This window comes from Pan troglodytes, chromosome 19, assembly GCF_028858775.2.
Source record: "Pan troglodytes isolate AG18354 chromosome 19, NHGRI_mPanTro3-v2.0_pri, whole genome shotgun sequence".
In the NCBI taxonomy this organism is placed as follows: Eukaryota; Metazoa; Chordata; class Mammalia; order Primates; family Hominidae; genus Pan; species Pan troglodytes.
The window spans coordinates 64474351-65627783 of NC_072417.2; the positions used below are offsets into that span (position 1 = coordinate 64474351).

At 39.9% G+C, this 1153433-nt stretch overlaps 2 protein-coding genes and 1 long non-coding RNA gene across 3 annotated transcripts; 1 reads left to right on the forward strand and 2 right to left on the reverse strand.

Moving 5' to 3' along the window:
- The first annotated feature begins 55582 nt into the window (after positions 1-55582).
- Positions 55583-109272, forward strand: LOC134808974 (uncharacterized). The gene is made up of 3 exons (XR_010153341.1): positions 55583-55781; positions 103721-103916; positions 107214-109272. It is a non-coding gene; the product is annotated as an uncharacterized LOC134808974 (long non-coding RNA).
- Positions 109273-162366: 53094 nt separating this feature from the next.
- Positions 162367-163031, reverse strand: LOC468407 (large ribosomal subunit protein uL30-like). The gene has a single exon (XM_054671208.2). It carries the CDS (start codon positions 163015-163017, stop codon positions 162367-162369), a length of 651 nt encoding a protein of 216 aa, XP_054527183.1. The 5' UTR covers positions 163018-163031.
- A 128241-nt stretch (positions 163032-291272) lies between these two features.
- CA10 (carbonic anhydrase 10) lies at positions 291273-828914 on the reverse strand. The gene is made up of 9 exons (XM_001171455.7): positions 827872-828914; positions 742956-743030; positions 598953-599095; positions 408601-408786; positions 314603-314698; positions 310140-310212; positions 296819-296973; positions 294437-294611; positions 291273-292555 (listed from the first exon to the last, which is right to left on the reverse strand). The coding sequence occupies exons 1-9, from the start codon at positions 827930-827932 to the stop codon at positions 292533-292535; spliced, it is 987 nt and encodes a 328-aa protein (XP_001171455.1). The 5' UTR covers positions 827933-828914; the 3' UTR covers positions 291273-292532.
- Positions 828915-1153433: the final 324519 nt, after the last annotated feature.

The window sequence follows — 1153433 nt, forward strand, 5'->3', positions numbered from 1 at the left end:
TGAACAATGGCCATTTGATTTCTTCTCTCAGTAGATTCCAGGCATGCTGTCATTGCTTTGCAGATGCTTACTGAGCACTTGCTGGGTCCTGCACCCAGCTGGCTGCTAGGGATAGTGAGGGGCACGAGGCACTCTCTGCCCTTGCAGAGCTCACTGGAGGAATAAACCTTTGTAGAGGAAGGTTTGACGGGCTTTCCTGGAAGAAGTACTCATAGGAAAACCCAAAAGCTCAACAGATGCTGTCTCCTTGGTTCACATTAGGAGCTATGATCTCCATCTTCCCATGGCATTAGAGGTTTAGATACTGAGGATCAGAGAGGCAAGTTCAGCATCAAAAGGCAGGAAGAGGCAGAAATCTGGACACTGATTCCTAACTCTAAAGCTGCGTCATCTCTAGTGCATCTCATCAGCTCTTCCCAATGGCACCAATCAACTTTAGCATACTGGCCAGCCGGAATAGATGTCCTTGGGCATTCTTAAGATCTGAGACTGTGATGGTTAATTTTAGGGTATCAGCTTGACTGGGTTGAGGAATGCCTCAGTGGCTGGTGGCGTCCATCATTCCTGGGTGTGTCTGTGAGAGTGTTTCCAGAGGAGACTCACATGTGAGCCAGCGGGCTGAGAGGGAGACCCGTTCTCAGTGTGAGTGTGCACTGTCCAATCAGCTCAAGGCCAGGCTGGGACAAACAGGCAGAAGAAGGAGGATTCTCTCTCCCGCCTTTCTGGAGCAGGATGCCTTTTCTCCTTGGACATCAGACTACAGGGTCTTTGGCTTTTGGATTCTAGGACTTGTACCAACGGCCTCCCAGGGCCCTCAGGCCTTCAGCCTCCAACGAAGGTCTGTGCTGTTGGCCTCCCTGATTCTGAGGCTTCCGGACTTGGACTGAGGCATGCTACGGGCTTCTCTGATTCTCCAGCTTGTGGATGGCTTATCATGGGACTTCTCCGCCTCTGTAATCACAAGGGCAAATGCCCCCTAATACCTTTCTTTTCATATATCCTACTGGTTCTGTCTGCCTGGGGAACCTTGACTAATACAGATATGGAGCATTTGAAATGAGAGGATTTCTGATCCTGTTCTTCAAGAAGCAGTAGGTCAGAGCATACCTCTTTAAAATAACTTCTGGATAGTTTCACAGTTAGAAAGAATCAGCTTCAGGTGATCTTGAAGATCCCACTTGGATTCCACTCTCCAGCTCTCAGGAAGCTCTGGCTTCCTTACTTCTTCTGGGATTTTCCTTTCATGCTGGGGAGAGATGCTCCCTCACCACTACCCAGCCCATGGGACACACCGAGTCTGGTGGAGGATGCTGTGACCTGTGGTGCTTGTGATTGGTAAGCCTTGGGGCACTTGAGGGAGGGAGAGGAGAAGGTGGCTGCTTGATAAGAAAGATGAGACGCGTATAATTGCCACTGATATTTGCAGCCGCTGTAAATCCCCTCAAAGAGACCCTGAATCTCTAATGGGGCACTTTCACAGGGAGATGGGATCCAGCTTGATTAATCAATTGTGGCTTCATTAGTTTCTCCCTGATATTTAATAGTAGTTAAAACCCAGCCCTCCAGGACCGGGCTTAGGCCACCCACACCAAGAGGAAAAGTGTCAGCCTGGGAGGGCTCAAGTCAACAAGGGATGGGGCTGGTTTTCCTCCTGTTAGGAGCAAATCTGTTCTCATGCTTCATTACTTAATCAGTTGCTACAAGGGAAGATTAGATACAAAGATAGAGGATTAAACAAAAAAACACTGGTAGTAAGACACTTAGAAAGTAGGGGAGAGAGAGAGCTGGCATTTACAGAGCACTCAGATCCCTCCTGAGCTTGAACCTTCTGGATTCTTCCTGAACATCTCTCTGCTATACATATATCACCTCATTTAGTCTTCATCAAGAGCCTCCGATTATTTTATTTATTTATTTGAGACAGGGTCTTGCTGTCACCTAGGCTGGAGTACAGTGGTGTGATCTTGGCTCACTGCAACCTCTGCCTCTCAGATTCAAGTGATTTTCCTGCCTCAGCCTCCCGAGTAGCTGGGACTACAGGCATGTGCCACCATGCCAGCTAAAATATATATATATATATATATATATATATATATATATATATATATATATATATATTTTTTTTTTTTTTAGCAGAGACAGGGTTTCACCATGTTGGCCAAGCTGGTCTTAAACTCCCGACCTCAGGTGATCTGCCCGTCTTGGCCTCCCAAAGTGCTGGGATTACAGGCATGAGCCACTGCACACAGCCCATTTTATTATTTTTATTTTAATTTTTTTGAGACAGGGTCTGGTTGTGTCATCTAGGCTGGAGTGCAGTGGCACAATCTTGGCTCACTGCAGCCTCTCCCTCCTGGGCTCAGGCGATCCTCCCATCTCAGCCTCCAGAGTAGCTGGGACCATAGGCACATGCCACCACGCTTGGCGAATTTTTTGTATTTTTAGTAGAGATGGGGTTTTGCCATGTTGCCCAGGCTGGTCTCCAACTCCTGAGCTCGAGAGATCCATCTGCCTCAGCTTTCCAAAGTGCTGGGATTATAGGCATGAGCTACCACGTCTGGCCTGATTGTTCATTTTAGAGAGAAGAAATGGAGACCCAGGGAGCTTAAGGATTTTGCTTGGCTGCCCAGGTGTAAGGATTGTGGAAGTCTAAGTTTATGTTCTTCATACTCTTCCAGTGCAGCCCAAACATTCAAAATCAGGGGTCGGCATACTACAGACTGCAGGCTAAATCCACCACACTGCCTGTTTCTGTGTGATCTGTGATCTAGGAATGGTTTTTACATTTTTTTTTTCCTCTTTTTGAGACGGTCTTGCTCTGTCACTCAGGCTGGAGTGCAGTGGCACAACCTCTGCTCACTGCAGCCTTCGCTTCCTGGACTCAAGTGATCCTCCAACCTCAGGCCCCGAAGTAGCTGGGACTACAAGTACACACCACCATGCTCAGCTACGTTTTTTTTTTTTTTTTTTTTTGTAGAGACAAGGTTATTTTTAAATTGAATGGCAAACTATCCATTGAGTATAACTTTTTTTTTTTTTTTTAAATACAGGGTCTTACTGTGTCACCCAGACTGAAGTGCAGTGGCACAGTCTCAGCTCACTGCAACCTCGGCTTCCCAGGCTCAAGCAATCCTCCTTCCTCAGTATCCCAAGTAGCTGGGACAACAGGTGAGCACCACCATGCCCAGCTGATTTTTGTATTTTTTGGAGGGACAGGGTTTCACCATGTTGCCCAGGCTGGTCTTGAACTCCTGGGTTCAAGTTATCTGCCTGCCTCAGCCTCCCAAAGTGCTGGGATTACAGGCGTGACCCACCACACCCAGCCTACATTTCTTTATTTTAAATATGTAATTTATTCCACATTCTAGATATTATTTCCTTACTCTGGCTTTTGTTTATAAGCTGAATCCCTGAAACAAATGGAGAAACTATTCCGTGGATAACAGCACTTCTTTAATTTGAAAGATATAATTTTGCCTATATTCTCAATATTATTTCCTTTCTTTGGTATTAAATATAAGTTGAATACTCGGTACGGAGTAAGGGGCCTACCACGTAATAGGTGGTCAATATATGTCTTGAATAAATATTGAATAAATATAAAAGCAACATTTAACCTACTAAATCATAGTTTAGAAATTTCCTTTATTCCGATCTATAACAATCATTCAATGCAATCCTACTGCATTAAACTTTTTAAAATGTTTACTTCTACAGTTGATATACAGTGTTATAATAAATTCTGACAGCATAAATTAAATCAATAGAAAAACTATTGTCCAGGCTGGTCTTGAACTGCTAGGCTCAAGTGGTCCTCCAGCCTTGGCCTTCTTGGCTGCAGTGAGCCGAGATTGCACCACTGCACTCTAGCCTGGGCAGCAAAGCCAGACCCTCTCTCAAAAAAATAAAAATAAAATAAAATAAAATGAATAATCAGAAGCCCTTGGTGAAGATTAAATGAGGGCACAGGCATGAGCCACCACACCTGATCTTTTAACATTTTTTAATGGTTAAAAAAATCAAAAGAATAATAATATTTCATGACACATGAAAACTGATATTCAAATTTTGGTGTCCATTAATAAGTTTTATTGGAACACAGATCTGCTTATTTACTTATGGATTACCTCTGGCTGCTTTTGCCCCACCATGACAGAGTTGAATAGTTTTCACAGAGACATTGTGGACAGCAATGCTTAAAAATATGTAGTAACTGGACTTTTACAGAAAAAGCTCACTAACCCCATTCAAACTGATTCCCGGTCATCCTAAATGACAGGAAAAGATGGATTGAGTTCAGACATGGATGCACACTTTATTGATAACCAACTTTGTTAGACATAATTAAACACTCAAAATTTCAGAAACATCAAACACTGTTCCATCACCAGTCAGGAATGGTCCCATGAGGGTTTTAGGATTTATAAGCATCATTAAATGTTGCAGTAGAGACTTCTCAGCCACTTCAATGATTTGCCTTGAAGGTACTTAATATTTTCAAGTAAATGCCAGGGTTGGAGTTTTGAGTGTAACTGGAAGAGTTTGCTAATTTCTTTGTCCCTGGATTATCATGTGCATGTGATTACTGCAAAAAAAAAAAGTTTATACTTTCCCCAAAGTTGCTCAGCTCAGGGTTTGTGGCTGCCTAATTTATGAATGGTGGTGGTATACATCATGTTTGTCCCTTTCAGGTAAAAGGGAAGCAAAGGAAGAAAGAAGAAAAGAAGACAACCCATGTAGGATGTTAACCAGGTCACTGGTTTTATTGTCACATGCTTTTAAAAGAACATGCATGAGTGAGCTGTCTCACTTTCCAATCCAAGAATGTTTGATTCCACTGTGATGAAAAATTCTGTGACCTGGCAGGAAAACACTACAAGAAGGGCAGAAGGGGAAAATTCTTTCTATTTTCCAATATGGCTTTCTTTGATTCAAGAAAGGCCTCTCCTCCACATCTCTGTCCTGCTCATGACCCCAGAAGATCTCAGGTTGACTGCATTTGTTCTATGCCTTCCTCAAGCTTCACCTCTTCTGTGAGCCTCCTGGGTGGGCTCCTTCTGGCTAAATCTTCCTCCTCACTGTTGCCTTTTTATCTTATGCAAGCACCTGCCTTATCTAAAGGTACATACCTTTTCATAGAACACTTGCCTGTTTACCTAGCTATTTTCCCATGACTATGGGCTTTTTGAGAGGTGCTGTGTTATTTATTTATTTATTTATTTATTTATTTATTTATCATTTTGTTTTGAGACGGAATCTTGCTCTTGTTGCTCAGGTTGGAGTGCAATGGCGCGATCTTGGCTCACTGCAACCTCCGCCTCCCGGGTTCAAGCGATTCTCCTGCCTCAGCCTCCTGAGTAGCTGGGATTACAGGCACCCACCACCATGCCCAGCTACTTTTTTTGTATTTTTAGTAGAGAAAGGGTTTCACTATGTTGGCCAGGCTGGTCTCGAACTCCTGACCTCAGGTGATCCACCCACCTTGGCCTCCCAAAGTGTTGGGATCACAGGCGTGAGCCACCTTGCCTGGCCGCTGTGTTATTTTTTTTACTTCTATACCTTCAGCACCCCAAACAGTGCCCAATACAAAGTTCCACACTAAATATTTATTGATGGAATAATGAATAGGGTTGGGGGCACTGGCAGGGAGGGTGCCCACTGGGCTGAAATTCTGGGGCGTGAATGCATCACTCCCTTCGCCTCTGGATGAGAAAGAAGAGGGACAGTACCCATCAGGCCCCTAGGGAAGCCTTCTGCAGACCAAAAGACCTCTTTGAACAGAGGGCAGAGGAAACAGGTCTAGAGAAAGTGAATGTGAAGATTCAGGCTTTAGAATGAGCCTTGCAGACCTGCTGGCAGTGACAAGAATTACTTGTGTACAGCACCTTGTGGTTCCCATGACCCCATTTAGATCTCATCATGACCCTGTTGGGTGGATGTTATTTTCTGCTTTACAGGGGAGAGAGGCCAAACTCGTGATCTGATCTGTCTGATATCACTTACTTAAACAGTTAAGTGGTGACTCAAGCTTGGTCTTTTTTCTACAACCCGGTGAGCTTTCCTTCAGGAGGAAATCTACCTCTCTTTGTGATGGTGACTTCACAGAAAAATTCTAACCCCTTTTATTCCTGCTTTCTGGTAATCTTCTAGCATCTAGGTAATTATCACGTTCTTATGCATTAACTGTTCTCCCTCAAAACGAACGAAAACCCTAAACCGAGGCATTGGTGCCCTCTGTCCTAGGGCTTTTAATTGCTGTCTTCCTAGTGTTTTAGTGCTAAAAGCCTGCCCTTCAGGGTGGTGGAAGGAACCTGATGGGGGACAGGGTTTTGACCTTAGAGCATGCAGGATATAAAGCAGGAGGGCCAAATTCAGTCATCAGGTGCAGGCACCAGGTGCACGACTGAGATGGGGGCTGTGGGAAATGTATGTGAAGCTGCTGAAAATTAGGACAGAATGGACACCAACAGCCAGGTTACAGCCCAGCCGAAGAGTCTGTGAAAATGGCTGCAAGAGGGACTGTGGGTCAGGGTGGACACCTGGGTTTTTGGGAGGGAAGGTTCAAGTTCACTTCTACACCAGTGCAGGAGCCATGCCTGTTTTTTTTTGTTTTTTGTTTTTTTTGCCACTGAGTTTGGAATGAGGCCTGGCATCTTCTGGGATGGAGAGGATGCAGAATTGACTGTGACCAGGGTTTAAAGCACCGCCAGGGGAACCATGACAGCCTTCACATGGAATCATTTCATGGCTTGGATGGGTTTGTATGAGAGATTATGAAACCCGGGCCTTTGTAAGGCATGGACACAGGGGAAGGGTCCAAGACCAGTGCTCCCTTTGTGTGGCTCATGGCGTTGGGCACTGTGCTGGGCACACCGTGGGTGATAAATTCAATGAATGGCACCCGCAGCCATCCCATTAGGCAGCCTCAAAACCAGGAGTCAATCTTGATGCCTCCTCCTTTCACCCTCCAGTCACTGAATCTGTCAGTGATACTGCTGTGATAGCTCTGAACTCTGCCCATTATTCTTCAACTTGTAGCTACCACCCTAGTCCAAGCCAGCATCACTTTTCTCCTGGAGTTCTGTAACATTGTCCCATCTGTTCTCCTCACATGCCCTGGAGCCTGCACTGTCTCCACTGCCAACCTGCATCCAGGGATCTTTTATTATTGATTGATTTATTTTAGATTCAGGGAGGTACCTATGCTTGTTTATTACACGTGCAAATTGCATACTGGTGGGGATTGGGCTTCTAGTGTACCTATTGCCCAAATAGTGAACACTGTACCCTGTAGGAAAATTACCCCCCTGACTCTCCCCGCTATAAAAATGCAAATCTGATCATATCTGGAACTCCCCTTCTACCCCAATCCTTTTTTTTTTTTTTTTTTTTTTTTTTTTTTTGGGATGGGGTCTCACTCTATCTCCCAGGCTGGAGTGAAGTGGTGTGATCATAGCTTACTGCAGCTTTGACCTACTGGGCTCAATCCATCCTTCTGCCTCAGTCTCCCGAGTAGCTGGGATTACAGGCATGCACCACCATGCCTAGCTCTATTGTGCCTTAGGCCATACCTCAAGTTTTCTTCTCTTTTCTTTCTTTCTTTTTTTTTTTTTTTTGACAGAGTCTGATTCTGTCACCCAGTCTGGAGTGCAGTGGCGTGATCTTGGCTCACTGCAACATCTGCCTCCAGGGTTCAAGAGATTCTCCTGTTTCAGCCTCTTGAGTAGCTGGGATTACAGGTGCCCACCACCACACCGGCTAATTTTTGTATTTTTAGTAAAGATGGAGGTTTCACCATGTTGGCCAGGCTGGTCTTGAACTCCTGGCCTCAGTTGATCTGCTCACCTTGGCCACTCAAAGTGCTGGGATTACAGGCATGAGCCACTGCACCCAGTCACAAGCATTATTTTCTTCAACCAGGTCAGGTCTTTCTGTTGTTTGCTCTCAACGTATCATGTACTGTTCCTTCCAGGCCCTTATCATGTTTTTTAGGGATACTGTTTTTTTTTTTTGCATGTGACATATTAATTCATTTCCCCTCCACTAGACACTAAATTCTATGAGAAGGACAGTGCTTATTTTTGCTCATCCATGACCGTGTTTCCCAAGCAACCGATACTTGGTAGGCGTTGAATGAATAAATAAATAAGTACATTTCAGTGAATGAAGGAAGGAATGCATAAATGGATGGATGATGAGAGTAACGATGCATGGCAGCCTGCTGTGCAGGGATCAAAGGGAACACAGGACGAGACAGGGCACTAGGCTGCGACCTCTTGCTTCCTGGAAGAGCATGGAGACTCATTTTTGAAACATTTCCTTAAAACATGTTTTATTGGCCAGGCACATTGGCTCACGCTTGTAATCCCAGTACTTTGGGAGGCCGAGGCGGGAGGATCACTTGAGGTCAGGAGTTCGAGACCAGCATGGCCAACAGGGCGAAACCCCATCTCTACTAAAAATACAAAAATTAGCTGGGTGTGGTGGTGCATGCCTGTAACCCCAGCTACTCGGGAGGTTGAACCCCAGCTACTCGGGAGGTTGAACCCCAGCTACTCGGGAGGTTGAGGCAGGAGAATAGCTTGAACCTGGGAGACGGAGGTTGCAGTAAGCCCAGATCGCGCCATTGCACTCCAGCCTGGGCAACAGGGTGAGACTCTGTCTCAAAACAAACAAACAAACAAACAAACAAGCAAACCCATGTTTTATTATTCTAAGAGGCTTCCCTAAATGGATGTAGCTATAGCAAACTAAAACTGGAATTACATAATGTAATCTGACCCCCCAAAAAGCAAATTTGTTCTTATCTAGGCAAAAATAAACAAACTAGAGGTTATAATGTAACATGAGTGAATCTTTTAGAACGAAGAGGAAGGGAGAGTGGAATAGGAAAGGTGAATACATAGGATGGGCCTGTAGAGTCTCATGTGACTTCTTTTGGCTACTTGGTGCTTGAATGATTTTAGCTCTGGGCCAAAGGCATTTGCCTCAGCGTGCTGCTCTCTCCGGAAACCAACTCTCCTCCACTTGTGCACCTGCAGGGTGAGGTGCGTCAGGACTGTTGGGTTGACCCCACTTTACAGATGGGACCACTGTAACTGCATGAACACAATAACTGGGCCAGAGGCAACAAATATGCTTTCTCCTTCGCCCAAGCCCCTCCTTCATCCAGTGCACACACACTGCTCCATAAGTGAAAATGATTCCTACTGTCACCAGAATCCACCCTTACTCACCGTAGCAGGCTGAGACAAACACTGATCCCCCAAACCCACTCTATGCTGGTGCCCAAACAGCCAGTCTAGCTCCCAGTCTGTCTCTTTTACCTCCCTGGGTCAGTGCTCCTGGAGTGGGTTGGGGAGGGGTGGGGCAGTGGAGGTGGAGGCCTGGGGAAGAGGGCAGAGTTGTGTCAATGAGTACTGATGGTGTGATGGAAAGCTCCCAGGCTTTGGAGTCAGGTATTTCTAGGTTCAGATCATGGCTGATCTTGTAGCAATTTATTAAATCTTTCTGAGCCTTTGCATTCTCATCTGTGAAATGAGCATGGTAGGATCTACCTTGCAGGATCACTGTAAGGATTGAATGTGGAAGGCAGCCAGCACAGACACTATGCATGCGGTTGGGACCCCTTAGGGTTTGCTCATTTTTCTCTTTATGTCTCTCCCTTTGGAAGTAACATGGTGCAGAAGATGGATGTGCATTTTGCAGCCAGGCTGACCTGGGTGAGATCCTGGCTTGACCATGGACTAGCTGTGTGGTGTTATACAAGTGGCTTAACCTCTCAGAGCCTTTCTTTCTTCATCTATAAACTGGGGATAGCAGATGGGGGAGGGTCTGCTTTGCAAGTTGAGCATTACACAAGAAAATGTGTGCTTAGTGCCTGGTGCAGAGTCTGGGAGTGAATTCATTGCATGTAAATTTCCTTTTTGTGTTCTTTTGTGGATCGATGGAGTGATTCATAGTTATTTGCCCATCTAGGGGTGATTGAATCTTACAAAACACACACACAAACACAAACAAACACACACGCGGAAGGAGATGTGAGCCCAGGAGTAGCCCTGCAGAATATTAACCAAGACATCTGCTTTCACAGCCTGTCTACACAAAGGGCTGTTGTGGATCCTGCTCGCGCTGGTATGCCGGTGGTGCACCAGAACCACAGCTTCGTACAAGGCAGAGCCTCTGTCTCTGATGGACTCTGCTCTGTCTGGCCCATGCAGCTTCCAAGACATCCTGGATGATAAAACTCCCCCTCTGTTATTCCGGGAAGTGTAGTTCCTTCCATTTCACTTATAAAAATGGCCATTAAAAGAAAACCAAAACCTCACATCCTAAGCTAACCCCTGAGGCTGTTTTTCTACATTTGTCCACAGATGGGGCAGAAACATTCCTTCTAGAGTTGTTCTTAGCACTAAGGTTTTTTTGAAACCTAGCAAGAGCTGAGTGTTCGTGAAGAGATGGGTGCTTTGCTCTGACATTGCTAGTTCTCTGAAAGCTCCCAATGCATCTATGTTTCATCAGCTTTATGTGAAATGTGGAGAGGGGGAAAAGGGTTTCTACGAAACTTCTGCCTGCCTCAAACTGTATTTAAATGAATTTTGGGCTTTGGAGTGAGACCCACCTGGGTTTACTTACCATTTACTTACCTTGAGCAGATGCCTTAATCTTTTTGAACCTCGGTTTTCTCACTTGTAAAATGGGAGAGGCAGGAGAGTCACCAGTTCAGAAGCTTGTTAGGATTCAATGCTATAGTGTTTGTTCAGCATCTAGCATGGAAAAATATAACCACTTGGCAGTGTTCCTCTCTCCTTCTCATCATTTTTTCAGAGGTCAGTTCAAAGGATGAGCTAATTAGGGGTGATAATGCCAAGCTCCCTCAAACAGGGCATGAGTGTAGGTGTCCACCTGGCCGAAGAGGACAGCAGGCCTCTAGGTTGCTTGTAGGCAGCACTTTCAGGGCCTCAGGACCTGACTGTCCAGGCAAAGCAAGGCATAAAGGAAAGTTGGGGTTGCACATGCTGTAGACACAGGTCCTGGTGGCTCTCTCCCCTGCTTACTGGACTGCACCTTCCCACCTGTCCTTTCTCACCACAGTCATTTTGCAGTTGTGGCCCCAGCAGATGAGACTTCCTTTCCCAGTGTTCAGGTGATACCACCTGGGCACCGAGGGCTTCCAGGTGTGAGGCTGGTGACTTTTTGATTGGCTGTGGTTTAAGCAGTGGCCGCTGATCAGTCAAATGATGCTTGCTTCAGGCGATTTCTTCTCCACTCCCCAACTCCTCTCCACCCTACTCACGACATCATTTTGTCTCCCCTTCCCTTTTCAGGGTAGATTGGTGGGAGAAGCATGGGTCTTTGAGTCAGACCACAAATTCGGGCTCACCATTGTCATATGTGACGTCTGACAATATTGAACCTCTCCAAGTCTTAGTTTTTTTATCTGTAAAATAAGGAGATTACGCCCATCTCAACATTTCTAAAATCACTTCTATGGAATTCTGGTTTGGTGGGATGCCACAGGTGTCACATAAACAAAGATATATGTGATTTGAAAAGTATGAGCAATGCTGGGTCAGGTGAAGATAAAGACACTTCTTCACTACAGGATTTCTTGCAATGTGAATCTTCAAGAAGGCCGTATAATATTCAACATTTCCAAACTTATGTTACTACCATTTTTTTTTAAACAGACAGAATATCCCCTTAGACATGAAAGGTGATATAATGTAGTGGTGAAGCACACAGGCTTGGGAGCCAGATGGCTTGAGCACAAGCCCCACCTTTGTTCCTTACTAGTGGTATCAGCTGTTTACTACCGTATGACAATTGACCACAAGCATAGTAGCTGAAAACAATGCACTTTCGTTATATTACAGTTTCCATGGGTCTGGAATCCAGTAGAGCTGAGCTGAGTCATTGCTTCAGTGTCTCTCATGAGGCTTCAGTCAAGGTGCAGGCCAGGATTGGGCTCTCATCTGAAGTCTCTGCTGGGGAAGGATCTGCTTCCAAACCCATGGGACTGTTGGCAGGACTCAGTTCCCTATGGGCTATTGGCTGGAGATGTGGGCCTTTCCAGCATAACATTCTGCTTCATTAAGGCCAGTGAAGAAGAGAGTGTGCTAGCAGGATGGAAGGCACAATCTCCTGTAGTCTAATCATGGAAGTAACAGCCTGTCTCCTTTGCTATATTCTGTTGGTTAGAAGCAGTCACTAGGCCAGCCTACACTCAAGGAGAGAGATTATGCGGTGGTGTGGATACCCGAAGGTGGGGTCTTCAGAGACCATCTGAGAGCCTGCCTGTCCCACTAGTTGCGTGACTTTGGGCAATTACTGAATACTTCTCATTTGTAACATTGGTATGATAATATCTTTATAAAGTCATTGTGATTAAATGAGCATATATAAAACAGTGTTTGGCAAATAATAGGCCCTATATAAATATAAATATTTGCTTTTATAGTTACCTAGACCGGTGTCTGGCACATAGAGAAAGCACAGTAAAGATTGGTTGAATCAATGCAATTGTAGTTCCATTGCAGTTACATGGAACATGCTTTGGGAAGGCTGCCCTACTTAAGAATGCTGCAAGGATTAGATGTGATCAGCTATGTGAAGCATCTAGCACAGTCCCAGGCACATGCTAGGTCCCCAGTCAATGTTAGTTTCCCCTCCTACTTCCAGGTTTGGATGTAGAGCTGAGATTCAAAGCTTAAGAGAGGTCAGGTTCCAGCTTCTCCTTCTGTTCACCTCCTCCTTCTTTCCCTCCCTCTCTCTTTCCCTCTCTTCCTCCTTCCCTCCTACACCAATAGTAATTTTCTTGGTACAGTGCCTGGTTGGTGCCATCAGCAGTTAAATGCTTCATAGTGGCTCTGGATGAGGCTGGCAATGACAATTAAGTGTACTTCAGGGGCCTGGGTGGAGATGGAAATGAGGTGAATGGGGGAAAAGAGAATAAATGGCTAAGAAAGTGGAAAAAAAGACACAGAAAGGACCACTTTGAAGAGCAATGTTATTTTTTCTCTATGTACCTAAGAGTTCTGAGATGCTTTAATAATCACTGTTAGAATCTTAAAAACACTTTTCCACGTTTTTCTTCCATCTTAGCTTCCCTTAATCACTATATTCAAAGCAGATATTTCTTCCCAGTATTCTCCTCTGCAAATTGTTGCCTCATGTCTACTTTTAAGTGAATCAAAACTGACCCGATGAGTTAATAAAAACAACTGACATCAGCCTGGTGCTCTGCATTTCCAACTCGCTTTCACATACATTGCATTTGAAACTTGCAACAACCCAGGGAGGTGGATATTGGAATATTGCTGTTTTCTTCATTTTATGGTGGACAGAAAGCTTGGGGATGCTGAAGTGAAGTGATCTTGAACAGATGTCAGCATCAGGACCTGTACCTCAGCATCTAACACCAAGCCAAGGCATTCTTCCCACTCTATCATTCATAGGCAGTTCATATTAATGGCAGCTTATTAATAAATTGTGAGAAACAAACCCAGGCCATTATATAGCAACATTATCTGTTGGCTGTCAGTTGGGGAACAATGAACATCTTTAGTTTTGAGAAACAGTTATCAAACTCTTCCTACTTAGCCTCCCTGAGTCTTACAAGACACTCTCATATTTTAACTTGTCTTCTTTCAACCAGCAAAGGAATGATTGGAAGCAAGGCTAGGTAAGGGGAGTGGCTGCTTAGAATGACTTGGCTTATCAGGAAGGCTCTTTGGTGTCTTTTGGCTCTATCCCTTATGCTGGCTGTCCTCTATGGAGCAGGCTGGGCACTTGGCTGTGATGCCAGTGACTGGGCACTCAGACCCCTCTTGTTCCGTCAGTGCCCAGAAAGGGGCCAACAGCAACAACTTCTGGATGCATTCTTCTTTGCTCTCTTGGAGAGGCCAGTCTTGAGCACAGTTTTCTCTTGGTGATGGGCTGGATCCAAAGACTTGGTTGGCTCCTTCTCCCATGTCCATATTGCTTTTGTCCTGTGGTTCCCAATTAGGTATGATTTTGCTCATACTTCCTACCTCCTGGGGACATTTGGCAATGTCTGGAGACAGTTTGGATGGTCACAATTGGGTGGGGAGGAGGGAGTTATTGGTATTTGGGGTGGAGGCCAGGGCTGCAGCTAAACTTCCCAAAATGCACAGGACTGCCCCCCACAACAAAGAATTGCCCAAGCAAAATGTCAGCAGTGCTGAGGTTGAGAAATCCTACTTAGCCCTATTCTCTTAGGAGGTCCAGTAGGTCTGGAGGTTGAGGCAGAAGAAGAAGGAAACTGGGTGTTTGTCTTTTTACATCTCAGAGTACTCTGTAGGGATGGGCTCAGGCTGCTAAGGAGGTACTTGTCTTCAGGGCACCCCATCACTGCCCCCCACAACCCCTACTTATCTAGCCCTCCTTTATCTGTGTTAATTCTGTTTTAAACCAGTACTGTTTGACAGGCAGAAGCATCTTCCCCCGAGTTCCTATGCCCGGCCTGCTTTTGGCCGTGGCCTTGATGGCTCCGGTTGGGAATCCATGTGTTACTGTTTGGAGAGAGTCATATTTTTTACAGCAACATAACCCATTTTACCTTTACGGTAATTGTTTTGGAATAAGAAGTAATCATCCAGGACTGACCAACTTGCTTTTCTAAGCGCTCCTTTCTCACTCCTGGCAAATTGCTTTGAGAATTGAACAAAGCCCGGCTCAATCATGCAGGATATCCATTCCAAAGGATGCCGGTGAGTAAATCTCTGTTAAGCCAGCTCAAGTCATGCCTCCTCCTCCCTTTTCCCAGAGATCAAATAGTGAGCATGTGCTTCATTCCACATGCCCCTTGTCTTGGGGATGGGTGCTTTAAGCCTGGGGCTTGACCAGGGCACTTGCGATGCTCATGGGACTGCATAGGAAACTTGGTGCAATAGACTGTGGTATTAAAGAGCTTTTGGTCCTTGGGGCTGAGGTCGGAGTTAGCACTTTCCACGTGGCTGTTGAAGTTAATTTATGGAAGGCTTTCCTTGATGTATATCCTATGGAATGTTAAATAGGTATTGATTGAAGAAGTAGTCAAATGGGTTGGAGAAACTCATGTTCTTTGCTGCAGGACTTCTCAAGGTCTTTAAATGGTTAATGAGCTGTATGACTTGTCAAGAGGAGGATATAGCTATGTGGTTATTTCCCACATTTATTTGGTCTTAGAACTCTGTTTTTAATGGAGCATCTCCCAAGGTGAGTGATCTGCTGGAAAGGATGTTATCATATTGGAAAGGGGAAGAATTCGATCTCCTCCACTCTCCCCTCCTCCCCTTCCCTGCCCCTTCCTTCCTTTCCCGTGATATGATACAAGATTTTTGTTTGGGGGATGTCCTCTTTGCATTCATAAAATGAGATTTTGTGAGGCAGCGTGGTCTGATGGAAAAATCATAGGCGCTCCCACCTCAAGGATGTTGAAAGTGCTCCTCCCTCTCCCTGTAGGAGCTTCCATCTCATCCCCTTCCCCAAGCTAACTCCTGCTTATTCATTTTCCTGGGCTCAGCTTAAACATCACATTCTTGAAAAAGCTTTTCCTCGGCCTTGGCTCAGGGAATATCTGGGACCACAGCCCAGATCAGCTGCTTACTAGCTGCCTGAACTCACTGGTTCAGTTGTCAACATAAGATTGCAAGAGAACTCATGCATATATTTTTGTGTATTCCTGGTGCTTGTATTTGAAGTCCAAGAAGAGGATTTTGATTATTTGTTACTTGTGGGATGATGGCAAGGTTAGGAGTGTTGAAAAAATCAGTTTGTAAGAAGAGCTCTTGCCTGGGTGTGGTGGCTCAAGCCTGTAATCCCAGCACTTTGGGAGGCCAAGGTGGGAGTATTGCTTGAGCCCAGGAGTTTGAGACCAGCCTGGGCAACATAGCTAGACCTCATCTCTACTAAAAATAAAAAAAATTAGCCAGGCATATTGGTGCACACCTGTAGTCCCAGCTACTTGGGAGGCTGAGGTGGGAGGATTGCTTGAGCCTAGGGATTTGAGGCTACGGTGAGCCAGGATTGCACCACTGCACTCCAGCCTGGGTGATAGAGTGAGATGCTGCCTCAAAAAAAAAAAAAAAAAAAAAAAGAGTTCTTGGCCTGAGTGTAGATGGGGTCTTCACTGAGTCCGGTGCTGTATGTAGCTCTGCCTGTATGGCAGCCTCCGCTGCGCTCTGTGGTGGAGGAAAGGAGCACCAAAATGCGAGTTGGGAGCCCAGGGTTCCAGGCTAAATTTCGATTCTACTCCCAAGGCCTGAGGTATGCAGTTATACAAGTGATTGTGCTGTAACATGCTGATCTCTAGAAGTAATTTATTTCTATTTGTGTCATCTCCCCACAAATGCTATTGTGAGAACTGCTGCCATCTTGGTTGTTAATATGTGACTGGGAGTCAAAATGAACAGGTACACCACCAGTGACCATCCCTGCAGCACCAGAAGGCTTATGAATCATGTCTCAGAGCAGCTCTGTGGGTTCGTTGTCTCAGGAGATGCCAAACCACAGCCCTTCTATTCATTCTCTCATTAGTTCAACAGACACTGATTGAGCCTGACCCTGAGCCAGCCTCCATCAGTGCAGGGTGTGGGGGATATAGAATGAATAAGACAGTGTCCTTAACTCAAAGGGATCATCCTCAGTTTCTCCAAACCAGAGGTGCCAACCTTCCCACTGCTGCGTCTCTAGTCTGCAGTCAGGTACAATCCAACTTCTTGAATCCATTCACTTTGCATAGTGGCAGCCATTCCTCTCATTCATCTGTGTTGCCTCTTGCTTCAGGGGTCCAGCCTTTTAGTTTACAGGTCAAGAATTTTAGGGGGATCTTTCTCCTCCTCTCTGCCGACCCCCACCTTGGCCCATGGGGGTGAGAACTTCTGCTTTTACGTCTCCCCGCTCAGGGAAGGACTGCCGTGTAAGCTCTGTTCCTCTCTCCGCCCTCCTGTTTCTCTTCATTAGAGGACTGGTTGAGTCACGTTTTGCTGCTGGGCAGGGTTTCTGGTGCCTCAGCAGTGGGAAAGAGGCTCCACTTTATCTTTCTGAGCTGTTTGCCCCAGAACTCAAAGACCTCTGTTCTCACTCCAAGCCTGGCCAGGTGGGGCATCCTCATGGTCTGGTGGGTTCCAAGGTCTAGACCTGGGGCAGGAGTCAGAGGCGTCCACTTTGGCCTGAGTCTAATCTGTGTTTGCCATTCCAGCTTTGTCAGAGGGCTCTACTTTGGGTGGTTTGGGGGTATAAAACTGGCCATTAATAAATCTGAAACTCTAATTCCCCCTGTTGTCTTTGTTAGCTGGTCAGCGAGAGGGGAAGAAGGGTTGGTGCCCGCGTTCTGGCTCCAGCCCTATCCCAGACCTCTAAACTTCAAAGCAGAGATGGTGAGGGACATGCTCAAGGTCCTGAGGACTCTTGGAAGATGTGGGACTTGAATTCATGTCTCCTGACTCTTGGCGCAGTGCTCTTCTCCCGTATCTGTCTCCCCTCAAATGGACAGAACTCACCAGTTGGCTCTCTGCTTGTTGAAAAGAGGGTATGGCTGTGTAGACGCCATGATAAAAATATGGAATCTGGACCCAGAGAAAATTGGGTTTCAACATTTTACATTTTCCCCTACATCTTAATTCCCTCATCTGGAAACAGGGTTAATAAGGGTATTTTCCTCAGTGTTATGACAAGCATGAAATGAAAGAATCCACATGCCATGCACAACACAGTGTCTGAAACCGAGCAATTGCTCCATAAACGTTAACTATTTTCATGTCATATCAAATGAAACTTCCAGCTAGAAAAATTTTTCCCAAGAAGAGGAAAACAGTATCCAGCCAATGTAAAGTAGCAGGGCGTTTTCTTAATGAACAGTGTATCAGCTAAGTTTTTGAGGAGCAGTAATTCCTGTCTGGAATTTACCTGGGTATTGTAACTCTTCCCTACTGGCCATGTAGCCCAGGCTGAATGCTCTCAGTATATACATCTAGAACACCACAGGCGCCAATGTCTATAAATAGGGAGGAAGCCATAAATGAGAGCTCATTAAGTTCTTACTGACTGCTGAAAAGTAAATTAGAAAAAATAAACAGAGCTGAACATTTGTGTAAACCTCAATCTTTTTGATGTTTTTCAATTAGCAGAGCCATTTTTTATGTGAAAAATTAATGGCTGTCATGTGCCACCTGGCTTATAGAATCAAGTGGCAATTTGTTTTAATGACCATTTTCTACCTCTGGATTCAGGTGGACATGACCAGTTACAGGCCATTGGCGATGGGAGGAGGCAAAGGGGAGTGGGCCTTTAGGGAGCACTGCCCCCATGCCAGGCACAGTGCCAGGCTTGCAATGCACGTCCTTCCCTGAATTTCCTCCATGGCCCAATGAGGCTGTTGTTATCCTCATTTTATATATGGGGTTCTGAGAGGTGAAGAAATTGCCCAAGGTCACGCATAGATGTTCAGGGCAGTCTGATTCTATAATTTGTGTCTATTCCACCAAACCACATTCTGCAGAGGGAGAAAGATTTGGCAGGAAGGAGGGAGGTGCCTGCTGATCTCTGGCAGGCAGCCTGCAACAAGGGTGGGACTGAACCAAGTGGTGGGGGTTGACATGGGCAGAGTCCAGCAACAGGGATCCTGGTGTGGGAGATGCTTAGGGTTCTGTCAGCGCAGAGGTCTCTCTTTGAATAGCAAAGCATTTGTCATCAGACTAGGGCTCAGAGTAGAAGTCCAGTCTCTGGGAGAGAGACTGAGAGTAAGGCAGGAGCCAGGCAGGATGTCTGTTTCAGAAGGGACCCGAGTTAGCAGTTGCTCAGTAAGACCACTGCATAGTTGATGAGGCCAAGAAACTAGAGGCAGACACCACGTCAAAGGCCACCTGTAATGCTGGAGCCACCTCATTAGAGTTGGCACAGTAGCAAGGAAGACTGAGGCAGAGCTGACACATTCCGTCTGGAGCTGCCTTTTGGAGGGAAGTGAGGGGAAGAAACTGCATGTGAAGTCAGAAGCCTCAGCTGTGGGCAGGGCTGGAGCAGCAGAGCAGGCCTGAGAGCCAGGCAGGGGCTGATGACCGTGATGACAGCTTTCACGGATTGTGGGATGGGCCCTTTTATGCATAATCTTTAATCCTGAAATAACTTCAGGGGATAGGCACTACTATCTCTTTTTGTATATGGGGAAGTGGAAGTTCAGAGAGACAGAGAGGTGAGGTCCTTTGCTTACAGGCACACAGTGGCCATCTGGCAGAGCAGAAATGAAAACCCAAAGATCTGTGCATGTTCCTCCCGCTCCCATACTGCCTCCCTGCCATCCCTATTCAAAACAGATAATTACTTTCTCCATCCACTGCTTCTTCCCTGCCCTGCCTGTAACTGACCAGCGCCAGTCTGCAGAAACAGCAGCAGCCTTGGATCTAATTTTCTGGGCATTATAACCGACACTGCGGAGAACATCTCGGCTCTAGGGACAAATCTGTCTGATGACAGTGCACACGTGAGCTCCTTCCTAGACTGAGGGTGGAGCCGCTGGACCTGACAGTTGCAGCTTATTCTCCCTTTTGGTAATGCACGACTAGGCAAGAGAGGAAAAAACCTGCCGAGTAATTCTTTAATTTTAAAGAGTATTTCTCCAAGGCGCAGGAATCAATCAGCCCTTGGGATCCGAGCTTCTGTTCCAGGGGAGGGCGACTTAGGAACAGCTCTGCCTCCCTCAGGCAGGGTAGGGACTCAGTGACCTCAGAAAGATTTCTCGCAGCCGCAGGCTCCTCTTAGGAGTTTTGCTGATTGGTTTGGACTTTACTTTGAACCTGGCAGTAGATAGAAGTGTTAAGATTTTTCATAAGTCTGTCTTTCCATTTTCTTTCCTCTTCTAATTCCTGAGGTTCATAATTATTCTGTTCACCCTTTTGTAGTTGGATAACTGATTTTTGTTGTTGTTGTTGTTGCTATTTCTTTGGGCAGTTTGAATATTCTTCGATGTACATTCCTAGAAGCCTTCCAGAAGCCACGTTCTTCTTCTGGGCAATTCTAGGGAGATGGTGTTTGTTCCAGCCCTGGCCTTGCTGATTGACTGTTTAAAATTTACTCTCCCTGTCTCTGTTCCTCTCTCTTTACGGCATTATTTATCTACCAGTTCATCTACCCACCAATAGTCAATTTATCTATGTAACTATCCATTTGTTCCTCCATGCATGTCATGGTCCTGAATTAGCAAAGATTATGATGCTCGGCTAAGGGACAGCCCTTATAGACTACTCACACTTTCCTGTAGCCATAGAAAGCAAAGAGAGTTAAATAAAAAATGAAAAATGCAATTAATCTCAAACCTTGTTGGAATTTATCATTTTTCTAAATGCCCTAAAAGGTTCTCTTCTTGTCTGTGTTGCAGACAGAACAGAAAGAAAATCAGACTTATGTCGATGGGGGTTTTAGACCTTATATCCACAGGTGAGATTTGTAAGGTTGAAGAAAGGAGGTGGGCACCCAAGGGTGAGGACAGCTGCTCACTGATCTCTCCTGATTGCCCACAGGGCAGGTCTCTAGGTCTTGCACTCTAGATCCCAGGTGAGGGTTTGGGAATCATTGCTTGTCCTTGATCACTTTGTTCTACAGCATCACCCCGAGACATCCATTCACAACTCTGTGATAAGTAACCTTGGAATGGGGAAGTTCTGGTACCTCTTCCAGATGCCTATCTGCTTTCCTTTTATTTTTTCAGAATTAATCCACTTTAATTTTTAAACTTTTTTTTTTTTTTTTTTTTTTTTTTAGGTAGAGTCTCACTCTGTCTCCCAGGTTGGAGTGCAGTGGTGTGATCTCGGCTCACTGCAACCTCTGCCTCCCAGGTTCAAGCCATTCTCCTGCCTCAGCCTCCCGAGTAGCTTAGACTACAGGTGCGCACCACCGTGCCCAGCTAATTTTTGTATTTTTAGTAGAGACAGGGTTTCACTATGTTGGCCAGGCTGGTCTTGAATTCCTGACCTTAAGTGATCCTCCCACCTTAGCCTCCCAAAGAGCTGGGATTACAGGCGTGAGCCACCATGCCTGGCTAATTTGTAAACTTTTAATTGATGAATAATAATCATATATATTTATGGGGTACAATGTGATGTTTCCATACATGTAGGCATTGTAGAATTGATCAAATCAGGCTAATGAACATATCCATCACCTCAATACTTATCTTTTTTTTGTGATGAGGACTTCTAAAATCTACTCTATGAGTTCAGCTTTTGAAGATTCCATACATGACTGGGCACGGTGGGTCATGCCTGTAATCCCAGCACTTTGGGAGGCCGAGGCGGGTGGATCACTTGAGGTCAGGAGTTCGAGACCAGCCTGACCAATATGGTGAAACCCCATCTCTACTAAAAATACAAAAATTAGCTGGGTGTGGTGGCAGGTGCCTGTAGTCTCAGCTACCTGGGAGGCTGAGACAGAAGAACTGCTTGAACTCGGGAGTTGGAGGTTGCAATGAGCCGAGATCACGCCACTGCACTCCAGCCTGGGTGACAGAGTGAGACTCCATCTCAAAGAAAAAAAAAAAAAAGATTCCATATATATGTGAGATCATGTGTAGTATTTGTCTTTCTGAGCCTGGCTTATATCACTGAGCATAGTGTCCTCTAGATTCATCCATGTTGTTGCAAGTGACAGAATTTTCTTCTTTTTCAAGGCTGAATATATTCTGTTGTATATATAGACACCACATTTAAAAAATCAATTTATTCATCAACGGGCACTTAGGTTGTTTCCAGATCTTGGCTATTGTGAATGATGTGGCAATGAACATGGGATGCAGACATCTCCTCGACATACTGATCTCAATTCCTTTGAATAGAAACCCGGAAGTGGGATTGGTGGATCATATGGTAGTTCTGTTTTCAATTTTGTGAGGAACTGCCATATTGTTTTCCACAATGGCTGTGCTCATTTCCATTCCCACCAATGATGTATAGGAATTCCCCTCTCTTCAAATCTTTGGCAGCATTTGTTATTTTTTGATAATAGCCATTCTAACTGGGGTGAAGTGATATCTTATTGTGGCCTTGATTTGCATGTCCCTAATGACTGGCGATGTTGGGCATTTTTTCATCTATCTGTTGGCCATTTATACAGCCTCTGGAGAAATGGCTATTCAGGTCTTTTGCCAATTTTAAAATAGAGTGGGCCAGGTGTGGTGGCTCATGCCTGTTATCCCTGCACTTTGGGAGGCCAAGGTGGCTGGATTGCTTGAGCCCAGGAGTTTGAGACCAGCCTGGGCAAACTGATGAAGTCCTATCTTTACCAAAAACAAAAACAAAAAATTAGCTGAGTATGGTGGCATGCACCTGTCCCTGCTTAAGATTAAGTAGTCCCAGCTACTCAGGAGGCTGAGGTGGGAGGATCGCTTGAGCCCGGGAGGTGGATGTTGCAGTGAGCCAAGATCATGCCACTGCACTCCAGCCTGGGCAACAGAGTGAGAGCTTGTCTCAAAAATGAAACAAACAAAAAAAGAATTATTCGTTTTCCTGTTACTGAGTAGTTTGAGTTCCTTATGTATTTTGGGTATTAGCGCCTTATCTGATGCATGATTTGCAAATATTTTCTCCCAATCTGTAGGTTGTCTTTTCACCTGTTGTTTCCTTTGCTGTGCAGAAGCGTTTTAGTTTGATGCAATCCCGTTAGTCTATTTTTGCTTTTGTTGCCAGTGTTTGTGAGGTGAATGATATCCATGAAATACTTTCCCAGACCAATGGGGTAGAGCTTTTCCTGTTTTCTTCTAGTAGTTTTATAGTTCCTTATTCACCTTTCTTCACGGCCATTCACAAAAAAGCCAGGACAAGCTGCTGGTGCTCCAAGGCTATAGTTTCTCTGCTTCTCTTTGTTCTCCTAGGATATTCTGAGTTGAATAACATAGTGTTACTTCATCCTTCTATTTCCATCAACATGTGAGACTAGCTTTTATACAATGGCTATTTTAAAAACTTCTTAGATATTTGAACTCTATTTCAAGCAGTTCTGCTGAATTTAGAGTCCCATATTGACAATTTTTTGATAGTGTAATATCAAAAAATGAAGCTTTATCTTGTCATTTTCTGCAGCAAAAAGAAAAAGTATATATCTTTTGTAAATATACTGTCTAAAGTTGTAAACTGTCCTCTCTTGAAAGGGATCATTTTAAGAGTGAGGATCCTGTCGTCAGATCCCTTGGGTTCAAATCCTGGCTCCACCACTGATTTTCTGTGTTACCTTAGGCAAATTACTGAACCTTTCCATGCCTCATTTTCCTTATCTGTAAGACATAGAAATGACACTAATAATTACTACAGATTGGCTAGCAATGCTGTGGATTGGCTTGCTCAATCTCCATTCCACTCTCCTTTTAGGCTGCCTTCCTGTACTATGGAGCCTGGAAAGCAACAATCTCCATTTTCCAGATGCTTTGCAGCTAGGGCTTAGAATAGAATGTAGGGTCTAATTGTAATTAGAACACTTGCCCCGTATTTGGAAGGCCAAGTGAGGCCACGCACAGGCCTTCTTCCTAACCCTTCTGCTGGCAAGCAAGGGAGTGAGAGTAAAAGGTTTTATTGCAGTGTTCTAGTAGTGGTTACAGAGACAGTATTTGGGGGCAGAGAATTCCTCATTCTGGTTTCTGACCTCTGGCTCATAGCACTGGGGCCATGTCATGGACATAGTAGCCTAGTGTCAGCCTTAGAGATAGCATCTCCCCAAATTGACCAGTGCTTATTGTTCTGGAAATCAGTCCTGGCACCTAGGCCAGAGCCTACTCCTCCAGCTCTTCCAGTGATTTTGTAGTGCCTAATTTCTTTTATTAAATCTCTTTCGGCTTAAAATACCCAGAGTTGTCCCAGTTTCTTTCTTTCTTTCTCTCTCTCTCTCTTTTTTTTTTAGGTGGAGTCTTGCTCTGTCACCCAGGCTGGAGTGAAATAATGCAATCTCAACTCACTGCAACCTCCACCTCCCAGGTTCAAGTGATTCTCCCGCTTCAGCCTCCTCAGTAGCTGGGATTACAGGTGCATGCCACCATGCCTGACTAATTTTTGTAGTTTTAGTAGTGATGGGGTTTCACTGTGTTGGCCAGGCTGGTCTCTAACTCCTGACCTTGTGATCCCCCCACCTTGACCTCCCAAAGTGCTGGGATTACAGGCATGAGCCACCGCCCCTAGTTTCTTGTACTAAACCCCAATTGATACAAGTACCTCCCAAGGTTGTCATGAGTATTCAAGGAGGTCATGAAAGTACTAAGCAGCAGTACCTGACACATGGCTAGCACGATCACTGTTTAACAAGCATCTGTTTTTGTCACCATCCATTGCTATTCTCATTATTCCATTCCAAATGTGTCCTTCCTTTCTGGGCCTGGCTTTTGGTGTGAAATGAGGTGGTTTGACCAGAATGCTCCTAAGGCCCCCTCTGGCTGAGTGATTCTAGGATTTTAAGGATGGCTTATTCTGTTCAAGCTGCTATAACAAAATACTGTTACCAGTGGAAGCTATCCCAGTTACCGGCAGTGAATCCATACGGGTCTAGAGCAACCTCAATTCTTGCCTCCTCAGAAGAAAGAATTTGACTGAGGGGCATAAGGCAGAAAAAGAGACGGAGGTGAGTTTCAGAGCAGGAGTGGAAGTTCATTTAAATTGGCTTTAGAACAAGAAAGAAAGAAAAGTATGCTTGGAAGAAACCCAAGTGGGCACCTGAAGGTCAAGTGCGGAGTTTAACTGTGATCCTAGGGCTTTATAGGCTGACCCTTTCCCATGATTCTTCCCTTAGGATGGGCTGCCCGTGTGTGCAGTGCCCTTCTTATGCTTGGGAAGTGAGAACATGCAGTGTGCTTAGGAAGCTGTATGCATGCCCATCTGAGGCTCTTCTTCCCTTTTCCAGTGGAGTGCCCCCGGAAAGTCATACTCCGCCATTTTGTCTCTTAATGCAGATGCCTAGGAAGTGGCTTCTTCCCAGGCATCTGCATTCAATTAACACTTTATTTTTTATTTTTTGAGACGGAATTTTGCTCTTTTTGCCCAGGCTGGAGTGCAATGACATGATCTCGGCTCACAGCAACCTCCGCCTCCCGGGTTCAAATCATTCTCCTGCCTCAGCCTCCCGAGTAGCTGAGATTACAGGCATGCACCACCATGCCCAGCTAATTTTGTATTTTTAGTAGAGACAGGGTTTCTCCATGTCAGTCAGGCTGGTCTCGAACTCCCGACCTCAGGTGATCCACCCACTTCCACCTCCCAAAGTTCTGGGATTACAGGCGTGAGCCACTTGCCCTGCTGCAATTAACACTTTAGTGCAACAGGTGTGGCCCTTCAGGAAATGGCCTCTCCCTGGCACCAGCTGCCAATTTATCACTTTTATTTTATTTTATATTTTTTTGAGACAGGGTCTCCCTTTGTCACCCAGGCTGGAGTGCAGTGGTGCGATCTCGGCTCACTGCAACCTCAGCTTCCCAGGTTCAAGGGATTCTCCTGCCTTAGCCTCCTGAGTAGCCATGATTACAGGCATGCGCCACCATAGCCCCAGCTAAATTTTGTATTTTTAGTAGAGATGGAGTTTTACCATTTTGGTCAGGATGGTCTCAAACTCCCTACCTCAGGTGAACCGCCTACCTTGGCCTCCCAAAGTGCTGGGATTATAGGCGTGAGCCACGGTGCCCAGCCTTAATTTATCACTTTTAGAGAGGCAATGTCATAATTGCCGAACCATCACCCAGCATTCTTAGTGGGTATCTAAGTACCGCTCATGCCTGTCCAGCTCCCTGTAACATTACCATAGACGGGTGGCTTAAACAGCAGACATTTATTTCTCAGAGCTCTGGAGGCTGGAATTCCAAGATCAAGGTGCCAACATGGTTGAGTTCTGGTGAGGACCCTCCTCCTGGCTTTTGGATGGCCTCCGTCTCACAGTAGCCTCCTTCTGACTGTATCCTCACGTGGCAGAGAGAGGGCTCTGGTCTCCTCTTGTTAGGACATGAATCCCATTGTAGGGACTCCACCCGCATGACCTTAACTAAACCTAATTACCTCCCAAAGGCCCCACCTCCTAATACCATCACATTAGGTGTTAGGGATTTAACGTATGAATTTTGGTGGGGACACCAACATTCAGTCCATGACAAAGGGTCAGGATACAATGTAAGGTGAGGGGAGCCCAGCAGGTTCTCTGTCTGTGCAGCAAAGACACCAGGGCAAAGTCTACAGGTGTGTTTAGGGGAGCACTGTCCAGAGTGGCTGCCTGGCAGGGTTTCTGGGTCTGATTTTTTATGACAAAACGAAACTTTTCTCTTTGTATTGACTTCAATGGAAGGATCCCTGCTGCCACACTCTCGGGTTTCTTTCACATGCTCATAGCTCTATGGCTTGAGAGAACCTCTCACAATCAACCAGCTTGGACTCAATAACCCTGTACAGACAAACGAATGAGGCATCCTCCCAGGAATTCTAGTGTTGGAAAGAGCACCAGGCTGGGAGTCAGAAGTCTCAGGTCCTAGCTCTGTTTTACCTGTGTAACCTTGGACAACCCTTCCTGTCTTTGGGCCTCAGTTCCCTATCTGTAAAATGATTCAGGGTGAGCTCATCGCCCTCTCAGCAGGGGGGATGGGAGATGCTTTCTAAGGCCCCTTTTGCAGGAATGTCTTATAATTCTTCATTCATTCTAAGAGCCATTCTTTGCTTTTCATATTCAAATAGGCTTGTCCTTGCATCTCTTTTCTTTTACCCCATCCAGTTGGCATCACTCAAAGTTCCTTTTAAGATTTTATGACTTTTCTGAAATAATTTTCCAAGTCTGAGTAGTTATTTGATCCATCCTTTGAATTTTTTCTTTGGGGTGTGGGTAGAGGAAGCAGTGGGTCACTTAGGGAGAAGGCTTCCTTCTGGGCTGCTGACAGCTGCTGGGGCCACGCGGGGGGGGTCACTGCTTCTGTGGACTTGGCACAGGCAGAGTTAGGTTTTGATCCCACTGCTCTGCTCTGAGAGCTGCTGTCTGGCTGCTTATGGTGCAAGGACTGAGTATCTTCGTGTGTCACCCTGCAAAGAATTTTCCCTGCCGCTTTACTCTGGACCCAAAGCTCCTTGAAGGAGTGGTCAGCTGTAGTGCTGTCGTGTTGAATGCCGACAAAGGACTGGAAAATCAGAAAATGGGGTACAGGAGATGGGAACCATCTTTGTTGATACCTTGTATTTGTAGGATCTCCCAAATATTAACTCCCTAATCCATGACCCTCACTGGTATTTGCTTCCCAGCATTGCCATAGCAAAGCACCACAAACTGGGTGGCTTAAAACAACAGAAACTGACTGTCAGTTCTGGAGGTTAGATGTCTGAAATCAAGGTGTCGGCAGGGTCACACTCCCTCTGAAACCTGGAGCAGGGAGAGTGCTTCCTTGCTTCTTCTTTGCTTCTGGTGGTGGTGGCAATTCTTGGTGTTCCTTGGCTTGCACCTATGGCATTTCAGTCCCTGCCTCTGTTGTCCCAAAACATTCTCCCCTTGTGTGTATGTGTGTTTTTTAATGAGACCAGTTATTTTGGATCAAGGGCCCACCCTATTCCAGGATGACCTTATTTTAACTAATTACATCTGCAATGATCTTATTTCCCAATAAGGTAACATTTTCTGGTACTGGGGTTTAGGAGTTTCTCATTTCTTTTTGGGGGACACAATACAAGCCATAACATCACTGTAAGTGAGATGTCGTTATCCTGATTTTTGCAGGTGATAAAACAGGCTCAGAGATGTCTGTGACTCCTGAACTTCACATAGATAGCAAGTGGCAGAGTCAGAATTTAGGGTGTAATTCACCTGATTCCAATACCTCTTGTGCTTTCGCGATAACAGCTTTTCCATTCACAGCTTCTGGAGCACCTGGGGCAGAAGCACCTGGGGTGGGGAGTGTGTGTTAAACACACCTGAGCCTGGGTATCTGTATTTTAAATAAGCTGCCCAGATGCTTCTGAGGCATGCTAAAACTTGGGAACCCTTGCATTACATCTTGATTCCTGTCTCAGGCTAAGGGAGGTGGGGAGTGGAACAGCTGCTGATTGTTCAGATGGAAAGTGGTGGTGGGTGGGTAGTAAGAGTCTAAACTGGCATCTCTCAAACTTTACTGTGCACATGAATCATCTGGGGATCTTGTTAAAATGCAGATTCCGAGTCTAGAGGACTGAGGAGGGAGCTGTGATTCTGCATTTCTAACGAGTTCCCAGGCGATGTTGAGGCTGAGGCTGTGTGGACCACACTTAGAGTGCAGGTGTCCTCGATAGGACATGATGGGTGACAAATCGAGGATGGATCCTCAATTCTGCCTGCACATGAAGACCAGCTGGTGGCTTTTTGACACTTGAATCTCCAAGTCCCATCCCTAGAGACGATTGGTATTTTTAAAAAGCTCCTCGAGTAATTCCACTGTATGGCCAAGATTAGGAACAACTATTTTTAAGCAAGGTGAGGGGTGTCGGGATGCATATGCAGACAGGGTGTCAGCTTTTTTGTAGTCCTGCACTTCTTCCTTTGGAAAGTCTCCGTCCTGCCCCCACTGACTTGTTGCTGCTTATCTGGAGGCTGAATTCAGAGCCAAAGAATGAGGTCTGGTTCACTTGGCTGGAGGGGATGGGGCAAGGGCTGTTCCTGTGCCCCACTGTCGTTTATGCCAGAGCCCTGAGTGCTGAGTTTTCCCAGGGGCTCTGAAAATCAGAGTGGGTTGTTGTTTTCTAACTGGGGTTCAGGCCTCCAATTTCCTCCTTTAAAGCGCCGCCTGCCTCGCCCAACAACTTCCTGACTCAAGTCTGCCAGCTCACTTCCTCTACTTATCTACTCCAGCCTTGGGATGGCTTCTCTGATGAGTCCTGCCGCACCCATTGTCAAGTTCATGACTACGCCAAAGGTCATGGTGAGGTCCAGAGGGAGCGGGTGAATGAGCAGAAAGAATACTTGGGGGGTCGTAGGCAGGTGAATTATTTTATTCAGCAGCAGCTCTTATCAACAGCTTTCTCACACTGTCCACCCTGTCTCAGCTGCTTGGTCCGGCGGCCCCCACACACAACTGCGTGGCCTGCTCTCTCTTGCCTTCAGGGTCAGCAAATTAACCCTTTCTCTCTCTGGGCACCAGCATGAGCCGTGCCGCGGCTCCCCTCTGTCCATCTTGCAGATGGACAGCTTTGGCTCTTTCTCTCTTTCTCTGGGTGCCAGTGCACCTGCGCAGTGTCAACAGGGCAATTATACCTTTTATAGACAATAGTGGTGTAGAGCCAAGCGATGGCCTTCCCATCTAGTGATGGCTACATGGCTATGATAACAAGTGCAGTTTTACACCTGTGCTCTGAACTCGCTGAGACACACAGGGATGTAAACATCTTACCTCGGCCTATCCTTGACCAAAGCACAGCCATGTTCCTTACACCCATGCAGTTCACATTGGGTAGAAACAGCTTCAATGTGCAGTATGTGGACTGTGCTTATTTAACCCTCCTCCCTAACAGCCCCTCTCCCCACCCGCACATGTTTTACTGGATTTGGCCCCAAAGTTTCTGATTTTAACCATCGTACTGATACAGAGGGCTGGGCTCCCAGCTAAGCCCCACTCTTAAGCCTGGAACTGCCCCTTAAGTGAAAACAGCTGACCCCATTTTTCCGTCCAACTATTGCCTTTTTGGCCTGCCTCACCCATATCCTGTGCCCATCAAAACTTTAGCTGACAGAACAACACAGGCGGCTGAGCATCGAGGATACAAGTGGCTGAGGAGTGAGCAGAGAAGCAACTGAGCATCAGAGACTATGGATAGGTGTGGCTGACTTCAGACAGTGTGGCTTCAGAGAGGGGCCCGGCCGGAGATGGCTGAACTTCAGGGAAAGATCCCCTTCCCATCCCCTTTCCAGCCTTCCTTTCCACTGAGAGCCACCCGCTACTCAATAAAGTCTTCCGCACTCATCACCTTTCAAACAGTCCATGTGACCTGATTCTTCTTGGACGCTGGACAAGAACCTGGGTGCTGAGAGGGCAGAGGCTGCCACCCTGACCCCTGAGCTGGTTGGCACTTGGCTGATCCTGATGGCAGAGCTGAAAGAGCGCTGGTTGTAACACGCTTGGACGCTGCTGTGGGGCCCACACAGAGCCTGCTCCCACCAGAGAGGAGTGACCAGCCAGTTCCAGTTCCAGTGTTCGTTCGCTCGGGTTCCTGCATTCGCTCACTCACGCTCTCCCTCCTGTGAGGAGTGGCCAGTGGTGGGCTGAGTGAAACGAGACACTCCAGTTCCTGCCCGCAAAGGGGGTCAAATGAACTATCCCCTCCCAGCATTTTACCAAAACTGTTTATGAGACCCTGTGGTGGTAGTAGTTTAGAGCAGCAGTGGTTGTGGGGGACATTTTATACCTGTGTTTTAGTTTTCTTACCTGTAAAATGGAGCTAGTGGTAGCATCTGTCTCATAGCACTGTGAGTGTGTGGGATGAATTGAATGGGATGATTTTTGCAAAGCATTTTTGGGCAGTGCCTGCACATGAAATGTGTCTTCAAGGCACCGGCCAGCCACAACCTGGGTGAGATGGAGCTTCAGGGCCATCTGCTGCCCAGAACTCAGGACACTGCTTTTCTACATCTGTCCCTAGAAAGGGACAAAATAGACAGGTTGGTAAAGGGGCCTTCGGGTCAACTCATTCCTCAGCAAGATCTATCTTTTTCTTTCCATTCTTCTTCCTTCTCTGAGTTTAATTTTTTTAAAGCCAAACTTCTGGAGTAAATTAAATTGTTTAATGAGATAATATGATGTAGTGGTTAGAAGCATGGACTCTGGGATCCACTGACTGGCTGTGCCATTTAGAAGGTGTGCCATCTTGGGCAAATACTTAACCTCTCTGTCTCAGCTTCCTTATCTATAAAACAGGGATCACAATAGTACCTGTCTCCTAGTGGTGTTGAGATAGTGCAGATACAGTGCATAGGGCAGAGCCTGGTGCTTAGAAAGCACTCAGTTTCTATCACCTATTACTGACTGCAAGCCTGGCAGCATCCCTATATTATAGGATTTCACATCTCCTTTAATCCCACAACTGGAGGAGGTATCACCTCTGCTTCACAGATGAGGAAATGGGGGCTCAGAGGCTTGGAAAATGGGTTAAGATTATATAACTAGTAAGTAGTGGAGCTGAGATTTGAACCTTAGAATTTTAGCTAAGAAGCCTGAGGTCTTTCTTTCTTTCCTTTTTTTTTTTTTTTTTTTTTCAAATTATACTTTAAGTTCTGGGATACATGTGCAGAATGTGCAGGTTTGTTGCATAGGTATACACGTGCCATGGTGGTTTGCTGCACCCATCAACCTGTCATCTACATTAGGTATTTCTCCTAATGCTATCCCTCCCCTTGCCCCCAACCCCCTGACAAGCCCCAGTGTGTGATGTTCCCCTCCCTGTGTCCATGTGTTCTTATTGTTCAACTCCCACTTATGAGTGAGAACATGCAGTGTTTGGTTTTCTGTTCTTGTGTTAGTTTGCTCAGAATGATGGTTTCCAGCTTCATCCATGTCCCTGCAAAGGAGATGAACTCATCCTTTTTTATGGCTGCATAGTATTCCATGGTGTATATGTGCCACATTTTCTTTATCCAGTCTATCATTGATGGACACTTGGGTTGGTTCCAAGTCTTTGCTATTGTGAACAGTGCTGCAATAAACATATGTGTGCATGTGTCTTTAAAGTAGAATGATTTATGATCTTTTGGGTATATACCCAGTAATGGGATTGCTGGGTCAAATGGTATTTCTGGTTCTAGATCCTTGAGGAATTGCCACACTGTCTTCCACAATGGTTGAACTAATTTACACTCCCACCAACAGTGTAAAAGCATTCCTATTACTCTATGTCCTCTCCAGCATCTGTTCTTTACTGACTTCTTAATGATTGCCATTCTAACTGGCGTGAGATAGTATCTTGTTGTGGTTTTGATTTGCATTTCTCTAATGACCAGTGATGATGAGCTTTTTTTCATATGTTTGTTGGCCGCATAAATGTCTTCTTTTGAGAAGTGTCTGTTCATATCCTTTGCCCACTTTTCGACGGGGTTGTTTGTTTTTTACTTGTAAATTTGTTTAAGTTCTTTGTAGATTCTGGATATTAGCCCTTTGTCAGATGGATAGATTGCAAAAATTTTCTCCCATTCTGCAGGTTGCCTGTTCACTCTGATGATAGTTTCTTTTGCTGTGTAGAAGCTCTTTAGTTTAATTAGATCCCATGTGTCAATTTTTAAAAGCCTGAGGTCTTTCTTTTCCAGGGACTCTTAATCTGGGGTCTCTTAACACCTAGTAGATTATTTGTGAGTTTCATTGGGTTTGGGGATCCTTTGAAATTGTTTCAAAATCAGGTGTTTATGTTTTTGGGAAGTCAGGGTCAAGATCACAGTCCATTGTTTTCTTTAGATCCACAGAGTAAGCCACTGCATTATTCCAACTTTCTTATAAGATAGAACAATTATTTAATGAACTCCAAATGTATGAAACTTCCATTGTTTAGATTATGTAAATAATTGGGCTGTAATGCAGCTGGATTCCTAGAATTAATAATTTCCATGTTCATACTCTGTGCTCACCACTCTAGTGCCCCTAATGCCATTTCAGCCCCTGTGTTTCTGGGCAGTCTCAATCAGAAGGATAGCATGCTTCAGAAAGCTTGCAATCACTCTGCAGAGGTAGACTGAGTCCTGGGTTTCACTGCTAGCAATGCTTCTAACTCTTGGAGCTTTATCTTCTTTGCGTATAAAATGTGAGGATTGCCCAGCTGCACTCTGAGTCTCTCTGATGTCTTTCTGATGTGAAATCAAGGTGGAGATCAGGAGTTGCCTTCCTTAAACAAGGGCAGGCATGTTTTGGGTAGACAGAAAAGTGGAAACATAACCAGTCAGTCATTCATCTGCTGCATCTGGGGATGGACCTAAGCTGAGCAGGAGCCTCCCCTATCATTCCTCTTCTCCTTTCTCCATGCTACGGCCACTACTGAGGACTGTAGAGTCAGAGTTGGAGGAGGCCAAGGAGGCATCTCTTAATTTACCCTGTCATGCTACTGAGCAAACTGAGGCCCAGAGATGGGGAATGCCTTACATAAGGTCACATGGCTAGTGCCTGGATTGGGACTTGAGCCCAAGTTTCCAGAATCCAAATCTGATGTCTACTTACAAACCCAGCTAGTACACGAAGAGATCTAGAGGCCTTCTCAGGACTACTCAAATGTGACAAATATGTGGTCTGGCAGAATCCTGGGACACATTTCTGGGAATGCTGTTCTCTCTTTCCCAGTGCCTCGTCATGGACATGCCTTTCTGTGGGACGTTCTTACCTGTCCAGGCCTCCATTCACTGCAGGAGGGGAGGGGAGGACAAAAGGAGAATAGCGGCCCCAGGGTGTGTGCCTCTGTCCTGGGCAAGAGGGAGTGTCCATGCCCTTGCTACTTGGCATTCTCCCAAAGGCTGGCTGTTTCTGTGAGCACATTCCCAGCCTGCCAGCCTCTTTTTTTCCCTACAGGTGTATGGGATTCCTAAGGGGAATTGGACATAGCCTTTTATGCCCCATTCTTATGTGGCAGGAACTTTCCTTCCGTCCCTGTGACTCTTCTCAGGGCTCCTTTGACTGCTTTGGGAAACTCTGGGTTTACTCTTCAAATCCTGGATGGGGAAGCCAGAGGGCTGGAAAGCAGGCTGGCCCTGGTGATGGCCAGCTCTGCATCACTTGGCCATCTCACCCACAGTTTGGAGTGGAAAGAGGTCCAGTCACCTGACTGTGGGTTCTGGGGAGTCAGAGCCAGGGCAGGTCCGTGTTCTGCTAGGGGCTGGGAGAAGGCCTGCATCATACACAGTTAGTGGGCAGTACATGAAGGCAGTGAGGAGGTGTGGTATGCCCGCTGCCTTTCACAACTGCAGAAATGGTCACTGATTTCTTTCATCCTCCTCAGTGGCCTTGAAGCCCCTGGACAGAGCAATGCATCGGTGCTGGCTCTCAGAGATTTGTGCCAGCAGCAGGATGGGTTTTCTTTCCTGATTCCGTTTCTCCCTGGTTGGTTATTAGCACACCTTTTTCCTCCTGATTGAGAACGGCTTAAGTGGGAACTGCTACAGCTAGGGGCAGCATCTCTGGTGGCATGCTGGTGGCAGGGGGAAACCAGATGGGGAGGAAGAGCCAGTCAGGAGACATGTGGCTAATCACCTGTGGACCCAGGAGGATTCAGCTACTCAGTTCCTAGCCTCTCCAATTATGGATTCCCTATCCTGTTCTTTTCACAGTTCATACTTTTTTCTTTAAAGTAAAAAGTAACATGCATCACCATCTGTGAAAAGAAGGGGAAAAATAAAACTGAAAAAAAAGGTAACATGCAACATTAAACATCCTTCTCCTAAAAGTATATCTTACTATCTGCCCGTTCATCCATCCATCATTAACAGTGGCTGACATGTGAATGTTTACCAAGTGCCAGGCACTGTGCTCTGAGGTTTGCAGAGGAAGTCCCTATAGCCATTCTGTAAGAGATGCCACTGTCGTCCCTGTTTTTAAGGTGAGAACATAAGATACATGGAGGTTGAGGAATTTGCCTAAGGTCACAAATTAGGAAGTGGCAAAGCCAACCAGGAACCCCGGCAGCCGGGCACCAGAGCCCAAGCTCTGAACCGCTACTGGGCCATCTGCTTCTCTGCTTGTCAGTGGCATGGAGAGATGTCTGCAGAGACTTGCCCCGTATACTAATGCTGGTAGTTCAGAGTGGCTGCATTTGGGGTGACTTTTGACTTTAGTCTTTAAATTCTTCAGTCATGTTTCAATTTTTTTTTTTTTTTTTTTTTTTGAGACAGAGTCTGGGTCTGTCGCCCAGGCTGGAGTGCAGTGGCTCAATCTCAGCTCACTGCAACCTCTGCCTCCTGGGTTCAAGCGATTCTCCTGCCTCAGCCTCCTGAGTAGCTGGGACTACATGTGCGCGCCACAACGCCTGGCTAATTTTTTGTATTTTAGTAGAGACGGGGTTTCACCATTTTGGCCAGGATGGTCTCGATCTCCTGACCTTGTGATCCACCCACCTTGGCCTCCCAAAGTGCTGGGATTACAGGCATGAGCCACTGCACCCGGCCTAAATTTGTAAATGATGGGCATGTATCATTTTTATAATAGCTAAATAAAAAAACCAGTTGCAGAGAATCCCCAAAGCATATGATTTGGGGAATGGTAAACAGAGAGCAGGACGTTTTTTTTTTTTGGTGGTGGGTGGCGGGGGCAGACAAAGGAAAGGTCTTTGGAAGGAACTCTGATTTTGACCATCATCTCGTGGTGCTCTTGGGAGGCTCATCATTGGTTGGGTCCTCCCCCATTGCCTTGTTGTCTCTCTGCCACAAGATGGCAATCACAGCACAAGGATGGATGGGCTTGCAGCCTCCAGGAAGGAACACTAAGCGTCTGTCTTCCAGCTACAGAGAAGTCTCCCTAATGCATAGTTGGGGGAAGGGGCTTTTAGAGAGGGATTGAAAAGCTGACATCCCCTGCTGACCCAAACTCCAGGCAGTCCGGCAGTCATAGTCAGACGCTTCCATTTGCAGTAACCCATAGCTCTTCCCAGAACAGAGCTACATTGTGCATTTTGCTTTCTGATGAAAGAGATATAGAGACAAAATGACACAGAGGTTTCCGGGCATAGAATGAGGCCAGTGAGCCTGGAGAATGGGTTATTTGTAATCTGTGGGGTTATTTATTCTGTGATGTGTATAGATTCTTTTTGTTCCTTGAGTAGAAATTGGTGCTGGTCTTCTAGATGCAGAGGTTACAAAGCAAATCCCAGGGTAGGCAGCCAGTGGCTTTCTCTGGGGTCTTCCCAGGTGGATATCTGGGTAGGGCAGCTTCCACTGAGGCTCAGCTTTTGGGATGATTCCTAGGGAGGAAGACTATCAGGAAAAAGACTGGGGCTTGGTTCCTGTGGATAGGTGCATACGCGAATGGAGAGGAAACTTTGAGTGAGGACCATGGCATTTCTACCACCTGAGATGCCCAGCTGGGCATACCTGGATTGGACTCAGGCAGGGGAAGTGAAGGCAGGACTCCTGTATTAGTTAACACTAGTGGCTATAACAGATAAAACTTAAAATCTCAGTGGCTTACCACAATAGAAGTTCATTTCCTGCTTGTGTAATGTTCAAAATGGCTGATCCCTGATCAGCTAGTGGGTAATTCTTCCTCAAATGGTGATAGAAGCACCCAACCTCCTTCCAAATTGGGACTCTTCCATTTTCAACACGTGGCTTCTACAGATTCTTACAAGAAGTAGAAAGAACATGGAGGAGCACACACGGGAGGCATTCCAGCCAGGCCCAGTGGGGATGGAAACATCACTTCCGCCTTCATTCCATTGGCCAGAAATGAGTCATGTGGCCATCCCTAACTACAAAAGAGGCTGGGAAATGTAGTCTAGCCTGTGCCCGGGAGAATGAGGAAGTAGGTTTTGTGTATAACCAGCCAATTTCTGTCCCAGACTCATTCTTTATGTGGATGATAGAGTTTATCCCAAATAAATAATCAGGTTTGCACACACAGATATTCATGCACAAAGATGTTCATTGCTCTGTTATTATAAAAGTAAATGTTTAGAATCAATGTAAATGTTTATCTATAACGTGTTAAAGAACTTATAGTCTATTCACACAAAAGTGTCACACAGAAGTGTTGGAGGCAGACCCCAAAATCATGTGGTAGAAGAACATGTTGGCCCTTCAGACATCACAGTGCTTTGTTAAGTAGCAATCCCAGGAAGCCTTGGGGTTCACGTGAGGCACAAATAAATTCAAATAGGCAATACCTATTTTCACTTAAATGTTCTACGACTTAGAGTCATACACAAAATATTTACTTTAAATATAACCCTTTAAAATATTCTCTCTGTATTTCTAAGAACATATTTCCTCGAAAGCAAAATGTACAATTGAATTATATTGCAGACTTTGTAGGAGACTATTTAATTCACTTTTTATCTCCCTGGTTCAGTCTCTGACTCCCACCCTGAACCACAGCATCACAGGGCAGAGACTGTGTCAGGCTTGTTTACTGCTCCGCACACAGTGAGGCGCCTATAGCAGACATTTGGTAAATATTTATTGACTAAAGTTGAGTTGAATGAGATGATGTCAAATGAAAAAACAGCTGGAGTAAAAACAAGGGAAAACCATGAATGTATGGTATGATGCCAGCTATGTAAATAGAAGTTCATATATGCATATGAAAAGACTGCAAGAGAGCATTTCAGCACAATAGGATTGCCTCTTGTTCTTTCACTTAGGGTTTCCTTTATTTTCCATTTCTTTTACAGTGAACCATTTGCATAATCATTTACAGCTATCATTTACATAGTCAAGATTAAAATTTAAAAATGTTGCTGTAGGGACCACAGATGTACTTCGGGGAAGGTGTCACAGGGTGAGGGCTACAATACTTCCTGGAGGTGATGGACAGGTAGGTGTAGGAGCTACTTACATCATGTATGCTTAGACCCTTGGTCTGGGAACTGGGCCAGAGCCCAGGCTGGATGCAGGGAGCTGGGAGCACTTCTTTGTCGCATCTTCATCCTGAACCCCCTTGACTCTCCGTTTGAAATGTGAGCCTGTCCTTCATCTGTGCTGATGGTAGTGTAGGTTTCACCTTGCGGGAGAGGTGTGGGTAGGCTGTCATCACAGGTTGGGTAGGTGGTTTTGTATCCCTTCTGGAAGGCTCCCCACCCTCCTAGGTTTGCCAGTAAAATACAGGACAAAGGTTGAATTTGAATTTCAGATAAACAATGAACAATATTTTAGTATAAATATGTCCTAAATATTGCACTCTTTGTATAACATCACCAAACTAAAGAGCCTTGTTTTGGTGAAATGCCTGCTTTGTAAACAATGGAGAAGTTGCACAAGCCTTGTCGGTGGGTACCCCATGTCCAGTAACGTCAGCTTCTTGACTTACTCTGCACACTTCCCTTCCCTCTTCTCAGTCTCTACCTCCTTCCCACAGGACTGCCAGCAGCAGCATCTGAACCAAAGGCTGCATTGCCTGTCTCAGGGTATGTGACTTCAGGATGTTTTTCCTGGAGAAGCCCACCTGGGGTGAATCAGACCCTGAAAACTCCTATGGGTAGCTTTTGAGGGTTCATCCCTTCCTGGACAGCTCCTTTTTTCTGGCCAACTGTGCCCCTTATTGGGTTGCCATCTCCTAGGCCTCTCTTTCCCCAGGTCCTCCTCAATAAGGTTGCAAGTTTCCCAGCTTCTCCTGGAGTCTCTTTTCTCTGAAAGCAGCATCCTGCCTTATTGAAGTTTTCTCAAGACAGCCCACATTTTTAGGGGAATAGACCTGGATAAAAATGACAAACATTTCCATTGTAATACATTTCTGAGACATTTAAAAACATTCACGAAAGCCATCCTGTGGTGTGCTGGCATTGAATGGGGAGTAGGGGGGAAAGAGGGTTTGGGAGGGGGTGTACGGTAAGGAAAAGACACCTTGCAGTAGGAGAAGCCAGGAGTGGAATTGCAGGCTGAGCTCGGAGTCCTGGAAGACTTCACGCTTGCTGGGAAGCAGAGGAAGTGCTAGAGTCCACGAAGGGGAAACAGAAGCAGGGAACGAGATCATCTTGCCAGCAAATGAAGCACATAGGGGTTCCGAGCAGAATATGCAGGGTCTGACTTTGTTTCAGCAGATGAAGCCTTTGATAGGCGGCTGTGATCCCTCCTGCTGGAGCTGCCGGGGACTGGGCATGATTGAGAGCACGGCCCACTCTCCCTCGGGCCCTTACTTCTCTTACTCATCAACTGAAAGCCAAATCAGTCCTTTGTGTTGCTTGTTGGTTTTGAAAAGTAAACTTTCGGAGGAGGGTTGTGAATACATCATCCATGAATATGGAATTTTCCATTTTTCAAAACATTAGTTTGAACCAAACAACATTTCCAAGACCTAGCTGCTTTGGTCTTAGAAAAACAGCAATTTTAGGCCAGGCATGGTGGCTCACACCTGTAATCCCAGCACTTTGGGTGGCCGAGGTGGGAGGATCACTTGAGGTTAGGAGTTCAAGACCAGCCTGGCCAACATGGCGAAACCGCATTTCTACTAAAAATCCAAAAATTAGCCAAGCATGGTTGTGAGTTCCTGTAATCCCAGTTACTCAGGAGGCTGAGGCTCGAGAATCACTTGAAGCCTAGGGGACAGAAGTTGCAGTGAGCCTAGACTGTGCCACTGTACTTCAGCCTGGGCGATAGAGTGAGACTCCATCTCAAAAAAAAAAAAAAAAAAAACCCAGAAACAAAGCAAAACAGCAATTTTATATACCACAATCATAAAACTACACACACACACAGACACACACATGCATATAAACACATATCGTCGTGTAAGATAAACTCTTGCTACCAGAGCTTGGTAACCGGGCTCTGAATGGCCAGTCTTGTCACAGACAACTGCTGTGGCTGACATTGTGACACAAGGTCTCCTGGAGTTTTTTCTCATAATTTTAAATGGAATCGAACAGTTTGCACAACCTCCTCTGCTTAATCAGCACCTTCTTCTGGAGAAACTGCTTTGCTTCTGGTTTCTCTGGAAGCTCTCCCTGCCTTGGTGAACTGAGCTCGCTGGCCCACCCCAGGGAGCCAGGGCAGAGTCCTGTTAGGGTTAAGTTCTTTTTGCCATACATGTCAAATTAGTTTTGGAAACATCAGCCATATCCTGAATTACCTTGTGTATCCCTATTGTTTACCTGTGTATTAGCTATAACTGACAGGCACCTAAACCTTCAGGTTGTCAAAAGACCTCCTGGATTTGGTGTTTTCCAACCATTGTCCTATGCCTGTGACCCTGTGACTTCCTGAGATGTCTGTGATGGGTGAAAAGCAAAACACCCAGCTAGTAAGAGACTAGATGTCCCCAGGAATGTGGGCAGGATGTGGAAACTGCATCCTGGAAGGTAAAGCAGGATCAGGTCCCTTGCCAGTTAAGATAGCAAGAGTCACAGAGTTTCAATGAGACTGATGACAGAATCAACTGGCAAAGCCCAGAAACCAGGGTGGGAGAGCGTTCAGCCTACGAGTAATCATGTGGACAGCAGTCTGTTGAGATGGGTGATTTCTTCTTTAATTGTCCCATCCTGGTTCCTTTATTGAGCCTCAGTTTCCTCATCAGTACATTGAAGGGAGTAATTCCTACCTCGTAGGGTGGCGGTGAGTATCTGAGGAAGCAAGGTGAGTGGAAGCATGTTATAAATGGTGAAGCTGTATGTAAATGTCATGTGTGATGAATAGTGAGAACTTCCTTCCTGGGGGGGCAGTTAAGGGAGGAGGGAGGTAGGAGACTTTGAGAATCTGACCATCAGGGAGTAATTCTAGTAACCTAGTGAAGAAGAATGGACTGCAATTCTGGGTGGGTGGACAGGAATGGAGCAGGGTTGCTAGGAAACCAGCCTCAGTCCTGCTGGAATGAAGGATGTGATGAAGGATGCTAAATGTTCATGATCAATTCAGGCTCTTCTGAGCTTCCAGAGACTGAGGGTTACCCCTGCACTGCTACTGCCATTGTGTGGCTTTGGCCAGCTATTTCCTCAGGGATTTGGAAACACAGAGGCCCCAGGAATGGCTCCCTTACCGACTGTTCTCCAAGGGCTCAGAGATGGTATGTTGTGGTGTCATGTTTCCCAAGCAGTAGTGGCCATAAAACATTTAATTAATTAATAATTAATTTTTTGAAATAGGGTCTCGTTCTGTCACCCAGGCTGGGGTGCAGTGGCATGATCATAGCTCACTGCAGATTCAAATTCCTAGGCTCAAGGGATCCTCCCACCTTAGCCTCCTGAGTAGTTAGGACTACAGGCATGCATCACCATGCCTGGCTAATTTTTAAAATTTTTTTTGTAGAGATGGGGTCTCACTATGTTGCCCAGGTTGGTCTTGAACTCCTGACCTCAAGCGATCCCCCTGCCTTAGCCTCCTAAAGTGTTGGGATTATGGGCATCAGCCACTGTGCTTGGTCTCATAAAACATTTTGGAAATCATAGTGTAGTGATGTATAGCAACAGCAGTTTGAGTATAAATGTTCACTAATCAATCAATGTTGAAATCCTATATATATATATATGTAAATTATAGGAAAAAGCACTTCATATAACCTGTGCTCTAATAGATGTGCCTGTTGTGAGCTTCCACGATATCAAGTAAGTCCCCTGTCCTCCTTGCAGTGAAAAAAATCTTAAATACAAGTGATTAAACACAACTCAAACTAGCTTAACACAAAAGCAAGATAATTTCTTGGCTTCATCACTGGAAATGTGAAATATCACTGGACAGCTAATTGTAGGGCTCTGGGTCCCTCTCTCTTTCTCTCTACTTCTTGGACCAGTTGTCTCCACATGATGGGCAAGACGGCCCCAGCATCTCATGCTTAGCAACATCGGTGGAAAGAAGAGTCTTTCTGAATACCAATGGTAGAAAAGTTCCAGGGATATTCTCATTGGTTCACCTTTGGTCAAGTGTCCATTTCCAAACCAATCATTGTGGCCAGGAGGATGGGTCCATTTCCGGACCAATCATTGTGGCTGACTGACCTCTTGGAAGGGGTGGGTAGAACCAGCCTCCTTTATGTATCACAGAGAGAGAATACATTATTTGTTGAAAAGGGGAGTTCTGTTGCTGGAAGAAAGGGAAGAATGTGTGCTGGAGGACAAAAACAAGTACGTTAATGTTATAGCTTGCTAATTGTCCACTCTTGCTCTCCAAGGCAAGGATTCATGTCTGTCTTGGCCACCACAGTAAACTCAGCACAGTGCTTGGCAAGTGGCCAATACTATGTATATATGTTCTCATTAATGAATAAATGGACAAATGAATTAGATACTTCAGCAAGTTAGTTGGCAAAATGTGCATCTTTATTGGGCCTTCCTGATAGTCATATGTATAACAAGCTGTTTTTTTTTTTTAAGGAAAATCGAGGTGAAATTTACCGAATGTAAAAGTAACCATCTAAAAGTATACAACTCAGTGGTGTTTAGTGCATTCACAATTTTGTACCACCAGCAGTTATATCAAGTTCTAAAAAATTTTCATCACCCCGAAAGAAAACCCCATGCCTATTAAACAGTCACTCCCTACTTCCCCCTGGCAACCGACAATCTGTTTCTATCTCTATGGACTTACCTATTCTGGATATTTTCTATAACATACTGTTTCTTTCTTTTGTTCTTTTTCTTTTTTTTTTTGAGACGGAGTCTCATTCTGTCACCTCTGGGACCACAGGCGCATGCCACCACACCCGGCTAATTTTTTGGATTTTTAGTAAAGACGGGGTTTCACCGTGTTAGCCAGGATGGTCTCGATCTCCTGACCTCATGATTTGCCCACCTAGGACTCCCAGAGTGCTGGGATTACAGGCGTGAGCCACCGCACCTGGCCCTGTTTCTTAATGAAAACAACTGAGGCCGGGCACAGTGGCTCATTCCCGTAATCCCAGCACTTTGGGAGGCTGAGGTGGGTGGATCACCTGAGGTCAGGAGTTCAAGATCAGCCTGGCTAACGTGGTGAAACACCTATAGTTCCAGCTACTCAGGAGGCTGAGGCAGGAGAACCACTTGAACCTGGGAGGTGGAGGTTGCAGTGAGCCGAGATGGTGTCATTGCACTCCAGCCTGGGCAACAGAGCGAGACTCCATCTCAAAAAAAGAAAAAAAAGAAAACATCTGAACGCATTTATGGGGTATTATTCTTACATTTACCAAACTGAAGAAAAATAATATTTCTAATATTTGGTTGCAAACAGCACACACCAGCTTGGGCCGGCTTAACTGAGAGAGTTCCTTCTGGAAGCCATGCCTAGTCAGGGGGTCTGGGGCCAGGGTCTGAAGACTTGCCAGAGTTCTGCACTGTCTTTTGTTTCTGTTTCTTTTTATCTATCAGTTTCTTCTTTTTCTGTTCAGACAGGTTTCCCTTGCTTTTTAGAACACGTGGTAGAAGATGCCCTTTCCCCAGCTACCATTTTAATGTCCCTTCTGTTCCAGCCACATTCAGAGGCTATCTGGCTCAGGATCCCACTTCTCAATTTCTAGGAGAGGGAATCAATTGGTCCAGTGTGGACCAGTGTCCCCCCTTGTCCCAAACTGTGGGTCTTGGGGCAGGGCTATCCAGTCAGGTGACAAAGGAGCTTTATAGAGAGCAGAGGGTGACATGAGTCCAAGCCAGCAGAGAGAAGACCAGCAGCCACTCAAAGGCTAGGTTTCTCATCTGGAGACCTGCCTCTTGCTCAAAGCCAAAGGGCTGCTCTGGCCTCCCTCAGCATGGTTGTCATTGATTTTGCTTTAGTAGATTCCAGGACCCTTCTTGAGATAATAAAAAGGACTAACATAAAATTCTCCCAAACAAAATCAATTGCTTTCCTTTTTGCACCAGCATACAGAGGCGGTCTGCCGTTCCTGTCACTGAGCAGACTCCTGAAGCACGGACCCCGGAGCCCAGGGCCCAGGGGAGGCGGGCTGCCTGGTGTGGAGGGCATTTGTGCCAGTGCGAGGCAGGTTTCAGGTGGCAGTCTGAGTCACATGGGTCTGAGTCTCATGTCCGTCTTAGACCTTCGCCCCATTTCTTGGTGCAGGAGCTTTTCTACTCTCCTGACAGAAGTCTTTGCAGTTGACTGGCTTCCCAGTGCCAGAGGAAAGGGGCTAAGTAATGGTCGTGGCAGGTTAGAGGTAGAGATTCCCAGCTACTCTGTTCACAAAAGGCACCTTCTGGGCATTCAGGAGAATGGCTTCCACATCTTCAGGTGGTCTGTAAGCATCTAGCTGCTGCAGGCTCTCCTGACAGCTAAGCAGAAAGGGTTCTTTTCTGGGAGAGCAAGGACCAGGTGCTCAGCAGCATACCTGGAACTGTACTTCCAAATTCCAGGTGAGTGCCCGCCTCCAGAACAACCCAGCTGAGGTCTCTGTATACTCCACAGGTTGAGGAAGGAGAATGAGCATATTTGGGAGCTAAGCCAAACTATATTTGGATTCCGGTTCTGTTGCTTCTTTGTTGTGTGGCCTTGGACAACTCCATCTCAGCGTCCTCATCTATAAAATGAGACTAATCATGTGTGTCTTTTGTTCTATTGATGCAAGGATCATATCAGGCCCAGAGCTTAGCTTGGTGGCACAAAAGAGTTATGCTTACCCTAAAGAAAGAAAAGCGATTGAATATATTATTGCATGGGGAATTAGGAGAAACACGTGCTGCTTTGGTTCATTTAGTGTGTCTCTTTAACAACATCTAAGCTCATATCTTAAATTGCTGATTGTCTCTGGGCAAGGGCCTTCAACTCTTTTGGCCTCAGTTTTCTCATCTGTAAAACGAGGCTATAAGATAAAACCATCCCTGAGGTCCCTCCTGGCAGAAAAGATCAGGTACATGGAGTCCTCCAGGACAGGAGCAAGAGCCTCCCAAAGCCTAGCCAAGGCTGACCACTTATAAGACTATTAGACACTGAGGGTGCCTGGCTCTGACTCTAGCAGTCTGGAAAGACATAAATAAGCAGGGAGGGAGTGGTCCTGAAGAGCTGTTTTTTCAATGTATGTGAAGAGAAGAGGCTGCCCTGCCATTAGACTTTCCAGATTTTGTGCTTGGCTAATGTAGCTCGATGTTGCCAGTCCAAGACTTGTAAATTACAAAGTTTTTTTCCATACCAAATGCCACTTGAATATGATATCAAAGGTGACTTGTTCATCTTGGCAACTTACAATGAGCGTAGAGAATTATCATTTCTATAATGACTTTTCCATGCGGTTTCAGAACAGAAAATCCAATATTGTGGAAGATAGTTGACCAGAGGAGCCCAGAGCAGCAGTATCACCATGATATGGCCATTTCTATGGATATCCATGAACTCTCATTTGTAATATTCAAGAAAAGGTTTGAGTGTGATACAAGAGCCAATTTATTTGCTCCAAGGACAGCCCTGGCTTCATTTTATTATAGACGACATCCTTAATAAAGCCCAGCCCAGGGCAGTCATTTCCCCTGGGACCCCAGGCTTCCTACAGGCCTCCTGGAGTAGACTGTGACATGGTTATAAACTCCTGTGTATGCCAGGTGACTGGTGGGTACTGCTAGGTGCTGAGTGAGGAGGTGGCACAGTGTAGAAAGAGAACATTGGAGCTCCCAGTATTAGTCCTGGCACATCTCTTTGCTGTGTGGTTTTGGGTTTCATCTCTCTGAGCTCTTCTTGGCCTATAACATAGGGAAGTAGCCCTGTGCTCCCTCCATCAAGAGACTGTCAGGAGAAAGATGTGAGATAATGTATGCTGAAAATGCTTTGTAGACTGTATATATATGAGTGGTATTCTGCTTATTGCAACCACGGTTGCTAGCTGATTATTATAGTTACTTGACAGTGGGGATACCAGCAGGCTTTGGGACAAAGAAGGGGATTCTGGGAGGAGTTGTGGGGCACTAGGGAAAGGCTGTTTACTTAGCTACACATTTTATCCGTGGTCACCCAGCTAGGAAGTGGTAGGGTCAGGTCTTAACCTTGCCTACACCCACGCAATCTCAAATTCCCTAGTTGTTTTTTAACTCTGTTCTGTGCAACCCTAGATTGTTCATGGGGACTTCAGGGAGATTCTGCAACTATCTGATTATCACTGTTTTAGGTGCTGGGGGACATAGCAGTGGTATTGTTACTTAATGGCCCCATGACAGGTCATGTACTAACAGGTAGAATTGGAACCCACATCCACCTCTGGCCCAGTAATATCCTTGGTTACTTTAATTATTCCCAAATACGAACATGTAAAACTGTCCATAAATCTCATGCTCAGGGAAAGCCTCCAGACATTTCTGATGATGTAAGGTTCTTCCTTCTCCCTTTTCTGGGGTTTGGTGATCTCCTGAAGAGCACATGTTCAAACATACTGGCTATGACTTCCTTTGGCAATGTGGGAGACCGCTGATTGAGAGCAGAATGCTTGTCCTTGCAAAGTTCAGGAGTAATTAACATGGTGAGAAGGGGAGGTGAGCAATTTGGATTTCATTGCTTGGCAGCTTTGCCCCTTGAGAATACTTTGTGGCTGGAGAAATGACCCTTTAGGCTCACTGTAGCATTTTTCTGTGAATAAATGACAAACATCCATCATGTAATACATCCCTTGCAACATTTCAGCCTGTCACTAATGACTTTATTGGAAAGAACATTTGATTTAAGATTTAAACCTTTCACGACACCCTCTCTTAGCTTGGATGCACACATTTGAAATAAAATTAATATGGTTTTAGCCTGCGGTCAAGTAGTAAATTCATGACTTTTCTTGGCTTAAGAATCAGCAGTCTCCTCCCTACCTGCTTCTCCAATTCTTTAAAACAAATGTGCTTAAATCAACCCTTGCTGAGTTCTGGAAATATATTTAGATGGCTTCATCCATTTTTGACCAACTGATGGAATATTCTCTGAGGTGTCAAAAGAATTATTATCTTATTTTAGGAGTCAAGTTTGGAGCAGCAAGTGTCTGTTATTCTCTCTGATAGCTGTACATCAGATTCTAAACTGATGGTCCTGTGGCTGAGGAAAAATGATTTAACTCAGGAGAAAAGACAATGAATATTGTTGTGGTATCTGACAGTGTCTGTAAAGCTGAAGAAATGTTGTTTCTTCTATTAGAACCTTTACTTTTTTTTTGAGATGGAGTCTTGCTCTGTCACCCAGGCTGGAGTGCAGTCGCATGATATCAGCTCACTGCAACCTCCACCTCCTGGGTTCAAGCGATTCTCATGCCTCAGCCTCCCTAGTAGCTGTGATTATAGGCACCCACCACCATGCCCAGCTAATTTTTGTATTTTTAGTAGAGACGGGGTTTCGCCATATTGGTCAGGCTGGTCTCGAACTCCTGACCTCAGGCGATCCACTTGCCTCGGCCTCCCAAAGTGATTGCAGGCATGAGCCACCACGCCGGGCCTAGAAGCTTTACTTTTCTATACATCCATCTGCAACAACTTAGTCCCTGCATTTTTAACCTATGATGGGAGAGATGTGGCTCTGACCTTGGTATCCTTTGCTTAGGATGTTCTAGTGTGTGTTGTAGTTGCTTCCTAACTAGGCCAGTTTCAGGGTTGCAGGCACATGCATGCAGCTTTCCTTTGCTTTTATTCCTGCCTGCAGAACTGTAGTCACTGAAACTTCTCCTGAGTTCCTGCCAGCTCCTTGAGGAGGTCTTCGGCACTGGATGTCAGTGGGTAGTGCAGGTGTCTTCCCTAGGAAGGAACTTTGTTCCTCACTGAAATGGGGAAAGTGTCTACACTTGCATCATGACTTTCCAAGTCCTGTGCCAGGCACTGTTGCAGGTGCTGGGCATACAACAGCAAACAAGACGGATGTGGCCTGTGGGCTCATAATGGTTCCGTCCAGCAGAGAGGTGGGTAAGCCGACAGGCAAGTGCTAGAGAAAGTTGATAAATGCTGAGAGGGAAGCACAGGATCCTGTGGGAACATATGGCAAGGAGAATTTACCTAGTGTGGGTTACTGGGAGGTCCTCTAGAGGAGGTGGCATTTATGCTGTGTGTGTCACACTGGAGCATGGAACATAGGCTGCAAAGCAAGGGTCTGGCTTCTGCTCACACCACCTTGCAGAGATTGACATGGGGCTCTTATTCCAGCCAACTCCTCTTTCTGGGACTGTGGTCAGAATCACCCTACCTTCATCAACCTTTCCAAAAAAATTCTCTTTCCAAAAGTTTATATATCACATTTTCTCTTAAGTTGAGGTCCCTACATCCCAGGAGGCCCCTCTTTCCTTTTTGCACACAGATCACTGATTCCTTAGATTTCCCAGATATGCCTAAACTGGCATCCTCTTAGTTGAGCCACTCAGATGGGAACCCCCTACCCTAGATGGAGAAAAGGGTACACACCTGGGAGCTCAGACCGGTTCAACGGTCAGGTTATGGGAAGGAGAAAAGACCAACACAAGCTCATCCGGGTCTAGGGAGGCGCCGAGTGAAGCCTCGGGCAGTGTTAGGGGTCACGGCCGTACCCATGGACTGGCTGGATCTGAGAGACATGGCCATGACCATGCTGCCCCAGAGCACCAGCTCCTTCAGAGTGTGGACGCTGACCACATGGTCCCAGGTAGGGAGGCTTTTGCGGAGTTTGGGGTGCAGCGCCTTTTCTGTGTAAAGGAAAACAGCCCAGCCTTTTAGAGTTTACATTTCACCAGAGTTAAATGTTTTCCTTGAGGTGGTTTTAGGGGCTCTGTTTCAGTCCAGAGCTCCTTCATAGACAGGCCATAAAAGGCCCCTGCCTGTGTGCCACTGGCCCGGGGAGTCTTCCCGAGGAGCCTCTTGAAGGGGCTCTCTGCCCGTGGCCTCCTCAGCCTTCCATCCTGCCTGGGATCTGTTCTTGCTCCCCTCCCTCCGTTGCGGACTCCGGGATGTTGTCTCTTCCCTGGACTTCCAGCTACATTTTCATCCTGGAAACGCAGCCCTCGCTCTGAATCCAGCCCACTACCATGCCCAGCCCCTTAACCCTGAGCCCCCAGCCCTGTCCTAAGCGTGGGGGTCTTTGCTCTGGAAAACACAGGACAGGCTTCTGGGGGGTGGGGTGTCGAGGAGATGGGGCCTGGAGAGACATTCATTGGTGACAAGAACTCCAGGTGAAAGTAAGGACCTGCGGTGAAAACCCGGATTGGAGTGAGATGGGTATGTGGGGTGGGGAAAGGGGGCTGGGCCACCAGAGAGTGCTGCTGCTGTGTAGTAAGCTGGACAGGGGCTCAGGCTCTGGAGCATCCAACGGGAGCTGAAGGGACGACCCCTGCATCCCTCGTGCCTTCCAAGATTGGGTGGAGAACAGATCCCCAGATCCGAGAAGCTGCAGCGCTGACCCAGATCACTGGCGGGATCCATCCGCCATCCTTCCCCTCACAAGGGCTCCTCTAGGCCCGCTCCCGCATCCCTTTCTGTCCCCTCCCACAACCACAGCGACTCTTCCCATAAACAGCCGTGACCTGGTCATGCCGCCTCAGCCGCCTCCAGCGTGGCCCGAGTCACCGTCACTCGCCCCTAGAGCTGGGGCAGTCCCCTGCAAATCTTCACCCGTTCACTCTGCCTTCTTCACGTCATTCTCCACACAACTGGAGTTTAATTCACGTTTCTTTTTTTTTTTTTTTTTGAGACTGAGTTTCACTCTTGTCACCCAGGCTGGAGTGCAGTGGTGCGATCTTGGCTTACCACAACCTCCACCTCCCGGGTTCAAGCGATTCTCCTGCCTCAGCCTCCCGAGTAGCTGGGATTACAGGCTCCTGCCACCACGCCTGGCTAATTTTTGTATTTTTAGTGGAGACGGCGTTTCCCCATGTTGGTCAGGCTGGTCTCGAACTCCTGACCTCAGGTGATCTGCCCGCCTTGGCCTCCCAAAGTGCTGGGATTACAGGTGTGAGCTCCTGCACCCAGCCTAATTCCCATTTTAAAATGGAAATCTGCTTGTGCCACTGACAGTAGAATATAAACTCCCAGGCTGGCCAAGAGGCCCTGACAATGTGGTTTTGCCCACCTGCGCAGCCTCATCTCCTGGTCCTTGTCTTTCCTCAAGCCTGGGCCTGCAGATACCCTGGCCTCGGGTCCCACCGTTGTTTCCTGGCTTTGTTCCTGCCCCCTTTTCCTGAGAGGACTTCTCCATCTGAATGAGGAGCCACAGTGATGCTCTCCCTTACCAGCCTGTCTGTCCTTCATGGTACCATGCATGGGAACCATAAGTGTCTGTGTCACCCACTTAGCCCCATACTCTGTGAGGAAAGGGACTAGGCATGACTTACTCAATCTCCTTGAACAGGGCCTCACCCCAGTAGGCCCCCACATTTGTTGAACGACAGACTGATGTAATGGGAGACACTCTATTGCGCTGTCCATTATGGCAGCCGCTAGCCTCACGTGGTTATTGACATTTAAATTCACTGAAATTAAATGAAGTTAAAAATTCAGGACCTCAGTCACACTATCCACATTTTAAGGGCTCAATAGCCACATGTGTCTAGTGGCTACTACACTGGATAGTGCAGAACATTTCCACCATTCCAGAAAGTTCTACCGGGCTGTGTTGCTAACAGGTGCGAATATCAGTCCGTTTACTTTGGTGGTTAAGAACTGTAACTTCAAGTTCTATGACTGAATTTAATATTTATTGCAAGCCCTTATCGGGCTGGGTGAAGGACACTTAATGAATGGTCTTTTTGGGGTCCTTCTCCCATTTCCTGTGGGGGATGGATTCTGGGATCTTACGTAATGCCAAGGTCTTGGTGGTGTCTCTGCTGTCGTTCCCAAGGTGTCCTCCCCTCATCCCAGCATCAGTCCATGAAGGACAAATTGTGCTAAAATTCTTTTAATAAAAACGAGAAACCCTGACCTGCCTATCTCCCACTTCCACTCCTTCTCATTCCCCAGAGGCAACCCTTTCCATTTAAAAAAAAAAGCTATTTCTCCAGCTTTGTAAATAATATGTGTATAGGGCTTTCTCTTGATTTGCCCACTTTAGACATTCTCTACTTAATTCCTATTATGGTAGAAAAGAATATTTTACCTTTGTTCACCCTCTTCAATGCTCTCATCCCTCTAATCTAGTTGTATTGCAGGTTTTTGTGCATACAAAGTGTTTCATTATTATAACTACACTACTGTTGCTCACTATGGAACAGGCTTTGATCCTATGTCCTTTCTTGAACAACTCTTTTAAAACATTAATAATTGTGACATTTTATTTGCTTTCTTGTTTTCTTTGCATTTCTGGCTAAGCCTCCTCCCATCTTCCAATAATTCTATGAAGTAGTCTTTGATACAAATGTCCACGTGGTCAAAACTTTCCCCCCTACCTTGGAGTCATCTCTCTTGGAGTCCTCTGTCCTGCTGCCCCAGGCTGTCCTGGGTGCCTCAACCTGCTGCATACACATCACCCTGGGGTGCCCCTTACTTCTCTCCTGTGTTGGACATTCTGCTTCCTCAATCCCATAGCTCTGTTTATTATGATTTAGTCCTTCATGTGGGTGGAGCAGAGCTGCTGGCAGTTTCCTGAGACAAGGGTGCACTGAGGTATTCTTTTTGAGTCCATGAGCATCTGAAAGTATCTTTTCTTGCATCACACTTGACTGAGAATTTGGTGAGGGCAAGAATTTTAGGCTGAAAATAATTTTCAGTCAGAATTTTAAGGTGTTGCTTCATTATCTTCTAGCTTTCAGTGTTGCAGTTGAGAAGTCCTGTACCAGTCCATAGAGCTAGTGACGAGATAGGGAGAGAGAGGCAGAGAGAGAAAGAGAGAAGGAGTAAGGTGGAGTGGAGTGTATGAGTCAGGGTTCTCTAGAGGGACAGAACTAGTAGGATAAATGTATACATGACAGGGAGTTTATTAAGGAGAATTGACTCACACGATCACAAGGTAAAGTCCCATGATAGACCGTCTGCAAGTTGAGGAGCAAGGAAGCCAGTAGTGGGTCAGTCCAAGTCCCAAAACCTCAAAAGCAGGGAAGCCGACAGTGCAGCCTTCAGTCTGTGGCCAAAGGCCTGATAGCCCCTGGCAAGCCACTGGTCTAAGTTCAGGACTCCAAAGATGAAGACCTTGGAGTCTGCTGTTTGAGGGCAGGAAGCAATGAGCTCAAGAGAAAGATGAAGACTCAGCAAATCTGCTCCTTCCACCTTCTTCTGCCTGCTTTATTCTAGCAGTGCTGGCAGCTGATTTGATTGTGGCCACCCAGATGGAGGGTGGCTCTGCCTCTCCCAGTCCACTGACTCAAATGTTAATCTCCTTTGGCAACACCCTCACAGACACACCCAGGAACCATACTTTACATCCTTCAATCCAATCAAGATGACACTAGTAACCATAAGAGGAGAGAGAGAGAGAGAGAGAGAGAGAGAGAGAGAGACAGAGAGACCGAGACCCAGGTGGAAACTGCAGTGTCTTTTATAACCTAATCTTGGAAATGACTTACTGTTGTTTCTGCTGTGGTCACACAAACTGACCCTGGTACAATGTACAGGAAATAATGCAAATGTGTGAATACCAGAAGATGGGGATTGTTGTGGGTCATCCTAAAGACTGGCCATCACAGGATCTATTGTTTCTTTACGGAGACTCTCAAGAAGCCCCCTGTTTTTAGTGCCCCACCTTTCAAGCTGTCTGTTGCCTCCAGTCCTTTCTGCCTCTCTGAGGTTCTGAGGGGTGAACTGGTTTTCTTCTCGCTGATGATCTCTTCCCCTGGATGCTCAGTTTTGACTTTTCTCTGCCATGCCCTTTTCCATTCCTCCATCCTTCTCTGTTTCTATATGTCATGGTTTGATTTTACGGATATCTTGTAGCCTCATTAATTTGGATTTCTGGTATCTTTTTCCCCTTGTTATTTTGAGATAATTTTTTAGAAGGAAAGGGGGTGGAAGGAGTTTTATGTTACCATTTTGTAACCAGAAGTCTTTCCAGGAAATCTCCAGCTAGTCCAGCTTTGCTCTTCTTCATGTTTCTTCTATGCCCCAAACCCACTCAGATTTTAGGATTTTCAGTCAAAAAGCCAAGAATGACTCACTTTTTCTCTCTGTATTTTGCTATGTGATTTCTTCCTTGAAATGGTAACTATAGAATGAATGCTCATATTCATGGATAAAGAAGAGCAAAGTATAAAGGAAATGCGTGGAGGTGGGAAATCCTGGTAATTTATCAAAATGTTATTTTATGACGACAGTTAAATATTGAAAAAATTAAAGCTGGGTGCTGATTGCTCATGCCTGTAATCCCAGCACTTTGGCAGGCTGAGGCGGTTGGATTGCTTGGGCCTGGGAGTTTGAGACCAGCCTGGGCAACACAGGGAGATCCCATCTCTACAAAAAATAAAAAAAATTAACTGGTCATGGTGGTACATGTCTGTAGACCCAGCTACTTGGAGGCGGAGGTAGGAGGATTGTCTGAGCCTGGGAGGTTGAGGCTGTAGTGAGCCGTGATCGCACCACTGCACTCCAGCCTGGGTGACAGAGTGAGAAAAAAAATTAAAGATCAGGAAAACTGAAAACATCAGAGAGGAGTTGGGAACCAAGTTATGAGGTATGCTTTCAAATTTAAAATAGCAACAATAAGAAACTTCAACCTGAATGTTGGAAACAAGAAAGAGACCTTGGTAGGTTAACTAGGGAATCTCTAAGAAATCTTGGCATTCCAACAAATTTCTGACTCAGGGAAAACCTAGTTAAAGAGATCACCAGGCAGACCACTCACTTTACAAATGGGGAAACTGAGGCCAGAGAGGAGAAGGGACTTGACCAAAGTCACCCAGCCCGTTAATAGCAGAGATGGAATCTGAACTTTGGTTTTAACTTTGGTGTTTTTATCTTTACACCATGAAGCTGTCTACATTTTTATAACATCCCTCCTTTTTCATAATTTGGTAAATGTTTTGACAATTATTTCTTCATCTCTTTATTTCTGAAGAGCAAGAACATAATTTTTACTGATATCCAGATGGCCTTCTGTCTGCCATCATTCTTGATCATGGCAGCTCTGTGCAGAGAATAGATAAAGAACTTCAGGAAACACAGTTTGAAGGCAAGAAGTGATCTTCACTGCAGGACTTCACAGAGCCTTTACCTGGTTAGTACACACTGTGTCTCTTCATGGAGACGTTATGGTCAGTGTCCTGGTCAGATCAGCTGCATAAGGTGGTACCACACACTGAGTGGCTTGAGAAATGGGAATTTATTTTCTCACAGTTCTGGAGGCTGAAAGTCTGAGATCAAGGTGTTGGCAGGTTTGGTTATTCCCAAGGTAATTGCTCCTTAGCTTGCAGATGGCCCCCTTCTCGCTGTGTCCTCACATGAGCTTGCAGATGGCCCCCTTCTCGCTGTGTCCTCACATGATCTTTTCTCTGCATGTACACCTCCTGAATCTCCCAGTCAGATTCCTAAAGGACTCATTTTAACTTAATCACCTCTTTAAGGCCTTATTTACAAATACAGTCACACTCTGAGATACTGGGAATTAGGACATCAATGAATGAATTTAGGAGGGGCACAATTGAGCCCATAACGGGGTTTCCCCATCTTAGTGGATGGTGGAATCCTTTGTCGTGTTGAGGAATTTGTATTTTAGGAAACAGTCTTTGTGGAAAGGTGTTCCAGGGAAGCAAAATAAACAGGCCACAGCTGTGAAGGGCCATGGAGCTGCAGTGATGTCCGTGGACTGGTATGAGTGATGTCATGACAGAAATCAGGAGCGTGTGATAGAACAGAGTCTCTGTCTGTCAGTTTCTCTCTCATCTCTATTTCTTTCTGCTGGATTTCATTAAGTTTCATTCCCTTTTCCTTCAGGGGAGCATTCTCCATGACCCCCAAAGCAAGAGAGTATTCCCTGTCAGCTCCAGTGTAAAAAGACTGTAATGGCCTCAGCTTGGGTCACGTTTGTTGAGGGATATTTGGTTCTTTTATTGGCCCCAGGTTGGGTATAATCCAGGAATGGGAATGAAAGAGCATGGGATGAATAAAGATAACATCCACCGCAGAGAAGATAGAAAATGCCTTTTCATTGCAGTGAGACCAAAGGAGGGACACAGCAGTCCAATCCCAGGGGATGCAGAGCAGATGGAGAAGAGAAGGGTCTTCTAGCATTTATGTTGTATCAGCCAAGATTTGTCCTGTGTTTTTAATGTAATGGTCAGTTAGGTGTGGCCACGAGAGGAGACACAGGAGAGCCTCAGGAAAACAAAGCTGATTGTACTCTCAGGTCCTAGAAAGGGGAGGCACAGCCTATGGGCTAGTTTAAATAATTTTAGTGGACTACAAGCTTAAGGGTGGAGTTGCTAAGAATGAACTTTGTGTGTGTGCACCAATGGCCCTCAGTTGCCTGGTACCAGTTCTGGGATGATGAAGGCAGAGGAATATTGTCTCCTGGTGATCACAAGCGAGATAGAAGAGGTGTGGCTCTATATTGATTGGTTTGCGTATCTAAGGCACATCCTGGCTGATCCCTTTGCTCTCTGTAAGAACTGGCTAGCTCAGGGAGGGGCAGTCTCTTCCCACTTAGAAACGTTATTAAGATATCTAAACATGGCCGGACATGGTGGCTCATGCCTGTAATCCCAGCGCTTTGGATGGCCAAGGCAGACAGATCATTTGAAGTCAGGAGTCGAGACCAGTCTGGCCAACATGGTGAAACCCCATCTCTACTAAAAATATAAAAATTAGCTGGTCATGGTGGCAGGCACCTGTAATCCCAGCTACTTGGAAGGCTGAGGCTAGAGAATCTCTTGAACCCGGGAGGTGGAGGTTGCAGTGAGCTGAGATTGCACCACTGTGCTCCAACCTGGGTGACAGAGCAAGACTCTGACACACACACACACACACACACACACACACACACACACCCCAAAACATCATAACATACAGAAAAAAAAAAAAGACAATACAAGGTTCAATCAGAGAAACGGAACCCTGGGAGATATACACATAGTTACAAATTTACTCTGTTCTCAATTGTGCAAGTTGGTTAAACAGTCTCTATTAGGCTTTTGTCTTATGCTGAAGCTTGAAGTTCTCGGGGCAGGCAGTCAGGAAGGGAGGATGGATTTCAAGTGGGGGAGAGTAAAGGCAAGCTGGAACCCATGAGCATGAGTGAGAACCCACGAGGACAGACTAGAACCTGCAGCATTCTCACTGTCTCCAGCCTGGATGATGTGATCATACTGTGGTGGAGGTAGGAGTCCTTCATCACAGAGCTAAATGCACGCCTGGCCCACGAGTCAGAGAGGGCTAAGGAGGCTCCAGGGAAAAGTGGGACAGTTGCAGACCTGACGCTGCCCCCGTGCCAATGAGGTGAGTCATCAGATAAGTGACAACCTGTGAGCTACAAAAACAGCGATGATTCTGCCCTAACCTGTGGTCAAACCTAATGGGAAGCCACGGGGAAGGAAATTTTGGGAAATCATGTTCAGCCTAGATAAACTGACAGATCACAGAGCCACCTCATTTGTTCAGCTGGAGCATTGGATGGTAGGAGGTGCTAAGAATGAACCGTGTGTGTGTGTGTGTTTGTGTGTGTGTATTGTGAGTGTGTGTATATCTGGAGCAGGGCAGTCGCTGTGGAGAGAATGGGTAGACAGTGCAGGCAGAAGAGCTGGCAACCACCATCACAAGGTGGAGGGAGCTTGTCCTGAGGCTGACCTGTGGGAGACTCTTGTTCCCTCTGTTCACCCTCCCTGCTGGCCACTGTGAGCTGCCCTTGCCATTGGTTCTGTGGAGTGAAGAGACAGTGGAAAGCAGCATTCTTTACTATTTATTTATTTATTTTTTTACTTTAGACGTTCAAATTCTCCCAAGGGGCTGTGGGCTGGAGGTCCAGAACACTGGGCCGAGGCTGGAGACACTCAAAGACGTTGAGGTACACCGTTTGGGGAAAGGAAGATGACACGTGGACACTCACCAGTGTACAGCCATTTTTCAGGATAAGGCCAGTCAAGAATCAGCATTTTCAAACACATTTTATCAGCAGCAATGGTTGTTTTGTGGTTGGTGTATTTGGCCGTAGTCAGTTTGGGCACACAGTCTTGAGTTTAAGGGTAAGAGCAAGCCAGTAAGAGGGAAAATAAAGAAGACTACAGATTTCTGGGTATCAGGTCAAAAACATTTTAGGTGCCAAAGCGTGGCTCGTGATGGAGTATTTGTGGCTGAGCTGGGGAGTGCAACAGTATTTTCATCTTTAGGAATTCTGAAGGAATTCCTGCCTTTAGAATTTTCCTGGACACTGTTATACTCAATAGTTCCTGATTTAGAGAACATCGATGGCTGTCTTTCTTTGTGTCTGAGAGTAGAGGGCCTCCACCATTCATCATAGCATACAGAAAAAAAAAAAAAAAGACAATACTAGGTTCAATCAGAGAAACGGAGCCCTGGGGGATATACACACAGTTACAAGTTTACTCTGTTCTCAATTGTGCAAGTTGGTTAAACAGTCTCTATTAGGCTTTTGTCTTATGCTGAAGCTTGAAGTTCTCCAGGTAGGCAGTCAGGAAGGGAGGATGGATTTCAAGTGGGGGAGAGTAAAGATAAGCTGGAACTCATGAGCATGAGTGAGAATCCACAAGGACAGACCAGAGAGATGATTTTCTGAGAGATGATTATGTCTCAGGTTCTATTCTGTGTGAGATCCTGGGATATAGTCCTGAACCTTGGGGGGCTCATGGGCACAGGTTTTGAGTGTGGGGAGGAGGTAGAATCAGCTGGGAAGACAACATAGTAAGTTACAGCATGATAAAAGGTGCATAGGGTCGGGTGTGACAAAGCCTAGTGGTTTTGGTCAATGGGGTGTAGATTATTAGCTTCCCTCCTGCTTCCGTGGTCCTTTCCAGACCATTACTCATCCGTCCTCACAAAAAACCCTTTCTCTTCTGAGGTTATCCTCATTCGGCCAATAAAACCAATAGGCTTTAGAGAGAAGGTGTCAATTTGTCTGAGCTCAGAGGATGGGAAGTTTTTCCAGCTGAAAAAGATGACGGGAGAGGCTAAAGAAGGGTATTAGAAGCAGAGCAAAGAGTAGATCCAATATATCTTTCTCATTTTTTTTTTTTTTTTTTTGAGATGGAGTCTTGCTTTGTTGCCCAGGCTGGAGTGCAGTGGTGCAGTCTCGGCTCACCACAACCTCCGCCTCCTAGGTTCAAGTAATTATCCTGCCTCAGCCTCCTGAGCAGCTGGGACTACAGGCATGTGCCACTATGCCTGGCTGATTTTTGTATTTTTAGTAGAGACGGGGTTTCACTATGTTGGCCAGGCTGGTTTCGAACTCCTGAACTTGCGATCCGCCCTCTCATTTTAGGCTTCTGGGCACGGCTTTCAGTCTCCCTCAGTTTCCAGTGAGATTACCCTCCTGGCTCCAGAACAGTGCCTTGTTGCCTATCATGTGGGAGAATCTACTATTCTCAGTGTTTTCAATCTACCTTCTAGAGTTAATTCTCCTGGTAACTCTGTTTCTAGGAAATCTCGTCCTTGAAGGCAACAGAGAAAGAAATCAATGAACTGCAAGGCGCCCATTTAGCATTGAGACTGATTTAAAGTAGGAAAGGTACAAAAATAAATGTCTGTGTGCAAATTGGGGTTCTTTTCTACAATTATGTTTGCATAAGTGGCTCATGGCCAAAGATTTCCCCTCGTAGAAGGTTGAGTTTTTTTTTCTTTACCAAGCCCAGAAGAAGTTTAATTGACATGTAGTTTGTAGGCTCACTAAATAATTCAATCCATTTGCCAAACTAGACCTTAAATTAAAAACAAAACAAAACATGGTTTCATGCTTTTCCAGCTTTATGGTGGTTGATCATCCATAATTTCAGAAACACTGATATGGTATGCAAAGGAAGAAGCCTTTGATTAGATTTAAACAGACATCTTGAATAGAGCCTGAAATGGGGAAAGAAAGCTGCACTGCCCTTTGATTCTGCAAAAATAAAACCAATTTGCCTTAAAAAAAACTTGTCTCAATTTTTTTCTTTCTTCATATTTGCAAGTTAAATAAGATTAAATCCCAATCAGCCATTCATTATACACTTGCTAAATATGTAGACTTAGACTTGGTTAAGAGTCCAAGTTGAATGTCAGGTGCTTTGATTTACAGGAAACTTCCAGAGTTGCTTGTGGTATCATCTTTTCCTACTCAAAAAATGTATCTTGGCCAGGCACAGTGGCTCACACCTGTAATCCTACCACTTTGGGAGGCTGAGGCAGGTGGAATGCTTGAGCTCAGGAATTCAAAACCAGCCTGGGCAACATGGTGCAAACTTGTCTCTACAAAAAATACAAAAATTAGCTAAGCATCATGGTGCACACCTGCAGGGCTGAGGTGGGAGGGTCTGTTGAGCCTGGGAGGTGGAGGTTGCAGTTTGCCGAGATCATGCCACTGCACTCCAGCCTGGGCGACAGAGCCAGACCCTGTCTCAAAAAAAAAAAAAAAAAAAAAAAAAAGTATCTCTTTGTTTTTTTCATAATTTAGAACTCAACCTTCACATCTATAGACAACATATAACTTTTGAAAATCCTGAGCGTGGCCAAAGATATTGGAATGCATAACATTAAGTCCGCATAAAAGAAATCCATACATTCAAAATATCTAAAAATCAATGGCTACTCATAAAGTTCTAATGTTTTATTTTTTGATATTCATTTTAACTTCAATTTCAATTTTGAGGCCCCATAGAATGAGTATTTGGTTTCTTTTTGCCACCATGGAGAAGATATTTTGAAAATGAAGAATCTGTTTTCGTGGAGGCCAAACATCAGTGATAAACGAAGTTCTTTCCGAGCATGGTCACCTGGGGACTGAGATGTCAAACCAGATCACTGTTCAAGAGAGGAAATGAAGTTTCATCAGCTACCTGGCTGCCTCCAGAGCATGGTCAGATGGTGTTTACTGGATGGAAATAAAAATGCCTCTTTTTTTTTTGGCACAAGAATTTCGGCTAAAATAAGACCAGCAGGACCTCTATGCTGAGGCCTTGGTAAAGGGACACACAGGATAAATATATGTACATAGCTGGCTCACCATGCCGGGAACTCTGTATTCATAACCTGTGACTGCCCTAAAGGGACAGATTAAAATTCAAAGCATGCAGATCCTTGGCTGTTTGATTTCAGACACAAAATTGGAAACGGGCTGATAAACATACACAGCATGAATCTCACTCCCATTCCCTGTGTTCCGTTATGCTGGGCTCGGCAGTGAGGCAGAACCCCGCCAACTCTGGCCTAGAAGGATTCCCATCTCCCCCCATGGGCAGGAGTACCACCGTTTCAATGAAGAGTCGTCTAAACTACCTCCATTTCTCCAGTGTGTTTGAAACAGACGAGGTCTAAGGGGTCCAGATGGGTGCAAGCTCATGTTGATTTGGCTACGTTTCCGTGGACTAGGGGGATGAGAGGAGGCTCACCTACACAGGGATGTCCTCACATCCTTTTTGGGAGAACAGCCAATGAGGCCCACAAGATCTTAGTTACAAACGACACCAATGATACTTCCAGGGCATGGTGACTCCATCTCCCATTATTGTGGGGTGTGGGCAAGTTGTGGTCTGATCAATGGATCAGATTCTATCTCTTTCTCTGTCTGCCTTCTAATTTTTGGCTTTTTGGAATCCAGACTCAACTCTGTATTTCCTTAAATGGGCAATTTTTGCATTAATCATTGAAAGCTCAGACAGCAGGGCTGGCTTTTCTTGCTGAACAATTGTCTTAGGTCTAACAATAGAGAAAGACATTTCTAAAGTTCCCAAATTAGGTACTGTCATGTATGTTTTGGGCTTTCTGTAGCCTTGGAGGAAATGGACATCTTTGCTTCTAGGGGCAGAGCAGCTGGCAGCATTAGACCCTGGGCCCATTTGTTGCCTTTTACTACACTAGGCTGCCACTTCCAGGGCAAGGAAGTGGGAATTTGTGATTAGCTATTCATGGAGTTCTCATTCTTAATCATTAGGCAGTTTGTTATTAATGATTCTTGGGTATTCCAAGCACTAATAAAACTAATGGTTACTTTTGAATATGAGCAGAGTTCTGGATCCCTTTTAGAGATTGGGTGGTTTGTCGGCCATGCATGGTGTCTCACGCCTATAATCCCAGAACTTTGGGAGGCCAAGTCGGGTGGATCACCTGAGGTCAGCAGTTCAAGACTAGCCTGGCCAACATGGCGAAACCCCGTCTCTACTAAAAATACAAATAAATAAATAAATAAATAAATAAATAAATAAATAAATAAAATTAGCCGGGCATGGTGGTACGCTCCTGTAGTCCCAGCTACTCAGGAGGCTGAGGCAGGAGAATCACTTGAACCCAGGAGGCAGAGGTTGCAGTGAGCTGAGATCATGCCACTGCACTCCAGCCTGGGTGACAGAGTGAGACTCTGTCTCAAAAAAAAAAAAAAAAAAAAAAAAAAGATGGTTGTCAAATATCTGTGCTTTGGAGTGAGTGTCGGCCCAGATTGCCTTTTTTGGAGATTGCTCTCTCTCTCCCAGGTGTGGAGAGAGATATGAGTCTAGGTCTGTCCTCTGCCATCTCAGCCCCTTAACCATAGAGCTGATTGAGCTGGGGCAGACACCTAACTCAGGGGTATCACCAATGCATTAAGCCAACCAATCTCTATTGATCAACAGAATGAAAGGGTATAGAGACTGACTGGATGGGATGGTGTTGGGCAAGGGACGTTCATGCAATGTTGGGGCCAGAGTTGGAGCCAGGGCCAGCGAGACCCATTGGCAAACTGAAGGTATTAGGGGAGACTCTAGAGCCTTGCCCCAAAGCTGGTCTTTTGAGAGGATTAAGTGGAGAGAAGCAGAGATGTGCCAAGGTCCAGACGGAGAGTTGCGGGAGTTTCCCAGTCCTTTGCGACCCAGTTTCCTGTCTCTGGATGCTTGATTGCTTCTTGTAGCCCTACAATGACTCAATCTAGCCCAAGAGAGTTTCTTTTCCTTGAAAGCAAACAACCCCTGACCAGAAGAATGTCACAGATGACGAGAGGTGCCTCATCACAGAATCAGGAACAGTCAGAGTCTCAGTGGGAAGCTATGCAGCTTCCAAGTGCAGCTCGATGAGTCAGCTGTGAAGACAGGGTATGGTAAGTATGGCATGAAAGGCAAGGCGCACCTTTGCAATGATCCCTCCAGGCACAAGTGTCCCCTGGGGCTCCAGGGGGAGTAGGAAAGGAGGGAAGGTTACCAAGGGCCTGTCGGGTCCCAGGCATAGTGTTAGGTGCTTTACATATCTTGTTTTGTTCTTTGGTAATATTGTTGGGTTGAATAATGACCCCTACAAATATGTCCACATCCTAATCCCAGAATCTGTGAATGATACCTTACACGGCAAAAGGGACTTTGCAGACAGAAGTTAATGATCTTAAGACTGGGCTTATCCTGGATTATCCACATGAGCCTGGTATAATCACAAGGGCCCTTCCTTGTAAGAAGGAGCCGAAAGGGTCAGAGTCAGAGAAGGCAACGTGATAAAGCAGCAGTTGGAGTGATGTACTTTAAAGACGGAGGAAAGGGCCACGAACCAAGAAGTACAAGTGGCTGTTAGAAGCTGAAAAAGCAGGGAAATGAATTCTCCTCTCAGATGCTCTGGAAAGAACCAGCCCTGCTGATATCTTGACTTTAGCCCAGTGAATCTGAATTCAGACTTATGAGCTCTAGAACTGTAAGAGAATAAATCTGTGTTGTGTTAAGCTACTAAGTTTGCAGTGTTTATTATGGCAGCAATAGGAAACTAATATGGTTGTATTTTTATAATCCTCATTTTTACAAATGAGGAAGCTCAGTCAGGTTGAGCAACTTGCCCAAAGACACACAGCTAGCAAGAGATGGAACAAAGGTTTGGTCCTGAACTAGGCTGTCAGACTCAGAGCCTCTGCTTTTCCCACTATCTGCTTTTGCTGCCTGAGCAATCTGCTTTCCTGAGCACGTCTGCACACATCAAAGGCTCTGTCTATGTCTGCTGGATGAGTGCACAGTGTTCTGGAGTCAGAAGGATAGGTGGCATGACCTGTCAATAGTCTTCCTTTCAACAACTGTGCAGAAATGCATGCAACCTTCTATGGCCCCAGCAGCTGGGCCCTCCCAGCTAGATCTGGCATCCGGGTCTCTTAGGTGTCTGCTTCTTTCAGGATACAGGAGTGGGTCTGATTTATTATGGTGCATTCCCCAATTTCATGCCAAATGATTCAATTACAGTCACCCTCAGCACTCAGGAGAGGCTTCCTGCTGGCTCACAAAGATGAGACCAGAGGTGGCCCGGAGCATGTAGAAAAATTTCACCTTATTATTTATTGGAGGGGGAAGTGGCATTTCTCCCACTTTGGAGTAGGTTTGTTAATCACAATGTATAAGAGAAGAGGGAGGAAAAATCTTCTCATTTCCAAAGCGAAGTCAGGTTTTAATGAGGTATTATGGTAATGTTTTTACTTTATTTTCCCTGGCTGCCTGTGTCTGTCAGCTCAGGGTTACTCCTGGTCTGTTGAAAGGAACAATTGTTTATTGACTTCTCACTATCATGCAAACAATGGCTCCCACTTATTAAGTATGTACTGTGTGCCAGGTACTGTGCTGGGCAATTTACAAGTAATCCTTAAACTGAGCCCGGAAAGTGAATGTTAGTATGCTTATCTTCCAAATCAGGAAACAGAGGCTCACATAAATGAAGGAATTTGCCCAGTAACACCCAACTGGTAAGCTATGATTTACACCTAGGCTTTTCTGAATCAGAAGCTTTTATTCTCTCCAGAAGTGATAGCAGGATTCTTTTTTTTTTCTTTTTTTTTTTTGAGATGGAGTCTCGCCTTGCCGTCCAGGCTGGAGTGCAGTGGCATGATCTCGGCTCACTGCAACCTCTGCCTCCCAGTTCAAGTGATTCTTTTGCTTCAGCCTCCCAAGTAGCTGGGAATACAGGCGTATGCCACTACGCCCAGCTAATTTTTGTATTTTTAGTGGAGACGGAGTTTCACCATGTTGGCCAGGCTGGATTTGAACTCCTGACCTCAAGTGATCCGCCTGCCTTGGCCTCCCAAAATGTTGGGATTAAAGGCGTGAGCCACCATGCCCAGCTGATAGCAGGATTCTTATTTGGGTATTTTATTGGCCACTCTATACATCCTGCAGGTCTTAGCTAGGATGTGAATTCCTAGCTTCATGTGGCCTCTTATTCCACAAATCTAGGCCTCCCTTAGTGCTGGGTACTCACCCCACTCAGTGCCTCGTGGCCATATTGTAATTGTCTGCTCTTTCTGTGTGTCCCTGCTATGCCGTAGATCCTTGAAGGCAAACACAGCATGCTGTGTCCAGCACAGAGCAGGCACTGAATAATCGCTTGTGGAATATATAAAAGAATGAATGGCATCCATATTTACACAAATACTGTCACTGAAAATTATCATGAACTTTAGATACCATTTAGGGAAGACACCATAATTTGCAAAGTGCATTCAAATATCCCTTTAAAAAAATACGGAATTCATGAAGAGTGATCCGAATGACTGATTATTATGAGATTTTTGGAACAATTTATTGGTGTTTAGCTAAACCTTAAAGGACTTATTGTACCATGTGCAAGAGAATTCCCTAAAGTGATCAAATTGGTTTTCTTAATGCTGACATTCCCTGCAGATTGACACAGAAGGGCTGTGAAAACATTGCTTTGCTTCCAGATTGTATTTGGAATTTTATTTTCAAAGCATCCCTTTGGATGGGTCCAACCTATCTCTCCTTTTCTTGCTCAAAATTTATTCCTCTGGGCGCATTTGAATGCAAGCACGTTAAGGGCAGGACTGTGTCTTGTTCACTCCCCTATGCCCCTGGCACCTAGGACAGTTCCTAGCCCATGGGAGCTTCTCAATTAATATGTGTTGATTCATTAGTGGGCTCTTCCTATTTGATATAGTGAAAGGATCAGAGAGGGCAAAAAGGTCTCATGCAGGAGTAGTCGATGGAGATGCAGAACCTGTCAGTATCTCACTCTCTAATGTGCTGCTTATCTGGTACATCTACCACTCCTGGCCCATCAAGCTGGGTGAGACCATCCACACGCATTGCCCCATACCTCTTTGCACCCCCAAACAAGTCCTGAATGCTAGAGGATGTTCTAGGCACTCATGAGGTCTTCCCTTATGACTCATGTTTGTCCCTGACATCCTCTCCCATTTATCTTGTTTATCTCCTTGTTCCAAACTCCTTGACATGGCCTCAAGCTCTATTCCTCAGCGCTGATCCTGGCCCACGGCCTTTCCTTGAAACCAGACTGCCTGGATTTGAATCCCAGCTTCATCCACTGCCTAGCTGTGTGGCCTTGTGCAATTCCTTAACCTCTCTGCTCCTCAGTTTCCTCATCTATAAAATGGGGATATGAGCTATGCTTGTAAGAGGGCTGTGGAGAAAACTAGATAAATTAATATGCATACAGTGCTTGGACCAGCACCTGAAAGGCAGTAAACTCCAAATCCTTATTTGCTGTTACTCTTATTATGTGGTCCTTCTTGGGCTCTCAGTGTGCCACCAGAAAAAGACAAACAGAGTCTTGGTGTAGGACAAAGCCCTTGGTAATGTCCATGACATCTGGTGGGGTGTGGTTATGTGGACTATTGCCAGAATGAAAGTCTTACCCTCACTCGACCAAGAAAAACACACAAAGTCCAGAGGGTATAAGCCATTTCCTTCCTGCTTCGTTTGACCAACTTTCTGTCCATATCGAACTCCCATTACTAGATGCCTGGGAGGCTGTTTTCTCTCTGACCCCCTTCCTTCTTGTCCGCTTCCCACTCTGGGATCGTCTTGGTCTTTTCAGGCTCTTGCTTCTCCCCACAGAGTCGCAGCTCCACCTTGAAGGGCTTCCGTAGGCCCAACCCTGGGCACTGCAGGTCTTGCCAAGTCTTCTGAGTGAAACCTCCATATGACCAAAAACCCTTGCTTTGTCATTATCTACAGCCTCTTAAAGGAGAACCCGGGGGTGTCATTATCCTAACAAAGTGCCTCTTTTTCAGCCTTACCAAAGACCTTGACTCAGGAAGAAGTGAGTGTGGGAAGAAGAGAATGAGGGAGCAGGGAAGGAACCCCATTCTGTTTCATAGAGCTCAGGAAGATCACCTTCTCCCATGGTGGGTGGGGTGGGGTGGGGTGGGTGGTGGTGATGTTGTCAGCCTAGAAGGAGTGAATTGCTTGGGATCTAGCTGCACGCCGGGGTGTAATTTCAAACCATGCAGCCGGAGCCTGATTCTGCTACTAAAAACCACCTGCTCTCATCAGCATGCAGACCCTGATGGAAAGAGACACTAATTTACAAGAAGGGTGCCAAGTAGCAGACATGTGTCAATACAGGACTTTCAACTCAGGCGAGGAAATAAATCTCCTTTTGGAATTAATGTCATGATTGACTTCAGAGCATATGAACTTGTTATGCAATTGATCTCTGAGTAAAGTGAGCATATGACCAACAGGTACAGCATGTGTCTCCCTCCTATTTTGTTCACTGCCTCCTCTTCCCCATTTCACCGTCCTCTTCTTCCTCTCTGCCGGGGAAGTCTGGCTGAACCAGGGAGATCCAATCTGTCTTTCTTTTTAATGATACCCTGGAGGAAAGATACGCTAAAACAACTTTGACTTCTCAGCCACTGTTTTAACTGTTGTTGTAGTCATAAGGTTATGTCGTAGGTCTGACTTGCATCCCTCATGCTGTACTCTGGGCCTGTTTCTATTAGCTCAGATCACTGTGGAGAGGAACGGCAACAGGCTCTGAAAAGTAAAGACTATATGGTCTGTGCATCCTCAGATAGCTCCACTGCCAATTACATCATCCCCACACACCTCCTACTTGTGCCTTTCTTTGCTTCCACCATGATACTTTCCACTTCCCTTCTTTTTCTTTTTTTCCCTTTTTTTTTTTAAAGAGATGGGGTCTTGCTCTGCTGCCCAGGCTGGAGTACAATGGTGCAATCATAGCTCACAGCAGCCTGGAACTCCTGGGCTCAACTGATCCTCCTGCCTCAGCCTCCTGAGTAGCTAGGGTTAGAAGTGCCTACTCCCATACCCAGCCTCCCTTCCTAATTAGACCTGCGAGTGGTGACAGGTTGTGGAAACCTAGGCCCTGGGACCCTGCTGATGGAAAAAGGGTGGAAGCTGAAATGACAAGCGCACTGCTAAGTTTTAGGAGGCTGCATGCTCTGGCTTTGAAGCTTGGTCTGATTTATTTATGGGCCGGCCTCTGTCATCCAGAGTAGAGCATTATATCAGCCAGTGTGCTGAAGGTGCCCCCAGTGGTTTATGGCTGTGATAATGGAGTTGTTATGGGACTTAGTGAGCTGGAATTTATCAAGGCTCAGGTTCTTCTCTGTGTAGCTGGCTCTGAGATGTCACTTAACCTTTGTTAACAACAGCAGCAATAACAATAATAATAATAATAATAATAATAGCTCATGCCTGCTAAGCCTTTACCAGGTGCTGGGCACATATGTTAACACTTAATATATGTTATTTCATGCTTCTCAAATAGTCTTGTAAGGTAGACATTATTTTGTCACCAATCTACAAAGGCGCAGTGTACAACAGTGTTGAAATTAAGCAGTGTTCCCAAGGCCATGTAGTTGGTAGGATTTGAGCTGGGAATTCAAACCCAGAGAGTCTGAATCCAGAGCCCAGATGCTCATTGCTCTCTTAGCAGCCACAGGAAGAAGGGGACTCTCTCACTCTGACATTGACATTGAGGAGCTTCATATTCTTGGCAGACTCTGACGTGTGTGTGTGTGTGTGTGTGTGTGTGTGTGTGTGTGTGTTTGCATGGGTGATTGTAGTCAGTACAGGAGCACCGTGAGCTGTCCCAGTTGATGGCGCTGGGCACTGATGCACCTTGGCCTTTGCCTGCCCAGTCCCACTCCCTTGTTCTCTGGTGTGCATTTCTGGAGTTCCTTGGAGGGAGAGGCCAGGGATAGAAAACCCAAGGTCATTCCCCAACCCCACTCCATGGTACCTTCTTCCCTGGTGCTAATCCCAGCCTCCTGTCGGTTTCTCATATGCAGGCTCAATCAGCGCTTCCCTGGGGACCATGCTTTACCGCACACAGAGGGCGTTAATGTGCACACCTTATTTAGACCCCAGAGCATGCTGTGAGGAAGAATGGCTCAGATAGGAGAGGCAGAGAGCATGACTAATAAAAATAAAGCAAGGGATTAAGAGACTTGAAGGTTCCCAGGACAAGCTATTGTCAAATTGGTGAATATTAATGCAGCTAAAGGAAGAAGGAGTCCAACAGAAGGGGAACTGGGAAAATGAATTATGGCACATACTTGTAATGGGCTATCATGCAACCATTAAATGAATGATCAAGAAGGCAAGATGGCAGCATTAGAAGTTGTTTACCAGCTGGGTGTGGTGCTTCATGCCTGTAATCCCAGCACTTTGGGAGGCTGAGGTGGGTGGATCACTTGAGGTCAGGAGTTCGAGGCCAGCCCGGCCAACACGGTGAAACCCCGTCTTTACTATAAATACAAAAATTAGCTGGGTGTGGTTGTGCAGGTCTATAATCCCAGCTACTCAGGAGGCTGAGGCAGGAGAATTGCTTGAACCTGGAAAGCGGAGGCTGCAGTGAGCCGAGATCGTGCCACTGCAATCTAGCCTGGGCAACAGAGTAAGACTCTGTCTCAAAAAAAGAAAGAAAGAAAGAAAGAAAGAAATTGTTTGCCACATATTATTTAGTGAAGAAAAAAGTGACCAGGAAGCATATACAACACAGTGCCAGTCTTATGAAAGCATATATGTGTATGTGTGTGTGTGTATATATATATATATGCATATATGTACATACTTATGTGTATATATACTACCATGTATAGAAAAAAGGTTGAATGTCTGTATTCCAAAATATTGACCAAGTCTTCAGTCAATTATGTTGAGGTGGTGGATTATGGCTGATTTATAATAATTTTCTTTAGTGTAGTTTTGAAGTTTCCTAAAATGAACTTGTATTTGGAATAAGATAAACACTTATTAAAGAAAGGAAGAATGAGCCATTAAAAGGGAGGTGTTTAGCCATCAAGTTATGCCCTGGGTCTGACCTGCATCTCTCATGCTGCACTCTGGGCCTGTCTCTATTAGTCCAGATCTCTGTGGAGAGGAACAGCAACAGGTCTGAAAAGCAGAGACTGTATGTCTGTCCATCTTCAGATACCTCCACCACCAATGACCAACTTTCCTTCCTGGGAAAATGAGGAGCCAGAGAGAGAACAGAAAGGTGCAGTAGACAGCAATGTCCTGGTCATTCAGACCTGAATTTGGGGCCATGAGGATTCCAGGCCCTGTTATGTCCAGAGATGGATCATGAGCTGGGCCTCACCTTGGCTTCGCATTTCCCCTGGCTGATTCCACACCCACTGGGATTTTAATTTGACCTTTGTGTGTCCTGATATTGGGAAGGGGTGTGCACTGATTTAGGGACTGGAACATTCTAGTTACAAAAAAAGAAGAATGGGATCCACCATGAGAAACAGACACTTTGGCATTCTGATTTATAAAAAGTCTTTTATGAGCTTGGTTAATGGGAGTTTGTCCAAGAGAGACAGGTCAATTAACTCTTCACCTTGCAAGCTGAGGACCAGACCTGGGGAAGTGATGATGATGTTGAGGGCCTCTCTGGCCAGAGCTGGTCAGCTAGCTTTTCCCTGGCAGTAGCTCTCTTTGGGGAACAGTATGATATACTGGAAGGGGGTTGAACTTGGAACTAGGTGGATCCACAGTAAAATCCTAGCTCTATCTTTTATTATTATTATTATTTTATTTATTTTTTTTAGCAATGTGACATTGATATGGTTTGGCTCTGTGTCCCCACCCAAATCTCACCTTGAATTGTAACAATCCTCATGTATCGTGGGAGGGACCTGGTGGGAGGTAATTGAATCATGGGGGCAGGTTTCTCTCCTGCTGTTCTGGTGATAGTGGATAGGTCTCATGAGATCTGATGGTTTTATAAAGGGAGGTTCCCCTGGACACGCTCTTGCCTGCTGCCATCTAAGACATGCCTCTGCTCTTCCTTTGTCTTCCGTAGTGATTGTGACACCTCCCCAGCCATGTGGAGGGTTAAACCTCTTTTCTTTATAAATTACCCAGTCTTGGATATGTCTTTATTAGCAGTGTGAGAAAAGACTAATACAGACATTGTTTACTTAACCTCTCTGAAACCTGCCTTTCTCATCTGAAAAGTGGATGTGATAATACATCATGGGGTTCCTCTGGGGATTAGATGAAATATGGAGTAGAAAGTCCCTGGCACATGGTTGGCATGTAACAGTAGTCAGTTGTTTTGTCTGCAATATCAGGGACGGCAGGAATAACTGATAACAATATCCCTATTATCCCTGAACTTGGGTCCAGGGAGATTCTATAGTCTTTGCTCATGGTGACACAGTAAAAGCAGACCAGGGATCGGGTCTTCTCCTTGCTGGCTGTGGTTTCCACTCCAATATGGCTTTGGGTCTGTCTAGGGCAGGGTTGGCCAACTGTGGCCCACAGGCTGAATCTGGCCCACTGCCTGTTTTTATAAGTAAAATTTTATTGGGAAACAGCCATGCTCATTCATTTACATGTTATCTATGGCTTAACAACAGAGTTGAGGAGTTGTGGCAGTCTGCATGGCCCACAAAGCCTAAAATATTTAATCTCTTGACCTTTACAGAAAAAGTTTATTGATTCCTGACATAGAACATCATTGACTTCTAAGGTGGGAGGAATTTCAAAATGAGGAATCATAGAATCAGAAAAGTGAGGAACCCCCAAAAGATTAAGGCAGAGAATTTGTGAGAAAACACTACTTCCCAAGGAAAGGAGCAAGGGGGAATGAAGGGAGAATACAGACCTTCCACAGACCTGGCAATAGCAGCCAGGAAATATTAGGAAATGGATACATCTGCTTCTTTTAATTCCTCTGTCTCTGTGGGGGATGCAAAGCCTTTTGCAGAGATTGTAGGAAAATATGTCTTGAAAGTCTGGCAAAAGGCCAGCTCTCGAGATGGTCCTTCTGAAAATCTGGCTCATGACAGGGCTCTCCTCTACTATTTATCTTCCCTGGCTCTAGGCTCGGACTTCAAGACCCAGAACTTGATGTTTCTTGGAAATTCATCATCTCTACAGCCAATGGGTCCCCAAGCCTTGTCTACTCAGACTCCTTAAGTACATCTCCAGTCTGTCCCTTATTCTCTATCCCCACTGCCACCATTCTAGTTCATGCCTCATCATCTCTCACTAGGATTTCTGTAATAACATCTGCCCGTCCACCCATCCATCTCCAACCACCCAGCTGCACTGAGAACCTGCACTGGGCTAAGTCCTGGGACAATGCTGGGCATGATACACTCTTTGCCTTCAAGGCCTCACTAACTAATGGTCTTTAATAACTGAATTTCCACTTTCAGCCCCACTTCCACCCAGGTTTTCCTTCCTCCCTGTTGCAGGGTGATCTTTCAAAAGCACACCTTTGATTTTGCTATTGCCTTAGTCAAAACCTTTAATAACTTCCCATTGATTGTAGGATAAGGCCCAAAGTCCTTAGTGAGGCATTTATGCTCCTTTGCAAATTGATTCCCAAATACCTTTCCAGCCTTTTCTCATACGAATCTAAATTTTAGTGAACAACTCCTAGTTATTGTTTAAGCTCAAGATAAGGTTTTATATTGTATTAAGGTAAGTAATGCTAGGCTCTGCTGAGGTAACAGATACACTCTGAAATCTCAGTGCCTTAACACAATAAAACTTTATATACTGCTTTTCCTCAGTCTAACGTGACATTCCTGGTTTGGCAGCTTTCCTGGGCAGCTCTCCTCCAAGCAATAACTCAGGGATCCAGGCTTCTTTCATCTCTACAAGTGATTTTAAGTTCACCCTGGAGCCATCCAGCCAGGAGATGAGAGGATAAAGTGTATGGATGAGGCCAGGCGCAGTGACTCATGCTTGTAATCCCAGCACTTTGGGAGGCTGAGGTAGGCAGATCATTTGAGGCCAGGAGTTTGAGATCAGCCTGGGCAACATGGCAAAACTCCGTCTTTACTAAAAATATAAGAATTAGCCGGGCATGGTGGCACACACCTGAAATCCCAGGTACTCAGGTGGGTGAAGCACAAGAATCGCTTGAACCTGGGAGGCAGAAGTTGCAGTGAGCTGAGCTTGCACCACTGGACTCCATCCTGGGTGGCCGAGGGAGACTGTCAAAAACAAAACAAAACAAAACAAAACAAAACAAACAAACAAAAAAACATGTATAGGTGGATTCTTAGGAAGTTTTAGGAACCAGATCTTATATCACTCTGTTCCAATTTTATTGGCTAGAACTCAATTGTGTGGCCCTGATAACTGCATAGGAGGCTGGGAAATGTAGTTGAGTTGTGTGCCCAGGAGGACAAAGAAATGGGTTTGATGGACAAATAGCATTATTTCTGTAGCTCAAATCTTTTTTTTTTTTTTTTTGAGATGGAGTCTCATTCTGTAGCCCAAGCTGAAGTGCAGTGGTGTGATCTCGGTTCACTGCAACCTCCACCTCTGGGGCTCAAGCGATTCTCATGCCTCAGCCTTCTGAGTAGCTGGGACTACAGGCATGTGCCACCACGCCCGGCTAATTTTGTGTTTTTTAGTACAGATGGGGTTTCATCATTTTGGTCAGGCTGGTCTCGAACTCCCGACCTCAGGTGATCCGCCCTCCTCAGCTTCCCAAAGTGCTGGGATTATAGGCGCGAGCCACAGCGCCTGGCATAGCTCAAATCTTAATGCGTTTGTCTTTGCTATTTCCTCTAAACTCTTCTTCCCTAAGCAAAACTCTGAAAGTTTAAGCCTAAATTCTTCTTATCCTGTTTCTCTGGGTGGGTGAACATTTCCTTATCCTTCCAGGCCCAGGCTAAACATCACCAATCCCAGGAAGCATTTCCTAGCTCTGCATGAGCACCTGTCCCCATGTTTGCTTCCACAGAACTTTGTGCATTGTCAACATGAATCAGACTTTTCTAGGTGCCAGACCCTGTTCTGGGCTGTTTATTTTAATTTTTTTAATTGTCCATTTCTTTATTATCCTTCAAAGTCTAAAACTTCCTCAATGATAAAACGAATAGCCACTGATTTCTGCCGCTTCGTTTATTGGAACTTCTAGTCTGATGGCAAACATTTTTTTTACATTTGTTTTATTATTAAAGATTCAGAGTCACAATAAATACAATCAGTAACCTCCTCCATCCCCCAAAGCCCCCACAAATACCCTGCACAAGTGTTAACCATCTATTACACTTTCTTTGTTAAGGATTATGAAATTACTGGCTGTAAACAGCTCAGTCCAAGTTCTTCAGGCTAACATCATCTGTGGCATAACTTGGCGTCAAAGAGAAACCCTAGGGCAGAGCAGCAAGGACCATCCTTTCCCTTATAGGCACCCCTGCGATGAGACTATTTCTACAGAAAACTCCCCCTGTGGACCAGACGCGGTGGCTCACGCCTGTAATCCTAGCACTTTGGGAAGCGAGGCGGGCGGATCACGAGGTCAGGAGATACAGACCATCCTGGCTAACATGGTGAAACCCCGTCTCTACTAAAAATACAAAAAATTAGCCGGGTGTGGTGGTGGGCACCTGTAATCCCAGCTACTCGGGAGGCTGAGGCAGGAGAATTGCTTGAATCCAGGAGGCAGAGGTTGCAGTGAGCCAAGATCATGCCATTGCACTCCAGCCTGGGCAACAGAGCAAGACTCCATCTCAAACAAACAAGCAAACAAAAAAACAACCAAACCAAACCAAACCAAACCAAAACAAAACTCCCCCTATGTCTTCCTGTCCATCTGAGCTCCCTAAATGCGTAACTCTTATGATCCTCACACAAACCCTATAGAGGTAGATACTATTATTATCCCCAGTGCAAATGTGAGGAACCTGAGGCTTATGCAATAAATAAGCTCAAATCTTTTTTTTTTGTCCAGGGGTTTTATTATTCCATCACAGTCCAATTGTACAGATTTGTTTTCTGGTCTGTTATTCCTATGGAACTATGACATCCTCACAGGCAGGAGCCTGGTTTTATTCATTGTCTGTGCCCCCACTGTGGCATGTCTTCAGGAACTATTATTATATGAAGAAATGTTGCCATTCAATATGCCAATGTGCTTATTAATCAGTGAATTTATTCTATACTACTATGTAACCGGGTACACTCAACAAATATTTATTCCATGGTTGATTTAAGGGCTGAATCATCAGCCAGTGATGGATGGCTGTTTTTTTATTTTATTTTATTTTACTTTATTTTTTTTTGAGGTAGGGTCTTGCTCTGTTACCCAGGCTGGATTGCAGTGGCGCGATCTCAACTCACTGCAACCTCTGCCTTCTGGGTCCAAGCAGTCCTCCCACCTCAGCCCCCCAAGTAGCTGGGACCCACAGCCATGCACCATCATGCATGGCTAATTTTTGTATTTGTTTGTAGAGACGGGTTTTTGTTATGTTGCCCAGGATGGTCTCAAGCTCCTGAGCTCAAGTGATTCGCCCGCCTTGACCTCCCGAAGTGCTGGGATTACAGGTGTAAGCCACTGCGCCTGGCCTGGATGGCTCATTCTTTTAGAAGGGGTGCATGACCAACTGGACGCCACAGTGGTGTCTGCAGGTGCTACAGCAGAAATCTGCTTTTGATGCAGCACTTGCCTTACGAGCTGTTCTTTCTTGCTCATTGAGGGCTTTGTGTGCTGCTCTTCACACAGCTGGGCTGCATTGTGATCTGTCATGTACCAAGTTCAGACATATTTGCTCCTGATCCCAAGACTCAAGACAGATCAGATGTCATAGGCCTTTAGTGTGACCTACAGGAAAGCTTTCATTCCAGCATTTAGTAGGGTGGCCAGTAATACTTTTTTGGCTCAGGGAACTAGCAGTGCAGTTCAACAGATCCAAATGAACTGAGCTTGAGTGAGGTGTTGATGGTGTGGAACAGAAGGAGGCATGGAGGGCTCACACATTGTAAATGCTCATCATCTAGGGCTGGAGGAGGAGAATGAAGGGTCAATAATGCCTACCTGATAAGGTTGCTATGAGGAGAAAATGAGATAATGTGGGTGAAGCACATAGCACAGTGATGGGCACATTAGTAAGTGCTCAATTAGTATTAGCTGTTATATTATTATGAATGCAATACAGTATGATGAGTGTTATCTTGGTGACATGAACAAAATAATATAGGAGCCCAGAGTGTCCCATTGTACTTGGAGGATTCAGGGAGATATTCATAGAGGAAGTGAGATTTGAACAAGACTTCAATGGATAAGTAGGAATGCTCTGGATAGGTAAGACAGTGGTGAGGCTGGGAATGAGTATTAGAGATAGAGGAAAGTAGAGGTATGAACAATTTTCTCTCTGAGAATAACAGGTGGCTTCGGTGAAAAGTGTAGAGGGTATTATGGAAGAAAGGTAGGGAAATGTAAAAGGTGGTGTGGTAGGCAGAATATGCTTCCTGCCCTCCAAATGTCCACATCCTAATCCCTGGTACCTGTGAAGATGTTACCTTACACGCAAAAAGGAATTAACTTTGTAGATGGGATTAAGGTTGCCAATAAGGTGATCTTAAAATAGGGAGATTATCCTGGATTATCCAGGGGGCCTCAATGTAGTCACAAATGTCCCTGAAAGTAGAAGGATGCAGAGGAAGGAGTCAGAGTAATGCAAGGTGAGAAAGACGCAACTCACTCTGAACTCAACTGGCTTTGAAGATGGAGAAAGAAGTCATAAGCCAAGAAGAGTGAGTGACCTCCAGAAACACTAGAGGCAAGGCAAGGCAAGGCAAGGGATTCTCCCACAGAGCCTTCAGAAAGGAGCACGATCCTGCTGACACCTTGATTTTAGTTCAGTGAGACTTGTGCTGGACTTCCAACCTCTAGAACTGTAAGAGAATACATTTGTGTTGTTGAAGCCACCAAGGTTGTGGTCATTTGTTGAAGCAGCAATAGAAACCTAATACAGACTGGGGAGAGAGGATGTGGGGAAGGAGTCTGAAAAGCAGGCAGAGCCAGGCTATGAAAAGATTTGTAGGTTACATTCTTTTTTCCTACAGGGCAGAGATTCTAAAAAAGTGTTCTGTCCTTTGATATATTCTGCAGAAATAGGGTTTAAAGATAAAATCACTTTGGGTATCACTGAATACTCTTGCCCCCATTTGAAGATTCATAAGGAACATTAATAATTCAAAAACCCCAAGAAATCATGCAGCAAAGAGACCTGTTTAACTTTGTCTGTCAAGTATTTCCTCAATTTATTTGATCATCAGTTTCCTTTTTGTTTTTCTTCACTCAAGACCGGTTAACATCTCAAAGCACTTTAGAAAATTCTGCTATAGGTGATGGGAATGCATCAGAGTTTTAATTTTAAAAAATAAGTTTATTTTTTCAGTTGAAAAGGTAGTATAACCTCATTATGAAAAATAGACAAAAGAGAAAAATCCATGGTGAATTTTATCACCTCAATCCAACTACTAGTTGGTGTATTTTTATGTCTATCTTTTACACATATCTATTCTTTTGCATATTTTTAGCGTATCTATATATCTTCTATGCCTTTTACTTTTTATATCATAGAATTTTGGAAACTGTAAGTAGTATTTATAGTCATCATAAATGTAATTCTTTAGTCAAGGAAGGAAGATAATGTGATCAGATTGTGGTAATATCACCACGAAGATGGAGTGAGGAGGATGGGGAAGATGAGTTAGGGAGCTGTTGATAGAATCCAGACAAGATAAAAAGAAGATCTGAATCAAGGGAATAGCAGTTGTGATAGATAGGAAGAATTGACAAAGACACCTCATGGGTGGAGGGAATGTCGAAGTCAAGGGTAGTGTGACTTCTAGCTTGAGCGACTTTGGTAATTGACACGCTATCACCACAGACAGAGGACAAAGGACAAAGAGCAAGTTTTTAACAATTGTGGGTAGATGGAATAAGTTTCATTTTAGATGTAGTCAGCTTGGGGTGCTAGTGGGACTCAGGCGGGTCTGTGAATGGCATTTGTGTGAGAGCCTGGGCTGCTGATATGGGTTAGGCATCATGAATATTTGGATGGATAAGTTTGAATGGGCATTAATTGATACCAAGAAGTGATTTTGGGAGGCCAGGAAAAGAGCATGACAGAAAGTGAAGAACTGGATCCTGGGGAATGCGTTTATTTAAGGCTTGGATAGAGGAATTGGAGTCAGTGAAAAGATGGAGGAGAAATAACCAGAGAAATAGAATAACCAGAGGTGGAGGAGGTAGAGAGAGCTGTCGCAAAAACCAAGGGAGCACAGAATTTTAACAAGGCATTAGTGGCTAATATTAACAAATGCTACAACGATGTCAATTTGGATGAATGCTGGAATGAGGAAGCCACTAGATATGATATGTGGTTGCCAGTGACTTTTGTGAGCATAGTTATAATGGAGTGAGGAGGTCAGACCCAGGCTACATTGGGCTGAAGCATCAATGGGCTGATGGTACAGCAAACAAAATACTATGAAAGGCCTTCATGCTAAATACAATCAACTATAATTTTTAATAATTTTTTTTGAGATAGGGTCTTACTCTGTCACCCAGGCTGGATGACAGAGTGGCAGGATCACGGCTCATTGCAACCTCAGCTTCCTAGGCTCAAGCAATCCTCCCACCTTAGCTTCCTGAGTAGCTGGGACCACAGAGGCATGCCATCATGCCTGGCTAATTTTTTGTGCTTTTGGTAGGGGTTGGGTTTGCCATGTTGCCCAGGCTGGTCTCAAACTCCTGAGCTCAGGTGATCCACCCACCTCAGCCTCCCAAAGTGCTGGGATTACAGAATCGAGCCACCATGCCTAGCCTTAATTTTTAATAATTAATTAACATCTTACTTTTGAAAATAAGAGAAATCACCAAGAGGAAGAACAAAACCAAATAAAAATTGTGCATAAATCAGGGAGTTAAACACAGATCAGGAAGGAGGGAGCTGTGAGCAATAAGCAAACTAAACAGGTGGACTTCTTGGCAGGCAAATATAATATCAGCTCTGCAAATGAGAGATTAGATCTTGGAACCCTGGCAAACGAGAGGAGCTGAAAGGGTCAAGACCCAGTCAGTAGGGTCCCTTGAATCTGACAGGAGTAAACATGTCCTGCCTAGAGGAAAATATTTCCAGTTTAGGCCCTCAGAATTCCCAAGATTAAGTTCTATAAAATATAAGCCTACAGTAAAAACGTTACAAAACATACAAGGAAACAAACCACTATGCATGGGAATTAGTAGAATAGAAACAAGAGATTTAGATCTCCAAGGACTTCAAATATTGTAAATATTGGATATAGAATATAGGGCAACTAAGTGTGAAATGCCTACAGATACAAAAGATGAAATGAACTATGAGCAAGAAATAAGAAGTCATAAAAATGTCAGGCAGATTTTAAAAGGTAGAAAATAGACATTTTAGAAATAAAATATAATAGTTGAAATTAAAACCTCAGTGGATGTGTTAAACAATAGACAAGAGGAAGATGAAGACAGAATTAGTGAATTGGAAGATAGGTCTAAAAAATTATAAAGAATGAAGCCTGAAGAGATAAAGATTGAGAAATAGTAAAGAGAGACAAGAGACATTGAGAATCACATGATAATGTGTGACATATGTCTTATCAGGTTCACAAAAGGAGATAACAAAGAAAATGGGAGAGAGGAAATATTTGAAGAAATAATTTCTGTAATTGATAAAAGTTATTCTTAATCAGGAAGCAAAACAAATCTCATTTGGGATAAATAAAAATAAATCTATTCCTAGATATATTATAATGAAATTGCAGAGCCCTCAAATGAAGATAAAAACTTGAAAGCAGCTAGAGAAAAAGGACAGATCATGAACAAAGAAGCAGCTATTAGATTGATGGTGGACTTTCTAACAACAGCAAAAGATAGAAGACAATGGAATAATATCTTCAAAATGCCAAAGGAAAATTACCACCAGTTTAGAATTATCTATACAGTAGTGAGACTACAAAATAAAATTTCAGTTTAACAAAAGCCAAGAATTTATCACCAGCAGACTTTCACTAAGGAAACTTCTAAAGGATTGGACTTCAAAAGGAAAATGATCCAGGAAAAATATCTGAGATGTAAGAAGGAATGGTGAGTGAATAAATCAGAAAACATGTCGGTAAATGTAAATAAGCATTGTCTGTTTATAATGATGAATGGTGATGAAGTTGATGGTGACAATGTCAAATTCGTGAGATAACAGAAAGGACAGAACTAAAATGCTGGATGATAAGAACACATATATTGAGAGGCAGTGATTGAAAATGAAGTATTCTAAGACCCTTGTCTTATTGAAGGGTGGATAGATTTAAGATACTGAATAATTTAGACTTTGTTATGCTAAATATTTCTGGTAAAATTTTAAGTGTAGCCACTAAAATAGTAAAAACATATTGTGTGTGTATATATATATATATATATATTTTTTTTTTGAGATGGAGTCTCCTCTGTCACCCAGGCTGGAGTGCAGTGGTGCGATCTTGGCTCACTGCAACCTCTAACTCTTGGTTCAAGTGATCCTCCCACCTCAGCCTCCCAAGTTGCTTGGATTACAGGTGTGCACCACAATGCCTGGCAAATTTTTTGTATTTTTAGTAGAGACAGAGTTTCACCATTTGGCCATGCTGGTCTTGAACTCTTGACCTCAAGTGATCTGCCTGTCTTGGCCTCCCAAAGTGCTGGGGTTATAGATGTGAACCACTGCACCTGGCCTAAATTTTAAACGAATTGAGGAGAAATGAAACATATTGTGAAATGTTAGAAAATGAGAGGTCTGCCAGCTTTGCTATAATGAATAGAAAAGAAAGATTTGCAATTAATGTAATGTTCATAATTGGTGCTCCTGAAAAAGTTGGTTTTACATTATTTGAACAGCATGGGGTAAAATTCTCACTTTTCCTACTCAGTATTCATTCTCTCTTTTTCTAATAACAAAAACACAATCTCCCTCAGCTCCTGACAGTGTAGTATACAAGAAAAGGAGGAAGCAAGGAAAAAGTAAATTAAAATAAATAGAAAACACGAAGTAAGATGGCAGAAACCCAGTCCACATGTATCAACAACAATAAATGTGAACGAATTAAACTCACCAGCTATTGATAGTTTGCCAGATTGAATGAAAAAGAGTGAACAGCATGTGAGGAAGTGACAGATAGTACATCATTTTTTAGGAAATTTGGCTGTGGATGGGACAATCAACGCAGAATAGTTCCATGGGTCAGAAACAGCTTTGAGGGAGACATTATTAGAATTAGCAATATTTGAATATCAAGTACTTCCAAAGTCACGTGATGCATAAAGAGTGAGGGGAAGGCTTTATTTGACTGCCCCAAAGGGTGAGCACTGCCTTCCAGTGCTTAGTGTATAATTTCTAGAATTTAAAAATCACTTGATAGTGAGATTGAGATGGAAAAATGGGATGGTTATAAAAGGGTCTTTGCTTTTTTTTTTTCTGAGGCAAGAGTCTCACTCTGTCACCCAGGCTGGAGTGCAGTGGCATGATCTCAGCTCACTGCAACCTCTGCCTCCTGGGCTCAAGCGATTCTTGTGCCTCAGCCTCTCGAGTAGCTGGGATTACAGGTGCACATCACCACACTCAGCTAATTTTTGTATTTTTAGTAGAGAGGGGGTTTCACCATGTTGGCCAGGCTGGTCTCAAACTTCTAACTTCAAGTGATCCGCCCACCTCAGCCTCCCAAAGTGCTGGGATTACAGGTGTGAGCCACTGTGCCTGTCAGTGAAAGGATCTCTGAAACAGAGAGGACAGATCTAGGGAGATTTTGCAGAAGTACATTACCTACTTAGGATGCATTAACCACCCAGTGGCATTACTACATATTGTTATTCTGTTGTGGAGGTGAAAGTATTATGTATCTTACAGATATAATAAATGATTTGAAGGCAGCATGGTGTAGTGGAAAGACTTCTGAATTTGAATTAGAACCTCGTTCTGGATCCTAGCTCCATGACTGTGTGGCTGTGAAGTTAGACACTTTTTTTTTCCCAGCTATTTGGCACTTACAATTCTTTGCTGAGAAACAAGAGCATTAGATATAATCTCTACAGTACTTCCTACTTTTCACCTTTTCTGAGGGACTGGGTTCCCTCAGAAGTCTCACGGAAATGAGGTCATCCTGATTAAATGGGGTCTATTCTTCCCTCTACCCTAACTCCATAGCTTGCCCTGGAAATAGAATGAAGCATTGGATCCTAAGACAATGTGTTGGAATATCTGGCACATTAGTTGTGCAAATGTCAAGATTGAATAGTTTCTTAAGCAGCATTTACTAAAATATATTTCAGAGGACACTAGTCCTTTGAGACAGTCTGTCAAGTAAGTTTGGGAATGCATTCCCTATTTCCTTTTAGTGATGTCCAGTGTACAGCAGCAAGTCAGAAACTGGTGACCTGGATCAAACAGGGTTATAATTGATTAGCACAAATCCTCAGGAATGAGGTGAACATTCATGGAGTCACTCATGAGGGACCTCCAAACCCACGTTGTGGGCAAGGGGAGAGGGAAAGTTCATTCTTTACTTTTGCCCCTAAGTGTAGCCATTGCTCTCTAGAGGTAAGGTCCTTGTGAGTATTTTCCAGAAATTAAAAATCATTTGGTAGTGAGGATAGGGTCAGGAGATAGAATGATGGCAAACTGTGAGATGAATAAGAACCTCACCCAGCATAAGACTATCTGGTTTACTAAGGGGGTTGGGCAAAATCCTCTTTCTCAGTTGCAGTGGTTATTGAATTTTTTGGAGCCAAACTTCTGCTAGATGCATTTTGTGTGTGTGTGTGTGTGGCTGGAAAAATACCAAAGTTTAGGTTGAGTAGAAACATTGTCTGATTGAGGAGGGGCTGGGGGCAAGTGTATCATCTCTTGGCCAACTTGCTCTTGTGGATTCAAGGAAGTGTTATCTGAAAAGTCTTCCCCTGCTGTGGCCTCATCCAACCATCAGCACACTGCCGACAGTGTACCACTGTAACTGCATGCCCCGATAACTGCCCACAGTGTGCCAAGCTCTGTGCTAGCTCTTGTGGAAGTCAAGTGATGAGTAAGACACAGACTTGCTACAAGGACCTCAGAATCCAGGAATTCTAAAAAATCCAGGAAACAGCATAAGAGCTGTGCCTAACATGTACCTTACCTATTAGAAGGATGAGGTGGGGGCATGTAACATAAGCTGGGAGTGTTGGGGAAGGTTTCTTGGGGGAGGTGATGCCTGAGCTGAGTTTTAAAGGTTGTGTAGGCATCAGCCAGATGAAGAGTGTTGGTGGATGAGCAAGGAGAGCCTTATGGGACAGCTGAGGACAACAACATTGGGGGCAAAACAGCAAGTGGGGGACAAGAAGCTGTTCTGTGTTGCTGGGAGGAAATGTGTGAGGTGCGGAGAGGTGCAAGGTAAGCCTGGAGAAGTAGGTAAGCACCAGGTTATAAAGAATCTGATGGCCATGCTAAGGAACTAGGGCTTCTTTAGCCTAAGATTAGTGTTTTGCAAAGTTTGATCCCCATAGTCTTTACATTAGCACATCCAAAATGCTTGTTAAAAACAAATCAGGGTTTGCACAATCAGAGTCTTTGAAGGAGGGACCCAGAAATCTGCATTTTAAAGAAGCTCCCAGGTGATTCTGGTGTACCCTGAAGTTGAGAACTATTGTGGAAATAGACAAGAGTCATTGAAGAGTTTTAAGTGGTAATGCTGCTGAATCTGTGGTTTAGATAACTCTCTCTGGAGTTAAGTGTAGGGTAGAGCAGAGCAAGGCAGGGAGACCACTTAGGAGTCTCTTGAAATAATCCTGGTGAGAGTTTAGTACGATCTGACCACAGTAAGGGTAGCCAGGATGCAGAGACGCTGATGTGGCCACAGAAGCAAGAGTACCCGAGTAAGAACTGTGATGGCAGTGTCTGAGAATCACTAGCTAGAGGAAGCATGTGCACACGATACCTACTATACGCACAGGTGCACAAAGGGAGCAAAGACCATTATCTTCAGGTATAAAAGCAAAGATGTTCAATGTTTGTGCAAAAGGCCAGAGACTTCTCTGGGCCTCTGGGTAATTTTTTAAGATCTCAAATTTCCCACGTGCAGAATGGGGGAAAATCAGAATGAACTTAACACAAAAATTGAAAGTGGTGGGATCTGAGTTTTCTTCCCCTGACCCCAAACCCAGTCTTCAGGACTCTGCCATTAATAGTTAGGTGTTTAACATTCCCGATCTTTTTCTACACATGTACACACACACACACACACACACACACTATATATATATATATATATATATATATATATATATAGCAATAGAAATACATAGTTTTATTTTGCATGCTCTTGTGTGTTCTTTTACATGCATGGAATACTGTAGATAAGTAGCAACTGGCTTTTTTTCTTTTAACAATCTGTTTTGGAGATTCTTCCATGTTAGTTTTTGCAAACTGGAATCATTCTTTCAAGCTACTTTATTGTTTTCCTGGTAGACAGGTGGCACTTTTCTGTTTCATTCTCGAGCTTTCTAAATCCAAATGCAGAACTGCTTCCCTTGCAGCAGGTGTGGACTCTGGGCACCCTCATCCTTCACTCCCCACATCTTTCACTGACGCCAAAGTCAGGGTTTCTCTTCTTGTTCCTCAGCAACTTCATCTCACTGCAGTGAAATCTCTTCCTCTGGCAGCCAGCCAAGTCACATCTTGGAGAGGCTACCTGGCTGTATCTGGTGGGAACAAGAAAGCAGGCTACCTGTGGCCCTGAAGAAAGCCTTCATAGGGAAAGATATAGGAACCCTACCTGGTACACATTGACTTGTGGAGTGCCCCCCCCCCACCCCAGGCATAGGACTTTCCTTATATAGATTATATTTTGTACATTCTCAACCAAGCTGAGGATTCCTGTTTCCATTTATTTATTGCTCACCCCTTTTTATAAGTTCAAGAGTCTGCCAATAGAAGACACTGGAGAAACACTGGAAGAAAAAAAATTACTTGATAAAGAATTTCATGATTCGAAAAACATTTGTAATTTCAACACTTGTAAGAGATGTGAAGGTTATAGCAGATTTGTCCCAACCACATCTCTTCATGCAGACATTGGCACAGGTTACTCATAACAAGACCAGCCAAGGAGACGTTATTGGCTGAAAATAATTGCATGGTCTAAGTGAACCATGGAGCGAGGGTCGCTGAGACATTGCCGGCTTCTCCACCCACATGCTAATGGAAGAGTTGTGTGGAGTTTATTTAATTGAAGCAGTCAGAGTGAAAACTACTGAAAACCTGCTGCTTCTATTTATTCTCTGGGTTTCTATGGAGAGATGAGTTCCAAGTAATGATACTTTTAAAGAGAAATATATGAGGTAAACAGTGCCCTAGTGGTCAGGGAGGGGCATGAGCTTGGTTGAAGTAGGTGACTGTATTGGAGGGGTGATTTGGGGGGTGCTGTATGGTTATTGGAAGGGGAAAAATGGGACTTATGTCCCCTCAAGTTTTATTAATAGTAATTCATATGGTTTGGCTGTGTCCCCACCCAAATCTCATCCTGAATTGTAGCTCCTATAATTCCCATGTGTTGTGGGAGGGGCCCAGTGGGAGGTAATTGAATCATCGGTCTTTCCTGTACTGTTCTCATGATAGTGAATAAGTCTCACGAGATCCAATGATTTTATAAAGGGGAGTTCCCCCGGCCACGCTCTTGCCTGCCGTGATATAAGATGTGACTTTGCTCCTCATTTGCCTTCCACCATGATTGTGAGGCCTCCCAGCCATGTGGAACTGTGAGTCAATTAAATCTCTTTCCTTTATAAATTACCCAGTCTTAGTATGTCTTTATTAGCAATGTGAGACCAGACCGATACAGTAATGATAATGGTAAAATAGTAATAGTTCACACACATCTTTTTCGAGCACCTACTGTGTTCTACTCACTGTCTCATTTAATCTGCAGGCATCTATGAGCTGGGTAGAGCAGAATGGTTATCCTTATTTTACCATTGAGGTTCAGAGAGGTTAAATGAATTGCCTGAGGTCACGCAGCTGATAAGGGACAGTGCCTACATTTGAAAATAGGTCATGTGATCCTACAATTTTTTCTTTTCACATCTAAATTGTATGGCCACAGATATCGATATCCAAATTGAGGGAGGAGAAAGTGCAGAAGGGCAACAAATTGGCAAGAGAGGAATCAGATTTAATTGATTACAAGATTATCAGCCATTGTTTTAGACTCTAAGACACTGATGGATACGTGTGCCAGAGTCTCACGATCAAAGAGTTCTTTCTAGGGGCTTGCTGTATCCCATTCTCTCCCCGCATTTGATATCGTGACCACCCTGGAAGATAATTGATGTGTTGTTCTCAGGGGCCGTGGCTCAGGATTCTTCAGAGTTGTGCACTCTTTCTGAAAGGTCAGGAGGACACCAGAACCAACAGCATCTTGAAAGGGAGTATTTGCCCTTCCTGGATCAGAGGGAGGCCCTCTGTCATGTGGTCTGAGACAGTGCAGCCAGGGCAAGACTTAACTGTGCAGGAGTGGAGACAAGGTCCTACCTGGAAGGCTCAAGTCTGAAGACGGAAGACACCCAGAGTAATGAGGTCACAAGGCTTTGTGATTTGCAGCAGGCTGGGATGTGGGGTAGTGGAACGGGCAGTTTGGAAGTTAGATAGTGGATGTGAAGCATCTGCCTTTGGTAGTACTGGCTGCCAGGCATGGAGGCTGGGATTGCAATCTTACAGGGCTGAGCAGGTGGGACAGGGCCCAGCACATTCCTTAAACATGGCTTTAATTATGGCTGCTATTTGCATGGTGCTTTTCAATTTACAAAATTCTTCCACTTTAGCATGCAATATATTTGCTGCATTAAATGGAATAAAAGGGGATGTCTGTTACAACTTATTTCTTGGAAGTTCACACATATCCATGCATATTATGATAATTTTGAAAGAAGTCACCAAGTCTGATGAGGTTTGGCATATGCCTCAACTTCAGCTTTTGGGTTAGTTTATTACTTTGAAATGAAGTGGCAGCAGGCATATTCCTGTGAGTATTCTGGGAGAAGTCTATGGTCCAGAGAATCATAGAGGAATATACAAAGGTGTCTCACCCTCTTGGTGAGAGATAGTGAGCATGTTAGGCTGAGAATAACCTTTGAAGTAAAAGGGGGCAATGAACGTTCTGGCATAATCAACAGAGGGACAATCTCTGTTACTGGTGGCTCCCCTCATCCCTCTATCTCCACCTGGTTCTTTCTTTTGTGATGCACTGAAGTTAAGTTCCTTGTTTTGGGGCAACCCAGGCCCATTCCTCCTTCTTTTGGTGACAGCACCTAGAATTTCCTTTGGGCTACTCCTTCCTCATGCTTAAGGCCACAGGTGTTAGATCAAGATGGCTCCATTGCTGGCTTTGGGGGTGGATCCTATGGCCACACCTGGCATGTCGGACCACTGAATTTCTCGAGCCACAGTGATTGGTTCAGGGGTGGGCAGGTGACCAGAATTCAGTGGATGCTACAGGAAAGAGAGATAGTCCCTTTCCACTGCCTGGGATCTTGACAGCTCGAGGCTGGGAGGCTCTATTCAGCAGTAGCCACCCTGTTGCCATGAGGGGAGACCTTGCCTGAGCATTGAGCCAATGGGTGTAGCAGAACCTAGAGAAGAAACCAGTTCTTGATGTCATCAGTTGGGGCTCTGCATCAAACTTATGTCAGATTCTCAGCAGGAAACAGATGGAATACTTAAAAGGGCATAACTGAAGAAAGGCTAATGCCAGGGGTATTTGCAGAGGTGTGGAGGAGGATTAGGGGAATGAGAAAGCACAGTGAATCACTCAGGGACTAGCAACAGTGGGAAGCTGTTAGTACCCGTAGTCCTGAAGGGGTGAGGGGAGGGAACAGTGTTACCAGAGCCTGATAGGAGCTGAGCCATGGAAGGGGGGATGGTGGTGGCAGAGGAATGCAGCCATTGGCAGACTGTGATGAGGCAGGGAGGAAGTGGGAATGGGCTGGGGGAGACAAATGCTCTGACCATACCCTCCTGGAGCCTTCTCATCTTCTGCTGGCCCTGCATCGATTGGACACAATCAAAGCCAGAGATTAAGGTCAGCCTTCCAGACACAGAACACAGCAGAGAAGGGCAGAGAATGGATCTGGGTTCGGGGAGGTAAGTGGAAAAAACCAGCACAAAGCTAATGTCTGTTAGATTTGTCAGTTAGGAAAACCAATAATCCTTCTTTTTGCATAAGCCAGTTTTGGGTGCCTGTTCTATCATTTGTACTGTAAGAGTCCTAGGTGATTTATAAACCTTATCAACTAGCTCTTATTGTAGTTATTGGTTATGTCTCATCTTCCCTCCTATATGTGAGCTCTTTGAGGATCAGGACTGACTTTTATGTTTCTGTATTTTCAGTACAGTGTCCAGCGCATAGTAGGTGCTCAATAAATGCTTGCTAAAGTGTGTTGAGCTGACTTGGGAATGGCTCACACAAAGACAAAAGGCATGTTCTACCATGGCACTTAGCTGCAAGGTGGGGAGCTGCATATGTACATCCTGAGCTGCTTCGCCACTGCTGTGAAAGCAGAGAAGGGTTGAGTCCCTGGAAAAGGAATTTGGGTAAGTGCATGGGAGGATTGGAGGAAGCAGAGAGATGCCCGTGAGTGTTCCAGGCTGTGGACTTTGATGGGCAGCCAAGATGAGACTTTTCAGTGGCAATGAGACATTTGTTCAGCAAACAAACCTGGGGCAGAACCTCAATGTTAAAAGCTCTGTTAGAAATCATCTGATAGAATTCCCAACATGTGACATCATAGTGTGGGGTTGAGGTGGGAGGGCAGGACGGATGACTGTAAAGCACCAACATAAAGCTGGTGATCCAGTATAACATGCTAATACCTCAGGGGAAAGATAAATTGCGAGACAGGGTGAAAAAATTCAGGGAAGGGCTCTGATTGGCCTGGCTGAGTCCAGTGCCTATCCCTTCTACCAATCACAGGCCAGAGGGTCTCTTGCTTCTTCCTGTACCAGTTACTGGAAGAGGTGGGGGAAAGGTTGCTGGGAAGACAGAAGCTATGTGTTTTGATATTTCTAACCATTCCTGTTAGTCTGGAGCCAGTATCTGAATCTTGTTTTTCACAGATGGCATTGCAAAGACAGCACACCTGAGGGATAGTTGAGGGTTCTCAGGGGTCATAAAATGCTACAGGCAAGAAAGATGTGGGCTTTCTTAAACGATTGTCTGAAAAAACAGAGGGAACACAGGGAATGCACAGAATGCATTCTGGGCTTTCTAGCTATTATGCCTTAAGGCAGTGGTTCTCAAAGCATGTTCTGGGGAGCCCTGGGAGATTCTGAGATTTCTTTCAGAGGGTCCTCAAGGTCAAAACTATTTTCATAATAATATTTGCTTATGTTACTGTCATTGACTCACCGGTGTACGGTGGAGGAGAATGAAATGTTCCAGGGGATGCCTGGCATGTGACGATGCTACAGACTGAATGCAGAAGCAGGCACGAGAACCCAAGTCTTCTGTGAAGCTAGCCATCAAAGTAGTCTGCAATAATGGAAAACAGTGCCACTCTTCTCACTATTTTTTTTGGAAAATAGTTATTTTATGTAAAAATAGATATTTATGTTAACATGCAATGAGTTTATTAGTTACTTTAAAGATGAATTAGTGTGTACACTTGTAGAGATTTCTCAGTTTTAATTTCTGATATGGCAAGTATTGATAGATGTTACCTACATAAACAAGAGCTCTTTGGGGTCCTCACTCATTTTTAAGACTGGGAAGTCATCCCGGGATTAAACGTTTGAGAATCACTCACTGCCTTAGGGTAATGTTAAGTCCCTGGCAATGAACGGGGGAAGGGAATTTACCCTTTTTCTGCTTGCATCTTCGTTTGCAGTAGTGTTTTAATACTGAAGTTATATTGAATGAATGATAGTACTTCTCATCCTGTGGAGATAGCCCCATGGAGACAGGAGAATGTGCAGCGAATAGTGGAAAGATCATGCATGAAATTTAGTCAGACAGTCCTGTCTTTAACTTAAAGTTCCTCTGGGCAAGTGATTGTGATCAAATTACTTGCTATTTCTGAACTGCAATTTCTCATTGGTAAAATGTAGATGGTAACAGCTACCCAACTCACTGAAATTTTGTGGAGATTAAATGATGTGTTTGCGAAACCATCAAACCTGTTGCCAGGTACATAACAGGTGCTCCATAAATATTAGCCTCCCTTCCTCCCTCTCAGGGTGCTCCAAGCGCAGTCCTTTTAGAGTCACCAATAGGAATTCTTGTCTGAAGTGGTTCACAAACATAGTTCAACCTGGTCTCTGGCCTATTTATTTATTTATTTATTATTTATTTTGAGATGGAGTCTCTCTCTGTCGCCCAGGCTGGAGTGCAGTGGCTGCGATCTCGGCTCACTGCAGGCTCCACCTCCCAGGTTCACGCCATTCTCCTGCCTCAGACTCCCGAGTAGCTGGGACTACAGGCACCTGCCACCACGCCCGGCTAATTTTTGTATTTTTAGTAGAGACAGGATTTCACCGTGTTTGCCAGGATGGTCTCGATCTCCTGACCTCGTGATCCGCCCGCCTCAGCCTCCCAAAGTGCTGGGATTACAGGCATGAGCCACCATGCCCGGCCCAAGTCTCTGGCCTTTTCTTGTCCCATATGTCTTTTGTTCCTAAAGAATCAGTTCTCTGGCTCATGGATCCCCTTTTTTGCAACATCAGAGCCACTGAATTCCATTTCCTGGGTTTACTTACTCTTGGTGGATATAATGAAAGCACAGGGGAATTTTGTAGATAGATATACCATCAGTGGATTTTTTTTTTTTTTTTTTTTTTTTTTTACAAACACACTCTTCTTTTCTTTTGGGATCAGAAATGGTTTGAAGGGGAGAGGAAAAGGCCCCAGTCAGAGAGTTACCTAGCAACTGTTGGAACTCAGGTGAAATCTGCTAATTAGATTGATGTGGAGTGTGGTCCAAGAGGAGTTGCCTAGCAACCAGCAGTCTCCTGGACCTCACTGCAGATTTTGGTGGACAGCATCCATACTCCCTTGAGAAGGGCTTCCCCAAAGTTGCTTTCCACATGGAAATTTCCACCCAAATTTATCCAACCTGCTCTCTCTTTCTCTCTCTCTCTTTCTCCTCTGCCCCTCTTTGCCCTTTTTCTCTGGATCAATCAATAAACCAGGCAGCTAAAAGAAAGTTGAACTTTTTGGGGACACCACTAGGTCTAGTGGAAAGACCATGAGTTCTGGAGTCAAATAAATCTGGGTTTCAAACCCGTTCTGTCACTTATTGGCTCTATCAGATAAGTTACCTCATCTAAGAGTCAGTTTGTTCATCTATGAAATGGGAGATAATAGAGCCAAGGTCAGAAAGCTATTGTGAGGTTTAAATTAGATAAGACCCAGAGTGCCTGACATATAGCAATACTCATTAAACATTACTTCCTTCTATCCACTCTCTTTGCATATTAGGTATTACAGACTGTAAGGAATCAATCAGAAGGATTAGTATATTAGAAATGGATGCCTAAAACATAAATGTTACAGAGGAATATACTGTAGTTATTAGTATATAATATATTTTATATAAATATATATAAACCACTTTTACTAGTTCTTCAAAACTAGACATTTAGACAATGGAAAAAGACAATGAAATATGTTTGAATATTGGTGAAGTTTTGTTTTCATCTTGCCCATGGAAGATGCTGTCAGATCGTGAGTGTTTTTACATCAGAAACATAAGGATGCTGTGGTAGACCAAACAGTGGCTCCTCAAAGATGTTCACGTCCCAATCTCCAGAACCTGTGAACATGTTGCTTTACATGGCAGAGGGATTTTGCAGCCTTGATTAAATTAAGGGTCATGAGATGAGATTATTCTGGGTCCTTATTATAGGGTCCTTCTAAGGAAAAGAAGGGGACAGGAGAGGCAGGAGGAGATGTCAGAAGCATGAGATCCAAGAAGAGGGAGATTTGACGATGTTACACTGTGGGTTCTGAAGAAGAAAGGGGTCACAAGTTAAGGAACACAGGTGGCCTCTGGAAGCTGGGATGGCAAGGGAGCCAATAATTCTTAGAGCCTCCAGAGTGAACACAGCCCGGCCAACGCCTTGATGTGTTAGCTCAGTGAGATCCATTTTGGACTTCTGATCTCTAGAACTATAAGATAATAAATGCATGTTGTTTTTAAGTTACTAAATTTGTGACAATCCAGGAGTTTGAGACCAGCTTGCCCAACATGATGAAACCCCATTTCTACTAAAAATACAAAAATCAGCCAGGTGAGGTGGCACGTGCCTGTAATCTCAGCTGCTCGGGAGGCTGAGGCAGGAGAATCACTTGAACCTGGAAGGCAGAGATTGCAGTGAGGTGAGATTGCGTCACTGCACTCCAGCCTGGGCAACAGAGCAAGACTCAAACAAAAACAAAAACAAAACAAAACAAAACAAAACAAAACAAAAAACCCTCCAAAAATAGTGACAATCTCTCACAGCAGCAACAGGAAACAAATATAGATGACTTTGAGTGTTTTGGTGGGGGCTCAGACGTCTGGAAACTTGACCCCACTGTGCTCCTATTATGCCCTTGACTAGTTGAGGCAATGTTTTTCCACCTGTTCACTGAAGGGATTGGATTAAACTGGCATCTCTGTTGGGCCCCTTCCAGTATAGCCCTGGTGTGTTCTATGCTCCAGGACCGCCCAGTGGAGACAGTTGGAGTGAGTAATGAAACAGTGTTGCTAGGTTCTTTGGAGGGCTTGTGTTCATTCAACAAACTGGTACTTAATAGGAACCAGGTGCTGTGCTAATTGCTGGGAATATAAAGACAAATAAGCTGCTTTTGCCCTTGCAGAAATCAGAGTCCAGTGGGAGAGGGAGTGAGAGGGGGTAACACACTAGTGCCAGGCCAGGGTTTCCAGGGTGGTGGGGGCAGGACTAAGGCTCCTGACTGGTGTGAAGGTGAAACTCCCCAGAAGTAAAGAATAGACAATGTTTAGCAGGAAGGGAGATGAGTGAAGGTGATTTCCCAGGCAGAGCCCGCGCAAAGGCAGGGAGGCACAGGATGTGGGGTGTCTGGGTTACAGCAAAGAGGAAATCAGGCTGATTGAGTGGGGGCGGGAGTAGTGAGTGCAGGCTGGGAGCCAGAACCTGGGGGGGCCTCATCAGCCACTCTGAGGGCAGTGGGGAGCCCCTGAAAGGTTCTCCTTGGGGCATGGCAAGATGCCTTCATGTGCTGTGATTATTTTTCACTTTGATATTTAAAAGCTAGAGAGGCTTTGGGATATAGAGCCTTGCCAGCAAATTACTTACTATTATACTGGCGATATTAAATAATGCAAAGACCTAGAGAAAAATTTGTCAGAGTATTAACTCTGGAGTTAAACTACCTGGCCTTAAATCTTGGTTCTATCACTGGCTAGCTGTACGACCTTGGGCAAACTGCTCAGCCCCTTTAGGTGCCTCAGTTTCCTCATCTATAAAATGAGGATGATTGTAGAATTACCTCAGAGAATTAAATGAATATAATAAAGTGCTTAGAGCACTGCCTAGAACACAGTAAATGTTCTGTAAGTCTTTGCTGTTATAATTTCTGATAAGACCACAAACATTAGGATTTTTTTCTGACATGAGCCTCAGTAGCACACTGTTTGGTGTGACGGAGGTGGTTCTCTTAGACTATGTCCAAGGGGGCTTGTTACTGCATGTGGCCAGGTCACCAAGGTGAACCTTGTTAAAACTCCAATTCTCGTTCAACTCTGGCAGCAAAGACTCCAAGGAGACCATTAAGGTGACACTCTGGGGTATTTCAGGAATGTTCTGTGTATCTTGATGTCCCCAGCTGAATAGGCCTGGCAGGTTGCCCATAGCAAAACTTGCACGGAGGCCGAACTTCATCTTTGATTTCCTCTGCTCTCCCTTGACAGGTTCTGCCAGGCTGTTTGACCTTAGGCAAGTCACTCTGCCTTTTGGAGGCTTAGCTTTCTTGCCCATGAACAGGGGCCAATGATAATACCAGTCTTTATCTAACTCAGGGAAGTGTTCACTCACTATATTAGTGGCCTATGGTTGCGTTATTACACCAAAATGTAGTGGCTTAAAACAACAAACATTTTATTATCTCTCAGTTCTGTTGGTCAGGAATCTGGGCACAGCTTAGCTGGGTACTTCTGGCTTTGGGTCTCTCATGAGATTGTAATCAAGCCGTGGGCCAAGACTGCAGTCATCTTAAGGCTCAACTTCAAGTTCACTCGCATACCCTTGGTTCCTGTCTGCTGGGGCTGTAACAAAATACCACAGACTGGGTGGCTTACACCACAGGACTTGATTTTCTCACAGTTCTGGAGCCTGGAAGTCCAAGATTAAGGGGCTGGCTGGGTTGGTCTCTCCTGAGGCCTCTATCCTTGGCTTGCAGATGGCCGCCTTCTTGCTGTGTCCTCACGTGGCCTTTTCTCTGTGCCTGTGCATCCCTGGGATCTCTTCCCATTCTTATAAGGACACTAGTTCTACTGGATTAGACCCCACCCTCATGTTCTCAGTTAACCTTAATTACCTCTTTGAAGGCCCTATCTCCAAATGTAGTCACACTGGGGCCTAGGGCTTCAATGTACGAATTTTGGGGGAACACAACTCAGGCCATAGTAGTTTTTCACCACACAGGCCTCTCTATGAACTGCCTGAGTGTTCTCATGACAGAGGAGCTGGTGATCCATGGGAGAATCTGAAAGCACTCCCAAAAGTCCTTGTATAACCGAATCTTGGAAATGACCTTTATCACGTTGGCTTCCATCACTTCTGCTGTATTCTATTTGTAAGAACAGAGTCACTCAGTTCAGCTTGTACTCAAGGAGGGGAAATACCATAAGGGGATGGGTTCCATAAGGAGAGATCATTGGGGGCCATCCTAGAGGTTGCCTATCACAGCCATTCATTCACACAATGCAAATTTACTGAGTGCCTACTATGTACCCCTGGTGATACAACAGCAAGTAAGGCAGACACAATTCTGTATCTCCCAGAGCTTGCATTCTGATAGGGGAGATAGGCTACATACATACTGACAGAGCAGGAGCACCGTCATCTCAGATAAACACTGCCACTTTAAGTTCCAGCTCCCTTTCTAGCCTCATGCATTTCAAGGAAATCACTTCTCTTCTAACAACAAGCAACCAGAAAGAGCAGACAGTAAAACACAGATAAGACAGCTCGGGCACAGAGGGAGGTGGGGAGAAAGTCTCTTGGGTAACTGCCAAACTTCACCCTCATACAATGGACCCGAGTAAAACAGTGGGCCTTAATAAGCACATTCCTTTCCCTTCAGGATGCCCTAAGATAGAGAAGCTAAAAGCAGACTCAGGGGTATGCTGCAGCTGCAGAAAGATGTATGAGAACAGACACAACTCTCCTTCCCAGAGAAGCCCAACAAAGAGACACAGAAGCAGTCCAAGCCTCTGACAAACTCTCCCACCCTGAATCCTTAGAATCTCTTAGTCTGTAAGAGAGTGTGCTCTGACCTAACTCAGCCAGAAGCCACTCTCAGGTTTGCTTTCTCTAAAATATACCTCTCCTTGACTGTTGAGCCACCTTTCATGTTTCTTTCCTCTTTATTTAATTCTTAACACGTACTGGGTGCTAGATTTATCTAGATAAATAAAAAAAGATATAAATATAGATCTGTGTGTATTTAGGTTCAGGTAGTGATCAGTGCTCTGGACGGATACAGAGCAGGATGGAGGATGGCATAATGGAGAGAAAGTTGTGTCTATTGAAACAGCCACTGACAGCTTCTCTGATGGGGCCACAGAACCCTGCAGTAAGGCAGGGGAGGGCAGATACCTGGAGGGAAGAAGAGCTTGTGCTGCTTTGTTGTTAGAACAAATCAAAATCACATGCTTGAAAATGCCTTGTATATGGACAAGTGTTATGCAACTGTAAGGTGGTGTTGTTATTGTTGACAGTTTTCGTTGCCCGCCCATCCCATACACCTTTATCCAGCCTGCCTCATCAAGGGATTAGCTGATCAATGCTTAGAAGGTTATTTGTCCAGAGTAATTGTGTTTTTTTCCCCCAAGTAGAGGGAATATCTTTGTTGTTTCTTCTGATTATATAGTGATACATGCTCATTGTAAGCAAAATTCAAACAGTACAGGCAATTAAAATTTCAAAGGAGATGCTTGCAACTGAGAAAGATCTGACTAAACAAGAGAATTAAAATGTATCACAAGCCATGTCCTGGAGGCTGCTTTGGGTGAAATATCTCAGGTGCCTGTCATCCTCTTGGTTATCCCAGTGGGGAAGGTGGTGCAGGGACTGGCCCAGGCCACAGTGCTGGAATTCAGACCCGGTGGACTCCACCCAAGTACCTGCTGCTTTCTCTACATTGTGCTGCCCTCCATGGATGGATATTCACAGATAAGGGCATGGGCGAAATGTTTTCAGCTTGCAGATAAGCAAGGGACTTGTCAGTGCCCCTCAGCATTGATCTTCTGCCTTCAGCTGGTCCCTGCATTTTGGGAAAGGAGATTGGAGGAAATGGCAATAGGACATTTAGGTTTTACACCTGTTTTCTGGCTCAGATGGCCTAGTGGGTATCATCCCTGTTAAGATGTTTTCTGTTACTGTTCATAGAAAAAGACAGAAGTAAAGTCTCCTAGTGAGGTTGGGGTGCTCACACTACTTGATAAGTGATCTCATCATTAAAGTACAAGACCTTCTAATAGGGAACGAGAGCTTAACTTTACCAAATCACCTGGAGTATAAGCCACAGACTCCTTTCTTTTGAAATAATAATGACTATTAGTTATTGACCCTATACTGTGTACCAGGCCCCATTCTAAACACTTTAAAATAATTAATTAAATCACAAAAACTTAGAAGTAAAATTTCAACCTTATAGGGTAGATGTACATTTAACTTATTAAGAAACTGCCAAACAGTTCTCCAAAGTTGGTTACAACCATTTTACATTCTTACCAATAAGTACGAGAGTTCTGGTTACTCAACATCCTCTTCAATGGTGTCTATCTTTTCCATTACATGATGTCTTTTTCATTTTATCAATTTAAGCAGGTATGTAGTGGTATTTTATCATGGTTTAAATTTCTCTGAAGATTAATGATGTTGAATATTTTCTCATGTGCTCATTACTTACGTAATTTGTTTTAAAATCTTTCTGATAGTTATTAATAAATAATTTAAGACTGAATTTTCCTCTAAGTATGGGTTTAGCCATATCCCAAAGAGTTTGAAAAGAAGTGATCTAATTTTTTTTAGCCCTAAATAATTTTATCTTTCTTGTTTTTTTTCTTTTTAGAGACCAAGGTCTTGCTCTTTCACTTAGGCTGGAGTGCAGTAGTGTGATTATAGCTCACTGCAGCCTTGAACTTCTAGGCTTAAGCTATCCTTACACCTCAATCTACCGAGCACTTGGGACTACAGGCATGCACCACCACATCTGGCTAATTTTTTTATTTTTATTTTTTTAGAGATGGGATCTTACTTTGTTGCCCAGGCTGATCTAAAACTCCTGAGTCCAAGTGATCCTCCCACCTTATCCTCCTAAGTAGCTGGGATTACAGGCTTGAGCCACTGTACTCGGCAATTTTGTCATTTTATTTCTAATAATTAAAAAAATTCCCGAGTTATTTAAAGGATAATTTTCAGGTTTCCCCAATGATTAAAATTTTTTGTTTGCTTATCTGTTAATTATTAGCTTCTGAATTTGTATAATTATAGTCAATTAGCATGACCTGTAAAATACTAACTTTTTAGAAAATAGCATATGTGGTTAAGTACATGGTCCCTATTTTTAAGTCTTCTATGGGAATAAAGAATATATTTTCTGGGGCCTGGCGCGGTGGCTCATGTCTGTAATCTGAGCACTTTGGGAGGCCGAGGCAGGTGGATCACAAGGTCAGGAGATCGAGACCATCCTGGCTAACATGGTGAAACCCCGTCTCTACTAAAAATACAAAAAAATTAGCTGGGCGTGGTGTGGTGGCAGGCGCCTGTAGTCCCAGTTACTCGGGAGGCTGAGGCAGAAGAATGGCATGAACCTGGGAGGCGGAGCTTGCAGTGAGCCAAGATCACGCCACTGCACTCCAGCCTGGGCAACAGAGCAAGACTATCTCAAAAAAAAGAAAAAAAAGAATATATTTTCCTTTTTAGTGTACACGGTTCTCTTTCTACATATCTATTAAATCAGGATTGATAATTATGTTGCCAAAATGATGTCTATACTTCTTTTGTCTGTTTAATTTACAGAATTTGAAGAGTGATGTTTTGGATTCCCACTGTGCTTTTTTTTTTTTTTTAAATTGAATTTGCCTTGCATTTCTAAGAGCCTTTGCCTTGTAGATTGTTCACTGCATACATTTTCATGACTATAGCTACTTCTTCATGGAGTGCCCTTTTATCATTAAGAATATCCTTTCTTTAAACTGTTTAAATTTTTGGCCTAACATTCTATTCTTAGCCCTTAATATCTCTATCCATGTTTCCTTTTGTTTGCTTTTGTCTGATACATGTTTGCTTATCCAATTGTTTTCACCTTCCCTGTATCATTTTGTTTTAGGTCCATCTCTTATAAATTGCATATAATTGGATTTTTGTTTTTCCAACCCATCCCCAAGGACCTTTATCATTTCATAGTGGAATTTAACCCTCTCACATGAATTTGGCATCCAGGAGGTTTGGTCTCACTCCTGCCATTTAATTTTATGCTTTCTGTTTATTACACTTTCTATTGGTTCCCTCATTTCTGCTTTACTTATTTTTGTTAGGTTGATAAAGTTTATTCCTTTTTCTTCCTCTCCAGTGAATTAGAAGTTCTAATATGAATTCATATTCTATTGTGTTTACATTTATACATAGTTAAATATATCTCTCCAACAATTACACAAGTGAAATAGTGATCATGTCCCTTCAGTTTTGCCAAAATAATTTGGAATTTTAATTGCATGTTAACTTTTTTCTTAGAGCATGCCTCTTATAGTTTAAGAATCCATTTAAACTTCCATTGCAATTTCATGTCCCACTTCTATCATTTAGATTTAATTATTAATAAATGTTTATTCGATTGAATTATATGTGGGCATTTTTGGTCTCTTCGTTTATCTGTTTGAGGACAGGGACCATTAAAAAAAAGTTGTCTATATTCTCCCATAGCCTTACACATGGTAAGCAATTCACTACTATGATGTTGAGGACACAATTTTGGCCCTCAAGTTTGACCTATTTTTGCCCCAACTTTGCCCCTTGTTAGTCACCTGAGCTTAACTAACATTACTGACCATCGGCTTCCTTAACTCTGAGATGGGTATTATAACGTTTTGGTGCCACAAAAGAAATAGCACTTGAATGTAAAATTTTCTTTTTAATTCTCAGCAAGGCAATGTACTTCTATAGAAAGGTGAGTCCTTACAGATGGAGCAATGGTGAGCACACACCTGGACAAGGGAGGGAAAGGGCTGTGGCCCCTGCTGCTGTGTTGTTCCCCTATTGGCTAGGATTAGACTGCACAGGCTAAATTAATTCTGATTGGCTAATTTAAAGAGCGTGACGGGGCGAGTGGTTTGGTGGGAAAACGTGGTTATGCAGTGAGGAGGATGAGTCAGGGCAGAGCAGGTGGCAGATAATTGGAATGTCAGGGTGGAGCAGGTAATACAAAAAGGTTGCTTTATGATGAAGTTTAAAAGTAGAAGGCAAAGAATTGAATATACTGACATATTGATTCTTTGAAAAGAAATTTAGAACTCATATCTAATGGCATAACTTGGCAGGCTAGTTAATGAAGTTAAGATCAAATCTGCAAGAATTCTGAGAATCAGCTTGTGCCACTGAAACTGCCGTTGCAAAATAATGACTGAGACAGTGAAAGAGATCTAACTTAACTGACTCCATCTTGCTTCTAACCTTTAAGCTGCGGTGTTCCTTCTTGGGTGTAGGCTGAACTAACCTAGGGAGGAACTTAGTTTCTAGTTTAAAACAAAGACGATGGCAGCCCTTTCCCAAAACAAACCTCCTTCTTGCCTGGGCACTAGACTGCCTTTGTAAGACTAATAAATTACACAAGATTATAAATTATGGTTTAGGAATCATGTGGCTGGAGGCTACAAGATTCTGAGCCTCCCTAAACTGTTACTAAGATCACTGCTTGAGATATTTTGCAGACCCTGCACTTGATGGATCAGCTGACAACACCCAGATTGATAAACTGGTTCATCTGATCTTGTGGCCGCCACCCAGGAACTGACTCAGCACCAGAGGACAGCTTCAGCTTCCTAAAATTTCATCTCCAACCTAACCAATCAGCACTCCTGGCTCACTGGCTTACCCCCACCCACCAAGTTGTCCTTAAAAACTCTGATCCTTTGAGTAATAATAAAACTCCGGTCTCCCACACAGCAGGCTCTGCAGTGAATTACTCTTTCTCTATTGTAATTCCCCTGTCTTGATATATCAGCTGTGTCTAGGCAGCGGTATCAGCTGTGTCTAGGCAGCGGGCAAGGTGAACCCATTGGGCAGTTACGCAGCTGCTGGATGAACAAATAAATGTGTGGAAAAAGAAGAAAAACCGAGAGTCAAAGCTTACAGACTCTGCGATGTGTCCTGGATGCAAAGACCACCTCCTGGAGTTTTTGCTACCTTTGCTTTTCAGCTGAAAGTATTTTGGGTGAGCTCAGCCAAGAGGTGGCTGCAGATTGTAGGTGGAGATGCTGGGGAGTGTTTGGGGTTTTGCGATTTTCCAAGCTCTAGATGTACAGCCAGGGGAGCCCCTATGCAAGACTCAGCCTGCTCACCACGTGGGGCGCTGTGCAGTCATGATATTTACCAGCAGTCAATCCGGTAGGGAGCCTCAGAATGGTGAGTTGGACTTGGCAAGGGCATGCTTGGCTTTCAGGGAGTTTGTTTGCACAGTCAGATTGATTTCTGCTCTCCTGTGACCAGAGGACACCGGTGCTTATCTTTGTCCCCTCTCCACCCTTTGTTTGCCTGACCCCTTGGCTCCCTTTTTAATACTTTAAAATTTTAAGGTTTTCCTTTACTAAATATCACAGATTTTTTTTTAATTTTTTCTTCTTTTTTTAAATCTGGGAGCTTACCACCCAAGCTGGCCCAGCCTGATGTTTTTTTTTGCTTTGTATTTTCACAAGGATGAGATAAGTCCCCATGATCTCTCCTGGGTTTTTTGCTGGTGCTGCTTGTTAACTCGAGTAACTCTCGGCATTTTCTTTGCTTCCTTTCTCTGGCATTTCTGCCAAAGTGTTTCTGAACGTTCAAGGCCTGAGTGAGGTTAAGCTAGATTTTCTCTTAAATGTGCCTCATCCAAGGCTTCCCTTCACACCCATGCTGGGCTTAGTACCAAGGGGTGGTCCATCCTTTGCCCTATCTGAGATCTCTTCCCCAATTTAATTAACTTTTTAGTTTGAATTTTCAAGAAAGTTGTAAAGATAGTGCAGAATTCCCAAATGCCCTTCATCCAGCTTGCTTTGCTGTTCACCTTTTTTGGTACAATACTATTAATTACAGACTTCAGAATTCACCAGCTTTTCCACGAATGTCTTTTTTTCTGTTCCAGGAGCCAAGCTGGGATCCCATGTTGTGTGTAGTTGTCAGAGGTCCTTAGCTTCCTCCCATCTGTGACAGTGTCTCAGTGTTTTATTGCTTGTGATGATCTTGAAAATTTTGAAGAGTGCCCCATTTTAATATATGGGAACACAAGCTTTATTGCATTTGGAAATGAGGAAGAGCAATGTATTAATTACTTTCTGCCTTCTCAGAGAAAGTCTGCTCTTGTCTAAGCCATTGTTCTGGTAGCAGCATCAACACTCTCAGAAGCGTTTTTGTTTTTCTTTTTTTGAGAGAGTCTCGCTCTGTTGCCCAGGCTGGAGTGCAGTGGCACGATCTTAGCTCACTGCAAGCTCCGCCTCCTGGGTTCACACCATTCTCCTGCCTCAGCCTCCCGAGTAGCTAGGACTACAGGCGTGCACCACCACTCCTGGCTAATTTTTTTCTTTTTGGCAGAGGTCGGGTTTTGCCATGTTGGCCTGGCTGGTCTTGAACTCCTGACCTCAGTTGATCCACCTGCCTTGGCCTCCCACAGTACTGGGATTACAGGTATGAGCCACCGTGCCTGGCCTCAGAAGCTTTTTATAAAGCGTTTGGGGCAATGAATTTTCTTCCCCATCCAGAAGTTTGACTAGGTGATATGTAACTTTTTTTTTTTTTTTAAAATGTTTTATTTCCATAGGTTATTGGGGAACAGGTGGTGTTTGGTTACATGAGTAAGTTCTTTAGGGGTGATTCGTGAGATTTTGATGCACCCATCACCTGGACAGTATACACTGAACCCTGTTTTGTAGACTTTTATCTGCATGACCTTGACTTAGTATATAAACAAGGAATGCATGGAGTTGACAGGTTAATGATGCCCCTGGGTAATGTCATATATGGTTGTGCCCACATTCCTTATAGGCACATAGCTGAGCTAGAATTTGCAAAAACTAGCATTTATTAATTTTTTTTGGCAGGGGCCACCCCTTTAGCACCTGGGAGCACATATTCCGCCCCACCCCCCACTCCCCTGCTCGCCCCTTGTTTCTTATTTCTGCCTCTGCGGGGATGCAAATTCTAAATTAGAGCACTAGCAATGGCAGTCCAGATGTCACAACTCAAAACACCAAGAACAGACAGAGCCATCTTTATCTAAGTGTGACACCTGGGTGTGTCTCAGCCGAAAGAACCCCCAGACTTCCCCACATCAGAATACTGGGAAGTCTGGTTACAGTGAATGATGAGGACCCCTTCAGGGATGGGAGGATACAGCAAAGGATCACAGGAGCCTGGGAGGGGGATGGAGAAGGGGAAAGGCATGAGCAACAACTCTTCTCCCCATTCAGAGCCAATGTGTGTGGACAGGTGTCTCGAGGTTGGCTGAACTACCCCTTTCTCTATGGTTCTCTGCTTCCCCTAAAGGCATCTCTGGCTGGCTGCTCAGGAAAGGGAGGCTCTAGAATAGATGACTGACCTGATTTTCCAGACCCCAGAAAGATCTCTGGGACTGCACGGTGGCCTGACTTGGTGTTTGGAATAGGTGGCAACGCTTCTGGATAGTGGGAGATCATTAGTATTTTAGTGGAAGAGGCGCTGATGGGCTGCAGAATCCTTTGTTTGTCCTGGCTCTACCACCAACATGTGGTGCGGCTCTGGTAACCCACTATTTTTTCTTTCCTTGTCTGTAAAAAAAAAAAGGGAAGGGGGGAGGCTAGATGAGATAATTCCAAGATTCCTTCAAACTCTAGCACATTAGGATTCTTATTTAGCTCTGTCACACCCAAGGTAACTTGACTCACCCCCCATTAGAGGACTCACTCTTTTCCTCGTGTGCTGTGATGTGAAAACTCTTGGAAGCCTCGTGGTGCCGGCAAGCATGCCTTGGGGCCCTCTGGCATCCATGTCTCATTCCTAATAGCGCCTTGGTATCCTTTGGGATAATTACCTTTTGTCCAGTGTCTTTAGTCTGGCAGATCTCTGACTTCCAATAAACATGAAGGGGACATGTGACCCAAACCCTGCCAAACAGATGCTTTTTTCCCTAGAATTTGAACCTTGAGCAAATGCGAGAAGGTTGCAAACGTCATCCATTGGTGATGCCTGGACCTGCCACTCCTGCGGTAGGACCATTTCTGTTCTTCCTGTCTCCAGGAACTGTCTGTGCCCCCTAGCAGCATCCAGGCCTGGGTCCCAGCCTTCCAGTGGATTCCCAGAGCCTCTCCTTCCCTGGTATCCCTTTTTGCTTAAGTTAGGCAAAATCACTTTCTGTTGTTTGCAACCCCATTGTGGCAAGAAATGTGCTCTGTGTTTCAGAAATTTCTGGAAGTGCTGGGAAATGCAGGCCATGCCACCCAGTGACATTCAGGCTCTGGAGTGAAGAGACCTAAGCCAAATTGGATGTGACATCTAGTGGCTCCTTTGCTTATTGGTGTCCTTGGATAGGTCTCCCAAACTCCCTAAGCCTGTTTTCTTTTCTATAAAATGGAGATAATATTGAGCCACACAGAATGGCCATAGAGAATGAAGAAACATACACACAGTCAGTTCTCAATCATCATTGGCTTTGATTGTGATTACAATAATGAAAGCTTGGATAATAGTGCTGTGTTGGATCTCATCTCTCTCTGGGGTCCCCAAATAAGGAACAGAGACTGAGGATAATAATAATGATGATGACAACAAAAACATGGCACTCTTATATAGTAGTAAGTATATCCCGGGTACTGTCCTAAGTGCTTTATGTATTAACTCACTCAATCCTCACAACCTCCTTATGTGGTAATGTACTCTTACTACCTCTGCTTAACAAATAAGGCATTGAGGCATAGAGTAGCTAACTTGTTCAAGGCCTCCAGAAGTTATTGGTCTGCTCTGATGTTTTCTATCTGACAGAGAGAAGGCTGAGCAGACAGGCCAACATCACACACACACTGCAGAATTCATGTGCTTATGTGCTTTCTCTGCATGCCTTTCCTGGTCTTGGGGAGGGCCTCATTGCTGCAGTGGGGAAGGGAGATGCTTCATCAGTAGGCATGACTCATAGCCGAGCCTGTGCTCCTGGATTTGTTCTGAAGTGAGATTCTATTGTGTTTATTGCAAACAGACAGGCAGCTCCGTTTCCTGTTGGTTCTGTTTCCTTCCTATTAAATTACTGAACTGTGAGGACTGGGGAGGGCGGGTAGGAAGGGAGATGAAGCAGGGTTAAGAGGATTCTGTTTTCAGCAAGTAATGAATTCCCCAGCAGCTTTTCCCACTTAGTCCGGATGCATCCATACGATGTGAAGTTGGGCTTAATTGCTTCGTGTTGGTGGCAGAGCTCTGAAGATGAGGACTGGCTTTCCTACTGGAGAGCTGGCCCGTGGACCAGGCATCTATTGCTGAGGCCAGATGAAAATGGGCCAGGGCCTCTGGCCACATGCTGCCACAGCCAAGAGAGATGGAGCAAAGCCATGCAGTGTCAACTTAGGTTTGAGAAAGGGGTCAGGTCAAAGTGCTGGAAGGACTCCCCATCACTGAGTTCGTTGCCATCAACACAACTGCAGAGCAGAGCAGAAGTGACCACACATCCAGAGGCCACTGTGGAGGAAACACAGCATCAGGCCCTTTCAACACTTAGTTAATCCTCATGTTGGCCCCATGGAATTATTTTATTTTCCTACTTTATACACAGGAAGTCGAAGCTTGGAGAGATTCTGTGAATTGGTGAAGGACACAGAGCAAAGCCAGGATTCAGATTCAGACCTGCTTGACTCCAAGGTCATTCCAGAAATCTCCCTTTTCCTTTGGACCCTGTGACGTGACAGCTGGGTCCTTTCTGCTCTGATTTCCATGCCTGACAACCATTTAAATGGAATACAAGAATGCAGGTAACTGAAGAAACCCATGGAGAGAGGTGAATGCCTTTGTTTTGGGTGTGGTTGTTAAAGAGGAGGTGGTGGTTGATATGAGGGGGCATTTGTCTCAAGCAAAGGAAGCCTGTACTGAAGGCAGAGTGCCTGGGCTGGAGAAGTCCAAGCAGGTTGGAAGCCCTAAGGAATCAGCTAGGTTAGTTGTTCTCAACTGCGGGGGATTTGGTAATGTCTGGAAATATTTTTGGTTGTCATGGTGGGCGTGGGTATGTGCTACTAGCCTCTGGTGGGTCGAGGCCAGACTCTAAATATGCATAGAATAGCTTCCCACAATATGGAATCATCTAACCTGAAATGTCAATGGTGCTGAGATTGAGAAAGTCTGATCTTGGAAATCCCTTATTTGCAGATATGGAAACAGGGTTCCTAAGAGTTGGATGCCCACCCCTAAGTCACACAGCTCAAGTGAGGCAGAGGTGACACCAGAGTGGAGGTTTGCAGCACCCCAGGTGTCTTAGTCTGTTTTCTGTTGCTTACAACAGAATACCTGAAGCTGAGTAACTTGTAAAGAAAAGGAATTTATTTATTACAGTTATGGAGGCTGATAAGTGTAAGGTCAAGGGCTACATCTGGTGAGGGCCTTCTTGCTGGTGGTGACTTTCTGTGGAGTCCTGAGGTAACACAAGGCATTATATGGTGAGGGGGATGAGTGTGCTAACTCAGCTCTCTCTTCCTCTTCTTATAAAGCCACCAGTCCCACTCCCATGTTAACTATGACTCCAGGAATTCACTCATCCATTCATGAGAGCAGAGCCCTCAGGACCCAAGCACCTCTTAAAAGCCCCATCTCTCAATACTGCCACCCTGGGGATTAAGTTTCAACTTATGTTTTAGAGGGGACAAAGATTCAAATCGTCGCACCAGCTGAGTGATATTTACACCATGCAGAGTGGCCTTAGTCAAGTAATGCAGGAATGGGTTTTCTGATAGACGGGCGTTGGTCCAGGGCAGCTCAGCTCAAGTTGCCCAGGCTGGGGAAGGGCCAGACCTCTCTCCTTGACGAAGAGGTGGTTCTGGTCTGCTGATGTGTGCATGGGGCCCAGGGCCCAGAGGAGGAAGGGGCACTGTGGGGACTCCTTGGAGCCAGCATGAGCTGTGAGCTGAGAGACACAGGCAGGTCTCGTCCACTCTTCTCTCCTAACCCTGAGCTTCTACTTCTGCTGCTGGGCCTGCCATGGCCTTCCTGCCCATCCAGTGGGAAGCATAGGAACAATAGCTCCTGACTCCTGAATAACACTTGATAGCACTGTTTTATATTCTGTCTCTTCATTGACTGTGTGAGCTTCTCTACAACTTGATGAGGTTAGTTAGGTGGGCAGTGGGGATGTGGCTATTCCCATTTTAAAGACCATGGAATGAGGCTGAGGAGGTTAACCACCTGACCACACGTTGCACCAGAGGCCCAGGTGAACCAGCAGCCCTGCCCTCTGATCCACGTCTGGCATTCTTTCATCTACTCTTCCAAATGAGAGTGAGAGCTCTTTTGGTTTGAGTACTGTGCTAGGTGTTGCCTCTTTCGAATCACTTCTCTGTATTCCTGCCATGTGCCCTGTTTCTTAAGGGTGTGAATATCTCAGTTTTTACTTTCCAACTAACATATGTGTTCTGTGTTTAATTTTCGCTTAGATAACTGAACCTGCCACTGTGAGGCATGATGCCATAGCAGGGATATGGTGTGGACGGGGGCATAGTACTTCGTCTCTCCGTGCTCAGTATAGTAGGAGTGGGAGATAGAAAAGACAGTGATTGAAGAGTAAACATAGGGTGCCATTGACATACCCCATTCAGGTCTCAGAGAGCTTCTGAACCTGTGTAAACCACTGACCTCACTTTACTGCTTTATAATTTGCATTGTGTAACTCTGTCTCCAGGAGACCTCAGGCTTCTTTAGAGTAGAGGGCATTTCTTTTCGCTTTTGTCTCTCCCGCCCTTAGAAGGTGCTTGGCACATTCTTGGCTCTTTCCTGGATCTGTCACATTCTCTTTGCTAAGCACCAAGAGGCAATTTGTGCTGATAGAGGCAATCTCTATCAGTACGATAGCTGACCCCATCTTCATCAGTAGGATAGCTGCCTCCAAGTAGGTCTCTACTGGAAACCCTCTGACAGAGGTGGGGGCTGTCCCACTCCCCTGAACCTTGAGTGTCAGAGGCAGAATCCCAAAGGCCTGGTCATGCCACCTTGGGACAGTCTGGGGTGGGCCTCTCTCTGGGAGCCGGCTCACAGTTCCCATGCTGTCTCCAGCAACTGTTCTTTGACACACATATGAGGACAACATTTCTCCTACCTGTTGGAACACAGTCAACATTTAGTGTCTGAGTCCCCGTTTCCCTCTGCATTTCTAGCTACCTGTTTGAATGTTGTTAGGCAGCCAGCTGCAGGGACCGAGGCATTTGAAGCTCCAAGGCAGTTGCTGACTTCTGAAGCAGAGAGTGGGAGACTGACTATCAGTTCCCGCTCCTCTGCTTCAGCGCCCTGCCAGTATTGTAATAACATCTCCAGAACGTGTCTAACCATACATTACAATTATCCTCTCCAGGCCCTGCATTGCATTTCCTTAGAATCTCCCCTGAGCCTGATAGCATGCAGCTTCTACCAGGGAGTCCATTGTACCCCTAATTTCTTTCTTTGCTGCGTCAGCCAGTCTCCTTGGGCTTCTGCCTCAGCAGGTGGGCTGGGTGAGGATTTTCCATCAGTCCAAGCATATCTTTCAACAAAGACTTCAACTTTAAAGAAATCCTGTGTCTCTAGGTGCTGATTCTTCTGAGCAATTCAGAGGCCTCCTTTGCCTGCTTTCACCCAAGGGAAATTTCTGGCCCTCAGACCACGCGTACTTGGCTCTCTGACAGTGTACCTGCACCCACCACCCTCATGGTGAGGTTCATCTCAAATGAGTTTTAGAACTTCCTTCTGACTCTTGGGAGATCTTCCTAAGGGGATTTTCCAAACTGTAAGGAGAAAAGGGAGGTGGGTAAACAGTGAGTCTGAGCATGGGAGAGGGACACATGATACCGTTGAAGATAGGGACATGCCATAGGGACATCCCTCCCAATCCCCCCACGATATAAGCTAAATATGGGGCTCCTGGAATTGGTTGACTAAGCTGAGGCTTCTGGGCGCTGAAATAACATTATTTAATGACAGTGTTAGGAAGAAACTCTTCTGAAGGCAGTGAAACAGGATGGATGTCTCGACAGGAAGAGTTAGAAATTCACCCTTTATTTATTATTTTCTTCTTTTTATTTTTTAAAAATCAGTTTTCTTAGGTTGAAAGAAATTCACCCTTTATCAAGAATTATTTATAGTTCCTCTGGAGTGAGAGAGGAAGACGTTACCCACGCAGTGCTCTGTGGAATCATCTGAGCCACCACTTCTGCCTTGGGGACACCATCTGGGGAAGTATCTGGATCCTTTGGCTGAACAATGTGTTTTGAGGTCTTTAATATGTCACCTTAAGGATGAGGCCTAGAGAACATGGCCTTTTGTTGAACAGTTTGTAAGCTCTCAAATGTGAGTAAATGTGAGGAGGGTCTTGAGAGATATAGAAAGCTCAAGAAACCTAGCTAGAGTCTCTAGACTGTTGAGAAAAGTGGTGAGAAGAAATTCCCATTGCGGGGGATGGGAGTGGTGGTTCAGGAGGATTTTTGAGAATGGGGATAGAGAGCCTAGAAATAAGGCCACACACCCATGGCCATCTGATCTTTGACAAAGCAAGCAATGAATAATGGACTCCTTGTTCAATAAATGGTGCTGGGTTGACTGATTAGCCATATGCAGAAGATTGAAACTGGACTCCTTCCTCACATCATATACAGAAATCAACTCAAGATGGATTAAAGACTTAAATGTAAAACCCAGAACTATAAAAACTCTGGAAGACAACCTAGGCAATACCACCCTGGATATAGGAACGGGCAAAGATTTCATGATGAAGACACTAAAAGCAATTGCAGCAAAAGCAAAAATTGACAAATGTGATCTGATTAAACCTAAGAGCTTCTGCACAGCAAAAGAAATTATCAACAGAGTAAACAACCTACAGAATAGGAGAAAATATTTGCAGACTAAGTATCCAACAAAGGTCTCATATCCAGCATCTATAAGGAACTTAAACAAATTTATAAGAAATAACTAACAATTCCAACAAAAAGTGGGCAAAGTATATGAACAGACACTTTGCTAAAGAAGACATACATGTGGCCAACAAGCAAATGAAGAAAAGCTCAATATCATGATTATTAGAGAAATGCAAATCAAAACCACAATGAGATATATCATCTCACACCAGTCAGAATGGCTATTATTAAAAAGTCAAAAAATAACCGATGGCTGGTAAAGTTGCAGAGAAAAGGAAATACTTATACACTGTTAGTAGGAGTTTAAATTAGTTCAACCATTATGGAAAGCAGTGTGGTGATTCCTCAAAGAGCTAAAAACAGGACTACCATTTGACCCAGCAAACCCATTACTGGGTATATGTCCAGAGGAATGGAATTCATTCTACCATAAAAACATGTGCAACAAATGTTCATTGTAGCACTATTCACAATAGCAAAGACATGGAATCAACATAAATGTCCATCAATGACAGATTGGATAAAAAATGTAGTACATAAATCCCATGGAATACTGTGCAACCATAAGAAAGAACAAGATCATGTCTTTTGCAGGAACATGATGGAGCTGGAGGCCATTATCCTTAGCAAACTAATGCAGAAACAGAAAACTAAATAGTGCATGCTCTTACTCATAAGAGGGAGCTAAATGAGGAGACATCATGGATACAAAGAGGGGAACAACAGACACTGGGACCTCTTTGAGGGTGGAGGGTAGGAGGAGGGAGAGGAGCAGAAAAACATTAATCTTGTTGTACAGATTATTTTGTCACCCAGGTACTAAATATGGTACTATTGGGTACCCTACCACTGTTTTATCAAACAAGTTTCTGTAATAGTTTAAATCCTTTGTTGTCATTACAACAATGTTCATGGCATCTTCACCAGGAGTAAATCTCATCTCAAGAAACCACTTTTTTTGCTTATCCATAAGAAGCAACTCCTCATCTATTCAAATTTGAACATGAGATTGCAGCAATCTGGTCACATCTTCAGGTTCATTCTAATTCAAGTTCTCTTGCTGTTTCTACCACATCCACAGTTACTTCCTTCACTGAAATTTTGAACCTGTCAAAATTTGGTACCTTACTGTTGTGTACCAGGTTTAGTACCTGGGTGACAAAATAATCTGTACAACAGACCCCCATGATACCAGTTAACCTAGGTAACAAACCTGCACATGTACTCCTGAACCTGAAATAAAAATAAAAATAAAAATGGGAATTTTTAGGTTACAAGTTCTTTTTCTGTGAAATAAGTCCCCAGCCATTGCATCAAATACTCAGTAAATCCTTCTAGCAATATGGGAGTGATTTGGGCAAAATCAGAAGAAACCCACAAAAACTCTGTTGCACATCATTGTGCTGAACCTCTATTAATCTCAGTAGGGAAGACACCAGGCTCAAGAGGCCAGAGAAGACACTCAGAGCCAGTAAATGAGACATGGGGTCTTATTAGGGGCTTCCACACAAGGGAGACAGTGCAGCGACAGCGGGCTGGACAAGATAACCACAGGGCCCAGTAGCTGCGGGCTGGAGAGGAAAACCACAACTGCCTGCAAATGTCATGCAGTTTATGTAGCATTTCCACTTACTCCCCTCCCTCCAAGAACCTTCACCTGGCAACCTTCATTTAACCCAAAACTCAGGGCCTCAATCCCCTGTACAGCCCGTGTTTCACCAGATGGGCCAGGGACTCAGATGTTTATTGTAGATAAGGAATGAATCTCCAGGTTGGCCACTCCCGGATTCTCTAGCTCAGAACACACATTCAGGTGCATCTGCCATACAGGGTTGTTCTAAGGTGTGCTTCAATGATGCTATCAGGTGTGTTTACTGTACACACATTAGGATCAGTGAATGCAGAGGAAAGAAGAGGTGGGGAAGGGAATTCAGAAACAAGACCGAATTTGGTAAGACTAGGGATTCAAAGCCCGTGGAGGTCACAAAAATGTATGTCTTTGGGGATTCATAGAAATCTTAGGAAGAGCCTTTGTCTTCTAGGAGGTTGTGGAAGCAACGTTGCCAATTTTATTTGAATCGGAAAGCTTAGAAAAACCTTATACAGGGGGATTCCCAGGCCAGATGGCCGAATAGGAACAGCTTCAGTCTGCAGCTCCCAGTGAGACCAACGCAGAAGGTGGGTGATTTCTGCATTTCCAACTGAGGTACCCAGTTCATCTCATTGGGACTGATTAGACAGTGGGTGCAGCCCATGGAGGGTGAGCCAAAGCAGGGTGGAGTGTTGCCTCACCTGGGAAGTGCAAGGGGTCGGGGAACTCCCTCTCCTAGCCAAGGGAAGCCATGAGGGATTGTGCCATGAGGGTTGGTGCATTCTAGCACAGACACTATGCTTTTCCCATGGTCTTCCCAACCTGCAGACCAGGAGATTACCTCCGGTGCCTATGCCACCAGGGCCCTGGGTTTCAAGCACAAAGCTGGGCGGCTGGTTGGGCAGACACCAAGCTAGCCACAGGAGTTTTTTTTAGTACCCCAGTGGCGCCTGGAATGCCAGCGAGACAGAACCATTCACTCCCCTGGAAAGGGGGCTGAAGCCAGGAAGCCAAGTGCTCATGCTCAGCAGATCCCACCCTGACGGAGCCCAACAAGCTAAGATCCACTGGCTTGAAACTCTCACTGCCAGCACAGCAGTCTGGAGTTGACCTGGGATGCTCAAGCTTGGTGGGGGGAGGGGTGTCCACCATTTCTGAGGCTTGAGTAGGCAGTTTTCCCCTCACAGTGTAAACAAAGCTGCTAGAAAGTTTGAACTGGGTGGAACCCACCACAGCACCGCAAAGCCGCCATAGCCAGACTGCCTTTCTAGATGCCTACTCTCTGGATGCCTCCTCTCTGGGCAGGGTATCTCTGAAAGAAATGCAGCAGCCCCAGTCAGGGGCTTATAGATAAAACTCCCATCTCCCTGGGGCAGAGCACCTGGGGGAAGGGGTGGCTGTGGGCACAGCTTCAGCAGACTTAAATGTTCCTGCCTGCCAGCTCTGAAGAGAGCAGTGGACCTCCCAGCACAGCACTGAAGCTCTGCTAAGGGACAGAATGCCTCCTCAAGTAGGTCCCTGACCCCCGTGTCTCCTGATGGGGCGACACCTCCCAGCAGGGGTTGACAGACACCTCATAGAGGAGAGCTCCAGCTGGCATCTAGCAGGTGCCCCTTTGGGATGAAGCTTCCAGAGGAAGAAGCAGGCAACAATCTTTGCTGTTCTGCAGCCTCCGCTGGTGATAACTCAGGCAAACAGGGTCTGGAGTGGAACTCCAGCAAATTCCAGCAGACCTGCAGCAGGGGAACCTGACAGTTAGAAGGAAAACTAACAAACAGGAAGCAGTAGCATCAACATCAACAAAAAGAATGACCACTCAAAAACCCCATCCAAAGGTCACCAACATCAAAGACCAAAGGTAGACAAATCCACGAAGATGAGGAAAAACCAGTGCAAAAATGCTGAGACTTCCAAAAACCAGAAAGCCTCTTCTCCTCCATAGGATCACAACTCCTCGCCAGCAAGGGAACAAAACTGGATGGAGAATGAGTTTGATGAATTGACAGAAGTAGGCTTCAGAAGGTGGGTAATAACAAACTCCTCCAAGCTAAAGAAGCATGTTGTAACCCAATGCAAGGAAGCTAAGAACTTTGATAAAAGGTTACAGGAACTGCTAACTAGAATAACTAGTTTAGAGAAGAACATAAATGACCTGATGGAGCTGAAAAACACAGCATGAGAACTTTGTGAAGCATAGACAAATATCAATAGCTGAATCGATCAAGCGGAGGAAAGGATAGCAGAGACTGAAGATCAACTTAATGAAATAAAGTGTGAAGACAAGATAAGAGAAAAAAGAATGAAAAGGAACAAACAAAGCCTCCAAGAAATATGGGACTATGTGAAGAGACCAAACCAACATTTGATTGGTGTACCTGAAAGTGATGGGGATAATGGAAACAAACTGGAAAACACACTTCAGGATATTATCCAGGATCACTTCCCCAACCTAGCAAGACAGGCCAACATTCAAATTCAGGAAATACAGAGAATACCGCAAAGATACTCCTTGAGAAGAGCAAACCCAAGACACATAATCATCCAATTCACCAAGGTAGAAATGAAAGAAAAAAGGTTAAGGACAGCCAGCCAGAGAGAAAGGTCGGGTTACCCACATAGGAAGCCCATCAGACTAACAGCATATCTCTCTGCAGAAACCCCACAAGCCAGAAGAGAGTGGGGGCCAATATTTAACATTCTTAAAGAAAAGAATTTTCAACCCACAGTTTCACATCCAGCCAAACTAAGCTTCATAAGTGAAGGAGAAATAAAACCCTTTGCAGACGAGCAAATGCTAAGGGAATTTGTCACCACCAGGCCTGCCTTACAAGAGCTCCTGAAGGAAGCACTAAATATGGAAAGGTAAAACCAGTACCAGCCACTGCAAAAACATACCAAAATGTAAAGACCATCAACACTATGAAGAAACTGCATCAACGAATGGGCAAAATAACCAGCTAGCATCATAATGACAGGATCAAATTCAAACATAACAATATTAACCTTAAATATAAATAGGCAAAATGCCCCAATTAAAAGATATGGACTGGCAAATTGGATAAAGAGTCAAGATCCATTGGTGTGCTGTATTCAGGAGACCCATCTCGTGGAAAGACACACATAAGCTCAAAATAAAGGGATGGAGGAATATTTACCAAGCAAGTGGAAAGCAAAAACAACAACAGCAACAACAAAAAAACAAAAACCAGGGGTTGCAAACTTAGTCTCTGATAAAACAGACTTTAAACCAACAAAGATAAAAAATACAAAGAAGGGCATTACATAATGATAAAGGGATCAATGCAACAAGAAGAGCTAACTACCCTAAATATATATGCACCCAATACAGGAGCACCCAGATTCATAAAGCAAGTTCTTACAGAACTACAAAGAGACAGACTCCCACACAATAATAGTGGGAGACTTTAACATTCCACTGTCAATATTAGATCAACGAGACAGAAAATTAACAAGGATATTCAGGACTTGAACTCACTAATAGACATCTACAGAACTCTCCATCCCAAATCAACAGAATATACATTCTTCTCTGCACCACATAGCACTTATTCTAAAATTGACCACATAATTGGAAGTAAAACACTCCTCAGCAAATGCAAAAGAACGGAAATCATAACAGTCTCTCAGACCACAGTGCAATCAAATTAGAACTCAGGATTAAGAAACTCACTCAAGACTGCACAATTACATGGAAACTGAACAACCTGCTACTGAATGACTGCTGGGTGAATAATGAAGGCAGAAATAAATAAGTTCTTTGAAACCAGTGAGAACAAAGACACAATGTACCAGAATCTCTGGGATACAGCTAAAGCAGTGTTTAGAGGGAAATTTACAGCACTAAATGCCCACAGGAGAAAGTGGGAAAGATCTAAAATCAACACCCTAACATCACAATTAAAAGAACCAGAGAAGCAAGAGCAAACAAATTCAAATGCTAGCAGAAGACAAGAAGTAACTAAGATTAGAGCAGAACTGAAGGAGATAGAGACATGAAATCCTTTCCAAAAATCAATGAATCCAGGTTCTGGTTTTTGAAAGTTTAACAAAATAGACCACTAGCCAGACTAATAAAGAAGAAAAGAGAAGAATCAAATAGACACAATAAAAGATGATAAAGGGGATATCACCACTGATCCCACAGAAATACAAACTAACATCAGAGAATACTATAAACACCTCTATGCAAATAAACTAGAAAATCTAGAAGAAATGGATAAATTCCTGGACACATACACCCTCCCAAGACTAAACCAGGAAGAAGTTGAATCCCTTAATAGACCAATAACAAATTCTGAAATTGAGGCAGTAATTAATAGCTTATCAACCAAGAAAAGCCCAGGAACAGAAGGATTCACAGACGAATTCTACCAGAGGTACAAAGAGAAGGTGGTACCATTCCTTCTGAAACTATTCCAATCAATAGAAAAAAGGTACTCCTCCCTAACTAATTTTATGAGGCCAGCATCATCCTGATACCAAAATCTGGCAGAGACACAACAACAACAACAACAACAACAACAACAACAAAGAAAATTTCAGGCCAATATCCCTGATGAACACTGATGCAAAAATCCTCAATAAAATACTGGCAAACTGAATCCAGCAGCACATCAAAAAGCTTATGCACTATGATCAAGTTGGCTTCATCTCTGAGATGCAAGGCTGGTTCAACACATGCAAATCAATAAACGTAATCCATTACATAAACAGAACTAATGACAAAAACCACATGATTATCTCAATAGATGCAGAAAAGGCCTTCGACAAAATTCAACACTGCTTCATGCTAAAAACTCTCAATAAACTAGGTATTGATGGAATGTTTCTTAAAATAATAAGAGCTATTTATTGACAAACCCACAGCCAATATCATACTGAATGGGCAAAAGCTGGAAGCATTCCCTTTGAAAACTGGCACAAGACAGGGATGCCTTCTCTTACCACTCCTATTCAACATAGTATTGGAAGTTCTGGCCAGGGCAATCAGGCAAGAGAAAGAAATAAAGAGTATTCAAATAGGAAGAGAGGAAGTCAAATCATCTCTGTTTGCAGATGACATGATTGTATATTTAGAAAACCCCATCGTCTCAGCCCAAAATCTCCTTAAGCTGATCAGCAACTTCAGCAAAGTCTCAGGAAAGAAAATCAATGTGCAAAATCACAAGCATCCTATAAACCAAGAACAGACAGAGTCAAATCATGAGTGAACTCCCATTCACAATTGCTACAAAGAGAATAAAATACCTAGGAATACAACTTACAAAGGATGTGAATGACCTCTTCAATGAGAACTACAAACCACTGCTCAAGGAAATAAGAGCAGGCACAAACACATTGAAAAACATTCCATGCTCATGGATAGGAAGAATCAATATTGTGAAAATGGCCATACTGCCCAAAGTAATTTATAGATTCAATGCTATTCCCATCAAGCTACCACTGAATTTCTTCACAGAATTAGAAAAAACTACTTTAAATTTCATATGGAACCAAAAAAGAGCCTGTATAGCCAAGACAATCCTAAACAAAAAGAATAAAGCTGGAGGCATCAAGCTACCTGACTTCAAACTATACTACAAGGCTACAGTAACCAAAACAGCCTGGTACTGGTACCAAAACAGATATAGACCAATGGAACAGAACAGAGGCCTCAAAAATAACACCACACATCTACACCCATCTGATCTTTGACAAACCTGACAAAAACAAGCAATGAGGAAAGGAGTCCCTATCTAATAAATGGTGTTGGGAAAACTGGCTAGCCATATGCAGAAAACTGAAACTGTACCCCCTTCCTTATATCTTATACAAAAATTAAGATGGATTAAAGATTTAAAGATAAGACTTAAAACTATAAAAACCCTAGAAGAAAACCTAGGCAGTACCATTCAGGACATAGGCATGGGCAAAGACTTCATGACTAAAACACCAAAAGCAACTGCAACAAATGCCAAAATTGACAAATGGGATCTAATTAAACAAAAGAGCTTCTGCACCGCAAAAGAAACTATCATCAGAGTGAACAGGCAACCTACAGAATTGGAGAAAATGTTTGGAATCTACCCATCTAACAAAGGGCTAATATTCAGAATCTACAAGGAAGTTTAACAAATTTACAAGAAAAGACAACCCCATCAAAAAGTGGGTGAAGGATATGAACAGACACTTTTCAAAAGAAGACATTTATGTGACCAAAAAAAATATGAAGAAAAGCTCATCATCACTGGTCATTAGAGAAATACATATCAAAACCACAATGAGATACCATCTCACACCAGTTAGAATGGCAATCATTCAAAAGTCAGGAAACAACAGATACGGGAGAGGATGTGGAGAAACAGCAATGCTTTTACACTGTTGGTGGGAGTGTCAATTAGTTCAACCATTGTGGAAGGCAGTGTGGCAATTCCTCAAGGATCTAGAACCAGAAATACCATTTGACCCAGTGATCCCATTACTAGGTATATACCCAAAAGATTATAAATCATTCTACTATAAAGATACATGCACATGTATGTTTATTGCAGCACTATTCACAACAGCCAAGACTTGGAACCAACCCAAATGCCCATCAATGATAGACTGGATAAAGAAAATGTGGCACATATACACCATGGAATACAAAGCAGCCATAAAAAAGAATGAGTTCATGTCCTTTGCAGGGATATAGATGAAGCTGGAAACCATCATTCTCAGCAAACTAACACAACAACTATCCCAGATACAGAAAACCAAACACTGCATGTTCTCTCTCATAAGTGGGAGTTGAACAATGAGAACATATGGACACAGGGAGGGGAACATCACACACTGGAGCCTGTCAGGGGGTGTGGGTGAAGGGGAGGGATAGCATTAGGAGAAATACCTAATGTAGATGACGGGTAGACGAGTGCAGCAAACCACCATGGCACATGTATACCTATGCAACAAATCTGCACATTCTGCACATGTATCCCAGAACTTAAGTATAATTAAAAAAAAAAAAAACCTCAAGCTGCAGGGCACCAGTTCCCCAAGACCAAAGAAAACCTCAAAAGTTGTATTAGCAATTACCAACAAATATGTATTGATCACCTACTGCATCTGCATACCAGACCAGACACTGCCAACTGTCAGGGCCTGGCATACAGTAGGAGTTCAACCTCTGCAAAGCTAGACTCATGAAGAGGGCAAACCTAAAGTGTAAATTTTCACTGAAATTACCATAAGCAGCGAATGGCCGGGCAGAGTCTATACCTTTGAGGCCTTTTTTTTTTTTTTTAAAGTCAGTCTCTCTTTCTCCTCTCTCTCTTTCTTGTACTTGCTTTTGGGCATTTCAAAAAGAAAAACAACAAACCTTATACAATATCAAAGTATGTTTGAATGCACACAGACACACACACACAAAAAGAAAAGTTTAGGAAGTTCACACCTCAAACTGTTTAGCTGCATGTGGGGAATACTACTTGGTGTGAGTTATCAGGAGGTTGAGGGGACTGTTTTCTTTTTTCAGTACATATACTTCAGTATTATTTGAATCAAAAGCACATTAATAAATATATCATTTTATAATTTAAAGAGAAAAAGAGATGCAAATGCCCATAATCTCACTGCCCAGATGTAATAACTTTTAACATTTAATATGCATTCTTTCTGATTTTTTCTCTAATTTTAAATTTATTTTTAAATTGACATCTTTCTGACGTTTTTATCCATATGTAAATACATATACATGTATGTGCAAAAAATATCAAAGTATACTGTGGTGTAGCCTGCTTTTAAAGCTTAATGATATATCTTAGACGTCTTTTCATTTTCTCAAAATACGGATATGTAGCATTTTTTTTTGAGACAAGTCTTGCTCTGTCACCCAGGCTGGAGGGCGACTGCAAGCCTTGAACTCTTGGACTCAAACGATCCTCCCACCTCAGCCTCCTGAGTAACTGTGACTACAGGTGCACGCCACCATGCCTGGCTAATTTTTAAAACTTTTTTTTTTAGAGATGGTGGGGGGGATCTCACTATATTGCCCAGGCTGGTTTTGAACTCCTGGCCTCAAGCAATCCTCCCACCTTGGCCTCCCAAAGTGCTGGGATTACAGATGTGAGCCACCATACCTGGCCCTATCATCTTTTAATAGCTGCATGATATTCCATTGTATATGTGTCTCATGGTTTATGTAACCGATTCTCTATTAACGGACATTAAGGCTGTTTCTGTTTTCTTTGCTACTATAAGCAGCATTGCAATTAGTATCCTTATAGATGCATCTTTTCACATTTTTTAGTTACGTCCATAGAAAACATTCTAAGAGTTGGAATTACTGGATCAAAGAAGAGTTGTGTTAAAAATTTTGATACATAATGTCCTCCAGAAACAACCAATTTCCCCTTCTACCACCAGCTATCAGCGCTCACATATTTTTTGAATGCTTACTGTGTTCTAGACAAATAAGACATTATTTTTGCCCTGAGGGGGTTTACATGCTGTTAGTTGGTTTGTTAACACACACTCAGACTCCCTATTTATTTAACAAGCTCTTACACAATGCTTAGTACCATGTGCCAGATACTATTCTAAGGAGCTTAAAATATTAAGTCATTTAATCCTCATGACAATCTTATAAGATGGTACTATTATTATTTCCACTTTACAAATGCAGGAGCTAAGCAAAGGAGTTAAGCAACTTGCTCAAGTTCACACAGGGGACGAGTGGTAGAGCTAGGAGTAAAATCTAAGAAATATCCTGGCTCCAGAATTTGTTCTTAATCCTGTGCTGTGGCTCCTCTTGGCACAACAGGTAATGACGCTCTCAGCACTGAGATAATAGATTCAGTGACTTGGAAAACCTCCTTTCTATGATCAAAGTGAATAGGGAGATGGGCTTTCAATTGGCCAAGCCCATCCTTTCAGGGCTAGGAGGGAAAGACATGATTTTGTGATTTTCAGCTTGAGCACTTAGGAATCTGCCCTTTCCCTTAACTGAAATGGGTAACCCACAAGGGAGATAGGTTGAGGGTGGGGATGAAAGACAGAGACTTCTGTTTTGGATTTGTTGATTCAAAATGTTGTGAGCTATCCAGATGAAAGGGCCAGACAGCAGAGGGAAATCCATATTTGGTGCTTGGGAGAGGAGACAGGTCCAGAGGAGAGTCCTGAGAGTCACCAGCCTAGGGGAAGACAGTGAGGCCCTGAGAGGGATGTGATCCCACAGGGAGGCCACACAGATGAGGAAGAGCAGAGGTCCAAAGGCTGGGCCTTGAGAAATGCCTCCATTTAAGGGAGTGGTGCTCAACCTTGGCTGCATGTTGGGATCACTTAGAGGCTATAAAAGCTCCTGATGCCTGGGTCTCACCTCCAGATATTCTGATTTCATTGGCCTGAAAGGCAATCTGGCTATCAGAATGGTATGCGTGTGTGTGTGTGTGTGTGTGTGTGTGTATGCTTTAAAAATTATTATTTATTTTTGGTATCTGACTTTTTAAGGCTTCCCAGGTAATAATACTGTGTAGCTGAAGTGAACAGCAATCAGTTAAAGGGGATGACAGAAGAGAAATTCAAGAAGCCATCTCACAGGGCCAGAGAGAGGGTAGAAGTGTTTTCATTTGTTCCATAACATGCATTGAGTACCTAATAATAATAGCTACCACCTAGTGAAGGCTGTGGCCAGGCCCTGTGCTGAGTCATTTGCATACATTATCTCATCTAATGCTCGCACCACACAACGTTATGAGATATTCTTACCCCCTTTTGCAGATGGAGAAACTAAGAATCAGAGAAGTCAAATAACTTGGCTAAAGTCATACTTCTAAAACTTAGTGGGAGAGTCAGGATTCCAGTGTGGTGTAGGATATCTTCCAAACCCTTGGAGTTAATCACTGTGCTATGCTGCCCATCACCTGCCAGATTTTCTGCTTGGAACTGTCAAGGGGCTTGCGGTCTTGTGGGTATAGAAGAGTTACACATAATGAGGTAAGTGCTGCGGTGGAGGAAGGTAAAATATCCCGGTGGAGAAAGCTCATAATAGCCTGGAGGACTCAAGAAAAGCTTTGCCTATGAGCTAATGCCTCGGGAAATATTTTCTATTTATTCCTGCACCCAGAAACAGGCTCCACCTCTTGATAGGAGGGGAACACATGTCTGAAGGGAGAAAAGAGTTGATGGTGGCCATCTTGAAGGTAAACGACTACAGTCTTGATCCTGGGCACTTCTGAGAGAGGCCTGGTAGCTGTTAACTTTCCTTTCAGACCCTTTGGGTTTATGAAGATGACAAAATCTCTCAAGTGAATGACAGCCAGATTGGTTTCTATCTACTTTCATTTATTTATTTACCTTTATTTTAATTTGAGAGACAGGGTCTTGGTCTGTTGCCCAGGCTGGAGTGCAGTGGCACGATCATAGCTCACTGCTGCCTGAACCTCCTGGGCTCGGGTGATCCTCCACTTCAGCCTCCCAAGCAGCTGGGACTACAGTGCACACCACCACACCTGGCTAAGTTTTAAAATTTTTTGTAGAGACAGGGTTTTGCCATGTTGCCCAGGCCATTCTTCAACTCCTGGCCTCCAGTGATTCTTTCAGCCTCCTAAAGTGCTGGGATTACAGGTGTCAGCCACTGTGCCTGGCCATCTGTCTAGTTTTAAACTACCCTATAGTAAGATCCACAACTACTGGGAAGGGGCTCCTAGCCTTAGTCACACTCTGAAGAATTCTTCAGGAGCGGAGCAGCCAGCTGGGCCAGTGATAGTACCCACTGCCTTCAAGAGAAATGCCCTTATATAAAGTTTGATATCTTATTTGGAAAGGTGTCTTCTAAGTCAATGTGAATTTACTGCATTTGGAGGGAGAAAGGGCACATTTCAACTTTCAGAAATGGGAAGCTAAAAGTGGGCATCAGTCAGGGTTGTCATCACCTTATATATCATAACTGAATTTGTGCTGATGTCATCCTTGACTACATGAGTCAGAACATAATAAACTTTAAAATTGCCAGAAGAAAGGCTGCTGCTCATGCTTGTGATTTATGACACAAATCCAAAGCTGCTACATTTTCTGCACTTACCATTTATATTTGCATGAAATTCAAAGGGGGAACAAGAAGCTTAACTCTTTCTCTGACGTGGTCAACAAGACCGTGGTCTCAGAAGGAACCAGATTTGCTTTGTACCTTTTAACATAGGGTTCTTAGTGTCTGTTTTTGATTGAGAGAGACACCTTTGCATTAACCACACAACTTCACTCTCTGTTCCATCCCTGAGGCTGCTCAAGGGAACCAGCTTATTATAAACAGGTTTAATTGAGGTTCCTTAAAAGTCAGGGAGTTGAGAACTCTTTTATTTGAATGCAATAGCTGTATCAATTTAAGATGCAATTAGTGACCAAATATATAATTTTATACAAGTGGCCCTCACCAATTTGCAGACTTTTAAAAATTAAGTTTACTATTAATGAAATTATTCAGGGCTAAGACATTCAACATTAGGATGGTTAAAAATGGCAAGGAACATTAATATTTATATTGCTTCAGGCTGCTTTAACAAAATACTTTAGACTTTTGGTGGTTTATAAACAACACTTATTTCTCACAGTTCTGGAGGCTAGGAACTCCAAGATCAAGTTGCCAGCAGATTTGGTGTCTGGTGAGGGCCCATTCCTTATAGACAGTGCCTTCTCGAGGTATCCTCACAGGATGGAAGGTGCCAAAAAGTTCCCTTATAAAAAGACATGAAGGTTGGGTACAGTGGCTCATGCCTGTAGTCCCAGCACTTTGGGAGGCTGAGGCGGGCAGATCACCTGAGGTCAGAAGTTCAAGACCAGCCTGGCCAACATGGTGAAATCTTGTCTCTATAAAAATGCACAAATTAGCCAGGCATGGTGGCAGGCACCTGTAATCCCAGTTTCTCTGGAGGCTGAGGCAGGAGTATCACTTGAACCAGGGAGGCGGAGGTTGCAGTGAGCCAAGATCACGCCACTGCCACTGCACTCCAGCCTGGGCGACAGAGTGAGGCTCAGTCTCAAAACAAAACAAAACAAAACAACAACAACAACAAAAACAGACATGTGAGGGCATGCTTTCTTTTCCCCTCTGCTCTTTGCCATGTAAGAGTACAATGAGAAGATGGCCATCTGCAAACCAGGAATCAGCCATCAACAAGACACTGGATCTACTAGCACCTTGATCTTGGACTTCTCAGCTTCCAAAACTGCGAAATAAATTTCTGTTGTTTACACCACCCAGTCTATGGTATTTTGTTACAGCAGCTCAAACTGACTAAGACAGAGGGAAGGGTGAAAGAGACTTGAAGACTTGAATGTATTTAAATGTGTAGACGTGAAGGAGGCAAGGCGGGGGTGGGGGGCAGGAGAGAGAGAGAGAATGAGAATGAAAGAAAGATATTGATTGATTGATTTTAGGTCCAGAGGAGGATGAGAATCATCAGCAGGTGGAAGGGACGGCATCCAGTTGATAGGTGAAGAGGTTTGTTAGCAGGATGTTGTTGGTTGCAACCCACCCAGTTGCTTCAAGTAATGGAGTTTATTGACAGTTTGCTATATGCATGGAAACCCAGGAAAAGTTGAATGGCCAGACTTAGGAAGAGCATGGCCCTAGCAGTGCTGGGTTGCAGATTTTCACCCCAGAGCACCCATTTACAAGATTCAGTAACTCTTGGCTGGGCGTGGTGGCTCATGCCTGTAATCCCAGCACTTTGGGAGGCCGAGGCGGGTGGATCACAAGGTCAGGAGTTCAAGACCAGCCTGGCCAAGATGATGAAACCCCGTCTCTACTAAAAAAATACAAAAAAAAAATTAGCTGGGCATGGTGGCGGGCACCTGTAATCCCAGCTACTTGGGAGGCTGAGGCAGAGAATTGCTTGAACCCAGGAGATGGAGGTTGCAGTGAGCTGAGATCGCGCCACTGCACTCCAGCTTGGGTGACAGAGGGAGACTCCAACTCAAAAAAAAAAAAAGAAAAAAAAAGATTCAGTAACTCTTTTGCCAGCTCTGACCATAGCAGCTGGTATCTTTTTTTCAGTGCCTCCAGTTCCTGTCTTGGGGAAAAAAATCTGATTGCCCTAGCCCATTGTTTTCTTTCAGGCCACATCATAGACTACTGGCCAGTCCATGAACTGGTTGTGCTTAAGTCAAGAGGTTCACTTTTGATCCAACCAGTGGCTACCTTTCCTTTTCCTTCCAAAGAACAGATAGATGATTGCTTCCATGGAGAGGAGAAGGCTATATGGGTCAGGGAGGCTTAGTAGAAAGGGGAGTTAGGTCCAGCAAATCTTCCTCTCCCATTTTTCCTTCATTTTAAAAACTATAAAGTAAATAGACGCTTACAGATAAACTTGAGTCACCTTTGTTCCCAAACTCACTTTTATTTCCTTTTCTCTCTCTGTCCTTTCCATTCTTTTTCAGAGAGGCAGTCACTGTCATAAACTTACGATTGCTTTGGAAAAAACAATCTATGTGGAATTGAGTCTTCCTATTTGTGAACATGGCATATCTCTGTCTTTAGGTGTTCTTTAGAATTTCCAATAATGTTCTGTAATTTCATTATAAAGTTCTTACACATCTTATTTATTCAGAGGTATATGGAATGCTGCAACAAGGGGTACTTTTTTCCTATTATAATTTCTTACTAATTATTATTGGTATAAAGGAACTCCACTGATTTTAAAATTTTGTTTTTGCAATTGGCAATCCTGATGAATTCTCTTATTCTTATAATTTTTAGATATCTCGAATTTTCTATGTCAGCAATCTGCAAGTCTTTATTTCGAATTCTTATGCATTTTATTTATTTTTATTATGTAAATTCATTGATTAGGGCCTGCTTTACAATGTTGAATAAAAAAGGTGACAGTGAGCAACTAATTCTTGACTTCAATATGCGTACTTCTAAAGTTTTGGTAGCAGCTATAATGTTTGTTGCAGGTTTTTGGTTAAAAAAATCCTTTATCAGGTTAAGAAAGTTTTCTTCTGTTCCTAGATTGTAAAAAAGTTGTAATTTTGAATGTAATGAATTCCATGAGGACATGGGTTTTTATCTCTTTTGTCCCCAGTGGCTAGATTAGTGCCTGTAGGCCATGAGTAAATTATTTATTGAAAGAGCAAATGAATTGATTAATTGGAGCTTATAAAATATTTTACTTTTGACATACCTATTGATATAATTATATACTTTTCCTTTTTTAAATCATTAATGTGTCTTTTTGCTCATTGACCAATTGCAGCTCATCACATACACATGGGACTCACAATTGGATTTCTCCTTCCCTTGTAGATGTTAAAAAAACTACAAAATTACGGCCATGATTCTTTCATTCATTTATTCATTTGATGCATGTTTATTGAGCATCTACTATGGATCAAGTATTGTGGTAGCTGTTAGAAAGCCAAAGCTAAAGAAGAACCAATCAATTTCATAATTCAGTAATGAATTCATGACATCATATTGTTGGGAGAGATCTTGGATTAGATCTGATCCAACCTTCTTATTTTGCTGAGGAGGAAATGGAAGCTCCACAGGCAGATATGATTAGCTTATGATCTGTCCAATCTGTTTAATTCAGAGGATTCAAGTGACTCTGAGACACGATATGTCAGGAGGGTCTACTCCAGGACAACTATTGAGAAGAAAGAAAGAAGAATCATAAAAATATTAACATCAGTTGTTCATGTATTTTAGGGGAGTAGTATAATTTTCCTTAAGGGAAAAATATTGTTTTATTTAAGAAAGCCTGATAATGGATGTTTGCTTATGAAAAGAGAGACTCAAGGCTAATTCTGGATTTGAGAAGTTGAGACAATGGACTTGAATTTGCTGTAGATAACAAATCAGCAGGACTTTTCAGCTAGCCCTTGTGGATTTGGGGCCTGGAACTCAAAGAAGTGAGAGAATAGGAAAACAGAGCATAGGAATATGATGGCAGATCAAGCCTTAAGGACAGAGTCCATAAAGACAGACTATCTGATAAACTTTAGCAACACTAATATCTAATATTCAATTTTGAGCTGTATAGTGTTCTGCATGATAATTTTCCTTGGTAATTCCTAAACCTTCCATAAAGTTGTATTGGTGGTGCCATAAAGAATTGACATGAAGGTGTGGACAGACTTAAAGTGACATTAGGTCTTGCTTACACCACCCTCTTCTTGAGGTCAGTCTTGTAGTAGGGCAGCAGCATTGCACCTAAAGAGTTCCAGAGTTCTAGATGGTGACCAATAGCAAAGTAAGTTGAGGAACCCTTGGATCTCATGGTTCAAAACCATGTTATCAGGGAGGGACGGGGCACAGAAAGAAGAGAATCCCCTTTAATCCTAAAATACTAGAGGAAGATCGGTGGTTGTTCACTGTTGTTTGCATATACAGTCTGGTCCCTCATAGGGACTGACCATTTGTGCCAGGTATTGCTACTGCCAAGCTATTGTTTCTTGGATCCAAACCCCCACATCCATACTGTATACTTGGGATCTTGGGGCTGGGACTGTGAACAGTTTTCTTGTTTGCCGGCTGGCCCTGTTAGGCTCTGCCAGTAGGTGGTGCTAGAGAGAGAGAGAGACTGCCAGGCTGGAGCTGGGAGAAGGGATGGCTGCCTTCCCGCGGGCTTCCGGTCTGTCTCTGAGCATCACTATAGCGATTCACCCTGGCGGCAGCAGTGCCTCTCTGTAGCAGCCGCTGAATCTACTGTGCAGTTTTTCCAGCACCACAGAACCAGCTGTCTCCTGTATCCCTAGAGACACCGGCACCAACTGGCTGGCATCCCGCCCTCACGGATCTAAGTTTCACCTCCATGGAACACCTCCTGATTCGAGCTTCAACTGTTAATAATTACAATCTCTCTCCTTTATTCCCCCAGGCTTAAGGGATTAGGGGCTCTTCCCTCAGTCGCTACTTCCATGATACCCTAGAATTCTCTTTTGGCATTTCCAGTTACCTAGTGAGCAGTTCTTTACATTCTTTCTTGTTCAAATAACTGGCGTGGTTTCTGTCTCCTGACTGGACCCCACCGGATACACTAGCAATCTCTTTAGGGGAACTTCGGGTTTGATTCTGGCTGTAGCTGGGATCCTCTTGGGCTAGGGCAGGCTGGCCTTCAAGTCTTCCACTCCAGGGTCACTTTGCTGCTTGCCATAGAAATGCCTGGTCAAGCATGCCCACCAAGACTGTCGCCTTCCGTGTATCTCCCTCTCCACTGAGCACGGATACCTTCTGGGTCTTCTCTGTGTCAGGTGCAAGCTGCTAGGGGGGCTTCTGCCCTCTCTTGTCTGGAAATGCTTGCTGCCATCTCTTTATTGTCCTGCCCATGTCTTGTACTATGCATGGCATTGGTAGGACTCTCAATTTCTAATGTTAATCAAGAAAGAGCACAGTAGGGAGCTTGGTGCAGTGGCTCATGCATGTAGTCCCGGTTACTTGGGAAGCTGAGTGGGGAGGATTGCTTGAGTCCAGGAGTTCAAGGCTGCAGTGAGGTATCATCGCACCACTGCGTTCCAACCTGGGCTGGCCTGACTCTTAAGAAAAAGAAATAGCATGTTAGTCCACACATTTACAGTTACACCTAAACTTCCAGAGGATTCTCTCATATTTTTCTTTCACTTTCCCTGTTTTTTCCTTGTTAATTGGAGGACCTTGAGCTACTATGCCCTCCCTACATTGCTTTACCTTCCACCATCTCATCTCCTCTTTCCAGGCCTGTTTATTTTGCCTTAGGGCAGAGGGAAGAAAAACAAGTTCTCCCAATTCACACATGCCCTCCAGGGATTTTTCTCTCCTGGCCTGTTGTCCACTGTACCTGGCAGTTTGGAACTCGCCTTCTTCCACGCCCTCCCCTCCCCCCTCGCTTTTAAAAGCTTCATTGTAGGAATTTTTCAGAAACATGTAATTTGAGGTCTCATATTGCCATCTGGCTAAAAGTGAACATGCCATTGATCAATCTGCTTTTATTATATTATGTTCCTAATGGTGGCAAGCAAGACAAGAAGTAGAAAGAAAGATGGTGTAAGCTCAAGAACCCACTAAATCTATCATATGGCCTGGGTTCACCCAGCCTGCTTTGTGGATTTTGTCTCACTATAACAGAGCTCCCAAGGAGACTGCAGAGTCAGCTCCCTTAAGCACTGTAACTAAAGCCTAACTCTTCCGTTCCACCCAAAAATGTCCCCAGCTCATCCTCTTTCCCGAAGTCCCCTTTCTGCCCCAGATGCGAATTGCATTTAATTAATCCTCAAGTGAAATGTCCACACAGAATTCCATTTTAATTAGCATACCATAGTCTTTGTGCAAATTTGCTTTCAGAGGACTCCCATTGCAGCTGCTCAGAGACGCTAATGGCAGGGCCTCTTGATGCTTTCCCGATAGCTTTCAGCTGCAATAGCACTTAGGCAGAATGCCATGAGCATCCTGCCCAACTGTATTACTGGGGAACACCTGATTGGCTAGAAGTTGATCCTCCTGTAACTTTTCTGAGTTCTTTACATTTACTCGTGAAACCCAAATATGCCACTTCTTATCAGGATGCCATGAAACGTAACAGTGTCTAGGATGAAAAAAAGAATTAGGCTCGAGACTATTTTCTTCCTTCTGTACCGTGAAATTTAACTACTAAGATGGACTTTGAAATTGTTTTGTCCAGCTGGCTCATTTTATAACTGGGAAAAGTATGTTTCCCCCCTACTTTTTTTTTCTTTTGGCTTGAATTGGTGCTAGAATCTCCAGCTAGTAGTTCTTAATGCTGGATGCACATTAGAATCACTTGGGAACTTAAAAAAAAATACCAATGCCAGGCCCCAACCAGACCAATTCTGGGACTTCAGAATTGCTATTTTTTCAAAGCTGTGTATGGGCTGTATTGTGTCCCCCTCATCTATACGTTGAAGTTAGAATCCCCAGTACTTTAGAATGTGACCGTTTTTGGAGATAGCCCTTTTAAAGATGTAACTGGTCTGGCATGGTGGCTCATGCCTGTAATCCCAGCACTTCGGGAGGCTGAGGCGGGCGGATCACAAGGTCAGGAGATTGAGACCATCCTGGCTAACACGGTGAAACCCCGTCTCTATTAAAAATACAAAAAATTAGCCGGGCATGGTGGTGGGTGCCTGTAGTCCCAGCTACTCGGGAGGCTGAGGCAGGACAATGGTGTGAACCTGGGAGGCGGAGCTTGCAGTGAGCTGAGATTGCGCCACTGCACTCCAGCCTGGGAGACAGAGCAAGACTCTGTCTCAAAAAAAAAAAAAAAAAAAAAGATGTAACTAAGGTAAACTGAGGTTATTTGGGTGGTCCCTAATCCAAAATAACTGATGTCCTTATAAGAAGAGGTGATGGTGGCTGGGCGTGGTGGCTCATGCCTGTAATCCCAGCACTTTGGGAGGCTGAGGGGGGTGGATCACTTGAGGCCAGGAGTTTGAGACCAGACTGGCCAACATGGCAAAACCCCGACTCTACTAAAAATACAAAAATTAGCCAAGTGTGGTGGCACGTGACTGTAATCCTAGCTACTCAGGAGGCTGAGGCATGAGAATCGCTTGAACCTAGGAGGCGGAGGCTGCAGTGAGCTGAGATCACACCACTGCCCTCCATTCTGGACAACAGAGTGAGACCCTATCTCAAAAAAAAAAAAAAAAAAAGGTGACGAGGACACGGATGTATATGGGGGAAGACCATGTGAGCACACTGGAAGAAGATGGCCATCTACATGTCAAGGAGAACGGCCTCAGAAGACACTAACCCTGTCAACACCTTGATTTCAGACTTTTAGTCTCCAGAACTGTGAGAAAACACATTTCTGTTGTTTAAGCCACCTAGTTTGTGGTACTTTGCTATGTACCTGAGCTGAGCAATACACTGTCATGCCAGACTCCTATTAACTTCAACAGGGATGGCACCATGTTCAAGAGGCTGATGAAGAGACCCAGAGCCAGTGAATGAGACATAGGGTTTATGGAGGAGACTTACATACAGTGTGGTCCAGCAGTGGTGGGCTGGACAGGAGAACCACAACTGCTTACAAAAGCATGCAGTTTATATAGCATTTTCACTTAGCGCCCTCCCCTTAACAACCTCCACCTGGCAACTTTCATTTAAACCCAAATAAAGGGCCTCAATCCCCCGTATGACCTGTGTTCCATGGGCTGGGTCAGGGCTTCAGATGTTCCTCACAGATAAGGAATGAATCTCTAGGTTGACCACTGCTGGATGCCTTGCCGCGGAACTCTGAGCACATGTTCTTCTTCTGAAGTTTAGCTATTGCTATCACATGTGTCTGACATATATATACTTCCCATGTAATTCTAATGTGTAGCCAAGGCTGATTGCCAGTGGGCTAGAACAGAGGCTGGAACTTAGCAGGAGCTGCAGAATCAGATTTTTTGAATAAAGGACTGAGTTTTCTAATTCTTTCTAGTGTTCATGCCACAATACCAAGTCCACAAATATCCAAATCTACTGGAAGAATCTACAAATAGTAATAATATCCTAGTATGATACCTACTCTCTTCCTGAATTCTCTGCTGAAGCCAAACTGGTTTTCTCACCGTTCCTGAACACTGACCAAGTTTTCGTGCCTCTGGGCATCTTCTGTTTTTCTGATTGGTATGTTCTCTTGGTTTCTCACCTGCTTCTAATGCTAGCCATCCTTCAAGCTTCTCCTATGACCCTAGTCAGAAGCTATGCTTTTCCTCTTCTGGGCTCCTGTAGCCATCCTTGATTGTGAGAGCAACTTGGCATTTATATATGCACACCCCTGATATTTACTCTACTGTCCTCTAGGAAGACCACCAGCTTCCATGACATCTGGAGGCAGGTAGACCAAGCTTTTGCCTTGGCTTTGCCCCTAGCCAGGTAGCTAATTTTGGGTCAGTCACATTCTCTGTCGGGATCTCTTTTCCCTCGCCTGTTACAAAGCTGGGCTGGATGAGTTCCTGTCTAGTTCAAACATCCCCTGGCCTGTGGGTCAACAGTATCCACAGCTCCTCTCTCAGCTTTGTTGGCCACTGCCTGCCACAGAGCTTGGCATTCAGGGGATGCTTAATAAATATGTAATGAATAAATGATTGAATGAATTTGTACGTGTGTCAGATCTGAAAGAGACATAGCATCAGGGCTTGGCAAATAGTGAAAGCTAAAAAAAAATCTGAGCAGCTGAATGAATGAATGAATGAAGGAGGGGAAGTTACAGATCAGTTGGTCCAATCAATTCATTTTATAGATGAGAAAACTAAGATATAAAACATTCTCAGAGGGGAGTTTATGGCTCATCTTTTCATCTGAGTGAATAAACAGAGCCCATTAACACCCCAAACTGAATATGAAGTGCAAACGCTATAAGGCAAAACATCAATTAGCACGCATGTTGTCCTTTCATTGAAAAGCTTCTTGAATGCACACCTTTGAGGAAGAACTCCCTTAATAGCCCTCTTTGGAGAGTGGAAAGATTGCTGGACCCTGTGAAAGAAGATGTGGCCTCTGCTTATGGCTCTTGAGCCTTCTCTCACATTGATTTCTCTTCCTTCTTAAAAACAAAAACAAAACCTGGAAAGTACAGTGGATGATTTAACAAACACTCATAATCTAACAGTCCAGAATTAAAAATGGTTTTGTCCTATTTGCTTTTCATAGGAGATAGAAACTCTTATAAGTAAAGATAAGCCTCATTTTCAGCCCCGTGCACTGACACAGGCCTTCTCTCCCTACAGGCAGTTACTACCCTCAATTTTATATCCTTCTGCTCCTTTTTTCCTCCTCTTGTTTTTGAATACAGCTTTGTATTTTGTCTCTTTGAATTTTCATATTAATAATGTTTTATTAAGGTACAATTTATATACAGTAAAAGATAAAATCTTAAGTGTACTTAACATACATTTGACATCAAGACAGAACCTATCTCAGCTGGGTGTGGTGGCTCATGTCTGTAATCCCAGTACTTTGGGAGGCTGAGGTAGGCAAATCGTTGAGCTCAGGAGTTCGAGACCAGCCTGGGCAACATGAAGAAACCCTGTCTCTACAAAAAATTACAAAAATTAGTCTGGTTTAGTGGTGTGCACCTGTAGTCCCAGCTACTTGGGAGACTGAGGTGAGAGGATCGCTTGAACCTGGGAAGTCAAGGCTGCAGTGAGCTGTGATTGCTCCACTGTATTCCATCCTGGGCAACAGAGTGAGACCCTGTCTCAAAAAAATAAAAAAACGAAAACTATTTCTCTCACTCCAGAATTTTTCCTTGGGTCCCTTTATTGATAGTATGATCTCCCCTAAGAGTTAGCCTAATTTTTATTACAATAGATAGTTTTGCCTGTTCTTGAACATGGTGTAAATGCAGTCCCATAATATACACTCTTTTGTGTGGCTTCTTTTGTTCAACATCACGATTTTGCGAGTCATCCATATTGATACTTGTCTCAGTAATTTATACCCTTTTATTGATGGATACTATTTCATTGTATGAATATAGGACAATTTGTTTATCCCATAACTATGTATTTTTATATATTTAAAAATATCATTGTAGGACAGTTTTCTGGGCAGTCTAGGACCAACCCAGTTTCCAACCTTGTTTCAGTCTTTTGCTTGTAGTTCGCAAGAATAACTGCAGAAGGTGCTGGGAATTCAACATCCTGAGATAAGGAGAAACTGGCCAGAAGAGCCTGGGCTCCTCCAGTCCCTGCTAGAAACAGGATGTCCTTTAGCACTTCAGCGCAATGATCCTGTGACTTCTGGGGTATAGAACCCAGGGTGGGCTGCTTTCTAGGGTGCCCAGCTGTGGTGTAAGTGGGGCATGAGAAGATGAGATGAGACTCCATCTGCATGAGCAGCTTTCCTGAGCCTCGGGGGAACCAGCTTGTCATGAATCCTAGTCTTCTGTTGTCGCTTGCTGTCTGTCTGTAAATAATAAGCCTGCTTCATGTCAGTTGCATGTGTGAGTGTTCCGTCTTCTCACTGGACTCACACAAGTAGCAAAAGTGCAGCCCCAGATGCAGGGGGTTGAACCTGCCTCCTAAGCATGTCTGGCATGTCTGTTTTATAGTGGAAGTGGGGATTATGTATGTGAACTTTCCTGATTTTCTTTTTCCTTTTCTTTTTTTCTTTTTGAGATGGAGTCTCGCTCTCTCCCCAGGATGGGGTGCAGTGGCACGATCTCGGCTCACTGCAACCTCCACTTCCCGAGTTCAAGTGATTCTCCTGCCTCAGCCTCCCGAGTAGCTGGGACTACAGGCACGTGCCACCAAGCCCAGCTAATTTTGTATATTTAGTAGAGACGGGGTTTCACCATGTTGGCCAGGATGGTCTCCATTTCCTGATCTCGTGATCCACCCGCCTTAGCCTTCCAAAGTGCTGGGATTACAAGCGTAAGCCCAGCCCTTCCTGACTTTCTTAACTCTTAGAAGCATTTGTTTCTTTCTCTGTGAAATGATTTTGCTGAATAAATGTGCCCTGTGAGACATTTCTCGAAAGAAAACATACCAGCAGCCAACACACTTATGGAAACATGCTCAACATCACTAATCATTGGAGAGATGAAAATCAAGGGCCTGGCGCAGTGGCTCACGCCTGTAATCCCAGCACTTTGGGAGGCCAAGGCGGGCAGATCATGAGGTCAGGAGATCGAGACCATGCTGGCTAACACGGTGAAACCCCGTCTCTACTAAAAAAAATAGAAAAATTAGCCAGGCGTGGTGGCGGGTGCCTGTAGTCCCAGCTACTAGGGAGGCTGAGGTGGGAGAATGGCGTGAACCCGGGAGGCGGAGCTTGCAGTGAGCCGAGATGGCGCCACTGCACTCCCGCCTGGGCGACAGAACGAGACTCCTTCTCAAAAAAAAAAAAAGAAAAAAAAAAAAGAAAAGGAAAAACCACAATGAGATACCATCTCACACCAGTCGTAATGGCTACTATTAAAAAGTCAAAAGACAGTGGATGCTGGTGGGAATGTAAATTTGTTCTGCCACTGTGGAAAGCAGTTTGGAGATTTCTCAACAACTTAGAACAGAACTACCATTTGACTCAGCAATCCCATGACCAGTTATATACCCAAAATAAAATAAATTGTTCTACCAAAAACACATATGCGCTTATATGTTCATTGTAGCACTGTTCACAATAGTAAAGACATGGAATCAACCTAGGTGCCCATCAGTGGAGGACTGGATAAAGAAAATATGGTAAATATACACTATGGAATACTATGAAGCCATAAAAAAGAACAGAATAATGTCCTATGCAGCAACATGGATTCAGCTGGAACCTGTTATCCTAAGCAAATTAATGCAGGAAGAGAAAACCAAATACCCCATATTCTCACTAATAAATGGAAGCTAAACATTGGGTACATATGGACATAAAGTTGGGAACAATAAACACTGAGGACAGCTAAAGAGAGAGGGGGGTCAAGGGCTGAAAGACACCTATTGTGTGCCATGTGCACTATCTGGTTAATGGGACCAGTCATACCCAAACTTCAGCATCCTGCAATATGCCCCTTTAACAAACCTGCACATGTACCCCTGAATCTAAAATAAGAGTTGAAATTATGTATTAAAAAATTAAAGTTAGGCCTGTTCCTGTCCCCACTAAATAGATATTAAATAAATATTTAAAGAATATCTACTTGAGGTCAGGTGTGGTGGCTCATGCCTATCATTCTGGCACTTTGGGAGGCCAAGGTGGGTGCATCGCCTGAGTCCAGGAGTTCGAGACCAGCCTGGGCAACATGGTGAAATTTTCTACAAAAATTAAATGAAATTAGCCTGGTATGGTGGCACATACCTACTACTCGAGAGGCTGAGGTGGGAGAATCACCTGAGCCTGGGAAGTCGAGGCTGCAGTGAGCTGAGATCATGCCATTGTACTCCAGCCTGGATGTCGAAGTAAGACCTTGTCTCAAAAAACAAAACAAAACAAAACAACCACCTCCTTCCCCCCACCCCCCAAAAAACTACTTGAAATGGCAATAAACTATTAGTCTGTGCAATGTAGTCTCACGTTCCAGGCAGATTCTGTGTAATCCTTGACTAAGCATGTCCAAGCCTCTGAACTAGCATAGCAGCTATAGTTGGAAATGATATAGACATTTAAAATCAATAAAATACTAAGACCCTGAAAAAAATTATGCCCTGTGAAGGGACCATTCCCAGACTGATTCTGGAATAACCTGGAGCCATGTTTTCTGGCCTTCAGAAACGCCCGGGGGGCTTAAAAGTCATCCTTAAGATTCAGAGTCAGCGGGTTTGGGATGGAGTTCAGGCGTTTTTTTTTTTCAAGTTACACGTGGTTAAAAATTACTGTCTGAAAGTCTCCAATAATTTTAATAGCTCTTGTGAAATTTCAAAAGAAGTACTCAAAGAATTTCCTCTACTGGGGAGGGTGAGGTAGGAGGAGCTCTTGAGCCCAGGAGTTTGAGGGGGCAGTGAGCTATGATCGCCACTGCACTCCAGCTTGGGTGACAGAGTGAGACCATGTCTCTTAAAAAAAAAAAAGCCCCAACAATGCAAGACCTATGGCAAGCAAATACGTAATAAAGTGGCAGGTATTACCGATCACTAGGAGGAGGAGGGGATGTTTTAAAATCAAACCAAGCTCTTTAGGATGTGTTGGAAAAGTCCCTGGCCTGGCTCTGGGAGATCTGGGTTCTGGCTCCAGCTGTGTGACTTTGCACAAGTTGCTTAATATCTCTGGGCCTCAGATTCTCCCATTAGAATAAGAAGAGCTGGGGCTAGAAAGTTCCTGAGATTCTCTCCAGCCCCTTTTCTCAGTGCTTCTCAGATACAAGAGGAGGCCTGCATGAAGGAATTTGGCCCAGCACTCATCCTTATTGTGGATAATACCCATGGGAGGGGTGCCTCCTTCCTGCTAGATTAATTTTATTTGTGACAGGCCTATAAAGCAAGGTAAATCCTTTGATTCACATGGATCCTTTGCAAGAAAAAACATGTAGTTTGGAGCTGTGAGAAATATAAAAACACTGCTAAGTCTGTGAGAGGGATTTGCAGGCTACTGCAACATCGGTTCATGCCTCTGTACGTGCAAGGGAACAGCTAATGATTTGCCTGCAGGAATCAGAATTGCCCATCCACAGCAAGTAACTTCACAGACATGTGTGCCTCATCTAGAATTATAGTCTGCAGAAACTAGCATGGTGTCAGGCACATAGCTGGTGCTCAATAAATACCTGATAACTAAACAATCTATTTGGAGATACTTTGAGGACTCTCCTTCTTCAGTCTGGGGAGATACAGTCGTTGATCCCCCTGCTGTCACCACACAATTTATATTTGAGTAATGGACTTCACTGCTTGCTGCTGCTTTACACCCACAGAGGGAGGGTTTGAGGAAATAGGTATGTTTGGGGTGGGTGTAGAGAGTCGGGGGCAGAATTCATACACAAGTTTTCTTGGATCCAAATTACCCTCAATCTGAGAAAGGGGGTGGACATTATGAGAATCCTTTTTGAAAAGCAGCCTCTTCCCCAAAGATATCTAGAGCAAGCAGTTTCATTTAAAAAGGCTTTCTTGATTTTTCTGGTCCTCCCCCGCCTTTGCTTTTGTAGTTAACATTTACATACTAATAAAGTGTGAATATATTGGTACAACAAACACTTGGCATTTGAGAAAACAAAGGTCAGCAGATATTAATCTAAAACAAATACTAGCTAATGGCTTTTTAAACCATTTTTTAAACAGATAAGGAAATTTGGGCAAAAGAGAAAAGAAGTGTCTTCTCATCTAACTACCTGCCAATTGTATGGAGAAAAACCTCAGTCTCCTATAGGAAAAAAATCGTCTGAATCAATAATGACTGAGGAATAACCATAACTGATTAGAAAGCTTGTGGGTCTCCTTTCATCTTTAAAAAAATTGTGGTAAAAAATCATGTAACATAGGTAGGGTATGGTGGCTCATGCCTGTAATCCCAGTACTTTGTGGCTAAGAGGGGAGGATTACTTGAGCCTAGGAGTTTGAGATCAGCCTGGGCAACATAGGGGGACCCCATCTCTACAAAAAAATAAAAAAATTAGACTGCCATGGTGGCAACTGCCTGTAGTCCCAGCTACTCGGGAAGCTGAGGTGGGAGGATTACTTGAGCCCCGGAGGTCAAAGCTGCAGTGAGCCATCGTGGTGCCACTGCACTCCAGCCTGGGCGACAGAGTGAGACCCCATCTCTTAAAAAAAAATGGAACAAAAAGTTTTCCATTCCAACCACGATTAAGTGCACAGTTCAGTAGCATTCTGTATTCATGTTGTCATGCAATAGATCTCCAGAACTTTTTCATCTTGTAAAGCAAACTCTATTCTTCTCTTTAACTTTTGAATGCTGGAAAAAAGCAAGATAAACATGTTCTGAAAGGGATGAGTTATGTCTGCATGTTGTGAGAATCTGGCTTTACTCAAGGGATGGAAAGGAGAAAATTAACTAAATTAATATTTATTGAACAATTGCTAGCTAGGTGCCAGTCCCTGTCAGATAACATACTCTGCTCCTCTGCAGTTCTGAGATCCCACATGTCTTGTTTTTGTTGATCTTGTTCACATGAAGATGTTACAGGAGGGTGTAATTCTCCCGAAATTTTTTTTTTTTTTTTTTGCTAAACCCTGACTATGCATATGATACATAGAATCTGGGGCACTTGACAGGTTTTTCCAGGACTCTGAGCATCAGTTTTGCTCACCAGTCCTGCTCACCAGACCCACAGAGGAGCCTGGGGCTGGTGGAGGTGGGGCAGGACTCATTGCCTAGTAGCTGTGCTGACATAGGCAGAAGAATTGCTACCGTACTCAGGTCCTGGTTGTGTGGCTTTTTAACTTCTTTATTCCTTGCTCTATTTCAACAAAGCATGTGGATGTGGGTTGAGAAACAAATACTGCTCAACCATTTAAAGAACTGATAAGGACATTTGAGCGAAGGGGAAGAGAAAGTAGAACATTAGAGTGAAGCTGTGTTTGCCACACAGTCTCTACCCAGCTTTCTGATTCTGGAGATCTAAGTCTAGTTTCTTCTTAAGAGGAGCACCTACTATGTGAGATTTAAATACTCTGAGCTTCAGTTCTCCATTTATAACATGAGAGCTGTTAATTTTCATTTTATTTCTTTTTAGACACAGGGTCTTGCTCTGTCGCCCAGGCTAGAGTGCAGTGGTGTGATCAAGGCTTGCTGCATCCTCAACCTCCTGGGCTCAAGTAATTCTCCTTCCTCAGCCTCCCAAGTAGCTGGGACTACAGGCATGAGCCATCATATTGAGCTAGATGGGGACTGTTAAAAGATAAACTTTTACATTCCAATTTTTCTGTATGTAAAAAAATGATGATAAACTTCGGCACATGGAAATTTTAAACAGTTTTTTTAAGCAGACAGTGATTCATGAAACAGGCAAACTAGAAGTGGGTAAGGGCTCTCCCTAAGAGGCATGAGGAGAAGGCTTTTGTAGGGTAACTGCAGAAACACAGTGAAGAAATTATTTGCTTGGTTAAAGTTTGAGCAGTTTCTCTATTTGGACTATCCTGGTGGGAAGTTCAAGACAATATAACTAATCCCAGTTGGCTGTTTGTAAGTTTGCTAGCCTGTTTTGCTTTCTTTTAAATTCTGAGTTTGTTTTTGGTTTGCAAACTCAGGAAACCAAAAGCAACCTGTAGGAAGCCAGGGTGTCAGAGTACCCAGTCCAGTGGTTTCCCATTTAATTATTTTTAATAGAAACAAACTCTTTACCTCCAAGGGTCATGAGAATTACATTAGAAAGCACTATAGAAATAAATTATTGTTATCATAACAGAGATTCCTTTTTTCAACCCAGCTCAGTCAGCATCTGCTAAAAATGAATTACATAGATGAAATTTTTAAGCAAGTGGGCACATTTGCAGCAGTAGGCAATTTCCTTAGCCTTTTTGAATTGTGGATGTTTTTTTCCATCAAGTCATTAGAGAATGATCTGCAGAACAGAATTTACAATGTTTTGACAAACTACACACACAAAAAAACCCCCTGAGAGTTAGTTCTAAATATCCAGGTCTCCAGGTATCACTCTTTCAATATTTCCTGAAATTTTTAATGGAAGTTCTCTACATGGTTAGGTAGGGAAGTTTGTGCTTCAGTGGAAATTTATGCATTGTTTAGAGCATACTCTTTCAGGTTATTTTATTCTGATTATATGGGAGCTTTGCACCTGTTATAAATGGAATTCTGTCCCCCCGGAAGTAATATGTTGAAGTCTTAACTCCTAGTATCTCAGAGTATGACCTTGTTTGGAATTAGGGTCTTTGCAGATATAAGATGAGGTTATACTGGAATAGGGTGTTCCCCTAATTCAATATGACTGGTGTTGCTATAAAAAGGGGAATTTGGATGTGAACACACACAAGGAGAATGCTGTCATGTGAAGATGAAGGCACAGATCTGGGTGATGCCTCTATAGCCCAAGGAATATAGCAGATTGCCTGCAAACCAACAGAACTTAGATGGGAGGTATGGAATGGATTCTTTCTCACAGACCTATTGACACCTTGATAGTGGACGCTCAACCTTTAGAACTGTGAGGCAATACATTTCTGCTTTTCAAGCTTCCCCATTTGTGGTACTTTGTTAAGGCAGCCCTAGTAAAGGAATACATTGCCTTTGAGTTATTTTAACCTCAAAATTGTAGGTAACTATTAGCAATGCAAAATAATTATTGTCTATAGACATGCAAATTTTGTCCTGTCCACGTAGAGACTTAACTGGCTTCTTTCCCCTACTGTGAAAGAAGACAGTTTTGCTTTCATTTGCATGTTCATTTCGATATTCTTCATCTATAAACGTGTCTGCTCTTTGGTTTGTCCTTTGAGTTGGTTGTTAACATCTTAGTGGTTCCCTCATTTGGTCATGAATCAAATAAAATCTTGAACACAAGTTTAGTTTATATCTATATGAGTCTCATGATTTTACATTTTTTGGGGGGAAAATTATCTTTTAACAGTTCCTTATTATCGCAGAGTTCTTCCATGTGTTTATTTTATATACTTATTTATTAAAAGAATTTCTCTTTTTCTGTTTTTGAAAATAGTGTTCCAATGGGTCAGAGACAGATGCATCTATGCTATATTGATGAAGGGTCATCTGTGGGACACAATAGCTCTCATTATACTTGAAGCTGCTATTATCACTTGAAGGAGGAAGCAGTCATTCCAGGTTTCTTCTAGCAGCTGTCAGTTACAGCGAGACAGAATTTGGTTCAACAAGAAGATAAACTTGCTGATCGTCAGAGCTGGCTAAGACAAAATTAACTGTCTTGGAAGTGAAAAGTTTTTGTGATTGGGTGGTGCAGGGGGGTTGTCTGCCCTTTTGGTGGGCTGTTGTATCAACGTTTAAAGATCAAAGTGTCGGCTGGAAGTTTTAGGTCCCTCCTGGGCATGAGAATCAATAATCTGAAGATATAAAGACAGACGTTAACATCCTCTCCTCTGCCTCTTCTCTTACTTCCATATCTAGCACTCTCTTGCCTTTGCTAACAATTCCAAGTCCTTTCTCCCCGATTCTGCTATTATAGATTGCGTTGCAGATTCAAAAGGTGATGGTGAGACACAGATTTGACCAAGGGCAGGCAGCTGGTTCTGAGTCCTTACTAGGGGCAAGTATAGGGGCCCTGTTACCTAAACAATAATCTGTAAGCTTGAGTCAAGTAGCATAATGCTGTGATATGCTAGCATGACATCAAATCAACCAGAAAGACAGTAATTCAGCAAGTCCACAGGCAGCTGGCCATCTTTCTTCATTCACGGAGAAGCTCCTTTCCCTTTATTCCCATCTAATGTGAACCCTCACCTCATTAGCCAGAGGTCCACAGTCAGTGCCAGCCATGCAGAGCTCAGTGACCACTGGGGAGTCTGCAGTATTGAGCTCTCAGAGCCAGAGTTCCCTCCTTCCCTCTTTCTGCTGACTCTTTCCTGGGAAACTCATGTCTATCAGGTCCAAGTCCTTGGATATCCTCCCTCAATTTACTGGCTATTCCATCATGTCTCATTACACCTCCATTACAATGAGAAGAGTTGCTTAGGGGTTTCTTCTCCTTGGTGAAACGTATTACATCTCTTCATGGGATTTCTGGCTAATCCATTAACTCAAGAAAATTGCTGGCTCCAAGGGTATTCACACTGTAAAACTTCTCTTATTCTTTTCAAATAAGTGTTTAACTTCATAAATCATGTATCCCAAAGAGAATCATTTTCACACCGTACGAAGATCACCAAAGAGAAAATATTATGTCTCCTTTTATTTTTCTTTGCAATTTGAGAATGTATTTATCTCTTTAGGAGTCATGATTATGAAAAACTCAAGGTAAATGGAGTTCTTATAAACTATGTCTTATTTCACCACTAGTTTACATGATCATCTCTGAGCTTAATTTCAGGTTAATTTCTCTCTGATGGTCATTTAGTGAGAGCTCCCAATGATCTGCTTCCAGGTTTTACAGTCAAGTTGTTAATGATCCATAAATCAGCCCTTTAATTTACTGAAGACTTGGTATTTTTCATGTAGACATTTCAAGGCAAAAAGAGTTCTGGAATGCAACGGATCATACCTAGTTTCTATTTTATAAAATCAGATGCATGTCTATTAGTTGTTGTGTAATGGCATGTGGGAAAAACTGGGCGTCAGGAAACCTGGGTTTTAGACCTGACTTTGCTGCTAATATGGAATAGAATCAGTGTCTGACGATATTTGACATAATCCTGATACTCCCATCTTTGTCTATGTCAGACATTGCTAATCAATCAAGATAAGATTTCAAGTGGAGCCCAGAGACAGCCTCAGAATTCTTCTCAAAGTGGCTCTCTAGGCTGCTCCTGCTGATTGATTAGGATTACTAGAGATGAAAACTACTTGCCACTTTAGGGCAAAGCAATTCTCTTTTGTCCAAAATTCTATTGTTGTGTATACGTATAATCAATGTTCTTTCTGGGGGAAAAAGATAAATTAATAGAAGAATACTTATTTTTTTTCTACCTGAAGAACTTTGGATTTTCAAAGGTCAGAACTTTGATGGGGTCTTCATGAGATGTGCTGGAAGCTCAGGAACTTGGCTCCTTGGGAGGTGCAGGAAGTCAGGGCTCAGACAGAGGCTGAGGACACTCACCCAGCTGCACTGAATAGATTTGATAAGAGTGGCTTGGAGATCCAATAGCCAATGTGGAAATCAAATAGATTTGATAAGAATGGCTTAGAGATCCAATAGCCAATGTTGAAATCAAATAGAGTTGACAAGGGTGTCTTAGAGATCCAATATTCAATGTTGAAATCCCTATTTAAGCTTGTGTTAGCAGGTGTTGGAATTCAGGGAGCCCAGTTTTGGGCAGGAAAGTGGGCATGTAAGCAGAAGATGATAGAGCTTCAAGAGGGTGAGGTGTCCATTTTCACATCTACACATAGCAAGTTCATAACTTGTTTACAGGGGTACAAACAGCAGTGTTCAGCTTCCAGAGAGAGATGGGGGCTGGCAGATACAAGGCAGGTGTCCAAGTCCTAGCCAAGAGGGTATGCTTGAGTGAGGGCTAGAGTTGAGATGGGGAGCTTGCAAGGAAAAGCTGCTTTATTCAGGGTTTACCCCCAGCACACTCAATACCAGTTTCAGGGCAGAGATGTTATTTACACCTGCCATTAGACCTCAGAGGGAGAGTCTGAGGAAAGCTGGGGTCATTACCGATATTGGCAAGTGTTTAGATTTCACAGCACTCACGTGCTGGGACTTTGTGCACAAATAACCAAGGATCTGTCTGACTTGCAAACAGGTCCTACACTGATGCCAACTCTCTCAGAGTCAGACTTAATAAAAAAGTGTCTGGAGTTCAGGGCGCGGGTGTCTTCCATAGGCTATTTCAGAGCTGCTGGAGGCTGAGGACACATAACTCTTATAAAGCTTATGGGAAAATTTTTTGATTGAATTGGATCTGGAGACTGAGTCCAGTGAGAAGTTTTGATGGCGGGTTTCTTTTCCCAGTTGTCTCTTGATGTGCTGTGGGAACTGAGCTTAATTAAAGACCTCATGCTGGAGATGGAGCTGTCCAGAAAACCTAAGTAGCCTCACATGCTCTTTCATAGTCATTGCCACTTAACACAGAGGAAAATCTGCCCCCACCCCCCACCCCCACCCCTTGGCCTGGATTCGGAATAGGACTCTTTTTCCTTTTTTTTGCACCCAATTATATGCTGCCTGCTTTGGGTCTGTTTGTAGTCAGATCTGGATCAGATCAGGTTGCGGCTCCGCTGTGCTCATTTGCTCAGTGCAGGGAATCTCAGTCCTGGCTGCATGTTAGAATCACCAGAGGAGCTTCAGACGGCAATCCTATGCCTGGACCCACCACAAAGATTTTGATTTAATTGGTCTGTGGGCCTGGGTGTTTTTTGTTTGTTTGTTTGTTTTTTTTTTAAGTGTCCCAGATTAGTGTAATTCGTATGAGGGTTGAGAGCCTTAGTGAGAATCTCTGGGATAGTAACTAGGCTCTGAAAACAGTGGTTAGTTCAGAAAATGGCTGGAGTTAATTAAACGAGAAAAAGAAGGTTTTAAAAGGGGACATTTAAAAGGGGACAATGCCAGACACAGTGGCTGACACCTGTAATCCTAACACTTTGGGAGGCAGAGCAGGAGGATTGCTTGAGGCCAGGAGTACAAGACCAGCCTGGGCACTATAGCAAGACCCTGACTCTATCAAAAAAAATTTATAAAAAATAAATAAAATACATTATAAAAAGGGGGGCCTACAGTCTGACCATCCTACAGTCTGACCTTACAGTCTGACCACCCTAATGTGCTAAGGGAGTCATTTGAAACAGCCAAACTCATTAGAAAATACAGTTTTATTTGTTCTCCCACCAGTAGGCTGAGTGGTGGGAGAAGAGTTTATGTGTGGCAAAGCCATCTTAGGCCACTCTATAGAGGGGTCCACTTTGATATAGCTAATTTATTCCTATATAAATTCCTATATATTATTCCTGATATAGCTAATTTATACCCTCTCTTTCCTGTTCCAAACCAACATTTATTGCTGGTACTGTATTTTTACAGTACTTTATTGAGGAAAAATTTACATACCAAAATGCATACATCTTGAGTGTACAGCTAGGATGAATTTTTATCATGTGGCCACCACCCATATGAAGATTTAGTTATAGAAATAGTTGCCTTGTGCCCCTTTCTAGTTGATAACCTGGCCAGCGTTAACCTCTCCTCTGATAAGAAATTCACTGTCATTTGTCTTGGCTTTCATAGACAAGGTATTGTTTTCTCTGGTTGTTTCAAGGTTTTTTCTTTCTCTTTAGTTTTCACAAGTTTAATTATGATGCATCTTGGAGCAGATTTCTTTGGGTTTATCCTGTTTGAGATATGCTAAGGTTTCTGAATCTGTAGTTTATGTTTCTTGCAAAATCTGGAAAGTTTTCAGCCATTACATTTTCAAGTGCTTTTCCAGCCCCACCTTCTTTTTCTACTCTTTTCAGGACTCCCATGACATGAAAGTGGGGTCTTTTGTTACTGTCCGATGTCCCCGAGTTTCTGTTCATTTCTTTTTTCAGCCTAGTTTTTCTTTGTTGAGGTTATGTAATTTCTACCTTCTTGTTCACTGATTCTTTTCTCTGTTCTCTCCATTCTGCCATTGAGACCATCGACTGTGCTTTTTATTTCCGTTATTGTATTCTTCAGTTTTAAAATGTCCCTTTGGGTCTTTTTTATATCTTCTATTTTTTTGCTGAGACTTTCTATTTCTTTGTTAAGACTTTCAACTTTTTTCATTTGTTTCAAGAGTGGATGTAAATGCTTCATTGAAGCACTTTTAAAACCATTTTTTTTTAAAACAATGAAAAACAAAAGAGATGAGGTCTTGCTATGTTGCCCAGGCTGGTCTCAAACTCCTTCCACCTCCCAAATGTTGGGATTACAGTTATGAGCCATCATATCTGGCTTGTTGAAGTACTTTTTAAAAAATCACGGTTGCATTAAGATGTTTGTTAGATTATTTTAACATCTCTGTCATTTTGGCATTGGGATCTATTGTCTTTTTTTCACCTTCAGTTTGAGATGTTCTTGATTCTTAGCATGGAGAGTGATTTTCTATTGAGACCTGATTTTCATATTATATCTTAAAACTCTAGATCCTTTTTAAAACTTCTGTTTTAGTTGGCTTTCTCTGACATTGCTCTGGCTGGGGAAAGGGAAACACCAGCTCATCCTGACAGCTGAAGGTATAATTCTAGTTTCCCTGCTTAACCTCTGTGGACTGCCAGTGTGTGTGGGTGGTTTCTTGTTACCTCTGAGTAGGAGTGCAAGTGTAGGCTCCCTGTGTGGTCTCCACTGATCCTGTGGTCAGAGGAGGCTCATTGCGAGTTGTCAGGGATGAAAGTCCTGGTTTCTTGCTTGTCCTTCTCTGACCCTACCTACCCTGGCAGGGGCATTGGAGTGTTTTGTTGTAGTAAGAGTGGAAGCCCAGACTTTTCATTTGGACTTTACTGATGTGGGTGGAGGGTGCTCACAGGTTTTTTTTTTTATGGTGTTTGATCGAAGCAAAGTCATTTTTGTCTTTAAGTTTTCTGTCTGCTAGGATGCCCCTTTCCTGCTTTTTTGGCTGCAGCGGTCAGGCTCTTGCCAAGGCTTTTGTTTTTGGTGCCTGTTGGCATTTCTGGATTGCTAGCTTTTTTTGGCTCCAAGTCAGATATAGGAGGCAAAAAGAAAAGCCACAGAACTCACCACTAACTCACTCCTTGGATCCTGGGGTCCTTAGCAAGTCTGCCTTTTATTCATCTTTCTGAATCTTTTTATATTTTACTTATATATAATGTTCAGTGTTTTTAGTTGTACTTAGCAGAAAAAATAGAAAAATGCTGGAGGTGGGAGTTTTATTTTTCCTTTATTTTTGAAGCATACTTTTGCTGGGTATAGAATTTAATGTTGACAGTTTTTTTCCTTTCAAGCATTTAAAATATATAATTCTATTGTTCTGTGGCTTCCACTGTTTCTAAACAGAAGTCACTCATTGTTCTTATTATTCCCCTGAATGCAATATGTGTTTTTTTCTTCTGGCTGCTTTTAAGATTTTCTCTTTATCTTTGCTTTTCAACATTTAGCTGTGATATACTAGGTTTCTTTTCCCTTGTTCTGCATAGAGTTTGTAGAGCCTCCTGAATCTGGAGGTTGATAATTTAAATCACTTTTGGAAAATTCTTGGCTATCATTCAAACATTTCAAACATGTATTGGGACTCCAACTATACGTTGGATATTGTCCCAGAGGTCTCTGATGCTTTTTTCTTTGCTTCCCCTATATTACTTTTTTCTCTCTATGCTTCAGTTTGGATAACTTCTACTAACCTGTCTTCAAGTTTATTAATCATTTCTTCTTCTTCTTTTTCTTTTCTCTTTTTTGAGACAGAGTCTTGCTCTATTGTCCAGGCTGGAGTGCAGTGGTGCAATCTTGGCTCACTGCAACCTCCACCTCCCAGGTTCAAGCGATTCTCATGCCTCAGGCTTCTGAGTGGAGTAGCTAGGATTAGAGGCATGTGCCACCATGCCCAACTAATTTTTGTATTTTTAGTAGAGACAGGTTTCACCATGTTGGCCAGGCTGGTTTTGAACTCCTGACCTCAAGTGATCCTCCCACCTCGGCCTCCCAAAGTGCTGGCATTATACATGTGAGCCACCACACCTGGACAATCATTTCTTCTGATATGTCCAGTCTGTTGTTAAGGCTATCCAGTGATTTCTTCAATTCAGATATTTTATTTTTCAGTTTGTTTTTTCTTGGTTTCCATTTATCTATGGAAATTCCCCATCTTTTCACCCAATTTATTGATAGTATCCTCTAGTTTATTTATCATATGAATAATAATTACTTTAAAGATATTTTCTGTATATTCCAACATCTTGATCATCTGTGAGACTACTTACTTGTGTTAACTACTTTTTCTTCTGGTTACGAGTCACATTATACTTAATAGAATAATAGAGTCTGAAATAGATAATATTTTCCCCTAAAAGAGATTGTTCTTTCCACCATCAGGTAGCTAGGGCAAGGATTGGTTTCTTTTATCTACTTAGAAGTTGAGCTGGTTTGGGGCTTATTTGTTGCTTAATTTGCTAAAGCACCCCTAGTTTTAAACATCTTGATAGTAATCAAGTCCCTCCCTGTGGCAGAGCTTTGGAATATAAATACTGACATACCTCATAGATATTGCAAGTTTGGTTCCAGACTACTGCAATAAAGTGAATATCACCGAACTGTAATAAGTAGATATTCATCATAAGTGGTTTGAAACACTTTCTTCATTTTCTATTTACGGTAACATTAAGAATCGGAATTTAACAGCAGTGCCTTCTCAACACTGGGTGAGATCTCTCTCCTTGAACTGTTTCCAAGACCCACACAGACCTGGAGAGCAGCCTAGTTCCAGTTCCTTTTATGAGGTGCACACAGAAGAGGGCGAGTCCACCATCAGGCTCTGCCATTGCTGCTGCTTCTTCATGTAACCTGCCTGTTTTATATCTGGTTGATTGGCAATGATGTCATCCAATTACAGCCTTTCTGTTCTCCTTTTGGGTACCGAGAGTTGGTATGTCTAGATTCTCTAACAGAGACTTTACAAATAAACAAGTTCACAATGGAAAGATTATAGAACTCACAGGCATCCATTGACTTCCCTTTTGTAATTGGTGTGAATTAACAGGTTTTTTGGTCTTCTAGAGAATCTTTACCAAGTCCACAAAGGGTAGAAGTATTGTCATATGGCAGAGAGCCAAGGCTTCATCAAAAGCTCCTGTATTGTGATTAACTAAGTGTTGTCTCGATTCTAACTAGACTTAAATTCCTTGAAGGCAGGGACTGTGTTTAGTTCCCTCTTATATTCCCTGTGCTTGGCCCAGAACAGGGACTCAGTAAATATTTATTAAGTGAATTGGGAAGAGGCTAATTTTACTTTCTAGGAATAGCAATGCATATAAAATACAGGTACCAACAGTTTTGTAAAACACATAAAGTGAAAGGCCCAGACTGAGAGAGCAGCTAAAGGAATGGACCAAGAGGCTTATGCATCCCGCAAGAATTATTGTGCATGGAGATTATTGTGCATGGATTTTCTGACTTGAGGACCTAATTCTATGCACAGACATATTTCAAAAAAGATAAAACTGCCAAGATAATGACTGGTACATTATGGAGACATTTTCTAAGCCATTATATGTTTTCAGGAAATTATCTATAGTAACTAGAGAACCAGACATGAATCTGCACTAATTTGGCCAAAAAGCAGGCAATATCGAGGACACCGTGTTATCCTGGGAGAAATCTTGAGTGTCTGTTTACTAAAATAGTTTTGAATGTATTAGATGCTCTGGATGAAACCAAAAGGCTAAGTGGGATAAATATGTGAAGGCCTAAATTCCTCCTTAAAACGGAATCAAGAATGATACAGCCAGAGAGAGTGTGTTATGGTCTTAACAAGGCAGCTGCTGACTTCATTGCCCCTTTGCAGATGTTGTCAGCCCTGGGTGCACACTGACTGGGGAGGGGAGAATAGGTGATTACGAAGCTTTAAGCTATTCATTTTTTTCCTGTTTTGTGCTGTAATATTTATTTTATTCATTATTATTTTATTTTATTTTATTTTAGATTCAAGGGGTACATGGGCATGTTTGTTACATGGGTATATTGCATAATGTTGGGGATTGGTCATCTAAGTTACCCATATTATTTTTACTTTACTGACATTATTTTATACATAAAAGATTCAATAGAAGAAACTTATTACTCTCTGAATTTCCCAAGAAATTATTATTTATTTTATTTTATGATTATTACCAAAATAATTCTGTTATAGAGGAGGGGGATATTATAAAATAATTTGTCCCAGGTGTCAAATATGCTAAGCACACCCCCTATCAGAGGCCATGGAATTTCTGCCCAAGTTGTGAGAAAATGGTGAAAAGGAGGGCTATTTCTCTGAAGAGAGATGAGAACTTTTGCAGTTCGGTGCGTCTCTGGTAGTTAAGGTTAAGTCCATCACGTTAGAAGATTTTATCTTACCCAGGTAATAATGTGTGTGTGTGTGTACTCAAATGGTTGATGGCCAATATCACAAAAAGGTGTGGTCTTCAAGATGATGAAGAGTTGTGCTGTTTATTTTTTAAGGGTATAACACAAAAAGGAAACATGAGTAAGTGAATAAATAAAATGACTGAACAGTCACTGTGAATTCTGGGAGCTCTTCAGTATTGTAAGCCGGGTTGTGTCACCATATGACTCTCTCTGCCTCAAGAGGGAGCTATTTTCAGAGTTAAGTCCAGGCAGGAAGCGAGTCCACCCATGAAGGCACCACCCTGTCACCTGAGTACGTGGAAGGCAATCACGGGCAAGAGTCGTTGTCAGCACTGAGTCCTCATGTTAGAGAGACAGAGGGCGGCAACATCACAGACACGGCCGCCCTGTAGCACAGGGGGCTGCGGAAAGCAAAACCTTTTGCAACTGCCGGTGAATAAAAACCTAATACAATTGATGGTTGAGATGTGTCTTTGCTAGTTAACGTATGTCTCAAGAGCAACAGGAATCCCCACCATTCTAGCAATTACTTTTCCTTGTGAGTATAACTGAAAAATTTAAGTGACTCTTACAAAAATGACTTACTGCTCACCCGATGAGCAATTTTTATTTTACACTGGCTATAAAATGTCCTGAAGCCATTTTACAAATTGCCTTTATTGTTATTATATAGAATGCATAGTGGAGTCTATTAGATTATAGATGCCAAATGTGACATTCCACCCTGAAATGTTTAATTCTCTGATAAGAACCATTACTTTCTGAGACATCTTCACTTTTTCTTCATTTTTATCATCAGCACCAGCAGCTGATTTTCTTTTTGGGAGCCACTTTGCACACAGAAACGAAACTTCAGTTACTTCATAAAACTTATGGTGTACATGGCAACAAGGAAAGAATGACCGATTCATGTCAAAATGCAGATTTGGGAATCCAAGCAGGTTTACTCACTAGTTAAGTTGATAACTTGGCTCAGACCACTGATCTTGTAGAATATAGGATTGAAATTTGTGCCTCAAAACAAAACAAAACAAAACAAAAACAAAACAAAACAAACTGCAAAATAGTAGATGCCCTAGGCCTTCAGTGCCATTCAAGCGTGGTCAAAACTATAAGTGTTAAATCCAAAAGGGCTTGCAGTTTGACAAGTCTTCTGGAACTTAAAAATTGTATATTGAATGGCTGCAAAGGCAGAGGATAAGTCAAAAGTAGCATTTGCTAAGAGCAACCTAACTATAAACAAAAGGATTTAGGACAGATAAGAACACTCGTGAGTGTGCTGGTGGGGAGTCACCAGGTTTGTACTGTGTGGGAAATGGGTGACTCAGGACGAGAATCCCCCACATATTCTCTGTTGTTTGTTGTGTATTGACAAGCAGAGTAATCCAGATGGTGTCCTTACCATGGAGAAGGAAGGTTGTTGACATTCTTAAGGAATTATTTTGTTGCCTTCATAAAGTTTCAAGGTTACAGAATGTTGGTCAAAAGTACAAAGTTTCGGTTAGGAGGAATAAGTTCTATTGCACGGCATGGGGACTATAGTTAGCAATAATGTATTTTCAGAACTTAAAGTAAAATTTTAAAAAATTATATTTTAAAATTGCTTAAAAAGTGGATTTTAAATGTTTGCGCCAGACCAAAAAAATGTGAAGTGGTAGATATGTTAATTAGCTTGATTTAATCTTTCCACTCTCTCTCTCTATATATATATATCTCAAAACATTGCATTGTTCCCCATAGATATATACAATTATTATTTGTCAGTTAAAAATAACATTTAAATAAGAATGTCTTTAGGTATTCTATGCGGATAGCCAAACTGGATGAATCTGAAATAATTGTTATGGCCAATATTCTGATCCATATCAGGAGCAAGTAAGAGGGTCCTCCTCTTTTTGCAGAATTTGGCTTCAGGGAGGTTTTGTTTTTCCTTTCCTGTCTGGGAGGCCTACCTATTACATACACCCTCCCAGCGGCATGTAGGGTAGAAACACTGAGAATAAGTTCTATTTGCGTACTTGTTTGACTTGCTTCAAGAAATTAAAATATCTGGGGATCTAAAGTTACACTGCAGCTCAGAGATTATTTATATAACAACAGGTTCCTTTAAAAATCATCACTCAATGTACTTAAATAAGTTTGGGGCCAGGTGCGGTGGCTCACACCTGTATCCCCAGCGCTTTGGGAGGCAAAAATAGGAGGATTGCTTGAGCCAAGGAGTTTGAGACCAGCCTGGGAAACATGGTGAGACCTCTGTCTCTACAAAAATTAAAAAAAAAAAAATTAGCTGGGCATGGTGGCATATGCCTGTAGTCCCAGCTACTCGGGAGGTTGAGGTCAGAGGATCGCTTGAGCCCAGGAGGCATAGGTTAGAGTGAGCTATGATGGCATCACTGCACTTCAGCCTGGATGACAGAGTGAGACTCTGTCTCTAAAAAAAAAGTTTTGGCTTATGAAAAATCGATTTTTGAACATCTTTGCAGTGGCCAACGTTGCCTGTAGGGTCTAGCACATGTTTACTCAATGCCCTTCTCTTGCCTGGAATCCTAGGCTGCTGCTCTCTGTCCTCGTTGTGTTCCACATGGGATTAGGCCCTCCATCAACCCTGATGACAGTGATGCCAGCTGCCTCCTCAGTGACTCTTTCCCCCACAGTCTGGTATGGCTCAGGATCCTCAATTGCCCCCTCACTCTTCAAGAATGAAACCTCATGTGCTCTGTAAACATTTTCCTCCTCCGTGCCATGGTACCCAGGGAACCACTCTGGGCACTGCTTTCTGCACCTATCTGCTGCATCTGTCCTGCATTTGGGTAGAACCTCTAGACTCGATTTTGTTCTGTCTTCTCTGCCTGCTTTCTTAGACCTGATGATTCAGAAGGTTCCTTGCTTCTGAATGCTCTTTGTCTTTGCACATGCTAGGCTCTGAATGTTTGTGTCTCTCACCAAATTCATACGTTACTAGCCCCCCGTGTGATGGAATTAGGAGGTGAATTAGGACATGAGGATGGAATTAGGTCATGAGGGTGGAGTCCTCATGAATGGGGTTAGTGCCCTTATAAAAGAGGGCCCAGATGGCTGGGCGTGGTGGCTCACACCTGTAATCCCAGGACTTTGGGAGACCGAGGTGGGGTGTATCACCTGAAGTCAGGAGTTTGAGACCAGCCTGGCCAACAAGTGAAACTCCATCTCTACTAAAAATACAAAAAGTAGCCAGACGTGGAGGCACACACCTGTAATCCCAGCTACTTGGGAAGCTGAGGCGGGAGAATTGCTTGAATCAAGAGGAAGAGGTAGAGATTGCAGTAAGCCGAGATTGAACCACTGCACTCCAGCCTGGGCAACAGAGTGAGACTCTGTCTCAAAAAAAAAAAAAAAAGGCCCAAAGAAGTCCCTTGCCCTTCTTCCATGTGAGGACACAGCAGGAAAACAGCTGTCCATGAACTAGTAAGCAGGCCCTCACCAGACACTGAATTTGCTTGACCTTGGACCTCTCAGCCTCCACAACTGTGAGGAATACATTTCTGTGGTTTATAAGCCACCCGGTCTGTGGCGTTTTGTTATAGCAGCCCGAATGGACTAAGATGGCACAGTTTTCCATTTCCTTTTGCTCTCCATTTCACCATGTGGATCTGCCTTACCATCACACCCACTTGGCATGCTCCTGAAATCCAGCCTGGGTGGAGCCCCCACTCATCTGGGAGGGAGCTTAGAGACCCTAAGTGGCCCTCCAGATGTTTGTGGTTTCCAGTTACATTGACACTTCCCAGGGTGGGGCCAGGACCACGCAGGAACACACGGTTGAGGGAAGCAATGCAGCGGCTGCTCGCCTGAATTCTCAGGAGCACTGGCCAGACCCCCGGCAGCACATACCTCACTCTCATTTCCAAATGTGGACACCGCTGGAAACATTAGCGTGAGTGGAATTCTGCACCAGGGAGGGACGTCCATTCTCATTTCATTCACATACTTAGATATTAGTTGTAAGTAAGTCTTGGTACAATGTCAGCTTCTCAAATTGGGAGTAAGAGAATCTACTACCTATTGTATAGAGTGTGTGTTTGCTTGTGTGTGTATGTGTGTGTGTGCATGTGTGTATGTATTCTGGAGTTTTCATTTTCACATCAGTGATTTCAGATTTGAAGACCATAATGGAATCTGATCTTCTTGGCTGTTAGGGGGCTTTGGAAGGCTCCTGAGAGCAGAGATTGGTGTTTTCTGAGTTGATGGTTAACAGGCTGTGGAAGATCGTCAATTAGAGACTGAGTTGGCCTGCCACGCTGATTACCCCTTAGACTTCATTTCAGGTGAGGTGAAAGGTAAGCCATGCTGTCCTCAGGCCAGTAGAATTCGACCACTTTTAATTCAGCTATGTTTTGGAACATGGAGCTGCTAAAAATACTTTGCTTCCTTTGAATATCAGTTGATACAGAAACTAAAAAGGAAAAAATAGCTTCACTTGAGATCCAACACCCTCAATCTAGTCAAGGGAAACAGTTAATAACTGAATAAATTAGTAAATTGTATAGTGAGCTAGATGGCACTGAGTGTTATGACAGAAAAATAAGCAGAGGTTTGGGGAGTGCTTGGGAAGGGTGAGATATAAAATAGGGTGGTCAGAGCAAGCCACATTTAAGTCTTTGGAAAAAGAGAATGGTGATCCATGTGGCTATCTGGGGAAAGGTGTTCTGGAGAGAGGGCCCTGCCAGTGCAAAGGCCCTTAGGTGGGAGCATGTCTGGATTTGGGGAACAGCAAAAACAGTGGCTGGGGCATAAGGAGTGAAGGGGGTAGGACATAAGGTCAGAAACTTAATGTTGGGGAGGGACTCATTGAATAAGATGGGCAATCCATTGGAGGGTTTGAGCAGAGGAGTGCAACACCCAGGAGAAGCTGAATGTGACACATGGATTTCCGTTCAGGCCTTTGACTACTCTGGACTTTGCTTCCTAGACACATCAGTTTGGGGATAGAACCAAGCTCATCATTTAGCAATAATGAAACTATACTTCTCTGGTTCTGTCCTGATGTGCTTTGTCAGAATTCCAGCCCATCCTAAAAGGTATTGCAATGAGTTCAGGAAGACTACGGCATCTTCAAGTGTTCGCTTACCCAGCCCTCTGAGCTATCATGTTCTGCTGTTTTCCTTTCTGCCTGCTCTGGTTGCTACAAGGGAGTTTCCTCTGGATCTTGACATTTCAATGTTCTCTTGTCCTCTCATAAATCTCCATTCTAGGTTATGCTGGTCTGGCTCACTGTATCAGTCATGGTTCATAGTTAAAAGTAATGAAACCTACCCTAGTTAATTTAAGCAGAAAAGGAATTTGTTAAAGGATACCAGGTTGTTTAAAGAATCATAGAAGAGATCAGAGAATCAGGCTTTGAGCAACACAGCTAGAAACAAAACCCAACTACATGGGCTGACTGCTCACTTCTCCTGCTGTGTAGGGGCAGTGTGGCTCATGGTGCCAATGCTGGGCCTGGCACGCTGACTGCTAAGACCTTTGCCATTGCTGCCTTTGAGGGCCAGCTGTAACCCTGCCATGCTTTCCCATTCTGCCAGAAGGGCTCCCATATGGTGCCTCCTTCTTCACGTCCCTTCTCTTCATACTGAAGCCTGTGCTCCATGCCCTGGCTGCAAAGAAGACTGGGGAAGCAAGAATCTGACTTGAGGAGGCAGTAGTACTCTAGTGGAAACTTTCCTAAACTCAGGAAGGCTATTCACACAGTTCTGGACACCAGAAATTATGAAAAACCTCCTTGGTACTCACTGTTCAGGCTGTTGGGCCTGTTCTGTGCTTCAACAATGGCTTTGAAATGGAGATGGTGCCTTTCACCCCTCATTAACTTCTTAGGCTCCCATCTTCTTACATAGATTTATTATTGTAATTTTAAAAATTACTAGATGGAGGAAAAAGAGCCTACAAAGAAGTCCTACTCTTTAGAAGAGTATTTTTATTTTTGTTGAAGAAGTACATGCCCGTAATTTTAAAAAGTCAAGTAGTGCTAAAATACTTATTTAAAAAATACCCAGCTTTCCCCCACTTAACAGCCTTCCTCCATCTTTCCAGAAGTAGTCACTTTTAGCTTTTAATCATTTTTCTTGTGATATTTACCCTGATATTTCTAAGTAATACAGACATGCTGCTGTCTCTTCATTAATCACTTCTAGACAGTGTTTATTATGGGGAGATGAGACTTTTAAATCTCTGTTACCACTTGATATCTCCCACCCTCCCAATATAATTAGAAGACTACATAACCATAGTAAAGTCCATATTTACTGTTCTTAGCGTATTGTTTGATCTTACTTATTCTGGCTGAGCTAAGAGTATATTATTTTACTTCCTTCTTGAACAACTTATTTTTCCAAAAATTTATAAGTTTCTCATTTATTTTTACTTCTTTTATTTTCTGGAATCTTGGGCTAAATCTTTCCACATCTTGCCACAGTTCTATAAAATTCCACTCAATTCAATTTTCTACATGTGTTACAGGACCAACACCTTTATATGCGTGCTATACAGTAACAGACCAATACGCTGAGACAGCAGGGTTTGAAGCAGAGAGTTTAGTGATTTCAGGGTGTCAAGTGAGGAGATGGTAGGAGACCCTCAAATCCATTTGTCCAAGGAATTCTGGGCTGGGGTTTTTAAGGGGATTATGGAAGGTGAGGTGTTGGAAAATCAGTGTCATTCATTTGTTGGGGTAAAGGGAATGAAATCATCAGGATGTGGAAACTACACTCTTTTGGGTGAGTCAGCTTCTCATGGGGTCCTTCAGACCAGCTGATGTCAGTAATTTCACTGATACACAGGACATGAAAGAATATCTCAAGTGGAAAAGTTATCATTTTATAATGTTTAAGTTGTTATCTATAGAGTAGTTCATGGGAACTATAATCTTTTTTTAAATTATTATACTTTAAGTTCTGAGATACATGTGCAGAACATGCAGGTTTGTTACATAGGTATACACGTGCCATGGTGGTTTGCGGCACCCATCAACCCGTCATCTACGTTAGGTATTTCTCCTAATGGTATCCCTCCCCTAACCCCCCACTCCCTGACAGGCCCCGGTGTGTGATATTCCGCTTCCTGTGTCCATGTGTTCTCATTGTTCAACTCCCACTTATGAGTGAGAACATGCGGTGTTTGGTTTTCTGTCATTGGAACTATAATCTTGCAACAGGTTCTGAAGCTATAGCAGTGATTCTGAAGCAATAGGCACCAAAAAGACTATGAGAAAGCAGATCAAAGAGCAAGCTGACCTAATGATTAATGCTGAATGTGCTGCAAGCCTGGTTTTAGTGTCTCTTCCTATCCTTCCCTGATGAATTTTATAAAGTTTATAGGGATAATTTCTTATGTACCTGCCAGACAATGTTAAAATCATTTAACATTTTAACCTTTCTTAGAGGCTAACTTCTCCTAGAGCCTTTCTTCCCTTGCTTCAGTCACAAAGAGTTGTTCCCTGAATGGCTTCCCTGATGTCATCCTGGGTATTCCTTCTGCCTTTCTCCTATCTTGAATCTCCTATTTCCTGGATGCGATGTACTCTTTTTTTTTTTCTTGTTTAACTCCATCATTTTCGTGGAGCCCATTTCCTGTAGTTTTCTGAGAAATGGAAGTATGACAGATATATTTTATATTTTATAAGATTCTATCCTTTTTGTTCTACTTTAAACATTGATTGATTGTTTAAATGGGTATAGAATTTTATGTTGGAAACTATTTTTCTCAGAGTGTGTAAGGTGTTACTCTACCTTCTTCTAGCTTCCGATATTGCTTTTTAAAAATCTGATGCTATTCTCATTCTTCATTTTTTTTTTTTGTGACTTGTTTCTTTTCTGGAAACTTTTAAGATCTTTTGAAATCTTTTTATCGATAATGTTCTGAAATTTCACAAATGATGTGCTTTTATTCATTCAGTATGTTACATACTTGGTGTGCTCTTTCAATGTGAATAGTTGTTCAAATGGAAAATTTTCTTTATGGTATTTCTTTGATAACTTTCTTTTCTTTTCTTCTTTTAAGAGACAGGATCTCACTCTGTTGCCCAGGCTGGAGTGGGGTGGTGCAATTATAGCTCATGTAACCTTGCATTCTTGGGCTCAAACAAGCCTCCTGCCTCAGCTTCCTGAATAGCTAGGACTACAGGCATGTGCCACCACACTCAGCTAATTTAATTTTTTTTTTGGTAAAATGAGATCTTACTATGTTGCCCAAGCTGGTCTCAAACTTTTTTACTCAAGTTATCCTCCCACATGACCCTCCTAAAGTGCTGGGATTGCAGCCATGTGCCACCCACTCTGCTGAGCCCCATGTTTTTTCTGTTTTTGGAATTCCTATGAGGCAGATATTGTCCACTTGGATTGATCCTCCATTTCCCTCAGTTTTCCTCTCCTAATGTCCACCTGTACCTTTTGTTCAATAATTTAAAAAATGTGGATATAATATGCAAATTTCTAAGAGCTTATTCATATTCTCTGACTGTTTTCTTTAGGAAGATAGTAGCCTATCTTTCTTCATCCTCTAAAGTCGTTGGTTATCATTAATTATAATTTTCTTAACATTTTCTCTTGCTTCTTATCTTGTCTCTGTTTCTCCCGCTGTTCTTTTTATCCTGTTTGTTTTAGCCTCTGTCTTTCAAGTTGACAGCTGCCCCCAAAGCCTGGTGCCCATTCATATTTAAGAATGAGGCACTAAAAAACTGATTAGACTTGGGCTGGTCTTGTTTACTTACAGAGTTTCAAGTAGGAAAATTTGTTGGCTAGCCAGATTGCCTCAAATGTCATTATTTATAGGTTTTCCCTTCAATCCTCCACCCTCAGGGTGTTTTATTTTTTAAAATCTTCTTGGAGAATGGAAGGCTAAATGATAATGTTCTGAAGCTGCAACTGGGAAAATAATTGGAGTCTCACATTTCAGGATATGGTATTCAGTTAATTCTCCCTGGTTTGAGTGTGATTCACACGCCCTCCTCTGGGCCTGGTGTCCCTGAGGTGAGGCAAATCTGGTTCAACTCATGTAGAGAATCTGTATCACATCTCCTGATGGGACGTTGAGGGGATAATTTCTTTATAGCATACAGTGATGGTTCTACTCTTGCCTCCTAGGTACCTGGTGACTCCAGTTCCTTAGTTTTTCTTGGATTCTTTAGGGTACGTTAGCCCTCTTCTCTCTGTTAAGGCCCTCTAAAGACACTTCAGTGTTAGTTCAGTCTGCCCTGCTGAGCCATTTACTATTCTTCTATTTGCTTTCTGGATTCATCTCATGTGCTTCTGGGTTACAGATGTCACCTAGTCTTATATGAAAATGGAATTTGTGTTCCTTTTTCTTGTTCTCTTTGTTTTGTAGTAGGAGGCTCCTTTTATGAACACAAGGACATTATATGTTAGAAAAAGAGCGTGTGACTTACCTAGATTTATCCCCAAAATGCCCCTCAGAACCAAGGTGACCATACAACTTCTAGAACACTTCAGAAGTAAGCTGGAAGAGGGAACAGGGTTACCTGCTGAGACAACAGGTGCAAACTGGGAGTGTCCTGGGAGAACTGGGATATATGATCACTCTGCATAGATCTCAAACTTTCTTTCAATTTCTATAGTACCAACTGAATAATATATAATTTTTTTCAAAAAAATAAAGCTCTGTCTTTTGAAAATTATTTTTAATGCAGTGTCCTTTATCTTGGATTCTGGCACACATCCGCAGGGACTAGACTAGACAATGAACTGAAAGATGGGCATTATGCTATACTCAAAGTTGCCCCTCCCTTCCTGGCCCTCTATTCTGTTTGGTTCAAACTTTCCCCTTCAACTCTTTCTTCCCCTGGGATGGATTATTTCCTAGGGGTCTCCTTAGTGCCTCATGCAAACTGATCCTTGGAAGGCCTGCACCACCAGCCTTCCACTCATGCCCAGATGTGTTTGAATTATAATGAATACAGCTTAGGCTTTAAGTCTGGACCTCTGTGAGTGAATGCGGTCATGCCTGTACTCCTTCCTTGAGGTTTGCAGGAAAACAGGGAGTGCAGCAAGTTGAATTCAGAAGTCCTCTTGGGAAGTTTATACCAGGCAAGAGACACAAGCTGCAACTCCACCACTATTCCTGCTGCTCCCTGCTCCCTGCTTCCCCAGGTCTTTATCTTGAGACCTTGGAGCTTCTCTTCCACTTTGCTTGCAAGCCCTTTTCTCTGTCCCTTAATTTACTACAGTTCAATTTATTTCACCAAAAATACATTGGTGCCTACTGCATGTCAGACACTGGATGAGTCCTGAAGGCAAGGCATCCTTGCTATTAAGGATCTTATAGCCTAGGTGTGCCTAGGCATAAGAGGGTCAATATTTTTGAAAGGTCTTCCTTAGAGGTGATTTTCTTTCATATAGGAATAGGAGGAAGGAATCCCTTCTGGTATGAGGAGAAAGAACTGGGAGTAGAGAGGAGAATCAAAGGGTGGTGGAAGCACCCGGGGAGGTTGGTAGGGGAAAACCCAGTGGCAGGAAACTTCATATTTCTTAAGCCGTAGACTAAGAAAATTGCAAGGCCTTTGGAGATGCTCCAGTTTCACGATGGTGTCTGATATTACAGTGGTTGAGGCCGGATTTAGATTAGACATGGCTGAGGGAAGTTTCCATGAAGCTGGGCCCGAGAGAGTTCTCCAGTGCCTCAGGGTCCATGAACAATGTCCAGGGAGTGAGAGGCTCCCTAGAGCCTCAGTGAGGGCTGTGCACGTGCTAGAGAGGCAAGGAGCTGAGGAGGCCTCATGTTGGAACAGAAAGGCCATAGAGGGTAGGGAATCATAATGAGAGGCCTTGGCTGGGAATACACTCTTATCTGGGAGTCCTTTTTCTTTAATGCTTCCTTCAGTCTAATCTATTACTGTTTGCAGCCTTAAAATAGCAGGATTTTTACAATCCTTAGAGGCCCCCGACTCAATCTCTGTTTCTCTCTCTCCCTCCCTCTTCCTTCTTATTAAGAGCAGAAAAAAAATTTGAGCTTTTCTTCAACTTCTTTTCTAGAGCTACAGGCTCAATTGGCACATGCTGTGGCTTCCAAGTTATGCCAGGTGACAAGTGTAATGTTTTGCCATGAAATATCGTAGGTCTCCATCTTTCCACTCTGAGAACAGTTTCCTCTCTGCCTGCCACCTGAGTGCTAAGCCAATACTGTGTTTAGTTTTTATTATGTCAGTATTCCTCTTCAAGTTACCAACTTCTGTATTAAATAGAATGTCAGCTGTTATAACAATAATCCCCCAAGTCATAGTGGCTTCTCACAGTAGGAATTGTTTTCCCATGTGAAGTGCAAATGTGTTTTCCTGATCATCAGGCAGTTGTCCCACAGGCAAAGATTCAGGGACTCAGAGAGTCATTCCACTCAGATCCTCCTGCATTTAGCCAGAAAATGAAGAAAGACTATGGGTGGTCATGCCTAGGAGGTGTCTATGGACCAGCCCTGAAAGTGGCACTAATATTTCTGTTCATATGTTATTGGCTGGAAGAGAAAATGGGTTTGGTGAAGAGTGAGCCAGTCTTTGCCAAGCATCTTTATTTAACTGCCATGTGCATATGCTTTAATAGTGTGACATACCCTAGATCCTTTTGGAAACAGGCATGTAAAAAATTAATTTTAAAAGACACATAATTTGCCTCTCTTCTTCCAGAATTTTTCTTCTATAAAATGTAAGGCAGGGAATAATTATTTAATGGTCTGCTCTCAGTTTGAGAAGCCCAGGAATATGGAAGGACACTTGTGGTCCTTTCCTGCCTGTGAGTTGGGTCCCTGCCATTGGTAATGGTCAGACCACAAGAGCCTCCTGAGTACCTAATTCCAGTTTAGAGATTTTCTCCAGCATAAACTTTCTTCTTTGTTTTTAAATGGCCTCATTCTTCTGAGTTTCCCTCATCACTGACCAACCTTTCATCTAGCTTGGTTTGGACTCATGGGTGAGGCTTTGGTTTGTGTACTTTTATGATTCAGCACTGGTTTTAAATCTTGTGTTTTTTTTTTTTTTTGTAATTGTAATTTATTTTTCGACTCACAAGTCACAGCTGGTTAGCACTGTTCCTCTGCCCCAACTGGTCCAGGGTAGGAGATTTTAAAGGCCCTGGAGCTCCAAGATGACCTCTCTGGGGCATTGCCCTTGGCAGGTTGAGGACTCTGGGAGGATTGTGGACAGTGAGATCTTTGTTCTTGGCTTGTGTTCTCATTCCACCCCACACCCTGGGCCCCTCCTGGCCTGTCCTCTCCCTTGGCCTGGCTGCCCTTGCAGCAAGCAGGGAGTACCCAACTGCCTCCTGATGGGCCATCTGTAGGCACATTTGCTTTCTGGCAAATTTCTTTGCATAAGCAGCTTTTAAGTGTGATTTGTGTGACCCATCCAGGTTTCTGATTTTCAAATCACATCCTGAATATTTACTGTACCTCTTTGGCTCACTATTTTCTGCAAAATTGGAACCCTTTCCCTCTCTGCCAATATACTCTTTTGAGCCTTTTACATAATAAAAGGCTTGAGTTTCAGCATTAATCATTGTGATTAATGTGATTCCACTAATAACCTTTTTCTACTTGGGAAGGCTCCAATTATGGCTATATTTTGTGTCTGGCCTTGGGCCAGCTTCTAACCCAATGATCCAGGTTTTTATCGGCTTCATGATTCCTCAGCATGGACATTAACCTCTCCTGTATCCACTTTCTCCTACAGATTTCAGGCAGAGCTAATCCTCCAAACCTTCTGCTGACCCACCCTTGAATAAAATGAGGCTGGCTTCCTGGGGAGGGAAGGTCTGCCTCTCTCTCTCTGTATGCTCAGGCACAAGCCTATTCAGGGATTCTTGATGGTTTCCCCAAAGGTGATGTCAAGCCACATCCAGGCTTCATAATTCTTTGGCTTACCACTCACCCTTATAATTAATAATGGAAACTTGCCAGGAACTTTTTTTCTTAAGACCGTTTTTCAAGGAGAACATTCAAAGGACTCTTTGGCTTAAACTGTTCACAAGCTCTGGACTCCCTTCTTTCAGACACAGTAAAGGAAATAGGCTGGCTCTCCAAAGAGGTAATATGAGATAAGGAGAATTACGTGGTCTTTGAGATCAGACAGCATTAGTTGTGTGACCTTGATAAAATTATGTAACTTCTATGAGTCTTCATTTCCTCATTTGTGAAATGGGAGTATGATTATCTATCTTGCATGGTTGGGATGAGGATTAAATGGAGTGGTGCATCTAATGTAACTGCTGGTTCCATTTCCAGTAAGATAGGAGTCTAAGTAGTCTGAAAACCTTCCTACTAGAAAATACCTAGAAATGTTCAATAGAATGTAATGAACTTCCTTTTATTTTTTCACCAATAGATTTTATTCTTGCTTTTTACATCTATTCTCATTCATACTGATACGGAAAAAAGACTGTTCAATAGTCACACATTATAGGTAAATTCAAATGTACATTATAACACACTGAGCAACTATGACATAAGATGTTTAGTTGTTTTATACCAACAGAGGCTCACTAGTAGTTTTCAGAAAGGATTAGTTTCCCAATGTTTATTCATAAACATTAGAAATTGTCATAAGTGATAACAAAATTTAACCTGAACAAACATCTTTTCAACTGCCTAGAACCAGAAGGAGCTGAAGACTAGGGCTGATAGTCATGCAGTCTCAGAGGGGCCAGAGTTTATTGTTGCTGGTAAATAATGGACTTGGATTTTTTTTTTGGCTGAGTATTGTTTTATTTTATTTTAAAAATAGTTTTAGATTCAAGGGGTATGTGTGCAGGTTTGTTACATGGATATTTTGCGTAATAGTGAAGTTTGGGCTCTAGTGTACCCATTACCCAAATAGTGAACATTGTACCCAATAGGCCATTTTAAAATATTTTTCTGTATTTTTTTGAGACCGGGTCTCACTCTGTTGCCCAGGCTGGAGTACAGTGGTGTGATCATGGCTGACTGCAGCCTCGAACTCCTGTGCTCAAGTGATCCTCCTACCTCAGCCTCCTGTGTAGCTGGTACTACAGGCATGCACCACCAAGCCCAGCTAATTTTTGTATTTTTTGTAGAGATGTGGTTTCACCATGTTTCCCAGGATGGTCTCAAACTCTTGGGCTAAAGTAGGAGTTGAGCTCAAGAAGGCTCAATCTTCCTGCCTTGGCCTCCCAAAATGCTAGGATTACAGATGTGAGCCTCTGTGCCCAGCCCAATAGGTAATTTTAAACACCCTTACCCTCCTCCCATCCCTCCCCATTTTGGAGTCCTCAGTGTCTATTATTTCCATCTTTATGTCTGTGAGTTTAGCTCTTACTTGTAAGTCAAAACATGCAGTATTTGATTTTCTGTTTCTGAGTTATTTCATTTAGGATAATGGCCTCCAACTCTATCTATGATGCTGCAAAGAACATTATTTCATTCTTTTTTTATGGCTGCATATATTCCATGGTGTGTATATCCCATATTTTCTTTATCTGATCATCTGCTGATGGACACTTAGGTTGATTCCATGACGTTGCTATTGTGAATAGTGCTGTGATAAACATGAGTGCAGGTATCTTTTTTTTCCATTTGAGAGCAGGTACTGTTTGTTAACCAACCAGCTTAGAAAAATAATCATGGTAGACACCTTAGTTCAGTTTTCTAGTAAGCCTGTTGATCTGGTCCTCCCTGTTGCCAGCATCTCCACTTCTACAAAATGGGTGGTTTTTTTCTTCATTCTGCCTCATGGAGAAGATAATTTGAAGGGCCACAGGAAGTTATTTGCTTCTTTGAAGCATTTTCCAACAGTATAGATCTCATGAATAAGATCCTCCATGCAGTTGATGCTATATTTACCAGGAGATAGAGCAATCAAAGTGTTATCTGTCGAAGCAACTCCCTTCTTATTGATTTTGCCATAACCACGCTTGTAAATTAGTTCATTTACTGACTTCAGATTTGGGCACCCCCATGCAATGTATGGCTCTACAATCCTCAGCATGTTAATTGAAGCCTTGTTGAGCTTCACAAAGGTTTCATTGAAGATTTGACGAAGGCGAAGAAGCTGCAACACCTTTCGGATCTTTGGGCTTACACCATTGACACCTCTGATCCTGATGACAAACGCCAATTTGGGTTCTGCAGGTACATGGAAGTTGCCAGCTTTTCTTGCTATCCTTGGCATTTGAATTTCAGTTCTGTACAACTGCCTAGATTCCTTGTGATAGTGCTTTGCTTTTTCATAGATAAGCTTCCTCCTTGCCATTTGAAGCATCTTTTGGGCAAACTTCTTTCTCAGGTGCTTGATCTTCGGCTCTGAGAAATTCCTTCTCTTTTTCTTAAGGGTTTCTGGCACAGCAGGAACCTTCTTCTTCTTCTCTTCTACACCCTCCATGGTTCTAGCCTGAAAAAGAGTGGTATCTTTTTAATATAATAATTTCTTTTCCTTTGGGTGGATGCTCAGTATTGAGATTGCTGGGTCAAATGGTAATTCTATTTTTAGTTCTTCAAGAAATCTCCATACAGTTTTTCATAGAGGTTGTACTAATTTACTTTCCCACCAACAATGTATAAGGCTTCTGGATTTTAAAGCTCAAATGGATATGGGAGATGAGGTCTTGAGCCCTTGAGTGGCAGGAAATTGGAATGGAGATCACTGAAAAAATCTGGGGCGTTGAAAATCTACACCTTTGGAGAAATGGTTAGATAGAAAAAAGCCCACTCACTGGCAGATATACTATAGTGAGATTTATCTGTCTTCTCTTGAGTTCCGAGTGGGGAATAAATTTCCCCTTGAGAATGCATAACAATATTCATTCACAACATACTTTTTTGCACAAGTTTGAGATTCTAATTTATTCTACTTGCAAGATCTTGGGAGCCATTAAGCTGAAAAATGAATATGGCACTGGTTCTAGGCAAGTAATATCCTTGGAATGGCCACAGAAGCAAATACAAAACTACCCTGGAGAGCTGGATAGACCCTTAACTCAGGCTGCTTGGTATTTGCACAGATAGACCTCTACTAGAATTGAACTCAAAAACCAAAATTACAAAATGCACAAGGAAACCATCTGCCATATCTAAGTGCCACTAGACAAAAGAGACAGCAGGATTGGAGCCCCAAGAGCTTCCAGTAACAGAGCTATTAGTGGAGACCATGAAATGAGTATACTAAGAAAATCATCAAGGTTATAATAGAAGAAAGTGATAATATCGGGAAAAAATGAAGCAGAAGAGCCAAAGGGACCTTGAAATGAAAAATGCTGTCGTTGAAATTAAAGCTCAGTGGGCAGAGTAAAGAGTGAATTGGCCACAGTGGTGAGAACAGGACTGAACAGAAATGCTTGCAATCAGTAGATGCTCCTAAATTTCTAGCAATCTCTCTTTGGGAAATATTGAGTGTTAGTTTCTTGGGAGGTGAAGAGGGTTTAGAAGCATCTATGTTCATTTTTAGGTCAGCAAATACATTTTTAAAAAATAATTGACTTTATTTTTTAGAGCAGTTTTGAGTTCACAGGAAAATTGAGGGAAATATACAGAGGGTTTCCATATCCCTCCATCCCTACACATGCACAACCTCTCGCACTATGGACTTGTGGCACCAGAGTGGTACATTTGTTATGATTGATGAACCTACATGGACACATCATTATCACTTAAAATCTACAGTTTACATTAGGATTCACTTTTGATGTTGTACATTATGTGGGTTTTGACAAATACATAATGACGTGTATCCATTAGGGTATCCTACAGATTAGTCTTATTGCCCTAAAAATCCTCTGTGTTCTGTTTATTCATCCTTCTCTTCCCTTAACTCCTGGCAACCATTGATCTTTTTACTGTCTTCATAGTTTTGCCATTTTCAAATGTCATATTTTTGGAATCAAAAATTTTCTGATCGGCTTCTTTCACTTAGAAATATTTAAGCTTCCTCCATGTCTGCCATAGCTTGATAGCTCATTTCTTTCTGTTTTTAAATTTTACTTTAAGTTCCAGGATACACGTGCAGAACTTGCAGGTCTGTTACATAAGTGTATGTGTGCCATGGTGGTTTACTGCACGTGTCTACCCGTCGAAGTTCCCTCAGACTCTTTGGTAATCTTGTTCTAGACTGTGCAATTTACATGGGAAAGGGGCACTTTCTATTCTTCTATTTGCTGTAATCCTTTGTGGATTATTTCCAACAGAGGTCAGGGTTTTCTATTATTAAATATCTAAAGAGCTTAATGGGTGATATAAAGTCATAGAAGCATTCCAAAGCCCAATTTATCAGCTAACCAGAGGCAGCAAATGGAAATCTCCATCCACCAGTAAATTTGATGCAGTGAGAAGGTGGTAGGTGGAGCTGAAAGAGAGAGGAAGAGGGTAAAATTTATTTGGCTTGAACAGGGCTCACCTACAATGGTGTAACTAGTAAGACAGGTTCCCCGATGCAAAGTGTAATTGGTCCCTCTTTCATGTAACCAGTAGAGCACCCCTCCTTTTCTAGCTGGGACAGTGGGTTTAGCTAAGAAAGGATGAGGTTTCTGGGTGGAGGGAGTGGGAAGAAAGTGAATTTTTCTTTTTTGGTGGTGTAAATTTGCCAAAGAAAACACTATAGACCTCACAGTGTTATAGATCTGAGCAAGGTTACCTGTATTACCCTAAGATTTTCTTACCTCCCTCTCCTCCCTACTTCCTCCCCTTTTCCCATCCCACTTCCAGCTGTTTTCCTGGCAGTCTGTGTGCAGTGGTGGTGGCAAGTGTTGCTACTGTCTGGAGACATCTGCTGAATGTCTCACCTTTGATGGATCTTCTTATCTTTGACTTCCACAGATGACCTCTTGCCTTGGACACAGGTGTGCTGGTCACACACAGCCCAGGAGCCTTGCCGAAGTGGATCATGTACATTATCTTAGAACCACCATTGCCCTTCAACATTCTCTTTATAGGGGATAGAAGAAACTATTTTTATTTCTTCAAGGCAACATGGTTCCTGAAGCAATACTGCTCTTAGGTTCTGGATAGACTGCTATAGCAATGTTTCCTTGTCTACCAGGAAAAAAGGGTGGGGCACAGGGTCCAGGAGAGGAGCATAACAAAACTTTGATATCTACCAGGTAAGGCTCTACAATCAAAGCATAGGATTTCAGGATTTTTACAATGGCTGCTTTAAGTTCTCTCATTTTACAGATTAGAAATGAAAGTAAATGACTTAGTTGTTCAAGGTCATGGAGCTACTGGCAGAGCCAGAACCCAATCACAGGTCTTTTGATGGGAACTCCTTTATTTTAATGATAAAGCATGTATGACTTGCCTCTTGAAACCCTAGATTCAATGCTGCATGATGGCTGCCAGAAAAATGCCAGTCCTTCTGCGTGAGTTGAATAGAGAGGGGAGATGGTAACCACTCACCCAATATCTATTTTCTCTTCTTTATTATTAACAAAACTCCAGCTAAAAGATGATGATGCATCCACTAAGAAACTACATTTACCAGTTTTTTGTTTTGTTTTGTTTTTCAGATGGGATGACCATGTGACACAGTTCTGGGTAATGAGATGTAGGTGACGTTACTGGGTGGAATTGATGAGAAGGTTCCCTTACAGCAGGGAAGAACCAGCTAATATGCTATTTCTCTTTAACCCTCTTCTTTTTGCCTAGAATTTGGATGACATATTAGACATAGAATAATCTTCCAGTCACCATTAGGTTAAGAGAATTGCAAGGGTTTGGCTTGAGCTTGAGCCAAAGCTCACACAATTCTCTTAGTCTAATGGTGACTGGAAGACAAAATTGTACTCAGAGCTGCTGAACTAATATCAGCAACTGCCTACTTTCTGAGTTGATTACGCTACTATAAATTGAGCTCCCTATTGTTTGTCAAACATATTCCTCTCATAGAGCAAAAAAAGTGTGTACATATACTTTGTTCCCCCCATAGCCTTTTACATTATTAAGTAATGTTATTTGTGTTAGTAAACTGATTATTAGAGAATGAGCTTGTTTACATTACCAGAGGATTTTTCCTATTACCAAAAGATTACAGGGATCGCACAAAAGATCTTTCAGTTGCATCTTTTTAAGTGTTTGTTTATTGATCATTTCATATTAACAGAGAAAAAACTAAAAGCGGAGTTGTTTCATGCTATTGCTCATTAAGAATCAATCAGAAACAACAATAAAACAAATCTGAAAGTATAAAGATCAAAAGAAGACATTCATGTTACTAGTTAATTTTTTTTAGAAGCCAGGCAGAAAACTCAAATGTTATGTGCCCTGGTTCAATGCCAGACACCTGACTACCCTAGTACAGTAGACTTGAATACATTTATTTCTCAACATACGTCATTCTTTCTACGAAACCTACTCCAAGAATTTTCTCCCCATTTCTATTAAAAGCTCCTCTATCCTCCTGGACATCCAACTTGAAATTGTCATTGTCCTTTCTCCCCCCTTGGCAATATTCAATCAGTTTTCAAATCTTGGGTGGGTTGGGAACATGGAGAAAAGGATCCAAAAATGGATTTATCCAGTTATTCTCTGTAACCTCAATTTCATATGCTCTTTGGTGTGACCACTCATTAGCTGCTTGCATGGGAAATATCAATTCGTATGATGGTGACATTTGAGGCTTATGTGATTGCTTTGATCTATTAGTTTTGGAGACCAAACACCCCAATTACAGCCAACAGAACACTTTTAATTGGGACACAGAGGTAAAAGGACTTTCTGTTGCCATAGTTTCAGAGGCACATATGTGGTCAGCTGCCTAATGCTGGATTTATTTTCAGACATAAGACATGATTGACGGTGAGCTCTGGCGACTCAGGGACATCTGCTGTTCTGATAGGAGTAGACTGTGGCCCTGAAGCTCAGCTAAAACCAATCTTAGGCAGAGCACATTCTGTAATGGTGCTGCTTTCAATGCATTTAGTTTTCTATCCTTAGGTTCACTTCTGAAGAGGAAATATTAACCTACCCACGAATGAGGACTTTGCCAATAGACTATTGTTCTGAGTGGCAAGGAAAAAAAGAAAAGAAAAAAGGCCAGTGGGAGTTTCTAAGGCAGTTAGTGACTTCAGCACTGGGATCTAGTTCCTATCATTGGAGAATCTCATGGAAATGGCCAAGGGTATAAAGGAAGGAGAAATCTGCATAGGACGTGAGAAAAGTTTACAGACACATATGCCAGAAACCATAGCCTTTCTGCTAAATATGGATCTAAAGAAGGACTGATTGGATTCATGACTTCTTTTACACTTAAAACCAGTGTGTCTGGGAGGTGAGCAGGAGATATTTTGCCAGAATTCAGACATCTTTCCATTCTGAGGGATGCCAGCTGGAGGCAAGAGTGGGCAGCAGCCAGTCAGAGAGAAATGTCTGGATCTTGCAAGAAGCCCGTTAAGTGTTCTATGCCTGTGTGGTACCTACTTAGACTGTACTTGGCACAGATGTTTCTGCCAGACGACGCATGGGGGCACTCCCCGGCTGACTCTTGACTGCCACTCTAGCATGGCAAATAAATTTGTAAACGCAGAGATTAAACCTCTGCAATAGTGTCATATAGCTTCAGCTTCCTCCCTCGGGCTGCTGGATCTCTGCAATTCTGCAGTTAATTTAAACCGTTCTCTTTCCCCTTCATCAAAATTACACAGGTCACATTCTTTAACTATAATGCTATTAATAAATAAAAGTAGAAATAAAACTGCTACCACTTGAAAATGAAAAACAAAACAAATGCAGAACATTCACCTAAACAATTCTTAGGTCAAGGAGTAATTAAGAAGTACTCTTGGACTTTGGGAGGCTGAGGCAGGCGGATTGCTCAAGGCCAGGAGTTCGAGACCAGCCTGGCCAACATGGTGAAACCCTGTCTCTACTAAAAATACAAAAATTAGTGGGGCGTGGTGGTGCACACCTGTAATCCCAGCTACTTGGAAGGCTGAGGCATGAGAATTGCTTGAACCCGGGAGGTGGAGGTTGTAGTGAGCCGAGATCATGCCACTGCACTTCAGCCTGGATGACAGAGCAAGACTCTGTCTTAGAAAAAAAAAGGTACACTTGGAGTCTAGTTAGACAATAATGGCACTGAGGATGCTAGTTATCCAGCGTTATAGGATATGACCAAAATTGGACTCAGGGAAAATGCATGACCTTAAATACCTTTATTTTTAAACAACGCATAAACTGCATACAAAAATTTAATTCAGTAATTAGAAAAACAAATATGCTTAATGTAAAGCAAATAAAGATTATACAACAACTTAAAAAAATAAAAGAAAGTAATATAATAGACCAGGTGCTAGCAATTCAAATCAAGCAATTCAAATCAAATCAATTGAGAGAAAACATAAGCACACAACATGAGGAATTAGAAAGAGGATATAACAATAGATATTTAAGGGAAGGATAAAATTCTACTACATGATAACAAATTTGAAAATATCAAAGGAATGGATGATTTTCTGAGAGAATATAAATGATCATAATTGATTCAAGAAGAAGTGGAAAGTATGAATAGCCCAGTAACTGGGGAAGGAAATTTAAAAGTCTGTGGTATAGATACAAGGCTTAAGCCCAGCTATTTGAGAGATATCTGGGTTTCAAAGAAGCCTTTTAAAACGTTGTGTTACTAGAAATTCATGGGTAATCTATTGTATGCTTTCATTTGCTGGACATGTGCAGCCAAATGGAACAGTGTTTTCCTTTGTGTCAACTGTTCACTTATTCCCCTGTTTTCCATTTATTCCAAATTGCCAGTGGTGTGCTGGTTGCAAGATACCCCAAACACTCCAGAGTTAGAATTGTGGAGTAGGATCTCATGAGTAGGAGAAAATGGTGCCACTCTGAAAAGCTGAGTTCTTTTGATTGGCAAAAGATCAACTCATCAAGCCCCCTGCCTCTGCAAAGACTGTGAATAATCAGATCTCAGTTGTTTAGGATTTTCAGTCATGCTAATTGGAAGAGGGTACAGTGGGGGGCCAGGTCAGCATCTCATACCTGTAACCCCAGCACTTTGGGAGGCTGAGGCAGGAGGATCACCCGAGCCCAGGAGTTTGAGACCAGGGCATCACAATGAGATCCTGTCTCTACAAAAATAAAAATAATTAGTTAGGCATGGTGGACCCAGCTACTTGGGAAGCTGAGGTGGGAGGATTGGATGAACCCAGGAGTTTGAGGTTACAAGAAGTTATGATTGTGCCATTGCACTCCAGCCTGGGCAACATAGCAAGACCTTGTCCCAAGAAAGAAAGAAAGAAAGAAAGAAAGAAAGAAAGAAAGAAAGAAAGAAGAAAGAAAGAAAGAACAATGGGAGCAGTGGAGAGGGTGACTCAGGGTATGATGTGAAAGCTCTGATTGGACCTGGGCCCAACTTCTTGGTCCTATAGGGGAGGGTCCCTTAACACCTTGTCCTGCCTCCATCCCCTGCTGTGCACCATGAGTCCAGGTTTGCCTGTCAGGCATTGCCAATGAAAGTCTCTGAGTCCTGTGATGTTTATACACCAACCCACGTACCCCACCTCACAGTGGACGTGAAACTGGATAAACTCTTAGGTGCTTGGGTCCTGGAAGACTTAAAGTTGAAAGTAGAGTCCTCTAGATAACTAAAAAAGGAGGAAAGAGGGAAACTTACAAGTAGTGAGATTCTTCATCGTGAGAAGGAATAGGCCTGTGTGTAATAATTCTGAATGACAGGGGCTACATTTTAGCCCTTTCCTCACCTGTTTCTTCAAGATCTTGAGCAAGTTGTTGGGCCTGTCTAAGCCTTAGTTTTATTTGCAAAACAAGAATCTCCTGTACCCTGTGACATTTTCTGATTTTTCTGCAAGTTCTGAAGACAAGGACCCTTGCCTACTGTTGACAGGCAAGAGTTGGTGCTCTGTTGTTACATAAAGCCATCTATTTTCCTCTCTGGCTGGTTCTTAGTTCTGGTCTCCTTTCCCTGCTGATGGATTTCTTGTCTCTCTGCTGGAATCCCCTTCCATTTATTCCTTCTTCAATTCTTCCTTCTTTGTCTCCCAATTGACAAATGATGGAGAAACAGTCCTGTGGCAGGAATGAGAGCTGGCTGTGCCGGAAGGAGGCTCTGCTCAAATTACTGCAGAGTTCTTAAACTGCGTGCCCATGGAAGTATTGATTCTGATTTTATTTTCTCCTTTTGGTTAGGAATCTTGATGGAACTGCAGGTAGCCGCGATTACCACGGGCTGACTCCTATTAAGTTCCAAACATACTTTCCTGAAATTTCTACTCTGTCAATACTACCTAGTTTCAATGAAAAGAGAAAGGTTACAAATTTTATATATAAAAGTGGGTATTGAAAAATTCCTCTGGTCAACTCCAGGTCAGCATCCAATTCACAGCACTTTATGAGAGTGATTCTTTCAGAGAGAGACTTTTTTTTTCAGCCCATGAAGTGACTTTCACGAGCTATGGGGCCAGCTGGGATGACAGCATGAAAACTCTTCTTGGTATAAAAAGCTGATGGGGGTGAGAAGAGGCAGCCAGGTCTGCCTGCATCTGACTGGGTTTGGAGGGAGGAAGAGGCTGGTAGTGCTGTAGTCCCATGGACACTCAGGTAGGGACTGCCAGATGCCTGGAGGGAATCCACTTGCTATTCCCTCCTGCGTTCTCTTTAAATGCCAGAAGACAACAAGCCTTCATGAAATCCCTCCTAGCTAATGGTCATACAAACTTCTTTTCATTTCATTCATCCAATAACTGTTGAGTATATACTACAAGCCAGGTGAAGGGCACACAGTGGGGATTCGTCTGTGTCGGGAAGCTTAATTTTTTTTAAAATTTTATTTTTCCATAAGTTATTGGGGTACAGGTGGTATTTGGTTACATGAGTAAGTTCTTTAGTGGAGATTTGTGAGAACCTGGTACACCCGTCACCTGAGCAGTATAAACTGCACCATATTTGTTGTCTTTTATCCCTCGCCCCCTCCCACTCTTCCCCCCAAGTCTCCAAAGTCCATTGTATCATTCTTATGCCTTTAGGAAGCTTAATTTTTACAACAACCCTATGTTAAATATTATTATCTCTAAGACTTGGATTGTTTCCTTGTTGCAAAGCTTATGAGAACTTGACTTCTGGAGTAAGATGTGCTAGTCTGGGTCCTTCGAGAAGCAAACACCAAGATGAATTAGGCATGCAAGAATTCATCGGGAAAGATGAATTCCCTGATGAGGGAAAATGGGAAGGGAGACAGAGAAGGCTGGGAGAGGCATCAGACTACGCTGCAGGTTTGGCCCCTGAGAGAGAGAGAGATGGAAGGAGGCCATGTAGACAGTAAAGCAGGCAGGAAGGAAAGAAAGAAGAAATGAATGAGGGAAGAACTGCAGAATAGCTTTAAGGAGCCACGCTGATGGAGAATCTAGAGCCAAATTCATCCGTGAGAAGAGTCTCACATCTCCCCAGAACAGCAACCCTGCTGCGCTCTGTCATTGGCCCAGGGCAGCCCCTGGGACATGTGGCTTTATGTGAGAGCAGCAGTGGATTTCAGAGTGCATCAGGGCTGTGGGCCTGTTATCCTCCCAGCATGGAGGACCTGAGAGGCACTGCCACAGTGCCAATCTCTGTTTCACTGAGGCAGGAGAATAGGGTTTGGAGGCAGAAACATAAGACCGATTCATGCTGATTTCCTAGAACTAAACTGAAAGGAAAACCCCAACTTTCCACACTTCAGTAACCAAAGGATGAGGCTACTCCCTTTGCAAACCACCCCCTTTTCTGTGCGGCAGATGGAAAATTGAAAGTACCTCTGACTGGTTGCTTTCCACAGCCAGACTGGTTGGAGGCCAAGTCTTCCTTTGCATAGGAGTGCAACTTTGTAACTTCACTTTAGCCTCTATTTGTTTGCTTTCCATAACCAATTAGACATTTGCATAGGAGTGTAACCTTTGTAGCTTCACTTCAGCCTCTGATTGCAGGCCACCACTTCATTTGTAGGGGGTGTATACCAAGTTGCCAGTGGGAAACCTCTAGTGGGTATTTGGACCCCAGAAGATTCTTTAACTGGAGCCCTTGAGCTGCCAGTCGGCCCGCTTCCACCCTGTGGAATGCACTTTCATTTTCAATAAATCTCTGCTTTCTTTGTTTCAGTCTTTCCTTGCACTGTGGTGTGTTTTGTCCAATTCTTTGTTCAAAATGCCAGGAACCCGGACAACTTGCCGTCAAGACCCTCTACAGTAACATTGACATTCACTATCCAGGTGATTGTGGCAAGTTAAGTAATTTCTCTTAGTCTCATTTTCCTCATCTTTAAGATAATTCATCTCTTAATCACGAAATTCAATGAAGGAATGAATGAGATAATGCATCTGAGAAAGATTTGTCCAGTGCTTGGCAATAGTAAGCTCTTGATATATGCTAATTATTACTAGGTTTTGTTATATTGATGGTTCAAGCTTTAATTTGTTCAAATGAAATGTTTTTTAGATCTAAATATAGAAAACAGGTTAGAGTGGAGCTTTCTAGTTGAATGGCAGTGGAAAGCCCTGTCCACTGGGCCTCTCCTGCGCTGCTACCCTAGCCCTTGAGGCATCTCTGAGGAAACCTGGGAATTGGAGAAACATAAGGAGGAATCACATGATACACACATTTAGTGCAGGTGTATTTTTGAATTTTTAGGTTGATGGATTATTTAAAATGAATAGTTTTATTTTATAATAATGCTTTTTAAAAATTATACCTTAAGTTCTGGGATACATATGTAGAACGTGCAGGTTTGTTACATAGGTATACACGTGCCATGGTGGTTTGCTGCACCCATCAACCCATCATCTACATTAGGTATTTCTCCTAATGCTATCCCTCCCCAAGCCCCCCACCCCCCGATAGGCCCTGGTGTGTGATGTTCCCCTTCCTGTGTCCATGTGTTCTCATTGTTCAACTCCCACTTGTGAGTGAGAACATGTGGTGGTTGGTTTTCTGTTGCTGTGTTAGTTTGCTGAGAATGATGGTTTCCAGCTTCATCCATGTCCCTGCAAAGGACATAAACTCATCCTTTTTTATGACTGCATAGTATTCCATGGTGTAAATGTGCCACATTTTCTTTATCCATTCTATCATTGATGGGCATTTGGGTTGGTTCCAAGTCTTTGCTATTGTGAATAGTGCTGCAATAAACAAACATGTGCATGTGTTTTTATAGTAGAATGATTTATAATCATTTGGGTATATACCCAACAATGGGATTGCGGGGTCAAATGGGTATCTCTGGTTCTAGATCCTTGAGGAGTCACCACACTGTCTTCCACAATGGTTGAACTCATTTACACTCTCATCAACGGTGTAAAAGTGTTCATATTTCTCCACCTTCTCTCCATTATTGCTTTTTAACTTTTATTAAAATTATTAAAAAACAATATAGACTAAAATTGACTTTCTGAGAGTGCACAGTTCTATGAGTTTTAACATATGCATAGATTTGTTTAACCACCACAACCATGGAAATACAAAAGAGATTCCTCCGTTACCCCTTTATCATTACACCCTCCCCAACTCTTAACCTCTGGTAAGTACTTCTCTTTTCTCCATCACTATAATCTGTCTTTCTGAGAATGTCCACGAGAAGGAATCATTCAGCCTGTTGGGACTGGCCTCTTTCATTCAGCACAATGCCTTTGAGATCCATCTAAGTTGTGTGTATCAATAGTTGGTTCCCTTTATTGCTGAGTAATATTCCAATGTACGGGTGTACCACAGTGTGCTTATCCATTTTCCTGCTAAATAAACTTTGGGTTGTTTCCAGTTTAAACAATACCTGGCACATAGTTGGGGGCGATCAATAAATGGGAGCTGGTATTATGGAGGCTAAGAATGAAAGCCCACATTTCAGCACCCTCTATGGGGTTCTTCTATGTCTTCTTTCTTTTTAAACCCCACGGTTTGGTTTTCTACTGCAATTATTTTCCTGCTTATAAGTCACTGAATGGAATGAGTCAAAATTCATTTCCTTTGGGCCTCAGTGGCTAAGGCAGGGAGGCAGCTACCCGCTAATGTCTTTTCTTTGTCAGTTTCTCCCTCTCTGTCTCTCCCCAAGGTCGGATTTCACCCCTGCCCCACCCACCCCAGGTGATAAGCAATGGCTTCAGGACTAAGGTGTATCATTGATTGTGACTAAATGCACACTTAGGACTGTAGCTTGATTCACTTAACTTTCTCTTCCAGACACTTCTACTTTATATTCTTAAGCCACTCATGGACAGCATGCCCTTTTATCCATCCCAGCTGACATTTTTCAAGCATTTTAGCAACTCTGACCTCATTCTTTATTTAGCAACTTCATTATTTCAGTCCCAAGCTGTTAAACATTCATCTTCACTAATATCAACATTATTAGGATTTGTTTGAGTAATGAAGACACAATGCTATTTAAATTGCAACTGGAGTCTGAGGAAAGTAGAGCTGGTTAAATTGAAGGCCTTCCATTCTGTCGAGCCTTCCAGGGGTTTGGTCTGGCTATTCAAAGGCAGTCTGGAGCTGGAGAGAGCAGAAAGACTTTGCCTAACTGAGGGAGATGTATTTAGAATTTCCAGGGAGCAATTCAAGAGGGCAAGAGTCAGGAGGAATAAAGGAAGGCAAAGCATGAAAGAAGAGCCTACAGGATGGCACTAGGCTTGGAACCGCATGACTAGGTAGCCAGTGAAACATCCCCATAGGTGGATTTTCTCTACTTTCCTGTGATACAGTATTCACACATTATTATGAGGTTAATGATGTGAACTATCAATTAACCACCTTTCCTTCCCTTGGGCTCTAACTGGTTGAGACTAGATACTTGGATTCGAATGTGATAAGGTCGTTCTCCTAAGAACAAGGCTGTCTGATGTTCAATTTGAAACTGTCCATACAGTCCTTTTCTTTCCCTTCCATCCCTGGACTTCTTAATAATATCAAATACACACCCAAATGGTGCCTGAGAATGATTTCATCCTGGAAAACACAAGATCTCTTTCTCATTTCTATGTCTACAGGAAGTGGGGGAGAGAGAGAATCTATGTTGGTTGGAGAGAAGATGAATACAATGACTTAATTTTACGAAAGCTGGAGTTTGGAGCCAGAGAGGGGCACTTCTCTACTTGCTCCCGCCATTTCTCCACCAAGAACCCACCTCAAGTTGGGAGAGCTTTATGCTCTGTGGGAGGTGGGATAAAGGGTGTTATGGGATGAATTCTGTCCTTTCAAAATTTATATGTTGAAGTTCTAACTCCCACTACCTTAGACAAAGCCATTAGAGAGGTATTTAAGGTTAAACAGGGTCATAGTGGTGGGGCTATACTCCAGTAACCCTGGTGTCCTTATAAGAAGAAAAAGAGACGCCTGGATGCACGTACACGGAAAAAAGTCCACGTGAGGACATAGCGAGAAGACAGATGTCTGCAAGTCTAGGGGAGAGGCCTCAGGAGAAACCAACCCTGCTGGCACCTTGGTCTTGGACTTCCAGTCTCCAGAACTGTGAGAAATAAATTTCTGTTGGTTAAGCCAACAAGTCTGTGGTATTTTGTTTTGTTTCTAGGCAGCCCTAGAAAATTAGTACCAGGGATTAGGTGATCTAATCTATATCTCAAGAGGCAGGGAGATCTCAGCTGATGTGTGGGATATCTTTGGTAAGAAATGATGTCTGTGGAAGCAACCTAAATGCCTATCACTGATAGACTGGATAAAGAAAATGTGGTACATACACACCATGGAATACTATGCAGGCATAAAAAGAATGAGATCATGTCCTTTGGAGGGACATGGATGGAGCTGGAAGCTATTATCCTCAGCAAACTAACACAGGAACAGAAAACTGAACACCGCATGTTCTCACTTATAAGTAGGAACTGAATGATGAGAACACATGGACGCATGGGAGGGAACAACACACACTGGGGCCTGTTGGGGTTGGCAAGGGTGGAGGAGGGGAGAGCATCAGGAGGAATAGCTAATGAATGCTGGGCTTAGTACCTAGGTGATGGGATGATCTGTGCAACAAATCACCATGGCACACATTTACTGACGTAACAAACCTGCACATCCTGCACATGTATTCCTGAACTTAAAATAAAAGTTGAAAGAGAAAAAAAACCACAAAAGCCCCCAAAACAACACCCAACCATCTAAATAAAAAAAAGTGATGTCTGCATCCCATCTTATACAGAGCATGACACAGAGGCAGCTGAGGTATAGGGGCAAAGCATCGAGATATAGAGACAGAAGACCTGGCTACTTCTGGGACAGATAGGTGACAGCAAAAACAAACAAACAAGATAACAAACAAAAACAAACCAACCAAAAACAACAAAAACCCCACAAAAACCAAAAAAACCCCAAGACCAAAAACCAACCAACCAAACAAAAAAATGCTGTGTTTGGATTCTCGCCAGCCTGTGACCTTGGACAATGATCTCTGTGAGCCCCACTTTCTTCCAGCAGCAATAGGATACTTGTGAAACTTGTCACAACTGCTTTACTGGCTTTGTAGACACAAAGAGAGTACACAAAAGGTCTTTATTACTTGGAAAGCATGACTGGCTTTTCTTGCCTCATTTATCTTTTACCCAGGATCTAGTGGAACCATTTGGTTGTTGAACCAGGAATAGTGAAAAGCAAATGACGATTGTTATAAAGATGACGAACTTTAGAAGTACCTCTGTCATCTCTTAGAGAAGAAAAAATAAAAGACATCTCCTGACTGAAGAATGAAAAGCAGAAATCCCTTTTACTTCTAAAATGTGTCAGAAGATACACTGAGTTGTCACTAATAGAGAAAATTCGGTGTTTTTTCTGCTTTCATAAATAACAATGGCTTCTATTGGCAAAAACTTTTGCAAAAAGAAATTTGGAAAAATGTATCAAGATTCTTAAAAATATATTCATAATCTTTGACACAGTAGCTCCATTTTTAATAATTTATCTTAAGGAAATAATTTAAAATGTAGAAAGCCATATGGTTAAGAGATTTCCTATAACTTTATTTACTATGATATAAATTTGGAAATATCCTAAACATTTGAAGTTAGGAGAATGGCTAAATAAGTCATACATCCACACAATGGAAGATAATGTAATCATTAAAAAATACATAAACGTGTATATTTTTAAATGAGAAAGGAAGAAGACAAAATTGGAAGGAAATACAACAAAATGATAGCTGTGTGGTTGGTAGTAGAATTATTTATTTTTATTTAATGCTTTATACTTCTGTTGATACACTTCCATAGTGAAACTGCATTAGTTTTATAATCAGAAAAAAATAAAATATGAAGTGAAGTTCAAATAGAAAGATAAGAGCCAGGCACGGTGGCTCATGCCTGTAATCCCAGCACTTTGGGAGGCCGAGGCGGGTGGATCACTTGAGGTCAGGAGTTGAAGACCAGCCTGGTCAACACAATGAAACCCCATCTCTACTAAAAATACAAAAATTAGCTAGGTATGGTTGTGTGCACCTGTAGTCCCGGCTACTCGGGAGGCTGAAGCAGGAGAATTGCTTGAATCTGGAAGCAGAGGTTACAGTGAGCTGAGATGGCACCACTGCACTCCAGCCTGGGTGACAGAGCGAGACTCTGTCTCAAAAAAAGAAAGAAAAAAAAAAGAAAGAAAAGGGTGACAATGTAGAAATACTTTCCTCCCCTGTGACATAGAGATAATTCTGCCTACCTGAATATCACACATGAAGTGTGAAGTTCAAGTGAAGTATTATATGAAAACATTTGTTCTCATATTCCTCCTTAGCCCATAAGAGAACAAATGATGCTTTTGCCCAGCCAGCAGGGAAGAAGTGAAAAGAGACCCTCTAGTTCTCCTTCCACCCATTTCTTCCTCACCTCTTTCTAGTGGAGGGGCAGCGCTAGCCTGACTGGTGAAGCAGGGAAGCTACTGACATCATTAGCCTAGTTTATCTATTGGTGGGTTCGTGTTTCCTTCTGGCCGCTTAGACTCAATTGGAGATTCCTAGCCCTGGCTTCACATTAGAATCAGCTGGAGAATTTTTAAAAAAATTGATGCCTAGGCCCTACCTCCAGATTTCACTGGTCTCAGGTAAGCCCTGGGCAGCAGTGTTTTTTAAAGCTCCCAGGTGATTTTAGTGTGTAGTCATGGCTGATAATTCTTCCTGGATTGATGGAAGCAGATCCTTTGCATGGCTGGTCTTCAGAGAGTGCACATACCAGGTAGGACCTGCCTCCTGCTTAACCAGCTGGGTCTTGGCTTTTTCTATTTATTTATTTATTTGTATTTTTATTTTTTTGAGATGGAGTTTCACTCTTGTTGCCCAGGCTGGAGTGCAATGGCACAATCTCGGCTCACTGCAACCTCTGCCTCCTGGGTTCAAGCGATTTTCCTGCCTCAGCCTCCCGAGTAGCTGGGATTACAGGCATGTGCCATCACGCCTGGCTACTTTCGTATTTTTAGTAGAGATGGGGGTTTTTCCATGTTGGTCAGGCTGGTCTCGAACTCCTGACCTCGGGTGATCTGCCCACCTTGGCCTCCCAAAGTGCTGGGATTACAGGCGTGAGCCACCGCACCCGACACAGGTCTTGACTCTTTCTGTTCCTGCTTCTTAGCCTGTGAATGCAGGAGGGGGAGCAGGCCAGCTCTTTCTTAGGGGCTAATTCTCTGCATTTTGTAAGGCAGAGAGCAGAAAGCACATTTAGGACTTCATTCAAACCGTGTTCTCCAATCTAGTTTTATCATTAATGAGGCTGATTTTATTCTGAGCCTCATTTGATTCCATTCTCTACTTGGAATCAAGTAGAGAGCCCAGAGGACAGAAGCGGGAGTTAATTGACAGTTTCTATCTCCAACACCATAATAAAGTGTGACTACTGTATCACTGAGAAAATAGAAAAAGTAGTACAAAGCTCTGCATGGGGAAGCAAGTGAAGGATTAGCAAGCTTGGCTGCGGATGGAGCATATAAGTCTACTAGGTCCAGAAGGTAAAGGAGGGAGAATATTTCAGATAGAGATTAATAGACATAAGAAAAACCAAAGACCAAAGTGTTTATTTTTCTATTCCCTCTCACATACTACTCAACACAACATTTCTGACACCAGATTCATGGGGGAGGTTTCCTCACACACCAAGCAAGCAGTTTTTCAGTGGACACCAGCTGGGTATCCTCTATTTCAATTCAATTCTGACACTACCTGGAGAGAGTGTCAGATCCCACAGGTTGAGGGCTCAGTCCTGCAAGACTCCTGCCTCCCACCCCAACGTCAGATGCTAATTGCAAGCTCAGGGTGTGACCTGTGCTTCTGACCCACGTGCTATAAATTGTGGTTTCTATGACCCCCCTCCTTAGGCTTGATTAAGTTGCCAGGGCAGCTCACAGAACTCAGGGAACGCTTTACTTATACTAAGTCATTTGTTATAAGGGATATGACAAAGGTTACAGATGAGTAGCCAGATGGGACAAGTCATGTGGGAAGGGCTAAGGAACTTCCACGGCCTCTCCACCCTCTTAGAACCTCAATATGTTCAGCCATCCAGAAGCTTCCTTAACCTAGTCCGTTTACTTTTTTTTTTTTTTTTTTTTTTTAGTACTTTAAGTTCTAGGGTATATGTGCACAACGTGCAGGTTTGTCACACAGGTATACATGTGCCATGTTGGTTTGCTGCACCCATCAACTAGACATTTACATTAGGAATTTCTCCTAATGTTATCCCTCCCCCAGCACCCCACCACCTGACAGGCCCCGGTGTGTAATGTTCCCTGCCCTGTGTCCATGTGTTCTCATTGTCCAACCCTTTTAGGTTTTAATGGAGGATTCATTACATAGGCAAAACTGATCAGATCATTGGCCATTGGTGATCAACTCAACCTTCAACCCCTCTTTCCTCCTTGGAGGCTGGGTGTTGGCTGAACGTTACAAACCTCTAATCACATGGTTGGTTCCCAGCTCCCATCTTGGGCTACCCAGGAGCCCCCCAAGAGTCACCTCATTAGAACAAAAGAGGCTCCTATCACCTAGGAAATCCCAAGGGATTTAGGAGCTCTGTGTCATACACTCCTATCACTCAAGAAATTACAAGGGTTTTAGGATCTCTGTGTCAGGAACTGGGCTCAAAGGCCAAATATTAGAACAAAAGATTCTCCTAGCACCCCTATCTACAGGAGTTTTAGGAGCTCTGTGCCAGGAAGCAGGGATGAAGACCAAATATATACCTCTGATTTTAAGTTATAATGTCACAGAGAGAAAGTGTGGAGATATAAAAATCCTTAGTGTCCTGAGTTCAGCAGTAAGTCTTGTGATTGAAAGACACAGAGAACGTTTGGGGAATGTCACATGAGACTAGAAATGTATATTGGGGTCTGGAGCGCCATGCTAATGAGTCTGAATTCTGTCCTGAAGAAACTTTATAGCCATGAGAAAAAACCTATGCATAGTCATATCTATAGTTCAGTGGCCAATGTTCGATGTGGGTTTTAAACCTGTTTGCTGTGTGAACCCCAGGTGGGACTGGAACTAGTGTTTTTCATGCGGGATGTCTACTTGAAAATTCTCTTTCATTTCTTAGCCTCTTTCTTCCCTATGTTTTTTTCTGCAGCAATTTGAGAAGTAAATGAGCCATCACAAGCAGAGTTTCTTGCAAGGCTGGCTCCAGGCAAACCTGTTAAGTGGACGTTTCTGGTGGCACCTTCAGTTTTCTCCAGCCTCATCACACCTGGTGGGCTCCTTCCACTCCTTCATGCAGACACTGCTGTCCCCCTCCACCAACACCTTCCTTCAGGGAAGGAGCTGGATCTCATCTTCACTGGGACAATGGCTGGGTAACAGCTGATAACCTTGCTGCTTTCTGCTTAATATGTTTTTTTTTTCAAAAGACCAAAAAGAAAAAAAAAAAAAGGACTAAACCCCTTAAGGTGGGTAAGTGAAGGCCAGGCATTAGTCATTAGCCAGTAGTAAAGGAAGTGTTATTCAGGCAGGAAGACACTACCACTGTCCCTGAGGCTGCTGTCTATACTACTGATGGTTGCGTAGTCCCCTCTTAAGGATGTGGGGAGGCAGGTGTATATGTACCTGTAAGTGCACACCTGTCCATCAGCACTGCTTCGAGTCAGAGAACTCTTGTTGAATACAAGGTTTATCTGCCCACAGTGGGCTTGTGAGTTTGTGGTGGTGTTTCAGAACTGCTGAAGAATCATGAGTGAGGAGTCCAAGGGAATTCACTTCCTCCCCTTTTTTTTCTTGACTGGGCAAAGTTTCTTTAAACTGTCACATACGAAGCAAGCACTCTGTAGAAGAGAAGCTTCAACACAAAGTGCCTTTTGCAGTCTTGTTTTAGAAACACATTCTTATAGCTGCTCCTCATGCATAATTCCATTTTGCTGTCAACCCTTACGACTTCAACAAAAACCAGGATGTGTGGAGCACCTACTAAGTTCTGAGAAATGTGCCACGTGCTGAGGATACAAAGGTGAATAATCTTTACACAATTCCTGTCCTCAAGGTGATCTCAGTGTAGTGGAAGAGATAGACACATTAAAGGTTAAATGCATTATTGAGAGATCTAGCACAGGCCCAGGAACATAGAGAAAGGGCATCTTTCAAAAGTCCACTGCTTTTGGCAGTCTGGAGGTCATTGGTGACCCAGGAGGAGCAAATTCAATAGGGTGGTTGCAGGAGGCAAAAGCCAGATGTTAGTGGGTTGAAAAAAAAAATGGAAAGAGAAAAAGTGTGGAAAGCAACTGTAAATTACTATTTTGGGAAATTCGGATGAGCAAGTAAGGAGAAACTGGATATCAGCCGGAGGGTCACATGATAAATGAAGGATTTTTAGAGTTCATTTTTATTCATTAAAAATTTATTGACTCCCTGCTGTGTCCCAGACATCCTTGTGCTAAGTACTGATGCAATAATGAACATGGCAGACACAGTTCTTGCTTCCAGGGAACTTGTAATCTAATGAGTGACAAAAACAAGTAATGGTCAGGGAAAGAGAGCAGGGAAATGAGGAGGCAACTTCAAGGCAAAGAGGGCGATGGGAGAAAAGTGTGTAGAGAAAAAAGCATATAGCAGATGTGCACTTTTATAATTAACTAAAGTCCATACTTGATTCAGATTTTCTTAGTTTTTAATCAGTTCCCTTTTTCTCTTCCAGGTTCCCATCCAGGATCCCACACTACATTTAACTGTCACACCTCCTTAGGCTCCTCTTGGCTGTGACAGTTTCTCAGGCTTTCCTAAGTTTGGATGACCTTAACAGTTTTGAGGAGTCCTGGTCATGCATTTTGTAGAATGTCCCTCTTGGGATTTGTCTGACATTTTTCGCTTATTAAACTGGGGTTATGAGATGTTGAAAGGAAGCCCCAAAGGTCAAGTGCCATTCTCATCACATCATGTCAAGGGGACCTGCTGTCAACATGCCTTATTACTGTTGATGTTGACCTTGATCAACTGGCTTGAAGTAGTGTGTATCAGGTTTCCCTGCTGCAAAGTTATTCCCTTCCCCTCCCCATTTCCATGTTGTATTTTTTGGAAGGAAGTCCACTCTGTTCTACCCACACTCAAGGAGTGGAGAGTTATGCTTTATTTACTTTAAGGTGGGGTGTTTGGTACATAAGTTATTTGGAATTCTTCTATGTAGGAGATTTGCCTATTCTCCCTAATTAATTCATTTGTTCAATGTTTTATTTATATCCATTTGGACTCATAGATAATTATTTTGTACTTTGGGTTATAATCCAATACTACTTTATTTTGTTGTTCAAATTATTCCAGTTTTGGCCATCGGGAGCTCTTTCAGCTGGCTCCTGTGTCCCTTTGACATATCCTTATCATTGTGGTTTTTTTAAAAAAAATATTGTTCTCAAAACTTCTTTGCTTTCTTGTACCATAAGCTGTTCCAGGCTCATCTCATTTATTCTCTGCTCCATTCCTAGATGCATCCATTTCTCTAAGGAGCCCTGGTTTATTTTATTAGAGAATGGTATTGGAAGCCAAGATATGGGTGCTAAGTATGATCATTGATAATGGAAGGCTGTTGCTTGTAGACCCTTTTAGCCATCAGAGTAAGGAAATATATGTGTGTATACTAACCTGTGTATACATACATGTCTATATTATTGTATGTATTCATCTGTATGTATATTTAACCAAATATGAGCTTATACTGATTTCTCTCACATTCATGTAGTATCACATGGATCATTCTAGCTTCCTTTCCTATCTGTAACTTACTGCTAAATAGTGAGAACCTAGCTTCCATCATCTTCCATGTGTTCTATTAATGGTTCAATTCTGTTGTTCATGCATAGTGGTTTCTTTGCCTCTGTGGTACATGACTTTCATCAGAGTACAATGCTTATATGTAATTATTTTGCCTTTAGTCTTACAGATAATACTGATTTCTAAATGTCTTAGTCTGTTTTCTGCTGCATCACAGAATACCACAGATTGAGTAATTTATAAAGGCAAGAAGTTTATTGGCTTATGATTCTGGAGGCTGGGAAGTCTAAGATCAAGGGGCTGCCTCTTATGAGGGCCTTCTTGCTGTGTCATAACATAGTGGAAGGCAAGGAGGGCAAAAGAGGGTGAGAGCATAGAGCATATGAGACACAGAGAGAATAACGGAGCTGAACTCCCATAACTAACCCATTCCCATCATAACAGCATTAATCCACTCATGAGACTGAAGCCCTCATGACCTAATCAGTTATTAAAGTTTCTATCTCTTAATATCATCAAAATGGCAATTAAATTTCAACATGAGTTGTGGACAGGATGTCCAAACCATAGCAACAAAGTAATATAGGTCAGCATAGTTCTCTGCACCTCCTTCAGAAAGGTTATTTTATACATTTATAATATAGTCATATTATTTTGTCACAGTCTGCATTCCACTGTGAAATCTCCTGACCACCCAAATGAATTTTTAAAATGTGCAGATATTAAGGTTTACTTTGTGTTGTAAGGCTCTATAGATTTTGACAAATGCAAAATGCTGTGTATCCACCATTATATTATCATATAGAATAGTTTTACCACCCTAAAAAAACCCTCCTCTCTTCCAACCCCCGATCTGTTTACTGACTTTCTAGTTCTGCTTTTTCCAGAATGTCATATGAGTGAAATTTTTTCAGACTGGCTTCTTTCACTAAGCAATATTCATGAAAGATTCATTCATGACTTTGAATGGCTTGATAGGTCATTCCTTTTTATGACCGAATAGTATTCCACTGGATGGATATACCACAGTTTATTTATTTATTACCTGTTGCAGGACAACAATCTTGGTTGCTTCTAGTTATTGATGATTATAAACAAAGCTGCTATAAACATTCATGAATAAGTTTTGTCAAAGGAAATTGCACTGGGCAAGTTAAATAGGCAAGGGGGACCTTATTCCAGACTATTAAAGCAGGAGAGAGAGATTGAAATTAACTCGACTGAAAAAAAAAAAGAGTTTTTAAGTGTTGGGGTGAGCTAGTGAAAAAGTACTGGAGGATATTAAGGTGAAGCTTGGCTAATGTGATCAGGGCATTTTTGATTACTATTAGCACTTTTGAAGTTAGACTCCTTCCACAGAGTCTAGGAGATAGGGGCACTATATTTATTGATGTTTACATTTCAAAGGGACAGCTCCCAGGTGCTTGAGACATTCCTGGGTGGCAAAACTGGCAAGGGGCTGGAAGAAGATTTCCATCATAAAGGGGCAGAGAAATAATTCACAATTGCAATTTTTCTAAAGTAAATGATCTAAGAAAAGGGAGATTTAAGGACCTATGGTCAGGGAGAAACCTGTCTAAAGTGTAGACAAGGTGAGGAGAATGTTAGGGCCATTCTTGGTCCATTTTTGTATGGACTTAAGTTTTCAAATCATTTGAGCAAATACCAAAGAGCATGATGGCTGGATTGTATGGCAAGACTATGTTGAACTTCATAAGAAACTGCCAAACTATCTTCCAAAGTGACGCACTATTTTTCCTTCCCACCAGCAATGATGAGAGCTCCTCTTCCTCCACATTCAGCAACTGGCATCATCTATTTTTTAGGTTTTGGCTATTTAAATAGGTGTGCAGTAGGTATTCTTTTAAACAGACACACTCCCTCAGGTCACCAGCTTACCAAGACTTGTGGACATGCCTCTGTCAGCCTTCCTTCTCCACATACGCTACTTTCTTCCAGTTGTCTGATCTTCCCAGGCTCCACTTCATGGATTCTTTCTCCAACACTCTGCTGTTCTTGAGTCTTGTAACCCACTCCTTCTCTAAGCCCAAGACCAAGACTAGGTTATTGAATATGTCATTTATATGGAGACTGAAATCTCCTGCTGGGGTAAAGCAGAAAACCATGAGTAGGTTTCAACATCTTCAGGGAATGAGAGGAAGTGCTAAGAGGTTGCTGGATGGTCAGATGCATAGAGGTTAAGGGTGATAGAGCCCAGTGGTGTGAGCCCCAGCAGAAGATGAAAAAGATAAGGTCTAGAAAGTGGCAATGGGGATCCAGTTAAGGTCCAACTCAAATTTGGTATAAAGTGGGGTAAAAGTTATCCTCAGGTGAGGATCAGATTCCCATTAAGCCTGGGAGTGAGAAAAAGTTCGACAAAGAGGCCAAAGATACAGAATTTTTAACATTAACAATGGAATGAGTTTTTCAGTGGACAGAGCTACAAGATTTTTTTTTTTTTTTTGCTTCTTTGATTTTTTTTGTTTGTTTGTTTTAGTAGGCAGGCTCTATTCTGGACTCAAGACTGAAGAAGTGCAAAGCAGCAGTCAGCTAGAATACAAGAGTGATGAGATGGGGAAAAGTCCTTGCCTTTCTTTGGGTGATTGAGGATGAGAACTCCGGTAGCAAATGACTTGCCTCAAAGTACTTAATTTTGGCCAAAAGTAGCAGGATATTTGATCCCAGAAATGGCTGAGGGTTCACAAAATATATATTGCTTGGTCTTGAAAAAGTGGTGAGAGCTGCTGTGTGGCTTGTAGGCAGAGATGGAAAGAATCCAGCTCTGGGTGGACATCATCTCATGGTTTGAGGTGTGTTGGCAAATGCCCAGTTTGGGAAAAGGCTCCCATAAAGATAGAACTGCATGTCTACAGAATGGCCCTTGGAAGGTATGGAAGTAGCAGAACTATGCCACTCAGGCCTCTTTTGAGAGGACCTGCAGCAGGGAGAATAGCTGAGTGACAGTTCCCAGCTGTTGTTCCATGGATTCCAAGGCCACATTCTCCAGGTTGCTTCCAACCAATGCTGGGTGCAGCTGGCTTACTAGCACAGCCCTATTTCTGCCCAGTGCTGGATTTCCCTAATGGGCAACTTTTGCTTGGAGACTCTGTATTGGCCGGGTGAAAATTTTCTCAGAACTGTGTTGCAGTCTGAGTCTCTTCCTACACAATTCTTCCTTCCTTCTCTCCTTTTTCACGTGTAAGACTTGCACATACTCCTCTTGCCTATCCCACTCCTTCATCCTTCATCCTTCATGGCCATTTCCCTGATAAATCTTTTGCACATTTAATTCTGTCTTGAGGGCTGCTGCTCAGAGGACCTGAACTGATACAGTATGGGAGTGTCAGAGGACTTTATTCTATGCAGAGCCTATGTCAGTGAGTTCAAAGGGTCTTATTTTTGTTCATCCATTCGTTTTTGTCATCCCTTGACCTCTCATATTTGATACTTGTCATTGCTCCTTTAGCTATGATGGTGACCCCTCTGACTGCATACATTACTTTGGGCAAACCCCTCCTACTGCAACCTGGCGCTGGAATCCTCCTCCTAGTTCAGCATCTTATTTATTGGAGGAGCTCCTTCTAACACATTCCAGCTCGTAAGTAGGAATCAGGTGATTTTACTAAATGTGTGTAACTCTTGTAGGCTGAGGATTAAAGTATTCCTATACTAGCTGGAATGTAAACCGGTCCTACAACAGACTTCAGGTAGTCCTAGAGCCTGGACCTGTTAGAAGATAGCCACACCTTGGAAGGTAAGAGTAAGCTCTCAGGAATAGGCTGGGATTTTTTTTTTTTTTTTCTGGTTCTTGAATCTTGCGGTTAGGTAGACATACAGACAGTGTCTGCAGCATTCCCAGGAGGGCCCAGGAGGTATAAAACCCCATTGAGAATGGCAAAGAAAGTTTCCCAAAGAATCTCATGGAATGATTATTCCCCCATTCCTATTTCCCCTCCTCTCCTCTCCCCACAGCACACACAAAAGGCCTGTGGTCTGATACCCCTATAGCAAGAGCAGTTTCCACTGTGAGGTCTGAGGAATAAGATAGGGTCACTGACAAGAAATGAGTCACTAATTCAGAAACCAGGGGTGTTAGGAACAGTGGTGAATGGGGTGGTTCATGTGCAGTTGACCATGGGGGTCTTGAACCTTGTGAAAGTACCAACGTCTGGTTTTATTGGCTGCCGGCTGCACGGTGTGGTGATGGGCCTGCTGGACGAAAGACTCAGGAAAGGGCAGTTGCTGTGAGGATCAGTGGAGATGATGGACATTCAGGCACTTTGTAAATGAAAAGGTCATATAGTACTGAGGGCCATAGGTCCTGGCTTGGGTGCTCGTCGGAGTAGGACCTCTTATGAGTCGTGGCATCTCTCTGCTTTATTTTCCAATCTAAAATCCTGGCCACCCCCGCCCCCCACCTCTCCTTGCAGATTGGCTGAAGGGAGTCAGTGATGGAGCAGACAGGAACACATTTTTCCTCTGCTCTATCCTGCAAACACAAACTCTGTGCAGATGAGGCGTCTGTTACAGAAACTGTTAAGGCTCGTCAAACAAATCAAGCTATATACAAAGTGGCACCTTCCTCCCTGGGCGAGCAGGTGCAGTGTCCAGCATCTCTGGCCCCCGTGGCCTCCCAGAGGGAAGGGAGGGAGCCTTGGCAGTGTGAGCAGAAGAGCAGGCCATGCCATGCTTTGGGGAAGAGAAAAGGGAAAGACATGTGTGTCTGGTGTTTGTTCCCTGCCAACACTTCCTGCTCCTTTGTTCTTCTTTGTCCAGTCATTGTTATTTTTAAAAAAAAATTAAACAAAAATGACTTTATTATGTTTTCTAAAAATTATGGATTCTAAGCATTGCTACTGAAAAATTATCAGAATTTATATTGATTGAGCTCATAATCTGTGCCAGGTACTGGGCTAAGCACTTTACATGCACAAGCAACAAGAGAAGGAAGGAACTATTGCTATGCCCATTTTACAGATGAGCAAAGTGTGGCTGAGAAAAGTTAGGTAATTTGCTCAAGACATAAACTAGTATTGTAGGGGATGGAATGGAGGCTTTGCTTTAAAGTCCCTGTCCTCATCAAAATACCTTAATGCCTTTCCATAGGTAGAAATACAGGCTGCTATAAAGAAGAAAGCAATAAAAGCATTCATAATCCTGTCCACCAAAGAAAACTGTTGTTAATATTTTGGCATATAACCTTCTGGATATTTTCTAGGCTATTTTACATTTTTTTTGCAAATTTTTTCAATAATGTCCTATGGACATCTTTCCATATCAATAAATATCATTCCAAAGAATGAATTTTTAAATAAATTACTGCATACTGTTTAATTATATGAATGCACCATAATTTTTTAAACCAATCTCTATTTCTTGGGTATTGCCAGTATTTTGCTTTTATAAACAATGCTGTGGTGAACATCCTTGTTAATGCATCTTTGAACACTTGTCCAACATACTCCACAGCATACACTGCTAGAAGTGGAATTGAAGAGTTAAAGTAGCTGTAAACATTTTAAACATGACACATATTGACAGATTACCTTCCAGAGGGGATATACAGATTCACATTCCCACTGATAGGATTCTTTCTGAGATAAGTTTGAGAAGCACCATTTAGAATAATCTCTCTCTTTTTTTTTCCTGTCACTCACTAGTACTCACTTTGATGTCTGTCCCTCTTAATTTTTGGATTTACTTCCTGTTTTTGGCTCTTATGGTTTGGAGGCTCTCCAAATGTTCTCCTCATGTTGTTTTAGTTGTTTAAAAATTATTTTATTGATGTAAATTTGGCATATCATATAATTTACCCTTTTGAAATACACAATTCAATGATTTTTTATTAAATTTACCAAGTGGTGCATCCATCACCGTAAATCAGATTAGAGTATTCTTATCATCTCAGCTTCTGCACAGCAAAAAAATCAGCAGAGTAAACAGACAATCCATAGGGTGGGAAAAATATTCACAAGCTATGCATCCACCAAAGGACTAACATCCATAATCTACAAGGAAGTCAGACAAATCAGCAAGGAAAAAGCAAATAATCTCATCAAAAAGTGGGCTGAGAACATGAATAGACAATTCTGAAAAGAAGATATACAAATGGCCAACAAACATATGAAAACATGCTCAACATCACTAATGATCAGGGAAATGCAAATCAAAACCACAAAGAGATACCACCTTACTCTTGCAAGAATGGCCATAATCAAGAAATCAATAAATAATAGATGTTGGTGTGGATGTGGTGAAATCCACATCCTGCTGGTGGGAATGTAAACGAGTACAACCACTAACAGTATGGAGATTCCTTAAAGAACTAAAAGTAGAAATAGCACTCGATCCAGCAATCCCACTCCTGGGTATTTACCCAGAGGAAAAGGAGTAATTATATGAAAAAGACACTTGTATATGCATGTTTATAGCGGTGAAATTTGCAGTTGCAAAAATATGGAACCAGCCTAAATGCTCATTAACCAATGAGTGGATAAAGATAATGTGGCATATATACACCATGGAATACTACTCACCCATCAAAAGGAATGAAACAATAGCATTTGCAGCAACCTGATTGGAGCTGAAGACCATTATTCTAAGTGAAGTAACTCAGGAATGGAGAACCAAACATCGTATGTTCTCATTTATGAGCAGGAGTTAAGCTATGAAGACACAAAGGCATAAGAATGATATAATGGACTTTGGAGACTCAGGGGGAAGGATGAGAGGAGGGTGAGGGATAAAAGACCACACAATGGGTACAGTGTACACTGCTCGGGTGATGGGTGCACCAGAATCTCAGAAATCACCACTGAAGAACTTTTGCATGCAACTAAACACCACCTATTCCCCCAAAAATATTGAAATAAAAATAAAAAGGAATATTCTTATCATGTTAATATCTCTCAAGCAAGCATATTTACTGCTAATATACATCTTTCCCTCTTCTCTGTTCTTTCCCCAAGTAACCAGTAATCTACCTTCTGTCTCTATAGCTTTGTCATTTCTGAATACTTCATGTACATGGAATCATGCAATATGTGGTCTCTTGTCCCATCATGTTTTTGAGGTTTATCCATGTCATAGCATGTATTGGTCATGCCGACTAGTTTATGTTATATGTGTGTGTGCCGTATTTGGTCTAGTCATTCATTCACCAGTTGATGGACATTTGGGTTGTTTCCAAATTTTTGATATTACGAACAACACTGCCGAGAATGTCCACGTGCATGTCTGTGTGCAAATATGTTTTCATTTTTCTTGAGTAGGTACCTAAGACTGAAATTGCTGGATCATAAGGAAAACTCATGTTTCACTTTTTAAGAAATTGCCAAACTGTTTTCCAAAGTAGCTGTGCCTTTTTATATTGCTACCAGCAATAAATGAGGGTTTCTGGTTTTCCACATCCTCACCAACATCTATTATTGCCTGTCTTTTTTATTATAGCCATTAGTGGGTATGAAATAGTATCTCATTGTGGCTTTAATTTGCATTTCCCTAATGACTAATGATATTGGGCATTTTTATGTGCCTTAATTTTTTTAAATTAAAGATATCCACTGTACAAAATTAAAAATATGCAGAAAAGTCAAAGAAAAATATAAAAATCCCTTGTATTTCCACAATCTAGATATAACCATTGTTACTATTTGAAATGTTTTTTTTCAGTCATATATGTGTGTGTGTGTGTGTGTATGTCTTGTTTACAAATAGGGGTCCTACTATGAATACTGCTTGGAAAATTGTTCTTTCCTTTCATATTTCCTCATATCATTAGAGATTCTTCTACAACTTTGGTTATAACCAATTCTTCCTCAATATACTCACTCTAATCAGTCTTACAAGTGAAATCTTTTGTGGAATCCCAATAAACAAAATGGAAAGCAGAGCTTCTCTAAATAGAGATTGAATAGTGTGGGTCATGCTAGATCACTTGGCCGTTTTGTGGCTTCTGAGAGCCAGTTTTTAAGCCTCTCTTGTATGTTATTTTTAATGGCTGCAACTAATTCTCTATATTGAACATTGAGATTACATAATGGCTAAGCAGATAGGAACCAGCCTGCTGGGATTTGAATCTCAGCTCTGCTATTTACTAGCAATGTATTCAATGGTGCCCTTGGCCTTGGTTTCCTTGTTTATAAACTGGGAATAGTAATATCACTCACTGCCATAGGAGAGCTATGTGGGCATACATGCAATGATTACAACAATTTTGCCTACCTCAGTGTGAGTTACTTAATTTCACATTTGTATAACATAAAATTTAAAATTAACAGTTTTAAAAAATGTATGTGACAGGCTAACAATCATTGCCTTGGTAGGTCACATGAACTGGTCAATGGAGTATTTCAGAGAGAGGAAGTCAGTTTATACTCTAATTCTCAGTATACAGATATAATAAGAGGTCTTGAAAATTTACCTTTTGTATTGTCACAATTTCTACAAGGTCATTTTTTGGCGATTTTGTGAAATGAGAGATTGCAAGAAAAGGCATTACATTTAAATTTATAAAAGATGTAACTGTTAACTATTGTGTTCAAAATATAAGATTCTGAGGATAATCTGCCCCAGAGCACCCTGATGCTTCAGCATTGTTTGCTCAAAAAAGCTTTTCAAGAAAAGGGTTTTCTCCTAAAGAAGATTTCTAATGCCAACGTCTATGGCTTGTTTTGAAGGAGATAGCCTCTACAGTGTTTGCTCATCCTGTTTTACAATATGTATTAATATTTAAACCATATATACACTTTAAATTGCTTCCCTTTTATTTTCCCTAAGGCCTTGATCTTTCAACTAAGGGTCTGTTGACTAAATGAATGACTGATTGTCTCTTATTTAAATCTGCTTGTATGTCCCATAGTAACAATTTATTGCTTATATCATATAAAGCCTGCATGTTTGCTGTATTGCTAGACATTATGCAATTGTTGGTTATCATTACAAAGGAATATTTCCCTCCATTTTCCCATTACATTTCCAACTGGTTATTATTATTATTATTATTTTTTGAGACCAACTGGTTAGTATTGATATGGTTGATATGCAAGTAAAGCTGAACTGCCACATTTCAGCTGTGGTTTCACAACTGACACAGATTTCAGCAGTGTCACATTTAGCAGAACACAAGGCTGATATTTAAAAGAATTGAAAAACAGTTAAAATCTTTCCTGAAGACTCACTAAAGGGTGCAAGGGGAGCATTATATTGCATGGTGCACAGCAAAGCAGGCTAGATGCCTCATCATTGGTCACCCATCCTACCAGCTGTGTATCTCTCTCTCTCTCTCCATTCACCTCTTCCAGATCTCTTCTGCTCTTCCTTGGGTAGCACCAAGCTCCTTTAAATGTCACCCCAAACTAGTATTTCTAGGATTATTCCAACTCTGCCTGTCTATCCATTACTGTGATCAGCACCGCCCAAGCTGAGATCCTTGGTCACTTGAGCAACAAAACATTCTCTATTAGTTATTTGTTGCTACATGACAAATTACTGCAACCTTAGCATCTTAAAGCAACATTTATTATCCCACAGTTTCTCTGAGTCAGGAATCTGGGAGCAGCTTAGCTGCATGGTTCTGGTGCAAGCTCTCTCATGAGGCTGTGGTCATTTCAAGATTAAATTAGTGGGAGGAGCTGCTTCCAAGCTGCTGGTAAGCCTTAGTTTCTTGCGGCTATGGTTTGAACATTTTGTCCCCTCCACATTCATGTATTGAAGGCTTAATCCCCAATGCAACAGCATTGGGAGGTGGGGCCTAATGGGAGTTGTTTGGGTTACCAGGGCTCTGCCCTCAGGAATGCATTAATGCCACTGTAAAGAAGGCTTGCAAGGGGCTGGGTGAGTTGGCTCACACCTGTAATTCCAGCACTTTAGGAGGATCACCTGAGGTCAGGAGTTCGAGACCAGCCTGACCAACATGGAGAAACCCTGTCTCTACTAAAAATACAAAATTACAGAGGCGTGGCGGCGCATGCCTGTAATGCTAGCTACTTGGGAGGCTGAGGCAGGAGAATTGCTTGAACCCAGGAGGCAGAGGTTGCAGTGGGCCAAGATTGCACCATTGTACTCCAGCCTGGGCAACAAGAGCAAAACTCCATCTTGGGGGGTGGTGGGAGAGGAAAATAAGGCTTGCAGGAGTGGGTTTGCTCTCCTCTTCTTCTGTTACATAAGGATGCATGTTTCTCTCTTCCAGAGGATGTAGCATTCAAGGCACCATCTTGGAAGCAGAGAGACTGGGCCCTAATCTGCCAGCACCTTGATCTTGCACCTTCCAGCTGCCAGAACTATGAGAAATAAATGTGTGTTCTCTATGCATGACCTAATCTGTGGTATTCTGTTACAGCAGCACAAAATGAACTAAAACACCTGCCATGCGGGGATCTACATAGGCCGAGTGTCTTCATGATATGTTAGCTAGCTTTCCCCAGAAAACACACAGAGAGAAAGTGATGAGAGAGAGAGAGAGAGCGAGAGAGAGAGAGAGAACCCAAGTCAGAAGACTGGGGGAGTGAAATGAAGCCTCACTTCTTGAGAGACATATTAAAGAATTGTGAACATATCTTTAAAACCCTCATGGATTACTTATTATAGTGAGTTGGGAAACAGTGTAAATTATTAGGCTTTTTTTTTTTTAGTCTTGGCCTGCATAAAAATGCTATTGATTTCTGTGTTTGCATTTTTTAATTAGCCAGCTTACCAAACTGTTATTAGATCAAAAGTCTTCAGTTAATCCTTTTTGGGTTTCCAGGTAATCACATTTTTCCTTTCCTCCAATATTTATATATTTTTTTCTCTCTCCTTTTCCCAATCACTGGTTAGAATTACCTGAATAACAACAATAAATGATAAAGAGAAGTAATGGTGGTGATGGTGGGCATCCCTGTTTCATTTCTCAGAATGTCTTTAGTATTTCATTGATAAAAATGATGCTGCTGCTCTTGGTTTATTATGTTAAGGAAGCACCATTTTTTGTGCTAATTTACTAAAAATTTTCAACTCGTTCTGGTTTTTGGAAGTTGGTTTTGTTGTAAGGTTTTAAGAACTGCACATTCTTGGATTTCCTAAAGCTTCAAATGAAGAATTTTAGGCTTTCAGAATCCTAGCATGTGACCAGGCCAGAGCTCATGTCCAAAGGGTTGGACAGGAAGATTCTGACATTTAGTCTTGAACTTACTACTCCCAAGTTCTTTTCTGTCCCTCCTTTGCAGTCTCCCCCAAAGAACTCTTTGTTACATTCCATTTTCTGTCCCCAGAAAGCTTATTGCTAAGGAGGAAGAGAATTATCTGGGCAAGGCTGGGCACGGTGGCTCACACCTGTAATACCAGCACTTTGGGAGGCTGAGGTGGGTGGATCACTTGAGGTCAGGAATTCGAGATCAGCCTGGCCAACATGGTGAAACCTCGTCTCTACTAAAAAAAAAATACAAAAGTTAGCCAGGCGTGGTGGTGGGCGCCTGTAATTCCAGCTACTCAGAAGGCTGAGGCAGGAGAATCGCTTGAACCCAGGAGACGGAGGGTGCAGTGAGCCAAAATCGTGCCACTGCACTCCAGCCTGGGTGACAGAGCGAGACTCCATTTCAAACAAGCAAACAAGAATTATCTGGGCAAAGGACTGCTCTTACATCGACTGACACAGGAAGATCAGGGTCATCTATGGCTGGGCTCCACCCACCCCTGCCCTTCTCTCGCCTCTGGAGGGAGTCAGGTGATTCTTGTCATCCGTGGAGAGCCTCCAGACCAATGGCTGATTTGTGGTCCTCAGGGTTAATGGTGCAGTACGCAGGAGAACCTGTGCAGGTAGCTTTTTCTGCAAATCATTTCTCTAGGAGATTGAATGGTGGGCAACCTGTCAGTATCCTCCCCACTCCATGGACCTTGTTTATAAGTTCCACCCTTGCATTATGGTGATCTCGTATTTTTTGACTCAGGGGAAAACTAGTTTGCTATAACAGTTGGATAAAATAACCCTTGTAACTGGCCCCATTAAAGGATGATGTTTAGCTTTGCTTCTCAAAGTGCCAGTGAGCAACATCAGTGTTCCCTGGGGGCCTGTTAGGAATGCAGACTCTCAGGCCCTATGCAGACCTGCAGAATCAGAAACTGCATTTTCACAAAACCCACAGGTGATTTTCATGCACATTACAGTTTTAGAAGTGCTTAAAGCACTTCGGCTGCACATTGAGTCATCCGGAGGGCTTTAAAAAAACTACAGTGCTCAGGCCACACCCTAGACTAGTGGGTTTCAACCATGTGGATTTTGCCCTACACTTCCTAATATTTGCCAATGTTTGGAGGTAGTTTTGGTTGTTATAACTGGGTTGCAGGTACTACTGGCATCTATTGGGTAGAGATCAGGGATGCTAAGCTTCCTTCAGTGTAGAGGACAGCCCTTCAAAAAATAGTTCGGCTCAAAATGTCAATAATATCAAGGTTGAGAAACCCTGCCCAGAATTTCTGAGGGAGGGACCAGGCATCATCAATTTCCCAGTTTTAATTCTCAGACCCCTAGGGGCTGAGTGTGGTGGCTCACACCTGTAATCCCAGCACTTTGGGAGGCCAAGGCAGGAGGATGGTTTGAGACCAGCCTGGGTGACATAGTGAGAAGTTGTCTCTACAAAAACTAATTTTTAAAAATTGGCTGAGTGTGGTGGCATGTGCCTGTAGTCCCAGCTACTCAGGAGGCTGAGGCAGGAGAATCACTTGAGACCAGGAGTTCAAGACTGTAGCGAGCGATGATTGAGCCACTGCAATCCAGCCTGGACAATAGAGTAAGACTCTGATCTGTCAAAACAAACAAATAACAAACAAAATAACAAAAAACAAAACAAAAAAATTCCCCCCAACCAACCAACCGAACAAAACAGAATCCCCTGGGGCTGATTATACAGCTCCCCGGACCCTTCCACAGGTGATTCTCAATTAATGGGTCTGGAATGGGGCTGGAATTCACAATTATAACAAGTACCCAGGTGATGCTTATCATCAGGGAAGTTTGGAAACACTAACCCAGGGGCAGGGAAGGCATAGAAGCCAGGTGATACGATTTGCATTTGTGTCCCCACCTAAATCTCATGTCTAATTGTCATCCCCAGTGTTGGAGGAGGGGCCTGGTGGGAGGTGATTGGATCATGGGGATGGACAGCCCCCTTGCTATTCTCGCGATAGTGAGTGAGTTCTCATGAGATCTGGTTGTTTAAAGTGTGTAGCACCTACCCCTTTGCTGTCTTCCTCCTGCTCCAGTCATGTAGGACGTGTCTGATTCCCCTTTGCCTTCTGCCATGATTGTGAGTTTCCTGAGGACTTCCCAGCCAGGCTTCCCGTACAGCCTGCAGAACCGTGAGCCAATTAAACCTCTTCTTTATAAGTTACCTGGTCTCAGGTAGTTCTTTATAGCAATGTGAGAATGGACTAATATACCGGGTTATAAGTTAGCTTAGCATATCTATTCCTAAAGATGTGCTGAAGTTGAGTCAGGATGCAGGTATGAGTTGGCACCTAGCGGCACTTTCTCAAAAGCCAGGGTTTGGGAGCCCTGCACACAATGGGTCAGTCCTACTGAACAGCTGCCCTTATCCTGTATACCAGCTCCATCCCAATCTCCACTCTGTGTGTCCCTCAGGCCGAAAGGGAGATGCTGTTATTCTGTCCACTTGAACTAAGGTACCTGCCACAGATTCACCTTGAAATGGATTCAGAGGCAATGGGTGTGTGACAGAGGAACAAGTAATACAGTGTCTAAGTGCTCATAGCGTTGCCCTCTCCATTGTTTTCTGGAGGGATCCTCAAATCACCTGCGTAGCTCCTGGGCCTTGCTGTGTTGCTTAGGATAAAGAATGGGGAGGATCAAAGGGAAGCTAAAGAGTAGTTACTGATTTACCAAGAAAGGGTAGTAGTGAGACACATAGTGATCAGCAAAATAAAGACTTAAGTTATTTTTCAGTGTGTGCATCTTTTGAATCTCAGTTTGGAAGTTTCTGGGAATGTAACATTGTAATATGGTCATGAGGTGGTCTTGTTATACTCACAAGTTAGATGGTTTTGTGAACCAAAACCGGGTCCATTTGGCCTTTTTTTTTTTTTTTTTTTTTTTTTTTTTTTTTGAGACAGAGTCTCACTCTGTTGCCCAGGCTGGAGCACAGTGACGTGATCTTGGCTCACTGCAACCTCTGCCTCCCAGGTTCAAGTGATTCTCCTGTCTCAGCCTCCTGAGTAGCTGGGATTACAGGTGTGTGCCACCATGCTCGGCTAATTTTTGTATTTTTAGTAGAGACAGGGTTTCACCATGTTGGCCAGGCTGGTCTTGAACTCCTGACTTCGTGATCCACCCACCTCGGCCTCCCAAAGTGCTGGGATTACAGGAGTGAGCCACTGCGCCCAGCCTGACCTTCTTTCTTTTGGCTCTCTTTCTGCCCTTTGTAATTTTCCTGACCTACATCCTGTTCCCTCTTCCTTCGGCAAGGTATGTGTCATTTCAATTTGCAATTTCAACATGGGATGAGAAATTTTCAAGTAAATCTGGGTTTAGTGAAACAAATTAAAATCCAATTAAGGAAATAAAATAGTGAACGGTGAAGTGTCTATGAGAGTTGTTGAAGGCTGGGGTGGGGATTGGTTTGAGCTCACAAAACAGCTGAAAATTACCCGCAGGGGATGAACTCCACAGTGAAGGCTTAGGCGGCAAAGCTGAAAATAGGGGGTAATTACAGGCAAGAGTCTGTGACCTGCCGGATAGCGATGTGAGGAACAGGTTGCAAGAGAAATGTATTTGATTAAAAAGCAGCTTAACCTCTCCAAGAAGCCTGGATTGAAGAAAAGGAAGAAGAAAATTATAAAACTGGATAAAACTTCACATGAGGCAAATGAGAGGGTGTGGAAGTAAATATACTTGTTTATATTTCTTGCGGGGACTCTTAGAGGGATTAAAGTGAGTTTGGCAACACTGCTTGAGACCCTGCCCTATTGTAGGTGCTGTGCTAGGGTCCCAGGATACAGACACCAAGGAAGCAGCACAGAGCACTTTCTGTAAGTGCTTGCAGGCTGGTGGGAGAGATGGGCAGGAGTATAGGGAGAGAGACTGTTTTTGCCAGTTCAGGCTGCTGCAGCAAAGCACCATAGACTGAGTGGCTTATAAAAAACAGAAATTTACTTCTCACAGCTCTGGAGGCTGGAAGTCCAAGATCAGGGTGCCAGCATGGTGTAATTCTGATGAGCTTCCTCTTCTAGGTTGCACATGGCTGCCTTCTCATTGTATTTTCACATGGGGTGGGGTAGACATGAGGGAGAGGGAGAGAGGGTTGGGGAGAGGGGGGAGGGAGAAAGAAAGCTCTTATGAGGGCACTAATCCTGTTCATGAGGGCTCCACTCTCATGACCTAATCACCTCTTGGTACAGTTTAGCTGTGAACCCACCCAACTCTCATCTTGAATTGTAGCTCCCGTAATCCCCACGTGCCATGGGAGGGACCTGGTGGGAGATAATTGAAATATGGGGGTGGGTCTTTCCCATGCTGTTCTCGTGACAGTGAATAAGTCTCATGAGACCTGCTGGTTTTATAAAGGGGAGTTCCCCTGCACATGTTCTCTGGCCTGCTGCCATGATTGTGAGGCCTCCCCAGCCATGTGGAACTGTGAGTCCATTAAACCTCTTCCTTTATAAATTACCCAGTCTCAGATATGTCTTTATTAGCAGTGTGAGAACAGACTAATACACCTCCCAAGTCCCCACCTCCTAGTACTTTTACATGGAAAGTTAGAATGTCCACATATGAATTTGTTGTGGTTAGGTACACAAACGTTCAGTTCCTAACAGATGCCCCCACTCCCCTGGTCTCAAAGGTATGAGCCGGGGATGATTGATACTGCTCTCTCTTTGACGACCAGGTGGGTCCTTAATTATCTGTTGGGAGGCATTGCTGCAGGTCTAAGTCGCTGCAGGCTGCTGAGGGTTCTGGCTGCTGAGGGTAGAGGGAATGAAATGGAGAAGTAAAGCCTGGACTGAGGTGAGGTGCCCAAACTTAAAGGGGTGCCCAAGAACTCAGTAATTATATTGTAATGCAATGGAAAAACAGTTGAAATGCAAATATGAATACAACATATCACAACGAACAAAACATCAACATTTCAAATGAATAAAGGGTCAAGAACAGTGTCATGCCAAGCCATCTTTAAGCCTGAGGCAAAAGGACAATTCAGTAACACTGATCCTATTTTTATTTCAAGTTTTGATGTTTTGTTCATCTTGGGATTCTTTGCATTCATTTTGATTTTTAAAAAATGTTGCATTAAAATATTTATCTTGATTGTGAAGTTTTTTGGCACCCCTTTAAACTTGTGCCCAAGGCAAGTCCCAGCCCTGTGAGGAAGAGAGATGGTGTTGTCTCTAGGGTGGCCCTGTGGACCCACTCTGAGCCTTCTGGAATCAGAGAGCTGTCAGTTTGTGGGAAAGGGACTGTTTGCACTAGGATCTCATGGGATTTGGGAAGCAGAGTGGCATCAGGCCCGGTGACAACCTAAGACAGAGCCTTGGGCAAGGGGCATTCTCCTCGTCTCTGAAAGAACCTGGGGTGACTCCGTGCGGTAGGAATTGAAGGGAACACAACATTATGCGGGCCCCAGGGGGTTTGATGGCTGTGGGGTGCCGCCTCCTGGAAGCACGTCCCTTGCACAGTGTGTGCAGTTTGTCTTTGTAGTCCTAGTTCTTAAAACACAGTAGGCACTCTGTGTCCATTGATGAAAGCATGAATGCAATTGGTGACTTGTGCCGTCTTGTGGTTAGACTTCCTGGAACCCCAGAAGGAGATGAAAAGATCTAACTGCAAAAACGTTGTATTTCCTGGCCCCTAGAGAACCAAGAATACTTCCCTACTTGAAAAATTGTGATTAAAATACACATAACATTAACCATTTTAACCATTTTTTAAACATTCAGTGGCATTAAGGACATTCACATTGTTGTGCAACTATCACCACCATCCAACTCCAAAAATTTTTCATCTCCATGAACAGAAGCTCCTTAAACAATAACTTCTTATTTCCTCTCCTCCCAGCCCTTAGTAAAGCACTATTCTATTTCCTATCAATCTGATTACTCTAGATACCTCATATAAGTAAAATAATATAATTTCTTTTTTGTAACAAGCTCACATTACTTAGCCTAATATCTTAGGTCAATCCATGTTATAGCATACGACAGGATTTCCTTTTTTTTTTTTTTTTTTTTTTTGAGCTGTAGTCTTGCTCTGTCACCCAGGCTGGAGTGCAGTGGTGCCATCTCTGTGCACTGCAACTTCTACCTCCAGGGTTCAAGTTATTCTTTTGCCTCAGCCTCCTGAGTAGCTGGGATTACAGGCATATGCCACAACACCTGGCTAATTTTTGTATTTTTGGTAGAGATGGGGTTTCACCATGTTGGCCAGGCTGGTCTCAAACTCCTGACCTCAAGTGATCCTCTTGCCTCGGCCTCTCAAAGTGTTGGGAGTACAGGCGTGAGCCCCCATGCCTGGCCAGGGTTTCCTTCCTTTTGAATGTTGCATTGTACATATATAACTACATTTTGTTTATCCATTTGTCCATCAACAGAAACTGGGTTGTGTTCATCCTTTGGCTGTTGTGAGTAATGCTACAAAGAACACATTCTCCTGCCTCTTACTCTAGGAGAGATACAAAGGAGAGGGCCCTGAAGGGCAGTTCCCATTTTGATTCTATTTTACCCTCCATTGTGGGCTCGGCCTCCTGGACAGAGTCAGTGACGTCACTCTAGACCCTCTGAAGACTCATTGTTTTCTTGGCACTGGGTTTGATGTTGCAGATCCAAAATCAACTCAGATGTGCCCTTCCCCTCAAAGAGCTCAGTTTAGCATAGGAGGAGGGGGTTCAGGGAGACTGTTGGAGCCGATACATCAGCAAACGATTCTATTTGGGTGTAGGTTTGGTCAGAGAAGCAATTGCTTCTCTTTAATATTTAGATCTTAGTGTAAGCGGGGAACTCCTGCAAGAGGAGAAGATTTTGCGAAAGTGGGTATGATAAGAAATGTGGACTTGATGGAAATTTTGAAGTCTTGATCAATATCCCCTTTTGAATTTACAGACTATTCAAGTTAGGTGGTTACTTTCAATTCTGAGCCTAGATAATTCTTGTGTGACCACTGAGCACTTGCTGTTGGGGGGTTTCTGAGCCTGAGCCAGGGAGACAAAGGGGCTGCTGAGGAGGGAACTCCATGCATTACACCCCGTTCTCATTCATAAACACACACACCTGTGTCCTGAACAGTCAGGCTTCAGAAAGTCCTTGAAACCAAGAGTCCATTGGGCTGATTTCACAGGAATGCTTCATAGCTGAGAGAGAACCATCCAGCCTATTAAGAGTCATATACCCTCTTTAATGTGGATGATAAAACTTTAATTAAAGTGGTGATTAGAAACAGAATAATAATGACCACTAATAAAGTAGTTTATAGAAATCAATAGCTTTACAAAGAGCAGTTGCTGGTGGCTTGCTGTAGGCAGCCCCGGAGCATGGGCTCTGGGCAGGGCAAAAGGATTAGGGGAAGGGTTTACTGGAATAGAGAGATAACATAAAAGGCAATTTATAATGTGTGACTTGGAGCAATGAGCTAGGGAAAATGGAAAGCTGTGATGTGGATGGAATTCATTGTACCTTTGCATTATGAATGAACTTTACAAGATTGCAGGCTACAGCCAGTATTTGGTTACTTGTGTACAAATGAGCATTATCTACGTTGTTTTTCTTCTGTGTTGTGGTCTGTGTATCTTAGGATGAAGAGGCAGGACAAATGAAACCATGTCTGAGAAAGCCTTTAGCAACTGATGCCTCATTAACAGTAATAATAAAGGCCAAAGTAGTAGTAATAGCAATAATATAATAACACCTACTAAGTGCCTACCACTTTCATGTTTTATTACTTTCCAGGTAAATAGTATCTCTTTTTGTTAGATGATGCAGAAGATGTAAACTGAGAAACAGGATTGGAAAGGGAATTCAGGGAAGATTTCCCAGAGGATAAATTTTAAATGTAGGATTAGAAAGGGAGTGAGAGGCTTGCTCCAGCAGAGGGAAGAGGAAGGGGAATTTTATGGTGGGAAGAATTTCAGGAAGGTTCCATTCACCTTCTCCCATGTCTCCCCATACACTACCTCCCCTTAGAAATGCACCTACAACTACATAATAGATTTTTGTCATCAATATGATGGTCTTAGCATCTTTTTTTATATTATTATACTTTAAGTTCTGGGATACATGTGCAGAATGTGCAGGTTTGTTACATAGGTATACATGTGCCATGGTGGTTTGCTGAAAAAAATGGAATGTTTTATAATTTTTTTATTGAGAATGCCCAGTTATGTCAAGCATAATAAATAAAGGTCAGTAGCATTTATAAAAGAAATGCAATGTGGGATATTGGAAAATACCTGATAGCTGATATCTGGAATCAGGCAGATGTGAGGTTAGACACCAGCTCTGAGGCTCACTGGCTGCTTGACCCTGGAGGAAGCATTTAGGTGCTTTTTTTTTTTTTTTTTTTTTTGAGACAGTCCCACTCCATCGCCCAGGCTGAGTTTAGTGACACGATCTCAGCTCACTGCAAGCTCTGCCTCCTGGGTTCAAGCAATTCTTCTGCCTCAGCCTCCCAAGTAGCTGGGATTACAGGCACCTGCCACCATACCCAGCTAATTTTTTGTATTTTTGGTGGAAATGGGGTTTCACCATGTTGGCCAGGCTGGTCTTGAACTCCTGATCTCAGGTGATCCACCCGCCTTGGCTTCCCAAAGTGCTGGGATTACAGGTGTGAGCCATCGCACCTGGCCCACTTAGGCTTTTTAAGTCTCAGTATTGTCATCAGGAAAATAGGGCTAATATTTACTGCATGGGGTTCTTGTGAGGATTAAACTAGAATTTAATAAGAGAATACTTACAAAGCATCTAGCCGATACAACATGCTTGAGGAATATTGGTTTTGCAAACTATTTTCCACCTTGGCTCCAGCTTCTGTCACCAAGCACTGTGAACAAGGCCAGGGCCACTGGGCTGTGGTGACTGAGGCCTTTATGGCTGGAAGTAGCCTATTTCCTGTTCTGTCACTCCTTGTCATGTCACTGTTTTATTTCTTCATAACACTACTCCTAGAAATTTTCCTAGTTCTATATTTGCGTCTTTGTTTATTGTCTGTAACCCTTCTCCGCAAATTAAGCCTTAGGAATGACCTTGTCATTTGGGGCAGTGTTGACTTAGACTGATAAGTCTTCTTGGTTCCTGTATCCTATCCCTCTCTTGCTTCCTCCAGGACTCTGCTCCAGTGATTATCTCTTTTTCTCTAATAACTGATTTTTCTCTGTGGGCTTGCATCCACTGCACACAGACAGACCATTGTCATTCATCTTTAAAACAAAACAAGATCCACATCCTCTCTTGACCCCTGTATCTCCCTCCAGCTATTACCTAATTCCTCTGCTTCTCTTCGTAAGAAAACAAGATTGTCTACACTCACTCTCCCCAGTTCCTCACCTCCCATTTTCTTCTAATGGCTCTTCTGTTGGGTGGTCACTCCCACCTGTTCAAGGAAACTCCTCTTAATAAAGGTCATCTGTGACCACATTCGGCTAAAACCAGTGGTCAATCCCAGAAACTGCTTGATTGGCGATCTCAGCAGCATTTGACAGGGCTAACCTCTCTCTAGGCCTCTGGGAGACCCCTCTCCTGGTTTTCCTCTCCCTTCTCTTTTTCCCTCCCAGACCCCTCAGCTGGCTCCCCTGCCCCAACCAGGCTCTCCAGGCCTGGGACTCTGATCTCAGTGGCCTTCCTCTTCATTTACACTTGGTCTCTAGTGACCTGACCACGCCTCATCCTCCACATGCTGAGGCCTCATCACACACCTCTCCCCAGGCACCAGCCTTCGCTATCCAAGAGCCACTTCCTCCCATCTTCACTTGGATGTTCCATTGTTATGTCAAACAAAATGTGGCCAAATGCAGCATTTGATTTTCTTCCAGCTCCAGCCCTCACTCCACTCTCTCCATCTTTGCAAAGAGTACCCCCATCCACCTCATCCCTCAGGGCCAAAGCCTGAACTTTTTTATTTCCTCTTTCTACACACTCCTAAACGCAATCTGTTAATACAGCCTGTGGGCTTTGTTTCCAAATTTTTCTGTCACTGCTCCTATCCAGTACAAGGCATTATTTCTTGCTTGACGCTTGCGACAGCTTCCTAATTGATCTCTCTGGCTCTGTTTCTGCCTCCACTCCCCCATCTCCCAGTCCATCTTCCATAGAGCAGCCAGAATGATCTTCCTAAAGTAGAAATCAGATCAGGACACTTTACTGCTTAAGGAATGGTTTCCATTTCATTTAGGAAAACGCCCCCCAACCCTCACAAATCTTGTTCCATGACCTGCAAGGCCCTATAAGTCCCTGGTTACCTCTGTAGTCTTATCTGTCTCTGGCCTTCTTTCTGACCCTCAAACATGCCAAGTTCTTCCCTTCCTTTGTTTATTTATACTCGCTATGCCTCCTCTGGAATACTCTTTCCTCAGAGCTTCTCACAAACTGTTTCTCATTGTTCAGCTCTTAATTCAAATGTCATCTCCATAGAGATGGCTTTCCCATCAACCCTGGCTAACCACTTTGATACGGTTTGGGTTTGTGTCCTTGCTCAAATCTCAAGTCGAATTGTCATCTCCAGTGTTGGAGGAGGGGCCTGGGTGGGAGGTGATAGGGTCATGGGGTCTGACTTTCCCCTTGCTGTTCTTGTGATAGTGAGTTCTCACGAGATCTGGTCGTTTAAAAGTGTGTAGCACCTCCCTGCTTTGCTCTCTCCTCCTTTATCTCTGGCTGTGTAAGATGTGCCTGCTCCCCTTTGCCTTCTGCCATGATTGGTAAGTTTCCTGAGGCCTCTTTAACCATGCTTCCTGTACAACCTACAGAACTGTGAGTCAATTAAATGTCTTTCCGTTATAAATTACCCAGTCTCAGGTAGTTCTTTATAGCAATGCAGGAAGGGACTAATACTTAACCCCTCTTTCTCCATCTACTCTTAATCTGATTGCCCCATTTTGTTTTCTTGATTGAACTTTGCACCTGGAAGTATTTCATGTATTCATTTCCACCTGTTTGGCCTCCTTCACTAAAATATGTACTTTTGAGATACTGTATCTCCAGGTTCTGGAATAATTAATACTTTGCACATAGTAGGGGCTTGGTAAATGTTTGTGGAATGAATGAACAGAAGGCTGAAGAGCTTGTTTACCCAGTGAAGCAATATAAAATTCTGATTCACCTCTAGCTACTCCCCTTCACTCCCCAAGTCTTTCCTCCCTGCTTTTTATTCATTGAATACAAATTTCATAAGGATTTGGACCACAACACAGAAAGACCTGGGAGGAAACACTGCATAATCCAGTGATTTTAAGAGTCCCCAAGTTCTAATTAGTATGGTGCACAGCAATGATGCTAAATGAACTGTTATAGTCTTACCAGGTCAAAACCCAGCTTTGTAGGGCAGCCCAAAATAGAGGCTGTGCTCTTTTTGTCTTTAGCAGGGCAATCTGTGGAGTCTCCAAAGGTGTATTAAGGTTTAATAGACAAATGATGTACTTGGTGGAATTGTGCAAGAGGAGAGAAGCTAGCAAACTCCCTGGGGTGTGGCTTCCGGATATTGAAGTTTCCTGCAGGGGCACTTGGGGCCTGGATGGATGGTTTCAATTAGAATTCAATTAGCGTCAATCAAGGCAAACTCCAGGGGCAGCCAATTCATCCCAAGTGCCCCTACCCCAACTCCCTTCCAAGTTCTCCCTCTTTCAGGGCAGTTCTGAAACCTCCGCATAGGCAAAGGCAAGAGAAGGAATTGCTCTCGACTGAGTTCAGTGTGGAACTAGGAACCTTTAACCATCATGTTCAAACTCACTTGTGGACCAGCTGACCCTGGCCACCCTATCTGACCCCTGACTGGCCCTTTAGGTGGTTGGGTTTGTCCCAGGTTACACAGAGCATATGAAAGTGAACGTCTAGCACTTTCTCACCATTCACAGCATTAGTTCTGAACCACTTGTGACAACACATCATATAACTTGCCGTCAGTCCTCCTGGCTTCTGACTTGAACATTGTCACATTCCTAGCTTGGGCTCAGAAATTGCCTCTTGCTACTTTTGTGACTTAATGCTTCTAGGTTTTTCTTTACGTAATTATTAACTACAAATATATATATGTGTGTATACTGTATGAGTGCCATGTGGTTTTGAGAGACAAGCTGAATCCATTTGCTGGAGTGGGAAATTTGGCTCAGTGGTATGTGTTGCCAGGAATACTATTTACCTGGGAATTTCATGGACCTCCTGGGATATTAGAGGAGAGTATTTTGAAACTGATGGTTAAATTTTGGGAAACCAAAATTAAGTCTCTCGGCTGGGTGCAGTGGCTCACACCTCTAATCCCAGCACTTTGAGAGGCCAAGGCGGATGGATCACTTGAGGTCAGGAGTTTGAGACCAGCCTGGCCAACATGGTGAAACCCCGTCTCTACCAAAAATACAAAAATCAGCCAGGTGTGGTGGCGGGCACCTGTAATCCCAGCTACTCAGGAGGCTGAGGCAAAAGAATTGCTTGAACCCTGGAGGTAGAAGTTGCAGTGCACCGAGATGACACCACTGCATTCCAGCCTGGGCGACAGAGCGAGACTCTCTCTCAAAAAAAAAAAAAGTATCCCCAGCTAAGAAAGGAGGATAAACCCTATTACCCACCTCTGCGGGGAAGTTCTTGGCATAGGTTAGAATTTTCCCTTGACATTGAGTTTCCTTCTGTTTTGAGACACAAATTGATTATTACCAAGGAAAGAGGCTTTGGTTATGTCATAGTGACACTGAAATGTTCTCTAAACCAGTTTCAGAGGGGAACATGTCTTGAAATTGTTAGTGAAGAACAGGCACTCTTTCACTACAAAGGCCCCCTTCTTGGGAATATAGTAACGTAGCCCTAATCCTTAATCCTCCCTCCTCCATCTCCAAGGGAGCACAGGCATCCAGGGTCAACAACCTGGGGAGTCAAGGGATTTCCTGGTGTAAGTATCATCAACAGCAGTTGATTAAAATACCATTCAGCAGAACACAGAGGGGACACCCCTGGCACAAGGCAGAAAATGTCAGTTGCCAGGAGGGGATGCTATTTTCCTGAAACCTACTAGATGAAAGCATCCTAGAGACTGTACAAGGTGAGGACTTAAGGCCCCACTGAATGACTTTTTTTCCCCCTCTTAATCATAGCTTCTATAGATTTCTTATGTAGGTTTGCATCACTAACTTAAGTTAGTGATATGTTTCTGCCTTCCCCTTGGTTGGGAAACCATGGGTCTACCACAATGCCTGCAAAATTGCTTGTGCATAGAAAGCATCAAAAATGCTTGTTAAACACGATGGATTTAGGCATGAGCTTTCTCCCATTAAATATGGCTTGAGAAAACTCTTGGCATATTAGAATTCAGAGGACCCCCACACGACAGCTCTATGGCTTGAAAGGATGAGTCAGCTTCTCAAAGAGGTAAAAAGCAAGGATTGGCAATTAAAGAGGAAATGTCAAGCCGGGCAGGGCAGGCCCAAGGCATTCTGTGCTCTTAGCAGGTGTAACTGTCCAGATTGGAGCCCTTGCTGCCGGCCTGGCCCAAACATCAGGTGGTGAGGAACAGTGCTCTTGACCTTTCAGCTTTGCAGCAGAGCCCTTTCCCCAAGGAGCTGGCAGACATAATCTGTTCCATGAACTGAAGCAGCAGCAGGCACCTTTGGGGACTGGAATTTCTTTCTCCATGGTGTGAGTACAGCTCACCTTGTGGATGTGTGTTTTCCCTCCTGAAGCCACCTGTGCCTGCAGCCCCAGGGCAGGAGAGTACTGACCTCACTGGGGAGACTTTACACCCCAACCCAGTGCCAAGGGAGTATTTAGTGAGCTCCAGAAGTTTCACTTACTTTGTATCTTTTTTTGTTCTATTTTATTTTATTTTTTTCTTTTTTGAGACAGAGTCTTGCTCTGTCACCTAGGCTGGAGTGCAGTGGTGCAATCTCTGCTCACTGCAACCTCCGCCTCCCGGGTTCAAGCGATTCTCCTGCTTCAGCCTCTCAGTAGCTGGGATTACAGGCGTCCGCCACCAAGCCCAGCTGATTTTTGTATTTTTAGTAGAGATGGAGTTTCACCATATTGGTCAGGCTGGTCTCGAACTCCTGACCTAGTGATCCACCCGCCTGGGCCTCCCAAAGTGCTGGGATTACAGGCATGAGCCATCACGCCCAGCCAAAAAAACCTTTTAAGTTCAGGGGTACATGTGAAGGTTTGTTACATAGGTAAACATGTATCACAAGGGTTTGATTATTTCTTCACCCAGATATTAAGCCCAGTATTCAATAGTTATCTTCTCTGTTCCTCTCCCTCCTTCTACCATTAACCCTCAGCAGACCCCAGTGTCTGTTGTTTCCTTCTTTGTGTTCATAAGTTCTTATTTAGCTCCCACTTATAAGTGAGAGCATGCACTGTTTGGTTTTCTGTTCCTATGTTAGTTTGCTAAGGATAATACCCTCCAGCTCCATTCATGTTCCTGCAAAAGACTTGATTTCATTCTTTTTTATGGCTGCATAGTATTTCGTGGTGTAGCTGTACCACATTTTCTTTATCTGATCTGGCATTGATGGTCGTTTAGGTTGACTCCATGTCTTTGCTATTGTGACTAGTGCTGCAATGAACATTCGTGTTCGTGTGTCTTTATGGTAGAATTATTTACATTTCTCTGGGTATATACCCAGTAATGGGATTGCTGGGTTGACTCTTATTGGATGACAGCCCCGTGTGTGGTAAGAGCACCAGCTCAAGAGTCAGAGGCTTGGATATGAATTTTGACTTGTCATAGCTAGATGACTTAGGCACATAAGCATTCTGAGATTCCATTTCCTCCTTTGTAAAAGGGGACAACAGTGTCTGCTGTGAAGTTAGAAAGTGTATTCATCATAGTGGGCAGGGAGGAAGTGTTGTTCCTTTTTCCATCTTATGTGGTTTCCTTATCGTTAACAGAGTAGACTCTTGACCAAATGGCGAGGCTGCCCTCTTGGGAGGCCTCTGCCTCCTTGTTGATAGGTGTTCTCTACTCTGCTGTTTTCTGCCTATACAGATACCTTCTCTGGCCCTTGGCCTCTTGTCTGGAGTTTTTCTGTCCATTAAACCCTATCAAAGCTAACCCATCATACTGTGCATTCTCTCAGGCCCTTGCTCAAAACAGAAAATTGTCATCTTATATGTCTTATTACATTTTCCTGTAGGGGGCAAGGCCTTCAATCTTTAGGCTAATAGATAAGTGTCATCCATTTAAGACTATTGACTTATGTATGGCTCTGAGCCCACTGACCACTAGGATTTCCTGAGGGACTAGGGATTCATGGCACTGAAAGGGACAACTTTTCCCTAGTCTCAGTGTTACTGCTCATTCTTCATAGCTGTTTCTGCTTGGGATCCCTGTCCGTTTCTGTTGTCACACACTGGGGCTGGAGTCTGGTTGTGAATCCCTGTTCTTTAATGGAGACCCTGATCCCCTTCCGGGTCTTGCCAACCTTCCTTCTGGAAGTTGGATTTTCAATCATTCATAGCCATCAGATGAGACTCATTGCTTGGCTCTGCATATGGCTGCTGCCTTGTTCCTCCTGCAACCATGTCCCATACTCTAAGTTGGGGTCCTTTGCATTGCAGCTCCAGCCCAGTCAAACCTGAGACCACCACATCCTGCTGGATGATGGGTTTTGGACTGTTGGTTTCCCATTTAGGGACTAGTTCTGATGCTGAGTCATTTCTCTTAGTTTTCATCCCTTTGATCCTGGCCCCTTACTTCTGCTCCCAGGGGGCTAAGGGCCCAGAATTCCTTCTGCTTATGCCTCATGATTAAGCTCAGGAGCTTAATCTTACCAATAGCATTGGTTTAGGACTTATATCCACTCCCTTTCACACATACTTTCAAAAGTATTTCAGGCAGCTTTTAATAAACAATACTTAAAGTTGGCCTAGACAAACACTGAATCACTAAAGGGAGGAAAGGGGGTTAGAGGGACAATGAAAGCCCAGGTTAAGTATGTTCTTATCCTTGAACACTAGATTTTCAATTGAGTTTTCTAACAGCCAAAGCAAACAAAAACATCAGCTGCATGGCTCCCTTTTCTAGTGAATGGTGGCATACTGAAATCCTGCTGAATGTTACTTAATTTTATATCTTTAGGTTAACGTAGTACGTTGTTTCAATTAAAAAATTTTTTTTTTCTTTTGAGACGGAGTCTCACTGTCACCCAGGCAGGAGTGCAGTGGCATGATCTTGCCTCACTGCAACCTCTGCTTCCCAGATTCAAGTGATTCTCCTACCTCAGCCTCCTGAGTAGCTGGGACTGCAGACGCCCACCTCCACCAGGCCTGGCTAATTTTTGTATTTTTAGTGGAAACGGGATTTCACCATGTCGGTCAGGCTGGTCTTGAACTCCTGACTGCAAGTGATCTGCCCATCTTGGCCTCCCAAAGTGCTGAGACTACAGGCATGAGCCACCACATCCAGCCTAAAATTTCTTGAGTGTGCTTAAGGAAGAAATTGGATAAAAAACACTTTAGGCATCATTATCAATTCAACTCAACCAACATTGGTTTATCTTTTTAATTAAACAAGCATACCAAGTACGTGGTCCGTTAATGTGAAACACTGTTGCATATGTTATGGGAGATAGATACCAAACCTTTCCATGAGTAGCTCACATTGTAGAAAGGGAGAGACACACCATATATCTGAGAAATAAGGTAGGAAGTAGTAAGAGCTATACAAGTGGCACAGACACCGTGTTGGGAGAGTCCAGAAGAGGGATCAGGGATCCAAGGGTTCATGAAGCGATGTGATTGAGACAAGTAGGGTCTATGCAAGCAGAGTGGAGAGGACAAGAAGGAAAGATCTTTTAAAGTTCAAGGAACAATGTGACCCCCAGGCACAGATGTAAACATTGTAGACTGTGTTTGGGAAAAAGTTGGTGTCAGGGGGTCAATGGCTGGTTGACTAGATTCTAGCACACCTTCTTGAAATATAGAAGGAGAAGTCAAGGTGTATGAAGGCAGTGTGATAGGTTGAGGCACAGAGAGTCTGGAATGCCGTGCCTAGAAGTCAGAGAGCTAATGAGAGTAAGACAGGGAGCTTAGGATCTATGTTTCCTGAACTTGGCTTTGTATCCTGCAACCAAGAGAAGCCAGTAGAAGGTCTTGGGCCAGAAAGGGATATGTCCAGAATTGGGCTTGATGAAAATTATTTTGTCAGATGAATGGTGGAAAAATTGAAGCTGGAGATACTTGAGACCAGGGTTGATGCTGCTGCACTAGCTCAGGTAAGAGGTAAAGACAGAATGAGCTGGAGCCTGGGCAGTTAGGATGGAGAGGAGTGGATGGAGGCAAGAGACATTGCTCAGTGTCTTTCCCTGGATTCTGAGCTTTTATGCACCCTCATTGCCTTGGTTATGCATGAAGCAGTGTAATTAAGAAGCTGAGTGGGAGTTGGAGCCAGACAGACATGGGTTCAAATCCTACTCCACTTACCTACCACCTACGTGATTTTGAACAAATCATTTTCTTTAGCATCTTACTCCTAATGTGAGGGTAAGAATATTACAAGGCCATGTGAAGATTAAATGAGAGAATCAATGTGAAGTGTTTCCTGTGGTGCTTGGCCCAGGAGGTCTCTGCTGCCCAGATGTTCTTCTGAATCCTGGGCCATGGTCAGCTTTGGTGCTTGCCCAGGTGCCTGTAACTTACCTACCTCCTTGACCTTGGATTTTACCTTTTCTGTGTGATATTGTCTACCTCTTCCAGGATCTGCTCTATTTGCTTGACTCTGACCTTTGATAGGGGATTCATTTTTGCCCGAGACCTGTGCTCTAAATCTATGTGGTAGCTACTAGATACATGGGGCTACTGAGCACTTGAAATATGAGATATAAGTATAAAATATACAATGGATTTCAAAGATTCAGTATGAAAAATATAAAAAAGCTAATATATTGATGACATATTAACATAATATTCTATTTTGATGATATGGAATTAAATAAAATTTTACTTTAATGCTTCTCTTTTTGAGAGGGTAACAATGAAGCTAAGCTTATTGAGGACTTACTGTGTACTCAGCGCTGTTCTAGATACTTCAGGTGATTTGGGTCATTTAGTCATCACAACAATGCTATGAGTAACTTTTCTTAGCCTTCTTTTTAGAGTTACTATGAGCCTGATACTTAGAGAGTTTAGGATGATTCCTCAATCACCTGTTTCTTTATGCTTTTTAAAGTGGCTATTAGAAAATTTTAAGTTACATACGTGGCTCACATCATATTTCTATTGGACGGTGCTGTTATAGACCAGAAGTAGGCAAATATACTCCTATGCTAAATCTGGCCCTCTGCCTGTTTTTGCATGGCCCACCAGCTAAGAATGGGTTTTACATTTTTATTTTTCAATTTTCAGAGACAGGGTCTCATTCTGTTGCCCAGGCTTAGGAGTGCAGTGGTGTGATCATAGCTCACTGCAGCTTCAAACTCCTAGGCTTAACGGATTCTCCCGCCCTCAGCCTCCCAGATTAAGACTACAGGCATGCACCATTATGCCTGGCTAGTTTTGGTTTTGGTTTTGGTCTTTTTTTTTTTTTAATTTTTTTTTTGCAGGTATGGAGTCTTGCTATGTTGCCCGGGCTGGTCTCAAACTTCCTGGCCTCAAGTGATCCTCTTGCCTTGGCCTCCCAAAGTGCTGAAATGAGGGGAGTGAGGCACCATGCCTGACCTACGTTTTTAAATAGTTGAAGAAAACATCAAGACGAATCTTTCGCGAGAGTTACATGAAATTTGAATTCCAGTGTCTCTAAATAGAGCTTTACTGGGGCACGGCATGCTCATTCACTTATGACTTGCGTGTGGCTGCTTTCATGTCACAGCAGCAGAATTGTGCAGTCACAACAAAGATCGTATAGCCCGCAAAGCCTAAAATACTGACTATTTGGCCTTTTACAGAAAGTTTGTTGACTTCTGCTGTAAACATTCTCCTGATTTTGGACCCCTGGATCACTATCTCCTTTTCTGAATTAGTGTCACTTGTCTATTCTAGATTTCTAGACTTACCCAGGAGCCTATAACACGGCTTCTTGGTTCTGTACCCATAACCTGCCTCCTCATATAACTCCCTATGGAAAGGGTGCCATTTCCTCTCTCACTTGTAGCTGCCACACGAGGCTCCCATGGAGGTGACGTATATGTGATTATTGAGCGAGCCGTTCTGCTGGGGCTTGTGTCCTTGATGTTGCATCCTGGTGTTTTGCTTTGTGTGGGTTGGGATTTGCCATAAACCAAGCACAAATGCACTGAAAACACCAGCTTCTGAGGCTCACAAATTGCTACAGGAGACAGACAGACGGCAATGCTGCCACCACGATGGGAATGGCCATCTGCTGTTATCAGTGTGCAGGATGTCACTCAGGGAGTGGAACTCATGGAGTGGAATGAAAACATCTGTTTCCAAGCCTGGATATGATGTCTCCAAAGAACACAAGACAGTGACAGCCGACAAGAGAAGAGGCTCTGGGTCCCAAGACAAACTTTGCAAGAAGTCCCTCCGTCACTCTTATAGCCCACAACCACCATCACCACAAACCCCTCTTTTTTTTTTTTTTTTGGAGATGGAGTCTTGCTCTGTCACCAGGCTGGAGTGCAGGGATGCAATCTCGGCTCACTGCAACCTCCGCCTACCGGGTTCAAGTGATTCTCCTGCCTCAGCCTCCCAAGTAGCTGGGGCTACAGGCATGTGCCACCACGCCCAGCTAATCACTTTCTTTGAGAAAATCTTATGATTATTTTTACCATAAAAGAAAGACATATTCACCGTTAAAAAAAAAAAATGACATGATTTGGGCAGGGAGGGTCCTGGAACTTGAGTTGTATTTGCAAACAGATCATACTGACTCAAATTGTCTCTCTTTTGCAATAATTTAAGGATCCATTCCCAGTACTGACTTTTCTTCCTGGCTCTATTTCTGTAGGAAGAATTCTTTCTCAGGAGGTTTTTTTGGATTCTAATTTAAAAAGCCTTCAGGTGGGTCTTTCAGGCCAGTTCACTTAACTTGTCTGGGCTTATCCGAATCCCAGTGGTAGGCACAATTTAGGTTCAAGATTCTGACAGTCTCGGCTGTGTGCAACTTGAGGTCAGAAACTGTACAGTTTTCAACTTAGTACCCTGCTGCCTAATACAGTGCCTGTCTGTATGGAAGCACCCGTATAGATCTATGTGGTAGCCACTAGATACATAAAGCTATTGAGCACTTGAAATATGAGATATACATATAAAATATACAATGGACTTCAAAGATTCCGCATGAAAAATATGAAATAGCTACTTAATATATAGACTACATATTGAAATAATAGTATTCTATGTTGGTTATACTGAAGTAAATAAATAGGTCTTTCCCCCTCTAGACCTGTTAATCCCCAACCAATAGCCTAGAATTGCCCACATCAGCTTTGCTGTACCTTCCCTAGATTCCTTTCTCCCTTTCTACATTCTTTCCACTCTAATTGTTCATAGCCTTATGTTCTCCTTCCTTCAGGGCACTCCACTTAAGCACTCCACTGGTACTCAGACCAGTTCCTTTAACTCTTATGCAAATAAACTTACCTCTCCCTTGTCACATTTGTTCAGGGTCAAGGTCTTGGTGAAGGAAATTAAAAAAACTATCAAGAACTAAATTGCTGGTAGCCAAGAAAAGTTACAATGGACACATGTAGCTTCTGATAGGTATCTATCTTCTAGCTTCTGATAGGTAGAATATCTAGGAAAATATCTCCTAGCTTCTGATAGGTAGAAAATAGTCATGGTTCCTGTCTCAATGAATCCTTAGATTTCTATTTGACTGTTGTTCATATGTTTAGAACAAACTCCCCTTTACTGGAGCTATTTAAAATGGGTTTGTTCCTTGACACTCAACGTGCCTTGAGCAGAACAACCAACAATTCTTTCAAATAACACACAGTTAATTTCAAAGGTTCCTCTTGTTTTTAGGAGGTTTCATGGGAGTCTATTTGTTTTGGTATGAGGAGCAAATGGTCTTGTTGCTACTACTGTCCAGGTCAAAGAGAAGTCATCTAATGTTTGTGGTATCATCTTTTTAACTCATAGCAAGCACAGGAAACTCCTGTTTCTTCCTTGGAAAAGCATTTTTTTTTCTGTATGACTTTCTGATTATTTCAATTGTTCAGTCATTCATTCAATTAATATCCTCTGATATTATTATGTATAGGAAGATATGATGGGACTAATGATACCCTGTCAAAAAGGTGCCAATTCACTTGGACATTCTGGTGAATGATGACATGTAATAAACCACAAGAAAAATATAAGGTAGAAATAAGGCAATACAGAGAATCAAAACAGAGTGATGTAGTTAATAAATGGCTATTTTAGATTATGTCTTTCAGGGAAGGCTACTCTAAGAAGCTGGTGTTTAAGCCAATATCTGAATGTCAAGGAGGAGTCAGCTATTTGGAAGTCGGGGAGTACAAAGGCCCTAAGATGGGATCAAGCATAGTGCGCACAGAGGATGCTTATGCTGAATGGAGAAGTGGAAGATAATAAGAACAGAAATGTGAGTAAGGGGCATGTCACAATAGGGCTTTGTAAGTCAGGGGAAGAAGAGTATTCAAAGTATTATGGATACTCTTGGAGGCCCCCTGTTTAAAAAGTGAGGTATAATCCCAGCACTTTGGGAGGCCAAGGCAGGTGGATCATCTGAGGTCAGGAGTTTGAGACAAGCTGGCCAACATGGCAAAACCGAGTCTCTACTAAAAATACAAAAAAAAAAAAGAAAAAAAAAATTAGCCAGGTGTGGTGGTGAGCACCTGTAATCCCAGCTACTTGGGAGACTGAGGCAGGATAATTGCTTCAATCTGGGAAGCAGAGGTTGCAGTGAGCCAAGATTGCATCATTGTACTCCAGCCTGGGTGACAGAGCAAGACTCCATCTCAAAAAAAAAAAAAAAAAAAAAAAAAAAAATCATAAAATTCACCTATTCAAGTATACAATTAAATGATTTTTAGTAAATTTGCAGAGGTATGTAACAATCACTACAGTTCAGTTTTAGATCATTTTCATCCTCCTCCTCCAAATTCGTCCTGCTCCTTTGCAGTCATTCCTTATTCCCACCCTCAGCTCTTGGCAACTGTTCATCTACTCTGTCTTCGATTATTTCCTATAAAGGAATCATATAATATGTAGTGTTTTGCATTTGACTCCTTTCATGAGGTTTTGAGACTCGTCCATGTTGTGGCCCATACTTTGTTTCTTTCTTCTGTTTTTTAATGCTGAGTAGCAGTTCATGGCATGGATAGCCCATGTTTTGCGTATTCACCCACCCGTTGATGGCCACAAGGGTTTGTTTCCAGATTTTGGTTATTATAAATAATAGCAGCCCTGGAAGGTTTTAAGCAGCAAAATAACTGACATGATCTGACTGTCAGGAAGATTATGGTGGCTAATCTTGAGGGTGTGGAGGGTGGAATGAAGAGATGCAGCGGTGGAAGCAGGAAGAGCAGTTAAACTGTTGCGTTTCCCTAGACAAGTATGATAGTACTTGGAACAGAGGGATAAAGTAGTAGAGATGGAGGGGAGTGTGAGGACTTGGGGTATGTTTTGGAAGAGAGTAAGAAGTGTCCACTGATGGATTAGACATGGTACGAGAAAAGTTTGGTAGATGAGGAACAAACAATTTGAGTCTCTAATCATTTGGAATCATCATTTGATTAGAGCCCTGAGGTTTAGACTTCTCTACAGCCACATGTAATGCTAGAAGACAGTGGAGAAGTATCTATGGAGTCTCTGGAAAAGATGGTTGATCCAGGAATTTATACTCGGCCATGATGTTTTTCAGATATAAAGGCCATAGACACAAGGCAACATATATACATATTTCAAAGCCTGTGAAAACTCAGATGACATAGCACTCTCTATATACCTTTTTAAAAAAGTTTAATTATTTTAACTAAAGATAGTATATATAGCATAGCCTTGTTCTTATTTATCTATTTACCTATTATCTCCTTAGCTGTCTTTCTCTCTGCCTATCCATCCATACTTTTACCTGTATGGGAAATGGGAATTATCATAAATGATAGTCACCAAATAACATTAGTTATTTCTGGTTAATTGGGTTTGGAATAATTTTTAAGCCTTGTGTTTTAATTTCTTTGTATCATTTACATTTTAAAAATAACATTGTATTTTTTAATTAAAAAATATAAGCATTAAGTGCAGCTAAGTTGTGAGCATAAGGAAAGAAACACCAAGTGCAGTGGAGCCATAAGCTGGAATGGGCTTGCATCCTTACTGGCTTTCTTTAGAAGCTGTACCAACCCTAGTCAATTCCCTGTGGACTGCTTGTTACACGAAAGCAATACACTCTTGGACTGAAACATTAATGTCAGGTCCCTGTTAAATGCAGCTGATGGCAATACTAAAAATATGTAGTTTTATCGGGTATGTTAATTAAACTAATTTTGTGTTTTCCTCTTTTTCTTGCATTGGTTTGGGAGTCCAGTTGGATGACTGGTTTCATATTGGCTTTGGGGTGATCAGGTGATAAACTTTGAACTACCTGGAATTGGAGGGAGTGATTGCTGGCATTTTATTCAGGTCACAACTTTTAGTATGTTCAAATTTGTTTTTTCATTGTCTTTGTTACCATATTTCTGTTGTCAAATTGTCAGTGATAATCTATATCCTGTGCTAGCAGGATACCCAAGAGAGTTTGGAACTAGCCCCACTACAGCCTTGTACATTGATGAAGAGTCGTGAGTGTGCAATTAGTATGTTAGCAGGACTCTGGTAATTAGAGGTGGCCTGACAACTCTGCTACTAAGACTTGGTTATTCTTATATGTTTAATTAATGATAAAACTTAGAATCCAACCTCATTACATTACTATGAATCATGAGAACAGAATGAGAAAAAAATGACTTCGGAAGATTTAGGTGGAAAAAAATTTTTAAGGATGTTTAGAAGATCTTGTAAAATCTCCTCAGGCATATTTAAAAAGATGATGACCTGTTACTATTATTATTTATTTTTTTGCAGTGACTAATTGTTCTTTTGGATAGTGGGGGACATCAAGATGCCCTCTCCCTATCCCTCTGGCCCTGTGTGTGTGGTATATTGGCTCTGACGTGTTAAGAAACAAACTTTTTCAAAGTGGCAAATCAGATTATTTGCAGAATTCTTGCTCAGGAGTGGCCATTTCTCAGTGAGTTTCTTGGGATCTGAAGCTTTGAATGCAAGTGTGCCCATTTCTCATCTCCAGCTGTAGGCACAGGTCAATAGAAAATGCAGGGCTGAAAGCCAGGACAGGGGTCAGGGGCTAGCAGAGGGCCAAGAAAAGTGAATATAGAATCAAGTCAAGCTTAACATTAGGGGAAATGGGGTGATATGTGATCTCTGTGTACTATCTTTGCAACTCTTCCATGAATCTAAAATTATTTCAAAATAAAAAGTTTAAAAATGTCAAAGAGGAAGGTAGAAACTGGAAGGGCATGTGATGGGAGCTTCTGGGGAGCAGGTATTCTGTTTCTTGATCTGTGTGCTGATTACATAGTATGTTCACGTTGCAAGATTTCATCTGGCTGTACGCTTTTGATTAGTGCACTTTTCTGTGTATGTGTTGTACTTGAAAACCAAGTTTACTTAAAAAATGTTGTATCAGCCACAGCAGCCAGGATATGCTTTGAAGCCTTTAAAATTGAGGCGAAACCTGCTTCGAGTTATTTTTTAAATTTGTGAACTCAGTTCATCCTGGGGTCATGGACCAATCCTGGAGCCCAAGTTTACCCTCTCTCCTGTCAGTTAGGGCAAAGGCTAGGAATGTATTAATGACCACCGCACCATCACTTGGTAGTTCTTGGAATTTTACATTTTCTACGTTGAAGTTCAGAGATACATCTGGAATGCTTCTGAGTCACAGCATTGCCTGCTCTGTTAGCCCCAGACTAGACTCTGGCTTATTGACTGCCTGGCTCTCCAGGAACACACTTAAACTTGGCTGTTGTAGGCCTCTTCTGACCTTTAGGACAGTCTCACATGTCTACCAGTTAACGAAGGTGAGCCATGGTTTCTTCAGGGCTGTTTATTGCAATTGGCTTGCACTTTCCCTGCTTGTTCCTGCTTTGGTGCTGTCCCTGCCGAACTCTGAACCCTTGGCACTGCCCCCACAACGTTATTCCTCTGGGCCTTTGACTTCTATATTTGCATTGGTCTCTTTGGCATTGGATTCATGATTCTCTCTAATGGACTTTGGCTTGTAACCTGTCTCAATCTGAACTGCCCTCACTATGCATGACCCTTTGGAAACCAATCTCTGATGATTTCTTCTTGGCTGATGTCCTCCCTCATTGGGTTTCCCAGAGAGGTGGTCAGGAGTGGTATTCCAGTAGCTACGACCTTGATGGTGGATTGAATCATGCTCCTCATTCCCCCAGCCACTAGCTAGGGTCCTATAATGAATAAGTTGATCACTTGAATAATGCAAACCCTTCCCTTGGCTTCATGTAATCTCCACTCTTGAGTTTTGCTATTGTGCTCTTCTGTCAGATTGGACTTGTCAGCGTTGATACTCACCCAGACCAGGCTTGAGCTAACTATACCCTTTGGACATGATATCTTGAATTGATGGGGTCCTCTCTGAAGAAGAACCAGCTTCTATAGCCTGGTAAGCTCCTTACCTCACTGATGTCATCTCAACAACAGCTGGTATTGCTGGCTCCTAGCACATTTTGACCTTGATTCCAGCCACGTTCTTTCCAAGCAGGTTAAAGGCAAGAGTATGTGCTGAGTAGGTAAATTATGTGGTGACTTCTGGAATGCAGGTGTCTTCTCCTTTCTGTCCCATTTAATAAGCATGGTTCCCTTATCAATGCTTGAAAAACCTGCTCTGGCATTTGTAGATTCTATTTCCAAACCTCCTGTAGGCCCCCTCCCAATCTCCCATTCCACTGCTTCTTGCTCATGGCTTTCTCATGGCTCTGTCTTCCCTTATTTTGATTCTAATTCCCAGTTCTTTTTCCACACCTTGCTTGGCTCCTGGTTTCAGCCACTCTTTTGGCTTTGTCATTGATACCTTTCAAGGAAATGATCTTGATGTTGGTCATCCTGCCCCACGTACGGGGGCTGAGGGTAAGAGGCATCCTGAATGTGTGCCCTACCTTCTTACTAATGGGACTGACCTTACAGCAATGTTTTTCTTGACCTTTGCCTTCCTTGTTCCTTCCTTTCCTTGTTAGGGTAAGTAATTTTATTCATAGATACACTTTGGGGTCTGACTGTTGGAGATATTTTCCACTTTCCCTGAATTTTCTGGGAGAACTTCATAATCAGCACAGGCTTAGGAGATGAGTAGTTTTACCATTCTGCTAAGACGCTTCATTTTGGTAGCCTTTTCTCCTCTAGATAAGGGAGAAATAGGGTGATAATTTGGGAAATTTTAAATGTGGAGGCTGTGTAAGACTTTATTGTTTGGCTAATCCAGTACACACTCCTGTTTTGTTCACCTGCTCTGTAGGGGCTAGAAAAGCTAAATGCTCATTACTCAGCCTTCCTTTCTCCTGGGAATGGTTCCCCCAATAAAGAGATGAACACAGCTGACATCATCTCAACTTTTTTCCTCCTGAGAACATGTGGATCAAATACCTGGAGGTGAAGCATCCAATTTAGAACTGCATGGGAAAGGCTAAGAAGATTACCAAGAAATTGGCCATGCAATCATTGAGCTATCAGTTGTTTACTTTCAGGCTTCTTAGGGGAAAAAGTCTTATTTGTTTAAACTAAATAAAAATCCTTAGTTTGCTTAAATTAGTTTAAACAGAAGTGAGTTTTTTTAAAAATTATTTTTCAGCCAAAATCATTCCCATTTGATAGAGATCTGGCTAATAACAAAGGTAACACAGTGAACTGACCTAGAGTGGACACAGATCTGTGCTGCTGTCCTGACATATAAACTACGAGGGGGAAAATTAGGCTTCTTTGCCCAGAACTTTAGGGGAGAGTTCATGATCATAGTGAGAATGTGGGCTGCAGAGCTAAGCAGCTGCCTAACATGCTGCAGATTGATGTATCTTAGACTAATAGGGAAGACAATCTGAGGCAAGTATGATGAGGTCACATTAGCCTCTATTCTCTTAAACCATATAGACTCGTGGAGCTCTGTTAGCATGAGCTTGGGGCATATCACTCTTAATGGTGGTACAAGCTATCAGCTGTCAGCTTTTTGATCCAATTTAGCAATTTACTGTCTTCTTTCTCATTTACCTGGCCCAAAAAGTGTAACTGTCTCTCTGAAAAAGAGAGACTCTGTGCTTACATCTTGGGTCAGTAGTTCTCAGTGGGGGAAGGCGACATTTCCTCTCCCCACCCAGGGAATATTTGGCAATGTCTGGAGACATAATTGTTTGTCACAACTTGGAGAGGATGCTCTTGGTTTCTAGTAAGTAGAGGGCAGAGTTGGAACTAAACATCCTCCTGTCCACAGGACGGTCCCCTACAACAGCAGTCCCCAACCTTTTTGGTACCAGGGACCGGTTTTGTAAAAGACAGTTTTTCCATGGACCGGTTTGGAGGTGGGGGTGGGGGAGACGGTTTTGGGATGATTCAAGCACATTACATTTATTGTGTACTTTTATTACATTGTAATATATAATGAAAAGATCATACAATTCACCATAGGTAGAATCAGTGGGAGCCCTGAGCTTGTTTTCCTGAACTAGATGATCCCATCTGGGGGTGATGGGAGACAGTGACAGATCATCAGCCATTAGATTCTCATAGAGCATATGACCTAGATCACTTGCATGCATAGTTCACAGTAGGGTTTGTGCTCCTATGAGAGTCTAATGCTCCTGCTGATCTGACAGGTGGCGGAGCTCAGGCAATAATGTGAGTGATGGAAAGTGGCTATAAACACAGATGAAGCTTCCCTGGCTTGCCCGCTGCTCACCTCCTGCTGTGTGGCCAAGTTCCTAGCAGGCCATGGACTGGTACCTACCACAATTGGGCCCCTACCCTACAACAACAATTATGCAACCCAGGATATCACTAGTGCTGGATTTAGCTCTGTTTTAGACCCAGTTGCATGATTTGGGTTTAAATCCTTGGCTATCTCTTAGCTTCTGTTCAACCTCTCTTCATAGTAACTGTTGACTTTGAGGAATCCCATTGAATCTGTCCCCAGGACTCTGTTTGGTCATTGTCCCCACTAGGTCAGACCTCAAGCCCTGAAAAAGAGATGCAGATATGAGCGGAGTGTGCCAGAGCAGCACTGTCTTGTTTTCCTAGCAAGGTCTGGGAGAAAGAAGGTAAGACAGAAGCTGTTAGGATAAAGTGTAGGATAGTTTTTTCTGAGCAGTAGAGGTGAAATGGGATCTTGTCTGTGTCAGATAAAACTAAGAGGTCCATGACATGAAGGAATTGGAAGCAGGTGAATGGCTGCTAAAGCTGAACAAGAAAGGGCAATTGATGCAAAGTAGCATGCAAAGAAATCATGTAGGGTGGATTTACAGGAGGCTAAATTAAACTGACATTGCTCAAGATACAACACTGCACAGAATGTGGAAGGCAGGGCAGAAGGGAGAGCCAAGGAGACTGGGAGAGTCACAGTAGTGGATGGAGCTACCTGTACCCTAAAGCAAGAGGACTTTGAAATGGACACAATGTCTGCCCCAGACAGCCTCTCACACTCTACTAGGGTAAGAGAATAATCACCGGCAGTTCAGGGCCTAATTAGTCTCTGATTTAGCTGTAAAGGCTTCTGTCAGGTAGCACTTGGCTGCACCTGCAAGACCAGTAGTTCTTAATAGGATGAAAGGAATTTCTTCTCACTCACCCAGGTCTGCTCTATCATCATCTTAGGGAAATTTTCTGATACACTGCACGGCCCAGAAATCAATTTTTTGGTTAATTGGACACTTTAGTTAATGCAGAATTAACATGAGGCTGTGGAATGATGGCAAGAGTCCTGGGCTTAGATCAAAGGCATAGCTCTGTTGCTTTCTAGTGAATTACATCAATTATCCAAGCTTCAGGCTTTGAATCTTCTAACTGGGTATCATACGCCTGTCCTGTCTGTCAGTGATAATGCAGGAATCAAATGAGGTGATGTATGTAGGAGTGTTTTGAACATTCTATATTGAAATATACATATTGAAGATATTGTATTACATGCTAACCATGAATTGCTATCTTCAAAGAATGAGAATAAAAGTACACATAAAGTTCAAATTATGCAGAATAGATTTTATTCTCTTATATGATACAGAGTATTTTTCAGTATCAGAGGAGATGGCAGAGAAAAAAATGTAGAAATTTCAAAGTCGCTGTCCAGAGTTCTGGCCTCTAAAGTGAAAAACATGAAGTTGATCCTTTATTTAGTGAAATACATTAAGATGTTTCAGATTATCCAAAGGAAGACTAGGAGTACAGGTTCTAGAGGTAAACTTGAGAAGAGTTGAGTTTCAGAAGGAGCCAGAGAGTAAAGGGAGCCTAGAAACCAAGGGACAGAGGGGGCTGAGCGCTGTGGTGCTATAAAACTCCTCACTGCTCAGATCTTCAGACACCTGCTACTTCCTCAAATGACTTGAGAGAGTAGTGTCCACTTTAGGGCAGACGGCAAGTGTCACCACAGAAAAGGGGCTGAGTTCCAGATTGGTGAGGGGCAGAGAAAAAAAAGATGCTGTAGGTGTTGGGTGTGAAACCAGAGTAACCAGGACTCAGAACTATAACACAGGGTAACTCTTAAGGACTCCTAGTTTTGGCACTGAAACTTTATATCTCAGGAAACTCCTTAGTCCTAGGCAAATGGGAAGAGTTGGTCACCCTCTCAGTGTGATGCTGGGATGGGAAAAGTCAGAATTTCCAGATATCTTTGGAAAGCCAACGGACCCTCTCACCAGGCACGAATAGAGAAATGAGACAATTAAAAAAAATCCCTAAGAACAGGATGACATCTTGTTTGATATGTGTACTAGAATATTTAGGTTAATAAAGACATTTGGTTGACATAGAGGTAGAAGAGAGCACAAGTCTTGCTGTTTTCATTGGTTTACATTAGTTTTCCCTAATACTGGGCTATTGTTTCTTTAATTCACCTTAAAAGAAGAATGTATTCAAGGTTCTTGTATGTGAAATTCAGGGTAAATGAAGCAATATGACTCTAAAAGTACTCATGAATACAAGTAAAAAGCAAAAGCCAAAATAATCCTCATTTTATTAGAAAATAGACTTACAGAAAAGCTGCAAGAAATAGTATATAGTTCAAAGACCACCAATATACTCTTTTTTCCAGATGAGCAATTGTTAACATTTTTAGCCCATTTGCTTTGATTTTTCTTTCTCTACACCACACACACACACACACACACACACACACACACACACAGACACAGACACAGAAACATACAAATTTTCTGAACCTTTTGATATAAGTTTGTATGCATCATGCCCCTTTATCCCCAAATGCTTTAAATATGTATTTCCTAAGAATAGGAATATTCTTATACGTCAACTTCAGTAATTTAACACTAATATGATGCTTTAATCTACCATGCATATTCCAATTTTGTCAATTAACTCAATAATGTCCATTATAGCATTTCTTTTTATCCTTCCAGTACAGAAATAAATGTAGGCTCAAGTATTTAGTTGTCACGTCTCTTTAGTCTCCTTTAATTTGGAGCTTTTTGCGGCATTTATCGTTTGACATTGATATTTTTGAAGCTACAATCCTGTTTTTGTGTTTAACAGAAAGTTCCTTGTTTTGGGATTTATCTGATGTTTCCTTGTGGTTAGATTCAGGTTATGCATCTTTGCTTGAATGCTGTATAAGCAATTCTATGTCCTTCTCAAGGTATCACATCTGAAGGTGCCCATCTCCATCTGTCCCTCACTGATGTTAATTTTGACCATCCAGTCAAGGAGTTTGTCTGATTATGCACTGTTGAGTTACTGTTTTTCCTCATATTCATTCTTTTTTTCTGTGTTATGTTTTAAGTATATTTTTTCATACATCCTTAATAAATTCTAAATACAGATATTAGCATCTCACCTGATTTCAGACCTGTACTTTGCAACCATGGGCAGGTAAAAAGTGTGACATGTTTTTGTTTCTATTTGCATTACAAGAGAAAGTTGTATTTAAATTTTATATTTTATTTCTGGAACTGAACCAGCCTTGAAGATTGCTTTGTACTTGAGCAGAGAAGTGAAAAATAAAACGAAAAACCAAAAAAAAGAAAAGAAAAAAGGAAACAAATAGCCCAGAATAAAGCAAGCCTACCCTAGTTGTTCTGTCTCCTCCACTAGAGGAGATGATTGGGTTTCACGGAGCTAACCATTCTAAGAGCAGATTTCATTTGCTGCCTCTTGATGAGAATTTGACTGGAAGATCCCTGGAAAAATGAGCGGAAACTAGGCTAACACCTTAGTGGTAAAACAACAGAGGAAAAATTAAATTTATCCTAGTTATGAGTTTGTATCACTTGTATCATATTGACACTGATAAGCAGTGATTTCAAGCAAAAAGTGTTGGCCTAATGTTACTTCAAGGGCTAATATAGACCTAGAACATTCTTGCTGGTGTTCAGCATCATAGACTGAGATGTAGAACTGTTCCACTTTTCTACAACTTGTGGCCTTCCTGCTATCTGCATTTTCTATTGTCAAATTTCTCTTCTACCTAATACCTTCACCTACAGTGCCCCGTGGTCACCCTTGGCTTTGATTCCTGGTGTCTTTTTGCGATTGCTTCCTCGTGGTATGCAGTTTTCATGTGAACTGATTACTGGGAATAAGCCCCTTGTTTGGTATAGGCATAAGTTATTTGATACTTGTGTATTACCCTTATGGGCAGCTCAGCCTGGCCCCACAGGCACCAGATGAAGAAGGGCATGGACTGACAATGCCGGGAGAACTACATTAGATCCTAACTCCTGACACAGTTGACCATGTGCAGTTCTTCTCTCCCAATGTGGACGAAGGCAGGAAGGAGACCCCCTACTTAGCCCCCGCATGGGGATCAGGTAGTGGAGAAGCAAATTTGTGCCCCCAAAGTGTGGAGATCCAACAGATCTTAAGTGGGATAGTTAATGAGAGGACACCAATCTTAGGACCAAGATTTGGAATCAAATGGGGGTCAGAACATGAAGGAAGATAAAAACAGGTAGAAGCAGGGTAGAATTAGTGAGCAGGATTGTTGCTTGGGCTAATTCTGGAGGTGGGGATCTTAGGTTAAATTTCAGTTTTAGAAAGTCAGACATGTTGGGAAGATCGGGCTGGGTTCATTTAAAGGGACCAGCATGCAATAGACAAGCTATGTGGAGCTACACTGATGTTTTGGCAGTTGTCTAGCGAATTTGAGCAGAGAAGCTCTACATCCAAGGAACAATGTAAAATCAAACTCAGTGGTGAGCTTTACGAGCAAGGTGACTATTTTAAGTGTCTCGCTGATTTTAAGATTTCTCACTTAAGGCCAGGAATGGTGGCTCATGCCTGTAATCCCAGAACTTTGGGAGGCAGTGGTGGGAGGATCACTTCAGGCCAGGAGTTCAAGACCAGCCTGGGCAACATAGGGAGACCTTATCTCTACTAAAACTAAAAAAAATTAGATGGGTGTGGCGGTGCATGCCTATAGTCCCAGCTAATCAGGAGGCTGAGGGTGGGAGGATCACTTGAGCCAAGAAGTTCAAGGTTGTAGTGAGCTATGATTGTGTCACTGCACTCCAGCCTGGGTGACAGAGCAAGACTCTGTCTCAAAAAAAAAAAAAAAAAATTCTCACTTAGAATCTTCGAATGTTGGAAAATTGAGAAAGCAAATGCTAGGGAGGAACGTCGTCTAGGTTTTCTCCATACATAGTTGGGAAAGAGACATTTGGAGATATTGGGGCAACAACTTATGAATTAAAATCTACAGGATTTTCCTGGTCAGAGCTGGGAATTTTGATTGTTCTATATACTTTCAGCAGCTCAGGTTACGAGCAGCTATAGTTATATTATTTTGGCACCAGCTTGTGCTATTTTCCTGAGCTTAGTTCTCACAATCCTATGAAATAGGTACTTTTGTTTTCCTCTATTTAAAAATGAGAACATGGCTGGGCGCGGTGGCTCACGCCTGTAATCTCAGCACTTTGGGAGGCCGAGGCGGGCGGATCACAAGGTCAGGAGATCGAGACCATCTTGGCTAACACGGTGAAACCCCGTCTCTACTAAAAATACAAAAAAAATTAGCCGGGCGCGGTGGCGGGCGCCTGTAGTCCCAGCTACTCGGGAGGCTGAGGCAGGAGAATGGCGTGAACCTGGGAGGCGGAGCTTGCAGTGAGCCAAGATTGTGCCACTGCAATCCGGCCTGGGCTAAAGAGCGGGACTCCGTCTCAAAAAAAAAAAAAAAAAAAAAAAAAAAAAAAAATGAGAACATAAGAGACATGAAGTTAAGAAATTTGCTCAAGTGGCCAAGCTGAGGCTTAAATGTAGGGCTGTTAGTCCTGAGTTCTTCTGCAGTGCTTCTTAATCCATCTGAGGTCAGGAATCCTTACAGTATAATATGTAAGCTGTGGATGCTGTTTCCAGAAAATTGTACTGTGAGCATTTTATCTAAAGCTTCAGGGGGATCAAGACCATCTGGGATTCCTTTGATGGACCTAAAGTTAAGAACTTCTGAATATATATATATGTGTGTGTATATACATCTACAAATTTTTTAAAGAAAAAGATATGTGTATATATATACATATATAAATAACTTTTTAGTTTTTACAAAAAAGTATTCTGAGTTTAAAATTGTTCATATAATGTTCATATAAACGTTTAGAATATAACACATTTCTTTTTTTTTAAAATTATACTTTAAGTTTTAGGGTACATGTGTACAATGTGCAGGTTTGTTACATATGTATACATGTGCCATGTTGGTGTGCTGCACCCATTAACTTGTCATTTAACATTAAGTATATCTCCTAATGCTGTCCCTCCCCCCTCCCCCCACCCCACAACAGGCCCCGGTGTGTGATGTTCCCCTTCCTGTGTCCATGTGTTCTCATTGTTCAATTCCCACCTATGAGTGAGAACATGTGTTGTTTGGTTTTTTGTCCTTGCAATAGTTTGCTGAGAATGATGGTTTCCAGTTTCATCCATGTCCCTACAAAGGGCATGAACTCATCATTTTTATGGCTGTATAGTATTCAATAGTGTATATGTGCCACATTTTCTTAATCCAGTCTATCATTGTTGGACATTTGGGTTGGTTCCAAGTCTTTGCTATTGTGAATAGTGCAACAATAAACATATATGTGCATGTGTCTTTATAGCAGCATGATTTATAATCCTTTGGGCATATACCCAGTAATGGGATGGCTGGGTCAAATGGTATTTCTAGTTCTAGATCCCTGAGGAATCACTACACTGACTTCCACAATGGTTGAACTAGTTTACAGTCCCACCAACAGTGTAAAACTGTTCCTATTTCTCCACATCCTCCCCAGCACTTGTTGTTTCCTGACTTTTTAATGATTGCCATTCTAACTGGTGTAAGATGGTATCTCATTGTGGTTTTCATTTGCATTTCTCTGATGAGTGATGATGAGCATTTTTTCATGTGTCTTTTGGCTGCGTAAATGTCTTCTTTCAAGAAGTGTCTGTTCATATCCTTTGCCCACTTTTTGATGGGGTTGTTTTTTTCTTGTAAATTTGTTTGAGTTCATTGTAGATTCTAGATATTAGCCCTTTGTCAGATGAGTAGATTGCAAAAATTTTCTCCCATTCTGTAGGTTTCCTGTTCACTCTGATGGTAGTTTCTCTTGCTGTGCAGAAGCTCTTTAGTTTAATTAGATCCCATTTATCAATTTTGGCTTTTGTTGCCATTGCTTTTGGTGTTTTAGACATGAAGTCCTTGCCCATGCCTATGTCCTGAATGGTATTGCCTAGGTTTTCTTCTGGGTTTTTATGGTTTTAGGTCTAACGTTTAAGTCTTTAATCCATCTTGAATTAATTTTTGTATAAGGTGTAAGGAAGGGATCCAGTTTCAGCTTTCTACATAAGGCTAGCCAGTTTCCCCAGCACCATTTATGAAATAGGGAATCCTTTCCCTATTTCTTGTTTTTGTCAGGTTTGTCAAAGATCAGATAGTTGTAGATATGTGACATTATTTCTGAGGGCTCTGTTCTGTTCCATTGATCTACTGTTTTGGTCCCAGTACCATGCTGTTTTGGTTACTGTAGCCTTGTAGTATAGTTTGAAGTCAGGTAGCATGATGCCTCCAGCTTTGTTCTTTTGGCTTAGGACTGACTTGGCAATGTGGGCTATTTTTGGTACCATATGAACTTTAAAGTAGTTTTTTCCAGTTCTGTGAATAAAGTCATTGGTAGCTTGATGCGGATGGCATTGAATCTATAAATTACCTTGGGCAGTATGGCCATTTTCACGACATTGATTCTTCCTACCCATGAGCATGGAATGTTCTTCCATTTGTTTGTATCCTCTTTTATTTCATTGTGCAGTGGTTTGTAGTTCTCCTTGAAGGGCAAACTGAATCCAGCAGCACATCAAAAAGCTTATCCACCATGATCAAGTGGGCTTCATCCCTGGGATGCAAGGCTGGTTCAATGTTCGCAAATCAATAAATGTAATCCAGCATATAAACAGAACCAACGACAAAAATCACGTGATTGTCTCAATAGATGCAGAAAAGGCCTTTGACAAAATTCAACAACTCTTCATGCTAAAAACTCTCAATAAATTAGGTATTGATGGGACGTATCTCAAAATAATAAGAGCTATCTATGACAAACCCACAGCCAATATCATACTGAATAGACAAAAACTGGAAGCATTCCCTTTGAAAACCGGCACAAGACAGGGATGCCCTCTCTCACCACTCCTATTCAACATAGTGTTGGAAGTTCTGGCCAGGGCGATCAGGAAGGAGAAGGAAATAAAGGGTATTCAATTAGGAAAAGAGGAAGTCAAATTGTCCCTGTTTGCAGATGACATGATTGTATATCTAGAAAACCCCATCGTCTCAGCCCAAAGTCTCCTTAAGCTGATAAGCAACTTCAGCAACGTCTCAGGATACAAAATCAATGTGCAAAAATCACAAGCATTCTTATATACCAATAACAGATAAACAGCCAAATCATGAGTAGAATACAACACATTTCTGAGTTGAGGTTTGCTGGTGTAAAGTTTTGAAGCAAATACTATCCATGCCTCACCTGCATTTTTTTTTGGTACTTGTCGTTCTAGCATATTCTGATTGGCCCTACTGTAAGCTCTTAAAATCCTACACTTGAGGGTTTTCTAAATCTGCAGTTGGGGCGACCATAAGTGTTGGGGGTTTAATGATCCTGGGAATAGCAACTGGCCAATGAAATGTGGGAACTGGAGGGTAAATAACCTGGCTTCCTCACCCCTTGAGAGGGACAACTCTGTGGTGGGTTCTGCCTTGCCTCTCAATGTTTCCCAGGTGGATTGAGCTTTGGATTCCACAAGTGGAAACCTCGTTGATAACATACTCTTTATTGATGTTCTTCCCATCTCCATCTCACTTTTTCACTTCCCTAACCATGTTTCTTGGGACCACATTCCAAACAAATTACCTGTACTCAAATCCTTGTCTCAGAGTCTGTTTCTGGGGGAACGTGGCCTCAGGTAAGACTGCATATGGTGACAATTTTTAAATAACACCCTATGCAACACGATGTTAATTTAAGACACTCATAAAATGACAAAGTCTAGCTTTGAATGCTTTTGTCATTGTGCTAAAGCCTGGTCTAACCTATTGGAGGATGAGAAATCATATGGAAAAGAATGTTGCCCTCCCAGTCAGTACTTGCAATCAACTGCCAGATGTCAGACAGTGGCCATTGGAAACTATCTGGCCCAGCAAACTACCACTTGACCATAAAAACACAAATGAACTCAGCTGACACCACATGGGGTAAAGAGGAGCCATCCCAGCTGAGCCCTGCCCAAGTTACCAGCCCACAGAATGTCTTTGAATGAAGAGGAGCTGTACCCAAACAACCTTGACTGGAATAGAACATGCTACAGATCATGAAATCATGACTTTGAGCCTAATAGAGTGATTAAAAGAGAACTTGGAAATCTTGGGAGAAGGTGAGTGTATTTCATGTATTTCACATGAATCACTGGGGCCAGAGGGAGGACAGTGGTAGTTTGTTGGAATACTGGCCCCCAATAAATGATGCCTCCTTGTCTTCTCCCTTTGCAATGTGACTTTGTTTTTCCCTTCATCCACACATGGAGTCTATTTCCCTACTTCCTGAATCTGTGCTGCCCTTGTGACTTTCACTAATAGAATGCTACAGAAGTGACATCTGAGACTTCTGAAGCTCAGCCTTAAGAGGCCTGTAATCCCAGCACTTTGGGAGGCTGAGGCAGGCAGATCATGAGGTCAGGAGATCGAGACCATCCTGGCTAACATGGTGAAACCCCGTCTCTGCTAAAAAAAAATACAAAAAATTAGCCGGGTGTGGTGGCAGGCACCTGTAGTCCCAGGTACTTGGGAGGCTGAGGCAGTAGAATGGCGTGAACCCGGGAGGCAGAGCTTGTAGTGAGCCAAGATCACGCCACTGCACTCCAGCCTGGGTGACAGAGCAAGACTCCATCTCCAAAAACAAACAAACAAACAAAAAAAAACCTTGCAACTGCTACTGTCATCTTCATGGAATGCCCCTGTCATCATGGAAAAAGCCTGGTCTAATTACTGGGGAAGATGAGTCTTTCAAAGGAGAGGCATGACCTACTGGCTGAAAGCCCCAGGTAACTGACAAACATGTGACTAAGTCCATTTGGGTCAGCCAGCCACCAGCTGACCTGAAAACTGACCATAGATGCATGAGTCAGCCCAGCTGTTACCATGTGGAACAGAGATGAGCCATCCTAGCTGAGCCCTACCAAATTGACAACCCAAATAATTGCTAGAGGGTGAAAAGATAATGTCTACACATAGTTCTTAGTCTTGCTGAGTTTTTATCTTCATGGCCTCTTGACACCAAGCCAGAGAAACAAAGATGGCTCCAACATGAAGGCTGAAGACCCTGCCTTGGCCACTGCCAAGATTACTTTCTCAGGTCCGAACAGTCTCTTCTTGCTTCATATACCTATGACACAGGAGCTGAGGGTCCTTTGAATTAGTTACAATGAATGACCATTGGGCCTGTCCAATTTTCCCTGGGGTTGAACCAACCACTGAGCTAAAAGAGGTTATGTAAAGCAAACTGACACTGATAAAGGAAAACCCTGAGTAGGACTCAGGATTTTTCATGGATCTGTAAATCTTGGCATCTCCTTGTAAAACTCAGAGTATGTAAGTGAATCATGGCCCTGTTGTACTTTTTTCCTTTGCTTTTCATATTAAACGTCATGGAAAATACTTTATCTTAACTGAGAAGAAAATACAAATGAGAGAAACAGAAGCAAGTGTTCATCAGAAACAGGCAAAAAATGTACCAGTCTCCAAGTAGCAGTGATAATTTAACTTGAAATAGTTTTGTTTTAGGGACACTTAAAGAAAGGTGGTTTTGACATATTTTTCTCCATCCTCTTCTTCTATGTCCATCATGAGATGTTTATATTGGAGCTTCAGGTAGAAGAGCACGTTTTGGGACAGCTGTCCTTACTTTCTGAACATTTATCCTCCTTTTGTGGAGAGGGATTAAAATATTTTGTACATGTGTAATTTCAGATTTCCTGTTCTTCTCACTTTGTTTTCTTCACTTGCCCCCTTTGAGTAGAAGGGGTAGAAAATGCTAGAGAAAAATGTTGATTTCAGATGAAAATAATGCAATTATTGATTTTCTAAGCTGTCTCTGAAACTATTCAACTACTGATCAATTTATGCATATTGTATAGTTCCTCTAAAAATAGTTTTTCAGACTTCAAAAATACAAGTTCATGGAGGTTGTTAAGTCAAATCAGCCAGGCACAGAAAGACAAATGTTCCATGTTCTCTCTTAGGAGCCAAAAAGTTGATCTCATGGAGGTAGAGAATAGAATGATATGTACCAGAGGCTGGGGAGGGTGTTCAATGGGAGTGGGGGATGAAGACAGATTGGTTAATGGGTATAAATATACAGTTACATAAAAAGGATAAGTTCTAATGTTCAACAGCAGAGTAGAGCAATTATAGTTAACCACAGTGTATTATACGTTTCAAAATAGTCAGAAGAGAGTACTTGAAATATTCCCAACACATAGAAATGACAAATACTCAAGGTGATGGATACCCTAAATGCCCTGATTCGATGATCACACATTCTATGCATGTAGCAAAATATGCGTACTCCCAAAATATGTACAAATATTACGTATCAATAAAAATACAAGGTCATTATATCATATTACTACATTTAAATTAGAGGAAACTCTGCATTGCTAAAAGTTCTTCTGCAAAGTGTGTGTATACTTGAATACTCTTCTGTTTGGTACAGTCCTTCTAGCCTGTTGATCCCAGGCAGCCCTATGGTTAAAAGGGCAGGGACTATATCCAGGGACTATAATGTACACATAAGATCACAGGAAATATAGTGCAGATAGAAAGTCACACTTTAGCCTTCCCATACTTGATAATGAACCAATATAATGGTTAACTAGGAAGTTTTTACTTATTCATACACCCAAAATCTGTTTCTTTTTTCTGTAGTTATACTTGTGGCACGCAAGACAAATTATGATTCTGTTAGTATCTTTGTAGAATCTTTTCCACTCCAAACCTCTGCTAGGTAAACTTCTGGGTTTTCTGTTTGACTTTTTACCGTCCTTTCATCTGCATTCTTCCCCCTATCCAGCTAAGATTACTTGAGAGAAAAAATAACAATGGCAGATGGTGAGAAGGAGGAAGGGAAAGGGAGAGTGCAAGGGGTGTTGAGGCAGGCAAGGCTGTTTGTTAGAACCTCCTTGGGAGTGTTTTTAAAATGCCAATGCAAGGACTCCTGGGCAAGATGGCTGAATAGGAACAGCTCCAGTCTGCAGCTCCCAGCAAGATCAATGCGGAAGGCAGTGATTTCTGCATTTCCAACTGCGGGTACCCAGTTCATCTCATTGGGACTGGTTAGACAGTGAATGTAGCCCACGGAGGGCCAGCAGAAGCAGAGTGGGGCATTGCCTCACCCACAAAGTGCTAGGGATCTGGGAACTCCCTCATTTAGCCAAAGGAAGCTGTGAGGGACTGTGCCATGAAGGATGGTGCTATCTGGCCCAGATACTATGCTTTTCCCATGGTCTTTGCAACCCGTAGACCAGTAGATTCCCTCGGGTGCCTACATCACCAGGGCCCTGGGTTTCAAGTGCAAAACGGAGTAGCCACTTGGGCAGACACCAAGCTAGATGCAGGAGATTTTTTTTCATACCACAGTGGCACCTAGAACACCAGTGAGACAGAACTGTTCACTCCACTGGAAAGGGGGCTGAAGCTAGGGAGCCAAGTGGTCTAGCTCAGTGGATCCCACCCCAGTGGAGTCCAACAAGCTAAGATCCACTGGCTTGAAATTTTTGCTGCCAGCACAGCAGTCTGAACTCTACCTGGGATGCTCAAGCTTGGTGGCGGGAGGGGCTCCACCATCACTGAAGCTTGAGTAGGCAGTTTTCCCTTCACTGAGTAAGCAAAGCCACGGGGAAGCTCAGACTGGGTGGAGCCCACCACAGCACCGCAAACCTGCTGTAGCCAGATTGCCTCTCTAGATTCCTCCTCTCTGGGCAGGACATCTCTGAAAGAAAGGCAGCAGCCCTAGTCAAGGGCTTATAGATAAAACTCCCATCTCCCTGGGAGAGAGCACCTGAGGGAAGGGGCTGCTGTGAGCACAGCCTCATCAGACTTAAACTTTCCTGCCTGCTGGCTCAGAAGAGAGCAGTGAATCTCCCAGCACAGCACAGGAGCTCTGCTAAGGGACAGACTGCCTCCTCAAGTGGATCCCTGACCCCAGTGCCTCCTGATAAGGAGACACCTCCCAGCAGGAGTGGACAGACACCTCATATAGGAGAGTTCCAGCTGGCATCTGGCAGGTGCCCCTCTGGGACAAAGCTTCCAGAGGAAGGAGCAGGCAGCAATCTTTGCTGTTCTGCAGCCTCCGCTGGTGATACCTAGGCAAACAGGGTCTGGAGTGGACCTCCAGCAAACTCCAACAGACCTGCAGAAGAGGGGCCTGTTAGAAGGAAAACTAACAAACAGCAATAGCATCAACATCAAAAAGGACGATCGTGCAAAAACCCCATCCGAAGGTAACCAACATCAAAGACCAAAGGTAGATAAATCCATGAAAATGAGAAAAAAACAGTGCAAAAATGCTGAGACTTCCAAAAACTGGAATGCCTCTTCTCCTGCAAAGGATCACAACTCCTTGCCAGCAAGGGAAAAAAACTGGACAGAGAATGAGTTTGACAAATTGACAGAAGTAGGCTTCAGAAGGTGGGTAATAACAAACTCCTCTGAGCTAAAGGATCATGTTCTAACCCAAAGCAAGGAAGCTAAGAACCTTGATAAAAGGTTACAGGAACTGCTAACTAGAATAACCAGTTTAGAGAAGAACATAAATGACCTGACGGAGCTGAAAAACACAGCACGAGTACTTTGTGAAGCATATATAAGTATCAATAGCCAAATCAATCAAGTGGAAGAAAGGATATCAGAGATTGAAGATCAACATAAGGAAATAAAGCCGGAAGACAAGATTAGAGAAAAAAGAATGAAAAAGAATGAACAAACCTCCAAGAAATATGGGACTGTGTGAAAAGACCAAATCTATGTTTGATTGGTGTACCTGAAAGTAAAGGAGAGAATGGAACCAAGTTGGAAGACACACTTCAGGATATCGTCCAGGAGAACTTCCCAAACCTTGCAAGACAGGCCAACATTCAAATTCAGGAAATACACAGAACACCACAAAGATACTCCTCAAGAAGAGCAACCCCAAGACATGTAATTATCAGATTCACCAAGGTTGAAATGAGGGAAGAAATGTTAAAGGCAGCCAGAGAGAAAGGTCGGGTTACCCACAAAGGGAAGCCCATCAGACTAACAGTAGATCTCTCAACAGAAACCCTACCAGCCAGAATAGGGTGGGGGCCAATATTCAACATTCTTAAAGAAAATAATTTTCAACCCAGAGTTTCACATCCAGCCAAACTAAGCTTCATAAGTGAAGGAGAAATAAAATCTTTTACAGACAAGCAAATGCTGAGGGATTTTGTCACCACCAGGCCTGCCTTACAAGAGCTCCTGAAGAAAGCGCTAAATATGGAAAGGAAAAACTGGTACCAGCCCCTGGAAAAATATACCAAAATATAAAGACCATTGACACTATGAAGAAACTGCATCAACTAATGGGCAAAATAACCAGCTAGCATCATAATGACAGGATCAAATTCATGTATAACTATATTAACCTTAAATGTAAATGGGCTATATGCCCCAATTAAGACAGACTGGCAAATTGGGTAAAGAGTCAAGACCCATCAGTGTGCTGTATTCAGGAGACACATCTCATGTGGAAAGACACACATAGGCTCAAAATAAAGGGACAGAGGAAGATTTACCAAGTAAGTGGAAAGCAAAAAAAAGTTGCAATCCTAGTCTCTGATAAAGCAGACTTTAAGCCAACAAAGACCAAAAAAGACAAAGAAGGGCATTACATAATGGTAAAGGGATCAATGCAGCAAGAAGAGTGAACTATCCCAAATATATATGCACCCAATACAGGAGCACCCAGATTCATAAAGCAAGTTCTTAGAGACCTATGAAGAGACTTAGACTCCCACACAATAATAGTGGGAGACTTTCACACCCCACTGCCAATATTAGATCAATGAGACAGAAAATTAACAAGAATATTCAGGACTTGAACTCAGCTCTGCATCAAGTGGACCTAATAGACATCTACATACTCTCCACCCCAAATCAACAGAATATACATTCTTCTCAGCACCACATAGCACTTATTCTAAAACTGACCACATAATTGGAAGTAAAACACTCCTCAGCAAATGCAAAAGAATGGAAATCATAACAGTCTCTCAGACCACAGTGCAATCATATTAGAACTCAGGACTAAGAAACTCACTCAAAACTGCACAACTACATGGAAACTGAACAACCTGCTCCTGAATGACTGCTGGGTAAATAATGAAATTAAGGCAGAAATAAGTTCATTGAAACCGATGAGAACAAAGACACAACATACCAGAATCTCTAGGACACAGCTAAAGCAGTGTTTAGAGGGAAATTTATAGCACTAAATGCCCACAAGAGAAAGCAGGAAAGATCTAAAATTGACACCCTAACATCACAATGAAAATAACTAGAGAAGCAAGAGCAAAAGCTAGCAGAAGGCAAGAAATAACTAAGAGCAGAACTGAAGGAGATAGAGACACAAAAAACCCTTCAAAAAAACCAATGAATCGTGGAGCTGGTTTTTTGAAAAGATTAACAAAATAGACCGCTAGCCAGACTAATAAAGAAGAAAAGAGAGAAGAATCAAATGGACACAATAAAAATGATAAAGGGGATATCACCACTGATCCCACAGAAATACACACTACCATCAGATGATACTATAAACATGTCTATGCAAATAAACTAGAAAATGTAGAAGAAATGGATAAATGCCTGGACACATACACCCTCTCAAGTCTAAATCAGGAAGCTGAATCCCTGAATTGACCAATAACAGGTTCTGAAATTGAGGCAGTAATTAATAGTCTACCAACCAAAAAAAGTCCAGGACCAGACGGAATCACAGCCGAATTCTACCAGAGGAACAAAGAGGAGCTGGTACCATTTCTTCTGAAACTATTCCAAACAATAGAAAAAGGGGGACTCCTCCCTAGCTCATTTTATGAGGCCAGCATCATCCTGATACCAAAACCTGGCAGAGACACAACAACAACAAAAAGAAAATTTCAGGCCAATATCCCTGATGAACATCGATGTGAAAATTCTCAATAAAATACTGGCAAATTGAATCCAGCAGCACTTTAAAAAGCTTATTCATCACAATCAAGTCAGCTTCATCCCTGGGATGCAAGACTGGTTCAACATACGCAAATTAATAAACATAATCCATCACATAAACAGAACCAATGACAAAGACCACATGATTATCTCAATAGATGCAGAAAAGGCCTTCTATAAAATTCAACACCCCTTCATGTTAAAAACTCTCAATAAACTAGGTATTGATGGAATGTATCTCAAAATAATAGCTATTTATGACAAACCCACAGCCAGTATCATACTGAATGGGCAAAAGCTGAAAGCATTCCCTTTGAAAAATGGCACAAGACAAGAATGTCCTCTCTCTCCACTCCTATTCAACATAGTATTGGAAGTTCTGGCCAGGGCAATCAGGCAAGAGAAATGAAGCATATTCAAATAGGAAGAGAGGAAGTCAAATTATCTCTGTTTGCAGATGACATGATTGTATATTTAGAAAACCCCATTGTCTCAGCCCAAAAACTCTTTAAGCTGATAAGCAACTTCAGCAAAATCTCAGGATACAAAATCAATGTGCAAAAATCACAAGCATTCCTGTACACCAATAGTAGCCAAATTGTGAGTGAACTCCCATTCACAATTGCTACAAAGAATAAAATACCTAGGAATACAACTTACAAGGGATGTGAAGGACCTCTTCAGGGAGAATTGTAAACCACTGCTTAAGGAAATAAGAGGTTACCAACAAATGGAAAAAGATTCCATGCTCATGGATAGGAAGAATCAATATCATGAAAATGGCCATACTGCTCAAAGTAATTTGTAGATTCAATGCCATTCTCCTCAAACTACCATTGAATTTCTTCACAGAATTAGAAAAAACTACTTTAAATTTCATGTGGAACCAAAAAATAGCCTGTATAGCCAAGACAATCCTAAGCAAAAAGAACAAAGCTGGGGGCATCATGCTACTTGACTTCAAACTATACTACAAGGCTACAGTAACCAAAACAGCATGGTACTGGTACCAAAACAGAGAGATAGACCAACGGAACAGAACAGAGGCCTCAGAAATAACGCCACACATCTACAACCACCTGATCTTTGACAAACCTGACACACATAAGTAATGGGGAAAAAAGTCCCTATCTAATAAATGGTGTTGGGAAAACAGGCTAGCCATATGCAGAAAGCTGAGACTGGATCCCTTCCTTACCCCTTATACAAAAATTAACTCAAGATGGATTAAAGACTTAAACATAATACCTAAAACCATAAAAACCCTAGAAGAAAACCTAGGCAATACCATTCAAGACATAGGCATGGGCAAAGACTTGATGACTAAAACACCAAAAGCAACGGCAACAAAAGCCAAAATTGACAAATGAGATCTAATTTAAATTAAAGAGCTTCTGCAAGCAAAAGAAACTATCATCAGAGCGAGTAGGCAACCTACAGAATTGGAGAAAAGTTTTGCAATCTACCCATCTAACAAAGGGCTAATATCCAGAATCTACAAGGAACTTTAACAAATTTTCAAGAAAAAAAACCCATCAAAAAGTGGGTGAAGGATATGAACAGACACTTTTCAAAAGAAGACATTTATGCAGCCAACAAACATGAAAAAAAGCTCATCACTGGTCATTAGAGAAATGCAGATCAAAACCACAATGAGATATTATCTCATACCATTAGAATGGCGGTCATTCAAAAGTCAGGAAACAACAGATGCTGGAGAAGATGTAGAGAAATAGGAACACTTTTACACTGTTGGTGAGAGTGTAAATTAGTTCAACGATTGTGGAAGACAGTGTGGCCATTCCTCAAGGATCTAGAACTAGAAATATCATTTGACCCAGCAATCCCATTACTGGGTATATACCAAAAGAATTATAAATCATTCTCATATAAAGACACATGCACACGTATGTTTATTGCAGCACTATTCACAATAGCAAAGACTTAGAACCAACCCAAATGCCCATCAATGATAGACTGGAAAAAGAAAATGTGGCACATTTATACCATGGAATACTATGCAGCCGTAAAAAATGAGTTCATATCTTTTGCAGGGATATGGATGAAGCTGGAAACCATCATTCTCAGCAAAATAACACAGGAACAGAAAACCAAACACTGCATGTTCCCACTCATAAGTGGGAGTTGAACAATGAGAACATATGAGCACAGGGAGGGGAACATTACACACCAGGGCCTGTTGGTGGGATGGGAAGCAAGGGGAGGGAAAGCATTAGAAGAAATACATAATGATTTATGTATGTAGATGATGCGTTGATGGGTGCAGCAAACCACCATGGCACATTATACCTATGTAAGAAACCTACACATTCTGCACATGTATCCTAAAACTTAAAGTATAATAATAATAATAATAAATGCCAATGCATGGGCCTCTGATTTAACTCATCTAGGGATTGGCATTTTAATAAAACTGCCTTGGTGATTCAACTGAGCATCCAGGGTACAGGGCCATTGAGGTTGAAATTTGATTGGTGAGGGCTTAGAAAGGAGGCAGTTCCAGTGTAGCTTTGGCTTCTGAGAAGACTGGAAACCAAGATGATTAGGAAGAGGATTTGAGGAAGTGTTAAGTAGTAGTGCTGTGGGCGCACTTGGTTTTTCAAATTGCCTGCTTGGCCCTCTTCCAAGTTGTACTTTCCTTCTTTCCCTTCCTTCCTTTTTTTTTTTTTTTACTGTTCTAAAGCTTTTTAATAAACTTTCACTCCTGCTCTGAAAAAAAAAGTAGTGCTGTAGATTATAAATTGGATCTTTAATATTTTTTTCTGAGAGATGCATATAGAAATTAAAGTTGCTTTGGTTGCTAATCTGTAGTCTTTGATGACAACATCATGATACTATGGCAAGACTTTTCCTCTTCTGGATTCACCAGTCCTCTTTATAGGATTTAAAATGAGGGGATCTACAGAGCTCTCCATGAACCTGTTAAGACCCCATGGTTCTTACCCTTCAACACCCTATATACAAACTCCCTGCCTCCCCTGACTGAACTGTCCAAGAGACCAGTTCCAAGAAGGACATAACCAGATCTGATTATCCACCTCCTCGTAAGCCAGTGTTTTCCAAATTATAGAGTAGTGGAATCAATTCCATGTCTTGTGACCTGCATGTTGTCTTTCTAATGAAAACAAAATAAATAGATAAGGAAATAAACAGATTTTAAAAACAAGCTGTGTGACAGATAGTAAAGACAAGGTATCATTTGTTAAAATCTTTGTTTCATCATATGTACATTAATGCAGCATTTCTTATATTTTTATGTTTCTTAGTATTTTTAAAATTTAAATTGACAAAAATTGTATATATTTACATTATTTGCTACGGTTTGAATATTTGTGTCTCTCCAACATTCATATGTTGAAATCTAGTTCTCAATGTATTGGTATTAAGAGGTGGTGCTTTGGGGAGGTAATTAGTTCATGATGGCGGAGCCCACATGAATAGGATTAGTGCCCTTATAAAAGAGGTTTGAGGGAATTCTTTTGCCCATCTGCCATGTAATGACTCAGCAACAGGGCACCGTCTATGAAGCAGAGATCTTTCACCAGACATTGAATCTGCTGTTGCCCTGACCTTGAACTTCCCAGCCTCCAGAACTGTTGTTTATAAATTACATGGTCTAAGATATTTTGTTATGGCAGCCCAGATAGACTAAGACAGTATACAACATGGTGTACAATGATTGTATGCATGTGGTGTACAACAGGGTGTGTGTGTGTGTATATAGACAATATAACAATATATTGTATACTTGAAAATTGCTAGGAGAGTAGATTCTAAATGTTCTCACCACAAAAGAAATGTTAAGTATGTAAGGTAATGGATATATTAATTAGCTTGATATAGCTATTTCATAGCTAAATTATACATTGTAAATGTGTGTGTGTGTGTAAGTTCAAGATCAGGGCACTGGCAGATTCAGTGTCTGGTGAAAGCTCTCTGCTTCATAGATACTGCCGTGTTGCTGAGTCTTCACTTGGCAGACAGACAAAGGAACTCCCTCAAACCTCAAACCTATATATATGTGTGTGTGTGTGTGTGTGTGGGTGGGTGGGTGGGGGTATACATATCATGTATAATGTATAACTTAGCTATGAAATAGCTAAATTAAGCTAATTAATATATCTATTACCTTACATACTTAACATTTCCTTTGTGGTGAGAACATTTAGAATCTACTCCCCAAGCAATTTTCAAGTATACAATATATTGTTATTAACTATAGTCAGTAGGTTGTACAATAGATCTCTTGAACTTATTCCTTCTGTGTAACTGAAATTTGGTATATTTTGATCAACATTTCCCACAAACCCCTCACTCTCAGTCTCTGGTTACCACCATTCTACTTTCTGATTTCGAGTTGGACTTTTTCAGATTCCACATATAAGTGAGATCATGTAGTAATTGTCTTTCTGTGCTTGGCTTATTTTACTTAGCATAATGGCCTCCAAGTTTATCCATGTTTTTGAAAATAAGAGGATTTCCTTATTTTTTTTTTTAAGGCTGAACAGTATTCCATTGTGTATATATGCCACATTTAAAAAAAATCCATTGATGGGCACTCAGGTTGATTTCATGGTGGGTTAGTGAATAACACTACATTGAACATGGGAGTTCAGTTATTTCTTTGACATACAGATTTTATTTCTTTTGCATACATACCTAGAAGAGGGATTGCTGGATCATATGGTAGTTCTATTTTGATTTTTTTTTTTTTTTTGAGACAGAGTCTCACTCTGTTGCCCAGGCTGGAGTGCAGTGGCGCCATCTTGGCTCACTGCAACCTCCGCCTCCTGGGTTCAAGCAATTCTCCTGCCTCAGCCTCCCAAGAAGCTGGGACTACAGGCGCCTGCCACCATGTCCAGCTAATTTTTGTATTTTTAGTAGAGATGGAGTTTTGCCATATTGGCTAGGCTGGTCTCGAACTCCTGACCTTGTGATCTGCCCGCCTCAGCCTCCCAAAGTGATGGGATTACAGGTGTGAGCCACCGTGCCTGGCCTATTTTAATTTTTTTGAGGAATCTCCACGTTGTTTTACATGATGTCTGTACTTAGTGTTGCTATGAAGTATTTCTTTTGGCGAATTTCAGTCAGAAGTGATTGAAAGCCACTGCCCTAAGTGACCACAAGGACCAGTTGCATCATACCCTTATGTGTGTTACCCCACTTACCAAGACTTTCAAGCTTCTCATTTGACCCATTTTCACCTGGACTGTCATCTACTTAAGGGTCTGTACATCCCCCAGTTTGACCCAATATATCACCCCCTTAACTTCTCAGACCTTTCCACTCTGCCCTTTGGAACTCATTGGTCTGTTAATAGCAAAAATTCCCAGCATTCTCAAACTCTCTTTGTAACATTACTTCTTTTTCTTGCTCTATATGAAAATTGACTCTCCCCTGAAGCCACTGCCCCTATATCCTCTCATGTGGCTTTTCCTTCCCCCACTTCCTGCCAACTACTGGTCCTGAAGGTACTGTCTGTTCCTCATGCTGACTTCCAGACCATTGTTTCTTCTGCATCCTTAAAGAACCCAGCTCCTTCAGACCATACCATCCACTGCCCTTCATTGTTGCAGTCTTCTTCAGTTCTGATGGTTAAACTTATCCATTGAAAATTAGACCAACTGGCCGGGCGCGGTGGCTCACGCCTGTAATCCCAGCACTTTGGGAGGTCGAGGCGGGCAGATCACAAGGTCAGGAGATTGAGACCATCCTGGCTAACATGGTGAAACCCCGTCTCTACTAAAAATACAAAAATATTAGCCGGGCATGGTGGTGGGTGCCTGTAGTCCCAGCTACTCAGGGGGCTGAGGCAGGAGAATGGTGTGAACCTGAGAGGCAGAGGCTGCAGTGAGCTGAGATCGCGCCACTGAGCTCCAGCCTGGGTGAAAGAGCAAGACTCCATCTCAAAAAATAAAAATAAAAATAAAAAAGAGCAACTGTTTTTGCTTCTTTCTTTCCATACCTAGTCCTACCGTCATTCTTGGTATTTTCAAAATCCACGTGGATCACCCATCCAATGTCCTGGCTTCTCAGTTCCTTGGCTACCTCAACTCCAATGATTGTGTCCTTCACCACACTCAGTCAGACATTGTCATGGTCATACACTAGACCTGAGCTGCTCAATACAACAGTAACTACCCACATACAGCTGTCTAAATTTGAAATTAATAAAATACAATAAAGATTAGTACTTCAGTAGCACCAGCCACATTACGAGTGACCAATTGCCATGTGTGGTTAGTGGCTACCATATTGAACAGCATAGATATAGAATATTTCCATCACTGTAGAAAGCTCCGTAGAACAGTGCTGCACTGAGACCTTGTCATTACAGTTTCAAGTATTGTACTTAGACTACCATCTCACATCATTGCAGTTAACTCCCTCACATACCTCACCCTAATAACTCTTTGACTCCACTCAGACCTTCAATCCACTAACCTCAACACTTTCCATTGTCCATTGTCTTTCTCATGCCCCCACTTTCCCTGTTACCCAACTTAAATTTCGAGGCCCATATTTGTAGCCCTTTGCATAAAGCTTTTGTTATGGAGCAACTCTCTTGCTCCTATTTCCCCCTGTCTTACTCAGTAAGACAAACACTATCCCAGGTTAACTCTATCCTCCTACACTGTATCTGCACTCAAGAAGCTGAATGTAGCTGAAGAAAAATTGTAACTGTAATGACTGACCTGAAATTCATGACCACAAAACAAAAATACCAAACACCTAGAAATAAATCTAAAAGACTTTGACAAAACTTGTACCTAGAAGATGAAAAAAATTAAGAAAAAATGTAAAAACAAATAGATTTAATATGTTCATGCAAGGAAAAACTCAAGATTGTGAAAAGTCAACACTCCCCAAATTGATTATATAAGCAATGCAGTCTCAATACAGGTTAAAACTTTGTTCTTTTCAAATTGACAAGCTGGTTCCAGTGTTCATTTGGAACTGCAAAAGGCCAGGAATAGCCAAGGTGCTTTTGAATAAGAAGAAGGTGGAGGCTTTGTTCAAGACTTATTTTAAAGGATTTTAAAACTCATTCTAGAGCTAAATAATTTACAGGGTTATTATACTAGTTACCAATTTATGACTTTTAGCTCCAAATGCACCGTTCTTTGCTCTGCTTTGTGATAGTAGAGCTGGACCCTGGAAACATTTCAATGCCAGGTGGCGGAATGTTAGCCTTTGTCGGTAGAGGGCACTGGAGGGATACTGCAAGGCATAGCAGGAGGAGGAAGAGGGTGTTTCTTTAGGTTCTAGGATGCTTTTCTTCCTCTGATCGTGTGGCTCTCAGCAGCTTGCAGAAGACTCAGTAGTGCCCACCTTCCAGCTTGTTCTGCCAGCCTCCCACTGGGTACCTTCCAGCTTGCCAGCATTGGACTGTAGCACCATGGCCAGTCACTACTCCCTACTTTTACTATTTCTGTCTTCCTTAGAGTGTTCTTTAAATTCTGTTAGCACAAAACTACCTTTCACTAGTTAATAATTCTTTCTAAAAAACTTTTAATTTCAGGGGTACATAAGCAGGATGTGCAGGTTTGTTACACATGTAAATGTGTATCATGGGGGTTTGTTGTACAGACTTATTTCATCACCCAGGCATTAAGCCTAATATCCATTAGTTATTTTTCCTGATCCTCTCACCCCTTCACCCTCCACCGTCTGATAGGCCCCAGTGTGTGTCGTTCCCCTCGGTGTCCACGTGTTCTCATTTAGTTCCTACTTATAAGTAAGAACATGTGATATTTGGTTGTCTGTTCCTGTGTAAGTTTGCCAAAGATAATGGTCTCTAGTTTCATCCATGTCCCTGCAAAGGACATGATCTCATTCTTTTTTATGGATGCATAGTATTCCATGGTGTATATGTACCAGATTTTCTTTATCTAGTCTATCATTGATAGGCATTTAGGTTGATTCCATCACTTTGCTATTGTGAATAGTGCTGCAATGAACTATGAACTTATACATGCATGTGTCTTTATAATAGAATGACTTATATTCCTTTGGGTATATACCCAGTAGTAGGATTACTGGGTTAAATGATATTTCTGTCATTAGGTCTTTGAGGAATTGCCACACTGTTTTTCACAATGGTTGAACTAATTTACACTCCCACCAACAGTGTCTAAGTATTCCTTTTTCTCTACAACCTCATCAGCGTCTGTTGTTTTTTGACTTTTTAGTAATATCCATTCTAACTGGTGTGAGATGTTATCTCATTGTGGTTTTGATTTGCATTTCTCTAATAAGGAGTGATGTTGAGCAGGAGAATGGCGTGAACCCGGGAGGTGGAGCTTGCAGTGAGCTGAGATCGCGCCACTGCACTCCAGCCTGGGGGACAGAGTGAGACTCTGTCTCAGGAAAAAAAAAAAAAAAAAGAAAGAAAATTAGAGCAACTGTTTTTGCTTCTTTCTTTCCATCCCTAGTCCTGCCATCATTCTTGGTGTTTTCAAAATCCACATGGATGACCCATTCATATGCTTGTTGGCCACATGTATGTCTTCTTTTGAGAAGTGTCTGTTCATGTCATTTGCCCACTTTTTGATAGGGTGGTTAGTTTTTTCTTGTAAATTTGTTTAAGTTTCTTATAGATGCTAGATGTTAGACGTTTGTCAGATTCATAGTTTGTAAAATTTTTTTCCCTATTCTGTAGTTTGTTTACACTGTGTATAGTTTCTTCTGCTGTGCAGAAGCTCTTTAGTTTGATTAGATGCCATTTTTCATTTTTTGCTTTTGTTGCAATGGCAGAGCCTCCCTGGCCTCTGCTGTTTGTTGGACACAGCAAACATGCCTCTGCCTCAGAACTTCTGTGATTGCTTATTCCTTGCTTGGAATGTTCTGTCCCTGGATAGCCGCATGGCTTATTTAGTTCTATGCTCAAATCGCCATTCCTTAAAGGGACTTTCCCTCTAAAAAGAGGAAAATCAAAAATATTATTTCCAGGTGTTCTTTAGCACCTTACATTATTTTATATTTCTTCATAGTACTAATCTTTAAATATTTGTGTGTTTGTTATTGGTTATTTCCCTCTTAAAATGGAAAATCCATCAGGAGACACATTTTGTTTTATTTAATGCTCTATGTCCAGCACTTAGTTTTCAATAAATATTTGTTGAATGAATAAGTAAATGAATGCATGAATGATACTGACACTGAGTCACGTGGGCCCTAGGACTTATCTGGGTTACATGCACATATTCACATATTCTCTAAGCTACTGTTTTAGACTCACTGTAGAGGAAGCTCTGCTGCTTACTGGCATTGGGCTTTTCCTCTAAGGACACCTATTTTAGAGACTGACTTCCATTATATTGAAGATTTTAAAACTTGATAATGAAAATGTAAGTCAGATTATTTCACTTCCATGCTTAATGTCTCAAATAATTTCCAAGTATGGAATAAAATTCAAACTCCTTTCTCTGGCCTAATAGACTTGACCCTATCTGTCCTCTTCCAATCACTTTTCTGACCTCTTCTCCTTGTAGTCTTCCTCTCGCTCCTTCTCCTTTAACCACACTTGGTTTCCTCTTCTTTGAACACCAAACTGGCTCATTCCGTATTGCCTTTAAACTTATGTTTCCTTCCGTTTAGAACACTATTCCCAGATTTTCATTTGCTTAATCCTTTGTCATTCAGTGCAAACATCACCTTGCCAGAGAGATCTTTATTACCAAGGTAGCTCTCTCCCTTGGACCATCTTGCTTTATTTTTCCAAGGAGCACTTGTCACTCCATGAAAATTATCTGGCTTTTAAAATTGTTGATTCTGTCTCCCGTCTTGGGCAGAATGTTGTTTTGTTTTATTTGCTAGTATATTCCTAGTGCCTAGATAAACAGTGTGTGATACTTAATAGGTGTGCAATAAATATTAGCTGAATAAATACAGATACTCCTTGACTTACAATGGGATTACAACCTAATAAGCCTATTGCAAGTCAAAATATCTTAAGTAAAAAATGCAATTAATACACCTAACCTACTGATCATCATAGCTTAGCCTAGCCTACCTTAAATGTACCCAGAACACTTACATTAGCCTATAGTAGAACAAAATAATAAAATACAAGCTTATTTTATAATAAAGTGTTGAATATCTTATGTAATCTGTTGAATACTGAAAGGGAAAAGCAGAGTGGTTGTTTGGGTACTCTAAGTACGATTTCTACTGAATGCATATTGCATTCACATCACTGTAATGTCAAAGAATCAAAGTTGAACCATTGCAAGCTGGGGACCATCTGTAAATGCTTCATCAGTATCATGTAAGGGATGAAATGCTAGGCTTAGGTGAAACGTAGATGCCCTTAGAAATAATGTGAGCACTTTGGGGAACTTCCTGTTTGCAATAACTTAAAATAAATTGACTTCACACTCGCTCATACTTTCCTACAAAAGCCTTTCTTGGTTAAGAAAGAAGACATTAATTTCTAGTTGCTGATTATAAATAAGGTATGTTTTGTCACTCATATTCTTCCTTTGAAGACTGTTTTTACTATGATCTGCTGCTTATCTGAGTCTTCCCCTTTTGTGATTGCATGTAGGCTAGTATTTGCCTCTCGTCTACAGGGTCTTTGCATTTGGCTTCTGGTTTATCAGAGGCAGGCAGTCTCTGCTGCTGTTAGGAAGAAAACGATTAATCTTATTTATTTATTTTATGTATTATTTATGTCCCACCTGCTTCAAAAATGAATTTGAGGCAGCTAACTTCTTAATTACTTTTGCCCTTGTCCTTTGAAACTTCTAGGCCCCGTAAGGTTTCTTAGCAGTGCCACTGGGTCTTTGATTTCTTCTTGACAAGTACAATGCTGGGTGTGTGGATTTGGATAATCTCTGGGATCTTTTATAGTTGTGACATTTTGAACCTCCCTTCACAAAAGAAAGGGAGTTAATGACCAGTCACCTAGGGAGGCTGCATAACTCACCCACTTTTTCTCCTTTTTGGTTATGTCTTTACCACTTTCAGTTATACTTCTTAGGATACTAAGTTTGAAAGGTAATGTGTATATATATATTCTTTTTTTTTAGAAATTAAAATGTGAACTTTTAAGTTGTTATATGTGAAGCTTATAACACCATTTATTGAGCAACTGCTATTTGCCAGGCACTACTAGTTTTCTTATTTAAGTTATATCATTTAATTTGTACAAAATTCCTATTATGTAGATATTCGTAACCCCCATTCTGCAGAATAGAACAACTAAGGATCAGAAGAGTTAAGTAACTTATGTAAGATAAAATAATATGGGGCAGGACCATGATTTGAACTTGGCTCTATCCAGTCCATAAATCAGATACTCTGAGGCTGGCCTCTGCGGATGTATATACTCCTCTGGGTGTAAATCATAGAAGGAGAGAAATTCAATCTTAGCATTGGGTTTGGGATGACTAAGGGAAGCAAAACAGCTGTGGATAGAAACAATGCCTTTTTGTTGCCTTTTCTGCTTCTGGGTTATACATATTTGTGAAAATACATATATGATACAACTGTTATGGCAACAATAGGTGGATGGATGGTTAGATGGGATCACATTTGACTGGGGGTCTTAAAGGTTTCAAAAGGACTAGCTCAGTCAACAGAGTGGAGGTTGAGGTAAAGAATTTGCTTTCCAGACAGAACAAATAGCATGTGTGAATCCCTTAAGATGAAGTGCACTTGGAAACGATGACAAGTTTGGTAGAACCAGAGTGTAGACTCTGACTGGCTGCACATTTGAGAAAGGCTTGGAAATGAGCCTGGAAAGATCAGCAGAGGCCAGGTTATGAAGAGCCTTTTGTACTTCACTAAGTATCTTGGCATGGGTCCCATAAGTGGTGGAGGATCATTGAATAATTGAAGAGGAGTGATGTGATCTGGCTTCGCTTTAGAAAGCTGGCTTTCCTCGAGTGTTGTCTCTATCTCTTAGGACCTGACTAGCTATTGTTGGCCAGTTATGAGTATTCCCTTTGGAGAATACCTCATTTTCTTGTGGGCCAGGATTCTCACTGTGTTACCCAGGGCCTGTGTATGGAAGGTGATACATCAAGGACAAGCAATGTCAGAGCCTGAATGGGAATCTGTGGATGGAAGGCCCCAAAACTCAGTCTTGAAAGGCATTTTTCTATTGCTCTTACGATTATAAGGGCGGCTATCTTTGCCCCAAATGTTAAGGCATTCTGTGAGTAAATTTTCTGCTAGAGGTGAATCAATGCCAATTTGAATTCATACAATAAACTCTGGAAAACAGAATTCAATTATGGTTCTCTTTCACTGCATAGCTAAAAGGAGCTGAATACTTTGCCTCACGTTCAGACACTTGGAGGGAAGAGTGGACAGCTTCTGGAGTGAAAAAGAAGGGAACAGAAAAGGGACGGAGACCTTGACGCAGAGGTTTTGTCTGTGGTTCCTCAATATCCAGACAGGCTTCTAACACCAAGCTCAACACTCCCCAGGCAATGCTTTTAAAATGAAAGTGTAACCAACATTTGTTAACTGCTTGTCAATTGGGAAAACATTTTCTAAATACATAGCTTAAGGTGTCTTGCACAGTGCTTGTTGATTATCGGATACTAGAAAGTACGGTTAAAAAATTCTTAAAAAGTTACAAGTTGAGAATTAAAAAAATTAATCTTATTTTTCATTTTATGAACTCATTTTAGATTAAAACTGTGAAGTTACTGAATAATAAATTTTTTTTAAGACTGTTTCCCCAGTCTGACAAAACATGCCAATTCTGTTGTAAAAGCTATATGTGACGGGGAGGACGATAGCCCAGTGATTTATGGGCTTTGGAATCAGACAAACATAATTTAGAATTCACCTGAAACTTGAGTGTCAGCTGGGTGTGGTGGCTTATGCCTGTAATCTCAGTGACTTGGGAGGCTGAGGCAGGAGGATTGCTTGAGCCCAGGAGTTTGAGACCAGCCTGGGCAACATAGCAAGACCTCATCTCTACAAAAAATTAAAAAAGATTTAGCAGGTCATGGTGGCACCTGCCTGTAGTCTTAGCTACTTGGGAGGCTTAGGTGGGTGGATCGCTTGAGCCCAGGAGTTCGAGGCTGCAGTGAGCTATGACAGCATCACTTCACTCCAGCCTGGGCAACAAAGTGAGACCAAGTCAGGGAAAAAAAAAGAAACAACAACCGAAAACAAACCCAAACAGAGCCCAAACCCCCAAAACAAAAAAACTTGAGTGTCCTTGGGTCAATCATTTCATCTCTGTAAGTTTTAGTTTCCCATCTAGTCCGTCCCCACTTCTGATACATACTTCTAGTTCTGACACTGACTTGCTCGACCAGAGCTCTCAACATTTATCTTGGACTCCTGATACTTCCATTTTCAGTTTATCTTTCTACCTTGACATTAGTGCTTGTAGATGACTGGTAATAACCCTTTCTCCTTCCATCATCTCCCAACTACCTCCTGCTCTGGCAGGTCCTAAGACCTCCTTCCTTGGAAACTGCCTGTTGTTGACAGAATAATGTCCTCCCTTCCTCCCCACAAAGATGTTCATGCTGTCATTTTCAGAAGCTGAGTATCTCATGTTATACGATAGAGGGGAATTAAGGTTGCAAATGGAATTTAGGCTGCCAATCAGCCGACCTTGAATGGGGAGTTTATCCTGGATTATCTGGGTAAGTCCAGTATAATCACAAGTGTCTGTACTAGGGAAAAGGGGGATCAGGGGAGTCAGGGTCAGAGTAATGTATGTGAGAGACTTGAATGGCCAATGCTGGTATTGAAGATAAAAGGGGCTATGGCCCAGGAATGTGGGGAATCCACCTCTAGAAGCTGGGAAGGGCAAGAGGACAGAGTCTTCCTGAGCTTCCTGGAAAAAACTATTCTGCCGACACTTGGCTTTTTGCAGAGTGAGACCCTGTTTAGACCTCTGGCACTGTAAGATAATACATTTCTGTTGTTTCAAACCACTAAATTTGTGGTAATGTGTTAGAGTGGCAATAGGAAACCAACACTCTGCTCTTTTGGGTAGACCATGTGCCTTCTGGTAGATCAGCTCAGACTTAAGAAGACAAGGTAATATGGATTTCAGAACATTTCCAAAAAGACCTGATACACAGGCAATTTAGGACAAATAATACCAATCCAATGCTCACCCCAGCTCTCCAGTCCCATTTTGAAGTGGAGAGCAAAAAACCCTTTATGGCTTTTTATTATTCTCTGCTAAATACTTGGGTTAATCCTCCGTATTTTGCCTGCTGCTTTTCTCTTTCTCTCTCTTCTTTTTTCTTTCTTTCTCTCTTCCTCTTTTTCTGTTTTTCTCTCTCTCTCTTTTTCTCTTTCTTTCTCTCTCTGCTTTAGCATTTTACCATAAGCACTACATTTTTGTCTTACAAAAATATTTTTAAATGATTTAAAAAAGGATCATGTTATAGAAGCATAGAATGCTAAGGGAGGTTTTTAAACTTTTAATCTTCTTAAGTAATGGTCCACTTTATCAACTGAAATGTGATGTGACTACATAATATATATATAACAGATGATGGGAAATGGTTCAGGTAGAAATGGATTGATGATGGGGAGGGGAGAAGGTCCCCAGTGTTCAGCCTCATTCTCTGTGGTCCCTGAAGCATCTTGTTGGGGCTCCAGAGAAACTGTTGCTCTAGATCTGAGCTTTCATTTGACAGCTGGGAACACAGTCAGTGCAAGAGCCCATGGCCAGGTAATGCCAGGATGGAGTCTTGAACCTGGGCCTCTAGGCCTGGCTCTCAGACTATGTTCTTTCCACTAAAATACATTAGCCTAAAACCAAATTCTTGCTTTGTTTGATTTTTTTTTTCCTCACTGATATGGTGAGAGACACAGGTGTTTTCTGGTGGGTGGGTGGCAGGGTATTTTTCATCCAGGAAGTTCAGGCTTCATCATGTATCAGCTACTAAAATAATTTCTGAATTCTGCTACAACCATTCTATAGATGAGGAAACTGAGATTCAGAAAGCTGAAGTGACATACCTCCCATCCATTTCCAGCTCAAATCTCAATCAGAAAGTGTCTCTGCTCGTTAGAGGTGATGAAAACCCTCCTCTGTCACAGTGGAAGGCTGTGCCACCTTCCTGAGCACTCTGGTTAAAAAAGAAAAAGAGAGAGGAATATGAGTATTTCTTCCTGATAGGAATGCACACAGCCAATGTTTTGTGCTTGTTGGATTACATTAGAGGAAAATGTTGCCTTCTGTGGAAATCAATGAAAAATGACTAAATCCTTAAGGATTTCTCTTTGAGCATGTGGAATTAGTTATGAAGGCCTATAGCAAGAAGCCAACGTGGGAAACAGGTGATCCTCAACATCAAAAGGAAGAAGGATCCATCCTAGGCCAGCACTGAGAGTTATCATCACCTCTTCCTGAAGAGTAAGCATAGACTAGGGTCAGGACTCATGTCTTTTTCTAGTCCACTTAATACACATTCACATTGTAAGTAGTTTTATTCCAGACTAAGGCTCTAATCACTCTTTACAAATCCACCCTAGGCATTGCTGTGTCTCATATCAGGGCTCATGCTCGCTTAGTACACACCTCTATGCCTTACCAGTAGGCATCTACTCTGACTGGCCAGGGCTGATGCCATTACTGTCGTTAGAGATTCTGAATATTATCCATGATGTAAATACCGGGATCAGTCAAGATTCTGGTACCTATAGCGAGCCAAGCTAGGTAAGCAGGGTCACTTAGAGAATTCCTTCTCAGTAAAATTTATTTTGATGTGGGTGAACTATTAAGCGATGGATCCCGAATTCCAACCCCTTTCTAACCGGCTTCCACGGCCGTACACTTTTCAGCACATAGTACTGCTGCATTTCAGGTGATGAAAAGCATTTTTCAATTTGATGGTTTTCATCTGCATTTTATTAGTCTATTTCTGGAAAAAACACTATTTGTACATCACTTTGCTTGCAGACTTGTCTTTATTATTCCTTTCCCCACCTCACGTGGTGGGCCCAGGATCTGATTTTCTCTCAGCTCTTGGCATATTTCTCATTCTCTCTCGGAGCAATTTACCCTCTGTGACAGTCCATCTTTCTCTCCTGCCCCCGCTTATGAATACTCTGCCTTTTCCAATTTTCCTTATTTCCTCTTTAATATCATCTGTGTAGTCTTCTCTGACCTTTTCCAGCTCTTCGGATGGCCCATTTATTCCTTATCGATGCTGTTTGACTGGTGGAATCTTGCAGATTACGTTGACAGTGTTTCTCTCATATCTTGCCCCGTCGTCACTCTTTGTTAACTGTCTTATTGACCTTTTGTAGGGGTTTGTGTTTTTCTCTTATTAAAAATAAAAAAAGGAAAATGGCAAACATTAAATGTGCAGCCGTGATCTGAGTGTTACCATTTGAGAGCTCATCTGAGTGTCTGTGTTATCTGCTTCTGGGCTGTGTGCCTGCTGAAGTTAACAGAAGGGACTGTGTGGACTTACGCCCTTCAGTGGCCACCTCTGAAGATTGTGGGGGATTGTTTGATGGTCCTTGTTGATGAGTGTCACCAAAAAGGGAAGTAGATGGTTAAAAAAATCCTTAGCCAAATGAAATTTAATAGTTTAATTGAGCAAAGAACGATTCATGAATCAGGCAGCCTCCTAAGCCAGAGTAGTCTCAGAGAGACTGCAGCACAGCCTTGTGGTAGAAGATTTACAGAAGGAAAAGGAAAGTGATGTATAGAAAATGGAAGGAAGGTATGGAAACAGCTTTATGGGTTACAGCTCGACTTTTGCCTTATTTGGACACAGTTTGAACAGTTGGTCCCCTTTGAATGGAGAAAACCTGGCGATTGGCACCAGTGTGGGTTACAGTCTGTTTACACCTCCATTTAGGTTATTGTTCACTATGTACAAAGAAATCTTTAGGACGAACTTAAAATACGTAAGGAAGGCTGAGGCAGGTGGATTGCTTGGGCCCAGGAGTTTGAGACCAGCCTGGGAAACATGGCAAAACCCTCTCGCTACAAAAAATATAAAAATTAGCTTGGCGTGGTGGTGCATGCCTATAGTCCCAGCTACTTGGGAGGCTGAAGTGGGAGGATTGCTTGAGCCCAGGAGGTTGAGGCTGCAGTGATTTGTGATTGCACTGCTGTATTCCAGCCTTGGTGACAGAGTGAGATCCTGTCGTTTTTTTTTTTTTTGAGACAGAGTCTCACTCTGTCACCCAGGCTGGAGTGCAGTGGTGTGATCTCAGCTCACTGCAACCTCCACCTCCCGGGTTCAAGTGATTCTCCTGCCTCAGCCTCCTGAGTAGCTGGAATTACAGGCACACGCCACCATGCCTGGCTAATTTTTGTATTTTTTTTTTTTTTAGTAGAGGTGGGGTTTCACCATGTTGGTCAGGCTGGGACCCTGCCTTTAAAAAAAAAAAAAGGCAGCTTTAGGCTAAACTTCATTTAACAACGTTTACTTGTTTGCATTATGGATCAGCAAACCCTTTCTGTAAAGGGCCTGATGGGAAAGATTTTCAGCTTCTCAGGCTATACAGTTTGTGTTGCTATAGCACAAAAGCAGTCTAAGACAACGTGTAAAGGAATGGGCATGACTGTGTTTCAATACAACTATTCACACAAACAGGCAGTGGGCCAGATTTGGTTGAGGGACCTTTGTTTGGCCTCTGTTTTCATTTTTATTTTATAGCTTTTACTTTTTCTTGGCTATATGTGCTTTTGCCTTTGCTGTATTTAAAAGTGCTTTCTCAGCAATAAGTTAGCATTCCATCCTGGGATACTTTCAGAGGTCACCGTGAGAGGGAGAGAGCAGCAGGGAAAAGGGAGTTTAGTGCAAGGAGACACCACGTGCTGTTTTTGGCATTGACAGAAGGTCCCTCGTTCAGGCCCACTGGAAGAAGTCAGATGCGTTGTAAGTTGGAGATAACCTGAGTTGGGAGAGGAAATTTTTTGTTAATTATTATGTTTAAGTTCTGGGGTACATGTGCAGAACTTGCAGTTTTGTTTCATAGGTATACACATGCCATGGTGGTTTGCTGCACCCATCAATCCATCACCTACATTAGGTATTTCTCCTAATGCTATCCCTTCCCCTAGCCCCCCCACTCCCTGACAGGCCCCAGTGTGTGATGTTCCCTTCCCTGTGTCCATGTGTTCTCATTGTTCAGCTCCCATTTATGAGTGAGAACATGCAGTATTTTTATTTGGATGTGATCCTGAATGTCTTGCTCAGGAGCTTAGTAAACTTGAGTAAGTCACTTCATGTTTTTGGATTTTACTGATCTTATTTGTAAAATGGGGTCATTATTATTAATTGTTAAATGTAATATTCTATACTGTTTTATTTCACATCTCTGATTATCAGTTGCTAGCTGGCACAAGGACTTATATCTTGAGAGCATTGTTGTCTTCTAATATCTCAAGGATAATGTGTATGAACTTAATTAAAATATTAGACATTAAAAAATACAGACAAATTTGAAGATAAAAAATGCACAAGACCCATGATAATTGTAATATCACAGTGTATATTTTCTTCTATATTTTTCTGTAATTATATATCGTATATAATGGGGCATATTTTGAAAATGGCTGTTTTTCACTTATAAATTTCTTATCAATGAATATTCATCTTATCATTTCTAATAGCTAAGATATCCTATTTTTATACACAGAATATTTTATATACTGCATGTGTATTCATTCCTTTTGCTCCATAAAGACAATGACATTATCTTGCCTACCTGTGAACCAGACTTCAGTTGGAGGCTGTATAGAGTAATAATTTAGAGTAGTGGGCTTTGAATTCAGATAGATCTTGGCATTATTTCTGGATTTACCACTTATAAGTGTTAACCTCATCAAATGGAGAATGATGAAGTTCATTAATTTGGAAAGGAGAGCTTTACTTCTCATAAAGGGTTGTAGCTTGCAGGGTGGCCATTCTAACAGGCTGGGAAGCATAGCTTTGGGCTAGAAGCCAGTAACAGGCACTTTGAGGGAGGGGCAAAGGGAATGTGAATTTATGCTGAATGAAGTGGCCAAATATACATATTTAATAAGCTGCAGGGGGAATTATGAATGTTTATGAAATGCGAAACACGTGCACGCACACTGAGCTTCATGTCACTCTATGGGTCCCACGTGCAAAAATGGGCAGCGTTAGCATGACCTGAGGGTGGAGTTTTCATCCCTCTGACATCAAAGGGTAAAGCAGAGGACACAAGAACCCTTGCTGCATGTCCTCTGTAGACTGGCAAGAATCACTCCATGGTCAGTGGTCTCTTATTAGGAAGGAGTGCTGGTTGGTTTTGTGGAAACCCCAAAATGGTTGGGTAGCATTAGGTTGTTGGTTGATATCAGTGGTGGAGTCTTTCAAAAGAGTCGGTTTCTGTTTAACCCTTAGGGAAGAAAGCCTAATGGTGGTTAGCCAGGGAGGAGGTATAACCAGGCATGTCTGATCTCTCATCCTGTTGTGGCTGGGGATTCAGCTTCCAAGGTTTCTCTGGGATTGCCTTTATTTTTATTTATCAATTTATACAGTTTGGATATTTGTCCCCACCCAAATATCATGTTGAATTGTAGTCTCCAGTGCTAGAGGTGGGGCCTGGTGGGAGGTCTTTGGATCATGGGGGTGATCCTCATGGCTTGGTGCTGTCTTTGTGATAGTGAGTTCTTGTGAGATCTGGTCATTTAAAAGTCTGTGGCACCTCCACTCCAACTCTCTCTCTCACTTGCTCCTGCTTTTGCTACATGATGTGCCTGCTACTCTTACGTTCTTCCATAATAATAAACTTCCTAAGGCCTCCCCAGAAGCTGAGCAGATACCAGCACCATTCTTCCTGTAAAGCCCACAGAACCATGAGCCAATTAAACCTTTTTTCCTTATAAATTACCCAGTCTCAGCTATTTCTTTATAGCAATGCAAGAATTGCTGAACACAGAAAATTGGTATTGAAGAGTGAGGCATTCCTCTAAAGATGTCTGAAAATGTGGAAGCAACTTTGGAACTGGGTAACAGGCAGAGGTTGGAAGAGTTTAGAGGGCTCAGAAGAAGTCAGAAAGATGAGGAAAAGTTTGCAACTTCTTAGAGAATGGGGTAAATGGTTGTGAACAAAGTGCTGATAGTGATATAGACGGTGAAGTCCAGGCTGGTGAGATCTCAGTCAGCAGTGAGGAACTTATTGGAGACTGGAGCAAAGGTCACACATGTTATACCTTAGCAAATAACTTGGCTGCATTCTGTTCATGCCCTAGGGATCTGTAGAAGTTTGAACTAAAGAGTGATAATGTAGGGTATCTGCTGTAAGAAATTTCTAAGCAGCAAAGTGTTCAAGATATGACCTGGCTGCTTCCAACAACCTATGCTAAAATGTGGGAGCAAGGAAAAGACCTAAAGATGGAACTTACAGTTAAAAGGGGAGCAGAATGAGTTTGGCAAATTTGTAGCCTGACCACATGGCAGAGAAAGAAAACACCTTTTAGGGAGAGGAATTCGAGGAGGTTGAAAGCAACCACTTGCTGGAGAAATTTGCATAACTAAAAAGGAGCCAAGTGTTAATAGCCAAGACAATTGGAAAAAGACCTCAAAGACATTTCAGAGACTTTTGTGGCAGCTCTGCCATTACAGGGCTGGAGGCCTAGGAGGGAAGAATGGTTTTGTGGGCCAGGGCCAGAACCCCACTGCCATGTACAGCCTTGGGACATTGCTCCTCACAATCAGCTGCTCTGGCTCCAGTTGTGGCTCAAAAGGGCCCAGGTACAGCTCAGGTTTCTACTTTGGAGAACGCAAGCTGTAAGTCTTGGTGGCTTTCATGTGGGGTTAAGCTTACAGGTGCATAGAATGCAAGAGTGAAGAATTCTTGGCAGCCTCTGCCTAGATCTCACAGAATGTATGAGAAAACCTAAGTGCCCAGGTAGAAACCTGCTGCAAGGGTAGAGTCAAATGGAAATGTGGAGTTGGGGGCCCCACAAAGAGTCCCCAGTGGGGCATTGCCTAGTGGAGTTATGAGAAGGGGGCCACCATTCTCCAGACTCCAGAATGGTAGATCCACTGGCAGCTTGCTCCCTGTCCCTGGAAAAGCCACAGGCACTAAATAACCTGTGACAGCAGGCTTGGAGGCTGAACCCTCCAAAGCCACAAAAATGGAGCTGCTCAAAGCTATGGGAGTCACCCCCTTCCACCAGTGTGTCCTGGACGTAGGACACAGAGCCAAAGGAGATTATTTTGAAGCTTTAAGATTTAATGACTGTCCTGCTGGGTTTTGAACTTGCATGGGGCCTGTAGTCCCTTTCTTTTGGCCAACTTCTCCCTTTTGGAATGGAGAAGTTTACCCAATGCCTATACCTCCGTTGTTTCTTGGAAGAAGTAACCAACTTGTTTTGGATTTTACAAGTTGATAAGTGGAAGGGATTTGCCTTGTCTCAGATGAGACTTTGGACTTTTGAATTAATGCTGAAAGGTGTGAAGACTTTGAAGGACTATTGGGAAGGCATGATTGTATTTTGCAATGTGAGAAAGATATGAGATTTGGGAGGAGCTCCTGGCATAATTGTATTTTGCAACATGATATAAAATTCTAAGCACCCCCAACCATCCGAATAGATCCCTGCTGTTGGTCAAGGGCATCCAAAGTTAACTTGAAAAAACGATTTCAGGTCATGATGAGAAGGGGGAGCCAGACATGCATCATTGTACCCACTTTCCTTTTGGAATTACTGATTGAACAGACTCTTTAAGCCTGATAAGAAACATTTACAATCTATTCTCTCTGAAGCTTGCTACCTGGAGGCTTCATCTGAATGATAAAACCTTGGTCTCCATAACCCTTATTGTAACTGAGACATTACTTCCTATTGATAATAATTCTTTTAACCAATTGCCAATCAGAAAATCTTTGAACTTATCTATGACTTGGAAGTTCCCACTTTCTGTTGTCCCTTTCCAGACCAAACCAATGTATATCATACATGTATTGATTAGTGCTTTATGTCTCCCTAAAATATATAAAACCAAATTGTGACCCAACCACCTTGGGCACATGTTTTCAAGATCTCCTGAGGGCTGTGTCATGGGCCATTAGTCACTCATATTTTGCTCAGAATAAATCTCTTCTAATATTTTAGAGTTTGACTCTTCACCAACAGTGACAGGACATGAGATTTGGGAGGGACTAGGGGCAGATATCCAAAATAGTTTGGCTATTTGTCCCCGCCCAAATATCGTGTTGAATTGTAATCCCCCATGCTGGTGATGGGGCCTGGTGGGAGGTGTTTTGATCATGGGGACAGATACATCATGGTTTGGTGCTGTCCTCATGATAGCGAGTTCTTGGAGGTCTGGTCATTTAAAAGTGTGTGGCACCCACCCTGTCTCCTTCTTGCTTACTCCTGCTTTCATCCTTTGCCTTCTGCTGCAATCAAAAGCTTCCTGGGCCTCCCCAGAAGCTGAGCAGATGCCAGCACCCTGCTTCCTGGAAAGTTTGCAGAACCATGAGCCAATTAAACCTCCTTTCCTTATAAATTACCCAGTCACAGGAATCTCTTTATAGTGATGTTAAGAATGGCCTATACATCAACCTAAATAAAAAGAGAGAGGTTCTCTAAGTAAATGATATTTATTTGGGAGTAGGGTATTGCAATGTGAATATACATGCCCTAGTATTCAGGGAAGCAAAAGAAGACAAAGGGTTTTAAAGAAAACATGAGGAGAATTACATAACTGTTTTGAGATAATTATCCTTGGCTACAAGGATTAATAACAAGAGTGACACCAGTCTGAGATTGGACAGTCTGTTACTGGGCAGATGTCCTTGCAGAAGTATTTTTTTTGTATAAAGTTATGGCCTTTGTGCAAGGTTGTGTTTTTTTGCAGTCTTTGTGACAGTTTTTGTTATCAGCCATTTATGCATGAGAATTCTCTTTTCATGGCCTTCCACATTTCTATTTGTCAGGGCTATTTGACACAAATGAATGCATTTTTATTCTGACAACTTTCATATAAGCTATATGATTTTAGAGAATTTACTTACCCCCAGTTTCACCAGCTATATAATATATAATAACTCCAACTTCATAGTGTTGTGAGAATTAAATTATAAAGTATGTAATGTTCTTAGTATAGGGCTCAAACACAGAATAGTTCTGCCTTCACTGGTAAGTACAGTGACCGTTCATTTATTAGTGCAATAACATTTACTGAATAGCTATAGAGTTTCAGTCACTATGACAAATTCATACGCTGAAAAATTCGAATATGGCCTCATCCCTACCTTGAAGGAGCTCCAGATAAGTAAAAACACAGTTATAGAACAAGGAGATAAGAGCAGCAAAGTTGAGGGATGCACAGGGAGTGGGGAAGGAGATGGTGCATAGGCTTCCTAGGTGACGTGTCATATCAGGGACACAAGTATCATGCACTTTTAAGCTTGTCTTTACTTCCTCTTTTCCTCATGCAGCAGAAGTGTAGTATAACAAAAAACATATTTGGTCTTTGTTCCTGGTTCTGGGAACAGAGCTTCTAAATCTTTGGAATTTTCTGAGTGGTAAGAGTGTCTTTTGTTACTCATAACAAACACTTTTTGGTTATACTTCAGTTTATGCTAATGAGTGATTTCGGGTGGTGAATCCGAAACAGCCTCTGGATAGGTCTGGCTACCAGAAAGACCAGATGGTTAGAGAGTAGACACTTTCGGCTCTACCCACCAACTTTCAGGAAGGAGAATAGAGCTGGAAATAAAGCTTTATAAAAACTCTTGAATGACAAGCTCTGATGAGTTTCCAGGTTGGTGAACACATGGAGGTGACGGGAGGGTGGGTGATGTGCCCAAAGAAGGCATTGAAGGAAGCCCCATGCACCCCTCCACCTCCATACTTTGCCCCATGCATCTCCCATCTGGCTGTTCCTGAGCTGTATCCTTTATAACAAACCTGTAAAAATAAGTATAAAATGTTTCCTTGGGTTTTGTGAACCATTCTAACAAATAATTGAACCCAAGGAGGGGATGGTAGGAAGCCCCAGTTTATAGTCAGTTGGTCGGAAGTATAGGAGGTCAGGACTTACAACTGGCGTCTGAAGTTGGGGCAGTCTTGTGGAGTGAGCCTTCAGCTTGCAGGATCTGATGCTAACTTAAGGTAGTGTCAAAATTAATTAAATTATTGGACGCCCAGTTGGTGTCCAGAGAGTTGGAGAATTTCTTGGTATACATTTGGTGTCTGAAGTGTTGTGTGAATGGAGGAAAAACTTTTTACAGAAGAGGAAATCAATTTCTTCTAGCACCACTGGTAAGGATGCCTGTGTCAGCTTCACAAGCATGTCTCCTGTGTGGGTGCTCTGTGACTTGGAGTATACCTCCTCTATCCCTAATTTTTATCTGCTGGAGACACATTGTTCAAGGCCAAGAGATTCAGCCTTATGAAACCTGGGCCAGCCCAGGTTGGCCAATGGGCCATGAATGACCTGACACAACAGTGTTCATCAGATAGAAACTTCAGGTTGAGTATCCCTTATCCAAAAGGCATGAAACCAGAAGTGTTTCAGATTTCAGATTTTGGAATATTTGCATGTACATACTGAGATATCATGGGGATGGGACACAAGTCTAAAAATATAATTCAGTTATGTTTCATATATATTTATATATACAAAGGGTAATTTTATATAATATTTTAAATAATTTTGTGCATGAAACAAAGTCTGTATACATTGAAGCATAAGAAAGCAAAGGACTCTATCACATCACCCATGTGGATGATCTGTGGTTGTTTGACATCACTGTCATTCGTGACTGAATTTATATGCTACCATAAACAATAATTTTCTTACATTTACTCACCCGTAAGTACTTAACATTAGAAAACATGACATGCTATTAATAGGGTGAAAAAATAATGTGTTCAGGATAACTAAGCAGCACAGTAGCATTGCCATAATACCTGCATCTACTGTTAGACATCAGCAGCAGCTGACAAGAGCAGGCTTTCAGTCTCCACCTTCAATGTTGTGTTTTGACTTAAGTTATTGTGCATTGTATTTCATTTTTCTTTGCTGAGAAGAAACATCAGAAGCAGTTGAGGGACCAGGACGTGGGTCACTTGGGATGAGGAGGCATTCTGCTGGATGGGATTTAAAGCTGTTTCCTCCAGAATCACTTGCTTCATGAACAATGGTTTTTATCTTAGAAGACTCTCTGGCTTAAACTGACATGCCTCTGTTATGAACACATGCTGCTCTGGTCCTTCAATAAGCCCAGTATATATTTTCTCCATGTTGTCTGTGGGCACTTTTTCTGCAGTGTTAACAACGTCATCTTTGTCACTGTTATCTCAGTCACCTTGATTTACAATCACTTTTGCTATTTCACCATCGGTCAATGAATGAACAACTGTAACCTTATTATTAATGTTAAAAACTTCTTTGATATCCATTTCTTCCGGCTTACTGATGGACTCCGAAGGTATGTTTTTTGCATATGTAAGGAGGTTAGACATCATGTTTTCCTCACTTGACATACAGAATCCTTCAAAGTCACCACCTTGTTCATCATCATCACTGAATGTAGTTGCAGGCCAGAGCTTGTGCCAGGCGTGCTCAACTGTGTCTTTAGTCACTGTGTTCCAAGTATTCCAAGTATTGGCAACAGCATATATGGCATCCTTCATGCTAAACTCCTTTTGAAAACCTGTCACACCCATGCCTCTCTTCACTGCTGTTAGCGTGCTGTTCAAGAAAGTGTTTTAATATTTACTCTTCATTGATTTAAGTATAACCTGATCACATGGCTGAATTAATGAAGTCACATTTGGAGGAAAATACATAGCATAAACATATTTTTGATGGGACTTTCAGCTGGAGGATGAGCATAACAGTTGACAAGAAAGAACAAAATCTTGCAGTCATCATCCAGTCTGGCTTCCCAGTAGTGAGTGTAACAGTGAGAAATCAAACGTAACTGACTCCATCTTGTGTCTGACCTCACAGGCTAACTGCCTTTGCTCATTCCTGCATGTAAGCCAAGCCAGCTCTGGGAGGAACTTAGTTTACAGTTGAACTTTAAAAATAAGGATGATAACACACCCTTCCCAAAAATAACTCCCGAGGAGATAAGGAGGGTGCATACACAAGTAACAATGTTATTTTAAACATTTATAAGAGCATTGTGACCTGGCCAAGGACAGAGAAGTTTTGTAAGCCCCTGGAATATTAATCTGTAAATTAAGGACTGAGGGATGATGCTTCTTTGGACAGGACCATTCTTAAACATACACCATGTATGTTTTTATAGCTGATGTGGCAGAAAGGTTTACTCTACTGGGCCAATTTTGGTTTATTCATGTTAGCTACCTGGAGCACTGCATTGACACAGATTCAAGGGCTATGTTCAGGCTCAGTGGGATAGAATGTCACAATTGCTCAGTGAGTCTATCACAGGCACAGAAAGGGGCAATGCTTGCACCTATTAAAGGATGAGTACAATAAGTAGAGAAGTGTTTGTAGGGATTATATATTATAAAAAATCTTGTATCAGATTTTTCCTCATTCAAGCCCTCTGCTTAAAAAGCAAAGGGGGTGACCAATTAACATATTTAATAGACAAAGAATCATTCCTATTAGTATATAAATAACTCATACAAATCAGTAAGAAAGACAACCTAACCAACCTAACAGAAAAATGGTCAAAGAGTTACAGATGATTTACAGTAGAAGAGTGCCAATAAATATTTGAAAAATTGCATACTCCAGTAACCAAGAAAATAAAAATTTAAGTGACAATGAATGAGATATTTTTTAAACCTATCAGATCAGCAAAAAATTGAAAAGTGAGAAAGTCCAAGATTGGATGGGATTGTGAGAAAATAGGAACAGTCATACACTGTAGATAGATGTACCAATCAGTAGAGTCTTTATCGAGGGTGTTTTGGCTGTACCTATTGAAATTCTAAATGAACGTGCTTTCACCCAGGAATTCCAATTCCAGATTTGTGTTCTACAGAAATACTTATTCATGTGCACAAATATGTACAAGGATACTCATTACAGAATTGTTTGCAATTGTGAAAAACAGTTAACCTAAATGTCCATCAAGTGGAAGTTGATTAAATAATTATATATATATATATATATATATATATACATACATACACACACCCATACACTGTGGAAATTGACAACAGTTTAGAATAATGAGAGATACACATGCCCAGACATGGGAAGATCTCTGAGATATAAAGTAAAAAAATTATTTTCCATATTATATATATATAGCATATAATACATATAAATATATATGATCGTATTTATTTTAAAAATCCAAACAATACATTAATATGCACACTCTAAATGTGAAAATGCATTTTTAAAAAGTCTACATAGATAGAACCTAAAATGTTATGTGGTTACTCTGGGGAGGAGGATGATGTTGGGGGTGAGAGATGGAAGACAAAGAGGAACTTTTTTTTCACTCCATGTATTTTTTTATTGTTTAAAATTTTAATCCTGAGAATGTGTTCCCAATTATTTTATAAGAACAAGTCAAGATGTGGGAGCATGTGTCATTCCAGAAAAGTACAGTTGGGGACACATGCTGGGGCCAGATGATGTGAGCCCTGTGTCTCAGGGTCAAGGTTGAACCCACCCTGCAGACAGTGGGGAGCTAGTGAAGGGTCTAAGAAGAGAAGAAAAGGATCAAGCCTACATTTCTGTTGGCTGCCCCTGGAAGTAGCTAGAGAATGGTGGATGCAACAGGGCCACTATGTGTTTATCGAACAGAGAGATGGGTGAATGACTGATTGCATATGGGAAAGCCTAAGTGTAAAATCACAAGTGTCACCTCTGGGATGATTTTTCTCTCTTTCCAAATCAATTCAGAGAATGCATTAGCAGCTTTAAAGTCAGCTTGAAAAATGAGGGCATTGGATTGAGTACGAGTTGTGAGCCATCATCATCTGCTTAGTATGATTATTCTCAATAGCTGGGTCTTGACTCTTTGAAGTTTGTCATAACCAATTTGTTGGTAGTAATGAAGTAACAGTGTTTGCAAACGGTGTACTTAGGAAAAGTGGGAGCAGCCTCGAGATTATGTTTATAAAAGTATTATCCCCCACGTGTGGCATTCTGATATGTTTTCTTCAGTGGAGGGGAAGGGATGGGCACCAGGCAGGGTGCTGGAGGAAATCAGACTTGTGTGTTTTTCCTGTGACATGTATTTGACTAGGAGAAAATTTTAAGAGCCCCTGTTTTGAGGAAAGGATTGTGGACCCCCTTATATCTGAAGTACTATAGAATTGAGTATGTTGTTTAAAACAGCTTTCCATTCATTCTATTCCCAGGTGAATTTCTAATCACTGACCCGGATGCTCTGATCGCTACCAAGTTGTTCACTTTGCCATTGGTGTGCTGGTAGACCAGCTCTCCAGGAAGAAGAAAAAAAGCCTGGTTTGTAGTGTTTGCCAATTTCCATGGTGTAAATGCTCCCACCGTGGCTGATTTCAAACCACCAATGGTTTAACAACTAGCATGCAAAATTCTTGAATGTTTTACTGTCAGCTTTCTGTGAGCTGGCATGAGTTGCCACAGTATACCATTGCTCCTTGACCTGAAACGTCATTGCAGTTGAAAACAAAACAAAAAAACTCCTGTGTTCTGGTCTAACTTAGGGAATGGCTTGCCTTTGGTGAAGAGGTATTATTAATCTACATCTCTCCTATCTCTCTCCTCTACTTTGTCGGAAACTCTTTCTTGAGACCACAATAACCTAAGGGTTAATAACCCCATTTTATGGAGGAGAAAGCTGAAATTCAGAAAGAAATAACTTGCTCAAGACTCTATTTTTCAGTATACCTGCTTGTAAATTCCCTCGAGAAGAATGGGTCTCCCCCAAGGCCCAATGCGTCAACTCCTGGGCAGCAGACCCTTAGGATCAAATAAGGTAGCTCAGGCATAGTCCTCCGTAGTTACAAGGAAAAGAGCATGACCTAAGTGTTTCCCAAAGATTTTATTCTCACAACACTTTTACCATTTATGAAAACACTAAGTGGAAAGTGATTTATTAATTGTAAAGTGTGAGAGAAATACTAGTTAATAACTACTTGTTAATATTGACAATAATCTCATTAATGCTTACAATGGCCCTATGTCATAGGCAAGATTATCACCAGGCTGGAAGTGAAGATGCCAAGGGTCTGAGAGGTTAATTCAATTACTTGGCTACCTGATAGCCTGTGAGGGGTCAATCCAAAGGGCCAGATCTGCAACCCATATCTTCCAAAGCCCAGCATGTTCTATCACGTTGCTTCTTTGTACATGTCTTTTCTTCTCTACCGGGTTATGACACCGTGAGGGCCAAGATTCTCCTTTGTCTCTGATGTCTTTGTTGTTCACCAGCCAAAATGAGTTTTGATTTCCAGGAGGTAGTTTTTGGCCTAGTCTAGGTAACAGGGTTAGCTAATGCTGTCATTCAGCTGATTCTCATATAAATTCCTTAGCTCTCTAAGGGAGAAATCCAGATAGACCTTTTACATCAGGTAAGGCACTTGGGAATTTGCAATTAAGTAAGAAGATGTTGTTGACTGAGTTCTCGCTATCTGTGCAACTGAAAAAGCAGCCCAAGTTTCCTATAAAAAGTGGAGCTGAAGCATCAGCTTTATAAAGAGGGCTGCACATCTGTCTGTTTCTGTCTGGCACTTCTGAGTTCCCAGTCTACCCACAAAGGGTTCACAGCCTCCATTCCCAACCACTCAGCCGGACCTGCAAACACTTTGCTTTCTTGACTGAATCCAGTTGTTTTGATTTCCTGGCTTCTCCCTCCAAGACTTATTTTCTGCCTTGTGGTCAGTCTTTAATAACCTGCTGGGAAACAGAAGGAAGGCCAGAGTGTAATGAAGGATGGGTAGGGCTGCGGGAGGTGAGCCTGAAGCGAGATGTACGGCAATATGCAGTGTGTACTGACTTGCGTTCAGAAACTTTTTCTGGTATGTCAGTCTTTGCAACAGTAGGTTACATTCCTTGCGGACAGGAGCTAATTCCTGTTCCTCAGAGTAAATAGCACAGTGAAAAAGTAAATATTTATTGAGTGAAAACCAGTGAGGAGAGCTAGTGTGGCCTTGGGCAGGTCACTTTACTTATCTGTACATCACTTGGATAATCTTAAAGGTAGGAATAAAAACTCTCCAAAGTAGCAAGGTATAAAAAAAGCGATCAGCAAACTGTTCCTATAAAGTTTCAGAGAGCAAATATTTTAGGCTTTTCAGGCCGTATGGTCTCTGTGGGATACTCAACCCTACTATTGTACCACAAAAGCAGGCACAGAACGGTGAGCACAGCTGTGTTCCAATAAAACTTTATTTACACAAACAGGCAGTGGGCTGATGCTGCTGTAGCGGGAAGGGTTTGAGAAATGAGATTAGACCCAAGGGGGCTTGACTCCTACCTTGGACACTAACAATTTGACTTTAGGCAAGTTAATTAATCTTTCTGATCCTGAGATTGTTCGGCCATAAAAACCATGATGACTGCAGGGAGGGTTGTGAGAACTGGATGAACATATATCGAGTACATATCCTGGGGCCTGGCACATGTAGTCATTGCTGCTTTCATTATTATTTTCATTATTCCAGCTCTACTATTCAAGGAGTCTCTGAGTCTCAGAATCCTGCTGATATTTTTAGTTTAGGCTTCTCTGAGACGTAGGCTGACAGCTCCTAGGTGACATTTCCTTTGAGAAACAATAAACAATTTGAGCAGATTCCTTATCCAGGCTTGTGCCCTGGGGATAGGTAAAGACAAGCTTTAGGTATAGCATTCTGGGTGGGCTGGTGGAACTTTACTTTTTAAAATGCCAGCCTGGGTCAGGCACAGTGGCTCACACCTATAATCCTAGCACTTGGGGAGGTCAAAGCGGGAGGACCACTTGAGGCCAGAAGTTTAAGACCAGCCTGGGCAACATAGCAAGACCCTGTTTCTACCAGAAAAAAAAAAATGCCAGCCTGGGCCCCACCCTCTGGCATGTTTTTTCCAGGCAGCCTGTGCCCGTCTGCCCTGAGCTTCAGGGAGGCCCACTTAGGTCTCCTTCATGTGTTATCCTGGCCTTTGCTCCCATTCCTTCCCAAGGCCTTCATCAGAGGATCTTGAATCTGGCCTCCTGGGTCACAGGAAACACAGACCTGCAGGTCAAGTGCAGGGCATTGACTGTCAGGGTTCAGGTGGCATTGTGTAATTCAAGACAAGTAGAAGAAATGGAGCCAGGTCTTCGGAGACCTGGGGAGTGGTGAAGAACTGATGACAGTATCCCCAAGTTGGGAGGCTATTGCGTAGAGGTTGAGCAGGCGGCCCTGATGTCAAATTTCCCAGGTGTGAATCCTGGCTCACCACTTGTTACCTGTGGGACCGTGGGCAAGTGTTGGTTACCTAACGTGTAAAATGAAGACTATAATTGCACCTATGATATAACAGTGCAGAAAGGGTTAACTGTGGCTCTTTCTTCCATCTAAGTAGCAGCTTGCTGTCCAGCTGCTGAGGGGCTGCTCTGTTCCCTCTCTCCAGAGTGCATACTCATCGGCTTGCACAGGACCCCAAATGCTGACTTCAGCTCTGGAGTTTACATGACTGTGGCGTTATGTGAATGCATGGTTTGATTTCTCGGTAGCTCTTCTTAGCATTCATTTAGTTATTTCTTTCATTCATTCTTTAAGTTATTCATTTACATATCTATTCATTCCACATTAATTGGGCATCTACTATGTGCCAGGCATTATGCTTCCTGCTCAGATTACAAATAAGACATAATGCTTGCCTCCAGGGAGTTGCTCATCTAATGGGTAATAGATAAGCAAACAATTAGAGTACAGTACAAAAGTGTCTGCAATACAGACGTGTACATAGAGGAAGGGCAGATGGCGAAGTCAGAGGAGGTTCTGGCAGGAAGTGGTACTTAGAATGCTTTTACTATGCAGGTGAGAGGGGTTGGGGAAGGATGTTTCAAGCAGAGAGAAAAAGCATATACCAAGGCTTGAAGTACTGTGATTTGTTCAAGGCCGTGCCAGTAATTCGTGTGATGAGAACACAGGGTATAGGACAGAGAGTCTGGGGTCTGAGAGCAGTGGGGAAAGGTGGGGGTCAGATAATAAAAGGCCTTATGGACACTACTAAGTGGATTGAATTTCATTTTTATTCCAAGGGCAATGGGGGAACCTTGAGAGATATAAGCAGGAAGTGAGAGATCAGATGAGCCCCGGGGGCTGCAGGGGAGCCTTCTGGAGACTTTCTCAACAAATCGGCTCTGTTACCACCGCAGTCAGAGGTCCACAGTGTACAGCAATGCTGTTTTTTCCTTTTTGCATTTTATTTTGGACAAAACCACAAGAAAATGTCATTTACACTCTGAAGAGTGTTTTGCCCAGGGCAGAATTGGATGTCAGGCCCAACCTGCTGAACGGTGACAGGTTGCTGTAGGAAATGAGGTACTTAGTTTGAATAGGTAATGGTCCCAACTATTCTATAGAAAACTCACAACTTCAGACTTGAACTCCTTCAGGATGCGTTTCCCATCTCCCAGTCCCGGGTAATTGCTCCCTGCAGTGTGTGCCCTTTGTGTTTTGTTCAAGTTTTTGGCTGACCTCCACCTGTTTCAGATGCAGGGACTGATAATCCGTCTCCTTTGTCAGAGTCCTAACCTCTCTGGAAGAAGGCATGGGGCTTACATACTCTTGTGTCCTCCATAGCATGCTGTAGAGTTGCTTGCCCATGGTAGATGTTTAATTAAGATGTGTTATTTTAAATCTGATTTTAAAGTCCCCTCCTTTACTGCATGGGTGAGGAATTTAAGAGGGAGGGAGGAAGGGAACAAAGAAGGAAGGGAAGGATAGAAGGAAAGAATGAAGAAAGGAAGGAAGGAAAGAAAAAAGTTTCTTTTTTCTGATATTTTTTCTTCTTTTACTGAAGGCTCCCCTCTGGCTGGCACCGCACCTATATTGTTCATTGAGTCCTCAGGAAAGGGATAGTTTCACCCTATTTTCATAGATAAGAAAAATGAGGCTCAGAGAGATTAAATAACCTGCCCATATTTGTGAAACAAATTATTGCCCCGTCTGGGCCTAGACTCGTCTCTTTCTAGCGCATCCCACATCTTCCTGGGACTGAGGCGGCAGTGAGGGCCCATGCTGCACTCGATCTATCAGCCTTGGGATCTAGATCCTCCGAAACTTTGACACGGGATGTAGCTGCTCTCTTGGGAAGGCCACCAGGTACCCAGACACACACAGCATAAATGCCTTAACCAAGGGAACACAGTGGAGACTCGCATCATGGGTAAATGAAACCCGTGGGGCAGAGGGAGGAAGCAGCTGCTCTCTGAGGCCTGTAGCTACAGGAAGGGCTGGTCCCTGGAGCTGTGGCCTTTCACAGACAATCCAGACACTGTCAGCCTGCTGCCTGGGAGAGAGAGCTGTGGGAATAAATACCTCCCCCTCACTCTCTCCCCATCCTCTAGTCTCTTGCTTGTCACAGGACTATACTGGTCCCAAATGGGAATGAGAGCCAGGGAGCTTGCTAATGGGTGCCAAGGTCAGTCTCCTGGGGTGCAGAGCAGGATACAGACAAGTGGAAAATGGGTCTGGAAGGGGAAAGGAGATGCTATAGCACCCTGGGGAAATGAGGAAGCTCTGTCCTGGGACTTGTGGATGGAGAGGGCCCAGGACTCAGGTGTCTAAGTATTTGTGTTTCTGCAGCAACATTCACTTTCACAGGTGGCCCTCCCCTTGTGAGTCAAGTCTCCCTCTCCCAGAGTTGCACAGGTAGAAGGGCAGGTCAACCAGCTACTGAGTGAAATTGTTACCTCCTGCCTAGGAGGCCCTGCCTTCTCCCAGGACAGACCCCATTGGACCAAGAGCAGCAAACCTTCTCCAGAGCAAGGTGGGCCCTGGCTGGGCTGAGGTACCAGGAGATGGAGTGACTGTGTTTCTTAAGGCAGCAGCGGAGTGGGTAGCACTCCTCCCTGTACTGCCTGTACAGGCCTGTATTGAAAAAAAACAGTGTCTGTATTGCAGACACTTTTGTACTGTACTCTAATTGTTTGCTTATCTATTACCTGCTAGATGAGCAACTCCCTGGAGGCAAGCATTATGTCTTATTTGTAATCTGAGGAGGAAGCATAATGCCTGGCACATAGTAGATGCCCAATTAATGTGGAATGAATAGATGAGTAAATGAATAAATTAAAGAATGAATGAAACAAGTAAATGAATGGTAAGAAGAGCTGCTGGGAAATCAAATCATGCATTCATTCAGTGCCACAGTCATGTAAAATCCAGGGCTGAGGCCAGACCGTGTTGGGGGCAATGCCGCATTCTCATAAAACGATTTTGTCTCCATTCTAGTCACACAGGAAGACTACATTTCCAGTTTCTTTTGGATTTAGAGTGGGCCATGTGATAGGATCCTGGCCAATTAGATGTGGCCATAAATGACAGATGACACTTCCCAGTCTGGCCATTAGACCTCATGAGTCATTGTCCACAAACTCGCTGGTTTTTCCTTTTGTGTCACTAGAAGCAAAGGACTCTCTTCTTCAAAATTGATGGTGGTGTCTGTGATGGTTAATTTTAGGGTCCACTTGACTGAATTAAGATATACATAGAGAACTGGTAAAGCATTACTTTTGGGTGTGTCTGCATGGGTGTTTTCAGAGAAGAATGTTGTGTGAATTGATGGACTGAGTGAGGAAGATTAGCCCTCAATGTGGATAGGCCCACAGCCAATTGGATGGTGCTTGCTAACACTGAGGGCTAATCTTCCCTACTCAGTCCATCTCTCTCTGTCTCTCTTCCCCTATCTCCCTTTCTCTCCCTCTTTCTCTCCCCCCTCCTCCTCTCCCCCTCCCCCTCCCCTTCTCCCGTCCCCCTCCTCTTCTCCCCCCTCCCTCATGCCCCCTTTCCCCCCTCCCTCTCCCCACTCTCCCCCTCTCTTCCTCTCCCCCCTCCCCCTCCCCCTCCCTCTCCCCCCTCCCCCTCCCTCTCCCCTCCCCTCCCCCTCTCCCCCTCCCTCTCCCCTCTCCCCCTCCCTCTCCCCCCTCCCCCTCCCCCTCCCCTCTCCCCCTCCCCTCTCCCCCTCCCCTCTCCCCCTCCCTCTCCCCTCTCCCCCTCCCTCTCCCCCCCTCCCCCCTCCCCTTCTCCCCCCTCCGCCCTCCCCCTTCTCCCCCTCCCCCTTCTCCCCCTCCCCCTTTCCCCCTCCCCTGTCTCCTCCCTCCCCTCCCTCTCCCCATCTGCCCCCCACTCCCCCTCTCCCGCTCCCTCTCCCCATCTCCCCCTCCCTCCCCTGTCTCCTCCCTCCCCTCCCTCTCCCCATCTGCCCCCCACTCCCCCTCTCCCCCTCCCTCTCCCCATCTCCCCCTCCCTCTCCCCCTCCATCTCCCCTCCCTCTCCCCCATCCCCCTCCCTCTCCCCCTCTCCCCCTCCCTCTCCCCTCCCTGTCCCCTCTCCCTCCCCCTCCCTCCCCTCCCTCTCACCCACACCCTCTCCCCCTCCCCCTCTCCCTTCCCCCTCCCTCTCCCCACCTCTCCCTCTCTCCCTCTCCCCCTCCCTCTACCCCCCTCTCCCTCCTCCCTCCCTTGCCCCCTCTCCCTCCCCCTCTCCCTCCCTCACCCCCTCTGCCCCCTTCTCTCCCCTCTCTGCCCCCCCCTCCCCCTCTCTCTCCTTCTCTCTCCCCCACCCTTTCCCTCTCCCTCTCTCTCTTTCCCTCTCCCCCTCTCTTTCCTTCTCCCTCTCTCTCTTTCCCTCCCCACCACCCTCCTTATCCTATTGGTTCTGTCCCTCTGGAGAATCCTGACTTACACAGTGGCTGTGTTTAAAACAGCAGTATCCTAAGTGGGAAAAAGAACTTGGATCCCTGAGTCACCCCCTGCTTGGAGGACAGCTACCGAAGAGAGTTGACATTGACATTGGACTGTAATGTAAAAGAAATAGAAATCTTTATAATGTTAAACTTTTGGGGTTGTTATAGCAGCTAGCTTTAATTCACTTCACTCATTAATATACTCTTCTCTTCCTAGTCTTTAGCTGGACACTGCCTAATTGAGGCTACCTCAAATGTGTGCTTGATGTGCTAAGCCTTTAAATGGAAATATTCAGGGGAAACGTTTCTAGGATGTGGGAGAAAATACCACCTCTATTTTGGCATTTTACTCTTAGATAAAAGTGACACTTATCTGATCGTCACTCTGTGGCCAATGCTATGCTAGGCACTTAAAAAATATGCTAGGCATGTTCACACATGTTAACTCAGTGAATCCTCTCAAACAATCGTGAGAGAGTATTTATTATTCATTATCTCTGCTTTGCATAAGAAGAAACTGTGGCTCAAAAAAAATTAAATAACTTTCAATCATTGCACAGCTGGGGAGCCATCAAGTTACTAATAATCCGGAAGGAAGAAGGGACCTTCAGATGAAACAATACAAGAAAGACTTTCAAAAAGGCACGTGAAGAACAAGACATCTGTAATGCAGAAGGTACCAGAGTAAATGAGCTGTCAGAATTCAGAAAGCTTCACCAAGTATCATGTAAAACACGTACGTGTGTACTCAGTGAAAAAAGAAAAAGAGAATGGAAAGCAACACCCTATACATTTATGTGAGAAAACTGAGGGTCATAGAGGGAAAGTGCCTCATCCATGCTGCCTGGCTAGTAAGACAAAACCCTGGGACTGGAACCCATGTTTAAACCCCACTCTTTTTTTCTTCTATTGGTAATCAAACTTCCCCTAGAAAGTGGCCATTCTCTAATCACAGCTTCCAGAATTGTTCCTACTCAATTTAAAAGTAACCCACCGTGTAGCCACATTTCAACACCAGGGGAACCAAGCTTGGGTGATGGGCCAGTACCTCTGGTGGGTGGGAGCAGCTGGCACGTAAAAAGATTCCAGCTTTGGCAAATTTCTTCACCCAAATCAAAGTCTTACCTTTACTTTGCTTCTGCTAATATATATGTACTTTTTGTTATGAATCTAAAAACTATCAATATCAACCTTGACTTTAATTCTATTATTTTCAAAAGTCGTCAATTTTATAGAATGTGCTCAAGGAGAGCCCAACTACCTCTGTCTTTGATCTCAAATGTGGGCCGAAGCGTGGGGGTTTCTTGAGGTTGTAGAGTAGTTACTTCCTGAGGTTTCTGGTACCTAGGGTCACCAACTTTCTCATCTCTTTTTATTAAATTATGCTCTCCTACTAAGCTTTCCTTGGTGTCATCAATTCTTCCCAACTCTGGCTTTTCTGGGAAGCCTGGGTTGTATGCCACTTGAGTGAGGGTTAAGCAGTCTGAATTCCTGGAATTGGGCCACTTGTACCACTTCCTCTTGTCAGTGTCCAGTCTCCTCTTGAAAATATTTATTATCCATTTTTCATTCTCTGCTTCCCTTGGGTGTTTGACAGATCCGTAGTTATTTCGGAAGGAGTCTGGGTTCTCTCTGATGCTGGGTTTCTCTCTATAATTGGTTTGCATTTTTATCATGCAAACTTCCCTTCTGAATAATTCTGTAACAAGAGTCTAGAAGATGGCCTCAATGGTTTGACAGTTGTTTTAATTCACTGGAAACGAAACAATTGCTCTAAGCCGCAATGACTACTTGTCTACCTCTGAATCGGGGAAAAAAATTGGAAGCTGCATGGCCAAGCTGCATGCTATTAGTTAAACTCTGGCAGGCAGGTAACTCCATTGCATGCTGCTGGTGGAAGGGTGAGCTCACTTCTCTTTGCCCCAAGGATGGTAAATAGCTGAGGTGAAAGTGTTGCTGGATGTCTAAGTAGTGATCTCCCTAGTCCCAGAGTAACCCAGGTATGAGGAAGGATTCTGAAGTTTCAGGGACAGAGGAATAGTATAGTAAGGTGTAGTGTTGAACAATCTGAGACACAAGGGCTTGAATCCTGGTTCTGCCACTTTACTAAGATTAGGCTATTGAGCAAGTCCCTTCAACGCTCTGAACCTTTGTTAGGCTCACTGTGCTTAGGGACAACAAGTATTTTTTTTTTTAATTACAGAATACTATTAAAGGATCAGATAAAATAATGCTGGTAAAGTGCTTATAATGTCTGGCACATGGAAGGTATTCAGTGACTAGCAGGCATTGCTCTTCGCTGTATTTTCCCACCAACCAAGTGATGCAACAAAGTTCAGTTTAAGCAAGGCTGTGTGTGGGGCATGAGCCAGAGGCTGTTTGCAGATTCTGTGCCTCCCTGTAATTTCCTCACCTGTCGAGCAGGTGCTTTCCTCCCTAGCATTGCCTATCCTGGGCTTTGGTTACTTATTATTTTTTTAAAAACTGAGGCAAGGCCAGGCATGGTGGTTCATGCCTGTAATCCCAGCGCTTTGGGAGGCTGAGGCGGGTGGATCACCTGAGGTCAGGAGTTTGAGACCAGCCTGGCCAATGTGGTAAAACCCTGACTCTACTAAAAATACAAAAATTAGCCAGGCGTGGTGGCGCACACCTGTAGTTCCAGCTACTCAGGAGGTTGAGGTAGGAGACTTGCTTGAACCTGGGAGACAGAGGTTGCAGTGAGCCAAGATCGTGCCACTGTACTCTAGCCTGGGCAACAGAGCAAGATTCATCTAAAAAATAATAATAAAATTAAAATTGAGGTGACATTCACATAGCGTAAGGTTAACCATTTAGAAGTGAACAATTCAGTGGCATTTAGTACCTTAACAATGTTGTACTACTGCTATCTCTATCTACTTCCAAAACATTTTCATTACCCCAGTAGAAAACCACATACCAATCGAGCAGTTGCTCTCTCTTCCCCTCTCTTTCCAACCGCTTGTGACCACCAATCTATCTCTACGGATCTACCTGTTCTGGATATTTCACAGAAATGAAAGCATGCAGCATGTGGTCTTTCGGGTCTAGCTGCTTTCACGTAGCATAATGTGCTCAGGTTCATCCGTATTGTAGTGTGTATCAGTACTTCATTCTTTTTTATGGATGAATAATAGTCATTGTAGCATATTTTGCTTATTCATTCATCCATCCATGGGTGTTTGGGCTGTTTCCACCTCTTGGTTATTGTGAGTTGTGCTGCTGTAAACATGCTTGATGTGTACTTGTTTGCATACCTGTTTTCAGTTCCTTGGGGTGTATTCCGGCTACTTATTTTAATTAATCTCTGCTGTGTTTTTTGCCACCACATTTTCCGAGAGGCACCATGACAGCGTGATGAGGCATGAGGACTCTGATACCTGGCTCTCTTCTTTGCTACTTACTGGTTGAACCATATTGGTCAAGGGGCTTGGCCTCTCCATACCTCTGTGTTCCCCTCTGTAAAATGGCGTTCATAATGACAGCCCCTATAGGAGGATTGTAATGATCAGATGAATTGATACCTGTAAAGCACATAGTCTGTGTGTAATGAACGTTAGCAATCACTGCTATCCTCTCTTTTCAGTACTTACTTTCTGCAATCTCCTTTTGGACCCCCATTTGTATTAGGATCTTTCATCTTTCAAATATCCAGAGCAGCTCTTTCATCAGCTGGTGACTGAAATTTCTTCCTGGGCAAGGTGGTTGAGCCACTGTGTTGTCCCTTTAACATGGGGAGTCCTGGGAACCTGGGGAGTCAGCTCCTCGGGAACAGAAAGAAGACACCCACCAAGTTTAGAGCAGTGGGACTTTGAGCTTATTCCAACCTGACAAGTAGGGATCTAAAGCTGCCTTCTTCTTCCTCCCCTCCACGGGTTCTCTGGATCTATGTCTCAGATGTTTTCCCAGATCCCATATGGCTATGCCATATTCTTTCTCATGGCTTGCAATGGCTTCCTATTGTTTGTTATATTAACAAAACCTCTCTGAAACCCCATGAAGTAGGTAGCTCTCTCCCCATTTCATTTTTGTGTATTTTCTTGCAAAGGGGGTAAGGGAGATTCTTCTACTTTCTATGGATGAGGAATATTCGACTCAGAGGTATAACATAATTGTCAAACATCATCAGCGTGTGAATTGCAGAGCCCAGACTAGAAGACACGAGCAGACCCAGGAGCACCTGCTACTTCTGGTTTGCACGCTGCCTTCCTTCTCTGACCCCCTGTATCAAACCCAGCTGAGTTTTCCTTAGTCTACTTTCAACTGATCTGTACTAAGCCAGTGAATTCTCATCATGCCCAGAACACCTGCCAGGCTCATTCTAGCTTCAGATCTTAGCCCCAGCTGTTCTGTTTGTCTGGAATACCATCCTGCCTCCCACCAATTCCAATCCTGCCACCTGGCAGGCATAATTCAAATCCCTCTTTCTTCACTAAAGCTTCCTACTGAGCTTTTCAATCAAGACCTTGTTCTTCATTTCTGAATTTCCTATCATTTTTCAAGTTGGTGCTCTTTGGCCTTCAGCTAGCACAAGCAGCATCTTTGTGTGAATTAGAAGAAGGCATTCATTTACCCTAGGCTGATGAATTGTAAAAGGATGTCCTTAGTCGTCTTCTCAGCTGGGCACTTTTGGGCAGTGTGCTGACTGGACAACCATACTTAGCCAACTTGCCTATCTGACAGTTTCAAAATAATTGCTTTCTGAGTGTTAAATGTTACTAAGTCACATAGATTGCAAGAGTTCCACAATCATTTGTTGTGTCCTCCCAATTAGATTTTAAGCTTCTTGAGGGCAATGACCATTACTTGTCCTTCAGTTTTCCCCACTGTGCCTGGTCCAAAGCCAAGTGCTAAGTCTCTAGTGTCCAGCAAATGAAGTGACTTAGAGGAAGTGTGTCAGCCTTGGCTCTGAAGGGACTCAGCAAAACTCTTGCAGGAAAGAGCTGACTGACACCCACAGATGATCTTAGCCATACTGACTGCTTCACTATTTTGGGGGCACACCCACCAACTGCTGTTCCTTCATTTTGAGCTTTATCAGCTGAAATGGCATTCATTAGGGAAGGCTTCTTTCTCAGAAGCCTCTGTTAGAATCAATTTCTTCCTCCTATAATTTCCAAGGTGGCCTTTCTCTTCTAACCCACAATTCTCAGCTCCCAAAAGTATTTCTTAAGATGTAGCTCAAATTTTTACCTTTAAAATCTCTATCAGGGAGGTATATCCCAAAATCCACTGGGGCCACATCTCCCCTTCTACACTAAGTTCTTTTGTGGACAAGGCTTGTGCCTGGCACATAGTAGGCCTTCACTCAATGGCTGTTGAATCTCTGTCCACCAGGTTCCCTGGCTGTGTATATTTTCCAGCAATGCATCTGAATTCACTGCAGCAAAAGTATTTGCATCCCTTCTATTAGCACTATTTGACATTTGTTTAACACTTTCCCCAAGCTTTTTCTCATCTCTTTTCTGGTTTTGTTTTCACAACCTGTTAGGTTATGAGAAAAGAAATTATATCCATTTCTCCCATGAGGCACCTTAACTCCAGGAAGCAGAAGCATCTTATCTCATTGTCTGGTGACAGGGGTGAGGCTGCCACTCACTCAGGTGACCACTCTGGCACAGTGACAGTTTGGCTCTTGTTTCCTCCTCTTAACTCTTGTCTGAAGTTAACCATTCAATATCCTTAAAATTCCCAGAGTCTGACCCCAGAAGTAAAGAGGCCAACTTGGGTGGGAGGGGTGAGTATCCTCGTCAACTCTAGAAATCCTGCTACAGGTTGAGTATCCCAGATCCAAAAATCTGAAATCCAAGATGCTCTAAAATCCAAAACTTTTTTGAGTGTTGACATGGTGCTCAAAGGAAAGGCTCATTGGAACATTTTGAATTTTGGATTTTCAGATTTGGGATGCTCAAAAGTAGTATTTATTCTGCAACTATTTCAAAACCTGAAAAAATCAGAAACACTTCGGCATTTCAGATAAGGGATAATCAACCTGTAGTACATCTCACTGCATTCATGTGTCAGAACCTAGCATCCTGGGCCCGTAAAGGAATTGTTCTTTTCTTTCATCCACTCTCCGTCCTACCATTCTATCTGAGCATCTGTTCCAGGGCCAGGTAACCTATATGTATTTGGAACTGTTAGGCAAATATCTTTTTTTCCCTTGGAAACTATTTTCTAGAGGAAAGCAAATGTCTCGATATATTTGCAGATAGAAGAATAGAATCACCTGTGACTTAAAAAAAACATTAAAAAATCTATTGATGGCATGGACTCAAAAGTCAGAGACTGATTTAATTGGTCTGGGGTTGGGAGCCATTGGCAGAGTTCCTATGCCTTGGGTCCTGTCTTAGTCCATTTTGGCTGTTTAAACAAAATACCGTAAACTGGCTGCATTATAGAAACAGAAATTTACTTCTCACAGTTCTGAAGGCTGGGAAGTCCAAGATTAAGGCAGATTTAGTGTCTGGTGAGGGCCCACTTTCTGTCTTATAGATGGTGCCTTCCTGCTGTGTCCTCACATGGTAAAAGGGGTGAGGCATCTCTCTCAAGCCTCTTTTATAAAGACACTAATCCCATTCATGAGAGCTCCACCCTTATGACCTAATCACCTCCCAAAAGTCCTACCTCCTAATACATTCGCCTTGGGGGTTAAAATTTCAACATATGAATTTTAGGGAGACAGACATTCAGATTAGGCCAGGCATGGTGGCTCACACCTGTAATTTCAGCACTTTGGGATGCTGAGGCAGGAGGATCACTTGAGCCCAGGAGTTCAAGACCAGCCTGTGCAATATAATGAGACCTTGTTTCTACTAAAAATAATAAAACTTAGCCAGGCGTGGTGACGAACACCTGCAGTCCAGCTACTTGGGAGGCTGGGGTGGGAGGATGGCTTGAGCCCAGGAGATAGAGGCTGCAGTGAGCTATGATTTTGCTACTATACTCCAGCCTGGGAGACAGAGTGAGAATCCGTCTCAGAAACAAAAGCAAAAAAAATTCAGACCGTAACAGATCCAGTATAAAGAATAAGACTAGATGACTACAGTCCCAAAGAGAAGCACTGTTCCATTCCGGCATCAGCTAAGACATGTTCACCCAAGACTTCTCTAGCATCAGCTTTTGCTGTAACTTTCTGTTTCCAGTACACACCAGCTATATGATCCTGAGTGTGTATGGATCTCTTTGATAACTTCCTTATCTATAAAATAAGGTCAAGAACTACTTGGCAGAACTGCTAGGAGCACCAAATAAAATAAAGAATGTATGTAAAATAATATGTAAAATAAGCCAGCACTCTGCCTGATACATATATGATACATAGGTCAACAACTCTGAATTGAAAAGAATCAAATGCTATCCTCCATCCCATAGGAAAATTCTATGTAGCAATTTTTTTTTAATATCTCCTATTTTGCAAAGTATTATATGATTTCTTTCTATTCCTCTTTCTGTGCATAGAAGGGAGAGATACAAAGATGAATGAAGAGATCATCTCTGTCTTCAGGGAACTTCAAATTGGCACGTGCAGACAGGAAAATATAGAACCACATGAAGTTCTTTGTATATTACATACACATATTTCAAACATAGAACCAAGTGAAGTAAATGTTAATTAGAGATATAATCAATATGCTGTGTGAGCTCAGAGGATGGAAGAAATCATTTCCCCTGAGGAGATGAAGGAATCTTGGGAAGTGGCATTTGAGCTAGATCTCTTTAAAGGTATGTCATGTTTCCATAGGTGAGGAAGAATCAAAAACAGCATTTTAAGCTGAGTGATGACATGAACTATGGTTAGGAGGCTGGAAAGTGTGAGCGGGTGTCTGAATGTCAGCCAAGGGTCTAGGGTAGCTGGCCCCTCAACGTTCATCAGGAGGGCTGAGACATGAATTTTTGGACCTCTGCTGAGAATCCATTAAGAAAGGCTTTGCAAAAGAATTTGATCCTTTAACCTTGAAACAACTGGGAACCATTGAAAGCTTGAGTGTTGGGAGATATGCTCTGGTTGGAAGTTTTCGTTCGTTCGTCCTAGTGATGAGATGGGAGTGGGCTGGCAAAGTCCAGGTCAGAATATGACTCTCTAACCCTTCCTCCCTACCTGGGCCATGGCTAAGACCTCAGATACCCTGTGAAGAGCAGCTCAGGCAATTCTCCTGAGTCCTGATTCCTATGTCCATTCCAGGTCTGGCATCCAGGTGCTGCCCTCTTGTATTGTGCCTGAAATCTGTTTGTCTACCAAATCAATTTGGAATGCTGCCCTGCTGGATTTTCTGTGTAGCTTTGTGTTTTGGTCTCCTCCCTGGAAACTGTCTCAGATTGTTTTCTACCTACTCCTCAGCCCAGCCTAAATTTCCTTCAACATTTATTCAGGATGAACTCAGGTTCCCTTTATATGAGAACAGTGTTTGGGTATTTTTACACTCTTGACCCATGGTCTCTCACTTTTCTGGAGACTGGAGGCAGAAGGACCTTCTGGGTAGATATTGTTGTAGTCCAGGCCAAAGAGGATGAGGGCTGGGACTAGGCCTTGTCACAGGGCTGAAGGGTTGGGGGAGGGAATGTGGCATGGAAGAGACACTTTGGAGTTAGAACTCTTGGGGCCACAGCTGGCTTATAACTTTTCGTGATGGACCCAGCTTGTTTCTGAACTTCTGGTATCCTGACTCACAGTTTGTTTTCATTTGTTTGTAATAGTCTGAGGTCTTGGAAACTTTGCAATCTGAGTTATTAGAAGTGATGACTTGGAGTGGATTTTAGAAGGTTGGTCCCAAGCCAGTATTTCAGATAGCAATGTTTTGAGAGAGAGATTTGTTATTCAAACTCTGGACCTGTTAATTGAAGGAGAAAATTGGGATGGGAAACATTCTGAGACCATTGAAAATAGTTAACATGCATAGGAATCTGGACCTGATTCTGAAAAGGGAATGGCCATTAGATAACTCTGGCCTCTGGGCTCCGATGGATGCCTGTCAGAGGTGAACCCTCCACTGAGAAGGTCCTTTAGGTAGAGGTGTGATCCCCGAAGTTTGCTGCATGTTGGAATCATCTGCAGATCTTTATAATACACTGAAGCCTGGCTGCTGCTCCCAGACATCCTGATTTAAGTGATATGCAGTACAACTTGGGCACTGGGATTTTTCAAACTTTCTAGGAGATTCTTTTTTAAATTATTACTATATTTTTTATTGAGTTATATTTTTATGATTGACATACAAAATGAATGAATGACATCTATATAATTATGTTTTTATGATTGACATATAAAACTGTTGTATATATTTAATGTATATACATCTTGATGAGTTTGAAGATAAGTATACACCCTTGAAGCCATCACCATAAACAATGCATAAATGCAACCATTATCCTTAAAAGTTGCCTCGTCTTTTGTCATAGGAACACTTAGCATAAGATCTACCCTATTATTTTTATATATACATTTTTAAAATATAAAAGATAGCATTGTTAACTACAGGTATTATGCTCTACAGTAGATCTTTAGGACTTACTCATCCTGAATAACTTAAACGATTTGACTTTTTACCAACACCTCCCTGATTTCTCCTCCCCCAACCTCCTGATAACCACCACCGTACTCTCTGCTTCTACGAGTTTGACTATTTTAGATTCCTAATATAAATGGGGTCATGTAGTATTTGTTCCTCTGAGTCTGGCTTATTTCATTTAGTACTCCCACAACTCAATAGAAAAAAACCCAAATAATCTGATTAAAAAATGGGTAAAAGACCCGAATAGTCATTTCTCCAAAGAAGACATACAAGTGGCCAACAGGTATATGAAAAGGTGTTCAACATCACTAATCATCAGGGAAATGCAAATGAAAACTACAATGAGATACCACCTCATACATGTTATGGCTATTATCAAGCAAACCAAAGATAACAAATGTTGGCAAAGATGTGGGGAAAAGGGAACCTTTGTACACTGTTGATGGGAATGTAAATTGGTACATACTATGGAAAACAGTATGGAGATTCCACAAAAAATTAAATAGACCTACTGTATGATCCAACAATCCCACTTCTGCGTATACACCCAAAAGAATTGAAACCAGGATTGCAAAGAGATATCTGTACTCCCAAGTTCATTGCAACATTACTTACAATAACAGAGACATGGAAGATGTTCTTTGAAACCAATGAGAACAAAGACACAACATACCAGAATGTCTGGGACACATTCAAAGCAGTGTGTAGAGGGAAATTTATAGCACTAAATGACCACAAGAGAAAGCAGGAAAGATCCAAAATTGACACCCTAACATCACAATTAAAAGAACTAGAAAAGCAAGAGCAAACACATTCAAAAGCTAGCAGAAGGCAAGAAATAACTAAAATCAGAGCAGAACTGAAGGAAATAGAGACACAAAAAACCCTTCAAAAAATTAATGAATCCAGGAGCTGGTTTTTTGAAAGGATCAACAAAATTGATAGACCACTAGCAAGACTAATAAAGAAGAAAAGAGAGAAGAATCAAATAGATGCAATAAAAAATGATAAAGGGGATATCACCACCGATCCCACAGAAATGCAAACTACCATCAGAGAATACTACGAACACCTCTATGCAAATAAACTAGAAAATCTAGAAGAAATGGATAAATTCCAGGACACATACACCCTCCCAAGACTAAACAAGGAAGAAGTTGAATCTCTGAATAGACCAATAACAGAAGCTGAAATTGTGGCAATAATCAATAGCTTACCAACAAAAAAGAGTCCAGGATGAGATGGATTCACAGCCGAATTCTACCAGAGGTACAAGGAGGAACTGATACCATTCCTTCTGAAACTATTCCAATCAATAGAAAAAGAGGGAATCCTCCCTAACTCATGAGGCCAGCATCATCCTGATACCAAAGCCGGGCAGAGACACAACCAAAAAAGAGAATTTTAGACCAATATCCTTGATGAACATTGATGCAAAAATCCTCAATAAAATACAGGCAAACTGAATCCAGCAGCACATCAAAAAGCTTATCCACCATGATCAAGTGGGCTTCATCCCTGGGATGCAAGGCTGGTTCAATATATGCAAATCAATAAATGTAATCCAGCATATAAACAGAACCAAAGACAAAAACCACATGATTATCTCAATAGATACAGAAAAGGCCTTTGACAAAATTCAACAACGCTTCATGCTAAAAACTCTCAATAAATTAGGTATTGATGGGACATATCTCAAAATAATAAGAGCTATCTATGACAAACCCACAGCCAATATCATACTGAATCGGCAAAAACTGGAAGCATTCCCTTTGAAAACTGGCACAAGACAGGGATGCCCTCTCTCACCACTCCTATTCAACATAGTGTTGGAAGTTCTGGCCAGGGCAATTAGGCAGGAGAAGGAAATAAAAGATATTCAATTAGGAAAAGAGGAAGTCAAATTGTCCCTGTTTGCAGATGACATGATTGTATATCTAGAAAACCCCCATTGTCTCAGCCCAAAATCTCCTTCAGCTGATAAGCAACTTCAGCAAAGTCTCAGGATACAAAATCAATGTACAAAAATCACAAGCATTCTTATACACCAATAACAGACAAACAGAGAGCCAAATCATGAGTGAACTCCCATTCACAATTGCTTCAAAGAGAATAAAATACCTAGGAATCCAACTTACAAGGGACATGAAGGACCTCTTTAAGGAGAACTATAAACCACTGCTCAATGAAATAAAAGAGGATACAAAGAAATGGAAGAACATTCCATGCTCATGGGTAGGAAGAATCAATATCGTGAAAATGGCCATATTGCCCAAGGTAATTTATAGATTCAATGTCATCCCCATCAAGCTACCAATGTCTTTCTTCACAGAATTGGAAAAAACTACTTTAAAGTTCATATGGAACCAAAAAAGAGCCCACATCGCCAAGTCAATCCTAAGCCAAAAGAACAAAGCTGTAGGCATCACGCTACCTGACTTCAAACTATACTACAAGGCTACAGTAATCAAAACAGCATGGTACTGGTACCAAAACAGTAGATCAATGGAACAGAACAGAGCCCTCAGAAATAATGCCGCATATCTACAACTATCTGATCTTTGACAAACCTGAGAAAAACCAGCAATGGGGAAAGGATTCCCTATTTAATAAATGGTGCTGGGAAAACTGGTTAGCCATATGTAGGAAGCTGAAACTGGATCCCTTCCTTACACCTTATACAAAAATCAATTCACGATGGATTAAAGACTTAAACGTTAGACCTAAAACCATAAAAACCCTAGAAGAAAACCTAGGCATTACCATTCAGGACATAGGCATGGGCAAGGACTTCATGTCTAAAACACCAAAAGCAATGGCAACAAAAGCCAAAATTGACAAATGGGATCTAATTAAACTAAAGAGCTTCTGCACAGCAAAAGAAACTACCATCAGAGTGAACAGGCAACCCACAAAATGGGAGAAAATTTTCGCAACCTACTCATCTGACAAAGGGCTAATATCCAGAATCTACAATGAACTCAAACAAATTTACAAGAAAACAAACAACCCCATCAAAAAGTGGGAGAAGGACATGAACACACACCTCTCAAAAGAAGACATTTATGCAGCCAAAAAACACATGAAAAAATGCTCACCATCACTGGCCATCAGAGAAATGCAAATCAAAACCACAATGAGATACCATCTTACACCAGTTAGAATGGCAATCATTAAAAAGACAGGAAACAACAGGTGCTGGAGAGGATGTGGAGAAATAGGAACACTTTTACACTATTGGTGGGACTGTAAACTAGTTCAACCATTGTGGAAGTCAGTGTGGTGATTCCTCAGGGATCTAGAACTAGAAATACCATTTGACCCAGCCATCCCATTACTGGGTATATACCCAAAGGACTATAAATCATGCTGCTATAAAGACACATGCACACATATGTTTATTGTGGCACTATTCACAATAGCAAAGACTTGGAGCCAACCCAAATGTCCAACAATGATAGACTGGATTAGGAAAATGTGGCACATATACACCATGGAATACTATGCAGCCATAAAAAATGACGAGTTCATGTCCTTTGTAGGGACATGGATGAAATCAGAAATCATCATTCTCAGTAAACTATCACAAGAACAAAAAACCAAACACCGCATGTTCTCACTCATAGGTGGGAATTGAACAATGAGAACACATGGACACAGGAAGGGGAGCATCACACTCTGGGGACTGTTGTGGGGTGGGGGGAGGGGGGAGGGATAGCATTGGGAGATATACCTAATGCTAAATGACGAGTTAATGGGTGCAGCACACCAGCATGGCACATGTATACATATGTAACTAACCTGTACATTGTGCACACATACCCTAAAACTTAAAGTATAATAATAATAATAATAAAAAGACATGGATAAAAGCTAAATTGTTCACTGACAGATGAACAGGTAAAGAAAATGTGGCATAGACGTACAATGGAATATTAGCCTTAAAAAGAAGGAAATCTTGACATTTGCCACAACGTGGGTGAACTTGGAGGACATTATGCTAAAGAGGTTCTAATATGTAGTAAAGTTTGGGAACCTCTAGAGTAGGAAGTAGCAGGGATGAGTATTTGATTTACAGTGATTCTCACCTTGAGTGTGCATCAGAATCATCTAGGGGGCTTGTTAAAACAGATGGCTGGGCCTCACCCTCTGAGTGTCAATAGGTCTGTAGTGGGATCTAAAAATGTGCATATCTAACCAGCTCCTAAGTGATGCTATTGGCTGGGGCCATGCTTTGAGAACCACTGGCTTAGAAGAGTTGAGTCTGGCATTGCCACCTATGAGCTACGTGATCCTGAGGCTATCACCTGGTCTATAAGAAGTCAATTTCTGCATTTACAACCCAGGGACAGCAGTGGTGATTACTTTGTGGGTCACTGTGTGGGTAAAATGAGATGATATTTGTAAACTGCTTGGCACAGGGCCTGGACCACAGAAAATATGCAACCTATGGCAGACCTTATCAATAATAGTATGTTTTTTTCATCTGGAGTCTTGGCAGATCTTTCCTTATGTTCAGTTGTGCCAGTTGGTGAATAATATTACAGTAAGTTTCTGCTCCTAGAGTTCCTACTTTTAGGATTTCTGGAACAGGAAAATTGAGATACTCTTATGAACTGCAGGTGTTCTGGATTCCAGCAGGACGGGTCCACCCTGGGGGTATGGGCATATGCTAATTGACCATTGTCAATCATCTTCTTTGGCCTGATGTGTGTGTTATGGGCTGTGGTCAAGGACCGCTTTCCTGTCCAGATTCCATGTGATTCTCTCACTGTCGTGTTCCACATTCCAGACACATTTAGTGCAGTGAGTTGTGGTTGTCCTGATGTCACCATGGAAACTTAACTGCTACAGAGGGAGATTGGAACAAGGCCCTAAATGGTCTGGGAAACCATAAAATGTGTCCCCAAGAAGGGGCTAGGGCTGTGGATTTCCACATGATTTTTTTTTTTTTGAGACAGAGTCTTAGTCTGTCACTCAGGCTGGAGTGCAGTGGAGTGATGGATCTTGGCTCACGGCAACCTCCACCTTCTGGGTTCAAGTGATTCTCCTGCCACAGCCTCCCGAGTAATTGGGATTACAGGCATGTGCCACCATGCCCGGCTAATTTTTGTATTTTTAGTGGAGACATGGTTTCACCATACTGACCAGGCTGTTCTCAAACTTCTGACTTCAGGTGATCCACTCACCTCGATGTGTTCTTTTTTTCATTCAATTTGTCCAGATCTCTCTTGGGTGTATATTTACCTCCCTCCCCCATTTCGCGGAGGAGGGAACTGAGGCTTAGCATGTGTTTCCTTGCAGGTTGTAGACTACTTCTCCAAAAGGGAAGGGGTGCCCCTGTCAGCCTGGGCTCCAACAGGCAAAGCTGGCCGATCGGCACACACCGTGGAGCACAGAGACACCACTCCCCTGGGACTTCCTTAGCACCCATGGACTGCAAAATTGATTAATGTATTTTTGTTCCTTGATGTCTTCAACAGGTATGAGGAGGTATCTCATTGTAGTTTTGATTTGCATTTCCCTGATGATTAGTGATGTTGAAGAGATCAAGACCCAGATCAGACCAAAGTCCTAGATGAAGACACCAAAGAACAAGAATACATCAATAGATTTTACAGCCCATGGGTGCTCAGGAAGTCCAGGGGCTCTTTGGTACTTTAAAAACTACCACCTTTTTTTTTTTTTTTTTGAGAGGTACTAATCTAGCTAGTCTTTTTATTACTCCCACATATTGTGAGGGCAAAGTGACTATGTTTTCTTTTTCTAGTTTGGGAAACCTAGTGAGTATGGAGAAAGGGGCATTTAGGACTGGCCCAGAAAGTCAGAGACAGGAGCCAGTTTGCCCCATTTTGAGTCCTGTTTGGTCAAGGTGAAAGTCTGCCTATGCCTAGGGGCCCTAGGAGTGAGAGACTGGGTTTTTCTTTGTTCTCACTGGACTAAAGAACTGAATGAGAGGCACAGTTGGGGAATTAAGAGTGGAAAGGCCAGGGGAGGTCATCTTGTCCAAATCATTTGTCGATAAGGACTCAGCCCCAGGGAGGGGAGTTGACTTGCCCAGTGTCAGAGAGGATGCTGTGATGGGGTGGGGCCTAGAAACCCAGTTGCCTGCCTGCCTTCCTTGCTCGTGCTTCTCCTTCTCTTCCTCAACACATCGTAGGCATTTATCTATGTGCAGTCTGCTGGGTATCTATTGCTTTCGTTTGCTGTCACTCTGGTGTCCTTGTTGTGATTGATGCTACCACCGCCCTGTAAAGGAAGGCATGGTATGACTCAGATAAACTTTTAATAGGCAGGTCGTACAAATGCTCTGCTATTGGTACCATTTATAGAACGGTCATTGCAGGTATTGTGCAGGCTGCTTTAAGTAACTACATAGTGTTTAAGCCTCATAACTCATAGAGGCAATTATTAACCTCCCCAACGTACAGATAGAGAAGTAAAGCAACTTGCCTAGGGTCACACAGCAGGCAAGAGGCAGAGTAAAGTTGATTTACCATCCATATTCTTCAGCTGTTATACTATATCGCTGCCTGCCATTGCAGGATAAGGAAGATTCTACCTCAGAAGCAGCAGCAAGCCATGTAAAGATTGCCACCTGCTTACCCTAAACCTTTGTGAATATTTGGTTCTCTGGAAAAATAAGGTTGCTCAGAAATAGGTCTAGATGCCATCATAGCTAAGGCTGCCGTGTGTCTGACATTGATGCAAAAAGTAAAAGATAAAATCCAGTTAAGTATATTATTTTGAATATGAAATAACTGGGTGTTTTGAATTTTTCATTGTCAATCCATCTAGTCACTAGGCTGAAGTTTTTCATATGCTTGGGAATGTTCTCATTTGCACAGACTCTCCTTGCCTGCACTCTCCCCCTTCCAGGAGAGTGTGACAGAAAGGAGAGATGAAAGTTATTTTTAATTTGGCCACTGAACAAACATCCAAGTGTTCTCTTCCAGGAGCTAAGCCTATATGTTTTCTCAACAGGGTATTAATTACCTGGCTCTGGGAATGGCTAGACAGGTTGTTCTGGATGCCCTTCCAGCCCCGTATGCAATTGCTCCTGCACCCAGCAGGACTCAGAGACTTCAGCAGGGAGCATCCTCTTTCTCAGTAAAGTCAGACATGGGTACTGGGTAACTTGTTAAACACATTTATTGATTTCTTGACAGTAACCAAACACAGTGAGTGACCATTATAAACAAGAAAAGAAAGGCATTCGTTTTGTACTTTGTGAGATCTGGCTGCACCTGGAGAGAAAAGATACCCCTTTCCCAGGAACTTACAAGGCAAAGTGCATTCCTTCACGGGAGCATCACAGGGGGGCATGGCAGTTTTGAAACACAAGAAGTCTGTCGCCTGCTATCTCAGGCTGAAGCTCACCTCATGTGAATGATCGAGCCATGGAGTGGAATTAAAGTCATACTTGCTTAGCAAATGCATTCCTGATTGCCACAAACTCAGTAAAAACTGGCTGCAAATGAACAAAACATGTAGATGAAGGAACAAGTGAGATCAAAGAATGCGGTTGCATGGAGCCAGGGCTTAGCCTGTAAGGAAGGAGAACAGACTAAAGCCAGAAAAATGAAATTAACTCGTTAAACACATTTATTGAGCTGGTAACAATAACCAAACACAATGTATGACCTTTGGAAAACAAGAAACAGCAAATGGATCATTTCTGATCTTGGCAAATCCTACTACAGATATGTGACAAAGAGGGAAATAATTCCATTTCCTTATAGTCTGTGGTGATATATATACAATGTGTAGCTCTTCAATGTCTGTCCTTTTTTTCTTTTTAAATTGTTGAGTAAACAGAAGAATCATAATCTAGAAATAAGTGTCCTTGGTCAACTTTGTCCTGCTCACCTGCTACCAGCACCCTCAAAGGATCCTAGGACACTATCTGAAATTACTTGATGCAAAGTCCGTTTGATGCCATCAGAGCTGTATTTTCTCCTCTCTCTTTTGGAAGAATTTTGTATGTACAAAGGCTGAAAAGTCTCATTGGGTAGATTTATTAGTTCAGGAAAATGTTATCAAAATTGTAATCAGGTTAACTGGTTATTTTCTTCTAAGACCTCTTGTGAATGAGACTTTTGTTTCTGAAACTTGACTTCCCATGATGGAGGTTGTAAGAGAGTGTGTGTGTGTAGGTATGTTTGCATGTGTTTGTATGTATGTGCAAGTGCTTGTGTGTGTGTTTGTATGTGTGAGAGATGTATTCCTCTGCCATGGTTTTGCAGACACTTTTCATGAAGAAAGGGCCAATCCCAAGAATGAATGAGGCTTGGGGGAAAGAAGGAGAGAGAAGCAAGAAGGGGGACATTCTAGGTTATGTCAATTCACAGTTGTAGCATTTCACTGAGGTGGGATTCTTCTTGGCTTTGTTCCCTACTTGAGGAGCCATTCATTTACTGCAAAGAGAGAGAAAGAAAAAAAAAATCACACATACAACATAAAATGAGGCATACTCAATTAATTTGCACACAGTTTTAGAGAATTCCTCCAGAGGGGAAGGGACTGTTTTGTAAATGCCTGCTTACTTATATGCATTCCAACTACTCCCTTCCAATTCTCCATGACCTTCTAGGCCTATACTGACCAATATGGTGGCCACTAGCTGCCATATGTGGCTACTATAAATTTAAATTAATTAAAATAAAAAATTAGTTGCATCATTGTACTAGTCACCCATCCAATGTTCAATAGCCACATATGGCTAGTAGCTGCTATATTGGGCAGTGCAGGATAGTCATCAACCTATCATGAAAACATTCCCATTACCACAGAAAGTCCTAGTGGATGACACTGCTCTAGGCCAGGGATGGAAAAACAACAGTCCACAGATCTAATCCAGCACAATACCTGTTTTTATAAATAAAGTTTTATTGGAACACAGCCATATCCATTCATTTAGATATTATCAATGGCTGATTTCATACTACAATGTCAGAGTGCCATAGAGATTTTATGGCTTCAAAACTTAACATATTTACTCTCTGTCCTTTATAGAAAAAGTGTGTAGACTCCTGTTGTAGACCATATGCTCTGTTTGGATAGGTGTCTTATCTGTCACCCATCACCCAGCTAACTGACACATGGTAGGAACACAATACAGGGGTTTTGACTAAAGAGAAGAAGCAATGAATGAGTTAGGTATTTACTTTTCTGGTAGTTCCGGCTGGAAGGGTGTGGAAAATATGTAGTTTGGGCATGCAAGTGTATCTGAGAGAGAAAAAAGAAGGGAACATGGGGGAAGTAGGAGGAATGAAGTGGAGGATCAAGGAGTAGTGGTGGAGGCTGCTTCTAAAAGCTGTCTGGTAATAACCACAGCCCTCCTATTTGGGGAGCATGTTATTGCTACAAAGGGCTTCCCTATCCAGGCTCTTGTTTGCTTCCTTTAACAAGCTGTGAAGTAGATGGCATAGGAACTGTCACGAAGAAGCCAGGTCTAGGGGGTAAACAATGTGGCTGGGTTTGCACAGCTTGTTAGAACTAGGCCCAGAACTTGGGTGTCCTGATTTCCAGTCCAGGGCTCTCCAAGACCCCATCCTTCCTCCATCTTTCTTTCCACACTGAGTGTTTACCACAATGATTAGCAGATGTTTAGTAGTAAGCAGAAGGGAAGAGAGAGAGGGCTGGGTGTGGACCACAGAGTTACAGGAGGCAGATGTCGACTTAAATGTCCCCTTTAGTGGGAATAATAACCATTTCTAGGGACATAGCGCTGGGCAAAGATACACTCACAAATTACCCCATTGGATTCTAATGGCCTGCCCTTTAGAGTATTTGTTCATCTTCTAGGGGAAAGCGGGTCTTTCTTCCATATACTTAAAAGCTCTAATGCTTTTCACCATCCTGTTCTAACAGATAACCTTGGCAACATCAGCCTTTCTGGGCTCTTCTGAAAAATGGCAATAAAAAGAAGCTGTCTTGCCTGATCTACAGGGGTTTTAAAGGTTTGATATATGTGTTTAAAGGTTACATATATATATATATATCTCACATATATCAAACCTCTACACCTTGCCATCTACCTACCGTCCATCCATCCATCCATCCGTCCACTTACTTACCTACCTACCTAACCTACCTAGATGCATTCATACAGGTATCTATATCACATATATCAAAACTTTAGACCTTCATCACCATGCAAATGGAGTGTGATGGCTATTGTCATTTACAGTCATCATTCCTATAATGGAAGATAATGCCAGGCCTTTAAGAACAGGTCTAAGCAGAAAGACTGAGCTCTAGCCTAGATCCTCCACTCTCTGAGCCACCAAACCCACCTCTATACTGAAGCTTCTGGGCTCGATTGTTTGGACAGTCCTTCCCCTGTAAACTGAAGTTGATATTGGTGCGGATGCAGCGGTTGTTGAGTGGCTGGACAGGCCTGAAGTTGTCACTCATGCTCAGAAAGATCTGAGATGGCTGGTTCTGGCTGAGCAGGCGCAAGGAATGCATCTGAGGAGAGAGAAGTGGCTGTGAGATCCAACCATCCTCTTAAATGCACTAGGGAAGAAATAAGACCACAGAGACTCTGGCCAAGCTAGGTGGTATTGGCTGTATGAGGAAAGGGCTGTATAAGCCCCACAGAGTCCCTTTTTTCCATGGGTTCAGTTGAGCTGAAGGCCCATTATACCTCCACACATGAAGCCAGCTTTCTTCTAGCTTACTAGCTTGTGTATGCCTCTGAACAAGTCACTTGCGCTCTCTCACCCTCAAATGCAGCATCCAAAAAAGGAGCAAATCTGGTTAGGTTTCTCTAAGGTTCTTTCTTTCTTTGATACTCTTTGGTTCAATAATTCCATGACTCCCACATGGTATTACGTGGATCATAGTGATTGGTCCATGGGTCAGAGCTAAACTAAGCTGGACCAGTTTGGTTTCTTTTCTGTGAGACTATGAGGGCCAGGTAGCTGGACTGTTTACAGCCATGTTCTGCCACAGGACTGTGAGGCAAAAGAAGACGGTCTCTAATAGGAGAGAAGAATGAAGTGAATGTGTGGTGAGAAGAGGACAACAGAGAGAAAGCACTTCTGGGGTTCCCATTTCAGTGAATTTCTGATGTCAATTTCTGATTTTAAATTCTCTAAGATGCCCTCGTAGCTCTCAAATGAATGCTTTTTCTAAGCTTAAGTGGGGAGTTACTGTTGCCTGTCACCCAGTGGGTCCCAATCAATACAGATAGGTTAAGGAACTTCAAATTGTTCAAATGGTGGTCAGGTGGGAACACATATCCCGTCAAGGATATTGGCTTCTGCTTCCTTTGCTCGTCTCTCCTTTAATTTGTTATAGACTCCCACAGTCGTAGAATGTCAGAGCTGGAGCAAACTCATCTAATTTATCTCCCTCTCAATAAAGAAGAGGAGTGTTCATTTCATAGAGGTGGGTGACAGGCCTGAAGAGCACAATAAGCCGTGTAGCCAAGCTCACACAGGAGGACCCATCTGCCCCCCATCCAGTTCTGATGAGTACTAACTCTGTGAGATGATCCAAAAAAAAAAACCGCACATTCAAATATGTGTGCCAAATACTACATATCATACCACTTCCTCTTGAAGACGGACACATATATTAGCATTTAAGAAGGACCCCAGAAATCCTTCAACAATGGAATCTATTTAACTTTTTAAAACCCAACTTTTTCAAATGCATGATGACATCTTCCATTTTGCTTGCTTGCTTTCTGAACACTGTAGTTGTAGAATACACTCTGGGAATTAATGGCTATCTTTTCCCACTGAGACAGGTGAGATGCTTCTATAATTAGCTCAGGCTAAGCCTTTTGGATGCTGGCTCTTTAAACCCAGGCATATGGGTTGAATCGTGTACCCCTGAAATTCATAAGCTGAAGGTACTGGTAACCCCTAGTTGCTCAGAATGTGACCTTATTTGGAAATAGTCATTGCAGATGGAATGAGCTAAGACAAGCTTATTGGGGTTAGGCTTTAATGGAATACAGAAGGTGTCTTTATAAAAAGGGGAAATTTGGACACAGAGCCTCAGACACAGGGAGAACACCTTATAAAGATGGAGGTAGAGGCTGGGTGTGGTGGCTCACGCCTGTAATCCCAGCACTTTGGGAGGTCGAGGCAAATGGATTACCTGAGGTCAGGCGTTCAAGACCAGCCTGGCCAACATGATGAAACCCCATCTCTACTAAAAGTATAAAAATTAGCCGGGCATGGTGGCATGTGTCTGTAATCCCAGCTACTCTGGAGGCTGAGGCACAAGAATCGCTTGAACCCAGGAGGTGGAGGTTGCAGTGAGCCAAGATCACGCCACTGCACTCCAGCCTGGGTGACAAGAGCGAGACTCCATCTCAAAAAAGAAAAAAAAAAAAAAGATGGAGGTAGAGCTTGGGGTGGTGCTTTTAAATGCCAAAGCACGCCAAAGATTGTCAGCAAACCACTAGAAGCTAGGGGAGAGGCATGGAACAGATTCTTCCTCACATTCTGCTGAAGGAAGCAACGCTGCTGACACCTTGATCTTGGACTTCTAGTCTCCAGAACTCTGAGGCGATAAGTTTGTGTTAGTTTAAACTACCCAGTTTGTGGGACTTTGTTATAGTGGTCCTAGTAAACTATTATAATAGGCACTCCACATTTCAGTGATTTTTTTTAAACATCATTCTTCTCCATTAGCTAAATGACCAGAGAGAAACTCACCTGCATCCTGGTTATATAGACAGGTTTGTTCATTATGATCCAACTTGCTGTCTCATAGCAGGGTGGGATAGTCATCGACCCATCGTAAGTGATGAAACTAGAGGTCTCTGGATATAGTTCCTCTATATTAAGCCCCTGTAGTAAATATGCATCATCTAGAGAAGGAAAGAAGACTTAAAAATTAGGTTTCTTGAGAAAGGGATGGTATTGCTGACATACATACATACATATACATAATACATATACATATACATACATATATACACACACAGATATATATATATATATTTCTTTTGGAATTCCAGAAGACTCTATCTGTCAGAACAGGCTGCAGTAACAAGCAGTTGTCCCCCAAATCTCGGTTGTTTTAAGCAATAAGAATGTATTTCTTGCTCACACACATGATCATTCCAGGTTGGCTGAGGCTTCCCTCCATGTCATTGTCCATGCTTTGGGACCTAGACTCTTAGAGCAGTAAACACCTGAACCTGTGCGGATCACAGTGACAGAAGCGAAAGCATGGCGAATGTGTGTTGGTTCTTAAAACTTCCATCCCAGAAGTGGCACACATCACTTGTGCTCATGTTTTGGTAGCCAAAGAAGTCACATGGTTAAGGCTGATGTTGGGGATGCGAGGAAGCACATTCCTTCCACAGGATGGGGCCCTGAGCATTGGTGAGCTGTAAACAATGCGTTCTACCACAGGGATTGTTTGAGGAGTCCTTGATTCTAGTCCCTGAGATCTGGACTCCTAGGCATTACAGGTATCATGAGATGGACAATTAAAGCTTCTAGACCTGTTGAAATTCACCTGGTGACCATTCTCACTTAAAACGACAATAAGAAAATACTTTTGGATAGAAAAGTAAATCAGGCCAAATCCTACCATGAGATTCTATGGTTAAGCTCAACAACTGATTATTGTGTGTGTGTGTGTGTGTGTGTGTGTGTGTGTGTGTGTATTTTTCTCTCTCTCAGGTCTATGCAGATAGCCTTTTCTCTTACACCCATTTGAGGTATTCATACCCATATATCTTCTATTACTAAATATAGTAATTCAATGGTAAAAATGACATAAGTACATCACAGACTATATGGAAAAAAGAAAAAACAATTTCAGTCATCTAAAACTGTTACTATTAGCATTTTGGTGTGTTTCCTGTTAATTTTTTTAGTCAATGTATTGGTTGTATTTTTCATAAAATTGTGTGTATTGGAGTTTTAAAATATCAGTTAATTGCAATGTATCTCTCCTCTTCTCCCCTCTTCATGATCCTTCTTCCTTTCTTTTAGCACGTGATTGCTCTCTTCTGCTGGCTTCAAAAATACCATACTTAGTATTCCCATTTTTCTGGCCATTCTCTCTCAGGTTTTGTTGCTGTCTCCTGATCTTCTACCTGCTTCTCTCAATGATGCAATTCCCCAAAGATCAGTCCAAGGCTCCCTTCTTTTCTTACTCTATCCTCTCATCTGAGAGTAGCTCATCTACATCCATGGCTTCACTTGCCTTCTGCATCCCAGTGATTCCAGATCTATATCTCCAGAGGTATCACATCCCCAGGCATACCATGAGCACCCATCACTGTGGCCAGTCCAGGAGACCTGGAGAACACATGGCAGGGTCCCAAAGCCTGGCTGGCCGAGGGATGAGACTGACTCTCCAGCCCCATGGTGATGCACACATGTTCTCTCGTCCATGTGTCTAACTCCCAGTGGGAAAGGACTCATTCTTCAAGGGTTGAGGGAACCTCTTCAGTTTAGTATTGTGCACATATATGGTAAAGGAAGACTTTCACATATGGCTGGAACCTCACATTGACTCAATAAAATGAGTCAGGCAGATAGTAACATCCTCCACTGACAAGAAACTAAAGATCAGGGAGGCAAAGTGGGCTGCCCAAGGTCACAGGGCTAGCTGGTGACTGCAAAGTGGAAATTAGAACTCAGCTCTTCCGACCTCCAGACCAAGGTCATTTTTTCATTCAACGATTATTCACTAGAACCTCTTTGTGCTAGGCACAGTGTTAAGCTCTGGGGACAGAGCAATTAACAAGATAGATGCAGTCCTTGACCTTATTCTAGTTGGAGAGATAGATAACAAATGGCAAAATAAAAATAAGTAGGCTATAATGTCAAAGTAATAAGTGCACCTTGACCTGCCTGTACTTACCTACTGATTAATGCTGCTAATTTATTTTCCTTGGCAAAGATGCCCTCTCCTCCATTTCTTCCTCTAGAAATTACTCGTTCAGCCTTCTCCAATAAGAAAGAGTTATCTTTGCCAAGGGAACTTGAATTTCAGTGTTGCTTTGTCAATTAAATTGTGAACAAATCAATGGAGCCAATCGTTTGGAATGATATAAATACAATCACAATTTGCCTACTCCATTCAAAGCTGCCCTTCCTGGCCTCCTACTCCCTTGATGGGGTAAGGGAACCCCTCCAGGGTTCCATCCACCAAAGTCTCTGAGGAAGATAGCTTCATCAAGCTGGATTTGGAGACCAACCCTAGGAGGAAGGGCTTTCTTTCACTTTTCATTTAAACTTTTCTACCTTTCCGTCAAAACACCAAGGAACGAGGGCATGCTCAAGAGAGAGACAGTGATTGGAATATGGCCAGCCTGGGTCTGCACTATGGCCTGTTTGGGCAGATGCTTCCATAACAAGGCCACAGTGCCCAGGGCACACACGACGTGAGGGACCTTGGGGGTTACATCAGGGGCCAATCCAATAAGTTAACATTGGATATCAGCATTTGTCTCTGACTGCCTCTTAAGTCCCTAAGATGTGTCAGGCACTAAGCTAGGTATAGATGAGTAGGAAATAATTAAATGAATGCAGAAGGCATGACAGAGACAATGACATAAATCTGCATTGGGCCCAGAGAGAGGCTGTGAGTTCTGTCTGGGGCGAGGGTGCGGGGGACTCAGGAAGGAATGAATCGAGGAGTTGACTTGAACTGCATCTTTAACAGCAGGAGGTGATCAGTTTGTAGCTGGGAATGGGGTAGGGTGTCAAGGCCACTGTAGACAGAGCAATGCTAGAAAAAGAGTCAAGGAAGGAGTGGTGTGTACTTGGGGACAGATGGAGTGTGAGGTGCAGGGCGATGTGGAGATGCAAGGGGAGGGAGGGCTGCTGTGAGAAATGTGGCTGGTGGGGTCAGCACAGGCCACACCAGAAGGTCTTCCCAGTGCTACTGGGAGTTTGGACTTCATCCGGAGGCAATGCGGAACCACTGAAGGGTTTGAAGCCAGGGAGTAGCATGATCAGATTTGCACTTAATGAGGCTTGCTCTGATGGTGGTTTGGCCTGAAGATTAACATATTGAATAAGAGAAGGAAGCATTCGGCACATTTTTGTTAAAGGTCAATGTGATTTGTTTAACCAAGCTTGCACGAGGAACACATTGGGTACTCTAGCATGCTGTTGTTATTGCATTTTATTTTATTCAGGGCGGTGGGGAGGAGTGAAGGGGGAAGTAGAAAGAGAGGCATTCCAGGCATGACTGGAGTAAAGAAAAGGAACATGTTTTGTTTCTTTGAGACTGTAACCAGCCTTTGTGCTGCAGCTATATTTGTGGAAAAGATTGGGGGCCGAGGTGTAGCGTAGGCTAGGAGCAAGAGTCAAAGGTTATGCTCAGGGATTTATCACACACAGCAGGTTTCCAAAACACCGTAGTGCTGATACCCCAGACTCCATCCACTGAGGTCCTGCCAGGAGATCCCTCTTTGTCCACTCCCTCTCCAAGATGCAACAGTCATCAGAGGACATAGGCAGCTTCTGCTCTCCTGACATTTTCACTCCCCACTGTGTTCTTTCTGCAAATCTTGTTAATACTTATACTCTACCTTTTGCCCTTTTTATATCCTCACACAGCAGAACTTGGAAAGACCCAGAGTGGAGAGTGTGAGTTTTAGACTCACATCGCAGTTGGAGTGCTGACTTTGCTGCTCACTGTCTGTGTCCTTGGACCCACAGGTAACCCTCTGAGCCTCAGTTTCTACATTTGCAATAAGCAGATGGTTGGAGTACTTTGCTCACGGGGTTGTTTGAGGAATAAACAGGATCATGCTTTTCAAGCACCTAGCATAAGGTGTGGTCCAGGTTTGTCACATCCTCCTACCCTGCCCTGGAATAACTACTGCTCCTCTCCTCAAGGACTCCCTGGCTTCCCCAGCTGGGCCAGTGCCCTCCTTTTTCGCTGTATTTACTGAATTAGCTTGTCAATCATTATTTGCCTATTTGACTGTCCCTGCTAAGCTGTGAGCCTTCAGGGGAAGGGTTTGCATCTTGTATCTCTAAGCCCCCAAATGCCAGCATGAGTCCACCACATACTGGGTGTTTAGTAAACACTGCTCGAATGAATGAATGAAATGGTTTCTGCTCAGCAGCTCTACCTGCTGGCAGTGTTGGGCAAAAGCAAGGGAGGAAGAGACGACATCATTTATCAGATGAGGGGAAGCATCTCTGAGGCTCCAGTCAGCATCCTTAGCTTAAATACATGCTGCCTACCATCTCCCCCCTATGTCTCACACCCTAAGACATCAGGGTGAGATTGCCTGCCCTGTTTCCATCTCCCTATGCTATTACCATGTTTCCATACCAAAGACTCCTGTACCTTCATATTTACATTGCTGAGTCAGTGTGCATTTAATGTGTAATGTTCGTTTTCATGACTCATCATGCTGCCTCAGAGGCTGCCATTAAATCAGTGTCTATCTTTTAGGTATTGGGATTTGAAAGCCACTGGCTAACTTTCTGCATCTTCTTTTCTCTCTGTTGAAGCTTGCTTTGTATGTTTGATAGGACAGAAGCAGAGGGACCCAAGAAAAGAACATGAGTAAAACAGAAGTTTTCAGCCCTAATGTCAAGGCACACTGGGGTGTTTTCAGGGCTAACTAGGCCAGGAACTAGTTTTTAGTCACAAACTATCTTGTCCTTGCAGCATCCAGCAGAAAACCATTGTTTGGTTCTTGTCAGCGTTATCGTCTGGGCATTATAGACAGAAAGTAGACTGAGGACCAATATACCAGAAGGGCGATTCTCCTCTCTAAACTTCCATGGCTCTATTCGTGAGTAAGGATGGCAAAGATCTAGAGGAGGTCAGAGTTGTTTGTGAACAAAGATGCAAATTTGGGGTGAAGCTCAGAGGCCAGTGGGGGAGTGATCATGCATGTCTCTGCTTGCTTTAAGGATGTTTATTGGTGGAAGTGAGGACAGATGTTCAAATAAAGTTTCATGAATAGTTTTGCAGAGAGGTTTCTCTACCTATCCTCTCTTTCTCTCTCTCTCTCTCAGCTCTCTCTCTCTCTCCTCTCTCTCTCTCTCTCATATCTCTATCACCTACTTACCTGTCATATGAGAAAATAGCTTATAAAGGGCAAATCCTAGATGTCAAGTCAAGAGTCTTAATTCAAGTCTGAGTTCTAGTGGTAGCTTTGCCAGCAACTCATTCTTCCTTCATGGAAAAGAATGTAACCTCTTACTTGAGGATACCAAACAGTCCTGGAAAATTGCATCTTCAGGTATTAAACATTCTATGGATCCAAAACCATCTTTCAACATAAACAAGCTTGTTAGCCAAATTTATCTTAGGTGGGTCAAATTTTTATATGAGAGTGTTGTAATTTTGTATGTGTTGGCTATATCTTTATAGTAAAGGAGGACCCCTTGGATCTTGAATAATCAATAAGTGTAGAATATATGTGTGTAGTTTATCACCCAATTTTATTATTTCAAATGACTGCAGAAGTTGACAGCTGAACCTTTGGTTTTTTGACATGTTCTTGATGAACCTGTGATTTATCTTATACTGAGTTCTTAGTCATGGTTACAACTCCCAAGCTGACTTTTTCTTTTTGTAGGAGACGTACACTATGATAAAATGCCTAGGACCACTTGGGGGGAGTGGGGGGAAACTTTCCCTCAGCCTGAACTTTTTTTTTCAGTCTGCATTTAACAGGCAGCCTCTGTTAAATGCATTGTGCTTACTCATGTGGACCACTGATGAGATTTAATATTGCCCGGCTTCCTGCTTATGAAGTTCCCATTTGAAGAGAACTATTCCAATGAGAACAAGGCACGGCAGTTTCAGAGATCAATACTGGACTTGTTCCTGATCAATATGGAACTATTTGGCAATTTTCTCATATAGAATGACATTTCCTCTTGTAATCTGAGGCAAATTCAACTGAAATGAAAAAAGGCAATTACTAAAGAATGAAGTAATATGATATTTTGTTTTACACAAACAATAAATGAAAAAAGGGGCCTCTGAGAATTGGATTCATGGAGGTAAGCTGCTCCTGTTCTGTTCCTTGCTGACGTGAGTAACTACTTAGATTGCAACATGGAAAGTGGTGTGCTGCGTTTCGCATTCTGTGAAAACATTTCCAAAGCCGTTCCTTTGAAATGAAAGTACAAGTTCAATTAAGCATAGAGAAAGGCACCAGGAGCAATATGCTTAAACTCCTTGGTGATATTTCGTCACATTTAACACCACGTCCCTCTGAGGAGAGGCGCATAAAACACTTCCCAAAGAACTGAGAAGTATAAGGCAGTTCCAAGTTGATCTGTCCTTGCCTACACATTCATCTTCTAGCTGAATAGAAGATCTGGGGGTTGGGGGAAGTAAAGCAAAGTTATAAACAGGTAAGACTGAAAAAGATGCTTTTAAAGGGCTTGTGCCACGTGTCAAAACGCTGAATCTAAAAGCTCCCCTCCAGATGCCTTCAGTGGTGTGGTTTTATATCCTTAGAGGAAATACATTAAGACAATAGCCATATCTTTTTTTTTCCTTATTTTTTATTTGAGAAGGAGTCTTGCTCTGTCGCCCAGGCTGGAGTGCAGTGGCATGATTTTGGCTCACTGTAACCTCCGCCTCCCAAGTTTCAGTGATTGTCCTGCCTCAGCCTCCCAAGTAGCTGGGATTATAGGTGCCCACCACCATGCCCAGCTAATTTTTGTATTTTTGGTACAGACAGGGTTTCACCATGGTGGCCAGGCTGGTCTTGAACTCCTGACTTCAGGTGATCTGCCCATCTCAGCCTCCCAAAGTGCTGGGATTATAAGTGTGAGTCAACACGCCCAGCCACCATACCTTTTTAAATTTGAAATTTGTGATCCTTTGGATTCTTATTGGACTAAATGAATGGGGGCATGCGACACTGAAGGAGAATGAAGCTACCAAAATAATACTGTCCTAAGATGTTAGAGGAAAGTGTTTTATACACAGTGTTCTAATAACTGTTCCCTCTTACCCACTTAAGCCTCTTTGCACTTCATTGGTCACTAGTTTAGCCACTTGAAAACAGCATAAAATCTCTTTTTAAAAAATAATGCTGGCTTAATGAAATTGGGTAGATAATAAAATAAGAATACTACCTTTTATTTAATTGGGATTCTGTTAATTAATGCCAATTAATTAACACAAGAAAAATGGAGGGATATTAGCATTATTCCAATACACTATGTTAAAAAATTAAAATACTTCAAGTAAATTACCAATATCTCCTCCAGAAAATCCATTCAGAAAATCTATTTTTCAATGTCATGATTTCAGTCTTAACCCCCGGTCTGTTGAAGGGGAATTTGACTTTAATAAAATGGGTTTTCTTTAGAAGACTTTCTAAATTCAGCCCAAATTTAGTTCAGGCTAGTTTTTTTCATTGTCAGTCCCAGTTAGAGTGTTTTATAAGTTTCACTCAGACACATGAAATCTAAGCTTGCAAGGAAAGTAAAGTAGTAGAATCTCATTAAATCATCACCATCCACTGCATGAATTCAAGCACAGGAGCGGTGTTTCATTTAAAACAAGCAAATTCTGTTGACTCTGTGTCCTGTATTGCATTTACCTTCAACATAATTTTTATTTGGCATCATAGCAACCTGCCTCCTCCCCTGAGGGAAGCTGGATTTGATAGCCAGGTACCTTAAGACAACTTAGAAATACACGTTCATGTTACACCTAGTTTATACCACTCATTGTTCAGGCATTTGACTCATTACCTTGTTTGATTCTCATGCCAACCATCTCAACGTCAGCATTAATATCTTCCTCTTACAGATCGGGGACGTGTGTAGAAGCTTGCTTAAAGTCAGGCAACAAAAGGAAGTGGTAGAGCCAGGATAGGAGCCCAGATCTCTCTTCACTAGAACACACTGCCTCCCATGGGTGTGGTGCCTTTACCAGCATGGCATTTAGCTTCCAAAATTCCCAATCCTCTTGGCGAGATTCTCCCTCTTTCCTCCTTGTATGAATTTCCTGGCATTGATTTTTTTTTGTAACTGGCTCAAAAGAATGATTTTGCACAGTTCCCCCTTTTTTTTTCCTGGTCATTCATTCTGTGCCCAATCCTACAAACCGGGCAAATGGACTGTGTCTCTTCCAGCTGCCATGTTGTGATTTCACCCCGCTGCCTCCATGCGTGCAGCAGCTCCCTGCACCACCTCAGTGAGCTGATGAGGCAGCCACGCGGGAGCCTCTTCCAGGGTGGGATTTTAAAGATATCTTTAGAAGTGATTTTCAATCCTAAGTCATGGAGATTTGAGTTGCTCTTTCAAAAGTGAGGACATGTCCCGCCTCTCTTCTCTATTTATTCTTACTCTCAGGATTTCACCAACGTTTAAACACCATCTGGATGCCAACGTCTTCCACATTTATATCTTCAGTTCTCCCTCCTGAAATCCAGACTCATATATCCAACTGCCTACTCCACACCTCTTCTTGGGTACCTTATAAACATCTCAAGCTGAACATGTTCAAAATTTCTGATTTCCTTCTCACCCACGAATACGCTTCATCCACAGTCTCCCCATCTCAGTGGATGAAAATGTCTTCTTTCCAGTTGCTCAGGCTAAAAGTCTTACAGTCATCCCTCACTCCCCTCCTTCTCTCACATAAAACATCAGATATATTATCAGATATATCAGTACATTTCTTGGCTTTTTTTTTTTAAGACAGAATCTTGCTTTGTTGCCCAGGCTGGAGTGCAATGGTACGATCTCAGCTCACTGCCACCTCCGCCTCCCGGGTTCAAGTGATTCTCCTGCCTCAGCCTCCCAAGTAGCTGGAATTACAGGCGCGTGCCACAATCCCAGCTAATTTTTGTATTTTTAGTGGGGATGGGGTCTCACCATGTTGGTCAGGCTGGTCTTGAACTCCTGACCTCGTGATCCACCTGCCTCGGCCTCCCAAAGTGCTGGGATTACAGGTGTGAGCCACTGTGCCCGGCCTCTTGGCTTTTTCTTTAAAATATATCCAATTATTTCTCACCATCTCCCTGCCAATCCCCATCAGCCCGGTCATGGTCAGTGCCATCGTCTCATTATTTGGGTTGCTGCAATCCTCTTCTATTGTGGACTCTGCCCCTTGTAGTCTATTCTCAACCAAGCAATGAGGCGATCCTTTTGTCAACAGATTATGTCACTCTGCTTAAATTCCTAGATTGGCTTTTTGTTACAATGACCTTCAAGGGGCAGATTTTCAGAAGACTGACCCCCTCTAGAATTAATCTCTGTGCCTTCTCTGGTGACTATATATGTCAGTAATGGCAATGTCACTGTGTCCCTCTGAATGACTGATTTCCACTGGAGGTACCATGTTCAGGGCCAGGCAGGAGTTGGAGAGAGCTTAGGTCAGGATGTACTTGAACTGCCAAAGTTCCCATCAGTTCTGTGGTTAGTATATGTCCCTTTCAAGTGGAGGCACATGCAAATAGCAAAAAGATGCTTCTTCAAACTGAACCAAAGTTGGATTTAAGAGAAAAACATGCTGACAAGTTTCATGGAATGTGAAAACATCTTCATTGCAATTAGTTTTAAGACCCTGGAGCTAAGCTTTCCTTCCTCCTTAGGGAGAAAGCATGATAGGAAGGAAAAGCAGAGGAAACAGTACCCAGGAAGACCTGTATTTGGATACTTGCTCTTCCACTATGGAAGAATATTTTTCAGGAAATGTTCACTTCTTCCTCATCTTCATCTCCTTGGGAGGATTTTCATGTTGAGCTTGGCCATATGGCTTGCTTTGGCTCTTGGAAGTGGACAGAGTGAGTGTGTGAGTTTCATGACTAGGCCTTAAGTCACATCACTTATTTCTTCCCTCTACCATGAGAACTACTTGCCCTGGATATCATCTTGATCCTAGAAAAATGAGAGTCACGTGGAGCTGAGCTGCTTCAGCTCACTTGCAGACCTGTAGCTGGAAGCAGAGCCACCCCTACCAACCCAAGGAGGGAGCAATAAGAAATCAATGCTTATCATTGAATGCTTGTTTATTACGCAAAAGTTGCTGACTGATACAGCCATTAAATGGGTGTCATTGGTCAAATGACTTCACCTCTTGAAGCCTTGATTTTTCCCATCTGTAAACTGGGGATGGCAATCATACTGCTCTGAAGGACTTCATGAGCACTAGGTAAGGAGCCTGTATGTAAAGCATAGACCTTGGTGTGTGGAAAGTGCTCAGTAAGCATCATCTCCATATTCCTGGGGCTCAGCACGTTGCAGAGTGGATACTGCATCTAAATGAGCAGAGCAAATTGAAGCTATGCTGGGGTGCAGTTCTGGGTAGCAACAGTAGAATGGGCAGGGGTGGAGGTTAGGTGTCCCTCAGTAGCATGGTAGAAATGGTGGGGTGGGGGGTTGATTTCTGTCTCTCGAACACTTAGAAGGACAGAAGCAGGATACCCTGATAGGGCCCCCTGAGTTGTTTTCATCTTAACCTGAATTTATGGGCCAGTGCTGGCCTAACCTGCTGCCTGTTGGAAAGCCTCGGGAGGGACTTCCAGTCTTATGTTTCCCACCCACTGGCTGTGTTCTAGTGAATGACTCCTACTCCAGACTCCCCTGCCTGCCACTGGGCTAACCTTCTGGCTGCCCTAGGGACAAAAGAGAGCTGTGGTTTTCTGCTGCGCAAATCAATTCCTTTCTGCCACAGTGTCCTGGGCAAAGCAGTGTCAGGGTCATTCTCATGAATCGGCCATCATTATTCCTGCAGTGCTGCTCCCTTCAGGTATGTGACAAAGGTCACTACAGAGGACACCTCAATTACTCCCTGCTGGATTATAGGAGCACAAAATTCCTGTTATTAGGGGGCCTAAATCAGCTATCTTTCCCCATGCAGGCCAGGATCTCTTTATCTTGCTTTGGCTCCCCTTTCTTTTCCCTGGGCCCTGAGAGGTGTAGAGTATGGGGGTCAGAAGGAGAGGGTGCTCCTGCTGTCTTCTATTTGCATTTCTAGGAATGTGTCTTCAGAGGTGAAAAGGGTGTTTAAATGTCTGCCTGCCTTCTGCATAAACACCTTAACATGGCTCAAGATCCGGCTCCAGAACATCTTTCTTGCCACTCCCTCTGCCCCGTCACAGCTCCTGAAAGAGGCCATTCATCCTTCTATTCACCCAGGCCATCACCAATGCTTATTGGGCGTGCCTTGTCTTAGGCACTGAGACGAAGAGCTGATGAAGACACAGTTCCTCCCTCTGAACTCTTCGCCGGCCTTCAGTGCTCTCCAGGTTTTGTGCATGTGGCTCCCCACACTTGGAATGCTTTTCCTTCCCTCCCTCCCTTTCTTCCTTTCCTTCCTTCCATCTGTCTTTTCCTTCTTCCCTGCCTCCCCTTCCTCTCCCTCCCCTCTCTTGCTCCTCCCTTGGTGGCACAAGCCACATCACTTAATATTAATCAGACCAGTGCTGGGGGGTGGGTGGTGGGGTGGGGAGGAAAGTCCCTCTAATGATTGACTCTGCAACTGGTAATCTGTTAGACTGTGTGTTGGGGCTTAATGTGTGATTTCATGCATTTTCACAGTCTCTAAATTGCAAATCCAAGATTATTTGAAAACATTTTATTTAATTTTCATGCTTTTTTAATCAAAAAAGTTAAAAGAATAATAATCTTTTATGGGCAGTTATAAATGTGCTATTTACACACAAGACAGAAATATCTCCCTTAGCTGAGCAATCTAAGTGTGTGCTTAGAGAGGACTCCATAAGAATACTAATGAGAAAAGGCAGAATATGCTTGGAGACAACCTAATTCATTCTTCTGGGCAATGTCTCTCTAGGTGGAGCGGGATTCTCCAGGTTCATTCCTCAGCCCTACCGGTCTCCCAGCCTCTGCAGATGGGAGGGACTTGGCAGTGAGCACGTGGTAGTTGTAGGGCTGCTGTCTGGGCCATCTTTACATCCCTGGAGCTTCGCTTGGTGCCTGTCATGGGGCAGGCATGCAGGAAATGTTTGTCGAATAAGTGAGTAAATGGCTGAGTGAAGCATTCTCCATACTCTCCCTTGGCAGTCCAATGTGAGAGCTGTACACATTCATTTTTTTTTCTTCACATCACCATTGGAGATAGAAGCAGCAGACACAGCTGAGCTCCTGGCTTGGTGAAGGGCATGCCAAGGGGATGTGGGTGCTTGGATGTTTGCCAACTGTTTTTCACTTTTGTGAGAATCATTATTTACCTATTGCTTGATTCAGAATCCCAGACCTAGAAGGACTTTAGAAACTTGAAGTTCAACTTTTTTACTTTATAAGATGAATGACAGAGTCAAAGTGAGGAAACTCCTTGATGAAGGACAAAGCCAGGACTTGAATCCCAGTATCCTACTCGCTCCTAATTAGGTAAAGACAATCTTTTTTTCCTCATATTATTTCTTTCATCTATGGGTGTGTGCTGTCTCACCCAACTTTTCCCAAATCCTGCACCTTCTGGGATTGCTGGAGATGACAGCAGCATCTTTTTCCTTCCTCCTTCAACTTTGTACTGTTCTCTCTTTTCTGCATAATGAGTCTGGGGATAAAACACTCTGGAAACCCAAGGAAACTGGACAGAGTCCTCTACATCCATGGGCCACACATGTGGCTGAAGAGAGATGCTATCCTGTCTCTGCCTGGAAAGGAGACCCAGCCACACACAGAGAACTGGTCTAGTTGAGGGCCTCTGTAAATGTTGCGATTGGATCCATAGTACCTGATGAGGGCTTTCTCAGTCCCATAATTGGTAAAGCCCCAACTGTGGCCAGCTGATATGGTGGAGTGTGTCAGCCAGCAGAGTCCCCTGGCTCATTACCAATCTATGGGATAACGATGACCACCATAGTCATAATCATTATCGCCTTAGGCATGGATGACAAAGGCACCCTAGGGACTTCTGCTTGAAATGAGCTGCTGCTTAGCCAAACCCTAATCTCCAGAGTGACTTTCTACAGAACTGCAGGATCATGAAACTGAAAAGGGCCCATGGAGATCATTAGTTCTGTCTTCCTGCCTTCAGGCAGGTCTAACCTTTATAGAATAGTTGCTGTAGAGGAAATTGAACCAAACTTACTTTTATATGTTATTCTTGTGATAGTATCTCTGTTGAGCATTCGATTAAGAAATGGGTTTGATGAATCAGAAACCTGGAGGAGAAAAGAAAATATTAATGACTGGGCATCACTCTTGCAGGACAAACATCTCCCCGTGACATTCACTTATTCATTCATAGTTATGGAGTATCTACCATGAGCCAAACACAATGACAGCTGCAAATTCAGAGAGCAAAGCCAGAGTCCCTATTCTCAAGGACAGCCCAGTCTAGAGAGGAAGACAGGTAAGTGAACAAACTGTTCTCATATAGTGTGAAGAGTGCTATGATTGAGTCATTGGTGTAATGATGTTGGAGGAAGACCAGCCACCACCTGAGAATCTAAGTCATGAGTCTGAGAGGATGGGTAGAAGTTAACAAAGTGTTCTGGTGATAGAGTGTGAAAAGGGATGAAAGGCAAGGAAAAGCATTTCATACGAGAATCTGTACATACACGGACATGGGGAAGTGAGAACCAGGCATGCTCGTGCAAAGACTTCAGTGTACTTAGAGCTGAGGGTATGGGGAAGGATAGGAAGTGAGCCTAGAAAGATTGGCAGGGGCCAGATCATGTCAGGCTTTTAAGCAAGGTAGGGACTGACATGTTAGGAAGGGGAAATTCATCTAGGTAGAGAGTGAGACATAAAGAGTACCCAGAATAGAGGTATAAGGAAATGGAAAAAAAAAAAAAACTGAAAAGTATCACTGCTCATTATTGCATGAATTGAGTATATCATAAGCCATGTAATTCAATCAACCATCCATCCATCCAGCCAGCCAGCCAGCCAGCCAGCCACCCACCCACCCACCCACCCACCACCCAACAAATATTTGCAGAGGGTCTATTATGGGCCAAACATTGTACCAGATGTTCAGGGATCAGTTCCCATTTTATGCCTATGCCCTTATAGCTTCAAATTCCTCCTTTGGGAGAAGAAACCAGGTTTCCAGGGGCTTCAGTAGGGAACCATCATTGATGAGACTGTGATGTGGCCCTACATAAGAAAAGGGTTTTCTTAAAAACACCTGTTTACTCAGCCTTTTCCAGGGTACCATTGTTCATCCTAGTCATTTCTCTCCTACCTTGCTTAGCTCTGCTCTGTAATTTATGTCTCAGTGGCTAATCGGATGTTGTGACACATCAACATTTTAAATCTGATTTATCTGAGGCTTGGAAAAATTGCAGCAGATGATTATTATTATTAGATAGGCAACAGGTAATTTTAGCTTGGAGAAAGCACAGACTGTTTATTTTCCCTCCATCTGTCTCCCTTTTTGCGGTTTCCTGGCTGTGTTGTGGTGAGACACACACCAAAGGGAGCTTGGTGAGTGACAATGCCCAGTGGAGGTAAAAGTCCATCCCTAAATAGAAAAAGTCCCAAATTGAATACTGCTGCTCCCCTCAGTGCTATATTCAACATCTACTTTGACATCCTCTTCAGCCATTTAAAAGATAGCTTGAAGCCTGCTCCTGGTGCTGATGCACCCCATGAAAGAAAGATGGCTAGGAATATATTGTCGTGGCAGGTAAGGAATCTGTTATGTACCTTACTTCCTGGGTGCCTTGAGCTCCTGGTACCTGGTGAGTCTGGTCAGCCCTTGCGTTGGGACCAGACCATTTTGAGCTGATTAAAAATAATTGAAAAATTTCCAAAGTGCACACAGATGATTTGTGGGCTCTAGTGTGTTGGCTGCGTGGGTGAGAGGATAAAATATGTACTTGGTATAACTGAGCTTAAGTGGGAAGTTAATGGTGTGTGATTGAGCAGCAATTACAGCCAAATCTCAGTTCCCTGTGGTCACAGCAAGGGTGGGGGATTTGTGGAGGACAGAGATAAATAAAACTCATAGATAACCAAGTATCTCCTTTTAGACAGTAACTCCAACTTTTCTACGGCTCAGCTTTTAGCCAGGGTGATAACTCTAGGGCTAAACTACCAGGATGTGGGGCTTGTCATATCCCACTCCTGCCCACCCTGCTGGGAAGGGAAGGCAGAGAGTTCAGAAGGAGGGGAGGACAACTACAAGAGGCTGTGCACCCTTAGGGACCAAGAGCTTTGTTCATCTTACTTCTGGATACCAGTGCCTAGCAGAGGGCTGGCCTGTAGTACCTCATGCTCCATCAGAGTTTTGAGATGAGTGAATGGTCAGTCACAGCTTAAATAACTCATGGTGGAGTTGATTTTCTGGGAGTTGATTATATGGCGGGAAGACAGAAATGTTGTGGCTTATTTTGAGATCTAGCAAGAAAGTTTCAGGTCTGCTCAAGGAAAGAATGGCTTCATTCCTAGGAGCTAAACTGACCTGAGAAGATGCAGGAGCTAGTTATTATCCCTTCACTGACCTCAGGGTCTACAGCCTAAGTTTCTTTCAACAGCCTGTGGGCAAGCAACTAGGACTTGCAAACCCCAACTGCTAGTCACGAGCTCTGTAGGAATGAACGTTTCTGTAGGAGCTTGTGAAACACACCAGTAGTTTGTTGTTGGCTTCCCAGTGTATCTGTCACTCTGTCAGCTGTCATGTGCCTGTGCTTCCAGAATGACAGTCACTGACTCAAGTTTTCAGCCACATGAGGTAAAGTCAGGACCAAGGCCGAGACACTCTCCAAAGGACAGGAATTGCTGGGGCAGGCAGGATTTGTGCTGGGAAACTCATAGGGGGAAGTGAGCTCCTGGACACACATGACAATATTGTGACCTATCTACAGGCTTCACAGTGAGTGCAGCCCAGGTTGAATGTACAAATTGGTTATCAATGCCATAATCAGGGCTTGATTAAGAGATACAGGAATTTGCCCTGTGCTTATGAGTAGCATGGGGTTGTGGGGAGTGTGGGAAGAATGTTTTAAAATGTCCTGTACTCCCTTCTTGCCCTCACTTGCTCTCTCCCAGCTCTATTGGAGAGGCATAGAATGAGTAAGCCATTCTTTCATGAGTATTAAAGTCAGGGAAGACTTGGATCCTCTCCTGGCTGGGCTGTTATAAGCGACATGAACTTGGGTGAAATGCCAAAGGTTCTCTGAATAATTTTACTCATCTGTAAGATACAACACGAATGTTCAACCTCTGAGTTTATTACTAAACAACAAAATAGATGTAAAATACATATCATAGTGTCTGGCATTCAGGAATCTACTGTTTATTATTCCAGGGTTTGTGATGATGCCAGGAGATACCATTAGAATCTGTGCTGGGACCAGTTTCCTTTGAGATGTCATGTCAAGTATCACAAAGGCATGAAAGCCTAAAAATATGCTTCCCTGGCCAAATGTCCCTTCCTCTCTTTGTTAATGACAAACCAGAGGAGGTTGAGGTTAGTGGCCAGGGATAGCAACATGCCATGGATGCCCCGTCCAGCCCCTGCCCAGTGCATAGGTCTGCCCTGATCTGACCAAGGGGAGGGTGAGGAAGTTAGGAGGGGGCATGGCATGGATGACCAGGGAGGGTGAAGTGCCTATTGCACAGGGTAATGCTTTTGTGGGGGCGGGGAGAGGGAGCAGTGCCCCAGGTGCCCATTCTTCTGAGTAATAATGATGTCATCATGACAGCCCTGTTAAAATTCCCTGGTGGCAGTTTTGATCCATTGATCATCTTCATCAGATTCCCAATTCCGATTGGGGCACTTTCTCTAATGATCTGGCCAAAACATCCCCAGGGGCTAGCATGGTGACTGCTAATGTTTGGAACTGCCACACATTGCTTTTTTTAATTTTTATTTTTCTAATTAGAAAAGCAATTTCATTTTTTATTAAAAAATTTGCATACCTGCTTCTCTCTACATCTGCTAAAATGTTAAAGGTAATTAGTATTTTTTTTTTAAACAAATTAGAATGTGATTGGTTGGAGATTTTATGTTGTCGTTGTTGACTGTTAGGGAGATGTGGAGTTTCCTCAGAATGTCATAAAGTCAGTGTGGGTAATCTTATTACCAGGGAGGCTTATGAAGGAACGGGAGAGCGAGAGAGAAAGATGATGCTCAGAGCAATTGTGAGGAAGCTGGAAGGAGCTATTTAGTGCAGTGCCTGGAGGGGAGAGACATCTCACTTCTTCCTATGTTTATAAGGGGCAGCTGAATGGTGAACAGGACTTTAATCCTGTGGGGCATTAGTGAGCCACCCACCCTTCTAGTATTATATCCTTCTGATTTGACTGCATTAGGTGGGTCCTAAAGCCTGTTCCTGGATCTAGCCCCCTTTTTCTTTCTAGGACAGAAGCTGCTTGAATCCTCAGGCCCAGATGCTCTGAAATGGAGATTATCATTTTTGCATCTCACTGCAGGGGGCCTCATTTTTCATACATCTCATGTATATAAAAGGCACCACCCCATAGTTTTCTTAGGCATGGATAGCACCCCTTTTAATATTTCTAACTCCAACAGAGACCGTAAATTGGTATTCTGATTGAGGTGGGGATGGTGAGAAGAATGAAGGAATGCAAGAGACTTACTTTTATAAATATAGAAACTACCACCAATCCATTTGGACTCTTTGCAGCTTCTGTGACATTCGTATATAGCTCATGGTTATAGTGGATGAGCTGCACCTGGCAGGAGGGAAAAACAAGAATCAGAACAATAATCCAACATTAAAAGGTATGAGGCATAGCACTTGCCCCTACATAAGGGTGAACTGCAAAGTATATTGAGGAACAATTTGGAAGACAATTTTAATTGAAGGGATTTCAGAGGGCTATGTGTGCATATGTGTGTAAAATGCATGTACACGCACACAAAAATACCCATACATATTTGCAAATGTTTTCTGGTAACAAGCATGCTTTTCATAAGCTCAGAGCCCATCTGGCTCTGGCTCCATCCCAGGACATTTCCCCTAAAGCGTGTGTAAAGTGAATTTTCCTTATTAGGAACGGAACTGCCCTGTAGGGGTGGATGTTGTGTCCCTGCTGCACCAACAGCTGCCACTGGCAGCCAGTAAATCTTCCTTGCAGCCTCGGAGCAAACAGGGAGCTGTTAGGTCCTGAGTCAGCCATGACTGGGATGAAACTGGCCAGCCTGCAAGATGCAGTAGTAGCTGATGGATCAGGCTTCTGATGTACCAGCCTGTCCCGGTCATCTGGTTGTGTAGGACTTTATTTCCTCCTCATTCAATAAGGATCAGTCCACCTGTTGAGCCTTTTTCCTGTTACTTAATTTTTTTAAAATTCATTTTTAAAAATCGTGTATAAACATACATATATGTTCAAACAGATGCTCCAGCAATTTTTAGCCACATGATCAAGTTACCCGACATCACTGGGATCAATTGTTTCCTCTGAAAAATGGATATGATGATCTTTCCTTAAAATTCATCATCTCTAACTCGTCAACTAGCATTAGGTATGATATTCCCCTTCCTGTGTCCATGTGATCTCATTGTTCAATTCCCACCTATGAGTGAGAATATGCGGTGTTTGGTTTTTTGTTCTTGCGATAGTTTACTGAGAATGATGGTTTCCAATTTCATCCATGTCCCGACAAAGGATATGAACTCATCATTTTTTATGGCTGCATAGTATTCCATGGTGTATATGTGCCACATTTTCTAAAACTTAAAGTATAATTAAAAAAAAAAAAAAAAACACTTAACAAAAAAAAAAAAAAAATTCATCATCTCAGGACTGTGATTTTAAAACAGTTTTTTCTTAACAGTATGGAAGCCTAATTTTTTTTTTTTTTAAGTTGGAGTCTCGCTCTGTCACCCAGGCTGGAGTGCAGTGGCGCGATTTCAGCTCACTGCAACCTCCGCCTCCCAGGTTCAAGTGATTCTCCTGCCTCAGCCTTCCAAGTAGCTAGGACTACAGGCGCATGTCACCACGCCAGGCTAATTTTTTGTATTTTTAGTAGAGACGGGGTTTCACCATGTTACCCAGGATGGTCTCGATCTCCTGACCTCGTGATCCACCCGCCTTGGCCTCCCAAAGTGCTGGGATTACAGGTGTGAGCCACTGCGCCCGGCCAGAAGCATAATTTTTTAACAAATTAAAATATAGAAGTAAAAAATGTGATGCCCCCCCACCACCTCTTTCTAATTCTAGTCCACGCTATACATACAACTATTAACAGTTTAGTGTACATCCTTGTGGTTACTTGTTTTGTGCTTATAAACCACACAAACACACATAGCGTATAAAAAATAATAAATTCCCTAGTCCACAGTAACTTAAAAAAATAGGGATGATTAATAATTATGATTCTGAACTTGATTTTTTAAAATTTAAAAGTAGTTTGTAGTTATCTTTCTAAGCCAATGCATATAGATCTCCCCAAGTCTTCCAAATAACTATAGAATTCTCAGTTGCACAAACACCCATAACATATTTAACCATCTTCTCGCTGGCTTTCGGGCTGTTTCCATTTTTTTATCTCTTATAAACAATGTCACAGCAAGCACATCATATATCTTTCTGTAATGGTGTTAGCATTTTCCACAGGCTGATTTGAGAATCCAATAAGGTAGTGCATGTAGAAGTGATTTGTGACTCTGAAAGTGTAAGAGAGTACTCATTATTGCCAATATCTTGAATTGCATTAAAAAAGGTGAAGTTTTAGAAGTTGAGAAATGTGATGATCAAAAAAGATGCTTTTCCTTGAACTTTGAGAAAAAGAAACCATATCTAACCCAGTGGTTTGCGACCTTCACTGTGCATCCAGATCACCTGGGTGCTTTTAAAGCCCACCTGTGCCTGTCTATGCCTTCTCACATTCTGATTTAATTGATTTGGGATGATACTTGTATTCATCAAAAGCTTACCAGCTAGAGGGAAGTTGGACTTCAGAACAAGTGGAACATAATCAATGAACATTAATATCCCATCAATGCCTAGTCAGATGGACAGTACCTTGAATCTGAGAATATCCTGAGCCTCCTGAGGTGTAGAGGAACTTCTCATGAAGAGAGCACATGTTACTGCTGCTCTTGAAATATCCTATTTGCTTATTGCTTTTTCACCTGTGAGTTTTGCCAATGGAGATGGATGACTCTGTAGTAGCTACTCTGCCATCAGAAAGGCAACCGCAGGCCAGGCGTTGCTCTGCCTCTGCAGGACTTTTAATCCCCCCTCCCTTGTACCCCCACACAACCAGGACTTTCTGCAGGTGGAGAAATGTTGCCAGGTGGTGGAAGATCCAGGGACTGGGGGGTTCTCACACACTCAGCACACCTCCCTTCCAGTGCTGAGTAAGCTTCTAATGAGAACAAAACACACCCTGCCATCTGCTAAGTTCTTCCCACTGATACAGGTGACCAACAAAACCGCCAGGGGATGTGCCAGTGCTTCCAGACATGCCTTGAAGTTACAGCATGTTCTGAACACCAGAGCAGGGACGTGAAAGGCAATCCAGTGGAGTGATACTTCTGTCCAGCTTGCAAGGCAGAAAAAGGCAGGAAGAAGTCTCCTGGGCCATGGGCTGCCTCTCAGGGTGGGGTTCTTTTGGGAGCCAGGAACTGTAAGAAAGGAGCTGGCAAGTACAGGGCTGAGGCTGTGCTTTAAGCTTGAGTTAACACATTTAAAACTTTGATCTGAAGTCATGCCTCCTCTCTGTTCCAAGGTGAGTTGGCTAGGATTCTGATATCAGGAGCTTTGGTTTCTATTAGTAGTTGTTGATGGACTGTCTATTGTGTTAGGTTGAACCACATGAAATTGATCTTTTGCTTTACAAAACTGGTGAATTTATAGTTAATACATTCTAGAAATAAAGCTACTTTGAATATGAGTTTTGAGCATTTTCTTTCTGACCCCCAGTCAGATGTTAATAAGATGACATAGTGCTTGGCTATTCAGTGTGCGCTCTAGGGATCAGCAGCAGCCACAGCATCTAGGAGCTTGTTAGAAATGCAGAATCGGGAGCCCCATCCCAGGTCTCCTGAATCAAGATCTGCATTTTCTCAAATTCCTAGTGATTTGGATGCACGCTAAAGTTTCAGAAGTGCTGCTATAGCAGATACTGTTGGCTGGTGAGCAGAGTCCTGTTTTGTCTGGCTGTTTACCCCTTCTCCACTTCAGTTTGGGTGGGTTAAAGAGCACATGCATCACCTATGTTGGAAAACAGGCTGAGTCCAGATCATAGGACCCCTGGAATGTCAGCAATAGAAAGGCTTTGAGCAGGGGAATGAGATAATCAGCATGGACTGTAAGAGGGTAGATTGGAGCCAGGAGAAAATAGAGGTGGAGGTTGGGGGGTATTTAATTTCAGATGATGGTTATTAAGGCAGAGATGTGCTCTATAGGCCTTTGCAGTTTACAGAATGTGTATGTTTGTGTGCTGAAGAGGCACCAGGAGATTTCCCCAGGCAACAGAACATCTAGGAGCAACAGAAGAGCCCAGGAGACAGCTTGACAGTCACCAGGCTTTTTGTTCTCAGCTGTAAGAACACAGTTTGGGCATCAAAGATAACCTGGGACCTGTACCAGTTCATGCACGAACAGCAGGTCTTAACCATGAAAAAGTGCTGCTTCCTTTCTACTGCCTTCCAGGTCTTTGTTGGTGGTGATCACAGTTCCTGCGGCTGTTGCCTTTGCTATTCCCTACCCAGGCACAATAATGCCAACCCAATACCCACTAACCACTCACAATATGCATGGGTCCAGGTGGGTCTGGAGAAAAGCAGGGTTCACTGCTTCTCCTACCATGACTTTGGACTTGGGGAGCAGCAATGTGCAAATCACATCCTGCTAGGGACAGAGTATCAGATTGGCAGATGGGTTCTGAAAGTGATGCCTGTGGATTTCTTTTTGCCATTTATAGGTAACACTTTTAAATCTCAACCATATAAAGTCTGAATTTTGAATAACTTAGATGGGCCCTAAGCTATACCTTAACTGAGCTCCAACTTTAAGGCTTATGCAGAGTAATCACAGTGTCTGATGTGAAACAGATGATCAATAAGTGATTGTTCAACTGTCTGAGCAAGTGCATGATTTGACTAAGACTGCAGGGACAATGAGAGCAAACTCTTTGGGGGCTAATGATGACATGCTAATTAAACACCAAGTTCAAGTTCAAGAATTTAAGCTATTCGTTAAAGAGATGCCTTGAGGGCTTCTGCTAGTTTAGTTGGCATTACCATGTGAAAGGGTTAAACCTGGATTCCTGGAAATTATTTAATAATCTTGATTTTTTAAATTAGTTTTAGGCGAGTATCCTCCTAGAGAAGCTTCCTGGAAATGCAAGACTGAGAAATGGCAGGCAGTCTTCCAGGGAGAATACTACCAGTCTTGTCATGATGCTCCCACATGGCCGGTGCCATGATCCAGTGCATTCTCTATATCTAAGTCCTCCATGATCTGATGTGACTTGACTTCTCATCTCAGAAAGGCCACCTCACCTCACTCCTTTACATGGGCCTGGAATTCATTTGTTCAAAAAATCTTTGAGGGCCAACTATGTGCTGAGGTCAATTGGAATAAGACTGAGAAGGTCTTTGTCCTCCTAGAGATAGTTTCAGATGGTGGCAAAGATAGCTTTGAAGGAAACAAAACAAGATTTTGACTTACAGATTGAAAGGTAGTAGTGGAAAGAATGGGGGCGAGGATGCAGAAGTGGGGGCAACATTCTGTAGTACGGTTGGTGAAAAGTCTTTGGGTGGGCTAACATTTGAGCCGAATCCTGATGACCAGGAGCCAGGTATGGGAAGATCAGAGGGAGGCATATCACTTGTAGAGAACACGGCCAATGCAAAGAGCCTGAGATAGGGACAAGCGGCTAGGAATGGCTGGGAAAGGATGAAGGTGGCTCAAGATGGGACCAGTTCATGCAAGGCTTTGTAGACCATGGTGAGGAGCTTTGATTTTATTCCAAACACAATAGGAAGTCACAGGTGCTAAATAAGAAACCAATTGATCTGATGTGCATTTTTGAAAGATCTCTCTGGTGTAGAGGAGGGCAAAGTGGGGACTGAGGAAGCCTTGCCTACCCTTCTTTACCTCATAGTTCAGCTGGGATCGTGCCCAATTCCTGCGACTATTTGAGTTCACACTCAAGCACATGCTATTTTGCAACTATTCTTTTTGTGTCTTATCTTCTCCAGGACACCTTCCATGAAACACTGTCTCTGAACACCAAGTGCAGCTCCCTTCTGCTCTCATGATGCTCTCACCCAGGAGGGAAATTTGTGATGGTTAATTTTATATGGCAACTTGGCTGGGCAAAGGGATGCCCAGACAGCAGGAAAAACATTATTTCTGGGTGTGCCTGTGAGGGTGCTTCTAGAAGATATTAGCATTTGAATCAGTAGGCTGAGTAAAGAAGATCTGGCCTCATCAGCGAGGGTGGGCAACATCCAATCTATTGCAGGTATGAATAGAATAAAAAGGTGGAGGATTCTCTCTTCCTTGAGCTGGGGCATCCCTCTTTTTTTGCCCCTGGACATCAGAGCTCCTGGTTCTTGGGCCTTCAGATTTTAGACTCTGGGACTTACACTAGCGACCACCTCTCTCCCTATGGTTTGGGATTGGGGATTACACCATCAGCACCTCCTGGTTCTCCAGCTTGCAGACTGCATATTGTGGGACTTCTTGGCTTCCATAATTGTGAGCCAATTCCCACAATAAATCTCCTCTTATATGTCTACGTATATAGCCTACTGATTCTGTTTGTCTGGAGAACCCTGACTAATCAAAATTCAAAATACTTTGCAACCAAAATGGGATGGGTACCGGGTGATCAGAACAGATGTAAACCATAGATGCCCAGTACAGTCACATGAGTGCTGAATATCATTGTTAAAGTTAGTCATCATCACCACTTTTGATGATCATTACCAACATTTGTCGAACACCTCTTTGTGTGAGAGACGATGCCAGCAGAAACAACTCATTTAATTCTTGAAAACTTCTATGAGTTAGTGCCATTATTTCCATTTGAGTCATGGGGACACCAAGCCTCTGAGAGATAGTGGCAGAGCTGGGATTGTGCCCAGTTCCTGTGACTATTTGAGTTCATACTCAAGCACATGCTATTTTGAAACTATACTCTTTGAGTCTGTGTCTACTTTTGGGTAAACATCTCAAGGGCATGGATATCCATCATCACATCCCTGGTGATGGGATTTGGCTCAGAGGAGATGTTGGCAAGCATTTGCTGAATGAATACCAATTCTGCATCTCATAGAGTCTTAGAAGGGGTCTTAGAGAAAATCAAGGTCTTAGTTCTCAGCCCATGACTTTTAAAAATGAAGAAAATGAGGATCAAAGAGGAGCTATGTCTTGCCCATGATTATACAGTCATTCATAGATCCAATCATTCAACATGTGTTTATTGAACAACTCCTAAGTAAGGGAGGGTGATATGAGGAGAAATTGTATTGGAAGGCAGGAGAAGACCATGGAGAGCTTGGCAGGCCAAGGTAGGGGGTCTTGATTCCATCCTAAGGGTAACGAAGAATTTCACTTATGTCCTAGAATTTTCTTAGGACCAGAGGCAAAGTTTCTTCTATGCACTTAATTGAAGTGGAAGCCTGAAAACCATTGGCCTTTGGTGACCAGTAACTCAGCTTTCAAGCTAACAGACAAGTACTCCTCTGTGTTAAATAAGCAGACCTGCTGCAAGCAGGCTTCCAAGTTGACACAAGCCACACTTGTCATAGGTTAAGCTGGGAGCAGCTTCAGTTGCACAGGTCTCAGAGTTTTCATTTTGTGGTAGCAAGGTGATGCACTAGTGCATGCCGGGGGCTGCTCACTCACCCCTCATGCCTCAGGAGGGCAACAGGCTGTGTTCTCAGACCTTAGATCACCTTTCTCAGCGTGATGCTCCATTAGCAGAAGCCCTTTTGTGAGCGCAAAAGAGCAGCCTTGGAACAGAAGACCACACGTGGCGTTCACAGTGACAATGCTATCACCTTACCCCTGCTTAAACACCTCAGTGGCTTCCCCTTGCCTGTAACATAAAGATGCACATCTGGGGCCCCTGGCTTTTCTAACCATGTGTCCTTGTTTTCTGTGCTCTGCTCAGTGTCTTTCTTTCAGCCTCCCTTATATACTGGGCTTCCTCCTTTCCTAGAACACATGCTTATTCTGTTTCTTATGCTTCCCTTCCCTTAAACAGAGAAGGGAGGGAATAAACTTCCCTCCCTTCACTGTTTGACTCCTACTTATGAACTCCTTTGTATCTCAGCTCAAGGGTCACCTGTTGAAGGAGATCCCCATGATCCACTGTCATGGCACTCTGCACTTTTCAAAATACATATCACAGTTTTAGCTTGACATTCGTCGTGTGACTGATGAATGCTCACCTCTTTCACTAGACTGACTTTAGGCTTCATCCAGGCATGGGCTCTATCTTATTGGCCCCTGTGACATCTCCTATACCTGGTACATATTAACTGTATCAAGGCAGAAATAATTGTTAATGAATGAATCAATGCAGACTGTCTATTGTACAATGAAGTGTGATGTCCCAAGGAACAGAGAGAGCAGGGTGCTTGGCTGAACTGGTTAAAGAACAGTCTGGAATTCCAAAGGGTACCTCTAATGGGAACCAAGACACTGAGTATCACATTGGGCTGTGTGGGTCGCAAAGCCTGGTTTCACCCTTGGGTACCATTACATGAGCAAGTCTCTCATTTATAACGGGGATAGTAATAATAATTCCTAACTAATACTCATAGCACTGTGTGATGATTCTATAAAACCGAATATAAAAAAGCACTTAGCCAAAGGCCTGGCATGCAGTAAGCATTCCATAATAAGCTACTATTGTTGTTGTTATGCAAGCAATAGATAATACAGCCTTCAGCTTCTGCAGAAATAGGAGTTAGGTATGTGCAGGTCTCCTTTGTGCATCCGACATTGAGTCTGTTCTCCCAAGGAAACTTGAGGAAGGTGTCACCTATTGGGGAGCACCCACTGTGTTCCAGACACTGAATGAGGCGAGAACTTTTAAAGAGAAATGCATTCCGAATGGCTCATACTGTAATTCAAGGGTCAGCAGACTTTTTCCTGTAAAGATTCAGATAGTAAATATTTTTATCTATGCCAACTGTATAGTACCTGTCACAACTACTCAATTCTGCTTTTATAATATGAAAGCAGTCATGGACAAAATATAAAAGAATGGGCGTGGCTGGGTTCCAGTAAAGCTACAGAAACACAGCGTAGGCTAGATTTGGTCTGTGACTGTAGTTTTCTGACCCCTGCTAGTTTAAATTTGGGAGATGAATAAAGAACTTCCAGGCATATATTTTCCAGTAAGTGTTCTATACAGATAGGAAAATACATGTTGAGAGAACCTAAGCATTAAGCTCTCCCTTTCCTTTAAATGATGATGATTACTATTGTTACCTTTATATAGTCCTTTAAACTTTTCAAGGCATATTCAACTCAAATGAGCTGAATTCTAGTCAACGTATAGGTCCCAAATGCCCACCCTATGCCAGATCCCAGAAGTCCAGAGATGAATGCTGTATATTCCATAGCCTAAAAGAGGTCACCCATATTACATTTGTTCCTAAAATAAATAGGTGAAGTGAAGACATTAAGGCACAGAGAGGTTAAGCACCTCTTCTGAGGTCACACAGACAAAAAGTGACAGTGACTATTCATTTCACATTAGCGTATGCAAATAGTTTCTTTCTACAAGAAAGTAAAGAGAAAAGGAAAGGTGTTCTGTATTTGAGGGGAGATCACATTTCAGCAGCTGTTGCTGGAACAACTATAAGCTAGAACTTATTTATAGAAAGTCATTAACAAGTTCGTCTTCATGCATAAGAGCACACACAGTCTGCAGAGAAGAACACAGTTTGATGTTTACCAGCCACCATATTCTCACCCTAAGGTTTGGTAATTATCATGGGTCTGTCCGGTGATGAGATGTTCTGCATTGTAGGCTATGGAATGCAATTATTGCTAAAAATAAAAATAATTTTCCATAGTTTCGTTGACAGAAGATCCACAAATGTGGTCTGGCTATCATACCAACCTAGAAAACCAGCATGGAATGTAATTATTTTCCCCCAAAAGATAACAAAACTTGGATTTTAAAGCATGTTTTTCATCAAGTTGTATGGGAGTTTGCACAAATGTAGAGTGATATATTTGGGTGCAGGATCATGCTGGAAAATGCAAGACCTTGAGCCTAGTCAGATACCTCTTCTGTCCAAGTAATGTGGGGCTACTTATCCCCTCTGATTATTTTTTTATGCATAATATAGGGATGCATCTATCTAAGAATTGTCATGAGAGTGAAACAAGATAATGACACAGTCTTTCAGGAACTTGGCAGGGTATAAGTAAACAAGATAAACAGATGAGATAAAACACATAAAGAATCAGGGAAGTTCCGTGATGCTTTTTTTTTTTTTCCTGAAACATTCTGAAATAGCTGTTTCTAGAAGCCAACTATTCTTCTATGATCCTTTCCCCAGAGCATCTGTATCCCTTCCACTTCTTATTAAAGAAGCTGCTGAAAGCCAGGGTGGGATGAGCCTCCTGCAATGATGTCTAGATCCTCCCAGAAGTGACTTGTAGGCAGTGGCTGCCACCATCCAAGAATTAGAGATGAGGTCTGCAGGTCCTTTTGAAACCTCTGCTGATTTTAGTTAAGCCTATTTCCTCCCCATGCTCCTACAACCTCAAACTCATCCCAACACAGGGCATGGATGAGGAGAGTTTGGCTCTGGCTCCAAGTCCTGGGCCTTTTGGTCTCTTTGAACTTCAATTTCTTCACAGGCAAAACTGTGATGACAACATAACCACTCAATCGTGCTGATTAAATGAGCCAAAACATGTTAATGAGCTCAGGTGTACATGGGATAAAGGAGGCTTCAAATGCAGTGCCTGGCACAAAGTAAGCCCTCATTAAATGGGAGTTGCAATGATTATTATTAGAAATGTCTGGCTGCTGGGGCTCTGATAAAGGGAGAGGACCTAGAATGATGAAGTGACGTATTAAGTTCCATAGATAACAACAAAGTCAGGCCATTCACACTTTGGGACTGTATTTCTTGACAGTCCATATATCATTCACATTTGTATCTTACTTTATCTTATTGTCAGATGACTACCAAGAAGATTTTGCTAGTCTTTTCTTTCTGTAGCTCGTATTCTTGTATTATGAAAATAGATACACTGAACATGTCTCATACCAAATACCTTTTCTCTTTTAGGATTGTTGCTATTTCTGTGGAAGAGTTTGTCCCATGAGAACCACTGTACTGGTATGTGTAGGGCATTTTTGTTAAATATTAAGTCATTCCAGAGCCCACATAAATAGTATTAATAAAGGCTCGCTTTGTTTTAATTATTGTAGAGATTTAATGTTATGTAGTTCATTTGAGTTAAGGCAAGAATTATTTTTGGTCATCTCCTATGCAAAAAAAAGCGTTGGTCTAGATGGGTTTATAAGTATATTCCAGCAGATATTTGAGGGGAAAATAGGCCAATATCTTTTACGATCATATATGCAAAAAGCCAAAATTAATACTAGCTAGTGGAAAACAGCATTAAAAATAATTTATTACAATCAAGTAGGGCTCATATCAGGAGTTAAGGGTAAATCAATGCTGGAGAAATCTTCCAATGTGATCTAGCACATCAATTGAATGAAGCAGAAAAAAAGGGACATGAACATCTCAATATGGAGTACCTGTATTTAGATAGAGCTAACCAAATTAACATCCATTTTAGTGGAATTACTTCTCACTTAAATGGATGAAGTATACAAAAAAAAAAAAACAGAATCTAATGCTTCAACCTGATGCCTGGGATGTCTTTTGCCTGAGGTCTGAGCTCTGGAGTGAACAAGGAAGACAGCTTCTAGATGATCATGAGACAATTCAGGCCAAAGCATGTCTCTGTGATGCTGAGAAAGGCTCTGAAAGCTTCAGCAATGTGGTGTCCAGAGGGCAATGTGATTGAATGATATTTCGGGAGACCACAGTGCGAAGTTTTATCCTCTTATAGTTATTCATAAAGGTTTATAGCTTCACTGGTATAGATATAACTAAATTGAAGAGGAATGTGATTTGTCAAATATCCAGGGGCAATGACTCTCAGTACCTGCAGTAGATGCACACCAAGGGGTTGACGGAGAAGACTTTTCTAGCTCACTTCACAATTAGTCTCCATCCTGGAGGAAGGAAAGACTGAATCCTCACACACTGCTTGCCAAAGCCATCTTATTCACTCAGGGTTAATTCAGAAGAGTCACTTTAGGTGGCTACTGTCCTAACTGATATATTCATGGAAAATAGACACATAACATCTATTAGATAAGAGAGGAGGGTTTTCTTTCCTCTCATAAATGAAGCTGCGCAGCAATTTGGATAAACTGTTCACAAAACTAGGCTTGGTTTTGTACACATTAATTGCATAAAGCATGATACTTAATAAGCAGAAACACACACTGGTTTATTTCAAAGCCATTAAACCCGCAGTGGATTGACTGTGGGGGATGAATATTAGAAAGAGCACAGGGCTGGGAGTCAAAGGGGCTGAGTTTGAATGACAGCTCTGTCATTCAGTAGGTAGGTGTGCTCGGTGAGTCACTGCCCCCTTTTAGACCTCAGGGTCTTTATCTGGAAAACATGGAGATTTTAAGGACAGGGTTTTGTCATTCTTCTAAAACACTGATGGGAAATATAGGATGTTGCCTCTTGAGTTTCCATCAAAGTCAATTAAGTTATAGTCACATGTTGCTTAAAAACCAGGATGCATTCTGAGAAATGTGTTATTAGGTGATTTTGTCATTGTGTGAACATCATAGAGTGTACTTATATAAACCTAGATGGTATATGGTATGGCCTATTGCTCCTAGGCTACAAATCTGCACAGCATGTTACCGTACTGAATACCGTAGGCAATTGTATTGCACACAGTGGTAAGTATTTGTGTATCTAAACGTAGAAAAGGCTCAATCAAAATACGATATTGTAGTCTCAGGGGACCACTGTCACATAGGCAGCCTGTCATTGAAGGAAATGTTGTTAGGTGGTATGTGACTGTATGTAGAATTGAAACCAAATATTTAAACCAAAATTTCAGTAGGCAGCATGTTTATGCCTGGGGTTGCAAATGGATGACTATGGGACCAGGCTGCTTGTCTCAACAGAGAAGAAGGCTAGGCAAAGGCCATGGCCAAAAAATATGAATGTGCAGCTTAGTCCCAGGGTCTCCTGGCAGCCACTTTGTGACTTCTGGTTTCTTCATTTGATCGTGCTTAGGTCAAATCAAACCAAATCCAAACAAAACAAAATATCTCAAACCTTCACTCATTGATTCTTCCAACAAACCCGTATGTGTTTCCCATGTGCCAGGCACTGTGCTGGGCATGAGGAGATGAAAAGAGGGAAGACCTTAGAGGCAGTAGGAGGCACATATGCAAGTGTCCTGTAGCATTATGGAAGACCATGTGTAAGAGGAAGAGGCTGGAGCCCAGAAGGGAAGGGGAATGAGGTAGGCTGACCCAGGAGAAAAAGGTAAGGACAGACCACATTCAGTCTTGGAGACCCTGGTAAGAATATTGTCTTTATCCTCAGAACAGTGGAAAGTCATCCAAAGTTTGAAGATGGAGAAGGGGGTTGTATGTGCAGTGGTAGGGAATGTTGATGACAGCAGGTTTGTTTCTGACACTCGATTGAAAACTCTAGAGGGAAGTGACCCTTTACTATAGCGCCTTTTCTCAATGTGGTGTCTGATTCTTCCAGAAATCACATTACCAACTGTCTGCCAACTTTCCCCTATTCCTGCCCTTCCAGAGCCTACCCAGGTTCTTGGTGAGCCAGGTATTCCTAACCCTGGAATCATATCACCCAAATTTAATAACCTCTCTCATGTGCCAGTACTTGACAAGTTAAAAGTAATTTGAATATCTGAGTATTAATATTTTAACTATACAAGGCACCACAAATTATTTAGTGATTTTTTTAAATAAAAAAGCAAATAAGAAAATGATGTATCAATTCAGATTGCAGGGAATGGGAAATCCCAACACAGGCTTCTGAAAAATTGGGAAAAGCATCCAAGAAGATTATAAAAGATGAGTAATGAGCACAAAACAACTTTTGGCAAGCACGGGAAAGTATTAGCTTATTCCAAGAAACAAGACACATTTCATCCAATTATTGGAAAATAAATGGCAAGAAAAACCAAATACCAAGAAAGTACCCACATTTATGTGGAAAAGTATAAAAGCAACGATTCAGGAACTAATTTGAACAATCCAGGGATAGTCATATTGATTCCAGCCCATTGCTGCAATTTGAAATGAAGCCAAATGCCAGAGGACAATGAGATCTGTTTTAGGGGCTCTTACATGTCACATAGGAGGGAGGGAGCCACAGGAATGCACCACATTGAAAAAGGAATTGTGACTTCTGATGGAAGGGCTTTTGGGCCAAGTTAAATCTCAGAATCCAGCTCTCCCGCTGCTCCCCAGACAGTGTTGCTAGAGGTCAATGGACAGTGGGGTCTGAGCAAGTCTTCATTGTGTGTGATTGCCCCTTGCTTGCAGGGCCTTTAGAACCTTTGCACCACTCCCACTAACTGCTTGCAGTACTTCCATCATGATGTCAATCCCAAATACCTCCTACCCATTTTAAAACAGCCCTTGTGGTATATATGTGTGTGTACTGCCCAGATGGAGGGCTGTGGCTAGGAAAGTCAGTTTCCTTATCTGTAAATTGGAAGAGTGATTGATAGGTTCTTGTGCTACGTATTTCTGCTGAGCAAGCAAAAAAAAAATGACCTTGGGTTAGAACATCCTTCCTGCTGCACCCTGTGTGGTCATTGAATGTCACTTCTGTGCAGGATGCAGCTGATTCTTTTCTCTTCTAGTGGATTTTGTTTTACAGAAGGATCTTTGGTCCTGTGACTGAAAGGTGAGTTGGGGGTGACAGTGGGGAAAGGAGACAGAAGGAGGGAAAGCCAAATTACTCTCACTGTACTGCAGGGGAAGTCCAGATGGTGCCCTTGTCCTAAGCTTCCAAAATATGCTCTGGGAGGGAAAGAGAGACAGCATTTTGCTGACAGCACTTGGGAACAGGCGTGTGGGCAGTCTATATTAAGACTTCAATATCCATTCCAAGTGTATCTGTGTGTATGTGAGAGCACTGTGGCTTTACTTGGAAACCACTGGTCCCAATCTCTCTGGGGCAGATTCCATTTTTCATTCTTTCCTCCCTATCCTTGTAACCCAGGCCCAACCATTCAGCAAAGGGTCTACCCCCAAATACCATGGCTCCCTCTGGGGCCTCTGTCTTTTGCCAGGGCAAAGGTTGTTTCCAGTAGAACTGGGTCAGCTAGAGGGAAAGGTCTTTATCCCTTGGGTAGCCGGAGTCTGAGGCATTCCCAAGGGCGAGTGGGTACAGTGTGGTTCCCATCCACAGAGCGGTGGCATGCATGCCATGCCAGCTACCGTACCAGGGAGGGGCAATGTCAAGAAGAGACTCAGTCTTGGCCTCAAGCATTTCTCAGTCCAGAGAGAGAGAGAAAAACCCAGCTCTTGCAGGCAGAGCTTTATAAATTACAATGCATCTTCCTGCCCACTTCCTTTCTGAACCCAAACAATAGCCCTTCTGTGAATTAGGCCAGGATGCTTTGAAACTGTCTTTCAGACAGGAGGAGCTGAGGACCCAAAGTCACTCAGTTGTTTATCAACAGATCTAGACTTAAATCCAGGTCTCTGATTCCCAAACACAGTCTAATTTCGATCTGTAGACTTGGTCAAGCTGCTGTTTTGTCTGGTGTACTGTCCTGATATTGAGAGGTGACAATGTGCTAGCAACCCTTGCTCGCTCTTGGGACCTCCTTGGCCTCTGCATCCACTCTGGCCAAGCTTGAGGAGCCCTTCAGCCCGCTGCTGCACTGTGGGAGCCCCTCTCTGGGCTGGCTGAGGCCAGAGCCAGCTCCCTCTGCTTGTGGGGATGGGTGGAGAGAGAGGCGCAGGTGGGAACCAGGGCTGTGCCTGTGGTCGTGGGCCAGCGCGAGTTCCGGGTGGGCATGGGCTCAGCGGGCCCACACTCGGAGTGGCCGGCCGGCATCACAGGCCCCAGGCAGTGAGGGGCTTAGCATCCAGGCCAGCAGCTGCGGAGGGGGTGCCAGGTCCCCCAGCACTGCTGGCCTGCCTGCACCAAGCTCGAATTCTCGCTGGGCCTCAGCCACTTTCCTGTGGGGCAGGGCTTGGGACCTGCAGCCCACCATGCCCGAGACCCCCCCCTCCACTCGCCCCTGCCGTGGGCTCCCGCGTGGCCCTGTGGCCCCCGGTCCCATCAACTGCCGAAGGGCTGAGGAGTGCAGGCGCGGGACCAGAGGGCAGCTCTGCCAGGCAGCCCAGTGTGGGATCCACTAGGCAAAGCCAGCTGGGCTCCTGAGTTGGGTGGGGACTTGGAGAACTTTTATGTCTAGCTGGAGGATTGTATATGTACCAATCAGCACTCTGTGTCTAGCTTGGGGTTTGTGGATGCACCAGTCAGTGCTCAGTGTCTAGCTAATCTAGTGGGGACTTGGAGAACTTTTGTGTCCAGCTAAAGGATTGTAAATGCACCAATCAGCACTCTGTCAAAATGGACCAATCAGCAGGATGTGGGTGGGGTCAGATAAGGGAATAGAAGCAGGCTGCCCCAGCCAGCAGTGGCAACCTGCTCGGGTTCCCCTTCCACACTGTGGAAGCTTTGTTCTTTCGCTCTTTGCACTAAATCTTGCTGCTGCTCACTCTTTGGGTCCATGCCACCTTTATGAGCTGTAACACTCACCGCGAAGGTCTGCAGCTTCACTCCTGAAGCCAGCTAGACCACGAACCCACCAGAAGGAAGAAACTCCAGACACACCATCTTCGAAAACTGTAACACTCACCACGAGGGTCCGCGGCTTCATTCTTGAAGTCAGCAAGACCAAGAACCTGCCAATTTTGGACACAATATGGTTTGGCTGTGTCCCCACCCAAATCTTATCTTGAATTTTAGCTCCCATAATTCCCACATGTGGGAGGAACCTGGTGGGAGATAATTGAATCACAGGGTGGTTTCCCCCATACTGTTCTCATGGTAGTGAATAAATCTCATGAGTTCTGATGGTTTTATCCGGGGAAACCCCTTTCACTTTTCTCATGCCAACTGCCATGTAAGATGTTCCCTTTGCTCTTCTTTCATCTTCGGCCATGATTGTGAGGCTCCCCTAGTCACGTGGAACTGTGAGTCAATTAAACCTCTTTTCTTTATAAATTACCCAGTCTCAGCAGCATGAAAATGGACTGATACACCTCCCTACTCTTATCTGCTCATCCTATCTTGCCTGACCTTCAATTTAAAAGAATTATAGTAGCTACCATTTAAGGAGAGTTTCCCATGTGCCAGCAGGGTCCTCAATGCCCTACAGAGGTCATCTCATTCAGTTCTCACAACAGGTGTACAGGCAGGGATTACTGTCCCCATTTACCAGATGGGGAAACTGAAGTGGGGGAGGTGAAATAACTTGCTTGAATTCACTCAGTCAGTAAAAGGCAGAGCCACATGTTAGACCTGGTCTGTGGGCTTTCTCACTAAGGATTGTGGGGAGCTTCCCTGATTGATTGGGTCTGCGTTCCTTTTTTTTTTTTTTCCCCTGGAATCTCTGGGACACCAACTCATGCGTGAATCTGGGGAATTAATCTTCTCTTGTTGGGCCCTGGCTGAGGGGTTCAGTGATCCCTGAGCTCCATTCCAGCTCTTTCTCTGGATTTATCTGTAGCATCCATACTTCCCCAAGTTTCCAGGTGCTTGTCTCTTATATCCACAATGAGTAACACCACCACTAGTGAATTCTAGTGAACATTATTGGGCTATAATGTGAGCCAGGGCTGTGTTAGCCTGTTCTGATGCATTATCTCATTTGATCCTTGCAAAAATTCGACGTATGAGAACCTTATCACCTCCAATTTAGAGTTAAGGAAACTGAGGCTTAAAGATGCTAAGTAATGTATCCAGGTCACACAGTTTTTAATAGAACAAGAGCTTGTGTCTGATGCCAAAAACAAAATGTTAAGCACTGAGTTATCTGGCCTCTAATAGACGGAAGTGCTCTGGGACTTGGGATTGTCAATCAGACTTAGGGGGTGGCTAAATAAATGAACCCCTGTGGAATGAAGTCCCCTTGCCCTCCTGTAGTTAGTGTTTTACTTCATGTCAGCTGTGGAGAAATAGGCACAGCTGGCTTGGTGTATCTGTCAGCTGTTAAGTCTCAGGTTCTGTCTTCTAGGTAGGAGCTACCCCAGGCACAGCACTAACCCTTTCTTGCAGGTTCTGATTGGGGGCCGGCCTTTGGCTCTTCCCGGCTGCTAAGGCTATCTCCTTCCCACCTTCAAGGCTCCCTGCCCTGAGCTGTCCCTCAGGGTTCTCCGTAGTCCAATCCTGACTTTTCCAGCCTTCTCTCACCTCCTCCTTTACAACATACACCTACTGTTGAAGGGGCTTTTTGATGCCCCCTGAACATGACTCACAGTTTCACACATTTGGGTCGGTTTTTTTGTTTTTGTTTTTGAGATGGAATCTCGCTCTGCTGCCCAGGCTGGAGTGCAGTGGTGCGATCTTGGCTCACTGCAAGCTCCACCTCCTGGGTTCACGCCGTTCTCCTGCCTCAGCCTCCTGAGTAGCTGGGACTACAGGCGCCCGCCACCATGCCTGGCTAATTTTTTGTATTTTTAGTAGAGACGTGGTTTCACCGTGTTAGCCAGGATGGTCTCAATCTCCTGACCTCATGATCCGCCTGCCTCGGCCTCCTAAAGTGCTGGGATTACAGGCATGAGCCACCGCGCCCGGCCACATTTGGGTCTTTATCCATGCGGTTTTTACCAGGAATGGCCATTGTTTTGGCTGTAATTTCTGTTAGTGGAACGCCCCTCCTAAATTGCTATCTCCTCCATGCTGGCCTTCTGGATTTTCCTGTATGAATTTGCTGTCTTCCTCCTTTTGAAATCTTGTAACATTAAAATATGGGCTTGACTGTGCTTTCAATGATAGCTTCTGTGCTTGTAGCAGTTCCTCCAGAGCCTGTAAGTAGTAAGAAGAGTTACAAATCTAACCCTAGCCTTGCCACTTCATAACTGTGACTTAGGGCATTGAGTTAACCTGTCTGAACTTCATCTTTAGGGTAGAGATAATACTGTTTATTTCCCCAGTTGTTGTAAGAATTACATAAGTTAGTGCATGTAAAACACCTAGTATTCACCAGACATGCAATAGGCACTCAAGAATCTTAAGTTACCCATATTCCCACATTTCTTATTACCTCTTCCCCAAAATACACACAGATTGTCACACACAAACAATACTACTGCTGCTACCACCACCACGATGATGGCTCAATGCCCAGTGTGTACAGGATCACAGCATGCTAGCGCTATAAAGTTCCCTAGCAGCCCATGGTTTTAGTCACTGTTTTGCAAACGAGTAACTAGCACCTGGGTTGGGATAAGCTGCCCTAAGTGAGTACAGTAATGCAGCTAACATTTACTGGGTACAACACCAAGGCATTGTACTTGGTGTTTTATAAGCATTATCTTATTTGAGCCTCCCAATGAATCCCCTGTGGGGTTAGGTAATAACATTTTCATCACCCCTATTTTGCAGAGTGGTGGGGGCCGGGGGACCAAAACTTAGAGGTTAAGTAGTTTACCCAATATCTCAGTTTTCTAATAAGTTGAAGAGCTAGAATTTGGACCCCAGGAGCCCAATATCAGATCCTGGCTCTTAACCAGAAGCCAGAATGAAAGTGAACTCCAGATAGCCTGCATTATTTTAAGAGTCCTCTCCAGTGTCTCAGAAAGGGCTTCAGAAATTCAGAAAAAGCTCATTTCTTGATTCCCATGCCAGGGCTATTTGCCCAGGGGAGCTGAATTGAACATAAATGAATTCTACCAGCCCAGATCCCTCACCCTGCCAGTCTCAGTCTTCTCCCAGAAAAGTTAAAATGAGTTCCCTGAGCTCTGGCTGCTTTCTAGTGGGGAGGGAGTTCCAGTGGCTTTGCAGGAGGGGAGACTTGGAAGAACTCCACCAACTTAGTTTATTCCAAGGCATGCCCAAGAAATGGATTTTCTTGACTCTGTCTTGGCTGAGACAAAACACACACCTCTCTTGTTGGTCTTTCTGAGTTGAACAGTCTTGTGGCCTTAATGCCTACCACATTGGATGGTTTCAGGAAAGGGCCATTCTTTGCTTTCTTGGTCCATGAATTCAGAGCTGGGTTGAGCAGTGATGAGAAAATGAACCCCCTAGCCCCAGCCAGCCCTGGATCCTCTCTTGTGTTCATTCTCCTTTGGCATTTGGTAAGCAGGAACCTTGATGTCCCAGATGGTAGAGACAAGGGATGGCCCCAGGCAATTCATGCAGCTACCTCAGCTGGTTGTAGTGAATCACTGTGTCTATGCAAGAAGGACTTATGAGCACTCAGTGGGAATTCTGTACTTCAAATAGCCTATTCCAAGTCAAGCTCATTATCCTGCCACCCTGAACTCTACTCCAAATCTCCTCCTCTTCCTTCATCCCCTCTAATATGGCCATCATCCTCCCAGTGCTATATTTATAGACTTGGGCGCCTACGGAGACTCTTTTGTCTTCCTTATTCATGAGAGCTCATTAGTCATGAAGTTCTGTGAATTTTTGTAATACACTTCACGGTTCTTGCAACTATTGCTGTCCTCTTTATACCCAGTGCTACTGCTTCAGATCAGGGCCTCAAGTACTCTCACCTTATTATTGCATCACTTCCTAACTGGTCTTGCTGCTTCCAACCTTATGTCTCTCGAAGCCAGTCTCTCCATAGCCATTGTGATGGCTCGAGGTCTAAACATTTCACTTCCCTGCAAACGAAATCCTTCAGTGGCACCTTAGTTTCCTCTGGGAAATGTCCAGGCTCTTTTATCTGGCCTGAAAGGCCCACCATGACCTCCAGCTTCACCATTCACCTCCCTGCCCAGCCCACATAAGCCGGCCATGCCAAGCCACTGCATGGACCTGACTGTTTGCACATCTGTATCTGTAAACACACCTTCCCCTCCTCCTAGAATGTCCTTCCCCCCAGGTTCATCTGGAAAACTCTTACTCATCCTTCAAAACCCTGCTCAGGCTTCACCCTCCAGGTAGAGATGCTCATGCATGCCTCTCTGCTACCATCATGCCCACAACATACCTCTATTAAGGCCTCTACTGCTTCATATTGCAATGATTTGTGTACAGTGCATCTCCCAGGTAAAATGAGAGCTGCTTGAGGGCCAGACAGTGGTTTATAGAAATTATTTCCCCAGGACCTAGCACAGCTTCTGACACACCATAAGCACTAAATATACTTTGTTGATATAGATGATTTTTCTGAATTGATCCAACTGATTCCTTTCACAAGCACAACCACTGCAGGGAAGAAAAACAGTCTTCTTACTTAGGAAAAAAATTACTTGACATATCTTAACTGTAAAACCCTTGAACAAGCACTTTATCCTACTTGTGTGGTTACTTTTTCTTTTTTATTGTGTCGCTGTGGTCTGGATAAAGTTGTCTGAATTTTATTCATTTCTTAACTCTGATTGCTATCTTGCAAGGGGGATGGGATGAAATAGCAAACAATATATTCTAGCTTTTTTCTTTCCCAGAGACATATATAGAACAGCCTCTGAAGAAGTATTAATATTGGAAAAGATGCTATTATCTGCATTATACTAATTAATCCATACATCTACCTGTCATTCTTTCTTTTCTATGGCTTTTCTCACAGCAGTGGTGTGCTCTTCCGCTGCTGGTAAATTGGCACAATAAATCTGGGGGGACCACCTCTATTTCCAGCAGTTCACTTAACATTTTATCACATGGCCGTGGACTCAGGATTGAAGTCAGTTAAAAAGATTAATACCATTTAATACCACCCAGAAGGAAGATGCCAGAAGTCTGTTTAAGGTCCTGTTATTCATGTCTTCATTTCCTTTGTGCGTGTATTGTGATAAGCATAGCCATCCTTTTTAGGCTGCTGCTAATAACTACTTAAAATGATTAAGGTAACTAGTTATTTCCTGTAAGAAAATTGCGCTGCTGTCATTAACACGAAATTAACATGGCTCCCATTTCATCTTCAGCACACAGCCTGTTGCCCCCAGTTGCCTTAAACAAACAGAACTGTCTCCAGAAGGCTGTGCGCTCCTTTGTAAGAGATAAGTTCTGAAGAGGCAAGGAGGTAAGAAAGCGTAATTTTGCAGAGGATGCTGCCCATGGAGGCAGCCAGAGGAGGGAAAAGCATAGTCCCCCAAACTGCCATGAGGTTTGGGGAGTAATTAGCATAATTGTCATTATTCTGTATGGCCTGAGCAATGTGAATGGGATCCGTGCCCTTTAAAATTCCCAGTTCTCAGTCGGGCATGGTGGCTCATGCCTATAATCCTAGCACTTTGGGAGGCCAAGGCGGGTGGATCACCTGAGGTCAGGAGTTTGAGACCAGCCTGGCCAATATGGCAAAACCCCATCTCTACTAAAAATACAAAAATTAGCTGGGCATGGTGCTGGGTGCCTGTAGTCCCAGCTACTCAGGGGAGAATGGCTTGAACCCAGGAGGCAGAGGTTGCAGTGAGCTGAGATTGCACCACCGCACTCCAGCCTGGATGAGAGAGTAAGACTCCATCTCAAAAAAAAAAAAAAAAAATTAGCCAGGTGTGGTGGCAGGCACCTGTAATCCCAGCTACTCAGGAGGCTGAGGCAGGAGAATTGCTTGAACCCTGGGGGCGGAGGTTGCAGTGAGCCTAGATTGCACCACTGTACTCCAGCCTGGGCGAAAGAGCAAGGCTGCGTCTCAAAAACAAAAACAAAAACAAAAACAAAAAACACACAACAACTCCCAATTCTCTCAATCAGTAGTTCTCTTAGGTTGGTGCAAAAGTACTTGTGGGTTTTGCCATTAGTTTTAAGTTTTAAGAACAAGAACCGCAATTACTTTTGTACCCAACGAATAAGATTTTCTCTTACTTGACACATGCAAGACATTTGCATGTGAGAGACACTCCCATCGGAACACTCTGCTTTTGAGAAGGATCTACACATATCTTGTAGGGACATGAAGCACCGTGATGCTTGTAAGGTCCTAAGTATTAATGGTAAGTCAGCAATGGCTGCTTATTGGGAGTCTTGGCACAAATAAGATTGGCTAGTGCTACTTAAGTGGAGTCTGTGAACATGTGTGTACAAGTTTTAGTTTGAGTACGTGTTTTCAGTTATTTTGGGTATATACCTATGACCGGCATTGCTGGACTCTGTACTTTTATGTTCAACTTTTTGAGGAACCACCAAACTGTTTTCCTATATTTTAAAGTTGAGCACTTATGTGTGCCAGGCCCCGAGTTGAAGAGTTCACGAGATAGTGTACTTGGAGGGTGAACATCTAGAGCCAGGAGGAGACCAGAGGGCCAAAGGAGTTCAAGTCATCTTTGGGAATCTGTCACAGTTGTCCCTCTTGCTCACTTGCTCTTACTCCTCTACCCCACTCTGATTGTCTGCTGTGAGTGGCACCATCAGCACAGCCATCACCTGACAGCATATTAGACATGCAGAATCTGGGGCCCCACCCAGACCTACTGCACCAGCATTTCTGGGGGTGAGGCCCAGGAATCTGTTTTTAAGAAGCCCTCTAGGTGTTTCTGATGATTACTCAAGACTGAGAAGCTCCGAGATAGATGTAGGTGCAGTGTTATCCTTGTTGCTCTTACATCAGAAACCCTATTGGCTGCAAAGTGAGCGTCAGATACTGCTTTTAGAGATAGCTTTTAGTCTTCTCTAACTTAAATACAGTGAATCATATGCAACACTCCCCACTTTTAGCAGGTTATGTGCACCCACTTCACTTACAACTGCAAAACCCTACCATTCCAGGCAGAGTCACCTCGGTTCCATGTCATGTCAGGGGCTCTAAACTTGTCACAGTAGAAATAACCCAGGGTTATCTTAGTAATCCTGAGACTGTGCTCTTCTTTACCACCCAGGCCAGCCTGCAAATGTGATGATGGGTCTACCACAGAGTCCATGGCCACAGAGTAGCCCTCTGTGGCTTCCTGACAGCCAAGAGCAGCCGCGATTTGATATCTGGTGTTTGTTTTAAGCCTTTCCTTTTTCTGCTGTCAGGAAGTGGTAATGTAGTAGTGTGTTGAAAGAGCATACATTTTGTTGTCAAACAGACCGGGGTTCGAATTCTGATTCTGCTACTTGAGCCTGCAAAATGGGTTAATAATATCTACTATGTGGAATAATATTTGTTCAATAAATGGTGGTGATATGGTTTGGGTCTGTGTCCCCACCCAAATCTCATGTTCAATTGTAATACTCAACGTTGGAGGTGAGGCCTGGTGGGAGGTTACTGGATCATGTGGGCGGAGTTCTCGTGAATGGTTTAGCACCATCCACTGTGGGCCGTTCTTGTGATAGTGAGTGAGTTACCATGAGATGTGGTTGTTTAAAAGTGTGTAGTATCTCCTCCCTTGTGCTCTTCCTCCTGCTCCAGCCATATGAAGACACCTGCTCCTGCCATCATTGTAAGTTTCCTGAGGCCCCCCCAGAAGCAGATGCTGCCATGCTTCCTGTACAGCCTGCAGAACCGTGAGCCAATGAAACCTCTTTTCTTATAATGTACCCAGTCTCAGGCATTTCTTTATAGCAATGCGAGAATGAACTAATAGAAGTGGTTACTGCTGTTATTAATCATTGCTGATAATTAAAAAAACCCAAATAGGTACATAAAAAGAGGGAGACAGGGTGGACTAGAGAGAGAGAGAGAACTGTCATAAATTCCTAAAGACTTTTTGAACTACTTTGGCCCTCTGTCTCCTCTTGGTTCTAGATGTTTGTCATCCAAGTGAACTATTTTGTGAACTCTTCACCTCAGTGCTTGGTACAGGGTAAGTGCTCAAAACAATTTGGTACCTCAAAAAGTTAAACATACAATTACCATATAACCCAACGATGCCACTCCTAGGTATACACCCCCCAACCGGCTGCTAATTGAAAATAGGTACCCAAACTGAAAACTGTACACCCATGTTCACAGCAGCACTATTCACAATACCAAAAGGTAGAAACGACCCAAATGTCCATCAATGAATGAATGGGCAATTTGTGGTATACCCACAAAATGGAAAATTATCCTGCCATGAAAAAGAAGAAATTACAATACATGCTACAATGTGGATGAACCTTGGAAACATGCTATGTGAAAGAAAGCAGACCAAAAACTCACATATTGTATAATAATATGTAAAATCTAGAACAGGTAAATCCATAGAGACAGGTTGCCAGAAGCTGGGGAAGGGAGAAATGGGAGTGACTTTAATAGATAATGGGGTTTCCTTTTGGAATGGTGAAAGTGTTTTGGAACTAGATAAATGTGGTTGCATAACATTTTGACTGTGCTAAGTGCCATTAAATTGTTCACTTTAAAATGGTTACTTTTATACTATTAAAATTAATTAAAAATATATATGTATATATGTTTATAGAACAATAAAGGATGAAAGGCTGAGCCTGAATAACTGATTTACTTATTCGGAAAAGCAAAGCCGTTTAAAAAATATTTTACTTCTGTTGCTTCTGGCTATAACTGAAAATCCCTCAGTCCATGTGGGGAACACAGATGACGAATACGCAGCCCTCCAGCATGTGTATGTGGTCATTAACTTGGCCTTGCTGGTCCAGGGATTTCAGGTAAAAATCAGGAACTATGAAAGTTATTAATAACTCAGTTGCTTCTAAGACAGGTGAACATCTAAGACAGGGCCATAGGAATGGTTTAATGCAGTCAAGAGAAAAATGTGAAGGAGAAGGATGCAGGCAAGTTCTCCTGAGAGACAGATCCAGGAGCATAAAATTGGCATTTTTTCTCCGTTAAACAATTTGGGATGATCTGAAGTCTCCTCCAAGTTTCTGTCTCTCTCTTTATCTTAATTAGCAAAGAAAGTCTTAGGTACAGTAAGCCGTCTCCTTCCCTAATGGATTAGCCAGCAAATAGGAAACTAAGCTTTGGGAGAGACTAATAATAGAATGAAGGGAAAGAAGGACAAGGATTGCCTGTAGACTTAAGCTTTCTCCATTCATTCATTCCTTCATGTTCCAAAGCAATTGCATTTCTTATTTGTATGTTACAGTCATTCTCCACCCTCAAAGAGTTTACCATTTATTGGTGGGGGTGGGGGACATGGACACAAACAAGTGTACAGTAAACCATAGCATCATATGTCAGACTGTACTGTGCATATGAATCCTTTGGCAATCTTGTTAAAATGCAGATTCTGATTCATTATGTCTGGGGCAGGGTCTGAGACTCTGTTTTTCTTTCTCTTTTTTTGGGGGGGATGGAGTCTCGCTCTGTCGCCTAGGCTGGAGTGCAGTGGCGTGATCTCTGCTCACTGCAAGCTCCGCCTCCCGGGTTCACACCATTCTCCTGCCTCAGCCTCCCTAGTAGCTGGGACTACAAGTGCCCACCACCACGCCCGGCTAATTCCTTTTTTATTTTTAGTAGAGACGGGGTTTCACCGTGTTAGCCAGGATGGTCTCGATCTCCTGACCTTGTGATCTGCCCGCCTCGGCCTCCCAAAGTGCTGGGATTACAGGCATGAGCCACCATGCATGACCTTTTTTTTTTTTTTTTTTTTTTTTTTTTAAGACAGAGTCTTGCTTTGTCACCAGGCTGGAGTGCAGTGGCACAATCTCAGCTCACTACAACCTCCACCCCCTGGGTTGAAGCCATTCTCCTGCCTCAGCCTCCCGAATGGAGACTCTGTATTTCTAAGAGCACAGAGGTGAAGCCTGTGTTCCTGGTCTGAGGGGCTAGAGTGTGATAACCACAATAAAAAGGAGATGCCGTACAGCGGATTCAGCAAACAGCTTGCAGGCCATATCCTATTTTTGTATGGCCCATGAACTAAGGATGGTTATACATTTTTAAATGGTTGGGAAAAAACTCAAACAAAAACAACTGAAGAAGGCTGTTTCACGACAACTGAAAATTATATAAAATTCAACTTTCAGCATCTGTAAACAGTGTTTCATTGGAACAGTCACCCCTATTTGTTTGCATATTGTCTATGACTGCTTTCCCACTACAAAGGCAGAGTTGAGTAGTTGCAACTGAGACCATATGGCCCACAAAGCCTAACATGTTTACTATCTGGCCCTTCACTGGAAAAAAAATTGTCTATCCCTGGTATAAAGTAATATGGGATTTCAAGAGAGAGGGAAAGATCATTTCCAGCTGTATTCATCAGGGGAGACTTCATGGAGGAAGAGTATATCAGTAGCTTGACCAGTGAGTAGGATCTGAGTGGCAGGCGTTGGGGAGGAAGGAAATCTAGTAAATGTGTAGGCTTGGAAATAAGGAAAGCAGGTGGCATGACTGCAGATCTCAGTGTCGAAAGCCTTAAGCCAGGTTGCTGTCCAGACTGCCAGCTTCCTTCTGAATGGGAAAGAGAAATGCTCTGACACAAAGAAACTCTGGTTCCCAGCTCTGGAAGATTAAACCAATTGGGCAAGTGTATGGTGGACTACATGTGTATCCGTGAGCAATAATGAAGGCCAGGTATAACAGTGGATTTCTGGGTGAGCATTTGGAAGCCAGTGGTTCTCAAAGTTGGGGAGTGACACTCCCGCACCCTGTTCCCCAGGGAGTGTTTGGAAACATCTCTTTTGGGTTGTCATACTAATTAGGGGACATCTCCTGATACTTACTCCCCAGGAGTCAAGAATGCTAAAGGATTTACAGTGGGATGCAGAAGACTATAGTTCTGGGCAAGGTCACATGTCCTCCCCTGAATGTCAACAGCACCCTCAATAACATGCTCAGTCTGAGGACTCTTCTGTGGTGTAGAATGACCATAGGTTGAGAAATTAAAAGACTTGGATGAAGGGAATGGAACCCACTTGGATAGTGATGAATGGAGACCAAGCAAGAGGGCAGATTGATGCTATTGCTTGGCAGTGAGACCAAAAGACTTCCATTTCCCCCCAACATTCCCAGAGAGCCAGAATGCCAGGGTAGAGTACAAATCCAAAGAGAATCTATATTGTAGGGAATATTTATGGTGCCTATGAAAGATAAGATTTGCATGACGGGTGAAGGTCAATGACAATTATTTATTCACAACCAGTCTTCCAGCCTTAATCTGCACAGTGGTTAGGTGGCTAGCTTTGCAATCAGAAAGAGCTGGGTATGATTTCAGCTTTGTCTCTTCCTAGCTGGGAAACCTGGATAAGTTATTTCAAATTTTCTTGTTTTCTGATCTGCAAAATGGGTATGGTAATAGATTGTTTTAAGTATTGATTGAGATAATCTGTGGGGCAGGCTTAGCACAATATTGGGGCCCTCAGGGGTGCCCTGTAAATGAGTTTCCTTCTCTCTTTGCTTCAATGAACACGAACTGATTTTCTGATGCCATCAGTGCTGCTGTTGGCATCAGAATAGCAGGTGGGAAAATTAGAGGGGAACCAATTTTAGCCATGCATGGCATTGGTTGATATAAGGGATGGCTTCTCAATCTTGGCACTGTTCATATATTGGGCTGGATAGTTCTTTGTTGTGGGGGCTACCTTGTACATTGTAGGATGTCTAGTAGTATCCCTGGCCTCTACCCACTAGAGACGCCAGTAGCACCCCTAGTCATGACAACCCTAACTGTCTCTAGACATTGCCAAATGTCCGCTGAAAGCCAATATGGTCCTCGATCGAGACCACTGGTTTAAGGTAAGAGAAAAATAAGTCGTGGCTGTTTATCTTTTTATACAAATGTAAGGGGTACAATTGCAGTTTTGTCACATGGCTATATTGTGTAGTAGTGAAATATGGGCTTTTAGTGTAACCATCACCCAAATAACATAGCCATCAGGTAATTGTAGCCATCAGGTAATTTCTCATCCCTCCCCCTGCCACCCTTCTGTGTCTCCAGTGTCTATAAGTCCATACTCTAGGTCCATGGGTACATATTATTAAGCTTCACTTAGACGTGGGAACATGGGGTATTTGATTTTCTGATCTGTGGCTGTTTGGGATGAAGGGAGAAATGCAGGATTGCTTTGATTTTTGTCTTAGCAAAAAATCTGACCATAAGTCTCCAAGCTCTATGGTCTGTAAATTCAACAACATACCATGTTTTCCCCTAATGCCAGGCACTGCATTCGATCCTGGGGACAGATAGAAATAAGACATGGTCCCTGTTCTCTAGGTAGGACCACCTTTTTTTGCAGAGCCCCAGCTGAGCAAGAAGACTCTTGAAAACTCTGGCCATGAAGTGGCCATTTGTTTTCCGGGCAGAGTCTGCCATCGGGTTTCTAAAAAACGTGGTTGGGCAGCCACACTGATAAGATGGGAGGCCAGTGGATTTATGTGGGTGTTTATTCTGAGAGTTGGGCCAAGGCACAAGCTGAACCCGCTGGCAAAATGAAACTTCCCCTGGCCACTGTGAGGAGGCTGAATTTATCTCAGTGGATGTGGTTTGGTTGACAAGACTGATTATATGGGGTTTATTGTTTATGTGAGTATAATATACTCAGGGCTCAAGGCAGAAGGTGGGTTTTATAAATCAGCAGGTAAGTAAAATAAATGCGTTGGGCTAGATACTCCTGCTCCCTGGATAAAGGTGAAAGGGGATGGTGAATTACAGTTAACACAGAAAATGAAGAGAATTCAATAAACCCAGCGGATTCTTTCTTAAGCGACCATTTACTGCCACCACCCAAAGGCTTCATCCCATTTACCCCACCTACCCATGGCCATGTATTCTATGAGAACATTCTGAAATTTTGTATATACATTGGAAACAGAAGCTTGTCTCCTTACCACTAATAACCAAATGTAAGGAAATAGACGGAACACGCCCTGATAAAGGTGGGGCAAAGAAGGGAAACCTGACGTTGATGAAGGGCTCCTCTGTAGCAGGCACAGTGGCGGGTGCTTGATACATACATCATTCCATTTAATGCACACAAAAATCCTGTGGGTGGTTATTTCCTAAATTTGCCTGCTTATAAGAACCACCAGGCATGCTTATTATAAATCCAGAGGTCTTTGTCCCTCCCTTGGACCTACTGAATCCTACTGTCTGGGGAAACATGAAAATCTGTATTTTTAACCATCACTTCAGGGGTTTCTAATGATCGGCTAGATTGGAAAACACTTCATTAAACTGTAATTCATCATCCCCAAGTTATATAGATGTGGAAAGTAGCTTTGCCTGACCCTTAATTCTAAACCCTTTTCATGGCTTCATGGTGCCTCCTTAGAAATGACAGGTCCAATTAAGACACAGACAAGATGGGTTTAAAATTTGTCTCTGCTTTGCATATCAGTTCCTTAGAGCTTTGAGAGTCAGTGTGGTGGAGAGGACATGACCGCTGTAACTGGATTCCAAGGACTGAGTTACAGCTCTGTAGTTTATTAGCTCTGTGACCTTAGACAAGTTACTAAAGCTCTCCTGGTCACAGTTTTTTCTTCTGTAAAATGGTGATAAAAAAATCACACTTGCTCCGACTGCTTCCAGATCCATTGTGTGGACCAAATGAGATAATCGATGGGAAAACGTTTTGCAAATGGTAAAGCCGCCTGTGAGGTCTTAATATTATCCATTCCTGATGGAGTTGATACCCCAATTATCTGTGTAACCAGTTTCTTTTTTGTGCAATACATAAAGCTTTGAACTTTTCTTCTCACTTTTGGGTGACTTCAGACAGCGTGGATGATGTGAAAATAAGGAATTCGCGTTTATTGACAGATGAAATAAAGGATGAAAGGTGCTCTCTGGCAAAGTCTGCTACTAAATGCAAGAAACCCCGGGACAAGCCACCCACTGAAGGCATGTGCACATGTGTTCTCTGAAACTCATGATATGTGACAGCCAGTGCTCCACTGGATTAACATGGATAAATGAATATTAATAGGACCACCACTTTAGGAAGGATAATTGGGGGTTGCCTAGATCACTCTCTAGTGACCGAGACTGTCAGAGAACCTTCAGACTCCTAAGCCTGGTCCCACCCTGCGGCAGGCTGAATAAATAGGTCTTTAAAGATGTTCATGTTCTAATCCCCAGAACCTGTGAAAATGTTGCCTTACATGGAAAAATAACTTTGCAGATGTGGTTAAGTTAAGGGTCTTGAGAAGAAGGGGGAGATTATCCTGGATTATCTAAGTGAGCACAACATAATCACAAGGATCCTTCCAAGTGAATAGGGGAGCAGGGAGAGCACAGAAGGAGATGTAATGTGGGACCAGAGGTTGGAGTGCGATGAGTGTGAGAAGGCGTCAACTGGCCATTGCTGGCTTTGAAGATGGATTCTGCCCTACAGCCTCCAGAAAGAATGAAGCCCTACCAACACGTTGATCTTAGCTCAGTGAAACCCACTTTGGGCTTCTGACCTCCAGAACTATAAGATAATAAATGTGTGTGGTTTTGAGCCACGACATTTGTGGTAGTGTTAGAGTAGCCATAGGAAACCAGTGCACCCCCACCGTTCCCAGTGTTTATCAGTGGGGTGCTATTGTCATGTGAGTGGAGGCTGGTTCCTAGCATAGCAGGGCACCTAGCATCTGATTAAGTACTAAGTGCCAGCCTCCCAAATCATTTAACTACCCAAAACGTGCCATGCCCTGGTTGAAAGGCATAGCTTACATTGCTGACACATCTGGGGACTAAAAGAACATGTGGGAATGGGCTTCAGAGGAGCAGAATTTTAAAAATACATTTAAAGCTTAATGGTTCTCTTTAGTATTAATTTGCTCACTATGAGATTGGAAACTTCTTTATGCCTACATGACCTCTGTACATCCGGATCCACCACCTGGCCCAGAGTTGGTGCTCTCAAAGTGATTGTGAAGAAAATAAATGAATTCTTTGATTATATCTCACTCCTCCAAAGAGAATTTATAATGCCTTAAAATATTAAAAAGTGTAAGCTGAAAATAATGAAATCAAATGCCATTAAAAGAAGCAGAGAAAGAGATACCTAGATGCCTGGGGTGGGTGGTTTGTTTCTTAGCTCCACATTTGGCCTTGAATTCCTGACTGCAAAAATTAGACAGGCATTACCCACTTGAACACCTTCTTAGGTCTCACATGTGGGTCAAAGGCAAATTGTAGGATGTTAGGAGGGACATATGGTTTACCAGATATAGCCATCTGAGGACTCTCATGCTAAAAATACAAATATATGTTTGATCTCCAGAAATATCCCTTACAATTAGGCTAGGGATGGTTGAAAAATACACCCAGCTTGATTAGAGATAGCCAGAGGCATGCTGCTGTGAACGGTTTATTATTGAGATTTCTGGAGGCTATGAATGATGGGGAAGATGGCATGAAGACTCAGATTTTCCGTCTGTAAATCATTTGAGACTCTCTCTGTGTCATCATCAGGACTGGAAGGGAAGTCCCATAGGCTGGGAGTGGGAGATGGGGGGGCTAGAGTGTCTTTGTGTCCTCTGGTAAAGAAAACAAACCCATCTCCAGCCCCTTGTGTCTCCTCCTACCTCTGCAAAGCTGCCAGGTACAACTGCTCTGTGTTATTGATGCTAATGACCCACGTAATGGCCCTGCAAGAAGGATTTCAAATCTGCAAATGATGGCTTTTGCAGGCACCACAAATCACTGAGCCTTGCAATCAAATGCAGAGGGACCCAGATCACTGAAGGACTTGGGATAATGAATGATAAAATGCAGTTTAATGTGGACAAACGTAAAATAATATGTCTTGGAACAAACAATCAGAAGGAGGAACAGCTGCTAAATGAATTGGTTTGCATTACACTGACCAGGGAATAGAAATGGGCCTGAGTGGCAGCCAAACAATCAACAGAGGTGAAGGTTGAAGAGGCTGGTCCCTGTTGTAGGAAAATAACCCCAGAAAAGTCAGAGGGAGGAAAATGATCAAGTTAACTCCTGCCTCACAGGCACCTGATACTCCACAAAGAGGAATACAAATGGCCTGACACCCATTCTGAGCTCAATGCTGGCTGTTGCTGCTTAAGCTCCTTGCCAGCTCCTCTGCTCAACCTCCAAACCTGGGGCGCCCCAGGGATTGGGGGGCTAACGCGGTTTGGCTGTGTCCCCACCCAAATCTCACCTTGAATTGTAATAATCCCCATGGGTCAAGGGCAGGGCCAGGTGGAGATAATTGAATCATGGGTGTGTGGGGGGGGTCTGTTTCCCCCATACTGTTCTTGTGGTAGTGAATAAGTCTCATGAGATCTGATGGTTTTATAAATGGGAGTACCCCTGCACAAGCTCTCTTGCTTGTCACCGTGTAAGACGTGACTTTGCTCCTCATTCACCTGCCAGGATTGTGAGGCCTTCCCAGCTATGTGGACCTGTGAGTCAATTAAACCTCTTTCCTTTATAAATTACCCAGTTACAGGTACATCTTTATTAGCAGCATAAGAACAGACTAATACAGGTGCCCTAGGACTTGGGCCTTGGCTTTCTCTTCTTCAGCCTCACTATCTCACCAAAGTATCTCAATCAGTCCTGTGGCTTTTAAGAATCATCTATACCCTGAAGATACTCAAAGTTACACCTTCAATTGACCTCTCCCTAGCTTAGATCTCTTAGTCAGTGGGTCTCAAAGTTTTCTATGTATTAGAATCACCTTGAGGATATTAAAAAAAATCTTAATGTCTACACCCTAGATGAATGAAGTCAAGATCTCTAGGAGTGGGCCCAGGCATTAGTTTTAACTCTACAGGTAATTCCAAGATGCAGTTAAGTTTGAGATTAAGTTGCCCACTTAATCTCTCCACTTGGATGTATACTTAGTGTCTCAAATGTAATATGACCAAATAAACTTCATTATTATCCCTATTTCACACTTGATCATCTCACACTTGATCAGTGGATGGCTTCCCCATCCACTGATCTCTCAAGTCCCAAAAGTAAGCTTGATACTAGTTTATTTTCTCTCACTACCTACAGCTACTCCACCAGCAAAGTCTTCAGTTCCAACTTGAAAACATCCAACATCATTCTACCATCAAGTCCAACCTGTACCACTGCAAGTTTTAATTAATCTGCTTACATTTGGCTCTTCTCTACTCACTTCTCCCTCTTGTATCCAAAGTAATCTTAAAACCAGGTCATGTCACACCCCTATTTAAAAACCTCCAGTGGCTTCTATCCCATGTCGTATAAAATCCAAGCTCATTGTCCTGACTTTTGAAACCCTCAATGACTTTCTACACCTTACCTTTATGATCTCATTTTGTATCATTCATCCCTTATCCACCAGGCTCATTCCCATGTTTGAAATTTTGCACCATTTCATTTGTGTAAAATATACTTCCTTTGATCCTCACAGGGCTCACTGGGTCTTGTCATTTAGATGACACCATAAAAATGTCTCCTTCTTAGATCATTCTTAGTCATTCAATATCAATTAGTCATTTATCACCATGTAGTATTTTCTTGTTTGTTACCTACAAGCCCTCACCAGAATGTAAATTCCATGAAACAGGGACCTAGTCTATTTTGTTCACTGCTAAATTCTCAATGCCTAATATAGAGCCTGGCACATACTAGGTGCTCAATAAATATATGTTGAATGAATGAATGAATGAATTCTATCAATGAAAGAAAGCAAGGCCCAGAGAAACTAGCTTAAGATTTTATAGCTTATAGTGGCCATGCTCTATGGTTTGTACCAGTGGTTTCCGGGTCAAGTTTTTGTCAATCCATAGTGAAATGAGAACAAAGACATCACTGAGGTTCTATCAAATAGAAACAACTTGCTTATATTTTGAGATTATTTACTTATTGCTTTTTTGATATTAAAATGTCCTTACTCTTTTAAAATGCTATTGATAATATATGACAAGTTATTTGGGAGTTTATTTTAACTTCCTCAACAAAATAAAAACTGTGATAACCCAATAAAGTTTCTAGTTTTCTTAAAAAGTTATGATTGTGGTATCCAGCCTTCAAGAATACTCCTTAATGATTCTTGCCACCTGATATTCATGCTCCTGTGTGGTTCCCTCTCATGTTGCATAGAGTTGAACTGTGAAACCAACAGGATATTAAGTAAATGACAGTGTGCGACTTCCAGGGCCACATCATAAAACACCACAGCTTCCTTCTTATGCTCCCTTGGATCACCTCCTTTGGGGGGAGATGGCTGCAATGTCATGTGAACACTCAAGCAGCCCTATGGGAAATGTGTGTGGTGAGGAACTGAGGCCTCCAGCCATCAGCCAGCACTGATTCACCACCCATATGAGTAAGCCACCTTGGAAGTGAATCTTCTACCCCAGTCAAGCCTTCAGATGACTTCTGCCTTGGGTGACATCAGACTACAACCTCTCGGAAGACCCCTAGCCAGAACTACCCAGCTAAGCCACTCCTAGATTCCTGAAACTGTGAGGTAATGTTTTTTAAGTCATTACATTTTGGGATAATGAATTATGCAGCAATGGATAACTAATACATTGATTAATAACATTCCAAAAATCTGGAGACCTGCATTGCTGTAATCTTTTTTGAATTATGGTTTGCACGACTGGCTAGTTTAACCACTAAACATCTCTAAGCTTTAGCTTTCTTGTCTATAACATAGAAATAGTATTCATCCCTACTTCTTAGGTTGCTGTGAGGATTAAATGAGATGATGTCTGTGTTTGGAACTAATATTATTGAATGTTATTTTTATCATTATTCTTGTTTTATATTATTATGGACTATTTCATGCCTAAATGATTTGCAGTACCATCTTCTATGCCTGAATTGTACCCCTTTCCCCATCTGCCTGCAGAATTACACTTTATTCCAGACCTAGTACAAGTATTTATACTCTATGATGCCCTTCTTGACCTTAGAAGAGCTGATCCTTTCCTCTTTGTCCCTGTATTCTTTTCTCTATTATAGCACTTATCATGTGTATTACAATTAGTTACTGACATGTCCATCTCTTCTACCATATACAATCCTACCAAGCACTTATTTGGCTGTTATTACAGGCCAGGTGTTGTCCTAACACTTGTATATATTGACTCATGTAATTGTTACAATAACCCTAAGAGGCAAGTTCTATTTTTATCTCTATTTTATATAAGGGGAAACGGAGGCACAGATTTAAGCACGCAGTAGAGCCAAGATTAAAACCTGGGCATTTCAGCTCCCAATGTGGTGCTCTCAACCATATCATCCCTCAGAGAAAGGGAGCACCCTATGGACAGAGACCTTGGCTCACTTATGTTGGCCTCCCTAGTACCCACTAGAGTTTTTGGAATATGGGAAGCTTGTAATAAAAATAACAGCAATTATTATCTGCTATATAAAATACTATGCTGAGAACTTTACAAAGCAGAGATTTTAAAAATGGCCATTTACAAATGAGAATCCTAAGGCTTAGCACGGCTAAATAACTTCATGTAAAGCTCCTAGGGGTGGCATAGCAGTCAGGATTCCAGCCCAGGGCCATTTGATTCCAAGGGCCATTCTTTTTTCATGGCATCAAACACGCCCAATGATTTTGAATGAATGAATGATTACATGAATATGTGATGGAATATCATTTGTCATAAATTGGCAAAGGAGAAAGTGAATGATCAGTGTGTACTTATTTCTACTTTGAGATAAATATAATTTGAAATAATAATGGGGTTATTGAGATATAAGGAAATGATGCCACAGAAGGAAGAACATTGACTTTGTGCTGGACAGCTTTCTATTTTATGTGACCTGCTGATTGCCAGTGACAATTTCCAGTATAGAGACTGACATCCTTTACAATTTGAGCTGTCCCCAGCCTCCATGTGCCCTGTGGTGCAGGCAACATGCCTTTTCTTTCTCTTTTTTCCCTCCCTTTCTTCCTTCCTTTAGCATTTTAAAAGTTATTTATATTTTTAACTGACAAATGAAAATTGAATATGTTTATTTTGTGCAATGTGATAATGTTTTGAAATATGTATACATTGTGGATTAACTAAATCTAGCTAATTAACATATGCATTACTTCGTATACTTGTTTGTGGTGAGAACACTTAAAATCTACTCTTAGCAATTTTTTTTTTTGAGATGGAGTCTCACTCTTTCAGCCAGGCTGGAGTGCAGTGGCATGATCTTGGCTCACTGCAACCACCACCTCCCAGGTTCAAGTGATTCTCCTGCCTCAGTCTCCCAAGTAGCTGGGATTATAGGAACACACCAACACACCCAGCTAATTTTTGTATTTTTAGTAGACACGGGGTTTTACCATGTTGGCCAGGCTGATCTTGAACTCATGACCTCAGGTGATCCGCCTGCCTTGGCCTCCCAAAGTGCTGGGATTACAGGCGTGAGCCACCATGCCCCGGCCCATCTCTTAGCAATTTTTAATACCACAATACATTGCTATTAACTATAGTCATCATGTTGTACAGTAGGGCTATTGAAATTATTCTAACTACAATTTTGTATATTTTGACTGACATCTCTCTAATCCCCCAACCTTCCTCCAGCCTCTGGTAGCCAACATTCTTCTCTTGACTTCTATGAGTTTAACTTTTTAAGATTCCATGTGTGATATGGTTTGGCTATGTCCCCACCCAAATCTCATCTTGAATTATCGCTCCCCTATTCCCCATGTGTCATGGGAGAGGCCTGGTGGGAGGTAATCGGATCATGGGGATGGGTATTCCCATGCTGTTCTTGTGATAGTGAATAAGTCTCATGAGATCTGATGGTTTTACAAAGGGCAGTTCCCCTGTACATGCTCTCTTGCCTGCTGCCATGTAAGACATGCCTTTGCTTCTCTTTCACCTTCTACCATGATTGTGAGGCCTTCCCAGCCATATGGAACTGTGAGTCTATTAAACCTCTTTTTCTTTATAAATTACCCAGTCTTGGGTATTTCTTCATAGCAGTATGAAAATGGACTAATACAACATGTAAGTGAGATCTTGTGGTATTTGTGCCTGGCTTATTTCACTTAGCATGTCTTCCAGATTCATCTAGGTTGTCTCAAATGACAGAATTTCCTTCCTTTTTTTTAAGGCTGAGTAGTATTCCATTGTGTATATCCACTACATTTTCTTTACCATTGCTCCACTGATGGACACTTAGGTTAATTTCATATCTTAGCTATTACAAATAATGCTGCAACAAATATGGGATGCAGATATCATTTCAATATACTGATTCCATATCCTTTGGGCATATATACAGTACAGGGATTCCTGGATCATATGGTGGTTTTACTTTTTTGAAGAATCTTCATACTGTTTCCGTAATGGCTGTGCTAATTTGCATTCCCATCAACAGTGTTTCAGGGTTCCCTTTTCTTCACATCCTTTGCACATATTCTCCAACACTTGTTATGTTTCATCTTTTTGATAATAGATATTCTAAGTTGTGAGGTAATATCTCACTGTGATTTTCATTTGCATTTGATGATTAGGGATGTTGAACATTTTTTCATATACCTGTTGGTCATTGGTATGTCATTTTGAGAACTGTCTGTTCCAATCCTTTGCCCACTTTTAAATCAGGTGTTTTTACTACTATTGAGTTGCTTGAGCTCCTATACATTTTGGATATCAACTTCTTATCAGGTGTATGCTTTACAAATATTAATACTTTCCTTCTGTAGGTTGTCTCTACACTCTGTTGATAATTTCCTTGGCTGCATAAAAGGTTTTCAGTTTGATGTAGTCCCATTTGTCTATTTTTGCTTTTGTTGCCTGTGCTTTTGTGTTCATATACAAAAAAAAAATCATTGCCTAAACTAATGTCATAGACCAATGTTGCCTTATGTTTTCTTCTAGTAGTTTCATAGTTTCAGGTCTTACATTTAAGTCTTTAATCCACTTTTAGTTGGCTATTGTGGTGCATGGTGTGAGTTAAGGGTCTAATTTCATTCTTTTACATGTGACTATCCAGTTTTCCCAACACCATTTATTGAAGAGACTGTCCTTTCCCCAGTGTGTGTTCTTGACACCTTTGTCACCCTTGCTATCATATTGGCCTGAGTCACTTTCAGATGTTGCTGAGAAAAAAATCCCAACCCATGGGATACTTAAAACATGGCTCTTAAAACTTGATCTAAAAGTGCTTTAGCTAATTGAAATGTATTGTGATTCCATATGAATTTTAGGAATTTTTTCTATTTCTATGAACAATGTCATTGGTATTTTGATAGGGATTGCTTGAATCAGTAGACCATTCTGGGTAGTACAGATGTTTTAACAATATTAATTCTTCCAGCTCATGAGCATGGGATATCTCACTACAGTTTTTTGTTCCTCTTCAATTTCTTTTCTTAGTGCTTTACAGGTTTCCTTGTAGATAGCTTTTACTTCTTTGGTTAATTTATTCTTAGGGTTTTTTTTTTTTTGGTAGCTATTGTAAATGGGATTGATTTCTTGATTCCTTTTTCAGATTGATCACTGTTAACATATAGTAATGCTACAGTTTGTTTTCTATCTACCTACCTATCTACCTATCCATCCTATCTATCTATCTATCTATCTATCTATCTATCTATCTATCTATCTATCTATCTATCTATTTTACCATTTACCATGGGAATGATAGGTTTTTTTAAAACCTAAGATTATCTCATTTGCAGACAAGGATAATTTGATTTCTTCCTTTCCAACTTGGATACCCATTTTCTTTCTTTCTCTTGCTTAATTGCTCATGACCACTCCAGTACTATGTTGCATAAATGCAGTGAAAGTGAACATCCTTGTCTTGTTCCAGCTCTCATTTCTGTTTATCAATGAATAGTATTTCATTGTGTAGATGCACCATGGTTAATCCATTAATTATTGGCCTATTGAAGGGCATGTTGGTGTTTCTAAGTTTTCACAATTATGAATAAAGCTCCTATAAATATTTGTATGCAGGTTTTCATGTGGAAATAAGTTTTTTATTAATTTAAATGAACACCAAGGAGTGTTATTATGAATTGACCAGTTTCAACTGGCTGTGACTGGCTTTGACTGGTTTTGAGCAGCCATCACTGGTTTTGGCTGTCCACGACCAGCTTCAACTTGTTTCCACTGGTTTTGAATGGTCTTGGCTGGTGTTGGCCGGTTTCAACAGGTCTTAGTCAGTTGGTTTCAGCCAGTTTCAGCCAGTTTCAGCCAGTTTCATTTGGTTTTGACTGGTTTCAACTAGCTTCTGCGAATTTCCATGGGTTATAACAGATTTTTACTAGTTATAGCCAATTTGGACTAGTTTCAGCCAATTTGGACTAGTTTCAGCAGGGCTCAACTGGTTCCAGCTGGTTTTGACTGGTTTTAGCCAGCTTCAGCCAATGTTGACTGGTTTCATTCAGCTTTGACCAGTTTCAGTTGGCTTCAGCCATCTGTTTTGACTAGTTTCAGCTGGCTTCAACTGGTTTAAAGCAGTGGCAGCCAGTTTTAGCTGGTTTTGGCTGGTTTAGAACAGTTTAGACTCCTCTGGGTAATTATATCTTTTTCTCTTTAAAAAAAATAATTTTAACATTTTTGGCTTGGGGTTATATGTGCAGGTTACCTGGGTATATTGCATGATGCTGAGTTTGGGGTATGATTGCTCCCATCACCAAGGTACTGAGCATAGCACCCAATAGTTTTTCAGCTTTTCACCCCCTATCCACCCCCGACCATCTAGCAGTCCCCAGTGTTTGTGTTTGTCATCTTTATGTCCATGAGTACCCAATGTTTACCTCCTATTTATAAGTGAGAACATGCAGTATTTGGTTTTCTGTTTCTACATTAATTTGCTTAGGATAATGGCCTCCAGCTGCATCCATATTGCTGCAAAAATCATGATTTCATTCTTTTTTTATGTCTGTGTAGCATTTCATGGTGTATATGTACCATATTTTCTTTATTTGATTCACTGCTAATGGGGGGCCCCTAGGTTGATCCATGTCTTTGTTATTGTAAATACTAATGTGATGAATAGAGGAGTGCATGTGTCTTTTTGGTAGAACAATTTATTTTCTTTTGGATATATACCCCATAATGGGATTGTGAGGTTGAATGGTAGTTCTGTTCTAAGTTCTTTAAGAAATTCACCCCCAGCTGGGCACGGTGGCTCACACCTGTAATTCCAGCACTTTGGGAGACTGAGGTGGGTGGATCACCTGAGGTTGAGAGTTCGAGACCAGCCTGACCAACATGGAGAAATCCTGTCTCTACTGAAAATACAAAATTAGCTGGGCGTGGTGGTGCATGCCTGCAATCCTGGCTACTTGGGAGGCTGAGGCAGGAGAATCGCTTGAACCCGGGAGGCAGAGGTTGCAGTGAGCCGAGATCATGCCATTGCACTCCAGCCTGGGCAACAAGAGCGAAACTCTGTCTCGGAAAAAAAAAAAAAAAAGAAATCTCCAAATTGCTTTCCAAGTGGCAGAACTAATTTACATTCCCACCAATAATGTATAAGTGTTTCCTTTTTCTCCACAGCTTGCCAGTATCTGTTGTTTTTTGACTTTTTAATAATAGCCATTCTGACTTGTGTGAGATGGTATCTCTTTGTGGTTTTGATTTGCATTCCTCTGATGATTAGTGATGTGGAACATTTTGTTGTTGTTGTTCACTTGTATATTTTCTTTTGAGAAGTGGCTGTTCATGTCTTTTGCGCACTTTTTAATGGGGTTTTTTTTTTGCTTCTTCGGTTGTTAAAATTTCTTGTAGGTTCTGGATATCAGAGCTTTGTTGGATGCATAGTTTGTGAATATTTTCTCTAATTCTGTGGGTGGTCTGTTTACTCTGTTGATAGCTTCTTTTGCTGTGTAGAAGATCTTTAGTTTAATTCGGTCCCACTTGTCAATTTTTGTTTTTGTTGCAATTGCTTTTGACTTATTCATAAACTATATCCCAAGGCTAACATCCAGAATGATGTTTCCTAGGTTTTCTTCTGGGATTCTTGCAGTTTGAAGTCTTACATTTACATCATTAATATATCTTCAGTGAGTTGACTTTTGTATAGGTGAAAGGTAGGGGTCCAGTTTCATTCTTCTGCATATGGCTAGCTGGCTATTCCAGCACCATTTATTGAATAGGAAGTCCTTTTCCCATTGCTTATTTATTCCCACTTTGTTGCATATCAGATGGCCGTGGGTGTATGGCTTATTTCTAAGTTCTCTATTCTGTCCCATTGTTCTATGTGTCTGTTTTTGTACCAGTACCATACTGTTTTGGTTACTGTGGCCTTATAGCATAGTTTGAAGTTGGGTAATATGATTCCTCCAGCTTTGTTCTTTTTGCTTAGGATTGCTTTGGCTACTCATGTTCTTTTTTGGTTCCATATGAATTTTAGAATAGTTTTTTCTATTTTTGTGAAAAATGATGGTAGCTTGATAAGAATAGCATTGAATCTATAGATTGCTTTGGGCAGTATGGCCATTTTAACAATATTGATTCTTCCAATCCATGAGCATGGAATATTTTTCCATTTGTTTCCTGTATGATTTCTTTCACAGTTTTTTGTTTTGTTTTGTTTTTGTTTTTGTAATTCTCCTTGTAGAGATCTTTCTCCTCTTTGGTTAGATGTATTACTATATATGTGGGTGTTTGTGTGTGGCTATTGTAAGAGGGATTGTGTTCTTGATTTGACTCTCAGCTTGAATGTTATCGGTGTATAGAAATGCTATATTTTTGTACATTGATTTTGTATCCTGAAACCTTACTGAAGTCATTTATCAGTGCCAGGAGCTTTTTGACAGAGTCCTTAGGGTTTTCTAGGTATCATCATATCATCAGCAAAGAGAGATAGTTTGACTCCTTCTTTTCCTATTTGGATGCCTTTTATTTCTTTTTCTTGCCAGATTGCTCTGGCAAGGACTTCCAGTACTGTGTTGAATAGAAGTAGTGAGAATGAGCATCCTTCACTTTTTCCAGTTCTCAAAGGGAATGCTTCCAGCTTTTGCCTATTCAGTATAATGTTGGCTGTGGTTTTGTCATAGATGGCTCCTATTATTTTGAGGTATGTTTCTTTGATGTCTTGTTTCTTGAGGGTTTTTATCACTTAGGGATGTTGGATTTTATTAAAATCTTTTTCTATATCTATTGAGATGATCATATGGTTTTTGTTTTTAATTCTGTTTATGTGGTGAATCACATCTATTGATTCATATATATTGAACCAACCTTGCATCCCAGGAAGGAAGCCTATTTGATCACGGTGAATTAACTTTTTAATGTGCTGCTGGATTTGGTTTGCTAGTATTTCGTTGCAGATTTTTACATTTATGTTCATCAGGGATATTGACCTTTAGTTTTCTTTTTTGTTGTTGTATCTTTGCCAGGGTTTGGTGTCAGGGTGATGCTGGCTTTGTAGAAAGAGTTAGGGAGGAGTCCCGCCTCCTTGATTTTTTGGAATAGTTTCAATAGAGTTGGTACCAGCTATCCTTTGTTTATATGGTAGAATTTGGCTGTGAATCCACCTGATTTGGCCTTTTGTTGGTTATAGGTTTTAAATTACTGATTCAATTTTGGAACTTAATATTGGTCTGTTCAGGGTTTCCGTTTAATCTTGGGAGGTTGCGTGTTTTCAGAAATTTATGTATTTCTGTGGGATTGTTGTAATGTTACCTTCGCAGTTTCTGATTGTGCTTACTTGGATCTTCTCTCTTTTCCTTTGGTAATCTAGCTAGTGGTCTATTGATTTTATCTTTTCAAAAAGCCACCTTCTAGATTTATTGATTTTTGTATGGATTTTTGGGTTGCCAATTTCATTCAGTTCTGCTCAATTTTAGTTATTTCTTCTCTTTTGCTAGCTTTGAGGTTAGTTCGTTCTTGTTTTTCTAGTTCCTCTAGGTGTGATGTTAGATTGTTAATCTGAGATCTTTCTATGTTTTTGAGGCTGGTGTTTAGCACTATAAACTCTCCCCTTAACATAACTTTTGCTGTATCCCACAGATTTTGGCATGTTCTGTCTCTGTGTTTATTTATTTCAATGAATTGTTGGACCTCTTGGATAGAACCACAAAAGCATAGGCAGCAAAAAACAAACATATAGTTGCATCAAACTAAAACAAGTTTGATGCAACTGTATTCTTCTGCACAGCAAAGAAAACAATAGAGTGAAGAGACATCCCATAGATTGATATGTATATACATCTGTGTCTATGTGTTTTGGCTTTGGGAAATCAGTAAACCACAGGACTTTGATTTTAATTTATGTACACAGGTAGGTATCTCCCAGGGGCCTCTTAAGAGGTAATAATGCAATGTAATGAAAAAAAAAAGCACCGTGTTAGAGCTGAACTGTACTAGTACCATCACCTATGTACTATCTCCATGTGGGCAAGTTACTTAAACTCTCTGTACCTTTGCCTTCCTATCAGTAAAATGGGAACAGTAACATGTATTTTAGCTTCATGGTGAGGATTAAACATAAAGCTCTACCTGACTTGGGCTTCCCATTCATCTCTGAGCTTATAGCCTAAGATACTCCCCCTACAGCACATTTCTTTCCAGCTGCCTTAGTTTCTTAGTCATTCCTCAAATTCACTGGGCAAGTGCCTGCCTCAGGGCCTTTGTACCAGCTCTTCCCTTTGCTCAAACATTTTCTTCTCAGATCCCCAAATGGCTCACCACATCAAGTCTTGGCTCTCATGTCCCCTCCTCCATGAGGCTTGTCCTGACTCTTCTGATTAGTTCTGTATCCTCCTCCTGCCACTCTCAAGACCCTTTGCTTTGCTTTCTCTTCTTTCCATAGCAGTTAACATCTCCTTGTAGATGAGACGTTGTATTTATTAATTAGTATCTATCTCCAACTGCTAGAATGTAAGCCATATGAGGGCCAGGGTCTTCGTGTTTTACACTGGTATATCCCCAGCAACTAGAACACAGCCTGACACATAGAAGGCACCCCATAAATATTCACTGAATGAATAAACAAATGAATGCATGAATGAAATCACTCAGTACAGTGCCTGGCATATTGTACACATCTAAGGAATGTAGCTATTATTGTTGTTACCTGGATTTCCCCAGGATACTTCATCCTGGAACTGTGAATAATTTTAATGCCCAATTTCACTACTTGCCAAACCTGCACATCTGCAGGTGTCACCCTCCTTTTTGACTACTACCCTGATGTCTCCTCCAGTCATTTATAATTGGGGCCCAGGTGGCCATCTGATTTTGTTCTTTAGCTCTGGACCTGTGGTGGCATCATGTACTTGAAGTCCTATGGGGGTGGCCCCTCTCTGTCCAGCAGCTGCTGCCCTCTGTGGGATGCTGCTTTCCTGCCTCCCTGCTGGGTCCTGCTGCTTCCTCATCACCTTGCCAGACACAGCAGATGCTGCTGCTGCTACTGTTGCTGCTTCCCATCCTTTCTGATTGCTGTCGCTATGTTCTCCCTAGAAACTCACTATGTTCTGCTCCCTCACCTTCCGTCTGGCTGGCTCATCTGGACCCTGAAGTGAAGCAGCGTGTGCTCCAAGCCTTTCAAGGTCGCTGGACAAAACAAGTCTTCTTCAGTTTTCACTTAGGACCAGTATCTGACAAAGAGATGCCATCGTGCCCTTAATTTTCTTGTCTCCCTTCTGTTTTTCTTCCTGCTTTACTGAGGTATAATTGATAGAAGGCAATTGTATATATTTAAGGTATACAGAATGACTTTTTAATATTTGTAGACATTGTGAAATAATCAGTCAAATTAATTAACATATCCATCACCTCACATAGTTACCTTTTCTCTTTTTTCTTTGATAGGAACACTTAAGATCTACCCTCATACAAATTTCAAATACACAATACAGTATTGTTAACTGTTGTCACTTACAGTGCATTAAATCTCCAGAATTTATTAGTTTTGTATACTGATACTGTACCCTTTGCCCAGATCTCATTTGCCTCTCCTTCCAAACCCTGGTAACCACCATCTACTCTCTGCTTCTGTGAGCTTGACTATTTTAGATTCCATATATAAGACATCACATAGTATTTGCTTTTCTGTGCCTGGCTTATATCACTTAGCCTAATGTCTTCCAGGTTCATCCATGTTGCAAATGGCAGGATTTCCTTTGTTTTTAAGGCTGGATGATATTCCATTTTCATTACCCATTCATCTGTTCATGAACATTATGTTGTTTCTATATATTGGTTATTATGAATAAGGCTGCAGTGAACACGAGAGTGCAAATATCTGTTCAGGATAAAAATTTTATTTCCTGGGCCGAGTGTGGTGACTCACGCCTGTAATCCCAGCACTTTGGGAGGCCAAGGTGGGTGGATCACCTGAGGTCAGGTGTTTGAGACCAGCCTGGGCAACATGGTGAAACCCCATCTCTACTAAAAATACAAAAAAATTACCCAGGTGTGGTGGCGGGCGCTTGTAATCCCAGCTACTTGGGAGGCTGAGGCAGGAGAATGGCTTGAACCCAGGAGGTGGACCTTGCAGTGAGCCGAGATCATGCCATTGCATGCCAGCCTGGGTGACAAGAGCGAAACTCCATCTCAAAAAAAAAAAATTATTTCCTTTGGGTATATACCCAGAAGTGGGGTTGCTGGATAGTAAGGTGGTTTGAGGAGTCTCCATAGTGCTTTCTAGCTTTCTTTGAACTAACCTCCTCCCCTTCTTGCAACCGGAGACACACACAGCCCCCGGCCTACTAATTCCTGCAAATGCTTGTCTGCCAGCAGGTGTCTACTGGTCCCTCATGTTCAGTTTTTGCTTAGCTTCAGCGAAGACATCCCTCGAGAGCATAAGAAAAAACAGTCATCATTTTTAAAAATACAGAAAAAAATCTATTGCTTTATTGCATGTTGGTAGACTGCTGTTCCCTTTGATAGTCCAGTTCTGCATGACAAGTCTACTTGCATGTCCCGACAGATGGCCCATGGTAACGGGGCATTGCTGATCTTGTTACAATGAGATCTATTAAATGAAAAATTCTCCCCAGCAGATGTGTATACCAGCTTCATCCCCATGTGGGTATCAATCTCTTTATGAGACATTGTTTTGGTGGTATTTATAAGCAGACAGTTGTAGGATAAAGAGAGAGAGGTGACTGCTATTAGTATTAATTATAATCTCTTGCATTTAGTGCTTCATGCTTTTTCAAAAATGTTTCCACAGCTGTTCCTTTATTTGATTCTTGCAACATCCCCATGGGGTAGACATCAGAGATGAGGGTAAAGGAAGGGAGAAGGCATGCAAAGTACTTTCCTTCCTTCCTTTCAAGATCTTAGAATAAGTTTGCATCATGGTTGTGGCGAGAGGCCTGGTCATCAGGTGGTAGGCTGCACAATGCTGTAGAGAGAACCAGACTGGGAATCCCAGCTCTGCCTTTGAAATACGAGAGGGTCCTTGGAAAACTGGTGAATGTCCCGGTCAGTGAAGTAGTCTTAGCCGGGTTGCTGCAGTGGCCGCCTAACAGGTCTCCCTGCTGTCCTTGTCTTGCTTCCATCTGTCCTCAATGCAGCAGCCAGAGGGAATGTTTTAAGTCATACTTCAGATGGTATCACTGCACTGCTCACAGACCCTCCCAAAGCTCCCCACCCCACTCAGAGCAAGAGCAGAATCCTGGCAATGGCTGACAAGACCCCTGGGTTTTGTCCGACATCTTCTCTGGCCCCTTCTCCGGCCCCTTCTCCCGCCTCCGTTTGCTCATGCTCTGGCCACATTGGCCTCCTTGGTGCTCCTTGAACATGGCACAGTTCCATGGACCTCCATGGCACCTGCTTCCTCTGCTGCCACATTCTTCCCCACCTGTGCTTGGCTCACCCCCTCATGGCCTTCCATCTGCTCATCTCACCTTCACGTCTCCGTGAAGCCTGTCCCAATGACTGTATGCTTCTCTTGCCTGCCTGGCCTCTCCTTCCTAATCCTTCTCACCTGTTCTCTGGATTGCTTTTCACGACAGCACTTACTTACCGTCGCCTAACATTCCATAAGTGGTCATGTTCCTGGGCTGTCAGAACACCACAAACTGAGGGACATAGATGGAGCTGGAAGCCATTATCCTTAGCAAACTAACACAGGAACAGAAAATCAAACACTGTATGTTCTCACTCATAAGTGGGAGCTGAACAGTGAGAACACATGGACACAGGGAGGGAAGCCACACACCCTGGGGCCTATGGGGGTAGGAGTGGAGGGAGCAGGGAGGGAGAGCATCAGGATTAATAGCTAATAAATACATGCAGGGCTTAATACCTAGGTGATGGATGGATAGGTGCAGCAAATCACCACGGCACACGTATACCTATGAAACAACCCTGTATGCCCTGCACATGTATCCCAGAACTTAAAATTTAAAAAAACAATTTTTTTTTCAAAAGTCTGATATCAAGGTGCTGGCAGGGTTGGTTCCTTCTGGAGGCTGGGAAGGGGATCTGTGCTATGCTCTCTCCCAGGTTCTTGTGGTTGCTGGCAATCCTTGGTGTTCCTCGGCGGGCGGCACCATCACTCCAGCCTCTGCCTCTGTTTTCACATGGTTGTCTTCTGTCTGTGTCCAAATTTCCCTCTTCTCATAAGGACACCAGTTGTTGGATCAGGGCCCACCTTAATTCAGTATGACTTAGTCTTAACTTGATTAAGTACATCTGCAAAGACCCTGGCTCCAAATAAGGTCACGTTCAGAGGTTCTGGGGGTTAGGACTGCAACATAGCTTTTTAGAGACTCAGTTCAACCCATAACACTCTCATTTATTTATTTATTTTTTATGTTTCTTGTTTGTTTACCTCTGCTCAAAAAACTCTGCGAAGATTGGGACCTTTAATATAGGAGCTGGTAGGATCCCATGATACTCACAAATGTCAGCTTCCTTCCCTCAAGTTCTTAATCCTTTAAATATTATTCTTAATCCTTTAAATATTATTTATATCCCCAAATGAAAGGCTGATAATAGTTAACTCTCAATTATTCACCCATGTTTGGTAACTGGCCAAGAAAGCAATTTCACAGTCATTTGTAACGTATTGCCAGAAAAATCCTATTTTGACAAATTAGACATTCTATCAAACTTTCTAGCTTGCATTCACATTCCATTTACCTAGAGGCTGCCACAGTTCTACAAAAGGTTTTATGACTAGAGACAGAGTTCTGAGACACATTGTCTCCACTCAGAACCTCTTTCTGTGGACCTTGTAGTCACCATGTGTACCTCTGGCCACCCCATCCTGCCCTGGGTCTTGTCCTCAGGTTGGCACCTTACCCAGATGTCACAAATGCTTCTCAAAACCTGCCAACCAGACTACAGAATCAGACCCCTACCATGTGAGAGTCAGAAGGGATCCTAAAAATCATTCATTTGTTCACTTTACAATATATTTCTTGAGCACCTATTATGTGCCAGGCATTGCGAGTTTCCTATTCTATTCCCTTTGAACCTCACAGCACTGTGCAAGATAGATATTATGGTCTCTGCATTCCAGATGAGAGCACAGAGGCCCAGAGTAGTTGGGAGACTTGCTGTGACTACTCAGCTAGCAGGCGGTAGATCCAGATTCAGATCCAGCATTGCCTGGATCTGGAGCCCTTTATATGACCTTGCCTTGAACTACTGGGCCTCTGCTTTTCAATCACTCTCATCCTTGGTGGCACACAAGATAGCCAATAGAAGGCTGGTGACAGGTCATTCTTATTCTCAGGCTTGTAGAAAATTTTGTATACTAGTTGACATTTTCTCTTTTACAGAGAATCTTTACCTTTATAAGATCACTTTCATGAAGGCAGAGGAGGTGCTGTGTGATGGTGGCTTCCACCTGGACCCCAGACTCCCTCTCCTCCTTTCTCTGCCTGGGGAGACCCACTGTGTGCATGGCACTCACTGGCTCCCATACCTCTGGCTATCAAAGGTTTCTGCCATGGCCACCCTGGAAGGAAACCAGAGGGAGGTAGACAGGGAGATCAGGGCCCTTCTACTCTGGTTCCTGCTCTGTGAAATTGTCTCAGGCTGGCTGTGTCCAGAGGTCCCTGGTTCTCTCAGGGATGCCAAATCTACAAGAATCTCTCCCCTTCCAGTTCCTATAACCTCTCCTTCCTTTTGTCTCTTTAGAGCTTGGAGTAGTAGCAGCCAGGCTCTTTCTATCTCTGGGTTAGTGCATTATCTCGGTGGCTCCCTTACCCAGGACTTTGGGAATGGTCTTTTTGTAATACATTCTCCTCAAATAATTCAATTTTGAGTGTTCTGTATGTATCCTGCTGGGAGGTTGTTATACACAAATCACTGTGCCCGTTTAGCAGAGAAGGAGACTGAAGCTCAGGGAGGTTAAGTGTCTTTCTCTAGGTCGTATTGTGGAGAAAGTGGCTGACTGGGGACTTGAATGAGGTCCGTAGTTTCATGCTCGGAGGGCAAAGAGGAATGTCCAATTGGCCTGAGATAAGCCTCTGGTAAAATGTACTGTACATAATAGGTAATCAATAAATGTTGGCTGATGACAAACAGGTTTTCTTTGTTCATTAGTTATAGTGATTATGTTCTAAATAACTCCAACAAGGAAGTCAGCACATTTGGAATATCATTATCTTTCCATGATAATATCTTTCCATGGAAAGATAATGATATTCCAAACTGGGAGTGTCCCTAGCAGATCTGAGTCTGTGTATTGGCCCTGGGGTGGGCCAGCCCCTTAGACTCTATGGTCTCATTCTCTTTGTTTACAAAATTGAGATAAGGCCTCATTCTCTCCCCACCCCACCCATCCCATATTGTTTTGAGAATAAAATGAGAGGATGTGTGTCAAGGGTGTATTTTGGCAATAGTCTCTGAGCCATTTTCTGAGCACCTCCATACTGTTGACACTCAAGATAATATTTCATCAGCATTCCGTTCAGGGTCCTCCCTTAATGAGGTGTGCGATGTACAAGAGTCGTGGGGTGGCAAAGGATGGGCTCCTGAGGAAACACTTAGGAAACTGGGCTTTCTGCCATTAAAAGAGACAAACCTTTGTGGTGACCTAATTAAAGTTTTTAAAATTCAATTTGGACAGTTAGCAAGCTAGGCTCCTTTCCAGGAAAAATAAGGAGTCAGTGCATGACCTAACCGGTCCCGGGCTGCTTGCCATTCCAAACAACTGCAGTAAGTTTATCACCTTCTTTCAGGGACTGAGGTTCCCAGGCACAGACTTGGATAAGGAAGGATGTCCTATGGTGTTACACTGATGCTGTGGCCCAAGAGAGGTTGCCATGACTCGAGAAAGGTTATGAAGTATGGTTTTCACTAAAGGAAAAATGATCTCTTTCGATTGTTTCTATGGAAGCTTGTGGATTATAAAAAAGTATCCTTTCAAATCCATCCATCCATGTACTAACCCATCTATCCATCCATCCATTCATCCACCCATCAATGCATGCATGCATCTATCATTCATTCATTCATTCATTCATCCATCATCATCCATCCGTCTATCCACCTATTCTTCCGGCCATTTATTTATCCATCCAACATATACTGAGTTGCTACTCCCACCAAACACTGGAGATTCTATACTAAATATGACATAATCAATACTTTGAAAGAGCCCAGGCTTCATGTAAAAGCACACAATTGAAACAATGGTTACAAGCACAAGGCGTTAAGTCAAAAGACCTTGGTTTGAGAGTTGACTTTGTAATTTAAGTGGCCTTGTGGTCTTGGGCAAGTGTTTCTCTCTAGGCCAAACTTTTCATCCATAAAATAATGTAGCTGAACTCAAGGAATGCTCTCTAAGATCTCTTCATGGTCAGATATGCTAAGATTCTCTGTCCAGGCAAATTCAGGGCAAGATGAGATCATCATGTGAGTGCAGACAGTGCAATAATCTCGTCAGTGGTCTCCTCTGTCCACCTTGCCCATCCACTCTATCTTCTACAGTGTAGGCAGAGTCAACTTTTCAAAAGAAAATCTATCACAGCTGGGTGTGGTGGCTCACGCCTGTAATCCCAGCACTTGGGGAGGCTACAGTGGTGGATCACCTAAGGTCAGGAGTTCAAGACCAGCCTGGCCAACATGGCAAAACCCCATCTCTGCTAAAAAATACAAAAATTAGCCGGGTGTAATGGCATGCACCTGTAATCCCAGCTATCAGGGAGGCTGAGGCAGGAGAATTGCTTGAAGCTGGGAGGTGGAGGTGGAGGTTGCAGTGAGCCAGGATCACGCCATTCCACTCCAGCCTGGGCGACAGAGCGACTCTGTCTAAAAAAAAAAGAAAAAGAAAAAGAAAATCTATCACATCTTTTTTTTCATTCATCCCTGTAGTGGTGGATTCTATTCCTCTTTGGCTAAAGATCAATATTCTTAAGGAAGGTCTTCGCAGCTCTTGACAGTTCTCCAGCTCGTTTTGTATTAAGCCTTGACTTGCTATCTTTGCTCCTTAAACTTTGCTATGTTCCCTCTTATTACAAGGCTTCCGTGTGGACCACTTGTACCTTTCCCCATCTTCTATCCTGGGAGAACTGCTCATCCTTCAGATAGCAGCCTACTCACCATTTCTTCAGGGACACTTTCTCTCACCTCCCAGGTGAGGCCTGGCTTCTATATATACACATAGATCAATGTTTCTTCCTTTTAGAGCACAAACCCCAACCCTGAACCGTAGCAGAGGGGATCCTTAGTTTAACATCTGGCTGCCCCACCAGCTTACCACCCTCTTGGGAGAAGGAACTGGGTCTAGTTTGCTCACTACTGCACTCCCTAAAACAGTGCTTGGCACATACAGGGCCCCCAGCAAGCATTCTTCTGAACAAACATGGAGAATATGGTGAGTGCCCTAGGCTGACACATATAAATTCCTCACACCCGGAGATGAGGACAGGAAATAGCATCCTTACTGGGGTAATTCACTTGAAAAAAAAAAGGCCTCAAAAGAAATCCACCCATATGTTGTAAACTCACTGCTCATAAGAGCAAGGTGCTCTCTAAACCCCATCAGGTAGCCCACAGTGTCTCTCAAACCTTAAGGGGGAGGACCCTTTTGAACCAAAATGGATGCAACAATAGCTGTGAAGCCACTGCTGAGCTGCTGACGGAGGGTAGAGGTGACAGGTAGAGATGGAAAAAACAAAAGGCCAGAGAGACAGAATTTGACCAGGGATCTCTGCCACTGTGCAAGGTAGGGGTAGTTTTTCAGTCTAGAATATTGGTTAAGTAGTTGAAAAAGCCCTAGAGGAAAAAGAACAATCCATAATTGTTCCTGAGTGTGGTTAAAAAGCATTTTGAGTAGGAATCTGTGTAGCGCAGTGGTTGAGGGAATGTCAGACAGGCCTGGTTGAAGTCATAGTTCCAGCACTGAGTAGCTGCGCAGTGCTGGGCAAATCACTTTGCTCTGAGCCTCAATTTCCTTATTTATGGGGATAATGGTATGTTTACCATTGGGCTGTTGGAAGAAGAAACGGAGGATGTAAGCTCATGCTTAACACAAGGCCTGGCCTACACTCAGTGCTCTTAAGTGAAAGCTGTTGTCAGTGAGATGAATTACTTTGTCATAATTCTCTGCTCACCTAACTGTCCATCTGGTCTGCATTTGATTCCTGAGTAAACCCATTTGCCAGAAATGAGCTCTCATGGAAACTGTACATTTCTGTGGCTCTAAACCTTGACTCCTCTCTTTTTCTCCGTAGCATACCAAGTCTAGCAGTAATTTGTGTTGGCTCTCCTTTCAAAATGCATGCAGAATCCAGTTGCTTCTCTCTCCTTTTGCTGCTACTGCCCTGGTTCAAGCTATCAGCATCTCTTTCCCAGATGACTGTAGTGGCCTCCTAATAGGCCTGCCTGCCAGGGCCTTTGCCTCCTATGGTCTTCTCTTGGCTAACAGCCAGAAAAAACCTGCTAAAAGCTAAATCAGATCATACCACTCCCCTGCTTGAAGATGTCTGATGGCCCCATCACACTTAGAAGAAAATCCATATCCAGATCCAGTCCCCCAAAACCTTCAGGATTCACATTAGCCAACTTTTTTGATCCTATGCACTCTCTCCTAACACATAGGTTCCAGCTACAGTGGTCTTGCCACACACCAGGCACACTCCTGCCTGAGGGCCGGAAACCTCTCTACCTAGAAACTTGCAAGCTGGCCTTTCCATCTCCTTTAGGTCTTTGTTCATATGTCACATTCTAGCCGAGGCCTTCCCTGACTGCCTTATTTAACACTGCAATCCCCACCCCACACTGGACGCCTTTTCCTATAACTCATCCCCTACTTTATTTTACCCACACCGCTTGTCACTATTTGATCCTTATATATTTTACATATTTGTCTATTATCTGTCTCTCCCACTAAGTTCCATTACAAAAGAGTTTTTGTTCTTTTTTTGTTCCCTGTTGTTCCTCGGTGCCTAGATTCTCATAGAAGCAATGTGCTAGGTGCTTAATAAATATTTATTATGTGAATGAATGGTCAGCCCACTTCTTGGGGTGAAGCCTTATGTGTATGCTCAGAAACTGTCCTGGCTTATAAGGTTAGTGTGGGCCAGGCTCCCCGAGCATTCTTTTTATAGAGATTCTGCTAAAATCAAATTTCTGAATCCTCTGGACTGCAGAGTCAGTCTGGCACCTTAGATGTCCCTGATACCCAGCCTAAGCTTTAGGCACTGTGACACATACTTTTAAAGGTGGAGAATGAGTCAGAATCTGATAAGGTATAAATATTTGGCTACTCACCTCCTGAAGGTGAATTAGCTCTCACAGGTTACCAGAAATATCTCTCGGTTCCCTGAAGCTGAAACACACTTGCTGATGTGCATTAATAGCCAAAATGGTAGGAAATGGCAGAGTCTGCCATTATTCATCCACTTACCAGGGAAGGAAAGAAGATAAATTTATTATATATGAATGAATTAACACAGGCATTGTGCCTGCTGAGCAGGTGTGCAGGGAAGGAAAGTGGATGAATGTGTGTATGTGTGTATGTGTGTGTGTGTGTGTGTGTGTTTCTCATGTTCCTATCCTTAATCAAGAAAATGGAATCCCTTCTGGAAGACCTCATGACCACATTTGAAGCTCTACCATTTTTCTGTTTTGGAGAATAGTGGTTTGGGTTTTATAGAAAAACTGGAGGCAGCTCTGAGTAAGAGAAACATGGTGGTGGTGATTTCCCAGAACTCATCGGGCTTCTCCAAGTTGGGACACATGTTGGTCAAAGGATGAGCTGCTGGCAATTCATGATGAAGACACTGGAGTGGATAAGACACTCATGGAGACACTTAAAGCAGGACACCAACCTAGGAAGGATCTGGAAGTAGAAGTAAGTGGAAGATGGCACTAAAAGTGGAAGAAAATCATGAAAGACGTGATCTGTCCTTGCTGCTTCAGTGATTACAAGTGGGCTCCAGCAGTCCTTCCAATCAGATTCTATTATTGAAGACCAGCGTATTATTTAAATGCTTCTCTCAGGAGCTTCAAAAGGAGGCAGAGCGAATAGAGAGGGAAAGAAAAGAGCTCTCATGCCTCCACTGTGGCTTGGCACTGGGTGGGTAGGGCACAGGTGCTGGATGGCAAAGCATTGGCTTGCTGCTCTGATGGCCATGCTGATGGGACACAGGGAAGGAGAGGCACTGAACACTTAGACTTTCACAGAATTTTCAATATCAATATGCAACTTGTGATAGGTTGTAGTTAAATAAATTTGTTGTTGTTTATTAAAACTTTTTGCATCCTCATGTTGAGGAACTCAAAGTAGAAAATAATGTCTGTAGAGCAAGTATACTTTTCCCCAGGTGTGCTGAGTGGCAGCTCTTATCCAGTGACGTATACTATCAAAAATACCAACTTGGACTCTGTGATGGTTAATGTGGAGTGTCAACCTGATTGCATGGAAGGATGCAAAGTATTTTTCCTGGGCGTGGCTGTGAGGGTGTTGCCAAAGGAGATTAACATTTGAGCCAGTGGGAGAAGGAGACCCACCCTCAATATGAGTGGGCTCCATCTAATCAGCTGCCAGTGCAGGTAGAATAAAGCAGGCAGAAGAACGTGGAGGGACTAGACTTGCTGAGTCTTCCGATCCTCATCCTTCTCCTGGGCTAGATGCTTCCTGCCCTTGAACGGCAGACTCCAAGTTCTTCAGCTTTTGGACTCTTGGACTTATACCAGTGGTTTGCCAGGGGCCCTTGGGCCTTCAGCCACAGACTGAAAGCTGCACTCTGTCATCTTCCCAACTTCAGAGATTTGGGGACTGGGACTGGCTTCCCTGCTCCTCAGGTTGCAGACGATCTATGTGGGACTTCACCTTGTGATTGTGTGAGTCAATACTCCTTAATAAACTCTCCTTCATATATACACCTATCCTATTAGTTCTGTCCCTTCAGAGAACCCTGACTAACACAGATTCTGAGGGCAGAAACTCATTCATTCATCTATTCATTCGTATATCCATCTATTCATTTACTTGCTCATCTAGCAAATATATTTTGAGCACTTACTATGTATCGGGCAGATGTCCTGATACAGAAGTCAACAAGATGAACAAATCCCTCTCTTGAAGCTTGAATTACAGTGGGGAAGACAATAAATAAAAAATAGAAAAGATAACTTCAGAGAGTGAAGAGTACCGTAGAGATAATAAAATCAGTGAGTGATGTAGAGAGCTCTGGGGGGTTAGAGTTCAGGCTACTTCAGATAAGATGATTAGGGAATGCTTCTCTGGGAAGGGATCTTGGTGCTGAGACCTGAACAATGGGAGGACCCAGCCACATGAAGATTTAAAGTGATGACTCACAACCTTTGAAGTGCATTCATATCACCTGGGAGTTTTTAAAAATAGATGGTGGACCCCACCTCCAGAGGTGGAAATTTAATTGACCTCAGGGTAAGGCTTAAAATTATTCTAATGTGCAGTCAGGGTTGCAAAGCAACCTAGACTAGAAGTGGAACTTACTAGACAGAATAGCATATGCAAATGTCCTAAGGTAGGGAATGGCTTGGAGTGTTCCCCAGGCAGAAAGAAGGTAGGTATGACTGAATTAGATAGAGGTAAGAAATAAATCTGGGGAGGGAGTCAGGGATCATATTCGCTTAGGTGAGCTGGTGAGCATGTCACAGATCTAGAGCTGGGCCCCACAGTACACAGAAGTACACAGAAAACAAGAGCTCCTTGCTGTGTGCAGTGGCATTGTCTTGTGAGGAGCCAGGGAGTTGGAATGGGTGGTAGGGAGAAACCCCATACATTTCACTTCTTCAGTGTCATCACACAGCAAACTAATCTGAACTGCAGAATTTCTCTGGTGATCAGCTGCCTGTTTTCCTGGGGTGATCAATCTATGAAAAGTTTCCAAATTGTGTTAAAACTACCAGTTTCTCGACAAACAGCACGGAGTGTACTTTCCAGGGAGAAAAGTTCAATAATTAAAATGAGTCAGCACTGAAGAACTGGAGGGCGGTTTGATCTAGTTTAGCAGCCGACGTTTTCTTAGCAGAAAAATGCAATATCCATAATACATTATTTTGTGCTGAACAGAAGTCAACTAGAACAGAATTGTCTCAGGAGGGACCAAAGTCAGCTTGCCAGAAAATCTTTTTGAAGGCAGCAGAAAACCTGGTCTTCAAAAGCTGAAGTTGGGGAGTGGCCGAGGGGCCATATCTCAGGTGCCTACAGGCTGGAGGAGCTCCCTGAGCTGTTTTGACAGGGACTCCCCTCTTGCTCTCTCCAGAGCAATTCTAAAGGGCAGATAAACACAACACCCGGGTTGTCTGAACACCTGGAGTTCAGAAGCCTGACTTCTCACCACCAGCAGAAAGACCTACTCAATATTGGGCAGCTCTTATTCTAGGGACTAAGTTTGCCTTTGCCTGGGGTGTTACCACAGGAGGTGGGAGTTTGGGGGTAATTTTTTGTTTTTCTGAGAAAAGAAGAGTGATTAAAGGAGAAAATCATTTCCTCTGGGTGGTAAGGGTCCCTGCAAAACATCCCCCGACTGAGTTTCCAGTAAGAATGAAAACCGCCAAACCTGAAAGTGGTTTGGCTTGGAGTCTAAGTCCCCGCCAGAGGTTGCAAGTCCTCCCTGTGCCTGCAGCACAGTCTCTTCCTGGGGCTGGCTCCGCGATTTCAAAAACATAGACAAATTGGCTCTCTTCTGGCCTCCTGAAGTTCATGCAATCATGGGACCAACTAAATTTGTGTTAGATTATGCCAAAGACTGAACAACATTTTGCTTTTTTTTTTTTTTTTTTTGCTTCACTGACAATAGTCCAAGAGAGGAAGCCTTCAATTAGAGTAGCAGAAAATACTGATTAGAATCAATCAACACCTCTCGAAGTTTAAACACTTAAGTTAATTAAATGGTTCAGTAAACTTGAAGCAAAACTTGCAAACAGAAAACGCGACGTATAAAAGGATGCTTAGATTTTTAAAAAACAGATAATTATCCAACAAGCTCAACATCAACCTCACCAAAGGCTCTGTGAAAATGATTAGGCAGGCAGCGCATTAATTTTCAATGCAACTCACACTTAGGTTCATATCACTACTCAAAAGCAAAAACTCATGACTCCTATCAGCGGGTGTGTTGTTCTGGTTTCGAGATATACTATTAGGAAACTGGCAATGCACCTGTTGTATTTTAGTAGTCCTGAATATTTTAAGAGATCACTGTTTCCTTACCCTCAGTACAAACAAAATCCTGCAAAGACAGATCTTTCCTGCAAAGCAAAATCTTGCTGGTTTTGTTTAATTTTAGGAGAAGGCCCAATCTGAATGAGTGAAAACATGAAACACAGATTTTTTTTTCAGACACTAAAAATTTGTAACTCTTCTGCTGCAAAATAAAGTCAAACTAGATGTCTTCTGTTGGGTTCCTTTAGACACAGCCTGCGATGGAGAGTCTAGTTCAAGTGTTTTCCTGAGGATATGGTCCCCAGAAAAGGGGAAGGAGGAAAGCGGGACAGAGCTGAAACAAATATCTAAGCAAAGCTTTTGACTTGCCTGCAGATTGTTTCAGTCTGAGCCCATAGGAGGGCGCTGGAGTATGAATCTCACAACAAAATTAGTTCCACCTGAGACAAGAAGATCAGCCTCTGATGCCCCTTGGCATGTATCTATCAGTCATGGGCCGCGGGCTTCTGCTGGGGGTGAGGTGGGAATGTGGTAGCCTGTTGAGCAGTTAGCAGAGGGCAGTCCCCCAGGAAAAGCGGTGGCTGTGAGGTGTGATCAGACAAAGTCACAGCTGCTGGGGGAGAGGGGCAGCGGCTACCGATGGGATCTGGGCAGGAGGTCTACATGACTGGACCAAGGAACTTCTGCCTCATAGAGATTGTTGAGTGATCTTAGGCAAGACAAAAGTTGTCTTTGATAAACAAGCCTATTCTAAAGTGAGAGCTACCCCAGGCTCCAGACACTATCTTGTTCACCTCTGAACATAATGGGTCATCAACAAATGTGTGTTAAATGAATAGCAAACAGATCACTTGCAGTGTCCACTGAATATGATGCAGCTTCCATGCCCTTTCTACACATTTCACAAACACCCACTGAAGATGAAGCAGTAACTTGCTACTTGAGGTTCAGTCCCATCAGAAGACATGGGTTGAGCCCTTGTGTAGTTTTTCATTAGTAATGATGCCTTGTACCTCACTTGTCCAATCTTTAAAATAGGGAAAAATTACAACATGACAGGGCTTTTGTGAGGATTAGGAGAAATAGCACATGAATATACTTAGTAATTTAGCTTTTTCTCATAAAATGTTTTTCTTTGGAAAAATTTCAGAAAAGCTGAAGTGCAGGAATAGAGACATTTAAAGCTAAAGGATTAGAAGCCTCTGATAATAAAAATTTACTCTGTAAAGATAAAGCAATACTGGAACTGTGCTGTAAAGTCAATAGGCACCGGGGATTGATATTGATCTACAGAATACACTTGTAGGAATGAAGCTACTCCATAAAGCCAGGCACATTGAGAATGAGCATCTCATTGTTTTATCTCCCAATATAGTGTGCAGGTCAGGCTCTGAACTCTTCTTAACTAGAAAGATTGTGAGTTGCAAATAAAACAGGTGTTGGCCATTAATGAGGTCTCTACGCACAACACTTACTATACTACCTCTCAGACTATGTGGAGTGGTTTCTTCTTTTGGGGGTTTGCCAAAAACAAAGTAACATTGCCTACGACCTTCCTTCCATAAAGGCAGGAGGAGGGTGAGTGGCTTTGTCTGCACAGGACACACAGCTGCAAGAACTCTGTGACTTGGTGTTCCCACTGTCTGATTATCTGTTGTGTCCTCCACAGATCCTCTTTTCTTGCCCCTGCTGGGAAGCTATCTCTGGTTCTAGAGCAGAAGGTCATCATAGAAACTCAGCCAAACAGTAAATTGGAGGTGAGGTTTTCACCAGGACCATGAAGACTTCACTTGTTCAATCGGGTAACTTCCCAAAGAAGTATTTTCCTACTTTAGAGATGTGGAAGGATTGAGAGCTGCTACTCAAGATGATCTTACACACGCACTGAATGGTTTGAGCATCATTCTTATCATTGGTTAAGGGGCTGGATCAACGGCTGGACTTCAGGCATGGTCAGAAGGAAAAAGGAGCCTATAATTGGCCATTTCTTGGCTGGGTCATGACCACAGCAAGGGCATAGATGTTTAATAGGCAGTGTAAGGTTACAATTCCAAATATGCATTAACTGAACCCATCAATGATATCTAGCGGGGACAACGGGAGGACTTGAGGACAATTGATGATGGTAAGTCATTTGAGAAAAATAGGGCCTGAAAAAATACAAATTTTGGTTCTATATCTTTTGAAAAATATCACTCCTTAGTTGTCACTTAAGCCTAGGACCAAAGGCTAGCTAGCTTCCCTAATCACTAGGCTTACTTACTAGAGCAAAGGGTAGAGTGTGGGTACAGGCATCTGTTGTTATCTTGCCCAGCATATATTTATTTATCCCTCTTCCCTTGGTAACAGCACCCTTCCTTTCCTTTGGAGAACTGTGCCTACTGCATTTCCATATGGCCCTGGGGGGCACCAATCCTGGTACCCTGTTCCTGGGTAGGTTCATGACCTTACAGGTTGGCCAGACTCAGTCTCCCAGGAATCTGAATTATAAGTGGAGTGAAATATGAATGGAAGGTGAATGAAGACAAGTCAATTTGATGGCAGTTCTCAGAAAGAATGAATCGGAGATCCCTGGTACTGACCTGATGTTCCTGACCTTCTTGTGGTCCTTGATTCTATGAGTTACTTAGTGTTCTCTCAAATAAACTAATCCTTAAATTAACTAGAGTGGCTTTTCCGTTTCTTATAGTCAAAGAACACTGAGTGCTCCAGTGTAGGGGGCCATGGTGCCCCTAAGGAGAGAAAGGCCAGTCTCTCTTTCTTTTGCTCTCTCTGTATATGTGTGCATTTGTGCTGGTATAAGCACTGACACCAGTTCCTGAGGCCTCCATAAAAGGTACTTCAGGCCCCTTTTCAATTTGAGAGGCAGGGTGTGATATTATTATATGTTACCATCCATCTCTTTCTTAAAGAGGCAAAGTCTCATAGGGGAACAAGCATATATTTTGCATTCCAGAAAAAATTGAGTTTGACTGAAAAAATTGAGTTCTGTCATTTGCAATTTATGTAATCTTGGGCAAATTCTGTATCCTTTCACCTTTGTCACCTGTAAAATGGGTACAATAATACCTGTCTTCTCACAGGGGTTTGTGAGATTTAAGGCAATGTATAAAAAGGGCCAAGTATTGTGACTTGCCCTAGAAAAATAATTTCCTTCCTCCCTCTGGAGGTCTTTGGGAGGTGGGCTGGGGTCCTCATCACTATGGTTATTTTACAAGGTTGGACCTTCTCTAGATACCTGATGAGGCCACATTCAGGTGGGTGGGTAGAGACACACTGGTTTCAAACATGGGAGATATGACTGAGAAGGCGATGATTGCTCTTGCTGAGACAATGGACTTCGGTGGTGATGGGAGAAGCTTAGTTTAGATGCAAGCAAGAATGTGCTCAGATGGAGAGAGAAGAAGGAATTATAGACATAAGAAATCTGCAGAACACCAATTTTTAAATCTACACCTATGAGGGATGATTTCAGTTTGTGGCCTGAGGAGAGAGTGGGCAGGGAGGAATTAGAAATCGCGGCTCTTCCTTCACAGTTGTGATTCTGGCTAAATAGGTGCTCATTATTCAGAGAATGAAAAAAATAGCAGAGCCTGGTAACACAAGAGCCCTTTTCTCAAATTATCAGTACTTTATAAGAGTTCTAGCTTTTCAATAATCATAGTTCTTATAGCTTTATGTTCTCACATTCTAAGTTTGTTGTGGTGAGAAGAACAAAATAAGGGAGGATGATGAGTTCATGTCCTTTGTAGGGACATGGATGAAACTGGAAACCATCATTCTCAGCAAACTATCGCAAGGACAAAAAACCAAACACCTCATGTTCTCACTCATAGGTGGGAATTGAACAATGAGAACACATGGACACAGGAAGGGGAACATCACACACCAGGGACTGTTGTGGGGTGTGGGGCGGAGGGAGGGATAGCATTAGGAGATATACCTAATGCTAAATGACGAGTTAATGGGTGCAGCACACCAACATGGCACACGTATACATATGTAACAAACCTGCACGTTGTGCACATGTACCCTAAAACTTAAAATATAATAATAATAATAAAATTAAAAAAAAACCAAAAAACATTTTTGGGGAGAAGCTTCCAAGTAATTAAAAAAATGTTTCCTTTTAAAAAATTTTTGTGGGTACATAATGCTTGTATATATTTTTGGGCTACATGAGATGTGTTGGTACAGGCATGCAATGTGAAATAATCACAAAACAGGGAATGAGGTATCCATCCCCTCAAGTATTTACCCTTTGTGTTACAAACAATCCAATTACACTCTTTCGGTTATTTTAAAATGTACAATTCAGTTATTTTAAAATGTGCAATTTATTATTGACTACAGTCATCCTGTTGTGTGATCAGAGAGTAGTCTTGTTCATTCATTCTTTTTTTTTTTTTTTCAGATGGAGTCTCGCTCTGTTACCCAGGCTGGAGTACACTGGCTCAATCTCAGCTCACTGCAACCTCTGCCTCCTAGGCTCAAGCAATACTCCTGCCACAGCCTCTGAGTAGCTGGGATTACAGGCACGTGCCACCACGCCTGGCTAACTTTTGTATTTTTAGTAGAGACGGGGTTTCACCATGTTGGCCAGGCTGGTCTCGAACTCCTGACCTCAGGTGATCCGCCCACCTCGGCCTCCCAAAGTATTGGGATTACAGGCATAAGCCACCGTGCCCGGTCCTCATTCTTTCTAATTATTATTTTTTGAACCCATTAACAATTCCCACCTCCCCTCCAGCCCCCTACTACCCTTCCCAGACTCTGGTAATCATCCTCCAGGTAATTTGATTCAGAATTTTGTGTTTGTTTTCCTAAATCAATAACTACTACACAAAACGCTGTGAAAATGGCTACTATTTTCTTTCTTTTGCTCCCCACCTGGGGACGGTCCCCTGGGTCACCTTACTCAGCAGTTCTACCTCTAGATTTGATCCAGCAAATGAGATGGAGTGATATATTATAGACTCTTTAATCATTTTCAGGGGAATTGGGTTGGGATGGAAGAGCCCTGGGCCTGGACGTGACTAATCTGAGGGAACTGCATCAGTATTTTTGGGAGAAGCACACCTGAGGCAAGAAACTACCCCCAAATAAAAGGATGTCTAAAATGCTCATGGTTCTCTCCCCTTTTTTGGCCTCGAAAAATGATATTTATTCAGAGAAAAAAAAAAAGAGAAAAAATGCCAAGAAGTTCACCCATTGGCTAACTTCTCTGTCCCCTCCTGGTTCTTGCCAGCCCCCCAGGGTTGAGCTCTGGTTGGAGTGGGTAGCAGGGCTGCCCCTAAGGTGATGTCAGTGACATGGTTCAAATACTGTCTCACCACTTACCAATGTACGAACTTGGGGTTCATTAAGCTGCAGTTCCCTCCACAGCATCTTGTAGGGGAATTATTTAAGCATGTGCCGTGTACCCTAGTGAATCACAGGCCTCAATAAATGTTGAATTAGGTATAAAATCCTTTCCTTTATGCACCCTTCAATCTTACGACCTATTACTGAACAACGATAGGAAATTGGTTTTTCATTCAACAGAAAGCCCAAGGTTGGTCAAGGTCATGGTAGGGCCAGCATTTGTTCATCAAGTTTATAGTCTTCTGAGCTTTGAAAATGTTGGCAGGGAGATCTTAACTGGGATGAGACACAGAGAAATGAATTATAGTGTTACTTGAGTAATCTATGCAATAGGTTGCTGCCATCTTTGGAACCCTCACTTGTGAAATAATAAGAAATATACATATTGTTCTCTGTCCCCAGTCCCTGGCACAGAGCTCCTAAAACCCTTGTAATTTCCTGAGTGATAGGAGTGCTAGTGGAATTTTTTTGTTCTAATGCTTGGCTTCTGCTTAAGTTCCTGAGAGAGAGCTCCGAATACCCTTGTAGACAGAGGTGCTAGAATTTTTTAGCATTTGGTCCTTGACCCCAGTTTTCTGACACAGAGCTCCTAAATCCCTTGGAATTTCCTGGGTGATAGGAGCATCTTTTGTTCTAATGAGATGACTCTTGGTGGGCACCTGGCTAGCCCAACATGGGCCTGTTGGCCAGGAAAATGAACCATGTGATTAAAAGTAGTACTACTATTTGATCCAGCAATCCAGAGGAAAAGAAGTCGTTATTCGAAAAAGATACTTGTGCATGCATATTTCTAGCAGCACAGTTCACAATCGTAAAATCGTGGAACCAACCCAAATGCCCATCAATCAACAAGTGGATAAAGAAACTGGTGTGCGTATATATATTATATAAATATATAAAAATATATATTTGTGTATATATATACATATATATGTATATATGTATATATATATATACAGGATAGAATACTACTAAGCCATAAAAAGGAATGAATTAACAGGATTTGCTGACTTGGATGAGATTGGAGACTATTATTTTAAGTGAAGTAACTCAGGAATGGAAAATCATTGTATGTTCTCACGGATATGTGGGAGCTAAGCTCTGAAGACGTAAAGGCATAAGAATGATACAATGAACTTTGGGGACTTGGGGGGAAGAGGAGGAGGGGGGTGAGGGACAAAAGACATACAAATATGGTGCAGTGTATACTGCTCAGGTGATGGGAGCACCAAAATCTCACAAATCACCACTAAGGAACTTAGTCATGTAACCAAATACCACCTGTACCCCAATAATTTATGAAAAAAAGATTTAAAATGAAATAAAAGCCAAAGCAGCTTACAGTAAAAATAAATAGATAAATAAATAAAAATAAAGTATTGGAACTTTCAGCTCCACCTCAACCTACAGGAAGAAGAGAGAGGCCGAAGGTTGAGCTAATCACCAATGACCAATGACTTAATCAATTGTGCCTAGGTAAGGAAGCCTCCAATAAACACTCAAAAGCACTGAGTTCTGGAGGTTCCTGGAAGGCAGTGGGCTTGGAGAGGGCATAGAAGCTCCTCAACCCTTCCCCATACCTTGCCCTATACAGTTATTCCCCCAGGCTGTTCATTTTTATCTTTTGTAATACCCTTTGTAGTAAACTGGTAAATGTTTCTCTGATTTCTGTGAGCTGCTCTAGCAAATTAATTGAATCCAAAAAAGTGGTCATGGGAACATGGGTTAGAACCTGTGCTTATTATTTGGCCTCTGAAGTGGGGGGAAAACTAAGCCCTCCATCTGTGGGGTCTGTTGCTATCTCAAAGTAGATAGTGTCAGAATTGAATTGAATAAGAGAATACCCAGCTGGTGTCTGCTGCAGAATTGATTGCTTGGTTGACCGTGGGAAGAAATCCTCACGTGTTTTGGCAACCAGAGGTCACAGAAGTGTTGATTGTTGAATGAGAGGATAGAAAAAAACACTTTGTTTTTTTCTTTTCTCCATATCTTATACTACTGCCCTGAGGATGTCTTCTATACCTCTACTTAAAGCACAGCATCACACATGGGAAGCATGGCCAGGTCCAAAAATGGTCACACTTTCCTCTGACCTCACTCCAGCTCTTTATTGCCTTCTGAGAGCTCATCTGAGCATACCACACATCAGCATGTGTGCAAAACTACATTATGGAGAAGAGGGATTTGATGAATCATAAAATCTCACACAGTACTGGAAAAAGTCCAGGATAAATGGGCTTTGAATAAAATAAATGCCACCAGAACCCCCACATAAATGATGCATGACATCGCCTGCAAATTGAGGCATGAAGGCATGAAATTTTAAACTCCCAGATGGCTCCTCCTTGTTCTTTTCAACTTGTCCTCACAAAACTTGTGCAATAGCTACACCTCTCACCACTGAACCTAGGTGACACCTGAGCTTCGCTTGTTGCTGAAAAGTAGACTAGAAAGTTGAGTCATTGGGGAATTGAAGGGAAGATCCATGGTGTATTTCCCCCGTAGCCCAGCATCTAATACAAATTTGGGACCCAGCAGGTCTCGGAAAATGTTTTTGGCATGTTTACAAATAGGAAGAAGAGCTGCCTCTGTTCAAGAGAAGTTAAGACCCATCAGATATCTTTCATTCATGATATCCCAGTCTTATGTTGGGGTGATTTAAAAGGTTAAGTATTGGCCGGGTGTGGTGGCTTATGCTTGAAATCCCAGCACTTTGAGAGGCTGAGGTGGGAGAATTACTTGAGGCCAGGAGTTTGAGACAAGCCTGGGCAGCATAGTGAGATCCTATCTTTAAAAAAAATATAAAAAAGTTAGCCCGGCATGGTGGCATGAGCCTGTAATCCCAGCTACTCAGGAAGTTGAGGTGGGGGGTGTATCACAAGCCCAGGAGTTCGAGGCTGGAGTGAGCTGTAATCCCACAACTGCAGCCTGGGAGGCAGAGCCAGGGCCTGTCACAAAAAAACAAAACAAAACAAAAAACTTTTGCAGCCTTTTAAGGAGGCAATGAAGTGGGCTTTGATCCAGATAGGCCGGAGTTTGGTGCTCAACTCTAGAACATAATAGGCATAAAATCTCTGAACCCTGGTTTTCCAGCACTGAAAGGATGATAATAATACTAAGAGTAATAATAATTGTGGTATAATAAGAAATATTATTTGGTTTTTGCCTGTGGTTCTTGCCACAGAATTTCTAAAACTCTTGGGATTTCTGGCCTGGAATATGTAGACAGGAGGAATCTTAAGTAGGATGGGACATCTAGAATGAATTATTCTATTGAGTAATCTATGCAATAGGTTCCTGCCATCTTTGGAAACCTACTGCAGTGAGGAAGTCTTCTGCACTTCCTTTTATAGCACAGTATTATATACCGGAAGCAGTGGACATGCCTGAATAAGAGTATCTTTTGTTATTCATAATGAACCCTTTTAATCATATCTGAGTTTATGCTAATGAGGTGACTTAAGGTGGGGACCCTAGATAGCCTCAGGAAGAGGCTGGTCACCAGAACCAACTCATTAGAGGGTTGAAACTTCAGTCCCATCCACCAGTCTGAAAGCTGGAGATATAAGCTCTATAAAAAGTCTGGAACAACAAATGTCCATCAACGCATAAAGAAAATATGGTATATATACACAATGGAATACTATACAGCCTTAAAAAGGAAGGAAATTATGTGATTTGCAGCAACATAGATGGAACTGGAGGACATTATGCTAACTGAAATAAGCCAGGCACAGAATGATGAATACCAACTGATCTCACCTATATGTACAATCTAAAAAGTCAATGTCATAGAAACAGAGTAGAAAGGTAGTTACCAGAGGTTGGTGGAGAGAGGGAAGGAGAAAGGGTAGAAAATTTCAGGTAGACTGAAGGAATAGGTTTTAGTGATCTATTACGCTCTGCTCTATGGTGACCACAGTTAATAATGATGTATTGTATACTTTAAAATTGCTAATAGATTGTTAACATTCTCACCATAAAAAAATGATGTGAGGTGATGGATATGTCAATTAGCTTGATTTACTCTTTCTACAATGTATGCCTAGATCAAAACATCACATTGTATCCCATATATATACACAATTATTATTTGTCAGTTAAACATAAACTTTATTAGGCTGGGCGTGGTGGCTCACGCCTGTAATCCCAGCACTGTGGGAGGCCGAGGTGGATGGATCACCTAAGGTCAGGAATTTGAGACCAGCCTGGCCAACATGGCGAAACCCCGTCTCTACTAAAAATACAAAAAAATTAGCCTGGCATGGTGGCGCGAGCCTGTGATCCCAGCTACTGGGGAGGCTGAGGCTGGAGAATCACTTGAATCTGGGAGGCAGAGGTTGCGGTGAACTGAGATCACGCCATTGCACTGCAGCCTGGGGCCAGAGTGAGACTTCATCTCAAAAATAAATAAACTTTATTTTATTTATTTTTGAGACAGAATCTCATTCTGTCACTCAGGCTAGAGTGCAGTGGCTCACTGCAACCTCTACCTCCTAGGTTCAGGTGATTCTCCTGCCTCAGCCTTCCAAGTAACTGGGATTACACAGGCGCCTGCCACCACACCTAGCTAATTTTTCTATTTTTAGTAGAGATGGGTTTCACTTGCTGGCCAGGCTATTCTCGAACTCCTGAGCTCAAGTGATCTGCCCACTTTGGCTTCCCAAAGTGTTGGGATTACAAGCGTGAGCCACCGCACCTGGCCAGTTGAAAATAAACTTTAAGATGTATGAATTAAAAAAAAAATCCTATCCATCTGGTGACGGGTCATAATTTTTTTAAAAAAAAAGTCTTCATGAGATTTGATGAGCTTCCCAATTGGTGAACGTATTGAGGTGCTGGGACGGTGGCACACCCAAAGAAGGCCTAGAAGCTTCATGCATATTCTGCATATTCCTCGCCCCTGCCCTAGTCCTGCTGCAACCTTACACTGTGTACCTGTTCCATGTCGCTGCTCCTGAGTTGTATCCTTTATAATAAACCAGAGTTATTATGTTTCCTTGAGTTCTGTGAGTCATTCTAGCAAATTATCAAACATGAAGAGGGGTTGTAGGATTTATAGTTGCTTAGTCAGTTTGAGGCCTAGACTTATGATTGGCCTCTGAAGTAGGAGGAGTCTGATGAAACTAAACACTTTAACTCTTGCGATCTGATGTTAACTTTAGGTAGATAAATCTTAGAATTGAATTAAATTGTAGAACAGTCAGCTGGTGTTTGGAGAACTGGAGAATTTGCTGGTGTTAAAAAACATATAATAATAATAATAATGAATTATGCTTTTACAGCATGATTTCAGAGACAGCTGAATTGTCTAATGCACCGAGAGTGACTAGAAGGCAATAGCACTGTATGAATGCTTATTCTCCCTCATGCCTCCCCAGCCACTTCAATGATCTGGCCTAATTCCAGTGGCCTACCTCCTCGCTCCAACATTAAGTTCCATTGCAAATTTGTAGGTGTGTGTGACATTTTACCCTTAAGAAGCATCTTTTCAACAGGACTGATATTGGTATCCTGTAATCTGGTTCTATTTCATGTGTTTTCTAAGTTTTCTTTAGTTGAAGAAATGAGAAAGAGGGATATATTAAGGATTGCAGTCACAGCTCATGTAAGTAACTCTGCTAAACAGTAGGTTGTGTGATGGCCTCAGGGCCCCCTGTCCCCTTGCTCCTTTACCAAAATTAACAGTGTGCCATGGACTTTCATACAGTTTCTTATTTGACACTCACATTAGCCTTGGGAGGACATTTCAACTAGACATATTATCACTATTTTCCAAGTGAGAGAATGGAATCTCAGAAAGACAGACTACAGTAAAAGAATCAAAGCATATTAAACCTGGAGGGCATTTGGGAGATCATGTGGCAAAATCCCTCCATTTTATGAAGGGAAAATGAAGCCTGGATCAGGAAGTGATTTGCCCAAAGCCACATGGTCACTGGTAGAACTGGGTTAAAAACCCATTTGTCTTCTTACTTTGGTACTTTCTCCTTTGGTTATATCATTTAGGCCCCCAATGCAGATTTTCTTCATAGCAAATCTAGGGTTTACCATCCCCCATCCCTGCCAATACCACTGTCTGTGAAATATAGACTCCTCCTCAAGGTAGTTTCCCTCCTGTTGAGGCAAAGATTGGAAAAGTGTAATTAGACCAACAACACTCAGCTTTATTAATGAGCCTTTCAAGATGCTGCCTGCTTCCCACGTGTGGGACTGGACCAAATGGGACAGTTGCCTAATAAGAGCCCAAGGAAAGGAGAATGTGAGGGATGAGTCAATCCTGGGCATGTGCTTACTCAACCTAGACTAGCACACGTAGTTGGTGGGAGAACTTGAACTGTGACAGGGAGGATCAAGGTTACAGCTAAAAATTAGCGCTGAATGTCAAGTTCAAAAGGTGAGGATAGGGATGAAATTGGAGGATGAATCATCAAGTTGAAGCCAAAAGGTTCAAGAAAAGGATGGATTCCATATGAGAAACGTGGTTCAGAACCCAGGATGTGAACACCCGGTAAGTGCTACTGGTCTGGGATTGGTGCCTGGGATGTGGTGATGGGTACCACGCAGGACAAGACAGGGCATCTACTGAGTGCTCCCGCGGATATCATCTATGGCAAAGACACACACTTCAGGGAAATAACATTGTATAATATCAAGGAATGACATATATATGGTCTCTGGGGAAGCTTTTTGAAACTCAGTTCATCTTTCCTTTGATGTGGAAAAAGCAGAATTAGACTGAAATCTTTTTTAGCCTACTTGTCATTCAGATAGCATGCTTGCTGACCCTTTTATCTTTGCTGAAATCAGAATCCTTCATGTCTGCTGCATGCGCTGTGCAATGCTATCTGGACTTCAGTGTGAAGCTGTTTTTCCCCTCTGCCCTCTTTTCCATCTGTCCTCACATTTCTGAGTACAGATTAAAAGCCTGGCACTCATTAGCTGGGGCACCACTGCAGCCAGCCAGCCCATGTTTACTGGGTGCCCATGGGGTACCTGGCATTGCCCTGGGCACCTGCGAGAGAAGCCAAGGGCTCTGACATCCCTTGCCCTGGGTTCTGGCTCCCAACGGTGCTGCAGGGCAGATGAACAGGCCTGACAAATAGTAATCAGGAGGATGAGGGGGGACTGGAAGTTTGGAATTTTGAGGGGGCTGGAGAGGAATGAGTTTTTGGATAGAATTAGAAAGTGTGAGATTCAGTAAACAGTTATTTTAAATGAAAAAAAGAACTTCCAGCAAGTGCAGTTTCTATTACTGTCCTTGCAGAGTGGCAGACACACCCATTCTCATGAATTCTGTAATGGATGGAATATGAAAGAATATTGCCAAAATAAGTGACATTCCTTGGTTGGGAGATGTATTGAGGCTATTTGGTTCTGCCTGCTTATTTTCTACTTAAGGAAACTTTTCCATATATGTGCTTAGGAGGGTCTAGTTGGGATATGCACTTTCAAATAACCTGAATGTTCAGAATGGGCTCACTATAAACACCGGCAGTTGCCAACAAAAGTATAAGATGGGCTAGAATTTCCATGCTTTGGATGAGGTAAAAGAGGCCCAACCACTTCTGAATGAAAAGTTATTCCTCACTCTGTCTTTGCTTAATTAAACTGCACTCACTCTGAACTTCAGAAATCAAAAGTAGCTTTGATTTGTTGGGGTGGAAAACGGTGGGTAAATTATTCCTTTTCTTAAATTTTGTTTTCTCAGAATATCATTATGATATCTGTGCAATGTGGAAAAACAATTACCTGCTCTCTAAAGAGATGAAGGTTTGCAACTGAAAATACAATGTAAAAGAGAGTATTTCTCTTCCTGACTTGAGAATGAAACTAAACCATGCCTATCCCTGAAGACCCAGGGAAAATTCCATTCCTTCCATGAAATTCCCCTCTTAAATATCTTTGTGTTTCCCAGGGCGCAGCACATTGGTGTGAGTCTACTGGCCGCTCAGTAAATACCTGAAGATAAAGGGCATAGTAATAACTAATGTAGTGATAACAGTTTTCACTGTTGAGTGCCTACAAGGAGCCAGCTCTGGTAGGAGCAGTTTTATGGTCCTCAACAGTCACCATATGCATTCCTTATAATGAGCCAGCAAAAAGGGAATTATATCCCATTTCACAAATAGTCAGCCTGAGACTCGAAGAGGTGAAGTCTAAGGCCACACAATCAGTAAACGACAGGACTGGAATCTGATTTCAAAGCCCCTGCTCCATGCAGAGATCTCAGTGGCTTCTGCATAGGACAGGACACACATTGCTGTGACCAGCTGGTGTGCTTCTCTTTATTTGCACCTGGACAGGCCAAGGATTGATGAGTGGGCCGGAGCCCCTTTGAAAATAGCTTTTGAATAACCCATATGAGAAAGGACCAGTAAGTTGGCTTGGTTTCTTGGTTTTCTCATTGCTGTCGGCTTGAACTTTAATAGAATGCACACCTTCCTCTTTTTTAGTTTCACTGAATGTCAAGGTTACATCAGCGTGAGCCACTTACTTTTCAGGGAGGGAAGTGTGTACCACTAGTGGCCCAGCATATCAACAAGGCAAGGAAAGCTTTCCCAGTAACCCTCTCTGTGGCAGGGCCAGCAGTGCAGCCCTCTTGGGTGTCTCCACACATCCCTAGGATGTGGGAGAGGGCAAAGGGAGGTACCCAGTGGCCACTTGCTGGCTGATTGATAAAGAATGATTTTTGGTTTCTCTCTCCTTCTCCAGCATCCTGGGTGGGGGGGGGGGGGCGCGGTGTCAGCTCACTGAGAGAGACCCTTTTTCTCTTGAGATTTCTCTGCCCTTTCTCTGCACCCATCCCACATGCTTGTTTCTCAGGCTTGAGTAGAAGGCAGATGTTCACAGTCAGCTGTAATGGGCTCTGGGCTTGCTCTTTATACATATATGTGTGCACTTGTGCATTCATTATTTATTGAGTGCCTACTCTATGCTGGACACTGTGTTCTAAGCGAGACAGGAACCCTGAACTGTCTTGGGGGTGGGAAGACCCTCTAGGTACAAAAAAATGTGAAGTGTAATGAGAACACATTTACACATTCTGCCAGAGCCCCAAAGAGTCATTCACCCTGTCGGGGAGTGAAAGTAGTGATGCTGGTGGGGTTGGAGAAGTCTTCATAGCTCAGGTGCACATTTAAACTGAATCTTGAAAGAGAAGTAGGATTTGATAGGCAAACAGGGCAGGAGGATGGAGCGTTCTGGGCAGATGAATGCCTATGCAAAGGCCTGGATAAACGTGGTTTTCAGAGAAGCAACTGGGAAATACTCATTCTCTGTTTATGTAAATGTGATGCCTCCTTTAAGTCCAGCATGAGTCCCACTTTCTCTGAGAGGCTGATCTACACTATTCCGGGTAACCCCTTGCTCTCCTTTTAAAATAATCCTGATGTTGGTCAAAGGATTCAAAATTTCAGTTTAGATAGGAGGAATAAGTTCAAGAGATCTATTGTACAACACAGTGACTGTAGTTAATAACAACATACTGCATTGTATACTTCAAAATTGCTGAGCGAGTAGATTTTTAAGTATTCTCACCACAAGAAAACGATAAGTATGCAAGATGATGTACGTGTTAATTAGCCTGATTTAACCCATCCACAAAATACGCATATTTCAAAACATGTTATACACCAAAAATAAATACATTTTAAATTTGCCAGTTGAAAATTTTTAAAATATATATAAAAAAATCTGTAGCATTATCTGTCTATACTTAATCAACTAGGCCTTGTGTTGTTACTTAACTCTCCAATGGATATCTATTTTTTTTCCCTTAACTATACTGGTAGCCTTTGGAAAGCACAGAGCATATTCTATATATATTCTGTTCCCCTACTATGACAAGCATAGAACGGAGTACTTAAAAATATTTAACATGTATCTAGAATGAGCCAGAAAAAGACTTTAGAGATTTTTCAGAGAACTGCCCTCATTTGACAAATAAGAGGCTCAGAAAGGGGAAATGAACTTTAATGAAATCATTTGGTGGCACAGGTGGGATCAGAACGCAGGTCTTCTGATTCTCAGGTAGTGGCCTGCTGGTTTCATCAGCTGCTTCCCTGTTTGTTGTAGGCCGCTGGATAGATGGATATCATGGGTGTGTGATGCATGTCAATTGCAGCCTTGTCTCAATGCCACCCACTCTTCAGCTATTTGCTAAACCTCTTCATCTCTCTCCCTGTTGCCTCCACACCATCTTGGGGGAGGCAAGTTTGTATTTTCAAAAGTGGAGACTCCTCAGCAATGGACTATCTCCTACCAGAGCCTTCTGAGGACACCTTTCACAGAGCAGTTGGCATTTGTGGGGGGTGAGGAGGAAGGGAGTGGAGAGGATGTAATCTCCTGCTTTCACTTTTAATTCTTCAGGAGGAAAGGTCTTCCCGCCATCTCTGATGAGTGTTTTCAGAGTAATAATCACCTGTGGAGTAGGAGGGGTATCCCACACATTTTTAATGAACCCAGATTAATGAGATGTCACCAAGATGATTTTTTTTTTACTTTAAAATGAAGTTTCTTTTGTCTCAGAGCCTTTGATTCAGAAGATCTTTATGAACAGAGATGGCTGCATGTCAGTGATGCCCAGAAATGCCTTGATCACATACAGTGGCTCATGTGGGTCCCCGGCTGTCACTTTTTACAGCTATGCCTCAGGAAGTGGGCAGTCCTTCTCCTATTCTAAAAATCAAAATAGGATAATAATGATATTTCCTTATATTTGTAAATAGCAACTTGCAAAGTACTTTGAGTTTGATAAAGCACTTTAAATGCTTCATTAATTTTTTTAAAGATGCTATCACTGATTTTACTTCATGTCCATCCTATGTATTTATCAAATATTTATTGAGTGCCTATTATGATTCTAAACATTAGGAACACAGCAGTGAAAAAAGACAGACGATGCCCCTGTTATTGCAGAAGTTTCTTTTTTAAAAATAAAAGACTTTTGAAGAACTTTTTTTTTTTAAAGACTTAAAAAAATTTTTTTAAGGACAGGGTCTCACTGTCACCTACACTGGAGTGCAGTGGCATGATCATAGCTCACTGCAGCCTTGAACACTTGGACTCAAGCAATCTTCCCACCTCAGTCCCTTGAGTAGCTGAGACTACAGGTGCATGCCACCACACCCAGCTAATTTTTTGTTGTTGTTGTTTGGTAGAGACAAGGTCTTGCTATGTTACCTAGGCTGGTCTTGAACTCCTGGGCTCAAGTGATCCCTGCCTTAGCCTCCAAAATTTCTGGGATTATAGGTGTAAGCCACTGTGCCAGACCTTTAAATACTTTTTATTTTGAAATAATTTTGATCTGTAGAAGAGTTAAGATAGTACAGGAAGTTTGCATATAACTTTCATCCATCTTCCCTTAACATTTTTTTTTTTTATTGAAACTAAGAAGTTAACATTGGCACAACACTATGAACTAAATTAGAGACTATATTCAGTTTCTACTACTTTTTCTACTACTGTCCTTTTTCTGTTGCAGGATATAATCCAGGATCTCACATACAATTAGTTGTCATCTCTATTCAGTCTCCTCCAATCTGTGATAGATCCTCAGTCTTTCCTTGCTTTTCACGATCTTCACACTTTTGACGGGTACTTATCAGATATTTTGTAGAATGTCCCTCAGTTTATGTTTGTCTGATGCTCTCTTACAATTATTCTGGGCTTATGGATTTTTGGATACATATCACAGGGGAAAGTGCCCTTCTCTTCGCATCAGAGGTACCCAATATCCACAAGACGTCCCTGGTGCAGTTAGCTTTGATCACTTGGCCCAGGTGGTGTCTGCCAGGTTCCTTCTCTGTGAAGATATTATTTTCCATTTGCTTTTCTTTGGAAGGAAGTTACTAAGTCCTGCCCACCACACTGAAGAGGAGGGGAATTAGCAGAGCTTGCTTTTAAGTAAAAGGAGATAGAAAATAATGGAGTAAATAAACATGAAAAATTATCAATGAATGATCAGTTTTGAGCAGAGAATCAAAACTAAGTGATGTGATTGTGAGTGACTGGGTGGTTAGGGACAGTTTCAGCTGATATCCAAATAATAAGGAGTTGGCCATGAAAAGACCAGGGGGAGGAGCATGCTAGAGAGAGGGAACAGCTTCCAGTGCAGGAGCAAACTTGGCATGATCAGACCATGCCTCTCCCCTTTTCAAAACCCTCCAGTGACTCCCGTTCCACCAGAGGTAAAGCCACAGTTCCAACACTGGCCCACACAATCTGCACAATCTGTCCCCCATTTGACCTCTAGCCCCACTGACCACCTTGCTATTCCTCAAACACACCAAGCACACTCCACACTTAGGCCTTGGCGCTGGCAGCTCCTTATGGAGAAACTGTTCTCCTTTTTACCCTCATGGTCATCTCCCTCACTTCTCTAAGGTTTTATTCAATGTCATCTTTTCAGATGCTTAAACTTTTTTTTGTGTGTGTGTGTGTATCACCACACACACATGCACACACACAAACACACAATGAGTGAGTAGGTGCCCCAGTCCCTAGAAGTATTGGCACGTGGGTTAGAGGGAAGCCCACTGCATATGGACTTTTCATATGGGCTTGGAAACTTTCTTAAGCTAACTGGGCATACTTGAAAAGCCAATAGGCAACTGTGACTCTTTAGCACCCATCTCCTTAAGGTTGTTTTTTTCTGACAGTTATCACTGCCAAGTTGACAAGCAATCAATTCCTTTGCTCCATGCTTTAGACACTGCCTAAATTTCAGGTATTAGCAAATTCTTCTGCTCCCTCTTCATTTGCTGGTGACTAAAGAGGCATATGCATCATGCCTCCTACCAGCTGGCATGAGTTGTATGATATCATATAGTTTCTACTAAACCTCATACATCTCTGCTTTCTCTAATGAGGTGGATGTGGATATTGAGGTTGCATTTCTTTTCAGAGAAAATAAAAGGCAAGTCAATCCACGTGGTCAGATAAAGGGAAATAAGTCTTGAATAGGAATCTCTCCTAAATGGCCAATGAATCAGCATAGAAAATGCATCAGTGAGGCCTAAGTTAGTACCACAATAATTCTCATTTTACAGATGAGTAAACTGAGGCAGGGAGTGGTAAATAACTTTCCTAAGGCTAGTACCAGGAGCAGAGCCAAGAGTCAAGTCTAAGCAATCTGGATGTACCCACAATCCTCTAGCAGTGGCTCCAGTGTGGAGGACTCCTATTGTAGACAGTGCCTTCTCCTAGCACAATATCAGCAAAGAAAGACTGTAAATATCTCCTTACTAGAATGGAAGCTCCCTGAGGGCAAGAATTATGAATTACTCATAATTGAACCTAGAGATTGGCAAAATAATTCACACAGTAGGAACTCAAATAGGTATCTGTGAGGAATTAATATTATTCATTATACAGAGTTTTGGATTATTCATTATTTTGGATTAGTCATTCTTCTGTTTCTTTGATGAGGAAGGCATCAGAGACACTGGTCAGACTGTAATGTAGGAATCTATTTTCCTTAGTTGGATTCCTTTTCTACACTTTTTGGGTATTATTTCCTCATAGAAATGTTTTGTAAATCTGGCCAGAAAATCAACAGGGACTTAAGGGAGGTTAAAGGAATTAACATGTGTTTTGCAATAAAGCGATCATGCTATAGTTAAGAAAGTGGTGGTTTTGTAAATTAAACCCTGACCCCAGCTCTGAACTCAAGCAAACATTCTTTTTCCTTTAGAAAAGAAATCAAATGCATGCCAGTATGAAAAAAATGCATCTTCCACATTAAAGGTCCACTGTAACTAAACTTTTAATTAAAATGAGCACAAAAATTAAATAATATAGCCTGCAATGTTGATGAAGCTTAGCCTCTGTGCAAGAAAGCTATGTGTTTCTAACCTGTTGACATTTTTCAAAACATTAATAATGGGAAAACTATCCCAGTGGGGATATCTCAGACTTAAATATTCAAAAGGTTTTTGGAAAGTGTCCTACATCTGGGACTGTTAAAAAGATAAGTCAACACAGGGATAAAAAAAAAAAAAAGTGCTTGGGTTGTTTTAGTACCTTGGAAAGGACCGATACTAAATACAGTTGTTATAGACCAATCTCCTTTGCCCGGATAAGACGGTCCCTGACTGGGTGTGGATGACAGGGAGCTAGGAAGATTGGCTGAACATGACGGTGCACACCTAACAGGCTCCATATCAAGAAAGGGAAATGGGGCCAGGCACAGTGGCTTATGCCTGTAACCCCAGCACTTTGGGAGGCCAAGGTGGGTAGATCATGAGGTCAAGAGATGGAGACCATCGTGGCCAACATGGTGAAACCCCATCTCTACTAAAAATACAAAAATTAGCTGGGCATGGTGGCACGTGCCTGTAGTTTCAGCTACTCTGGAGGCTGAGGCAGGAGAATCACTTGAACCCGGGAGGTGGAGGTTGCAGTGAGCTGAGATTGTACCACTGCACTCCAGCCTGGCGACAGGACGAGACTCCGTCTCAAGAAAAAAAGAAAGGGAAATGGATTCTGGTCAATGAGTAATCTGGAACAATATAAACAATTCTTTTTGCTCTGAGTTCTAGAAACTGACAGGGAGACAAGAGATGAGGACATATCTGATGGACAATTATGTTAGAAAACTTCCTTTGGTGGTGGGGGGAGTCCTTGTTTTAACTATTCTGTCCCTATGTTAGACCACATACCTAAAGTCCGCATTTTTAAAATCTATGACATCTCATCAGCCTACTACTGGAAAAGACACAGAGGAAAGGGGCTGGTAAAAAAAAAAAAAAAAAAAAAAAAAAAAAAGATTTATTTATTTATTTATTTTGAGACAGGGTCTCACTCTGTTGCCCAGGCTGGAGTATGGTGGCAAGATCTTGGCTTGTTACAACCTCCACCTCCTGGATTCAAGCAATTCTTGTGCCTCAGCCTCCCGAGTAGCTGGGATTACAGACACCCACCACCACACCGGGCTAATTGTATTTTTAGTAGAGACAGGGTTTCAACATGTTGGCCAGGCTGGTCTCGAACTCCTGGCCTCAAGTGATTTGCCTGCCTCAGCCTCCCAAAGTGCTAGCACTCTGTGCCAGATCCAGTGCTAAGGTTATCTCATACTAACTCATTTTATCCCAACAACAGCCCTTTGAGGTTGACATCATTATTATTATTTATTATTATTATTACCATTCTTCTCACTCAGGAAGAGCCTAGATAACTTATCAGAAGGCACACAGTAGGTGGTAGAGCTGTCATTCAAATGTGCTTGCTTGAAGCTAATGCTAACGCCTGAGCAACTCATCTGAGCCCACCCTGTGATTTTTACATTGACTGGCAGAAACGAAGGAGAGGGAGAACAATGTTAGCAGCCAGGAAGATGAGTCACATGGCTGTGATGTGCCACTGAGTCCCTGTGATGAGGAAGACTGTTGTGACACTCAATTACAAGATGCTAAATTCTTTGAGTGTACATTATGGATTGCTTATAGTTATTCTTTCTATTAATGGGTGACACTCCTGTTTGTCTGGGATGCTTTTATCCTATTTCAGTTATGTTCATGCTTCTCTTTCAAGATCCGGCTTATGTCAGAAAGCCTTCTCCATCTCCCTAATTTGAGTCGGATGTGTCAACAGCACTTGAGCTTGTGAATTTTGTCAGGCTGATCTGAATAGAACTGTCTATCTTCCCACTGTGGCAGACATCTTTTAGGGTGTCTGCATAACCGACAGTGTCTGCCTTCACCAGATAACTGTTCTCCCCACCATACAGGCAGGTAACCAAGACCTATTTATCTACCTCATCCCACATGGATAGCTGATTGGGTCAGAGAGGACATCAGATCCTCTCGGGGAAAACCAAATTTCTTCTATGGAGAATGTGGAATTGGGATAAAGAGCCAGCCAGCTAGTCAGTACAAGAAGGTCTTGCGCCAAAGGAACATAAACTTGGGAGCTGAAGTGCGACCATTTCTGCCCTCTATATACACAGAGAATAAAAAATAAAAAAAAGACAGCTCATGGGGAGAATTGAGAATAAGGCCGTCATGCAGAGATGGGCAATGGAGTAGGAGTGAGTCCCTGGCTTATAACCTTGTTTCAGTTTTGGCTTCCAGTTCCTTCATTTGTCCAGTTACCCTTGAGTTCTATGACATATCCCAAAGGTCTTGTAGTAAATCCCCCTTTTAGCTTAACCCCATTTCAGTGCGTTTCTGTTACTTGCCCCCCAAAGCACTTTACCTAAGATGCCGTCAAGAACTAGAGCCCCCAGAGGACAGTGGCAGGATTTGTTCTTGGGTGCAGCCCTAACCTAGCACAGTTCCTGGCTTAGTTATATGAATTTTTGTTGAATTTTACTAACTTGATATAGCTTTTCTATGAGATAGCGATAACACTACCTGGTCCTCCCCAAATTGCCATACGCTCCAGGGAATTAGATGAATTAAAGCCAAGGGCTGGCTGGCTCCATTGAAAGCCACGCTTCGCCTCACTGTTGTTCCGTCTCGTTTCCAGTTTGAGAAGGCAGGGAGGCTGGGAAGCTGAAAAGCACTCAGAAGACAGGGAACAGCAGGAGAAAGTGACAAGCGAGACAGGGTTTGAAAGGGGCTTGCTTTGAGTGCTTTGGAATCAACTTGTTCTTTAATTAAGGGGGACATATCACGCTCCAGCTAGTAAAGACACCCCTAAGAAAATTAAAATAATGTAAATCAAGCTAAATGAATACTCCAGAAGCGGCACTAGAGCCTTGTAGGATTGAATGTTTGGATGCCCCTGAGGTTTTAAAAGCAAAGCTTGCAACTGCTTTTTGGAGCAGAAACATTCTCTCTTTTGTCTGATGGCAAAGGAGGCTAAATGCCGACACCAATAGGATTCACGGAGGAGTTGGAGGTGACAGAATCTTCTTGCTGTTTCGGCTCTCTAAAGACCAGAATTGAAACAAAACCTAAGTAGATGATGCTGATAAATTCCTGGGGTTGCTTCCTAGGGGTGCTCAATGCAGAGAAATCATTTAACTTGTAATTAATTATACGAAGTAAAATGGTTCAAGGGGAACCTAGAGTTTCTAGTAAAATACCTTATTAACCACAGGGGCGTTTTACCTGGGAGGTGCAAAATGACTGAGGTGTGATGGGGTGTGTGTGTGTGCAAGCTACTAGTATGGTAGTGGCAGGAGCAGGAGGTTCAATATTTCAAGCATCATAACAAGAAAAGGTCACACATCCAAGTGAGCAGAACAATCTGAGCTTTACTTTTTCATCAAATGACTTAATTTCCCAAGATTTTACCTTAAAGGAGGTATGAGGGTGGTTACAAAGTGTCTACTCAGTCTTTGGTGGGGGGGGGCTCCAATGTAACACAAATAATTTATTACACATCAATGTTTCTGACTCTCAAGATAGCATCATGACTCCTTAATCAATGGTTTATACGTGATGGCAAACTTGTGCAAGAAGATTTTACTTCCATAGGCCTCTTGGTGCTGGAAGAGCTACTCTAGTCCTTTCATTTCTGGATGAAGGAAAAGAGATCTAGAGAGATTAAGTGGCTTGCCAAAGGTCACCTAGTCGTAGGGTGAGCATACGATTCATTGTGCAAACTGGAGGACTTTTGAAGGTGAAAGGATGTGCTATAATATTACAGTTATACCAGGACTTAACTGGTGTCAAACTGGACTGTTCGGGCAAGGCAGGGCAGGTGATCATCCTATTTAGACAGCTCAGGGCTTTGCTTCAAACTCACAAGGAATGAGGAATATTCTATTTGCGGGTCTTCTTTGCAATAATAAACTGCCATCTGGGGGCAGGGAAGGGCACCACCTGGAGGCCAGGAACGGGAGGGCGCTTCCTTGCAGGACCTCAAGCTGATGGGTTTTCTCCACAATTAAGTGTGGTTAGTAGGGGCTTGACTGTCTTCTGCAGGCCTGAGTGAGTGTCTTAGTCCATTCATCAGAATATCTGAGATGGGGTAATTTATAAAGAGCAGAAATTTATTTTTCACCATTCTGGAGGATGGGGAGTCCAAGATCAACACACCAGCAGGCTCAGTTCTCTGGTGGAGGCTGCATCCTCTGGAGGGGAGGAATGCTGTGTCATCTCATGGAGGAAGGCAAAAGGGAAAGAAGGAGGAGGCTTTTTCTCCTGGCAGCCTTACAGCAGGATGCCTTGACACTGATAAGAAAACAGCATTAGAAGGGCCCTTGACCCATCTTCTTAGAATAAGGGTTTCAGGAACCAACTCACAACTGTTCATGTAATTTTTAAGAATTTCACTTTCTGCATGGGTGCTACTCTGGATTCTTGTTAGATATGGATGGAGGATAGAAATGCTGACCCTGTATATATGCAATGTGGAATATTACACAGCCATAAAAAAGAACAGAATCATGTCTTTTGCAGTAACATGGATGCAGCTGGAGGCCATTATCCTAAGTGAATTAATGTAGGAACAGAAAATCAAATACTGCCTGTTCTCACTCATAAGTGGGAGCTAAACGTTGGGTACTCAATGGCACCGACAGACACCGAGGACTACTGGAGGGGCAGGGAGAGAGGGAAGCAAGCGTTGAAGAACTGACTGATGGGTACTATGCTCAGTACCTGGGTGATGGGATCATCTGTATCCCAAACCTCAGCATCGCGAGACATACCCAAGCAACAAACATGAACATGTACCCCCCACCCCGAATCTAAAATAAAAGTTGAAATTATTTGAAACAAATGTGAACCACAGATGATGCAGCTTGAAGAAGCATGCCATTGCTAATAAAAAACAACCATTTTTGAGCACTCATTCTGTGCAAACAACTATTCTGAGCACTTTTTATACATTGATCCCCTTAATCCATAAAACTACTCTGCAAAGTGAAACTGTTCTGTCTCCTGATTGTGCTGATGGTCATCCAAATCTATATACCTGTTAAACTTCAGAGAACTTTATGCCAAAATAAAAAAGTTAATTCTACTGTATAACTTAAAAAACAAAGTAAAAAAAAAAAAAGACTATACCGTATAAGTCCACGGATTGAAATCCAGGAAAGGCAAAACTCTAGTGATTGCAGATCAGTGATTGCCAGGGGCTAGGGTAGGAGGGAAGGACTACAGAAGAACACAGAAACTTTTTGGGTTGATGGAAGCGTTCTAGACCATTTTGGTCATGGTTACACAACTTTGTATTTGTGAAAAAGCATCATATTGTACAGTTTAAATTCTTAAATTTTTTTTGTATGCAAACTATACCTCAACAAAACTGGGGGAAACCACCCTGTAGAATGGACATCACTCATATTTGTCCCATTAATGAGGAAATTGGGGCACAAGGAGGTTGAATAAATTGCCTAGGGTCACAGCTGATAGAGCCAGGATTCAAACACAGGAATAATAATTCCATCAATTTTCACTTCCACAATTAACAGCTGCTCATGCAAGTAGGTCATGGCCCTTAACCTGGGTCATGGGAACACATTAGCCCTAGAGAGGCAGCTGCAACAGGTAGAAAATGCTTGACCCCCACAGAGGACTTTACAGAAACAGCAGCTGTTCCGGGATGACCATTTGAGTCCACACACAATTAGTCTTTCCCAAAGCAGACACAATTACTTGATTTGAAAAACTGGTGCCAGGATGCTAAGTCCTGATGCAGATATCTGGTGGCCCCTGGGCCTTCCCCTTTTTCCTGGCTGGGAGTGTGATTTAAAACCTCCTGGCTAAGCTCATTTTGCCAAATAGCTCCTGCAGGATTCATTTCCAAGGCTGAGTCCAGAAATTTCTAGCTCAGCAAATAGATCCAAAGCAAGATGACGAATTCACCCAAGCTACCTCTGAGACTAAGGAATATGGTTTCTTGTGCTTTGCAGAGGCAAATAGATGTGTTTATACACAAATTTACACACATACAATGCCTTGCTTGTTATAAAGAAGAGAGAAAAAATGTAACTGTACATCTGCATGTACAGTAGCTTCCATCTGGGAACTGTAACTTCCCAGTAGCTGTCCATCTGGGAGGGGAAGGTGAATGAAGGTCCTCCGCAGGAACACAGAATGATGCTGTGTCATATTTCACACCGCTGCTGTACTACTTGGAGAAATAGGCTCCTGTCTCACTTTACAGCTAGAAACAGTGCAGACTGTTCTTAAGGCTGATGCAGAATTGAGAGGAACTGGAAGATCATCTCAGGTAACACAATCAGGCACTTATGATTAGAAGAATGGACTTACCCAGGATCAAGCAGCTACTTAGTGGCAGAGCCAGAGAGGTAAGGTGACTGTCTAAGGTCACTCAGTGCATAGCTGGAGTCAGAGACCTGGGTTCTCTTCCCTGGACCAACCATGCAACTGAAAGCAGGTTCTTTAACCTCTCGAGGTTTCTGTTCCTTGAATATAAAATGGTGCTAATAAGTGCTAGCTCAAAAGCTTATTGTGAGGACTGGGTGTGATAAGGCCCTAAGCACAATGCCTGAGACACAGTACATGCTCAATAAATTACAGCTGATGGTAGAAGTCATTTTAGTTCACCGTGGTTATGCTAATGTATCTTATCTTCAGTTTGGGCTAGATGAATTCTAAGGTGAACCTTAGAACTTAGTTATTGGCTAGCCAATAACTGACTTGTACAGCACTTTATGGCTTAAAAAGCCCTATCACAGAAGAGTTTTCTTTGCATTGCACAATTACCCTATAATATATATATAGAACCAGCATAATTAGCTCCATCTCCCAGTTTAAAAGACTCAAAAAGGCAAAGCAGTTTACTGAATTCTGCCTTTTCCAAGATCACACAGCTAGTAAGTGGCAGAGAGGAGTGCTGAAGTCAGATCTTCTAAGTCAAAATGTTGCCTTCTGTCTGGTGGCCCAAGTGTCCAACTCTTAGGCCATTGTCCTTCCCTTAGTGTGTTTGTCCCTGCTTCCCTACAGCCCCCCTTCCAGGCCAAGCCAACCATTGCTCTTGGAGTGTGCCTCTCACCAGCAGATCCGATGAATAATCATGAGAGTAACCCTACTGTTGCCCTTTTACTGCAGAGATGGGGATAGATTTATAGAGGCTGACTGTGGCTGGTATTTGGGAATGGATAATCACCTTCACTTACTATATCCTAGGCTGCTTCGGCTAAATATTTACTGCCCAGAATTCTGCCCTTTCCAACCAATTCTGAATATGAGCATGGCACAGGCAACTAAGTGGCATAATTCATTTGGGGCAACCATAAATCTAAGGCTTCCACCAGAAATGATGCAAAAAATTAATGGAACATGAAATCAAGTAAATGGAATTGAGTACAGTAATTAGTTCATATTTTAATCCTCAGGTCTGTTTATTATCTGTCAACTGGCGAGCAATTAAGTTGGCACCATTGAAATGATTAGCTTTGTTTCAGCAAAAGTTTATCGATATGTCAGTGCAAATGAATCCGGTGGTTTTAAATGGCCTTATTTTGAATTGTAGAGCAGCACATCCACGGAGCAGCTAGACATCGAATGATTTAATTTAGCAATATTATCTGGATTACTTATATTTAATATTACTGAACTGTTCTGGAGGGTTATTGGGGAATGTGGGCGGGGGAGATTTAAACTGCACAAAAGCATTGCTTCTGTTCTTAGGTTCTTAATGCAATAGTATGATTGCCTTTTCATATTGAGACCAAGGAAGAACATTTAAGACACTATATTTTAGTCTTCCAATCTTTAATTCTCACATTTATCTCAATCAGGCACTATTATGGCTCGCTCTCACATTGGTGGTCTTTTCTCAGGGGTGATTTGGTGATTTCTAGATCCACTTCCTTGTGGATGCTCATCATGGCTTATGTTTTGTGAAATAATCTCCCAATGTCTTTGCTGTTTTGAGGCTGACTCTATAGATGCCCTTGCGATGGGGCTGTGCTCACAAATGCAGGAAATCTGATTCTCAGGCTCTATTTGCTCTATGAGGTGACTAAACCAGGTGACCTAAGAAGGTTTTTTGAATCTTGGGATTTGACAGAATTCTAAATTTTATTTAAAAAGTTAAAAATCCCCAATTAAGAGTCAGGAAACTTGGGTTCTGGTCCTAATTCTGCCGCTAAATCTCTGTGACCTTGGGCAGGTCTCTTGCCCTTTCTGGCATTTGATTTTTCCTTTGTACACACAGGGGGTATGCTGGAAGAGATGGCCTCAAAAGTTCCTCCTCTGACACTGTCACTTTAGATGGACACTTGGAGTAGACTTGTCCTTTCCAAGTCCAGGTCTATGTCTGGAAGTGAGAGATGTGACCTTTCGTGGAACCTCTACAAATTTTCATTGGCCATTGATAGTATCAGAGTCCCAACGAATATAGGTCATTCTTATTTAACACCTCTTTTTCAAATTGATTTTATTCCTGCAGCGTTGGAAATGAGTTAAAAAACACAGCTAGTTCATGGAAGTGTTGTGAGCGGTACTCATGCCTGTAACTGCAGTGTCATTGGTTACTAAATAAACGAAGGCCTCATTCAACACTTGTAAAATGATAATAGCCATGGTCTCCATGGTGACAGGTCTGAGGCAGAACCCTGATCAAATTCCAGTTAATGCCTGTCTTTAATATTGTCTTTTGTAATGTAACACCTTCCTCCTTTCTTCCGATGAAGCATCAGCAGGGAGATCAGAGTCAAGTGGAGGAGGATGGTGGCTGTCATATGCCATCCTGGGGGTCCAGGCCAGAGTTATGATGCAGATTAGGCTGGAGTCAATGGGATAATGAGTTGACCGCAGGACGCTGTCTTCTAATGCAATGCCCTCTCTCTTAGGCTGCTCTAGTGACTATCCAATACTGGCAATTCAGGAACTGCTGACTTGATTGGGCTGTGCTTTCCCAGAAGTAATTATAAAAATGTCCAGAGGGAGAACTTCCTCTCCTTAGATCAGAGTCATCATATGCTTGCTGGTATTGCTGTAATGTGCCCTACCACCATCTGAGCTTCTGCCTCTGTTTGCTTTGCTTCTTGAAGGCCAGTTTGCTCACTCTGGTGGGACTGGCTCTTAGAATCTAGAAATTTGATGTCTAGCATTGGCAAAGCTCCTTAGTCTGATCCTAGGAGTAATTCCAGGGCTGAAATGAGGAATCTACATGAATTTTTCTGGTACACAGGTTCTCAATTGTTCCATTATTTCTCCCAGGTACTCCGAATTTACTTACCTTGTATTTGTGAATAATTTAACATAAAAAATTCTAGAACCTCTGTTAATATTGACAACTTTATTAGGTTTGCCATTATGACTACACAATTTAATTCATGATATATTGGGTATAATTTAGGTACTTTGAAAGCTACATTCTTAAATTATCTTCATTTACTCATTTAACTTCTACTCAGCAATATGTACCCAGTGCCCATTTTGTGTATGGGGAGATATTTAAAAACTACAACATACTCTGTGACTGTAGGGAGTTAACAGTCTGATTGGAAAGACAGGATCCTCTACTATACTGTAGGCTCCTTACAGGCAGGCACTATGGCCTATCAGTCTTTGAATTTCCCTACCAAGCTAGGGCCCAGAGCAGATGAGTAATCATTCGTATTGGGTTTATGGATAAATTGTGGGCTATATTAGGCAGTGTTACGAATCAGAAGACCCGAACTAAGTCCAATCTTGGTTATTTATTGCCTGGATGGTGTTGGGCCTTTGTTTCCCCAAGAAGGTGGTAACATTGAGAGCAACCGCCTTGAGGTTTATGATCAAATGGGAGAATTTCTGTCTCTGTGCTTTGGAATTTATTCAGAGTAAAAACCAAAGTCCATACAAAGTGCACATAGAGAGGACCCACGTGGTCTGCAGCAGCCTCTGGCCCTGCTCTGACCTCTCCGACCTCCTTCCCCATCACTCACACATGTGCTCATGCTGCTTCCGCTCTTCCTTGCATGCTCACAGCTCCCTCCCACTTCAAAATCATGGTACTGGCGATTGCCTCTGCCTGGAATGTCCTTCCCCAGACATCTCCCTGGCAACCTCACAAATGTCATCTTCTCACTGAGGCCTATACTGGCCACACTATTTAAACTTGTAGCTCACTCCTTCCACTCCTCATTCTCTGATCTCTCTTGTTTTGCTCTAGTTCTGTCTCCATAGCATTTATCATATTCTAAATTTACATGTAAATTTACTCATTTATTATGTTTATTATTTATTATCTGTCTCCCCCTGCTAGACTATAAGCACCTTACAGGTAGACATTTTTATTTGTTTTATTCACTGTAGCACATAATAGACAATCAATATTTGTTAACTGGATGAATGAATGAAGGTAAACCACAAAGCATGTGAACAGTGGCCAAGTGTTGGCAGTGAGATTCTGCAGCCACCTATGGGCATGACTGGGTGAGCTCTAGATTGTGCTGCACAGTAACTAACTCAAGTCTGTGCCTTGTCCTTCCAGTGGCTCTTACATCCCTCCAGGGTAGCGCTTAATTGTTCAATCCTTTTGTGTCCTTTACCACATTTGGGATAGGGCTAGGTGAGGTGCCTTCTAAATACATTTTGAATTTCTCAAAGCATATTTCTTTCCCAGAGAAATTCCAGAACATGTCTTAGTAGTAACTGCAAACTGAACCACTCTTCCTCTTTTACAGTTTCTAATGGAATTTAATGCTTTGGGTAGCCTTCATATAAACACTCCATCTTCAAGTTAAATGGGGCTGTATATTTCTGTACAGTGAATGGAGGCCACATACTTCAGAATTTCAGGGAAAAAAAATGCCTATAAGATTTTTGCTCCTGGGATACAAATGGTTGACTGAGTTGTTGATTCAGTGGTTAAATGACTCATTCCACAAACACCACTTAAGCATTGACTGTATGTCAGGCACTGTGCTAGGTGCATGGCATGCAAAGATGAATAGGTCTTGTCCTTAAGAGGTTTACCAAGGTCATTTATTCCCTCATTCAGTAAATATTTATTGACTATCCTCAAGTCCAGACAATGTATGAGGTGTTGGGAACACAGCAATGATCAATATAAAATTCCCATCAACAAAGGACTATGGTTCCAATAGAAGTGAGATTAAACAGTTACAAAACCCACAGTGATGGGCAACATAATAGATTGGGGTCAGCTAAAAAGGCCAGGTAGTAAATATTTTGGCTTCTGCAAGCTGCATGTGGTTGGTCAGTTTCTCTCTTTTTAATAGCATCCTTTAAAAATGTAAACCATTCTTAGCTCCTAGGCTGGACTTGGTCCACAGGGTATGGTTTGTAAACCCCTGTAATAGATGAATACACAGGATCCTCTGGAAGTCAAAAGGAGGCAGCACCTTCCTGTCTGGGAGGAGAGAAAGGGGCTTGGGAAGCTATGATGGGGAACTGTGGTGGATGGGGGAAGGGAGATGGGGCTGGCATTCAGAGTAGAGGGAGCAGCTTCACCATGGCATACAAGTGGCACTTCCATATGTATTGTCCATGTACCTGTCCTTATACATCCCAATCCTCATTTCCTCTCAATCTCCAATTGTGTCAATGGAGCATCTCTACCAGGAGGTCGTGGCAGAGCAGCAAAGTGCTAATTACATTGCCTGAGCACTCCTCACAAGCCATTCATTGCCTAATGGGGCCCTGGCTCTCAAGGATGTTCTCCTCAGCACTTTTCATACCCTAGCACACTTCAGGACAATTTGATGTTAGTTGCTTATTCCTACAAATTTGTGTTGCTTTAGTGAAACCAGCCTCTCAAGGATGCAAATAATTGATTCCTGGAAGAGGACAAGGCCTGCATTTTCTGTTGTTTTGTTTCAGTTGTTGGTTCTGAGATAATTGTTTTCTCTTTTCTGATTCAGAGCCACTGAGAGAGAGAGAGAAAGCAAGAGAGAAAGCCCCATATTTTACATATGACTTTAATTCTCCCCTTTTAATGAAACACATCCTATCTATATCACCATAGCAACAGCTATGGACTTTTCCCTCTCTCAGATGTGTTTTGAGCAGGATCAGAGATTCCAGAGGCTGAGAGCTAGCAAGGTCAAGGTGTTTCTACCTTGCTGTCAGAGGGAGCAGCAAGTAGGTCAGGTTGCACAGCTGCTCACCCATTCTTTGCTTAATGCTATCTAGTGAGAGCTATTTCATAATCCCCATCTGGAATAAGCTTCAAATATAATCCACATTATGTGGTATTATCAATATACATCCCTCAATAGACTTTACACATCTGTGGGCAGAAGCTGCACTCTGGCCCATGCCTAGCTCGGAGCCCACCACATGGCAGAAGCACAAGAGCGTGTGAAGAGTGGATGAAATTAACAGGAGGAACTGGCTATAGATCTTGCATGAAGTGGCTGGTACAATTCTCAGTGTACCCTTCTGCCCCCTTGAAAAGAAGAACTTAAGGAAGGATTTTTAAATGAACTTGTCTAATGTATCCCAAATCAGGAAGATTCTTCTTGTCTAGCCCCACTACTGCAATGGAATCTAAGGCATGTTTCTTTTCAAATATTATTTTTTCCCTGGCTAATGTATTTTCTTCTTTTCATAAATATCCTACTTTATACTGGACATTAATCTAACCATTTAGACATGATTAGCAAGCTAAGGGTCTTACTTATTAAAAACAGTTCATTTTTCCTTCTTAAAGAAATTGAGATATTTGAATCCCTGAATGTGCTCATTTATCACCAACCCCCAACAAGGAATCCAGGAGTTCTCTGTGTAGGACATGAGTAATTTTTATAAAAATGCAGTTGCTGACTATGTCATACATCCATGCAGCTTTATAAAACAAAGCAAATGATTACCATCAATTACAATAACCTCACTAGACAAGACTGCAATTAATCTATAGCACTTCAGATAACGACTGTTGCACTGTGCCAAGGAAAATGCCTGGCATTAATTGACTTATCACGATCAGCAGTGATAGATAGGGCAGATGGCAATGTGATTATTCACTGTCAACAAAATAAACACATGCTTTCTTGCTAGAAGTGTCTACTTGGGTTGTCTCAAAGGATAGCCAAAAATAGAGGCCAAAGTTGGCTTTGAAGGTAGCACAAAATAAAAATTAAGTTAACCAGATTCGCGCAATCTACCCACATAACAAACCTGCATGTGTGCACTTTAATCTATAATAAAAGTTGAAATTCATTTTTTAAAAAGTTAACCTTCAGGGTGAGATATGTTGACTTTTACTGAGGCTAATCCTCAGTAGAATACAATTGAAGGAAATTTCTATAAGATAATCATGGATTGGTGCAGTGGCTCACGCCTGTAATCTCAGCACTTTGGGAGGCCGAGGGGGGCAGATCACTTGAGGTCAGGAATTCAAGACCAGCCTGGCCAACATAGTGAAACCTCACCTGTACTTAAAAAAATTAGCCAGGTGTGGTGGTGCACACCTGTAATCCCAGCTACTAGAGAGGCTGAGGTAGGAGAATCGCTTGAACCCAGGAGGTGGAGGTTGCAGTGAACCGAGATCATGGCACTGCACTTCAGCCTGGGTGACACAGCGAGACTCCATCTCAAAAAAAAAAAAAAAATTATGGATTGTATAGAATTTCAGCATCAGAAGATACATTAAAACTGACAGTTTCCCCTGCTCATTCGAATGTGAGTCACCTTTATGGAGTCACCAAATTCTGTTCAGTGCTTAATAACTCCAGTAATGGGGCTGAGTGCAGTGGATCACACCTATAATCCTAGCACTTTGGGGGGGCCAAGACAAAAGAATTGATTGAGCCCAGGAGTTAGAGGTTACAGTGAACTGTGATGGTGCTACCACTGTACTTCAGCCTGGGTAACAGAGTAAGACCCTTTCTCTCTAAATAAATAAATAAATAAATAAAATAATTCCAGTAATACGAAGTCACAATTTTCAGAGGCAAACTCATTTCATCAGTGTATCGTTTTCATCGTTAGAACACATATGTAGCTGAATTCCATCTCTTTGTAGCTACCACCCGTTGGCCATAGGTGTCTTCCCTTATGCTACACAGAAGATGCCAAACTCTTCTTGCTTGCTGAAATCCGTAAATGGGATCTCAAAAGTCAACTGCTTATCGCACTACTTTGCATATAGCATTGTTTCGGGGACTCTGAAATTCTGGTCTCTTGCACCTAAACCCATACCAGTTCGTCTATAGACCCCTGACATTGAGAGGCTTGGAAAGAAATGTGATACGATGACTGCATCTACCCAGGGCAAGGTAGATTATACCTATGCTGAGGCCAGTGCTCAAGCCTACGTTGGAGCAGTGGATGTGTGTGTGTGACCACCCTACTTGGGAAGCTGTTCTCCAAGTCTCATTAGTCTAGATAGCATCCCAGCCTTGCCATTTCCAGGGGACAATTACCAATGTGTGTGCCTTCCCCTCTTTTTAGCAGTGTGATTTTGTTGATTAAGTCCCCTTTGTTTAGAAAACTGGGATAATTCAGGCGGAGTTTCACCTAAAATTGGCACAGTGGTCGCTAACCAAAATCTCTTGGGGAAAGTTTTACAAATGTACAAACCTGGATCCTATATCCTGAGACTGATTCAGTTGGTTTTGGGAAGGACTGAGAGGAAAATATTTTGACAAGGCTTCCCAGTTCATTGTGATTTGCAACCCTGCTTACATGCTTTCTTCACTCATTGCTTTCTTCACTGGGAACACATAATAATGTACCATTGTGGAAGTGCTTCACAAACCTAATCGTCAGACTCTCCTGGGAACTTTTAAAATGCAAATTCTTTGGTGCACCTGATACCTGTGGTCTGGTGTAGGTCTAGGAAAATTCATACACTAAGAGATCAAATTACTATATGTTTCCCTTAAGGATTTTGGAATCACTCATTTACTCTAAAATTGTGGTTCACGTATAAGTTACAAAGCACCCTTATCATATACTGAAGAAACAAGTGTCACTAAAGAATAATACAATGTAAAGATTTTAGCCTAGTAAACATCTACATTTTATCAATTATTCATTTAACAAATATTTCTACTCTGAAGCAGTGTTGTGATAGGTGCTGGAATATGACAGAATATGGGGGAGAAAAAGAAATAACAGCAAACAAAAAAATGAGCAAGTAAGTCAACAGATAAAATAATTACAAACCTTAAAATAACTTAAGAGGAAGAATTCATCTAATTTTGAATATTCTCTAATTCAGACCGGCAGTACCCAGTTATGCTCAAATTGTGACTTTCTGTCCTGCTTTCATTACATTTCTTGTTGTACTCTAGTTCAGAATCTGCAACTTGGGAGCCTGGCATTACAATGCCTTTGGCAGACATCCCTAATCAATCCTAGCATTTTTTTTCCCTACAGATCCAGGAGGGAGACCCATACTACAGCTCAACCCTATTGTTTATAGAGTCATTATTAACAGATCACAGATAAAATGCTAGATGAAATCATGCAGCTTCTCCAGCACACACTGCCCTGACATGCCTCGGGGTTTTTGCTCACACTAGCCCTCATTTCCTGCTTTGTCATTGTTGTTTATCAATCATTGAGTACTTTCAGTGCTTTTACATCTGGAATCCCACTTAATTTTTAAAATGGAGGTGTCTAAACTGTGCCTTAGAAGGCTCAAGTAACATCCCAAGATCACACAGTGTGTATCAAAGCAAGACTACAAAACTCAGGTCACTGGACTCCAAAGCTGATGGTCTTAAAATTGTTCATCATTGCCTCTCTTTACAGCCCAGTTCAAGGGGCACCTTCTCTGTGAAGCTTCTCCTGACCCCTTCAAGCAAAATTTACCACTTCTTCCTTTGAGTTTGCCAGGGCCTTTGTACATCCCCATTACAGCATGACATTATACTTTAATGACTTGAATGTAGCACTCTTTGAGCTCCTCTGTGGTAGGAGCCCTTTTTTTAAATCTCTGTATCCCTGGTAACTAGCTGAGTGCCTAGGCAGGCTCTTAGTGACACATTTTGGATGCACATTAAAATCTGGCTGCTGGACTCATTAAGATTGTGGGTCTGTTTCTTAGTGCTTGGCCTTAACACACCAAAAATAAGGCCAGATTTATACATGATCTTTAAAAAAATAAAAACACCACATGCAATACATATTTTTGTAATTTCAAAGCCTTCCTAACATCAGTTATTGAGGACTCTTAAGCAGAAACCTAGTCACAGGGCATTTAGCATGTAAGGACCCCTGATCTCTAGTTCATAAACACCCTCCAGTATAATGGGGGTAAAACAGATCAAATTACCTACACCCTACTTGTGAAGTGTCACACCACAGATGACAACTGTTTAAACTGTAGCTCTTGTCCTATAAATGAAACTGTGGTTGGGCTCTCTGCTGTGGCCTGAGTTCTGTCTGGGTTGATGGTGGCACACAGTGACGTTTCCATTTTGCAGAAACTCAGGAAAACTATTGAGTTGCCTGACACTTATTTCACAGTATGTTATAGTTTTATGCAAATATGACTCATTATATTCCAAAGAAAAGTTATGGAATCTGTGCTATCATATGTGATACGTGAGAGGCTGATCGCCCAGATAGGTGTAAGTAAAGATGTATTATATATATATATATAAGGTGAGGATTTGGGGTTGAAATAATGCTCTAGAAATATCACTGGACATGAGTCTCAAGAGAGCTGCAACATTGTCTCAGAAGGAAAGAGCTAGTTTCATTGTAGCCTTCCCTGGAAAACACTAGAAGCTTGTTATTGACTTCGATGTCAATTTGCAAAAGACAGATGGAGAAAGAAGGCATGGGCCTTCTCATTTCATAGATTAGAGCGAATCCCTTTGTTATGTTATCCCATCTTGGACATAAACAGGCACCCAATCTTATAAGTTGACATTTAACCTTAGTACTTTGACAGACTAACATACCTCCCCAGAGAAGGCCTGTCCATTGAGGAGGTGCTCCGATCCTTGGCTGTCCTCACTCCCAAAGTGTAGTCGGATCTCCTCCAGCCGGTGGCTGTATGTCATGGGCCCTCCAGATATGTTGACCAAGTGCTCCTTGTCCAGGCGAAGGGATACGTGTCTTCCAGTGTTGTACATGGTCCCACTGACCTGCAAGGCAATTAGCAACAGGTCAAGCAAGGCCCTCCTTCTTCTATGCCTCCCCAAACCCAGCATGGTGCTTGGATCAACACCTTTTGCTTCCTCTTGATGGGAAGATGGGCTAAATCCACATGTGGAGTAGGGAGTGGCAGCTGCCCCAGAGGGTATATGTGGGATCTATGGTAATTTCTGTGAGGCATAAACCACATGATGGCTTAGGAATTTGAGGTAAGAACTTGAAGGAGACTTTTCATCATTTGTGACTAATATTTTATGCATTGCATTTTATAAAAGATGAACTTGTCCTTCTTACAATAAGTATTTGGAATGGAAAGATACAGCAAGAGTTCTAAATCTCAGCTGCAAGAAATTGGAGAAAGCAGTTAGCAAGAGGTGAGATACTAAGAAGGCCAAATGAGACAGGGAAGAGAAAATGAGTGACCAGAAGCAGATGCTCATGGGAGATGGAAAGCCTAGGTACGAATTCTCAAGCGTCCTATCTGGTGTGTCCTGCCCTGCAACCAGACATTGCACAGAATCTTCATAGCTTGTGGGCCTCAAGTGTTAAACTAAAGGGATTCACTCAAACTTCCAATTTCATAGATTCCTAGACTTACTTCTTATTCCTGATTCCATCTTGCTCCAGCCCCTCCAAACTGCTAACATGACTGCTTGGCATTCCTTTTCCTTCTTTTCTTGCTGGGACTTGATGTTCAGCTTCATTTTCCTGACTGTGACCTTAGCACTTCTCAACAACAATTGATTCTAGAACACTCATTCCCATCTGAAACTCTACTTTCTTACTCTCTTGGGTTGACTTAGCTCTGGGGGTAGGATCTAGAGCTTAGGGAGACTTTGAATGAGTCTGGAAGGAGTGTTTCTGGGTTACAGGAGGCTGAACTACTTGGATTTTCTTCCTGCTTACTCTGACTTTTTGGCCCAAGCCTTCAGCCCTAGTGATTCCTGAAGGGCTTCCTGTACCTTCTGACACCTTCATTAGATGTGGTTTTCATATATATGCTCTATAGCACTATCTTTTACCTGCCTCTCTTCCACCTTTCTGACACTGGTGTTGTGAATGATTAGCTCTTGAGTTGTTCACTGTGGCAGAGACCATAATGCTCACCAAATATTCCAGTGACTCATTTTGTTTCCTGCCACCTTACTGTAGAATGGAGCCCATGTGACTGATAGGGGCCATGGATTGGGAGGGGTCATGACGAGTGTCACTTCCAGGTTGAAATAGTGGATTCCCCAGACTCACCTTTCTCTGGTACATCGACCAATGGCATTATGTGGAAATGGCAATGTGGTGCAGCGACTGCATGGAGCTCATGTCAGCCTAGGCCCCTAGAGATTATGTGCAGTTTACAAAAATGACAGGAATTCTTCCCCTCCCTATAACTACACTCCCAACAATGTAATTTTGTAACTGCTGTCATCTAGATAAGAGGCTATTTCTCTACGTCGAGTCTGGGCTGGCCTTGTCACTTACTTTGGCCAACAGCATGTGCTGCACACAACATGCTAGTCCTGAGAGTAGACCTTGAGGGCATGCGTGTTTTCTTCACTTCTTCGTGGAGCCGTGAAACTACCATGCAAATGAGCCTGGGCTAGCCTGCTGGAGGATGGGGCCACAGTGAGGAGAGCCATCCCAGGAGAGGCCGTCTAGACTGGCTACTCTGTGGCTGATCCACTAGCTGACTGGCCCAGCTGAGATCAGCTTAGCCTGGCCCAGGTCAGAAATGTCCACTGACCCATAGGCTTGGAGCTAAATGATTATTTAAGTCTCTAAATTTTGGGGTGGTTTGTTATGCAGCAAAAGGGAATTGATAGACACTAAGTCAGTCATCTTCTTTCTCCTGTGAAATCTGGAACTATCAACAGAAACTCTCCGTTGAGTTCCTGAACTGCAAGTTCGCCTGAGTCCCAACCATACTGTTAAGCAGAGAAAGTCAGATCAGAGAGAGAGGACTGAGGCAGATGTCCCAACATTGACAGAGGAGACCACACACAGGGGAAGTGGGGAGGGAATGTGGAGAATAACTACTTAGCTTCAGATATCTTTGTGTCTCTTCATTCTAGTTCCTTCAAGAGGCCTGAACTGTACTTTCTAATATTCTACACCTTACCAATACATTTTTAAACCTCAAGTTATCTATTCCTTGCAACCAAATGATCCATGCCAATGACTTCACTCCTGTTCTCCAGCCTCAAATAAATGTATATTTAGTTGGTGTGAGATAATCAGAACTTTTCTTTTCATTTCCCATAACTTCCTTTTCAGTACAATAGCTCAAGACAGATTTGTGTTAGACGTGACTTCCATCTCTAAATATAACCTATTTTTTCTAATTATTAAGATAATACATAGGCATTATTATATGGTTCGAAAGATATGGGACAGCAAATCGACCACAATTTCACAATTAAACAGGAATCACCACTAATATTTTGGCATATATATAATTTTCACACTCATACTTATAGACCCATAATTTAATGAGATCATTTTATATATGTGCATTATAAATATATAATATAGACTTTTCACTTGCATATATGTATATTATATATGACTTTTTATGTTATTCTAACATATAGATATTTCCATGTCATTAACTATTCTTTAGCAATATCACTTTGAAATATCTACATCATATTTCCTTGTAAAAATGTTTAGCTGATTGTTGAATCTTTACAGCCCTTTCACTTTTTCATTATTGTAAAAAAAATCTGTAATAAACATCCTCATGGATAAATCTTTTCACGAATCCAGAGATATTTCATTATGCAAATTCCAGGTCAAATAGTGTACACATTATTACAGCATTTACTATGTATTGCTGCATCCATCTGCTATGGGGAGTAGATCCCACAGAGCAGGGCTGGATCTCTGTAATTCCCTTCAAATGACATTAAGCACAGAACCATGGGATTCAATCTAGTGACATTCTGTGGTATAAAAGGCAACAAAAAACATTGCTCCAAGTTCCTGTGACATGCATGCTTTGTGCCATTGGGCAAGTATCTTGGGCTTCCTAACACTTCTAGAAATCCTTTCATCTACGTCTGTCTAATGTTCTCAAGAAAATTATTGCCCATTGAATCAAGGCACTGACTACATTTTATGCTTGTGTGAATTTTCCCAGTACTTGGGAAACACACTGGCACAAGTAGGTGGAAAAATCAGGGGCCCTGGAGTCAAAAGATTCTCAGTCTGCCTCTTGCGACCTAGGGTAGTTTACTGAATTTCTTGAAGCTTCAGTTTTCTTAACCATAGAGATAACAGAATTTCCTCCATGAAAATGGCAGACAAAAAAGCTATAAGGCATATTGAAACAAATAGCAAAATGACAAAGTCCCTTCTTATCAGTAATTACTTTAAATGTAAATGGATTCCACTTGTATGCTATATCTAAAGTAGCCAAAATCATAGAAACAGAAAGTAGAATCGTGATTGCCAGGGACTGAGGGAGGGAGGGAGAGAGAGTTAGTATTTAATGAGTATAAAGTTTCAGTTTTGCAAAATAAAAAGAGTTCTGGAAACAGATGGTGGTGATGGTTGTACAACAATATGAATGTACTTAACACCATTGAATTGTACACTTAAAATGGTTAAGATGGTAAATTGTATGTCATATGTATTTTACAACAATAAAAAGTTGGTAAAATTGCCCTCACGAGGTTGTGATAATTAACTAATATATGTGATGGTCACACGTGTTCATTCTCTTCCTTCCCTTACTCTTGGCTATTATGGCATGGGTGCCTAGGTGATATTGAAGGATTCTCATTGATCTTTCTTCCCCATGTCTTCCCCAATTCCCAGAGCCTGGTGGAATATAATGTTGCTTGCTAAATGTCATAATGAAGAACTGGAGCTAACTTCTGCCTTGTGATGATTCACTGGCCTCTCATTTTGGATTTTAAGGTGCTAGACATGAGGAGAATGCAAGATCATATTGAAGGCCATGAAGCAAACCCCAAACCAGAAGCAGGAATACACCAATGTGCCTTCTAGTTCTTCGATCTCACTTCCAGACCCCTTCTGCATACATGGCTCTGTCTTCATTCATTCATTCGGTTGGCCATTTACTCAGAACAAAACATTCAATGCACCTAACAGTGTGCTAGGAGCTGGGGACAGTATGACTTTGAACAAAGCCAGTCCCTCTCCCTGCCATCATGGAGCTCACACTCCATTATGGAGAGACCTGAATGGGGGCACAAAGTTATGGGCAATCCATAACTGCTATCATTTTCCTATGTGTTCTTACAATGAGATGCAACACCCCCTTTTCCCCACTCTTCCCATAGACACCGAAATAACATTAATTTGTATTAATCAAAAAAAGCTGTGTAGCCAGGGTATGGTTTGTTGCACTTTAATTTAAAAATAAAGGCTTGACAACGTTATGTATGATATCTGAGGGTACATCTGCACCGCAGTAATTAACATTGCAGCAGTGCCATTTTATCTCGAATGCTAATTACTGTGTTTTCAATGAACTACTTTGGTGCACAGCATGTTGGAAAAAGTTATATTATACAGACCAGGAAACAAAACAGAACGGAGAAGTTGAAGCTGCAGGGGATATCCAGGTTGCCTCTGGCTGCCTCACAGTTCTTTTTGTTTTATCTTAATTCACTGCAAAATAAGGTGTGAGATGGGTGTGATGTCCATTTTACCAGCAAAGGAAGTAAGCGTGGGCTGGTGAAGGTTCAGTAACTTATCCAGAATCCCACAGTGGCAGGTGGCAAACCCAGGTCTTCTGATTCCAAGACTAATGATCTCGATGTAAGCAAATGCAAGTGTCCTTGCTCATTTCAGATAAAAAAAAAAATACTTTGGGGGGCCAGGTACATTGGCTCACGCCTGTAATCCTAACATTTTGGGAGGTCGAGGCAGGCGGATCACCTGAGGTCAGGGGCTTGAGACCAGCCTGGCCAACATGGCGAAACCCTGTCTCTACTAAAAATACAATTAGCGGGGTGTGGTAGCAGGCACCTGCGGCTACTCGGAAGGCTGAGGCAGGAGAATCACTTGAACCCAGGAGGCAGAGGTTGCAGTAGCTGAGATCGCGCCACTGCACTGCAGCCTGGGTGACAGAGTGAGACTGCATCTCAAAAATAAATAAATAAATAAATAAAATAAAAAACAAGTAAATAAAAAATATGTTGGGGATTTTCATTTCTTCTCCAGTCTCTATTTGCAGATCTTAGGCAGTTCCAGAAAAAGTGGGATCTTTTTCAGGAAAAGAGAGGACTATAATTGGATGCTAGCCTGCTGAAGTTCATCCCAGGAGGAGGCTTCGAGAAACCTGAAGGTCAAGGAAGTCCCTCAATTTCCTCACCTGCAGAATTCATACTGGTTTGAGACTGGTTGGAGCTACGTATATTGAGGGAAGCAGGTAATAGGTGCTCCACAGATGTGCCTGTCCAGGTTGTATGTCAATCAATATTATCTTGATAACTTGAGACCATCTAGAAGCACTATGTTCTTTTGCAAAGCAAAAATTTTATGCCTGGTGTATTTATTTTGCAAAATTAGATGTCTTTGCATAGCAAACACAGTGCTTTGCAGCAGTCAGTGATTTGGGGCCTCTAATAAATGGGGTCATCTTTTTTCATTCTGGTGACACTATCATGTTTAGAGGGAAATAAATTTGGTCAATGCATTTTTAAGGTAGGAAAAATTTTCATTCTTTGAAATTCAGCCACAATCCTGTTCATAAAGATGGCATCTTGGTTAGAACTTTACTGGGTGCCACAGGGGGTGGTGGTAAATTCTGAACCTGAATTTTCTCTGTTAATCATCACAATTTCTTCCTCACCAAACCCAGCACTATTTGCTTCTTCTCAGTGGGAAGATATTAGGCTAAACCCATATGTGGAGGGAAGGCCTCCCACAGGGCATACCTGTCTTACCTGGTTTCTATGGCACTTTCCATAGAAGCAAACTGCCATCAGTCGGGGGCCAGAACTTGACCTCAGCTATCTTTGGCTCTAAAGCCTGTGCTTTTAACCACTGGAAATTATTAGGTTGTGCAGTTTTTGTTTCTGTTTTTTGATACGGAGTCTCACTCTGTCGCCCAGGCTGGAGTGCAGTGGCGTGATCTTGGCTCACTGCAACCTCCACCTCCCGGGTTCAAGTGATTCTCCCTTCACAGCCTCCCAAGTAGCTGGGATTACAGGTACCTGCCATCACGCCCAGCTAATTTTTATATTTTTAGTAGAGACGGGGTTTCACCATGTTGGCCAGGCTGGTCTCGAACTCCTGACCTCAGGTGATCCACCTGCCTCGGCCTCCCAAAGTGCTGGGATTACAGGCATGAGTCACCACACCCAGCCACAGCTGGTTATTTAACAATGTAATATTACAGCATTTTCTTCAAGAGGTGGGTTGAGAGTGTAGGAGCCTCACAGTAGTTTGGAGCTCAGGATGTTTAGGATTACTTACTGTTTACTCAGGGTTCTCTAGAGAAACAGAATAGTGTGTGTGTGTGTGTGTGTGTACATATATATGTATAAACACGGGTAAAATAAAGAGACAACACATGCGCACACACACATACATACTATTGTGTGTGTGTTTTATATATATATATATGTGTATATATATATATATCACGTAAAATAAAGAGATTTTAAGAAATTGTCTCATCTAATTATGGACATTGGCAAGTCCAAAAGCCTTCAGGCTGGAGGCAAGAGCTGATGCTGTAGTTTACCTCTGAAGGTACCCTGCAGAATTCCTTTTCATTCAGGGAGGTCAGTCTTTTTGATCTCTTGAGGCCTTCCACTGATTGGATGAGGCCCATCAACCTTATGCAGGGCAATCTGCTTTACTCAAATTCCACTGATTTAAATGTTTATCTCATCCATAGACATTCTCACAGAAATATCCCAATTAATGTTTGACCAAATATTTGAGCGCCATGGCCCAGCCAAGTTAACACATCAATTAACCACTACACTTATTTTCAAATTCTATTTGCCTTCTTTATTACATCAGTTCAAATAGCTCTTAACCAAATAGTTGTTCTGATACCACACATAAAGGGTTATATATATAATACAAATATGCGTGTGTGTATATATACATGCATATATTATATAGCTACATTATCTATATCTGTATATATTATATATACACATATGTATATTATATATAATACAAACACATATGCATTTTATCTATATATTTCCTACATCACATAATTTTAAAAGTCAGCTACACAAAGACTGTTTTCCAAATGTCAGTCACATAGAAGGAGAACCAGTTTGAAAAAATGTACATCTGAATGATAGAACAATTATAAAGAAACAATTTAACTTTTCTTGTTAAAGAACAAGGCAGGTTTATCCTTGAGTATAGGTGGGACCATGGAGATTATTTTGATGTAAATCCCTTATTGTTTTGGGTCTTAGATGTTGTATAAACTCATATTTTGAGATAACAAAGAGGAAGAGGTATATCTTTTTATAAAGACCAATTCACAAAATACACATGTCAAAGGTCTTTTGGTTTAATGGAGATAGCGCTCGTAGGGTGGATGTTTACTGCAGAAAGCTAAGCTAGAGGAAATCTTACCTTCAGAAATTCCAAAAGATTCAATAAGTAGCTACTTGCTTGATGTGACACAAAGATTACGTGAGGTTTCCGATATGTTCTCTCTCAAGGCAGTCTGACTCAGATCTCCTCTAATATAGTAAAAAATAATTCTCTACAGCTTAAATGGAAATATAACACTACAAATGGAGTAGCTGAGAGGAAATAGAATTTCAGTCATGCAGAAGGAAGAGATGGCCCATCTGACGTGTACAGGAGCTACTTGCATTCTTAACCCAGTTAGTTAGGAAAGGAAGGGTGGAGGACACCTACTAATTGGAGGATTTACTATGTGTCAGGTGTTGTACCACTTTTTAGATTAGAAAACCAGGTACAGGTCGGCTAAGAATTCTACTCAAAGATACAAAAGGAATAAGTGAGGGGACTAGAATTCGAGTCTTCACGACCCAAAGCTCATGCTCTTCCCAGGGTCTCAAGGAGCAGCTTCAAAGTCACTGTAGAGAGGGTGCACTCCCATTTCTCAGTGACCATGTACATTTCAGAAATTTCTTAATGTCCTTTTTTTTATTTACTATTCTATATGGAATTGGCACCCGGGCCCTGTTCACTGGTAACATAGAAGAGCCGGCATTCTTGCCTTTGGGATTTGGGATACAGTCTTCTTCAGCAGATTTTTTTTTTTTTTAACCAACAAGAATGAGCTTGAATCAACAGATTTTCTTTTACTATAACTGTAAAAATACATAACTATAAACACGCTGGGAGCTGATGGACCACAACATCCACAACAGCGGCTTGACTGTGGTGTACTCTGGGCTGTGTACTCAGTCCCTTTCCATCATCATCTCATTTCACCCTTATGCTGCCCAGGTGAGGAAGGCATTATCCATATTCTGCATATGAGGAGACAGAAGCTCAAAGGGGTTAAAGGATTTTTACTTAAAGCACCACAGTTAGAAATTGGCAGTCCCAGAATTCTAGCCCAGGCCTATTTGACTGCACATTCTATAGCTCTTTAAAAGAGAAGTCAGAAGTTGATAGGAAGAGTGCTGAGTGCTGGGGAGATGAGGTAGTTGTTTTTTTGTTTGTTTGTTTGTTTGTTTGTTTGTTTGTTTTTGAGTCTTTGCTCTGTCGCCCAGGATGGAGTGCAGTGGCGCGATCTCGGCTCACTGCTGCAAGCTCCGCCTCCCGGGTTCACGCCATTCTCCTGCTTCAGCCTCCGGAGTAGCTGGGACTACAGGCGCCCGCCACCATGCCTGGCTAACTTTTTTTTTTTTTGTATTTTTTAGTAGAGAGGGGGTTTCACCGTGTTAGCCAGGATGGTCTTGATTTCCTGACCTCATGATCCGCCCGTCTTGGCCTCCCAAAGTGTTGGGATTACAGGTGTGAGCCACTGCGCCCAGCCATGAGATGAGGTAGTTTTTAAAAAGCTTCTGGGGTTAGGGATCAATTCTTAATTAAAATATGATGTCTGCATGGATATGCCAGGTTGGGTTTAATGTATCCAGACCTGGTCTAGACCCAGGGTGGCAGGGCAGTTCCAGTCCCCGCTTGCTGGGAGTTGAGAGATGGGTCATACCTGCCTCTCCTAGTGTTGGCTGAGCAACTGGGTGGCTGAGCCCAAAATGTTGGGAGGCCACTCAGTGAAGAAGATTCAACAGCCGTGTCATGAATTAGGTGACCTTTCTTTGCAACCGAAGTTTCCTGTTATATGTCTCTGGCCACTCTGCTGAGGTGTGTAATAGGCTTTCTTTGCAATGTAATTAGTGAGTCTGAGATTTAAGAACACCACTTAGTCTAGTTTTCTGCAAAGTAGCTCAAGAGATCAAAGGGCTGATTTGTAAAGAGTGAATACAAAAAGCCAGTGTGCTGCCTGCTCACACGGGCACTCTGGAAGCATCGACGCAAGAAAAAAAAAATTAGTACCAAAAACTGGAGTCAAATCATTGGCTTCAGTGCAGCATAGCAGACACACAGATTAGCAAACTTAGGGGCGTATGGATTCTAAAGCTAAAGGACTTCAGAGATCATCAAGCTCTTATTCAATAAACCAGGAAACTGAGACACAGAGTGGTTGAGTGAGTTGTCCAGGATTATGCAAACAAGTAGCAAACCCAAGATTAGAAATCAACCCACTGACTGTTTCTTGCTTTATGTAGCACACTTCCCCCTCCTCTTATTCTCTTGCTTTTCCTTTAAATTATCTTATGCTGAGGGTACCTAAGAATACTGACTCAAAGTTAGAAATGCTAGAGTACTATAATAGGTGTGTGTATACACAACTACCATAGCCTATAGAAAAACAGAAACAATTCAAGTTGACATCTGAACCTGCCATTTACATGACATCATGTATCTAGATACTGGGCTCTTCTCACTGTTTGTCCAGATGTTTTATGCTATGTAGCTTTCATAGTATTGATTAGAAATGGAAAAGATTAGAGGCTAGATGAGAGCATGGTGGCAGAGGGTGTGGAGCTTTAGGAGTAGGCCTTTTTTTTTTTCTTTTGCAATGCATCTTTGAAAGAAAGCAGAAGGGAAATATTTGGAGCTCGTAGGCTGGGGCTGTTAGGAAAAGAGTGGCTTAGATGTAGGTAAATAAGAAAATGGAACCAGACTGGAGCGATCTGCTTCGAGTTACCATTGGTGGGATTGGGTAGGAGAGTTGATGTACTTCTGAGATCTCACCCACTACTCTTAACCCTGCAGTGAAAATAGTGGGTTTTTTTCCCTTAGTAATGCTAAGTTTACGCTGATCTTTCTCTTACCCATCCATCTGAGTCAGCCTGTGTTTCCTCTGTAAAAAGGATAAGATTTTGGCATCTACACTGAAAAACTAGATGAAATGATCACATGCACTGCTTATTATATTAATCATATTATTATTAAAAGCATTGAATCTGTTTTTGATAATATTGACTCTTCAAATAATAGATGATTTATTTGCACACTCTGCAGGGATGCTAGGTAGCACCATTGCAGTGAAGCATCTCTTCAACTTGATTGATGGTGGTAATGACAAAAGACACAGAGAACAGGTGTGAAAGATATTGCTTGGTTCACTAAGGCATGGGCTAAATCAAGAGAATTCTCCCTTTCCTCCATCCAACCCAAGGATACCATGGGCTCATGGCTGGCATTAGGCTGAACATGTTCTTGCCACACGTAGTCATTGGCGCTGAAGCCCTTCACCTATTTCAGGCTGCCCAGCCTCTGACCAGGAAGGCACACTTCAGAGAGTGGTATCTGGAATGAGTTTTTCCCTCACAATCCTGGTATGTAGGTTTCCGGGGGTGAGTCCCATGTATTTCTTTCCTACTGAACCACCACTGCCAACCAATGGTTTTATTAGTTTAATATTGTTATTTTAATAATTTAGTATTATAAACAAAATTTAAATTTGATAATTTGTCTTCTGTGTCTGCTTAGCTGCCTTATGAACATTAAAAATCCTGACACAAAACCTGCGAGGTCAGCATGAGCTTCCCATTTTCCAGTAAGAGGGTGGTGTCACATGCTCAGCTCATATGGCCAGTGGGTTCAACAGCCAGACTGTGAATGCAAGACTGTCCGATTTCAAAGTCAATCTCCTTATGCTTCACTGTGCTTCTCTTAACTGTCAACAAGCAGGCCTAGTCCGTATGACCCCAGTTCAGTGTGGGTTTCTGGTTTAGTTCTCCAATTCCTTTACCTGGGTGAAAACTCTGCTTTAAACCTTAGCCCACTAGCATGTGGAGAGCCTGGAGAGTTCTTGTCAAGCCCCTCATTTTTGGTTGTCTGGATCAATTTTTTTTCTTACTTCTTAGTGAGTGGCTGGAGTCTTATGCCAACTGGATAAAGTTATGGGAACCAAGATGGTACCAGCTGATTGATTAGCAGTATGCCCCCAATGGAATTGCCTGTGCTGCTGCTCCTTTCATGAGTTGGGGGCTCACCTTGGCTATCTATGCCAGCCGAAATCAAGATTGGGTTGAGTACACTTCTTTGCTCTGTGTGTGTGTGTGTGTGTGTGTGTGTGTGTGTGCTTAAAATATATTTTAATATATCAAATATATTTAATATATTATATGTAAATATGTAATATATAAAATATTTAATATATATTTTATTATATATAATAATCTATATTTAATATATATATATTTTTTGTAAGGATAATACAGGCATGATTGGATGTCTATTTACCAGTCTTGATTCCTGCCATATCTCAGCACCTGAACAATGTTTGGTTTCCATTTGTTGGATGAAAATGGATAAGGTTTTGCTTTGAGCATCATCTGGGTACCTGGTCCAAGCTCCACCCCCCATTCTGCCTCAGTAGGTCTGAGGTGGGACTCAGGAATCTGATGTCTTCCTCTTCTGGGCTTCCTTTGATGTTCGTTTGAGCTGAGTCTGACAGTTCTTCAGTGCAGTGGGGAAGGGGCACAGTAATATAGAGTGACTTTTTTTTATCCTTTCTCCATCCTCCCTTCATGCCTTAAGGAATTGCTTTGATAATTATAAAGATATAGCACTAAAGCTCTTTCTAAATATATGTAGTGGGTTATACATTGATTCATCTTCAGGCCACTGTTTTTCCCTAAACTATGAAAATTCAAGGTTAGGCTGCTTTAATTAACATACTAAAACTTGCCTTAGAAAGCTTATTTCTAGTTTAATGTCATTTAATTCAATCCCTGATTCACAGGGCTTCAGGCAAATAACTCCCGATCTCCAGTTATTTTATCTCCAAAGAGGAAAATGCCTTTTAAGGGGTGCCTGTGGAACACAGTGGCACACAGGACACTGGCAGGGTCCATAGATCACCTTCTTAACATTCCCCGTGTGGTCATCACTGGTCAGATGTCAGAATCCTTGATGCCAGTTTTTCAAAGTAGAAATAGCAAATGTTTGGGGGATAATTAGATAGTAAGTCTTTGCTCTTTCGTCATTTCATTGTATGCAAGTTAAGTATGTAACATTTATTTCCCATGGTGTCCTTGCCCCTATAGGCTCTCTCTCACTATGACTGCTGTGCTCTAGGACACACTGAAGACAGCCACAGTGGTCAGCAGACAGTGTAAATCAGTGAGACAGGCCAGGTGTGTGACAGCAGGGAGCGGTGGAGATGGTGGCGGTATGGAGGAGCATCATCTCTCATCTCTTGGATGTCTTTGGGGCAGTATTCAGTACACTGGGAGATGGCCTCTGGAGGAGGAACAGAGAGAAATGCAGGAAAAGGAGGGGATGGGATGCGAGACTTACTTTTCATTTTGTGCTCTTTCATATTGTTTGAATTTTAAAAATAAACAGAATGATTTTTAAAATGAAATGAAATACTCTGTAGACAATCACATCTGATGGTATAACCTGGGCTGTGTGCTACAAGAGTCCTGTCCAATACAGCAGCTATCCAAAAGAAACAGAAGGCAAGCTACATCTGTAATTTTTAAATTTTCTAGTAGCCACATTAATGAAACAAAACAGTGAGATTAACATTAGGAGTTTATTTCATGTAACCCAATATATCCAAAATATTATTTCAACATGTAATCGATATAATAATTATGAATGAGGTGTTTTATATTCATTTTTCATAAATCTTGGAAATTTAATATGTATTTTATACTCAAAACACATTACAATTGGAACTCACCACATTTCAATCGCGGCATGTGGCTAGTGGCTGCCATACTGGAAGTGCAGCCTGGTCAGGTCAGTCTTCCTTCCCAAGCTGCCCTCCCTTATGCAAACACAGCTATATTAAGGAGTGGCCGGCTGGGCAGCTGCTGAGGATACCAGGCTCTGAGGAGGCTTAAACACTCCATGAATAAATTAGGCATCTAATGCCAGTAACTTATATTTGTTTCCTACCCCCAAAACAGACAGATAGCCCTCTATCTGTTGAGGTTTTTTTCTTTTTGAGTGTGTGATTCATATTGCAAGTTTTATGGGCCAACCACCCTGGGAGCAGCCAAGTGACAGTTGCCTGGGTTGGCAGTTAGAATCTATTGATGTTGAAACTCAGTAGTGCATAGCTTAGTGCTATTTACTAGGAATACATAATGTGTCCCATTATCTAAATTATAAACCTCTTAATATCTCTCCTAAGAATTTGGTTGAATCTGAAAATCATTTTAAAAAACTGAAAAGATAAATGACATAAAAGTGGGAAACCTTTTGTTCACAGGTATATTTGTTGGGAGATGATGGAAGAATTCCCAGGGGCTTTCATTTCACTGCTTCTTCCTCCTCCCAAGATTACCTAATCCTTGCTCCCATCTTGAAGGTCAATCATTTATTCTATTCATCAAAGCTCCTAGTTTTGTCAGTTAATGACTATGCATTTGGTATTTCACATTGCTGTCCAGTTTTCAAGTATTTGCATTTCTCAGTGGCTCTGCAAGTGTAACGAACATTTGCTGTGCCGTGGAAGCAAGGCGTAGGGTCCTTAACTGATATATAGACATCATCCACAACCAAAATCCAAACAGGTCTCTACCCTTCAGGCACTTATTATTGGATTTACCACTGATGCTATTTACAACTGAAGCCCTTAACAAGTGAGGTGTGACCATAGAAAAAGACACCAGTTTCTAGAAACTGCATGCATCCTTTCTAGAAGCAAGCAACCAAGGAGACTGCATTTTCTAACTAGAGGTCATATCTAGATATACTAATAATAATAATCCATCAATATCACTACCATCCACAGAGCTCTATATGGCTGCAACTATGCATGCATTAGCAACTTGATCCTTGCCACTACCCCATGAAGTGGATATTTTTATTATCACCATTTGATGAAGAAACTGAGGCTCAGTGAGGGTAAATAGGCCACAGATCTGTAAGTGTAATAGATAATACATGTGAAAGAGCCCATGCCTGGTGAGCTGCTGTATTGGCTGTAAGGAGGAGAGATGATTTTTGTCCATGGGTACTGGGGCATTTCCTGGAGGAGTAGGCATTTGAAATGGGTGTTGGAGCATGGGTAATTGGCTCTAAGGAGGAGAGATGATTTGTATCCAGGGGTACAACAGGCATTTCCCAGAGGAGTGGGCATTTGAAATGTGTCTTTGAGCACGGGTAGGATGTAGGCATCTGGAGATGCCTAGAATAGGGAATAAAATCAGTGAAGACTTGGGAATGGGCAAATATAAGGCACACAAAGGGAGTGGCAATTGTCATGAGTCCAGTGTTCCCAGACTGATTGGAACAGGAGCAGCTGCGGGGAGGGGTTTGCACAGAAGATCGGTGACAGTAGGTGCCAAACACCCACTGTGTGACAGATTCTTTGCTAGGGCTTCACATAGTTCTATTATTTACTTTCCACCAAAATCTGTATGGTAGGAAGTATTACTATCTCTGAGTCACAAATAAGGAACACCAGGCTCTGAGGGGTTAAATAACTTGCCCAGGTCATACACTAGCAAGAAAAGGAGGGAGAATTTGAATGCACATCTGTCCAACCCTTTCCACTGCAAAATGAAACAAATCATGTTTTAAAAAGACACTTTTCCGAGGAAATAATGTCCCGCTTTTATGCTCTGCCCTGTGACACCAGTTCTCCAGAGTTGCTACATTTCTATATCGAGGCAAGCCCCTACTCTCGGTGCCTCCTCTGTGATGTGCACCCCCACCTCCACTCCCACCGCGCCTCTCTCAACGGTCTTCTCCCTCTTGCCTGGTCTTTGCCTAATAGGAATAAAACATAAAAATCAAAACCCAAGAAAAGCCCAATGTCATGATTATCAAGTAGCTCACAGCACCAGCTAGGATTTTACCTTAGGGGTGAGAAGATTTATATTGCAATAATCAATATCTCAGAAATATGTGGCTCCCTTTATGTAACTGACATTCCATTTCATGGCTTCAAAGCAATGGTTACATCAGCCAGTTTGCGTCTTTAATATAGTGAAATGCCTACTGAGGGAAGTCGGTGGAGCATGTGCTGTGGGGGTGGGGAGTCTTTATTGCCATCTAATGACCCTAAAATCAGCTCTCTGGTTATCCAGCACGGGAAAGCAAATGGAACCTTTCAATCTCATCCATGACAAAAGTATTGAGTGGTTCTGAAGTTATTTGTACAATTGATCCAGCTAATATCAGGAAAGCATGTTCACCAGATGAATTAGAGACAATTAAATGCAATTCTGTGCTCCTGTTTTCTATAAACAGAAGACAATCATAAACCCAGAGGGTCCAAATGAAATCATCTGACCCATTTTAACACCCTTTCCATCCCACATTCACCATTCTAGTCCACTGAAAAGCCTCTCAGATTTCCACTCGATGAGGTGATTTCATGGTGCATTTCTGCTATGCAATCCCCCTACCTCTTTTACTGTCAATGAACTTCAATGCTCACAGCAAAACCTATTTTCATGAGTTCCTTCCAGTTGCTTATATACACACACACTTAGCAGAGCAACCTTTTCTTCTTCTCCTTCTTCACCTCTGACATACACTCATTCAACAATTTAAACAAATTCCACCGCCTAAAAACCCTCTGTAATCTGCCCATTCTCTCTGTCTCTGCTAATGTATCTTATTCTATCCCTCATCTTATTCTGACCCCTCCTCTCTGTCCCCTAGACATGGCCCAACTTAAGCCTTTATTTTACCATATTTCCTGAAATATGCCATAGGTTGTGAAATATATCCTGATTTTATGAACCACCATGAAAGTGAAAAAAAACTCTACAAATAAAATAAAATAAAATAAAATATGCCATTGTTTGTAGGAGGCCTCCTAAAGAGATGTTGAAACATGGAAAAAAATGTGCATCTTAAATGGATCATACACAGTATCTCTATGAAACTCTTATCATTGTCTCCTGACTGCTCATGCCAACAATCTTGTAGTGGCACAACAGGCCCTTCACAATCAGGCCCTGAGCTGCATCTCCTTTTCCTAGGCTTGCAAAGCCCCTTCTCATTTGTCAAGACCACCTCCTCAAAGTCCTTTGAAACCCCACAGGCTTGGTGATGATGCTTCCCTGAGTTCCTATGACATCCTTAACTTAAGCGTAATAACACATAAACATAGCTTTGTAATTATCTGCCCCCATGTCCCACTATGAGAAATCCTTGGAGAACAGGCTATGTGTCTCCTTCACCTCCATATCGCCAGTCCCTGACACAGGACAGGGCAGGTCCTCCTTGAATTGCTGAATGCAAAGGACTGTGTGATACATGTAGCTTCTGAACCTAGTCACTAGAGGGCAGTGTGGAACCATCCCATTGACCAAAACTGCGGTTCCCCAAGAATCTAGGTTGCAGAGGTTGTAGGAAGCTGGCCTATGGCTGAGAGCCTAGGAGGCTACATGACTCCAAGGGCCCAGTACCATTCTGCAGAATCGACCCTGAAGATGCTCCTAGCATCTCCGTATTTCTTGCCAGCCTGCCCACTAGGTGCTTTCAAGTGGCTGCCTCAGCACATTTCTTGATTAAGAACCAAATGCTCTTCCTAGCTCTCCACCTATGGGGATGGGGGCAGAGGCCACAGAGAGGGAAATAAACGTCTCCTTAACATCCCCATTCTCATTTCTAATAAAGGCAGGCTTACTGTGAAGGGCCTGCAATATAACTGCTCCACTTTGAAGAACAACAGGTAGCAGCATCAATATTTGATTTTTAAAATGTTGTGTGAACAGTTTTAAATATTAAAGATAAAGGCAAAGACTTAGATCGTCTTTTTATCTCAGCAGTTGAAGATTTTAAATGAAAAATGGTGCTAATGAGCAGAATAAGACTGTTCGCCCATCAAATGGTATCTCGTTGCAATAAAGCAAAATCATTTTGGGGTTGGGGGGAGAAGGGGTGGGAAGCAATATCTGTACCAGAGAAGTTTTCTGTTCATTATCTCTGTAATGAGAGAAAAATAAAGCCACTCTGCTGGAGTAACTTTCTTCTATCTCATCGTGGGCTGTTTAGCTCCCTCAATGAGTGGTCTGGGACAGGCTCTGAGAAACCTCATAAATTAACTATCCAACTTCCTGGCTAATGAGCCCAATATGTCAATTTCTAGTGATCAAAATGATGCAATTCAATACAGCACAGTTCATTTTGTAAGGAAATATACTCTTAATAGAGAGAACTGCAGGGTCACCATCTTCCCAAGATAATTATGGGCCAGAGGAATTAGAGGCGTGGAGCTGTACTTACTGTCTGGAGATATCCCATGGGGTTTGTGTGGCAGATATTGTCTTTCAGGGACAATAAATTCCTTCATTATATTTCCATTACTGCATTAATGCAGCGATCTCCATTTTAGTTGTAACCAAGAAGGCTGGTTATTCCTGAAACTTGACATTTAATGCTAATGAGAGCTTGCAAGGCAGGCAGCTCCGTGTGTGTGTGTGTGTGTGTGTGTGTGTGTGTGCATGCATGTGTGTAGGGGGGTTGGGTATAGATAATCCAGCAGAAATGTCAAGAACTAGAAGGGTACCAGGGAGAGTCCGGAGGGCTGAGATGGCTCTGGCCAGACAGACAGATGGATATCTGGAAGAGTCAGGGGTAAGTAGTCTGAGAGCCAAGAGTAAATTACAGCTGAAGAGAGAAGCTGAGATCACTACGAGGTAAGCAGTGCCAAGTGTGAAATCCAGCCTGAGAAAGCAGGTGGTCCTGAAGGTGAAACAAACAGATGCAATTCAAAAACAGGAATGCCGGGCAGCAAAAGGGTTCAGGAACGCTCGGAAGTAAACAATGGTGCTGTAAACTCATCCTAATTCAGGGTTGCCTACGAGGTATGAGAAAAAACCAGGCACTTGATGGTGGTGGAGCCAAAGGCAGCCCTAGCCAATGATATCTCTTTAAAAGGCTCCAGCTCAACGTAGACCCTCTAAGAGCAAGGACTCCATGTTCAGGCTTGCTGGAATTGCTTGATTCTATAATCTGCACCCCAAAATAAGGTACTTATTTGGTTTTAAAGTTAGAAGTGGATGAAAATGAATTCCACAAGTCTCCATGTGAGAGCTGATGAATCTCTAGCATGCTATCTAACCATGCTGGAAGGCTCTGATCTAGCAGGGAGAACCAGGCGGGAAATACTGGTTTCACTAGCATTTTTCAACTTGATTCCAGTGGAGTGGACAGGCAACATAGTAGGAGAAAGGACAGCTCCTGGGGTCAGGTTCAAGTTCTGGCTCCTTTGCTCTTAGCTTCATGGTGTTGGGCAGGTTGCTTAACTTCTCTGAGCTGTGGTTTCCTTAGCTGACATTTAATTTGCTGGGCAATCTATCTATTTGCAGGGAAGTGGGGAGATAAATGAATATGTCAGTTTGCTTATTTTTGCTTATTTTTATTTCTCCAACACCAAAGATAAGAAAAAATAAGTTATAAACAGAATCAGGATTCTTTCCTTTGAAGCAATTCTTATCTAAAATGGACTTTAGTCAGGAAAGTAAGATTGCAGTTAACTCAAGTAACTTGGGAAAATAATTGTGAAAAGAAAAATTTTCCATGAATTAGAGAGCTCAAAATTATAATGTGTTAATTAGGAAGTGTTTACTTAAGGTGAGAAGTGGATTGTGCTAAGTTCAACATCCTGCCAGAGGTCCTTGATAGGCAATGACTGGCAATGCCCATTAGCTTGCTCCATCCTTGCAATAAAACTCATTGTCCAGAAGTCTTGGGAGGTGCCTTGGTAGAGATCAGTTGCTATTTAAAAAATCTCTAACTTTTGACTTTTACCTTGTCTTGGCCATTGACTAAATCCAACTATTGTGCACTGAGTGTTTACTAACTGCAAGTTCATTTTAAATGTTCTCTCATTTGATCTTTATAATAATTGCATGAGGAGGGTTTAATTATGCCTGTATTTAGAGATGAGAAAACTGAGGCTCAGGGAGTTTAGCTTAATCACATGGTTAGCTACTAATAGAAGAAGAGGGGAGTTTCACACTCATACTTCATTCATCCTTGGGTGAATTCCATATCTCACATTCTTTTTAGTACTTCATCCTCAGTGACCTCTGGCTTTGAGCCTCTTAAATTTGTAAAACAAACTTGATATTTTGGAATAATTTCAGTAGGTCTTCAGAAAAGTTGCAAAGATAGTACACAGATTTCCATATATCCCTCACCCAGCTTCCCCTAATGTTGACATCTTATGTAATCATTGTACATTTGTTACAACTAATAAGGTAATATTGTTTCACCACTATCAACTAAACCAGTGATCCCCCACCTTTTTGGCATCAGGGACTGGTTTTGTGGAAGACTATTTTTCTAGGGATCTAGGGGTGGGGGGACAGCTTTGGGATGATCCAAGCAATTACATTTATTGTGCACTTTATTTCTATTATTATTACATTGTAACATATAATGAAACAATTACACAACTCACCATAATGTAAAATCAGTGGGAGCCCCGAGCTTTTATTTTTTTGCAACTAGATGGTCCCATCTGGGGGTGATGGGAGACAGTGACAGATCATCAGTCATTAGATTCTCATAAGGTGGACACAACTCAAATCTCTCACATGCTTAGTTAATAATAGGGTTCATGCTCTTAAGAGAATCTAATGCTGCCACTGATCTGACAGGAGGTAGAGCTCAGGCAGTAATGTGAGCATTGGGGAGCGGTCCATGGCCTGGGGGTTGGGGAGCGCTGAACTAAACTACAGACTTTATTTGGATTTTACCAGTTTTTTCACTTATGTCTGGTTTCTATTCCAGAATCCAAGCCGGGATACTACATTGCATTTAGTGACTCTCAGTTTTAACCTGATTATTTGCCACAATTTCCTTTGGGAAAAGGTCGGGGTAGTGATAAAGGCTAACATTTTTTGTAGCCTGGATCCACGTAAAGATGTGCTTTTTTTTTTTTTTTTTTCTTGTTTATCTTTTATTTTGCTTCTGGTAGCAGCAGTTCTTAAAACTCATGGCACACGACACTTTCATTTCGGCCTGGGATCTTGGCCTGCTTGTACAATAGCTGCAAAGGTTTGGGATTGAGATTCAGCTTTCAAAAGCGACTCTCCATCACTGTCTTCCTTCAAGGACAGGAAATTTCAAATCAACTTTGGGCTTTAGCATTCAGTGTGCCAAACATTCCTGAAGTTTCTACGATTGCCAATAAATAAGACATTCCATCATCTTTAAGACATCAAATCTTCTGATAAATTGAATTTCATAAAATATTGCTCTATTGATCTTAGTGCTCAACTTTCAATAAGGCAAGCCAGCAAGAGTTGCTGGCTGGTACTTTTTCTGCAATGAGGATGTCATCTGCTTACATGGGGAGAGACATTTATGAGGCCAGGGTCCCTGATTTTAAATTTCAGTTCCTGGCACTATATCAAGTCCACAGTGATGATAGTTACCTTCTCTCCATTGCTGCTGCTTTAACTTTATAGAAAATTTTGCTTATGCTTATTAAACAATGTGGCACAAACCCTGTGAGTCTACACTGCAAGTCATGTAAGCTAGTACTTGGCACATAGTGGGTATGTGATCTCTGTTAAAGCTCTCTTTCCAGCTAGGACAAAGGAAAATCAAACTTGTCTCAAAACTCAATTTTGAGAGTTCATCTCGTTTTCAGAAAGGAAAGGGCCAATGATGAAAACTGATGACACGGCAAGACTGAGAAGAAAAAAACACAGTATTTCTTCTCCACACGGTTTTTCCAGGGCTGCTCTTGAAATTGTCTGCAATGATGTGCAGGTATTTTTTTAAAATTTAAAAACAAATAACATTTTTATACTTTTATAATGACAACATGTCTTGAATGCCATCTGTTCTTGCCATTTGTTAAGGCAACTCAATGAGAAAACAGCATTCGGATGACTAATATTTAGCCTGCTCATAGTTTTTAAAATGGATGGACAGATTCCCTTGAGATTACACCCCAGGATCCATGGCAAGCTGGTGGGGTGGGAGAGCTGAAGGTGGAGGTTTTGCCACTACTGGGCACACTGGGTCACTCACCCAGCATTTCTTAAGCAATCACAAGGTGCCAGGCAGTGTGCTAGAACTAGAAATATAATACAAAGATAAAAGAGAGAGTCATCTCTCTGGTGGGGACTGAGTAGTAAATACACAATTCTGTACAAAATGGTAAGTGCTAAGACAGAGGTTTGCAAAGGGACGTAGTGAAATATGTAGAGGAAGTTAATGACTCACACCATGTGTGTGTATTTGGGGGTGATGGGGAGTGGGTTAAAGGGTACTCAGAAACATTTCTGGGAAGGAAATAAAACCCTGACATCAGTCTAGCAGAATTGGTAGACATCAGCTATATGTAAAAGGGGGTGGATTCAGGCTCACATAAATCCTATGAGACCAGCACAGTGCATCAAAGATATATTTCCAGTCATCCTTCTGTTTGAACTGGACCAGAGAAAAAGTGTATTCAATATAGCTAGTGAGTTAAACACTACTTCCTGGGCACTCACCAGTGCATCCTAAAATGGTTGATCAACATGAATTGACTGTTCAGCCCCAGACCAGGTAAAGAGGGGATATAAGAGAAGCCAACGTGGTTGATGATGGGAGGGCAGCCGCAATTCAGCCACAGGCAATGATCAAATAGCAATGTGGGGCAGTGTGTAAATATGGGGGTCCATTTATGCTCAAGAAATGGGTGCATCCTCTGTTACTCTGAGGCCATAAAGTTGCTACTCTGAGTCTTTTTTAGGCCAGTTGCTGGAGGCTCTGGTGTAGAAAGGCTAGACAGGAAGGAGATCTAGGAGGCTTCCTCCCAAATCTAAGATTCTATATCTCTGTTGCTCTTTTATAGGACTGAGGTTAAACCTTTTAAAAGTAGCCTCTGTAGTTTTTTTTTTTTCCCTAGAGCTATTTGGGTGTGCCTGTCTGTTTTTAATTCATAAGAATGCACAGTAGCTGCACATTGTAAAATGCATTCCTGACACCCTCCCCGCCCCGCCCAGAAATAAAAAACTTTCCCGGCATGACTTCTACGTTATTCTCTAAATCATAGTTATCTGTGGTGACCAGCAAGTTATCAAATATGGCTATAATATCCTGTGTTTTCTCCATATGCTATGGAGAAACAAAGAACCCCTAAACAATGAAAACTAAGGAGACACAAACCCTCCCCCGAGACCCTAGGCTTGGAGGGGCACGAAATAATACCACCATTAATACTAATATTTGCTAAACTGTATTGTGCAAATTTGCTCACCTGTTTCCTATGTGCAAGACCCTGTGCTGAGCACAGTATCTCACTGAGTCATCACAGTAATCCTATGAGCTGGTACTGATTGTATTAGGCTGTTCTTGCATTGCTATACACAAATACCTGAGGCTGGGTAATTTATAAAGAAAAGAGGTTTAGTTGGCTCATGGTTCTGCAGCTTGCAGAGGAAGTGTAGCACTGTCATCAGCTTGGATTCTGGGGAGGCCTCAGGGGGCCTTTATTCATGGTGGAGGGCAAAGAGGGAGCAGGCATCTCACATGGCCAAGTGGGAGCAAGAGAGAGATAGTGGTGGGGGAGGTGCCACACACTTTTAAAAAGACCAGATCTCGGCTGGGCGCAGTGGCTCACGCCTGTATTCACAGCATTTTGGGAGGCTGAGGCAGGCAGATCACGAGGTCAAGAGATCGAGACCATCCTGGCCAACATGGTGAAACCCCATCTCTACTAAAAATACAAAAATTAGCCTGGCGTGGTGGTGCATGTCTGTAGTCCCAGCTACTCAGGAAGCTGAGGCAGGAGAATCGCTTGAACCCAGGAGGCGGAGGTTGCAGTGAGCCGAGATCGTACCACTGCTCTCCAGTCTGGCGACAGAGTAAGACTCCGTCTCAAAAAAAAAAAAAAAAAAAAGACCAGATCTCCTGTGAACCCAGAGTGAGAGCTCACTCATCACCAAGCCATTCATGAGGGATCCACCCCTATGATCCAAACACCTCCCACTAGGCTCCATCTCCAATAATGGAGATTATATTTCAACGTGAGATTTGGACTGGGACAAATATCCAAACTATATCACTAATGTTACACTTGTTTTATAGATGTGAAAAGGTGCTCCTTATAATGGAGGATGATTGACCTGTCCGAAATCACAGAGCAAGATGGTGATAAAATTAGGTCACCAAGCCAGGCTTGCCCAGTGCTAAGACTTCTCCCTATTATATCACCTCCCAGAATTAAGACAATGGAGTTTTCCCATGCCACACCCAGCATTGCCTACTCTCTGTAATGGCTATGTTGGGTCTGGAGACTCCGATTTTCCATGAAACTCAGTAGTCATACACTTGGAAATCTCAAGTTCTGCCTTTCCCCCTTTTGGCATGGGTGGCTGTCCCACTATGTCTCAGCCTTGCCACTTCTTCCTAAATCTGAGAAAGTGAATGTTAGCCAGCCCTGACTCTTTCCTGTTGACTTAGCAAGCACTGATTGAACGTGTACTTGGAACAATGGTTTCCTAGGTTCTGAGTGGCAGAATGGGGCAGGAGGGGAGGAGACCAGCGAGGTGAGGCTTGACCAATACCAAGCTGGCTAACATCAATATGGCTCTTTACCATTTACAGAGAGTGTTCACACACCCATTCTCCTATGGTTCTCAGACAGGAATCTCTGAAGTAGGAGCAGGCATCCCATCTCACAGGTGAGGACAAAGCCTCTCACAGAGTGTATGTGCCTCATCTGTGGCCACGTGCTGTGCAGAATCAGGGTTCAATTACCATCCCTGTGATGCCTCGTGGAGTGCTCTGCATTGCTGCTGGAGTCCTATGTCTCCTCCTACTTATTTTCCTCTATTTCATTCTCATACATAGCTGAACCTCTCTGTGCTTCACTTTCCTCATCTGTATATGGGGAGAACAATAGTGGCTACTGTTTTGTTGTGAAGATTAAATAAGGTAATACATGTAAAGATAGTTGAAAGAGTACATAACACACAATAATTACTTAACAAACATTAGGTACTCGTAGTTACTATTAACAATTACTAGTATTACCATTACTGCTAATACTATGATGCTCACACAAGTAACAGTTATAAAGATATATGCAAATAAATGCAAATGAGTATAAGCACTTGCTTATTATTTTACAATGAAAGTGCTGAATGATATGAAGCAAAAAAAAAAAGTGATATAAAATAAGATTTCCTAAACTTGGCTGTTTTTGATATATATATATCCCTAACATTTCATGTTTCAGTAATTAAGGCCATGAAGAGAACTAAAATATTGACTAAATCCTGGAGGAATTTCCAAATGGAAATGATGGAAAGAGACACAGAGACAGGCCACCAGGTTAAAATGAGGGAAGGCCTACAATTGCCATGGGAACAGAGAAGACAAGGAGAGGGAAAAGAGAGAAGCATTTTTTTTTTTTTTTTGAATTAGGCCAGCTAACACAGTTATGTAACTTAATTGTCATAACTGTCATGTGAGATACATGGTATTAGCCTCATTTTACAAATGTGGAAATTGAGACTCAAGTTCAAGTACCTTGTTGAAGTCACAAAATGAAATGGAATTTTAACAGACTTTTACTCTAAAACCCATGCTTTCCTCTACCTCTCTACCACCAACAGAAGCCTCTGGGGAGCACCTCGGGAGAGAGCCTTTTGATGTCTCCCTTCTCTGGACTCTTAGAGCACTTAGCATCTCTGTAATTCACGCACACAACACTCACACACAGCATGCATTGCTTTATGTGCACACCAGCAAGTGATCCCTACCACCAGGCCATAAGCTCCTTCAAGACAGAGTCAGCATCTTAGTCGCTTTTCTATTTCCTACCTGACTAACATATTGACTTGTACATGGTAAGTATCTGTTGAGTAACCTAGTAGAGAGGAGAGATTCTATGATATAAAAGACTGAGGAGAATGCAAAAGCTTTCATAATCAAAGGTTGCTCAGTGTGTAGAACATTCTGGAAGCCAGGTTGGAGTGATACACTCCCAACCCTGGTTATAGAGGACTGACTCAAGTATGGATCCTTTACTGAAGCTGAGCTGCTCAGATAATTGTCTTTCTAATTTGGGACTAGGACTAGGGAGATTACATCTGGGGTGGTCTCTTAGAGACAGGGGATGTAAACTGAGGCTTTGTGGGCTGGTCATCTCCTGTCTGAGAAGCAGAGAGAAGGATGAAGTAGACATTCAGTAGGAAGACACCCTCAGAGCCTGGTGGAGAAGTTGCTAGATTTCTGCAGGATTATCATCATGGAAAGGATCTCACTGGGCCTTTGAAGTCAGATTGCTCAGGTCTAAATCTTGGTTCTGCTCCTCATAATCAGTGTGACTGTAGGAAAACTGTTTAACCAGCCCATGCCTCAGTTTACCCCTCTGTGAAATAAAGATGAGAATACCTTCCTCAGGGTCCCATGTCATGTGCTTCAGCACAGTGCTGGATGCATAATACAACTTCGATGAACTGTAGCTATCATTTTAAGGTTGGGCCTCCATTTGATTCTTTTGTGCTTTCCATCTGAATGTTTCTGGCATCTTGTATACTTTTTCATTCCTGCTTTCAGAACTCTCAGAAGTCCAATTGCTACTTGCAACACAAAGCAAATCAAGTTGGCTCGGTTGCTGGTAGACAGACCTGTCTCTTCGGTGGTTTCTGCCTGAGCATATTTATCAGCTACTAGCCAGAAACACACACCTGTATTTTTATAAGTGGCACCCCAGGTCCCAGCACATTTCAAAGCACAGACTCTTCTCTCCTTCTAAGGAGAAGGGCCTCTGCTTCTTTGTTCTCTTTGATTCTCAGGGCTTCTTATTAATTTGGTATAGGGCTGGGGATATTAATGTCCTCTTGTTGTCAAGAACATTCTCCAAAGTCATGAATAATCATGTTGTCATGCCTGTGTGACTTAAAATACAAAAGGTGCAATTTATGCAAGTTTTAAAGTTACTTTTTCAAAAGAGTTCAACCCATGAAGCTGTCAGGCTGTCAGAATGTAAGCACCAAACTAGAACCTTAGCACTTACTTATGAATTTTCAAAGGACTTTAGCACATTTTTAATTAGCTTCTCCCCCTGCCCGCAAGCCTGCAAAACAATCTGTTTGGCTATTATATTCTGTGAGTGGGGTAGCAATATAATGCTAGATTGGTGGGAGGGGTGAGTGGAAACCTTGCTTCATTTAAGCTCTTTTTTTTTTTTTTGAGGTGGAGTCCTGCTCTGTTGCCCAGGGTGGAGTGCAGTGGTGCGATCTCAGCTCACTGCAACCTCCACGTCCCAGGTTCAAGCAATTCTCCTGCCTCAGCCTCCCTAGTAGCTGGGACTACAGGCGCACACCATCACATCCGGATAATTTTTTTTTGTATTTTTAGTAGAGACGGGGTTTCACCGTGTTGCCTAGGCTGGTCTCGAACTCCTGAGATCAGGGAATCCACCTGCCTTGGCCTCCTGAAGTACAGGCGTGAGCTACTGTGCCCAGCCCATTCAAGGTCATCGTCTAGGCTTCAAGGCCATGGGCCAGAAACCAGTTTTTTCAAGTAATTTTTATTTTTATTAAAAGATAGATGAGGAAAGAAAGCAGGATGCCAGCCAGCCAGCCAAGATACATGCAGAGGTTTTTAATACATACATCCTATAGTTACGCACCATTTCTCCAAGCACTTATAAGTACCCCAATTCACCTGACCCTCCCAACAGTGCCATTTATTCCCCTCCTCTTACAGATGGGTAAGCAGGTTCCCAGGCCTTGGGGGACCATTGTTCCCCATACCTCCTGACTCATGACAAGGGACTCTTCCCAGAGAAACACTTCTGGACTCTCTGCCCCATTCTCACTCCTCTAAAGGGGGAGGGGCATACTTCTGAGACTGGTGACTTGAGTGAAAGGACTGGGCCTGTGAAGCTCAGTGCCATGCTATCTGCTCTGAAAGGCCTGCTCACAGAGAGGGCACAGTCTGGTTTACTCTCCTGGCTGTGCTGGGACTTCAGTGGTAAAGACCTGTCCTCGCTGAGGTCAGGCTGATGGTTTAGGGTAAGTTTAATTTGGGGTGATGATGTGGACAATGCTCTCAAATTCACTTTGCAGCATATGTTAGCTGGATCCCCTACACAGTTTTCATCATCCATAAAGCTAACATTTTGGCTTTCACCTGACTCCTGGGTCTTTCTCTTAATTTAAGCCATGCAGGGTACAAGGGGGGTGGGTAGGGAATGTTATTTACTATAGCCATCTCCAACACAAGTAAGAATCTATTGTAAATAGCAAAGCTGTCCTTTTATTTATTCCACACATATTTATTGCGTATCTACTGTGTGTCAGGGCCCAGGTTTTAAATAAGAGTCCTCATCAAGTATGTATTTTAGTGGTGGAGAAAGGCATTTAACAATGAAATGCACAATTACACGGCAATAAGGACAAAGCAAAGAAGCGTGGGATGCTGGGAGAATGTCTAACAGGGAGCACGACATGGTCTTGTCTGGAAGTTGAAGGTTGTTTTCTCTGAGCAAGTAACATTTAAACAGGACTCAGGGATTATCAGGAAGAGGCCAAGCAGAGTATGTATGTGTAGAAGAATGAGGGATGATCTCTTCACATGGTACTTGGGAACCTGAAGGGAGGCAGGTGTGGCTGAAACAGAAACAGAAGGGGAATGGGACATATGGCAAGATGCAGCTGGTAAGGTAGGCCAATTGTGCAGGATCTTGTGGGTCAGATTGAGAATACCCTAGGTGTTTTCTAAGGTCTAGAGAAGATCTTAGAAATGAGAAGCCATTGAAAGCCTTAAAGCAAGAGTGAGATACACTGAGATTTGGCTTTCACAAAGGTCACCCTAGCTGTTGTGTAAAGAATGGATTAGAGCCGAGGCAGGCAGATCACCTGAGGTCAGGAGTTTGATACCAGCCTGACCAACGTGGCAAAAGCCTGTCTCTACTAAAAATACAAAAATTAGCTGGGCATAGTGGTGCGTGAGCCTGACCTGGTGTGAGTAGCCCCAGCTACTCGGGAGGCTGAGGCAGGAGAATCACTTGAACCTGGGAGGTGGAGATTGTAGTGGGTCGAGAATGCGCCACTGCACCCCAGCCTCAGCAACGAAGTGAGACTCTGTCTAAGAAAAGATAAATAAATATAAAAAATAAAATTTTATAGTAGCCACATTAACAAAAGAATAAAACAGGTAAAATCAGTTTTAAGAATATAGATCATTTAGCTCAATCTATCCCAAAGATGATCATTTCAACAGGTAGTCAAAATAAAAATTATTAATACTTTACATGCATTTTTAATACGAAGTCTTCAAAATCCAGCACATCTCAACTTGAGTACCAGATTTTCTTATTAGTACTTGATCTGTGTTTAAATTTCATAAAACTTGTAGTTGAAAAAAATATTCATACACTTAGGTCATACTAACAAATTTGAAAGCTTTCCAGTAACTGAACTGAGTATCTGTTTTTCAATTTAAATTAGTCCACATTAAGTAAAGTTAAAATGTCAGTTGTTTGCACTAGCCCCATTTCAAGACCGCAGTAGTCACATGTGGCTAGTACCTACATGTATTGGACAATTCAGTCCTGGAGAATCTCATCTGTGTAGTGGGGCGTGGGAGTCAGGTTTTTCATACACCAAGGGCCAAGAACCGTTCCTGGCACTCCAGGCCTGCCTGCGATTGGGCAGAGCAGACTCTCACAGCCAGAGGAAGCCAGAGGCAGTTGGTAGTTAGGTAGCCATAGAACCCTGATGAAAATAAAACCCAAAGGGAATAGGGAAGGGATGAATCCACTGCAAGAGAATTCATGCTGGAAACAGTTTATAGACTGAACAAAATGAGAGGAAAAAAGAGAGAGAAATCAAATATGATTTGTAGGTTTCTGGCTTACAATTGTGTGAATAGTAGTAGCATTTACTGCGATAGGAAAGATGGGAGGAGGCCTTGGTTTGGAAATAAGGCCATTGGTTTGATTCTGGACATTTGAGTTTAGAGTTCCTGTGAAAGATCCAAGTGGTGATATTGAGTTGGCTTTGAGATGGACCAGCTGAGAGATCAAGAAATATTTCAGGACAGTTTAGAGCTTGACTAATAAAAATAACGTATTTCACTTGTACACAGATTTTCTTTAACCAAATGCAGATCAAAAATACAGTATTTGAGGGATATAAAACCCACGTATATGGAGGGCCGATTTTTTTGTACAAGAGTTCTGCTGAGCCCACTACAGGACTTGAGTATGAGCGGATTTGGGTAGACTTAGAAGTCCTGGAAGCAATCCCCTGTGTATACTGAGGGACAACTATAAAGGGAATGATCAGATATGTGCAAAGTCATCTTAAATATTATAGCATAGCTCCCAGGCTGGGCACAAGATGAAACAATGGCCAAATTGCAGATATTAATATTTATAGGCCAGGCGCAGGGGTTCACGCCTGTAATCCCAGCACTTCGGGTGGACTGCTTGAGCCTAAGAGCTCAAGACCAGCTTGGGCAACATGGCAAGATCTTGTCTTTACAAAAAGCAAAAATATTTAGCCAGGCGTGGTGGTATGTACCTGTGGTCCCTGCTACTCTGGAGGCTGAGGTGGAAGGATTGCTTGAGCCTGGGAGGTTGAGGCTGTAGTGAGCCATAATTGTGCCACTGCACTCTAGCCTGGGCAACAGAGCAAGACCCTGTCTCTCACTGTCCATAAATATTATATATAGATACAAATAATGTGGTTATTGATGGAGCCTCATCTGTTGTGAGGCAGGATTGGCTCACAGCACTCCCCTCAGTTTAGATAGAAAAGATCCTTCAGGAATGTATATTCCCCTTTGCTCTCCGAGTTCAAGTACCTTTTGTTGACAAATGATAGTAAAGAGAGCTGTCTTGGGTAAAGGACATAGTCTTCAGAAAGTGCACTCTCATTCTAAATAATAGCAGCCTTCAGATTTATGCTGTCTTCTTCTGGGTGTTTGTTTACCTTGGGTTAGTCTTTTTGGGACCCATCAACTCTGAAGGTCCCGTTTCATGGGACAAAGCCGCTACTGGGCACATGAAAAGCTCTCCCCAGACTCAACTGATGGACTGGAGAAGCACCAGAGGCACAGCTCACAGCCCTTCAGACCCAGCATGCTGTGGAAGTCAAGCTTGGCCAGCTGGCCTTGCCTGTAAGCTTGTTCAGGGGCATAGATCTCTATATGAGTACTCTTCAGATAGCTTTCTAAGGATAAGGCCACCGAATAGGTGATCCAGATGATGAGGTCTTACAGGATTTAACACTTTGCTAGTAGGTTTTGTTCCATTAACTTAGATGGGATTGCAGAAAACACACCTTGACCACATGGTAATAGTCCTGATGGCTGTAAAATCACATCTAACACCTTTACACAGAGGAAATAATTCAGTGTCAATCATTTGTTCAACTCAAACTGGTAAAGTGCCTACATTTTCCCAGGCCTTGTGCGAGGCATGGGACTCAGAGATGAGCAGGGCACTTTCTGTTTCCGAAACAATCAGAGGAGAGTATGCTAGAAGGTACAACAAATGCAGGGGATCCCAGAAATGGGGCCTCTAGCTCAGGCTGCTCAGGGAGGAGGAGAGGGGTGTTTCCTGGAGAAATAAACTGCTTAGCGGAAACTGCTGAGGAAATAGAAACACTGGAGCCTCGTGTTCTTGGGTCAGAGTTGGACCCAGGAACTCAGGCTTCTACCTCCTGGAAGGCCCTGACCTCCATCAGCCAGCTGAATTAGCGCCATCTTATCTACAGCAAGATCAAGAGAGAGTCTGTGGCAGGAAGTGCAGAGCCTGGGGACTGAGAAGAAACAGAAAACTATAATAAGACTGAAGCCCTCAGAACCAGAGAAGGGGACTGCCAGGGTGCAACAGAACAGGTGTTTGGGAGTTGGCAGGTTATAGGCACTGTTTTCCCTTTCCAAAAATGGGAGAAAGGTAAGTGCCTCGAGAGCCCTGTGGAGGGGCCTGGTGTCTCGAGGCTCCCTGTTTGTTACCCCTGCTCTGCCCTACATCTTTCCAGATGGAATTCTGGCCACAAGTTATCAGGTTGCAGATGAACAGTGAATACTTTTTTGAATTTCATCATTCTTCCCCCTAGAATGATTCATTACAAATTCTGTGTCCATGTGATGCATTAATATTGATTAAGAAACAGGTGCTCTCAGATTCAATTAGCAAAACTGCAATGATTCACACAGGGTTACGCTGGAAAATTGGGGGAAAATATGCAAGTGTGCAAATGAGCCTAATCTGAAGGTGCTGCAGCAGGTCTTGAAAAATGCATCCCCTCCAGCAGATGCTTTCCTGGAATTACCCTTTGTTTGGGTGACAAATGGACTTGCCATTTCAACCAAACAGTGACCCCAAACCTCTGTGGCTTAGAATCCAGTGGAACTTCACATTTGGAGTCAGACTTCTATGTCGGGATTCCCAAGCTTTCCTGTTGAACCACTGCAGCTGTTTGTGAAACACACAGCTTCCTTGGCCCCAATCTAAGTGATTCAAATTCATGGATTTAGGTGAGGAACCTGAAAATCTGTACCTTGGAAAGTAATTCATGTGCCTCTTGTCATAGACAAGTTAGGGAATGTGCCTCAGGAGAAGGCTGGAAACTTGGGGCTGGGAAGTGCTGCCTGCAGTTGGATGATGGTGGGCACCTCAGTGACATCAGCCACCCCTTTCTGGCTTGGCTTTGCCATATGTAGTATCCAGAGGCTATATCTCTCCCTGTGGATGCTGAGTGAGTAGTGTTCTGATCCAACACACATGAAACAGGAAGGAACATCACGATTTGGCAATTAATACTTTTTAACAGAAAAAAACTTTAAATAGATTCTAGAGTGTAATCATAGACATTCAACCTGGACTTCTAGAACATTCTTGGGCTTCTTTCTAGCAAAACCTCCTTTGACAACAAAAGAGAGTTTGTGACTTAGATGTCTTCCTGACTGTATTTTAGACTGCTAAACTTCAGTCATAGACATCAGAGTTTCGTAGAATTTTTAGGGCAGGGAGGGACATTTGAGACAATCTAGTTCAATCCTTTCATGGTGCAGAGGAAGGCATGCAGGCTCAGCAAGGTGGAGAGACTTGCTCAGTGCTACTTGGGAGATAAGATGAGAGAACTAAAGATGAGACAGCACATTTTCTGAGTCTTGGCTTCCAGCTCCCAGTGCCTCTTTCTGGCCACCACACTGTTTCTGAGATCCCCTCATTATTTGACCACAGTATGCTAAGAAGCAGGGAAATCAGCAAGGACTTCATTTTCTTTCCATACATATTAAGTGAGAGCCCAATATATTCAAGGAATTGAGTGGCATGATGAGGGGTAAGGATGCAAGGTCACATGGACACCTAAATGAACAACTGCAATAAAATATGACAAATGCAAGAGTAGAAGTACACACGGAGCAGTGGCAACTCAAGAGAGAAAGTGACTAACTCCTTGAAAAATTAGGGACGTCTTCTCAGAAGGTATTGAGTCAAAAGTCAAATCTTGTTATGTCCTGGTGAAAGAAATGGCACACCTGGCAGAAAGAACAGTGTGAGCAAGAGCCTGGAGGTTTCGAATTCTAAAGCAAGTGTCAGCAAACATTTTCCGTGAAGAGCAAGGAAGCAAAGATCTTAGGATTTGTGGTCATATGGCTTCAACTCTATTGTGGTAGCATGACAACATGTAAGTAAATGGGCATGGCAGTGGGCTAATAAAACTATTTACAAAATCAGGCAGAGAGCCAGATTTGGCCAGTGGGCTGCAGTTTGTTGACACTCTCTTCTAAATATGTGTCTATCATAAGTAGTTCAGGATGGTTGGAGCATAGAGCTTGGGGAGGAAGAACTGGGAGGGAAGGTGTGACAAGATGAATCTGATCAGCTTGGTAAAGACGAGATCAAGAAGGGACTCCAATGGTAAAGACATGCTTGGACAAGTCATTTATCATCTCTGAGCCTTATCTTTCTCATCTGTAAAATGGGAATAAAAATAATTCCTGAGAAGGACTGTTGTGGATATTATTATAATATCTGAGATAAATCCAGCACAGTTCTTGACATTTACTGAGTGGTGTAAAATGTTGGCTGCTATTCATGGCACTTTCTCCATAATTGGGGTGCATTTGAAGATGGAGATGTGGGATTGTCATGAGTTCGGAAATAGGCTCTAGAAGCAAGGTGCTTTGTTTTTTCCAGCAGGTTAAATAAGGAAAAGAGATGCTATTTGGCCATGAGTCCAGAGGGGAAGTCTTCAATGGAGGCTCTAGATCAAATGGCCTCTTATTATCTGAACTCACTTGCATTAATAATGATGAAAATCTACTTGTTCATTTCCTCCACTGGACTTTGAGTTCCTTGAAAGTGGACCAATTCATTTGTCATCCACAGAACCAGAAACACAATAGGACTCAATGAATGGCTAATAAAGATGCCTTTGTATCTGTTTCTCTGTCTGCATGTGACACCTCCCTTTTCTTTTCCCTTTTAAGTCCCACCTTTATCCCTATGCCATATAGACTTTGCTCTTAGAACAATCATGACATGTAACAGTTTTTGAATTCTTACTATGTGCTAGGCATAATCCTTAACAATATATGTATACCATTTTATGTCTTATATAATGAGGTAGGTATTAGATAACATAGAGATAGTTATTGTTATTATTCCTATTTTGTAGATGAGGAAACAGGGCTCAGAAGATTTGCTCCAAATCTTAACAGCCAGTAAGTGGCAGGACTGGGATTTGACTTATCTGACTCTCAAGCCTGAGTTTGTGCACTGTCTTCCGATGTTCTAATTCATTCCATGTACATTAGTCTCTTTCCCCAATCAGACTGTTTGCTGAATATTTTCTTTCTTTCAGTACCCAACCTAATGTGGAAAAGCAGACATTTATTAAATACTCAGAGACTTAATTTGAAAAGACTTTTGCCCCGTGGTCATCTGATTACTCCAAAGAATGTACTACTAACTTGTTCTCACCTTTGGGAATCACCGCTCTTTTGTCATATGGGAAAAATGAGAATATTTTTCTCTGTTTATATGCTAAGCAGCATTATAACAGCTGCCTGAAAATCTAGGCTTCCCATCCATCACACAAGCTCCTGGATGCTGTAATCACAGATGACAAACCAGCTCATCAGTGCGGTCTCTTTGCAGAACAGGTTTGATACTAGGGATCTTCATGGAGAAAACATTTTCTCCATCAGAATGAAATGAAGGCCCACTGGACTAGAATCTTCCTTTTAACAATGGCAGATGGTATCCAGCATTGGTTCATTTCTTTCTGATAAGAAAAGGCCAAGCTTGCTTTTTTCATCTCTTCATTCTCCATGGAGCCAGGAAAACAGAAAGAAAAGTATGATAGACGTGTGTCCATTTTCTGATTGTCCAGCGTCCAACCCCCTTGACCAAGAGGGACGCTGTCTCTCCTCCACTGTGTATGATCTTGGCAGGAAAGTAATTCTCAATGCCTGTCCTCCACTCTGGAAACTTGGAGCTTAGATCCTTCCAATATTCCTGGTTCAGCAGGGAGGCAGGATGTTGCATCTTGAGTATGTGATAGCAAATGGTGGCTTGGCAGACATCAGCTTGACCCAGCAGTGGTAGAGCAGTGATGGCAGCAGTGACGTTATCAGTGTCACTGACAGCCTCCTGACCAGCATGTGGTTGTCTCTGATGCTTGACTTCCCTTGCTCCAAGTCTGCTCTTCTGATTTCCCACCAATCTCCTTCCAGAAAAATCTCCATTTTGCATAAGACAGCCAGAGTTGATTTCTGTTGCTTGCAACCATGAATGCTGAGTGACATAATATGGAAAGTAGACTTTTTATCAACAATCACCCAGCTGACTGTTGTCTAAATAGTCATCTCTTTTCCCTGGAGTTGTTTTACTGGCTGAAGAGAAATGATTTTTTTTTCTTTCCTTCCCATATTTCAGGGACAATGATAAGCAGGGCAATGCCCCCAAAGCAGGAACTACATTGAAAATGAACACTTATTGAACGGCCCATTAGAGAAGTATGAAAGCTCATGTTGCTTTTACTCATTGCTCTATTCTCAAAATGTAGAACAGTGTTTCACACACCCTGGGTACTCTGATTAATGAATTAATTACATGGTACTTATTAATGGCTAAATAAAAACTCAGATTTTCACATTTAGTCTTCACAACAAATACACAAACTAGCAACCACTGTCTACATTATACACATAAAGAAACCAAACCCCAGCAAGGTCAAGTCGCTTTCCCATTATTGCTGATTAATGTTGGAGTTGGAATTCTCAGTAAGGACCACCTAACTCCAATCCAGGCATTTTCTATTCCCTATACTGAGGCAGGCAAGGAGAATAAGAAAGAAGAAGGAAAAAAAGAACTGAAAAGAAAGAAATAGAGAAAAGAAAAGGAGACAAGAAAAGAAAAGGCACTGAGGTGAGGTGATGGTCTGGTTGGTTTAAAGGGGGGTCCTTTTCCTTGGATAAATGAGAATTTCCAGAGTCAGTTCTTTCTCAGATACAAATGGCAGAAGAGGGTGGGCTTTGTTAGGTGCTGAGGTTCTGCAGTGGGACCAGGAGGCTGAGGTTCTGAGGTTCATCCTGGCCCAGAGAGAGCAGGTGTGAGGGGGCCGCTGAGCAGACAGCACAGCAGTTCCCATACACAGCTGTGTAGGAGCAAGGCTGGAGAGCTGGCCTGCTCTCCATCTTTAGAATCTGCCTCCTGGGCTCCTTGAAAGAGGAGGGGCCTGCCAGGGAAGTGGAGTGCAGCAGGGATGGTACAGGGAGGGACCTGCTTCACCTAGCAGGCAGCACTGTGTATATGGTACCTGACCCCCCTTCTCTACCTCTCCTTGTCTAGGGGTTAAATATTATTATTCCCATTCTTCAGGCAGGGAAGCAAACCAGACAGCTTCAGTTACCCAAGGCCAAGTGCCCATTGTGAACTCTGGGAGTTCTCAGAGGAGTTGGCTGGACCCCATGGAACTGGCAAACCCATGTATGTGGAGGTGACATTTATCTTCTCAGCCAGGAAGGAGCACGCCATCCAGCTGCTGCCCAGAGCCCAGGAGAACCCTGCAGCACTGTGATTCTCATTAGCCTCTGGAAGGTGTGAGGGAAACATGGAAGGCAGTTATGCCTGGTTTTGGAAATTAGGGAGGTTTAATTTAAAATGTGTCAGTTTAAAACAGCTCTCATCAAAACCTACTATGGAACACTAGGACTTATTCTGTCTGAATGGATTTTTTATCCACTAACCGACCTCTGTTTATCTCTGTCTTCCGCCCCTTCCCAGCCTCTGGTAATTACCATTAGACAGTCAACCTCCATGAGAACAACTTTTTCTAGCTCCCACACATTAGTGAGAACATGCCATATTTGTCTTTTAATATAATTTTTTATTTTTAGGTTTTGTGGGTACACAGTAGGTGTATGTATTTATGCAGTACAAGAGATGTTTTGTTACAGGCATGCAGTGCATAACAATCACATCATGGAGAACAGAGTATCCATCCCCTCAAGCACTTATCGTTTGTGTTACAAATGATGCAATTATACTCTTTTAGTTATTTAAAAATGTATACTTCAATTATTATTGACTATGGTCACCCTGTTGTGCTATCAAATACTAGGTCTTATTCTTTCATTCTAGTTTTTTTGTATCCCTTAACCATCTGGACCACCCCGAAGCCCCCCACTATGCTTCCCAGCTTTGGAAAATGATCCTTCTATTCTCTATCTCCATGAATTCAATTGTTTTGATTTTTAGATCCCACAAATAAGTGAGAACATGCAATGCTTGTCTTTCCATGCCTGGCTTATTTCACTTAACATAATGATCTCCAGTTCCACCTGTGTTGTTGCCAGTGACATGATCTCATTCTTTTTTTATGGCTGAATAGCACTCCATTGTGTATATGTACCACATTTTTTATCCATTCATCTGCTGATGGACACTTAGGTTGCTTCCAAATCTTGGCTATTGTGAACAGAGCTGTTACAAACATGAGAGTGTAGATGTCTCTTCGATATACTGATTTCGTGGTTATTAATCCCTTGTCAGAATATATAAAGAGTTCAAATAACTCTATAGGAAAAAATGTAATCCAACTTAAAAATGAGCAAAATATTTGAATAGACATTTCTCAAAAGAAGACATACAAATAGTAAATAGAAATATAAAGAGTTGCTCAACATCACTGATCATCAGAGAAATGCAAATCAAAACTACAGTGAGATATCATCTCACCCCAGTTAAAAATTGCTTATATCCAAAATACAGGCAATAACAAATGCCGGTGAAGATGTAGAGAAAAGGGAACCCTGGTACACTGTTGGTGGGAATGTAAATTAGTACAACTACTATGGAGAACAGTTTGGAGGTTCCTCAAAAAAAACCAAAAATAGAGCTACCCTTTGTTCTGTTCAACTGGCCTATGTGTCTGTTTTTATGCCAGTACCATGCTGTTTTGGTTACTAGAGCTCGGTAGTATAATTTGATGTTAGGTATTGTGATTCCTCCAGTTTTCTTCTTTTTGCTCAGGAGAGATTTGGCTATTTTGGGTCTTTTATGGTTCCATATAAATTTAAGGATTACTTTTTCTATTTCTGTAAAGAATGCCATTGGTATTTTAATAGGAATCACATTGAATCTGTAGATTGCCTTGGGCAGTATGAACATTGTAACAATATGGAGTCTTCCAATCCATGAACATGGAATATCTTTCCACTTTCCATTTTTTTGGTGTCCTCTTCAGTTTCTTTCATCAGTGTTTTATTGTTTTCATTATAGAGATCTTTCACTTATTTGGTATTTAAATTCCTAGGTATTTAATTTTATTTGTGGCTATTGTAAATGAGATTACTTTTTTGATTTCTTTTTCAGATTGTTCATTGTTGGCATATAGAAATGCTACTGATTTTTGTATGTTGATTTTGTATCCTTCTACTTTACTGATTTTTTTTATGCGTTCTAACATCTTTGTGTGTGTGTGTGTGTGTGTGTGTGTGTGGTCTTTAGGCTTTTCCAAATATAAGGTCAGGGAGGACGCATTGGCTCGTGGCTGTAATCCCAGCACTTTGGGAGGCTGAGGCAGGCAGATCACTTGAGCTTAGGAGTTCAAGGCCAGCCTAGGCAACATGGTGAAACCCTGTCTCTATGAAAAATACAAAAATTAGACAGGCATGGTGATGTTTGACTTTAATCCCAGCTATTTGGGAGGCTGAGGTACAAGAATCACTTGAGTCCGGGAGGCAGAGGTTTTAGTGAGCTGAGATTGTGCCACTGCACTGCAGCCTGGGTGACAGAGTGAGATTCTGTCTCAAAACAACCAACAAACCAAAGATCATATCATCTGCAAATAAGGATAATTTGACTTCTTCCTTTCCAATTTGGATGCTCTTTATATCTTTCTCTTGCCTGATTGCTCTTGCTAGGAATTCCAGTAATATGTTGAGTAAAAACATTGAGTACTAACATATTACTCAACATATTACTGAAAAGTGGGCATTCTTGTTATGTTCCAGTTCTTGGAGGACGGGCTTTCAGATCTTCCCCATTCAGTATGATACTAGATGTGGGTCTGTCATATATAGCTTTTATTATGGTGAGGTATGTTCTTTCTATACCTAGTTTTTTGAGGATTTTTATCTTGAAGGAATGTTGAATTTTATAAAATGTTTCTTCAGCATTTTCGGAAATAATCGTATTGTTTTTGTCCTTCATTCTGTTGATATGATGTATTATACTGATTGATTTGGTAGGTTGAACCATCTTTGCATCCCAGGGATAATCTCACTTGGCCATGATGTATGATCTTTCTAATATACTGTTGAATTTGGTTTGCTAATATTTTGTTGAAGATTTTTGCATCAATATTCATTAGGGATATTGGCCTGCAGTTGTCTTTCTTTGATGTGTCTTTGTCTGGTTTTGGTATCAGGGTAATACTGGCCTCATAGAATGAACTTGGAAGTATTCCCTTCTTCTCCATTTTTTGGAATTATTTGAGTAGGATTCAGCAGTGAAGCCAATCAGGTTCCAGGCTTTTACTGGGAGACTTTCAACTATGGCTTTTATCTTATTACTTGTTATTTGTCTTTTCAGCCTTTGAATTTCTTCATGATTCAATATTGGTAGGTTGTATGTGTTTAGGGATTTTTCCATTTCTCCTAGATTATCCAACTTATTAGCATATAGTTGCTCACAGTAGCTAGTAATAATCCTTTGAATTTCACTGATATCATGGCTTTTTCTATTTTTCTTTTTTTTCCTTTTTTTTTTTTTTTTTGAGACACCCTCCTCTCTGTCACCCAGGCTTGAGTGCAGTGGTACAATCTCAGCTCACTGCAACCTCCACCTCCCAGGCTCAAGTGATTCTCCTGCCTCAGCCTCCCGAGTAGATGGGACTACAGGTGCACACCACCATGCCTGGCTATATTTGTGTGTGTGTATTTTTAGTAGAGATGGGGTTTCACCATGTTGGTCAGGCTGGTCTCGAACTCCTGACCTCAAGTGATCCACCTCTGCCTTCCAAAGTGCTAGGATTACAGGCATAAGCCACTCCCCCGGCCTCAGTGGTATCAGTTTTAACGTCTCCTTTTTCATTTCTGATTTTACTCGGATTTTCTTTTTTTCTTAGTCTGCCTAGAAGTTTGCCTATTTTGTTTAACTTTTCAAAAATCCAACTTTTTGTTTCATTGATATTTTGTATTGTTTTCATTTCAATTTCATTTATTTCTGCTCTGTTATTTATTATTTCTTTTCTTCTACTAATTTTAGGGTTGGTTTGCTCTTGCTTTTCTAGTTCTTTAAGATACATGGTTAGGTTGCTTATTTGAAATTTTTCTTCTTTTTTGATGCAGGCACTTGGAGCCATAAACTTCCCTGTTAGTACTCCTTTTGCTGCTTTTTGGTATGTTGTGTTTCCATTATCATTTGTTCCAATATTTTTTTCAATTTCCTTCTGAATTTCTTTATTGATCCTCTGGTCATTCAGAAGCAGATTGTTTAATTTCCATGTATTTGTTTAGTTTCTGAAATTCCTCTTGTTGTTGATTTCTAGTTTTATTCTATTATGACCAGAGAAGATGCTTGATAGTATTTCAAGTTTTGTGAATGTTTTAAGACTTGTTTTGTGTCATAACATATGGTCTACCATTGACAATGGTCCAAGTGCTGAGGAAACAAATGTGTATTCTGCAGCCACTGGGTGAAATGTTCTGTAAATATCTACCATATTTGTCTTTCTGTGCCTAGCTTATTTCATTTAACATGATGACCTCCATCTAAATGTTTGAGGGGGTGGATATCCTAATTACCCTGATTCGATCATTACACATTGGATGCATGTATCAAAATATCACATACACTCCATAAATACATGCAATTATTATGTATCAGCAAAAATAATCTTTAAAAAACAAACAAACCTACTGTAGAGCATTTCCACAGAGTCCCATATCTCCTCCTTTAGGATGATTTCCCTTGAACACTTCAATGGTTCTTAGAAGGCAAATGCAGCAGCTTTGGAAGTGAATAGACACAGATTAAAGTCCTGATTCTACACAGAATTATCTGTGATTCTGGGCAAAGTAATTTACTCTTCTGCCTGCCACAAGCCTCAGTTTCCTCCCCTGAAAGATTGGGATAAAAAAACCTACCTCAATACCTCTAGATAGAATGTACAACTACAGAATAACTAAATAAATCCACTCTTTCTTTCTTCCTTTCCTCTAACATTCAATGGCATGTATAGTGTTTGTCATACAATTTAATTTTCAATTACAGTTTTCTTTCTTTCTTTTTTTGAGATAGAGTCTCGCTCAATCACCCAGGCTGGAGTGCAGTGGCGCGATCTCAGCTTGGATCACTGCAGCCTCTTCCTCCTGGGTTCAAGCAATTCTCCTGCCTCAGCCTCCTGAGTAGCTGGGAACTACAAGAGTGCGCCACCACACCTGGCTAATTTTTGTACTTTTAGTAGAGAGGGGGGTTTCACCATGTTGGTCAGGCTGGTCTCGAACTCCTGACCTCAGGAGATCCACCCACGTTGGCCTCCCAAAGTGCTGGGATTACAGGCGTGAGCCACCATGCCCGGCCCAATTACAGTTTTGTAATAAGAGACATTTACATCATGGTAATGCTTTGATGCTATATTTATTTGTAATTTATTGTGTACTAACAGATTATAGCTGCAGCTTATAGATGCAAGCTTAGTATTTCATCATGAGTTTCTTCTATGTTCCATCAACAAATCCTGGCAAGTAGCTTCTTCTCCAAGGCCACCTCCTTTGCATGCAACACTCTAGCACATGCTGCATGGTTTACAGCTCCCTGAGCTCACCACCTGCTGCCTCTGAGTGTGTGCTCATGATACTCCCTCAGTTTTGAAGCCTGTTTCTCTGCCCACTCTTGCCTCCACTCCACCTGACTAACATATCCTCCCTTCCTTGGGGAAGCCTTCTCTGACCCCATCCTGTAATGGCTCCCTAAGCCTGTTTCACATGCCAAGCGCTCATACACAGGTGCTCATGACACTCACACTTAGAAACTCATTTTCCATTTTCCATGCATAGGATAGTAGGTCCACCTCACCTTTACCCTTGTAAGGGGCCTGTGAAACCCAGCAAATGACTCTGGTTCTTAGCCTTAGGAGATATTGTGGAGATGGCTCACTAAGGGATGAAGATCGGTGATGTCCCTAGACCTCTTCTCTGTATGAGTCACATTATCTTACATCCCATTACCCTAAGGGCCCTCCTGGGAGTCCACAGGTTGTGCCAGCAGCAGCCAGCTCCAGCCTTGCTCTGCTGGGTGAAGCCGGATCAGCGTCTAACTTAGTGGCCTCCTTGGTTGCTGGAAATGGGAGGAGCCATCGTGCATCAGATGCTTGGACTAACCAAGTAGGGAGCCAGGACTCACTCTGAGTGGTAGCTTTCTAAATCTGCAAAAACTAGAGTTTCCAGAGCCAGGGACCCTGGTTTAATGTGCTGCTTCGCTGGAGCCCCAGCCTCTGATTTCCCTTGTTCAGCTGGGCCCATGATAACTTGCCTCAATGATGCGAAGACAAGGGAACTCAGCAGATCTAATGTGCCTGCTGCTGGAACCTGGCTCCTGCGTGAAACAGGATGACGTGCCTGTTGTAGCAACTGTCCTCTGAGTTGCAGTTAATAAATCTCTGGCTGAATGGATACGTGGTTGGGATTATACCTCTTGCATTTGGCAAATCCATAATGATTCACCCTCTTGACCTGTCACTTTCCCAGTTCTAGTGAGCATTCTTTTCTCTCTGCTATTTGTCTACCTTGAACACATTTCTTTTCATGAATTCACCAAAAATGAACTGCAATTTATTTGCCTGCAAATGCAAGCAGCTGTGAGTACCTTGAGGGCAGAGATTCTGTCTACTCATCTTTACACTGGGAAAAACAATGGAATAAAAAAAAATATTGGTTGCCTTAAGTGTGTGTCCAGATAAACTTAGTCTCAAATTCATTCTGTTACCATGACAAGGTAAGATGAGTAGGTGGGTCAATTTTAAAGGTTCTACCATCTGTGCGTCTCATTTATATTAACATTTGTTAACAATGAACTAAATGCCACTTTAAAGTAATGACCAACATCTGTATAGTGTTTTGCAGTACATCACCACTTTCAATATTATCTCTGTTTTGGGGGCATGGAAACTTATTCAGGAGCCAACTTGCATGGAAGCAGCACAGTATACTGCTTAAGAGGATGCACTTTGAAGTGAGACAGACTGAGGTTTAATTCCAGGCTTCCCCAGCTACATAACATGTGATTTGGGACAAGTTACTTGACTTGATTTAGCCTTAGTTTCTGCATTTGTAAAATGAGAACGAAGATACATACCTCGAAGCACTTTTGGAAAGATAAGTGAGTTTATGTAAGTACCCAGAATATAGTTTGTTCTCTGTGCATGGTAATGGTAATGGTATTCTTGCCACATACCTCCTAGTAAATAGAAGAGCTAGACTAAGGTCTAGGCATTCCAAATTTCATGACTCATCTATTGTACCAGTTTAATATTACCTGATAGAACAGTTCCCCATTTTAAATTTCTATTCAAAACCAATTCATGCAATTAAATGATAATATAACAAGGAATTCTCATATTTCTCTCTTCATTTACAAAGTTAAAATTAATATTCCATCTGTATATTCATTTTGATTGGAATGCAGAGTGCCTGGTGCACAGTGGGTGTTCAACTAATGTTTGTTAAATAAAATTCCCTGTGAATTCTCCCCTTGCAAGTGCTAGACTTGGTAACTGATTATAACAGGAGAATATCAACATAATTTTTTTGGATTGCCTGAATCAATTCCATTCTTTCTGGCCCACTTTAGGGAAACTGTCAATGACGAAGACCCTAAGGAAACTCATCTGTGGTCCATAAGGAGATGAATCCCCATGTCTGGGGCATCATGTTCACTGTGGTGCCACCAACTCAGATGACCAGACACAAATGAATTTCTCATGGTACTGTGGTGGAATCAGCTGTTTTGACTTAACTACCTAAGTGAATGTTCTATTTTTCCCACTTACTATTCATAGAATTCTTTCTTTTAATAGCTTTTGAAGACCCTGTAAATCTTTTCAAATTTTTGGGATTAATCCACTTCCACTGTGTTTCCATGGAACTTTGCTTGAACCTTTATTTTAGAACCTATGTAATTCTGATTTGTATTAAAATTCTTTATGCGTATTTCTGTTCTATTAGATGTTAAGCTCTTGACAATAGACACTTATATAATCTTTGCACAGAGAAACATGCATGACGGGTGGGGCTGGGAAGGAAGGAGACAATAAGTGAGAGAGAAATAAATAAAGAGATGCTATATTGTATCTACTCCGAGTTCAGGTATTATGCCAGATGCTTTATAGCTATCACAGGTAATTCTCATAGAAGAGAAGGATATTACTTTCTCGGTTTTACCAAAGAGAAAACAGGCATACAGAGGCTAAGCAACTTCCTCCAAGCAATGAAGACAGCAAATGGTGGAGCTAGAAATAGAGACCAATTTTGTTTAGTTTCAAAATCCCTGTTGCTTCTCCATCTCCATCTCAATGTTTTGCACAAGACAGAGGCTCAGTAAGCATTGAAACAAGACCTGATAAACTCACTTGCAAATAGGAGGTATGTGATCATAGCTAAGCATAATCAAATCATTTAACAGCTTCAAAGTACTTGAGCAATAGAAGATTGGTGGCAGCATATGTTTGTCTGAATAACTACATTATGAAAAGGCAATTCAGTTAGATAGGAAGCAAAGACAAAATTAATGAATTAAGCTTCACGTAGAAGCCTAGCCTCAGTTGCTAGATTTGTGCAAAACAATCATCCTAGCATGCTGTTAATTGTTTTAAAAAATAAATGAACCGGTAGCTATTAATTATGCTTTCATACATCTGAAAAAGAAAAGAAAGGAAAATAAGCACCAAGATCAACACAACCAGTGGAGAGGCTGGTCTGCATTATACAGTGAGGAGTCATAAATCATGTGTGAGTAAACTTTAGAGATGATCAATATCTTGTTTAACTCTTATGACAACTATATAGCAATAGAGCAATATTGTTTATACAACTCTTTGTCGTCTTAACATTATCTCAAATTCGCATAAATTTGTATTCTCCAAAAGACTATATGGTATATATTATTGCCTGCATTTCACTGGAGAGGAAGCAGAGGTTCAAGGGTGTAAGCAACTTGCCCAAGGTTGGCCATATTTAATGCAAGAGCAAAGAAGAGAAATGCAGACCCTTAAGGAACTGCTTTTCTTCTAAGAATTTTGATGGTTGTGGTGAGGTCCATGGAGAAAAGTTGATTACTCCAGTCACATTATCCCTGTCTATGCTGTTCCATCTTTCTTCTCTCTCTATGGCCAATGCAGAGGACCCAGGATGCCTCACATGTGAATTCAAGAAATGGAAAATTTCGCTTTATGGTTTAACATAAACTTGGGGTGGAGGGGAATGGGGAGAATGCTGGGCTATGAACTTCTTGCACTGCCTGAATGTCCTGACAACTTCCTTTGTATCAATGGCCATTGGGGGAAAAAATCAAGGAAACAAAAAATAATATGTTATGGAAACCATGTGGTTGCAGTTTCACATGATGGGGGTGGGTTTAGGGTTATTTGCTTGCCCCTATCAGTTAGCCACATGTTGAAAAGGAGGAAGGACCACAGACTGCAATAAACTGAATCAAGACTGGAATGATAATCCCTGACAATCTTTAATTTGCTAAAAACTTATTACATTATCACCCAAGAGGCTGGATACCCCACAGAAACCAGGTTTTGTCCTGTGTTGAAACTGTTGGCTCAGATGGAGGGATAAAACAAAAAGTTTGTTTGGTTAGAGGTTGAGTGCAGAGACATTTGCTGTAGCTTGGTAATAAACTTGTCTCCTGCACAATGGACAGTAGAATCGCTGAACAGCTGCTGATTGGTAAATTCTTACAGAGACCCACATGGTATCTGTAGAGGAGAGACAATTTCTTTTCCCTTGTGTCTTTGAGACAGATGTTTGGTGTTCCTTGTGCTTTCTTTCCTTACCATCTCATTTCTGACCTTTCTTTGTCAACTGTGCATTCAGTGTGGGGTTATCATTTATCTACCTGCTGTGCCTCCATCTGCCTTCCAATGCCTGAGCATGCTCAGATTCTGGACATCCAATGCAGTCTGATGAGGATTTGCTTTTCAGAGTCCTTTTCTCTTTGTACACAACACATCAAATGGCAAATGGTGACTGTGGGACCCACCTCTGCAAAGTCAACAGATGCCAGGTAGTTGTTTGGAAAAAAGCTGAATTGAACTAGGCAGGACAGATATTTGCAAATTAAAACAACTGCTTTCCTGCCAGGGTTTTCGTTGGGTCTCGAAAGGCCCATGGAGAGAAGTTAATTACACCAGTCACCTTGAATTTCTTGAATATCACAAGAGGGAAAGGTGTGTTTTTAGTTGGTTTCTGGTTCCATTGTGAACAACAAAAATGAGCCTGTTAACAGGGCGTTATGCTGCCTGCATGCTCCCATGTATAGACAGGGGTGTAAGAACTGGAAAGAAAGCTGATGGAAGTGCCCCTTCTTCATTCTACCAGTAGAAAACTGAGGTCAGAGAGGCTACATGCTTGGTTCAAGGTCATATAGCTAATTGTGGCTGAGGTGGATGTGGAGACTACGTCATTTTACCCCTGGGTTGGCAGGTGTCACCCCCCTATATTGTATTAATTTTAATTTCTCTGTATTGGGCTGTAAGACTCCTCCTCCTAGTCAACTAGGGTTCTATTTTTATTTAAAATTTAATCATATGATATTTACTAAATAACACCAAAGACATAAAACCATATAAGTATCATGTGTTATATATCTATATATACACTACATATAATATTCAACATCATCAATTTCCTTATTCTTTCAACAAATATTTATTTAGGGCCTGTGTGCAAAGCACTGGAATAGAGATTGTCAGAGTTTCAAAGGTAAATATAATAAATCTACAGTGGAGTGAAAAAGTTGAGAAATTAAAAACTAAAGAGTACAACCCAGGAAATGTAGTAATTGCAGTTTAACCAAAGGCATTTCCATGTCTATAAGGCAAGATACTTGAGGCTTTTCAAACATGTGAAATCCTCACTTTAAATAGGGTTTATTATAAAATCTTAGTTAACTAGAGGGAATTATCTGGGACTCTCAGTTGATCAGAACTGTTTTTGCTAGTTCTGCTTTGGGAGAAAGAGACCACAAAGAATGCAGGATGGCATCAGGAAAGAGCCTGGGTTCACTTCCAGATTTTCCAGAAGTTTTAACTTCTCTATGGCTCAGTTTCATTTACTGAAAAAGGCCAATGTGAAGCTTCATTGTGTGGGTGGGAGGATAAAATGTGTGTAAAGTACCTGGCCCAGAGTCTGACATACAGCCTCTGCTTAGTAAATGCTTATTTTCTTAGATCTCATTTCTAGAAATGCACTTCCTGAGGACCTTCCTGGGCTTGATCCATACTCAAAGCTGTCTCTGGTGCCACCTACACCATAAGATAAAACAGTGAGGACCAACATTCGAAATGATGGCAGCAAGGCCCCAGGAACTGTAGCCATCTAAACACAATTCTGTTCTCACTAATGTGTTCCGATTACCAAAGAGGAGCAATGGAGTTACACATTTTGGAAGAGCTTTTTAGCCAGAGAAAAGGAAACACATTTTTGGAAGGGCTTTTTAGCCAGAGAAAAGGAAACACATTTTTGGAAGGGCTTTTAGCCAGAGAAAAAGAAAAAGTATTTGCCACATAGTCAACCAGAAGATTAATGACTCAGAATACAGTGGCTACAAGAATTGTGGGTGACTGAGGTTTTGTTTTATATTAACAGAACAAAGGTGCCTTTGGTGCAGGTCTGTGTTTCTTGGCATCACTTCCTCCAGGAGGTAAAGGACCCAAGTGCCTTTACTAAAAATAGCTTCTCACAGATCTGTCCAGTGCTGACAGAGCTCAGGGCCGACCCCAGGGAGGCACAAGGTGACCTCTGCATGGCCTTCATCCTCACTCGTGGTGGTCACAGGGCATCAGTGTCCTGGGCAGTTGTAGGAAGGAATAGGTGTGAGTGTCCACATACTAATGCTTCCAAATGTGTCAAATCTCCCTGCTTTCCAAAAATAGATTTTGTGGGTAGATTGAAGTGAGAGAGAATTCAAAGCACAAGAAAATCATGGCATAAAAAAGTCACAGAAAGCAGAGCTATTGATCAGGAGCTTTATTTTATAGAACGAGACTTGCAGTCTGGAATGAGACAGAGGTTTCTAGTAAATAGTAGCAGTGAGACTGGAACCTGGGGGTGCTGATTTTTCATCCAGTGTTTTTGCTGACATCTCTGTGATGACCTGGTCCTTCACCTTCTTTCCTAACGCCACCCGAGGACCCCTAACATGGAGTTAGATGTTACCGATGGAAAGCATTGTACAGAGTCTGTGTTCCAATCCTGTTCTTTTTTTTTTAGAGGCGACCACTGAGGCCCAGAAAAGGGGAAGTGCCTTGTCTGTGATCTCATGGAAGTTAATGAGAAAGCCTGACCGAGATCACCTGCCCTATCATAGACCCAGTGCCATTTCTACTGCAGTGTGCAAAGACTTCAAAGAAGGCCAGTGTGCTCCCCTCACCCCCAGGGATTGCAAGTTCAAGTGTCCTGTCTGCACTGTCCTGAGGCCATTCTAGGCCATTGTGCAGAGAAATCTATATTCTATGGGGTGGGGGAGATAGGGAAGAGATTGAGTCAACAAAACAGATTAGTAGACCTATTACTCCCTAGTCTTAGTACTTTTTTAGGTAATTTGAGTAAAACTCATGAATCCTAGAGCACTTTAACTTTGGGTTAAATGTAAGTTCACAACAATAGTCACAAAATTGTATTGCTCTGGGCTTCTCTACCTATAGTTAGGGTGGCTGGAACTCTTCAAATGAGGGAAGTCATTCTCCTAACTTTAATGTAACATCTGTCATTTCATCCTCTTCCTCTCCAACTCCCTGTAGTCTTGTCCATTGCTAAGCCCGGTTGCATCCATGCAAGGAGCCCTCTACTTTCACACAGACCACCCACAAGGCCTGGAGAGGTCACAGCAAAGCCAGCTCCCACAGCAATTAGAGACATTGGCATTTTCTTGTATAAACTATAGAATAGGTGTCTTTAAAGATGAGGATAATTGTTAGGGTGACCTCCCTAACAATTATTCAGTCATTATTCTCATCTTTAAAGGCCTCCTTTTTATTCTCAGAAGCATCTCATACACACTTAGGTTTCTAGCCACAGACCATCTGCCAGCTGTTTCTGCCAGAACAGCTGCCCATCAGAAGGAAGATGGACCAAGAGAGCCTCTGCACAGCTCCAGAGTGCATCTCCAGCATCAGAGAGGCAGGCAGCCTTGTCATGGGTAGCTCCAGCGGTTGGTGGATGACACAGCCAACTTGGACATGAAATAGGCACTGAGGGCATTAAAGCAGCATGAAAAAGGATATCCAGTTGTCCACACAGTACAGTGTGCTGCTGTTCCTGTGGACTTCCCACGGTCAGGCTTCAAACTCTATCTTGTTCTAAATCATAGCACGCAGGCGCATGCACGCGCACGCATGTGTGCATGCACACACACACACACACACACACACACACCCCGCCCTCCACTAACTCATGAGGTGACCTGACCTGAGGATCATTGAATCCAGTTGTTCTTAAACTTGACTATGCCTACTGACCATCTTGGGGGCATTTAGAAATCACAGACTCCCAGGCCCCACCACCCCTGGCATACTGAATCAGAATTATCAAGAGGTAAACCCCTCCACTCCCTTAAAAAGAAAGGAAGAGGCCAGGCGCAGTGGCTCACACCTGTAATCCCAGCACTTTGGGAAGCTGAGGCAGGCGGATCACGAGGTCAGGATTTCGAGACCAGCCTGACCAACATGGTGAAACCCCGTCTCTACTAAAAATACAAAAATTAGCCGGGCATGGTGGCATGCGCCTGTAATCCCAGCTACTCAGGCTGAGGCAGGAGAATTGCTTGAACCTAGGAGGCAGAGGTTGCAGTGAGCGGAGATTGCGCCACTGCACACCTGCCTGGGTGACAGAGCAAGACTCCATCTCAAAAAAAAAAAAAAAAAAAAAGAAATAAATCTATATTTGACAAGAGTAGCTAATCTACCACACATCCGCGGACTAGCATCTAGGGGCTACTGATCACAGTTCAAATATCCACCCCTCCCTGCAGTTTTTATTGAAGAGGACACAGTGGCTCTGGGAGAGGAAGTGACTTGCCTTAAGCAAAGCCCTGACAGAAATGGGACTACGAGACTAGAAATAAATGCCTTCGCCTCTTTTGTTTTGCTCCTTCTCACAATGCACATGCCCTGTCCCTTAATGATGGCCACAGCTTCCTTCCTATTTTTCTACATTCATAATACAACACATGGACATTTGGCTGGGCAAGCACATTTATTGATCAAAAATATGTAATACTCCTTCCTTATAGAAGCTCAGGTTCCTTCTACGTTGTTTAGGTGGGCACCTCAAGGCGCTAGGAAGACCCTAAAGCTTTAGAGATCAGCCTCTGAAAATGTATGAATACTGTTGTGCATGTGCATCTGTGTCTGTTTCAGGCAAGAAATTTCATAACTTTCATACGTGCCCAATGGCATTTATCTACATCCCTAAAATGGCTAAAACTTCTGGTTTACAATATCCCTAATAAGAGGCTACTGGTTTGAAGGAGATGGTTTAGAACACACACACAAAAAATACAAAAATAATTTTACTTGAGAGATGCAGCTTAAGTTACTCCTTTTTGGCACATCTAATTATGCCAGGCATAGTGAAAATGATTGATAAAATGTCAACATAGAAAACACGATCATAAAAGCTAATGCAGCTTGAGAATTTTTTTAAATTGGTTTAAAGTTGCATTGTCACTAGTGGGAAGCACAAGTATGGCCAACCCAAAAGGCCTCAAGGAAAAGGCAGGAGAAGTCAGAGAAGGCTTAAGACACAGACTTGGAGGGATAATAAAACATTTTATCAGGGCAGGACTTGAGAGGAATATAAAGCAGTAAGTTTTAATTAAAGTTATGCTAGTACACTAATTTGGGCAACCAAGATTCATAATTAAAATTTTATGCCAACTCTGCGCATCACCAAACATTTTTAATGGCTCCAGGAAGAACATGATGTGGGTACAGGATACATTGCAGTGAACATCAAGGGGAGCCAGTCAAATGCACAGCGTGGGGAAACAGTGGGGAGTAGCTAGGAAGTTTTGTCCCACAAACTCTGAAAGCTTTCTTCTGAAAAATGGGCAGTCATAGCTACTTGGTCAAAGGAGTGTCCAAATGTCTTTTGCAACACAGCAAAGTACCACTTGCTGGTACTTTTCTGCTTTCCCCAATTCAATATGGTTCTTGGAAGGCATGAATCACTTCTTTCATCTTTTTATCCTCAGTATTTAAGACACTGTCTTATATCAGTTATTTAGTTCCTTAACAATGCTGCAAAATAAATAACCATAAACCCTCAGTGGCAGATAACAATTTATTTAGTTTATAAGTCTTTGAGGTTCTGGTGATTTTAGCTGGATTTGCTCATGTTTCTGTGGTTATCTGTAAGTCATCTAGGCAGCTCTGCTAAACTCGCTTTGTTTGCTCATCTATCTGGGGATTTACTGGCTGTTGGTTGATCTAGCATGGTCTTTGTTGGGATGATGGGGCAACTTGGCTCTCCACCATGAATCTCATCCTCCAACAGACTCCCTTGGGTACAATATCCTAACATTTCCTTGGCCACAGCAAGTCATGTGGCTAAGTTCAGGGTCAAAAGGAGAGAGTGCTACCAAATTATGTGGCAAAGAGTATGAAAATAGAATACAGTAAATAATTAGGGCCTTTGATGCAATAAGTCTCTTACATGACTAGACTAGAGTAAAGGCTCAATAAAAGTTTGTTGCAAAAACTGAGTATATTATCCAAAGAAGATATACAAATGTCTCATAGGCACATAAAAAGAATGGTCACATTAATAATGATCAGGGTAAAGCAAGCTAAACCCACAGTGAGATGCCATTTCATTCCCACTAGGGTGGTTGAAATAAAAAAGTCAGATGATGACAAGTGTTGATGAGGATGCGGAGAAACTGGAAGCCTCATAGACTGCTTGGAGAAATGTATGTTGGTGCAGCCACTTTAGAAAACAGTTTGGAAGTTCCTCAAAAAGTTAAACACAGAGTTACCTTTTGATACAACACTTCCACTCCTAGGTATATGCCCAAGAGAAATAAAAATGTATGTCCACACAAATGTTCATAACATCATTAGTCATAATAGCCAAAGGGTGAAAACAACCTGGATGTTCATCAACTGATTAGTAGAAAAATAAAATGTAGTAGACTCATATAATGAAATATTATTCAGACACAGAAAGGAATGAAGTACCAGTACATGCTACAACATGAATGAACCTTGAAAACATTATGTTAAATGCAGGAAAACAGACACAAACGGCTATGTATGATTCCATTTATGTAAAATGTCTATAATAGGCAATCTATAGAGCTAGAAAGTAGATTAGTGGTTGTCTAAGTCTGGGTGGGTCAGAGGGAAATGGGGGTGACTTCTAATGCATTTCTTAATGGAGTGATTAAAATGTTTGAAAACTGATCATGGTGGTGGTTGCACAACTCTGTGGATGTACAAAAAAAACATTAAATTATACACCTGAAATGGAAGAATTTTATGGTGTCTCAATAAACCTTCTACAAAAAAAAGAACCAAATGAGATAACTCCTTTAAAGTTACTCAGCACAGTACCTTACAACCTTGGCTAAGTTAACCATACTTCATAAAATCTATGATGCTATAGATTGTAAGAGACACCATTATTTAATATACAACAAGAAAAACATTACCAAGTTAACTATGACAGATCATCAATTATAAGACATATCTTAATTTTGAAGATGTTAAAATATGGAAAATGTATATTAGAATCAATGAATTATGGCATGTGTTGAAGAAATAGCATCTGAAGTTAAATCTATTCAACTGAGTAGATCTTTCTGTCTTCAGATTCCATTTTTAGGCTCAGATATCTTTCCTAGATTAATGGATTTTGGGGGTATCCACCTTTGACTCCCAGCCTTCATCAAATTCGGCAGGTGGACCCAGAAGAAGTACTTGCCCTCTCTGGTCCTACCTGGTGCTCTGTCATTCCCCTTACAGCTCTATCCTAGGAGTGCCTGGTCTGCCTGAGAATCTCTTGTGTTTTTGTAGGCATGGATCTCTGAGTGTGGAATGAACCTGCCTTTCCCTCAGGGACTGGAGGTCACTTCTGCCTCCCATACCCTTCAAGCATCTTCTCTCTCTCCTATGATGGGATGTGACGAGGATAAACAAGGAAAGTGCTTTGTCGTGGCAAGAGACATCTGGTCCCCAGTGGCAGCTTCCACAGAGAAGAGAGTGTAAAACCACACACATGTTCACTTTTGTTTGGGTGAGGAGTAGTCAGAGCTGTTGACTAACGGACAATAGGATGCATGAAAGGTCCACCCATCCAACTTGTGGTCGTCAGTAAATCTCCAGTCGCCCTTGGGGACTGGGGAGAATTATTTTCCCCCTCTTGCAATTTACAAGTGTCATCTAGGAAAGATAAGACAGTAGCTTCATTGTTGGCAGGCTGTCATGCGCTTTCTTAACAGCGTGAGTGTGCTAATTTTCACACTAGAGGAAAAAAATTTAAAAAAAAAACAGGCTCTTCAGTTTTGTCTTCCATATACGTGAACCTTATATGGGCTGTAGAATTGTTCTGTGGGGACAGACAATGAAAAAAAAAAGTGTGATCAGATACCTTCCTCAGAAACGAAATCTAGAAAGAAGAGTAAGCAGTGTGGTAGATGCTGTGTCTACATCACTACAGTTCTCTTCTGCTGGCATTTTGTTCTGGATGATTCCAGGTGTAGAGCAGAACTTCATGAAAATTATAGTGCGGTAAGAAGAAGGCATTCTAGTGCCAGACAACCCATGTTTTATGATAGGGATCTAACCCAGTGACACCAGGAAGTCTTTGATCATGGTGCGTAAGTTGTGTAATTCCCATAGTGGTTCTTGTATTTGACACATGTAAGATTTTCTTTTTGAAGTCTCAATTTCATTACCGAAGACACTGCTCAGAGAACAATTACTGATAGACCCCAACTGAAGAAGCTTCCTGGGAAGGAGGTGCAGGGTGTGGTCTAGATGCCTACAGTTGGGTATCATGACTGAGAGACGGCAAATAGCATTATTCTTCATCTGGGTTCCAAGTGGTGGAAAGTGACTGCTTGGCATACCCTGTGAATGATTCTGAGGCTGCTTTAGAACTTCAGGTGGAAAGCCAACTATTACTGATCATGCCTATCTATGGATTTAGCTAGGGCTTGGGGTAGAGTTGAGTTCTGCCTGTTACACTATGTCTCATTAATTTCCTCTCAGGGAGACAGTATCCTAGCAGGGAATGATTTGGAATCAGGCACACCTGGTTTCCATCCTGGTTCTGTTTTTCATCACATGATAGTGGAGCAATTTATTTAATCTCCCTGAACTTCCATTTTCTCATTTGCCAAGTGGGAAAGAGCTCACTCTGCCATGCACTCTCCAAAAAGGCTTTGTCTAACTCATGTGATCTTCATAAATGCCTGGCAGAGTCAATACCTGGAATCTGTAGAAGAAAGACACTTTTCACATGGGGAAATTCTTTCCCCTCAGGCTAGTGCCTTCAGACCGAGTCTAATGTACTCTGCAGGCTCTGCTTGGATCATTTGTGCCTGATGTCTGAAAAAAAAAAAACAACAACAACCAGAAGCACTCCCTACATTTGAGAAAAAGGACATCTGGGAATTAATCCTGAAGTTGGGAGGAAGGTTGCTGAGTCTGGATTCAGCCTGAGGGGCAGATGGCTAGGGATGTCCCCAGAGTGTCCCCACCTCCACTTCGTGTGCAGATGACACTGACAGCTGTGGTGAGGAAGGGCCTTGCCATGTCCATGCCATACTCATTAAGCCATGATATCTAACAGCCAACAGCTTTGCAACCTGTACCTACTTCCAAGGAGTCAAGCTCTATCTGCTTCCAGGCTCTGCTGAATCTGCCTGTATTTAAGTGCCCCATTTCTTTCCCAGAAGTAATAAAACAGTCATCTCGTTGACATTAAGTGCGGAGTAGCAGACAGCAAGACTCATATTCCAAAATCTCAGGACCCTGCCAGTTATGACAAGACACTCTTCTGGCTACAGAATTAACATGCTACTCCGGGTTTAAATGGGGGGATTAGGCTAACACAGAGCAAACCAGTTTCTTATTTTCCCTGACATCACCTGAGATCTCCCAGAAAATGGATAGTTTTCAACTCTCTGATTTGTGGGCAACTAGGATCATCTTGCAGGAAGGCTGTTCAAGGAGATGGGTTTGGGGTTTCTGCCTTGAGAAGCTGATAAGGATGGGGTTTTCCTCCTAGCGATTACTGTAGCAGAAGTGGCCCTACCTTCCATCTTCCTGCGATGGGGCCTCCTTTTCCTGAGCCTTTACTGTCCCAAAGTAGCAGCAGGACTGGACAGCTCTGCCTGCAGCATCTCCCCCTCCTGCATTCCTACATTCCAGGCCTCAGCTGGAGACTACACTTTCTCCTTACTCCCTCTTCTCTCCAAATCCCGGTTTCTCAGTCTCTCTCCTAGACTTGCAATCTAATATAGCCACCAAAAAAATGTCTGCCTATTTTGAAATCATGGAAAACTGTTGGTTTATTTCTACCTTTTTGGGTGGTGTGAAGGAATAAGCAAAGAAATACTACATTTTAGGAAAAGGAGAAATGTGTGCAATGCTGATTTTTAAGTTCCAGCTTTAGTCAGTTTAGGAGCATAAGGCTATCCTCTACGACTCAGTTTGCTAATTAAGTGGTGATTGGAATATTAAATTTTAAAGTATAATTTAGTCACACAATAATTACCAGCGAACTAATTAAATTTACTTTTCAATGTTTTTCACTTTCACCGCAGTGAACCTGTAAGTTACTGAGCTGCAAGGAATCGAGCATCTTTCCTTTTGTCAGAGAAGAAAAAGCAGGCAAAGCAATGATAATCAAAGAGACTTTCTTCTACATTGTATTTCGTATGAATTGTGTAGTAGTTAAGTGCATAGGCCCAGGAGCTGAGCTGTTTGGTTCATGGTATGACTTGGATACTCACTGGCCGTGTGATCTTGACCAAGATGCTAAACCTCTCTATCCCCCAGTTTATTCATATTAATTAGTGTCCATCTCATAGAGTCACTGTGCATAATAAATTATTTATTATACAATTTATAGAATGGTGCCTGGCACATATTTAAATGGTAAATTAGTCCTATCTATGATGATTTTTAACAATCTTTGTGCTTTCTAAACTTATCTCCTTCAATGTCAAGCCTATTAAAAAATACAAATTTCTATAAATGAATCTGGAGAAAAAAAGAGAACAAGAACAGAAAGTCATTGATAACACCTGCCACACGAAATTAGCCAATCATTCATAAATTTTGACCTATCACTGTCCGCATTTGTTTCCAACGCTTCTCTTTCATCCTCTTCACAGAATGCTGCTCGCTTACTGAGCTCTGAGCAAGTTCCATCCCATCTTGCTTACCTTGCTCTCCCCACAAGATCCTCTCAGACTAGACTCTCCTTTTATTTATTGGGTCTTCTCTTTTGAAACTGCTCCCTGTATCTCATTCATGGTCAACTTTTGACTTCAGGTCAGACATTTTGTTTTCCCCTTATTGAAATAAGTCTCTGTTTCTATTAATATAGACTGCCAGTCTTCACTAAGACTCTGCCTTAGTTTCCATTTTCACTCTTGCAGCTTGAATAGAGCACCAAAGAGAACAAATGAATGTGCTTTTCCAGGAGAAATAAAGTTACACACATCCCACTGAAAATGGAGGAGGGGGCCTGAAAACTTTCTAGCTCATTTTTACTAATTAAATACGTATGTGATGCTATTTATATTTTATTATTTAGTAACTTGTCTTTGTTTTATTACCTTAGAGAATGCAAAATCAACCATAAGAGTTTTAAAGCATAGATTTATAGCACTTTCTTTAACCCTCTTTTTGCCAGAAGGTCTTAAGTTCCTTAATTGCAAATTTTCCCACTTTGAGGGTGGAGAACTAGGGAAGGGAGAGACAGTACTTTTCCTGAACTTTCCATTCCATATTGCTGGGCTCCTCTGTGGGGCACCTGCATTTCCTGAGTCTGAGGTCTTTCCACATTGCCTTGCAGGGTTATGTGACTGTCTTGCTGGGACGCCTGGTCTCAGTGGTCCCTTTCAGCACTGTCTGCATGATTTTCACAGAAACATCTTAGTTCCAGCTACGTTTGCCACTCTGGGCAGTTGTTTGGCAAGCATGCCATGTTAACATGCCATGTTCTTTCATGTTTCTGTGCCTTAGTGAGGGCTTTCCTTCCATCTTCCACTATTCTATTCATTAACTTAATAAACATATTATGCAGCTACTGTGTGCTAGCGATTGGGGATTCAAAGGTGATTGAGTAAAAGTCTCTCCCTTAAGGGAGATTTTATTATAATTCCTGAGAAGGACAAATACTGAGTAAACAATTGAGTAACGAAGACAATTACAGTGCTGTGAAGGCAATAACCAGGGTGATAAGATAAGGCAGTGGTTCTCAGTTGTGGCTATACATCAGAATCCTTTGGAGAATTTCCAAACTTATGGGTGCCTGGGCCCCATTCTCAGATCAATTAAATCAGAATTTCTGGGAATGAGGTCCAAGTTCTAGTATTTTAAAAACTCCCCAAGAAAATTTTTAAAAACAGTTTTATTGAAGAATAATTTACATACCATAAAATTCACCCACTGTAAGTGTACAATTCGACAGTTTTTAGTAAATTGCAGAATTGTGCAACCATCTCCATAGTTCAGTTTTAGAACATTTCCATCACCCAAAAAGCTTCCTCCCACCCATTTACAGTAACTCCCCACTCCCACCCCTGGGCAACCACTGATCTGCTTTCTATAGATTTGCCTTTTCTAGACAATTCATTCCCCAGGGAGTTTTTGGTGTAGTCTGGATTGAGGACCTTTATGACTGAGCAAATGAGGAAGACAGTGGTGAAGTTAGATCTGAAGGATGAGAACAAACCAGCTGTGCAAACAGTGTGTAGAAGAGCCCTCTGGCAGAGGGCATAGCAAAGGCTAGGGCTTGGAGGAAGGAAAGAGCTTGGCCCAGGAGCAGAAAGGAGGCTGCTGCACTTAATGAGCAAGGGTGAGAGTAGAGCAAGAGTCAGGGTCCAGAACCTTCAGAGCTTTGTGGTATGATGAGGAGCTTGAGTTTTCTCCCAGGAGCATTGGGAGATCACTAAGGGGTTTTACATAGCAGTGTGACATACCTCAATCCTCATTTAAAGAATTGAGCAGTTTTGTAGAGACTATATTAGAGGGAGGAAAAAGAGGGAAGCAGGAAGGTCAGTTAGAAGGCTAGTTCTATGTGGCTGAATTCAGTTCATTCTTTAAGGCCTGATTAAATGTGACCCATTTTGGGAGGCTTTCTCAGTGTTCCTACTTTTGCTTCCATAGAGCTCAATTTACACTTTCATTAAACCAACAATTATATGCAATCGTTAATAATCTGTTTACATGTCTATCATAGGCTATCAACTCGTTTGGTGGATTGCATGGGGAAAAACATCTCACTGAACAGTAAATTAATGGGAAATACAATAAACAAATAAAAATGAGAAAGAAAAAAGAATTATATGTTGTTTTTCCTTCTATTTCTAGCCCTTGGCACTATGCCTGGTACAGTAACAGGTGTTCAGGAAATAAATGTTTGTTGAATTGAATGATGCATCTCTTCAAGGATCAAGACCATGCTTTATGTTTTGAATCCCCACAACAAGAAGCATAATTTAATGTACAAAATAGGCAATGCATAATTTCATGTTGCATACATGAATCTACCTTGAGACTGAATTCCATCAGCACAAGGAATATAATGTGTGATAATAATGTATAGTATTCAAAGCACTTTCCTTCATTGGGGAAATTGTTGCTGAGCACCTATAAGATAACAGGCATTATGTTATGTGGTGCTGGCTAGTACCTGGTTTAACAAGATAGTAAGAGTTCCCTTGAGAGTGACTGTGGTCTTGTTGAAGGAAGCTAAGGAGCAGGGGATCATGTAACAGGCTTGAATGGAGGAAAGTCAAATTTCATTATCCCCATTTTACGGATGAGAAAACCAAGGCAGATTAAAGTGCATGTCTAAGGTATTAGTTGAGATGCAAACCTGTGCCTTCTGCTTCCAAGTTCTTTTGTTGGCTAGTGGCTCTTAGAAAGAAATGCCACATCTGGGACACTTGGGCATTTCCCTGTAGAAAGCAATGGTTGTCTCTAGGAGGCACACCATGGTGAATGCTTCTGAAGCATGGAATTTGCAGCTGGAGGAGACCCTGCAGAGCATTTGCTTTAGCTGCTTTATTTTATAGATAATGAAACTGAGGCCCACAGAAATGAAAGGACTTTCTTTCAGGTTACACAGGTATTTAGTCAGAAGGCCATGCATTCTCAGAGTGAAAAGCCCTTATTCATTTTATTGTTAAGGAAATTTAGAACCAGTGACATGAAATGATTTGTCTAAAATCACACAACTAGTAAATGGCAGAACTCCAACAAGAACTCAGGTCCTCTAGCTCTTAGATCTGTTTTCTCACCACTAATTTGTAGAACACTTAAATGCTTATATCAGTTGTCCACCAAAAGACATAAAAATGTTCATGCCACCTTTTTTAATAATAGCGCAAAATAGAAATAACAAAAACCTTCCTAAGTGGTAGAATGAGTGCTTACATTGCAGTATGGTGACAACATGGAATATTACACAGCAGTGAAAAAGAATGAACTACTGCTTCACAAAACAAACATGGGTAAATCTTAACAGATACAATGATGTGCAAAAGAAGTCAGACAAAAAAAGAGTCCAGACTGCATGATTTCACTTATGTGAAATTCAAGAACAGGCAAAATAGTGATTGAGGCCTTAATAGTGCCAGCGGCTATGGCTGATGGGGAACATTAGTGGAACCTTGCAGGGTGCTGGGAATGTTCTGTGTCTGGATCTGGTGGCGGTAACATAGGGGTATCAACATGGATAAAAATTTGCCAATATATCCTCTTAAGATCTGTGTGCATTTCTAAATGCAAGTTATACCTCAATAGATGTAATGAGTGAAAAATAAAGTTTCCACTGTCATATCCCGTTGTTCTCACTACAGCTCTGAGAGGTAAGACCAGGTTTAAGAATATTAGGCTTAGGGAATCTGCTGACCAATCTCACAGCCCAGGGAACATGTCAGCCTAGCCATAAGCTCTGCTTGAAAAAGCTGCTGGTTTTCAGTCAATTGAAGAAAGGTTTTTAAGTTTCTTAGAGAGTTTATAAATGTGTTAATTACAGTCATCAAGATTTTGTATTGCAATAAATGTTTATCTAATGGGTTTAAATTAGGCAATTTACTCAATTTGCTTGTTATTTCCTAATTAACTTCTGAAATCCTCTTTCTCTGACTTTTCAACTTATACCAATAGAGTTTGGATCTAAGGAATTTTATTTTCCTTTTAGCAGTACGTATAGCTTTTTTTCCTTTTTCTTGTTTACCCATCCAAAAGTTCTACAGGCAATTTCAGATGTACATCTGCATCTCTGTTTCTTGAACTTTTGATTTTGTTTTGTTTTAGGGCAAGACTCCTTGTCCATAGAAAAGCTTACTGCTATTATTTACAATAGAAACTAATAGAAAGCAAATAAATGACCAACGACAGGAAAGGCTTAAGTGAACTATAATGCATCTGCTAGATGGAATATAATGCAGCCATTAAAATACAACAATAGCTTGGAAAGTGCTTATAATATTGTAAGTGGAAAAAGCGAGCAAAATTGTCCATATAGCATGTCTCAACTAAGCAAAATTACACATGTCTAAAAATAAAGTATACTAAATGTCAACAATGATTACGTTTAGGTAGGAGAACTAGAGTATATTGTTATTTTCCTACTTTTCTGTATTTCCCAAATTTACTTTCAAGAATATGCATTATATTTATAATTTCAAAAATGACATCTTTGAAGACAAACAAAATTCATTTTCAATATCTTTAAGGCTTCCTTTCTAAATGTATTCTGTTTTTCAAAGCTATTGAGTTTCTCATATTACTAATAACATTATAGCTTTAAATCAGTAAACTGAAGTTTATTAAGCCCTGACTTGGCATCTAGATCTTCTCATAGCACTATGAGGGCTAAAAAAAAAAAAAAAATACAATGATGCAAATAAAAGGAATAAAAGTGATAGGGAAAAAATAGAGGCTAATGTAAGAATGAAAACAGTTTATTTTGACCTATTGCTTATTAGACCCTTGAAATCAGTTTTCTCATAAACACTCCCTGATGAAGGTAGATGTGATCATTCCCATTCATTTATTCCAGAAACATTTCTAAACACCTATTATGTGTCAGGCACTGTGTTCAATGCTGGGGTTACAAAGATAAGTAAGATACCAACATTATGGCTGTATGTCATTTATACCAAAATTATTATACCTAAGAAAAGTATAGCCCTTTATCTCAAGGAAGCTTGCCCACAGAAGAGATGCAAAAAACAGATTCAGAAAGGTTAAATGACTTGTCTATGTCCCACAGAAAGACAGTGCTAGAGCCAGGATTTAAATTAAGATCTCTTGGGCTTTACTAACATGCTCTTTGTAGCACATCCAGTGGCTTCTCTGCAACATCCTGGTATCGAGAACCATCATATGATACAGACGACGGATGCTGCAGGACTGACAAACTCCTCAGTAGCTGGCAAAGCTTTCCTGAACAATGGAGGACCTCACTGGGCTTTATAGTGGGTAAGATTTGGATATGTGGACATATTGGGGAAGATATTAACAGCAGGCAGGTGAGAATGACCTCATGATCATGGTGCTGGGGTGCAGAAGAGAAGGATGTGCTGGGTTGAGGTTGGGGGTGATTTTCCTTCAGTGAATCACAATTGAGTCCAGTGAATTATGTCAAATATAATGCAGGGGCTGCAATAAGGAATGACAAAGAGCTGGCCTTTGATTCCTCAGATATTCATTAAACATCTATATTTGGTTGGGGGCTAGGAATGAAGTGATACATATAAGCCATCATCCATCTTGGAAGGGAAATGGGTCCATAATCAGATCATGAGGCCAAAACATGGGACAGAATGCTGTCATTTAGCTTTCAGCCTCAAATTGTCGCCTCTGCAGAAAGGCCCGGTCTGTAGTAGTCATCCAGTCATTTCCCATAGACCCCAATCTTAAATCTATACAGAATATTGATCAACATTGGTTATGTTTCTCAGTTTGTCACTTTCAAACAAAAGTGATTGCTTATCTCTTTTCATTAGAATATAAAATCCAAGAAAGCAGGAACCATGTCTGTCTGATTTCTAGCTGAATTCTTAGATCCTCAAACAAAGCTTGAAAAAGAAAACATTCACTAAATATTTATTGAGTTAATTAAGTGATTTTTTTGGAGCACCAAGAAGGGTTTCTAGCCTGGACAGGAATGGGGCATGGATGTCAGAGAAGGCTTCCTGCAGAAGGTGGCAGTGAGATGGGCCTTAAAGTATGAGCAAGTTCTGTATGGAATCAGGGCAAGAGCGAGAGGGCTGAGGGAAGAGAGGAAGGGCATTCCAAGGCACAGGCAGACAATGGTGGTGAAACGTGCTATGCAGAGGAGCTGGGAAGTGTCAGGCAGGACTTGCCTAAAGATGCAGCTCAAGAAGAAGCCCCGGAAGCTTCCATTTTATTTGAAGGACAAAGGAGATCAATTGGAGAGTTTGTAAGTGGAGATATGACATGATCAAATCAGCATTTAAAAAAATTCAGCAGTATGGAAAGACACATTAGGGTGACACAAGATTGGGGATGAGGTTCCCTGTTGAGAAAAAGTGGCCCCTTACCCTCCAGGAGCTGGGCTGGGACTATCAGCCAGGACTTGATGCTTGCTTGATCAAAATAAACATTTTCTCCAACCACACCAGACAAGGCCACTGCAATTCCAATGGGTCAAGTCAAAAAACAAGATCACCCTATAATAATTTCTGAACACAGGTTGGGCACAGTGGCTTACGCCTGTAATCCCAGCACGGCAGATTACCTGAGGTCAGGAGTTTGAGACCAGCCCGGCCAACATGGCGAAACCACGTCTGTACTGAAAATACAAAAATTAGCCGGGCATGGTGGCGGGTGCCTGTAATCCCAGCTAGTCGGGAGGCCGAGGTGGGAGAATCGCTTGAACCCAGGAGGCAGAGGTTGCAGTGAGCCAAGGTTGTGCCACTGCACTCCAGCCTGGATGACAGACTCCATCTTGAAAAAAAAAAAAATTCTGAATGCAAACAAAAAGCATGAACATCATCCACACTATAAAAATGACCAAACAGTCCCCTTTCTTGGCTAATATGAGTGGCTGATTTTTTTTATTATACTTTAAGTTCTAGGGTACATGTGCACAACGTGCAGGTTTGATACATAGGTATACATGTGTCATGTTGGTTTGCTGTACCCATCAACTCATCATTTACATTAGGTATTTCTCCTAATGCTATCCCCACTCCAGCCCCCCACCCCCGACAGGCCCCAGTGTGTGATATTCCCCACCCTGTGTCCAAGTAATCTCATTGTTCAATTCCCACCTATGAGTGAGAACATGTGGTGTTTAGTTCTCTGTCCTTGTGATAGTTTGCTGAGAATGATGGTTTCCAGCTTCATCCATGTCCCTGCAAAGGACATGAACTCATCCTTTTTTATGGCTGCATAGTATTCCATGGTGTATATGTGCCACATTTTCTTAATCCAGTCTATCATTGATGGACATTTGGGTTGGTTCCAAGTCTTTGCTATTGTGAATAGTGCCGCAGTAAACATATGTGTGCATGTGTCTTTATAGTAGCATGATTTACTATGATTTATTAGTAATGGTTTACTAATTACAGTTTTAACCCTGCTGCATTCTTCCAGCTGTGTAGATAAGATTTACTGGGATATGCAATCTTAGAACTAGCCCCATTTCCTGACAGCACACAGTCCAGAGTGAAGCCCTGCTTCCTTGAACTGTCCTCCAAAGTATCTAAATCTGAATCCTGTAAGTCCCTCCTAGCACCTCTTGCTGATATGCCTCATGATATCTCACACTATGCATTGTCCCTCATAGAAACAGCAATACACTCAACCTGTTCAACAGCAGATGTGTTCCTGCCTTTGTCTGGAAGGCAATGGCACTGCTAAAAGGTTGCTGCAGTCACTAATATGCGGAAGCCCACCTGTACCAGCTCGTGCTGATTGCCAAATTTTTAGGAATTTTGTAAGCCAAGTATTAAACCTAGCACTACTACAAATTAAGTTATATAAACTTATAATTGAAGACATTTAAAGATATTAAAAACAACGGTAATACATTCTCAAAACTCATCACTTACTAATTCTTTTCATACTTTTATGTTTTTTTCTGGAGTACATTAGCATTGGTTGCATCTATATGGTAGAGATAGCATAAAATGGTGTCCTACTGTGCATCTCTTTCCAATCCCATGTTTAGTGTCATCATGTTGCTGTGAAATTCACCATAGTGAAAATATTTACACCATTGAAATTGGCAAACACTACAAACCAAGGCTTCTGCTGTCCTTTCTCCAGTTGATTGGTAAACATTTACTAGCACCCCACTGGCTATACTAATCCACGGATGTTGAGGCCTTGAAGAAGATATTGAGAGCAAAGCTGGAGATCTCTGGATGGATTCAAGAACTGTTTAGGTGATAAGGTAATTGATGGAGAAGGAAATTAATTATCTAAACTCTTCTCCTGCCCTCTGGTATAAAAAGTATAAGCATCAGATTTTCTTTGTCTAAGGAGTCCTATCTTTGGGCACTGAGATATCCTTTTGTAATACTGTCCTGAGTCCCACCTGCTCTCAGGCTGATTGCCTGTCTATGGCTTGAGTACAAGAAAAGGCAAGAAATAGCTCAGGGGAGGATTGCTGACAGCACTCTTGGAGTACTGATGAGAGCCATCAGGATGAGGGGACCTGCTTAACCATCTCCCAAGTAGCTCCCCATTTTCAACTAAGAGAACAGTCATAATAGGTGAGCCTTCCTTTTATGTCAGGGTCTGTTTAGAAATACACATGATCAGGTTATTTATTTACTTTAAAAAGTTCAATCGGCATTAAAATTTCACTTGGACTAAATCGGATAATAGAAAAAGCACAGAGTGAATAGAAAAAGCACAGGGTGAATAGAAAAGAGGGTCATAGATAACAGATTAAAAATTATACCACCGGGAGAGGAACAAGAGCACTGTGCTCTGAAGGAAGCAGCTTCCTCTAGTGATGGTATCTGGCACATTAATAGTCCAGGTAATTAATGGTTGTAAAACACTTCAAAAGCATAAAGCACTGCATCAATGCTGAGACATAATTGTGCCATTATATCAGAACGTGGAGCTTCAGTACTGCACACCTACGGTGCAGGTTTTTAAATTGCTGCAGTCTTGGCATAAATCCGTTGGCTTCCATCAGGCGCTGGCCTGCCCCATTCACCCAGGCTGCTGTAAGGGGCCACGCCTGTGCTTACATGTGAAATAAGAAGTGGTCAGCACATGCCCCTCCTCCCCCATGGAGCACTTTCAGATGATCAGGCCCTGTTCACAACTCTAGTAACTCACTCTCAGGTGACCCTAAGGTCAGTGTTATTTTCCATGGTTGTTTGCATGTTTCACCTGAAGGTCTAGGATCATTCCACCTGCTTCTCTTGCCTTCTGTGAAGGGACCTGCCCATGAGAGAGAGCTGGAGCTTTAGTGGATTCTCGATAAAGCTGTGTGCAATTGCACAGTGAGGGTGAAAGCTTTCCCCTCCAAATGGCTCCACTCCCACGCTAGAATCCTAATGTCCCATAGGATATACCGGCTTTTCCAACCACTCATGGGAAGCAGGTATTATAAAAAAAATTCCTACTTTGTAGATAGGAGAATAAAGGCTCAAAAGGTCAAGTCAAATGCAGAGGGCTCAAGCCTAGCTCTGACCCTAAATCTAGCACTCTTTCTTCAATGTTGCCAAGCTCTCAGGTGGTTTATGACACTGTTTAATTTTCTACTGCCTTGTTTCCTGCTACAGTCAAAATCATAACCATGCCAACGACAGAACCCACTGACATTGCAGAGAGTGCTTTTCCAGAGCTCAGAGCGCTTTGGTGTTTGTCATTTTAATTAATCTGGTCTGTGACTTCATTTCTAGCTGCATGACCTTCGGCAAGACCTTAACCTCTTGGGGCCTCAGTTACTTCAATTGTCACATTCATTAACTCAACATTGAAGTAAGGTGGGCAAAATTTTATTAGTATTAAATTATTAATAAATATGCATTAATAATGACCTCTTAAACTTTTATAACTCTTCAGAGTTTACAAAGCACTTTCTCAAGTGTCTTCTTATCTCTTCTTCCAACAGCTCTGGAAGGTCGCTAAGGCAAATGTTACTACTCCAGTGGGAGTGTGAAGAAATTGAGGCCTAGAGGCTCCAGAGGCATTTTACATAAAATGTGTTTTGGGAAAATATTAGTCCCTCAAGATACTCTATGAAGAAATGTATGAGTGGGAAATGCTATGTTGCCTACTTAGAAAAAAGGGCAAGGCAAATTAAAGGCTGTGATAAGTCCTGCGGTAAGGAAACCTGCTTAATTTTGTTTAAATATGTTTGCTAAAACATATAACCATGAAAGAGAAACTGCTTTCTCTGAACACCTATTAATATTTCGTAAAACTAGGTTTTCTGGTGCTCCTGTTCTATGGAACCCTTAGTATAATCAAGACTAAGCAATTTGATCAAGGTCATGTGCCTGGCAAAACCAGTTCTTCTGTTTCTGAGTCAATATGAAACATTTTACAGCCCTCTGTCCATAACAAATTTAACAACCTTTTTTGTTCAGTTTCCTAGCTGTTTTGGCTCAGTGGAGCTGGGCAACCACTCCAACCCCCATTAAATTCCACTTGTTGCCAATGAAATGCTAAGTTACCTGTACTGAGCAAATTTCACATCACTGTGTAGCTGGCCCAGATTCTCTCTTGTCTCTCTTAAACATCCGGCCAAAGGTACAGGGGTGGGATTTCAGGGAAAGGTGTAGTGAAACTTCTGGTGTCTTGTTGGCTTTTCTTTCTGAGTTGCGTTGAACATTCCAGAGACAGTACTAAACACCAACAATTAGATAAAGAGACTAAAACAGCAGTGCTCAGCTAGAAGCAGCTCCACCCCCGCCTCCTGCCTGGGGACATTTGAAAGTATCTGGGGACATTTTTGGCTGTCACCCCAGGTGGGTGCTACTGGCATCTAGTGAGCAGAGGCCAGGGATGATGCTGAATACCCTATGGTACAAGGGAAAGCCTTCCACAACAAAGAATTATCCTGCACAATTATCAAAAGTGCTGATGTGGAGAAACCCCGGATGAAAGGAAGTGAGATGGTTTGGGTTGCGTGTCCAATTATTGAGGCAGCTTGGCTTACTGAAGACAGCATTGTTCCGTTGCCTGAGAGTCAGTGTTCAAGCCCTGCTTCACCAGTGTGAGAAAGACTTCTGGGGCTCACTGCTGTATAGTTCTCCTCTAATTCCTGGTACAGATAAAATTCATACAGTGAACTCCTCCCTGCCTCTCACCATGGATTGGTAGAGTCCTGTCACTTAGTGCCTGGCAGTGAGCTGCAGGTGAAATGATCAGGCCCCTAAGCCATCCATGAGACCTTCCATCCATGCTCCTTTTTACCATCTGCCGGTAAAATCCAGGGGAGAATTCTGAAATCTGACTGAGATAATGAATCAGGAGTTCTTAAACTTAAGTCCCTAGATCCCCAAGAGGTCAGTGGATACTGGAATTTGAGAGAGAAAAAATGTCCTCTTTAAAAATTTAAGTTTTGCAGGTACACAGTGTGTGTGTGTGTATGTGTGTGTGTATAAAAAATATATAAATATAATGGGATACACGAGATGTTTTGATACAGGCTTGCAATGTGAAATAAGCACATCATGGAGAATGGCGTATCCACCTCCTCAAACATTTATCCTTTGTGTTACAAACAACCCAACTACACTCTTGTAGTTATTTTAATGTATACAATTAAATTTTTATTGACCAAAGTTACCCTGTTGTGCTATCAAATAGTAGATATTGTTCATTCTTTCTAATTTTTTTGTACCCATTAACCATCTCCAGCTCCCCCCGGCCCCCTGCTACCCTTTCCAGCTTCTGGTAATCACTCTTTTACTCTCTGAGTTTAATTGTTTTGACTTTTAGATCACACAAATAAGTGAGGACATGCAATGTTTGTCTGTGCCTGACTTATTTCACTTCACATAATGATCTTCCATTCCATCCATGTTGGTGCAATTGACAGGACTGCATTATTTTTCATGGCTGAATAGTACTACACTATGTATGTGTGCCACATTTTCTTTATCCAGTCATCTGCTGATGGACACTTAGTTTGCTCCAAATCTTAGCTATTGTGAACAGTGCTGCAATAGATATGGGAGTCCAGATATTTCTTCAATATACTGACTTCCTTTCTTTTGGGTATATACCCAGCAGTGGGATTGCTGGATCATATGGTAGCTCTGTTTTTAGTTTTTTGGAGGAACCTCCAAACTGCTTTCCATGAAAAATGGCCTCTTTATTGTCACTAACCTCTAATTGAAAGCATTTTTTTCCATTATGAATGTAAGCACCAACTATTGTAGTGTTATTGGTATCTACAACTAATTTTCTAATACAAATCAGAAATACTTATTACATCAACTATCTCAAAATATTATTTTTACTCATCACTACTTTATAATTATAGCAGTTATTGGAGCAGCTGAAAGATCTTGTTTTATAATGCATTGATATAGAAGCACACATATTACCATATTATAAATTTTTTGTATATTTTATTCAATTACAAACATTATTCAGAGAAGGGTCCATAGCCACACCAGACTGTCAAAGAGGACCATGGCACAAAAATATTGAGTTGCTGCTCTTGGTGGAAGGAGCTTGGTTCCTGGATGACTGCATGGAGCAGAGTCCTCCCTTCCACCAAAGTCCTGTCATCCCACATTGGGCTATAGTATAAGCAAGGAATAAGCCTTTCTTGTGTTATCTACTGAGATATTGGAGATGTTTGTTAAAGCCATTAGCCCATCCTGACTGGCTGTAATTAACCTTGCCAAACCCTTTAATTGTTCTGAGCTTTGGCTTCCAAACTTGCTCTTAGAAAGAATCTTATCCACACAGGATGGCTGGGAGGAGTAAATGGGAGAACTGGTATGGAAATGCACAACAGATGAAGGGTTTTTTATGGATCATCAAGTGGGGCTGCTTTTTCCCCAAGCCAGAGGTCAACAAACTACAATCCACATGTTTTTGTAAATAAAGTTTCACTGGAATGCAGCCACACCCATTGGTTTACATATTGTCTGTGCCTGCTTTCATAGCAGAGTTGAGTAGTTGAGACAGAGATCCTATGATCTGCAAGTCTAAAATATTTGTCTCTTTAAGAGAAAGTTTGCCAACCTCTGCCCTAGGCCTTACTTTTCTCCTGTAAGTGATGGTGGGGAGGGATGCATGGCAGACTCTTTATGCAGATAAAAAGCCTGGGAGGATGCTACCCTCCTCAGGCTCAATGGGATGCCTGAAGCTGGGCACAAGGGAACACACAGCATGCCTGCCACCTATGAACACTGGGCCAACTGAATTTAAAGCCAGAACCTGTAGCCCCTTTGTCACTTGCTTGAACTAGTTAACTGTATCGATGCATACATGGGTTTGTTTCCTTTGATGAGGTAGGCCGACATCCTCAGATCTAGAAGGCATGCATGGGGCAGAAGACCAAAGCTGGTTTGTCCCATATCTTTGCAGTGGTACATCCCTTCATATCGGTAGGTAGCAGTGCAGAAGATATGCTCACGCCCAGTCTACAGATAAGGAAACTGAGTCACAGAGGGGTTAAGGGAATATAGGAAGGAAACTACCATATAAAGACAAGCATAGTCAAAGAATTTGCCCACCGTGGTGTAATTAGTAAGTGGCAGAGCTGGAATTGTAACCTAGCTTGATTCCATGTCCAGCAGTCTATACAACCCAACATTGCTTTCTCCATCATTTTCACTACTGTTAGTATCATCATCTGACTGCCTTTGTGTAGTGTATGTGTTTGCCAAGTATAGCTGTGAAAAGGCTGCTGCCAGAATGGTCTTTCAAGTGATACAAGTCAACCCTTGTTTATCTCTGCTGTTGAATTGCATGTGATCCTAAGTAAGTCACTTAACCTCTCTGAGCCTCACTCCATTCAACTGTCAGAACAGAATTGTAATCCTTATCTTACCTGTAATTGGGAACTCATTTAAATAAGAAAGGAAATAAGTTAGCTGAGTAAATCTTTCTTTTTTAAGTCTGCATTAAAAGAAAGTTATTTTTCTTTGAAATACTCACAAAACTGACAGCTGCCAAAATTAGCATCTGACTCTTTTTATTTAAGTATATCTTATTTGCTTCTATTACCGCAGCACATCGTAGAATGATGTCCTAAATGCCTTTCCAACGCTGGCATTACATCTTTCTAAACCAACCCTTCTTTTAGCTGTTGAAGAAACAAGCACCTAGGGAGGCAAAAGGATTTGCTTTGTGTCTCCTAGGAAGTATGAGCTGAGACTAGAACTCTGATCCTTGGTTCCTAGGGCCCTGTGTTCTCCACACTACTTCACTGACTCCTGAAGGAGGGATCGCTTTCGTGATGATCGTTCTCTGAGTGCAGAAGTCACACCTAATGTGTTCCTTTTCTTTCAGGGTAGATGTGCAACATTAAATTCACCAGCTTTGGCTTCAGAAAGACCTGGGTTTCCATGGTGCCTCTGCCACTGACAAACCATGGGATGTTGAGCTCTTTTATTTCCCTCCTGCAGATTCTTAGCTTCTCCATGTGTAAAACAAGAATAATAATAGCCCTTACCTCACGGGTGTCAAGAGGTTAAGTAAGATGATGTGGATAAAGCATGTAATGAAGTCCCTGGCATGTAGTAACACTATAAATGCAGCTGTTATCATAGTTACTGTTTTAGCTGCCCAACATAAGGCTCCTACATCAAAAGCCTCCTTTGTACAATTTACTCATGGGGCAGGAAAGAGGCTGAGATGTATCATCCTGAGGTCCATAAAAAGGATGCTAAAAAAACAAGTCATAAGCAACCATGGCTATCTGCCCAGTTTTATAATTGAGAAAAACAGCATCTTAGAAAATCACTGCTAGTTTAGGTCTCTTGCTTGGAATTACTAAATGTGAATTTAAATATGTATTTATTTTGTGTTCTGGTGTCAGCAAGTGTGGGTACTGAGGAAACCATCCATATACACTTTAAACTTCCTGAGTTAGACCTCTTGTGGATGCCTTCTTTCTGGTCAAGCGTTGGTATTGGCCACTTGATTTAATCTGCACTTGGGGCAGCCTCCTTCCTGGCCAAGCGTTGGTATTGGCCACTTGATTTAATCTGCACTTGGGGCAGCCTCCTTCCTGGCCACAGAGCTGATCCTCACCTTGGTGGCTCCCGAGATCCATGGCACCACAAACCCTTACTATGAGATGTCTTGAAGCATTAAGCTTTGATGAAATTATGCCCAGGAAACAGGCCTCTTAGCCACTGACAGAGGTCACAGGCTCGCTGGCTTACACAAAACCAAGCTCTTGGCAGAGCCCTGCAGGGATGGGAGCTGTTTGGGGCTAATTAGTCTCATTAAGAAACTGCTGATGAGCTAATGGAACTGAAATGTGGTCACCTTCTGAAGTCACTTAGCAGATTTGCAGCCTAAAAATAAAGTAACTTTCCAGCAGTTTCCCAAGTCCCCAAAGCCTGTGCTCATATTTCTTCTAAGAGGAAGTAGTGCAGGTGGGATTCTCTTTCCAGCTGGGCCAGAGCCTAGAACACGGAGGGGCTTCCAGTCCAGTGAATAACTCTCCCCTCTCTTCCTGTTGCCTCCAGACTCAGCCTCCAGAGCTCTACTCAAATCCTGCTCCCTACTGGGAAATGTATGCTCTCTGTCTCTGTCTTTCTCTCCCTCTGTTTCTCGATTTCTCTGTCTCTGTCTGCCTGTTCCTCTTTGTTTATCCCCCTCTCTGTCTCTCCCTTTGTCTCTGTCTCTGTCTGTCCTTGTTTGAGGGTTTACTCTGTGCTGAGTTCCCATATACATTTTCTCAATTAATCATTATAAGAACCTGATGAGGCTGTTACTGCCATTGTTCCTGTAATGTAGATGAGGCACAGAGAGGTTAAATGACTTGTCCCAAGTTCCACAGCTTGCAAGTTGCCAGAATTTGAACCCAAGAAGTCTGACTCCAGAACATGAACCTGAGTGCCGCCCCCCCCAGGTAATACCCCCTTCAACTGTGAGTTCTTAGAATGTTGTTTGCACCTACACAATTTCCCACTCCAATGCGTTCTTTTCTTGTGCATGTACAGTGAACTTCCCCAACTGACACACAGTGGGTATTCAGTCAATGTTTGTTGGATGACTCATGGGGTATAATCTTTTGAAGGCAATGAACTTGTTTTATAAACCTGGGGATTCCCCTCCCCCCCTCCCCCTGCTGATTTTCCTGTACAAAGTTAAGCTCCTAGTTTGAACCTGTTCTCTCTTTCTGAGTATCAGATAGTCTTTTTATTGAGAAAGTTCTTTCTCATGTCTAGATGAAATCTCTGACGCACAAACCCATTTCCTGTAGTCTGAATCATATTTGAAAATTTCCACTTATACCTGAAGACTACTTAATACCAAGCTACTTTAATAGGGCAGAAAAGCACAGAGCTTAGAGTCAGAAGACCTAAGTTTGACTCCCGATTCTGTTATCTATTGGCTGTGACCTTTGGCAATTGGCTCTAGATTCTTGAGCTTCAGTTTTCTCATTTGTAAAATGGGCATACTAGTATCTACTCATTCAGAGCACTTCCCAGAATTAGTGTGAGGGTTATGTTAGATAATACATTGCATCTAACTTGTACATCAGTTATTGTTCTTACCACAAACTGGATGCAGAAGTGTTTCTTTTTGGTAGAATAACTGAGCAGTGATTTATTTTGGATAGCAAATCCAGTAGAAATCTTGAGGATTGTTACCCCAGGTGGAACTCCTTAGTAGAAGAGCTGTAGCTGATTAATTTCTTCAAAGATCCATGCTCCCTCCCTCCCTTAATTCCTCCCTCCCTCCCTCCCTTCCCTCCCTCCCTCCCTCCCTTCCTTCCTTCCTTCCTTCCTTCCTTCCTTCCTTCCTTCCTTCCTTCCTTCCTTCCCTCCCTCCCTCCCAATATTTATTGTGCACATAATGCATGCCAGGTACTAGATGCTAAGTGCTGGATATTCAGGTGCTAGATGCTGGGTAGATGAAACCAAATGAAAAAGCTCCTTCCCTTCATGGGAGCCCACAGTTAAAAAGGAAATAGAGACAGGTGAATCCCTAACCACCTTGAAGTAGGCCAAGTGCCATGGACAGGTGGAAAGAGGGAAAGTCAATATTGAACGACCATCCACTAAACCTTGGAATCATCACTGACTCCTCAGTTTCTCTTATATCTTGCAGTCCATCTATCTGCAAATCATGCCAGCTTTACTCTCAAATACATCATGAATCTGATCATTTGTCGTCTCCCCGCAGCTGCTCCCTTGGTCCAAATGATTACCAGCTCTCCCCAGAACTAATTTGAATAGCCTCCTAATTGGTTTTCCTGCTTTTACATTCACTCCCTTCCAGTCTAGTCTACATCCAGGGGTCAGGAAGAACTTGTAAAAACTGAAGTCAGAACATGTCACTCCTCTGCTCAGAGCTCCTCAGTGGCTTCTCATTTCACTCAGTGTAAAATCTGAAGTCCTCACAAGGTTCTGGATAATCTGGTCCTGGATACTCTCTGCCCTCACCTGTAGTCACCCCTTTCCAGCCCAGCCCACACACATCAGCCTCCTTGCTTGGCCCTGATGACTTCCAGCACGCACTCACCTGAGAGTTTTTACAGGGACTTTGACACCAATCCTGGCCTAGACTATCCTTTCTACAGATATACATGTAGATCATCCCTCACTTTCTTTAGGCCTCTGCTCATATCTCATATTAAAAACCCCATCCTTGGCCAGGTGTGGTGGCTCACACCTGTAATCCAAGCAGTTTGGGAGGCTGAGGCAGGCAGATCACCTGAGGTCACCACAACTAGCCTGGCCAACATTGAAAACTCTGTGTCTACTAATAATACAAAAATTAGCTGGGTGTGGTGGCGTGTGCCTGTAATCCCAGCTACTCAGGAGGCTGAGACACGAGAATAGCTCGAACTGGGAGGGAGAGGTTGCAATGAGCCGGGATCCACCACTGCACTCCAGCCTGGGTGACAGAGCAAGACTTTGTCTCAAAAAAACAAAACAAAACAAAAACAAAAACAAAAAAAAAACAAACAAAAAACAAAAAAACCATCCTTGACCACACTCACTCATTATTACTACCTGCATTCTCCCATTATTACTACTCTCCTGCTTAATTTTTCTGGACATATATAAATTGTTTAGGTGTTTACTGTCCTTCACTCCATTAGAATGGAATCTGATTTGCTTCAGTGATGTATTTCTAGTAACTGTAACAGTTTCTGGCACATAGTAGGTACTCAATAAATGTAAGTAGGAAGAATGTGTAGCGTGGTGCACTAGAGACACATAAAAGGGGGCATCTAACTGGACTTGGTCATGGGTCCTTCTTAGAAATCTGCTCTAAGTTTTGAAGAATTGAAAGGTGTTAGGCAGGCAGAAAAGGAGGGGAGAAGGTATTTGATGGGGGGTCCAAATATCATGTGAGAAGACTCAAACGAATGAAAGATCATGATTCATTTGTGAAATTTTTGGTGCTTCTAGATGGAATGACAGCCAGAATCCTTCTACAATGGCCTAAGGAGGAGACACAGCCTTACTCAACTGCCCTCCCCCACCCACTTTTGCTGCTTAATAATCCACTAGAGGTTTTATCAACAGAGAGATTTTAAACATTTCCCCAAGCCCTGCCTTTTCTAACCTGGGCAGCACTTTATTTATTTATTTATTTTACTTTTGTTTTCCTTTTTGTGTTTTCTTTGATTTTTAACAGACATCGAAAGCCCAGATGAAGAAGAGGGATCTTTCCTTTCTTTACATGTTGCTGTGCTGAAAGCCAACAGCCAGGAAAGGAGTTAGTGAAATGCCCAGGTGGTCACATCAGAACCTCGGCAAAGGGCCACATGGCTGGGCCAGGACAGATCAGCAGACTCCAGGAAGCCACGGTGGGTGTATGCACTCAAGTCGCTGCAGTTCAGAGTAAGGAGCAGCCCTCCGGTTCCAGCCAAGGGCGACGGCTTTGCTGGTGTCCTCTACTCGTGGTTGGACGCTGCTTTGGAAAGGAATCATGTTCACTTTGGATACCAGTTACCAAGGGGCTGCTTTCCAGTTCTGCCCATCATTTTTACTCTCTTCTGCATATCTGGGTTCTCCTCTGTTCTCTCTGGAAGGAATAGGATGAAGCCTAGTTGTGCTCACTGTAGAGGCAGAACAGGGTGGAACTTTTCTGATTACTCCATTTTCCAGGTCTCAGAGCCAGAGACCTTCATGCTCCCAGAGCTGAACCAGTGGATGAGGACAACTCTTAAGACTTGAACACTGTGTCTGTGCAGTTAGTGCTCTTAGTGGTAGAACTGTTAGAACTGCCCAGAGTTCTGGAGTTTCAGCTTCATAGGTAGCAGCATAGCCATGTCTGTGGGTCCCAACCTGTCATTCCAAACTTTTCTTTTTCTAGCTAGAGCAACATAAATCATTTATTAAGTCATTAGGCTGTGTTAGGCATTGTGACACGTTAGACATAACTGTCTCACTTATTCCTCTTTATAACCTTTCTCGAAGCTTGTCCTTCTTTCTTACCCCTCTCTGCTGCCATCACTGTCACTCCACCCTGGTTTATTTTTCTTCTAAGCATTTACCATAACTAGGCTACATGATATTTCATATTATTTTTACTGATCATTGCTCTCTCAAACTAAGATGAAAACATCATAACAATAGAGATGTTTTGTTTTGTTAACTTATATTGCCTATGCCTCAATAACATAATAGGTGCTCAATAAATATTTGTTGGTAGATGAATGAACATATGAGTTAGGTTTCATGGCTCTTTTACTGAGAAATAAACCAAACATTTAAAAAGGAGATAAATTACCCATGGTAACGTATTCAGGATGTGGCTGGGATCAGATCTGAGCCAGGATTTAAGCTTGTGCCAGATGAGTTCAAAGATCTCATTTAATACATCCCTTCAGGTAGTTTACACTCTAGCAGGGCCAGGGATTGGCTGGTGTGGGGAAGAGAGGCACCCATCTCCCTGCACAATTTCAGAAGGCACCAACATTCAATAATCAAAATAAATAACATTGTAATGTACTTAAAATAAATAACTTGCAACGTGCTTAAAATAACTTGTAATGTACTTAAAAATTCAGAAATTTTAATGCCAAAAACCCTAGGATGAACAAAACTTTAAAACTTTAAATAAAGGCAAGATCAGTCTTATTGATTTTTTCCTTTTGCCTCAGACTTCAGTATGGCTGAGACCAGCACTGATCTCATCCTTATTTAAAATGATAACACCCTGACCCCAGCCCTGCACTCTAATCATAGTTATGCGTTGAATCTTTTATTCTTTGGGCATTTCCTCCCTCCAGGCCTTTGGGCAATTGCTCCTAGACTTTGGGATATCGGCCTCTTGAAATATGTGCACGTTTGTGTGTTTTATCTATATTCTTAAACTATGGTGGACTGATCATATACCACTGTGTGACATCTCTCACTGTTGCTTCATAAATTCTGACTTCCTCACTTTACTAAGCAATGGCCATTTGCAGGCATGGCCTTGGCAGCGGTGCTGGCTAGCCGCTGGTTCGGTTTGTCAGTACCACTGTCTATACTGCCTGCTGTTTAACTTTCGGATCATTTTGTTGCATTTTCTTTATTATTTTGTGATCATGAGTGGAAAACAAAAATGAAAGAGCTGAATCTAGCAAGAGGAAGCATAAGTCTGCTAATCTAATCTAATAGGAACAAAAATGGAAATCATTAGCCATGTCAAAACAATGCTTTCTCAGCTCAATCAGAGCCTCGCTGCATTTTCCTGTTGACTGTGTGTCCACATGTGTAAGAAAAGAAGAGGATTAAAGAATGCATAAAACTGCTGAAGGTATATTATCGAAAATTGTGTCAAAAGCTGAAGTTAAATTAGGCTTCGATGCTTTTTTCCTTCTTTTTTTAACTCTTCTGGGACCATCTTTGTAACATTATTAAAATTATTAATGTAGAATATACTCTGTACCAGGCCCTCTTCTCAGCGCTGCGCATGAATTAACTTATGTAATCCCATAAGAACCTTATGGGGTGTGAACCTTGTCTGTTTTATATGAGCTGCCTATTATAGATGAAAAAGCAGGCACAGAGAGGTTAAATAACTTGCCCAAGGCCACACAGCTAGTGAGCATCAGAGCATGGACTTAACCAAGTTAGTCTGACTTCAGAATTCCATCTTTTGAACCAGGACACCAAACCTGTTACACAACATGTACATCAACTGGACTTCACATATTTCACTTTTGCATGTTTCTGTTTTCAATTGCATACTCATTACATACAAACATAGTGTCTTGCCTATGACTCTCTCCCATTTTTGCTCATCCTAACCTTTTCCTTTTCTAAGGCTCAGATAAAAGCTACCTCTTCCATGATAAAGGAAACACAACAAAATGATTCGAACGTTGCACAACAGGCAGTATAGACGGTGGCTCTGACAGACTGAACCAGTTGCCTTCCCTGATACTCCAAGATAGGACTTCTGTATCAATCTTAGCATGCCCATATGCCCATAGCACTTAATTTCTCAATTTTCTCAGCGTACTTTATTGTTCTTTCACTCTACGCACTTATAATCTGTCCTAATCCATTGTGTGTATTTCATCTTTGCATTGTGCAAAATAGCAATGGTAATAAGTGCTTGCTGAAGTGGGTACAGAGGAATGGGGCCTGCCCAGGAGAATGGCCTTTCAGCTCCTGGGAGGCCTGAGGTTTTTGTGGATTTTCTATGACCTTTTTATACTGCGGATGGCAATTATAAAGTGCTATATACACGTGGAAGGACTGAAGTGTACTATCTACTGGAAAGTGAAGCAGCAAGTGACTAATGACAACGTCCTTTCATGGAGATGACCCTTCTGGGACACCGTCAGCAAAGTTCATCATTGACATGGTGGAAATTGCACCAGGTTGGTTCCAGGAAATTCTGCCTTCAGGTTCCAACGTGACCTTTCCAGCTCCAACGTGAGGAAAGCAGCTTCTTCTTGTGTAAAATATGGATAATTACTCCTGCTCTGTGTACCTCACGGGCTGTTGTGACAGCAAATGAAAGATGATATGAAAGGACTTCATAAGCTATGAAGCAATGAGGCAGTTGGAAGGTGATCAGATTTTCCCTGGGTGGATTTAATCATGCTTAATTCATTTTCCATGCATCCTTCAGAGCCCTGCTTGCGTGGATATTCAGAGTTACCCCTAGCTCCTGCCTCCACTCTTTCCCACCTGTTTCTGCTCTGGGAGGCCGGCCTTTAGGGTCAGCAGTGGCTCCCTTACTCTCAGGCTGCTAGTTGGGTTTGGCCAATGAGGTGCCCTGGCAGGAGACTGGAGTGAGGAAGGAATAAGAAGCCAGGGTATTATTATTCTATTGTCCTCTCCCTACTCAGGGTCTCATTGGTCTGGCTATGTCCCTCAACTGAGGTCACTGCTGCCCTCAAGGCAGCCCTCTCTACCTGGCCCTCTCATTCAAATAGCTAAAGGCAGTGACAGCCAGTGCTGGACAATGCATTCTCCCTGTGGTTTCTCTATACCCTGCACACACCTTTGCAAACAGTCCCTCTACCAAACTCGCCTCAAGTTCTCCTAATAAGTGCTATCATTTCCTACTGGGACCCTCATGATTCATCTGCTCAAGGTTTTACTTTCTTTATGAGGCCTTCCTAGCAAACCTGGACCCAGCAGACAGCTACTCCACCTGGCACTGAACTCAAAGCTCTCACCGTTTTTACCAGTTTTGGCAAAGTGAATACCATGGAACATTCAATCTAATGGATAGTAGTGACATAAAAATTATTTTCCAATACCTTTGGGAGACACAAAGTTAAACAGACTATATCACTACCACCCCCTTTTATTTTCAATCTGCAGGACTTCTCAGAGCATTTCATTTGCTTTTGTGCATACTATGCACCACTAGGAGAGAAACACGCACACACACACACACACATACATACACACACACACACAATTAAACTGTAAGAAGCCTATTATAAAATGTATCCCTAAAGATGTTAAAATGTGAAAAAATGTTGGTCTTAGAATTGATGGAATATGATAATATGTAGACATTACAAGCTTTCTTACTTGAGGAACCCTTTTTGGAAAGAAAATCTCACAGAAATAGAGCTTTAGGGACATATTTTGGCAAACTCTTACACCTTTTACTAGCTAACAGCATACACAGTGTCTATATATTTATTTCATGATTGCATTAAAGTAGCTATAGATGATTAATCTCTTGCTGGCAGGTAATCGTTACTAGTCCCATCTTTAGACATAGAGTTAACACACCCTATGGGCTCTGTGAGTACTTGGTGGTTGAGGAGGCTCTGTGGCACAGACTGGCTAGCTCTTTACCAAGCCTGGTTCTGTTTCCTCCTGTATACAAAATGAACTGCATCTCCCAGCTTTCCTTAAACTTAGGTGTGGCCATGTGAGTTCTGGCTAACAGAATGTAGTCAGAAATGATGTGGACCACCTTCAAGCCTGGCCCATAAAACTCTCCCCTTTTTGTTCTCTTCTCTCATGTGCTGGCAGGATGTCAATACCCAGGACAAAGTTGGAAACCTTGCATTGAAGATGGCAGCCACTTCTTCAGCCTCCATCTCTGAATACATGAACTTCCACTACACCCCTCTTCCCATTGCCACTGTTTGGACTTAGAGTGAGCAAGAAATAAATTTCTACTGTACAAAGTCACTGAGATTGTAGAATTCATCTGTTACTGTGTCTGGTGTTGTACAAACTAACACAGCCTCTTGTGACTAGGGAGTTAGGAGGTCTAAGGGGGTGGCCTATGGCTGGGCACTGCAGACAGTGGTTTTCGTGGAGGTTATATACAGCCTTGGCCTCTTCAAACTCAGAACATCTCTCTGCATCCAGTCTTCTCTCTGAAGTCTCCCACATGTCCTAGCTAGTCTGGCTATTCTCTTGCCCATTCTTCCTGCTCCTGTGCACATAACTGTATGCAAGCATTTGTTAAATTGATTTCATTTCTCTGCATACATGTTGATCTTCCTCCTCTGACCATGAGTTTCATGGGGTCAGAGACCTTAATGTATTATTGTCCCTACTCTTAATGTTTTATGTGGGGCTTGGCATTGGGTAGATACTAAAAACAAAATTTACTGAATGAATGAATTCCTAGGACTTATTATAGCCAAAATAAGGCATCCCAAACTTTTACTTTCCCACATATTTAGACTACCTCCCAGTAAATTCCACCATTGAAACAAATATAAAAACTAACTCAAGACACTCCAAGAGGAATCAAAGCTTCAAGAACAACAAACATGGAAAACAAAACAATTTTTATGCTCAAACTTTCCAGTAGGGTGGTGTCATAGCTAAATGCATTTTGTTCATGGAATAAATCTTTCAAAGATTTACTGGTAAACATTTATGTTGAGTTGCTTAATCTTTTTTGTCTCTTTTTTCTCATTAATAATATGTGAATAATAAAAATACCTCATTGATATGAAGAGTTATGTTAAAATAGTGCATGGCACATAGCCAGCGCTCACTAAATGTTAGCTATTTTCATTACATCATAGGTGAAGAGTTTCATTCCGTGATTTTATTAAGATGTCTGGTTGTTACTTAAGTCAGTAAACCACCCCCCAAGGTCAGTTCCAGCTCATAGCCTGTGTTTGTATGGCCCTGCAAGCTGAGAATGGTTGTCATATTTTTAAGGGATAAAACAAAAAAACAAAGGAGAGCAATAAAAGAGCATGCCTAAAATATGTACTGTTTGGTTGTTTACAGAAAAACGTTTGCCAATCCTTGCCTAAGGGTAACAGCTCAAAGACTGCCCCCATGGATGTGTCTTGAATCCTCTAAGCAGCCCATTGCAGCTTCCCTGCAGTTTCCTCCTTTAATTTTTAAAGTGTTTGAAATCTTTACCAAGTCCGTAGCTTTGGTGGCTGTAAAGATTCATTATACGTATGGATTGTCCAAGCTGTTACAGAAACTGAACAGTGAGGTGCTGAGGCTGTGTTCCATGGGGGTTCAAAAGATTACCCCTGTGACATCTTGCAAAGACAGTGCCACGCAAATGAAGGCAGCCATGAGGAGTTACATTGAAAAGCTTCATGCTAATACTTAGGAAAAGGAGTCATGAGGGACGTATGCAATTGACAATCAGTGCAGCCCTCTAAGCAGAAAGACCACAAAGGGAAAGAGAAGGGAAAGTAGCATTTACTTAGGTACCTAGTATATGCCAGGCATTGTGCTAGATGCCTTCTTTAGCATAGCAGCATTTTAATTCTCATACAGTCCAGTGAGGTGCTTATAATTATCACCCCAATTTTTCAAACAAGGAAACTGGTTTGAGCAAGTGGTTTACTCAATCAAGGACTCATTCAAACAGGATTGGAGTCCAGGCTAGGCTGATTTATAAGCCTTGTTCTTTCCTAGAACATAAGGTGTTTGAAACTTTGTTATGAAGTTTAGAAGTAGCCCAACCCACAGAAAGGAAGGGGTCAATATAGACATAAATAGCTCAAGAGGCCGGGCGCGGTGGCTCACGCCTGTAATCCTAGCACTCTGGGAGACTGAGGTAGGCAGATCACAAGGTTAAGAGATCGAGACCATTCTGGCCAATATGGTGAAACCCCATTTCTACTAAAAATACAAAAATTAGCCGGGTGTGTTGGCGCATGCCTGTCATCCCAGCTACTTGGGAGGCTGATGCAGGAGAATCGCTTGAACCCGGGAGGCAGAGGTTGCAGTGAGCTGAGATTGCACCACTGTACTCCAGCCTGGAAACAGAGCAAGACTCCATCTCAAAAAAAAAAAAAAAAAAAAGAAAAGAAAAGAAAAGAAAAAAAAAAAAGTCAAGAAAGTATTTACACATAGGTGACTGAGCATGAAGAGTGCACTGGGATCCCAGAAAAGTCTCTGAATGTAGGAATGGATGAGATTCCTGCACAGTAGACCAGGGATGCCTTTTTCTTCTCTCTCTCAATCTCTTTTTCTCTCTCTCTCAGATGTACCTGATTTAGAAAAAGTATTGGACTTAAAAAAAAAACAAACAATTTCTGAGATCCATTCCAGCCTTACAATTCTATGCTTCCATGTTTTGTAGTTTCTATTGTTTTTATTCATGAAGAGTTTATGATCAGTTGATGCCAGAAAGTTGCAACTCTTGAATGACTTTAGGAATTCACCTCATTAAATGGCTCTGTCACAACCCTGAGCTTGCAGGGTCAGGGCCCAAGTGTTCCAGGGATAGAAAGCTGGCATTTCTGCTTCAGCAAAGAGGCCAACATGCAGCCTCTCTGCTTACTTAACACCTGACAGAGGAGAGAGAGAGACACGAAACAGAATACTTGACTGACACTGGCTTAAGGAATGATGATGTGTTTGTGTCACTCTAGTAGATATTTGCCATTTGTGGCTGCTCCATATCTTCCCCATATTTTAGTTAAATCTCATATTACAAGTCCTCCCTGCTCAAAAACAGGAGACTAGAAAACTGGTATTTTCAGATTCCTTCGCAGCTAGACTACAGGCCTGAACTTGTGTTCTATTTTTGCCATTGAAAGTAATGGCAAAAACTGCAGTTACTTTTGCACCAACCTATATCAATCGAATATACCCATGTAAGACTTGGATTCATGAGTGAGCAATGTGAGGGGGTGGCCACGTGTGGGCACTCACTATTCTGAGATTCATCACGGAAGAGGCTGCTACTTCTTCCAAGGAGCCAAGCAGAGCTTCCAGCATTCCAGCATGTGCAGAACTGGAGCTGAGAGCAATAGCTCTGATGGTAATGCTTGCATTGAAACAGTTCCCATGGCATGGTTGGACATTGTTCTTGTCTCTGTAGTTTTAAAGCTTGGCTCTCTCTGGCCCTCATGGAGAGTCTGCAAGTCCCCTAACATCCTTTTAAAATTATTGTTTTTTAAAATGTGAACTAGCCACAGTGGATGCTGTTTGCAGTTCAGATTCCTGACTACAGTGGATGCTGTTGTTTGCAATTCAGATTCTTGTCATGTGACAAGAAGTATGGGGCAGGAATAGGTGATTTCAGGGTTGCTGTGGTGGCTCAAAGTATCAGTAAGGATTCAGCCTCTATCTTCCCATGTTTTGTGAGTTTACTTTTTATCTTAAGGTTGGTTGTCTAAAGGTCACTGTCAATGACCAAGAAGACTATCAATGGCTCCAAGTAGCACATCTTTTCAATTTATTTTTCCAAGAAGAAAAGGAAAACAAAAAAGAGGAAGACATCTTCAAAATGGATTGTTCCAAGGAGAAAAGAAAAAGCAGCAGCAGCAGCAGCAGCAGCAGCAGCAGCAGCAGCAGAAAAAGACCTTCCTTCCACCTTATTTTTCACTGACTGGACAGGGTTATAAGGTCACCGCTAGTTGCAAAAGGATCTGACAAGGAAGAATGTGATAGTCATGGTTAGCTTAGACCAACCATGCTTTATTACTGGGGGCAAAGACATTCAGATTCTACTATTAAGAAAGAAGGGAGGGGAGGGGTTGCTAGGTAGGCAACTGATGCCTACCAAAATCCCACTCCAAGCTTGCTCCCTCGTTGACAAGATCTGGCAATGGGACTCCGCTCCTAGAAGAGGGAGATTTCCTAGAAGATTCCCATTCCTGTTTTCCCCAGGCCAACTTCTAGGTGCTTCAGGGCCTTCAGTTGAACCCACTGTCAGAGAGACCTGGGTTTGAATCTGGCTCTTCCACACCCCCAGTGCAACCTGGGCAAGGGTTTCCTCACTTCTCTTTCTTCATCTGTAATGTGGGGATAGCAATAGCCCTGCCTCATGGATTGTTGTGAAGACTGAATGCTATAGTAACACTCAATTCCTGAACATGATAAGCAATAACTATTTTAGAAGGAGGAGGAGGAGGACTAGTGTGGAGTATTCTGATACATAGTCCTTCTAGGGAGGGTGACTGACAACACATGTATATAACCCGGTAATTTTAGAATAGAGGTAGTTGATACCATGTGTAAGGTGAGGGTTTCCTCAGACATGTGCTTACAGGTGCGTTGCAAAACAATGTTATGTGCATCAGCTTATTTAATCTCACATAACACCTTTATACAGGTGATGACTCAAAGGCTTAAAGATGCTCATGATGGATCTGAAGGAAGAATCTGGTAAGTGTTGGGCAGAATCACTCATCCAGGTATACCTGGGCTCTTTGCATTCAACCTCAGTACCTGGAAACTGAACAGGAATGTCAGTAGCAGATTGCCTGATGACCATCGAGGATTTATCTGGAGAAAAACCAGGAGCTTTAAGGTGATTTTCTTTAAGTATCAGCAGCACTGGCTTGTGAAGCAGCAATTTCACATATACGTTTAGTCTCCAGAGATTGAAGATAAGGATCACATTACTGGAGATAAATTTTGAACAACACAAGAAAGGACATGGGGTATAAGCTACGCAACAGTGAAATGAGTGGCCTTGGGGAGAAGTGAGTTTCCTATCACTGGAGGTAATCAAGCAGCACATCACCTATAGAGGTGATCCATGCTTCAGATGGAGGCAGGGAAGTATGGGTGGAGGCTTCTGAGGTTCTTTTCAGTTCTAAGATCCAAAATTCTATGAGAGCTACAGGCAGGTCAGCACCAGCCACACAGGAGTTTCTGGAATGGATGGAGAGGCCCTTCCAGCTGAGAGGGGTGCTGAATTTAAAGAGGCCCTCTGGAACCAAACACAGGTGTAGATTCCTCTGCTCTTCCCTTAGTGCCTCTGCTGGGAGAATGACGATGAAGTCCTCCAGGTATCCAGGCTTCTCCCTTGAGCATTAGTGAGAGTAGCTTGTTCTGAAAGGGGAGCCGGCTGGCCATTCTCACTGATGGATCTCAGGAATGTCACCACCCTGGAGGCCAGGATAAACCAATGCATCCTGTCCTCTTGTCAACATTCTTTCCCTCCAACATGACACAGATTAAGAGCTTATTTTCCAACAGCCTTTGATGCATTTTTAAACATTTACCCTCAGGATTATTTCTCTTGTTCTCCCAACTTCTAGCCAGCTGATTAAAATTCTAGCTCAATTGAAATACTCTTTCAAAGTGGGCCATTCAGAATTAAGCAAAAAGCACTGAACTTACTAGAGGTCTAGCACTTTTGATTAATCTTTAATTAATACTTCACTTTAATTTTCAATGCTACCTTTAAAACACAGAGCTGTGTTCAAACCACAAACTCATTATCTTATCATTTTGAAAGGCAGGACTGTCTGTCAGAGTATAAGAAAAGGGTACTGTGTAGTAGTCTTTTCCTGGAAGTCAGTTTTGTAAAATTTTCATTGATAGACAGTAGTTCTGAAATATGTATATATATATTAGAAGGCAACCATCTTCTAAAAGATCTAAAGAATCAGCTGGGAGAAAATTATGGTAACACAGGGTAAAATAATATTGTGCTGTGTTGACATAAATTCATCTTTGTTATTTATCCTTATGATTTTATGTTTTTATTGGTGTATCACATTGCTGAAAATGTGGTTTATAATTTAATTTCCACTGCCAAGTACGGAGAAGCCACTGGAGGCACTGTAATGAGGAAAGAATAGTCATGGTACGACCATGGAAAAGGATGCAAAGATGATTTATGTAACTTTCTTTTCCTATTTACAGTTTATTAAGTCACTGTCTTTTTGCAATGGCCAAGTGAAAATTAAAGCACTTCAGAGAAGAACTTGGGGTTCAGCATCATTAGGGGAAGAGGAATGGATGCCTTGATGAACTTGACTATAGAAATCTATAGAGCACAACTTAATCAGGCTTCAAATTGATCTTGGATGCTCAAAAGCAGGTTTAAGACTGAACAAATCTTTAATGCATATCCTTTCCCTTTGAAAAGCAACATATGATGCACGCATAAGAATGATTTAGAGATTTTTCCCAGACTTCGATTCATAAAGTAACTGCATGTAGCACTTTTTGGGATTTCATGGGAAAACAGGAAAAGAATGGACACTCTTCATGGACCTGCCTCCTTCCTCAGATTCTCTGTTCATGCCCCTGAAAGACATCATCTGTACAATGGCAATTACTTAGAAGAAAGGGAAGTCGCTTGTTGTCCAAATGATCATAATAAAATCGAGCCACTAATGTTCCACTTTCTCTTTAACTGCAGGTTCAGAGATGCCAGCAGACTCCATGCTCCTGGGCTGGCAAGGAGCTGTGAGGATCATGTAGCACATGATCTCCCTTCCCCATGAGGAGCAGAAGCTTCCACATGAGGCAGGTGACAAAGTAATAAGGCTTTAGTGTCACACAAATGTGACTTTGAACCCATACTTCTCCACTTACTGTGAGTCCTTGAGCACGTTGTTGAAATTAGTTGAGCTCCAGATTCCTCAACTGCTAAAAGGTGCCAATTAAACTTACTTTATATGGTTGTCGAGGGAATTAAAGATACTCATTAGTGGGAACTAGAGGTAATGGCAACCATCCTAGTGTCATGCAAAAGCAGACTTTATTGGGCAAATTTATGGGCAGAGGATCAGTATGACAATTCTATTCGGTCCTCTGACAGACAACGGTTCCCAGGAGCTGAGTTGGCCAGATATAGTGTGAGGTTGTGCTCTGGGAATGGGACCAACCCTTCCCTGCTACTCTAGCTGTATATAGGAAGAATATGAGAGAATTCTCAAAAAAGCAGCAAAAGCAATCTGACCTTGTGCCCGGGCTGCTCAATGGTGTTGTAGATAAACATCTTGCAACTGGACATCAGCTTCTCAGGGAGGTATTTATTCCTAGACTGATGTCAGCCCCCATTTGCAGGTAGTCTAAGCCCCTCCCACTGGAAGAGTTAAGAGTTAACCACAGAGAACGATACATGCTGGGTACACAAGGTGGGGCAGATGCTTTCAGCAGCAGGCAGCAAGGTTGGCATTTTAGTAGAGGCTATGCCTTTGAGTATACGGTTGAGAAGAGAGACCACTTTCCCTTGACCCATATATTTTGTGAGTCAAGATTTACTTTGTGGCACTTCAGCGGTGGAACTGTGGCCTGCTGACAACACAGCTGTACTTCTTAAACATCCCAGCTATCTATGGCTTGCCACTGCCATTCAGCAATCAGGCTTTCCTCCTCTGCTACATGGTGAGTTCAGTATAGGCACTGAAAGCAAACTAGCAGAAGGCAAAATGAAATTAGGTTTCTAAGAAAGGCGTTGTTATCTTTCGATTCAACAAAATAAACATTCACATTGTACCTCCTTGGTGCCAAGAAATGGAGCAATGGGAGGGGGTTTAATACCAGCAACAATAATTCCTAACAGTTATTGAGTTTTACTGCCTCCAGGCAGTGCTCTAAGTACTTTATGTGTTTTATTAAAAAAAACATATAACACCTGCCTTTGATTTAAGTGGGAAGTCAGCTACTTAACCAACCTAATAGGCAGTGCTAGTGCTCAGTGCCGTAAGAGTGTAATAGACAAAATGCTACTGCAGCAGAGAAGGGTTGCAAGGAAGGTCAGAGAAGATGACATTTGAGCTAGAAGGGTAAGAATTAGCCACATAGAAGAGGAATGGAAGGAAGAACATGAATAAAGGCATGAGATGGAATAAAGCCATGATAATGGTGTTGATGATGATGGTGATTAAGACCCAAGGGCAAGGAGAGGAAAGAGGAGGAGGAGCAGAAAAAAAAATTAAATAGGATGTAACAGATTTATACTCTCAGCCATCATCAATATACCTGTCAGTGCAGGTTTATGTTTCCATACACACTTTTCATTCATGGACTGGGAAGGGACTGTGAGAAGCAAACACAAATAGGACTACAACAGTCTTTGTTGACTTGGCCAAAAAGCAAGGCATCCTGTCTATAGGCTAAAGGTTGGTTCTCCATTTCTCACTGCCATTTTAGGTAAACACACTCTTAAGAAAAACTGTCATTACTCCTCTTGTGATCTTTCTTCCCAAGACCCCATGAATCCTTTGTAAATTTGGTGAGGTGCTCTATGTAAAAGCACTTTGAGAAAGGTAGCAGGACCCAAAGTGGAGGCAAAGGCAGTCTGGTAAAGAAGTCAGGTTTCTCCTTTGCAGTGAGCTCACAGGATGGAGGCAGCCATGGCCAAGCTGTCTAAGGGCAGAGGTACCACAGCACAGGCACGGGGCACTTGGGTAACCCAGGTCTTTCCCCGACTCGCCTGTGGGGAGCCCCCACCCTTCCCCACCAGGTAGTAAAGGCTCTGAGAGAAGAAAAAGACATGGGTTCATGCATTCGCAAATGCTTAACATTTGTGAAGTGCCGAGGCCAAGTGATTTGGACACCTTTGTTAAGGATCTCTCAGTGTATGAGGAAAAGAGACTTGTAAAAAAATAACTGCGTATAACATGTTGAATGTTATAAAACTGTGATGGCACAAAGGAGGGAGGCAATTGATGGGGAGGGGTTTGATAGGGAGGGTGTGGGTACAGCAAATACTGCCCAAAGAGGAATATACTTTGAGTATAAGAGAGAGAAAGGAGCTTGTTATGCGTTTTAATTCTTAGTGTATATACTTACCTCCTTCCATTGGAAGGTTTTACTTGGCAGGGCATAAGGAGTAATGAAGGAGGGAAAGGGGGTGTAAGGCTGGGGAGAAAGAAGGACGTGGGAGTGAAATATTGTATGAGCATTTATAATGCCATAAGAAACAATATGTATACATTGATTTGAGTTCAGACAACACACACACACACACACACACACACACACACACACAACTTGGGAAGGTCAGTGAAAAGATTGAGGTTAGTGCTATGTAAGCTCCAAGCCTTCAGGAAGATCCTCCAAGGAAGAGATCCTGAAGGCAAAACCGAATTAGCGGGCCTTTGCACAGCTTTCCTTTGCAAGTCCGGTTTCCAGAAAATATGAACCTCCTCTTTTAGCATTATCCTGGTACCTGTTATAAAAGTAGGACCTTCTTCTACCAATTACAGTGGGGATGACATGAGGGCTGACATTTCTGAAGGTCTACCTTTTGGCAGATTAGATGGATGGATTGATATAAGTACATAAAATTTCATGTGATTCTCATGACCACATTACGATATTGGGTATGAAAGGCTAGACCCATTTCACTGATGTCTGGAAATTATGGCTTAGAGTTACGAAATAATTATCTGAAATGACATTGGTGGTACAAGTCAGGATTGGAACCCAGGCCTCCTTTATTCCAAAGCATTTGTCTTTCCCACTATGCAATGTTTCCCTGAAAGCATTAGCTGGAACCACTGCTTCATCAGAGAGTGCCTTTTGTTTGTGCATGATCAAATGTGAAAATGTAAAATATTTTATATATGCCAAGTATACCTATATGAGGGATTATTATAGTTATTTGTCATTATTTCAGTGCTACTGAAAACTTTCCATTATTTTTAACTTTTAAATTTTATTTTTGAGTCAGGTCCATGGGAGTTTAGATATTTGGAGTTTCAAATCAGTTAATTACCTAATAAAAATGCAATATAACATCTGCTCTTCAAGTTAACATTTCTCCTGGTCAAGGGCAAATTTGGATGATGAAAGCATTTGTACATTCTCAGACTCTGAAATCCTTACAGTGATATTTATCACCACTGATTTAAAAATTGGAAGGCAAGTGTCTTGAAGACTTTTATCTTTCCAACGTGTAATTAATTACCTTGTTTAAAACTCTTATGAAGTAGGTGGTGCAGGTATCATGATCCTCATCTTACATTCTTCCACTAATTCATTCATTTTACAAATATACAGTAACAGATTTAAAAAATCTAAGCCCCAGGGAGATAGCTGATTTACCTCTAAGTCAACAGAAGAAGCAAATGACAGACTGAAATCAAGATTCCTGGCTCTGCGTTCTGAATTTAGGGCATTTCTACTAAACCATCTTGCCTGAGTCTCAGCATTAACCTATGTCTTTTGTATATCTATCCTTGATATCTTAATGTTCTGGCATATTTCATATTTCTATTGTAGAAAAGATCCTGATGGAACCAGTAGCTTCTAAATCAACACACATTTGCCTCCAACCCCCCACCTCCATGAAAATGTGGTTCTTAGGACTGCTGTAGCTTCAGCAATCCTGAGAAATAAATGTATGAAGTGGCTTGTGCACTAACTCAATTACAGGGGATGGGACTGCTTTAATTGCCATGAGGCGCTGAATGCAGTTAACACTCAGAGGAAAAGAGCCTTGTTTCTCGGTTTCTTTGAAGACTGACAATTATTTTATGGAATGACTTCATGCATTATCAAAACTTCCATAGAAATTCAATGAGACACTGCATAGTAAAGCAAGAGCCCTTCCCCTTTACATAGCAAATATTTCTATATACATACCCTGTACTTCTCAAACACAAAGAAGATGGTTGGAAAACACACAGTTATGCTCAAGGGAGCCTGCAGATTAGTTCTCCAGCACCTTCCATGACCCTGCTCCTGCCCTTCTCATCTCCACTTCTCCTATCAAAGATTGAATCACTCCTACTCATCTACCATCATTGTGCCCTTTATAGACTCTATGAATAATAAAGCTATTTTGTTTTCATTTTTTATTTTCTTTCCTACAAAATCGTGTGCTTACCACCAAAGTCAGAGATTGATTTTGTTTTATTTTCATTTGTAGTCTCGATGTCTAACACAGTACCTAGCACAAGGCAGGCACTACACAAAATGTTTGCTGGAAGAGACACAAATGCATAAAATCATGGTTTCCATCCTTAGTCAATTGCATGTTCATTGTTAAGCAAAAGAAGCAACAGGCTTTGAACATATCCAGTGCTTCCCTACCATGTGCAGAATGTTGTAATTAAGAAGGCACTACCTTGGCCGGGCACGGCGGCTCATGCCTGTAATCCCAGCACTTTGGGAGTCCAAGGTGGGCGGATCACGAGGTCAGGAGATCGAGACCGTCCTGGCTAACATGGTGAAACCCCGTCTCTACTTAAAATACAAAAAAATTAGCCAGGCATGGCGGCATGCGCCTGTAGTCCCAGCTGCTGGGGAGGCTGAGGCAGGAGAATGGCATGAACCTGGGAGGCGGAGCTTGCAGTGAGCCCAGATCGCACCACTGCACTCCAGCCTGGGTGACAGAGCAAGACTCCTTCTCAAAAAAAAAAAAAAAAAAAAAAAGGCACTACTTTGTAGAAGAGGCAGTTAAAAACAGAAATGAAGTAAAAAATTCATTGATTGATTCCTCAGATATTAGGCAAGTACTCATTCTGTTCCAGGTATGAACTGATAACTAGACATATAAAGTAATGACAGGGGACCCTGGAGGGGCTTATAGCTTGGTAGAGAGATTGGCCTATAATCGACTAACTGAAATAAACCAAAGTCCTAAATGGAAAGAAGACTGAAATATAAAATTAGAAAACTTTGGAAGAGATGCAAATATAGCTCTGGCAGAGGAATCCACATGAAAATCAATTCCAGGAATCAGCAACACACTGCTAGTCAATGAGCAATGGGTCTCTAACATTTAGATAAAGTGTTACTCGGTGTCAGACATTGTTGCAAGTTTCTTCCTTCTATTGTATCATTTATTCCTTACACTTACGCTAGAAAGTAAATACTCAACTCCTTTTACAGATAAAAACTCGGGATCATGTGCATAAAGTAAATAGAGTATAGTGTTTAAGTATACCTGTTTTGGAGTCTAGCAGAACTAGATTTGAATATTGGGTCCATAACTTAACTGTGTGACCTTGGACAAATCATGTTATGCCTCAGGATTTTCACCTGGGAAAGTGGATAATGATAGTGCCCACCTCACTGGTGAGGCAGGTGAAGTATTTAATACGGACCCCACTAAGTGCTATTTCTTTAGTTTGAGAGCACACTGCTAGCAAGGATCAAGATAGGGTTTCACACTCAGGCTTTATCACAGAGCTCATGCTGTTTTTACTGAGTTTGTTGCCTTTCTGGGCAAACTGGATAATTGACATGCATTCATTAGATGTCTGATGTGGACAAAAAGGCAGAATGCAGTACTTCTGATTGCATTATATTAGGGCTTTTCTGTCCCAACAATAGATTTTTGTAATGTACTTGAACTCTGAACTCAATCCCAACCTTTAGTACACACACACACACACACACACACACGTACTATAGTTTCTTATATCTATAATAACACAGAGTTGGTAGGTGATAGATAGAGGGAGGGAGAAATTAAGACTCTTTCCTGTGTTTTTGACTCTGGAGAGTAGGTCTTAGCTTGAGGATGGGAAGGATGATGATTTCAGTTTTGAATATATTGGGTCTGAGATTCCCACGGATCATACAAGTACAGAGGAAAGTACAAATGGAGAAGCTATCATCTCTAGGAAACTGACTATGAGCGGAAGGCCAAGAAGTTTTGAGTATGAAAATACAATATCAAAACCACAGTGAAAAAAAGTGCGGCTGTGGCTACAGATATCTTAAACAAAACAGACCAGCACTGAAACCAAAGCAGTAACAGAGGCAGACTTCAGGGAGAACAAACTCACAGTTTATCATTTAAGAAACAGAAAGCAAACCAGAGCTGAGTCCCTTTCATGAGACCCATGTGCTTGCTCAGAAGCAGAGCTGAAGTAATATTCTGGAAGGCTAAGTGATGGGAGTAGGGAGAGATGGTAACGGCCTTCAGTTTGATCAACCAGGTAATCAGGATCCTGCTTTCCTGGAGAGAACCAGTTTCTTATATGCCAAGTCCCTTTTGTTTACCCATAAGAAAGACTAGCTCTTTTGGTTCCTTCCATTCCCTTTCCTACGGCAGTATGTCCAGACCTCACCCTCCCACACCAACCTTAAGCCTTCATTCATAGTTGCCATCTTCAGTCCGCATGTCATTCACAGTTGCCATCTTATGTGACTGTATGTAGATACATACTGATAGTTAATTTTCATAGTCCCCTTTCCTGGTTTCATGGCCTCCACACACAGCTATGACACTAGTATTGTCTCTAACTCTGGCAGCATCTTCCCCAGTAAACCAGTGTGCAAAAGAGTGCATCTTCTTTGCTAGTGACATTTTACTGACTGGTGCTCATGGCAGTGTTTCTGGTGCACATCTGGCTTCTCCACAGGGGAATTTCCAAGGTAAGTGTGGGAAGACAAACCTGCAAATAAACTCCAATAAATAGGATAAATAGCAGGATATATGTAGAAGGTTTCATGAGAAATTGGACTAGAGTTCATTTCACTTCAAAGAAACCTTGGTTAGTCTTCAAAATCACCAAGTAAACATGGGCAGAAGCTCCCTCCAAGCAAAGCACACAGTATGGGTTGATTTATTATTTTGGCTACTTTTTCAAACCGCTTTGGCAAAAAGAGCAGAAAACCTGGACTTAACCAGCTTAAATTTATGATTTATTGTCTCCCAGAGCAAGGTGTCCACAGGTCAGGAAAGCTCCAGGGAGGGTATATTAGGACCCTGACCCCACTTCACTGTGACCCTGTCTTCCTTTCCAAGTTTTGCTTCAACAGCAGTTCCACGCATCATATCCAGGCATGCCAATGACAAGAGGAAGAGAAGGGGCTGTCTTTTCCTTCTGCCTCTTTTTAAGACCAAGGAACTATTTCCCATAAATGCTCTGACACTTTCTCATTTCACTGGTCTGAACAAGGTCTGTGTGCATAGCTCTAAACCCAGTCACTTATAAGCAGTATGGGATTCCTGTGATAGTCTGAGACTATTTGGAATTTGTCCCCTAAGAGGGATAGGGTCATGTTTTCTGAGAGGGCCTACCTGAACAAAATCAGTACTTCATCAATGAAGAAGAGAAGGTCAGATTTTAAGTATATAGCCAACAGGGTCAGCTACAGTTACTCTCTACATATAACACTTATTTTTTTTAAAGAGAAAAAACAAAAACAATCACAAAGGATGCTGTTAGACTAGGATCAGGCTCAAGAAGATACACTGATTCTGGGACAAGGAACTCTGCTTATGGACGGCGTGACACAATTATAGAGAAAATCTGAAGATCTAAAGAACTGGCTGCCTGTGAGCAACAGCTGCAGAAATGTAAAAATATATCCTGTTTATCCATTAAACACTACCGAGATTGAGTTGAGCACTGCACTATGTCAGATAACTCTGTGTTCACTATCAGAATGTGTGCAGTTTTAGAGTGAGCAGTCATTATATGTTACATCATGCGCAGTTTTGAAAAGTCATGGTCACTAGGTTTACTTGTTGGAAACATATCCTTGTAAAAGATAAGGCATCGTTGGCATGAAACTCTCTTTCACATATATACTTACACAGAGAAATATGTATAACTGATCATTTATTTTTCTTTCATATTAAACCTTTTTTTTTTTTTGCTTTTAGTAAGAGTCATATCAATGAAAATGGCAACATTTAGTCTGAGAAAGTTAACAGTATATGGTATGGAACCACACAACCTGACCCCATATCTTCAGCTGGCTTTCAGTTTTTATAAATGAACTTCTGAGAGACAACTAAAAATTCATTTCTGGTGCAGAAAAATGTGCAGAATGGGAACTATGCAGAATGGGTTATTTCCAGAAGTTGAACAAGGGGAATGCACATATGCAGGCTTATTAAGTTACCTGCAAATGATAAGTACAGTGACCGTCTCCATTGCTAAAAATTCATTGTGAATGTGTTGAAGTTGGGATTGATGGAGATACTGAAGTGATAGCCAAAATTCACCCAGAAACAAGCTAAAGTGAAGGTCAAAGAAAAACAGCTGCAGAAGAAACAAACTGTGGAGACATCTCCAGCAGTGGAAGCAATCTGTTTTTGAAGACAGCGAGGAACTCCAGGCATCTAGCACATTCTGAATGGGTACAGTGGGACTGGAGTGGGTTGCTGTGGGAAGGAGCCATTCTCTAAAGAAAGGTAGACAGCTTCTCATGGCTGGGCCTCTAATGTTAGGCTCAGAAAACTTACTAAGTTGACAACTCTCTAACGACACAGCCTTTGAATAAACCATGACATTTATAAGAAAAGACATCCTGTCATTTATTTTTGTTACACTGGTTTTTGCCTTGCACACTGGTTTAAGACTTCATGGGACTTTTGAAGAACAAATTTTAGACCTCTGCTACAGGGCAGGTTAAAATGGAATCCTCCAGTTGCTGGTTGATTTTTTTCCCCCACGTGAAGTCTCCCTTGGAATCAAGGTACCAGATCTTCTCTTGGTTATCTGAAATGATGTGTGCTCATCTTCAGTAAAGAAGTTCATGACTCAAATAGATCCTAGTAATAGTGTCTAATTATATATGCCAACCTTTCCCTACAGCAATATACTTCCCTTCAAAGTAATTCTAATATTATTACTTTTTATGGTATTGCATTAAAGAAGATAGAAAGATTTTAATGCTATCTTTAGGAGGATAGAAGCGTAGCTGTAGAAAGAAGAGAAAAATTCAGGGAGTTCTTATTACCTGGTTTTCATGATTGGAGTCTCCACAGTTGCAAAGTTTTACAGAAAAGTAAATTCACAATAGCATGAAAATAGTCATCACTGAATTGACCCCTTAAAAAATCAGTCCCCATTCAAAATCAGTCTCGACTTAACACTGGAATCTTAGTCAACATCATAACTGATCTCTCACCAATTTTTATAAAATAGTCTTATAAAAATGCTCTGTAAATTGATTATAAGGTAAATTTTTAAATTTCCCCCAGAAATGGGAGATTCATGAAGTTCAAAAAAGTGATGTTGAAGAACTGCTGGAATCACATGCAGAATTATTGATATGATGATGTGACAGAAACATTACTAGATCTTATTTGAAGAAGAGGAAATTTTTAAGGATAATGATAGTTTAGGCTTCTAGAAGAGAATGCCATGAATCCCAATAGAATTAGGGAATATTGATAAAATACTTGAAATTTGCAAAATAACCCTTTTTGTGATGTTGAGAAAGTCAAAATTAAGTAAAGAATATGTTGTGAAATCATGTAATTTTTATTAGAAAAATTGTAACAAAAGTTGAAACAAAACATGACAATTTATCCTTCAAGAATTAGTGGATAGTTATATTTATTACCTGAAATATTTTTCAAATTTAAGTAAAATATACTACTTTTTAAATAAATTTTCAATGTAAAATCCAAGTCAAAATATTTTCACTCATCTTTAAATGAATTTTGGTTTTCATTTTAAGATAACTCACTTAAAATAGCGTTTTCTAGGTATCCATTGTCATTAAATAACATGGAATGTCTGTAAATATTCTTATCTCTTTTCACTGAGCCATACAACCTCACATGAGACTAGAAAGTCCCAGCATAACAGGTTTCTGGAATGGAAGTGTAACACTGTGCTTGAGGTAGTTTCAAAATATGTCCCAAAAAGAGGCAGAGCCTAATTCCCCTCTTCTTGAGTGTGGCCTGGACTTACGACTTAGTGCTAATTAATAAAACAAAACAGAAATGATGGTGGGTAGAGTGGATTGCATAGAAACACCCACACCCACCGCACAAATTTGATGTCCATCCAGAACCTCAGAACGTGACCTTATTAGGAAATAGGGTCTTTGCAGATATAATTAGTTAAGATGAGGTCATTATGGCTGGCCCTAATCCAATGACTGGTGCTCTTAGACAAACAGATACACCGACAGAAGACAGCCATGTGAAGATGGAGGCAGATATTGGAATGATGCATTTACAAGCCAAGCAATGCCAAGGATTGATGGTGGCCACCAGGAATGAGGAAGATGCAAGGAAGGGTTCCTCCCCTAGAACCTTCAGAGGGAGCACAGCTCTGCTGGCATCTCGATTTTGAACGTTTCACCTGCAGATGTGACAGGGAATACTTTTTTATTGTTTTAAGCCACCAGTTTGTGGCACTTTGCTATGGCAGCCCTAGAACTTCAGCACAGGAGATCACTTCAAAGACTGTGATATAAAGGCTCTGCGGCTTCCTCTGTGCTCACTCTCTCTTGGATCTCTCACTCCAGTGGAAGTTGGCTGTCAAGTCGTGAAGATATTCTAGCAGCCTGCAGAGAGGCCCCATGGTGAGGAACTGAGCCTTCTGCCATGGCCATGTGAGTGAGCCATCTTGAAAGTAGACCTTACTTTTGAGGAACCTTGAGCCAGAACCCCAGTGAAGCTGCTTCCAAATTCCTGATCCACAGAAACTGTATGAAACTAAATATTGTTTTAAACCACTGAGCATTGACGTAATTTTTATGCATCAATAAACAACTAGCGCAGTCCCCTTTGTTCCCTCAGATCCAATTTCCCCAACTCAAAAGTATACTCAAAATGCACTCAGCATTGAACAGATCCTTCTTCTCCTAAGGCTCTGAGAACTTTTTATAACTTTATTTCCACTCCTTGTCCACCTCTTTTCCTGACAGGATAAAAAGTGGGCTTCTTTCTTGCACAGAACGCTCTGTCATATAGGCCCATCATCTCTGATATGTGAAGATTCTAAATAAAGGGCGACTGCCTTCTGTGAATGAGATTTATCAGTTTTATTACCTTAGATATTTCAAACATGATCTGAAGTTTCTCATATTCCCTTGGAAAATGCTCATGGACATGAATGCTAACATTGGCATTCTACCCAGTAAGCTTTAGAGGACATTCAAGGGAATTCACATATCTACGTGAACAGCTGGTCTCTGGTCTCCCTGATCCCTCGAGAGCCCAGTGAGGGCAGCTTGCTGCTTTAACAATTTTTCCAGTGAGGAAGGGAGAGGATACCTCACCATGGAGCAGAGAAAATGGAAGCACTTACAGACATACCACAGGTCTGCAAAGGAGGCATTGGCCTTTTGCCTGATTTCACCCAAACTTATCAAGTGCCTGCCATGCACTGGGCACAATAAGTTAAAGGCCCATCATTATCAATCAGGAACCACCTTCCAGGTGACAACTGCATCCATCCAATGTTGAAGAAGGAAAGGTCAGAGCAGGAGAGGAGAAGCAAATCCATTTATACAGCAGCCTCAGAACTGTAGGATCACACCCCTTGGGTGAACAGACAAGCTCTGATGACTGTCTGAGTGTGGAAACCCTGAGCTGGGGCTGCCTATGGTCAGAAATGCCAGCCAATCTTATGTGCCCCTTGTTGCACAATGATCTAAGTGCTTTACAGGTATTAGCCCTGGAAATCCTCCTAACAATCTTAGCAGGTAGCAACTGTTATTATCCTCATTTCACAAGTGAAGACACTGAGGCATAGTAAGAGGCAAAGCTGAGTTTAAAACTGGGCAGTCTGGCTTCAGGCCATGCCCCTCCATATTAATCTCTCCATAGTCTTTTGAATGCCAGCAAAAAGGATGTTTTACTCTTTACTACATCTGATTTGGAATTTTGATAAAAATGACATGAGGCAGAATTTCAAGCCTTTTAAGCAAATCATGCAAGTCTAATGCTATTGAGCTTGCTCTACCGCTGTGGGCTGATTTGTGTCTGTGCTGGGTAGTTATGTTTTAGAAAAGTACATGATGGGAGGCAGGCTCAGCTGTTTTGCGATCATGCCCTAAAATGGTTAGGAAGCCAGTGGCTGACATGGATCAATATAGCACTGTGAATAAGTCTAAATAAATGTTAATGTAATATTTTGGGATGAAATTAATTAGGTGTGCTGATAGTTGCCTGATGAGGTAGGCAGATCAGTATGATGTGGAATAATATGGACAGTTTAGTGTTATATAATAAACCCAAAACCATCCTATGACGCCCTGGATGACAGCTAGGGAATCTCTGGAGCTCAACATAGATTTTCTTTAAATAGAGGCTGGTAACTAAAAGAGATTCTGAGTCTCACATCAGCTGCACTGCATCAGCCCTCTCTCCTTAATCTGTGGCTCCAAATAATTTTGTAAGTAGATAAAATTCTGAACCCACCCAATAATAATATAACCAGACAACTAATACTGCAATCTTCCCTCTTGCAGGGAAATCGCTCCAGAAGGCAAATGAAGTAGTCTCCTTTTTAAGCATCCTCTGCTTTTCTGTTAAAGTTTGTCTCATTGCAGGAATCACAGCAGCTTTTGACAGCCTGGGGGTGGTGAATGGACTTCTGGATATTTGGAGAATGCCAAAATCCTGTTATGTCTGTTATTGCAGTGTACCCTTGAGTACAGTCTCCCCAACTTTTTTCAATATCATGGTCACTTGGGATATGATAATAACGCATATCATCTAATTCCAAAATGCACTTCTTTGCATGATAAAATCTCTTAAGTTGGGATATATCTTACAATTGTGAGCACCTTACAATTGCTGTCATCTTGGCAGCAGGAACATGGTACATAAAATCATCCTGCTTCTTATAATGGCACGAATCAGTGGGATATGGTATTTGTGCAGCATGCTGGGGTAAATGCATTAGGCTTCATCTGGTTGGAGGCAGCCTTCCATGGGTCTCTGTAACCAAAGCTTCTAGACAGCACCCCTTGGGGACTGAGAAGCTCAATCTCTCAGGTGCATCTGTGATTCATCTGTGACACCTCAGGAGTATGTCCTGAGACTTGTCTCCTCAAGTCTGAGCCACCCTATCTGTGAAACAGAGATCAGAACAGCACTTTCCAGACGAGACCTTTTGGGGACCTTCTGCAACTTTATGTGCACAAAGTACCTTTCATATAATCTGACATCAAGGAATTTCAGTTACTGCTATTGGCTTTACAGAGCCAGGGCTAGGTTAAGGCAATTGAGGCATTCATCTTGGGCACAAAATTTAAGAGGTGCCAAAATCTCAGTGATTGAGATAAGTAATATTTTCATGCAATATTTTTAAAAGCCAAAATCAATGCAAGAAAGGATAAAAAAATAAAAATTTTAAACAGAGACAGGATCCAGCTCTTCATTTGGTTGATGAATCTCATTGACTTATCCTGGTCTTAGTCCATTCAGATCCTGTCTTGAATACTTCAAATTTTGCATTAAAATGCTATTTATCTTGATTACTAAGTTTTTTTGGTGTCCCCTTAAATTTTGCACCTGAGGCTTGTGCCTCACTTCTCTCACACTCATGACTCTGGTGATATTTCTGATGCATCTGATGATTGTTTCTAATTGTGCCTAAATTGGTCTGATATTAACTATCTGTTGACTCATATACTCATTCAGCAAGCCTCCAGTCTGTTCCAGGTGCTGTGGCAGGCAATGGAGATACACAGCACTGGCCTGTGGAGAATGCACATAAGCAAACAAACATGTGCCATATATTCTTTAGGGCTGTCGTGAATGCATCTATTCATTGATTCACTCCAAAATGTTCAGGAAGCACCTCCTCTGAGTGTGCCCAATATGAGCCTGGGACAACTGGAGTCACAGGAAGAAAATAGTCACTATGTGAGTCAGTGTTTCCTTACAAAACATTTATAGTGGCCGGAGGCAGTCGTGAGAAATCCTTTTGAAACTAAAAAATTGCTGTGGGCAGGGCATGGTGGCTCATGCCTGCAATCCCAGTACTTTGGGAGGGCAAGGCAGGAGAATCACTTGAGTCCAGGAGTTCTTGACCAGCCGGGGCAAAATCGCGAGACCCTGTTTCTAAAATAATAATACAAATAGCTAGACATGGTGGTGCATGCCTGTGGTCTCAGCTACTCAGGACACTGAAGCAGGGGGATTTCTTGAGCCCAGGAGGCCGAGGCTGCAGTGAGCTGTGTTTGTACCACTGCATTCCAGCCTGGGTGACAGAATGAGACTGACTGACTGTCTGTCTATCTCTGTCTCTCTTTATATATATTTATGTATATATGTGTATATTTATGTATATATATGTGTGTGTATATATATATAAATATAAAAACTTAGTTATATATATATAAATATATGTGTATATATATATATATAAATATATGTGTATATATATATAACTAAGTTTTTTGGAGTCCTTTTAAATATATGTAGTTGTGGCTAGCTCACATGCATCACCTACCACAGTGCCTAGCACATAAGATACACTTAATGTTTGTTGAATGACCGTTCAAATAAATGGCTTCCTATAAGTAAGATGGAGATGACAAGGTTACACTATGCCCACCTAGAACCCCTTTGAGTGACTTGGATGCTGGAGGGCTTGGTGCAACAGAAAGATCTGTGATCAGTAGATCTGAACTTGAAACCTGGCTTCACCATTCATTAGCTGTGACGACCTTGGTCAATGTATTTAATCTTTCTGCAACTATTTCCTTTAATAAGGTCAATACTACCAAATGTGCAGGTCTTTAGTGAGATTATAGATCTGCAAAGTGCTTCATAACGAGTCTGCCTCATAGAAGAAACTTGGTGGATGTGCATTTCTTTCTTTTCTATTATGTTTCAGAACTTGATGGAAGGAAGTACAGGTCAGAAAGGCTGAGTTAACCCCAGGCAAAGAAAACCACTCGGGAAATGGGCAATGAGATATCACAGCCGCTGTCATGCCGAGGGCTGTGACCACACCAAGAATGAGACCACTCTCTTTCTTTGTATGAATACCCCATAAGCAAGTTGGATATGGGATGTGAATAATTCAAGTCCATTTCCACAAGACAGTCACAGAAGGATTGGCTTCTTCAGGAAAGATGCCAAACTGGGGTCTTTAGAACTAGCTTCCCGAAGACATGCTTCAAGGACAGGGAAATACACATGCTGTAAGCAGGGAAGTCCTGAATGCTATGGCAGAGATGCAAATTGGTGCTGTGTCATGAAAACAAAAGTTAAACCATAAAATGTCACTTTACATGCAGTTTAAGAGAGATCTATGAGAAATAAACTTTAGCAAACTGCTCACATATATCAGTGTATTACAGGTGCCTGGAAAAGCATTTCTATGAAAATATGCAGCATGGCATATGTATAAATCTGTCCTGAGTTTTATGGTTTCATATACAGAATCATAATGTATATAAAGTAGAGGAACACGGAGATCCAGTTTACTGCTTTAACCCATGCTAGTCAAATGGTCTTGGAATAATCCACCGAACTTACAAAGCAGCAAACAAGTACACTCACCACCTAGAGGAAAGCCAGCAGCAAAGGCAGGTCTGTCTGCAAGCATTTTGTAGAGTGGCAAGTGGGTGGAGAACAGAATGAGATTTCTTGACCACTTGCAAGGGGTGAGGTCTCTGTAATAGGTGAGGTCTCTGCTAAGCACATTACATTCATTCTCTCACTTCGGCCTCCCCATAACTTTATGAGGCAGGTACTACTGTCTCCATTTCACGGATGGGAGGACCGACAGGCAAGCGTTTGAGTTACATGTGGAAGGGCACATAGGCAGCAGATATTGCACTGAAATAGAAGCCTCATGAAAGCAAGGGCCTTGCACACCACTGTATCCTCAGCTCTTAGAACAGCGCCCAACACTTAGTAAGTTCTCGGTGCACGTGTTGAGCAAGTGAGTGAAGTTGGCAAACCTGGATTCAGCTGACTTTTTGTCTGGTTTCTTCCCATAGAATCTTTGCAGTGATGACAGGAATGAAGCAGCTTATTTGTGCAGAAGAGCGAATTCATGGGAGTGCAGGGACAGCTGCAGCCTCTGAGAAGGCAGGTTATGGAGATCCTTTGGGAATTCAGTTTAAAGGGCAAGCTGCCCCTTCCTCCCAGTGCCTGCCCTGACCATTTCTGCAGACCGCGCTGCCATACTAAATTATCCCTGTGCTCACATAGTAGCTTCTGAGGAGCAAAGCTGCCTAGCATGGAGTCTAGAAAGACCAAGATGCATGGGGGTGGCAGACCCAGTTCCAAGCCTCAGCACTGTCACTTATTAGCTATGTGACTTTGGAGGTATCACCTAACCCTATGAAATGAGTACATTAATGCCCATCTTAATATCTTCTAGGCTGGACAAGCTTCATAGGCTAGATAGTACTCAACTCCACAGCCTGTAACTTACGATGCAAACGGTGGCCCCTGAAGTTGTTCAACACAGCGGCCCTGCTCCTGGATGAGGACATGGGTACAGAGGAGAAAGAAGGCACAAACAGAGCCAGCCAAACCTGCATTCAAACCTCAGCTCTGCCATTCTCAAGCTGTGCCATCTTGCCTCAGTTTCCTCACCCATAAGTGGGAATAAAAGAAATATGTACCTCACGGGTTGTTTTGAGGATGAAATTAATTAATACATGTAAAGCATTTGGAAGGCATGTAGCAGGTGAATGAGAAATATTTTATTGTTATTTTAAATTTATGATATAATTTTACTATTTTTAAAATTCTGTATTGAAGCAACTTATTTTAGGGTCTTTTCCTGAACAGATTGGAAGCTTCTGGAAGTCCAGGGTTGTATCCACTTATCCACATATCACCCTTTGTCTAGTGATGGGCAAATACATGGTCCTTGATAAATATTTGTTGAACTAATCTGAACCATCTATTGTCAGATAAAATCCCTAGTCTCTTTGGCCATGTTTCCTCATGAATTACTTTCTCCTGCTTCAAACATTGGGAAATTTGAGCCAAACACTTAACTTGTTTTAGTTAAAAGGTTTAGATTTCACTGAACTTCAGATTTTGCTAAACTTTCCTTCCCCACTTTTAGTTCCATCTTAAATCCTCATATTTTGAAAGAAATTAGGAAAAGCTCTCTATGTGGCTGTTAGCCAGAAGTCCACACATAATAAAGACTTCTAGTTGAAAGGGCTTAAAAAAAATCTGCTGCTCTTCTCCTTTGGGTCATACAATTAAGTAGAAGAAATATAAAGGCAACACTTTCCACCCAGGACCCAGCCAGCATCATGCAGCCTTTAAACCTTCCAGGGCCAGTGTTAGAATCAGGGCAGAAGCACCTGGTTTGTCACTTGCAACATTCATTTGTTTGCAAGACAGTATCAGGGTGGATGGACACTCAGTCATGACCACAGCCCAGTTCCGTTCAAACAGATTTCAGCTGCACCGAGTCAGAGGCGAGGAGATTGGGCTTGTCTGTGTTCTCCACACTATAATGATAAGTGGAGGTGATCAATTGCCAGAGAAACTGCAGACAAAAAAGCCCCCATTAATTTTCTGAAATATTTAGGAATTTGGGTAATAATTCTTGAGTAGTTAATATGTGTCACATATAGTACTATTATAGTACTACTAGGCACTTGCTTATATGTTAAATTTAGTCATCATGGCAGTTAAGGTAGGGATGATGAACCTTCAGATTACAGACTCACAGAGGTAAAGTAATTTTCCCAAAGTCACACAGCTGAAATTTAAATCCAGGTCTGAATCTAAATGTCCTATGCTGAGTTAAACACTTGGGCTGTGGAATCAGAAGGATCTAGATGTAAATTCTAGATCTGCCTCTTAAGAGCTGTATTGTTTGGAGGAACCTATTAAACTTTACCAATATCATTTCTACCACATGGTAAAATGAGAATAAGAACTCCACTCACAGTGTTGTTGTCAAGGTTAAGTAAGATTTGGCACCTGAGTCTCTCAGCACAATGTTTGCCACAAAATAAACAATTAATCATGTTCAGATTACTTATTACTACTTTTTAAATTTACTACTCCTACATCATGCTACTTACATAATTCAGATCTCTCCCATTCTCTTAATTCTTAAGAGAAAAATGGCTTTAGAAATGTTTAATTTAGAAACCCTAATTTGTCTAAGCTGTTTTATTTAAATGAAAATGCATTCTATTTAGAAATAGGGGGGCTTTATCATATGTCCTTGGAAAAACTGAAAGGAGACAAGCGGATAGCTAAATAGAGCTTGAGTCCACTGAGAGACATTAAACTGAATGCTAATATATTATTATATATTTGCTAATAAATTATATTTGTTGTTTAATAAAAGAGAGAATATTTTTAAAGTCCCAATGATGATATTTAACTGCATAATAAACCCCACAGAAACTGCTAATCGGGAGTGGGGTGATGAAATACTGCAGTGATCTAATGCTGAAAGCCTTGGCATTGCTACCCGGTGTCCCTGATCCTCAGGCTGTTCTGCATAAGGCTGGACAAGGGCTGGTCTGTGGGGCACGGCCTGGAGCTTGTCTGCTGTCCCTGTGCTGGTCAGGGGCCTTGCTCCATGTGCAGGGAGTTCTGGGTAATTAGAATGTCTGTCCCAGTGATTCCTTTAAGCAGATATGGCCTGCCCATATTGGGAATGCCCCAAACCCCAACAGAGGCACTTGCCCATGATGTTGGACTTAGCCCAGGTCACCTCTTGGTGCATTTACTCCAATCTGTGCTTCTTTCTGCTATTGGTTCCTCAGTTCTTCAGACTCGTTAGCTCTTTTTGTCCACTGTAGGATGCCCTGGTGATATGGCTTGGCTCTGTGTCCCCACCCAAATCTCATCTCAAATTGTAATCTCCACGTGTCGCGGGAGGGAGGTGAATGGATCATGGGGGCGGTTTCCCCCATGCTGTTCTTGTAATAGTGAGTGAGTTCTCATGAGATCTGATGGTTTTATAAGTGTTTGACTGTTCCTCCTTCACATGCTTGCTCTTCTGCTGCCTTGTGAAGAAGGTGTCTGCTTCCCCTTCTGCCATGATTGTAAGTTTCCTAAGGCCTCCCCAGCCATGTGGAACTGTGAGTCAATTAAACCTCTTTCCTTTATAAATTACCCAGTCTCAGGGAAATTTTTTATAGCAGTGTGAAAACGAATGAATACATCTGGCCTTGGTGACCTGTTATACAGGCATGCTTTATGACTCAGTCTCTGCACCTGCTCTCAGATACACTTCAGATGTTTACCTTCTGGTCCTACACTTGGCCACGGATGAGAGGCACCTTCTTCTCGCCAAGATTCTCAGGGAATGATCAGCTAGTTGGCTTGCTCTACAGTTTTCTTTCTCCACCTTCCTCACGAGGTTACTCTGGCCAATGAGTGGTCCCTGGTGAGAAACTGAGGCCAAGTAAATAGGTTCACAGGGCAGGGGTGGCAGCAGCTTCATCCCTGCTGGACATTGTTAATGTTCAGTGAGGTCAGGCAGTCTTTGGTCATACAGGAGACCTAGGATTAGGTCTAGGCATTGGGAAGCAATGGCAGAGTTGTGGCTGGGAAATGTTTCTCCAGGGAAGAGTGAAATGCACGTCCATGCAATTTGTAAGTTAACAGCAGGCACTCAATCTCTTGACTCTATTACTAGTGGCATGAGTAGTTTTCAGGGACTAGTTTTGTGGGTAGCTCCCCTTTAGTCTGGGAACTTGGATGAAGAGATGAGATGGCCGAGGAGTCACTTCCTAATGACAGCAGCATCTGAGGAAGGTGAGTTCTGCGCAAGTCATCATGCCAGGACTGTGGAGGGTCCCTGGAAGGCAGAGGCATCAAGTCTTGGTTCCCCTTTCTCTCTCCTAGAAGAGGGTATATGGTACAAGGCACGTCTAAAGGCTTCTGGCCACGTGGCTTATGACCCAACAGAAGGAACTGGAGCATATTCAAAGCTTACTGTGGTGCCCACAGGGGATTAAGCAAACGAGGGAATAACGTGATCATTCATCTTTCCTTAGCATTTGGTGTGTGTTGGGTCAGGGTACCAGTGCTTTATCCAGCTCAGCTTGCTTAAACCTCGCAAGTACCTTATGCTCTTTTTACCCCAATTTCACAGAGGAGAAAATGGAGGCACAGGGAGATTGAGTAACTGGCTCCAGGTAACTCCAGAGTCAGTGCTCTGATGCTGCCTCTCTTACCATCCATTTGGTTCTGGGGGAGGTTGAGTGCAAAACCTGATAGGAAGAGAGGTGGGAAGAGCACCAGTTTTGGATTTAAATCACCCCGGGTGTGCCTATGGCTCTGTGTCTTTCTGCTTTGTTACACTGGCAAAATTACTTTACTTTGGTTTTCTTATCTATAAAATGGAGGATAACGCCAGCTTGAAGAGTTATGAGGAAGAGGTAAAATAGTTACTGTCTCCCACCAAGCCCACAGTGCCTGGTCCACAATGAGCATTTGATATATGTTGGTTCTTATTACTATACAGAAAAGCACTTTGTAAAATGTGAACTATAATAGACCTTTAAAATTCACAATAGCAAGATTGTAATATGCACCATCCTTTTAAGAAATAAAGTTGAGAATTAAACTATCACACACCATTGACTGTAAGACCCATCTCAACTTCAATGATGCTAAATGCAAAATATAGTATAGTCGACCTAGGTGCAAAAAACTCAAAAAGCATTTGAGATCCCCTTCCACCCTAACTCCAGCAAGAAAGGAAAGAAATGCAAAGAAACAAAGACAGAACCAGTTTCTTGAGGAGCACAGTGCCTGAACCATAAAGAAAATGAAAAGCTACACACAGATGTTCATCCAGGCCAGCTTTCTGCCGGTAGGTAATGCATGAAGGCAATTAGATGCTGGCTGGTCTCTTCAACATTCATGGAGCTGCAGAGTTTAATAATGTTGAAATCTGGTGCTACCTCAAAGTAAAAAGAGGTAATGATGAAAGTTGCAATTAATTCCTTAAATGAATTCTTAAAATGTCAAAATTTGAACTACACAAGTAATCAGTGTACAGAAAGTGGCCACAAGGTATAGAGGAGGAAAGAGTGGGGGGACTTGGAGCCTGAAGACTTTTGTCATGGTCTTTGCTTTCCTCCCTAATTGCCAACAGGATCTGAACTGGCTGATTCACCTTTGGACTCAATTACCTTATCTATCAATGGGGGGCTGAAGGAGCAAACAGTAAGGCTCTTTCAGCTCTGAGCAGGCATGCACCTGTGCCCCGCGCAAATGTGCAAGCCTTAAGCTGAAGAGGGTATTAGGAAAGTGAACTTTCTAACATTTCCAGCATTCCTGACCTGTCCCCTGGACAATCCTGTCTCTTTGCTGCCAGTGTTTTCTATTTGCAGAAGGACTGACATGCTTGATTAAAATGTCTCAAGCATATCCAATCCTAATGTATTAGATCTTTCTTTCCTCCCATGCCAATAGCAGTGGCAGAAACTCTGCATTGCAAACTCATAGTTTGTTTCCCAATGTTAATTCTGGTTATTTAAGGGGTCATCCACATGAAAACTGGTGAGGGAGATATTTCAGTAAAACAACAACAACAACAACAACTCCCCTGGTCCCCAAATGCTTTACATGAGACCACAAGGAGTCTAGAAACAATATAAAAGGACAGATAGTTGTAAAGTAAGTGGCTGCCAAGGAGCATAAAAATAATGACAAGGCACGCAAATCACAGATAAACAAGTAGAAAATACAGAGCAGTGACAGGAGTAGCATAAACACAAAACTTCTGCACAAACCAGCGTTTACTTATTTATTTGGTCCACAACGAGGAGGAATACAGAGCTGAATATGCCACAATTCCCATTTCCAGTTGATTCTCACATTCTCATGGGGCAGAAAGACAGCTTCAAGATCCCTTTACTACAAGCTGCTTGTGCAGAGTCCTAGGATGGAGGTATGATGAAGGGTTATCTGGAGGTCTGAGGAATCCCAAGTTGAATCAGGGGGCTTATGAAAGGCTCCAAAGAGGGGGAGGTCAGATGCGGCTCAACAGGCTGATAAAATGGTTCTACATGTAGAGAAAGAAGGAATTGGTATTCTAAATGACTGACATAACATAAAGTCCATGGTTCAGGATAATAGTCCAGAGTGAACGGTGGCTGAATTATGGATTTTACAGATGTTTGTGTGTACATGTGTTACAGGAGACAAACAGGGAGGTTGATCTTATCTTATATGCAGTGCAGAGCAATTCATTTGTTTTGAGGAGGAAAGTGATACCACAATTACATAAATCAAGGATTTAAAACATTATTATCATCCAAACAAATGGAAACCATTGTTTTTTATTTACCAAAGCATATACTCCATGATAATATTTAGTGTCATTTATGAAGTGTCTAACATCTCCAGGCATTTTACAATTGTGATGTCCTTGCCAAAACCCTCCTAAATATGTATTATTATCCCGTTTTACAGATGAGGACACTGAGGTTCTGAGAAGTGACATAATCTGCATATCATGGTAGAGCGAAGACTAGAGAAAAGGCTATCCGATTCAAAAGGCTGCCTTACTCCCACCTGCAGTATACGCCTTCCACCACATGCTACTGATTTTGGCAGCCAAGAGCATGACTCTGTATTTTAACAGGAAAAGCCAGAGATGAAAAGTACTGTCATTAGCATAGCTCCTCAAGGTTACTCTTAGGAATCCTAAGCACCATACCATGCAGCACTATACAAAAATCTGGTTCACATAATGATGCTGGCCCAATTTATCTGTCATGATATGGCTGAGACACACACGGCTTCATGCATCAACTTACTATCGCAACAAACTATTAGCAAAAAACTATTATTGGGTTTGGGGAAAGAGCAGCAGTCCTAATGTTCTATTCCCACAGCCATTCTCATAGGAAAGGGTTGGAAATAGAACAGAGTCTATCTTTATGATCTGAATGACATAAGAGACAGTGGATGACACAAGCACAATATTCTGCTTTCATAATTTTATGATTTCCTGTCTAGTCTGCAGGAACAAGTAAAACAACAACCTCTCTGGTTCTGTGATAGCATCTGTGCTTAGAAAACACTCATTTTTAGCACAGTCAGGGTTGAAATTGGATGAGAAATTCAGGGGTTTCTCCTTAGCCTCAGTTGTTCAATCTTCAGAGGCCCACTGTCTGAAATTCAGGGGAAAAGGGGCTCAGTTAACTTCATATTAACTTTTTCTTAATATTTATAACTGTGACATGCAACTATAACTATATTATTATGTAAATTGAGAAACGGAAAGGAGAGAAATGACTCATTATATATCTCTCTGGGAACTTCCATCAAAAATGTAAATCATGTAAGTTTCAGAATTCTAGGTGGGCACCTGGAATCTTCCACTTGTAGTTTTCTTTGGAGAAGATTAAAAATAAAGAAAACCATATGTTCCACTTTAGTGAGCAAGAGTGAAGGGACATTGGTATTAAAAGCAGAAGCAAAATAGGCAGATGAGAGCTTCATTTTATACTGAGAAGGCATGGGTGCAATTTACCTGTAGGCCATTTTCACTGGGACAACGAGGAAAATGTGCCCGTGCAGAGACAAGGAGTCCCCACAGTCTACCTCTTCCACCAATTTTCAGTGTTTTCCTGAACAGATTTCAAGCAACAAAACAGTCAGCTGCTGGGTAATAGCTCCGGTTACAGCTGAAAATGTTAGTCATTTCATTATACACACTCCAAAAGGGGTATATAAATGTTGTTTACAAGGGCAAAGCCGTAGTTCTGAAAGCTGGCTTTAAGAGCTCCTTCTACCTTGCCATATTTTAATTCTTTGAACCTGCACCAACAATTACATTTTTATAACTGCTAGCACAGGAAGTTATTAAAACACTTGGCTCCTATGTGTCTTGGTCCTTGCCTCTGCTGGAACATTGTAAATTGTTATGGCTAGCACATTTGTGCAAACCTACTGAGAGAAACATCATATGGAAATAATTTCAGTGGCTAGTGAAGGGTAGTTAAGGACAACCTTAACATCTAGGCCATATGATGCAGTGATTAAGAGGAAAGGTGCTAGAGTCAGAGGGACTAAGCTTGAATCCTAGATCTGCCTCTTAATCCCTATGGGAGCAGGTCACTTAGCCTATCAAAGTCTCGGTGTTCCCATCTGCAAAATGGGAACAATAAGGGTACCTCCCTATATAGGATGTGGTGGGGATTAAATGAGATATACAAAGCATCTAGTAAGTGCCCAATGTTAGTTAATTATTAATAAATTAACTGTTAGTTAATAATTAACATAAGTTAGTTAATTATAATTAGTTAATAATTAACATTAAATGTTAGTTAATTGTTGGAGTGATATCTTTTTCTCTTCTACATCAGGGCAGAGTTCTTCAATCTGTGGCAGAATGAAATTTCATGACCAAATCCATACAAGAAAGTGTTGTAATCACTTTCTTAAGAGTACTGAAAGTGAACAATGACAAAACTCTACCTTGTGCCTCCTTCAACAAGGGGTTTCAGCCCACAGCAAGATTGACACTGCTGCCTGGCCATGTCTGTAAGTGAGTGACAGCAGTTAAACAATTGTCAGCCTTCCAAACTAGTATGTTAATGTCTCCCCAGTGGCCACGTTTGTTATCCTGTTCCCTCATATTGGAATTACTTGGCTCAGGAGAGCTGCCAATAATATACTTTTGGCTGGGTTTTGAAATCACCTTGGGATACCCAGTCACACAGTGAGGCTTTGTGGTATATGGTTCTTTGTGCCACGTTTCACACAGGCCACTGAAGGGCTGTCAATATTGGCATCAGGAGAGCTGAGTTCAAGTCCTAGATCTACCTCCTATTGATGATGTGATTTTGGGCACATTATATGAACTCTGAGCCTCTGTTTCCTCATATAAAAAATGAAGAATGGGGATAATATTATTTATTTCACAGGGTTTTTGTGAAGACTAAAAGACGTGATGCAAAAGGGCATTGTAAAGTATAAAGAGCCACATAGATGTTATTATAACTTTTGGTAAACAGGATCATCATTGTTGGATCAGTTGCTTATATTAAGAATTCTGAGGGTTTCTGTGGCTGAAGATTGCCATGATACACATAAGAATAAATGTTATATTTCTTATTTAAAGGTCAGAGTGGTGAGATTGGATAAGGATAAGGTACAATGGTGAGAGGTGAGTGGCTGTTTGTACAGGGCTGTGCCAGGCTACAGGGATGCAGAAAAAGAAGTGTGCAAAGACAGAGCAAGATTTACTTATTCCTGATTTATTAGAACTGAATTTCTTTACATTTTTCTTCCTTCCTTACAGGCATATCCCATTTCATCCTTATGTTCTTTCCAAATCTCATTCCTGGAAACCCTTTCTCCCCTAGTCTCTTGAGACACTTTGGACTTAGCTCTCATGAAGCATTAATTTTTAAATGGCATATGCTTTTACAGGATCCAGTGCTGACCCCATGAAATTAGCCCTCCCTATTTAGAACCACCCAATTATGTAGAGACTCAAGCACAATGAGATTTGCAATTCTCTTTGCCTCATCAGTCTTAAGGCTTTATTTTCAGCATTGTCTTGTTTTCTTTCTCCAAAACATCCAGGAAACTGAATGGCTGGAAGTCTGACTGCAAAACAATGGTTAGGATAGTGGCCAAATATGTGATGTTTCTGAATATGGAGGAGGTGGGCCTGACATTCCATGCTGCAGATATGCAAGAATAACTGGAGGAAAGAACCAACTGGTGGGGCATAGTTGGCCCCTGTCCACATTCACTTTTCCTAGACAGTCTTGGAGGATGGATGCTTTTTCCTTAAGTTAGGTTTTCTCCTCCCCTTAGGCTTTTACCTATATAACAGAAACAGACTTCTAATGATATATTTATATATGCCAGTAACATATAATATATAGAGATGATATAGCTATGTATTAATAGTTGCTCTGCTATGTGTCTATAATAAACACTACATAGCAGTTATTGATTTATCTCTCCCACTAAAATACCTTTAGGGGTATTCAGAATAGACGCCCCTCCAGCAGCCATCTTGATACTCTAAGATTTGGGGAAGCAAACAAAAATAGACTGAGAATGGGACAAAGATATTACACTAAGTATTTGACTTAATCCTACTCCCCACAACCTGTGGGCTGTATTGCGCTGACCTCCTATTAAGCCAAGGACAGAAACTGTACTCTCTGAAATCTTAACATAAAATACCTTCCATGCCATTTATGAAGCCACTGTCCCTCAGCTTCAAATCTAACTTTCTGTACTTTGCTTTGAGGTGCTGGGACTAAGGACTAGCAACCTGCGTTTCTGCTTTGCCAGCTGATCCTTGTTAGGTTCTGCCAGTAGGGGGTGCTAAAGGAGACTGCGAGGCCAGAGGACACGGGAGAGATCTGATACTCCTAGTAGTGTCAGCTTAGTGTTTGCTTCAAGCGAAGTGTTGCTGGCCTCGCTTTTTCATTCTGGCAGCAGCAGTTCCTCCCTCTAACAGAAATCTAATTCAGTTTGCAGTTTCTCCAACATTGCAGAACCAGCCTCGTTGTGGAAATTTTCTAAATGCATGAGTTAAAATGGCAAAAGTGGAAAAATAAGGATGAGAGAGAGAGAAAAAAAAGATGTACATACAGCAAGTATAGGATTAGAAAGGCATTAGGAAAAGCTTTACCTGTGAAAAACCCCTTTCCCCCTATTATATTTTAAACTTGCTGAGTTTGATAAAATGAGAACTAGGTCACTATTGCAGATGTGTGTGTTTTTTTTTTTAAATGAGATGATTTGGGTCAACTTTCTATATACCAACTTTACATATAGTTGTTTCAAAGGAGACTCAGCATAGCAAAGAGAGAGCATAGTAAAAAATTCATGGGAAAAAAAGCTGCAATCAATGTAGAATGAGTCTTTGAAAATTAGCCAATTAATCTGGCTTTGCTTTGTTTCCCTCATGTCTAGGGACTTGATTTACATAAAATAAATCCAATGTGAACAATGAATACATACACAGAAAATAAGAGTTGAATAAAAGATTACTTATGTATATGACTAGACACTTCAAAGGCTTATAGTGAAAGATGAATCACCAAAGGCTATATCTGAAAAGAACTCCAGACCCATGATTTTCTTAAAGTGAACTATAATGGATTCTGTAAGGCTAGAAAGGGTTCAAGACAGAACTGTAAGACTTCTCATATGGTCCACTATATACAACAGCCACCTGCTTGCTATTGCCATTAATTTCTGCCTTAATTCTCTTACAGATAGAACCAGATACAACAGCCACCCTCTTGCTAATGCCATTAATTTTTGCCTTAATTTTCTCACAGATAAAGTCAAGACCAATTAGTGGAAAACACACAGTGGTAAATTTCAACTCCTTGAAGACAGTTTCTAATGATCTCATCTGTATGATGAAGGATCAGCTACCTAGGAAGGTAGTTAATTTGCTCCAACTAGTATTAGTGAAGCTTAAGTTGGAGGACTGCTTGAATCTAGAATCAGATGGGAGAGTCCCTTTTGCACTGAGATTCTCAGGATTCTTTAGCAGCCAGTAACAAGAATATGTTACAACAGAAATTAACAGCTCTATTCATTTAGATAAGAGAGGATTTGAGACAGAACCAGCCTTTAACTGGAGTCTTTTTTTTTTTTTTTTGGCTTCAACCTTAGCACCTTCTCCCACCTCAAGGTGTGCATTATACTCTAGAGGAGACAGGATGCCTTACAGTAATCATATTTTTCAGAGGCTAAGTTGCTCTTCCCAAAGGAAATACAGTGCCATAATCATGTATAAGAGTTCTGGGTTCAGAAACTATCTTTGCTTGGATCGCCATAACAAAATACCATAGACTGAGTGGTTTAAACAACAGAAATTTATTTCTGTACAGTTATGGAGTCTGGAACTCCAAGATTATAGGGTGTCATTGTGGTTGAGTTCTGGTGAGGGCGCTTTTCCTCTGTTCACATGGCCTTTTTTTTCTGTGTGTGTTTGTGTGTATGTATGTGGGGCGGGGACAGGGGAAGTTGGGGAGAGGAGAGAACAAACTATCTGATGTCTCTTCTTAAAAGGGCACTAATCCCATCATGAGAGTCCTATCCTCACAACCTCATCTAACCCTAATTATCTACCAAAAGCCCCATATCCAAATATCAATACTCTAGACATTAAGGTTTCAATACATGAATGTGGAGGGGAGGCACAAATATTCACTCTATAACATAAACCAAAGTGTGAAGCAAAGGTGTGGCAACTTACTAGTTGGATGGCTTTGGGTAAATTGTATACACCCTCTAAATCTCATATACTTCACTGGAAAATATGAACCACAATAACTTCTCGATGAGGTTTTGGGGTACTGCATAAGTCAACAAACAGTAAGCACATTTCACATAAAAAATAGTCCAAGGAAATGTAGCCACTACTACTGTTGTTGTTATCATCATCGATTCCGATAGGACAAGGATGAATCTGGAAGTTATTCCACACGCTGCTCTTTCTGTCTCCATTACCTAGCCCCTGCCTTGCTTTGCTAATTAGTAGTTATGCTTAAATCCAGCTCAAGTTTTACTTTGTCTAGAAGGCCACCTTTGATTATCCCCATGAGTTAGATGGCACGGACCTTGCTCTTTCATGACATACTAGGATGCATTTGCATGCAAATAGCCTTACCATTGCTGGGTGAATGTGATTTTCTTTCTTTGATTTTGCTAGCTAGACTCTGAGATACTTGAAGAACCACCTGGAGTTAGTCCCAGCTTCACAGTTAAGGGCATAGTTTTCCACAAACTCCTCTCACTTAAGATGCCAGTCACAAGTTTGGAGGTCTCTTGGGCCACTGTCACTTTTGATGAGCTGGATACAAATTCACTGGTCCCCATGGACACCCTCAGGTTTGGTAATTCAATAGAACTCCTCCCAGAACTCAGGATCATGCTATACTTGTGATTAGAATACAAACAGGGACCAACCAAAGTAAGAGATGCATAGAAAGAAGTCTGGGAGGATTCTAAATGTGAAACTCCCACCATCCTCAAGGATATCTTACCCTCTTAGCACATCAATATATGACAATACTTATAGGACTGCCAACCGGGAAAGCTCACCCGAGCTTTGGTGTCCACAGTTTTTATTGAGGCTTAATTGTGTCCACTGATTGACTGAATCATTGGCCATGATTCATTGGCCATCAATAACCAGTCCCTTTCCTTTCCCCATGGTTGGGTTAATATTAGGCAGCTCAAAGCCCCAGCCTTTTAATCACACAGTTGGTCTTTCTAATGCAGCCAGCTCCCATCTTGACTCACCTTATTAGCATAATCTATCTGGGAGCCCACCATGAGTCACCTCATTAGCAAAAACTATCAGGTGTATGTTCCAAAGGGTCCACCATGGAAAACAGAGACATTCCTATCACTTGGGAAATTACAAAAGTTTAGTGGTTACCTCCCAGGAACCGGGGAAAAAGGAAAGCCAATTTTTTTTTTATGACATAGGGATAATGATTATGCACCCTAAGTTGCTTAGTAGATCACCCAAAACATGGTAAGTGGTCCATACATATTTGCTAAATGAATAACAGAGTGAATAATAAAAGTCAAGACAAGGCCATTGTTTTAACCTTATGAAAGGAGAGTTGGCCAATTATCTTTATTTTTCTGGATAGATTTACTTCTGGCATTTGAAGCCCTCACATCTCTTGTTCTATTTCCTTCTCTACTTTCTCCTATTTTCATTGAGCTCATCCCACTATCACCATTTCTTACTACTGTGAAACAGACTTTGAATTTCTACTAAAAACCCTGCTTTTGCCTTTCACACCTTTTCAATGGGATTTTACAGTTCTGAGAGCTGAGGAAGTGAAACAGAAAACACTGTGTAAGAAAATCAAATTCTTCTCTCAGTAACAAAGGTGCCTTGATGCAGGACAGCATTTCAATTATGGTGTTCATTTCCTTCCACGTTAATGTCATTTGAGTTGCCACTCCATTACTTATTATTAGTCAAATCAATAAACAACATGCAGGCTCACAACTCACTGCATGTCAAACTGAGGCGTGCAGGTGGAGCTGTTAATGCAAACTGATATTTCAGGTGTCAAAGGGCACATTGGCTCCTGAGCAAGGTTTGAGGAGTGCAGTTTGGTTCAACAAACAATTATTGAGTGCCTTGTATGTGTCAGATGTTGTGCTGGGTGCCAAGAATACCAGTACTAAGAAGGGGCAGCATCTTCCTGAGGAACCTAGTGTCTTAGGGAGAGTGGGGATGGGGACAGGCAGAATGGACTTTCCCTCTGAGGTCCTTTAATTCAAAAAAATTCTTCAGGGTCTCTTCATCACCTTCTGAAGTATGACTGGTATACATCACATTGCATTTATTCTACTGCACCCTGACACTCCTCATCTCACTTTCCTGCTTTATTTTTCTCCATGGTACTCACCAACCTCTGACACACTATGTAATTTGCCTATTGGTTTATTTGCTTGTCTCTCCCCCAGCTAGAATGTAAGCTCCATGAAGTCAAGTGTTTTTGTCCAGTCATTCATAGCTGCATGTCTAGTTTTAAAATCTGGGTCTGGAACATGGTAGGTGTTCAATAAAAATGTGCTGAATTAATGAACGAATCTACTAAACAGGGGGTTCCTCCTGCTGCCCAAATGTCTAAGACTCCTCTTGGCTAGTGAAAAAGTTGAAAAGACATTTATAGTGCAGTGATCCTCCAGAGTGGGCTGGACATGTTCCTTAAGCTGCCAGGCCTCAGGGCAGTGTCCATGGCCTCAGGGAGCCGGTGGGGGGGAACCAATATGCAGTCAAAACCAGACAATATAATGTGTGTTGTCTCATTCAACCCTTGATGTATCCCTGTGAGATAGAAGTTATTCTTCCAATTTCAGAAATGAGGAGATGGGTGGTCAAATAGCTTGCCTACAGCCCCACAGCTCATCAGTGCTAGAGCTAAGCTTTAAATCCATGCCTGAGAGATGTCATGGTTCATGCTTTCCTCATCTATGATGTTAGGCTGCCTCTATATCATATCTTGGTGAATGTGAAAAGTAAGCAAGATGCATTTGCTCCACTAGAAGCACTCACAGCCTAAGCTAGACAAATATTCACAGAGGAAACCACGTTGATTCTGTAAGATGGGACCATGCACCCCTTTGCACCATTCAAAGAAGGCTGAACAGGGCAGATATAAAAATGATGCAGTGAATGAGGTGTTGGCTTCCCTCATCTCCCTATTAACTGTGCCCTGGTGACTTACTCTTAAGAGACATCAAATGAGGAAATAAATGGCTATTGCCAAATAAACAAAGGCAATGTTTTAAAAGTCTCTGTCATGTCCTGATAGTTCCTGACGATGCCACTAAGCCCATTTCAACTGTCATTAATCCTAGTCTGACTCATTCTGGTTAAGGACTACTGCTCCCATGTCTGAGCCAACAACGCCCCAGGGAGGTACTAGGTTAGGAACTATTCCATCCCTTGAGCAGGAAGAAGACTCTGAAAATAGTATATTGTCTCCATGCCTTGCTTAAAGGTGGACTGGAGTTCACATAACAGCTTCTTTAAGTAACCATGCCCTCTGCACTCCCCCTAAACCTCCTTGCCACTTTGTGGCTATTTTTCTTGGCAGCTAGTTTTTACTCCTTTCTTTCCTGTGCTCTTCTCATCTCACTTTTATCAGTGTTTCCCAAAAAGCAGACCATGCTTCCAGTGACTCCTCAGCCATGACAGTAGGTTTCTCTGTATCTAGAGCTTAAGCAACTAGCTGATGCTAAGACCTCTGCCTCTTAATTGCCCTTGCTCCTTCTGCACCCTGGACATCATTGCTGACCTTCATTGAACTAACACTCAAGATACCCACTCGATTTTATAATTCCTGGCTTCTCCTTTGGAGGTGACAGGCCTTCCTCACCCTCCATTATACCACTTTTAGGGTGGTTGGCTAGTCAACCACTGAATCAATCCAGATGTCTTCTAACATAGTCACACGGTTTATGATGTTTTATTTTGTAAAGCTTAGCAGAAATGTAGCTCCATATAGTGGTTTTCAAACCCTATAAAATAATACTGAATATTTTAATGCAAGTTAGATAATTATCAATATAAAAATTAAAGGGAAATTTGAAAATAATGGTAAGAAGAACAGTTTCTCAGAAATAGTCTCCTTAATTCAGAAGTTAAAACTCAGAAGTACCTGGATCACACTGAGCTGATGGATCCCCGGTATGAGGAATGAACACAATGGTTTATTTCTGTTTGATTGGCAATGAGATTGACATATTTCTTTGGCTCCCCTGTGCTATTAAAAAAAAAAAAAGAGCCGCTAAATTGAGACTACTGCCCATTTCAGTAAGAAATGAGGTCACATGTCAATAGAATATAGGTAACTACACATTTATAACACTGGGCAGTGATGCAGAATTGATTAGCAAGTGTAATTGCAGTAAGAAAGATGCTTTCTGCTCCTGGTAATGATGACTCGTGGCATATTGAAAGGAAAAAGCATGATTTTCAAGGAAATGAGATTCTCAATATTAAGATGGGGTCTAAAAGTGCCTAAATAGAATTGGAAATAACCTAACTATTGAATGAGACTGTAGAGTGTAATGGTTAAGAGCATGGGCTTTAGGGGAAGACAGATCTGAATGCAAATATCTGTTTTAACATGTATTAGCTTTGAAGTGCAGCAAGTTCTTTAAATTCTCTAAGTCTCAGTCTCCTCTATAATGAGACGAGATGCTCACAGTGTTTATTCTCTAGGTGGTTGTGAGAATTAAAGCAATGTTGCAGGTAAAGCACAGACTGCACTTGTCACACAGCCAGTGCTAAAACAGACAAACCAACCAACCCCAAGCAAAAAATTATCTATATTGTTTTCATAGTTCACCAGCAATTCCAGTTCCTGGAAGGCAACCAGTCAGTGATCTACTGAAGCTAAGTCAGTCTACAGATGAGATGCATGTCTGTAATTGATTAGATTCAGACCTAGAGGGAATTGGTAATCTGGTCCCCTCAGGACAGAATGTGGGGTTCTGCCTCATGAACTCAATCTGTAAGTATCAGGAAAAATCTTCCCAGAATGGGAAATGTAAAAAGAAAGTTCCAAACATGCCTAATTATTTCTAACAGATTCTAAAAACCTCTCAAAATGAATTCTGCATAAAATGTAAATCTAAACAGTTTGATGATGATCCACTGTTTCTACATTATTCAGTCTTTAAACATAAATAAGCCTAGGTTTTCTTTAAACAATTCTATCGCAGAGTTCAAATAAAGCAGGTGTAACACACACACACACACACACACACACACACACACACAGATTACTTTAGCTCTCTCGTATCTGGAAATCATTCATCTTATCTGCTGCTCGCTCTCCCTCTCTCTTTTTAAGTAAACATTAATCCGCACAGATGGTGAACCACGGTAATCTCTGCTACCAGCTGCAGAGAAGAATTTTTAATGAAATGGGAATTTAAAGGGTTTTACACAAAGCACCAGAATCTATTCCGCTCCTTCTCATAATGCTCAAATTATTTTTACTGCCATGGGTTATAAATGCATGTTTGTATTACTGCTTCTGAGAGAAACTGACCTATTGCTTAGAAGGTGCTTACTGCTTTAAGCGTGCCGTCTCCTGCCTCACCCAGTATAAGGGTGTCAAGTCCCCAGTAAAAGGCACTCAGTGGTTAAGATTACAAGATTTATCCCTGAACTGACCTTATTTTACACTACCAACCCTGCCCAATCTCCACCTGACTTTTGTTGATATGTCTCCTGATCTTCTGGCCTCCCTTTTAATAAATTCCACAGAGTTGTGGCGTTGATTTAGCTACATCTCTAACTGAAAGATTTGATTCCTGTTTTTTTCTCTCCCTAGTCCAGCACTGCTCAGACTAACCACCTGGTATTCTGACATCTCCTGCTTGGCCTTATGACCTTCCTTTACAAATAACACTTATGAGCAGCTCTGTTGGACACCACTCAGTGTTTATAGTCACCAGCTCTCCTCGATTCTTGCCCAAGAGTGTTGATATAGAACACTCATGATCATTCTCAAATCTTTTAAGAAAGAAATTCAAGTTAGCTATGAAGCCAAAAGTTTCTTTTCTTTTTTTTTTTTTTTACAAAAGATGTTATAAAAGGTGACATGCACACACAAGTATAAAAAATGGAAAATCAAGATAATGTCTAATTTAAGTTAAGCTAATTACTTTTGATGAAAACGTATTACTTTAAAAAGGATTCATACACCTCTAAAGCCGTTCAAAATATATCGGCACAGAAAGATTTTGATGCTCATAATAATTTTTATATATAAATTATCAAGGGGGAAAAGTCAAACTCCAATAGAAAAAGGACTATTTTCACAAATTAAGGCTACACATACAAGAAGAAAATATTAATAAGATTAAGAAGTTCATCTCTATTGATGTTATGAAAATTTCAGCCTTGAACACTAACTTATGGCCACAAATCCAATCATAAACCATTTCAAATGGACCAGGAAAAGACCCCAATGTCATGGAAAGAGTAGCTGCTTGAAGGTCAGAAAGCCTAAGAGCTGGTCTTCCTGGTCCTGCCATCAACTCATTTTGTGCTGGGGGCTGAGTTGCTAGGCCTCTTCTAGACTCAGTTTCCTGACATGAAAGTTTACTCCTGAGGCCTCCCAGGTCTGTTTAATATGGGATCACCAGGAAACAACATAAAACACAGCAGTAAACTTAACAGGAGTCTCCCTGTCAGATCCTTGAACTGATTTCACATGAAGGACATTTCGAAGGCAGGTTTCAGAACCCTGGACAGAGCCATTTTGACTCAGAATGAGGCACGGAGTGAAAGCCATTTAGGCTGGGTATAGTGGCTCATGCTTGTGATCCCAGAACTTTGGGAGGCTGAGGGGAGAGGATCACTTGAGGTCAAGAGCTTGAGACTAGCCTGGGAAATAGAGCAAACCCCCTGTCTCTACAAAAAATAATAATATAAAAAAGCAGTTTGTCTGCCAGAGTAGGAAAAAAATCAAAGGACAAGAAAATGTCTGAATGTCAATTTTTAGGAAGACTGTCCTCAACTACCCAAAATGGTGTTTCTTACTACATTCTTTGTGCTCCTAAAGCACTGTATAAAGATGTCTATTAGAACCCACGTTAACATCCCTGGCAATATCATGAACTTCTTAAAGCAGGGCTTCTCAAGTTTTAGTGTTTGTCCGAGTCATCACAGCCAATCCTCAGACCTTCCTGCCCAAACCACTCTTTAATTAGTATTTACTAAGGCCAATCTATTGCTGCATGAACTTTTAGGATTCAAGAATCTGACATACAGTTATGATACTCTGTCTTAGCCTCTCCTTATAAGGATGTTGACAGCCAGAAGAATCACATTGAATCAAAGCCAGTGATAGAATTCTGTCAATGACTGACTATACTTATACAGTTAGCAGCCCCTCCTAGGAGATTGCCCTGTTGATCCAAGAATCACCAAGAGCTTTTCCTGAGCCATAGCTTTATAGGGCATGCTATGCTATTTTGCCCATCATGAAAGAGCTGGCAGTCCACAAATCACCTGAGGGCAGGATCACACTCTAAAGTGACTTGAGCAAATGATTTGTGTAAGCTAATGTGAACCTCCTATGGCTGTGCTGTCATCAAAACACTGGGTCAAATCAAATAAGTCCATCAAGGTGCTATAAAATATGCATGCAAAGAGAATGGATGTGATGTTGTTGAGAATAATAAAACAGTCCATAAAAGCTATGAAATAAATCAACTGTTCTTTCAGGCATGGAATACAAAACACCACATACATCCATATATATTATATATGCTGTAAGCACACATTTATTATATATGAGCACTTATTGACATGCTAGAGAAAACAAAGTGATTAAGGTGTTTGCTTTGTGGAAGGAATCGCCATCAAGGAAGCATTGGCACAGGGACTGAAACAATCCTTTGCCCTCTGATCAATGGCTTTGCCAAGGATAATCTTATGGTGAACACTTCTTGTGGGGAACATGTGTATCCCTAGAAAGGATGAATTACAAATAAGAAATACAGGGGTGGGGGGATTATTCTTATGCCATGACTCAGGCAGCTAGCTCTAAGATGTTCTAAAGAGATTCTTTGCTTTCCTCTAAAAACATGTTTTTAATATCAGATCATGGGGGGAAAATGTACCCTCACCCTTCAGACAAAACATTGAATGGTAGAGATTTCTTCTCTTTTTCCACCCCTCCCTCCTTCCTTCTTTACTTTCTTCCTACTTTACTGTTTTTTTTTTTTTTTTTTTTTTTTTTTTTTTTTTTTTGAGACAGAGTCTTGCTCTGTCACTCAGGGTGGAGTGGAGTGGCATGATCTTGGCTCACTGCAACCTCTGCTTCCTGGGTTCAAGCAATTCTCCTGTCTCAGCCTCCTGAGTAGCTGGGACTACAGGTGTGCCCAACCATGCCTGGCTTGCTTATTTATTTATTTAAGATGGAGTTTCGCTCTTGTTGCCCAGGCTGGAGTGCAATGGCATGATCTCAGCTCACTGCAACCTCCGCCTCCCAGGTTCAAGCGATTCTCCTGCCTCAGCCTCCCGAATAGCTGGGACTACAGGTGCCCGCCACCACGCCTAATTTTTTTTTTTTTTTTTTTTTTTTTTTTTTTTTTTAGTAGAGACGGGGCTTCACCATGTTGGCCAGGCTGGTCACGAACTCCTGACCTCAGGTGATCCACCTGCCTTGGCCTCCCAAAGTGTTGGGATTACAGATGTGAGCCATCGCGCCCAGCCACACCTGGGTAATTTTTGTATTTTTAGTTGAGATGGGGTTTTGCCATGTTGGTCAGCCTGGTCTTGAACTCCTGACCTCAGGTGATCCACCTGCCTCAGCCTCCCAAAGTGCTGGGATTACAGATGTGAGCCACCATGCCAGCCCTTCCTTCTTCTTTAAACTTTCTTTTTTTGAGTGTACTTTAATACCAGTTGCTTCTCTGCTTGCTATATAAGCAATGTCAGCATTACTTACTGAGCATGTGTATGCAACAGCCCTTTTCTATGTACCAGAGGGACAGAACCACAGACACAAATGAACTACCACCACTACCCTGAGAGAGTTCATCATGTACCTTCAGAGACTCATGTGCAGGCAACTAATGCAAATGCCAACAAGAATGAAACATGTACCTTAAAAGATAATATAACCAAAGGAAAGAATTACTAAATCCCAACTGCAGAGATTTTGGGAAAGGGTCCCAGTGTCCTGTACAAGATGGCATTTGAATTTTGACTGAGGAATAGGATTGTTTTTATTGGTAAAGAAATGGGAAAAGCATACCCAGGTAAGAAACAGCACGTTAAAGACAGAGAGCAGAAAGGCAGTGGCTGCACTTGGTCTTTTCTATGGAGAATTTCTGCAGTGCCTGTGCTCCCATAAGTCTCTGGCTAGAATGGAAATACATTTCCTTCCTTTTGATAGCACAAAGAATAGGGTTTATTCCACATAGTGACTTGGAACCTTAGTCATAGTGTTTTTTCAGCTTTATTACTCACCTACCTGTGATAAGGGCCTCTCCCAGCAAAGTGTCTTGAATCACTAAAAGTTTGTCTCTCCTTCGTAGGGCTCATAGTTGACACAGGGGCCAGAGACCAAGCAAGTTCAAGAGTAGCACCCCAAACCATTGTTTCTTCAGAAATTATCAGCCCTATCCCACCAGATTTATGACAAACCTACGGTGTTCTTCCCCCTTCAGAGACCTCTTTGTATCTCTCTGCTATCTGCCTTCTGTCAAGAGATTTCCAGTGTTTAGACATCTCAATACATGTCAGAACTCCAAATGTAGAAAGGATTCAAGTCTCCTTGTAAGGGTATCCTAGGTCCTGAACAAATAGAGACCATTTACAGAGCTTTCTGGAGCTGGCTTATACTAGCTTGCAAGAGCCAATTGTTAAATTTTCAGGAATTTTGCAAACTGGTTAATACCATATTGGTAGCTTGAAATTGGCCATGGTTGGAGAATTTATATCACAGAGACTGGTAAAGGCTACAAATTAGGACTCTTATTTCCAGGGAGCTTATTGTTAGATTCTTGCCAGTACTGCACCAAGTATTTACCTCTAAATAGCCCTCAAACTTTCCACACCAGGTAGCCAAAAGCACCTAAGTGGCTTTCAGAGGATTACCATCTTACTCCATATGCATGGAATGTTGGTGTCTCAGGGAGTGTTGAGAGATATATATCAACAATGGTGCTGATCAAACACCCACTGTCAAGAGTTCAATGTGCTGTAGGAGAAGAAGAGAAGTGCTGGAGTTTAGTTTCTAAGCACGCTGGCTCTAATCTTTACTAACTGTGGGATTTGAGGGAAGTTATTTAAGTCTCTGCATTGTTTTTTTTCCCTCACCTGCAAAGTGGGGACCATAATACTTATGTAACAGAGTTAAAGATTAAATAAAATAATATTTGAAGGTACTTAGAACAATGTACAGAACAGAGTAAGTACCCAATAAATGATGACAGTGAGGATAGACAACTAGGTTCAAATGCTGGCACTGCTACTTTTCAGTTTGTACCATCTTGTTAAACTTATTTCACTTCTCTGAGCCTCGGTATTTTTCCTATAAAGAATTGGAAAAACATAAACTCCTTCACAGAGTGCAGTGCATTAGGTAGTTGGCACTCAACAATCGTTCTATCATCCTGATCTCAGTATTACAGGACCTGGGAGGCAAAAAACTACATTTCCCACACTCCCTTGGAGCTAGCATTCATAAGCAAATTAGGTTCCACCAATACAACGTACTTGTTTGAAATGTAGATGCAAGAGAGAGGCCAATTTTTTGCTTTTTGGCTTTCTTTATTGGCAAGCATGGCTGTGGAGATGTTGGGCTTCACTGCAGCACGATTCTAGTGTCCATGACTGGCCATGGGTGTGCTGAGAGGCAATTGGCTGGCTGGGGTGGGCCTTTGGTTCTGCTCCTTTTGACTGTGGCAGTAGAAGCAGCTCTCCTGGTTTCCACAGTGTTGTTCTGGGAGTCAATCTGAGTGTCCAGCCTAGTGTTTTTCTTCAGCCCTCCCAATGACGTCAATACACAGTTCACTGCCTAAAATGACCAAAAACGTGTTTATGTTCTGCAACTAGACCCTGATTGATAAGCAGTGTTTGGGAGGATTACACAAGCACATAGGATAGTGCACCAGACCTGCAACACTTACTATTGTGCCTGGCTTCTATTGTGTGTTCTTAATAAATTTGAGCTCCTTTTCTTCCCAGACTTGTCAACCCTCCTTTGTCAATGGAAGAAAAAGACCCAGTTAACTATGGCTTTTAATCAGCATGACTTGTTTTATGAACTTTCTGTGTAGAGTGTAGCAGAAATGTATATATTTGCTTCCTGAAGAATCCAGACCAATGCTCTAAGTCCATTTTTGTACATATAAATACTTGAAAGATACCAAACAATATTACAAGACTGTGGCTTTCATGGCCAGGACTATGTGGTATATTTTCCTTGAGAGTTAAGAATCAGGTTTCGGTTCATTTATGCCCATTCTTAGTGGAGGTTTTGTCCAACCCCTAATATCATCTTATTAATTCCATTAAAAATTTCTCATCTGAGCATCTACTCTTGGAGTAATTATTAAAACAAAAAACAAAAAAAAAAAACTGAAAACTCAGCTCTCCTTTATATTCTCTTTTATTCAAGTCATTTTCAAATTTGTTTCCCAGGCAATAGTAATTGTTTCAGTAATTAAAATGCCAGGAGGCGGGCAGAGCTGATTAGAATAGCCTCTGACCACATGCACCAGGAAAGCCATATGAGAGAGCACCAGGTGACCTCATTATTAACGTGGTCTATTATATTAACCTTGTTACACATGTAAAATGTACTGAAAACATTGATACTCAGCTCTTCCTGGTTTTGTTTCTGATACCTCAAGCAATGGCCCACTATTAGAATTAACCACTGCAAGATTATTACAAAATGAAGGTCAGAAAAATGAAATGTAGATATGAGTTGAAATAACTCTAACACCAAATTCAGCACCTGCTTCTATTACTCATATAGAGTGTCTGTTTTACCCAAGGCTATTGCAACTTAAACTAGGTCTTTCCTCCTGTTGACATGTCTCCACGCTTACCCTTGGGCATCCTGTATAGGGTAGGGTGAGGGGTAGTGAGTAAGGAAGGTAGTTGTTTTTCTTCTGTTTTTTTCTTTTCTTTTCTTTTCTTTTCTTAGGGTCTTTCTTTGTTGCCCAGGCTGGAGTGGTTTGATCATGGTTAACTGCAGGCTTGACCTCCTGGGCTCAAGCCATCCTCCCACCTCAACCTCCCAAGTAGCTGGGACTACAGGTGTAAGACACCACCCCTAGCTAATTTCTAAATGTTTTTTAGAGATAGGGTCTCCCTATATTTCCCAGGAACCAGAAGAGCTGCTTATACTCTTATACTGCCCAAGTTAGTCTTGAACTCCTGGGTTCAAGCAATCCTCCCATACTGGCCTTCCAAAGTGCTGGGATTATGGGTATGAGGCACTGTGCCCAGCCTAGAAAGGTAGTTTTGACCTGGATCTAGATCTGTGTTCCTAGACTGTTGGAGAACCATGGTATTATTAGAAGGTTACCAAGTCACCATGATACACTTAACACTTTCAAGAGTCAACACAATGGAACGACAAATACTTTTGAACTTAAAAGTCATTTAAGCTCTGTTTACAGCTCACAGTCCTTGTTCGTGTGGAGGCAGCTTTATGCAATGGGGAAGAAGGCTGTTTCTGCAGTCATTCTAATCTGGGTTCTATTCTTTATACTGCACCCCAATCTCTGGGACACAGACAAGTCTCTCAGCCCTGTTCTTTTGTGTTTTTACTTATTTTTAATTTTTTCAACTTAAAAAGTTATTTATATTACTAAAGTTTATTTTTTTGGGGGGGTATATAGTTAAATGAGTTTTAGTACATGTGGATTATTGTAGCCACTGCCAAAATCAGGATAGAGAACAATTCCAACACCCCCAACATTTCCCTCAAGCAGTTTCTTTTAACTTAACTCCCCTTCACCACCCCCTGACACTTCTTACTCCTGGAGACTGCTGATTGTTATCTATTCCTATTTTTTTCCAGAATGTTCTATAAATGGAATAATATAAAACTTTTTGGAGTCAGTTTCCTTGACTTAGCACAATGCCTTTGAGATTCATATATGCTATTGCATTTATCAATAGTTCATTTCTTTTTATTGCTGAGTAGTATCCCATTGCATGGGGACCATGGTTTATCTGTTTAACTATGGAAAGATATGAGAGTTGTCTCCAGTTGTCAGTGATATAGATAATGCAGCTATAAACATTCATGTGTAGGTTTTATGTGAAGATAAAATTTTATTTCTTCTCTCGTTTTTTTTTTTTTTTTTTTTTTTTGAAAAAGGTCTCACCCTGTCACCCAGGCTGGAGTACAGTGGCATGATCTCAGCTCACTGCAGCCTGGACCTCTCAGGCTCAAGCAATCCTCCCACCTCAGCCTCTTGAGTAGCTGGGACTACAGGTGCATGCCACCACACCCAGCTACTTTTTTTTCATCTATTTTTTTTTTTTTTTTTTTTGGTAGAGATGAGGTCTCTCTATGTTGCCCAGGCTGGTCTCAAACTCCTGAGCTCAAGTGATCCTCCTGCCTTGGCCTCTCAGAGTGCTGGGATTACAGCATGAGTCAGTGCACCTGGCAGTTTTTATTTCTTTAGTGCAAAATGTCTCCACCTTGAATTTAAAGTGGAATAACTCTTTGTTGTGGGGAATGTCCTGTGCATTGCAGGATGTTTGGCAGCATCCTTGGATCTATCCATTAGGTACCCGTAACAGCCTCTGAACCAGTTGTGAAAACCAAAATGTCTCCTCACATTACCAAATGTTGGGGGGCAAAATTGACTTCAGTGAAGACTTCAGTGAAGACTTCAGTGACTTACTGAAGACTTCAGTAAAAACTCATAAGCAAGATCCTGGTCCATATGGTAGTATATGTTTCACTTTAAATGAAGCTGCCAAGCTATTTTTCAGGGCATCTGTACCATTTTGCATTCCCCCAGCTATGCCTGAGAGCTCCAATTGTTCTGTATCTTTGTGAGTACTTGATATTACCAGGTTTCTTAAATTTTTTGCCATTCTGTAATTCGGGAGTCCCTTGATTTTAAAATCAGGAACGACACTGTGGCAAATATTAGTGCATGCAGCTCACTAATACTTCTAGTTCTGAAATTCTCCTCACTTGAGAAAGTTTCATTTCCTGCTCCTTTTAGGTTGCATGTGACTATGTGAATTGGCTTGGCTAGAGTGAAAGTGGGGTGGGTCACTTCATGGTGGACATGTGTAGGAGCTGTTGCACACTGCTCCATCTTCCCTCCCCCAAGCTTTAGCAACCACCTACAGTCCAGATGGTGGAGATGTCATCAGCCAATGTTGCTGCGTAGAAATGACATGGAAGAGAGTACCCTGCCAAAGCTCAAATGGACATGAGGTATGTGTGAGAAATAAAACTTTGTTTAAATCCACTGGTATTTTGAGATTGTTTGCTAGCTTATTTTGACTAAATCAAATTACTATGTGATAGACTCATTGTGAGCATTTATGTGACAAATGTGGGTAATGCATTTAACACAATTCTTGGCTCAAAAGGAGTTCAGAGTGAATGATTGCTACTATTATAACTATTTACTCTTCCCTGACCATCCCGCATCATGATGATTCTCTCTTTGATAAACTCACATCTTTTACTCTCTGTAATGCATTAGCAGAACTACTTTAGCTTCTTCAATGCACCTTGGCAATAAATCAAATTCAAAGATATGAAGTTAAGTACCCATTTCATTGACCACCTGACCATCAGGTGTGCTGGTACACCATCTAAGGTTCAAGGGGGTAGCATCACTGTATTGGTGCAAACATCTCTAAATGACAATTAGTATTACTAAGTCATTTTAAAACCTGTCTTCTATAGGTCAGTGTATAGAAGGTCTTTCATTAACCAGCAACTTTTTCACATTTTTTGTCTACTTGTCCATTTCCTAAGAATATAAAGAGAGGTAAAGAGGTATAAAAACACACTGATTCTCGGCTGGGTGTGGTGACTCACACCTGTAATCCCAGCACTTTGGGAGGCCGAGGTGGACGGATCACAAGGTCAGGAGATTGAGACCATCCTGGCTAACATGGTGAAACCCCAACTCTACTAAAAATACAAAAAATTAGCCAGGCATGGTGGCACACGTATGTAGTCCCAGCTACTTGGGAGGCTGAGGCAGGAGAATTGCTTGAACCCGGGAGGCGGAGGTTACAGTGAGCCAAGATCGCACCACTGCACTCCAGCCTGGGTGACAGAGCATGACTCCGTCTCAAAAAAAAAAAAAAAAAGAAAAAAGAAAAAAACACAATGATTCACAAAGCTGATAGTGCATCAGAATTACCTCCAGAAAGTTGGGAATTCTGGTTCTAAGATTTAACCACACTGAGGCCTAAGACTTAACATATTTTTTAAAGTTCTCCATATAATTCTGATAAGTAGACAAGTTCAGAAGCCCCTGCATTAGTTGTAGAAATGTAGGAAGTATGACCCTAAGAAACTTGGCAAGACGCAGAAAAACTCCTGCAATTACCCCAGCTATTTAGAGATGTGAAGAGTTTCTATTACCTACCTGGCAGAATCACAATCTGTCATAGGATATTTTTTACACTATTGTTCAAGATTGAAATGTATCCCTGGCTCTGATGTAACTGGCAGACAGACCTGAGGAAGAGAACTCAACTCTGTAGGCACCAGGCTTCATATCTGCAAATTGTGTGAGTTGGGCTTCCACCTATAAAAATCTTTGATCCATTATCTTCTGTGATCCAGGTATTCATTTTAATTACTCAATCAGATTATTGCATGTATTGAGGAATCTTCTACATTTTTCAGGATTTTAATACATAATATGAGCCAAAGAAATGTTTTTCAAGCTTATAACTATTCATTCACTGACAAACAGGGTGCTCTTCCAAGGAACTCTTTTTCAATTTTTTCATGTTCATATATATATGTGTGTGTGTGTGTGTGTGTGTATGTGTGTTTGTGTATATATATATAAAATGAACAAATATAACAATAAAATTCTATAATTCCCAAATCTCAAAATAACCACTTTGGCATTTTAGATTATTGTTTTCATTTTTAAATAAAAACATATACTATATAACTTTGTAACTTTCCTTTTTATTTTCCATTATAACATGAGAATTTCCCCATGATTCAATTTATTCAAAATGGAACTTAAACAACTGAATAGTTTCTTATCAGTTGGTTATCACACTTGTGTAGCCATTTATCTACTGTCAGATATTTCAGGTGGTTTCTAATTATTGTCCACTGAACATGGTGTTACAGTGAATTTTTTGATGTGTAGCTCTATTTCTTTAGGATAAACTACCAGAATTGGAATTACTGGGGAGACAAATACTACAAATAGCTGCATAAGCCTTTAAAATGTCCTATTTTAATTATTTTCTTCTTCTACTCATCTTTCTTACTGCTCCCAAGATTATCTATCTAACCCAGAGATTCTACTCTCTATTCTACTTCATTAAATCTACTATGGGATCCCCATTCAAGACAGTGGAGCTGAGCACACTTATTTGATAACTCCAGACTTCTCAATATTATTAAGATGAACAAAAAGGTCTAAAATAAAGAACTACATCAACGAAAACTCTAGAAAACAAGAGTAGATAGAAATGTTGAGAAACTTCTGAATGATAAAGAGCAAGTAAGATAGGCTTGGCAGGAAGTGAAGACCAGAGAACAGAGTGTCCCAAAGCTGACCAATGAAAAGCTCACTGCAGAGAGGTCGTTGCTCCCAACAGAATCCTGGAGAAACTGTGAGCATGAGGAGCAGAAATGAAATGCAAAAAAGTCCCCTATTAAATTCTTCTTATCCATATTAGAGAGGAGAATTCTTCTAAAAAGAAAAGGAAGTGACATGTGTCCGTGAGTGAATTTCACTGACCAATGGCACTCCTTGAGTGAAGGTGTATTAATCATGTCTTCTATTTTCTGTATGCTTTGATATCTGGGGCCTAGATGACTCAGGAGGAAGTGCCCCTCCAAGGGTTAGCCAATTCCTAGACATAATGAACAATTTGCCTCTAAGCATGCCTTTCATATGCAAACTGGCCAATCCAGAATCCACACCTCAACTATCTTCTTTATAGGGCTCTCATACTCCAGGCCACTAACCACCTGCTCTAATCACCCCAGAGCCTGCTGAAACTAATGAGCCAATCCTAACCCCGCTTTCCTTGCCTTACCTCTTCAGCAGAAACCGTAATAAGGCTCTTCCCCATAGTTCCCTCCTCCCTTTATTCCTCCTGACCAACCCTGGTATGTCCCTGTGTGGTACTGAGTAGACTGGCATGCCCCTTCCTCTTGGGAACTGTCAGCAACAAAATATATTTTTTTCTTTTTTTTTTGAGGCAGGGTCTTGCTCTGTCACCCAGTCTGGAGTGCAGTGGCATGATCTTGCCTCACTGCAACCCCATTTCCAGGGCGCAAGTGATCCTTCCTCCTCAGCCTAACAAGTAGATGGGACGGCATGTGCCAATGCACCCAGCTAATTTTTGTATCTTTTGTAGAGATGGTGTCTTGCCATGTTGCCCAGGCTTGTCTTGAACTCCTGGGCTCAAGCGATCCTCCTGCCTCAGCCTTTCAAAGTGCTGGGAGTATAGGTGTGAGACATTGTGCCCTGCCACAAAATGTCTTTTCCGTGGCAATTATTTTCTAATCTGTTGGGCTCACTGTACCTAACATTTTTAATACCTTCCCAACTTAACTGTTGACTCCTTGCCAATCTCCTATAGGAAATCTTGTTTATTGGCATATCTGGTAAGTTTCAGTAATAAAAAAAATAAGTAATGAAAGACTTATGTGGAAGCATGAAAAAAACCAATGTTCATAGTGCATTGATAGATGAAGAAAGAAACTAAAAGAGGGAGCACAGAACTTATTTCTACAAATATATGTAGAAATTTAGTTGTATTTCAAATTAGTGGTGATTAGACAATTTATTTAATATATTGAGGAATTAGAAAAAAGTTTTATCGGCCGGGCATGGTGGCTCACGCCTGTAACCCCAGCACTTTGGGAGGCCGAGACAGGCGGATCATGAGGTCAGGAGATCGAGACCATCCTGGCTAATACGGTGAAACCCTGTCTCTACTAAAAATTAAAAAAAAAATTAGCCAGGCGTGGTGGCTGGCGCCTGTAGTTCCAGCTACTCGGGAGGCTGAGGCAGAAGAATGGCGTGAACCTGAGAGGCGGAGCTTGCAATGAGCCGAGATCACGCCACTGCACTCCAGCCTGGGCGACAGAGCGAGACTCCGTCTCAAGAAAAAAAAAAAAAAAGTTTTATCCTTTTATCATACAATGAACTGAAAATAATTTTGAGATAGATTACGGATATAAAAAACCATAGTGATTAAATTAATAGCATAATGTTTTTATAATCTTATGCTAAAGAAGGCTTTATCAATAAAGGACGAAACCCAGGATTCACAAAGATTCATGTATTTTGTATTTTAAAAATGAAAGCTTTTGTACACCAGCAAAAGTCACTATAAACACATTCAAAAGACAAATGATAAAAAAGAAAAAATTTGCAACACCTAAAACATAAGAATGGTTAATATTCATAAAGTATAAAAACATAAAAATCAATATAAAAAAGACAGCCTATCTGATAGAAAAAAAGAACACGGATATGTATAGGCAATTTACAAACAAATACAAAAGGCAAACATATGAAAAGGTGATGAACCTCACTAACAAGGAGACGCAAATTCAGTCAATAATGAGAGGGCATTTTTCCCATATTAAGTTGTCAAAAATTATAAAGACTGGTAATATCCAGGTTTGGCAAAGCTGTGTGGGAGGTGGGTCGGAACGGAACATCTTTCACTGTTAATGACAGGAAAACAGCTTTGGAGAAGACAAATAGGCAGAACCCATCTCAACTACAAGTTTGTGAGTTTTTGGTTTGGCAATTTCACTTCTAGGCACATATCCTATTGGAATGCTTGCTCACATGCATAAAGACACATGCGCAAAATGTTAGATGCAATATGATTTGTAATAGTAAAAAAATGGAGGAATGCTAATGGTTCATCAATAGCCCACAGTTGAATATTGTGGAAAACTTCGCAGTGGCAAAAAAAAAAAAAGAAAAGAAAAGAATAGAGTTACACGGCCTGACTTTAAAATAGATGCGTATGTTATGCTGTTGGCTAAAAAGAAAGAAAAGTTGCAAAATGATATAACATGTACAGTATTCGCTATGTATATATTTATAAAATATTTTATAAAAGATAGCTATCTATTTATATATACAAAATATAAGTAATTGATGAAAAACTGTTTCATAATATTATCGTGTTATATTATCATATCCTTTTTCATTTTTCCCAGTTGATCATTTGAATTCCCATAAGCCTTAGTACAAGAAAATCCAGGATCTCCCACTTGAGATTGCCTATCCCCAGAATTGTCCCCAAACCTCAGCACCTCATTAATGCCAATTGTAAATTGTGTGTGTGTATGGGTGTTGGGGGAGGATGGCAATCCATCTTCCAGATTCAAAAGATGGAACTAAATGGGGCTGGCTTTCTCCAGGTATCACCTGACTACATCGACCTGGCATAGTCAAGTCTATGACGGTAACACTTGACTGTGATGATGCCGCCTGATTTAGGATGTCAAGTACTTGGTACTCATAGGGTGATGCTCCCTATGGCTTTTGGGCTGAGTTCAGCTGCGAGTGTGGCTCTCTGTGCTCAGCTCTCTTGTTCCTACACAAACAACTTCACGGGTCTCTGCCAGCCAGAGCACCGAGTCAAGACTGGAATTTGTCAGCTTACAGACCTAATCTTGCCATCCTCCTTCCCTCTCTAGGGAGCCTACAAAGAGGTCCGGGAAGGTTTTCTTTTTCAAATGTCAGAAGTTGCTATTTGTTCTCCTTTCTCAGAATAGAGTAATAGTTTGGCACTTCTCTCTTGAAAAAAGTTGTGCTCCCAACAGATATAATCCTGGCTGGGTACATCTTGGGGAAGGTACTGGTGGAAAATTTTGTTTGTATGATAGATTTTATGTGCACAGTGCAGGTCTAGAAGAATTCACACTAAACTATTAGTGGTGGGTCATCTCCTTTTGGGAAGGCAGGAAGTAATGGGAGTGAAACTAAGTAACTACTGTCAGTCACATTTACTCCTTAGCACTTTGGAGTAAACTGTGGTTTGATTTTATTTTGACAGGGTTAACAAACTTGGACATACACACACATACACAAACACACATGCAAATCAACTTAAAAATAATACAATAAATTTTCTTTCTCTCTTCTAATTTTTCATTTTCTGTTGGATCATTCTTCTCTGTGTATACTCAATGTTCTGTTATTCTTCCCAACTTAAAAAAAATCCCCTCCTGATCACTCTTCCCACTTGTGCTTTTATTACTCCATTTCTTTGAGCTTTTTACATTAAAAGTCCTCAAGAGTTATCCATATTCATTTGTAAATCCTTTCCTCCCATTTTCTCATGAATATATGCTAATGAACCCCCATCCCACTCACTTCTACTGCTCTTGTTAAGGCCACTAATGAATGGCCTCCATGTTGTTGACTCCGTGGTCATTTTCAGTCTTTACCATACTTGACCCATGAACAGCTCCTTCTGCCTGAGAACCCTTTCTTCTTTCATCTTCCAGGATACCACACTCTTCCAGTTTCCCAGCTCCCTCCCTGGCAGCTCCATCTTAATTTCCCTTCCTGATTCCACCTCAGCTCCTCCCCATCTTAATGTTAGGTGTTCCAGGGCTCAGTCCTTAAGCCTTTTGTCTAGCATGATTTCATTAGCCATGGCTTTAAATATCATCTATGTTAAATACACCTCAAAATTTTTCTTTTAGCTTAACCCTGTCCAGGATTCTAGGTTTATACGCTCTACCTCCTATTTGGAGTCTCCACTTGGATGTTTGACAAATATGTCAAACTCGGCATACTCAAAACTGGCTCATCTCATGGTATTCTCTCCCAAATCTGCTTTTCTTATATTTTTCTGCAAAATGATAAAGGATAACTTCAATCCCTTCAATTGCTCAAGAGAAACCCTTGTAGTCATCCTTGACCCTTCTTTTTTCTTTGCATTCCATATTTAACCTATCAGCAAAATTTGTTGACTCTACCTTCAAATTATATCCAGATTCTGAATACTTCTCACTAGCTCTTCTGTTGCCTCCTTGGGTCAAGACACAGCCACCCTTTCCCTGGATTGTTGCAATGGCCTTTTCACTGGACACCTGGACTCAGTCTTTGAGAACCTTCAGTAATTTTCAACACAGAGTGATGCTGTAAAACTCTAAAACAGATGGCCACTTTGCTCGCAGCCCTACAATGAGGAACATAAGTTCCTCATTGTACTCAAATTGAAAGCAAAATCCTTGCAATCCCTCTCACCTCATTGCCCTCTACTCCTCCACTCTCCCTCTCCAGCCTCCAAGCTTTCTCTAGAACGGGTTGTCTTGAGATCTTTGCATCTGCTCTTCTCCCTGCTTGGGCTATTCTCCCCTGCAAACACCCAATGGCTTGCAAATTTAACTCATCCAGGTCTTTGACTTTATGTTCTATTCTCATTGAGGCTTTCCATGACTATGGTATTTAAAATAGCACACAGCTTCTCCTACCCTCTCTGTATTTCCGAACCTTTTCAGCATTTTCTTCTTCATAGCACTTAGTACAAAATGATTAGTGTCCTAGTGCTGTGTTACAAATTAGCGCAAACTGGGAGGCTTAGCACAACAGAAAAGTATTGCCCCATGAACTGTGAAATCAAGGTGCTGGCATGGTTGGTTCTTTCTGGAGGTTCTGAGGGAGAATCTGTGCTGTGCCTCTGTCCTAGCTTATGGTAGTCACCAGCAATCCTAGGAGTTCCTTTGTTTGTAGACACATCATTCCAATCCCTTTCCTCCATCATCACCTGGCTTTCTTCCTTATTTGTCTGTATTCTTGTATCTTCACATGCCCTTTCTCTATGAGGATACCAGTCATTGAAATTAGTGCCCACCCTAATCCAGTATGACCTCACCTTAGTTCGACTGTATCTGCAGACTATTTCCAAATGAAATCACATTCACAAGTATCAGGGATTAGGGGTTCAACATATATTATTGGGAGAGACAATTCAACCCCTAGCACCATATGACATACAACATATTTTTACTTCATTTTTTGTCCTTCTCTTTATACAAGAATGCAAGCTCTAAGAAAGCCCAGAGTTTTGTCTTTTTTTTTTTCACTGCTATACCTGGGTGAGATGCAACCCATAAAGACTTGTTGAATGACTAAATCCCTCTGCTAGCTCCTCATGACTAAGAGGACGAAGGTCCAAACAATGGATACAGCATTCATGCTGTTAGACAAACGGAGCCTCACTGAAGTTTTCACTCTTAGCTTTCATCACTTCCCTCAGTATCTCCTGTTTCTACTAAGGTGAACTCCTGGATCTTACTCAAACACGTTCACAACTCTCCTTATTTGCTCTTTCTCTCTCCTTCACCCCCATCTACTCCTCTTTTCCTCTACAACACATATTTCTCTGTTAAAATCTTACACATTCTCCTAAGACCAGCTCAGTTCTCACTCTGAAACCTTCCATATGAACAGTTAACAACCTCTTTTTCTGGGTCCCTTTCAGTTAGTTATTATTTTTCTCACTAGAAATTTTATCATCTTAGCACATGAATGCATTGGTGTAGAATCATGACAACACAAATCTTCTCCATTCAACTGGGAGATCTTTCAGACAGGGGCCAATGCTTTCCTTATCTCTTCATTTTTCCTTCAGTCCAACCCCCAGCATCTATCCAGTGCTTGGACTGTAACAGCTGCATGCTAAACACCTGTTGACCAAATGAAAGAAGTAGGGTAGATTTGCCTTCTTAAGCTTTGAAGTAACAGCAAATATAATTTTGGCCACTGGGCCCCAGGATATATGTACTACATAGTTAGCCAATAAGTAGGTGGGAAAGATGAGGTTTCTAACTAAGGCATTTTGGAAGTTACAATAAACAAAAGCCTTCGAGAAAAGGCCTTAGTCATGGTCAGAGAGTGCAGAGAGATTAGCAAAGGAGAACACAAAATAGACTATTCAGGAGGACAAAAAACTGGACTTAAGCTGTCTAATAGCTAATGCCCATCCAGTAAGTGAAGGGCAGAATCCTCCCACAGCCACCTGCATTGTTTTCTAAAGACCATCCCTTAGAGCTGTTTTTAGAGGTATTTTGAGCATTGTGGGTGAATGCGGCAGTGTAGTCTTAGATATAGATGAGACGGAGTGGCTATAAAAACTGCACCTTCCAACTACAAAAACTTCCTGGAGTAACAATTCCCTCCCACAATATAATTGAAAAGTGCAATTGATCTTATCTTAAAGAGTGTTCTACAAAATCTTAGAGTCATTCTGTTAGAATAACTCGAATGCTTTTAAAAAACCTAATTCCTGGGTCTCATCTAAGATGCCCTGGAATCAGATCTTTGCAGTAGTGTACTAGAATTTGCACTGGCAATAAGCTCCCAGGAAAATATGAGAATACTAATATTTAAGGATTCCTACATTAAGGAAATCCATCCCTAAATCCATGTATATGATTTATCATGGTCAGCCATTGTGTTGGTTAATTTTATGTGTCAAAATGACTGCACTAACGGATGACCAGATAACAGGTAAAACATTATTTTTGGGTGTCTGTGTAGGTGTTTCTGGAAGAGATTAGCATTTGAATCAGTAGAACTAGTAAAAATATTGTCCTCACAGAATGGGCCAGAATTATCCAATCTGTTGAAAGCTCAAATAGAACAAAAAAGGCAAAGGAAGAGTGAATTTGTTCTCTGTTTAAGCTTGGATATCCATCTTCTCTCACCCTGGGATTTTGGTACTTCTTGTTCTTGGGCCTTCAAACTAGAACCTGGACTTATGCCATTAGCTCCCCGTGTGCACCCTGCTCCATTCTCACGCCTTACTTATGCCATCAGCTCCCCCTGTGCACCCTGCTCTATTCTCATGCCTTTGGACTTGGGACTGAATCACACCACTGTCTTTCCAGGTTCTCCAGCTTGCATATAGCAGATCATGAAAATTCTTGGCATCCCTAATAATGTAAACCAATTCCTATAATAAACCTCCTCATATATATATCCTATAAGTCTGTTTCAGTAGAGAACTTCGGCTAATACAATCTTATTCTTGAAAATCTGGAAAGAAAAAAAATGAAAAAAAAAACCCCACAAGTCTTTGTATAGATTTGTCTTCAAGTTAGGGTCTTCTTAAATACCCCCTCCAATAGAACTGCTCTTAAAGAATAGACACGCAGAAAGAAGCCTCTAGGCTGAGGCAAGCAGGCCCACAAGGCTGAAACACAGAATGGAGGAGAGCAGCAGTTCTTGAGAGCTTGTTAGCAATCAAACCTGAAGGCAGGCGGGGACTCTGAGATGAGTAGAAACTCTGGGCAGCCATTCAGTACACTTTTCAGCAACCCAGAACTAAATGTAGGCTTCAGATACAGAGCTATATGATGGGAACAGCGAAGTCTTTGGACTAACAAATAACATGGTTGGGATCCTTGCTCTGCCAATTACTTTTGGTTCAGTGAATCTGGGTAAGTTATTTACCTCAGCCTCTGTTTCCGCATCTGCACAACGCGAACAACATCACCACTTGGCTGGCTTATTGCAAAGATAAAATAAAATAAAAGTGTGTGTTGGCTGGGCGCAGTGGCTCACACTTGTAACCCCAGCACTTTGGGAGGCTAGCTTGTAATCCCAGCACTTTGGGAGGCCAAGGCAGGTGGATCATGAGGTCAGCAGTTCAAGACCAGCCTGGCCAAGATGGTGAAACCCCTAAACCCCTTCTCTACTAAAAATACAAAAAAAAAAAGAAGAAAAAAAATTAGTCGGGTGTGGTGGCAGGTGCCTGTCATCCCAGCTACTCAGTAGGCTGAGGCAAAGAATTGCTTGAACCCAGGAGGCAGAGGTTGCAGTAAGCCGAGATTGCGCCACTGCACTCCAGTCTGGGAGACAGAATGAAACTCCATCTCAAGAAAACAAAAACAAAAACAAAACAAAACAAAAAAAACTGTGTGTGATCACTTCACATGATAGTTGAAACTTGGTAAGTCCCTGAAATATGACATCTTCTAGATTTCTTTTCCTTGTCTCCAGTAAGAGATAATCAGAAGGTGGTATTGATTTTTAAAAAAAAGGAGAAGAAAGGAAAGAAGGAAGGGAGAGAGGAAGTAACAAAAGGAGGAAGGAAAAAGAAATAGAAAAAAAGAAAAGATACACAAATAGAAGAAAATTAGCTTGGTTCAGAGTTTTCCAGACAAAATAAGCTACTTTCAAATATCATCTTTTACTGAACATTTACATTAAAATCTTTAAGCGGTACACCATGCCATTGTAGATTTCTCCAAACCAAATAAAAATGGTAACTAAATAGTAGAATAAGGATTACTTTCTGTAGCTGAGAATGAAATAATTTGAAGGTAAACATTGGAAAGCTCTTAAAGCATCCTAAATTGTCTTTTCTTCCTTCAAATGTCAAAATCTCTATCTCAATAGATATTTTTAAATTGCATTCCTCTTTCAAGATCCTTCTATCCCTTGTGTCTCTTGCTTAGGAATGAAATAAATAACTTAGTTGGAAATGACATAATCTCTGGTAGGATGGGAGAGGAGTTTAAATAAATTCCAATTTGACCGTCTTCTAGATCTTGGTAGATACTGATAATGCTTTGCCACTGAGTTTTGTGGAAACTGGAGAGAAAAATAATCTTTGTAGTGTGTTCTGCTGTTCCCATTACCTATTGCTACATAATAAATCATCTTCAAAATTCAGTGGCTTAAAATAGTTATTTATTATTATAACTCATGGTTCCATGGATTGACTGGGATCAGCTGGGTGACTCTCACTTGGGGGTCTTTAATATGGTTGTCGTCTGGAGATACATTGTGTGAAGGTTCTCTGGGATGGCTGTCTAAGATGGCTCACTTTCAAGGCTGACAGTTGCTCTTAGAAGTTGGCCGGGAGCTCAGCTGGTGCTGCCAATCAGAATAACAACACATGGCCTCTCTAGGCTTTGTCTTCTTGGGCATGGTGGCTGAATTCTGTGAGGGAGAGTCCCACAAGTGGGCATTTCAAGAGACCCAGGAGGAGATTGCAAGCCTTCTTATGACCTAGATGTGGAAGTCATGCAGTGTCACCTCTACCACATTCTGTTACTTATACAGGGCTAGTCAAGAATCAAGCAGGTGGGCAGGTATGGTGGCTCATGCATGTCATCCTAACACTTTGGGAGGCTGGAGAAGGCAGATTGCTTGAGCCCAGGAGCTCAACACTAGCCTGGGCAATGTGGTGAAATCCTGTCTCTACGAAAAATACAAAAAAATTAGCTAGGTGTTGGGGTGCACACCCATAGTCCCAGCTACCCAGGAGGCTGAGGTGGGAGGATCACCCAAACCTGGGAGGTCCAGGCTGCAGTGAACCATGATTGCGCCACTGTGCTCCAGCCTAGATGACAGTGAGGCCCTGTCTCAAAAATAAAATAAAATAAAACCAAACCAAACCAAACAAAACAAAATAAAATAAAAAAGAATCAAGTGCACAAGTTCTTGAGTACACAAGGACATCACTACTGGGAAGCATGGTTCATTGGGGGCCACCTTTGGAGACTAGCTGCTAGGCTTGCCTACATTATAATTAAACTTTCCTACCCATAGGAGCATTTCTATCTTTGTCAGATCAATAGTAGCATCACTTACCATTTAACTACAAATTTCTAATGGAAGTTTCACCTGCATGTATGAAAACAAGGTTTCCATCAAAGGTAACAAAACAAATGACCAAAAGTGTTTTTGCCAAAGAATTTGTGAAAGCTTTTTCATTAGCTGAACACCCACTGGAGACATCATGCTTTGAGACTTTCTGACCTCAATCCCAAGACAGAAAAAGAGTTGGTGTCTCCCAGTTTGCAAGCAGTCCTGGGGAAGTAGGTTGGCACCGATGAACCCTTTACATTGATTATCTTAGGCAGCTCAATTCACTTAGTTTTCTTCAGTTGAAGAAAAGGGGGTAGCAAGACCGGATGAATTTTAGGGGCACTTCTCTCCTGACATTCCATTAATGTGCCAATGGCTTAGTGTTTTGCAAGGAACTTCACAGAATAGAACAGTTCGGTTAACTTCTGGTTGTTGTAACGCATTTTTACTTAATAATCTCTCTTGTCTGTGTTTCAGTTCATTCATGGGGATAGAGTAGGCAGGGTATGTAGAATCTTATTCCATCACAGCATGAAACTGAGTGAAGACTTCAGACCATGACATCTGCAGACGTTGGGCTTCAGTTGTGGGTTCGTAAATTCCCGAGTTTAAGACTTGTTGCCATTTGCTCAATATTTTTGATCCTTGGCTTCCTCATTTGTAAAAAATACCAAACCCATAATTTTGTTGGAAGGAACAAAGGAGCTGAACTTTAAGACCCTACCCTAGGTCTCCCTACTACTGGGCTACTTTGTTGTTTTTTTTTGTTTTGTTTTGTTTTTTTTGCCTTTTAAACCTCGCTTGAATGATTTAATAGTTATGGTGTACCTGTAGCTTTTAGTTACCACACATCTCTTTGAGAAGTAGTCAGGGTATGAATAATACACATAAATAAAAAATGAGTGAACAGTATATTAAAGCAAAGTAAGCCTGTTTGAAAATTTGGACTCAAACCATAGTTTCAAACCCGTAAAAAATATTTACTGGGTCACTAGTATATATAGTGCACTGTGCTAGGTTCTGTAGAGGACTGAATTCATAAAAGCAAAAGCTGCCTTTATTCTACTTATCCAGAGGTTACTGAATTTGGAGCTAGTTGACAGTTATGCCAGGAGAACAGACCAGTCTGCCTGCCTGTCAAGGAGAGAATTAAAAACTTGTTTCTGCTCAGTGCACAGCAGACAGCCCGGAAAGAGTCTTATGAACCAAGCACTGCAAACAAGGCCATTTCTCCTCCTTTCCAGATTTTTAGAAGTAGGTCAACAATAGTTCAGGAAAGATGGAATTCCAGATCTAAGAAAATAATTTTGATTGAAAAAGATGCAAAAGGCAGTAGAGACAAATAAGAGGTTCCAATGATTATCAGTGGTATTTAAAACAAAAAGAAATAGCCCAAAACAATCACATCTACTACTACGCATTCATTACCACGGAGACACTAAGGATCCACCGGGCCAAGATGCCATGTGGGGATTGAGGTAGTGTGTGTGATTGGGAGGGGTTGTTGGTAGTGAATAATAGGGCTTTTAGTAACACACAAAGGGAGAGATGAGACAGATACCCAAATAACTGTAATTCAAGAGAGAAAGTGCTAAGTATTAAAGAAGACTAAAGTTCTAAGGAATGAGAAATAGCACCAGTCAGGCAACATGAGGAAGACCCGTTAAATGGGGAAGTCAGACTTCAGCCTGGCCTTGAAACAGAGGTGATAATAGTTAGCGATTTGGTTTGGATGAATAATAGAGTTTGTGAATGGAAGAAGTGGAAGAAAAGTCTGGAAAGAAGGTTGAGACCAACCTCTAGAGCATCTTCAAGATTGATGTACAGGGTTTACATTTTACTTGGAAAGTGTTATCACGTAAGAATGCAGCCAGCTGCAATTGATGGAAAAATAGACAGTGGTTTACATGAGAAAGCAGTTGGTTTATTCTATGGAACAAGAAGTCAGGAGGCAGGCAGGTGAGGGTTGGTATGGTGGCTCAGGAGGTCATGGAAGACTTAGGCTCTTTCCTTTTGCCCCGCCCTGTCATTCTGCACAGGTAGCTTTCACTCTCACGATGGGAATATGACTGCTCCTCTTCCAGCCCCATGTCTGCACTATAAGCAGGAAGAAGGTTTAAGGGTAAAGGGAGGGCCAATCCCCTCCCAAGACTGTCACCTACATCTCACCGGCGAGGAATGTATCATGCCATCCCTACCTACATGGGGGGCTGAGAAATTGAGTATTTTCTATTTTCTGAGTCTTTGGCAAAGAAAGCCCAGGGAAAAGGTAACTATGAGTCCCTTTTGAGTAGCTAGTTCATGGCATTCGCCATAGAACTATTATGGTTTTTGAGCAGGGGAATAAAACACTGCTTGATGATTAATTTGGCTGTAATGCATAGCTGGACTTGGAGAGAATAGTTACAAAGAGAAAGATGAGAACTCAAGGTGCAGAGACATGAAGTGCCGGATTCATGGTCCTGTATGAGTAAGGGGTGGAACTGGGATTTGAATCCAGGCTAGTTGTTCCTGGCCTTTTTCCACCTATCTCTCAAAGCTGACTCAGTAAGGACTTTAACAGAACTATCTCTTATATAGAGCCATCTGCATAAACAACAATGCTAGGAAGCCATTAATTCATTTATTCCTTCAATTCTGCTTTAATTATGTATACTGTTGTTTTGTAAACAATCCTGGGAGATAGTGTAATAAAAGGAAATAATGAGAATTCAGAGAAAGGTAGAGATAAGTTCAAGTCCAGCCATTTCTCTTGCCAATGGTGTGATTTTGCATGAGTCACATAAATTCTCTGGCTTTCAATATCCTTAGAGGAATAACAATGGCAGAAATGTATAAAATGAGATAATCTTGTTATGGCAAACATATGGCCAATATGGGTTAGTTGGCCCAGCCTCCGTTCCAAATTTATTCTCCCTAGCCAATTCCGGCTAAGGCAGTTGGTGTGTTACTATTCTGGCCAATCAGACATAGGTGGGATCAGCTATAGTCTCAATGATATTTTTACTTTTCTGATACAGGTTCCTCCATTTTATACTCCTTTCTTCCTGCTGGTGGGCATGATGGCTGGAGTTGATGCAGTCATTTTAGCACAATGGGGAAAAGACCACATGAGTACTAGAGGCTTCTTTATGAATAACATTGAACAACTGGACCAACGCTAGCAGCTGCAAATCCTCAAACTTCTCATTATGTGTCAAAAATAAACTACTTGTATTAGACACTATGGCTTTATTTTTCATTACTTCCAGTTAAAAACACTGAAAATTGATAGTTTATAAAAGCACTTGGTACCTACTTTATGCTCAATAAGTGATGTTTATTATTCTTGTCATCATCAGTATTATTGTTATCGTTTTTATAAGTTGCATAATATCAAGTTACAGGCTAACAGATAAAAAGACTATAATCAAAATACATAAACAAATATGTGATATCCTCATGAAAAAATAAAAATAAAGCCACCATGAAGGATTGAGAGTAACATAAAACCACATTGGCTCTGCGTGGGTGGAAATTGTCTGTACGGATGTTGGGAAAATCCACGCTCTAAGCCCGAAGCCAGGGTTATAGTAAAGGGCAATCTTTCCAGATGCAGAAACATAGCAACCATGGCAGGGGATACGGGGAGGGAAGCATTTCTACTGGGGTATTTTGAGTGATGACTGTAAAATTAGTGCTTGGACTATAGAAGAGGGATTTTCTCTCTTTGACTTAAATACAGTGTTCAGTGTTTATGGGGATAAAAAGTAGTCAAACTACCAAAGAGAGTCTGGTTTCTGGTAAAGAATTTAGAAATAGGAAAAGCTAAGGTCCATGGAAATGAATTCTCTGACCTTCAGACTTCTCTAGCCAACTACTGAGATAGATAAACTGATAATCTATAATGTATGCTAAATTTTCAGAATGAAACTAAAGTGCAAAATTGAATTGTACAAACAATAGACACCATGAAGAATTAAAAGGCTTATTTTTTAAAAGTAACTCCAGTGAATAACATATCCCAGGCATAGATATGCTTGCCAAACAAGCAATTGACCCAGTAAACAACATGGTTATTCAGACAAAATCAGAGATCCTGTATTTGTGAGGTCAATAGATCAAAATTTTTATCAACTTATCTATTGTCTCTATATATTCATGTATACATTTTTGAAAAATATTTGTTACAATTTACAAAAACACATATATGGCAATAGAATAAACAGTAAAAAATTTAGAATTCAAGAGAGTTGACTATGCATGTCTCCAACCTCATATCCCATTAAATGGCATAAGATATTCACAAAGAGGACAAAATTATAACATCACTAGAAAAGTATAGGGAGCTTGTGTTTGGCAGATCTGAATACTGAGGAATTTCTGAAAGCTGTAAGGCAGATAGCAACATATTGACTGAGAATATCAAAAAGCTAAACAATTCATAACACAAAATGGAAGAAAGAAGGGGCTTTCTCAGCAAAATTCTGGGGGACTCCAAGATCAGGGGGCAGAGAAAGGTGAGGGATGACTGAATAAAGAGACCTGAAAGAGCTGTCCCATTCAAAAGGCTGACCCCACGTTTGTCCCCCAAGCAAAGGTGAAAGAATAGCTCCCTGAATAAACTGGTGAATCATCTGTAAGAGGTTTCCAGAGTGGGCACTAGCATCAAAAAAATTGCAGCACTGAACTCCCAAGTAACTTTGATTACCATAATGGGCTACTAAAGGATAAATTCTCATACCTCCTAAAGAAAAGACTTCCCAGTGCCCCAATCCCTGAAAGCAACCAGGGCTTCTGTCTTAAGAATTTATACCCATTGTTGGAGACACAATTTTTTCATGTAAGGAGAATTACATTTCAGGAACCAATTCTATTTTCTTAGATCCTGATTTATAAATGTAAATAAGTAATTTTATTCCTCCAAAGGAATGCCTCACCCTGTTGACATCTTGATTTTAGCCCAATGAAATCCATTTCAGATTCTGACCTCTAAAAAATTAAAATAATGAATTTGTGTTGTTTTTAGTCACTAAGTTTGTGGTACTTTGTTACAGCAGCAATAGGAAACTAATACACACGGAGAACAGACTCAATAGACCCAATAACTCTGTAGTGAGAAATCACAAGGAAAGAAAGAGATACAGATGGAGGGTATGATGCAATCAAATAAATAATAGAAAGACTGACTTGAAGCTGGAAAGGGACTTGAGTTTTCAGAGAAGAAAAGGCCAACTGAGTCCCTTATGGCAAAATTGTAAAAAAATTGGAATCCCTAAGGATAAAGAAAAATCTTACAAGCTCCCATTAAAAAATACATTTTTTGGTATAAATGAATTATTATTCTCATCACTGAGCCCATTATTTATTTGAGCTAAGTATTTTACTTTAATCTTCACCACACCAGGACCCTATACCACACTCTTATCTACTTGTATGCAGATATGGAAAAAGAGGATCCCTGAGGTTATGCAGTTCTACAGTTAGTAAGTGGTAGAAATGGAATTAAAAGTCAAGTTCAGAAACATGGGATTCTGAAGACAATTACATTATTTGCTAGCATCAAACTTCTCATTTACAAGACAGAAAACAGGAAAACAACAGACCAATGCCTGTAAAAAGTTAAAGAAGTACGTTTTCAAGCTGAAGTCCTATCATTAAAGTATGGGGCAGAGGGGAATGACATTTTTAGACATACAAGAACATAGAAGGCTTACCACCCACATAACCTTTTCTGAAAACAAAGCAACAACAAAAAACTTCAGGTTGTACTTCAGCAAGATAAAGTTGAAAAACAGAAATACATAACATACCAATAAAATGAACAATGATATCAGTAAAACTTATAGCTAATACTAAGTAATGGTTGAAAATATGGCAGTGAAATTTAATGGAATTGTTAAGTAGGTAGTCATAAAACAGAAGAGGCACAAAGTAAAAAATTAACAATCTGGAACCAAAATTCAAGATAATTTTTAACAATATGAAAGAGGTAGTAAGGAAGAAACAAAGGGCAGTTATAAAATACCAATGATACAACCTGTATTTTGTTTAGGCGAGATTGTTGTAGACACTGCTTTATTTTTATTTGGACAGGAAAACAATTTCTGATTTTGGCAAGTTTAAGGATGTTCACTAGCCGAACAAAAATGTAAGGTGAAAATTTCAAACTACTATGAGGTAAACTGTAAATAAAAAATAAGAAATTAAAGAATAAAAAACATAAGAATATATGAGACAATATAATGAATGACTATCCGTTGGATTTTTCTAAACTATTCTAGAAATAGGCAATGCTCCATGTTATTTTTTTAAAAAAATCAACTTCATCAAGGTATTATTTGCATACAATAAAATGCACAGATTTTTATTTATTTATTCTAAGCTTTTATATTGGGTTCAGGGGTACATGTGCAGGTTTGGTATATAGGTAAATTGCATGTCATGGGGGTTTGGTGTACAAATTATTTAATCAGCCAGGTAATAAGCATAGTACCCGGCAGGTAGTTTTCCAGTCCTCATCTTCCTGTCCCCCTCTACCCTCAAGGAGGCCCCAGTGTCTGTTGTTCCCTTCTTTGTGTCCACATATGCTCAATGTTTAGCTGTCACTCATCAGTGAAAACATGTGGCATTTCGTTTTCTATGCCTGAATTAGTTTACTGAGGATAATGAGTTCAGCTCTATCCATGTTACTGCAAAGGACATGATCTCATTCCTTTTACGGCTGTGAACCAAGGTGTATAAGTACCACATTTTCTTTCTCCAGTCTAATGTTGATGGACATTTAGGTTGATTCCATGTCTTTGCTATTGTGAACAGTGCTGTGATGAAGATACGCATGCATGTGTCTTTATGGCAGCACAGTTTATATATCTTTGGTTATATACCCAACAATGGGATGGCTGGGTCAAATGGTAGTTCTGTTTTAAGTTCTCTGAGAAACTGTCAAACTGTTTCCACAGTGGCTGAACTAATTTACACTCCCACCAGCAGTGTATAAGCATTCCCTTTTCTCTGTAACCTCCCCAGCATCTGTTACTTTTTGACTTTTTAATAATAGCCATTCTGACTGATATGAGGTGGTATCTCATTGTGGTTTTGATTTGCATTTCTCTAATGATTAGTGATGTTGAGCATTTTTTCACATGCTTGTTGGCCATGTGTATGTCTTCTTCTGAAAAGTGTCTGTCCATGTCCTTTGCCCACTTTTAAATTTTTTTTTAAATTTGTTTAAGTTGCTTGTAGATGCTGGGAATTAGACCTTTGTCAGATGCATAGTTTGCAAATATTTTCTCCTATTCTGTAGGTTCTCTGTTTACTCTGTTGATAGTTTCTTTTGCTGATTAGAAGCCCTTTAGTTTAATTATGTCTGACTTGTCAATTTTGTTGCTGTTGCAATTACCTTTAGTGTTTTCATCATGAAATTTTTGCCAGAGCCTATGTCCAGAATGGTATTTTGTAGGTTATCTTCTAGGGTTTTTGTGGTTTTAGGTTTTACATTTAAGTCTTTAATCCACCTTGAATTGATTTGATTTTTGTATATAAGTGAGGGGCCCAGGTTCAATCTTCTGCATATGGCTAGCCAGTTATCCCAACACCATTTATTGAATAGAGAGTCCTTTCTCCATTGTTTTTCTCAACTTTGTAGGAGATCAGATGGTTGTAGGTATGAAGCTTTATTTTGATCTGTCTATTCTGTTCCATTGTTCTGTGTGCCTGTTTTTGTACTTGCACCATGCTGTTTTGGTTACTGTAGCCTTGTAGTATAATTTGAAGTCAGGTAATGTAACGCCTGCAGCTTTGTTCTTTTTGGTTGTGATTGATTTGCATATTCAGGCTCTTTATTGGTTACATATTAATTTTAAAATAGTTTTTTCTAATTCTGGGGAGAATGTCATTGGTAATTTGACAGGAGTAGCATTGACTCTATAAATTGCTCTGGGCAGTATGGCCATTTTAACAAGATGGATTCATCTATACATGAGCATATAATGTGTTTCCATTTGTTTTTGTCATCTCTGATTTCCTTGAGAAGTGTTTTGTAATTCTCATTGTAGAGATCTTTTACCTCCCTGGTTAGCTGTATTCCTAGGTATTTTATTCTTTTTTGTGGCTGTTGTGAATAAGATCATGTTCTAGATTTGACTGTCAGCTTGGATGTTATTGATGTATAGAAATGCTATTGATTTTTGTACATTGATTTTGTATCATGAAACTCTGCTGAAGTTGTTTATCAGATCTAGGAGCTTTTGGGCAAAGTCTATGGGGTTTTCTAGGTATAGAATCATATTGTCTGCAAACAGAGATAGTTTGACTTATGCTCTTCCTATTTGGGTGTCTTTTCTTTCTTTCTCATGCCTGATTGCTCTAGCTGGGACTTCCAGTACTATGTTGAATAGAAGTGGTGAGGCTGGACATCCTTGTCTTGTTCTGCTTCTCAAGGGGAATTCTTCCAGCTTTTGCATTTTCAGTATGATGTTGGCTGTGGGTTTGTCGTAAGTGGCTCTTATTATTTTAAAATATGTTTTCTCAGTGTCTAGTTTGTTGTTTTTTTTAAATGTTGAATTTTATTGAAAGCCTTTTCTGAATCTATTGAGATGATCATGTAGTTTTTTAGTTCTGCTTATGTGATAAATAACATTTATTGATTTGCCTATGTTGAACCAAACTTGCATCCCAGGGGTAAAACCTACTTTATCATGATGAATTAGTTTTTTGATGTGCTGCTGGGTTTGGTTTGCCAGTATTTTGTTGAGGATTTTTGCATCTATTTTCTTCAAGGAGAGTGGCCTGAGGTTTTCCTTTTTTGTTGTGCCTCTTCCTGTTTGTTTGGTCAGAATGATGCTTGCCTCGCAGAATGAGTTAGAGACAAGTCCCTTCTCCTCAGCTTTTAGGAAAAGTTTCAGTAGGAATGGTGCCAGCTCTTTAACACATCTGGTAGAATTTGGCTGTGAATTCATCTGGTCCTGGGCTTTGTCTGGTTGATAGGCTTTTTATTATTGATTCAATTTCAGAACTCATTCTTGGTCTGTTCAGGTATTCAGTTTCTTTCTAGTTCATTCTTAGGAGATTGTACATTTCCAGAAATTTATCCATTTCTTCTAGGTTTTATAGTATGTGTGCATAGAGGTATTCATAGTAGTCTCTGAGGTTTTTTTTAATATTTCTGTGGGGTCAGTGGTAACGTCCCCTTTGCCATTTCTGGTTGTGTTTATTTAGATCTTCTTTTTTTTCTTTATTAGTCTAGCTAGCAGTCTGTCAATCTTATTTGTTCTTTCAAAAAAACCTCCTGGATTTATCTTTTGTATGGTTTTCCCATCTTAATTTCATTTAGTTTAGCTCTGATTTTGGTTTTTTCTTGTCTTCTGCTAGCTTTGGGGTTGGCTGGCTCTTGTTTTTCTTGCTCCTCTAGTTGAGATGTTAGGTTGTTAATTTGAGACCTTTCTAAAGTTTTGATGTGGGCATTTAGCACTATGAATATTTTTCTTAAGTTGGAACTGCTTTAGCTGTGTTCCAGAGATTCTGGTATGGTATATCTTTGTTCTCGTTAGTTCAAAGAAAATTTTCAAAGAATTTTTTACCTTGATTTTGTTGTTTAACAAAAGTCATTCATTCAGGAGCAGGTTGTTTAACTTCCATGTAATTGTATGGTTTTATGTAATCTTCTTAGTATTGATTCTTATTTGATTGCACTGGGGTATGAGAGTGTGGTTGGTAACATATATTTTTTTGAATTTGATGATGATATTTTATGGTCAATTTTGTGGTTGATTTTAGAGTGCCATGCGTAGATGAGAAAAATGTATATACTGTTGTTTTTGGGTGGAGTGTTCTGTAGGTCTCTATTATGCCCATTTGGTCAAGAGTCTAGCTCAGGTCCCAAACATATTTGTTAGTTTTCTGCCTCAACGATCTGTCTAATACTGTCAGTGGCATGTTGAAGTCTCCTACTATTGTTGTATGGTAATCTAAGTCTCTTTTAGGTCTCTAAGAACTTGTTTTATGAATCTGGGTGCTTCTATGTTGGGTGCATATATATTCAGGTTAGGTCTTCTTGTTGAATTCAACCCTTAGCCATTATATAATGCCCTTCTTTGTATTTTTTGATTGTTGTTGGTTTAAAGTCTACTTTGTCTGAAATTAATATCAACTCCTGATTTGTTTTCCATTTGCTTGGTAGATTTTTCTACATCCCTTTACTTTGAGCCTATGGGTGTCACTGCATGTGAGATGGGTCTCTTGAAGATAGCATATAGTTGGGTTTTACTTCTTTATCCAACTTGCCGCTCTGTGCCTTTTAATTGGAACATTTAGCCTGTTTACATTCAATTTTGATATGTGTAGATTTAATCCTGGCTTTGTGTCACTAGCTAGTTGTTATGCAGACTTGATTGTATAGTTGCTTTATAGTGTCAATATTCTATACATTTGTGTGTTCCTGTGGTGGCCCATAATGGTCTTTCCTTTCCATATTTAGCATTCCCTTAAGGACCTCTTATAAGGCAGGTCTGGAAGTAACAAATTCCCTTAGCATTTACTTGTCTAAAAAGATTCTTATGTTTCCTTTGCTTATGAAGCTTAGTTTGGCAGGATATCAAATTCTTGGTTAGAATTTCCTGTCTTTAAGAATGCTGAATATAGGCCCCCAATCTCTTCTGGGCTAGGGTTCTTGCTGACAGAGCCACTGTTAGCCTGATGGGGTTCTCTTTGTAGGTGACCTGCCCCTTCTCTCTAGCTTACTTTAACATTTGTTTCTTTCATTTCAACCTTGGAGAATCAGATGACTATTTGTCTTGGGGATGGTCATCTTGTATAGTATCTCACAGAGGTTCTCTGTATTTCTCAAATTTGAATGTTGGCCTAAAAAGGTTGGAGAAATTTTCATGAACCATATCTTCAAGTATATTTTCCAAGTTCCTTGCCTTCTCGCTCTCTCTTTCAGGGATGCCAGTAAGTAGCAGATTTTATTTCTTTACGTAATTCTATATCCCTTGATGGTTTTGTTCATTTTTTTCTTTATTTTTGTCTAAGTTATTTTGGAAAAGCAGTGTTCGAGCTCTGCAATTCTTTCCTCAGCTTGGTCAATTCTGCTGTTAATACTTGCAATTGTATTATAAAATTCTCGAAGACATTTTTCAGCTCTATCAGATCAATTTGATTATTTCTTAAAATGTTCATTTTGTCTTTCAGCTCCTGAATCATTTTGTTATATTCCTTAGATTCCTTGGATTGGGTCTCAACTTTCTCCTGTATCTCAGTGATCTTTATTCTTATCCATATTCTGAATTTTATGTCTGTCATTTCGGCCATTTCAGCCTGGTTAAAAACCGCTGCTGGAGAACCAGTGCAGTTGTTTGGAGCTAAGAAGACATCTTGGCTTTTTGATTTGCCAGAGTTCTTATCCTGGTTCTTTCTTATCTGTATGGGCTGATGTTCCTTTTTATATTTGATGTTACTGTCCTTTGGATGGATTTCATTGCTTTGTTTTCCCTTTGATGCCTGTGGGTGTTTGATTGTGGTATAAAGTGGGTTCAGTCAACTGGCTTCATTTCTGGAATATTTTAGGGGGCAAAGGCTCAGCTTAGTATTTCTGGGCTGTATGCTCTAACTCTGGGGGCCTGGTACCCAGCCCCCAGCTTTGTTCTCTGGTCCCTTGAGGTTAGAAAGCTGCTGTACAAGAGGCGCTGAGGTATTCCCTAGCCACAATACTCCAATAGGGGGTGCCAGCCAAAGTGTTTTGTTGGGGCAGTGGCCATGGGATCTGTGCTCACTCACACATGCCAGCAACTGCAGCAGCATCATGGGGTACATGTGTTGGCTAAAGAAAGGTACCAGTGGGAGTAGGGTGTCAGTGTTCCTGCATGTACTTGCACTGGCAGTGGTGGTGGTGTGGCAGGGATGGGGTACTAGTCTGAATTTTTTAATTTAAAGGACTCTCAGTCTGGGGTGAGAAAAACAACAAACAAACCAATACACAAAACACCACCACTATATTTGTTCAAGGAAGAATACGTATGACAAAACCACACAAAGAAATTTAAAATAAAAAAAAAAGGACAAAGATTAAGCCAGTGACAGTACAACAACCTAGGAGTTAGAATCAGAGTAGAACTCAAGACAGAAAACATTATATACAAAACAGAGCATAATTCACATTGATAAAAGTATATGTTCTTATAATGTTATAATATCTGTGAATATTAGTACTGAGAATACATAAAAGAAAAAAGAATAAAAGAATAATTGTATTAAAATATATATGGGGAGATTGAAAAAGTTTGTAGATACCAAATTAAGGATTTCAATAACATAATTAACAATTCAGAAAGAATGAGAGAGAAAAAGGGAGAGAAGAAGCTGAAGCAAGGAAGTAAGGATGAAATGAAGGGAGGGAAGAAGGAAGAAGGAAGAAAGAAAGGAATTAAGGAATAGGAAACATTGAATTTTGTTCCAGACATACTGAGACTATACATTCCTTTTATATGCCTATAAAATGTTTACAAAAATTGATCATACAGTTGGCCACAAAGATAATCTCAGTAAATATACAAAGACTCATATCCTACAAGTCACATTCTCTGCAATAAAGTTGGATATTAAAAGCAAAGTTATAATAGAAAAGTAAAAATAAAAATAGGAAAATCAAAATTCTTGGACATTTTTAAGCACCCATGTACATAACATTTTAGGTAAAGAGAATGCCAAAAGTGACCATCCAGACTCCTTAGAGATAAGAAAAAATAAGAATAGGATTTGAAGTTGAGACATAAATGCCATAAAGAACATCAGGTTTGGAGAGCAAAAAATTAAACATTTTATGTAGCGATAGTCACAAACTGATTAAAAGATGAAAGAGAAAAAACTCTTACAGTCCATTTAACAAATGCTTAGCACCAATAACATACAAAGAGAATCTACAAATTAAGGAGAAAAAATTAACAGGTCAGTTGAGAAATGGGTAAATGATATAAACTAGAAACTCATCCAGGAAGAAATAGAAATGTCTAAAACATAGCAACGAATGTTCACGTTGGTGATGAGAGAAATGGAAATTAAAACAAGATACAGTTTTTGTCCATTAGATTGGAAAACACTTTTAAAGTCTTCTAATATCAATTTTAGTTGGGTGTATAGAAAGAAACATTCTTTTTTTTTTTTTTTTTTTTTTTTTTTTACACAAAGTCTCGCTTTGTCACCCAGGCTGGTGTGCAGTGGCATGATCTCAGCTCACTGCAACCTCTGCCTCCTGGGTTCAGGCAATTCTCGTGCTTCGGCCTCCCGAGTAGCTGGGATTACAGGTGAGTGCCACCAAACCTAGCAAATTTTTGTATTTTTAGTGGAGATGGGGTTTTGCCATGTTGCCCAGGCTGTTCTCAAACTCCTGACCTCAAGTGACAAGCATTCTTATACCTTATTGGTTAGTGTTTACATCGGTTCGGTCTCATGTAAGGTAATTTAGGAGTACTCCTTAGAAATTTAAAAATATAGATTCTTCTATATAGACTACTTCTAGGAATGTATACCGCAAGATGCTCAGTGCATGATTATTTGAAGAGAGAAAAATTGAAGATTTCAATTTTGACAATGGAATGGCTACACAAAATAAAGACCTGCCATACCATGGGATACTAAACAATTTTTTTAAAAATGTAGTAGAACTTTATGTACTTCCATGGAAGAATGTCCATATATTGCTAAGAAAAGCATGTGCACACACACACACCTGTTTACACATACACATGTATGTATGTATATATGTACATATGTTAGGTATTTGACTATGTGTAGGGAAATGTCTAAAAGGATACACAATGCTGAATTGTCAACATGAACTTCCCTAGATAGTGATCCTTGGGGACTTAACTTGATACTATGGTATTAAACTTGAACTTGTAACATTACTTTTACAATTAACAAAAATAGACAAATTGATGACGGTAAAAGCAAGATAAAGTTAGGATAATAAGAGGACGCTGGGGGTACATGAGTTCACAGAAATCCAGGGATTTAATAGGGCTAGTTAAGTCATAAATCCAGTACTGAACATCCCAGTGGTCAAAGCAAGAAGGAAAACATATCTAGTATAATGATCCCGGAAACCATAATAACCTCACAAAGCAGTGGCCATAGTCTCCAGTGGTACCATTTTTCTAGGTACTCTGGTCTAACCAAAATTTCTCCTTGGGCTTCGTATAAAGCACTGATGCAAGTGACCTCAACAACTCTATCCACAAAAAACACCATGATTAATTTGTAAGGCTACTTCTTACACTAACCACTCCCTTAGCAGATTAGTCCCAAGGAAGAACAAACTCCTTCTTTTTTTGAGGAAACATCAGTGAGTCTGAGTTTAGTTCTTCAGACAGAAACATAGCAGCCTCATTAAAAAAAAAAATTGCTACCCACTTGTACAAAGTGAAGATTGAAGAAATGAATGCTTGGTGAGGGAGTTTGAGATGAAGCAAGGCTTGCTTTCACAAACCCCTCCCTCAAAGATTGAAGCTCTTTGTAAAACAAAGCCATGACTGGATAAAGAGTATGATGACAATTTGGGGATGCAGAGACTGTTTCTACCTCATTCATACATAATACGGGGAATTCATTCATTTCATGTTAGCAAGTGACAAATCTGTTCCTGAGCAGGACAAACAAAATGCAACAATTTGTTTCTTAGAAAAAGATCAGGCCAATAAATTCCAACAAAAGGACTTCCATTATGATGTCCTGTCCTTACTTAATAAGAAGATGGTAAGGAAAAGGTTATTCATTCCAAAGTCATGTGAAAGGTTTACCTTGCCTTGTTTTAGGGGGGGACATAATTATCCAGGTCAATGTCATATTTGTTCTTTTGCCTTCCTAGCATGTGAATTAAATTTGCCACTTCATGAAGCACGAAATTACCTTTTCAATACTAATTCAATAATAATGTTGAATAAACTGTGAGCAATTATCACCCTAATAAGGAAATACTATCACCCCCTGGCCCTGCCTCCATCACCTTTAGTTACTAAGAATAGCCATATTTGTTTATACCGTAAGAGGGGATAAAACTGATGTGATGAGTATTTCCAAATCTAAGTAAGTAGAAACATTTCAAAAATTTGGAATCCTAACCCACGCCCCACCTCCCAGACATTTACTACATCCTTGAAACTATGGGAACCATTTATGGCACTGTCACCTTTACTATGGTGAAAAACACTTTAAGTCATCCTTTAAGGGCTTATACTTTTAGTAGTCATAAGACCTTTTGCAATCAGATCACAAAGTTCTGGACAGAATATTAAAATTAAAAATAACAGAAGTGGCCGGGCGCAGTGGCTCATGCCTGTAATCCCAGCATTTGGGAGCCCAAGGCGGGCGGATCACGAGGTCAGGAGATCGAGACCATCCTGGCTAACACGGTGAAACCCCGTCTCTACTAAACAAAATACAAAAAATTAGCCAGGCGTGGTGGCGGGCACCTGTAGTCCCAGCTGCTCGGGAGGCTGAGGCAGGAGAATGGCGTGAACCTGGGAGGCGGAGCTTGCAGTGAGCCGAGATCACGCCACTGCATGTCAGCCTGGGCGACAGAGTGAGACTCCACCTCAAAATAAATAAATAAAACAAAATAAAATAAAATAACAGAAGTATTAGTGATAGTAATTATTGTAATACTATAACAAAAATAATTGCTACCCTTTCACCTTTCGTGGGTACTTATTATTTGCTAGGCATTTTGTTAAGTGCTTCACTAGCATTATTTTATTTAATCTTCATAGCCTCCTTGCTTCATACAGGTGACAAAATTGTGGCTTGGTGTGTGCAATGGACTGAATGTGTTCCCCTAGAATTCACATGTTGAAATTCTAACCCTCAGTTTGACAGTATTAGGCGGTGGAGCCTTTGGGAGCCGTTAGGCCATGAGGATAAATCCCTTTATAAATGGGATTAATGCCCCTATAAAAGAGACCCCAGAGAGCTCTCTTGTCCTCTTTCTGCCATGTAAGGATACAAGGAATTGGCAGTCTGCAACTCAAAAGAGGGCGCTCACCAGAACCTGACCATGCTGGCACCCTCATCTCACACTTCCAGCCTCCAGCACTGTGAGAAATCAGTGGCTGTTGTTCATAAGCCACTGGGTCCAGGGCACTTTGTTATATACCCCAAATTGACTAAGAGTGAGAGGTTCAGAAATGTCTTCAAGTCTCAGAGTTATTAAGTACAAAGTTGAGGTTTAAATCAAGGCCATGTCCTCTCCATTCTTCCACACTAGCAGAAAATGTCACAGAAAACATCAAATTTGTGGCCATGTAGTTTGGCATTAGAGGAAAAATTCAGAGTTCAAAAATTCGGAACCCAGGTTCCTAATTATAAGTATTTACTTCTGGTGGCCCTTGCCCAGATTCAATGGCAAGTGAGGGCAAAATGACATTCATTTATTCAATACATTTTCATTTTCACAGTTGGCATTTGCTAAGTAGTGTGCTGGGTAAAATTATGTGGTTTCTGCCCCCAGTGGAGCTTGTGGTACACTGGAGAAGGCAGGTAGAATTTAAATCATTACACAAGTGAAGGTAAAATTATAATGGTCATAACTGCTACAAAGGAATAGTAAAAGGTTCAATGAGTTTATTCTGAGGTCAGGGTGAGGAATTTTGTCTTTATCGTAAACACTTGGAAAAGTTCTCCCATCCAAGTACTAACCAGGGCTGACCCGGCTTAGCTTCTGAGACCAGAGGAACACTTGAAAAATTTCTGAAAGGCTTTAAACAGTGCTAATGTAAGAGGTGATGAGATTCTAATTTCAAAACCTCTGGATAAAGAGAATGGAAGATGAATTGGAACATAAAGGGGGACCATATCAATGAGAAGATTATTAAGTTGCCCCAGAAAGGGAGGATGATCTGGATTAGGATAGAATGGGGAGTACACAGAGAAGTGGATGGATTCCTGGAGGTATACAGGAGGAAGTATTGACATTTCCATATGGCAAATCATTCCCATGAAATCAAGCCTAGACTGTGTTCTTAGCAAAATATGATTTCCTTTTTCTGACTATGATGGGGACTTTATCCATCTATTTGAATCTTAATTGACTTTGAACCTGCCTAATAAGGGTTCCTTTGTTGTTGTTGTTGTTGTTGTTGTTGTTGTTGTTGTTGTTGTTTTAAAAAAAAACAGGATCTCACTCTATTACTCAAGTTGGAGTGCAGTGGCCCGCAATCTTGGCTCACTGCAACCTCCGTCTCCCGGGTTCAAGCGATTCTCCTGTCTCAGCCTCCTAAATAGCTGGGACCACAAGTGCAGGCCACCATGCTCAGCTAATTTTTGCGTAATACAGATAGGGTTTCGCCATGTTTACTGGGCTGATCTTGAATCCTTGACCTCAAGTGATCCACCCACCTTGGCCTCCCAAAGTGCTGGGATTACAGGTGTGGGGCCGCTTAGTAAGTATTTTAAAAGTCTGTACTTAATGGAAGGCAATGGATTTTTTAGTGTATTTTTTCTCTAAGTGACTCTAGTTAAAATCAAGGTTTACTATATGGTTGAAAAAGATACGGGCTCTATGGGTCTAACATACAGAGAGAAACCCAAACTATAGTTTATGTTCCTTATCTAAAAGTTTTATGTTCCTTATCTAAAAATAAAAAAATATGAGACACTATTGGTGAGTTTTCCTCTAGTGTTTCATATTGCTGTCTCAGCCTGTCATGTCAGATGTCTCCACTTGATAGCTCATATATATTCTATATTATACCATGATATGCTGTATGTGATACACCTGGCTGGATCATGCATGAAAGTAAAAAGAATATAAATCTAAGATAAAATTAGCCCTCACTTATATGAATCATGCAATGATATCACTGTCTACTTATGTTTAGGTGTAATACTTTGCATTTTGCCAATTCTAAGACTGATCTCTCTCTCTCATATTTCTATTTTTAAGTCAAGAATGAACAGTCCCCAGTGAATAGTGGATCATTTGGGCAGGAGCCAAAGAAAAGCCAGATGAAACCATCTTTGATGTAAACTTCCCACGCTTTTCATAAACTTGGTCTAAACTTCTTTCCCCAACCTAACCTCCTCTTTTTTTTAACAGGCAGATAATTTTTCACTCCTGTTCTTATTTATTCACCTTATTTTACCCCTAAAATTTCACTTGGTACCACTTTCCAGGCTATAATTTTAGCTCCTCCTCTTGATTATAATTGATGTTCTGTCTCAGAAACCCTACTTCAGGTCACTTTGAGAGGGAGGATGTGGAAGAGGAAGGGAAGAAGGAGGAAAATAAATGATACTGATGATGACAACAATAGGTTCTAACACTTCTTGGGTGCGTCTCTTCAGCAGGCACTGCCCTGAGCACTTCACATATGGCTACAAGTCCCCACAATCCTTCCCAATGAGGGAAGTACTATTATTATTATCCCCATCACATATGTCAACAAATGAATCTCTGAAAGGATAAGTAACTTACTCAAGATCACACAGCTAAAAAATAACAGAACGGATTTGAACCCAGAGCCCCTGTGCTTAATCACTGGTATGTTGCCTCTAGGAATACCCTTTCTTCTTTAGTCCAGGCCTTCAAATCCTCTCCTATGGGCCCATTCTAGTCCTGCAGGACAGGACCCAGGAGGCAGAAATCATCTAGATATAGTTCTGTATGTGCAAAAGGGTCCAGGCTAGAGTTAGCTTCTATTGAGTATTTCTTCTATTTAGTGATGACAACAAGAAGCAACAGTCTACTGAAAGGTTAAATGCTCTAAGTTACACATGCTGGCAAACAGAGCTATGAATATGAGCACCAGGAACTTGATAAGTTCTCACAGGTGTTCCTAATATCCTAGCTATATCACTCATGTACATTACTTGTGAGTCCAGTGTAGGAAGGCTAAAGGGGGAAAAATTATTAATGTTATGTAATTTTACAATTTTCTATGTTCCTTGCATTTTGAGAGGGTTTGATTATGACAAGGCAACAGTGAAATAATTCCTTAAGCATTTCATTAAAAAAGGAGTTAGCAGTGTAGGTTTTATTTCTAATATTTAAACTTCAGAAACACTACATGTCTAATACAAGAAAATATTAGTTCCCAGCACTTTGAGAGGCTGAGGTGGACAAATCACCTGAAGTCAGGAGTTCGAGACCAGCCTGGCCAACATGGTAAAACCCTGTTTCTACTAAAAATACAAAAATTAGCGGGGCGTGGTGGTGCACACCTGTAGTCCCAGCTACTCTGGGACTGAGGCTGAGGCATGAGAATCACTTGAACCCAGGAGGCGGAGGTTGCAGTGAGCTGAGATTGCGCCACTGCACTCTAGTCTGGGTGACAGAGTGAGACTCCATCTCAAAAGAAAACATTAGGTACACCATGGTAATTTTAATAATGATGACAATGTTGTTGTTGATGATAGCAGCAGCTAACATTTATTGATTCCTCATTAGAAATCATTAGGAACAGATTCACCCTCTCATTTTGTCCTCACAACAATCTTACAAAGCTAAGTTATAAAGTTAGTATAAGATAATGTTACCAAGAGTTTAAAATAAAGTGGAGAAATGGAAAAAGCAAGACAGAAAATTTTATCTTTTATAAGGGAAAACAACTTACTGAAAAACCTGGAAAGAAATACAGTATAGTATTAATAGCTGCTGGTTCTCAAAGGTAAAACTATGTGTGGTTTTTCCTTTCATCTTTTCTGTCTTATTTTTCTCTTATAAGCCCTTGTTACAATGGGAAAATACAAGAAAACGTATTTAAAATAAACAGACAATGTGCAATTTCTTTTCTGGAGATGACTAGGCAATGTTTGTTCTCAAAGGATCTTTTGGGGCCTCAAGGAAACCTAGGTTAGATTTTGCTATTCATCAGGTAAAAATGTATTTCCTACCATTCTCTCTTGGAGGCACCATAGCAGAATTCACCAAAAGAGAAACATGGTTATAGATTGCTCAGAAATAGAAAGATGTCCCTGATGAGTGATAATGTAAAGAAATAAGTCAACTCAGGTGTCATGATGATTTATGCTTTTCTCAGTAAATTTAATTTTATCTTTTTTTCCCCATTTGTGCCTTACAAGAGCCCTGAGAGACTAGGACACCAGGCATTATCAATGCCCATGTTACAGAAAGTGAGGGACAGTGAGCATAGTTACCTGCCAAGGCCACACAATGAGCTAGTAAAAACCTGAACACAGAACACAATCTTAACTCAGTGCTTTCTTCCATGACAACAGCTTATCTGTGAGCCCTGATTCTTCTTGGCAGGAAAGACAAGCCTATCAATATATCAGCTATGTAAGATATTTATGGATGAAGGTTCTGTGTAATGTCTGCTGTAAATTCAGTTTACTACAACTCTCAGCAAAATCAAAGGAATACCAGTTGTATCCCACCTTTTACTCTGCCATTCGTGCAACACTCATTGATTGCCTGCAGAGAACTATGAAAGTGTTAGGCATTCAGTGATGCTTGTCTTCGGGTAGCTTATAGTGGGGAAGCAGTTAATGAAATCTAGAAGTATAACACAATGGAATCAGTAACGTGATGGAGACATAATGAAGTGTCGTGGCTCTCAGAAGAGGGACATGCTGCTCATCATTCATTAACTCATTCATTCAACAAATAAAAACTGCCTTCTTGTTGCCATGCTTTGTGTTGAATTCTGGAGATGCACGGTTAACATAGACACATGATATTTATCCTCAAGGATTATCATCTAGTGGGAAACTTAAGATTGACCAAATGATTATATAGACCTACATTAAATCAGAAGTGATAAATATGGCAAAGGATAGTTAGTGGTGTAAGAAGCATGTGATCTATCCTTCTGATTCAAGGGTGAGTTTCTTTACAGCCCTCTACTAGAACATGAGAAATTTTGTATTTCCTCCAAGGCTTGGCTATTCAAAGGAGAGTTTGCAGGTGCTGATTGGAAGTGGCTTACTTAATATTGCTTATAGCCTTTATTGTAATAAACTGATAGGCTATTTCTTACCACACTGCTGCTTCCTTTTCCTCCTTCACAGCCCTGCATATAGTAGATGGTAATCTTCCTGTTCTCAGTTTATATATGGAGTGTAATGTTGGACTGTTCCTCTTTGCCCAATGAGCCAGGCACACACTAATGGAGAGAAAACTGCAATCATATCCACAGTGTTCATAGTAAAACATTAGCTCCCAACCTGAAGCATCCTCTGCTGAGGGTAACAGATGGCATCAGGGTGCCTATGTTAGAAGTAATGCAAACCTGATTATACTCTTTCTAATTTTTTCCCCTCCTACATGAAGCATGCTGTAGCCACCTCACAGAATATGGTGATGTGTCAAAACTTAATTAGCCAACACTTGTACCCCATCTACATTATGTCAAAAACTACACTTTCAAGAACAAGAGAAGAGAGCTCCAAAATATTCTGGCAGGCAGAAAATTCTTAGAACACAAAGAAAGAGAATAAGGTAGTAAGCTATTTTCTATTATCAAGGCCTTAATTCTTTCTTGGATAATCAGAAATGGGAGAAAATTTTCTGGGTTCCCTGGATGTACCAGGGTTGCCATATCTTCTATACAAAAATGGAAAAATCTATGACCTGACATGTATGTGGGAAATGTATGGTCTGGTGTGCATGTATGTGGGACTAGAAGCAAGCATGTTCGAAGTAAATACAGTTTCTGTTTATCTGGTATGCATCACAGGGTGACCAACTGACCCTGTTTGCTCAGGATGGAGGGGCTTTCTAGGATGCAAGAATTTCAGTGTTAAAACTGAGAAAGCCCCAGGCAATCTGAGATAACCCTTGATGTATGTAATGTATGGCTCTTAAAAAAAAAAACTCTTATTATACTCTTAGAACGTCATGTTGACCAGTACAGTGCTGTCGCCTTTGTTCTCTCCTTTGACCAATGTGGAGGAATGAGGCTGCCTGCTTACAGGAATATCAGAGATCTTTCTAATTCCTAAACTGGCTCATCTATCCAAAGCCCTCACCCCTCTCCCACCATTTTTCTTTTCCTCAGGCCCAGCTCCTTGCCTCTTAATGGTCATGCTCACAGCTTTGGGGCTGAATACTCAATTAGCCACTGCAGCGCAAGAAGAGTCCCCCAGCTTCATCCATCCTTTATCCATGAAGAAGGCCCAGAGCTCCTTTTATATTTCCTAGGGATTTTTCACCAGAGTATAGAACAAAAGTCACGTGATACACTTTTAAGTCATAAAAAGGAAAAAAAACTCACAATAAAAATAGGCATTTGGAAATCTTATATGCATAAGGAGCAAGTTCTAGCTCAGTTTGTTTATATATTAAGTTCATGCCCAAGAGGGTCAATGCCTTCTCTAATCTATCCCTAAGCCCCCTTTACCTCTATTATCTGCAGGCTTGGTGAGGGAGCCTCTATCCTACGCTGCTTCTGCTTCTCATGCCTATCGGAGGCAATGCATGTAATACAAACCCTATGGAATTGGGACCTCTCCAGCTTGTTCAGAGCTGGTTGAAGCTCCTTGCTCTGCCACTTTTTAGTTCAGTATACTTAGATGAATTATTTAATCCTCTAAATCTCAGTTCACCTGTTACATTTTCACAGAGACCTAGAAACATTAAAAAATACTATTTACATGTTCCCAACCTCCTAAGGTGGCTGCTTCGTTTGCTCTCACATTCAGCATGATAGATAATTGTAAGGCATACAAGAATTTCAACCATCAAAGGTGTAAGTAAATTCTCTATATTCTCTTCATGATGACAAAATAAGCAGTTGAATATTTGCCCTAAGATTGGAAATCAAAAAGTTTATCCATCAGTGCTCCATAAATTGCAGTTGACGCTTCCCTGTGGCACTAAGACAGCTGTCAAGGTGGAAAATGGGGCTTAGGCTTGGAGATAGGAGTCTTTGCGCAAAAGGTTTGCACTGCCTCAGGTGGAGTTAATTCTCCCTGACCTCATAGGCCCATTGTAAAGATTAATTGAGAAGTGATCTAAAAGTGTATGACACACAGAGTAAGCTCTTGACTGTTGGTTAAGTTGGGCACACTTCTTTTCTCCTGTTGGCACAAGGCATAGAAGTGCCACATGCTAGTAAGTGGAATTTCTATCATTTTCTGGCTCTCCTCCTTACCTGCTTAGAGTTTATGGCCCATCATCCCTATCAGTCCTTCTTTTTTTTTTTTTTTTTTTTTACAACTCTACCCTTTGCTGCTGTCTTTCATCAAACTCACCTGTCATTCCTCATAGCTGGTTGGACCTAGCTCTCTGCCTTCTCTGTTCTTATCCCCAAGCTATTTAATGAATCTGGATAAAGATACACAGTTATCATTTCATCTGTAACCATAAATCTCAAGTGTGTTTCACAATTCTCCCACATTACTCTAGTCAACTCATGCTCCCACATTCAGGGCTAGCTATTTTATTATCTGCCTTCCCCATCACCCAAATTTCCAATTCCTGCTCCTCACTCTCAGTTGATGACCTTGATTCTCATTTGAGAACATAAAGCAGAGCTACTTTATCCTCCCACAACCAAACCTACTTCCCCAGCTGTACCCACACAGAAACCCTCCTCTGTCCCTCCAGTTATGGGAGTAAGCTGTCCCTTCACCTACTGGTGGCCAGCACCTCCTTTCTTGGATAGGATCCTACATTATCTTGCATGGAGAAGGACTTGAAACCTACAGAGAATCTGCCTTTCCTTAGCATCACCAGTGAATTGGATTATTCCCATCAGCACAAGTATATCCTAATATGTCCTGGATTAAAATATATCCTTATTTTGATCCCTATTTCTCTCTAGCTAGCCTACCCCCATTTTGTGCTCCCTTTTATGTAAAATTTTTTTAATAGTTTTTTATACTGTCTTCACTATCTCATTCTATATTCATTTATCAACCTTCCAAGCAGGTTTTTCCCCCCAGTATTCCACTGAAACTGCTCCCATCAATGACTTCTGTCTTGCTAAATCAAATGATCAGCTAATTGCTCTCTCCAGGAAAAAACTTTGTTCTTCTTTTGGCTTTTATGGCACCACACTTTCTGGATGTCCCTCCTTTCTCACCGGATGTGCCATCTCAGTCTCCATTGCTGGTGCCTTCCCTGCCTGCCAATCTCTAAACGTCGGCATACCATAGCACTCAATTCTTAGCCCTCTTTTCTAACTACACTCACTCCCTGGATAGTCTAATGTATGCCCATGGCTTTAAATATTTGTTATATGCCATGGACCAACAAATTTATATCTTCAGCCCCACTTTCTTAGTTTCCAGACATGTATTTTGCCTATTTGACATTTCTATTTGCATGTTTAAAAGGCACCTCAAACTCAGTAACTCCAGATTAGAATTCCTGATCTCCCATCCCTGCCAAAATCCACTCCTTCCTCAGTCTTCTCTATCTCAATATCAAAGGGCCATTCACTCAATGACTACTCTCTTTCTCTCACAACCAATGTCCAATCCATCTGCATGTCCTGCTTGCCCTACTTTTGAAACAGATATTGCACTACATCACTTATCTGCACCCTGCATCAACCATGTCTTATGTCTCTTCCAGATGACACAGTGGTTTCCTAGTGTTTTGTTTCCATCCTTACCTTGTACAGTCAGCTTCACACACAGCACACAGAAGTTGGAGTGATCTTTTAATAACCTGTACCAAGTCTTTCCAATATCTATTGAAAGCTTTCCAGTGGTTCCCTGTAACATCAGCATTAAAACCAAACTCCTTTCCATAGCCTATGTGGCTCTTCACAATCAGACTTTTGGCCATTTTTCTGTAACCTGAATTCACCCTCTGCTCACTGTCCTCTGTTCATAGTGACCTTCTTCCTGTTTATGGAATGTGCCAAGTCTGTACCACCTGATGGTCTTTGAGCAGCTGTTCTCTTTGGCTCGATAATCAACTTCCTGCTGTTCACTTGTTTACTCCACTTAGGTTGGCTCAAATGTCACCTCTTCCTTCAGTGGGGCCTTCCCAGCTGTCCCACCTAAAATAGCAACCCTGGCCTTTTTTCATTCTGTTTTATTTATTAACTTACCACATTACAAATATTTTACCTATATATGTATATATGTGTGTATATATATCTATGTACTTTATTGGTTTAATATCTGTTCCTGACCAGATCCCTCTTCAAGGCTGAAGGACTTATTCCCCCAACTGCTGGGAGTTCTCAGTGGCCATCTCTTTCCCAGGATTGTCTTTAGCTGATAAGAGCCCCTGTGCAAGATTGCACCTCATTCCCAGCGAGCCCACAGTCAATGACTGACCTATACACCTGTCTAAAGATGAGGGTTCCCTCGCCACAATGGGGGACGATTTTGAAGGGTCATCCCAGTTTCAGAGCTTTCCACGGGGTCAGCTTCAGCCTTTGTTGAGCCTGCTTCACGGTCCATTCCTTCTTTCTTCCTTTTCCCCACAGGACTTAAGCCCAAGAGCCCTTTCCAATGAACTTCCTGTGCACAATGTCCATGTCAGAGGATGTTTCCTGGGGAACCTGATCTGTAAAACCTTCATGAAAACATAAGGTTCACCAGTGCTTAGACCTCATCTGTCTAATTTTCAGTTATCTTCCCAGAGCCTAAAACAGTGCCTGGCACATAGCAGGTGTTCAATAAATAGTGAGTAAATGAATGAATAAAGTAGAAGGGCTGGGATCAGACCCAGTCCTGTGTGATCTCAAAGGCACTGTGTTCTCTGCTCCACAAACACTACCATCCAGGCAATTCCAACTTACAATTAGAAATTCAGTTCCATTTGAAATTCTGCCCTTGCTTTTGCATGCACCTGGTACCAGATGAAACTTGCAGTTAGCTAAGGCTCACAGATTAATTGAAAGAACTCATTCCCACAAATGGTGAACCTGGGAGAGCTCATGCATGGCAGTGTAATTACTTTGGTCATATTGACACATCAGGAGAGCCCAGAGTCACGCTCAGCCTGAGGTTTCCATCTGAACTTTGCATTTCCGTAGGCCTCTCTCCCTTGAAGTCAAATGACATAATTTTAACAAATTTTGAGTGTGTGAATAATTTCTCCTTTTCTTCTGCCCTGGTATGTATACTGATATTAAAGACTAGAATATTTATCATGTTGGCAGTTCCTGCCTGCTAGATTTGATTTTGTTAAGAAGCTGAGTTTTCCTCTGACAGCATTCAACTCCACATCTTCTTATTCTTGAGTTCCACTTTAGACACTTTTGGTATTAGCTAGCTCTACACCAAAATAAAATGGGAAGGAACCAATAGGAATAGCTAAGTATACTGACCACATTCATTCCTGACTACTGGGGAAACACAAATCCAGTTACTAAATAAAAAGCCAGTTCAGATAAGGAATGATGCTATATCTTCCAAATGACTCCTGTCGCATTCACTGGATTAAAACCCAGAGTGTCACCACTTATATTCCAGTGATGTATTTAGTACCCTACTTTACCAAATCACTAGGAAAGCCATGGACTGTAACATCTGTCCAAATGCAGAGAGAATCAAACTCTGATTATGCTAATCTGATATCGACACAAAGACATTAGTAAAATAGGCCACTCTCACTGAATAAAATGTCCTTGGCTTTCATAACTGATTTTTTGACGTCATCTGGTTTTCTGCAAAAGTCAGAGATAGAGCTGCTTACATTTCAGGGAAGACTGTACCTCCAGTGAACACATGCTCCAGCGCACATGGTATTTCAAAGCAGCCGTGCTATCTTTCCATAGCCACTATAAATGTGCAGGCACTTCCTCGTCACAGGTGAGATAGAAGGTGAAAGGTGTACTGAGATATCTCTTTCCTAGCCTCTGTTAAAGACAAAAAAACTCATTTTTTCCAGCTAAAGCAATACCAAAGATGACCGGATGTCATCCCTGGTTCTGTAGAATTACACTGAAGGGGAGCTCAGAGTTCTTTGGAACTGGAGGTCAGGCTTGCAGAATTAGTCACTATTTATCTGAAGACCGAGAATCCAGCTTGTTACCATGATTTCAAGGAACTGAAAGCCACACAAGTCAGGTGAAATTCAGAGGTAAATGCTACAAATTTGAAAGGGGGAAGCTCAGTGTCCTCTGCTCTTTTTTTGAGCTATTTTGAGACATGGGAAGACACTAAAGAAACATGGCAAGTATTAGAAATAAAAAGCAATCCTTTATAAGAACAAAATTACAGTGTTGAGATGAAACGGAACCTGTCAATTTCCAATCATCTATTCAGAGGACAAAGACCCCATTTCAGGGAATCTTCTACAGATGTTCTTTTGATAGCTTTTTATTTAATAGTCAACTGGAGGCTCAGCTTTTTATAATTTAGTTTCCCAGAAAAAGCATCCTATTCTCTTAGATCATTTAGTACCTCTGAGATTTGCAGTATTCACTCTTTCGCAATGTTCGCATCTCATCGATGTTAACTGCAGAAAGTAACAAGAATGTCGAGAAAGACTCCTTTCTTCAACAGCCTGCCTGCCATCCCATAGCCCCGTTCTCTATTTTCACTGCACTGGCTCTTTTAAACTACTGCAAGTTCTTCCACTCTATAATTGGAAAAATTTTTCGCTTCAATTTTAAAAATTATAGACATGTAATAAAATGTTGCCCTGCACTGCTTGCTTAATCTATCTGCTCCTTCTCTTATCGTCATCTTTTCTTTTCCCATCCTGGTGACTGAAGCTGCTTAAACCAGATGCACCATGAGAAGCAGGGTGATAGGAATTAATAACAGAAGGGGAGGCTCATGTCCTTTTGTGGGTTCATCCTGGAAGGTGGGGGGAGGAGAGGCTTAGAGAGGGGCATGGTGAGAGGGCAGCATTAGAGACAATGTACTCAATCCCCCTTGATCCTGCCCTTAAGCTCTTTCAGAAAACTTAATCTCCAAAGATTTAGTTTAATTTTGATTATAAACAAAATATCCTTCTACCGATGGTAATTGATAACAACGAAAGAGCAGGGAAACACACCAGCTGATGTCCCTCTTCTGAATCAGCTGTTCCTGATGGTGCACAGCTTCACTTAATTGTTTTGTTCTTCCTTCTACCCTGCCTCATTCCACAAAAGAGTTGTTATGGCTTACAGGATAAGAAAAACATATTGTATCTAACATTACGTTTAACAACAAAAACAACAACAAAAATCAAAGCAGATTAAAGACAAACTCAGATAGAATGGCAGGATCTAGAGTAATTCACCAGTTTATAAAGTTCCTCTAACTTTATTACAAGTGAAAATTTGGCTCTGAAGGCCTTGACACTCAAAGGGAAATGGACAGCGTAGTTACGCCGTTCTTGCAGAGAGGAAAAATAAAACACATCGATTGTTCAAAGGAAGCAAGGTTTTTCCTAGCAATTAGGGTTAAGGAAATTTCTCATCTGGGGCTTCCTTCAGGAAGACCCAATGACACAATGTCCTTTACAAAATGCCAACAGCAATTCCCCCAAACTGCTCATAAAATTAAGTTTTGCAAAGCAAAATGAATCTTAAATGTGTTTGTCATTGCAGGGAGGGGACACATTTGGTCTGTAAGTTATCGCCTTTCAATTTATCACTTTTGTCAAGTCTGAACTGTTCTATGTTAAATTTTCAAGTAAAAGCCAGTCTCTGCAGTGAAAAGAATGTGGGTGGAAGACATAGGTGATCATGCACCTTGGCTAGTGGAAGAAAAGTGGAGATGGCTGTAGGCCGATTTTGAACCTAAAGCATTATGTGACATTACGTGGTTCCACTTGCCCCTCCAGGGGCTTTTAATCTCAGTCAAGAGGCCATGCTCTAGGTAGCTGCTGCCTCTTCACCCTGGGCCATAGTATACATCTGACCTTGACTTGAAGCTTGAATCAGACCTTCCCCAGCAGACCTGAAGACTCATGAGCAAGAAATACACGCTGATGTTTTATACCACTGAGATTTTTGTGGTGGTTAGATAGCGTTATTGCGGCAATAACTTACTAACACCCTGCCTTGACGACTTCATGAAGTTGTGCAGACTAAGTGAGAGAATGATCTTGGATGTTATTCGCATATCCAAATTGAATGAGCAAATGAAGAGTTAGAGAAAATGATTCATTCTGCATAGCATTACCAGATCCATTAGTTGACATGTTATATGGATGCTTCTGTATTGCAATAGGCCCTGGGTATATTTGGTCTGCCAAGCAGGAATGAAACACTGAGTTGAGACTGCTGGTTGGAATGATACAAAAAGGACAATCGAGAAGTGCAAAAGAATGAGACAGAATAGTAATGAGCTACAGAAGGAGTCTGAAAACCAAAATGGAAGTCTAGTTGGTCTATAATTAGGCACTAATCATCTGATATGATGGAGATACCTCTGCAGAATCTGTAGAATTTTGAATTATCTACTTGTCATTTTCTGGGGAACATCATAGAAGTGATAATGAAATCACTCAAATTTCTGGATATTCTTCAACCTAGCTTGGCCATCCTAGTCCAAAAAAATATAATAAGCATTTATCAAGCACTGACAAACAATTTCAGTGCATATTAATTGGGCACCTACTATGTGCCAAATAATTTGCAGCCTCAGAGATAAGCAAACAGACCATTAGACATGGTTAAATATATGACAAATTATAATTACATGAGCAATTACATTAGTAATTCATGTAAATTACTACACTTCATGAAGACTAACAAGTACAGATATCACATTCTATAAAGCCCACAAATCTAGCACCTATTTCACCATGTTATATGTAGCACTGTTACCTCTTTTGTGGACTAAGTAGTATAGCAAACTTGATGGAATAAATAACACCGACTTCAAATCACAAGGGTATTACATGAGTAGCCTCTACTGACATAATTTCAAGGGTCAGCTATTTCTCTGTAAAACTAAAATTAAATTCTGAAAACACTATGTGCTAGGCACAGTAATGGGAGCATTCCAATAAGCTGTAATCCTTACCACCATTTTAAAATATTAGCTCCAGTCTACAAGTCAGGAAGGAGGCTCAAGGAGGTAAAGTAACTTGCTTAGGGACCCCTGGAGTCCAAGTGCCTACCTTGTTTTCATGCATCCTGCCAACTTCATAGTTTATTTACTGTGCTCCATATGGTGCAGTCACTACAAAGCAAATGGCAATGAAAAAGAAAAAAAGAAAAAAACTTGCCTGCCATTTCTTTTCTTCATAGCTAGTGAAAGAGTTTACTAACATCAGTGTCAATGATCATAAAGCTAAAACGTCCTAAGCCTTAAATTTGCTTTTCAAATACCAGTATTTCAGAGGCAGATTACCTGACTCCAATAATATGCCTCAAACCTTGCACTGTGTGTGCAATGAAAGGGAATATTTTCATCCATTATAAGAGGCTGTCAGAGGAAAACATTTTCCTGATATCATACCCAAGAGAACAGCATGTGAAGCAACATTATCATATTCTACTGAACTTTCATATACTCCATGCAGTATAATGTATATTTTATCTTTTGAAAAGCCTTGGTAACAAAAGGATAAAATATCCATCTAAAACTCAAAGTACATTCTAATAATGCTGCATTCACATTAATAGCATTCAAAAAATCTCATAGCCTTCTGCAGGCAGTTCACTTGTCTGTGCTAAGAATCTATCCTTCAGTTACAGGAGGAAAAGCTCAACCCAATGGCTTTGCCCACTCTTTAGAGCTGGGGAAGAGGCGGAAGCTAAGGGGCAGTGTGGAAGGCATCCATTAACTAAGTCTTCCTCCTGAATGGCAGGCTAGTGGGAGGAATTTCTTTCCCGTGCTCAGGGAGTTAAGTCGGAGCTGAATTTGCATATCTCTTTAGAATCACAAGGGTATTGATTCTAGCCTCTAAGACATTTACATAAAGGTTTCAGGACACTCTCAGGAAATAGCAAAGGAAACTTTGGAACTGAGAGTGAGAATCCCCAGAAAAGCAGCGGGGAGGAAATGCACCAATTTTTGGCAGTTGAAGAACTGAAGGCAGGGTGAGTCTAAAGACATATATGCCTAGGAGAGACATCTTTGTGTTGGTGACTCAGTCTCTGAGTCTCACCTGGTGCAGTTCACTCAAATGGTATCCTAGCAAGTCTTCAGGGATCCTGTTTTAAATTGTTTGTCTGAGATTTTTGTGAAATTTGGGAAAGCCATGCCATCTTCTGGGAAACTCGAAAGAAGACTAAAGTCCCTTCAAGGTCAGACCTTTCAGGCTTGGGAACAATTTATTTGCTTTGGAGAAATACCACTGTCATGATGGGAGTAGCTGTGTCATGTTTCAGCAGTGCTTGCAAGAGTGGAGTAGAACGCTGTTGTGTTAGATAAGTCCGAATGACCGCACCTCCCCAAGCACCAGCCTCCAAGGAAACATATGTCTCCCAGGACTGTGCAGAAGGGATGACCCTGGGAGGCTGGGGTAAGCTGGCGGCAACAGTGTTTGGTGGGGATGCTGAGCCAAATACCATTGCAATCAAAGCCTTTGATTATCCTCTTCCTGGTGTGACTTGGGAACTGAGGGTCACCCTTGAATTCCTTTCAGTCTTAACACTGAACTAGGAGAAGAACAAATCTTAAATTTCCATCTATTACCATTATTATTATCTACAGAGAACTGAGGGCAGCCTGAGAAATGAATGGCAGAGATGTGTCAGCTTTGCCCCTGTTAAATTATGCACATCATATGAAATGACTTAAAGGATGACTGCCTAGGAGAAACAGAGACAGGCCATTTACACTGGCCAGTCCTTTGAGGCTCATGACTTTAAAAGTTATTCCTGATCCACTCTGAGCCCTGAGGAACTTGGAAATGTGCCTATTACGGTTTCCAAAGTGCAATCATGCTTTTGGGGTGAACATCCCAGCTGCAAAAACAGTAAGGTCTGTCCTCATTTCACAGTAAGAGACAGAGCCAAGAAGAGAGGCTGCAGAGGAGACAGAGAGAGCACCACTGCCATTTTTTACAGAGAAAAAGCATACATATCGTGACCTAGAAATTAAAACTATGTGTTTTCCCCTGACTCTATAGCTGCCAGAACTGCTTCAGTGATGGCAACTATCTTGGGCATTTTATGTGCCAATTTTTTTATGAAACGTGTAAAAAAATTAACTACCCATTCAGAAATGAAATTCACTATGTGATTCGCCACCTTGCCAGGGAAGAGAGCAACGGTCAGATAACAAAGCAGACATGTAACACCACTCCTAAGGATAAAATACGTATAGTGCTAGAGCCAAAACAAACAGGCTGCAGAGATGCAATTAATAGGCTGAAATATGGTGGTATCAGAGCACCCACCATCCCTCATGCTCTCAAAACATGGCAAGGAGAAGGAAATTGGCTGAAGGTCAGGGCTCTTCTGACCCATGCTGCCTTCTTCCTAAGCCCTTGATATAGATGGAATGTATTTCTCCCCTGTCTTCAGTTTCAGTGCAATGTTCTGTAAAGGAAACCAGTTTTGGAGTCAGACAACCTAAGATTGAAACTCGGCTCTGTTTCTTGTCATCTCTGTAACTCTGGGTAAATTATTTAACAACTGCACATTTCAGTTTCCTGGTTTGTAAAACTGGCCATCTGAAGTCATTTGGGGAACTAAATGAGATAAAATATGTATGTATAAATGGCAGTAGCAAGTACTCAATATATTTAGTTCCCTTCCCTTTTTTCATCTATATGTAATTCCAGGATCTGGGGTATTTTAGAATTCATCTATTTATTATTTCATTCAATAAACATTTATTGACTGCTTTCTGTATATTACATACTTTGCTGCTAACCAGATGCTGACACAGCCATAAAAATTAGTGGGCCAAAAGGAACCCAGACTGTAGATTGAAAGGGGTCATCTTTATGCACATCTTATGCCTCATATCTGTTGATGTCTCAAGCATCCTACAGGGATGTTACACCATCCACGTGGGAAATACCAGATCTCACGGTAATTGGCAAAGACAATTTGTTCGTCAAAACAGATTTTGTTGCTCCCACTTGAATGCCTCCTTTAGAAGTCTCTGTTTTTAATTCACCTCTGAAAGGTGATCAACAAACTCTTACATTCTTCCCTTTGGTTAATAGATTGATTCCGATCTATTAAAAGTCAAATTAAAGTTCTCACCAAGTGTGTAATCCTGGGAGTTTGTGTAACATTCAGCTTTCCCATGTCTTCACAATTCTTTTAATTTTATATTTCTAATCACAGAGGCCAACAACACAGAACAGTTTGACTATATTAATAAAGTTACTTATTTATATATTATCTGTGACCACTTGCTTTCCCCCATTACATTCCTCCAAGTGGATAACTTACAGTTATTAACTTTCAGGAGGCCCCTATATATCATAGCATCATACCATTAAGCCTTTTGGAAATTCATCACAAATCAGTATACAGATGACATTGATGTCTTATTGCTATTCATTCCTCCCGGGCCATTTTTAGCAGTTCATTTTTTATATCCCTGCAGTGCAGAAATACGGCTCACTCCAGTATCTGTCCTTTTTGTAATCGCAAAAGGAAAGCTTGGCAGTTGTCATATATTACACTCTTGAGGAAAATGCTAGTAATACGTCGAATTGATTGAACAGCATGGACTCAAAACTGCTTGGCATAGGGCTATTTCCTCACTGCTATTAAGATTTTGGTTAAAAAAAAAAACCTTACCTTTTAGATTCAGAAACCGTGAATCATTAAAAGGCAATGTGTAGAATAAAGATCACATACCTGAAGAAGCCTAAAAGCTCCCCCCATTTCCTCTCTTTAGATTTTGAGCGTATTTCCAGCATGCATTCACATTGTTGCATGCTATGCTGCTGGAAACACAGCGTCATTGGCCAGAAGCTGATTGCCACCTGGGTTGTGAAATAGCCCAGGACTTCCCAGGCTCTGGAGGGGTAGAAGCTTAAACTGGTAAAGAAGTTGAGAACATTGTGACTGCAAAGGCATTAGGCAAAAGCCATACCTATATGCCATCCTTATCATTGCAAAGGTGCCACTAGGAGGACTATGGTCTTGGAGGAGGCAAGCAAAGAAAGAAGACTGATATGGTTTGGCTTTGTCTCCACCCAAATCTCACCCGGAATTGTAGCTCCCACAATTCCCATGTGTCGTGAGACGGATCTGGTGGGAGGTAATTGAATCACGGGAGTGGGTCTTTCCCATGGTATTCTTGTGAGAGTAAGTTTCATGAGATCTGATGGTTTTATAAAAGGGAGTTTCCCTGCACAAATTCTCTTGTCTGCTGCCGTGTGAGACATGCCTTTGACCTTCCACCATGATTGTGAGGCCTCTCCAGCCATGTGGAACTGTAAGTCCATTAAACCTCTTTTCCCTTATAAATTACCCAGCCTTGGGTATGTCTTTATCAGCAGTATGAAAGCAGACTAATACAAAGATGTATTAAAAGAGGAATTAAGATGAAAGTAAGAAAAGTCATAGCTCCATATAATCAAGCCTATGCTCTCCCCCGCCCCTCATCTTTGGAATGAGGTAGTGCCAACTGGGCCTGGGGGACCTGAAATACAGGGCACAGGCAGTTCCATTGGAATCATTCTTCAGGAGGCCAAACCATGGCCACTGTAGTCCTTTCCGATATGAATATTTGTAACGAATCTGAGGCTTTCTTTCCAACACCAGCTACAATAGTTGGTGATCCACCTGGGTTTACTTTTTGAGGCCACTAGACATGTCCCCCAGTTTCTATTAATTTTGACTGCAATCAACTCACCTTTCTTCTGGGAATTGCCCTTGACCTCTAAGAACAGTGGTGTGCTGATAAATCTCTATCATCCAGCTCTCCAGATAAAAAAGGGGGCTTATATGTAGCATTTGCAGATTTCTGTGGTGTTAACACCCCTACCATGGTGGATTTCGAGTCACCATCTTGATGGCACCCAATGTGGAGGTGGGAATAGATACACACGATGGGCTCTGAAAGGCAGGATAAGCCAGCTCCTTAAGGATACCACTGTACAGGAGACACCTTGCCTGGGAATACCAGGGAAGAGATGTGCCTTTTAGAAGGTACTGAAGGCTGCCTCCCTAGACCCTAGGAGTGCATGGCAGGATGAGAGCACTTTGGTGTTATTCACACTTAGGAGGTCCCTGTGTATGTTAAGCTGTTCTTGCACTGTTATACAGAAATAGCCAAGCTGGGTAATTTATAATGAAAAGAGGTTTAAGTGGCTTACAGTTCTGTAGGCTATATAAGCATGGCACTGGCATCTGCTTAGCTTCTGGGGAAGCCTCAGGGAGTTTTTACTCATGGCAGAAAAAGTGTCAGCAGGCAAGTCACATGGCAAAAGCAGGAACAAGAGCCAGTAAGGAAGAAGATGCCACACATTTTTAAACAACTGGACCTAGTGAGAACTCACTCACGAGTACAGCACCAAGAGGATGGCACTCAACCATTCATGGGAAATCCACCCCCATGGTCCAATTACCTCCTGCCAGGCCCTACCTTCAATACTGGGGATTATAATTCAACATGAGATTTGGAGGGCACAATATCCAAACTATATTACTGTGGGATCAGGCTATGGTTGGACTCCAGTTAAACTATCATCTTTGCTGAACTTCTCCCCAGGCCTACTTCCCCCATTCCCTGGCAGCTTTCACGTGAGAAACTTCTTCAGAAAATTATTTGCATAAGAATTCTCATCTCAAGCTCTAAACCTATGCTTAGAGAGCATCAGACTCTGGAAGGGTGACACAACACTTATTTTGAACAGATAATTTTGTGAAAATCTTATTCTATTTGAATTTGACAAGCTCAGAATAAATGACGTGAGAGTCAACAAACACTGAATTGATTTCTGTATTCAAACCTACCTAGCAACGATGCATTAAACAGCAACACACTAAGTATAATGTGTATTCATTTTCTCCATCATAGTGCAAGTAATGCATTTTGCTTATATTGAGAATAGTGAAAATAGCTACTTGGCTTAAAAGGAAGCAAGAGTGGCTTTTCCTTAACTTAAAAAAAATAGTTTCTGAATATTTCAGAGGAAAATGCAAATTGAGAAAAATCTCTGCTCCTTAGATGAGATGTGAAAAATATTCTTGATATGAAGGTGGCAGAAAATATTTTTAGGCAGATGAGATGCTGCTAGTTTGATAGGTTTCTATTAGATATAACGTACCAAACTGTGTGCGTGTATACATTTTCACCCATTGGTAAAAATGAAATCATGTACCTTCATCTTATGATATTGTATGTAAATGTTTCATGTGGGTTAGAGCATGCATGTTTCAGAGCTAAGGGCCAGAATGGACTAACATCCTATCAAGTGTCACATCTGATGAAGATCTGAGTAAAAACAGAACACTAATCTGTTCAGAACATCAGGTGGGCAAAGATAACATTAACAAAATAAAACTCTTGCCTTACTGAATAGACACTGGGTTTGCTCTATGAGAAAAACAGGTATTAGGCTGAATGGCTTATTTTCACATTACTTGCAGTCTGGATTTTGGCCCTAGCATACTACAGAGCAAGGAACTAAAACATCTAACTTTTTAAAACGTTAAAAATATGAGATACTGGAAAGAGATGGATTATTTTAGTTATTCTTAATCTTTCATGCAACATTAATAAAGTTGTATCTATATGACATTAAGTCTTCGTCAGAAAAATTAAGTCTGAGAGCTGCTCAGATGTTCAACTGCTTACAGTGCATAGACTCCTCAAATTGCATTATTTATTCCAGTTTTTCAGTTTTAATTTAGTTCTTTTGTTTCAGAAACCAAGCTTAGAAGAAAATGAGCATTTTCTTAAGTCCTTCAAAAAGAATCTACTATATTTCTTTTCTGAGGTAGTAGATACATTATTATTTATTTTTATTTTAATTTTCCAACCAAAGATACCTGGTTTATAGGCAATAATATCCCTTTAATAGGATTCAAAGTGTCTGAGGTTTACATAGAACAACTTTGTGGGTTTATTCAAATGGTCAGGCTTACAAGGAGTAGATCGACCAATTTCAGAGCCTTCTTGGAGAGAATGTACAACTGATACCAGCTTTTTAAGATCAGCATCAAAAGCTTATCTTGGGTGTGTGTGACTGTTTCTGCCGCTGTCCAGGAGATCTACCAGTCTTACCTTTTTAACTAATGTAAAACCATTTGTCTCAGGCTGCTTGACAGGTGGAGCTAGTCTGTAAAACTTAGCTCATGGTTTTTTCTTTTCTCTCCCATGTTTAGATGGATGGTAAGAGAGCTGAGCTGCAAGCAGTATTATGTGAATAACACATTTTGTTGCCTATGTTTAAGAGGCTGGTTGTTTTGTAAAATGCCTGTTAGTTGTTGTCTTTGTTTGTTTGTTTGTTTTTGAGATGGAGTCTCACTTTGTTGCCCAGGCTGGAGTGCAGTGGCATGATCTCTGCTCACTGCAACCTCCACCTCCCTGGTTCAAGCAATTCTCCTGCCTCAGCCTCCTGAGTAGCTGGGACTACAGGTGCGCACCACCACACCTGGCTAATTTTTGTATTTTTTTAGTAGAGACGGGGTTTCACCATATTGGCCAGGCTGGTCTTGAACTCCTGACCTCATGATCTGCCTGCCTTGGCCTGCTAAAGTGCTGGGATTACAGGTGTGAGCCACTGCTCCTGGCCAAATGCCTGTTAGTTTTATCTGTGGGATTATGTAACCAGAAAACTAAAGTGGTATGATGTGATGGCTACTGAACTCATGAGATTCCTGGAAAACATTCTCTCTTGTAGGAATTCATCTGCCTATAAATTAATTAAACATCTCAAGCTAGTCCTTCTATAATTTTTAATAAAAATTATACTCAGTTCTGGGATAACTTGAATTTTCTCTCATTTAAGTACCGTCACTAAAATTGTACAACTGTCAATCTTTCTGTGTTTAGTTAAAATGTTCCATGAAAGTGGAGAACCAATTTCACTCATACAGAAAAGAGAAGGCACATGTTCCTTGGTCATATGTATACAGAACCAGGAGAAAAGAGGAAGTGAAAGGACAGGGAAAGAAGGACAGGGAAAGAGACACAGGGAAATGATGAAAGGGAGGGAGGAGGTTGGAGATAAAGGCTGGAGAGAAAAGAAAAGGCTAAGAGAGTAAAAGAGATGAAAAAATGAGAAAAAATGAGAAGTATAGAGAAAGAAAGGAACATGATGCAGGAAAGAAGAGTAAAGTCCTTTCTAATACCCACAGGAGGAGTAAAGAACGAGAGAGAATTAGAGACACTTATGAAATACTAAAGCCAACAACCAGGTGTTTCCTTGGGAGATTTGCCTAATGACTCTGCATTGATTTTCTGGATGATGTCAAGAGGTAAACATTACAAAGAACTGCCAAGACAGTGAGCGGCAATCCTCAGCCAAGATCTAAACTCAGCAATGGTGCATGAGAACCTGATACCCACAACAGAATGCTTCTGCACTGAATCCATTTCCCAACTTAAAATACAGCATCTTAGACTTTCACATTTTGCTTATCTTTCATCACTTTTCACTGCTATGCACTGAAATCTTTCGCTCCCTGCAAAAAGCTCTGCTCTGAGTACAAACACAATTACCTCGGTCTCATTTAAAAATCTGTAATCAAAATCCTCTTTTATAACATTCATTTTGCTCTGAATCCTTCATTCCAGCTACTCAGAGTACAATATACCAAAGGAGAGAGCCTGTATCCAAAACTTTGAGGAATAATTTTGATAGTGGTTAATAAGAGGACAATGCAAGTTTCTTCCAATGTTAGTGCTTTAAAGGGTGTTTTCCTTTAGGAGGATTTACATCCTAGTTAAATCTTCATTCCAGGATGGCTGCAAGCAAATATATTCCACACGTCCCATCTAACCACTGCTCATACAGAATCAAAGTACATCAAGGTTGGAAGGGGATTCACAGGTCAAGTCAAAGCTCTCATCTGATGCCTCATTGTGTTCTACAATTTCAAGTACCCCTCAGTGCCCATCAGAACTCTCTCTGTGCCACGGGTCTCCATGAAACAGAAGGTCATTCAATTTTCACATAGCTTGAATTCTTATTTTGAATTGAAGTCTGGCCAAAGTTACTTTCAAACAGCAGAGCTAGTTCTCCCCTATGTCTGAGCCTGCACAGAAAAGGTACATTTAAAATCAGCTGTAATGACTTCTTAAAATATTTTCCTTTCCAATAGATGCATAGACAGAGAAAACTGAATATAAAACATTTTGATTTTTCATTACTTTCTTCCTCTTCTTCTGTACTTTACTGTGTCAATGTGTTTTCTATTAGTTAACCTTACTGTCAGCACTAGGGGAACTGATGCTAACATTCCAGATACTGTCTTCTCAGTGAAGGGTATTGCATGACAATGGCCTCACTTGTCATGGATGTAGAACCTCAGGTACTGTGTAATTAGACTGAATTCATCTCTTGGCATTTCCCCTGTGCTATTTACTCAACTGAGCATATTATCCATTAACTTCCTTTACTTTTTCACATGTAGTGTTCTTACAGAATATGTTGCTCAGCCTGAATCTGTGACATTTTATGTAAATATAGTTTGAGAGCAAAGTTTTATCTTTATGCCTTTTGGGTTTGGGGTACTAGCGAGGTGGCTCTGAATTCTTCTTCTGTCTTCCATAGAGTTGAAATCACTTCACCTCTCTCTACATATGCTATGAATTCTAATGCAAACATTAGTTTCTTTGACAAAGAAATTCAACTGGGAGTTATGTTTTCTTGCTGAAAACAAAAACACCTGTGATGGTAGCTAACAGCGTGTTCTTCTCTGCCAGTCATTGGCTTGATAACTTGCATTATAACCTGCCTAATAAGTGCATTTTTTCATATAATTCTCTCCACCACCACCCTGCAAGGAAGGCAGAATGATGACACTCCTTTTACAAATGAGGAAACTGAAGCTTAGAGAAGTTAAGCCAAATAAACCCTTTGTTTAGTAATCAAAGATAATCTTGGTTCATTTTGAATCAACCAGCACCTTCTCACATTTATCTATGATAGTGCTGGCTAGACAGTAGCAATCTAAAATTCAAACTCAGTTCTCACATCTGGTCATCCATGGCCATGTATTCTCTCCCAAATGGAGGTATACATTGTCTTGCTTATCCTGCTTTCCTCTAACCACAACTTTTTAAAGTGCTCCTCATTTTCTGGAAACTTCAACTTGTCCTGGGCTTTATTCTCTGTGAAACCATTGACAAATGATTTCTCCTCTGGTCCTCCTTGGCTGCAAGCCCTTTCTCCTACATCTCTACATGCCATTTAACAATATTATTTCTCATAAAATTCCCCGTGCAGCCACTTCGATATCTTTAGCTCCTGCCAGTTCCTTTTCTGGTACTATCGTTTGTAATTCTATTACCATAATCTTATTTTTAAGAGCTTCCCAATCCACTAGAGCCATCTTCCATGAAGCAATGAGATCACATCAATTTTAATCATGATATTTTTTAAATCTGCCTTTTGAAGTTTTCATATCCATGTCTGACAATGCCTAGCTTTTTTTTTTTTTTAACCTTGCTACCATTATTTCTAAGATAACACACCTACTTTTTCCTAGAGTTACTGTCCACTCCACATCACTAAGCCTTTCCTTGTTGGTTAGAATTAAATTTAAATAACCAGACCCCTATCACTTTCTCCTGGAAAGGATATTAATTGATATGTCAATAAAGGAATTTGTCTAACCACAAAATACAGATGAGTAAGAATTGCATCCACTTCTTCAGCAGCTCTTAAAGACCTGCTGTATCCCACAAATATACATAAAATTATACATACCATTTTCATATCAGCGTTTCAGTGTAAAAAGACCTTTGGTGCTTAAAGACAGCTATTGAGTTTTAAATGGGTAAGGATACTTATCCAGGAAAATTTAACATCAGTTATCCAATAAAAACCAGCACCACGGCAACACATTTAGATGACAAAATCGATCGACCTTTTTCTTTTCTTTCCACCTTCTGCATATAGAGTAAGATCATCTGACATTTAAGATCCTCCTGCAAGTTACATTTCTTTCTATCTCCCTTTTCATGCTAGCTCATATCCTACCTCTTCCATAAAGTCTTGTTTGACCAACCCAACTTCTTACTCTATTAAAACATTAATGCCAAGATGATTGATTTGCTAATTAATCATTTCTTAATATCTATACCGCTATTATCTCAAATAGTTATTTAAATCAGTTACTGCCATTTAGCTTCTGTGTGTCTATATTTTCTCCCCAAATATATCGTAAATTTTTTGAAGGAACATAAAAGCCTCAAACATAAGAGGTTTCAGAACATAGCAATGTGGACATGCCGTGAATGGCAATGATTAAATAAAGTCAACTAAATTTTGCAATCAGGTTCACAGGAAAATTTTAAAATAGAGAAGTGATAAGATTTTAAATACCAAACCAATTCACATTTCTTATTTTTTCAACTTATTTTAATAGTCATAAAAAACATAACTGAAAATTAGTTTTAGTAACAGATTCTGTGGATAGCAAAGTTCTTTTCCCCATGGGCCTTCTCACATTCCCCCCACCTTGGATCATAGCAACTTTTGGTGAATTCCACCTAAACGCATTTCTTGGTAAGCAAGGGTACTCTTGGTTCAATTCAAATCAGTCAGCGCTGTCATGGATAACCCCAAGGATATAAAATGGAAATATGAAAGCATATTTATCATAAGGAGCTCTTAATCCAAGGGCTAATATCTATAGTATATTTGTCTTACTATTCCTTACAAGGAAAGCGATATTAATATTACAGGCCAAGGTTCAGATCCTAAAATAAATATAAGTAAGGTGCTTAAGAAGCCAAATAAAGAGAGATTTCACAGTTAGCTAAAGAGATCAAGAGGAATTTAAGAGATAGTATTGGAGCCACAGAGGTTAAAAGCAGGGGTTCGGACTCCTTAGGCAAGTGGGGTGAAGGGTATATTGTGGCCAAAGCACAGATCCCAGGAAAAGGAGAGATGCATTCACTTTGTTTGTTTTGTTTGTTTGTTTGTTTTTTAAAGTTTACACTCTCACTGGCAACAAAAGGTATGTACAAAGTATAATGCAAATGTCTCTGGAAAGGAGATTTGGTGCTGTATTACAAGGGCTGTGAATGCCAGGCTGAAGCATTTATACCTGATTTATAAGCAATTATGAGTTTTATTAGCTCATATTTATTTCATGGGAAATGTGGAAACTTCCATGTAGATACACCTATAGCTTTGTGTTGGATGTCTTCCGATCGTCCATTTGGGTCCATCTTTACCTTACTTAGGGGCTTGGAGGCTGGCTTGCATGGACTGATTCAACAGGCTCCTTTGGCTTCTGCCTTCTTTCCATAAGAGGGGAGGAAAGGAGTGCAGTCAGAGCCTTGTTCCCCAGCTCCACCCTTAGGGGTTGCCCTGAGCTGGTTGCTTCCCTCACTGAAGGTCAGGTGTTCCTCTCCATGGTTGGTTCGTTTGGTCTCCAGGTTCTGGTCCTCACTCCCTCTCCTCACCCCTTCCAGACCTGGGGTGGTTATAAACGGTCCCTCTATGAGGGATCCTCATGACTCAACATGTTCCATGTCTCCTGCTGAGACTCTCCCTGATATAATCCCCAGGTATCCAGAAATCAAAAGGAAATTGGCGACAACAGTAGTTTTAGCCTTTGCTGGGCAAAATTTCAAACGAAAAACCTGAAGATATGGGGAAAAATCAGCTTCTTTGAGATAACCTATGTAGGTCTTCAGTCTGCTGATGGCCAGCTTCTTCTCTTTTTTCTTTCTCTCTCTTTCTCTGTCTCTCTTTTTAAAGATGGGGTCTTATTATGTTGCTTAGGCTGGTCTTGAACTCCTGGCTTCAAGTGATCCTCTTGCTTTTAGCCTTCTGAGTAGCTGGGATTGCAGGTGCAAGCCACTGCACCCTGCTTCTTTTTACTTCTTATATTCCTGACTGTGCCATTAGGCTAAGGTCAATTATTTCTACAACCTGTCTCCTTCTCAGAGGTTTCAAGATCTTCTACCCTCTGTATCAGGAACAGGTTGTATTCCAAAAACTCGTACTGGATGTCTGTGAAAGTCTGTCAATTCATTAGGGAAATGTAAATCAAAATCACAGTGAGAGATCACTTCACAACCATTAGGATGGCTATTTCAAAATAAATAACAAAAAAAAAAAACAAGTTTCTGTGAGGATATGGAAAGATTGGAATCCTTGCGTGTTGCTGATGAGAATGTAAAATAGTATAGCCACTGTGTAAAAAAGTGTGACAATCCTCAAAAAGTTAAACACAGATATGCCCCAGTAATTCCACTCCTTGCCATACACCCAGAAAAACTGGAGGCAGGGACTCAAACAGTTCATTGTATACCAATTTTCATTGCAGCCTTATTCACAATAATCAAAAGCTGGATGCAACCCAAATGTCTATCGACAGAAGAACAGACAAACAAAATGTGGTATATACATACAATGGAGTATTATTCAGCCTTAAAAATGAATTAAATTTTGATACATGCTCCAACATGGATGGACCTTGAAAACATTATGCTCTGTGAAATAAGCCAGACATAAAAAAGATAAATATTATGTAATTCTACTTATATCAGGTACCTAGAGCAGGCAAATTCATAGAAACAGAACATAGGACAGAGGTTGCCAGGGGCTGAGGGGGATGGAAAATGGGGAGTTCTTGTTTACTGGGTACAGAGTTTCAAGTTGGGATGATAAAAAAGTTACAAAAATGCATAGTTGTGATGACTGCACGATAGCCTGAATGTACTCAATGTCACTGAACCATCCACTTTAAAATGGTTAAAGAAAAAATGGCTGTCAAATATTCTGCAGCAGAGACCAAACACAGGACCCATATGAAGAACTATCGGTAGTTTAGAACTCCTAGAAATGACAAGATGATACTGAGAGTGGAGAGGAACTTAGACCCCACAGCATTGGACTGGAAGTGTCAGGAGCTGGCTTCCAAAGGTGCTGTCACAAATCTAAGCTGCCATGAATCTGTGATTAGATGCATTTTTATTGTTTCCCTGTTGTACAGGAAAAAGGCTGTTTCTGACTATAATTTTACAAAAATGCCAAAAGTTTTAAAAATAATTTGTTGATTTGTGGTTAGTAAACCAGTATAATCTTTATGTTCACATCTATTATTTTAGATTCCTTTTGGCACTGCAACAAATTACCCCATAATTAGTGGCTCAAGTGAACTCAAACTTATTATCTTATATTTGGGGAGTTAGAAATCTGAAATCAGTTTTGCTGGGCTAAAATTAAGGTGTCAGTAGGGCTGTATTCCTCCTGGAAGCTCCAAGGAAGAATCTGTTTCTTTGCGCTTTGCAGCTTCCAGAGGCCTCCTTGGCTCGTGGCCCTGTGTCACTCTGACCTCTGCTTCCATCCTCACGTCTCTGTTCTGATTCGGACTGTCCTGCTTCTGTCTTTTCCTTTTAAGGACTCTATGGTTACAAGGGGTTTGCCTGGATAGTCCATGGTAACCTTCCAGTTTTAAAATCCTATATTTAATCATATCTTCAAGATACCTTCTGCTATGTAAAGTGACACATTTAGAAGTCCTGTGGATTAAGATGTGGACATTTTTGGAAGGGGACATTATTCTGTCTACCACATTTATCAACTCCAAATATATTTTCAAATGAAATGGAAAGAGAGGTTAGAACATAAGTATTTTTCAGATTACCAAATTAATGCAAGTCTGTTTTAGCAAATCTAGAAACTTTAAAAAAGAAAAAATAAAACAGTATTATCCTTCATCACAGTCTCTTTTTTAGATCCTACCTTCTATACTTAACATATGATAAGGAATTGTCGTGTCATCAACTACCTTTTATACTTAGATCCTACTTCTTATACTTAACATATGATCCTACCTTTTATACTTAATATATGATAAGGATGTTTAGATCCTACCTTTTATACCTAACATATGATAGATCCTACTTTTTATACTTAACATATGATAAGGAATTGTCATGTCCTTAACTACTGAGGTGTCTATTTTATTAAATGAGTTAAAAGATGAGAAAAGATGACGGAACTGAGTTTTGGTTAAAATGGTAGAATCGGCAAGTGGGTTTTAGTCTCAGTTTTAATATGTTTTTTCTCCTTTTAGATATTTTAGATCAGCAGATAGGTTTCTATGTGCCATATTTCCTTCCTGAAAGCTAAACTCACAACCTTTCAATGCCCACCTATATCAAATCCTCAAAGCAAATATCTATATTCCAAAATAATTGATTGAAATTATCCATATTTTACTCTGCGGTAATCTTCTCATACTGTATTTCATTTTCAAATTACCAAGAATCTCACTTATGTGACTAGTACACAAACACATTGCGTACACTCACTTTGGTCTGAGCAAAAAGACATGAAAGGTGAACATTTTTGTGAAATTTTACAAGTTCAATGGCTAACAAGGGTCTCAATCTTTAAAACAGTCAGTGAGGCTTAACTCAGTGTAAAACATCATTTATATCATAATCAAACTTCTTCATATATGGAGACTTTAAGCAACCTGAAACCACAAAGAATTATTTCCCCAACCTCCTCTTTTTGATTAAGTTAATTTAGTAGCTTTAACTAGAATGGATTAATTAGCTCCAAACAATGTAGCAATTGGATGTTAAATTTAACAGGGTCAAAGGGTGGAGATTGGTTCCAAGGTAGGAGTCTTATATCTACGTACAACCCAGCCTTAAGGGCGTGCCATTTGTAAAAATACAATTACAGATTTAATATTCATCATGCAAAATGTTTGGGATCATAAGTGCTTCAAATTTTATTAATTTTCGATACTTGCATATATCTAATGAGATTTATTGGGGATGGGATCCAAGTCGAAACAAAAAATTCATGTATGTTTCATATACATTATGTCTTATGTAGACAGCCTGAAGGTAATTATATACAATATTTTAAATAACTTTTTGCATGAAACACAGTTTGAACTGCATTTTGACTGCAACCTGTCACATGAGGCTAAAAGGTGAAATAAATCTCATTTTTAAATAAAAATGAATATTTTCTATTACACTCAAGGCACAGTGCATAGGATGAGAAGGAATAACTATTATTCCTTGCTAGTCTTGTACTGAGGTTGAATTTTAACCTTAAACTATGGTAAGGAAAGCCCTTGTTCCTTCATTTGAGCCCAATGTCAGGTCAAATATGTTAAAATAAACATAGTAACGCAAGTCAGGGGCTTCCAGAGAGCTGCATCACAGTTTTGTGCATAAGATACACTGGAACACCAGAAAGAATAATGCTTGTGGATAAAAATGTGACACAAAACACATAGTTACTAGGCTGCATTTCACGTACTGACACCCAGTTTGGCTCAGACTTCAAAATGTGACATCTTGCCCAAATTCAACAAAACTTCCCAATCTTACAGGGTGATTTTCAAATCGATTAAGTTGGGTATTTCTTTAAGGGAAAACAAAAATCAGAGCAGTGATTTGAATTCTCACTTTCAAAACAAGTTTCCAACTCATTAAACATCACCTTCAAAATGTGATACAAACATGATTTACCTATTGCCTAGCAAATTTAGGCATTTCATTACCAATTAGTTTATCACGACCAACTATATTTTATTTTCTACCTTTCACAAATGCAAAAGGAACCATCAGACAGTTCTCAGCTCTTCAAACCACTGACAACAAAAATTGTGCCAGATATAAATATTTACATCATGAAAAGTAAATGTTGCCAAGATTCCAAACTCCAATGCATTTGAAAATTGGTTTGGATCAGGTATACTTTCCTGAATTGGAAAGATACAAAATCATCTCTTCAAAAAATATCTCTAAAACAAACAAACAAAAAAACCCAAATCATAACATGTGAGTGATTTTTAACACTAGACTATCTCCCAATCTCTTCTTTCCCAATAAATTTTAGGGAGAAGCTGTGTTGACATTTTTTTTCTTTCACATCAACATTTTTCCTTTAAGACATTCTGATGGAAAGTAAAAATTATATATCCATTGTTTGTGTTAGTTTGACACATTTTCCATCTCATTCCCAATCTATACTTTATCTAAAACCTCTTCAAATGCTTGCCATAACTCTTAGGCAAAGGATTCAGCCCCCAAACACTGCCTCAGGACCTGCCCTCTGCTGTCCTCTCTAGCCTACCATCTTGCAAGCCTCTCTTCACTCTCTGTGTTCAGCCTTGCTGGCTACCTTTCAGCTGCATTCTGGAACTCAGGCACCAAACCGCATTCTGTATCTTGGGCTTTTCCACCCCCTGCTTTTCCTTTTGCCTAGAATGCAATTATCCCCTACATCACCCTCTCCAAGAAAGAAAGAATGACTGAATATTTAATCATAACTACAACTTTTCCTTCTTAAATACTGACCAGTGAACTCACACGTGTTCACGACTTTAAATAAATAATTCACCTTTTTAAAGAGAAATGTACTTAGAAGCCATGACAAGTTCCTTGCAAGATTTATAAAAATAAAACCGTAAATGCAACAATAATTAGGATAGCATCGTTTTATATGGAATCGGAGCAATAAACCAAATGACCTATATATGACCTTTCCACAAAAATGCTTCTCAAGTCGTATTTAAAACAGTACACAAATACTGCATAACTAAATGGTGTCAACCACATGCAATGTCTTTTAAAACCTGCGTTGTGACCTGAGTCAAAGTCACTTACAGCTTTTTGATGAGTCATTAGGGGTGTGTGTATCTGTGACAGTTACATGGTACAAGAAAATATATTTCAATATATCAGAAGGGGAAAAAGTTAACTTACAAATTTCATGGTATTTATGGTGAACAGACTGCACAAAGGAAGAGAGAACAGAGCCCAATGAACCCAAACCCTAAAGAATCAGCCGCTGGTATTATCAAAAGTTGTCAATAATTTTAACCTCAATTTTTTGCACACAAATTATTTTCCATTTCTCTTGAGTTAACAATAGCTAAATTACCTTTGAACACAATTTTCTGCATGTGCATTTTTTTTTTACCTTTAACAACCTACTTTTACTGTTAGGTAAAGTAAAAGATAGCCAAGTAGACATGAACCAGCAAGAGAAGTGCTAAGATTCCAGTGATGAGAAGACCCAATGGGCACTTGTGCCCTTCCACAAATTAAAGAGGAGCTCGTTATGGGGGGAGGAGAGTGAAGGAGGGATTTAGGTGTGAGAATCACAAAGCCCAGCTCAGCATTTCTATGCAGGAGCTAGGATTCTTAGCAAGCAAGATGCCCCTAGGAAGATTAATTATTGATTTTCTTATAAATCAACTAAGGTGATTTTTGTCTGTTTTTTTCCTCCCAAGATGACGAACGTCTGATTTTATTTTTGTTAATTGGTTTTCTCACTTCACTGAGGTTAAAAGAAGGCCTAGTAAAGCAGTTTCTTAGAGGAAAGATTTTCCCAGCATGATAGGCAGGGGTGGCCACTATGCTTTCTGTCCTTTATGGGGGTACCAAGGTTGTCTGATAAGACTTCAGGCAACCTCCAGGAGGTACAGAGTAATCAGAAGCACAAAAGTTTGACTAGTTAGGGAGAAAAAGCACAATTTAGACATATTTCTATCTAATGGCGGCAGGTCTGAAGTCTGTGGTATTCCTAGGTGGGAGGACAAACTCATCACAGAGACTGAAGCCTTGAGGATTAGCTTTCAGAATCAAGATGGCCCCATCTTCAACTTTACCATGGAAGCAATATGGTGGCTTACCTTCCTGCCCCCCGTGTTGATGCGAAGAGGTGTCAGAAAGGGGTCGAAGATCATGTGACTGGTCTCTATGTTGACTGGCGACTGCCGTTTCCCCACAGAGCAAAGATTCCAAGCTGAGTTCACCAATCCCCAGAAAGAAGGAACTAGAAACAAAAAGAAATTGTAGAATTAGGCTGAGTAGCAGGTTGGGGAAACAACATAAATAAACAGAGCTATGTACAAACGTGGTAAAATGGAAGAGAACCACCAAATGTACCCACCCATGGAGATCCTTGGGGGTTGCTATGGTATTTTCCTGGTCTGAATCTTGGTCCACTTCTCTAAGTCTCACCTGCATGATCTCTTGTCATCAGATTTTCTTGTTTGAGGCCCACTCATCCTGCAGTTTCTTTGTTGACTGCAGTCATCATTAACACTTTAATGCTAACATCATTGTTCAGGTCTCATCATCTTTGCAATATGCCTGGGGTAGTACAAATATTTAGCAATTCCCTTGAGTTGATGCTGTGCTTTTCCTGTCTGGCAAGAACGATGTGAAAATCAACCTTATCCTATTTGGAAGTTTTTCAAGGGAAGTGTCATTCAGTATACACAAAGTTTTTCTTTGGGTTGTCAAGACTAAACTGAGGGAGTGACTTATTTTATGAGCCCCCTAATCAATGCCAGACAAGAGCTTAGCAACTTGACTTCATCTTTGTTTAGTTCAACACTGTGTCATTAACCTAATGTACTTGTAGATAAAGAACTGGTGTTCATTTGATAGGCAGAAAAATGACATTGAGAGCTGAGCACAAATACCCAAAGGAAACCGTCCACTCATTTTCAGTGTCACATTAAAACATCTATTAGAATAAATTTCTGTGGCAATTTCCAGTTCGATTTCTCTCTATTTAAGAAAGTTTTCAGGGCAAGGGTGGGGAGCCAACCTACTAATTTTATATCAGTGAAGATCAAAACTATACTTTCAGCCTTTTCCTGCCCCTTTCAGTACTTCCATTGAGTCTCTGGATTCATGTGTCCTTCAAATTCCCCTGAGACTATATGGCCATTCATTCATCCACCCATAGTACATGCAGTGAACTCCTATTTTGCATCACGCCCCAGGTTAGGCTGAATCTCGAGGAAGGCAGGTAAGCACAAGAACAACTAACACACTGGGGAGGCTCACTAGTGTGAGGTCGAGTATGTTATGAGACTCTGGATGAGGGGAAGCCAATCCTGCCATGGTAGAGGGGAGGCAGGGAGTGACTCCTGGAGAAGATGAGCCTAACAATCACATTAGCCTTCTTAAATGGACCTGTCCTCTCAGAAACTCAAGTTTAATTAAACTTAAATTGAATAAAGGCTTTAACTTACAGTAGCCATCATTCTTGCCTATAGCATAGATGGAGAAAACTAAGGCAAAAGAGGAGTTTGGAGACACTTGCCAAAGATACTCAAATTCTATGACTCTCTTATTTGTTATAGGCAACTGTAACAGACATGCGAGGAGAACTAAAAATAAGTTCCTTGGCCTAGACAAACACTTCAACATCAAAATAAGATGGGTCTCATTTTAAAATATGACAAATATCTAATTTGGTTTCATCCATGCCAATAAGCCTCTGGTAGACCATTTCCTTTAGTTTAAGGAGCTTGAATTGGCTTTTTAGTCGTTAATGACTTTCAAAATGGTAGCAATGGCCTGAGTTACAGAGGGAGAAAGAGAAGGAGGAGGAAGAGGAGAAACATTGACACATGTGCATGGGCTTCCTCGGCCCTCTCATTTCTTATCATTTCTTAAAATATGTTATCACTACAAGTTACTCCACCTTTAGAAGGTACCACGTCCTAGCAAGACTACAATATTTAAGAAAGTTCTTGCATTATGAATGCACTTATATTATAAATATAAACTTGTCTTTTCTAAACTACTTTTTAAAAAAAAAACACTGACTTGATCTTATATTTATTTATCCCTCAATCATCTCAAATTATGAAAATAAAGCCTTCATTAGGGCATCTTCCTAGCAGTCTTTGTCAGTAACGCACACACAAGTGGCAAATGTGAGCATGCCAGGGATATAGTCATGGCACCTCCACAAGTGAACTGAGTGGCCCTTGGTAAGTCATGTGTCCCTTGGACCTTCTTCATGGTTCCTGTGGTAGGCCGAATGGCTCTCCACCAATGATATTTACTATCCTAATCCTCAGAACATGTGAATATGCTATCTTAGATGGTAAAGGGTATTTTGCAGATGTAATGAAGTTAATCGTCTTGGGATGGAGAGATTATCTAGGATTATCTGGGTGGGCCCAATGTAATCACAAAAGTCTTTATAAAAGAAATGTAGGAGGGTCAGAGATATAAAGATATATAGATGGAAACAGAGGTCAGCCAGGAGAGAAGATAATACTCTGCTGGCTTTGAAGATGGAGGAAGGGGACATGAACCAAGGAATGCAGGTGGCCTCTAGAAGCTGGAAGAGGCAAGACAATGGATTCTCCACCTAGAGCCTCCTGCTGTAAGGAATATAGGCCTGCTGATACCATGATGTTTAACCCCTTGAGAATATATTTGACCTCCAGAAACGTAGGATAATAAATTTCTGCTGTTTTAAGCCATGCAGTTGTGATCATTTGTTATGGCAGTAACAGAAAAGTAATACAGCACCCCTTTACCTTTAAAACTCTGTGAGACAATAACCTCTTTGACAATGAAGACATCTATGATGCTTGCAGGGCTCTCCCTAGAAGGCAGCTGCATGATTAAAGTAGTTACAGCTGGTGCACATTGCATTTCATCTACTCCCATGAAAAGCATTAACAAAAATAATTCCAAGCCCATAAATGGATTGTAAGGCTGCTATTATGTGGCAACATGGGTGGGCAGCTGCTGCTGTACTTCAGTAATAAACGTCATGCCCAAAAAGTACCCCCACAAAAACACAAACAGCAAAAACTTTATGCGAACATCTGCCTTCTCTTTTATTGGGCATGGAATTCTTTATGACGAACAGTTTTGGGGTTTTATATCCCCACTTCACGATCAAAGCCTGTGCCTCTGATGCTAATCACCTGCTCAGCCAATCGAGGAACAAGTGAGAAACCTCTCTCCTGCTCAGCTGTGTCCCTCATTGGCTCTAGCCCTGAACTGCTATCTAAGTTTATTTACCCCTGGATGGCTGATTTTAAATCAGCTATGAATTAATAGCTTTTCAGAAATAGAAGCCACCTTAGAGATCGTCTGACTTAAATTCATTACATGGATTTAAGGCCATAGAGGCAGGGAGTAAAGTCCTCCACTCTAGGTCACACAGCCAGGTAGAGGCGAGGAAGGACAGAGTAAAGAACAGTACTCAAGATTTCCAGTGCTACTGAGCTGCTGCTGCTCTAAATCCCTTCCTCTCCAGCAGGCTCTATACATGAGCAGATCATTGTAGGAAATTTCAGTTAATTGCTGCCAAGACCCCTGTAAGACTTTTGCTATCATTTCTCTTTTGGTAAATCAAGAATAACATTAGCGCCAATTTTCCAGTTAAAATAAATTTCAAGTGCAAAGGTTTGAATCAAACTGCTTTGAAAGTCAACTATTCTAAATAAACTTAGGATTTTAAAGGAGCCATACAACCATGGAGTAACATACACAGAAGGGCCTGGGTGTGAAAAGACTTCAGTTCAGGCGATGTGTTTGGGTCCCATCTGCAGGCCTCTGAGGAGACGTGATGGGGATGATTGCACTCAAAGAGCTGCTCCAGGGATAGTTTCTGGGGTCAGCTGCACCGGGCAAGGTTTTAGTGCAGATAAAAATGAGAAGTCAGTGCTGTTAGGAGCGGTGTTAAGTGTTGGGACAATAATTAAGGTATTGAAGCTAGTCTAGGGAACTCAAGTGCCGAATGGACCAGACTAGGTCTGCAAATGTGGTGTAATCTAGATTCTAGGGAAATGGTTTAGGACGAAGGCTGTGAAAACAGGCGTCCATGAAGTGCCTGTGCCTACTGGGGCATGGGAGTCAGATGGCCCACTTTACATGCAGAGCAAGGATGGGCGTATGAATGAAAGCTTCAAGATTTAGAGTGAGAAACTTGCCCTGTGGGTTTGTGCAGAACTGTCAGTTATATCCAAGGTTCTGATACTTAACTACCCTTCATAGTGTTATCTTTCAGGTTTATAGACACCCATGTCACCTTTTGGAGCAAAAGTGGGTTATATAATGCTGTGGCAGGCACTGCCTCTATTTCCAAGGTAAGAGAAATATTGTTGAATTTTTTTCTCTTAGTTTCCATGGCTATCCTCCAAAATCAGATGTTTAAATTTTTATTTTTAAAGCATCCATTATTATGGCTTATTAGCTAATGCTGTGTCTTTACTTGATCAATACAACTTATTGTTGAGAGAAAATGTAAATAAAGCAAAATAGAGTAAGAATCACTCTAATTAATGGACAACCAGTCTGACGATGTTTGAATTCCATCATCCTTGGCATCCTTTTTGTACAATCTTCTAATTTACATATAAACTAGAACACAAAACAGACCTAAATATTTTTGCAAATTAATTTTCACACAGCCTAAACCATGGAACTTAACTGCTGCATCACAGCGATGTGTTATCTTGCCAAAGTATTTCCCAATGGCACTACTGCCATTCTTACCATAAATTACAAATCCCAAACGTTCTCTTGGCTCTGGGTCCAGTGAGTTTTGAAAGATGCTCAGTGACTCTGTGATTTCAACTGCTTAAATCATGAGCCTTGGCAAACCCAAAGCAAAACTTATCAGCTGCTTGTTCAGACCCATGAAATAAAAAAGCTCCAGCTGTTTAATAACACACCTTGGCAACGTCCAGACAAAAACAACAAAGTTTTCACCAAAAACAAATAGGTCAGAAGAGCAAGGAACCAGAGGAATCAAGTCCGATAAGGAGAGTTAAAACTGGCCTTGACTTCTTTGTCCTAGAGAAGGTGTTCCGAAGTTAGATTGTGCTTTTAGGCATCTTCCTTATTCATTTGTCCTAAGCCAGCAGAATTTGCTGCTGTAGGCAGGATATTAGGCACTTGGAATAAGTTTATACAGCTTATGTGAATTTGCTAAGTCCTATGGCAACAAGATAAATTCAATTCAAAAGCATTTACTGACAGCCTCTGATGTGCCAGGCATTAGGGTTGGCACTGAAAGTTGATGCAACAAATCTTTACTGAGGACCTACTATGTGTCAGGCACTGCCATCAGTTCTGGGAAGTCAATTATGAATGAGAGATATGGTTCCTATTCTCATGAATCTTGCAGGCTAGTGGGAAATATGGGAGATAAACAAGTTTCTATATGTCTATCTGTGTAAAGTTTTTGGTAAGCATGTTGTAGAGACAAGACGGTAATGGATCATAGCTTAAAGCATGTATGGGAGAGAAAACCTAGGTAGCATGGTCAAGGGTGGTCTCTCTGGAAGGGTCAGCTGGTAGACTCTGGAAGGACTGGAAAAGTTGCTTCTAAACAGTGGCAGGAGAAAGGATGTCCAAGGCAGAGCGAAAGTGAGCAGTCTTGGCAGAGAAGAGCTGGATGTGTTCAGGAACAGAGAGGAAGTCAGTCGACTTGAGCCTGATGGACCAGATGAGGAGAAGAGCGAAATGAGATGGGGGCTGGCTGGGTAGACCAGGAACAGATGGCTCAGTGCTCTGCAGGCCACACTAAGGAGTTTGCATTTTACTCCAAGTTAATAGAAAGCCACTGAGAGTTTAGCAGGGAAATACCATGGTCTGATTTTTTTATTAAAGGCAGGTATCTGCCTCAGATGGAACACAGCCAAGAGCAAGCTTGACTATCCTTGAAGTAGTTTGAATGGGAAAAGAATTGGTTCCCAAGCAACAGTTGGGGACATAGGTTTTTAAGTGAATTTAATCCTATTGCTTTGGGTGTGTTTAAATTCTATTTCAAAGGCAGAACTAATTGAATGTTTTAAAATTATTCTCTTCAAAATATGTGCCAATAAAATCGTGTTTTCCTAGGAACTAGTGCTTTACAAGCCATTCTTTGAAGCAAGGAATATTTTCATGAAGACACTCAGCTAAAGCAATCTTTTCTCGTTTTCAAGCAATAAACTAAGTCCCCTACTTTTCGGTCAAGGGAAAGCAAATGAAAGTTGGGAAAATGAACACTGGCATAAAACATATCTCTAGTGAATTCAATCCTACAAATAAAGCCTTCCACTTCAATATAGCAATCTCTACTTTGGGGTTATAAAGCATATGAATACATTTTAAATAAGAACTCATATCTTTCCCTTGCTCTTTTCCTCACCAATCCTGATTTACTGTCTCTTCCTCTCTTCTCAACTGTAATAAATCTCCACTTTGAGCCATTATTAATGAGCAAGTTTAAAATACCCACTGCTGCAGGCTTTTGGTCTGTTTCTGATTTGATTTATTTCATAGATGGAATTGGCCTTAAAGTTAACCCCTTTGCTGATGATTTCTTCCTCCATTGCAGGGCCTCTGACTCATAGCACATGGAGGGTCTTTAACTAGGGCTGCCCATTGTTAAAGGTAAGTTCTCCCATTGAGAACTAGGGCTGTCACTTGGGAACCTCTAAGCAATTGCATATATCCTATTTAACCCATAATCATTAATTTGTGCATTCATCTAAAAAATTAATGGACTGTATCTGATGAACCAGGGATAGAAAGATAAATCAAAATGCTCCCACTCTTCAGGACACTCAGTATGGTGGGAAGATAGACAAGCTAACAAATAGTTATAACAAAATATGATAGATGTTATAATAAAGGTATGTGTATATTAAGGCTTAAATTAATTCAGAGCAAGAAGCAAGCTGACCTGGCCCTTTTCTCAAGTGCTAAGGTAAGCCTTACTCATAGAGAGTGCATTATTTTAATCCTATTGCTTTAGGTGTGTTTTTAGTCTTGTAACTAGTTAAAACATTGAAGCATCTCCTCAAACAGAGATATACTGGTCCTAACAACTAAGATGGATTATCACCGGAATGCCAACTATTATACAGGGAAAATTTCAGCCACTGCATCTTCCATCTTCTCACTTCTCCAATATTTCTCCCATACAGCTATTATTCCATGGGGAAAAGATCATTAGTACCATGTCCTTACCACAGAACCATCAGAAGGTGGCTAAATTACTAGGTGGCTTCATTTCTCTATCTGTAAAAATGGGGGTGACAGCTACTTCACAGAGCTGTTGGGAAGATTGTGAAAATGTATTTATAAATGGTCTAGCATAATGTTGGCTCTATAATAAGGATTTAAAACATTGGAGAAGGGGTTGAGTGAGGAGGGAGAACAGCACGAACCACAGTGTGATTCCAACACTGTAGCATTCTCAGGGCAGAAACAGTCGAGGGTGAAGGATCCAGGCAGAAGAGTACAGGGAGGCAACTTTCAGATGCCCACCCAACCCAGCCTGGTTTCAGAACAGGGCACTCTGATGGGAGTCTAGGTCAGGGGATTAATTGCTTAATTCCATACTTTCAATGAGCCATGTGCATTTATTTCTTGGATCCATAGGTCTCAATGCCTGGATAAATGAAGGCAGTGAGCAGCGATATGGGTCATCCAATAGGGTTTTTAACTCCAAAGAAAAATCATTTTAATGTAGCTTTTGGGAGTTGTCAGATTACTTATTTGTGCAACAGCAGCTTCGTCCTTCTTCCTGTTTGTACTTGGTTCCAAGTGGTGACTGGCTGGATCCCCAAAAGCACATCACTGAAGGTAAAGAGAAAGGAGTAAGAGGGAATTCTCTTTTGCGGATCACCCCCTGTTTAACAAGCTCTGTGCTAGGAACTTGACACATCTTATCTTGCTCAATCCTCCTCATTATTATTATTTTACAGGTGAGGAAAATAATACTCAAAGAGGTTAAATGACTTTCTAAGGTCACCCGGCCAGTAGGTTAGGGAACTAGAATTTGAGATCAGTTTCTTTCTTTAAAACAAACAAAGAAAAAAAACAAAGAAAGTAATGTATGTATGGTAACAGGTCAAATGATCCACAGGTGTATAAAGCAAGAGGTAATCATCTCTTCCTCCTTCCAGTAACATCCTGAGGAAACCAGTGTGAAAGTGTATTAGGCATCATTCAACATCTTTCAGTATACTCCTACAAACACACATACAAATATATACACATGTATATATATATTTGAGAGGTTCTTTTCTAAAAAAGAAGTATTTTTATAAAAAGTAACATTATGCCATGGATGTCCCTCCATGTCCATACTAATAGAGCTTCTCTTTCTTGTGTAAAGCTACAGAACTTCTACAGTTTGAATGCACTTCACTTTTCTCAATCATTCCCTAGATGAAAGACATTACAGTTATTTCCATCTTACTTTACCATGAAAATCAATGCTGCAATAAATAGCCTCAGAGATATTATTTTTCATACTGGTGCTTTCATTTCAGTAGAAAAGATTCCTAAAGGTAGTATTGTTCAGTCAAGGTAGGCACATGCTTTATTTTAATAGATGCTGTCACATTAGTTTCAAAGATACTGGTAGTGACTACGATGAACATTTACTCTCCTATCGGCAATGTGTGATGCATCCATTTCCCCAAAATCTCCATAGTATTGGATGTTATTTATTATTTATTTTTAGCAATCTACAGGAAGAAATGGTATCTCACTGATTGAATTTGCATTTTCTAGCTACTAGAAATATTTCTAGTATATTCTCATATGCTCATTGATTATTTGCATTTCTCTTCTGATCGTATTCTTCACATATTTTTCTCTGGGTTATTTATGTTTTTCATTTCAACTTCAGCTGTCATGTGAATTATGGAGATATTAACCTTTTGTGACATGGTATAAATATTTTCTTGTAGCCTCTTATCTAGCTTTTAAACCTTGTTTTTGATATTTTGCTATATAAGGATTTTACCATTTTGTATGGTTGGATTTGTTGATAATTTTCTTTATAAGGTTTCTGGGTTTTCTCTCTCATTTAAGACGGCCTTTCCAACTACAGGTTATATATGTGTTTTTCTTACATTTTTATAAAATATTTTTATTGTTATACTTTTTACAACTTGATTATTTAAAAATATACCAGTGATTAATATTTGTATATGCTATGAGACAGGGGTCTAATATTTTTTCCCAGATAAAAAGTGAATAATGCCAGCATTATTTATTAAACAAACCATCTTTCACCATCAAACTGAACGCCCCTTTGATCACAGATTAAGTTTCCATATGTATTGGATTTGCTTCTGGTCTTTCTAGATTGTTTCACCTATTTGTGTATTCTTGTGTAAGTGTCATACTGTTTTGAGTGTAGTAACATTTATGGTAATTTATACGACAAAACTTCCTTCCTGATCAAAAAGATGCTGCTCTTCCCCTGCTACCACTACGGGACCGTAAACACCCAAGCTCCAGGGAAATCTGGAGTTAGGACTAGTGATCCTAGGAACCCTTAAGCTGTTGGACCATTCTTGGGGGCACAAGACTGTCAGAGGTTATCTGGCTCCTCCTCATGTCTTCAGGTAGTTAGGTACTTCAGTCATACTTGATAGAGGACAGTGTCTGCCCCTTTCCTCAAAAAGCCCTCAAGGGGAAATTTGCTCTTTTAATCACCTTGGAAGTAGACTTTATCATCGCCCTGATTCTCACCAGTCTTAATGGAATCTGAGACATAGAGACGTCAAACTAACTTGTTCAAGATAAACAAAAAAAAAAACACCCTGGCAAGTGGTGAGGTCAAAATTCAAAACTCAGGTTGTTCTGGCTCCAGATTCCTTGTCTTCTTATAACTCCTGTGCTATACTTCCTCCCTAACCTGGTGCCCTGACTTTAGCCAAACATGTTTTCTTTTGAGCCTCAGTCTCCTCCTTTGTAAAATCAGGGTCATAAGAGGACACACTTTGCTGAATATCTTTGTCCACCAAAGTGATAGTGAAAAATCAAAACAATAAAATTAGCAATGATCATCATAGCCAATTCTTTTTATTCACCAAGTCATGGAGTATGCCATTGGTGGGAAATCAGAAAGAAGGTAGATTTACATCAAATTCTACATAATTGCAGTCCCCAAAGATGGGTACTAGTTTTCCCATTTTACAGATAGGAAACTGAGGCTCAAAGAGTTGAGTAATTTATCCAAGGATATTCAGCCAGTGCACAGCTGAGCTGGTGATTTGAACCCAGGTCTAAAATTCCCACTCTCATTCTGCTCTCATTCATCCCTCAGACCTAGCACAGAATTAAGATGAATTAAGCTGCCATTATGGTTTCCTCCTCAATATTTTGCTTTCTGAGAATTAAGCCTCCTGAATCAGGTGACTCATTCTTGCGAGAATCCACAGGAAGGCATAAAAGACAGTCTGGTTGACGTAGGCATTAAGCTCTTGTGTGCCTGTATCAGGTTTAAGATATAGTCTAACAGTTATATTAAGCATTATCAGGTTACATTTGGCTAGCAATTTTTCTTGCACCATGTAATTACGGGTGCTTCAGATAAAATCTGAAATTAGTTGATAGAAACTGGGAATTAAAACCACAAAGAGAGGAATGTCTCAATGCATGTCAATAAACCAGCCCATTAATTATTTCTACCTACTCAACTCTGAAGAAAATGACCAGGCCGATGCCTCTGGATAATCACATGACCTACTTGATGTTTATACAAAAGCTGAATCTTGGCTTTCAGAAGCAAATACCAGTAATGTTGAAACCAGCAGGGACACAAGAATTAAATGCCAGAAAAAAATAATATGACCACTGAAAATAGGTGATCTTCTTCAGCCTTTGTAAATTCTGAAAGTTCACCAAAACAGTATTAGGTGATGATTTCCCACAAATTCAAACATCTGGTGAAGCACTTCTAAAATCCTGCAAAACATCTGGATATCATGGAATACACTGTCCTTTATTTTAGTATGTAAACATCTCACTGTCCCTCTATCCCTTTAACACTCACTCTCTCTGTACGTACATGCAAAATTATACCCTTACACACATGGCAAAAGTAGGTGAATAATGAAGGGTACAGTAGAATTGCAAACCCTACCACATATTAATAACTGTATATGGAGATCAGTTGAACTTAGCCTTACAGCCCATTGCAGCAGTGGATACCTCAGTTTTTGCAATTTCTCATTGTCTTCACATTTGTGTAATTCTATAGAAACCTCCAGCTGTTCCAGTCTGTCTTGAGGTTTATGTGTATGTAGGGTATTTTCTGTATTATTTACACAAATAACAGGGCTTAGTTATCTTCATGAGACATCAGGAGAAATAATCTTCATGCTGCCACTGAGTCTTGGAACCCAAACACAACACAACTGGTCACCAAAGATGGAACGAAACCACATATATAATCCGTTGGTGTTTTAATGATTTTGCACTAGGATTCATTGTCCAATAAATGTGCAATGTATTTTTTATCGAGGTGCTAGATTTTGCTTCTATGATATAGTGTCTTGACCAACACATTTCACTTGTCCTCTTAACTTTCCTGTTAGACTTCTGTATAATTACACTTCCTATTAGCCAGGAAGGAAATCTTGCAGGCAATATATATATATATATATATATATATATATATCTGTCATCTCCCAAATCTTACCATGATCAAATCTGGGTGATAGCTTTGAATGCTTTGAATATTGAACCTAGCTACTAGTAGCCTAATGCAGGTTCCCACTGCCAGGTGCCTTAGTTTTTGCTACAGTATCTTACTAAACTTCCCTTTTACAAATGACATGAGAGCTTGGCAGACAAGGAAGAACCAGGACTAAAAATTGGGCTAGGTCCACGGTCCACAACAGAATTTAGTGCACAGCAATGTAAGGATGAGGTTACTCTAGACCTGTGTTCCCTTGCAGCCCTGGAGTTCTGATTTGATGCTACCACCATGTTGCCAGTTTCCATTCCAATACTTGACACAATGTAGATACTCAACAACTACTTATTGAGTGGGTGGATGGATGCATGGATGGATGCATGAGAGGGGGCAGGACCAAGTGTCTGCTTTGCATACCATTTTCTCTCCCGTCCTTGTCATACTATGATCTTACAATATAATTTGTAGAATGAGTGGAGAATTATTCTACTTCATTTCAATACCCCCAATAACACAATATGCTCATGCTTACTTTTGTGCTTTTGCTTCAATTATTCTTTCCACTTTCTACACCCCATAGTCAAATTCTATACCTCTTAGCACCCCTAATTTAAATACCAATCCCTCCATTAAGTCATCCTTTACTATTGAAATCATCACTCTGGATTTCTAGAGAAGCTGGTTAGGTGCTAGAGGATTCCTACTTAATTATGCATGGCTATATTGTTCATTGTTTTAAAAATGCATTTCCTAAATAGATGCAAGTTCTTCAAGATCAGGAACTCTGATATGGCACAAGACCTAATTACAGGGCCTGGGCCTATAAAAGGTGACTGACCAAAAGTAAATATCTCTAAAGGGTTTTTAAGGAAAATCTCTTGTATTCAAAATGACTCTAGCAGGAAAATAGATTTAGTGAATTTCTGGCACTCCTCAACACCTTGTACCCAAATGTATGCCCAGCCTTTCGGGGCTCCTGGCAGTTCCACCAACAAGCCTTTGCCTGCAGTGGCTGCACTGCCTGGAGCATCCTTCCTTACTTTCCTATGCATAGAGTATATTCTCATCCTTCAAGGTGCAGGTCAATGACTCCTCTAAGCAGCTTTTCCCATCTTCCATTCCCTCTACTCCGGACTCTTTCCAGTGGAGTCACATGACCTTGTGATCTTTGGGCATTTCTCTAATACTCACTATGTTGTAAGTTTGTACATGCCTGCCTCCTCAACAAGGATAAACATTTCTTGTAAACAGAGACTTCCATCTCTCATCATTCCAAAGACAAGTGTCCAGTATTGGTAGATCCACAGGCAATGGTGTTTAAATTAAAAAAAAAAAAAGAGATAATAGTAAAAACCTGACATATACTAGTGGAAGGTGAGGCAAATGATGGGAATGGGGAGGGTAGTCATTTTACTGGGCATGTACTTGTGATAGGCCCAGTGCTAGGCATTTACTCAGGATGACTAATATACTGTAACCCTCCCCAGATGAAGTGGTAGGTAAGGCCTGATTCTAGAAACACGGTGTTGTTTATCCATGTTGTAAACTATGAATACCAGATACAGTGGAGATTTGACCACATTCTTGGTAAGGCAGAAGTTCAAAGCTGGGATATCAAATAGAACAGGAAAAAAAGAGTGATTCAAGGTGCAAAACTAAAGAAAGAAAGTAGATTAGTAAAGAGATTTGCAGTGGTCAGCAGGAAAGGGAATAGAAGAATTTTATGAGTTAGACTGTAAATAGAGAAGCATTTTATTCATTTCTATGTTCACGATCATGGTATGCTCTGAGCTTTCAGAAGTATAGCCCTATGGCAAGCATTTGATCCATCCTTGTACCAATCATGAAAAACAGATTTAAGACTGTGTCCAATAATCAAGATGGAAAAAGAAGTAGTAAAATGGTACCACCTCAAGAGACCTTGACATTGGTCAATATGACTTTAGAACATAGAAGAATGCACACCTATCCTTAGGTTTCATTTTTAAAGATATTTCTCATTTCCATAGACTACTGTACAAAGATTCAATGATAAATGAATGTAGACGTGCTTTGTCAATTGTTATACATTTTTGCTTTCTAATTATTCATATTTACATTGCAATATGCATACAAATGAGCAGCACTCTCTTGGTCAGTGGGGTCTCTGTATTTCAGTACAATTTTGCTGTCCAGACAGGACAACAGCTCGAGTTCATGTACTAAACACAAGGAACGTATTTTTGTTGTCATGCTTACTTAAGTATATGGCATAAATATCAGCTTTTTCCTTTATTGTTGCTTCCCAAGGTGCTTAACAAACCCGATTCCAACCTGAAGCCTCCCTAGGAGATCCCCAATAATCCAGCAAAAGAAATTCATGATCTAAGCTAAGCTTTTTTTTTTTTAAGAAACTAATCAAGTGTAGAAAACTCTCTGAAATCAATGGCTCCAGACATTAAAGTTCAACATTTTTGTGTGTATGTGTGAAACAGTGAGAATACAAAGTTTTCTCAGTACAGCTGGAGGTGCTGCTCTGGTTTTCACTGAGAACTCAAACTGCCCTGAGGAAACACCAGTTCATGGTGACAAGACATGAAAAGAACATTTGAGTTTTAAGGCCATGATGCCTAAGACAGTCACAAGGACTGCTCAGAAATTGGATCAGCAATGAAGACATTCTAAGAAGTTTCCTCTGTAAGCAGCCTAAGCGTTAGCTCCAGATTCATCATAAGACTACCCTTATTGCCCTTTTCTATTTATTTATTATTTATTTTTGCATTGAGAAATCTGGCTAAATCAGAAGAGCTCTAATTTTTGTATTACTTTATGGTTTATAAAGCACATTCTTAAAACATAAAGGTTTCACTACTACCTCATACAGTAGTGCATGATTTCATTTGGCAGTTCAACAAAAGCCCCTTGTATAAAGTCCAAATCACCAAACATGAGATTGTATACCTTAGTCTCTCAGAAGGAGGCAACTTTTTAAATTTCTCTTTGATCTAAAGAACAGGAAGCAAAATCCAAATCCAGAAGCAATCAGAAGTGATGTATTACTGATAACTGACCCTTTAGTCGATGTGTTTTTCCCTTTAGGCCTGTCATTGTTAAGGTCATGTTGCTGACCTTGTAAAGCTAAGAAAAACCTGCTTTCTTCCAATAAATGTTAATTTCATCAGCTGGTATCTCCTATTATCATGACCTATGGACAATTGCATGGGAAGCTACCAATGAAGGCTTAGTGTAGTGATAAAGCACTAATTTCAGGGCTTAACAAGACTCTATGAGCATAAGAGGCATTGGCTAATATTAGTTCAGCAAGGAAATAAGGGAATAGATTAATGTTTACAAAGAAAGGGAAACAAGGAATAATGGTTAAAGGGTCAAAGGTCTTTGCAGGATGCCATAAACAGAGAGTTGGTCTAATGCTGTGGTTAAATGGTTAATGTTTATTAAATGCTAAACCCATTCTAGGCCCCATTCTAAGTGTTTGACATATGTATTAACTCTTTTGGTCCTAACAACACTCCTAGGATAGGAGTAGGTATAGTTACTATCCCCATTTTAGAGCTGAGAAAACTGAGACACGAGGAGATTTGAAGCAAATGTCCAAAGTATTACAGCTAGAAAGTATTCAAAGCAAGGCAGTCTGGCTCCAGAGCCAATACACCTTAACCACGATGTGTTCCTATATTATTTTAATTTATGATTTTTGGGATACACAACAATTGAATGGAGTGCTTGTTGCAAGCATGATCTGGGACTCAAACCAGAGACTCTGATTAAATAAGTCTATGGCGGGATCCAGAGATTTGCATTATTTAACAAGCAGCCCAGCTACTTCCCATGCAATTGTCCATAGGTCATGATAATAGGAGAAACCAGCTGATGAAATTAACATTTATTGGAAGAAAGCAGGTTTTTCTCAGCTTTACAAGGTCAGCAACATGACCTTAACAATGACAGGCCTAAAGGGAAAAACACGTCGACTAAAGGGTCAATAAGAAAGTATGGAACAGAGAAACAAACATTCAAATTTTGCCTCCTGCCCTGCCCCTTGAGAGAGTTACAGAACAGTATCTCTTGGTGGGGTTAGTAAAATTTCACTGGGACCCACCATTGCTCTCAATTTTCTCCACCTTTTGTTCTAATTCTTCGTCCACCAAACAACCTTTGGATAGAGGTTACCAAGTGTTCTAATCCCAAGAAAGAAAAAGAATGTCTTAGATGGCAGACACGAATAGTTCTGTTATAGAAAGGGGATTTCCCAATTCCCACATTTTAAAATGAACTGTCATAATGGCTTATTCACCATCCTGTGCTATTTTAATGATCACCAGTCAGGCCTAAGGTCCAAATCAGTGAATATACCAGGACTATCCTGTTTCTGGAATTAAGAATATGTTTATCAGACATGGGGCCACGAAGTTTTAACCGGTATGTGGCCTCCAACAGGCACTGCCAGCAACCAGACCCTGCCCCTCAATGGCCTACCTCTGCAGGCTACCCTCACCTTATGGGAAGAGAGTCTGCAACTCATCATCACGTAAGAAACAATAAGCTGCATTTAAAAACCAAAAATGATTTGTGCACAAAGACATTAACAAGAACATAATTTATCATAATGAAACACTGAAAACAATCTAAATGTGCAACAATAATAGGGGAACGGTTTAGTAAATTAGGTATACTCACATAAAGAATATTGGTGCCATCATTAACATAAATTTTAACAATACAGCAAATTTTTATATATAGTCTCAAATATATAAAACAATGTGCACTGGAGGGACAAAAAAATAACCAAAATGTGGATAGATGTTATCTCTGGATAGTGAAATTACAGGTGAATATTAACATACATGTATATTCCAAGCTATTTACAATGAGGAGGTAGTACTTTCAGAGTTAAAACATTCGAAAAATAAGACTGCTTATTTGGGCCAGATTTTAACACTACAGATAATTATATTCTGTTAAACTGATTAATTTTCTTATCACATCTCTTTTCATTAGCAAGGAAATGATAAAGAGACTCTACTTCTCTGCACCCACTTTCCGAATTTCTGGGTCAACTGGGATGATCCGGGTAGACCCAGGAATAACATGCAGGTGGTACACCCTCCCCTTGTAGGAAAGGAGACAAAGGGCAGTCACACTTAGCAGTTGTCAGAAAGAAGACCTGGGAGACTTCTCTATATCAAGCAAGAATTCCTCCTTTTCATCCCTGCCCTTGGACAAGAGAAGCTAATAGGGATTTAGTTAATTGGCTGGTTTTCATCCTAATTGGCTGATGAATCCATTCCAATCTCAAGAAAAATTGCAGAGGAAGAAACAAATGAGGGCTCAGCTGCCAATTGATGTTTTAGAGACGGCATTTTATGTGTCATGAGGTCTGAGGTCCTGCAGCTCAGAGTATTAGCTTTCCGGGAGACTGGGGCTCCATCAAGGGTGGGGTAAATATCCTTGCTGGGAGACCACAGGCTTTCCCGTCTCATTGAAGAAAAACTGAAAACGATGGCACACATTCGATTTTGTCATCTAATGCTAAATTCAGATTAAATCAATACGGACTCGTTCTGGGGTAGGGACAGAAAACTCCAGGGGGCTGAGGCTCTTGCATTATGTGGGCCTTCTGAAGGTGCCAGGTAAGCCGATGTCAGCTGAGTTTGCTCCTACTTTTCCCACATCAGTCAGTTCTACCACTTAACAGGGGGATTAGTAATCTCATTTCTTGGGACTGTCATCAAAGTATCAGAATAAAACCACTTGTAGAGCTAGCCTTCTGCAAAATGTCGAGGTGGGCTAAATTGGTCTTCCACACCTTGTCACCTGCCTTTTAAGCCTCCTTCCCCTCCACTCCCTTATCAGGTAGCCTATTTCCATTTCTCACTCCCTTTCAGTCTATCTCTCCTGCTCCCCATGCAAGATTACACCTCTCACAGTCACACAGTCTGAACTGCTGACTGGTACTTACGATCAGATATAAACAAAAACACACTTAGGAAAGGTGGGAATGATGATAGAAATTTGTGCTAGATAAGAAATTCAGGCCAGATGAGGGCTATGACCAAACCATCCTAAAAAGATCACAGGAAATCTTGTCATTTGGGACAACATGGATGAACCTGGGGGGCGGCTTATTAACTAAGCCAGGCCCCGAAAACAAACACTGCATTATCTCACTTACATGTGGATTCTAAAATAGTTGAACTCACAGAAGCAGAGAACAGAATGGTAGTTACCAGGGCTGGGACAAGAGGAGCAATTGGGGAGATGTTAGTCAAAGGATATAAAATTTCAATTAAGTGGAATAAGTTCCAGAAATCTATTTTATTAACATGGTAATTACAGTTCAAAACAATGCATTGTCTACTTGGAAAGTGCTAAGAACAGATTTTAAGTGTTTTCACCACAAAAAACTAAGTGTGTGAGGTAAGACGTATGTTAATTAACTTGATTTAGTTTAACTACTTCAATCTACTGATCAGATGCTTGTAGTATCTCTGGGGATTAAGAACACTCAATGGCTCCTCATTGCCACTGGTGCACTGAACCTCCTTTAGTCTGGCTTTGACTGCCCTTTGCTGTCTGGCAGCAATCCATCCCGTGGGACCTGTTTTCTGTGGCTCCTCATCTTGGCCTCTGGCTGGATGAGAGTCTGACATTTCCAGTGTGTCCTGGCGCTTTCCTTTCTCCATCACACCATGTCCCTCACCTGGCATGCCTACTCATTCAAATCTTACTCATTTTCCAAGGCTGGACTCAAGTATTGCTTCCTTTGAGGATTTTCCTCAATGCTCCTTACATTAAGTGATACTTTCTTCTTCCTCTAAAATTCTGTTCTATCCAATGTCTCTGCCATTTGTAACATGTCTTATAACAATAGCAGAAAGCATGTTTTTGCGTCTTAATAATCCTTGTAGCTTATAGTATGATAATGAAATATACATTGTTTGATGAATGAATGAGGAGTGAATTTTTAAGGTATCCTGGGCATAAATTCTGAGTGAATGCTACCACACCACACAGCTGGACCTTTCTCTTATTCTTGTTTACTTGCTCTGGCTCTCATATATTCGCACATTTCTGTCAGCACAATTAGGGTATCTAAATTGAAAAATAAAATATTGATAAGCAGAGAGAAAAACAGTAAAAACAAAAATATGATGAATGCTTCCATTGTCTCAGAAATGACAGACCTTTTTCTACTTGGCCTTTATAATGTAATTATTTAAGTATTTCTGTATGTAGAATCCACCTTGCTCTTTAGAGGCCCTCAGGCACTTTTTACAATGCAACATCTTGATTTTGGAATGCATCTTCATGTGCAAAAAAAAAAAAAAAAAAAGCCAAAAACCTTGTCTAGACTTTGAGTCACCTTTATTTGTGTACTGTAAAAGACCGGTAGGAGCAGCCCAAATGGCTACAGTGAATGGGAGAGCCTCATAAAATCCGACAAAGGTTCACCTACCTGAGGTTTGTAAACACAGCATATGTTCTTGTCAGTGTAGACGTGACCTTGCCGGTCTCTTTGCAGACTATATTAGTGCTGTGCAAATATTTCTACTCAATTGTAAAGGCACATTATACTCAGGGAAATTATTCTCCCAGCAAACAGACAGATGTTTAGCTTCACTTTAATATGACACTGTAATCTGAATTCTTAATGTGAGACAGAGGTCCTGTTGGAGCTAGGGTGAAACTACACATGCAAAGTTTTAACAATGCAGCACTTTGTAGCATAGATTAAGTCACTACCTCTTTCTGACTAAAACTTTCTGCTCTTTCTTTCAAGCCCCTCTTGTAGCATCATGCGCAGGGGCCATGGTGCACTTAGCACACCTTGACAATCCTGAGATGATGCAGGAGGTGGCTGTGAGGATATTTATCAGTCTCTCTGAGCACTTTCAAACACTTCTGCTTGCAAAGCCCTATAGAATAACATGGAGCAACATATGTCCAGTTGTGAGGTTCCCCTCTTAGGAGAATATGAAACATGCCTATCCTAGAGATATCAGCAAGGCTCAAAAAATTCAAGGAAAAAGAAAAAAGTAGCTGGGGTTAGACCAAACCCACATATCTAGATTCATTCTTGGGGGCTTTAGCATTCAACAAACAGATCCATCTTCAACTTGCTAGTTGTTGTCAAGGTTAATTATCCTTTAGGACTTCAAGTAAAAGAGGCCAAGGAAACTGAGCTCAACTCAAGTTTAGACACAGTGGAATTTCTTTTACTGCTGGGACTCAGCAACAAGACTGCCACCCCTGTGAGGTTCTCTCCATTTTCAATCCACTTTTCTACACTCCGCCGGTATTGCTGGGGCAGGGGCTCAATAAGCCATATTTCTGCTTTGTCAGCTCATTCCTGCAGGCTCTGCCCATAGGAAATCTAGAGAGACACTGGAAGGCTGGAGCTCTTCCTGTTTGCCTCCTGTTCCGGTTGGCATTATTCCAGCGATGGGTCATTGCCCTGGCACTTGGTTCTACTCTTCAGATTTACCCTCCCATATTCCTAGAACAAGACTCATCATAACCCCTTGGACACACCAACACCAACCAGCTGCAACGCTCCCCAGAGGACTGGGTTCCAGTTCTGCAAGGGCCTCCTCCAAGCTCTAGAGTCCTCAAGAGCAGGTGGAGAAAGCCCTGCTCTGAGTCTCCAGTTCTGTGCTCTCCGATGCTCAGCTTCTAAATTCTTTTCCCAGTCCCTTCTCCTTATTCTGCCATCCCTGAAGTGTTAGTTGGTTCCTTTTATTATGACTTTTTTGTGGTGCACCAGGGTCTTTTATGTGTGTGCCTTTCCAGCCCTCTAATATTCAATTAAACAATTATTTTATAGGAAATTATCACAGTTGAGATAATTGCATGGTTTCTATTTTCTTCACTGGGCCCTAATTGACATAACTTATTACTTGTAACAGAGTTACACAGATGTTTGCTAAATTGCTGATATTATATATTTTTGAAGGTATATTTACATGCTAAAAATGTATGATTAATCTGCATCTATTAAAAAGAACATGATAGATCAATATTACTGTCCAGAAAGATGTCCATAATATATTGAGTGATAACAGCAGTGATTTTTTATTAGTAAGCATTTGTTTCATATATAAGAAAAATAAACAAAATTATGAAGAAGTTAAAAATAACGGATACTATGATCTCTATGAGAATACTTTGTTATCCCTATTTAAATAACTTTGAGAATATCTTTAGCATAAGTAATTGGGGCAGCAGGATTTTTCTTCTGCCCAATATTTAGTTGGGATTGCAATAACTATCAAACAATTAAGATGCAATTTATGTCTTTGTCACAATTTGAAACCCAAAACATTTATATAATATGTGTAATTCAAAGGCACACATGCTACTGCATCTAAAATTTAACTTTTTAAACTAAATATAACTAAAACCAACTCACAGAAAAGTCTACAGCTGGGAAGAAGAATTAGCAAAAACTTTAATTGTAGTCTCATTTACACTTCTATTTTCAAACTCATTCATGAATTAATTTTAACTCTGTGCCTCTGCCTTCAATCAAGCCATAAGTACCTGTCAGAAAATGACAGTGTTTGAATATCTGCACATATGTTGGAAATTTCTACACTTTGATTCCTTTGTCAAAATTTCCACTTAGAGCTGTGTGGGTGAGGCTCTAAGGCACAGGCAAGGAGGTTAGTCTCTCACTGTGGCCAAGATTCCACGCCAAAGAATGTTCATTTAGCGTGTAAGCCAACGCAGAACTCCTTATTAAGACAGTTGGCCCTCAGAGTCTTATAAAGCAGGAGGGGAGTATGATGTATGGAAGCAAATGTTGAGCAGGAACTACAGAAGGTTAGCCTTAAGGGTGATGTTCCATAGAGGAACCTTGGGCTAATCTTAATCTGTGAAGATGGACATTGGACTATAGAGCTTTGTGGCCCCTGTGCAGCCTGCCATTATACAAGATCACTTAACTACAATGTCTTAAAGCAACTCAGTCTAAGGCAGTAGTTGCAAAAATTTTGGATAGTATACCCCTGTCGGGGAAAAAAATTTACGTGCAATGCCACCATGTGAATATTTATTCATAAATTACATATGGATGCTGTTATACTAATTATTAGTACAATTAGGAACAATTAGTATTGGGTACCCTCCAATACACTGAATATCAGCCAGCACCCTCTCATTCAGTTGTAGTCACACTGACCTTCTTACTGATCATTAGCCTTGCTAAACATGCCCTGTCTCACCATCCCTGCACTGGATGCCTCTCTGTCCACTAGTCACTTGGTTCATATTCTCACCTACTTCAGGGCTGCTCAAAGGTCAATCTCAGAAGGGCTTCTCTGACTTCCTGTGTTACCTCTGACCCTCTGTCTCCTCTTTACTCTAGAACACTTGTGCTGGGTTCCTCTGTTTACCTTACAGACACTGCTTTCCCCTTCTCTGTCCTTTTCTGTGCCCTGGGAGGCTGATTTGCATGGATTACATTCAACTGGGCTCCCCTGAATTATGGCTTCTCTTCGGGTTTGGCCAATAGGAGGCACTCGCAGGGAACTGGAGGGTGAGAGGAGAGATGCCTGGACGTTTATTCCATCAGCAACCACCCTTGCAGGGCTATGGATGGGAAATGGCTGTTTTCCTCTCCCAAGGTCACACCTCCTATTGGGTGTCCTTCTCCTACCACCAATCACTGCTTCCTCTTCATTTGGGCCACCGCTTCTTGCCCTGGAGGAGATAGTTCCCTATTATTAGAAGGCCCTAGACGACTTCACCATTCCTTGTTAGTTTCTCTTAAACTCTGCCTAGCTTTCTATAAATAGCTTTTCGTGCACTCTCCTCAGACATTTACTTTGAGCATGCCATCTGTTTCTTCCCAAGACCCTGAATGATACAGCACTTATCACCAATAAATATAGCATATATTTATATTGATAGTCTGATTCCTCCCATTTGAATGGAAAATAGCTGAGCGCAGAGATTTTTCACCTGTTGTTGTTTTCTTCTATGTGCTTAGCTCCTAGGATAGTGCACAGCATTTAATAGGCACCCAGGTACCTGCCAAATACATAGATGAATAATATTTTCCTCCTAGGTCCCAATGGATTGTCTTGCACATTCCATTTTGGAAATCACCAACTTAAGGAACAAATATATATTATTCTTCACCAGGTTTTACTAAGTGTTGGACTAACCTAGCTTAATTCCTACATAATACATATCCCTGATTATTTTCAAAGCACATGAAATGTAATGTAGCAGCAAACTCTCCTGAAAGTTCTCAGGTTCCTCCTCCAAGATTCTTATAATGAAAGCTCCAACAGATATTGAGCCAATCATGAGAAGGACCTTATTAGTTCACCTTTTCAAGTTGTCTTTAACAGATTTTCTTTCTCCCTCCTGATTTCCGTTTTAAGAACATTTCTTCTTTTCTTTCAATAAGGACCATAAAAACTGCCCAAGGAAGCAAAGCCTTGGCTCACTCACTTTGTCCCTACTTGCAACAGGAGAAAAATCATCAAAATCCTGTTCCCCGGCTCAGTTACTTAATTTGCATATGATGCTCCATTACTTAATTATCTTATAACTCTTAGGGCTTAGTTGCCCAAATCAGACTTAACAATCATCTTTGGTAACAACATCCCTCACAGCAAAGAGCTAACTCAAAAGAAAATGATTTTTTTAAAAAATGACAAACACATACAAATACCTTTTTGTCCTCCATGCAAAAATTTGGGTGACGGATTCTTTATGAATTGCTCTATGCCTATTAAACATGCCCATTACTTTACTATTGGAAAAACCAGATTATTTTTCACATGCCTGAGTTTCCTTTCTTTGCACTAATCAATAACTGCATATGTACTCTAAGAGTTGCTACCATACTGAACAAAATCTGATCTTCAAGACAACCTCGTGGAACCTGCTGAGGTTGCCTTGGGAGGGAGAACCTAAGTGGTGAGAAACTGCTGAATCCTGTACCCAGGAGGAAACATTCTGTACACACAATAACTTCTATGTGCATGTGGCTACAATTTTTAATGCTGTGCTCATCTCTGGCTATATATAGTGGCATGAGTAAGAGTTTTCTCATGTGGTTTTGAGTTTCTTGAGCTGTAAATCAAAACATTGTGATGTTCAAACAGTCTTTGGGAAGAAGAGAAAATTAACTGCCAAAATTATTAAAATGGAACTCTACTTTCTATTAGAACCAGAATAGAACAGCTTGCATGAATAGGTAAGTGCAAAGTAAGATATAATTTTCTTTCACTTGAATGGCGTTTGTATTTCCCTCTGCCAGCAGTGGTATGACTCTCCAATGTTGTATTACTTTGCTAAAGCTGCTATAACAAGTATCACACACTGGGTGGTGAAACAACAGAACTTTACTGTCTCACAGTTCTGGAGAGAGTTCTCATTTAACTTGAATAATTATATTTGCAACAACCCTTTTTCCAAGTGAGGTTATATTCTGAGGTACTGGGGGTTACGACTGCAACTTGTACATTTGGGAAAGGGGATGTAACTGCACACTGGCTCATGCTCAGCTATTTGAGAGGCTGAGGTGGGAAGATCACTTGAGCCCAGGAGTTCAAGCGTTCAAGGCTGCAATAAGCCAGTATCATGCCACTGCATTCCAGCCTGGGTGACAGAGAGGGACCCTGTCTCAAAAAAAAAATTAAAACTAAAAGAAGATCAATAAATTTGGGGGAGCACAATTTAACCACAACAAATGGTAAAAATAAAAAATGTTAGGTCTTAAGAAAATACTAAGAAACACTTGGTCCAGCTCTTTTGTTTTTTAGTGATAAATAGAAAGGGAAAATGTCTTATCCAGGGTTACCTGTCAGCAATAGCAACATAGACTCAGAGCACGAGGCACAAGGCTCTGCTCTGGTGCTTTCCAAAGCACACACTGCCTTTATTTCATTCTTCCCAAAGCTGAGACTCACATGCATTTGTGGAGGGGAAGTAGCAGCAGTGACTCATCCTATATGAAAACCCATCCAGAGACTTATGTGACATATCTACAGCAACTTGCTTTGTGGAGGTCATTCAAAATAGGAGAATTAAAAAAGGACTAGGCTGGTCTTGAACTCCTGGCCTCAAGAGATACTCCTGCCTCAGTCTCCTAAAGTATTAGAATTATAGGTGTGAGTCACTGCATGCAGCCTAGATTCAAAGTCTTATACAAACTTTCCTCGTTTAAATCACTGTGTGGTTTGTCTCCTGATTGGACTCAGACTGATGCAGTCTGTTCTAGTACCAGTTTGTTTTTACATTGAAATATTTGCTCCATCAGGAGTTTATCTTGGTATAAGCTGTGAGTATGGATCTAGCTTTATTTTTCACAGATGGCTATCTGGTTGATCCAAACATTTATTGAAAAACTTTTTTCCTAACTCATTTTAAATACCATCTTTATTATATACTCAATTCCCACATGTATTTGGGTTTATTCCAGACTTTAAATTGTATTCCATTACACTCTGTATTTTCCATCTCCACTACCACATTGTTTGAATATCTGTTTAATATCTGATAGGAATAGTCCCTGGATATTTTTGGTTTTTTTTAAATTTGAACTTTGTTATCAGAATGTCTAGATTTCCTGCTGGAAATTTTATTGGGAATTGCAATACGTTTGTAGATTAGGGATATTTGACATCTGAGTCTTCTCAAGAACTAGCCACTTTTTATTAGTTCAAGTCTCTTTTGGTGTTTCTCAACAGTATTAAACATTTTTTAATTCACAAAAGGAGCACTGTATATATTTATAGTGCACAATATATTTGATATAAATATACCAATAGCATTTTAATTCATATAAATCTTGCATATTATTACTTTTATTCCTAAATATTTGATCATTTTGGTTATTGTGATGGCATCTTTTCTTCCATTATAACTTTTTAACTTGTTGCTCTTAGATATATAAAGGGTACAAATATCAAACATAAAAAGGGAAAGCAAGGTTTCAATACTGAATTACAAAACTTCAGTGCCAGACACTGTACCTGGCAATTGCTCAGTGCTCCAAGAAAGTTAAACCAATAAATAAAACCAATTTTAATAGTGATAAGTATTACTCTGTTGTGATTAGAACTTCCACCATAAAGTATTTTCAAGTCCATTATCATTTGTTTTCTGCAAACTCTGAGAGACAAACATTATTCTCATTTGACAGAAAGGAAAACTGAGGTTCAAAGATAAATGACTTTTTAAACTGAAGTGTTACAATTTGACAGAAAGGAAAACTGAGGTTCAAAGATAAGTGACTTTTTAAACTAAAGTGTTACAAGCCAGTTTGACAAAGCTTGTATGCTATTATAATTTCAGATTCAAATTCCAATGCTCCCTCTCCTAAATTTTTATTGTTTTGAGGAAAATTAAACTAAACATTAAAAAAGTTCATTTACTTCCATTTTTATGCCTCCCTTGAAATGCAAATTTAGCACAAGCCAACCGTCTCTCTCTAAGCGTTTCCAAGCACTTGAGGCATCCACTTCTTTGCACTCAGCAGATGGTCATAAAATATGAACAAATGAAGACAGTTCATCTTTAGACTCTAGGGAATCACAGAGTCACATAAGCTTAGGATTTGAATGGGCTTAGAGGATTTCTAAATAATGCTCTGTGGTTTATAAATTAAAAAGCTAAGGCACTACGTCCTAGAGCTAGTAAAAAAAAACAGACATCCTCACTCCCAAACCAGTGTTCTGATGCTTGTAAAATCTGGCACTGGTTTAATCAGAGAGTGACCAGCTGGAATAAAGTCCTGATCAGATTACTTTTATTCCGCTTTCTCTGAAGCCAAGAAAGGTCATCAAAGATGCATAGGAGAGATTGCAAATGAGTACAATACTGTGCAACAGTGATATTCAGAATTATTAAATTGGAAGCCCTGGTGCCCTTTGCAGGCACAAAGCAGCTCCTCTGTAAGGAAATGAAAAGAGGTTGCGTGTCGAGGGATGAGGCTTCTTTCTATAGAGACCCCATTACAGCTCCAGAGGAAAGAACATCAGTTCCTTCCAGGGAGTCTGTGTAACAGATAATGTATGCTTCTTTTCAGGCTGTCAAGATTCACAAAAGAGATAGGAAGTTTGAGGCTCTATTACTGGTGACCTTCCCACGGAATACACTGCATCTCATTTTTAAAAATAGCCCGGCTCTTGGGTGGAGTATTTGATGGCCTTCATAAAGGAACTGAAAACTTTGGGAGAAGTACTGAAAGGAATAGAGTGAAAAAGAGAAAGAGGAAAGCAAGAGGCAAAAAAGAAGAGAGAAACTGGTTTCCTACTGCTCCTTCATCTTTCTGCATCTCGAAGTGGTCACCTTTTTTTATCTCAGAGCCTCATTACCTCTGAGAGGTTTCCTGATGGCCTCAACTCATCTCTACCATCCTTCAGAATGCTAAACAGGTTGGATTTTGTCACCACCCATAGAAACCTTGGTTATTTCCACATTGTAAAGTCCGCATTCCTTAGCATAGCAAGCCAGGTGCTTTTTGGAAATTCAGCTTCCACTCCAGCTTCATTTTCTGCTCCACTTCTCCAGGTAACTCATGCTTTGGCCACCGTGGCAACTTGCCACTCCTCAAACATGCCACTGGCTGCCCACTCTCTTGGGCATGCTTTTACTTTTTTCCCCTTTCTTTCATCAATCAATATTCTCCCTAAGAATCAAGACTCAGATCAGAGGCTCCTGTTTCTGAGAAACCTTCCAGCCAAAATGAATCACTCCTCCACCTAAGCTTTTTCTCTGGTCTCAAAGCCTTCTACTCTAAGCTCTGGTTCTTTTGATTAGACCTAAAGACAAAGCCATTTGTAAACCAATAACAGATCTGATAACTTTTTGGTTCTCACTTATAAGTGGGAGTTGAACAATGAGAACACATGGACAGAGGGAGGGGAACCTCACACACCGGGGCCTATCAGGGGGTAGGGGGAAAGGGGAGGGAGGGCATTAGGACAAATACCTAATGCATGCGGGGCTTAAAACCTAGATGACGGATTGACAGATGCAGCAAACCACCATGGCACATGTATACCTATGTAACAAACCTGCACATTCTGCACATGTGTCCCAGAACTTAAAATAACAAAAAATTTGGACTAATTTTAGATTTCCAAAAATGTTGCAGAGATAGTATAGACAGTTCCCCACCTAATAATTTTTAGAAGAAATATTTTATAGAAAAGCATAAAGAATGATATTAAAAACACATGTATACTCATTTTCCATCTTTATCAAATCTCAACATTCTGCCATTTGATTCAGATTTTTTTTAAAGATATAAAACAATACTTGGTTCTCCATGTAAGTCTCCTTGATTCTAAGGAGACTTGATTCTAATTCTTCCTACTCAGAATTAAGCACTCTCCTGATTTGGCATTTATGGTTAATTGGCCTGCTTTTATATATTCACTACACATGTATGTATCCCAGAAGTTATATTTGATTGCCTTGTATGTTGTTGTACACATATGACCTCATTCTATATATAGATCAGCTGTACATATTTTGATTTTCACTCAACAATACATTTGTGATTTTTGCAGATGTAGTTCACTTATTGAATGTTCTATATAGTATTTTATTGTGTGGATACACAAAAATAATTGTCTTCAATGGATAGAAATTTTAGCTTCTCATTTGTTTTTTAATGTAGAGTAAGAGAAACATACAACAGTGCACATTGCAGCACTGCTTGTATTAGCAAAAACAGGAAGTGGATCTGGATTGATCCATTAACTATGAATCTTACCCATCCTTAAACATCATTTAAGCCCTTAGGGTAGAAAAGAAATTATGGGGAAATCAAAATGATACATTTGGCAGTGGTGAGAGGCTTCCTGTTCCTTTTGGTTCAGCAAAAAACTTTTTATTCTTTAGACCTACAAAAAAGCAGAGGCTTTTTTTTTTGACCCACACCCAAAGCAGAGGGAAATCAGTCAGCATTTTTAAGGGAACTACACATGCTACAGGGGCCCTTTAGCGTCTGCCAAGCTCTTCCCAGTCTCAAGAATGGAGGTAGGAGATGCTGTTCATGCTATTATACAGAATGGTAGAATTAAGTCCAAATGGCACCTGGAGTCTTACCTCTTTAAATCCTAGTTTTCTGTATTCAGTACTGGCCCAGATTGCTTTTAGTTTCTGTTGAAATAATAAACTCTTTTACAAAAAATATGATTGTTTTTCCTCAGTTTTAAAATATGCCTATAAATATTCTACAGGAATAGAGGGTAATAGATGAGCTCATGTATTTTGCGAGTTAATTAAAGTAGAACTTGGATTTATTTCTTAATGATTTTATACAAATTGAAAGGAAAGTAAGAAACGTTATTCCAAGGTGTTCAAGGCAGGCCTTGTACCATCTCACTTCCCACTGGTTCTACTGAAACATTTACATTTATCACTTTTTTTCCTTCTGTTTATTATGAGAGTATCTAATTTCATAGGCGTGGTGGTAGAACATTGGGGTGAATAAGATGATGTCTGCTCTTAAGAAGTTACTTGCTACTCCCTGAATATATGAAAACTTTTTTTTTTTTTTTTTTTTTTTGTAAAAAGAGAGTGATGGTATGGTTCACTAAGGAAGGCAGGAGATTGAGTAGTTCTGGAGAGTCACATAGGAAGCATGTTCCACATAGAGGGTGGATGCAAGTGAAGGCCAAGTTGTAACAATCTATCACTGCCTCCAAGGAGCACCTGCAATAGCACATCTACTTGGAGTCCAAGTCCTGGTTTTCATAGTTTGGCCAATTCCATCACTGCCCAAACCATGATGTAAGAAAAATAATACAACTTAGTTCAAGAGAATAAAAACAAAATGGAATGTGCCACACACCAGCTATATTCCACTATTTTCTGCTCTCCTAGAGTGCCATGCATCTGCAAGCCTCCAAGCCTTTGCAGATACTCCTGCTTTGAATGACATTCCCCGTATTCTGTACTTATCCACTGTGTAATGCAACCTTAAAGCTAATTTTAAGCATTGTCTTTCTAGGAAACCTTTCTCACTCCCCCCGAGAGGGGTGAATCATCCCTCCCTTGTGTATATTCCCAGAGAAGGCTGTTTCTGTCTCTGTAAAATACAGCACTCAGCACAGTCTGATAAATAGTCTCGTAAATTGTGCATGCCTCTGTGTCCTTTACTCTTAGAAGGCAGGGACTCATCTAATTCATCTTTGTCGTGCCTTCAATCTGTGGCACAGTGCTAACATATAGTAAGTGTTCAATATGAAGTTCATTAAATGACATGTGTAGCTGAAAAGAAAAAAAAACATGTAGTATTAGGAATTAGAGCAGTCAACAGATAGTGGTAGTAGAATTGCCTCAAATTCCATGTAAGTATGATTCTACTGAAAATAACTGAGTTCCTTTCTTTTTTTTTTTTCTTTTGATAATTGGCATTAATTCCCTTGGCTCTACCAAGAGATCTTAGGTTCAATTCCCTGGGCAAGCAAGCAAATTGTGTATGTTTGAGTGGGTAAGTGAGGCTATTCCACATGAATCTCATTTAGAAATTATGTTCAAAGCAGGCCATTTGCTACTGGATTCATTACCTTTCCTAGATAGCACAGGGTGAAATGTTTGCTTTTATTAAAGTAAATAAATAGCTCATAATTGTGCCTAGGAAGGGAAACTTAAAGGCAAGAAGAAAAACACTAGACAGGGAATATAAAAGTGTATTATTTTTTCCTCAATATTGAGGTTCATTATATTTTTGAAACAGTTGTGAATGGATTTTCCTCAAGTAATATCTGGGCTCTTTTCTCTAGATAATTTACAGGAAAAGAGAAATATACCTTAGCAAGGCAGGCTAAGGAAAATTATTTTAAAACTCAAACATATCAGGCTAAAATACTCATGATGTAAAAACAAAGCAAACAAAACAAACAGATAAGCAAAAACAAAACGAGAAGAAAACATGAGAATACCAATAGAATAAAAAATATGTAATTTGGTTTGGTTCCAGTTCTGGCTGTGATTAAGCATATACCATCCTCCATTTCCCATTGATTACAAATAAATAAATATAAGGAGTCTATCTGAAAATTCAGAAAAGTAAATAATGACAGGTGAATTGGGGAATGAAATGAAATGGAAAGTAGTATCAATATGGTATTAAGCTTAAAGGTATTTTCAGTTTTCTTCTTAATCCTCCAGCTTGGACTCTAGGACAGCCCAAATCCCAGAACTGCACATCAAGCAGAGACAGGAAATGCTTCAAGGGAAACATATGTACCTGTCTGTATTCTAGAAAAGCCCCAGTCACAAAGCCTTAGACTAGTGAAAGCAGCAGCTATGCATACACCTCAAACTCTGGAAGACATCCTTTTTTTTTTTTTTGAGCAGAGAAACTGGAAAACTAGGTTCCTATTGTTCTCTCTCTCGCTCTCTCGCTCTTTCGCTCTGTGTGTGTGTGTGTGTGTGTGTGTGTGTGTGTGTGTGTGTGTGTATGAATCCTCATTAATTTTCTCTTTCCAGTCTCTCTCTGGTTGTTTTGCCCTCAAGGGAAGCAAGTCATCATGGGAAGTGTGAAATAGCATAGGGAACCTAAAGCCCTGCCTTTTATGACAGAAGACCAGAGAAATAAGCCCCTGGGGACTAGAGAGTGAAGAGAAATCATGGAGGAGAAAGTGGTAGAGAAAAAGTACACCTAATTTTGTGTATGAAGTCTCAGGCTCACCACTAATTGGCGCATGCATTGAAATTAACCAAGGCAGCGTAACAACTGCTTTGATAATTAAACTATGATATAGAACAAAGCTCAGGTTGACCCCTGGGTGGTTGGTATGTGTGTGCGGAGCAGACAAACTAGCTCTACAAAGGAATTGAAAACTAAACTAACACAGAAGCCAGAGTCTAAATAGAGCAGGTTGAGGTTAGACTTATGACAAGAACCATGGGAGACTGATTACCTGCTAAGATGAAAAAAAAAAAAAAGGAAAGAAAAGAAAAGAAAAATCTTCTCTAGAGGATTTTAACAGGACCAGAGTCTAATATATAATACTCAAATGACCATAAGGCAATCCCAAATTACTAAAAATAAAAAAGAGCATCTCAAAAGTCAATCAACTGACATTAATCCCCAAGGTGACCCATGATGTTGAAATTATTGGACAAAGATTTTAAAGGAGTTATTGTAACTATCCTCTATGAAAAGAAAAAAATTCTTTTAAAATGGATGGAAAGAAATGTTGTAAAAAATAGAAAATATAAACACGAAGTAAATATTTTAAAAATAAAAAATAACTAAAAAATAAACTGGATGAATGCAATAGCAGAATGGAGATGCCAGAAAAAAAAGAAGAGTCATTGAATTTGAAAAGTAGATCAACAGAAATAATCCTTTATAAATAAGAGAGAAAACACAAATAAAAAAATATGAGCAGAGCCTCAGGGACCTGTGGGACATGTCTTACATTTGTGTTACTAGAATCCCAGAGGGAGCAGGTAAGAGATTGGCGCAGAAAAAATATAGCTAAAAACTTCTCAAATCTGTGGAAAGCCATAAATTTACAGATTTGGGAGGCTGAGAAACACCCCCCACCACCAAAAAAAAAATTTCATGCAAATTCTCATACTTAAAACACTAAAATCCAAAGATAAAGAAAAAATATTGAAAACAACAAGTAAAACAAACACTTTACATATAGAAAAAAATAATTCAAATGACTACGTATTTTAGTGAAAATCATAGAAGCCAGAAAGCAGTATTATAATCTATTTGTAGTGTTGACAGTGAACCATTAATTCTAAATTCTATATTAACCAAAAACATCCTTCAGAAAAAAGTGAAATAAAGACCGTCTGATCATAGCAAAATTAAACTAGAAATCAAAAACAGATATTTAAAAACCTCTAAATATTGGAAAATTAAATAACTCACTTTCAAATAATCAAAATATGAGAGAGGAAGTCAAAAGAAACATTAGAATATATTCTGAACTAAGTGAAAATGAAAATACCACAAGTGATGGTCAGTTCTGTATTTTCAACTTGGCTAAGAGGTAGTCCTTGTTATTTAATCAAACATGAGTCTAGGTATTGCTATGAGGTATTTTGTAGACATGATTACTGTATAATTATTTTGCTTTAAGCAAGAAGAATCTGAGTTGAAAGGCCTTAAGAGCAGAACTGAGGCTTCCCTGAAGCAGAAGAAGACATTCTAACTATAGATTGCAGCTTCACTCCAACTTATGCCCAAGAGTTCCAGCTTCTAATGGCTTGCCCTATGAATGTTGAACTTGTCTAGCCAGAACCCACAATTGCATTAGCCAATTTCCTGCCCCTACTCTCTCTCTGTATGTACACACAAACACACACACACACACACACACACACACACACACAGAGTTTCTTTTGTGAAAACTGACTGATACACCTCATATTAAAATTTCTGTAATGCATTTAAAGCTTTAGAGAAAAAAGTTGTACATTAAATACTGAAAAGTTACAGCACTAAATACTGAATTATAAGTGAAAAATTCAAATCAATAACCTAGGCTTCCATATTAAAATATTAGAAAACAAAAACCAAATTAAGCCAAAACCAAGCAAAGAAAAAGAGAAATGTCAAAGGCAAAAGAAAAAAAAATAAATGAAATTTAAAATAGAAAACAACAGATAGAGTCAATGAAATCAAAAGGTGGTTTGTTGAAAAGGTCAATAAAATTTGATAAACTTCTAAGAAGACTGACCAAAGAGAGAAGTAGCAAATTACCATTAGAAATGAAAGAAGACATAATACTACAGACGTCACAGACATTAAAATGATATTAAGAGAAAATTATAGACAACTCTATTCCCCCACATTTGACAACTCAGATTAAATGAATCATTTTATTGAAAGATAAAAACTACCAAAACTCACAAGAAATGGGAGGTAGTGGTCACCTGGATCAGCAGTCTGAGGCAATCAACCCTTACTGTGCATAGATTCTGGTGCAGCAATGCCCTCTCTGCTCCGTGCCCAAGCAGATCTCCGGGCATTCAAAGCACTGGCTCACCGGGATTGACAGCCTGAGCTGCCTCACCTTTCCTGCACAGAAATCATGGTGCATCCAGGCCCTCTCCACTTCATGCTCAAGCAGATCTCCAGGCAGTCAAAGCACCAAGTCACCTCAATCAGCAGACTGAGCCACCCAACTCCTCCTGTGCAGAGACTGTGGTGAAGCAGGGCCCTCTCTGCCCAATGCCCAGGCATATCTCCAGGCAGTCAGAGCACACATTTGCATGGATTATAAGCCTGAACTGCCCCACCTTTCTGTGCAGAAATTGTGGTGCAGTGGGGCCCTCTACACTCTATGATGAGGCAGATAACCAGGCATCTGGAGCACACACTTTCCTGGATCAGGAGTTTAGGTTGACCTTGCCACTTGTGCAGAGAACTTCAGGCAAAAAAGGTTTCCCAGCCCCTTGCCCAGTCCCACCTTTGGGGGCTTGGTGGCCCTTCACTCATTTCTTCCTTGGTGCTGATGCATGTGGCTGACACTGGGGGACCTGTACATGGGCCTGCCCAGTCTGACCTCACCCATCTGGGTCCCCAAACCCCTCAGGACTGAGGAGACAGCTCAGACAACTGTGGGCTCCATGGATGAGCCCATTGCTAGAGGTAGAAGCTAGAGCTTCTACTGGTAAACAAGAATAAAATATATACCCAGGCATGTTAGCCACAACCAGCTCTTACCCATAAGTACCATCTACTGGCTTGTAAGTCAAACCACACAACTCAATATAAAATTTACCAAGAGGAAGTGCATATGGCTATAGAAGCAAAACAAAAAAACCATATTCAACATTCTCTATGGTCACACCCCACAGGGAGGGGGGGGAAAGAGAAAGGGAAAGAAAAAACCCACTAATGATATTATAGGGAAATAAAGAAAAAAGGGAAAAATCCTACACATAGTTAAATAATTATAAAAATTAGAAGTCCTATCATCTCTGGATGAGAAAAAAATGGTGCAAAAATTCTGGCACCATGAAAAATCTGAATGTAGTGATGCCACCAAAGGATCACAGTAGTTCTCCAGCAATGGTCTCCAACCAGAATGGAAATTCAGAAATGACAAAGAATCCAAAGCATGTATTGAGAGGAAGCTCAATGATATCTAAAACAAGGTTAAAAGTCAACACAAATAAACTCCTAAATAAATCAATGAAATGAAGAAAGAGACAAACATTTTAAAAAGAAATCAATCAGAGCTTCTAGAATTGAAAAACTCAAGGAATTGCAAAATATAATTGAAAGCTTTAACAATAGACTGGACTAGAAAGAAGAAATAATTTCAAAGCTTGAAGACTAGTCTTTTGAACTAACCCAGTCAGACAAAAATTAAGAAAAAAAAATTTAGAAAAATGAACAAAGTCTTTGAGAAATATGAGATTGTGTAAAGTGAACAAACCAACAAATTATTGGCATTCCTGAGAGAGAAGGAGAAAACATAAGCAACCTTGGAAACATATTTTAGGGGCTAATTCAAGAAAACGTCCCTAATCTTGCTAGAGAGGTAGACATCTAGATACAAGAAATCCAGAGAACACTTGCAGTATCCCATGCAAAATGAACATCACCAAAGCAATTACCCACCAGACTGTCCAAGATCAACACTAAGAAAAAAATCTCAGAGATAGCTAGAGAAAAAGATCAGATCATGTACAAAAGGAACCACCTAAGGCTAACCGTGGACTTCTCAGCACAAACCTGACAAGTCAGGAGAGGCTGGGGTCTATTTTTAGCACTTTTAAAGAAAAGAAATTCCAACCAAGAATTCACAACTTGTGAAATTAAGCTTTCTAAGTGAAGGAGAAATAAAATATTTTAAAGACAAACAAGTGCTGAAGGAATTTGTTACTATTAGAACAGGCTTACAAGAGACCCTTAAGGGAATTATAAACATGGAGACAAATTAATGACACCTGCTACCATAAAAATACACCTAAGTGCATATCTCACAGGCCCTATAAAGCAATCAAACAAGAGAAACTATAAAGCAACCAGCAAACAACTTCACAATAGGATAAAAATCTTGCATATCAATATTAACCTTCAATGTAAATAGTCTAAACACCCCACTTAAAAGGCATAGAGTTGCTAGTTGGATAAAAAACAAGACTCATCCATCTGTGGTCTTCAAGAGTCCCATCTCAAACATAACCACACTCATAGGTTAAAGTAAAGGGCTGGAGAAGGTTCTATAATACAAATAGAAAACAAAAAAGAGCAGTGGTCAGTATTCTTAAATTGCGTAAAACAGACTTTAAACCACCAACATTAAAAAAAGGAAAAAGAGGGGCATCAAATAATGAAAAAAGGTTCAATTCAACAAGAAGCCTTTACTATCCTAAATATATATGCATCCAACATTGGAGCACACAGATACATAAAGCAACTTCTAGAACTGTAGAAAAAACTTACACAGCCACACAATAATCATCAGGGACTTCAGTATCCCAATGACAGCATTAGATGGATCATCAACGCAGAAAACTGAAAGAAATTCTGAACTTAGACATTTTGACCAGTCGGACCTAATGGACATCTATATAACACTCCACACAGAAACCACAGAATATACATTCTTCTCAACTGCACATGGAACATACAAGATTGACCACATTCTTGGCCATAAAGCAAGTCTCAATAATTTAAAAAAAAATTGAAATTACACCAACCATACTCTCAGACCACAATGGAATAAAAATAGAAATCCACACCAAGAAAATCCCCTGCCCCCAACAGCACAATTACATGGAAATATAACAACTTGCTTCTGAATGTCTTTTGGGTAAAAAACAAATTTAATGCCGAAGTCAAAAAAAAAATCTTTGAAATAAAAGACTCCATATACCAAAGTCTCTGTGATGCAGCAAAAACAGTGCTAAAAGGAAAGTTTAAAGCACTAAATCCCTACCTCAAAAACTTAGATCTCAAATTAGTGATCTATCATTGTACCTAGAGAAACCTGAAAAACAAGAACAAACTGACCCCAAAGCTAGCAATAGAAGAGAAATAACTAAAACAAGACCAGAACTGAAAGAAATTGAGACCCCCCCCCCAAATCCATACAAAGGGTCAACAAAAGGTTCATTGTTTGAAAGGATAAACAATTTCAATAGACCACTACTTAGATTAAAAAATAAACAGAAGAGGTCCAGATAAGCACAATCAGAAACAACAAAAGTGACATTATAACCAATACCATGGAAATGAAAAAGATCCTCAGAGAGTATAATGAACACCTCTTTGCATGCAAACTAGAAAACCTAGAGGAAATGGATAAATTCCTGGAAATGAATAACCTCCCATGATTGAATCAGGAAGAAATTGAAACCCTGAGCAAATCAATAATGAGTTCTGAAATTGAATCAGTCACATAAAAAAGCCCTAAACCAGAGAGATTCACAGCTAAATTCTACCCGACAAAGAAAAGCTAGTATCAATTTTACTGAAACTATTTCAAGAAATCAAGGAGGAAGGACTCTTCCCTGACTCATTCTTTGAAACCAGCATCAGCCTAATACTAAAACCTGGTAAAGACAATTAAAAAAAACCTGCAGGCCATAGACACAAAAATCCTTAACAAAATACTAGCAAATCGAATCCAGCAGCACATCAAAAAGTTAATTCACCATGATCAAGTAGGCTTCATTTCTGAGATGCAAGGTTGGTTCAACATACACAAATCAATACATGTAATTCACCACATAAACATAATTAAACCCAAAAATCATACAATTATCTCAATAGATGCATAAAAAGCCTTTTATAAAATTCAGCATCTCTTCATAATAAAAACCCTCAAGAGACTAAGCATCAAAGGAACATACTCCAAAATAATTAGAGCCATCTATCACAAACCCACAGCCAACATAATACCAAACAGGCAAAAGCTGAAAGCATTTGAAAATGTTCCTTAGAACTGGGATAAAACAAGGATGCCCATTCTCACCACTCCTATTTAACATAGTACTAAAAGTCCTAGCCAGAACAATCAGGCAAGAGAAAAAAATAAAAAGCATCCTAATAGAAAGAAAGGAAGTAAAACTCTTTGTCCACACTGCTGATAATGATTCTATACCTATAAAACCCTAAAGACTCTGTCAAAAGGCTCCTGGAACTGACAAACAACTTCAGTAAAGTTTCATGTTATAAAGTCAACATACAAAAATCAGTACCATTTCTATAGACCAGTAACATTCAAGCTGAGAGCCAAATCAAGAATGTAATCTAATTTGCAATAGCCATACAAAAAACACCTAAAAATATATCTAACCAAGGAGGTGAGAGATCTCTACAACGAGAACTTCAAAACACTGCTCAATGAAATCACAGATGACACAGATGGAAGAACATTCCATACTCGCAAATTGGAAGGATCAATATTTTTTAAATGGCCATGCTGCCCAGTGCAATCTACAGATTCAATTTTATTCCTATTATACTACCAATGTTATTTTTCACAGAACCAGAAAAAACAATTCTAAAATTTATATGAAACTCAAAAAGAGCCCAAGCAGCCAAAGCAATTCTATGCAAAAAGCAGCAGCCAGAGGTATCACATTACCTGACTTCAAGCTATACTACAAGCCTGCACTAACCAAAATAGCATGGTACTGGTACAAAAACAGACATATTGATCAATAGAATAGAATAGAGACCCAGATATAAGCCACACACCTATGAACATCTAATTTTCAATAAAGTCAAGAAAAATAAGCAGTGGGAAAGGACTCCCTATTCAATAAATAGTCCTGGGATAGCTGGTTAGCTGTATGCAGAAGAATGAAGCTGGACCCCTACCTTTCACCATATACGAACCTTAATTCAGAATGAATTAAAGATTTAAAAGCAAGACCTCCACCTATAAGAATCCCAGAAGGAAACCTAGGAAATACCATTCTGGACAGAAATAAATTCTGCCTTGGGACAGAATTTATGAATAAGTCCTCAAAAGCAACTGCAACAAAAACAAAAATTGGCAGGACCTAATTAAATAAAAGAGCTTCTGTACAGCAAAAGAAACTATCAACAGACCACACCTACAGAATGGGAGAAAATATTCAGAAACTACACATCTGACAAAGGTCTAATATCTAGAATCTATAAGAAACTTAAACAACTCAACAAGCCAAAACCAACCCCATTAAAAAGCAGGCAAAAGACATGAACAGCCACTTCTCAAAAGAAGACAACAAACATATGAAAAAATTCTCAGCGTCACTAATCATCAGAGAAATTCAAATCAAAACCACAGAGATACCATCTGATGTGTCAGAATGGCTACTATTAAAAACCCAAAAAACAATAGATACTGGTGAAGCTACAGAGAAAAGAGAACATTTATACACTGTTGATAGAAATGTAAATTTGTTTAGCCACTGTGAAAGCAGTTTGGAAACTTCTTGAAGAATCTTAGAACTACAATTCAGTCAACAATTCCATTACTGGAGATATATATATATATATGAATATAAATAATTCTACCAAAAAGACACATGCACTTGTATGTTCATTGTAGCACTATTCACAACAGCAAAGACGTGAAATCAACCTAAGTGTCCCTCAATGGTGGACTGGATAAAGAAAATGTGGTACATCTATACTATGGAATACTATGCAGCTATAAAAATGACTGATATCATGTCCTCTGCAGTAACATAGATGCAGCTGGAGGCCATTATCCTGAGCAAATTAATTCAGAAACAGCAATCTAAATACTGCATAGTCTCACTTATAAGTGGGGCCTAAACATTGGGTATTTATTGACATAAAGATGGGAACAATAGACATGGGGGACTACTACAGGGGAAAGTGAGAGAAGGGGACAAAGAGTTGAAAAACTGTCAGGTCCTACCTTGGTGACAGAATCATTTACATTCTGAACATCAGCATCACGAAGTATACCCATGTAACGAAACTGTACATGTATCCCTGAATCTAAAATAAAAGTTGAAATTATAAAAAAAGAAAATAAGGAGATAGAATACGAAAAATGGCCTCCCAATATTTTCCAGCTTAATGCCTGGAACTGTGGGTATGATGAGATATCATTCCTGTGTGTTACCCTATATTGAAAAGGGAGATTATTGAGGTATAAGTAATCTAATCACGTGATCCATTTAAAAGCCTAGTGTTGTCTCCAGTTGAGAACAGAGAGGAAAGTCAGAGACATCCCAAGTGTGGTGAGGATACGGAGCAAGAGAAACTCTAACATTGCTGGAGGGAACATAAGATAGTACAGCAACTCTAGTAAACAGTTTGATAATTTGTTATAAGGTTAAACATACATCTTTATAACCCACCTAGGCCACAGCACAGCAGTACCCTAGAGAAATGAACACTATGTTAAATCAAAACCTGTATGCAGATATTTATAGCAGCATTCTTCATTATCATCCCAAACTAGAAATACCCTAAATGTCCTTCAACTGGTGAGTGGATAAAGAAACAGTGGTTTTGTTGCTGAGAAGTATTCCATGTTATAGATGAAATACTACTCAGTAATAAAAAGGAATCAATTGCGGATACATGTAACACCATGAATGAATCTCAAATACATTGCACTGAGCAAAAACAAAACAAAAACAAAACAGATTCAAAGGTTGACTATTGTATATTTCCATTTATACGACTTTCTAAAGAAACAGACACTATAGAGACAGACAGGTAGTGGCCAAAGGTTAGGAAATGGGGATTAATATTGACCACAGAGGGGTAATACTAGGGGATCTTGAGGGGTGAGTGAACTGTTCTGTATCCTGATTCTGGTAGTGGTTATGTGACTCAGAACTATACACCACAAAAGAGTGAATTTTATTGTACGTAAATAAAAAATAAAAACGGTGAACTGCTTTGATTAGCTTCTACATTGTAATCTAAGATTTTAAACTCAAATTTGTATTTATGTGGCAATGAAGGGCATGAGGATACTCACCAAGTAGTTTTAGGAAAAAATGATTTACTCAGTTTAAATATTTACCTTGAAAACAAACCTATAAGGTGAACACAATCTCATTTTTAACTGTATTAAATATTAGTTTTCTTTTGTTTTTAACTTGAACTACATTGAATATCTTTTTTCTAAGCTGCCTTCATCTAATAGACATTGCTCAGGTCTTAAAGAATCATCAAAGCATGGATTTTTTTCTCTCCACCGAGCTTTGATAAGAAAGAAAACAAAAGCCCACATATATTTGGATAAAGGGCAGCAATCTGTTCCAAATATCATGTAAAATGTCTTCAAAACCTAAATGAGCATGCTTTTTGAGCTTCATCTCCTGCCTAGTTCTCCACTCAACACTCCCACCATGATGAACTAATTAACAACAATAATATGGTTATTACAAATTATTTACCATCTTCTCTGTGACAGACGCTTTGCTAGATGCTTTACATATGCCACCACATTCCAGGTAAAATAATGGTTCCCATTTTACAGATGAGAAAACACACTCATCTAGGTTAAACACTTGCCCAAGTTCACGTATCTGGTAAGTGGACAGAGCTGTAATTTCACTGTGCGTCTGAGTCCAGATGGCTATGCCCTTTCTATTACTACTACACCACACTGATAGTTTTCTTATTTTCCCTTAATAGTTTTTCAAATGTGATGCCTTTTTTCACCTTATTTCTAGCAAACCGACTGACAGTCTTAGAGGAGAACAGTGTCCCCTCTAGAACGTCTTCCCTAATCTGCTATGTTGAATAGAAGAATAGATTGGAACCGTAAGAAACAGCCCAGTTCTTATTTCAACTCAGCTACATATTCATATTTCCACACAGATGGATATTTGTTGAGTACCCCCTGTGTGCAAGGGATTGTGTTAAGCAATGGAGATTAGATCAAAAATTTTATAAAAGAAATAAACCATAAGAAACTTTTGCGGGGATCTTATGAGTAGGAAATAAGCAGAAAAGTCCACTCCAGGCAGAGGCAAACAGTGCTAACAAAGAAACGGAAAAAAAAATAAATAAAAATTATGCTCTGAGAAACTACCCTTTCTGCCCCTTAAATGCTCTTTGCTTCTCTTCACAGCTGTCTGACAGTGGGAATTGGATGCTCTAACTGCAGTGAAATGACCAAGGCGTATGGAGTTACTGAGTGAGCTGTTTGTAGAGTAATATAAGCTCAAAGAATAGCTAGCTCAAGGAGTGGAAAGGGGAAAGATGGAACGCACACCTCAGGCCAATGTAGATTTTTACTCCAAATAGAATTTTCATAGCCTCTTTAATTAAAAAGATACTATGCAAGGCTGGGCAAAACTTGTCCAATTCTGAGCTACCCAAGCTAAGTCTTTACTTCATTTAAATCCTATTAAAGCACAATCTTCTCAAATATCCTTTTATGACATCTAGAAAGTCTTATTCTTCAATTTAATTTTATGAGAGTGTGGATTAAAAATATATATGAAAAACAGAAGGAATTATCCAAAAAGGCATTTCCTACAGGAAAGAAAAAAAAAGTCCTCCACAAAGTAAAAGGAATATTTTAGTTTTATTATTTTTTGTTCCTCTTACACATGAGGAATAAAAAGAGAATGGAAAGTCTAAAAACCGGAATTAAAAGCTACTACTGCAGTATATTTTAAATTTTATCCTATATAGCTTTCAGAGAGGAAAAGCAATTCTGTTATCACCCTGCATAATTTTTTATAGCAGAGCATAGATGTGTTGCTAATCCAATGCTGAAATGACTACTTGGCTTATTCAGAATTATTTGAACCATTAGCTCGCATGAGATAAGCATGATATGCATTAATCCTTTTGTGATCTAATTCATCAGTCTTTCCAAGTTACTAAAGCATATTCTTCACAGATTCTTTATTCTTTTATCCTGAAAATATTGTTTTATTTATTCTGCTTATCACAAATCACAGAGAAGTTTCATTTGCTTTCTTACTATTTCCTTTTAAAAATAAAGTAACATTTATATTGTAAGGTAAAATACCTACACAGAGGAACCAAGAAGAATCAGCAATGATAAGTGGTTTTGAGACTGGAAAGAGAAGCAGTAGAGAAAGTGGGCAAGCAGTGATGAAAATTTACTTGACTACACAATGGATTTGCATGGGAAATATTGCCCTGACCATTCCATATTTGGGTAGGTACTATTTGGTAATTGGTGTTCATTCATTAGTGGGTATGATCTAAATATGGATTTCAAACTACACTATGAAAGAAATTCCAGATCAGACTTTTGACTTGAATGGAATATTTCCATAAACTAAAGATCTACAGCTGTTCATTAATTTCAGACCAACATTTTTGGAAAGTCTCAAACCACTCCATATTTCCATGAGGAGTGCCTCGAAATGAACCTAGAATACAACATGTTCATTTTCACAGGCACCTCTGAGCTTACAGTTTCTTATCTGTAAAGGGCAACATTATGCTTACTATCTTCATAGGATTAAGAGCAGAAAAATCATATGAAACTTCTACCCAGCAATTTCTTTCATAAGAAGCACAAAATACTTAGTGAGATTTTGTTTAAGTCTGTCCTTGGGCATGATAAATCAAAACTACATCTGTGTATGAGACATGGATCCTGTATTATAAAGGAAATCTTCAGAAAGTCTAGGCTTTTCTCGTTGAAGGATAAAGCCTAGTTAACATTATTTGGGGATGATCTAGCTAGAGAGCAACCACTATAGAAAATTATTAGTTGCTGAATCAGGACTTGTGCTATTTCAGATAACATTAATGTAGGAGTGAAAGTTAATCTTATTTGCTGATTTTTTATTAGTAGGCAAACCAGAATTTTAACAAGATATTGGAAATGTTTAAAAATACTAATGCATTTTTGAGCTTTCCATTTCTACCATTTTAAAAAGAACTTGTGTTTTATAGTGTCCTGTGTTAATAAAAAGCTATTCTTACTTATACATAGAATAAAGATGCTAGAGATCTATTTTATTAGCCTAAGCTAGTATAACGTATATTTAAAATAATTTTAAATATTTTTCTTAGAAATTATAAAAGTTAAAATTGAAAATTTAATTGATTTCTTCTCAATTTATAATAATTATTCCTGTATTCTACCAACCAACATTTATTTAGTTTCTATTGATTTATCAGAGTAGTCATTTGATCACACTAGAGTGGGATTAAAAAATAAGCACAATTTTTTAATTTCAAATATCTTGCAGCCTCAGAGGAAGAAAAAGATATGGGCATATGTAATTATATAACAAAATAGAACCAGAAATTTTAGAAAATGTGATATGTGAGTTATATAAGGGAAGCATGCCATTTGGGGAATCAAAAAAAGAACAAGATTATAGAAGAAATGTGAGATTACTCAGTTCTTTCTTTTTTCTGGTCATGGAAAGGTTCAGACTGAACACGGAAAATTTTTTGGAGACCAGCTGAAAAACCATGCGATGGTCATAATTTGTCATTTTACTTTTTATCCTCACTAATATTCATGAGTCCTCAATCTTTATTTTTAGATTCCATATCTAAAGTTAATACTCAAGATTATCGATGGTATTCTAAACTAAGTTTTGTACAATGCACTTTTCCGAACATGTAAGTTATCTGAAAACAACAGTTGTGAACTTCATTACTGTTATAGATACAGAGATTAATAAGAACTGATATAGAGGTGGGTAAAACCATTGATATAGAGATTCGTAAGACTCCTGGTCTTAGAGGAGGTCCATCCATTAAAGGAAGTGGATTCAGGAACATATAAATCTAATATACTGTAATAGCACAATGTACTGGGTGATCAAAAAGAGGCTCTTGTTTGAAAATATCACACATTTCTGAAAACCATGTCTTAAAACAAAAAGTGAAATATCTAGCATAGTGTGCTAATCTTTTCACCTCTGAAGACAATAGAAAAGATTAAATTAGTAAGTAAAGGCGAGAAGTAATAAAGAAAAAAAAACAGAAATCTAAAACCAAAAACTTAGTAAGCAGTACTAAAAGAATATGTCAAAACATGAAGGCCAGCTTATCAAGAGACCATCCAAATGCTACCTATATAAAAATGAGGAAAAATGCAAGCATGGCTATTGAGAATCACAAGGACAGAATTTCACTCATATCACTTCAGGCTGATGTGGTCAAATTGATTAGGAAATGCTGGAAAATGGGTCTGCAGAGTACTAGCCAATTGATGAGGCAGCATTCTACAGGGTCTCAATCTAATTTAGTATTAAATACTAATTAGCATCACCAATTTCAGTTCCTGATATAACAGAGTAATGAATACCAGATCAAACTTCCTGCCATAAACAACTATATGACTAGAAGTTAATATTTTCAGACATGGATAAGAGAGAACACAAGGCTGTGATCTGTGAAAGAAAAACACACCGAGTGAGATCCACACTGATCCTGAATTGTTGCCAGAGGGCACATTTCGAGTCTTGACATATGGAGTGGAGCCCATGCAAGGAGGAGCATTCTCAACTGGATGAAGGAAACACATTGGACTACAGAGATTGTGAGGGGCAGGAATCTTTCAGCAGGGAAGAGGACAGGAGGACGCTCTGCAGATAAGGAGCTCCAGAAATCTGTCTACGAGTCTCCTAGACTGTAGTGAGTAGTACAGTGTACATAAGCAAGGCTAGACTTTGTGAGGTCTAGCAGAGAATAACTTCTGGGGAATTGTGAGCTGAATAGAGTTTCTGAAGCCTGCATAATACGGGGAAATACTGCAGTTCTGACATTCAGAGTGGAGAGACTTTCCTAATGCCTCAAGCATTCAGCTGAAATTTCATAAAAATTGCAAATAAAGAATAGGGATACACGAGCCTTAAAGGAGTCTTTAGACCCGTTCTAACAAAGCCAAATCCAAGTCTCCACAGCATAAATCTGATTCTCCAGAAAATTAACTATCCTCTGTTAAAAAGAGACAATGCTTTTTAAAGAAAGACAATAATATTTCAGCTCTAAATATGAAGTGACCACAATGTACATCAGAAAATAAAATAACTACTAGAATGTGAAGCAGGAAAATATGACACATAATTGGGAAGTATAATGTCAACAGATATGGATAAGACTGATGCTGTAATTAGCAGATAAAGATTACAAAAGTAGCTATCATAAATATGTTCAATTTTTCTCTTCAAAAAGATAAAGTAAGCATATACTTATTGCCTTGATGAGATTATATAATCTCATTAAAGAAAAACTACAAAAAAGAATAGAAATTCTACAACTGAAAACTACAAGATAAATTTTTAAAGAAATTGTAGGCTGGGCGCGGTGGCTCACGCCTGTAATCCCAGCACTTTGGGAGGTGGAGGCAGGCAGATCACGAGGTCAGGAGATCGAGACCATCCTGGTCAACATGGTGAAACTCCGTCTCTGCTAAAAATACAAAAATTAACTGGGCATGGGAGCCAGTAATCCCAGCTACTTGGGAGGCTGAGGGAGGAGAATCGCTTGAACCCAGGAGGTGGAGGTTGCAGTGAGCCGAGATCACGTCACTGCACTCCAGCCTGGCAACAGAGTGAGACTCCATCTCATTTAAAAAAAAAAAAAAACAAAAGGAATTGTATAGCCTTATCAGTAGATGGACAATGCCAAAGTAATATTAGTAAACTCGCAGATAAGAATAAAAGGAGTCATACAAACTAAAACAAAGCAAAAAACTGTAACAAAAAAAAGAAAGAAAAGAACTTCAATGATCTGTGAGACAATGTCAAATAGTCCAAATAGTCTAATGTATAATTGAAATGCTAGAAGGAGAAGAGAGAGAAAAATTTGGCAAAAATATTATTTGAAGAATTAATGATCCAGCTGCTGAAAACTTATTTTACTATTTTACCAAAAATAAAATTTTAAAAGCTGTCAGAAAAGGTACATTACATACAAGAGAAAAATGATAAGAATTGTTGCTGACTTATCAGAAACAAGGCAAGTAAGAAGAAAAGGGGACACATGATAGGGCTGAAAAAAACTCTTGTTCAGCCCAGACTTCTATACCCAACAAAATATCTTTCAAATATAAAGGTAAAATAAAGACATTTCAGTAAAAAACTAAAATGAGGAGAATTTTAAAGGCAAGAAATGTCATAAGATTTTTATGTTAAAGGAAGATGGAACACATATCTAGTTGAAAGAATGAACTGCACAAGAAATGGTAAAATGTATAGGTAAATAGAACATGTGTTTCTTGGAGAGTTAATATTTTGAAGAGAGACTGCAGTAAGTTAAACATGCACATTATAATCTCTAGATTAATAAATAGTAACCTAAAAAGGCATGGCAAAAATGTCAATAAAGGAGAGGAAATAGAATACTAAAGATTATTCAGTTCACCAAAAAGGAGGTAGAAAAGGAGAAGTTGAAGTAACAGAGCAAACAGAACAAATAGAAAGCAAAAATGAAATAACAAAGAGAAAATATAGAAAAGTAGAAAATAAAATCATAGTGTGCTTAATCTAAATTGTAAATAATTACATTAAGTGTCAACAGACTAAATGGCCCACTTAAAAGGCAAAGACTGTCAGATTATATTTAAAAAGCAAGAGTCTGGCTGGGCGAAGTGACTCACGCCTGTAATACCAGCACTTTGGGAGACCAAGGCAGGCGAATCACCTGAGGCCAGGAGTTCAAGACCAGCCTGGCTAACATGGTGAAACCCCGTCTCTACTAAAAATACAATAACGTAGACAGGCATGGTGGCGAATGCCTGTAATTCCAGCTACTCGAGAGGCTGAGGCAGGAGAATCGTCTGAACCCGGAGGCAGAGGTTGTGATGAGGCGAGATCGCCTCACTGCACTCCAGCCTGGGCGACATTGTGAGACTGTCTCAAAAACAAATGAATAAATAAATAAATAAATACAAAAATTAGCTGGGTGTGGTGGGGTATGCCCATAGTCCCAGCTACTGAGGAGGCTAAGGCACTAAAATCGCTAGATCGTTAGAACCAAGGAGGCGGAGGTTGCAGTGAGCTGAGGTCGCGCCACTGCACTCCAGCCTGGGTGACAGAGTTAGACTCTGTCTCGAAAAAAAAAAAAAAAAGCAAGAGTCAAGTATATGCTGTTTATAAGGAATATTCTTTAAACACAAAGACACAGGTCAAAAGGAAAGGGATGGAGAAAACATCATGAAGATGTTAATCATGTAGAAGCCAATATAGTTATACAGATACCTTACAAATTAGACTTCACCAAGTAATGCATTATCATAGATAATGATGCATATTTTATAATGTTGAAAGTGACAACTCATCAAGAAGACATAAATCTTAAATGTGCATTCATTTCATAGAAAATCTCTCAAACTCTCAAAGTTTCTAGACTAAAGGGAGAATTAGATTTGTTCACAATCGTAGTTAAAAACAATAACACCAGTCTTTCAGTAATTGTTGGAAGAAATGAACAAAAGTCTGTAAGATATAGAAGTTTTGAATAACATTATAAATCATCTTGACCTAATTAAAATATTACACATAAGAACTGTAGGATACATATTCTTTTCAAGATAGATCATCTACTAGTTTATTTCAGACTATCAATAATCATATAGATTGCGTTCTCTGGCCAAACTGTCATACATTAAAAGTTAATCATTATTTTAAGAAAATACACACATATTTAGAAATTAAACAACACAGTTCTAAAATACTTATGTGTCAGACAAGGAAGCCCAATGGAAATTTTAAAAAATTACTGAACATAAGGAAAATACAAACACTATGTATTAAAATTTGTAGAATGCAGTTAAAGCAGTTCATCTGGGGGAAATTTATAGTGTTACATGTCTACATTAGAAAGGAAAATAAAAGCTATAAAAGCAATGGTCTAAGATTTCATCTTAAGAAGATAAAGAACAAATTAAATTGAAAGTAAATGAAAGGGAATGTTAAAAATGAGAGTAAAAAAAGACAAAAAAGAGGAAATCAACAAGATCAAAATTTGAAGAAAAGATTAGTAAAATTGATTAATAAAACTCATCACGATAAAAAGGAAAAACAAGAATCAGCAGTATCAGAAGCAAAAGAAGGGACCTTTCTACAGACATTATAAAGATGGTAAAGAAATGTTATATAATTTTATGTTAATTAGTTTTACAATATAGATTAAATGGGCAGATTCCATGAAACAAAACTTAGCAAAACTAATAGAACAGGAAATGGAAAGTGTGACCAACCCTGTATACATTTTAGAAACTTAATTTTAATTAAATATTTCTTAGGCACAAATGGCTTCACTGGTGAATACTATCAAATATTTAAGAGCTGTACAATATCCATGTAGCATATTCTTTTTCAGAGAATACAGGAGATGGAAATCTTTGCATTTTATTTTATGAAAATAGCATATCTTTGATACCAAATCCAGACAAAGGGGAAAAAAACCCCTCAAAATCCTGACCAATACCTCTCATGAACCCAGACACAAAAATTCTTAACAAAATATTAGTAAACAAAACCCAATAACACATTTTTTTAAAAAAGGTTCTATATAATGACTAAATGAATTTAGTACAGGAATTCAAGGTGGGCTAAATATACAAAATTAAATTAATGGAATTTACTCCATTAAAATAGTAAAGAAAAAAAGCATATAATCATTTAGATTGGCTCAAAAAATCTATTTTTAAAAACTAAACAGTCAATCATGGAAAAATTCTTAGCAAACTAGAAACAGGGGGGGAGTCTTCAAACTAATAAAATCTATCTGCTAAAAACTTACAGCTAATGACATAAATGATTATAAAATATTCAACACTTTTCTTCTGAGATCTAGAAAAAGACACAGATGTATATTGACAGCATTTCATTTAATATTTTACTAGAGGTCCTAGATAGTTCAGTAAAGTAATAAAAATAAATGGCATAGAGATTGTAAAGAGGTAAAGCCATCATTGTTTATAGACACTGTGATTGTGAACACATACAGTTCTAAGAAATCCGCAGAAAAAAATTCCTGTGAAACTAAAGTGAATTCACTAATACTGCAGAATACAATCCAATCTAGAAAAAAATTTGGATTCTATATACCGGCAATAAACATTTGAAAAATAAAAACAAAAATGTCATTCAAAATATTCAAATCATAAAACTTTTAGGGTTAAATTTAATGGGTGGTGTGCAAGAATGCTCTGCTGACACAAATAAAATATTGCTGAGAGAAATTGAAGAAAGTCTAAATAAATGGAATGATATACCATGCTTAGGGTTTGGAAGGCTCAGTATTAATAAAAAGTCTTTTATCTTTAAATAGATCTAAAAATTCAATGTAATTCTTATCAAAGTCTCAGCAGCCTTGTATTTTTAACAGAAACAAATGGATTCTAAAGTTTATATAATAATTCAAATAATCTAAAATAGCCAGAACAATCTAAAGAACAAAGTTGGATAACTTAAAAACTTACCGTAAAGCTTCAGTAATCAAAATAGTGAGGTATTCATATTAATATAAGCAAATAGATCAATGGAACAGAATTAAGAGCCCAGAAATAGATCCATGCTTACATACTCAGTTGATCTGTGTGTGTGTCTGTATGTGTGTGTGTGTCTGTGTGTGTGCAAAGGTACCAAAGCAATACAATGGGGAAAATAAGCTCTTTCCAACAAATGGTGCTGCTGCAACTAGATATTCATATAGGAAAAAATAAGCAAACTTTAACCTCTACTTCATATCATATCATTTTCAATGAACCAGGATAACTAAAACTATAAAAAGTATACAAAAAATGTACAAAAAGATCTTTTTGGTCTTAAGGTAGGCAATAATATCTGAGGCAGAACACAATAGGCATTAAACATTAATTGAAAAATGAATAAATTATATTTCATCAAAATGAAAAATCTTCTCCTCATTAAAAGGCCTTTGCAATGTAAAGCTATTTGTTGCTCCATGGCTGCCTGAATGCCAGCACCCACCCCCACTTGTTTTGAACTTTTACCTAGTCGTTGCCCATCTCTGGGTACTCATCCCTAACATGTATATTTTCAAGCAATAAGTCTCATGATGACTTCACCATTTTACCCCTTCTTTCCTTTCCATAGTAACTCAGTTACATTCAAATTACCCATAAGAAGGCTTCCTGCATGCCACAGCTACTTCACCCATGACCCTCAGTAAAGCCACTTGCCTAGAGGTCCTTATTCTGTTTCCTCCCTGCCTGCCACAAACGTTTGGCTTTTGGGTGACTTTGCATGGCCCTCTGAGCATGTGGTGTCTCCTTCTCTAGGACCTATGAGTATAATAAATCCTTTAATTTCTTATGCCTCTCCAGATATAATTTCCGTGACCATACTGGAGTGAACCTTAAAGACCCCACAAGGGGTATTTCCTCCCCCACTTATGACACAGCCTTAATGAGAAATAAGCCTGTAACAGATAGAAAAAAGTATTTGCAAAACATATATCTGACAAAGAACTTGTACCCAGAACAAATATCTTAGTAATACAAAATAAACATCTTAATATTTTTTAAACTTTTTATATATAGGGGTACATGTGAATATTTATTATATAGGTAAATTTGTGTCATTGGGGTTTGTTGTACAGATTATTTCATCACCCAGGTATTAAACCTAGTACCCAATAGTTATCTTTTCTCTTCCCCCGTCAAATAGACCCCAGTGCCTGTTGTTTTCTTCTTTGTGTTCATGACTTCTCATCATTTAGCTCCCATTTATAAGTTAGAACACATGGTATTTGGTTTTCTATTCCTTCATTTCATAAGAATGAAAACAGAAATCTCACGAACGTCTCAATAAATCATCTATGTCTAGAATACCCCTTCTCTGTCTCCTGAGTTCAATAATATATTCTACTTAAATAACTGAGAATGGATGGCAGGCCTTATTTGTTTACATGGATTCCATGAAATGCAGGAGCTACATTTTCTGTTACTGCTATTGTTTGTTAGGGATTAGTACCCAGAGATGAGTACCCAGCACCATCCGCGATCCTGCAAAAGACACGGTCCTGTTTTTTAAGACTGCATAGTATCCCATGGTATATTTGTACCTCATTTTCTTTATCCACTCTGTCATTGATGGGCATTTAGATTGATTCCAAGTCTTTGCTTCTTTGCTATTGTGAATAGTGCTGCAATGAAAGTTCACATGCATGTGTCTTTATGTTAGAATGATCTATATTCTTCTGGGTATATACCCAGTAATGGGATTGCTGGGTTGAATTCTAGTTCTGCTTTTAGCTCTTTGAGGAATCATCATACTGCTTTCCACAATGGTTGAACTAATTTACACCCCCACCAACAGTGTATAAGTGTTTCCTTTTCTCCACACCCTCGCCAGCATCTGTTATTTTTTGACTTTTTAATAAAAGCCATTCTGACTGGTGTGAGATGGTATTTCATTGTGGTTTTCATTTGCATCTCTCCAGTGATCAGAAATGTTGATCTTTTATTCACATGATTGTTGGCTGTATGTGTGTCTTCTTTTGAAAAGTGTCCCTTCATGTCCTTTGCCCACTTTTTAATGGGGTTGCTTTTCTTTTATACATTTAAGTTCCTTATATATATTGGGTATTAAACCTTTGTCAGACACACAGTTTGCAAATATTTTCCTCCATTCTGTAGGCTGTCTATTTACTGAGAGTTTCTTTTGCTGTGCAGAAGCTCTTAAGTTTAATTAGATCCCATTTGTCAATTTTGCTTTTGTTGCAACTGATTTTGGTGTCTTTGTCACAAAATCTCTGCCTGTTCCTATGTCTAGGATGGTATTGCCTAGGTTGTCTTCCAGAGTTTTTATAGTTTTAGATTTTCAATTGAAGTCTTTAATCTATCTTGAGTTGATTTTTGTATATGGTATAAGGAAGGGGTCCAGCTTCAATCTTCTGCACATGGCTAGCCAGTTTTCCCAGTGCCATTTACTGAATAGGGAGTCCTTTCCCCATTGCTTGTTTTTGTCAGCTTTGTTGAAGTTCAGATAGTTGTAGGTGTGCAGCATCATTTCTCGACTTTCTCTTCCGTTCCATTGACCAGTCACTTCACAAACAGTTACTTACAACTGGACAACATGCACATGAAAAACTATTCAACATCATTAGCCATCAGGGAAAATGCACATTAAAAACACAATTGATTATCACTACACACCCAATGGAATAGATAAAATTGAAAACACTGGTGACACCAAATGCTGGTGAGATGAAACAATCCAATACCCATACATTGCTGTTGCAAGTATAAAATGGTACTGCCATTTTGGAATTTCTGATAGTTTCTTAAAAGGTTACAGATATACCTACCATAAGATTCAGCCTTTTCACTATTAAATATTTACCCAATAAATATTAAAATCTATGTTGACATAAAGACTTGCACACAAATATTTGTAGTATCTTTATTGATCATAACCCCAAACTGAAACACCCCAAATGGTCATCAAAAATCAAAAGGAAAATAGATACACTGTGATAGAATTGTACAGTGAAATGCTGTCTGGAAGTAAAAAGCAAAGATCGATTGACACATGCAACATGCGTGAATCTCAAAAACATGATGTTGAGCAAAAATGTCAAACAGAAAAAGAATACATATTAAAGGACTATATTATATGAAGTTCTAGGATAGGTAGAACTGACCTATGGTGAAAGGAATCAGAGCATTGATTCTCTCTGAGAGAGTGGTTGATTGAGAAAGGATCCAAGGAAATTCCCTGGGGTAATGAAAGTGTTATATCTTGGTGGAGGTGTATTACATAGACATTTACACTTGTCAAAATTCACTGAATTTTACAGCTATGGCATATGCATTTCACTGTAAATAAATAATATTTTCATTTCTACAAGACTACCCATGTGATTAGTAATAAAACCTGATACTTGCTTCTGCCTTTCCTAGGAGAGCCATTTAATTTCTTTTTTCCCCCGTTACTGGGATGTACAACAAATGATAATCAAAATAGCAGATTTTGACAGTACTGAAATTGGTCAGAACACCGGGAAGATACTGCATAAGACAAAAGAACTCACTTAAATGATAAGAAGAAATGGGCTGAATTCAGAAAACCAGCTGAATTTATTTATTATATTTTTCCCTAACATTTTCTACAGTAAGCCCAACATAATGTAATATATGACGGTATTAAGAAGTTAAGGCACACTTGGAAAATTGCCATTCAGGCTTATAGATTAAACAAATATCAGATGTGGAACTACATTCTTAATCATGAAATTTTAACTTATACTGTCAGACTATACAAATTATTTGGAACCTTTCCTCCCTCTTCAAACATTTAGAACTATAGGGGCCAGGTAAACATCAAGGAGAAATTATGCATAAATAATACAGGCACTGTGCTTTCACAGAGTGTTTTTCCTGGTATTTAACATTTGCCAGTGTGTCTACTGTGTGCAACCTTCCCCCTCGGGATTTAGCTGTGGTGGCAATAAAGGCAGTGAAGTTAGGAAGACTCTCATCACTACTATCAACAGCCACATTGTGTTCAGCTTCTTGGTTGACTTAAATTGTGCAATCAGGGTCTATCCACACTTTCAGCTATATTCTGTCATTCATGATGGAGCCTTTTGTGTCTATGAGTTAAAGGTGTCCAGGGAGGGAAATGTAATGCCCTGACTCATTCCAACCTTTAAAAACAAAGCATTAAGTCAAGAATATAGTAAAGAACATCCCAGTTTCACATGTTCAAACTTTGGTTGAACTAATTTGTAACTGCGAAGACCATTCCAAACTGTGTCTAGTGGTCAAGACTCCTTTATGTCTCTTTCTCTATTTGGAATGTTTTCTCTCTCTTTTTCCCTGATGGTTAAAGCCCTACTCTGCCCTACTCTTCACTCAAGACTGGCAAATACCACAACCTTTTCCCAATAAATTACATCATCAACTTTAGGTATTTTAAATATATTTGCTCATGTCTCTTTTTTACAAGACTAGGAGCTCATTGAGGGCAGGTATTTTGTAATATTAATCTTTGTCCCTGGGGTCTGGTTCACAGTACGTGTCAAATAGCTGTTTGATGAGGGACCAACGACCCGTAGAAAGCAGAAATTTTGAAATACCATCACTCCTAAAATTAGATTAGGTGCCAACTTTATAAAGATAATTTCAGCTTAAGATATTCAGTTATGTTTTAGATTATTTTTTCTCGAGTTTTCCTCTACAGTAATATTGCTTTTTATCTCAAGCCTAATCTACTTTCACATCTTTGAGTCTGCTTTCAATTTTTTATAGGAAATTTTTTTTTATATTTCATTTTAAACTCTTTTGTGTTTTATATTTGGTCACCCTTAATAGATTGTGCCATTTATCCACCATGAAACTAACTCTGTCCAGATTACTCACCATTTTATGTTCCCTGTCAGCTTTCTTCACATCAGCAAACCTGAACACTTTTCAAGCTATATTCCTATCTAGGGCATTCATAACAGAGAGTGGTTTCTGTCATCATGAATAACTTTTCTTTCTTTCCTAAAAACAAATTGGGGATTATTGTACACAATCTCTCTCACATAAGGCTTTCTGATTTGTCTGACTGATTTATTCCAGTATGATATGCAATATCAAAAGTACACTGGAAATCTTAATAAATTATCTGTACCTAGAGTACCTCTTCTGTCTCTTGAATGCAAGAATATACTCTACTTAAATAACTCTGAGAATGGATAGCAGGTCTTATTTGTTTTTGTGAATCCCAGTTTACAAAAAAATAAAAAAGGTGGTTTTTTTTCCAGATGACTGCATATGTATTTCACCTTTTATTTGTTTACTTTTTATTGATTTAAAGTCATATACAAAAGCAAAACAAAATAAGACACCATCTCTGGCTGTATATCAAGCATAAAAAACACTATAATTAGGTAAAGTTTCAGCAAACAATCAGCAACAAGATGGTTTAGTTCCTGGACAACAATAATGAAAGTCAATGACTTTGTTAGTCCCTCACACTGTCATGATTGGAGATAAAATTTTAAAAATCCTATGCCAACAAATCAAGGACAGTAGTGTCACTGCTTGGGTGGCAGGGGAAGCTTGCCATATAAAAAGGTGAAAGACCTTTTCAACTATTTTGGTAAGAGCACCTCACCTTGATTTCTGTTCTTTTTGGTAAATATTTCCAACACGAAGTCTCTATGCAAGAGTTGACTTTGAATAGTATAACTATCATTACAATTGTATTTGATTATCCTCCCCAAATTATTCTTACTCTAGTGTTTTTCAACTTTTAATGAATTCTGATTCTATTAGACTACTAATGTAATGAAAGCACTCTACCCTTTCACCAAGAAATGTGCATCTATAATTCTCTATACAATCTCACAGAATAGTATGATGGGAAAAGAGATACAAAACAAACACAAATAAGAAGAAACCATGCAAATACATGGAAATTAAATAACCTGCTCCTTTTGGGTCAAAAATGAAAGCAAGATGGAAATGAAAACATTCTTTGAACTGAACAACAATAATGACAAAACCTACCAAAACCTCTGGAATACAGCAAAGGCGGTACTAAGAGGAAAGTTCATAGCCCTAAATGCCTACATTGAAAAGACTGAAAGAGCTCAAACTGACATTCTAAGGTCACATCTCAAAAAACTAGAGAAACAAGAACAAACCAAACCCAAACCCAACAGAAAAAAGGAATAACCAAGATCACAGCAGAACTAAATAACATAGAAACAAACAGACAAAAAATACAAAAGATAAATGAAACAAAAAGCTGGTTCTTTGAAAAATAAATAAAATTGACAGACTATTAGCAAGATTAAGCAAGAAAAGAAGAGAGAAAATCCAAATAACCTCACTAAGAAACAAAACAGTACATATTACAACTGACACCACTGAAATACAAAAGATCATTCAAGGCTACTACGAACACCTTTATGCACATAAACTAGAAAACCTAGATGAGATGAATAAGTTCCTGGAAAAATACAACCTTTCCTGCTTAAATCAGGAAGAATTAGATACCCTGAACAGACTAATAACAAGCAGAGAGATTGAAATGGTAATTTAAAAATTACCAACAAAAAGTCCAAGACCACACGGATTCACAGCAAAATTCTAAGAATTCTAAGACATTCAAAGGAGAGTTGGTACCAATCCTTCTGACACTATTCTACAAGACAGAGAAAGAAGGAACTCTCCATAATTCATTCTATGAAGCCAGCATCACCCTAATACCCAAACCAGGAAAGGACATAACCAAAAAAGAAAACTACGGACTGATATCCTTGATGAACACATATGCTAAAATCCTTAACAAAATACTAGCTAACTGAATCCAACAACATATCAAAAAGATAATCCACCATGATCAAGTGGGTTTCATACCAGGGATGGAGGGATGGTTTAAAATATGCAAGCCAATAAATGTGATACACCACATATGTATAATTAAAAACAAAGATTACATGATCATCTTAATAGATGCAGAAAAAGCATTTGACAAAATCCAGCACTCCATTATGATTAAAACTCTCAGCAAAATTGGCATACAAGGGACATAATGTAATAAAAGTCATCCATTACAAACCCACAGCTAACATAATACAGAATGGCGAAAAGTTGAAAGGATTTCCTCTGAGAACTGGAACAAGACAAGGATGCCCACTCTCACCACTCCTCTTCAACATAGCACTGGAAGTCCTAGCCAGAGCAATCAGACAAGAGAAAAAATAAAGGGCATCCAAACTGGTAAAGAGGAAGTCAAACTGTCACTGTTTGCTGATGATATGATTATATACCTAGAAAACCCTAAAGACTCCTCCAAAAAGCTCTTAGAACTGACAGATTCAGCACATTTCCAGATACAAAATTAATATACACAAATCAGTAGCTGTCCTATACACCAATAGCAACCAAGCTGAGAATCAAATCAAGAACTCAACCCCTTTTACAACAGCTATAAAAAAACAAAAATACTTAGGAATATACCTAACAAAGGAGGTGAAAGACCTCTACAAGGAAAACTACAAAACACTGCTGAAAGAAATCACAGATGACTTAAACAAATGAAAACATATCCCATGCTCACGCGTGGGTAGAATATTGTGAAAATGACCATACTGCCAAAAGCAATCCACAAATTCAATGCAATTACCATCAAAGTACCACCATCATTCTTTACAGAACTAGAAAAACAATTCCCAAATTCATAGGGAAGCAAAGAAGAGCCCACATAGCCAAAGCGAGACTAAGCAAAAAAGAACAAATATGGAGGCAGGTACCACATTACCTGATTTCAAACTATACTATAAGGCAACAGTCAACAAAACAACATGGTACTGATATAAAAATAGGCACATAGACCAATGGAACAGAATAGAGAACACAGAAATAAACCCAAATACTTAAAGCCAAATGATCTTTGGCAAAGCAAACAAAAACAAAGTAAAGAAAGAACACCCTATTCAACAAATGGTGCTGAGATATTTGGCAAGCCACATGTAAGAGAATGAAACTGGATCCTCATCTCTCACCTTATACAAAAATCAACTCAAGATGGATTAAGGACTTAAATCTAAGACCTGAAACTGTAAAAATTCTAGAAGATAACATCAGAGAAATCCTTGTAGATGTTGGCTTAGGCAGGGATTTCTTGACCAAGAACCCAAAAGCAAAGGCAAGAAAAGAAAAAAACAATGATAAATAGCTGAGACTTAATTAAACTAAAAAGCTTTTGAATGGCAAAGGGAAGAGTTAGCAGAGCAGACAACCTACAGAGTGGGAGAAAATTTTCACAATCTATACATTTGACAAAAGAACAATATCCAGAATCTACCAGGAACTTCAACAAATTAGCAAGAAAAAAACAAATAATCCCATCACAAAGTCGGCTACTGACATGAGTAGACAATTCTCAAAAGAAGATATACAAATGGCCGACAAACATATGAAAAAATACTTAACATGACTAATGATCAGGGAAATGCAAATCAAAACCACAATGCAATACCACCTTACTCCTGCAAGAATGGCCATAATCAAAAAATGAAAAAAAAGTAGATATCGGCATGGATGTGCTGAACAGGGAACACTTCTACACTGCTGGTGGGAATGTAAACTACTACAACCACTATGGAAAACTGTGGAGATTCCTTAAAGAACTAAAAATAGAACTACCATTTGCTCTAGCAATTTCACTACTGGATATCTACCCAGAGGAAAAAAAGTCGTTATATGAAAAAGATACTTGCACATGCATGTTTATAGCAGCACAATTAGCAACTGGAGAAATGTGGAACCAACCCAAATGCCCATCAATCAACGAGTGGATAAAGAAACTGTGATAGAAATATGTATATGATGGAATACTACTTATGATGGAATACTACTTAGCTATAAAAAGGAATGAATTAATGGTATTCATAGCAACCTGGATGAGATTGGAGACTATTATTCTAAGTGAAGTAACTCAGGAATGGAAAACCAAACATCATATATTCTCACTCATCAGTGGGAGCTAAGCTATGAGGAATGCAAAGGCATAAGAATGACTCAGTGGACTTTGAGGACTTGGGGAAAGGGTGGGAAGGGGGCGAGGGATAAAAGACTACAAATAGGGTGCAGTGTACACTGCTCGGGTAATGGGTGCACCAAAATCTCACAAATCACCACTAAAGAACTTACTCATGTAGGCAAACACCACCTGTTCCCCAATAACTTGTGGAAATAAAAAAATTTTTTAAAAATGTAGAAAAGATTTTAAAAAAGGATGAGGAAATATTTACTTAATAATCCATTCAACAAATATTTATTCAGAATATTCTATGTGCCAGATAAAAGCAGAAAATAAACAAAAGACAGAAAAACTGCAGATCTGACTACCAAATCTGATATTTTGTTCTATGGAAAAAAGTAACAGCAATAAATAACAACTCAAAATTGATAAACTATTCACCAAGGCGATTAAGAGAGGGGTACAGTAAAAATACATGAAAATTAAAATTCAAGGGAAAAACAAAATTTGAGGGAATTTGTCATCAGCAGACTTGCCATGCAAAAAATGTGAAAATACGTTCATCAGAAGAAGGTAAATAATATAGGTCAGAAACTCAGGTCTATATAGGAAAGGAAGAATGTTATAGAAAGAATAAATGGTAAAATAAAATCTTCTCTGCTTCTTATTCTTCAATACTCTAATAGATAAGTTTGTTCAAAATAATAATGTATCTTGTGACTATAATTTATGGGTGGGTGAAATGAATAATAGTAATGTCATAAGGGAAATGAGGGAAGAATTGGGAATATTTTAAGAAACTTGCACTACCTGTGAAGTTGTATAGTTGTATTTGAAATTGAACTTGGATTAGTTGTAAATGTATTTTGCAAACCCCAGGGCAACCACTAAGTTAAAAAAGAAAAAGAAGTCTGGTTAAGAGACAGAAATCGTGTTGGGTTTTAGACACAAACTTTGAGAAACTTATTAAATATGCAAGTATAGTTGGTGGGGAAGATGAAGAGAAATAAGGTAAGAAAATGAAATGTAGCAGTCAGTAAGATAGGAGAAAAACCAAGAGAGGATGGTTTCCAGAATGCCCATGAAGAAAGATCCTCATAAAAGGAGGTTAAAAAGTACATTTAAAAGTATATTATTAGATGTTGAGTACCTATAAAACAGAATTTAAACAGTGGTTGTTTTGGTGTGGTGGCTTTTGTGGGTGATTTATTTTTTTCCATTCTGTTTCTACCTTTTAAAACTGTCATGCAGTAAATATGCAACACTGTTGTAATAAGAAATAAAATAAAAATCATTTTTAAAGTATTGGGTCCTTTACTCCTACCTAAGAATAAACATTCTTTATTTTTACCTTTCTACTAGTGTCAGGTTCTAAGTACAATACTTAGAGATACACATATTATAGGGAAATCTGTTGGTAAAAATGTCCTAGGGCACACTGTTCAATAGAGATACAATAGGAGATGCATATATAATTTTAAATTTTCTAGTATGCACATTGAAAAAAATGTGAAATTAATATTTTATTAACTTAGTATATCCAATGTATTATAGTTTCAAAAATATAACCAATATAAAAATATTAATGAGCTATTTCACCTTTTTTTGGATATCTTTGAAATCCTGTGTGTACTTCACACTTATAGCACATCTCAATTCATATTTGTTTTAAGTGCTTGACAGTTACATGTGGCTAGTATCTACCATATTGGACAGTGTGTTCTAGATCCTTGTTCTTCAAAATATGGTTCACAGATCAGTTGCATTGGCTTCACCCAGAAAAAAATAAATGCAGAATCTTAGTCCTTATCCTGGAGCTACTATATCAGAATCTGTTTCTTTTTTTTTTTTTTTTTTTTTAACTTTTAAGTTCAGCGGTACAAGTACAGGTGGTTTGTTACCTAGGTAAATTTGTGTCATGGCGGTTTGTTCTACAGATTATTTCATCACCCAGGTATTAAGCCTAGTATCCATTAGTTATTTTTCCTGATTCCTCTCCCTTCTCCCGTGCTCCACCCTCTGAAAGGCCCCGGTGTGTGTTGTTCCCCTATAAGTGTCCATGTGTTCTCACCTTTTAGCTTCCACTTATAAGTGAGAACATGTGGTATTTGGTTTTCTGTTCTTGTGTTAGTTTGCCAAAGATAATGGCCTCAAAGGAATATAAATTATTCTACTATAAAGGCACATGCATGAGTATGTTCATTGCAGCACTATTCACGATAGCCAAGACATGAAATCAACCTAAATGTCCATCAGTGAGAGACTGGATAAAGAAAATGTGGTACATATAACCATAGAATACTATGCAGCTGTAAAAAAGAATGAGATCATGTCCTTTACAGGGACATGGATGGAGCTGGAGGCCATTATCCTTAGCAAACTAACACAGGAACAGAATCTGTTTCTAACAAGCACTCAAATGATACTGTTGCAGCTCGCTTCACAGACCACACTTTGAGTAGCAAGACTACTTATATCCAGCCCAATCATTTTCTAGAAGCTCTTCAGCAGTTCCTTAACCTGTTTTCTGCTGTAATCCTCTCTTCATGTCCATCATTCCTCCAAAAAGCAATTATTATGTGCTGGTTACTGCGTGCTAATGCTTTACAAGTTCTATCATCCACATTTTACAGAAGAGAAAACAGAAGCACTAATAGATTATGTAACTTGCTCAATATCACCCAGCTAGTAATTAGTGGAGTTGGGATTTGAAACCAACTAGCCTGCTTCCAGAATCCAGTGTCTTAACCAACCATTATTTGTTTATATATCTGTCTCTTCTACTTAAGATACATCTAGCTCTTCAAAGATATATAGCTTATACATCTTTTTTCTACAACAACTATTTAATACAGTAAATGTTTTTGTAAAGAAGGGAGGGAGGGATGGCTTCATTTGTGTTTTCCTGCTAGGACTGCCCTTCCAGGTCCAATTGCCCCAGAATTTCCAGTACTCAAGATCCCTGTTTTATAGGTGCTAGTAGACATATTATTGTGTGGAAGCCATGGTCAGAACACCTGCCAGGTGCTATCACTGTGTCTATCATTTCACATTAATATTAAGAAAACATTTATGAAATTCTATAATATCCAAACAGAATTTTTGCTAAAATGTTTTCCTAATTAAAAAAAAATTAATCTAAATGATAACCTAACAGGTCTGAGTTTTACAAGTAGAAGTTTTGCTAATCAGTGAAATGCCCATAAAGGAAGTAGGAGGGGAGACAGTACAAAGCTGAGATAATTCTAAATCCAAACAACCACTTTCTTGATATCTAGGTGGTAAATTTTACTGCACATCAATTAGTGATCCTCTTTTCAGATTCTCTTTTCATTCTAATCAATCTAATTCCATTTACATTTGCTCAGTTAACATGACTGCTTTTTGGAAAGGGTCCAATTCTTCTTCCTTTGGAAATTTCAAATCTCTATTTCTCATTTGACTGCAATAAAGTGGCTGGGATGTTCTTGAGATTTATGGGTAGGGAAGTTCTCTGTACCCTTAGGTGGATGCACACTTTGGCTGTCAACACCTAGTTGCTTTTCGTAGGAGGTGCTGCCAGGTCAGAAAAACCACTTGTATCATAGATGGCCCCAGTCTTTGCCTCAAATAAAGCAGATACCAGAAACAGGGAGAAGAATCTGCCCTTTTCTGAGAGGTACAAAGACGACCATGGTGTGCATATACCCTCACCACTTAAGGGCTGTGTGCCCTCCGGCAAGTTACTCAGGCTCTCTGAACGTTATGTTTTTAACTGTGTCAACGTGAACTAGATAAACACTATGAATCTCAGGTTCCATCTGTAATTTGGCATTTTGACTTATCACCTAGGGTTTCTGACAGCAATGAGAAAAATGATGGAAAATGTAGTGCAGAGTCCAGCACCTGACAAATAATAATCCATTAGCATTTTCCTTCAATATATTTCCTACTGAACTACAGGAATTTTGAGGCCTCAACTTGATATTATCCCTATTTTAAACTTTCTAATGGCCAGCTGCAAACACATCCATGTCAACTCCCTCCAAAATGTTATTTGTCCTTTAGATCTATTTCAGATGTATTTCTTGCTGAATAATCTTTGTATGCAATGACCCCTGTATTTACTTACAACTACATCATCAACATCCTAGGACAGGGTCTAGGTTAGTTTCATTTCCCTTCTTGGGCATTTACTACAATGCCAGGAATAAACAGGTGCTTAATAAATGCCTTTTGTTAAGCCAAGCGTGGTGGCTCACACCTGTAATCCCAGCACTTTGGGAGGCAGAGGTGGGCGGATCACCTGAGGTCGGGAGTTTGAGACAAGCCTGCCCAACATGAAGAAACCCTGTCTCTACTAAAAACACAAAATTAGCTGGGCGTGGTGGCACATGCCTGTAATCCCAGTTACTTGGGAGGCTGAGGCAGGAGAATCACTTGAACCTGGGAGGGGGAGGTTGGAGTGAGCCGAGATCACGCCACTGCACTCCAGACTGGGCAACAAGAGCGAAACTCCATCTCAAAATAAATAAATAAATGCCTTTTATTGATGCTAGGCATTCCTAAAGTCTTTGGAAAACTTTCCATAACCACTCCTCCCCTGCCCACTCCAGCTCTGCCCTCTCACCTTCTCTGCGGCCCTCCATCACAGATCTTATTCACTTAACTGCAAATTGGGCACTGTTCCTTTGTTTTTATTACAAAACATTTCAAACATACCAAGAAATAAAACATCCGTGATTTACTCTACCACTCAATTTTTCATGAATGTTGACATTCGTTATATTATTTTGGTTCTGGTTTTTAAAGATCTATAAATGTTTCTGATATAGCTGTGAACCTTCCAATCCTATTCTCTTCCTCCCTCCTTGGGGGCAACCACTGTCCTGTTGTGTCCATAAGTTTCATTTTTGCTTTACTATAAAAAAAGGAGTTACAATACCCCTCTTAAAGGGTTATGAGGCTTAAGTAAAATTTATACTGTGACTGACAAAGAGTTAAAACAATAGTAGTCTCTGTCATCCTCATCATCACCATCATTGTTATCATCACTCTTGACCTTATTATTTTTCTCTGCATATTCATATGTCTCCTCCAGTAGGTCTTTGCTTTTCTGAGATCTGGAACTATTTATTTTCTCTATATGCCTATAGCTTAGCCCAGTTCCTGATATATAGGAAGTACACAAAACTTGTAAAGTAAATACATGCTGTAAAGGCTGGACTGATTACCTTCCATTCTCTGATTTCAGGCATAATCTTAAAGCACATTAGGCATAGTTCTTCACCAGTTCTCTAAAATAGTAACTTGACCAGAATATGCAGGCTAATATCCATTCACCCTCAAAAATCCAGAGTAATGACAATCTCTTTATTCTTTCAAGGGGCCCTGATTGCCTGATTGTTAGTATCACATATTCATCTCCAATACCTGACACCAGAAAAACAAAAACAACCAGGACAAAACTAAGGTTCCCAAAGTCCAGAGGCTGAACTAAAAGATAATGGATAGATGAGCACTCAGTCTTCTGGCATCCTCAATACCCTCTCAGCCTTTTAGATTGTTATAACTCAACTTGCTGTTTCCTTTTCAATTATCAAGATTTACAGAATAAAAAAAGCTGAACTTGCCTTTAAAAGTTATTCGCGATAAAATTCGATTTTGTTTACTTGATGCTAAATACTGATAGGCAAGGAAGTGGCAGGCAGTCTTATTCGGTTTCCCCCATACACTAATTAAACATTTTAGTGCAGATATCAGCATAATTAAAGAATTAGGAAACAATAAGAAGTGCTTGGGATAATTTGTAATATCAGTGCACTGATGCATTGGGTCCAGATACCAGGATTTGACTGGCAGGACTTTATTAAGTTTTGGCAGCACTTAGGTAGGCTGGGAGCTTTTTTATGAGGCTCGTGCACATTAATCCAAGCTCCTGTTGTCGTTAATACTGATGAGTGAAGGCAGTTAATTGAATTATGTATGAAGCACTGCTGATTAAATAATATTTCACTCCCCACTACAGAATTCACTCTGCTGGATTAACATCTACTGTTGTCTCTGACACTGAATGTTATACGGACCTCTTCTGAGGCACACACTTTGATTCTTTCCAATCTGTTCAACTGATGCAGCATCTCAGTTGCCACTGGAACCAACTATCCTTCAGCTCTGACATGAGGTCACTTTGGAGAACTGATATAGTTATTTATTAGCATCTGTGTAACCATGAACAGAAATCCTCCCCAGTGCCTCAGGTGTTCTAAGGGCATTATTATGTAAATTCACGGTGGAATGTGAAGAAAAATTCTAATTATTTATCATTGTATTCTGCTTAAGGTGATAGGAAGAGAAAATAACTCAAGGTCTTCCAAATCAGCCTTAAAAATAAGTATTATTTTGAGCTGCATATGTGATTTTGCCTAAATTTATACACCTCCTCTTCTCATGTAATCTGGAGTTGAGGAAACAGAAGTCTCTCCCAGTGGAAGATGCACTCAAGTTTCTTCTTCTCTCTCTTCTATCTCCCTCCTTCCTTTGTTCTTTTATTGATAAATTACTTTTATTGACAAATTACTCTCTTCTTTTATTGATAAATTACTCTCTTCTTTTATTGATAAATTACTAAGTGCCAGATGCTGTGATGGGTGCTGGCATGCAGAGATAAGGAACCAGTAGTTACTCTTTTAGAGTAGTTCACATCTTAAAGGCAATAAAATAGGTACATATTTAATATCATGTGGCATATAATATATGGCACGTTACAGAGATACACATGGGCAGAAGGGAGAATGACTAACTCTACTCGGAGAAATGGGAAAAACTTTGAAACTGGAGGCAACAAATGGTGAATCTTAAAGAGTGAATAGATATTGTCCAGGTTCCGACTCCAGCAGAAAGAAAAAGGGCACAGAGTGTATTCAATTGCATGTAGCCCCATGGCCCATTGAGGTACAAGAGTAGGGATTAGATTGATACATAATCCAAGAGTTTTTTTCCCCCTGTGACTTGGATTATTTGTTGAATTGTTTCCTTAGACTTCCAAGGATAATGATGTATTAAGACCCTACATGGTATAATGAAAGGAACATAGATCTGGCAAGAGACCAAATTTGCACGTGACCTTAGTCAAGTCACGTTTCTTTTCTAGGCTTTAATTTTTTCAACTCTAATATAAGGAGTTTTGGGCAGGACACATCCGACTGAAGGTTTGCAGAAGTCCTGAGAGACAGTAGGAAATGAGATTGGTCTGTCTTTAGGAGAGGTAGGCTGGAAGGCTACCTTGGTGAATTTACTATAGTTCAGTATCTGGTTTCTAATTTTGGAAGTCCAGAAACTTCTCATCAATGCTACAGAGATCTGGACTTGAGTATCTGATCTACACAGACTAAATTTAGAATAAACTATATACATATAGATCAATTTATTGATTTATAGTAAATACTCTTGTCGGCTTGCCCTAAAATTTATTAAAAATTATAGGGAAATCTACATTTTAATCAAAAGTTACTCAAGTATGGACTTCCAGCAAAAAGAATTGAATGATTTAAATATTTTATGATATTAGACCCTAAAAACACCTACCTCATTATATCCATATCCATGGTAGAGTTTTGTGTCAAGGAGAATGGCTTTAATAAGATGGGCCAGAAACCCTTTTCTAAAAACAGTGTTAAAGAATCACCTCTCAGACTTTATTTTCTTCTAGACTTTTACTACTCACCAATTTTCCTTTTCTATAGGTCTTTTTTTCTTTCCTATAGTTTACTACAAAAGATGCCTGAATGGAATTGAATGTGATGGCAACCCAGAAATCAACAAATAGGCATAGCCATATAAGAAGAAAGAGAATAAAACTGATAAAATATCAAGATTATGGTTGATACACAAAGTTATCACAGAGGAGTAAAACCATGTAATATGATTTATTGCTCACATCTCAAGTTATAAAATATTTGGTACAAACAAAACAACCAAGAGAAATAAAATAAAACCCAACACCCAGCATTTGGATTATTAGAAAAATGTCATTCTTTAATTAAAATTGTTAATTGCTTTTATGTTGTGCTTCACTTACTACAAATAAGTTAAAAAAATAGGGAATAAGATGCTTGAAACACAAATGCTGACTTTTATTTATATGGGTTAGCATTTTTTTTAAAAAAATATGCAAATAATGATTTAACTAAATAATTGAAATTTGGTCATTAGGAGAAGACATCATTCAACCATTGAGAAAATTTTAAGCACCTCATCAGGCCACTTTAACATTTTCCTGAAAGTTATATTAAATCCTTACATTTGGTGACATTCCCTAAATAAGGGGAATTGGGTCTAACAAAAAGAGGATGTAAACAGAGAAAAGTATAGCCAAGGTTAATTCCAAAATTTCTGTAATATCTGAGAAAGTTCTGTGTTCTTTGTGCAAAGGTTCTCTGACTATCCAGGCCTAAGGATGACTCAACTGAGATGGTTAGATTTTCAGAACTGATTTCCCGTGTTATTCTTGCTTTCAAACTTTTCCAGTGGCTGCCTTTTAGCAGCGGAACCTAACTGGGCCAGCTTTTGTGTCTCCTCACATATTACATTTCTTCTTCCCCAAGGAGCTGTCATTTTTCTCCTTCTTGAAATAAATTCATCTAAAGAGAATTTCTCTCAATCAACTTCCCATCATTCTCTCTGGAGTCTTCAGAACTCACTATTATACTGTCAAAAGCCTGCCATCCATGCATTCACTCAAACACAACTATTGAAAGCTTAATAATAATAGTAGTTACTACTTAACTGAACTCCTCAGATATGCCTTGTCACCTGTACTGTGGGTTCAGTAATAAATAAAGCATTTTTGTCCTTGAGGAGCTCCCAGTAAACCAAGAGAGGCAAATATGTAAGTAGTTATTCATGTCAGAGGAAGAGCACCAATGAGGAAGCAGCTCATTCAAATGGTGACCCTCCCACATTCCCTATTCATGGTGTCATCATCCATCCTGTCCTCCACACTTCACAATCATACCCCTCTCCTCTTTCACCTTTTTATATTAAATGGTGTTTTCTCCTTCAGAAATAGCTCATATCTCTTCTGTCAATGAACTAGGTCCTCCACATCTCTAGCCTAGACAATTACAATCACCTCTTTGCCACTAGTATCTTCCTTCCTTAAATTATTATTATTTTTAAGCGGCACTGGTTCAAAAATTTCCATTTGGTCTGACTTATTCACAAAAACAAGTTCAATCTCCTCAACATGGCCCATGGTTTAAATCTTCCCAGTGTGGCCCTCTTATATTTCTCCAGCCTAATTTCCTATCTCATATTCCAGGATACACAAAACTTTCCTTAATTCCCTAAACATGCCCTCTTCTTTAAATTATCTGTAGCTCACAGCATGTACTTTTCTCTACTTGGTAAGAATTTCTTCCTGACTCCATCTTCTTCATAAAAATGCTTATTCAGTTGATCAGAAATCATGCCCACTTGGCCTTTTTGACACCCACCTTGTAAAGGGCTAACAGATGACTACACCCAACCACAGCAGGGTACTCCAAATGAGAGCAAAAACTTACCTTGTAAATAACAGCTGAGGACCCCACCCCAGCCAAACACAAAACAATCACAGGTGATAAAAACGTCACCAAGAGAACTTCTGTAATATGCACAACAATTTCCCCCAGATCTAAAGATGTTAACAAATTTCTGAAAATATCTAAATTTCTCACAGCCAACAGATGTAGGCTAGGGGTTCAGAGCTTCTAGGTGACAGAGACTAGATTGTACCTTAAGCTTCATGACTTTCAATCCCTCTGTCTGGTTGGTACCTGCTCAGCCTTTAAGTTTTGGCTTATGTTCAACCTCCTCAAGAGATCTTTCTAGATGTTCAATCCAGATTGATCCCCGCTATCATCTTTCTCATAGAATCTGGTTCTTTTCCTTCATAGTACTTACGCTAATTTACCATTGTAGATCTATTATTTGTTGGCTATATTTTTCTGCACTTGTTCATAAGCTTTGTAATGAGTCATTCATCCATCCATACCTAGCGCTGTTTTGTTCATCCATGCATACCTAGCACTATCCTGGCACAGAGTAAGTCTCAATAAGTATGTGTGGAATAAATATAATTCCATTTTGCATCATGCCAGGTGACATAAAAGTGTAAAAAAGTAGTAGATGGTATGTTCTTAGTTTGGTCCATGGATAATCAATTATTGATGAAAATCTACTTCTATCAGGGTAGCTAAATGGTTTCCAAGAGTTTTGTCTGTATGAGGAACCTATGGATACCTTGAGACAAAGAAGGAAAAAAGTACTTTGAAATTTGCAATCATGCTCAGCAAAGTTCTCACACTCTCCAGGGGATGGAAAACTCATCTGGAGGTAGAAGAGAGTTAAGCTGTCCAAGATTCTTTCATGAAACATGTTGATTTTTGTGTGTGTGTATGTGAGGTGAAAAGAATTTTAGATGTAACACAATGTTGAGACAAATATTATCTGACTCAAACTGGGAGAAATCATATTTAAAATAGCATGGTCTAAAAAATTAAAAGAACAGGGCAATAGTTTCAGGGATCATCAAAGAAAACTGACACCACTGAGTAAACATCGCACCAGAGTCCCAGTGAAAGAAGCACTCAGAGTAATGGAAGAAAGTCAACATAAGCTGTTGTAACAATGTCAGCCTCCTGTGATAACCCTAAGGTCACTTTCCTAGTGGGAACCAAGAGACAGAAACATATGGGGATTATGGCTTTCAAGTGGCAAACTGGAAAGCAGCATATTAACTGTAGTATCTGCCAAGGTAAAAGATAGGTCGCCCTGGACCCAGCCCAGTGCAGACAGACAGAGGAAGGATTGGGATGCTAAGTTGTTCCATTAGGTGGGGACCCAGGTCAAAGCCTATGTTCTTTACAGAACCATGTCCTTTGTTCATCCACCCTAGACTGCTACATACTGGGGATCAAGGATAAAAATGACTTCTCATGGGAGAAAATGAAGGAACAATGAAAGTAGTATAATAATTTTGTGCTTAATTACACATTCAGACTGCAGGTGCTGTAGATAGCTAGAGACAAGAGAATGGCCATCCAGAAAAGAATGGGATACAAGTATTTGCCCTCCTGCAGTTCTTCATTGAGTGTAGTCAGCCAAGAATAAATTTAACTTTACTTTCTTTTAATGCCTGTCCCTGGGAATTTCTTATCCCATAAAACACCAACCTTATAAAATTAGAGCACCATCCCTTCTTCCTCGAGTGGATTTCTCTTCTCATTTTCCTTTTATTAATTAAAAGATAATGCTCTAAACTCTGGCAGTACCCCTTTTCACTGTGGGCTCCCCTGGCCCACTTTCTGCAGTATATCAATTTATTTATATTTATTTGTCCTAATACCTATGTTTTCAATTGGTTTCTATTATGCAACACACCACAGGGAAAGAGTCTAGTATTAAAATCACACTGTGTAGTTTAATTCCACTTTAATGCTAGGACTCTGGTTTTAATCAACTTATTTTGATCACAGAATAATTCTCAGTAATAATCCAGGGGTGTCAGGCAGGCCATCAGCTGAGAATAATCAAATGAGTCTCTCCACCTCTTCTCTCTCTCTTCCATATAGAATAGTGCATTTCTTCCACTTCACATAAACTGGAGCTAAAGCCAGGTTCCAAATTAGTCTGGTGAAATTGTAACTGACTCTCTATTACCAACTTGTAATGGGAATTAATGGAGTGAATAATCTAAAATCATGGGTGGTTCTGAATTAATGATACTTGTCTTGAGTAACACAATATATGCTTTTTCCCTCCAAAAGATGTACATTTCTTATTAATGATGTTTTCTTGATCTCTAAGTAGACATCAAGAAAAAGAAGATAGTACTTTTTAGAATGCCAAGCAAGCATTGTTTGGGGTACTTTGTAAACACTGTCTTGTGCAATCACTCCATGAGGAAGGCATTCTTCTAGTTTATGGAGTAGGAAGTTCAGAGCAGCAGAGGATTGTGGGAAAACCTCTGGGCTAAGAGTTAGGGAAAACAGTTCTAGATCATCACACAGGTATTGAAAATGAAGGATATGTGTTGTGGCAATGTAGCTAAGTTGGAATTTTGTTTTTAAAATGTTCTTTTGCTGCAGTTCCGAGTTAGTGTGGGCCACAAGAGACATTTTGTGTGGGACTGGAAGGCAGAAGTAAGGTGTCAGCCATGTTCTTTTTATGTGGGCAAGATTGGTGCTGAGTATGAGGCACTGGTGTAGTGCACAAGCCTTGTCACTTTTCTGCCAGCCTGAGTTGTGAGTGTGGGGCAGTGACTGGGCCTGCAGCACCTTCAGTTCCTGCTGGACATCCTCTGTGTGTTCATATCTGTGAAGAAGGATGCCAGCTCTTCCTGCAGATCATTCCATCATCAAAGTTGAAAGCTGGGTATGGTGAGAGACTGATGTATGTTTCAGCTGTCCTTATAGGTTCCAGCCTGTCCATTCTGTCCTTGTTTCCCCGACTTCACATCTGTCTTTTCTTCTCTACTGCTTTACATCTGGGCTTCAGGCTCTAGCACCAAGACACAGAAGCAGTAGCTTCACATAGACTGTTTATCCAGCACCCACAATTGCATAACATCCAATCCTTGGAATAATTCTTTACTCTTTACAGCTCCTATCAGGTCTGCTTCTCGGATCAAACTCTGACAATGAGCAATCCTAGGAAATCATTCCTCTCCTCACGTAACTGTTTCTTAATCAATAATTAGTCCCTCTGGCTCTATGGTGAAAATGAAGCATGACACAGAATTGTGCTAAGGGTTTTTTCTTTCTGTTCAGATAATTCACAAAATAGGCAATTTGCATTTTAATAATCATAAGCTAAATTAACAGGTGATGCTGTTGTGAAGGTAAGAATCACTATTGGGAATTATATCTTGAACTTCATGACGTGAGCAACATTTTAAGGAAGTCCTCAAGCCCTGGGCCACTGATGTGACGAAGCCTGTGATGAAGATGAAGGTTGAGAGCAAGACCTATGGTTTCTGGATATCCTGGTTTCATGCAGGTGTAGTGAAAGCAGTAAATCCACACATGAGTTTAACACCTTGTTTCTTTCAAGTGCTTTCACAGATAGTGGCCACACTTGTCAAAATGCTTGCCTTATAAACTTGCTGTGAGAAACACATTGATAATGGATCTGGAGACCTCAAGATGAAGCTAGGCACACAGTCGTGAATTAATGGTAATTACTATGCTTTACTTTTGTATGTCTCTTTGACTTTGGCTAGCTCTCTTCAGTGGATCTTCAGAGTAATCTTGAAATGCTGTTAACACCCACTTAAGAGGAAATAAGCACAGAGTATAAAAATGGCTTGCTTGAAGGTCATATGGCTGGCAAGTGGTACAACAAGGACCAATAATCAAATTCACTGAAATAATGATAGAGCTGATAAGTATGGAACATATAAGCATGTGTCAGATATTGCCTATGCATATCAGTTTATTTAATCCTCACAAATAAACCTATGAGGGTAATAATAGTATCCCTTTTTTATAGATTAGGGAACTGAGGTTCAAATATTAAGAGAGGTTAAGTTATCTCTATGTTGTATCAAGTTAAACAGTAATGAGGATTAAAATCTCGACTACAGATGATCAACTGGCTGGGGGGTGGGGGTGGGTATAGTGTTCTAAGCCTCAGCTTATTAACAATGAAACAGTACGGTACTTATCTCAAACTGTTATTCTGAGGACTAACCAAGCTAAGATAAGTAAGCTGCTGATACCATGCCTGACATGTACTGAGCACTCTTTTTGTTGTTAATTGTCTCACTAGGGCTTAGTCTATGAAGACCTGGTGCCTTTATTGCTTAACCAGGGATTAGTTCACTATGGTCCATGGGTCAAATCCAGCCTGAGGCCTGTTTCTGTGTGGCCTATGAGGTAAGAATGTTTTTACATTTTCAAAGGATTGTAAAAAACAAAGAAGAATATGCAAAGAGGCCTGTGTGGCTTGCAAACCCTAAAATCTTCACTGTCTGGTCTTTTATAGAAAAAGTTTGCCAAGCCACAGACTATCCATGCTGTTTTTTCAACCTTGTGATGCAGAACTAAAAGAGCCAGAAAGCCTACATTGATTTAGTCTAAAAATGCAGAGCTCAACCTAGAGATCTTGGAAGATAGAGGAGTGAATGAAAGAAGTAGAAGAAAACTGTGTTTGGTGTTTTTCAGTGAAGTGAATAAGACTACATGAGATAGTAGATATTCTCTGCCATTGCGGTCACACCTTTCTGTAAGCAATTAAAGGATAAGTAACTATAGGGAAGTTTTTTTTTTAATAGGGGATATTGCTCCCTGTCATGCCACGTAATCTCTTACCATTTTTAGAAGACATTCTAGTAAAGATTATTATAAATTTTTGCAAGTGGATTTGTGTTTTCTTTAGGGTGCTGCACTGTATAGAAATAGGCCATGAGGCAGCCCAACTTTATTAGGGTTACATATGTATCTTCTCAAAACTATCCTGCCTGAAGCAGATTTTAAGTTTCTACCATTCACATCTTTCTATGATAGAAATGGGTGTTTGGGAGACAGCAATTATCTTCATGAAAAATACACACAATAATGTTACAGCCAAGTCATTGTGCTGGAGAACTCGGGGCAGCCTTCCATTTGGCTGACCCTGAAGGCAACAGTTACCCTGAGGTTCAAGGCTACTAGCCTCCTTTCTAGGTCAAAAATAAGGAGGGGCAAGAAGCACTTAAGACAGATAACCTGATAGCCACTCTGAGATTTATCCTGGTTTTACCAAAAATATGTTAGGAAGAGAGTAAAGAGCCCACACATATTAAAGCAAACAAGTGCTTCCAAGACTCCCATGAAACTTTAATTAATGGCACATGTATACATATGTAACAAACCTGTACATTGTGCACACGTACCCTAGAACTTAAAGTATAATTAAAAAAAAAGAAAAGTTATAAATGAAAAAAAAAATAAAAAACATGGATCTCCTGGAAATGTTTCTTGGTTGGCCCACTGCAGAGGTAAGGTGTGTGAGAAAGACAAGCAGTGATCTGTATCAGGGAGAGAGGGGAGGCCAGAGGGCATGTGAGCCAAGCCTATAAATTCATACAGGGCCATAAAAAGTCCAGGTGACTCTGGGACTACATACAGGAGGTGCTACTGCAAAGAAGTGACCAGCTTGGGGTCACTGAACAGAGAATGTAGAGGAGGTAAGATGGATAGTTATGGAGTCAAAGAAAAAAAGTCCAACGTCTAAACCAATGGTGAGACTTCAGGGGGTTCTTTAAATGTATGCCTGCACAAAAATAAATAATGAGCATGCACTATATCTACACTTATTTATGGATTATTTTCAATGCATAATTTTATTTTATTCTTAAAATTCATGTAGGGAGAAGGAATCAAGTTCTCCATTTCAGAAATTAGAAAAGTTTCAAAAAGGGAAAGGAAGCATATCCATTAAGCTCCTCTGATGGACATTCAGGCACTCCGTAGACATTTCCACATTCCCTCATGTAAGCATCGCAAGAAGCCAGTGTGCTTATTACCATGTATTTAGGTGTTATTGTTGTCTTTTAACATATGAAAAAGTTGTGACTGAGAAGTTTAGTCGAGATCCCACACAATTAGCAAGTTCTAAAGTTGGAATTTGAGCCCTACGTCTGGCTATAACCTTGACCTCTTTCCATTATACAATCCTTCCTTCTCTATGTAGGATTATCCTACCTTCAGAAATAAGGAGACAAAGGTTTGCACAGGAATGAGGTTTGCTGTCTCCAAGTCTCTTGTTCTTTCTAGAGATCAAGCTGCTTCCACTTTTTTCCTCAGGTTATACGATGGGCCTGTCAACAGATTCATCTCCTTATTGATCCCTGAATATAGTCCCATTAACCTGTGGACCACTGTACATGCTGCTCCCCTTGCCACAGATAACCTGACCTGTTATTTACATTTTTCAAGTCAAACTTGAGCATCAGCTCCTCCTGGAAGTCTTCCCTCACCCCTTTTTCACTGTGACAACCATCATGGCTCCCCACGGATGCCCTCCAGTTTATAAAGATGCCTGTCCCGTGGGTTCCCATAATACCTTATCATCTCCCTACAAGCAAATACCACAGTACATTGTAAGAGCCAGACTGCATATGTATTTCTTTTATTTTACCATATATTCTTTGAAGGCAGGGGCTGTGCTCACTGTTTCCCCGGGCTCCAGCATGGTCCCTGACTACTGGTGGTAAGTTAGTATCTGTTAAAAGAATGAGTAGATGAAACCTTTGTTTTCCTTTTTAATAATTTTAGGCTACAATTTTGAATAGTAGATCAAAGAAATACAAACAGGAAAGTTCATTATTTTATTATTTATCCAATGATATTGGAGTAGGAGAAACTTCAGACAGAGGGATTTGATATGGAACTTGCAACTCAGGTAGGAAACAAAAGTTCACACAAAAGGGAAATGGATACACTTAGTTGCAATGACTTTAAGGAAAAGGCAGAGAAAGAGACCTCCCACCTGTCCTGTTGACTTTCATCAGCTTTTACTTTGTGTTGATACTGAGCTAATCAAATTAGTATCTATTTCCACTTCTATGTGCAAAAAAGCTTATTTCTAAGGGATTAAAACATTTCCTAAAAATATTCAGAATAGATACTTATAGTAAAAACTAAAACAAAACAAAAAAAAACCCTTAACACAACACATAATAAGTATCTGTCTCTTATGAGGACAACCACCAAAAATAACATGCACATCCCAAAGGGCTGCTTCCTCGTTACATTAATACATCAAAATATCTACTTATGATGATTTATTTGTAGATGTTGATGCTGAAAACCCATTTATCATTTGCACTGCAATTTGCCCATCTTTACAGATCATAAAAATTCATTGAATTATGCTTCTTCTTATACTATAATTTAATATCTTGTTTTCAGCACCAGAATAAATCCCCATAAGTAATAATTTCCCTATGTTACCCTTTAGCAGTCAGTCCCAATCAATGCATTTTATATACACACATTCATATGAAAAATTAATGAAACAAGTTTCTCACTTCATAATTTCTTAACTGGAACCCAAACCAAAAGACACAGAGAGAAGTACCTACCTATTTAGGAATCAGAACAACAAAATTACCCAGTTAATAAGAAAGTCAGCTGCATATTTCTAAAATAAGTATAACATCTTGCTCATTCCACCAAAACTGTAATTTATAACCAACACTGTGGAAAAGACACATGTATGTATTTTCTTAGAAGTTCACAGTAGAGATTCTTAGTACAGCCATTCTACGCCTTAGACACTAACAAGACAATTAATAAAATGATGTAACGCTGGAGATCTGGAATAAATGTATGACTTTTGCATTATTAGTACACATGACATTATCTTACCTTATTTTCACATCATTTCTACAAAATGCTCTAAGTACTTTAATAATTAATATGTACTTTTTCAATCTTTTAGAGAAAGTGAGGCATGGAGAAGTTCAGATAATGCCTCAAAAATATGAATGAGATAGTGAAAACGCAAAATGATAATAAGATAACAGACCAATCCCATCCTCTAATGCAAAACTCTCTATTTTTATTGTAAAATTATGAAAATCCCCAATTATTTTTAGCCTCCAAAGAAATTTGCTAATTGTTCTCAGACATCCAAAGCTAGGTCAAGAACAAGACTCTTTTTTCCCCCTCAAGTCATAAACTTCTCTAAAATAAAGTAAAACAAAGACTTAAGAAATAAGACCCTCAAGTACTAAAGTGCTTTTGAACTTCAATCGTATATTAGCAAGTTATTCTGAAGTATATAACCAAGATCCTGGATCTCCAAAAATCTCAAGTTGTGAATACCTCTATAGCACATCATTTCTCCCATAAAATGTAGGAAAATACAAAATAATAATTCAGTGAACCCTTTAGGACCTTAATGATTCTACAAATACATTAATAAAATCATTTAAAAATCTATAAAAATAAATTCTGCTTCCCAAATAAACACAACACCCCATTATGCTTCCACATTACTGTTGTGACATTATTGTGAAGTTACTGGAATCTTTAAAGAAACTTTTAATCTCCATTAATTATTGATCTCTAAACAATGAATAATGGATAACTTCCAAAGCTTATTGAGATGAAGAAGGTGGGCAGTCCACCTGGGCTACTCCCTGGCCAAAGAGATTGGCCAGATCACACTGTGTGTTTCCAGTCTATGCCTCAGTGGTATTATACTCATCACACAATATGACTCTTTAGGGTACTTTGTCAATAGGAAACACCATGAGTGTTGCATACTGCCTGGAAGAGCTCCCTTTAACTGGTTTGGAGAACAGCTGTCAAAGCCATTTCATGGATTGACAATTCTTTACCAGACTTTCATGGTCCAGGGGAGCTATTGGGGTTTTGTCTGCTATGTTGATGTAATGATAAACTTTTCAAAAAGATCCTTTTACATCCTCACAAATTCTGTTTCGGAGAACTTTCTCTAAAATGTATTGATCTCTTGGCTCTATTGACTTATAATAATTAGTCATATAATAAACAACCAGCGGCTGGAGAATGGTGGGCCATAAACCAGATTTGCTTTCAACATCTGGTCATGGAAGGAGAAGAGTGACACTTGAAGAGGTAAGAAAGGTGAGGGTGAGCTGACTTAAAGGTTCAAAGCAAAAAGATGAAAAAAAGACTGCCTTTATATATAAAAATTTCCATCACACAGAGAGCGTCCTTTGTTCTTAGGGGTGATGCCATATTGCAACTTTTATCCCATGTAATTGGTAAGGTAATGAGATGGCCAAAGAGAGATGATGCTGAAGGCACATACTATAAAATCGCTGATGAACAGAGACCACAGATTTTGGTCTCTGTCTCTGTACAAGGAAGTAGCACCTGATATTATTTCTATTGACTGCTCCAGTATTACACTAGCAGTTCCTACAGAAGAAAGTATGAACTCATGATGGGCAGATTACTCTATTCTGTCCCTTTGTTCCCCACTAGCTATACTGAAAAAGAAAATGGGGTAGAAAATTATAAAATATTTAAATAAAATTGGGGCTAAATATGGGGCTAAAATTATAAAATATCGCAATAAAAATTTCATAAAATTTGGAATATAAAAATGCTAATGCCATGTGCTTCTACTCAGATTTAGCAAATGTTAACACTTACCATTCTTTCAACAAATCTCTCTTTGTGAGAAAAAGGCAAATGTAGTGGAAGATCAATTTTCATCACTTTTAAGCATTTTTTCCCCTCTTTCCCTAGAGGTAATCAAGGTCCCAAAGCTGTTTTATATCCTTTCTGATTGTTGTTTGTATATTTTTATCACCTATCTGCATCTCCACATAACACATAGCATTTGAGTTTTAAAAAGTTTTACATAAATGTAATCATATAGTATTTATGCTGCAATTTGCTTTTTCACACAAGATTGGTTGAGATTTTTCAGTGTTGATAAGGAAAAATCTAGCTCATTCAAGTTCAAGAATATATTCCTGTATAAATACATCTTCTAAAAAATGTCATTGTGATTCTTGGACCCTCTTGGAATTTTAATTAGAATATTACTAAATTGATTAATCTGAGATTAATGTCTTCATTATATTAACTTTAGCCAGTCATGCACATTGTGATTCTTTCTCTTTCATCCAATCTTTTAGATACTTGAATTGCACGTTATAATTTTTTGATTGTTGTTAAAGCCATTTTACACATATTATGTACATAGTTAGAGGTTCCTTGTAGTCATTATTATCAATGGCAATTTTTTTCCTATTATATTCTCTATTTTGTTATGGCTGATATGTAAAAACACTCTCAAGTTTTTATATTGATCTGATGTGCAATAAACCTTTTAAACACCCTTCTAACAGTTTGGCTGGAAATTCATTTTCAAATATCTATATAATCATATCATATTCAAATAGTGACAATTTTTTTTCTTCTTTTCCAATCAACCTATAGTTTATATTCTTCTCTTTTCTTTCCAGTAACAAATTTAAGTGCTAGCAGTAGCCTTGAATATCTTATATCTTACTAAATACCTGTCTTTAATGGAAAAATTTCTTACATTTCATCCATAAGTAAGGTGTTTGCTAGAATGTTGGTGGATACTCTTCAATAGATTAAGAGTATTTGATCCTTAGGTCGATTAGAATTTTTATTATGAATAATGCTAAAATTTAGAAATATTTTTTCCTACTTCTATTGAAGTGATTGTGTGATTGTTTCCTTTAATCAATGTACAGAATTATACTGAGAGATTTTTATGAATTTTTATGATAGTGGCCTATGGTCATATTCCTGGAAGAAAAAGACTTAAAAAATAGTTCAATGTATTTATAATACTCTGTTGGATTTAATTTGCTGATGTTTTATTTACAATTTTGTATATATGATCACACATGAGAATAGCTTATACTTTTTTTTCCTCTTCTGTTTTTATCTCCTCTTGATGTTAAGACTATATTAGCCTCATAAAATGAATTGGGTAGCATTCTTTATTTTTCTATTCTCTGAAACAGTTTGGACTATATATGTACCATCATTTACTCATAAATCCATTTATACCTATAGTTTCCTAAGAAAGACATTTTATAATAGCTACTGGTTCGTTTTGGTTTCAAACTAAGTTTTCAAGCAAGTTTAATAATTTAATTTATTAAGAAAACTATCCATCTCTTAATATTTTAAATATTTGGTGTAATAAAACAACTGATCAAAATAGTACCATAGTTTTATCTTTCCACTGTATCTACAGTTGCATTATTTTTTCATTACTCATTCAGTCTCTCTTTTTTCTTAATCAGTCTTGCTAATTTATTCTTTAATACAATCAGTTTTATTTTTCAAAGGGCCAGTTTTACTTGTATTGATCATCTCTTCTTTGTTTTCTATTTCATTATTGCTTCTTTCCAGGGGATTCCTTTGCAAACAAAGTTCTAAACCATTTGAGGAAAACTATTACAAAGAAAGTCGATAAAATCAACAATTAAGATTTGACTATACTCCAAATAGAATAAAAATCATAGAGGAAACTGAAAGTAAATTTTAAGTGAGATGGTTCAGAATACATGACTAGATAAAAACATAAGAACTATTTTTATTGAGAAGATAACGTATTAGACAACAATCACTAGGGAATGGGGTGCGTAAAGTATTTAATGTATAATTGTCTTTTGGAGGGAACAGCATAGAAAAACTAAATAATTTACATATTGGTTAAGTATGTTAATTTAATGGAGTACTCTGCTAGAGCTTTTCTAATTTCAATTTTTTGTTTTTTTCTATTACTGCTATGTGTTTGAATCAGAAGAAGGGCAATGTCATCTTGACAACTTACATATTGTAAGTTATAGATCCTCCAGTATCTTTCTTTTACTTAGGAAACTTTGAAAGATAACCTCAGTCTCAAGTGTCATGTAGATCTTAGATACATAAAGTTCTTTGAACTTGCTCAATTAAAAAAAATGGAATTGAAACATGAATGTATTGGGCTTCCTATCCAAGCTTATTTTTTGATCCTGCTTTTGAATACCTTTCCCTCTTTCCAAACAGAAGAGCTGATGCTGCTCTTGAGGGCTTGGCATTTTTCTGCCTTTCTTTGTTTAAGGTTTCACCTTTCCCTCAGTTCCTCACCTAAACACTAGACCATGAGCTTCTAGAAGACAGGAAGTGCTTCTTATCTTTTTGACTTTGGTGCCTAGTACATTGCCTGGCACAGAGTACTGAAGAGTTATTTCTCTAATAGTTACAAGTGCTTCCTTTTGCCATTTATCTTAGTCTATCTCATCTCTATAGATATGAACATAGCCCTTAAAGACACTACAAGTCTAAATCTCACTCCTTCAAGAGTCAGCCTCCCTCTATTGTAAAGCTTTTCTTTATAGTGACAACTGGAAATAATTCAATTTTGAAAGTTTTTTTTAACGTGTCTCTTTTATGCCACTTATTGTTTTCTATACCATAAGACAGTGATTTATGGACATAGATTTTCTTTTTTACAGGACTGTAAACTCTCTAAGACCAGGATCCATCTAATTTTTGTTCTTTACAAAGCAAAACAATTTATAAATATTTGATGAATAAATACTTTATAACATAAAGGAAATGATCATGTTTGAATTTTTCACTTGTTTGCCTTTTAGTTAATCATTATGTTCACCAGGCCAGTAAGAAGATTGTTGAACTATGGTGCTGATGTGTCACCTGGAGAGCAGATGTCCTATGGGCATGAAATGTTGCCTTACTTCCTTTTAACAAGAATCAACCCCTAAACGTTGGCTTTGTAGCAAGGCTACATAAAATTACCAGGCTTTTAGAATACCTCTAAAGCAAAGGTCAATTATAATTTGTTGGATAATTTCTCTTCTAAATTTATAATTCTGAGATGTTTAATTTTAGAATGATAAAAATTATGATTCAAAACTCACATTTTAAATCAAAATGAGCAAATTCAACAAAAACAAAGATAAATAGATGGGACTTAATTAAACTAAAAAGTTTCTGCACAGCAAAAGAAATAAATCAGCAGAGTTAATAGACAACCCACAGAGTGGGAGAAAATCTTCACAATCTATATATCCAACAAAGGACTAGTATCCAAAATCTACAAAGAACTCAAATCAGCAAGAAAAAATAAAGCAATCCTATCAAAAAGTGGGCTAAGGACATGAATAGACTATTCTCAAAATCAGATATATAAATGGCCAAGAAGCATATGGAAAAATGCTCCACATCACTAATTATCAGGGAAATACAAATCAAAACCACAATGCAATACCACCCCACTCCTGCTAGAATGGCCATAATAAAAAAATTAAAAAATAATAGATGTTGGCATGGATGCTGTGAAAAGAGAACACTTTTACACCGTTGGTGGGAATGTAAACTTGTACAACCACTATGGAAAACAGTGTGGCGATTCCTTAAAGAACTAAAAGTAGATCTACTGTTTAATTCATCAATCCCACTTCTCGGTATCTACCTAGAGGAAAAGAGTTATTATAGAAAAAAGATACTTGTGCACACATGTTTACAGCAGCACAATTTGCAATTGCAAAAATATGGAACTAACCCAAATGCCCATCAATCAATGAGTGGATAAAGAAAATGTGCTGTGTGTGTGTATGTGTATGTACATACACATACACCATGGAATACTACTCAGCCATAAAAAGGAATTAAATAATGGCATTCACAGCAACCTGGATGGAAGTGGAGATTATCAATCTAAGGGAAGTAACCTAGGAATGGAAAACCAAACATAGTATGTTCTCACTCATATGTGGGAGCTAACCTATGAGGACACAAAGGCATAGAAGATACATTGGACTTTGGGGACTGGGGGAAAATGTGGGGGATGGTGAGGGATAAAAGACTGCACATTGGGTACAGTTTACACTACTTGGGTGATGGGTGCACCAAAATCCCAGAAATCACCACTAAATAACTTAAAGAATGCCTGGGATTTTTTATATTTTGTTCAACATGAACTTATTAATATTGTTTATATTAGAAAAATGCATGTTAGCGCTGTTTCAGTTAGACTCAGAAAAGCTGATGTAATCCAATCAAAAACTTAAATCCATTCTATCAGTAGATGTATCATTAAGGTTTAAATTCAATGAGCAGGGAATGAAGTCAAGTTTCAGCAAATTTACTGTACAAAATGATGAGAAGAAATGTGCAAAGTGGAATGCTACAAACACACAAGCAGTTGGCGGGGGCGGGGAAGGGGGCACAGAGACGGGATCCTGTCCTGAGTCAGCTAATTACCAACCTGGGGAAGTTACTTAGCCCTTCTGAGCCTTACTTTCTATGCCTAAAAACTGGGAATTGTATTGTGGATTTGAAGAATGTTTGTTAAGAATACTGAAGTGTATGTACATATGCTCCTAATACCATATTTGGAGCCTATCATTTATGTTATAATTTATGATCCTTTATCATAATCATTTATTATTATGAGGATGATGATGAAAATTTTCCACAGTCAGCAATCCTGGGCTTCATAGCCCTATGATCAGACTTGCAAATTAGAACTTGAGTTTCTGCTTCGATCAGGTAAATGAAGTTTGTCCTGAGGGTCATGATCATGACAGTATGCTCTGGTGCAAATAATTAGGGCAATTTAAAAAATTACATTCTCAATGGTTTGGGCATTAATCTTTTATAAATAATCATAATAAAGTGGAATAGTCCATCTTAAGAAGAAGTTATAGTCAAATAATTTTGTTCAATTATATTAACCAATATATAAAACATGAGATGCTTTATTAAAGCAAATGAGAAAAAAAATCTACTTTGCCAAAAGAACATTTGGATTTTTTTCTTTACTATATACCAATGCTCTGTAACATGGGAGAGCTATTTCCCACTTTATAATGAAAATGTATGTGAAGTACACATGCAAGACAAGGACTGCACATATGATAAGTGATATGACCCAGGAAGAACTACAGGAGATCATGATACAAACAAGGGTCTATGAACTGGTGGGGAAGAGAGAGTCATAAAGAAGACAGGGACCAGAAATACATGCTAATGGAGAAATGACTTCAGCATCATAGAAGAAATAAGTAAAAACTCAGAAATGAGAATTGTTTTTCCCAGGTAACTAGTCTCAAGGGTATGGTGGTGAACACAGTTGTATTTTAATGCAATCCACAAAAAAAATGGCAGAATAGTCTGTGAAGCCAAACAGCAGTGAAGGTGAGTGCAAATCCGGGATGAATAAGGGAGGGATTAGCCAAGGAGACCTTCCACCTGGGACCCCAATATGCCATGAACTGAGCTGGTTATGGTAGCTTGCCATTTATTAGGTTTAATATTAATACTAAGCAATTTACTACAATGTCTCATAATCTTTATAATGATTTTGTGATGATTATCTTGATATTACAGATGAAGAAACTGAGGGGAAAAAGATGTTAACTTTTGCTGATTCTTTCGAAATCTCTAATTCTTACAACAACCTTAGTTCAGCATTATTAACCTTATTTTCAGGTAAGAAACTGAAATTTGGAGACACTGAGTCACTTAACAATGGCCACACAGCTGATAGGTAGGAGAATCAAAGATTGAATATGGATCTGTGAGAAAACACAGAATCACATACATGCATCTATGAGGACTTGAGGTAACACACTGTCTCCTATTATTTGAAATGGTAGAAGCTGAGTCTAGGTCACATGGTTATGGAATATCTATTATATACAAAGATCAAAGTTTATAGAATTTTAGAGGTGAAAGGGCCCTTAGATATCTTTTATTGCAATATGCTTACTTTATACATAAGGAAATACTCCAAGAAATGTAAATGGTTCAAAGTTAAACTATGTTCAGTACGTTCAGTGATTATTAATATAAAGAATGGAATCATACACACAGAAGATTCTGCCCCACCTACATGGGTAATTTTGTGATGCCAAATTTAACATTTTCTAATTAATTGTCTACAATTTTTCAATATCAAATAATTCTCTTTGTAAAAGTAGAAAACTGGAGAATGATAAGTTTGAACATAAAAAAGGAAATGGAAATGTGTTAATTATAAAAAAAAATGTCCTATTTTAAAGGTAGGTGGCTGTTAGCATTTTTTTTCTGCTCAGCCTTGACCCTGAGAGGGCTTCCTCTGCTGTAGATAGGGAGTTAGGAAAACTATTCCTATCTAAAAATGAAAATACCAATGTAGCTTACTTGCTGGCCAAGGTGTACAAATAGACATCAATGTCATGTAACAAATTTTAACTTAAATCCTGCAATGAGTATAAGAAAATCCTAAATTGATAAAGCAACCATTCTCTGGGAATCAGGAAAAGCAAAAACAAAATTGCTCTATAGAAATACTTTTACAACCATCCTCACAAGGAACTTCCACAGGAAAAGGGATATCCATTGAATAACAGATTCCTAACCAAAATTAGAAACAACAGGTGGAAATAAATCAAGGTAGGAGTAGTCAGAAGCTAAAATTAAATTGATAATGTATGCTGTAAGAATCAAAAATAATATATACTCTTGAAAAAGACAACATATTTATAATAAAAATGTAACAGAAGAGATAGAAATCACAATCATAATGAAAGAACAAGACCTCCTATGGGAAAAAGAAAAACCAGATTTAAAAAGAAACCAGAATAGACTGATAAAAATGAAAATTATAAGAATAAAATTAAAATGCCGTGGGTGTATTAAACAACAGCTATGATTAGCTAAAGAGGGCATTAGAGAATTGGAAAACAGATGTGAAGAAGCCACATAGAATTCAACACACAGAGACATATAGAGAAATTTAAAAGATGAACAGATATGGAACATAGAAAGAAATAGATTACCATCCAAGAAACAACTTGTTAGAGTATATACTTGTGGCTTGTTAGTCTTCCCTTATGTCTTCGATGATGGTATTTAATTGACTTCCTGTTTTGTTTTTGTGATGTCTGAGTTACTTACATATTCAGAAGTAGATTACAGTCATCCCACAGTATCCACAGGGGACTGGTTTCAGAACCCCACTCTGATACCAAAATCTGTAGTTGCTCAAGTCCTTTATATAAAATAACGTAGTATAGTTGACCCTCCATAGCCATAGTTTCCCCATTCATGGAGTGCTTACTGTGCTACACTGATCCAATTTTGATTCTGTTAATTCATGTAAGCATAGTACAAGTTTAACTATTTATTAAGTGAATATAAATAGAACTCTAGGAAACTAGACGAAGCAAAGATAAATCATGACAAACAAAAATATGATAGAAAGTGGTGGAAGTTTGACCAAATATACCAGTAATCAAGATGAAAATTGGAATTAAACTTCCATATTAAAAATAATATCAGGTACCATTTAAAAATAACTCAACCTTATAATGAAAAATTATAAATTCATATGAATTTATGAATGAAAAATTATAAATTCTTATGAAAGAAGAAAGCACCAAGACAAGTGTAGAAATATAAGGAATGATGACTAATCATGCCAGATGATATCAGGACCTATACAAGTATAAGTTGTAGACAACTAGACCAGTGGCAGAAGGGAAAGCCTAGAATCACATGCATTATTTGCGAAGTTGGAATACGAAGAACGTGGCATTAAAATTAATACGGACTTAAGAACAGACTATTTAACAAATTTTAGTAATTCAACTGGCTGTGGGAAATAATTGGATCCCTACTTCATATTAATACAATTCAAGAATTACATACAGATAAAATGCCAAAATGTGAAAAGAAAAGTTATAAAATTTAGAGAGAAGTATAATATTTTTATAATCTTAGCACAGAGGAGGATTAATGAAATAAGGTACAAAATCTATCAGCTATCAAGGAAAAGTTAGTTAAGTAGATAAATGTGACATATTAACATTTTAAATCGTCTGTATAAGCAAAGTTAAATGCCTGAGACTGGGAGAAGATATTTGCTGGGCACGTAAGTGATATAATATTAGTATCCAGAACTCTGACACATCGATAAAAAATAGGCAAATAATATAAACTAAAAACTCACAGTAGAAGATACCCAAGCAAGTAACTAGATGCTCATTTTCACTTGTAATTCAGAGAAATGCATATTTGAAAAACAAAGATATCTATTCACATCAGCAAAATCTTGCAATTAATTGGGCAAACACGTCAAAGAAGAAAATGGATGAATAATTGTGGTACATTTATACAATGTAATCCTTAAGATCAAATAAATAAACTATACCTACATATATGAACATGAATATATTTCAAAATACAATTAAAAAAACAGGTTGCAAAGGACACATATAGTATGTGCAATAATTATGAACACATGTATGTACCAAGAGTAAAAGGTGATGTACTAACGTCAGTGTAGTGATCCCTTCTAGTGACCAAGAAAACACAGAACACAAAAAACAAACAACAAACTGGAATGAAGAAGCATATACACGTATAATGACACTTTTTCTAAGAACAAAACCTCTGAGACAATACTTGATTATTTTTTGTTGCTGCCATTTGTCTTTGGAACTGACATCATGCTGGGGTTGGGTCATGAAGCTGATGACTTGATGTAAGTTGCATGGATGTTGTTAGTTTCCTCTTCAATTGCCTTTTAGCTCCTTAAAAGCAAACGGAATTTGTCCCAAATAGTATATTTTCAATGACTGATACAATTTATAAAATGTGAGTTGTCAACAAGGAGCATGATGAGGAGAACACTGAAAATATGAACAAATCCTAAGAAAGTTAATAGCTAGATCTTGAATGAACTTGAGAGGAAGTTATCCAAATTGAAAACTAAGGCCTAAGGAGGAAGGCAATTGCCAGAGGCCAAGTGACTGATGAGAAGTAAGGATTTACAAGCCACAGGTCTCCAGCTATTTCTTCTAAGCCTGTGATACATAAAATTCTTTGTGTCAGAGACTTCCTTGAGAGTCTGAAGGAAGCTTAAAGTCTCAATTTCACCATTTCTTCAAGAAATGAGCACATATATGCAAAATTTGCATATAATTTCTGAAGCCTAAGGTCTGAAACCTTACCTAAGAACATCCACTGTTAAGAATTTCTGTGGACAAGTCCTAGGCTACATGTTGTTGGCATAGGATCTAATTGTGAATGCTGCTTTTTATTTAAACAAATCAGATATTCTTTCAGGTCAACCACGTTGGATGTGGGGAGGATCATTTTTAGAATGGGAGCTCCTCAGAGAAGGTAGTTTCCAGGTGAGTGGAAGTAGACATCAGAGTTCCAGGTGAGTAGAGGTAGACATTGGAGTCTACTTCTGCTCACCTTGGAGTAGACATTGGAGAAGGGTGGGATGGATGGAAAAGGAGAATCCTTTGGGAGAGGCATTGGAGTTTGCTGCCATAGCTTGATCTGAGAGCTTTAACAGGCTGGGGCTTTCAGACACCAGGATTCAAAGCAGCTCAGAGCATCTCCATGCAAAGCATCCAGAGTGCTTTGTAGCCAGCCTTTCCCATAATACAGGCAATTTTTCTGTTCTTAATTGCACAATTTGTCCTAAGAAATTAGAAGAAACAAAGAAAAGCCTTACAACTACATGAGAGAGATTACCTTTTTAAGGAAGGACCACACCCACCATTTCATTAACTCTATATTTCCAGTGCATTGCAGATTGCTGGGAATTTCAATCACCACTCGGTAAATGTATTCATTGCATTGATTGCAAAAAGCTAATTTGATTTGCTTTGGATGTTTTTCCTCCTCCAAATCTCATGTTGAAATGTGACCTCCAATGTTGGGGTCTAGTGGGAGGTGTTTGAGTCATGGGGGTGGATCCTCATAAATGTCTTGGTACTGTCCTCAAGGGAATGAGTGAGTTCTCACTCTGAGTGTAATGTGAGACCTGACTGTTTAAAAGACCCTGGGGCCAGATGTGGTGGCTCAAACTTGTAATCTCAGAACTTTGGGAGGCTGAGGTGGATAGATCACTTTAGGTCAGAGGTTCAAGACTAGCCTGGCTAACATAGTGAAACCCTGTCTCTACTAAAAATACAAAAATTATCCAGGTGTGGTGGCACATGCCTGTAATCCCAGCTACTCAGGAGGCTGAGGTGGGAGACTTGCTTGAAACCAGTAGGTGGAGGTTGCAGTGAGCTGATACTGTGCCACTGCCCTCCAGCCTAGGTGATAGAATGAGGCTCCATCTCAAAATAAATAAATTAATTAAAATAAAATAACCTGGCACTTTCTTCCTTGCTCTCTTGCTCCCTTTCTCACCATTTGACCAGCTTCTCCTTTGTCTTCCAACATGATTGGAAGATTCTTGAGGCTCTCACTAGAAGCAGATGCTGGTGAGACGCTTTCTGTACATTCCACAGAACTGTGAGCAAAATAAACCTCTTTTCTTTATAAATTACCCAATTTCAAATACTCCTTTATAGCCATGCAAAGCAGACTACCACAGAAAATTCGTACTGTGGTATGGAGCACTGCTATAAAGATACCTGAAAATGTGGAAGCAGCTTTGGGACTTGGTAACTGACAAATGTTGGAAGAGTTTGAATGTCTCAGAGGAAGGCAGGAAGAAAGATGAAGGAAAGTTTGGAAATTCTTAGAGACTTGTTAAGTGGTCGTGACCAAAATGCTGATAGAAACATTGGCAGTACAGGCCAGGCTAATTAAGTCTCATATGAAAATGAGGAAGTTATTGGGATCTGGAATAAAGTTTACCCATGTTATGTGCTAGCAAAGAACTTAGCTGCACTGTGTCCATGTCCTAGGGATCCGTGGAAGTTTGAACTTAAGAGGGATGACTTAGGGTATCTGGTAGAAGAAAATTTCTAAGCAGTAGTATTGAAGATGTGGCATGGCTGCTTCTAACAGCCTACAGTTAATTAGACGCACATGCAAAGGCATAACTTAAAGTTTGAACTTATAATGAAAAGGACTGCAGGGTGTAAAAATCTGGAAAATTTACAGCCTGGCCACATAGTAGAGAAGGAAAGACCATTTTCAGGAGAATAGTCCAAGCAGGCTGTGGAGCAACCACTTGCTAGAGACATTCACATGACTAAATGGTAGTCATGCACTCATAGCCAAGACAACGGGATAAAGACCTCAAAGGCATTTCACAAGTTTCTGAGGCAGGTCTCCCACCACAGGCCCAGAGGCTTGGAAAGGAAGAATGGTTTCATGAGCCAGAACTGGGGCATTGCTTCCCTGCACAGCCTCAGGACATTGCTCCCCACTTCCTGGCTGTGGCTCAAGGCGTCCCAGGTACAACTCCAGCCAGATGCTTCAGATAGCACAAGTTGTAACCCTTGTCAGCTTCCAAATAGTGCAAAGCCTTTAGGCCCTCAGAACCCAAGAGTGAAGGAGGCTTGGCAGCTTCCACCCAGATTTCAGAGGATGTGTGGGAAAGCCTGGGTACTCAGACAGAAGCCTGCTTCAGAGGAAGAGCCCTGAGAAAGAGCCTTTGCTAGGGCAGTACAGAGGGGAAGTGTGGGGTTGGAGCCCCCATACAAAGTCCCCACCAGCACACTGCCTAGTGGAGCTGTAGGAAGGGTCATGCTGCCCTCCAGACCAAATAGTGGTAGAGCCACTGACAGCTTATGCCCTCAGTCTGAAAAAGCCACAGGCAATAGACTCCAACCTGTGAGAGCAGCCATGGGGGCTGTACCCTGAAAAGCCATAGGGACAGGCCAGCCCAAAGTCTTAGGAGGCCATCCCTCATACCCATGTTCCCAGGATGCAAGAAGCAGAGCCAAAGGAGATTATGGTGGAGATTTAAGATTTAATGTCTGCTCTGCTGTGTTTCAGACTTGCATGGGGCTTGTTACTCCTCTCTTTTGGCCAATTTATCCCTTTTGAAATAGAAATGTTTACTCAATGCCTGTACCACCATTATATCTAGGAAATAAATAACTTATTTTTGATTTGACAATCTCGTAGGTAGAAGAAGCTTGCCTTGAGTGTCAGATGAGACTTTAGACTTTTGAGTGATGCTGGAATGAGTTAAGATTTTGGAGGACTATTGGGAAAGGATGATTGTATTTTGGAATGTGAGATGAACATGAAATTTGGAGGACCAGGGAAGAAGTAATATGGTATGGATATTTTGCCATTTCCAAATCTCATGTTCAAATGTGACCTCCAGTATTAGAGGTGGACCTAGTGGGAGGTGTTTGGGTCACGGGGGTAGATCCCTCATGAATGGCTTGGTGCTGTCCCCATGATAATGAGTGAGTTCTCACTCTATGAGTTCACATGATATCTGGTTGTTTAAAAGAGACTGACCCTCCTTCCTCTATCTCTTGCTTGCTCTCTCACCATGTGACATGCTTGCTCCCACTTTCCTTCCACCATGATTGGAAGCTTCTGGGGGCCATCACCACAAGGAGATTCTAATGCCATGCTTCCTGTACACCCAGCAGAGCTATGAGACAAATAAACCTCTTTTCTTTATAAATTACAAAATTCCAGGTGTTCCTTTATAGCAGCACAAAACAGACACACATAATTCTAGGTTCTTTTTACAAACACCAAGATTCAGACATTTTAGTGGTTTAAAATTAGGGTAAAGAGTCTCATTGCCATTATTCTCTTTAATGAACAAAACGTTAGTTGTGAAATTATATATTTTAATGAAATATAGTGTAGCCATTTACATTAATTTGTACATTGTAAACATGTTAATGTTTCTCTGTATTGTCTCTTACACCAAAAATGTTATCTTTGACTGATTCACCCTCTCCGAATACTGGGAGAGAAGGGTTATTTTGGTTTGGTTTTAATTTGTCAATCCCACAAGCAGTTTTCAGCAGATAGAAGGTATTTGGAGATTTTCTTACATGAAACAATCCAAGCATACACTTTATAATTTTTTTACTATGTTTAAATTGATGTATACAACACATGCAGAAAAGTACACAGATGATAAGTATATAATCTGATTCATTTCTACAAAGTAAATACATCTATGTGTTTGCCACCAAAAATCTAGGTCCTACACTAAAAAATAGAACATTACCAGCATCCCAGAAGCCCCAGATCAAAGTAGGCACATGGAAGAAATATTTTGTAATTTCCAATGTAATTGCTTCTTTGATCCATGGGTTATTTAGAAATACGTTGCCTAATTTTCCAACATTTGGGAATACATTTGGGAATTTCCTAGTTACATTCCTGTTATTTACTTACAGTGTAATATCACTGTGAAGAGATATATATATAGTGTATATATACATATATATGTATATGTATATATACAATCTGCTTTGTGTTTTCTGGATTAAAAAAAGTTTGTTATATCAGTTGTTAAGAATTGTTACAGTCTCCTACTATAATTATAGATTGCTCTATTCTTCACTTAGTTTTGTCAATTTTTGCTTTACTGAAATTAAGTCTATGATTTAAGGTGAATACAAATTTAGAACTGTTATATCTTTTTAGTGGATTGACCCTTTTATCATTATAAAATATCCTGTTTACCGCTGGTAATATTTTTTGCCTTAAATCTACATTACCTCATATTAAACAATTTGGATGATATATTTTCAGATATTTTTGGCATTTCCTGAACAATGCAAGCTTCTTAGAAGCTTCAAATCCAATGATACCCTTTCCATATTTTATGTCATTGTTTTGGGGGGGTGGTATTTTAATTCTGCATAAATTTTAAACTCAAAACAATATTAGTAGCATCATATTTTAATATCACTTTATAGGGTCAATATTAATTTATATGTCTACTTTTTCCTCATTACTTTCTGAATTTTCTTGCTTCAATCTAGGATCATTTTTCTTTGCCTAAAGAATTCACTTGTATTTTGTTTTCTGCAAATCCGTCATTTTTTGTCTAAAAATGTCTTTATTTTGTCTTTACACTGAAAGGATAATTTTACTTGGTATAGAATTTCAAAATTGCTGTAATTTGCTTTAATTCTTAAAAAATGTCACTCCATTTATTCTGCCTTCCATAACTTTTATTCAACTTCTATTTTAGATTCAGGGGGTACATAAGTAGGTTTGTTACATGGATATATTGTATGATGCTGATGTTTGGGGCATGATTGATTCCATCACCCAGGTAGTAAACATAGTACCCAATAAATAGTTTTTCAACCCTTGCCCCATCCTTCTTTACCCCCTCCAGTGTCCCTAGTTCTATTGTTGCCATCTTTATGCCCATGTGTACCTAATGTTTAGCTACCATGTATGTGTACATGTAGTATTTGGGTTTCTGCTTTTGTGTTAGTTTGCTTAGTATAATGGCCTCCAGCATCACTCACTGTTGCTGCAAAAGACATGATTTTGTTCTTTTTTTATTGCTGTATAGTTTTACATGGTTTGTATGTACCACATTTTATTTATCCAGTCTACCATTGATGGGTATCGAGGTTGATTCCATATAACAAACCTACTCATGTACCCCCTGAATCTAAAATAAAAGTTGAATAAAAGTTATGGAAGGCAGAATAAATGGAATGGCATTTTTTAAGAATTAAAGCGAATCACAGAAATTTTGAAATTCTACACCAATCATGGGCATTGAGGTTGATTCCATGTCTTTGCCTTTGTGAATACCACTCCAATGAACATGCGAATATAGGTTTCTTTTTGGGAAAAATGATTTATTTTCCTTTGGAGATATACCCAGCAATGGGATTGCTTGGTTGAATAGTAGTTCCATCTTTAGTCCTTTGAGAAATCTTCAAACTGCTTTCCACAGTAGTTGAACTAATTTATATTCCCACCAACAGTGTATAAGCATTCTCTTATCTCTGCAGCCTTGCCAATATCTGTTATTTTTCTTTTTTTAATAGCCATTCTGACTTGAGATGATATCTCATTGTAACTTTGATTTGCATTTCTCTGATAATTAGTAATGTTGTATGTCTTCTTTTCAGAACTGAACAAAATAAAAATCTATACAGGAAAACCAAAGTTTATTTTTTGTAAGGATAAAAAAGATCAATAGACTACTAGCTAGATTAACAAAGGAAAAAAGGGAGAAGATTCAAATAAGCACTATCAGAAACAACAAAGATGACATTACAACCAATCCCACAGAAACACAAAAGTTACTCAGAGATTATTATGAACACCTCTATGCACACAAACAGAAAATCTAGAGAAAATGGATAAATTCCCAGGAATGCACAACCTTCAAATATTCAATCAGGAAGAAATAGAAACCCTGAACAGAACAATAACATGTGCCAGAATTGAATCAGTCATTTTAAAAGACTACCAACCAAAAAAGGCCCAGGACCAGGTGGATTCACAGCCAAATTCGACCAGACATATGAAGAAGAGCTGGTACCAATCCTTACTGAAACTATTCTAGAAAATCAAGGAGGAGGACTGCTTCTCAGCCCTTTGGCTAAGATCAAGTGAAAATCAAGGAGGAGAGACTCCTCCCTAATTCATTCGATGAAATCAGCATCAGCTCAACATTAAAGCCCAGCAAAGACATGATAAAAAAAGAAAACTACAAACTACTATCCCTGAAGAACACAGATATGAAAATCCTCAACAAATACTAGCAAGCTGAAATCCAGCATCACATCAAAGCGTTAATTCACCACAATCAAGCAGGTGTTATTCCTGGGATGCAAGGTTGGTTCAACATCCATAAATCAGTAAATGTGATTCACGACATGAACAGAATTAAAAACATAAATCATATGATCATCTTGATAGACACAGAAAGATTTCAGTAAAATCCAACATCCCTCCATGATAAAAACCCTCAACAAAGTAGGCATTGAAGGAATGTATCTCAAAATTATTGGCACCATCTGTGACAAACCCACAGCCAACACCATACTGAGTGGGTGAAAGCTAGAACAATTCCCCTATTCCCCTTAATAACTAGAACAAGACAAGGATGCCATTCTAACCACTCCTATTCTACTGAGTACTAGAACTCCTAGCCAGACAAATCAGGCAAGAGAAAGAAATAAAATGCATCCAAATAGGAAAAAAAGTCAAATTATCTTTTTTTGCTGATGACATGATTTTATATCTAGACAACCCTAAAGACTCCATTTAAAGGCTCCTAAAACTGATAAACAACTTCAATAAAGTTTCAAGATACAAAATAAATGTACAAAAATCAGTACTATTTCTATACACCGATAATATTCAACCTGAGAGCCAAATTAAGAACAAAATCCTATTTACAATAGCAACAACAACAAAAAAATACCTAGGAATACATCTAGCCAAGGGGGTGAAAATTTTCTGCAAGGAGAACTACCAAACACTGCTGAAAGAAATCAAAGATGACACAAACAAATGGAGAAACATTCCATGCTCACATATTGGAAGAATCAATATCATTAAAATGAATATACTGCCCAAAGCAAGCTACAGATTTGATGTTATTCCTTGCAAACTGCCAATGTCTTTTTTCACAGAATTGGAAATATCAATCCTAAAATTCATATGGAACTTGAAAAGAGCCCAAATGGCTAAACAATCCTAAGCAAAAATAAAAGTCAGACTTCATCACATTACCCAACTTCAAACTATATAACAAGGCTACAGTAACCAAAACAGCAATGGTACCAGTATAAAAACAGGTTCATACACCAATGGAACAAAATAGAGAGCCCAGAAATAAACCCATATCCCTACAACCAATCAACCAGCCAACTGATCTTTGACAAAGTCAACAAAAATAAGCAATGAGGAAAGGACTTTCTATTCAATAAATGATGCTGGGATAACTGGCTGTGCATATGCAGAATGAAACTAAACCTCTATCTTTCACTGTAAACAAAAATAAACTCAAGATGGATTAAAGATTTAAATGTAAGACCTAAAACTATAAAAATCCTAGAAGAAAACCTAAGAAATACCCTAATGGACATGGCCTTAGCAAAGAATTTTGACTAAGTCCTCAAGAACAATTGCAACAAAAAAACCTCCAACATTCACAAATGGGATGTGATTCAACTAATGAGTTTCTGCACAGCAAAAGAAACTGTCAACAAAGTAAACAGACAGCTTACAGAATGGCAAAAAAAAAAAAAAACTTGCAAAGTATGCACGCAACAAAGGCCTACTATCCAGAATGTAAACAGAACTTAAACAATCCAACAAGCAAAAAAAATGACCCCATTAAAAAGTGGGCAACAGACATAATTTGTGTTGAATGAAGTCTGCATTTTATGTCTTTTTCTTTAAAGGTTAAATGTCTCTTTTTTCTTCTGTCTATATTTAAAATTTTTACTTTTATTTTTTAACAGTTTTACTATGTTTTACCTATGTGTAGTTTTATTTTATTTTATTCTTGTTGGGGTTCGTCAAGTTTATTGTTTCTGTGGGTTAGTGTTTATCAGTTTCAGAAAATTCTCAACCATTATCTCAGCGAACATGACTCCTACCTTATTCTGCACTTCCCTTCTATCTGGGCTCTTGGCTGCTTAGGGCTTCATAACCTCAGTTACTCTAAAATCCCTTCTGGGATATTTTTAAATCATTTTATGCACATTATCTGGTTCTCTGCAAAAGGATCAATCTGATCTAAGCTAATCCTCCATAGCCAGAAGGAGAACATCCCCTTTTGAGGTGATACTTCTTATACTGTCATAATCCTAGCCATAGACTGAACACATAATATACTTATTTTTACTTAGACATAGTCACATATGTGAAATGTGAGCCAAATTTAAGTTATGTAAAAAGATAATAATGTTGAGCCTATTAAGTAACATTAAGATCTGCAGTCCTAGTCACCAGTTGCCCTAAGTGAGAGTACTAGGGCAATGTGACCTCACTATAAACCCGTGCATGCTTGAGGGGCTGCCAAATCACAAGCTGGAGTCAGTGGGGGGTGGGAGGGGGTAAAGCTACTGCCAGAAATCCCAAGCCAAAGGGAAGCAGAGGAAGGGAGCCAGGTGAAGGAAGTAGCAGCGTGGCATATTGTGTATTGGAAGATATCCAGAAGCACTTTGGGGCCCTCACAGGCTACTTCCTCATCCACAGATGATACCCAGGCCTCCCTCTAAAAGCAGGTAACTTTTTGTGTCTAAGCTTCAGATTTCTAAAAATGATAATCATGAATAATTATATTACAGGCTGGTAGTGACTGTAAATAATAAATATGCAAAGTGCTTAGAATAGTGTCTTATTCAGGGTAATTGCTTAATAAGTCAGCTATGATAATGGTGACAGCGATAATAATTATTGTGTTTAAGATATTGATGATTGTGATGATGGTCATAAAGTAAAAATGATTATCATTACCATGAAGAAAGAGGATATCATATATATAGTATATGTATATATACACTCCCCCAAAAAGTCAGCTATGACATGACAGAATGCTAGACTTCCCCTTTTACCTTGACCTTAATATACAGTAAGTATGTATGCTTGAACCATCCCAAAACCTTCCCTCCCAACCCCTGGTCCATGGAAAAAAATGTCTTAAATATACATACATACTGTATATTAAGGTCAAGGTAAAAAGGGAAGTCTGATATTTACTGCTTTTAAATATGTTTTCTACTGTAAAGTGGTCATGCTTCTGAGCCTCTCTCTATCTGATTGAACTGGCTGAGTTCTATATCAGGGCACCAGTGCCCTAAACAGGGTCTCTGTGACATAGGACATGCCTCCACCTGGGTTCTACTCTACTTTCCCTCATACAAGTAATGTCAAGGAGAGAATAAAGCTAACTTATTGTCATAGAGCTTGAAGAAGGACTTCACACTAGTTTATATAGCTCAGAGTTTCAGGATGATTAATAAGCAAGGACTCCAAGGAGAAACAGCACATACTTCAGAAGAGACACATTCCTCATTGTGGCTCTTGCTGGAAAATATTGATAATAGAAAGCAATTTTCCCAAGGTTCATTCACATAGGACTAGATGGATTTTTTGCTTCAAATTCACTGCATTTTTAGAAGGGAATAATTAAAAAAAAATCTAAGTGCCACTTCAACCAAATGGGTAAAGCACCTAGATAGAAAATGATAAAATCAGGACACTGCCATTTCTATTCATGAATGCCTTTTCTGTCTTCATTTAACTTAAGATATTTTTGATTGTAGAGAAGTAAAACATGCATAAAATACCAGCCTTTTCAGCAAGTGATAGGCAACTTTGTTGATACAAATGGATTTGATGATTACTTTTCAAGCTGTAGATAAAGACAGAATTGATGGTGACAGGGAAGAGATGGAACCCATATGGGAAAGGCTGAGGAAATAAACTTGTCCAGGATGTACTTCTATGCTTTTTTATGTACAAAGAAATATACAAACATAGAAATATATATATATACACATAGTATATATGTATATATAATGTGTATATTACATATAAATATATATATCTGTGTGTACACATACATGTACACACAGAAGGAAAATATCTTTTAAATTGAGAGAAGAATAACACTTTTCCCCTAATCTGGCTGAGGTTAAGATTCTAGCAAATATGGGCTCCCATTCATAAGTAAACTTGTCCCAGTGAAGACAGAGGAAATTGTCTAAGAAAGCCAAAGGGTCTTCCACTGAGGTGGAACAGAGTGACATGGGTTAGGGGCCCCATGCAGCTGAGGATTCTTCATCAAAGTGAGTTGTGCAATAAATGTGCACTAGAGTAAAATTATGTAAGCCTCAAAGTCTCCTCTGAACCACCACTGTCTTTCCAGACTTGAGGAATCTCACTTTCCTCTCTCATACAACTCCCATGGTTCTCTACTCAACAGCATCTACTATGTCCCTTTTTTTCTAGTTTAATCCTCCCAGAGACCTAGAGTTTTCAAAAACAGAGGCAGATGATGGGAGAAAACGTCCTAGAGCAGCGGTTCCCGACTGTATTGGTCTGTTCTCATGCTGCTAATAAAGACATACCCAGGACTGGGTAATTTATAAAGGAAAGAGGTTTCATTGCGTCATAGTTTAGCATGGCTGGGGAGGCCTCAGAAAACTAACAATCATGGCGGAAGGGGAAGCAAACAGATCCTTCTTCATGTGGTAGCAACAAGGAGAAGTGCCAAACAAGAGGGGGAAAAGCCCTTTATAAAACCCTGAGATTTCAAGAGAGCTCACTATAACGAGAACAGCAGCATGGGGGTAACGACCCCTATGATTCAATTACCTCTCATGGGCTCCTTCCCACAACATATGGGGATTATGGGAACTACAATTCAATAGGAGATTTGGGTGGGGACACAGCCAAACCATATCATCAACATTTCTGGCACGAGGAACCAGTTTTGTGGAAGACAATATTTCTGTGGACCTGGGGTGGGGGTTGGGGCAAAGGTTTCAGGATGATTCAAGCGTATCACATTTATTGTGTACTTGATTTCTATTATTACATTGTAATATTTAAATAATTATACAACCTCACCATAATGTAGAATCAATGGGAGTCCTGAGTTTGTTTTCCTGGAACTAGATGGTCCCATCTAGGGGCGATGGGAGATAGTGACAGGTCATCAGGCATTAGATTATCATAAGGAGCATGCAACCTAGATCCCTCACATGTGCAGTTCACAATAGGGTTTGACCTCCTATGAGAATCTAATGCAGCTACTGATCAACAGGAGCCAGAACTCAGGTGGTAATGTGAGTCATGGGGAGTGGCTGTAAATGCAGATGAAGCTTCCCTCACTCACCTGTTGCTGCTCACTTCCTGCTGTGCGGCCCAGTTCCTAACAGGCCTCTGACTGGTATGGGGGTAGAGGGTGGGGGTGTTGGAGACCCCTCTCCTAGAGGAAAGGAAATGCAACAGACCGGCTTTCTTCTTGGAATCCCCTCATCGGTTCTCAGTTTTCTCATCTATAATAAGAGGAGTTTGAACTATAATTATCTGAAGTCTGCCCCAGCTGGGTACTCTGGGAGTCTAGGATCTAAAATTGGGGAAAGACGACATGCACATAGAAGTTACATTTTAAAAATCTATATAGTGTAGGAAAGAAGGAAGCCCTGAGGCTGAAGCAGTGACTATGCAACTCTTCTTACAGAAGCCATGTTCAGGAGACCTCATTCCCTTTTGCAGACCCTCATTCACTTTTTTCCCCTCACCCCTACTCAGAATCAGAGCTAATTTTTCTTAGGAAAGAATCTCTTTCCAGAAGTGAGGCAGATACAATGCTTTGCATTTTTCAGATGAGAAAGCTGTGAGTCACAGTTGAGTAATTTGTCCACAGTGACACAGTGTATCTAATAAGTGGTAGAGAGAAACAAGTAGGAGACAGAGACAGTCATTTGACAGAATCTCCCTTCCCTTGAACCCTTGTGTCAAGAGCTTCTGGGATCCTACTTTCAACACTGGTAGGCTGGACTGCTTTTGGCTGAGGTGAGTTCTCTCTAAAGCCATCTTGCTGACCATCACTTTATATTGGCTGACCTCTCAGTTTCCTCTCTGTAAATACAAGCAGCAATATCTGAGTCCATGCCTCCCAGGGATAGTAAGATAAATGAGATAATAAAGGTGAGAACCAAATGAGCTCCTCTTAATGATGGTGTTAAAAACCACATGAGGTACTGTGATGTTATTAACAAAATGCAGAGGCTGCAGAGTTACATTTGGCCAAATTCTTACACCTCTCAATTTTTTAGCAAGGAGACATAGATATGAAATCCGTATTTCCCAATAGTGAAACTGACTACAAGTGTGTTCTCATTTTTAAACAAACCTATTCTATGCAAATCCAATTAATAGAAAAAGTATACCAATCAAGGATCTATACATATAGCTATCTTTCACAAAACTATTCTAGTTTTCCTTATTAAAAAACTTCAAAACACTTCATGCTTTGTGGCATTTCAGTGAAATTGGAATTGTAAAATAATGATTTACTGAAAACCTTTTAAAGGTACTGATCTGGCATGAAGTGAGGTATGACTGAAGTTTCTACACAACCATTTGAGATTTTGGCTGTGGAGCCCTCCCAAGAGAAGATTCTACCAGCCAGTTGCATCACTTGCAAATATTGGAGGTCGTTGCTCTGGAAAAGCAACTAAAAATAATACCTGGGTGTGGACAAAATAAGAAGTGAGCCATACTTAGCTATGAGCCAGTGTATTGCAAAGGGCCAGTGCTGGTCAAAAGCAGTGGGGCCATCATCTTGATTTAGACATACTGTCCACTTCTCTAATGCAAACCCACAAAATTGTTGACTCTTAGAGTGCCCACAAAGCTTCTGCTGTGATGATAGGACTTTTAGGGCCATGAAGAAGCTAACACTAACTTTTACATTTCAATTTTTACCTTTTCCCACATAGCTTACACTAAAACTCTTCCCAACTTGTGGCCTGGAGAATGTATTTTTCTGGCATTACATTCCCTTTCCAACATTATTCCTGTCCCTCAACCTGTTCAGTAATCTTATCTAAAACTACTGGATAATTCCTTTGAGGGTGCTATCATAGCCCAAATATGTCAAGGTCTGTTTTTCACTAGTAAACAGTGAACATCTTCAGTTTTAAATGATAAATTCATTCTATAACTTAATTGAGCCCATTTATGTTTATTCATTGCTGAAGTTCCTCTTAGATCTTGCCTTCTCTCATACCTTCTCTATAACCCAAGAAGGAACCCACCTAGATCTCCTGGACCCCCTCTTGCCTGATTTAGGTAGATCATCATAGGAGATGAAAAATTATCATCTCAAATTTAAGTTTTCAAGAGATGGTATCAAAACACGCTTTTGTCAACAAGCCCAATCATATTCCCACAACTTTTGAGTGCTCTTCCTGATTCTAGAGCAAACACACTGATTTAGATAGAGCACCATGTTTCTGAACCTTGAATAATCCTGTTCAGATTGAAGCAGGTGTGTATTAATAGAGCGCAGGTCTTGGAGTTAAACCACACCCGCCCTCACCCCCAACCCCACCACCCCACAACAGGCTTAGGAAGGTTGCTCAACTTCTCAAGGCCTCTGCTGTTTCTCATCTGTAAAACACCAAAGATTTCCATCCCCATCACTGTTGTGGAAGATCAGCGAGACATAAAGTGCCTGTCAGGATGTTTGGCCAATAGTGGTACCTGATTCAGTCATTCAGTGACTTTCACAGTCACCTCGAGCTTGACTCTCTCAAGAAAAGAAAAGAAATTAAGAAGCATGTGAGCCATTGAACCTTGATCACAAATATTCTAAGAAACTTATAACTCCTTAGCCATATGTTTCATTTCAAATCCAAGTATGAAAAAAGCTATGTAACTGAACTAAAAAGTGGATCTACTCTATAATTTATTGTATTATAATACATATGTATACATCTCACACACTGTGTATTTATACTTTAAGAGAGAAAGATTTTTATAAGACTTTTTACGTCAAGTGAGGGCATCTGTTCATTTCTGTAGAGCACATACTGCTTTGCTGCAGAGTGCAGAGAGAATGACTTTGCTCTTCATACCCTAAAATTGAGTCCACCAGGGAAGAAACATAGGCGTGTAGTAGCAAAGGCTTCTGTCCAGCTGAGCAGTAAATCCTGGCTGCCCCTGATGATCACAGGGACTGGCTCCTGGTAATAATTTTGATGTCATTATCCTCTCCTAGAAATGCATGAATGGTTCTGGCCTTTAAAAACAGATTTAAGAGGATGCATTTATCTTGACCTTATCAGCCTTTTAAAGATCATGCCGTAGGGCCTGTTGACCTTTCTCTCTTAACGATGAGTTGCAAAACAGTGGGATAACATCAATGGACGAAAGGGAGAAAGAGTGTGTACCCAGAAGCAGCACCCATGGAGAGGAGGAGGCGGGACAGGGATGTTCAGGCTGACAAAGGAAACTTGCTTTAGTCCTGTGGGAATTGAAGAATCCCACATAAATGGAAGCACAGGAGGCACAAATGGGATTCCATTTCCATCTCTGCTCTAAATATGCAGTCCTTGGGTACTGTGATGGTTAATTTTAGGTTTCAACTTCACTGGAATAAGCAATACCTAGAAACTTGGTAAAGCATTATTTTTAGGTGTCTGTGAGGGGTTTTTCCAAGGAGGTTAGCATGTGGGTCTGAGTAAAATAGGTGGGGAAGATCTGCCTTTGATATGAGGAGGCACCATTCATTCTTCCAAGTCCAGAAAAGGCGAATGTGTCAATCTATCTGCTCAAACTGGGATACACTCTTCCTCTCTTGTTCTTGGACAAAAACTTCAGGCTCCCAGCCTTTGGGCTCCAGAATTTATAGCAGCAACCCTTTTCCCCACCTGAGGCTCTCAGGTCTTTGGTCATGGAATGGGGATTGCCATAAGCTTCCTTAGATCTAAGGCCTTCAGTCTTGGACTGAGCCACACTACTGGCATCCCAGGGTCTCCAGCTTGAGGATGTCATGGGACTTCTCAGCCTTGATAATCACATGAGCCAATGCTTTTAATAAATCTCTTCTCATTTATCCATACATATTTTATTGATTCTGCCTCTCTGGAGAACCCTAATAGAGGTATACATCAAGGCATAAGTCAAGAAAAATAAGATATTTGGCTTATTAAGTGGTTGGCAATGACTTCAACTCTTTTTTTTTTTTTTTTTTTTTTTTGAGATGGAGTCTCACTCTCGTGCAGGCTGGAGTGCAGTGGCATGATCTCAGCTCACTGCTACCTCCGCCTCCTGGGTTCAAGCAATTCTCATGCCTCAGCCTCCCAAGTAGCTGAGACTACAGGCATGCACCACCATGCCTGGCGAATTTTTGTATTTTTAGTAGAGATGGGGTTTTGCATTGTTAGCCAGGCTGGTCTTAAACTCCTGACCTCAAGTGATCCACCCACCTCGGCCTCCCAAAGTGCTGGGATTACAGGTGTGAGCCACTGTGCCTGGCTGTGACTCCAACTCTCCAACGGGTAAAGCACAAACACATTTACTTAACTGCACCCAATCTTGTGAATTTTGACACTTTTAAATTATAGGTAGTGTTCACCAATTCACCACTGTATAATAGGAATAACATGGGATTCTGTGACTGTTCATGTAAAGGATTCATATAAAGCTCTATCATTTTCTAGTAGAGTTTCCCAAAATATTTTTTAAAAATATCAAGGGTTTCTAAGATCTCAAGGATTAAAGACAATAATAAGTAAAGAGTTCTTCACACAGTTCTTTGGTGATGCCATGTGTTTGATTAATGCTAATATCTTCTCCCATTCCCCCAAATTTCCCTTTTACAATAAGTTGCTCAATTGATAAATCAAATGATGAAAAAAAGATACAGTTGATAAAAATTAGAAATTGAGAATGTCTGGTTTCCCTGAAAGTTTTGAGATATAGTTAACATGACCACATATTTAGGGCAATACAGAATTTTAACAGAGGGACCAAAATTTGAAATTGAAAGCACTCTGAAAAAATACAAGAGCTGCCATGAGCACAGTAAAGATCTCTAATACACACAAATAAAAATCGAGTAAGTTAAAAGCACCGGCTTTTCTGCCCTCTCAACCCAACAGAGAGGTCATATCAATGCACAAACTAAAATGCATAATTCTATGCTTACCCACTATCACTACAGCCCAGTGAATGCTTTAAATCCCAGACATGGTTAAAAATATAGCTGGTTATGTGATTTTCTGTTAAACCTAATATAGTGGGATGAACCATAATACCTTACAGGAGCAGATGAACTAGTATTTCCAAGGCAACCAAAGGATATCAATATCACTTTATTATTATTATTATTATTTTCATTCTGCAAGGAATCTTCCTTGAAGAGCAATTCCTTTTATGCATTGGTCTGCTTGATAGCTTTCTGAATAACTGTAATCCATAAGGCTTTGTACCTCTTTTTGCATGCTGGAAACACTCTGACTTAATCTAATTATCTCATGAAACTTCACTCTTAAATAAAGCTTGAAGTAAAATTAGAAAGCAGCCTCTTTCTTTTCCTTTAGTTACTGTCTTCATGGTACCTTCCTCTTGGCCGGTTGCTCATAAGAAAATGGGCTATGTCTCTGCAGAGAAAGCATTCTTTACACTTCTCTCTGGCAAGGAGAAGTTGGGTTTGGGCCAAGTCAGGCCCCATGAAAAGAGAATAAAATATGACTGGAAACCTTCCTTCTGCCTGACAAAGGAGTGGCTGGCTAGAAGCAAACATTTATTGAGCAAATATTGGAAGTCAGGCACGTTGAAAATATCACTGGTCTAAGAGATCTCAGATTTGCCAGGGAGAAAAATGGGCCAACATGGGATGTCAATATACTCCAATAAAGCCTATAAGGGTCAGCATTGATTCATTATTCAAACAGTGTGACATTTGAGAATGAAAGGGGAGCATCAATAATTCTGCAAGGACAACTGACAAAAACATTATCCTAATTAGGATCTAAATGTCTTGAAACACAAAGGAGAACCCTAATTGAAGTATACATCAAGGCATGAGTCAAGAGAACTAAGATATTTGGCTTATTAAGTGGTTGGCAATGACTCCAACTACAACATGGATTTGGAGGAAGGTGGGCCACCAGAGGTTTCAGAGAAATTTTTGCGTTGGGTCACGAAGGAAAAATAGATGTTGTTAAGTGGAGAATCAGAAGAATGTTTCATACAAAATGAAAGAGGAAGGACAAAGATATGGAGTAGTAAAATTGGATACTGTGGCTCATACCAATTTGAACCCAGAGAAAACAATTAGAAGATTTCATTTTTCCCCTTCACGTTGAAAAAATACAAAAGACTGACAATGCCAAGTACTGATAAAGACATAGGTTAATACTCCATGTATAGGTAGAACTAATTTGGAGAATACCACCGAAGTGTCTAATAAAATTGAAGATGCATATGCCCTATAATCCAGAAGTCAAATTCCTGATATAAACCCACATGTGTATCCAAGAATACAAAAGAACGTTCATTGCATATTGTTTATCATAGCAAAAAATTAGAAATAAGTTTTCATGAAGTGCAGAATGGAAAAATAAATTGTAGTAAATCAATTTAATAGGGTACTATTCAGCAGTTAAATGAACTAAAACCCAATGGATCTATCTAAATAAATAAGTCTCAACAAACATATTAAGTGGAAAAAGAAAACAAGCTACAGAAAGATATGTTCTATAAGATACCATAACAATAAAGATTAACAGCATGGAAATAGTACTACAAACTGTTTAATGTATACATTAAAAGGCTTGCATGGCTACTGTACATAAGGCTGCAATGAACATGCAAGTGAAAATATCTCTTTCGATCAATTATATACAATAGGGTTTGCACTCCTAAGAGATTATTCATCTTTTAAAAAGAAGAAAATCCTGCCATTTGCCACAACATGAATGATCCTAGAAGACATTATGCTAAGTGAAACAAGCCAGATACAAAAATACAAATATTGTGTGATATCACTTATATGTGAAATCTAAACTAGTCAAACTCATAGAAGCAGAGTGAAATGGTGGTTGACAAAAATTCAGGAAGGGGTAAGTGAGGAGGTATTAGTCAAGGGAACAAAGCACTTTATCCGCACTTGGAACATACAAGTCCTAGAAATCTACAGTACAGGATAGTGCCTATAGTTAACAGTATTGTATTGTATACTTAAATATTTGCTAAGAGAGTAGATCTTATGTAAAATTTTCTTATCACACACAAAATAGTAGAAATAATAAAGAGAGCAGAAAGAAACTTCTGGAGGTGATAGGTTTATGGCATAGATTGTGGTGATGGTTTCATGAATGTGTATTTATCTCTAAACTCATGAAGTTGTATATATTAAATATGTACAGCCTATGTCCATTATATCTCAAAGTTTTTTAAAGCTTGTGTGAGAATGCAAATATAGAGTCTTGGACAGTGGTTTGATCTAGGTAGAAAAGTAAAGAAGAGAATCAATTAAGATGTACATAGTTGCCTTTAACTGTGATTGTATCTTTATTTCTTAAAAGAGAAGAGGGAAATGTGACACAAATTGGCAGGTTTTTAGATCTGATAGAGCTGGGGGATGGTTACATAGGAGTCCCCTCTATTTTATGGGGAGATTAGTAGGGATCTGAAGCCAAGCTGTCTGAGTCCAATCCAGTCCAGCTCAACCACTTCACCAGTGCGTGACACCTTGGGAGAATGATTTTACCTCTCCAAGTGTCAACTCCTTTCCTATAAGATATGGCTAATAACAGTGCTACAATGACTAAATGAGTTAGTATTTGAAAGCTCTTAGAGACTACAGGAATAAATAAGTGATGGTGAAATAAAAATAAACAATGTAGTGCACAGCTCAAGTAGGTAGAGGACAGGAGAGCTGGGATGGGTGATGATAACCTTACTTCAATCTCATTTTTCATGACAAGGAAACTAAGGTTAGGGGAGTAGAATTAACTTTGATTACAAGGTAGAAACAATCAGAGATATCACACTGGGCTCACAACAAAAGAACTGTATAACTGGAAGGCTCCTTGGTGATCCTACTGATAGGGACAGGAGGCAGAGAAATTCTAGCCAGAAAAGGGTGAGTCTCTGGTGAAGCCCCACCTTCAAGCTGAAAAGCCTGAAACAACAGCCCAAAGTGAGAAATTCTATCACTGTTTTTCCACTTGAATGTTTCCTTTTCATAAACCACCCACGGCCCCACCATGCCTCATCCTGTGCCTATAAAGACCCCAGAGTCAGCCAGCAGAGAGGAGGAGCAGCTGGATGTCAGAGAGCAGCAGCTTGACTTCAGAGGGATGGCTTGATGGAGTAACTTCAGAGAATAATCTGGCCAGAGATGGCTAGACTTCAAGGGAAGATTACCTACCCTCTCATCTGTCCCCTTTTCAGCTCCCCTTCCCAATGAGAGCCACTTTCATTGGCAATAAAATCTCCTGCATTTACCATTCTTCAATTTGTGTGACCTCACTTTTCCTGGATGCTGTACAAGAGCCCAAGAGCCATGAGTGTAGATACAAAAAGCTGTCACACTGGCCCTTTGCCCTCGCTGGCAGAGGGCAGCTGCCTCACACAAAAAAACAAAAGACTCACTGAGCTGTTAACATTTAAGCCATCCACATACGGCAGTGCTAAAAGAGCACTGTAACACATCATCTGGGGCTTCAGGGGTCACAGGCACCCCTAGCTGGATGCTGCCGTGGGGCCCACATGGAGTTCACTCCTGCTGGTGCCGATGTGGCCAGTCAGTTCCAACACTCATGCACTCCAGTTCCTGCCTTGTTTGCTCATGCACTCTCTCCCACGAGGAGTTGAGGGTGGTGGGCTGGGTAAATGAGGCATTCCTGTTGTGAGTCCCATGAAGGGGTCAGGGAAGTATCCTGCTTCACTAGCATTTAGTACAGAAGTTGACAAAACTTTTCCATAGAAAAACAGGCCTTGGGTAGGATTTGGCTCATGGACTCTCAGGCTGTAGTTGGCCAACACCTTGTCTAGGGGTTCTCAAATATTCTATGCATCAGAATCACCTGGAGAGCTAGTGAAACACAGATTGGTGGGCCCCACCCCCAGATTTTCTGATTCTGTAGGGGTGGGGCCTGAGAATTTGCATTTCCCACGAGTTCCCAGAGGATGTTGATGCTGCTGGTCCAGGGGCCACATGTGGGGGTGTCCACCGTTATAATGTAACTTTCTCATTTTATACATGAATAGAATGAGGCCAAACTGGATCAATGAATAGAATTGATCCAATTTTGTTAAGTGAGATCAGACAGCAAGTAAAAGAATTTAGGCTTCATTCGAAATCTTGTTTATTTTAAAATAACATATAAAGTTACAACTGTATCCTGGGTGCAGTGCTAGGCTCTGGGTATATAAAGATAAATGTGACATGGTCCTTGCCTTCTAGAGGCTTGCAGTCTAGTAGAAGAAATGAGATAATAGATGATACAGTATGTAAGACTCCTGGGAGCATAGGAAACATTGGGACCCCAGAGAATTACCTGGTTTCTTGAAGGAGGGGCCACCTGGAGTATCTTGAAGAATAAATAGTCATCAAACAGGAAAAATAGGCAGGTGAGGGGAGGAAATTCCAGGTAAAGGGAACAGATTGTGTAAGGCATAAGAGAAGCAACATGGCATCATGCTTCACAGTAGGAATTCTGGCTCTGACACTTACTAGCCTGGGTCAGTTATTTAACCTGAAAACCTCAGAGTCTTCTTCCAAACATAGGGATAATAAAAGAACTGACCACCTAGGGTTGATGTGTGAATTACATAAGATAATGAATGTATAGTGTTTTGGCCTAGTGCCTGAAACACAATTAGTCCTTAATAAATATGGGCAATTGTTATTAGTGTTATTATTATAGCCAGTGATGTATCAGAGCATGATACATTCACAGTCATTAATGAACTAGAGTATGAGGTGCAGGTGGAGCTACTGAGGCGGGCAAGGCCAGAAAATGAAGGACTCTAGTCCCTGCCTGACTCAGGGAGGGCAGTGAGCAGAGAGTGGCAGAAGAGTGGCATGCTAAGGTCTCCATTATAATTGAAGGAGGAGAGAATGATTAAGACAAGTGATGTGGTAACCAAGAATTGGGAAAAGATTTTGAAGAAAAGATGATGAGGTCAATTTTGGAAATCAGTGGGATATCGAAATGGAAATGTCTGGAACTCAAAAGAAAGATCTTGGCTACCCAAATTCGAAATCCCTGGGTTGGCAGTTGAATAGATGGAAGTGAAATATCACCCTGCAATATTATGTAGGGAGAAGAGAGTTCATACCAATGCTTAAAAAGTCAGCATTGAGAAGTAGAAAAGAAGTAGAAAAGAAGAATCATGAGACAGCATCCAAGTAGCTAAGAGAGAATAATTTTAAGGAGGAGTTGCAGTCAACAATATAGAATACTCCAGAGATCGAGCAAGATAAAGATCAGTGAGTAACACCTGGATTTAGAACCAGGAGAGGCAATTTAGACCTCTGCTTTATACTGGTGGAATGCATTGTGTACATTTCATAAAGAAATATATATTTGCATATAAGGTAAAAGGGGATAAGCAGAAATTAAGTCAAAGAGCAATTTTTCTCCCCATGACGAACAAAATACCCTCCTCCTAAAAACCTCAAGAATAAAGATTTGAAAGCTTTACTCTCACCCTCTCCCCAAGGACATTCCAAGCCCTCTGTGATCCCCAGATGACACTAGCCCAGCCTCAACTCCTCAGACATTTTTATGAAGATTGTCTTAACTATGCAGAGTCTGTATTTTCCCAATACACACCATGACTTTTCTAGCCTCTGTGCCTTTGGTCATCCTGCTCCCTCAGTGAAGAATTCCCTTAACTTTTCCAAAAATAAGGAAATAATTCTCTCATACCTTAAAGCTTGATTCTTGTTCCATACCAGACCCTCATTATCTCGCCCACCTACTACTATCCTCTGGCCCAAAACTCTTTATAGCATTTTTTTTCACAACCTACACTTCTTTTATTTACCTCCTCAATTCCTCAAGGTGAAAAACTACTCCCTCTCTGTTGGTCTGTATTCTATCCAATTGTTTCGTTGTATCCAAGTGCCTGGTATACAGAAGGCAGTCAATAAACAGTATTGAAAGGGTGGAGGAAACAGGTATCATGCTTAAAATGCATTTCTAAATAATTCAGGACAAGCAAAAGAAAATTAATTCAGAAGTTATGCACATAAACTGAACAACTGAGTGGGATACAGAGAACTGAAGTTTACAGAGAGGATGTGGGAGAGGGGACGGCTTATGAAGAAGAGGAAAGTAACCAGGTATCTACTAGGCACACTTGTCAAAAGTAATTTTATTGTCACATAAACTTTAAAATAGTGTTATCGTTCCCATTTCAAGAATGAGTGCACAGAAGCTTGGAGAGGCTACCAATTTTTGCCCAAATAGAGCAGCTTGTGTCAGTACAAAATTGAATATGATTCTTACAATACTTCAGTATTCTGATACCATGTTGCTTTTTGGAATTAGAATACAGAAGACTAAACTGAATTAAACATTAAAACAAGATGTAAATAGAGACTTGGCATCCATTAACTGATCTAGTAAATGGCATCTGTACTGCTGAGGCAAGAACAGATACGTGTATAAAAAATGGATTTATAAAGGAGAGAAATCAGATCTGTCTCATCTACTTGCCTCACACAATTGTGATGAGAAGCAAGTAAGACAATGTATTTTGCAGGCATTTTGCAAAACTGGAACAACTCTCTGTACCTAAGAGACAATAAATTATAGGACTCCTGACTTCCTGCTCTACACTCTTTAAACATTTCTCTTGCCAATTTTTTGCTTATCCTTTCCTTTTTGCCTTAATCATCAAAATATGATTGCAATTAAGACTTGGTGTTTCTCTGAGTCCTGTTTCGAATTATTTTAATAACATGGTATATTTCAAGAAGTATTTCAAACAGTGTCATAGAAATTTTGACTAGGGGTCAGAAGGCCTGTTATTTCTCTTGGCCTCACTTTCTTTACCTGTAAAGTGAGAGAATGGAATTAAATGATTTCTAAAATTTTTCCCAACTCATTCATTTTATAATTATTTACTCTTCTGAAATTCCTGTGATAAGGGAAATGTAGATTAATTCTCCCCCATCTTGACAATTTGGTTCTTAGGAATCTGAGAATATCTTTATTTTCTTGTTCTTGATATGATTCCAAGAAAGTAAATACGTATTAGACAAATTTCTCTATGAGTATTATTATTGTAGCACTGAAATCCAGGATGAGTAACTTTTTCCTCTAAATATTAGATTAAGTTCCTATTCTCGCTGTTGACAGGGATTAAAAAAATACTTCCATTCCACACAGCACCTTTTGTCAGCTAGAAGCTGATAGAAAATTTCAGGGGAGAAGAGATCATCTTAAACAGCAGGCGCTGGCTTTAATTCAGGGAATGAAAGTTACATTGATTTTTTTTAAAGTGATCTGAAACCAGCAGGAATCTCTATCCAAAGCCCAGACAGATGGCTGAACCAATGGGCTCCCTGTGATCATCTCTGCTACCCATATATCATTTGGGTAGAAAATAAATGGGTTTTAAATTACCTTTAGTTCCAGATAGACCTAGAAATTAAATCTCTACACATTTGAAAAAAGTTCATACCACCTTAAGCTGCATTAATAGAAATCAATTTCTTTGTCATGGGAAGTAATTGACTCACTCACCTTATATTTAAGTTAGAATATTCATTTCTTTTAATCATATGCTAAGTGTAAAAGTAACACATTAGAGTTTGTCCAAAGAATAATGGGTAGTACATTAAGAGGGTCTGAAAGTCACGTTCTCTATAAGACGACAGAGGATTGTAATTCAGATAAAAGACGATTTAAGAGAGACCTCATAATGGTCGTCAATTATTAATATATAATACAGTACATTCTATGTTATTCAGGAGGACACAGCAGATAAACAGGAGGAAGAGATATTTGATTAAATGGTACAGAGAAGATTCCAAAGGATCAAGCAATCCTGAGTTAGAACAGGTCATCTCAGAAGGTGACACTGACTAGACATACAATGTGTGTAAGGAGAGGGCAAATGGCTATCAGTTGGAGATGATATAGCTGGGAAGTAACAAATATTCTTTATAAAATTAAGATCCCCTTTTTCCTTTCTTTTTTTTTTTTTTTTTTTTGGAGTCATTCTCAAGTCACTTTCAAAATCAATAACAGAAAAACCACCATCTCCCCTGGAGGAAAGACATGGGCTCTCATCTTCATCTGTAAACATGGAACCCTGATATCAGGTATCTGCTCTATTTATGAGTGCTCATGTTTGTTTTCCACTAGTGGTATCATTTTGATTACAGGTATTAGGACCCTCATATCCTTTTCTATGATAGCAATTTGCTTTCTGTTTTTCCTTGAAAGCCTTCTCTGCATTCTAGAGATGTTGAATGTAGGTCTTCAAATAGAGAATCATTAAAGAAACTTTCATTTCAGACCACCATGGAATGACAGGGATGAGATTACCCTCATGCCTTAAACAATTAGATAATTAGTATAGATACATAAAAAGTGGTTTTCAGACATTGGACAGCAGGCTATGCAGGACAATGATCCCTGAAAGAAGAGAAACCAACAAGATGACCCTTATAAATGGCCCAGAGCATCATCTGAAAAAAATGTTTCCAGATCAAAGCACAGAGAGGGAGAACCCAAACCGAATCCAGTAGCCTCACTGAGTGGAGGGGACAGAGTTCAGAGTTTGGAGAGACCAAGGCAGCTAGAAATCATGGTGCAAGTTACTGAAGAGGAAGGAACTATTCCGAGATGGACTGCCAGAAATGTGCAGATGGGTCTTTTTGAGTCTTTGGCTGAGGGTGAATGTTAGCATGCTGGAGAGAAGAATACCCAAAGCCAGGGGAGAAAACTGAAAAGAGGTAATCACAACAATTTCTGAAGGTCACAAAGGGCTGGGAAGAGTTTGTATTCCCAACAGGTAAAGGGGCAATACACAGGTAAATAATACACACAACATCAGGTAGAACCCATGAAAGGGCATGGTCTTGGTAGAGGAGCTAAATTAGCCTTAGAATGATTTCTGGAACTACTCTAATGAAGCAAAGCTTCCAAGGCTACAAGAGATTCCAAGTAACTTAACTGCATACTAGAAGAAAATCCAACACTAGAAAAGGAATATGACAAAATCCAGCAACCCAAAAAGTAAAATTCACAATATCTACCATCAATTCAAAATGGCAAGACATAGAAAGAAGCAAGAAAAGATAACCTGTGCCCAGGAGAAAAACCAATCAATGGCAACAAAAGCAGAAACAACACAAATGATACAATTAGCAGACAGAAACATTGAGATTGCTATTATCATGATTTTCCATATGTTCAGGAAGTAGACAAAAGCATGAGCATGATTAGAAGATAAATGGAAGCTTTTTACTCCCCAGCTTTATTAAGGTATAATTGACAAATAAAAATTGTATATATTTAAGGCACACAACATGATGATTTGAAACATGTGTACATTGTGAAATGATTACCATCAAATTGATAAACACATCTATTGTCTCACATAATTACCTTTTGTGTGAATGTGTGGTGATAACACAAGATCTACTCCTTTTGTGAATTAAAGTATACAATATGATATTAAGTATAGTCACCATGCTGTACATTAGATACTCAATACTTATTCATCTTGTAATGAAAGTCTGTACTCTTTGACGAACATCTCCCATTTTCACTGTGCTCTGCTCTTTTCCCTTCTCCAGGCTCTGACAATCACCATTTTACCCTCTGCTTCTATGAGTTCTAATTTTTTATTTCACATATAAGTGAGATCATATAGTACTTGTCTTTCTATGTCTGGCTTGTTTCATCTTATATAATGTCCTCCAGGTTCATTCATGTCGTGGCAAGTGACAGGATTTTCTTCTTTTTTACAACTAAATAATATTCCTCTGTGTGTGTCTGTGAGAAAATCACATTTTCTTTATCCATTCATCCATCGATGAACACTTAGATTGTTTCCATCTCTTGGCTATAATGGATAGTGCTCCAATGAACACGACACTGCTGGCATCTTAGAGATACTGATGTCATTTCCTTTGGGTATATACCCAGAAGTGAGACAGCACGATCATATAGTAGTTCAATTTTAAAGTTTTTTGAGGAATATCCATACTGTTTCCATATTGGCTGTACCAATTTACATTTCCATCAACAGTGTATAAGGGTTCACTTTTCTTCTCATCCTCACCAACGTTTGTTATCTCTTGTCTTTTTCATAATAGCCATCCTAACAGGTATGAAGTGATGCCTTGTTGTGGTTTTAATTTGCATTTCTCTTATGATTAATGATGTTAAATGCCTTTTCATGTATCTGCTGGTCAATTGTATGCCTTTTTTTAAAAAAACATTTATCTAGATCATTTGCACAATTTTAAATTAGGGTTTTTTTTGTTTGGGTTGGTTGCTATTGAATTGTAGAAGTTTCTTATATATTTTAGATATTAACCATTTATCAGATGTATAATTTGCAAATATTTTCTCCCATTCTATAGTTTGCCTTTTCATCTTGATTTTTTTTCTTTGTTGTTCAGAAAATTTTAGTTTTATGTAGTCCAACTTGTTTATTCTTGTTTGTGTTGCCTGTGCTTTTGATGTCATATTAAAAAAATCTTTGGCAAGACCAATATCAAGGAGCTTTCCCCCTATGTTTAATTCTAGGAGTATTAGTTTCAAATGTCACATTTAAGTCTTAATTCATTTCAACTTTTTTTATGTGTATGATGTAAAACAACGGTCTAATTCCATTATTTTGCATGTGAATACCTATTTTCCCCAACACCATTTATTTAAGAAACTATCCTTTTCCTGTTGTGTATTCTTGACACCCTTATCAAAGATGAGTTGAGTTATGTGCATAGGTTTATTTCTGGTCTCTTAGTCTGTTCTATTGGTCTGTTTGTCTGTTTCTATTCTAGTACTATACTCCTTTGATTACCAGAGCTTTGTAATATAGTTTGAAATCAGAAAGTGTGATGCTTCCAGTTTTGTTATTGTAATGCAGTTTTGCATTGGATATTCAGAGCTGTTTGTGGTTGTATGTGAAATCTAGGATTGTCTTCCTATTTCTGTGAAAAAAATCCACTGGAATTGTGTTGAATCTGTAGATAACTTTTCGTAGCATGAGCATTTTAACAACGTTAACCCTTCCAATTCATTAACACAGACTATCATTCTATTTATTTGTGTCTTCTTCCATCAGCATCTCACAGTTTGCACTATAGATCTTTTATCTCCTTAGTTAAATTTATTCCTAAGTATTTTATTCTTTTTGGTGCTAGTGTAAATTTGATTGTTTTCTTAATCTCTTTTTTGCATATTTTGTTGCTAATGTACAGAAACAAAATTTTTTGCACGTTGATTTTATATACTGCAACTTTACTAAATTTATTAGTTCTAACAGTTTCTTGGTGGAGTTTTAGCATTTCTATAAATAAGATTATGTCATCTGCAGAGAGAGACCATTTAGCTTCTTCCTTTCCGATTTGAATCTTTTATTTCTTTTTCCTAATTGCTCTGGCTAGAACTTCCAGTACTATATTGAATAAAAGTTGTGACAGTGGGCATTCCTCTCTTATTTCTGATCTTAGAGAAAGAGCTTTCAGCTTTTCACAGTTGTGTATAATGTTAGCAGTGGGCTTGTCGTACATGGCCTTTATTATGTTGAGGTACATTTCTTCTATACCTAATTTGTTGAGAATTTTTATTATGAAAGGATGTTGATTTTGTCAAATGCTTTTTCCCCATCTATTGAGATAATCATATATTTTTCATAATCCATTCTGTTATGTGGTACATCATGTTTACTGACTTCTGTATGTTAAACCATCCTTACTTTCCAGTGATAAATCCTACTTGATCAGGGTGTATGATTCTATTAATGTGCTGTTGAATTCAATTTGCTAGTATTTTGTTGAGGATTTTTGCATCTATGTTCAGCAGGTATATTGGCCTGTAATGTTCTGTTCTCCTAGTGTTCTTATTTGGCTTTGATATGAAAGTCATGCTGCCCTTGTAAAATTAGTTTGGGAGAATTCTGTCCTCTTCAACTTTATCAAAGTGTTTGACAAGGACTGGTATTAATTCGTCTTTAAATGTTTGGTAGAATTCACCCATGATCCATCTGCTCCTGGGTTTGTCTTTGATAAGAGGTTTTTGATTACTGGTTTCATCTCTTTTCTCACTATTGGTCTGTTCAGATTTTCTGTTTCTTCATGGTTAGTCTTGAGAGGTTGTATGTTTCTGGGAATTTATTTTTTATTTTTATTTAAGACAGGGTCTCCCTCTGTTGCCCATGCTGGGGTACAGTTGCATGATCATTGCTCACTGCAGCTTCAACCTCCTGGGCTCAAGCAATCCTCCCACCTCAGCTTCTCAAATAGCTGGGACTATGGGTGCATGCCACCACACCTGACTAATTTTTGCATTTTTTGTAGAAATGGGGTTTTGTCATGTTGCCCAGGCTGGTCTCGGACTCCTGAGCTCAAGCCCTCCACCCACCTCGGCCTCCCAAAGTGCTGCAATTACAGGTGTGAGCCACTGCACCCAGCCTGGGAATTTCTTTAGAGAAATGGAAGCTTTCCAAAATATACAAAGGGAGCTTCTAGACATAAAAAATTTAAATATCTGAAATGAAAAAATATGCTTCATGAGATTAGTAGCAGATTAAATACTGCAGAAGAAAAGATGTTGAACTAGAAGAAACAGCAATAGAAACTATTAAACTTAAAGTGCAAAGAGAAATAAAGAAGAAAATTGAACAGAACCTCAACAACTTGTGAAACACTATCAAGCAATCTAAGATATGTAGAACTAGAATCCCAGAAGGAATTGAGATGGGAAAGTGGGTGATGGTAACAACTGTGAAGAAATCATGGCCAAATCTTTCCAAATTTTATGAAGACCTATAAATCCAAGAAGCTCAATGAACCATAAAAAATTGAACATAAATAAAACCACAATAAGATGCATCATAACAAAATAAATGAAAACCAGAACAAAGAAAAAATCTTAGAAGTGGGCAAACTAAAAAATATATTACATACAGAGATACAAAGGTAAGAATGCTAGCAAACTTACTTAAAACTATGCAAAACAAAACTAACTGATGCAATATCAAATACAGAAAACCAACCATCAACCTACTTAGATTTTATTATCTAGTAAAAACACATTTTATAAATAAAGGTTAAATAAAGCCCATTTCGGAAAAAAATATATAAAAATATTCATTGCCGAGAGCTCTGCAATATTTCAAAGAACTATTTAAGGAGGTACTAAAATCGTATAGGAAATGATAGCTTTATAGATGGAAATTTGGATCTACACAAGGGAATAAACATAAAAGTTAAATATTTGGATAAATATGAAAGATTTTTCTCATTTTTAATTTCTTCAAAAGATAAATTATGATTTAAAGTGAAAATAACAATTGTAATACAGTATATAACATGAGTAGGAATAAAATATATGACATTAATACCAGAGAGCTAAGAGGAGGGCAATGGAAATATACTGTTGTAAGGTTTCCATATGCTAATAAAAGTGCTTCAAAATAAATAAAGAAAAATTGCTAGAACTGAAAGAAGAAATATGCAAATCCACAAGGATAATTGCAGATTTCAACACACCTCATTAAATAATTGACATAACAATGAAAAAATCAGTTAATGTATGGAAGACTTGAAAAACACTTTCAACCAATGGAACCTAAACGACATGTATTTTAAAACTCCACCAAATAACAGCACTATATGCATTCATTTCAAGTGCACGTGGCATGTTTTGCAATTTGATCATACTGTGAGACATAAAACAAGTCTTAAAAAGTTAAGACGTGACAATCACAACAGAAATGAACTAGATATGAGTAATAGGAATATACCTAGGAAAATTTTAAGATATTTGGAACTTAACTAGTGTATTTTAAATAACTCATGGGTCAAAAATTACAGAGAAATAAGAAAATAGTTCGAACTGAATAAAAATTAAATCACACATACTAAGATTTGTGGGATGTTGCTAATGTAGTACCTACAGGGAAATTTCTAGCACTAAATTCTTATATTAAAAAATAACGCATGCAAGGTTTTTAGCTTTCAGCTTAAAAAACTAGAAAGAGCAGAGAAAACTGAACCTAAAATAAAGAAAAAGACATAATAAAGAAATCAATGAAATGGAAAACAAAGAAAAAAGAAAATCCATGACACCAACCAAGAACTGTTCTTTTGAGAAATTGACAAAATTGGTAAGCTTCTAGTAAAAAAAAAAAGAACAGGAAAATAATATATAAAAGGTATAAATTATCAACAGTACAAAGGGAAGGAAGGAATTTATCACTAAGATTCTACAGACACCGAAAGTATACTAAAAGGATATAATGAGTAATGTTATGCTAATAAATTTTACAACTTATATGAAAACGACAAATTCCTTGAAAATACTTTCTACCAAAGCTTACTGTAGAAGAAATAATCTGGATAGTCATATAACAATTCAAGATATTGAAGTAGTTATAAATCTTTATAAAAATTGTGCAGGCCTAGATGGTTTCCTTGATGCCTTTCTACCAAACATTTAATCTTCTAGAAAATAGAAGATGATGGAACACTTTACAGCTCCTTTCAGAAACCAGACACAGAATCACCTTGACACTAAAACCAGACAAACACATTATATAGAAAAAAAACTTTTAGACCAATATACCTCTTTAACATAAGTTCAAAAATCTTTAACAAAGTATTAGCAAATGGAATACAACAATATATTAAAGAATAATATATCATAGTCAAGTGCAGTTCATCCCAGAAATAAAAGGTTGGTCCAACATTCAAAAACAAATCATTAATTCACCATTTTAACACACTAAAAATAAAAGACCACACAGCCATTTCCATAGATGCAGCAATTCCTCTCCTAGGTATTTAATCAAGAGAAATGAAAACATATGTTCGTACATGGACTTTGCAGATGAATGTTCATAAGTTTTATTTCAGATAAACAAAATCTAGAAACAACTCAAACTGTTCATCAATATGTGATTGTGATGTATGTATAGAATAAATCACTATTCAGCAATACAAAGGAATGAACTGCTAATACAGTCAACAATATAACATGGATGAACTTTAAAAGCACCATGCTAAGGGAAAGAAATGCTACAAAAGATTATATGCATATGGTTCTGTTAATATGAACCTCTGGGAAATGTAAAATTGTATTGGTTTCCAAGGGTGAAGGGGTCAGAGGAGTTCCTCTACTACAATGAGGCACAAGGGAACATTTTGGGATCATAAAAATATTACATATCCTGCTTTTACAGCACTGTATACACTTGTGAAAACTCAAAAAATTGTAAATTTGAAATTAAAGAATTTTACTATAAGTAAATAATATCTCAACAAAATAGATATTTAAAAGACTATAAGGTTTTCACAAGTCTTAAATTTTAGACTATAAACTCTCAACATCTCCCTTTTTCCTAAGTCTTTCAAAATGAAAGTTCAATTTTAAGAAAAGTTTCACACAAAAGTAATTCATGCAAATTATTTTTAAAAATAGAAAATGTAGAAATGTACAAAAAGACAATAACTATCATCCAGAGATAAATGCTTATTTTTTGCAGCTTTCCTTCCAGAGTTATTCTTCTATAGTTATGAGAGAATATAAAAAATTTAATACTGTATATGTGATTCAGTATCTTGCTTTTATTACTAAAACTACAAAATTAAAACCTAATATATGGAGTTTATTTCCCTGATTAGAAAACTCAGAATATCTAGTTCATAAGTATTGCAAAATAACTCTTTCCAACTTAAAACATTCCAGTTAGAAAATATGTTTTATGGTGAAACAATATTATATTAGTAAAATAAAAGCCTGAAGAAGTTTCATTTGGTCTTATTTAGATGAAAACAAATGAATTTTCAAGATTTGCTTCTCGTCTATACACCAATGGCTCCATCCAATCTCCCACACCCACAAAAATAAAAAATAAAAAAACCTTTGTTTTTGGTTTTATTTTGCTGAAGCATCTGAAAGGCAGTTTGCTGAGAGCCAAACTGGGGGAAAAAATGTCTTGTTTAGAGTTCACCCTATCTGCAAAAGGCTTAACTTTGGAGTCAGTCACTTAGCATTCTTGGTTTTAGTATATATTTCAGAAAAAGATGTAATAAATCACTCCAAGATACAAATGCATCTGGGAAGCAGAATCATTCCACTGGAAAGCAAGACAAAGGGGGCAGTGCTCTGCAGGTACTAATCAGATAGAAAGAAGCAGCTGAGAGCGATTTCTTGCATCTGCTTATCAAGTACATAAATACTTTAAGCACCTACTGCTAGCCAGGCACCGTGCAGGCAGTATAGCGGGTGGAAAGATACAAATTACTTGCCCTCTAGGACTTGACAGTCTGTACACACAAATTCCTATAATGTGATGTCTATCGTAAAGAGTACAAAGAAAGTTTAAGAATTCAGAATAGAATTTGATCATTTCCAGCTGAAACATCAAGGAGCCATGAAAGCGGGTAATCTAAAGCTGGCTTGTGTGGAATGAGTCAGATTTCAACAGGCAGGTATAGGAGCCCTCAGGGTGGGGTAGAGTAGGAAAATAATCTGAATATGCTGAGAGGCATGACAAAGCTGCTGAGCTGAGAATGCTGAGGACATACCCAGGGAAGAGTTAATTAGTCCAGGTTGACAGCAGTAGCTACATGCTGGGGAATTGTGACTGATGAGCTTAGAAGTTGAGGCCAAATTGCAGATGGCTTTGGCTACCAGGAGAGATGTGTAGACATTACCCTACAAGAAATGGGAGGTCAGTGAGGGTTTTCGATCAAGGATATAATAGAATGCTGTTGTGCTTTGATTAGTCTTGTTGCAATGGCTAAAAAATGATTGAAGAAAATGAAAACAAGGTAGGGGTTTATCACAATATTCTGAAAGCCTGAAACCACAATGGTAGCAGAAGGCATAAAATAAAATGACATATATAAGAATTATTTTGTAGTTAAAAGCTATGAGTTTGAGCAATATTGACTTTAAGTGGTGGGCGTTAGGAAGAATCAAGATCCAGAAGGCTAAACAGGAGCAGACGTACTTTCATTCCCATCTCACATATTCACTTATGATTGCGAGAGTCTCACTGAATCCAGGTGTGACCACAGGATGCTCAGAATAGTATCATGGCAGAGTACTCAGAATGTGAATTCTGCAGCTGGACTGCCTGGGTTTGAGTCCTGATTCTGCTACTTACTAGCTATGCGACCTTGAGTAAGTTACTAAACCAGCGAATGCCTCCTCTCATAAAATATGGCCAACAATCATAATAATTCCTTTATGTGAAAGTTAGGAGAAATAAACAAGTTAACATTTGCAAAGTGCTTGGAGTCATGCCTGGCACAAAGTAAGTGTTTTACAAGTGTTTGTTAAAACAAACAAAACCTCACTATGTTCACATAGTCCTATATTAATGTGAGTTGCCATTGTGGGTGAAACTTTTGGCATCTCTGCCCATCTCCTAAAGCATTGTCTTTTCTTCATTCTTAATCTTTTGTTTGAAAGCTATATTTTCTCTTTAGCCAATTTCATTCACTCAGTGGCTATAAATATCATTTGTATGTTGGCAGGAGACAAATGTGTATGTCCCCTCAGACTTCTCTTGCCAACAAGATGCCTTCTTTTGAAAGTTTCACAAGTGCATCAAAATTAACATGACTAAAACAGAATACATTTATGTGCTGCATATAGATGTTTCAGTCAATGGTGGACTGTATATACAACCATAATCCTATAAGATTATACTGGAATACCATATGTTTTACTGGACCTTTTCTATGTTTAGATATGTTTGGATACACAAATACTCACCATTATGCCACAGTTGCCTACAGTATTCAGGACAGCGATATACTGTGTAGGTTTGTAGCTTAGGAGCAATAGGCTATACCACATAGCCTAGGTGTACAGTAGGCAATGTCACGTAGGTTTGTGTAAGTGCACTCTATGGTGTGTTCACATGACAATGAAATAGTCTAGCACATTTCTCAGAACATATCCCCACTGATAAGTGACACATGACTATTTGAATCTCCCCACCCCAAACCTGAATCACCTATAGTTTACCAATTCAGACAACGGCACCATCATTCATGGAGGTGTTGTAAATCCAAACTTAAGATTCATCCTTCATTGCTTTTTTTTCCCCCATTCAATACATCAGTATGTTCTGTAGACATTATCTCCAAAACATTTCCAGAGTCAGTCCATTTATCACTCTCTTTACTCCTGACTCTCCAGGTCTAGTCACTGTTATTTCTCAAAAGCACTTCTGTAATCGACACCTAATCAGTTTCTCTAATTCCATGCTTGTCCTTTTCTAGTTGATTCTCCCCACAACGGCTAAACAGATTGGTAAACAATGTATATCATGCATGCCACTACTCTGGTTAACACTCTATAATCACTCACTACTGAATAAAGAATTAAAACTCAATATTCTCAAATGGCCTACAAGGCCTCTTCTTCCCAGCTTCTCATTCTCTTTTCATGTCCTTCAATCCCTTCCTTGGCTTTCTCTATCATCTTCCAACATGCCAAGCTCTTTCTCACTTCAAGGACTTCCAAGGTTTGTGCTCCACCTTGTTGCAACTTTCTAAACTTGCTGGTCCACTGAACAAATTCTACTTAACCTTCAGGGCTCCCTTCAAATGACATCTTCCCAGCAAGGCCCCCCAACTCTTATTTCCTTTATAGAATGTGCATACTTTGAAAATACGTATTTATTGTAGACTTGTTTGGTTGATATTTGCCTCATCTCCTAAATTATAAGCTGAGAGGACAAGACCATATTTGTTTTGTTCACTGCTATACACCCAGACCCTGTTTAGTGCCTGCGTTGAAATGTATGTTTTGACAAGAAAGAAAAGAAAAAAAAAGAGAAGGAAAGAAGGAAGGAAGGAAGGAAGGGAAGGGAAGGAAAGGAAGGAGGGAGGGAGAGGAAAAAATGAAGAATGGAGGAAATGAAGAGTGGGAAGGGAGGAAGGAAGGAAGAAGAAAGAAAAGAAAGGAAGAAATGAGGGAGGGATGAAGAGAGAGAAGAAAAGAAACAAAGGAACAAAGGCACGTAAACCCTGGAAGACAACCTAGGCAATACCATTCAGGACAGACATGGGCAAAGATTTCATGATGAAGACATGAAAAGCAATTGTAGTAAAAACAAAAATTGACAAATGGGATCTAATTAAACTAAAGAACTTCTGCACAGCAAAAGAAACTATCAACAGAGTAACCAGACAACCTACAGAATGGGAGAAAAATTTTGCAAACTATACATCCGACAAAGGTCTAATATCCAGCATCTATAGATAACTTAAATTCACAAGAAAAAAAAAACTCCATGAAGAAGCAGGCAAAGGACAGGAACATTTTCGACAGAAGACATATATGCGGCCAACAAGTCTATAAAAAATAGCTCAACATCATTGATCACTAAAGAAATGCAAATCAAAACCACAATGATACCATCTCACACCAATCAGAATGGTTGTTATTAAAAAGTCAAAATATAACAGACGCTGACAAGGTTGTGGAGCGCCTATACACGGTTGATGGGAGTGTAAATTAGTTCTACCATTGTGGAAGACAGTGTGGCAATTCCACAAAGATCTAAAGAGAGAAATACCATTCAACTCAGCAGCCCCATTACTGAGTATATACCCAAAAGGACATAAATCATTCTATTATAAAGACACATGCATACATATGTTCACTGTAGAACTAGTCACAATAGAAAAGACACGGAATCAACCTAAATGCCCATCAATGATAGACTGGATGAAGAAAATGTGGTACATATACACCATGGAATACTATGCGGCCATAAAAAAGAACAAGATCATGTCCTTTGCAAGGACATAAATGGAGCTAGTAGCCATTATCCTTAGCAAACTAACACAGGATCAGAAAATCACATACTTCATATTCTCACTTATAAGTGGGAGCTAAATGATGAAAACACAGGGACACATAGAGGGTAACAATACATACTGGGGCCTTTCAGAGGGTGGAGGGTGGGAGAAGGGAGGAGGGATCAGGAAAAATAAGTAATGGGTACTAGGCTTAATACCTGGGTGATTAAATAATCTGAACAACAACCCCCCATGACACAAGTTTACCTAGGTAACAAACAAACCTGCACTTGTACCCCTGAACTTAAAAGGCTTTTTTTTTAAAAAAAAAAAAAAAAAAAAAAAAAAGACAGGCATTCACCAACCCTGATGAGTAGCCATTGACTTTTGCCTCTCAGACCTGGCAAGGCATTGAAACAATGGAGTTAAGAAGGATAAACCAGTTTGGTATGAAAAGAGGACTCACTCAGTTTTGGCTCATTATCATTCAGGGCACACATATTTACTGTCTCCTCCATGCATGCTTCCCACATGTTATTACAGAAAAGATATTAGAAAAGAAATGAATACATAACAACTTCAATAAATATGAACAAGTGGTACTTGTAAGACCAGGAATTTTGAGGAGTTTTCAGAAGATATCAAGTGAATAGGATCAGATTTAATAAAATAATAAATAAATAACTAGGACTGAGAATAAGCTCCTTGTAGTATAATAGCTTTTCTTCCTAACTTCTCACTGGCTCCTTAGATAAAGGTTAAACCTGCTGACAAAAGTACTCTGAGCAGAAGCAGCTTACATAGGGCAATAACTAGAGTACAACCTATGAAAGCCTTGGCTGCTTTTCCTTCTCCTCCTTTGCATATTAATGCTAAGTTTGGATATGGCATTTGCTCCCATATTGAAACCGTGTAAAGGGCCTTCCAGTAAAGCAATACAGTGTGTGTATGTGTGTGTGTGTGTGTGTGTGTGTGAGAGAGAGAGTGTGTGTGTGAGTGTGAGTGATGTGTGTGTGTGTGGTGGCTTCCTACTATGTGCCTGGGGCCAGAGAGAAGCAGACCAAACCAAGGTAACTTCAGAACCACACAGCTGACACAGAAATGAAAAAATAAGGACAATTCTTTAGAGGACTAAAATGCAACCATACATATCACTTCCTAATGTTTTCCTTACTTTAGAAATAGATTTCACCAACTTGTCTCTTTATCCTCTGCTCCTATATCTTGAAGGAAGATGGTGAAATCAGCATTGTCTCCATTTTTAACCCTCTCATTAAAAGTAGGGGGCTATCATAGGCACAGGTGTAACTGCAGAGGAAATCATACCAGCTTCCAATACCAACTGAGCTCTTTGTTTAAAACAGGAACAAACAGATAAACATAACCAGACATCTGAGGGAAATCAATAGCATGAGAGAGAAGAACCAAGATTAACAAAGAAAGGTAACATAAAAAACAAAAGAAAACTTTTAAAAAGTTCAATCAGTATACTTGCAAGAATTTAGCAAACTAATATGTCTATAAAATAAGAAAATACTCATAAACAGATAAATAGAAAAAATGAAAAGTTTTTGGAAATTAAGATATAATTGTCAAAATTTAAGAAGGCAACAGAAGTCCTGTACAAAAGAATGGTCATTGCTGAAAGCCAAAGAAGAAATATGGAAGATAAGAAAGGAAATCTAAAAATTAACATAAAAAGGCAGAGATAGAAATTGAGTGCACAGAAAGGATACATGTTGCGGGAAGTCAGGGACCCCGAATGGAGGGACCAGCTGAAGCCATGGCAGAAGAACATAAATTGTGAAGATTTCATGGACATTTATTAGTTCCCCAAATTAATACTTTTATAATTTCTCATGCCCGTCTTTACTGCAATCTCTGAACATAAATTGTGAAGGTTTCATGGACACTTATCACTTCCCCAATCAATACCCTTGTGATTTCCTATGCCTGTCTTTACTTTAATCTCTTAATCCCATCATCTTCATAAGCTGAGGAGGATGTATGTCACCTCAGGACCCTGTGATGATTGCATTAACTGCACAAATTGTTTGTACAGCATGTGTGTTTGAACAATATGAAATCTGGGCACCTTGAAAAAAGAACAGGATAACAGCAATGTTCAGGGAACAAGGGAGATAACCTTAAACTCTGGCTGCCTGTGAGCCAGGTGGAACAGAGTCATATTTCTCTTCTTTCAAAAGCAAATAGGAGAAATATCGCTGAATTCTTTTTCTCAGCAAGGAACATCCCTGAGAAAGAGAATGCGTCCCTAAGGGAAGGCCTCTGAAATGGCCACTTTGGGGACGGCTGTCTTTTATGGTCGTCGATAAGGGATGAAATAATCCCCAGTCTCCTGTAGCACTCCCAGGCTTATTAGGATGAGGAAATTCCCGCCTAATAAATTTTGGTAAGACTGGTTGTCTGCTTTCAAACCCTGTCTCCTGATAAGATGTTATCAATGACAATGCGTGCCCGAAACTTCATTAGCAATTTCAATTTCGCCCTGGTCCTGTGGTCCTGCGATCTCACCCTGCCTCCATTTACCTTGTGATATTTTGTTACCTTGTGAAACATGTGATCTCTGTGACCCACACCCTAATTGTACACTCCCTCCCCTTTTGAAAAATCACTAATAAAAACTTGCTGGTTTTGCGGCTTGGGGGGCGTCACGGAACCTGCCGACATGTGATGTCTCCCCCGGACACCCAGCTTTAAAGTTTCTCTCTTTTGTACTCTTTCCCTTATTTCTCAGACTGGCCAACACTTAGGGAAAATAGAAAAGAACTTACGTGAAATATCGGGGGTGAATTTCCCCCAATAGATATGGAAATTATAAATGGAAAGAAAAAAAGGCATAAAAGACCTATGTGTTGCAAAACCTATCCAGAATGAGAGAGTAGGGGTAACAGATGGGAGAAGATAATCAAAGAAATAATACAAGAAAATTTTTCTAGGAAGTGACTTGAATATTCATTTAGTCAATAAGATTTAGTGAGCTCTTACTTTTTGCCAGGCATTGTTCTTAGCATTTACAGATCAGGAAACAAAACAGGAAAAGAAATCTCTGCCTTCCACAAATAATTAACAAACATATACACTTAGATATATCCCAGTGACATTTTTGAACTTCGAGAATAAAGATGATATCCTAAAAGCCAGTAAGGCCTGGTCTGGTAGGGAACATTTATCTACAAAAGCATTAGACTTATCTGAGACTCTTTGCAAGCTGGCAATAGAGTAACACCTAGGAATATCTTAAGGAAAGAAGGTAATTTTGACACTAGAATTTTATTACCAGATGAACTGTCAGTAAAGTGTGAGGGTGAACACAAACCTTTTATTGGACACCTGAGGACTCAGAAAACTCATCACTGATATATCCTTCTGGTGGAAAAAAAAAAAAACAAAGCAAAACTTATATATGGAGTTTCCAAAACTATAAAGTGAATTTAAATGTATACCACAATATGTGAGAAAGAATAGAAATAATCTAGGCAGTAAAACAAATTTAGTGTGATATCTGAAAACAAGGTTAGAAAGCCATCAGTTGATATTAGAACAGCATGTTGGAGGCTCCAAGAATGTATTCAAGAAAAAGTAGTTGTCATAACACCAAATTCCTGATTAAAAATCAAGAGTGTAAATGTATTGTGAAACTGATATATTATTGTGTAATATATTATAAAAAGTCCTATAATAATATATTACTGATACCATTTCAGACTGATGAGATGAAGGGTTATTTTCTCCCAATTAGCCATAAAAAGGTAATATTTTCCTAGTAAAAATAAATGCAAGAATGGCATTGTCTGAATATAAAACTCTTTTAAATGAGGCATAATTCTGGGCAACTGATATAGTGTTAGAAAGATCCTTCAGGGGAAACCCATCATATCTCTAAGAATAAGGCAGATAGCCTCAAATAAAGCATAAAAGTATTTATAATTGATATTAGCTACACCCTGTGAATTTCAGGTGCTCACATGGGGAGGTAAAGCTGACCAAATTCTTGGAATATGAGGTTGTAACTGGGAAGTGACTGGAACTAGGGTGGGAGATTTTGTAGTAGTTCACATAAAGTAGGTGACCACTGATGGAAGCTGTGAGAAGAGGAGATGGCAGATGAAGAGGCTCTGGAAGTCTACCTTTTAGGAGGTGACATGAGGAAGAGCAGGCACAGCGGGCTGCAAAGGAACCCTCAAATCTAGAAATATGCACTCTTCCAGAAAGGAAGAGCAGGTGTCCAAAATGACAGTCACTGGTGATTGGTGATTGGAAAGGCGACAAGGGCATTTGCCAGGAAGTGATGACCCAATTATGTCCAGTGAGGGAAGAAGGCAGCTTGCAGGGCAATTTGGAATTGGAATGCAAAAATCAAAAGTCACCATGGAGTCTATTCATAAGAAGTCATGAAGTGGGTTGGTGGGGAGAAAGAAGCCCCCTAACCTCAGCCATGATCATCAAAATGGGTCCTTCAACTGAGGCTGGGCTGGGAAAGAGGAGCTGGCTTGCTTGTGTTGTGAAATTTTCAAAGTAAGAGCATCCCATGCTGGATACTTGCTGCATAAAAGCCTTTGCTATATAGTTTATCTTTTTTAAGACTGTTATAGAAACTACATTTTATAAGTGTACACAGGCATATCCCTGTCATGCTTTTGCAGTTATAAGAAGTAGAATTCCTGGTTGGGAGTTATAGTCTTCCTGTCTTTGATTTTCTTCTGCTTGACAAAAAGGAATAACCTGAGGTTAAAGCATCCTGCTGTGTATTCTGTAAACAATCCCATTATCATACAACAACCCAGTGAGCACTACTTACCCTTACAAAGTATCAACAGATAACTAAACTGCTCTTCAGTAAAGCTATATCTGATTCCAAGTACAAATAAAGGCTCTAAATAGTCACACAGAATGATATAGTTGATGTAATTCAAGTTCTGTTCTTTGTGTTTACAATCATAGTGCTATTGTTTATTTTATATGAACTGCTGAAATTCAGGAATATGTGGTACAACAGGGATTAGAGACACTACTTGGCCTACAGTAGCTCCACCAATCTGGAACCCTTTGAAATGTTCTCTTGGAACAAAACTCATGTAGCTGAATGCCTCTGTGTTGGAGGCTAACTGAATAATTAGAGTTTCCCCCATCAAATTCTATGTAAAATACAGTGCATAGTAGAGAATCAGTAACAAAAACGTGCAATTGACCCTTGAACAACATGGGGTGTGAGCTACGTAGGTCGACTTATACACAGATTATTTTCAATAAGTTACACTGAGGGTGCCTGCCCATCCTGCTTCCCCATCTATCTACCTCTTCTGCCTCTGCCACCACTGAAACAGCATAACCAACCCTTCCTCTTTTCCCTCCTCCTCAGCCTACTCAACATGAAGACAAGGATGAAGATCTTTATTATGATCCACTTCCACATAATGAACAGTAAATATATTTTCTTTTCCTTATGACTTTCTTAATAAAATTTTATTTTCTCTAGTTTCTTTATTGTAAGAATACAGTATTTAATAAATATAACATATAAAATACGTGTTGATGAACTATTTGTTATCAGTAAGGATTCTGGTCAACCATAGGCTCTTAGTAGTTGAGTTTTGGGGGAGTCAAAGTTATACATGGATTTTTGGCGGCATGGGGGTCAGCATCCCTAATCACCACATTGCTCAAGGGTAAATTGTATTGTTAAAACTCAACAGTAACTACAGCAATTGTTTAGAGCTTAGACCAACAAAAGGTTTTTCGAAGTGGAGTATTTTATCACTGGCATTTTTACAATTTCCAGCACCTGGGGATAATAAAAAGCAGGTCATTTGGTGGGTTTCATTATTATTATTAAATTCTCTCCAGACAATGCACGCTGTTACTGCCTGCACCCAGCATGGAACACTCCCTATGTTCCTTCCTTTGTGCACTTCTGACTGTGTAGATCCTGAAGTTCCAAAGTGTTTCTCAAGAGGTTGATTAGCTAGAACCACTTGTGTTGATTGGCCAGAAATTTCCTGGTATGACTAGGAAAGCCATGAACCTCTGAGAAGGATTGGTACAAAAGCCTATCCAACAGGAGTACTTCATATTGGATGGCTGCAATGTGACCCAAACCCTCTCAGTGCTGAAATATATATGCAGGTTTATATACACTTACATGAGGTACAGTCTTTAAGTACAATACACTGTAGTTGGCACATACTGAAAAGCCTTACACGTGCCTCCCTGGATCAGATGGAACTCAGAAGGATCAGGAACTCAGTAATGGTACAATTGATCAGGTTGCTTTTATGCAACTTTAGATAGCCTAAAGCAAAATTATAATAATAAAAATAGTAATATCTTTGTATACTTTCATAGTCTATGATGCAGGACTAACTCTAATACAAAATTTTATTTTTACAAAAATGTTTGAGACACATTTCTCATTGCTTTATTGTCTGTATTTTACAAATGAGTAAACTGAGGCTCTGAGACATTAGGTGATTTTCAAACATTATTGTCCATCAAATGGTTGGAACACAATGGAGTGGGATCCAAAGCATGACCTTCTGAGTCCAGTGGGCTTTCTGCCATGCAGCTCTGAAGTGTGGTAATAATAGGGACTCTCATAGATGAAATGATAAATAGGACTGCTTACCGGTTACATGAAGTTTTCAATCTGTTATTAAGTAGCAGTTCAGATTTCACTATGTTTAATCCACCAGCAATGATCTTTTCCATCTTGCATACCTGGCAGATGCCTATTCATCTTTTAAGCCCTATGTCAAGAGAAGCCTTCATCTGCAAAGCCTTTTCTGACCCCACAGGTAGGGTTAGTTGTTTTCTTTTTTCTGCAGCAAATCCACATGTGTGGATCCCACCACTCATGTCTCACATGCCTTATTAGGCTAAACTGTAACTCTTAATTTGCATGTCTGTCTCTAAACTCAACTGCGAGCTCTTAAGATCAGGAGCTGTCTTTTATTCTTATTTGTATACCTAGTGTCTAGCAGAGTGTCTGGCACATCAGGCTCTGAGTAAATTTTACACACTATGCATCCCCATTTTTGGGGAAAAAAATAACAAAGTATTTCTAATTGAGGGTGAGTCAGTGTAACATCACCCTCTCATACTAAGAGAATATATCCATTAAATTCTGCTTGCTTCCTCTTAGAGATGAAAAATCAGAAATCTAGAGAGAGAGACTTGCATCACTGCCTCCACTTACAAACACTGATATTGAGAACATAATAAAATTATCCTGTGGATGAAATCAATATTCTATTCCTTAATGCTGCTAACTATAACTTCCAAACCAATCTTAGCAAGCTCACAAAAAATATCAGAGCTGGAATGGTTCTTTGGAAACCATGCAGCTCAATACCCTGATTCTATAGGTGAGGAAAACAAGCTCCTGATATGCTAAGTGACTTGCCTAAGATCTCATGTTTGGTCAGTGGAAGACACAAGCCACTGAGCATTTTCCAGAACCCATTGCTGCATCTATTATCCAAAGGAGGAAGACAATTGATAACAAAAAGTCCGGGGGCGCAAAATACTGGTGTGCTCACCCACACACACACTCCCTGCCCAAGAAAATTCAATGGCTGAATTAGAAGATATATCGAATGTAAATGACAAGTTAACAGGTGCAGCACACCAACATGGCACATGTATACATACGTATCAAAACTGCACGTTGTGCACATGTACCCTAGAACTTAAAGTATAATAAAAAAAAAAAAGTGCTAAAGAAAAAAAAAAGAAAACTCAATGGCTGAAATATGACCTTACACAGTTAATGACTGACTACCTCCAATGGAGAGAGTTATTCAATATGCCACAGGGCTCATTAAAATGCAAGTTTTATTCTTAAGATAACTTGAAACAAAATTCTACTCTCAAAGGTTTACATACAATTTTGTAGCAAAACAATTGATGTCATAAAGTAAGACATCAGGAGGGGCTTTGGAGTACAGTCCAATTCGAGAAATACTACCTGTTAATGCAAGTGATCTGGTTCTAGGTCCAACTCTATCATTCATTTGTTCTACAACTAAAGATCAATCTCTAGCCTTGTTGAATCTTCCACATTTACTGATTGGTGATAGAAATGCGTGTCTTTTTATAAGTTGTCACAAATGAGACAAACACATGTTGATATCACGTACCCTCTGATAGGATGTAATGCAAATGGAACTCTATCTCCAGGGAACCTTTCCCCAAAACTCACAATCCCAGATTAACCAAGAAAAGCATCAAACACACAGAAATTCAGGAATTTTATACAAAGTAGCTCACCAGTATTTCTCAAAACTGCCAGTCACGAAAAATCAAAAGATTCAGAAACTTTCACAGCCCAGAGGAGACGAAAGAGACATGAAGGCTCAATGTAACATGGTATCCTAAATTGGATTATGCAACAGAAACAGGACCTTAGTGGAAAAACTCGGATATTAAAAAAAAATCTGGAGTTTAGTTTAACAGTAATGTATCCAGGTTGGTTTCTTAGTTTTGACAAATGTATTGCTAATGTAAGGCATTAAATTAGGGACCTTGGATAAAGAGTATATGGAAACTCCCTGTATAACTTTTCTGTAAATCTAAAGTCATTCCAAAATAAAAAAATTATTTTGAAAGATGACACCTGGAAAGGCTTTCTAAAATGTAATAAATGATATCCAAATGCTAGATCATGTCTAGAGAGAAGATAGATTTGTGTTGAGTTTTCAGTGGATTAATCTGGCATATAGCCTTTTATTTTTGCCTGTAGTTCATTTTTTTCTAGAAGATAAGCAGAACAGTACTATTGTCTATCCAAGAAGTATCACCTGTTAATCAGATTTATTCATATTTGTAGTGGAAACAGCATTGGATTAGAAATATGCTTATTTATAAACCTGCTTCTATGTTGACCTGCATTGGAAATTTAGATAGTAACTTTATCTAATTTGCTTTGTTTTCTCATCTGGAAAAAGGGGAGTATGAGTGCAAATTTTGTAAGGGATGAATGAAGTAACATGAGTAAACCAGTACTGACAACTACAAAATCATATGTTCATGTGATGGGTTAATTGTGCTTCCATTAGCTTTGGAGATAATGTAAGTATGAAAAAAAGAATAATGGTCTTCCCAAAATGTCCATATTCTAATCCACCAAACCTGTGAATGTGTTACCTTATATGGCAAAATATATTTTGCAGATATGATTATGTCAAGGATCTTATGATGGGGAGATCATCCTAGATTATCCAGATGGGCCAAATGCAATCACAAACATTCTGAAAAGTGGGAGGCAGAAGGGTCAGAGTTAGAGAAAGATATGTGATAACAGAAGCACAGGCTGGAGCCATGCAAGGAAGGGACCCTGCACTGAGTAATGCAGGTGGCTTCTAGAAGGTGGAGAAGGCAAGGGATTGATTTCTCCTCAGAGCCTCCATAATGCAGGCTGCCCTAGTGACACCTTGATTTTAGTGTGTCCAACTTTTAAAATGGTAAGATAATAAATCTGTTGTTTCTAGCTACTAACTTTAGGGTAATTTGTTACAAGACTGATATGGTTAGCCTTTGTGTCCCCACCCAAATCTCATCTTAAATTGTAATTACCAGGTGTTGAGAGACCTAGTGGGAGGTGACTGGATCATGGGGGCAGTTTCCCCACACGTTGTTCTCATGATAGTGAGTTCTCATGAAATCTCATGGTTTTGTAAGTGTTCAATGGTTCCTCTCTTGCTCGCTTCTTCTCTCTCCTTCCTCCATGTGAAGAAGGTGTTTGCTTCCCATTCACCTTCCGCCATGATTGTGAGTTTCTTGAGGCCTCCCCAGGCATGTGGAACTGTGAGTCAATTAAACCTCCTCTGTTTATAAATTACCCAGTCTTGGGTAGTATCCTTATAGCAGTGTGAAAAAGGACTAGCACATGGAGCTATAGGAAACTAATACAATTACTTTAACTATCACTTAATTGGGATGTATTGAAGGATAAACTTACTGGCTTATCAAAGGGAGACTGAATGTGGGTCTCTTGGAAGGGGTGGTCACATACTGAATTTCTGAGGGAGAAAACCTCACAAATTCACTATATGCTGCAAAGCAAAGCTTTCAAGAAATGGTGTGGCCACTTTTTTTTTTTTTTTTGAGATGGAGTCATGCTTTGTTGCTCAGGCTGGAGTGCAGTGGCACAATCTTGGCTCACAGCAACCTTCACCTCCCAGGTTCAAGTGATTCTTATGCCCCAGCCTCCCAAGTAGCTGGGATTACAGGCACCCACCACCATCCCTGGCTAAGGTGTGGCTACTTTTAACAGCTTATAGTAAGATATGGCAGCAAAGGAATTACCTAAAGGTGGAATTTATAATTAAAAGGAAAGCAGAATATAAAAACATGAAAAATTTACAGTCTAGCAATGTGACAGGAAAGGAAAGAATGTTTTCAGGAGAAAAATCCAGTGGTGCTGAGGGGTAACCACTTGTTAAAGAGATTAAAATGGATAAAAGGGAGTCAGGTGCAAAGAGTCAAAAAAATTGGAAAAAGGTTTTTCAGAAATCTTTGTAGCCCCCTCCCATCATAGGCCCACAGGCCTGGGAAAACAAAATGGTTTCAGGGAACAGGCCCGAGTTACCCCGAAGCCACTTTGATATGCTTTCTCAACATTCAAGCTGCTCCAGCTCCAGGTGAGGCACAAATAACCCCACATACTATTTCAGCTGGTGCTCCAGAGGTTGCAAGCCATAAATCTCAGCAGCATCCACTTGGTGCTAAGTCTGTAGGCTCCTAGAATGCAAGAGCGGTGGAAGCTGCCAAGCCTGTAGATTTCAGAGGATGTATTGGAAAGCCTGGGTGCCCAGGCAGAAGCCTTCTGCAGGGAAGGAGCTCCTAAAGGGAGCCTCTACTAGGGCAGAGCCCAGGGGAGCTGTGGGAACAGGAGCAGCACAATTCAGACACCAGAATTATATAGCCACTGGCAATGAGCCACACTAGCATGGAAATGCTGCAGGTATTAGATTCCAAACTGTAAAGGCAGCAATGTGGGCTGCACCCAGAAAAACTGTGGGGGCAGGGCTTTCCAAGGACTTGGGAGCCCACTTCTCATATCAGTATGCCCAGGATGCAGGACATGGGTCAAAGAAGATTATTTTGGAGCTTTAAGATTTAATGTCTGCCCTGCTGGGTTTTAGACTTCCATGAAGACTGCTTACCCCTTTCTTTTGGCCAATTTTTGTCTTTGTGAATGAGAATGTTTACCTAATGCCTATACAAACATTGCATATTATAAGTAGATGAATTGCTTTTGATTTCACAGGCTCATAGGTGGAAGGAACTTGCCTTGAGTCTCAGATGAGATTTTGGATTTGGGACTTTTGAGTAGATGCTAGAACAAGTTAAGACTTTCGGGACCATTGGGATAGAATGATTGTATTTTGCAATATGAGAAGGATGTGAGGCATGGAGAGTCAAGCATGGAATGCTACAGTTTGAATATCTGACCCTTCAAACCTCATGTTGAAATTTGATTTGCAATGTTGCAGGTGGGGTCTAATGAGAGGTGTTTGGGTCATAGAGGCAGATCCCTCATGAATGGCTTGGTACCACCTTTATAGTAACGAGCAAGTTATTGCTCTATTGGTTCCTGTAAGAGCTTGTTAAAAAGAACCTGGCAATTTCTCTGTATCTCTTGCTTCCTCTCTCACCATGTGATCTTTGTACATGCTGCCTCCCCTTCCACTTGCACTATGAGTAGAAACAGCCTGAGGCCCTCACCAGATGCAGATGCTGGTGCCATGCTTCTTGTACACCAGCCTGTAGAATCATGAGCCAAATGAATCTCTTTATCTCAAAATTCTTTATGAATTATCCAGCCTCAGGTATTCATTTACGGAAACACAAATGGAATAAGACAGCCCCCAACATTCCTACCTCATAGTGTACACACCCTCTAGTATGAGTGGGATTTCTGAGTATAATGGAATTTCACTTCCTTGATTAGATTACCATTTCTGGCAAAGTTGAAGAGATTTTGCAGATGTGAATAACGTTCTTAATCCGTTGACTTTCAGTTAATAAAAAGGCATGTTATACTGAGTAGGCTTGACCTTTAAAAGAGAGTCTAGGCCTTCTCAGGATGGGGAGATTTAAAGTAAGTGAGGCACTTTCCTGCCAACCTTGAAGATGCAAACTGTGTTGTGAACTGCTTATTCAGCAGTGGCAGGCCATAGGAGACAAGGGTCTCAGCCCTACAACTGCATGGAATTGAATTCTGCCAAGGACCCGCATGAGCTTGACTTCAGATGAGAATGCAGCCAGAATGACACCTTTTTCAGCCTTATGGGACTCAGTAGAGGATCCATTTAAGCCATGTCCAGACTTCTGACCTAAGGAAACTGTGAGATAACAAATGTGTGTCATTTTAAACTACTAAATAAATAGTAATTCTTAAGTAGCAACCAAAAAATCAATGCAGGTACCACTTACTCCATCAATTAAGGAATGAAGAGCATGCACATCCCCAGGCTGGCCATCCTGGATCAGCAAGTAACCCTCACCAACCAGCCAGATTTCTTTCCTGGGAGTACTGTGAAGAAAGAAGAGCTTACACTCCTTACCTGTTAATCATGAGACTTTTTTTTTTTTTAAGTGGACATTTTGATAAACAATTAGACATCAGTGGTAACTTGTAGGTGGTTGGGTATAATTACCTTCCTTGTCCAATAATCTTTAGATTTTAAAACTACCCAAAAAGAAAAGGATGGAAAATAGCAAGCTGGGAGGGTTATTGACCTGGGTAAACCATTTGTACCCAATTTTAAAGAATGCAACAGATGATGCTGTCCTGAGCCAAAGTAGCCTGCTAGGTCCAATGCTGATGAGAAATGGCAGCAATGAGTTCCTCTATTAATCATTCAGAGGAATTCTGTATTATGATTTTAAGCTGCTGAATAAGTGGTGATCTAATTCCTCAGAAATTCCTGCTTCCCAGATCTCAGAGGAAGAGTAAAGTGCTTAAAACTATTTATTGTCCTTTATTTCCAGGATCTCCATCCAAATACTTTATGTGGCCCACAAGGCCCTCTATGAGCTGGCTCCTGACCACCCCAATCTCCAACCACTTTGCACTTGTCATTTTGCACTCTGGCCACAGTGACCTTTGTTCCATTTCTCATACATGTCATGCCCACGCTTGAGGCTCATGCTTCTGCCTTAAACAGCTGGTCTAACATGACTGCACTAGCAACGTCCTTCCTTAGCTTAGCTTCTCCTAGATTACACAAGGAGGCTCTCCTTGATCTCCAGACTATTTCTACTAGGCTTTTTAAAATCTTGAGTACTTTCCATTTATAGCATGTACTACAGATTGTACTGATGTGTTTGTTACTATTATTATTTTATAACTCAATTTAAGGGTTGAGGAACAGCCTTTCACTCTGTCTCCCAAGTCAAGCCTTTGTCTTTTTCTTTAAGGAATATTGCTGTCTATTCTGACCCAAGTTTGTTTGGCAAACATTGAGCCCCTGGTGCATGGAAGGCCTGAGGTATATCCTGGAGGAATAGGTGGTGGGAAGAGATAAGGTCCCTAACTCTAGAAGCTGAACCATCCCTAGGCCCCTCACTGCTCCTATCTTAGCTCATATGGCCCTCTTCTCTGACTTTGAATTCTGTAAGAGTTTCAACCTCTCCTTTGATTCTTTAGGGTAAAATCCAAACTTCTAGTTCCTTTCGGGTAAAATCCAAACTCCCAGTTGGTATGGCCCTCCATAATCAGGCCCCTGCTGCTCTCCAAGGCCTTAATTCCCAGAGCTCTTCTTGCACTAGTGAACATTCTCTTCCAAGCTTCCAGGCTTTTGCCCATTGATATGGTTTGGCTGTGCCCCCAGCCAAATCTCATCTTGAATTGTAGTTCACATAATCCCCATATGTTGTAGGAGGGACCTGGTGGGACATAATTGAATCATGTGGACAGTTACTCCCATGCTGTTCTCTTGACAGTGAGTGAGTTTTCATCGCATCCGGTTGTTCCTTCACTCAGCTCTTCTCCTTCCTGCTGCCCTGTGAAGGTGACTTGCTTCCTCTTCCAACACGATTGTAAGTTTCATGAGGGCTCCCCAGCCATGCTGAACTATGAGTCAATTAAACCTGATATCTTTATAAATTAACCAGTCTCAGGCAGTTCTTTATAGCAGTATGAAAACGGACTAATAGAGTAAATTGGTATCACAGAGAATGGGGTGCTGCTCTAAAGATACCCAAAATGTGAAAGTGACTTTGGAACTGGGTAACAGGCAGAGGTTGGAATGGTTTGGAGGGCTTAGAAGAAGACAGGAAGATGTGGGAACTTCCTAGAGACTTGTTGAATGGCTTTGATCAAAATACTGATAGTGATATGGACAATGAAATACAGCAGGCTAAGGTGGTCTCAGATGGTGATACGGTTTGGCTGGGTCCCCACCCAAATCTCACCTTGAATTGTAATAATCTCCACATGTCAAGGGCAGGGCCAGGTGGAGATAATTGAATCATGGGTGCAGTTTCCCCCATACTGTTCTTGTGGTAGTGAATGAGTCTCATGAGATCTGATGGTTTTATAGACGGGAGTTCCCCTGCACAAGCTCTTTTGCCTGCTGCCATGTAAGACGTGACTTTGCTTCTCCTTCACCTTCAGCCATGATTATGAGACCTTCTCAGTCATGTGGAACTGTGAGTCAATTAAACCTCTTTCCTTTATAAATTACCCAGTCTTGGGTATGTCCTTATTAGCAGCATGAGAACAGATTAACACAGATGAAGATAAAAAAAACTTGTTGGAAACTGGTATAAAGGTGACTCTCGCTATGCTTTAGCAAGGAGACTGGTGGCATTTTGCTCCACCCCAGAGATCTGTGGAGCTTTGAACTTAAGAGAAATGATGTAGGGTATCTGGCAGAAGAAATTTCTAAGCAGAAAACCATTCAAGATGTGACTTGGATGCTCTTAAAAGTATTCAATTTTATACATTCATAAAGAGATGGTTTGATATTGGAACTTATGTTTAAAAGGGAAGCAGAGCATAAAAGTTTGGAAAGTTTGCAGCCTGATGATGTGATAGAAAAGAAAAACCCATTTTCTGAGGAGAAATTCAAGCTGGCTGCAGAGATTTGCATAAGGAGCCAAATTTTAATAGCCAAGACAATGGGGAAAATGTCTCCAGGGCATGGCAAAGGTCTTTACAGCAGCCCTCCCATCACATGCCCAGAGGCCTAGAAGAAAAAGTAGTTTCCTGGGCTGGGCCCAAGGCCTAGCTGCTTTGTGCAGTCTCTGGGCTTGGTGCCCTGCATTCCAGCTGTGGCCAAAAAGGGCCAACATATAGCTCATGCTGTTGCTTCAAAGGGTGCAAGCCCCAGGCCTTGGTGGCTTACATGTGGTGTTGGGCCTGTGGGTGCACAGAAGCCAAGAACTGAAGTTTAGGAACCTCTGCCCAGATTTTGGACGATGTAGGGAAACACCTGAATGTCCAGGCAGAAGTTTGCTGCAGTGGGGAGCCCTCATGGAGAAACTCTGCTAGGGCAGTGTGGAAGGGAAATGCGGGGTGCGAACTCCGACAGAGTCCCCACTGGGGCACTGCCTAGTGGAGCTGTGAGAAAAGGACCAAGATCCTTCTGACCTCAGAATGGTAGATCCACCAACAGCTTGCAACATGCACCTGGCAAAGCTGTGGACACTCAATGCCAGCCTGTGAAATCAGCTGGGAGGTGGACTGTACCTTGCAAAGCCACAGGGGCAGAGCTACCCACCTCTTGCATCAGCATGACCTGGATGTGATACACAGAGTCAAAGGAGATCATTATGGACCTTTAAGATTTGACTGCCTTGCTGGATTTTGGACTTGCATGGGGCTTGTAGCCCATTTGTTTTGGCCAGTTTCTCCCATTTGGAATGGCTCTATTTACCCAATGCCTGTACCTGCATTGTATCCAGGAAGTAACTAAGTTGCTTTTGATTTTACAGGCTCATAGGCAGAAGGGGCTGGCCTTGTCTTAGATGAGACTTTGGTCTGTGGACTTTTGAGTTAATGCTGAAATGAGTTAAGACTTTGCAGGACAGTTGGGTAGGTGGGATTGGTTTTGAAATGTCAGAGACATGAGGATTGGGAGGGAACCAAAGTGGTACGGTATGGTTAGGCTTTGTGTCCCCACCTAAATCTCATTTTGAATTATAATCCCCATAATCCCCACATTTCAAAGGAGAGACCAGGTGAAGTAATTGGATCTTGGGGTGGTTTCTCCCATGCTGTTCTCATGATAGTAAGTTCTTACAAGGTCTGATGGTTTTGTAAGGGGCTCTTCCCCCTTCGCTCAGCACTTTTCCTTCCTGCAGCCTTGTAAAGACGGTATCTTGCTTCCCCTTTGCCTTCTGCCATAATTGTAAGTTTCCTGAGGCCTCCCAGCCATACTTAACTGTGAGTCAATTAAACCTCTTTCCTTTATAAGTTACCCAGTCTCAGGCAGTTCTTTAAAGCAGTATGAAAATGGACTAATACAATCCCTCTTTGCCTGTGCTGTCAAATATTCCTCACATTGCCACCCTTCTCCACTTTGAGTACTCCTGAACCTTGTCAAGACCCTTTAGCCTTCCTTTCTTCCTTTAGCCTTGTAGTGAGATGCCTGGCCCTGGAAGACTGCTTTAGGCTGCAAGTGACAGAAAGTCTGACTCAAAGTGGCTCAAGCAGTAAGAAGTTTGTTACATCACTTAACACAATAAGTGGTGAGGCAGTTCCATGGTGAATTCAACCCTTAAGTGAGCCATAGAAGATATGGGTTTTTCTCAACTCTCCATTTTGCCATCTTAGTATGTCTTTTGTACCCAAGTTTATTCAGAAGGCTTCTCCTTACATGGCATGAATAGAACTGTTTATCACATATGCATGTCTATATTAATGTATTACTCTGGGTTCTCCTGAGAAAGAGAATCAACAGAATGGGGTGACAGTGAGAGATTTATTTAAGAAATTGGCTCACATGATGGCTGGCAAGGATGATGTCTACAGCGTAAGCCGATAGGCAGGAGGCCTAGGGAAATGTTGATATTGCTGCTCCTGGCCTAAGGCTTCTGGAGACAGAACTCCCTTTTTCTTTGGGGACCTTGGTCTTTTTCTCTTAAGGCCTTCAACTCAACACATATTATACAGATAATCTGCTTTACTCAAAGTTTACTGATGCAAATGTTAATCTGCTCTTAAAAAGTACCTTCCCAACAACATCCAGGCATGTTTGGTCTAATATCTGGGTACGTACCTAGCCAAATGGACACATCAAATTAGCCATCACAATGTCTAAACCGATTACTGAGAAGAAAGAGACCAGAATCACCATTGTTGGTATAAATCTCAGCCAAGAGTAACCCTCTGGGGCTGGTAAGGGGCTCCTTCCCTGAGTATATGATGGTATGGAGGGCGAATGTGCAAGCATAGTCAGGGCTCTGCCTGCAAGACAGACACTAGTTGTGGGTAAGGTCAGAGGAAGGCATAGGTTTGAGCAGGTAAACAACATCTGTTAAACACTTAGGCAGGCAGAATCCCAATACTGTGTTGCCTCCTTTACATGTATAAACCCTGTTGGAGCCCTTGTTACCCTGAGTCATGGATTTATGGCTTATCTTCCCCTTTAGACTGTAGGCTCACCTTTGAGTAAGAATCATATGTCAGTTATCTGTTTATTAGCCACCCAAACTTGGTGCTCAGCACAAGGTAGGTACTCCATAAATGCTATTGAACTGACCAAAGTGGGGCGTTTGCGTGCTGAATTAACCTTGTACTCACCATTGTTATAGAGCTCATATATTTTTATCCACCACAGCTTTGTTGAAGTCACAGATTCACAACTGTTATGCCAACTGACTATTATTTCTAGACACTTCAGTGAGGAACTTATGGGACGATAAAACTAGTTCAGTCATATCAAGTTCTCTCCTATTTCACACATCCATAACCTGAAAAAAATCTCAGTAACAAATTGAAGAACCCTCTTAACTTTATAGTCAAGTAATAAGAGGTAAGGGGTCCATTGTTTGCCACAAGTACCCACTCAGATAAAGTAGGTCATCTGGAGCCAGATGTTAGAGCCCCAGGTTCAGTTGCTTAATCCACAAATTCTCATGACTCTTATCCTTTTCAACAGAGTTGGAGTTCCCAAAAGTTTAGAAAGTGGAATCATCAGATACCAATCTTCTCTACCAGAAAGACAAAAGGCTTTAGACCTGTTAAATTCAGAGGATGAGGAAGTCATCTTTTAGTTGTCCACTGTGTAGAAACCCTTGACCTTATAAATTCAAGCATCCCCCATGTTTCAGGCATCTTGAGAAACCCTTACACACATTATTACACTATCCAGTTTGTAATTGTCTCCCTCTTCTCAAGCAGATACCAACAACAATTGATATATACTGACTCAACATGCACCAGACATGACCATACACACATTACCTCATTATGCAATTTAATCCTCAGCAAACCTCACAAGGCTGATTTAGTCCTTATCTCCATTTTACAGATGAAGAACCCAGGGAGCTGAGATGGGTAGGTAACTTGCTGACAGTCCTACCAACAAGAAACCACAGAACCCAGACTCAAGTCCCATCAATTCTGACTTCAGAGGCCATGATCACACTTGCACACCTTACTGCTTCCCATGTAGTAAGGTTTACACATATTATCTCAATTAAATTTGAGAGTGAGGAAAAGTTATTTTATATCAACATGTAAGGGGACAATAAAAATTATTTCCTGTGGTTGTCTTAGAAGCAACAACCAACTCAAAATAGGGCCTTGAACACGTTAAAGAAAGAACGTGACGACAGAGAAAATAACATCGAAAAATGTGAGGCAGACACAAAACATTTTGCAGTGACCACCCAGTTCTACCCATGGGCATGTCAATCACTTCAGAGGATGTTCTCTTTACAGATTGTACTAACTTAGCAAGACTTCTTATTACCTGGAGAGAATACCCTTTATTTCTCTAATTCCATACTCACAAGGTACAAGAATATAATTATAAATGCAACTTCTGAGATATCTTGAATATAACAGATTTCCTAGGAAAAAAGTATGTAAACATTCTATTTCTTTAAAAGGGACATCCTCAATTGTAAGTATTGAATGCCATTTGTCAATATTGTTTCACATGAACATAGCTTGTGCCAATGAAATTGTTATATCATTAGAAACCTGGTCATTTCTAGATGAATTAATCAAGTTCGGTTTCTATGTTCACTGGGCCATAGAATAGATGTGCCATAGTAAATTTATTAAGTTAATAATATTCATTTCTGAGGCTATTTGGCAGCCAGTTGGCTTTTTCCTGGGTCACCCACTCTCCCTTACCATGCCTGCTTTCCTCTAACTGCAAAGCCTCACGAGTACTTATAATTGCCCCATCATACAAATGAGAAAAATGATGCTCAGAGGGGTTTTGTGACTTGCTTAGCTCTGCACAGCTGGTGTAATAGACTCTACAGAAGGACAGGAAAAGAAGGCATAGAAGCCAAGAATGAATGAGGTGACCTGGGACTCTGCTCTTTCTATTTGCCACCAACTACAGAGACCTCAACTGACATCTCCAGCCCTCTGTTTTCAGTGCCTGAGTAGAGATTGCACATTGGCTCCTGCTGAGAGCTTTATTTCTTATTCTCACATCTGAGCAGTTAAAAATACTTTGAAATATGTCACCTGCCTTCCCTTCTATCCTTGCCTTTTGCTTGCTTTTTCTCTTGCCTCTCTTTACTAAAGCAGCAAAAGCAAGAGGACCATTAAAAGCAAGAGGACCATAGTGAGGGTAAGAGTAGTGGGAGGAGACACAGGGACCCTCCGCCTTGCTTCTGAACTAAAGTCATAATATAATCCTTGCTTTAATCTGTATTCAGTTCTCTGTCCTCTGCCCCCATGCTGACAGGATCCACTTTACCTGGTATTTTTAGCTGATACTTGGCCCGATGTGCTAAGTCCTGGCCATGGATGCTGCTAAAGTGACAGCATGTGTTCCAGCAGCTCCATTGCCATGGTCAGTCTTTTCATAGTTTCTGTTTCATTAATGTTAAGAAATGGCTCTTCCTCACTTAACCAAATGTCAGCAGACACAGCTTCGGCCCTTAATCATCCATCCCCCTGCCCCTGAGGGCATCCTATAGATTGAAGGACATTGAGACTGCAGGCTCAGATGGAAAAAAAAGTACTCTAATTGCCCGTTACTTAACAAACTTTGTATTGATGGAGTATTCGTTGCACACATAAATTAGACTGCCTCACCTTTTGCAATGTAAAATCCTGGAAATAATGCTAGCCTTCATTCTAATTGTTTTTAATAAATAAATTAAAGAATTAATGTGTACTTACCTGGAACAAAGCTTCCCTGGACCACCTCCTTGTATGCCCACCAGCCTTCATGGATTTTTGGTGAATTCTGTTGAGCTAAAGGAAAAGCAAAGAAGAGAGATTAAGATGATAGTAGAGAAGCACTGTGTCCCGGCTGTCCGAGTAAGAAGGGTGAATATCCATAAAATAATCCTTTTCTACCCCAAAGTCATACTACAATAGAACCTTCCTTCTCCCTTCCCTTTTTTTTCAAATAGATCATTGATCAGTAAATATAAAAAAATTTTTTATTGAAAGTTCTCTGATATTTTAATTGATGTTAAAGAGATATTAATTATGTATTTAAGTCCCCTGCTACCTGTCCTCATCATCTTCCCCATACACACACACACACACACACACACACACACACATACACACACACACAGTGCTCCTGCTGAAATTGAGGAGACAGTAGGCAGATCCCATCCATGTATGTCCATGGAACCTTTGTTTTGGGAGAGATTGAAGTTTGCTGAGGTAGCCAGTCGGGAAGGCTGAAAGGTATACCCAGCCAGCTTTCCTTAGGTCCCAGGAAAATGAAAACAAGAATATAAATAACTGTGGTGGAGGTTTTCGACATCACAGGCAAAAAGGGCAGAGGGCTCAAGATAATGGAAAATATCGTGGAGATCTGTAAGCTCATGCTGACATGACCTCAGGGAAACCCTTGAATTCATGACAGTTGACAAGTGAATTGGGGCAATGCCATTACACATGCACGCAAACCCCAAAGTATACATGATACATAAATTTATGCTTATCCCTTTATTAAACTACATTCATATTTCAATTCCCAGACACATTAGAAGAAAATAAGTGCATCAATCATATTTGTAATTTGGCTACTATTAATGTTAAATCTTAACTTTTTTCTTTTCTTCTTTAAATCTGGTGGGGTTTTTTTTCCAGCCTTCCTCTTCAAAGTTCTAGGGAAAAGACTCATCATTCTGAGTTAGAAAGAATGGGTATAAGATAATGGGTTTGAATGCAAGGCTTTGCACAGAGAGAAGATTTACTAGATTTCTCTAGTTTCCAGATAAGCTTGGACCGTTTAGCTTCAAGTCTCTTCTTATAGTATAGTGAAGATACTTTTTCTTCCTATGATATTAAGAGCCCTGAGGGTTGTATCTTTGTGGTTGAAGGAGATTTTCTGACATAGGATGAGTGAAACTGAAGCCCACTCCTTCTGGAACTGACAGTGGGCTTAGGGGACTTTAAAAACAAATAGAAGAGAGACAAAGAGCTTATTTAAGACTCTGGAAAAAATAACGCCTTTAAATTTGCCCAGCACAAATCTCAGGCATGGACACTCCAAAGTATCCTGGATTTCCTGGTATTCTTATTGCCCCTGTGGTGTGGATAGAGTTCAGACATTTCCATAGCCCTTGAGGAAGATCCCGAGGTCAGCTGAGTTGGAAGCCAATGCATCTGCTCTGGGACAGCAGGCAAAGGAGGAAGTCACCTCAAAGCAGAAGCCAGAAAGGTTCTGTCCAACCAGGGTGTCAGGTGGAAGATTCAACTGAGACTCTGGAAATTTGCAGCACCAGGGAAAGACAAGGAGATTTGAAGTCAGCCAGGAGGTCTTTAGACCCGACCAAGCCAAGAAACCAAATCAAGGTTTGGACATGGCTGCAAAATTCCCCAAGTGGGTAGACAACATTTCTCTAGAGTTCAGAAAGGGTTCTGATTCTTCCTCTGGGTCTTAGTATTGCCTGACTCACCCTCCTTCTCCCCCAATTCATTAGACAGTCATCATAGGAGCCAGAGGAGAATCCCAAAGGCTTAGAAACCTGTGAGATCAGATATCTAATGGCCCTCTTATGAAACAACTACTTTGTAATGCTCACCTTGAGTATAATTAAATAAAATTCACAGACAGTACAACCTACTAAAAAACAACAACAAGAAAACCAAACCCCAAACCTGATAATTCACTAAACTTCAGCCTAGCTCTGCTAGACATGTAAAATGTCTCAAGCCTGGGAAAAATGCATGTTTCTAAGATCTTAAAAGCCTTGAACTATAAACATCACCTAACAGCTTTGCATCAGAGATAAGCCAGGACTGGTTTTCCTTATCACAGGCAAAAACTTCAGAGTTTTATAAAAACTCACACCAAATTTTATCCAGTCAGGATTACTGACTGTCATCAAACAATTTAAACCATAAATCCAGCCTTCTCTCTTTATTCTACGAGACAGACATTGGGGAAGCTGCATTATCTTGCATGTGTTTCATTACCCCAAATAAATATCCACTTAGCACTCAATTTTTGTTTTACATTAAGCTTTTTACCTAATTATTTTACAAAAAAATTTTTACAGTATTTACACATCACTTTAAAAATTTAATGTAGTGCTTTAACTATAAATAAAAGAAATGTAATTTATAATAATATATATTTCAATGTGAAAATGCTTGAGTATGATACACTAGAACAGAGATTGGAAAACTTGTGCCTGCTAGCCAAATATGGCCCATTGCCTGTTTCTGTACTGCCCAAGAGCTAAAAATGAATTTATATTTTTAAATGGTTGAAAAAAAAGAGTTGAAAAAAATGTTTTGACATGTTAAAATTATATTACATTCAAATTTCAGTGTCCATAATGTTTTATTGCCAAATAGCCACACATATTTATATACATATTCTCTAGAGTTGCTTTCTCACTACAATGGCAGAGTGCAATAGTTATGACAGAGACCATTTCGCCCACAAAGCCTAAAATGTTTCCTCCATGGCTCTTTACTGAAAAAATTTGTTGAGTGCTAATTTACATACATAATTTCAAAAGGAAAAACAATCAATATAATCAATATAGTGCTTTAACTATAATACAAGGGGGAAATACAAGGAACATAATGTAAAACAAAATATTATATATTGCAATATGTAAATACCTGGGCATGGTGCACTAGAAGATAAAATGAAGAAGTTGGATGCTTAATTAACACAGACACAAATAACAACTTCGTATTATATTAGAGATTCCAGAATCCACAAGTGGCATTGCTCTCAATGGTATGTGGTTTTCCAAAATAGTGAACTCTTGGGAAAGATTAGAACACAATTAAGTACCACCTTCTCTTGATTTACATGATCTTTGCATTGCTAAAGAACCAGGTATAATAAAACTTTGTAAGACATGCTTTGTGTGCATATGCAAAATGGAGTTTGATTGGAGGGTCAAATAAATAAAACGGTTTTTCCAATCACTTGAATGTCTGTTGGGACATGGGATAATTTATCGTTGTTTCTAACTATCTAATATGTTGCAGAGCATAGCATCTCTGTCCCCCTTTAGTTGTTGCTAATTGCCACTCTTTCATTATAACAATCTTAAGTGCCCTCACCCATTTCCAAAATATTCCCCCAGAAATGGTGACATCCCTATTGACAGTCACTGACCTAAAGGTGCTATTTATAGTACTTACATGTGCTAAAAGAGGATAAAATGAAACATTATGTTGAACACTAGAGGATAGTGCTTTGTCTAAGTAGGCAAAAGATACATCTTTCTCCATATATCTGAATTGTAGTGTCATATGGAATACATTTGCCACCCCATTATATGTTCAAATATTTTTTCTACTCTTTCCTGCCATTTGACCATATCATTAAGAAACTTTCATTTCTACAAGGGATAAAGCAGTAAGGAAAAAAGAGAAAGCATACATGCGTGTTGTCAAGACGGCAAAAAAGGGAAAGCTAACTCTAATAAAACCTGAGTAAGATGACTAGGTTCTCAGATTTTTAGATGCATTCCTAGTCCCTCTTTTTATCTCTCTTTCTTACATGTGCATATCTTCCACACTCCCCTCTAAGGACAACCTATCAGTTGAACTGAAATATCAATTTAAGAAACATCTATCTAGAAGGAAGAAGAAAGAAGCCCCTGGGTAAGTAAGAGTATTGGAACTGACAAGATTATCACCAAAAGCTTCTGTTCCATCCAGAAAGTTGCAAAACACTTTGCTCTTCCTTCATCTCCAATCATTGCTTCTTTGGCTATCACATCCATTCAGAAGCAGAACTATGTAAGATTTTAGCAGGTAATAAGACAATCAGACCATCTGAATAAAGCCTATTGTAATAGTAGAACTGCAGAGCTCCTGTTAGCTGTCTTTGATGTGCATTGTGAAGAACCAAATTCACCCTCCAAAAATCAATCAGCTGGAAGAGCCCATCTGATGTCTATCAGTTACAAAATTTAATGGCTGCAGACTAGAACTGAAGAAAATAAAGATGATTTATGTAATGTTTTCAAATTCCCTTGGATGCTCAGGCTGGCCTCATACTGTTTGGTAATTTAGAAAGACAGGATGGCACATTTAAAAAGGTACCTCACTTAAAGTTCTGCCACAGTACTACAAGAAGTTTATTATAGATGGATCTCCTAGAGAAATACAGGATTCTTATTTTAATGCCTCCCACCAGATCCTTGGTAGTCATCTTGTTGTTGTTTACATGTGATTTGAAGTGAGTGAAGAGCTGATTGAGAATTCCTCAGAGCAAACAGGTGAACAGAGAGCCGCCTGAGCTTTTACAGCATTCTATGCTCCTCTTTGCCTAGGTATGGATCAGAATTTTTTAATGTGCAACCAGCCCCTGGGAAAAATCCAGGTGTCTAATTAAAAAAATTGTGTTGACAATAAAAATCGTCATCACTGCCAGAGGAAAAGATATACATAGCAAGGAAAAATCTATTTCAGTTTTATTCTCGGTTTATGTTTCACTGTGGCAGTTTGAGAACTGATGATTTTCCAAAGGAAACTCTGAATCTCAGAATTTTGAGAGACAATGTTCATTGCTCCAATGGCTTCTTATACAAGTGAGCAGAATTATCTTACATAATTCTACTTCTGAATGAATGGGATAGCTGAAGAAGTCATCATTGGGGATGAAGAAAGAGCAAAGTGTTTTGCAACTTTCTGGATGGAACAGAGGCTTTTGGTGATCCCTTCTTGCACAGAGAAGGGAACCTCACTTATAAGAGGTTGGGGTCTTAAAACAGAGGTCAGCAAATTTTTTCCATAAAGGGCGACATAATACATGTTTTAGGCTTTGAAGCCCATACTATTTCTGTGCCAACTGCTCCACTTTGCCATTGTAGCACAAAAACAGCTGTATACAATATGCAGGGGTGTAGCTGTGTGCCAGTACAATTTTATTTACGAAAACAGAGAGCTGGATTTGATCTGTAGGCCATAGTTTGCTCAGTCCTGTCTTGGATCTAAAAGATTTTTGTTATCCAGTTCTGTTTCTTACTTAAATGTTCAGAAGTGAGCTACTTTACAAAAAAAAAAAATCAGAATGTTGAAATATATGGGTTTCTAATTACATGTGCCTGATATCTGATCAGTATGTACTGCAGAAGGTATCTATCATACTAAATCTTTTCCAGATCTGAAATTGGTCACCAGCATCTACATAAAATTGAATATTTCCCTCTCTCCACCCGATTTCCATTGGGCTAAACCACCAAAGCTGGTGGAGCTTTATACAAACAAGGCCTACAACCCATGCTGGGTTTTTCAAACCAGTCAATAAAGACCTGAACAATATCTTGATCCCCTTTTGTTCTTCCCACAAGTCCATAAACTCTCTCAAGCAAGTATGGGCCTGCCAACCAACTTAAAAAATTATGTTCATATACCCACTGACCACAAATACAGGCATCACACCAACAAGTCTTTGGATCCAGACTAAAACTTCCCAAAGATGACGTGATCTGGCCTGTGAGTAAATCCCTATCATTAACAGAGCTTACTGCTCCAAGTCAACTAATTTAACTAACTTAGGTTCAGAGAAAACATAACTGCGAAATACCTCCATTTGGAAATTACAGTGGTCTCTTGACCTGGTGGGAAACAAGACCTAAAAGCAACATCTGAGATAGCACAGTTGAGGTAGGGAAGGAAATGGTGCAATAGGGAACAGAAGAGCCCTCACAAAGAGATCCAGCTGGGGAAGGGATGTTGCTTAATAAAACTCCACCATCAGTCAAAACATACCAAACCATAAGCACATACATTGCAAAAATGAGCTTCCAAGCCCTGGGTCAGTACAATTATACCTGTGCCAAGTGGTCTACAACTAGCAAAGATGAAGCCAGATATAGAGGAGAGGCAGAGTACATACACTGCTATGGTTACTTCATTTTAATGTAATGGTAGAAGCCATGAATGGTTGTTTCCCTCAGAAATTGCATTTCTCCACTGGAGGAGGTAATTCAAGGAGGAAGGTACCAAGTCTACTGACCAGGAAACAACATAAGTTGGAAGGTAAAAAAGTACTTCTAACATTGGATGCATATCCATGACATCACTTCTTTTTTGCATGGCCAATTTTGTGTTCTAAGTGGGAAGCAGGAACATTGAGAAGCGCATGGATCATCAGAAGAAACATAAATGACTGCCCCATTGAGCTGCATGGCACTCACTAGACTAACGGGGATAATGCCCTTCCTCAGGTGCTTGACTTTTACAACACCCGGAAGGTATTTTTCTTCTGTGCACTCTCTGTATTATGTGTGGTCCTACATTCTAACATTTAGATAGTGCCCCACACTATCTGTTTCCATATCATTCATTTCCACCTAACCGTAACCTTCCTGAGGTCAGAGAATATATCTTATTTTAAAATTCCATTATTTGGCCGGGTGCGGTGGCTTACTCCTGTAATCCCAGCACTCTGGGAGGCCGGGGCACGCGGATCACGAGGTCAGGAGATCGAGACCATCCTGGCTCACACAGGGAAACCCCGTCTCTACTAAAAATATAAAAAATTAGCCGGGCGCTGTGGCGGGCACCTGTAGTCCCAGCTACTCGGGAGGCCAAGACGGGAGAATGGCGTGAACCGGGGAGGCGGAGCTTGCAGTGAGCCGAGATTGCGCCACTGCACTCCAGCCTGGGCGACAGAGCGAAACTCCGTCTCAAAAAACAAAAACACAAACAAAAATTAGCAGGGTGTGGTAGTACATGCCTGTAATCCCAGCTACTTGGGAGGCTGAGGCAGGAGAATTGCTTCAACCCGGGAGACGGAGGTTGTAGTGAGCAGAGATCACACCACTGCATCCCAGCCTGGGCGACAGAGCGAGACTCCGTCAAAAAAAAAAAAAAAAAAAAAAATTCCATTATTTATGCAAAAGCTTAGTACATAATAAGTGCCAGAAAAATATTGGGTGAATGCCTGATAAACGTGGTAGTGAAGTTGTATATTATACCAACTTGCAGTCCAGCTCACACAATCCTTGGGAGGTTTTAGTCTCTATCCAAAGACTTGTGGATGTGACGCCTATATTTGTGGTCAGTGGGAATGTAGACAAAAGTGGTTTCAAGTTGGTTGACAGGCCCACACGTGCTTGACAGATGGAAGAGTACCAGGAGCTGACACCCTGCCTAGGGAAATCAAAGCCTTAGCAAACCCACTTTTATTTAGCACAATGTGTTTCATTTAAAAGCAAAGGGGAAGATGTGTCATACCTGGAACTATTTACATCTCTGTCTTTCTTTGCTTTTCCTGAATTCGCAAGACAGGATGAAACTCATTTCTATCTCTCCATCCTATGTGAAAACCCCACTTGCCATACAAACTAGACAGGACACTCAGAACATTGAGAATTGAACTGGTTAATGGGTGACAAAGTGACTATTTCCAAAGAGAGAAGATGGGTATGACCTAGAATCACCTTTCATGTTGGACCAGACCTAAGCAAGCTGACAAAATTATATTTGTGTTGGGAGATAAGAAAAACATATTGATGGCGGGTAGCCTGTATTACTTTCATCTAAAATGCTTAGCATGATACTATTTTTAAGAAGCTCAAGGCCAGGCGCAGTGGCTCACGCCACTAATCCCAGCACTTTGGGAGGCCAAGGTGGGCGCATCACGAGGTCAGGGGATAGAGACCATCCTGGTTAACACGGCAAAACCCCGTCTCTACCAAAAATACAAAAAATTAGCTGGGCGTGGTGGCCGGCGCCTGTAGTCCCAGCTACTCGGGAGGCTGAGGCAGGAGAATGGCATGAACCCGGGAGGCGGAGCTTGCAGTGAGCCGAGATCGCACCACTGCACTCCAGCCTGGGTGACAGAGCGAGACTCCATCTCAAAAATAAATAAATAAATAAAAATTTAAAAAAATAGAAGCTCAAAGGTAACTAGAGTTGAAAATCATCAAGAGGAAAGTCCCTATTATGGCTAATTCTCAGCCTAGTATTCTAGAATTTCTGCAATTTGGGTTTACCACACATTTAATATCATTTCTCATAAAATTTACAAGAGTCATTCTTCCTGCTGTCCCCAAGTATACCACGTTTATTACTCTCTCCACACCTTCACTCTGCCCTTTTTCCCCCCGAAATTCCTTCTTTGTCTACTTTTTCTTGACCTGGTCTTACTCAATTCTCAAAGTCTCTCCAATTTACACTCCTTTCAAGAAAGGCGTACTGATCATTCCAACTCTACTGTAATCCCTAACTTCCCTGAATTTCAGAACTTTAGTGTCTATTCCTCATTTGCCATTCCTGTTAATTCAAGAAACATCTAGTGAGTAACTATGATTGTCAGTAAGTATTCTAAGCATTGAGGGTACAAAGTTCCTGTTTTCCATGAAGTTATTAGGTGGGCGCAAAAGTAATTGTGGGTTTTGCTGTTAAGTAATGGCAAAACCATTAACAGCAAAACCCACAATCACTTTTGTGTAAACCTAATACATTCTCCGGGAGGGAGACAGAGAAAAGGAAAGAACTGAATTCAAATATATAAGAAAAATTGGAGAAAAGTACTCTGTGATATAGAGGGTGAGGTAGTAAAGTGACTAGAAGAACATATGAGATTGTATGACAGTGATGGTCTCTGAAATTATGACACTTAATCAGAGATTTAAATAAAAAATATTGGCTTCATGAAGATCAGCAGTGGTAGTATTTCAGGTGGATTCAAAGACTGAAAGTTGGCAGAAATAAGTTTGGCTTCTTTAAGAAAACTAAAAGTGGCCAATAGGTGTGATAATAGTAGATACAGGGGAAAGGCAGGCTAAAAATGAGGCCGGACAATGTAAGTAGCGGCCCAAGAGAAAGGTGGTGGTGGCTTCAACTAGGGCAGTGCTGGTGAAAATAGAACATCATAAGATTTAGATGAAGCATGGATAAGACTTGGTAATGAACTGGATGAGAGAAGTTGAAGACTTCTCTCAAGGAAAACTCCCACCCTTTTTAGTCTGAGTGACTAGATGTTGACAGTTACTGAGATGACCAGGGAGACTGAGGGAGTAATTTGGGAACATCTTCAGTCTCCTCATGGCTGCAACACTTTCTTTGTATATTTTTAACATATATTTTGCTATTACTTCTCTCTCCCTGACTAAATTAAAGCTGTCTCAAGGGTAAAAATGTTGTGCTTTGTCTTCCATAATGCAACACATATTGTAGGTACACTGGCACAGTGTTTGACAAATATTTGCTTAATAAATCTAGGAAAGGGAGAATGACATGTGAACCTCCATTTATAAATGTTATTTACAAGTTTTATAGAAATATTCACTCTGATGACTACCCTCTATGATTTCCTTGGAATAAGTTTAATGATAAAAGGTCCTTAGAATTCAAAGAAGAGTGTAACTCAATAATAGTGGAACACAAAAGAAAAGGGACAAAAAGATTACCTCCAATCTCTGTAATTTTAAGAGGGTAGCTATAATTTTGCTTCTTTCACCAAACATTACGTCTTGTTTTTTCATTCTTATTTTTAATGTACAGATACTAGTTATTTTAGTAGCTATGCCATAATTTACCAATTATTCCTTCCCTATTGGTTATCTAGTTGTTTGAATACTGCACTTAACCTTCTCAGGTACAAAGCTTCCCTCACTCATCCTCTTTTAGACCTTTCTTTAGCACAGTGAGCCAAAATCACAGTCAAGGGACAGAAGTATATATGTTGTGTTACTTTGTAAAAAATGTTATAACAATCTGCATTGCCACAAAAGTATAAATTATTATTTCTCAAAGGAAAATTCTGGTGGTACTTTCAGGATAACTACATAATAAAATAATGCTAACCATTTAAATATAATTTTGACTTCTGACAAATAGGCAACTTAAGAAGCATCATTAGTCTAATGAATGAATCTGTTCTGCCATCAGCTCATGAGATGGACATTTCATAGAAATCTATTCCACATTTTTACTATTATTTATCTGTTTGGAATCAGGTACAGATTTATTCTCTGTAAATATTGTAGCTCCTTTTTGTAGTAGAGTGTATTTATGTTTTTAAACAGATGGATGAAACTTCAGATCCCAAGAGTACAAGTCCATGCCTAGGTTCATGCAGCCTCCCATAAATCATAGCAATAAGGAAAACGTGTATGTGCTATATTCAGAATGCTAGGAGCATACTGATATAATAACTCCATTTTTAAACTACAATTGGAAATAAACTAGTGGTAATTCCTAAAATCAATGGGTTAGTCAATTGTGGGGTTAATCTCATGTCACATAAAACTTTCTATCACAGCTGAAATCTCTGAATGAGACTAAAATCTCCTTGTATCTCTCTTAAGCTTGAATTCAGCAAGGCTAAATGCAATGAAAAGAAAGGAATCCAGCAGAATTGTTGGTTTGGGAGGCAGTGTGAAGTGATGGAAAATACATGGCACCCTGGGGTTAAATCACAAATTTGCTACTAATTGTGTCACTTTGGGTGAATTATTTCATCTCTTTTTAAAAAATGTTTATTTGTATAAATTTAAAAAGTACAAATGCAGTTTTTTAAATACAGATATATTGCTTAGTGGTGAAGTCTAGGCTTTTAGTGTAACCTTCACCTTAATGGGTATATTATACTCCTTAAGGAATTTCCCATCCCTCATCCCCCTCACTCTCCCACCCTTCCAAGTCTCCAATGTCTATTATTCTACTATGTCCATATGTATACATTTATAGCTTATAGCTCTCACTTATAAGTATTTGTGATATTTGACTTTCTGTTTCTGAGTTATTTCACTTAAGCGAATGGTCTTCAGTTCCATCCATGTTGCTGCAAAAGATGTGATTTCATTCTTTTTTATGGCTGAGTAGTATTCCACGGTATGGATATACCCCATTTTCTTTATGCACTTACCCATTGATAGAGACTTATGTTGATTCCATATCTTTGCTATTGTGAACAGTACTGCTATAAACATATGAATGCAGTTATCTTTCTGATGTAATGATTTCTTTTTTAGAGTAGATACCCAATACTGTGACTGCAGATTGAATGGTAGTCTATTTTTAGTTACCAAGAAAACTCCTCTAAATTGTGAGCCAACTTGTGGAAGAAAAAAGATAGCCCTCCCTGACTGAAAAAAGACTTCAAGAGCCTCTGAGGACATTCGTGCCATTTGTGAGTCAAAGTACAGTCACTGAAGAAACTTGGGGAACAGAATATAAGACTTGCAGCAGGAAAACAACTGATTCAGGCAACTCATCCAGGAAACATGTGGTCTTTGCTGGGACAAAGCCCAGAGAAATCCCAATGCCCGGTAGAAAAGTAGGCGAAATGACCTATTAAGTCAATTTGCCATGGTGGGACATAAAGCCACATGCAAACCATAGGAAAAGGCCAGGGCAGATTTATTTTTTATATATATCATAGCTCAACATATTTTTGTCCTTCATTCTGATTCTGATCCACACAGCATTTGCTGAGCATGCACTATATGACAGGTGCTGTCACATACTTATAAGTGGTAGAGCCAGTGAATTATGACCATATCTGGGCTTTCCACACAAGCCAAACTGGAGTTTCATTATATAAATAAGCAAGACCAAACTAAAATTTGGAACTTGAATTGTCTGGAGAGTTGTATCTGAGATTTGAGGACCATCCCTATCTCAGCTATTACTTCAATGAGGATGATTCTCAAATGTATATTCCCCACCTGGATTTTTTATTCCAGTTCCATGCAAGCTTTTCAGCAGCCTACTAATTAGAATACTGCTATTTTCCAGGACCTCATGATCACAACTGTCTTCTGCCCCTGTGGCAAAAATAGTGCTACTAAATCTCCCAATATTTATTTCCCCTTCTTCCTTAACAAGGAAAACTCTGGTTTTAGTAAGACATCACAGAATACAGACTATATAGCCCTATCTCCTTTGTAGGTAGATGTGGACATGTGAATAAGTTCTGGTTAATGAGATGTTAGAAAATGTATAAGAGTTCCAGGAAGTGCTAAAAGAAAATGCTATGCCTCTCCTCACCTCTTCCAGCAAGCCGGGATGTGGACATCATAGCTAGACTTCAAATAGCCATCCTGAACCATCATGCAAATGCCTTATTTTCAGCATCAAGATAGAAAGAGCTAGGATCCCTGCATGGCCTACATTTATAAGATATAAATAAATCTCCATCTTATTTAGACTTATCCATCACTCATAGCTGAAACTAATCCTAGCTGATACACACTTGCCTTCAATACCCATGGAGTGAAGACATTGACTCTACTTCTGCTATAGCTCTAATCCATTCTTTCCTTCATATTTCTACTGCCTAGACACAGATCCTAGACAAAGGCCCTCAGTGATTACTTAAATGGCCAATTATAGTGGCCTAATAAATGGACTCCTATGTCCATCCATGCTCCCTGCTGCGGTCTTCACACCTCCTGCATGATTATGTTTCCTGTTTACAGCAGCACTGTGTCCATGTCGTCTTCAACTTTTGAGGGGCAGTGAAAGACATGCACAGAGTCTTCCTATGAAGCTCATTTACCAACTATTTACAAAGCCAGGTCCAAACTCATTGACCATCTTTCAAGTCTCTCTTCAAAGCCCTTCAATGACTCCCTATTGGTTACACGATAATGTGCAAGTGTTCCAATGAAACTTTCAACAAACTGTACGGTGTGGTTAACTTACCTGTTTTCCAAAACTCATCCTATCTCCTTTGGGCGTCTTTTCTCTGTGCTCCCATGGCATTTATTATATACATTTACTTATAACATATATATTTTTCTTAAATCACCTCTTCATGAGATTGTCCTCCTGTCAGAATAGGTGCCCTGCAAATGTATTTGGACTGAAGTAAATTTAGACATTTGTTTCTCACTGACCAACCCTAGTCAGACTGAACTATCTGCTCTTGGTGATGTTTGCCATGTGCTCACACTATTTACTTTTACTGGAATATCATATTCTTTACTGTATATCCAAAGTAAACCAATATTTCAAGTGTTTGCTCAAACACTACCTTCTAAAAACCTTCCGTGGTTTCTCCAGATAAAAGAAAGCTTTATTATAATCTCTGAAGTTTCTTACCATATTGTATACAATTTATCTCATTTCAGTCCAATTCGATATGATTCAATTCAATCAAATCCAGAAAATATTAATATTTAGAACATACTCATTATGTTTGCATACTCATTCTAGGTCTTTATTTTGGAGCGGTTTATAGTGCAATGAGAAATAAGGGGATGTCTTTAATATATTCTAGGCTAAAGTGTATGCAATATACAAATTAAGATAATGATAGTGTTGACAATGCTAGTTTACCTGCGATAACAGGCAAACTCTAAAATCTCAATGGCATAGTACAAGTTTATTTCTCATACATATAAATTTCCAAACTGGTTTTCCTGATTGGCATGTAGCTCTCCAAGTCAGGGCCCAGGTTTCTTCTGTCCTGTGGCTCTGCTATCTGCAATACAAGACTTCAAAGGCCGCTATGCTGTGTAGGTCAAGCCAGAATGGAAAAAAGCGTGGAGGATTTTTCAAAAGTTGTTTTCCTGGCTTAAACCTAGAAATAATATTCACTACTTCTGCCCACATTTCATTGACTAGAACTTGGCCTCTTTAATACAACTAAATGTAAAAGGAGGCTAGGGAAATGTAGTCCAGCTGTGGACTACACAGTGGTGTTGGATTGGATAGAACTGAGGGAAGTCTTGTAGAATCCCTCACACACAATGACACTGAAGAGAATTTGAAAGTTTTCCACTCCCTTAAAATGGACCAAGGAGTAAATATTTTTTGGAGAACATGCAGCCAGAGTGGTTATAACTTCTAATTTGTCTAGAATATTCTATTTGCATTTGTTGTCCCAATATTGTTATAAAATGGGGTCTCAAAGATGTCCCAGCTTAGATGATGAATTATGTGATCATCTCTACACTTAGCAGTCTTTTCCACATGCAGCTTTAGCCATTTTGAAGACTCTGTTGTAGGGCATTTAGGTTTCTACCAGATTATCCACATATTGACCCATATTTTGTCTTGTGTGTTTGTTGCCTAAATGAAATCAAGAATGTGCACCTTCTCTCAATCCTCCTACAACCTGTCCCTTTCCCCTGCTTTCTTACTCACCATTTGCCAGCCAATAAGTCAATACAAAAAACTCAATTGGCTGCAGAAGACACAATTGCTAGAAACCTGATGACCCAGATACCTTTTCTTGTATTTAATTAATTAATTAATTATTGTTGAGACAAAGTCTTGCTTTGTTGCCCAGGCTGGAGGGCAGTGGCCTGATGTCGTCTCACTGCAACCTCCGCCTCCTGGATTCAAGTGATTCTCTTGCCTCAGCCTCCTGAGTAGCTGGGATTATAGGCGTGTGCCACCACACCCAGCTAATTTTTCATATTTTTAGCAGAGACAGAGTTTTGCCATGTTGGCCAGACTGGTCTCAAACTCCTCACCTGAGGTGATCCTCCTGCCTTGGCCTCCCAAAGTACTGGGGTTACAGATGTGAGCCACCGCACCTGGCCCCTTTCCTTGTATTTAAATGCTAGACAAAAAGAGGCAAATGTCAAGAAAATAAGCTTATTAGAGGAATTAAAGGCTGAGTGGTAGAAGGTATGGAGAATGGTTCCTTCTTCCCTGAATAACTTTTCTTCAACAGCAAATACTCAACACGACTCCCTATGCTGTCTTCAATTCTGTTCTATACAGTGAGAATAGCTGCCGGAATGAGTTGTATTACAACATATTGAATATAATAAGTTATAATTATCTTATACAGAAATTATTTAATTACATTTAATTTTCTCCTAAATATGAAACAGCATGTTCAGAAAAATGAAAATACAACATAGAATTATACATGTGAAAGGGAGATTTAAGACAGTGTTTTATGCTCCCCTTATTTATCAGATGGGGAAACAGAGTCCTAGAGGAATAAAACCTTTCAGAAGAGTTAACGGTAGGAGCCAACACTATGAGGGCTCTGGTGACCAAATTGCTGCTCTATCAACTACATACAAAAGGATTTTAAAAGGAGCTGAAGGCCATTATCCTCAGTAATAGGACCAGAACACCAAATACCACATGTTTTCACAAGCGGGAGCTAAATGATGAGAGCACATGGACACATAGAGGGGAACAACATGCACTGGGGCCTATTGGAGGATGGAGGGTGGGGAAAAGGGAGAGGATCAGGAAAAACAACAAATGGGTTCTAGGCTTACCACCTGGGTGATGAAATAATCTGTACAACAAGCCCTCTTGACACACGTTTACCTATGTAACAAACCTGCACATGTACCCTTGAACTTAAAAAAAAAGTTTTAAAAAAAGTCATAAAAGGAAGAATTAGTTGTCAGCTAAACAGAACATCTGAATTCAGTTATTTAGGATAATTAGTTCAGCAGTCAGCAAACTCCTAAGTTTTTAAATATCACATGCAGTCATTCTACCAAAGAAATGTGTACCAATGAGATTCTGTCTTGTTGGCTTATAGAAAAGTGACTCTAGAGGAGTATGTGCACCCTGTATAGGAAAATTGAGTGGAAGAACAGTTTGGCAAGCTCCTGGGTCACAAGTTACAGTAAGCACCTTTTGTTCTTCCATTATTCACCTCCAGCACTCTACCACATAACCTCAAGATCTACTCACTTTGTACATCAAAGACAGATTATTACAAATGAAAAGAATGAACCAATAGGAACTGCTTTCCTTGAGATCCCCCTCTAAAAGTTAATCTTTCAAGGAACAAAGGAAAATGCACTTCAAAATAGGCATTTTTCCCCTCAAACAATAGGTTTTCTCAAATTTCTGAGAATGCCAAGAACACCATATTTTTGTTATAAATGTTACATGCCAGCATATGATTACAAAAGCAAGAAATGAAAAGAAAAAAACCCTTACACTTTTTAAAATCACAGGTGAGGCAGATGCCATTTGTAAGAGCTACAACATCCTTAACTTTCAGAAAAGAAAAAATTACCAAGCACAAAAGTGAAAAATATACTATAGATTATATATAAATCTGTCAATAAAATGCTTTCATCATGGTGGCCAGGTTTCACAGATTACGCTTTGTTTAGAAAGTAAGCAATTCCATCATTAGGCTAATGCTCCACAGTGCTACAATTCTACTTCCTTTGGAACAGGCAGGATCACGTAATCACGAATTTCAAAAGGTGGGCAAAACCAGACACAGAAAACGTTCCACATGCTGCTGATGCAAATGTTGTGCTCTAATTTTCAAGGTCAAAAAGATAGGATAGGAAGATTACAGAAGTGTGCAAGAAATACACCAATATTGACCTTAACTGAGTTTTTGTGTCACTATATGTACACTTACTATGGTGTTCAATGAAAAGATGCTGGTCTTGGTGAGTGTACAATGTGTGAAAGTGTCACCACAGGGACCAAGGGTGGGCTGGCATTAGGTCTTGGACTTGAGTTGGATTCCAAGGTTTTCTTAGCAGCCAAAAGTTAGCCAAGAGAAGAAATAAAAATAGCTAACATTTAAATAGCTTTTATAGGAAGGCACTGTTCTAAGCATTTTATATATGTATTGACTCATTAAATTCACATCAACTCTCTTTTGTGTTACAGTATTCCTGCCTTCTCTGCAGGGGATTATGTTCCAAGAACCTCAGTGGATGCCTGAAGTCTCAGATATCTGGTGACTATTTATACTGTTTTTTTCCCCTCTATACGTAGACACTTATGATAAAGTTTAATTTACAAATTAGGCATTGTAAGACACTAACAATAGCTAGTAAACAATAGAACAGTGATAATATGAAATGTATATATATTTTATATGACATTTATAATATGCATATTTTAAAACTCTCAAAACTATAAATTTTATGCATGCATGCATATGTGGTAAAGTTATAAAACCATGGATACATATTAACTTGGAGAAATTGGTTCTCTATCTTGAGAGGAAGGGAGAGATGGGGAATACAATTGGGAAAGGATACACAGATTACTAAAATTTTATTTATTTGAAAATATCAGAAACAAATATGGCAAAATGTTAATATTTGCTATTTTAGAATGATGAGTTATTAGTATTTCACGTATTCTCAGTAGTTTTTCCAGTATGCTTAAAAGAAGCCATGATTTTAAAATAGGCAAGGAAAAATAGGTATAGTTGTAAACAAACAAGTTATTAAGTAACTGTAAAGGTGTTTTTAAAAATTAGCTAGAAAAAAACAACCTCAGGAGGGAAGAGTAAGATAGATAAATCAGTAAGATAGAGATCAGTGAGAATCTTCATAGTTCAAAAGTGATAGGCCAAGTAGGCGTCAATTCTTAAATAGATGTAGTTTTAATGAAATCCTAATTCAGTAACATTAAGGGATTCTTCAGTAACTTAAAACTGTTTCCAAAATTACATGGAAGAACAAACAAGATTTTTAAAAAAGAAAATTCTAGGGACTTACTTGTAGAGATATCAAAACTTTATAAAGTTATAATAACTAATATGATGAGGTATTGATAAGTAATTGACAGATCAATTAAACAGCATTGATGATGCTGAAATATTCCCTAGCATATTTTTGTATAAGATATAACAATGTAAATATCAAAATCTACAGCAAAGAAGTGGACTAGTTAACAATTACTAAGAAAATTGGCTAATTGTAACAAAAATTATTATATTTGTCATAATATACATCCTGGATAGATTTAAAAGTTAAATGTAAAATGAAAATTTTAAAATAGGTAAATAGAATATAACTATTTTTTTCTGTAAATAAAGCATCTTTAAGTTAATGTAGGTTCCTTTTTGTCCTAAACCTAAGGGTTTTTTATGCATTCTAGGTAGACCAGCAGTCTAACTCTCACAGAACATTCAGAGAAATTAAAGTAAATTCTGCCCACACCCCTACATGAGATGAACTGGAACGTGGTGTAAAACTGGGTTACAGATCAATGTAGATTATCTGATGATCTGGGCTTCTTTAAAGGAAAGATAAGTGGATACCCCAGGGGAGTTACCATGAACCAAGGAAGACAAAGATTTATGTAAATAGCTGCTGACTACACACTCTTTTTAGTAAACTTACAAATAACAGGATTTTGAACAATACAGCATTAGCTAAATATATTATGGAACACTCACACTAAGAAATATTAAATAATGTTTTTTGAAGATTATGTAAAGACAGAAAAATCCTCACCAAAAAATACTATCTGAAAAAAAATCAGGATATAAAAAAGTATATAAAATATGATCCTAATTTTGAGAAGGAAAAAATATCTGGAAGGAAATACAACCAAATGTTAAGTGAGGTTATTTTCAAGTATTATGATGATGAAGTGAAGTTAATTTTCTAACCATTATTTTCCAACTTTTTGTAATGTGTATTTTTTATGATTAGGATAAAAATGGTATAAAAATTTTTAAAAAGGCAAAACCTCCCACTGTGTGCTGAGCTTCCCCGAACCAGTGACCTAGATTTCACTGAGGACCCTAACAACTTCTCAGTGGTAAAAATAATGAGTTTTCCCAACATAAATATTTAATTTTCAGTGGTATAGATGGGAGCAAGAAAGCCCAAAGGACATTGACCGTTTCTGAGCATAATTTCTCACTCCCGCACATTGGCCACTGTGCTGCTGGCTAAACAATTTCCCCCCATTCTCAGTTACTCGTTTTGCTCATGCATAAAAGATACATGTTAAATCAGAGAAACCACCCTAAGGGTGATTGATGAGGAGGACAGCCTGGAGAGTTACTTCAAGCTCTAAGCTCAGGGAACTTGGTAACACTTTGGACTCAATTTTGATTTGCAGTTGTACAAGACAATGAACATTGCTGTTGGAGGGGGACCTTGCTGTATACACCAGAATTCAATTTAGCAGGAAATGGCAAATGCTTTAGGGAACCCAAAGACCATCTCCATGATACAGGGTTTCCTAAGAGGGCTGCACAATGAAACGAATGTGCCCTGGAAAGACCTGCTTTCTGCATAGCCAGTGAGGTTTTATAAGCCATGGGTAAAATGGGATAAATGTTACCTTTGAAAAGTATATGCTGCCTATGCTCTTCACATAGGGCTTCTAAATCACTACACAAACTTCTACATACCGATATATCTTTCTGTGGGAGGGATGAGTTAAAACAACCTGTCTGTCTCTGTATTTGTCCCTGTCTCCTTCTGACTCTCTCCTTTGTTTCTCCCTCTTTGTGTGCATTTCTATGAGTGTCTGTCTGTATTTTTCTCAGTGTCTATCTCTGTCTCATTCTCTGTATAACATTCCTTCTTTCTTGTCCACAGAATTTTTTCTTAAAAGGGAAGGGGACTAATATAGCATTTACTTTTTCTGGCACTATGTTACTTTATATACACTATTTAATTCAAGCCATTCAGCAATCCTAAGAGGAGGAAAAACGTTTTTAAGAAAAAACCAAAAACTTTTCTTATAAATCAGGAAACTGAAGCTCACAGAAGAATTTTGTCCAAAGGCCACCTATTCACAGAAAATGGAAGATGGCTGTTCGGTAATGAGTCCCCGTGGACCCCAGAGTAACACCCTTCTTAGTATGTGGACATGCTTGCAGAGTGCACCTTCTCCGTGATACAAGGCTATTCTTCCTAATCCATGGGCTGGGAAATCCATGGCCTAAGATGTAAACTGACCTAACCCACAGGTATAAAGGCAGCAGAGCAACCAGCCCTCCATCCTTCCCACCTCCATTCCTTTCCTGCCAGCTCTCTTTTTCACTTCCTGCAACCTGATTTTCATTCCTGAGACAAAATAAATGTATCCTTCACAGAGTTTTCTGATGTTGAGGACCCAATGTCCTTCACTCAGTCCTTACTGTACTTGCTCTCTGAGGATTGAATACCATGGAGCTCATCTTCTTAAACTGCTTTTTCCTTAGCTTCTGTAAGATAATATGGCATTTGATTTCTATCTATTCTCTGTAAAAAAATAAAAGGTAAAATAATTTGTCTATGTAAGTCCTCACTTAATGTTGTTGATAGGTTCTTAGAAACTGGGACTTTAAGCAAAACAACCTATACTAGGTCCTTCAATAATATCATTTCCTTCAATGTAATGTTTTATCATGTTGACGAGAAAAAAAATTGGTTTTGTTTATATGTTGTTTCACTTAAAGTCTGTTTCCAAGAATCTACTGGTAATATTAGTGAGGACTTACTGTTCATATATGTATATATGTGCAGATACATATGTACACATACATATATCAGGGAAGTAAAGAGGACATAGTTGGGGAAACCAAGCAACATAGAGATGGGCACATACTAGCTGCTTAATATATTAATTTATTGAATTAATGAATTAACCAACTCATAGAATTATCTCCCAATCTTCATCTAAGCAAATCTTTCACTCCAGCCAGCTAGAAAAGTGCCCCCTATAAATGCAATGTGTTTTCTTGCTCACATTCATAGACCTCTTCTGAGGTTTTTCCCTCTTTGTACAAATGCTATTTACATCCTGACCGAAACCATCACCAACCTATGGAAAATCTCCTTTGTTGCCGCGAATTGAAACAACTCTTCCTCTCTAAATGTTTATGACAATGTTCACCTATTTAGCAATTTATCCTTTGCTTCCCTGTGGGGTTTTTAATCATCACTTAACTTTTGTGTTGTTATTTCACTCCTCTCTTGTTGTCACTGTCTCTTCAACTAAGAGAACCATACTTTTGTGTCTTCACTGTGCCCCTCTAAGAGAAGATGCTAGTATAAATAAATGTTTAATTTATTAATATTTTGAATGCAAGAGACCAGTGCTCCTAAGTATTGCTAGCTTTTATGCAGTAGAATGGAAAAGAGGGTAATAACTAAATTTTCTGAGAGTCTCCTCTGTACTAGATGTTTTGCACGTATATCTTGTTTCATTCTCACCAGAAATTTATTAGGTAGTTTTTACCTTATTTATACATAAAGACACTGAAGTTCAAAGTTACTTGATCAGGGTCATTCATCTGGTAAGTTGGAAAGCTGGGGCCTGAAAGCAAGATTCAGCTCTGAAGATTACATCCTTAAGATGAGTTCATGTCCTTTGCAGGGACATGGATGAAGCTGGAAACCATCATTCTCAGCAAACTATCACAAGATCAGAAAACCAAACACCGCATGTTCTCACTCATAAGTGGGAGCTGAACAATGAGAACACATGGACACAGGGAGCGGAACATCACACACTGGAGCCTGTGGGGGGTGGGGGGCTGGGGGAGGAATAACATTAGGAGAAATACCTAATGTAGGTGACGAGTTGATGGGTGAAAACCACCATGGCACATGTATACCTACGTAAGAAAACGGCACATTCTGCACATGTAACCCAGAACTTAAAGTATAATTTTAAAAAAACCTAAATAAATGTATAAAGCAAAAAAAAAAAAAAGATTATGTCCTTAAAATTGTGTCACACTAAACAATAAAGTTTCTAGAAGAATACATAGGAATGTATCGTCAGGAAACTGGAGTAAGCAAAGGCTTCGTTAGCAGGACACTAGGGGAAACAATTAATTGGACTTCTTTAAAATTAAAAACTTCTGTTCACCTAAAGATATCATAAAAGAGTGAAAATTTAATTCATGAGTTGGGAGAAGATATATACATCCAGGCAAAATTATTGAATTTAGAATATACTGTATCCAAAATATACTCATACAGTATCCAGAAATACTTTAAAACTTAATAGGGAAAAGACGAAGTCTTTTGTTCATTTATGGGCAAGAGACTTGATAGATCCTTGATAAAGGAGAATATCCAAATGGGCAGTAAGCATATATAAACTTGCTCAACACTACTCAAATTTAAACCCCAATGAAATGCCACTACCACCACCAGAATGGCTAAAATTAATACAACGGATAATAGCAAGTATTGGCAGGAATGTGGTGCAACTGGAATTCTCATATACTGCTGGTGGTAATATAAATTAGTATAGCCACTTTGAAAATGTGTTTGGCCTTATCTTCTACAGTTGATAAAAACTACAAATTTCATCTACTCTATGACAATAATTTCACTCCTAGGTATAGATGCAAAAAATATTAGTGCACATGTCTACTAAAACACATGTACAAGAATGTTTACATCAGCTTTATTTATCATAGCCAAAGACTGAACAACCCATATGTCTACTGACACCAGAACAGAGAAACACATTTTTGTACATTCATACAATGGCATACATATTACACATTAAAAGAATGAACAATTCCTACCTTGAACAACATAGGTGAGTCTCAGGTTGTAGAGTGAAAGAAGCCAGACACAAAGAGTACATTCTGCATGATGTTATTTATATGAAGTTTAAAAACAGGCAAAACAAGTTCATAGTTATAAAGGTCAGAATATTTTTTTCCTCTATTGGGTGAGGGTGAAGGGTGTTGGTAACTGACTGGGAAGGGATGGGGGTGAACCTATGGAGTGATGAAAATGTTCCATATTTTGATTGGTGTGATAGTTATGTGGTATATACATGTGTAAAATTAATTCATCTGTACAATTAAGATTTGTGCATTTTATATGTTAATCTCAATTTAAAAAGCAAGTAATCAACCAAACAGCACTCTGTCATGGAAAATGGAAATATACTTGTAACTATACCAGTTTCCTGAATAAGAATTTATATGATCTATCCATTTTATATTAATAATTAAGGTCCAAGGAAAACATTTGTCTCTCCTGACACTCTGGTAAGATTCCCTTTATCACATAATAAAACCATATATCCTGTCATGTCTCACCTGTGTCAGGAAGCACACACGAATTCAATACTAAATTAATCATTTTAGCCTGGGTTTTGATATATTTACTTTCATTCTCTCTTTCTGCTCCTCACTTCCCAAACTCCAGCCCCACTTCCCTTCTGATGAAAATGTTTTACGTATGCCGTTCAGGATCTCAAAACCATGTTGGAGGTAGGTAAGGATATAACATGATGTGCTAAATGAACAAGGTGCTTAGCACAGAAATTGAAAGGTGGTATAAAAGGAGAGTAATATTCGGTGTCAGAAAACTTTAGCTTGAGTCTAGATGTCCTTTTATTACCTGTGAAATCTTGGTTTCAATTTGTTGAACTTTTGCCCCCTCACCTCTAAAAACCAGGCTAGTCCTATTTACCTCCCAGGTATTGTGAATATCTCTTGGGATAATGCATGTGGGGAAAGCACCGTGAGCTAGAAAGCATGGGTACTAAGGTTCACCTGGCTGCCAATATAGGGGTACATAGGCTGACATAAAGAAAGCAGCAGGCCTGAGTGTCCACTACAGCTTGATTATCTCATTGCTCTCCATCTGTTGCTTTTTCTCTGACCCACATTTCCTTTCTGGAACTTAGTGGGTGTTCTCACTAATGAACACACACCTTCTACTGTCAGGAAGAAGGAATCTCAACAAGAAGCCTGTGAGAGTGTCTTAAAAGGCTTGGCTGGATAATGACCAAGGAACTTGAACCACTGGTCTACCTTCTTTTCCCCATCTTTAGAGAAAAAGTTCCTGGACACTCTGGTACATCCGATTACAGAAGAAAGAGATGAGAATTGGCTCTGAGGACAGAGTGAACAATCTTTTATCCCCCATCCCATCAATGGCTATGACAACTGGTATCCCTCAGTTTTCAAGAATTACTACATATCAGATTCCAAGAAGCTCAGGCAATAACATAATAGACACCAATGTCTCCAATATCCTTCTGGAAGAGCCATTGATATTTTGCTAAATGTACTAAGATTTCTTTCTTGAAAAATATAATTACAGATAGGGTTGAAGTTCTACTCTGTATGCTTTCTCTTTCTCTCCCCTCCCTTGAGGCAACTCATTTCTGAGGTTGGTGAAAGCCATTTGCATATATGCTTTTGGTTTTCTATCCAAAGTCTTCACATAATATGCTATGGGGTATCATTAAAGTTATAGAAAATGCATCTAGCCCTGTCTATCCTTTGTAACTTGCTTTTTTCATTTATCATAATGCAGATACAATTCATTCATTTTAACTGCAATGATACAATTCATTCATCTTAACTGCAATGTATAAATGATCATGGATTTGTCCATTTATTTACAAATAAATAGCTGGATCCACCCCACTTCTGCCATTTTTAGCTATTTTAAATTATGCTGCAATGAATATCCTTGTGTAGATCTCATTGTTTATGAACTAGGATATCCCATTTTAAAAAAATCTAGAATGGATGCTGAGAAGCAGAATTGCTCAATTGTAGAGTATGCCTATCTTGGAACAAATTAGATCTTTCTAAAGTGGTTATAACAATTTAAAACACCACATCTTTTGGCCACAGTTGGTATAATCACATTTTTAAATGTGTGTCAATAGATGGGTTTGTAATGGTATGCTACTGCAATTTTAATTTCCCCTGAATCCCAGTGAGGCTGAACAAATGTTTCATACATTTATGGCTGTTGGAATTTACCTATAAACAGTCTTGTTTATATATTTTGTACATCAAATGGTTTATTAGACTGTTTGAATAATTCTGGTTCCAGAACTTTTTGCTTCTCCCAGCAAAGCTCAACCAATTTCTCTCGCACTTCTAATTTTCAGAAGTTTTTAAAAATTGAACCCAAATCTGTATTGTTGACATTTCTATCCAGTACACTGGTTTTGCACTCTGGGTTGACACGGAATAAGTCTGACCTTTCTTTCATATCACTGCCTTACATATACATTTGTTCATTTATTCATTCATTCATTCATTCATTCACATACTTACTCATTTATTCATTTCAGCAAACACAAATTAAGCACTCACCAAAGTCAGGAATAAAACCTGGGTCAAGTCATCAAGGAGATACAGTTTGATAGAGGAGACAGACATCAAATTAACTAATGATACAACATGGTAAGCCCAGTAATAGTGGTATGCACAAGAAACAAAGGTAGGACAGAATGAGGATGACTTTAACAGATATTCACCCTCTCACCACACCATTTATTAAAACAGACATTTCTATAAAACTTGCCTGCAATAAGTATCCACTGTCATAGTCCTCTTGTGTATCTTTCCCCCATCACCTGGCCACTCTTCCAGGGGAGGCCCCCCAATATTTCTATATCAACTAAGGGGGTGGCAGGGTGTGGGAGGTATACCAGGACCTTATGCCTGTGCCGCAGCTGGCCTGTTCTGATGGGTTGGTGCCCAGAACTGCTGTTACATATTTGACTGTCATATTTGGAAGGAGCTACTTTCACTTGTGTCCTGGTTACAGGTATTCTCACCGTCCCAATCACTCTCTTTCACATCTATCTTTATCCTTCATACATGATAGTGCTCAGAACAATACATAGGTTCATGGAAAAATAGTCTAAGCACAGTGTTTATCAAACCTCAGTGTGTGCATGAAACATCTACATTTTTTTTAAAAATTGCGGATATGACTCAGAAGGCCTGGGCTGGGGCCTGAGATTCTGTATTTCTAACAACCTGCCTGGTGATGCCAATGCTGCTAGTCTGAGGACCATATTTTGAGTAGCAAGGGTCTTTGCAGCTTAAAATGTAGTTGAACCAACACCAACATAATTCTGACCCAACAATAACGACCCAGCCCAATGTCAAATCAGTTATCTGACAACAGTGTCACACTACAGACATGTACTGACCTAAGTCCTGTACTGACCTAAGTCCTCTAAGTCTTTTTAGGAAGAGCAAAAGTTAAAGTCAATACTACTTCATCTTCTATTTATGGAGATATGTTTTTGTATACATGTATCTCTTCGCAGCTACACTAGTTTGGAGGCTAGCGATGTCGGGAGGGGCCTGTGATACCTACCTGTTCCTCTACCGGGCCAGTCCATAGAGAAGGTATACCTAGCATGCATCCAACAATGCACCTGAGCTTCTTTAGCTGTACAAGGGCCCATTGCTATATTAAAGAAATCCTCCAGGGAGCTAAGGCTCTAAGACACATCTTTACAATGTTTCATTCATTCCTTCAACAAATAGTGCGTGAGCATTCGTACCTGGTGGTCATTGCTTTAGGTACTGAGACAAAGTGCTTCCTCTCATGGAATTTATATTCTGCTGGGGTCAGATATGCTCCAAAAATACATGAATAAATAAACAAGAAGAATTTCATATGGTGGTGTTATGCTGAAAATAATAGCAAGAGATGAGGGTGGCAGGGTGGCTCCTATGGACTGGGCAGTCAGAATGATGTCATTTAAGCTCAGACCTGCATTATTAGCAGGAAGATGCCATGTATAGATAATAAGAAAAAAAGCGTCACAGGCAGGAAAATAGATGGTACTAGAATTTGAAGCAGGAAAGAGCTTAATATGCTCACAGACTGGGAAGGTCAGTATACTGCCTGGAGCATAATGAATGGGGGTTGGGATAGAACACACTGACATTGAAAGGTAGAAAGGGGTTAGATCCTGCTGACCTACATAAGTCAGGGTCAGGAGTATAGATTTTATTCTAAGTGTGATATGTAGCCTTAGTGATCATTGAGGTTTTTGGATTTTAGAGGTAGACTCTATAAGGCTCCAGACAGAATTACTGGGTAACTACTTTTTCTGTTTGTTTTTGGTTTCAGCAGTCAGTTGGCTGTTGGGGTCACTTACTTGGTTGGGGAAAGTTGTGGTATGGGTGATGTTTGAGGAGAGAACACAAGAGTTTCATTTGATCATGGTAAGTTTCAGATGGCTGCCAGTCATCCATGTGTTGGTGGCAAGCTGACTGTTGGAAATAAGAGTCCTGAAGACTCAATGAGCTGTTGGGCAAGAGCAAAAGACCTGGCATATTCAGCAGATGGTTCTTAAGGCATATCCATAGGGAATGTCATACTAACAGATTGATCAGAGGAGGAAAGACCAGCAAAGGAATTTGAGAAGTGGCCAGTTAAGTCAGAGGAAGAATGAAAAGAGGAAGACTGAAGATATGGAGTCCTGTGAGCTCAAAGAAGTGTTTCAAGGAGGCAGGGCCTGACTATATGTGATGCTACTGTAAGGTCATGGTAGACAAGAACAAGGGAAAACCCTCTAGATTTGGCAATACATAGATCAGTGGTGACCTTGATAATAGTGGCCCTAGTGGAGTGGTGGGGAGGAAAGTCTGATCAGATAGGTTAAGAATGTCAGAAAGGACGTAAAAATAATGATTGTAGATAATAAGCTCAAGATTTTATGTGAACGGAGTGAAGAGAGTGGTAGTTGGAAGGAAATAAGAGATCAATTTTTTAATAGGAGATCCAAGAGCGTATTTGTATAATAATGGAAATGGACTAGTTGAAAGGGATAATGTGATGATTCAGGAATAAAGGAAGATATAATTGCAGAAGCAAAGACCTTGAGAAGGTGAAAAGGACCGGGATCCAGACCAAAGCATTAGGATTGATTTCTGATAGGCACAGAGATATCATCTTCATAGAAACAGTACTGAAAGAGACAGGATAGAGATACAGATAGTTTATTTGGGCAGTGAAAAGGTATAGGAGTTTCTGTCTGCCTCAATTTTCTTCTATATTTGAGAAAAATCATAACCCATTCTCAAGGGCAACAGGACTCTCAAGAAAAGCAGACAAGCCGACACCTAGTGGGACCCCACAAACTACAAGTGAAAACAAAAACAAAAGCAAAACTCTACATGAAAGTGGGCAAGAAAGAGGTAAGCAACTTCTGAACAGAGAAATGGGGAGAGGAAATGTGATATCCTCAACAGCATAAAAATGTCTTAAAATTATGGAACTACGTCTTATCCTGTCTCAGTTCTCCCACACCATTTCTGACACTTAAAATGGCGCCATTGACAGCCTTCTCCCCATATCTGGTCTCTCATGCTGGTATGCTGAGACTCTCACTCCTCCTCCAAGGAACAGCTAAAATATGTCACCCCCATCAAGCCTTTCCTGATATCCATCAATGTCACCCACCATCGATCTTGCCCTACTTTGATTTCTCACAGTTTTATTACATGCTTAGTAAGGTCTTTCTTGTACTGTATTATAGCTTTGGTAGGCTCTTTGGAGGAAATAATGATATCTTCATTGTCTATGATGCCTTCTAAATATTTTTCGCTACTCTGACTTACAGTCCAGATATTAGCTAATCCTTTGCCCAAATAAGGCTTACTCTTTTTTGGTTCTAAGTCAATGTAGTTGCAAAATTCAGACCTTCACATATTCCTCCAAGAATTCTAGTCTCAACAACCCTGAGAATAATGTAAGCTGATGCCACCATTCCCCACTGGCAGGATTTTTTGGGTACATGTTGATGGCCTCCAGTAATGAAATGCAAGTGAGAGCTAAGTCCCCTCCTCCCAACCCAGCCACTAGGTGAGATGCTGCAATGAAAACATGTGTCTGACTAATTTCTGCAACACATACATCCTTTTATTCATGAGCATGTACACAATTTTTTTTCTCATATGAGATGGCGAAGCACCATCTCTGTTAAGACACTTTCAAAAGGACCCTTGTATGAAAAGATTACTTGAGGCAAATGTGACATCATGTCAGCAGCAGAATTCAGCCAGTATTCCAGTTAAAATCAGCCAAACAAATTCTCTGTTAAGTGGCAGGACATAAGACTTATTAAATGGATCCCTAAGCGAGGGCCACCACTAGAAAGGAGCATACAGCTTTTGGACTTGCTAGATCCTCATACCTTATTTATTCAAGGGCAGCTGTTCCTGTGTGATGCTTTTGACCAATCCACATGTCTTGAAGACCATCCATTTCACCAATAAAAAATTATAATATTTCTTATGTTAACCAACAAAGTCTCTAGGTAGAGATTTAGGTAAGGAGAGTTGATCACTTGTCTTGGCTGCCATTGAACTGTTGACTACTAATAAGTTTCTCTTCAATGCTACCCTCTGGGGTGTGTATTCTTCTCAAGGGCACTTCAAATGTTAGCTATTCCTAGGGTATAGATAAAATCAACTTAAACATATATAGCATAGGGTTTAAATAGAAATATTCAAAGGTAAATAATGAACACCTAAATAAATTTCTCCCTCCCTTTTTTCTTTCCTTCTGTTTTTTTCTCTTTCTCTTCTGTTCACTTTTTCCTTGGTCTTCCATACTGAAGAGTGATTGAGTCATTGTAAAGGATATTTTGGAGTGCATATTGTTTCCACTAAAATTTAAAATCCACAGACAATTTTGCTCTCCAAAATCCCTCCTTAGCCACCCTGACACCAGCAGCTCTGCTTTCCTGAATCCTGTCCCCTCCACTTGTGGAATTTCAAATTACTTTCCCATGTATTCTAACTCCCTATAACACTCTCTCAGCTTTTACTTGCCAACCTAAACACCAAGATTCTCAGGAAAACAGAGACTCCTCCAGAGAATTCTGGCCGGCCTCCTTAGAAGGCTGTTTGTGGAACATCTTTGTTTACTCAAACATGTCCTTGAGGTCTCTACCTTTTCTCATCTCCTTAGTAAACAACTTTGCTGAGCGATTATCTCAAGCAAATGCAATGTTGTTAAAATAAACTAAAATGGAGACCAGGCATGAAAAATTCTAGAGAAGACAGAGATAGGCCTTGAAAGTGACCTTAAACTTGTTTGATTCGCAACCACAAGTGGAACTTAACTTGAGCTATTTCTTATAAATGCCAACATTAAGAAAAATGGAACTTTAACTGAACCAATCAAAAGCTGCCATCTAACACAGAGTTATGTAACTAGAAGCTTTCCAGTAGGACAGACAAAATGAGGCAACTACATAACCAAAACCAACCAGATATCTTCCTTGCCTTGCTTCTGTGTTCACTATAAAAGCCTCCCTCTTGGGCTTCTTCAGCGGAACCCTGAACCACTTGCTGCCTGATTCATGAGTCACTGTTTGCCCGAATAAACTCTACACAATTTTATTGTGCCTCAGTTTATCTTTTAACAGTATTCTTCTCAAGAATGTAAATAAAATTTTCCTCAACCTCATTACTAAGAATGATGTTTCATTCTTAGTGTTTAAACCTTACAAAAGGCCCAAAATTCATGTCATCCCAGGTATATTCTTATGTACCCTTCACCCTCTATGGAAGTCACTTACTGTTGACATGCATATACATCCTCAAGGGCTTTCATGTATTAGATTTTTTTTCCCTGCTATGTGCACGCACTTCTCACTTCTTTTTGTTGTCCTTGGGTTTACACTTTTAGAATTGTCTCAGCCTAAGGTAATCATGAGAATAACCTGGAGATTTTGAAACTACAAAGAACGTCACTAGATCTTTTCAATCAGAGTCTGAGGGTTATACCCAGCACCTGTGTCTTGTAAAACCATCTTCCCTGGTAATTTTTGTACACAGCCCTAAGTAAGGCTTCTCCACTATTTAGCGTAGGAGGATAGCGTTATTGTTTTCTTTCTTTGGGAACCACCTGTGGTTAGATGATTAAGGCTTTTCAATGACCACAAGCTGTCATTTGCTCCAGGATCAACTCCCTGCCAGTCACTCTCCCAGTCGTCCACAGCACAATCCACAGTGACTTCTAAGGCCAGAGAGGCAAGTTTGCGCTTGTTCACACATCGTTTTTATACCATTGCTTGTCACCTGAATCTCATTCTTGCTCCCCCACAGGGAGCTGGTCAATCTTGCTGAAGAGTGAGTCTGGGTAAGCTCCCTCCTAATCAGAGCAACTCAGTAGTCTGTGCCTGTGCCCGAGACTGCTGACCCTTAAATTAGGGAAACTCAACTTTTGCTAGCTTCCCTACTGGATTAGGTGGCCATGACTGTTTGATGCTGCAGCTAGGATGAACTAGGGTGATTTTGGCATTGACGTTTGTCTTTAGTCACAAAGCTGGGAACTACTGTTGGTGATTCATATACACAAAATGAAGGATGCAGTTCATCGCATTTCTTCTTCCAAGGCTCTCATTTGTTTCAAGTTCATAGCCCAAGTTTCTCCTTACCGCAAGAGGCAGTCCCCCCAGCACTTGGGTGGTTAGGTGGATGACATGACTTCACACTGGCATGGGTGCTGCCTCACACCTTAGATGTTTCCACATGGGCAGACTGATGTAGTGAAGCAAGCTCGGGCTTTGGAGCCAGACTGATCTAGGTTCAAACCCCAGCTCTGCAGAACCTAAAGTTCTGTGGCCTTGGGCCAATGACCATACCTAACTGAGATTCCACTTGCGATCCATAAAATGAGGATAATTAAAAAATTAATAATACCTGCCCTACAAGTCTAATGGACTTAATATTAGGACATCTGTTAGGCAATCAGCACCTGCTCCTTCCTCCTTTGGCTCCCTTTACAAAGGATGGTGGGGTCCCTCATCACACCTCCTGCCTTTTTTTTTTCTTCTCTGAGACAGTGTCTGGTTCTGGCTGTGTCACCTAGGCTGAAGTGCAGTGTCACGATCTCTGCTCACTGCAACCTTGGCCTCCCAGGTTCAAGCCAACCCTCCTACCTCAGCCTCCCGAGTAGCTAGCTGGGACTACAGGTATGCGTCACCATGCCCAGCTAATTCTTGCATTTATTTGTGGGGACTGGCTTTCGTCATGTTGCCCAGGCTGGTCTTGAATTCCTGAGCTCAAGCAACCCGCCTGCCTCAGCTTCCCAAAATGCTGGCATTATAGGTTTGAGCCACTGTGCCTGGCCCTCCTGCCTTGTTCTTAGCTGTCTTTCTCAAACGAGGGCACAAACAACAATAACTACTGGGAGAACTTTGTCAAAGCATCCATTCTCCCACCCCTAGATCCAACCCTCTTTAAAATCTCCAACCTTACCTCCTTCTCCTCCTCTCTTGGTGCCTTCCTGGAATGTTTCCCAGGTGCTGAACTCCATGGCACAGCAAGTGAAGCACTGAGGGTACTAACTTAAGGAGGCATTCACCCTCTCCCAAGTCCTAAGCACTGACTCCTTGAATTGTGGGCCCTGGGTGCCTCTCGCTAGTCTTGGCCCTGCTAGGGCTTTCCGTCGATTCATCATTTGCTGCATGGATGACAACCATTTCTTTTCTCCCAGTAGGTTAGATAAAGCTTAGATTAATTAACAGTAGAGCTTAGGCAACTTTTCTTACTGGAGTACTTACAAAAAAAGGGGTTCCTGAGAGCCACCCAGACTGACGAAAGATCAGCCTAGCTGCACTTTAGACTCACCTGAAGTCTAGACGCTCAACTTCCAGGGATTCTGGTTCAATTAGGCTGGGGTAGGGCAACATGGGTAATTTTAAAAAGCTTCTCAGGTGATTTGTAAGATGATTAGGGTCCAATCACTGGCCCGGGCTCAGGGAATCTGTATTCAAGCTCCCAGATGATTCCTACATGCATTAAAGCTTCAAAACCCACTGGCTTCCTATTAAACTCTCCAGCTCTGAAATCAGACCCAGGTTCAAATCCTCATTTTTTTTTTTTTTTTTTTGAAATGGAGTCTTGGCTCTGTCGCCCAGGCTGGAGTGCAGTGGCACAATCTCGGCTCACTGCAAGCTCCGCCTCCCGGGTTCACACAATTGTCCTGCCTAAGCTTCCCGAATAGCTGGGACTACAGGCGCCCGCCACCACACTCGGCTAATTTTTTGTATTTTTTAGTAGAGAGGGGGTTTCACCGTGTTAGCCAGGATGGTCTCAATCTCCTGACCTCGTGATCCGCCCGCCCTGGCCTCCCAAAGTGCGTGAGCCACCACACCTGGCCTCAAATCCTTATTCTTGCACTCACTACCATATTACTTTGAGCAAGGTTCTTACCCACTTCTTCACCTACAAAATGACAATAATAACAGTACCTTCCACAGAAGTGTTCATGGGGATTAAGTAAGATGGAAATAAGTTAGCATACTGTGTGACATACAGCAAGTCCCACTAAGTGATACCTTATTATTATTAGCATGCTAAAGCATTTATTGAGCCCTTCCTTATTGTGGATTAGCATTTTATGTGTGTGTGTATATGAGACATAGTGACTCATCTCCAGTCCTGTGACTTTGGGCTACTTAACACCTTTGTGCATCAGGAGATTATAAACAGCGTAAAAGAAGTAAGTCATGAGGATTCAATGAAATATTGCATGAAAAGTGTTTAGCAGAGCCCTAGTGCATAGTAAATGCTCAGTAAATGCCAGCTGTTATAATTGCACATAATAGTCAATTTTCAATAAAAGTTGATAATTCTGGAGTATTCTTAATACATTTCCTGTCCAAGAAAATACCCAGCTTGGCTCCTAAGTAAAGCCAAAGATCTTTCTTGTGCTTATTTCTTAGATTTTGCTATAGGGGCTGGCCCACATCACGGGTTTAAGGAAAGTTTTCTAAATGCACAAACGAATGGATTACTAGGGAATTTCCACTTGCCTTCACCCTCTACACTGATTTTGCCTGTGACTCAAGATGGTGAAAGTCTTCCTGACCACGGGGCCATTCATTCCGTTTCCAAATGCTGCAACCTGCCCATGGCTCTAATCAAGAGCAGAACTGATTTATGCTGGAAGTGGAGTGAGCCAGGGAGGTGGAATCCTCCACCGCTGATTTGTTTATTGCTGAGTCCTTGAAAATTGAATAGGGAGGAAAAGGGAGGTGTGAGAAATGAGTTAAGAGCTACTCCCCATCACATTTGATAAGAGGTTCTTTCACTCTGGAAGAGTATAGCTTTTCGTTGTTGTTAATATGAAAATGCTATAAGTGCTACAAAAACACATGTCAAGTTCCATGCCTGTCTTCCACCTGATGGCCACCAAGAGCCCTGACAATGATGGAATAGCAAGCTGCCTGGATTTCTAGGGCTTAATTAAGGAACTGTAACAGGCTATGCTACAACTCTGTAATACTCCTTGGTGAATGACTACAGTAGATAAAGAAAAATTGGTTTCCTCCATTTAGCAGATATTGATTACAGGGTTTGTTTTAAAACATTTAGACTAACTTGGTTCTTTGTTTTATTTATTCACTTCCATGCATTAATTGAAAGCCCACGGCTCAGATTGTATTAACTTGATCGCCCTCTACTGGCCACATGCTGGAGTACATGCCTGTTTTTTGACCTGTCCTACAAAAACTACAACTATTTTTAGAAAGTATTGGCCTTTTCAAGTCAAACATAGTTTTTCAAGGTCAATTATGAGTACGGTGGGGAGACTCCTGTATATAAAACCCCAAATTGTCTATTCTGTTTTTGAATATTCTGCTTCCTGAAAGATCTTTCGATTCCATATATTTGATAATTTAAGAAGAACCATGACCAGGAGCCAGAAGATCTGAGTTCACATGGGCCTACCCTCTCATCTGTGAAAGGGGAAGGTTGAGGTAGGACAGGCACAAGACCCCTTTTTAATCTCTCAAGCTGGGGCGGTAGGGACTGCACCCCACGTTAGAAGCCAGGTGCCCTGCGATCGAGTCCTAATTTGAGATTTAGTTCTGATTCCCTTTCACTCTTGCTATAAAGTGAATAAGGAGGGTATGAAATCTCCAGGGTTCCTTTGAATTCCAATATGTTAGGAATTCATACTAACCTCGAGCACATATAAGTGACAGGGAGGAATTTTCGGAAAGATAATTCCTCTTAAAACCCCTTTAAAAGGTTATTTTTTTCTTTTTTCCTATGACAATTTTCTAGAAAACATAGGATTTATTCCTCACAAAGCTCCCCATACTTGTAGCTGAAACTATTGTCTCCACATGAACAGTTTGAATAAACTGTAACATTTTTATTATCTAGAACATAGGAGAGAAAAAAATCCGACACCAGATTCTAGATGGAGATTTATTGCAGATTCTTATAATTTGGGGGGAAAAATAAAATGATGAGGCCCTTCAAGTCCAAGGGAGAAAAGCTGGCTCTGAGTCCCTAAGCAGAAACATTTTTTAAAAGCTGCGCTACTTCCCTCCACAAAGCAGATCTGCAATGTGATCGGCAACCTTTTCCTTCCATAATTTTGGTGGATTACCCAGTCCTTAGTCACAGTTCAAAGAAGACATTTGCTCAGGTAGGGTGAGCACAGTGTAATCCTCCATCCTTGCAACAAACATTAAGAGCATTTAAGAAAGTCAGAGCAAGGCAATGCTGGAAGAACTTCTTTTCTACTATGAGAAAAAGCAGAAAATGCCACATACAACAACGTAAAATTGATTGACTTAGCAATAATCTGGCCTAGGGAAAATTTACCAAGTTTCAAGAAAGGAATTTGTTTTTAAAAATAAAACGTCCTTGCATTTAATTAGCCACGCACTTATTCTATTATAAGAATAAGCCAGGCACTTATTCTATCAGGCACTTTGAAATGAATAATTGTATTTGCTTTTTAAAAATCAATATTAGGTGTATATATATATATTTTTAACATATTTATATATATATTATATATATATATAAAATATGTATATGATGGAATACTACCCAGCCATAAAAGGAATGAATTAACAGCATTTGCAATAACCTGGATGAGACTGGAGACTATTACTCTAAGTGAAGTAACTCAGGAATCAAAAACCAAACATTGTATGTCCTCACTGATATGTGGGAAATAAGCTTGAGGATGCAAAGACATAAGAATGATGCCATGGGTCAGGCGCAGTGGCTCACGCCTGTAATCCCAGCACTTCGGAAGGCCAAGGTAGGCGAATCACGAGGTCAGGAGTTCGAGACCAGCCTGACCAACATGCTGAAACCCCGTCTCTACTAAAAATACAAAAAAAATTAGCTGGGCATGGTGGTGTGTGCCTGTAATCCCAGTTACTCAGGATGCTGAGGCAGGAGAATCGCTTGAACCTGGGAGGCGGAGGTTGCAGTGAGCAAAGATTGAGCCATCGCACTCCAGCCTGGGTGACAGAGGGAGACTCCATCTCAAAAAAAAAAAAAAAAAGAATGATGCAATGCGATTTGAGGACTTCGGGGGAAGAGTGGGAGGGCGCAAGGGATAAAAGATAACAAATATGGTGCAGTGTATACTGCTCAGTGATGGGTTCACCAAAATCTCACAAATCACCACTAAAGAACTTACCCATGTAATCAAACACCAACTGTACCCCAACAAGTTATGGAGAAATAAAATAAAATACTGAAGTACAAACTTTTTTTTTAAAAAAGTGAAAAACACAGGATCTGTATATTAAATTACAAATTGCTGATGAAAGAAATCAAACAAGACCTCAATAAATGGAGACATCCCTACTAGGTTCATGGATTGGAGGACTCAACATAATAAAGCCATCAATTCTCCCCAAATTAATCTGTAAGTTTATTACAACAGCAATAAAACCAATACTACGAAGGGAGTCATATGGGGCATTACACTCATGTTGTAGATGATAATTAAGAAGATTATGTATTTTCCCTAAAAAGACCAAATCCCACAGATAATAGTACTATTTTCTGATATTTAAAATTTTGCTCTAAGAGATTTTCTGAGAAAACATTCAAGTCCTTCTAAGGATGCTAGGGCTGTATGGATGCATACATGTGCATCTTCTTTTCCGAAGAGACAAAAAACAAAATAAACCACATATTTCCAGGGGAAAACCAAAGCAATAGAGTAGAGAGAAGAAATGTTTGAGTTTGATTCTGCACTAACTTTTCCAAAGCAAGAGTTCTATTCAGTGTGAGTACCTTCCAGAACAAGGCACTGTGTGGGAAACATTGTAGAAGGCTGTAATCTTTCCCCAGATCATTTCCTGGTTGGGGAATAAACTATTGCAGATTAATGCAGATTACATTGTGTTCTCTCTGAGGACTGTAGACAAAATAGTGGCTATTAGTTTCTAGGGACTGGAAATTAATAGAGAGGGAGTTTAATGCAAGTCACATTCAATCCCATGAGCAAGTCTTTAAAATCTATCAGGTCTAGTTCAAAAATAGGTCTCACATTCCATTATTCTCTCCATCTCCACTATTACTATCTTAGATCAGTGGTCCAAAAGATAGGAACAGGGGCATTGACAGTGTGTTTCATGACTTTCAGGCAGTCAATTTCAGAGAAGGCAATAGCAAGGAAGAATCGTTTTCCTTTCTGACTTAAAGAATTTGAGACCCTGTTCCTATTATCTCTGGAATCTAGAGGCATCACATCCCATGCATCCTCTGGCATCATGATCACAGAAGTTTTATCTGCAACAGGTGTATGAGGAGCTTATATAACTGTGCATGCTCATACCCTCCTAATCTCATCCGCATGACTATTCTGCAAACACAAAGCATAAAATACCCCAGACTAGACACTGGCATGAGTCCAACTGAAAAAATTGACAGATCAGCATGGTCTCTGTATAAGCATGTGATAAAATCTCTACAGTCATGTTTTTCAACTGAATGCTAGCTCTCCCTCCCCTGGATCCCCATAACCTTTCTTCCATTCTCTGATAATAGCTTTTCATTTGCTTTCTCTGCCTGTTAAACTGTAAGTTCCCGTGGGTAGGGAGCAGGTATGATCACGTGCCTTACTTAACTCAGACAGCAGGATAAAATGAGTCCTCTGGAGTCTCACAGACCTATCCTGGAAGGCCAACTTTACTAACTGTAGGGCTTTGGGCACTTAACCTCTCTGAGCCTCAATTCCAATAGGAAAACAGTTATTGTAAGTATCCAATGACATTTATGCAAATGGCTTAGCCAATGCTTGCCCCTAGCAATTGATGTGATAAATAATACCACTGTATCCTAGGTTGGGCTCTCTAGAGTTAATATTTGAGATGGAGATTTGGGTGTCTGCGATTTACCTGAAGGAGAGGTCTCAGAAGGAAAGGAGTTAGGGAAGTAAGACAGAGTCGGGGGAGGAGCTAAGCTGAACTCTAGCTTCAGCCTGATCCCACAGGGAGGTCTGAAGCATAAATTGCACCAAAAGGTTGGTTCCCTCTTGGGATGGGTCCAGCCATTTCTATCCTCCCCCCATTCAAACCCTCCATATCCATTGGTTACTGGCTATAGGCTGCCTTCCTTTGTGGGCACAGAAGGACGTATCCTCCATGGCCAAGCAGCTCCCATGGCCAAGGACAGTTCCACGAAGAATAGGGCAGTTGTGAGCTGACAGTAACCTATACTCACAGCAACCATGTAAGGGAGATCTGGGAAAGGCACCAGAAACACCCACTACACTATTATTATATTTGTATCATTCTATGTCCAAATATGAGCTTTTGACATGACAGGGACTCAATAAATAGTTGAACTAAATTGAAGAATCTAAATTGCATAGACTGTGCAAAGCCAGCATGAATAGCTTTTGTCTCATCCGCATATTCAAAATCTTTGGAGACAGCTGTCACATTCCTCCCCTTCACTGGCCCTCAGAATTGCCAAGACTACACAAGGTTGTAGCACACCCCTAAATTCCCAGGCACACTGATTATGTATGACGCTCACTTAACTGTAAATTTTCTTGCTTCTCTTGTTTCAGAGATTTTCTGGTGCTAATTACACCTACGCTTACATCCAAATATTTCATTGTGATGCAGATTATACTTGTAAGTGCATGAATTATTCTTTGAAGGCAAAAGGAATTAATAATGTTTCACCATTCACTGTGACATGTTTCCAAGCATGTAAGTGACAGGTGCACTTTTAAATAATGTACTTTTTCTTCTCCTTGACAAGCAAGAACCCAGATTTAAAGAGATAGAAGATGTGAAGGATTGTCTTGTGGATCTACTGATGTCATGCTTGGGTTTCCAACTCCATCAGAAAATGAATGAATAAGTAATGTATACAGGTCCCAGTACCTGCTCAGATTAGATTGTATCAGCAGCCTTACACTCTGAAATACCATTAGGACAAATCCCCAGGCACTCAGGGATAGAAAGAGAGAGCTGGGTTGGTCATCAGTAGGAATGGAGGAAAGCTTTTTGTAAATCACAAGGTGATTTATAAAGGTCAATTATTAGTATTAATTATTCTACTATCAACTTTATGTTCAGTGCTCCTGGCTCTACCTACATCTCCTTCTGAATTAATCAGCCCCTTCCAGAGATTTCACATCTGTTCGGGTGACTAGGGACAAATACAAAGGAGCCTAAACAGGTTGAGGAACCTGCTCTTTTCTTGTACTTTTATCTAATACTCTCTCTACTGGTAGAGACTAAATTGAATTCAGAAAACAAATCTAGCAGGTGGTTCTAGAGCCTTAATTGTGAGCGGCCAATAGATAACATATAAAAGGAAATGGGGATTTTATACATCATCATCACCCTCATGAAGTCAAGGAAATGAATGCCTAAAGACTAGTTGTTGAATTTCAGAAGATTCATGTGTGTAAAACAAGTGGACCTACTGCCCCAATTCACCAGATTTCATTTTAGTTCTATTGGGATCATGAGGTATTTGAGAAAAGAAGAAAAAGAAAAAAAAACCTCACAATCTGGTATGGGCAATACAAAAAGTTATCTCTCACATGTATTAATACATCCACTTTAATGGCAAAAACAGACTTTAATTTTGGAAAGGAATATAGCTGAGCTCTAGATTAGAAGCCCATAAACTATGGACCAAATCTCTCTTCTGCCTGTCTCTGTTAGTAAACTTTCATTACAACACAGCCATGCCCATTCATTTACATATTGCCTATGCTTCTTTTAGGATAACAACAGTGGAGCTGAATAGGTGAGAAAAAGACCACGCTGGCCACAATGCCAAAAAATAGTTATATTTGGCCCTTTATAGAAAATGTTTGCTGACTCTTGCTCTACAGCCAAACTCCTTGATATTAAATACTGGTTCTATCACTTATTAGCTGTGGTACTTTCAGAAAGTTTCTCAATGTAATCATCGTGAAGAAATGAACACTATCTACCACTTAGGGTTGATAGGAAGATTGAATAAGTTTAAATATCCAAAGTGCCTAGACCAGCATCTAGCATATATTCAGGATTCAATAACTATTAGCCATTATTATTATAAACAGCAAGAACAAATATCCTTCTCCCCATATGCATTGTTGGCTCTCATGCCAAAAGAACCACCCAGAGGCCCTTCTGCCCTTTCTCATGGATAAGTTTGGAATGTCTCTCCAATGTTCTGAATGCACATAGATACTTTCTAGGTATTCTAGGTATTCTATAGCAGCTGCGCAGAAGGGAAGCCATTTCTTTTCTTTTCCTCTCTTTATTCTTGGAAGATGGCTTCAGTTAAAAAGCTCAAGCAGAGATTTCAAACCTCCTTCTTCTGTCTAAAATATTTAATGGCCAGCCTAACAACCCTGGCAAAACAACTGGTTTGTTTTCACAACTCACAGTGTTTTTTCATCTTTAGAATCAATTAGAGGTTCTAAAGATATTGTAGGATCAAAGATTGGCTTAGAATATAAACCTTGAATTCCTAAGAGAGCTTACAAGTTTGTCCAGATTAGATGCTCAAGATGAACAGAGGGCCCAGCCTCTGTAAGGTAGCAATGTAAAGTGGGGATAAAATCAGTAGAATTTTGAAAAACCCACCTTTTTGAGAAATACAGATGAATAAATAGATTACACGTCTTTCTCTCTCTCTTTCACTTCCTTTCCACCTTTTCCTTACGGCCAGGTTAATAATAAAAAGGTCAGTGTTCTGAGTTCTAAAAAATATATATATACTGTTACCCATATGCATAAGGCATTGCCCTGGGCACCATGGAGAAATTCAATGTGGTAAAATTCCCATCCTAGGGAGTTAATAATCTGCTTGAGAAAGCAAGACAAGCCCATGAAAAGTTAAATAGCAATTAATGAGTTCAATGACAGTACAAGACAACAGTGGAAAAGATACTGCTATGCAATAAGTAATTAGTTGCTAAATTCAGATAGTTAATATTATAGAAATTTCAGGGGAAAATAAAATCCACATGATGTAAATTTGTTAACCAAAACACAAGAAAATGGCCATCCTACTTCCTCTTACTGAAGGAAGATAAAAACACTAAAGTTAAATATGTATTTACATTTCAAGTGAGTAATTTGAGGTGTTTTCATTTAAAATAAACATTAATTAACTAGCTTCCCAGGCTAACAATGTGTGTTAATCAGTCGCTGAACCTTGTTTTCTAACAACTTCAGCTGTAATGTGTAGGTTAGACCAAAAGATTCAGATGGAAATCAGAGCACCAGGAATGGTGAAGTCTTAGAAGAAGGCATGCTCCTGTAGCAAAAACAGGAGGATGGGATGGGGTCCTGAACAGCATCAAAAGGCCCACAAGTTGACAGAACATAGCTGAATATCAGAGTAGCCTCCCCAGAGTCAGTACGAATGAACAGGCATGGCTGAATTCTAAAACGTTCTAGAAAGATTAAGCTAAAACATCTACAAGTGAGTCTCCTGAATGAAGCTTATCATATTCACCAATTCACTGCATCCACCCTTATTTCCTAGATGTTTGGGGAAGAGGCTTATTTCCAGATATGCCACCAAATTCAAATTTAACTACACCCTCAGATTTCTGCTCCTTTTGGACCACTAGAGTTCTTATTTTGGAGCTTGATGATCTGCTTGTATAAACTCCGTAAGCATAGCAGTAAAGAATGTGACTCCCAAACTAAACTACCTAGGTTCCAATCCCAATCCCACTGCTGTGATCTGGAGCAAATTGCTTAGCCATCCACTGAGCCTCAGTTTGCCCGGTTGTAAATGGGAAGGATACTAGTATTAAACTCATACAGTTGTCATTAGGGCCAAATGTGCTAATACATGTGAAGCTTTTTGAACTATACATAGTAAATTCCTTATAAATATAAGCTGGCTTACCCTGTCACTGCTAAGTAAGAGGGCAGAATTAGTAATTCTTTTAATTACTTAACATGCCAGCTATAGAGGCAACCTGCCTCCTTCTCTGGGACCAACACTGGTCCTACAAATGGAGATATAACAAGTTGGAGTTTATCAATTTGGTAGTCTTCTTTCTGGCCTTGTGTGTATCTTACCCCACTCCTTCCACTAATACGACCTAATTATAATATTATAATTAATTCAAAAATTGTCCTTCTACCTATCAGGTCCTGGCTCCAGACTACCTGTGTTTCTCTGGAAAGAGCTATTAGTGTTGACCAATGTCAGTGATTCTAAAAACTAAGTCATTGCATCCCAGCCATTCTCCATCCACTGGGGCCCCCTAATGCTATGCTCTGCCACTGATATATGCAGGAGGCAGATAAGGAAGGGTCCCCAGAGAATTTCTGACCTGCCCCACAAGTGTTTACACCAGATGTTTTTGTGCAGATAAGGGAACCTGCACAGGGTCTTTCCTGGGCATGCCCACGTGCACTGAAGGAATGGAGTGGAGCCACCAGGAATTCATACCTTATGCAGGGGAGGAGCCTGGCCTCTTCAGCTCCTGTGTGGTGGCCTGGTATTCAATCTGCGAGGTGGGAGCCTATTGGCAGGACCCCTTCTTTCTTTGCTGAGAGATTTATTTTCGCCTAATACAACCACTTTCCTCACCCTTCAATGTGTCTGTGTGCCTAATTTTTCCTGGTCTTGAGACAAGACCTAGATTTTAGCCAAGCTAAGGAGCAAAAAATCCTGCATCATTTTGGTGGCCCATATGGGGACCTGAGGAAGGGTGAGTAAAATACGGACCTGAATGTTTCTTTCCCTTTTGTTTTGGAGCCTTCTTGTTCTCAGATTTCTTCTAAAGGTAGAAAAAACTGAGACTTGCCTTGTCACTCTTGGGGGTCAGGAATGTTGGCCTCAGTCCAGCCCAGTTTTTTCTATGGCAATTTCCTTCTTTTTATTAGGACTGTAATGGCAGCTATCTTTTCTTTTACAATATTGGGGGTGTTCCACCCCCACCCCAATGGCCACAGGTGCATGCACAGGACAGATGGGTGAGCAGCAGCTCCCCGCCCCCCTCCCCTCTCGGTTGGGGCTGGGGCACATGGCCCAAGGGCCCTGCGTGGCTGGCTGGCCAGCATTCCCTGCCATGCACCGGGAGTCTTCCCCTCTCCTGGCCAAGGGGTCCACCTCAGTCCAACAGCAATTAAAAGTTTCTCTCAGCTGGGCGCAGTGGCTCACGCCTGTAATTCCAGCACTTTGGGAGGCTGAGGCAGGCGGATCACAAGGTCAAGAGATCGAGACCATCCTGGCCAACATGATGAAACCCTGTCTCTACTAAAAATACAAAAATTATCTGGGTGTGGTGGTGCACGCCTGTAGTCCCAGCTGCTTGGGAGGCTGAGTCAGGAGAATCACTTGAACCTGGGAGGCGGAAATTGCAGTGAGCTGAGATTGCGCCACTGCACTCCAGCCTGGCAACTCAGTGAGACTCTGTCTCAAAAAAAAAAAAAAAAAGTTTCTCTCCCTGTTGGAGAAACCCATTTACATAAGAATAAGAGGTTATTCCCCCAGGCATCTTTCCAGTCCTGCACTTAAACTATTATTATTTTCTTCTTTTTTCACCCTATCAGGAGTTAACTTTTGTGTGAGAGATTTTTCCTTTTAGAAGGTGTTTTTACTAGGCCAGGACCCCAGTTCACAAGATGCTCTTTTCTCTCCCTTGTTGGAGGGGAACTTGGTTCCACAGCTTTGCCTTAACATTCAGCTTATAAGGAGTCCATGAAACCCCATGTGACACATTTTTGCCCCAAACTCCATTCCAAGCTTTGGAACTTGAAGGCTACTGACAGCAGGCGGGACATGGAGTTCATGGGTAAGAGCAGATAATCCCTCCCTCAGGCCCCCCTATTAACATGGGTGAAAGCCACATTGACACTCATGGGCAGCACCCTGTCACGGCCACTGGGATTTGGGAATAAAAAGATGGAAGAAGGAAAAAGGATGCTTTTTCCTTCTCTCACTCATATAGCCTGGGTATTCACTAAAAAGAGAAAGGGACCAGGGGTGCCTGTTACCCCTTCTAGATGAGTAGCCATTCATCTTTAGTCTAGTTGGCTTGGAGTTGAGCTCAGGGGAAAGGAACCCAGAAGCCTGACATGCTGGCAAAAGGGTAAAAGTTTTTACCAGTTGGGCTTTTGGCTTCCCTCTCCCTGTGCACACCAGTAAGAGGAATGATAAGAATCACTGTTTATATTATCTGTGAAGTTCTGATTAATGAAAAAGGATATATGAGGTTGGTCTTAAGCTGTAGCCAATCTGGTATGCTTTGTGTGTCTTAATTGAGGCTTGTTGGTCTCACTGGTGAGGTTACTTTTGATAAAGTTCAAAAGCTAGATACATCAGCTGCTTGGCATGGCTAAAGTGAACTAATAAGGGATTTAAAAGGATTTTCTTAAAGAGAGCTCAGCTTAATTAGAAGTGTATATCCAAGTTATAGGTATATTTAAAAGGCCTTTATGTTTTTCTCTTCTTGAATCTTATTTTGCTGAAAAAAGGGTTTTCCTCAGTTGACTGAATTATTTTTCTCCATTTTGCCTTGCCACTCTTAATGCATGCATTAGAGCCCCTAAGATAATTTCTGATGGCCTGGGACTCCTTGGGAAAGACAGAAAAGACACCACGGATTCCATTTTGGGAGAAACCTCTGTTTTCCTCATGGAAGCCCAGGAATTAGAAGCGGATAAATCCCTCTCAAAATCTGTTTTTGTCTTCCAGCTATACCTGTTTATTGGGCCCTGGAAACAGCACGCTCTTAAAGGGCTCCATCCTGAGGCAAATAATCCAATTGGGATTGTTGAGATTGGGATTTTTTTTCTTTTTTCTCCACCCTGAGAATTGAGATTGGCAAATGAAAAATTTTATAGCTACTGGATCTTCTTCTGTCTGTGTAGTTATATATGTGTTGTGTGTGATGTCTATAAAAAAGAGCTCTAATTAATTGGCTTAAAGAAAAATAAGCACTTAGATCAAACTTAGTCAAACTTTATTGATGCCTAGCACATAATTAAAACAACTTACCAGATTTCGCATTACAGTTAAAAATTCCTAAGAGTTACCACTATAACATGTAATTGAGACCACTGAAAATGGATTTACATACAAGGTGTGTAAGAACAGTAAAATGTGTTTTTAGTAAAAGATTATAAGAAGGCATGGAAATGTAAATTTTTGCCTAGGGCTAAAGAATTTTTTAAAATTAGATAAGATAAAGCTAAAGGTTTAAACACATTGTGGAAGGTTTCTAAGAATTAATCTTGCAAAAGAAATTCTGTGTTTGCACATTGACAAAATTCAAAGGGGTATTATATGGTTTTAATTCAAAAGGGTATTATATGGTTTTTCTGTAAATGGAACATTGAAGTAAAAGCACAACAAGGTTTTCTTAAGGCACTAATCTGCTCTTTAGCAAAATTTGTAGAGGGTTATAAAAGGATTATAAGGATCTCACCTGGTGGTTAAACTGGTTAAGATAAGATAGAATTGTCTGTAAAGTTTCATTAGAAAATTGGGATAGACATTAATAGTAAGGGTAAAATTACCATTAATGTAAGGGTAAAATTTGGCTTTCTCTCCCTTGTACAAGATTTTCATGTACTAGTAAAGGATAATGAGCGATTTTCATTTGCCTTGTGGATAGACTGCCAAGGAAAAGAAAGAGCAGACAAGAGAAAAATTTTTTGGAAAACTAAGTCTTCCCTGTTAATGAGTAAAGATTTTTTGCCTTGTTTTAAAATTCCTAAGTCATCGTTTTGGCAAAATAAATAACTTATGGTAATCTGAAATTCTATTTTATAGCATCAAGTGTTTTAAATTTTTAACATATTTAACAGGCTTCCCTGAATCAAATTTCAGCTTCAGGTTGTCTTTTCTGACCTCAGCTTTCGGATGCTACAGATGGCCCCTGGAGCATCCAAAAGAGAGGTAAACAGGATTATTTGACATGTTGAGGTACATGGGATTGCCAAAATGATGTTTAATCTTCTTCAGGTTATAATTTAGGGAATAATATTAATATATATTCCAAAATTGTATGGGATTTCTAAAATTCTAATGTTTGGGTATATGCTATCAATCATGATTAAGGTTGATATTATGTTAAGTTATTGTAAACCACAGAGATAACCAAATTTCTTTGTCAATCGTGTTTTTGACTGTAACTACCCTAGAATTTTTTTTATTCACAGGCAATTGTTGTCTTGTTTTGATCCTGTTCAAAAGATGGTTTATAATCAGCTATAGAACTTTGACAGGTACTCTCAAATGCAGATTTCTTGTAATTTTGGAGATTGTGACATTGGAATAATGAATTCATGAAGAGCTGAAATGTTCATGAATATCAAATAGAACAAGAGTTAATGGAATGGACTGAACTAATAGAAAACTGAAGTAGCCTTTTTAAATGTTTGCTTAGAACACTGCTGATCCTTGTTTTGTTTTTCAGAGTCAAGGAACCTTATGTTCAGCTATTTATGGCCTTTAATAATTGAATAAAGTACAATTCTGTGACAAAATTTGGAGCATATTTGTTTCACTTTGCCTGGTTTCTCCAGAATTTGGAAACTAGTCATGAGTATTCATGACTTATGGCAGTATTCATGACTTATGGCAAAATAGTTATTTGTGTCAGTGCAATAAGAATCCATTTTCTTTTGCAACAGAATGCAAGTGGAGAAACTGGTTGTTTTACCGAAGCTTTGACTGGAAGGGTATGCATCCTATTAAGGAATCAAGCTTGACTTGCAGAGCTGATAAAAGTCCCTTGGGAAAACTGGCCTCACACCTTGTATTCACAGTCCCTGTATAGGGTTCCTGACCCATGGTAAGTAAAGAATGTTGCTTTCTAACAAGTCCAGGAACCACATGTTCTTGGACCTCAAGAAGAGAGGAGTTTATGCAACTCAGGTATTTGAGGGTACAAACTCATGGCTGGGCTCAGCTTTAAAAAAAAAGAAGAAAAAGTCTTATCTCAGATTCCTTGTGGAACAGAGTTCCATCAAAGCCAATCTGAAAGGCCTATGTAAAAATAATTATTTGTGCTGTACTTTATGCAAATAATCAGGCCAAGTATAAGACTAAAGTCTATTTTTCAAACAACTCAGTCCCATCATGATTTGTTTTTGACAAGAATGAGGACTGGAGAGAGATAAATTATGTTCCAAAACTTAGACATTTGTCATTAAATTCTAGACTCATTAGCTGTTTTAATTTTTTTTCCCCCACATTATAAGTTAACTCTGATTATTCCTGTGAACCAACCAGTGATCTCCAACTGCAGCTCCGAAGAAACAAAAGAGATGAGTAATGTAAAAATCTGGATCAAATAGTCTAGTTCTGGGCAATTACCTTGCAAATCCTGGCAGGTGATAGGAGTAAATAGGGTGCCCATCACCCAGAGGTATCCTTTTTGAGAAAATAAGACCAAGGGAGCTAACCAAAGTCAAGCCCCATGCACCCAAATCTTAGCAAGCATAACTATAGCCACCAGTTATCTGTGTGTGCCAGCAGCCTTGGGATTTTTGAGCTGCCCTTACCCATCCCTTTTTGTTTCATTTTGATACATGTTTTCCAATAACCCAGTTTGTCTCTTCTGACCTTCAGGCCATCAAACTCCAAATACTCCAAATAGTCCTGCCACCGGAGCCTTTGATGATCACCCCTTTTACCAGGGACCCTTATATAGGCCTATGAGGGAGATCTGATTGCTGATTCCCCAAAACAGCACCCCCTGTCAGCAGGAAGCAGTTAATATTGGTCTTCATCCTTAACCTTATCCTTATCCTTATCTTTAACCTAAGGGCATTTAGATGTACTTCTAACCTAAGGGCATTTAGATGTACTTCTTCAGTAGGGGGAATGATAGATGCAGGAGGCAGATAAGGAAGTGTCCCTGGAGAATCTCTGACCTGCCCCACAAGTGTTTATGCCAGATGTCTTTGTGCAGCTGGGGGAACCTGCACAGGGTCTTGCCTGGGCATGCCCACAAGGGACTGGTGGCCCATGTGCACTGGGTCAATGGGGTGGAGCCACCAGGAATTCACGCCTCATGCAGGGGGAGGAGGCTGGCCTCTTCAGCTCATGTGTGGTAGCCTGGTATTCGATCTGTGAGGTGGGATCCTGTTGGCAGGACCCACTCTTTCTTTGCTGAGAGTGTTCTTTTCACCTGATAAATCTACCTTTCTCACCCTTCAATGTGTCTAAGTTTTCCTTGTTGTGAGACAAGGACCTGGATTTTAGCTGAACTAAGGAGGAAAGAATCCTGTATCATTACCTTCTGAGAACTTGTTTATGGTAGGACTGCTCAAATGATGACTACATATTAACCTGGATACCTTCCACTGTTCTGTTGAAATCTTCACCCATCACTTCCCTGCCTCCAAGAATCTGACTGGTTTCCATGTCTTTGCCATATGTGGTTTGGTGTCTAATCTACTTAAATGCTGTCAGAGTTTTCCATATAGCAGATAGCCTCAAAAGGCTGAATCACCTCCTCTCTTGCAGACGTTATGGCAAATACGCAAAGAAATCCTTCCAAGCACTCTCAAAGGATTCACCTTCTCTGCCTCATCTCTGGTTAGTTGGTTTGACAAAATGAGAAGACGAGGGTGACATTCAGAACTCCTTGATTCTGCTATTATTGGCAAAACTGTCTCATTAGCATTAAAATAGGGAGAAGACCTAGGTTGGAAGGGATATTGCTTAAAAAAGAAAAAAAAAAAAAGACTTCTGCTTAGCATGCAAACTAAAGCCTAATACTTAGTATGTGCTGCAGAACAGAGTTGCTGAATAGTTCTGCCATAAATCATTCTACAATGCTTAGGTATGTGAAGCTGTAAACCCATTCCATAATTTTCATTAGAAAGAGACCTTCATTTCAAAAAAAAAGAATTGCAGCCCCTCAGTAGAGATCCTCTGGAAATCACATAAAATGGAAAAAAATTAGGGAATCTCTATCTATCTCTAAACACACACACACACAGATACATACACACACACACACACACACACACACACACCAGGGCAAAATATTAACTTCCAATCACTGCTAGAAGGCACTAGGTCAATCACAGCTCAGAACACAGTGAAAATTGTGTTACAAAAGCAAGCCCATCTCCCAGACAATCCTGCCCCTGCTGCACACCTGTGCTGCCTTCTCATCCAATGGCCTCCAGAAACCTGTAGGCAAGAAGCTGATCATTAGGAGCCTTGACCTACTCACTCGTCCCCAACCTCTCGTGCATCTCTCAGAATGTAGCAATTATTATCCTAGCACCAACAGCAGCAAACTAACATCTCACCCACAAATATACTTCTTACTGCCTTTCATCGTGTAGCAAATATCCTTTTATGCACACCTCAATCAGAATTACCCAAACAGCCATTAACACAGCTTGGAGAGGGAGAAGAGTAAGAAAAAGTTCTAAAACCAGACAAATCAACTGCAAAGTCAAATTTGTATTAAGAACCCACAGATGCTGGGGGCTAGTTGATGGAAGGTAGGCAGGTAAGGCAAAATTTAAGGTGCATTAAAAAGCTCAGTGACTGAGATAGATAAATTATATTCTAATGCAATACATTTTTTAAAATAGAAGTTAATACAGATAAATTCATTGTGAACCAAATATCAAAATTTTAAATAATAAAATTCAGCAGTACCATGATGAGCCATTTTAAAGCCTAAGACAAAAGAGAAAATCAGTGATGCTGATCGTGTTTTCATTAAATATTTGGATATTTCATTCATCATGGATTTTTTTTGCATGAAGTTTGATTTTTTTAAAATGTTTTATTAAAATATTACATATCTTGATTTAGGAGTTTCCTGGTGGCACCCTCTTAAATTTGCACCTAAGGCAAGCTCCTTGCTTATCCCATGCTTATCCCTGCCCTGCTCCAAATTACTGATAATTCTTGTATCACTAGAAAGAACAAGGGTATTGTCTTCTGATATAGCCTTCCATAATATTGCTACCCATCTTATCTTAAAAAATCAGAGGCCCCGGAATTAGTACAAGTGGAATGGAGGGCAGATCCTACTTAAGCATTCTTAAACAGCTTAAATATGTCTCTTGGGTTCAACTGCTATGGCTTTTATTCAAGAGAAACCGTAATTGGAAAGTCACAAATTTAACATTAACTTTTCCATTTCTGCTGTATGTTGGGTTTTGTTTCGCAAACAAGGTCCTTTCAGATCAGTAATTCCCAGGCTTTATACCATCAAAGACTCTTTTTCTCCCCACCTGTAACCAGGGCTTGTGTTTTGAAATACTTTTTTTTTGCCAAACATTTATGAATGAATTTATGCATAAATTCTGTCCACCATTTAATAGGCCAAGATATCTGAATTTGCCAATCATATATTCTGATCAGTGGGAGATCACCTATGATTGCCAGAGGGAACCAACACAATTGTGATCAAAGGCGGAGATACTTGACCTGCAACTCAGCCTGCCCAGCTTCATCAAGGATGCCACAATTTCATTAGATATTTTGAAATACTGAGTTCTCAAAAATAATTATAATGAAATATTAACTTAAAAGAGTGACATGAAAGAAATGGTAGGTATACCATGTTTTCACCCAGCTTTATAAAACTGTAATGTAAAAAAGTTTGGTATAGTAGTAACAGGATTACATATATATGTGTGTGTGTGTGTGTGTGTATGTGTGTATATATATGGTGTGTGTGTGTGTGTGATGTTTTCATTTAAAAGTTGAAAAATAATCCAGATCTCCATTACCAGCTTTCTAGTTCTTTGGGGACCTAAGGACCTCCTATGTAGGAACCATTGTTTTGTTGAAACAAATCAGCTATGGCAAACAACTGAAAGAGATCTGGTAGAGCAATGAGTTTCTGAGCAAGTATGAATGAATACAAGGCTTATAAATGTATGGAAGGAAAGCAGACCAAGGGACCCAAAGCCATTGATCGAAGCTTGACATAATTCATTAAGAAAATAACATTTCCAGAAGTTTTTCAAGATTATCTACTAGAATGTAAGCTCTCTGAGTTGCAGGAACCACCTGTGTGGCCTAATATCCTGCAGCGTTCTCCCTGGACAGACTCAATGCATATTTATTGAATAAATAAATGAATGAGGAGTTCCTTCTTTTATCACCATTGTTTTAACATCTGAATAAACTTTAAAAGGCATCAGGATTAGAAAACCATATTAAGATAGATATGGGCATCCAATAGGAGCAGACCCTTGGGACCCTGTTTAAAAAAAGCATCTTGTCAAGAACAATCATTAAGAGACATTATAAAGCACCTCATTCATTCACACCTGTTGGCTAACAAATCAATGACATGTTCCACAGATGCTTCCTCTTGGATTTGTCCCACTTGAACTCTCCAATATCTTGTTCAAGATAGTATACAACCTTAACCACACTCATTTATTCTTCATTTTCACTATGGTGCTCCATCCTGTACTTCCTGCCTCTCCAACACACTAGTTTACCCTCTCTAGTCCTGCATTTATCCTCCCTCCTTCATCCCATTTCCCACCTACAGAATTTGGTCCAGCATGGGTAATTTCTTGCACACTTTTTGAGTGATTCCTCATAACAATTCTATGAAGAAGGCAATGCAAAACTTATTATTAGTCCCATTCTATGGATGGAGAAACTGAAGGTTAGAGATTTAAGAGTGATGACCTCAGATTTCAGTAAGTGATAGATCTGGGATTCAGAACCAGGTCTCCTTTCCCCAGGATTCTGTTACATTACCAAGGACCTCAACATGGTATACAGCATGCAGTTGCTCAAAGCCTGACAAAATGAATGATATAAGTCATGTAAGAAGGTTCAGATGATACTAGAGAGCTCTATCTTCCTGTGCCTATGGAATAAAAATACAATTCTTTAGCATGATATATAAGATATTCATAATTTGGCTTGTCTGACTTTCCTGCTTTTTTCTCCATGACTGCTCATTATTCCCACAGTACCCAAACCATGCTAACCTGGCAGGATCCCTTGTCCTCCACCTTCATGCCTCTAAGCCTTTGCCTATGCTGTTTCATCCTCAATGCCTCTCCCACCTTGTTCACCTAGCAAGTTCCAACTCATCCTTCTAGAACCTGTTAAGTATGACTTAGGAACCTTTCTCACTGAGTAAGGCTTGCTCTCCTCTGTGCCCACAACACTGTTACTTCAGCAGCTTCCACAGCTCTCAGGATAAGGTCCATATCTTTCTACATGGCAGTCAAGGCCCTTCATGATCTATATCTTGCTTATATCTTCAGTGTTTTCTTCTCCTATACCTACCATGCCCTCTGATGCTATTCTCTCTCCATAATGAAATACTTACGGTTTTCACATACACATCACTATCTGTCTCTCCTCACAGCTTTTGCACACACAGCTCCCTCTGCCTCCCTCATCACTTTTGCTAGGAAAATTTCAACTTGGTGTTTGTGAGGTCTTAGCTGACGTGTCACATTCTTCTGGAAGCCCGCTGAGTCAGTGTTGGTGTCAGTCTTCCTTGCTGCCTGAGTGCTTCCGCCATCGTGGTACCTCCTTGCTAGTGTCTCATTGATAAGTACTTAGTGACTGACTTTTCCAGTGCTACTGTAGTGTGAAGAATCCCCCATCAGGTTACTTAAGGGTGTATATCCACTGCCTGCATCTTGACAGCCGGCTGGTTGGTGAGCTGAGGTCACGGTGACCAGCCAAAGAGCAGGTGTCCCTGAGAACCCAAACATCCCAGAGTATCTAAGAACCTATCAAGGAAAACAGTCCCATCATGCATGCACAGTAGGCCTAAGAGCCAGAGAATTAGCTTAAAAGCAGCTTAGAGGTGGGAAGTGGGGCGGATCTCCAGAGGTGCCTTCCTGCCTGCCATTCAGGAGTACCCTATATGTAAATCTTAACTCATCTGCTTGCCAAGCTGCACTTGTCCAAATCATTCTTTGGACTCTTGACACCTTCCTAGTTTGGGGATGAAGGTGTTTTTCCCATAACAGTTATCCTTACAGTTTTTTTTTCTTCTTTAATATATTTCCTGCCTTTCCCAGAAGAGTCTGTGATCAGTTTCTCCTTTATTTTCCTTATTGTAGATTCATTTCCATCTTTTCAGGTTCCATTCTTCACAGAGTGCTTCCATTGTTTGGGGGTGACTGATGTTTGGGGGTGACTGATTGAGGGTGACTGATGCTATTGTTTGAGGGTGACTGATGTGGTGGAAAGAATGCTGGATGGGGTGCTAGCTCAGGCTCAAGTCCTATCCATTCACTCATTCATTCATTCTTTCAACAGCTATTTACAGAATACTTTCTACCTAAGTGCTAGGTACTATTCTAGGTGATGAAGGGAATAAGCAAAGCCCCTGCCCTCAAAAGGTTTTCCAGTAAGGGAGTTAGACCAGATTAAAAAAAGATAATCACATATACAATGTAATATATACTAGTGGTAAGTGTTATGTGAAAAAACATGGCTATGATATTGCTCATCCTATCCTGGACAAACCTGTTAAAGCTCTCTGAAACTCAATGTTATAAAATAACATTCTAAAATGGTGCTAATAATATCTGCTCTAAATAACTAGCAAGGTTGGCTATGAGGCTCACATATGAAAGAATAGAAATGCATTTTTGAAAATAGATCAAGTATATGCCTTTACTGTTATTATTTTAATTTTGATGTAATGCAGTGTCTATTTGCCCTTTCCAAGAGCCAACACATGAATTTTAAAAAAATATCCATCAGTCATTTAGATGTTTGAAAATGAGCAAATGTCTGGCTGACAGCCTCGGTCTTCATCTGAATGTTTGGTTAACCTATCTGCATGGTTGGAAAAGTCATGCATTTACTGCTGTGCCCTTGAAAGCATCAATCTCTAGGATTATTATTTTTTTCTTATACTATTGAGATAATGGTAATTTTCATGTCTAAATATAAATTTTAAATGGGCATTTTCATGCCCACTTTGAAAAACAAGCTAAGCAGGACTGTCCATCTCACATAAATGTTATTTATATTTCTATGTAGCTCGTTTTTATTTGGGGCATATGTGAATTCCAACAATGTGTAGGAGAACATTAAATCATTACCCATGAAACTTAGGAATCACATTTAATTTTGCAACTGTTTGCAAAATTTCAAAAAATGGCAGCATACTTTATGTAGCTTTATAAAGGATTAATACATAAAAATAAACTAAGCAATGCCTTTTCTGTATTACATTTTGCTAAAGAATGTTTTGATGTCAACTTTTTTGAAAGCTGACTAGAAGTGAGGAGAGAATGTAGCAAATAGAGGAGAGCACTGGCCTCTTTACTTATATATTTGTATATTTATTTGCAATTATACAATAAGATGTGAACACATGCTCACAATAATTCAGACAATAATTAAAAGGCTCAAGTTCCTCTTACCTATTCTGTTCCCTCATCATAACCTTACCCCAACCATGAAGTGATTACTGTTATCAATTTGGTATGTATCCTTCTAGAATTTTTAGTATGTAATCACAAACATATATATGGATTTTACATAAATAGCACACTATACATATTGTCCAGCAAGTTTGTTTTTGACATATGTCTTGGAGACTTTACCATGTGGGGACATCGAGTTCTAGCATATTCTTTTTCACTGTGGCATAGTATTGTATTACATGGATCCACTACAGTTTACCTACCCCATTTCTGGTGGGTGGGCTTTTGGGCTGTTTCTGATGTACTATGCTGTATATGGTTCCCAGCACACATGCATGCATATTTCTCCAGGGTATACACTGAGAGGTATAATTGTGGCTTCAGAAGTATTCACTTCCTTTCCTCCATTTAAATTTAAATAGACACTGCAGACTTGCCCTCCAATAATGAAGTAACAATGTACACTTCCACCAACAGAATCCACTCCAGTTAAGCATCTCTGTGGTATTCTAGGGAGGTAGTCAGTTGGGCAGAAGAGGCTGGTGTCCTCTAGCTCTCTGAGGGTTATGAACATACATTCAGTAGGTAAATCCCAAGAGGTGAAAGGAGCTCAGCTGGCAATGGTTCTCCCCTTTTCATTTCACTAGGGTGAACTCCTTTTTAATGCTTCTTTGTCCTTTCTTATTTCAGTTTTTAGCTGAAATAAGATGTGACATGCTCACAATAATTCAGACAGTACTTAAAAGGCTAGATCTTTGATAACAGATATCCTGTGAACCTGTGTTTCACCTGACCATTAAAATCATTCTTTGGAATTAATAACAACTACCGTTGATTAACTGACACACACTTTGGATGTACTATCTCAATACATCCTCAAAATACATCCTCAGAATAACTCTGTAAGATAGATATTGCTTTGATCTACATTTTTCAAATGAGTACACAAAGAGGTATGTAAATCTACCCAGGGACATAAGGGCTATTAAGACATAGAGCAGAAATCTGAATCTGGGCTGGGTGGTTTCCAACACCAGTTCTGGGGCTATAAGCCACTGGACTCTACTGCAAGCAATCATTCCCTTCTCTGCTCTCCTAAGGCTGTTTATCTCTGCCTCCCTTGCATCAGGCATTGCTTTCTACCTTTTATTAGTTATTCGTCAATAGGATTTATCTTAACTTTTAGCCTGTTAGCTTCTCAACTGAAAAATGCATGGATGAGTCACCTCTGTCTCCAAGACCATTTCAAAAAATACAGTACCTCAAACACAGTAGGAACTTGATAAATATATCTTGAAAGAAAGATGTACTTACCACTCAGCTTCACAAAAGTTCTCCCTTACAATCCAAGATCACTGACTGTCCCCCTGCTGAATCTGACAATGGCCTTCATGGGTCGCCCACTGTGGCATCTTTTCAGGAGGTAATTCTCATATCAGAACCTCTAGATACGAATGGCTTCTAATCCTATCTCTACCACTGAGAACCATTTTCTTTATGGCCCATTCTCACACGACACCACTGATGCAGGATCTGATGTCTTCATGTGAGTTAATTTATCTGATACGTTAATTAGAATTAATTTGCCTTAATTGATCAATTGGAGACCTTCATATCTTGCAGCCCTTCACTTCTAAACCCTGTTTTCTAACTTTCCCTCCCAGACCTCTTCTTCTAGCATTTAACCCCAGATTTTAGTCTTTTGGGCATGCCTTTATTCTGCTTTCCAGCTCAGCTGCTGAGGGAAATCCTGATTTGACTGCCTGGCTTCCATGACAGCTAAACATCTGGATACTATCTTTTGAATCACCTTCCAATTCATGCTCTAATTCCCATGGGTGAATCACACCCTACCCATGACTAAGGCAAATCCTCACTATTTCAGTTAGACCCAGCATCTTGAGTTCCTGTTTATTCGAATGGTAACGAAATAACATATAACAAACACTGTAACAAGGACTATCAGTGTTCTATTGTAAGAAGTGGCCCTCGTGTAAAGAAGACTAAGCCACCACTTTCTCCTCTACCTCTCTGTAGCCTACTCATCCTGAAAGCCATAGTCCATGTTGCCTTCCTCAACTGTCCCCAACAGTTATTAGGATACTTATTAACTTCTGATATTCATCAACCAAACTAGCATTTAATTATATATGGTCTTATATTGTTTTATGTGATCTATCATCTCCCTTATTAGGCAAAAAGCTTCTTGTAGCAGGGAACATATTGCCATACTCTCCTTTATCATCATTGTCCTCTTCACCATTGCAAATATTTTCTTTAACTTATTGAGTGCAGAATGCTTTACATGAATTAATTCATTTAATCTTCACAAGAACACTATGAGGTAGATGCCATTGCTATCCTCATTATGGATATGAGAAAACTGAGCACAGAGAGGATAAGTAACTTGCTTAAGATCACATGGATATACTATGTGGTGAATCAGGTATTTGAATCTTGGCAGCCTGGTTCTAGAATCTAAGAGCTTAACCAGTGAGACTTTCTTTCATGTGATCCTTTTATAGTACCAAAAACAGCTGACAATGTACATAGTACTAAATAGTAATAAATAAGTACAAAGTAAGTACTCATTAGATGCCTAATTTACAGTTTGATGCCCATGGGCTTTTCAGTGTCCTTGAGTCCTCTCTATCATCATCTCAAGACTCAACTGCATATAGTTCAATTACTTAACATAGGCCTGGACACAGGGAAGGGGCCAGACTGGAACAAGATTTGTTGACAATTTTGCACAGAAAAGGAAACAGTCAACAGAATAAAGACAACACCAGTAGAATGGAAGAAAATATATGCAAACCAGATATTTGATAAGGGGTTAATATCCAAAATATACAAGAAACTCAAAAGTAATAAAACAACTCACTTTAAAAATAGCCAAAGGACCTGAATAGACGTTTTTCAAAAGAAGCGTATAAAGAGCTAGCAGGTATATGAAAAAATGCTCAACATCACTAATCATCAGTGAAATGAAATAAAAATTTAAACCACAATGAGATATCACCTTATTCATGTTACAATGTCTCTTAATAAAAAGATGAAAGATAACAAGTGTTGGTGAGGATATGGAGAAAAGGGATCCCTTGTGGACTGTTGGTGAGAATGCAAATTAGTACAGCCATTAAGAAAAAAAGTATGGTGGTTCCTCAAAAAATTAAAAATAGTACTAACATATGACCCAGCAATCCCACTTCTAGGTGTATATCCAGAGTATACGGGATCAGAGGTTGAAGAGATACCTGCATTCTCATGTTTACTGCAGCACTGTTCACAGTAGCTAAAATATGGAATCCATATAAATGTCCATCAATTGATGAATGAATAAAGAAATGTGGTATACACACAAATAGAATACTATCCAGCCTTAAAATAGAAGGAAACTGTCATTTGCAACACCATGTATAAACCTAGAGAACATTACATTAATTGAAATAAGTCAGAAAAAGACAAATATCACATTATCTCACTTATATGTGGAACGTAATAAAGTTGAACTCATAGAAGCAGAGAATAGAATGGTGGTTACTAGTGACTAGATGGTGCAGGGTTGGGGAGACGGCAGTCAAAGGATATACATGTCTTTTTTTCTTCTTTCTTTCTTTTTTTTTTTGAGATGGGGTCTTGCCCTGTTGCCCAGGCTGGAGTTCAGTGGCACTATCATAGTTCACTAAAGCCTCAGACTCTTGGGCTCAAGTGATCCTTCCACCTCAGCCTCCTGAGTAGCTGTGACAACAGGCACACACCACCAAAGGATATAAATTTCAGTTAGACAGCAGGAATCAGTTCAAGAGATCTATTGTACACCATGGTGACTACAGTGAGTAACAATGTATTGTATACTCGAAAATTGCTAAAGGAATAGATTCTAAGTGTTTTTTAAAAATAAGAATGTGAGGTAATGCATATGTATAATTAGCTTGATTTATCTATCCCACAATGTATACATAAATCAAAACACAATATTACATATGATAAATATATACTATTTTTATTTTTATTTTATTTTATTTTTTTAGACTATAAACATAAATATTATTGTTTGGCATTACCCCAAAGTTCCCCTTTAAAAAAACAAATAAATGGAAATAATATATATTTGAGTGTTCTGTCTCTACTTTCTTTGAACCAAGGAGGCCTCATACTTTATGAGTTTGTTCCACCCTCTTCTAATATATCTGTCAACAGAGCATGGCAACAGTGTTACAAAATTTAATGTTTTAAAATTTTGAACAAATTAAAAACATGAAATTTATATTTCTCTTACATTTTACTATTCTCTAATGAGGGAAAATGATTTAAATTTTGGACTAAATGCAACCAGTGTATAAAATAATTCTCTTCTGAGTGATAGTGAAACAATTACTGAATTACAACTATATGCAGAAAGTATTTTTGCCTAACATGTTTTCCATGTGACTAACATTATAGCTCATTGCAAGTGGTTTATTTGTTTTATAATTAATAAAGAAGTCCAGGTGGAGTTTAACACAAAAACAGAAGATAAAGAGCATTTAATTTTGGAGAGAGCTTTCAGTACTAAAATAGGTAGTCAGAATTTTCTGACTTTAATGGAGTCAAAAACTGGGTAACTTTCATTCTTTTAACTTAAATCAGTTTCTGGATTTAGTTTATCAAAATAGACTATATTGTATGTGTATTGGTGAACTAGAAATAGATCAGCTCTCAAGAAAATGTGGCACATATGCACCATGAAATACTATGCAGCCATAAAAAATGATGAGTTCATGTCCTTTGTGGGGACATGGATGAAATTGGATCATCATTCTCAGTAAACTATAGCTAGGACAAAAAACCAAACACCGCATGTTCTCACTCATAGATGGGAATTGAACAATGAGAACACATGGACACAGGAAGGGGAACATCACACTCTGGGGACTGTTGTGGGGTGGGGGGAGGGGGGAGGGGGGAGGGATAGCATTAGGAGATATACCTAATGCTAAATGACGAGTTAATGGGTGCAGCACACCAGCATGGCACATGTATACATATGTAACTAACCTGCACATTATGTACATGTACCCTAAAACTTAAAGTATAATAATAATAAAGAAATACTATTTTTATTTTTAAATTAAAAAAATTAAAACAGCTTGTCCCCAAGAGCTGTGGAAGCAATGGAGAGGCAGACTCAGAGGAAGACGCTGCAAGAGAGATGGTTTGACTGGAGAGGCACTGAGCATGACAACAACAGGATATGGTCCAGATGTGGCAGACAGTAAAGCACATGGGGGGCTAAGAAAATGGACTTTGAAAGAGGACTGCCTAAACTGGAATCCCAGTGCCACAGAGTGCTACTCATGGAACTGTTGTGAGCTATGTGAGTCAATTCTTCTAAAGTGCTAAGCACGGTAAAGGAGAAAGTAGGTGTGCTGTACCTGTTAATTGCTATATTATTCTGAATAATTAGAATGAAGACCAATATCTGACTTCTGGGTTTCTGACTTATATGTGAGGCACAGCAACAGGGAATGAAGGCACAGTGAACATGCAGAATTCAGCATCTTTCCTCAGGCTCTGGCCATCTGAGCACACTTGGTTTTAGTGAAGTTAGCTTATAGGCAGTTCTAGAAACAAATTTAGGGAGGATTTGGGGCCCTAAGCCTAGAGATTCCAAGGTCCTTGTATAGGTTAACACAATAGAAATGCATGTACCAGGTACAGATGAGAGGGCCCTCATCAGGACTGAGGTACAAACTGGGGACTTGGTCCAGACACAGGTGACATCTTGTGGCTCAACCGAGGCACAGAACCACAGTGAGACAACAGCAAGGGTACCTTGGAGCAGAGCCTAATATATGGGGTGGAATTACAGGGCTTAAATCAGTGCTACCTGTTCTCAGGAGTAGCCCAGAGGACCATGGGCAGGCTGAGTATGCAGATAAGGATTATATGACTCCAAAGGTAAGGAAAAGCTGGGAGTTGGGCTGGACCTAATCCATGTTGCATGGAGCTGCTTCACTGCCCTGTCTGGGCCTCACCTTCTTGGTGAGCAAGCAATCTGGTACCATGCCCTTTGGTGAAATCAGGCATGGAACAGGTGACTGACCTTGGGGAACGAAAGCCAAGCTGCCATTCATCACAGCCCATGGTGCAAACCTCTAAGGTAAGCCTTGGAGCCTCCAGCGCCCCAGTGGTGAGGCATCCGTCCTCTGGGCAGGGAGCTTCAATTCACACAGCAGGAGAGCCATAACATAGCAGGAGACACACAGAAGGCCTTTAAATGTCTATTTTTTAAAGTGGTTAGCAAAGCAGGAGAGAAACTGTCAGAGATCCGCAATGCAGAGTTTAATCTGGAAAGTCAGTGAAGAGGTGGAAGGAAGCAGAAAACAGGAGACTGGAAGAAGAGGCTTCAGGATTTGGGGAGAGCAAAGCAAAAAGTGTTAACAAGAAAAAAAAACAGTTGCATATCAGAAACTGCTCAATTCTCATGTCAACATTTACAGAACACTGTTTTCCATTTTTCCGACTGCTCTATGCATTTGACAAATTTTTACTTGTTCTTAATTCTAGCTCAAAGTTCACCTCCTTTAGACAAAGCCATACCCTCTTCTGGCCTCTGTTTTAATAGATACAATGTTTGTAATAGCATATTTCAAAATATTATGTAATGAATTATGACTCTGGATATTATAGCCACTCATCATTTTCTTGAGGATATTTATCCTTATATCCCCAGGACTTAGTAAAGTTCCTGGCACATATTAGCTAATGGTCAATTAATGGTCACTAAATGAATAGAAGATTAATGAATGAAGAAGGAACGAAGGAGGGAAGATGCTTTATGACTGTACAGGGTGCATGTGAGGGGAGGCAGGAAGTGAGATTTATAAAGGTGTCTTAGCATATCATGCTGGTGATGTGAGCCAAGCTAAGCATTTCAGCTTTCAACCACTGGCAAGGTAGCATAATAAAAGGCTGTAAAGCAGAATGTTTCAAAGAGCTGTTCCCCCAGTGCCATCTTCACTCTATACGTTATTAATCTCATTTCTTCCCTACTTCAAACTAATGTGCTCACATTCAAAGATTTGGCATATATAGACCCATTCAAAACAAAATGTTTCAAGTTCTCCAGAAAATAATCCTAAACCTCAACTTCTTCAAGAAATAATCCTAAAATAACCTCCCATCAGCTTCTTTGTTACTCAGTACTTTATTCTTAACTTATTGTAACCTTGTACCTATTTATTTGTCCCTTGGGAGATGATGGTTTTCTTTAAGAGTTATGAGTGTACTTTCTAGTGCCAAACTTGGGTTCAAAGCCTAGCTCATCCACCCACAAGCTTTCTGTCTTTAACTAAATTATTTAATATCACTGAGTCTCAGTCTGTTCACCTCTATAGGCATGATAAATAATGCCTATCCACATGATTTTGGTAAGAATTGAAGGCTATTGTAAAGTTTAAACATGAACTAAACAATCAATACCAGCAGCTAGTAATAGTGGTTCTGCCAATATTAGTTAAAAATAATAATAATAGTAAGTTTGTTCTTATGCCCTGGCATACTCTCTGGGAGAAAGAATCATCTTCTCTTTCTTAGGTTATTATTTCTTTTTCTCTCCCCTCCTATGACTGCACATCTGCCTCTTCCCTTCACAGTATTTTGCAATTCTCTGTGTGACTCAAAGCAGAGCTCAGGTTATGCATGACAGCTGCCTCTTCCACTGTGCCCTCGCACCGTGGATGTCACTGCCATCCACCCCATGCATGAGCCAGAACCCTGGGCTCCTTCTGACTCACCATTCTCCCTCACCCCCACCATACACAGTTCATCAGGCTCTGTGAATCCACATCCTGAACGGCTCCTGATGCTGGCCATTGCTCTCCATGTGTGCCATCACCTTCAACAGGTTACCTGCATCTCCAACCCAGACTGCCACCAGAGCCTCCTGACTGCCCTCCTGAGGTCGCCTGTGAGAAATAAAAATGGAATCCTAAGCCCCCCAACTGAACGGACCCTCTATTGGCCAAGGGGACCCCAGATTAACCTTAGAAATTGAGTTCTCAGCCATGACAGGATGAGAGGTCAGACATGCCTCAGTATATCCCTCCCTCGCTAACCATGTTAGGCTTTACTCCCTAAGGGATAAACAGAAACTAGCTCTTTGGAAAGACTCCACTTTTGATACCAACAAACCACCTGATGCTGCCCCTCCTTTTTTTGCCTGAGAAAAGACCACTGACCATGCAGTGGTTCTGGCCAGTCTATGGAGAATGTGCAGTAAAGGCTTTTGTGTCCTCTGCTTCACCTTTTGACATCAGAGAGCTCAAAACTCCACCCTTGGATCATGCTAATGCTACCATTTTTTTTGTACATGGGACCCACAAATGGGCATGAAGTTCAATTGCACAGGACCACGTTTCTCCTTTCATGAATATTCATGACTCTTCCTATAGCTTATTAAATATGTATATTTGGCCACCTTGCTCAGCACACATTCCTGTTCCCTTTACCTCTCCCTTGAAGTGTCTGTTTCTAGCTTCTGGCAAGAGGCTATGCTTCCTAGCCTGTGGGAATGGGCACCCTGCAGGCTGCAACACTTTATGAGAAATAAAGCTGTTTTCCCAAATTTATGAATCTTGTCATTCTTCAGTTGATACTTGTCTCCCTCTCTGCTTCTCATTACTGCTCAATTCTCCACTCTGTAGCTGGAGGGGTCTTCTTAAAGCATAACTATGATCATGTGAAACCCCCACCCTAAGGCCCTCTCCTGGCTTCCCCATTGCTCTTAGCATACACATGCAAGTTGTTAAACATGGCTGTTTAATAATCATACTTATTATCTGTGCTGGAGCCACACTGACTTTATATCAGGTCCCCTCTTTGCATAGGCTGCTATTGTTTCCTCCAACAAGCTCTCCAAATAAATAAGCCTTGAACAATACTGCTTAAAACCAAAGTTAAGCCCTGAACTCTGGACTAGGAAGGTCTCTTTTTAGTTCAGGATATTGTATGTCACTGATATAAAGCACTGTGTGGAGACAAGTTTCAGAGAAAAAGACGAGGCTGGCAGAATATAAGAGAAAGTGACGGATGGAGGAACTGGATGCCTAAAAGCACTTCATTTCACTTTTCTAAATGTGCCCTGTCAAAATGAAGGGAGCAGACCCAGTAAGGCTGAAGTTAGTGGTTGCACAATAAAGTAGAATATTTATCTTCGCTCTGGAGCTGCAGACCATTAGCATTAGAAAACACCACCAAGTCTGTCTCCTAACATGCCTGGGGCCCTCGGAATGGGGAGGATCCTGATTTAATGAGCAAGTTACACCATCTGTCAACAGGACGGCTGAGAGGTAATTCAGCCAACAGCAGCTCCCAGAATTTAAGGAGCAAAACACTTGTGTGCTATTTGTGTAAGACATGGCCCCTAGCTTCACGGTCAAGGAATCCTACGCACCCTAACTACTCAAGCTGGGAGTGAGGGGTGGTATCTGTGTGTCTTGCTCACAGTCCAGCCAGCTTCAGCTTTTTTGTGTGGGTGCTTGATGAGCTTTGCAGAAGGGAGATATCCAGCTAGAAATAGGGTCCTGGAGAGTTTCCTCTGTCCCCCTTTCTGAGCCTAATAATTTCTGGCAAGAGGCTACAACAGGTATTAACATAAACAATATCACTGGCCAAAGTATTCACACTGTTATGGATGGAGGGAAGGAGGTGACAGAAGAGAGTATATTTCATGTATATTCCTTGTGAGACACGACTTTGAAATGGAAATAATCTAAGAGAATAAATTTTGCACCTAGATTAGTGAAAGCAACATGGAGTTGCTTTGGAAAATACCTCAGTTGTAAAATAATGTGATCTTTTACTAAATGACCTGGTAATTAATATCAAAATGAGGAATTTTTTCCCTGTAAAAATTAGTCAACTTGGAAATCTATATAAATTCTTCTTCTGTATTTCTATAGCTCATTTTATAATACTTATTAAATTTTGAAGTTTACGTATGTGGGGATTTTTTTTTTTCACACACACTTGTGAGTCCCTAGGCCAGAGCTTGGCACACAGGGAGGTAGGGTGGCAAAAGTGTATGGACCCAAAAGTCAAATAACTGGAAATTCAAATCCCAGCTCTCTTACCTAGCAGTATGAATTTGGTCATATTTCCTAAGCCTCAGCTTCCTCATCTGCAGAATGGGGAGAACAACTATCCATTTCTCCAGGGTTGATGTGACAATTAAATGAAATAAATAATATAAAATATTACTATTATCTGTAACACACAGGAATCACTCAATAAATATTGACTACTGTTAGATATTCAAGTGAAAATATTCATTTCAGCATAATGCTTTTATGCATAAATTGTTGTGAAATCATCTTGACATCCTAACTCCCATTGTTCAAAACAAACAATATAAATTTGGGGTAGGATTTGATATGAAGAGACAACTGAAAATCAGTTAAATATAAGCCTGGTATCTATGAACTTCTTGACTGTCAGTTTTGAGTCTTACTCTCTTATTCTCCTTTGAAGCCATAATATCTTTCACAGTGCTTGGCACTCAGCTCCAGTAAATATTTATTTAATAAATGGAACATTTGTTGAATAAATCACGGGGTGAATAAAGTGGGTGAACAATCTGAACAATCACAAGCAATTTTACTTAGCTTGTGCACCCAACCTAGCTTTAGGAATCTATTAGAATGCTATCAAAAAGTAGAGAGCACTGGATGCGGGAAATATTAATAATTTTTCGAGCTTTCCTTCACCACAGCTGTGGTGGACATTTGTCATGCTCCCTGGACTGTCATCACATTCTGAATACCTATCCTATGTGCATCAGTTTCCCATTGCTGCTGTAACAAATTACTATACATTTAGTAGCTTAAAACAACACAAATGTATTATCTTACAGTTCTGGAGCTCAGAAATCTGAAATGAATCTTAAGGGGCTAAAATCAAGGTGTCAGCAGGCATGTGTTCTTTCTTGAGGCTCCAGGGAAGAATTAATTTCCTTGTCTTTTCCAGCTACTGGGGATCTTTTGCATTTCTGGTAACTCCCTTCCTTCCTCTTCAAAGCACATCAATCCAACCTCAGCTTCTGTTCTCACATCTTCTTTTTCTGACTCTGATCATTCTGCCCCTCTTTTATAATGACTTTTGTGATTACATTTGGCCCACCCAGATAATCTAGGATAATCTCCCAATCTCAAGATCCTTAATCATGAATGCTAAATCCCTTTTACCATGTAAAATAAACATATTCATAGGTTCCTGGCATTAGAATTAGGACACAAACATCTTTGGGAGGCTATTCTTCAGCCAACTCACTATATTTGGAGTATTTCCTGCCTTTTGTATCCAGTCCCACCCAGGTAGAATCCTGTACTTTACTTTGGACAGGATGCAGGCATGTGACTGAACTTAGTCATTCAGATGCCTGAGATTATGGTTCTAAAGTGAACAGCATGAGCAAGCAGGTTTGATATCAAATCCATCTTCTGGCGAGGTTGGTAGCAGCAGTGTCCAGCTTTCTGGATACCAATGGTGTATAGAGCTCAGTCCACACCAGTGATGAGATCTGGCTGTTTCTACACAGCAGTGGCAGGAGTCTTTTTTTAGAGCAATGCCATAATATACCCTTGTAAGTACAATTTCCAATTACTATTTTTTGGCCTACCCTCAGACTCTGTGAGCACCTCAAGTGCTTTAATAAAAATTTTTTTCTGCTTATAGTAGTCCTGAAGGTTTCATTATTTATAACTAAGGAACCCAATGGACATAGCCTCCTGTGCTAGGTTGTAAGAAGGGCTTGCAGGGAGGCTGACGGAGTGCTCCTAGAAAATTGGAACAGCAGACAATCATTTGGGGCACCATTTAGGTGCCAAGTACTTAGTAAAAAAGGCCCTGAAGAAATGGAATGCAATCATTCAAACTAGGAGTTGGTAAATTGCGCTGTTCTTTATAATACCCGGTGTAGGGGGAGGAGAGAAAGAGAATATCCTATGGAGGTCTGTTCTGAGACTTTGATCTTCATCTCTTCTCAATATGACAGACCAATTCAGATAGAATTCTGTTTGTGAAGGAACAGCAAGAGAGGCTTTGATTACTGATTCTGGTCAGCATGGATGCACCCCTCAGTGATTTTCAAAGCACTTTATGGCCTTTAGTTGTTTACATTAAATTAAATAGTCTTGGATATCCATTAGTTTAGAAAGCAAAATTATATCTGGCTTAAAACTGCTTTTTGCCTACTGCCTCATTTGCCTCTGCATTATCTAGAACTTGCTCACATATGGCTCTTACTTTATCCATCTGTAAGACAAGGTGATTTTTTTTTTTTTTTCGAAATAATGCATTTCCATCCCTCTCTGTTTGGTGTCTTTTGCTTGCAGTTTGGAGAGCTTGGTTCAAATCCTAACTCTAGCAGTTAGTAGCTGGGTGACTTGAACTAGTTACTTAACCTCTCTGAGCTTCCTTTTTCTACAAAATGTTGATAATATACTCCCAAACAGACTTGTAGTGAAGATTGAATAAGTATGTGGTATGGTGGCTGAGCTCAGACTCTGGATTCAGACAGGTCCACATTCAAATCTTAGCTTACATCTTAACAGCTGTGTGCTCCTCAGTGTTACCTGGGTGCCTGTCTCCTCTCAATAGAATCAGAGATGGATAAGAACTCCCTCATAGGGTTAGAGATAAAATGAGATAATAAATGGACAGCACTTTGCACAGTGCCTGTTAGGTTCTAATATTATGAACAGTTAAGTGGCTGTTTGGAGGGGTGTTTGGAGTGAATTAAGGAATTATCAAACGAAAGAATAAAATCAACTTCATGTTTTCAAACACCCCCACCACCACCTTCTCTCAACACGGTCTCTAGTGATCTGAAATCCTTTCTAAATAATTGTTTAAAAGTTGTTACCACTAACAGAGATCAGATCTGTGGTTGCCTGCACAAGGATTGGAGAGGGACTGACTACAAAGAAACATACAGAAATTTGGGGAGTGATGAAAATGTTCCACATCTTAGTTGCGGTGGTGGTTATAGGACTATCTTTTTTACCCCAAACTCATCAAACCATATACTTAAAATGAGTGCATTTTATGTTTAATGTACTTCAATAAAAGTTTATATTAATTAATGTATTATGCTTCTAGAGCAAGGGTTAGCAAACATTTTTCTGGGAAGGGACAGATAGAAAGTAATTTGAGCTTTGCCGGCCTTAGGCTCTGTTGCAGCTACTCAACTTTACCCCTACGGTGTAAATGTAGCCATCGAAAATAGATACTAGACAGTACATAAATGAATGGGTGTGGTTGTTTTCAATCAAACACAATTCATGAACCAAAATTTGTTTTCATATAATTTTCATGTGTCATGAAATATATTATTTCCTCTTTTGATTTTTTTCCCCAACTATCTGAAAATGTAACAACCATTCTTAGCCCCTGGGCCTTACAAAGACAAGGCAGTAGGCTGGATTTGGTCAGTGGGCCACTGTTTGTCAGCCCCTGCTCTAGAGTTCCAAAGAGGCTTTGTTAGGCAGCGTTATGAAATCTGCCTTAGGGACTTAGTGCAAATACCATGTCTAAGAGGACTGGGAGTCCAGCTCCTGTGAGCCCTGTAGGGTCTTTGCCAGAACCCACTCTCTCTGTGGCCAGCCTAAGCCGCTGCTTCTTGACTTCAATTTTGCCATCTGTGCAGAGAGGACAACAATCATCTCTCAGAGCTTGGTAAAGCTCATTCAGCTTGTTATTTGAGAGAAAATGCTCTACCAAGTGCAGAAGCTGATCATGGCCTGGGTTATGAGTCTGGCCTGTCTCAATCATCAGGGGGAAAGTTTGATTTCTCAGGTTGTCATTCCTAAAATTGCTTGTTCTCCAGGTGATGTTCTTATTTCTGAATATGGTCTGACCTTCGTTCCCCAAAGAGAAGGGTTACGTTTTCAAAGAGCTGGCAGAAGAAGAGTACTCAGAAAGCTTGCTCCTTCCCTGCCAAACTGCCATCCCAGCACAAACCATGCCTTAGGGGAGGGTGACTTTCCCCCATAATGTTTGCCTGGATGGGACCAGAGCTACTCTAAGCTCCTCTGAGAGCAAAGGGAGCTTTATAAATGCAAACCAGCACAAACTGAGGTTTCTTGTTTTTGGTTTCTGACAGTAGAAGGTGCTTGAAGCATTACTTTGGGGTAGTAAAATGGCCAAGGTATCCACAAAAGTCAAGACAGTTCTGAGGTTCTTGAAGCTTCCGAGCTTTTAAAAATTGACTATTACATGTAAAATTCAATCAATCCCTTACTGAACAAAAAATCATTATTCAGGTACCCAGTTTATCCTCCTACCTGTTGGAAGCATTTGATTCAATTGTTTCTCAGAAATGTTTTTTTGTTAAGAGCCAGAGAATACATGTTTTAGGCTTTGCAGGCAGTATGGTCTCTGTTGCAACTACTCAATGCTGCTGCTGTGATGTAAAAGAAGCCCTAGACAATACATCAATGAATGAGCATGACTGTGTCCCAGTACAACTTTGTTTTCTAAGTTGTAAACAAACAGGTTGTGGGCTGGATTTAGTCCACAGGCTGTTGTTTGCTGAGCTCTGGTCTGAGTTGTGTTATATCTAGAAGGGACTTGGTGGTTTAGGGAAGAGAAAAAAACCTAAATCAGCAGAGACTACTGGTGAGAATGTGGAAAAACCTATCATTACGGATTGGAGAGTAAAACCCAACCAATGAGCATGTTGCATTAGGAGTAGGATGGGGATACCCTAGATGAATCCTGGCCATGGTGAATTTTCCTGATGAAAGTAGAAAGGCAGCCAGTGGATGGGCAGCACCGGGGACAAGAAGAGCCGATGGGGCATTATGGGGAGATACTGCTGCTGGCTGGACTGCTCATAACAGTGTTCACAAAGAAGCCTCTGGTTGAACATGTGAGAACCTATGAGTAAGCCATGTAGGATTCAGGTGGGTCAAAATAAGGTAAAAACCACAGCATGAGCAAAAGCACAGGTAAGTGTCTGCAAGGTGCCTTCACAGAATCCTGAGTTGGAAATTGGAGCAAAGTTGGAAAGGTCAGTCTATGGCACATCATGGAAGACTTTAAAACATCACTTTCAACAGTCTGAACTCTTTATTTTTAAGAGTCAGTGACAGGTACTGAAGGTTTCTGAGCTTGTAGTACCATATCCCCTACAAAGCAGCTAACTCAAATAGTCTTCCTCCTTTACAAAGAGACTATGGTTGGCTGCATCTCACATGTTATGAATTTGATGCTAATACCAGATCACATTTATTAAGCCATTATTATGTGCCTGATAATACTGTACTAAATGCTTTACTTTCATATGTCATTTAATAATGCTTATAAAAAATCACTGATGGGGTTATTTTTTTTTTGAAAATACTTGGAAAATGGTTTAATGATGTTTTACAACAGAAATGAACTGTACAGTTACGGTAAGTTTAATATATATATAAAATTACAGCAGACAAATGCATCTACACAAAATCTACCATTTCATTCTGATTCACTGTCACCTACACAATCTTTCCCAAGCCTACAACCCCTGCAGGCAGCCCTAGGAGGGGGAATCATCTAAAGGGCACATTGAGAGAGACAGCACCGCTCATATTCCTCACAACCTCCTCAGGCCTCAGGAGCTGATGGGGTTATTTTTATCTCCATTTTACAGATTAGAAAACTGAGATCCATAAGAAGTTAACTTGCCCAAAGCCAACCAGCTTGTAAGAGGCAGAGTGTGGGTTTAAATGCAGCTCTTAATCATTCTCAACTCAAGCTATATGGCATCTCAGTGGATTTAAACATATTTCTGCATTTTAATAGTTAAATAAAATACTTCTAACATCATTTCTAAATTGTTTCTCCAGTGTTCCCTCTCCTCAAAGATCTCCAATACTATAATTACATTTGTCATCCTTTTATCTTCCTATGAATTATTTTTTAAGATCACCAGATTAATAATAAAATATTTGTAAATTTAAATTTTGTTCAAATTTAATACAATCCCAGTGCACTGCTTTAGTATTAAATCTTGATTTCCATCAATGGCATATCTATCCATCTATGTATATAATTATTTTCACATTATTTGGGCTATATTTTAGGAGGATGTTGCTTTAATCAACACAAACCATATATTTATCTCACATGAATTTTTGGCCACACACAATAATGTGATATAATTTTAAATAAGTAAAAAATGCTTATATAAGTAAAAGCTTAGAAAGAAACAAACCAGAATATTAATAATAGTTGTATTATGGTTATGTGATTATAAGTGATCTGTTTTTTCTCTTTTTTCCCAATTATTTTAAATTGGATTATGTTAGTGTTAAAATTTTAAAATATAATCATGTGAAAAATGTTCTTTTTAAAAAAAGAGAGGTTATAAAATAATCCATTGGGAACTAATCAGCAACTAATGAAATAATGCCCAAATGCAAAAAGTGATGATGTTCCATGAAGGTTCCATGTACTTAAAGCTACTGGATCTCATTAAATCACTGGGACCTAAAATCAGGCTGGCTGGGGTGGGTCTACACTCAGCTTCTCTAAGTACAATCAATTTAAGAGAAACAGGAGTAGAGGTTTAGTGGATTAGTCACAGCAGGCCATTAATCTCTGCATTCTCAGTTGTAATCCAGCCTCTACCAACGAGCTTGGAGGAAAAAAATCCCACAAAAAAACCAAACACTGGGAAAAGCTCTAAAGCAGGCTCCCTAGAGACAGACGTACTCAGGTCACAGTTTGCTTGTCTTTACTTAACATCAATACAGTATTTATCATCTGTCCTATTTCTTGTTGGTTTTCCTTTTATGCCTTTTGCTGAAATGCTCAGATCAGATATATTTGAAAAGGAACCATACCGCAATCTCAGGAATAGCTCAGCATTTAATTATCATTTAAAGAAATCCTTTTCTCAAGTGAATATGAAACAAATCAAAGCTATGTTTTCATGTTGAGAATAGGTTGAAAAAAACATGGGTAAGGTTACCATAAACACAAATTAGTGCTTGGGGAAGCAGGTAAGTCTGAACAATGGAAAGGAAATAGAGCAGCCAAATTTCAGTAAAAATGAGTGACAGTTTCAAAAATTGCAGGGTAAATAGTGTATCTTTTATCATAAATGGATTAGGCCATAATAATACCTCACTTCTTTATTGCTCTGGCAAATGATCTAGAATTTACTAATGTATTAAGTGGGAAAAAATAATAAGCAAATTCCTGAGCCAGGGTTCTATTTATGCCACTACTGTCAAGGCCGAATATTTATTGGATTATATGAGACCATATGCCTACATTAGAGGTTTTGATAAATTTAAAGTGCAGTTGTAAACTAAAAATATGTGGCATTAATTTCTTAATTTTTAAAAAATTATTAAAGGAACATATGGGCAAGACCCAGTAAACTGTCTCTGAAGATGATGCTATGAAAAGACATGATTATCTCCCTTCTTATTACCTTTAAAATATTCCCCAAACATTCTAGTTTCCCCTAGTGAATCAGATTCAACCAACCTTAACTGATTATGTGCTATGTGCAGACATTGTGCTAAACACTTTCACATGCATTGGCTCATTTAATCCCCATGTTTTACATGATATTGCCAAATTCCTTCCTAATTTTGCTCAACGTGTCTTTTATTCTTTTAGCTTCAGCCATATCGAAAGCAAAAGCCACCATTTATCAAGTGCATGCTATATGCCAAACACCAGGCTCCATTTTTTTTATTTCAAGCCCGCTTAACTCCAAAAATAGGTGTTATTGCCTCCAATTTACAAATGAGGATACTGACACTTAGTTAGAGATATTAAATAACTTCCTAAAGTCACACAATAAGAAACATCAGAGTTGAGGTTAAATAGTAAGATAAGGTATAATGTATAATGCTTTCGATGAATGCTCTTCAATACATCTGTAGGAGTCAATGACGACCCCTAGACTCTTTCCCAGCGTTGCACTAGAGGGTGACAAGGTAATCATTCCACAAATGTTATTTGGGTTATTTTTCTCATAATGCCTTATCATATGATTGCCCATCTAGAAAGTCATTTTCCACTTTTCGTTCACTCACAGTCGTGAAAGATCTTCCTATATTTTCATCTTGTTGCCTCAACATTTCAAAAACTGGGGAAGTTTAGCATGAACAGCAAATTTGGACAACTTTCTGTAAAAGTCTCTTAATATACTAAAGTTCCTAAGTTGGAAAGGGATCTAGAAACTACTTAGTCCAATATGCTTAAACTGTTTAAAAGGAGAAAACTGGCCCCAGAATAGTAAAATTAATTCCTCCATGCCACAGAAGTAGTAGTGGCAAAACTAACACTAAACACAACATGTCTTAACTTCCATCCTAGTAATCTCTTGAGCAAATCACCTAATTCTATCTTCCCTATAATGTATAAAAATGTGCTCCAAGAACAATACTTAAGAAGGCTTAAAATTCTAGACCTAGAAAAGGTATTTGTTTATCTTAACCACAGTTTCCTGTCTCTGATCTAACTTGTTATGCAAAATAACATCTTGAATCCCATAGCTATTTAGGTTTGTTTAATAGATTTTGAGGTAAACCATTGCTGAAAGGATGTTTGAAAGATTAGTCACTATTCTACATACTTGCTTACTCTCTCAAGGAATTCAAGCACATTACTAGAGCCTCATAAACAGGTTGTACATTACTTTCAGATATAATACAGTAAAATGGTAAGGAACTTCATACTGTTTGACCCAATAATCACAATATTGAGATTATTTTTTTAAAAAAATTCGATAAATATCTACTTGGATAAAAACAAATGCCAAAAAATGTCATAAACTAGAAACAACATATATGCTTAAAAACAAGGGAAAGTTAAATATAAATAATGCTATTTTACATGAATAAACTACTATGGAAATATAAGAAAAAATAATGCATATTGAAGTAGCAGATACTAGCTAATTGTTCGCAAACCATTTTCCCTTTGCTCCTGGCTACAAGGCTAGCCTACAACTCTCTAACTGCTTTAAAATAAGATGTTAACAGGTGCAACACACCAACATGGCACATGTATACATATGTAACAAACCTGCATGTTGTGCACATGTACCCTAGAACTTAAAGTATAATAATAAAAAAAAAAAAAGATGTGGCTGGCTGGGCACTTTGGTTCACGCCTGTAATCCCACCACTTTGGGAGGCCAAGGCAGGAGGATCACTTGAGGTTGGGAGTTTTAGACCAGCCTGACCAATGTGGTGAAACACCATGGTAAAAAAATAAAAATAGGCCGGGTGCGGTGGCTCACGCCTGTAATCCCAGCACTTTGGGAGGCAGAGGCGGGCGGATCATGAGGTCAGGAGATCGAGACCATCCTGGCTAACACAGTGAAACCCTGCCTCTACTAAAAATACAAAAAATTAGCCGGCCGTGGTGGCGGGCGCCTGTAGTCCCAGCTACTCGGGAGGCTGAGGCAGGAGAATGGCGTGAACCCGGGAGGCGGAGCTTGCAGTGAGCTGAGATCCCACCGATAGAGTGAGACTCCGTCTCAAAATAAATAAATAAATAAATAAATAAATAAAAATAAAAATAAGATGTGGCAATGTGACTGACCAGAAAGGATGCCCACAGCTTTTCTTCTTGGCCCACAAAAACCCCTCCCATGGTCTTCCTCTACACTTTTTTTCCCCATCTGGTGATGTTGATGCCCAGGAAAACTTTGGAAACCATAGGAGGTAGCACAGCCCCCATCAGCCTTGAGACTCCCAAGTCACTACTAAATACAGAATTTTTTTTCTTTTATCTCTTTCCTCTCACCAAGCACCTACATGCCCACACACATACATTGACATCTATTGGACAATTAATGCAAAGAAGTAAGCCTCCATTGTGTTATGTCACTGAGATTGTGGGGTGTATGTGTTAGGGTCCAGGATATGCTGAACTGACACAACTAGGAAGCAACATGGGGAAATATTTAAGATATAAAGTTTCTTTTTAAAGTACAAATTGGAAAAGTTACAGTTTCAAAATTTAGTAAACAAAAATTTGGTCTATGGGGAATAATTTTTTTCCTAATTTTTTTCATAATATTTTATCATATTTGGCATAAAATACACTCTGATTCCAGGCTTCACTCATGTCTGTGACACTAAAACACTTTGCATATACAGTCCCTGTCTTGCAAGGAGCACTGATCAAGAAAGAACATCTGAGTTGGATACATAATTGGCCTAAACAACCAAGGCATAAACACAACTCTCATTCATGAAGTTGTTCAACTTGACTTACTTTGGGTGTGGCACATTATATGCCTTTACCTGGCTTAGTCAAGCTCTAATTTAAGCAGTTCTAAAAGCAGATTTAAAAAAAAAAAAAAAAGCCTGCACTAACTTATACATTTAAAATTGCACGTGGCTCTCATTCAACCAATAAAACTCAGTGCTAAAACAAACTAAAAGGCCACAAGGAACTTCACCACAGTGGAAAAACAGGAATGAAACTTGTTACAGAAATAAAACATAATGACTTCACTACTTTATATTCCACTCTACAGGGGTTTGAGTCACTGTAACTTAGAGCCAGTATCATTATGGTGCATTACAAGACTTAGACATCAAGTGACATATTTCTATTCACACCCAGGTCATACAATAGAAACTTGATACTCACCGATGTCTCACTTTAAAATCCCCAAACATCCACTGAGAAATTAACAATAGGGCCCCTTTTTTTTCTATAACCCCTTTTTATTTTTTTCTGTAATTAAGATTACAAGCAAACAACAACAAATTATCCAATTGACCATCTCCTCACAGTTGTAAAGATTAACCAGGTGATTACAGGGTGAATTCACAGCCAAGGACAGCAAATCCACTCTGTTCTTTCAATTCCTAGGCTGCCAGCTCTTCTCTGGTAAGAACTAGTCAGCTACACCACAATTCTGTTACAAAAGGCCAGAGGGGAAGTAATGTTTTCTGACACAAGACTGAAAACACCATAGAGACCACAGTAATTTCCTGTATTGCTCTGCATCAAGACTAAAAAGTGGGGTAGGCTATTCTCCCTAAAGCACTCTAGTTCAACACACTAACAAGGGAACAGTGAGCTTTCTAAAGTGTTGTTTTCTCCCAAGTAGGAACTTGGTAAGAAATAGCGTACATGTTCCAAACAATCTCCTCAAGTAGGAACAGAGATGACATGGAGAAAAGAATGACAATGTATCCACTGATCTTTAATTGTCCTAGTTCAAGCCTTTGGTATGGTGTCATAAATACAAAAGGGCCGAAATACATTTTAAACAACTATAAGTGCCCCAAATAAGGATGATTTGTCAAATGGAAATATGAGTCAGAGCAGGACTAGAAAACTATCAAACATATTGCTCATTGGGAAGGTTCCCATTCTCTGTGACTCTGCGCACTCAAAAACCTACACGCAGTAGAAGCAAGACAACAGCTGGTAGAGGTGTCTTCTTCATCTCCCCTCCCTCATGGCCTCAGATCTTGTCCCTCAGTCTGCCCTGAATGCAGAAAAGCCACTCTCCATCGCTCCTTATTATTCATTTATGTATTAATTCAGTCATTCATTATTGAGCATTTTCTAAATGCCAGGCACTGGGTTGGGTAATGGGAAAAAAAACACTCACACATTTGTGTGTCACTACACACATTTTATAGGGCAAAGACCATTGCTGTTTTGTTTGCTACATTTTATCTTATGCCTGGCCCAGTGCCCACCTCATAGGAGGCATTTGTTAGCATTTGTGCAATAAATTAACAAATACATTTAACACTGGGAAAAAAATCTTCCATATATATTACTTTATTGTTTATTTCAAGAATCCTCTGAGGTATTTATTATTATTCTAACCTTGTGTTGGAGGACAGGCCTATGCTCCCTCAATAATTGCAGCTATCAGAATTGTTTTCCTTGAGGGTAAAAGGTAGCTGTGTGTGTAGTGAGAGAGAGGGGAGCGGAAAGAGAATATGTTGACTCACATCCTTCAGTAAATGTGTCTATTCCAACTCTGGCATTGCTGCCAAATGTGTTGCAAAGCCAGCAAGACTTGGCTCTGGAAAACTCACCTGAAAGTCACAGGCCTCATTTCCTACTGCCAGCCCCTTCAGCCACCAGGCATGAAGTATTGGACAAAGTTAAAGATTAATTCTTCATTTACTGTGACAAAATTACCACTTCTCCTAGATCAGTAGGCAAAGGCATTTGTATGCTGTGTCCTTCATAACCATTGATAATCTCTCCACTGCCATCCTGATGGCCCAGTAATGCAAATGTAATCAAACCCCACACTGGCTATCCCGTTACCAGCCCAATCTTGCTAATAAACAGCAATTGTGGCTTTGTTATAAAAGTGATCCTAGATCATTTGTCACCACCCAAACCTTCCCACCCCAACCCCTGACTGCTGGAAATCCTTTAAAGTTCTGTTTAAGGTTACATGAAATAAAAACTGCAAAAAAGTTACAGAAAACCTTCACTAATCAATGAGTAAGATGATAATAGACATACTGTAAAATCCATGGTCAACAGGGTCCTGGCTTTTTTTTCCTAGGGTGTAAATATATGACAATAAACTAAGTAACAAGATGATATAAACTCTGTAATCTATATCTGGGTTATTCCAAAGCTTCTGGGAAGCCATCTGGAACCAGGGACAACAGTGGAAAATGATCAGTGGTCTGGGCCAAGTAGAGCATAGCTGAACAAGAGCCAAAGCTTTAATACTGACTGGTCTCTTCCTAATGAAGGATGCAAACTGCATACTTCCTTGGGCCTTTAAAAGATGCCTTTCATGCACAGAGGGAAAATGGGTGATTTTTACTGACATTATTATATGCAAGGGATTACTGTTATTGAAATTATATACCTTAAATACTCCTCCATCTCAACCTCATCCATCACACTACACTCTTTAGTTGTGACCATGTTCACTTTTTGACCGTCTCCTGAATTAATCATGTCCTATGTCTCATCTAATCTCCCTTCCTTTGCAAATGCTGTTTCATATGATCATCCATCTCTCATCACATCCCTCTTGGTTAAGTAGCCAAACTCTTCCAAGACAACTCTTTAACATCCTTGGAGACTCACCCTAAGCATCCTCTACTAACGCTACTTACTCTCCTTCTCTACCCCTCCTACTTTCAGGATGAGTCAGATGTCCCTTCTCTCTTCTCCTCAAACACTTTCTATACCTTTTTATTACAATGCCTATCACATTCTGCTGTGACTACCAATATTTTAAAAATCAGTCTTTTACTAGATGAAGAATTTTTGGAGGAAAAGGTCACTGTCTTACTTATTCTGGTTGGATTCTGAGTACCTGATGTATAGTGTATCCTCAATAAATGTTGAATGATTAAGTGGACAATGAAAACCATTTCATTTAGGTCTCTACACTCATTTTATAGTAACTGAACCATAGAGTGGGTAAAATGGATATATCATTTAGTTAACCATGGGTATATTCTGTTAAGTGAATGTGTACTCTATTGGAAATAAGAGTTGAACAGAATGTAGTAAGATAAAACTGCTACACAATGCTTTGTAGTACTTTGAGCATCTGTTTTATGTCAAATAGTGTATCTATTGCTTAACCCATAATTAATCTTCATGACACCAATGCATGTACAGATGATTCATTTCTCTTAGCCTTCATCTAATGCGAAAGACATTGTTATTATTATTCAAGTACAAAATTGAAGATATTTGTATTTGCTTAACCTGAAAATACCAAATCTCAAAGATCAGGATAAATGAGGGCCACGAGAGATTTATAAAAAATGAATTTTTAAAAAAGTGTATCACTTAGAATGTCCCATAATGGGCAAATTGATCTATTAGGTCAGGATTTTTTTTAATGTGTTTTGTGATCAAGAATAAATGTTGACAGAAAAAGAAGACAAGGAGTTGGGTTTCTAAGTAATTTCTTATTACAATCAAAGTGAAAATATTAAGTTGCACACAAACCTGATTACGTCATTTTCCTTAGCTCCCCATTAGCTAGCTCCTCATAAGTAAAAGGTAAGGTCTAATCTTATTGTGGCTTGCAATCCCCTTCACATTGGCCTAAGGTTATTTTTGTAACCCCTATATCCAGTCATTTAGTCTAACCTATCCACTCCATATGCCCAATCCACCATACTTTGATATTTTGTTTTTTAAATATCTTCTTGTCTATGAACATACTATTCTTGCCACATGATATGTCTTCTTTCTCCCTGTTCTTTTGAAATCTCATGTGTTCTTCTAGGTCTAGTTCAAATGTTTTCTATAAATCTTTTCCCTTCCCCACTTGTATCTACCAACGACAGAGTTAATTGCCCTTCCTTTATACTTCCAGTATACTTTATACACATTTCTATTTTACAACATGTACTCTCTTGTTAAATACTAAGGACCAAGTATTGTTCATTTCTGTGATTCCAGTGCCTGGCATAGAGTTTGCTGTCGATACATCTTTGTTGAACATAGAATAAATGATTAAATAATTAATTGGCATTTACAAAAACTGATCCAAAGTGTCAACAAGTATTGTTATTGATGTCAGTGATGATGATGATGATGATAATTTTATGGGAGCAACTTCAATTTACTGAATGATTAATACATGTCAGGCAGTATGGCAGATTCTTATGTACATTTTCTATACCTCACATTTTACAGATGAGGAGTTAAGGCACACAGAACTTAAATTACTTATCCAAGACCAAACATAGAGTGAATCCCAAAGTTAGAATTCACACGTCTGCCTATCTGGGCTCCAAAACCCAGGCTTACTCTCATATGATGTGTATACATTGGCCAATGGCTACTGTATTCCAGATACCACATTAGCCATTTTACAAATGGTGTTTTTTTATCCTTATAATTACCTTGTAGGAACAACAACCTTGAGAGGTAATTATCATCTCTGTTTTACAGATGAGCAAGCTGAGACCCTACCTCCAGCCCCCTCCAGTTCACCCCCTACAAAAAAATTCAACTGTCTATAATCAACTCAACTGTCTATAATCTCAAACAGGCTACAAACTATATAAAGTACAGTGCTAGTTGTAGACATGCAACAGAAATTTAAAATCCAAAGAAATGTTAGAATTTCAAACAAATTTTAACCAAGAATCCATTGAACCGTTGCAAAGATCCTTAATACAAAAACGAAAGTCACAAAGTGAATAACCATATTAGGACACTTCATATTCTCTCAATTCAATAGCTCCCTAAGTGGGCTCATCCCAACTTTCCAGTATCTCCCAAAGTGAATTTTTTGTTTCAGTTGGGACATTCTTTAGCGTACATCCTCTTGTTTCTATTCCTCCTTTTTGATGATGAGGTCCCCTCTGTCTCTTTCATCCAAACCTCCAAAATCAATCTAATATACTCCTTTTCTTTCATGTCTAGACTTCTCCCTTCTATACAATTTATGCCAATTATTAAACAATTAGACATTATTCCTATTCCTTTATATCACAATGCATTTTAGCATTACAACTTTGCATTTATAATAATATCTTAACAAATAAACATTATTCATATTACTTTATATCATTCTAAACTATGTGTATGTATCTCAACTTTGCTTCTATAACTATATCTTAAGTATGGATCATATATAGTAATGACACAGATGCTTTACACTTGCATAATGCAAAAAATATTTATTCAAGAATCACTCTCTGAAGTTTCCCTCAGCAATGCTTTGAAATAGGCAAAGCAAATATAATTTTTATTTTACAGATGAGGATTGAGATTCTGAGAGGTAAAGAAAACTGCCCAAATTTATAAAGGTAATGAAGGTAGAGTCATGTTGAAGGATAGGTCTTCTGATTTCCATACTCTTTCTATAATGGCTTGCTATCATACACATTTATGATACCTAGACATCTTTTTGACCTTAGTCCCAAGTATGTAATGCTTAATTAAGGTGATAAATTGAGACATTAGTTACTGACTTAGGCTAGTAATCAAACCCCTCTCCCCAGCCAAGGGACTGGGTATTCACATCGACATTTATTTTTTCCCTTGGGATTTCATACAACTCCAAAAGACTTTCTTGACTCACTATCTGGAGAGTTTTATCTATGATGATGGTTATCTGTCAGTAACTGGGCTGTATGACATCACATGGGAAACTGGATTTAAAGAAACCACATTGCTAATGAGATCATCAGATAAATAGTCATTGTATGGGTGGGGCTTTTTATTTGATGGGACATTGTATTTCAAGCCATATTGAAAGCATATGTCGTTTGCCAGTGTTGAGGCACTTTAAAGTTGGGTCTATACTGCATTGTAATATACAACTGAAAGAAAAATTCGCTGATCCCCTGGGTAATAAGTACTACATGGTTTCCAGGTAGTTTAGTAAACTTTCCAAGCCTCAACTCCATATTGGACTCATAGGGATAAAGTGGGTTACAGTTATGACTATGCACCAAAGCTTAATGCTACCAGTCTCATTTGTATGAGAAGGAAAATTAAGAGACTTTTCAAAATTATTTAGCCAAGGCTTCCTGGAAAATAGGATTTGTGCTCAGTGTTATAGATGTGCTTGCTGATGATGGTTTTCTTTTTGCTTTTAAACAAGTTGATATAGAAAAAGGTAAAAGCTCTACTCCACCATGAACCAAGCCTATACAATGTCAGATTTGTAGGAAATAATGAGATTATTGCATGCTTACTATGTGGTAGAAACTGTGCTGTGTGAAAATCATTGGACACAATATCTCATTTAGTTGATAGAACAAACATGTGACACGTGTACTATTATCTCTTTTCTACACATAAGGAAACTGAAGTTATGCCATTTTAATGTTACGATTAGGAAAACAGTGTAGGAAATATTCCTTGCTTGTAGAGATTGCTGATCCTAAGATGCTAGAGGCATTTGGGTAATAGCCTCATCTGTTTGATTGACAGGGTAATGTACAACTCAAATGCTACCTTAATTCTAGCTCTAAATTGTAATCATCTAAAACTTTTACTTCCAAATTCTCTAAGACTTCAATTCATTTAACCTAATTTATTCTTTCAGAGACATCAAAATAAAAAATATTAAATAAAAATATTTGAAAGGAATCTTGAACCAAAACATAAATGATATACTGAATTTTGACTCAGGTAGACCTGGATGTGAAACCTCTAGTCTGAAGCTCTGTGGGCTTTGGTTGCTATATCTATAAGATTATCCCACAAATTCTAAGAATAGATGAATTAAATATGTGCAATATATGTACAATGTGTGAAAATGCCACATAATTCAAATGGTTATTGATGTTATTATTATGAATAAACTGACAAAGAAGTAAAGTTACATAAGGAGGAAGTAGGATGCATTGTAAAAATTAAATCAGGCAGCTCTCGTTTGACCAAGAAATTTCTCTCCTCGTGCTGCTAACCATACATTCTTGCTGATCTGAGCTGCTTTGGTAGGAAGGGAATGGTGCTCTTGCAGTACACGGAAAAATCATTCTGGTTCTCTCTCTCTCCCTCTCTCTTTCTGTCTCTGATCCCTTCACAGACCCCGGATGCCTTACATTTTCAGCAAAGTGAGATCTGAGTTTAATGGAAAGCCAGAAGAACTCCCAAATCATGCCCTTTAGCCTAGCTGTGTTGCATTAAGTAGCCAAAGCTGATGTGATCTCACAAATAAAAGACATACATGCTACTGACCCAGCATCTAGCTAAGCCTGGCCAAACAGTCCCATTTTCCAACAGTTTCATCAAAACCAAATTATTAGTGCAGAACCATCAAATATGCCAAGCCCAGGTGTCTGTACTTTAAGCAATATATCCAAATAGGCCCAAGGAGAAATTTGGGGGTGGGTTAGAGGAAGTGTTGGAACCTTTGGTTAACAAAACACTAAGCTACAAAGCGCCAATGTTTTCCTGAAAGCAAATGCCACCAAATGAAATTCAGTCAATATATCTTCCATATGACAAAGCTGCTACCAACATTTTCCTTCTGTAAAGTGTTTAGACTACAGACTTTTACTAGCCTTTTCCAGCCTGGTGTTTCTCAATAATGAAGCCAACTCTATCAATGCTTCAAGTATCAATGTCTGGTAACTCTGTAAGGATTAGCACCCACTTAGTGGTCAGGAAAATTCATTCCAAGATGCTAAAGAGGTGCTTTGTTTTTAATTTTTTTAATTTAAGATTTAGTAGATTCTATGATCACAGGGTTATGTTCCTTTCAATAGAGCTCAGTCATGAGTAAATTAAAACTGCAAATCATGGAGACAGAAATGAAAGATCCACTAAACTCTCTCAAAGCCACAAATATTCAACCTTAGTGCATTGCATTTCCTATACATCCTAAGGCTGCCAGATGGAAAAAGAATGGAGTCTGAGTCTCCCAAACTGTAGCAATTGTGAGTCATAATCATATTACTAATAATAATTCTCACATACATGGGCATTACTGAATGAGTGGCTCTGCTTACAGGAGGATGAGGCCACCCTGACCATGGAGAAGAAATGGCCTTTTAAAGTTGTTTATGGATGTGTAAAATAAAGAGTATATGATGTTGCATCCCTGCCTAAATGTCTTCATAAAGTGCAAATTAATGCAGATCCTAACTAGGCATTTGGAACGCTAACCTAGTTTTCTGTGTTTAGCTAATAGCTAGCAATTTTGCTTACACTTTTATCCTCTCATTACATAGCAATAATGATTATTTAGTAAATACATATGAAAGGCCATGTACTCCATAGCACTCCTCCTGGGTTGGAAATCCCCCTCCTAATGCTTCCATTTGAATAATTTAGTTGCTGATACACCAAATCAAATATAGCTGTGACAGGTATCCCACTAATGCTTTTTTTGGAGTCTAAGATCAGACCCTTTCTCAGCCTGTTCCCCTCGGTGATTGCCTGGCCAAATTCAGGGTAAGGGCTGGGGACAGAGAGGATGCTGGAGGAAATCCAGAGCCTTAATCAATGTTAACCCTTTATAAATCTTAAAGGTACTCAGATGGCTTGTCTGATTTGAAAATTATTAATGACACTGGGGAGAAGTAAGGAAAGGCTATTTTATAACTAGTCAAATATTCTGGAACAAGAGAGAGAGTTTGAAATAGACATGTAGAAGAGAAAGATGTAAAATATGGCCTTGTGAGATGCCACCCAGTTCATATCTGGACATATGACTGATATAAACCTTTACAAGTCACTTGAGAATTTTCACTCCTAGATGCAGAATGGAATAATAGAAGTCTCACTGGAGGAGTTGGGGTGACCCCAGGGCACATTTTCTTGTCTGCCAGGTACACAACACATCTCACTGATGTATCACAGAGACAAATTTCTTAATAGGGTAGCCAAGCCCCACACAGAATGATTTCGGATAAGAGTCCCATTCCTTCCCTATGGGGAGAAAATTGGAAGCCAGACTGGGATTTGGAACAGAGTCCAGGGTGAGGGCAGAACTAGGGTTGTTTTCTCCTATCCAGAATCAGGTCTGGCTTAAAGGGAGGGGATTGACAGGGCTGAAGAAAGAGGCAGGAAACATGTCTCTCCACCCCAATGCTGCTTAAATGTGGCTGCTCAAAGGGGCAATATCCTGCTCTCCTCTCCTGATGACTTCATGGGAAGTTGGCCGAGTCCCCAGTTCTGCAGAAGGAATGCAGGCAGAAGGGAGCACTACAAATGGGCTTTTCCTTGGGTGCTTAAGTGGCAGGTGTGAAGGGAAATGGGGTGGGTGCCTTCAATGGGAGGAGCCACTGAACTGGGGAATACTGCTGGTCCAGGGGCTTTCCCCTTTCCCTCCCAGCTTCCTCCCAACCCCAATTCCCTGCATCAACAAAGACAGTGCTCAAGAACCAGAACTCGTCCTAACCCACTCAGGCACAGGTGTCCACAAGCCCAACCTCTTTCACCTCAACACCCTGAAATCCCGTCTGCTCTTAAAAGCACAGACAGGCCCAAGTAGACTGAGAGCTCTGAGCCAGCACATCCTTGCTACTGGGAATTAAGAAACACCGTGATGTAAAGTGGTATTTGTGACACTGTAGTGCTTTAACAAGAAAATTGGGGGGGGGGGGGTAGAGGAGGGTGTGCCAGCAGGTTTCAAAGCATCACAATCAGTCCTGATGTGTTTGGGTAAGGCATGGAGGACATATCTCTGATCCCTGCTGGTACTCTCCAGTCCCGCATCCTCCCGCAGTCTCTTGAAAGTGTTTAGATACCCGGGCAGGGCCCCGCGTCCATTTTGCCAGCCAGGAACCACCGAGTCTGGGAACTTTGAAAGCCAGGGGATGGGGGTGGTTGTTGCCAAGGCTCGGATTTCGGCGCCAGAGTTCTCAGCCAGGAAAGCAGTTGAAAATCAACACCCATCTGCCTCTTCTTTCTCATCCCCCACCACTTTTTCCTTCACCCTTCTAGGACTGCACACACATCCTAACCACCCCCCGCCCCCCACCCAACACACACACACATTCACACACCCTTGGGCTGAGAAGATTTTTGATTCTGAAGGCGGCAAACCCGCAGAACTGAAAGGGTCTCGCCACCCCTCTCTCTGCCCCGCGGCTACATACAATAAAACCCCATACACCCCAGACATCACAACATAATCCAAATCAGCCAGTGACTTCGGCGCGTCCCGTACCTGATATGCAGACGATGAAATTGGCTTGAAGAAGAAAAAGCACCTCCCAGACTATTTCCATCCTCTGATTCTCATTCCAAGTGCATCACTCGACGGGAAAACCGGGGGGGAAGGGGGGAGCCCGACACGGCACACACACATACACACTCGCACACACTTCCGAGCGAGTGCACACTCGCACTCCCACCCGACAGCCGGCCAGGGACAGTCACCCCCAAGATCAATATCGCAGTTTGAATTGTTCCGGCAAATCTCCCCTCGGGCTCGACGGATGTGCGCCCCAGATGTGCTGACACATGTCCGATGCCTCGCTGCCTTGGAGGTCTCCCCGCTCGCGTGTCTCTTCTCTTCGCACCAGCGGCGGAAACCGCACTAGCAGCGGCGGCGGCGGCGGCGGCGGCAGCAGCCACCTGAAGCCACCAACACTGGGCTCTTCCAGCAAAAACGAGACCCCGATTCGTCTGGCGCCCCAAGAAGACATAGACGATAGCCCCCCGCCGGGCCGCGCCGTGCAATTCCGGGCTCCCGGGAGCGCGTAGCTCGCTGGCTAAGCCCAGGCAGTCCGCGGCAAGTTGCCCTCGAAGTCCGCCCCCCTCATCGGGGCATGGTCGGAGGGTGGCTGCTGCGCTCCGGGGCCGTTCTTCTCCTGCTTCCGGGGGGCGGGGAAGGAGCAGACACAGCAGACACACAGAGAAAGAGAGGCAGGGATTATTGCCCGAAACCGCCAGCCGCCGGCAGCCTCCGCCGACCCTCCCTGCTCCCCAAGTCCGCGCGCAGCCTGCAGCCTCTCAGCCGGGTTCCGGCAGTGCGTCCAGGGCGCCGAGGGGAAGGGCTGGGCCCCGGGGACTGGGGCGCGGTGGGGGCACACGGACTCTCCAGGTCGCGCGCGCCCTTCCTGCTCCTCTGCTATTTTCCTGAACTCTTCAGAACCCCCAGTTGCCTGGCTTCCATCGCCCGCAACTAGCGCCGCTGCCGAGATTTTCCGCAGTACAACTGCAGGGGTCGTTATTTCCTCGCCTACGGATCCCTACGCTTCCCAACTCAGAGAGGAGGAGGACAGGTGGGGGCGGGAGGGGGAGGAGGAGAAGGAGGCTTGGCCAGGTGAGCGTCCTCGCCGCCGCCGGGAGTCCCAGCGTCAGCTCCGCAGCCCGGCACCCGGGGGCGGAGGCAGGAGGCCCGGGCGGGGAGGTGAGGCTGAGCGCGGCCATGAGGAGGAGGAGGAGGAGGAGGCTGGGTGTCACAGCTTCAGGCCACCTTGGCCGCCGCCTCGGCCCCAGTCCCTGGCAGCCGCCTCCGCACTCCGCCCCGCCCTGGCTGCCTCTGTTACCCTCCAGGATTTTCGAGTTTCTCTTCTTAAAAAGAACTTCGTGCTGCGGGTTCGGCGCGGGAGACCCAGGCAGGACTCATCCTGGGAGTGCTGTGCTGTGCTCTCCCTCCGCTGCGAAATATTGGAGATTTTTTTTTGCATAATTCATTCCCTGCCCTCTCCATTTCGTCCCTCTCATGCCCCCCCCCTTACCCCTTTCCGTTCCAGTGCCAGAACACTACTTACCCCAGAGTTCTTTTCTCTGCAGGTTCCTAGACCAGGTGCAACTCTTGCCTGCAAGTCCCTGCCTCCCTCCTCCCGAAAAGGGGGAACACCGCCTTTCCAAGTCCGGGTACCAGCAGCGGCTGCTGCCAACTGCGCCTTCGCCCAACTCCAGGAGGATCCGGGACTATTGGAAACCTGGGCTTTAGAGGAACGGGCTTCCCTTCTTGTCCTTCTTTTATTCTGCTTTTCTTTAGGGAAGCTCTAGTGCTTTGGAGGCTTTTGCTGGGCTCCAGGATACTTTCCGCCAACGACACTCAGCAGCTTCCACTGAAGGAGATTTCCCCACCAAACCCGCGCGCGCACGCACACACACCGAGCGCGCGGCTCTCCAGGGCCCCAGGGGAAAGTAGAGGCGGCGCGAGCACCACCCACCCACCCAGGCCGAGGCCAGGGGCAGCCAGTCCGCAGAAGGTCTCGTGGGGAGGCGGGCTGTCTACAACCTAGGAAAGACTTGCACCCGGTTGCAGTGTGGATGCAGGGGAATTGAAGAAAACCCTGTGCTCAGAACTGCTTGCCTAAGAGGGCTGGGAACGAAAGGGGAAAGACAAAATCTCAACAGATTTGTTTGCTTCCATCGCTGCAGTGGTGGTTTGCGAAAGCTCAAACCTACCTCTTTGGGGTTATTGAAGAAGAGGAGGGAGCGTAGAGGGAATCCCTGGGAAGATCCAGGATTTCTCGGCGCGCTTGTCCCGATTGGGAACTGTGACGTTAGGAGATTTTGCACAAGCGCGGATGAACACACACATAACAAACACAAACACACACATACCCCGCGGGGATTTTTTATCCACTTTTAATATTTGATGTTTAGAAGCTATTTCAGTATAAACCTCGGTCTAAGAACTGCACAAAAGATAGATAAGTGGAGATGGAGGAGGGGAAGGAAAGGGTGCCCGTTCATCCGCACAGAGTCAATCTAGTGAATCTTCCCGTGTTGATCCCAGCACCCAGGCTGTGCGGCATCTGAGGGTGCGGAGTGGGAGCTAAAGGAGTTACATTACAGTGCTCCCAGGGTTCTTGAAGGGACTCCAACTGCCCAGGAGTCTGGCGGGTCTTTTTGCTGAGTGGCGGGGAGAAGAGGGAGGAACAAGAGAGAACGTAGAGCAGATCAGCAGCTCTCTGAGCTCTCTGGGCTGGGCGGCTGCGGGAGCCAGAGCTACGTAGTCCCACCGACTCTAGGGATTCGAAAAAGGAATCGCCGGCAGACCTGCCTACTCTTAAAGAAGGAGATGTGGCCGTGAGATCTGTTCTGTGAAACAAAGGCCAAGGACTCTAGGTGGTCAACACATTAAAAATCTAGGCCCAGATGAAATAAATCCAGCATTCTTATGTAGGGAGCTTCCAGGCTCAGCAGGGAAAAGCATGAAACTTCAGAACATTAAAAGAATTCCGGATAGTGAGAATTAGCCCATTTGGGAAATATATGGGGGCGTTTGTCTCCGTGCCTTGAAAGTAGACTGCATGAAGAATTATTATTATTTTTTCTTTCTTTTTTCTTTTTTTTTGTGAGGAGAGAGGGAGAAAGAAAAAAAAAAAAGCAGTCTGACAAAGATGAGCAGATTCCAGCCTGGTGAGAGTTCAGAACCGTGGACAGCGACCTACCATCCCTGCTTGGGTGGGGAGATAGGCTGGCAGAAGAGGTCTCTCCTCTGGAAGCAGAAGCATGGTGCCTGAATTTTTATGTCACTACCCACTCATTTACTAATGAATTCTGCAATTATTATATATGTGTCAAACACTGTGGCAAGATGCTTGGGCTTTGTAATTGAAAATGCATTATCCTTGCTTTCAAAAAATCTGCAGACCATATATCCCTCTATATTCTGCTTTAAGAGCCAATGCCAGTAAAATAATACTTTATTTCCACCCTTTCAGTCTGCATACTCACCTCTAGCATTCCCAAAGAATATTTAATCTGTGATCTGCCACTAAGTGCTTTCAGTTTTTAAGAAAGGGACCAACTCATATGACAGTATTTGTTAGTTTAAAAAAAGTTTGAGTGTATTGATTGTTGTGTGTGAAGTATTATGTGTATTGATTGTTATGTGTGAAGATTATGTGTGAAGCATTCTGAATCCCTTACATAAATTATCTCATTTAATCATCATAATGTGACCGTGAGATAAATGTTATTATCACTTCCCTTTTACTGACAATAAAACAATACCAGGGTAGTTATTTGCCCAAGGCTGCACAGCTGCAAATCAGTAGTGTAGAGACCATAGCTGGAAAGTCTAAACTCAGAAGTCATGTCACACCACTTCCTTATATGCTCTGTAAAATGAAAAATATCATCTTGGGGAGGTTATTTTGCACTTAAAGAGAACAGAAGTACACATATGACAGCTGGAAGTTAATCAAAGGTGGTATTAAAATTTAATGGTAGACAATGCAATTTAGAACCCAACTACATTAGTTGGGATAAGGAAAAGATCACTGGGAATCAGAAGTAATCAAAAGCGTTTCTAATGATAGAATTTTGGCACCTGCTAGATGTCAGTTCTGGTTCTGGCACTTGGAATACAGCAGTGAATACAATAGTCCCCAACATATTGATTCCATACTAGCAATTGCTAGAAGAAAGAGCCATACATTTTTGAGTCATTTCTAGGCTACTACATTTCTAGAGTAGGTTGCTATATGTTTTTCTGAGAAATTCACCATCTTAATACAGAAAATAACTCAGTAAAAAAAATGCATTAAATAGAAGCCTTTACATTTAAGTAAATTCTGCCTCTCTTTTTTGTTGTTTTTTTAGCCCAAAAAACAAACCAAAGAAATGTGGAAAAAAAAGTTCCATGAAGCTAGAAAATATTCTTAGACCTTTTCATATTTTAATGTGCTTATATGTATATCTAAATAACTACAAAGAATCTCTCCACATCATACCCGCCTTTATCTTTTGTTCCTTTCCTACTCCTCTACATTTCTGCACTACAAATCAAGTGTAAGTATCTTACACATTTAACAGAGAGTCTTGGCCAAGCCCACCCAAGTGTGAGAGATACCAATTGTCCTATAGAAAGCAAGGAATTATATTTCCATTTTCCAAGAGAGAATAATATTAAATTCCTTTGGGTTCTTCCTGTACCTTCTCTTTCACTCAACGCCATAGAAGAAGGGATGACTCAACTGATGGTAAACTTTTAAGAGTTTGACTTTCATTAGGGTGCATTTATCAGAGGCCAAGCACACTGTATTAGAAGACAAAGGAAATCTATCCCTCTTCCCACTTCTCTATTTTCTTGGTAAAGCTACCTTCAGGCACAGTGAGCTCACAATTTTAGTGTGTGTACCTATGCATATTTATTTTGTATGCCACTCTCAAAGAGTAGAGCTAGTAAGGTCTCTGCTTTCTTGCAGTACTTAGCTTTCTGGGGCCAGTCACAATCATGCATGTGGCTGGGAAAGCATATTTAGAGCCTTCTTTGTAGACCCAACCATCCTTATAAGTGATTTTCTAGTTTTGAATTTGGGGTGAATAATTGGAAAATGCCATTTCAAAACACATCAAGCTCTATTTAAGGACTGTCCCATTCCCATTTAGAAAATGTTTCTATTTTTAATTGCTTAGATGCCAGAGGGAAAGAAAAGTTCGTGATGAAGCTACCCCTAACTTCTACCAAAAAGATAAAATTACCCAAATAAATGGAAAGATATACCATGTTCATGAATGAGAAAGCTCAATATTGTTAAAATACCAATTTTCCCCAAACTGATCTATAGAGTCAATATAATCCTAATAAAAATCCCAGCAAATTTTTAAATAGAAATTGTCAAGCTGTTTCTAAAATCCATATAAAAATACTAAGGAATTAAAATAGCCAAAACACTTTGGAAAAAGATAAACAAAGCTGGAATATTTAAATTATGTAACTTCAAGGCTTATAAAGCTATAGTAATCAAGACAATGTGGTACAAGACAATGTAGTAGAATATAGACAAATCAATAGAACAGAGAGAGTCTAAAAATAGTCTGACATATATTGATTGAGTTTATTTTCAACAAAGGTGCACACTCATTTCCTTGGAGGAAGAATAGTCTTTTTAACAAATCGCCTTTTCAATATTTCGATGTCTATTTTTGAGAAAAAATAAAGATGAACTACAATCCATACCTTACACTATATAAAAAAAGATGAACTCAAAATGGATTATAAACCTAAATGTAAAACCCAAGCCTTTAAAACTACTAAAAATAAATAAAAGAAAATCTTTGTAAGTTTGGGTTAGACAAAGATTTTCTACAGATGACACTAATATCATTATTAATTAAAAAATAATTGAACTTTGTTGGAATTAAGAACTAATATTCTTCAAAAGATAATTTTAAATAATTTTTAAAAGTCATAATCTAAGAGAAAATATTGGGAAATTATATATGGCACAAATGACTTGTAAGCAAAATAGGTAATAATTCTCAAAACTCAATTTATTAAAACAAAAATTTTTAAATGGGCAAATGATTTGAATAGACACTTTACCATAAAGATATAGTAATGGCAATTAAGAATATAGAAAAATGCTCAACGTTATTAGTCATTAGGAAAATAAAAATTAAAACTCCAATGAGATACCAGTACACATATATTAGTTTGGCTAAAACTAAAAACAAAGCAAAACAAAATAAAAAACAATACCAAGTGTTGGTGAGAATGTGGGGCAGCTGGAACTCTCATGCATTGCTGGTCAGGTAAAATTATGCAATGACTTTAGAGAAATGTTTGGCAGTTTTAAAAAATTAAATATTAATATATATAAAGCATATGACCTCGCCATTTTGCTCATAGATATTTATCCTAGAGAAAGAAAAGCTAATGTTTATATGATACTTTTACTCAAATGTTCGTAGTCCTTTATTTGTAATAGACATAACTAAAAACAACCCATACGCCTGTCAACGAATCAATAGACAATTGAATTTTGAAATAATTATGCAGCAATACAAAAGTAATGAACTATTGCAACATGGAACAACATGGATTAATCTCAAAATTATTACACTGAGTGAAAGAAGTCAGATAAAATAGAGTGCATATAGTATGATTCCATTTATACGAGATTTTAGAAAATATAGGCTAATTTACACTGACAGAAAGCAGAATAGTGGTTGCCTGGGGAGGCAGGCCAGAAAATGGGGAGGAATGGGAGGGAGAGACTGGAACAGCATAAGGAAACTTTTTGGGTTAATGGCTATATTAATTATCTTAATTGTGTTGATGGTTTATGGGTGTACACATATGTCAGAAATTATCAAAATATACATTTTAAACACATGCAGTTTGTTTTAGGTCAGTTATACCTGATAATAATCCAGCCAAATGAATGAATTAGTTTTTTGAAAATATAAGGCAGAAACTGTAATTATAAATAGATATTTTTAAAAGTGTGGCTGGACTAGGCTTAGAGAAACTCAACATTACCGAACTGTTGTTTCTCTGCACAAGATGTTACTTACTACTAAATTACTTAAACTTTGAGAAATATTAAAAGGAGTTGTATGTCTCCGCAATTTGTAAGCTCTGGTGTAAAACAAATAGCTCTGATGTTGTAGCTATATCTTTATCTGCTTTACAGGTATTGGATTATTATATTATAAAGTAATTATCCTGTTGGTACCATAGGGTAAAATTCCATTATTAACTGGGCAGATTTCCTTTGGAGGCAGTGGAAAATACCCAGGTTTGCCAGACTTGGAGAGAGGCAGATCTTGGGATAGAAATAAAGACTCGAAAGATGAGCCTTAGACTGTGGCTTAGCAACAAATGCTTTGTTCATTGAGCAAGGATGATAGGTTAAAGTGTCTATGTACACTCGCGGGCATGTATAATGGTGCTGGGAAAGCTGAATACTGTGATTGGGTTGTGGGCTGTGAGCTAGTCAGGGAAGAAGGCTTTATAAGACAGAAATGTACACTGAAGTGACCTAATAAAATTGGCAATGTAACTCTGATCTGAGAGTAATCACGTCTGGTAACCAGTGACAAGTTAGCCTCAATGTTATTCCTTTCTACCAGCTCTTCAGATAACTATTTATAAACATTGTAACTTATTTTGGAAAAATTCCCTGCAAACGCATGGACTAAAATGATGAGGGGAATTGCCACAGTTCTGAAACCAATGTGGAGATGGTAGGAGAAGCAGAAACAAACCTTGGTGGTACCTCAAATCATGGAGTAGAATGGACAGCGACACAAAGGGCAGACCTGTGGCAGAACAGAGGTGGGGGATGGTGAAGACACTGGTGATAACAGGGATTATGAACAGATGAATCAACCCCGAAGGGACTCCCCAAGAGTTAGTAGGGATTCCAAACTACCTATCTGACAAGGAATTAATAACCAAAATATATAAGGAGTTCAAACAACTCAATGGAAAAAAATTTAATAATCTGATTTCAAAATGGGCATAAGATCTGAATAGATATTTCTTTAAAGAAGACATACCAGTGGCAAATGGCTATATGAGAAGATGTTCAATATCATTGTTCATCAGAGAAATGCAAATCAAAATTACAATGAGATGTCATCTCATCTCAGTTAAATGGCTTTTATCCAAAAGACAGGCAATAATGAATACTGGTGGGGATATGGAGAAAAGAGAACTTCATATCCTGTTGTTTGGAATGCAAATTGGTATAATAACTATGGAGAACAGTTTGGAGATTCCTAAAAAAATTACCATTTTTTTTTTTTTAGTTATGCAAGTGACTGCCATTGAAAGTAATGGCAAAACTGCAATTACTTTTGCACTGACCTAACTAGAATCCAGCAATCCCACCCTTAAGGTAATATACCCAAAATAAAGGAAATCAGTATATAGAAGAGATATCTGCACTCCCATATTTATAGCAACACTATTTACCATACTGAAGATTTGGAAGCAACCTAAAGGTTCATTAACATAAGAATGGATAAAGAAAGTGTGGTACATATATACAGTAAGTACTATTCAACCATAAAACATATGATAGCTTGTCATTTGACATAACATGGATAAAATCATAGGGTTTTTTTTAAATGAAATAAGCCAGCACAGAAAGACAAATGTTAAATGTTCTCACTAATTTGTGAGAGCTAAAAAAGAAAACAATTGAACTTATGCAGATAGAAAGTAGAATGATAGTTGCTAGAGGCTGGGAAGGGCAGTGGGGATGGTTAATGGGCACAAAAATATAATTAGATAGAATAAATAAGATCTAATATTTGATAGCATAGCAGAGTGATTACAGTCAATAATAATTTATTGTACATTTAAAAATAACTTAAAAAGTATAATTGGAGTGTTTGTAAATGATAAATGCTTGAGGTAATGGGTACCCTATGCCCCATTTACTCTGATGTGAGTTTTACACATTGCATGCCTTTGTCAAAATACCTCATGTACTCTTTAAATATATAGACCCATTACGTATCCATAAACACTAAAAATAAAAAAATTAAAAGATATTCAGTGTAGACTAAGGTCAGGTGGAAATAAAAACACTGAAGAAAGTGTATGACCATTATATTTTTTAAAAAATTAATAGGGAAATAAGAACTTCAAAAGGAGGACTAGTAATCTGCTATCCAGTGTGAAGATTGGGGCTGTCAAGCTGTGTATTAGCTTCTTATTTCTGCTGTAATAAATTATTACATACTTAGTAACTTAAAATAACAAAAATGCATTTATTTATTTATTATATATTTATTTGTACTTAAATTTACTGGTTTATCATAAAACATACCAATGAAGCGGTAGATAGGACAAGGTCCAGAAGGGCCCTGAGCCCAGGAGCTTCTCCCATGGAGTTAGGATGTGCCACACTCTCAGCACATGGATGCATTCGCCAACCATAAGGCTCTAAAACAAAAAAATGTATCTTTGACTTCTGAAGGTCAGAAATCTGAAACAAATCGGCAGGGCAGATTCTTTGTGGTGGCTTTCAGGGAGAACATTTTCCCTGCCTTTGCTGTCTTCTAGATACTGTTTATGTTCCTTGGCTCATGGCTGTCTTCCAGAAATGATTTTACTCTACTTTCTGCTTTCATCCTCACCTCTTCTCCTCTGAGTTTCTCTTTTCCTTATAAGGATTCTTATGACTACATTGAACCCAACTGGATATTTCAAAATAGTCTCCATCACAAGATCCTTAATTTAATAACATCTGTCAAATCTTTTTTGCCATGTAAAGTAACACATTCTCATGCTCCAGAGATTAGGATGTTAACATCTTTAGGAGGTCATTATTCTACCTATCGCAAGCAGATTGATTTGGGTCACATGAAGAGTGCCAAGTGTAGATCAATGGAGCTTCTCATAAAGTAATTGAAAAAAAAAAAGCTGCCACTTTTAAATCTATACAGTAATGTACCTTACATTTTTCAATAGTGAGTTCATGTGAGTTATTTGAGGAATTGGTATGAGACCTTGTTCTCTATAAATGAGTCTATCAAGAGGAAATGTTAAGGTATTTGAGTGGATGCAGTTCATTTCTCTGGACAAAGAATGTGAGGATGCTGAAATGACACATACCACTAGGAGAATAGATTATTTACCTCTCTTTGATATCGGAATAGATAATAGTTTAATTACCACCAGTGCTCATTATATTTTAAAAATAGGCTTTCTTCTCACCCATACTATAATTTGTGTCCAACATCAAAGAATTAAAATGCTATACCTTATTTACTATTTATATTTTGGCAGATGGATAATGAATTTGATGAAATAGTTCACATTAAGATTGTGGCACTTGGGCTAAGGCTTTGGGCATCATTTTGAAAGTTAGTGAAACCCATGTTACACTTTTCTCCTTTTTATTTAATTTCTCTCATATATCCAGTCTCCTTAACTCAAGATCTTAAAAATGGAAGACTTACTTGCAATGAGTACATAGCAGGCATTCTGTAAAAGATTGCTGAAAAATTGAATAGGTTTGTTTATTTGTTTATTCAAATAAATCCACTTTTCTTCCATTTTTTGTAATGAATTTGATGATAAATGTTTCCTAATACATTGTAAGTGCACATTAATATACTTTCAGCCCTAATGTAGTCCAACCCCCTTATTTTTTATGTGGGAAGATGGAGGCTTAAGATTAGGTCAAGTGATGTGTCCGAGTTCAACAAAGGCAAAAGCAGGGGCAGGGCCAGAATTTCAGCCTTCCTAGTTAATTATTAGTTTTTATAAACCTTCCATTCCCATCATTATTTCTTTTGTGACCAAGTAACACAGTGCAACAGCTGAAACATAGATGGCAAATGTATTAGCCAAAACCAGGCATTTTAGTGGGAGACATTCTTCTTAGATTGTCTCTTTCTGTCCAATGCACTTTCAACTCTACCTGACCATTTGTGAGTGTGTATGTGTGTGGGTGTGACTGGGTGGTGTGTGTTTATTTTACATTAAGCACTTTCCAGTGAAGTTTTATACCAACAGGAATGCTTCGCTCTTCTCTGTGAGCCAACTGCCCTATCGGGTAGCAGTTATAGATCAGTATAGAATATTTTAGTTTCATAATGGTTCTTAGGTATAAAGAAAGGCTTAAATTAGCACAACAGTCTGCTTTCACCACAGCTTGCATAATTTTGGAGTTAGCAACTAACACATTAGGTTTTAAAACTATTTGCTGAGATTATTTTTTTACATTGTCTTCCCAATGATTAGCATTAAAATTACAAGTTTTAAGCTTCATTTTGCACTTGAAAGACTCTTTGTAGTTCTCTACTCAGCAATGTCTACATGCTAGATTATAGAGTTATATGTCTCATTTATTTATTAGGAAAATTAACAAACAATGGGTGTGGCAGACATATCCACTATGAAAAGTCAGAGGTATGGGACAAGAGTCTTCCCTCCCCCAAGCCCATGGCCCCTTCCCCTTCTCTTTCTGCTCCTGGCCACTGCTTCCATGGTCAAGTGATTCATGTAGGGTCTTTCATGTTTGTATGAGATATCTCAGGATCAAGTGCCTTAAGACCATGCTTTTACACACATCTCCTTAAAGGGCCATTCTTTGACCACAGGTTCAGTCCTGGGTATGCACTCACCAGCATTGCAGCCTACTTTTGGGGAAAGAGATCCTCCCAGCCCCACCCAACCACCACAAACACACACCTTAACAGTATTAAACATCAAATCCTTGGTGAAATAACATGCCACTTGTTCAGAGCATTGAGGAAGTTCAGCAAGGCAGGAATACTGCAACTGGAGGGCTCTGAAAGGAATTCCATTTCCAAATCAACACAGAAGATAAGACCCTGCTACAGAGATCTAGTTAATTTTCTTCTCCTGCAAATGAGATTTCCTGAATTGTATCCAGCTTCAACAACAGATTTTTTTTTCTCGTTGGTTCTATTGTGTGGATGTAATAAAGTAAGAGTTGAGTTACCATAGGAGAAAACCCTCAAATTTCTGAATATGTTCTCTGATTGCTACTAGATAGAGAAGAAAACTAATGAAAACAAAAAGAGCCTCCTGCCCAGCAGGACAGGAGATATTGTGAGTAGCCATAATTTTATGATGGAGTTAACAACAATTGAGATCAAAGGTTGAAAGAGTAGAGTTTTTCCTACAAAAATATAAACATGCCATTGTCAGGTATTGAAAAATATCAAGGTTGTTGTAAATGTCACATAAACATATGACTAACTAATGGTTCTTATCTCATTAGTTCAAATGCTTTCCTTAATGAATCTTTTGAGACTTGTATGAGTTAATATTACATATAAGATGATATTCCATTTTCATGTTCCATAAATTATTTCTTTAGGAAAATAGATTTTTTAATGAATGTGAATGAAATCTTAAATATATTTTAAATGATCAACTATTAAAGTAAAAACTTATATTGTTTTCATCTGTGTTCACCCAACTTTTCTTATGATAAAATAGCAATTTCTGGTGGCTGTTTCTCATTTTCCTTCCCATGAAATGGGAAACAGACTGGCAACCTGCCCTTTTCACTTCAGTCAATTTTTGCTGGAAATAAAATGAGCAGAATAAGCTCTATTTTCTCCTCTTGCATAAGTACATTTCAGATGAAGATGGTAGTAATTTTGGAGATGTTGCCATAATAATGTTTGAATTATTGGATTCAGCTCAACCAATAATCACTTGAGTTAGCTTGTTGGAAAGTTCTCAATAACCAAAGATAAATAATAGGGCTTCCTATCAAGTAGAAAGTGGGCGCTACTCTAAAATTCTTCTCATTTACCATTAGACGTTTTATAAAATTTTCAAAGAAAAATTGATTTTAATATACTCTAATTACAATGGCTCTTAAGGAGGTGTAGGGGGCCTGGGCATAGTGGCTGATGCCTGTAATCCCAGAGTTTCAAGAGGCTGATGGGGGAGGATCACTTGAGACCAGGAGTTCAAGACCAGCCTGGGCAACATAGTGATACCCCATTTCTACAAAAATGAAAATAAAAAAATTAGCCAGGTACCATGGTATGTACCTGTGTTCCAGCTACTCAAGAGGCTGAGGTGGGGTGTTGCTTGAGCCCAGGAGTTTGAGATCACAGTGAGCTGATTGTATCACTACACTCCAGCCTGGGTGACAGAGCAAGACCCTGTCTCTAAAATAAAATAAAATAAAAATAAAAAATAAATTTACAAATGAGGTATAGGGGATGAAAGTGTCACAAAATCAAATGGTAAAAACTTTGAATAAGGGTCATTGGTATAGGAATAGAGTCTCTATTGGTTCAGGGACTGATTTTATCCAAACGGTTTGGCAGCTGAGCCTCTATCAGGATAGCCTCTTTTCACCTCCTGTCTACCAGCTGTCTATTTTCAACCAGCAGGGTGCAACCTTGAGTCAGGCTGGAGATGCTGTGTCCATATGGAAAAGCAATGGCCAAATTTAAAATAAAGGTACCTAGGGGTAAGGGAACTTAAGAATCTCAATCTAACCATTCACACTGAGGGGAAGACATTTCGGGCTACTCTGGTGGAAACCCACACTAGATAATGCAGATCCAAAAAACCAAGCAGAGCCCTTCCAGGAACACAAACAACAAGTTATTTTTCAGAGAGAATTTAAAGTAGAGAATTGGTTGAACAGGAACACAAACAACAAGTTATTTTTCAGAGAGAATTTAAAGTAGAGAATTGGTTGAACAGGCATTGGAGGACTAAAAAGCCACCGTGAAACACCAAGTTAATGCAGAGAGAATAACTCTAGGAAACAGCTACCACCATTATAACCAGGGAGACAACATAAAGAGATTAGGATGATCAGAACCAAGAAGCCTGGAGGAGGGGTCCCTGATGATCTAGGAACTGTACCTCGCAAGAGAGGGTGCATCCCATTGGACTGGCATCTTAGAACTCAGAGGAAGAGCTGTAACTCAGACCTCTGAGTACAGCCTCCCTCTCAGCTGACACTGAAACCTAGTGGAAGCTGGTTCTGAGACTGTTGGAAGAAACTGGAAAGTGGAAGCAACTGCTGCTTGCTGAAGTGAAGAGCTGTTGCTGGGAGATAATTGCAAAACCAGTATGGAAAACTGAATGAATCAAGTCCTTTCTTTGCACCTCTTGTTTTCTAGGCTCCCTCTAGCACTCCCTGTTGGCAAAAACCTAATAGAGAGCAAGTTGACAAAAGAGAAATGTGCTTGATGGAGATCCAGCAATAGCATCACAGAGTATGGAGGGATTGGGAATGAAAAGAGGTTAGGCCTGGTGTGGTGGCTCACACCTGTAATCCCAGCACTTTGGGAGGCCGAGGAGGGCAGATCACCTGAGGTCAGGAGTTCAAGATCAGCCTGGCCAACATGGTGAAACCCCGTCTTTACTAAAAATACAAAAAAATTAGGTGGGCGTCGTGGTGTGCACCTGTAATCCCAGTTACTTGTGGGGGCTGAGGCAGGAGAATCGCTTGAACCTGGGAGGCGGGGGTTGCAGTGAGCTGAGATCATGCCACTGCACTCCAGCCTGGGAAACAAGAATGAAACTCCTTCTCAAAAAAAAAAAAAAAGATTATAGGCTAATAACTGTCACACCCATTAATTCCGATCACGACAAGACTTGAGTGACAGAAAAATTAGCCTCTAATGTTGTAGAGCTACATCGGCTGTTATAGTGCAGGGTTTTCAGGATGAAGTTTTGCTCCTCAGAAGCTTTTCACTGTGCTTGATATTGAACCAGTGCACTTCTCTCTCATTCAATAGCAGTTCTGATATCTAACCCACAATTTCATATGTATTTGGCTTTCCAAAAATCTGCTTTTAAGCTAAGCTCTTGCTACCTTATGAAACTAAGCAGCCTACCCCACAGCCTCTTTTCTACCTTCAAATTTGTCATCCCACAGCTTTGGCTTGCTGTCATCACAGTAAATGGCTGAGCCTTCCTTACAATCACAGTGGGGACTAGCCCCCAAATAGCTGATCACACCAAGGATGTTGCCTCACTTTCATGTCCCTAGAACCTACCAGGAGACAATGTTAATGATAAAATTTTAAAAAAATATGTTTTCTGATTCAGAAACTTGACCCTGAGGTCATCTGAGTTAGAGAAGCATTGCTGCCGATCTGCAGTTTCAGAAACCATTATAGGAACCCAGAAGAGGAATGCCCAATATCAACCATGTATTTGGGCAAATTTTGTTGAAAGAAATGAGTTGCCTTGAACTTAAAGATGTGCCAGCCTCAGGCACTGTGGAGAATACAGTGGATAAAGAGGCACTGCACCCTGAATCAGAAGGCTGATGTTTGAATCTGAAGTCTGCCATTCTCTACCTATGGGATTTTAAAAGACACTTAAGTGCTTGAGCCACAATTTCTTTTGCAAAAGCAGAATAAAAACATATTTTATATAGATTGAGACAATGAAATGGAACAGTATAAATAAGAAGCATTTAACACATCATAGATAATAATTATTAATTCATCTAATTCTATATGGAATTGTAATTGGAAAATATAATGTGTGGTTTATGAAACATACCAATCAGGAATTTAAAAAGACATTATTTACCAGATGTTTAATGTGTACCAAGTCATGGTTCTCATGCATCTTATTCTATATCCCTTCCCCACTCACCAATATGGCACCATGATCTTTGATTATCTGGATGGGAATGGGGGTTAGGGAAGGTAAAGTAAAATGGAATAGATTATTATTCAAGCAGACATTTCTGTGTAAAGCAAATATTTATTTGGCATTCACTTAACAAGCCTTTCTTCTTGTTCTTATCAGAGAGGAGAAACACCAGAGAGATGAGTTTCCAAGAACTGTAATAGGAATCAAAAGACATGGGTTGATGTCACTGTTCTGCAATTTAGAAGTTATCTGGGAAAGTTACTTAACCTTTTCCAGCTTCTGTCTTGGTTGTTGTTGCTTTGTTTTTTGACTTTGTAATAGGTGAATTACCATCTAACCCATGGCTGTTTAGCAGAATGAATGAGATATTACATGCAAAGTACCTAGTACAGAATAAACCCTAAAAACCCTAGTGGGAGTCATTATTGTCAGCCCCTGAGCATCTAGTGTTTGTGGACTTTGGAATCAGTGAGATAAGGACTTGGGTCTTGGCCTTGCCACTTATTGGCTGTGTGTTACTGGGTAAGTCACTTAAAATCTCCAGGTTTATTTTCCTCATCTTTGGAACAAAGAGAGTAATACTGAGTCTCCTTACCTTACAGAGTTACTCAGTGGTGGAGCTGATGAAAAAAATCAGTGCGAAACACTTTATACATGTGTGTTTATGTGTATATGAGTGTATATGTGTATGCTTGTACATATATGTGTGAATTCATATTTATATGTATATATATTCATATGCATATCTATCTATATACATACATATACATATATAAAGGCCTATTTCAGATAGTATCTTAGTATTAGATAATGTAGCTATTATAATCCTGGGATTGGAATTTACTGATTAAGGCAAGGAAAGGGCATCGAAATCCAGGGTCTGCTGTGACAATTGAGGGATGCAAATGTAGCCTCTCATTTGTTTCAAATAAACATTAATATCTTTATTCCATTCATTAATAATTAATTGCTCCAGGCTCTGATTCTTGTATAATTGTACCTTATGAAAGTCCACAGCAGAGAAATATTGTGCAAAATGCAAAACACCAATTTTATCATGAGTAATAAAAATTCAATTAAGTTCAGAATAAATGTGTGAGTTAGTAACCCAAGCTTAACATAAAGCCATGGAATGTAAATAGATTTTGGAAAACAAAATAACTAGGGTGTGACAATTTATCAAGTGTATTGAAAACCCATCATTGCTTTCTACACGCTGGCAAGAAAAGGCCCACATTACAAGAGAGAATAATTTTTGACATTTTTATTGTGCTTTATAGCTGGAACATTCCAACAAGGAGGTTGAATAGAAAACTTCCTATACAGCATAGCCTGAGAAAAAATAAAAAGTAGACTTCCCAGAATTATTTTTTCCATGTACCTTTGGTGGGGCCTGGAATTTTGCAGCATTGGTTAAGGTCTTCATTCTAGAACAAAGTGATCAGGGTGAGGTGAATAATATGACCACTAACTAGAATCAAGGTTTGAGACCTGGTCTGCACTCAATTAACTATGAACTAAGTTATTCAATATGTCTTATCTTCAATTACGTATCAGCAAAATAGAGACACTAATGATGTTTATTGTTATGAAAGCGTTAAAATATTTAGTTTAATCACTTTGCATATGTTAGGGAACTTATGAATGTTATGCAAGAGATGAAATTGTAATTTAATTTGATGATTTCAGCATGTTTCTTTTTTATTCATGCAAATCAACATTTGCAAGTTGAAATAATTTCGCTCTTCAAAGGAGGAACTTCAGAAAAGGATTTTTCCAATTTTACCATTTCTCAAAATAATATGGGAATTCCTATTTGAAAAATGAATTTTAAAAGTCATGTTAAAATGAAATAGCCATATAACAGTCACAGTGATTTTTTTAAGTATAAAAAAGTATTATCAACAAGCCTTATCACTCACTTTCTTCAGCAATCTTGAATTTGTCAGTAATAAGTATATTCTAAAGAATGAGCCACAGACTTTGAAAGCAGCTTCTAAGAAAGTATTTCATAAATGCTCTGAATAATGATAATGTGAGTAAAATCTTTGTATCAGAGCACCTTGGGACTGGAACAGACAAATCAGACCACTTCCTGCAGCTGTCTATTTTTGTGTTAAACTACTTTCTACAGCCGTGCTTATCAACGGTTGTCCAGGTTATACTTGGACATCTTCAATAATTGTAGACCCTTGATTTCACATTGATGTCCATTCTATTTTTGGTTATTTATGGCTATTAAAGCCATTTCTTTCTTTCTTTTTTTTTTTTTTTAAGACGAGTCTCACACTCTTGTCCCCCAGGCTGGAGTTCAATGGCGTGATCTTGGCTCACTGCAACCTCTGCCTCCCAGGTTCAGGCAATTCTCCTGCCTCAGCCTCTCGAGTAGCTGGGATTACAGGTGCCTGCCACCATGCCTGGCTAATTTTTGTATTTTTAGTAGACACGGGGTTTCACCATGTTGGCTAGGCTGATCTCAAACTCCTGACCTTAGGTGATCCCCCGCCTTGGCCTCCCAAAGTGCTGGGATTACAGGCATGAGCCACTGCACCCGGCCTAAAGACCTTTCTTAAAATGAACTTAAAATCTATTTTTCTGTAACTTTTTTTTTTTTTTGACGGAATCTCATTCTGTTGCTGGGCTGGAGTGCAGTGGCACAATCTCCACTCACTGCAACCTCTGCCTCCCAGGTTCAAGCAATTCCCCTGACTCAACCTCCCGAGTAGCTGGGACTACAGGTGCCCGCCACCACGCCCGGCTAATTTTTTTGTATTTTAGTAGAGATGGGGTTTCACCATGTTGGTCAAGATGGTCTCAGTCTCCTGACCTCGTGATCCACCCGCCTCAGCCTCCCAAAGTGCTGGGATTATAGGCATGAGCCACTGTGCTCGGCCTATAACTTTTATTCCAAAATGTTCATATATTCAGGCTCTACCCATGCTCTATTTACTCCTTTTTCAGGTGGTGATATTTTGGTTTTCAAATAATTTTATATTCATTTTTTAAAAGATAAAGAGCCCCATTAATTCAACCTATTAAAGAGGATGTAGAATTAAATGCAATATTTCTAGTGTGGTCTAACCAAAACAGATTGGATGCGTGTGTGTATGGATGTATGAGTGAGTGCGTGTATATATGCTTTTGCTTTTTCTAGAAAGTGATGTTTATTTATTTATTCAATAAATATTAAGGTCTTTACTATGTGACAGACACTGCTACAGATAGTAAAACATTGGAGATGAACATAATAGACAGTTTTTTTTATTCTCATAAAACTTATGTTGTAGTTGGGGAATAGTAAATGTATCATTATATGATTATATATCAGATAGCTAAATGAGAAGATTAAAGTAGAATAAGGTAACAGAGAGTGGTGGGGTGGTGGACAGCAGGTAGCTCTTTGAGATCAAGTGATAAGAATAGATTTTGCTAAGGAGGTAACATTCAAATTGGGACCTGATCAAAGAAGGGATGAAGTAGCAGAGTCCAAAGAGCATTTCTGGCAGAGTTAATAGCAAGTACAAAGACCCAGAAGATAGTGAACTTGGTATGAAAAACCACAAGACATTTGTGTAGCTCTCCTAGAATGAACAAGAGGAAGGGTAGTTGGAGGTGAGGTCAGAGAGGTAGACTGGAATCAGATGCTGTCAAACCTTGTAGGCTATGGTAACATGTTGGATTCTATTCCTTCAGGGCTGTAGAAGTCATTTGAGTGTTCGGCTCAAAGGATTTATTGTTTTGAGAAGACTGCTGGCTTTATCTCCAGTGTAGAGAACTGACACAGGTCACAACAAAGAGGAGGACATGGCCAGTGGAAGCAGAGAGATCATCTGAGAGAAGCTACAATTGCAGACTAGGGAAGAGATGTTGGGGTCATAGACTAGAGAAAGCGGTTGGATTTGGAATTTATTTCCAGGGTAGTGTCTACAGGATTTGTTGATGGTTATAGGGGATGGAGGAAAAAGAGGAACTAAAGATTTTATTGTGGAACAAAGACATAATGGTTTTGCAAACAGGCAGAGAATCGGCAGTTTCAAGGAAAAGTTTTATTGTAATGTGAAAAATAATATCCTGACATATCCCACTGATAGCCCAGCATAGCCACCGTGGCACTGGACTAGAACTCAGATACTTTTCTGAGCTTTGCCACTTATAATTTTGCCTTGAGTAGGAAACTTTCCATCTCTAGGTACTCCAGTTTCCTTATATGTAAAAATGAAAGAGTTAAATTAGATTCTCTCTAAAGGTCCATTTATTTCATTTGTACTATGTCTCTAAGGATCAAACAAAATCTTTGTTTGCTAATAGATATTTTGAACTCATTAGTGACATTGCAGCCAACTTTGCTTCATAGGGGCCTGTAAGGCAAATATTTCCCAAGGGGAAAGTGTATAGAATTCCATTAGGAATGTACTCAACAAATTGAAATGTCATTTAAAGCTTACAAAGAGTCCCATTTTGATGACCTGACCTAATAAAACAAAGTGAATAAACAAAAATTTGCCTCACTAATGCCTGGGCAAAGGGAAGGGACTCAATCTAGTTATTATACACTGCTATGTGTTTGACAATGTTTCGAGTTACTTCAGCCAAAATATTAATCTAAAAAGTCAGTAAATGTTTGTTCAGTGGGGAAAGAAATGCATGATGATTGAATTACATATTACAGCTTCATTGATTGACAGCAAAAGTACTGAGCTATTTGGTCTGGTAAATTGAAACTCTGTTGCATAGGAATAAAATGAAAAGAGGAAACCTTGATTATGTAATCAGAGCATGTTAACACATTGTTATCATTTCAAATGTGTGGCGTTATTTTGTTTCCTTTTGCAAAAAATCAAAAATCAAAAAAAAGCCTTGGTTTGTTTATACAAAAGATCCTATAGGTGAGGATCATGAAGTATAAATAGGAAGGCAGTAATAGCTAAAGATGGGGTAAAGGTAGAAAATGGGAAACATTTGGGTAAAATGAGAGAAAAATCTAGGGCAGGAAAATGGGCAAATTGAATAGTATGCTACCTCTTTTTCTTCAGCTATTATGAGTTAGTAAGAGGAAATAGGAAATAATCTTTCCATAAACATTGTAAATTTCTCTTAATAACTGCTTAACTCTTCTTGCACAGAGAAAAAGTTAATTTGGAAGCTTTCTATGTAAATCATCCAAATACATAAAAATTTATTTTAGTGATGCTTTGTCATTATTTTTTTCAGTCAGCTGTTCTCAAGCTGTAATGACTATAGGAACCACCTGTGGAGCTTGCTAAACATTCAGACGCCAGGACTTTATCCCCCCAAAGACGGACTCCATGTGTCTTAAGTGGGGTCTTGCAGCTTATCTTTTTAACAAACATCCCAGGTGATTCTGAAGCAGGTGGTCTACAGACCACACTTAATTATCTGGTTTTTTTAGGAGGCAACAGAGTATATAGTCTGGGTCTTCCCTTTTATTGTACCTAAGCTGAAAAGGATACTTTTTATAGTTTAGGGACATTTATCCCCGCAGAGATTCTGTAGACAGAGGAAAACTGTCTCTGAAATTACATCCTCAAATTTGCTGACTGGACAGAACGCAATGTGCAATCTGAGAAATGTACCAGGACAATGAAGGCATACGTGAAATTATAATTCAAGGTAAGAAACATTAAGTGGAAAAAAAGCAGCCTTCTTTTTTTTTTTTTTTTGGAGACGGAGTCTCACTCTGCCTCCCAGGCTGGAGTGCAGTGGCGCGATCTCGGCTCACTGCAAGCTCTGCCTCCCGTGTTCACGCCATTCTCCTGCCTCGGCCTCCCAAGTAGCTGGGACTACAGGCACCGGCTAATTTTTTTTTTTTTTTTTTTTTTTTTTTTGTATTTTTAGTAGAGACAGGGTTTCACCGTGTTAGCCAGGATGGTCTCAATCTCCTGACCTCTTGATCCGCCGGCCTCAGCCTTCCAAAGTGCTGGGATTACAGGCGTGAGCCATTGCGCCTGGCCAAAAGCTGCTTATTTTATACTACTAACAGCATAGTCTGCAATAAAAGATAACAATTGTAAACATTTATGCACCAATTAATAAAATGTCGAATATATTTTTAAAATGTAACTTTTGAAAATAGAAAAAATTAAAATTGTGGGAGGTTTTAATACACCTTATCAATTGTGTAATTGGAGTACTCTAGCAGCTAATTTCATCCATTTTCTTCTGTATTTATTCTATTAAAGGCAACATAAACCTTTTATTGATTTTAGTAAAAACATAAAAAATACCTATGCTTAGTTAACTTGTATTGAAAAGCAAAGCATAGAATGTGAGCAAAACAATAATAAACTGAAATGATATTTATTTGAAACAAAAGCAAAAAGGAAAAGCCAAAGAATAGTCCAGACTTCAAGTTAATTAATGGCATGTAACAATGATTTAAAGAGAGTAGTTCTCAGCAGCTTATATGCCAGATGTAAAGAGTAGGTTCTAATTGTCTAAATGGGCTTTTGGTGGTTTTCCTTTTCCCTTCCTCCAAATGTAGTCATATTTATATTTATCCACCATAAATTCATGAAATGTGTTTATGTGTGCACTACACTAAATGGAAGAAGAAACTAGTATAAATAAAAAACAATGACTAATAAAAATCATTTTTACTTGCTCCAGAAGAGGTCAGTAAGTAAAAAAGCAACATAGTCTTTGATAACTTCCTTGCTTTCTGGTCTGATGAAATGCTACAAGCTCATCTAGTACAATTCCTGTCAACAACTCTCAAAGAGTCCTGATAATTTGAGGCCATATTCTGTATGATAGAGGTGTTCAATGCTCCTAGGTTGGCCAAAATTTCTAGGTCTTTACAGTACACAGAATCAGAAAGGGAAATATATCCATACATGTATGTATGTGTATATATATATATATATGTATATGTGTGTCTGTAAACACACATAAGTGCATGTTTATGTTCGAAGATAAAACACATAAGTTTATGGTACTTCAAAATAAGCTTGCTTGGGCTACTAAGTTTTAAATTAGTTTATTTAAGCTTAGATCTATCCTTCATTCTTTCATCAAAAATCTTGGTTCCCAATGTCAGCAACATAAGTATTAATTTTTGAAATTCTAAAATTCATGTCAGTCTCAGAATAACAAGAGTACCACAAATGTAAAGATATATCTGTTTTCCATATATGTAATAGTCTGCTGTCCTTAGCATGTATCTTACTAGAGATATTCAGTGTAATAAACATGTTTTGAAAGCACATGAAATAATTCTCCTATGTAGAGTGATGCCACCAACTCAATACAGAGTTAGGTTCCTTGATTTCATTATGATTTCTAGTTTTAGGTACTGCTTTTATATTTGTATTTTCTAATTATGTTAAATACATATTTTATCCCAAGATCAAAGGTATAAAACAAGATTTATTTAGACATTTCTAACTTGTAATCTCACTCCTCTGTATTCTCTTTCTTTCTTCCTCCCCCCACAGGTTACCATTTTAACTTTTTAAATTTTTCTATGACTCTTTGGAATAAGCAAAGCAAACACACACATCTTTGCATCCCTTTTTTCTAATATTTTTCTTCACCTTGATTTGGTTTTGTTTAATTATACACCATACAGACCCCTCCCCTCCATAGGAGTATATAGAGGAACTATTGTATTTTTTATACTATTAAAAATTCCTACCTATAGCACAAAGCAATCTCAAAATTAATAAAGTTTTTTAAGTTAAGGACTTTGACCAAATTCCAGGCCCCTAATCTGCAATTAGTAAACAAAACAGCATTTGAGAGACTCCAGGTTTGTACTGAAATTCATACCAAGAAATCCAGTTATACTGGCACCTCTAGAGATGGACTTTGCTGCTCAGTACATCATCTTATTCATTCGTTTATTTATTTTGAACAAACAAATGTTTATTGAGCACTTCCTGCCAGTATCAGGCATGCTAAAATATGCAAGATGCTCTCTGGCTTCAATGGTTATAATGTTAGCATAGGAAACACACCCGTCAGCACCTTGGTTCATGTAATAAGGGCTTGGCACCTGGTGCTGAAGTCCCTCTTTGTCCCTTTCTCTTGGCGACGGCAAAGGGCATGGAGGCAGAGGCAAGATGGAAGACTGCACGTGGTGTCAGCTTGGTCCCTGAAAGTTAGTAAGTGCGTGTCCGCAGCTGACTGAAATGTCCAAGAAGAGACAGGGGTAGACATATAATACCTATTAATATTTGTCTTCTCCCCACCCCCTCCCAGGTAATTTCCTTCCTGTAGTGCTGTTTTTCATCTTCTGGCTCACACCTTTGCTGTAACAGTCAGACTCTCTGCAGTAAGTATAACCATCTCGGACTCTCACTCCATTTCTATTAGTTTATCATTTTAAACGTCTCCTTTAAATGCCTCCCCTCTCCCACCACCTTTCCCTTCCTCTAATGCGTCTCTTTTATAGCTTTCCAGTCATCCCTGCTGTTTACTCTTTTATTCTGATGTAACCAATCCGGCTCACACAAACCCAATTCATTCCAAAAGGGGACTTAATGTGCCATAAGACTAACAGGGAGATTGCTCTCAAGGTGGGCAATAAGCTGACACAGCACACAGGTAATATTTATAGGGCAATGCTACTTCCTGAAATACCAGCCACTGCACTGCTTGCAAATCACAGGGTAATTATCTGCGTTAGGTCCTTAATCACTGGAGCAAAGCCCTTTGTTAAGTAAACAAATATACTGAATGTGAGCCTGGATGCCAAGGAAAATGAGACAAGGGAAAGACACTGTGCCGGGATGAGGTGAGAAAGGATGGAGGGGGACCGTCCCTGCAGTTTTATGGGGGCAGTAAAGTACAGTGGTCAATGTGAGGGTCTCTGAATTCAGACAGAGGTTTAAATAATGTAGTGACCTTGGGCCAGTTACTAATCCTGGATGTGCCTTGGTTCTGTTCCACAGAATATGACCCAAATACTCCCATCTCATGAATTTGTTGAGGTGCTACTTAAGTGCTGACACTTAACTTAAAGGTGTTTCTTCTTCTTACCAATATCATCATCATCTTAATGTTCATCTATCACTACCAAGTTTTTCTTCTTAGAGACCTTTCTTTACTTTGGGAAGACCCAGAAGAAACCACAAATTGAACTGATTGTCACGTCTGTTCCTATCCTGTTTCTGCAGAGAAGACCTAGCCACTGAGACTCACCCTTGAAGAAAAGGGTCACAGGAGGCACACTGTCAGTTTGCTGGTGTTATAGACGTACAAATGAAGATTAAGTTCTAATGTTTGGAGAGAAGGAAAAATGATACCTTCACAGAAGCTGCAGTTTTGCTCCAGAGTTTACATTGCAAGCATTGGCTCTAGCCTGAATATCACTAGTACTAATGTCAAAGGATTCCTGGCACATTTCAGAGCCTGCTTAACTGTGACTCTCACACCCATCTCCCCCAGCCCCTCTTTTTTTTTTTTTTTTTTGTAGTGTAGAATCACAGGCCTTAATTTTGGATGAGATAAGTTTTTTCTGATGGATCCAAGCATTGCTTAAAATTATATACATGCTTTAAAAGCATACAGAAAAAAACAATTTTGGCTCAATTAAGTTTTATCATCACTGTTACAAGGAAAGCCTCATTGTATGTGCATTCCTGGATTCTTTTCTGCTTTAATTTCAGCTGAATATTGCCATAAGCTGGAAGATTCCAGGCACTTGAGAATAGATTCAAATTTGAGAATGGACCTTGTGACTATTTCAAGGGAGATCCTTCAGTTATTATTATTATTATTTTTAAAAGGAACCTTTGAGTCTTGTAATAATAGCTCACATTTATTAGACATTTGCTGTCTGTCAGGCTGAGCAATAAGAACTTCGTATTAACTCATTAACTCCATCTCATATACTTTCATAATAGCTATTATTATTCTTATGCTACAGATGAGGAAACAGATGCACAAGGAGATTAAGTTATCTTTTCACAGTCATACAGCTACTAAGTAGGAGTCAGGGCATTAAGCCCAGATAGTCTGGGGTAGATAGATCCTGTATATTTGACAACCACACTGTTCTGCCAATATGCATTTTCTACTCTTCAAGACATCAGAAAAATAATCTTTCCAAAGATGAGTTGAAAAAAGTAAAATGCAATTGCCAATAGCTAATAGCATAAATTAATATGTTTTTAAATATTAAAATAGAGTTATCCCATAGGGTCCTAAATAAATTGGGATTCTCAGTGTAAATGAGATTTCAAAGAACTTTTTGGATTCAATTTCTGACGTGGTTAATCATGTAGACTTCCAGAACTCAAATGGCCTAAGAATATATTTCTACATTTTGCAACTGAGAAAATCTGTGGAGGGAAGTGGCATGGCCAAGGACACTACTGTGACTGAGTATAGACTAGAGCCCTCCACCTCTGGTCCCTATTGCTTTTCTCTTTTCTTATTCGCTCTGTAGATGGATTTGAATTTTAATAAATCAAGGAATAATGCATCTTGCTTTGATACAGACAAAATAAAATTAAGACAACCTTAATGTGAGGATGATAGTTTCTACATTTATCTTAAGAGGCTACAGTAGACCTGCCATGTCCAGCTAAATAGAATTTGGAGATGCAGAAATGATGATATGTTAGGCAGAGGAGAATAATCTATGGTCATGTACTTCAGTGGCCCAATGTGAAAGTAATTCATTATTCCCAAACTATTGCCCTTGCTTTAAAGGAAGGAAGGACCTAGGATGTCTCTTCTGTGTATGTCACACTGTGGACCGTAGCTGTCATTGAGAGATAAAGTAATGTGTTTTACTTGTCAGTCAATCTGGGTAGTGAGGGCTATTTTCACTTTGTGCAAATGTTACAAACAACATGCTTAGTTGATTTTTAAGATAGTTGGACTGAGTTGCTTCTTATAAGCATTCACCTCTGTGTTTTCCATTTCTGAAACACATTTCCTTGAAATCCTGCTAAAATTATAGTAACAATGTGGTGGGAGGTAGAATAATGGCCTGCCAAAGATGTCCACACCTTTGTCTCTGGAATCTGTGAATAAGTTACCTTACATGGTAAAAGGGACTTTACAGTTGTGATTAAGGAAATAGATTTTGAGATGAGATTATCCTAATGATCGAGGTGGGCCCAATCTTCCATTTCCAAAAAACAAAGTGGGAGAGAAAAGTAGAAGGATTCATCAGAGATGAAGGATTTCATCAGAGATGAAAGAAGAAAGAGGAGATACTCCAGGTATTAGAGAGACTCAACTTGTCGTTGTTGGCTTTAGTAATGGAGGAAGGGGGCCGTGACCCAGGAATGCAGGCAACCTCTAGAAGCTGGGAATTACTCTCAGCTGAGAGTCAGTAAAGAAATGGAGATCTCAGTTTTATAATCACAAGGAAATGAACTTCGCCAACCACTTGAATGAATAAGGACTTGGAATCTCTCCTAGAGCTTCCAGAAGAAACACAACACTTCCAACACCTTGCTTTTAACCTGCTGAGACCAAATATCAGATTGACCTACACAACTGAAAGATAAATTTGTGTTGTCTTAAGCCATTAAATTTATGGTTATTTGTTATAGCAGAATAGAAAGCTAATACAAATCCTTATTTGAAGAACATATTTCAACATCTTCAGTAATTTTCAGAACCAGAAGAGAACTTATTCAGACCAGTCTGCCCTCTTAACCAAGGTTTCATTTTTTTTTTTCTTTTTACCCACTGTCCTGATTTCATTCCTCTGCCCAACATATATTTTACAAATAGGTATCCTTTCATTATCCACTGGTGATTTCAATGTTACAGATAGTGCCACACATTGAGCTTAATGTCAGTGTTTGTATAGAAATTGATCAGGCCGGGTGCAGTGGCTCACAACTGTAATCCCAGCATTTTGGGAGGCTGAGGTGGGCAGATTACCTGAGGGCAAGAGTTCGAGACCAGCTTGGATAACATAGTAAAACCCTGTTTTTACTTAAAAGTACCAAATTTAGCTGGGCGTGGTGGCACGTGCCTGTAATCCCAGCTACTGGGGAGGCTGAGACAGGAGAATCGCTTGAACCTGGGAGGCAGAGGTTGCAGCCGAGATCACACCATTGCACTCCAGCTTGGGCAACAAGAGTGAAACTCTGTGTCAAAAAAAAAGAAAGAAAGAAGGAAATTGATCAAAATAATCATAGAGCTACCAAATAAACAAAATGATCACTACCAAGTAATTTCATAGAGACAGGTACATACTCTGTTGCCTACAAAGAATTAAAAAAAAAGAGTTCATTATTCTCCCCCTCTCTCATGATAGATAGAGTTCATCTCATTGTATCGAGGGGGTTAGGATTCATTTATTGGTTTTAGCTGTTTAGGGCCCATTGAGCAGGTATGGGGTTAATCCAACCAAATCCACCAGGCTGAGAAGAAAGTGAGTTAGTTTCTCAAAGGAAATTCATGGTCTTGTCCCCAGAAGGAGGGTAAATGGATGCTGAGCTGAAAACAACAGATGTTCAAGAAAGTATATTCCTTGCTATTCAAAATATGCCCACACACCTACATTTTCATACATAAAACTCACTCAAAGGGAAAAAGTTCAAGTCCAGGATTTCTCCTTAACTGATGTATAGCTTTCTTGGTCGCTTTGGGATGTTGCTCCTCCTCATTTTTTAATATATGCCTAAATTATAAATTTATCTACATCTAACTTAACCAATATGCTGTGGGGTACAGATGGTATAAGACTCCTCTTTGAAGAGGTAGATATTGGTGAATAGTATACAGTGGTTATATATCCATGGCAGTCATCATATCCTGCAGGTCAGAAAGCAGAAATTTTCATCTCTGATAAAGGCAGAAAGTCTTGGTTAGTCAATCTGGTGGCCCAGGTGTTCTCTAATGGATTGTTCTTTTTTCATTGCCCTCTGTGGCCAGATTTAAGAAGGCCATTTTCTGTGTATAGGTTGTACTGCTTTAGCAGCCTATGTAACACAGTGTGAGCTCAGGGACATGGGAGTTTTCTTAAGGGTGAAGCTAGTGGCCCCCAACCTTTTTGGCACCAAGGACCAGTTTCATGGAAGACAATTTTTCCATAGATAGGGGCAGGGATGGTTTCTGGATGAAACTGTTCCACCTCAGATCATCAGGCATTAGATTCTCATAAGGAGCATGCATCCTCGATCCCTCACATGTGTAGTTCACAATAGGGTTTGTGCTCCTATGAGAATCTAATGCCTCAGTAGTGATCTGACAGAAGGTGGAGACCAAGTGATAACGCTTGTTTAGGCTACTCACCTCCTGCTGTGTGGCACAGTTCCTAACAGGCCATGGTAGTACCATGGTACCGGTTAGTGGCCCAGGGTTTGGGGACACCTGGGTCAATCAATCATATAACAGTTAGACAAGCTTATGTTTTGTTTTGTTTCCTTATTTCTTAATACAATTACCTTAAAGGTTAGTAGGTTATTTGTCTATTTGCTTCTTTCAAATCAAATCGGTTGCTGAGCTATAGTCTTTGAGTCTGGAACCTAATATAGGAATTGTGGTTTACAGCAACTGACCTCAGACAGTTTTCTTGCCACTTTTCTAGCCCTCACATTAATAGCTTCCGTATTTGACTAAGCTTCTGGACAATTCAAAATAGTGGGTCAGGGAGAAAGAGTCCCCTGATATGGTCCTTGTCACAGATTATATCTCAGCTCCTTCATCACATGGAGATTCAATATGCTTCATGTTCCAGCCTCCCCCAGTGTGCATTCAGGAAACCACTTGCAAATTTCTGTCGGTCTGTCCATTTTTTCCACTTGAAGAAGTTGACCTTTACTCTTTGCCACCAACGGTAGGGGGTGGATATAATGGTGAATGTAGAAAAATCCTGTACAGAGCTTAAATGTCCTTGATTTGAAGTAAAGTGCTCATATAATTTGGAAATACTAATTAAATATGTTTTCATTAGAGCCTTTAAGACTTTAAGAGGGGAAAGGGAGTATTTGTATTCTGTTAGCAGTAAAATGAAAAAAAAACTTCTGTCTTCTCATTTGTGTATAACGTATAAATGCATTTATTGTTTTAAAATTCTAATCTCAAAATTTGTCTTCTACCTGATAGTTTTGGAGCACTTTACATTTATTATGACTAATTATGTAATTGGGATTATTGCTACCATCTTAGTTTGTGCTTTCTATTCACCAGGCTTCTCTTTACCTCTTTTTTACCTTCCTTTTTTACCTTCTTGAATTAATTAAGTAGTTTTTATTCCCTTTTTATTTTTCAATTGTTTTTGAAAATACAGATATGTGTATATATAATACATATGTATATATATGTGTATAAAATGTCTGATTTTTGTGTTACTCTTAAATATAAAATATGCTTAAGTCTAAAAGTAATTAATATTTGTATTCTCCATTTAATCAATACAATAATATTAAAATGCTTTGTCATTTACTTTATATGTTGATTTTGTCCAGTATTTTAATTCCTTCCTGATTTTATACACTCAGCATTATAAATTATTATGAGTTATGTCCCGTTGGATGATTACTCAGTACATGTTGTCTCCTCAACATTTTCATTGGTGAAATGTTCTTTCATGGCCCTTCACTCTGGTCTAGACCACGTGGACTTGCTTTGGCCAATGGGATATTCATAAAGGTTGTGTGAGCAGAGACTTGATGTGTTTGCACAGTGAGGCTTGCCTTCATGGGTTCCTACCTTTCTTTTTCTTTTTCTTTTTTTTTTAAATTTGAGATGTTGAGATATAGTTTATCTGCCATAAAATTTATCCTTTCAAAGTGTGCAACTCAGTGGTTTTTAGTGTATTCACCAATTTGTGCAATCATTACACATTAAATTCATGACTATCTAATTTCAGAACATTTTCATCATCTCCAAAAGAAACCCCATGTTCATTAGCAGTCACTCCTCAGTCCTCCCTTCCACCAGCACCTGGAAAACACTAACTCATTTTCCATCTCTATAGATTTCTCTATTGTGGACATTTCATATAAATTATATCATAGAATATGTGTGAACTTTTCTTCTGGCTTCTTTTACTTAGCAGGATGATTTCAGGTTTCGTCCATGTTGCAGCATGAACCAGTACTTCATTCGTTCATAAGGATAAATAATGTTTCATTGTATGGATACATCACGTTTTGTTTATCCATTCATAGTTGATGAATATTTTAATTCTACTTTTTGGCTAGAATGAATAATGACTAAGCATTTGTGTACACATATTTGTGTGGACACATGTTTTCAATTCTTTGGGGTATGTACCTAGAGGAAGAATTGCTATATGGTAAATCTGTGCCTAAAGCTTTGAACAACTTCTAAACAGTTTTCCAAAGTGGCTACTCCATTTTACATTCCCTCCAGTAATATATGAGGGTTATAATTTCTTCAAATCCTCACCAATACTGGTTATTTTCCATTTTTAAATTATAACTATCCTAGAGGGTAAGAAGTAATATCTCACTGTGGTATTGATGTGCATTTCCCCAATGAATAATGCTGCAATTATATATGAATTTTAGGATCAGCTTGTCAATTTCAGCAGAAGAGTGAGCTGAGATTTTGGTAGAGATTGGACTGAACCTACAGATCAATTTGGAGAGTGTTGCAATCTTAGCAATATAAAGCTTTTCAATCCATAAACACAGATATGTTTTCATTTATTTAGCTCTTTAATTATTTCAAGGATGTTTTGTAGTTTTCAATGTGCAAGTTTTACGCTTAAAGTTATTCCTGAGTATTTTATTCTTTTTAATGCTATCGTAAATGGAATTGCTTTGTTAATTTCTTTTTTGGATTTTTTTATTGCTAACATGTAGAAATAACATTGTCTTCTGGCTACTCTTGTTGTAATCTTCCTTCCACTGGTGGCCTTCTAGACCTTCTAATCATCTTTGGTGTGCTGCAATTTTACTGCACATCTATTCATTAACTTTTCAAATTATTCATAAGACTCTGAGTTTAGAAAATCTGAGGATTGTTGTCTTTTATCAGTTGTACTAAATTCTTAGCTATTGTTTTTTCAAACGTTATATTTTCTGTATACTCTTTTTTCTTTTTCTAGTAATCCTACCAGGTATATTGTGAACCTTCCCTCTCCCCTGGTAACCTCCCTTTCATATTTTTTGTTCTTTAATTTCTTTGTTTCATAATGGATAATTTTCTTCTACGTATTTTTCAGCTCTTTTGCATTGTGTCCAATCTGCCCTTTAACCCATTAGTTATCCTTCAATTTAAACGACAAAAAATTTTTTAAATTACTGAAGTGTTATGTGTTTCTTTCTCAAATATATCTGTTCTTTTTTCACAGATTACTTGCTTACTCTAATTCTTTCTTCATATTGGTACTCATTTTAAATACAATTTAAATGAGTACTAATGCCTGCATGCGATCTCTTACTCGTGGTTGTTTATTTTTCATGTCTTTTATAATTTTGGATGTGAGAGTTTCCTTAGACTGGCTTTCCCTGTGAAAATCCTGGCTGGCTTAAAAGCATGTTTCTCTAAGGTGGTTTGGAATTTTCTCCTGCCTAGAACTTCCAGGTATTACAAATTGGGATCAATTTTAATATTGTCTTCTCTGTTTAGAAGTCCGTTCTCTATGCAGATGGTATAAATTTGACACCAAATCCATATGTAACATAATTGATAATTATGAATTTTTAAGGGAGGCTTGTCTCCCCATGCAAAGACCAAGCAAAAGCAGACAAAGTATCTTTCATATATTTGACTAATCCCACTGTCAAGGTTCTCAGCTTGATGCAGGTTTCAGTTCCATATCCCTATTTCTCACTGGCCTGAGGTTTCAACTCCTGTGATAATGAATATAACAATACAAAATACAGATCATAGAGGCTGACAGTATCTCCTAGGGAAGTTGTAACTTCTGCTCACATATTTACATTTGTAGTTTTCAGTGTTCTTTTTATGTCTTGTCCCCAATAATTTCCCTTCTCAGAATTTTAGCTATGAGTTTCAAGAGTGTTCAACATATTATTGTAGACTTCCTAAGTGTTTTAGTGGGGACATTTCCTGATTATCCAGTCTATTATTTTGGCAGAAGTAGAAGTCTGAAAAATGTGTGTTGAGGGCTGAATTTTGGCTGCAGGAATAGTGTGGGATCTGGCTAGCTGTCTACAAATGTATTCCGGTTTTTCTCACACGAAAAGAAAGTTTATTGGTTTTCCATCCTTAAGGGCAAATAACTCAAGCTGAAAAACCTGCCATAGATATAGGCTATAAAATGACAATGTCTTACATAAACGCTGATTTTTGTTCTTTTCTCAATATATATCTTAAAACTATATGATAAACTGTTTGAAAATAATTGCTGAATGATTTGTTTGGTCCCTTAAGAAAAGTGAATAAAAGTTAATACAGCTGTGTTTTCTGTTAGTATGAAGGCTGAAGTTCTTGTTTTCTTTGACCACTACCAGTATTTAGGAATCCAGTGTTTCCCAAGAGAGCGTCTGTTCTCATTTGTATTCTTCCTCTCCACTTTTCAACAAGCTGGTGGCAATTCTGGTTTGTAGCATCACAAGGAGAAGTCTGTTGAGATTGCTGCCCCTCACAGCTTCAACAGTTTGATTTCTGTCTTTTCGCTGTAGCACTAGAACTTTATCCTTTCAAATTGTAGTGTTTTAGATAATCCTATGTTTATAAATTTTTATGATGTCTGAAGAATAAGAATTATATTGAATCTAGAATAATAATGAAGAAAATAAAAATACCACCTCCAAAACAGTAAAGGGGGATCTTCCAGTCAAGATGTACAAATGAATTATATAGGTCTCTTGCTTCATATTTCAAACACATATAAATGCTTGGTGAAAGTGGTGAGATTACAGTAACCATTACCATAATATAAATATAGCACCAAAGTAAATGTTTTAAAAGGTATTTTACAACTATTGCACTAGAATGGAAAAAGTAATCCCTGAGGTATGTGAAATGGCATGGTTCATGGGGCAATTACATGGGATATATGCCTTAGGGTTAGTGAATAAACACCTTCACAGAACCTGGCTTCAAAGCCTCAGAGCTCTCTCATAGTTGAAATAGGAACTATGGTCTCTTGTTAACTCTGGGAGATAGGAAGGGAGGTCTTTTTAGATAAATTTTTCACCTCCAGTGTGCTTCAGAGAAGTAAGTCATCTCCTCAAAGACATGGATTCAGAAAGTCAATGTGGGAAATGGTATAAAAAATATTGAGACTTATATGCCTATGAAGCTTGAATTCATACACTATCCTTATATGCAAAAGCCCTTAGCTAGACACTAGTGTAAAAATTGGTCTGAAACTGAGTCCTATTAGGCCCTTACGAGGCTGATCATAAAACTACCCCTAGGAGACCCTCCACAACATGGAAACAGTTACAACTTCCTCAGAATTATTTTCTTAGGACTACTAAAGATCATTCTACAGACAAAAATTAAAAGCACACAAGGAAATACAATGACATGAAAAATAGGCAACTGAACAAATTACAGAAATCATGGACAATGAGTTTCAGAAAATAGAGCACTCTGATATGGATGTTAAATTAACTACACTTAAATGTCCAGAGAGATAAAATATGGTATAGAAATTTTGAGAAATAATAGAAAACTATGAAAACAGGCATATTTTTAAAAAGAACTAAATAAAAATAATAAACAATAAAATTTATAAACAAAGAAATACACAAACCAACACCTCAGGAAACAGACCAAAGAATAGACTAAACACAGCTGAAGAGAGAATTAGCATATTGAAAGAGGAAGATTGATGAGTAAATCTCTCAGACAATAGAGAGATGAAGGATGAGAATTTGATACTTATGAAGGAAATAATAAAAACACCTCAACATAATTTTAATAACATTTCAAGAAACTGACCCTAGTTTAAGTCCTTGGAAAGGGGCAGAACCAGAATTAAAATTTCTGTTCTCTTTAAAGTCTACACTTTTATGCCCCATGTGATATCTTTCTTGGGTGCTGGACAAGTGCGTTAAATTTGGAAAGACAGATTCTCACAGGTCTTGTCATTGTTTCGTGGGGAAAAATGTTTTGGAGATGGCTCTCAAAGAATAACAATGATGATGACAATTCACACATATGCATCTTTAAAATTTATAAAATTTGTCTTATTTTATGCTCAAAAGGACCTGGAAAATCACTTTAAAATCTATTTATCTTTATATTTTTCCCATATAAAACAGAGAGTGTAAGGAAAAAAAAAAACTCTCAAAAGTAACCCAAGTTAACGGTACATTTTTACCCCTTTATTGAGTGCTATTTACATGGTGTTAATGGTATTTAATGGTCATAATCCTCATTTTACAAATATTCTGAGGCTGATAACCAAATGTTATTTGATTCCCAAAGTTACACTCTCTGAAGCATTTAATCTGGCTTGAATAAAGATCCTCTGATTCCAAATTCTAGGCTGTTTATTATACAACATATGCAATTCCACACAACTTTAACTTTGCTGCCAATTCATGACACTTCTGAAACGGAAGTTGTGATTTTAAAATAACTTTCTGGAAGCCTTGTCCTAATTGGTAGCTCTTCCAACAGATGCTGATGGTGGGATGATAAATAAGGCAATGAGTAAGTCTCAACACCTCCATGTGCTGGTTACTCTCCTGCCTCCCACTCAACTCAAGTTACCCCAGGAGCCTCAGTAATTGATCATCTCTTCATAATCTGACACTGTGGGAACCGGAGTCCATAATTAAATACCGCTTGCAGTATGTACCTGCATCATTAGACCACACTTGAATTACTAGTTAAAATAATAACTGTATTAGCAAAGAAATACTCATCAGTGCATGCACCTGGCCTTGGGAATTCACAACTGGCAACAACTATAAGTCTCCTGTTATATGAAAAAGGCAATGGCTAGATGGTAAAAGATGAGTGCAAGTACTGCTTATTGACACTTTTAAATTCTGGAACCTTTGATTGGTAAATAAATCACTAAGGTTCTGTTTCCTCTTTTATAATAGAGACATCATAATTTTTGCCTGAAATAATTGTTGTGATGGTCAAATATGTTAAGGGACATAAGCTTTGTAAACTGTATGGTGCTATCTTATGCTGTCTAATGTAGTTTTCTGTGACATGTGCATTAGTTTTGTTTTGCCAGCAAGACTGTAAGACTTTGAGATTATATTTTAAATATGCTTTTGTTTTCACCTCCAAGAATACTGAGTTAGGCGAGGGTCTCACTAAGTACTTGCTAAAATGATAAAATTAAATATTTGTGTTCTCTTATTATTTCATTACATATGTGTTTACTGTCTATCTTTTCCATAAGAATATACATTTTATGAGGGAGACATTTGTCTTTTTTGTTCTTTGATAAATTACAAGCTTCTAGAGCATTGCCTGATACATATAGATAGTCACTAAATATTTAATAATGAATAAATGAATAATGTTTCCTAAATGAGTAGCTTTTGGGGTGGGAAATTTAATATTATTCTTCATATTTTCAGTGCCAAAATATTTTTCTGGCCTGTTAGGCATTTACCAATTGTTGCTGGATGCATTTTAAAACCCTCACACATTATAAATATTTTGCTGCTTTCCTGTTCGCTCTCACTACCTGCACAACCTTTGTTCAGGTACAAATTACATCACACTCAAACAGTTCTTATAGTTTCTTATGTCCTGTTTTCATTCATTCTTCTGTAATTCATATTGTACTGTAATACCCTAAAAGTCTACCTAAACCACAGATTTCAATTTGTTGTTACCCAGCCTGAAAATCTTTAATGCCTTCATATAACTAAAACACAAATTCTGACATTGAAGACTCTCTACAATAAATACAACATTTGAATTTTGGTTCCTTTCCCTTATGACTCCTTCCTGTACCTGATACCTCTATGTTGGCTAGCCTGCGCACTTTTTCATGAATCTTCAATTTTCTCACTTTTGCTCCCATAATTATATTAGTTACTACATGAAATGTCCTTCCTCCATCTTGAACATGTCTATTACACCCAGTGACCTTTTATGTTTGAATGCTCTGTCTAAATCATATGACACTTATCCCAGAGACCCTTTTGGTTGAGCTTAATTTTTTTAACAAGATAATGGACGATGGCAAAGATATCTTGTAATTTATTTATGTATGTTTTTACTTATGTATTTATAATCATGTACTTTCAAAAAGGAGTTGAATTTCATCCTGAGTCTTATAGAAAGCCATTGAAGTGATTTTAGCAGAAGAGTGGCACGATCTAACTAAAGTTTTAAAGCAGGGTTTCTCAACTTCAGTACTATTGACATTTTGGATCATATAATTCTTTGTTGTGAAGAGATTTCTGTGCACTGTAGGATGTTCAGCAGCATCCATGGCTTCTGCATCTCAGATGCCAGCACCACCACAATCCCCCATTATGACAATCCAAAATGTTCCCTGGCATTGCCAAATGTCTTTTTAAAGGCAAAATCACCCCCAGTCAAGAATAATTGTTTTTAAGGATAACCCTGGCTATGTGGAGAAGAGTATATAAGGGAACAATGGAGAGAAGCAATAGTGCAAACATACCCACTTATATGGTTTGGCTCTGTGTCTCTACCCAAATCTCACCTCGAATTCTAATCCCCATAATTCCCATGTGTCAAGGGTGGGACCAGGTGGAGGTAAGTGGATCATGGGAATGGTTTCCCCCATGCTGTTCTCGTGATAGTGAGAGAGCTCTCATGAGATCTGATAGTTTTATAAGTGTCTGGCATTCCCCTGCTTGCACTCACTCCATTCTGCTGCCTTGTGAAGAAGGTGCCTGCTTCTCCTTTGCCTTCTGCTATGATTATAAGTTTCCTGAGGCCTCCTCAGCAATGTGGAACTTGAGGCAATTAAACCTCTTTCCTTTAGAAATTACCCAGTCTTGGGTATTGGCTATTTCTTCATAGCAGTGTGAGAATGAACTAGTACACCCATCAGCTCTATTTTCTCTAAACCTGTATGTGAGGCAGGAAGGAGAGAGAAGAGATGTTCACTAGCCTTATGGCTGAAGCTTTACTGTAAACTGAGCAGAGATAAATAATTCAACAATGATTAACTGTTCTCTGATAAACAAGAAAAATATAGCAGGTGCAGACAATATAATTGAAAACTCTCTGCTATTATGTTAGATCTAATTATATACAGATATATTATTATTTGAAAACAGAGAATATATATTTTCACAAGTACTTCTTTTCTAGTTTGAGAATTCATATTTGTCTCTCTCTGGGATCCAGCTGGGGCTTGACACGCAGGTTTAAAAGTTTAATTCAGAGTAAAGTAACAATAATGTACATCCAAACATGTTTAAAAACCACCATTACCACTGCAATATTCAGAATTTAAAAGAGTTTATTCTTGTTTTTGAAAGATAAAGGTGCTCCCATCTTCTTGAAATCAAGTGCGAATAACAAATTCTAACTAACAGATGATAGGAACATCAGCTCTCACTTCCTGCAGCCTCTGACTGGGCCAGCTATCTCTCTTTAGTTCCAGCCTGCAGCCCAGGATGTCTGGACTTCAAAACCAATCCTGGCTCCAGGCAGGGACGCTAGAAGGAGCTCCATATCATTTACTTTTTGGCTCAGCTTTGAGTGTGTATTGCTTCCAGTTCTAACTCAACTTTGGAATTAGCTTCCCAATGATCTGGCTTCTAATTTGCTTTTTCATCTCCTCTAATGCCTGGATTTAATGTGTTGTAAACCAATTCTCCTCATCTTGTTGAAGTTGTTGCCACTCTTTTTCTGATGGTGGCTTTTGAACTAAGGTATACTTTTTATACCTTGTCCTTTCTTTTGCAATAACAAAAGAGTCTTTGAGTTATTCACTAGAAAACCATTGGATACTTGAACATTTATTACATAAGAACACTGAAAATTTTCAATTACTGGAGTTTTGGATCTGTGCAGACAGCTTCTATCTAATATATAATAATGATAAAGTATTAACATCAGTAATAACAGGAATCAGCAGCAGAAACAAAACTGTAGTAGTACATTGTTTTCTCCATTAATACTTTTCTGCCTAGTCTTATTCCTTCTGTGACTAGAGGTGTTCAGTAAGGAAAAAAAAACGGTGAAATAGAGACTGCATGTATGACAATACATTGAAGTGATGCTATGAGAATAAGTTGACACAGTGTAGAGAAGAGTTTGTTTGTGTTGAATAAGCTTGCCTCTTTAGAAGGACTTACAGTCATGACCCAGGGTGTTAAGTCTGAAAGAAGATCTGTTTCTCTTTCCCCAAGATGGAGCTCTGACCATTGCAAGAGACTAGAGGAGTAGAAAAAGAGGGAAGGATAGAAAGGAGGAGGAACGAGACAAGAAACTCTGTTCTGTGAACTGATAGATTATTTGATGAGAAAGGTAAAGAAAGCTTTGTTCCACCTCTGGCCTCTGGGAGCTCATGATTGCCTATTAGCAGTTTTTGTATTTATGGTAATGGATTGAATTTACCCTAACTCCTACTGACTAAGAAGGAGTCACCACAACCATCGCAAAAACTAACATTTTCCTTGCCTAATTATTCTGACTAGAACTTCTAGTACTGTGTTAAATAGAAATGACAAGAATGGGCATCCTTGTCTTCTTGTTCCTGATCTCAGAGGAAAATATTTTAATTTTTCAAATAAGTATGGTATTAGCTGTGGGCTTATCATTTATTATACTGAGGTACATTTCTTCTATAGCTAGTTTATTAAGCATATTTATCTTGAAAGTGTTGAATTTTGTCTAGCCTTATTGACATCCATTGAGCTGATTATGTGATTTTCATACTTTATTATGTTAATGTAGTGTATTGAAGCAGCATAGTTGTCTGGAGTAGTATCTGAGGTTTGTTGCCTCGTGCCAGGGAAATCAAGGACACAGGCACACACAAGCAGCAACTTTAAGAACAGAGGTTTAATAGGCAAAAGAAAGAGAAAGGAGACTATCTCTCTCCCTTGAGAGAGAGAGGGGTCCCCGAGTGGGACTTCTGGCCTATGCCAAGTACACAGGGTTTTATAGACAGGCTTGAGGAGGCAGTGTCTGATTTATATAAGGGCCAAAGATTGATTGGAGCAGGTGTGATATTTACATAGCTGGTGAGGAAGCTGGCCGCCCCACCCTAATCTTATTATGCAAGTGGGGTCTCTACTTGGCCTACAGCCATGTTGCTTGCTTCTTACTGTGCACATGGTTGACAAGGAAAGGGGAAGATGGAGCCGCCATTTTGAACATGCCTAGTCCCCAGGGAACCCCTTTCCCATTGGCACAGCTGCTGGCATTCACCTGTTCAAGATTCCAGCTTGCTTGTCTACGTCTGCAGCTCAATTTTACAGAAGGGTCTTTGATAGAAAACAAAATGATTTGGGGGCTGCTTTTCATTAAGAGGGAAACCTTACCAAGGAACTTCCTTACCCTCACTATCTGCCTAAATAATTTAGTCTTAACTTCCATATCAGCATTAGAGATTATTCCCAAAGTATTACAATTACTGATTTGCATATGGTAAACTATTTTTGTACACCAGGGATAAATTCCACTTGATCATTGTGTATGATCCTTTCGGTGTCCTGTTGAAATCAGTTTGCTAGGATTTTGTTGAGAATTTTTGCATACAGAATGGAAACGAAGAAGTAAAATTATCTTAGTTTGCAGATGATGTGATCCTATAGGTTAAAAAAAAAAACAAAAAACCCGAAAGATTTTACAGAAAAATAGCTAGAACTAATAAATAAACTCAGTAAACTTGTAGGCTACAGCATCAACACATAGCGCATTTCCATATACCAACAATGAACCATCCAAAAAGGAAATTAAGAAAACAATCCCATTTACAATAGCATAAAAAAGAATAAAATACTTTGAAATATATTTAGCCAAGGAGGTAAAAGACTTGTACACTGAAAATAAACAAATTAAAAAATTAAAAAATTAAAGGAGATATAAGACTTAACATTGTTAAAATGTCCACACTACCCAAAGCTATATACAGATTCAGTGTCATCCTTTTCAAAACCCCATGGCATTTTTTTACAGAAAAAGCAAAAACAATCCTAAAATTCATATGGTATCACAAAGACCCAAAATAGTCAAATGATTTTGACAAAGAATAACAAAGATAAAGTCATCATGCTTCCTGATTGCAAAATATATTACAAAACTACAGTTAAAACAAAGATAGACATATAGACCAATGAAACAGAATAGAGAGCCTATAAATAAATCTATGCATATATATTCAACTGATCTTCGACAAGGGCATCAAAAATACACAATGGGCTGGGCGCAGTGGCTCACGCCTGTAATCCCAGCACTTTAGGAGGCCGAGGTGGGAGGATCATGAGGTCAGGAGATCAAGACCATCCTGACTAACATGGTGAAACCCTGTCTGTACTAAAAATACAAAAAGTTAGCTGGGTGTGGTGGCGGGCACCTGTAGAACCAGCTACTCAGGAGGCTGAGGCAGGAGAATGGCGTGAACCCAGGAGGCAGAGCTTACAGTGAGCCCAGATTGCGCCACTGCACTCCATCCTGGGAGACAGCGAGACTCCGTCTCAAAAAAAAAGAAAAAAAAAATACACAATAGAGAAAGGAGAGTGTCTTTAATAAATGGTACTGGGAAAACTAAGTATCTACATGCTTTACAAAAAATCAACTCAAAATGGGTTTAAAACTTAAATGTAAGACCTGAAACTATAAATGTGCTAGAAGAATACATAGACAAAACACTTTTTGATATTGGTCTCAGAAATGATGTTTTGATGATATGATGACATCCAAAGCACAAGCAACAAAAGCAAAAATAGACAAGTGGTACTACATATGACTAAAAAAAAAAAACTGCAAATCAACAGAATGAAAAGGCAGCTTACAGAATGGGAGACAATATTTAAAAACCATATACCTGATAAGGGGTTAATGTCCAAAATATATAAGGAACTCCTACAACTCAATAGCAAATAATAACAATAATAACCCAGTTAAAAAATTGGGAGAGGACTTGAACAAACATTTCTCCAAAGATGTCATACAAATAGCTAACAGGTATGAAAAGGTGCTCAATATCACTAATCATCAGTGAAATGCAAATCTAAACTACAAGGAGATATCACCCACACGTGTTAGGACAGCTATTGTTGACAAGGAAAACAAAAAGAAAAGATAACAAGTGGTGGTAAAGATGTAGAAAAATTGGAACCCTTGTATAATATTAGTGGAAATGTAAAATGGAGTAGCCACTATGGCTAAACAGTATAGAAGTTTCTAAAATAATTAAACGCGAAACTACCATATGATCCAGCAATCCCATTTCTGGGTATATATCCAAAAGAATTAAAACTGGGATCTCAAAGAGATAACTGCACTCCTATGCTCATTGCAGCATCAATTATTCACAATAGCCAATGTATGGAAATAATGCAGATGAACACAGGCAGATGAATGGATAAAGAAAATGTGGTATACGCATATGATAGAATATTATTCTACCTTAAAAAAGAAGGAAATCCTGCCATTTGCTACAATATGGATGAACCTGGAGCACATTATGTTAAGTAAATAGACCAGTTACAGAAGGACAGACATTGCATGATTCCACTTATTTGAGTTATCTATACAGTTGTTGCTTAGGGGATTGGTTCGAGGACCCCAGAAGATATCAAAATCTGTGGATGCTCAACTCCTTTCTATGAAATACCATAGTGTTTACATATAACTTGCATATATCCTCTGTATACTTTAAATCATCTCTAGATTATTTATAATACCTAATACAATATAGTTGTTATAGTGTACTTTTAAATTTATATTATTTAGTATTGTATTGTTTTTGTGTTTTTTTTCCAAATATATATGTGTATTTTTTCCAAATACTTTTGATTTATTGTTGGTTGAATCCATAGCTATGGAACTTGTGGATTGAATATAATAGTCAAACTCATAGAAGCAGAGAATATAAGAGTGTTTCCAGGGGATGGGGGGTGGGGGAAATGGAAAGTTGTTGTTTAATGGGTATTTAGCTTCAATTATGCTAAATGAATAAGGTCTAGAGATCTAATTATACAACTTAGTGCTTACAGTTAATACGGTATTACATATATTAAGATTTGTTAAGAGGGTAGATCTCATGTTAAATGTACTTAGCATAAAAAGTAAAATAAAATAAAATAAAACAAGAACAACAAAATAAAAACAACGGGACACTTTGGAAGGTGTTGAATTTGTCTTTTGCTTTGATTGTGCTGATGGTACCACAGGTGTTTGCATATTTCCAAAGTCATCAAACTATACACAATAAATAGGTTAAGTTATTTGTACATCCATTAAAACCCAGTGAGGCTGTTAAACATGGTTAGATGTGTGGCAGAATAGTAAGCTAAATTGTAATGTCAGCATTTCATCAAGTTGATGAGATTAGAAAAACAATTTTGGAAAAGGAAAATAAGAAATCCTTAAGATTTACTAAAGGCTTGGACATGCCACCACCTTGCTAAGGGCTTGCTAAACCAGCCCTTTCTCTGTGCTTTTACAACATCTGATTTCTTACAGGCTTCCTCGTCAATGAATTGGAAAATCCAGTGCCAGCTGTGAGTACAGAAATACCTTGGAGGCATTGCTGCCAGGGGAGTTCATGAGCAGGGACCAAAATAGGGCAGACTATTTTTTCCTAGGAGTCTGGCTACCCAGAGGGCTGCCTGCTCTGCATTGAAGCTGCTTTGTTCATTTCTCAGTGACAAGAGCCTGGTGGCTGTCAAGACAAGATCCTTGGAAGCCCAGATCTGAATTAGAAGGCAGCTTCCCCTTTCTAGGCTCTGACTGAATTGTTGCTCTCTGAGGACTGCTCTTGGGCAAGCTCTGAGAGGGGACCACTGGGCTGTGTGATTACCTGGTCTTTGTCACAAGTGCAAAATTTCACTCTGTGGCATACCAGAGTACCGATTAGCTCTAGGGCTAATGACACCTTGAAAACCTGGGTTGCAGATGTTTTCAGCTGGCTCTGGGGGAGCTTCCTCTTCCTGAAATAGCACTGCACATAGTCCTCTTCCCACCCTCCCATCCCCCGCCCTTTACCCATCACCACTAATCACCCCCTTGAAGTGTTATGACTGTACAGTTTCTATTTGGTGAGCTGCATCTGAAGGGAAATAAATCCTCAAAGTGAAGGCAACTTGTCAGTGCAGTATGAAAACAAAGTGTGGAGAAGGAACACTTCAGCAAAAGCCAAGCTCACTAACCTTTCAAAAGTAACCGTATTTAATTTGAGCTGAATCAGGAAGACCATTTGGATGTCTTGTGTATTTATAAGCATATGTGCAGGCTTCATTTTACCCCAAAGGCTGCTTGTAATTTTGTCCCCCTGCACATATGTCTTCTCAAGCTGTAAACTGAATTTTCAGTCCTCATTACTGTGTGTAGATTGAGCTCTGGTCACTGAGTTGGGGAAGTACTCAAATAGTAACTTAATCCACCTTAGGGCTATTTCTTGGATATCACTTCCTTCCTCAGTTTTTCTGCCTGTTCCTCAACCCTCACCTTCTCACCCAAAAGGAGACTGGTAGATAAATTTCAGAGATGGGATTTTTAATATAACATCTTAACCGGTCTTCCTGTCTCCAGTTGCTGTCTCTATTGCTGAAAAGCAATATATACTCTTCTCCACATAGTTGTCAAAGTGATCTTTCAAAAATATATGCCCACAAATCTGCTCTCCCACTTGAAACTTCTATGGCTCCATATTGCCTATAGAAACAAGTCCAAACTACTTCTACTGGAATTCGTGGTTGTCCTCTACTTCTACACACAGTCATGCTGTTTCATAGTTTCCATAAGTCTAATTGGAATGCTTCTTCCCCTTAATCTCATGGCTGGAGAAGTCCTATGTGCAAGATGTCGTTGGATTTTCACAATAACTTGATTTTCTAGATAGCAGAGGAAGTATCATCCTTGTTTACAGATGAGGAAACTGAAGGTTCCAGACACCAAGCAACTGGCCCAAGTTTACACAGTAAGTGGCAGCACCAGGACTTGAACTTACATTTTTCTAACTACAAGTCTGGGTACATTTTTATGTGTCTATTATGAATTCAAAGCTGCTTATTTATAATTTGTAATGAAAATTCCATAACTAAAGAGTAGGAACTTTTTCTGGTAGTATTCTCCTCAGAATATATTCCCTTATGGCTAAAAACTGGAGGGGACTATATCTGTCCTTCCCTCAAACTCCACTGCTATCCTAAGAAGTGCCATTCATGAGGAGGAGCTTGAGTAGACACTGTTGGTGTCTGGTCACTGTTTCCTAAGCTTTCTCACTGTTAACATCTTTGCCTCTCTGCCTAGAGCCTTCTTTGGCTATGGGAACATGCTTTAGTGCACACGCAGGGCAGGCTGGAAGTGTCAGAGAGTTTACAAGCCCAGGGCAGCTCTCATCAATGACTAACAGTTATTGGCAGATAAATATTCCAGACTCCTGTCCCTCCACTGGAAGAGGGTCAATTCTGAGGTCCGTTTGGCACTATCTCTTGGAGTTCTCCAAGGAAACGGGACCTTAATTGCCCACAACAGGAATCTACTTATTAGTGTTCCCTGCATTAACTTTCTTCTGTTCTCTGTCTCAGTTCCTTACTTCCCTGCCATACTTGCTCCCCTCCCAAATAAACTACTTGCACTAAAATTTGAATCTCTGGTCTTGCTTCCAGGGGCAACTAATTTAAGATGTTTCTTCTTAAAGTCTGAGCTTTGATCACAGGCCGATAGAGAATGTTAGAGTTCTCTTCAGTTATCAAATCAGCTTGAAATATGAAAGTAACTAATCCGCACAAACTGATTTCCCATAGACTGAGCACAGAAGAAGATGAGCATCTAATCGAGACAGGCCATTGGTCAAAAACTACTGGAGCAGTTGTAAGTGACTGCTAGATGTATGCTAGTTCCAGTTTGATATTTATGTTTGTATTTGTCATCAAATACTGCAATTGCACATATTACTTTCCCACTGTTCTCAGAGGAAGAAGTATGCTTCTTTCTATTATGGCTAATTCTTCCTCCACCCATGCTATGATTTCATCCTGTTCCACCTTCTCAGGGACCCTGCTACATCACTTCTACCCTCTCTTTTGTTCTTGTAGTTACCTCTTTTCACCCTTTACCCATAGCTGAAATTTTTATTGTTCTTTTTCTATTTTCAGTAAAGCTTTTTAAAAAGGATAGACTCCCCTTACTGCCTTCTACTTCCTCACCTCCCACTCAATTCTCTGCCTACTGCAATTTGGCTTCTACACTCCCCATTTGATGGAAATGCCATTTTTTTTGAGGGTCAGATTGGTTTGTGGCAAAATCCAATTGTAAATTTTCAGCCCTTATATTACTTAACATCGTCATGATAATTACGTAACCTCTTCAGATTCACTTGTGGCAAAATCCAATTGTAAATTTTCAGCCCCTGTATTACTTAACCTCTTTATGATCATTGACAGCACAGAGATGAAAAGCAATATTGCATGTAAGTGCTCAATAATGTCATCTATTATTACTAAGATTATTATTGCCCACTCACTAACTTCGTGAGACCTATTTGGAAGCTTTCTGGAAAGAACTTCTCTCTGTTTGCTTGCTTTTCTCCTCCCCTTCTGGTTTCTCTTACTTCATTCCATTCATTGGATCCCATGCTTTTGCTCACTCTTTAAATGTCTATGTTCCTACAGAGCTCTATTTCCTTCTTCTCTGACTCTACACATGCTCCCAGTGAGATTTTATTTACCTCCATAACTTCAGAAATTGATGTCTCCAGTCCAGAAATATTTGTTGAATTACATCTTTCATTTCTGATTATTTGATGAACATCCCTATCTGGAGGTTCTAAAAGGCTATTGGACTCAACATATGTAATGTGGAATTTATTTTCCTTTTTATGCCTCTCTACCCCTCTATACGTCTTCTCTAGTATTCTCTATTATAAATGGCACCACCACCTCCTTAGTAGCCCAAGCCAGAAACCTGCATATAATCCTATATTTTCCTTCTCACATACCAACCACCCCTCCAACTGTGTCCAGTTGTCTACTATAGCCCATAGATTATAATATCTGAATATGTCTCCAATCTGTTTCCTCCTATGCAACCCACAGACATTACTGGAGTTTGTGGTCTCATTATATCTTGCTGGGAAGCTTGCCCCAGCATCCTACTCGCCCCCTGTCTCCAGTCTTGTCTACTTCCAGTTTATTGCCTGATGCCAAAGATGTATTCAAAAATATAATTCTATATATAACATGACCATGTTTGAAATATTTTTATTGATCTTAATCACCCACCTAAATAGAAAAACCCTAGTACCTATAAGAATCTTGATGATCTAGACATGTTTGGCTTTGAAGCCCTATAAGTCACCCCACTCCAAATATATCACAGCCATACAGAACTGCTTAGTGGCATGTCCTGTTTTTGTTTCCATGGCTTCCTCCTTCATGCATTCCTCATCCCCACTCCCCCAAAGGAAGAATTAAGATTCCGGTACTGCGATAAACATCCAACCATTATCCCCACTCTATATTATAATTAGAATAACTTGTTTATATGTTTGTCTTTTTTAGTAGCCTGTGAAATCCTTAGAATTGAATTATTTCCTACTATTCCTCTTTAAAACTTCAGGGTTTATCAAAGTGCTTTAGTTCATTCCAGGCTATGAGTTCAGAAATTTCTATCCAATTCCTGTCTGTTATCTTTTAAAGACTGATTCACAGAAGTACTTCGGGGATTATGAAGAACATAATAAATATGCAAAGTCAAGAGTTTGGTTTCCAATATGAGAAAATTATGATCAGCTGGGAACTGGAGTCAGAGGCTAAGAGTCCAAGTCCTCAATTGTGCCATGTTCTCTTTCTGTGAGTTTGAGCAAGTTACTTTAAACCCTCTGTGCTTAACTTGGCTCATCTTTAAAGCTATGTTTGTAATTCCTGCTTTACCATCCTATTGTACAGATTAAATGAGATAATATATGGCAAAACCCAACTTTGTAAATTGGGAAATGCTAAACAAATGCCAGATTTTATGATCACCACACAGAAGTAGCTTATTAGATTTTGAAAACACAACTGCTCTATCATTTGGAAGGATTTCAATGGCAAGAAACAAAAACCAGAAAAACAGCTGCTTAAACAAACAGAGGCATTTTTTTTTCATTGACTAGAAATATGGAGGCAAGTTGTTGGTTCAGCTGGCTCATTGTGCTACCAGAGCCTCCGGATCTGCTTCTAATTTTACTCCATTATCTTTTGCTTCTTGGCTTTTGTCTTTATACTTGTTGCCTCAAAGGTGGCTGCAACAGTTACAGACATTACATCAGCATCCAAAGTAGAAAGAAAGGAGACAAGGGAAGAAATGCCAGTTTACTTGTTCTTTTTATGAGGAAAGCACATGTGTTTCCAGAAGTCCCCATCAGACTTCTGCTCCTCTCTCATTGCCTGAAACTCACATGGCCATTGTGAGCTGTATGGGAGACTGGACAAGCATTTAGCCTTCTCAGCCTATAGATGAATGTAGGCAAGGAAAAAGGGGCTGGCTGGAGGATGGCTGTTGGCTTTGCCAGCTAACAGTGTTTGCCACACATATCTTCCTGAAATATCTCAGTATTCAATCAATTGATGAACAATAAAGTGTAGCATTGTGTTCTCAAATCTGCTTTCAGTGGGCCTGGGTTAATCATTAAGACTGACTGAGAGTCAGCATGTCTTTCAGGTGTCTGGTCTTCCCATCAGATATCAATATATTTTTAAATAAAGATCATGGAATTCTGTATTTAATGGAAGAAAAATTCACCCAAGCTTTATGCTTGGACCTCAGAAAAATGCACCCATTAGAAATTGGAGAGTAAATTAAGAGAAGAGACTTCCTTGAGAATTGGCTTTCCAGCACAATTTTCAGTACCATACAGTGTAGAAAGGCAAACAAGAAAGGATTGAAGATAAGTGAAGATTTACAAACAGGAAAGAGGTGCTGGAAGAAAGCAAAAAACGAAATGAACAAACAAAATTAAAATAATTTCATTCCACTTTCTACTCAAGTCCTAACATAGCATTTAATTTATAATGAGCAACACAATTTCCCTCCCTAGTTCCACCTGCTAGCTGGAATAACTGTAGGGAAACCCAGGAATTCTTTAGGATTGCTAGCGAGTTCACTGGGGTTATTTTCATTTTCTAGTTCTGGTATGATTACAAGTAGCTTTCTTCTTTTCATTAGTTATGTCACATAGAAATAGAGGGCACCTCAAACAATACGTTGATTGAAAGCACACAAAGCCATGACTCTGTCTAAGGATCAGTTTGGTCAAGGAGTGTACCTTGTGCTGTGTCTGTTCTGCTGGACTACATGGCACTCTAGAGTAGAACAGCTCTGCAGCCCCAGCAGATGGCCACTTTCTGTTTTTAGAAGAGCCGACTTGGGATGCCTTATGCTTTTAATCTTGTTGAAAGGCGTTCTAAAAACTCAGAGCCTATCAGTTGCTCTTCATCTTTTCCATTCAAGTGAGAGCAAAAATGCATTAAAATTAATTTATTATTTAAAACCATAGGAATGGAATGTATAATGTCCTTCACAGAAATGTAGAAATTAATTCTAGCAATAAACCTGAGACCAGACTGCAAAATCACGATGAACTATTCTAACCATCTGCATTTAACATTATGTGAAAAATTACCTAGTCAAAGCAGTCTATTATGTGCTTCCTTCTAGGTCTTCCCATCCCTTCCCTTTCTTTCTTTCCTTTTTTTTTTTTTTCCTTTCTCTCTTTCACATAGTCCTTAGCTTAGGTCACAAAGGCAGTCAGATAGGTGATTTTGTTACAGCTGTGTACCTGAAGAATTCCACAGACTTTTATTTTAAGGTCTGAAAACACTTTTATTTGCAGTACTAACATTGCAAGTGTCAACTCTTTTGTGAAGGACGTGATTACATCTAGTCTCTTTTTTTTTTTCCACATACATCATCTAATGATATTTTCACGGTTAAAACTAAGACACTGGTTCCTTAAATTGAATTATGTTGAAAATGCATTTTTAGTTGAAGACAAGAATTTGATTTATTTGCTATCTGTATCTATACATTTTCATTGGTCAACAAGGCTTCAAATAGCTTTGAGTTGTCGGCTTCAAATAGCTTTGAGTTGTCAACTTCAAATATCATAATTGCCATGCTCATAAGTTGCACACAAGTGAAGGAAGTTGACTAACTTGTTGAGATATGCAGACAGCTGGATAATTTTTTTAAAATAAATTTAAAATTATCTTTTTTTTATGATTCCTGTGCAAAAGGTAGTGTTTAAAATATATAAAGAGAATGACTTCTAAAGGCTTGGAGAGACCCTTAAGTTTGGAGAGCTAGAAGAGACTCTCAGAGTTTAATTTTTCAAGTTTAATCCTTCCCCCACTGCTAGTCTTTACTCCCCCACGTTTTTTTTTAAGTAAGAACATTTTTCTAGATAAGTGAAACACTTCCCAAGGTCACATGACTCACTGGCATGAGATCTCACATCTCATTTCTGATCAGTGTTTATTCTGCTAAAACTGCTTTTCAATATGAAAAGCATTTTTAAAGCATTGAACGTACATTGAAATCAGACTCAGGTTGAAGGAAAGAGCTTATGTTTAACTGGTTATATTAAAAACTTCACACAGAAAACTTACATTAAAATGAATTTAAATATTTCTCAGGGAAATGTAGTGCAAGATACACACGCTTGGGAGTCAGATGTATCTGGGTTTATATCTCAGCCCTGTGTTATAACCTTGAGAAAGTTATCTACCTCTTCTGAGGATAAGGATACCTATTTTGCACTGTTTTGAAAATCAGTACTGTATTTGAAATACCTAGTGTAGTACCTGGAATATAGTAGGTACTCAAAAAATCATGGCTTTTATCAGGTAACATAAAACCCAACTTTTATATAAGTGATGGTGAGGCTTACATAATCTCAGAAATACTGGGAAAAAAATGTGTACTGTGCTGGTGTCAGTGTAAAGAAAATAGGCTGATAAAAATGAGTCTAGGTAGGTAAATACTAGATGCTCACAATGTTAGTTCCTGCTTCCCTTGACATGAGTCAGCTCAGACGTTGAAGGCATTTCAACTAAAGGTATATATACCTTGCCTAGGTTCTTAGTCAGACCTGAGCCAGGTAGGGGGCAGAGTATCAGAACCAGCCACTCCAGCTGATGGGGCCTGGAACTATTCTTTGTATAGTGCAGTACACTAGCCAACTTGCTTGGGAACTCCACCTGTATGGTTTTGGCACTTGGGTTAGTTTGTTCCCATGCTGCTAATACAGACATACCCAAGACCGGGTAAATTATAAAGGAAAGAGGTTTAATGGAATCACAGTTCCACATGGCTGGGGAAGCCCCATAATCATGGCGGAAGTCAAAGGAAGAGCAAAGGGATGTCTTACATGGCAACAGGCAAAACAGTGTGTGCAGGGGAACGCCTCTTTATAAAACCATCAGATCTCATGAGATTTACTCACTATCACGAGAATAGCATGGGAAAGACCTGGCCCTCATTATTCAATTACCTCCCACTGAGCACATCCCATGACATATGGGGATTATTATAATTCAAGGTGAGATTTGGGTGGGGACACAACAAAACCATATCACCACTTTAAAAAACAAAAAAAACCCAAAACAAAACAAAACAAAAATCATTGGTTTGTGGAGCTTTGGTTCTGAACTGCTACGTTGGTGTCTTGATTCAGATACTGATTCCTCTAGTGAAGCCCAGGACACTTTGCGGAGACACTGACATCTCACCAAGTCCTTAACACCCATCTGTTTTAGAGATAGACACTGTTAACTTATAGCCTTTGATGCTGACTGCGCTCCTGTTCCATGTGGATGTTTCATTTGTAACCAAAATGCTTCCACTGCCTGGACTTGGTATTTCATGCAGCAGGAGAGCACAGGATTAGAATAAGCTCAACCTCACCACATCCTTCTGAATATCGTGATTGTACTGTGGGTTACTGCCATCAAGTGCTTATCTTCTATTTAGTTAATTCATCCACCTAGATTTTATTCCAACCCAGTTTGTTTTCTGCCTCTCACTGATGAGCTTCCATAGTTGCTTGTATCAAGTTGTCTTGAGCTAAGAATTTTCTGGAAGATCTGCAGGTAAAAGAAAAGATTAATGTAGATATCATGGTTGAAGCTAATCCGTGCAGGGCATTAATATTGTCATATAACCTGCATTTCTTTTGAGTTACAACTCTTTGAAACTCTGTGTAAAGCCACAGCTAAGTTCTCAGAGACTTATTGTGGAGTTTCAGTGCTGCAACTCTCTCCTTCCTAGGAGATTTGATGGAGCATGGAGTCATTTAAATAATGCAGAGTGATTGCTGGAAATCTGCCCTTCTATCTGATGTTGACCCATGTTTCTTGTACAAAGTTGAGGAACCCTTAACTTTCTTCCCTGTTACTCATTCCACTATACAAAGAGCTTTGCAGATAGGCTTGCAAATGTCTTAAGTGGCAGTAGATAAACTAATTAGAAGCTCCTTTAAGGAAACTTAACATAATAAAAAATAAAGGCTGGGAGTGGTGGCTCACGCCTGTAATCCCAGCACTTTGGGAGGCCGAGGCAGGCAGATCACCTGAGGTCAGGAGTTCGAGATCAGGCTGGGCAACATGGTGAAACCCCATCTCTACTAAAAACACAAAACTTAGCTGGGAGTGGTGGCATGCACCTGTAGTCCCAGCTACTAGGGAGGCTGAGGTGGGAGGATAGCTTGAACCAGGGAAGCAGAGGTTGTAGTGAACAGAGATCGTGTCACTACACTCCAGCCTGGGCAACAGAGCAAGACCCTGTCTCAAAAAAAAAATCAGTTATAATTTTGGTGTTTATTTATGCAAATGATAACAAAACCCTAAAGAGGTCTTGGGTGCAATGTTTGGTCTGAGGGGCTCTTGTGTGAGAATGAGTGGGACAGAAGGGCTTAGGTTGCTGTGTGCCAGTGCCCTATTTAATAAGTTCTCTTTTAGAGGCAACAGCAATTGCTCTTGCCTCTGTGGAAGGTAAAAGCAGAAACTCTGATGGAGGTCCCTGAATGACAATCATGGACTGTAAATATTAACTTCCACGGATCTATAGTTGCAATTTTTCCTCAATAAGGGCTCCTGACTTTGACTTATTTCAGATTATTCTCTATTATTTTGAAATCAGAAAATAAACTTGGTAGTTCAACATGTTTTTACAATTAGGTATATACAAAGATTATATTATAGACCCAACATGGATAAAATGCATGCTTTTTATTGTTTTTCTAGGAGTAGGGATGGATTTCTGCCCCAAAACTCTTACTATTGCCCTGAGTTCCCATTATGACTAATGACATGGATTGACAGGAGCCAGAAGTATCATCTGCAATCATGAACCAGAAGAAATTATATGGGTTAAAGAACCAGAAGTGCATGAATGGGACATAGATTACTGCAGAGCTACTTGTATTTGTTAAGATTCTTTTGGTCACATGCAGCAAAAATAACCCTGAGAAGCATAGGCACACTAAAGAATATTTTATCGTAGACACAATGTGGTATCTTACAGAAATGAGGGAAGAAATGAGTAACAGCCTTACGAGGGAAAGGAATAAGGACAGCATAGACACCTCCTCGGGAGGAGTTTTGGGCCTTTTGGGGGGCGAGTAACAACACATCAGCTTTAATTGTTCCCAGTTTCCAAATGTTATTATTCCAAATTTCAAAATCCCATGGGGTCTTTCAGGGTCCGGCATCTATCCTTGGATTAAACTGTCCTGGTCAGTGGGATAGGGTCACACAGAAAGGGCAAGGCTTCCAGAGCATAATCCTGTCACCTATGAGTCCATCTCAGAGAAGGAGTATTTGTTTTGAGCTAGGCAGCCACTACCAAATTGTCTGCTATATACCTCATATTCCAATATGAATTCTCACAATTAAAAAATTCCCAAGTACAGGCTGCATGAAAAATAAAAATGAACTACACACACACACACACACACCTTGAGTATGAAAGAGGAAATAAAGCAATTTGATGCTTATAGCAAAGATGCTGAATTCTTTCTTTTTTTTTCCTGACAAGAAAGTTTATTTTTCAGCTCATAAAATATTGGTTACGTGTTGGATTGGGTCTCTCTAAAATTTATATGCTAAAGTCTTAACCTCCTGTACCTCAGGATGCGACCTTATTACCTTATTTGGAGAGAGGTTCTGTACAGAGGTAATCAATTATTTTAAAATAAGCAATTTGGATTGGCCCTGACACAATATGACTGGTGTCCTTATTAGAAGGGGAAATTTGGAGATAGACATACATAGCATACAGAGGTATGCTATGGGAACATGAAGGCAGAGATCTAGTGATGCATTTATAAGCCAGGAGCAGTCAAGAATGTCAGCAAACCACTAGATAGTAAATGAGAGGCATGTAACAGAGTCTTTTTCACAGTCCTTAGAAGGAACCAACCTTCTAGACACCTTGATCTCAGATTTCTAGCAACTAGAAACGTAAGGCTACAAATTGTTTTTTAAAACACCCACTTTGTGATACTTTGTTACATCAGCCTTAGAAAACTAGTACAATGTTATGATCAAAATGCAAAAGGGTATTGGTTATACATTTTAAAATGACTTAATGAGAATTTAAGTTTTCAGAGAAAAAGATACTCTCATAAAAATATTTTTATATTAAATTGTTGGGTTACTTTTTCACTGACACTAACTTTCACCTTCATTCCTGTAGTATGACATGTGACTAATTAAATTCTTGAATGTATCACAGACCAAAGAAAATTGGTTAAGTAAGCTGTGAAGTAAATGGGCTAACAGGCACATATAGAGATGTGGCCTAATATTCTTATGTTCTTAGGGAAATCTTCTGATGTTAAGAAATCCTTTCTCAATTTTGTAATAATTAGGACTTAAGCTAAGCAGTCAGTGGAAATTATAAAGGAATAGATTTCGTTGCATTTTTAGGTCAACAGTGGACTTTTTTCTTGGCGATTACTAACATTAGCTCAGCCATCTGTCCTTTTTACCAGTGAACCCATACATTTCAAAGATTCCAGCTGAGAAAAGCTGGACTATTTCTTTTCTCTTGCAAAATATAATGATTCCCAGTAATTTATAAATGTTTGCAATAGCAAAAAATTTGCAGATACTACAATGGGTTGTGTTGAGGCCACTAAACCTCAAATTCACTGGCAAATACCATAGTTCAAAAAAAACGTAGTTCTGCTACTTAAAAAAAAATAACTCCCACACATATTTGGTGAGAAGGATAATGATGAACTAAATCTGAAATCTTTGTAACTCAGTACCAGTGAGTTCCTGAGGCTATTCAGCATGTCATTGTACAAAGATCAGTAATTATCTGTATTTATCTCTTTTATATATTTAATGTTTATCTCCCCAGTAGATTATAAACTCCATGAGGACCAGAACTACATTTCTCTTGGTCAACATTATGTCCCATAAATCTAGCATAGTACAGGAATTTTAATTCATATTTGTTGAATAAAAGGATGATTAAGTATAAAAAATCAGTGATTAATACAAGGTCTGGGCAAAGTATTACCAGTTTGATACAGAATTTAGACAACTTAGTACTTCCAGAGATCTGTTTCTTTCTTTAATGATATTTAACCTACATATTTTTTTGTGTTTCCCAACCTGGATATGTCATATCTTTTCTTTTAAATCTTTAGTAGCTCTTCAAGTCCTGTAATACAAAGTTCAAAATCGATAGCAGAACAATTCTCTTTACAATCTAAACTTACTCAACATGCCCAGCCTTATTTCTTTCCATTTCCCCAGTCTTTACTTTCTCTTACCTTTTTCTCCCAATATGTTCTTTATGATCTAGCCACAGAGCTATTCTCAAGCCCATATGTTCCATGTACTTTCAGAGCTACTTGGTGGTGTTCTTGCCTAGAATAGCTGTCTCTTTCACCACTCTCTGTTGAAATCCTATTAATCTTGCAAGACCTACCTCACTGACTTAGTGAAAACTTCCATAAATTCACCTTTTTTTGTGTGCAAAATCAACCACTTCCTCTTCAGTTCCCTCTCAAAAAAAAAAAAGAAATCCATAGCAAATAAATTGTTTTGCCCTGATTTTCTGTATATTTCTACTGTTTGATTGAGAATCACTTCAGGAAATGCATTTATCCCTCCATCCAAAGAACATAGCTCAGTGTGTAGAACATAGTAGGTAAATAATGTCAAACAACCCTTAATTATTTTTTTCTCTCAGAATTCTTAGTTTTAAATTCACTCTTTCAAAAAAAATATGTTGATATCTGGTTCCACTCTTACGTATGTACTTAACCCATCCACCAGAAGTGGCTTGCTCATTTGGCCAGAGCAGACCTAATGTTTTACAGAAGAGTGCACGACTCAGACTATTGAATCTTCAAATCCACTTTTCAGCTAGTTTTAAAATAAAGATATGTACCCCAAGTGGCTCAAAACAGCCTGGTATAGATGGCACATCTCAATGCTGTGGGACTATTCAAATTTTACATTTATTTCTTTCTATTTTTATAAAATAATCAAGTGAGTGAAATAATACAGCTTCTTGTTCCTATTATACCCTTCGTCTAATTGACTTGGATTCTCCAGAGTCAATTAAAACTGAATATGTTATCCCACCCAGTCATGGGAAATGAATGCAGTTATCTATTTTCTTTGTAGTTTTATATAATCTTCTGTGGGAAGTGCCTAAAGCATGTATAACTACAAACAGAGTCAGTTTTGAAAAGAATTTGGCTGAATTTGGGAGGTGGGACTCCTCTGGATCTGTTGGGCGACTGCCTTGCTAATGGCACTGGGAAGCTCCCAACTTGTTCCCAACAGGCTAGTTGGGAATGAACTCAGCAAACCCTTTTGGAATCATGGAGCCTCCACCCCTGGATCTGGTAGGTTCCCAGAGGGGTGTGCAATCAATGAAGAGCATACAGATGGGGAACTGAGTTTATCTAGCACCTCGTAGCCAAATTTTTATATAGATTGAATGGTTTGGAGTTATTGATCAGGCACAATACCTTCTGTATCTTTAATGGACTCTTAATTGGGAAAATCCTATTTTAAGAACATCCTAACATAAGCAAAGTTGTTATAGGAGAGTGAGAAAAAATTCAACAGTATGGCAAATTATTAGAGCAACAGAACTATTTATTCCTTTGGTGAAACAGGTCCTTCCTCACTGAGCATCCAGAGCAACACAACATAATTTCTGGTTCTGCCAAATAGTATGTTTATAATTTTTAGGGACAATTTTATATTTTCATGTCAAATATTAGCAAATGCTTAAATTACAATAAGAATATTAGGCATTCATATATTGCAGTGCAGTTTACCAAAAGGTTTTCCTCCACATTATATTTTTAGATTCTCATTGGATCCCATGATTTGGATGGCATTTAGTCTGACATAAAAGGTTTTGAAGAATTACATAATTTATTTAAGGTCATGTAACTAGTAAGTGGTATTTCTGGTTGTCAAACCTAGGTCATCTGAGTTCCAAGCTTGTATCTTTTTATTAAATGGTGTGATATAGGGTAAGTAATATGCTGCAAGGGCGCACATCCATCTCTGGCTGGGACTTCAGAGAAACTAAAAAAGGCCTATTATAAGATTTTATTTTCTAGTGGCCTTCAAGTGTCATGTTCATTTTAACCAGGTAAAAGCATTATGTTATCTTTAGAAAATTCCCAGGATAAGCATCTAAAACAATATTATCAATTCAAGAGATGCTCATTGAGTATGGCCTATGTTCTAGGCACCATATTAGGCATTAGCACTATTAGCATGCTTCTTCCCTTGAGTAATTAGTACTAAAGTCAAGACACAGAGTATGCATGAAAACAAAGAAAAGTTCTGAAAAATCAACTGTCATACCAGGCTCCAAAGGAAAGGTAAGTCAACTAACATCGCACTCAAAGTAAAGATCCGAGCCCTTACGATGGCCTCCAGGTCTACATATCCCATCCCTCTAACCTCTCTGATCTCATCTCCAACCAGTCTCTTCCTCCATCATTCACTCCAAGAGCACCATCCTCTTTATTGTTCCCTGAATTTCCCATTGGCAGTGGCTATTTCTTCTGCCCGTAACTCTCTTTTTTCAGATATCAGTTGGCTAACTTTCTAACCCTCTCACTCATCCTCCTCTTTAATACTCCGGCCTACACCTCTCCCATCACCCCCTCCTGCACTCTTGATTCTCCTGTTTATACTTTTTTCCACTTTTTAAAAACATGGCACAAATCACTTATCGCGTAGTGTAAACTTTGTTAATTTGTCCGTTGTTTGCTATCTGACTCAACTTTGTTATGTTCATCAATATATTCCAAGCATTCAGAGAAAGACAGCATCACTGTGCTGAGCAAATAAGATTCACAGAGTGCTTGCATTGTGTCACGGCATTCTTACATGTATTATTTCCATTAACCTTATGTACATCTGGACTATAGCTTTTTACTCTTCATAATTCATAGGTGAAAAAAATGACACCCAAAGAGCTTACATATCCTGACATGACTCCTAAAATTGGTCTGTTGCAGATTCTTTCCAGCACACCATGGTACTTCAAGCTGGCAAGGCAAAGTGTTTGGACCATTGATGCACAAATGTAATAACTAGGTTAAAAAAATAAAGGATACAGATCAGGATAAAGAATACTCAGGTATAGACATTGCCAGTTCTTAGAGGCAGATTGGCAGGGATTGGAGGAATAGTTTCAAACATTTGAATCTAGGGGACATAAATGAGGTACTAGAAAAAAGATCAGAAATATCCAAGAGCAGAGTCATGTTATGAAACTACGATGAAGACCATTCCATGTAGGAATCAGGTGGAGCAGGGCTGAAGTAGGTCTCACAGGAAGCCAGAGTAAGGTGGAAACACAGAAGTGGGTCTCAAACTGAAAGGCGAGCTCCTTAAGGCCTTCAGTAGATGAATCTTTGTGATAGTGTCCCCTCCTCACCTCAACCTGGCATGTATGCCAGGCCTTTTTTTTTTTTTTTTTTTGTCTCGTCTCACTCTTGTTGCTCAGGCTGGAGTGGTGCAGTGGTGCAATCTTGGCTCACTGCAACCTTCACCTCCCGTGTTCAAGCGACTCTCATGCCTCAGCCTCCCAAGTAGCTGGGATTATAGGCATGTGCCACCACATCCAGCTACACACACACACACACACACACACACACACACAGATATACATGTACTTGTAGTAGTGATGGGGTTTCACCATGTTGGCCAGGCTGGTCTTGAACTTCTGGCCTCAAGTGACCAGCCCACCTCAACCTCTCAAAGTGCTGGGATTGCAGGCACGAGCCAATTCCCATGACCATTTTCTTAAAATTAGTATTCATTCTGTATATTGTCTTCTTTCTAAAGCATACTTCTCTGTGTCTCTGTCTGATAATTTAATCAATCTCCCTTGCCAATTTTAATTCTTTAAAAAATTTCTCAGGAGATCGAGATCATCCTAGCTAACACGGTGAAACCCTGTCTCTACTAAAAACACGAAAACTTAGCTGGGCATGGTGGTGAGTGCCTGTAGTCCCAGCTACTTAGGAGGCTGAGGCAGGAGAATGGTGTGAACCCGGGAGACGGAGCTTGCAGTGAGCCGACGTTGTGCCACTGCACTCCAGCCTGGGTGACGGAGCGAGACTCCGTCTCAAAAAAAAAAAAAAAAAAAATGTCTACCAGTGTGTCCTGGCAGAAACAGACATTTGGAAGGAAGCGGTGTGGTAAAGAGATCATGCAGACTCAGGCTCATCTATTCTAAACCCTAGCCTTGTCACTTGCTATCTAACCTGGGACAGGTTGCTTCTGTACCTTCGTCTCAGTTTCCTAACTTGAGAAATGGGTTTGATAATACTAAATTGTAGGCTGTTATGAAGATTGAATATATATAACCAATTTGCTTCAAGGGCCCTTGTGGTGGCTGGCAAATAATAAGTGCTGAACAAATGCTGGCTATTTTTTACTTTTTTTGTCGCTTAAAAGCACATTGCTGGGATTTAGCCTTCCTGTTCTATTCCAGAAATGAACTTCAGGGTAATCCAGGAAACTTAGCCACCTTGCTGGGGGCTTAAAGAGTAACCATAATTGGGAGCAGTGGGAGGGAGTGGGGGAAAAAACTCTTAAAGAAAAACTCTGCCCTTTACTTTTACCATTTACATAATCAAGATGTTTGGAATTTTAATGTTTGGAATTTAAATGAGAAAGACATTTAAAATTTGGCTACAGGTGTTCAAACTGCAATTAAAAAGATTTAGAATTCTGACCAAAGAGAAAAGAGGTACCATTAAAATGGAGACCCTTCATAACTTCAAATGAATCAGGTATACTCAGATTTCTACGGAGCCAAAGTAAGATGCACTTTTTCTAGTTTTATCCCCTTTATCCTAAACTATACACATTCGATGAGCCCCCAAATGGTATCTGAACAGATGGATATTTGCATAATTAAAAAAATACCGTACTAAAATGTCACAGTTGACCTAGTGTTCCCGCTGGGGTCCTGTGGTCCTTAGGATAAAATGATCAAAATTAGCAGAAGAATCCTTTCCTGATTCAGGTGAAAAGTACAGGTCAGAATCAGAGGAGGAAAAAGTATAAACTGATTCCAGTTTAAGTTTTAGTTCAGGTGCTCAGAGGTAGATTTTTTAAAAGAAATTAATGTACTACACCATTCATCCATTTAACATTTACTGAGCTACCGAGCACCTGTTACGTACCAGGCACTGTGCTAGACCTTGGGGAGTCAGTAGTGAATAAGACAGGCATGCCCTTGCCCTTAAAGGACTTGCAGTCTTGCTGGGGAAAGACAACTTTTTTAAAAAATCTCAGAAGTGTTGCTCATGTTCTGAGAAATGTGTGTGTAAAATAAATTTGTGACTCTATATATATGGTTTTCAATTTTCCCTGAAGATAATTGTCAGGAACAGGATTCATAGTATGAGCTTAGTTTCAAAAACTCAAGAGGTATTCCATGTGTGGATGAAGACAAGAAGGGCATTTTGAGCAGAGGGAGATGTTTGAGCAGGATGCATTCCAGTGATATGCAGTTTACTGGATGTGAATAGAGCATAGGATTCATGTTGAGGTCCGGGAAGGAGCTGAGAGGAAAGTGATAGGGCTGTAGGAGTCGGAAGGGCGAGGTCTTGGAGGGCTTTGTGTGCCCTGCTAAAGACCAAGACCTTATCCTGGAGGCTTAGGGGCTTATGGAAGATATAAATAGCCATGTGATGCATCAGATTTCACATTCAGAGAGATGACTGGCAGATCGTGATGGTTTGGAAAGGCCTAAACCTAGTGGCAGGGAACTTCAACAGATATTCTTGGAAGAGTTGTAGAGGAGAAAAAAATGTCCCTCTACCCTTCTGAGTCTTTACCTGGGACCCCCTGTAATAAAAGATGGATTGAGGACCGGGCGTGGTGGCTCACACCTGTAATCCCAGCACTTTGGGAGGCCGAGGCGGGCAAATCGCCTGAGGTCAGGAGTTCGAGACCAGCCTGGCCAACATGAGGAAACCCTGTCTCTACTAAAAATATAAAAATTAGCCGGGCATGTTGGCATGTGCCTGTAGTTCCAACTATTCGGGAGGCTGAGGCAGGAGAATCGCTTGAACCCGGGAGGTGGAGGTGGCAGTGAACCGAAATTGTGCCACTGCACTCTTGCCTGGGTGAATAAGTGAGACTCTGTTTCAAAAAAAAAAAAAAGACAAATTGAGAAAAGAAAAAACAAACAGGAGTTCATTAACATTTATATCTCCTATATACAAGGGAGATACCCAGGGAATGAGTAAATCTCAAAGAGGTAGCTTATAACTTCAGCTTATATAGCTTCTTCCACAAACAAGAGCAAATTTTTAGAGAAGTGACAAGACAAAGAAAAAGGTCTCAGAGTTCCTAGGGACAGCAAACTGTGGGAAAGCAAATAAATGGTAGATAAAGGCTAGTCAGTACAGCTTGCTATGCTGGTGCTGAAAAGGTCCTAAAAGTTTGTCCTTCACAGTAGAGAGGAGAGGGGCTGTTTTTGGGCAAATAAAGGGAGGGCAGAGAGCTTTTCTTGTGTCCCCTTCTCCTCAGTTACTTTCAGCTTAAAATAATCTTTATGCCAAAGTGGCATATTTGGGGGTGGCATATTCTGCCACCCTTCAGAATCCAGATATTCAGATAACTCGGTATCAAGTATTCAGGTATTCAGACATCTAGGTATTCAGGTATTCTGAGCTAAATAAAGCTCTTCTTTTGGAATTGTTTTTCAAAATCCTACTAGTTTTTTTTTTTTTAGATATCATCTGGCATGTGGACCACTCCCCAGCTGTCTCTACTTTCTTCTGAACAAACTACATGGAAGGTGCGTACGAAGCAGAAGATATATTTTGTCCGTGTTGCCAGAACAGAACAGGTACACAGAAACCCACTTCCAGATCCTCCAGCCCTCAGAACAAGGAATCTGAGGAAGTATGGAGAGAAGAAAGACAGTGCGATTAGGTTTCCATTAGTTGGGGTCTAGAGAAACAGCTGAGACTAGAGGTAATGTCCTATTGGTGAATCAAATGAGAAATAAGGAGCTAGAGAAGAAAGAAAGGAAAGAAAGTGCTGAGGAATCCAGACGCGTGACCCTTACAAACCTTGGCATATGAGTGAGAGTGAGACAGGAGCTGAGAGAAGAGTGGGGTTTAAAATCCTCGCTTTTATTTTAGCAAAGCTAAAATGGTCTGGTGAGAGACACCAGAAAAAAAAAAGTCCAATTGTTCTGCTGAGAAAAACAGGAACACTCAAGTAGAACAAATTTATGACCCCCACCCCCTGCCCCCTTTCTCTTTTTGGAAAAGAGATTGCAGTGAGGGCACTTACATTAGTTCTGCTGGGTGTCTGTGAAATTAAGAAAAAAATAAAAATAAAGAAGAATGAGGAAATGAGTGAAAGCAACTATATTAGAAACAATGAGAAGTCTCTGGCTCTGTGCTTATGACATTGTCACCCTGCAGAGCATGAGGAGGTCTGATGATGAGTAAAACGTCCTGGAAATAGACCTGTTCAGTTAAGTAGAGAGCCACAGAGGCATCTCCAAAGATGAAAGGATTTCATTTAAAACACCTAAGGCCTGATTCCCTGTGGCTTACACAGTATGTGACTTGAGTTTCCAATTTCTTGCCCCCCATGACTCCCTCTGCACAAGTTCACATATTTTATTGAAAAGATATTATGACATGCACACTGGGTAGTGTCTAGAACAAAAGATATACTGTACAATGTGCTTGAGAGGAGAAAGCCCTAGCAGATCTTATAGATAACATGTAGCCATGGTAAATTTACTGTACTAAAAATAAACAAAATGCCGAAGTAGATTTAACAACTCACATTTTAAAAGGCAGTGTATTTCAAGTGTTTGTGTGGGGTGGATCAGTTATGATCTAGGATATTTTAAAGAGTTTTATGCTGAAGTCTTGTGATCTTACCAGTGATTTGAAGAGAATGTGAGATACTTGGTATTTAAAAGCCAATAGCACTGGGTTTTGAGTCTTTTTTATTTCCATTAACCATTAAAGGTTTTGACCCTTAATTATCTCTGTTGCATTTGAAGTTGTATCTTCTCTTATAAACCTGAAAACATTAGAAGTAAAAAGACCCTTGGAGATTATCTGAGTGGTCTCTGTAAACAAGGCAACAGAGGCCTAGAGAGACATATTTAATTCCAGGGTTTAATATCTGTCCTGGTAAGGAGAATGTATACTGAATCCAGAGTCTGTATTATCATAGGGTTGGGATTCTGGAGATGAAGAGCTGATATATTTTTCCTAGTGCCTCTTCTTAATTTGGTGACATGATAGCCCATGCAGCCCTCTAAAGCAGCAGGTTAGAAGGAAATGCTGGATTATAAAATTTTGCCTGATTATCAGAATAAGAAAGGTAGCCATAAACAGCAAAACAACTGTGTAGGTTAATCGGCCTGCTCAAAACCTTGGGACAGTGTTTTCCAAGTTCAAAAAGAATGTAATCTTGCTTTCTTACACACATCCATGAAAAGTATATAAGCAGCTGATATTTTATCTCATACAGACAAAGAGGCCAGAATGGTGATGCTTAAGGGATAAGACTATGTCTGTTATGATTATAGAAATTAAACAATGCAACCAAAATTCTAAACAAACAAAAAAATTAGAACGACAAGGGATGAAAATGAAATCTTTCAAGATCTCTCATGCTGTAGTTTTCACAATAAAATATGGAGGAGGATAAATTATGCAGTATTTTTGCTTTCTCCTCACTCTCTTAACATGTAGTATTACTGCTGAAATGTACCTAATTTCAGCACATGATTTTATAAAGGTAGTGAAACCATTCACATTCTAAGTTAAATTGTTCCTGTTATTGACATGCAACTTAATGAAATTCCATCTCCAGTCATTGATGAAACTCATTACCACCCTGATTGCCTGCTTCACTCACACTCTCAATATCATCTTCTTGCTTGCCATGTACTGATTTGGTTCTTTGCTAAAATTTTGTGAATTCTGGCTCATTTATGCAGTCTGATGTTAGTAATCAGTTACATGCCTTTTACATGGATAAGGTAAGATAAAGGAGAGGCATCTTTTAAAAAAACGTACGTGTTTGATTGTGTGTTGTCTGTGTCATTCACTTATTTAACAAATATTTACTCAGCCTACGGTGTGCCAGAATTACTCTCCCATTTGTTCAGACTTATTATCCTCCCCTGTGCTGTCACTGGATGATACTCCAAAAGCACAAATATGTTTGTTACCAGAAAGGGGTCCCAATCTAGACCCCAAGAGAGGGTTATTGGATCTCATACAAGAAAGAACTTGAAGCAAACCCGTAAAGTGAATGCAAGTTTATTAAGAAAGTAAAGGAATAAGAGAATGGCTACTCCATAGGCAGAACAGTGGCATGGGCTGCTCCACTGAGTATACGTATAGTTATTTCTTGATTATATGCTAAACAAGGGGTGGATTATTCATGAGTTGTTCTGGAAAAGGGTGGGCAATTCCCGGAACTGAGGCTTCCTCCCCTTTTTAGACCATATAGGGTAACTTCCTGACGTTGCCATGGTATTTGTAAACTGTCGTGGCACTGGTGAGAGTGTCTTTTAGCATGCTCATGCATTATAATTAGTGTATAATGAGCAGTGAGGATGACCAGAGGTCACTTTCAGCACCATCTTGCTTTTTGTGGGTTTTGATCGGTTTATTTACTATGTCCTCTTTTATCAGCAAAGTCTTTGTGACTTGTATCTTGTATTGACCTCCTCTCTCATCCTGTGACTAAGAATGACAAACCTGCTGGAAATGCAGCCCAGCAGTTCTCAGCCTTATTTTACCAAGCTCCTATTTAAGATGGAGTTGCTTTGGTTCAAATGCCTCTGACATGTTCTTACCATTTTCTTGCTTAAAATGCCTCCATGTCTCTTCATTGCCTATAGGAAAAACAAAACAAAGCAGAAAACTCTAGAGTCCTTAGCATAGCTTACTAGGATTTGATCCCTATCTAAGTCTTCAATGTCCCTTTCTACCAATTCGACTTTGTATTTCCTGTTCTTTTATTACACCAACAGATTGGCTACTCCCACTGATTTTTCTGTCCTTGTCCATCTGGGGAATCTCATCTCATACTTGAGACCAAAATCAAAGATCTTACCTTCTATGCAGACTTTTCTCATCCACCCCATCAAAGCTGACTTTTCCTCTCATCTGAGCACAAAAAAGCTATCTTTTCACTGCTGTCTCCTCAACACCTAGCCTGTAGCATTGCCTGAAATAGATGCTTGAAAATTGTTTCCAAATGAGTATTAATTGCCTCTTACCTCTTATCACAGCTAAGATCCATGACCACATGGGCGCAAATGCTTAGTTGACTGACTGATGGTAGAAGATTTACTGTCTTCTGCTAGGGGTTTCTCCAACTGCAGCTTAAGCTGTCCAAGAGTCTTCAGTTCAGCCTTGCAAGCACATGTGCAGTTGGTGATTGCAAGAAATTTGTATTCCTAATTTATATGTCACTGGGCCTTACACAGGCATCATAGCATGAGAAGCAGAGGAAGGCCATTTATTTTGGCATTCACAAAACTCCTTGCCTTTCTCTTCCTGGAGGACTCAGAGAGAGACTCCTCTGCTCTCTGACCTTTCATTATGTGCTGCTTGTAAGCAAAGGACAGCATTATTATCACTGGCACAGTCTCCCACACCTTTTGTTCCTGGTACCTGGTAGAGAGGCCCTGGGATCCCTCCTCCTGGCTGAGATACATTTACAAAGTAAAACTGGTATTTTATCATACCTGGAAATAAGAAACTATAATCACTAATGAGATTTATAAAATTATGGCCCAAGCCGACTTCGACTTTCATAATAAAACATACCTCGCCTTAGCCTGCCCTCATCTATTGTCATAGTGAAAAACCTCTGGAGGCTGCAAGATGTCCTCTTTGAATTATGGATTGATTAAAAGGAGCACAACGCATTATTTGAAGGTTGTGTGAAGGCTAAATAATCCCATCTGTGTGAGACAGGATACAATATTTTATACTGTCTGTGGAGAGTCCTCCAATTATGTTTTATGGTCTGCATTCAAAAAGATTCCAGCTTCTTATCGTATTTAACTCTGCAGGCGAGTGTTCAGCAGAATATCCACTCCCTCTGGGGTAGAGGAGATGGGGGAAACTGGGATCTGGAGTTTTGATTTAGCTTCAGACCTAGATTGTTTTATGGCAATGGGAGATCCATTTGAATTTTTCCACTGTACCAAACAAGAAGGAGACAGATGGCCCCAGACCCTGATCTCATCCTGGGGTTATGAAGGGAAATCCTCTCCTTATCATGGCATAAAATACCTAATTCAGGCTCTGGTGCACAAACTTGCACAAAGGTCTGGTAGTGAGCTTTGTGGTTGATTATATCCTTCTGTTTTCAGGACCCCACGAAGTCTGGTGTCGGGTGAGGCTTTTACCTCTCAGAATTGCCTGCAATTGCCCTTCTCTCTGCCACCTGATGATTCCTTTGGCCATTGTTTCCAGAGATTTCAACTCATTTATGTCCTATATTCATTAGGCTAGGATTTGGTTACTTCCTAATAGAAAGTTCACACTCATAACCTATGATCAAACACTTGAATTAAATAAGGCCTGATTTTCACAAATTTATTTTATGTCCTTGTTCAAGAAAACAAAGAAAAGATGAGGAGGGCATAGAATTGTCCTATTAGTTATCCCCAGCAAAGCACTCTTCCTTTAAGGAGCCTAAACTTTATCTATGGGAAGATAAAAAGAATGTTTCTTGATAATATGAGTTCCAAGAAGCAGAATAAACATCAGACTTTCCAAAATGCTCTAGTCAGCCTTCTGGAACAAGTGATGTTCTCTGTTTCAAATGTAACTTGTTGAATAAATAATTAAATGTGAGTTACTACCTTCTTAGATATCCTGTTCTCTGCCATAAATTAGTGGACCCAAAGTTGGGGACCTCAGCCAAGGTAGGCAAATCTGTGGGCTTCTTTTGAATTTGGGAGCATAGAGCAAATCCCAGCCATTCTTGGGAGGTGAAGTTGAGCGATGAGAAGTTAAGAATTTGTCCATGTTCAAGTTCTCCAACTTGTGGAAAAATCTGTAAAATACAGAAACCGGCCTACAATGAAAGTGAGCGAGTGAGTGACAGAGAGATGGAGAGAGGTGATTCAGCTCCCCGCCCCCCTTTTTTTTTGAGACGGAGTCTCCGTCTGTTGCCCAGGCTGTAGTGCAGTGGCGAGATCTTGGCTCACTGTAACCTCTGCCTCCCAGGTTCAAGCGATTGTCCTTCCCTTTTTCTTGACTGCCTTCTTATCCTTGACCTTTCTATGTGTGTATGAACCAAAAAATCTCCTTTTGCCTAAACTTACCGGAGTCTAGTTCTGTCATTTGCAAGTCCAAGCTGTCATAAACAGCAACAAAATGGAATCTTTTGCAATTCTTAGCAAAGATTCTTCCAATTGCTCATTTATAAAGCACTTCTGTAGTTTTTTATTAATCTTCCATTTCTTTGTCTGAAGTTAATAGCTTTCTTTATCTGAAGGAGGATGTCCCAAATGATTTATTTCATATCTAGAAGTAGCCAGTTTTTTTTTAGTGCTTGATCTAAACCTGCTAAACACATCTTCCTAACTGTTTCCATGTAGGCAGTCATATTCAGTGGTCACTAAGACAGACTCTTATTAAAATTACCTAGGATAATTGCATCTTATTATAATTATCTAGGATAATTACCTTTTATCATTGCTACAGATATATGTTGAGTCCTGGGCTAAGCTTCTGAAATATAGACCCCGGAATATAGTTACTCAAGCATAATGGTGTTTTATTATTATTATTATTTTTTCTCTCTCTTTTATAACAATCCAGAGGTTTGAGGGTTGTTAGAAGGGGAACAAGTGGGTAGCTTCACTCTGTGAGAAGCCCAAATTCCTTCTCTCTTGTTTCTCTACCATTCCTTAGAGTGCTGGTTGAGTTGGTTCACCAGCAAATATGATTTCCAGGTTATGGGGAAAGGGCAGGGGATTTTTACTTAAGAGGAGTGTGAAAGCAGCCCACATTATTTCTACTCCATTGATGAGAATTAGTATATGGGATGCTGTGTAAGGGTGGCTGGGAAGTGTAATATTCAGCTGTGGAAGGAACTTATTACTTAAAGGAAGAAGGAGAGAATGGGTATTGTGGGACAGTTATCAGTTTCTGCCATGGGTTTGTAGACTGATATTGCAGAGAAATAAGTGTGCTTTATCCTTGGCTAATAGGACACTCACATTTCCCATGTGCCAAATAAATAGTTTTAGTTCGCTATACCCTCAAGCTACTGCCCCCTTTTCATTTCATTTATGACCAAAGTTCTAAAAAACAGTAATTTACTCTTAGTACACAAACTTCCCTATCACACATGTACTTATTTTGTAACTCATTGCAATCTGACTTGTTTTCATAGGTCTGTTATGAAAAAGCTTGCTCATGGGTCCTAACTAAGTCCCCTCTTGTCAACTCAATCACTTCACCATGTTGCGTGCATTAGTTGCTATCGAACATTTGTTTCCCTCTGGAAATGTTCTCATTAATTTCTGTGACTCAGCACTATCCTATTTCTTTTTCTAATTCTTTAACCCTGACTCTTCTTTCTTTTTCTTTGCACATCTTGTCCCTCTTATATTATAAATGTGGCATCCCCTGAAGGTATAAATTCTTCAATTCTTCTCTACCCAGCCCTTGATAGTTTCACCAGTGGCTTTAGCTAATACCTAAATTGATCTCAATTCTACCCATACTCCCTTTGCCTTATATGTACAGTTCACCTTATCACCCCAAAGTAATGCTTCAAGAAGGATATTGATACAAACCTAAGCACAGTTCCCTGTTAGCTTCCAATGACTAAGTTGTGTTGTGTGACTTCTCTGTTGTATCAGAGCTCTTTTGATTCCAAGGAACAAAAGCTGCCTGTCTACTTTAAATAAAAGACGATGATTCAGTGGCATTTGGGGGAAGTATTCAAAAGTTGGCTGACATCAGCAACAGACTGAAGAGAGGGGTCAGAGCTCCTAGAAGAATCAAACACGATCATTTCTCTTGCTGCTACTATGCTTTTTCCTGCTTTTGTCTCATTTTTCTTCTGGGAGATTGAAAAATTGTGGTAGGACCTAGATACTAACAGCCTCCAAAGTTACTTTGTCTCGATTTCAGCCATCTACAGTGAGGCTTACTTTCCCCCTCTCCTCTGTTTCTAGAATTCATGGAGACATTTCAAGTGGAGGTGGGAGAAAGTAAGTGCTCAGAAGAAAGAAGAGGAATGGCTTCCATAGAAGACATTTTAGGGAAGCTACCTTAAAAAGTATCTATCCCATGAAGTTAGCCATCTCATAAATGCAAGTACTCTCTCTATGAAAGCTATAACTGTGAAAAGAACATCAGACTTGGTGTTAAGAAATCTGTATGTGGCTTCCAGGCTTGCCATTGTTTTAGCTGCATGATTTGTCAAGTTTATGAGTGCCAATATTTTCATCACAGTGATCCTTATGTCCAGTCATTATTGTGATAACTGAATGACATTACACATATGAAACTGTCTAGTTTAGCACCTGGTGTATATTAGACATTCTGTAAATGTTAGCTGGATCTAGTTGGCCAAGAAGTCCCTAAGGGAAAAAAAAGAGGTTGGTCTCACGAATTTGGGTAACCCACTTCCCTCCACGCTAGAAAATAACACAAAAGATCCTTTTCCTGATAATCTCCATTTATAAAAGACACAGTATCAATGTGTTCTATCTGTTCTTCAGTGGGTTAGTTGGCTATGGATATTCTATGCAGTGCTTAATCAACCTTGCCAGTTCATTAGGATCTGTGGAGCAGCGTCACAACCTTCCAAAGGAAGATGGATGGTGGCTGGCTTGCTCACACAATAGGAAGCTGCACATCAGCTGAAAAGTGTACAAAGCAAAGTTTCCCGGCTTTGTCTGGGCAGGAGGAATATTTTGGTTCAATTCAAAGCAGACTTGAAGCCTCATTGCAGTATTAGGCTGGAGATAATTCTGCGGGGGACTCTGTAAGACTGGGGGGATGCAAGAAAGATGATATCCTCAAATCTGGTGGTATTGATTATGTCTGTCTGAGAATGAACAGAATCACAACCTACTAGTTGGGAGTTTTGTTTTTTGTTTCTGAATCTTTGCATTGACAAAGGAATGGTTATTTGGACTCTTCAATTCTTAATTTCTCCTAAATACTGCCTCTAAGCCCTATTGAAGGCTTGGTATGAATGGGAATGAAACAGATCTGACAATATGCAAGGTGGGGAGAATCAAAAAAAGACAAGCTGCACGCTTCCACAAAGCTGGTGGGAGTTTCTAGTACTCTTAGAAAGACATAAAATTCTTACAGATTCCCGGTTTGTTATGCTGAGGGGATTGCGGGCCAGGACCTGGTTAATCACTAGACTCATTAAGTGTTTCCATTTCACAGTATTTGTCAGATAAAGCAGGCTGAGACCGTCTAGCACATGGAGGTACAGGAAAATCTGGTGTATTTTTCATGAGTATCTTTTTAGACCTACAGAAGAGCAAAGTCATGTACTTGAATGACACACACAGAGTCACGTATATATACACACAGACATATGCATGTGTGCATATATATACACAATATTTTTACACAAAATTAATAAAAGCATATACTTTGCTATGTAAAAAAGAAGGTATATCAGGCTCGACCAAAGAAGTATCACTAGTAAGATATATAAACTACTATACATACACATGTATCCACCAAACATACATATAAACATATGTATATCTGCCTAGGAATATTCATATAAACGTACGTATATCTGCCTAGGAAAATCCAAACTCCATATGACAGGCCATTAAGAAGCACAGGCTGGAATTCTCAGGGAGAAGCTAAAGCTGCAGTCCAGAGGCAGACTTTCTTCTTTCTTTGGTTAGTCTCAGCTCTGCTTTTAAGGGCTTGCAACTGATTGAATCAAGTACACCTAGGTTATCTAGGATACTTTCCTTTACTTAAAGTGAACTGATTGTGGACTTTTTATCACATCTACAAAATACCTTCATGAGATTAGCGTTTGATTAAATAACCAAGGACTATAGTCTAGCTAAGTTGACACATCAAACCATCACAGAAATTTAATTAGTAAATAAACTGAAAAAGAAATATCTGTTCCACTTAATCCTATCATAACTTCATTAATATTGACATGCAATGTTCAAATTACACAGTATTTTGTTTAACAAAACAAATTATCCATATCCTAGTTGGGAAACATTTAGCCATTATGTTTATGAATATATTTAAATAATTAAAAATGATACAACTCTATCTTATGGACCAAATATTTGTGTCTTTTCAAAATCCATATTTTGAAATTCTAACCTCTAATGTGATAGTATTTAAAAGCTGGGCCTTTTGGGAGGTAATTAGGTCATGAAGGTGGAACTGTCATAAGTGGAATTAATGCTCTTATAAAAGGGATTCCAGAGCGCTCACTCTATCTTTTCTGCCATGTGAGGGTACAATAAGAAGATGGTAGTATACAACCTGGGAAAGGGCCCTCACCAGCACCCGACCATGCTGGCACCCTGATCTCAGACTTCCAGACTCCATCACTGTGAGAAATAAATTTATGTTGCTTACAAGCCACACAGTTTATGGAACTTTGTTTTAATAGCCTGAAATGACTAAGACACTATGTTATATATTTCAGACAATTTTTTTACCCTTATTCTGTTTGAATTAGCTGTGTGTATAATCCTGTATATTGTTTGGCAAGTGACTTTTTTATGAAGAAAGCAAAAATTAATAGATTTTTTGGAGGTATTATATATTATCTAATACTCACCCAAATCCTGTGAAATGAGACTTATTGTATCTATTTTGTAGTTGAAGAAATTGAAGATCGGAGAGGTTAAATTGTCTGTGATCAGGGAATAAACAAGTGGGTGTTTTCCAGATTGAAATGGGGCCCATTTCACAGTATTTGTCAGATAAAGCAGGCTGAGACCCTCTAGCACATAGAGGTACAGGAAAATCTGGTATGTTTTTCATGAGGATCTTTTTAGACTTACCGAACAGCAAAGTCATGTAGTTGAATGACACACACAGAGTCACATATATATACACAAGGCTTGTGTTTACCCCAATGGGCTGTCTTTGCCCGTGACCATCACCCACTGATGAACACAGGCTCTACATAACCAGGAATTGTAGCAAATGACCACATCTAACATTGATTGTTCCTCTTTGCTTTTTAATTATCCATCTAATCTAATTTTAGAATTAGACTGAGTTAATAAAACAGAATCAGCAGATGCTAAAGGAAAGTTCATCTCCCATTCCCCCGAGTCAGTTAACTGTTCTCAGGGAGGGATGGGGAGAAGGGAAGTGATTGGAAGCTAACCACAGATCAAATGCAGGGAAGGAGAGGATGGACAGTGATAATTTAGGAGCAGTTGCATGTAAGAAGACTTAGGTATTCACCCTGGGGGGCTGTTACCAAATATGCTTGTCAAATGTACTGGTATCCTAAAGGAATAGTGACTTTAAGAAGCAGAGGCCTGTGATTGTCCTATTTCTGAATTTGTTCCTGATTATTTAAGTGACATTGGGCAAATCATTTTACCTCTCATTGTTTTCATGTCTTCTCTTAAAAAATACTGTGAATTTTATGAAACTTGCTCTGAACTGTCTCCAAGGGAAGGTGTGTGGATAAAATAAACTGCGAGTTGTGAAAACGCTGCAGAAAATGTCATTTAAAGTGCTATGCAAATACAGTGATGCAGAGTGTGAATGTAGATGGAGGGCACTGCCTTCATTTCTTCTGGGTTGAATCATTTTTGGTCAAAACACCTGACTGTACTTCTTCAGTGACCCTACAGTCTGTCCATGACTTGAGTCTTGGAGCTTTCTAGTATCCTTGAGGTTAGCACAGCATCTCTTTTCGCTTGAAGCTTCTGGCTAGGGTAAATTCATCAGCAACTCCCTTGAAACTAGAGCTTGGTGCTCACTGTATAAAATATTTTTTTATCAAACCATCTAGGATAGAACATATGCACCATGGGGATACAACATATAGTGCTTTTCTTTCCTGAAGAAGAACTGTAGTTTTCAAAAGAAATGCCTTCAGATTCCCTCTCTTCACTTCCTCCAGCCTGGTGCTCTCTGTTGCACTATTAGAATCAGCTAATCAGATAAAACATTTGATGAGCTGTACCTCCTTTCTTCCACTTGTTTATTATTCTTATAATCCTCCCAACAAGGTCAGCTTAACCTTGATCTATTTGAACCAAAGATTTTGTGCTTATATTTACTGACTCCCAATTACCTATTGAAACAAAAACTTTGGACATGTGGCTTGATTCCTACTATTTCCCAGTTGCAGAAAATCCTACATTGTTGCACTTTGATTCTGAAGTATATTCATGGATTTTTCTCTATTCAGTACTTTGTACTGATATTCAGTGTAGGATAATGCAACAAGAAGTGTTTATTCCCAAACTACACACCAGTGGTACTGTAGGGTGGATTCTTGCAACCTGAATTTTAAATGTCCCAGATTGTTGACAAGCACTAGATTACAGATTTTTCAAATTTATAATGGCTTATTGAGATCCTAGGTGAAACATATCCTAAACTGCTGACTAATGAAAGACTCACTAACTTGAAAAACAGAAAAATAGAAAAACGCATGAAAAGTAAAATATGTACTTGCCTGATGGAGAAGCCATGAGTCTGTGCACAGAAGGACCTACCATCAAACCAGGATTTTCACGAGAAATAATTTTCAGATATGCTTCAGCACTTGGCTGAAACTGTAGTTTTCTGGATTCTTTTTGCATCTGTCTTGAAACTGTGGTTGAAGTCACTGTGTGTTGTCATTCAAAATCTCCTACAAAATATTCCAAAGAAACATATAATAGACCAAGGTTAGAATAGTTTTAGCAAGGAATTTAGCAGGAAATGGCAGTCACCCCCTATGACCTGTCATTTCATTAGTTACATATACACAACGCTAAGGTATTGAATATGAGCTATTAATTCACTTTTATCCAATTCTCTTTCCAACTTTTTGGAAAAAATTCCCTTGCTCTGCTGCACTCTGTACCATTCATTAACTGTGACCACAAAAATCCTGAGTGGAGCAAAGAGTTCATGACAATGAGGCAGCCATAAAAATACATGCCTGGGCAATGAATGACTGTACATACAAGGTATCCTCAGAGTATGTAATAATAGTAAGGGCCAGAATGCCTCTTAAGACAACAGGCTGGCAGAAACTCGACCATAGCTTAAACAATGATATTACATCAAAAGAGAAATATGTGTCAAATAAGAAGGTAGAGGTTGTGATCAACTGCAAAAATACTATTGTTGAAGCTTCTATGCATCCATGACTTTTGCAGTATAACTTTACAACTCTTCTTCAAGGTAGGAGTCCTTGAATATAAACTAAACTTTTCATCCCCTTTGGCTGATAAAATGCAATAGAATTCATGGTGTTGTTAAAAGATAAATTGAGATACATTAAAATTTTAAGGAGTATATTTGAGCATGTAACATATTGTGAATTAGGCAGACCAAAGACAGTTTTGGGGCTCTGCCAAAGGGCATAAGGGGAAGCTTTTATAGGGTCAACTCAGAAGCAAGGCAAAGAAAATATTTGCATGGTTAAAGTGGAGCAGTAGCTTTATTTGGATCATTCCAGGGCAAAGTCCCTAGTTAGAGACTGGTTGGCAGTTTCTAATTGGTTAAGCTTAAGTTTTGTTTTTCTATTTACACTGAGTTGGGTTTTGGCTGACTTACATAGGGAACGCTGTGTCTTGAGTCTTAGGAGAGTTTGTTACGCAGCAATAGATAGTGAGACAGAGGTCATAATCTTAAAAAAAACGACTTAAGAGAGATTAATATTATTGATATGAATATAACCTTGTCCAAAAATGAAATCTGGAATATAAAAACAGTCTAGTTACTTGGGCTTTCCCAGAGTTTAAGTGAGGCACCCCCCGAATTCTGACTCCTCGCCAGACTGGCAATGTGAGCATTTCATGTTCCAAGAAGTTAAGATCCTATTGTTAATATACATTTGTATTTTGGATTTCTATCTTTCAACCTAATGTGAATTTGTCTGATCATCTCAGACAGGCTGTGATGCGAATGTGAAGTTTCCCTTCACATTGAAACTTGCCTAAGAGGACATCCCTGTCTAGCATCAACATTCTCCTTGGTACCAAGCACAGGGTTCTACTAATCAATACAGACTCATCAAATGTTAGAGATATTCTGCAATGGAAATGCTTTACTTTTTGAAGTAATGGTGTGCCCATATGTCAATAGCAATGGGTATTACACCAGAAATATTTGTCCTGTGGATATTAGCTCAATACATAGAAGAATATTTAGCCTTTTAGTTCAGTATAGTGAGAAAATACAGGGCTCAATTCACTTTAACACAAATATAAATTTTGAAATAGGGAAGAGAGTTTAAACTGTGTCTTTGTAGAGTATTAAAAATGCCATCTTCTATTGATGGATCATTTCCAGTTTTGGCAGTTATTAGAGTACAGATTTTGAAGAAATGGTAATAAACATTACTAGTTGGTAATAAATAGCACATGCTAAGTTCTTTGGTTTCTATGTATGAAATCAAGATTGATGAAAGTCAAAGAAAACTATAGTCTCATGTGGCTTTGGATAGATTTGTCCATAAAGTAAAAAAGAGAATAGTAGTTTTCAGTATCACTGTGGTTATGCCTAGAAATCTTCACTACATGAAATGATGAGGTTTACATGAGCAGCTGGGGAGGAATTCCCAAATGAGTGACATTCACGTTGGTTACTGAAGTATGAATAGGAGTCTGACAGGTCCAGAAAAGAGGGAGGAGTCTCAGGAAGAGGTATCAGCATATGCCAAGAACAGAAACGTACAAGATAATGCTTAATTGAACCAAAAGCTACAGTATTGTGAACACAGACTACTTTGTGCATGTATTTATATAAAGAAAAAATACCAGTAGGGACAAACACAGCAGGGAAGATCAATTAGAAATTTTGTGAATCAAGATTTTTTTAAAAAGAAAAATTAGATTACTTTAATGAAGCAAATAGACATATTAACTTTATCAGTCAGGGGCTCCAACTTCTGTGTACGGCTTTGGACAGAGCCCCCAAGCGCCCTGGATATAGTAAATAACTAGGAGTATGAACCAAAGCACTCATTGCCAGGTATTACTTTTCACTCTCTTTAAGGAATCAGATATATTATTAGATCAGAGGGTGCTGACGCTTTATTATTAGTATTTAATGGTGTGACTTACGGGAATTTAATTCCCTCACTTTGAGTGACCATATATTATTATTCTACTTGTGATTGGGCATTCACAATCTGACCTTATTAGCTGCAAACAGATGCCAGACTCAGCTCAGTTGTGCTTCCCTGGGGAATGGCAAACAGCCCATTACAGGCCCTGCCTTACAATGGTTGAACACATGGAATCAGGCAATAGGTCTCCAGTCAGGGAAAGCCAGAAAATAGAAAGCAAACTGTTTTTCTTACTTCTCATTAAACCTCTTACTTCACACTGTCGTAAGCCTGAGTCAGACTCAGCTCTTGGTCAGGGGCCTATAATTGGCTTATTGTAATTGGCTCCCTGTTTTGCCTGCCCTAGCTGTAGACTGAAAATGACCTGAAATGCTGGCAGAGTCTTCTGGGTTTTGACATTTGCTGTGTGGGATCTCCATATATTATTGCCCATCAGTCAAGCAGGAAAAAAAGGTATGAAAGTATAGTAAAATCAGTTGAAATTCCATAACTGGTCATAGTCAGTTTCCTGTTTCCTAGGGGGAAGACTGGGTAGGGTAGGTCCAGGTAGTTTGAGTCATTTGGGGGCTACATTTGGGAGAAGGAGGGTACAAGTGTCATTTGACAAAAAGGGACAAAACCTTTAGGCATGTCAAAACGTAAACTTTAGCATTGAGTTGGAGAGGCAAGTCTAAAACTGTGTCAAAAGCCAATGGTGCTTGAAGAAAAAAACAAAGTGGGATGCAGAGATAGGAAAGAGAACAGAGTAATTGATGGGCTAGATGAGGTAGAAGTTGTCTCAATATATAAACTGGTGACAAAGGCAGGATCCTGACATGCAATTCTCATAAACTTCCCACATTTTTGCACACCTCAATTAATTTAAATAACAGGATAGATAGAACGTTACAAATAATAAATTAAACATTTGAATAACCCTATTATCTACTTTTTTTTTTTGACAGGGTATCATTCTATCACCAAGAGTGGAGGGCAGTGCGGTGATCTCGGCTCACTGCAGCCTCAACCTCCTGGGCTCAAGCAATCCTTCCAGCTCAGCCTCCCAAGTACCTGGGACTATAGGCGCTCTCCATTACACCTGGCTAATTTTTTGGTATTTTTTTGTAGAGATGGGGTCTCATCACGTTGCCCAGGCTGGTTCTGACCTCCTGGGCTCAAGTGATCCACCCACTTCAGCCTCCCAAAGTGCTGGGATTACAGGCGTGAGCCATCATTCTGGGCCTAAGTAACCCTATTATCTAAATATGCCTCTTAGGAAATTGCATCATAGTCTTCAAGTGGAAGAGGCACGTTATTTAGAGTATATTGACTAAGAGTGCATTTTCTGGCCTCAGGAAAAAAAAAAGGTTTAAATCCTGGTGTTATCAATAATTAGCCATGGGACCTTGTTCGAGTGCTTAGTAATTCTGAGCCTTATTTTTTTCCCATCTGTTAAGTGGGGAATAAAAATAGTATCTCCCCTATAAGTTTGTTGTATTCATTGAGATAAATTATATAAAATATTCAGCAAAGTGTCTAGCATGTTGTGAATGCTGCATATTTATTAAATGCTATTATGATTTGGTGGGTGATGATGATGTTGATAAAGAAAAATTAGTATTTTCTGGAAACAAATTAGACTGAGAGAACTTGTACAGCTAAGTTAAAGCATCCAGCTATAGTTTAAAATCCTGAGATATGAATTTATCTGGTGCTAGACCTTTAATTTCTTGTACGGCAGATTTGGTTCTCATAGCATAATTATTCTTACAAATGAGCCAGTGCTCTAGGTCTTTTTCTGTGGGTTTGAAGTCAATCAGCAAAGGCCTAAGTGGTTTGTAGTCAGAGTGTTAGTCAGAGTGTTTTCCACGGTCTCTCATTAGCAGATTGTGTAACCCCAAGGCCGAGTGGAGACTGGCTCTGCTGGGCGATTGCGCCGATGCTGTGCATTTTCAGGCTCTTGTCTGTACATACAGCAGGTTGGATACACATTTCCTCTTCTTGTGCTTTAGTAGATACGTGGCCAAGTTTCAAAGACAGTTTTCTGTTCAAACATTGTCACTATTTCTTCTTAGAGAAAGAAGTTGATGTGAGGCAGATGGAGGGCAAGTAGGGAGAGACAGTGGTTCCTGAATAATTCCTTGACAGCTTTGAGCATAAATGTAGGTATTTAGGAAGATGAGTATCAACTTGCAACTCTCATTTTTTGCAGACGCATTGTTTCTAAACATTCCTAATGTTGATTATAGCTCCAGGGCTAGCTCAATGCAGCTACGTTAAAAAATGAGCATTTGAACTGTTATAACATTTGCAATGTAAATTTTTTTTTCTAGTTCATTTTGGTCTCAGGCTGCCTGCTAATAAGACAGGTGTATTTACTCATTTGTGTGCAAACATTTCTTTGAGGTAAACCAGGTCCTGGTGCATTCATCAAACTTCCAAATATGGCAAAGAGATCTTTGTCTCCTTATGAGCCTCGTTCCTTGAATAATGGTCCTCTGCAACAAATTGGGTCTACATCGTCTTTAGTCTTTAGCTTTCTCTCTTATTCTCCCGATACACAAACCCTCTCTTTGAACCGGACTCAGTTTCCTTTGCCTGCAGCAGGTGGATTTACTGAGACTTGAGCTACAGGTTCAGGGCTGACCCATTCCTGAATGAGTCCTGACCGGGATAAAGAGTGTCTGGAGCCTTATCTCTGTTTACAGGTGAGTAGAGTCCAGGTGTTGTCTTGCGTCCCCAGGTTCAGAGTCTGACCATCTGCAGAGTTAGTTGGGCTCCCACATTTCATTCAGCTGTAGCCTAACCACTACCATGTTTATTTTGTCCAGACCCAAAAAGATTTTTCTTGCCTCACATGGTTAATTAGCATAATATTGTTTGAACATCCAAGTGAATTGCCAACATTTAAAACTTGGAGTCCTCAGAAAAAAAAATATGCAGATTTACAGCTGAGATCTAGCAAGGCCCTTGCCTTCATTCTTGGCAATGAAGAATATATGAGCTTATCACCCCTGAGCAGCCCTTATAATTCATATTTAGCCCACATACTGGTTCTGGACCCCTGCTCAAAACCTCAGCCTGTTTAACTGGAGCACTGGCTACTTGCTGAGCTCTTTTAGATCCTCTCCTCCCGGGCCAGGAGAGGTTTCTATCCCCTGGACCCCCAACCGCTGTCATAGTCTGTCTCACTCTAGAAAGATAGACTGCATTGAATAATGAGAAACTGTAACCACCTGGGTCAGCAGATAGCTGTCTAAGCCCCCTTTAATCCTACTTTAAACACTGCTTAAGACTGTCTTGGATATTGATATTGTCCAAATACGTAAAACTGTCTCTGCACTCTCTCATTAGATTTTTGGACAATGCCTTCAAGACTCTATCCTACAGATTGATCAATTTCCTACCCCAGTTAAGCCCATTCCTACTTTCCTTCCCTTGTTGACTAGCTCACTACTAAAATCCCAGCATGGGTTGATGACCTTGCATCAGGTGAAATGATTTTAGCTTTAACCACAAACACTCAAGTAGCTTAAACAATAATCAGATTTTCTTCTCATATGAGAAGATAAACATAGATATGATAGCCTCCAGGCTTAATACTTCAGTGATCCAGCTCCACTTTCCTGAAAATCTCTTGGCTCTGATATCTGCTTGTTGGTTTCATCCTCAGGTTGGCTGAAAGATGACTGTAGCATTCCAGACAGTAAATCCATATATCCAGATCATCTGGATGAAAAAGTAGAATGCCGGCTCTCCCCATGTGTCTCTTTCACCGGCTAATAACTTTTTCACAGGTTCTTCCCCGTGGGATGTCCTTTCACATTTTCTTGGCCAGGATTGGGTTTTCTAACCCTTCCTGCACCAATCACTGGCAGGACAGGGGAATGAATAACCTTGATTGGCTTAGAACAGGGAGCGGCACACTTTTTCTGTAAAGAGCATGAGAGTAAATGTTTTCAGGGTTGTGGCCCATAAGGCCTCTGTTGTAATCGCTTAATTTTGTTGTTGTAATGCAAAAGTAGCCATAGACAATATGCTCATGTATGAGTGTGTCTGTGTCCAGTAAAATTTTATTTATAAAAACACACATTCAGTTTGACCCTCAGGCCATGGTTTGCTGATCTTTCGCTTGCACTAATTAGGACTTGCCCATGGAGAGAGGGACCATATAATTTTTAGTACACATCAGGACACTTTTGAAAGTGAAAGGGAATGCTGTTACTTATACTTAAATAATAGGCATAAATTAAAATTGTACTAGAGTTATCCTATGGATCATGTGAAGGAGTTATACAAACCTGAACGAAATTGAATTCTAACAGAAGAAGGAAATGGAGTATATTGCTGCCGAGATAACCAATAGTATGTGTAACAAATGGTAATAGTGAGACAGGAATCCTAAGACGTGGAAGCAGAGCACAGGCTGAGGGCAGATGGACGTGATGTGGAATGAATGTGCAGATAACAGAGAGAGGCCCCTGTGCTGGACTATAGCGAATGAGGAAGAAAGCATTATGAGTTCAGAGGAGGCACTCTCCAGACCACAGAGGACCTTCAGGCCATGGTAAGAAAATTAGAATTTATTCTAAGCGCAATAGGAAGCTGCTGGTTGTTTAAGTGGAGGTGTAGCATCTGTTTTATGTTAGGAAGATGCTCTTGTTGTTGTGTGGAGAATGGATTGGAAGGTGGCAAAAGTGGAGGCAGAGAGACCGGTTAGGACACAATTATAGCCCTGCAAGCAAGAGATGGCAGTGACTTGAAAAATTTAGCAGTGGAAATAGAGGAAAAGAAACTGATTAATGGAATGTTTTTTGAGGAATAGCAAAAGAACTTCTGGAAAGATTATGTGTGTGTGTGGGTGCGAGGGGGGCTGTTGTAGGTGGGCTGGGTAAGAGAAAGAAAGCAATGCAGAATAATAATATTTACACAGCATTTATTATATGCCAGTCTTTTGCATATAGGAATTCATTGGGTTGATTTAACCATTCTGTATGTTAACGATCTTCATTTTTGAAATGAAGAACTGGGACAAGGAGAGGTCAAGTAACATGTCCAAAGGCACATAGCTGATAAACGACAGAGTCATGATCTGAACTTAGGCATCTGAATCTACACTTTTATTTTTTATGCTCTTCCAACTCTTGTGGTGCTATACTGTGCTGCTTCTCACAACACTCCCGTGACCCAAGGCTGTGGGCTGGAGTTGCCAGGTAGATGGAGCTACAATCTGCCATAGGGAGTTTCCCCTTCTTTAGAACCTATCCAGTAAATCAGAATGATGCATTTGTCAGTGTCACCGAATAATGACATTTCTTTATTCTTGTTTATCTGTGGTTATTTGCTCACAATTTAATTTATAGTTGCTTATTTTATCACATCATTTTAAGTCTTTGCTGGTTCACTGGACTGAAAGCTGACTGAGAAAAGAAACTGTATCTTCTTCATTTTGTATCACCCATATTATGTAGCTCTATTATTTGCATGCAGTAGATACTCAGTATATATTATTTCATTTGAGTTGGAAAGCCCTGGACTACTTATTTTCTAACCATCTAATTATTTAATTTAAAACTTGTTAAAATTCTCCACAATGATTTTTAATTGGAGCCCAGGGGCAAAACAGCACTGATTTGAAAGGCTTGTCTGAATGTCAGAATGCTCTTAAGAAATGTGATTTTATTTTTTCCCAGTGTTTTACTTTTTTTAACACTCAAGTTTTTAAAGTGTTTTTAAATTTTAACTTTTTATTTTGAAACAATTTTTGATTTCCATTATACATCCCAAAAATAGTCCAAGCAAGAAATTCCCTTGTACTCCTCACCAAGACTTCCCAAAGGCTAACATTTTACATAACCACAGTACAATTATGAAAATCAGGAAATTAACATTGATGCAGTACTGCTATTCTCATCTACAAATCTTACTACTCTTTTGGCAATTGTCCCACTAAGATCCTTTTTCTGGCCAGGATCAATACAGGATCATATGCTGCATTTAGTTGTCATGTCTCCTTACGTCTCCTTTAGTCTGAGATGGGTCTCTAGCCTTTCTTTATCTTTTGTCTCTAGCCTTTCTTTATCTTTCTTATCCTCGACACTTGTAAAGAGGATTTGGCCAGTTATTTGGTAGACTGCCCTTGTTTGAAGTTTGTCTAGTATTTCATTATGGTTATATTCAGGTTGTAGATTTTTGGTAAGAATATCACAAAAGTGGCATTGTGTCCTTCTCAGCGTGCCATTTTAGGAGGCACAAGTTGTCAATATGACTGTTACTGCTTAGGTTAATGTTGATTATTTTCCATGTAAAGGTCACTGCACACTTCCTGTGATATTTCTACTTATAACCAATATACACTGTGGGTTTTTTTACCCTCAGGTATAATATGGAGGTTCAATGTTCTCTAATTATTGTTGCTTCTACCATCTCATTGAATATATTAATATTTTTAGTTGATGGAATAAGCCCAAGACAGAGATATTCCTCCCTATTTTACCTAAGAGAAAAGTAAAACTTTCTATTTACTTTAAAAGTTCAGCTACTTGTTCCGAACTTTGTGAGAGACCTAAACTTAAATACTGGTATGGCTGATGCCAAAGTTCCCTCTTTCTGTTATACCATGTACCCTCTTTAGTTTTGTAATATAAAAAAAGGCACTGTTGACAAGAAATTCTTTTTAAATTTTGAAATTTTGTATTTTTCTGTCTTTAAGCATGCCTTCAAAATTCCAATAAATGTAGAAGAAATAGTGATTTAGATGGAAGGAGGCAAATGACTGCTTTTGCTGATTAACTTGGCATGCAGGACACATTCAGCAAACAAGAAATTAAGAATGGTTTTCAGCTTTTCCACATCTGCAAGTGCTTCCCAACAGTCTGTCTTTGAAGGCATTTCTGTGTTGAATAATTTTTCTACATGGCAAATAGCTAAGAAAAAAACCCACAGAATGCAGAGTCATTGTTTAACGAGTGGAAAGGCTGCTGAGTTCTCTCCAAGGGACCATGGACCTACGTACAGTGCTCCAGATTCCAGACAATTACTACTTGACAATTCACCTGTGAATTTCTGTGCTCTGTCAAGTCAATACATTCTTAATATGTTCTCCATCTGCCTGATTCCCTAGGCTTCTGTCACCCAGGGTATTCACCTAAGTTTGAGGAAAGTTTGTGTGAAGTGATTTCCTTTACAACTGTGCAAACCTGAATGGAAACGTGATGGGCCTAACAGTTAGGGGTGTAAGAACACCTGGGTGATTTCTGAGAATTCATGTTAACTTCTCTGGGTCCCAGTTCCTTGTCCTGATAGATGGAGTAGATGACTGTTAAATGATGCTGAATATATAGGTGTCATATATATCTAGCATATATATCATATTGAGTTCACATACAATTAAATATCTTCAAATTTTCAATTATTCTTGTTAGATGCCAACCAATTAAAACGTGTTTCACCTCACTTTTATTCTAGCTTGATGCTAAAATCCTGTGACAAGCCCATTCGTGATTTGTTCATATGTGTCAGTACCCAACACCATTTTTTTCCATGAAGCAGGCATTCAAGAGGTTTGTGAAGAATGAAAGAATGTTAAGCATTCATCTCATAACTCGGTGTCTGAATTGTCTCATTTGACAACTCAGGATGCTGCTTTGAAGTGGTCTTTTTGTGTTTGACCCTTCCATTAAAACTGCTTTATAGCTGTAAGGAAAATAATTATACAAACTTGGATACCTTCCGTGACTCTTCATTACCCATAGGAAATATTTTAAGTTAATTACCCTACTATAAAAATGTTGTCTATTATCTCGGGTACCTTTCCCATTTCCTCTCATCACTTTTCACCACAAACTCAGCATGTGAGCAACATCAAACTGATTTTCTTTCTCTCTTCCTTCTAACCTTTACTTCACACACTCGAGGAGTGCCCTGTAACTTGGGAGTAGAGGTCTTCTTTGATGCCCATTGCTGCTTCTAAAATGTACATTTTGTCGACTTTGTAACTCACCCAAGTGTGTATTAATGTCAGTTTCTACAGTCTGCTATCTTTTCTGGTTGCTATAAAGGGATTGCCAATTACTTGCCCTCATGTGTTGTTAATGGGCATCTGACTCACTGTTTTTACTTTTTGCTTTTTAAAATTCCTGCTACTGTGACCATCCTTGGTCATAGTATAGAACAAGATACTTTTTAAAAGTATGTTACCAACAACTAGTGGGGAAAGAAATGATTAACAGTAAAATATTAGTATTTCATCAACCATAAGGACGATGCATCAACCTTGTCCTCTCAGGTCTTTCAATATTTTCCTTCACCCTATCTCATCTGTCTTCATCAATGACTACTTACTTGAATTTTCATCACTGTTTCTGAACCACCCCTGAGCTCTTGACCTCAGGCATCTAATTCTGTCATCGCAAATTGTATCCTTTCAGCTATTTATTTCATTACTACTAATGGGATCAATTCTTAAATATCATGGAGTTGTTTCTTCCATGGGCCCTGTTATTTTCTCAGTATCAACCATTTTCTTCTTTCCTTACTCATGATATGTTTTACAGCGCATCATTACATACTCCTACAGCCACCTTTCTTTCTCTCTATATCTTTTTCTCTTTTGTTGCACTTGCCTGGGAAAATTCCAAACCTGGTGAAATCCAACTTTCCACTTAGTCTGTGTGAGAACCTAAGCAGCAACTTAATGTTTGCTAGACAAACACATACACATACATACCAGGGGTTGATTGTGTGCCCACCACCCTTTTGAAAACATACTTTTCAAGGTCAATAATATTCTTGCCAAATTGATGCTCAATTTTCTGGCCCTTCTTACCAGTTATCTCAGAAGCCTCTGACAGAGCTTATGGCTCCTTCCTCTGAAAATGCTGCTGGTATTGCATTCATTATTTTTCACTCTTGTTTTTCCTCCTGTTTCACGGGATGCTTCTTCTCCGACTCTTTGGCAGGTTGCTTTCCTATCCTTTAGCTTCTTGAAGCTTCTCAGGGTGCCATCCTAATTCCTCTCCTCCAGTCCCATGATACTCACTCTCTTGGTGACATCATCCAGGCTCGTATTTTTAAATATAATTTATTCTGAAAAATTATAAAATTATATCTATAATTCTGGCATCTCCTCTGAGCTCCAGGTTCCTATATCAGACTGACTACTTGCCATTTCCACCAGGTTGCCTAATAGACATCTCATACTTAATATACCCAAATAAAACACTGGAATTCTTCCCTCACAGCCCCCAAAACTCTACCTTTCCAGTATTCCCCATTGTATTAAATGACACCACCATTCGCTGTATTACTTAGGCCCTAAACCTCTGCTTAAATGTACATACTTCAAGAGATCTTTCCTGACTACCAAATTTGGATATCTAGACACCTTTATTTCAAGGTGACTAGGATATTGATGTCATGGGTAGAAGAACTTTGTTTATCTTGCCCAGTGCTTAACAAACTGCCGGCCATATAGTAGGATTGCAATAGTGTTGGGAAATGAATGGTTAATGAATAACCATGCATTTCGCAAAATGAAATTCAATAAATATTATTTATAAATCTTAGATGGAAGATTTTTTATTTTAGCAGGTTAGCTCTGAACATAATGTCCTGAACAAATATATATATTAGTTGTAAATCATTTAAAAATGCATATGTATTTAATGTAACATATGAAACTTGCTTATTCTCTTCGATAAATATATAGCATTGATACTTTCCTAAGATGCAACGAATGGTATTATCTTAAGGTAATAAAAAAATACAGTGTTACCACAACTAACGGAAAAGCAAATGCTTAATGGTAAAACATTAGAAACTACAATGAAAAAATGATGACCACTAAAATCATTGTTATGCAACATTTTGCTGGAATTTCTTGTAAATGCAATAATACATGAAGTATTTTATATATATAATACATAAATATGTATTTTATAAATGAATATATATTTACTTGTATATTTACACATATGCATTGTATATGTAAAATATAAACATATATGAAGTAAATATATGTCAAAATTTTTTTTGCAAATTCTAAGTCTAGAAATATAAAAAACTAGTTGATAAACTCATCATTAGTGAAAGAGTTCAGGTAATACATATATAGAAAATGAGAATAAATCTGTAGATTCTACACATTAATTTAACAAATTAATGTGTAGAATAAAGAGACATTTTTTATTACAGAGGACAAATAGCTATACATTTTAGTAATGGTCCCTCATGAAACTGGAGTTTAAAAAATGTAATGAGAATACCAGCTAATGGCATATGCCCTGATATGGTTTAGATCTGTGTCCCCACCCAAATCTCATGTTGACTTGTAATCCCCAATGTCAAAAGTAGGACCTGGTGGGAGGTGATTGGGTCATGGAGGTGTTGCTCATGAATGGTTTAGTACAATCCTCTTAGTGCTGGTCTCATGATAGTGAGGGAGTTCTCATCAGATCTGTTTTTTAAAAGTGCCTGTTACCACCCCCAGCACTCTCTTTCTCTCCAGCTGCGTGAGGTGTCTGCTCCCCCTTTGCCTTCTCCATGATTGTCAGTTTCCCAAGGCCTCCCCAGAAGCTAAGCCGATGACAGCATCATGTTTCCTGTACAGCCTGCAGAACTGTGAGCCAATTAAACCATTTTTCTTTATCAATTACACACTCTCAGGTATTTCTTTATAGGAGTGAAAGAAAGGCCTAATACACGCTCACAAGGTAAAAGACCATGGGAGATATTTTGGAAATAGATAAGCAGATGAGAGACTGGTACCTCACTTATTACCAAACCTGAGAAATGTGATTCTAAGCTGCCAGTGGGGAAAACATAAGCAAGCTAATGTATACTGTGGGCTTATCAAAGGCTCAGGAACGAGTGGCAGTAGGTACATGAGGATGGTCAAGTAGTGGGTGATTACGGAGCTTAAAAGAGAGCGAGTGATTGACAGCCTGGCAGGGCTGTCAATGGTGGCTCACACCTGTAATCCCAGAACTTTGGGAGGCCGAGGCAGCCACCCTCACTTGAGGTCAGGAGTTCGAGACCAGCCTGGCCAACATGGTGAAGCCCATCTCTACTAAAAAGTACAAAAATTAGCTGGGCGTGGTGGCGCATGCCTGTAATCCCAGCTACTCAGGAGGCTGAGGCAGGAGAATCACTTGAACCCAGGAGGTGGAGGTTGCGGTAAGTACAGGAGGTTGCACCACGGCACTCCAGCCCGGGCGACAAAGTGGGACTCCATCTCAAAAAAAAAAAAAAGAAAAAGCCTACGTAGACTCCTGGATTCTGTCCCCAACTTCACCCATGTGAGTGACTGCCCTTTCCTATGGTGGTAGCAGAAAATCGGAGGATACTAGGGGGAAGATAACAGCAGGAACCTCCAGGCTCAGTTAAGAGTGCTAGTACTAAAAGAAGGAAATAAATATATGTTTATTCACTGACTATTGAGATCCTCAGCCTTCTTTTTTAGTGGCTCTTGGAAGGCTAAGAATCCATTTGTGCCCTTTAGTCAGGAGATCTTAAACACCTTTTCTGGTTAATGTGACCAGTCCAGGATAAATGACTAAATACTATAACACTGTATTTGTGTGTGTGTGGGCAGGAGGCAACCAAAGTATATGGTTCAGTGAGATCATTCTACTGTACAACAGGTTCTGCTACTTTACACAGTGTTTCTAATCAACTTTTTAGTTCTTCTTTCTGAATTATGAGAAAACATGAAAGATCAAGGCCAACACAATAGACATTAATGAAACCTGGAAAAAACAGACAATTCCAAGAGATATTAAAAAAAATTAAAAACAGGAGAAAAATAAGATATGTAAAGGACAAAATAGAAGTTTAGGAAATGAAAACTACAGTTTCAGTAAAGCAGAATTTAAAAGAAGTATTGACAAATGTCAGAGAGATGAAAAATAGAAGAGAAAAAAGAGAATGTTAAAGGAATTGTCTAAGAAGTACAATGGCAGAGAAGAGTTCCAGAAAAAGACGAAAGAGAAAATGTATAAAGGGACAAAATATGAAGTAATTCCAGAATGAAAAGGTTCATGAGGGACTCAGGTTTCCTGATTTGGAGGGCCCACTGAGTGCCCAGCCAAATGGATGAAAGTCAACCCACACCACCCATGCTGAGAAATTTCAGAACACATTAGAGAAAAAGAACATCCTAAAACCTTCCAGAGGGAATAAAGCAGGTACATGTAAAGGACCAAGAGTCTGAATGGCAAAGTGTTTCTCAACAAAGACACTGGAAACTGGAAGCTGTTGTGGAGCTGCCTTTACACTTTTGAGTGAAAATAATTTTCATCTTAAAATTCTATACTCAGGGACATTATCAATGAAATGTGAGGGCAGAATAAAGGCATTTGTAGACATGCAAGGTATACACACAAAAAATTGCCTCCCATGCACTATTTTTAAGGGAGCTACTGAAAGATATGCTCTGCCAAAATACAGTAGTGAAGCATGAAAGGGAAGAAATGGAATCTTGTAAACCATGGATCCAACACAAGAGAAAGATTGCCAACATTAGAGAAAGCTCAAGGGAATAACTGAATTGAGGGAGACCCCACTTAAAGTAGGCCTAAAGTGTACACATCTCCATGGAAAACTCCTACAAGATGAATGTGATAGAACACTTAGTATTTTTTAATGTCTTGAGAGGATTTTGCACCACTGGGAAAGAACATGAAGATGAATTAGAGAGTAGTACATAGAAAGCTATGCCCTGCCTCCTTCCCCTCCCAAAATTCCAGCCAAACAAGTACATAAAAACAAGATAATTACAATGTCAGGGAAAATAAAAAGTTGATCAGGAAAGTTAAACTACTCCTCTGCTGTCAATAATATTTACATAAAAATAATGTAAATATTGATTAAATAAAAAATAAGATATTGGAAGGATGAGTGGGGAGACTGCAAAGTAAATCTTGGTTTGTACTTTCTACGGGAGAAAAATCAATAGATAATCCTTAAAAATGAAAGTCAATAAATAGTTATATAAGCAGATTATTTAGAAATGTGGGAGTAAATACCGAAAGGATCAGCTCAAAGTGTTGAAGGTGGTTTTGCTCCTGGAAATCAGGAAAGGTAGATGGGGTGTTTATGGTAATGGACTTCTCTTGGTTGTAAAAGCTTTGTAGAGCTATTTGATGATTTATTATCTGTATGTGTATTAAATTTTGATAAAAATACAAATTTAATAACAGAGACAAATAATTATTGAAGAGAAATAACATTTCATAGTAAAAACAGAAACAAAAATACCTAGAAATAACCATGAAGAAGAATATGTTGTTGTCATGTGAAGAAAATGGCAACATTTTATGAAAAGAATAAAAATATACAAATTAATGAAGAAATATATCATCTTCCTGGATAGAAAGACTAAATATCTATTTTTAACTTTACTAATAGTTTTAAGACAGTATCAATTGAAATATTAGAAGTTTGGAGACTTTAGTGAAATGATATTAATTTATGGAAAATATAGAATAATTTTGAAAAAGTAAAATAATGGGGGAATCTGCCTTTTCAAATATTGAGTTATTCTAAAGTTCAACCAGAGTGAAATTGACATATTAACCAAGAGACAACTCAATGGAAAATAATAAATAACTGAAAAAAATCAATTGTTTATATAAAAACTTACGTAAGTATTTAAAGCACCAAAAATAATGTTCAGAAGGTTGATGTTTGAAATATTAGGGTAGATTGTAGGACATTTTAGAAAATATGTTCTCAAGGAAGTAAAGGGTTTAAAATGTTTAAAACTGAAAATATCTTTGAAAAGATAAGCAATATTTAAATTGATTACATGGATAGGATTGATTTTTTTAACAATAAAAGCCAATGGAATGAACTCCAACACAAATATTAGTAGGTTGCACTATATAAAAATAGAAATTTTTGAATGTCAAAAAAAAAAAACAAACAAAAAACAACTCACCCTGTGCTTGCTCAGTCTATTGGGGCTGACTTTAGGGCATGCAGTTGGGGGCTGGCTACTTTGGTGTTGACCCCACATCCCCAACCAGTGATGTGCACTTTACTCTGGCTTATAAGACCCCCTCTCTAGGCTCACTCCTCCACCCAGAGCTAGGCTTCTCTAGCTCCCTCAATTAACACACTGAATTTCTTTAAATAGGTTTATTTCTGTTTTTGTTTGTTTGCCTGTACATCAGCACCAGACTGTCTTTTACTGTAGACAGGCATGGAGCAGGGACTAGGGGTGGCTATCAGGGGTCTTCCATGAACAGACTTAGCCTTCTCCTTCACTTCCATCATTCACCTCTTCCTCAGGATCCTTCCTGAAGGTCTCCTGGGCAGATGAGATTGTCTTCTGCTTAACTTCTCTCTTGCTTTTCTAGGCTGTGGTTTCCTCTAGTTTGTTTCAATTATCAATATGCCTCCATCTATTTTTGATATCCAAAAATTTGCTGAAGTCTCTACTCTGCTAATGCTCCCCTTGTGTTCTTTTTGTTCTGATTTTATTCCCCCTTTTACTTCTGTATCATCATTTTAATGGGAACTCACAAGAGAGGGAGAAAAACATTGTGTGCTCAGTCTATCACCTGGAGCCAGTAGTCTTTTAACCAGTATTGTGCGAATATTTGATTTAATGAAAAACTACTCTATAATATGTAATATAAAATGCCAAATAATAAACTAATCCTAAAAAAATTAACATTTCATTAAGATATTTTTGATAAATCAGTATAAGAAACACTAATGATTCACTGAACAAAAAGTAAGCTAAAGAAATTCAAATAACCAATAGCTATATGGGAATATTTTTAACTTTGCTAGTAATTAAATTAATGCAAGTACATGTAACAATAAAGTATTCTTTTTTATGTATTAAATAGACTTTTTAAAATTTTTATATTAATACTACGGTGAGTACTGTGAGGTGGCCACTCTGTAGACTTCTACTGGGCATGTGTGCTTGAAATGCTTTGAGAAGCACTTTAGCAAAATGTATCAAAGGTACCTAAATTTCTTCTTCAATACCACTTCTAGGTATCTATCTTACAAACATAATAAAAAGGGTGGATAAATTATTGCAACATTACTAGTTTAATAAAAAATGGAAACAATACAATCAACAATAACAGAATTTTAAAAATAAACCATAAGCTTACATATTAATTATTACATAGCTATTAAAATAATAGTTTAAAGAATATGTACTCTCACAAGAAAATGTGCATAAGTTAGATTTTTAAAACTTACTCCAGAATTCAAATAATATATACAATTATGGTTTTCACTTTTGGAAAAAAAATGTAGATAAACTTCCCTGTATCAATAAGATGGAATTCCCTGCCTTTATGTTTCCTTAGCTTCGTATATTTAGAGCTGGTTACATTTTTCATCATAGCATGTTTAGCTTGGTTGACCATGAGGTATTTGATAGAAGGGATACATTACATTATTCTTTATATTTGTGATTTTCATCAAGGGGCCTGGCGCATAATAGATGTTCCATAAATATTTGTTGAATTGTTAAATGAAGGGAAAAATGATTGATTGATTGAATCAACGAATAAAAGTGAATGAATACTATACCTCTAGACATGGGGAGTTGGTCCTGGTGGGTTGTTTACTGCAGGGAGAATACAGAGGTGAAAAGAAATAGAAATGGAAGAAATACAGGTAAAGTTATTTCTTTGGCCAGAGGAGCAATGCAGTAATATTCAATTAAACAGGGTTATACAAAGAAATAAAGGGAATGAGACCAAGGAAGGATAATAAAGATTCATCACAGTACTATTGAAAATTCACTGGCTTTTACATCAGAAACATTTGGAGTTAAATCTTAGACTCTTCTTGTATTGTCTATGTGATCTTAAACATGCAGTAGAAATAGACATAACAGTTCTTTCTCAGTGGAGATGAAATGAGATAATACGAAAGTTTCTTGGTACTTGGTAGGCCAATAATGAGATAAAGTAAAAAAAAAATGGACAAACTCAAGGAGAGACAGAAAGATAAAGAAAACTAGTTTTTGATAACATGCAACATCAATGCAAAGTATTGGAAGTATAAAGTACTGTCTTAGGGGAGAGTCAGATGTGAAAGCCACTATCTTGAATAATAAGGAAGCATGCATTTTTACCACTGGTCATCTTATAATTTTCTTGCTAGCAGTGAATCTAAATTATATTAGCAAATAGGTAAAAATAACCTTAACAATGTGCCAAGTCTATTAAAAAAATCTTTTAATACCAGGTCAAATTGAGTGTCACCGTATTTACATGACTTATATCCCATTAGAGTTCAGCAAAAATACTAAAAATAATTATTTATGGTCTTTTTTTTTTTGAGACAGAGTTCCACTTCCGTTGCCCAGGCTGGAGTACAATGGCACAGTCTTGGCTCACTGCAACCTCTGCCTCCTGGGCTCAAGCCATCCTCCCACCTCAGCCTCCCAAGTAGCTGGGGCTATAGGCAAGTGCCACTAATTTTTTACTTTTTGTAGAGACAGGGTTTCACCTTGTTGCCCTGGCTTGTCTTGAACTCCTGAGCTCAAGCAATCCGCCTGCCTTGGCCTCCCAAATTGCTGGGATTACAGGCCTGACCAACTGAGTACCCAGCCTTTTTTATTGATGAGAGTAGGGAAACAGCATTTTTTCATTGGTGTGAGAGGCGGTGGAATAGAGAGGTTCACAATAGTTTTGTTTTCAAGACCCAGCCAAGTGTTAAAGAATACATTTTGGGTTCACCCACATTTTTGTCCATTAGATAATTTGGTTGAGCCTGGACTTTGAAGATAGATGGACCTGGGTTCAAATCTCAGTTTTAATACCTACAAGCTCGGTGATCTTGGAACTAACTGTTAATTAAACTGTGGGAGTCCGTTGTTCTCATTTGGAAAGGAAATTAATGGAGTGATTTTCTAGGGTATTGTAATAGTTAATAATAATATATGCAATGTGCCTAATACATTTTTTGGCTTTAGTGAGAATTCAAAATTTCAAAAATTCTTTGAAAGTTGGAGTGGCTAACAGGCACTTGAACAGAAATTGCTTAAAAATGCTTATCCCTATACCATTGCAATTGATGCGTTTCTTAGATTCTGATATAGATTTTTCTAGGCAAGCCTGCAAGGGATTTTTGTCTACTCCCTCAGGGTTTTATGATGACTGTTTTGCTTGTTCTCTATTTGTGCCAGAAATGGTCAGGAAATATTTCACCAGTGTAGAAAGATGTGCCTCTAATTCTGACAACCAGCAATTCTCTTCTTGCAGCACATCTTTTGGACATAAAAGTGAAGAGTTAGAGAAGTACATATACCTCATTCATCACAGCTTCAGAGAAGCAGATGCTATCATTCTAGAATCAAAAATGAGCCTTCGACTTGAGGAGAAAGAGAGAATCAATTATACTGGTGGCATTAAAGCATCATAACAAAGAAACAGAGAAACTCAGAATGAGATCTTATATTTTCTTTAAGTTAAAGAAGTCAAGCTTCCATTCTTTATCCTTGGAAAGAACATCAATGAGATTGATTAAGAAAAGCCAGTTGAATGTTAAAATTATACAGCATTTTTGCAGCTCAGCTGTAATTCATGCACACAATGGGCAATTACCTAGGCATTGTTCTACAGAAGAAAAAATACATTAATTGCTTCTTCCCTTCCCTCCTTCCTAAAAGCCTAATTAGTGATTTATCCTTAAACTTACTGCTATAAGTAGTTTCATTATTACTTTTTATTTTCATTTTTTTATTTTTTATTTTTTTCTAGAGAGAGCGAGATACAAATTTAAAGTTCTTATTAGTTATGGCAGCCAGTGATAAATTAGTATGACTCATACCAAAACTTTCTCTGGACAGTCTTTGGGGGTTCAGATTTTCCAGAGAGCAAACTAGTTACCTGTGTGGCCCAATATTTATAATAACAAAGAGGTAATTAGGCTTAAAATTTTTCATCTCAATTTTTATTGTTCTATAGCTGTAGCTGATATATACCCATCAAGGGAAGTTTATTTTTGCCAATACTGGAGAAAGGCTTGGCACTTCGCTTTGGCATATCTTACGGCAAACCTCTTTTGAAAGATTTTAGAAATTAACCGAACCAACAAGCATCTATTGAGAATCTATATTCAATGTACTCTTCAAAGGCTCTGTGCCAGTATGTCATGCTGGTCAAAGACTTCACTCTTTATTATAGCCCCAAGAATTTAAGCTTCTCTGTGGATAGCCCTGATCTCAACCATAGGAGAAGCAACAGAAAAATCTGAAGGATCTACCCTCAGGCAGACCCATGCTCAAATGCTGGCACATAAACTTGCTACTGTGTTATGTATTATTAGTGGAAAATAGGAAATGTATCAACTCTCTGGCAAGTATGACTTTTAATTAGAGTCTGAATTAAGTGTTCCTCCTTTGTATTCCCTTAGAAACTTATAAATTGCTTTATCATATGCACTTATGGCTTTTTAAGTTGTTAATTTACAAGTCTAGCTCCATGAAATCATGAGATCCTTGAGGTTTTGGTTTGTGCCTTATTCATCTTTGTAACCTGAGCACTTAGTGCAGGGATGTGTACCTCCTAGGCCCTGAAATGCTTTCAAAATTGAATGTCAAATGTAAATCAGGTTACTGGAATTCAGAACTAGGAAGTATTAGTGCTGGAAATGACTGGTAGTCCATTGTTGCTATGCATTTAGTACAATAAAATCTTTAAACAGTTTCCGACTGGTGCATATTTATGTTTTCTGTTAAATTTTCACCATTATGGATAATACTGCATTGATTACATATGTGTTCATATTTTTGCAAACCTATGTGATCATCTCCTTAAGATACTTTTTTTTTTTTCCCTGGGGCAGTGTCATTTTTAGGTCTGTAGGTTTGCAGTTTAAGATGTTGCTGCATATTGCTATGCTGTCCTCCAGAAAAGTGGTACACTCTCATTAGCAGCACAGACTGTCCATTTCTCCACACTGTTTTGTAATCAACGTTGGATATTTTAAGTCTTTGAAAATACCTTTCCAAACTGATAAACACAAATTACCACTTTTTTCGGTTTGTATTTTCTGATAGTTAATAGGGTTGACCAATTTTTCATATATTTATGGGCACTGACATTCCTTCATACATGAATGTCCTTTACCTAGTTTTCTTTTTAACAATTGTTATGACGCTTTATGTAACATAGTTTGTACGCCTTTACCTAAATGTTTTATGAAAATGAATATTGTATCTGACTTGAGGGTATTTCTCCTACCTAGTACTCATTTGGCTCTGATGACTGGAGGAACACCAGGGTCCTTGGTCTCGTGCTGGTTTGAATAAAACGACACAAGACACAAGTGGAGTGATTTTAAGGAGTGGAGAATTTAATAGGCAAGAAAGAAGGAAGAGGCTCACCCTGTACAGAGACAGAGGACGGGGGGGCTCCAAGCTGAAAGAGGGAATCCCCAGTGTGGCAGAAAACAGCCAGTTATCTGACGAGACTGGAGGAGGTGGTGTCTGATTTGCACAGGGCCCATGGGATTGATTTGACCAGGTATGTCATTCAAGTAGCCCGCAGAAAAACTGGCCTCCCCACCTTAAGGGAGGAGACCACCCCTCATATTGTCTTATGCACAATTTCTGCCTCCAAAGAAAGAAGTAAAAACTAAAAGGCAGAAATGAAATCCACAGGCAGACAGCCTGGTGCGGCACCCTGGGCCTGGTTAAAGATCGACCCCTGACCTAACTGGTTATGTTATTTATAGATTCCAGACATTGCATGGAAAGCATTGTGAAAATCCCTGTCCTGTTCTGTTCCGTTCTGATTACCGGTGCATGCAGCCCCCAGTCCTATACCCTCTGCTTGCTCAATCGATCACGACCCCCTCACGTGGACCCCCTTAAGAGTTGTAAGCCCCTTAAAAGGGACATGAATTGCTCACTCAGGGAGCTCTGTTGTTGGAGACGTGAGTCTTGCCAAAGCTCCCGGCCGAATAAAGTCCTTCCTTCTTTAACTCGGTGTCTGAGAGGTTTTGTCTGCGGCTTGTTCTGCTACAACCCTAAGCTTTGAATATGCAAGTGCAGGACGCCATGATGTTCTACACATGTGGGGATATGTGGTGGCGGCCATGTTGCCAGGCACATGTGGGGACAAGAAGAAGATGAGGGGAATCGCCATGTTTGGGTGGACCCAGTCTCTAATGGCCAGTATTTGCATATTAAAGCTTGCCAGCGGGGCTTTAAGAGTCAGGGCTTTTCTGCTAGACAAGAAACATTTCTAGAGCTGCTTTAAAAGAAAAAAAAAATTACAAAAACCCCTTTTCCTATCTGCCTAAAATAATTTATTAATAACTCCTATAACAGTACTATAAAACAGAAGACATGTAAATCCACCCTTTGAGCAATATTACAATGTTAAGTGGACATGCTAAATGGGAGCTAGTAAGATTGCCTGGCCCACATAGTGTAGAGTGGAAGATGGAGTGCTGGTAAGGACGAATTCTCCACTTGGTAGACCTTTATGGACCATTTACAGGGTCTTAGGGCAAAAGCCTGTGAGCACCTCACAATGACAAATACTGAGACTTTGGACAAGAGAATTTCTACTTCAGAGGTATTTACTGCCTTGCTATGTGATGTTAACTGAAGCTACCCTAATGGAAATGGGGTGCCCAAAAGAGTCCCATGTTAAAATGGAAATAGTTTATAATGGATTTGGCCTCCTGCGGAATGCAAGGAGGAGATACTTATGGCAGGAAGCCTCTTTTTTCCCTAGGACTGTTTCTGGAACTGTGTGAAGAGCTGCTGGATTCTATAGTGCCCAATAAATAGCTCTCACCTGACTGACAAAGAATTGAGTGGCTTGTAAATGGCAGTTCCAAGGTGAACAAACTACATTCTGTTTGGAAGACTGCAATTCTGATTGAAGATGAGTCAAGAAAAACTTTTTATTTTGAGCTATTTATATCTTACAAAAATTAAGCAAAATATATTTTTGTGAGCAAAATTTACTATTCTCTTTACCTAAGTTCCAAAATTTGGAAACTATTTGTGAGTCTTCTTATTTTATATCAATACATTTATTTGCATAAGCTCAGCCAGAGTATGTTTTCCTTTGTTACGGGACACAATTGGAGACATTGGTTATTTTACCAAGGCTTTGACTGAAATGACATATTTTCAGATATGACCAGATTTTGTGGAGAAATTGAGGTTGACTTTATAAAGCTGATAAAAAGCCTCTTGGAAAGACTGGCCTGTTACATTGTCTCAATGGTTCCCTTCAAGATTTCTGACGTGTATGTTAAGTAAAGATTATCACTTTCTAACAGGCCCTGGAGCTTCAAGATATTTGGGGACGTTGAGAAGAGGGGAATTTGTACGGGTGTTATAAGCACAGTCTAATGGTGGATACTTGGGTTGGCTTCTGGCCTCAAGACTTTTAAAAGTCAAATCTCAAATTCCTTCTAAAAGTTCTAATAAAGCCACCTTAAAAGGAGCCTATATGGCGACTACTATTCTTGCTATACCTGATGCAAATTATAATGAGACTAAAATTTATTTTGCAAATAAATTGGTCCTACTATGATTTATTCTTGGTAGAAATGGGGAACCTGAAGGGAGAAAAATTTAGAATCTAGCTCTGCCCATTGTTTTGAGTTTTGATTATTTGCCCACAATTTGGGCTAACCCTGAATTATTGCTTGGTTACAGGTAGTCTCTAAAAAAGAAACAGGTTTTAATTTTCTTCATGATAATTTCAGTTGGTTCCTTAATGGAATAGGTTCTTTGTTGTTGTTGTTCTGGCATACAAATTTTCTTTTGATTGTAATCGTTGTGTACATTATTTTTCTGCTATTCAAATTGTTCATGTTATGTGACTCTCATTGTTTTACTTCTGTGAAAACCAAAGTCATGATATTGTGAAGACTAGAGATGATTCAACAGCCTGTAAATCTACTGCATTTGGAATTTCACTGGCCTGATTGGTTTTCCATTGCCAGTGCACTGCTGCTTAACCTCTACCATATCAAGCACCCTTCCTAAAGGCTCAGGGACCATCACAGAAGAGGAGGGCATGTGAGATTGAAAGAACCAAATTGGAGTGTGGGTGGAGGTGGAGTGTAGAAGCCAAAGGGACTCCAACTTGGATGCTAATCCAACAGATTGGCTTTGGATTAACCCTAGCTCTGGGAATACCTCTAAGATTTCCAGATTATCTATTATTCGTTGTGTAAGAGCACATACTTAGCATAAATCCTGCCCTTAGTGCAAATTCATACCCATTCCCTCTGAAGCCCCTGTACCCCTCCTGTACAGTCTATATCTGTGGTCTGAGGGGGTAATGGTGTGAAGATCCACCATCTTGTCTTGCTGCTGATCAAGACACAGACATGGCTTTTATTCCTAAGTCCCCAGTAAATGTTTCTTTCTAAGGAAAAAAAATAAAATAAATGTTATGTTTATCTTTTTCTTACTGATTTGACATATAAATGGAATCATGCAATATGTAGCATTTTTGGTTTAGCTTCTTTTACTTATCAAAATGCATTTGAGGTTCATTCATGTTGTTTTGTAAATCAACATTTTTGTTTGTTTGTTTGATTTTTCAGTGGATAAGAACTACTCCTTTGTATCATAATTTGGTCATGCATTTACCAGTGGAAGGACATGGGTATTGTTTCCAAGCTTTGCTATTGGTAATAGAGCTGCTATCATATAAACCTTTGTGTGCACATTTTGTGTGAATGTAAGTTTTCATTTCTTTTGGGCAAATACCTAGGTGTGTGTTAGCTGGATCACCTGGTGAGTGTATTTAACTTTATAAGAAACTGCCAAATGTTTTTTCAGAAGGTTGTACCAATTTACATTTCTACCAGTAATGCATGAGAGTTCCAGTACCTTTGCCTAGGTATTGTCATTTTGTTTTTTAGTCATTGTAAGTGGTGTCAGTGGTATCTCAATGATGTTTTAACTTAATTTTCTCTGATGACTAATACTATTGAGCATCTTGTCCTATATATTTTGAGAATCTTTTCATATATTGTTTGCTATCTATTTGGGTAAAGTTTCTATTGACAAAATTTGCCTATTTTTAAACTTGGGCTTCTTTATTTTTTATTTTTCAGTTTTGAGAGTCCTTTATTCAGAATACAAGTTATTCGTAAGAAATAGGATTTACAAATATTTTCTTTTAGTCTGTGGCTTGTCTTCTCATTCTCTGAACTGTGTCTTTTGCCCAGCCAAAGTTACTAATTTTAATTATCGTTTTATTAATTAATGTATTTTATTTGTAAAAATTTAGTGGCTATAAGCACAGTTTTGTTACATGGCTATGTTGTGTAGTGGTGAAGTCTGAGCTTTTAATGTAAACAACACCTGAAGAGTGTACATTGTACCCATTAAGTAATTTCTCATTCCTCACCACCCCACACTCTCTTAACCTTCCAAGTCTCCAGTGTCTAATATTCCACTCTCTATCTCCATGTGTACACATTATTTAACTCCCACTTACAAGTGAAAACCTGTGGTGTTTGACGTTCTGTTTCTGAATAGTTTCACATAAGATAACGGCCTCCAGTTCCATCCATGTTGCTGCAAAATACATGATTTTATTATTTTCTACAAATGAATAGTATTCCATGATGTATATATATTTTAGACATATATATCATATCATATGATATATCACATCATATGATATATGAGGTTCAATTGATTCACAGTTCAGCATGGGTGGGGAGCCCTCAGGAAACTTACAATTATGGCAGAAGGTGAAAGGGAAGCAGGGCACCTTCTTCACAGGGTGGTAGGAAGAAGTGCTCCATATCATATCATCTGATATATATGTCTAAAATATATATACACCATGGAATACTACATAACATAAAATATATATACACCTATAATATGTATTTTCTATATTAAGCATAGTATATAAAATATATATATAATATGTGGACATAAAGATATATATTTATGTGTATATGTTAAATATACATTATATATACACATAAATATTACATGTGTATATATTTACATGTGTATATATAATATATTTTATATTATATCTCATATGTATTTAATATATAATATATACTATTATATATACAATATATACTATATAATTTGTATATGTAATATGTAAATATGTATATATTTATATGTGTATATTATATATTATATACACATCTAAGATATATATGTGTATATAATACATAATATATTTATATATAATTATATATAATACATATATACTATGTATGCATATAATATATAATACATGCATATAATATATCAAATATAATACATGCATATAATATATCAAATATAATATATGCATATAATATATCAAATATAATATATGCATATAATATATCAAATATATGTCATAAATATATATTTTATAATATATAAATATAAATAATATATGATATATGTGTATACATATATACCTAACATAACTCTTCTAGATACTGACTGTTTTGTAGGTATATACACGCTGTGTAAAAAAAGAAAAAGTCAATATCTAGAAGTGTTTTTTAGGTATGTGTTAGGTATACATACCCTGGTATATCTATTCATTCACGTTTTGTGATATGTATCCAGTCATCCCTTAATGGAGTCAGGTTCCATAGTTTTGCTATTGTGAATAGTGCTGCTATAAACACACAAATGCAGCCATCTTTTTGATGTAACGATTTCTTAATTATTTCTTTTCCTTTGTGTAGATACCCAGTAGTGAGATTGCTGGGTTGAATGTTAATTCTATGTTTAGTTCTTTGAGAAATCTCCATTCTGTTTTTCATAGATGTACAAATTTAAATTCCCATCCACAGCATAAGAGCATTCCCTTTTCTCCATATCTTCACCAACAACTCTTATTTTTTGACTTTTTAAAATAAACACTTTAAGTGGTGTAATTAAAATGGTGATAGCACATTGCCGTTTTAATTTTCCTTTCTCTGAATTAGTGACGTTGAGCATTTTTTATATGTTTTTTGGCCATTTGTAGGTATTATTTTAAGAAATATCTGTTTCTGCCCTTTGCCTACTTTTAAATAGGGTTGTTTCTTTTGTTTTTGTTGTTGTTGAGTTACTTGAGTTTCTTGCAGGTTCTGGATATTAGTCCTTTGAAGGATGCATAGTTTGCAAATATTTTCTCTCATTCTGTAAGTTGTCTATTCACTCTGTTGATTATTTATTTTGCTGTGCAGAATCTTTTTAGTTTAATTAAGTCCCATTTGTCTATTTTTTATTGCATTTGCTTTTGAAGTCTTAGTCATGAATCATTTTCCTAGGTCAATATCTAGAATAGTTTGTGTATTACTCTGTCTTCATACTGCTACAAAGAACTGCCTGACATTGGGTAATTTATAAAGGAGGAGGTTTAATTGATTCACAGTTCAGCATGAGTGAGGAGATTTCAGGAAACATAATTATGACAGAAGGTGAAAGGGAAGCAAGGCACCTTCTTCACAGGGCGGTAGGAAGAAGTGCTGAGCAAAGGAGGAAAAATCCCTTATAAAACCATCAGATATCCTGAGAACTCACTCACTATCATGAGAACATCATGGGGGAAACCACCCCTATGATTCAATTACCTCTACCTGGTCTCTCCCTTGGCACGTGTAGGGATTATGGGATTATGGGGATTACAATCCAAGATGAGATTTGGGTGCGGTTACAAAGCCTAACCATATCAGTTTGTATAGGTTTTCTTCTAATATTTTTATAATTTCAGGTTTTACATTTAAATATTTAATCTATCTTGAGTTAATTTTGTATAAGGTGAGAGATAGGAATTCAGTTTCATTTTTCTGCATATGGCAATCCAATTTTCCCAGCACCATTTATTGAATAGGTCTTTCCCCAGTGTATGTTTTTGTTGACTTTATCAAATATCAGATTCATGTAGTCAATAAGTATGTGCCTTTATTTCTGGGTTCTCTATTCTGTTCCATGCATCTATGTGTCTATTTTTATACCAGTACCATGATATTTTGGTTACTATAGCTTTGAAGTATAATTCGAAATCAGGTAATGTGATGCCTTCAGATTTGTTCTTTTTCATAGGATTGCTTTAGCTATTTACCCTCTTTTTTTGATTCCATGTGAATAGTTGAATTGTAATTTCTAATTCTGTGAAAAAATGTCATTGGCATTTTGACAGAAATTGCACTGAATCTGTAGATTCCTTTGGGAGGTATGGTCATTTTAATAACATTAATTATTCCAATCCATGAGCATAGGTTGTTTTTCCATTTGTATGTGTTCCCTATAATTTCTTTCATCAGTGGTTTTTGTTCGTTTGTTTGTTTTTTCTTGTAGAGATTGTTCACTTCTTTGGTTAAGTTTATTCCTAGGTATTTTTTATAGCTATCGTAAATGAGATTGACTTCTTGATTTAGTTCTCAGCTTGATCGTTATTGGTGTATAACAATGCTACTGACTTTTGTACATTAATATTGTATCCTGAAACTGTGCTGAATTTATTTATCAACTCTAGGAGATTTTTGGATAAATCTTTAGAGTGTTCTAGGTATTAGATCACATAATCAGCAATGAGGGACAATTTGACTTCCCTTCCAATTTGGATACCATTCATTTTTTTTTCCTCTTGCCTGATTGCTCTTGCTAGGACTTCCAGGACTATGTTGAATGAGTGTGGAAAGTAGGCATCCTTCTGTTGTTCCAGATCTTAGAGGGAATGCTTTCAGCTTTCCCCTGTAAAGTATGATGTTGGCTGGGGGTTTGTTGTATGTGACTTTTATTGTTTTGAAGTATGTTGCTTCTATACATACTTTGTTGAGGGTTTCATGAAGGGATGCTGAATTTTATCAAATGCTTTTTCCATATCTATTGAGATGATCATGTGGTTTCTGCCTCTATTGAGATGATCATATGGTTTTTGTTTTTAATTCTGTTTAAATGGTGAATCACATTTATTGATTTACGTAGGTTGAACCATCCTTGCATCCTTGGGATAAAACCCACTTGATTTTGTTATATTATCTTTTTATGTACTGTTGGATTTGTTTTGCTAATTTTTTTGAGGATTTTTGCATATATGTTCATCAGGGATATTTGTCTGCAGTTTTCTTTTCTTGTTTTGTCCTTGCCTGGTATTAGGGTAATCATTTGGTGTTAGGCTGATACTGGCTTTAAGGAAAAGTTAGGAAGGATTCTCTCCTCCATTTTTTGAAAGCGTTTAAGGAGGATTGGTGCCAATTCTTTTCTGTATGTTTTGTAGAATTTAGCTGTGAATCCACCTGGTCCTGGGCTTTTGTGTGTGTGTGTGTTTGGAGATTTTTTATTACTGATTCAGTGTTGCTACTCATTGTTGGTCTGTTCAGGTTTTCCATTTCTTCCTGGTTCAATCATGAGAGGTTGCATGTTTCCAGGAACTTATCTATTTCCTCTAGGTTTCTCATGTGTTAGTGTATAGTTATTCATAAGATCTCTGATGATATTTTGTATTTCTGTGGTATAAGTTATAATGTCTCCATTTTTATTTTTTATTTTGTTTACTTGGGTCTTGTTATTTTAGCTAGTGATTATCAATTTTGTTTATCTTTTCAAACAACCAACTTCTTGTTTTGTTGATGATTTTTATTTTTATTTTGGTTTTTATCTCACTTAGTTCTGATACAAGGTTTGTTATTTATTTTCTTGTGTCTTTTTTCTGTAGTTGGTATTCTCATTCATTGGTTTATCTATCATTGCACAAATACCTGTGTAGTTATTTTTAATTGCTCCCTTTCCTACTAGATGTTAAATTGGTAAACTCAAATTTCTTTTGCTCATTATGTCAGTATTAGCACTTAGGACAATGTCACAGAATGAAGTTAATATTTTCTAAATACATAAAGTAATTAAACCTTCGATTATAAAAATAGACACGTTTCACATTTACATTTTTGGTTTATCTTGTTATTCTCTAAGGAGCATTATCCAGCTTTACCTTTTTCTAAGTGGCTATTTGCCTTGACACCATATGCCAAATAATCTATCTTTTCCTCCAGTAATTTGAAATGTCATTGTCAATAAAAGATGGGGTATACTAAATGCCCCTTTTGTCTTGGGTCTATTTTTAGACTATATTCTCTCTATTGGTCTTTAATAGGAGAAATTTTAAATTCAAAGTAGTATAAACTGTAGAGTCTAATGTTAACATTTTTTAGCACTAAAAAATCTAAGCAACTAATACTTTCATGTTTAATGAAAAAATATAATGTGTAAATACAGAAAAATGGATTGTATTTATTTATTCTCCATTAATTGTTGGCAGAAATGATTTACTTGCAAGTTTGCAAATAACTTATTACTATAGCCTGAAGGACTAATTAAATGAAAAACTTCAAAATCTTCAAAATGAAAAACTTCAAAATGCATCTCATTACCAAATATTAGTCTAACAACATTATTTTAAGCAAAATTATTAAATATTGTCAAAAAATAAAGTTTCAACTAAAATACTGCTATGATTTGCATAAAATTGTGAGTATTTAGCATGATATTAAAAATATTTATTGGTCTGTTTTGTGTTTATGTGCCTTTGTAGGCAGGTATAATACCTATTGTGTTTAATTTGTGTGCTTCAGGAACTGAGGGGAAAAGTATGAATGTGAAATTAGAAGACTTACATTTTAGCATCTTGTCTTAGTTTACAAATGGGTGAAATAATAAAATCTTCTCTGCCTCTTTCATAGGGTATGTGAACATGCTTGTTAAAAAGAGTCCCATTTAATTATAACCTATAGCTACTACCTGGGCATTTTGAGCTCCTGTGTCCAGCAAGAAACAAACAAGAAAACTCTCTTTTCTGTAATAAAGATACCACAGCTAGCATTGTCACTGTGATTGGAGATACTATTTGATTGCGCTTGCAGTAGTCTGTAATCATCCTTGAGATTGCATCTGGTTTCTGCAGCATCCACACTAGAGAATCAAATGGAGACATGATGGGGACCTCTGCCTCTGCCTCCTTTAGATCTTTAATGGTGGCACCAATCTTTGCCATTCTCTGCTTGCCAGGATGCTATATTGCTTTGAGTTCACTATTTTGCCTTGGGATGGTCATGTTTCAAGGTTTCCACTAGACCTCCACATGATAGTTTTTTCCCCACAGACCATGATTCCACTGTGGGGGGTATGCTAATTTTCAATGATACTAATTCCAATTTTACATACATGAACTTGTGAAATGACCACTGTAAACTGGATATTGTCTAGGACTCCATTTATTACCCGAGTCCTATGTGTCCTCACTTTAATTTTGTGGCAATGATGATGTTTCAGGTCTCAGAGTCTCAATGTCAACACATATCCTGTGTCCAAGAATTTTTAAAATGTTTATGCATGTTGCACCATCTCTTGGGATCCTTGCCAGCTGTCAGATTCTTTATATCAGGAGAATGCTTCAAAATCAATGAACTCTCTCTTATCAAATTGCATGTTCTTAGCACCTTTGTTTAAGTATCCTGAGGATCCTGTTCCATAAGCACTTGCAAGCCAGGTTGTGCAGCTCCTTAGGCATATAGACTCTTTCCTGCCATATTAGACCCAGCATGTTTCCAGTTTGGTTATGCTATGATTTAACCTTTAGGTACAGGCCTACAGGTAGAGGAAAAGTCTGGAGGAATGCATCTGTTCCCTTGTGAGAGAGATGCCTGGCATTGTCTTCCTACTTGGAGGGATGTAGTGCCCACTCTTATTGGGGAAAGCTGAAGCACTTCTGCAAACACAGAAGACTCAGAAGAGTCTGGGCAGATAAAATTTTTGGAGGCCTCCACCAGGATATTTTCATTTAGGTTTTTCTGATCTAGGTCCTGACCTTGGCATAACAGACGTGACTTAATTGTGTTTAACTTTCTTTGAAATTCAGACACTGGCCTTATTAAGTCTTAACTTAGATTTATCCATACTCCCATTGCAGATGAGAGCTCAATTGCGTGAAAACAAAGAGACCCACTGGCATTTGCCGGTGACTTTCAATTGCTTGTTATTGGCCATCATCAGTTCATTATATTTCTGGAGCACATCAATCATGCTTTGCAATAATATTCAATATTGTTATTTTTAGAGCTCCTAATTTCTTAATGTCTTTTAATTGACAGCTAATTATATTCTTCCACAAATGCACCATTTCCATTTAGTGCTGGTGAAAATTTTAAAAATTGGACCATCACTTTGTGCTAAAGACTGCCTGTGCTTTACCTGCTACCAGCAATGGAGGTGGTGGGGGGGTCCTCATTATCAGCCAGGTGTGAGCAATTTGCCTCCAAAATCCCATCTTACCACCATTTTAGGTGGTTACTCATAGTAATGACTGCTGTAGGTTGGGTTCAAAGGAAACAGCCACTGGAATTTTGGGTGCAAATGCTTATTATGGATTAACGCCTGTGAAAGAAAAAGTGGGGTTTGGTAGAGGGAAAAGTCAAATTGTGATGCCGGCTTGACAAAAACAAACCCAACGGGAAGCTCTAGAGTTGACATTTATACTTTTGCTTCACTCAGTCATCATATGCTGGGTTGACCCAGCAAGAATATGATCTTGGCAGGATGGCTTTCTGCAGGTAAGGCAGATCATTGAGGTGCTTACAGGTGGAAGCTGTCTGTTGACTGTACTCCCCACAGCTGGCAAACAAATTTTTCCCTGAAGGGAACTAGATGGCGCATCTCTGTGTCTCAATATGTTCACATACAAGCAGAGCAGGCCATTACTAGACAATCTCTCTAGCACATTTCATGGTCAGTATTAAAGTGACAGAACTTGGTTTTGCCAATTTTCACCTTTGGTGAAATACTCATGGTACCACTAGACCTCAGATTTTCTTTTTGTTTGATGGTTTGTATATTTGTTTGCTTTTTATCTTTAAAATGGTAGTGCTTTCTGGCCAACACGTATCCTGATGAGTGACTATGATAATCAGAGGAATAAAGCTAATTTTAAACACACACACACACACACACACACACACACACACACACATTGTAAATGACAAAGCCCTATACCAAAGTAACATGTTAGTGCTAATGGCTGTTTTCCTTTTACTGATTTCTAGGGCTAGGTATCTAAAGCCTTTTTCTTCCCCTAACTTTCTTGTTTGATGTCTTGCTCTCTGATTTGGAACCAAAGTTAGACCTGAGAAATCAAGTTGGGCCTGACAGGGCAGATTATAAGGTCTTTATCATCCTATCAGATGGTCCTTTTCATGAACAAGAGAACATATTCCCTTGAAACTGAATATTGGGTAAAAGTATTCATATTTCCCAAAATGAGATATATAGGAAGTAATGGTGGGGCCAGCCAGGCCATCTCCATAACTCAGAAACACCTGGCACAGTTAGCATAATCCATTTGTGCCAATAAAATCCAGTGTGTCCTGACACAGAATTCTTCCAGCTGTCATAAAGGGACTTGGGTACCTTTGGATACCATATGCTGGCAATAAGTCTAGCCTAATAGCCAAGTTCATGGTCCCCTCATTGCTTTTAAGTCATTCCTAAGCATCACAAGGACCCCCTCAAAACTACCATTTAGCTGTCACACATGTCAGCAGAGGCAAGCTAAGGGATGATGAATAACAGGACCACCAAAAATAACACGGGCCAATATGTTCCCTACCAACTCTTTTTCTCTGAAAATGCAGATCTTACACAGCATTAAGTGGTGAAGATAAAGGCAGTACTGCCAGTGAAATGTCACCATTAGATGTGTTCTCTTATCCAAGATACCCACCTACTTGGGTCACAAGCCCAGGGATGCTAGTCTTCCTGAAGAGGCAGGTGACAGGAAAGATTGAGGAAAGAACAGCCTGTCAGTGAGTGAAGTTAGTGAAGAGAAGCCAGACTCTCCTATACAACCCCTTACTCCTACAAGAGATTTTAAATGGCGTGATGTGGGCCTACTGCCCTTGCTGGTGGCAGTATAACATGACAGATTGGCTTGATATTCCTACTCATGTCCTACATTTAATGCAGGCGGGGGTGCTTTGTGACTTTTTTTTTTTAACCTAAAATGCATTTTCTCCATTTCTTCAACCTCATGATCTCCCCAACATCCCTCTGACCACATCTTCTACCGTTCAATTCCAGCCACCCTAGCCTCTTGGTTAATCCTCAAATCTACCAACCTGCTCCTCTTCCTGGGTCTTCAATGTTATTGCTCCCTCTTGTTTAAATGCTTTTCTCCTAGATATTTGCAAGACTTGCTCTCTCCTTGGCCTGTTAATGTATCAGAAATGCTGCCTCCTCTTCCATTCCTTTCTCTGTTTTATTTTTCTCCATAGCAGTTATCACCACTTGATTAGTATGTATGTATTATTAACTTATCTGTTCATCCCCTCTTTGTCACTAGCCCTCTGTTTGAGATGAAAGCTCCATGAGAACAGGGGTTATGTCTATTTTTGCACTGCTGTCACAGAACAACAACTCAAATATTGTTGAATATTGAAGGCTATGCAACTTGTTCCTCATGCCCAGTTTACATGTCTTTATTTTCCCTTAAGCCATCTCTCATCTCCAACCTCTATCCTGGTCTTCTCATGTCTTTCATTGGTTCTATAATAATTTCTTAAGACATTTGACACTTCTTCCTTGATCATGTGATTGTAATAAATATCAAAGCTATTGACATTTCATCTTATTATACTATAAGCCCCTCAAAGTGTGGGCTGTTTAATGTAATTCTGAATCCTCTCTAGTACACTGATCTGTGCTTATTAAGTATTTGGAAGATAGGTGAATGTCTGTAGTGTTAATAATTTAATTCATTTGTTCATTTACTCATTTGCTTAATAAAAGACTGGCAATCATTGCGCTAAATGCCGCTTCTGTAGTGAATGAAGCAGAAACCAAACCAAACCAAACCAAACAAGACCATCAGTAGGCCATCATGTAATAAGTACATATGTTTTACCAAGTATTTTTCATAGGTCATTGTTACATATATTTAATCCTTATGATAGTTCAAAATGATGTTATTATTCCCCATTTAAAGGATGGGCAAAATAGAAACACAAAGATGTTGAGGGTTTTTTTTTTTTTCCTCTTGGATTTTTATCTCTATCTCTCCACTATCAAACATGTCTTAAGCAATGTGCCATGTATTCTGGCTTTGTACAAAACCTGATGTCTAAGAATAATAACCGCTTTAGGATATTTGATGATTATGTTTGCATGACACTGACACAAATCTGTTGTGGGCAGAGGATGATTGCTGATAATGGGATAAATGTCTCTGTAAACTCTCTCTCAGAGCCTGTGTAAAGAGGTGCAGCACTGTGGCTCAAAGGCAGGGGGGCTCCTTGATTGAACACTCAATGTTTGTCCCAAAACAGATCTTTCCTGCTGTTTTCGGCACCTGTCTTGGCTTCTGTGGCTTTTGACGTCGATGACCTATACCAGTGGCTCCACCTTGGAGCCCACTCTCAGGCTACTGGAACCACTTTGTCCCTCAAGTATAAAAAGTGGGCAGTGCCTGGGAATTTATACCTCACCCTACTCATTTCTAAGGGTGATCCTTAGCCAATGAATACCTATGGGTGAGGAGGTTTAAAAGCCCAGCTCTTTGCCTTAGGTTGCAATAGTGCTGAGACATAATTTATACTTCCATACTTCCAGGGTCTCTCTGTTAGATCAGATTGAGTTTCAGCTCTGAAAGCTTTGTGTGAAATTGCACTGTTGCTTCCTTTTGCTTTTTGCTTTCCTTACTTACTAGTTTTTCCTCAAACTTATTTAATAAATCACTTGCATACAAATCCTTATCTCAGGGTCTCCTTTTGAGGAATCCAACTGAAGATCGGTGCCTAGTAGGAAGCATTAGTTAAAATGTTCTTCATGGGAAAGGAATTGTGCCTTCTATATGAAAGCTACTCTGCCCTTTTGGAGGAAGCTGCTTGCCTCTGGGTTAGAGCTGGTCCTTCAGGGTATTTCATGGCTATCTCTTAGACAGATAGTGGTTCTACTCTAACCTAGATTGGAAATAAAACAAATGGAAACTGTTTCTTTAGACTGTATATCGTATGTGGTTGCCCAAAACACACAGGCACACAGACACACACACACACTCATGATCAAATGAAATGAAATCAGGCCGGGCGTGGTGGCTCATGCCTGTAATCCCAGCACTGTGAGAGGCTGAGGCAGGTGGATCACAAGGTCGGGAGATCAAGACCATCCTGACTAACATGGTGAAATCCTGTCTCTACTAAAAATACAAAAATTAGCCAGGCGTGGTGGTGCATGCCTGTAGTCTCAGCTACTCATGAAGCTGAGGCAGGAGAATCGCTTGAACCCAGGAGATGGAGGTTGCAGTGAGCCAAGATCACGCCACCGCACTCCAGCCAGGGCAAGAGAGCGAGACTCCATCTCAAAAAATAAATAAATAAATAAATAAAATCAATAAGTATAGAGAAATTTATTTGAACTCCATTTATTCATTACTGGACATTCATCACTTTCCACGGATTCTACTAAAGACCTAGGATATAAAAGTAACAGATAATTTCTCCCTTTGGGAAACAATGTGTGGGGCAAAATAGGGACGTGATCAATAAAAACACAGGACAGCTGGGTAAGTGCTACAGTAAAGGCTGGTATCAGGTGCTGAGGGACCAGAAAAGGGAGCTATGCATTTGGGTAGGGAGAAAAACTAGGACAGTTTCGCTGAAAAGGAGATATTTGAGCTGGTTTCTGAAGGAGAGAAAAAATTACCACAAATAAAGGAGAGTATTGCCCTGATAGAATACTGAGAGTGAAGAAGCATAATTTATTGAGGAATTCATTTATATCTTATTTATGTTTTGTACCTCACCCCCCACAACAATTGTTTCTATTTCTAATAAATCGAGCAATCAATCAACCTACAGGGAAGTTGGAAGTCTGCAAACCTCCTTGGCTTGGATAATGAGCACATCAACAGAGACTAGCAGTGACCAGTATGGAGGACATTAGAGGAGTCTCTCTGAATGCTCTGCTTAACATAAAATTTTAAAGAACTGCAGGAGGAGGAGTTGGGTGGAGTGAGAGCCCACAATGACTGAGTGAATTTGCCTTCAACCTGGCAACATGGGTGCAAAGTCAGATTTATTTTAATTTAAAGAGCACAAAGAAGAAGGATATTTCTTCTGTATCTGAGCTTGTGAAGTAAAATAATTATTGCTGGTCTGTTGAACGTGGGAAACTATGAGTAGTTTCCTTGCTCAAGTGTAGGATGCAAGGGGAGAGGAGAGCCGAGGCCAGGATGAGAAGCTGAGATGTGCACTGATTGAGAGCCATTAAATATCTTTAACTAGAACAATAACAGGATCATGCTGCTGCTTGGGAGGGAGTAAAGATTGAGTGGAAGGCCCCTACCTGTGGGTTGCAGTGATAGGCACTAATAATGAAGAAGGCAGCGGTCTATCCTTGCTCAAGGGTTTCCCATTCCTCTGGAGAAATGAGACTTGCTCTAAAAAAGTATTAATAGCTAGTTGCACAGCTAATGCTATAGGAAAAAGTGGTTGTCAGAGGCTACTCACTTAGCTCCTGTTTTGTTTTCTACCCTTTTGTTCCACTGAGTCGGAAGATCAATTAAGATCGTCAGCTTTGACGGCTCAGACTGAGCTGTTTGGTAAGGACTTGAATAGAGTCACATTTTCCACTTCTTGATCTTTCTAGACATTTGATGGCAAAACCATTACCTGTTGAATTCCATATGCTTTTCCATTCCCTCATGATTTGCCAGAATCTATTACTGACAACCTGACCAGACCGCACAGTTGAATAAGTCATGAATAGACACTTGGCTCCCACCCAGTCACATTTCCTGCCTCCTAGGTCAGGTCAGTCCTATAGACTGGATCTTTACCTCTCCATGTCCATAGACTGTTATATTTTCTAGAGTAGTTTTCCAGTTTTCTAGAGTTGGGGTTCACAACATAACCTCCAAATACTTGGTTGGCATTCTAATGCCCACCTTAACCCCCACCTGACTGCTAGATTCTGTATTCTGTGTTCTTAGCATGTTTCCCAGTATGCTGACACAAGTGGCAAATCACTCATAAGACACACTAATCAGGATAATTGACTCCTAAATTTGTGAGGCTGCCTTGATCTTTGGACTGTCCTCTTGATATAATGTCTCAGTACTGAACTCCTCTGGCATCCTGAGACCGCCATACTGCCATACTCACTTTCCCTAGATCCATGTCCCAAAGCCTCCTCTATAACTGAGAAGACTTCTTAGACCCTGATAGTTTCGAATCTTGTTTATTGCCCCTCCAACAACTTAAGAATGTGGAAAGGATCTAAGTCATAACTGGTGAGGTACATGACTGGGATTATGGAGAAGGAATCAAAAGAAAAAGATGGAGAGAAGAGATCACCTAGACATCACTGCACAGTTGAGATTCCCAGTCACTATTCACTGATTTTTGATTTTCATTTGATCTCGGCACATACACACAACAAGACTCTAGCCTTCCCAGGAGATGAGGTTCTGAAAGCTTTGACAAAGTTCTCTTTATGTGATAGGAGATGGCTCTGCTGTGGGACTCTCACATTTCATGGTGACAGGATGAAAAGTGGCACTTGCGAGGGTGGATGCTGAGCAAGAGAATGATTTAGAGCATCTCTGTGATGATGTTTTGCCATTTTAAAATAGTTTAATGCTGGTTCTTTGGAGCAGTAATTTTCTAACCTCTTAAAAATTCTGCATTAAACCTCTTCTGTCAAAGGAAATCTTATGTAGAAAACTAATACAGAAAACATACAAAACAGAACTGCTCAGAGTGAAGCAGTTGTGTCATGCCTGAACCCTGGCCAAAGGCTTTTATTCCCAACTCTCCAGCTATGGTGCACCCAAGGCTTGCAAAGCTCTCAGTATGATAGCCACAGAGCAGAGGAGACAAACTGGCATCCTAAAAACTGGATCTTAAAAACATAAATGTGTGTGGTTTGGATCTTAGAACATTTTACAAAAACTGGAGTCAATATTTAATCAATGACCTAATTCATATTAAAATTTCAATTTTCTATCTTGTGTTGCATATTTTAAAGTTCATTCAATATGAAGTGTGAATTCTCATGTAATAATATTATTTCAGAAAAGAATTGCAGTATATAAGTCAGATGTGTTAGTGAGGTTCATTAGGGAAACAGAATCAACAGAATATATTGTTTGTTCTTAGATCACTTTGTTAAGATAGTGTGTATATAGATATACACATAATTTATATATATTTAATTTTTATACATATATGAATAATATATTTTCATATATATTCTCTCTCTATATTACATATATGTGTATATATACTATATATATATGTACAGAGAGAGAGAGAGAATATATATATAGAGAGAGAGAGAAAGAGAGAAGGGAGGAGGGAGAGAGAAAGAGAGAGAGTTGCAGTTTGAGTTTGATGGCAGTCCACTGGCAGAATTCTCCCTGCCTCATCTGGGTTGGTCAGTCTTTTCTCTATTAAAGCCCTTAACAGATTGGACAAAGCCCAACCACATTATAGGGTAATCTGCTTAACTTAAAGTTTACTGACTTAAGGCTAATCTTATCTAAAACATGCCTTCACAGACATATCTAGGATAATGTTTGACTAAATATCTGAGTACCATGACCTAATCAAGTTGATACATGAAATTTACAATCACAGACAGCCATCCCTTTAATTTAGTTATTTTAAAAAGCATGTTATTGACTTAAAAAATCTCTCTTTGGTTTTTTAAGTATTGTGATAATTATAAATATACAGAAAACCTGGAAGTACAGTACAAAGAATTTTATTCTCTCTGAATGAATATAGAATAGGCTGCCAACTTGATGTCCCATTTCTCTTAAATACTTTGGGAGGCATTTTGTGCAAACAAGCCCATTCTCCTACAGGGTCTCAACCCAACTATCAGAATCAGAAAATTATATTATCATATTATATCCAACCCTCAGACCTCATTCACATTTGGCAAATAATCTCCATTATGTTCTGTATGGTAGAGGAATCCTGTTCAGAATGAGGCACTGCATTCAATTGTCGTGTCTCTTTAGTCCACGGTCTGGAACAGTTTTTCTTACTCTTTCCTTAATTATTGTAACCTTGACACTTTTGAAGATTACAGGTAGATTATTTTGTAGAATATCCCTTAATTTGGGTTTCTCCAGTGTTTCAAATGGTTAGATTTAGTTCACGCATTTTTGGCAGGCTTGTTCCTTTCATTGCACCCTTTAAAGTAGTGCTCAATTTTTGTTTGTCCTATTACTGTTAATGTTAAATTAGATCAGTTAGTTAAGGTAGTATCTTCTGGGCTGCTCCAGTGTAAATTCACTCTTTTCCAATTTATAATTACTAAGCAGTTTATAGGGAGACACTTTGAAATTATGTAAATATCTTGTTCTTCATCAAACTTTCAACTTATTAACTATTTATAGACTTATTTCATATTTTATTAAATTGGATATAATCCAATACTATCATTATTCATTCCTACATCATCCTCTCTTGGGCCAGCTGGCCTTCATGTCCTTTTGACATGTTCCCATTACTTCTTAAACACTTCCCTGAATTTCTGGTACAAAACAATACTCTGTGTTTATCATGTACTTACTCTACTCCAGTGCTGGAATCATCTATTGTTTAAGGTGTTCTTGTTCCATTTAGAGAAGAAACCACAATCTTGAATTAGGTGTACTTATTGCTATTGAATTATCATTTTTTCCAGGCCCTGTCAGTGGATAGAGGTAGAGAATGAATAAATAAGCAACTTACACACACGTATTTCTCTATCTCTATATATTTAAAACCGTGGGCAAACACCAACGTTGCCATTTCTTTTTTTCTTTTTCTTTTTTTTTTTTTTTTTGAGACAGAGTCTCAGTCTGTTGCCCAGGCTGTAGTGCAATAGTGCAATCTCGTCTCACTGCAACCTCCGCCTGCTGGGTTCAAGCGATTCTTGTGCCTCAGTTTTTGAGTAGCTGAGATTACAGGTGTGCGCCATCACATCTGGCTAATTGTTTTTGTATTTTTAGTAGAGACAGGGTTTCACTATGTTGGCCAGTCTGGTCTTGAACTCCTGACCTCAGGTGATCTGCCCACTTCGGCCTCCCAAAGTGCTGAGATTACAGGCATGAGCCACCACCGCGCCTGGCCTAATGTCACTATTTCTAATTCACCCCCATAGGATGCATTATAGTTTGCCCATCTTTCATATTTGTACCACAACTACACCATGACTTTGAAATACTACCAAACAAACTCCACTGATGTTCAAGACAGCATGCATTCTGCCACAGTCTCAGTGGATGTCTAGAGCTCTTTTTTTTTGATCAGTGTAAATACAATAGTCAAAATAAGGCTTCTTTAGGGAAGTCAAGAGTAATTCCTGGGCATTAAGTTTAAGAAATGTTTAATTTGGTAGTTCCAGGTTACTATTATTGTATGAAATAAAGCAGTGACCAGCTAGTTGAAAAGAGCTCATGTTTCAAACAAATACATGTCAATACTGTCTAATGGTACTGGGAACAAAAACAATAATAATACTACATATTTTAATACACTATCTACAATGTGTCAGATACTAAGTGCTTTATAAAGATTTTCATATTTGATCCTGATAATAAACTTGAGAGATAGATATTATTATTCCAATTTACAGAAAAGGAACTAAAAGTCAGAGGAAAGAGATAAAATATATGACTTCTATTGCATTTTACTTATCTTATTAAAAACATCCTTATTATTAATCTTATTAAACATATCTATTGCATTTATTATCTTATTTAATAAAATGCATAAGCTGCTTCTTTGTCTACTTAAAGCTTCTAGAAAGAGTCGGTTACTCAGAGGATCTAGGACTGGGAATCAATTAACTCACAAAACATAATGGTTCCTAAAAATACCTTTGAAGACAGATACAAATGGGTTCAAAATTTGGTTTTACCACTTGTCAGCTATAAGTAGACAAGGAAGCAACTGATTATGCCACAATTAATGGCAATTCAGGAATCTGTAGAATTGACCAAGAGGAGACTGGCCTTCTCTAACCCGGATGTGTGTGTGTATGTGTTTGTGCATTTCTATCAGCCACCAGGAAAAGTCAATCAATGGGGATTCAGACATTCATTTATGACTATAGTGACCACTGAGTCAGTAGATCTCTTTTACACATCACCCACCCCATCATAAAGTTTAATTCTCTGTTAGTGACATTAAATCCTTCTTGATCTCTCTTCTCTCTTGTGGTCTCAAGGAGAAATTTTCAGTCTCTTAATCTTTTTCAATTTTGCACTCAAAAACATATGTTGCTGAGACATGATCTTTTATTTCTACTGTTTCAATATTACAATATGATATACTATATCAGGGACAGAACTATCAAGGGACATTTCCTACACATATTTAGGACCTAACAATTCCTCCTTATAGCCTAGTAGTTGAGATGTGGACCCTGGAATTGGATTGCCAGGTTTTGACTTTTTCTACCCTACTTTCTAGCTTGGGCAAGTTATTAACCTGTCTATTCCTCATTTTTTTCAACTTTAAAATGGGGGAAATATCTGTCACTTAGAGTTAATATGATTAATTAAATGAATTACTATTCCAAATAACTTAGAACACTCCCAGGCTCTGAATAAATGTAACTATATTATTTTTACTATTAAATCCAACAGCAACAGTAAATACCATTATTGTTTATTTCAAATAATAAAGTTCCCTCCTTGTTAGAAGTCCTCTCTGTGTTGGGATTTTAATTCTAAGAGGAAGGATTTTGCTCCAATTAAAACCATTTTTTGAAATCCTCAAGAAATTGTTCATTGGACATCTGTATTTATTTCAAATCTGTTCTATCAATATATTCTGAATAATTCATGTAATCAAATAATAAAGACATACATTGATTCATGTATACTAAAAATCAAGGATCAATATTTATAATTTGAACTTTTTTGGTTTGTTCCACTTTAGTTGTAGAGTTCAAATAATTTTGAGGTTTGTTACAAAATTTGTTTCCAAAGCTAGCTTCCAACATATTTAAAATATGTTTTTTGTATGCATACACATGCTCATTTCAATTGCATCCAACTGAATTAAATGGCACTAACAGTTGCATAGTGCTCACAATATATCAGGCACTGCACCAATCATTCCATATTTGTTATCTTATTTAGTCCTAGTAACAACTGTAAGAGATGTTTATAAATATCTTCATTTCGTGGATGAGGATATTGAGATTCCGAGTAGTTAAGTAACTTGCTTGATGCCATATGGCTGGTAAGAGGAGCAACAGGCATTTAAAGCTCAGTCCCCTTTACTCAGGCTTGTGCTCTTGAACCACAGCACACTAGCTCAGATCTCTAAATATGCAACTCCAGGTAGCAGCCTGTAGGTGGGAGAGTTCATTCTTGGGATGGAGAGCCATTCTCCTGACACTGAAATTGTGACATCAAAGTCTATCACCTATTTTAGTTACAGACAAAGCTTTTACCCTGACCACTTGGTGGATGAAGGAGAAAAAGAAGATTGCTATGGGGACTTTAGGAGTTTCAAAATGTGAGAAGGATAGGATGGTGAAGTTATTTATTTTCAGCTTTGATAGAAACACAGGAAGGATGATGATGGAGAGAATTATGATAACACAATCTATCTTTTCCTCAAACTTGGTGGTGTCACTGATATTCATTCTTGCCATTATTTTGAAAAATAACAGATAATTTTAGGGAAAAAGGAAACACTGAAATATGCATATTGACTGTAACAAGCATCATGATTTCAGAAACATTAAAGTGTGAATTCTAGAATGCAGTGATTAATAAAAATCTCCCGGTTTTTCCTTAATACTTTACAAGGTCACTGGGGATAAGGATAATGATGATCAAATGAATTCACTGACTGTAGATCTGTGACATTACTAGAGGTCATTTAGCTATGCATTTGTTAAGAACTGGTTCCCAGCCAGGCATAGTGGCTCATCCCTGTAATCCCAGCACTTTAGGGGGCTGAGGCAGATGGAACACTTGAGGTCAGGAGTTCGAGACCAGCCTGACCAACATGGAAAAACCCTGTCTCTACTAAAAACACAAAAATTAGCCAGGTGTGTTGGTGCACGACTGTAATTCCAGCTACTTGGGAGGCTGAGGCACGAGAATTGCTTGAACCCAGGAAGCGGAGTTTGCAGTGAGCCAAGATCACGCCACTGCACTCCGGCCTGGGTGACAAAGCAAGACCCTGTCTCAAAAACAAAAACAAACAAAAAAACTGGTTCCCAAGTTCTGTTTGGTTGAGGATCTTATGAAAAATGCTTTTGCATTTATTTTACCATTGAATACAAAGACAACTAAGGAGATCACATCTAAGAATGTCATGGAAGTACAAATATTTGCAATCACTGAATCCGCCATTATCTCCTACACATAAAGCAATACTATATGAATTTTACTCACTGCTTAAAAATTCCTTCTCCATCAGACTCCCAAAACTATTTAGAGCAGTGTGAAAAGTTTTACAAACTGATCCATAATACATAACAGCCTCACACATTCTCCAGGAAGACAGCATGTGTGTGGAGAAAGAAGGCTTTCTTTAGATTCAGAGAGGATCACGTTTAAAATATAGCTTCTCCTCTTACTAGCCATCAACCTTTGGAACCTTCAGGGTCTTAAGTTCTCTAAGCTTCTAGGTCTAGAATAGGAGGAAAAAAACCCTCAAGGATTACTTCAAAGAATAAAGAAAATTATGTATGTAAAGCTCTTTATCTGTATTAGGTATTTAACAAAATAATAATAATAAATTATTACATACTGCTTACCATGGCAAAGACAATTTTCTAAGCACTTTACATGTTAACTTATTTGCCTTTCAAAAAACGTTGTGAAGGGAAAATTGTCATTCCCATTTTAAATTCTTATATTTCTTTTTCTTTTTTCTTCCTTTTTTCTTTTCTTTTTTTTTTTTTTTTTGAGGCAGAGTACTGTCTCTGTCGCCAGGCTGGAGTGCAGTGGAGCGATCTCGGCTCACTGTGACCTCCGACTCCCTGGTCCAAGCGATTCTCCTGCCTCAGCCTCGCCAGTAGCTGGTATTACAGGCACGATCCACCACGCCCAGCTAATTTTTGTATTTTTAGTAGAAAGGGGGTTTCACCATGTTGGCCAGGATGGTCTCCATCTCCTGACCTCATGATCTGCCTGCGTCGGCCTCTCAAAGTGTTGGAATTACAGGCGTGAGCCACCGCACCCGGCCCATTCTTATGTTTCTTTAAAGCCTTTTACTTCAAAATAATTTTACATTTACAGAAAAGTGGAAAGGATAGTACATAGAATTCTCACATACCATTTACCCAGCTTCCCTCATGTTACCATCTTACATAACAATGATGCATTTATGACAACTAACAAATTAATGTTGATACAATGCTATTAATTAAAATGCAAACTTTATTTGGATCTTCCTAGTTGTTATGCTTATGTTCTTTTCTGTCTCAGGATTCAGTTGAGGATACCACATTGCATTTTGTTTTCATGTCTCTTTAGTCTTATATTTGTGATGTCTCTTGGTCTCTCCTTGCCCTTCATGATCTTGGCACTTTCGGAGTAATGGTCAGATATTTTATTGAATGTCCCTCAATTCGAGTTTCTCTCATGTTATCTCATGATTTTGGATTGGGAGGAAGAAAATCACAAAGGCGATGTGCCTTTCCTGTTACATTGTAAATATATATCCATGAATCCTTACTTTTATAAATAAATGATTAAATGAATAAGCTACTGGGAAAGAAGTGACAAATCTTCTGTATGGAATAATTCCAATTAATAAATGTATAAGGAATGAGAGAAACAGAAGTCACCATTAGAACACTACAGTAATAAGTGCTGCATGTTAGATCTATTGATGCATGCTAAAATTAGTGTGCAAAGCTTTAAGGAAAAACAGAGATATTTGCATAGCCTCAAAGTATCTCCCAGATATAGTTTGAGTTTATGTCCCCACAAAATCTGAGGTTGCACTGTAATCCCCAATGTTGGAGGTGAGGCCTGAGGGAAGGAGTTTGGGTCATGGGGGAGGATCTCTCATGGATTGGTGCTGTCCTTAGTGAGTTTAGATAGTGACTTTTCACTCAGATAGTGAGTTCTCCCAAGATCTGTTTGTTGTAAAGTGTGGCACTCCTTCCCACTCTCTCTCTTGCTCCTGCTTATACCATGTGACATGCAAGCTCCTGCTTTGCCTTCCTAAGCAAAAACTTCCTAAGGCCTCCCCAGAAGCAGATGCCGGTGCTATGCCTCCTGTACAAACTGCAGAACTATGAGCCAATTAAACCTCTTGTAAATTAACCAGTCTAAGGCATTTCCTTATATCATTGCAAGGAACAGCCTAATACATGCCCCAAAATATTAATTCCTGTGATGGTTTTAATATATTCTGACAGATCATTTATAGTCTTTTTTTTTTTCTAGGGAATGGTAATTTTCCTACCTTTAAATGTGGGCTAGACTAGCGACTCTCTTCTTCTTCTTCTTCTTTTTTTTTTTTGAGATGGAGTCTCGCTCTGTCACCCAGGCTGAAGTGCAGTGGCATGATCTTGGCTCACTGCAAGCTCCCAGGTTCATGCCATTCTCCTGCCTCAGCCTCCTGAGTAGCTGGGACTACAGGTGCCCACGACCACACCCGTCTAATTTTTGGTATTTTTAGTAGAGACGGGGTTTCACCGTGTTAGCCAGGATGGCAACTCTCTTCTTATGACTAGAGTATGGAAAGGCAAAATTAGTGATTTTATAGTGAAGAAATCTTGCAGACACCACCGTAAGCAATATCACCAATGATAGTCACAGTGAGACTACATATAGTTAGTTCTGCTGTAATAAGACACAGGCATTTCTTAAAATGACCATGCTGCACAAAATCACATAGTAAAAACCACAGGGCTTGCGGAAAAAATGGAATCGAGGCACAACACCCAAAAATTTCATAGGTGACACATGAAAACAAAAGCTAGGAAACTAATAAAAATCGTAGCATCATTGTTCACATGTTAAATGGTTAAGAAATGCATAAATGCTACAATAATTAGGGTACTTTCCTTAAAGAAGATCTGAAGTTTGCCCATAGAAATGGACGTTAGAAGAGCTGCAGCTCCTGAATTATTTTGAAGTGGTGGAACAAGTGTTAACTGAAATAAGACAGAAAGTTGTAAGACCAGATGTGGATGGATATGGCTCATAACACAAGATGAACTGAAGCAGGTGTAGATATTTGAGATCTGTGTGTATGTGTTTTGTGTATTTTTCCTTGGCTAGGTTCAACCGGGTGGAGGTTTCTGCCTTCACTTAATATTTGTCCCATAGAAAATCATGCATAAGCAAATATAACATTTTCAGTTTGCTTAAATTATTTCCTAATACATCAATTGCATTGGAACAAATTCATGTTTTCACAACAAGTGTTATAGCAAATCTGATTACAAGTTGAATCTGAATGAATCTGCCTTACTTTATTTTGATATTTTAACATCTATTTTTCTTGATAAAGATTTGGAAAAAAGAGAATCTTAGAGTGTCACTGGAATCAGCCAAAATACTTCAAAGAGTACAATAATGTCCATCAACAGGGAAGAATCATGATATTAGTTGATATGTCCACTACCATATTTGTCTTAGCACTTTTGCTGAACATTATTCTTATCATTATTATATTTTAGACACAGGGTCTTGCTCTGTTGCTCAGGTTGGAGTGCAGTGGTGCAATCACAGCTCACTGCAGCCTTGAACTCCTAGGCTCATGCAATCCTGTCACTTCAGCCTCCCTGCCCTGAGTGGCTGGGATTATGGGTGAAGGCCATCACATGTGGGTAATTAAATTTATTTTTGTAGATGCAGGATTTCTTCATTTTGCCTAGGCATTTTATGCCCACAGTTACTCTTTCAGGGCTATCAACTGAACATGCAGAGAAATGGTAGCAGAGTAATCTTTCTCTGCAACATGGTACAGTCTGTTTGATAAATATCTACCAGGAAAAGTGAATATTTCTGCCTGAGAAAAATGAAAGAAAAGAGGAAAAATATTACTGAATTTGTACCTAAAAGAATATGCAATGTATAAATGGAGTTTTGTGAAGAATTTATGTGATAGAGTGTGTAAGATGATTCACTGTTATGTAGTTAAGAGTCATTAATACAGACACTGCAGGCTAGCACATTAATTTTCAAATCTGTCTAGAAATAGAATTTTATTAAATACAAAGGAAAGCAGTAGACATTTAACCTTTTATAAGTTTTGATTTCTGTACCAGACCTCTGAGAGATTCCTTTCTCTCTCTTCTAGCTGATTTCAATAGTCCTGTCTTTTCTCTGGGCTTTTGACAAGTGATGAGACCCACTATTCTTGACAGTCCTCAAGCTTGGATTTTACTGAACAAAGTAAGGTTTTAGCCAAACAAGTGGATTTCATATTTAGAACTACCTCTGTTAGTGATAGAACTTTAAGGAATAGAGAGTATAATTGTGCTTTTAGCACCCTATATCCATCCCTTTAATACTTCAGAATTCCTCTGAAAACAAAAAAGGGGAAAAAAGAAGAAAACATATTTCCTTCCAGCTTTAAGTCACAGCCCATCTTTGCATTGACTGGATAGCATTTTTTTTTTTTTAAAGCATGTGACTTCTCTCTTAGGGAGAGAGACAGCGAGAGTTATCAGCATCTTGGACAAAAGGTGTGATTTCAAAGAACAGGCTAAATGGAGAGAGGCACAGACCTGCTGTCTCATTCCACAATTTGAACTGTACCATGAAAAAGATCACTGGACAAGTATGCTCATTAAAACATTATTCGTTATAGAAAAAAAGTCTCATAAAATCTGGAAGCAAATGAATGTCAATTAAGAGATTATTTTTATCTAATGGAAATATGAATCAGCTTAAAATTGTGCATTTCGTTACACAGAAAGAACTTTGTAACATATTATGGAAGGAAGAAAGGGGACACAGAAGAGTCTTCAGATCAATAGGCATGTGTGTGCATGCACATGTATGTACACATAAATGCTTGAACAGTTGTTCACTAAACTATCGATGGGAGCTAATTCTGATTGGTGGTATTTCTAGTAATCTATTTTGATTTACTGTAGTATATTTTGACTTCCTTTTTAAAAGGAAATACACATATTTCTAGAATAAGAATAAAATAGAATTTTCTTAGAGGATACAAAAGACATTCATGTACTGGTCTTCATGAAAGCATACTAAATACATGATAGAAAATATATTAAGGAATAGAAGTATATTGGCAATGATAACAAGAAGCAGCTAAAACCAGAGGTCCTAAGCTATGAAAAATAGCTGCAATACAGTGACTTTTCTCTTCAATAAGGCGGATGGCAAAAGTGTATTCAGACCTCTTCAGATTTCAAACAAGATGCATACAGCTCTGAAAGTAAAACTTTCCTGGGAGGTCAAATGGGTAAGTATCTTCTTGAAATAATGTAGGGTGCAAGCAGCCCGTGAATTTTCAAGAGTATGCCAGACACTGTTCTAGTGTTTTTTGCATATTAGTGAATTTAATCCTTGTCCAGCCCAATAAGGCTTATACTACTAGTGCACCCATTTTACAGGTGAAATAACATCTGTGAGGCACAGTAGAGTGAGACAACTTGCTCATGGGACATATGTGAAACCACAATCAACTGAGGCAGTCTGGTTCCTCATAATCATAATATGAACCTCAGATCATCATAATAAGTAGGGAATACCTTTTGGGAGGCTAAAACCACATTTCAGACTGCTGGAGAGGCAGGGTTTTACGAGGGGTTTTGTAGGATGGCACCTTTGTTTTATCAGAAGTGGATTTGTTGTACAAAAGATGAGAGATGGCCATACTATTGGTAGCTCCTGAACGGTGGTAACTGAGCAGAAGTAAATAGGCATTGTACCATTAAAAATTCTCATGAGCAGCCGGGCGCGGTGGCTCACGCCTGTAATCCCAGCACTTTGGGAGGCCGAGGCGGGCGGATCACGGGGTCAGGAGATCGAGACCATCCTGGCTTACACGGTGAAACCCCGTCTCTACTAAAAATACAAAAAAAAATTAGCCGGGTGTGGTGGCGGGAGCCTCTAGTCCCAGCTACTCGGGAGGCTGAGGCAGGAGAATGGCGTGAACCCAGGAGGCGGAGCTTGCAGTGAGCAGAGATCACGCCTCTGCACTCCAGCCTGGGCGACAGAGCAAGACTCCGTCTCAAAAAAAAAAAAAAAAAAAAAATTCTCATGTGCTACAGAAATTCACTAATTCATCTCCTCCGTGACTGATATGATGATTAAAATGTCCTTTTCCTGATTGATACGATAACCCCCAAAGAAGGAACTCAACACTGAGAGGGAGTGTGCTCACACCAGAGATAGCATTTGTTTGGGTAGGGTAGTATTTTAAGAAAAGAAATCAGAAATGAGTGGCTACCTGTCCTGATAAACCTTAGTGTCCCCTACTCTTGAGAAAAACTGGCAGGTCATGAATAAACTACTCTCATTCAGAAAACAAAAAATCCCAGCTTGGGATTGTACTTGGATGAGAGAAAACAAACACACCATCAAAAGCTAAATAACGTCATAAAGATGAGAACTAAAACTTAAAAGAGAAATAAAAAAATACATTTAAAAATAATTATTTAATTAATAAAATGATATTTTATTTTATTTTTTAAGAGTTGGGGCCTCACTCAGCCCAGGCTTAAGTGTAGTGGCATTATCATAGCTCACTGCAACTTCAAATTTATAGGCTCCAGCAGTCCTCCTGCCTGTCTCCCAAGTAGCTAAGACTAGAGGTGCATGCTACCACACCCAGCTAATTTTACTTATTTATTTATTTATTTTTTTGTAGAGAAGATGTCTTACTATGTTGACCAGGCTGGGCTTGAACTCTTGGCCTCAACCAGTCTCCTGCCTTGGCCTCCCAAAGTGCCAGGATTGTAGGGGTGAGCCACTATGCCTGGCTACAAAAGAATATTTTAGATAACCACTCTCTTATGCTCTCAAGCAATTAAAGGAATATAAACTTTTCAAAAATTATAAACAATCACAGAAAAGTTAATATAGCTACAGAAAGAGAATAAAAGTGAGATGACAAATGTCAGAAAAGACAGAAATGTACATATATGACAACCACACAATAATGCAGAAGGAACTTGAATAGATATTAATAAAACACAGGGGCGTGGTGAATTGGATTGTTAAAGTTATTCAGATCAGAGGGTAAGGATAACAGCAATTAGAGAGAAGCAGAAATATTTGGAGGCTACAAAGAATACATCCAGTATATGCATAATTGGCATCCTCTTATTAAATAGAGGAAATAACACAACACATACATTTCATATGGAACAGAAAAAATAGTCAGAAATACAACACAAGGAAATTTTCCTAAAATGAAGAAAGCCATAAATACATAGATTGAAAGAACACTACCTGAATACAAGGGAAAAACTGCTAAAGAATGTATCTACCACTGCTAAAGAAGTATGTCCTTTGCAGGGACATGGATGAAGCTGGAAACCATCACTCTCAGCAAACTAACACAGGAACAGAAAACCAAACACCACATGTTCTCACTCATAAGTGGGAGTTGAACAATAAGAACACATGGACACAGGGAGGGGAACATCACACACCAGGGCCTGTCGCGGGGGTTGGGGGGCTAAGGGAGGGATAGCATTAGGAGAAATACCTAATGTAGATGACGGGTTGATGGGTGCAGCAAACCACCATGGCACGTGTATACCTATGTAACAAACCTGCGCGTTCTGCACATGTAGAATTTAAAGTATAATTTTTTTTAAGAAAGAAGTATCATTGTAACATCACCCTGATGAAATTACTATAATTTCATCACATAAAAATTAACAATATTGTTATCTAGGCCGAACAGAAATATATGAAAAAAAAGCATTGATTTCCCAATTATCCTCAACAATACTGCAACAGCAGAGTACATTAGAACTGTATTTCATAATTATGAGAAGTGAATACATAAGGTTCCTACCCAGCTAAGTTATTGTTCTTATAAGATGTATAGAAAAGTAATGTCTGTAACTTCAGAACTTAGAGAAAAATTGGCCGGGCGCGGTGGCTCATGCCTGTAATCCCAGCACTTTGGGAGGCTGAGGCAAGCAGATCACGAGGTCAGGAGATCGAGACCACGGTGAAACCCCATCTCTACTAAAAATACAAAAAAATTAGCTGGGCGTGGTGGCGGGCGCCTGTAGTCCCAGCTACTTGGGAGGCTGAGGCAGGAGAATGGCCTGAACCTGGAAGGTGGAGCTTGCAGTGAGCCGAGATCGCGCCACTGCACTCCAGCCTGGGGGACAGAGCCAGACTTCGTCAAAAAAAAAAAAAAAAAAAGAACTTAGAGAAAAATTGCACTCAAATGGATTGATTGGATAAATATTTTATTGATATCTAGCCAATTAGAAGTGGGAGAAAGAGAAAGATGTGGAGGAGATGGAAGAGGAGGAGCAGGAGAAAGAGTAAAAGAAGAAACAAAATGAAAACTCAGAAATTTCGAAGCTGAACTATAAAAGAAGTAGTAGAGGTCACTGAAAGCAAGTAAATACAGAAATTAGAATTCAAATCTATATTAAATGGTTTATAGAATATAATGCAAATGATATAAAATTTGACAATGTAATATTACTACAACTAATCAATATCAAAGACAGAAATATATAAGAAGACATTTGAAGTATAATAACGTTTTTATTTTTAGGGCAAAATATCAGTAGATGTTGAAGTTGTTAAATTCATAAATCGAATTCAGGTTTGTTATTTTGAAGTTATAAGGTGTTAAAAGGTGGCCACTGGAAGGGCTTTAATTTCAATTCACAATGTTGGAATTACCAAAAGGGGGAAAAAGCAGAATACAGCAAAAAAGAAACACAGATCATAAAGCAAACATTTAAAGCCAAAGACACATAAAAAGAAAAAGTAAGTAACTGAAAATTAAATGGAAAAGTATTTTTCTCAATATGTCTTGAGGTCGAGTGAATCAAAAATTTTTTTAACATCCAGGACCTTAAATACTTACATTACCGTAATGGATTTTGTCAGTGATAGACCCAGGATTCTCCCTTCTTATTAGAAACTAACTTTTTCTCAGGTATTTACCCCTCAGACCCACAGTTCTGTTTCTCAGAACAAGCTAAAGATTGGCCTGATGGATCCAATGAAACTCTCACCTTCTTGCCAGTGACTGATTGAGGAATAGCTATGTAAACTAATTTGGGCTAACAATATGGCAGGCGGAGGCATAACAGTCTTCTGAGAAAGTTCTTCTGCCTTCTTGAGTGAGCCAAAGAATACCAGTTGTGAATGAGGAAACGTGGAGCTCTAATTGCTACTGACACAGGGGAATCTCCTTGGAATATAGTCTTTGCTAGGCCGGGCGAGGTGGCTCACGCCTATAATCCCAGCACTTTGGGAGGCCGAGACGGACGGGTCACGAGGTCAGGAGATGGAGACCGTCCTGGCTAACACGGTGAAACCCCGTCTCTACTAAAAAAATACAAAAAAATTAGCCAGGCGTGGTGGCGGGCGCCTGTAGTCCCAGCTACTCCGGAGACTGAGGCACGAGAATGGCGGGAACCCGGGAGGCGGAGGTTGCAGTGAGCCGAGATCGCACCACTGCACTCCAGCCTGGGGGACAGAGCGAGACTCCGTCTCAAAAAAAAAAAAAAAAGAAAAGAAAAGAAAAAAAAAGAATATAGCCTCTGCTAGAGATCACAGCCTGGAGATACGTGTTTTCAAGGTCTAGGGCCTTGAAAACATTACGGAGCTCCCAATAAATCAACCTTGACGTCCATCCTACTTATAAATTTCCTCTTAGATGAGCTAATACAGCTTCTTTTCAATTAGTGGTGGTTTTCATTTGTTCGTTTTTACATATAGCTTTGTGCATCTTATTGATAGAATTAGTAAACGAGAAAGAATAACATATATACATTAGGCAATTCAATCGTTCTCCAAACATTTACTGAATACTCACTATGTGCTATGCATGGAAATAGGTGAGGTTAGTAAATATGCACCAAATGTATACACGTAGACATATACAAACATTTAAATGACATAAGTACACACACATACATAGAAATACAGAGGCGAGGTAAGAGACAAGAAGAAAGATAGGAAAGATTTCAAAGGAGAGATGTCAAAACGCTGACAATGTGTAACATTTCATACCGATTGAATTCTTTACAAGCATGTATTACTTTAACAACAAAATGATCTTAAAAATTTTTAAAGATTAAAAAACTCTATTTTCATTTTGGCAACAAAGAAATTCCTGCTGTCTTCAGTATGTGCCCTTACAAAAAATGTCAACATTGTGTCTTTGGCTATAATCCACTGGTGAGAAGACCTCAGCAGGAATACAGCAGATTTCTGTAGTCTTGCTGGGGTTAGATTTCCTATTTCATCATCTGAAAAAAATCATAGAACAAAATGCTTCAATAGCCCAGGCTTTCTGGAACATTCATATATGCAGAATAAAGAGACTAAGCCTTATTTTAAAAAAGAAAAAGAAAAAGCCCATCCAAAGATGCACATTCTGCCGAGCTATAGCTCTATAGGCACACACATTGTACCGGTATAAAATAAAGATATTGCTTATCAAGGACAACACATTTTAATGGCTTGGGAATTAAAATCTGGTTTCAGCAACCCCTTTGCCCCATTGTAGTAAATTAAATTTAATGCTGACAGGAGTAATGCACATTAGACTCCAGAGCATAAATTTAAGCACCAAATTAATGCAACTGGACTGAAATGAAGGGTCCTGAAAGAACATCATGGGAAGAACAGGCTCCTTTAACGATTGTTCTTTTCAAAATGGGGAAATCGGTTCTAAGAAGCAGAAAGGCAAAACTATCTGCAGTCTCAAAAGCCTCTGGGATTACTGGTGCTGGTTTGTATGTCTCTGTTGAGCTTCTATTAGCAGTATTTCATCCACTCACTCTCCTCTCATTTCATGAATATCTCATCAGTTCTTTTGGCTGTAGCAACACCATTTTAGGAGAAGAGTAAACTATTAATGAAAGGGCAGTGAGAACTTGTATTGAAAGGTTAAAAGGAAAGTGGAAGGAAAATATATCCTTAATGAAATTGAACGTATTCACTTTTGGCCGGGCGCAGTGGCTCATGCCTATAGTCCCAGCACTTTGGGAGGCCGAGGCAGGTGGATGACCTGAGGTCAAGAGTTTGAGACTAGCCTGGCCAGCGTGGTGAAACCTTGTCTCTACTAAAAATACAAAAAAAAAAAAAAAAAAAAAATTAGCCCGGTGTCGTTGGGGGTGCCTATAGTCCCAGCTACTCGGGGAGGCTGAGGCAGGAGAAATGCTTGAACCCAGGAGGCGGAGGTTGCTGTGAGCCAAGATCGCACCACTGCTCTCCAGCCTGGGTGACAGAGGGAGAGTCTATCTCAAAAAGAAAAAAAGAAAGAAATTACTCACTTTCTTTTTCTGTATTACAAATATAAGCAGTTTTTATAATGACTGATTTAATTTTCAGAACAAATGCAGATCCCAGATTTGTAGGAGTTAAAAACTCTACCAAAAAAAATTTTTTTTTGAGACACGGTCTCGCTCTGTCACCCAGGCTGTAGTGCAGTGGCGCCATCTCGGCTCACTGCAACCTCCGCCTCCTGGGTTCAAGTGATTCTCCTGCCTCAGCCTCCCGAGTAGCTGGGGATACAGCCACCATGCCCAGCTAATTTTGTATTTTTTTTTATTTTTTATTTTTAGTAGAGATGGGGTTTCACCATGTTGGCCAGGCTTGTCTCCATCTTTTGACCTCATGATCCACCTACCTCGGCCTCCCAAAGTGCTAGGATTACAGGCGTGAGCCACAGCTCAAAGCCTCTACAAAAACTTCTAGTTAATAATCACAGTAGTCAGAAGTGGAAATGATTTTTTCCTATCCTATTGCAAGATTGCCTCCATTTTATAGTTGATATTCTTCTGATAGCAATTTATTTCTTTTTCTTTACTAGTAGGAACCCAATTTGTTTAGGTAACTATCTCTCTTGTTTTCTGGAGTAGGTGAGCCAGTGTCTCAGAAACAACTAAACTATATTTGTGTAAGCTGATAACAATGGTCCTGTTCCCCCAGCCAGTGATTGGTTTAGATATGAGCAGGAAACTTAATTCTGGTCAACAACTTGCAAGATGAAGTGTGCTGAAGAGCTTACGGAAAAGGTTGTCATACTCCTTAGAAATAAATAGGAAGAAGTATCTATTGTTGGATATTGCAGCCTCTGCACATAGTGCTTAGAATTCTGGTGCCTGTCCAGGGACCATGAAGAGGAGTAGTCCAGAGTCCCTGTACTTGATAATAATGTTGGCATGCTGCTAGAACTGCTGTCCTCCAGACTCCCTGATATGAAAGATAAAACATCCCCGTGTTGTTTAAATGTTTTAAAGTTTTATTTTTTTTTCCTGATACTTGGAGCCAAAATAATCCTAATCAATAAACTGAATCATGGACCAGAGCTTTATTCAGTCACTTAGCCAACCATTTTGATTTCCTTCTATATGTCAGCTGGTATGTTTGGTGCTAGGAATATAATAGCGCCAGGGACACAAGACGGATATGGTCTCTCCCTCACAAAGCCTATGGCTTAGTGAGGATTCAAGACTTCAAAAAAATAATCAGTTGATAGATGCACTGAAGGCCCTGACTTCACCACAATGCAATATATCAACGTAGGAAAATTGCACTTGTGTCCCATGAATATATATAAGTGGTCATTAGAGAAATGAAAATCAAAACCACAATGAGATACATCTCACACCAGCTGGAATGGCAATCATTAAAAAGTCAGGAAACAACAGATGCTGGAGAAGATGTGGAGAAATAGGAATGCTTTCACACTGTTGTTGGGAGTGTAAATTAGTTCAACCATTGTGGAAGACAGTGTGGTGATTCCTCAAGGATCTAGAACCACAAATACCATTTGATCCAGCAATCCCATTACTGGTTATATACCCAAAGGATTATAAATCATTCTACTATAAAAACACATGCACATATATGTTTATTGCAGCACTATTCACAATAGCAAAGACTTGGAACCAACCCAAATGCCCATCAATGATAGAATGGATAAAGAAAATGTGGCCCATATACATCATGGAACACTATGCAGCCATAAAAAAGGATGAGTTCATATCCTTTGCAGGAACATGGATGAAGATCGAAACCATCATTCTCAGCAAACTAACACAGCAACAGAAAACCAACCACCACATGTTCTCACTCATAAGTGGAGGTTGAATAATGAGAACACATGGACACAGGGAGGGGAACATCATGCACCAGGGCCTGTTAGGGGGTGGGGGGCTAGGGGAGGGATAGCATTAGGAGAAATATCTAATGTAGATGGTGGGTTGATGGGTGCAGCAAATCACTATGGCACGTGTATACCTGTGTAACAAACCTGCACGTTCTGCACATGTATTCCAGAACTTAAAGTATAATTTTAAAAAGGTAAAAAAAATAAGTTAAAGAGTAAGTATAAGAAATAAAAGGAAAAGCCAGTGTCTCTCTCTGTATCTCTCTCTCTTTCTCTTCTTGGAGACAGAATCTCACTCTGTTGCCCAGGCTGGAGTGCAGTAGTACAACCATGGCTCACTGCAGTCTCAACCTCCTAGGCTCAAGTGATCCTCCCACCTCAGACCCCCAAGTAGCTGGAACTACAGGCATGCACCACCATTCCTGGCTAATTTATTTATTTATTTTTTTTGTAGAGACAGGGTCTCACTGTGTTGCCCAGGTTAATCTTGAACTCCTGGGCTCAAGCAATCCTCCCACCCTGACTTCCAAAGTATATATCATTTTTAAAGTAAGGAAATATAGAATTGGTGAACAGATTAGTTATTGCCAAGGATTACAGGTAAGGGTTTGGTAGGCATAGCTATAAAGGAATAATACGGAGGAATTCTTATGATGATGGAGCAATTTTTTATGTTGATTGTGGTAAGAGTTACATGAATCTACATACATAATAAAATTACACAGAACTACACACACACACACACACACATGCATGTACACATACATACATACAAATGATAACATGCAATTCTGGGGCTATATAAGCTCTGTGGATTGTACCATGTCAAACTCCTAATATTCTTTAGCACAGGATATTGTACTAGCTATGCAAGGTGTTACCATTAAAGATAAGGGGCCAAAGGTACATGAGACCTTCCTGCACATTTTTTACAACTTCCTATGAATCCAGAATTTTTTCAAAAATGAAATTTAGAAAGTTAATAATAATAATCAAGAATTTATTGTTAGAATAGCAAATTGAACAAATACATCGAATTTCTAATTTCTAATCTTCCAAAAGCCACCACTAAAACTACTGGAAAGATTATTATTATTATTATTTTTGAGACAGAGTCTTGCTCTTGTCACTCAGGCTGGAGTGCAGTGGCGCGATCTTGGCTCACTGCAACCTCTGTCTCCTGGGTTCAAGCAATTCTCCTACCTCAGCCTCCCGAGTAGCTGGGATTACAGGTGCCTGCCACCACACGCCACTAATTTTTGCATTTTTAGTAGAGATGGGGTTTCACCACGTTGGCCAGGCTGGTCTTGAACTCCTGACCTCAGGTGATCCACCCACCTTGGCCTCCCAAAGTGCTAGGATTACAGGCATGAGCCACCGCACCCAGCCACTACTGGAAAGACTTTTGTCCCCCCTTGAGACTTTAAAAAAGTACAGCAAAAACAAGAGAGAAGACACAACACATTGATGGTATTTTTGAACCTGGAAAGCAAACAAACCAGTTAAAATGGGCTAAATATACCAAAGAAAGCCAAATTCTGAGCCAGCAGTACAGCTGGGAAACAACCCAATTAATACTGCAAAGCCACTAAAAGACTTGGGTTCTGGAAATACCAGGAATTTCTAGAAGTAGGGGGAAAGGGTAAGGAAGAAAGCCAAAATATGCTTTATTGGGTGAAATATTTTTGAGCACTAGTTAGAAATCTAGATCTTCTCCCCCATTTCATGATGCTGAGTGACTATACATCTTCCTCCCTGGCAGAAAAATGGATATTTATTTTCTGGCAAGATTTATTCTCACCAGGATTGGCTGGCACACTTGAGACCATGGGTCTCATCTGAAAAGCAGGGAAGTTACCTGACTGTACACATACTGAAAGCTGAGGTCCTCTAACACTTTTTTCCAGTTAGTTCTCAGAATGCAGACTGCCATACTTTGAGTTCCAGGCAGGGGTTTGAAATACTTCTCTCTGAGAAACCTGACAAGTCTAATGATACTGACTCAATAATCTAGTGCTCTCTAATAAACCACTGAAAAACTCAGGGGCTTAATATAACAACTTATTATTCATCTTAATTCTGTATGTGGACAGAAGAGTTCTTTAGCCCCTCTTGGCATTGACTTGGGTACTGGATGGATGGAATCATGTGAAGCCTCAGCTGAAGCTATGAGTTAAAGGTCTCAGTTCTTCTCCATGTAGCTCTGTCTGCATGACTGCCTCGGCTGCCTTACACCATGGAGACTAACTTCCAAGTAATGTTTCAATAGGCAGGAGTTCAAAAGGGAAGACCAGGACTGGCACAGTATTACTGCCACCATATTTCATTGATTAAATGAGGCAGAGGCCCAGCCCACAGTCAGTGTAAATATTCATGAATTCTGAGAGGCATAAGGCATTGGAGGTCACCAATGCAGCAGTCCACCCTGTTCACTGACATCGAGGGCTCACCGCAAAGAGCCCATCACATTATCCTTAAGGAAACTCAAACTGGAAAAGCCCCATCCACATCCTTAGAGATGCCAATCAAGTTTTTATTTGCCTACTCTGAATTATGTTTAGACAAATCACAATCTACTGATATCTGAAACAACTGAGGAAATCCTCTAATACAGAAGAGACCAAAATAAGAAAAGAGAGATGGCGGGGTGGGGGGTGGGGGCATAAATTAGAGAAACTAGAAACTATTCAGAGAGTAAGAAACTCAAAATATATATATTAAACTTAAATAATATATATTAATAATATCTTCAGAGAAATAAAAAACTGTATTAAAAAACATGACATATATACATGTATAGATAGATGGATGGAAAGATTCAAGAGCAATAAAAAAAGCTTTAAAATATTAAAAGTCTAATTGAAAGAGTTGGAAGATAAAGTTGGAGATGTCTCTCAGAAAGTAGCACAAAAAAAACAAAATGGGAGGAAATTTAAAGAAAAAAGGTATATATATATATATATATATATATACACATACAAATTCCAGGGTATCTGAATAATAGGCATTTCAGAAGAAACAACTGGGAAAATGGAATAGAGTTGATCACTATAATAATTCTAATAAGTCTCCAGTATGGAATTTCCAGAACGAAAGGGATCAGTGAGTGCCCAGAACAACGTAGGAAAATATACCTACACGAAGGGAAAGCACTGTAAAATTTTAGAATAGTGAGCCCAGAGAGAAAGTTCTACAAGCTTTCAGAACGTGGAGGTACAAGAATTGTTACATAACAAAACAAAATGATGATTTCACACTTAAAATTTTACTTAGCCAAAATAATAATTAAAATAGCAGTTAAATTTATTGGCAGAATAATGACATATTCCAACATTTTAGTAAATAATCTTCCAATACTCTTTTCTCTGGAAACTACTGGAGAATAACTTCCACACAGGGTATAAACAATAACGAAAAAGATATTGGATATGGGAGAGTTCCAACAGGCATCTCAGGATGACAGTGCAGAGAGAGTTCAAGAGGAAAACTGTGAACCAGGCATAGAGGGTGATCACTCCAGTCTAGAGAACTTGACTCAAGAGCGGAGGGCTCTCGTCACAGTCTTCTCTGTCATTGTACTATCTTTTAAACTTGAGAAATGTACTGGAAAAAGTACTCCATGAATAAAATAAAATGAATCCTAAAAGACCAACAACAAAAAAATTAATCCAGGAGACAGGGAATGAAATCCAGGAGGTAGACAAAAGAAACTCAAGAATAACAGCAGAAGGAAAACCTAGGATAACAGCTGTGCAACAGTCCTGGAGAGCGACCAGCCCAGATGGAAGAATGAATGTCTACCTGAGGGATGTCTCCAAGAAAAATAAAACTCAGCTGTTAGAGCCTCTGTCTGGATGGAGTTCATGGAAAATTATAGTGAAAGGTTATTGAAAGGGATGGAAACATTTACAAGAAGTACAAAGAAACTTAAAGTGAAAAAACCACAAGGGACCATTATTTTAAAAATAAAAAAAAAGGAAAATCTAGTCATGGTACCCAACAATGCTCAGCTGTGAAATGCTTTACTCTAGCCATAGGAATATAAACACTGCATATGCTGTAACAGAAAAGTATCATATAACTTTATCAAGATGATGAAAGGGTTGAAGAGGAAATGGCAATGGAAAAGAGTGAATTCTTCATTTCTCATACTAGAAAGCTAATAGATAATAGAGAAACATAAGACTATTATTTAGAAATAACCATCTGCTCTTATTATTTTGATAGGATAAAATTAATTTAAAATAATTGATGTTAAGAAAAAAAGTATGATGTTCTTAAGAAAAGTATGTGGTGTGTAGTTGAGCTAAAGGACCTGGGGCAGTTTTCCTAAGGAAATATTCAAGATGAGACTAAGCCAGCGAGCAGAAATTTATAAATCCAAATTGAGAAAGCAGGGAAGGGGGATAGAAATGGGGGAAGCATTCCAGGCGGTAGGATCAACAAATATAAGAAACTTCATAGGAAAAAAGCCTGGTAGCATCAAGATACTGAAGAAAACCTTTGCGGCTTAGCAGATAAGACATGAGTGACATGCAATTAAGTTGAAGAAACAATCAGTAGCCAAAGCATATAGAGTCTTGTGGACATATGAAGCATTGTGAACTCAACCCTTAAGTCAACAGGTTTTAGGCAGAGAGGAAACTGACTTTTATTTATTTTTAATCTTATTAATTATTTAGTATTTTAGAGATAGGGTCTCATTCTGTCACTCATGCCGAAGTACAGTGGTGCCATTATAGCTTACAATGAACTTTGATCTCTGAGCTCAAGATATTTGTCAGCCCCATTCTCCCAAGTAGCTGGGACCTCAGGTCTGTGCCACCACACCTGGCTGATTTTTAATTTTATTTTTTTAGAGACAGGGTCTCACTATGTTGCTCAGGCTGGTCTCAAACTCCTGGCCTCAAGAGATCCTCCCACCTCAGCCTCCCAAAGTGCTGGGATTGTAGGCATGAGCTATCACACCCGGCCCAGGAACTGACTTTTAAAACACTAGTTTGGCAGCTCCAAAACCAGTTTTGGAGACTGGTTTGGTGGAGGCAAGGGGAATGCAGAGACAATAATTATGAAGATTGCTCAGTAGTTAAGGAAGGAGATGATGAGGAAAATAATAACTGAAAGTCAAAACATGTAACATGCAGAGAGCCACATCTACAACCAAGACATGTGAATTGAAGTCCAGTGTTTGACCTCTACACTGCATGGCAAGATGACAGTTTAGCATTAATGTGATCATAAGAATAAAATTTTTAAAAGGTGGTTTCATTTCAATAGAAGTAAGTAGGTGGAAGTGTCTATTTTAACCTGGAAAGAGAGAAACTGTGCTTTTTAGCTCATGTCACTTCCTAGAGTTGCCCATTCATTTGTTCATCCATTCAGCAAGTATTTTTTAGCACCAGCTGTATGCCAGACACTATTCCCAGGAGCGCAGCTAAGAAGAAAAAAGGTCTCTGATGTCTTTCATCATACAGCTTTCATTCTACCTGGGTAGACAACAAAGACTATATTTATAAAAAACCCGCCACAACAAAACAAATTAGAGAGATAGAGAATGCCAGGGTGGAGAGGTAAAGTGGTCAGGGAGACTCTCTCAAAAAGTTATATTTGATAGGATGCCTGTGTGAATTGGGGGTAGCCAGTTAGTGATCTGGGAGAAGAGAATTCCTTAGAGGGGAATAACTTTCCTCTATAACTTTCCACTTCTAGGCAGAAGTGATGAGCAAAGGTCTTGCTTTGAGAGTTGTACTTGATCTGTTAAAGATATAGCAAGCCTGGAGTGGAGAAAGCAAAAAGAATAGTAGAAGATGAGGCTGGAGAAGTAGCCAGGACATAATAAAATAAGGCTCTGCCCATACTCAGTCTCAATAAATTAAAGATTAAAAGGTATATGTCAAAGCCAGTATTTCTAAGCCTGGGCTGTGGTAATAGCCTCCTGGTTGATTTTCCTGCCTCTACTCTCTCTGTTCAGTCATCATGTACAAGATTGCCAGATAAATCTTCCTAAAGCACAGAATTTTATCACATATCTCTCCTCTCCTCAATAACTTTTACTAGCTTGGCTGGATCAAAAGGAAATTCCTCAAGCTTGACCGGGTACCTGCAAACCCTTTCCTAGCCAGCCTTTCCTTTCCTACATACACTTGTCTCTCAACATGCCCCCAAATGGGTTCCTTATTTCTGTGCCCCTCACCATTCACTACCAGCATTCTGTGATTCTTACTTCCATATCCTTCAATACTCAAGTCAATTCACCTTGGTTGTAGATGTCCAATTCCTATTTTCAGAGTGCTTAAAATAAGTAAGGAGAAGATACCAATCACTGTGATGCAATGGTAGAAATGAGATGTACTATTGAAAAGGAGCAATTTTTGCTATGGAATGTTTCAAAACAGGAGATAACTTTCAGCTGAAGTGCTCCTGGAGAACTTAGTGCCTTGATGATTTTTACTATCTTGAACTATTGGGTACCCTTATAGAATGCTTTGGATTTATTCTCTTTCTCTTGTGTGTTTGTCCTCTAGAACTAGACTCTAGCCCCTCTAGAGTGAGAGATATTGTCTTCTGTTAATTTCCAGTGGCTGTCAAGACTTCCCACAGGGTCTAGCATAGACCAGGAAGTCTCTAAATGCAGATGCAGTGAAAATTGATTGCATTTGAATCCAAATGCCATTATTGCACAATTGTACTATTACGTGATCCTACTGAGAGCAACCTTTCTACGCCATAGTCACCACCCAGTGGACTAACTGGGAATAGGAGTTTACAACCTTATTAATAAAGAATATGTCAGTACCAGATATATATGGTCTTTTGGTTTGGACTGACAGCTCATCTGCAATTCTTCTATTAAATTAAAATGAATGATTTCTAATTCATTATGGTACCAGTGGTGGGTATGTTAGAGTCGAAAGGATATTTTCTGTATGAGTGATAAGACTATCAGAACACAGCTGGTGATATAGTTAGGCGTTGTGTCCTCACACAAATTTCATCTTGAATTGTAATGCCCATATGTCAAGGGAGAGACCAGGTGGAGGTAATTGAATCACGAGGGCGGTTTCCCCCAGGCTGTTCTCGTGATAAGTGAGTGAGTTCTCACGAGATCTGATGGTTTTATAAGGGGCTCTTCTCCTTCCCGCCACCGTGAAAGAAGATGCCTTGCTTCCCCTTCCGCCGTGATTCTGTTTCCTGAGGCTTCCCCAGCCATGCTGAACTGTGAGTCAATTAAATCTCTTATCTTTATAAATTACCCAGTCTCAGGCAGTTCTTTATAGCAGTATGAAAACAGACTAATACAGCTGGTATGTTGGAATCGATTATGAGAACTGTGTGATGTTATGGATAACATACTAGAAATTTTGAACAACTCATGCTTTTTAAAAAACCTATTTTTGTTCTTATATTATCTAATAGCAAGATAGCATATGATTTTGCCATTATGGGAGAAAATTGATAATCCATAGTCTAATCATCCTTTAAAGATCAGGAGATTTAAGCCTGGGGAGTGAAAATCACTTACCTGAAATGACACAATTATTTAGTAAGAAATCTAGAGTTAGAGCCTGGGTCATCTGCTCTTGTCCCAGCTCTTTCTGTTTTGTGGCACAGTCTCCTCAAAGGGGCAGATCCTCAGCAAAATTCTTATTACTTTTGTTCCCAGTTGCTGCCAGTTTTCCTATCAGTGGGCACCACCAGGAAAAATAAGGCAGCAGGGCAGCCTCGTGTACAAGGTTTTTCTATTTTACCAACAGATTGCTCTCATGCTTTTGGGGAAAGAGTAACCTTAAAATGATGAATGCTTGTCCTATTAAAAGCTCTTCCAGCACAGGCATTATTGATAGTGTGCAAAAAGGACATCCATTTTAGTGCAAATGAAAATTGAAATGGAGAGAACATCATGTCTTTTTTTTCGAATATATGATGCTGGCTCACGTACAGTGTGATTGGTGTGAGCTGAAAACAGCTGTCCAGAGTCCTTACAACCTTTGCCTACCTCCCACTGGTGATAACAAGGACAGCTGATCAGTAAGAAAGCTAGTTTCCTAACATCCATATAATAAATATACAGCCTTAGCGGGGCACTCAAGCACCCTCATGATCTAGTATCAACTTACCTCAGATTTGTTTTCCATTACTTTTTTGTCTCAAAACCAATGTGCTAGTTATCTGAGGTTATTATCATTATGATTTCCAGATCATTTTCTGTTTTTCTGAGCTCCTTCCTGCATAGGCTGTTTCCTCTGCTTTACAATCCTTTCCCTTCTTTTCTGCAAGGCTAAATAATTCTTTTCCTTCATAGTTCAGCTCAGTTTCACCACTGGAGTCTTTTCCACCCCTTCTATTTGTCAAGTTGCCTGAACTATTGCATCATCAGGAGACCTCTAACGCCTTTGAATTTACTAAGGATATTCACGTTACATGGAATTATGGTCAGATATATGTTTGTCCTCTCATCTAGAGGGTGTGCTTCCTGAGAGCAGAGAGCTTGTGCATCTTTGCATCTCCAGTGTCTAGCACAATGCTTAGGAGATAGCACACAATTAAATATTTGGTTAAAGACGGGAACTATAAATGAGTGGTGAGTGAATGAGGAACACATGTGAGACCAGAAAGCTTCATGCTCTTGGTTACTTCTTATTTAGAAAGACTTTCTCAGCCATAGACTCAATTTTAGCCACAGTCAGTCCCAATTATCAGGAATTTGGAGAATCTGCCTGGGCAATCATCCCAGTTGCCAAGGTTTGTGTCATCTGTATATCACCTAGTAATGATTTTCCAGTGAGTAATATGGAGCTCACCTGAAAGAGGTTTGTCTATTAAAATCCATCTTTTTCAGTGACATGACAGAGCACTTGGAACCCTCCATGCTGGATAATTAACATTCATGCATTAATCTTTCTGCTTTGTCATTGGGTTTGAACCCTGTGCCAGTGATCATTATCTCATGATATGAGAATTTCAAAGTAAACTGGTAGTTAATTTAACAGCATTTAAAAGTAATGAAAGAGTAAAGATGTCAGAATGAAATACACATTTCTTTGAAAACCCAGACAACTATTGCAACTATTTTGAAATCCGGTTAAGCATACAAACCTTTAAAAGGGCAGGATAAAAGAACAGCTGAATTGTGATTTAGTTCAGACAGGGAACCATTAGGGAGGCAGTATGGAAAAATGAAAAAAGGATTAGGCTTAGAGCCAGGAGGCCTGGATTTAAAATCCTAGCTTCACCTGTTCTTCGCTGAGTCCTCTTAGCTAAATTCCTGTTTATTTTGTCCATAAACTGCATATTAATTTCTACATTGCAGCATTACTAAAGGTAGACTGCAATAACATATATGTAAGCCCAAGATCCGACACGAAGTTGGTGCTCAAGAAATATGCCTTAATTTCTTCTTCAAAAAAAGAACATCGTGACAGAGCATGTGTTATATCTCCGTGCCCTTTGTGAACATAGAAAAAACAGCTGATTCGGAAATGGGGATTTAGTGGAATCAAATATGCATAAGGAGCTAAGATCACTCAGGAGCTTAGTACAGCACTTCAGACTTATTTCAAATTGAGAGAAATCAGAGGGCCTACTCAATCTTACTGCCCCACTGGAACAGCAGCTAAAACCTCTGGGTAGCTAAAACAAATAAGACATGTCTAATACCAAGCCTAGACTCTTAACTCATAACTGAAACTCATAATAGTAGAAAGAGCAGAAGCTTTTGGAGCCAACAAGAACTAAGTTCAAATCCTAGTTCAGCTGCTTCTAAATCCCATGGCACTAAGAGTCATGTAATTCCTGATGACTGACCCCTCTGAGTTGCAGTTATTTTGTAGGTAAAATGGGAGTAAAGTACCTCCTCCACAGGGTGGTTCTGAATATTAAATTTGATAATCCATATAAGCACTAACATAGTACCTGAACACACAGTGGGTGCCTCACAATGTTAGCTTTCTTTCCAACTTGGATCTTAGTATTGGTTTTCCCTTACAGACTGACTATTAATCACAAACCATAAAGTGTGACAGCTGAACAGGCCCATGGGAATCATCTCCAGGATTTAAGGTTATATTACATGGATCCCTAGGATTTCTGAGTTGTACCCCATGCCACATGAGGAATTAAGGGGGTAAACTAGGGCAGAGTTCTCTAACCTCTTCTTTGTTTAAAAGAAACGGATGACTGTACTAACAGATCCAATATCGGCATGACAAATGCCTGCGAACCAGTGATCTATTCTCAACCCCTTATTTCATATTTGAGTAAACTTGAGCCAGTTAAGAGTAAGGACTTGCCAGAAATCATTCTGCCTGGGAAATAGGTAAAGGCACATTCAATACGTAACATAGAGTTGGGACATGTTGTTCCAATATCTATGATGTCATGTAAGATAAATTAGTAGAAACTCTCACAAGAGAATATCATCTCCTACTTTTTGTGTGTGTTTTCCTAAAGGCCCCTCTCCCCTCCACCCAAAATAACCCCATAATTTTGCCCCAAACTAGCTCTGTTTACAAAGAAATTTGCATAAGAGATATATAACTATTTCTATTCTGTAAATAAATTTCTAAAGGAAAGTGATATGTGTCATGAATGATGTATTAGAAAGGTGGGAATAGGCACTGGGATTTGGGATGAAGGTGGAGAGATAATAAACTAGAGAGCAAACTTCCCTACCTATAAAATGAGATACTTGAGCAGATATTTTGGTCATCTCTTCCAGTTCTACTACTTTTTATAGTTGAAAATTTTATCAATCTTCTCCCACCTTACATTTCTCATATGCCAAAAGCAGAGAAGTTTTGTTACAGAGGATGTCTCTTGGGTTTACTCAGCCCTATACTTTTCTCAAGTCACTTCTATTCAAGTACTTGACTCTGTTGCTGGGACACTGGTTCATGAGAGGACACTGTCGTTTGTCCCTGGTCCTGTCCCATGTGGCAATGGCAGCACTGAAGTGTGTCAATCAGACAAGAAAGATATTTCACCAAATTTGCTTTGGTCTGCACTTGGTCACTGAATGTCAGCTTCATTTCTTCCTTCTGCAGCCTTAGCTTTTGTTTTGAAATCCATCAAACTTTCTTTCCCAGGCTGAATTAAATGTTCTTATTCCTACCACCAGCCTCTGTAGCCTGCAACTCAGCAAAGTTTATTCTTCAGCACTTTGGAACATTACAAGCAAAGCAGTCCACACAAAGTCACCCATACCAGTTAGAAATGCTCAATACCATTACTGTTTCCATTATATATTTATTTGGATGATTATAAGATTAATGTTTTTAATTTATTATCTAATGATTTTTAATTTGACATTTTGTTCAGTGCCATACACTTTAAACAATGTTGTTTGTATCTACTCTAGCTGGGATAGTGGTAAGGTAATTTGGCATACAGTGGAGAAATAATTGCTTGGAAGAATTAGATGTTTTACACACAGGGGCAGGCTTGCATGGAATAGATACTGCTTTAGAGGCTGATAATGTATCTTAGATAATTTTTATTTACAGATGACATTTATTTTACTTCCTGTTTGTGGGAAGTGAGAAGAACATAGACAAAGGACCAACACTTTCCTGTTTTATGGATATTTAAAATTACTCATTAAAAACCTGCGAGAGATCAAATCTCATTAAAAAAATCCAGTCTAAAGATGTGGGCCACTGGATTTGTGACTTACCATTTCCTTTAACAAAGTACGCTTTGATTCCTTTAATGAGATCTGAAAGATTCTAAATTATCTGACTCTTTCTTCTTTCTCCATTGTGCCTGTAGTCTCTCTCCTCTCACAGACTGGCTTCCTCTCTTCCAAATGAAGGTTTTTGCACAAGACATTTCGTGTCCCTGGAGTGTGTCTCTTCGCTCACCTGTGATATCTTATCTGGCCAACTTCTAACCTCAGTCTCAGCTTATGTGCTACTTTCTCAAAGAATCCTTATCCTCCCCAAATATGGATCCACTATACCTCTTTTCCTCTCTCATATCACCATATAGCTTACCTTCATATCACTTACCCTATAATTTTCATACAATTGTTTAAAATATATCTTACCTCTTTCAATATGATACAAACCATGATGTCAGGGGTCATGCATATTTTATCTATATTTCCCATGCCTAGAACATAATGAACACTCAACAAATGTCATGGTATGAGTGAATGTTTTTCATTCTATTCCTTGTTTGTTCAATTCTGGACTCAGCCTGATAAAACTACTGTACATCTTTGGGCCTGGTGGGTACCAAAGTTATTATAAGAAAGGCAACAGATGAAAATTTTAATTTTATAATAAACTGATCAAATTAATTTACATCAACATAACGCTCACTACTTACATTTCAGATGAATATTACTAATCCTTATTTAGGGATGATTTGGTAGTAAAAATAAGAAATTCACTCAATAATGCCAAATATAAACGTTATATTTTAGGAATACCGGAAAACTCCTTAGAACCAAATGCAGAATAAAGACTTTTACTTCATAGGACTGAAAAGTCCTCAGGCAATCTTACTTTCTTGTTCTTTTTTGGAATTAAAAAGTATATATTTGCCCTTCCTGAACATGTCATGACTTTGTTTCATAACTGTTTCCTCAGTGAGCCTTTTTTTTTGAGACGGAGTCTCACTCTGTCGCGCAGGCTGGAGTGCAGTGGTACCATGTCAGCTCACTGCAACCTCCGCCCTTCAGTGAGATTTCAATTACTTCCTCTCATAATTGTGACTTGCATAGGCAATGGCTTGTCATGAGCCTGACTCTGTCCCTAAGTCTGTGTGACCTTGCAACTCCAGTGCCTTGCGTTGTTCACTCAATCGCCGTTTTCCTGGCTGACTTCAAACTCTTAAGAGGCAGATACTGCCATCGGTTGCTGTCTATTCAGAAGGTTGGCTAATTAGAACCTAGGTAAAGAAGGTCTTTGTAAAGAACTGAAATGTGCAAACAGAGTCCAGAAACAAAGATTCATGCTCCAGATATTGCTTCGAATAAGAAAACAGAGCGGTAAAGAAAACAATCTAGACATAATCCTATCAAGGTATTTTATGGAATAATTTTGGTGTTGATTTTGGAATTAGATGTTGATTTTGGAATTATATGTTTATCTGGTTGTTCCTCTATGGGGAATAATTTATTACTCAATGACTATAGGGTGGTGTTGAGTCATAAGTATCATGATGATATTCTAAAACCAGGGGCAGAGGCAAGTCTCAGGTTTGACTTTGTTTCCTAAGGGCAGGGGCAGTGTCTATGAATCAATAGCTGCCATGAGTGTTTCTGTACACTCTGTAGGTGCTCAGTAAATTTTTGGGTGGCTGGCCACTCAGAGAAATTTGGAAGCTCCTGTATTCAGTGTGGGTTGTTTGAGTGGTTCCCATAGTTCAGAATGTGGAGTATGGGTCATGCTAATAGAAACTTAAGTATGATGGTTTTAAAGAGTGAAGATGCTGATAAATGCTATGCTTCTTCTCTCTGAGGCCTGAATCAATTTAAATAGACAAAAGATTACCAAAGAAAAAGGAAATACTTTGGTTTTATTACTTCTTAAAGCAGAGTGGAGAACAAGATGGGCTTCCTAATACTCTCACCTCCTTCTCCTGCTCCTCCTCTGCACCTTGTTGAAGTCTAGGCCTATTGTGAAAATTGGATTAATGAAAGCACTAGCTCCAAACTGAAAACTTCAAGGAATAGGTAACTTCTATCTTACTCAAGTAGCTCTAGAAACAAACAAAAATAATGAAAAGCTGTCCGACTTATTTTACAATGGTAGTATAATCTTGATACTAAAACCAGAGGAAAATGTGAGTAAAACAAATTTGCGATTTCATGTTCTAAAATAAATAATAATGTCTTAAGTAATTAGCAAGCAGAATTTTGTTGTTCATACACCTGCAGAGGTGAATTTACTATGAAAATGTGACATTTAAGCCTCAGCATCCTTCAGTTAGAAGGACAGAGTCTCAGCATTCCTTCTAAGTCATATTACCATATTTGGATTTGGGATTTTGGAATCCTTTCTTAAAGAAAGATCCCAAATTTTACCTTTCAGATTCTATAGAATGTAGGTTATCTCCTTACATTTGCATATGCACAAAAGTATACACACAAATATAAACATACCATGACCAATTAGTATTTACACAAGGAATGCAATAATCTATTCATATAATTTGCCACAATAATAGAAAAAAGATATAGAAATATATGATCATATTAAAAATGGAGGAAAAAACAGCTTTAGATAAATTTCATTGCCCATTCTTGACAATGGAAAGAAGTTTACATAATCTGTTAAAGAGTTACTATGAATAACCTCCACTAATCATTGTGCTTCATTATGAAATGTTAGAAGTATTGGTTTGAAAGGACAAGAAAAGGATACCCACTCTTGCAGCTTCTATTCTGTGCCACCCTTAGGGTCATAGTCAACCCAGTAAGATAATAATAGTCAACCCAGTAAAACAATATAAACAAATAGTATAGGAGTGAAAATAAAACATAAAACAGACTTTATTTGAAGAGCTATAATTGTATATATGGAAATATTCAAAAGGATCTAATGACAAACAGAATTAATAAAAAGGATACAGCAAATTTACCTGACACAAAATTAACATGTCAAAATCAAAGATGTTCTGATGCACAAGGAAAAACCAATTAGAAAATTTAATAATCATAAAGTATTTATGAAATAAAATGTTATAAATTAATGCATACAGTACAATTGCAATTGAAATTACATTATGGATTGTGAAACTAAAAACATTCATGTGGATGAAATGAGAAGAGCCAAAACAAGAAAAATAATGAGACAGTGGTAGTCACTCTATGAGATATTATAAAGCTCTAGTAATTAAAACCATTTGATACTTGTACAAAAATAGATGAGTAGACTAATGGGACAGAATAGAAAGTCTAAACAGAGGCCTACATAGATAGGAGATGTTGGTATATGAGACGTATAGCTGCATAAATCAATGAGAATATCAGGGACTGAGTGATTAAAGGTGCTGGATAATTGGGTAAATATGTGGGAAAACATGTTCAATGGCTTTCTCTCATAAGACAAAGTCAATTTCAGATAGAGTAAAAACACAAATATAAACAGCAAAACTTAAAAGTTTTTGAAAAAATTATAGGAAAATTTTATTATGTCTTGAGCACGGAGAAAGATTTCATAAATCACACAAAGAATAAGACGTAAAGGAAAAGATTTAAAAATCCAACAGAATCAGAATGTAGAACTTTTATACACCAAAAGACATGAAACAGAGTTAAAAGATGAGTCACTGCCAATAAATAGATATTTACATCACTTATAGGCAACACGTGATTAGTGAATATGATGGTTAATATTGAATGTCAGCTTGATCGAATTGAAGGATGCACAGTATTGTTCCCAGGTGTGTCTGGGAGGGTGTTGCCAAAGGAGATTAACATTTGAGTCAGTGGACTGGGAGAGGCAGACCCACACTCAATCTGAGTGGGCACCATCTAATTAGCTGCCAGTGTGGACAGGATAAAGCAGGCAGAAGAAGTTGGAAGGAGCAGACTTGCTGAGTCTTCCAGGCTTCATCTTTCTCCTGTGCTGGATTCTTCCTGCCCTTGAACATCAGACTCCAAGTTCTTCAGCTTTTGGACTCTTAGACTTACACCAGTGGTTTGCCAGGGCCTCTGGGGCCTTCAGTCACAGACTGAAGGCTGCACTGTTGGCTTCCCTACTTGAGGTTTTGGGACTCAGACTGGCTTCCTCCTTCCTCAGCTTGCAGATGGTCTATTGTGGGATTTCACCTTGTGATTGTGTGAGTCAATTCTCCTTAATAAACTTCCTTTTGTATATATACATATGTCCTATTAGTTCTGTCCCTCTAGAGCACCTTAATACAGTGAGGTAGACATTAACCATGCCCGTCATGTTTTGCACACTTCCTGATATTTAGGGAATTCCCCATTGTGTGATTTCTGCTTCTTCAAGGAAGAAATCAGGTAAGGCATGGGCAGGGGCCTAGGGTTCAGTGATTGATGCATGCAGAAAAGACTTTGAACAGGAACAAAGCTCTTGGTTTTGGGGGACTGCAAAAGGTGTGTCCACCTTCAGGTTCCAGTTTTGTTAGTGGTACATGAAGTATTTGGGCCCAGCTGTGAAGCAGTGAGGTCTTTGCTGGGACAATCCGCAGTGTGATTTGGGAGAACCACAGGGCCTTGAGTCTGACTCTTTACCCCTTCTGGAGATTCTATTATATTAGCTGTCCAGTATCCTTTTAACATACAACATTTCTGCTTAAACTGGCTACAGTATATTCCTCTGCTTGCAAGAACAATGACTAATACAATTTTTACTCAGGCTATATAAAGAACCCTCATCAAATCAATAAGATAAAAGAACTTAAAAAATGAACAGGCAATTCAGAGGAGAAAACCTGAACTGAATTGCTAACTAGTATGTGAAAAGATGCTCAATAGCACTAGTAATCAGGAGAATGCAAATTAAACAACAATGAGGCAATGCTTCACACTCATCAGATAGGCCCACATTAAAAATATATTAAGATCAACTGAAGGGGAGGATGTGCTAAAAGATAAACTGTCGCTTACTGTTAGAGGAATGGTAAATTGGTTGCAACCATATGGGAAGATACACATTACATAAAGTGAAAGCTGTGCATACCTAGGACACAAGTATGAACTCCGGATAAATCTTTTCCCATATACTCAAGGCATGTACAAAGATGTTCACCAGAGTTTAGTGTAATATGGAATATTTAACAAAACCCAGAAATTGTAATAGGAGGACATACATAAGTAAATTACACTGTTTGTATTCAGTGAAATTCCACGTAAATATTAAAATGAATTGATAAAATAAACATGTACCAGGGATAAACATCAAAACAATGTTGAATGGCCAAAAAATCATATTGAGTATTGAACAGTGTCATACCATGTTTGTATTTTTTTCAATAAAAAGTAGTTCACAAAATACAGTTTAGGGATTTATACATATGTAGTGCAAATTTTAAAGTTATATGCATCAATAGTCTTCACCAATTTTGAGATGATGTTTAACTCTGCAGGAAAAAGGGTGGGGGTGAGATTAAAGGAGAAAGCTTCCAATTGTTTCCATTGAGGGTTACTTTTAAAATATATTATTGAAGTATGTGTAATACAATGATTAAATGTTAGATTATGTGGTGAATATATGTGTGTCTTTTACATTACTCCCATTCTTACATATATATTTGAAATATTTCCTATTTATATTTATAATTGATAACTTTATGGATATTTAAGGAAAGGAAGACGAACAGAAGAATGAAATGGAGATGACTGATGTTCAAACAAGAACAGCAGTATGGTCCATGTCTTGGGAAGTTTTAGCCTAATATAGCATAAAAATGTGCAGCAACAATGCTTTTCAGCCTCTACTTACTAGTCTTTCCAGGGCATGGGTGTGAATCCCCCTTCTTAAACTCCAGATCAGTTACACTGACATTCAGTGTGGTATTTCACATAACAAAAATGAGTTTTGCAAGTCTGTATTCCCCTGAACGAGCATATAGGAGATATTAATTAATGCTGGTTCGCTGCTTAAATCAAGGAATTACTATCAAGGCCATTATCCTTAGCAAACTAAAGCAGGAACAAAAAACCAAATACTGCATGTTCTCACTTATAAGTGGGAGCCAAATGATGAGAACACATGGATATATATAGAGGGGAACAACACACACTGGAGCCTACCAAAGGGTGGAGGGTGGGAGGAGGGAGAATATCAGGAAAAATAACTAATGGGGACTAGGGTTAATACCTGGGTTATGAAATAATCTGTACACAACAAACCCTCATGATACAAGTTTACCTATTTAACAAACCTGCACATGTGCCCCTGAACTTAAAAGTTAAAAAAGATAACCACAATAGTAGTAGCAAATATACTACATGGTAGGGTTGCAAACTTAAGAGTCAAAATATAAAGTGATTTTAAAGTGAAAATGAAAGGTAGCTAAAATTGCTCTTGAATATCCTGTTGCAAAACTTCATGTTGTGGGAAGTTAGTTTCAAAGAGGTTTAATATAGCACTTCCCACCTGCCTTGGGATAATTTTTTTCAGTTAAAAAGTAGTATAAAAGTATAAAAAATAGTTGTCTTGCATTTATGGGTGAAGTTGTGCTAAAAATATAGTATCATAAGCACACGCAGGGAGAAGAGAAGCCTATGCTGTCAGAAACATAAGGAACCTGGGCTTAAGAGAATGGCTCTGCCTCTCCCATGTCAAGGTTGCTTTTGGCTGCACACTAGTGAATGGATTATCAGGTCAGATCATGTGCTAAGTCATTGTTTATTCCTCCTTTGTTATTATAGACCAAGCTGGCGCAATTGAATTTACATAAGTTAATTGAGAATATGATGTGATTCAACCTTAAATAGAATTGTTTCATTATTACCAAAATAATAATAATCAGTTAAAGCATGACGGAAACCTGCTGTTTTACCAATGCAACATCATCCTAACATGCTCACATTAATGTTTTTGGCTAATTTGTTTATTTTGGATCAATTCACAAGAGGACAACTTCCAAAAGCTTCCACACTATGCTTCATTTCTACAAATTGCTGTACCCGTGCCTGAAAAATTCACAGTTCATCTTAATTTTCCACTACGTGTATGCTGGCCATGTGACATATCCCAAAATGTCAACACAGGAACAAGCATTTCTAAGACCATGATATTGGCTGTTGTCTATAGCCCTGATCTCTTCAAGAGTGGTTCCCAGTTGCTGGTAAATTTCCCTCAGGGAACATGTGGCAATATCTGAAGATATTTTTGATTGTCACAACTTGGGGATGAGACGACCACGTATCTAGAAGGTACAAGCCAAGGATGCTGCTAAACAACCTACAATGCACAAGATAGCCCTTTGTTGTCCTAACCTGTAAAGAATTAATGTAGCTTAAAATGTCAATAGTTCAGAAGTTGAGAAACCCTGGCTTGAATGAGAGAATTAAAATGTGGAGATAAAAAGGTCACAAAGGACCATTGAGAAACCAGACATGCACTGCCCTAGCAGAGGTTCTCCATGAGGGCCCCACCCCTGCAGCAAACTTTTGTCTGGGCATCCAGGCTTTTTCATACATCTTCTGAAATCCAGGTGGAGGTTCCCAAACCTCAATTCTTGACTTCTGTGCACCCACAGGCTCAATGCCATGTGGAAGCTGCCAAGGCTTGGGGCTCCCACCCTCGGAAGCCACAGCCCAAGCTCTACATTGGCCCCTTTCATCCACGGCTGGAGTGGCTGGGACACAGGGCAGCAAGTCCCGAGGTTGCAAACAGCACGAGCACCCTGGGCCTGGCCCACAAAACCACTTTTTCCTCCTGGGCCTCCAGACCTGTGATGGGAGGGGCTGCCATGAAGGTCTCTGACATGGTCTGGAGACACTTTCTTCATAGTCTTGGGTATTAACATTAGGCTCCTTGCTATTTATGGAAATTTCTGAAGCTGGCTTGAATTTCTTCTCAAAAAATGGGTGTTTCTTTTCTCCTGAATCGTTACACTGCACATTTTCTGAATTTTTCTGCTCTGTTTCCCTTTTAAAATGGAATTCCTTTAACACTACCTAAGTCACCTTTTGAATGCTTTGCTGCTTAGAAATTTCTTCTGCTAGATACCCTAAATCTTCTCTCTCAAGTTCGGAGTCCCACAAATCTCTAGGGCAGGGGCAAAATGCCACCAATTCTTTTGCTTAAACATAACAAGAGTCACCTTTGTTCCAGTTCCCAACAAGTTCCTCACCACCATCTGAGACCACCTCACCCCAGACCTTATTTTTCATATCACTATCAGCATTTTTATCAAAGCCATTCAACATAACTCTAGGAGGTTCCAAGGTTTCCCACATTTTGCTGTCTTCTTCTGAGCCCTCCAAACTGTTCCAACCTCAGACCTGTTACCCAGTTCCAAAGTCATTTCCACATTTTTGGGTATCTTTTCACCAATGCACCACTCTACTGGTACCAATTTACTGTATTAGTCCATTTTCACGCTGTTGATAAAGACACACCTGAGACTGGGAAGAAAAGAAGGTTTAATTGGACTTACAGTTCACGTGGCTGAAGAGGCCTCAGAATCATGGCGAGAGGCAAAAGGCACTTCTTACGTGGTGGCAGCAAAAGAAAATGAAGAAGCAACAATAGAACCCCCTGATAAACCTATCAGATCTCATGAGACTTATTCACTATCACGAGAATAGCACAGGAAAGACCAGTCCCCGTGATTCAATTGCCTCCCCCTAGGTCCATCCCACAAGGTGTGGGAATTCTGGGAGATACAATTCCAGTTGAGATTTGGGTGGGAACACAGCCAAAGCATATCATGGTTTGTTTGGGACCTTATAAGAAAACAAACATTTTGATGGGAAGAAATGAGCCCAAATCCAGGGGAGTACTATGTACTCTAATGATGCTAGTAATTTAGGCATATTAATAAGCCACAATTTAGAGATATCATACAATTGAAATTCAATGTAAATCCTTTTTGATGCATGAATTAGTACTTCCAAATATGGCTAAAAGTATGGTGTTTCAAGTATATATTGCAGTGCAACAAACTAGCCCCAAACCTAGTTGCTTAAATTTATTACTTTTCACAATGTTGTAGCATAGGAATTTGGATAGGGTTCTATTGGGTGATTTTCCTGCTCCAAGTTGTGCCAGTTGAGGTCATTCACTCATTCAGTTTCATTAAGCTGACACCTGATATAGGCCAGAAGGTCTAATAAGTCTTTAATGTACCTGTCTGGTTTCTCAATGGTCTTTTATATGACCTTTTTCTCTCCATATTTTAATTCTCTTATCATTCAGGGTTTCTCAACTTCTGAACTATTGACATTTTAGGCTAGATTAATTCTTTACAGGATAGGACAACAGAGGGCTATCTTGTGCATTGTAGGATGTTTAGCAGCATCTTTGGCCTGTACCCACTAGATATGTGGTCGCCTCATCCCCAAGTTATGATAATCAAAAATATCTTCAGATACTGCCAGATGTTTCCTGAGGGAAATTTACCACCAACTGGGAACCACTGGTATAACCCTAAACTTTTAAAGCATGGCACCTGGCTTTCCAGAGAGGGAAAGAGGAAGCTCCTAATCATCTCAAGACTGGGGCACAGAAATCCCAGGTTGTTACTTTTGCCACATTCTTGCAGTCAAAGCAAGTTATATGTCATCCCAGACTGAAGAGAAGGAAAAAATTACTCTACTTCCTAAGGGAGGAGAAGCAAAGAATTTGGTGCTGACCTTAATCCATCACATATAGCTTATTTTTTGCTCTTATGTGAAGTCTTCTTTCCTGTTCCACAATCTCTTTTCTGTGTCCCATTCTATTTTTATGCTTTCCAAGACTGTTCTATGTAACACAGAAAGTCCATATTGGTAAAGAGTCAGTCAATGCTCTAAGTCGGGCAGACCTGGGCTGAAATCCCAGCTCTGACATGACTGGTTGTGTGACTTTTTCAAATGTTAAAACAACTATGCATCTATTTCTTCATATTTTACCTGCATCTTCAGATTACTACCCCTTAGGGCTGTTGTGACTATTAAATGGAATAATGAATACAAAGCTCTGAACATAGTTCCTGGTGCTTAATAAATGTTCAATCAATGTTTATTATTATTCATAGAGTAATTGAGATTTTGTCCTCAGTTTTTATGTCTGAATTTACACAAAGTTAATTTTAAGAATGGCCCTTATGAAGTGATTTCTAAGGCACCTAATGCTACTGCCAGTTATGTGTTGATCTGGAAAGACTTCTCTCTCTGTATGTACAATTTGCCATCTCTGTTTTCCAAATGGAATGCATATGGTGTCCCAAACTGGTGTTATTTGTACTGCTGTGGTACAGAGTAATTTTGGTAGGAAAAATTACTTTCCAGTTTGAATCTAAACTGAAATCGAACATTTTCCATTGAGTATAAGTATGATAGTCATATTATTTACCCATAACATCAGTAAAGATCTTGTTTTGACTGTAACAGTTTGAGATTTGACAATTTGACTACTTTGCTTCTATTGTTCTATCAAAAGCATTGTAGGCGGAGCACGGTGGCTCACGCCTATAATCCCAACAGTTTGGGAGGCCGAGGTGGGTGGATCATCTGAGGCCAAGAGTTCGAGACCAGCCTGGCCAACATAGTGAAAACCCCATCTCTACTAAAAATACAACAATTAGCCAGGTGTGGTGGCAGAAGCCTGTATTCCCAGCTACTTTGGAGGCTGAGGTGGGAGGTGGAGTTTGCGGTGAGCCAAGATCGCACCACTGCACTCCAGCATATGTGACAACAGTGAAACTCCATCTCAAAACAAAAACAAAAGCATTGTATAAAAATTTTATGGGGGGGATTTATTCTTAAATAAAATTTAAATAAAATTAACATTTAAAGATTAATATAAAAATTAAATTACCTTAAATACAGAAATACTATTATTTTAATATATATATGTATTTCTCAGTGTTTTTTCAATCATATCAGGACTATTTAGAAATAAATGCATAGAGAAAGAATTGTATTAACTCCAAGATAAATATAATTTTATAAGGCATGAAAATTATGCAAACAAATTTAATGTCAATGATTTATAAGAGGCAGTCCTTAACACATGTGCAAGGGAGTCATTAACATTCACTTGAACTTGAACAATAAAATTCAAGTAAAATACCAAATAAGTATCCAGGTGAAATCAGGTTTCTGTTCTGTTGGAAACGCCCACCTACACACTAGGCTTTCAGTCTCTCCTCAGATACGTGGAATAGGAACCTTGACTAAAACAAAGCAGAGAGAAGAGACAGAATTCAGTGTAGGGACTATGACAAGGTTGAAGAGCTGGCCAGAGTCCTGGAAATGTGATTTTCACAAGAATGATAAGAACAAAGACACGATTATAGCAAGTCCCTCAAAGACATCTTAGATGCGGCAAAATCTGGGATTAAAATGAATGGATTTGTTTAGCTGCATAAAGCATAAGATATCTTCCCACACAGATAAAATTGGAAGATGAAAAACAAAGTTGCCAACCTGTTCCTGGATAGATGAGAGAATATAATGACTAAAAGGCAACAAAGTCATTTTCATGTAGCGTGTGCTAAATAAATTTAACAGGAAGACAGCAGAAGTTAGAAGGTACCATGTGGGTCAATCTAAATTGGGAAGAATCAAAGTGAGTAAAACAGCAACAAAATGAAAAGGCAGCCAGCAGATTTGGAGGAAATATTTGCAAACCATATATCTGGTAGGGAGTTAATACCCATAATGCATAAGGAACTTGTACAACTCAGTAAAAAAAAAAAAAAATCTGACTAAAAATGGGCAAAGGACCTGAATACACATTTTCCCAAAGAAGGCAGGTAAATGGCCAACAGTTATATGAAGGGGTGTTCAACATCAGTAATTATCAGGAAAATGCAAATTAAAGCTGCAATCAGATATCACCTCGCAACTGTTAGGATGGCTATTATCAAAACACAAGCGATCACAAGTGTTGGTAATGGGGTGGAATAAAGGGAACCTCTGTACCCTGTTGGTGAGAATATAAATTGGTAGAGCCACTATGGAAAACAGTGTGGAGGTTTCTCAAAAAAAAAAAAAAAATAGAAGTACCATATGACCCAGAGATCTGTCTGCTGAGTATATACTCAACGGAAATAAAATCAAAATCTTGTAGAGGTATCTGTTCTCCCATGTTCATTGCTGCATATTCACAATAACTAAGATACAAAAACAACTTAAGTGATCATCAATAAATGAAAGGATAAGGAAATTGTGGGGTATGTGTGTGGGTGTGTTCATGATAGAATATTACTCAGCCTTAAAAAGGAGGTGAATTGTGTCATTTGTGACAACATGGATGAACCTAGAGGACATTATGCCAAGTGAAATGAGCCAGACATACAAAAATACTGCATGATCTCATTTATGTACGGAGTCTATATATCCTAAAATATATAGAACAGAGAGTAGAAAGGTAGTTATAAAAGAAGATGAGGAAATGGATATAGCCAGGTCAAGTGGTACAAACTAGCAGTTATGTAGAATGAATATGTCTAGTGATCTAAGGTATAGCATGAAGACTATAGTTAATAACATTTTATTGTAAATTGAAAATTTGCCAAGAGGGTAGATTTTAGGTGCCCTTACCCCCTCAACACACACATACACACTCATAATAGTTAACTTTGTGAGTTGATGAATATGTTAATCTGCTTGCCTGAAGTAATCATTTCACTATGTATATGTATATCAAAATATCATACCTTATACCTTAAATGCATGTAATAAATTTTTAAAAGAGCATCTTGGCTTATGTTTGTCTCACAGAATTCTTTAAAATGTAGGCTGCTTTCTATATAGCCATTATAACAAATATATCATTCCAACTGGGCAGTTAGATATTTTTTGAGGGATTAGGGTGGACATATTAATTTTTTGTAGTTCAGTGAACACTGAGCTAGAATTTAATAAACTTCCAGAATCGGATGTCATTCTACTATTTAATGATAATGATGATAGCTAACATTTATTGAGTGCTTATGTTGTACTGCATATCAAATCAAACATTTTATATACACTAAGGTAATCAACCTCATAATATAAACTTTTTGTAGGAGATATGCGTTAAGGTAATATTAACATTTACTTAAAATAAATGAGAGCTGAGATTAACCTCAGGTGTGCCTGACTCTTGAACCAAACTTCTCTGCAATGACACCATAATGCCAACTTGACTTAATTCATTCATTTTTTTTCACTTATGCATGCATTCATTTTTCAAGCCATTTTTAATAACAGCATTTCACAAGCTAGTTATTGTGGATACAACAATAGAGACCCAATGTATGTTCACACTTAGCTCTCAGGATACACCCTTTACTTTATGTTGGAATAATAGCTTCTCAGTCTCTTAGACTTCTCTTGCATAATCATGCTTATTCCTAGGGCAGAAAAGAAAAGAAATTCCTCCCAAGATAATGATGGTTTATGAGAAGTAAAAAGACAAGTTATGGCCAAGTTTAAAAGAATAATAACAGTAATTATTATTACTGCTAATATTTGATCTGTGTGTACTATGATTCAGGCTCTTTCCTGAGTGTTTCACATACATTGTTTGATTTAAGTAAGCTGAAGTTCAAATACTGGGTTGAATAAAGCTTTGAAAATCAGATGAAATCAAAATCAAGGTCAATAAGCCAGATCTGAAATGCCAGGGGAGATGGAATCAAGAGAAAGAAAATGAAGCAATGGTAGGGGGATTACCTCAGAAACCATCTCATACATATGAGGTAAAAGGAGCATCCTACATGAATAGGTCAGGCTTGCTTAGAGGGTGAGATGCAGATATAAACACAGTGCATGCTGTGCCCATCACACAAATGTCCTTCCCCTTCTCTTTGCTATACACAAAACTTTCAGGTTTCCCTATCCTGTTTAAACAAACTTCTTTCTCTTTCCCTTACCAATTCTCATCAATGTGACTTCAGACCCCACCTCTCAACTGAAACTATGGTCTTTACTATCACTGAGAACACATTATTTGAAAAACCCAGTGTCCTTTCCTAATCTTCACTATCCTCAATAGTTTTAAAGCACTAGATGCTGTTGATTAGCCATTGTTTCTTTAAACCACTTCCTCTCTGAAATTTTTTGTTTCGTTATCTTCGACTGTTTCTTTTTCCTATTACTTTACTGAATTTCCGTCCATGCCCCATGTTTTATGCTTTTATTTCTGTTCATTCACTCTCTCTGAAAGCTTACCCACTGCTGCTTTTTAAACTATTCCAACCAGGTAGGCAAATTCCAATCCTCATTTTCAAAGTATAAATCTAATTATCTACATTTCAGCACTGTCTATGTCTGCCAAGATGGTGCATCTATTTCAGTCAGGACAGGACAAGTTCTACTTCCCAAAAAATAAGCCTGAAAAATTAGTGATAATAAAAAAAGTATTTCTACTCATGCTACACCCAATGTACAGCAACTTGTTCTCTTCCAAACTGGCTCAGGGATCCAGATGTGATGTAAACGTGGAAATGGCATATATTCTTTCCAACCACATTCTGTTGGCTGGAACCTAGCTGCATGATCCCAACTTAACTTTGAGGGAGACTCATAAATGTAGCCTTCATAGCCTTCACGTGAACACTAGAGGGAACAAATAAAACAGAATTTGATAAACACTATTTTCCCTACATATTCCCACTCAAGCTGCTTATTAAGTCTCAAATCTACATCATTGTCTTCCTCTCCAAACTGTAATTAGCTAACTTTAACGATTTCCAATAGTCATTCATTGTTTTTTCTTGAATATCTCAAGCTTAAAAGAAATATTTTAAACAAGTATTTACACATTATTATATAAATTTGACAGTTACAACCTATTCTTTTAAAATATCACTTACACATTTTCAGTATAGCCATATGCCATGTAACATTTCAGTCAATGTCAGACCACATATACGACGGTGGTCCCATAAAGTATTTTAACTGTGCCTTTTCTATGTTTAGATATCTTTAGATACACAACTTCTTACCATAGTGTTACAATTGCCTATTGAGTTAAATACAAAAAAAAATATGCTGTACAGTGTTTGTAGCTAAGGAGCAATGGGCTATGTCACATAGCTTAGGTGTTTGCTGCGGCTCTACCATCTAGGTTTGTGTAAGTACACTCTACTATGTTCACACAATGCCAAAATCACCTAATAATATAGTTCTCAGAATGCACCCCATTGATAAGTGATGCATGACTACATTAATACCTTAGACTAGACATTTATAAACTATGGCCTGCGTTACTTCAAACATCTCTCATTATATTATCTTCCTTCTCAGTTTTTCTCTATCATTATTCTGAAATTATTTTTTTAAAACGATGTTTCCTTTATGGCTCTTCCCTGCTTAAGTGACTTCCTATTTTTCTCAGCATCAAGTGCAAACACTCAAAAATCTCATGGCCTTGCATATTCTGGTACCAAAACCACCCAGAAGGTTTGATACTCCATTGCTCTCTAACATGTTCCCCATTGCTTCCAGTGTTCCCCGGGACATTCCTCTCATAATCTCCTCACCATCCCCCGCTACCTTCCATACATATAGGTCAAACTATTTCTTGTCTTAGTGATCAGGGATCTTTTCCTAGCCTAAAATACACAAACTCTTTTATTCATTGATCCAAATTCTATTTATTCTTTAAGACCCAACTTCAATTCCACTTCTTCTGTGAAGCTTTGTCTATTTCAAATAATGCTAATCCCTTTGTTCACTGTTCTTAGTTCAGCACTTTATTGCTTTTTTTCCCCCCTATTTCATGTTGGATTTTTCTCCTAAGCTAGCATGTAACAATTAAGGACTCAAAGCTTTCTCATGACTGCAGAACTTAACTCTGTGTGCTCCTTTGTGGCCTATATTTCTCTTAATACAGCACCTAAGAGAGTAATAGGCATATAGTCAATTCTAAAGAAAATGAAAATGCTGCAAGGTTAAGAAAAATGCAATGATAACACACCAAGAATAATTGTTTATTTTTGTAGCACATCTTTCCATAGATATTTTCGTAAATTCTACCAGGTTGTTATTTTCTTGATCTATTGTGAGTAGCATATAAAATTTTTATAGAACTCCAAAAAAGCTTCAATATCGTGTAAGTACTCTTGACATAAACCTATATTGATACCTTTAAGTAATACAAAATACTACAAACAACATTTATTGAATATGAAGTATATGGAATATATATGTGTAGACATATGTGTGTATATGTATATATATAGAGAAACAGTATATATGTGTTGTGTGTATATATGTACACATATAAATAGACAAAGAAAGAAAAAGAAAAAGATATCTGGGCAACTTCCATCTCGAAACCTACGTGCAGAATTTGAAGTTTGTGCATTAATGTTTTCCTGAAGATTTAGGTCTCCTCTGGACATACTCAGCTGTTCTTTTGGGTGTTTGTGCTTTGATCATGTTTGATTATGGGCTTTCAGGATTTGGCGACTCGTATCATGAGTGCAGGCTGCTTACATGTCTTTTCTTCAACTTGCAGCCCCCTATCAATGAGTTCTTGATTTCCTAAAAGGAGTGTCAAGGATCAAGCCTACTTTGCAGAGAGTTACCATATTTCTCTCTTCCTTTAAATCCTCTCTGGGGAATTACTTTCGGTGTCCATCAGTTTCTCCATGAGGTCCTCTTCCCTTTGGTGCCAGCTTCCTCTTTAGTACATTCCTATAAAAAATTCTGTAATTGTCATTTCACTCTCAAATAGATACTTGACTATAAAAACTTAAATCGCCCCTGCCTATATGTATGCTCACCTAAAATTAGTTGACTCACAGCAAAATTATTCAAGATATTTGCAAACGCCACCTTTCTTTGCTCTTTCAGTTTGTTCCACACCTGTTAGTTAATTCAGTGGGGTCTCTGGCTTCTCTTTTGTTGGCATTATCCTGCATGTATCCCATGAAGCCCCAGAATGATGTGGGGACATGTAAGAGAGCCCCTTTTCTGTAAGAATATTGCTCTCCTGTGAGTGTTTCAGCGGAAAAGGCACTTGAGGAAAACCCTGTTTTTACAGTCTGATTTAAATATCCGCAAGTATCTAAAGAGGCAGGAAACGAAGAATCCAGTCCCAGCTCTGCCACTGACTGCCTGCGTGACCATGGGCAAGCCAATGAATCTCTCTACAACTCAGGTTTCTCATTTGCAAAGTGACAGAGTTGGACCAGATGATTTCTGAGGCCCATTTGCAATCTTCTATGCGGTAATTTTTTTTCATCATTGATATTCATTGTGATTTGCAAAGAGATGAGAATTTTGAGCAAAGCTTTTGATTTAAAGTCTGTGCTCAGAAGTACTGCTTACCAGGTACAGTGAATACGAATGAGGGGATTTAGATGTTTCATAGGATGAACTTCAATGGCCACCAAAACCTTCCTTCTCCTGAGCTCCACATCCAAGAATATTCTTTTTCACACCTACTGTTAATTCCTCCGGGTGAATATGCATGACGATAATAATGAAATACTTTTTTTCTGAGAAATGTTAAACACACTATTGACCAGTCTTGCAAATACAAGCCACATATTTACCAGCCCACCAAGAATGTTTCCAACAATCTTTCTACCAGACCCTGCCTAGAAAGAGAACAATTAGCTTACTTGTGACTTGTCTTGAAAATAAAAAATATGGCAAGAATGACCTGAGTATCTACTAGAATATAGGAAAATCCTGTTCCTGACCCTGATAAAGTCCCACTCAAGTTCTATCATTATGAAGCCTCATTTCTGTTTCTAAGTGGGTTTCTCTATCTCTCAAGCTTCAGTGAACTTAAAAATCTCCTGAGAGATTTGTTAAAACACAAACTTTTGGCTGCCAATCTCAGCCATTCTGATTCAATATGCTAGGAGTGCCACATGATATTTGCATAAATGTTCAGGTGATGCTGCTGCTGATCTGATGACTATATTTTGAGTAGTATTACTCCAAAGTATTACTGCATTATTTGTCTTAATTTTGCACACAAATGATACCCAGCAAATATTCGCTAACTTAATTAGATATGCATTAAACATAAATAAAATGTTTTCTATAATCATTAATTTTTGAAGCTGATTCTCAAGTTTCTAATTTCTAAAATGATGGAAATTATAAATAATAACCACCATCTCTTGTGGTTTTTATGAGAATGGAGTGAGATAATTTATGTGCAAGCACTTTGTAAATTTAGCAGTTTTATTAAAATGTGAGATGTGGTAGTAATTTTAGCACTAATGGCAATAGAACCCACTGAGATTTGAGAGTACTGTAAATTCGACTGTTGAATTTGGAAGTGAATTCTAAATCCTGCACCAGGGCCTAGCAGGTTTCTGTAGGCTAGACTGGGAACCTAACTCCCATGTATAAATTGGGCAGTATGCTACAATTGTTTCTTTCTATGAGAAAATGCATCCCAAATTCTAAACTTAATTTTTAGAAGACACTTATTTATAAATTGGAGGGATATAATGATTAAAAACACCTTGGCTTTCACTGTCAAAGAAAGGATTTACAAATAAGAATGAGGAGAAAGCTAGAATAATCCCTTTGTTACTGGATTATAGTCAGAGATGTTCATATGAACTTGTGTTTGTAGACATATATTTTGTAGATCTGTCTCCTGCAAGAGCCTAGAAGTAGTGACACTTAAATAGAAACATGCATATCTAGTATCCAGATCTTAGTTTCTAAACACCATTTTTCCATCAAAGAAGTTAGAGCTTCTTGAAGAAATGGCTGCTACTAGTGCTAAGGCATGGAAAACACAGAATGAGCCTAGAGCATCTTGTACTGCTCAACAGTTAAAAATGATATACTAAATATATATACATAGATGTGAAATATAATTCACTAGGTTATATATATATATAGTGTGTATATATATATGTAAAATAGATATATAGATACATATAAAAAAAATAAAACTATCCTGAACGACCTCCTAATGTCCAAAGCTGAAACAGTGTGTAACAGAATAATGACAATATTGAGTTTCAACCCAAATAAAAAAATAAGTGAAACTGAAAATAAATTAAAAAATAAAAAATAACTAGTTATTAATCCCCTAAGCACCTCTCCAAGACTCCAGTGAAAGGCAACTTTTAATGTTATCTAAAAGATAGAGGATTTGAAGTTAGAAACTTTTATTTAAAATTTGGTTCTGATACTTATTGTATGTCTTTAGCAAGTGGCTTAACCCAAGCCTTAATTTCCCAGTTTGCTATCCTCCTTTTCTGAGTCGTTAAAAGCATCACACAAGATAATACGTGTAAAAGCACTTTGAAACTATAAAGTGATAGAAAATTTAGTTATTATTTACCATCTTTATTAGCCTACTGCAGTGGTTTTCAAAGGCATGGTCTGGAGACCCTGTGAGACCCCCAAATTCTTTATAAAGGTATATGAAGCCAAATTATTTCCATAATAATTCTAACATGATATTTGTTCTCTTCACTCTAATTGTCTCAGGAGTATACAGTAGAGTTTTCCAGAGGCTACATGGTGTGTGATGGCACCATCATTCTAACGTACGATGAAACACATATTGTTTTTCTTGAGTTTTAACAACTTCTCAGTTTTAATTTCTAATATAGTACATGGCAATAGACACAAACCACATAAACAAAAACTTCTGGGGACTTCAAATAGTTTAAAGAATATAAAGTGCTTTTGACACAAAGAAGTTTAAGAGCCACTACTTTAATTGTTTATTATATACTCTACAATGATAATTAAAGCAAATTAAAAAATCTGTAATCAGGCATTTGAGGGCAGGCTTTTCCTTAGTTAGCTGAATTATTACTAAACTATTCTAAATTTGAGAAATTACTTCATTCAGTGAAAAGGGGATAAAGCCATATGTGTCTGGGATATTGAGATGAAAATGTGATCAGAACCTCCAACCCTGTGTCAAGTGAAGGCTTACAGAAGCATAAATGAACAGTTCTAATACAATATAGTAAATCTTGAATACATTTGTATGCAGAGGAATCCCTGAGGTAGAGATTAGAAATATTTATCAGGGCAGGAAACATTTGAAATTGAGTCTCAAGGAAGAGAAGAATGGGGAAACCAGAAATTAGGTTTTTATTCCAGAATTTCACACATTCTAGGAATCAGAAATTAGGATAGCAAAGGAATGGCAGCCTGGAAGAGCAAGGCATGCTTAATAACAGCTGGAAATTTGTTATGATTTATTTTCCTACCAAATATAGGTCTCGATTGCTAGGTTTCCTATCATTTTTAAAGGGTTCCTACGGATGTTAAAACAGCAGTTTCCTGGGTGATATGTGAGCAGAAGTCAAAACAGCAAGAGTCTTTTGGGATAGAAAGAAGGATTTTTTTTTTTAGGCAAGAGGAGAAAGGAAGAAATAAGGGGTCTTGGTTTTCACGGTAAGTACATATTATTATTATTTATTATACTAAAAGTTCTCATGGCCAGTTAAATTAGCCATGAGAACTTTTGCCTGCTTTCCTGATCTCAAATTACATGACACTGAAGCCTCAAAGCTCCTCTCCATTATTTCTCTCTTAAGAACTTCTTGAAGACTGAAGGGTTCAGTCTATTGCACAGGCACAATCTGATGTGCATTTTACATATATCATCTTGCGTTGAAAGAAAGAAGTAAACTATCTTTGGTGGGCAGCTGACTGCATAAATATTTGAAAAACAATGTTTTTCTCCTTTTCACACATTGTGTAAGTGCAGTTATCTTTCTAAAAACCCCCACATTTTTGTTCTCTGGGGTTTGATCATCATTCACTGTTATCAATGGTACTTTTGACTTAAATATGCCATTGCCCTCTGGAAACCAGCTTTTATTTTGTCATTCAGGTGTCCAGATTTATAATATAAATAATAATTTTAATCCTTCAAAAATTCAACTATATTGTAAGGCATGTTGCTTATGAATCTCAACTGTTTTAAAAGTTGTAAGTTGATAAAGAGATGACACTCAGCACTTCAGCAACTTTAATTTTCATAAATATCTGTTTTATAGATTTGGACAAATCCTATAGCATTTAATGCAGGCCAATTTGCTAGCTTTTTAAAAATATTTTATGTTCTTAGTTCCAGATTAGACTGTAACTTATGACACTATACATTTCAAATAGTAAAAATAGTTTCCAACTTATTTAGATAACTATAGACACAACCCCATACAGGGTAATGGGCAATATCAAGATCTAATTTCAGGAGTTTCAGTTTTCTTCCCTTTTCAGATTGATCATCTGCCTAAAAGCATAGTTACGGAACACAGCTCCAGTGAGAAAACCAACGACCTATATGAGATCCTTGATCCTGAAAAATGCAACTCATTAATTTACAGATTGCTGTTGACAATTCAAAAGCAAATGCTTTAATAAAGCAAGTTGTTTTTGAATGTTAACATAATAACCATGATAGGCAGCTTTTTATAATCAGAGGCTAATCATTATTAATTTCTTTGACATTCAGTGCAGTGACATTAATTATAATAAGCTCTTTCAGTAAACATTAAATGCATACCAGAGCTCTATGGCAAATATGTTGCCATTTGGAATTCATTGTTGTACAGTTACTGTGAAGTGTCGCTGTATTATCTAGTTTTCAGCACTTATTAATCAAAATAAATACCTGACTTTTCTGTAGATTTAAAAATTCCTGAAATCCCATGTTTGAGATGTTTCATGAGTTAGATTTTAAGAGTTTGAAATTTTGTTTGACGTTAAGAAATTATCTATTTTCCATAGCTAGATTTTCTTCCCTTAAATCTCTACATTTGATTTTTGTTTTTGTTTTTATTTCCATATGTTATTGGGGAACAGGTGGTGTTTGGTTATATGAGTAAGTTCTTTAGCGGTTATTTGTGAGATTTTGGTGCACCCATCACCTGGGTAGTATACACTTCACCTTATTCATAGTATTTTCTCCCTCACCCCCTTGCCACCCTTTCCCCTTGAGTTCGCAAAGTCCATTGTGTCATTATTATGTCTTTGCATCCTCATGCAAATGGACACCAAATGCGAGCAGGAGTAGCTATTCTTATATCAGACCAAACAAACTTTAAAGCAACAGCAATTAAAAAAGACAGAGACATTATATAATGATAAAAGGCCTTGTCCAAAAGGAAAATATCACAATCCTAAACAAATAGCACCTAACACTGTAGCTTGCACCTAACACTGTAGCTTTCAAATTTATAAAACAATTAATAATACACCTAAGAAATGAGATAGACAGCAACATGATAATAGTGGGGGATTTCAGTACTCCACTGACAGCACTAGACAGGTCATCGACACAGAAAGTCAACAAAGAAGCAATGGATTTAAACTATATCCTACAACAAATGGACTTAGATATATACAGAACATTTCATCCAACAGCTGCAGAATATACATTCTATTCAACAGCTCATGGAACTTTTTCCAAATAGACCATATGAGAGGCCACAAAATGAGCCTTAATAAATTTATGAAAATACAAATTATATCAAGCACTCTCTCAGACCACAGTGGAATAAAACTGGAAACAACTCCAAAATGAACCTTCAAAACCATGCAAATACATGGAAATTAAATTACCTGTTCCTGAATGATCATTGGGTCAAGAATAAAATCAAGATGGAAATTAAAAAATTATTTGAACTGAATGACAATAGTGACACAACTTATCAAAACCTCTGTTACACAGCAAAGGCAGTGCTAAGAGGAAAGTTCATAGCCCTAAATACCTATATCAAAAAGTATGAAAGAGCACAAACAGACAATCTAAGATCACACCTCAAGGAACTAGAGAAACAAGAGCAAACCAAACCCAAACCCAGCAGAAGAAAGGAAATAACCAAGATCAGAGCTGTATTATTCTGTTTTCATGCTGCTGATAAAGACATACCTGAGACTGGGCAATTGATAACAAAAAGAGATTCAATGGACTCACAGTTCCATGTGGCTGGGGAGGGCTCACAATCCAGGCGGAAGGTGAAAGTCACATATCACATGGTGGCAGACAAGAGAAGAGAGATTGTGCAGAGAGACTCCTGTTTTTAAAATCATCAGATCTTGTGGACTTATTCATTACGATGATAACAGCGTGGGAAAGACCTGCCCCCATGATTCAGTTACCTCCCACTGGGTCCCTTTCATGACACGTGGGAATTAAAGTTGAGATTTGGGTGGGGACACAGCCAAACAGCATCATTCTGCCCCGACCCTTCCCAAATCTCATGTCCTCACATTTCAAAACCAATCATGCCTTCCCAACAGTCCCCAAAAGTCTTAACTCATTTAATCATTAACTCAAAAGTCCACAGTCCGAAGTCTCATCAGAGATAAGGCAAGTCTCTTCCACCTTATCAGCCTGTAAAATCAAAAGCTAGTTAGTTGCTTCCTAGATACAATGGGAATACAGGCATTGGGTAAATACAGCCATTCCAAATGGGAAAAATTGGCCAAAACAATTGGCCATGCAAGTCTGAAATCCAGCGGGGCAGTCAAATCTTAAAGCTCCAAAATGATCTCCTTTGACTCCAGGTCTCACACCCAGGTCACACTGATGCAAGAGGTGGGCTTTCACAGCCTTGGGCAGCTCCACCCCTGTGGCTTTGCAGGGTATAGCCCCCATCCTGGCTGCTTTTATGGGCTGGCAATGAGTGTCTGCAGCTTTTCCAGGCACACAGTGCAAGCTGTCAGTGGATCTACCATTCTGAGCTCTGGAGGATGATGGCCCTCTTCTCATAGCTCCACCAGGCAGTGCCCCAGTAAGGGCCCTGTGTGGGGGCTCCAACCACACATTTCCCTTCTGCACTGCCCTATCAGAGGTTCTCCATGAGGGCCCCACCCCTGCAGCAAATATCTGCCTGGGCATCCACGTGTTTCCATCCTCTGAAATCTAGGTGGAAGTACTTAAACTCCAATTCTTGACTTCTGTGCACTTGCAGGCTCAACACCACATGGAAGCTGCCAAGGCTTGGGGCTTGCACCCTCTGAAGAAACAGCCCAAGCTGTATGTTGGCCCCTTTCAGACCCGGCTAGAGTGGCTGGAACACAGGGCACCAAATCTCTAGGCTGCACAAAGCTCAGGGACCCTGGGCCCAGCCCACCAAACCATTTTTTCTTGCTAAACCTCCAGGCCTGTGATGGGAGGGGCTGCTGCAAAGGTCTCTGACATGCTCTGGAGACATTTTCCCCATTGTCTTGATGGTTACCATTTGGCTCCTCCTTACTTATGTAAATTTCCTCAGCCAGCTGAATTTCTCCTCAGAAAAGGGGACTTTCTTTTCTATCGCATTGTCAGGCTGCAAATTTCCCAAACTTTTATGCTCTTTTTCCTTTTTAAAACAGAATGCCTTTAACAGCACCCATGTCACCTGTTGTATTCTTTGCTGCTTATAAATTTATTTCACCAGATACCCTAAGTCATCTCTCTCAAGTTCAAAGTTCCACAAATCTCTACGGCAGGGGCAAAATGCTGCCATTTGCTAAAATGCCGTCTCTTTGCTAAAACACAACAAGAGTCACCTTTGTTCCAGTTCCCAACAAGTTCTTCATCTCCATCTGAGACCACGTCAACCTGGATTTCATTGTTCATATCATTATCAGAATTTTGGCCAAAGCCATTCAGCAAGTCTCTAGCAGGTTCCAAACATTCCCACATTTTCCTGTCTTCTTCCGAGCCCTACAAACTGTTCCAACCTCGGCCTGTTACCCAGTTCCAAAGTCACTTCCACATTTTCTGGTATCTTTTCAGCAGTGCCCCATTCTACTGCTACCAATTTACTGTATTAGTCCATTTTCATGCTGCTGATAAAGACATCTCCAAGACTGGGCAAGGTGCAAAAGAAAGAGATTTCATAGAGTCACTGTTTCATGTGGCTGGGGAGGCCTCACAATCATAGTGGAAAGTGAAAGGCACGTCTCACATGGCAGCGGAGAAAATAAGAGAGCTTTTGCAGGGAGATTCCCATTTTTAAAACCATCATATCTTGTGAGACTTATTCACTAACATGAGAACAGCACAGGAAAGACCTGCCCCCATGATTCAAGTACCTCCCACTGGGTCCCTCCCACAACACATGGGAATTCAAAATGAGATTTGTGTGGAGACACAGCCAAACCATATGAAGAGCAATACTAAATGAAATTGGAGCAAAAAAAAAAAAAAAAAAAGATAAATGAAACAAAAAGCTGGTTCTTTGAAAAGATAAATAAAATTGATAGACCATTAACAAGATTAACCAAGAAAAGAGAGAAAATCCAAATAAGTTTAATAAAAACAAAACAGGAGATATTACAACTGACATCACAGAAATACAAAAGATCATTCAAGGCTAGTATGAACACCTTTACGTGCATAAACTACAAAACCTAGAAGAGATGGATAAATTCCTAGAAAGATACAACCCTCCCAGCTTAAATCAGGAAAAGTTAGATATCCTGAACAGACCAATAACAAGCAGCAAGATTGAACTGGTAATTTAAAAATTACTAACAAAAAAAAAGTCAAGTACCAGACAGATTCATGGCAGAATTCTACCAGACATTCAAAGAAGAATTGGTACCATTCCTAATGACACTATTCCACAAGATAGACAAAGAGGCAACCCTCCCTGTAAATCATTGTATGAGGCCAGTATTACCCTAATACCAAAACCAGGAAAGGACATAACCAAAAAAAACTACAGACCAATATGCCTGATGAACACAGATGCTAAAATATTTAACAAAATACTAGCTAACCAAATCCAGCAACATATCAAAAAGATAATCCACCATGATCAAGTGGGTTTCATACCAGGGACGCAGGAATGGTTTAACATAGGAAAGTCAATAAATGTGATACACCACATAAACAGGATTAAATACATAAATCACATGATCATCTCAATAGATGCAGAAAAAGCATTCAGTGAAATCCAGCATTCCTTTTTGATTAAAACTCAGCAAAATCAGTATAAGGGGACATACCTCAATATAATAAAAGCCATCTATGACAAATTCACAGCCAACATGAAATCTCTACATTTGATTTTTGCACATTCTCTCTGTTTCTCTTATTTCCTGATTCATAAAAACTTTTTAAAAAGAAATATTACATTCATAACCTGTGTTTAATAAACTGGAGAGCAACTATTATTTCATTACCTTTGAAGTTTAATTATAGAGAAAAATAATCATCCCATGAAAATCTGAATACTCTAAATTAGTGCTAATTTATTTTGTCTAAGGCATATAGATTTTGTTACCTCACTGTGCTTTTGTTATTTTTTTAACTAATTGTTAGTAGTGTCTTTTTATTCTATTTGATCAGTTTCATCATATAGTAGTGTCATATCTTGAGGACAGTGATAGAGAAGGTGTGAAGGCTTTGGAGTCAGCTCTATTTTTACTGCATGATTCTGAGAAAAGGACTGTGTTCAATCTAATGGGAGAATGAATTTTGTAAGGCTTAGCTGTAATGTAGCTCAAAGCACATGATAGATGTTCTAGTCAAGATAAGTATTCAGAGCTAGCATTTAATGGCCAATTTGTGTTAAGCAATGTGCAGCTTACAAGTGTCATTTTACCTAATCATTAGAACAACTTAGCAAGGCAAATAAACTTATTATCCTCATTTTAAAGATAAAGCAACTAAGACTCATAGATATTTAATATTTTGCCCTAGACTATATAACTGATACCTGATGATATAATTAGTGAATTGAGGATTTGAACTCAGAAAGTCTGATCCTTCAGCCTGTGGTTTTAACCTGTTACCTTTTCTATATTTTGTTATCTAGATATTACTCTTATTATTAGATAATTTTATGCAAGAAAACTTAGGCTTTAGATCACAAATTCTCTTTTAATAATTCTGAAACAGGATAAAAATATTGTTCTAGGCATGTTCTCTACCTCCCAGTTTTGAGTATATTTTTGCCAGCAATAAGTTCTCTTTTAAGAATTCTGAAACAGGATAAAAATATTGTTCTAAGAATGTTCCCTACCTCCAAGTTTTCAGTAATTTTTGGCCAGAATTCTTCCAAATCCTCTGCATAAGTAATTTGTATCTTTCCCCTCTTCTCCCTCTTCTTCCTCCTCCTTTTCTCCTTCTTGTCCTTGTTCATCCTCCTCTTCTCCTTCTCATCCTTGTTCTTCCTCTTTCTCTCCATCTCTCTGACTGTGTCTCATTCTCCTTATACTCTCCCTCCTTCTTCCTCACTTTCCCATTCTTGTCAGAACTATCTGCCTGTCTTAAGTGTATTTAGCCACAAGCTATGATTCTAGACTATGCAGAGCTACCTGGAGTAGAGGCATTTGTTCTTGCTGAGCTCTAGATTGTGTTCATAACTACCTCCATCACTCTGATACTTCCTATTCCCCAGCATAAACAGTAGAAATATGCACATTTAATACACACACACACACACACACACACACACACACACACACACACAAGCAGAATCATGAAAGAAGCAGTTCTGAGGATGAATTAGAGCCACTGATTTAAACGTGGAATTACTGAAAACAGGAGACACCCTAAGTCAGCTACTTATACAAAGCAGGGGTATTTCTAACAGGACAGTCGGTAAAAGTTGCCTTCTCCCCTTGCTCCTTTTCTTTTTGCCTTCCTCAACTTCTCCAGGTGATTTTTTTTTCCCTTAAAGAAGCTCAATTCTTCCCTAGAGGTTACCACTCTATACCATTGGTTTCCCCAGCTGGTTGATTAAAATAATCCTTTTTCAATTTCCCCAACATAAAGAGTTAGCTCTCCTCCACCTTACCCTTGAGGTCAAAGAATAGGTGGCCGATGCAGTTTGAAAAAGTTTCATAGCATTTCTAAGTAATTGCAGCTCTCAATGGCCGGGCGCGGTGGCTCACGCCTGTAATCCCAGTACTTTGGGAGGCCAAGGCGGGTGGATCACAAGGTCAGGAGATCGAGACCATTCTGGCTAACACAGTGAAACCTCGTCTCTACTAAAAATACAAAAAAAATTAGCCGGGTGTGGTGGCGGGCACCTGTAGTCCCAGCTACTCAGGAGGCTGAGACAGGAGAATGGCGTGAACCCGGGAGGCGGAGCTTGCAGTGAGCGGAGATCGCGCCACTGCACTCCAGCCTGGGCGACAGAGCAAGACTCCGTCTCAAAAAAAAAAAAGGAAAGAAAAAGAAATTGCAACTCTCCTTCTTGCTGCCCCAGTCACTTGAATCACAGTTCTACATTTTAAAAAAGAAAACTTTTTTCACTTTATTTCTTGATAAAAGAATCTAACATAGCACTGTCTTCAATCAGCACCCTACTAGTGATTGTACAGAAATAAATGAAGGAAGAAAATCTGTAGGGCCTTGGGAACATTCTTTGGTTCTTGGACAAAATAATTCTTGTGCAAATGGTTACACTAAAGATTTCTTCTATTTAGGATCCTAGAAAGTTAAGAGTTAGAAAAAAGCATGATATCATTTAGCTCGATGAATCCATTTTAGAGATTAGCAAATGAAGTTCCAGCCAAAGGAAATAACTTGTTTTACCGTGTGCCAGATACGACTGGTGACTAAGACAGGGCAAGAGTCCAGTTTTTCTAGTTCAAAACAATTTTGTACAGGTCAGAGGAGTCTTTCTGAGAAATACGCTGGTATATCAGCAAGTTGCTAGTATCTTTCCCTGCTCACTTCTCTTTTTGAAGTGTTGGGAAGACTTATTTTGGCACTAGGGCATGAGAGCATCATCTTCTCATCCAATATTGCTCTGTTCACCTGTAACTCAGGTTTCAGAAAATATGATCCTCATGTTTTTCCTGTACTTGTATTAACTGCATCATACTTTATATCCTAAAGTAAAATAAGTCTTCACTTTGATAATTGGTTGACTACTTGAGATATTTAATCCCAAAAGTCTCCTAAAGGTTTTTGCCTGTTCTGAATAGCAACATGCAACACCTCCTTATAATAATCCTAAGGCAATAAGAGTCCGACCAAGTACCGGAAAGAAGAGGGTGCAGTCAGAGAGAGTCTGAAGACAAATTATAAGATAAAATCTTGTGCACCTCACTGTTTAGTCTCAATGTTTAGACTCCATTAAATTAATATGCAGGAACATCGAAGGGGCATCAATTGTAGATGGAAAGTTAAAGAAGGACCAGACAAATGACTGTGTGTATGCACATGAGAATATTACAGGTTTAGTTTTGAAGCCTGGCTTTGTCCTTGGGCTGCTGTAGGACCTTGGGCAAGGATCTTAAGCTCCCCAGGTAAGAAATAAATGTTAGCACTTATTACTATAATAATAATAATTATTAAATAATTTGTACTCAAGAAAGACAGATTGAGAGGTTTTCTGACTTCGGTTTAAATCCTAAATCTTTACTGTTTGATGTCATTGTAGTTAAGTAGATGGTTTCCAGGTGTGTGTGTGTGTGTGCATATGTGTGTGTGTTTTAACCAAAGCTTTGCTTTGTAATGAATGACAGCGTGCTCCTTGTTTACATTGTTTAGAATGGTGCTAATATTTATTTTAGTGCCTTTAATATTATTTTGTTCAATCATTTCCTGAATTAATATTTGTTTACAAGGACTGATAATTTTATACCTTTGTTCAGAACGACAGAAATCTCAAAAGTTTTACAACATCTATACCTACAGGATGTCAGATTATCCACCCTTAGATATAAATACATGCACATACCTGGGTAGGTATTTCCAGGTGTGAAAGCACAAGTGGAGCATTTTGGAAATCTAGTTGACTTGGTCAGGCTATTAGGACTGCCATTCAACCCGGAACAAAGACTCAACAATTGGTATTTAGTACACATTAAAGAATGCATGAAAAATGATCATCTTTATCTTTGATTCTCCCTTTTCACCTAAATGACTACAATACCCAACTTTATCCAGTGCTATATGTCTCTCATACAGACAAGTCTAGCCATGATTTGACACTGGATTTGGACTACAGGACCTGTGACTTTCTAGGCATTGTACAAATACTGAACTAGATTTGTACATCTACAGATTGAAAGCCAGGATGTGATAAAGTTCTGGTTACAAATTTACAGAATGGCGAAGATACAAAGGATAGAAGAAGTCAAAACAAAACAAAACGAAACGAAAAAGACCATCTATCTCCTTCAGGGATTTCAGCCTTCAGATGTAGAAATTCAAGCTTTGAACGATGAACAGGGAATGCTGGAGAAGCCTGAAAGGGCTGAGTCTTCTATTGATAAGACGGATAACTAATAAGTATAACTTTACTTGGTGGTCCACATAAGACATTCATGAAACTCACTATTCCTCACTCCAGGTGATATCAACAGCACAGCAGAAATACATTCCTATTCTTGGAGCCATAGAGGGAGAGGATGCCTTCTTATTGCTCTTTTCTGCCTACTTAGAAGTTCTTGTAGTCTTCCTGAGAATCTGACACCTTTGAGATTCTAACAGAAGCAGCTTTCCAAGGCTGTTTCCAGAGGTCAACCATAATTCAGTGCCAGCCTTTTGCTTTGCAATTATATTAAGCCTCAAAAAATGAAAGTTGAGCTATTTTACCCTCCTGTCCAGTCTTTGCAAATTCTTCCAGTGGCTCCCCTATTGTCCAACTCCTTGTATGGCTGTCAAAGCCTTTCACATCTTTCTTTTGCTCATCTCTTATATATTTGGTGGCATTCTTTATTGACCCTGCACTCAACCACTCTCAGCCTCTTGCAGTTCTGTCAACTCATGATTTCATACCTGTTTTGTGCTGTTTCTCTCTCTTTTTTAAATTTTACTTTAAGTTCTAGGGTACATGTGCACAACGTGCAGGTGTGTTACATATGTATACATGTGCCATGTTGTATTGACCCTGCACTCAACCACTCTCAGCCTCTTGCAGTTCTGTCAACTCATGATTTCATACCTGTTTTGTGCTGCTTCTTTTTTTTTTATTTTACTTTGAGTTCTAGGGTACATGTGTACAATGTGCAGGTTTGTTACATATGTATACATGTGCCATGTTGGTGTGCTGCACCCATTAACTCATCATTTACATTAGGTATATCTCCTAATGCTATCCCTCCCCCCTCCCCCCATCCCACAACAGACCCCGGTATGTGATGTTCCCCACCTTGTGTCCAAGTGTTCTCATTGTTCAATTCCCACCTATGAGTGAGAACATGCGGTGTTTGGTTTTTTGTCCCTGCGATAGTTTGCTGAGAATGATGGTTTCCAGCTTCATCCATGTCCCTACAAAGGACATGAACTCATCCTTTTTTATGGCTTCATAGTATTCCATGGTGTATATGTGCCACATTTTCTTAATCCGGTCTATCATTGATGGACATTTGGGTTGGTTCCAAGTCTTTGCTATTGTGAATAGTGCCACAATAAACATACGTGTGCATGTGTCTTTATAGCAGCATGATTTATAATCCTTTGGGTATATACCCAGTAATGGGATTGCTGGGTCAAATGGTATTTCTAGTTCTAGATCCTTGAGGAATCGCCACACTGTCTTTCACAGTGGTTGAGCCAGTTTACAGTGCCACCAACAGTGTAAAAGTGTTCCTATTTCTCCACATCCTCTCCAGCACCTGTTGTTTCCTTACTTTTTAATGATTGCCATTCTAACTGGTGTGAAATGGTATCTCATTGTGGTTTTGATTTGCATTTCTCTGATGGCCAGTGATGATAAGCATTTTTAAATATGTCTGTTGGCTGCATAAGTGTCTTCTTTTGAGAAGTGTCTGTTCATATCCTTCGCCCACTTGTTGATGGGGTTGTTTGTTGTTTTCTTGTAAATTTGTTTGAGTTCTTTGTAGATTCTGGATTTTAGCCATTTGTTAAATGAGTAGATTGCAAAAATTTTCTCCAATTCTGCAGATTGCCTGTTGACTCTGATGATAGTTTCTTTTGCTGTGCAGAAGCTCTTTAGTTTAATTAGATCCCATTTGTCAATTTTGGCTTTTGTTGCCATTGCTTTTGGTGTTTTAGACATGAAGTCCTTGCCCATGCCTATGTCCTGAATGGTATTGCCTAGGTTTTCTTCTAGGGTTTTTATGGTTTTAGGTCTAACATTTAAGTCTTTAATCCATCTTGAATTAATTTTTGGTATAAGGTGTAAGGAAGGGATCCAGTTTCAGCTTTCTACATATGGCTAGCCAGTTTTCCCAGCACCATTTATCAAATAAGGAATCCTTTCCCCATTTCTTGTTTTTGTCAAGTTTGTCAAAGATCAGATAGTTGTAGATGTGTGGTATTATTTCTGAGGGCTCTGTTCTGTTCAATTGGTCTATCTGTCTGTTTTGATACCAGTACCATGCTGTTTTGGTTACTGTAGCCTTGTAGTATAGTTTGAAATCAGGTAGCATGATGCCTCCAGCTTTGTTCTTTTGGCTTAGGATCGACTTGGCAATGCGGGCTCTTTTTTGGTTCCATATGAACTTTAAAGTAGTTTTTTGCAATTCTGTGAAGAAAGTCATTGGTAGCTTGATGGGGATGGCATTGAATCTATAAATTACCTTGGGCAGTATGGCCATTTTCACGATATTGATTCTTCCTATCCATGAGCATGGAATGTTCTTCCATTTGTTTGTGTCCTCTTTTATTTCGTTGAGGAAGTTCTGGCCAGGGCAATCAGGCAGGAGAAAGAAACAAAGGGTATTCAATTAGGAAAAGAGGGAGTCAAATTGTCCCTGTTTGCAGATGACATGATTGCGTATTTGGAAAACCCCATTGTCTCAGCCCAAAATCTCCTTAAGCTGATAAGCAACTTCAGCAAAGTCTCAGGATACAAAATCAATGTGCAAAAATCACAAGCATTCTTATACACCAATAACAGACAAACAGAGAGCCAAATCATGAGTGAACTCCCATTCACAATTGCTTCAAAGGGAATAAAATACCTAGGAATCCAACTTACAAGGGATGTGAAGGACCTCTTCAAGGAGAACTACAAACCACTGTTTGTGCTGTTTCTCTTTAGAAATTCTTTCCCACCCATGTTCATCAACTTCTAGTCATTTCTTACTCTCAGTGTTAGTGTGATCTTCCCCAGTAAGTCCTTCCCACAGAAGGAAATGAGTAGTCCCTCTTTTGGTTCTCTTATGGTCCCAAAACATAGAACCATCGTAGCCCTTACAATTATTAACCATATCATCTTTGTTTATATGTTTGTCTTCCCTACTATGCTGTACCTTTCTTGAGTGAAAGATTAAATCTATATCCTTTTATAGTAGAGTCCACAGAGAATATGAATCAAATTTCTTCAGTTCCGCCCCAAACTTATTATAAATCAAGTTATGTGGAGAGGTTGAAGAAAATCTCAGAATCTGCATTTTAACAATTACCAGATAATTTTAATGCAAACGAGTTAGAGCAACACTGAACTATATTGTTTATTTCTGTACTCAGTTTGTCTAGCATAGTGCTTGCAATACTTGTTTGAGTGAATGTTATATGAAAGAGAAGATGAATGGATAAGACATCTCAAGTATATTCATATGTAATCCCTGTGTGATGTGGAGGACTCCCTGTCCCTTTGTAAAATTCCCTAGTTAAAATCAGATCTAACTACAGATTTCCTGCTCTGTAGAAGTCTAAAGACCTTGCCAGTAGTAACAATTCTTGAGGGCCTCTGCTCTTACAGTCTGTAATGATTAATTTTATGTGTCAACTTGACTAGATTAAGGGACTCTTTTAGATGGTAAAGCATTGTTTATGGATGTGGCTGTGAGCATGTTTCCAGAAAAGATTGGCACTAGAGTCAGTGGACTGAGTAAAGAAGATCTGTCCTCTCCCAATGTGGACAGGTACAGTAAAGTCAGCTGAGGGCCCACATAGAACAAAACAACAGAATGAAAGGCCAGTTCTTGTTTGTTTGCTTTCTTTCTCTCTTTCTTTTTCTTTCTTTCTTTCTTTCCTTTCTTTCTTTTTCTTTTCTTTTCCTTTCTTTCTTTCTTTTTCCCTCTTTCTCTTTCTTTCTCTTTCTCTCTCTCTTTCTCTTTCTCTTTCTCTCTCTCCCCTCTCTCTCTCCCCTCTCCCCTCTCTCTCCTGGATTTGGGTCACTGATATTCTCCTGCTCTTGGGCATCAGAACTTCAGATTCTCAGGCCTTCAGCCTCAGACTGAAAGCTCCACAGTTGCCTTCCCTGGTTCTGAGGCCTGCAGACTGAGACTGAGCCATGCTATTGGCTAGGCTGGTTCTCCAGCTTGCAGACTATCACAGGACTTCTTGGCCTCCATAATTATGTGAGCCAATTCCTCTAATGAATCCCTGCTCATATATCTACATCGATGTAATGTATATCTCTATATTTGTATCTGTATCTATAGCTGCATCTATATCTATATCTATCCATATCCTATTGGCTCTGTCTCTTTAGAGACATGGTCCCTGATGCTTCCCACTCTGTTGTTGGTACAAGTACATTCTGTTTTGTTCCACATCATCCCAGACACAAAAAATCAATTATTCTATCAGTTTCTATGAGAAATACATTTACATGTAGCATTTTGTGTTTAGTAGATTTGCTGAAGATTATGGATGTTATGGAAAAGGAGTCACACCATGGAAATCTTTTAATTTCTTCTCTCCTGACAAGATTTTATCCTTATTAAGCATAGTTTTTATCCTTATTAAGCATAGCTTTTAATCTCTCTTCAGTACTCACCTTGAAACATACCCAGTTAAACTCACCCAACCAATGTCAACTCTAGTTGCTCAGTAAACAACATAGGCTGTTTCATTGATCCCCCATCCTAAGGTAATTGAAAGTTCATTTTTTGGTACAGACTTAATTCTTTCACACTTCTACACACCCTGCAGGATTGATAGAGAGAACTTTCTTTGAATCACGTGGCTTAATTCTCCATGGTGCCCTAGAGTACACAGAAGGGGTGGTTCAGCAGGTAAAGAGTTAAACCTTGCAAGGTTCACATATGGAGCAGCTTAGCCAAAAGTCCAAGCTTGGGTTCTTTGTTGGTAGGAAGAATGAGGGGGGAAAAGACAGGAACATAGCAAATCCATGTCTTGTCTAACAGGATGCTGAGCCTTCTGTTCTATTTTCAACTCTCATTTCTTGCACACTCCTCAATTGAATTCTTGTCAGGTTTTCCTTGCATTTGGCTGAACCCGGAAATCCAGATATGCACATCATAAGTTGATGAGTCCAGACGTTTAGTGCAAATTAGTTTACTCGTCGCTTTGACTGACTCTGTTTAATTCACAAGGCCAGTAAGCCCTGGAGTGCCCCAGACACAGAGGTAATTTGGAACACATAAAGGAAAGCTAGCCTTGGGTTGGATTGGTTGTCATGGTGATATTGTGGGCCATTGAGATACCTGCACTTGACCATACTATAGGGAAAAACTATTTTCAAAGCTTAAAGCTAAACTTTTTATCATTCTGTATTACTGTTATTATTGTTACTTTATTCAATGAGGCATAAGAAAACACATTAGGCAGTTATACAGACTGGAGTTTAAATCCATTTCTGCTACTCACTAATCTGTGACTCTGGCAAACTAACCTACCTATAACTCAGTTTTTGCATTTTACAAAGGTGATAATAATAGCATCTAGATTATTAGACTTAATGAGGGTTTAATAAGATAAATGCATTAAAAGCGCATGGCAGGTTGCTAATAAATAACTGACTCCTGTTCCTCTCCATTGTCCTTGTCCTCTTTAGTTCTGAGATTATTTTATCAATTAGGCCTATCATTCATCTATGAAAGTTTATGCTCAGGCATAGAGATATCTAAGGAGGAGGAGTACACATGTATGTGTGTGTGTGTATGTACATAAACATATATACAGGAAGCAGAGGGATTACCTTTTCCTTTGTTTCAAAACATATTTGAACACAATAGAATAATGGTGGTTAGGTGGTTAGTTTTATTTATTGTACTGTGTGTTGTTTATAGTTTTCAAAATGATTTCATGGCTAGTATTTCATTGATTTTACAATAACTCTCCAAATTAGGTAATGTAGGAGTTGTTTCTGTTTTATAGAAGGAGAACAGAGGGTCTCAATGGCTTTCCCAAGTTCATTCTTCAAGGAAGGGATAGAAAGAACTCAATGTATTTCTAACCAGTGACACTTACTCACACTTGGATGTGAGGTGTGATATTTTTTATTTAGTTTAGATTAAACCTAGTTCAGTTCTCCTTCCACCAAGGTTGGCAGGCAGTACAGCAACAGTCATCTTTCAAGGTTGCTTTCCCTTTCTTTGGATAAAACAAAGACTCCTGAGATAGGGTCATGACATTTTGCCATAGTGGTCACTAATGCCATTGCCAGTTGCCCAGGCTTCGTGATCTTGAGGGCAGGAAGCTCCCTTGGTACACCATTCCCTCCTGCATTAGTTCAGACATGGGAACTGTTTGCCTGATCTCTCAAGGCCTTTCCTCAGTGGCCACTATCACAGACTTCCACATAGGTTATCTATTGCTGTCAAACAAACTACCCCAAAACTTGCTTCTGCTGAGATGACTCAAATGGCTGGAGCTGGAACAATGAGGGGCCTGGCTCGGCCTCTCTCTCTGTCCGTCTCTTTTTTCCTGTCTCTATCTGACTTCTTCCTTACATAGCTGTATTGGGCTTTCACACAGCAGAAGCAGCTTCCAGGTCATCAGGACTCTGGGTTCCAAATATGTTCCAAGAACAGGTGGTAGAACATGTTCCTAAAGTGTGAACCTAAAATTTGAGACATCACTTTCTATTGGTCAAAGCAGCCCCACAACTTGCCCAGATTCAAGAGAAGAAGGCATAGATCATACCACTAGGTGGGAGGAGTGTCCAAAAATTTGCATCAGTCTTTAATTTGCTATACCATGTTTCTGAGATTCTCTGACCTATAGGAAATTACATTCCACTTTGCTTAGATGTCTACTCACCATAAATGAGGTATCTTTGAAGCACATTTATCTTTGAAGAATAATGCCTTCATTTTAACACCTCATCCTTTGTCTCATGGTGAATGAGATTTAACCTCTTATTAGGAAGTAGCTGATAATCACATAGCTAGGTGTCATTTCCTAAAACTGCAAAAGGTCCTCTCACTTCTCTGTGTTGGGGCTGTCAGCAGGAGATGTTTTTATGTGTTGTGATAAGTAAAATGATTCTTCTAAATTAGGCTCCCATGCCTCAGCCCAGCAAGACTTAATCATCTGAGTTTTTATATTGTGATAATTTTTGTTTTAAATCCTCTTGTTAGATGTAAGTATTATGAGTACTGACTGAATGAATGGGTAAATGAATGAATGAGAGTAAGCAGTGCTGAAGGGATGCACATCTGTCTTTTCTAACAAGAATAGCATTAATTTACAGTGTTAGGTACTAAGTCTCTTGTCTATGTCAACATGGACCTCACCCTGTCCTCAAGCTGCTTATATTTTCATAGTTTACTAATGTAAAACACGTAAAATCAGGTGTGAGGTTCTCAATGCAGACTTCCAAGAAATGGCAGCTGGCTTTGTTTTCTCTCCTATAATAAGACTTTAAATGCCAACTCACTGTGATAATGAAGTCATTGTTAATTCTTAGATGGTAATCCCTCAGGCAAATCTGTTTAAAGCACTAATTTCTGAGATAGCTCAAAACAGACAACAAATTCTACTTTTCATAAAAATTCAATGGAACACTGAGCCAAAGGCAGGACAGATGTTGCCCTTATGAAATGATCAGTGGAACACTTGCTAAAAGTTCATTTATAGGTACATTATTTTGTGTAACATGCTTGTTAGTAATGCTCAGAATGTCTCACTAATGAGCTGTTTCAGTTGTTTCTAGATCTTGAGTGGAACCGTGAAATCTGCATTCTTAACAAGCTCCTTAGAGGATTCTGTTGCACACGAATGTTTGAGACAGTATATTGAACATGCACACTCATCCACATATATATTAAATTGGTGCAAAAGTAATTGCTGTTTTGCCATCACTTTCAATGGCATCACTTTCAGTCAGGCACCAACCTAATACATATATAGTTGCACAAATAAATAGATGCCAGTGTTTTCCAAAAACATAGAAAGGGGCCAAGGGAAGGTGAAGTGGGATGGTGAAAGGCTGATGGAGAAAAGAATAATATCTAACTAACCTGATCTTCTGACTTTAATTTTATCCTCTCTCTATTCCATTTTCCTTTATGCCAGGATAAATACTTTTTTAAACTACAAATCTAGTCACACACTTTTGCACAGAATCTTCAATAGTGATAGTTTCTTACTACATGTGGAAGGAAGTCTAAATAACCGATCATGTTTATTTATTGGGACACTTCCCACTTTCTGAGACCCATTTTTAAAATTTTTTATTTTAATTTTTGTGGGTACATAGTAGGTACATAGTACATACATATTTTATGTGGGTACATAGTATTAAAAAGTATTTTAATTTTTGTGGGTACATATATATATGGGGTCCATGAAATGTTTTGATACAGGCATGCAATGAACAATAATCACATAATAGAAAATGGGGTAGCCATCTCCTCAAGCACTTATCCTTTATATTACAAACAATCCAATTATACTATTTTAGTTAAATGTACAATTAAGTTACCATTGACTACAGTCACCCTATTGTGCTATATAATAGTAGGTCTTATTCTTTCTACGTTTTTCATACCCATTAACCATCCCCATCCCCACCTCCCCAGCCCCCGACTACCCTTTCCAGCCTCTGGTAACCATCCTTCTGCTCTCTATGTTCAATTGTTTTGATTTTTAGATTCCACAAATAAATGAGAGCATGTGATATTTGTCATGGTGTATTTAACTTAATGTAATGATCTCCAGTTTCATCCATGTTGTTGCAAATGACAGGATCTCATTCTTTTTTATGGCCGAATAGTACTTCATTGTGTATGTACCACATTTTCTTTATCCATTCATCTGGTGATGGATACTTAGGTTGCTTCTAAATCTTAGCTACTGTAAACAGTGCTTCAAAGGCAGGACAAACATAGGAGAGCACATATGTCTCTGACATACTAATTTCCTTTTTTGGGGTACATACCCAGAAGTGGGATTGCTGGATTATATGGTAGCTCTATTTTTATTTTTTTGAGGAACCTTTAAACTGTTCTCCATAGTGGTTGTACTAGCAGCTTACATTCCCACCAACAATGTACAAGGCTTCCCTTTTCTCCACATCCTTGCTAACTTTTGTTATTGCCTATCTTTTGCATGTAAGCCATTTTAACTGAGGTGAGATGATATCTCACTGTAGTTTTGATTCACTCTGATGATCAACGATGTTGAGCACCTCTTAATATGTCTGTTTACCATTTGTATGTCTTCTTTTGAGAAGTGTTTATTCAGATCTTTTGCCCATTTTTGATCAGATTATTGCATTTTTTCCTATAGAGTTATTTGAGCTCATTATATATTCTGGCTATTAATCCCTTGTCAGATGGGTAGTTTCAAATATGTTCTCTCATTCTATGGATTGTCACTTCACTTTGTTGATTGTTTCCTTTGCTGTGCAGAAGCTTTTGGATGTGATCCAATTTGTCCATTTTTACTTTGGTCACCTGTGCTTGTGGGGTATTACTCAGGACATTTTTGCCCAGAAAAATGTCCTGCAGATTTTGTCTAATGTTTTCTTGTAGTAGTTTCAGAGTCTGTGGTCTTAGACTTAGTTATTTAATCCATTTTTGTTTGATTTTTGTATGTGGTGAGATAAAGGAGTCTATCTGCATATGGATATCCAGTTGTCCCAGTGCCATTTATTGAAGAGACCATCCTATCCCCAGTGTATATTCATGCTACCTTTGTCAAAAGTGAGTTCACTGTAGGTGTGTGGATTTGTTTCTGGGTTCTCTATTCTGTTCCATTGGTGTATGTGTCTGTTTTTATGCCAGTACCATACTGTTTTTGTTACCATAGCCCTGTAGTATAATTTGAAGTCAGGTAATGTGATTCCTCCAGGTTTGTTCTTTTTTCTTAGCACAGCTTTGGCTATTCTGGGTCTTTTGTGGTTCCATAGAAATTTTAGGATTGCTTTTTCTATTTCTGTGAAGAATTTCATCGGTATTTTGATAGAAACTGCATAGAATCTATAGATTGCTTTGTGTAATATGAACATTTTAACAACATTGATTCTTATCAATATGGAATATTTTCATATTTTTGGTGTCCTCTTCAATTTCTTTCATGAGTGTTTTATAGTTCTCATTACAGAGATCTTTCACTTATTTGAATAAAATTATTTGATATTTAATTTAATTTGTGGCTATTACAAATTATATTACTTTTTTATTACTTTTCCAGATTGTTTATGTTTTTAATACAGAAATGCTACTGATTTTTGTATGTTGTTTTTTTTATTTTATTATTATTATACTTTAAGTTTTAGGGTACATGTGCACAATGTGCAGGTTAGGTACATATGTATACATGTGCCATGCTGGTGTGCTGCACCCATTAACTCGTCATTTAGCATTAGGTATATCTCCTAATGCTATCCCCCCTCCCCCCACCCCACAACAGTCCCCAGAGTGTGATATTCCCCTTCCTGTGTCCATGTGTTCTCACTGTTCAATTCCCACCTATGAGTGAGAACATGCGGTGTTTGGTTTTTTGTCCTTGCGGTAGTTTACTGAGAATGATGATTTCCAATTTCATCCATGTCCCTACAAAGGACATGAACTCATCATTTTTTATGGCTGCATAGTATTCCATGGTGTATGTTGATTTTGTATCCTGCAACTTTACTGAATTTGTTTGAGTTCTAATAGTTTGTCTGTATAATCTTTAGGATTTTTCAAATATAAGATCATATCATCTGCACACAAGGATAATTTGACTTCTTTTATTCTAATATGGATGCCCTTTATATCTTTCTCTTGTCTGATTGCTCTAGCCAAGACTTTAAGTACTATTTTGAATAACAGCGGTAACAGTGGGCATGTTCCAGATCTTAGAGGAAAGGCTTTCATTTCCTCCCTATACAGTATGATACTAGCTGTAGGTCTGTCATATATGGCTTTTATTATATTGAGGTATGTTCCTTCTATAACCACTTTTTTAGTATTTTTATTAGGAAGGGATATTGAATTTTACCAAATGTTTTTTTCATTGATTGAAATGATCACATGGTTTCTGTCCTTCATTCTGTTGATGTAATGTATCACATTGATTGATTTGCATATGTTGAAGTATCCTTGCATCTCAGGGATAAATCCCACTTTGTTAGGATAAATGAGCAAATGTATCGTTGGATTCACTATTGAGGATTTTTGCATCAATAGTCTTCAGAGATATTGGCCTGTAGTTTTCTTTTTTCTTTTTTGTTTTGATGTGTCTTTGATTTTGGTATCAGGGTAATATTGGCCTCATATAATTAGTTTGGAAGTATTCCCTCCTTCTCTATTTTTTGGAATAGTTTGAGTAGGATTTGCATTAGTTCTTATTTAAATGTTTGGTAGAATTCAGGAATGAAGCCTCTGGATCCCAGGCTTTTTTTAACAGGAAAACTTTTTATTATGGCTTCAATCTCATTACTTGTTAATGGTCAGTTCAAGATGCATCATAAGATGGTTTACTTGATGGGCACTTATAGGTATTCATTTTTTTTCTTAATTATTTTATTTTATTATACTTTAAGTTCTGGGATACATGTGTAGAACATGTAGGTTTGTTACATACGTACACATGTGCCATGGTGGTTTGCTGCACCCATTAACCCGTCATCTACATTAGGTAGTTCTCCTAATGCTATCGCTGCCCTAGCCCCCACCCCGTGACAGGCCCAGGTGTGTGATGTTTCCCTCCCTGTGTCCATGTGTTCTCATTGTTCAACTCCCACTTATGAGTGAGAACATGCAGTGTTTGGTTGTCTGTTCTTGTGTTAGTTTGCTGAGAATGATGGTTTCTGGTTTCATCCATGTCCCTGCAAAGGACATGCAAAAGGATGAACTCATCCTTTTTTATGGCTGCATAGTATTCCATGGTGTATATGTGCCACATTTTCTTTATCCAGTCTATCATTGATGAGCATTTGGGTTGATTCCAAGTCTTTGCTATTGTGAATAGTGCTGCAGTAAACATATGTGTGCATGTGTCTTTATAGTAGTATGATTTAGAATCCTTTGGGTATATACCTAGTAATGGGATTGCTGGGTCAAATGACATTTTTGGTTGTAGATCCTTAAGGAGTCGCCACACTGTCTTCCACAATGGTTGAACTAATTTACACTCCCACCAACAGTGTAAAAACATTTCTATTTCTCCACATCTTCTCCAGCATCTGTTTCCTGACTTTTGTTTGTTTGTTTTTGTTTTTGGTTTTTTTTTTTTTGAGACAGAGTCTCGCTCTGTCGCCCAGGCTGGAGTGCAGTGGTGCAATCTCGGTTCACTGCAACCTCTGCCTCCTGGGGTTCACGCCATTCTCCTGCCTCAGCCTCCCAAGTAGCTGGGACTACAGGCACCTGCCACCATGCCTGGCTAATTTTTTTTTTTTTTGTATTTTTAGTACAGATGGGGTTTCACCGTGTTAACCAGGATGGTCCCGATCTCCTGACCTCATGATCTGCCTGCCTTGGCCTCCCAAAGTGCTGGGATTACAGGCTTGAGCCACCGCACCTGACCGTTTCCTGACTTTTTAATGATCGCCATTCTAACTGGTGTGAGATGGTATCTCATTGTGGTTTTGATTTGCATTTCTCTAACGACCAGTGATGATGAGCCTTTTTTGTCATGTTTGTTGGCCACATAAATGTCTTCTTTTGAGAGGTGTGTGTTCATATCCTTCACCCACTTTTTGATGGGCTTGTTTGTTTTTTTTCTTGTACATTTGTTTAAGTTCTTTGTAGGTTCTGGATAATAGCCCTTTGTCCGATGAAGAGATTGCAAAAATTTTCTCCCATTCTGTAGGTTGCCTTTTCACTCTGATGATAGTTTCTTTTGCTGTACAGAAGCTCTTTACCTATTTTGCTCTATCTCACAGGTTTTGGTATGTTGTGTTTCCATTATCATTTGTTTTAAGAAATTGTTCATTTTCTTTCTTAATTTCTTCATTGACTCACTGGTCATTCAGGAATGTATTGTTTAATTTCCATGTATTTACATAGTTTCCAAAATTCCTCTTATTACTGATTTTGAGTTTTATTCCACCGTGGTCAGAGAAGGTGCTTGATATTACTTCAGTTTTTTTCATTGTTTGAACACTTGTTTTGTGACCTAACATATGGCCTATCCATGAGAATAACTCATGTGCTGAGGAAAAGAATGTGTATTCTGCAGTTGTTAGATGAAATGCTCTGTAAATATCTAGTAGATCCATTTGGTATACAGTGCAGATTAAATCTGATTTTTTTGTTGTTGTTGATTTTTTGTTGGGAAGATCTGTCCAGTGCTGAAAGTGAGGTGTTGAAGTCTCCAACTATTATTGTATTGGGGCCTATCTCTCCCTTTAGCTCTAATAATATTTGCTTTATATATTTGGGCACAACTGTTTTGGGTGCATATATATTTAAAATTATTATATCATCTTCATTAATTGACTCATTTTTCATTACATAGTGACCTTCTTTGTCTCTTCCTATAGTTTTTGTCTTATAATCTATTTTGTCTGATATAAATATAGCTACTCCTGCTCCTTTTTTGATTTCTGTTGCCATGGAATATATTTTTCCATTTCTTTGTTTTCAGTCTATGTGTGTACTTACATGTGAAGTGTGTTTCTTGTAGACAACAGATCAATGGGCCTTGTTTTTTAAATCCATTCACTCAGTCTGTTTCTTTTGATTGGAGAGATTAGTCCATTTATATTCAATGTTATTGTTGATAAGTAAGGACTTATTCTTGCCATTTCAATATTTGTTTTCTGGTTGTTTTGTGGTCCCCTCTTCCTTCTTTCTTTCTTTTCTGTCTTCCTTTAATGGATGTAATTTTCTCTGGTGATACAATTTAGTTTGCTTTTTAGTTTTTGTGTTGTATGGTTTTTGATTTGAGGTTACTATGAACCTTGCAGGTATCATCTTATAATCCACTATTTTAAGTTGATAATAAATGTATACTGTATAAACAAACACACAAAAACAAAACTGATAAAAACTCTGTCTTAACTTTGTTCCCCTGCTTTTTAACTTTTTGTTGTTTCTATTTATATCTTATGGTACTGTCTGTGTCTTAAAAAGTTGTAGATATTATTTTTGGTCCGTTCATCATTTAGCTTTTCTATTTATAAGAAGAGTAGTTTATATACCAAAGTTACAGGGCTATAGTATTTTGGGTTTTTCTGTGTATCCAGCACAGTACTGGGTCTCATCCAAGGCCTGATATAACCACTCCCTATTACCAGTGAGTGTTTTACCTTCAGGTGATTACTTATTGCTCTTTAGTGTCTTTTCTTTAGCATTTCTTGTAGCACAAGTCAAGTGTTGATGAAATTCCTCAGCTTTTATCTGGGAATGTCTTTATTTCTCCTTCATGTTTGAAGGATATACAGTTCTAGGGTAAAATATTTTTCCTTCAGCACCTTAAATACGTCATGCCTCTCTCTCGGCCTGTAAGGTTTCCACTGAAAAGTCTGCTGCCAGAAGTATTGGAGTTCCATTGTATGTTATTTGTTTCTTTTCTCTTGCTGCTTTTGGGATCCTTTCTTTATTCTTGACCTTTGGTAATTTGATTATTAAATGAGTTGAGGTAGTCTTCTTTCGGTTAAATCTGCTGGCCATTCTATAACCTTCTTGTATTTGGATATCAATATCTTTCTTTAGGTTTGAAAAATTCTTTGTTATTATCTCTTTCAATAAGCTTTCTACCCCCATCTCTTTTTCTATCTCCTCTTTAAGGCCAATAACTCTTAGATTTGCCCATCTGAGGCTATTTTCTAGATGTAGGCATGCTTCATTTTTTTCTTTTTACTCTCTTTTCATTTGTCTCCTCTGACTGTGTATTTTCAAATAGTCTATCTTCAGGCTCACTAATTCTTTCTTGTTTGATCAATTCTGCTATTAAAATATTTTGATGCTTTACTCAGTATGCCAATTGCACTTTTCAGCTCCAGAATTTCTGCTGATTTTTTAAACTTATTTCAATCTCTTTGGTAAATTTATGTGATAGAATTGTGACTTATTTCTCTGTGCTATCTTGAATTCCTTTGAGTTTCCTGAACATTACTATTTTGGATTCCTGAACATTACTATATTTGGACAATTTATTAGGGCCCTAGGGCACTTTAGCCTACAGTGGTGAGGTTTGCACGAACTCAAGCTCCAACCACTGGGATCTCAGTTTCCTGTCTGGCTAGGGCTGGCTGAAATGCTCCCTCTGTGTGCAAGGTGGGTGGGGGGGTGACAGCTGAGTTTGGTCCGGTTTTCCTTTCTGCTATGACAGGACAGCACTGAGTTTAATGCTTCACTATTGCTGTGTGCGCCCTCTGCCAGCCACAGAAATTCTCCCTGCACCATGCCACCACTCCGGGGGGTCATGAGGGGTGGCATAAATGATTCAAGATTGTATTTTTCTGCCTCTTCAGTGCCTGTTTCAGTGATATGAAGTTAATACCAGAACTGTGAGTGCTCACCAGATTTTTATTTCTTATGAAGGTCCTTGTCTTGTGTAGATAGTCTTTAAATTGGTGTCCTTGGGCAGGAGGAGGGGGAACTATCTGTGGAGCCTTCTATTCCACCATCTTGCTCTGTGTTTCCAGACCCATTTATTAATTTCTCCCTTCATCTTCTACTCTGGCCATACTTGTCTGCTTGCCATTTGCTAACCAACCCTCATATTTCTACATTTCTGTGCTTTGCTTTGAGCTTTCTTCCTGGAATGCTCTTCTTTCACTCTAGATTAAGAAATATTTATACTTCAGTACTAAGCTAAATTTTGTTATTTACTGACACTACCTAACATTTTAAGAGATAAACTTAAAAAAAATCTACTCACAGGTCTATATGCAGTTTTGGGGGATAAATTTTGATGCTCACTCATTATGCTAGGAGATTACTAGAAGACAATGTCATTGGAAACTATATGGCCTAAGAGAGTTGCGCTGGGATTCCTTAGCCATCAAATTTGCTCATGGTTAATATCTCTTTTAAGTAAATGTAAGACAGAGCTTTTTCATTTTTGCTTTATAATATAGACTTTAAGAGCCTCAGATTGTGCATTTACATTTTAAACAGGTAAATCTTCAATTTTTTTTTTCTGGAAACAACGTAGCTCTTCATTCACACAAACCACTTCAATGCATTTTCATTGCATTGATAATCAGGAATTTCTATTATTTTTCCTCAATATATCATTATAAAAATTGTGGAACATATTGAAAAGTTGAAATAATTATACAGTGGACACCCATACACTTACCATGTAAATGTTACAAATGTTAACATTTTGTTACATTTGCTTTGTCTCATATTCATCCTTCTATCTTCCCATCTGCCCATCTACTGATCCATCGTACTTTTCAAGCATCTCAAAGCAAGTTACAAATATCAGTATGCTTTAGTTCCTTTTCCTTCTTTTAAAAATAATGTATTTTTAATTAACAAATAATAATTACATATATTTATGCAGCACAATGTGATGTTTTGATCTATGTATACATTGTAGAAATATTCAGTCAAGCTAATTAATATATCCATCACCTCAACAACTTCTCCACGTCCTCACCAGCACTTGTTATCGTTTGTTTTTTTTTGATGATAACTGTTCTAACAGGTGTAAAATAATATTCTGTTGTGGTCTGTATTAGTCTGTTCTCATGCTGCTAATAAAGGCATACCTTACACTGGGTAATTTGTAAAGGAAAGAATTTAATTGACTCACAGTTCCACATGGCTGAGGAGGCCTAATGATCATGGTAGAAGTACAAGAGATGTCTTACATGGCAGCAGGCCAGAAAGAGCTTGTGCAGGGGTACTATGCTTTATAAAGCCATCAAATCTCCTAAGACTTATTCACTATCAAAAGAACAGCATGGGAACCACCTGCCCCCATGATTCAATTACCTCCCATTGGGTCCCGCCCACAATATGTAGGAATTGTGGGAGCTACAATTCAAGATGAGATTTGGGTGGGGACACAGCCAAACCATATTATGGTCTTAAATTTGCATTTTTCTGATGATTGGAGATGTTGAATATCTCTTGGTCATTCATATCTCTTCTGTTGAGAAATGTCTTTTCAGACCATTTGCCCAGTATTAATCTTGGTTATTTGTTTTCTTGCTTTTGAGTTGTGTGAGTTTCTTATATATTTGTGATATTAATCCCTTATCAGATACATGGTTTGAAAATATTTTCTTCCAACCGGTGTTCTGTCTCTTCACCCTGTTATTTGTTTCCTTTACTATGCAGACACTTTTTGGTTTGATACAATCCTATACGTATATTTTTGCTTTTGTTGCCTGTGCTTTTGGAGTTCTATGCAATAAATCACATGGTAGGCAACAAAAGACTTTCCTTTCTTAATACAGAATGTTAAGCCTTCAATCTGAAAGCTTGGCCATTTAAGCACATACATTTCTTTTCAGTATTCAGGCATGTAATATCTAAACTATAATCTTAAAGTGCACATGGTTTGTTTCCTGTCAAAAGCATGGTTAAGCTGAATAACATTTGAGTGAGCTCACCTATTTCTCTGGTTTCTCACAAAATTCTCCTGTCAGGTCACATCATCAGAAAGCAAAGCATTTTTAATATTGCTAGCTTAGGTATCATAGAAATTATATAAGAAAAGTGATTTGATACTATGCCATTACTATTTATATGAGGCCAATAGAAAAAACTTTCTGGGTAACCTATGTTTTTCAGTTTTTGTATAACAATTAAAGACAGTTTCTTTAACGTGACTTATTACCCTTAACCTAAGAGTCAAGAGATGCTGTCTGGCTTGAATGAATAAGTAACTGATGCTTGGAGAGATAATTTTTAGAGTTGGAGAGTTGCTCAGTGGAGGAGTGAGAATAGTGACACAGAAGTGGAGGAAAAGAAGGTGGGGGTAAAGTATGTAAGTTGATAAATACATATTAGAATGTTATTTAGCACTTTGAAATGAACAACCAGAAGCAATCAATATAAAAATAGTTAAAACATATAGGAATTTCCTGGGAGCTAGACAGGACAGGAGAGGTTTGTGGCAGGAAACTTGATTTTTACTACAAGTCTTCCTTTAATAATAGTAGTAATCATCATTTTCATCAACATCATGACACTCATAGTGCTTATTACATGCCAAGCACTATTCTAAGCTCTTTATATTTGTATTACATTTTTTCTCAAATCTTGCATTACATTCATTTAATTTCCATTTAATCTTTTTTTTTTTAAATTTTTTTGGAGATGGAGTCTCGCTTTGTTGCCCAGGCTGGAATACAGTGGTGCAATCTCGACTCACTGCAACCTCTGCCCGCCAGATTCAAGCAATTCTCCTGCCTCAGCCTCCTGAGTAGCTGGGACTACAGGTGCGTGCCACCATGCCTGGCTAATTTTTTTGTTTTTTTTAATTTTTATTAGTAACTGGGTTTCACCATGTTGGTCAGGCTGGTCTTGTGCTCCTGACCTGATGATCCACCAGCCTTGGCCTCCCAAAGTGCTGGGATTACAGGTGTGAGCCGCCACACCCGGCCTATTTTCCATTTAATCTTTATAGAGGCTCTGTGATAGATGTTTTTACCACCATATAACAGATGTGAAAACTGAGTCTCAGAGCAAGATTGGAGTCTTTTAACTCAAGAAGTGCATTCTGAAGCTCATGCTCTTCACTGTCACATCTTGCTAATTCCTTGCTAAAGGAAAAATGTTTCCATAAGATAATTTAATTTTAGTCTTTAGTGCCAGCAAAACTTTCTTCTAAAGGTTTTATAAGCTTTCTTTTATCAGACAGGAAAACTTGTGTACATTATTATGTAAAGCCCCCTTTCCTGTTTTGCTTTGGGAACCTAGGCTTCAATATATTGCTCAAATATTATAATTTTTTTTTTCCCCTGAGATGGAGTCTCGCTCTGTCACCCAGGCTGGAGTGCAGTGGTGCGATCTCAGTTCACTGCAATCTCCACCTTCCAGGTTCAAGTGATTCTCCTGCCTCAGCCTCCTGAGTAGCTGGGACTACAGGCGCGAACCACCATGCCTGGCTAATTTTTGTATTTTTAGTAGAGACAGGGTTACACTATGTTGGCCAAGCTGGTCTTGAACTCCTGACCTCGTGATCCGCCCGCCTCAGCCTCCCAAAGTGCTGGGATTACAGGCGATAGCCACCACACCTGGCCTGTAATTATTTTTCTCTTGTTTTCATTTCTGATCTTAGTTTTAGCTTTACCTCTGTTCATGTATTCAAAATATTCAAGGTAAATAAACAAGTAAACAGACAAATGTGACAATACATTATTCCTTTGCTCACTTGTTTGCTTCTACTCTGATGATTTTATTTTAAACTCTGTACCTATCATAATTTCTGGCATTGTTAGGACTTCTGTAAGAATGCTCCCTGAGTGTTCTTAATATACAAAATAGCTATAAAGCCATTCACTAATAAAAATTCATGTGGTGTTGAGGATGCAAAGTGAAAATCTTTTTTTTATTATACTTTAAGTTCTAGGGTACATGTGCACAACGTGCAGGTTTGTTACATAGGTATACATGTGCCATGTTGGTTTGCTGCACCCATTAACTCGTCATTTACATTAGGTATTTCTCCTAATGCTATCCATCCCCCTGCCCGTCACCCCATGACAGGCCCTTGTGTGTGATGTTCCCTGCCCTGTGTCCAAGTGTTCTCATTGTTCAATTCCCACCTATGAGCGACAACATGTTTGGTTTTCTGTCCTTGTGATAGTTTCCTCAGAATGATGGTTTCCAGCTTCATCCATGTCCTGCAAAGAATATGAACTCATCCATTTTTATGGCTTCATAGTATTCCATGGTGTATATGTGCCACATTTTCTTAATCCAGTCTAGCATTGATGGACATTTGGGTTCGTTCCAAGTTTTTGCTATTGTGAATAGTGCTGCAATAAACATACGTGTGCATGTGTCTTTATTGTAGCATGATTTATAATCCTTTGGGAATATACCCAGTAATGGGATTGCTAGGTCAAATGGTATTTCTAGTTCTAGATCCTTGAGGAATCACCACACTGTCTTCCACAATTGTTGAACTAGTTTACACTCCCACCAACAGTGTAAAAGCATTCTTATTTTTCCACATCCTCTCCAGCACCTGTTGTTTCCTGACTTTTTAATGATCACCATTCTACCTGGTGTGAGATGGTATCTCATTGTGGTTTTGATTTGCATTTCTCTGATGACCAGTGATGATGAGCATTTTTTCATGTGATTTTTGGCTGCATAAATGTCTTCTTTTGAAAAGTGTCTGTTCATAGCCTTTGCCCACTTTTTGATGGGGTTGTTTGCTTTTTACTTGTAAATTTGTTTGAGTTCTTTGTAGATTCTGGATATTAGCCCTTTGTTAAATGAGTAGATTGCAAAAATTTTCTCCCATTCTGTAGGTTGCCTGTTCACTCTGATAGTAGTTTCTTTTGCTGTGCAGAAGCTCTTTAGTTTAATTAGATCCCATTTGTCAATTTTGGCTTTTGTTGCCATTGCTTTTGGTGTTTTAGTCATGAAGTCCTTGCCTATGCGTATGTCCTGAATGGTATTGCCTAGGTTTTCTTCTAGGGTTTTTATGGTTTTAGGTCTAACATTTAAGTCCTTAATCCATCTTGAATTAATTTTTGTATAAGGTATAAGGAAGGGATCCAGTTTCAGCTTTCTGCATATGGCTAGCCAGTTTTCCCAGCACCATTTATCAAATAGGGAATCCTTTCCCCATTTCTTGTTTTTGTCAGGTTTGTCAAAGTTCAGATGGTTGTAGATGTGTCATGTTATTTCTGAGGCCTCTGTTCTGTTCAATTGGTCTATCTGTCTGTTTTGATACCAGTACCATGCTGTTTTGGTTACTGTAGCCTTGTAGTATTGTTTGAAGTCAGGTAGCGTGATGCCTCCAGCTTTGTTCTTTTGGCTTAGGATTGTCCTGGCAATGTGGTCTCTTTTTTGGTTCCATATGAACTTTAAAGTAGTTTTTTCCAATTCTGTGAAGAAAGTCATAGGTAGCTTGATGGGGATGGCATTGAATCTATAAATTACCTTGGGCAGTATGGCCATTTTCACGATATTGATTCTTCCTATCCATGAGCATGGAATGTTCTTCCATTTGTTTGTGTCCTCTTTTATTTCGTTGAGCAGCGGTTTGTAGTTCTTCTTGAAGAGGTCCTTCACATCCCTTGTAAGTTGGATTCCTAGGTATTTTATTCTCTTTGAGGCAATTGTGAATGGGAGTTCACTCATGATTTGGCTCTCTGTTTGTCTGTTATTGGTATATAGGAATGCTTGTGATTTTTGCACATTGATTTTGTATCCTGAGACTTTGCTGAAGTTGCTTATCAGCTTAAGGAGATTTTGGGCTGAGACGATGGGGTTTTCTAAATATACAGTCATGTCATCTGCAAACAGGGACCATTTGACTTCCTCTTTTCCTAATTGAATTCCCTTTATTTCTTTCTCCCGCCTGATTGCCCTGGCCAGAACTTCCAACACTATGTTGAATAGGAGTGGTGAGAGAGGGCATCCCTGTCTTGTGCCACTTTTCAAAGGGAATGTTGCATAAATAACTCTTATTATTTTGAGATATGTTCCATCAATACCTAATTTATTGAGAGTTTTTAGCATGAAGGGCTGTTGAATTTTGTCCAAGGCCTTTTCTGCATCTATTGAGATATCATGTGGTTTTTGTCTTTGGTTCTGTTTAGGTCACAGATTATGTTTAGTGGTTTGTGTATGTTGAACCAGACTTGCATCCCAGGGATGAAGCTGACTTGATCATGGTGGATAAGCTTTTTGATGTGCTGCTGGATTTGGTTTGCCAGTATTTTACTAAGGATTTTCTCATTGATATTCATCAGTGATATTGGTCTAAAATTCTCTTTTTTTGTTGTGTCTCTGCCAGGCTTTGGTATCAGGATGATGCTGGCCTCACAAAATGAGTCAGGGAGGATTCCCTCTTTTTCTATTGATTGGAATACTTTCAGAAGGAATGGTACCAGCTCCTCTTTGTACCTCTAGTAGAATTTGGCTGTGAATCTGTCTGGTCCTGGACTTTTTTTTTGTTGTTAGGCTACTAATTATTGCATCAATTTCAGAGCCTGTTATTGGTCTATTCAGAGATTCAGCTTCTTCCTGGTTTAGTCTTGGGAGGGTGTATGTGTCCAGGAATTTATCCATTTCTTCTAGATTTTCTAGTTTATTTGTGTAGAGGTGTTTATAGTATTCTCTGATGGTAGTTTGTATTTCTGTGAAATAGGTGGTGATATTCCCTTTATCATTTTTTTATTGCATCTATTTGATTCTTCTCTCTTTTCTTCTTTATTAATCTTGCTAGCAGTCTATCAATTTTGTTGATCATTTCAAAAAATCGGCTCCTGGACGCATTGATTTTTTGAAGCGTTTTTTGTGTCTCTATCTCCTTCAGTTCTGCTCTGGTTTAGTTATTTCTTGCCTTCCACTAGCTTTTGAATTTGTTTGCTCTTGCTTCTCTAGTTCTTTTAATTGTGATGTTAGGGTGTCAATTTTAGGTCTTTCCTGCTTTCTCTTGTGGGCATTTAGTGCTATAAATTTCCCTCTACACACTGCTTTAAATGTGTCCCAGAGATTGTGGTACAGTGTGTCTTTGCTCTCATTGGTTTCAAAGAACATCTTTATTTCTGCCTTCATTTTGTTATTTACCCAGTAGTCATTCAGGAGCAGGTTGTTTACTTTCCATGTAGTTGTGTGGTTTTGAGTGAGTTACTTAATCCTGAGTTCTAATTTGGTTGCACTGTGGTCTGACAGACAGTTTGTTGTGATTTCTGTTCTTTTATATTTGCTGAGGATTGCTGTACTTCCAACTATGTGGTCAATTTTGGAATAAGTGCGATGTGGTGCTGAGAAGACTGTATATTCTGTTGATTTGGGGTGGAGAGTTCTGTAGATGTCTATTAGGTCCACTTGGTGCAGAGCTGAGTTCAAGTCCTGGATATCGTTGTTAACCTTCTGTCTCATTGATCTGTCTAATATTGACAGTGGGCTGTTAAAGTCTACCATTATTACTGTGTGGGAGTCTAAGTCTCTTTGTAGGTCTCTAAGGACCTGCTTTATGAATCTGGGTTCTCCTGTATTGGGTGCCTATATATTTAGGATAGTTAGCTCTTCTTGTTGAATTGATCCCTTTACCATTATGTAATGGCCTTCTTTGTCCCTTTTGATCTTTGTTGGTTTAAAATCTGTTTTATCAGAGACTAGGATTGCAACCACTGCCTTTTTTACTTTCCATTTTCTTTGTAGAACTTCCTCTATCCTTTTATTTTGAGCCTATGTGTGTCTCTGCACGTGAGATGGGTTTCCTGAATACAGCACACTGATGGGTCTTGACTCTTCATCCAATTTGCCAGTCTGTGTCTTTTAATTGGGGCATTTAGCCCATTTACATTTAAGGTTAATATTGTTATGTGTGAATTTGATCCTGTCATTATGATGTTACCTGGTTATTTTGCCCATTAGTTGATGGAGTTTCTTCCTAGCATTGATGGTCTTTACAATTTGGCATGTTTTTGCGGTGGCTGGTACCGGTCGTTCCTTTCCATGTTTAGTGCTTCCTTCAGGAGCTCTTGTAAGGCAAGCCTGGTGGTGACAAAATCTCTCAGCATTTGCTTGTCTGTAAAGTATTTAATTTCTCCTTCACTTATGAAGCCTAGTTTGGCTGGATATGAAATTCTGGATTGAAAATTATTTTCTTTAAGAATGCTGAATATTGGTCCCCACTCTCTTCTGGCTTGTAGTGTTTCTGCTGAGAGATCTGCTGTTAGTCTGATGGGCTTCCCTTCATGGGTAACCAGACCTTTCTCTCTGGCTGCCTTTAACATTTTTTCCTTCATTTCAACCTTGGTGAATCTGACAATTATGGGTCTTGGGGTTGTTCTTCTCGAGGAGTACCTTTGTGGTGTTCTCTGTATTTCCTGAATTTGAATGTTGGCCTGCCTTGCTAGGTTGGGGAAGATCTCCTGGATAATATCCTGAAGTGTTTTCCAGCTTGGTTCCATTCTCCCTGTCACTTTCAGGTACACCAAACAAACATAGATTTGGTCTTGTCATACAGTCCCATATTTCTTGGCAGCTTTGCTCATTTCTTTTTACTCTTTTTTCTCTAAACTTCTCTTTTCACTTTATTTCATTAATTTGATCTTTAATCACTGATACCCTTTCTTCCACTTGACTGAGTTGGCTATTGAAGCTTGTACATGCGTCACGTAGTTCTCGTGCCATGGTTTTCAGCTCCATCAGGTCATTTAAGATCTTCTCTATGCTGTTTATTCTAGTTAGCCATTCTTCTAATCTTTTTTCAAGGTTTTTAGCTTCCTTGCGATGGGTTCGAACATCCTCCTTTAGCTCAGAGAAGTTTGTTATTACCGACCTTCTGAAGCCTACTTCTGTCAGTTTGTCAAAGTCATTCTCCATTCAGCTTTGTTTCGTTGCTAGCGAGGAGCTGTGATCCTTTGGAGGAGAAGAAGCGCTCTGGTTTTCAGCTTTTCTGCTCTGGTTTCTCCCCATCTTTGTGGTTTTTTCTACATTTGGTCTTTGATGCTGGTGACCTACCCATGGGGTTTTGGTGTGGATGTCCTTTTTGTTGAAGTTGATGCTATTCCTTTCTTTCTGTTTGTTAGTTTTCCTTCTAAGAGTCAGGTCCCTCAGCTGCAGGTCTGTTGGAGTTTGCTGGAGTTCCACTCCAGACCCTGTTTGCCTGGGTGTCACCAGCGGAGGCTACAGAACAGCAAATATTGCAGAACTGCAAATATTGCTGCCTGATCCTTCCTCTGGAAGCTTCGTCCCGGAGGGGCACCTCCTGGGAGCTCTTCCTGGGAGGTGTCTCCTAGTTAGGCTACACAGGGGTCAGGGACCCACTTGAGGAGGCAGTCTGTCTGTCCTCAGAGCTCAAACACCGTGCTGGGAGAACCACTGCTCTTTTCAGAGCTGTCAGACAGGGACGTTTAAGTCTGCAGAAGTTTCTGCTGCCTTTTTTTCAGCTATGCCCTGCCCCCAGGGCGTGGGGTCTACAGAGGCAGCAGGCCTTGAAGAGCTTTACAAAAAAATACAAAAGTTATCCAGGAGTGGTGGTATATGCCTGTAGGCCAGCTACTTGGAAGGCTGAGGTGGGAGGATCACTTAAGCCCTAGAGGTCGAGGCTGCAGTGAGCCACGATCATGCCACTGTACTACACCCCAGGTGACACAGTAAAACCCTGTCTCAAAAATTAAAAAAAGAAATCATTTTATTAAAAAAGGTTTTACAAATTCTTCTTAAGGAGTATATTTCACCTTAAAGTATGGTCTCTTCCCCCTGTCCCTGAGGATTGATGAATATTTTAGTCTCTGGACAAAGGCTATGAAAATGATTATATTCAAGCCAAGAAAACCAAAAGCTGCTGAACATATAGTGCAGCCACAATTTATCTCAAACAATCAAAAGAGAAGTCTCCCGTTCTTGCTGCAGTACCAGTTCCCAGTGGAGTTTAAATACGAGATGTGAGCAACTATGCCCGATGTCATAGGGTGTTTGTACCATAGCTAGTAATATCATGCTGCTGTCTCTAGCACATTAAAAGGAGAAAACCTCAGAACTGAAAATATAAAAGAAAAAAAAGTTTAAGCTGAGATTATTGTTAAAGCAATTAGTTACTTTAAGAAAGCAATGCTGGTTGGTAAAATTAACCAATTGAGCATAATTTAGGCTATAAAATTAAATGGCCATGACTAAGCTATAGAAAAGTTTAGTTTTGGCTTGTGTGTTATAAGGAGAGGGGAATACAAGGAACTGACTTTGGCTAAATTTCTACTCCAAGTTTCCCTTTTGCAATTTATTTCCTTTTAACTTAAACACACTTTTGTAAAATATATGTTGATTATTCCCACTTTATAGTTTAAGAGACCAACAAAGAGAAGTGAAATAACTAAGTATGTTCAGAAAGGGAGTGGTAGAACCAAGATTCTATCTGAAGTGTCATTCTGAAGCCAAACATCTTCCATCTATATTAAGCATATGAGTAGGACTAGTTTAGCCCTAAAAAGATTATATATAAATCTTATATAATTGGCTTGCCCAGACTAGTAATTATAAAAATAAAATACTGTAAAACAACCTGGTGAACATGATGTAGACATGAGATTGAAAACATTTCTATTAACTTTATAAACTTAACCAGGGAAGAAGAGAGGTAAGAAATGAAAATAAATTGCTGATTCAGCACATTCAGCAATAATCATTAGGTCAGCTTGCTCTGATTCACTTTTTCATAGCTATTTGCTGCCCATTATGTAGACCTTGTCACAAGATTATAGTTCCCCTTAACTCCTCTGTAGACAACAGCATTATGAAATGTTATGCCTTCCATCTGAGATATTCGTTCAGGTCCTGTATACTAGCAAAACTACTGATGTCAGCTGGTCTGAAGTATCCAACAAGGAGCTGACTCACTAAAGAATGAAGTTTCTATATGCTGATGATTTAATCCCTTTTACCCTGACCAATAAATGACCCCAGTTGTCCAGCCCCTCATCCACATTCCCCTTAAAAACGTCAGCTCTGGACTCCTCAGGTCTAAGGATATGAGGGCCTTTTCCTGTCTCTCTGCTTGGTTACCCTGAGATCATTAAACTTATTCTCTGCTGCAAACCCTGCTGTCTCAGTGTATTGGTATGTCACTGTGCAGCAGGCATATGAACCTGTTGGTTCTATAACAAGCTGCTGATTGAAGCAGTGATTATGTTGGTTTAAGCACTTGGTCTACCAACTCCAACAATGGAGAAAATGGCTATCATGTACTAACCTATGTTTTGTAGATGAAGGGCCAAGAGGCATTAGTTTTTGTGGGTTCCTATAGAATAAGAAATTTAGATTTTATTCTAAAGTCAAAGGAATTTCAGAGCCTTGGAAATTAATCAATCAATGAATTTAAGTTTATTAAGTGTTAAAATATAGAATAAATAATATTTGAGTTATATTTAAAAGAATAAAAAAGGCTCAATTTGGCTATAGTGTAGAGAAGATATAGATAGGGTGGGGCAAGAATAGAAGCAGAGTGATGAGTTATGTGGTTATTGCCATAGACCAAATTTCAGGTGGTAATGGGGTACATTATGGTAGAAGGAGTAAAACTGGAGAGAAATATGTATTTTTGGTATACATTGTGGACATGTAGAATGAAAAAATGTATTAATTAATTATAGGGGTGATGGAATGATAGCAAAAGGAAAGAGTTAGAGATTAACTTTTATATTTTTGTTTTGCAGTTCACTGAGATGGAAAACTTGGGATTGGAACAAATTTGGGGATTTAAACTGGGACTTTAATTTTGGATGCAATGAATACACTATTGATTCCCAAGTGACATATAAAAAATAACTTGAGCTAGTTAGACAAATGTAAAGGACAATAAAATTTCATTGTCTCATACATGTACAAACATGTCCAAGCCAGTGCCAGAAAATTCATGAATTAAAGTTTCCACTGAAATGTCTACGAGCAGTTCTTATGTTTTAAGTTAAATATGATGCTCTGATTAACTTTGCAAGCATCAGAAAGTGGTTACTCCTTGGAAAACTTCATGTTTCACCTTACAGTTAAGAAGAAAGCATTTTTATTAAAGTAGATTTTTAAATTTTTCATTCATTTATTATTACTTCACCTCATGGGGTCTATAAAGTGGATTTTTTTTAAACATAAATAATTTTATTTGCTCCTAAAAGAAAAAATAATTCAGGAATTTCTCAATGCATGGGATATAAATTGCATCTACAATGGAACTAATTTTTCTCCACCTGTATAAAACATTATTTATTGCAGTGGCTTAAATGTATTTGTTGAATGAATGGCCATTTGCATATCATGTCTTTTCAATTAGGCTGTAAGCTTTTGATAATAGAAACAATTCATGTCTTATGCTTCTTGAAATCCACCCAGTTACTAGGAACATGGCATAATAAAAAGAATTGAGATTTGGGATTACAGAAGATATGGATGTGAATTACAGTACCACTGCTTATCTTTTGTTTGAATTTGAGCAAGGTAACCTTGATACATTTATATTTTTTTCACCTGTAAACCATAATAATACCTATTTTCATACTGTTGCCATGAGGATTAAATCACGTTTAGAAAAAGCCTAACAGTTCTTGGCATATATTGGAGTGTCCAGTAAATGTTAGTTTCCCTTCCCTAAGCATGGTTTTATGGAAAGACTCAGTAAATATTTCTCAAGTAAATGAATGACATTTTCTTTGGAATATCATTTACCATTAATTCCTAATGAATTCTGCATTTTGGGTCAAAAGGACACTCTATTAACCCATTCCTATTTGGTGTTAACAGCCATAGAGTGTCACAGATCACAAAACCATACTTAATGTTTGTTGCTATTCTCAACCAGTACAGCTGAACCCACACCTACAGAACATAATTGAGTCAGATTAATTTTAATAACTGAAATGTGAACATTAGCATTCTTGGAAATGGGAATACAATTCTTTCCATCACAAGTTAAATTACTACTGCGTTGATAAATTTTAAAACAGCTGACCCTGAATTTCCACCAGCATCTTTTAAAATGATGTTTCTATCTTCCCATTATTCATTTAATAAATGCTTAGGCAGACTTTCATGTAAACGTGTACTTAGAAGAATGAAGTACAATTAGAAGTCAGCTGAGAGAAAATAGTAAATAGTTCTTATAGTACTATTTACACTAATAATACTTGAATTGGAAGTGAGAAATAAGAGGAGCTCAACATCTTGTTTGCCTTAAATACTGTCTTTGACACTATTTTGTATAATTATTCTCCCCTTGAAGTACTAATTTATAGGAACCTTTGTTACTAAGAACTATAACATAATGTTCATATCATTTAAACTCTAGACAATGAGCAAGAATTTGAGAATTTTCTGTTAATAAATACATAGATTTTAAAAATTTACAACTATTGTTGAGCATTTCAAGATCTTTCTCAGTAATTGATAAAATAAGTAAAGTATTTTAAAAATAGAAGTTTTCAATAATCAACAATTCGATCTCGTTGATATCTATAGAATGCTCTAATTAACGGAGGATGTAATAATATACATTATTTTCAAGTACTAGCCAAACTCTGATCAAGACAGGCCACATTCAAGGACATAAAACACATCTCAACAATTACAAAAAACAGAAATAATGCATACTATGTTCTTTGATCATAATATAACTAAAATAAAAATGAATAGAAAATTATCTGCAAAAAAATCCCAAATATTTGAAAATTTAAACAACTTCCTTTTAAATAGGTCATAGGACAACACACACATGCACACACACATGAAAATTTAGACAATGTTTTGAATTGATAAAAAATGATAACAATATATAAAAATCTGTGGGATCCAGCTAAAACAGTGTTTAGAGAACTGTTGTATAGCATCAAATGCTTATACAAGAAAAATGGTCTTGAATAAGTGACTGAACTAGGCTTCCAATTTAAGAAACTAGAAAAAAAATCAAATTAAGCAAAATGAAACAAATGGTAATAATAATAAATAACATAATTCAACAAAATAGAAACCAGAAAAAGAAAATCAATAGAATCAAATGTTGCTTCTTCGAAAAATATCAACATAATTGACAGAACTTCAGCTAGATTGATGAGGAACAGAAGACAGGTATTATTTAACTATATAAAAGACAAAGGACATAACTGCAGACTCTACAGACATTAAAATAATAAAGATTTATTATAAACAACTTTATGCCAATAAATCAACAACTTTGAGCAACTGTAGAAATTCTGTAAAAGACAAAAATTATCAAAATGCATTAAAGAAGAGTTAGATAACCTGAAGGGGCACATGTATTTGAGAAATTGATTTTGTAGTTAAAACTTTTCTACCAAGATAATTCCAGATACAGGTGGCTTTACTGGTGAATATTAGCAAGTATTTTAGGAAGAAGGGGTCCTAGTTTTGCATGAAAATCTTCCAGAGTATAGCAGAGGAACAAACTGTAACTAACTCATTTTATGAGTCCAGACCAGGCAAAGAATTTACAACAAAAATCACCTCTACAGAGCCCTCTTGATGAGAGGTGCAAAAATCCTCCACAGAATGTTAGCACTTCAAACTTAGCAATACATATTATATTGAAAAAGAATCATCATGACCATGTGAAGTTTATCTTGGGAATGCAAGACTAATTTAATGTTTTAAAATCATTCAATATAATTCACAATATTAACAGACTACAGAAGAAACAATACATGGTCATCTCAATAGTTACAGAAAAACATCTGATAAAAGTTGATATACATTCATGACAAAAATTCTCAGTAAACTAGAAATAGGGAAAAGTTATTCAACCTAATAAAGGGCATCTAGGTCCTATACAGTGCAATAAGGCAATTTAAAAACTCATGGTAAGAATATGCAGTATTGGCACAAAAATATATAGATGAATAGACATGGATAGAAAATCCATTAATGGACCCAAACTAATATGGCGAGTTGATTTTCAGAAAAAAACACTAAGGCAATTGAATGTGGAAAGGATGACAGTTCAATAAATTATGTGAGCTAAATTTTTAAAACGTCAGGTTTAGACAAAGGTATCTTAAGTAGGAAACAAAAAGTGTAAACATAAATACTCAATTTTTTATCATCAAAATTAAAATCTTTGCTCTTTAAAATATTGTTAAGGAAATGAAAATACAAGCTATAGCCTGGGAGAAAATATTTTTGAAAGCTATATTTGATTAAGAGCTTGTATCCAGGACATATGAAGAACTCTCACAAATAATGAGACAAAATCCCAAATGAGGGAAAGGGTTTGAATAGGTACTTCAAAAAGAAGTTACATACATAGCAAATAAGACCATAAAAATATGCTGAACAACATTAGTCATTAGGAAGATAGAAATTGAAACCACTACACACTCCCTAGAATGACTAAAATTACCAACACTGACAATCCTGTGTCTCAGTAAAGATCGAAAGCAACTGTGACTTTCATTTATTGTTGATGATAAAAATGGTGAGATGCTTTTAGGAAACCATTTGGCAATTTCTTCTAAAGGTAATTATACACTTATCATATGACCCAGCAATCCTGCTCCTGGATATTTACTACAGAGATTTAAAAACATGGCTACACAGATGATTGTACAGGAATGTTCATAGACATTTTATGAATTATAGCTAAAAACTAGGATGAATGCAAATATCTATTAATTAATGAATAGATAAAAACTGGTGGTATATTCACAATGAAAAATAATGGAATAAACCAATGATATAGCAATATAATGGAATAAACTAATGATACATGTACAACAGAAAATTTTAAAAATAATATGTTGATAAATAAAAACTTATGTTCACATAAAAATTTATGCACAAATGTTTACAACAGCTTTATTTGTAGTAGCCCCAAACTAGAAACAACCAAATGCCCTTCAATGGGTAAATGGTTAAACAAACTGTGGTAGATTGATATATGGAATATGGAATATTACTCAGCAATTAATGAACTATTGATCTGTAGGTCAACTTAAATGGATTTCAAAGAAGTCTTACTGAATTTTTTTAAAAAACCCTCAAAACATTTCATACTGTATGATTTACTGTGTGACATTCTTGAAATGACATTATAGAGATGTAGAAAGGAGCAGTGGGTGCCAGCAGTTGGAGGGGAGTGGCAGGAAGGTGGTAGCTCTGGCTGTAAAAGGGTAGCATGAAGGATCTGTGGTATGGAACTATTCTGTACCTTGATGTGGCAAAGGTCATTTGAATCTATACATGTGATAAAATGCATAGAACTAGACACACACACACACACGCACACACACAAATGCACATAAACCTAGTGAAAATTGAAAACGATGGATTTTAATGGATGTTTATTTCAAGGTCATGCTATTGTACTAGAGTTATGCAAGATAGGGGGAGGTGGGTAATGGGTATATGGAATCTCTATGATTTCCTAACAGCTGCATGTGAACCTAAAATTAGATCAAAATAAAAAGTAAAATAATATGTTGAATGGAAAAAAAGCCAGACACAAAACCTCATATACTGCATGATTCAGTTTATATGAAATTCTAATAAAGGCAAACTACAGTTATAGAAAACAAATAAGTGATTTCCAGCATCCAGAGAGTGGAGGAAGGGCATTGAACACTAAGTGACAAAAGCAAATGTTCCAGATGGTGATTGTTACATGACTTTTTACATTTATCAAAACTCACCAAATTGTATACTTATAACTGGCATATTTTATTCTGTGTAATTATGCCTCAGTGCATATTACAGAATTTTAAAAGTGGATGTCAGTAATGTAGTAAGGCATAGTGTAAGTATATTGATATTATATTTCCAAAAAAATAAAATTATTGTTAAAAGATACCATTCAGGCCAGGCGTGGTGGCTCACACCTGTAATCCCAGCACTTAGGGAGGCCAAGGCCAGTGGATCATGAGGTCAGGAGATCGAGACCGTCCGGGCCAACATGGTGAAACCCATCTCTACTAAAAATACAAAAACTAGCCAGGCATGGTGGCATGCGCCTGTAGTCCCAGCTACTCAGGAGGCGGAGGCAGGAGAATCGCTTGAACCTGGGAGGCAGAGGTTGCAGTGAGCCAAGATCGCACCACTGCACTCCAGCCTGGGTGACAGAGTGAGACTCTGTCTCAAAAAAAAAAATTAAAAATACCCTTCAAAGCAGTAAGATTAGAAATTATTAAAGAATAAATTTAAGAATTGCATGGAGATTATAAAGCTGTAAAGACACTGAAAGAACCAAAAAAATTTAAATATATGCCTAGACATATATGTAATTCGAGGAAAAAATTCAATATTCTAACTACGTAAATTCTTTCCCAATTTCTCAGTAAACGTAGTACTAGTTATCACAATAAGATTTATTTTTATATTACTCTCCATAAAATATGAAAAACATTCCAAAATATTTAGCCAGAAAAAGAGTGTATAACACAAAAAATAAAGTGTAAGAGAGGAGGCCATTTTCTTCAAAGTGTTAAAAGTATATTGTCAAACTGTAGTAATTAATATATTATGAGACTGATACCAGAATAGATTAGCAGCAGATCAAGGGAAAAGAATAAAAAGTTCAGAAATGGCTTGAAACACATTTTAGAAATTTGGACATAATAAATAATAAAGCATCAGATCAGTAGGGGTAACTAGTATGGAACAAATCACTAATTATTTGAATAACATTAAATTACATTTCTATGTTACATCTCACAAAAATAAATTTCTGACAACATACTTTTTTATATTTAGCCACCTAAAATTTTCTAAAATTTGGTTGCTTTTGTAGGGTACATTGTAGCTTCTATTTTCTGTCCCTATTGCTATTTTCTACAATAAGCTCTATTCTATTGAGTTATCTACTCGATCCCCAGCTCCAGGGTGACTATTAATTAGCTGGATCCAAAGAGTACAATTAAAATACGAAACCATTTCTATTTGTTAAATTGAAAAAAGGTCAAAATTGTTGATAACAATTTTGGTTATAGGGTTATAGGGAAATTGGCAATCATACATTTCCAATGGGTATGCATGTTGATACATTTAAATTTATCTTATTCTTAAAAACATACAAAACAATTGGTTTTAAGAAAACAGTATACGAGCATGTCACCAAATGTAAAATTACGTACTTTAAATTCCAAAATTCATCTTCTATACATTTACCTTAAGGAAGGGCAAAAATTTACCTTAAGGAAGGGCAAAAATATTTTATCACAGTATTGATTATATAGCAAAAATATTACGGTATCTTTAATAGGATGTAAAACTAATTTGATTTACTAAGCAAAAGCATACTATAACAACACAAATTCTAAAACTAGTAAGAATAACACTTATGTAGCACTTAACAAATGCAAGTCACTCTAGCCATTGAAATAATTGTGTAGCTCTGTACTTAAGGATGTAGAAATAAGTCAGTCTGTTTTATATAAAAAAGCTTACATAACTATGCATCATATTTCATTTTTTCTAAATAGGTAATGTATAGTGTGTATATTCATAGAATAAATTCTGGAAGGTTTCACATCAATTGATGTTAGAGTGACCACATCAGGATTCTCCTGGAACAGTCTATTTTCCCAAAGTAATTATTACACTGCTTTCACTCTGAAAAGGTCCCAGTTTGGACAACAAATTGTACCAACATGATAGTTACGTGTGATTCTTTTAACTTTCTTAATTATTTATATCAATATTCAATTATATCTTAAAATGCGCATATATTATATAACTTGGGCAAAGAAGAAACAATCATACAGCTATTTCAACGTGGAAGAACCAAAAAGTATGTTCCAGACAGTATGTGCTTTACAGCAGGCAGAAGATATACGGTGAATTACAATGCTAATGAAAATAATCCACATTTTGGTATTTTCTCTCCACTATTTTATAGTCATTTCCTTGTTGAGAAGAGTTGCAGGGAGGAGGAAGATGAATTACCATCTTTTTCTCAGTTTTACCTATCTGACCCTGTGATGAAACAACTGTAAACTCATTTTTAAAAAAGGTTTCTAAACAGGAAATATTTTCAATGGGAGGAGGAAAAGAACCAGTTCCTATCAACAGAAAGTAAAATGCTAAAAATCTCGGAAAGTTGAAGAGGATTTGCAAAGAGCAGTTAAATATTTCATTAAGTAATGAATGTTCCAAGCAGAAGGAAGAGACTGGAGGGGTACAAGAGACAGAAGTAGTCTTCAACAGGGATTCTTGGTTAGAGAGCCTCTTGAGAGAATCTGCCTGTATTGGTAATAACATGTGCCTTTCTTTAAATGCATGAGTTTGTCATGAAAGAGAGATTTGTAGAAAATTGGAACAAAAATTGCTTAATGGAGTGATGGGAACGGCAGGTCTTGAGGCTCCAAAGTGGTGTAGAAAGCTTACATTAATTAAGATCTAACTGGAGAGTGAACATCAGCCTCTTGATGCAGTGGAGAGGGTTGGGGTGGAGAGAGAAATTGTCTTTACTGCTTTCAATAGATGTTTGCATCAGCATAACTCAGAAGATTTCTACCCTTGAGAGTCATGATGAAGTTAAGCCAAGCCCTTTGAGAATACCAGTTATATTTAGCAGGAACAGGCATTGTTGAATTTTAAATTATAGAATGTACCAGGACATGCTCAGATCTGAACCGCAAATGTCAGCTTGGGTGAATTTATGATATCCTAAGTAAGACTAGCTAAACCCATTCTACGATTTGTGCAAAGTCTAAGGCTCTCCCTATGACGTCTGTAAATTCCCAGGAGGATTCTTTTCTCAAGTTCACCTTGATCTGAGTTTCTGCCACTGCTCACCGTCCTATGCATATGCCTTTTCTCACGGAGGTCCACATGTAGAATTCTGTTCTTTTGTTTATTATACATATGAATGCACTTACATACAACTCACACACCACACATAGAAGGCATTTGTGGGTGTAGGATACTTTACTGAAAGTTTGGGAATAAGGAAAGGTTTACAACCACACAAACAGACTTCCAATGTTGTAGCCATTTGTACAAACCTTGATCCTAGTTCTTGCCATCCGCTTAGCCCATTTCTCTCTTTTTCGCTCTGCCTCTCCTCATCTTTCCTCCTAGGCCCCTTTCTTTGCAGACATAAAAACAAATATTTCTGTATTTTTATACACAGCATTAGCTTTTTCTATTCCTTTCCCATATAGGCTTAGTGAGGGGCTCCTTTTGTGAATCTAATTACTCTGGTCTAATTAAATTCTTAGACAATGTGTATTATTTCTCCATTACCCATCTAGGTAAAGTGATTTTATTTTACAGTTTAATTGTATTTCTCAATCTCACCACCAATTCACAGGTCTTTTTCATTTCTTATGATGGGCAATTAAATAATTCATACTCTATTTTATTAAATAGCCTATTATAATAAAGAGTTATTGAAGAGAGAAGAGCATTTTTATTTTATCTCTAGCAGTTATTCAAGTTTGAAATAAATCTAAGCTTTTTGATTATATTTAAGAATTCAAAGCAATATTGTTCATCTAGGAGTACTGAGACACATTTTAGGCACTGGAGAAAGTTTAGGTAGATAACATGTTGAATTCCAGAATACTGACTAGGTTTTTTACAATATCATGTTTGTCTTTTTATTTACATGTTAGTTGGACTCATAGAAAGTGGAAATAAGTTAAAAAAATTTAAACTACATATTCTCATGAGAAGTAAACAAGCTGAATCAATGGTACAAAAGGTTGAAAAATGTCATATTGAAGTTGTATTTTGTTTTTGCCACATTTACTCATTGGAACAATAAACACACAGATTTGGAAACAATGAATGCATAGAAATCTGTATTATGAGAACAAAAGTTAGAAACAGTGACGCGAGCCACAGAATAAAACCACAGTATTAGTTCTTTTATCCTCTAACATCTCTGTCATAGATATTCTTGCATAGGGAGTCCTCTTCACATGCGGTGGTTCCAGCCTTAGTACATCCTTTCGTCTTGGCAGCACTGTCAAATGTCTCCCTGACTGTGCTTTTTTCACTGTTAACAGTGATCTTTTCACCTCTTTCAATGGTTCTTCATCTGAACGCTTTCTTATGACATTAACTGAAGTTTCTCTAGATGGGAATTTATTTGAGTAAAACAGCAGCAACTATAAATCTGCAAAATAAAACAGGAACTCAGAGAGCACATAGCCTCAGAAGATGTGAGCGATACAGAGGAACTGGGAGGCAATGTTTCCCACAGTGGCCTCATATCCTTACCCAGAATGGTGTTGTCTGGGTCTCCTTCACCGCCAGTGGAACCCTGCAACTGGTCCATGACTTTGGTGTGCATTTTTATCTGACATCACTGTGTATGTATTTTAACTTATTTAAGATGTCATCTTTTAAAAAACAATTATTGCATGTACTTTTTTTTTTTTTACAAATTGGAAGGTGGGTATAGTTCATTTAATTCTTCCCACTGGTCTCAGAGGTAGGACTGCTGTGTTTAAAACAAATTCTTTGACTTCTCTTCAATAGTTTCATTTCCCAGACTTTGATACTTGCCTGGTCTTATCTTTCTCCAACTTTTGTCACAAGTAGATATTCCAAATAGCGTCTCTAATTAAGCAGGCGAAGGCTGAAGCTAATGCTATATATGTGTATCCATGTAATATCATGCCAGTGTGCCTTTCAAACCTCCTGTTTTGCGAAATTGCAACTGGAAGACTGTTAGTTTCCATGTGTTATGAATGCAGCACAGTCTGATTTTGGCATGTGGTACATTTTTCCTTTTTTTTTATCTGTCAGTCTTTTAGTCAGCTCACTCGTTTGGGCAATGACGCACTGCAGCGCATCATATATTCACATGATCTGGCTTCACTTGGTGTTGTAAGTTGGTTTCTCAGGAGCAGACTCTGAGATGCACGTTAATTAGCAGGATGCTTAGTAGGGAGAGCTCTGGGAATTTAACAATGAGGATGGAAAGGGAGCAGGATTGGGCAGAGGCAGCTGTGATGCCGTCCTAATGAGACTCAGCTCCCCATCAGAGGGTGTTCTGGAGACTGGGATCACTGTTCAAAGTTGTGCTGAGTCGAAGTAAGAGAGCCAGGACTTTTTACACCCACATAGATCAGTCTTTGGGTATGTGCTTTTCCTAGAAGGAAGCTGACCTTGGACCAGACCGTTTTCTTCAACTGAAGCGATCTTCAAAGATGGTGGCAGCAGCTGAGGTTCATCTTCTGGTAGCACTCTCAACAGCTGGAAGAAAAATTTCCTCATTCCTGCGGATCTGTGTGGTCCATTACAGCACCTACCACACACTTTAAACATTCAGTTTACCAGGTTTCTCTGAATCAATAGAATATTAACTTTAAGAAATACTTTTTTCCCAATCAATATCTTACACAAAATCTGTAAATATACATAAAATATAAAAGAGATAAAACCATCTTATTTACCAGAGTACCAAATATATGACTCCACAGATATCTCCACAGATACTCACATACTTACGGCTTCTTGGAACACATTTGAAAACCTGCTAGATGGAAAGTTGTAGAAATTCGCTGATCATCAGTATCAACTGAAGAGCAATAGCAACAACAAACAAGAACACATACACACACATTGTTAGGGTCCATACCAGGAGACTCTACTTCAAAAGGTCTGAGTTTGAGCATCAGGATATAAATATCCATACATATTTATACGCACATATACAAATGCACAGGCACACACATATTTGTATGTATGTGTGTGTGTCTCATATGAGTCTAGATTTGTGCTGTTGAATAATAGCTTTTAAATGCCGATTTGTTTTAAATTATGAGAAAAAGGCAAATATGAGTTCCTATTTATTGCCTAAAAATAAAAATGTTTCTAAAGATCATGGCATACAGATTGGGAGGTAGTCAGGGATAGGAACCCTGATACGCTACAATTCTCTTCTGTTCTTAATCTTCTGCTTCTTTTATTAGTTACATGTCATTAATTTTATGGATTTGAGTTATTACTCAGAATAACTTGGTGACTCTTTTTCTTGGAGCCAACTTTATTGGCTCATCTGGTTAGATGCTGGGGGAAAAAGTTCTGTGATGAACTTTGACCTCCATCGTCACATTGACTTCCTTGGTATGTGCATCTTCAAATATAATTGACAATGCCACAGTCCTCTTCAAAATGACACTATCCACCAGAAGGTTATGAACGATCCTGCCACTGCATGTAGTAATTAGCACTTGGGAGTATTTATTTATTTATTAAATATTTATTGATTAAATACTGCAGGCTAAGCACTATTCTGGGTGTTTGTGATATTTCAGTAAACAAAAGACATTCTAGCAGACTGACAATAAACAATGGACATAATAAGTACATTTTGTGGAATGTTAGACTATGATAAGTGCTGTAGAATACTGAAAAAGGAGAGTAGAATCGAGGGATCAGAAATGTTATAGAAGGAGGAATGGAGGTTCTAATTTTAGGTAGAGGGGAACAATAGACACTGTGGGCTACGAGATAATGGCAGGGGGAGGAGTGGTACCCCTGGTACCACTCACTATCAGGTATGATGCTCACTACCTGGGTAATGGGATCTGTACTCCAAACTCAGCATCATGCAATAATCCCATGTAAAAAAAATCTGCACATGTACTCCCTGTATCTAAAATAAAAACTGAAATTAAAAAATTTTAAAAATGCCATGAAGAAGAAATTTAAGTGAATGAAAGAATAAGTAAATAAATGAGATTCAGATAAGTTGTATTTAGAAGGCAACATTTGAAAAGATCTGAAAAGGGATGTCAGATTTCTCCCAGATAACCACAACCCAGCCTTCTGGTTATCTGGGAGAAATCTGTTCTTGCTAGAGCTGGGTTTCTCAGTAATGACACTGTGACATTTGGGGCTGAATAATTCTCTGTTGGGAGGGGTAGGGTGGGGAGCTGCACTATGCTTCGTAGAACATTCAGCAACATTCCTGACCTGTATCCACTTGACACCAATAATATCTTTCCCTTCCAGTTTTTACTCTCAAAAATGACTTCAAACATTGCCACAGTGGGCCAAAATCATCCCAGTTGAGAACCACTGGTATAAACTACATCAATAATTTTGTATTTTTTTCCGTTTGCATCCTGTCTCAGCACTGCCTATTATGCAGTCCAACTTCCTGCTGAATTGTAAATTGCTACCTTTGTCAAACATAAATTCCTCATATTTGTGTCAGAATTGTTCTATTACATTTCAAAGGTCAATTTAACTACCTCTGAATAAATATTCTCCTAATTACTATAACTTTATAAGCCTGATAGGGAAAATTCCTCCTGCTCATTCTTTGAAATTAACCATTCTTGGCTGTGCACTTTTCCGTATGCATTTTCAGACTAGCTTGTCACAGTCTATAAAAAACTGTGATGGGATTATGATAGAAATTCATTAAATTTATAGATTAATTTAGAGGGAATTGACACCTTTATGAAATTGATTCTTCCCATCCATGACCAAAAGTATCTCTCTTCATTTACTTAGGGGATTTTTATGCCTTCAATAAAGATATTATTGATTTTCTCCATATAGGTCTTGGACCTTTTTTGATAGATTTATTTCTGGCTACATGATAGGTTCTATTGCTAATGTGAATGATGTTTCTGAAAACAATTATATTTTCTTAATGGCTGTAGTGCATAGGGATGTAACTAATTTTTGTATCTTCAATGCAACAACTGCCTTGCTTATTATTTCTAGCATTTTTCCTATAGATTGTATTTAATAGTCGAGGAAGACAAATATGTAATTGGTAGATTATAAATTATTTTTTCTTCCCAATGCTTTCACTTCTAATTGCTTTTTATTGTCTTGTTGCTTTAGTTGGCAGTAATAGTAGAGATTTTTCATTCTGTTCCTGATCTTAAAGTGATTGATTCTATTATTTCACCTTAAGTCCAACACTTGCTATAGCCTTTTGGTAGGCAACTGTTATCAGGTTAAGGATGATTCCTTCCATATTTAGTCTGCTATGAATTTTATCTCTCCTGGGTATTTTATTTAATATATTTTTGGATTTATTGAAATGATCTCAGAATTTTTCTCCTTTAATCAATAAATGGGGGTAAATTACATTAACAGATTTTTCTAAAGTTAACCTTTCTGATATTACTGGAACAAACACTACTTGTTCATACTCCTTAGGAAGGAGAATGACTCCCTTCTGCAAGTAAGGAGCTATCTGCTCCATTTCTGCAGACCTCGTTCCTAGAAGAAGTTGCCTATGCAGGAAAATTCAGGTTTATTCAGTTTGGAGTCTGTCTATAAAAATAAACTCATAGAATTATGAATACAAAATATGAAATTGAGGATATATTTAAAATTGAAAAGAAACCAAAATAAATTACAAAATTTTATAAGGCTGACAAATATAATAAATACCACAAAATCTAGAAAAATAACTCAACTTTTTTATTCATGAACAACTTGATCATATGTCACCATAATACTTTTAGTTTTGACAACTTTTGACCACATACTCTTTAATAAATCATCACTTTATGGGGCAAGAATTTAAAAAGATTTTCTATGTAGAGTCTGGACAAATTATTCAGTCCTTTGGTATAAATAAACAAAAGTAGTTTTTAAAAAATTACTCATATTGGGTATTCATAACACTTGAAAATTCTCAAACATGTATTGTCTCTGTTTCATATATCTGCTACAGGTCTGCTCTCTCTAAACACCAGAATTCTGATAAATTTTATTTTGCATGATTTCCATAGAGGTGCTTGGTACATTTATCATAATAATCTGCATTATCTCATATATTCATGACAAGAAAACTTCTGTTTTGAAGAGGCATCATTAAGAAACAAATCCTCTTCTTATAATTTTATACATGTGATATTTGGAAGAAATTTCCAGAGACTAGCTTATGGCTCCATAAAATTCAAAGCTTATTTCTCTTCGATTTTTCACATACCGCCATTATAGAGATTGGAGGCATACCTGCAGACTATGATATCACTTTGAGCCTTGTAGTTTTTCAACATGGCATAGTGTATTAGTCTGTTCTCACACTGCTATAAAGAAATACCTGAGACTGGGTAGTTTATAAATGAAAAAGGTTTAACTGGCTCAGTGTTCCACAGGTTATACAGGAAACATGATGCTGGCATCTGCTTGGCTTCTGGGGAGGCCTCAGGGAATGTGCAATCATGGAGGAAGGTGAAGAGGGAGCACACACATCGCATAGCTGGAGTAGGAGTGAGAGAGAGTGGGGGAGATGCTATACACTTAAACAACCACCTCTCACAAAAACTCACTATCACGAGAACACCAACAGGGAAATCCATCCTCATGATCCAATCACCTCCCACAAGTCCCACCCCCAACATAGGGGATTACAATTTGACATGAGAATTGGGCAAGGACACAGAGCCAAACCATATCACATAGTAAATCTTCACAGTTAGCAGGAAGATATTTCTGGAAGTCATTTCAACACTGAGGTGTTTGGCAATAATGTAACTATACACAGAAGGGACTCTGAAGCTCATAACTATATTTCACTAAATGCAAAATAAATGTATCTCCCAACTCCTCTTCCCCTTAAGTGGATTTCAGAAATGGCCATGACTATATCACTATCAAATGGCACTAGGGAATACCAGTTTGGGTTGAGGAAACCTGATCTTAAAGAATGCAGCAAATATATCTTACTTAACCAATTTTACAGAAACATATGACCAGATGCCATTGCTAAGGCCCCTCTTGGGGCCTTGGGAAGAATCTGTGCAAGGTAGGGGCCATGAAACTTGCATTTTATTAGCTTTAGGGTTCACACATGCCTGGTCACATTTATGCAATTAAAAACAAAGCAAAATGATACTGAATATATAACATATGGCATTAGTAAGCTTGTGTGACATATTTCACAATGTGTTCCCCTTGCAACCTTGCAAAGTGAGGACACACACTCAACTTTTCACAGAACATTTACCTCCAGACTGCTAATTAATATAAGATGCCCATAAATCATGTCTCTGATAGAGAGCTTCTGCATCAGACAAAGGCAAGGAAAATTAACTTTAAGAAAATGTCTGATAATTAAACTTTAATTTTCCTTCCCATCCCAAAAATTTGCTGGCTTTTCCTACAGATTGAGGTCAGTTATTTTTTCTCCACACTCAGATAACTCCCACTAATATTTGATATTAATGAAATGCATACTACTAAATATTCTTATATGTGATGATTCTCCACTTACTCATAGAGGGATGATAAACAACATTTTCTAAGTGCTTTGATCTCTAAACTATTAAGTTACTTTTGTTTTTATATGGAGGTCTTTGGAAATACTGAATATATGTTCTTGAACTTGCCCTCTGTCGGAAAAGAGATCCATATTAAAAAAATTAATACATTAGCTCCATGTTTTCTCTCCAGGAAATATTCAGATTTCTGAGAATTATTAAGGAACTCAATTAGGGAAACATTCTAAGAAACTATGAAACAGATAATGTTTATCTTTCCTTTCTCAAATCTTCCCTTTCTGTGCATGTTCCCGCTTCCTTTTGTGTTCATTCTGTTAAGATACACGTAGTATTTATAGTCTTTCCTGTTCTTTTTTTTTTTTTTTTTTTTTGAGACGGAGTCTTGCTCTGTCGCCCGGCTGGAGTGCAGTGGCATGATCTCGGCTCACTGCAAGCTCTGCCTCCCGGGTTCAAGCAATTCTCCTGCCTCAGCTTCCTGAGTTGCTGGGACTACAGGCATGTGCCACCATGCCCGGCTAATTTTTTTTTTTTTTTTTGTAGTTTTAGTAGAGATGGAGTTTCACCACGTTAGCCAGGATGGTCTCGATCTCCTGACCTCGTGATCCGCCCGCCTCGGCCTCCCAAATTGCTGGGATTACAGGCGTGAGCCACCGCGCCCGGCCTTTCCTGTTCTTTTTAATCCAATTTTAGGGAAGCTTCTGATAGACTCCTGTGCCTCAAGTATCAATTTCTAACCAATTCATTCCTGATGGTTTGTTTTTCACTGACATTTTTGCTGGATCTGTGAAGCTCAAAACACACAACAAAATAAATTAAGAATGATTATCTGAGAAAGTGCTAAGAACAAGGAAATAAATGTTGGTTCCAAATATAACCATAAAGCTTTTAAAATGAAATAGTTTTGACTTATTAAAGGAAAGATAAACAGCAAAGAGACATCTTCGAAGATGAGTAGAAAGTAGGAAAAATAAAAACTTGAGAAAATATTGAGGTAATCACAGCTTTTCAAAAGTCAAAGGAAATTTACAGTGGCAACAGATGAATCCACTCCAATTCCCAAATTTTCAGAATGGCTAGGGTAAATAAACCTTCTCAAATAAACTTTGAAATAGCAAATACCTGAGGAGGGAAATTAGCTTTGCTCATTTTGAACCAAGATACAATAGATTCTAGTGAATGAGAGGGCAGCTACCCTCTGTCCTAAGCATAAGGTTGTATAAAATACCAGACATTTTTATTAGGCATTTCAACATTTTGTCCTGGGGATAAAAATCACTGTACCTCAGCCAGGGAAAGGGAGCACATTGAAATGGGAATATTTTTGGTACTATGGGCCCCACATGTGCCTGAGCATCAATGTTACCTGTGGAGCTTATTAAAACCCAAATGCCAGATGCACAACCTGTACTGGGAACTACTGGCCCATTAAATGTAGATCAGAAGCAAGAGGCTGCTCTTACGGAATTTTTTTTTTTAAATTAAGTTGTGGTAATTGTTAAATCATACTTCCTTACTAAATATAATCCAGCCAAGCCATCCAGACAGTCATAGAGCAGGCCCCTGGATCATTGCTAAAGAGTTTTCAACTCATCTTTTTCTCAGTAAAGACTGTTCCCCTTTTTTAAACCTGACATTTTAAAACCACCCTTCTTCATGGTGGCAGGCTCACCTAAACTATGACATACATGTGATAGATGCAAGAGGCAGATAAGGGGGAAGAGTCCCAGGAGAATCTCTGACTGGCCTGTATGCTGGATGGACGGGGTGGAGCCCCTGGGCGTTCCCAACATTTGCAGAGGGGAGGAGCCTGGTCTCTTCAGTTCCTGTGTGGTAGCCTGGTATTCAATCTGTGAGTTGGAAGCTGGCTGGCAGGACCTCCTCTCGCTTTGCTGAGAGCTTTCCCCCCACTGCCCCCCTTTTTGCCCAATGACTTCCTTTCCCCTCACCCTTCAATGTGTCTGCATGCCTAACTTTTCCTGGTCATGACACAAGAACCTGGATTTAGCTGAACTAAGGAGCAAAAAATCTGCAACATATGTGTATGCATAGGGACTAAAAGTACGGGCCTTAAACTTGCATCAGAACTTGAATACTGATTCTGCTACTTACCGGTCCTATGACTTGAGTATATTATTTAATCTCTGAGCTTCTTTTTTCCATCTTTTATATGAAGAGAATGATACTTAATTTATAGGAAATTTTAAGAATTCACTGTAATGATTGTACTAGAAAGTTATTTACAAGGTACTAGGCACATTTTAAATTACAAATTGCAGCTGCTTCCTGGTGACATTTAGAATAAACACCAATCTCTGTATGTGAACTATTTACAGATCATGTTGTCAGGTACATTAATATTCTGAAATCTTCATTAGAACCACCTGACTTTATTGACCAACATTATATTATTTTCTGAACTGTATTCACTTGTCACACCTGTAAGTTCCAAAATACAATGTGTATTTAGGCTTTTGTAGCATTGTGGATACATAGGATATATCTTTCCAGCTTTCCCTTCTGTAGGAAATACCCCACTTTAATGTCATAATAATCCTCTTCAGTCTCCATCACCTTACTGACCAGTTATGAGCATTTCAACACAAGGAATATCGCAATTATTTCAGGTATAGGTATGCTGTACAAGCCAGACCTAGCATTTTTCCTGTACTTTCGCAGGATTTTGTTGAGAAAGATGTTCCTTAATATCCTCTAGAATCACAGGCTGCAAAGGGACAATGCAAGCTGAAATTGTTAATTGTCTTTCCCGTCACGTGGAGACAGCCTCCGTGAAAATGAAGGCAATATAAATGGAAGTACAGGCAACAAGAAAGAAACCAGTGGTGCCTGAAGTGTGAGTGCCTGGTTTCAGTCATGCCTGAAGTGAACCGTGAACATTGTATACCCTCATAGATATTCTAGTTTTATAAGCCAATATGCTTTTTTTCCAAGCTGGTTTGTACTGGATATCTACTCTACTTTCACTCAGAAGCATTCTGTCCAGTAAACATATCATGTTTTCTTTTGCCTGGAATGCCTGTATGTTTCTGTGCATCTAGGAAGTGCTATTTTATTTTTGAATTCCTCAGTAGAACTTTCCTGAACCATTTCCTTTATTGCATCCCGGCTAACTTAGTGACTCCACCCTTTGTTCATGCCCCTGCCCAATCCCAACTATGTTAGCTGTCTTAAGTATGTGATTTCCTCACAGACTATTAACTCCCCCAGGATAGGGACTGTGTCTTACTCAACTTTATAATTTCAGAATCTTGCAGAGCACCTAACACCTAGTAGGAGATTAATGATCTCTATTTTACAGTTTAACTAAAGGAAACATAAGTCACTTGCAGTTTTCAAACGCAGAGTCAAAATTTTATCTTCTCCTTGGCACACCCTATACGTGAGGACTATTTGATCACAACACTCATTCATTGAATGTGAATACTGGAATCTAAGAGACAGCAGACCACGTCTTCCATGATGGAGAATGGTAAGCTAATATAGTTCAAGCACTTTGCTTTCTGATAATTTGGCAACTTGGAAAATCTAGAAGAATAGATTATTTACATAGTCCATCGGATTCATTCTCTTCCAATATCAGCTGTCTCAAATAATCCTTTAGTAGACACTGGCTTCCCATCAATTTATGATTAAATTCTCTAGCAAATGCCTGTGGTGCAGTTGGTCTCTCAAGCAGGTTTCCCCACTGGGAAGAAAGTACACTGATTGGCTACTGTGGATAGCTGGAATCCTGGCAGTCAAGATTTCTTCTTGTAACTTATTAAAGTAGCTTTCTAATACCAATAAATCCTGTGTGAGTTTGATTGGTGTGAGCCCGGTTTCCTGGGGCTAAATTACTACAAGTAAGCTGTTCAGGCTGTGTACCTGGGAGATCAGTGTATGGACTCATGCCCACAGGAGACCTGCCCTGTGATAGCTGTCAGTCTTCCATTGCAGCTCCACTCCTTTAAGCCCAGGCCTGTCCTGCTGAAGGTGCACACTGAGCATATCAATATTTCATCAGGACATGCATACCATTTGCCTTTAAGTGTGGCATTTGCTAAATCCTCAGACACAGTTTGGATTGTGTCTTATGGCCACTTTTGCTTTTGAGTCTCATCTCTGAAATTCAAATATAAGGCAACAAAGAAATATAATTTGATTTTTAAAAGCATTTAATTTATATCAATTTTAAGAATAAACATCATTAAAGATTGGAGAAACAATAGACTGTGTGGTGACCAGTGGACATGGAAATCTTTTCAATTCCAAAGGCTTTTCCCCACCTTCCTTAGCTGGATTCTAGGGTTCAGATATTTTATGTACAAAGACGTTCCTCAAAAAATTTTTCAACATCCTACCTAACACTCGTGTGCCACAGGCTTTGAGAGAAAGGGTGCCATTCTTCAGTCTCAGAGTTTCTGTAAGATAAAACAATGCAAACCCTTTGGCACAATTAGAAAGCAGTTGCTCCCTATGGGTGTGGACCATAGTTCGTTTTGCAAACAATTGTTCCCAGTGACCTTGGCCCATAGTTTGTTTTGCAAACATTTGGTTAAGCTCCTTCAGAGGGACTTTCAAGGCACTATGAACTCAAATAGGAATTTACTGGAGAGGGGAAGATTTAGTTCCCCAAAGAGAGGCAAAATGGGAAACACATTTATTGAACACCTGCTATGAGGTTGGTGTATCAGATATGCTTTGTTAACAAAATTCACTTAAAACTATGAGGTGCCAGCAACTATAGCAAATAAGGATTCAAAAATTTGGGCTCAAATTATAATTCTGTCCTTTACTAACTGAATAACTCTGGGCAAGTTATGTAATCAATCTGAATCCCAATTTCTTCTTTTGTAAAACAGTACTAATGAGAGAGGCAGGAGGCAGAGAAATTTAGGGAGACAGAGGTGGGACCCTAGTGGAAACCTTAACTTCAAGCCAAAAGTAGCCTGAAACTGACGGCCCAAAGTGAGAACTTCTATTCCTGTTTGTCCGCTCTCTCCAGATTGGTTCTTTTTGAATAATGTCTTTTTACCAATTGAATGTTGCCTTTTCCAAAACTACCTATGGCCTGGCCTGCCTCCCATCCTGTGCCTATAAAGACCGCAGACTCAGCTGGCAGAGAGGGGAAGTGGCTGGATGTCAGGGAGAGGCAACTTGACTTTGGAGAAGTAACTGGAGTTGGGGGGACATCAGGGAGAGGCGACTTCAAAGACAATGGCTGGGTGTCAGAGAGAGGCAACTTGACTTTGGCGGAGAGAGGCAGAGAGGTGACTTGACTTTAGGGAAGCGCAAGCTGACCTTCCTGTCCCCTTTCCAGCTCCCTTCTCCACTGAGAGTTGCTTTCATCACGCAATACGATTCTCCACATTCACCATCCTTTAATTCATCTGCGTGACCTCATTCTTCTTGAGCACCAGACAAGAATTCAGGACCCACCAAATGGGGGTACCCAAAAAGGCTGTCACACTGGCCCTTTGCCCTCACTGGCAGAGGGCAGCTGCCCCATGCGATGAGGCAAAAGGCCCACTGAGCTGATAACATTATTGTCTGTGGATGGTGGAGCTAAAAGAGCACTGTAACATGCATGGCCTGCACAGAGTTTGCTCCTACTGGTGCCAAAGAGGCCAGCCACTTCCCACACTCACTTGCCTGTGTGCTCCCACTCGCAAGGGGTGGAATGCAGTGTGCCCAAGTAAATGGACTTTGCTCCTGCCAGTGCCAAAGCAGCCAGCCAATTCCCACACTTGTTTGCTCATGTGCTCCCTCCCAACAGGGTTTGAGCATGGTGGGCTGAGTAAACAGAGCACCACTGCTATGAGTCCTGTGATGGGATCAAGAAAATATTCTGCATCACTACTAATAGTACATACATTTATAGTTTTTAAAAGTAAGAATTAAATGAGATGTCACCTTCAAAACCTGTTAATATAATGGTTTTTATTGTAGATTTATGTATATTCACGATTTAATTAAATCAGATTTTTAATTAGATCACATTAGGAAACTCAGTATGCAACCAGTTGGCCGTTTATGAATGCAGGTTGACCCCTATAACCCTATTTTTGGTTTTGGAGGTAGAGGTGATGGGAAGAGGAGAAAGAGGTATGCATTTAAGAGGTAGGGAAGTAGGGTTAAGATTTTTGCAGAGCCTTGCAAAGCTGGATGATGATAGCAGACTCACTATTCTTTAAGTATTAGATTATGCTTCAGCTGCTCAGTTTCTCATTATTTTTTTAGAGTCTATTTTAGAGCCTTTGCCATTTTTAGGCTTGCTTACCACATGTCTCAATTTTTCTGATGTCAGAAATGGCTTTGAAAAGTTATACAACACTGCAGCAACCTTGGTCATTCATCAGCTCTCAAGCATCAAAAGTGCTGCTGCTATTGTTCAGCAACATTGAAGGAAGGGAATTTGCCCCTCGGGATTCACTTTTGATTGCTATTAGATTTTTAGTCATAGCTATTGCCCTCATAAGAAACATCCGTACCACCTGGGCTGCCCTGCAGTTTTCCATTATAGCGCCCAAGCTGTTCACTGAGATACAGTGAGAGTTTAAGCAATGTCATCCATCCCAGCCTTATTTGACTTGAGAGTAAAACCCAGTGTCTGAAATCTCTGTCTCTTGCTATCCTAAAACTGTACTCATCAATCTTTCTTCTCATCAGTTCTAGGAAAAATGACAGAAACAGACATTCTGCCCCTCGCTTTCCAGTTAAGGCAACTGAACTTACTTTTAAGCGTGTCACCTACACTGCATTACACAGCTACAACAGAGTGTTAGCTAGCTCCATGATGAATGGCAGTGCCACTCTTAACCTTGTTTTGGAAGGGCAGTTTCCTGTTTTAACACAGTCCTTAGAAAATGAAAAAAAAAAACAACAACCCTGAAACATCAACCACTCAAATATTGTTTCTTAGAGCCCACTTTACTCGTTTGACACTAGAGAATCTCAGAATTCTGAAAAAAGCCAAGTATGGGTGTTTGATATTTTGGCTTCAGATCCAAACTGCTGCTATAGCAATAGTAGAAAAGAACTATTTGGCTGGGCATGGTGGCTCACGCCTGTAATCCTAGCACTTTGGGGGACCGAGGCGGGCGGATCACAAGGTCAGGAGATCGCACCATCCTGGCTAACACAGTGAAACTCCATCTCTACTAAAAATACAAAAATAAAATTAGCCGGGCGTGGTGGTGGGCGCCTGTAGTCCCAGCTACTCGGGAGGCTGAGGCAGAAGAATGGCGTGAACCCAGGAGGCGGAGCTTGCAGTGAGCCGAGATCACGCCACTGCACTCCAGCCTGGGCGACAGAGCAAGACTTCATCTCAAAAAAAAAAAAAAAACCAACAAAAAACTATTATCCAGTTTTTGAACTTTCAATAAATATTTTCTTGCAAAGTATAGTCATTTGTTTCACATAAGCTTCGAAGGTTTTAGAATAAATGTTCCTGGTGGAATTATGACTGAGAGTTGGTTCTACTGTGTCTTTTGAATACACCGCATTTTCTATTCCTACCATAGCCAGAAAATTTTAGCATCACTGGCCAGGTAGTCAATATTGTTAGGGGACTACAGTATTAAGAATTAAGGTAGGTATTCTCTCTCAAGGAAACTGGGATCTTGCTTGGATACAAAAAAATTATAATGCTGGGTAAGAGGCCTGTCTTGAAGATGCAAGATAGGGCTTTATGAGAATGTGGTGGTATAGGGCTGAAGACAGAACTAAGTTCTTAACCATCTTAGTTCTATGGAAGCTTTTAGGGATTATACAAAATTCTCCATTACTTATGGTCAATTATGTTAGGTTTTAGGACTATTAGGGGGGTTAAAATATGAAAATGAATAATATAAATTCTGTTATGTATTAAAATATGTGGGAAATTCTAGAATTACTGCATCAGGATTTTTCAAGGTAGCATACAACCCTGAGCGGCAACAGGACATGGGATGTACTGTCTATCAAGTACTGTAGTGGAACAGGGATATTGCAGAGGCTAAATGGCATCACCACTTTTCACAACAGTGAGTCTGGAAAGCTCTTATACCCTTATTATCTTACTACAAAAGGACAAAATGAAGATTTTCAATTTCCTGAAAGTCAAGTTTTGGAACTTTTCAGAATCAACCTGAAAGTCACAGGTGGTGACTGCATTGAAGCCTCAGCTCATAAATACTTTTATTCCCAAAGAGCATGAGAGGACAAATGAATAAATGAAATGTAGTATATCCGGCAGGGTGCAGCGGCTTATGCCTGTAATCCCAACACTTTGGGAGGCCAAGGCAGGTGGATCACCTGAGGCCAGGAGTTCGGGACCAGCCTGGCCAACATGGTGAAACCTTATATCTACTAAAAATACAAAAATTAGCCAAGCATGGTGGCACACAACTGTAATCCCAGCTACTTGGGAGGATGAGGCAGGAGAATTGCCTGAACCCAGGAGGCGGAGGCTCCAGTAAGCCAAGATTGCACCACTGCACTCCAGCCTGGGTGACAAAGTGAGACTTGATCTCAAAAATAAAATATAGTATATCCATACAATGGAACACTGTTCAGCCACAAAAAGGAATGAAATACTGATGCAGGCCACAATATGTCTGAACTTCAAAAACATTCTGCTAAGTGAAAGCAGCCAGACACGAAAGACCACAGCTTGTGTGATTCCATTTATATGAAATGTCTAGAACAGGCAAATATTCAGAGACAGAAAGTAGATTAGCAGTTGCTGAGGGCTGGGGATAGGAACGGAGAGGGACTGCACGTGGGCACAGGGTTTCTTTTTTGGGGTGATGGAACTGTTCTAAAATGAGATTGTGATAATGGTTGCAGAACCCTGTAAATATACTGAAAAAATATACCGAGTTGTTCATGTAAATTGGGTGAATTTTTATGGTATATAAATTGTATCTCAAGAGAGCTGTTTAAAAATAAATAAAAGGGCAGTAGGGGCCTTTGCAGAGAAAGAAGAGACCTCATGCACTCTGAAAGACTCCAGCATGAGTCTCATTAAGGGGAGCACTTGTTCTTGACAAGGTACCTATGACTCAGGCATCAGATTATTTACACCATCTCACTTTCAGAGGAGAAAAAGGGATTCTCCAGGCTGAGTTCACGTCACAGCCTATGGGACACAGTTCAGTTGCCACTAGAGGGCACTATTATGCCATTGCCTTTGACAGCAACACTAGAACAAGTCTTTGGCACCACTCACTGCTACTGCTGTGTTCAGGAACTTGGAGAACACTCCTATGGTCTTCCATGTAAATGACTTACCCTGGACTTGGGCCTCCCTGTACTGGCTATTGGTCCTTTAGATTGTGCTAGAGGGTGCTAGAAGGCAGAATGATCACTGAAAGCCTCAGACATTTATCTCCACTCATAGGGCTAAGTACATTCTAGATTACGACCAAGCAGCATATTCACTCAGGGCTGCAATATTCCAGTGAGCTCTGGAACTGAAATAAGTAGGAGCTCAACGAATCTCCAGGCTTCAGGTTAGTATTCATTGAATACTAACTATTGGCCTAGAATGGGTCTGGGTGGGCCTCAGGGATGCGGGTAATTGTGAGAGTGGTCCTCAGTGTCAGACACTGAGCAAAGGGGGCTCTAACCTACTTTGCAGAGTGGAGAGGTTCAAGTTCTGCAGCTATAGAGCTTGGGACAAAGGGGAACTGGTGTCAAAGACCTGGGTGAAGGTAGATGGGAAATTACATCATGATGGCAGATGGGCAGGGGTGAGCACATTGCCTGGTGTTTGGTTGACAATTAATGTGCTAAATGAAGAAAAATGCAAATATTGTCACAAGGATCAGCAGCAGACTTTCAGAAAGACAGGAAGATTCATTTGGGGAGCAGCAGTAGAAATCATCCTAGTTAAGTCAGAAAAATCAGCGGGGAGGAGTTTGCTAAGGATATGAGTTTAAGACGAAGGCTTGGGACAGCTTTCAGCTTGGAGTCTGTATCGGCTACCATCAAGTATTAAACTGGGAGTCAAATTCCCTTTGAATGCAGTAGAGTGAAAAAAAAAAGATTCATTTTAGATAACCCAGGAAGAGAAATTAAAAGAAATTATTACTATGATTGAGTAACTAATATGGTATCATAAAGATTTATATCTTATGGGTTAGAGTTTTTTGAAGATTCCAAATTTATGGAAAAGTAAATACTTGCCATTAACTTCTACCTTAATTTTTTCATAAACAATTGGAATTAGAATAAAATATTTAGAAACAACAGCACCAGCTCCAAAATTAAACGGGTGTTGGCGTCATTGATCAGACTTACAGAGCTCAACCACAGAGATGTCTTCATAATGTCCTTACAGCAAGCTAGCAGGGAGGTGTGCACTTTAACGATGTTGATTTTTGGTGAGAAGGTACAGAAGGTTTATATTATTCACATATTCTATTGCGCTTATAAATTGAGGTCTAACAGGTGTTATCAGTTTTGTCATCACTGCTGTTTCTCCTCGCTTCTTTGTTGGTAATTGAATTCATTTTGTCGGAAATTCACACATGAATCCAAGTCAGATAGTCTTTCTGAGCTGTATCTGAGAATTTGTAGAGAAAAATAGGAAAGGCCACACACACTTGAATCATAAGATTTTTTCTTTTTTTGTCTCACAATGTTTTTGATTTGGGAATCAGAGGAATGCTGTCCTCATAACATGAGTTGAGAAGTATTTTCTATTTTCTGGAAGGATCTGCATGAAATTAGTTTCTTTATTGCTCTTTGGGATTTAATTCATGGGTGCTCACTCAGAATTTACATCACTGTTACTGCAGAGGGAATTTGTTTTATGAAAGGGAGCAACTTTAAGATTAAAATGGAACCACTCACTTTTTTCACCATCTCCCACCTAAAGGAAGCTTACTCCCATCTTGCTGAAGTTTGAGTGCCCTTTTGGCACCTTCCTGGAGTATTATTTCATATCAGATAGACATGGGTTCAAATTCTAACTTTGCCTCTGATTTTTCTGTAATAGGCTTTATTTTAAAAAATTAGATTTACAGATAAAATTGTGCAAATTGTGCAGAAAGTAGAGAATTCCCATACGTTCCTTTTTCAACCCTACAGTTTCTACTATTATTAACATTTTGCATTAATATGGTTCACTTGTCCATAGTTGATATTAGGGTTCCCTCTTCATGCTGTACAGTTGAGTTTCAACATATGTATAATGCCATGTATTGGACCATTACAGTATCATTAGGAGTTTTACTTCCCTAAGCTTATCCTGGGATCTATCTAACCCTAACCCTTTCTCCCCCGAAACTCTGGCGAATTGATCTTTTTACTGTCTCTATAGTTTTGCCTTTTGCAGAATGTCATATAGTTGGAATCAGTATGTGGCTCTTTCAGACTGGCTTCTTTCATATGGTAATGGATGTTTAAGTTTCTTTCATGTCTTCCCATGGCTTGATAGCTCGTTTATTTTTGTTGCTGAATAATATTCCCTTGCCTGGGTGTACCAAAATTCATTCCTTTACCTACTATAGAATATTTTGGTTGCTTCTAAGTTTTGGGAATTATAAATAAACCTTTTATAAACATCTGTATGAACGTAAGTTTTTTTGTGTGTGCACATAAGTATTCAACTCACTGGGGTAAATACCTAGGAGCATGATTGCTAGATTATATGATAGGACTATGTTTACTTTTGTAGAGACTGTGTTTTCTAACACGGCATACCATTATTCATTATTCATTCTCATCAGCAATAAATGAGAGTTTCTGTTGCTACACATCCTCTTCAGTACTTGGTGTTATTGTATTCTGGGTTTTGGCCTTTCGATTAGGTGTGTAATGCTGGCTCATTTTTGTTTTAATTTGCAATTCCTTAATGAGATATCATGCTGAGCATCTTTTTATGTGTTATTTGTTGGGTTTACCTTGTTTGTTGATCTTTGGCCCAGTTTTCTGTTTTCTTTTTTTTTTTTTTTTTAGAAAGACTCTGGCTCTGTCACCCAGGCTCTAGTGCAGTGGTGGCATATCTCAGGGCTCACTGCAATGTCCACCTCTCGGGTTCGAGCGATTTTCCTGCCTCAGCTTCCCAAGTAGCTGGGATTACAGGCATGTACTACGATGTCCTGCTAATTTTTGTATTTTTAGTAAAGACGGGGTTTCACCATGTTGGCCATGGTTGGTCAGACTGGTCTTGAACTTCTGACCTCAGGTGATTCACCCACCTTGGTCTCCCAAAGTGCTGGGATTACAGGCGTGAGCCACCGCGCCTGGCCCCATTTTTTGATTAGGTGGTTTGTTTTGTTTTCTTGTTGTTGAGTTTTAAGTTTCTTTGTATATTTTAGATACACATTCTTTACTGGATATGTGTTTTACAAATATGTTTCCCTAGTCTGTGGCTCTCCTTTTTATTAACTGTGTAACCTAGGCCAAAACTCTGAATCTTTTTCAGCCTCAGTCTTCTCCTCTCAAAAATGAGAAAAATGATATCTCTTTAATAACATATTCACTTGTGGGGTTAAGAGATAGATGTGTGAGTTATGTGAAAGATTCTAGTATACTGCCTGGCTCAGTCAAAGTTAGCCTTTTGGCTTTGCCTCTTTTTCTTTCATTTCTGCAAACATATGTTCATTTAATACTTATCGTGTTTTGCATGTGGGTCTTTTCACCAGTGTTTTTCACACTTTAATGAGCACATGAAAATAACTTGTTAAATTGAAAACTCTGATTTAGTAAGTCTGGAGTGGAACCTGAGATTCTGCATTTCTAACAAACTCCCAAATTAGTTAGTGCTTCTGATTCACAGAGCACATACTGAGTAGCAGAATAAATTCCTAAGCAGCAAAGCATTCAAGAAATGGTGTGGCTGCTTCTAACAACCTATGAGCAGAATTAGACCCAGAAACCTTGGGGGAAAGAATGGTTTAGGGGGCCAGGTCCAGGACCCTACTTTCCTGTGCACCCTCAGGACACTGTTCCCTGCATCCTGGCTGCTCTGGCTCCAGCCTTGGCTCAAAGGGGACAAGGTACAGCTCAGGCCACAGCCTTGCGGGGGCAGAAGCCATAAGCGTTGGTAACTTCATGTGTTAAGTCGGCAGATACTCAGAATGCAAACATGAAGGAGGCTTGGCGGCTTCTATCTAAATTTCAGAGGATGTATGGAAAACCCTGGGTGCCCAGGCAGAAGCCTGCCACAGGGACAGAGCCCCCACGGAGATACTCTACTAGGGCAGTGCTGCCCTAGTAGAAATGTGGGGCTGCAGCCCCCACACAGAGTCTCCACCAGGACACTGCCTCATGGAGCTCTGGGAAGGAGCAACAGCCCTCCAGACCCCAGAATGATAACTCCACCAGCAGCTTGCACCCTGAACCTGGAAAAACTGCAGGCACTGAAAACTGCAAACAGTGAGAGCAGCTGTGTAAGCTGCACCCAGGGAAGCCATAGGGGAGGAGCTGCCCAAGGCTTTGGGAGCCTACCCTTAGCATCAGCATGAGACATGGAGTCACACAAGATTATGTTTAAGCATTAAGATTTAATGACTTCCTTGCTGGATTTCAGACTTGCATGGTGCCTGTAGCCTGTTTTTGGCCAATTTTCCCTTTTGGAATAGTAACGTTTACCCAATATATGTATAACCATTGTATCTTGGGTGCAAATAACATGTGTTTGATTTCACGGGCTCATAGGTGGAAAGAACTCATCTGCAGATGAGTCTTTGCGCTTGGGACTTAGGGCTTTTGATTGAGTTGATGCTGGAATGAATTAAGACTTTGGAGAACTATTGAGTAGGGATTATTGTATTTTGCAATATGAGAAGGACATGTGATTTGGGAGGTGGGGGGGCCCGGGTGGAATGATATAGTTTGGATGTTTGTCCCCTGCAAATCTCATGTTGAAATGTGATTCCCAGTGTTGGAAGTGGGGCCTGGTGGGAGGTGATTGGAACATGAGGGTGGATCCCTCATTAATGGGTTAGCACCATTCCATCGGTGATGAGTGAGTTCTCGCTCTGAGTTCGTGTGACATCTGGTTCTTTAAAAGACCATGGCATCTTCCTCCCCCTTGCTCCCACTTCACTTTCTGCTGTGATTATAAGCTTCTTGAGGCCTTCACCAGAAGCTGAGGAGATGTTGGTACCATACTTGTACAGCCTGCAGCACTGGGAGCCAATTAAACCTCTTTTCTTTATAAATTACCAGTCTCAGATATTCCTTTATGGTAATGCAAGAACAGCCTAAAAGAGTTGACAGTCATCAGTTTTCCATACATAGAACACAATAGGAAGAATATAACAGAAAATACCATAGAGAGCTAAGTATTATTGAGGTCAAGGTAAAGGAATTTAAAGTTTACTGTATCACACTGAAGGAGGGCTAAGAATCTTGCTTTTTCACACACATATTGTGAGTTTCTTTAATACACATGATGAGTAAATTAATATTTGCTTATTTCAACTATTTGTGGGAAAAAGATGAATAAAATAGTCTGAATAATCCCCAATGATGAAGCAGAGACACAGGCTGGACTTTGAGGACTGGATAGGATGATAGTTGACAGAAAACGGGGAGGAGGTGGGAATGACCCTTGAGCTTTAAACAGAAGGTGTACAGTGAAGGGAGTGTCTAGTGAGGAGCTAAAGGAGAACGTCTGGGCCAGGTATGAGAGGAAACTGGGAGCCAGTGAAGCACTTTATTTGTGTGTTTAGAATTAGAAGACAAAAGCAGAAACACACTGTGGGTTAGAAAGAGTAGAACCATAGAAGGAACTTAGATTGGAAGACTAGTTAACTTTCTTCTCTGTTGTAGTAATCAGGGAATGCATTGACAAGAGCTTGTGCTAAGTTAATAGTAGAAAGATGAAGAGAAAAGGAGGGATTCATTGCAAAGGATAATTCAATGGCCTAAGCTCTCCCGCTGTGCATACCGTGGAGTTCCTCCGTTAAGTAAAGGAAGGGGACCCTTATGACTCCCTGCCTGCATTGTCAGATGTCATGTGATGAGGGTCATGACTCCTATCCCTAGGATAGAACAAATGCGTCAGTGATGGAGGACCCTGAGAAAATAAAGTAGGAGAAGGGAGGGATAGGGTATGAGTGCAAAACTGAATTTGTCTGCCTCTTTATCTCTATGGAATTCTTTCAAACTTTTCCTCCCTTGCTTCTTATACCACCAAATAAAGACGCCCATCTAAACCTGCAACTTCACATCAACTTTTACCATTTTCAAGAGCTTCCAAGCCAGGAATGTTAGAGCTGGAAGGAACATGATAAAAAGAAGGAAAGTGAAAGTGAACAGTTTACACAGCCAGCAGCACAGTAACCGGCAAGGGGCAAACAAACCCATAGATGCTTCCTGAATGAAACAAATGAGATACAGGGAAAAGATTAAAACCAAGAACCTCTGACTTCCAGACCACTTGACTCTGCTGCCTGACCGACCCTCTTCTTAAATCCATGCTGCCTGAGTAAACGTCCAGGCTCCACATATTTAGACCACATGGGGAAACTAGACTTCATACTGAGACTTACGGTGAGCACTGCCTTTTAGTTAAGGGGAGGGGATAGGAGAAAAGTATCTGGAGAAGCCATAAAATTAGATTCATTAAGTTATCAGAGCCCTAAAAAGAAATCTGGCCCCACTGGTGATACACTGAAAAAAAAATAATTGGTTGGGCTGGCCATAGGGGCCTAAAGGTTCACAGAGAGGAATCAGTGCTAAGGTAGTAAGAAAAACAGCTCAAGGAAACCCTCTAAGCTAGCAGTACTTTCTTTCCTACAACTTCATTTTAGCTTGGCTTTGTTTTTTATATTGTTTGGGAGCTATTTTATTAAGCCCATGGATCCCTCAGACAGGTATACAGCAATAGTGTGAAATAAAAGAGAAGAAATATTTGCTACAGAATGGAGCGAGTAAAGAAAAAGATTATCTTTTGTGGGGAGGCTCTGAAATCCTTGGGTCTCTAGATCAATGCCTGCTCCTCAATTTTCCTTTCAGTTCCCACATATATGGATTGTGGGCAATCAGAAGCTCAAAGTGGAAGCTCTGAAGATGGGATCCTTTCTGGTGTGTTGAAAAATCCCTGGGCTTGTGGGTCAGCAGGATGGGTGTGGTGTCTCTCAGCTATGGGAATGTAAGATTTACATTTTGGGGCCATGGAATTAAACAGATGAGGGTGGACTCTTAGCCCTGTGACTTGGTCAGGTTCTTAACCTCCTAATTCAGTTTTCATTTCTAAAATGAAGATAATAATCATATCTACTTCATTCACTGTTTTTAAGGATTAAATGGGATAATTTAAGTAAAGTGCTGAGCACTCGGCCCAGTCCACAGGAAGCACATAGTAAATAATGCAGATGATCATTATTAATAGAAATTATTATTATTATTACTAGGGAGCTTCCTGTAGTGCCCACTGGGAAACAACATGGTTGTGTGGCTACAGCCTGGGCAGCAGAAGTAGGTGACAAAGGAGAATAAACCAAGAACTTGGCCTCCAGAGCTTTGGGTTTCTGTCTTTGCCCTAATAGTTTCCAGTTTAACTCAGAAAAATCTCCAAACCTCTCTAGATTTTGGTTTCTTTGTGTCAGAAGTGTTAAAAAAGTATAATAAAAGCCCCAGGGAGATGATGGACCAGAGAGAAAACTTTATACACTGAACTGTTATGTTATACATGTGAACTATTTTTTGTTATTTGTAACAAATCTGGACAGCCCCTTCCTTTGTACCTCCAGCTCCTGCCTTTTTAATCTCTGATGCCAATCTCTGAACACTGCTAGGGCAAGCCCAAAGGGGAAAGTTGACTATAACTTGGTGATCTATGCTATGGTGATCTGCGTGGAGACTTTTTGTCAAGTTTATTGTCACATCACACTTTCCCCAGAGCAGCTGTGGGTCACTCCCCTTCCAAACACCCCTACCCTTTTAAATCCTTCTACCTGCAGCATCTGAATGGCATGAAAACATGGCCTCACTGCCTATGAAACAGACTCGTGTCACATGGGAGGGGTCTCAGTCAATCAGAAAACGAGGGTCAAGGGGAGTTCTGCTGCAACTGCAGAGGTGTGGCCTCAGTTCTCTTTGGCCGGTTTCTGCAATCTCCTCAAAAAGACAGAAATATGTCTGAGTCCCAGGAAGGAGAATAAAAACAAAGAGATCCTTTTAGCCTGGAGGAAGAACCAAGCTTGCAAATACAGAGTCTTGTGCTCAGGCAACATTCTGCCAGCCAAGTTGTAGCTATCTACAGAGATCCTCAGAGGCAGGTCTGCATGGAATTTATCTGTCATTGAGCCTGCATCTGGGAGCTTGGAGTGACTATGAAGCACAGAGATGGCTCTTTAAACAAGTATTCCTGCAGCTTGGCATCCAAAATAATGGTGCCCTTTAAAACAGATGCTACTGGAGGCTATTTCCTTGCAAATGCACTTACTGTATTAATTCCCACTAGGCAAAATATTGGGAATTTTTCTCTTCACGTGATTTCAGAGGCAGTTACAAATTACAAATTAAAAAGGCATCTAACATTTGGTTGCCAAATTATATTGCCCAACTTTATCAATGATGTAAGTTATTTTTTCATGAAAACAATAATAATAGAATTTGTTAAGTATGTTAAGTCCCTGAGCTCTGCATTTTTCAACGACATTCAAGGTGGGAACAGTCATCCTGGGGATAATCCCTACATTTTAGTTGTCATTCCAGTGAGCTTCTCAGTGTAAATTCACACTCAGAATTGTTTAATTCCAAAGTCAATACAATTTCCATTATGGTAAAGTGATTGTTTTCCAAGTTTCAATCCATCTTTAAATGACCAAAAATGGCCAGAGAATGTGCTATGAGGAATTCTAAAAGTGATTTTATAAAAGCAGAATCAAGTTTTATATTTAAAACTTGAGCTGGCTCTGGCCAGGCACGGTGGCTCATGCCTGTAATCCCAGAACTTTGGGAGGCCAAGGCAGGCGGATCATGAGGTCAGGAGATCGAGACCATCTTGGCTAACATGGTAAAACCCCGTCTCTATTAAAAAAACAAAAAATTGGCTGGGCGTGGTGGCCGGCACCTGTAGTCCCAGCTACTCAGGAGGCTGAGGCAGGAGAATGGCGTGAACCCGGGAGGCAGAGCTTGCAGTGAGCCGAGATCGCACCACTGCCCTCCAGCCTAGGCAACAGAGCGAGACTCCATCTCAAAAACAAAAACAAACAAACAAACAAAAAGACAAAACTTGAGCTGGCTCTATTGAAGTAAGTGTATGTACACACGTAATATATAACTACTTTAAAGGGGAGGTTTTCTCATTTCCTATCACACATTACATATGTTTATTTGGAAAAAAATATTTTCTTCCTAAACTGTAACCCATGAGTTTTTTTCTCTGATGCTCTTCGGTTTTTTATTTTTTAGCTTGAAAGATATTTCTAGATATGTTTGTTGGAAGTTAATTCATTAATTCAGCACACCAGCATGTGCAGGTGCATAGCGTGGCCCGCAGTCTGATCCAAGGCAGCTGTTCATATCTCCAAGCATTCTTTCTGTCTTTCTTTATCTGATGCTTGGGTATCCTTCCACCTCAGCCTGCTCACCATTTACAATAGAAAGCAAAACTTAATAAAATTCTTAAAGGTGGTGTAAATTGTACTAAAGAGCAGAGCTTCGAGTTCTCATCAGGAAGGATGACCCAAACTTAAACGAAGAAGTGGGTGTGAAGGATCCTGTACAGTGCTTGGCACAGAGAAAACACTCTAAAGTATTGACTTCGTTTTTTTTCTTCCATAAATCATCTGCTTTACATCTCATGTGTGTACATGGGGTAAAATAAGTCTTACTTCAGGAAAAATTCTTTAAAAGGACAAGTTGTGAGTCTACTTCTCTAGATATTCCCAGCTCTTTCTCAGAATCACTCAGATGGATTATAAAGTCAATATGCAGAGCCTCTTGACCAGTGATTACCCACTCTCCTCCATGAAACTTAGGGCTTTACGAGCTATCTTTCAGAGTTTCTCAAAGGACTTAGTGGTTTTAAAAGCTATAGTTCCTTAATCTAGCCAAAGACATTGGGGAAAAAAAGCATAAATGTTTTTAATCCATCTGTTACACTTGGAAAGACAATGAACCAGGAACCTCCAGCTCACCTTGGTTCAAATTTCAATTTGACTGCCTACCAGCTGCATGATCTTAGGAAAGGCATTGTACTTTGTTATATATAGTTACACAAATATGCATGTATATATACACATACATCATATATACACATTTCTATATATAGCTATACTGTATAGAGACATGCATATATATGTGCGTGTGTGTGTGTGTGTAGAGAGATTAGATACAGTGAAGAGATAATTGAGCTTATGACACAGGAGAGACTACCTAAAAATATCTGTTTCCCTGTTTCTCCTATTCGCTTTTCAACTAGGTAGGTCTCTAGAGAGTGGGAAGGAAATGCTCTGAACATGTCCCATTGAGACAGATTATGAGAAGAGACAATTCAACTGTGGTCCCACAGCCAAGAAAAAAATGTACATTCAGTCCTAGGCCATCTCCCATCCTCCAAAACCAAACCACCACTCCAGAGCCCAAACCCTGCCCTCTATGGAATTATTCCTTCTGTTCATCTCCCATGTGGCAAAAGAAAAGGAAGCTCCAGATTTCCTGATTATCTGTTGAACATTCAAGGAAGACAATCAGCATAAATCATAGTTTTGCTTAGAAACCCCAATCTCCATCCAACAACAACAATGCAATTATAATTTCCACTTTAGAATTCTTTTTTATGTATTTCCCTCTTTTGTGAGTATGTATAATGGAATCATGAAAATAAGACCAACTTTAAAATAATATTTAAGGTTCAGAATCTGTCAGTGGAATGGCCAGATTCTATTGTGGTGAACTCCCTTAGGAGAATCACATCCTATGGGGTCAGATTTTTCTCCTGCTTCACCCCCTTTTTTATTAGACACGCTACTCTGACAGTCAAGTTCATGAATCCTGCATCATAATACCTGTCTCTATATTCCTTTTGAGGGCAGACTCTTCAGAAATGCAATAACAAAATTATCAGATGATTAAGATGACAAATGCAAGAAGCCCTTTGACGCCAATAGTGTGAAGCAAAGATGGTTACCAGGCAGAGAGCATTGGCTATTAAGGAGGAAAATCAAAGGATGAGAAGGGAAGCTCAAAAAAGATACTGAAGGGGCACATGGTAATAAAAATGGTCTCTGGTGCTGAAGGAATTCTGGGACACAATAACTTAACAAACAACCAAGACCTTTGGATTGTAGAGTTTAGTACCATAAAGTCTTGCTACATACATTCTTGCTTGCTGTTTTCTTTTTCTTTATTATTTTTAACATCCCATAATGTGCTGGCCTGAGGAATTAGCATTGCTTTAATAGATGTAATTTTGTTACCCATGGACACTTAAAAATGGTCAGGCCATATGGGCCCAGGTCATGATTTATGATGGCTTCCAATTCTTTCTGAACATTGTTTTTTGTGATAACCAGCTTTAAAAGTCTAAATGGTCTTTTTCAGGGGATAATGCAGAATGTATAAAAGGTATCTATTCTTTCTGCCTACACCTGGATATGATAATAGTAGTATTTAACAAAAGGCTTTAATATATACATGTAGAAGAACACATTCATAGCCCCAATTCTTCACTTCTCCACATAACTGCTTCTTTTGCTATGTGACTTTTCAGTTCTGCCCATCAAAGAGATAGAGTATGGACTGTAGGTGACTTTGGCTACAGCTTTGTGACTTGCTGTGGCCATTGGATGTTAATGTGAGTGATGTGACCAACACATTGAAAAGCACTTGTACAGTTGGTGTTGGTCTTTTCTTTTTGCCAGTTATTGTTGTGAGAAGGGCATCGGTGGGCTTGTCTGACATCCCGGAGAAGGATGAAAGACACAAGAAACAGAAAAGTTCTGATTAAGCCCAGCCTCAGGCACTGACTCCCGGGCAGTGCACAGGCATGCGAGCCAAATAGATTCTTATTATCGTGTTGCTGTTATACTACCGAGCTTTTGTGGTCATTTGTTTCACACCATTGTTGTCACAAATAGATGTTACCTATAACCTATGACCTACCTGACCTGTGAAAGACAGACACATTTGTCACATTTTTAAAGTAGCATTGACACTTGAGTTGCTTTTCTGTTGAGCTTCTCCATGTGTTTTTTTGTTGCTTATAATCTAGTTGCCTCCCCCACTCTCACCAGCTTCCCTGGTCTTGTCTCCTCTGCTTTTATTTCTAGGGGACTGACATCTCTAAACTGTATTTCTTGTATTCTCTTGTACTCTGGCTTATGTTTGCGTTTGGCCAATGGTGGATATTAGAAGGTAGGAGGAGAGATCAGTCTTTAACTTCTTCATTTTCTTCCTGCCTTGCTGCAGTTCTAAGAGTGGTTGTATTCCTTTATAGTTACAGCTCCTGTTGAACAGCACCCTGTCCATGTCCATGGTCTAAGCTTACGCTGGGCTCCAATAACTGTGTTCCCTCCTCTTACCTGCAGGCTGGGGTGAAGACAGGGTATGAGATGTGTGTATGTGTGTGTTTGTGGGTGACAATTTTCCTCGTTGCTTATTTCTAGGGATCTCATAATCCCTTGGTGAATTCTCTTGACTCTGTGTATAACTCAATGCCCAGTTTCTTTATTACAAATTATTTAGGGTGTGATTTTTTTTTTTACAGTACCACCTATTTCCTGTTGAGACCCACCTCCTACATAGTTTAAATTGTACCTATTCAAAACTTCCAACAAGTATTTCATAGAGATTCCTTAAAACAATTACAAAATCTCTGTAATTACTAATTACTAGCTCCTGTGCTTTGTAAAAAAAATGAATATTATATATTATTTATTTTCAAATTACACTGAAACAAATCAGTTTATTTGACACTCACAATATAACCTGATTGACCTCACTCAGTGAACTGGTCAAGGCAAGAACTTTTCTCTATGGAGATGTGGAACTGAGGCACAGAATTTATTTCTAATTACTATTATTTTTATTATTTGATATAAGAATAAGATCACAAAGCTTGGCTTATGGTACTTTTTAAAAAACTGTGGTAAGAAACACATATTATAAAACTTACCATCTTAATTATTTGTAAGTGTACAGACAGTTATGTTGAGTATATTTACATGGTTGTGAAGCCAATCTCCAGAGCTTTTTTTCTTGCAGAAGTGAAGATCCGTATCTATTAAACAACTCCCCCTTCTTTTCCTCTCTCCATCCATGAGTAACAACCATTTTATTTTGTGTTTCTATGAATTTTGACTACATTAGATACCTCATATAAGTGAAATCACATAGTATTTGGCTTTTTGTGACTGGCTTATTTAACTTAGAATAAATGTCCTCAAGGTTCCCCTCACGTTGCTGTATATGACAAGATCTCCTTCTGTTTACAATGCTTACTAATAACCCATTATATGTATATGGTACATTTTATTTGTCCATTTATCCACTGATGAACATTTAGGTTGTTTTCACATCTTGGCTACTTTGAATAATAGTCCAATGATCCTGGGAGTGCCAATATCTCTTTGAGATTCTAATTTTAATTATTTTGGCTAAATACCCAGAAGTGGAATTTCTGGGGCATATGACAGTTCTACTTTTAGATTTTTTTGAATCTGCATTGAATCTAGAGCTCACTTTGGATAGTATGAACATCTTAACATTATTGTCTTCCAATTTATAAACCTGGGATGTCTTTTCATGTATTTGTGTATTTTTAAAAAATTTGTTTCAACAATGTCATATGGTTTTCAGTGTACAAGTCTCTTTGGTCTCCTGGGCTGTTTATTCATAAGTATTTTATTATTTTTGGTGTTATTATAGGATTGGTTTTTTAATTTAATTTTTAAAGTTTAGTTTTTAGTGTATAAAATCAAACTGATTTTTGCATATTAATTTTGTATTCTGAAACTTTATTAGTTCTAAGTTTGTGTGTGTGTGTGTGTGGGTGTGTGTGTAGTTTTTACTATTTTCTACATATAAGATCATGTAATCTGCTAACAGAGTTAATTTTACTTCTTCCATTCTGATTTGAATACCTTTTATTTCTTATTATTGCCTGCTTGCTCTTGCTAGGAATTACAGTACTATGTTGAATAGAAGTGGTGAGAATAGGCATCCTTGCTTTGTTCCTTATCACAGAGGAAAAGCTTTCAGTTTTTGAACACTGACTATGATGGTAGTTGTGAGATTTTCATATATGACCTTTATTTTGTTGAAGTAAATTTTTTGATAAGAAGTTTGTTGAAAGTTTTTATCATCAAAGGGTATTGAATTTTGTCAAATGCATTTTCTGCATCTATTCAGATAACCATGTGGTTTTCATTCTTTGTTTTGTTAATATGGTGTACTACATTGGTTGATTTTAGAATGTTGAACCATCCTTGCATCCCAGGGATAAGTCCCACTTGGCCATTTTTAAATTGGATTAAATTTCTCAGTTTGCTTTTTTTGTTGTTGAGTTGTTGTTCTTTATTTATCCCAGATGTTAATTTCTTATAGATATATGATTTGCAAATATTTTTCCCATTCCATAGGTTGCTTTTTTACTCTGTCGATTGTGCTCTTTTATGCACAAAAGTTTGCAAGTTTTATGTTGCTCCATTTGTTTGCTTGCTTCTTTTCTGTGTTCTTCATGTTATAGCTAAGAAATCATTACCATATCTAATGTCATAAAGCTTTTCCCCTATGTTTTCTTTTAGAAGTTTTAAAGTTTAAGGTCATATATTTAGTTCTTTCATCAATTTTGAGTTAATTTTTGTATATGATGTAAGGTAAGGGTCTAACTTCTTTTTTTTCTTTGCGTATGTATATTCAATTTTCCCAATATCAAGGCATATATACATATTTTTAGTTAGCAACAGAACTAATAATCTAATATCTAATATCAATCTAATAATATCAATCTCATATTGTGCATGCATATTTGACATTTTTGATAAACAATTCTAATATTAGGTGGATTTGGGATAAAAACTGCTGTATCTATTTGGACAGCCATGGAGTGAACTCTTCCTCTAGTTTCCTCTAGCCCCCTGAATTTAGATAAGCTGTAGAATAGTGTACCTCTAACCTTATAGCATCGTCTTAACCCTATTATTTTCCTTTTTTGAGCCTTAATATTGTATTTCTACCCAGTTTTACTTTCTACTGATTCCTTCTTATATGGATTTATATTTGTAGGTGACTTATTTGATTGACATCCTGAAACCTCCCACCTTTCCCTACTTCCTTACAGTTACTACGTACCACTCAACTCGGATAACTCCTTTTGACTTTCTCACATCTTCAGTTTCTCAAAGATGAAATCATGGAGTCCTTAAAATAAGATAGAACATAACTACTCAAAAGAAGATAGAGATCTAATATTAATATAGTTAGAAATAATTAGAAAAACCAAGCATTTTGGGAAAAAAAAGAAAAAGGAAAAGAAACTAGCATTTATCCTATAAAAATCCCAGAAGAAAATCTAGAAAAAACTCTTCTAGACATCAGCCTAAGACAAGAATTTATGACAAAGACCCCAAACGCAAATTTAACAAGCCAAAAATAGACAAATGGGACTTAATTAAATGAAAAGGTTCTGCACGTCAAAAGAAATAATCAATAGAATAAACAGGTAACCTACAGCATGGGAGAAAATATGTGCAAATTATGCCTCCAACAAAGGATTAATATCCAGAATCTCCAAAGAACTTAAACAACTCAATAAGAAAAAAAGCAACCAATCTCATTAAAAACTGGGCAAAGGACATGAACAGGCATTTCTCAAAAGAAGAGATACAAGTGGCCAAAAAACACATGAAAAAATGCTCAACATCACTTATCAGAGAAATGTAAATTAAAACTACACTGAGATATTATGTTAAACCAATCAGAATGGCTACTATTAAAAAGTCAAGAACAACAAATGTTGGCATGGATGCAGAAAAGGGAACACTTATATGCAATTGGTAGGAATACAAATTAGTTTAACCTCTGTGGAAAACAGTATGGATCTATCTTAAATAACTAAAAGTAGAATTACCATTCAACTCAGTATTCCCACTACTAGATATCTATCCAAAGGAAATGATATCATTACATAAAAAATACACTTGCACTCGTATGTTTATTGCAGCACTACTGACAAAAGCAAAGCCATAGGAACCAACTTAGGTGTCCACCAATGGTTGACTGGCTAAAGAAAATGTGATGCATATATACCACAGAATACTATGCAGCCATAAAAAGAACGAAATCATGTGTTTTGCAGCAATATGAATAGAGCTGAAAACATTGTCCTCAGTGAACTAACTCAGAAGCAGAAAAATATTGCATGTTGTCACTCATAAGTGGGAGCTAAACAATAGGAACACATGGACCTAAAGATGGAGATAAGAGACACTGGAGACTCCAAAAAGTGGGGAGGATGAGAAGGAGGTAAGGGTTGAAAAATTACTTATTGGGTACAATATTTGGACAATAGGTACACTAGAGACCCAAGTCCCACGACAATGCAATATACCCATGTAACAAACAAATACATATACCCCCTGAATCTAAAATAAAAATAATTTTAAAAGATAAATTATAAAAGAATAACACATTCATTCTACAAACTGATGTGATATCACCACTTTAGATCCTGGGTAACTAGTTTCTACTCAACGTGAGCACTTATCCAAAAGAGTACTTACTTTACCAGTTGAACAACACTTTATAAAACTGGTATTATTTGATCTTATCATTTTGCTTTCTTTTGTATATGAATCCTGGCTTCTCTTATCCCTTGAACCAGTGTATCTCTAAATAGAATCCATGGACCCATCAAACGTGAATCCTCTGGGTTACTTACAAAATACTTATCCTGGGTCTGTCTCATTGCAGACTTCTTGGTTTAAACTAAGCAAATATTAAGAAAGTTTGAGAATAATTTTCTGAAATGTTGTTTTACTAGTAGTACTACTCTCATCCCTGTGCCCAATTTTCTTTTTTCTGAGTTGGAGGTCCCACTGTATCTCCCAGGCTATAGTGCAGTGGCACAATCATGGCTTACTGCAGCCTCCAACTCCTCCATGCCTGGCTAAGTTTAAAAAAATTTAGAGATGGGGTCTCCCTATCTCTACATAAAAAAATTTTTATTACATAAAAAATACGCTTGCACTCATATGTTTATTGCAGCACTACTGACAAAAGCAAAGCCATAGGAACCAACTTAGGTGTCCACCAATGGTTGACTGGCTAAAGAAAATGTGATGTATATATACCACAGAATACTATGCAGCCATAAAAAGAATGAAATCATGTGTTTTGCAGCAATATGAATAGAGCTGAAAGCATTGTCCTCAGTGAACTAACTCAGAAGCAGAAAAATATTGCATGTTGTCACTCATAAGTGGGAGCTAAACAATAGGAACACATGGACGTAAAGATGGAGCAATGTGGGCAACAGCCCACATTGGTCTCGAACTCCTGGCCACAATCCTTGTGCCACAGCCTTCCAAATTACTGGGATTACAGGTATGAGCCACTGTGTCTGGCCATTTTTTTTTTAAATGTGTTTCCTAACTGGACTTAGAGGTTCATCTGAAATTCCAGCTATTATTTTATGTGCTGATCTCGTTGACTAATTCCTGGTAACTTTATCCTCTTTTCCTGCAATAGCAAAATTCCCTACATCTGAGGGCAAACTTCTTCTTGTATTTACTTGTTCCACACAGTGCATGCATTCAACAGGTCTCTGTCATTTCATCCTGGCTACCATCCTCTTTACTGGACTTGCATTAATTGTCAATGTGGCATAAACATTTATTGCTTATCGAACAGCCATGCACTCCTGCATATTTCTCAGCAACCTTGCAGTGAGGCATGCCATAAAACTGCTTTGGCCAGGGGAATATAAAGGGGAAAATGTATCATTTTCAGAATAAAATATTTAAAAGTTGGTGTTCAACCCGTCATATCTCCTTTCCCCATAAAGAACCGCCTAACAAGTTCACAACAGCCTGAATTACAGTCACTTAGAGCAGCACAGCTTCTCTAGAGATCTCTTCTTCCAACTCACATCAGAATTTGCATGAACATGCAATACATCTTTATTGTGTTACACCACAGAGATTACAGGGCCAATGTTACCACAGCTCAGCTTAGTCTATACCCACTAACATAGTTAATGTAACATATTAACCTCCTGGTTTGCCATATTAGGCTTTGCAGTTCTAGTGAGTTTGTTATGCAAATGAGTCTTTTCCTATCTTTGTTGACTGTTTAGCTTTGAACAGATTAATATAAGACATATACAATCTGCAAGGCGTTTCCAGTAACTTAGGCTTGTAGTCATTGATACTTATAATAGACCTTACTAAGTCTCATGTAGAACATTGATTACAACATTTACTTCTTTTTGTTTACCTGAGTCCCTCCATGTCTTTAATGAGTTCTGGCTTCTATGACTCTACCTTCCAATTCTAAGTAAAATTCTTCTTCTGGGTACCTTAAATAAGACCGCTATAGATTAAGGAGTCAATGCTACCCCAGGGAACATATAGTACATTTTAGAACTTAGGTATTCTTCCAATCAGAGCAATATAGTCAGTAACTGGATTATTTTTACCTCTCTGATGTGGATACTAGACCAATGCCTTAGAAATAATAGGTGCTTAATGCATGATCGTTAGAATATATTTGTAAACGTATTCATCTCTTTATTTTGGGGGGATTACTTGCCACTTGAGGGAAGGGACTATATCTTATGTTTAAGTTCCTCACAATGTCTTGTTCATATTAGGCACTTGGTAAACATTTAATTTCAATTTAGCAAGTAAGTCTATGTTCACATTGAAGAGGGTTAGCACCTGGGGATGAGATGTGACTAGTGAGCCTCCATCTGCTTTTGATTCTGATGAATTAGTGCCAATGAAATGTCCAAAAGCAACATCTCAGTGAACGATTTATTTACTGTATTTCCTGCTCCTCCCACATTCAATATTTAGCCACAACATTTATTGGACAATAAGAATAGCAAACAAATATTTAAAGCCTCTAATTTCAGTTTGGCTTACTTTTGAAAATTAACACTCTGGCTTTTAAATGTCAGTCAAATCAATACAGACTCAAGACTCACAATTACCTTTCATAAAATAAATTTAATTTTTGAGTAAACACATATATACACATGTGTTTATATATGAGTATATATATATTCATTTTTGAAAATAAGCTAATTCTGCTTTAATGTTTACCTTTATTACAGGAAAGTTTCCACATAAAAATGTTGTTACTCTTGGAAAAAAAATCACTGCACCTTTGGTATTTAAAATGATTTGCAAATTATTGTGATTTATTGCTGGTATAGCTGGAATTTCTCTGATCATATTTTCTCATGTAACTAAATAGATATTTTCCCATTCATTTATCTACCGAATGGCCCTTGCTCTGTTGACATGAACATAATAATTAACAATTCAATACGTCTTCTTCATCTAGAATCAATTAATTATTGTATTTAGTAATGTGCTTTACTCCACTACGAGGCATTCTTTCTGCTTGATGAATAGTGTTGTAAACATTATAAAACAACTTGTAGCTTTTTCTATAATTTCTACTTACATATGGAGTTGTAAGCAATTTTAATATGAATGTTAAAAATCTGAATATACATCATTATTTAAAAAAATACAAGTTTAAAAATATTTTTGGTTGAGTTTTTAATATTCTTCAAGTTCAAACATTACATTTTTGACTGTTTAAATGCACCTAGTGTGTAGTAAGTGCCTACTAGGTACCCAACAGAGTGATAGACTTAAGAAATGAGGAAAAGGATCCAGAGAGAAATCCCTGCTTTGATGGAACTCATGATACAGTCAATACGATGTGCATAAACTCAAAATACCATGGTAAATATTCTTATAAGGTTACTTAGGAGGAGAGCAGAGGGGTTGGACCTAACATTACTTGAGGGTGGGTTGAGGTAGAAGGGAGTGAACAAGGAGAAAGTGTGGGGTCAGGGACAAGCTGAAAACTTATTTCTTAAAGAATGAGAAAGTTGTTGCCAAATGGAGAGGATACAGCCATGTGAAGCAGCCCAGGGAGAAGGAACAGCATATTCAAAAGCATCAGAACATATATACCATGTGTTCCTTGACACAGATTCAGGCCGACATGACCATATTTCAGGATATATAGGAGACAGAAGAAGGAGATAAGACTAGAGAAAGTTGCAGGAGTCATACCACAAGGGTATCACACCAAGACAGAGTCATGCCAAGACAGGTTAGACGGAGCTCTTGTCTAACAGGAAACAAGCAACTAATGAAGGGTTTTTAATAAGGAATTGCCTAATCAGGAGAATTTGTATCATCAGATTTCATGACTGGAAAACAGAATCATATAGGAAATCACTCTATTACTTTCACCATCTTTATACCTTGTTAATAATAGTTGATTTTAACTTAAATATCACAGGCTCCACTAGCTGGTAATTAAAACTGTGGTCACATTTTACAGTAAGGAACAGCATTTAGGTGTTCTGAGTCCTTACACACTGACTATCAGGAAGGTCCTTGCTTTCTAGGAAGTTTCCTGTATTAATATTGTAGAGAACCCCAAAGGCTTTTTAGATATTCTTTCCCTGTTTGGTGACTAGTTAAGGCTGCTTTCTTCTATTGAGCCTTCTGGTGTTTGGTGGGGCATAGGGTATCTTACTACCCAGTGTTCTGTGATTCCTCTGCTTATGTGCCCAGCGTTGGTCTGCTGTCTCAGGCCACTTTCCTCATTACTGCTCTTGCCCTGGACTTCTGATTCCCCAAGCAGTCCCTAGGAAGCCTATGTTACTGCAGGTCTCTTCTATATCACCAAAATCTGCCATTTCTGTTTAATTTTTAATTGAGGGGTTCAACAGAAAAGCTGCTTGGGGTCCTAGAAGCAATTATGTTTTTATGCAAAAGTTGTTTTCTTCTGAGAGAAAACAATCACTTAGGACAACAGGGCTGGTGAGAGAATAAGCATGTGTTTATATAGTAACACATAGGTCAGGGAAGGGAATCTGCCCTAATAGGACGGGTGAGAGAATAAGCATGTGTTATATAGTAACACATAGGTCAGGGAAGGGAATCTGCCCTACACTGATAGTCTCTTCAGCTCATAATGGTGAGTGTTTGTTTTCTGAGTCATCTGTGTCTCCAGTTGTGCAAGGAAAAGGAAACACAGTTTAGCAGAGGTAGTTATAATTACAGATAAGTTTTGCCTTTTTTGTTCATCTGGTTCCTAGGTTACAGTCAAAGCAATGGATATTTCTGGGTACCTACTTCACTATCTCCCTCACTTCTTGAAAGTTAAGATATTCTAAGATGTCTTAGGAGGAGGTGTCACCATAGTCTATATATTGGCTAATTTAGCTCCGGTTCAGCTAATGAAGTATACAAATATTAATATAAGGCATCTGATAAAACTGAGATGGCCACTGGTCATGCTATTTTAAGAAATATTTATTGAACTTCCACAATGTGTTGGGTGGTGCTTCTATTGGGTAAGATTATTGTTACAGATCTTCACATTCTCCAGTAGATCACTCCTCGGTGGAGAGAGCCCTAAAGGCAAGAAGAGAAGTCTCGTTCTTCTCTCCATCCTTCCCCTGTTTTCTAAAGATAGTAACTACAAGCAGGTCCCTGGGACATGGGCATTTGAAATGACATGGGAAACTATATTTTCATCCTCCCAAAGGGGCAGGTTTTACTTTTTGTGACCAAAAGCCAAATACTTTTTAAATGTGATAGATGCTAGCTGCTTTTTGATCTGTTCTTTATGCTTTCCTTTTTGGACTTTCCTTACTCCGGATGATCCTAGTGGAGGTGTCATTCATGAAATGCGTTAGTTCATAAGATGAGGATGAGGAACATATGACACTAACAGTCAAAGACATGCTAATAACCTGCCTCTCTAAACAAGGAGCTCCTGATTTGTAGCACTAGCATTTGTAGTGTCTCTGTGGTATAAACACCCCCACTCTCCCACCATGACTGACTTCAAGCTAATAACATGACATCACTAAATGTGGACATGGGAGAGGGGCATGAAATTGGCTGTGCCAAGTTTATACAAGCCTGCTTCATTAAGCCACCACCAACACACCAATCACGATACCTTCTATCCTTCTGGACATAGTGATTGGTTCAGAATCAGGTACATAAGTCCAGACAAGACTGATTAACAACTTTCTGAGGAATCTGTATGGATGTTTGTGGGCAAAGGGCCATTCACTTTCTTCTGGAATTAAGGCTGTGCAGACAATGTAAATGAACAACAGCTAATCACCACATCTGCTACCCTAGGAATAGAGTGTATGTAAAAATAAGGCAGAGAGGATAGTACAGCCATGAAGGGAAGAGAGTCCTGTTGACAATTTGAAACCCTGTGTCTAGTTTTACCTGACCAGAATCAGCCCTCTGAGACTTTCTGATTACATAAGCAAATGAATTCACTTTTTTACATAAGCTAATTTAAGTTGGGTTTCTGTCACTTGCAAGCAAAATAATCTTCATCCTAACGAATAAAGAATGTCTTAGAATAGGGGATTTATATTTTTGCATTCTGAAAATAGAAAGTTTAGAAATCTTTGGGGACCCAGCTATAGATGATTAGGCTTTCTCTAAATAGAGGGGATGTATAAGAAAAAACTGAAATTTCCTTGGGAAGCAAAACAAGTCAGGAGACCACAAAGCAAGGGGGAGAGTGTCTCAGGCCTAGAGCCTCCAGGAACAGTATCAGCCAGGGGACTGGGCCAGGGACTTTGAGCTTCTTGAGCCAGAGGGCTGCTCTATGGCTTTTAAAATCAATTACATATGAAAAGCTGATATGATTTCATATGTAATTGATTTCAATTACATATGAAAGAGGTGATAACAGTCTCCTGGATGATAAATGCAATCTTCTCCAAAAATTCTACCCTTTACATTATCGCCAGAGTTATCTTTATAACTGAACATCTGATCATTCCACATTAGATGTAAACTGCTTTCATAACTTCCCTTTATTTTGGTAGAAAAAAAATCAAAACTCTATTTCATGGCATGTCAGACCCTTTGTAATTTGGCTTTTTATAGTACTTTATTTCTATTTCCTTTTGCTTTCCTCTAAACACCTACACACTTATCCTTTTGCACTTCCTGGACCCCTGAAAAGACCACATGCACATGGACTGCACATTTGTGTACCTAAAAGATACTTACCCTGCTGTCGACCTAGTTAAGACCTACTCACTGTCTATGTCCTAGCACAATTATTGTTTCCTAAAATAAGCATTTCCAGACTCCTTCAGGTGCATATAACTTTCTCCTCCATTCTCTGTTACCACTGTACCTGCCTCATTATTGTCACAAGTATAACTGTTTTACTTAGTTCTGGCTGCTATAACAAAATACCATAGACTGGGTGGTTTTAACAACAAACTGGTTTTTTTTGTTTGTTTGTTTTTATGGTTCTGGAAGCTGGAAACTCCAAGTTTAAGACACTGGAAAATTCAGTGTCTGTTGGAGTCCCACATCCTGGTTCATAGAGAGCCATTTTCTCTGTGTGTCCTCATGAGGCAGAAAAAGAGCTAGAAAGCTCTCTGGGGCCTCTTTTATAAGGGCTGCAATCGCATCCATGATACCTCCACCCTCATGACTTAATTGCCTCCCAAAGGTCCCAGCTACTAATACTACTGCGTTGGAGGTTAAAATTTCAACATATCAGTTTGGCAGGGAGAGGGGGCATTAACATTCAGTTCATAACAATAAGTTTGTTTTCTTCTTTGTTTATTTATTTTTATGATTGTTTCTTACTAGACTGGGAGACTCTTGATGATGGGTAATTATTGAGTAAATCACTTAAAAATGTAGCCTAAAGGTCATTTACAAATACAACCCCTTTAGGTCATCCAATTGGTGTTTCTTTCTGGCTTTAGAGTAGCAGGCAAATTTGGTTTCATAATATTTATAAATGTCAGATGTTCTGCAAGGAAGTAGAAAAATTATGAAGACATGGCTCAAGAGTCCTTGAGGCTATTACATGCAAGAGCAAAAGACCAGGAAAGAAGTAGATGGATGGAATAGCTAGACAGGTAGACATTCACGGTATAAAGGAGGTACATACAAACTTCAGTGATAGCCCAAGAGGCACTGTGGCTAGATGAGCTGCATGAGGTTTCATAGAGAAAGTGACTAAACTAAAGAGCTTCTGCACAGCAAAAGAAACTACCATCAGAGTGAACAGGCAACCTACAGAATGGGAGAAAATTTTCGCAACCTACTCATCTGACAAAGGGCTAATATCCAGAATCTAAAACGAACTCAAACAAACTTACAAGAAAAAAACAACCCCAGCAAAAAGTGGGCGAAGGACATGAACAGACACTTCTCAAAAGAAGACATTTATGCAGCCAAAAAACAATGAAAAAATGCTCACCATCACTGGCCATCAGAGAAATGCAAATCAAAACCATAATGAGATACCATCTCACACCAGTTAGAATGGCAATCATTAAAAAGTCAGGAAACAACAGGTGCAGGAGAGGATGTGGAGAAATGGGAACACTTTTACACTGTTGGTGGGACTGTAAACTAGTTCAACCATTGTGGAAGTCAGTGTGGCGATTCCTCAGGAATCTAGAACTAGAAATACCATTTGACCCAGCCATCCCATTACTGGGTATATACCCAAAGGTTTATAAATCATGCTGCTATAAAGACACATGCACACGTATGTTTATTGCGGCACTACTCACAATAGCAAAGACTTGGAACCAACCCAAATGTCCCACAATGATAGACTGGATTAAGAAAATGTGGCACATATACACCATGGAATACTATGCAGCCATAAAAAATGATGAGTTCGTGTCCTTTGTAGGGACATGGATGAAATTGGAAATCATCATTCTCAGTAAACTATCGCAAGAACAAAAAACCAAACACCGCATATTCTCACTCATAGGTGGGAACTGAACAATGAGAACACATGGACACAGGAAGGGGAATATCACACTCTGGGGACTGTTGTGGGGTGGGGGGAGGGGGGAATAGCATTAGGAGATATACCTAATGCTAAATGACGAGTTAATGGGTGCAGCACACCAGCATGGCACATGTATACATATGTAACTAACCTGCACATTGTGCACATGTACCCTAAAACTTAAAGTATAATAATAATTTAAAAAAAAAAAAGAAAGTGACTTTTGAATGGGGTCTTGAAGGGTATACAGAAACTTTTCCAAAAAGAAAAGGAAGGAGGGAAATCTTATTGCAGAAAGAAGGGATGGTACTTGTAAAATCACAGGTATATGCAGGATGATCATGGTGTATACTATACCCAGTGCTATGGTCAGAATGTTTGTGTCCCTCCAAAATCCATATATTGAACTCCTAACCCTTAGAGTGATGGTATTAAGGAAGTAGGATCTTTAAGAGGTGATTAGATCATGAGGGGCAAGTCATCATGAATGGGATTAGTATCTTTTAAAAAGAGGTCCCAGGAAGCTACCTTGCCCTTTTTCCATAGGAGATGACAGGCTCTCACCAGATACTGATTCATCCTTGATCTTGAACATCCCAGACTCCAGAACTGTGAGAAATCAGTTTCTATTGTTTATAAGATACTCAGTTTATGGCATTTTTTTATAGCAGCCTGAACAAACTAAGACAGTCAGATTAGTGTGGCCACTGTGTGATATTTAGCTCAGTTCCTAGAATACAGTAGGTGTTCAGTAAATGTTCAATGAATGAATGAATGTAGGCTGCATGAATAAGAATGATAGGACAAATATGCGGAAAGTAATTTGGGACCTACATTGGAAGGATCTTAATTTGTCAAGGTAAGACCTTAGTAATTCATCCAGGCTTAAAATAAGGCATTATTTCTTGGTGGTTAAGCCTGAGCACTATTTGGACTGCCCAGGCTGAATGCTGGTTCCATCACTTACCATTTTTGTATCTGTAGGAAAGCCTAAATCTCAGTTTATTCACCCATAAAATGGGGAAAATAATTACATACATTTTGTAGGTTGCTGTGAGGATTAAAGAGTTTAGAACAGAGATTCATTCAATGTGAATCCCTGATAAAGGCTAATTACTATTGTTATTAATACTTTATGCCCTAGAGAGCATTTGAAGAATTTTAAAGGAAAGAATGACAAGAGTAGATTTTATTACTTTAAGATGCTGCAGGGCTGTTGGCATGCCCAGGTACACAGAATGCCACCTTGAAAATTTTTTTTCAGACTCTCTTGATTTGGGATAAAAAATTTCTTACAACCCCATGAAAAACATTGCTGATTTCAAAAAGAGTCCAGTAGCAAAAAGAGTCCAGAGTATGAAAAAGAACCAGTCAAATCCTGGGCCTAGATAATGATGTATATCACTGGTTGCAAAAACTCTTAGCCCTGGAGAAAGAAAACAGTAGCTTGGAAATAGGACTGAAATAGGACTCTTAGGAATGAGAGTAAGAAAGGCTAGTATTAAATTTCAAGTTTAACCAGGCATAGAAGAACAGGCAAAGGGAATTAGAGAAAATGGAAACATGGCTAAATGTTCAACAACAGTTACCAAAAGAGGAAAATGCATCGAAATATGTAACTATCTCAGTGCTCCTAATTCTACCTTTTACCCTTGAAGGACAGCTCCAAATTCTATCATTTGGGATAAGTGCAACTCTGGGTGGTATGACTTTTGCATGAAGCCTGATGCAAAATGCAGTAACAAGAAAGAGTGAGTGACCATAGAGGTTCCCAACAACTTTCTGTAACTTTGACCTGAGTCCTTTAACTATGGCTGGAGTTTTAACAGCTACATATTAGTGAATGACACTAAGAAAAAGCATAATTTCTAGCACCTATGCTTCCATACCTAACAATGCCTTAGGCATTAATGTAACCTGATTGTAGGGATTGACAGCTCTGATATATCATGTAATTTGGGAGACAAAGAGGAAGATAGTACTTGGAGTAGTGGTGTCTAGATTATTCCTTGGGGGTTTTGTGAGATTAACACCTGGGGTGTAAAAAAAAGTGATTTTGTAGTCATATTAGTTTGGAAATAGTGGCTCAAACAGAATTAAGCTAGTTTATTTATTTGTAGGTCTTCTCAGATGCTTACTATGCCAATGTTTATGATTAGTTTTCTGAAGGGAAGATCTAGGCAATAGGAAAGACAGCAAGGCATGGAGTATAAAGTTTTGCTCTCAATATGGCCAATCTAATGAGAGAGACAGAAAAGTAATCCAACTATAGCAATAGTTTGTGAATACTTCTGCTGAGTGGAATATCTTGCTTACCACTTACCCCTTCACTAATGGTTTTGAATGCCAAAACCAAACCAATTGTCTTACTGGCATTTGCCTCTTGTCTGCACAATGACATCAGAATTCAGTTAAATAATTAAAGACTGTTAGGCACGCTGGGGACAGCTCAGTCTTACATCTGGCCCTTGTTTTACAATCACTTCTTTCTCAGGGATCCTAGTCTAAATTCTGTCTTCTAGATTCAACGCTGTATACAAGACAAAATCATGAGATTTCTCATGATTTCTTTCAAATGTGTAGAATTCCTAGAATCAGAGACATTAGAATAGGAGGAAATGTTAGTTACCATCATATTGAATCCCTTCATTAGATATCATCGTGTTCACTGTTGGTGGGACTGTAAACTAGTTCAACCATTGTGGAAGTCAGTGTGGCGATTCCTCAGGGATCTAGAACTAGAAATACCATTTGACCCAGCCATCCCATTACTGGGTATATACCCAAAGGATTATAAATCATGCTGCTATAAAGACATATGCACACGTATGTTTATTGCGGCACTACTCACAATAGCAAAGACTTGGAACCAACCCAAATGTCCCACAATGATAGACTGGATTAAGAAAATGTGGCACATATACACCATGGAATACTATGCAGCCATAAAAAATGATGAGTTCATGTCCTTTGTAGGGACATGGATGAAATTGGAAATCTTCATTCTCAGTAAACTATCGCAAGGACAAAAAACCAAACACCGCATGTTCTCACTCATAGATGGGAATTGAACAATGAGAACACATGGACACAGGAAGGGGAACATCACATTCTGGGGACTGTTGTGGGGTGGGGGGAGGGGGGAGGGATGGCATTAGGAGATATACCTAATGCTAAATGATGAGTTGATGGGTGCAGCACACCAGCATGGCACATGTAAACATATGTAACTAACCTGCACATTGTGCACATGTACCCTAAAACTTAAAGTATAATAATAACAATAAAAAGATATCATCGTGTTCAATTCCTTAATTTTATACATGAGTTTCCTAAATATGTAGGTCTAGACATGACTGGCATGTATAGCTGCCTGAGTTGTACACTGCACAACTGCAAGGTGCCTTTCACTAGACCATAATGTGAATTTCACCTCTTGAAGTAATCTGTGTAACCATAGGTAGTGACCTTGGCTTAGACATACAGTTTTGTTTTCTCCTAGAAGAGATAGCTATGTGTTTTAAAATGCCTAAGAATTGTGATTAAAGTGCAATAATCAAAGAAGCATAAATCCCAACATCTGAAAGGTATATTATGCTTCTAATACACAATGTTCTATTATAAAATAAATAAATTGGGTGAACATGTGGCAGTTATTCAGTAAAAAAAATTGTATAATATTAGTAGTTTCAAATTTTTACCTCCTATATTTAGTAAGTGATTAAAAACGTAATAAAGAAGGTGGGCAGGAAGAGTGGAACAGCAGAGAGTGACACTGAGTGTTCAGGAAGAGTATAGAAGCAAAAAAAAAAAAAACTACTCAGTGAACATCTAATGGAAAACCAGATGTCAAAATAACAATGAAATATATAAATATAATCTCAGTTTTATATAATTCTCCTTGGTGAGTCATCTCATGTGGCTTGCAAGTTACAAATAGAGTAAGCCAAGTTTCTCTTCTTAAATAAGAAAATTTAGGAAATGAAAGTTTTAATGTGTTTTCTGACACCTCTTGGAAGTTAATTTCCAGAATGCCTAACACAGATAGCATCACCAATAAATCTCAGTCTTATGCCTGCTGCAGCTTTATGATCTGTCTCCACTAGGCTTGTCAAGGTGCTCAAAACATAAATAGCCATCAGGAACAGAAGCTGTCTTCTCTACACCACTGTGAGGTTTACCTTGTCAGAGAGGACTTAGATCTCTCAGGCATTGGAGGGGACTGCACAGCATTGGTAGGATGGCTCTACTTCCTTCACTTGCTTTACTTATTTCTCACTGGGCTGTGACGACATTGAGTACAGGGACTCTATTCCATCCTGGGCCACACAGCAGACAATCAATAAATAATTGTCGTGAGAGAGAAAGTTGTAGCCTCTTTCACCTATCATTCGAGAATCTCAGCTCCAGTCCCTGGAAGCTGTTTGTTCATGCCTATTAAGCCCCAAGCCTACTGGCATTCTACAAGGTCCAAAAGGCTATTTTAGCCAAGATAGATGTTTGCACAGCTTCGTCACTTTTCTGGCAAGAGTAGAAGTGGACAACGCTAATATTCATTCTGGATCAGAATCAGGAATTTCCTGTTTGCTTTGTTTCCAGAGATAAATCTTCCTGTACATAGAAATGTATCATGTTGATGCTTCTGATGGGCAGGATGCCCAGAGCTTCATTGAGTTATCAGTGTTTCCACTTGATCTATTGACAATGGAGGCTTGAAAGTAAACAGCTTTGCCGATTCCAAATAGCTGGTTTGAGGCTGGGCAAACAGGAAAGCTTTGCACAAAGCTAAAAGCTGGCACAGGGCTTGGGGTTTTCAGTAGGTTTCTGCAGTTGGTTTTAGGAAGAGAAAAAGAACCCTGGATTATAAAATTAGGGCAGCAGATTGGACCTTGAATTTAATTAGTGTGTTTAGAGATAACTAACCCATTCAAGAAATGAGGTAGTGCTGTACAACAGTGAGAGAAAAATGGATTTTAAGCCTAAGGCTACCATTCAGGGAAATCATCTATCCCTTCTGGTATCAAATTTCTATATTTCTAAGAAAAATATAGTGACAGCAAAGATGACTTGATAGAAAGGATGGGGCTGAGTACTGCCATGAGAATTCAGTAACCTGGATTCTGTTTATGGATATATAAAACTTGATATGGTTTAGCTTTGCATTCCCATTCAAACCTCATCTCAAATTGTAATCCCCATGTGTCGAGGGAGGGGGGGGAATGGATCATGGGGGTAGTTTCCCCCAGGCTGTTCTTGTGATACAGAGTGAGTTCTCAGGAGATCTAGTGTTTGACAGTTCCTCCACACTCAGTCACACTCACTGTCTCTGCTGCCTTGTGAAGAAGGTGCCTGCTTCTTCTGCTATGATTGTAAGTTTCCCGTGGTCTCCCCAGCCACTGTGAGTTAAAACTCTTTCCTTTGTAAATTACCTAGTCTCAGGCATTTCTTTATAGCAGTATGAAAATGAACTAATACAAAACTCAAGACACTACTCAGCCTCATGGAGCTTTGTTTTTCTCGTATGTAAAGTGGTAATAATAACCCCAGCAGATTACCTGGAAATAATGAACTTGATATTCAACAGCAACATAGACAGATGTTAGAAATTTTATACTGCATAAGGGAAGCAAGAATCAGAATACACACAAAATATTGTATGTGTATGTAAAGTTGACATATGTAATGAAAAATGGACAGAGACCCTATAAATGAATTAGAATTAGAAACTAATGTGAAGAGGGAGAAATGAGTGCTAAAATTAATGGAAGATAAAAGTAAAACATAAAAATTGTCTGACATGGACCTTAGATAATTGTACTCCTGAATTGACTCATATGATTAACTCAATACTGTGGTCCACAAAGGGGAAAAATAATTATGCAAATAAATCTATAATTAGAAACTATAATAGCTGGCATGAATCAAATAAAAAAGATGCTATGATTAGGAATAGGCAGGGGTAGGGAAAGCTCTAACATAGATGTTAAAGTGAGTCAGAGGAAGAGTATAGGAAAGGACATTCCAGAGGGCATGAATAGCCTTTGCAAAGTTTATGATGTTGCAAATAGATTGATGCATTCAAGAAACCAAGAGAACCATGAGGCTGGTGAGTGAAGACCAGAATGGTTAGAGGTGAGCCTGAAGTGGTCTGAGAGGCCAAGTTATGCAAGACCTTGTAGACCACATAAAGAAGTTGCATTTTAACCTAAGTGCAAGGAAAAGCCATTAGGGGTTTTAAATGCAAGGGCTGGTGGATAATAATGAAGACGGTGGGAAGAGAATGTATGTGGCGGGGTCAGATTTTTGTTGAAAAACTGTGCTCAGGGAGCCAAAGTGGATGCAGACAGATCTATTAAGAGCTTTTTTGGAGCAATCCAGAGGGACTATGAGTGATTTGGTCAACAGTGTGGGCAATGGGAATGTAGATAAATGATTCATTAGAGAGACACTTGGAGGTAATATCAACATGTCATATAAGTCTAATATGTCTTTGTTATAGACTATATATGTGTTCAAATTATTTGCTCCTCATTTTTACTGGAGGATTATACATCCCTTTCTGATTGACATCAGAAATAGTCATGTTACTTTTTTTGCTGATGAAGTGTGGATGAATGTATTATATGTCATGTCTAGGTAGAATCTGTAATAGCCAGTGGATGTTTTGCTCTACTTCGCTTTTCCTTTGACATGACACAAACAATGCATCAGAAAGGGGCTGCCTTACCAAAGTGGGTCTCAGAATGATGGTGATGCATGACAGAGCCTTAACTGACCAGTGAAAAAAATGAGTGAGAACTTAACTTTCTTGCTCAAGTGCACATCAAATGTTTGGTAAGATTATATTATATGCTGGGCTATAAAACAAATCTTAGTATGTTTTAAAAGAGTAAAATCAAATAGAGATTGTTCTTTTACCAAAGTGGCATTAAAATTTGAATCAATAACTGAACAATGTCTGAAAAATCCTCAAATAATTCAAAATTAAATGACTTACCAGGGGATAACCCATGGATTAAGTAGGAAACAAGGAAAATTGTGAAATATTTTGAGTAAATAAAAATGAAAACAATATGGGAAAATCTGTAGGAAGCAGCTGAGAAAAATATAAAATTTAAATGACTATATTGGAGTGAAGAAAAAAAATCAATGATGTGTGATTTCACCTTAAAAAGGTAGTGGTGATCATTTAAAAGTCAGGAAACAACAGGTGCTGGAGTGGATGTGGAGAAATAGGAACACTTTTACACTGCTGGTGGGACTGTAAACTAGTTCAACCATTGTGGAAGACAGTGTGGTGATTCCTCAGGGATCTAGAGCTAGAAATGCCATTTGACCCAGCCATTCCATTACTGGGTATATACCCAAAGGAATATAAATCATGCTGCTATAAAGACACATGCACATGTATGTTTATTGTGGCCCTACTCACAATAGCAAAGACTTGGAACCAACCCAAATGTTCAACAATGATAGACCAGATTAAGAAAATGTGGCACATATACACCATGGAATACTAGGCAGCCATAAAAAATGATGAGTTCATGTCCTTTGTAGGGACATGGATGAAGCTGGAAACCATCATTCTGAGCAAACTATCACAAGGACAAAAAAACAAACACCATATGTCCTCACTCATAGGTGGGAATTGGACAATGAGAACACTTGGACACAGGAAGGGGAACATCATACACCGGGGCCTGTTGTGGGGTAGGGGGAGGGGGAAGGGATAGCATTAGGAGATATACCTATGTAAATGATGAGTTAATGGGTGCAGCACACCAACATGGCACATGTATACATATGTAACAAACTTGCACATTGTGCACATGTACCCTAGAACTTACAGTGTAATAAAAATATATATATACAAAAGAAAAGCTAAATTAAACCCAAAAGAAGTAGAAAAAAAGTATTTAGTAAAATATGTGTGGAAATAAAAAATAGAAAATGGGCAAAAATATAGAAAATTGAAAAAATCAAAATTTTTCTTTGAAATGTTTCATAGATTGATAAAACCTAGTAAGATTGATTAAGAAAAAAACAAACTACCAATATCAGGAATGAAAGACAGGACATCATCACAGATTCCACAAACATTACAAGAATAATAAGGGGAAGGGTTACTATATGAAAAATTTTGTGTGAGTAAGTTTAGCAACTTAGATGAAATGAATAAAAATTCCCTGGGTAATACAACTTTGCCAAAACTAACATTAGAAGAAAAATTTAAAAATCTGAATGACATATCTATTTAAGAAACTGAATTAAAACTTTAACATTTTTCACAAAGAAAATGTCAAAGATTTGTTCTTTTTGCTTAGGATTGTCTTGGCTATACAGGCTCTTTTTGCTTCCATATAAAATTTAAAGTATTTTTTTCTAATTCTGTGAAGAAACTCAGTGGTAGCTTGATGGGAATAGCATGGAATCTACAAATTACTTTGAGCAGTATGGTGATTTTCATTATATTGATACTTCCTATCCATGAGCATGGAAGGTTTTTCCATTTGTTTGTGTCCTCTCTTATTTCCTTGAGCAGTGGTTTGTAGTTCTCCATGAAAAGGTCCTGCACATCCCTTGTAAGTTGGATTCCTAGGTATTGTATTCTCTCTGTAGCAATTGTGAATGGGACTTTGCTCATGATTTGGCTGTTTGTCTATTAATGGTGTACAGGAATGCTTGTGATTTTTGCATATTGATTTTGTATCCTGAGACTTTGCTGAAGTTGCTTATCAGTTTAAGGAGTTTTTGGGCCGAGATGATGGAGTTTTCTAAATATACAATCATGTCATCTGCAAACAGAGATAATTTGACTTCCTCTCTTCCTATTTGAATACCTTTATTTCTTTCTCTTGCCCGATTGCTCTGGCCAGAACTTCCAATACTATGTTGAATAGGAGTGATGAGAGAGGGCATCCTTGTCTTGTTCTGGTTTTCAGTGGAATGCTTCCAGCTTTTGTTTATTCAGTATGATATTGGCTGTGGGTTTGTCATAAATAGGTCTTATTATTTTGAGATATGTTCTATCAATACATAGCTTATTGAGTGTTTTTCAGCATGAAGGGTGTTGAATTTTATTAAAGGCCTTTTCTGCATCTATTGAGATAATCATGGGGTTTTTGTCATTGGTTCTGTTTATGTGATGGATTACATTTATCAATTTGCATATGTTGAACCAGCCTTGCATCCCAGGGATGAAGCAGATTTGATCATGGTGGATAAGCTTTTTGATGTGCTGCTGGATTCGGTTTGCCAGTATTTTATTGAGGATTTTTGCATCGACGTTCATCAGGGATATTGGCCTGAAATTTTCTTTTTTGTTGTGTCTCTGCCAGGTTTGGTATCAGGATGATGATAGCCACATAAAATGGGTTAGGGAGGAGTCTCTCTTTTTCTATTGTTTGGAATTGTTGCAGAAGGAATGGTAAAAGCTTCTCTTTGTACTTCTGATAGAATTCGGCTGTGAATCCATCGAGTCCTGAGCTTTTTTTGGTTGGTAGGCTATTAATTACTGCCTCAATTTCAGAACTTGTTATTGGTCTATTCAGGGATTTGACTTCTTCCTGGTGTAGTTTTGGGAGAGTATATGTGTCCAGGAATTTATCTATTTCTTCTAGATTTTCTAGTTTATCTGCATAGAGATGTTTATAGTATTCTCTGATGGTAGTGAGTATTTCTATGGGATCAGTTTTTATTTTTCATTTTTTATCATTTTTTATCACTTATCATTTTTTATTGTGTCTATTTGATTCTTCTCGCTTTTCTTTTTTATTAGTTTGGCTAGCAGTCTATCTAGTTGTTAACTTTAAAAAAAAAAAAAAACAGCTCCTGGATTCATTGATTTTTGAAGGGTTTTTCGTGTCTCTATCTCCTTCAGTTCTGCTCTGATCTTATGCTACCTGACTTCAAACTATACTACAAGACTACAGTAACCAAAACAGCATGGTAATGGTACCAAAACACATATGTAGACCAATGGAACAGAACAGAGGCCTCAGAAATAACAACACACATCTACAACCATCTGATCTTTGACAAACCTGACAAAAACAAGCAATGAGGAATGGATTCCCTATTTAATAAATGGTGTTGAGAAAACTGTGTAGCCATATGCAGAAAACTGAAACTGGGCCTCTTCCTTACACCTTATACAAAAATTAACTCAAGATGGATTAAAGATTTAAATATAAGACCTAAAATTATAAAAACCCTAGAAGAAAACCTTGGCAATACCATTCAGGACATAGGCATGGGCAAAGACTTCATGTCTAAAAACCAAAAGCAATAGCAACAAAAGCCAAAATTGACAAATGGGATCTAATTAAACTAAGGAGTTCTGCACAGCAAAAGAAACTATCATCAGCCTGAACAGGCAACCTACAGAATAGGAGAAAATTTTTCACAGTCTAGCCATCTGACAAAGGGCTAATATCCAGAATCTACAAGAAACTTAAACAAATTTACAAGAAAAAAACATAACAACCCCATCAAAAAGTAGGCAAAGAATAAGAACAGACACTTTTCAAAAGAAGACATTTATGTGGCCAAAAAACATATGAAAAGAAGCTCATCACTGGTCATTAGAGAAATGCCAATCAAAACCACAATGAGATACCATCTCATGCCAGTTAGAATGGCGATATTAAAAAGTCAGGAAACAACAGATGCAGGAGAGGATGTGGAGAAATAGGAATGCTTTAAGACTGTTGGTGAGAGTGTAAATTAGTCCAACCATTGTGGAAGACAGTGTGGTGATTCCTCAAGGATCTAGAACCAGAAATGTCATTTGACCCAGCAATCCCATTACTGGATATATACCCAAAGGATTATAAATCATTCTATAATAAAGACACATGCACACATGTTTATTGCAGCACTATTCACAGTAGCAAAGACTTGGAATCAACCCAAATGCCCATCAATGTTAGACTGAATAAAGAAAATGTAGCAAATATACACCATTGAATACTATGCAGCCATAAAAAAGGATGAGTTCCTGTCCTTTATAGGGACATGGATGAAGCTGGAAACCATCATCCTCAGCAAACTAACACAGGGACAGAATACCAGACACCACATGTTCTCACTCATAAGTGGGAGTTGAACAATGAGAACATATGGGCACAGGGAGGGGAACATCACACACTGGGGCCTGTTAGGGGGTGGGGAGCAAGGGGAGGGATAGCATTAGGAGAAATACCTAATGTAGATGATGGGTTGATGGGTGAAGAAACCACCATGGCAAGTGTATACCTATGTAAAAAACCTGCACATTATGCACATATAACCCATAACTTAAAGTGTAATAAAAAAAGAAAATGTTAAAGATTTGTTTTCAAAGTTTATATGTTAATGCAAGACCCTAAAATAGACCTCTTTTCCACCACCAACAAAAAACTTAAAAAAAAATTGTATTTTTTATACTATCTGATTTCAAGATTCTCTATAACAGTAATCAAGGCCATTTGGATTGTCAAAACTATACACATTTAAATCAAAAGAATAGAGTGGAAGGTCTAAAAATGAACTCACACATATATGTAAAAATAGAAATGTGCCATAGCAATTCAATGAGTAATGCAAAGTGTTCTTAACAAATGGTTGAGATGGACACAGAATAATCAGATACAAAGGAACAAATGGATATCTCCAAAGATAAAATGAAACTCAAAACCTACTTTATGCTATATAATAAAATTTATCTTAGGTGTAATGCATACATACTCATGAAAGCATAATCTATCAAACTTTTCAAATAACACATGAAAGAATATCTTCACAACCTTGAAAGGCCCATTTTTCTTTTCTTTGGAAAAGATACAGAAAAGACAACATGAAAATATTGATGAACTGAACTTCAAAATTAAAAACCTCTGCACATCAGGAAAACAAGTAAGGAAACAACTGGATGAAAATATTCACAACTTATATATTTGACTAAGGACTTCAAGCCATGATATATAAAGAAGTACTATAACTCATTCATAAAAAAAACTTGATTAAAAATAGCAAGATTTGAAGGAACACTTCACAAAGAAAGATGTTCCAGTGTTTAATGGGCACCTGAAAAAGTGCTCAACACCAGTAATCAGGAAAATGTAAACTGAAACCAATAATATCCCACTATATACTCACTATATATCCACATTGTTGGTGCAGCTGTAAAATGGCACAACTGCCTCAGAAAACTGCTATACTGCTTAGCTGTTTTAAAACATTTATTCTATGATTCAGCAATTCCATTCCAAGGAAGATAAAATCATATGTCTGCTAAAGACTTGTGCACGCATATTCACAGCATCTTTATTCACAGTCGTCAAAGACTGCAAACAACGCAAATGTCCAACAGTAAGAGACATCAACAGGAATATGTCATTTCCTGCATCAACAATACCTTCACTCAGAATTCCAAAATGGGTTTCCAAAGTTGGGCATTTCTGATAAGTTTCCAGGTGATACTGATGCTATTAGTACATAGACCACAGCAGAGAACCACTGATGTAGATTGTAAGCACCAGGCTGCAGGGATCCCATCTATCTTACCTACTGCTGATTCCCATCAGCTATACAAGGCACAGAGTGGCCACCACTCAGAATAAACAAAAAAGCAAGCTGGTATATTTATGTATTTCCATATTACTTAGCAATAAAAATAAAGTAACTACTAATACATTATACAAACAAACCTTTTCATATGGTCTTTTAAAACCCAGTTCTACATTGCTTATCTTTACCTCTGATTTTAGCCTTCTTATACCTGCCTCCTCTTTAGTCACTAAGCCCCAGCACCAACATCTTCCTTTTGGTTACTCATAAGACTCATGATATTCAGAGAAATGTGAATTAAAATCACAAGGAAATATCATCTTACACCAGTCAAAATGGTTATTATTAAAACATCAAAAAATAATAGATATTGGCGAGGATGCAGAGAGAAGGGGAAGCTTATATACTATTCGTAGGAATGTAAATTAGTACAATCTCTATGGAATACAGTATTGAAATTTCTCAAAGAACCAGATTTCTCAAAGAATTACCATTTGATCCAATAATTCTGCTACTGGATACCTAGCTGAAGGAAAATAAATCACTATTAAAAAAAGACACCTGCGGCTGGGCACGGTGGCTCACACCTGTAATCCCAGCACTTTGGGAGGCCAACGTGGGTGGATCACCTGAGGTCCGAGTTTGATGCCAGCCTGGCTAACATGGTGAAACCCCGTCTCTACTAAAAATACAAAATTGGCTGGGCGTGGTGGCGCATGCCTGTAATCCCAGCTACTTGGGAGGCTGAGGCAGGAGAATCGCTTGGACCCAGGAGGCAGAGGTTGCAGTGAGCCGAGATTGTGTCATTGCATTCCAGCCTGGGCGACAGAATGAGACTCCATCTCAAAAAAACAAAAAACAAAACACACACACACACACACACACACACACACACACACACACCAAAACCAAAACCAAAAAACAAACAAAAAACACCTGTACTCCTATGTTTATTGCAGCACTATTCACAGTAGAAAAGTCATGGAACCAATCTAAGTGTTCACCAACCACTTACTGGATAAAGAATATGTAATGTATATATACACACACATACACACATACAATAAAATAAACACAATAAAATACTACTCAGCCATAAAAAATGAAATCATGTGTTTTGTAGCAACATGGATGGAACTGGAGAACATTATTTTAAGTGAAATAATTTAGAAAAATAAAGTCAAATACTGCATGTTTTCACTTATAAGTGGGAGCTAAATAATGTGTACACATGGTGATCGTAGAGAGGATAATAGACATTGGAGCCTTGGAAGGGTGGGAGGGTGGAAGGGGGTTGAATGATGAGAAATTACTCAGTGGGCACAATGTACACTATTCAGGTGATGGCTACACTAAATGCCCAGACTTCACCACTGCTCAATATATTTGTGGAACAAAAGTACACTAGTATCCCCTAAGTCTGTATTTAAAGAAAAAAAAACTTGATCGAAAGATGAATGAGAATTTTTGTAGCATGGAACATGTTCTTCCCTATATCAAGAATGCTGGCTGGGTACAGTGGCTCAAGTCTGTAATCCCAGCACTTTGGGAGGCCGAGGTGGGAGTATACTCAAGCTCAGGAGTTCAAGACCAGCCTGTGCAACAAAGCAAGACCCGACCCTGTCTCCACAAAAATAAATAAATAAATAAATAAATAAATAAATAAATATTCAGCCAGGTGTGGTGGCACACACCTGTAATCCCAGCTACTTAGGAGGCTAAAGTGGGAGGATTGCTTGAGCCCGGCAGGTCAAGGCTACAGTGAGCTGTGATCGTGCCACTGCGCTTTAGCCTTCACAACAGAGTGAAGCTTGTCTCGAAACAAACAAACAAAACAAAAACACACACACAAAGAATGCCTTCACTCTTTCTCATTCACTCACCCTTCTACCACTTCTAATCTTCCTCAAAGCCTACTCTATTTTCCTTGATATATTATTATGACAATTTCCAAAGGATGAAATATTGTATCAGTAAAATCTTCTTACATGTATACCTACCACCTAGATCCTACCATTTATACTTTATTATGCTTGCTTTATTACATATATATTATCCATTCTTCTATTTAATGGCCCACTTTTATTCTAACAGTTCTTCAGGGGCACATGCTCTGAATCCCCAGAGAGGCAAAGACTTCACATCCTATCCTCATACTCTCTCTTACAATTTCTCAACCTTCTGTTACACCACTTGATGTAATTATCATAAGCAACTTTGTTTAATATTTGTCTTCTCCGGTAGAGCAGTGTGATTCTCAAAATTGAGCTTGCTTTAAAATCATGGGAAGGCTGGCTAAAACATAGATTACTCAACCCCACCTTCAAAATTTCTGATATAGCAGATCTTGGATGGGGTCCAAAATTTTGCACATCTGACAAGGTCTCAGATGATGCTGATGCTTCTGGTCCATGAGCACCATGCTGCAGGGGTCATGTCTGTTGGTCTTACTACTGAGTCCTATCAGCTGTCGTAAACACAGAGAAGGCACTCAGGATATAATATAGATTTATTGAATGAATGAACCAATGTTTATGTGTGTGTGTGCATGTTTGTGTGTGTATCCTTTTCATGTAATATAACATAGGTATTCCTTATAGCTATCGCTGTCAATGAATAGGTTCATCAATCTGTGTATCTTGTTTATGTATCTTCCTCTATTGTTATATACTTAAATTGTTCCCAGTTAATCCCATTATATTTGATACTGTTTCCAAACAGGCCTTGATTTTTCACAGGAATTTCTTCACATCATAATTAACAAAGGATAGGTACACGATCTTATTTTTTTTTATTTTCCTTATGGTCCCAGGTTATAAAACTCAGCATGTTATTTTCAGCTTAAATGAAGTAGGAATTATGATTTCCAAAGGCTCTTTTCTTAAGGGAGTGGAGAAAAAAAAATCAGCATACTTTAATTGTGAGATAATATTTGTGTGAAGTTTTCCGTGCAGGTGTGAAGGTGGGAGGTAATGCAACAGAACTGGCCTGGAGCTGTCAATATGCCATTATCATAACCGTGAAGCACCTAGTTCTAAATGACCAATGTCCAAAAGGGTTCTACAGTAAACAAGGAGTTGCCTGGCCCCACCCATGAATTCTTCAGATAAAGGATTCCAAAGCAGTCCTGGAGGTGAACAAGACTTTTAAAATCTGCTTATGTTATGGTTCCTTGGCTTCAGTATGAAAATTAAAAGGCAACCTTTTAATAACTTCTTTGACTTTCTATAGTTATTTATACCATATTCAAATGGTGGCAATTTTCCCAAATGATTTTTATTTCCTCTGCATTGGAACCAGGGAACAAAATCAGCACAGGTGCCATTCTGATGTCCTATTGGATATTGGAAGCTGTGTTCCTCATTGTAAAGCACTTATGAACCTATTTACAATGTTCTGTATTCAACACAAGATAAAGTTAAGTAGATGGCAAAACATTCATCTAGTCTTAAATTTATCCAACCTCCTTTTACTGAATGTCTACCTTGTTCCAGGTATTGTGAGAACACAAGTTACAGGAAGCACTATCTTTCCTCAAGGAACTTAAGAGTCTAACAGGGAATGGAGTTATTAATCTCAGTGCAATGTGATGTAGTCTTTAGGTAAAATAGGCATGGGTCTTGCTGGGGAAAGGCAAGCATTTAAATGAAGCTGAAACATCAGGGGAGGCACTTAACTGAGTTTTGAAGGGAAAGTAGTTTTAGTATGAGAAGGGTGGTGAAAGCCATTGCAAGTGAAGAATAGTATCTAGGTACAAGACGGAATAAAGCATTCCAAAGAATAAGAATGTTTCAATGGAGTTAACATGAGATTGCTTGTACAAGACAGTTCAGAAATTATTAAACAGATTGGCCAAGGTCAGATCAGGAATGGCAGAGAAACTTACCAGCCAGGTCTGGCCTCTGCCTCTTCAGCCTCCTTTCATTACTTCCTCTTTGTTCTCTGTGTTACAGGCCCTCTGGCCTTCAATTATTCCTCCCAAATCTCAAGTTTCCCTCTCCCTCTGGACCTTTACGCACTGCCTGGGATGTTCTTTCATGCATTGCTCTTCATCGCTCTTCCTCCTTCTCCATCAGATCTGGGTTTCAATTGTACTTTCTCAGGAAAGACCTCTCTGATCCTACAGAAGAAGTCAGTCTCTAGCTTGCATCCCTTCTGTTCGCTATATTCTTCTGGCATAGCCTGTATCATGTTTGATATCTAGGAACATGATCATTTTCATACTATTCCATAAGCTCAAGCAGGGAAGAGAACATATCTGTTTTCCTCAATATTGGTTCCTGTTTTAAGCAGAATTTCTTGCATATAGCGGGTGCTTAGCAAGTATGAGAGGAAATAATATTTGTTCCATATTGATAAGCCATGCTAAATGCATGTGTGTGGGTGTATGCACAATTTTTTTACTTAATCCTTCCCCAAACTCTTTGAGGTAGGTAATATATATTTTTCTATTTTACAGCTAAAATAAATTGGGTTAATGGAAGTTAATTTTCTTAAAGTTGCAGCATGACCTCATGTCATTATATGTTGTATGTGTTTCTCTTTCTGTCAATCCCATGACCACTAAATGCTGCCCAGAAGTAAAGCAGTAATTTTTGTCATCTGAGTTCTCAATTCCTCTGTGAGTTTTTAAAATTTCTACTTGCAAGCAAGAAAGTCTAGGCCATTTTATTGTCAGTTTCCATTTAGCTATGTAGATTCTTCTAATACATCACTAACATTGTTGACTTCTCTATTTCCCCTGTCTGTGTATACTGTGAGGTTCTGGAAAACGAGACTTTTTTCCTGTTCACTATATTACTACTCTCAAGTACCTGGTGTGCAATGGGTACTTAAATTAGTGCTGAAGTGGCTTGTATGAGATAGTTTAGAAATTATCACACGGTTGTCCAAGATCAGATTGTGAACTGCAGAGAAACTCATTCACTTAGTGTGTCACCTACCCACCTTTACATTTAAGTTAAATAGCTAAGTTATATTGTTCAATCCCAAGTGTATGTATTGAGTACTTGCTATGTGGTAGGCACTATTCTAGAATCCAGGGATACAGCAGTGAGTAATACCAGTGAAGTCCAAGATGCTATTACCATGGAGCTTATGCTCTACTGGGAGTTCTAGTAGAGCCAGCCTTTAGATTTAGCAAGTCTTTTACAGATTGTTGCTCTATGCCACCTCCCTAATACAGCCTGTAAAAAAAATACATATTTTTTCTCTAATGATCACATTTAGCCTTATTCAAGCCTCAGGCATTGCTCTTTCCCTGAGAGAATTCTTATCAGTTTGTAACATGACTCAACCTTTCTTGCCATTTTCAAAAGAAAATATTGTTTTCATTTTCATCCCCTCCATCATTGTATTACTATTTTAACAAGTTTTGTCTCTTCCAACAGCAATTAACATATCCCCCTGTAGTTCGACCAAACATCTCAGCTTTGGAGGAACTAAGTACTGAGTTTTTCAAGAAACCCAGAAAAGAAGGAAGGGAGAGTGAGAGACAGTGATTTTGGAGAGAACAGGGTTGAGGAAATGTCTTATTTTGAATTTTTTAAGGTAGTAGATATTTCAACATGTTTGTAGGATCAAGGGAAGAAGCCAATGAAGGAGGCTTGAAATATCCAACAGACAGAATAATTGATGGAGCAATGCTTTAGAGGAGAAAAAGTTGCAAACATAGGTGGGGGTACCATTGAGATTTTAGAAAGAAAATGTCAATATCTTCTTTCGGAGAGGCAAAAAAGAAAAAGAAAACAGAAGTTAAAAGAATGCACACATTTCAGACCAGAGGGAATGTGATTCAGAAACTATGTTCTATAGTTATTCTCCCAAAGAAATTGTAGGCAAGGTCTTCTGATGAGGGGATGGGGGAGGGGTGAGAGGAGAATTGATAACTGAATAAAATGAAAAATATTTAGAAGAATCATAGTGAAAAGCCGAAGGAGGAAACCAAGGTTCTGTAAAAGAGTTTCCAGACATAATTAAAGACCCAACCAGGACAGAAGTTATATGATGTTATGTATCTTGAAAACAAATCCTGTGGGTAAGACTATACCCTTCAGCTTCCACCCTCCTCAAAACTGTTTTTATTTTATTCATTTATTTATTTTTTATCATTTCCTTCAGTCTACCACTCTTCATGGAATCCTTTTGGAAATAAAATTTGTTTACCACAACGTACCTTAACACCTACATAGCTGGGATGAGGAAGGAACTAGCAAGGGGGTAAAACTGGGACTAAGAGGACTAATTTTGATTGCCCTTAGCTTGGCCCTTAGGAGGATGTGAAATTCAGACATTTACCCCATCCTAACAGAACCATAGTCTCAGACATAGTTCAGATAATTACCAGTGCCAACAGAGTCCAAGACAGCTGTCTTAGTCTGCACAGGCTGTACCATAGTTCAAATATTTGTGTCCCTCCAAATTCATGTTGAAACCTAATCACCATTGTGGTAGTGTTACGAGGTGAAGTCTTTAGGAAGTGGTTAGTCCATGAGGGTGGAGCTCTCACGGATGTGATTTGTGCCCACATAGAAGAGGCTTGAGGGAGCCTTCTGCCCTTTCCACCATATGAAGATGTAATGACATAGTGCCATCTTTAAAGCAGAGAGCAGATACTGAAGCTGCTGGCACCTTGATTTGTACCTCCAGCCTCCAGAGCTACAAGCAAGAAATTTCTGTTGTTATAAGTTGCCCAGCCTAAGATATTTTGTTATAGAAGCCCCAACAGATTAAGATAGGCTGCCATAACAAAATACCATGGACTAAGTGGTTTAAACAACATAAATTTATTTCCTCTTAGTTCTAGGGACTGAAAGCCCAAGATCAAGTTGCGTACATGAAAAGAGAGAGAGGGAGGAAGGGGGAGAGAGAGAGAGAGAGAAAGTGAGAAAGCGAGAAAGCAAGAAAGCGAGAAAGCAAGTGAGAGAGAGGGCTAGGCCTCTGGTTTCTTTTCTTATGAGGATATTAATCCTGTGGAACCAGGGTCCCATCCTTATGACCTCAATTTACCTTCATTACTTATTTAGCAGTTTCATGTCCAAATACAGCCACACTGGAGGGTAGGGATACAACATATGTATTTTATATGGACACAAACATTCAGGCCATAATACTAGCCAACAGGGCAAAGCAAGAATTCCTACTCAAAACAGTCATAAGCATAAATAACATATTATCACTGTGATTTAAGGCCATTAATAAATCCACTGCTAACTAGATTCTAGTTGGTCCTGAGGTCTATGTGGAAATTGTTAAGATGTACAGAGAATATCATGACCTATGTCAGAGTTGCGACTCTTCCAATAGAAAATAACAAGTGACAGTAGAAGATCATGAGAATTTCATCAGACACAACTAACTCCATGCTGGTGAGACAGAGATTACTGAAACAGCACTCCTGGGATTAGGATTGACTGTGGACCCAGATAGGTTTCGCCCACAGGTGTATTTCATTAATCACTTTAACTGGAAGGAGGGTCTAGATACTATCTATAACTATTCACTCATTGTGGCTTTGTTGCTTTCTTTAGTGTAAGAAAATGTGTAAGAAAATGTGGGCGAAAAGGTGGGAAGATTAGGAATTGAGTCAGTAGGCGTAAAATCATACAACCAGCTAATGATAGAAGTGAGACTAAGACGAAAGTCTCTAGACTTCCAAGTTTCATACTTCTTCTGCTCTATTCCACTTTTACTTTGAAGAGGGGTTGCCATTGTCTGGACAAAAATCCTAACTCTCCTTTATGTCTCTAAAATACTTTTGGGGGCTTAGAGTGTGAAACTTCTGCAATGATAATAATAGGAGCACACCGTCTTGAGAACTTCTTATGTGCCACGCACTTCCAATGTATGATATCATTTAATTCTCTAAACAACTCTGGGTAGTGGGCACTATTAATATTTTCATTTTCTAGATGAAAAACAAAAAGGTTTGGAGGAGAATTAGATGTCACACCTGAGAAGTGGTAAATCCAAGGTTCAAATCTAGCTTGACTGAGTACAGAATCAAAGATTATAACTAGGAAACTATAGACTATGTGCTTGTTAGAAACCATTTGCCCTTATGTAGCAGAAATGGTGTTGTATTTAGATCTTTTTGGTATTTTCATATTAATCATGTATCAATATGTCATTTGACCTCTACTATCTAAAGGACATGCTTATTTTCCCCTAAATGATAAATAAAACAATAACAAAAGTAGTTTATTCTCCCTCCTGCTCACAGATAGAATTCCAAAAACACATACTTCTCAGAAGCAAAATGAAGCATTATTCCCTGAAAGAACAAACAATTCAGTATCCTACATTTTCCAGAAACAATCTCCCAATCAAAAAAAAAAAAGTGACTAACAGCTTAAAGAGAAAGAGAGGTTGAGAGACATATCTCAAAATTACCCATTACCCAAGGGTATTAATAGTAATAGTAAGACATCAAATGTATAGTTGGTCTCTTTACCTCCCCAGTTTAGGGAGTTTCAATGATCCCTGGAGGCACATGAACCTACTGTGCTAAGTAATAGTCTCAAAATTCAGAGACTCCCTCTCACAGCCCATCTTCACTACCGACTCACTGCATTATTTGCTAAAACCAAGTTGTTCACTCACTGAGATGGATTAAGATAAATAACATTCCTAATTTTTAAAGCTGTGAGAAGACAACCATACTATCTGGGCAAAACACACAAACAAATGCTTTACAGACATAAGCAGTTTAGTTTTGTAATGAAACAAAACTTGCAACAACAAATCATCTGACACATAGCTAATGGTATGCTTCGTCATTATTTGTCTGCGCTGTAATTTGACCTAAATTGTGAACAGTTTGTGTAAATCACTTTATTTCTTAGTGATGACTATCTCTTAACATTTGCATAGCACTTTAAAGTTTATAATGTACTCTACCATAGATTAACTTATTATCTCACGTGAGAAGGTCTAATGAGCTCAGTAAATGTTAGTGTAATTTAAATCACTCAAAGCCACGTTAGAAAGGCTAGGTAGATATCACTAATTCCTTCTTTGAATGAGGAAGCTGAGACATACAGCTTCTTTGTGACTGGCCCAAACTAAAGCCAAAGTCATTTGACATCTGGTGATGACTGTTCTTTCTTATACCATGTCACCTTTCACATAGTCAGACATAGCAAACAGTGCCTTGTGGAGATGAAGAATGGGTAAAATTAAATTTAAAAAGATAGCGTTTGAGATGTCCCTCTGTGGTTTAGTTTCCTTTGTATGCTTCAAGTGGTTTATCCTTCAATTCCTTAAGGCAGATCTCTTTTTTTGTGTTGTTTGAGATTTCAAAGAGAGAGAGAGAAAGAGAGATACAAACATGCACCTCTCAGAAGACTACTACTAGCTGTTAATAGTAAAAACAGAGCATTTCCTTTTTGTAGAGTGCTTTGTAAATCTCAGAGCTTTTCTCTTAGGTGAATGGCAAAAGTTCAAAGATCTTTGCTGTCACAGGACACTATTCATTATCTGGTTCTTCCCCACCTCCCTGGTATCAACCCCCTTGCTCCTCCAGACATACTCTGTCCTAGCTACACAAAACAAAACTTATAGTATGTTCTTGAAAGTATTAAGCTATCTTATACTTCCATAATCTCACACATGCTGTCCCGTTTGCCTTGGCTGCCTCTCCTCTGCTTTATCCAAAGTTTCCAAGGCTTCCATTCTTCTTCATCATCCTCAATTATTATAGTACCCTGGAGATGGTTTTAAGAAACACTGTCCCTAGATTCCATCCTAGGCCAGTTGTATCTGACATCTATATTTATAAAAACTTTCCTATTTGATTCTGGTGCCTGTGAGGGTTGAGTATCATTATTCACATCTCTATCCCATTGATCCTTCAACTCTTCAAGGGGATGGAGTATGTTATTCAATTTTGTATTCCCAGAACCTAGCACGGAGTCAGACTCATTTATTAGTCTTTCTTTGTCTCAGAAACAGGGCTATTTGGACATGCCAAAGGATGCTGGAGTTTCACATTCTTCTCTTTTTTTTTCCAATGCTATTTGTAGTCATTTATTAAAAAATAAGGCAGCTTTATATGTACCCATAGACATGAAACATTCCTTGCCTCTGTCATCTATGTCCACCAGAATGCCATGTTACACATTATCCAAAATTTAGTGTCTTAACACAATAAATATGTATTTATCTTAAATCATCTGTAGGTTGATGATTTAGGCTGTGCAGTTCTCATTTTAGCTGGGCTTGCTTGCATATCAGTGGATCAGCTGGATGTTGGCCAAAGTGATCAGAGGGGAATCATTTTCCCTTCTATCACCAAATGTGCATTGGTGCCCATACATTGTGCCTTCTCTTGGGTCACAGCAGGTGTGTTGTCCTGGTTCCTGCCTAAAGATCACCGCTCTATGAGGTTATCTATTTAATGACTTGAATCTGTAATTGTCCCCTCTCTTGCATCATCTATTTACCCTTCTTTGATATCATTCCTTTGAAAACATGCTGCATTGCTTTACATCTAAACAAAATACATTCCTTTTAACCCACTGACCCATATCTCTTTCAGCAAAATTTCAGAGTTATCTATACCAACTTTCTTCACTTCCTCACCTGCCATTCTTTCTTGAACCCCTTATGTCAAGTTGTTGTTCCCACAGATCCACTGATGCTGCTTTTGCCAGTGTCCTCAGTGATTTCCATGTTGCCACATCAAATGTTTCCTTCTTTGTCCTCATATTATTCAGCTTCTTGGAAGCAGTTGGCATAGTTGATTCCTCCATCCTCCTTGAAAGTCTTTCTTCACTTGGCTTCAGGGAAACCACCCTCCTTGTTTTCCACCGATCTCACTGGTAACTACTAGACATCTTTGTGGGCTGAACCTTCTTTATCTTACTGACCCTTAAATGTTGAAATGTTCTCAGGCTCAGTCCTCAAATTTCTTCTCTTTTCTATTTTTTGTAGCTTTTATTATAGGTTCAGGGGTACATGTGCAGATTGGTATATAAGTAAACTGTGTGTCACAGGGGTTTGGTGTGCCCAGGTAATAAGCACAGTACATACTAGTTAGTTTTCCTGTCTTCTCCCTCCTCCTACCTTCCATGCTCAGGTAGGTCCTGGTATCTGTTGTTCCTTCTTTGTGTTCATGTGTACTCAATGATTTGCTGCCTCTCATAAGTGAGAACATGCAGTACTTGGTTTTCTGTTCCTGCGTTAGTTTGCTTAGAATAATGGCCTCTAGCTCCATGCATGTTATTACAAAGGACATGCTTTCATTCTTTTTTATGGCTGTGTAATATTCCATAGTATATACATACCACATTTTCTTTATCCAGTCTACTGTTGATGGGCATGTAGATTGATTCCATGTCTTTGCTACTGGGAATAGTATGGCCATGGACACACACGTGCGTGCATCCTTATGGTAGAAGGATTTATATTATTTTGAGTGCATACCTGATAATGGGATTGCTTGGTTGAAGGTAATTCTGCTTTGGATTCTTTGAGAAATCACCCCAGTGCTTTCCACAACAGATGAACTAATTTACATTCCCACCAGAAGCGTATAAGCATTCTCTTTTGTCTGTAATCATGGCAGCATCTGTTATTTTTTGACTTTTTAATAATGCCCATTCTGACTGGTGAAATGGTATTTCAATGTGGTTTTGAATTTCATGTCTCTAATGATTACTGATGTTGAACATTCTTTCATATGCTTGTTGCCACATGTATGTCTTCTTTTAAAAAGTGTCTGTTAATGTCCTTTGCCCACTTTTTAATGGTTTGGGTTTTTTTTTTTTTTGGTGTTAATTTGATTACACTCCTTATAAATTCTGCATATTAGACCTTTTTCAGATGCATAGTTTGCAAATATTTTCTCCCATTCTGTAGGTTGTCTGTTTATTCTGTTGTCAGTTTGTTTTGCTGTGCAGAAGCTATTTAGTTTAACTAGGTCTTATTTGTCAATTTTTGTGTTGTAATTGCTTTTGGTGTCTTTGTCATAAAATCTTTTCCAGGTCCTACCTTCAGAATGGTATTTCCTAGGTTATCTTCCAGAGTCTTTATATTTTTAGCCTTTACATTTAAGTCTTTAATCCATCTGAAGTTGATTTTTGTATATGGTATAAGAAAGGGGTCCAGTCTCCATCTTCTGCACATGGTTAGTCAGTCATTCCAGCACCATTTATTGAATAACAATTCCATTCACCATTGCTTGTTTTTTCCAACTTCATTGAAGATCAGATGGTTGTAAGTGTGTGACATTATTGAACGAGGAATAAATTGAATCCCTGAGCAGACTATTAAAAGTTGTAAAATTGAATCAGTAATAAAAAGCCTACCTGCACATCCTGCACATGTACTCCAGAACTAAAATATACAATAGAATGCAATACAATGCCTACCAAACAGAAAAATCCCAGGACCAGATAGATTCACAGCTGAATTCTACCAGATATATAAATAAGAACTGGTATTATTCCTTCTGAAACTATTCCAAAAAAGCTAAGAAGGAGAGATTCATTCCTAACTCATTCAATGAGGCCAGCATCATCCTGATACCAAAACCTGATAGAAACAAAACAACAACAACAACAAAAATCTTCAGGCCAATTGTTGATGAGCATCAGTGCAAAAATCCTCAACAAATACTAGCAAACAAAATCCAGCAGCACATAAAAAAGACAATTCACCACAATCAAGTAGGCTTTATCCCTAGGATGCAAGTTTGGTTCAACATATGCAAATCAATAAATGTGATTCATCACATAAACAGAACTAAAAAGAAAACCTACACGATCATCTTGATAGATGCAGAAAAGGCTTTCGATAAAATTCAACATTCCTTCATGCTAAAAACCCTCAACAAACTAGGCACTGAAAGAACATTCTTCAAAATAAGAGACATCTATGACAAACCCATAGACAACATCATACTGAATGGGCAAAAGCTGGAAGTATTATTTTTGAAAACTGGAACAGGACAAGGATGCCCCCTGTCTCCACTCCTATTCAACGTAGTACTGGAAGTCCTAGTCAGAGCAATCAGGCAAGAGAAAGAAATAAAAGTTGTCTAAATAGGAAGAAAGGAAGTCAAACTCTCTTTGTTTATAGAAAACATGATTCTATACCCAGAAAATCCTGTAGTCTCTGCCCCAAGACTCTTAGATCTGATAAACAACTTCAGCAAAATTTCAGGATACAAAATCAATGTATGAAAATCAGTAGCATTTCTATACACCAATGACATCCAAGCTGAGGGCCAAATCAAGAATGTAATTGCATTTACAATAGTCACAAAAAGAAAAAAGATACTTAAGAATATAGCTAATCTGGGATGGGAAAGATCTCTACGACTAGAATTAAAAAACACTGCTCAAAGAAATCTGAGATAACACAAATGAAAGGAATTCTATGCTCATGGATAGGAAGAATCAATATTGTTAAAATGGCCATACTGCCCAAAGCAACCTACAAATTCAATTCTACGACTATCAAACAATGACAGTCTTCACAGAATTAGAAAAAAATAAAATTCATATGGAACTAAAAAAAAGCCCAGATAGCCAAGGCAATCCCAAGCAAAGAGAACAATACTGGAGACATATGTTACCTGACTTTAAACTATACTACAAGAGTATAGTAACCAGAACAGCATGGCTCTGGTACAAAAATCACACTCTTTTAAACCAAGACTCCTCAGTACTACTGGATCTTCATGTAGAGCTATAATATGTGTCAGTGCTCCACATCTTTCAATGTTGGATGATATTTTCTGTTTCACCTATGCTGATCTGATTCACTTCAGTCTCTTATTCTGGTTTTCTAAAATGTAGTATTTCCATTTTGGTCTGCCCTCTGTCTAGGCCACATCACCCTTCTACACACTGCTATCTGTAATTGATGATGGCTCCATTTTTCACTTAGCCTGAACATAGCCTCAGAATTCTTCTCAACCCAGAAATCCAAGAAGCCATTTCAAGTAAGTTAGAGTAGGTATATGAATCAAAATCTATTTGTGATCCCTGACCTGAATCCTTGAATTGATGACATAAATTTGTGTTTGGCTCTTTTGGCTGGTCAATTTCCTCTGCTATAGAACTTCCAATACTACCCGGCTTTCACACTACATTTCTATAAATGAAACACAACTACCTGGTTCCCCATTTCAAGCCTTGGTTCAGCTTTCAACAAGGAAAAGGAAATGAGTGTTGATTGCATTTCATGAGGGCATCCTATACTCCGATGCCACATTTGAAGCTTATAGAAATAGGCTTGAGTAGGAAATGAAATCCAATTATATGTATTCTCATTTCACTGATATTCACAGGTATCATTGTCCTGTTCAGATTAAGGCACTATGGTCGGGTGACTATCTCAGGCCTATACCTAGATATCTTTGGGCTATGAAAATGGTTGGGCTTGATCTTACAGTTCAGCATCACCATAATGCAAAGAGGCCCTGTGTAGATGGCTGACTCAAAGGCATGCAAGACAAGTAAAGCAGAACTATACTCAAACTGTGGCTTGGAGGTGAGCCCAGTTACACCCATTACCTTCTAATTTTTAATATGCTATTGTAGTAATGTGAATTTCGGTAAGCGAACTCAGATCTTTGTACCCCTTGTTCCCAGTTTGTAGAATGAAGCTATTGAGCCAGAGGATTCTAAAGTCCATTCTGGCCCCAAAACTGATTGTGAAACATTTGTGGAATGACAAGAAGGCAGAGACTAATGTTTCTGTCATATAAGTGAGTGATCTGGGGCTTTTTGATTTCAAAGATATTGGCAAGAATTATTCAGCTAATAAGTGGTGAGGTCAGGATTAAACCGAGAACTTCTGACCAGAATACCACAAAATGTTTTACCAGACCACATGGATTCTAGTTAAATTTTAGTTTTCAGGTTAGAAAAGAAAGGTGAGTAAATTTATCAATCTTAGAAAATCTGGAGAATAATGTGGTAGGAGAATTGATTGAAAGTTCATTTTAAAATCCCTGAAAAGCTTTAGGGCAACCTGGAAGAGGGCCAAGTTCAGTGGTGACTTCAAACACAATATATTACTTTTGCCCGTTTTTAACATTTATATAAATAGAATATAGTTTATTTAACTTAATGTTACATTTATGAGTTTCAACTATGTTGTTTTTTGTTGCAAATTTCATTCTCATTTTGTATAAATCTTATTGTATAAATATAATTAATTACTTTGCTTTGTGGATGACATATATTTGTCTTTCTTTCAATTATTTGGCTTTTAATAATGGTGCTGAGATATACATTTTTATGCATGTATTTTGGTTAATTCATACATTTCTGTTGAATATAGTCCTAGATTTTTGTTGAGCTTTTAGTGCATTCTGACATATCCAATTTTTTAGAGTCATTCTAAATATTGACATAACTACTCCAGTTTCAGTTAAACCACATCCTTGCTGACATGTAGTATTGTTAGACTATTTAATTCTTAATTTTAAAACACTACAAATAAGCTTTATTTTCATATTCTAAGAAATGAAGATGCTCTAGCATATTTTATTTAGAAGCTGTATTATTTTAACTGTCTCATTTTTCTCTCCAGTCGATCTGGAGGAGTAAGGGTAAATATTTATTTGATGCACATACAATTGACCCATCTTTGTATTGAAGAGACTATCATATTGCCACAGTGCTGCACTGTTATTTTTGTCATATATTGGTACACTTTTATAGGCCTATTTCTGGACTCTCTCTTTTGCTACATGATATGTTTTGGCATGTCCCCACCCAAAACTCAACTTGTATTGTAACTCCCACAATTCCTGTGTGTCGTGGGAGGAACCTGGTGGGAAGTAATTGAATCATGAGGTCAGGTCTTTCCCATCCTGTTCTCATGCTAGTGGATAAGTCTCACGAGATCTGATGGTTTCAAAAATGGAAGTCTCCCTGCACAAGCTCTCTTTTTTTGCCAGCTGCCATCCATGTAAGACATGACTTGCCCCTTCTTGCCTTCTGCTATGATTGTGAGGCTTCCACAGCCACATGGAACTGTAAGTCTAATTAAATCTCTTTTTTTGGTAAACTGCCCAGGCTCAGGTATGTCTTTATCAGAAGTGTGAAAATGGACTAATACACTACATTTGTCTGTTTGCCTTTGTACTATCTGAAATACTGTAGCATTATGAAAATTCAATATCCAATAGAGTAAGTCCTACAGTTTTAGTCCTTTGTATGTTTGCGTATATATTATTATCCACTTATTTATTTCCACCATAAAAACTGAGTTTGGGATTGCATTAAATATATAAATCTATGAAGTAAAAATTAAAATCTCTACAAGAGTTATAATTGAAGAGCATGGCAAATCACAACTAAGTTAGGTCTTCTTTAATTTCTCTTAATCATGCATGTTTTTAGTGTTCTACATAAGTCTTGCACATAATTCACAGATTTATTCCTAGATTTTTGATACTATTATACATATAATAATATGTATCTTTAAAATACTCATGTTCTATATTTGTTGTTAGTATTTAAAAATACAGTTGATTTTTAAAAATATTGCCCTTTTGTCCAAACACCTCATCAAATGTACTTTTATTTGTAGTAGTTTTACTCTGTACATTCTTTTGAATTTTCTATGTATATAATAATATCATCTGTGAATAGGACAGTTTTATTTCATCAGGTCCTTTTAAATAATATTTACTAGAAGTGAATGTAAACAAGCATTTTATCTCCTCACAATTTCAGAAGGAAAGTGATCTTTATTTCACCATTCAGAATGAAGTTTTTTTTTTTATATTTTGTTAATAACATGCTTCTATTCTCAGTTTTAGAGAGTGCATCATGAATGATTGTTGGTTTTATTAAATGACTTTTTCTGTGTCTATTGAGATTATTATATGTTTTTCTTCTTTAGTTGTTCATATGGTGAGTTGCTTGATTTTGAATCTTAAAAAGCAATAAAGTTAACTTAGTCATAGTATATTACCTCTCCTATGTTATGATATCACTGTATTTGATTTTTCTCTTCTTCCTCCCTTCTGTCTTCTTTCCTTTTCTCTTCCGTCTTTCAGAAGTTTGGCACATAATTTCATTAGAGAAGAAGTCTATACTTTTCATTTAACGTCCTTATCTTTTGTTATCAGGATTAGTCAGACTTCATAAGAAAAGTTGGTGTGTGAAAATATCAATGTATTTTTTTAAGATACATTGAATCATAAGGCATATTCAATGTGTAAAAATATTACAATATATTAATAAAAGCAGAGGTATTTTAAAGAACATTAGAGGCATACTTTTTAAAGGGTCATGGCATTTGCTCAGGGAGTATACAATGAAGTTAGTCTGTAATCTGAGAAGGGCTACCTGGAATCCAGGTATGTTCAGCATGGAGGCTCCATCTTCCCTTTTCTTTGTCACCATGTGTACAGTAAAGAAACAGGCAACATGGCACTGGCCAGGTAGAGAACCCATCTGCATAATCAAATGTTAGGGTGCGGTGGCCAAATTCTTTGGATGCTATGCAAATGGCACACCTGGTTAGACCAATCTTTTGTGCCCTAGGTAAATCTGATATCACCCCCTCAAGCTCATCTATAAAACCTTCTGCATTTCACTGTGGAAGCAGTGACCCATTTTCTCCAGGACCCTTCTCTGCTCAGAGAGCTCTTTCTTTCTTTCTCCTATTAAACTTCTGCTCTTAACCTCACTCTGGTGTGTCTGTGTCCTAGTTTTCCATGGCTGTGAGACAATGAACCTCAGGTATTACCCCAGACAGTGACGCCGCTTCAATAGTGAGTAAGTTCTTGTGAGATCTGGTTGTTTAAAAGTGTATAGCATCCCCTCTCTCACTCTCTTGCTCCTGCCATGGGAGATGCTTGCTCCCCCTTTGCCTTCTGCCATGATTGGAAGCTTCCTGAGGTTCTCCTCAGAAACAGAAGCAGCTGTGCTTCCTTTACAGCCTGCAGAACTGTGAGTCAATTAAACTTTTCTTTATAAATTACCCAGTCTCAGGTAGTTCTTTATAGCAATGTGAGAACAGACTAAAAAAAGCAACCGGCTATTGTTTTCAAGGGGTGTTGCCATATTGAGTGCACAGTGTCATTCTGTACTGTAGGCAGTTGGGGCTTGAACAGCAGCTGTGACATTGTTGGAAAAGAGGTGACGCTCTTGGTCCTGTGCATACCATTCATCTTCATGTTAAGTTGGCTCATGAGGCCATTATGTGAGCCCTGAGGTGGTTAAGATGAAAGACTGGCTGATACCCATGGGACATGTCATCATGTCAAACTGGCTGTTGAGAAATTCCTGAGTTCGTTTAGGTGATTAATATTAAACACAAAATTTTGCATGCTGTGTGCCTACTCCAAAATTCTCACTCACATACTTCTTCTAAAGGCTTTCTCATCCTTCATTTTTCAGTATTATTACTCCTGGAACACTAGTAGGCTAGTTGCCTTTTCCCAAAAGTCATTGCACATTCTAACCTCAGACCAAGCTCCCTCCAAAGGAAGTGGGTAGTCAACTGTGTTGCTCATACCCCTGACTACAAGAAGGATTTCCCAATGCTACAATCCTCACTAAATGGGGCTGTAATGTAGAAGATGTCAATTCCCAGCAATTGATAAGCATTACTTCAATACATTTTTGAATGATGCCCAGGTCAGCATCCATCAGTTGGCCATAGGGAATCCTCATTCTATGGTGCAATTGGTGTGCTTTAAGCAAGAAGTACCAGTGCATCAGAGGTAGATGCCATAGACTGCCTATTTCTGTAATTTAATTATACCATCAGTATGTACTCAAGCCTGATCCTGAAAGTATGACTTCTCTTACATAATGTATTTTTGCTATGCCCACAAATATTATCTGATAAAATGAATCAGATAATGGCTTCTCAGGCCATGTATTCATTTGGCATTCCATATTCAAATACTCAGTCTCAGTTAGATTCAAGTAGCATGCCAAGGTTATTTTTTCAAACCAAAAGTAATCTCGTGATGTGGAGGGCATAATTTTACTCCAGAAACCAAGAGATCTGTACTCTATTATCTTCTATTGGGGTTTGGCAAGATAAGGATCCTTATGTGTCACTCTAGCACAGTATTTCTCAACTGGGGGCTATTTTATCTCCCAGGAGGAAGTTGTCACTATCTGGAGATGTTTTTGGTTGTCATAATTTGAATGGGGATTGCTACTGGCATCCAGTGGGTAGAAACCAGAGAAGCTGCTAAACATCCTACCATACACTGGATACTTCTTTCTCCACAACAACAAAAAATAATCAAGCTCAAAATGTGAATAGTACTGAGGTTGAGAAACTGGTCTAGCACTATTGAATCTAATGCATTCTATGATTTGAGGTTGGACAGATTATACTGTATCCTAGACATGCTGCAAATATTTCCTTTGTTCTTGACCACACTTGAAACTTGAAGGATTCTTCATTCAATACATGGATTGGAGCAGTTTTCTAAGTATGATGAATGCAGTCTCCAAAATCCCCTGTCCTCCCTCAAAAAGCTCATAACATGCTGTGAGAGATGTGAAGTGTAACAGTTGCATTGACCTCAGAGGGAATATCTCTCTATCTTCTGGATCATATATGACCCTTGAAAACTTTACCACATTCATTCTCTACTGATTGGGTCAAATTCTCATTCTGTGAAGAACTTCAAGATGATTAAGGTTCCCATAGAACTACTTTATGACAAAGATAAGAAAATCACACTGCCTTGGGCCAAGAGAGTAAAAGGCAGTAGAAGTGTATTGTTGTCTTTATTGTGTAATGGTGAACAATTTTTGAGTCTTCCTGATGATGGAGAACAAGAAAAACCATCATTTACAAAGTCACTATAAATTATGCAACACAAATTGTGTTAATCTACTACAGTAAAGACTAGGCCACATTTTGAACAGCATCTGAAATTGGAACCAACACTTGGTTATGTTTATAGTATTTCACTATCATTTGCTACAATTCATCTGCTTTTTTGCAGAGACTAGAGAGATTAATTGAATATGGGTATAGTAAGTCTCTTGTATTTGTTAAATTTTAGTGATCCTAATCTTCAGTTTTCCCTGAATTGCTCTGTTTCCTTTATTTTCTTGGCACAGGAGAAATATCCCTTTATTTCCTTCTCCTGCCTAATTGCCCTGGCCAGAACTTCCAACACTATGTTGAATAGGAGCGGTGAGAGAGGGCATCCCTGTCTTGTGCCAGTTTTCAAAGGGAATGCTTCCAGTTTTTGCCCATTCAGTATGATATTGGCTGTGGGTTTGTCACAGATAGCTCTTATTATTTTGAGATACGTCCCATCAATACCTAATTTATTGAGAGTTTTTAGCATGAAGGGTTGTTGAATTTTGTCAAAGGCTTTTTCTGCATCTATTGAGATAATCATGTGGTTTTTGTCTTTGGCTCTGTTTATATGCTGGATTACATTTATTGATTTGCATATATTGAACCAGCCTTGCATCCCAGGGATGAAGCCCACTTGATCATGGTGAATAAGCTTTTTGATGTGCTGCTGGATTCGTTTTGCCAGTATTTTACTGAGGATTTTTGCATCAATGTTCATCAAGGATATTGGTCTAAAATTCTCTTTTTTTGTTGTGTCTCTGCCAGGCTTTGGTATCAGAATGATGCTGGCCTCATAAAATGAGTTAGGGAGGATTCCCTCTTTTTCTATTGATTGGAATAGTTTCAGAAGGAATGGTACCAGTTCCTCCTTGTACCTCTGGTAGAATTCGGCTGTGAATCCATCTGGTCCTGGACTCTTTTTGGTTGGTAAGCTATTGATTATTGCCACAATTTCAGATCCTGTTATTGGTCTATTCAGAGATTCAACTTCTTCCTGGTTTAGTCTTGGGAGAGTGTATGTGTCAAGGAATTTATCCATTTCTTCTAGATTTTCTAGTTTATTTGCATAGAGGTGTTTGTAGTATTCTCTGATGGTAGTTTGTATTTGTGTGGGATCGGTGGTGATATCCCCTTTATCATTTTTTATTGCGTCTATTTGATTCTTCTCTTTTTTTCTTTATTAGTCTTGCTAGCGGTCTATCAATTTTGTTGATCCTTTCAAAAAACCAGCTCCTGGATTCATTAATTTTTTGAAGGGTTTTTTGTGTCGCTATTTCCTTCAGTTCTGCTCTGATTTTAGTTATTTCTTGCCTTCTGCTAGCTTTTGAATGTGTTTGCTCTTGCTTTTCTAGTTCTTTTAATTGTGATGTTAGGGTGTCAGTTTTGGATCTTTCCTGCTTTCTCTTGTGGGCATTTAGTGCTATAAATTTCCCTCTACACACTGCTTTGAATGTGTCCCAGAGATTCTGGTATGTTGTGTCTTTGTTCTCATTGGTTTCAAAGAACATCTTTATTTCTGCCTTCATTTCGTTATGTACCCAGTAGTCATTCAGGAGCAGGTTGTTCAGTTTCCATGTAGTCGAGCGGTTTTGAGTGAGATTCTTAATCCTGAGTTCTAGTTTGATTGCACTGTGGTCTGAGAGATAGTTTGTTATAATTTCTGTTATTTTACATTTGCTGAGGAGAGCTTTACTTCCAACTATGTGGTCATTTTTGGAATAGGTGTGGTGTGGTGCTGAAAAAAAATGTATATTCTGTTGATTTGGGGTGGAGAGTTCTGTAGATGTCTATTAGGTCCGCTTGGTGCAGAGCTGAGTTCAATTCCTGGGTATCCTTGTTGACTTTCTGTCTCTCGTTGATCTGTCTAATGTTGACAGTGGGGTGTTAAAGTCTCCCATTATTAATGTGTGGGAGTCTAAGTCTCTTTGTAGGTCACTCAGGACTTGCTTTATGAATCTTGGTGCTCCTGTATTGGGTGCATATATATTTAGGATAGTTAGCTCTTCTTGTTGAATTGATCCCTTTACCATTATGTAATGGCCTTCTTTGTCTCTTTTGATCTTTGTTGGTTTAAAGTCTGTTTTATCAGAGACTAGGATTGCAACCCCTGCCTTTTTTTGTTTTCCATTTGCTTGGTAGATCTTCCTCCATCCTTTTATTTTGAGCCTATGTGTGTCTCTGCACAGGAGATAGGTTTCCTGAATACAGCACACTGATGGGTCTTGACTCTTTATCCAATTTGCCAGTCTGTGTCTTTTAATTGGAGCATTTAGTCCATTTACATTTAAAGTTAATATTGTTATGTGTGAATTTGATCCTGTCATTATGATGTTAGCTGGTGATTTTGCTCATTAGTTGATGCAGTTTCTTCCTAGTCTTGATGGTCTTTACATTTTGGCATGATTTTGCAGCAGCTGGTACTGGTTGTTCCTTTCCACGTTTAGCACTTCCTTCAGGAGCTCTTTCAGGGCAGGCCTAGTGGTGACAAAATCTCTCAGCATTTGCTTGTCTGTAAAGTGTTTTATTTCTCCTTCGCTTATGAAGCTTAGTTTGGCTGGATATGAAATTCTGGGTTGAAAATTCTTTTCTTTAAGAATGTTGAATATTGGCCCCCACTCTCTTCTGGCTTGTAGGGTTTCTGCCGAGAGATCCGCTGTTAGTCTGATGGGCTTCCCTTTGAGGGTAACCCGACCTTTCTCTCTGGCTGCCCTTAACATTTTTTCCTTCATTTCAACTTTGGTGAATCTGACAATTATGTGTCTTGGAGTTGCTCTTCTCGAGGAGTATCTTTGTGGCGTTCTCTGTATTTCCTGAATCTGAACGTTGGCCTGCCTTGCTAGATTGGGGAAGTTCTCCTGGATAATATCCTGCAGAGTGTTTTCCAACTTGGTTCCATTCTCCCCATCACTTTCAGGTACACCAATCAGACATAGATTTGGTCTTTTCACGTAGTCCCATATTTCTTGGAGGCTTTGCTCATTTCTTTTTATTCTTTTTTCTCTAAACTTCCCTTCTCGCTTCATTTCATTCATTTCATCTTCCATTGCTGATACCCTTTCTTCCAGTTGATCGCATCGGCTCCTGAGGCTTCTGCATTCTTCATGTAGTTCTCGAGCCTTGGTTTTCAGCTCCATCAGCTCCTTTAAGCACTTCTCTGTAGCTTCTTTTTCTGCCTCTGACCCTTTTGTCTCCTCTTATAAGGACTCTTGTTATTATGTTGGATCCTCCCAGATAATCCAGGATCATCACTCCATCTCAAGATCTTTAATTTAATTGCATCTGAAAAGTCCTTTTACCATGTAAAGTAACATAATTACAGATTATGGGGATTAGAACATGAACACTTGTGAATGGGTTATTATGCTGTCTACCATAACCCCCTTCCACCTCATTGGAATGAATTTTACATAAAATTTTAATATTTACATTAAAAATTCTTTATTAATGTTAATATTTTTATGAAATCAATTTTTTACTAATAAATGTTGATGTTTTAATCCAAGGGCATGGATTTAACATGATTTCTATGATTATAGAAAATTCAAAAAATATATTGTGAAGCGATATGTTTTCATTACAAAATGTATGATCAAATGACAATATAACAATATTTTGTATAGAGAAATATACTACAGAAGGGCAAAATTCATTTAGAAAGTGAAAGAAGTATATGTATTCAAAAGGAAATGAAATGATGCAATTTTCTAAATGTTACAGAAGACCTATTTCATGTAATATATAAACGGATAAAGACGTGTCAGAGAATCAGGATTTAAATTTCTTTGGCTATATTAAAAACACAAAGAAACTATTATTTAAAAAAGTAAATATTTACAATATGCTAGGAATTATGTAATTTATAGTTATTTGATCTTATGATAGAAATGTTTGGTCATAATATAAAACTGTATGATAGGTTACATAGCTTTCAAAATTATTTTGTAAGATAAATGAGCAAAAATTAGTAACCTCCAGCTGTAGGCTGTAATTATCATAGTGAAATATTGTTCCAGGTTTGGAGAGTGCCCATCAGTACCAGAAATTGCTGCAAACAGAATTTGATGCATAATCAGTATGTAACCTATTTTCAGTCCCAGTCTATCTGCCTGAGTCTTCATTTATAAATGGTAGTAATAGCACCACCTTTGTTCTCAGGGTTGTTGTCAATAACAAATGAGACACTTTGTCTAATTTTTTTCATAAACATATAGTATAAGCTGCAGTTATTAATGTTGCTTAATTTTATGACAGCAATAACCAGTAACAGGGCTTTTCCTTCACCCTGTGTTTTGGAGACAAATCTGTTATGAACCTGCTTATGAGGAGATCAAAAGATCAAGTGGGAAATCCTGACAAATGCTCTTCTTCTCACTCATTAAATTGCCCCTAAGGGGAGACTTCAAAGGGAATGACTAGTGACTGTTTACTGACTTGCAATAGTTCAGGTCTTTGGAGATTTTTCTTTTACACAAAATCTTTCAAAGGGGACTTTTAAAGGTTACATTGAAATATGTCATTCCTACTCCTCAATCTTCATGCCTCTGACCTCAGAAGGACACTAATAATAGCTTTGTGAAGGGGATTTTGCTACTCACTAGAGATATTGGCAATAATTACTTGGTGGGAAAAGCTAATGATTTTCTCACTTATAGGAAGACTGGTGCTTCCACTGGTTGTTGTTCCTTTGGTAAATTGAAAGGTTTTTCTTATGGTAATGTGGAGAATGAATGAACAGCATATTAAGGAGCTGTCTGAATAGGGAAATGTACTGACATTTCAGCATTATCTGAATTATGTGTTAAGAGTAGCTTAGTCAAATTAAAATGAATGGCAGGTCAAACAAAAATCACAAGCTCTTTCTTATTACTCAGAATACATATTAAGTGTTCTCTAATTCTAAGAGTCCAAAATATATTAGACAATTTAGTTTACAGGGACAAGTTAATTTACAGGGACAAGTTATCATTATGGGGTTTGGGTAGCAGACCCGGAGAAATGTGAAGTTCTAACTCTCCATTCTAACCAAGCTTTGACAAGCCAACTCTTACCCTTCACTTTGCTACTTTATAGCCTTCCCATGTTTTGGTTAACTTTTTACATAGTACAGCTTTATAGTGGAAATGGCTTAAACTGGAGTTCCTGAGAATCTAATCCCCTTTCTACCTTTAATTTACTCCTTGACATGTGGTAAATCACCTTATTTCTCTGCTTCTCATTTATAAATTTCTGACGGTTGTGTTAGATCAATTCTTTTTTATAACAAGCTACACAAATAATGATCATGGTGTTACAGAAACCACTCCCTTGGGCTGGGCTTGAGACTCGGAAAAGCCCCAGCTTTCCTGATTTTATAAGAAGGAAACCTCTTTTATGAACAGAACACTAACTTTACTATTTGCTTTTCCACTCCAGAAAGCTATTAATTGGTGACATGGAGATTATTATAAGGCTAACCTTGAATGTGCTTTAATTAATTTAAAAAATATATGTTTTGATTATGAAATGGTAGATGAAGGTGATAGACATCCAATGAGGAGAATAATGACCACAGAGAGAATGTGACCTTCCAAATGACATAGCATCTTTGCAAATCATCTTGTGAAAAAAAAATCCTCAAAGTCAAAGGAAGCTGGGAAGTTCTTCTAGATGGCTAAGGGTTTGTTGAGCTGACACTGGATGAGTTAGAAGATGAAAGAAGCTAAAACTGAACCTTAGAAAGGAAAGAGTAATGTGAAAACCTCTGGCCCATCTTCAGAAAACTTGCAACATATACAACCTCTTTTGAAAACAGAAAGTCACAGGCCAATAGCTATATAAATTCCACATTAAAGGAAGGCTATGCAGATGAAAGTCTGATTGCCAAATGGAACAGAGAAGGTTATGCGGACCTGTGCTGCCTATGATGTATTCAAGATGCCAACTCTGGAACTCACTTCATTTGCTGGGCTTGAAGTTGCATGTGGGAGTGATCATCAAGGGTCTTCAGTGTGGCTGCAGGGGTAGCTCTGGCTGAGGCTGCTCTGAGCCCAATTCCCATCCTGCCCCAGACCTTGGACTTTAATGATGGCTGCTTTTTCACTTGCACCTAGCACCCCATTTCCTGGTAGGTTCTTCTCTGTATAGCAGGAACCTAAGTCAGAGTTAAAGCATAGTCTCTATAGTTGATGGCTTTGGTTTTCATCAAGTGCAATTATTTGTAATTTTAAAAAATAAATCCCTTAAACCTCAAAAAAAGTAATTTGGATACACTTGTACTTTGCTTGTAATATGGCCTCTAGAGTAAGACGTGTTTCCGAACTCATTCTAAGAACTATACTGTTGGCTTCAACTTTTACCAACAGTCTCACCTAAACTTATTTCTTTTCCTATTATGTCGGAGGAAAAGGTTAACATCTACTTGTCAGACAAGTAGCAGTTTACAACAACTCCTCTGGAGGAGGAAAAAAAATGCCTTAAATTGTCAGTTCTAAGAACCTCATTGGACTATACTTTTTCAAAGGATGGAGTCTTAGGAAGAATGTAAATAAGTCTGTATCTTCTTTTGCCCAAGAGCTTTCTAAAGAAAACTCAGCTTTAGGGTTTTGTTTCTCTTGTGTCTCTTTCCTTCTTTGGCAGAAATCCTTGGATAAAGATTCTGACATCCTTTTCTCTTTCTCTTGTGCTCTTCTTTGTTCCCTCTGGATTTTCCCCACAAAGCCGGGAGCCCAGAAGCTTTGGAAACTGCCCCTTCTATTACAAAGTTGTGTGGCATAAAGCCTATATCATCTCTGCTCTAGGCATTTGTAAACTCTCTTATATTATTTTGCTTGTCTCTTCTCCCTGGCTACAGGTTCTGCTTGGACCACTTTTTCCTTTCATCAGAATTTTATGACAGAGCGGCTTAGAATTCAGGCATGAGTTTATAGAGACAGAAACAAAGGGGGTTCAACCCATTTGGCTTCAAGGTTTCAGGCTCATCTTTAGCCAAGCAAAAAATATTACATAAGGACAAGTCCAGCCAAACAGGCTACTGTGCTGAGCTTTTGAATCAAAGCCTCATAGTAATCAAATGACAGCATTTACCTGTGTTTTACCCAAGTCACATCTTTGCCCTTGCTGTGATTCTAGTTGTCAAGTTAGATAATAAATAACTTGAACATGATTTTAGACTATCGTGAACGAACTAGTAGAGGAAGACAGGATACAAAATCAGAAAATAGAGGGAATGATAATGAAGCCAGGTCCCTTTATTTTTCTTGTCCATTAATTTTCCTTGAGGTGTGATGAAGAAAGTTAGTGTTAAGTGAACAGCCAAGAACATAATTGGGAGATTCAGAATTCAGTGCTCAACAGTCTTTCCCTAAGCACATTTTATTCCTAACGCTGCGTGATATCAATTCTACTTTTGCTCCAGGTTTAGTTGCATCCCACAAAGAGGAACTCAGTTTCATCAATATTTCCCATATTTTCTGATTCTTCATTCTCTTGTCCTCCACTAACTTCTTCCCTGCATCCTATAAACATGTTCAAATTACTCATTATCTTAAAATGGCAATGACAAGGATGAAGATGTGAGTTCAGTAATACTGGAACATGTATTCGGCTAAAGCGACTCATATGGACATGACAGTTCAGGCTGCATGGCAACTTGGGAAATCAACAGAAAGAAGTGAGGAATAAGTCATGGATATTCAGAAAACTGAATGTGTGAATTAATGGCATGCATTCGAATCTTCTTTGTAAGCAGAGCCAAGTGCATGCTGTTCATAGTGGTTTTGGAATTTTGGTATCCAAAAGTACAGAGTCAGGATGGGCCCAAACTCCAGAGAGCTATGGGTGCTCTTGATGATGAGGTTTAGTTATGTGGGGGCTTGGTAGGAGCAGAAACCACAGTTATTCTGCAGTGGGAAGATGTTGAGGAGCTTATGGAATATGAAGTGATCATTTAGGAGGTGGCAGCACTTGAAGTATTCTGCGAATTCTCTGTGTAAACTCTGAAGCAGGAGAGGTAAACCAAAGCTTACGGGACTTTAAATAGGCTCATCTAAAAGTAGGACCCAGCTAGGAGCCCCAGTCCAAGATCAAAGTGTTAGGGCCGGCTCTGAAAGTAGAATATCTCCTAGAATATGGCTATAAATCTTTTTCTGAAGGAGAAATATGGCAAGGTAACTAGATTAGCCTTATTTAACACAACTGTACTAAAACAACTATTTACCTCACAGAATTTTGAATCAGTATACTAAAGGGTGAGACTTGAACATAATATGTGCATTGTTTTAATTTTTTTTTTAAATTATATTACTTGACTTCAAATTTTACAAGGCTATAGTAACCTAAACAGCATAGTACTGGCATAAAAATACACACACAAATGAATGGAATAGTATAGAGAACCTGGAAATAAAGCCACATACCTAAAGTCAACTGACCTTCAACAAAGTTGACAAAGACAAAAACATATACTGGGGGAACGGACACCCTATAAATAGTGCTAGGGAAATTGGATAGTCATATGCAGAAGAATAAAACTGGGTCCCTATCACTCACCATATATAAGTACTAACTCATGATGGATTAAAGACTTAAATATAAGACTGGAAACTATTAAAAATACTAGAATATGTGCTTTGAAATGTGATTCATCACATAAACAGAACTAAAGACAAAAAAGAGATTACCTCATAGATTCAGAAAAGGCTTTTGATAAAATTCAACATCCCTACATCTTAAAAACTCCCAATAAACTAGGTATTGAAAGAACATACCTCAAAATAGTAAGAGCCATCAATGACAAACTTACAGCCAACACCATACTGAATGGACAAAAGCTGGAAGCATTCCCCTTAAAAACTGGCACAAGACAAGTATGCCCTCTCTCACTACTTCTATTCAACATAATATTGGAAGTCCTGGCCAGAGCAATCAAGCAAGAGAAAGAAATAAAAGGCATCCCAATAAGAAGAGAGGAAGTCAAACTATCCCTGTTTGTAGACAACATGCTTCAATATCTAGAAAACCTCATAGTCTTGGACCAAACACTCTTTCAGCTGATAAACAACTTCAGTAAAGATTCAGGACAAAAATTGATGTACTAAAATTATTAGCGTTTTTATACGCCAACAACAGCCAACCTGAGAGCCAAATCAGGAACACAATCCCATTCACAATTGCCATAAAAAGAATAAAATACCTAGAAATAGAGCTAATCAAGGAGGTGAAAAATCACTATAATGAGAATTACAAAACACTGATCAAGGAAATAAGAGATTACAGAAACAAATTACAGAAATAGATTACAGAAACATGAAAAACATTCCATGCTTATGGATAGGTAGATTCAACATCATTAAAATAACCATATTGCCCAAAGCAACTTGCAGATTCAATGCTATGCCTATCAAACTACCAATGACATTCTTCACAGAACTAGAACTACTTTAAAATTCATATAGAACCAAAAAAGAACCCAAATAAGCAAGGCAATCCTAAGCAAAAAGAACAAAGCTGAGGGCATCACATTACCTGACTTCAAACCGTACTATGGGGCTACAGTAACCAAAACAGCATGGTACTGGTACAAAAACAGATACATAGACCAATGGAATAGAATAGACAGCCCAGAAATAAGGTCATATACCTACAACCATCTGAACTTTGACAAAGATGACAAAAACAAGCAATGGGAAAAGGACTCCCTATTCAGTAAATGGTGCAGAGATAACTGGTTAGCCATATGAAAAGAATTCAAACTGAACCCCTTCCTTACACCAATACAAAAATCAAGTCAATATGGATTAAAGACTGCAATGTAAAACCCCAAACTTTAAAAACCCTGGAAGATGACCCAGGCAATACCATTCTGGATATAAGAACAGGGAAAAACTTCATGATGAAGAGGCTGAAAGCAATCGCAACAAAAGCAAAAACTGACAAGTGGGATCGAATTAAACTAAAGAGCTTCTGTACAGCAAAAGAAACTATCAACAGAGTATACAGACATCCTACAGAATAGGAGAAAGTATTTGCAAACTATGCATCTGACGAAAGCCTAATATCCAACATCTATAAATAACTTAAACAAATTTACAAAAAAAAAAAACTCCATTAAAAGTTGGGCATAGGACGTGAACAGACACTTTTCCAGAGAAGGCATTCACGTGGCCAAGAAATATGAAAAAAAGCTCAATATCACTGATCATTAGAGAAATGGAAATCAAAACCACTATGAGATACCATCTTACATCAATCAGGGTAGCTACTATTGAAAAGTCAAGAAATAACCGATGCTGCTGAGGTTGTGGGAAAATGGGAACACTTGCACACTGTTTATGGGAGTATAAATTAGTTCAATCATTGTGGAAAGCAGTGTGGCAATTCCTCAAAGATCTAAAACAAACAAACAAAAGCAATCCCATTACTGGGTATATACCCAAAGAAATATAAATTGTTCTACAATAAAGACACATGCGTGTGAATGTTCATTGCAGCACTATTCACAATAGCAAAGACATGAAATCAAACTATATGCCTATCAATGATAGACTAGATAAAGAAAATGTGGTACATATACATCACGGAATACTATGCAGCCATAAAAAAGAATGAGATCATGTCTTTTGCAGGGACATGGATGGAGCAGGAGGCCATTATCCTTAGCAAACTAACCCAGACACAGAAAATCAAATACTTCATGTTCTCACTTGTAACTGGGAGCTAAATGATGAGAACTCATGGGCACCAAGAGGGGAACAACACATATGGGGGCCTACCTGAAGACAGAGGGTGGAAGGAGAGAAAGGATTAGGAAAAATAACTAATAGGTACTAGGCTTAGTACCTGGGTCATGAAATCGTCTGTACAACAAATCCCCACAACATGAATTTGCCTTAACTATGGGGTACTAAGCTTACTACCTGGGTGATGAAATAATTTGTACAACAAAACCCCACAACATGAGTTTGCCTATATAACAAACCTGCACATGTACCCCTGAACCTAAAGTAACAATTTAAATTTTAAAAAAAGATTCTCAATTAATAGCCTACGAACCAAAAAAAAGTCCGGGACCAGACAAATTCACAGCCAAATTCTACCAGAGGCACAAAGAGGAGCTGGTACCATTCCTTCTGAAACTATTCCAATCAAAAGAAAAAGAGGGAATTCTCCCTAACTCATTTTATGAGGCCAGCATCATCCTGATAGCAAAGCCTGGCAGAGACACAACAAAAAAAGAGAATTTCAGACCAATATCCCTGATGAACACTGATGCAAAAATCCTCATTAAAATACTGGCAAACCAAATCCAGCAGCACATCAAAAAGCTTATCCACCAAGATCAAGTTGGCTACATCCCTGCGATGCAAGGCTGGTTCAACATATGCAAATCAATAAATGTAATCCATCACATAAACAGAACCAATGACAAAAACCACAGGATTATCTCAATAGATGCAGAAAAAGCCTTTGACAAAATTCAACAACCCTTCATGCTAAAAACTCTCAATAAATTAGGTATTGATGGGACGTATCTCAAAATAATAAGAGCTATTTATGACAAACTCACAGCCAATATCATACTGAATGGGCAAAAACTGGAAGCATTCCCTTTGAAAACTGGCACAAGACAGGGATGCCCTGTCTCACCACTCCTATTCAACATAGTGTTGGAAGTTCTGGCCAGGGCAATCAGGCAATCAGGCAAGAGAAAGAAACAAAGGGTATTCAATTAGGAAAAGAGGAAGTCAAATTGTCCCTGTTTGCAGATGACATGATTGTATCCTTTAGAAAACCCCATTGTCTCAGCCTGAAATCTCAAGCTGATAAGCAACTTTAGCAAAGTCTCAGGATACAAAATCAATGTGCAAAAATCACAAGCATTCCTATATACCAATAACAGTCAGAGAGCCAAATCACCAGTGAACTCCCATTCACAATTGCCTCAAAGAGAATAGAATACCTAGGAATCCAACTTACAATGGATGTGAAGGACCTCTTCAAGGAGAACTATAAACCACTGCTCAACGAAATAAAAGAGGACACAAACAAATGGAAGAAGATTCCATGCTCGTGGATAGGAAGAATCAATATTGTGAAAATGGCCATACTGCCCAAGGTAATTTATAGATTCAATGCCATCCCCATCAAGCTACCAATGACTTTCTTCACAGAATTGGAAAAAACTACTTTAAAGTTCATATGGAACCAAAAAAGAGCCTGCATTGCCAAGACAATCCTAAGCAAAAAGAACAAAGCTGGAGGCATCACGCTACCTGACTTCAAACTATACTACAAGGCTATAGTAACCAAAACATCATGGTAGTGGTACCAAAGCAGATATATAGACCAATGGAACAGAACAGAGGCCTCAGAAATAACACAACACATTTACAACTATCTGATATTTGACAAACCTGACAAAAACAAGAAATGGGGAAAGGAATCCCTATTTAATAAATGGTGCTGGGAAAACTGGCTAGCCATGTATAGAAAGCTGAAACTGAATCCCTTCCTTACACCTTTTATAAAAATTAATTCAAGATGGATTAAAGACTTAAACGTTAGACCTAAAACCATAAAAACCCTAGAAGAAAACCTAGGCAATACCATTCAGGACATAGGCATGGGCAAGGACTTCATGACTAAAACACAAAAAGCAATGGCCACAAAAGCCAAAATTGACAAATGGGATCTAATTAAACTAAAGAGTTTCTGCACAGCAAAAGAAACTACCATCAGAGTGAACAGGCAACTTACAGAATGGGAGAAAATTTTTGCAATCTACCCATCTGACAAAGGGCTAATATCCAGAATGTACAAAGAACTTAAATTTACAAGAAAAAAATCTAACAACCCCATCAAAATGTGAACAAAGGATATGAACAAACACTTCTCAAAAGAAGACATTTATGCAGCCAACAGACACATGAAAATATGCTCATCATCACTGGTCAGAGAAATGCAAATCAAAACCACAATGAGATACCATCTCACACCAGTTAGAATGGCGATCATTAAAAAGCCAGGAAACAACAGATACTGGAGAGGATGTGGAGAAATAGGAATGCTTTTACACTGTTGGTGTAAATGGTTCAATCATTGTGGAAGACAGCATGGCTATTCCTCAAGGATCTAGAACTAGAAATACCATTTGACCCAGCCATCCCATTACTGGGTATATACCCAAAGGATTATATATCATGCTACTATAAAGACACATGCACACGTATGTTTATTGTGGCACTACTCACAATAGCAAAGACATGGAACCAACCCAAATGTCCCACAATGATAGACTGGATTAAGAAAATGTGGCACATATATACCATGGAATACTATGCAGCCATAAGAAACGATGAGTTCATGTCCTTTGTAGGGGCATGAATGCACTGGAAACCATCATTCTGAGCAAACTATCACAAGGACAGAAAACCAAACACCACATGTTCTCACTCATAGGTGGGAACTGAACAATGAGAAAACTTGGACACAGGGTGGGGAACATCACACACCGGGGCCTGGCGTGGGGTGGGGGGATGGGGGAGGGATAGCATTAGGAGAAATACCTAATGTAAATGATGAGTTAATGGGTGCAGCAAACCAACATGGCACATGTATACCTACGTAACAATCCTGCACATTGTGCAAATGTACCCTAGAACTTAAAGTATAATTAAAAAAAAAAAAGAAAGATTCACCTGAAGATCTTCATTTGTGTCTGGCTTGAATTCTGTTTGGCAATTGTGAGTACCCTGCAGTATCTTCAAAGGAAAGAAGGAAGTTTGAGTCCGAAGTTTATAGTTTGCATACCCCCTTGGATGAATGGAATTCAGTCATGTTGCCAGAAAGTCCTGAGTTTAATCTAAAATATTTGTCTCACATAGCTATTTAGTATGGAGGTAAATCGAGACAAATCAAAACAACAACTAGAACAACAAAGACAATGAAATGGGAGGGACTTCAACGTTTCTGCTTGAACAATCATATGGCAGAGAAGGTGAAATATTTGGTTTTGGATCTTGCTTGAGAAAATACAATAAGAATAATAACCCTGTAAATACTCTGCCTTGCAGACGCTTGGGAGTTCAGTCAGAGAGTTCTCAATGTTCTTCCAGATACCCACAAACAAAGGTATTGGCCTGCTGCAGACACCAAAGCCTTGTCATTTCTACATGTGACAGCAGCACGGCAAGTTTGGTGGGTGGAGGGGCTTTCAAGGCAGTGGGATTTCAGAACCTACTGGTGACTGGTCTTTTGAGAATTAGGGTGCTTTTGGCAGAGTAGTTAAAAACAACAACTCAAAGCCCTGGAAAAGACAGGGTTTATTACATTTGGCACTGGTTTAGCTTTCCAGTGGATGCCCGTCTCCTGTTCTTCTGTGTCTAGGGTATTAAATACTATCAGAGAAAAATCCTTCTGCTAGCCTGATTGATGCCTTTACAAATGCATGGATTTTAAAGTTGGTTAGACCCCTTGACAATCTGTTAATTCATCTCTAATCGTCTTTCATTTCTCTTTCTCACAACACTCTATCAGAATAATTTCCCCTATGAAATTCAATGTGTTTTGAAAACACCATTTTATAAAGGACATTTTTATTTTTCTATTCTATCATGCGGTTGTGTTTACATGTATTTAAACATTCTATTATTGTTATGTATGAAGGTTGTTTCCAGTTTTAAGCTGTTATGAATAGTGTTTCCATGGATATTTTTGTACTAAATCTTTAACAAATCTCCTATTATTTCCTTACAATAGATTCCTATGTGTAGAATTACTAAGTAAAAGAGTATAATATTTAAATATGCGAATGTACATATGTATATATATGACATAAATAACAATGCTTATTATAGAAAAACATATTAATATGGACAAGCAAATATCCATAATTCTTAGACTTAAAGATTCATGCAGTTAATATTTTGCCATATAATCTTTGAGAACTGTTTTATGCATACATTGTCATAAAGTCTTTGAAAGGCCCATTATACTTCTTGCCAAATTGCTGCCCAGAGGAACATGCAAATATATACTCCTACTTGCCATATATGATTACCTTGATTATCATAATTTAAAAAATCAATATGTTGGGAAATAATATCTCCTTGTTATTTAATTAGAATTTATATAATCTAATAAGGTTGATTAACATTTTTCACATTGACATTTTCGTTTTTTTGTGAATTAATTTACTATTTATTTATCTTCCTTTATTCCTTCCTTGGAGGGTACAGTTGTTTAAAAATATAAAAAAATTCAAAGAAGAAAATGACAGTCACTCAAATACTCATCACACAGAATTAACCACTGCTTTTATTTTGGCAAAATTGCTCTCAGTATTTTAAATGTTTGTAAGTTGGTTCATTTATACAAGTAATATAGGAAGACATTCTATCCTATCCCTTTTAATAAAAAAGAACATTGTACATCAAGCTAGAGTGTCCCAACTTTGATCCTTCCATTTTTATTTATACCTCTTCTGCAAATTAAAAACTAACATGAGTTTGAGAAGGAAACTTCTAAAAATTATACATACATACCCACATATGGATACAAATGCATCTACAAAAAGTATATATGTAGTCTTGTGTCTGCATTGTTCTTCAAATCTTTACTTCTTCAGTCAACATGTTTTTGAAATTCCATATTGATAATATTGAGCCCCTTCATTCCTATCTGGATTCATAGTGTCTGTACATACAGATTTGTTTATCCTTTCTCTTATTGTTGGACACCGAGTATATTGAGTTTGCATAATTATTTTAAAAGGAGTTTCAGTTCTAGTACAAAGGGCTAATACCCAGAATCTACAAAGAACTCAAACAAATTTACAAGAAAAAAACAAACAACTCCATCAAAAAGTGGGTGAAGGATATGAACAGACACTTCTCAAAAGAAGAGACACACGAAAAAATGCTCATCATCACAGGATCTACTTTTTACATCTATGGGAACTTGGAACTGGAGGGCACTGTCAGTGTCCCGAACCTCCGTGGCTGCCCCTCTAAGCCACCTCTCCTTTATGTTTGTTCCCTGGTACCTGTAGCATGGTATCTCTGGTGACTCACCAAAAATCTAAGCAGAGATAAAATGTCAGTCTCTTTTTCTTGTTTAGATATCTCTGAACTATTCCTAGGGTATATTAGTCTGTTCTCATGCTGCTAATAAAGACATACCCAAGACTGGGTAATTTATAAAGGGAGGTTTTTTTAATTGACTCACACAGTTCCATATGGCTGGGGAGGCCTCACAATCATAGTGGAAGTTGAATGAGGAGCAAAGTGATGTCTTACATGACGGCAGGCAAGAGAGAAGTGCAGAATGAAAGAGGGTGAAACTCTCCTTATAAAACCATCAGATCTCATGAGCACTCACTCACTATCACAAGAAGAACATGGAGGTAACAGCGCCTATGATCCAGTTACCTCCCACTGGGTCCCTTCCATGACACATGGGGATTATGGGAACTACAGTTCAAGTTGAGATTTGGGTGGGGACACAGCCAAACCATATCACAGGAGTTCTCCTGGCCCTTACTTTCCTGGCTGTGGGAATTGGAAGAACCTCTCCCAGAAACTTTTATCTTCCTCCCAGTTCTGCTCCCTGGGGTAGGAATGGAGGAGGGTGGTGGTCATGTGTTAGTTCTACTGAAATGTTGCCTGTGGGCAGACTCCAGGGGAAAGGGTTGTCCCCCTATATGGGACAGTTTTCTGTACTTAAAGAATGTGAGGCCCTTAATGCCTTTGTTCCTAGCTATATGTTATAGTTAGTTCTAGAAAAAACGAAGAAATCTCATTTTGTACCTTATGTCATCTTTTTACAATTGTTTCTAAGTTTTTATTGTTCCACACAATGCTGTTCTGAATATACTATGCCAACCTTCTTGTACACACATATGAGTACTTATGATGAAGATATCTAGAAGAGGATCTGCTGAGTCATAAGGTGTGCACATTTTCCGTTTTAATAGATACTGCCAAATTGCCTTCCAAAGTGACTCTACCAATTCACACTCTCATAACACTGCAAGAAATTACTTCCCCTAAACCTTATCATTTTTGACATTAAAGGCTTTTTATCTTATGTGTGAAAAATAGTATCTCATTTTTAATTTGCTTTTTCCCGATTTTTATGTAACAATGAGTACTTTTCCATTGGCTCCTTCTTTTTTTCTCCTCTTGCGATGTTTATCTTTTTACATATGTGTATGAGATCTTTTTAGAGAATGTCAATGCTTTGTCATAGTATATTTCACTACCATTTTCCCCACCAATTATTAGTAGTTCTTTAGTCAGAATGATCTTTCTAAAACTTAAATCTAATACAATACACCTCTGCTTACAATTTGATGTTTCCAATTTTCCTGAAGATAAAATTTAAACTCTTTAACAAACTCCTTTAGGATATATCTTCTATATACTTGTTCAGCTCATCAATTATCATTGCCTGCCTTATACTGTATGTGTTCCACGCATACTGAACTATCTATGGTGATATGGTTTGGCTGTGTCCCCACTGAAATCTCAACTTGTATTTTATCTCCCAGAATTCCCACGTGTTGTGGGAGGAACCCAGGGGGAGATAATTGAATCATGAGGGCCAGTCTTTCCCATGTTATTCTTGTGACAGTGAATAAGTCTCATGAGATCTGATGGGTTTATCAGGGGTTTCTGCTTTTGCTTCTTCCTCATTTTCTCTTGCCGCCACCATGTAAGAAATGCCTGTCACCTCCTGCCATGATTCTGAGGCCTTCCCCAGCCATGTGGAACTGCAAGTCCAATTAAACCTCTCTTCCTTCCCAGTCTCAGGTATGTCTTTATCAGCAGCATGAAAATGGACTAATACAGTAAATTGGTGCTGGGAGTGGGATGTTGCTGAAAAGATACCCCAAAATGTGGAAGTGACTTTGGAACTGGGTAACAGGCAGCGACTGGAACAGTTTGGAGGGCTCAGAAGACATGAACATGTGGAAAAGTTTGTAACTTCCTAGAGACTTGTTGAATGGCTTTGATGAAAATACTGATAGAGATATGAACAAAGTCCAGGCTGAGGTGGTCTCAGAGGGAGATGAAGAACTTGTTGGGAACTTGAACCAAGGTGACTCTTGTTATGTTTTAGCAAAGAGACTGGTGGCATTTTGCCCCTGCCCTGGAGATATGTGCAACTTTGAACTTCAGAGAGATGATTTAGGGTATTTGGCAGGAAAGACTTCTGAACAGCAAAGCATTCAAGAGGCAACTTGGGTGCTGTTAAAAGCATTCAGTTTTAAAAGGGAAACAGAGGATAAGAGTTTGGAAAATTTGCAGACTGACAATGTGATAGAAAACAAACAAACAAAAACATATTTTCTGTGGAGAAACTCTAGCTGGCTGCAGGAATTTGCATAAGTAGCAAGGAGCCTAATGTTAATCCCCAAGACCATATGGAAAATGTCTCTAGACCATGTCAGAGACCTTCATGGCAGCCCCTCCCATCATAGGTCTGGAGGCCTAGGAGGAAAAAGTGGTTTTGTGGGCCAGGCCCAGGGTCCCCCTGCTGTTGCAGCCTAGTGACTTGGTGCCCTGTGTCCCAACGCCTCCAGCTGTGGCTGAAAAAGGCCAATGCACAGCTTGGGCTGTGGCTGCAGAGGGTGGAAGCCCTAAGCCTTGGCAGCTTCCACGTGGTATTGAGCCTGTGGGTGCACAGATGACAAGAATTGAGGTTTGGGAACCTCTGCCAAGATTTCAGAAGATGTACGGAAATGCCTGGATGGATGTCGAGGCAAAAATTTGCTGCAGAGGTGGTGCCCTCATGGAGAACCTCTGCTAGGGCAGTGACAAAAGGAAATGTGGGGTCAGAGCCCCCTCACAGAGTCCCTACTGGGGCACTGCCTACTGGAGCTGTCAGAAGAGGGCCACAGTCCTCCAGAACCCCGAATGGTGGATCCACTGACAGCTTGCACTGTGCACCTTGAAAAGCTGTGGACACTCAATGCCAGCCCATGAAAGCAGCCGGGAGGGAGACTGTGCCCTGCAAAGCTACAGGGGTGGAGATGCCCAAGACCATGGGAACCTACCTGTTGCGTCAGTGTGACCTGGATGTGAGATCTGGAGTCAAAGGAGATCATTTTGGAGCTTTAAAATTAATTGCCCCACTGGATTTCAGACTTGCATGGTCCCTGTATCCCCTTTGTTTTGGCCAATTTCTCCCATTTGGAACTGTTATATTTATCCAATACCTGTAACCCCATTGTATCTAGGAAGTAACTAGTTTGCTTTTGATTTTACAGGCTCATAGGTGGAAGGGACTTGCCTTGTCTCAGATGAGCCTTTGGACTATGGAATTTGAGTTAATTCTGAAATGAGTTAACACTTTGGAGGACTGTTGGCAAGGCACGATTGGTTTTGAAATGTGAGGACATGAGATTTGGAGGGGTCAGGGTTGGAATCATATGGTTTGGCTGTGTCCCCACCAAAATCTCAACTTGACTTGTTTCTCCCAGAATTCCCATGAGTTGTGGGATGGACCTGGGGTGGGGGTAATTGAATCATGGGGGCCAGTTTTTCCCATGCTATTCTCATCATAGTGAATAAATCTCATGAGATCTGATGGGTTTATCAGGGGTTTCTGCTTTTGCTTCTTCCTCATTTTCTCTTGCCACCACCATGTAAGAAGTGCCTTTCACCTCCTGCCATGATTCTGAGGCCTTCCCCAGCCATGTGGAACTGCAAGTCCAGTTAAACCTCTTTTCCTTCCCAGTCTCGGGTATGTCTTTATCAGCAGTGTGAAAACTGGCTATTCAATATTCTATCCCTTCTCATGCCTCCCTACGTTGACACATATTTCACCTGTTAACTCTGAAATGGCCTTTTACCCCTTCGACTTCTATTCTTTTTGAAGACTATACTCATGCACCATCTTCTCTAGGGACTCTTCTCTGTGTGAGCAGAATAGCTTCCACATAAGCATTTAATAATTTGTATCTGACAACTGCATGATCTCTTTGTAGGCAGGACTTATAGTTTAATAATTAATAATTCTTGATTTTCTGATATTTAGCATAGTGCCTTGCACACTGTATAATCTAATAGAAAATATTCAAATGAATGAATGAAGCTAAGACATAGAAATCATATTCAGCAAGTCATTAACGATCTGAAGGAAAATACACATTTATTTGGAGTAGTTGAGGAAATAATGTAATTATGCCTTAAAAAGTAAAATTAGTAATTGGGCAATCTGAGGGAACAGATTAAAAATTGAGGCATAGGTTATGCAAGGATTAGTGATTCAAGAAAGGAATTGGTTAATGAGATGGTGCTTTACAGTGGAATTTTCTCCTAGTATGTAAGCAAATAGGTATCAAAAACCAAAGGGAACATGATGATTTTTAGTGGAGGATTCAAAAAAAAAGGTAGCTGAAAACTGGTTAGGCAGTTTAAGGCAATTACACTTCTTATCCACATTAAGCAGATATAAATGGGCTAAAGATGAGAATGAAAGCAGAAGTTGTAAAGGGGATTTTGAGGAAGGCCGCTGAAGTACATTGAGTTCTCCTACTCATCTCAAGGGAAAAGGGAATTTATGGCTGCTTTTTACCTTGAGCCTATGAGAAGGATTTCACTGGGGCCACTCAGAGTTGATGTACACACTAGTGTCTAATTTCTGCCTGAGAATAGAGTAAGACATAGTCTGAGTAGCTGCAGACAAAAGAGGCCTAGGCATGGCTATGCTAGGAGGACTGTGCACCCAACATTCACTAGGGGGAAAGGAAGCATGACCATTTCTCATGGACCAGTGATGGACCAGGTATAAGATAGAGCTGTGTATGAGCCAGAGGGTTGCCTGAAGAGGCAAAGCAATATCTGCAGAGATAAACCAAAGCACCTGATTTTCAGCACCTGAGAATGGAGCGAGTGACCAAACTCACTAGAACAGAGATCAGAGGAACTGCAGGTGAACACTCCTGAGCATGGCTCCAGCTTCCGTGGGAGCATCAAAGGAAGCATCACTCTAAACATTCGCCAGGTCCAGAAAAAGCCATTATTGATGTAAGGACTTTCCTTAACCTTTTTTTCCTCTTTATTTCTCATGTTTCAACGCAGAGTGGCCAGAAACTAACAAAATGCAGCTAAAAGGTGGAACAATGGTGAGTAAGGAGAAAAGAAGCCACCTATACCTTCTTTCTTCGCTACAGGCTTCTTTTAACAATAGTTCAGAGCTGGCAGGGAGGTGTGGGGGAGTGGAGAGGCTGCAGATGCCTTACTTTTGAGGCTGTTTGGAGTATTGAACATATGTAGAATGGGACATATCAATTCTTAAATTGAAAGTAAATTAAGTATACATGTGCCATGTTGGTGTGCTGCACCCATGAACTCGTCATTTAACATTAGGTATACCTCATGTATACATATGTAACTAACCTGCATGTTGTGCACATGTTCCCTAAAATTTAAAGTATAATAATAAAAAAAAAAAAACAGAGCTGATTTCGAAGCACTCTTGTGAGATGTAAGTGTAAAGTCACACAGTTCCTGACAAAGTAAATGTTTGCTGTTATTAAGCAGGAGTGAGGGAGCAGACAAATACAATAAATAATTATAATCTAGTAGGATTAACAAAAAAAGAAAGTAAATTAAGAATTATCATGCATATAAAAGAGTGAGCCTGAATTTTCTATAGGAACAGAAAAAGGCAGAGCCTCACTAAACAAATGGGTAGGGATGGTGACAGATAAAATAAAATGGCTTTCTGATTTTGTTCCATGAATCATGATTGTTCAGTGTGCTGACTACATTTCACTCAGAGCCTGGTGAATACTTGCAGTGCAGTGGCAGCTACTTCAAGGCTCTATGCCAGGGTAAACTATTTTAATAATTTATGTGTTAAATCAGTTCTATTATATTTTACAGACATGTAGATTCCACTTGAGCTTTTCCCTAGATATCAATGCTTGGATTCCTCATTTTTTGCCTCTGTCTTCTGGACCTCTTTGGCCCAGTTTAGTAAGTGAGGAGGTGCACATATAATGAGGCTCACTCAGATAAGCTGGGATAGATTTTAATACTATTCATTCTGGCCTCCTGGTTGGAATCAATACTATTGATCAGAGTGGCTGAGTTGGCCAGACAGCTGCTACCCCAAGAAAAGGATCTCATCAGTCTGCTGCTGAAAACTCTCATAAGAAATGGAAACTTTTGCAGAAGATTTTAGAGAATTCTCTGTGCAGTCAGGTAAGCAAATTTATAGAAGTGAGGTATGGATGTTTGCTCTGTTTTTAGCATTGACTCTGATATTAGGGATATTGTGTGTTCCATTAATTATAAGAATAACACTTATTTCCAAAAGAAAGGAACGTTGCTCTTTATTTATAGGCCAGTGTGTTAGTCAGAGTTTGAGTGGAAGCAGAATAGTTATGAGAATTATGGTATAAGACATTTATTATTGGAGATAGACCTTATATACTTGAGAGAGGACCTGGATAATTAAAAGTCTGAAAAAAAAGTTAAGATCAGAACGACACATCAGTAACCAGCCCAGGGGTGGATGAATGAGTTGGAGCTTGCAGGGAAATCTGGATGGTAGGCATGTCTGGAAAGGGAATGCCAATGGAAGACTGGTGGTTCTTCAAGGCTATTAATTCTGTGAGTTTGGAGCAAGGCATCTGGTAATGGGCCTGGGGTGCTATTAGTCAACAGGACCAGCAGTTGGGAAGAAAAACTGGATACAGAGTGAGAAAGAGCCTGGGCTAACTAGAATCTTCTGGGACCTTTGTATCTCTCACCATCTCTGACTTCACAGAATGGTGGCTGCTGCTTCTGTCTCATAAAACTTAATTTTTAGCAAACTCCTATCCAGAATTATATAGAAAAGAAAATTTTGGGAAATGTAGTTCTCAGCATAACCATGTTGATAAGAGAACAATCTAGTACAGTGGATAGGCATACATACACACCTCATCAAATAGGCATACATACACACTTTTTAACCTATATTTAACTTTCATGTAAAGACAATAACAAAATGAGGATTCTGTCTAACATGATATAGCTATTTTTTGTAAGACTTCAAGCACACTTATATTCTCCCCCAAAGAAGATACATAGAGTCTCAATTTAACCATATTTTGAGTGATATTTATTCCTCTTTTAGCTGAGTTACATTCTCCCTTGGTATCCTGTTATTTAAATAGTGAGTTATAAAGTTGACTTACGGAATGTAAAAAGAAAGGAAAAATGAAAAATGAGGGAAAACAAAAGAATCAGTTAATATCCATATACAAATATACTCACATCACAATGAGAGAAGTACTCTTCATAGCACAGTTCATTTTTCTGAAGCTGTTCACATGATCATAGGTGGCAGTTATAACTTCTTTCTTCCAACACCTGTACCATATTCCCTTTACCTTCAGCAAGCACTTCAGCTAGTCATGTTTTCTTGTCCATGAGGATGACCAAAACCTTTATTTTTACATGGAGTTCTTGTAGTTTTCCATTAAATTTGACCACAGGACATGGGACAATTAACAGATGCACCAGAGGAGCTCCTGCATTCTAGACATGATTTTCCCCCACTTCCATTGTGTAGAAGCAATGTAATTTCTTTTTGATAGTTGGGATCAGTCACCTCAACACTACAGCAGCCCTATCTTTGCTCATTGTTTTGCTGGCTCAGGGAGACCAAAATTACCAGGCAGCCTTAATGACATAATTACTATGCCACCTGCTGAAAGTCTCCTACTTCCATTAGGAATTAAGACTTGAAAACCTGCAGAACCCATGAAGTTATGAATTGGGGAAACATTTTGCTAGGTGATCATTAGGAGCACTAGGGTTTAGCTACTCTCATTTCCACCTACCGAATCCCTCATCTGTAAATACCGGCTAAGGAAAAATAGGACCATATGGTTGCAAAGGAAAATAGCATCATGGTCACAGATAAAGAGTATTTACAACATCTTGAAGGTGATCAACCCAGCCCTGCAAGGTGTTAACTAGCACACTAAGTCTTCAAAAACCCATTCTAAAATTTAACTGTTTCAGGGCTAGGGAAATTTACACCAGTAAATTTCATAAATACAAGGCACTTTGTTTCCCAAAAATGAGTTTCTTGGTTCACAAGCAATGTTATGTGATATCATCCATAAAATGGACCAGTGTAAGGAAAGGAGAGGCAATGTTCGATGCTGTAGACAAGATTATGCTGTAGGGATTACGAGTTTATATAACCCTGAGCTAGTGCAGTGAACAAGGCTGACCTTGCCAACTGAAAGGAAATTAATTTTAGTGGTCAATGCTATTAAATATAAGTATCATTCACCAGAACAATAGCTGGGTACCAGGTACTGGGAATATGTTTACCTACTCGAACAGCTGCAATTGTGTCTATCACCAAGTTAAGTTTACAGTAATTCTCTGTTAATTTTTAAAAATCCATCTGTCTTCTGCCCAGGTCAGACAGGCAAGTGGAATTGACATGTTGTCTGGATTACCACTCCATTTTATATCACCTTTACAGTGGCAATGATATTTCTAATTTCTCCAAGAATATGATTGCATTGGTTTACTATTTTGGTAAACAGAGTCCATTCTAATGGCTTCTGTGTGACTTTTCCTATAATAATAGACTTCACCTTATATGTCTGGAGACCAGTGTGGAGACTGCCAGTTTCTGAGCTACCAACTTTGCACTATGGAATAGAGAAGATAAACATAGGTTGGGGGTGGAGATCCATAGCACTGATTGTGAAATAGACATAGGTCAAAACTTCATAACCATATGACCCCCATACGCCCCTACTCTGACTGGTAGAGCACACACAGTGATATTTTTGGTCTTCAGAAATAACTGTCATTTCAGAGCTAATGTCTAATAATTCCTGAAACGTCTGGATATTCCCTCTTCTATTCAAATCATCCTGACAAATGGTTAATCATCATACTAAGGAAGACTAGGAGAAAGATTTGAAGTATAAATTTTGGCAGTGTAGTAGGATTCTTTCTTAAGGGGCCCTGGCTTCCTGTTCATTCAACTAAGTCTGGATCAGCAAACTGGCTCAAGTTTGGGAACCAGTTGGGGCTGCAAATCTATTTTGACAAGGAAAGACACATTTCTCTTTGACCTAGAGCTTTTCTCACTGATAAAAACTAGATTCTGATTTGCTGCCGTTTTACTTTAGTCCCAAGGATAACATAATCAATTAGCCAAGACCAAAGATCTCAGTGGTTTCAATTATTGTGAAAAACACTGCTTTGTCTCTGATCATTATAGAAGGAACTATTCTGCAGAATTCCGCTTCTTAAATAGTTTTGTGTTTGTGTTCTCTAGAAATATTTTGCATGAAATTTGGAAGGCAGACTAGAGGGAGCAGCCATAGTAGTGTATGTTTAGAAGGCCAGTCTTGGGGCATAATGTGCTGTAGCAGCTCATGCACGCTCTTGCTGACCTTTCAATTCATGTTCATGATAGTTCCTCCAGTTCAGGCTTGAGCTCCTCCTTTTCATCTCTGATATGTGGCTTTGCATGTACATCTTCTGGGGCAGCAGCTAAAAGTGATGTTCCTTCCGCTTCTTCTTGATCTTTTCCTTTAGTTTCCCTGTCTTGTGGTCTAGGCCCTACAAGAGATGCAGAAGCAACAACTAAACCTGAACTAATTGAGTAGCTTCTCTAAGCACATAAGGTCAAGTTCCTATAAGAAATCTCAGATTCTATATTGTACCTAGTGGTTCTATTTTTGTGATTGAACGTTAACCGATATATTCACATTATTTCTACTACAGAAGTGCTTATACTTTACTTCTGCCATTGTAAAATCACATCATTCCTTCTGAATTTGGAGAGTCCAGATCAATGTCAGCAGCCCCTAGTATCATTCCCGCCCTGCAGAGAATAGTCACCAAAGAGCTGTTCAAGTGTGTGTTGGGGCTCTCTTTCTAATGTGTTTCTCAAAGCCCTGGTGAAGGGAGAGTCCCAAGACTCTCCTGGACAGCAGAGTTAGGAGAGTTAGGGTATAGTTCAGTGAGAGTTACATAATAAATTTATGTGCATAATTCTGATATTTCTAAGACTTGGATACCTTTCTTTACATATAAAAAAGTCAGTCCCAGCATTTCAACAATATTCATTGTAGGCTATGTCTGGATCTAAGTTTTAGTTCACCTTTCAGGCATACTATTACTGCTACTCTAGGCCATTCAAGCAAGCACACTAAATCTGGAGATTTTGCTACATGCACTTATATCAATGCATTTAGCTTGATTCAAACTATTATTCATTCTACCCTGATCCAGCATCCTTAGGATTCATTTCCATAGTATTTGATAGTTTTTAATTCAATATAAACTGGGAGAAACTTGCATTTATTTAGGTGTGTCTGAAACATTCTCATGGGTCATGTTTTGCATTTTACCTGATGCTTCCTGCCAGGACTTTAATCCAGTTATAAGTTTGGAAGCAGTGAATGGTGGGAGTGGGTCCTACACGGGATCGGCAGTCCCTTGTAGGTAACTATCTCAGGGGAATCTAATGCGTATTCTTTAGCTATCAGGAGACTAATCTACTCAGACAAGGGGGCAAAGTCTGCTTCTACCGGAAAAGAAGGCTCTGCAGAGTGTTCACGGTGTGATGTTTTCAGCTTCATTAGAACGTACCCATTAAAGGTCTTCATCAAAAGTTTCAAGATCTTTTCCTTCCCAGTCAACGGCTCAATCCCCTAACATAAGAAGCCCTATGAGGTTATAGATTCAATCTGAATTGTACTTTAGCCACACACAGGATTAGACTTCTGGTCTGATTTTCAAAAATCTTGTCCCAGTGGTTACAGGAGATTTCTTTTTAGGATAAGCATACAAGCTTTATGATTTTTTTGTACTGGACCTTTCAATGAGAATTTAAAGCCAAAAGATCATCAGTTTCTTCCTCTAAGTTCTCTTATAAACTTATAATTGACCAACTAATGTCAAAATGCCTTTTTTAACTAAAAATTTTTATAGCAGCAACCATTTGTTCACCCAAAAAATTGCCTTATATGGATGCCTGCATACAGATGCCCATGGATGTATAAATAGTTTTGTCACTGAATGCCTTGGACCAGCAATATGCTCTTTAACAGTAGTGACAAGGTCACTAACGTTGTTAAGTCTAACTAGGTCATAAAACCAATTCTAGATTCCCATTCTAAAGATTCTGTTCCCTCTCTCTGTCCATATGTTCTCATCATTTAGCTCCCACTTATAAGTGGGAACATGTGGTATATGGTTTTTTATTTCTGTTTTGTTGGCTAAGGATGATGGCCTCCAGCTCCATTCATGTCCCTGAAAAGGACATGATTTCATTCTTTTTTATGGCTAGATAGTATTCCATGATGAATATGTCCCATGTTTTCTTTATCCAATCTCTTATTAATGGGTATTTAAGTTGATTCCGTGTCTTTGCTGTTGTGAGTAGTGTTGCAGTTAACATATGAATACATGGGTCTTTATAATAGAGTGATTTATATTTCTTTTTTAAATTTTATTATTATTATACTTTAAGTTTTAGGGTACATGTGCACAATGTGCAGGTTAGTTACATATGTATACATGTGCCATATTTCTTTGGGTATATACCCAGTAATGGGATTGCTGGTGAAGGGTGGGAGGAGGGAGGAGAAGAGCAGGAAAAATAACTCATGAGTACTAGGCTCAATACCTGGGTGATGAAATAATCTGTACAACAAATCCCCATGACACAAGTTTACCTATGTAACATACCTGAACATGTACTCTTGAAGTTAAAATAAAAGTTTTAAAAAATAAAAATATAATAAAAGATTCTGTTGTCCTAGTACCACTTCTGGTACCAGTAACTGTATCAGTCAAGGTTCATTCATGGAAGCCGGAGCATGATGACTATTATAAAATGAGAAGTTTATTCAAGTAATTAGACATTAAACAATTGTGGAAGGAGCTGGAAATCTGGAACTTTCGGGGAAATGTTGAAGCTGGCATATCTGATTGTTAGAGTAAGATCTTTAAGACAGACTGGTAAAGAAGTTTGTAAATGTTATTTGTTCTTCCCGGCTACTGCCTCTGTGAATTTGCAACAAGGCATCTGATAGTGGGCCTGAGATTTCTTTTAGTGAGCAGATATATTCATTTTCCATTTTGACATTACCATTTACCTTAAATTTAGCAGTTTAAAACAGCACATATTATCTCATAGTTTCCATGGGTCAGGGGTCTGCGCACATGTTAGCCCACTCCTCTCCTTAGGGTAATAAAAGGCTATGATCAAGGTGTCAGCCAGGCCCAGGGGTGTCTTCTGAGGCTTGTGGTCTTTTTTAAGTTCATGTAATTCTTGGCAGAATTGATTTCATTGTCCCTGTAGAACTAATGGAGACTGTGTCTTCAGGCCAGTAAGAAGTGAACCTCTTGACACTCACTGCCTTTTAAATGCTCCTATGATTATGTCAGACTCACTTCAGATAAGCTTCCTTTTGATTAATTCAAAGTCAACTGATTAGGAGCCTAAAGGTGGGAGTGATATTCTATCATATTCACAGCTTCCACCCACACTCAAGAGGAGTGCATTTTTCAAGAAGAGTATACCTTGCAGCAAAAACCTTGAATCTGTCTTAGAATTATGCTTACCACTGTAGAAACAGCAGTTGAGACAAGAGCTTGACATGTAGTAGAGAAGAACCTAGCCAAACTGAAATCTGCCAACATGCTGTGTCTTTCTCTCATTACTTTTAAACAACGATACACTTCAGAGCATAATAATGAGTGTAATAATGACTGTCGCTTTACTTTTTCCTCCCAGAAATCACTCCTCCCAGAAATCATTCAACTCTGTCTGTCCCTAAGCCAGAACCTTACAGGGAAGGGTTCTGGGAAATGCAGTTCGCAGTGTAACCAAGTTGTCAACAGAACAACGAAGCATTGTCAGGGTGGAGAAAATTTATTAAATTGTGCTGAGCAGGAACACTTACTTCCCAAAGAATCTGTTGTATGTAAAAAAATATTATTATTGTTTTTATATGAGGAGGTTTCCTTCCTGTACTGTTCATAGAGCCAACCCACATGAACTAGCTCTTAGTGAAATGAAACCAGCCATTCTCTATTTGTTTCAGGTATAAAGAATGATGTTTTCCACTCTCACTTTTATGATACAGCTAGAGAGAAATGAATGTCTTTCTAAAATAGAACTTCAATAAAATCAGTTTTCTATTTTATGCTATTTAAATGAACATTTGATAGCAAGAGAAGATGACTTTATTTGTAATGTTAAATATCTGCCTTTGTCTTCATAGTATTTTTTTTTTAAATCTCAGGTGACTTTATTTCTGTCATGCTTATCATGTATAAGCAAGAGAAAGTTGCATTTATGCCATTATTTTGGAGAAAAGGGGTTTTGAGTAAATGAAGCAAGCTATAAAATCAGCACAAATTAGAAAATGCCAGAATATCCAATTACTTCCAAAGAAATTAGTCTGTATTTGGGAACAAAATAAACTAGCACTTAGAGAGAAATGTGAGAAACTGGACAAAGGGTGGAAGAACAGATGCAAGACTCATGATTTTGTCACAAATTTCCTGTGAGACTTCCTTTAAGTCGCTTCACCTCTCTGAACCTTACATTTCTCCCCTGCATTGCCAGGGCTGAGGACAGTGCCTGCTACATTGTCTCTGCTCAAGACCTGTTGAATCATTCAATCACCCAATCAGCAGCTTAATAAATCTATAGAAGGCTTAGAGTTATCTTTCTGCCAGCTTTGACACTCTATGATTCTGTTACTTCCTCACTCTGAGTTTATAGTTAGATTTTTATTGACCTTGGTGATTACTTCAGGACTTGAACAAAAGGCAGGACTTCTCAGTGGAGCTGTCGGCTCAATGCTACTTCATCCCCTAGAATGCCTTACATCTTGACAGCTCATGTAGACTATGTCAATCTGCAGATACCAGATCAATTCTAAGCCTGTGGGGTAAATGACAATTTGAGTAAGCTCCCACTGCTTGCTTTTTCTATTCCTATCTGAGGTAGTTATACAAAGTATAATCATAAAACCACATCATCTCTGTCTCTTATAGATTGATCTCACCTAGGTCCTCTTAGCTGATTGTCATGCTATTCTCTTGTGATTCTACTCATCTTCCTTACAGCAGCTCTTCCAGATATTCTACTCCAAGGTCTATGCCTATCCACCACTCACATGCTATTAAAATGACCTGCCCTTTTCTCTTGTACACTAAAATAAAATCCTAAGTCCCCCACTGACTTGGCCAAAGGGACCCCAGAAAAATCTTGAAACTGAGTTACTGGCCATGATGGGAAGGGAGATCAGATATGCCTCATTATACCCCTTCCTTTTGTGGTTTAGACACAACAACTGACCAGTATTAATGTTAAAGTAGAGATCATAAGACTGAAATAAGAGAATCTTTGCAGCAATAAAATATAAAATTATGAACACGGGCTGGGCACGGTGGCTGAAACCCGTAATCCCAACACTTTGGGAGGCCAAAGTGGGTGGATCACCTGAGGTCAGGAGTTCGAGACCAGCCTGGCCAACATGGAGAAACCCCGTCTCTACTAAAAATACAAAAATTAGCCGGGTGTGGTGGCAGGCACCTGTAATCCCAGCTACTTGGCAAGCTGAGGCAGGAGAATTGCTTGAACCCGGGAGGCAGAGATTGCAGTGAACAGAGATCGCCCCATTGTACTCCAGCCTGGGTGACTGAGCAAGACTCCGTCTGAAAAAAAAAAAAAAAAATTATGAACAGGCTCTGAGGCCATGCCAGACAAGGGTTAAGTCATGCACCCCTGTAGTTAAATAATGTGTTCTGATTTCCATAAGGTTTTTCTTTTTCTCTGGCAGCTAAACAAGCACTGGCCTTGAAATAAGAAGTCTTAAAACAATGACAACTCTAGCTCACAGATGCTAACTGAACTGTTTTACCAGCCATAACTGTAGCTGTTATTGGACAAGAAACTGATTTCAGTGACTTCCTTCCAGATAAGAAGACTAGAGGCTGGGCGCAGTGGCTCACACCTATAATCCCAGCACTTTGGGAGGCCGAGGTGAGCAGATCACCTGAGGTCAGGAGTTCGAGACCAGCCTAACCAACATGGAGAAACCCTATCTCTACTAAAAATATGAAATTAGCTCTGCATGCTGGCACATGCCTATAATCCCAGCTACTGTGGAGGCTGAGGCAGGAGAATTGCTTGAACCCGGGAGGCGGAGGTTGCGGTGAGCTGAGATCACATCATTGCACTCTAGCCTGGGCAACAAGAGCAAAACTCAGTCTCAAAAAAAAAAAAAAAGCCAAAGACCAAGGTCTGAGTGTAGTGGTTTATAGAGGTCATGCACTTGTGTGCTTCCGTGTCCTGAAAAGACCTTTGGACATATAAGGCCTAACTGTAATACATTTAAATGTTAAGTCTCCACCCAAAGTAAACATAGGCCATATGTTACATGCATGCTTGTTTTATATGCATGTGTTAGGACCACCTTAATGAACATTTATAGCTCCTCCTATAACCTGTTGAATATGTATGTTTAGCCAACCCACTTAACATAAAGTTCCTACCCCATCCCCTCCTCCTTCAAAGTACCTGTCTCTGGTCTTGGCCAGAGACATACTTCCAAGTCTGCAGGATAGTCACCTTGCAGGCAGTAATGCCTTATAAGAAATGAAGTCTTCTTCTCCTTTAAAAATATATAGATTTTTTTAAGTTAGTACACTTCATTTCTTACTTGTTTTCCTCATCATCCTGATTAAATTCACCCTCATATCTCACAAAAAAATGGCTTACTCCTTCCTACTTTTCCTTTCTGCTTATCTCCATTGCTTTCTCAGCTTCAAATATCACATTGATACAATGATCTCCAAATCTGAGTCCCACATACAGACTTACTTCCTAGTTTTGAACCCCACATTCCTAGGTATCTTCTAGATATTTGTCCTGAAGATTCTGCCACGTCCTCAAAATCAATATGCTTTAAACTGAAATAATCAGTTTTTCTCTTGTTCTCCCACTCATGCAAGTGAATGATTATGCTTCCCATTACTCAGGATTGAAAATTTGGTATTCGTCATGATTCCCCCTTTTCCCTGTTCTTTCATTTCAAAATTTTGTCAAGCTCTGTTACTTCTGGTTTAATTCAAGCTGGTTCAGTGGCAAGGCACTCTGGGACCACCATATTGTTGAATATGGAAGAGGAGAGGAAGGTGTAACAGTAGAAACTGTATTGGAGTATCTGCCCAGCTGTAGAGGGCTGGCTTCATTGGAAGGGGTCCTATGGATACTATGGCCCTTTATTAGTTACTACTATTGGATGTGGTGGACTCAGGCATATTGAGACCAATGTTAATATCCAGATTCTCTAACCAGAAGGCAGAAGAACTGAAAAGGCATAAACCATATTTGAAATCAAGTGTGTGGCAGTAGGAGTACAATTCCAGAACTCCATTTTTGAGGGACTGGTGTAGGTACTCAGAGCCCAGGGCTCCACTGACACAGGTTTACCTTGTTAATCCTCCTAAAGCACACTTCCATCATTTCATTTGCCTGGTCAAAAATTATCAGAGGCACCACAGTTTTGACTAAATTGTATGCAAACCATTTTGAAGCTTTCAAAGTTCTCATTATGCCAGTACCAACATCCCCTTTCTGGCTAGCTGTTCATGCTTTGTAAATCGAAACTTGGGTTATGATCTCAAACCTACTTCAGCAAATAGATGCAATAAGAAAAATAAAGAAAGTTTAGGTGATAGAGAATGAGATGGGTTGGAGTGTGTAGTCAGGGAAGGCAACTCTGATAAGGTATCATTTAACAGGAAACTTGAAAGAAGCAAAGAGCAAGTCACCAAGATATCTAACAGAAATGCTATTAACGGCAGAGGCAATACCAATGCAAATGCTCCCAGGCAGAAGCATGCTTGGGATGCTCCAGGGTCACTGGGGAGGCCAAACAGGCTGAAGTGCAGTGCATAAGGAAAAGCAGGACAAGGTTACGTAGGGCCTTTCGTGTGTGGTAGCCAAAAGCCCGTTATTTGCAACAGTCCTGGTTTATGTCTATTTTCCAAACAAATTAATAGCACCTTTTTATCCTGGTGTAGTGATACATGCCTGTAATCCCAGCTACTCTGGAGGCTGAGGCCAAAAGATCCCTTGAGCCCGGGAGGTCATTACTGCAGTGAGCAATGATCAAACCTCTGCATTCCACCTTGGTTGACAGAATAAGACCCTGCCTTATAAGATAGTAATAACAATAATAATAGTCTCTTTTTCATGCCCCAATGTATCCTGGTTTGTGTAATAAATTATTTGGCCTATTAGAGGCCACCAGAGAATTCACCAGACAGTTTCTCTAGGTCTAATGATTACAGGATGAGAGGGTTTTTAATTACAATCTCAATAGCTTTAATAAATATAAGATTGTTTATATTTTCTATTTCTCAATTTTTCAGTAATACAAAATTTTGTTTCTCTAGTTTATCTAAATTGTTAACTTCATTGGTATAAAGTGGTGTCCATAAAATCTACATGATACCTTCTTTTTCATTCTTGATTTAATAATTTCTGTTTTCTTTTATTTTTTTCATTAGTTTTGGCAGGAGATTTTCACATTTATTCATCCATTCATAGCAACAGCTTTTAACTTTGTTGATTTTCTTTATTCAACATTTTTTTCTTACATTATTTCTGTTATTCTTACTTTCCTCTACTTTGTATGGGTTATATTTTCTCAGAGTTTTTTCTTAACTTCTGGATAGTTAAGTCACAAATTTTCATTTTTTCTAAGATGTGCATTTAAGTTTTGACATTTTCTTCTATATGCACTCTAAATTTCATCCTGCAAATGTTGTATGGTGTATTTTCACTATCATTTAGTTTAAAGCACTTTCAAAATTGCATTGTGATATTTTCTTTGACCTTGGAGTTATTTAGACATGCATTGCTCAAGTTACTAAAACTTGAATACCTTCTAGTTATTTTTCATTTTAGCTTAATTTTGATGTGATCAGAACATATAGTTTTAATAATTTCAATACTTTAAATTTCTTTGACGTTTACTTTTTGACTTATATGTTAATTTTGATAGATACTCCATGTATGCTTGAAGATAATGTATCCTCTTATTGTGGGGTACACTCTTCTACAAACGTCAATTAAGTCAATTTTGTTATTTGTATTTTCTATGTCTTTCAAATATGGTTATTCTTTTATCCAGGTCTCCTATCAGTTACTGACAAAAGCCTGTAAACTCTGTCTTCAGTTAGATTCCCTAGATCCCAAGTCTGAGATGGGGATTCTTGGGAAGGTGATGTGTTGAGAATGAAGGAAGTGGTGTATGGTAAGCGCAAGAAGCCAAGCAAGGGTGTGATATAAGCAGGAGACTGCCTTCTGCCTGATCCCATGAGGAGATCAAGAGCATGAATTGCAACACGAAGTAGGCACTACCTTGAGGCAAAACACTAGCCCACTGGTTGTGGGCTGCTGCAGGGGTTGGGAGTCTAGTTTCCCAGGTAACTAACCATCCTTTGGGCTAACGACACTCTATAGAAGGGGCACATAGAACAGCCAGCATGCATAGTAGCTAGAGAATGCATTTAACAACCTGGTAAAGAGAGTCTGGGTGGTTCATCAATAAACCCCAATAAATCTAGGGGCCCTCTCTGGTTATGGATTTGCCTGTATCTCCTTTTAGTGAACTCAATGTTTATATTATATTTTTTGAATGCATGTTATTAGTACATACAAATCTAGAATTGTTCTATTTTCCAAATAATTATTTTATCATTAAGAAATGCCTTTGCTATGCTTTTTTTCTTAAATATATATTGTCTGATATATTAGTAAAGCCATTGAGGATTTATTTCTGTTAGTGACTTGATGGAATCACTTTTCCATTGTTTTACTTCCAGCCATTCTATATTGTGACTTTTAAATTATGTTTATTATAGGCTGCATATACTTGGGTTTTACTATCTAGTCTGAAAATCTTTTTCTCTTAATTGAAATAAGTGTTTACTTAAATATTTTATTGAGTGAGATTCACAACATAAAATTTACCATTTTAAAGTGTACAATTAAATGCATTTAATACATTCACAAAGTTGTACAGCTGTCACTACAATTTAGTCTCCATTTTCATCACCCTCAAAGAAAACCCCATAAGCATTAAGCACTTGTTCCCCATTTTTCTATCCCCAGAAACACTGGCAACCACGAAATCTTCTTTATATATTTATGAATTTATCAATTCTGGATATTTTATATAAATGAAATAATACATGACCTTTTGTCTCAGACATTTTTGCTTCACATCACATTATCAAGATTCATCTATGATGTGGCATGTGTCAGTACTCCATTCCTTTTTATGTCTTAGTAATATTCCACTGTATAGATATACCAAAGTATCCACTCATTAGCTGACAGACATTTGTATTGTTTTGGCTGTTGTGAATTGGGTTGCCTTTTGGCCATTCTGAGTAGTGCTGCTATGAACATTGATGTACAAGTATTTGTTTGAATACCTGTTTTCAATTATTTGGTGTGTATACCTAGGAGTGAACTTGCTGGATGATGGTAATTCTGTTTAACTTTTTGAGGAACTGCCAAACAGTTTTTCTACAACAGCTGCACGGTTTTACATTCTTACCAGTAGTGTATGAGTATTCCAGTTTTTTCACATTCTCACCCCCCACTATTATTTTCCACTTTTTTTTGGTCATTGCCACTTGGTGAGACATTTACTTTCAACATAAGTGCTAATATATTTGGCTTTATGTTTACTCTCTTACTATTTTTTAAAATTTTTCTTACATGTATAATGTTTCATTTTATCTCATCTCCTGGCTTTTCTTGGATGAAATATTTTATTGCTTTATTTCTTCTTGTTATTTATACATCTCACTGCTATTTATACTAAATAATTTACTATTAATTTGTGCTTCTCTGAGATGTTACAGCAATCACCTTTGACTTATTATAATTTAATACAAGTGAATAAATTTTCTAGGACCTTAGAGCACTTTAACTCTTTCTACCTTCCTTTTGCTTTTTTGTTATTGTCATCATGCATTTTAATTCTACAAATATTTGTAGTGTTATTCTTTAAGATGGTAATATCTGTCTGGATTTACTTAGATATTAACCCTTTCTATCATTCTGTAATCCACCCTTCATGTTCATATTTCCATCTGGGCTTAATTTTCTTACCGCTTTAGTATTTCTTCTTATGCTTGAATATACTCCCCTTAGTATTTGTCTTAGAGTGAGTATAGTGGCTACAAATTATCTCAGTTTTTGTTTTTCTGGAAATGTCTTTATTTCACTATTACTTTTGAAGGACATTTTTACTGATTATAAGATAAACTGACAGTCATATTTTAAATATTTAAAGTCTGTCATTTTGTTGTGTCCTGGCTTACATGTTTCTGTGAGAAATCAGTGGTAAATCTTACTATTGATCCTTTAAAGTATTCTATCTTTTATTTTATGTAGTTTGCTTTTATTAATTTGGTCTTTATATCTTAGTATTTTTACTCTGTTATAATAGGAATTACTTATTTGTATTTATCTTGCTTGTTACTTATAGCTACCCTTGTATTCAATATATTAATGTCTTCTTATCAGTTTTTGAAGACTTTTGGTCATTACATTTAAATATAATGCATTTAAATATAATGCATTTGCTATCTCATCCCATTCTGGAACTGCTCTGTTTCATAAACTTATTATACTCTCTTTTTGGTATTTTCTATTCTGTTTGGTCCCTGTTCTTCAGCATGAATATTTCCTTCTGATCTATCTCTTACTTCACTAAATGTCTCTTTCACTATATTCAATCTGTAGTAAAATCCATCCATTCAATTCTTAATTAATTCTAGTTAATTTATTTTTTATTTTGAGAGTTTCAATTTGATTTTATTTATAGAGTCCAGTTCTCTGTGTAATACTACTTCTTGTCATCTATTTTATTGTTGATATTAATCACAATTTTAAAATCTCTGATAATTCCATCCATAGGTCTGTTTCTAATGTGTGTTTTTTTCTTTTTTTCCTCTTCTTTGGTATGCTATTCATTTTTGACTGAAAAAAAAAAAAAACCCTATCTATCTATAGTTTGCTCCTGCCTAGGATGTGTCTCTCTAGGACCCTAAAATGATGGCTTCTGGTATTTTTAAGGGCTCTTATTTCTTGGAAGGTCTAATACCTCATTTGTCTCTGCTAAGCTCTTTGAGGTTGCTTAAAATTTTGCTTTACTTTTAAGCAGCTTTCTGCTTAACTTCTTAACTTTTATCCCTAAATAGCTTAAGAAACAGGTAAATAGGTTAAGTGGAAAAGAACTGTTAGCCTTTTTTCCTTAGTCCTTTTTTTTTTTTTTTTTTTTTCTGTCTAGGGTACTAGCCCATCAGGTCCTGGCTGTCTTTGAAAATCCAGACTCCAATTCCCATCTTCACATCCCTATCTTATAGCTAAAAATTCTGCTGACTTCTCTATTTAAGAAGGACATTGATATGGCCACAAATAGGCAAATATCCCAAGAAGAAAATTAGTATGCAGATTGTTAGCCCGCCTCTGTGTGACTTTCCTCCTTCAAAAATCTTAACTTCTCAAGTCCTTATTCCCTTGGCATGTCCTTATCACATTCAACTCTGTGTGTGTGTGTGTGTGTGTGTGTGTGTGTGTGTGTTGATTTGCTTGTAATTTTTATCTCAACTTTCTAGTTTATTTTGATGAGAGCCTCAGTCTGCTACACAATCCTCCATTATAGCAGCAAATTGATATATCTGAGTATATTTCAAAAATAAAGCTGGTAATATGGGTTGACAGAATAGATGTGGGGTATGGAAGATAGTGTATTATCAAAAATAATTTCTAATTAATTGTCCAGAGCTACTAATGAGAATAATAATGTTTATATTAACTGAAGTGAGAATGATTGCTACTGTTCATTTTTCATAGCCCAAATCAATGTCAGCCTGCTAAATGATCTCAGGATACCTCTGATTATAATAGTATCTCTGCCCACATTTTGTTTTTTTCTTTACAGTACTTGGTAGTGGTTACCTCATGCTGTTTTTGAATGGGAGCTCGTGTATTATAGTTTTTTTTCCCTAGATTCTCATCTACTACATGAATGACTTGAATAACTTATTTATCATCTCTGAAGTTCCCCCACGTGAAAATGGGCAAAATAATATTAACTACTCACAGTGTTGTTGTAAAGTTTGAGTGGGACAATTCATACTGAAGTATCTGATAAAATTCCTGAGAAGCAACAATAAATAAACACGTAATAGCTACAAAGCATAATGATTATCATTATAATCTGCTTTATCTTCCAATTTAGAATATAATATTCTGAAGACTCTTTTTCCATATTAAACAGCCATGTATTTGGGTTGACTCTCTGCTCATAACCAGCCAAACTCACCCAATAGTTGTATTCCTGCTGCGTCATTGAGCATTGAGGCAGTCAGTCGTTCAGTATCCCCCTTTCCCTCCACCAAGTACTTGTTCCCAGTACGTTTTCCCTTTCTCCTCCTCCTCCTCTTCTTTTCTTCTTCCTCTTCTTAGTCTTTCTTTTTTTTTTTTTTTTTTTTTTTTTGAGATGGAGTTTCGCTCTGTCACCCAGGTTGGAGTGCAGTGGTGCAATCTCAGTTCACTGCAACCTCCACCTCTCGGGTTCAAGTGATTCCTCTGCCTCAGCCTCCTCAGTAGCTGGGACTACAGGTGTGTGCAACCACACCAGCGAATTTTCTGTATTTTAGTGAGACGGGATTTCATTATGTTGGCGAGGATGGTCTCGATCTCCTGACCTCATGATTCGCCCACCTCAGCTCTTCTTTCTCTTTCTTTTTCCTCCTTCCCCATCTCCTCCTCCTCCTCCTGCCCATCCTCTTCTTCTTCTTCCTCTTCCTCTTTCATCTTCCATCTTCCTCTTTCGTCTTCCTCTTTCTTTCTTCCTTCTTCTTCTTCTTCCCCATGTTATTCCTGTGTCAGGCCTTCCATCAGATCACATATCAGACCTTGATTCCCATTCTGCATACTTGGGTTTGCCCCCAAAATTTTCTCTCCCCTATATTAGGTTCTCAGTTCTTTCATATGAATTTTCAACACTCACTTCTCCAGAATCTAATTTTCATTCTAAAACTTGTTCATCACTGTCTTTCTTCTTAAGCCTGTGTTTGGATATGTGTGTGAGTGGGAATGTGTGGGAGTGTGTGTGTGTGTGTATGTGTGTGTGTGTGTGCATGCATACTGGTGTGAGTTTTTGGGGTGAGGGGTGAAGGAGGAGATTTTTCACTATCCTACATGGGTTCTTGCAGATTTAAATTTTTAATAAATATAGGTCAAATGAATAAATAAGAGCTATTAGCAAGAAATGATAGGCTGTGATATATTTGGACCAGAGCATTTTATAGTCATTTTCAGTATATATAGTTCTGTGAGTTTAATGTATCTATACTGGACTTTTCTTGTTAAAATAAAATAAATAAATATAATATGTATATTATATTTATTTATAATTAAATATAAGTACATATTACATTATATATAAATGTGTACACACACACACACACACACACACACACACACAGCCTGATAGTGGAGAAATCATGTGGCTCACTGTTTCCAATATAAAGCAAGTAATTCTGGGCCTTCTGTTCCTACTTTTTCAGGTCTGTTTCTCTGTGGTCTAGTGTTTTAAAAGTTACTATGTTGATTCCTAGAGCCTTGAAATAAAATGCAATTTTGTGTCCTTTGGAGAAGCAGCATAAAAGACTTTGTGACATAAAACACAGGAAAATTTCCCCCAAATACTCTTCAAGTATTTCCGTTCCCACTTGTCTTCTCGAGAGTCACTTATTCCAAATCCTGTTCCCATCTCTCTCATTGCTCCTCATGTCTGCTATCACTCATCAAACTCTGTCCACTCTTTCTACACTGCCTTTCTTGTGTAAATAAATGCAGCCCTGGCTTCTCCCAATCAATTAGCTTCGTTCTTTGTCTTAATTAGTGTCAATAAATGGACGTGGGACCTAGTGATTTCAAAAGGCTCCAGACAGTCTTTAGAAAAGACTATGGAAGAAATGGGGAGGCAAAGTGAGAAATTTTAATATTATTCTAGAATATTTTAACATTTTAGTATCATTAGTATTTGGGAAGCACTTCTAGCACTTTTATAATTGCATAAAGCTGATATGCATGGTTTGGAAAACCCACTGAGTACTATTTTGACCCAAGGGCAAATCACTGAATACTACTGTATATAAAAAAATTACAAAGGCTCACACTTAGATATACATAAAGTCTAAATTAATCTTACATATTTATAAAATTAGACAATATTAATGACACATTTGTATAACGTTCTTTGATGAACATGGGAATAGTAACACCAACCTAATAGAATAAAGTTATAAGATTATATGAGGAAATTAATTCTTCTAACAAACTTTTATAGAGCATTTACTGTGTGCTTACTATCTGAAGATATAAAGATGACTAGAATTGGTTATAGCCCTCAAGTAACTTGTAGAATATATGGCAATCAAAAAACAGTACAATGTATTAAGGATTATGATTGCATATAAAAGATATAGAAATAATATAAGGTGATTAACTCTCATGGAGGTTTGGGGATGTTCTAGTGTAGACTTCATGCAAGTGATTACCTGTATCTGGGAGTTTGACATGTAGACAAAGGATGGAGAGGAAATCCAAGCAGAAGACACAGAAAATACATAATTAAATATGGAGAAACAGCTTGTTTTATTTGGGGACCAGCAAGTGGGTGATATTTTGAGAACTTCAGGTGATACAAGCTGAGCTGGAGGAAATTAAGGAGAATGAGGCAGAAGCCAGAACATAAAGGTTGTCTTTGCAACTGAAAGGAATTTTGGCTTCATTACCTACTCAATGGAGAGCTACAGGAAAGCGTCCTGGCCATTAGGAGTGATAAGATAAGGTTTATATTTTTATAATTATTCCAAGGCCATTTTAATGGATTGCTTGGGTGAAGTCAATGAAATAAGTTACAAAATCATTGTAATAATTCAGAAAAGACAAGTGTGAGAGACATACAATGCCTGATATATAGTAGGTGCATGATCAATGATGGCTTCTTTCCTCATTTGACAATTCTCTAGGTTAGTGATGGCAGGTGTCATTGTTGCCATTTTACAACTTGAGTAATTTAGTTGCTAGTTTAAGTGACTTTTTCTTCGGGACTCAAATAGTAAATGGCAGGGCCAGAGCTACTAATTTTACGCTTCTGTTTTCAGGGGGTGTTTCAGTGTCTGAGAACTTTGAGGATACAAATGAAAATACCAAGGTTTTAAGTATATAGAATATACATTTTCTGTAAATGACTTTCTTTTTTTATTTTATTTTATTATTATTATTATACTTTAAGTTTTAGGGTACATGTGCACAATGTGCAGGTTAGTTACATATGTATACATGTGCCATGCTGGTGTGCTGCACCCATTAACTCATCATTTAGCATTAGTTATATCTCCTAATGCTATCCCTCCCCCCTCCCCCCACCCCACAACAGTCCCCAGAGTGTGATGTTCCCCTTCCTGTGTCCATGTGTTCTCATTGTTCAATTCCCACCTATGAGTGAGAATATGCGGTGTTTGGTTTTTTGTTCTTGTGATAGTTTACTGAGAATGATGATTTTGTAAATGACTTTCAAAAGCCTGAGTATGAATGAGATTCTTAAGTCCTGTCTGTTCACTCATTTAACAAATACTTTTGGAAAGTTATTATAATCAGGGAGCTGGGGACACAGTGAAGAAATGGACAAAGATCTTAGTCTATTTGAGCTTAAATTCTGGTAGGTGAGTGTTTTTAGAGCCCCCAACTAAATTGGGGTTCCAGTACCAGAGCAGCTAGAAAACCTGCTCTAATGGGAAATGATAGGAAGACAGAGGTGGCTGTTTACAGTGTGCCTTTCATGGAATACACCTTCTACCTGGCATTAATGCCTGCTTGTCTCACCTGTGATCAGGGGCCCCTCATATAGAAACTTCTTTATACTGGCAAACATCCTTGTGGCTCTTGTCTGACCCATGCCCAGTTTGTACTTGCCTATCAGTCTGGCACTGGGAGCCTGACCTTGTGTTCTCTCCAGCATTTAAGGGGACACCTGGCTTAAGGCAGCCCCTGGTTCTTCTGATGGAAGGTGCAAAATTAATACCAACACTATATAAAATGCATTCAAGGGTTTATTACTTACAGATCTTGGACAGGGAGGGTGCAACGAGTCAAGTGGAAAGAGCAGTCCTCCATCCCTGAGTCATGTGAAGCAGAAATAAAGAGGCATAGAGAAATAAAGACAGACAGAAAGAGACAGAGAGAGAGAGAGAAAGAGAGAGAGAAGGGAGGCGGGCAGGTGGGGTAGGGCAGAAAGAAACGGAACAAGGCAACTAGCAGTATATATATATAAGGGAATAGTGTGTTAGTGTGTGGGTTGCTTTACGTTCACAGTCAATGCCTGAGTTGTTTGTTCAAAAGAAGCAGCCAAAAAAAAAAAAAAAACAAAAGAGGGAGCTCAGTGTCTTAGGCAGGAGAGACGCCTCCAAAGTATGTCTTTGTTCATTGGCTTGAGCCTTTTGGGTGTAGTGTCCTCCTTTGAGTGTCTAGGCAGCACCTTTTGCTTTGGCATTTCCAGTTCAGTGAGTGAGAAGCTCAAGAAGCAAATGAATACACTAATCATATAATTACCAAACATTTTTAAAAAGATAAAGCTATGCAACAAATTGTAAGATGGTTAGGGGAAATAAATGATGAAAACCCTATTTGATAAGGTGTTCAGGAAAGACCTGTCTGAAGAAGTGACATTTAGAATGATCGAAGGAGCACAATTTGTGAAGATATAGAAAAAGGTCATCTCAGGAAGGCAAAAGGACCATCAAAGATGAAGGATTATCAAAGATAATGACCCTGGGATGAACTATTTTATATAAGTTAAGGATCAGCAAGATGGTCAATGTGGGTGGTGCTGAATCAATAAGATGATACCTGAGAAAGAAGGAGAACACAATAAAGAGTTTGTACTTTAAGTTATTTTTTCCCTTTCCCCGAGCAAATGGATGAAGAGTGATGCTATCTACTGAAAAAACTTGGGTGAAGCTTCAGGGCAAAATCAACATGTAAGGTTGAGATACCTATTGGAAACCTAAGTAGAGATGCCGAACCACTTGAATATATTAGTGGCAACTCAGGGAAGAGGGCAATGACAGCAATACAAATGCA

Coding starts and splice junctions, on each gene's coding strand:
- LOC468407 (XM_054671208.2), bottom strand. CDS start 163,017: ATGGAGGGTGTAGAAGAGAAGAAGAAGAAGGTTCCTGCTGTGCCAGAA.
- CA10 (XM_001171455.7), bottom strand. CDS start 827,932: ATGGAAATAGTCTGGGAGGTGCTTTTTCTTCTTCAAGCCAATTTCATC. Junction 599,096..742,955: donor CCAGGGAAGCTTTGTTCCAG/GTAAGTACACAT, acceptor TTTTGTTTCTAG/TTCCTTCTTTCTGGGGATTG. Junction 294,612..296,818: donor TCTATATAACCAGGATGCAG/GTGAGTTTCTCT, acceptor CTCTCTCCTCAG/ATGCATTCCTTGCGCCTGCT.